At 39.6% G+C, this 1153433-nt stretch overlaps 4 protein-coding genes and 1 pseudogene across 7 annotated transcripts; 4 read left to right on the top strand and 1 right to left on the bottom strand.

Annotated features, from left to right (window-relative positions):
• Positions 1-288078: 288078 nt before the first annotated feature.
• Pcdh15 (protocadherin related 15) lies at positions 288079-888360 on the top strand. Its single transcript, XM_041655402.1, has 35 exons — positions 288079-288208; positions 397708-397826; positions 464870-464935; positions 547740-547900; positions 558840-558995; positions 582492-582611; positions 593274-593384; positions 598644-598814; positions 629657-629765; positions 637715-637827; positions 647111-647317; positions 655336-655470; positions 657040-657189; positions 668781-668974; positions 675320-675452; positions 699351-699430; positions 703751-703844; positions 713028-713156; positions 746281-746586; positions 749162-749386; positions 755068-755184; positions 768983-769123; positions 770425-770537; positions 786486-786595; positions 788405-788545; positions 815324-815451; positions 839231-839446; positions 849792-849880; positions 866447-866623; positions 867870-868088; positions 870370-870378; positions 870953-871093; positions 873166-873171; positions 886456-886552; positions 887518-888360. The coding sequence occupies exons 2-35, from the start codon at positions 397736-397738 to the stop codon at positions 888358-888360; spliced, it is 5298 nt and encodes a 1765-aa protein (XP_041511336.1). The 5' UTR covers positions 288079-288208; positions 397708-397735.
• Positions 543130-543442, top strand: LOC121450480 (annotated as a pseudogene).
• Positions 888361-1057809: 169449 nt separating the features above from the next.
• Positions 1057810-1133140, bottom strand: Rsph14 (radial spoke head 14 homolog). 2 transcript variants are annotated; one of them, XM_041656322.1, is made up of 7 exons: positions 1133029-1133140; positions 1131694-1131929; positions 1130733-1130835; positions 1125279-1125397; positions 1061320-1061545; positions 1059419-1059555; positions 1057810-1058175 (listed from the first exon to the last, which is right to left on the bottom strand). In XM_041656322.1, the coding sequence occupies exons 2-7, from the start codon at positions 1131890-1131892 to the stop codon at positions 1057934-1057936; spliced, it is 1026 nt and encodes a 341-aa protein (XP_041512256.1). In that variant the 5' UTR covers positions 1131893-1131929; positions 1133029-1133140; the 3' UTR covers positions 1057810-1057933. The 2 variants fall into 2 exon arrangements, with proteins under 2 accessions (XP_041512256.1, XP_041512257.1); XM_041656323.1 differs by lacking the exon at positions 1133029-1133140 and having other exon boundaries at positions 1131694-1131942.
• On the top strand, positions 1067317-1117870 carry Gnaz (G protein subunit alpha z). 2 transcript variants are annotated; one of them, XM_041656321.1, is made up of 3 exons: positions 1067317-1067582; positions 1091033-1091814; positions 1115936-1117870. In XM_041656321.1, exons 2-3 carry the CDS (start codon positions 1091092-1091094, stop codon positions 1116278-1116280), a joined length of 1068 nt encoding a protein of 355 aa, XP_041512255.1. In that variant the 5' UTR covers positions 1067317-1067582; positions 1091033-1091091; the 3' UTR covers positions 1116281-1117870. The 2 variants fall into 2 exon arrangements, with proteins under 2 accessions (XP_041512255.1, XP_041512254.1); XM_041656320.1 differs by having other exon boundaries at positions 1090587-1091814.
• Positions 1133141-1136498: 3358 nt separating the features above from the next.
• Rab36 (RAB36, member RAS oncogene family) lies at positions 1136499-1152885 on the top strand. 2 transcript variants are annotated; one of them, XM_041656661.1, is made up of 11 exons: positions 1136499-1136685; positions 1137796-1137876; positions 1141119-1141210; positions 1143440-1143505; positions 1144194-1144295; positions 1146343-1146407; positions 1147864-1147915; positions 1148599-1148680; positions 1149152-1149242; positions 1150064-1150189; positions 1151010-1152885. In XM_041656661.1, exons 2-11 carry the CDS (start codon positions 1137808-1137810, stop codon positions 1151273-1151275), a joined length of 1011 nt encoding a protein of 336 aa, XP_041512595.1. In that variant the 5' UTR covers positions 1136499-1136685; positions 1137796-1137807; the 3' UTR covers positions 1151276-1152885. The 2 variants fall into 2 exon arrangements, with proteins under 2 accessions (XP_041512595.1, XP_041512596.1); XM_041656662.1 differs by having other exon boundaries at positions 1150592-1151143.
• Positions 1152886-1153433: the final 548 nt, after the last annotated feature.

Here is a 1153433-nt window from a genome sequence, read left to right as displayed (position 1 = left end):
CATTGGTCAATATGGTATGAAAACAACTTCAACAAGCTCTTAAAAATTTTTGTAGGAAGTAGGGTAGGGAGATGAGAAGAATGCGAGATGGATTATTTGTTCCACTCTCTCTTAATAGTTAGTTACTCCTTTGAAGACCATGGAGAGCTTTGGGAAACCATACCCATCCCAATTGATGATGACAACAGGACTTCAAGTTTAACAGAAATATTACAATTAGATTATAGAGTTTCTATATGTCTTAGTTACTCTTCTACCCCTGTGAGGAGACACCATTACAAAGGCAGCTTATAAAAGAAAACATTTAATTGGGTGCTTGCTTACAGCCTCAAAGGGTCTGTCCATGATCATCATGGTGGAAAGAGTAGTGGCAGACAGGCATGGTGCTGGAGCAGTAGCTGAGAATTTTACATCTTGATTCATGGGGAGCATGAAGAGAAAGGGATACTGGTCCTGATATGGGTTTATAAACTATGAAAGCCCATTCTCAAAGTTCATACCTCCTAATCCTTCCAGGAAAGTTCTACTAATGGGAGTTAAACATTCAAACATGTGAGCTTGTGGGAACCATTCTCATGCAAAGCATCATATTTGGGTGGATTAAGGAGATTAGTCCATTTCCTTATACGGGAGAATGATGGCACTCTTTGTGTTTACTCTTCACTCTCAGGGAAGCTGCTATCCCCCATATTTCCCTTTTGTCCCTACAAAAGCATTGTCACATCTGAGCAAAGCAAACTGAAAACAGTATTCAAAGAAGGAGCTAACACAAAGAAATAAGAAGAAAGATTGTTCTTATTCATAATGTTTTCCTAAAGGTTAAAATATGACTCATAAAGCCTCAAGGCATTACCTTCCATTGAGTACTTTTGTGTCGATGCTTTAAATAGTGAAAGCTGTGATCACACTGAACTTTACTTTGACATATGGAGACACATGAGCACCAGCACACTGCCTTACGACTATGGTAGTGTGCTGGGGACACCATTTGCCTGCAGTTACAGCTCAGATGTTATCACAATTCAGGAAGATTTAGAGGAATGAGAACTGATTTGGAGTCATTAGACGTGAAAAATGACTCCAATTGAAGATGTAATCAAGACCTGTGCTGAAAGCAATACATTAAAAAGAAGATAGGATAGGTTCAGGTAAGGATATGTAGCCACTGATACACAAGGGCATTGTGTGAACTTCACAGATGATCAGATGAAAGGAAGGACTAATTGTATCTTTTCATGTTGGTTTTAATCTAGCAGTCTATTGCTGAGATCTTGTACACCTTTGGGTTGAACCTACACAGAATCATAGACAGGTACCGAAAACAAAACTGGGCATAAAACTAAGCAGCAGGAAAAAAAAGTGAAGAGTATGCAAAGGGGCTATCAGGTCTGTAATTAGCCACAAACTATACAGCTGCCGAAACTCAGTGAAAACTGATCACTACTGACCAAATATAAACTAAAGAACTAAATTTAAAACTATTTTATTCCAATGACACACTGTTAATTTATATTTTACATTTTTCACATTAGGTATTGAACCCACAACCTCATATATATAAAGTATTGCTCTACAGTGAGACTCGTAACAGCTGCAGCTCTAACGTGTGAAAAGAAATAACTTTATACTGTTCATATTCATGATGTTGAGCAGCATGTGCACTCCATGTTTTCAAAATTGTCCCCACTAGAGAATGTGAACTTGGAAATGTAATTCTAAATGTTTTTTTTCAAAATACAATCTCACAGCAATTATTGTATAATTAAATAGTAACACAAATTTCTTTGATGACATTTACAAATGTTTCTGGAAAGATTGTTTCACCTAGAATTATTTTGTTTGATACCTTTTCTTGCTATTAGACATTAGCTTCTTTTTTTTAGATTTACAGCATGAAGGAAAGAGATAATGTTCACTCTTCCATGTCTTCTGAAATTGAAGTAACTCCTGACTGTAAATGGAGACTGCTCATTTGTTTACTGGCAACCCAGACCCAAATAATCACACAGAAACTATATTAATTACAATACTGTTTGGCCAATGGTTCATAAATATTTCTAGTTATCTCTTACATCTTTAACCCATTTCTATTAATCTGTGTGTCACCATGAGGCTATGGCTTATTGGTGAGTTTCCAGCATCTTCCTCCTTCGGCAGCTACATGGCATCTCTTTGACTCTGCCTACTCTTTGTCTATATCTCTGTTCAGATTTCCTTCCTGGCTTTACTTGGCTAATCCATTGGCTCAAACAGCTTTATTCATTATCCAATCAAAGCAACACATATACAGAAGGACATCACACATTGTCTCCCATTTTCTGTCTAAATAAAAAGGAAGGTTTTAACTTTAACATAGTAAAATTACATATACAAAGCAGGTATCAAGCAAGAATTACAGTTACAATATTTCTATGTGACTCTAAAGTTTCATTATTAATTTATATTTTATCAAAGCTAAGGAAAACTATAATTACAACTGTCTTCAACTCTTCAAAGATATCAGAAAGATATAACATTACATAAGTAAACAGGAAATGCATTTAAAGCAACTTCTAAAACTCTAGAATTGACAGAAACATCTCACTGTCTGGGCAGTCACCCAAAGTTCTTGTAATGTTGGGGCATCCATCTTCAGCCTACAGGCCCATGGTATCTGGCAGACTTTTTCATGAATCTGGAAATTTGAAAGACTGTTTTGCCTATATTGGCAGTTTGTCAGTCACTTTCTTCTGTATCCTGCAGAATGTCTGGCAGCTTCCTCTGTGAAGCAGGAACCCTGAAGGACCGGCCAATCTTTTGGAAAGTTTTCAGCCACTTTTCTGTGAGTCCTGCACATCCAATTCATAGAGCATGCAACCAAGCAATTCAGACAAGAGCAGTTTCTTGTCCAAATGGCTAGCATTGTCATTTTGTAGGCAAATTTCATAAAGAATTTCTTCAGTACCCATCAACCTCTCTGAAGTAATTGGTCCTGCCAGAAGCAGACACATCTCACTGTCAAGAAAAGTCTAAGTTTGTAAAATGTTTTAAATACCATATTCTATATGTCTTTTGTTGAAGATTATCTATCTAATATATAGATACAGAACTATATCTCTGTATATCTAGAAAACTCAACTAACATAACTACAAGTTGGAATATTATAAATGACTATTAACCTGTAATTTTAAATTACACATTACATATTTAAATGAACTGCATAAACATAATACCTTAAATATGAGTAGAAATATATAACTACGGTGTAACAAAATTGACCTTAAATTTGTATCAATAGACCAAGATCCATACCAATGCAAAGTATTCATCTCTATATCATATCCCTCTTTAAATGAAGGGAAAGGTTTGTTGAAGACATCTCATTTAGGCATAAGTATTCAAAAGTCTCTCAATCTCTGCACATTGTCAGGTTGTGGGTTTCTGTGCCAGTTTCCCTTCAATGTAAGAGGAGGTGTTTCTGATGATTACTGCATGATCACTGAGATTCAAGTATAGCAGTATTGTCTGCTCTAGGACAACACTTACTTTTTACCAATCACTCATGAAAATTATTTACCACTCTATTTGCTCGTGATGTCATGGTTTCTCCATGGATTTATGTCTCAGTCCTAATGATAATCTAGCTAATGTCACAAGCATCTTTGCTTACAGTCTTACCATAGTGGTGCCTGGGAACTTCCATGTTGGAACTTACAGGACTGGCTGGGTTTCTTGTATGATATTTTTTAATTCTGACCTCTGCAATTTTAAGAATTTTAAATCATCATTTATTTTTAATTCATCTATATTTTAATTATTAACTTTATGTGTGTATTTGTGTGGAGTAGTACACATATGCCATGGGGTACAGAAAAAGTCAGAAGACAATTTGTAGGAGTTGATTATCTCTGTCCACCATATGAGTTATGGGTATCAAATTCAACTTGTCTGGCATGCCAGCAGCTTTTAACAGATTCAGCCAGTCCCACTGGCCTATTGATTTTTTAGTTGTTAAAAAATGCTAACAGTTCATCTTGCACTAATTGTGTTACTAAAATTAAATAGATTTATTTTGAAAATAGCTTTGAATAGTTTAGCATAAATTAAGAGCCTCAAAGGCACTACTTATAAAAATATCTCCCATACTCTTGATGTGAGAGAAATTCATGATTATCAAAAATAAAATCAAGTTATTGATACAAACGGTAAACACAAATGTAATGAATTATTAAATAATTCATGGAGAGAACCACTATATCAGATCCTTGACCAGACTCAAGGTCCTTACCTCAGCAATCCAAGTCCCTCCTCTCAGTGTTTAAAAAAGAAAACAAACAAACATAAAACAAGAACATACCTTAACCTTCATACACCAAAAGCATAAAAGCAGAACTCAAAATATATTAAAAAAGACCAATCAAAGCACTAAGCTATAAATACTTATAAAAGTACCATTGAGTTTGTTCTGTTGGCCAACTACTCTTAGATATGGGTCCTATTCTGAAAGGTAATTACTATACCCTGTGAGACCACATTGGAGAAAATTAGTGTTTTCTTTGCAAGTGGATATCAGTTACAGATAGCTTCTTGATATATTTTGGAGCCAGTGTCTAATTATCATCTCATTTATGGGAACCCACCTGGCATGAACCTGTGCAGGCCCTGTGTGTACTGCCACAGTACCTGTGAGCTCATATGTGCATCAGCCCAGTTGTGTCCAGAAGAAACTGTTTTCTTAGAGCTATTCATTAACCCTGGCACTTAAAATCTTTTCTCCTCCTCTTTGACATAGAGCTCTGAGCCCTGAGAGGAAGGGTTTCTTGAAGTATAAATACATGTGTGTATATGTCTGCATGAGCTCTGTGACTAGGATTTTGAAAGCATAGATCCAGCATACTATTGCTAAGATTTTTATTATCGTGTCAGTTAGATTATGACTTTATCATTGTTTGAAGCCTTGATATTTTACCAATGTATGTTAGATTTTAATACCTACTATGTGTTGAAGCATATACCCAGTCCTAATATCTCCATATTTTCTCAGAGATGTGTACAACAGATTTAATGATAAAACATACAATGACATCATCCATTTCCATGTACATGGAGAGATATTTAATGTTAAGTCTTGAACATGTTAGACAAAAATCCTGAATACTGGACTTTATTACTTAAGAGTAGGAAAGTCTTGGAATACCTTGAAAGAGAAAAAATATCCTTCAGAGGTGCAACTTATAACTATGGGAGTGTTATTGAATCATTACGCTGAATTAAAACTGAATAATTTGCATTGATTTATTCTCTTCTGTTAAATAATGATGGCAAATGCTGATATCACTAACTTGTTCAGGGAGTAGAGCTGACCTCATTATCTACTTGCCTTAAGTAAGTCTCACTTTAAGGTAGTATAAAATCTCATTTTAATTAGTGGGAACATTTCATCTTTATTCATTAGTTTTAACTTCATTGTGTGACTTTAGAAAGTATCCACAACCTAACAGCTGGCCTTAAACCTATGCACGGTGAATGAAAATGGAGACATTGTGCTATAGATTCATATACAATTGCAGATGTAGACTCTACATTCTGTCTTCTTCAATTCTACTTACTACAGTGAAAGTTGGAAATACTCAATATTAATATTAAAAACTGAGACTAGTGTCACACCTGTGAGGAAAGGCCTGTATGACATCTTAAAATTGTCCTCTACCTTGTTAAAGGTCAGCACGCCCAAGTTCAGATGAATTCTCATGCAAATGAGCATGAGAATTTTTTGTTTTTCTCCTTGAAAAGATTTTCACGTTACTTTGAAAACACATGTTTCACAGTTGTCTAATTATACAGTCATTTTAAGGAGAGAGGAAATTTCCCTCTATAATAGCATTTTTCATCTATACTTTGGCTCACATAAAAAGAAAAAGTGTATATACATGTCTATTGCTATTGTCCTGTTCAATTCATATTTAGGCATATTTGGTGAGATTTTATGTGTATTTAGGAATATTTATGTATCTACTTATACGTATATGCATATAATCACATTAATGAAAAACAGAAGGCATGAATTTGAAAGAGAGTGAGGAAACTTTTGAGGGGAAAATAGAAGGGGGAATTATGCAGTAATGTTATATTTAAAACGAAAGAAATTATTTTTAATTTTTTTAAATGTAAAAATATATATTATGCACAATTATACATTAGGATATATGATATACATTTATGTCTGTCTGTATGTACATATTATTACACACGTGGGGAGAAATAAAGAGAAATGATGTTTTTCACCTGTTGTTGCTGGATTGATATCTTTTAACTAAAGAAAATGTCTAGTGACATAGACCAAAAAGACTGTTAATATGCAGATCAGGGAGTCCGCATATGAAGATTAATTATTCACTGTGGTATGTGTCCTTTGGGTTTACCTTGGAAATTTCCACATTTCAGTATTAAAAAAAGTGGCAAGAGAACTTCCTCAAAGCTGAGGCAAGCCTACAGGGAGAAGTGACCCAGGAAATTGCACGCTCCAGTGAAATGTTCCTTGTTTGCTCACATTTAATGTTCATTCACAGAAAGAAATCTCTCCCTTGCACAGAAGTCTGCCTAAGATATACTCTGTACTAGAGGCCAATGTAGGTATATATATACATACACACATATACATATATATATATATGTATGTATTGATTGAGACTGATATATATGAGACTATCAGTTTCAATCAATTATAAATAGTAACATCCATATTAACCAAATGCTGAACAACTCTATGTAACTCCCCAGAGGTTTAAGTTATAACTGAGGCAGAGGATTGATGACTCAGAATTCTCAACCTGTTTCTGTAGAAACTCGTGTTTATTTTTTGGCTGAGTAAGCATGCCCAGCTAAGGAAGTGACTCCCCCACTCCTTTTTCTATCTTTCCCAGGTAGTAAGACAACTATTTGGTACTGTGGCTACAAGGGCATAAGAGCAGTTTCTTTGTCTTTTTAAAGATATTTCCCTTACATGGTTAAATTTTCTCTGTAGGAAATGCATGATTCGGTTTCTTTCCTTTTATCTTTTTTTTTTCTCGTTAGTTCAGTTTGGGATTGACAGTCTTGACATGTTGCTTGGACACAGGATTTGAGGATGAAAACACAAAGGAAAATAACATGAAGCCTGTAACCAGGAACTCTGTCTGCAGATCCTGTTATAGGATGCCAAAGTTGACCTTTGACTCTAGAAGACTTTTTAGGTTATCTGGACTCACTTAGCTGTGCACGTGGGGCTATGGAGAAACAGGTGTCAGATTATCTGACCACTGTTAGCCATTTGATCTCAGTGTTATTGTCGAAAACATTCTAGAATGTTTCTTCACAACCATATTTGAAAAACTATCAAACTAACCTGACAGGGAACAAATAAGTAGGTGACCTTCGCCTCTGGCATTTGAAAGTTGAACTTGAAATCTAGATCTGACATAAGTGAATACTCCAGGAGCTACCCAGTCCTAGCTTTTAATTTTCTAATCCTGAATTTTCAAGAGAAACAGAAAAGTCACCTAATAAGGGCTAGAGAATAATCATAAAGTACAAAAACAAACAACAAAGGCAAAATAGGTGTTCAGACACTCAGCTTGTTCTGGTCATGGTGATGCCGAAGCGAATGATTGGCTCAGGGAGATAGGAGAGCTAGAAGAAAGCTGGCTTGGTAGGATTTTATAGAAAGCTGAATCAAAGCATGTGCTGGCAGCAAAACTGACAAAAATCAAGAAAGAGCAGATCGATGACTCCACCCACAACCAACACGGTGCCCCAGGAACACAGCTCATAAACCTGTAATTAAAGCGATATTCACTAATGACTGTGAAATCAAAAACCAAGATAATATCTGAGACTGTTAACGGGAGAATGGATAAACAAGCGAATATTCATTATTTCTCTGTGGTGTCCAACTACACCCTTTCAGTGAAAGACCTGTATGTGTTTCGGTGGAGGAAAAATACGCCAGAGGATGTCTGTCAAAGTTGGCTTATTCAATGATGCATTACATTGATCCACAGAGAGCATCTCAACTTCATTTCTATTACTGTCAAAAATAACAAGAATATTTAGCTCAATTTTATAACTGGGCCAAATGTTTTATGAAGAATAATGATAATTACAGTAGCCACATCGAATTTTGGGCTTTACACATTAAATGTTTCATCATCCATCTTATGTCTCACTGGTGGTTGATAAATTCTTTGTCTCTAGAATTTTCTAGACTTTGGAAATGTGACTATGACTTAGCATTAAAACTAGGTTGTTTCCTAACTTCTTAATGAACAGTTGGAATCCTAAACTAGACAGAAAGAGAAATGAACCAATTGCTAAGCTGATAAAATGAATATTTCTGTGACTATATCATATTCATTAAGAATTAATTGAAACTTTGTATACAAATGTTTTATGTAATCTTTATTTTATATCTATGTTCTCCTGAGCATTTATTATATGCCAGGTAATATACAAAGAAAGGAATTATAAATAATTCCATCAGCTTTCATTTTTATGTTAGTGAGAATGGAAACCAGAACCTTACCTAACAAACTTTGTCATCTACCCTACATACATTCTTCTCTACCACCCACCTGTGTTTGTGTTTGTGTTTGTACAGTCAGATGATGGCTCGCCTTATTCTCATCTGTTTACTCTCACAAGCAACAAAGTACTAATCAAGACATGAAAGTTGCTATAACCAGAATTTTTCACAGACCTATAATTTGTATTCCATTCCAAGACATAATATTATTCTAGCTATTATTTCTATAGATAGTTTTGTCTGTTCTTAAGTTATATGCATGCATACTTACCTACATACATGCTTTAGCATTATTAATAAAATCCCAGAGACAGATATTGGGTTTCAACCTAAAGGTCAGAGAAGCAAAACAGCCAGCCACTGGCTCTTAGCTCTACCTCAGTCCCAAATGGTGATTCTGCCTCCAGGAATCTCAGAATGAGACTGTATCTGAGAGCTGTCTCCTCCTGTCCTATATTCCTCTCTAGGGCTGCGATTAAAGGTGTGCACCACTAGTGCCTGATTTCTATGTCAAACTAGGTAGCTATTGGGATTCAAGGTGTGTGCCACCATTGCCTGGTCTGTAAGGATGACCAGTGGGACTGTTTTACTCTCTGATCTTCAGGCAAGTTTTATTTATTAAAATAAAAATAAAATATCACTACATTTTCTCTTTTTGTCTATAATAAAAACCACTACAACTAACATAAGAATACTATATGCAATAAGTACATTTTCTATCATAACTTTCTGCATCAGGTGACAAGCAAAACTATAACTATCTAGTCTTCAACTCCTTCAGATACCTAAGAAGGAAATATATTAACTGAGTTAGAAGGAAGTTTAAGCAAGTGACTCCAACAAATGTGAGAAAAGAGAGAAACAGTTGGCATTTTGGACAGTCCCCAAAAGTTCCACCGCAACATTGGGTATCTATCTTTGGCCTACAGGCCTAGCATATCCGATAGTTGTTTTTTTGAAGTAGGATACTCAAAGGGCTTTCCCTCCTTGTCTTGACAATGTTTGACAGTCACTTTCTTTTGTGTCCTGCTTGTCCGATTAGGCCAGCATAATGTCAGCAGTTGAAGAAAGGGCATTTTTATTGTCCAATGGTTTACTTTTGCCTCAAAGAAAGTAAACTCCACATGTAGTTTCTTCAGTGCCCATTATCTGCTCTGAAATAGATTGGTGCTGCCAGGAGCAGACAGGTCTCATTGTCATAAAAAACAACAGCAACAACAACAACAACAACAACAACAACAACAACAACAAAAACAGCCTATGTTATTAAAACCTCTTAAATGACATATTCTGTAGATCTCTGAAATATTTGGAGATAACCTGTCTATCTAAAATATATCATTGTTTAAGTTGAAAACAAACTTAATGTGGCTACAAGTTTGATTATAATAGATAACTAACTACTGTGTTTATTTATTATCCTAAACAGATGGGAATAATAACTTTCAGACTAGAAATTTGTATTCCACTGTTAAATTGAGCTGTATTGTTAAATACCTTGAACAAGATTAAAAACATATATAAAGTATTATTTAACAAAATTAATCTCAAATATTTATCAATAACAAAATTTGTCTACAATCTACAAAAGTCTGATCCAATTTAAAGTATTCAAAACTAGTAGTTGCTTTTTAAAAGTAGATTAAAAATATACCTTTTTATCTTATATCAATATCCTTTCTTTTATCTTTTCAAATTAGATTTAATTATCTACCCTTTTATTCTATCATGTCTATATTCCCCTTTTTTCTTTTCAAAACAAGAACCATGAATCTAATTTCCTTTGTTTAGGTTTTTTCCTGATCATTACCAATTATAACTTATAACCAACCAATACCCCTAAATAATTACAAATATCAATAGTCCATTGAATGACCAAAAACTACCCACCCTACCTCTTGGGAATGTGAGCATCATATTCTTAAATTTATTTACTGCTGTCTGGAACATTATTATTATGTGATCATGAAAAATTTTAGTTAATTATCAAGTCCTGAGAGAGATAGATTTACTATTCGTTGTCTAGTCTCTGTGTAAAGGAAGTGTAAAGCCTGTCTCAAATCCTGGCTAGAGTAGTCTATTTGGCTGGATCAGGGTGGCTGTTTTACTCTCTCATCTTCAGGCAAGCTTTATTTATTAAAATACAAATGAAATACCACTACAACATACAATTCTGTTTATGTGTTATTTTGAGTGATGTAAACATGGTAATATCAAACCATATACTTATATCAATGTTCCTTAATTTTTTGAGTGTTTGAACAGTGAAATTTATTTTCATAATCATATCGAATAAATCTGGCTGCTTTCAAGTTTGATTTATCATAAATAAAACTACTGTGAAGATTCTGGATGACTATGCCCAATTTCTTCTTTTGTACCTGTGCTATAGTTTTTAATTCCTGACTTATATATTGGACATTTATTTAGGTTCAGTAGATAGTAATTTTTTTCAAAATATTTGAATCAAGTAATAATTTTTGTCATCAGTGCATAATGAAATTCAGTTATACTTGCAAGATATATTATTATTGTCGATATAGAACCACTTTATTTCAATAAAATATCTCAATGTCTTTTTATCGCATTTTCCAGATAAGATAATGAGATATAGCCAGTCTAATAAATCTTAGAATGGTTTGATTTAAAACAAATGATCTAAACACTAGATTGTATAGTGTCTGCTAATCTTGAAGCAGAGTTATGGGGAATGAAGATTTCATAAATGCCACAAAATAGTTTTATTGATTTGACTCATTTTAGTTATAACCACATAAAACTGTTGTTATGTCTCAACAATAATAAATATGATTTGTAATATTAAGAGTGTGTGAGGAATCAGTAAGTGATAATTAGTGAAAGGGGCTTCAGGGTTTTCTCATTGGACATATATTTTGAAGTTTCGAAAATTAATGTCAAACCTAATACATGCTAGATAAATATTCAATCTCCAACTTGAGCCTACAGTCACAGAGATTGAATAAGTGAGCTTATTTTAAACATTTTTCTGTGTATTTTATCTAAATAGTTAAATTTCCAACATTATATTTCAAGAGTCAAAAATCCATGAAAATTTCTGCAATTAAGGAAAACAACAGAGATATTTGAAAGGCAATGACAATGGTAAAGTTATTTGCTATACAACTAACTGCTAATTCATTCAAAACCATTCACCCTTCCTGTGTCGGATCCATGTGCACCTGGCCTTCTGTGCTCACAGCATGGCTGTGCACACTCAGCAGGGCAGACTTTGCTAACAGAAAACTGATTTCACAGGTAATGCTTTGATGGTTAATTTATTATTGACAATGACACAGTGTTATGAATCGCAAAATTTTGTTTGAACCCAGGCCATAACTCCAAAAGAAGTGCACGGTGATGGGAATATAGCCAAGCTCACATTTTCCCAGGATTAGGGCCTATAAAAGAATTTTAGAAATAACTATTGTCTCACTTAGTTTGTATTCCACTTGTGGTAGCAAAATAATGTCCACCATAATAACATACTGATTGCCTGTGCCAAGTTTCATAAGAGTAACCTTTGCCCTCTTTATAGTTTACCTTCTCTAAGATAGCAAATAGGAGGACATGATTATCATCTGCCCCCATATAACTCTGGGAATGTTGATTGTATTTGAGCACCAATTAAGAAACAAGAGATTGGATATAATGTGACACAAAAATTTAAGAGGATAGAAAGTGAGGAGAGAATAAAGAGAGTTTTAGGTAAGAAAGGGAAGGACACGCCAAGGTGTTGAGCATTTTAAAAGGGTATAAGGAAAGGTGCTGCAAAACCTTAACAAACAAATCCAATACTACCTCAGAAACACCCTCACAGTGATTGATATAACCAAATAATATTTTTTTTTGTTTAGATTACCTGTTCAAAATACGAAAACACTGATACATTACTTAGGCATATTAAGATGAATAGTTTCCTAACTGCAATGCAGATGTAGCAGTGGTTTCTAAAATGGAAAGAAAAAAGGGAGGGGTAAATTTCGAGTGCATTTGAAGAGGTGATTTCTAGCACTTGAGCAACACATGTTTGACGCTCTTAAAGCTTTATCTTAAAGTTCATCATTACAAACAAGAACAGTACAGATGATCACAACGTAAAAATACTGATTTAAAAGAGTGTTTTGGGGACATGGATCCATGGTTAGGGGTAGTTGGTGCTCTTGCAGAGGAGTATGTTTGATTCTTAGCACCCACCTTGAGTCGCTAATGGCCACCTGTAGCTGTAATTCCAGGGAATCCAATCCTTTATTCTGGCCTCCATGGATCCCCACATACAGATAACCATGTGTGGTGTGTATGTATGTGCACACACATACACACACACACACACACACACACACACACACACAAATGAAATACGTTTTTGAAAGACAAATGTTTTAGTCATTATTTATTTCCTCATTAATTTACTCTATATAGAAGAAAGTGTGGAGAATCTGCAAGAAGAAATTAAGTCAAGACAAAGTAACTCCCCAAAGCTGACATTATCAAAAAGTGAACAACAGAGATGGTCTCTTTTCTAAATGGTAACCAAGTCTCCACCCAGTCTTCAGAAACAACACTGATTAAACTCATGGGTTCATCACACTGCCCTTCTGTGGCATTATTCTTTGTTCTGTGTTACTCTATGGATTGAGCAGATGTTTTTCATCTCCCCAGTAAAAAACATAACACTTTGGGACCTGGACATCCCAGGAATACAGAAGAAAAACTGAAGCCTGTGTCTCCACATGTAGCTTGCTTCCTAGAAAGTGATAGACATTTTATTCAAAGCCATAATCTTGATATCATGGCCTGGAGATAGATGTTGGGTTCCCTTTCTTTTGAGTTTATAGAAGTGCATGTCTTTCAATCTCTCACTGTCCTCTGTGCTCCTCATCCTGTGTCACTGAGTGATTTCCTCATGTCACTGAACATAGATTATTCCTGAAAACCTAAAAGGGAGTCGTGTCCTCTCCAGTGAACCCCGGACTTCCTTATGTTGCCTTTATACCACCATCCTGCTGTATCTCCTACAAAAGCAATAGTAACAGTGGCAGAAATAATGTCGATTAACACTCATATGGCCTTCCTAGGTGATAGTTCAGGTGATTGACACATGTCAGTTCACTGAATTCTGATGTAGGATTGAGTCTACTTCATGTATCTAGGTAAGGAAAGAAAGAGAAAGGCTAAACCGTGCCCAGTTAACAGATATCTTTCCACCATGGAGGTTTAGTACCAGATGGAAAAATTTCAGAGTCTGTTCTTTATGATTGTAAATGCTGCCTGAGCAGAGTGCTCATATTATTGTGTGTCTGTGTATGCATATGCATGCATGAGAGTATCTGTATGACCTTCTGTAGAAGACTTATGAGTGTTTAGTATGTATGAGTGTGTATGGGAAGGTATGTACATATTTGTGTATTCATAAATGAGTGCTTTTGCATGTGTGTAGCACTATTTCTAAACGAGAGTGTGTCTATATAGCATATGCATGACTGCATGTGTGTGTGTGCAGGTATAAACAGGTGTGTGCCTAAAGGGTAGATACATAATGGTAAACTGACACTTTGGTGTCAGAACCTGTAGCTGTAACAAGAGGAAGAACTACCGCTTTTTGGTATTGTGTTGTTAAAACCTGAGAAAACTTGGTTTCAAGTATTTTTCTTTAAAAGCATCAAAGAAATTAAAAGGAAAGGTCTTTAAATCTTTATTACAAAATTAAATTAAAATTATAGAAAAATAATTGTTACATATGATAAATGAGGTATGTCTTGGAATATCAGGTTTCATTAGTTCAATTCATTCACTTATTTTCTCAGAATGACATTGGTTTGTCTTTTTCTTTTGATATGCGTTGTTTTTTCAGCAGTCTTCTCATTTTCTGTGTCTCAGGGTTCCCCTCCTTTCTTATCATCTATCTATCTATCTATCTATCTATCTATCTATCAGTCATCTATCTATCATCTATCTATCTATCTATCTATCTATCTATCTATCTATCATCTATCTATCTATCATCTATCTATCAATCATCTATCTATATCATCTATCTATCTATCATCTATCTATCTATCTATCATCTATCTATCTATCTATCTATCTATCATCTATCATCTATCTATCATCTATCTATCTATCTATCATCTATCTATCTATCATCTATCATCTATCTATCTATGATCTATCTATATCATCTATCTATCTATCTATCTATCTATCATCTATCTATCTATCTACCTCTCAGTTTCTTCTTTTCTCTTTCCTCCCAGATCTTACCCCTATCTCCCCTCTGCCTTTCCCCTATCCCTTCCAATCCTCTTCAGTTTCTATTAAGAAAAGAGCATGCCTCCTATAGATATTGACAGAGTATGGCATATCAAGTTATCGTAAGACTAAGCACCCCCCATTTTATTAAAGATCCAGTATGAGGAATAGGGTCCCCAAAGCCATCAAAACAGTCAGAGACAGCCTCTGGTCCCACTGTAAGGAGTTGCATAAGAAGACCAAGCTATACAACTGTCACATATATGCAGTGGGCCTAAGTTGGGATTTCTCTTAAGGAATAAGCACTGATTTAGCTTTGCCAGTGACCGCCAATGAAGCTGCACCCCACTCATTACTGTCATAGATTGCTCTGATGTAACCTCTTCAAACCAATGTCCTACCTTTAGACTTCAGTTTTCTTTGGTTTATTTTATTTCTCTACCTGTTTTTCATCTTGCTACAGTTTAAGAACAATGATATCAAAGCTGCTTTATAGCCAGTGGTCTGAAATAAAATGACTGACACTTGAGCATTAGAGGAAGGTAATTCAAACATTTTCATCAGAGCACCTGGGAGGTAGTTGGAAGTATACTTTGAATACTTGAAGACAGACTGAGGAAAAAATTACAGGGTGCCCATTTGTCCATGATAGAATCGTTCAACTTTTTTTTTTATTATACACAGAGTATGCTGTCTGCATGTCTTTATTGCTCATTAAAATAGGGCATCAGATCTCATTATAGATGGTTGTGAGACACCATGTTGTTGCTGGGAATTGAACTCAGGCACTCAGGAAGAGGAGTCAATGCTCTTAACATATGAGCCATCTCTCTAACCCCCATGATAGACTCTTATTTATCCATAGAGATCATTTTGTATTTTAGAGAGCATGCAATTAATATGTTAACTTTAATTAATCCAAATTAAATAAAATTTATTTTACCACAGTTTTTGGCATGAGAAACAAACAAATTTCGAATCTATTGTTTTATGGTCCTTGCAGTTTCTAACATACTAGAACAATTCCTTCACTCCAAATTTGCAATGCTTGTCCTACCTGGTACTGTGCTGTTTTACTCTGTCATGTAGAGCTCAGATGGCTGGTCCATTTCATCAGTCACCTGTGCCCTGTTCTTAAATATATACTTTAATTTTCCTGATGTGCATATTGGAACCAATACATTAATGTTTTCCATGGCAAAGGCATAGAATTCAGTCTGTTTAGACACAGCATCTAGGACCTGAGTCTTCTCCTTTCCACAACTCCTATAACTGGAGCTAAACCATGTAATTTCAGGGTTATCAACTTCACTGCCCATTTTTTCTGGCTTTTGATGTTTGTCAGTTTTGATTTCATCTCTCTTCATACTTCATTTGATGGCTTTATCTTTTGTCAAATTTCTATCCAAACTTTTAGTGCTTTTAGAAACAACCTTCTGGATTCTTCCTTACCCTGTCTTTCCCTGAATCTGTTCAGGATTCAAGAATATTCTTTTGATGTTCTGCATAATCTATTGTTGCATGTGAACAAGACCCTAGCCTCCTATGTTAGCAAATTCTTTGGGATGAATTTGTTAATTATTTAATCATTTTTGAACATTGTAGAAAGACTAGCTGCTCACCTTTAGGTTTCTGAAGAATTTAGTTGGCAGTATTTGATTTAATAGAGAGTAAGTAATTTTCCATGTAAAGTCTCAACTAAGATATAAAAATAGAAGTCAACAATTCCATTTTTTATTGGTAGGGGCTTTAGTACTAGAGATCAAACATGCCTAAGGCTCACAGCCAGCCAGAAAAGCAGTCTGCTGCTGAATCATGCATGTAGTTTCAGTATCATTTCAAAATAAATGGACATCATGACACGGAATAATAGTTCCACAAGATTTCATTACAGGAGTGCGACTCCAGTGGTACTTTGGTGACAAGAGTCTTCTGTTTTCTGTAAGATTGAGTATCTTTGTAGTCGGGATGGATTGGCAAGATACCCTATCTGCGGAAAAAACAGATATTTTGAATATAGAAATTCATGTTTGGACCCACGAACTCAACTTTCTATAAAAGCCAATTTCATATGGATTCAATATATTGTTATATTTTGATGTGAGCTACAGAGAAGTGAATATCAGTTACCTATGCTAAGGAAAAAAAATTTCAATTTAACGGAGGAATAATGAATGCTAAATAAAAAAAACTGCATCTTACTACATATAAGTTTAACATGTGCAGATAAATATGCGGTGAGACACATACACACTATAAATTAATTAGTCAAATATGGCATAATCCCTATCCACATATGATATATTTTTACAGAATGTTATAAAATAGATATAAAACACTTGATAAATTGTCAAAATTAGCAATTCCAATATTAAATTTCCAAGTCAGCTGCCATTATGATTGTTACATTCATTGTTAATCTTTTTTTAAAGATTTACCTGGTTTTATTATACATGTAAGAGTGTTTGATCCGCATGCACAAGTGTGCACCACAAATTTCTGGTACTCAGAAGTCAACAAGGAGCTTTAGTCCTTTGGAGCTACAGTTATGATTGTTGTGAGTCATCACAGGGGTGCTGGGATCCAAATCCTGGTCCTCTACAAAAGAGCCAATGCTCTTAATGGCTAAGCCATCTCTTCAGTACCAGAGATGGCCAGTGTTGATTGTCACATTTGACAAAGTCTAAACTCACTTAGGAAGAGCATCTCAACGAATAATTGTGTCAGGTTGGCCTGCGTACACGTCTGTGTGAGGATTTCCTTAACTGGGTTCCTTGAGATGGGAATACTTATTATGAATGTGGATAGCACTATGCCCTGGTCTTGGAGTCCTGGCTGAGTCAACGAAGGAAAAAGAGAACTGAGCAATAAATGTGTGTGTATGCATTCTCCTTCTCTGTGCTCTTTTTTTTTATTTTTATGTTTATTTTTATTTTTTATTTTTTGTTGAAAAAATTTCCGCCTCCTCCCCGCCTCCCATTTCCCTCCCCCGCCCCCCACTCTTCTCCCCCTCCCCCCACTAAATTCCCCCTCCCTCTCCAGTCTGAAGAGCAGTCAGGGTTCCCTGCCCTGTGGGAAGTCCAAGGTCCTCCCCCCTCCATCCAGGCAGAGGAAGGTGAGCATCCAAACAGGCTAGGCTCCCACAAATCCAGTTCATGCGGTAGGATCGAAACCCCGTGCCATTGTTCTTGGCTTCTCATCAGCCCTCATTGTCCGCCATGTTCAGAGAGTCTGGTTTTATCCCATGATTATTCAGTCCCAGTCATGCTGGCCTTGGTGAGCTCCCAATAGATCAACTCCACTGTCACAGTGGGTGGGTGCACCCCTCGTGGTCCTGACTTCCTTGCTCATGTTCTCCATCCTTCTGCTCCTCATTTGGACCTTGGGAGCTCAGTCCGGTGCTCCAATGTGGGTCTCTGTCTCTATCTCCATCCATCGCCAGATGAAGGTTCTCTGTGCTTGTAAATACAGAATTGTGAGTACTTGGCTGTTGAAGTGAAATGACCAACTGCTTCAAGTCCCTGCCTTGACTTCTACACAATGAAGGACTGCAGCCTAGTACTACAAGCTAAATAAACATTTTTCTCATAACAGTTGCTTTTGTTAGAGCGTTCTATCATAGCAACATAAAACAACTAAGACGGCTACAGTTACATCTGTAAAATAAAAATCAAACAATATTAAATGAACATTCACCTATCAAACTAAGCATGACTTCCTATGAAATTCAATCACAAAAGAGTGTAAGGACAGTGGATGACCACATAGACATGGTTTCCACGCGTGCCATCGTATTAGCATTGACTTCACACTTACTTTTCTTGTTCCATGGTTTAAAATGTCTCTAATTCTCTCCTGGGTTTTAATAGTTTTGGTATGGATTAAAGAAGAACCTAACAGATACACATGATTCTTTGTATTCTCTTGTTACTGATTAGAAATTCTACAGCTAAATAAGTCAAAAGAAAGAAAGAAAGAAAGAAAGAAAGAAAGAAAGAAAGAAAGTTGTACATAGCACCTGTCAACTGCAAGGCAATAGATATTCATTTGTGGAAGACACATCTTAAAGAAGCTGCTGGTGACTATAATTTGGCTGATTTTACTTAAAGCAAGGCTTTTGGTGACCTATGTATCTAAAAGGTTTGAAAACATGCAAAGCTATTGTCATCTCTCAGAAAAACAAAACAAAACCAAAAGATGTGACATTAAATAAGCATTATCTCAAGCAGAGATAACTTAAAATAATTTACCTTTTTATTTTTTCATTTAAAATACAATATACTTTTATTTCTTTTATTGATAAATAAGAGTCTTCTCACATTTGATAAAGTTGTATCATTGTCTAATGGTACAGCAGACACATTTTATTAAACTTTGTATCAAAATGTTTTCTACAGTAGTTCAAATATTTTATACTTTCAACAGTGGTATAGAATGTTCAGATATTTCTAATTTATTTTATTATTTATTTCCTACATTTGTAATTCTCAGATATATATGTTTTATTACCGTTTTAATTTACATTTCCTTGATAATTAAAGATGTTAAATAGCTGTCCTTGGAAGGATATAAAAATCACTGGTGCCCTTTCAAGTACTTTCTTCTTCTTTATTATGTTGTTTATATTTTTATGTTTTTAAATACACACAAATGCCTTTCTACCATACATGTCCACATTGTATAAAACATATAGCAACTTTGTGAGCTATCTTATTAGATTTAGCCAGTAATCTTTGATGATTTAAATTCATTTTCCTTATCGGTATGGTTTTCTTATCATATATAAAACTTGAGCTTACTCTAAGAAGACAAAAGTGTACTCCTGTGTATACTATAAATTAGAGGATGAATACTTTTAGATTCAAGTTTAGAAATAAATATTGAATCACTAGGATATGATAAAGAATTGAGAAAAATATTTGTGTATTTATTGTCAACTTCAATTTATATTTTTTAAAGGCATCAAATGCATTTAGCGAGAAAGAAGAAAGCCATTCCAAGTATTGTAATAGAACATATGAGTAATCACTTAGGAAAGATTTGAATTGTTTGCTTCATACAATGTATAAAAGTAATAATTATATCTTTAATAGAAGCACATACTTAATTCCTTGCATGTTTTTAACATGCATAAGTCTGCCTCTCCCTACTGCACCTCTAATGTTTTTTAATATTCTAACAATACCATAAATATTTTGCAAGACAAAATTTCAAAGTGGTATAGCCTGTGTGAGCTCTCTCAGCAGGAAGAGGTAATGAGTGGATGTGTGCTCTTGAAGCGTGTAGAAAATGATTCCGCGGGGCGATTGTCACATTCTCAGCTTCAGAAGGCCTTTGAGACTTGGAAGAAGCCTCATTATGACTCAGCACCCAGGCACTGTGGAGCGGCCATTCACTATGCACAACACTATGCAAAGTGGTCACTTTCCTCTCAGGAATGTCTTGAATGAATTCTTCCAGCCACGAAACTGCTCTCTTAGTAGCTGCCAGTAAATTTTTGTGCCTTCGCTTGTTCTAAGTACACTGCTTAAAACTCAATAAAAGCCCAACAACAAAAACCACCTTCATTTGTACATGCTCTCATCTTGAAAGAAAACCCTGTTGTGTTCTCACGGGATGAGCACTTGTGTTTAGTGAAGGAGCCTGATAAGTAATTACAGCAGCTAGGAATTAGCTTTTTTTTTTTTTTCACATACACAGGGAAAAATATGTGCTGAGGATAAAATACAGGGTTTTCCATCCACTACTATAACAATTTCTGATATTTACATAAGATATAGGATGATTTCAGTTAGGTTCTGTAACTTTGAGAAGACCATATCCCAATAATAATAATACATAATAATGATAATAATAATAATAAAGAATAGCTAAAGTGCCTTGATTCAACAATTTATTGTAACGAACATTTTCTTTCTCCTTCCTCAAACAAAAAAATTGACATTGTGATAATAGTGGCATATGATAAAATTTTCAGATAGAGGACCTGGAGAGAGCTGCTCAGGTTCCAGTCTCAGGACCCCTGTGGCGGCACACCAAGAGCTATAAGTCTCTTTTGGCATCCTCACAACACATGCCCACCAATACACACACACAAACACACACACACACACACACACACCACAATTAAAAATAAAATAAATCAAAATAATTAGACTCAAAAGTACTTTATTAAAAAAAAAAACTTTTGGTCATCCTGAGGGAGAAGCCAAGGTCCTTCATATGCTAGGCAAGCACTGGGTATTAATGGGCCCCTGACTCAGAGGGAAAGCTCATGTTGTTTAAATACTTTTCTTCAATTTGCGGATCATACCACCAAACAGTATGTTTAAAGGTTTTATTAAGAACTTATTCTGTGATACTTCATGAGGGATAGAGAGACTCTTGTCTTACCAAGGTTTTCGGTGTGAAGTAAATGTTCATTTTCTAAGTACATTCTAGAACATGGGTGACAGCCCAAACACCCTGGGTCATGTTTCCAATAAGGGGATCCACAGTTTCTGCATTCAAACTTTGTGCTTAGGAGGCTAATGCTTGTGCATCATATCTGTAACACTTTGCCTCAATCACAAATGTAACAGGTACACAAATAAGTAGCTTTCTTATCCTGTACCTTGCAAGTTTGTGTTTTATCATGCCACTGACCCGTAACCTTCTCTCTTTAGGATTATGGAAGCACCCCTCATTACAGAAGGTTGAAGTCACGTGTCAGTGAGGGCAGCCGGACAAGATAGCAAGGTGAGTCACGATTACTGATCCATAGAGTTGGAACCTTCATGTACTTTGTCTCCCGCTTAGAAAAACAAAAACAGTCCTTGGACTGGTATTTCCCATGAAATTTATTCACCGTGCCTACAATTTAATAAATCTTTAAGTAGATTTATTTTTATCTGCGGCGTCTAAGCCAGGAAGAAGAAAAGGGAGCTAATGAAAGTGTTTGTAAAACTCTTTCTCCAGAAGAGTGAAATATCGGGCTTTCTACTACAGTATGTTCAGAATAGGCAAGCCTTCAACTGCGTTTAGATTTATTATTCTCCATTGATTGGGTCATTCTTTTGGAGACTATCCCAGTGGTAACGTATGAGAAACCTTGCATCTATCACACGGTGCCAAAGAACTGTCTGTCCCAATATTTTTTTTTTTAATTTGGTTGTTCACAAAAACCACAGCTAAGTGTTATAGGCACAACTTGGATTTTTCTGGATGAAGTCAATGTCCTAATATATGTTTCTGAGGTCAGGCTTATGCTTCCGTTGCAGAAATAGCTTTAGGACTTCAGAAACATAAAAGGAGAATTAAGATAAAATTTGACCAGGAGCAACATCCATGGGATAAGAGAGGACGAGCCTACTTATCTCACAGTGACTTAAATCAACAGAAATAGAATCAGATAAACCCTTACAGAACTGAATGAAGAAGTTGAGTTATTTAAACAAAACCATGGTAGTCATGTGTAAAATTCATAATTAAATAACTCACTGAAGGTTGGGATATAGTACTTCAGGAAATAGAACACACAAAGAGATAATTATAATTTGCAACATATGAAACACATACAGACTGCTTCACAAGGCTGGCACCTCCTCTGATTCCCCATTCTAGTTTAAAACACCATGTGGCTCCTGGGTAACCACATTGTCTGCTGTTTTCCAATTCATTTGCAGTAGCTACTATGGTGTCATGAGCTAGCCCGTGCTATGTAAACACCCGTGCTCAGGGGTGGAAATGAAGGTTCAACAATTAAGAGAGAAGACAGATTGCTCTTTCAGAGGACTCAAATCCATTCCCACTGCCCACCTCAGGCAACCAACAACCATCAGTTACTCCAGCTCCATGGAATTGGACGTTTTCTGGCTTTAGTGGGTGCTGTACTCATGTGGTGATCATATGCAGACACACACACACGCACACATAATTAAAAAGAAAATATTTCTTTAAAAATTAAAAATGTGTGTTATATAAAAAATAATTATTAAAATTTTTTCAGTTTTAAATTTTTCAAATAGCTGTAAACACATCCTAAAAATAGTTTTCTCTTTGGTTTTTATTCTATACTGGCTCAAGTAGAGCAGGCAGGATTTTTCTGAAGTTATACCCTGTGTAACGTGCGAAGTTGAGAAATCATGGGAGGGATATTCTCATGTCCTCACCACAGAATAGTTTTCATGTTTGAGGTCATGCAGATGTTGGCTCGCTGGAGTCACTTTTCATTACATCAATAGTCAGCACATCTCTTCATTCTTTGTAATGCATGTAAATATAATTTATCACTTTGCCATGAAAACATTCTAAATTTGGCTTAAATCACCTTTACACACCACTAAATTAATAATTAAACGTATTGCCTATTAAACAAATAATGTAGTAATAAGAGCGGCGGGGCTGCGTCCCCAGCACCCCAGCCGCCCACATGGCTTAGTTTATGCCCGAAATAACAACACACAAACTGTATTCATTTAAACACTGCTTGGCCCATTCTCTTCTAGGCTAATTCTCACATATTAATTTAGCTCATTTCTAATCATCTGTGTATGGCACCCCAAGGTGCGCTTACCAGGAAGTTTCTAGCCTATGTCCATCCTGGGTCGGAGCTTCATCCCAGGAGCAGGGCATGGCGTCTCTCTCAGGCGTCTGCTCCCGAGAGGAGAGCTGTCGAGACTGACCTCACTTCCTCTTTCTCCCAGTGTCCTGTTCTGCCTACTCCTCCCACCTATCTTTCAACCAATAAAATGGGCCAAGGCAGTTCCTTTATTAGCCAATGACCTTCCTCCATCAAAATAAGGCCACCAAATCATGATAATGCTATTTCATAGGAGGACTGATAAAATTTTGGAGGTAAACATTTGAAATACCTCATCTAGTACTCATAAATTCAATTTTAAAGATCTACAGTACTTTCGGAATATTGACTGCCCTTATTTGAATAATGAATGCAGGTAAATGAAGCTTCAAGTTCTAACTGTAACTTCTGTTCCTTATGGGAGAATAGGTAAGGTCCCAGACAATAATATATTTCAGATCGGCTTTCTATTCAAAAGATCACAAGAAATGCAGAGAAATGGAAAATGTATTGAAAAGAGACAAATCTGGGGCCTAAAAATTATTGGTGCTAATAGAGTTCCCAGCAAGTTCTTAGCGAATTGTCACAGGCAACTCAGGTTAGAAGATATCGATACCTTATCATCTTTAAACAGTATTTGTGAATTCTAAGGTCCTACGTTTGCAGGTGTAAGAACGTGGCTGACTGACTGGTACAAAAGCAGAGGAACAAGAGCTAGAGGATGAACCAGCAGATAAATGCTTGCTGCTCTTACAGAGTTATGTCTCCAGCATGCTCACAGAGGTTCACAACCACCTCCAACTCCAGCTCGAGGGATCCAGCAACTTCCTCTGGCTTCCATGTACACTGCAGTCATGTGCACACATGTGGACATACACACACACACACTCACATGCACACACACACACACACAGAGATAGAGAGACACAGAGAAAGAGACAGAGAGATCTACATATAATTAAAAATAAAATCATAAAAAAGGAGCCAGGGGGGGTGGCGCACGCCTTTATCCCAGCACTCAGGAGGCAGAGGCAGGCGGATCTCTGTGAGTTCAAGGCCAGCCTGGTCTACAAGAGCTAGTTCCAGGACAGGAACCAAAAAGCTACAGAGAAACCCTGTCTCGAAAACTACAAAAAAAAAAAAATCATAAAAAAGGAACCAGAGAGGCAGGCACACCTTCTCAACTGAAGGGCCTTCACCAAAATACTTCTCCCATGAAGGTTTATGGGCCTCTAAATCCTCTGCAAAAACTGATGAATGATGATGTTTATCATGCATCCTATGTGCCATTTCTCTGCATTTGTGGGAGGTGTGTGTTAGAGGTTGTCTAAAAAAAGGACAGGCCATTGGGTAAATACATATTAGATGTAATTCATGTCATAAAATATAAAATGCGTGATAGCTTCCTCTTTGCAAGATATTTGGGCTTTTTTTTTCTTGACCTTAATACAAATAAAATTTTTTTCTTGAGCAGTTGTTGTATTTCTAGGCACCATTAAGTGGCCAATTAGGAAGACACAGTTTAGGAGAGAGAGGTCAGCAGCAGTACAGAAACCTCTCTGATAAATGCTTCAATTACTTAACCTCCCGAAGAGTTCTCTTTCCTTTATAGACACTACGTTAGTTAACTTTTTAGATCATAGCAGATTAAATATCTTCTTTAACTCCTTAAAATCACGTTATAATCACCGTGATACATCTACATAAAACACAAATGGTTTAAATAATTCTCATCAATAAGTATTAGCACTTGTTTTCTCAGTTATCCTAATTAGTCAAGGATAACAAATTGATTAAAAAAAAATAAGACAACCACAGAGTTTTATATGAAATGGTGGACTGAGGCCTTGACACAGCCATACTGTGGACTGCGGGTCCTAGAGTTCTCTGGTGTTTTCTCCTGTATTAGCTTGGATTGTATCAACCTGTGAGACTCTGACTCTAAGGCCACAGTAAGCTCCAGCATCTTCTCTCCCAGCTTCCCTTTGATAATGAAGACCCTCCCGCCAGGGTTAAACAAGCCTCCTGATTTATAAAAAATGCACCACTGAATCTCTACAAATGAGGATGGCTGTGTCCTAGAAACACTTTACCATGGCCGCCAAGGGCTGGAATCAAGCTGTGTGCTGTATTTTCTTTACCTGTGAACGATAAGCAGAGGGAACTGTTGATGTGTCTATACTGAAAGAAAAATCATCCTGCATTCATAAGAGAAAACTTCCTGACACTTAAGCTGAGCAGGAAATCCATGCTTACGGCTATACTAACATTCTAGAGTACTGTGTAACCACAAAGGGAAAAAAAATAATGCTGGAAATCAGTTTCTGCAGAAAAATCCACTCTTTGACCTGGTGACTGGGGCCTCCAGACCATCCTTGTTCCTGTGGTTAGCAGAACACCTCAAAGGTGCATTCCATTCTCAGGGAGCAGCAAGTTCAGCCAGGAGTCATGATTAGAAGTTTGCAAGGAATACAGAGGAGACTATAATGAAGCGTATGATATTAAAACCATGTGTGTGTGTGTGTGTGTGTGTGTGTGTGCGCGCGCGCGCACACACACACATGCACATCAGTAGACAATCTTTCTAAGAGTATAAAAAAGGAAAAGAAGATTTGGAGTAGGAATAAGGCAAGCCTTCACGTAAAGAACATTGTTCCAGGTTAATTTGAAAAGAATGGGCTGGTAAGGTGACTCATCAGGTGAAGGGGTTTTAAGTCAATCTTGACAACCAGAGGCGGATCCCCAGAGCCCACGTATTGAAGGAGAGAACCAGTTACTGTTAATTTTCCTCTGGTCTCAGCATACACACTGTGACAGGCCCGACTTTCACAATAATAGTAGGTAATGTTTAATTGAAAGCTTTTACTAGATTTCAGCAGAATGTGCCACAACAGAGAGGATTCTGGGAAGGACACTCTTCATAGGGGCAGATGATCATTTTGCAGAGGGGTTTCTCTGACAACCAGTAGTCACTAGCCAGGGGATTCTGATCCGCCAAGTCAGGAAGGTACCTGAAAGGAAGGCCAGGTTTTGAAGAATGCCATCAGGGTATTCCCAGGGCAGTCTGTGAGGAAGGAAGCAATGAGAGCACGTGTTCACAGTGTCTAATTATGTCACTCATATTGTGTGTTTATGGTGCTACATGCTACAGTCATTGGGAACATTCAGGAAACATACAGTCTTGCTTGGCTATCCCATTATTGAAGGAATGTAACTCTGTAGATTGCAGCATCCTGCAGCCTCTGCTCTCTAAGAAGACAGACACAGAATTCATGGCTATTGCTGTGATTAATGATGTCAAAGTGTCCTGCTGCCTACAGTGGCTGTTGGGGTTCAGGATGCTGCTCCCTTCCCAGCCCTGTGACAATTTTAACTGAGAAAAAGAAAAGGGCTGTTCCAAGAATGTGACCCTTTGCCCTGTGGAAGAACCAAACATCCCAGTGACGGCAACATGCCTTTCCACTTGTATTTTATGGTTCAGAAATGGAGCACCTGACCATGTCTTCATGGGAGAGCAAAGAAACCTTCATTTTTATCCTTCATGCTGAAGCAGAAAAGGGCAATGATACCAATAGGTTTTTGCAGGGATTGTGAAGTATTTCTTGAGATTTTTCAGAAGTGTGAAAGATGATTTTAGCCAATATGTATCATATCCATTCCACAGACTGATAAATATAGTACAATAAATTTATGGAAAGAGAAAAAAATCAATTGTCTTTTGAGAGAAGGAAAGCAAAGGTGTGTCAGATCTAAGTGACACCAGACAATCCTGTCAGAGAGGGATGTTATAAAATATTCAATAGCACCTCCATTTGAAACTATATTAGCATCTTTTTAGAATTAATACTTATTTATGAGTGGTGCATTATAACTGCAAAATGAAATAAGACTTCAGAGGGATTTGCAGTCCAAAGATCTGAAATATAATCCCAAATCCACCATTTATGGGCCATTTGGCTCTATTAAAGTCATTTAGCTACACGGGACTCCTGCCTCTTTCATCAGTTTTGAAATGAGAATAATCATAGTTGTCCTTCACACTGTGTGGTTCTGCTACAAGGCCCAAATGAGGTGGTATTTTTACAATTGCCTCATCAACAACAAAACACTAGAGGTTTTCTTCTCCCACCCACACAACCTGTTCCTTCTCCTTTCCTTCTGTATGCTATACACACACACACATGCACATGTAAACCCACATGGAGATCACCCTTCGTTGTCTTTGAGAGGTAAAGTCTAGAGAAATAACCAAGGGGTCTGACAGTTTCCCTCATGCAGCTCGTATCTTTCCCAGCCTGCAGCCACAATGTCAGGTGCTATGTTGCTAATGATTCCGCAGTTTCTCGCTTCCTAGGCTTTCATCTGACCCCAGATGCTCCAAAAGCCCATCAGATGTAATTGGCTGTCATTTAGTTTGTGTGAACAATGAGGTTTAGATATCAAAAAGATACTGCCTGGCCTTGGAAAGCACTTCTGCCTTGGAAGGAGGTCAGTAGGTGTTCTGATTTGGAGGAGTCACTAGAAGTGAAATGAAAGTTCCCTCTTAGGAGGAATGCTGGAGATATATGAAATGTAGAATATTAATGGTATTCTTCTCTACCCACCATCTGTCACTTAAATATTATATCTGTCTGTACTCACATTTCAAAAGACTCTCAAATTGATGTTCACAGATTATATCACAAAGTCATATCTGGCACTTCTTTCCACTAATTAAAATCTAGCAATTCTATGAACTGTGACGTATCCATTCCCAAAGAATATATAATGTTAAATATTTATGCATTATTTTAAATATTGTAGTAGTTGAAACGGCAGGGCTGTGTCCCCCCCACCCGGCTAGCTTTATACCCGAAATAATTACACAGAAACTGTATTCTTTTAAACACTGCCTGGCCCATTATTTTTAACTTCTTATTGGCTAGCTCTTACATATTGATCTAACCCATTTCTAATATTCTGTGTAGCACCATGAGCTGGCTTACCAGGAAAGATCTTAACCTGCATCTGTCTGGAGTGGGAGAATCATGGAGACTGACTCACGTGGCTTCTTTCTCCCAGCATTCTGTTCTGTCTACTCTGCTTACCCAATTTTCTGTCCTTTATTTAACCAATGAAATCAACACAAAACAGAAGACTCTCCCCCATCAAAATATGAATTATTATTAATCAACTATAAAATAGATTAATGATTATCATGCGTTATAAACTCAGTTAACTTGTTATACATTGAATACTAAGTAGTGCCTATTTTCACATATGATTGAGATACCTTAAAGTGAAAATAAAATATTACTCAGGTTGGCATACATGTTAAGGTAAATTAATTTACTTCCAGGTCAGAATTTCTAGAATTCTGCTTCAAACTTCAGGCAAGGATTGGCCAAGCACTAAGTGATGTTCCTTTAAGACCACCCTGACCATCACTGAAAGGCATGTTCACTCTCAGTGTTAAATGTTCTTTGCAGAGTCAAATATGTAGGCCACCAACTTCCTCTAACACATTTACCCTAGAAGCAGTCCATCACACCGGCTGTGCTTCCCAACTAACCGAAACAATGATGGCTATCCACATCTGGAAGAAACTCAACATCATCCAGTCAAGGTTTCCAGTAGCCACCATGCCCAGGCTGCAGATGTTGAAAACAAACCGAGAAAGTTGCTAAAGTGTCAGAAAGCAAGGTCCATCCCACTCCTTCAGGGAGCCACATTATGCCCGCAAGGAGATATCAGGAGTCTAACTCATGAAGCAACAACAACAAAGAGGCAGTTATCTTTCTCTGAGTACATTGAATAATTTTGCTTTGTGAAATATAGGTGGGACCACTTAATAGTACTTCATAGAGAATTCAAATAAGACAAAAAGCTGCCAGAAAGAACGGGGGACCTGATGGTGTCAATTTCTATAAAAGACAATCATCAAACCCTGTTAAACCCTCCAGGGTGTTCCCAGGTTATTTACTAACCTGTAGTGGTGACTGGCACTAATTCTCCTCAGAGTAGCTGTTTTCTTAATGTGTCCCAATAGTTCTGGCAGCAAAGGTTCTCATACATGTTTCCCAACTGCAGTTAATTTGGCCATGTCCATGAATTGCATGGTGGACTTCTGGATGTTCATTACAATACATATGAGGTCATTGCCACAACTTATGGGAAGCAAGAGTTCCTCTGGGTTTACTGGGTGCATTTGTTAGGGCTCCTGCACCCCCTCATTGAACTCTTTGATGCGATGATTAAGCTTTCTCTCTAGCATGAGTAATGCCTATGTCAGATGGATGCACCTTAGTAGAAAGTATATATATTCTAGACCATTGTTAAAAATCAATAATATGTAATCTTTGCTTTGAAATATTTATAGCAGCTAGATTTTACAAATTATTTTAGGACTTGTAATTCTTTTACTGGCATATTCAGGGTACTGTGACATCAGACTTGACTCAGCCTTGGGCACTGAACAGACTTTTTCCTCACCACTGGTAAGCTCTCCATGGAGACATTTTTACAGATAAAGTCCCAGAGTTATAACTGGAGTTGCTAATACACAAAGTTTTGCCCCTAAAGAAGACATTCTGCTGAGTGACATTTGTTCTTACACACACCCACAGATAATAGTTCTTACCTTGTGTTTTCACATTGTTTTCCTGGAAAGCTCAGAGTCAAAATATAATCACATTTAGAATGGTATACAAAAGATTAGATTTTGGGGTCTAATTTCATATATGTCCAAACTCATTTCATTATTTTTTTGTTAATTTTACATTTTTATTAGTAACAAAAGAGAATGGAAAACAAAATATCTGACACAGAGAAAAAGTAAACATTCTCAGATATAGAATTATAATTTTATAATAACTGTTTTTGTTATTTTTGACACATTTTCTCCTAGCATTGAATACATACTTCACCTTTCCTGTGTCAGGTTGGCTTATTTTACTGTGAAGTCCCCACAAATTATCTTGTACTAGCATAGCCTGTACGTTTCTGATACATCTCCATGTTGACATACTACTTCTTCTTTTCTTCCTGCTGAGAACAAACCTGTCCCGTCTTATTGTCATAGATCTAAGGAGAATCAATGGTTTTGAAAGGCAAGTCGTCACCAACCCTGACCCAAAGCATGTCAGTGGATGTACTCACTTGGCTGGGTCTGAGAGGAATCACTTTAATGATGAGTCCCGTTGGCAAAGAAGGGGAAGTGGCTTCCCATGGATATTTCATATTGACTTGATATATTGGCTAAAAAGGAATTATCAGAGGCAGACTGGTAACAGTGTATCCCAGAAATACTTACAGTGTTTACTCATATTGTGGATTTTATGGGATGAAAAATTTATTTTCAATACCTATGTCCAAGTATCCACTAAGACTCTAATTCAGAGTGATCTTTGCCACATTACAAGAAGTCCTCCATACTGTCTGTTTCCAGTATGGAAAGCAAAGATATCATTTTTGCTTCCATGTCCCTATTAAACAGGGGAGCGCGTCCCAACTGAATTCCTTTGAGTTAACTTCTAAGCATACTGAACGTCTACAGTCCAATCTCTAAAAACACAGCAACATTTAATTCTCTTTATTGAAGAGTATGTTCCTATTATTTTCACTTGACATTGGTTATTTTTTTTTTACTCCTCTTAAAAGCATATTGTATTCTTTATGCTATTGTAGGTGCAGTGAGCCGGGGAGATCATATCTCTTTCTGTGCAGTTTCTTGAGCTCATCAATATGAGTTTATAGACAAACACAGCAGGCAGCCCAGCTAAGGTTTTATTTAGTAGAAGCAGCAAAGTCATCTGTAGAAGGCAGAGCACTCATTCTGAGAATAGCACCTTCCCGTCCCCCTGGTGATACTGGGGAAAGGTGAGCTCACAGATGATATCATTCTAGGAAATAGAATGGACTGTCTTCCCGGGGATTCTGGGAAAGCCTAGGATAACAGTTGATGTAATGCTTGGAAAAGTTATCCAGATATCCATACCCTGGAATCCTGGGAAAGCCTGGCATTGATTTCTATTGACTCGCAGATGATCACATGATGGTTAGGTTAGTGGGGATTACTTTCCTTGTTCCATCTTTTATGATAACTCATATACACAGTTAGAGAGCCAAGCCTAGGGTGCATGCCTGTGAGGATGACAATTGTGGCATTGGGGTGAGCTCGCTTTCCCTCGTGCCACTTTCCTGCTCCCCATCTGAGCAAGGGCAGAGGCCTAGCATTCATAGTGGCTTTGCGAAATTGCATGTGCTCTGAACTTCCTCATCACAGTAGGGCATTATTGGTAGAAACAATAGTTCTTTTTATTGGACAAAAGGGATGGGCATTTGAAGAGTTTTTATGCCCACATCCCTGGATTCCTCCCCAGCACACGTTTCTGGGAGAATTCTGTTCCCATGTCTGCATCCTCATCTGCATTCATGCACATTTTATTGCCTCAGGGGCCTGCGCATAGACTCTCATGAACTTATACTTAAAGCCAATTTTTTGGGTAGTCCCATGACTGCTCTCGCTCTGTCTCTCATCGCATTAACCCTAGAAGATTTCTGGGCTCCTTTGAAACACTAAAATATGAAAAGCTTCCATAGTTATTGAAAATAACTATCACATATTCAGTGAAAATAGAAGCAACAGTATTTTTTCATACATTTGAAATTTGAACTCGCACTACCAATGGACTGGGTATGTAGTTCAGTAGCAATGTTTACTTAGCACACGCAAGGCCTTTGGGGTCAATCCTTCAGAACAATTAGATGGGGAGGGGAGATGAGAGGAGAGACAAGGGGGGAGAGAAGCAAAGAGGCAGAAGAGAGACTCATAATTTGTTTTTAATTATACAATCCTTACAACTGTTACTGGTCTCAAAACTCTTAGCATATATACAAGTAACAGACTTCAGACTCCATCCAATATGAGGCTGCATCAAATTGGAAAGCTATATGGGATGATTCATGTTCTAAGCTTTTACACTGTAATTTCTCATGCTGCATGTGCAAATTGAGCTGCAGATTTACTTATTTCAGAAGTCACGTGTTTTTTTGGAGGAGCCTAATGGGTAAAATCATCAGTATGTTTCCTCCCCCTGAGTGTTTGATATCTTCTTTGTTAAGTCCATAATTGTAGTGTTCCCGGACTGACAATTTTGCCAAGTATGTTTCCTTATCGGCAGCATCATACCCAGATATATTGCAGGCAACCACACTGAGGCTGTGGGGACCAGTGTTTGGACAGCCTGCTGTTTTCATGAACTGAAGCTGGCTGTGTTGGAGATAAATGAGAAAGGAGTGGCGCTGGGCTGCATGATCGTCTATTAACAGAACAAGTGACAGAACTGAGCTGTGCCCAAACTAGCTACAGCACTGAGGACCTTTGAGAAAATTCATAAAAGCCTCCCTCTGCCAGAGCAAGGACAGACCTCTGCCATCAGTAAAGACAGTAATGATGAATAAATATTCAGCTATGTTGAAAAAAATGCAACTTGTCCTAGGAACTCTCTTCCAAACAGATGGAACCAGGCTAAGGCCCAGATGATGAAGATCCTGGTGGGCAGACAGGGCCCAGCATCCTTTGGATTGAGCTTAGGGGACATAACGAGGCAGGATCTGCTCTTGCAAAATTTTCAGTAGCTATGCTGGTAACCCAACTCCTGCTCTCTCCCATTCACAAGAAAATTACAGTATTGAACTCCACTCATGGTGTCTTACCCCTTTGATTGAGCTCTCAGTGTTACTGATAAGAAACATATCATAAACAAATTCCTTCTTGTGAATTTTTAAGCTTCTACTTACTTGGATCACCCTTATCCAATATTAAACTGTTTAGAGACATTTATTTTTCTACACTATCAATTGTAATATTATATTCTGAAAGTGGGAACTTTGTAAATACCAGGTAATTTTTGTAATGAATCACAACATTACAGGAAACGATGTTAATTTAAAAAAATGATTTACCTTTATCTTAAAACTATGTTACCAATGGACACATAACAACAGGGCTCTAGTTTCTTTTAAGTTTTGAATTTGGATATGTTAGGATAAATTTAAAACAAGAGTATTAACTTGTTGGAAGCCTAAGAATTAGCTTCTTATTTCTTACATGGATGTGTAACTGATAAGCTGAGAACAATTAAATGTCTGCTCCTCACTATCTTGTGTGTTTTCCCAATAATGATTCTTGCTCCTCATGATTATTCTGATAACAAGATGCTAAATATAAAAAGAACATGAAGTTGGGTAGAGAGGGCCTAGGAGGAGTTGGTTGAGGGATAGTAATGTGCTAAAGAAAACTGTATAAAATATATTAAAAATGATTGATTGAAAATGTTGCCTGAGATTACCTTATACTTAAAGCAATACTCCTACCTCTAATTTGGTATTGCAAGTGTTCACCAACCCTCATGGTAATACTTAGCCTATATTTCAACTTTCCCTTCTTTTTAATTTTACATTTCTTATATTTAAAGTTTTGTAAAATAAATTAAATTTTGCTTTCTGTAATATGAAAACAGTGTCTCAACACTACCAAGTAATTAAATATACTTTTTCTGTAAATCAGTCCTCTTTATAGATTTGAGATATGATAAATATTACTCTAATATATAAAGCAATTTGCAACTGAGAGACAGAAATTTTTACTTCTGAAAAAAAGTTGGCATTTCTTTCCTCTGAGTATTTCGTCTTATAAGAAACGTGAGTGGTTGGAGAGATGGTTCAGTGATTAAGAGCACTTCTGCTCTTCGGAATGACCCAAGTTCAATTGCCAATGTCCATGTAAGGTGGCTCACAACCACCTGCAGCTCCCTCCTCCTGTGGGTTACATGCCTCTTCTGGACTCCTCCAACACCTGGACTCACGTGCACATATACACAGAGACACAAATACATACCCAAAGTTTCTAAGTCTTTAAAAAAATAATTTTGGAAAAATATTTTTCTCTCTTAGTTTTAAAAGATAATTTGACAAAATTTTCATGATGCCCAATGGAATCCTTACCACTACTCAATCTACACAACTTTGGCTCCGTAAATACTATCGCCTGACTTCAAAATATGGAGTTGTCCACCTTCTTCATAGGATGAATGCATACAGTGGCAACTAACATGAAATATAGGTTTTAAGAGTCTCAGTTACCATTCAAAAACTCATCAAGTTTGATTTTATTTCATATTCAAAAGTTACAAAGTATAGCACATAGATTCTGATTTTCCATGTATGCTAGGTACATCATTAACATTATATCTGTTTGTGTGCTTGGTTTCTAGGCAACCACTAATAAAATGTGAGACCTTTTTGTAACAGCATAAATGAATGCAGACAGATTGTAAATATATATATATATATATATATATATATATACAGCTTTTAATGGCGAAATAGACTTACAGAACCACCATTCCCGCTGAGACCAGGAAAGCAGGAGGGACGGCTGGGAGCACGCTCGCCAAATTTATAGGCAAACATTAGCCCAAGGCGAACATGCCCCCCAAGGGGCGGGACTTATCCCTACATCTCCCCTTTTTGTCTAAATAAGACAGAACCAAACCAAATACAACTATATACAATAAGAACAAATAATAAATATAACAAACAATATTGAGAACAAAAGCTTTGCTAAACATTCTATCTCAAGGAGTCCAAATAATGTAAAGAGTAACTACAATTATATAATCTTCAACTCCGTCAAAGATCTGAGAAGGGAATAAACACTACCCAACAAACGAGATATATCCAAAATGTGCAACAATTGACAGAGACAACGGACTACCTGGGCAATCACCCAAAGTCTCGTTTGCAATGTTGAGTCAACCAATTTTGGCTAAGGCCTAACATAACTGACATACCATTATTAAAGGCAAGGAAGTTTTCAAAACTATCTTACCCTGTCTTGGCAGGATACGACAGTCCTGTTTTATCCATTGATGCACACTCTCTATCTCTGTCAGTGGTTGAGGTATGGGCATTTCTTTGCCCAAAGGCCAGTTCTGCCAAATAGAAAGGCTCCAGGTGGAGTGTCTTTGGTGTTCAACATTCTCTCGGGAATAGAGAGGTGTTGCCAGGAGCAATTGTGTCTCACTATCACGAAACTCTGAGTTAGATTAAAGGCCATTTTCTACAGCTCTTTGAAGAGGTCGAAGATTATCTATCTATACTGAGTACAATCTCTATATATCTAGAGAACCTGATTAGTCTAATTATAAATGACAAACTTAGATGACTATTTATATAATTCTCAATATCTATCTAACTTAAAGACTAAGACAATAAACAACTGTGTAACAAATGAGGATAATGATCTCCAAATATAAACACTGTACAAGTATACATTGCAATATGGTAAATATATATCAATACACAAACATTATATAAGTATCTTAATCAGAGGTAGAAATGTACACTGCAATATGGTAAATATATACAATATATATTTATCAATACAATATATGTCAATACATAAAAAATGTTTTAAACAAAGATAGAAACATGCATGCATACAATAGTCAATATAATTTAACTTTGTATCAATATACAAGAATCGATACCAATATATTTGTCTAAAAGCAGTAACTCACAATTATAAATCTATTATCCCATCATTTTCCCTCTTTTTTTTCCCCAAAATGATCCCTGAGCTTATAAAATTCCTCCCCCAACCTCCCAACCCCTAAATGATGTCTCTAAACCCAGGGGTAAACTTTACTGGGAGAGGGGACGTCGTCCTCTAGAATTACTTCCAGCTTTCATGGGGGCGACGTTCTTTCTGGGGGATCCTGTGAAAGTAAAATGATGGCTAATTTCGAGATCAATGTCTTTTAAAATTGCAAATAGTCTCTGAGTATTTTGTGGAGGTCTGGCCAAAATGTTGTACAAGATGTGCACCATTTCAGCTAACCAAGTTGGGATCGTCTTGTGCAGCTGGTATCAAAAACAGGTCTTGTATTAGCTCTATCAGTATCATGACGTCATATCAACCAGGTAGAGTTGTTGTTGTTGTGGGGCCCCATCTTCTTCCTGGAAACTTCAAATGTCACTTCAGGAAAAACTCATTATTCATTGTGAAAAACTTAAACATTAATCATATAGACATATATAGACATACATATATATATTCAATGAAAGGCATGATAGATATATTCAATGAAAAGTATGATAGATATGGAGAAAAGTAAAGATGTTTTCTAAACTCATATTTCTTTCTGTCCCATATCATGGCTCTTGACATGAGACAGAAACTCCAGAAACTCTGGGTTTTTCTCTTATGAACAGGCTTGGAATTGGAGAGGGACTGAGCCAGAGTCCAACTTCAAAACCAGCTCTACGTATTTATAAAGAAATGTTTAATAAGACATATATATATATATATATATATATTTAATACTTACAAAAATGTGTCCATCCATCAGTAATTAAATATTCAGGGTCCCTTAATTTCTTTGAAGATGAGTAATTTCCTGTGGAGATAAGAAAAGAACCCTGCCCCCAACCTATATGTATTTCTTACCATCAGTATGCTTGCCATCCTTATAAAAGAATTGTTATTTATCTTTTCCAAGTGGCTTCTCGTCTTCAAACCAAACCATTATTAATTTTGACGGTATCCACAATTTTTCCTCACCTGTGGAGATAAGAGCAAAACCCCTTCCCCAACGTAGCACATCTCCTGGCTTTCATTGTGAGGTCAGCACATCCTTGAACTAAACTGGTTGATGTAGTTCAGCAGACTTTTCCATTATCCAATGTCTTTCTGCAGCAGTTGTTCCCTTCTCATTAGCATTGAGAAAATTCAAGGTTAACAAAGCATTATGTAACCTATTTCTGGGGGTGTTTTCCACCCCTTTCTGTTTGTTCAACATATCCTTTATAGTTCGATTTGATCTTTCTATGACTGCTTGACCTGTAGGATTGTATGGTATACCTGTAACATGCTTGATATTGTAATAATCAAAAAAATCATTTCATTTTCCTAGAAACATAAGCAGGACCATTATCCGTCTTTATTTGTGTAGGTATACCCATGATAGCCATGACTTCTAATAAATGAGTGATTACTGAATCAGCTTTTTCTGAACTTAAAGCAGTTGCCACTGAAAGCCTGAATAAGTGTCAATGGTGTGATGAACATATTTTAATTTGCCAAATTCTGCAAAGTGGAACACATCCATCTGCCAGATTTCATTCCTTTGGGTACCCTTTGGATTAGTCCCTGCAGGCAGTGGCGTTTGGTTATAGAAAGAGTAAGTAAGGCATTTCTTTACAATCTCCTTAGCTGTTGCCATGTAATTGAAAACTCTTTCTTCAAACATTTGCTATTAACATGATGTTTTTTATGAAATTCAGAGGCTTGTAGCACACTACCAATCAATAATTAATCAATTTCTGCATTACCTTGTGCTAGAGGACCTGGCAGACCCGTATGGGATCGGATATTTGTTATGTACATAGGGCAAAGCCTGTTCCTGATCAAATCTTGAACCTGGAGAAACAATCCCTATTTAGGTAAAAGTATCTTTATTTCTTCAGTCAGTTCAAGGTATCCATGTTTGAATCGGATAACAAAATGTCATCCATGTAATGGTATACTATAGATATGGGAAATTTCTTGCTTATTATTTGCAATGGTTGGTTCACAAAATATTGGCACAGGGAGGGGCTATTTAACATACCCTGGGGGAGAACGGTCCAGTGGTACCTCCTCGAAGGTTGAGAATTGTTATAAGTAGGCTCTGTGAAGGCAAATTTTTCTCAATCTTCTTTTTGCAAAGGTATAGTGAAAAAGCAATCCTTTAAATCAATAACTATGAGAGGCCATCCTTTTTGTAATAAAGAGGGCAAAGGAATTCCAGATTGCAGAGGGCCCATAGGTTGAATAACCTTGTTGATGGCCCTGAGATCTGTCACCATTCTCTATTTACCTGATTTTTTCTTAACCACAAATACAGGAGAATTCCAAGGGCTGGTAGATTCTTCTATATGTCCAGCATCTAATTGTTCTTGTACCAGCTGTTCTAAAGCCTGTAACTTTTCCTCAGCTAAAGGCCATTGCTTTGTCCATATTGGTTTCCCAGTCAACCATTTTAGAGGCAAGGCTGCTGGTATCTCTGAAGGGACATCAATTGCTTGTTCTTGTACAGCCCGAATGGCCCGTTTCTCCATTTGTAATATCTTTTAATATTATTTTCAGAAATATAGGCTCTAGAAGTAGCAGGAATGTTAATTTTGGTATTCCATTGTTGTAATAGGTCACGACCCATAAATTCATAGCGATATTGGCTACATATGGCCTTAATTTTCCTATTTGTCCCTCTGGCCCTATACATTCAAGGCATCTCGTGCTCTGCCTTACTTGAGATAGGGTTCCAATTCCCAGGAGCTGAACATTTACATTCTGAAGAGGGCAATACAGATGCCAAGATTCTGGGGTAATGATACTTACATCAGCACCTGTGTCCATCAGGCCAGTAATAAAAATGCCATTTACACACACTCTCAGTTTAGGTCTTTGATCATTTATAGAAGTTTGCCAAAACACACATAACTTATCTTTCTGATCATTATTGCTTGTAACAGTAGGCATGTGGCTTCCTAATTGTCCTGACGAGGCACATTCTCTGCAGAAACTGGAAATGACTGCACCATGTTTGCCATGGGGGCCTGTGAGGCCCCCCTCTCATGTTTCCCGACTGTATCAGGTTGCCTTGTCTATCTCTTGTAGACCTGCATTCATTCGTCCAATGTCTGCCCTTTCCACATCTTCAACATAAACCTGAAGGCTGAGTCCTCCTATTTCTCTTATTTCTAGAAGATGCATTATTATTATTATTATTTCTGAAAGATGCATTATTATTATTATTATTATTATTTCTGAAAATCCGTTGTCTACAATTCCTTTTCATATGACCCATTTTGCCACAATTAAAACATTTGGTATTCTGGTGTCTCCTTTTACCATTGGAAATTGCTTCTTCTACCCATGCTTCAGTGCCATAATCAAATGTATCAACATTGAGTGTATGCAAGACCCATTCTTCCAAGGGCACTGATCTGAGCTTTAAAGGGCCCAAAATCCTTTTGCATTCCACATTTGCATTTTCATAAGCCAAAGACTCAATCATTATACGTCTTGCTTCTGGGTCAGATATCCCTATTTGTACAGCCTTAATTAATCTTCGTAAAAAATTACTAAAGGATTCTCTCTAACCCTGTTTAACTCTGACAAATGATTCTATTCTCTGTCCTGGGTCTTGTACCCTGTCCCAAGCCCTTAAGGCTGCTGTAGTACACATTGAGAGTGTGTTTTCATCCAAATTAGCTTGTTCCTGAGGGTCGGAAAAGAGCCCTTCACCTAGAATTTTATCTAGGGAAATGTCAATTCCCTTCGCTTTTTCCTGCTGTTCTAAAATTCTAGCCTCTTGCCTGAATAAGCATTTCCATTTCAATTGCGGTCCACTCTCAAGTACCACAGAGCTTAGCTGGAGCCAGTCCGAGGGGATTGCTCTGCTTATTGTGGCCCAAGATCTTAATATCTCTTTAACAAAAGAGGCTTGCATCCCAAAAGTCATGACAGCCTGTTTTATTTCCTTGAGATCATTCATATGGACAGGCTCCCATGTATCCTCCTTGATGACCCTAGGGTTTCTGGAACCAATCACCTTCTCTGTTGTTATTAATGGAAAGGCAGGTAGAGCTGTAGGTAGAGCTTTGTGGAAATTGTTCCGGAGAGATTTACCCACAGATGTAGTTAAAATTTGCCTTTCTACCCTTTGCTCTTCTTCATCAGAATTTAGAAATTCCTCAATCTTTTCAATTCTATTCACCATTGCCTTCTGCATGTCTGAATCTCCTGTCCAGAATTATGTTCCAAAGCCTTCATTGAGGATTCTAAAGTATGAAGTTTGTCCGTTAGAGATAACATCTCATCTTTGGACATAATTTTTATGGCATAAACCGTGCCTTCTTGTATTGACAATCTTTCCGTCAATCTGTCATAAGCTTTAGACAAAATCCGATTGTCACATTCAGCAGTTTTGATTCTCTCAGTTAATGTTTCATTTCCTACAGAAAGGGACTGAAGCTTATGATCCAAATCAGCTGTTCCCTCTTCCATAATAATGAATTTCTCCTTAATATCAGCCACTAATGTTTCAGTTCCTACTGAAAGGGACTGAAGCTTATGATTCAAATCAGCTGTTCCCTCTTCCATAGTAATGAATTTCTCCTTAACATCAGCCTGGAGAACTTCAAACTGATTCTTGAGAAGATTTTTGTCATTCTCAATTGTTTTTAAGTGTTCAATCTCTGCCTTAAGAATCCTGGATTCATCTCGTAAAGACTTTATCATATTTCTATTATCAAACCATTTGGTGCCAATGAAAACTACGAATCCCAGAAGGATCCGTAGATGTGGGGTGATAGACACCTCTTGTAAAATCTCCCACATGGTACAATTAAAAAAAAACTGTTAAATTCTTCAATATTAATGTGTTCAGACATTTTATTTATAAAAGAAAATTTTTTTAGCTGCAGTGATCGGTTCCTGCCAGTGGTGGTCTCTGGGTTTTTGGAGCCTTTCCTAGAACTAGCTCTTATAGACAGGCTGGCCTCGAACTCACAGAGATCCACCTGTCTCTGCCTCCTAAGTGCTTGGATTAAAGGCGTGCGCTACCACTGCCTGGCCAGCCTCAAACTCACAGAGGTCCACCTGCCTTTGCCTCCCAAGTGCTGGTATCAAAGGCGTGTGCCACCACCGCCCGGCCAAGTCACTTTGTATCAGACCAAATCTGCCACTGTGGAGGTTTTTGTTGCAAACCCGCAGGTACTTGAGTTTCTGCTAATTCAGGCAATGGGGTTCTGCTCCAAACTTAGCCAAGGCAGGCAGGGAGGGGTTTATCGCTCTGGCGAGCAGGCGGGGCAGAATGGGCCTGTGTGGCTGAGTGTGTCTCTGACTCTACTGGGGCCCAAGTCACGAACTAAAAAACAGCGCCCAGGAGGGTGCTGTGTTAGCTAGTGGGCTACCACTTGAGTCGGGGGTAAAATAGCCCACGTTGGACGCCAAAATATAATGGCGTAAACGAATGCAGACAGCTTGTAAAAATATATATACAGCTTTTAATGGCAACATAGACTTACAGAACCACCATTCTGCGGAGACCAGGAAAGCAGAAGGGATTGCTGGGAGCAAGCTCGCCAAATTTATAGGCAAACATTATCCCGAGGCGAACACGCCCCCCAAGGGGCGGGACTTATCCCTACACCTTTTGTATAGTAAACCTTTTAAATATATTTAGCTTTTCCTTTTATTTTTATGTCATCAAAAAGTACTTAATTTAATTAAAATACTCTAACTTCCTTGATCTATATTTATACTATTTTCTCAATTACATGTGCTAATTAACCTCCCTGTAATGGCTATAATGGTCCCTCCCACAGTGACACTATCTCAAACAAACTGGCCTCCTATACGAACAACTTAGTTACCTGTCATGACTGATTATTTTTTCATTTAAATTAGTCAACTATAAAATAAGGAATATCGCATTTCTCTGAGAGAATTCCCAGAGCTATATAGTTTAGACTTTAATTGACTAAATTCATCAAATACTTCATTTGAATTTGTGATCACCAAAGCTTAAAGAACATAAAGATTTGAAATCACGTTAACAATATCTAAAGCCTAGAATTTCTTACATAAGTCTTTGAAATAATAGAAATTGTTTTTCCTTTAATCCAGACTTTGTTATACTAGACTTCTTTGGATTGGTAAAATTTGGAGACTGTCTATTGCACTCCCTATCTCTCTCTCATATATGATCTGATGACCTTGCTACTACCTCTGTACTGTAAGAACACTGCATGATTCAATCATTACTGCATGTGCAGTGTCCTCTTACCCACAGATTGTAAATGAAACTATGATACTCTTCTAGCCAGGGAGGATATCTGGTCCCAGCTCTTGGGTTTCTGGAGCTGGAACAGAAGCTAGCAGAGGCTAAGCAACCGCACCTTCCCCATAATGACTAATGCAAAAGAGTACATATGAGAAAGAAACAGAGGACACTTCTCTCTGTTCCTGCGTCAAATGCAATCTGATGGGAACCTAGAACTGTCATTCACATGAAAGCATATATTTTCTTTTGGCTTCCAAGCCCATTTTAAATATTTCTTTCTGTCACTTTCAACATAGATTGTTCTTATCAAGGACCTCGCAAAAAGTCAGCTTTTATCAGAAATTATTTATAACTTTTGTTTTTTAACTATATCTTGGCACCTAATACCCAATTTGATAGTATACATATAAACATGAGCATATTGATACAAACATATGTGCTTAACTGTCCATGATTTTAAAGGTAGCATTGAAAATAACTAAATCTATATTTTACATGGAAAATATTCAATAAGCACTAGAATTTTAGATTTTAGAATTTTAAAATTTAAGATTTATTTACATATATTTTAATAAATTTAGAACTGTTCATTGAAGGTTGTAAACAGTATCCTAGTTTTGTTTAAACAGGTATAAGCCAGCTAATAAAATGTATCTGAGCTACACCATGTATCTTTTTCGATTAGCTCAATAGCATTAAGGTAGAAAGTTAAGTTAACCCTGGCTTTCCTGCAGCAGGGGATACAACTGCCATCATCGAATCCACAATAGTACAGTTTCTCTGAGCAAGATTCTCATTTACTTTTTCACATGTAATTAGCATTTATCTTAAAATCCTGTCATTTGTTCTAGTTCACTTCAATTCCAAGAAATCATGCTGAGACTCCATTGTGTAATGCATAGTAAAATTTTGGTGAAATAGGCTTTTTTTTACAAAGATTATTACAGGTTTCATGCATATCATGAGAGTTTCGGAGATTTGTTAAAGAAACAACAAAAAAAAATCTTAGTTGAACCCCTGAAGCAGTTTCTGTGCCTCTTCCTTTCATTCAATTTACCCACATGGATTTTCCAATAAAAGAAACTCAGTGCATTTTGCACAGTGAAAGTTTACATGGTATGGAACATAAGTGCTGTAATTAACTTTTAATTGGGGATCTGAAAGGTTAAACTTTAATGCTAGTCTCTACAGGATACCTTGAAATCATAGGGTTGACCCTGAAAAGAAGGTGAGCCCTTCTCTGTGTTGTAAATTTAAATGTTCTGCATTAATGTAAATGGACTGAGAAGATGATTTACCTCTGTAGAATATGTCCTAGCTCACTGCGGCAGAACTACTTTAATTCCTGTTCAGGCATGGGTTCATCCCCACTGGATTTATGCTCCCCATTTTGAATTCGCATGAGATTGGCTCTATCCTTGTCTGCTCATAAAATCAAAATTGCATTTTGACATAATTTCAGAATCTCCATGGATATACTATGCGTACCTAGCTCATACACTGAACTTCATTTTTCTTTTCTTAAAATATAATATGGTATTGTATTTAGAAAAAAATATGTTGAAGTAGAGGAGAGTGGAAAATCTGTAAGATTGTCATTTGCTACATAATAACAGACAGAATATTTGTTCTATTAGGATGCCTTTTTAGCCTTAAATGTGTTTATAGGGTAAGATTAAATGAGGAAAATGGTAAGACTAGTAGATTCAGGGAAGAAGTTTTGCTTGGTTGTCCATATTTAGAATATCATTATAGAAAAAAACTAATTATTACTTCTGAGTTACTAAAAGTATATGAGATAGGAAATTCTAATCTCCAAAGTTGAAGAGCATCATGTGAAAGAAGGTAAAATGAGCATAAAGAGAGAAGGAACAGGAAGGAAAAGTTGACAAAGGACAGAGATAGAGGATGTAAGACAAGAGATGCACAAGCCTGTCTGTGTTACGGTCCAAAGCTCCATAGTTTTCTAATATTTGCATGCCCCACATGGGAACTCATGTGCAAAGCATTTCTTCTCTAAAATAAAATGTATTTATTTTTATTTATGCCATTTCAAATATGAAAACTAACATTTTGCATTGCACCCTGGGTATATTGTATGACAATTTTTAGTGGATATTCCACTCTTCGTTACTCTGCAAGTTAATAACATATAAATATTTTCTCTAAGATTGTAAAAATACTTTTTATAATATTTTATTTATTGGTTTAATGGACCACAGTGATAGCATTTTTAAGCCCTGACGTGGTGTAAAACCAAGAAGACACAAATTCTCCTTGTTCATTTGAAACACAGATGCAGGAGTTATAGGACATCTATGTATTTCCTTTGTGTTTCCTTCTAACCTTTGAGTGTATTATTTTCCCTTCTAAATTTAAAATGGCAAAAGAGTAATAAATAACATGATATTATAGAGCAATTATTGTTTTTGTTATAATTTCATCAAAAAATCTAGGTAAGTAGATAAGTCATAATTTAAGCTTTTTATTCTATAAACACACAAGTAGTTTTTAGTCATTTAAAGTATGGTAGGGGTGTAAATATTAAGAAAAATTTAAGAATAATTTAATTTCATTTTTCTTTGAATGTTTAATCAAATTACTCACATACTATATTATTCATTAATTTTGCTGTTTTTCTAGTAAATGGTACATAAAAATACTGTTTAATTTTACCTTTGTAATTTGCTAAATATCCAGAAATGTTGTATCACATAATAGTCTCTATAAATTCATATTTTATCAATATTTTTCTGATAGCTACAATCCTTTTAAAATCTCATATGGATAAATATTAAATTTTGCTAGTTTGAATGGAATTATATGGTGCAACCCAAAGCTAGTAGCAAAGTACAAATCATAAAGGAAAAAGAGATTCACCCAGTGAGCATGCTTCTACATAGAATATATATTTACTAGTACATGAATTGTCTGTATTTTTAAATATATATTTTGAAAATATGTGAAGCTTCAATTACTCAAATGTATTTTAAACATGTGCAAAATTAGTATAAACACTGAATGTAGGAAATTTATTATGACAAACAATTATCTATAATTAGTATATTTCTTTATTAAGACTATCCTTGTAGTCTATTTCATGGCTTTCAAACTTTCCTTTCCAAGCTACTGAGATGTACCCACAAAAGGTGAATGACACTTCTGGGATAAAAATATCAGAGACTCAGTTTTTCAAGTGGCAGGGCTTTTTTTCCTTCTGTTGTGTATGTGTTTGTTGTAGGTATGCATTTCTGTGAATGTGATGTGGTGTGTGTGTGTGTGTGTGTGTGTGTGTGTGTGCACATATAAAGGCCAGACCTCAACTTAGTTCCTCCACTGTCCTTCTTGGGACACTGTCCACCTTGTTTTCTGAGACAGGTTTCTTGTTGGCTTGGGTCTCACTGGTTAGGCAAGGAAACTGGCCAGTGCCTGTCTACCTTTCAAACACTGAGATTTCATGTGTATATGTGTGTACTGCCATCGCCAGATTTTCTATGAGGAGTCTGGGCTTTTGGATCCTCCTCTGTGTACGAAGAACACTTCACTGATGGAGCAGTCTTCTCAATCCACCTTGGTGTCTGGATCCAGATCACTTGTGAACCATTGTATAATAAGCTTGATTGGGGAACTTATTTTCCCAAATATCCCAAATCCTGGTGTCGAATGAACTTTCTCTTAGTGGTCTGCTCCACCTTCACCATGCCATGTCATTATCTGCTGCTACCCAGTTGAGTTTACGGCATGGCCTAATTCAAAAATACAGCTTCAAAGTAAATTAGCTATTCCTTTCTATTTACTTTGATTTGAAGATAATAGTATGTAAAGCTTTATTTTCTTGATAATGAACGGTATGAATTTTAGTACAGATTTACAAAAGGAATGCTTAGGGTGCTGTTATTTTCAATAATTAAATATTTAAGAAAACTTATATTTCTGCAGTATCTTTCAAGCATCTGCACACATTGCTTAAGAATGATTTACCTAGATCCTCATGCGGTTCACTGTCAATGTCTCTGTATGTTGGAGCCTGTGTAATTGGCGAACATAGCACCAACAATAATGCCTGGAGGTCAGAATTAGTTCTCGTCTTTGATGCTTATTAGGAATAAATAAGTCTTTAAGTGTGGAATAATATCTTATGTCTGTTTCTAATTTCTAGCCTCTCTACACAGCCCTTCCTTCCTTCACATATGGGAAAACAAATGAATATACCTTCATATAAGACAACATGTGTCCTAAAGAAACAACCCTGAAAGCTGTGGCTGTTACAGACAGGTATAAGGGAAATCAACCTGCCTCACTGGATGAACCAAAAAACAATGTCAAGACATTAGGAAATTAGAGCCCAAGGGATGAGCCACTTGATTTTATTTAGCACTCCAGACTATAGCTGAAAAGCTGTATTAGAGATGAGAAAGTATATGTTATGCCTAGGATGTCTGAAGCCTTTTATAAATGTGGGAACAATGCATAGCATATTCAGAAGATAGTGGCCATTATTATGGTTATTTGTGCCTGGGTTGGTTATCTTATTGTACACGTCCCTTCTTTTTAATTTACCTTTATATGACTTCCAGTCTGTATACATTCCTGTAATAGTTAGTGTGATTATTTCCCAGTTGGTTATATTGCATTTGTTGCAACTATGAGTATTTTCAAATAGATTTCTATATGATTAATTTCTCATTCATTCTTAAATTGCACGTTCAATGGCAGGTATATGTTCAAGTTTATGAAGAACTGCCAGGTACTTATAGACAGTGGCCATGCCCTTTTCCATTTCAACGGGAGGGTTAGAAGCCTCTCTCACTGCCTCCCTAGCGAATGAGCTAATGGAATCCAGGCACCTGTCCATGTAGTTACCTGAGGGCTGTGTGGTAGAGTCACACTCAGACTTACATTTACACTCTCCTGAAATGTTGGCTATGTTTCATGTGATACCTGGACACTACCATATTTCATGGGATACCTGGACACTACCATATTTCATGGGATACCTGGACACTACCATATTTCATGGGATAACTGGACACTACCATGACTTTCTTCTGAAGGTGTTGGATAATATCCCACCCATTTTCATAGGAGTTTATTGTGTTTAACACTCAGAAAGTTGGGATAATCATAAACTTTAATTCATCAAACCCAAACCTCACAAATCTGGACTAACTAAGGCCCAGAAATAGTCATAGGCACATAATATTAAGTTATATTTGACTTATTTGAGTATCAATATGAAGACACATATATACTTATCAATCTAATGATATATAAATCTATGAACAGTAGTATGGGTGCAAACTCTTATAAACGTGCTACATGTTTATGAATGTATGGACATAGTTATATGAGTATTTTTAAATATATGTGAATAAAATATAAAAATATGTTTGCATGATGCTGGAAAGGTGATTCAGGTTATAAGAGTATATGTATATATGTGTGTGTGTATCAGTATAGATAGATAGATAGATAGATAGATAGATAGATAGATAGATAATTACAAAAGACCCGAATTTGATTCCCATCACATATATCAAGCAGCTCACATCTGCCCATAACTCCAGCTCCAAGGGATCTGATACCCTGTTCTAAGCACCTAGTATAATGTATACTATATGTATAATTTATACTCATATGTATAAAGACCCATATGTAGACTATATATATATATGAATAACTTTAAAAATATTTGTACATGTATATAACCTATAAATGACCCTCCACTTTTTTATTTTCTATCTATAACTGAATCATCAAGTTGTTTTTGTAATCAAGACATAAAATATATGCTCTGTATTTAACACATTGTACAACAAACTATTTCATTTGCCTTACAAGCCTTTCTAAACTGTTAATACCGTCCTTTCCTTGTGAAAATCCAGGATCATTGCTACATTTAATAGGTTTTATTCTTCATATTTTCATGATTGGGTACTAAAACTGTTAGAGGACAGGGGAGCAGGAAGAAGACTCTAAGACAAAGATGACTTGTATTCTCTGGGGTTTTTCTTTAAGTTTGCCATTTTGAGCTTTGAATGCAGAGTGTTTACTGACTGCCTATAACTATACCTCATGTTTAGGACAGAGACTTAGGCTTGTGTGCAAAGAATAAAATGTCTGAGTCTAAGAAGGACCTGCGTGGATATTTGTGGGTAATTGCTTCCCAGGGTGCAGCTAATAAAACTGGATTAGATGTTCACAGCATACGTGTCTTTAAATATATAAAGGACACATAGATCTTTTTCTATGAACAATAGTTTCTTATCTAAGGTGGAAATGGCTCTGTAATGAGCTCTCTTTACCCGGGGTTAATTTTTGTAATATATGCATTAATTTCTTTTTCAATTTAATTTTCAGTATCTTAAAAAAAACATTGGATTAACAATCAAAGTATAAGTGATGTGTTCATCTTTCTCGTAGCATATCTTATAATATAAAAGCTTTTTGCTCCTGCTAGAATAGCATTCTTCACATCCAGGTGTCAATGATGTCTAGTATTATTTAAATTAGTTATTTGGTATCAGAAGATAAGTCTTTAGCCAATACTGAATTTACCAAAATCCACCTGGTAAGAGCAAAGTCTTGATTTGATATGAAATCTAAAGGCTTTTAAAAGGAAATGAAATCAAATTCTTCCGGGAGGAAGTGTTTCAATCCTGGATTTTTATAAACATTTCTGTTTCATTTATATTTTCTATATTTTCTCTGATTGCTTTTTGGTACAAATCTGATGCCCATTCTGGAGCTGCACACTACTCAAGACAGCAGATCCAAATATCAGATAAATGATTGTACACATAAAACACTGAATGACCCTTGACTTGAGCAATGATAGTGTTTGAACCCTCTAGGATTATGATTTGTATGAAAGATGAGAAGAAGTCCAGAAGTCCAGACTTTAAAAATAATGCTTCCAAAGATACATAGAAAAACCCTATTTCAAAAAACAAAAAGGGAAAGCAAATCAAACAAACAAACAATCAAAAATTCCTGTCTAATAATATCTGAAATATCCCCAAATGTAGCAGCACACAATGACAGATTCAAAGAGGCAAGTGACTCTACCATCAGCTGAACCCAGGGACACCCACTCCAGATGCTGACCTCTGTTAACGACCGGTAAATATCTAAAGAAAACCTGAGAAATCAAAATTTTGGAAAATCCCTGTGATCATTTCGAGAGAACTCACATCATCACATGCATGCCACTCAAAAAAAATAGGCTCTAATTTTTTTTATTATATTTTATTTGATCAAAGAGACATGCACATGCCCTGACACTTGTTTGGAGGTCAAGAGATAGTATATGGGATTGGTTTCCCCCTCTACTACGTGAGGTCTGTGTATCAAACTCAGGTCATCAGACTTGGAGAAAAACACCCATATAAGAAAATGCTCACCTACATGATCTAAACTTGAATTTCAAGAACTTAGAAAAAAAGCTTGACTATTAAAACATACACTATGAAAACAAGCACTATCAAAAATTATGTGTAGTCCTACAAGTTGACAAGTATGGATTATTACTAATAAGAAATAGAAAAGGAACAGTGTTAGAATTGAAAGGGACACAAAGGGACAAGCAGTAGAAATCAAATATATCTAACTGTAAGACTAACAGGTACCTGTAGGAAATCTGTGGTACTGATAGTTTAGAATAACTATTTATTAAATATTTCATTGAGTATATTTATCATAAGAGTAAATCACTATATATATGTTTACATATATATAACACAAATATATTATATATCATGGATATACAGATATGAGTAAAATATATTCTTCTGTATTTATTCACTAAATATGACAAGCATTAAAGACAGCAGTGAAAACAAGTAAATGAGAATGCTTAAATGTTAAAGTTAAATTTGAATTCAGTTTAAACAAATATATGAGACCTTCCTTATTTCCAAATTCCAGTCTGAGCAAATGCTTCTAAATTTGGGACCCACCTTTGCACCTAGACCATTACCCAGAAAGAGAGGAATTATAAGAAATGTCCCAGCTTTCCAGACCTTTCATCTTAAAATGTAACTGGTGATGTTTTGGAAAGAATGCCTAGAGGGGATTCATACATTGCAATCAGCCCCAATACACATTTGCTTTATGACATTGAATATCTACCCTAGCAGGGTCCCAGCTTCTGGTCAGCTTCCCCTGTGTAAGCAACATTTGGGAGACTATCATTGGGACTTTATATTATTTTATTATTTCCTACCCTGCTCACTTTGTGGGGTTTTTTTATAATTATGTGATTATTTATTCTTGCTCTACCTTTGAATTTATACAGCCTATTCCACCCTTAAAATGTGTGTACTTTGGCAAGTAGCATATGGTTTTCTAACCTCTGCATCAGCCAATCCTTCAATATTTACTGAGGGAGTATAAGACCCAGTTTTTTTCATTCAATTCCTCAGGAATGATATCTCGTTGGTTACATGTCCTAAAATGCACTGGATTTGTTACTTCAGAATTAACTTTTGAAAAAATGTCTTTATTTGAGGGTGTTAACAAGAATGAATGGGTTTTGTGAATTTTAACTTTCTAAAGTACTCTAGAGAGAGAAAGTAACCATTGTGAGGACTCAATAAGCCAAAATTGTGGCTTCTCACAAATACAATTACAGCTTCCAGATGAGTAGCTTTTATTTATATGCCAGCTGATTTTTCTCTGCAGATCTCTGGGGCTTGCAGAAGCACATGAAGGATCCAATTTCCAACTGTCTTCTCCAGTTTCCTATTAAAGATGGACTTATTTTAGCTTGTGTGTGGCTTTCTGAGATGAGAAAAGATGTGGTTGAATTGGTTATAATTTGTTCGAGGCTCTTCATTTTTCTTCCAGTGTTTTGCATTTGGAGTGAAATCTTCATAGCTCCTTTTGGATGCTAGGGTTTTTCATGAACTCGAGCTCCTGAAGTAACTAAATTCCTCTGAAATCTTGAATTCAGAATGTCTCCTAGCAACTTATGCTTTGCTTTCTCTTTATGCATTTAATTTGTCACATATCCCATTTTTATGGTTTCTGTGGTGCATCCAGCTACTTTGCATGCTAAAGAGTGTACATCCAAACATATTCATCCTCTTCCTCTGGAAATGCATTGTTTCTCAACGTCTATAGCCAGGAGTGGTTTTTTTATCGTCAATATTGCAGGAGTTCTCTCTCTCTCTCTCTCTCTCTCTCTCTCTCTCTCTCTCTCTCTTTAATGTAGTCTCCTTGAAAATAAAAGGCATATCTTTAAATTGTGAAACTCGAAACCAAGTTAGGTTAAATCTTCTTAGAGCTGAAAACAGAACATTCCAGCACTATGCTGTCTTACTCTAAGTTGAGAGGGGTTGAGGGGCAGCCATGAATGACTGTGCCATGACACAGTGCTGTCTCTGATTATAGTTACAGACAAACACAGTGTTCTCAATATAAGAATTATTATCTTCCTATTGCTTTCCTGTGAACATAAAAGACCAAATAGACAATTCATCAGAACCACCTTTTCACTTCCTTTGTGGGATCTGTTTCCATTGTGGTCACACTGTGATGGATCTCAGCCCTGGTCTCCATACACAGGTTGGCTCAATTCCCTGATGCCACTTAGGTCTTCTTCACAAGATAGGGAAGATGGGCAAAGATACATTACTATTCACAGTGAACTTTCTCAAGAGAGCAGAGCAAGCTCCCACTGAAGGGGGCTTGAGAAAGCAGAGAAGGGAGGCTAGGGTGGTTTTCTTGTGTAAAGGAATGATGCCTGGGCTCAGGATTCTTATCCTTGTGTACAATGCGGCATGGTGATGTGAATACTATTTTCTCATATATTCTTTCTTGGACCCGACAAAGAACAGAGGACAAATGGTATTAGTCTCTCCGCATCTCACCTGTTAAGCACTGAAGCGTTTTCCAGTTCTAAAAGTTCAGCCAGTAAGAAAATTGTCTGTGTATACACCACTTTCAGTGAGCCACCAACGAACACACTTAGGCTGATTCCGTATTTTAGAGGTGTCAATCATAGTACAATAAACACAACAGTGCAGACACCTCTTCCATATGCTCATCTTCATTCCCTTGTAGCACACACCCCAAGGTGAGATAAGGGAGACAAAAAGAGTCTCACAGAAGGGGTGAACAACTGTGTGAAAAGTCACAGATGACTTCAACGAGATGAAACAGAGACCTGGACACTGGATTTCAAACATGGGAATAATTGATCTTTGGTGAGTAGCCCTGCTCAGAAATACATCTTTTCCTAATGTGACTTCATTTGTCTCTTTGTTAGCTGTTATTTGTTTTTAAACTTAAACCCCAGAGGTTTTTGTCACTTGATCAAGGTCATAGAGTCAGGAAATGATTAAGCATCCATCAAACTCAGATCTGCTGCTCCAAAGCCAGGGCTAAATTTAGCATATGCTAAATTTTCATCTATGAGTGACAGAATGTTTAACTATTTACATTTTTATCCCAAATTTTCTGTATGCTTTATGAGCAATATTGGGCACAAAATCAAATCAACAGTGAAACAACAAACCCAGTAAGGACTTATTTACTACTTTATTGTATGTTCTGAGCTCTTCCCCGACAGCTGTACCTCTGCTGACATTTCTCTGAGCACTAGAGACAAACACAGACAATTGTTTTCTTTGTCTCTAAATTGGGGGAAGAAATTATAAGTATAAATTGTGTGCCCTGACATCTCAGACTTAAGAGGATATGTCTGAAACAAGGTATTAGAAGCAGACCTTAGCTAAGACATCTGTCCAGAATTTCTTTATAATTGCCCCAAGTGGAAATAGCCAGCATTGTATTTGGTGGATGATGAGACACACACACACACATCTTGATATATACACATTGTAAATATTTACACACATTATCTATCATGAAAAATAACAGAGCTTGGAAGATACAAGAAGGCATGCAGGAAACAGACAATTGACTTAACAAGGCTAGTTTTAAAAGGCTGAAGTGTGTGATTCCAATGGTGTGACCTGGAGAAGTCAAAGCAATAGAGATATTGTTAGTGGAGGGAAAGGACAGAGACAGAGGGTCATGATACTGAGTGGCTTCAAGGTTCTCTGGCTGCTTGTTCAATGGTATGATGGTGGAGATGCATTATTCAGATACAGCTGTGAGTCTCCCACTGTGGGAACTGCAGCCTTGGCATTGTTTTATTGTGTTACATATATATTATCAAATAGTATGAACTTGCTACACAGCTGCCTTTTCTCAGACTGCTCCATATGAAGCTGTCTTTGAATTTAAAGTATTATCTAGCCATCTATGAGTGACAGAATGTTTAACTATTTACATTTTTATCCCAAATTTTCTGTATGCTTTATGAGCAATATTGGGTACAAAATCAAATCAACAGTGAAACAACAAACCCAGTAAGGACTTATTTACTACTTTATTGTATGTTCTGAGCTCTTCCCCGACAGCTTGAAGTATTATCAAGTCCCTCACCCAGAGAATATCCTTTTGGGATGTGGGCCAAACAGAAGAGACTCTCAATGAAAAGGCTGCTCTCCTGATGGAGGAAGGTCATTAGCCAATAAAGAAACTGCTTGGCCCTGTGGGTGGAGTAAACAGAACAAAATGCTGGGAGGAAGAGGAAGTGAGGTCAGAGTCTCGACATCTCTCCTCTCCGGAGCAGATGCCTGAGAGAGACGCCATGCCCCGCTCCAGGGATGAGCCATGCCCCACTCCTGGGCAGACACATGGCATGAAGCTCCAACCCAGGATGGACTAGGCTAGAATCTTCCCGGTAAGACCGGTTCTCACAGATTATTAGAGATGGGTTGATCGGGATGTGAGAATTAGCCTGTAAGTGCTAGAGCTAAAGGGCCAAGCAGTGCTTAAAAGAATACAGTGTCTGTGTAATTATTTTGGGGCATAAGCTAGCCGAGCAGGTGGCCGGGGTGCTGGGAATGCAGCCCCGCCACTCTTATTACTACAGTTGGCGCCCAGACGGGTGGACAACTAAAGCCACTTAAAAAACCTGAAAAGACTTAAAAATAAGGGAGAGAGAGTTTAACACAGATTTTTGCTGTTTGTTGGTGGCGTGCTGTAGAGAGATTTCCTGATTCGGCAACAGTAGCAGAAAAAAACGCTGTGTCATTTTAAAGCGCGACTTTCTGGGGCTGTGCCGCCATTGCGATCTCTGTCTGGCTCCTGCGGGAGACAGAGCTTTTGAATAGAGCATTTGGAGTAAAGGGCTATGATTTGTTTGATGGCAACTAGACTCGCTGTGTTCTCAGGTCTGCTCTGCTTGTTAGAGGCAAGCAAGCGCCTCATCTAAGAGAGGCTTCCTGACTCAGCTTTAGCTGCAAAGCCTGCAGCTCATTAAGAGGTCCTGCCACGAAACACTTAAACCGTGTTGACGAAAAGCTGAACGCATGCTTTTCGGTTTTCAGCCATAGCAGGAAAAAAGCTGAACCGTTTAAAAATGCCAGCTTTCTGGGCTGTCCTGCCAGGGCAAACTCTTTTACGCAGGCGGTTCATGCGGTTTGCAAGCACAGGCTGCTGAAGCTCGCTTGCTGGCTACAGCCAGTACCTCAGCCATGAGGCTGGAAAGTTAAGGAATGGACTGGATCTAGCTGGCAAAGCCACGGCTTTAGTCCTACTGATATTGCTTGGTAAATTAAAGACTCATGTGGTCAGAAAAAGAGAGATATACAGTAAAGAGAGATTCAAAGACAGAGAAAATTTCTAAATGGTTTGAAGTCTGTTAAAAATATATGCAGACTAAAATTTAAAGTTCTTAAAAGTAACAAAAAAAAAAGGAAGAGAGTTGTTGTGTGTGGTAGCACACGCCTTTAATCCCAGTGCCTAGAAGGCAGAGGCAAACAGATCTCTGTGAGTTCAAGGTGTAGTAGCATACACCTTTAATCCCGAATGCCTGGGAGGCAGAGACAGGCGAATCTCTGAGAGTTCAAAGACAGCCTGGTCTACAGAGTTACTTCAGGTCAAAGATACAGAGAACCTGTCTCAAAAAGCAAAGAGTTGAAAGTAAAAATAAACAAAATAGAGGTTAAAATAAAGCATACAAAGATGGAAAATACACAGAGACTTTTGATACTGTATGCTATTATGCTCTCTTTGAATTGTTTAAATGCTGAGGAAGGAGAAACAGATGCTAAAAGATATTTATTTATAAATACTGCTGAACTAATCCAACATAGATATTATGAATTTGGATCTAAGGATATGATACTTTGGAAAGGAGTTTCTTATTTTGTTTTCACAGAGGATGAGACGCTGTTCATTTCTTCTATTCCGATTTGGTATGATGGGCCACGCCCTCCTGAAGGGTTGCAGTGAACATCTTCAGAAAATTGCTTCGCTCAACTGCCAACTGAGATGAAACTAGCACACAGGTTATACCATGAAAGGCCTAATTAATGACGCCCCCATTCAGAAGGAAGCAGTTTGGAGAGAAAAAACTGCGCCCATGTTCCCAAATATGGTTTATAAACGTCCTTTTACATTTAAAGGGGGATATGATATAGATATGAATAATTTACATTAGTATAGATTTTGCTTTATTGATAGAGATTTAAGGTCAATTTTGTTATATATATATGTGTGTGTGTTTCTGATTTTGATTAAGGTATTGTGATTGTGTAGTTCATTTAAATATGTACTGTATAATTAAGAAATATAGGTTGTTAATGGATAATCATCGATAATAGTAAAGCTTGTAGTCATGTTAGTTAGATTTTCTAGATATATAGAGATATATTTTAGATAGACATTCTTCATGTCTTTCAAAGATTACAGTATAGGACATTTAATGTTTTAATAACTGAGGACTTTTCATGACAATGAGACACTCTGCTCCTGGCAGCACCAATCTACTTCAAGAGGAAGATGGGCATCGAAGAGGCACCTTATGGAGATTGATATCCATTTGGGCAAGAAACTGCTCTTGCCTGGACTATTGCATAAACTGGAAACAGAGAACCCGCAGAGAGAGGACTACTGAACTTGCCTAAGGTGAGATGATCTTTCGGGGTTCCTGATTCATGAAAGAGTCTGCGAGACATTCTGCAGGACACAACAGATAGTGACTGAACTGACTTTGAATTTTCCTGCTTTATGGAAATGTCTGCTGGATACCATGGGCCTGAAGGCTGAAGATGGATGCCCCAACAGTACAGAGGAACTTTGGGTGACTGTCCAGGCAGCGAGATGTCTCTCTCATTTTTAGAGTTTTAAAAGTTGTTTTTTTTTCTTGTTTGCTTAGGTAGTATTGTATCTTTCTGGAGTCTTTGATGGAGTTAAGAATAGTTAGTTATAGTTATAGTTTTCCTTAATTATGATAAAGATTATTGTAACTTTTACTTGATAACTGTTTTGTTATATGTAATTTTGCTATGTTAAAGTTAAAGCCTTTTTTTTGTTTAAACCGAAAAAGGGGAAATGATGGAGGAAGGTCATTGGCCAATAAAGAAACTGCTTGGCCCTGTGGGTGGAGTAAACAGAACAAAATGCTGGGAGGAAGAGGAAGTGAGGTCAGAGTCTCGACATCTCTCCTCTCCGGAGCAGATGCCTGAGAGAGACGCCATGCCCCGCTCCAGGGATGAGCCATGCCCCGCTCCTGGGCAGACACACGGCATGAAGCTCCAACCCAGGATGGACTAGGCTGGAATCTTCCCGGTAAGATCGGTTCTCACAGATTATTAGAGATGGGTTGATCGGGATGTGAGAATTAGCCTGTAAGTGCTAGAGCTAAAGGGCCAAGCAGTGCTTAAAAGAATACAGTGTCTGTGTAATTATTTTGGGGCATAAGCTAGCCGAGCAGGTGGCCGGGGTGCTGGGAATGCAGCCCCGCCGCCCCCATTACTACACTCTCCATAGTCTAAGACAAAAATAATTTTGTTCTCTCTGTCACCTTGTTGTGACTTGACATTTATGGACATACGTGTAGAAATATGTATTGTGATTTTACACATCAGTGAAGTTGTACTATATATAAACGTATACGATATGATGAATACTAAATGTCATAGAACTTTGATTTGACTTTCATTCATGTGGATGAGTAATCCATTCAGTGACATTAACTTACCAATTTTCTGGACATATTTAATGATTATGAAAAAAAGAGTTTAAGTAAACTTTACTTAAAAATATTATTTTTGCTATTTTAAACAGAAAATCTTTTTTCCTTTAAGGTTTTCGCAGCTTGATACTATAGACGCAGCAAATGCAGGAAAAAAAATCTTCACACTCTAAGACTTCACCTGTGTAAGATTATCCTTTGATCTTCTTTATTTTCTTTAGGAAGTTCCAAAAACCCTTCCATGATCTCACTTGTGATCTTAATTATAGACAACACTTATTTCAGGTGCATTTCAAACTACCCCTACTTGAAATGATAGATGAAAATTCATAAAGCTTAATACCTTCAAAAAAGGTTTCTTCTATTCTGTCTACCTTGTAAATTAGGACATGGAGCCACAGGAGGTTAAAATATTTGCCCGGAATTACTCTGCAAGGAAATGACAAAGCTGATCTCTGACCCCAGAAGTTCAGCTTCAGAAACCTGCCTCTTCTGAGCAATCATTTCACACATGAGTAGCTCTCCTATCTCTTACCAAGATCAGTGAAGTCTGGCTCCATAGATTCTATTTCTCGTTCACATCTTCTTTTTATTATCTGACCTTGATCCATCCTTTTCGTGAGCTTTGCCGTCTTCACCTTTGCCTTTTAGATGATTCTCCAATGCCATATTGCCTCTTCTCTGAGCAACCTCCTTTATTCCCATCCACCCATGCCATCTCACAACCCCCTGGGTCCCATTCAAGTCATGACTCCACAGTCTCCAACACCACATCTACTCCATCACTCTCCAACACCTGTATCCTCATCAATCTTGGTCTCTCCTTGATCTTATTTATTAGCATCCATACTGATCACTGCCCAATCCCCTATATCATCATCTATCCTGGCCACATCTTTGTAGTTTCCCTAAAAATTCTGAGAAAGGAACATGTGGGTCATGTGCATTCCCCTCATTCCATGTATCTCTAGTGAGCGTTCCGTTCTGCCTGGGGAAATGTAAGTCATAAGATTCTTAGTTTGTCTCTGCTGCTGTAACAAAATGCCTTGGCTAAGTTGTTTATAACACTAGTTTGTTTTCTATAGTTTTGAAGATTAGGAAGTTTGATGTCAGGCATGGACTGATTAGGTGTCAGAGGAAGGCTCAGTCTGTTTCTACAACAATGTCTTACTTTTGTATCTCCCGGTAGAAGAGACTCTGTGCCCTCATTTGGCAGAAAGTAAGGAAAAGTAACAGGATAGAAGATGAAAAATCTTCCATTCCTCTCTTTCAGCTCTATTATGGGATACTGATTGGTTTCATTCATAGAGTCTCACTCTGTTACTTCCCTTATGAACATTTTCTCTTTATACAATCTCAGTGGGATTTCAGCTCTCATGCAGAAACTGTAGGTGGAAATGTATTCAAAACATTATATTCTGTTTCTAAGTCCCCCAAACAAGTTCTTCTCAAATCCAAAAAAAAATCATTTCTTTATCATAAATGGTCTCTACTTACTGCAGCATCAGTTTTAAAGTCTAAGTCTAAAGTGTCTTCTAAATTCAACATAACTGTGACTCAAGGCATGAATCGTCCTTACATCCTTAGGAAAACTCCCTTCCAAGTAAAATATCTTGCAAACACACCCTATGCTTCCAAAAATTGCAGTTGTGTGAACAAAGGGTAGATATACCCAGTCTATACAAGGGCTAAAAATAAAAGAGAAATAGGTGCCCCCAATTCCAAAATTCCAAGACAGATGGAGATTCATGACTCACTCTTTTCCATTTTCTGCATTCACTGAGGCAGAGTTTGCATCCCCCAAGATCCTAGGCACCAACTCCAATGTCTTAAGCTTGTAATAGAGTTCTCATAGGTTGAAGTTTCATTGCCATGACTTCAAAAAGGGACAGTTCTCTAAGTCTGGGTTCTGGAGGACAGTTCTTGTCTCTGCTAAGATGCCCTGAGTGTGTGCTCTGGTGATGGCTCCTTCCCGCAGCTTCCATCCACATGTCAGTCCTGCCTCTGTCTCCACAGTCCCATCTGCTGGGCTTTGAGGCTTCTTGAGGAATTCTCTGAAACTGAAGCAGAGTAGCTGTATCTCCATAGTTCATCTGTCTGTGCACACTCAATATATCCTTTGAGCAGGGTTTAGCCTCCATCCCACCAGTTTGACCAACAAACAGGAAAATAGCCCAGGTACATTGCAGTATAGAACACCTTTGGTGAATGCATCAGGGACAGGAGAGTCTTAATCTATTTGATGCTATTGTATTTGACAAAAATAGTTCTTTCTCTAAAGTCCACCTTTCTTTTCATTTTCATAACAGAGATGGCTCCTCTTTGACTTTTGTTACACATTAGGGTCCACACTGCTCTCAATAACCTGCAGGATTTTTCCTCCTTCACACCTTGAGGTGGAGTCCTGAGAAATCTCTTCTCTATGCCCAGGCTATCTGCATTCCCTCATTTGGTCGCAAGACATATCTCACCTCTTGTTTTTTCGTGTAATGAGAATCCCAGATTTGTACACACAGATACCTACCAGCTGACTCCACAGAATTGCTCAGTCACTGTATTTGCACCTGAGTGAGTGCAAATTCTTTACTTTCTCATCTCCAATGCAGGCCTTTGTCTCTTCTTTCTTCATGCCAAAAATAATTTTTCGTTGAAAATGTCAACAATGGATAGTTTATTCTGTCCCTATTTCATATTTTTTGCACTAAATATTTCTGCATAACTGACCTTCTTATAGAGGTGGGGATCTTTTTTGCTGTTTTCCCCTTATTTCCTGGTCAAGAAAAGTTACCCTTTCTTATCTGAACTCTGGTATTTCCTCCTGCAGTGAGCTGCTTGTCTCCCTGGTTCTCTGATTTTCAGTGTGTTTTTGTGCTATGTGATCTTCTAGAGAACAGAAAGCATTTTCTGTCTTTGTTGTTGTTGAACTTAAGCCAAACCATTATGCTTTTATGTTCGCATGGCCTTCTTCAACACTTTTCAAACGATCTATAATTTACCTTAAAGTACAGGGCCAGCCACTTACCATCCTTGTCTCTCCTTCTGTCTCTGGCCTCCGGCTGCCACTCTAACTGACATTCTTTTATTCTTTGTACCCCTCTATATCCTTGCCATATATTTATATTTAATTTGCTTCCACCCTGAGGAATAAAGACCTGGGACATACTAGGCAATATAATATCAGTTTGGTTCATGTGGTAGTCGAATAGGACCTCGAAACTGAGCCCCAGGTCAGAGCATACAACCTTGTTAGAGTTGAAGTCAAAAAAAGGATTTCACCTGGAAATAGAAATGTCAGCAAGTGTAGTTTTGAATAAGTCATCTGATGGATCAATTATGAGCAATTTGTCTACTCTTTTTGTTTCTGTGATTAGAACAAACTTCCTTCTATGATCTGATAAGTGTAATTCCCAGCATTGGTACTAGAATTAGAAGAAATAGTTCTTCAGAGCTACTCACTTTTGGATTCAGCTCGGCAAGATGTAGGAGACATGTAAATGGCATGAAAGTTAGTGTGCTGTTGTCTTTGGAACAAAGGGGAAAGTGAGGTCAAGAGATGGGAGAGTGTGGAAATGTGAATATAGTCACCATGCATGATAGATTTCAAAGAAAGTGTCTCACTGAGGTCTATCATTTTCTACGGTGAATATATGACATTAAACACAATTTTAAAATGCAAAAATATGAGCTATATGGTAGGCAGTATCATTTGGTCGCTTCTCAGAATGCGTCTGCTTGGGCAGAGGCTCTATGCTAAGCCAACTCCGTCAGTGGCTCTACAGATGCAGTATAATCCACCTTTGTTAATGCACACACGTACTACTAGAGAGTCACGCAGAGTGTCACGCCCTACCATAGACCTCCCGGTCATTCTTCATCCTCACAAGCTACCCCAAACCTGAGGAAACAGCTTGAATCTGAGAACGACTATTACAAAGTCCCTTTAAACAGGTTTTACAATGAAATCACGTGGAGAGTGTTTTAAAACTCGGAATCTTGATTCTCCTGTTTACAGACTCCAGTGCAGATGTCTGTGGGACTTTCACATGTCCCCAAGTTGATCTGTTAATGTAATAGTTGTATTAACTTTTGGAGAATTTCTTACAATATATTTTGATCATAACTACTCCCTCCCCTTCACCCACAATAAGTCCTCTCATCTATGTTCTCCTCTGCTCAATTTTGTGTTCTATTTCTTTTTATTCATAACCCACAGAATCTTATTTGTAATGTCCATAAATCTGGGCTTAGAGCCATCTACAGAAATGTGATATCTTCATCTTTAGAAGCCATCAACTGTCGATAGCTCCTCATCCACAGATGGGTGCTCCCTATATCCTCCTTCCTCTGGGCTAGAAGGATGACTGGCTTAATTTTGTAGCAAGTCAACAAGAAACACAGGTGCTGTGAGTTTTAGAGGGCCACAGTGTTGTTATATCCAGAGAACTCTGTTTCTGTCCTTCCACCCCAATCCCTAGCAATTAAAATATTCCCACTCCCTCTTTGTCGATGGTCCCTAAGCTTTGGGAGCAGGGAGCTGTAGAACTGTCCCATTTGTGGCAGAACATTCCTCAGCCACTTAATTTCTTGCATTTTGACCAGGGTTGATTTTCTGTGTTAATCACCATCTACTGCACAAGACCTGAGAGATGCCCTGATATGTGGGGCTAGAGATATGAATTTAGAAGGTAATTTGACACTTTTTTCATTTACCTGAATAATAGTAGTAAGTTCTCGCATGGGATCTATAGCTCTTCCCAACCGTGGGTTCATGGTTTGATTTACAGTACAATACACACAAGAACTCCTATAGAGTGTCCCTTAGATTCAACCGCAATGTGGCTGCTTACTCCTGTAATGTTCAGGTCAGCGTTGTACCAGTAGCTTGTCACCCAGTCATTATTGTAGTACATCATCCCAGTGAGGGAAAGATACTAGAACAATAAGGTGCTGTTTTCAACTTTTCTTGGGCAAATGGGCTCCAGAAAGCATACATTTACATAATTGAAGGAACTGCCTCTGGATGTTTTTTTGAGCTTTTTAGATCTCGTGAGTGATTAACTTTTCTTTCTAGTTCTGGATTCAGCTGAATTGACATCCTACCAAATGAGAGAGAGGGAGAGAAAATGTGACCTCTCTAGGACAGTTCCTTTCTGGCTCCTGCCTCCCTGTTATCTGACTTTTCTTAGAGCCATATCTCTTCCAGTTTATTTTTTCTCTCTTTAGTTTCGTTGCCTAACAGAACCTTTACAAATTAGGTTCTTTATCTCTCCAGAAACTCTTCTGGTGTCAGTTCCTGATGTCTGTTCCTGAGTAATTCTTGTGCCCAAATAGCCGTAAAGGATGTGCGCTTCCCTGGGGAAATCAGGTTCAATTGGGGACACTGCCAGGATGCAGCAAAACAGACTGCGCATGCCCCAGAAAATAAGTGGGCTGTGTTTGCCCTGCAACATAAGAAACTTGCCTCTAGGGCCTAGTATCTTCTCTGACTGCAAAGACTCTTTATATTCTTAGCCATATGGGTCTTCACAATGGTGACTTTTTTGAAAAGTGTAGGCTCTCTGTGTAGAAGGACTTCTGATGTTGCTAAGATTTATCAGACTCATCTCTGGGTCTGTGGAACATGGTGAAATTTGAGGGTGACAGATTCACAGCGGTAACCATCTGACTCTGTAGCAAAGTTCAAATTTCCTGTGGGGGTAAAGACGAGCCTTCTTCACTGTTAGGCTTGTTACTATCAAGAAAGAGGCATAACAAATTTAAAAATGTAAGTTTTAGGTGACATAGAAAACTCTAATAACAAATAAATGAGTAGCAAGCATTCTGGTAACCACAACAACGAAATCCCAAAGAAATGGGAAACTTTTGTGTGTCAAGCTAAGCTTTTTGAAGAGATGGATCACCATGAAGATATATAATGGGGTTAAAAGCCATGGTTTCTAAATATGTCCTCTGTCTTCACAGACAAAAACTCCCCTTCAGCCAGATGCGTGAAAAACTTATACCCTAGCAGAATTTCCAATATTTCTCTTTTTAAGATTTAGTTTTCTATTTTATTTTATGTGTATGTATGTGAGACTGAGTACACACATGTGCAGGGGCCTATGGAGTCTAAAAAGGACATTGGATCTCCTGGAGCTGCAGTATAGGTGACTGTGAAGCACCTGAACCTGATATAGGTACTAAGAATTAAAACCCAGTCCTCTACAAGAGCAGTAAGTGCTCTCAACCTCTAACCTCTCTCTAACCTTAAATGATCCTTTTTCAATCAATTACACAAAAGAGTCAGAAGAACATCTTAGAGTGGTCTTCATAGGATGTAGCTTGACTCTTTGTTGAACCACTGGGCCACAGTATGACAGTGTTGAAGGGTGATGAAACGTTTAGGAGGTAGCAGGTACCAGAAAGATGAGGTCAGTGGGAGATGAAACCTAGCAAGAAGGGAGAGGTCACTGGGAGGTGGGACTCAGTGGAAGGGAGAGGTCATGGGTCATTGAACCTTATGGGAAAAAGGAGGACCCTAAATGGTGCAACCAAGTGGAAAAAGTGACATCATTCAATGGTGAAACCTAGTGGAGATGTGAGGTCCTCTGGAGTACTGATTATGGAAAGGATTCAGATAATAGCCATGTAGCCCTGGGCTACTTTTCAGGAAGCAAAGATGCTCTAAAATTGGCCCTGAGCCTATAGTCATTCTCCTGCTTCTTTTCTTACCTTAGAATCTCCCCTTACACACACTCCTGTGGTGCCTTCCCCAGGAAACCTTTAATAGGGTCAACGTTATAAAAACACCATCCCTTTTAACCCCCAGAACTGAGAGTTGATAAACTTCTTTTTAAAAACATAAAATAAAATACTCCACCTCAGATATTTCAGCACGGTGATGAGAAAAAAATGTTGCTCCTCTTTCATAATTCTGTTGAGACAACCATTAAGAACTTTTACTGTACGTCATGCCTCAAGCAGCAGAATGGCTACATTTGTTTTGCCTGCATAAAATCTCCTTTTGAGCAAATTTTAGAAAAATCACTGGCAGTAGCAGCTTGAATTTTACCTCCTCTGATGCATGTGTTTCTGTGTTTTCTATAAATTTGAGGCATTTAAATTTAAAAAGATGTAATAGCATAAAAACAAATTCATAGATGAGAGATGAAGGCATATTTTTCCTGAGTATTATATTTAATTACACACATATAATCTCTAGCATTTGGGAAAGCTGAGTCAGCTGCAGGATTTGAAGCTGCCTCTGGGCAACATGGGGACAAAGAACAATGTGAACCAACAAAAGATAATAAACCCCATCATTCCTACAGAAAAAGCCTTGAAAAAGAAATATGTTTCTGTAGGATTTCCACACTAGTATCAGCAGCATCAGCACCACACCAGTGGTGCAGGTGTTGGTTCAGTGGTTAGAAGACTGGAAAGAGTATGATACTGAGCCAAAGTTAGAACAGCCTCAGGGTCTGGCACACTTTGGAAGAGTCAGCACAGTGACAATGATAAAGAGGTCTGATAAAGAGCCCCTCACCAAGAATCACAGTCACAAACAAGCCCACATATACAGAGAACAATTCCCCAAACACTAGAGACTAAGTTGTAATAGGGAAGTGATCCCAATGGATAATGCGGGCAGCAAGTGGAAGACCCTGCACAGAAATCCCTCTCAGCAGGGAGGACATACTGACTTATTTTATTTGAATCATTGAGATTTGGAACCCTGATTTCCCCCTGTAGAGACTGCTACAAAAGACAATCAATGGAGGGGGAGAAGAAATCAAATCTAACTATCTAGGGAGAAGTACTTATTTAGCTTATAATCCTTTTGATTTCATTTTATATCATATTTCTAGTATCTTTCTATTTTGTTATCCACACTTTAATATAGAGCTTAGATATTTTGCTTTAGTTTGTAGTTTAATCTATTAGGTTGTTATAACTGGTCTTCTCTACAGTTACTCTATAAAACTCCATTATTTTGATTCCCTCACCCATATCATTTTCTTTCATTAACACTTACTCCTCACACCCGTTTCCCATCCTTTGTATGTTTCACTACTTAGCCATTAATATTCTCAGTGCTGAAAGTCTATGAGCTCCGCTTTTCCCAGTCAGTCCCCTTATTGCTGCTGTCAGTGAATTTTCCCAGGGACACTAGTGTTGGGCACTGTGTCCTCCGCTACCTGTAGTCAAGTAATTGTTTCAGTTGCCACAGTTGACTTTTTATATAAATACTAATAAAGAGCTTAAATTCATGTAAAAACAACCCACAAAAAAGTCAAATGAACAAAAAGTATGTTAAGGGATTATTCCTAAAGATGTGCAGAACACAAACAATCAACAAAATAGAGAAAAAAAATGAAAATAAGTCAATATGATGCCTTCATAAACTCACTATTCCTTGAAGCCACAAACTAAAGGTAATATGGGGAAAATGCTACAAAGTGATTCAGATTCCTTACACAAAAAAGGTCACTGACCACAAAGATGACTCAAGTATGTAGATGAATGAAATAAGGAAATCAATTAAGAGCCCAGACAAGGTAGGGAGTGGTTTGGGAGAGGAAACAAAAAAGCAGGAGGAAAAGCTAAATAAAACAATCACTATTCTGAAAGGGAACCGAAGAGAATTTTTGGAAATGAAAGCATCAATCAATTCTACAAGACACAAGAACTAAACATAAGAATGGATTTCAGGATGGAGAGGGCAAGCTCCAGATAATCATATAGCCAGTTGCACCCAAAGTAAAAAGCTGTGGTCAAAACTTCCATGGTCATCAGGTGTGGTGGTGTATGCCTTTGATCCCAGAACTCTCGAGGCAAAGGCAGGTGGATCTCTGTGAGTTCAACCTGGTCTACAAAGTGAATTCTAGGATAATGAGGGATACACGTAGAAACCCTGTCTCAAACAAACAAACAAAAGTTCCATGATCTCTGGGATACATTCAAGTAGAAACTGTGATAAAGCCTAAAAGCATACACAATCTATTTAGTAAAACTATATCTGTAACTTGACATTTCCCAACCTTAGAAATAGATAACCAAGCATAAAGATTTTATTTAAAACCACAAGTAGAAAAATCCAGAGAAGAACCAATCCAGAACATTATCAGAATATGAAGTGAAATGCAAACTCATGTATGAAGACAGATACATCATTATCAAATCACACCTAAGCAAACAGCATTGTAACAAGCCAAATACTATTGCTATAACCAAAAGCTCTCTTCAGACTTAGGACAGAAATATGAACATTTCATGATAAGTAAAACTAAGGCAGTTTGTGGTTGCTGAGTGATTTCCTAACATATTTAAAAGATTTAACATAAGAAAAAAGAAGCCAGTCTTATTTATGAGCATAAAGGAAGAATAAATTTTATGAGAGATTCAGATGAACAAAAGAGTGCCATAAATTAAACTATCAATTCCAAAGTAATAAGAAAGACAGAAAAGAACTAGTAATGACCCCCCCACACACCAAAACAAAACAACACCTAACAAAACCATGGGAAATACCAAACAGCTGTTAATAATAACCTTAAAGGCAAATAACTTCACCTCAACATTTAAAAGACACAGACCACCTGACTGTATTAAAAAATAAGATCAAATTATTTATTATCTCAAGAAAACCCAAAAACAGAAAAACATTCAATAGTCAAAGACACCGACTTCTGACATGGAAAATGAACCTCAGAAACAAGCTCCAAACAAGGCGATGTGCCTATTCTAGTAGTTGTCAAAGCCTACTTCAACTCAAAATTTGTTAGAAGTGTTTTGTTTTTTAAGCAGATATATTTTAACAAAGGGACAATTTATCAAATAATAACTGTTATAGATATTTAGTAACCTTACAGTGACATCATAATTTTACACACATGAAAGAAAGGAATGAGAGGCCCAAACACAGTAGTAGTGGCTACCTCTGAAACAACATTCTAAATTTAGTTTATTAAAATTGAAACTCAAAGGAAGATAATATGGTGACCATACCATTGGTCAATGGGATTTAACTGATATCAGTAACTATTCCTTTTAATAACTATGAAATACACATGATTCAAAACAGCCCATAGGACATGTCTCCAGTACTGAAAACATTACTAGCCAAGAACAAAAATTATCAGACTCCAAATAGCCAGAATAATTTCTTGTATTAATGTTATCTGATAAAAGGGCATCCCTGTTATACATAAACAACTAGAGAAAAAAATCAGTAAACTACACATTGAGTTGGATACTGAGCAATATATATTTTAATGAACAGAGGTGATTAAAGAAATCACAAGCAAGTTAAAATTTTTAGAATCAATAAAGTAAAATTACTAGCAAAACCTGCCAGAACCTTTTGGATATAAGATTTCTTAAAGGAAACGCTATGGCTATAAATGTTTATATTTTTAGAAATTGTAAGGCAGGATTAGAAAAGAACAAGATAAAATGAAGAGGTCTGAAAGAAAGACCAGAAATGATTTTTAACTCTTCTCTACCTCAGAGAAGAATCACAAGGAACTGAAAAAAAATAGTTTTCTATAGACCAACAGGACTCCCTTTTGCCCCTCTCTTTCTTGGCACCTGATGAAGCCTGGAAGAGCCATGGGGATGTCCAGACTTAACCTTTCAACTCCAGGGCAGCTGTGAGAGAAATTCCCTTCATAAATTAGTGCTATTCTCAACATTTATCACCCAAGCCTCTTTTTGCAAGTGGGCAGAGGTTAATGCAGAGACTCACAGCTATTTAAAATACTGAGGATATGTAACTGTTGAGTGCACATCCATACATAAGACATTTATGTCATGCATATACACAACTCCATGCAAGACTTTAGGGATATCACAGAGTAGGATAGGAAGGAGTTCCATGAAACTCTGTCTTGGTCACCTGCATTAAAGCTAGCTTGTCATAAATCTAGCATAGATCGAGGAGGGAGGTAAGAGAACCCATCCCTAAATGAGGAAGTATTGGCAGTAAAAGCTGATGAGAGAAAGAGGAGCCATTTCCTTTCTTGGTATATCCACAAGTACATTGTCCATGGTATAGTTAATAGCCTCACTCCCCTGCATAGGCAAACAACTCTAATTAAACTCAATGTTACAGTATATATAAATTCATAAATATTTGTTTGTGTGCATGAATGAATGTAGTTGGGTGTGTTAAGAACATGAAATATTTCGGAAGGGGGTGGTAAAGTAGCATAGGAAGTGGGAATCTAGGAATATGATCAAAATATGTTATGTATATACAAAAAACTGTTAGACAATAAATAAAAATTATTGGAAAACATCAATGAAATATCAATAATCTAAAGATGTACATTAGGGATAACATACATGAAGGTAATACATCAAAGCCTAATGACTTTAATTCTCAGTAGTGCTGGAAAGTTTAACATGTAGCAATTAAAAGGTATAAAACACTATAGAAATAGATTGAAGGACAAAATCACATGATAATCTCAATAAATTTGGGAAGGTTCAATATGGTGTCATAATACAATTCTTGAGGGGTCTAGAGAAGTAAGTTAAATAGCTCGATATAATAAAGGCTGTATATGAAATACCTCTAGCCAACACTGAACTAAAGGGGGAGAAATTTCTCTAAAATTTGGATCAAGACAAGACTGTTTTCTCTCTTACCTCTCATTCGTCACATTGCATAGAGGTTGACATGGAGCAATGAGGGAAGAGAAGGAATAAAGGTGTTGCAAATATGATTTATTGCCAAGTAAAAAGTCTTCCTCTTTGCAGATGGCATGATCTTATGCTGGAAAGAACCTCAGACTCCTCTCACAAACTCTTAGGTCATACACTTTCTACAAAGAGCAAGACAAAGATATCCCACAAGTGCCAGTGACTTTGCGTAGCCACATTTCCGCTGTCATGCTCTACCGTAGCATGGACTTGAAAATAGCAGACCACACGAACATCGGATGACACTTCTAAGCATTGAGCCCAAAACTTCCTCCTCTCTAAGGAGTTGTCCATATTTCCAGTCTTTGTTACCATGATGGCACACCTGGCGCACACATCATCTTCTATTCATGTTGCTCTTCTATCCAGTCTTCAGATATTTTTTCATATATCTTTACTTTAGCTGTCTTAAATGTTTTATTGATTATATGAAAGTCACTGGTTCTATCGTAAAAACAAATCTCCTAAGTCATATTGAATTTGGGGGGAGTTAACGGTATAACTACCTCTAACCGTTTCCCACCCCTGGATCAATCTGATTTTCTGAGAACCTTGATGATGGAAATTTAGAGTAGCTTTGGGAACTGACGAAAACTAAATCATTCCACATATTCTTGTAATTAAAGGGAAGATAAACCTACTAGGTTTAAGCCATGCTAGCTCTAAATTTTTCGTTTTAGTCCTGCAACTCTCTTAAAAATGTGGAAGAATTCACAAATCGTAATTGGATTTCTTTCTAAACCCAGAAAAGAGGCTGAAATTCTCACTATAGTGACCTGTCAGATGGAAAATGGGAGCCTAGAAGGCTTCAGCTCATTACTGGAAGCTCTTTAGAAACAAGAAGATTTGGTGTTCTCAAGTCGGATTATGTCCCTGCCTAAGAAAGAAACTGACACCAGCATATGCAAATAATTATATAGGCTCAGATACAGTACAGTGACAAGACCCAACCAACAAGGGATTTTCAAGTAATTTCGGCTAAAATATTTATTCAATACACAGACTTCCAAATAGTTATGCACAGAAAACATTAGTCTATGTTTATTCTCATACTCATGGCTGAATTTGCTCAGCTATTTCTCTGTGTGGCAAAATCAAACAACCAAGGAAGCACTATAAGGTGATACCTAGTGATATTTTATTTGTGATCTAACAAATAAATTTTGTCTGAAAATCAGAATACAAAGCTAAGCCACTAGTTAGCCATAGAGGTCAGGCAGTGGAGGCACACAGCTTTAATCCCAGCATTCGGTAGGCAGAGACCGATGGATCTCTGTGAGTTCAAGGCCATGCTGGGCTACACAAGATTGAATCTGTCTAAAAGAGAAACAGAACTCACACGAACGTGATCGCAGCACTTGGGATCACATGCCTTTAATCCCAGCACTAGGGAGGAGGAGACAGGAGTAATATGGCTAAGCCAAGAGAAATCCAAGGCAGGAGGAGACAGGAGCTCAGATGCAGTCTGAGGTTTCATAGAGACAACATGCAGTCTGAGGAGTCTTAGATATGACACAGCCCCTTCTGTCTGAGCATTGGTAGAGGCAAAAAGTCTCTAGTGACTGGCTGCTCTCCTAATCTGATTCTTCAGCTTTTACCTGCTGTTATCTGACTCTGAGTTTTTCATTAAAAAAAATTAGAATTCATGCTTTGTAGAATCATAGCAAAGCTGCCAACAACAGTAATAGACGTCTTCTCTTTGTCTATTAATTAAGGACAAGTAACAAATTAGAGGATGGTACTTTTAAATTTATAAAAGGCAAGACAAGTATGAATAATAGGTGGCTTATTCATTTGTAATTAGCAAGCAATAAAGGATAAACAAATGAACTCTAAAATGTGTTACTATAGCAATACACATAGGAGTTTCTTTTATTCACAAAAATAAATATGATTCTTTCCGAGCTATGAGTGCTACTGATAAAACTTAATCCTAATTCTGGTTCTTCCAATATGGTCACCAACATATTTTAATTTAGTCTTTTTTATAGTTTATACATTTTATCATGCCTGTTTCACTGACTGTATCAATTAAAATTAATACCAAAATTTTGTAATAGATCCCAACAATTGGCATGATGTTAATAATAAAAGTTGGCTTATTTCATTTATTTTTTTTTATTTTTTTGGTTTTTCGAGACAGGGTTTCTCTGTGGTTTTGGAGCCTGTCCTGGAACTAGCTCTTGTAGACCAGGCTGGTCTCGAACTCACAGAGATCCGCCTGCCTCTGCCTCCCGAGTGCTGGGATTAAAGGCGTGCGCCACCACCGCCCGTGATCGATGTGGTGTGCTCGCCCTGTGTTCATTCGGGCCGGAGGCCTAAGCCGCGCCAGGCGAGGGACGGACATTCATGGCTTATTTCATTTAAACTGGTGTGAACGTCAACAGTACAGTCAGGGTGAGTTAAGCTCAGCCTATGACATTACGGAAAATCCCAGGTCCCAGCTATCCTGTGGTTCACACCTCTATCACATCTGAGTCACAATTTTTATTGTATACAACGAGCTCCTTAACCTAGGGAGAAAAACGACATCATTCTCTGCATGGACTGTTGAGGGACACAAAAGTAGATTCCCTGTTATGACTTTTTTCTCACAGTAGACTTGTCTACCATGTAATAGAGCTACAAGGCAGCTCAACCTGCATAGATATGACCTTAACTATCATACAAGGAATTCTCATGCCTTGAGGAAGATGTGGAAAGACATAACTGTCCATCGCCACACAAACCACCTTCTTTAATGTGTAGAAGCATTGATGTGTCTGTTTCAAGAAGGTGACTTCCTTCTTCCACGTTTCTCAGATATTTTGTGTCAGATGGAAAACAATTCTTCCTAAGTGCACATAGAAGTTGCATAAATTAAGTCATTAAATGCCCATCACAATCAAGGGATGCCTAAGAAAGCTTGATGACTCCGTGAGATGGAACATAGAAACTGAGTGTGACTCTTAAAGGCCAATTTTAAGGCTTATTTACAGAAATAAATATGTTAGATGTCCAGAAGGAACTGTGAATCTTACCATTGGAATTGTGTGAATGTATATGATTCCAATTTCGGTGGGAACAGAACTGCTGCTGGCAAGCTTTGAAGATGCCAGAATCCAGTTAGACAGGGCTTAATTTCTATGCACAATGGCAACACCAGCTCCTCCCCATATCCCCCTGTGATTCATTCTGCTTAGTGCTACACACAGGTCTAACAGACACAGAGACCTTGCTAAAACTTGCCAAAATTCTGTGAAGGAGATCTGAGTAATATTTGGATTTCTATTGCACTAGAAACTGTAATTAAATCTCTTATATAAAGACATAATAGGGCAGAACTAGAACTTAGAAAAGCAAACTGCTCTCAACTAAGGAATGGTTCAGTGAGTAATTTGCTTGTTGTACAATGTGAATAGCAGAGATCAGATCCTCTCCACCCATGCCTAGTGAGTGATTCTGGAGAGCTGTGGATTCAGGTAAGAGATCCTGCCTCAATATATACATTGCAAAGAGCCTGAAGAAGTCATTGATATCAGTTTCAAGCATCTGTACAGGTCATATACATAAGCATGCACAGCTACACTTACACATGCATCGATACACGTTAATAAGAAAACATATATGTGTGCGCACCTCTCCACATATACACATACACACACACAACCTACAGCCTATAATCTATCAAAATATGAAGAATTAATCAGTTTTGAACGTGTCTTACAAGATAATATGTATCTATCATACATCTACTTAAAATATTATAAATTTTGTTATATAGTTTTTAAAATAAAATTCTACTCTTTGCATTAAATGTACATAAAATGTACAGTTTAAGTAAAAATCACTACAAAGAGTTGCATGACTAACCTATTGAATAATATATATATATGTATATAAAATATATGAACTATGTGCATTAAATGTTAACAGTATTTTTCTCTTGGTAATTGACTTGGAAGTGTTAACTTTTGGGTGGAGGGGTTGACTGTTCTGTCTGCATGCATGCCTGCCTGCCAGAAGAGGGCATCAGATCCTATTATAGATAGTTGTGAGCTATCTGGGAGTGAACCTAGGACTTCTGGAAGAACAATCACTGTTCTTAACCGCTGAGCCATCTCTCCAGCCCCAAAAGGTGCTTACTTTTATCCTGTCTACTCACTTTGGTGAAATTTTCCCATTCTTTTCCACTGAGTTTGCTACATTGTAAAATGGGAGCAGCATAATGGCTATAAGAATGGATATACCACAGTCTATCAGTGCCAATTTTGCTTTCATGCATTTTTATTTGGTAGTAATTTTTTCCAGTGACTGCTTTTGTTACGGACTGGATCATATATAGAAATTGTGATAGCACATATGAACATTAAAATCAGCTGGGAAGCCAAGACAAAAAAACAAAAGTTACTAGTTAGATGGTGAAAGTTTTAGGATTTCCCTGGACGTAAAACCTTTAGTCATTTTTGATAGAGTGGTTATGTTTTTGAACTACAATGAAGAATTGTCCACTGACTTCAATGAGATTTGTTTTAATACCTCTACTGTGCTACCTAATAGATGACTATAAACTCTAGAGTTTTAGGCATAGGTGTGAAAAATAATGAAGTATATTTTCAGTATTTTCTGATATTTATATTATTCTACAATGACATGACAGAGTAATTGGTTCAGAGTAACTTTTTTGGGTTTTTGCTTGGTTGGCTTTTTTTTTTTTTTTTTTTTTTTTTTTTGGTTTTTCGAGACAGGGTTTCTCTGTGGTTTTGGATCCTGTCCTGGAACTAGCTCTTGTAGACCAGGCTGGTCTCGAACTCACAGAAATCCGCCTGCCTCTGCCTCTCGAGTGCTGGGATTAAAGGTGTGTGCCACCACCACCCAGCTCAGAGTAACTTTTATTAGTAAATGTTATACACTACTAAGAAATTGCAAACAAACCAATGTTTAAACATGTAAGGCATTTTAAAAGAATAAGTTCTGGCAACTACAAATTCTTTAATACTGTTCACAGTAGCTATGAATTTTACTCTATAAAGACAGGCACTCATACTAACACATTAAATTGTTTGACTTAGCAAATCCTTCCGTAAAGCTCTGTTTGATCTTGAGTTGATGGAATTCAGCTTTACTTATTCCACAGAGGTCGGGAAGGGGTCTAGAACACTGATTGCACCAGGGCAGGAGCCACTCAGCCAATGATTGATGGATTTCATTTATTGGTCAAAAGAACTCACTGTTGCCTGGCCTTTGTCTCTTGACATAAAGAACTGCTCTTACATAAGTCACTTTGGTGTGGAAATCATCTTCACAGAAGAACAGCTTTCCACCCTGAAACCCATTTGCTCTTTGAGATAATATGACTGTAGATCACACACTACAGCTGTGTACATACAGCATCTGGCTAAGCATTTCTCCCGGAAATGTGAAGGAAGGCGATACTCAGCCCTACGGTCATTGCCTAGTGATTATTCTCATTACTTAAAATTTACTTCTTTTATTGGTAAACTTTGTAAACTACACATATTTTGCAGTTACTTTAATTTGAAAATTATGGATAATTAAGCAATTGTTATAATTCAACAAAGTCCTTCCTTACTATCATTTGTGTTAAAATATTCACATACTACTACAGTTGATATGTTTAGGAGAAAACAAACATCACACCCAAAGAGTTTACAATATTCTCACAAAGATGAAGAGTTGTTGTCCAGTGAAGGACTGTGTCCTGATTATCAGGTGACTCATTTTACTCTGTCTTATATAGATTTCTGACTCTGCACCCTCTTCACAGGCATGTGTCTTAGTCATGGTTTCTATTCCTGTGATGAAACAACATAACAAAAGCAACATGGAGAGGACTGGGTTTGTTTGGCTTATGCTTCCACAGCACTTTTCATCAGTGAATGAAGTCAGGACAGGAACTCAAAACAGGGCAGAAACCTGGAGGCAGGATATGATTCAAAGGTCATGGGTGGGTGCTGCTTACTGGCTTGCTTTCCAAGATTTTCTGAGGCTGTTGTAGGACATGCGACCACCACATCAAGCATAGCACCATCCACAATGGTGTTTCATTTTCAGCAAACAGTCCAATGGAGAAAAGACAGTTACTAAGAATCTACAGTTGTCTCTGTTCTTGTCTGTCTAGAATTATTTTTTAATTTAATAATTTTTAAAAAGAAAACAAATTACCTTTTTTCATTTAACATACCAATCCCAGTTCTCACTCCCTTCCCTCCTCCAATAACCTCTGCCTTCCATTGCTCAGAGAGGATAAGGCACATCGCTTTGAGGAAGATTCAAGGACTCCCTACCATATCTAGGCTGAGCAAGGTATCCAAGAGAATAGGTTCCAAAAGGTCAGTACTAGCAGTAGGGATAAATCCTGGTGCCACAGTCTGCTCCAGCCATACAACTGTCACCCACATTCAAAGGATCTAGTTTGGTTCTATGCCAGTTCCTATTATGCCCAGTTGTAGTTGGTGAGCTCCCATTAGCTTAACTAAACTGTTTTAGTTTGTGTCACTGTCACGGTCTTGACCTCTTTGCTAATATTCTCATTCCTCCCACTCTTCACTTGAACTTTGCTAGCTCAGCCCAATGCTCTGCTATGGGTCTCTTCCTCTGTTTCCATCAATTGCTGGATAAAGGTTCTATAGTGACATTTAAGATAATTATCAATCTGACTACAGGGCAAAACCAGTTTGGGCACCCTCTCCACTATTACTCAGTGTTTAACTGGGGTCATCCTTGTGGATTGCTGGGAAATTTTCTAGTGCCATGTTTCTTGCTAGCCCCATAATGGCTCCCTTGATCAAAATATCTCTTTCCTTTCTCTCATCTCTGTCCTTCTTTCATCTTGATTATCCCATTCCCTCAAGTTCTCCCCTTCTGACCTCCCTTCTCCTCCCATCCCCATGTTCAAGTTTTTGATCTTAGCCATTCTAACAGGTGTAAGATGATATCTAAAAGTTGTTTTGATTTGTATTTTCCTGATCACTAAGGATGTTGAACATTTCCTTAAGTGTCTTCCAGCCAATTGGGATTCTTCTGTTGAGAGTTCTCTGTTTAGACCTGGACCCCATTTTTTAATTGGATTGTTTGAAATTTAGATGTCTAATTTCTTGAGTTCTTTATGTATTCTGGAGATCAGTCTGAAGTGGGGTTAGTGAAGATATTTTCCTATTCAGTAGGCTACCTTTTTTTGTCTTAATGACTGAGTCCTTTGCTTTACAGAAGATTCTCAGTTTCAGAAAGTCCCATTTATTAATTGTTGTTCTCAGTATCTATGCTATTGGTGTTATATTTAGGAAGTGGTCTCCTGTGCCCATACATTAAAGGCTACTTTCTACTTTCTCGTCAATCAGGTTCAGTGTGATCAGATTTATATTGAGGTTTTTAATCCATGGACTTGAGTTTTGTGCATGGGGATAGATATGGATCTATTTGCATTCTTCTACATAGTGACACCCAGTTATGCCAGCATCATTTGTTGAAGATGCTTATACAATAAAAAACTATTCATCCTGTTATTAACTAGCTCTTACAACTTAAATTAACCCATATTTTTATATGTGCTTAGCCACGTGACTTGGTGTCTTTTCTCAGTGAGGCATTCTCATCTTCCTCTGTGTCTGGCTGGTGACTGACTCTCTGTCTTTCCTCTTCCCAGAATTGTCTTTGTCTGGTCACCCTGCCTATACTTCCTGCCTGGCTACTGGCCAATCAGTGTTTTATTAAACTCAGATGAGTGACAGATCTTTAGAGTGTACAACAGTATTATCCCACAGCAATCCTAGTTTAGTATTCAGTATACTTATTAAAGTAATAAACAAATTGCATAAAATAGATACACTGTTACAGCCAAGGACTCTCATGTCGCAGATAAATAATGTCCCATACCCCAGGACAACTGAAATAGATGAGGAACCCTGGCAAGAGTACATACAATGACACCTCCTCGGTGTCATCTGGAGCCACAGCTTGCCCTCTCTCCAAATCCATCTGAAAATTTCCATTTAACAAAACCTCACTCGTTAATAAGTCAACAGAATCTTCAGATGATATTTTATTTATTCATCTATTTATCTATAATGTACGGTGTTCTGTTTGCATCTATGTCTGCAGGCCAGAAGAGGGTGCCAGATCTCATTCTAGATGCTTGTGTGTTTCCATGTGGTTGCTGGGAATTAAGCTCAGGACTTCTAGAAGAACAGCCAGTGCTATTAACTTCTGAGCCATCTCTCCAGCCCCAATATTTTAAAACTGCATTTCCTTCTCCAACATGTAGCAAATATCTGTTTTGTTTAGTGACAACATGCCACATAAATGTCTGGAATGAGTGTTTTGTTGCAAACTTTGTACAATAAACATGGCTTCTGTTAATTCTAAGCTTTCCTGAGCAGTTTGTCTTCCCTGTATATTACAAACAGCAGAATCACAAAGAGCCTCCTGCTCTACATATTCGGTATAAACAACGACCCTATTTAAAAAAAAAAAAAAAAGGCCCTACAACAGCAGCAATGCAGCTTTATGCCCATGATGCAAATATCTCAATTTTTAATAGTATTTACCACAGAGAAAATATATGCCTGGTTTGTGATTTTAAAAATTCAAAAAGTAATGAGCTCTCTAATATCCATAAAAAAACTGAAGTGCAAGGTCAACACAAAGATGTGAGACAAAGAGATAGTTTGAAGTGATGGTTCACGGAAGTTAAAAATTCCTTGAAGCTCAGCACAAAAAAAGTAATATAGAAAACAACGTAATTGAGTTTTTAATGCATGTTATTAATAAGACAAATCGAAAAATGTGTCAACTTAGACATGCGTTTAAATGCTATATAATAAAAATACACTGTGATAAAGATGGATGTCAAAAAATGTTATGTCCAACAGAAAGATATTGAAAAATTAGCAATGAAGTGGAAATTAATAGAAAAATCAATTTGGCCTATTCAGCAGAGTGGGCTGAATATAATATACATCATTTTACATGTTACATAATAAAGTACAAATATAATTAATTTTGATATTTATTAATATAATTAAGTAGATTATAAATATAGTTACAAAGATGGCAAAATTCCACTTTGTAAGTATGTAAAAATTAGCCCCATGTCATGTTCAATAGAATAATTTTTTAAAGCAATGGAGAAATATATTTTATAGATGTTTAATTACATAGACATATATAAATCATTCTATTTTTCACTATTGCAACACATTGTATTTTTGAAGGAAAAGCAACTATGCACATAATTTATGTGCTAATATTTAATCTGAAGTGTTTTAGAAGTAAATAAAAGTGCTGGTAAGTGTAAGATGTTTGTCCTTGTTTTTTTCCCAGGGACAATAGCCACTTTCAGATAGAATGAGCACACTCACCTACAGTTCTAGGAGGCACAGAGTAATAATTTCTGTAGTGACTTCTGTGTCTGTTTTGTCATGGTGATATTAAGTGGAAGGCATGAATAGAAACATGATCTTTATTCCAATATTTGTATTGTAAGTAAAGAAATAAGAATGTCCATCCTGAAGGGTGGTTAGTAAAAACTTCAAAACCCTCAGAATGCAAATTTTACAATCTTATGAAATGGAGAATAAGTAAATACCCACAGGAAAGGAAGCAAGACTCTTTTAATTTAGTTTAATTATTTAATTTATTATCCTGTTTATGGAGTGTGCGTGTATGTGCTTATATGTATGTGCATGCACACATACACACACCCTATAAGACCTGTGTGTGAAGCCAGATGACAGCACTCTGGATGGAGTCTCTCTTTCCACTCTGGAACTGGATGTTCCAGAATCCTGCTCAGCCCATCTGACTTGTGTGGCAAACACTCTTTCCCACTGAGCCGTCTCCCAGATGAGGTCATTCTCCTTTAGAAGTTGTCATGACCACTCTTCCTTTATTCTCCTTCACTTATTTTAGATCTTGATCTGCCATTCCTATTACAGAGGAAGGGTCCTTTGCATTGGTGTGTCCATAAAGAATAATTGAAGTGGGACTCGTTCATTCAATATCTGTGCCCTCCAAGATAGGTACTGGCTGAGCTTCTAATGCAGACCCCCTGCTACATTTGATTAACTGTTTGCAGCAGTGAAGAAATGAAGTGATGGTGTCCATTAGTAGTGTTATTCTGTAGGAAACTATTCTTAGCAATACTTCATTAGGCATGCTGTGGATTAATGTTCAGGTGTTTAAAGTGAACGGCTCTCCTTTTCCTGTTGAGCACTGAAACTATGAAAAAATGTTGCTCTGAGATCTGGCAATTCGGGAATGGATATTTTATTTGGTAGTTTTTGTAGAGTGTATGAAGAAAACTATTTTCTCTGCTGTTTGGTTTACCACCCACTTAGAATTGGCTCCTGGGCCCAGCACTCGGGAGGCAGAGGCAGGCGGATCTCTGTGAGTTCGAGACCAGCTTGGTCTACAGAGCTAGTTCCAGGACAGGCTCCAAAGCCACAGAGAAACCCTGTCTCAAAAACAAACAAACAAACAAACAAACAAACAAAAAGAATTGGCTCCTGGGGGTGGGGGGGTGTGAATGTCCATCGTGAGGAATAATGAGAGCTGAAAGGAGAAAGGTTAATAATGCTCTTTTCGGTATAGCTCTCAAGGCTGTTTCCTTTCTTTGCTTATTGATTCTCTTTTCACTTGAAGGCTGCAAAGCAACTCTCCTCATCGACAGACATTTTCACACTAAGCAGACATGCTTTATGGGCAATGCTGACATGGTTTGGTTAGAATTATTGATATCTAGATTTGTATGTAGGAAGGTTTCCAATGCATAGTTACCTTCTGTGCAATGCAGAGATGTCTGGTCTGCTGTCCCCTCAAAAAGTTGACATTTTTGTCATAGAAACATTGTGCTGAGCACCATTTTCTCCTGAGAAACCCATGTGACCCTGGGCATTTCAAATTATTGTGGTTTTTTTCTCTTGTCTTTACTTCTCTTAATATTCTTGCTTCCATGTATTGAAGTCCTCTTATCTCAACATTATTTGAAGAAAGCATTGAGTCAGATGATGAATATGTTGCAGCAGCTTGCCAAACACAATACTTATAACATCGTTGTAATTCCTTAATCTTGTCCTAAAACAGTCACTGTTTAATGAAGATTTGATTTCCTTGAGTTGTTGTGGTTGAGAAACAGCTTCTCCCAGTTTCAAGCCTAGCTTCTTAAATAGCATTGACTTTGGGATTTCCATAAAGTTACATGTGGCGAATGTTTTCTGGGTATGTTTGCTTTGGACAACTTAGAAAAATTTTATATAGCCTGATTTAGGATGAACAAATAACTATAAATTATAAATTCTCTATGGTAAGGAAATACAGCATAAAACATCTTTTAAGACAGTAGATCCTTGGGCTGGGGCTCTGTGGTAGATGCTGGGCCTACGTGTAGAAAGCTTTAGCCTTTGTCCACAGAATACTGTCCAAAAACAGGAAAGAATGAAAAAAAGGAAGGTAGGAAAGAGGGAATGGAAGGAGGGAGGGAGGGAGGGAGGGAGGAAGGTAAGAAGGAGGGAAGGAGGAAAGGAGGGAGGGAGAAAGTAAAGAAGAAAGGAAGGGGGAGAGAGAGAGAGAGAGAGAGAGAGAGAAGGAGAAAGGGACGAAGGGAGGGAGGGAGGAAAAAGTAAGAAGGAAGGGAGGGAGGGAGGGAGGGAGGAGGGAGGGAGAAAGGAAAGAAAGTAGAAGGAAGAAAAAATTATGAAAGTATTTTTCTCTAAATTGATTCCCTCTACTTAACCAGCCATGTCCTCAAAAAATTATTTTACCTCTGCTGTAGTTTTCCCATTTACAAAGGAGGGGTCTACCTCCAAAGATTTTGTAAGGTTTAAGTTGTCCTTTGCACATATCTTAACATACAGTGTCCACTGTACATTCCTTTGTTAAATAATATACAGATATTACATCATTATAAGTTATATAGAGACATCACAAAATGAATATTCACTTCTACTTTTTTCCTCTCTGCAAAATCATATGACAGGATTGAGCAAGCAACTCCACTACTTTTACATAGAAATTTCTTGTCCCTCTTTGATAATTTCATTTGCTTCTGAGAGCGGTGGATATTGGCGGCACACACCATACAGCCCCCCTTTCTTTTGTTAAAAATGAATGTCAGCCTGTAAAGTGTACCGTGTTCTTATTTCCTCTGTAAAGAATTCAACAACTTCTTTCAGTTAGATAATGGCCATCTAAAATGACAAGTGTATTTTCTTAATGCTGCTGTATCTCATTTCTTTAAGTGATTTCTATCTCTTTGGAGATGTAAAATCTGTAATATGCTCTAGGCTTGACTTACAGAGGGTAACTGGTTGGAAGTCAATAATAGGATTGTGCTTTTTCTCCCTGACCTGACTCTTTTCTAATCTTTTTATTACTGTAGAAACCCCAATGGAGGGAATTATCAGCTTAGACACTGTAGCTAATATCCTAATTAGGTGTTAGATCAGATCTGTAGTTCCTTGGTTCTGTTGTGAAGTAGAGACCCACTTTCTCTTACCTCCTACGAGATACCAGGAACATCTCTTTTGGCTGGTTATAGTCACTTCACCCACCTCAAGTATCATTGGATTGCAATTGTGCATATTGTTTAGCATATGGATAGGTTATAAGAAAACAAGAACAGTAAAATTTACTAATCTTAGAATTAGAATAAGGGTGATTTATACTCAGTCTAAGCAACTCCTCAATTCAGATTTGATATACAGGCTAATGATTTGCTTCATTTTATTCTTTAGCATGCCATTGGTGTATCATGAATCATTTCACAGCCCATCTGTTGCCATTTCCTTATGCCACTCTATAGCCACTGGTTATAAGGAAATAGAATGAACACTTGCTTGTTCCAGGTAATAACAATTTGGCCATTCTGTTATTGCCTTTAGTTGGGTATATCAGGTAGAGAATGAAATGTCAATGGGTTTCCATCTGTAAGTTAAACTTACCATTCCCCAAGCTTTCATAGACTAAATTCAAGTCATAGAAGGGCTTGGACCCCAAGATAGCTGGGAGACATTCTTCTACACTGATAAACTCTATTTCCATTCCATAGTGTATTCTTTACAATCTATTGTGTCTATTGCAGTTCAAACATTTATCCTGAGTGTATGTGTATTTTCCAAATCCTCAGACACATTCTTCTACACTGATAAACTCTATTTCCATTCCATAGTGTATTCTTTACAATCTATTGTGTCTACTGCAGTTCAAACATTTATCCTGAGTGTATGTGTATTTTCCAAATCCTCAGACACATTCTTCTACACTGATAACCTCTATTTCCATTCCATAGTGTATTCTTTACAATCTATTGTGTCTACTGCAGTTCAAACATTTATCCTGAGTGTATGTGTATTTTCCAAATCCTCAGACTTCCCTAAACTTTACAACACCTTGGCGTTCTAAATTCTCCCTTATTCCCATTGTCAAACAAATATGTGCTTCCTAATGTTGGGTGAGAGGTGACCACACTGATATCCCTATGTTGCTGTCTAGTTTGCCTTTAATATGTCACTAAGTTTTTGTTCATATGCAAGTTTTATCAATCAATCCATCAATGCCATAAAACCTTGAAAGGGGAGAATTCCCCTTATCTCCTGTAGTAGGAAACCTGAAAATATCAAAATCATAAGAAACACAATGAGGTTGGTTACTGGGAGCTGTGTTGGAAAAGAATTGGGTGTGTCAATTATGAGGGGAATGACTTCAGAAGGCCTGATTTGCAGCATGAAGGTCATGGTTAATAATAATACATCTCTGACATTTGCTCAGAGTCACTCTGCAGGCAGCAGGGTGAAGTTCATATTACTCATCTTATTCCTTTAGTAAAAATGATGAGAAATTGACATATGAAGGCCTTGAATTCAGTGAACCACAGTAATCTTATTAAAAATGAATGTGTTTGGGGTTTAAGAATCTCCCCAGCACAAAAGATAAGTAATCTTTGATTGAAAAAAAAAAGCAAAACATAAAACAAGTTTCCCTGGTTTTAATATGGAAATCAACAAGACCCAATGCATACAAACCTATAGGATCTAATAAAATTCTATTTCATCTGAACACTCAGAGGTAGGAAGCCACTATGTCAGGAAAAGGACCAGGAGTTCTAGAAGTTCTAAAAGTAGAAACAATTTTTATATAATCAAGTAGTGTTGTGTTTCTGAATTTCGTGTTTTCAGTTCAGCCTCTAGCTTTCTACTTGACAAATTCCATGCAGAAAATTTCAATAGCTGCATTGCAATAGTTACATTTTTTTCAAGGGATATGAATCTCTCTCTTTTTCTCTCTCTGTGGTGTGTGTGCCTGTGTGTCTACTACATACCTGTCTGGGAGCTAGAATTCACATTAAATTGCTTTGTTGGGTGTGCCTTCCTCTACCACTCAAGGTGCCTTTTCTAACTAAAGAACTTAACTTATGCTTTTGCATGCTGTAGAATTTTCTCAGATTCCATGTTGGGTATCATCTGTTTCTTTCTCTGCCTTAGAGTGCTCAGGAATTCAGGAGGTGTATTTGAACTTTATGCAGATTTATTCCCCATATTTTGTCTTGTGGGTGTGTCTGCATGCCTTTTAGACATTTTGTCTAAAGTTTAAAACACTTAGAAATTAGCATGGTCTATATATTGAAATCTTTTTTTTACAAAGGGTAGGAAGATATCTCTGAAATATCATTATGGTCCGTTTGAAGAGAGTGGCATTTGGTCATTAGATTCAGAAGTTAAGGAGAAACCAAAATAACTAGCCAAGTCAACTATATTATGTTTTTATCACTTATATCAATTATTCAATCAATAGAGCAATATTAGATTCAGTGGTATTTGTGGGGGATAGTAATTCAATTAGATCCTTAATCCATACTTATTCTTCCATGACTTTTACTAAAAGTATCTCACATCTAGAGATGCTTTGTTTTTGTTGTTTTTGATTCATATACCTGTTACATAAGTACCTCATTGTAGTCAGAGGCTGTTTGTTTGTTCCTGGATGCCCAGACTCAAAATAATCACACAGAAACTATACTATTTGCAATACTGTATGACCAATAGCTTAAGCATATTTCTAGCTAGCTCTTATATCCTAAACTAACCAATCTCCATTAATCTGTGCATCACCACGAGGTTGTGGCCTATCAGCAAATTTTTGGCTGGCTCCATCAGAGGCGTCTGTCTCTGGAGACAGATACATGACTTCTCCCTGACCCCACCTACTCTTTCTCTATTTTTTTTTTTTTTGCCAGTATGGCTATATTCTGTTAAGCCATTGTCAGAAAGCAGCTTCTTATTCATTAACTAATAAAAGCAACACATGTACAGAAGGGCTTCCTACACCACCTTATCAATTACAATGTTATCAACTTGATGGAATTTAGGATCACATAGGAAAACAGATCTCTGCGAATGTCTTGCCTGGAGATCACTTTATCTAGATTATGATATTTGAGATGGAAAGACATGACCACTGTGTGTGTCACCATTCCCTAGTTAGTGGATCCTGGACTGTATAAGAGTGGAGAAAGCTAGCTGAGTGCTAGCATGCTTGAATCCTTTGCTGGCTTTCTCTAAATGTGACCACAGTGCAAGCAAACGCTTGACGCTCCTCTTGCCTTGGTTTCTTTATCTTGATGGCCTGCTCCTTGAATTGTGAACTAAAATAAACTCTTTCTATTGAGTTGCTTTACTCAAGGTATTTTCAAAGCTATGACATTAGTAAACACCATGTGGGGTGAACTTGAGATTGAATATCTGGTTTCTGACGTGTGTATGTGAACTTTTGTTTCAGTATTTTAATGTGAGCTTCTGAACTATTCACATTGTCGTCAAGTAGTACAAGAATATATTTTCAAGATTCAGTGGATATGAGTTCTGGGAACTATACAGTGCAGTACTAATGTTTCACTGGACAATTCCTTGTTTTAAAGCTGTAAATAATTGGTGTAGCATTCCAACCTGTTTGATCATTTACTTACTTCTTTCTACACTGGTGCTCAAACTTAAAATAGAAAACCATAGGAAAGAGGGTGAGACAAAATGGTGTAAAATTACTTTCATATTTAATTTTCAAATTACAACACAATGAAACACAATGAATTAAAATCTTTCTTAGCTACCGATCCTGATGGTAGCATTGATTATCCCTGATATATTTCTCTTCTCAACTAATGTTTTTTTCCTCCTAAGCATTTAAATAATAATTAAAGAATTATAGGCTAAAGGCAGGCATAGCAACACAGACCTGTAGTCCTAGCATTAGAGAGGCAGAGTCAGGCAGATCTCTGTGAGTTCATGGTCACCCTGGTTCTACATAGTGAGTTACAGGACAGTCAGTTTTACATAGAGAAATCTTCTATCAAAAATAAGAAGAAGGATGAGGAGAAGGAGAGGAAGAGGAAAAAGAAGAAGAAGAAGAAGAAGAAGAAGAAGAAGAAGAAGAAGAAGAAGAAGAAGAAGAAGAAAAGAAGGAATGACTAAGATAGGTTCAAACAATAAAATAGAAAGAGGATATGAAGTTTTAAAGTTAAAATGTTGGTTTTGTTGGCTGATAGTAAAAACAACTAATGGGAAGTTTGAATGATGGCTCAGTGGTTGAGTGCTCTTCTAGAGGACCCCACCTTTATTCCCAGCATGTGGGTTAGGTGGTTCACAATTGCCTGTGGCTCTGCTACAGAATTTCTTATGTCCTTTTCTGGTCTCCCTGGACTTTTCAGTCAGGTACACATACTGTCACAGAGACATATACATACATAAATAAAAATAATAAAACAAATCAAAAACATTTTGAATGAGTGAACTAAGCTGATTATCTAATACCTTAAATAACACAATTAACCCATAGTTGCTTTTGTTCAAGCAGGGAAACATGCAGTTCAAGAATTAAGACCATCATTTGAAATAGGATGGTGCTTGTTTCGATAATCGTACCCTTCACAGTTTGTTTGAACTCTCAAAAGCAATGCATTAATGAATGTCTAGTCTATTTAAACCATAACTATAGGATTAATTCATGTCAGATATCTGCTGTGGCAATGTTTAAAGGTTCATGGTGAGACTTCTGGTGCAATAGTCTGCAAGGAATTGTGTTGGATGTTACCAACCAGATGCTTAGAATGTAAGCTTAGTATAGCTCTCATTTTCCCAATGAACCTCCAGTAGTATCACTAGGATTATACCCGAAAAAGTGACATTTATTATTCAGTGCAATTTAAGCCAATCATGAGAATAGCATGCAGATTCATTAGCTCTTTCATCCAATGAATTCAAATTGAAGGTCACTGAGTCTTGAAAAACACTGAAAACTCCAATCCTTCAGTGATTAAGGCAAAAACAACTACATCTTTAAAAACTACCCATTCCATTTAAAAGTTATGAATCAACAGTTGAAAGAGTTGGAAGTATATGTTTGTTATAAGGGGAATGCTGTCTTTGATATCGATCATTCTTCCTTAGAGCATAGCTCTACAGAATACTAATAGTATCTGAAGAACCCTAATAGTACCAAACAATACTACGATCAAAAGTGCATTAGATTTTACGTAGTTGAAGAAAGCTCTTCACTCTAGTATGCATTAGCTCTTTCAAGCATCCCATTGCTTGAATCACTGAGGGAAATGCAGAATGTCATATTTTCCTAGAAAATTGTGCCTGCAGTGTACAGTGAAACGATGTGGAAAATGCTGGCTCAAAAATTCTGTGTGTTTTATTTTCTGGCTATCTTAATGTGCTTTGTTGATACAGGTGCAGAACTGTGTGAGGTTAAAGGACTGAACATGGCCATGGTGTGAGGCAGAACTTGTTTTCTCTGAAGCTCTTGAAACAGAAAGTTCTCCTTATACGTTATAGTTCAAGGCTCCTACAGCTTCAGGAAGCACTGTCTCTTTCTTTAATGTGCACATGTATATTACTACCTGTAGTCATATCAATTTCCTGCTTGAGTTAAATATAATCTTAGCCCTACAGCATGATCTGAGGAGGGCGTGATCCCAGGACTCTACAATGAAAGGTCATGAGAAAGTTTGAAAATAAGGTATTATCCTCTTGCTAAATAAGAACCATATGTTACTGAATTTTAGTTGAACTTCTTTCAAACTGGCCTTTGTCTTAAATTAATATTCTACTTGTTGCTTTTGTATTTTGTAAGCTGAATACCTTAAACCAAGAGAAAGATAATTTATTTAAAAGATTGAAGCTTTCTTCTAACAACCAGTGCATGGCTCATCTATAATATTTACTTTTCCTCTTCAAAATATTGAGCAAACTGAATCACTATTCAAATTATCAGAGGTTTCATGGTTGATTATATAATTAACTTCTAGAAAATATTATGTTCCTGACAAATATTCAATGTGTCTTTACATCTTTAGCAATAAGTAAATATAATCTTAAAATGTTTCCTCTACAATACAGTCACAGGCTCTGTTATTTAATGCATATTTTCACCCTCCCTCCACTGATATGAGTTTAAGATCACTGGCAGGAGTTTAATAGTTCCCCCCAAGAATGTAATGTAAGAAAAGTAATGATTATTATCTCTACATAACCAGCAAAGATCGGGGCATTAACTTTCTGATTGAATATATGTGCAGGAAATGCCTCCCTTAGAAAGGTCTGTTACTTTCTTCCTTCATGAGCTAACGGCTCAGCTTTGGTAGTTTAAGCAAAAGTTAGGCGAGAGCTTCATGGTGCAGACACAGTAGTGAACTTACTCTGTGTGAGCAAAAGATATCCCCCAGATATTCCTTTATTTGCACAGAAAACCAATGTGGAATCAACAGTCTTTGCCATTTAGTTTGGAAGTATGTAAAACCTTCTTATCGCACAGTAGGAAATATATCTTAATGAGAATCATCAGTTGTGGGTAAATGCCGAGCAAACTTCCAAAGGCAAAGTCACCCAACTGTTTTCACTCATATTTTTAATTGATGTATATCCTAGATAACTGAAAAAGAAAACAAGAGCTTCAAGTCTCTTAACTATTGAGTCATTTTTATTACAACTTTTGGTGTCATGTAAGTTTTCCTTAATGAATAATAACTTAGTATGAGTTTGTTCCCCTTACACAAATAATTTTGAACTGGATCTGGGACATTATTCCTTTATTCATTTCAAATTAATATATTTAAGTTTCAACATTCAAGGCTTATGAAATCTGTCACCTTTTTGCTTTATGGAAAACACATGCAACAGTCTTAAGGAGAACTGAATTTTCTGTCAGATAACTTTCCTCAAGGCTCTTAAGCTCTTCATTCATGTTTTCCCAGGATATATATCTAATTTAACTGGCATTTTTCTTTCAATTGAAGAGTTTAAAATTCCCTTACTATGCATATTCCTTCAAGGCACAAACTAAGGTGGTATTATGTTGTCCACATGCAAATTCAAAAATATTCGTTTGGGGTCTTAAATATTTAAAATTAAAAGTGATGTGAGGTTTTTCTCACTTCTACGTGGAATGACACTCTCTTCAGAGAGCCTTTCAGACCAACATGGGACTATTTAGGGATTTATTCTTCGAGCATGTGTGTTTGCATTATATGCGTGTAGCCTGCTTAAATTCACTAACCTTCTCCATGTAGTAAGTGAATGACTGCCTGTACAGAAGCCTCTTTTAAATGTTTTCATGTGGTGCATGCAGGAGCCTTCTGATTCTACAAGCTTAACAAAAGATTAGTTTATGATTCAAGTTAGAGAAGATAGTGTCTGGTTCCTGACATGGACATAAAGCAATACTCAGTGTGTTATAGATACAATAGCATAAGTGATGTTAATACACATACACACACACACACACACACACATACACATTGATAATTACCTTGATTTTTATTGCTTGTTATTGTAATATTTGCATAATCTGTCTTCACATAATGTTAAGACATTTATTTCCTAAGTTTATCTGACCCACAAATGTTTGTTAGGACTTTTTTTGTGTCTGTGTGTATGTGTGTGTGCTTGAGTTTTAAGTATATTTTTATTCTTCAATATTTCGTAGATGCAATGTATTTCGATTATAGCCATCCCCACTCTTCCTCCAACTCTCCCTCTATTCCCTTAGCATCCCTTCCCAACTAGATTTTGTTTTCTAATTTGCATTTTTATATTAGTCATAACTTACTTAATTTCCCAGTTGAGTCCATTTTTTATGCACTTCTTAAGTGTCCCTGGACAGTAGATACTGTGTCCTGATTCTGGGGCTTCAGGAACCCTGTGCTGTTCTTTTTGTCTAGCTCAATCAATACATCCACTTTCCTTTCCCTCTGAGAGCCTTTACCAGCACTTTTGTCTCCACAATACCTGTTTACCATAACAGTCTCTAACTGCTCTTTGATTTTAACCCTGTCAACAAAAATCCCAGGAATATTGCGCCCAGCAGGATAAAAATGGCATTCCTTACTGAAACAATTTCTTTCCAATGCTCTTCAAAACCTGAACAAGTAGCAAGTATCTCTCCAACTTTTTCTTCCCTTATATTTCTCCAAAAACTACCCCTGGAAACTTTGTCTGTTTCAACATACCCAGACATTTGACTACTATTATTGTTCCTGTGATTAGAGAGGTCTAGATTGTTGTCATGTGTATATTCAGGATTCAGACAAGCCATAATTTCATTTAGGACATAACTGTTTGTAAATATTCTACTGTTTTGCAAGGAAACACTAGAATTCAGGAAAGACATTTATCTGAAACCATGTATGAACCCAAAATTTATACCCATGTGTTTTATTTTTGTTTTTCACAGATGTCTCTGTGTGTCATGTGCATATATGTGTTTGTATGTTCATTCACATGTATAAGTGCACATCTGTATGGGAACCTGTGTGCATGTATTTATGCATGCCTGTGGAGATCAAAAATTGGTGTTTGACATCTTCTTTGACCACTCTTTGCTATTGAGGCAAGGTTTTATCCTTGAACCTGGAGTTCGCTGGTTTGGCCTAGCTGGTCTGCTTGCTCTGGGCGTCTCTTATCTTGCCCCCACCCTGCCAAGTGCTAGAATTGCAAGGTGGTTGCCTTCTTCCTCCAGCATTTGTGTGGATACCAGGGGCCTGAACTCTGGTCCCCATACTTTTATGACAAGCACTTGAACATCTGGGCCATCTCCCCACCACCCATTTTCATTTAATGAGCATAATTACATGGACTAGCAGTCAAGTAATTTACTCATATGCATGGCATGGGGCCCCAGGCAGTCTTTTATTCAAGAATAATTTCCATTTTGTTTGGAAAAAATTTAATTTTTATAAGTAATCTGAAGCTACCATAAAATTTACAAAGAGCCCTTTAATAGTGACACATTTGAGGGATTACACACTCAGAGTCCCTTACCCTAAAATACTTCAGAGCCCATTTTCTATAAATCAGTATAAATCAGTATATTTTATACAGATCTGAAACCAACCACCAAAATTCTATTTATCTTTCAAGAAAAATAAAGTTATGAAATGTCCAGAAAAATGGAAAATATACTGAATGAGGTAGCCCAAACTCAGAAAGTCAAGACATGAATAATGATATATTACAAACCTCTAAACATCACAGGCTTTTGGTGTACTGTGCTTAATTGTGTTTCAACATTAACATGAGCATGTGCTCTTCCTGCACCTCTGTGATTGGCAGGAACAGGACTTTAGTTGTTTAGTTCATTGGCCGAGGTTTCTCCCGTCAGCACAGAATCCATGAACTGGAGATCCTTTCTAAGGTTTTCTGCAGCCATGCTTGCTTGATGACTTCCCTCTATGGTCTCATCCCCGACTTTGATTATTAAAGGTGGATACAGCACTTGGCTGTGGTTTGGAGCCCAGCACAGTTTTGCCCATAAGATTTGCCCACTAAGGAGTAGCTGTAATTTTCCATAAGGATATGACAAAAACCGAAACTGGCCTGGCTGTCGGAAGTCCCTTTTGGTCTGTGGGTTACCAAGTACAATCCTATACATTCTCTGATAAAATTCACTCTCCCTGGGCATCACTAGTGAAGACAAAATTTTTATTTAATTTACTCGTCAGGGTTGAAGCTCTCTGAGGAATGACTTTCCCACTGTACTTAGCTCATTGCAATTACCATCATAACTTGAAGTGCTTTCAACTCCTTTTGTATAAAACACTGTTTCAAAATATTTGCACAATATAATGAAAATGTGTGCATTTGGGGATCCATTTATTTAACATTGCTTGCATAGATCCACAAATCAAATCTTACATAGTTAAGGTTCCTGTTTTCCATTAATATATTAATTTTCTTTTCCTACTTTATAAATGTCAAGCATGGGCTTAGCAATTGTAGGGGAAATTTGGTCATAAGCACCTCTTTAGTTTGTTGGTATCATCATTGCAATCTTTTTCTTATTTCTATTAATCAATAATAATATAAAGAGGAGCAGATTCTTCTATAATTGCTATAGGATGGTTTGTCATGCTTTTTTTTAAAAAAAATCTTGCTTTACCGGATATGGTGAAATCATGCATATTTCACCACATGACATAGAGCAACCTGTAGTGTGGCACTGTATGTATCATCAGGGAGTGAATACGCCAATCATATTTAACTTTTCAAACTTATTTTCCTCTTCATCAGGAAGTATTAGGATCTTTCCTTGCAGTCTTTGAGGTATACAATACACTACCTTTATCATCAACACCCTGCTGAGGACCAGCACACCAGGACCTCTTACTGTCTTCTAACGGAATCCTAGCACCTGTGTATCAGAGTATCCTCATCTCATTATCCCCGTATCTTTCCCACACGCTGCCTTTGAAGTCTGTCAGACCAGTGTGTTAGAATAACATCAGTGAAGTCATTCAGCACTTGACGTTTTGTCTGGCTTGTTTCTCTTAACACGAAGACCTCCAGTTGCACCAATTTATAACAAAGGGCAATACACTTCACTTCTGAATAGCACTCCACTATATATATGCCCTATGTTTTTGTGTGGTCCTCGGATGATGGATAAGAACTGTTTCTTTCTTTATTGTGAATAATGCTGTAGGGAACACCAGTCTGCAGGTGGCGCTCCAACCTACTGACTCGAAATCCTTTACTCATAATACCCAGTGTTTGAACAGTTGCCTCAGATGTTAGCTCTGTTCGTAACCTTTTAAGGCACTTTTTGTCCATAACAGGTACCATAATTGAGATTCAGACAATTGGCATAGAGTAGGAGAGTTCCCTTTTTTATGTATTATGCTCGACACTCATTCTCTCTTGCATTTTGAAAACATGTCCTCTCAAGAAAGCTGATGTCTCCATGAGGTTTTGATTTGGGTATCTGTGATAATTAGTAAGGCAGATCTTTAAAAATATATCTGAAGGATGTTTACATGTTTTCCACTGACAAAGTTGTCATTAATTTGATCATCTGTGGAGATGGTTTTGCTATGGCATTCCTTGAGTTCCCTTAATATCCTGCTCACCAACCCTCTATCTGAATAGCTTTCAAATGTTCACTTCCATCCTGTAGGAGGGCCTTTTCTTTGGCAATGTCTTTATTTCCTTCTCAATATCTGTATTAGTGGATGTAATTCTTCTTCTCTTTTTGTATGATACCAGTTTACAGGAGCTCTTCACATGTTCACCAGACCCCCTGCTTGGCCATTGATGTGAATTCCTCATTGATCAACTTGTTGATGAGACCCTCTGCTTTCTTTCCTCATGTGTCCCTAGGACAGCTTGCTAGTAGTCCCCTCACACCTCACTGTAAGACACAGCTTAGGGGAGGCCCCCCCATGAATATTTCCCATTGTTCCCTATGTTTATTGCTATCTATAAGACCAAAATGGGAACATATGTCCTTAACTCTTTGTAAGTGGAAATACTCGCTCCAGTAGCTGACTCTTTCTAGATCTGCTACCAATGGCGATGTCGACCATAGGAGCAGCAAATCTCAAAGAATAAAAGTAGTTAGCATTATTAAGTGGAAATCAATTAGATGTAAATGGAGAAAACAGGATTGAGTAACATGGCATCATTCTGGTATTGATTCACTTGGGAAAAAAGACGAGGACGAGGAGGATGAGGAGGAGCAGGAGGAGGAAGTTGCATTTATCCAGTCTAATCAACGAGAGAGATAAGAGTGGAGAGAGTCATTGTTAATGAGAAGAACTATTTTAAAGTCTTCCGCATATTTTATGTGGTGATTTTGTGTCAAGCAAATCATATAAATATAAGCGTGGCAGTGGAGCACTGGGCTGAGCTCCCAAAGTCCAGTTGAAGAGTGGGAGGAGTGAGAATATGAGCAAAGAGGTCAAGACCATGAAGGGGACACCCACTGGAAATGCTTACCTGAACTAATGGGAGCTCACCAACTCCCGTTGGACAGGGAAGGAACCAGCATAGGACCAAACTAGACCCTCTGAATGTGGGTGAGAGTTGTATGGCTGGTTAGACTGAGGGGCCACTGGCAGTGGCATCAGGATTTGCCCCTGCTGCTTGTACTGGCTTTTTGGAATCCATTATCTTTAAATGAATACCTTGTTCAGACTGGATATAGTGGGGAGGGCCTTGGCCATTCCTCAGAGCAATGTACCTTACCCTCTCTGAGGAGTGGATGGGGAGTGGGATGAGGAGGAGATGGAGGGGAATGGGAGGTGGAGAAAGTAGGAACTGGGATTGGTATGTAAAATGAAAAAAGATTGTTTTCTTTTTAAAAAATAAAGATATAAGTGTGGAAATCTGTATGGACATATGAAGGATCAAAGTGATAAATTATTAAATATTGTGTCTGAAATTATTGGGTGCAAATGACAATGAATCACAAGACACACAACAAAACCTGAGGGGAGAGGCAGGGAGGGAGCAGAGAATAATGTAGAGCTCAATAAAAAATCAATTAAAAAAAAGAAAAAAAGGGTTTATTAAGAGAGAGAAAGATATGTGCACAGGCCTGAGGAAGTTGGTGCAGGAAGAGAGCATGGAGTGGATCCCAGCTTTTATAGGCAGCAGAGTGCATGCTCAGAGAGGCTTCCATAGCTGAGACATGTGTAGATCACGTGACCACGCTGCACATAGGTCATGGAGTGTCTTGAGCACCATGGGAGGCTATCTAGTTGCCTGAATGCCTGAGGGCACACGCGTAGCCCTGGAACCTGCAAGTGCCAGCACTTGGGGTGGCTAGACATTTTACCAAAGCGCTGGGTGATGGAAATAATAACAGTGTCTTGGTTAGGAAGGCTTGTATGCTTACGTTGGACATTTCCCTCAGATCAATCAGTAACTGTAACAAATTGAATCATAGCAATAATTTGTTAACCTTGATTTGATCAGAATACCATTTTTATTTTTAATATACATTTTAGCAAGGTTATATCAGAAAGGGAAACTATTCAAATAATCCAAACATAGGTTATACTAGGACTTTATAGACAATTTATCTAAATATTCTAACCCGTTCTAACCCTTTTTGTATGTGTCAAGGAAAGGATATTTTATACATGTTTGTCTCATACAAACATCAAAAACTTTTTTAAAAGCTTGATACAGAGAGACCAGCTGGAGAAATAGTCTTGATTACAAAATATTTAAAAAACAAATTTGAAAACACTTAATAAACAAATGAGCTGGACTTGGTTGTGGTCAGGATTTTAGAGTGCTTGTTAGCAGGCACCAACCCCTGGGTTCATCCCCAGGATTGCATAAAATAGACAGGGATGGTTTATGCCTGCAATTCCAGCATTTGAGTGGTGAGGTAGGAGGATTCAAATCTGAAGGTCATGAGCCCCTGTCTTATACAAAACAAAAGCAAGTAAGCAGACACAGGCAGGAGTACTCAACACAACGGTAATGTGTGTCTGGGACAAAAAAGTGATGAGAATGTTCTAGCTACCAGCAGATTAAGGCATCTGATGCATGCGGTTTTAAAAGGGCATTTGGCATGAGAGAGAAGTCACCTTTAACAAGATGGGAAAGGAGGTGGAACTAAGGCTTCTAGTTAGAGGAAAGAAGAAGAGGGGGGTGACAATTAGAGGAGCAATTCAAGATAATATAGCAAAAGATAAATGGTGTTGGCAGCAGCAGGGGGTACGGAGTGTGTACGTATGGGATCAGCGCTAGAGGTGGCTAATGAGGCTGAACGTTAATAAATACAAGTGGGGGCGAGTATAAGAGATAAGGTCAGAGCTAGGGGCTTGCAATTCTACGTCTAGCAGGGATTTTGGATTTATTTCAAACGCACTGAGAAATCATGAGTGTAATGTTCTGACATGTTTTTAAATCACGAGTCTCCATCCTCTGACCTACCCCTGGTGTCTGCAGACACATCTAGTAGCCAAGCACCCCGTGGCTGGACAACCCTCTCCAATGAGCTTGGAGAAGACTGGCGATAAAGAAAAATGTATTTTCCCAAATACTAAGTTTTCTCTTTCCTGGGCCAGTGACTTGGGAGTCTGTTAATACTTCATCTGGAAATAAGCCACTGTTCAGGATGTCTCACCTGAGAGTCAGTTAACACCTCAGCCACTTCTCTTCCTGTTTAGAGTTCATTCACAATTCAGAGGTTACTCACAGTTCAGAGGCCTTAGCTTTAGTTCCTTCACAAGTATAAGCCTGTGAATGAAATCTATCATAACAATTGTTGGTGAGAGATTCTAAAGTAAATGAAAACTCATTGCCACGTTAAGCATTATGCCTGAGATGGTTTTGTGGCTTGAGGAGTGAAATGTACTTTTAACAGATCTAGGCTCTGGGTTCTACTACTTCTAGCTTCCCACAAAATGGAAAAGGTTCTGTTTTAGGATTTGAAGAGCTGAAAACCAAGTGCTTAGTAAACTAGTACTTTATATTATTCTGAAGCTGTGATAGTGTGTATTCCAGTCACTAGCTGTGCACAGGCATGCCCTAAAGGTGCATGCAAGAACCTGGGAGGATGGGTTTACATGCCTCTGTCACTGGTAGAATGACAGACCATAGTAGATCATGGGGTTTCATATGGGTTGTTGGATAATAGGTAAATTCTGTAAAAGTCACACCCTAAGTTCCTTTGATGGCAACTGCAGCTGCCTATGCAATCTTTGTTAGGTGTTGACACCTGGCCTGTTATTTGCATGCCAGAGCCTACTACGAACTAAATGAATTTCTGATGGAATGCTTGTTACTTCATTTCCATAATAACATATTTGCAGTGCACATTTCTAAGTTTTCCTAGGTGCACATCAAAACTGCTTCACTCCCTGGAGCCTCCCAGCTCAGGTGGTGGGCACATGACCAGATCACAAGGGCTCCTTCAGCTCTGGTGTGAACCCCAAAAAGGTCTGAAAGTTAAAAGGTTAGTTAGGGTGCTCCAAGTGAGCTGTGACAAACTTACGTCAGCAGCCTTTGGTGAAAACGCAGCATGTTTTAGAGGTAAATATTTGAATATTGCCCAAGCCCCGGACTCTTGACTTTCTGTTGGACCTCCCTGTTGGGAAGAATCTAGATGGCTTTATAAAGAGCCTGGCTTGTAATGCTATGAAAAGAGGTTGATTTGAAAGCTTGCATGGTGATTTATGAAGCTCGCCACATCCCATGGTTCTGCCTCACAGGACACTTGCAAATAAACTTCCGTATTCTAAGAAATCTTAACTATTCAAAAGAAGCACATGTACGTGCACCCTTCTGGAAGGAAAACAAAGCAAAAGAATCTCATTCATGGTGAAGAGTCACAGGGGACGTTCTACCACCTCAACTCCTCTGCTCCGTGCACACATGTGTGCCTTCTTGGAACTGGAGACAGAAGTTCAGATCAGACCACCAGCTCAGAGACAACACCTTCTTGCTCTTATCTTCCTCTGGTGAAAGGGCATGGAGGACCTCTGGAATCTTTCCTAAGGACAGTGTTTCAGTTCAAGACCTGATCCCCTTCCAAAGGCTTCATTCCTGATACCTTGGGTGAGGCTTTTGACAGCAGAGTCCAGGTGTGGTGAGCCCCAGTCCATCAGAGCTTATTAGCTGTTTTCTTTCTAGTGCCAAACAACACTGAGTACATTTGGGGTTATTTAACCATTTGCTTACACACAGGCATTTTGATTGTATCAAATTTTGTGACCTTGCTTAAACCTGCAGAAAAATTCAAAGTGTTTTATTTTTGTTTTTTGTGTTTGTTTGTTTGTTCGCCTGTTTGTTTTGGCTGAATGCCAGGAACATTTCCGGTGTATCACAGCTAAAGCTATTTAATATCGTGACATGACATCCCACACCTGCTTACAGATTTAGCCATGCCCTTTGCTTGCTAACATTATTTATTATCAGGTTCTGGATTCTGGCCATTGTAAGCACAGTGCGCTAATGTCCCTGGAGATTTTTATTTTGTACGCCCTGTTAAAATATAATGGGTGTCATCTCATCATGAGTCTACTTACTTTCATATATCTAACTTAGTTGATGATGTGTAAAGATCTGAGATGAATTTTTTTATCAAGTTGACATCTATTCTTAAAATAATTAGCATGTTTTGAATAACAATCGCTTGTCACAAATAAATCATTGAAAAAAACACCACATTTCCCCCTCTGTGACGACTCTTTTCATTCTTGTACCTTTTAGCCTTTTTCAAATTGGGAAGTGTGGGAAGTTTTACTATTCATGAAGCTTATCATTGCTTTTGTTTTCTTTTTACATATCACACATTTTCTTATAGATCTTAAAATCTCATTGCTCACCCATCATCCGATTTTCTCGTGTCTTTAGGAAATTGCAGTTTTTTACTTTACCTTTTTATTTAGGTGCCAGGGTTCCAGATGGTTTCTGTCCATACCCAGGTTGTAGCAAATAAATCTTAACTCCTTGTTTTCTTATCACTGTGTTTTGCTTTTTTAACCCACTGTTTTTCATGTAAAATATTCACCCACCATTTTTGCATATATATATGGATTTCAAAGAAGTGCAAGTTAACTGTTTCTTAAGGCTGTAGTAATCAAGTAGGCATGGTGGGTCACTCCTGTACTCCTAGGAAGAGGATCGCTGTGTTGGAGGAAAGCCTTGCCAACCTAGCAAGTTCCAGGGCAGTCGTGGCTGCATACTGAGAATAGGTCATGACGATATTATATTATTCTTTGTAAAGGTGAATTAACTGAGTCATTTAATGCAATACTATTCAAGGGAATCAAAAGATACCTGCTAAGAAGTTTGATGTACTCGCTGATAGAATGGAACTGTTACTACTTCACTTCTTGTGTTTTCTATTATTTTTGCTATTGCATTAAGTTCTGTGGTAAAGCCGTGCACCATGTGACTGACGATCTAAATGTGGAAGAAGGAACTATTGTCTTTAACTCCAGTAATTCTTTTTCTCATCCCCACCCAAGATACCACATTTAAGCCATTTGTTCTGAAATAAAATTTGAGCAGCAGTTTTCAAATTTAATTCCTGTATATTCTCTCTCTCTCTCTCTCTCTCTCTCTCTCTCTCTCTCTCTCATTTGTTCGATGTTAGTGTGTGGAGAGGTAGGCATTTCAATATCGTCTTAACCTTCATGACAGCTGCTCTGGGTGGTTAATGTCAATGTTGATAGAATTCTAAGCAATGTGTGGTTTTGGACAGGTCATTCTGCATTCCCCAACACCTCGCACAGCCAGCAAGAGGCTTATTTTAGAGCAACTTCTTTGCTCCCACTCCAAAGGTATAAATTTTAACTGATTCATCTATTGTGCACATGGATTATACAATTCTACTTAATTTCATGAACTTAATTTAACAAAATTGATGCTAAGTAAGAAGCTTTAATGGATTGAAATTCAAATAATAGAGTGCTGTGTTTGTTTCATTGGATAATAATTTAGCATCTGTTATGTTCTTTGCATAAAATTAGTTCAACGGCATCTACAAAATTTAAATATGCATAAATATCATTGTAGGACCTATTGGTATTAGAAATGAAATATGCACATTAGACTAGAAGTGAAAAGGTAATAGTAACACCTTTTTGAACAATTGTGTTTATTTAGTATGAACATTTTGACAGCACCACAGCCTCCAATCTCATGGGTCATATGTCCTGACACCCCAACTCTGTCTATAAATACCTTTCTGTCTTTGGGTGGTATTGCTGGCTTTCTCCCTGTTCTCCAGGTGAGCTTTTACAGTGGCAATATGAAGAAGTAATAATTGGCCCCAACTCTAGAGCAGAATTTTGGGTCTAAGTTTAATTACTTCTGGATATTGCTCACTCTGTATTTTTATGACACAAGACTGCCCAATATATGATTCTTACTTCCAAATAGGCAGCTCTACTGTCAGGAATTGCCGTGAAGGTGGTCAGGCAATTACTGGTCAAAAGTGAAGAATCTGTGAAAACCAAAAAACACTGATAACACAATTTCAAATTAAAATCAATCCATTTTCTAAAGCGTGTATAAGGAATAATAATATGTCAAATGTCATCACTCAATTTAACATCTGCTCTGTGTGATAAAATCAATAGTGACCTGGTTGAAGTGAAGGTAGCTAGATCACAGAAGGCTAAGAATGTGTGTGTGTTGTGTTGTGTTAGAGTGTGTACAGCAGAACAAAGAAGAAAGAACAATAAGTAGATGGTCAGAGATTTTGAAAGGTTTAAATAGGAAAGACATATCTGCGATTTCAAAACAGGTTCAGGAGGCTGAAGGAGGAAGATCACAAATTCAAGGCCAGCTCACATTATATGTGTTATAAATTAAATATAACAAATAGAATATTTAAGGAGGAAAATTTATTTGCATGAATTCAATATATATCCTTATCCCATATAATTCTAAATAGATTTTACAATTGTTATCACATTTGAGTGAAGAAAGAGTTATGAAATACATAATACAAATTATGAAAAAGATATAGTAAAGATGAAAGAGACGTGAAGCCCAAATTAATAATGTGAACAGTTAAAAGTTGGCAAAGTATCTATAAACACTCATCATCATAAGAGGGTGTTAAAAATGAATAGTCATTTCTAAAATAGAATAAAATTAAAAATCAGTACGGGAGTGAATATAAACTAGGTAGAAATTCTGGTGCATGCAATTTCAGGTCTTCTGTTTGGAATCTTCATTCTAGCAGATGTATTAAAATGAAAGCAAGCATTAAATACCTCATGCAGTAATAGAGGAGGTATTTATCAATGCATTCTCTTCAGAGGAACACAAGAGAGATCAGAAAACTAGACGTTGGGATGGAGGGTCGATGAGAGAACACAGCCAACCCTCACTCATGAGACCCTACTAGCATCTTCGTGGTTTCACCTTTACCGTTGTCTGTGCCGGGCTTTAAGGTACTCCAAAAAACCTGACAATGTACGAGGGCTCACACTGTCCATCTTCATAAACAAACAGTCATAGAGATAAAATGTTCAATCATTTATGTTGAAAAATGCTACTGGCAATCATGTTTGAAGCCCCCCTCCCATGCTTGTAAGTCCTAAGAACAAGAACACAGTGGTTTTATTTTGCTGCATGTAAGGATTTCTTAGCTGGGTTTGGTGTTTCTCACCTGTAGCCCCGCTCTGTGGACTAGACAGGAAACAACTGAAAAGATTTTCAGTCAGGAAAGGCAAATGGAAGGCTAGAGGTAGCGTGCACATTGGGAGGAGGTGACAAGACATTGTCTGGGGTTTCGTTGAAGGAGATCTTCAGGGAGCCAGCCCGTGTCTGATGGCAGGAAAGAAAACGTAATCTTGTTGGAGTGCAAGCTAATGGAAAATAAATTGTGGTGTTTACAAGAGCTCTTATGCGGAGATTCTAGTTAAACGCCAAAGGGAAGGGGTTTATCACAGGAGATCAGGAAAAGAGACTTTTACAGAAAATGGAGGGGAAGGAAAAGGCAACTTGTGAGCTATCGCGAAGAATGGTAAAGTTCATTGCCTGTACTATGATAACTATAATATGTTATTTACAGAAACAAAATCTGTGGGGACTGCGTAAAATTGTAGGAGATAAGGTGAATAGGAAAGGTCAGACTCACATAAGAGCTTTGTAATTAGTGCGCTATGGAGGATTATGTTTCAGATTCCAGTAGAAAAGAGTGGGGCTGGTGTGTGGTGGTGGGGATATGCTCATATAGAGAGCGTAATACTGAAAAGGACATTTTGTTTCATTGTGGAATCTAGGTTTCCAAAGAGCTAGGAGCTAGAGTAAATGAAGTAAGGAAAACTTCGTAGGCTTGGTGCCTTGATCTAGGTAAATAGGAAACCTGCAGAATTTACTAATCAAACATATTTAGCTATGAATGAAAGATGCGTTTTCAGACAACATGAGTTTCCTAACTTTTAATTAGAAATGATTCCCCCTGGTGTTATTAAAGAACAAACAAACAAAAAATCTTATTCACCAGCTTATGCTTTATTTCGGAGCTGCCTTACTTGTGTGCAAGGTAAGCTGAATATTCTATTTTAATTCAGATGATATGCGGCAAAGCTGGCATAGTTCTCCTTCCAGTTGGCAAAGGGTGCTCCTGTGTAAGCTTGCTGAATGGTTCAGAGACCTGTGGTGTCTAGAGTTTGGTTATAGATTGGACACCTCACTTTCTAACTCTGTCTCTGTCTCCAACTTTAAGAAATCCACCTCCTCTGTTGCTACTTATGTTGTTGCTTTTTTAATTCCTCCTTTTATTTAAATACCAGAAAGAGAACAAAATAAGCCTCAATACACCAGGACACAGAGTATCTGAAGAGAATAATGCCTCTTCCCTCAGTTTGAACATGTGCTGAAGACTTTGCTCCTGATCTGAATGGGCCAAATCACCTGCTTCCCACATAAAGGAGAATCATTTCTGAGTAATTAAAAACCTGTCAAATGATCAAGCAGTTAGTAAAACTCAGCCAGAATTCAAGTTTAAACAATGCATAGCCAATGGAATCAATCAAGCCTCCCAAATTCCTGTGTTGAACCCAGTGCCATGGGATGTCGAACACACCTGCATCCCTTCCCGGCTTTCCTTCTTGGCTAACAAAGACGTTTCTGTCTTTTTTCCTTATGCTAATGCTAAAGTCAAACGCCTTCCACAAACCCTTTGAACCAAACGGTGATTTCTTCCATCTGAGTGTTTATTTGAATCCCGCTCATGTCTTGTCTTGCTGTAGCTCTGCTCTGTCGGAGCTGGGTGAGCAAGCCTTTATACAAGAGGAACTGGGAATGAAACGCTGTGAAATTGAGACTTGCACTGCTCTAGACCTTCAGAGCGCAGCTTTGTACCTGAGATATCTACCAGGTGAGCTTCTGTAGGCGCATCTAATTAGGCTGACAGTCAAGGGGAGCTCTTGAATAAAAGATCACGTTAAGAATGTTTTATTCTGGAAGTTAGATGGTTCAGAAGGGTTTCTAATTTCCCAGACACCTATAATAAAACCATCATGCCCCTTAGTGGATGCTGCTCAAATGCTTGGCCTTTTCCAATGGCCAGAAATAAAGTTCCTAGATTTCAACCTGCTGGTAACTTATGCTTAAGCAATGTTAATATGCCTAAACATTTATTGAAATCTCCCTCCTACACAAGCAATCAATCACATTTTCAATGAATACTCTAATCCATGCTGTATGGTCAACGTGCAATCTGCTATGCTCTTGAAAACACTGAGTCCTGCTATTTACTGGGATCTATAAGATTATTATAATTAAATTATATAAATACTGTCTGTCATCACCCACTAAAAGTGTCACTTTTGGATACATGTTTGAAAGATTATGTATATAATATATATATATATGTGTGTGTGTGTGAATTCATATATATGAAGATACATATCTTTTGTTCATGTATATGTGTACATATATATGTGCCTCTGTGAGTGTGGACACATTCATGTGGGTGTGTACTCTGTATGTGCTGCTGTGCATGTATTTTCATGTGAAACATGCAGGCCTCTGTGTGTGAGCGTACATGTTTATGTGTGCGTATGCATGTGTGCATGCATATGTGTGAGTGGGTGTCTAGTGTCCTCCTGAATATCCCTCCACCTTACTTCTTGAAACCAGTTTTCTCCCTGAATCTGGAGCTCACTGATCCTGTTAGGCTGGTTGGCCACTGATGCTTAGAGATGCTCCTGGCTCCACATTTGCAGCACCTATAATAGGGCACACATCTGTCTTTTTCAGTAAGTACTTGGGATCCAATCTCAGGCCTCCACACTTCTGCCACAAGCTTTTTACTGACTGAGCTATCTCTCAGGCCCTTCAATACGTGGTTTAAATCCAATTGATTATTTTGATAAAGCCACTATTTTGTCAATGAGTTTTCTTCTCCACTGCAGACAGAAACTCACATAATTTTTTTTCCGTTTGATCCTTTCTATTTATCCATCTAGATGCCTAAAATGAGATGGGCGAGGCAGCTTCTAACTCCCAAATGCCAGAGAGAAAACAAGAAATCAAATGAACACTAGACCCAAGTGTTCAGGTTGTGTTCATATGCCCAAATCTCTCTTTCAGCTAACAAATGGATAAGTCTCAGGTGAAGAAAGGAACTGAATACATTTCCCAGAGAAGCCCAAGCTGTCTTGTGGCTGGCCCAGGCCAGACATTTACTATTTTTGTGACATACAGTCATTCTATCTGAGAAAACCAATTGGGACCAATGAATATTACCGCCTCTGTTTGCTCCACAGTCCTTTGATTTTATCTCTTATTAAAATGAGAATCAGGTCTCTAAGTAGGATCATGTGCCATTGCAATACAGCTGAGTTATACGGAAGGCAATTATTTCTAAAACCATTTTGTTAGTATTATTATAGTATGTCATTATAATTATTATATCATTTAACAAAAGTAAGGTGACCAAGGATTCACAATCCAAATCTCAATGATAGGAAATAAAACTACATCAATAAAAGTTGTTAGGAATCTAGATAATTGCAACCAAATAGGAAGAGTGGTCAATCACCATAGCAAATGTGTGGTTGTGGACATAGTCATATCCCCTGGTGTGATACTCTTGATGATATGGTCATACTTGGGATTAAGACAGAGAAGAAAGTTAATAAAGGAAGTCTTTCTTACTGTCATTGAAAACATTAATGGTAATGAATACATTTAATATGAGGAACAATACAGGTGACTGACAGAAAACTGAGATATTCTTTTCTATGAGTGTGCATTTGGTAACTTTTAACCTACTTATAGTAAAATTTTAGTAAAATTTTCAAACTCATTGTAATGAGGAATGCAAGACATCACTTTTGTCAATGTTTAAAAAAGAAATGACAAGATGCTTTAAACAGAAAGAATAAGTAATGTGGGGACTGGAACAAGGCTCAGTGGTTAAGGACACCACATGCCCTTGCACAGGACTGAGGCTTGGTTGCCAGCCCTCTCATGTTGTCTTACAACCACCATTAACTCCAGTTACAAGTGATCTGACACAATCTGGCTTTTTATGCACCAGGAACACAAGTGGTGCAGGGGACAGACATGCATCTCTGTAAAAATTCATACACATAAAAAGTGAATAAATCTTTACAAAAGAAAACGACATTGCAATATCAGACTGAATGAAGAGGATACAAAATGCACCCTGAGGATAAATTCTGGGAGCTCCATCTCAGGCCAGGATTCTGCTGGCTTGTGGTGCGTTTTATACCTGTTGATCAAAAGGGATATTATAGTGATAACTAAAATATACTGGAAATGTAACATGTGGGACAATATGCTGTCACATAAAACCATCTATTTAAATATATCTTCTCATATTTATTTATCTGCTTGTTTGTTGGTTGGTTGGTCTTTCCAGACAAGGTTTCTTTGTGTAATTCTGGCTGACCTGGAACTCATTTTGGCAGACTGGCCTACAACTCACAGAGGTTTTCCTGCCTCTATCTCCAGAGCACTGGGATTAAAGGTATGCACCACCACTGCCCAGCATCTGATTTTTATGTTTAAGGTGGTTGAAACCTTCACAGTTTGGGAAGCTGAGCAAAGCATGGTGTCTTGAGAGATGCTTTGTTGAGAATGAAATTCATTATGTCTAAGGTGTTCCAAATAACTCCAAAATCATCTTGCTTCTTCTACATGACTCAAAGACTTATCCCATGCACGGAACTGGAATTTTTATGATTATTTTTTACTATCATACAGTGGTTCATGGCTATTACACAAAATTGATACAGTAAATAAAACTTCCAAAATATTGCCCCCCCACTCTCAATGCCAATGGTTATGTTGTAACACCATACTGGGAAGAAGTCCAATAATTACATGACTCAAATTGGAAAGGTCATTGAAGTTTAAATTCAAACTCCAGTGGAGAAATAGCAATGTTTCACTAAACTTTTTTCAAAGCAAAATAATCTTGTGTGTGTGTGTGTTGAAAAATCCTCAGAGATGTAAACCCATCTCTTATATATAGGTAACAGTTATGCAATGAATAGTATTATTGATGTGAGATACAAACAAGTTAACATTCGTGTTCAAAATATTTTATACAAGTTTTACTCTCATTTTATTGCAAATGTATTTTAAATTCTGAGAACAATGTTCTTTACATTGATTAACTGTCTTTTTTTGACAAGATGTAAGTTAAAAGGTCAGAGTGTAGTTTTGTGTTTGAGAGAAGTGTTGGGGGTTGAAGATGTCTATTCATCTTTTCCCCAACATTTTACTGTTTTCACAAATTTATTATAGGAGGAATAATTCTAATCTTCCTTTCACCTTAAAATGAGTATAAGGCTCATAGTCATCAGATAGCTACAGTACTGTTTCTGTGTTTCATATAAAAACATACAGTTTAGCTTTTATGTTCTTACTGCATGAGAATGCTATGATTTGTGTACTATGTGATAATGTATTTTTCAATGTAGGATCAGAACCACAGCTTGGGTCCTTTGAAGATATAAGCACCATCAAAAATGTAGTAGTTTGTGGCTACAGGACTGTGGGTTCCATTCGAAAATTCATTCTGATCATTTGCTTTTGTTTTGGCAAGCAACTCTCACTAAGAACAAAAGGAAATGAACAGCTAGCTCCATGAAGGGAAGGGTCTGACTTGTGCTGTTTTGCAGGAATGAGGCAATGTGATTTACAGTGGAGTACAGTTCAAAATATCTGTAAACTCCAGGATAGTAAAAGAGGGAAAGAATGCCTGTAAATGATGTAGAGGAATTAAAATTTTTCTTTATAATCACCAATATAATTTTTAAGTTTATATTTGAAAAATGCCTTCTATTGAAGAGAAGAAAAAGTAAGCTGTACAATATTAAAATAAAAAGATGCTTCATGCTATTAAACATCATCTCAGATTTAGTAATCAGAATTCTAGTACAATAATATAAATAGTAAATACCATCATCCACTGTCCACTATGACACTGAGAGCAGATGTAAAAAGGGTGAACATGAATGATATGCTTTGCTTCACTGGGTAGTGGGAGAACTATGTCATTGGTGACATCTTTCCAAATTTACCTTAGCAAAGAAATATGTGACAGGATTCCTAGTTCTATCAGAGTTTCTTCTTCTGGGTCTTTTTTTAATTCTTTTAGGGATCATCTTTTAATTTATTTATTTATTGGTTTGCTGGATGATTTTTAGGCAAGACAGTGACTGTTACAAACTCCCAGCTCATTTTGACCTTTTTAATTTTAAGACAACAGCTTGGATGGTGTTACTTTAGGTCATCTGAGACGCTTCGACTACTTACTATATTCTAAATCCAGCTGTTTCTGCTATTATATCACAGAGACACAATCATAAACACACACATACATGCATACCTTATAAATCATAGACACAAAGACACATACACATACACAAATATTCATGCATACATATATACACTTCTACACAAATATATACAAGCATACACACATGTATATGCATGAAAACACACACACATACAAAGACAAATATACAGAAACATATATAAATACACACACACATATATCACACATATATGACACAAACACATAATCATACATACATATACACATACACACAGGTATATGCATACTCACAAATACACATACATATGTAAGCAAACATCACATATACATTTAGAGACATATGCACACACACACACTATATATATATATATATATTTATTTATTGCGAAAAGAAGAAAAAAAACATAAACAAAAAACAAGTTTCCACCTCCTCCCAGCCTCCCATTTCCCTTCCCCTCCTCCCACCCTTCTCCCCCTCCTCCCACCCTTCTCCCCCTCCCCCCACTCCTCTCCCCCTCCCTCTCCAGTCCACAGAGCAGTCCGGGTTCCCTGCCCTGTGTTAAGTCCTAGGTCCTCCCCTCTCCGTCCATATCTAGGAAGGTGAACATCCAAACTGGCTAGGCTCCCACAAAGCCAGCACATTAAGTAGGATCAAAACCCCCTGCCATTGTCCTTGGTGTCTCATCAGCCCTCATTGTTCGCCATGTTCAGAGAGTCCGGTTTTATCCCATGCTTTTTCGGTCACAGTCCAGCTGGCCTTGGTGAGCTCCCCGTAGATCAGCTCCTCTGTCTCAGTGGGTGGATGCACGCCTCGTGGTCCCGAATTCTTTGCTCATGTTCTCCCTCCTTCTGCTCCTCCTTGGGACCTTGGGAGCTCAGTCCAGTGCTCCTGTGTGGGTCACTGTCTCGATCTCTATCCATCACCAGATGAAGATTCTATGATGATATGCAAGATATTTGTCAGTATTGCTCTAGGATAGGGTCATTTCAGGTTCCCAATCCTCAGCTGCCCAAGGAACTAACTGGGAACCTCATCTTGGGCACTAGGGAGCCCCTCTAGGGTCAAGTCGCTTGCCCACCCTAAAGTGACTCCCTTAACTAAGAATTGTGGTTCCGTGCTCCCCTATCCACCTTTCCTTTATCCCAATTCTCCTGTTTCCCAGGTCCCCCCTCCTTCCCTTCTACCTTTTCTCTCCCCATCTCCCCTTACCCCCATCCCACCCACCCCCCAAGATCCCATTTTCTCCCCGGAAATTTGGTCTACTTCCCTTAGCGAAGAGGACAACTATATGTTTTTCCTTCGGTTCACCTTCTTCCTTAGCTTCTTTAGGTTCACCTATTGTAGACTCCGTGGTCCTTATTTATGGCTAGAAACCAATTATGAGTGAGTACATCCCATATTCATCTTTTTGGGTCTGGGACACCTCACTCAGGATAGTGTTTTCTATTTCCATCCATTTGCATGCAAAATTCGGGAAGTCATTGTTTTTTACCGCAGCGTAGTACTCTAGCGTGTATATATTCCATACTTTCTTCATCCATTCTTCCATTGAAGGGCATCTAGGTTGTTTACAGGTTCTGGCTATTACAAATAATACTGCTATGAACATAGTTGAACAAATGCTTTTGTCATTTGATAGAGCATCTCTTGGGTATATTCCCAAGAGTGGTATTGCTGGGTCCAGGGGTAAGTTGATCCCGAATTTCCTGAGAAACCGAAACACTGACTTCCACAGTGGTTGCACAAGATTGCATTCCCACCAGCAATGGATAAGGGTACCCGTTCTTCCACAGCCTCTCCAGCAAAGGTTATCCTTGGTGTTTTTGAGTTTAGCCATTCTGACAGGTGTAAGATGATATCTCAAAGTTGTTTTGATTTGCATTTCCCTGATTGCTAAGGAAGTTGAGCACGACCTTAAGTGTCTTTTGGCCATTTGAACTTCTTCTGTTGAGAATTCTCTGTTCAGTTCAGTGCCCCATTTTTTAATTGGGTTAATTAGCATTTTAAAGTCTAGTTTCTTGAGTTCTCTATATATTTTGGAGATCAGACCTTTGTCTGTTGCGGGGTTGGTGAAGATCTTCTCCCAGTCAGTAGGTTGCCTTTGTGTCTTAGTGACAGTGTCCTTTGCTTTACAGAAGCTTCTCAGTTTAAGTAGGTCCCATTTATTCAATGTTGCCCTTAATGTCTGTGCTTCTGGGGTTATACATAGGAAGCGATCTCCTGTGCCCATCTGTTGTAGGGTATTTCCCACTTTCTCTTCTATCAGGATCAGTGTGTTCGGACTGATATTGAGGTCTTTAATCCATTTGGACTTGAGTTTTGTGCATGGTGAGAGATATGGGTCTATTTTCATTCTTCTACAGGTTGACATCCAGTTGTGCCAGCACCATTTGTTGAAGATGCTTTCTTTCTTCCATTGCATACTTTTAGCTCCTTTATCGAAAATGAGGTGTTCATAGGTTTGTGGGATAAAATTCGGGTCTTCTGTACGATTCCATTGGTCGACTTCTCTGTTTTTATGCCAGTACCATACTGTTTTCATTGCTGTAGCTCTGTAATAGAGTTTGAAGTCAGGGATGGTAATGCCTCCAGAAGATCCTTTATTGTATAGGATTGCTTTGGCTATCCTGGGTTTTTTGTTTTTCCATATAAAGTTGATTATTGTCCTCTCAAGATCTGTGAAGAATTTTGATGGGATCTTGATGGGGATTGCATTGAATCTATAAATTGCCTTTGGTAGAATTGCCATTTTTACTATGTTGATCCTCCCAATCCAAGAGCAAGGGAGGTCCATCCATTTTTTGGTATCCTCTTCAATTTCTTTCTTCAATGCCTTAAAGTTCTTGTCAAATAGATCTTTCACTTCCTTGGTTAGATTTACCCCCAGATATTTTATGCTGTTTGTGGCTATCGTGAATGGTGAAGCTTCTCTGATTTCCCTCTCTGCTTCCCTATCCTTTGTGTATAAGAGGGCAACTGATTTTTTGGAGTTGATCTTGTATCCTGCCACATTACTAAAGCTGTTTATCAGCTGTATAAGTTCTTTGGTGGAGTTTTGGGGGTCGCTTATGTACACTATCATATCATCTGCAAATAACGAAAGTTTAACTTCTTCCTTTCCAATTTGAATCCCCTTGATCCCATTATGTTGTCTTATTGCTATTGCTAGAACTTCAAGCACTATATTGAAGAGGTATGGCAAGAGTGGACAGCCTTGCCGTGTTCCTGAGTTAAGCGGGATGGCTTTGAGTTTCTCTCCGTTTAATTTGATGTTAGCTGTCGGCTTGCTGTATATAGCTTTTATTATATTTAGGTATGACCCTTGTATCCCTAATCTCTCCAAGGCTTTTAACATAAATGGATGTTGAATTTTGTCAAATGCTTTTTCACCATCTAATGAAATGATCATAGGTTTTTTTTCTTTCAGTTTATTTATATGCTGGATTACATTGATAGATTTTCGTATGTTGAACCAGCCCTGCATCTGAGGAATGAAGCCTACTTGATCATAATGGATAATTTTTCGGATGTGTTCTTGGATTCGATTTGCCAGTATTTTGTTGAGGATTTTTGCGTCGATATTCATGAGTGAGATTGGCCTGTAGTTCTCTTTCCTGGTTGAGTCTTTGAGTGGTTTTGGTATCAGAGTAATTGTGGCTTCATAAAAGGAATTTGGTAATGACCCTTCTGATTCTATATTGTGGAATACATTAAGGAGTATAGGTATTAGGTCTTCTTGGAAGTTCTGGTAGAATTCTGCATTGAAACCATCTGGTCCTGGGCTTTTTTTGGTAGGGAGGTTTTTGATAACAGCTTCTAATTCTTTGCGACTTACAGGTCTGTTTAGATTGTTCACCTAGTCCTGGTTTAATTTTGGTAAATGGTATTTATCTAAAAAAGCGTCCATTTCTTTTACATTTTCCAGTTTTGTGGCATATAGGCTTTTGTAGTAAGATCTAATGACTCTCTGAATTTCCTCTGTGTCTGTGGTTATGTCCCCCTTTTCATTTCTGATCTTATTAATTTGTGTGTTCTCTCTCTTTCGTTTGATTAGTTTGGATAGGGGTTTATCTATCTTGTTGATTTTCTCCAGGAACCAGCTTTTTGTTTCATTGATTCTTTGGATTGTTTTCTGTGTTTCTATTTTGTTGATTTCAGCCCTCAGTTTGATTATTTCCAGTCTTCTACTCCTCCTAGGTGAGTCTGCTTCTTTTTTTTCTAGAGCTTTCAAGTGGGCTGTTAAGTCTCCAATATGTGCTTTCTCTGTTTTCCTTAGTTGGGCACTTAGTGCTATGAACTTTCCTCTCAGGACTGCTTTCATAGTGTCCCATAAGTTCTAGTATGTTGTTTCTTTATTTTCATTGAATTCAAGGAAGACTTTAATTTCTTTCTTTATTTCTTCCTTAATCCAGGTATGGTTCAGTAGATGACTGTTCAGTTTCCATGAGTTTGTAGGCTTTCTGGGGGTAGCATTGTTGTTGAATTCTAACTTTAATCCATGGTGATCTGATAAGACACAGGTGGTTACTAATATTTTTTTGTAACTGTGTTAAGTTCGCTTTGTTACCAAGTATGTGGTCAATTTTTGAGAAGGTTCCATGAGCTGCAGAGAAGAAGGTATATTCTTTCCTCTTTGGGTGGAATAATCTATAGATGTCTGTTAAGTCCATTTGCTTCATTACCTCCATTAATTCTCTAATTTCTCTGTTAGGTTTCTGTCTGATTGACCTGTCCATTGGTGAGAGAGGAGTGTTGAAGTCTCCTACTATTAGTGTGTGCGGTTTGATGGCTGCCTTGAGTTTTAGTAATGTTTCTTTTACGTACGTGGGTGCTTTTATATTAGGGGCATAGATATTCAGGATTGAGACTTCTTCCTGATGAATTGTTCCTGTTATGAGTATAAAATGTCCCTCTCCATCTCTTCTGATTGATTTAAGTTTGAAGTCAATTTTGTTAGAAATTAGTATGGCCACACCTGCTTGTTTCTTAGGTCCATTTGCTTGATAAGCCTTTTCCCAGCCCTTTACTCTGAGTAGGTGCCTGTCTTTGTGGTTGAGGTGTGTTTCTTGTAGACAGCAGAATGTTGGATCCTGTTTTCTTATCCAGTCTCTTAGCCTGTGCCTTTTTATAGGTGAGTTGAGCCCATTGATATTAAGTGATATTAATGACCAGTGGTTGTTAACTCTCGTCATTTTTTTTTAGTAGTAGAGTTTGTGTGTTTCCCTTCTTTGAGTTGTGCTGGTGAAGGGTCTCTAGATGTCTGAGTTATTGTGGTCATTGTTGGACTCCTTTGTTAGTGATTTTCCTTCTATTACTTTCTGTAAGGCTGGATTTGTGGCTACGTATTGTTTAAATTTGTTTTTATCCTGGAAAATTTTGTTTTCTCCATTTATAGTGAATGAAAGTTTGGCTGGATATAGTAGTCTGGGCTTGCATCCGTGGTCTCTTAGTTTTTGGAGAACATCTATCCAGGACCTTCTGGCTTTCATGGTTTCCATAGAGAAGTCAGGTGTAAGTCTGATAGGTTTACCTTTATAAGTAACTTGGCCTTTTTCCTTTGTGGCTCTTAATATTCTTTCTTTATTCTGTATATTTTGTGTTTTGATTATTATATGGCGAGGGGATGTTTTCTTTTGATCCAGCCTATTTGGTGTTCTGTATGCTTCTTGAACCTTCATAGGTACATCTGTCTTCAGGTTGGGAAAGTTTTCTTCTATAATTTTATTAAGTATATTTTCTGTACCGTTGAGCTGCACTTCTTCTCCTTCTTCTACTCCAATTATTCTTAGGTTTGGTCTTTTTATTGTGTCCCATATTTCCTGAATGTTTTGTGATGAGAGTTTGTTGGACTTGCTGTTTTCTTTGATCAGAGTGTTTATTTTCTCTATGTTATCCTCAGAATCTGAGATTCTTTCTTCTATCTCTTGTATTCTGCTGGTTATACTTGATTCTGTAGTCTCTATTCGTTTACCTAGATTTTCCATCTCCAGTCGGCCCTCTGTTTGTGTTTTCTTCTTTGCCTCCATTTCAGTTTTCAAGTCATGAACTGTTTCCTTTATCTGCTTGATTGTTTTTCCTTGGTTTCCTAGGGTATCATTCACTGATTTACTCAATTCCTCGAACTTTCTATTATACTTCTCATCCATTTCTATAAGGGTGTTTTTTATATGCTGTTTAAGGGTGTCAATCACTTTCATGAAGTCAGTTTTTTCTACTTCTTCTTGATTAAGGTGTTCATGTCCTCCTGTTGTGGGGTCACTGGATTCTGGTGGTTTCGTGTTGTTTTTCAGATTGTTGGGAGAATTCCTGCATTGGCGTCTGCCCATCTCTTCCTCCCAATACTCCCCCTTGGATCTTCTTTTATAGGATCAGGTCTTCTTGCCCACTGATGTACCTTCCCAGTGATGTCACTCCCCAGAGATGTTTCTCCACAATGATGTTTCACTCGGTGCCCAGAACGAAACTCCATGCTGCTTGGTTAGCTCGCGAACAAAGGGCCCACCCCGCTCGCTGCGGGCAGGCTATGGGAACAAAGGAGCTACCGGCCACCCCTATGTCCTCCCGGTTCAGATTCGGTCCCAGCGCCCTAGCAGGCTGGGCAGGGAGGCGCTATGCCCCAAAGGAGGGAGGGAGACAGGGGGTGTGGGGATCTGGATGTAAGCTGAGTGGGATAGGAAGAGAGAGGGTGTTTGGGCAGTATAGCCCCTGTAGGATGGCCAGGAAGTGTGGGCGGGCTGAGGTATGATCCCAGCTGCCGCAGCACTCACTCACCACAATATATATATATATATATATATATATATATATATATATATATATATTACAATTAAGTACAAATAATGGATTTCTCTTCAGGTTTTCTCTACATAGAAAGATTTTTTTCTCCTCAGAATTAGGTAATTCAGGACATTTGTCACAAAACACAATGACATAATTTGTTTGTACATGTAGAATTAATACACTATTTTTTCTTATAGTTTTTGTTCTCCTTTTTAAATATTTGTTTTCATTACCTTAATTGCATGTGGAAGGAGGTGTGTGCACACTAGAGCAGGAACTCAGTTCAGACCAGTGTTAGGTCTCTGGAGCTGGTGGTTCAGAGGATTGTGAAACACTCTACTCAGGTACTGGAAGCCAAACTTAGGTCCTCTTTAAGAGCAATGAGTGTGTTCATTACTACAGAGCCAAGCCTATTACTTTAATTTTCTCTCCAGTACATTGCTTTAATTTTTATAAAAGTTATTTCTTCATATTGTAAATTTCATCAGTATATCAACTTAGACAGAGTACTATAATTTAAATCCATATACAGTGACAACGTGGCAGGAACAGAAAGCATTATTATAGACTATATAGTCCATGTCTGCTGGGGTTCAGAATTGGTTCATCTATTTTTCTCTCTATACTATTGGAAATAAAAGCCCCTATTTGAGACAAGTTATATCTCATAACAGAAGAAAAGAGATGCCTGAAGATTATAAATCAGGTCTCAATCTAATAAAAAAGTCTTAAGTTTGTTTTTAATTGTCTACAGAATCAGGAGCCTTTCTCAGATACATTACAGTAATAGAACAAAGCAAACCTGACCTTGATTGAGAAGAGATGGTCCATCTTCCCACAGGGAGCTAATATTTCCACTGTTCTTGGAACAAATCTTGAACAGTTCATAATTTTATTCATAAATATTTACATTAAGAAAGAGAAGACACATTTGAACTTGATATATTTCCACTCTTCTCACAGACAGGGGTATTTATATCTTAAAATACATTAGATATTTGTATCTAAAATAAAAATAGTATAATCCTTTCGTTCTTGAATTTTGCTGCCAAAGTCCAAGTCTTAATTTGTCTTAATGTTTAATGTGACTGTTACCCTAAGGGAGCTAATTAAGTTAGTTTAGCTGTGATATTTTCCTCTGTTAATGTGGTAAGTGCTTGTGTGTTCTTAGTTGGAGGACTGAACCTGGAAATACAATGCTAATAAAATAAAACACATGACCCACATTAATAACAATACAAATATGTATCTGGTAAATGTATGCTTCGCAATGTCTAATGTTTTCTACAAATAATTGGTTACAGAAATTCAATTTGGATTTTTTAAGAACTTAAATGGAACATCTATAATACACAACACCCATGCACCCCAGACCCAAGCTCACAGATCATAGTGGAAGAGGAAGCAGAAAGATTGTAGGAGTCAGAGGTAGTGAAAGTCTGCACTGAAGGAGTATTTGCTGCAAGCGACAGGCCTGGTACATCCAGGAACTCAAATACTGCACAGTAGCTGTGACTACGCACTGAAGAGCAGTCGAAATTCTAGCATGGTTGGTGGAGAAGGGGGGATTCATAGAGCCCCATTTTTAGCTGTGGAGCTATTGGTAGCTGATGACTCCCAGGAGAAAGAGTCACTTCTTTTTAGAGATGCAGCTGCAGAGGGAAGAGCCATGTTCTAGTAGATGACCCTACACTCATATTCAAATCATTTTCTTCATAAAGATGGCGTGTCCCTCTGTTTGGCACAGGGTTTATACGAGGCAACGAGGCTCTGTGTTTTGTAGGTTACAAAGTTGCATAATGGAGAAATTGAGTGTGTGCTTATGGCAGAATCTGATGTAGTTAATTTCATCTCTGATTTTCATATTTCAGGAAAAAATAAAAATATTAAAATTAAATATTTAATTTTAATTTAGAATTAATATTTAAAAATATTAAAAAATTAAAAACAATCATCATTCTGAGGAAAGCATGGATTTGGACCCAAAGTTTAAGGTTTCATATTGTTAGACTGATCATTTATCTCTTATCTGTCAGTCACTAAACTATTTTTCGCTTGTTCTGGGATTGTGACAGTTAGAGTTTACTCACTGGCCTTGGCTGCATTCTTTCTTTTTTTTTTCTTTTTTAATTTATTTATTTATTAAGGATTTCTGCCTCGTCCCCACAACCGCTTTCCATTTCCCTCCCCCTCCCCCGATCAAGTCCCCCCCCCTCATCTGCTCGAAGAGCAATCAGGGTTCTGAGTTCAAACATTCAGCATTGTGGACTGTGTGATCACACATCAACTAATGTTTTGTGACTTAAAAGTCTCTCCTGCAAGCAAAGTTTATTTTTTTCATCATCACCAACCTTGTGATGCTGTCATGTAAGGTTGAAAATGCCAACCTCCAGCTCATGCAAATATGAAATTTCCTTCCTGACATTCCAGAGTGCATGCACGTCAAGTGTCCTATGATGATTTTTAAAAGTTAATTCTTACCTGAACAGGAGTTTCTAATCTCCAGGGAAGAAAGATAAGACTTATGTAAGTCATAAATATCTGAAATTATGATGGAATATTAACATAAAATCTCGAGAACTGAGGAAAATGCAGATTTGAAATAGATTCTAGTAAAATGAGAAGGCATCATGGGGTTTAGTTTTTATTGTGGAATATGAGAGATCTTAAATGCTAAGTATTACAGTTGTTATATTTCTCTTTCTTCCTCATCTCTGTGAATATTTGTCTCTTCAAACATCTGTGGCATCCTTGCTTCTCCCCTGGACTCTGATGTCCACACTACTCTGGCCTTTATTTCTAAACATTGGCTAGGCACCCTAATTTTTCCAGTGGACTGATTTTAGTGTTTTTTTTTATTTGTTACCTTTCAAAACAAATGGTTTTCATAGAAGATGATATATAAAGTACAGAAATAATATTTGACTTTAAGATATGATCTAAGATGTTATTTAGATTGCAATCTTAAGGTACAAAATTTATGGAATGTTCAATTTTATTTTTAGTAAGAAAGAATTCAATTCATGTGTTCTGGTGTATCTGTAATAATTTAGCAGTAGGATCATCTGAATGAGGTTTTATAATCACATTTATTTAAACCTATGTCCCTTTTGTTTCATAATACATGAGCTACTATTTTTCTATGTTTTTCTATGTATTGGTAAGGCTTTTAAGTATTTCAACGACACTATGACTGTTTCAGTTTATTCAAATTTAAATAAAATGAAGCTTGACATTTGACGTAATTTTCTCATCAAATATTTTGCTCCTTCATGTAATTTGCTAAACCATGTCTAATTAATCTCAAATATTCCACTGAAGCCTGGGAGTCAGGAAAATAAAGGGAGGAGAAAACAATAGGGCAAGCTGTCATGTTTTTCTAACAAGGCACCACTGACTCTGAATGAATCTGTGATGCTGAGAGAGTCGTTTCTCTTGCTTTCGACCTCATTACTCTAAATTAATAATGTATCTAATAATGTATCAAGATGGCATACACATCAGCCCCAACTGTCCAGGGTGTTGGGGGCACGGTGGCTATGTGCTATCTGGAAGGTGGTGAGGGCATGTGATAAAACAGTGGAAAGCAATGACTTTACGCCCGGCTTCCTCACATTATCTCCACTTCCGTAACTTTTTCAATTAAATTTCAACAAAAATGTCAATTCCGAAGTGGTTTCCAGTTCCTCATCTGCCTTTTGTAAAGAGACTCAGTTGTGTGCTGAGGAGCTACTTACAAAATTTTGCTGAGCCTGCATCTCCAATGCACTCACCAGTCTGGAAAATTTTTTAGATCTAGTTCAGTTAATATAAACATTTTTTTGACTTTTCATAATGTTGTTTTTTTTTAAATTTCATTATGTGCTGTTCAGAATTAGACTTGACATCTTCTTTAGATTAACCCCCAAATCATTTTTTAGAAAATATAATGAAGTTTATATTTGTATTACTTAGAGTCTTAGAGGTCATTTAAAAGAGAATTCTCAAATTATCTCTTTATACCATAATACTATGCAGAGACAAATTCTCACAAGTGGCTTGTGAAATAAATGCCTGTAAAAATTTTCATATTTTCAGAGTTTCTGATGCAGCTGCATTGGAGAGTTTCCCTAAAGAATGGGTGCCTAATTCCAAGGAAAACTGCCTGTACCTTGCCAGAGCCTCAAGGTATGAACAGGAAAGATTATCTCCGTTGAAAACAATAAAAACTTGTTTTCTAAATTTGAGATAGTCATAACAATACGCTTCCCCCAATTAAATGATGGCTGGTAGGATTTGAGGCATAAGTTTCACAAAAAATATTCTACAAATGTTAAAAACAGAAACAGCTCCACTTATAATTTTACATCCCAATAAACCCACTGAAAGTATCGTAAGTTGAAACTACACTTAATATGCCTAACCAATGGAACAGCTGAGCAAGCCCTTCTTAAAGATAGTCAACACATTTGCATAGCCTACAGCTAGCCAAGTAATCTAACATAAAACTTATTTTATAGTGATGAGTGTACCATGGGACGTAATGAATGCTATACTGGATGCATAAAATGAATGACTCTTCGGGCTCTTACCCCAAAAGTACATAATATGAGCAACTGGAGAGATGAACCCCAAGTTAAGTTTCCTCACTAGTCTTGTAGAGGACTCCAGGTCTGCTCCCAGCACCCACAATGTGCTGCTTACAACCTCCTGTAACCCCAACCGATATGTATCTTCACTCAGGAGCACAACTCTGCCCTCCCAACATGGACACAATTAAAATGAAAATAAATCGTTTTAAAAATATATAGAGAAAGACATGGGTATAGATATAAAGATGTACAAAAGCACACACTAAGATGTCAAAAACGTGTGTTATACTACAGTTATTAACCAGGGTTGTCCAACATAATGCACATGTCACCTACCTGGGAAAGGTCAAATTTAATCATCAAGTCAGAATTTCAACCAAGTGTATATTAAGATCCATCTGAGGTTGATGTGTTATATTTTTCTAATACTATATTTTCCCTCAATATGTCAGAAGCATCTCTGATACAGACAGGGATTAGCAGAGAGCTCAAGCTAGAAACATGGCCAGAATGGAACCTTCAAAATCCCTCACCTAGGAACCTGTGTCCAGAAATCAGGACAATGACCAACAGCTTCAATTGCCTCTTTTGGTAGTGGCGCTGACTAGTGAACAGTGTTTAAATACATAAGTCTATAGTGAACATTTTCTGTTTATACCATAAGAGATGTTTAAAATATGTATCCCAAACATTAATATGGAAAAACAAAGAACAGTACATTAGATTCTAGTGCTTTGCAATTTCTCCAGTAGCCCTGAGCACCCGCTCATGTTGATGATGTTAAGTGTGGCAGAGAAATGCATGTAGTATGTACCATGTTTGTAAGGGAGGAGGCATGGCAATGTCCCATTCCTTGAATCTTCACTACACTGAATAATGATTCTCAAAAAGCTGGATCTCAGGGATATTTTGTGAGTGATTAACTAGATAAAATATTTGAAAGCATAATATGAAATAAAAAATATGCTGCGGTTGTATCTAAGTGTAAACATGCATATGTCAGAACAGAGAGTCAAGCTCAGGACAGTGTCAACTTATAAATAACATAGGACTGCTATAATTCCATTTGAGGCAGATCTTATGAAAATTGAGGGTTTTAGAATAGGACATCAAACTCTAAAGAAAGGAAGACAGGTCATTGAATGAATGGACCCTGGGTAGATACATAAAGTAGAAGGTGACAAGGATTTGAGGTAAACTATTAGGCTAAAATGAATTGATTCATGTCATAAGCTATCAGAAAACAATTAGAATAATGGATTAGAAAAAACTTGAGTGTCATGATACATCAGACTTTCTGTAGAACACTCAGGGTTACTGAACAGTACTCAAAGAAGAAAAAATTAAAATAAAAGATGCATTTATTTCTGAACCTTCCAACACAATGGGAAAGAAAGATGGAGTTAAGCATGAATCACAGAATGAAAAGAGGAATGCAGAGCTCTCCCTCCACCAAGTCTGCAGACAATAGGATCTTCCCTGCGCTGGTCCGGTCAATGGGAGACAGCCTGATGTTATTTCCATTGTTACCTGGTATGGGAGGATGATTTCAATGCTCCTCCTATCTCTGCCAAGGTGCTGGGACCCCAGGGTTTGCTGATGGCCCTTCAATCACACAGTTGATGATAAGAGGTTGTGGAGCAGGAAATCCTCACTGCAGAGCCTCCATTCGGACTCTTCCTCACTAGCATGTCTGGCCTTTGCATCAAGTGAAGTTTTATACCCCCCGTTCTGTGGCACATGGTGTCTCTATAAACTCCCAACTATGTTCACAGGCCTTTCCCACTTCACATCAGCTCTCCATTAATAGAACACCTGGCTGCGAGGAATCAACGGGGCACTTTTTGACTTGATTTCAGAGAATAGGTCTCTTTCTTTCTGTCGTTTCTGGGCAGAGAGAGAAAACCCTTAGGGGGATTAGGTGAGAGAGGAGAGAAATGAAATTGCCATCAACATATAGAGTAACAATTCCTTATAGAATTCAGCAGCTCATTTTCAAAAACAAAATTAAAAAAAATGAAATGAAATACACAGATGACCGCAAGACACAGACCCTGTGGAAAACTCAAAATTCTCTTTAATGAAGAAAGAGAATAAAATTGAGAAAAGAGTTGAGGAGAGTGTATTTATATTCATGTAATATTTCACCTAGAATAGAGACTCACATACAAATGTGTTCTTAATTTGGTAAGTCAGGGCAGTGCATGGTGTATTTCAGCTAATTGCCAAAGAATTGTTGAGCAAAGTCATGAGTTCTAAAGAGAAACAGAAAGTTTCTGAATGATACCTGACATTCAGCACCAAATAAATAAATATATAAGATAATTTCAGTTTTCACATATAAGCCAACACAAGCCTAATTTTCATGTTGTTAAGTCTAGATTTGTGTGGCGTGTTCTTCCCTGAGGACAGCTGTAGCAGAATCATACACACATCTGTGCTTGGTGCAGTTGCTTTAACTACACTTGTCCTCTGATTGTCCCTGTCTTGACTGGTAATCCCCTTCCTCTTCCTCTTCTAAAGAATCTTTGTGCTTGAAGTCACGGAAGACCTAACCTGGAGTGGTTTTTTAATTTCATAAATTATCTCTTTGCCTTGTTTGGGTCAAACAACTACCATTATCTTTGACGTATGTTGATTTATTCTGTCAGTTGACTGAAGTAAAATCTTGATACACAAACAGATGGAGTCTCACCTTTTATTCTGGCTCCAGCTCCAATGCATCTCTTCAAATGGAAATGATGTCTGTTTTCTAAGGATGGACAGAAAGACTGTGGATCCACATGGGAGGGGAGGGAAAAGGACTAGGGGAAGAGGGAATTGCTATCAAAATATACTGCTTGAAAAAAATCTATTTTCAATAAAAGCAAAGGACATTTAAAAATACAAATTCTCTCTGTGAAATTTCTCAGGGTTGAATTTTCCCATCTCACTAAGGTCCTTTACTTCATTTCCCAACAAAACCAATTCAAGGGCTGTTTCTTGTTTTCTGCTGGTTTGTTTTTCAATTTGTTTGGAGAGTTCCTTGAAATGTGCTGTGCAGCCCAAACTGCCTTCATCCTTGCCATCCTCTTGCTCAGTGTCCCGAGGAGGACTGTAATCATAGGTACTTGCCACCCTGCATGACGAGCATACTTTTCTGTAAGCATCACTTAAACTTTTATGTGCTTGTTCTTTAGTATAGATTGAAACTTGAGGACTGTGAGAAAGATGCTAGGAAACAAAGACACACCTGGGGACACGGGTGTGGGCTTCTCTTGGGAAAGCCTCAGAAAATGAGATACACAACATATGTGGGAGCACTTTTCAGGGAGAGTTACTGTCTTCCTGTATCTTAGGCATTCATTTGAATCAAAATTCACGGTGATTGTAGGAAACACGGGCATGTCTCTGGGGAGTTACAAGTGTAACATTTGAAATAAGAAAGAGAAAATCATGTAAACAAAATAATGAAGAAATACAAATTTCAGTTTATCGAATGCAGAGTCACCATAGAGTCCTTAACATACATGCAAGATATCTTCCTTTTTGGTTATGCTAAATTTGGATAATGCTAGTTCGAGCCATTTATTGTAAAACAGCATGGGGGAATGCTTCGGGACAGCCTTCCTACCACATGGCACACTTGTGGGCTGATGGTCAAACTTTGGGTCTTACCACTTTCGTCTGTAGGTGACACTGGGCTGATCTTGACAATTCATTGTATCCTCTGCCTTTATTTCTCATAATTCAGTTAAAAGTCATTTTGTTCTAATCAAAGACTCGTTTGATATTCTAAATTATGATTGGCACTCTAATGTCACTTATAGAAATCATCTTCTCAATAGGAGACTTGGTTTTCCTTCTTTCTGAGATCTTACAGCTAAAAAAAAATCAGAAAACTTTTTTTTTTTCATACAGCTTCTGTTAAAATTCAGAAAAATCTGCTCTTAGGGAGCCTCTTGGGGCTTTATCTCCATCATAGCTTCTGGGCTGTTAGTAGAAAGTTAGCAACTTTGCTCGAAGCACAGACAGCCTCTGATTTTGCTCAACATTAAGGGAATAAAACCCAGATCTCTACTCTTAAAGTTATGGATCCATTTAAATATTCAACCCTATTCAGCGATAAGACATTCTCTCCTCGTGCCCACTTCTGGTTTATTTGCTTTAATCTTTGCACTGAAGTCCAACTCACCACTAAATGTGTTCTTAGGTTCTCTTCAGTCCTCCTCATCTCTTCTAGGGTTTCCTGTGTTTTACCTAACGCTATTTCTAACCAACCTCATGGTAATGACTTTGTAATCTGAACATGTTGTTTTATAATGTATCCCTTTCTTACGTTTCTTTATTTCATTCTATTAACTAATTTATCTCCCTTTTTTGCTATTTGGCTATTATACAGATCACATTTCTAATTTTTGCTTGTTTTCTGTCTTTTTTCCCCTCATAAACATTCTGACAGAGAAATAAGAAGCTAGTGCATGTAATTTCATGTGACATCTTCCTTTTGATGTAGATTATTTTTCTCTCCTGGGGTTGGGATGATGGTGATACCTACTCCTAGACTCCTATTTTCCTCTCATGGTGTGAGTTGACCTTTGAAAATGGTCCTTTTCTGAACCTATTATCTTAGTTGAAAGTTATGGCCGATTCTTGGTAATGGAACTAGTGTGAGCAAAATTTTATATGACATCGACAAAGAAACCCAGAGCCGGTGGCTGGAGAGATGGCTCAGAGGAATAGAGCACTGGCTGCTCTTCCAGAGGACCTGAGCTCAATTCCCAGCAACCACATGGTGCCTCACAACCATCTGTAATAAGATCTGGTGTCCTCTTCTGTACTGCAGGATACATGAAGGAAAAAACCTATATACATAATAAATAAAAATCTTAAGAAAAAAAAGAAACCCAGAGCCAAGTTCTTTTAAGGAAATATTTCAGTCCTTAAATGAAACATCCATTCCATTGGAAATTCAATCTTAATCAACCACAAACAGGAAAAGCAAATAAATTCAACAGATTTCCAAAATTAGTGTATATGTAGATAATTTCTGTTATTATTAGAAAATTTTAGAGACAGAAAAGTGTTGGAGTGATGGTGACACCAGCCTGTTAACCAAGCACTGGGTAAGCTGAGGCAGGAAGAGCTCAGTTTTTGAAGTCTGCCTGGGATAGTCAGTGATAACTTTCCTTCCTTTCACTTCTCTTCTCCTTCCCCTCCTCCTTTTCATCTTTTTCTTTCTCTTCTTATCCATGGATTTTTACCTTTATCTGTGAGTAAGATATATTTCTTAAGGATTAATAAGACTTCAAGAATCCTACTAATAGTTTAGATTTCAAAGACATCTTGTCAGTATTGCCATTAGCAGGGTGATGTGAAGTAAAGAACCCTTTAGGTATCGTCAAAAAATAGTATCATTAGAAAGTTAAATATGGCCAGAAAGCAAGAGGTAGAGATGGAGAAGGTGAATGAGGGAGATGGGGAAGGGGGAGGGAGACCCACGCACGTGCACACACACACACACACACAGAGAGAGAGAGAGAGAGAGAGAGAGAGAGAGAGAGAGAGAGAGCAACATAGAGAGAGTGAGCAGGCAAATATGAAAGACCTGGGCTTGTATAGTAGAGGGATTTACTGACACCCACATTTACTATTCAGATTAATCACTGAACACTTAGTAGGCTTTGGAAAGAAAACAGAAACAGTAACAAACCTACATAATGGTTAAGATAGGTAAGAGCAAATCTGGAACTTTTAATCTAAGATCAGATTTCTGTATTTTTGAGCTCTGCTCTTTATATCAGTATAGCTATCATGTCCAAGCTTGTAACATGATTATGGCAATGACTCTTCCAAGCCTTGTACTTTCAAAAGTGGAAGCTGTTTGTATCTTCCAGGTGCATGTATGCACTACCTAGAATGGGCTCGTTACTCTAGAACATTTTCCCACAGCTGTCTGGTAGGGTATAATTCCATAGCAACCATTGTTTTTTATTGTTTTTCTGTTGTTATGGTCAAATAACCTGACAAAAAGCCTCATCCCTAAGGACCTATGTTCATGATACTGGAACTGTTCTGTAACTACAAGAGGATAACAGAAATCATCAGCCTCTCCCAGATACAAACCCTGTGCCAAACAACAGTAAGCACTCTACAAGACACACTGATGCAAGAGTGGTATAAATGTCATGGGAGCAACTAACCACTTTTTGATTGGGTATAAGGCTCCTGCCATGAGATAGAGCCCATATCTGACAGTACAGAAGCGGCCAAGAATCTGAAACGCCTAGAGAAATATCTATTAGGATTCTGCCAAATGAATATGGTAGTAAAATGTGTCACAAATAACTAGTGAAATGTGACAAATAATAAAGTATTTTGTAATTTCAGAATTCCTTTACTGTTAAACTGGCCATCTTTAATTTCATATTAGTAATTTTATATTCATGTCTAAAAGGATTGTCTTGGAATAAAACCTGTGTGTGCCTGAAAGCAGAAACTGCCCACCTCCAGTCTGTATGCGGTGACTATGCAAATTTGTCAATAAAGAGAACTGCTTCTGGTGGGTACACCTGGGGAAGGCGGTGAATGTTCTTAGGAACAGTGGATTATAGACCAAAGAAGAAAAATGTGTGGAAGTGGTTTAAGGTGACTGGTACAGCCTTCAGTTTCTTGACTCCACAATGCCTTTTGTAAAATTGACAGGTTCAGCGCTAAATCACATGGCACAAATGATCTCCCATTTCCAGTGAGAGCATTCAGCTCTGTTTATAGGAAATGTTTTTTGCATTCAACAAAAGTAAATCCTGAGGGAAGAAGAGAGTTTTTTTTATGTATTCCTTTTGTCTGTTAGGTTATTGGTTAAGCCTTTTTGCTTAGGGGAGTGTTGTAGAGAAGGCATTCTATCTCCTTTTGTGGATACCACCTGGTCTGGAAATTCATGTCTGGGTGAGGTTGGGACTTTGATGACATTACAAAACAGTCTAGAACAACCAATTCTAAAGTCTATTTAATGTCTCACTGTGAAATTGAACTAATTTTGTGTGTGGTGCGATTTTAAAAATGTTTTTTCTTTTATTTATCTCCTCCTCTCCCTCCCCTTCCTTCATTTGTTTTGCCTCTTCTACTTTCTCCTCCTCATCATCCCCCAGCTTGTTTTATTATTTTTTAAGACGAGGTCTCTCTAGGTAACTCTAGCCAGATGCAAACTTGTATACAATCCTCTTGCCTTCTCTGCTAGATTATAGGCATGTGTGAAGATTCCACATTTTGTGATTCTCTTTATGTCATAAAGGAGAATTGCAGCCAAGAGAGAGCCTGTAAAGTACGTTGCACTGTTTTATGTTATGCCTAGTTGTAAATGTGGATCTGTGTATTTCTGATATTTAAGCATTATTTCATAAGATCATCTCTTACTCCCCCTTTCTCTGTGCTATTTTATTTACACCCCAATTTCTGAAAGGAAACACCACGATCTGCCTTATGAAATAATGATCTGTCTTTTAGCATCAGCACACAGATGACATGTACAGACAGTTTTGAAAATATCTCTAGTTTACTGAAGATGTAGGTTTTCTACAAGGTAAAATTCTATGGGAAATCTTAGACTGTTCTGAGTTTGATTCTCTTTTCATTTTAAAGACACCCATTAACTCTATACCACCTCATTTGAAGTCATTCATCTTTCTTACACTCTTTAAATGTCCTTACTCTTTTTTGGGGGAGGGGAAATTAATCTAAAAAAATATACCAATTTTTAACTTCCATAGAATTTGTTTAAGCTCATGGCACTATTTTTAGTGATATTATCTTTAGCAATTTACTTAACCATTTTAAATTGCTTTTATCCTGTACAAAGACAGGAAAGGAGAGAAGTACATCTTCACCAGGTTAGGAGGGGACCCGTGAGGGAGAAAACAGAAACATTAGCTGACAACATGTTACCAAGCCAGTGATCAGCGATGAGCTGAACTACATTGTGGAAGCATACTGCTATATGCTGAAGCTTCTGAGGTCAAGTGAAGGAATAAATTTATAATTATATTAATATCATTTTTTATCCATTAAAACTAATTTGAACCCAGAGAAATGGACTCAATACATATTTGTTAACAAATAATTAAATAGAAATCATATATATATATATATACATATACACACCACACACACTTGTGTACATATTTAGATGTGTGTATATTTATGTATACAAACATACTTTAACATTCTGCTACATTGTATATGCTAGAAATAATCATAGGATACACATTATTGCCTAACATTCCTCTCACAGAGTAACATCCAGCTACTTCCATAATTTCGTAATTTATATGACATTCTAAGGGGTCATCTGTTTCATTATAATGTAATGCTACTGATAACATTGAAGTGCTTCATATTTTTCTATGTAACAAAGTAAATACTTTTGAGCCTGAAAATTCAAGATGCTTCAGATTTGACGCTCTAAATCAATGACAAGTGTTGTTACTTTCCTGTTTTGGTTAATTAGTGAAATATTTCTGTATCTTGTGCTGCAATCTTTTATTTCCCAAATGTTCATATCTTGATATTTAATGAATATTTTAAAATTCATTAAAATATATTGAGCCCAACCTCTAGCTTGACTAGGATAATATTTTGATCCATTAGAAGTAGATTCTCATGTACACTATATGGACAGCATTTTCCTACACAGTTAGCAGATAAGTGCTTTCTTCACCCCAAAGTGAGCTGGTTTCTAAAAGAAGGTACCAATAAATTAACCTTACAGAGGCTCTGTGTAAATTTCTTTAGCAAATATAGTACAGACCCCCATTATTATGCAGAAGTCACTGTAACACATAAAACAGTTACATGGCTTTCTCTGATGATTGAGCCCAAGTTTGTAGGAAAAAAAAAAAAACCTTCCTTTTCTTCTAGTCTGTGATTTATCATGTGCACCCTGTTTATGTCTCTGTAGTAGCTATTTCATTGACATTGCGTTGAATGCATGCTGTCACACACTTGACTATATTTCCAATCTTATTAGACTGGATTAATTTTGAGAAATAAGAAGTGTCCTGTTTTCAAACCAATGGATTAGTCGTCTAGTTTTACAGACGCCAGTAACAAACCCAAAGCTTTTGAGTCAGAGCTCTAAATGTTATTGAGGACAACAGCAGGGGAAACATTAATGCTTTCATATTGACTCTAATTTATAGTTTTCAAAGTATGACAAGCAGAGGGCAGGATGCACATATAGTGAACTTCAATACAGAAAAGCATAGCTCTGAGAATACAAGTTTATTACTTGTTACTTTGCTATATAATGTCCTACTATGTAGCCCAATGCAGTCTGGAAATCATTAAATAATCTAGGCTGACCTCAAAATCATGATCTTTTCACTTCACCCTCCCTAGCTCATTCATAGAACCCAATCCATAACCTGGATACCTGGTCATCCTGCCCTTCGCTCCTGAGTTAGGTAATGATACTGTGGTGGATACTCATGATGCCACTGTGACAAAGCAAATGATTATAACATTCTACCTGGGTAGCCTGAAAGCCAGAAGGAGGAGAAGAGGGTCATTTGTCTTTGTTTTCAACGTTGACCTGGGAGGTTGCTCAGTTAATAAAGTGTCTATCATTTAATCATGAAAACCCAGGACCAATATAAGAAGGTGGTATGCTATGTCCATGGTATTGGATGAGTCAAGAGATAGATAGATTCCTGAAGGACTTTGTCCAGCAAGCCTAGTCTGATTGATGAGCATCAGGTTCACTGATACCCCACCTCTAAAACAAAACAAAACATGAGAGTGATCAAAGACAATACCCAAATTTGACATGTATGTAAATGTACACATGGCTATATACAGATTAATAAAAGTGGGTTAAATCAAGATGCGAGAGTTAGCCAATAAGAGGCTAGAGCTAATGGGCCAAGCAGTGGTTATTTTGGGGCTAAGCTAACAGGGTGGCCTGGGACAAACAAGCAGGCCCTCTCCTTGCAACACTCTTCCTCCTAATTCAGGAAGGTTCTAGAACAATCCATCCCACCCTCACCTTTAGCCAACCTCACAACCCATGCAGTGACTAAACAAAAATAATTTCAACTTTCCCCTGTAAACAGGCTTTTAAATATACCCATAGTTTATGGTTAAGGGGATTAAGAGAGCTTAATTAAAATTTATCATCGTTATTTAATAAACAGGAATCTTCTACATTAAATGGTGGAGCCCCTGATAATAGATTTAAGTTTGTTAGCCTTTATCTGTACCTAGTAACACAGGTTTAACTCATAGTCTTTGATGCAGGATCTATCATAGCTTTGTTAATGAATGAGAAAAGGGATGAAGGAAAACAAGGGTTTAATTCTAAAACAGTGTTACAATAATTACCCACAGGCCAAAAATTTAGGTCATTTTAAAATTAAGATGGGATTATTTTTTCCTTTTGCAAAATCAATCTCACCTTTCAAATTTCTTTCAAATTCTTTTTCTCGTTTCATTATTATGATATGGAAATAAATATTTTAATTAGAATTTCCTCCAGCAAAATACAAAAGTAAAATTGAATGAAGTTCACCAGTAAAATATACTTATTGAATTTTCCTAAATTAGAAAGTAATTCTTTGCGTTAAAAGAAGCAATGCCCCACACCTAAACTGAGGGGGATTAGGAAGTAGGTGCTGGCATGGACAGCCCCACACTCATTCATACATTGGCGTCAGTGCTTAAAAAAGGGCATGGAGTTTTGAGGGGAATGTGAGTTAGAAGGAAGAATTGGAGAAGGCTGTGGGATTGAACATGGCCAAATAGTACTCCTTCCAAAGGAAGCCAATATCTCATTGTGACATACCTTACTAATATTACAATTTAAAAAAAAATAACACATACTACAACTTGCTTAAAATATTAAGTAACCACTATTGTAGAGGTAGTAAGCAAGCCTGAAATGTGGTAAGGAAAACAGAACTGGAAAGGAGAGTAAATGAAATGCCAGGAACCTTAGTTTCCTCGTTGTGCTCTACTGGCCTTGGCAGCTATCCTGTGGGAATAGCATACATGTGTTCTCATTTATAATCTAGTTGATTCACTCAACAGAAGGAAAACAGCAGTCAGGAGACAAAGCAGAAGATGAGGCCATAACCATAATATCTGGTTCCCTCTTTGGGGGCATATAGGAGTTAAATCCTACCCTGACATTGGTGGGTCTTTCTCTACACAGTCCTCTCTTCTTAGTATTAGAAGACTAATGGTAATTCCATTATTTTTAGCATGGAAAAGCTGGACAGGGACTAGAATACTAATAGTTCACTTACGCGTTCATTATACTAAATCCTTAGGTCAAAAGAGTGGTTGAAATCAGCAGATGGTATATAGTTGAGTTGGTGAAAGCTATGGACAACTAGAGCTACAACCTCCAGGGGAAACGAGTCTTCCTCTGTAGAAGGGAAAGCCTGGAGGCTTACCCCCAAAGTCCCACCCAACTCCATCCACCCTTGACTTCGCAGGAAAACTCCTGCTCGTCTGAGAAGTTTTGAACACGATGGATGTTTATTCAAGGAGTAAAGTGACTAGCAGTGTGTATGAACCTATCACTCACACAAGAGTTGAATCTAAGAAAATGTAGAATGCAATGTGCTATCTGCTCTCAGTCAGACCCGTGAAGGACAGCTACTCCATCAGCAGGGTTGTCGGTGTGGTGTAAAGTTTTCTAGCACCCAGGAATTGGTTCATCTTTGCCTACTTTTGACTGAACTGTAGTATTCCGAGAAATAAGTAGACTCAAACTCACCTGCAAATGTGTTACTGGATGCAGTAGACCAGCTAATAATGATGTCTGTTTGCAAGGCTCTGTGTCTTTAGAACAATAAAGAATATCATAGTGCTTAGCACTGAGGATGAGCAAGACCCTGAAGTAAGAAAGAGTCGAAAGACATGGATTCTTCCCAGAGCCCTCTGTCCATGAAAGCAGCGAAGCTATTAACTTGAAAATAAACTCAGCCCCATTCAACAGAACCAAGGATTGAGAGTGATAATAGTTACTAGCATTTCATATAATATAAAACGTTTTTTTTTTCTGATGTAGTCCTTGGAGGTCTAATTTCAATCACAAATGTATTTATAAAGTTGCAGAGTTATAGACATGAGGAAGAACATGCACTGCTGTTTGGTAATCAAATCAGAAATACTTTTGCTCATCACAATCAGCAGGAGGATTCCTTTGTTACATAACAAGAGAGAAGACTACATATTTAGCAGCTAAAGAATACATCGTTGCACCTGAAGCAAATTCCTTCTGTCCCTGACATTTTTTCTTTTGCCAGCATAGGAAACTGCTGTTCTCTCATAGAGTAGCTTCATGAAGAATTGATCCCTGGTTCGGTTTGTGAACACTTTCATTACAGATTTTGTAAGGCAGAGATGAGGCTGTCATTTGCATCATGGTTCAGGGTTTCCCTGCTGCAGAAAGTTGAGAAACTCAAGGTTCTGAGGGGAGGAGGCCTGTGCCTGTGAAGACATCGCAGCGAGGCCATTGCTTGCAAACCTGGGGTAACACATTTTAGGCTTGCTTACTACCTCTACAATAGTGGTTATTTAATATTTTAAGCAAGTTGTAGTATGTGTTATTATTTTAAGTTGTAATATTAGTAAGGTATGTCACTGCGAGATATTGTCTTCCTTTGGAAGGAGTACTATTTGGTCATGTTCAATCCCACTGCCTTCTCCAACTCTTCCTTCTAACCCAAGTCTCTCTCAAAACTCCATGCCCTTTTTTTTAAGCTCTGATGCCAATGTATGAATGAGTCCATTCCAGCACCTACTTCCTAATCCCCCTCAGTTTAAGTGTGGGGCATTGCTTCTTTTAACACAAAGAGTTACTTTCTAATTTAGGAAAATTCAATAAGTATATTTTACTGGTGAACTTAATTAAATTTTACTTTTGTACTTTGCTGGAGGAAATTCTAATTAAAATATTTATTTCCATATCATAATAATGAAACGAGAAAAAAAGAAATTTGAAAGGTGAGATTGATTTTGCAAAAGGAAAAAAAAACAATCCCATCTTTATTTTAAAATGACCTAAATTTTTGGCCTGTGGGTAATTATTGTAACACTGTTTTAGAATTAAACCCTTGTTTTCCTTCATCCCTTTTCTCATTCATTAACAAAGCCATGATAGATCCTGCATCAAAGACTATGGGTTAAACCTGTGTTACTAGGTACAGATAAAGGCTAACAAACTTAAATCTATTATCAGGGGTTCTACCATTTAATGTAGAAGATTCCTGTTTATTAAATAATGATGATAAATTTTAATTAAGCACTCTTAATCCCCTTAACCATAAACTATGGGTATGTTTAAAGGCCTGTTTACAGGGGAAGTAGAAATTATGTTTGGTTACTGCATGGGTTGTGAGGTTGGCTATAGGTGAGGGTGAGATGGATAGTTCCAGAACCTTCCTGAATTAGTAGGAAGAGTGTTGCAAGTAGAGGGCCTGTTTGTTTGTCCCCCCCCCCCTTGGTTAGCTTAGCCCCAGAATAACCATGCAGAAATTGTATTAATTAAAACACTGCTTGGCCCATTAGCTCTAGCCTCTTATTGGCTAACTCTCGCATCTTGATTTAACCCATTTTTATTAATCTGTGTATCACCACATGGCAGTGGCTTACTGGGAAAGATTCGGTATGTCTGTCTCTGGTGACTCCGTAGTGTTCCTCTCCCTTACTCTGCCTTTCTTCCTTCCAGCATTCAGTTCTGTCTTCTCGGCCTAACTAGGTTCGGCCCTATCAACTAGGCCAAGGCAGTTTCTTTGTTCATTAACCAATGAAAGCAACACACAAACAAAAGGAACCCCTACTCCAGAAAAGACAATACTCTAACATCTAGTGAGGCCAGGGCAAAGCAGGCAAGCACAGACCCTACTGCCTGGGATGATAACAAGTTGGAATATCATATCCAGATTTGCATTTTAAAATTTGTTCTTGGTGTAAAAGCCTGCTTCTAGAATGAAAATGCAGATGAGAACCATGAATAGATTCTGGAGAGAGAGTTAAGAGTAAAACCAAAATGGGATTGGGGATCAAGTGATTAAGGTCAGCAACTAGAGCTGTTCTTTTCTTGGCAAAGAGGAAACAAATGCATACCATCCCAAGCTCCAAGGAATAGAGATTTAAATTTATGAGAATGGATCATGGGTGCTTGATTAAAAATATCTGTTTTGAAATCATTTTGGCACATGCCAAAGGATGTTCAGTAAAACATAAGTTATTTTGGGTATTTTTGAGAACTGAGGCAACAGCCTAAAAGGTGCTTGCTTACCCATGGAAAGAATCTCAAAGGAACGGATATAGTGATGTCTGCTATGACTTGAGACATGTCACAGTTTGATGGTGGGTAGAGCTGGATAAATCTTGCCAGGACCAAAGGTCAGAGCAATACCTTAAAACTCGTCAGTGAATGAGAGCTAAAGAGGGTGATGCGGGACGAACAGGTGCTTGGCTTTGAAAAAGGCTAAATGGCGCACAAGACTACAATATTTTAAGGCCCCGTTTACTTCAGCAACAAAAGCCATTTGATCAAATGACTCTGGAGAAAGTATTATGTTTAAGCACAGTAGGTGACCGAGTTTATTGGAGCTGAGTGAATGAAATCATGAAGTATAAAGAAATTGTGAAGTACATGATTCTGTATAGCAGAGAGGTGATTATACTTAACTAAATTATAATCTCATATTAATACCTGACAAAATAGACTTCCTTATCATGAAAAATATATGTGTTTGGTTTTAAAAATCAGCTAAAATTAAACCCCATTGATTTCTCACATTAGAAAAAAAATATATGTATTACAGTCAGATACTGGGAAATATGCATGTCTGAGTTTGTAAATGACTTCATAGTATTTCTATGACAACATAGACTCTGCAAACAGAAGTTTTCCCAATGGGTCTGACTGCAGGTAACCAGGGAAGGAAGGGTTTTGTCATGATCAATCAAGTTTCCACTGCTTCAGCACAGAATGCTTTACATAAAATCAGAAAGGCCAATGAGAGTATCACAGGCCCGGTCCAGAAACACTGAGAGCCACGGGAAACAGCCTGAGAAGTAGTTTGTAAATGGCTTTTCCTGTGGGCAGGTACCAGCCCAGAATGCTCAGTGTAGTTTGGGTGCTGTGCAAGTAAAAACATTGATTTCTCAGTTGAGTTTTGGGTGCTGCCTATTTTACTGTGTTTTTCACACACAGTGGCTCAGGACCTCCTCACTCCTCTCCCAGGAGCTAATCTGCCTTGAAGACTCACTCCGCAGGCAGTCTATGCCCCCATCATTTTCTAGACATCTGTCATTTCATCTTTTCTCTCATATCCCTTCTTCTCCATGTCCCTTCAAGGTTACAGCTCTCTATTATTTCTCTGATTCTCTCCCATTGCTTTCTATTATTGTCTTAAAACATTGGAGTGAAATGCCAAATGCCTTTCAAACATTCCTAAATTTTAAGACATTTTCACCATCAAGCATGATATGACAGTACATACCTATGTTTGCAACAATTGGCAGGTGAAGGGCAAGATCACGGATACCCTAGGCCACAAAGAATTTTCAGGGAAAGATTGAACTATCAAGCAAGATTCAAGTAGTAAATACAGAAAACAAAAGACTTTTCTCAGTCTTTAAATTGTGTAATTTAATATATGTAGAATCTTGAAGACATTTGAAATCCTTCCATATACACTTCTTTTACCAGTGTGTTGGCAGAGACTGCCTGTTCATTCTTCAGCTATTCAGACCTGAAACATTTACACAGAAACTGTATTAATACAAACACCTCTTGACTTATTAGCTTAGGGATATTCCTGGCTAACTCTTTTATCTTATATTAACTCATTTCTATTAATTTGTGTATCGCCACATAGTTGTAGCCTACCATTAAGGTTTTGTCCAGTGTCTGGCATCTGTCTCCTGTCCACATGCCATCTTTCTGACTCTACCTACTCTCTCCTCCTCTATCTACTTGGAATTCCATCCCTGCACTACAATAGCCCAAATCAGCATCTTTATTAATCAATGGTATTCACAGCAAACAGATGCGAATCCCACATCCCCAGAGAATAAGGTTCATAAACATCACAATTAGAAATATACTTAAACTTTTATTTGTTGATAAATTTTCCACAATTCTGTGTTTAACAGATTCTATTAGGTATACTTGTCATTAGTGAGTGTGTGTGTGTGTGTGTGTGTGTGTGCGTGCGCGAGTTCATGTTTTCTTGTGTGTATATTTACATACATGTTGATGTAATCAAATTTGGGCATCTTCTTTAATCATTCTCATGTTTTGCTTTGTTTTAGAGGTGGGGTCTCAGTGAACCTGGTGCTCATCAATCAGACTAGGCCTGCTGGACAGAGTCCTTCAGGAATCTATCTCTTGACTCATCCATTACCATGCCAGCAGCATACCAGTTTCTTACATTGGTCCTGGGTTTTCATGATTAAGTGATAGACACTTTATTAACTGAGCAACCTCCGCAGGCCAGCATAGAAGACAAAGACAAATGACATATAACACCAAGAATCATGGCTGACAATAATTTATTAATGAGGGTTCATTTTGTTTAAGTCTTCAAAATGAGAAGTAAGATAACTCCTGTGAATTCTCTACAGGTACAATGCAAACAGAGTAAAGCATCACATATTTTGTTAGATAAATTTTATTTATTTAAATAAGTTAGCTGTATATCTGGCATTGTTAATTGTAAATAAGTATAACATGAAGTACTTGGGCTATAATCTACTTAAATTAGTAAGTTATTTTTGTATATCAGGATTTACGCATCCCTTTTGTTGACTAAAATAAAACTTCAAGAAACAATATAGATGATATATTGTCAAAGTGTATGCCATATTTTTTTACATGTGAGGTAGTTGACAGTGATGTTTGAAAAAGAGACTTAGCGGAGGGATAGCTTAATCTCTCTTGTAGTTCAGTGTAGGAGGGTATATAAATATTGATTTATAGAGGACTGGATTGCACAGTATTGTGAAACCTTTGACATTCTCCTTCTCCCCAAGGAAAGCATGTACTGAAGAGAAGTGAAGATTCACAAACTTTAGAGTTTCCCTTTGTACCCCAAAGCACTATGGGAAGAATTTTGCTCTGATCATGGAAGAGGCATCAATAAACACAAAAACCAATGATATTTAGTAAATTCAACATTTGTTAATAACTACAAACCATGGTATCTGCCTTTCAGAAACATTTGACTGACCACAGTAGCAGGACAGAATTATTGTTGTGGTCAAGCTAGAGAATGTATGTTAGGAGTCTGTTCTAGCTCAGCAGATCACTGGGGTCTTATGCACTAAATCAGTCAGATGTTGGATGGTATTTTATACTCACCTGAGGTTCAAAACAGCTGCTTTGCGTCATTACAGAAACTGCAGACAGGATTGAATCACACAATGAACTCATGCTATCTCTTAAAAATCTATACAAATAATAGAAATACAAATCATATTAGAAAAAAGGGGCATATGAATGACAGGAAGAATATCAATGTTATTCTACAGTTTATCACAGCATTAACAGACAGTTTACAGAGGTCAGCATCACAGACCTTTGACCCTTCTAAGTGCCTGGTATAACTGGTCCAGAGAGTCTATCCAAGTCCCTTCCACAGTCACAGATACTGAGCTGTTTGAAGAGCTAAACATTAGGAAGAGGCTAAATGTTATTACTAATTGACTCACTGACATGGTTATTTGGAATGAATCAGAATAACCATGCCCACGTTATTTTAGTTCTTCGGTAAAATAATGAACTTGAGCCCTCGGTGTTTGCAACCTAAGTCTTTTTGAAGTTCAATATTATTTAAAATGAGTGGGCATTTAGAATTTCAAATCCATGATAAATATTCTTTCAAGGGAAGCTGCAGGTTGTAATATTAAGGAAACATGATGAGGGATGGTGACTTACATTTTTCTCTGTTGGAAGTTAAAGATATGACTGTGGTCCCAGAGGATGAATTCTAAAATGTCTGTTATAGTTTCCAAAAATGTCTGAAGCAAATTCATATTTCATGTATATAATTAAAGCCCCTATGTTATAGTGTAATTTTCTCTTTAATTTTGTGCTGGACAGCACAAATCCCCTTATTTATACCTTAGAACATTATCAATTTATTTCTTATATGTGCATTCTATTCTCAGTGTTCATACCATGGTACACATGTGGAGGTCAAAAAAGAACTTGTGAGAGTCACTTCTCTTTATACATGTATGTTCTGGGAATCATACATGACAAGGCACAGATTTCCGCCTTGTCAGCAGCCCTTTCTTTACTCACTACCCCATCTCATTGGCCCTTATTTATTTCCATGCTATTTTTATTAGAAAAAAGGAAGATTCCTTGTTTTGAGTTGTTATGAATCTTTCCCCATAGGGATTTTCATCTTGTTCCTTTATGCAGGGAGTCAACATGCAGTGACCTGTTTAACAATCTCACATAGCAGCATTCAACACATGGCTGTTTAATCCAAGGCTCTGCTAATGATGTCATAAAATAGCTGGAACAGCAACACGCAATAGAGAGCTTTATGTCCTCTTAAAATACAGTAATTTCTGCCTCCCTTTTCCATAATAAATTTTGCGATATCCTGTGCATACTATGAAGAGTTGATTAAACATATTAAACAAGACTGATCAGTTGAAAGGACACTTTACATTAAATTGCATAGGAAGCAAAGTTGTCCCAATATAAGCAATCAGGCAGTTCCTTATATGTACTCTGGGGATTGAGACCAAGTCCTCGATCTTTCAAAGCAAACATTCTCTGCAGTGTCTCCCTCGCCGAAATGCAACATTATTTGTATTATTATATACTAACCATAATTAAGGTTACCTTATGCTGAATTGAAATAATTGACTGAGTTTGGAGCCTATGAACAAATTCAGCTGAGGGAATTTATTTTATAATAGGGTTTCTGTTGAGTTACATCAGACAATTCTGATTGTGGGATAGGAATACAATTCTGTCCAGATATTCTATCATTGTTATTATAAAACCTAAAAGAGGATCTAGACTTGACTTGCTCATTGCTTTGGTTTCATCTAAAATTTTAAACATTTCTCCGATTCAATGGATTTTAAACTGCATCACATACTTTGTGAACAACAGCACACTTGAACATTAGAGATTGCCTGGGAAAAGGATTACCTTGTTCATTAAAGGAAATTGCGCTCATCTCTATATCCCCATGTCAAGTTTATTGTTATTATGAGCACAGTAAGAAAATGCAAATGAGAGTTGCTGCCACTTACCAAACACAATATTGCAAAATTTATGGGCAGAATGACCTTTCCTGAGCCATTAGACACACACAGTATATCAGAGCAAAGGGTCCTAAAGCCTTTACAAAGACTTTAGCATACCCTAAATTAAGATATATGTACTGTGCAATAATCATAAAACCTGTTGTTTACTGTCAGCATGCTTATTTCTTTAAATGTTTGATCATTACCAGCCATGCAACTGTAAATTATCTTGCATCATGGACAAACTATACAAGTACAATATAATTTATAAATTTACTTTTTCTCTAAATGATTAGGTAGTCTCATAACACAGCAAGTTGTCTGGTATGGGAGGACCTTCTGTCTCTGTGTTGCTTTTATTGGTTAGTGAATAAAAACTGCGTTGAGCCTGTGGCAGGGGAGAACAGAACCGGGCTGGGAAAGGTAGGCTGTATCCTGGGAGAAAGAAGGGCAGACTCAGAGAGAAGTGATGAAGCCGCCAGAGACAAATGCTGGGAACTTTAGCCGATAAGCCACTATCACATGGCAATACACAGATTAATAGAAATGGGTTAAATTAAGATGTAAGAGTTAGCCAATAAGAATCTAGAGCTAATAATCCAAGCAATTTTTTAATTAATAAAATTTCTGTGTGATTATTTGGGTTCTTGGCAGCCAGGATGAACAAGCGATTCCTTGCAACATTTGTCAACCATGGCAACTGATCTGTAAAAATGGAATATAGGAAATGACGTGAAGAAATCCAGTCAATAGAAACCTGTTTAATGGTTTGAGCCTAGATTACTTTTCTTAATACAAAATACATACCAACTATGTTTGCCTATGCAGATGTGTAATCTGAACAGTAAAGAAACTGAGGCAGAAATGCTGTTTACTTGAGGCTCTCTTGAGCTACATAGTGAGAACTTACCTCAGAAGAAAAGTCACCCCAAAACAATAAGACATAGCTATATATTTGTGTGTGTATCTCATAGATTATTAAATTTGATTTTATATTGCATATATATATAAATTAAATTCTTCATAAAAACAACATATGACTTTTTAAATACTGTTTTGTTTGCTGGGAATATGACAATCTGGTCATAGTAATACTTGATAGTATAGTGTAGTAATACAGAGATCAGTATAAATATATTCATAGACAATGTAAGGAATACTTATACCTTCTTTATTGTTTCAAATACTAGATAAAGTTTACATTAGAAACCAAATAATTAGGGTATTGCCAATATAGATTTTTCTCATTATAGTTGGACAATCCTCTTTACAACTTCCCTTCCGGCTTGCTCTCCTTCCCTTTTTCTTCTTCTACCCATTCCCCTCTTATCCCTTCTTCTAGTCTCTAGTCTCTCCATTCCCATCTCTTCTCCACTCCTCCCTCACCTCTCCCAACCTTTCTTTTCCTTCCTCTTCCTCCTCCTCCTCTTCTTCCTCCTTCCCTTTGTCTTCCTGTCTCTCTCCCATGTCTCCTTCTATACACCTTTAGTCATCTCCCCTTCTGACTCCCCTTTTCTCTCCCCATCCCACAAACCTTCTTCCCCTGACTTCATTCCTTGCTCATCTAAAATTTTTCTTCCTCTCCTCCATTTTCTCCCCCGTCCCTTTCTCCTTCCTTCTCTTTCCTTCTTTCTCCTTTCACCTTTCCTTCTTCTCTTTTTCTCCATCTCTTTCCCTCCACCCCCCTCTCACACTCAACCACTTTCCAGCAAGTTCTTGGATCTGGAATTTGGAGTCTCAAGCCCAACTCTCCCTTTTTGGCAGCTAGCTTCTTCCCTGTGCTATGCTATACCTGTTGGAAGTTTGCTCAAAAGCCCAGGTACATTTTCTCAGGGTTGTCCACATGTCAAACACAGAGACCTTCTTGAGAATAAGCTATAAACTTTCTAACAGATAAAATCCCTCTATTTCTGCAGGATTGCTTCCATGCAGCTTTCAAGATCTGGTAGGCAGAATGGGAAGCCACTCTTCAGGAACACAGAATGCCAGATTTTCTCTGATTGGTAGCTCCATGTTGAAGGTTTGCATGAAAAGCCCAACGCTCATGTTACTTCCACTTATCACTAGCCTGGACTGTCAAAGACAAGCTTCATTCAGCTTGGTATTAAATATTTGGCATTAATTTAGTAAGCATCATTAATTTGCTCACCTTGAACTTTAAGGTCTAAATTTAAAGTTTCTATTTATTGTTAACATTTCTACGAACATTCCATCTTCCTCTCGTCCTCTTTCTTCAACCCTTGAAATCACTGTAGATCAGGCTGTCCTCACAGAGGTACTCCTGCCTCTGCCTACCGAGTGTTGCTATTAAGGGAGTGAGACACCACTGTCTGGTTTCTACCAAACTTTCGTATCTATCTTGTAGTTTTGTTGTTTTAATTAATAAAGTTTGTTCATTTGTTTCACATCCCAGCAACAGTTTTCTTCCCTCCCCTTCTGCCATTTTTTCCTTCCACCTCTCCTCTGCATTACCCATCCACTCTTCCTCTGTTTCTGTTTAGAAAGGGGCAGGCCTCCAAAGGTGTCATCAGTGCACGGCATAGCAAGGTGAGATAGGATCAAGGTCCTCCCCTCATGCTAAGGATTGGTCAGGCAACCCAGTATGAGGAATAGGTTCCCAACAGTCTTTCAAAGCAACAGGGATATGTTCTGTTTCCATTGCTAGGAGTTCTAGAAGCAGACTAAGCTATACAACTACCACCCACACACACAAAGTGCCTAGGTTTGTCCCATGCAGGCACCTTGCTGATTCAGATGTTAAAGGCAAGGCTTACAAACAAAAATACCTGGTGGTTTTTTTAAAATATTCATTTTCTCTGTATTTCATAAAGAAGCTCTGTCTGTCTTAGGACACTGGAATTTATTATAGTACCACATCTGCTCTTGACACATTTTGAGGAATTCTGCCAAGAGCAGCAAACATTTGTAACATTGAAAATGAGACCATGTGATTTCTCTGCTTCAGGACTTGCCTATTCCATCTCTGCTCATACCTTCTCCTGGCTCCTTTGAGGAAGGCTTTCCTTGCTTGCCTTGGAGGCTTCCATGCATCTGTCCCTCTTGTGGCAGCTACTGATGCGAGCATCACTCTAAATTATTTCTTCCCAGTTCAAATCTCAATTTCAGTGTAAATTCTTCATAATGATTTTTTTCTGAGTGTTTGCAAAGGGTCTGCCCTGTGCATTCTCTCCAACACTAGTGTGATGTCTTTGAAGATGGTAGCTATATAATGATGTATGAAATCCTACTTCTTGATATATATTATAATCGTATTTACAAGTATTTGCTGCTTTTTAGTCTAACATGAGAACTGCATGTGCCACTAAGACTTGCTGCTATATCCCTTCATTTAGTACTTAAAAAAACTAAAAGTCAAGTAAACATGCTTTATCAATATCTAATATAGAACAAATCATAAGCAAATATATTTACTTGTTTATAAATTTTAAAAACATTGTATTTACTTACACATAGAGGATGGTTTAACGTCCAATGAACCAACTCTATGAACATACAATTTTATGTTACTTCCATCTTATGTCCTGAACCTTGAAGCATTGCCCTGTGTTATTTCTAAAAACAGGGTATAAAATACATAAAACTGGAAGGACTTGTTTGTGTGTGTGTGTGTGTGTTTGTGTGTGTGTGTGTATGTGTGTGTGCAAAAAAATAAAAGAAAAATGAAAATATTAGCATTTCAACTTACTTGTCTTCTCAGATATCTTTCCCTGTAAACACAGAATAGTTTCTTCTTCAACATACATTAATTCTTCATTTTTTTTCTCTCTGTAATCAGTTGCTTCGTTTTCTGCTCCTTCCTTCCTCACATTCCATCAAGAGAGAAGAGTAACATTCCTCTCCACTCATTTTATAAATTTTTAGTAACACTGAAAAATTCTCTTTGTCTTTAAAAGTAGACTCCCTGCTTTCTCTCCTGTCTAGCTCGATTAAGACTCAAATTCATCTTCCTGAAGTCTGTCTTGACTTCCTCCAACTGTCTTGAATCTAGCTTAGATGATGTAGCCAAGCAGTGACTGAAATGGCTATAGAAGTTCTAGAAGGGAAAATAAGAAATATCTCAGAAGCATATAGAATTCAGGGAAGTCAGAAGAGCTTCACAAAGCTCCTGGGTGTGAAAAACTAACCTAACAATGGGAAAAATACTAGTGGATGCTGATGCAAAAACCACAGCAAAGCTGGTTCCCTAGCTGTGCTTTAGATAAAAAACCCACATTAGTGTGTGAATCCTATGGTTTCAAGTAAAAGCAATCCGATGTAAGCTGTTGTAGCCAGGGAAGAGCTCCCCATGTGTGCCAGTGGATAGGGATGCATTTTGTGATGAATGTATAGGGAGACTTTACAATTTCCATGTCACTGGACTAGCTGGTCTAAGAAGTTATGCAAGCCAGAGACATTTGACCTGAGGAAACTCTCTTCATTGACACACATACTCATCAAATTGTTGGCCTCCCCTTTGTCAACAGATTCCCTATATGTAAGAGAAATTCATTGATGGATTATCTGGACACATACCCTAGAAACCTCAGGAGTGGATACTCTCTGTAGCACAAATAATAAAAACCCAGGGACAGACATTGGGGTTCAAGCTGAAGATCAGAAAAGCAAATGAGGTATCCCACTAGAGAATTCCTACCTCTACCAAGACTGGGTGATCCTGTCCTCAGCTTGACTGTAGACTGACTGCAGTCTGAGACCCTGAGTCCTGTTGTTCCCATAGTATATTCCTCTCTAGTGCTGGGATTAAAGCCTTGCACCACCACCACCCAGCCTCTCTGGCTTACTAGTGCAGCTGCTGCGGTTAAAGGTGTGTGCAACCACTAGTCTGGTTTGTATGACTAGCTTGCACTCTGATCTTCAGACAAGCTTTATTTATTAAAACAGAAATGAAATATCGCTATAGTACTCATGCCCAAATATCTGCTTCTGGATAATGACTGGGATTGACAATGGCTTCCAAGATACATTGCAATTACTCGAATCACCTGTTCAAATTCAAAATGGACGTCCTCTTAATTATAGAGAAGTTTTTCATGTTGATCAAGTCAGAGAATAATGGAAAAGAGATTTTCAAGAAAGAATGATCTTCTCAGAAACAAGTACTACAAGAATTCAAAAAAATACATATTTCTTGTTCAAGACAGTGAGATTGCAAACTGAATTCTAAAGTTTACTTTGCATCAGATGAATAAATTTGAGTGAATTAATAATTACAACCAGAGAAACCTGTGTATCAACCATTTTAATTTCTTAAGGAATTAACATAGAAATCATATTACAAACTGAGACATACTATAAAACGTACTAGCCTTTGTTTTCATTAGAATCTTAATTTTCCATTCTAAATATGTTATCTGACTTTAAGGACAAAAGTCCCACGTCCAGCAGCCCCCAGTGGGAGATGCTCAGCCATGTTCATTCTCAAATCACCTATTAAAAGGATGATTTAAAGTGAAAAGCAACAGGATAATATTTAATCAAGGTGGCAGACTGAGGACAGGAATAGGTGAGAGAATCCATATTTGAGTATAATCACAGATGTCATATTAAATTAGAGCATTGACTGTGAAGGAGGCTAAAGATCTTAAGTGAACCATCTTGGGCAAGTGCTTGCATTGATCACTGTCTCAGTTCTGGCTCTTTCACTGGACTGAAGGATGCTCTATTTCTAGAAGGGATGACCTATTCTCATGGGATGCTTCCTGCTGCTTCAAGCTATTATCTTTCCATCATGGGCAATTACTTTCTGCTTGGACACCATTCTACTTTTTCTGTTCCCAGAATTCACGGTTACTACGGTATTAAGACTATTCCTAGAGACACGTCGGTGTCTTCTAGGGGTTGGAAACAGAGCATAATGTAAAACAGATAGGAAGAAAGAATCTTCATTGCTTTTATTGTCTTTCAGGTCTGGAGGGATATTTTAAGTGAGGTTAGGTACCATTAGATGTGGTACAGGTACTCCATTAGTAGGAAATATGGCTAGGTACAGAGGTGAGGAGATCACCCAAAATAAAAGAGAGAGCCACTAGATGAAGAAAAAAATTAGGCATTATTCTGCTTTTTTAACTATTTGGTAGGTCCAAATGAGGAGTGACTTCTTTTTACCAAGAGTATGTAAATTCCCAGAATACTAGTCATTCAACAATGCACACGCTTGTCCAGAACACATTCAGAACAAATGTGGGTGTGGTTTTTCTTGAGCTCGCACCTATTGGAATGGTGTGTCACACTGCAGTGTAACATTGTTAACTCATGTAATTTTCATTCTCAATTCTAGCAATAAATCATGATTTTTTTTTTAGGCAAATCACACTTTTACTTTTTCCATTTATTTTCAGTAGACATGTTGGGGAGGCTTGCATGTGTGAAGCACAAGTCCTATTCTAGAAGAATAAAGGATAGTAAATATAAGACTCTAGTATTGGCAGAAGGCAGGAAGCATAAGACCTGGAACTGGAAAACCCAACATCTGAGCTTCTGTCTTGCCATCGGGACCATGCCTCTTGATAAGAACTTAATAATTAGTAAGGCCAGGAAAATTTTCAGTTTCAGTGTCTCCTTCTGTGTATGCTTTCCTGACCTAGCAATGTGCTTACTTACTTACTTACTTATTTGCAATGCATATACCTAGCTAGCACTTTTATTTTTTTCAATGACCTCCAACTGGAATGCTGAGAAAAGAACTACTTGTTATATATCTTTATATATACTCTCAATAAGTAGAATAATAATGTACATTCATCTTCGTATTATTGTTATTTTACATTACCATTGTATAAGACAAGTTTCAAACATGTTTTGGTAACAATGTTTTTGGAGAATTAATTGGCATTTGTAGAGAGTGGTCACCATTGTTGGCTACATGACAAATTCAGAAATTATCTTCCATGTCAGGCTCGCATTCTGCGTAAAGCATTGTTTTTGTTCAAATCATGTTCCATAGCACTTAAAATACAAAATCTTAGCACTTAGGAAGGGTAGTGCAACAGTCTGCTATGTCACAGATGATTACTGCTAGGAACGGGATTGTCTTTTATTTTTGTTGTTGCTTTTACATTTTTATTCAGGAAGCTTTGAATTGCTGTAATAGTTTGGAGCAGGCAACTGGAACTACCTAATGCTTTTTCTTAAATTATCACAAGGAACTAAAACAGCAGTTCCCCTGAGGGGGTGCCTTTTCCCTCCTATTTAACATTCAGATCTAATCATTTGTCATTCACCTGACTGGAGACTAATCCACTGTAACACTAAAAGTATGGAGAGAGATTTTGAATTTTGCCAGCAGCCTTATACAACTGAATAAAATGGCAACGGGTTGGAACATAAACATCTTAGAGTTTCTAACTGGTAATCATGGCAATGGAATCTTATCCTATGGACTGCCCAATTTTAATAAAAATCCACTCACAAGCAGCAGTATGTGGTCCTTGAAACAGGGTTTGAAAAATCTGTAAGTAATTTTGAGTGGATTCATTTACTTTCCTTTATGCTTTTCAAATTGGGAATAATGACTGCCTACCTAGAGAATGAAGCAGATGAGCCAGCAATTCCTACTTTGGAAAAGCAGCACAGATTTGTTACTTTAAGGGGCTATGTGGGAGAACCAACGGAGAAAGAGAAAACATTGGTTTGTTCTTGTGGTTTTATAAGGTACAATTCACAGTTGTCCAATCCTGCCACTTTTGTGTCCAAGTTTGGGCAGTGTATGAGAATGGGGGAGCTAGGAAGGTAAAACAAAACAACTCTGTCTGAATCCCCAATTTCTTGTAATTCCCTGATCTGATCTGAGTGCCTACAGTTGCTCTGAGCCCGAGACCTTCAGGAGTTCCTGATGGCAAGAGAGTGGTTTCTGGTGGGTTTGGCTGGGGCATGGCTATCTCTATATAATCTGCCCCTGAACACAATAAAGGGGGCATTCGTGGGGAATTCAAGGATGACCCGAGTTGCTGTCTCTCTGTCTGCGTGTGTTTGTGTATTTTTTTTTATTGCGAAAAGAAGAAAAAAAAAAACATAAACAAAAAACAAGTTTCCACCTCCTCCCAGCCTCCCATTTCCCTTCCCCTCCTCCCACCCTTCTCCCCCTCCTCCCACCCTTCTCCCCCTCCTCCCACCCTTCTCCCCCTCCTCCCACCCTTCTCCCCCTCCCCCCACTCCTCTCCCCCTCCCTCTCCAGTCCACAGAGCAGTCCAGGTTCCCTGCCCTGTGTTAAGTCCTAGGTCCTCCCCTCTCCGTCCATATCTAGGAAGGTGAACATCCAAACTGGCTAGGCTCCCACAAAGCCAGCACATTAAGTAGGATCAAAACCCCCTGCCATTGTCCTTCGTGTCTCATCAGCCCTCATTGTTCGCCATGTTCAGAGAGTCCGGTTTTATCCCATGCTTTTTCGGTCACAGTCCAGCTGGCCTTGGTGAGCTCCCCGTAGATCAGCTCCACTGTCTCAGTGGGTGGATGCACGCCTCGTGGTCCCGAATTCTTTGCTCATGTTCTCCCTCCTTCTGCTCCTCCTTGGGACCTTGGGAGCTCAGTCCAGTGCTCCTGTGTGGGTCTCTGTCTCGATCTCTATCCATCACCAGATGAAGATTCTATGATGATATGCAAGATATTCGTCAGTATTGCTCTAGGATAGGGTCATTTCAGGTTCCCAATCCTCAGCTGCCCAAGGAACTAACTGGGAACCTCATCTTGGGCACTAGGGAGCCCCTCTAGGGTCAAGTCTCTTGCCCACCCTAAAGTGGCTCCCTTAACTAAGAATTGTGGTTCTGTGCTCCCCTATCCACCTTTCCTTTATCCCAATTCTCCTGTTTCCCAGGTCCCCCCTCCTTCCCTTCTACCTTTTCTCTCCCCATCTCCCCTTACCCCCATCCCACCCCACCCCCAAGATCCCATTTTCTCCCCGGAAATTTGGTCTACTTCCCTTAGCCAAGAGGACAACTATATGTTTTTCCTTGGGTTCACCTTCTTCCTTAGCTTCTTTAGGTTCACCTATTGTAGACTCCGTGGTCCTTATTTATGGCTAGAAACCAATTATGAGTGAGTACATCCCATATTCATCTTTTTGGGTCTGGGACACCACACTCAGGATAGTGTTTTCTATTTCCATCCATTTGCATGCAAAATTCGAGAAGTCATTGTTTTTTACCGCAGCGTAGTACTCTAGCGTGTATATATTCCATACTTTCTTCATCCATTCTTCCATTGAAGGGCATCTAGGTTGTTTCCAGGTTCTGGCTATTACAAATAATACTGCTATGAACATAGTTGAACAAATGCTTTTGTCATTTGATAGAGCATCTCTTGGGTATATTCCCAAGAGTGGTATTGCTGGGTCCAGGGGTAAGTTGAACCCGAATTTCCTGAGAAACCGAAACACTGACTTCCACAGTGGTTGCACAAGATTGCATTCCCACCAGCAATGGATGAGGGTACCCATTCTCCCACAGCTTCTCCAGCAAAGGTTATCCTTGGTGTTTTTGACTTTAGCCATTCGCTCTGTGTTTGTGTATTTTAACATCCAGCCCCCTTTCCGAAGCTCGCGAACTGGGTGCCAGAGCAGAGAGTGCAGACACGGGGGGGCGCGGTGCTTGGCATCTGTCTAGCAGCAGAAAGAAAGACTCAAGACTTGCCTCCAATGACAGGGACCTCACACTTTGCCCCACAATTTAATTTTTCACCACATCCCATTTTACTAGCTGGGATGTCAGACTTCTAGACATGAATGTCTAAGGAAACATTTTGATGGGAGGCACAGAATGGTCCACATGTCTAGGCATCTTGCTCCACCTGTGCTGAATGAGCCTATATTTCATAAATCCAGACCTCTGTTTAGTACTGTACACCACAAAGTGCATAGTGTATTGTTTCATTTATAAAAGAGGGAGATAGGAAACAGATGGTGTGGACGTTTGAAAGAGAATGCTCCCTGTAGGGTGGAGTTTTTTTCATTTACAGTGTACAGAAGGATTTTTCCACAGTATCCCAATTTTTAAACGTTTAGTTTCCTTGTTGATGGAGCTATTTGGGAAGAACTAGAAGATATAGCCTTATTGGAGGAGGTGTGTCACTGGGCATGAGCTACGAGGATTCAAAATCCCATACCAGTTGCCTCTCATCATGAAAATCTCATCAAAAATAAAATACATACTTTTTAAAAATGTTTGTTTTGTGTGTGCGGGGGCTGTTACAAAGGCAGAATGCAAATGCAAGGGGACAGGAGATAAGTGGGATCAGGATATGTAATATGAAATACACAATGAATCAATAAAGTCAAACTAATAGAGAATAAATAAATTAAAAAGTATTTAGAAAGAAAAGAAGTATTTCTCACTCAGTTAAATTTGGAAAATGCCATGCAAATAACATTGTATATGTGTATTTGCTGAACATTATATTAGAGTCTTTCTCAAGAGAGTTTTCATAATGAATTGCTAAGGAAATGGTCTACTTTTGTCCCCTTGTTGTCGTGTGATGCAGCAATTAAAGATGAGGACCTGAATTGGGCAAATAAATGCTTTCCTGTCATTCCTCTGAGGTGACTCTGAACAAATGTTTTAATCTCTCTGTGCACCCTCTGTCCTCTTGTCACATAAGGGTTTGATAGGGTCGTCCTAAATAAATCACAGCTAATTTAAAATACATTAAGTCACATAAAACTTTTATATCACCTCCCCTTCTCTGTTTAAATAAAAAAGAAGGCTTTAACTGTAACATAGTAAAATTACATATAACATGGCTAAAAGCTGTAAGTCTTATTTTATGCACCCATGGGTATTTATTGAAGCACAGAGTACCCTACATCTCAATGCAGGAAGCTGAATGAGAAAGACAAATGAAGGAAAATTCTCTGCCAAAAGAAACAACAGACTCCATAACTGATGCATACAATGAGGAGTCGTTTTCGTGTAGTGCTTCATGAAGAACAGTGAGCTGTTGGAAGGGCATCACTGACACCCTGTCCTGAGATGGGGGAGCTGGAAGAGTGTTCCTCTTAAACAAGGCTCTACACCAGTCACATTGCAACATGTAAATGTTCACCTGTTGATGTGGGATTTTCCTCTGTATACTGTGAATATAATTGGTTAATAAAGGAACTGCTTTAAGCCTATAACAGAGCTGTAGAGAAACAGAGCTAGGTGGGGAAAAGTAAACTTAATGCTGGGAGAAAGAAAAGTAGAGTTGAGAGAAGCCATGGAGCCACTAGCAGAGACAGACTTGCTGAAATTTGACCTGGTAAGCCACTGCCTGTGGTGATGCACTGATTAATGGAGGTGGGTTAAATTAAGATATAAGAATTAGCCAATAAGAAGCTAGAGCTAATGGGCCAAGCAGTGATTTTAAATAATATAGTTTCCGTGTGATTGTTTCAGGGCTAAGTGGCCAGGAACTAACTAACACCCTTCTTACTACAACCTGCTTTGCACTGTGTGTTTCTGGGGTTTGAACAAGCTGTAAGGCTGTATGCGCCAAAGCTTGTTCATTGATGTTCCTGTTCCATCAAGCAATGAAAAAAAAATGCTATATCAGAATTTAGTTATATTACACTTTCACTTAGAGATCTACATAATTACATATTTACCCAGTCATTTTTTTTAATTTTTTTTTCGAGACAGGGTTTCTCCATAGCTTTTGGTTCCTGTCCTGGAAGTAGCTCTTGTAGACCAGGCTGGCCTCGAACTCACAGAGATCCACCTGCCTCTGCCTCCTGAGTGCTGGGATTAAAGGCGTGCGCCACCACCTCCCGTCTTTACCCAGTCATTTTTATGTCCTTATATTTAAACTGAGATTATGGCTACCTAGAACTTACAAATCTCAGGAATTGAATTACTCTGACTCTCAGTTTCAAGATCTTTAGTCAATTAAGTGATTGTAATGAGGAAAATTGCAGTGGGAACAAATGGAATTGGCTAATGGATATAAAGTATATTTAACTTCATTAAAATTTACATACCAATCCCAAGGTTGCTGACAGGACATTAAAATTTCAGGAATATTTTGCTTACCTAAAATGGTAACAAAAACACCAGGGTACTTAGTACCTTCCCAGGCATATTTAATTGGCTTGGGATAAGAAGTCAGATATAATACTTCAAGTTCCTTTCACAGCTGTGCAAATAACCAAGTCTGTAACAGTTCTTTAACCTCTTATGACATTAATTTATTATCTAAGTTGAAAATACCCAGAATTCGTCATCCTGTTGTTGCCAGCATGGAAGGAGAAAAGTATACAGACAGGCTTTCTTGGGTTAGTTAATAGAATTCCATTGTTCATACTTTAACACTGTGAAGAGGAGACTCAAAAACTATAGTGCATAGAATTGCTTTTCCTCCTCCATCCAGATTTTATGCTTTGTAAATGTATTTTCAATTTTTAAGAATATTTATCCTGGGTACATTTTTTGGTTATCTTGACAAACCTAGAAAGATGGAACATCCATTGAACCATTCATTGCATTTGACTTGTCTATGGGCATATCTGTGGGGGGTATTTCTTAATTGCTAATTGATACACGAGGACACAGTCCACTCTGGATGGTGTGATGCCTAGGCAGATGGCCTGTGCTGTGTAAGAAAGATAGCTGAGCAAATCAAGGAAAGCAAGCCAAGAAATGGGACTTCTCCATGGTCTGTGCTTTAGTTCTTACCTTGAACTTCCTGTTTAAGTTCCTGTCTTGGTATTTTTCTCTTCTGGACTCTAACCTGAAAGTCAAAATACCCCTTCTATCTCCTAAGTGATTTTTGATCATTCTTTAATTATGGCAACAAAAAACAAAATGGAAAGTGTTATGTTGTGTATGTTTATGAAACAAAAGTGTTCAAGATATACGGCCTTTGTTTGTATACTAAAAGCTAAATATATGCATGTATATAAATGTATTCACTACTGTATTTGCATGGATATAACTTCACTTCTCCCAGGGAACATAATAAATCCAAAGTAAATGCAAAAGACAAATTTCCTCAGAAGCACCATATGGCCAAAAAAATGTGTTTAGTTGTTCACTAATAAAAATCATTTAGACTTGAATTCCACGGGGATTGTGTCATATTTTATGAAATCTTTCAATTCAGTGTATAATGGAAACAATAAGGATGAATTTTCCTTTTAAAAATTATAATCAGAACTTTAAAAAATGCAGCTGTAAAGCAGAATGAATCAGCATTCCTTCTGATCTATTTTGTAATCATAAAAATCTTGACAATGTAGAATTAGTTCACGGGCCATTCACCAGCCATGTAGTAGTTCAATGTTTAATTCAACTTGCATGCTCTCTTTAATATTAACAGAGAGTTTATTTTTTATTTTACAAAAAAAAATGCCCATGCAATCTTTGTCCTGCTCCTCATGTCCTTCCCACTCTTAGAGGAAGATCAAGGTTGATCTTCCATTTTCATCATCTCAAAGTCAATACCTCCTGAATTCTGGAGCTGGTCCTTTGATACCCATTATTTTTACAAGACAGGCTAATGTCCTGAAAAGCATAGGTTTTTAATGGTCATTTTCTCATGGAAACCTTATCATTGATGAGTTATGTCCTTACATAGGTGAAGGAGAAGCTTAAAATGTGGATAGAATTTCTGGCCTTCATCTTAGAATACACATTGTTATGGAAATTATAAATGTATGACTATGTCAATCAAATGGAATTTCCTAACTTAACAACATTTGTAACAGATTTTCTTTCATTTGTGTTTTCTAGTAATAGTATTACATAAATCACCACTACCGTGTTTTTGTTATTTTATCAATTTCTGTTTAATGTTTTTCCCCTCAATTGTATTGATTGATTTTTACCTGAGATATTCGACTAATAAACGAAACAAACTAGAATTGCACTAAAACTGATACGTAGGTGCAATTCTGTCATTGATGCTGCAGTTCCCTGAAGTTATGTTAATTTCATTGCAATTTAAATCAGTGTTCATTTAAAATAATTTGCTTTTTTGGAACAGAAGCCATATTTTAATTTCTCGCAATCAAAAAAGAAAACATATCGCTTGTTTCTATATTCACTTATCTCATTTATGCTTCGTCTTTCTTCCTACTGGTGGCTGAGATTATTCACTGCAGGTTTTCTATTAAACCCAGTATTGACTCACAAGGCATTAATACTCAGTGAATGTGTTTTGATAATGGAAAAGGGAAGCAATGAAGATGGGAAAGAGAGAAGACCAGTTAGAAAATTTCATATATCTATGAGAAATGCCACTGAAGCTCAACATATTTATTTGATGCTCTGAGGTGTTATAGCTAACTGAATTTTATGTTCTGTATTTTCTTTTCCTTTCTCTGTACTTTACCATTACCGTACAGATTTTTACATAGCAGAAGTACATTATTAATATTTTGGGTTCTTTTGGTTTGTTTGTTGCTGTTTCATTTTAATTGAGTATAGTCTTATTTTCTATTAGAAACTATAAGAAGAGCAGTTTTCATTATTCTAAAGCAGTTCCAAAGTAAATCTCAAAGTAAAAATTTTGGGGATATTTATTATCCCTTTCGAGCATAGTGTTTGTCATTTTGGTGCATTGGACATTAACACTGAGGTTGCTTGGTCGTTAGACGATGATTACCTCGACTTGGGAAATATTCCAAATATTAAAATTTGGCTTCTAGAATTCTTCTTTAAGATTTAAGAGATCTGGAATAAATGCTTAGACAGTAAAATAATTTAGTGTGCAGTTACATGATAGAACAGTTAGGTTTTAAGGGCAATTGGTTTTATCCTCTGACAGTGTTTCTCTGGTTTCCAAATTTCTTCCTGCATTGTAGAAATGGGCAGTGATATTTGTAGGACTCCAACCATCACATGAAAGTTTCAAACAGAGCATCAAGGATAAGACATGTCCTAGCTTCCCAACAAGAGCCCAAAGAAATTGATGTAAACTGACTAAGATCCAGTGAGCATCATGAACAATCATCCTGATGCAACTGTGACACCATGCTTTTTCTTTATCTAGAGTTAGATATGGGCCCTAACTCTGTTTGATTGGTATCAAACAGAAATTAATTTATGAACTGACACAAAGGAAGAAGAATAATCAATTGGGAAAAATTGTTCTTGTTTGCTTCTTTTCAGGGACTTTGACCAATGGACATTGTCCCTGTTGATTTTCAGTCTAAAGTGAGGCATGCTTTCTGGCAGGAGAATGGGGAAGAAGCAGCTAGCTACATAAAGACTTGATGGTAAAAGGGGGTGGGTTTCCAATATTCCCACAAGGGCTTTTCCCAGCAATCTAATTTCTCCCACTGAGCCTCTCCTCTATTGTTCCATCACATTGCAATTGTACCATGGGCCAACTTGCATGGATATGATGAACATTCTAGACTGTAGCACCTCAGAATATAGATATAAATGTAGTGACAACCAATTCCTATTAATGCTCTTATTAAGCTATCGTCTTAGATGATACTGAAATGCTAACTTCTATTGAACAATTTAAATGTGGATTTATTTTAAACTTTTAGAGTTATTTAATGAGAAAATTCAACAGAAAAGAAGAGGTACAAACCAGGGTTAAATAATGAAATATTGCATGTAATTATACCTTCCCACAACAATCTTTGACTTTCTTTTCTCCATCATGTACACTGAAGGGCTTTGGCTCTGTTTTGTGCTGGAGAGGTACTTTGGGTTTAATTATCTAACTTGATAGAAGGGCACACAGTGTCCCTCTGGAATACTCAAGGCCAATTCTCCTCTGTATAGTCCTTGATGATTTCCTCCAGGCAGATAAATGTAATATGTGTTTTCAGGAGTCCCTTTTGGAAGAGTGTTGCATGGGAACCAAGGCCAGAAATTTTTCTAGCTTTCTTTCCACCCACACAAATGCCTGAGTGCTGCTCCAGAGGGAAGTAAAAGGTACCTATCCTGCACCCACCCACATTTGACTTTTGCCTGATTGCTTACATCAGATATTCCTGAGATCTAAGGCCATCTTGAGACAAACTGTAGTTAATATTTAAATATGGCCTGCTCTTTTCAAAGGAGTGAGAACGTAAAAATAAACCCTTTATTATGTTCTTGTGACTACTGACTCTTGTCATCCATATAAGTGCATGTATGTACTCAGTAAGATAGATACATGTTCTCAGATGTGCAAACATGCAGATGCACGTGTGTATATGTCCAGTATCTGTCCTCATTTAATGAGAGCCCCTGCATCGTTTCATTCCCTAAAAGCTATTAGTTTCACAAGCTGTACATAGATGCCAATATTTCCCAATGGCATAGGACTAATTCACCCTAGTATTAGGCATCGTTTTATTAGATTGATAGATATGAAATTGCTAATTTATAGAACAAAGAATAATCTAATATATGCAATTATGGGCTCAATCTAATTTCTGGGGACAGTTCCATTTGATTCCCAGACTGTGTCCTAAGAACCTGTTTCTGGTCTTCATGGTTCTCTCTTCTTGTCCCCTTTCTGGGTATCTTCTCTCACCTCTTCAGTCTCTGACCTTCCAGAAATGTCTGTCTGTTTACATTTCTGATTTCCTAATGTTGTAATGCTTCCTGTGAGTTTTATTCTTTGACTTTCCATGGGACATGGAGGGAGGTTAAAAAGATAGGGGAGCTCATAGGATGCTTGGGAGACTCACCTTTTCATCAAGAGTCCGACTCATCCTAGAAGAAATTCAATTTAGCCAAAGTAAATATCATTTCTTTTCTGAAATTAATCCAGCTGATCAACACCAGATGGCATTAATAACCTTCTTTCAATTACATTATGACCAAGAATTATGTTGACACGACCTGCTGATGTTATAATAGATTTTAGCAGGACAAATGCTAGATGTCTATTCTATTACTTACATGGGTTCAGGGGGAAGAAATGAAATTTATCAAGTTACCCCTGCTTGTTGTTCCTGTTCTTGCCCAGTTATTTTGAGAAAACTCGTTCCTTTGTAGGACACGCTTTGCTGAGCTTCACGCCAAGTGATTTACTTGATGCACAGCCACAGGACACTGTATGCCATGTTTATTGTCTTGTGGCCTCTCCATAGAGATCTTTTCAAAAATTTCTTCTTGGAAACAAGCTTTTTATAGTCAACCCATAACATTTAAAGCTCGACACAGAACTAAACTATCCTCCTGTTCAGAAAGAGCAAGGCCCTTGAGATAGCTGCCTGACAATCCCTTTTCTCTTTAATTCTGGAAAAAAGATTGCATAGCATAAATTCTACCATGTTAAAAGTTTCATGTATTTATTTACCTCTCTCTTTCCCCTCCCCCATACATATACCTGCCAAAGCACACAGATTCAGAGGACAACACCAGGGGTTGGTTCTCTACTTCCACAATGTCAATTATTTTTTTATTGTTTTCTTTGATACTGTATACATTCATGGTCTTACATAACCACAGGTATTATCCAGCTTCAAGATATTAACTCATTCTCTCTAAAATATCCCCAGGACAACCACCTTAGATATAAGTAGACGGCTATGTACTGCTTGGCTGTTCCAAAATGTGATTGCTAACCTTAAAAATGTGTCTCTCTGTCACTAGCACCTCACAAGTTTGAAGGGAAGAGGAGTACTGTCATAGGCATCATTACTGGGATTTTGACTCTGTTGAAAAATCCCTCTAGTAAAATCAGTGCATAGTTGCTTATTTATCAAGCTTTTCTGAGTGTCTTTGAGGTAAAGACAATGCTGTCTATGAGTGAAAGTGGCTGGGGAAAATAATATAGGAAGGGACAATGAAACCAATCAGATTGACACATATAGCAGCTATTCAGAGCACTGCTGTTTCTCAGCGTCCCAAAGGACCAGAGCATGATGAGTGGGTATGAGGTTGCAGTTTATATCTAGCTCATTGAAAAGAAACTACCCATCCTCCTGATATTCTTAATTGTTAAAATTGTAATCACTAACTTGTAGAGACGTTTGTCACCTGTGGGGTTGGTTTATCTTGTGCTGGCTTGTGTGCTACTTAATAGTAATACTATGAATTATTTGGGGATATAAGAAAAGTCTACTCCTCGACAGAATTTATAAGTACATCTTTAAACCATCCACATGATGAAGAGCTTTTTCCATAAGAGTTTCCCTGCTCCTTCAAGCACACTTGCAGGCAGGCCACTAAGGAAAATGATTGTGACTGGTTACCAAAATCTAGGAGTGATTTGTTGGAAATAATAGGAGGCAGTTAGAAATTGTTTAGAGTTTTCATTGTGTGCATTCAAATAAATCACTTTCATGTCCCATATTTAAGAGGCTCAATTTATCTTTTTCCGTAGTACCTGAATCCATCTGTATTATGTTTTGAGCTTATTTAATTTTAACATTTGATGGATTGGAACATCTTTCCAGATGCAGAGACAGTGATCCTTAGCTGTCTTCTTAGCATTGGGGAAGCCACAACCCTGTATATCTATGAGGATCATGAGCTTAAGATCAGCTTGAGCTGCAGAGCAAGACTATAAGCTCAAAACAAAGTTAGACATATTTAAAACGGTCTCATTTTAAGTGATACGATGGAGTGATGGTGTACTGCATTTGCAGAGGACCTGAGGTTAGTTCCCAGAACCGAAGTGGGAGGACTTACTATAATCTGTAACTCTAGTTTCAGAGACTCCGAGCTTTCTTCGGTCTACATGAGTCAACTGTACTCGTGTGCATGCAGGTGTACACACACATACACACACACACGCACAAATATAAATATTCATGCTTAAAAATAAAAGTAATCTTAGAAGATAACATGTCTTCACATGGCTTTGGTTGTAGCAAGAAAGTGTGCTTTGTTTCATGTTTCAGGAGAGACAGCTGTTTTTTTTTTTTAATATGAGCCACAGGGTCATTTTTTACTCATTGCAAATATTATCTCTCTACTCTGCAAAATAAAATTCTGTATTTTCATCATATTTTAATATGTATAAGTTATCTAAATTATAGATTCAAAAAATACTAAAATAATGTCAATGTGAAACATATTTAAATGGCTTTAACAGGAACGACTAAATAGAAATAAATACTAACAACCAGGAAAATGCAATGTACAAAACAGCATAAGACTATGTTTTTGTTTTAAAATATCTACATTACATCAAAATCACAACTATAAATAGAAAACTGATAATTGTCAAGATAATTAGAGCCAAGTTTGTAACCTAAAAGAAGTTTTATAGTATTGGAGAATAGAAGAAACTTCAGATATTTTAGACAGTAAATTTTTAAGGATAGTAAATTGATGCTAGGAAATGTGGAATAAAATAGCAATATCTTTGTTTGGTAATGTTTTACTATTAATTTTATTAGTCAGGGGTGTGCCCACACAGTTTTATGCTGTAAGTCAGGCTACCTCATGTTGATAGTTCTCATCCCTCCACCGCCAGGGTGATAAGAATACATGTACATGCCATGCACCCCAAGCATTGGTAATATTTTATTTTTTCAAAAGGGGAAAGAGTATATATTCTCTCTCCTGTTAGCTGAACTGAATCCATATCAAGTCTAATTAGATTTAGATATATGTAAATGTTATGCTTAAAGCACACTAACTAAATAACTATTTGAGCACACAGTGTGCCTTTGAACTGGATGGCCTGTTGACATCAAAGCTTCAAATCCATAATGGATAGCTGTCAGTCTTTTTCCACTTGTGAGGGCAAAAGGGAAATTATATATGTTCACACATATTGAGCATAGTACAAAACCCTGACATCATTATTAAAACTGCTTTTATTGCATACTTTGAACTATGTAATCTTCTAATTTTATATATCATTGGATGAAATCCATCTCAGATAGCTATTCCAACAGTCTTTCCATTGAATCCAAGAAGCAGGCATTCCCAGAACACGTCCATGGGCTGTGGATTCTGCGGTTTACCCTGTACTCAGAAATTTCTTCTGCATGTTTTATCTTCATTTTAACTATCAGTTCCAATTGCAACATTAGCAACACACCACATCTTTTATGAATCCCTCTTCAAATCTTAAAATGCCATTTTCTACTATTAGTAGCAAGTTTGGAGTAATATCACTCTTCCTTGTTAGTTCTGATACCCTGGACAATCAGGTAAATTCTCTAGTTTAGTCTAATACTCTTTTCATGTTGTTTCTATATGTTCCCTTCAGGTGTCTTTACCCCCCTTTTCTGGCTTAGCATTATGAATTCAGAAAGTAATTCAAGGTGACAGTTAAAATGTCAACTGCCAAATCTTTTTCCAGATTTACAGACCCAGAATAGTTCATGACTTTGCAACAGAAGCTTTGTACCTGGTTCTGTGTCCCATTAGCCACAAACTATGTTAAATCCAAAAGTGTTAGAACCTACAAGGATGAGGTCAAGCACCAAGATCCATAGGAGAAATGGAGAGTTAGTCTTACTCAGCAAATTGCCTTCAGGTCCCACATCTCCTTCCCTCTGTGGGAAAGCCTTTGATTTAGAGATATAGTTGTACTTCTAGATTTTCCATCCTCATAAGATTTGCATCTTCAAACCTAGGTCATGATCACTAAGTTTCCTTTCCTGACATTGATCCTTGAGGCAAGAGAGTTGTACCTAATTCTGGGAACAACTATAGTTGTAGCAGCCTAAGATAAATCTTTTACCAGAAAGACCTGTAAGCAAATACTTATTTAAAAGAGAACAATGACTCAAAATAAAAGAATACACCAGAGAAACCTAGAACATCTCAAAAATAACTTTTCAGATCCAGGTGTTAAATAACATCTTCACTGGAAACAAAGAAGAAGGTGACATTTGAAGCAGCAATTACAGGCAAAAAAATTAGTGAACCAAGAAAAATGGATAGAGTTCATCATGAAGATTTTACTCAGTATTTTCTACAGTAGGTGTAGAATGTAGTCAGAGTTATCTTAGGAGGAGAGAGAGGGGAGAGAGAAGAGAAGAGAGGACAAGAGAAGAGAGAGAGATTACATTGTGTTTTTAGAACTTCTGTCTACAGTCTCCTTTATATCAGGTAAAGGGGATGCTTTTATAGACATGGTACATTTTGAGAGATAACATATGCATTTTCCTCATATTTCCACTTGGTATATTCTATCCTCTTACATAGTAAGACATTAGCTAATATTGGTATTACTGTAAAACTGTCTCTACCTTTATTCTACATGCTTAGACAGTATGCTGTTTTGCCAGTTTCACAAGTAGTCAACTTAGGCATGGTTTAAAGGCAACTGTGCCACTTCTGAGTATATCTAGTCTTTCCAGAGAATAAGAGGGTGTCTGAGATGACATCTTCATGAAGTATAAAAATTTGGCAAGGAGCAATAAGAAAAGAATTGGAAGAGTAAGCTGCTCCTTACACATGAGTGAACATATTCAAAGCATGTTTCGTGATAGACAAATATCAACATATATAGTTTGTGAGTGCTTGAAAGTTTAGTATGTTTCATGGGTGAAATGTTCTGTAGAGCTTGCTAAGGGGGAACAATAACTGAATTTTATAAAAAAAATCCCTTTAATTGCAACCATATACAGCCAAGTGATTTTAGAGACTTTCTTTCTAAGAATGAGACTGTTTCAATGTTTGTAGGTTGGTTACTAGGTACATCTTAGCTATTATGCATCTGTAGGAATTTATCAATATCTTTATGGAAATGTATAGTTTTATAGAACTAGAGTTTTAAAGCAAAGCCCTTGCTAAGATTGGGCACATCAACAGACCAGACACTTCTATTTGTCCCAGTGCTCCACTTATTGTCATGAGTAATGGTGGGAGGTTGCAAAGACCTATATGACCAGATCAGCAAGAGAACGGATAAAAGACTCCAGGGAGCTCTCAAGTCCATCTTCAGAGCCCTGGCTTAAGCTTTGTGGTTGAATGGAGGGATAAGTAGGGCAAAAGGCCACGGTCAGAGTGAGGCTGAAGTACTTATCCCAGTACAGCTTCTGCAGGAAACTGTAAAACACTTGTCCCCATACATCTCTCCGAGAGAAATCAGTGTGATTTGAAGCGATGACGCTTCTAGCATACTCTTGCAGTCACCATTAAAGACCCGTTCCTGGGATACTTTATCTTGAAAAGTCACCATTCGTTGGGGGTTGTTTCCTGTCAAGAAAATATTTCTCATTCAGTTCTCTTGTTTCATTGTGAATTCTGGGAAGCATGACTCAGGAAGAATGTTAAGAAGGAGAAGAAGAGTCAGAGAGGAGAATAAAAAAAGAGGATACTGAAAGGGGCTGTCGTTTATTATGAATTATTTATACATATATCAGGACCATTATACAGTTGCATAGTATTAAGAATTGATGAAGTTAGGGCTGAGAAGCAGGCTCTGTGGATCAAACACTAGCCTTGAAAGAATGGGGACTTGAGTTCAGGTCTCCGATGCCCAAGTAAAAGGTTAGTAGACACAGTATGCTTCTGGCTAACTAGACCAACCAGAATTACCAAGCTGCAGATTTGTTGACAGAGACTGCTTGTTTGTTCCTAGCCATGTAAACCTGAAATATCACACAGAGACTGTATTAATTATAACACCACTAGGCCTGTTAGTCCAGGCTTCTTATTAACTAACTCTTACATCTTAAGTTAATCATTTCTATTAATTTGTATATTGGCACAAAGCTTTAGCTTACTAGTAAGGATCCAGCATCTGTCTCCTTTGGCAGCTATATGACATCTCCTTGACTCTACTCTCTCTCTCTCTCTCTCTCTCTCTCTCTCTCTCTCTCTCTATATATATATATATATATATATAGAGATATATATATATATATATATCTCCAAGGATGTGTCCTTAGGGCTGTTCAGACTTCCTAACTGTCAAGCCTTTTACATGCTGAGAGATTGTGAGAGACATTGAAGTTTACAATATTACAATTGATAATTCAAATGAAGCATTTCATTATAAAAGGTGGCAAGAGGAGTTCAATGCTAAGAACAAAATCATAGATGTAAATATTTTCTATGCAATGTTTGAATATAAACAACTTAGGTGTGCATGTGTGTGTACGTGTGTGCTATATGTATAGGTTTTAGGGTATATGCACACATGTGGTAGGTATGCAGGCAACCCCCACTTTTTCTCTCTCAGAGAGATCAACATTCATGTCTTTATTATTCCTCAACATTGTTGAGACAGAATGTCATTGATCTGAGTGAGCTGGCTTATCAATGACCTTTGAGGATCTGCCTGTTTTTTTTTTTTTCTATTTATACTGGGGATACAAGATGTTCATTTTTTTTAAACTTTCTTTTTATTTATCCTTTCTGTCTTTCACATCATGCATCTCGGTCCCATTAATTTTCTGTCCCTGTGTATCTGTCCTCTGCCCTTATGGACCCCCAAATAAAATTTAAGAGAAAAAATAAAAAAGGAAAAAAACACATCTCGTCATTGAAGCTGTAGTGTGACATAGCCACGCAGTAAACCCTTTTGTCCATCTATCTTTACTTTCCAGTGTTCCTTTAAAAGTCATTGTTCTGGTTCAAAGCCTGTGGTTTCTGCACACTGTTGATGCTGATCCTCACTGGAACTCCTCTTGGATATCCTGATGTTGTCCTGTGTTGTGAAGATTCTACAGCTTTGGGTCTGCAGGTCTGGCCATTTTACATGTTGCAACAGATCACAAAAGGAGTGGATATTGGGGTAGGGCGACCTGAGTTCTGGGCCTGAGTAGATGCAGAGTTGGTCAACCCACCAGCTTTTGCTTGCCCTCATCACCAGGATGAGCTCTTCTGTGTTGTCTTGGCTAGGTCACCCTTTGCAGTGATGAGCAAGAGATAGGGCCAGTGCAAGAAAATGTCCTCAGAGTTGGATCTTCCACACTATACCTTCAGGGCCAACTCTGCTGTGTTGCCTAGGTGTGGCATAGGGGCCATAGTTGTTCTTAGTGCTGTGGCAGATAGTGGTAGGACTAGCTCTCCCTTTCTTTTCCTTTCTCTCTCTCTCTTTCTCCCTCTCTCTCTCCTCCTCCTTCCCTCCTTTCCTCCTTCCCTCCCTCCCTTTCTTTCTTTGTTTTTGTTTTTGTTTTGTTTTTCAGAGACAAGGATTCACTGCAGCTTTGGAGCCTGCCTTTGAACTAGCTTTAGTAGACAAGGCTGGCACCAAACTCCCAAAGATCCACCTGCCTCTGCCGCCTGGTTGCTGGGTTTAATGGTGTGCAACACCACCACCCAGCTAGCTCTCCCAATCAACACTCTCACCTGTCTCAGGCATTGATGGGTAGGGAGAAAGGGATGACATCTCTCTCCTATGTATCGGTGTAAATGAGGACAGACAGAAATTATATTTTTAGCTTTAATTAAAGAAAGACTCACAGAACCCGTAGTTCCAGGGGAGAAGAGGAAAGCAGAAGGGCCAGGGGAGAGCACACCAGCAATATTTATTAGTAAAAAATATCCTCAGGCGACCCCACCCTACAAGTAAGGTGACTGGCTGGGGCTACCCCTACACTCCTAACCATGCTGCCATATGACAGTTGAATAATTGGGACAGCTCTTCTATGAACTCAATACCGGGGCCCATACTTCTGACAATAGGGTTGGTTCTATTATGATGCCCATGAGAGGTGCAGAGCATGTTGTCTGAAGTGTTTCAGCTGGTGCTGAGCTAGAGCAGCTCTCCCGCTCTTCTGACTTCAGGGCCAGCTCTTTGACCTGCTTCAGATGTTGATGTGGGGGGAGGGCCATCTCTGACCTGCCCATGCTGCTACATGACAGACGAATAACAGAGATATTTCTCCCATGCTCACAGCTTCAGGGCTAGCTCACCCACATCTCCACCAATAGGATTAGCTCTAACCTTTCACATGGGTGCTGGAGATGTGAACTCGGGCCTTTGTGCTTATATAACAGGTTCCTTACTTAACTAAACCATTTTCCCAGTCCTGAATATGAAAATATTCATAGGCTTATATTTGTATGAACATATTTATGGTTAGATAATATATTTAACATACACATTTGGCATTAGGTTTTTATAGTTTTTACTGGCATGAGCTATTTATTATTAGTGATATTTTCTAGGTAGAGTACGTAGTGCTAGACTGTGTGACCCTCCTTTAAAGCATGTCATATACACATGAAGTTGTCGTTGGTCCCCTTCCCACACCTCTTCCTGTTCTTGTGCCTGGGTATTAAGGAAGGGTCCTGCTTGTACTATTTATTCTATGACAGAGGCTCTTTCTTCCAGAGTTATCTTGTCAACCCCAGGAAAGTCACTCCCTTGGATAATTGCCACGAACATTCTGTCAGTAGGGTTTATACTTCCTCCGTGACACTCGGCACTCACACATTGCCTTCAAGTTAGTCCAGTTCTGTCATCTCAGCTGTCATCTTCCATTGGCCACAGTGCAGTCCAGCCTGTCATCTTCGTCTCCTACTCCTACAGTGGGAATTTTTGCTTTTTCTGGCCGCAGATATGAGAGCACACAGAAAAAAAAAGAATAAAGACTTAAAACCTCCAGTGTAAACAATGCAAAAATACCATGAACTAGCAGTATAACCATGACACGAGCATTGATACCAACGAAAACATCCTTGCGTTACAAGTTTACATAGTAATTTACGACCAAAAAGCATCGTTAATGGCATGTACTGAAGTCCCTCAAGAGATGGTTTAAGGCATAAAAACTGACTCCTCTCCTACTTAAAAAAATTGACTCAAATTGAAATTAACGTTAGTACATTTTTGAGTTCCTAAAAGATGCTCATTGATAAAAAAAATAAAACAAAAAAACCCCATGTGTTATTCTTCCAGAGAACCTGAGTTTGGTTCTCAACACCCATATCAGACATTGATAACTGCCTATAATACTAATTATAAGGAATCTGATGCCTTCCCCAACTTCCTTGAGCACCTGTAATCAAATGGTATATGCTCAAGACACAAACACAAAAGTAAAAATATTTGTAAAAAATACAGATTTATTATGTGAACAACTACTCTAAACATGTACTTGCTTTGAAAAAAAATCAACCACCTCTAATCAGCTTGACAAGTTTGTTTTCATATCACAGACCTTTGTAGTTCTTATTAATGTGCACACGTAATCTACCTCAGTCTCACAGACGCATTCTGTGTACTGTCCATTGTGGCAACTAACAACCACCATGTAAATTTAGCTACAGGGTACTTGCAGTGTTGATTGGTGTGGGATATTTTTACACTGTGTGAAGACATATTGCTGTGATTGGTAGAACAGCTAAATGGCTGATAGTTAGGCAGGAAAGACAGACAGAAATTCCATGTAGAGAAAGGAAGAGGAGATAATGGAGACACGCAAGGAATGTCAGGGAGACTCTGAAGAAGCAGACTGAGCAGAAGAAGAGGTAGCAGCCACCAATCAAGTGTCAGGATGGAGATGACCTGAAATGGGTTAATTCGAAAGAGATAATTAGAAACAGCCTAACTTTTATAAATCATAAGAGGTCTTCCTGTCTTCTTTTCAGGAACGTGGTGGCCCAAGAAAATTGGGCTGCATGTTGGTGATCACTGAATAAGATTTCCATCTTAAGTTATTGCACCAACTGATCTGAAATAATACCATTTCTGATCAAATAATTCCGGGTTCTGTATTTATTAAGAAGGAATGTATGTGCACTTTAAAAATACTCAATTGGCATGCAACTATATTCATGCTATCACATTACTAGGGTTCAATGTGCTGCTTCATTATTGCTTAGAGCCTACTCTACTTAGCACCCCCGTGTTCAGATCATCATTGTTCTGCACATGCTCTGCTTCTTGCCTCTGTGTTTTCCTGTTCTTAAAGGAGCTAGAATAGTGTCAGTGTTTTGATATGAAATATGACAGCCCTGGAATTTTGTAACATATTCTCCTTAGTGTGACTCCCACAAAAAAACCTTAAAATATCATAAGCAGATTGGTCCCCAGGCCAGAATCTCCAGGGGCTCTGGCAGAAGATTTTGTGGCAGGACACTGTCTTCTGTCTTAGTCCATTGCACTGCTATTTAGTGGGACAATGTGAGCCTACGGAGAGTAGTTGTAAAGAGAAGTTATAAAGAGAAGCATTCTAATAGTGTGTAGTTAAAACAGTTCTTAAGAATTCAAGTTTTATTTCTGGCTTGTGTTCTACCTCTACTGCTATGAGTTCAAGAACTTAGCTTTTTGGGCTGGAGAGATAGCTCAACAATTGAGAATCCTGACTGGTCTTGCAGAGACTATACTTGAGAGAGTACTGCCTTTTGTTACCAGAACTCAGATGCAAGCTTATAACCTCTCATAACTGCAGAGTGTCTGATATATGGATGTTAGACATTAGGCATTCATACATGTACAGTTTAGATAGGTAGTTAGGTAGATAGATAGATAGATAGATAGATAGATAGATAGATAGATAGATAGATGATAGAGTAAGGAATGTTCCAGGGAGGCTGGGTTAATATTGTATTATCATCATATGATATGAAATACGGGCAGGGAACTTTAAACTTTTTCATAATTACTCTTAAATCAGAAGAGTCTGGGAAAATTTTATTTAAAAGCCTGAACTAAATTGTAGATATCAATGTGTGTCTGTAAGGACATGTTTGGTTTTTATCTGTCACAGTTTTTATTTTACACAACACTGATTTGTCATGTGCTTGTTCTGTGTGAGAGCAGTTGCAGATTCTGAGGATATACGGATTAATACAAAGGTTGCTTTCATTTTCCAGTTATTGAACAGCATGTTGACCTTTGACAGTTTATTCTTAAATGATATTTGCACTGAAGATTCATGGCAGGACATAGATGTTTACACATCAGGTTCTGTCTTAGTCCACTCCACTACAATAAAATGCTACCCTATGACCAGCAGTTATAAGTCAGATGTTTATTTTATTTTTATTCTGAAGGCCAGAAGTCCATGGTCAAGATGGCAGATGTCTGAAAAGGGCCGGGTCTCCATTTCTGGGATTGCCATTTTTTGCTGAGGTCCCCAGGGACAAATGTTGTGTTCGCACAATCTGGAAGGGTAGATCTGCTTTCCCCAGCCTTCTTATGCATCGCTGCACCATCTACAGAATTGAACTCTACTGCTTCGTACAAGTGTGCTTCTCTATCCTGTTATATTGGGAAGCAAGTTTCAACATGAACATTGAAAGGGACACTATTGAATGATAGCAAAGTTCTCCAGAAAAAAACAAACAAAAAGAGTTTAAAACATCAGATATTCTTTAGAGGTTTCTGTTTCAATCCAGACTCCAAGTTAGATTTCCACATATCTGAAGGCACTGGCTAAGTAGAAATACAGTTTTCTTTTCATATTGAACATAAAATAAATGACCCCTCAGGAGAGAGAAATAAGCTGAACACTGAATTTCCCCACCTAGTGCTCACGCAGAGGATACCTGAGTCCTGGAGAGATATCTATTTGTCTAGCGAAGGCTAGGGAATGCATATGACAGGAGTTTGTGGAGGAAAGAGCTGTCCAAAGAGAACCTCTCAGGATTTAACATCTCCTAGTCTTCACTCAAATGCTGTCCAAAGAGAACCTCTCAGGATTTAACATCTCCTAGTCTTCACTCAAATGGAGCAGGCACCCGAGGAAGTGATCTGAGATACACAGAAAACAAAACTGAAAAGAACAGAGGAACAATCCTTGCAGTTTACAGAAGCACAAGAGTACTTATTCTCCAAAATGCAGAGCTCTTACCTCCAGAGTGCTACAACCTATATTGCTTGAGGCATTCAGGAGAGATCAGCCATAACTCTATGGAATGGTTAGTCCTAGACAGAGCAAGGCTCTGGAAGCAGAGATAACTAGACGGTCATTCTTTAAAAGGTCATATCACACCAAGCAATGTTCCTGCAGACTAGCGCAGTATTAATTAAATTAAACTAGCTATGAAATACACAGGGCTTCAGTGTTCTAGGAGGCAATACCTGGTTGACTGGTACAACTGATGTGCTGATGTACCTGAGATGTGCACAAATATTGTTTAACGCAATGGCCGTGCATTTTCCAAATGAGGTAAGTTCACACCTATGTGATCAAGAGACTCAACATTTTGATGCTCATTAAATCTCTCAAGACAAATAATAGCAGCCTAAATTTAAAACTGCATCCATAAAAGTCAGCAAAGGCAGGAGGTAGTCAATGTTACATCTAAAGCTATTCTAGCTAAAACCGGACAGCAGGCTGAGAAAGGTCAGTTAATGGTCTTTACTCTGTAAACATTGCATTCTGAAGTGATGGTGCAGAGAGAGTTTCAGGTCACCAACAATTCTAAACACAGCTCTAAATTCAAATGAAAAATAATAATACCTAAATTGCCCTCCCTAGGGGCTGTGGAGATGGCCCAATAGGTAAGAGTCCCTACTGCTGCTCTTCCAGAGGAGCCAGTGTGGTTCCAGTACCTATGTGAGGTGACCTCCAGCTGCAAGGGTTCTGATAGGGTAGAGCACAGTAGGAGTCAGAGTGAGAACGCAGAGCCTACTGAGATGGGGCAGGGTGGGCAGAGTTTGGTGGGTGAGGAAATAGAATGGATGACAGAAATCCCTTGAACAGACTGTCACTTTCTGTCCATCTGGGAGTTCAATGCTCCTTCCTGCTTAGTCTCCCACCTGTCCTCCGCCATTTCTCAGGAGTTGATGCTAGGTCAGGCCCTGGCTAGCAGTGGTAACCTATGAACAATAATAAAACTCCCCAAAAGAAAATGAACAACAACAACAAAACAACCTGTTCTTCTATACATATTACAACTGAACGTGAATGAAGGCATGCATGCACCAGTATACCATGAAAGGATATGCACATTGGGTCGTGAGAAGTAAGTTTTAATGAAACTTTAAAAATATGAAACAAAGACTAAAGAAAGCATTGTCTCTTTGTCCTGCATTTCCTTTCGTCTAGCTCTCAGTGATTCTTTTTTTTTGACATTTTCAAGTCCAAAGCATTATATTTCATTTATTTAATAGCCCAGCTATTGCATTATGCCTACATTGTAAACTCTGATCAATAAATGATTAATAAATAAATAAATAGTAAGGCATAAGTAGTTACATGAATGCGGTCGACCATGTTCCTTTACCACACACTGCATCACTAGTGACTTAAATTTGTTCTTGTTATTTGTTTCATAGTTTGGACGAGTGCACACACAGTTGCACGCATCCCTAATTTCAAATAGTTCTGCGTGAGTTTTTGACACCTCAGTGACGAGAAAGTGGCACATATTCAGAAGAACACTGCACCACACACTTTAAATGTGCAGCTTTTTCTCAGGCTCGTGACAGGTGCCGTGATACTAACTGTCAAGGCTGGCTGAAGCAGAGCCACGGACCTTCATCAGCCAGCAGTTATGAGCATAAACAGTCAACACTCTGCAGCCGATGTTTGAAAAGCGAGGGGTCAGGAGGTTAGCTATGTTAAATGCGTATTTACATGGCATTTCAATTTACAGGAGACTTATCAAGAAGCAAGGGCCTTGTAAGTCGAGAACCTTCAGTGTGTGTACATTATTTTATATGCACATATAATATGTATGTAGCATCAATATAATTAATAATTTGATACCACCTCTGAAACATCAGATACACACACACACACACACACAGGATGTATGCACATGTCCAACACATCTATTTGTGTACAAACAGGTTGTCATATTAATATTTTTGCCCTTCTTCGAATGAATAGCTAAGCAAAGTAAATTCATGTTAGTTTATTTTAGTGTAGATTTGTAGGAAGGTTTATTTTCCATCATAATTAACCTAGAAAGGAAACATCTGTTTATTTGTTTACTTATTTGCTTGTTTGTTTATTTATTTAAGGCAGTGTATTACGCTATGGCTCATGCACACATGGGACTCACTAGGTAACCCAGACCAGTCTCAAATTTGCCGCAGGGCTGGGATTATAGACATCATCCATCTCATCTAACTAGCAAGGAAGCACTGATTTCAAACAAAGCTGCACTGGCCACAGCAGGCCAATTCAGTATATAGAGAAATTGAGTTTCACAAGTCATAAGCTAAAGGATTTACTTGGATTTCTGTCTCGTATGGTATTTTGTTCAGAAACGCAGCTCATTATTCCTTGTCCATCTCTGGGTCATGACCTACAGTGAGCAAGTTTAGATTTCATGTGTATTTAAAATTTATATTATAGCTGATATTCTCCTGTGTCAGACATCCCAGGAAAACATGATTTTCATCAAGCGTGTGTGAGATGTTACTTCAAATATCCCCTCCCTATAAGTTAAAAGCCTGTCTTCTAAGTGTTTACAAAAGAAACACATATCAGGTAAATGGTTCCCTTTTCTCTGTGCTGAGAATTACATTTCCTTCATTTGTACTCTTATATATAATATTCCTCATCATATTTAATGAGACTTAAGTTAGACTTAATGCCCATAGTACCTTTCAGAACTTTAGAAATACAATGTCATTCTCATCCCCAACAACAGTGGCCTCTTTCTTCAGTTTCTTTTCAAACCACACCAATGACATCATTACTCTGGCTTTGTCTTCTAGGTATTTCAACATATCCTAAGCATTTGTGCATCCACAATAAGAAGAATTAGAAACGACAGGTCCCCTTTCTATTTAGAACCATGTATGGTCACAAAGAAGTCTCATCCTGGGGGGTGTTAGGTCAATCACGAGTCCCTCGGGAACCTGTCACCTAGATCAAGGCCAACATTGATTTATTCCACAAAACTGGGATGAAGGATCTAACAGAGTTGGAAAATGGTTTTTAAGAAAGTATTTAGAGAGCTCCATTAAGTGTTTGGGTGACTTGGAGCTGCGTGACTTTGAAATTTGAGTTGTTCGGCTCGTAGCACACGTCCAGGCTTCTCTTTGCTGGTGCCCTCTGCTCTAAGCCCATTGAGAAAGATTGCAGCAGTGATCACAGTACAGAGAGATAAACTGATGTCTATAAGACATTGGAAATAGGTTAGTATGAAGAGAGAGATTCCAGGAAACTGACTATCCTGTAAATAGATCAGTGGTCTCAACCCCTCTTACCACAGTGACTCTTTAGTGCAGTTCCTCATGTTGTGAGGATGCCCACCCATAAAAGTATTTCATTGCTATGTCACAACAAATTGTACTACTGTTATTAATTGTAGTGTAACTATGTAAATCCAACCCTCAAATGGACTGTGCCCAACGGTTGATAAGTGCTACTGTAGAATAGTGTTGAAAGTGGGCTAATGTTGTTCATTGGCCCTCTGTAGAGACATTCACTTTCTGGGACCTTTGAGGAATCACACCCTCTTCAGTGGAGGAATTTAGGAAACTATGTACCAAATTGGCTAGTGAATAAATAGCTGCATGCATTATTTCACGCTACTAGATTATTTTGTTTACTCCCTCACTCATTTATTAAAATGAACTCCTGAGATGGGCCAGCATGGTGTTTTATTCCAATATTTTAGAATAATAAGGACACAGAACAAATCAAACTCTTACACACATTTTCCAGCTTACCACTGGCAGAAATGTATTAGCATGATGTTCAGGTGAGAGGTCAGATCTAGAAGTAGAGAAAGCGAAGTCATTCTTATTCAAGGGATCAGTTAAATGTAAAAATAGGCTGTTTCTGGGCAAATGACCCACAGGAAGAACAAAGGTCACTAGCACCTAACTCCAAAGATTTGGAGAGAAGTAAGCAGCTCATTTTCAAAGACAAAAAGACATCACCGCTAATGTGATCGTCCCTGCCTTTCTAAATGTGTGACCTCCAAACGTGCTTGCCCTATTGGCCTGGCCTGGTGTTTACCAGTACGAAAAATCAACGCACCGATACAAGGCAGTTTTCTTTAGACTCTTTTGTTTGTTGAATGCAGTCTCGCTTCTACATGTTTCCATGGCTCTGTCACCAGGTTATTTGTTAGAGTCTGACCTTTCTTTAAATTCGATGAGACATCACAATTCTAAGGAAGGGAACAATACTCCTGCTTTTCATGCCTTTTAGCTTAGATGGACCCTTGCAACAAATGATTAATTAAAAATAGAAAGTCTCAGAAAGTCTTTTTTTTTTTTAAGATATGTGAGTCACCAGGGAATTACTTCATTTACCAACGTGGTTTTCCAGCCCAGCTTATATGGTGTCTTTAACACAGAGCTGTCTGGGCTTCAGTCACTGGTGCCGGGAACTGTGAGAATGGCAATCAGGGAGAATTACTGAGTTCCAGTGCTGTAGATCCATTGGTGTATGGTAGGGTCTACCATTACCTTGCTTGGTAAACAATTTTTTCTCTGGTTTTAGGAGAAGGAAGGCACCTATGTGCCGATTTCTGCCTTGCCTTGTTTCTAAGAAAGTAGAGCCAACCCAGAGTTTTTCTCTTTTCTATTTATTATTATTACTATTATTATTATCATTACCATTATTAGTATTTAATTAACTTTTTTTCAACCCGATCACAGTTTCCTCTCTCTGCCTCCTCTCCTCCTAGTCTCTCCCTCTCCACACACACATACCCCACCACTATCCACTCCTCCTTTCTTTCCAGAAAAGTGCAGGCCTTCCATGTATATTGGCCAGCTTTGGTGCATCAAGTTGCATTAAGACTAGGTACTTCCTTTGCTATTAAGGCTGGAAGATAGAACTCAGTACGAGGAAAAGGTCTCAAAAGTAGGTAACAGAGTCAGAGTCTGCCCCTGCTCCTACTGTTATGAGTCCCTCAAGAAGACCTGGTCTACATAGTGATTTCTGGGAAAGCCAAAGCTACATAGAGAAACTCTGCCTCAGAAAAAAAAGTCAGAGGGGCACCTCAATATAACCTTTATGCCATCATAATATATTCTGTTGTATGAACATATCAGATACATTTTTCGTTTAACTGTGCAAGCTTAAAGTCACTGGAGTGAGTTGGGATTCTGGGAGTCAACCAAATCCAATAGGCACTCTTAACTTGTGCTATATTTTGGTTTGCTCTCTTTCTAGGACAGAAGGGCTCTCTGCACAGAGTGAGTCCTCTCTAGGACAAATGGGCTCTCTGCACAGGGTGAGTCCACTCTAGGACAAATGTGCCCTTTCAACAGGTGAATTCCACTTGACCTCTGTGCAATATCTACTGAGTGTTTGGGCCTTGATCTTGTATGAATGACTTCCTACTTGGAGACCAATCGCACAGCTCTTGTTGCCTGCTTTTTCCATTTTATTCTGTTTATTTTTACCCTGACATGCTGCTAAGTCACAGCTCTATTGCTCTGAGACTGTTTTATTGAAGAAGGGAAAACTTTTCTCTGTCCCTACACACATCTTTGAACTGCTTTCTGATTGAACTCAAGGAGCTGTTTAAGTCCCGGTTCTCTAACAGGTGAATCCACTTTCCCCATGTCTGCTTGCATTTTTCTTGCAAAGACTCTTCTAATCTCTACACCCATCCTTCCCTTTAGGGATGAATCTTTCTGCTAAACTCCTCTCCCTCTAGGTTCTTCTACTCTGTACCCCCAACCCAGTGTACTTTGCTTTCAATTCTTCAGGTTTCTCCCCCGTGGATGCTAAGCTATCTGGGTAATTATCCCCACAAGATAGTTGAGGAAACTAGGGCTCTGAAGCTTAAATGGTTTATTAATGATCACCCAGCTGCGAGTAGAAATAGATGGAAAAAATTGGGCCTGATGATTCTCACTGAGTTGCCAGGGTTATTTTCTGACACACTGAACTTCATCTAATTAATATAACAGGGAGGGTAAACTTGGGATGGACACACTCTTCTCTAATTTGTCTTAAGCATATCTATAATTTATGCTACTCCAGCTTTCTCATATACGTTACTATTAAATGTTTTCATGGAAATTATTATTTGAGCTGTTCTGCATTTCCTGTAAGTCAAATGACTTTGTCTTACAGCGCAGCAGGCTTTTACTAAATACCCAGTCCATGTTGACAATTATCCCCAAATGGCCCTAGATCTAGAGCCAGAGAAAAATAGCACTGTCACTTAGGAAATAGACAAAAAAATGTTGTGAAATGGCGTGCATGTTTACTTATCCAAGCTGAGTTCATCTCATTTGTTACTGTTTATCAAAGTTTTACTCTGATAAAGTAGAATTCCCTTTTACCCATTAGAAGGGAAAATGAACTTGTAATAATTATGAACATTCTTAGCGCTTTTGATGATATTTCATTTTAAGTGCTTTAAAATGAGTTTTGAGTTGTTTTGAGTCTGCAGATATGGAAGTCAATGCTATTTCTTGGATGATTTGCTAATGTAGATGAATTTAGTACTCATGTAGAAAGGCCATGACTTTCTCCAATCCTTTGTTTACTATATGATGTGTTTTGGGGGTGTGTGCTCTGGCTCTAGCAAACTAGTAAGAAATAGACAAGTCCTGGCCTGAGAAACAATGTTTACCGGCTCATAGAATTTACATATTGTCAACAGTTAATATGGGCCTGGCTGCTTACATTTGAATCTAGAATGGAAGTCCCTTACTGGCATCACCTGGGAATCAGCATGCCCTGGCTCTTCACTTGGAAAATGAATGACATATGTCATATATCTCCTTGCATGTATGCTCAGTGTGCTTTTTAAGTGATACAGTTCTGGATTCCAGTATTTTTCTATCAGTGACAAATATAATGAGACTAATTTTCAGCTCCAATTTTCAACATGAAATTGAAGCGTGAAGAAGATAACATTAAACCAATTGTTTTGTGGATGTTTTTATTCAGAGTTTACATGAGCGCACATACAAAATAACTTCCCCTTTTCTTCTCCCTTCTCCCAGAGTTACTGAGATACATTGACCTTAGAGATCCATTGTGATTACTGTAGGTTACTACACATTCTTTTATCACATTTGATAAACATCCATTAGGGAAATATGTTAAAATGACTCCTCCCCCCATAAAAATCAAGGCAAACTTTTTCTGTAAAATAATATCTATCAGAAGTTTCAGGTTTTCAGAGACCAGTACATGGTTTCTCCCATGGGTTCCACAGACCAAAGGTAGCTATCGAATTCATGTAAATGAATGCATTTGGCTGCTCATCAGAGTCACTGGACTTAACATTTTGACCACAGTCTGTAGGTCCTCAGGAAGATAGGGGCTGAGTCCATGTGTGAAGACTAGAAACAGTATCAGCCTTGAATCTGTGGACTGTGAGGAAGACTGCAGTGTCAGTCTTGGATCTGTGGACTGAGAAAAATGGAAGAGAGGACTTAGGTACCCAATGATGATGGAAGAAGTGAGCTGAGCAGAACTGAACAGGTATTTGCATAAGGGCCTCTGATCTCACTGAGAAGGCAACCTGATTCTAGAGATGTAATGAAGTAGTTAGCAAGATTCCTGTGGATGACCACTACCCTGTGTGCATATAACATTTTCTTGATTTTTTTTATTGATTTTATTGAGCTATACATTTTACTCTGCATCCCTCCCTTCTTCTCCCCTCCCTATCAACCCTCTCCCATGGTCCCCCTGCTTCCAATTTACTCAGGAGATCTTGTCTTTTTCTACTTTCCATGTAGATTAGATCCATGTATGTCTCTCTTAGGATCCTCATTCTTGATTTCTTATTCAGTTACAGCATGTTGCAGACGTAATAAAATTTTTTGTGTTCTTAGTATTGATGCAGTGCACTTAATTTTTTCAGCTTCAAATTTGTTTGTTCAAGACATGTGTCCCCAAATGAAAAGTAGATCATATTAATTTATAGTTAACTAAAATTATGTTTTTTACTTTAAAAGTCACATACTATAGAAAAGGGGAAATTAAAATGATAGTGTGGTAGTATAAAGACCTTTAAAAATATTTTTTCCTTTAGTATCACACAGCTCTATCTAACTATAAAAATAAATACAATTACGTCTAAAAGTCCATGACTAGTAGAATTGCTTTAGCTATTTGTCTTTATTATAACAAATGGAGCTTCAACTTAAAAATGATCTGTAAGTGAACAATGGCCATTTGGAAAAATAGCTATGAAAATCAAAATACTTTCCAGCTATTGTTTTGGACATCAAACAAAAATTATTTGAAAATATTTGTACAAACTAGTAATAGTGGAAAGCATAAAAGGCAGAAAAGTCCTTTTCATTTTTACAGATTATGATGCGACTTGAACCTTTGATGTTCATTTTGTTTCTGTGTTAATTATGTTTCTCTATTCAAACTCTGTGCTTTCCGGTATCAGTTATCATTTCAACAACTCAAAGAGCTACCCTTTGATTTTGTTCTTGTTGCCAAGAAAGCTTCAGAACTCATTAATGCAGAAAATTTATAGCTCAGTAATAAAAGGTGTAGTGAACAGTGCTAATGGCTTATAAATTATCTCAGCCAAGAGTCCAGATTACTGTTAAGGACCATCTTCCAATCACGTCGTAGAGATAAAAAGGCACTGAATATGCATTTGTCTATAACACGATCAGAGGTCATGTCCGTACCTTGCTAGTATACTGAGCTCAATGCCACAAATCCTATGCTGTTCAAAGGTTAGAAAAACATTACTTTAGGACTTGCTTCCTTAATCACCTTGCTTCTTTGTCTTCCAAAGATTCTTAAATGAAATGTGAAGGCATCTTTAAGTTAGTAGCAAGCATCTCCATCGGTGTACCAAAGTGTAAAATCTTACCAGGGCTAAACATGCAATGGTTACTTTTGTGTTGGATCATGGGGACTATAGGAATGCAGCTCAGTGACAAAGAACTTGCCTACTGTGCACAAGGCCTGTGTGCCATAGTTGTATAGAAAGAAGTTTCTGCATCCTCTCCTGGGGTGAAGTAAGATAGTTACCTGTTGTGAACTGAATATCTCACAATAAAGGAGAGGATTTGGAGCTTGCCTTAGGGAAATGATGGGTTGTGTATTCTAATTACCCACATGTCCTGAATCACAACATCCCATTGTACCCCCTGCCACGTGTGTCGTCAATAAGATATATACTTGCAAAGGAACTCATCATCAACAAATTATTAGCAAATTAATGCATCAGTGCATAAAAGCAAGGTAGTCAGTGCTGCATATATATCGCAAATAGATAGGCTTCACACAAAAACCATAATAGTAATATAGACAGAACTTCTGCTCAGGCCTTCTTCCCTGCTGGTCTCCACTCTTCTCGGGGTCTCATTCTTCAGAATACCTGCATACTGAGTTGTATGGCACAAACTGCTTTAAGCCATAGGTTTATATCCCCCTTCATCTGAATTGTACTCAGAGTACTGTAGTTTCCTCCCTTCTAACCAAGAAGAGTTCATCTGAGTAAAGAATATTTTTAAATTAAAAACCCACTTCTTTTTTTGTTCTGAGTCAGGGTTTCTCTGTAGCTTTGCAGCCTGTCCTGTCTTGTAGACCAGTCTGGTCTCAAACTCACAGAGATTTGCTTGCCTCTGCCTCACGAGTGCTGGGATAAAAGGCGTGCGCCACTACCACCCAGCTAAAAATCCATTTTGTATTTTAAAGATTTATATTTTTTATTTTAAATAGTGTGTTTATGGGTAGGAGTTATGTGCAAACAAGTTAGGTGCCTTTGGAGGTTAGAGGCAGTTGCATTTCTCCAGAGCTGGACTAGCAGATGACCAAGGCTGTGATGTGGAGAACTGAGCTCGGATACACAGCAGGGACAGTATGTGCTCCCCGTTCTTGAGCCATCTTTCCAGCCCCAAACCTAGTTCTTGACTATGACTTTTACTGCTCAAAAAGTTGAACTAGAATGCCAGCATCAGCAATGGCTTTTATTGTAGGTTGTACTTGCCTTGCCCATGTGTTGCTTGTTGAACCTCAAGGAAGAAGATATACAGGAAATGGAAATACATTAGTCTTTTATATCAAGTACATTGTTCCCATCATGATGCTCTTCCCTGAACTCCATGTTTATAGTCTGGCAATGTTCCCAGCATCAGTAATGTCTATTCATTTGATAAAAAGTGTACATCTTCAACTTGCCCTGTCTTATGGCCAAATCTTGTTTCTGATAATAACTAGTCTACTTAAATATACTGTCTACTTCACATCATTTTATGAAAAATATTTGTATAATTTATGCAAATAACTTACCATATTTCTTTAAATATAATATCCAGTAGTCTGAGGGAGAGGGCACTCTGGGTAATTATTTATCTAATACCTTAAGAGGGTAATATTTAATTAAGAAAATATTCCCAAGAGTTCATATTCTTAAAAGAGAAGAAAGACAGAGACATAGGAAGGAAGGATATATAGCTTGAGTCAAAGGGAAAATTCATAAATATAATAACTTAAAAGTGGTCCAGGTAACAGCAAAGAAATTAATTCTAACTTAAAAGCAGTCTAGGTATCAGCAAAAAAATTATTTCTATAATTTAATACAGGGACAGAAAATGTTTCAAGCAAGGGTTTATCTTACAGTGTTCATTATAGCAAACTAAAGTATAGGAGTCAAAATACTTTACCACGTATAGATTCTTGACAAAACTCTGATTTCGCCAGGGTTGCTGGGTATAGGAGTAGTCATAATTGAATACATTTTTTACCAGTGCTAAGGATCACAGACAGCTGGTCTGTTGCTCTGCCACTGGGGTGCACCTTCAGGTTTCCACTGTTAGTCTGAGCACCAGCAGGTCACATCCCCAGATGAAATGAAATCAGGAAGCACATTTATAATAACATCAACAAATAGAAAAAACTCAAAGAGCACATAAACAAATGTAACTGTTGTATTAGAACTGAGAAAATGAACAAGAGCAACACAACACCTCATTGACCTAGGGATTCAATGCAGACTGATAAGAGTTATATGGAAACACAAGGGCCTAACATAACTAGAGTTATTTAGATAAAAAGCTCATCTAGAAAAGTCTTCACTTCAGAATTCACCCTACGCTGATAGAAACTCAGACTATGACTCAACAGTTGCCTGATCATCCTGATTCTCAGCCCTCCTGTTCTGAGCCTTTTAAGTATCTTCTTAAAAGCATTTTATTTAAATTAATGTATTTCCTGTATCTCCATATTTTTAATCACCCTGTAAATTATATGCAACTGCTAATACTATAGATCACTATAAGTTCTTATCAATTGCTGTGAAATTTTAGAATTACATTTAAATTTGGAGATAAATGAATGACCTTTGAACATCTATCATATGTCCTTAGTAACAGACACAAAACTAAGAACAAAGAACAGATCAGAAAGATGCCTGCACAAATTAATGGCATATCAAGTATCAAATCACAAGCTTATTTAATAATATAAAACTCACTTACCTGGATATATTATTTTCTGATTATGCATCAAAATATTATTTTTAGGCAGTCATTGCTCCTCTTTTAAGTAAAACTAAAATTTTGATAAGGTTTCTATTTCTCACTTCTTGTTTGTGTTCAGGGTTCATTGGGGCATGAATGCAAATCGATGGACCTTTAAATTTATATTCAAGGGGTGCAATGTAGGCATGACCTTCCTACCTTCTGAACATGAGGATGAAGGCTGAAGCAGTCACCTGTGAAAGATGATTTGATTCTCCTTTGCACAGTTTTCAGAGTTAATGCAGGGTCCTTCCAAAGTAGTTGTGCCACAATACAGTGACTATAAAGAGTGTGCATTCAGAATCTACATTTAAAATGTGGATTAAATATTACTCATATATGATGCATGTGATGAAAAGTACGCAGCTCTCTGGGAGATTTTATCATAGTTTCTTTGGCACAAAAAGCCACTAATTAAGAGAAACTTGCAGCTCTGTGGTTAGTCAGCTATCAATTGGCTTGAGGTAGAGAATTCCTTGCATCAGACAAAACATCAAGGATTAAAGTGTAGCATACTTTGTCTTTTTTCTGTCCTGTCTCCATAATGTGAGTCAGATGCCAGAGACAAACTCACATTTTCTCATCTTCGTATCAGGAATTACTATGTTCCTCCACCCTGTAACTGCTGCTTTTAGCAATTGGTGGGGAAAAGCAGAGAGGTCAAAACTGAGAAGGAAGCTATAATACTTCACTTACAGTAAAATGCCCACCAATAATAATTCCATAAAAAAGTTCTATTTATAACCTGATTTTCTTCAGGCTTGGGAGAATTGCTCTGTGCATTTTCTAAGATGAATGGAAAGGCTGATTGATTCTGAAGCTGGCATGACCATCCATTGTCCCAAGGGTTAGATGTGACTTCTGACTCTATTTCTATACAAAGCTACACATCATGCTAAAGCACTATGAAGAAAGCAGATGACTCAAAGGGAGTAGATACTCCTAAAACTACAAAGCAAAAACACATATTGATGGGTAATTATCACACGAAAGAGGAAGTAATCCCGAAGGGTTATTTTAGTGGATGCCTTTAAGAGTCTTAATCTTAGTGCTTTTCAAAATTAAAGGTGGGTAACAGATTCATTTCTACTTACTTGTTTTGTAACAGACAGAAATGATGTCATTTGTAAGATGCAGGGAAGAAATGGGTGAAGCCATTCATATGTTGATGCTCTAGTCGGCTCTGCAGAATTGGTGTGTCACCTAGTCTGCAAAGGCAGGACCCACTGTGCTCCAGTACTGTGCATCAGAACTCAGAGTGTAAAGTCTCTGGAAACACTGGTTTTAAAATATAGAGTGTAAGGGTCAGGTCATTAAGCTTTTAACAGTTACTGCAAGGAGTTGAAGTAGACATATATATGTGCTCATAGGATTTGACTGATTGTTCTTTCAACCACATGAAAAAAAAAAAGCCTTGTCATTCATCTTAGAACGCAACAGAGCAAAGGAAATCCAGGTCAATGTTTAGAGCTAGAATTAATCAATATCAGTCTTAGATCACGAAGGTGAAGCATGTCACTTCTGAGGCCAAGGACTTTTTTTTCTTCTTTTTCTTCAGTTCTTTAGTCACCATGGTCCAAGAGAAAGGTTATTTGAACTGCCTTTGCCTTCGTCTCCTTGACTACCACAATGGGGCTGATTAAAATACTTTGCAGAGCCTTAGTAAAGATTGAGAAAGAAGAATTTTATTCAGATACAGTGCACATCTCAATGTCACATAGATACCAGAACCTGCATTATCATTATCCCCATGGCACCGCTCTCTTTGGAATACAGCCCTAATTTTATGTTTGAATGTTGATTATTTTAAAAGTAACTGCAAAGCCACATCGTGAGTAGTTAAAATAAATGATTTGTTTCCACCCAGCAAAATCTATCTTTGAAAATACTTGCAAAATGACAAGAAGAAATCTCTGAGAGAGATTGATGCCAGAGAATAATGCGACTCATCACTGTCCCTCTTCAGAACGCTTTCCAAGTGTGATTTTGAAATAATTTTGTATATCTAAAACAAATATTAAATTTTGATTTGATAAAGTGGTCCTAAAGGATAGTTGAAAATAAAACACACAAGAAATATCAGAATGGCTTTGCAGGATATGAAGTAAATATATAATTTATCCTTCTTGCCAATACTGTTGCTAATTCATAATTTTGACAGGAACCCATTTCAAGTTGTTTATAAGAGACAGAAATTGTCAGAAGCTTTTATTACTCAATTGAGGAATCCATGGGAAATTGATTACATATGTCTTTCCAAATGTTTTATTTTTCTAGAAGATTCACCTATTCAATCAAACCACAAATGTTAACTGGATTCCTATTTAGGTATTTGGAGGGAAAAAAAAAGGAGTCTGGGGTAGAATTTGAGAGAGTTTACCCTTCTGAAAGGATGTTAACAATAATTATAATATGTACATCTGATAGTGTAAAACTGGAATGTATAAGGATTATAAGTCTTATAAATCAAAAGTGCAACTAATAATAGGAAGTCAATGCCAAATATGGGGTTGAGGCATTCCCGAATCTTGTATAATGGCAGACCTCATATAATGGTAGACAGAGTGGACAGAAGATGGTCCAAGATGATAGCTCAGGATGAAGAACCCAGATGATGAACGAGATGGTGGCCCAAAATGATGTGCAAAGACAGGTTTTTGTAGCAAACAACGGGACTGTACTTCATGAGAGAGAAGCATTGGGGAATTCCATGTCTGGCCAGTGCATTCTTCACATAGCTGACACTGACATGGGTCCTTGACTTTGGGGCTGGGTATGTGGACATATCATGTGGTCTAGCACCTCCCAGAGAAAAGCACATGTTCAATCTTCTCTGTGGACTTTCCTTCCAAGCACTAATAGATATTCTATTTATTTAGTTATTCACATTAGAATGGCCAAACATCGTACAGTTACTCATTCAAATTGGACCATGGCCTATTTTTTAGAATCTATGTTATGAGAAGGTACATTATGGAGGGTAAAAACCATTTTTGGACAGTGTACCTGAGCTATGGGAGCTCACCAACTCCTGCCAGACATGGAAGGAACCAGCATAGGTCCAAACTAGTCCCTCTGAATGTGGGTAACAGTTATATGGCTTGGGAAGACTGCAGGGCTACTGACAGTGGCACCAGGATTTACACCTACTTCTGGTACTGGCTTTTGTGGAACCCATTCTTTGGATGGATACCTTGCTTAGCCTAGATATAGTAGGGAGGGCCTAGGACCTTCCCCAAAGCAATGTGCTTTACCCTCTCTGAAAAGTGGATGGGGGGCTGAGGTGAGGCAGTAGGTTGAGGGAATGGGAGTAGCAGATGGAGTGGGAACTGGGAATTGTACGTAAAATGAACAAGATAGTTACTTTTCTTTTTAAGAATAATAAAAAGAATTGAAAAGAAACTAATAATAATAAAGCAGTTTTGGTGGGGACCTCATTTATCATTCTAATTTCCATAAGCACAATATATATGTATATATATATATATATATATATATGGAAAAGCGTACTTCTGGTATTTAAAGTTAAACAAATATAAGCATTAAGAAAAGGGCTATGAAACATGAATGCATCTATATGAACTTTAAATCTCACTGAAGGATAAGATACAAGCATGAAAGTTTTCTAGGATGTGGTCAAACATACTTTTGATGTATCTTAGATTTGCAGAAATGGGAATAGCTTCCCAGGTGAGTCTTGAACCAGGGTTTAAGCTACAAAGAAATGCACAGAATGGCAGTGAGGGATAACTTGACATGTACAGTCATGAGAAGACGATCAGTAGAGTCAGGATGCTTCTAAGACACATTTAGGTTTTAAACAACAGATTTGATATGAGGACTCTCAGTATCAAAAGGTGTCATTGAATTGGCAAGGCATGGATTAAACCTCACACATGGTTAGCAGTTTTCAGCTGTTTCACATACGGAGACAGAGCACTTTACCAGAATGCTCTATTCTGAAAAAGAGCGTTCTTCTTAAAAGTCAGCACTCACCCTGTTTCTGTCAATTATTAATAAATATTCACCAAACTTGTTTCGAAAATAGAAATTTACAATTGTCAGACAGCATATGGCATGCCACTGATGGATTCTTCAAGCTTTGAATTTGGCTATTCCGGTTGAAAATTGGAATCTTCAGGAGAAAAATTTTTTGAGAACATCAAACTGATGGCAAAGACGTGTATGCCTTTATCACCTAACATATGCAGAATCACTTTTAATTGTATTTCCACTATCATGTTCTTCTGAAGTAATTGAGATTTTAAAATTCAGGAAAGCACAGGGCAGATGGCAAAGGAAAGAAAAAGCGAGGTTGCTAACTTTGAGAAGAGGTAGAGAATGCTTCTTTGCTAATGAGTTTTCCCTGAGTATGCCTTTGGAAAATGACAACCTCCTTCCTTAAGGAGGGCAAGAGTGGGACCTTCTGACACTTGGGCTGATGGTCAGCAGAAGCAGAACAGACTAAGACTGTTGCAGGACTCTGTTGTCCTTCTGAAGTCTGGGAGATTCATGCTCACTTCAAGGTTGTCTCCAACTCAAAAGGGAATAAAATGTCCCTCTACAAGTGAAGAGATCTAGAAGCCACATGTCCCTGCCATTCTGATCTTAGCAACAGGAGTCACCCATTTCTTTAGACATTGGCTATGATATTTTTTATAATCAGTGTTTGCAGCTTAAGGAAAATAGGAACTCAGTCCACTGAGTCTTATCATCACATCCTTGTTGCTTGTCAACTAATGTCAAATCCTATAATTGGAATTTTCTGTCTATGAAACACCAAAACTAATTCTCAACATGTGCATTTTGATTATGCCTTGCTGTCTTTCTGTCAAACACATCTTAATTACTTATGTTCAGTTTGTGCTTAACGTCATGTTTCTCTGGTACAGCTATAGAAGACATAAGACACAATGCTCTAGAGGAACAGACCAACAGAAAAATAGAAAGTGAGAGAAGGGGAGAGAGAGAGAGACAGAGAGAATAAAGTATGTTGGATTTGCTTATATAATAGGAACTAGGTAGTCTCAACCAGGCATGCAGGATAGACAGAGAAATTGAGAACCTAATAATTCCCCTCTACACAAGGCTAGGTGCCTTAGCAATCCCAGTCTAGTGACAAAGGCCTGAATGTTTCCTAGAGAGCGTGTGATTTTCATTGTACTCTGTATGGCTAATGAAGTTGGGTTTTGAGATTCATGAGGAATGACAACAGCCAGAGGTTTGGCCCCTAGTTGATTCCAGATCCAGCTCATTTGACAGTCAAGATTAAGTATCACACTGTAGGCTTATGCTCTGTCAGGGCTGTTCAACACACTCTCTTCTGAAGCATGAAGCTTTCAGATTCCTTGTCCTGTAATAAAAGAAGCCCTGACTTCTATTCTCCATCCTTTGGCTCTTTCTTCATGTGAATATGTCCATCCTCTGGCCAAGGCCCATTATGAACTGTCCCCTATATCCACTACTTGAGGAAAATCCCAATAATATCTTTGCTTCTCAAATTAGAATAAATAAAATAACATGAAGCCTTAATTTATTTAAAATTAATCTGTCTAATTTGGCTAAAAAAAAAAAGGTTTGATTTCTGCCCGTGGTCTCAAATAACAATGATACCAGTGAGAGATTAAATCTATGCTATATAAAGTCATACCTTAATATGCATAATAATGCTTTATGCTCCTTAGAATGTAAGACTTTGTAAAAGCAGGTGTGATTGATTGCTTCACTGCAATGTACAATATTAAAATGCTTTTATAAAATAGACAAAACGTTGTCTATTTTATTTTTTAAATAAGCCTATTAAAACAAACATTACTTGAGGCTAATAATACTTGCCAGATATGGGCCTTTATACAGACATAACGTAGGAAACGATATCGCACCATAAAATATATAATTTTACCCACAATTTTATCTTTTATCTCTAGTTACCTGCAAGTCAAATATTTATTAAAATAGAACTTCATGAAAGCAGAAGTGAGTGATTGTGCAGATGAATGCCGAGGGAAAGAGCAAGTATCTCTTACCTGGAATGCAGTCTCCAGCTAGTTACGGGATACAAATTCTTCCTAGACAATGTTATAGAGATCTGGAAACTACCTCCCTGCATTCCATATAGTCTTTACAGCAGTATAGTTATTTACACTGCTATCTTCTCAATAGTTTTCTTATCTTACGAATCCCAAGGATGATTTCTCATACACCACAATAGGAAAGAGCTGAGCTAGACTCAAGTGCAGATACTTACAGTTAGTTCAGTAGTGGGATGAATCAGAAGGTACAGAGCCTTACCTGTCTCAGAACTAGACGCTGATATCTATGTTATGACAGCAGAAGCTGGCGTGGTTCCCCTGGATGTCAGGTGAGAGCTGAGCTTCGGCTATGGCATTCACATTTCAAGGAGAGGAGAGGAGGAACAGTCATATTTAACCTAGTCAGTCATCATAGAAAAGATCCACTCATTTTTCCCTGAAAAGTGGATTTGTGGGGTAAGTCATTGATCAGTTTATTAGTAGTGCAAACTAATATTATCTTCAGAGTATAGATGTGAACTCTGGTTTTGATGGAGTCCTTGATCATCTTCCCTATTGTGATATGTAGAGAGATAAATGTGAAGACAACCCTTCTCCATACACATTCTAGCGTTGGCAATAACAAGTGGTGAGACAATGCCCTGGACCTTGTATCTGTTTATGATTTGATGATCACTATCGTGGCCCCTGGCTTGCCTCATGGGCAGCCTTCAGAGACAGCACATAGCAACACCCTAGGTACCGTTATCAGTTTCCTTCTTGAGGCATTTTTCTTTGCTACACAATGGCTTGTCTCAGATAAGCACTGCATCCCCAGCTTGTTCTGTGAAATGGAGACGGAAAAGAAGACGGCATAGTGTTCAACGCCAGTCTGCCATGGCTGCTTGCCGTGAGTACAGTTTGGGGCATTTTAATTACCAAAGCAAGAGAGACGGGGAACTGCCTCTTTGAAAACACCTCCTGTCTGCTGTCTGATGTTATCTCCACCACACAGCAGGACAGACTCAGGTATCTTTCATTGTCCCAAACAAAGAACGAGACTCACAGAGATTTACTATATTTCCCAGTGTGAAAAACACAATCAGTATATAAATCTCCGCAATAAGACTCAGTAGACCCAAGACACGTGGCATTGACATCAAGTTCCTGAAAAGATGAGGAGCCTTAATTTTGGTAATAACACGGAAATCTTGGATTGAATAGTATATTATTAATTTAAATAGTTTTGAGAATTTCCAATAGAATGCTGTGTTTATTTCATTCATCACCCCCTCCTCACTTCATCTCTTCCTTTACCTCCCTTGCTCTCATATCCATGACCTTTTCTTCTATAATTATTGTTGTGACACACAACAAATATTGATGTAGATTATGTGTAGTATAGAATATGTAGTAATTTATCTATCTAGTGTTGTTCATATGTTTACTTGTCTAGGGTTGACCATTTGGGATATGACAATGTATCAATAGGCTCATCCCTGTAAAAGACAGATCTTACTTTCTCAACAACCACTTTTTCATATAGAGGTGGGGCTTTGTGAAACTCTCACTACCCATGTTTATATTATTCTATAGGCCATGCTAGATGACTAGGGAAAAGATATAGCTTCCCTTTTGACAAGTACTTTTTAAATTATCTCCTCGTTAAAGTTTTTTCATAAAATATATTTAGATCAAGATCATATGATTTTCCATCCCCCAATGCCACCCAGACCCTTTTATCCTTTCTATTCTCCTACTCTCCCAAGTTCATGTTCTCTCATCCTCTCTTAAACAACAACAATGAAAAATTAACAACACACATATACATACGTGGACACTACTGCTGGGCATAGGGCTCCCCTAGAGTATAGTTTATCTTCCTCTGGACACTCCATTGGAGAAAACCGATTTTTCCCTTTTCCAGCAGGTATTAACTGACAAATATTTTTAAACCGTGACATCAGCATCAACAACTAAAGCAATACTTATCTTTCAAAATTAGATTACATGAATCTCTTTCATTTTACCAGATGGTTTTTCTAAAGCATTTTAACATCAATTGTGAACTTTGGGTTTAAAAGCCAGTATCTTTTTCGAGCTCCTTTACAGCAAATGTACAGATTAAAATGTTTTAGAAAGTTGATATCTATACTCAACTCATGTCAGTGTCTTAGAACTATTTCATCACTAACACACCTTCAGGAAGAAGCGAGACTTCCTTTTATGACTGTACAGTCTCTTGTGCTAAGTGCCATTGGGATGGGTGACTCATGGCCTAGAGTTAATTCCATTATACCCTTGATGTTCATGTCAGTCACAGTTATATTCACTTTTTGAAGCTGTTGGGGAATGTTTCACATGTTCAGAAACCTTTTAAAATTTATATTATTTGGTTTCATTTCTTTTTCAAAGCATAATCTGAACTGATGCATAGCCCAAGCTGGTTTTCTTGTAGTCCTCCTTCATCAGATTCACAAGACTTGGGTTCACAGGTGTGCACTGTGATGCCCTGTTCACATGTGCTTTGAACTGTGATCATGAAAAGAAGATCATGCAAAGTCCTTCAGTAAGCAGGCCTTGGACATGGGCTATATAATCTTTTCAGGGTTCCATTTAATATGGCTGTAGGCAGAATGTACTTTCCACCCCTGTAATATTGCTCATTAATTTCTGGTATTTGTAATTAAAACTCTTACAAAATATGGGGAGATGTGGAGATGCACACCCAGTTTCTCATCAATTGCAGTCTTCCTTCTCAGATTCTAGCCCAAAGCAATGTCAAGTCTAATTAAGTTAACATTTGTGTTATACTGTTCAAACTTGTCAGGCTAAAATTCCTTAAATATTGGGGCTCGGCAGAGTCCTCACTGTACAAGGACACAGAGACAACGGAATTCAACAGATCCAAGAAAAAAATGAAGTGGAATTATGTTATTAAAACCTAGAATCAAGCCAGGTGGTGGTGGCGCACGCCTTTAATCCCAGCACTCGGGAGGCAGAGGCAGGCAGATCTCTATGAGTTCGAGACCAGCCTGGTCTACAAGAGTTAGTTCCAGGACAGGCTCCAAAACCACAGAGAAACCCTGTCTCGAAAAATCAAAAAAAAAAAAAAACCTAGAATCATTATATTGCACACCAATCCACCTTCTACACTAATGGAAACCATACTAATAATGATGAAAATAGGTTGGTCATAGTTAAAGCCAATGGGCACTTCACAGAATGCAAGCTGGCAAAATATGACAAATTAAAAATCTCCTTGCTTTTTCATATCTCATTTTAACATATTAAAATGGCATGACTTTGTGGTATACACACTTTCTTTTCTTTATTTTATTTTAGCCTATACACCTGCTTCCTAGAATCCTGTTTATATCCACCAATATTTTTTTCCAAGTCAGAATCATTTCAGGACTGCTGTCATTTATGACTAAATTTATTCTTTACACTCATCATAAAGCTTATGAAAACATGAACAGTCCATTTGTCTGGAATTATTCTTTCCTGAAGACACTCCCTTCAGCCTTAAGTGGTCAAGGGAAGTCACGTTATGTCTAATTTCTGAACACCGGGTCATCTCGTCTGCACTGGCTTCATCTCACTTTCTCACGGATTTCTTTTAGAAATTTCTTTTAGAGGATTTCTTTTTCTCTCATTCTAATTTTAATAGTTCTCTCTTCTTTAGACTCAATTGTTTACTCTCCTGTTTAATGTTTTCCATATTCTTTCTGTAGATCACATTTATTTTGTGATCATCAATTTTTTAAAAAGAAGATTCATTGAGAAACAGAGAAAACTAGGGGTATTTCAGGGAGTGGTAAGAAGCATGGGGTTCCCTAACGTCTGAGGTTAGTCATGTGCTTCTCATATTGTATTTCCAATACATCTTCTCTAATTTCTGTGGTCGTTTGTCACTGGCTTTCTCTCATCAGTCGGCAAACTTTAATTGACACAATTGCGTGAATGAGTAGGGATGAGAAAAGCCTTCACATTTCCCTTTTGGTTGCTGTAATTCTTTGCTCAGAAGAACTCTCTGGCTCCAGCCTCGTGGTACTGGTGAAGCCAGGGAAACACACAGATGTTTCTGTTTCATTTTCTCTCCTTGGCAATACTGAACCTGAATTACGACTAGCATGTAATTGATATTCGTTCTGCCCATGACCTTGGGCTATGTGACCCTGTAGAGGTGGTGCTTCTTGCCTGCCCACAAGACTTCTTTAAAGGAAAGAAGGGGGAATTGCTTGCTCTCTCGTATGTTGGTTACAGATCAGACTGCTGGTTCCACTCACCACAGGGAAGAATGGAAAACCACAGCAACTATTCACCTTGCTATGTATCTACGAATAAATATACCCTGACAAATCTTTGATACGGGTTCTTGTGGTTCCACCTACATTTGCTTACACAACAGTTCTGGGGAGAATCTTAAGCTTTGTACCTGTCTTTCTTTCAAAGGAAAGTAGTTTTCTCTGAGAGCTAATCAGTATCTTATATTACTTATCAATCCACATACCTCCCCCATCCTTTGGTGTTAATTTATAATCACTAGTCAAATTCCTTTGAGTCGGTAAGGGTATAGGAAGCTTTTCGTTTCTAGCAAAATTTACTCTTAACTGACACCCATCTGGGAGAAGCTTCATTGTGCTCTGTGTTGAAGATTTCTCTTACTTTGGAAACAATGGTCATGAGAAGCAAGGTCCTACTGTGAAAATCGCATGCCTAGGGTGCTATCTGAACTGAGGGACTAGCGCCAGAAGAACGAGAATACAAAACGGAATCTGGAAGAGTCGGTACAAATGCAGGTGGACTGTGTCAGCGTTTGTTAACGGTTCTAATTGCACACACCTACTGTGCTTTTGCTGAGTTCTGAGCTACCTAACAGCTCTCACTCGGGTTTGAAGAGAAACGGTGTGTACTGGCCTGTCCTAACCAAACTAGACTGCTGACGCTGAGGATGTCTGACCTCATCACATTACTCCCAGGCAGATGCCAAGGATCCTTGTTCACTGCCACTTACTTTAAGATTTGTTTGTTCGTTCTTGTCTGTGTTCAACAAATATTTAATTAAAACCTACTTATTTTCGCCTTGATCTGAGAACTGAAGATAAAATCAGTGTAAGATGTTATGACAGGTATTAGCAAGGAAATCTCGTAAAACGGGGAGAATCAGATAAATACCCATGGGAATGGCAGTGAGGTAGATTGATATCGATAAACACACCGCACGCGAAAGGAGAGCAGCCACTCTGTCACTCCTGAGCATCATGGTTAACCTTTCAAAGGTGGCATTTCATGCACTCAGGTTGATGAGATACTAATTTATTATATTCAATGATGGGGGTAAGAAATATATATTTCCCCTAACAAGGCAGGCTGTTAAATGGAGACTATAGTGCTTTAAAATAAGAATCATCAGCATCATTCATAACTCAACTTGTTCTGGTCTTCGTCGGCATGGCTGTGACTTACAAAGACATAAATGTCCCCACCTGTGAAAGGGGAGACTTTGCAGAAGCAGGTGTTGGTGACATTCATGCAGCTTTGGAAACCCTAATGAGCCTGAGGTCAGCTTCTTTCCCTTCATAGAACTCCCATCAAACCCTCCAAAGAGGATCTGAAGCTCTGATTCCCTAAGCCTGAACATGACCTCATGCTTTTACTGGGAAAACTCGACAAGAAGCATTTATATGGGCAAATCAAATTGTCATTATGGCATGTGCTAATGTCCCCAGCCTCCGGGAGAATGAGGAAGGGACATGGTGAGTTTGAATCCAGTCTGGGCTACCTACCAACACTCTGTCTCAACACCAAAGGAAATGAAGATGGAGTGGGAGTGGGATGGAAATAGAGAGAGGTGCAGACTCTCAAACAACAAAATCGCTACAGGAACGATGTTCTCAAGACCCTCACAATAACAGCAAGAACTGTAACCATAGTCAGTGTGCAGTGGTTCAAAGTGCAACAGTCAAGGTGTGAAATCCAGAAACAGAATAAAGCAGAAACAGATGTGTTTGTCCCAGCACAACTCATTGTTTCGGCAATAATTTTCAAAAGTGAAAATGCCCAAGTGTCTGAAGAGATTCATATTTTGAGATGGTTGCTCGGCTGTTTGTGTTTTTCTCAATATATTCTTGAGACCAAAAGAAAATAAGAAAGGCATATAAGTTTTGTTTGGTAAAACTCAGAGCTTCCTCTGCTGGAAGCATGCCTATAATATACATGATTATTATACATTCATTATCCTCAAGTTCTATTATCAAGGCTTTTATGCTTGGTAATAGCATCCATTTTTCCCAAGAGAAAGCATACATTTGAATTACAGTATTGCAGCCCATGCCCTGCCATAGAAAAGAATCACCCCGTCCTCTTTTCCTGGTTACTTCTGCCATGAGAAGGGAATGGAGAGTGCTGGCACACTTGTCAAAGGAAGAATATGAGAGGTTACATGACACCCCGCAGAGCCACTTAAGGTGTGTGGCTCTCATGGCAGCCACATTCACTTTTATTGCTTACTTCCAATTTACAGAAGGCGCACCAGACTCTGGGAAGACTACTTTATTAGGTCTAGTATCTGCACTTTAGGACCAGCGAGCCTCATGAAGAGGGTTTTACTTACTATAGGCTTTTTGATAATAGGAGCTAGAGTCTGTGGCTTCCTGGACAGAGCTGATTATGGGCTTGCGACGTTTTCTCAACATGTCTGGTCACATAAGACTCCACATAGAATCAACGATCACTAAGAGCTTGCTATAAGCCATCCTATACCCAAGGGCACGCCTTATCTTTATAAATCAGCATTCCTTAACTTTGCAAAGAAATATGCTTAATAGTCTTTTGTGATACCAAAAAGAAATGTTTTGTACCCTTTCCAGGTCTGTTCTGAGTTAATTTCCAAACAAACTGACAAGGAAATGCTAGAGAGGTATTGCCTCTGATAATTAAAGATATGAAAAGTAGGGTATGTATTTTGTATGCATCATGTCACGGAATTCTCAAACAAATGCAGAAATCTGAAATTCTCTATTTTTATTTTTACTTGGTATGTGCCTGTGTGGGCTTCTGTTCATTAATGCCCTTAAGTTTAAACTCAGAGAATGTCTTTATTCAGAACAGAAATGTATGGGGTTTTTTTGTTGAATTTTTATTAAGATAAGAAGGATACTACAAGAATCTAATCAATTGCTGTTCCCTTTCAGACAGGGCTATATCTGAAAAGAAAATTCAGGTGGAACAGACACCCACCCTCTTGTGTGCCCAGTTCAGAGTCCCAGTGATCTGAGTAACCCTGGATGATTTAATTACTGCTCTGACCCTGGATTCTCTTTGCTGCCTGAGAAATCCCAGAGATACAAAGCTTTGATTTCTCTCTCCTGTATATAACGGTTTAAGTCCTTTGTGGCTTAGTACTAGAAGGAAGCTTGGGTTTGACCTTGGAGTGACAGGGTTTGGCCCCTGTGTGCATCATCCTTCTGTGTAAAAGTTTGTATGTTATCAGACGTGGGCCTCAGTGAGATTAACCGACTTAATGTAATCTGAATATATTTAGAAAGCAAATCTGAGCATATTTAGAAAGTAAATCAGTTAATCTGCTGTATTAGAGGCATTTATTACTTTCAAATGAAATGTTAAAAGGGAGCAAAGTTTGCACCCAGCACATGCGTGCAGTCTAATGTCAGAAGTCTAATTTCGTACAAATTGAGAATTCCGTCTAGCTCTTTCCCATAGGAGACACAGGAACCCTGTTTTCATTTTTAAAAGCCAAGTCTGTCTGGTGTTCTGAGGATTAGAGCAAGAAGCTCTCATGACCTAGCTTTTTGAAAAGCCTGTCTTCTCACATCCTGTTACTGTCCTAGGATTTGACATTTCTTACAGTTTGCAAGAGTAATATAGCATGATCTGAGTTATTACAGCTCTACAAAATGGTCAAGAGGTCAACTAATTAACTCCTTGCATGAGAAATGAAAAGAAACATGAAAAACGTGTCAGTGTGGGATTTCACATATTTGATAGAGTGCTTGGGAACTCTATCAGCTAAACCCATAATTTCTCAAATGAATTCATCACGTTAACTAACACTGTGGATTGCAGTAAAGAGAAATACAATTACGGTTGTATGTGTTTATGATGATAAAATATAACAATAGCATTCAAAGTATTAAAACTGCCTAACCTTATAATGGCCCCCACTTTCAAGATATCTCTTTCATTGCTCTCCCTTTCTGTCAGGTCTTCTGCATGTGGATGACAGTTGTGTAGCTTGGTCTATTAGTGGGGCCCCTAGCAGTGGGATCAGGACCTGTCCCTGGTGCATGAACTGACTTTTTGGAACCTATATGCCATGATGCCATGCCTTGCTCAGCCTTGATGCAGAGGGGAAGAACTTGGTCCTGCCTTAACTTGAGATGCCATACTTTGTTGACGCCCATGGGACCCTTTCTGTATGGTAGTAAGAAGGAGTGGATGGGGTGGGTAGAAAAGAAATGACGGAAGGGAACAGGAAGAAAGGAGGAGGGGGAAAACTGTGGTTGGTATAGAAAATAAATTTTAAAATTGATAAAAAAGAAAGGGTTAAACTGGCATCCATTTGAGGATATTATTTTATAACTTTGATCAAGAGAAAAGATAAAGGAAATACAATTGAGTGCTAAGCTTGATAGAACATGCTTGTAAACTCAGTGTACCTCCAGATCCCTGCTTCTTCAGTTTCTGCCTTGAAATTCTGCCTGGCTTCCCTCGATGGTCCTCTATAACTTTAAGCTAAAATAAGTACCTTTCCTGCCAAGTTGATGCTGGCCAACGTTTTACTATAGCAACAGAGAGTCAGATCAGAAACTATGTAATATGATTAATGGCAAGACCTGCACTCGGCAGCTAGTTTCCCTGCAGTTTATTTGATTATTGGACCGTTTTCAATACCCAATATACTGGATTTCTCTTAAGATTGTGAAGGATGGATCCTAATTTCTGCTTTATAGTATAATGATAGAAAATGTATGGGGGCTAGAGAGATGGATCAGTGGTTAAGAGCATTGTCGGCTCTTCCAAAGGTTCTGAGTTCAATTCCCAGCAACCACATGGTGGCTCACAGCCATCTGTAATGAGGTCTGGTGCCCTCTTCTGGCCTGAAGACATACACACAGAATATTGTATCCATAATAAATAAATAAATAAATATTAAAAAAATAAAATATAACAGATTGTGGTCATTATAAAATGGAATAGATTATAATTGTTATAAGAACCAATTTCAAAACAGGGCTCTCATTTCTTCCACTTTATCCTCTTTTTATATACTGTTTATTTGTTTTGAGAAAGAATTTCATTCTGTAGGCCAGGACATCTTGGAAGTCATATTAATGTCAGTTAGCCTCAAATGTATGAGCCTACTACCCCAGTCTCTCCAGTGTAGGAGGATTATAGGTCTGTGCTTCCATATCTGGCTTCCTCATGAACTTCTTAATGAACCACAATGTCTCAAGCAGAATATAGAAAATGGTTAAGGCTGAAAGTGTGTTTGCTGAACTGAGACGATAAAGTACAGAGAGAAGCAAAGAGTATATTCTCCATGTATCCATTGGTTGGGTTTCATCTTCAGTGGTACTCACATCAAGGGCTCTAGTGTCAAAGTCTACACTGAGGTCAGGGGAAGGTTAGAGATCTTTCTCATTTTGCTTTGTTTTTGAGGAAGTTCCTCACTTCGTAGCACAGACTGACTTTGATGTTGCAATTATCCTCCTGCCTCAGCCTCTTGACTGCTGGAGTTACAGGCATGAACAACCATGCCTAGCTTGTTTCTTCATCTTTCTCTCATCACACTTTTCCATAGAAGTATCACAGAGTCAAGGATACATAAATTTATATTTGATCTTATTATATAGATTTTTTCAGCCTGAGATATGTCATATCATCATACCATTGAACTTAGACTAGATTAAATGAGGAATAGCAAATATTTATAATCCGTGAAAATCAATATCAGTTTGTGATATGAATATTGAAGTTGTAATGAGTTACACTGTTCTTTCTGTTTTTTGTAGATAGATATGAAATTCTAATGGATGTATTTTTTAATGGTTCATACTTACATAAACGGGTAGAGGTTACTTTTCTTGCTTTTTCTAAACCCTAAGATTTAGGTTTAAAATTTTAAATTAATATATTTTAAAATATAATAACATTGGATATGATTCAAAGACAAACAGGCAGTAATTTTCAAATCTCAAATTAAAAGAAGAGATACAAAACCCAAGGGGCAATGCTCTCTGGTTTCACTTCGCTTTTATCTTTAATTTTCAAGTGTGAAATTACTTCCTTGACGTATATTGAATTCAATAAAGGCAATATACTGAGGACCTTGATGTCTTGTTAAAAGAAGTAGAACAATGTTATAATAAGAACCAGGCTACACATTTTCTCCAAAAAGGTAGCTGTTTCAGGTGCTCTAGTAGTGGCGATGCTGCACAAGGTAGAACACACTGAGATTAAACAGCCTGGCATTACCACTGTGCACCCTGGCTGGACAGCTGCTGTGCTGTGGGTGATGTGGGATACTCTTCTCAGTCTTCTGGCTTGTTAACTCTGTTTAAATAACTGTTGCAAATGGCCCTGAGTCCTGATCCCGAGGTTTATGTAGAAATGATTTTGTTCAACACCGACATTTTGTCCTGTTTCTATTTTTCTTATTTTATTTTTGCAGTCACAATAACAAACTCAACCTCTATTGGCAAATACTATAAGGAGTAACAAAGCTTGTTCCAGCTCATAAGCGTGGGGAGTCGGAATGGATGGGGATTCGGTGCCCATTTGTAAATCAGTGAACACACACAGACTAGTTTCAACCAACAATATAAACATTGAGTAGGGCTTTGCTCTTAACACTCATCATGACTGGCCTTCCACTCTCAAAGGAGCCATGGTTCTGTCATTTTTTTGTTTGTTTGGTTGGTTGGTTGGTTTATGGATTTTGGTTTGTGTGTCTATCTGTGTGTGCATGTGATGGAATGACTTCCCACACAAGACTTACTAACATATTCACTGTACTCTGGTGATGTCACTTGCTTTCACTCTCTCTCTCTTTCTTATTCTTACCACCCACCAAGCTTTTGGTGGAATACACTCTGCTCCTTTTTTATTTAAATAAGCGAACAGCAATATATACTCAGATATCTGCCCAGGTAAGACTGATAAGAGATAAAAGTAACATTTAATGGCTGGACCAGATTTGTGTGTGTGTGTGTGTGTGTGTGTGTGCGTGTGTGTGTGTGTTCAATGCAAGTTCCCCAATATGAACAAAAGAAGCTGTAACTTAAGCAAATGGAGCAACATTCCCAACATCACTTACTCAGTGGAAAATGCATCACACTCACATGTGTAGGTGGTCTTAAAACCCATGATCTCTCCTTGTTATTCTGATAATAAATATCTAGACACATTAGACAAAGCACAGATATCCAGAGACCTTATACATCCAAAACAGAAGGTAACCATGATAGGTAAGGTGTTCTGCTCTCACTGTGTGTTGGGTGGTTGTTGTCAGCTCAACCCTAGGGTAGACAAACCTGTGAAGAGGAAACTGTAATTGAGGCATGCTCTACACAATTGGCCTGTGGTAAATATGTGGAGTATTGCTTTGATTATTAATTGTCAGGGTGGACAGCCCACGGGAGTTTAGGATGGTGCCTCACGCACACAGGCGGTCCTGAGTTGTATAAAAGAGCAAAGGGAGGACCCCATGACGAACAAGCCAGAAAGCACCCTTCATCCACAGCTCTGCTTCACTTCCTGATTTGAGTTCTTGCCCTAACTTTCATCAGTGATGGAATTTACCTGAATTGTAAGCTGAAATCAACCTTTCCCTTCCCAAGCTGCTTTTGATAATGGTCTTTATCACAGCAATAGAAACCCTAACAAAAACAGCACGGACACCCTGGACTGAAATTTGATGCCTCCTTTGGCAAGACCATCTGCCCATCTGGTCTGAAGTAATTCTGTTTTATTTGCTTGAAATATGTTAACAAAAAACCCACATGTACATTCATTTCTTTTATGCTTAATGAAATATGAACTATTTGAGGCGAATTAAGTTTAGCCACTCAGTACCAAGTTAGAATGCATACCTAATTACTATGCTATAGTTGACAGAAGAAGTTTTAGTAACTTGCTTTCATTATATTGAACCATCATCAGTTGACTGTGTGACTATGATTCTAACAACTGGATGGAGAATATTTATTATTATGACTAAAAATTTTTAAATTAGATTTTATCATCCAGGAACATTTGGTGAATGTTATTAGTAATTATATGAAGATTTTTACACATGTCATTATGAAATCATGACTGATGAGAGAAAACTAATTCATTTTAATGTTAATTATTTTATAAGTATGTTTTAGGCAATTTATTACAGAAAATTTTGATAGTAAGTGATGAAAATATTTCCCTGTTGGTCAAACTAGTGTTTGTATCCTGCCTTCACTAGGCCAAAATTTTGAATCTGCAAGTGACAGTGGGCCACGGCCTGAGCACAGAGGAAGGATCCAGGACTCTCAAGTCTTGGGGCTAACACCCTCTACTATCCTTCTACAGGACACATGATGATTATCAGTCTCTATTGAGCCACCATGGTTCTGGTGGGGTGCCTCAGTGTCTCACAGATTGAAGTTGACAGTTCTCTCTGACACGTCAAGCGCCCAGATTCAGACAAGAGGATCCTTCTCACACTGAGAGAGCATGGGATGCTTTTTAAAGGAGGATTCTGACTGAAAGGAGGAGTCTGACTTAGATTTGAGGCTCTTTTCCTAATCAGTGTACGAAGCTTATAAACATGGGGAAACAACCCCAAGGGAGGTGAGCATCTGATCTCGGAAGACTGTTGTGGCCCGCCTTTATCCTCATCCCATCAGGGTCAGGAGGAGACGCACACAGTCTGGGACTCTTGCTCTGCTTCCCCGGTTCCTCTGCTGATTGCTATACCCTCCCACACCAGCTCAACTGGAGATGAAGGCATTCACCTGAGATTCACCTGAGGTCTTGCTTCTTTGAGGAGGAAGCAGTTGGACAGTAGAGAAATTTCATAGATTGGGTGTTGATTACTTAGGCTGTGTACTTAAACACTACAAGTAGACACAATCTACAATGTCAGTGCTCGCAGAACGCTAACCTTGCCATGCAATTCACACAATCTACAATGTCAGTGCTCACAGAATGCTAACCTTGCCATGCAATTCACCACTGGGTTTATAGAGTCAAAGTTGCAATGATGCAGCAGTAGATAACAAATTCAGGTATATATTTTCATAATTTCTCAATCAACTGGAGAGTTATGTGATGACTTGGATTTTCTTAATTCCTTAATTACATGATGAAAGTTAGGTAGATTAATTTCATTTTCATGATATTGAAATTGTATTTGAAAAATCTTTATCATATTGGGAGTGAGGTACAATGTCTTTAGGTTAACTTGATTTAATTTTTAATTGAATTAAACTTTAGGATATGCTCCACATCATATAAAATATTGAAATTGATACTAAATATGTACCATGATTCTCTCTGTTGCTGTCTGTGAATCTTTGTTAAAAACAAATCAGGACCTATTCTTCTAATTCATTTGTGTTTTTTTTAATTTATTTATTTATTAAAGACTTCTGTCTCTTTCCCTCCACCACATCCCATTTCCCTCCCCCTCCCCCAAACAAGTCCCCCTCCCTTGTCAGCCCAAAGAGCAATCAGGGTTCCCTGCCCTGTGGGAAGTCCATGGACCACCAACCTCCATCCAGGTCTAGTAAGGTGAGCATCTAAACTCCCTAGGCTACCACAATTTAGGAGAAGTAGCAATGTTTTAATGTCAAAGGTGACACAGAAGAAATCAATGGAGTGCAAATTGTCAAATATTTTTGGTGTAGGATATAACCACCTTGGTCCTTGGAGAATTGCAATTAGTTTAATTTACATCACTAATTTAGTCAGTGTTCTTCCTTAATAACTAAAATGTTTTTGTCTCTGCCCATTCAGTATCTCAAGTTCCTTCCACCTCAATTTTTTCCACCACTGTCATTTTTCTTGTGGAAATCTGTCACTCCTAATAGTATATATCACTTATATGTATTCATTTTATACTTTTTATTTCTTGACACTAGGTGTTATCCTACATGTACAAGCTTTAAAAATTTATTTACCAATATATTCTAGATGCCCTAACAAAGGATATATATATAATTTTTGTCCCCTCTTGTAAAAAAAATAAAGCATCTTTGTCACACACTCTTCTCCCTAGGTCAAGGTTAAAAGTAAAGAGGGAGAAGAAAGTTTGTAAGGCCCAGAGCGGAAGACGACAAGGTCTCTGTTTTCTAGACTCAACAACACAGTTGTACAAATATAGTGACAGGGGCTATGACAGTATGCACAAGACCTTCTCAGGCTCAAGCGAGATGAAATCCCAGCATGGAGGTCATGATGAAATCCCAGCATGGAGGTCATGGTGTACCTCATTGAGGAGCCTGTCAGCAGAAGGAAAGTTAGCTTTCTTTAAAGGGTTGGCCTCTGCTAGGTTACATCCTCTAATGAATGTACACACCGAAGAGTATATGGGCAACAGTAATGGAACTCAATGGATTTATGAGAACTCAACTCAAAGTTGGGTGGGCTGAGCATGGGAGCTGGATCTCAGAGGAGATGACAGAGTGCTGAATATGATAAACATATAATGTATGAAATTTTCAAAGTATCAATAAAAGAATCTTGTCTTGAAATTTTTAAGAATTTATAAAATTTGTGTATTTTAATTAAATATATAGCTGGAAGGTGTGGCAATTTTTTTTGGTTTAAAGCTCTACAAAAGTACAAATAGAAGGCTAATAAATCATTTTTAATTGTGACCTAGTTGGGTATACAACTGCAATACCAATCCTTTAAAGGCAGAGCCAAGATGAGTTCAAGTTCATGTTGAACCCAGTGACAGAAAATTATCTCCAAAACGTGTTTTTAACCATGAAGTATAACTACCACCTCTCCCATGATGAATGTGTGAAATTAGAAGTCCATTCTTGTTACCGTTGATAGTTAAGGAGGAAATAAAACTCCAGTGGATCACAGATGAACATTTGTTGTGTATTCCTGTAATGAGTAAAAATTGTGTAGAGCAGTAAGTGTATAAAAATTCAAATATCTTATGGGAAATGACTTGTGCATCAGAATTTAGCATCATCTCAATGTGTCAGGATACAGCTCTCTTTCACTTTAGGTTCAGGTCATTCCACAAGTAAGTATTATGAGCTCGCAAGAAGACTATTTGTCGGAGCTTGATTGGCTGAGTTTCTCCCATGGAATAATTTCTTGAATGACAACGGTACTTTCAATGACAGAACTCATCCATGTCTTGTGCTAAATGTGCTACATATCCGTCAGGAGATCCTCTTCTGTCCCCAAACACAGGCTCAGTCCCCACACACCCTTCTACCTCTGTGATAACCTGGCTGCATCTCTTCTCACTTCAGCACGAGGGACTTTGCTTTCACATTAACATCTGCAAATTGACCTGGACCTAACTGTTTAAACTCATTTTTATATTCTTTTTCAAAAGCCATGATTCTACTGAAGCTGTAATTAGGTATACGGTGCGAATGAACATTGAGCACAATTTGTTCTGTATAAATGGAGGGTCCTACAGACATGTTGATGGTAAATGAGAGATGGAGCATGACGCTGAAATAACTGTCAAAAGCACAGAGTGTGCAGGACGGATGCTGGAACGTTGACCTCTTAACAATATTAGCTCACCTGTCTTGTTTCAAAAGCAAAGAAGCAAATTTTATGTTTATGAATTTTGAAATCAGAGGGTGGAGAAGTAGCTCAGTGGTTAAGAGCAGGTGCTACCCGTGGAGAGAGCATGAGTGAGGTTCCCAGCACCCAACTCAAGCATCTCACAACTGCTTGTAACTCCAGCTCCAGCAGATGTGATGTCTCTGGCCCCTGCACTCATGTGCACATACGTATAACTAAAAATATATGAAATAATGAAATTAACATAAAATAATCAACAAATCATTTGTTTGACTCAAAAAGTATTTCTACCTTTTTCAAAATGATAGCAGTCTGAAAAACATCACCCTTATATTTTTTAACAAACTATACTATGTGAATTTGTACAAATGTATCGGCGTAAATAAATGCAATGCAGATATAAAAGAATATTTACAACTTTAATGATAAACTTACAGAACCTAGGTTCCCGCGTAGCCCAGGAGGTAGGAAAGAAAGTGCAGAGTTGCCTCCCGTGCGACCATTTATTTGTACGCATTCGCCCGAGGCAAACCCGCCTCCTAAAGGGGCTGGCTTAACCCTACATACAAATACTTTTTTCTGAATGTCACTTTATTACTCGGGTATGGCTAATATATTACTCAGATATCCATATTGCTTATTCTAATAAAATATCTAGTTCAACAAATCTAACCATGGTCCATCATTTCTAAGCTTTCTGTAAAATTTGAAGGATTTCAAATTTCAAATAGAATCAGTTCCTGGACCTATAAGCAACTGATAACAAAACTAAGTGAATATGCCATTTAAACATATGCAACACCATTCAATCTGTGTGTGTGTGTGTGTGCATGTCTGTGTTTGTGTGTCCCTATGTATGTCTATCTTTCTCTCTCTCTCAAATACATACACACACACACACTGAGTTTTGTATCTGATAACTTGTAGAGAAAAAAAAACAATAACAGCCCCGGAATTTATAAAGAAATATTTAAGAGTCAGCAATTAATTTCCTATTATTTTATATTCTTTGTGTTTGCAAACATCTTGAACTTAGTGGTTTCTTTTGTTTACAGCAACTTGCACTGCCATGCTCTGAATGCACCCTTAAAGCTCTACGAACAAGGTAAAGTCATCATATCTATCTTTTGTATTCTGTCAAATATTGGTGGTTGTTCTCCGATTATAACACTGAAAACACAGTTAAGATCTGTGTGTGCTTCTATTGTTCTTCTTGATATAAACTTTGTGAAGAAAAGTTAAATGCTTACAACAATGACTTTCTAGGGAAATGTCATATATCAACTGTGATGTAGGGGTTGATTGATCATCAATCTATTTGTTATCTACTAGCTGAATATCATTTATCATCATCAATAATCATCTATGTATTTATGATCTGTGTATCCATTCACCTGTCATTTGAGTATCATCTTTCTATTTATATATCATTCATCGTTTATTTATCTTGTGTATATCATTCCTCTATTACATCTCTATCATCTATCAATCATGTATCTATTTATCCATCTTTTATCATTGTCTCTCTGTAAAATCTATCCCTCCAACAATATTATGTATCTTAAAACATCTATTATCTACACGTCTATCATCTGCCTATAATTTCTCTATCATGGATGCATTTACCTAGTATTTATGTGTCTATCTACATTTATTCTAAAAGAAAAGAAATAAGCCACCTTATGAATTTCACAATGCTATAAAAAAATCAGTCTAAAATCATGGTGCTTTGTTTGTGGAGTTTAAAAATATGTCTCTTATATCTTTAAAGGTCTTAATTCTCAATGTTTAACTTTTACCTAAATTGGAAAAATATTGACCTTTACGAAATGAATTTGGATATTCCCTGACTATATGCTAATGATACAGTTGTTGTATATTTCTGTACATCATAGTTAGAAAAGCTTTAATATGAAGCATTTTTCTGCATGCATCTGCTTGTCTGTGCTTTCTTCTATATCCGAAGAGACTCATTCCAACACAGTTCTCTCGGCTTTCTGCTTGAGCGCTTGTAAAAAGGGAAGAAAGAGAAAGAGCAGGTCCAAAATGCCATGCTTCAGGTCTTAGTATTCAGAAGCACTGAAGGAGAGGAAGGCTCGGAATAGGTCTTCCTGAAGTGATGGGTTTTGGTATAAATGAGATTGGGATCTTTGCAGTGGAGCTTCCCTTTTGCATGGGAAGCTGATTGCTTCTTACGCTAAGTAAATCAAGGAAGGAGCATCGGAGCTCGGTATTTTAGTCATGCTTTTTTGAGTTAGTTTGCATTAGAACTTTCAAAGAAGTAGACATCTGGGCAGGAGAATTTGGAATCTTTTCAAGTTTTGGGTTCTCAGCTGTTTCTCTTGTGTTCGCCTGTGGATTTGGAGGGGGTATGAAATTAGATGTGAATGCTTTACTATTACATCCCAAATGAGTATAGACAAGCTAACTTCAGAGTTAAGGGGAAAAAAAACTCCTTCGTGCTGTTGTTTTGTTATTTTAAAAATAATGTTCTGTGTTCTTATCTACCTTGGGGTTTATCCATCAGCAGTGCTACATATGGTTTTACAAAGTAAATAGGTATAATTTAAAAAACCACTCGACTAAGTTACTTTAATTTCTTGTGATATTTCCTTCAAGATAATAGAAGCTAAATATTCTCTTTATCCTTGAGTTAATGAATGACAAAAAATAACAAAATTAAATTAAAACACATACACAAAAGAACTATAAAACAGAATGTAACCAATAATTCCTGAGCATGAAAGGAATGCATAGAGGAATGCCTATTCATTTCAGGTCATCATTTATAAAAAAAAAAAAATGCCAGTGGTGAGGTCACTCAGATGTTGAACTTGTCCCCAGCCTTTTAGGTCATTGCCAGAGTATCAAAAGAAGATCACTTGACAGTCTGCCCAGGGCTCACTGCCCAACCTTTATAATCTTCCAGCTGTGTACTCAAATGCTTGCCAGTTCTCCTGGCCAGAATGATGGTAGTGAATTGGGAAAACCACAGATGTGTATTGAAGGACTACAAAAGGAATAAACCTATGACTTCTGAATGCTCAGCACTGAGTACAGACTTTAGGAGAAGAATGTGAACACACACAAGCTGAGGACTCAGTCTCTGCCTTTGCCCTACCTTATCGGGACAGAATAGAAAGGCCTCTGCCTACTTTTACTGTTCCTTCTATTAATCGGCCCTCCTGTATCTATTTTTATGTATGTCCCATATTTAAAAGATAAAGGGATGCAATTCTGTTTTCTTATCTGCATATTTATTCGTGATTCTGCTGTCAAGGTGATGAATATGTATAGATAAGCCGTTGCAAGATATTTTGAGAATGATTGAGACAAGAAAATGCCTAGCATTCTCAGTAGCCAGTAAATACAAAAGAAATCTCTTGGTTGCATTTGGTATTCTGTTCTTTTAATCAGTGCCTGTAAGAGAAACTTTCATAACTTTTGAGAATACCCAAAATTTCTTACTTCTTACCAACAAGCCCAAAGGACATTAGCCATACTCCAAAGCTTCCTGTGCTGGCTGTTTTAATTTCTATGAAATTTTTAAATAGTATCTCACTATTATTTATTTATTACTTGTTATTATTTATTATGGTCTGCCCTCATTTAGGTGTGATTTTTTTATTTTCTCTATGGAATTGTGTTTCTAGTTGTCCATTCCTTGTCTGGGTTTTAACACATAAAATAAGCTCACTAAATCATTGTTTTTATTATGTTCTGCAACACAGATGATTTAGGGGCAGTTATGTAAATTGCAGAATATTTTGTTTTTTTTTTTCCTTTTTCTTCAGGTCAATCTAAAATACCTCTTGATTTAGTATTTTAGTTTATGCTTTGTTATATCTTTACCCTTGAGTCTGGCTCACCAATATTACCCTTCACTTACTGTGTTCATAAAGTTGACTTCTGTGTTCAGATCTATCTACATTAACCATCCATCATGTTAGGCTTGGAAGGGGTCTGTCATGTGAAACCTTCTCCTCAAGACAGCACAGCCACCTGAAATCTCTCCTACCCTTGTCATATAAGTCCCATAATGCCCCACTGTTATAAATTACTTATCAATACCTACTTTGTGACGGACCTTTACTTTCCGTTATCAATGTGTTGTGTTAGCACACCTCTCTTGCTGGTATGTCACCTTTCGGGAAAGAGCAACCACATTTCTGTGAAAGAAACACAAAAACACACCTAATCCAAATGTGAATGCTACATGCTCCTCTGAGGTAGCTGCCAAAGCCATGTTATACTAGAGGGATACTGTATGTATGGTAAGCTAAGGCATTTGGTGTGGTACAAGTGTTTTCCTGGATCAAAATATAGGGATGTCAGAAGAAGTTAGTCTATGACAGGTAACAACTGAAACACCAACGTATGCTTTGCAAACACTTTGTTTCTCCATGAAATCCCATATTGGAAGTTACATACAAGACTCTTGATATCTCTATGTCTTACTATCATATTTTGGTATTTTAAATGTGGATTATTGCATTTTATACTTTTGAGATGTTTACCTATCATTTTATATAATAAAAGGAATACCGCATACTAAAATGCATAACATGTTAGTCCAGCTTAATCCTTAATTATAATCTTTATTAATTAACTTTATTTCTATTAATATTTTGTGCCTTCAAACAGAAATGCATGCATGCATGCTTTCTCTGTCTTACACACACATGCACACACAGAGTCGATTTTCATGGCTCAAATTCAAGTCACTGAATGTCTTAAGTCATTGCTCTGAATACTAGGAGAGAATCAAGGTGTAGTTGTTTCCCTCAAATGATGAGTCAATGATAATTGCATTTTAGTTAAAAGACTTCACTGCAAGATGAAATAATTAGTTGATTCTATTATAATCAGTGGCTGTTAAATTTTTTTCTCTTATTGTATGTTATGACAATTTCTAATTTTTTATGAAATTTCGGTACTTTTCTGTCTTCATATGGATGACTTAGGAAAAATGTGCTTTATTATCCATGTCTATGTCCAGTCAATACTTTTTTAGGGTAATTGCATGTAATGTATTTCTTAGAATGAGATTTTTTTTGTGTGATTATAATTTTTTTATTAAGAAAAGAAGAAAAAAAACATAAACAAAAAACAAGTTTCCACCTCCTCCCAGCCTCCCATTTCCCTCCCCCTCCTCCCACCCTTCTCCCCCTCCTCCCACCCTTCTCCCCCTCCCCCCACTCCTCTCCCCCTCCCTCTCCAGTCCACAGAGCAGTCCGGGTTCCCTGCCCTGTGTTAAGTCCTAGGTCCTCCCCTCTCCGTCCATATCTAGGAAGGTGAACATCCAAACTGGCTAGGCTCCCACAAAGCCAGCACATTAAGTAGGATCAAAACCCCCTGCCATTGTCCTTGGTGTCTCATCAGCCCTCATTGTTCGCCATGTTCAGAGAGTCCGGTTTTATCCCATGCTTTTTCGGTCACAGTCCAGCTGGCCTTGGTGAGCTCCCCGTAGATCAGCTCCACTGTCTCAGTGGGTGGGTGCACGCCTCGTGGTCCCGACTTCTTTGCTCATGTTCTCCCTCCTTCTGCTCCTCATTGGGACCTAGGTAGTTCAGTCCAGTGCTCATGTGTGGGTCTCTGTCTCTATCTCTATCCATCACCAGATGAAGGTTCTATGATGATATGCAAGATATTCGTCAATATTGCTCTAGGATAGGGTCATTTCAGGTTCCCAATCCTCAGCTGCCCAAGGAACTAACTGGGAACCTCATGTTGGGCACTTGGGAGCCCCTCTAGGGTCAAATCTCTTGCTCACCCTAAAGTGGTTCCCTTAACTAAGAATTGTGGTTCCGTGCTCCCCTATCCACCTTTCCTTTATCCCAATTCTCCTGATTCCCCAAGTCCCCCCTCCTTCCCTTCTACCTTTTCTCTCCCCATCTCCCCTTACCCCCATCCCACCCCACCCCCAAGATCCTAATTTTCTCCCCGGCAATTTGGTCTACTTCCCTTAGCCAAGAGGATAACTATATGTTTTTCCTTGGGTTCACCTTCTTACTTAGCTTCTTTAGGTTCACCTATTGTAGACTCTGTGGCCCTTATTTATGGCTAGAAACCAATTATGAGCGAGTACATCCCATGTTCATCTTTTTGGGTCTGGGACACCTCACTCAGGATAGTGTTTTCTATTTCCATCCATTTGCATGCAAAATTCGAGAAGTCATTGTTTTTTACCGCAGCGTAGTACTCTAGCGTGTATATATTCCATACTTTCTTCATCCATTCTTCCATTGAAGGGCATCTAGGTTGTTTCCAGGTTCTGGCTATTACAAATAATACTGCTATGAACATAGTTGAACAAATGCTTTTGTCATATGATAGAGCATCTCTTGGGTATATTCCCAGGAGTGGTATTGCTGGGTCCAGGGGTAAGTTGATCCCAAATTTCCACAAATGGTGCTGGCACAACTGGATGTCATCCTGTAGAAGAATGAAAATAGACCCTTATCTATCACCGTGCACAAAACTCAAGTCCAAATGGATTAAAGACCTCAATATCAGACCGAACACACTGAACCTGATAGAAGAGAAAGTGGGAAGTACCCTACAGGAGATGGGCACAGGAGATCGCTTCCTATGTATAACTCCAGAAGCACAGACTTTAAGGGCAACATTGAATAAATGGGACCTACTTAAACTGAGAAGCTTCTGTAAAGCAAAGGACATAGTCACTAAGACACAAAGGCAACCTACTGACTGGGAGAAGATCTTCACCAACCCCACAACAGACAAAGGTCTGATCTCCAATATATATAGAGAACTCAAGAAACTAGACTTTAAAATGCTAATTAACCCAATTAAAAAATGGGGCACTGAACTGAACAGAGAATTCTCAGCAGAGGAAGTTCAAATGGCCAAAAGACACTTAAAGTCGTGCTCAACTTCCTTAGCAATCAGGGAAATGCAAATCAAAACAACTTTGAGATACCATCTTACACCTGTCAGAATGGCTAAAGTCAAAAACACCAAGGATAACCTTTGCTGGAGAGGCTGTGGAGGAACGGGTACCCTCATCCATTGCTGGTGGGAATGCAATCTTGTGCAACCACTGTGGAAGTCAGTGTTTCGGTTTCTCAGAATGAGATTTTTTTAAAAAATATTTATTTATTTTACATCTCAGGAGCAGTTTCTTCTCCCTCCTCCTCTCCCTGTGCCTCCTCCTACCTCCTCACCATCCCCCCATCTGCTCCTCCTCCAACTCTATTCAGAGAAGTAGACTTCCATGACTATCAACAAAACTCGGCATATCTAATTGCAGTAAGAAATACCCCCCCCCCCCTGTATTAAGACTGGGTAAGGCAACGCATCATGAGGAATAGGGTCCCAAGAGCCAGTAGAAGAGTCCGAGATATTCCTTGCTCCTACTTTTAGGAGTCCCACAAGAAGGCCAAGCCACACAACCATCACATACGCAGAGTGCCTAGGTCAGTCCCACATAGGCTCCACTGACCTCCTGCATGGCTGCGGATGCCTGGCTGATGTACTCCAGGGTTTAATGATGTAGACTGTTTGGAACTGATCTAATTTAAATGACTTTTCCCTTCCTACCTTCTGTGTTTCTTTGCCATTAACATTTAAAATTTCAGGAGGAGATGGCTTTCATAACACTTCTCTTTGAGGTTCTCTGAAAATTCAATTTTTAAAACGTAATTTTGAAATGAGGAAACTATTCCTTTATAATTAACTTTTGTTTTCATTCTCAACTTGTAACCTTTCCCTTTATATTTCCCTCATCTACAAAAGGAATGTTCTAGATCCATTTCTTCCTAGAGCAATGTTTATTTTCTTTGTACGTTGCTTTGTTCTCTTCCCCTTTCTTTTTATTTCTGGGCAATGTGGTGTGCAGTCTTTTGTTTACTGTATGCTGTGCACACCCTTCCAATGCCATTTTCTGGGACTGTGAATTCTCCTATGGTTCCTCTCCGAAAATACTATCTGTCATGAAGGCACATATTCTTACAATTAGATCCCACTAACTTGTTGCCAAAATTAAAGTTTAAAACTTCAGAGAATATTAATACATGTATGTATATAACACATTTATGAATACATATATAGAGAGAACATATATATATATATATATCAAACCAACATTATCTATTGTCATTAGGAGAGTTTGCATTATTATAAAAACTTATTGAATTTTATATTTTATTTAACATGTGTGCTGTGCTACTATTTTGATTTTAGCTGCCTACCTGGATATTTTGCACAGTAATGCATCTTATAGTTCTTGAATATTTCTTGTGTGCTACTCTTACCACACTGTTTACATGTGTTTAGTGGTGAAATGGTTTATCTCTTGTATTCATTTAAAGCTTGTATCATGTTTCAAGCTCATTTGCTCATAGGCGATGAAGTTATAATTTTGAAATTTTTCACTAAAATAGATTAATTATAATTAATATTTACATTTTCAAAGTGAGCTCTTACTGCCAAGCCTGGGGTCTGACTTCAATGCTGAGTGTAGTGTTGAATATATGGGCTTTTCTTTGATTCTGTGTAAAAAAAAATAGTTTTAGAAAAGGAACATTTCCATTTTAATCAGTCTTTAAATAAGGTAAAGACTTAAAAGCTATATGACATTTGCACGACGACCCTCCCTTTAAGATGCTGAATGCTTTGGACCTGGAGTTAAAATGTGCTAACCCTTCTAGATGTGCCTTGAAACTTTGGGATGCTCATCTTCTTAGTAAGCAGAAATTTATTGATGATCATTTTCTAACTTAAATAACAATAGGTGGGTGGAGAGAAAGGCTCAGTGATTAAGAGCACTCACTGATTCTGCCAAGGATCTGGATTCCATTCCCACTACCCACCCCAGGTGGCTCACAACCACTTGTAACTACCAACTACTTGTAACCCGGGGGTGCAATGCTGTCTTCTGGCATCTGTGGACATCTGCATGGGCATGGTGCACAAACATACACCCAGGCACACACATGCAAATATTAAATAAATAAAATCTTTAAGAAACTTGCAAGTATTCACTCAGTGAATTCAATATGTTGAAGCATTAACTAATCTACATTTGTTTCACTTGCTTCCTAGAATTTTCAGCACAAGTTTCTATGGCTCTTCATGATGATAGATAATGAACTATTTTAAAATTTGATGATATTTGGTGGTCACTATATTAAAGGTAACCTGGGTGTAAGAATTATATGGTGGGTTCTTGCTCACTGATTAGATTAACCACTGTGCTGCTTAGTTTTTCTCAACTGGACACAACCTAGGTATTCCTGAGAAAACTCACAGTTGAGAAATTTCCTCCCCAGATTGGCTATGCACATGTCTGTGGGGAATTTTCTTGATTTCTGGTTGATGTGTGAAACTGACTCATACTATTATGGGTGGTCCCAGCCATGATAGATAACCCTGGGCTGTATAATGTAACGTTACCCAGCTAGTCCTGAGGAGCAATCCAGAAAGCAGCCATCTTCCATGACCTCTGCTTCAGTTCCTGCCTTCAGGTTCCTTGAGCTCTTGCCCTGGTTTCTGTTGGTGAAAATGTATAACTTCTTTCTTCCCTTCCACACTATTTTGGGTAATGATGGTTCACAGCAATATAAATCCCAGCTTAGATACCTACCCTCCTAAAACTCCTGCACAATAAGCATGTTTTGTCATATGTAAGAAGAAGCACAGTTGGACCTGGGCAGGATAACTGTTGCTGCACAGACATCTGTCCACATCAGGGATCATTACCCTCCAATTTGATTTTACTGACAATTAACTGTTGTAATAGTAAAAATATAGGAGGTATCAAATTTTGAGACTCATCAATTCTTCAATGAGGAAGATCACTAGTGCATGGTACACATAACTGGAATATTTTTCCAATATAGGTTTATGCTGATGTATAGAGAGAGAGCTCCATGAAGTAAATCACCACCAGTAACACAGCTTGTAAAACCATCTCATGGAACATTTAACAAGACAGACCGTGTTGGACTTGTAACTCATGATGCAATTAAAAGGATTTGAATCAGTATAATAATCAAAGAAAATGAGGCTATCAACTTAAGAGTGGGGAGAATGGGAGGGATTGAAGAGAAGAGAATACAGGAGTCTCTGGAAGGAGAAAAGGTAAGGGGCGAAGTAATGTAATAATATTTTCATTAAGCATACTAAAACTAATAAATAAAAATGTAAAAATTATTCAAATCAGACAAGAATATGGGTGGTATTATTTCCACATCATAAGGATTGAAAGTGTACGAGCAATCTCTTAAGAGGCAATGATAAATTGAGCCTGTGGTTTTCTAGAAAGAACTGAAGAAACACTTAACCAAGGCAGGTATGGGAGGAAAATAAGAACCTGACAAGATTCTCAGCAACATCAAGGAGATCCATCTGGAGATTAAGTGGAGAAGCTGGCAGTGTGCCCTCAAACCATCAAACACAATTTATCTCATGGAAGAGATGAGACCATCCAACTGGCGTGGCCAAATGCAGTGACTGTGCCTATCAGATTTAGAATTCAGCAGAACTGCATTGCGTTCATAACTGTTATGAAACTCCTTGCCAATGGGAAATGCTCATGGTTAGCTCTGTCCCTACACACTTTGTTTTCTTGCACAGGATCTGGGTATTGCTAACAGTCTCACATTCCAAACTAGTGCGTGTGAAGCAAAGTACATCATGGCTTTAAATCAACACAATTAAATTCCTCTAAAGATTCGTTTACTTTTTAGTTATGTGGCTGTGTAAATGCATGAAGGTTCCTTCAGTGGCCAGAAAAGGGTGTTTGATGTCCAGGCACTGGAGATACATACTCTCACCTGCAACTTCATAAGGGCACTTGGAACTGGTGTTCGGTCCCTTGCAAGTAAATATATGTTCTTAACCCAAGATCATCTTTTTCCAGCTTCAAAGTTTATTGGACATTTAAAAGAGAACAAAGAAGTTACAGATACTATAATTATGTCATCTCAAGGCAGATGGGTGGCTGCCACAAGTAACCCAAATTTTCTAATAGCCCTCAAGAGTAGAAATCTAGAAACACGAGTTTGATGTTTTTCTTAAGTCAAATAATACTTTACTGACAAAATTCTTAATTTCCTTGGTTTTAAAAAAATCACACAGCTTAAGGAAGATGTATCAATGATGAAAAACACTGATCCATTAAAAATATAAAATATGAGCACAGTCTCCTGTTGTGAAGGGACAGATACTGGGCTGCTATTCTTGTTGACTCTTTCATTGACAGCAATCATATCAATCCCATTCAGCTTTCACAGCAGTGACCTGTCTGGTAATTATGATATCAAAGACAGAGCCACATAATGTGTATCATTGAACTGCAATTTTGAGCCTAATTTCACATTAAATTTAACTAGAGGGGAGAAAGCAAAGGAGAGAGGATGTTGCTTTGGGGTATGTCTGTGTTCATTTGCTGACTGTGTTTACACAAAGTGATTCATCTCCCTCCAGCCTGCAAAGGGTTGGAAGTGTGTGATTGTGACACTTCCAACTCTGTAATAAGAAATGCACAGCTGAAGTGGCCAGGAGGAAAACACACGCAAACTCACATTTTATCAATAGCATTCTGTCATTTGTTGAGCTCTTCCTATTGTCCATACAAGCTGCTTCACCTAAAGGGAAAATTCTTGTTTTATTTTATTTTTCCCCCTGAAACCTTATCGCATATTGGTTTGTGTGGAATAATGAGGTGCCAAATGTACCTTGAGAAAGAACAAGATATTCATGTTAATATGACATATTAGACAAACATGAACATATAAGATGCTCATGTTAGTGTATAGTTACTTTTTCCTCCTTGACTCCTCCCCTCTCCCTTCCTTCCTTTCTTTCCTTTATTTTATTACATTCCAACCATACTTTCCCCTCCTTCCTCTCCTCCCAGTTTTTACCCCCATTTCCTCTCTGTCTCCCCCCACACACATACACTCCTTCTCTATTTCTATTCAGAAAAGGACAGGCCTCCTATGGATATCAACAAAACATTGTATACCAAGTTGTAATAAGACTAAACATCTTGCCTTGTTAAGGCTGGAGAAGGCAACCCAGTATGAGGACTAGGGTGTTCATTTGCTGGCCTGGCTTTTGGTGGGGTAGGATGCTTCTGCCTGGTTTTCAGGAAGTTGGCCTGGTCTTTGGGGTTCAAGATGCTGGTCCGATCTCTGGAGATTAGGACTCTGGCCTGGGCTATGACAGAGTGTAAGGCTTCCTCCAGAGGTGTGAGCAGGGATATGGTGATGACAAGAGGAGATGCAGTAGGAGTTACACTAGGTGAGTGCAGGTGGGGTGGGAGCAGTATTTCCTGGGTTTCAGAATGCCAGCCTGGTCTCTCAGAGCAAGAGGAGGCTTCTACCAGAGGTATGGGCCTGGTTGTGGTGACAATGAGAGGAGGTACAGTTGGGGTTATTTTGAAATGTAGTTACTTTTTAACTGTGTTATTGGTCCATGAATTATCTTTGTTTTTATCTTTATGTGAGAGAAACTGGAAGGATCTTTTATAGTATTTTTCTGGCTCTTTTTCATGGTTCATATTTTCCTTCACAGTTCTGTTTTCATCTTGCAATCTGCTTGCTATATAAAAACATAACAAACCTCCATGCTTTTCCTGTGCAGCACTGTAAATGGACAAGGTGTTTCCTTGCTGATATCAATGGATTTTTCTAGAAAGATTTAGGCGTGGTAGTATTACATTGTGGTAAGCTTTTGTGTGTGTGTGTTCCTTGATTTATTTTTTAAAGGGAGTTTTAAAAGTTCTTCAAATGGTCTTTATCAAGATTTCAGTTACATTAGAATAGAGTAATCAAACCCAAATGGTGTTCCTATGTTCTTCCTGAAGGCCCTAAAATATATATGCTATTGTAGGTACAGGATAGCTGTTAGTCTAGCACATTCTACTGATGTGAAACTAGAAATTGCACCTTTTGTCATATAAATATAACTATTTAATTTTCTTTATTATTCTTTTACTTATTATATCAATAATAACAGTCCTTAAATCTTTAAATTATATAATCAATGTATTTAAAATCAATGCTTTTAAAGTGTTAATTTTGTGAGAAAAAGAATCATATATATATATACATGTATGGATATATATATAGTTATTAGAGATATTGGGGCAAATAAGTAAAGCAAATGGAGAATAATTATGTATAAAATTATGAATAAATAATCCTTCACTTTTAAACCAAGCAAAATTGAAGCATAGATTATTTTGCTATTCTTAATAGTGTAAAAAAATGGTAAAATAACTCAATTTATATGCAAATAATAGGATTTGACTTTCACCCTCATATCAACAGAGTCCTATTTATTTTAAAGTTATATTACAATGGGAAAACTTAACATTCAAGGACGTGAAAGTACTGAGATGAGCCATGTCTTTGCCTCTCAGTGGTCACACAGGCTGATTCTCTCTGACATTCTCTCCAAACATTTGAGATGTGAAATGCTAAAGCTGTGAAAGTATTTGTATTGTCAGACGCTGGCCTTCAAGGACTGGGTGTGTCTGAGAACTCTCTGACAGACACCGTGAATGTGCACAAAAAATGTGTACAATGCAGGAATGATGTTGGTTTTGGCTTTCCTCCTCCAAACGATAAGGTCAAATATTGATTAATGTGTTTATTTAGTCTCTAGTTTCTCCTTCCATAGCTTTCATCATTAGCCTTTGTTTTGAGATTACAACCAAAATGGCACAGTTTACTTACCTGCCATTTAAATTGCATAATATTCTGAGACAGGTAAATCCAGAGATAAGACACTCACACACACACACACACACAGAGAGAGAGAGAGAGAGAGAGAGAGAGAGAGAGAGAGAGAGAGAAATCATTACTTTTTAGCACCTCTAGAACATGTTTCCAACTGTTGTTTTCCGACAATACTTAGGGGAACAGTTATTCTGTTTAGGACCCCAAGTTCAAGCTATTGACATAAAAATGAAGCTGGCCTGAGTCTTGAGTATGAGGTTTTACCTTTGTTGTCTCAAGAAAATGTCTCTTAATGTTGCCTCACGTTAATCCAAGTAAGGAGTAGATCAGAAACCCTGTATGGCATTTTCCCCTTAGCTTTGAAGACTGAAAGTCTTTTTCAAGTAATCAAGTGCTAAATAAATAAAAACAAATTCTAGTAAGGATTACATCTTACTTGTGACACAGACTTATAAAATTATTTTACAACAAAACCACATTGGTACTTTAATATTTCATTTATATTAAAATTTATCAATATTGTTTTATTGCCTGAGATATATAGAAAGTTATAGGCCAAGAAAAATCCTTGCAACTTATCCTTTTTAATATGGATACTATTTAGCTTTCTTATTTTTCCCTCCCAATACTGTAAACAGTGGTGAATTTCCATAGAATTTTAATGCTAAAGAAGTTCAAGTCCTTGCTTTATACATGCTCTTTCGCCTTGAATGACTTTGTTAAAGGGAAATACCTGGTGGCATATAAATATATGCAAGCAAATGCTTCTGAGGAAGTTGTCTCTCCTGCAAGATTTCTCCTGCCTTCCAAGTTCAAAACTTAGACTGGCAGCACTTTCCTCCCTTTCAAATTGCCTGAGAGGCTTTTTTCCAAATTTAAATTAGATTTCAGAGTGTTTGGACTAAAATCTAAGAATATATACATTTCGATTATTCAACCAATAAAAGGACTTGGTAGAAATATATTCTGAAATTCCTCTTCTTTAGACAGTAGTGAAATATATATGATAGAAATTCTGGGATTGGTTTTGCTTTCATTGGGAAATAAATCTTTGAAATACATATTTATTGAAAGGTTTTTAATCAAAAGAAGCTTAAGTACTTTTAAAGGACCTGGTTTGGTTTTGAAATATAAGCTAGGATTTATTCAATGTGCACTTGTTGACTTCAACCTTCTCTGGATGAGGTTAGGTGATGATGATATCAGGTGTCACCACGTTGTGTGACACTGCTTCTTGGTTGCCCCTAACAAACATCCACTCACCCTAGTTAAAGGTGTGCTTTCCAGGTTCACTTCAAGCCTGTGAACCTCTTCCAGGCAGCTCTGCTGGACTCGGATTCATCCAGAGAGTTCTACTAGTCTAAGCTTGTCCCTCAGCAATCATGCTGCTTATAGATGCTTGTGGAAGTAGAGGCCTAGTGAATCTGGTCAGTTTCATGGACTCCCTGGGTTCATTATGTTGTTTACATCCTTAAGTTTAAGGATTTTTCCTGTGGGTTGGAATTTTTTTTTTTTACAATAAATACCCTGTTATTTTAAGTTCCTCTTTAACACCTTATACTTTAAGGTGTGTCCATCTAAGATGGAAGGCTTTAATACAGGGGCAGCTGCTATAGTATGGTCCAGATGCGGAAACACTTGAAATGAGACCTTCAGCACTAACTTAGAAATGAAAAATGTCTTGCTGAGGAAATCTCCCTGCCCCTTTATTTGAAAAAGGGATTCTGAGAGTTCCTCTGCACCTTACAGAACCAAATAACATAACCAAATTGTCTAGAATTGTCTTCCTTAGATTGAACGAGCCCTGGCTATGCCTGTGAGCTGAGTGCTCATGGCTACATGACAATGCTTTGCAAACTCACTTTCTAACCTTCAACAACCTTCAACTACTGTAGAACCACCTGCCAATCCTGTAGCAGGAGGAGAGCCCCAGACCACATACGTGTGCTTACTGGAATGTTTCTGTCAGCTATTGAGAATTTTGATATCAATTTTAAAAGAAAAGAAAAGAAAACAAACAAACAAAAAGAAAGAAAAAAATTGGTCTGTGCATACCAAGTACTTAAATTCATTTGCATCAGTTTTTTATTAAAAGAAGGAAGATGATTCTGAATTTATAGGTTACTTAAAAGAGAAACATCCCATCATCTGAGTGGCAGTCAGGAATGAAATTTTCTTTTTCTCACTGCCCTCTTGAGGCTCTAATGAGAAATTTAGTTAAGTTCTGCAACACTTTTTTTTTCTTGTTGTTTAGTATGGAGAGAGTTTTGTCTGTGTGTGTGTGTGTGTGTGTGTGTGTGTGCATGTGTGTGCAAGTGGTAGCCACATACCAAACTATGGTGTTATTTCTCAGGCACCTTCTTGGTTTGAAAGAGGCAGGTCCTTTCATTGGCCTGGGTCTCACTAATCTGGTTTGACTGACTGCCAGTAATCTCCAAGGATCCAATTGTCTCTGTCTGGCCTCTGAAGGGTAATAAGAGTGCCCCACCATGCTGTTGTTTTTTTTTTTAAAAAAAAAAAAACATAAACAAAAACAAGGATTCTGGGAAGTGAACTCAAGAACTCTTGCTTACATAGCAAGCAATATATATTAATTCACCACTACCCCCTTTTTTTGCAAACCTCTGTTGGCTCATCAAAAATATCAGTAAAAATCAAAACTGAAGAAGTAGATATTTTTCTAGTTTACGGTGCTATGTTGAAACATTCATTGAAGAAACTGCTGCTAGGAGATATTTCTGAAGCTGAAAATGTAAAATATAGTATTTTTAGTTGAGGATTGAAAGTATTATCTCACTGTTAACACAAGTGATCTTGGCCCAAGCATGTGGATTCAGGTGATCCCCCCCCCGCACCCCCATAGTAGGAGGCCGCTTGTTGGTTCCCAGTCACCCAGCTAGCTTAGATCTGAAATAATCACACAGAAACTATATTAATTAAATTACTGTTTTGCCTTTTAGTTTTAGCTTTTTTATATTAATTTAACCCATTTCTATTAATCTGTATATTGCCATGTGGCTGTGGCTTACTGAATAAAGTTCCCAGTGTCTGTCTCTGGTGCCTCCATGGCTTCTCTCTGACTCCGCCTCCTTTCTCTGAGCAGTCACTTTAGTTTTCCTCACCTAGCTCTGTTCTTTTGCCCTATCACAGGCAAAGACAGTTTCTTTATTCATTAACCAATAAAATTAACACATAGACAGAAGGACTTCCCACAACTGCCAAAAGTTGTACACTAATGCAGAAGTAGTTACATTAATTTTCATGGTCACAAAACAAAAGAAGGTCATAAATCATGTAGCCAGCAGACACACTAGTTGGGACCTCAGGAAGGCAATTTCCTGGGAAATGCAGCAAATCAGGAAAATATCTGATGTAAGTCTTGAATTCTATCTGTTGACATTCTTTGGATTTGGGCTATTGATCTGGTATGAATACATCCCAAATGATTTACCTTCTATTTGAAAGAATGTTAGGTCAGGCACAAAGGTGGGCAATGAATGGCTATTGGGGGAATAAAGACAGTTCAAGGTCATTTGGCTCTGTGTCTGCACTCTGCACCATCCCAACTCTCTACAGTCATATACTTCTAATCAGTCAGCCTTGTAGAAACTTGAACATAGATACGACCTTGTTTCTGTGGCCTTAGTTCACACTCATCATATCTATTCCAAACTTTTATGCAGTTTAACGTCTATTTCTCAATCCCATCATTTAGAAATTAGGCCCTTTCATTCCTGCTTGATATAGGATTCAGTTCTCATGCTAAAATAAAATGTGACCCTGTGGGTTCAGGATTGAGTAATGTAGATTCAGTCATTTAAGAAATGATGCCTGGTACAGATTAGTACTTGGACAATTACCATAAAAAAGAGGATAAAACAAACAAACAAACAAAAGCCAGAAAAGTCACTTATAGGCCTCTACTTAGTAACTAAAACATGTGTTTCAGTGTTCACCAACATTACATTATTTACATTACTTAAGTTTGACCAGGAATATTTCTATCAAATCATTTTCAGAAATTACATTAAAGGTAAGGAAAATTTGAAACTTTAAGATAAATGACACACACACCTGCAAAAATATCACTAATTGACTGTGATTTCAAATTGTTCTTATAAGTCCCGGTAACTGAACACAGTGGATGCTAACTATGTGTTTGTGTAGGTGAGAAGTAGTCTCTACATTAACTAACTAACTTTATTCTGCAGTGGCAAGCCTTTTTGACGCCAGGCAATGCAAATGTTAATTACGATGCTTCAATTATTGAGTTACCTTGGAAGGCTTACATTAGAAATCCAAATTTGGGAGGCGAGAAATAAGATGGCTAAAACATTAAAAGGTTGATACAAGAGTTGGTGATCTGTGAACAAAGACTTGTCCTTTTGGCGCCAGAGTGTAGGAGAAGCTGATTACTCTAGTAGTGCTGAGACCAGAAACACTTAGTAAAATCTAAAGTCAGTATCTCAAAACCCACATCTCTGAAATTAAACCAAAAAATACATTAGATATCACCACAAAAAGTCTCTGTAGAAACCTCCTGCATATCCCTTAAGACTCAGGGAAGGCAAATGCCCTTCCTCACATTTTCTTCCCAGAAGGGAGATGGGTCTGTGTATCTAGTCTTTTTAATTTTACAGACCCCACTGAGCAGATCCTTGAAGCCTCCTTCTGAGTTTCTGAACACACAGGACAACCAACCATGTTCTCATTTTACCCTGGAGAAAGACCAAATGTATCAAAGTCGTTTAAAATCATCACAGATGGCAGAGACCTGCCTTCCTCATTTTTTAAGTGCCTTTTAAAGGTCCAAAAAGATACTTGAAATTGAGGCTATATTTAAATTCAGCCTCACCTATGAGCATCCATCTAGAATTCCAGCTGAGATTTTCTCAGATATAAAATAGCCTTGGAGAGAACCCGTTTTTCATTTTTCCTATAAAGACCAATTCCAGCAACCGTGTGCCATTACAAGTAATATGTTCAGCGTCAATGGGGACCTAACCATGTGGTTTAAAGTATTTGCTGAAATAAACCTTCTTTTACATGCTAACAGTATATGTCTGTTCTCATTCATGCTACTTGGACATAACTGTTTCTAAACCCCAGCACGCACCTCTCAAGTTCCTTATATTGATAAGGTAAATTTCACACATTCTCTCCAGATTTAGATCAGTTATTTCAAGTTTTAGTTATTATGTCAAATTTCAACTTTTGAGACAAAAAAGGAAGGCCAGTTCCAAATAAAATCACAGGGGGAGAAATTTTTGACAAAAATTAAAATATATTATGTCTTCTTATGTTAGTTTGAATAATAACAAATTCATACATTTCAAGTGAGCCTCAGGGGCTGGGAATCTTTGTATTTTTCTCCATTATTGGTAAATGTTTCTCAGTTTGTCCATCAGGACACATCACCATTTTATTTTAAAAATGCAGGACCCATGGAAGCCAGAAGAGGGCATCAGATTCTCTAAAGCTGAAGTTACAGACAGTTTTGAGCTGCACCAGGTGGATGCTGGTGTCCTCTGGAAGTTCTCTTAACCACTGAGCCATCTGTCCAATCCCACCCATCCAGGATATTAACTGTGGTCTTCTGAAAAGTACATGGAATCAGAGCTGATGATTGAATTCATCTGCCCATAGAAGTGAAAGGCAAAGGCACTGGATTGTTGAGAGCTCTTCAGAAAATCCAATTTAATTAATTATTTTTGATATTATATCTTGTTTCCTTTCACTCTTCTCCTTTCACTATTCTCCTTTCTTCAAGTCCTCCCACGATCCTTTCTTGCTCTTTCAAACCCAAGGTCTCTTTATCATTAATCGTTGTTACGTGCATACAGGCGCATATATATATATATATGATGTATATATATATGATATATATATGATATATATATATATATATATATATATATATATCCTGCTTGGTCTGTGTAATGTTACTTATATGTATGTTTTCAAGAAGAAGTTTCCTGGATGAGGTGGTAAAGACAGCACTTAAATGTGAGTCTAAGGACATATATTTACAGTGTAGTTAGGGATTATACTGGTTGAACAAATTGGCACTAGCAGGTTCTCCTCCAAGATCCATGACTTCACTAGCCCTTGGTAGTTGACTATGTTACCAGGCATGATTTTGCACTTGCTGGGGTAAGCTTAAAGGCATGTGCATGACTTCTGTACCCTTCATCGTATCGCGCCTGTAGTTTGTGTGTGTTTGCTGGGCAGATGGCTAGTTGCTTCCCCTTTTGGATGCCTCCATGATGCCTGCTAGTACCATGAAAGCAAGTTCTCAGGGAAGAAACATTTAGGTCAACTCCAGCTAGTGGCCTCTGGGACTATGTCTGAAGTTCATGGTTTCTTCGCAGTAGGGATATACCTTCCACCTCTTAGGGGCAAAAAGGACAGTGGCAATAGGCTGTATGTTTCGGGAGTATCTTGGACAACTCTGAACAGCAGCTCAAAAGAGGGTCTCTCATGCCTTGTGTTGAATTTTTGTAAGATTTCTATTGACTTTGAGGAGGAGCATATTCAGCCCAGATGAGAAATTTTTATTTAAATAATAACATGGATATTTATAAACAGACTTTCATGTGTTTTATGTATATTACATATCTTTTTTAGAGAAAAAGTTAATAGTGTGATTCCTTTGGATTATTTTGGGCATCCTGAGTATTATTTTCTTGTTTTTTCCTTTTCTGTATTTATCTCCCTTCCCTTATCCCTACTTAAAGCCTCCCCTTCTTATTTCCATTTCACTGCACAGATCTCATGTACTCTATAGTCCTTGCTCTATTGCTATCCCCAGCTTTTACCCCAGCAATGATCCCCTTTTACTTACCTGGTTTCTGCACTTACTCCAGGATATGTAATCATATCTGAAGATTGGAAGCTAGGACCTACACACACACATAACACACACACACACACACACAGAGAGAGAGAGAGAAAGAGAGAGAGAGAGAGAGAGAGAGAGAGAGAGAGAGAGAGAGGAGAGAGAAGGATCTTACTCTGTGAAACCAGGCTGCCTACTTGTGATCTACCTGCCTATGTACTTCAAATGCTGAAATCATAGGTGTGTACCAGTATGGCAAACTTGAAGATTTCTCTATAGGTAGAGATTTGTGGGTCCTCAATTTAAGTAGTGATACTATAGATACAACCAGAGGCAGTAATTCACAAATAATCTTGATTAGTGAGCTTTCTAATCAGGAGATAGTGAAATAGCAATGTGCAGGGACTTTCCACTCCTCTACTTTTGGGGCACCCTAAGAAAGGAGCTGTTTGAGGAGATTTCTGAGAGTTTGTAAGAAAACGCCAAGAAAAAAGGATCAGATCTTGTGATCCCAGTTTCTTCAAAGGACAGAATTGTTCTTGGAGTATGTTTAGTGTTCCTCCCAGCAGGAGTGGATAGGAGTGAGTTTACTTCAGATTGCTCATTATTGATTGCTGATATTATTCAATTAAATGTTTAAATTATCCTTGTGTGCCTCTATGGAAAAACATGTTTTGCCACCTGTGGCTTGTTCCTGTGATTGCACACAGCTTGAATTCGTGATACCTTTTGATGAAGGGTTCCCCTCGGTATGCTGTTAATATGTTTTATTACCATTGGTAACAAAGAGGCTACTTTGGCCTATGAAAGGGCAGAATCTAGCTAGGGAGGAAATCTATGCAGAGAGACAGGGAAAAAGAAGACGGAGTTGAGGAGACCCCAGCAGCCACCAGAGGAGTAAGATCCCAGAGCATTATTGGTAAGCCACAGGGCACGTGGTGATACACAGATTATTACAAATTGGTCAGTTTATATGTAGAGCTAGCCAGTAAGAAGCCTGAGTCATCGGCCAAACAACTATAGTTAGTATTAAGCCTCCAAATAATTATTTCATAAGTGGCTTATGGATTGGCAGGTGGGAGAAAACCAGTCCACTGGGACCAGAATGGACAGAGGAAAGACTTTCAGCTACAACCTTTACTTAGAAGACCTCTCTCAGCCCTCTAAGTATTAATTGCCTGATCCCCTGGATAAAGTTGACTATTGCACGATGTTGTTGTGTGATATTTTGACTGCATTCTGATAGTAAAGTTTGTTTTGAATCAGAGGACAGACCTAGCCACTAGCTGACCAAAATTAACCATAGAAGTTTTGGAAGACTGAAGAAATAGCAAGGTGGGTCTTAGAGAGGATCTGTCTTATGGAAGAGACAGGAGGTCACTGGTGGCTGCTTTGTTGATACTCTGATCTTCCAAGTTCTTACCCTGATATCTGACTCCTGATGTTTTATTGATAAACAATATTTAGATAAATGCATCAGCATGAGACTTTAGTCTGTTTTATTTTTAGGTCCTGTCCTCTGGAGCTCACACAGCCAACTCGAGCAGTAAATACTCTTCTGTCTTCATACGGTTCCCAGTCATAACCAACATAGTCAGAAACAGATTACATGAAGAATATGGATGGGAAAATATCAAACCAGAATTGGGGACATTTTCTAAACGTGTAGATCTATGATGTTTTTTAAAAGTTACGAAAATGATCAAAACAGGGAAAATTAAGAATAAATAATATTCTGAGTGAGTCTATACTATTTACTTGATTCCTTCTTATATCTTGATATTTGACACCCATTATGAAAATATTAATATTAAGAAATTATGGTATTTATACTAATATAAAATCCTTCCTCAATGTAATTCTATTTACTGAGTCTCCATAGTAATAAAGATAAAATTAATGTTATTATTTATTAGAGGTCTTATACAACTATCTTTTAGTCATAGCGGCTATATGTTGGAAAGTAGAAATCTGTATCTCATTGGAATTTGTATTTACATTTTAAATATTAAATGTATATTAGCTAAATAATATATCATTTTGTACTATATTAATTTTCTAAAATCATTTAATGTAACTTACTTTGGCCTCTGTAGTACAATCACATCATACTCCTATGCTCTATTTTATTAAGGTTTTGTTATAACTTTCTTTTTGTTTATTGAGTAGAGATTAAGCTATTCCTTTGCCACTTTATAAGTAAACATCAATGAAAAGCCAATTGAACACCCATGCACATACACATGCACACAGACACACACCCTCCAATCCTTACTCTGTTCTTAACTTTGTCCTTTACTAAATATGAACTTGTTTAAAATTGTTTCACTTGAATACAAACTTGAGATTCATTTATTGCAATTTGCAAATATTAATATAATATTATGATCAGCTTGCTATTCTTGCTCATTTGGTATTTTGGCTCTATAATATAATTTTTAATCAAAAGTATAATAATATTGATTCTTAATAAAATAATATTTGGCTCAAGAGTGATAAATACATTATTTTATTTCTGTGATAGCAGAGCCTAATCACAAGGATTTTGGAAAAAAATGAACCTCAAACTCCAGACATGTGAGCAACTCCCTAAATCCTAATTGTGTTCCTAAGCACTTGAGGGTCTCTTAAAGAGATCTTGCCTTGGTACCATTGTCTGTTGCTCTAGCAAAGTGCACTGATAAAAGTGACTTAGAAATTGAGGGTGATTTTCGCTCATGGTTCCAAGCTATAGCCCATCAGAGTGGGAAGCTAGCACTGCAAGAAATCACAGTCGCTGATCAATCCACAGGGTAGAGCAGAAAGAATGGTGTGTACATGGCACATTCGGCTCATCCTCTCTGCTCTCAAAAGGTTCAAAGTCAGGGCAATAATGCTACGAATTGTAGGATGACTTTTCCTGCATCAATTCAGCTAATCATGACAAGCCCCTACAGATGTGCCCAAAGGCCAACCTGCTATAGATAAGACCTCAGTCAGACACCCTCCCAAGGTCACTGAGTCAAGCAGATAAATAAAACTGACCATAACGCCACCCCAAACTGTAACACTTCTTCCAGGATATACAGTGATGGAGGACAGTCATAGGATGAACATCGCATTAAGGATTTCTGTGGGAAATCTCTTTGATTATCTATAAAAACAGGAAAATAATGATGTGAAACAGCTCTGTGTACATGTGGTAAAGACATAGCATTTAGCATTTGTCCACGTGGGAAACTTCTCACCAGTTATTTTATCCATAAAATTTCCCAAGCAGCAGTTCACTGGGCAGAGATTTTCTACACCTTACTCTTTGTTTTGCAAGTCATTTAATGATGATATGCTACTCAACATAAATTTAACCTACAACATAAACAGTAGTTCACCTCCACCCTGTACCTGTCATGAAAAAGCTATGAGTCATTATATTCTATCAGGCAAAATGTATATACTCTCTTCCATATTATCCTGAAAGAATATCAGTGTTTGAGTAAAATATACACACAATCTTCCCAAACTAATTTGCATATGTGTTTGTACTTTAATAAGTAGTAAACAACATACCACTGATTTTTTTTATCCTCTGTTTACAGTGCTTGAAGTTGACTTATTAAACACCTCAGTGATGCCTTCTCTCAGGGAAGCAACTCCTCTGGCAGACATGGTTTGGTACTGGCTAAGCTGGTAAAGACAATCCAGTGCCATAGAGCTGATACTTTAATTTGTGTTTTAGATGTTGGATGATTATAATCTTATCCTAGGAAGCTACTTATTTCTAGTACAAAAAGTGAAAATGTATTGGACATAAATCAACCTTTATTAGCTGGCTATTTGCAAATCTACAAGCAATACAAAATGGAAAGCATTAACAAATGTATCCAGGCCTCACAGATGTGGTTTTATTAGGCCAATAAACATGAATCATATGGGTAAATTGTTCAAATATAAAACATCAATTAGTAAGCATCTGAGGTTGTGCGTCATTTGTTCAAGTAATAAAGTATTGTGAGTTTAGGAGAGTCATCACTTCATTTAGAGAGAAATTTCATCTCCTGAGATAATCTGACATGCTTCATAATCTTAAATAAAATTTGAAATAAATTTTTCACTCCTTTACATATATTTCTTAGTCATTTCATTTAAAACAAACTTAAACAGTGGCATTTTAAGTAATTATTAACATAATATACTCATATTTGTTTAATGCCTGAAATATGTAGGAGATTCCATGGCTGTTAAGGAGAGTACTCAGTGAGTGTGTGTGTGTGTGTGTGTGTGTGTGTTTTATTTAAATCAGCAAAGACAGTTCATAAATTTAAATAAAGGAATGGGAAGATGACTCAATGGGTAAAACATTTATCAGACAAACAAAAGAACCTAAGTTTAAATATAAAACCCCCCTTTAAAGGATATAGTACCTCACACAGACATTCTTCCTACAGTGAGATAGGAGACAGAGACAGTGGATATGTGGAAGTCCACCAGCTAGCTAACCTGGTGTTTGCAGTAGTCAGCAACATGGGATCCTCCCTCAAAAGGTGGAAGGCTAGAACTGTAACCTATAATCCCTTGACCTCCATATGTGCGCAAGGCATACCCAAACATGCAGACATATTATTCACACATGCACATACACACAGAGTTGTTATTTTATGTCTTTTCATGACAAGACCATCATATGAGGTAATCGGGTTGTGCGTTTTGCATAAGCTGCCTGACACGTTGTGCTCAATCGTTGTAGCCATTGTCCCTGTGTTTCATAAGCTGCTCTTCGTGGGAAGATTTCACCAACTTGTTATCCCCAATATAAGCTTATAAGTATTCTTGACCTTCTTAAGAAATAATAATGTTTGTATGCCATAGTCTGAGACATCACTAGACTGTCTGTAAATCTACAAAAATCTACCGACTTATAACATAAAGGAGCTTACCTGTATTTAAAAAAATGTTTTAATGCATTTTACAGTGTGCAGCATTTTCATAACTAAAGGTTAAATTTACCATTTGCTTCAGATAAACCTGCAAAGAAAATCGTTGTAGCTTATAGAATCCTCAGCTTTAGAGAGTCGGTCACTTTTCTTTGAAGGTTAGCCTCCCTTGGAATTTGTTCTGCATCATTTCAAGAATGACCATTTGTTCTCTGAGTCCTTGATTTTGTTTCTCGACTCTATAAGCTCCACGTAGTGAAGAAGATACCAAACATCAGCTTTCACAGAGTAAATTTGCCTCTGCAAAACTGGTCTGTCATGGATGGCTGACCTGTTTCTGTAATTGTGTTCTGTAGCAAAAAGTTGAGGATGCTTGTTGGAAGGCTACATAAGCAACAGCATCTCAGACCACATGGAGACCTCACAGAATGCTGAACAAATCTCTGGTCTTTATACGTGAACCTGAACTGTAAGACTCATTTTAAGTAACACTATTAGCTAAGGTATGTAGATAACAGTGTAGATGTCAATGAGAGAAGCACAACTTGTTCTGTGTCCAGAGGCTGAAGGCTGCCTATTCAGCCTCCTCAGGAAGGTCCTTTAAGAGTCTGCAATATAACATCATTAGGTCAAGATTTCACCACCATAGAAATGAAGACCTATTTCAAATATTCTTCAGTATACTTATTTGTATAGGTATATCAAGAAACTTAGTTAGCTAAGACACCTATTTCTCTCTTTCTTAATTTTCTAAATTTTTCATGCTATATACTTGGATTTTTTGTTTTTGGTTTTTGAGACATAATCTGACATTGTATCAGGATGGCCTGAATTTCACCATATAGCCCAGGAAAGTATCAAACATTGGTAATTCTCTTGCCTCTGTTTTTCTCATGCTAAGAGTACAATGTGTTCATCATTCCCAGCTTCGAGACCATGTGTCCAACAGCTCTTGTTGCACAGCCATGCTGGAATCAGGCTCATCCACATTTGAATCAGGTTAATTTTTCTTTTTGCCTTTATATCTTAAAACTATTATAACCAGAGCTGATTATCATTGACTTTCCTTCCGTTCATATCTTCTTAGGGCAAGAATGTGTACAGAGTTCTGTGTCCTTTCATCAATACTGCTGGGTAGCCTGTCAATCATGATAGGATTAGCTATGTAAATGTTCTGGGAAAAACAATAATTAGGAAAAGTAGGGACAAAATTGGCAGGCAAGCTCATATTCTGCTTATTAGAGCAAAGAAATCTTAATTCACTCAAGAACAATTCAAGCCAAGATTTATTCTGCGGGTATGTTTAAGTACATGGATGATGATTGACTGTCTAAATAAGTGTCTTGTGGGGTAACTGCTCTGTCTTAGGGAAGTCACAGGTATTTCAGAGTTGTAATAAAATGTCTCCTTTCCTTTGACTCTTTTAGGGCGATGATACACTTCTGTGCATCACTTGTTTCCTGATAGATTTATTTGTTTGGGGGTGTTTTCACACCAATAATCCTTTTTGGTAAAGTTTATAATACATGATACCCCACCTTATTATTTGTTGTCTTGTGCATATGCACATATTATTTGATGAAACATGTGGGTTAGATTCTTCATAAATAGAATCTTTTTTGTAACCAAGCCAAGTCTTTGATCAGGTAGACTTTGATAAATTTCTTCAATACAAGCACAAATCCTCAGCCTTGAGATCCCATTAGAACCAATTTAGGAGCCTGCACTCTGGGTCCACATAGCCAGAAAAGATCACTTAATCAGTCTAAGGTGTAGATGTCTGAAAACTGCACATAAAGAAATGATTGAGAGCAACCTTTAAAATAATGTTCTAGGACCTAGAACAAATCTCTGGTCTTTATACGTGAACCTGAACTGTAAGACTCATTTTAAGTAACACTATTAGCTAAGGTATGTAGATAGCAGTGTAGAGTCTTTTATCCATATATTCTACTCAAATAAAATGAGATACAACTCTAAAGGAAAGCTGCTATATTTTAAACATAATTTTTATCTATGAGCTGAAACACAAATTGAAGTATTTTAGACCTTCATGTCATCACACAAATCTCAAAAAAAAAAAAAAAGAGTCCTAAACCAAAGCCAGGTGCGACTCGGCAGTCTGTAACATCACTATTTAGTTGCTGAGAAAAGAGAATTGTGAGTACAAAACAAGGTTAGATTATGTAAGAACTCCTTGTCTCAGTACCTGACAATAATTATGTGTATGTATAATCCTAAGGCAAAGTTATTAGAGTGTGCCCTGTTCTAGACAGGCTAGCATCTCTCAAAATGTGACTTCACATCACCTTCACCTCCATCACCTGAGGAATCTGCTGAAGTCTGACAATTGGCTCTCTTCCCTTTCCTGTGGGTGGCTTCTGGGAAATCTCCATCTCATGAAGTGTCCCACACTAAGGTGATATAAGAACTTTGTGGCCTCTGCTGTGTTCTTCCAGATCCTTGTCTCTCTCTAAGCACTGGAAAACTGCATCCCACATGCATGGATCTCCTTTTCTTTTTGAGGCTTATCAAGTAGCAACATTTCACAAGGTGGTGACTTCATAGTGTGGGTATATATGTCACACAAATGCATATCTCTTGAATTCAAAGCTGGCATTCTTTTTAAGGGAGAAAAGGTATTTACTTACATCCCAAGCCACTGCATACGTGATGTTTTATGCAATGTCCAATTCTCAAGGTGTTCTGTTATGACTAGAAAGATTTTGATATGCCAATTTGCATCTGAAATAGGGTTGGTTGACTTGACTCCCAGAATATATGCACTTTTTCAGAAGTGTAGTTGCAAAAGTCCTTGCTATTCTGTGGGTAAAGCAAAGGTTGGATGGTTGTGTTTTATATTGTTAAGTGCCTTTCCCTGATGCACTAAGTCCTGCAGCAATCTATACAGAGCAGGCCGTAGGTAACATCACACAGCTATTACTACAGCAAGAACACCATGACATGCACTTCATTTCCATTATTTTATTTCTTCAGGCCTCATCCCTATTCAGAAGCTACAGTTTTTATTGGGAAATTTCCACATGAGGGAATTTAAACTGTAGAAGCAACCTGTCTAAAGCCACAGTGCTATTATCAGAATCCAGGCTTTGATTTAACAGTGAAAACTCTCCCCTTTACATACTGTTTATTATAGAATTTGGCTCATAGCATTTATATTGGATTCTTTGGCAATCTTAGCATACACCATGAAGACAGAGATTTGAAACCAAGCTGCTGGCAAAGCAGGACTCTCCACAGAGCCTCTAGGACTGTCTCTTTCCTTGACTTTCCAGCAACCTTTTGGTTTGCTCGTGATTTTTGGCATTGCTTTGCCATACCCTGGTCACATGTGTGCAACACAAACCTGCTTTCATCTAATGACATTTCTTCTTTGTCTCCGGGTCTAAAGTTCCTTCTAGTAAAAAGCTGCCAGCCATTAGTTAAGGCTCCACTCTAATGCACTTGTAAACCTAACAGATCGTTAATGAATGCCTGTGAATCTTCAGAAGCCCCAATCATGTATCTTGGAGTCATGAGTGGCCTTCATCATAACCACTTGCCCTTGGCTTCCACTGGAAAATGACTACATTGCATTCCATATCTCATCAGATTTTCATGACTGTTTGAGAAGGATCGGGGCTAGAGACTGTTACCATAGATAGAGGATGACTCAGTTCTTCTAAATCTTATTGCATTCCAACAAAAAAAAAAGGTATTTTGCATCATAGATTTTTCCTAACAGTTTCAGTTAACATATACAGCAATAGGTAACCTTAGTGGTTGTATAGCTTTCCAAAATGCAGTGCTTCCTCTAAGAGGCTCAGATAATGACAGAATATGTAGGACAGCTGAAGGTGGCTGAGTGGTAGGATCCTTGCCAACCTTGTGCAAGGCTATGGGAGCCATTACCAATCATAGAAAAGAAGTCTTATTTGTTGTGTATCATGACACATACCTGTGTTGACAGCCGCTTAAGAGGCTGAAGTTGGAAAATTATTTGGTCCTAGACATCTAAGATTAGACATCTATGAATGAGAACTTACAGGAGACATAGGTTTTGTTGACAATGTGGGCAAGAACAGAAATGATGGAATGAAAAAAGAAGAGTGTCAAACTTGTTCAAAATTGGTGTATATTTCACAATCTGACTAAGAACCTAGAGTTTAAATTCCCTAAGAATAAGAGGAAGGGGAGTCACAACAATGGAATGATATTTTATTTGTATTTTAATAAATAAAGTTTGCCTGAAGATCAGAAGTAAAACAGCCGCACTGGTCAGTCTTACAGACCAGGCAGCACTAACACAGACCTTTAATCCCAGTAGCCACACTAGTTGCCATAGAAACTGGACAGTAGTGGTGCACACTTTTAATCCCAGGCCTAGAGAGGAATATTAGACAGAGGAGACAGCTGTCACACGCAGTCTCATTCTGAGATTCCTGGAGGCAAGATCACCATCTCAGACTGAGGTAGAGGTAAGAGCCAGTGGCTGGCTGTTTTCTTCTCTGAACTTCAGGTTGGACCCCAGTATCTGACTCTGGGTTTTTATTAATAGAGGTACATAACCCCTCTGTGGAGTGAGGTAGTGGTGGGGACTAGATTAAAAGAAGATCACAGTCCAAACGCTAATAGGATTACATATGCTCATAGTCATGCAGCAAGAAAGTCCCGAAAAACCCACAGTTCACTTACTAGTTGTTTACATTTTCAAATCATGCTGACATCAGAACTGACTGTCTGAGATTCAGTTGTTTTGCCTCTTAGGATAGCAGGGAATTACTTGTGGGTAGTCACAGTTATTATCATGTTATTTGACACCGCAATTCATATTTGATAGGCAGAATGTTTGGAAGGTGTCACAATTACCGAAATGAATGTTTATCTTTGTCTTCCCACAAACAGGAAGCAAAATGACACCGTGGCCATTTCTTGTCAAAAAGAAATATCCCTAAGAGACCTTTCCCCTTTTTTGCATGAGAACTAATAAGATGTGATGGCAAAGACTGCTTTTCTTTTGGGTAAATATTTTATTTGGCAGTAGGCGATCTCTGCTGCAGATACCAAGCTGCTAACTTTGCTCACAGCCCTAACCCTCTTCGATATTTTGCATTTCTGTATCTATTTAGCAGTTACAGGAATATAACACGATTTTTTGTTATTACCAGAAGAAAAGAAAATGTTTATTCGCTTAAGGTTTCATTCAGTGGTCTTCATTCTGTTATTATTGGGAAAAAGGAGGAGGAGGGAGAATCAAACACACACATCTAAAAATTCTTTTTACGCAGAAATGAGACTTTAGACATTATTTTCCATCAAGAGTGAACTTATTTTGAAACTCGCCCTGTAGTATTAATAGGGGAAAAGCATCAATGTTGTAAGCCTTACTCTTGAGCTGCTTGTATGATACCTCTGCTCAAATGTGTTCTGTGCAAACATGAGCAAGTTTAGTAAAAGAGGCATTTCTTTTTTTTTTAATTTAAAGAAAATCAATTTTTTTTTAAATTTTTTGTTTTTGTTTTTCTCAATACAGAGTGCCTCTGTAACCTTGGAATCTGTCCTTGAACTAGTTCTTTTAGACCAAGCTGACCTCAAATTGACAGAGATCCCCATGCTTCTGCCTCCCAAGTACTGGGATTAAAGGCGTGTGCCACCACCACCTGGTTTCAATTTATTTCTGTAAAAACTAACTTTTTTCATTTTGCATTCCAATCCCATTTTCCCCTCCCTCTTCTCCTCCCACTGCTCTCACCTTCCCCTACCCCACCCACCCTCCACTCCTCAGAGAGGGTGAGGTTTCCCATGGGCAGTCAACAAAGTCTGACACATCACTTTAAGGCAGGACCCAGGCCCTCCCCCCTGTATCTGTGTTCAGTAAGGTATTCCTCCAAAGAGAATGGGCTCCAAATGCCAGTTCAACCACTATGGATAAATCCTGGTCCTACTGCTAGTGACCCCACCAGGCTGCCCCAGCCACACTGGTGGGGGAGGTCCTTTTGTCTATGTGTTGCTTTTATTGTTTAATAAATAAAGAAACTGTTTTGGACCTATAGCAGGGCAGAACTTAGCTAGGTGGGGAAAACTAAACTCAGTGCTTGGAGAAAGGAGGCAGATTAATAGAAATGGGTTTAATTAATATGTAAGAGTTAGCCAATAAGAAGCTAGAGCTACTGGGCCAAACAATGACTTAATTAATACAGTTTCTGTGTTGTTATTTCGGCTCTGGTTGGCCAGGGTGAACACGCAGCCCCCTCCAACAAATAGGTGTCTTCCAACACCACACAACTGTCACCCACATTCAGAGGGCCTAGTTTGGTCCTATGCTGGTTTCCCTGCTCTCAGTCTGGAGTCAGTGAGCTCCCACCAGCTCAGGTGAGCTGTTTCTGTTGGTATCCCCATCATCGTTTTGACCTGTTTGCTCCTATTATCGAAAGAGGCATTTCTAATTGATGCTAAGAATATACAACGTCTGGACTGAGGCAAGGGATTGCCACATGTTGGAGATTACACAGAGCTACCTAATGAGTTAGAAACTAACTTAAATTAAAGTGACCCTGACTCAAAGACCTCAAACAAAAATATTTTGTTCCTGGTGTCTACAGATTTCTTCTTGTAAACCCACCTCTAAAAACGAGACATATCTACATCCAGACTGGCATCAGAAGGAATAGATTTATAATTGCACTCAGTTGGAGGTTGTGCTGCTGTAGCTCCTATGCCTTCATAACATCCCCTGACTTGGTAGCCTAATTAGATGGGGGAATAAACAGTTCAAGGTTCTACCTGTGTTATTAGAATGTCAATACTTTTTGAAGTCACTGAAGTCGCTTTGATTCTTAGAATCCACACTTTCTGGAATCTATGTATTATTGACTTACATCTTTGAGAGAAGTTTCTTTTCAATCAGAAATGTATAGGCAACTTGCTCACAGAAGGTTGTCTTCCTAAAATTTTTTTTTCAAGAAAGGGAAGGCCTCCCATGAATATCAAAAAAAAAAAAAAACAAACATGGCATATCAAGTTGCAGTAAGACTAAGCACCTCCCCATGTATTCAAGATGGGCAAGGCAACACAGTATGAGGAGTAGGGTTCCCAAAAGCCATCAAAAGAATCAGAAACCACCTCTGTTCCCACTGTGAGGATTCAAGCAAGAGGGCCAAGCTGAACAGTTATAACATATGCAGAAGGCCTAGGCCGCCCATAAAAGCTGCTTTGTTGTTGGTTCAGTCTCTGTGAACCCCTATGAGCTCAGGTTAGTTGATTCTGTGGGGTTTTCTGTGGTATCCTTGACCGCTCTGGCTCCTACAATCCTTTCTGCCCCTCTTCTGCCATATTCCCCAAGCTGTGCATAACGTTTGGCTGTGGGTCTTTTCCACCAGTTGCTTGATGGAGCCCCTCTGATGACAGTTGGGCTAGACACCAATCTATGTGTGCAACAGAATATTGCTAGGCATCATTACATTGATCCTATTGTCTCTAGATCTATCCTAGAGCTCTGGGTCATCCAGCCTGTAGGTCCTGATGTACCAGGTACTGTCAGGAGTGGACTTACTCTCCTAGCAGTCATTGGTTAGCCACTCCCTTATCCTAGCACATCTTCTCTAGGCAACCCTTCTCCTAGTACATCCCATAGTCAGGACAGACTGTAGGTCAAAGCTTATGTGGCTTGGTTGATGTACCAGTCCCTGGTCACAGGAGATGGCCATGTAGTCTATGTATCTGCTATTGCTAAGAGTCTTAGCTGTGGTTATTCTTACAGATTCCTGGGAGATTCCTTTGTACCAGATTTCTACCAGACCCCAAAATGCCTCCTGCCTCTTCCAGTAGTCTCTTTCAGAGCTCCTCCCCTCCACAAGCCCCAATTCCTACCGTTTCTTGCTGTGTGTGTTTTTTTTAAATTTATTTATTTATTAAGGATTTCTGCCTCTTCCCCGCAACCGCTTCCCATTTTCCTCCCCCTCCCCCATCAAGTCTCCCTCCCTGTCAGCCCAAAGAGCAATCAGGGTTCCCTGACCTGTGGGAAGCCCAAGGATCGCCCACCTCTATCCAGGTCTAGTAAGGTGAGCATCCAAACTGCCTAGGCTCCCACAAAGCCAGTACATACAGTAGGATCAAGTCTGTTTCCTTAGATAGAAGCATTTCTCTAGGACATCATTCAAGCCTTTCTCTTAGACTGTAGCCAAAGCAACATCTTGCGAGTGAACTATACAGATTCACACGAGCAGTCTCGCTGTCCCTCCGAAACCATGTGATAACAAGTGTTGTCAATGCCAATAAATCTTCAGGCAACAGAATGCCTGAGATAATCTATTCAAATTGGTTTATTTTGGCAAACAGCTGCAGAAGTTGCAGCCAAAATACCCCTTTCTTACAGGACTGCACACACCACCAGGTGACTCCTCTCTAATTTTTTAAGAATAGCAATGATATCTCTCCTTTCTTTACCCTCGTTTCCCAAACCATCACATGAATTGGTTGGGCTTGCCCTGTTTTCTGTTTATCTGTGGTGTTTTCCCCTATGGGTCAAGATATCATCACCATGACAGCATCATGAGCAAGCCATTTCCTATGGTTCTGAATATGATCAGATAGATACAGACCTTATAACAAATTTCAGGATCTTTATGAAAACTTGAGTTAAACATCTAGATTTGCTGGTATTTTCAATTTTAAACTTTTTTAATGCAGGCACCCCCACATTAAAAGTACATGAAAAATATAATTATTGCTCAGAAAAATATTGATTTCCTTATATTGTGCAAACAAATAAAGCTGGCTGATTGGGAAGTGGACTGAACAATTGCATTCTAGAACTGGTGGATGGCCTCTTACATTCGTGCATAAACATAAATGTATTTTATAATATATGCTTTTAAAGAATAAAAGTCAAGTTATGAAAAAATGGAGAGGCGGAAGTCTAATACAAAGCAACTTAAACATTCTTTCTAGGGAGAAAGAGAGAGAATGTATAAAAGCATGAGCATGCGGGTTGAGATCCATGAAAATAATTGCAGACATTCTGATGGAGTAAGACTACTGATTCTTACATTTAGGATTAATGAATATTATTTTGGGGGAATGTTCAGAAATAAGCAAGTATTATTAAAATATCTTTACAAACAGAAGCGGATTCATATTTCTTTACATGAAAGAAAAATAAGAAAGCAGAGAAAGTCATAAAACAAATGAGGGATAAGGGATCCAGTTGGGCACAGCCAGAAGATAATGCAAAGAGGTTTGAACTCTAGGGCTGCTCACCATTCTGTGCCCAGGCTGAGGTAGCTCTTATCCTGATATTATAAAAATGAACCAAACCATGCAGGTATATGCCTTTTAAATCCAAGGATAAAATTCCCAAAATGAATCATCTTGATATTATCCTGTGGTTTTTATTTCTTATCCCGAATTTAAAAAGAAAGAAACCTCTAGTAATTGGCTTCAATTATGCTGCTCTGTTTTTATATTTAAGTACACAGACTAATGCCTCAATGATCATCACATAAACGGTGTTAATTACAGCAAATTCTGCACTTCCTAGCACACATCACATATAATGTCTACATTAATAAGAGGTAGGACTGTAGATATATCTTGGTGATAGAACATCTGACAACTAACTCCTGGATTCCATGCTACCATCATCAACATTAATTTCCACATAAACAAATTTAGCAATGTGCATTAGATTTGGGAAAACTGCTATTGTTTAGCCACAGGGACTAAAGGTGACAGACATCTCCAAGGATTCTAGTAAATGCTGTCATGTCAGTACCTAGAAAACCAAAATCCTGCACAACACTACAAAATAAGAGTACAAAATCATGCTGGAATTTGGATAAATATTGTAAATCATTAGGCACTCACATTGCTAGGGTCTCATCCTAATTATGCCAAGTTGAGACCTAAAAGAAAGCACAGATGATGAATTAAAAATGTTATTAGAGACATAATTATTAGAAGTAGCTTTCACACTCATTGTGGCTTTATTCACAGTAAAGATATACAATGTGTTTAAGTAGGACTCATCAGAGGAAGGGACAATAGAGTACACATTCCACACGCACACACAAAGAAATAGTATCAATCCCTCAAAGAGGGAACGGAAAAGCTGAAACTCACAATGTATGCACTATACTAGGTGAAATAAATCAGACAGGAGGCAAGTATCACATGAGCTCATATTTACAAAGAATGCTAATTACATGTGGGGGAAAGGCAAAGCAAGGGGGGGATGGCTTCAAGCGTGACATAGGCAGCATAGTGATTACAGTTAATGGCCTTTTACAAATTTCAGAATGGGTGAAAATTTTAAATGTCTCAGCACAAAACATTCTCAGTCATCTTGATGAAATAGTTCTATGTTATCCAGGTTTGCCAGTTCATCACTTATTAACATGCTGTCATTGAAACAATAACAAATACAATGAATGACAAGAAGAAATTATGATCTAAAACAGAGGCATCATCTGTTAACTTTGTTGTGAAAACTGATTAAATAAAATAGCATGCTGTTTTAGGAGAAGGTAGCAAAGGTTCTGTTACAGTAATGGAGGCTGACAAGAGAAAAGTAGAGAGAACTCAAGCATGTGGCTCTCATCTCTCATCCCTTGAGAACCTGAAGCAAAAAAAAAAAAAATCAGCATGAGTCCAAGAATTGGCAACCTTTGCTACAATGTGAAATCTTTTTCAATAAATAAACACATCTGAGAAAAAGAAATCTCAAATAAACAATCATTGCTTTTGAAAGATTACAACAATTAGAATAACTCCAAAATAAGTAGAATATAAATATAACACAGGAAAATTATCCAACAGACTGATGAGACAGAGAAGTGACTCTCTAAAAGAGAATTTTTGTAAATAGAAAAATCTCTTTCAGTTTATTTTTATGGTAGATTACATTGATAGATTTGCATATGTTGAACCAGCCCTGCATCTCTGGGATGAAGCCTACTTAATCATAATGGATAATTTTTCTAATGTGTTCTTGGATTCGGTTTGCCAGTATTTTATTGAGAATTTTGGCGTCGATATTCACGAGTGAGATAGGCCTGTAATTCTCTTTCTTGGTTGGGTCTTTATGTGGTTTTGGTATCAGGGTAACTGTAGCTTCATAAAAGGAATTTGGCAATGACTCCTCTGTTTCTATATTGTGAAATACATTAAGGAGTATAGGTATTAGTTCTTCTTGGAAGTTCTGGTAGAATTCTGCATTGAAAACATCTGGTCCTGGGCTTTTTTTCGAAAGGAGATTTTTGATAACCATTTCTAATTCTTTGCGACTAACAGGTCTATTTAGATCATTCACCTGGTCTTGGTTTAGCTTTGGTATATGGTACTTATTTAAAAAAATGTCCATTTCTTTTGTATTTTCCAGTTTTGTGGCATACAGGCTTTTGTAGTAAGATCTAATGATTCTCTGAATTTCCTCTGTGTCTGTGGTTATGCCCCCCTTTCATTTCTGATCTTATTTATTTGCGTGTTCTCTGTCTATCATTTAATTAGTTTGGATAGGGGTTTGTCGATCTTGTTGATTTTCTCCAAGAACCAACTTTTTGTAAAGTATATGCTCAACTATGTTCATAGCAACATTGTTTGTAATAGCCAGAACCTGGAAACAACCTAGATGCCCTTCAATGGAAGAATGGATGAAGAAAGTATGGAATATATACATAGTAGAGTATTACTCAGCAGTAAAAAACAAGGACTTCTTGAATTTTGCATATAAATGGATGGAAATAGAAAACATTATCCTGAGTGAGGTAAGCCAGACCCAAAAAGAGGAACATGGGATGTACTCACTCATATTTGGTTTCTAGCCATAAATAAAGGACATTGAGCTTATAATTCGCGATCCTAGAGAAGCTAAATAAGAAGGTGAATCCAAAGACAAACATATAGGCATCCTCCTGAATATTAACCTTCATCAGGTGATGAAAGGAGACAGAGACAGAGACCCACATTGGAGCACCGGACAGAAATCTCAAGGTAAAATCAGGAGCAGAAGGAGAGAGAGCACAATCAAGGAACTCAGGACCGCTAGGGGTACACCTACACACTGAGACAATGGGGATGTTCTATCAGGAACTCACCAAGGCCAGCTGGCCTGGGTCTGAAAAAGCATGAGATAAAACCAGACTTGCTGAACATAGCAGACAATGAGGACTACTGAGAACTCAAGAACAATGGCAATGGGTTTTGATCCTACTGCATGTACTGGCTTTGGGGGAGCCTAGGCAGTTTGGACACTCACCTTACTAGACCTGGATGGAGGTGGGTGGTCCTTGGACTTCCCACAGGTCATGGAACCCTGATTGCTCTTCGAGCTGATGAGGGAGGGGAACTTGATCAGGGGAGGGGGAGGGAAATGGGAGGCAGTGGCGGAGAGGAGGAAGAAATCCTTAATAAATAAATAAATTTAAAAAAAAGAAAGAAAAATCTCAAACTAGAATAGAAATGAAAGAAAGAAAAATCTGAAGTAGGGACTGAGCATCTCAGTGGTAATAAAAAGCCTCTCAAAGCAAAGGCCAGGCAAGAAGTCTCCACTCGACTCCATACACTTGAAGTTGCCTAAGACTAAATTTGCCAATTACTCAAGAAATGGGATAGAAAAGAATTCTCTCCATTATACATTCTGGAGCCAGCATGTCTTTAATAACCAAACCAAAGACACAACAAAAAGAGAAACTACTGGCAAATCCAAGAGCACATTGAAAATTTTCAGGGTAATCAGCTCAGTTCAGCCCACAGAGTCATTTCAACATTCACTTATCAGCAAGCATGACACAGTTCAATAAAAGTATGCATCTGAAAACAGATGGTGTCTCTACAGAGGGAGACAAATCGTATGATTAAAACCCAACTCCTCTTCATAAAGACATTGATTGTTCTGAATAGGAAAGGAACACACTTAGAGTATGAATGTGTTTGTGAGAAGACAATACCATTGACAATGCTGGCAAGAAGAAGAGAATGGAAACGAGGATGTGGACTTTCCCTCCTTTTACACAGTCCCGAAAATCCCAGTCAATGTTGCCAAGACAGAGAAAGATATGATGTACAAATAATTAGAAGAGCGAAAAGTCAAATCCTGACAGTTTCCGTATGGTATGCTCTTGTCTGTGGAAAATCCCAAGGAATCCACCAAGATTTTAAATAAACTCAGAAAAAATTCAGGAAACAACCCGAATTTATAGACATCAGAAGCACAGTTGTGCAATAGCAGTGAATTATCCAAAATAAATCCCAGTAAAGATGTCAGATATCTGTGAGGTATCTTAAAAAGATCTATCAGTAAAGAAATCTGATCGATAAGAGCTAAATTATCTATACAAATAAATTTAAGCAAAGACCTCAACAATGAAAAAAAATAAAAGATTGAAGACAATGTTGACTATCACCCACAAGGAAATTATACACCTGTTAGTCTATCAAGAAAAATTATTGTATTAAAATGTGTATAACAATATAATCACTAACATAACACCAATAGCATTCATCATGAAATAAGAAAACATTCAGAAAGTCAGTATATAACCACAATATGATTTTAAGATATCTAAAACAGCCCAAGAAATTTTGAGCAAAATCAGGTAGCACTATATGACCTACCTTTAAAATATACTATAAAGCTGTAGTAATAAAACATCACAGTATTGGCATAAAAGCAAACACACAGACCAGCATAACTGTAAAAGAACCTCAGAGTAAACTCATGTGTCCACAACCAAATGAGTATTAAACTGACAACATTGTGAAGAGACAACTGTCTTTTCAATAAATGGAGATGAGAAAATTGTATCTGCACTAAAATACTCAGAAAAACAAAGCATACACACACAAACACACACACTCATACTAAGTAGCATACACACACAAACACAATGGAATAGTCTTCATCCAAAAGAGTAGATGAATATATACTGTATGTGACATTGTAAAAAAAGGCAAAGATGATTTTGTCAAGGGAAACACACCAGGCCCAGGAATACAGTTACTATGTGGGGTCCTCAAACCTAGAGTAGAATGGTTATGCTTAGATAGTGGTGGGGAAGGTCTGATAGACACCCAAGGAAAGGTCCAACCCTATGTAGATAGGAACTAAATTGTGAATAATGAATAACATTTGTACTCTGAATCATTCTTTTTTTTTTTAAGATGCTAACACAGGGGGCTGGAAAGATGGTCAGCTGTTACGAGAGGGTACTGGTGTTGCCAGGGATCAGAGTTCAGTTCCCAATGGCAATGTTGTTGCCCATAACTCCAGATTGAAGTAACTGATGCCCTCTTCTGTTCCCCGAGGCATGGGGATACAACACTTTTCCTGTGGAGATGCAACACATATGTCTGTTCAAACCAGGTAGGGAACCCCATTACAGATCCAAATATGGATAGCATCAAGGTTCAATTTGGTGAGCCAGTGAGTTTAATTCGATTCATTTAGGAAATATGGGTGAGGGGTTACTTACAGGAGCAGAAATGACTCAAAGACAGCTGTGTCACCAAAGCCCTCCCCAGCACAGAGGACAGCTCACAAAATCTGAAAACCGAGAGCACACTGTACAGTCTGCAGGTAGTTCAACAGGTTGCTGTCCTTTCCAAGTGACTCGGTCTAAACCTCTTCCAGGCAGCTGGTCTGGTCTCAGAGGCTCCCTTGCTGCTTGACTTGCGACTCTCAGCAGTCTTTACTTCTTTAATATTGGGAGGGAGGGACCTAGTGAATATGGTCATTTTCAGGGACTTCTTGGAGTTACTTTGAGATGTTTACCCTCTACCTTCTGCAGCCTCCCTGCAGGATAGAATGTTTACTTCTCAGAGGAAACTGCTTTAAAACACAAGGACACTCTCTTGAACATACTCCCAAATAGACACAGTCATCTATACTTAAAAAAAATAAAATAAAATTAACTTTATGAACATATCCAATATGTAAATTAGATAAATAGTGGATCTTCATTCCCTAGGAAGCTTTGACCTTAAAATTTAAAGTCGTAACACTGTGCTAGCCATTATGTGAGAACCTACAGCCCTTTAAAATATATTAGCATATTTTATTCTCTAAGAAGCCCAGACATCTAATTCCGTTCGTATAGGACCAGAGAAATGGTCCATTCCTCCTTGGTATTTCTCTGAGTGTGTGATTGACAGCTGCTAATAAAATTGCTGGAGAAGCAGAGGTGAGTCCCAGTATCACTCGGCGGCAGTGCAGAATCCACAAGTGCATGAGGAGTAGAAAACACACAGTTCAAAGCTACAGATACCTTGTGATATTCCTCATCTAGTGAGGTTACAGAAGTAAATACAAGCATTTTTCTTCAGTGAGAAATGGGTGAGAAGGTGAAAGGGTGGCATTCGGAATCCATAAAAGACCCTTGAAGGGAAAGTGCTATTCAAAGTCATCAGGATAAAGCCCAAGATTTGACAGAGAGGTATGCAGAATGTGTACCATGCCTGTGTTTCGGTGTTTATATGATGGAGATGCCTAGAGGTTATGACAGATCCCAGACCTCCCCACATATGTAGTTCAAACAGTGTAGTGTTTGTAAGAACACAGAGGACTAACATCAGGGTGGCTGACGGAGCTGTTGTAGAGCTTATAGTGTGGAATTCTGCTATTAAAATTATATGCATTTATCAGGGATAAAAATGAAGACCAGGAAGGGCTACGTAGTCCAACCTCAGCTATAGCCCTCAAAGAAGGTCAGGACGTTCCAAGCTGTAAAAATTTCCATATTCAATAAACTTGCGCTTTAGCCGCTTAAGACCATATAATTGCATAAATAAAGTCTCATATCGTCTCTGGGGTCTTTCTATTCTGCTTTGCTATAATGGTATTTTATTAAGTCTTTTGTAAATGACCTTGTATGTGGCCCATCAGAACAGCTTCCCTGGCCTCTTTCAAATTCAAAGGCAGGTGAGGTGGTCTTCTCCATCACAGTGCAGACAGAGGTCCTCTCTGCCCCAGGTCCTCGGCTTATGATGAATGGTAACTATTGTGCAAATCTCAGGTGCCTCACTCTGCAAATAAAGAACAAGGACCAACAGTCAGCAATGTTTCAATACTACCAGCAGGTGATTTGCCAGCAAGGGACCACTGCTCTTATAAGGGAGATGTGTTTTGTTTTGTTTTGTTTTTCAAGCTTCAACAGCCATTCGGTTTTGTTTTTGTTGTTGTTTTTTTTTTTTTATAGTAATCTACATGAAGAGTATCCAAGGTTCATGTCTCTTGTTTTAAAAGATACAAATTAATTCAGATACTGAGAAATTTGTGAGAAAATGTAGCCTTGTCAGATTGTTCAGGAAGCGAAGGAGAGGATGAAAGACCTTGTTAAAATTCATATTAATGCTTTTGACCTTTCTAGATTGAGCATATTTCTCAGACTGGAAAATTCATTCGTAGAATATAGTTTGAAAAAAATTATGTCTCTTGCTACAACTTTCACAACTCAGGGCTAATGTCCTGCGATAAAAAGACTCATGAACGATAATATTTATGGTATTTCATTTGAATGAGTCTCAGAGTGCCTTCAGTCTTTTGTGGCTGGATACTATCATCTAATCATTCACCCCATCAGAGAATCCTTTGAGGGAAGATGTGGTGCTGTTCTCAAGTACACAACCCCTAGTTCCTAAATATGCCTTACCAGTCTTTTCTTCAATCCTAGATTTCCTGAAATCAGGAAGTAGGCTGTGGTTTTATAGAACAAAGACAATAAAACATCTCTAAGGATGAAATCATAAACGTTTAATACTTTAATGTTACCTTTATTTTCTGATGAGCGTTCTTCACATTTTTTGCTTTGTTATTACAATTATTTTAATGCATAATATCCAGTTTGTTCTCAGAGAGCAAGCCTGTTGAGAGATAATTGTGGTCTATTTTTCCTAGTTTGCTAATCCTTAGCATCTATTCTTAGAAATATGCAATTAAACGTGAATGTTACAAATAATTTATATGTTCATTCTTTAATTTTTATAAAATGTGTTGGAATTAGTAAGTATAAAATTCAGAAAATTTTAAGTGAAGTTATACATACCCATCTTTTTATGTAGGAAGAGTATATATACACACATACACATTATATATACTGATTATATATACAGATATACACATATACAGATATATATTATATGTGTGCTAACTATATATAAAATATGCTTATATAATATATAACATTGTATGTATAATGTATATATAGATATACATGTATATGTGTGTATTATAACAGACAGAGACCACTATAGAAAACAACAACCAATCAAAATGAAGAGTTGTCACACCCATCCCAAATGGACTCAATCAAAACAATTTGTGTACTTCAGGCACATGGTACTCCGGTGAAGAGGGGAAGAAAGATTATAAGAGTGAGAGACCCAGGGCTTTTCTATGAGACTGTGCTTTTACTGATGTCAGAATTATTAGCCCTTCTCCTTATCTATCTACATACTAATTTTCCCCAAATTAATTCAGCTTTAAAAAGTTTATCCTGCGGTATCTCAAAATTAAAACAGGGCTCTAGGTTGATTACACCATGGTTTCTAGAAACAGAACCATCTAGTGATGCAGGCTAACATCCTTCATCTTTCTCTATAGTTTGTATTTAGGTTACAGTACAACAAAGTGTCAGATATTTTTATTTTTATTTTCTCTAGGAGTTTATTTTTGGCTGGAAGTTCAGCAATCCTTTTCCCTGGGAAGCTGCCCCTTCTCTCCAGTGTGTAGCAAGCTTATTCCACCAGTCTCATGCCCTCATTTCCTCTGGAGGGGGTGTTGTCCACCCCTAAGAACAGACTCATCTCTATTCAAGAGGTGTCAAGTAGGGACAAGGGTAAGTCATCATCAGGCCAAGCTATTAACCTGATGGAAATTAACCTTCAGGAGCAAAAGCTATAGATATGGTTTACTTTTCATGTCTGTCTCAGACTTCAATAGAAACAAACCCAGTTTGGTGTCTCTCTCACTCAATATGATTGACCTCTGGTGCATGTTTTACCACACTGCGAATATTGCAAGGACTTCTTTGTATGACTACCTAATAATTATCAATGCCATATGTGTTCCCATTTAGCCTTGGTAGCTTACCACCAAAGAATGAGTAAGGAATTGTGTGAAGGTAGACCATTAAGAGCACGGCCAGCTTACCACACTTACACAAGTGTGTTACTTCAAAATATATAAATTGATGTCATCAAAATGTATTTGGAGATTTTTATAATATTTTTACATATTGTTAGAAAATGTTAGATTGCATTTATATTCTTTTTTATTTTTAATTTATTTATTTATTAAAGATTTCTGCCTCCTCCCCGCCACTGCCTCCCATTTCCCTCCCCCTCCCCTGATCAAGTCCCCCTCCCTCATCATTCTTAATCATATAATAATTCATGTATACCTTAAGTAATCAAGGCAATACACTTTAAAAGTGAAAGTGACTTGTATTTCAAAAAAAATTACTTACCTTTCCTGTTGCTTGCTCTTTTAGTTTTCAAATAAATTCTTTAACAATTCAACACAGCATGTTTTGGTACTATTTGTGCACCCACCTTCCTTCAGATAACACTATTCTCTTCCTTCTTTCACATAATACTACCCACCCAATATTGTGACTCCTCCCTTAAAAAGATTGAATTCCATTTGTGCTGTCTGCATACTCTTGAGTGTGTGGCCATCCACTGGAGCTTGGTTAGACTTATCAGGAACTACATTTTTAAACAAAAATAACACTAAATCTCCCAGCAACTAGCGCACTTCTTTGACCGTGGGGTACTTGTCACCTACCTCCTCTCTCTATAATGCATTTTGTTTGGCTTGAGCTTGCATGGTCCTTGTGTGTTTATATAACCCCTGCACGTTCACATTATATAGCTATCCAGCCATGTCCACAAGGCACTGTTGCACTGTACAAAAGTCCCACCGCTGGGTCGTACAGTCTTTCTATCCCCCCTGCAGAAATGATCCCTGAGCCTTGGGAGGAAGAGTGTGATACACATCTCCCACAAAAGACTGAGCACTCTAAAGTCTCTTTAGAGCCCTCTGTCCACTGGCAAGTTGTGAGTTTCTGTGTTAATAGCCATCTGTTCAAAATATGTTTTTTTCTGATGAGGGTTGAGAGAGGACTAAAGGATGTTATTAGGTTTTGGTTTAATAAGACACCATTCATGAGTATAATAGTAGTCAGTTTTCCCATAGGTCCTAAGATCTGTCTGGCCTTAGATTTGTGGACCAGTGATAATACCAGGTGTGAATTCCACCTATATGCAGCGGTCCTTTTAAGTCCAATCAGAAAGTGATTGGTTACTCCCATGATGTTCAGCTGCAATTATACCGGTTGCATATCTTGCCAATCCAGTCATTATTGTAACTCAGAGTGTTCACAGATGGGTAAGATAGGTGGCAAATTTGATGGTTATTTTTCCTCTTTGGAGTTTGCAAAGCACCTCCCAACACCGTAAAAGCTAGCCAGTAGGGCTGAAGCTTCCAGCTCAATACCAGATTGGTCCCTCCATGTTCAATGACTCAAGTTAGTGGGATCTTCAGCAATATGATCTTACTGCCAAGTTTGAGAGGGCAATCAGCATCAGCAATAATCTGCAATGCCTGTGCATCTCTAGGGCCTCACTGGCCAGCAACTCCAAAAGAGTTAACCCATTCCAGGTGAGGGGATTTATTTGTTAGCCTGTGGTGTCTGTCTGAAGCTTTGTCACCTGTAGCACTTTCTTTATCATTATCCTTTTTAATTATTTTCTATCTATCTGCCCTTAAAAGGCCCTCCCCTGTGGCCCTTTAGTGATTTCCTGACATCTTTGGTATTCCAAATTAATCACACATATCTGAAGCCTCTTTGATAATTCAAATGAAATACACATATATGGAGATTCAAACTTGACATCCACAGATAAGAAAAAGAATGTGACATTTGCCTCTCTGGGTCTGCAGTAACTCATTCAGGATGATTGTTTCCAACTCCATCTGTCGACCCGTGACTGTCTTAATTTAACCAAGTATTCCATTGTGTAAATGTATCTCATTTTTATTAGCCATTCATCAGTTGATAGACATTAAAACTGCAGTTTGAACATAGCAGCAAGGAGTGTGGATGAGCAGATGTTTACTGTAGAATAGGGAGTCCTTCAGATATACGACCAATCACATGGCGATTTCTTTTCTACCTTTTTTAGGAACTGCCACACTCTTTTCCATAGTGACTGAACCCAGTTTGTACTCCTAACAGTAGTGAATACGTAATCGTCTTTCCCTATATTCATGTCCAGATATATAATCATTTGTTAATTTGGATCTATGGTAAGGTGAAGTCTCATAGTTCTTTTGAATTGTATTTTTCAGCTTGCTAAGGCTATTGAACATTAAAAATAATGTTTCTCAGTAACTTGTGTTTTTATCTTTTGAGAACGTTCTTTTTAATTCCATATCCCATTTTCATCTCGGTATTGAGTCTTTAAAATAAAAAATTATGCTCCAAAGTATTGAATTCTTTCCCCCATGACATCTTATTTGCTATTGATGTATGTTAAAGAGTTGCTAACAGCCTATTATGTAATACATTCTAGATCTCTCCTTCCTCTTTTCTTTATGAATTCTCTTTCTCTCTCATGGTATTGCTTCCTGCAGTCAGCTTCCAAAGCAGTGCATGGCAATTGTTCTCTGCTGGAAATCAAGCTTCTAGCATCTTATTTGATACTGTTTTCTTTCCGCCACTCAATTTTCAAATGTTTTGAATGTCATTTTCTCATAATCTGAGTACCATCACTTACACTGAACATGTTTGTAGTGCTTCTGTGTGATACCCGACTCTTACTGACACTGTGACATTGCCAGACCAAGCTCTTCCATTTCAGAAAGAAATGGCAATGTTCCAGCCTTCTGTCCAGTTTGATGCTTACAATAAATATGTCATATTTTAGGTTCCATGGATATGGCACTATTTTGCTTATTCATACACATAATGAAATACATAATCTAATATATAAATAAATGTTCTTAACAAGACTGAACTGCCCTCTGAGTTTTACTGTTTTATAAATGCTGAAAATATCACTAAAGTTGGAGTAAATATTGAAAATAACTAAATCCGCCTGATACACCTGAATTGTTCTACATTTTTGTGTAATTTAAATGCATTTGGAAAAAAAATGATAAATTTCAAAGTATTTGAGAGTTTATTCATCTTCAACTCTCAACTAATTGTCCCACAGCATTGAGGAAAATACTTTTGCTTTTTCAATATTTCCCTGACAATCTGCTTTCTCCTAATGTTTAACATAACATGAGATAGCCTAGAAGCCATAAGGTCATGTAATTATGAAAGTTAAGTGATAAAATATCAGATCAAAATTTAAAAAAATCCTCATCGCAACCAGGATAAGTTTTTTTGATATATGACCAAAGTTACTGATTTTTATGAACTTACAGTTAAAGTTTGGTCTCTAACGTAGTACGAATTTGGAGTCGGGCAAGATATCGGTTAATGACAGCTAATTAGTTGAGTGACTAATGAGTCAAAGGGTCATGTGACTCATAAAGACTTCCTTGGAGGTCGCTGGATGGAGAATGGGCTGATAGAGCAGATGTGCTAGGTGGTATTACACCTGACTGCAAGTTGCCCATGAAGTCACCGAGCAAAGCCAGGATCACCAGAGGGCACTGGGGGAGAGTGAGAGCAAATAAAACCAAAGTCAAGGAAGATCATTAATCCATCATTTTTAAAAGACTTGACACAAAGCAGTTCAGATTTCAGGGCTCAGAGGTAAACAGAGGTGACATGGGGAGGTTTTGTGAGGATTTAGGAGCTTGTTGAATACCCAGTCTGGAAACAATTCTACCAATGCTGTCTTTTTCCCTTGAAATAAAGGTGGAATACATTAATTCTCACTAGTTTTCATTCATCAACTTACTGAATAACAAAAATCCTTAAACATATGAATAAACAATGGAAATGTGATAAGTTTTGAAATTTTAATTTAGCTTACATAGATCGGCCGTGTGCCCTTTTTAAAATTTGCAAATAGTAGCAATAAGATAACTTGTGTCATTTGGATCATTCAATAATTGTGTGTTGTATTTTATTCCCAGGATGTATTTAATTCAGTTTTATTTAATGTTCTCTTGACTAAATCCCAAAATGCCTCAAGATTCTGATTAAATATTCCTTTTTCAAGAAGACCTTCTCCATCTTCCTAATGAGTCTTGATGACTCTATTCTAAGAAAGTTTTGGATTAAGGACAGAGATAAAGGGGTAGAGGCGAGGGCAACTTTGTGTTAATTATAGTAATATTAGCAAGGTCTGTTTTGTTTCATATCAGGTAAATGAGTTTGGTCATCAGACAGCAGGCTACTGCAGTCCACTGCAGACAGGAGATTAACCATCTGCTCTTGAGAAAATTCTTTGGAAAGCCTGGCATCAGTATTCTAACCCATAGAATAAGGAGGAAAATAATGCTGAAATCTACCATGCTCAATGTGATAAACGTTAAGTGTGTGTGATCAATAAATATTCATTCAATCATACTCTCATAGTCCTAGCTTCTCCAAGCTTAAATCACATTTCATTTCTTAGAAAAGGTAAAACCGAATTGAATTCCAGGGTGACAGTTACTGTGCAGCAAACATAAAAGTGCAGTGAAGTTTATATTGTTTTACCGTCAATGGTATACAGCCTGTAAGTGTTTGATTCAATTCCAAGTAATTATAATCTATGCCTCAGATTCTAGATGAGGGATTTGGATTTGGAAAATGGAGCTCAGGTGAATATGAAGAGAAAAACTAAATTAAAAACAAAAAGAGTGATCTGAATAGAGAAGACAATGCAAATGAGCAAAGTGACTGGATATAATTCTAAGACATACGAAGGCATGAGATTTTAGACATTCAAGTCAATCCTGTGGTGTATACATCTCATTAACTTTGTGTTAAATTTTTTGAGACAGGGTTGGAACCTGGAACTGTCTGCTTAGAGTAGGGTTGCTGGCTTGAGAGCCCCAGAAATCCACCTGCCTCTAACTCCCCAACACTGGCATTATAAGGAAATGCCACAAGTGAACTTTTTGAAGTGCAATATGGAAGCTATTTCGAGGGAGCCTTGTTTGCTTGTTCTCTTGCTTATTGATACATGCTCTTACGACCTAGCAATGGTTGACCTGCAACTTACTATGTAGACCATACTAGCCTTGACTTGTGGAAATCCTCATGTTTTGTCTACCAAGTACTGGAATTAGAAAAGAAAACACAAAGAAACCACATTCAGTTTGGAAGAGGACATTTAAAGACTGAAGGTTTGGGGTGTGTGTGTGTGTGTGTGTGTGTGTGTGTGTGTGTTTGCTTACTTGTTTTTACTTTAACATAGCCTAATACATGATGGCATGGTGAATGGTTAATGAAAGATAATTTGGATTCAAGATTAATAGGCGTGAAAGATTAAATTTTTGCAATTTTGGCTTATTTCCCCCCAAATCAACAATGATATGCAGTTAAGAATCAGGAAATAGAGAGAGGATCATTGGCAATCCTGTTCAGACATGTTTCCTGATTTGAACATAAAGCCTTGAACTTTAACCAATGCATTTTTCACAGATGGTCCTCTCAACAGTCAGATTCAGGGTGGGCTGCCATGCATATGATAGCAACATCCGTGAAGAGACAGACCACATATCTCCTGTATGTACCTGATGCATTAGGTCAGATCTGGTTGCTGTATCACAGCCACGGCTCCTCTGCCTTTACTTAATGTCCTGTCATTTTTGTGTTTGTTTATTTCTGAAGAGGTAGTCAGCTGGGGCAGAATGCTGTCACCATGAGCAATTAGTGCATTGGCCAGAAAAGGATTTGGATTCATAATTGGCCACAGGTAGAATGGAACTCATGCCAAGTTCAACTCATTAGCAGTGACAATGTACCCTTGGATAGATTTATTTTCCTTTAACCCTTATTGACAGAGAGAAGAGGGGGGGGAGGAGAGAGAGAGAGAGAGAAAGAGAGAGGGAGAGAGAGAGAGAGAGAGAGAGTGAATGACAAGTTGAATAAGTTGTTCATTTTCTGAAAAGGGAGCTGAGCTTGGCATTAGGACTAGTGTCAAAATGTTGGAGATAAATTTTGACTGACATCTTTTTTCTCTGCCTGCCTCTCTGACTTCCTAGTCCCCAAACCTCTTCAAAATTGGAGAGCAATCAAGGCTTCATATCACTGAGGGATACAAATACCTTCATGTGATTAAATAAGCAGTTTTAGACCTGGGAACAGGTATCTGTGGATAAAGTACTGGCCATGCAAACATGAGGACCTGAGTTTGCAGTCCTGGCAGCTTCTGGAAAAGCTGCTCATGGCAGCACCTCCCTATGGTCACAGTGCTGTGTGGCTGAAAGAGACACGAGGGAAAGGCTGACTCAGCCTAACTGAATTGATGAGCCCAAGTTTTAACAAGCAACCCTGCCTCTAAAGAGAGATGAACAGTGACATAAGACTTCCGACATTGAAGTATGGCTTGCATACATATTTTATATATGCACCACACACACACACGTACACCAAACACACACATACACCACACACACACACATACACCACACACACACACCACACACACACACATACACCACACACACACACATACACCACACACACACACACACATACACCACACACACACATACACCACACACACACACACATACACCACACACACACCACACACACACACACATACCCCCACACACACATACACCACACACACACAGCACATACATGCAGACCTGCACACATACATCACACACACAAAAGACACCGATTATTTAGCTCATTATTCATTGACTCAGAAAAGGCTACAACTGAATACTGAAAACATGTTCAAAGCAGATTTATTATTTTAATTATGATTATAATACATGTTAATTAGGACCTGAAACCTTTAATTAATTGTCTTTATCATTTGTCACGATGAAGTGAAGTTTCTGCCTGTGATGAAGGTTTCTAGCAAAAGCAGCCATAGTCACAGAAAAAAAGAGATATTATTTGGAGCTATAATATGCAGTAAAATTAAATAATTAGTATGAACATAAAAGAGCAAAAGAATTATAGGAAGTGGACTGCAGTAAAGTCTTAGTGATGATGAGCACATTTTGATTTCCCAGAAGACCAGGCTACAATTCCCAACTCTGCAGGGTGGCTCACAACTCTCTGTAACCTCAATTACAGTGGATCTGATGGCCGCTTCTGGCATCAAGGATGTTTTCTACTCAGACATTCATAAAGACAAAGCACTCATACACAAAATTAAAGATATTTTTAAAAGAAAAAGAATGTTCTGTAGAAGATAAGTCATATGCCAAATTTTTTTGTAAATCTTCTAAAACCACTAACTTTTACTCACATTTAAATAAGTTCTCAAAAACTAGGCACACTATTTTTTGAGATATTCACCTGGTATATGGGGACTAGAAATGTGTAAAATCTGATATTTATTGCTTTAAATATCTCAAGCTAATAATCTCACACACCAAAATATTCCAGTCATGTTTGACTCCCAAATAATTATATATTAGACATCATTCTATCCCTTCATGATAGTCAGCCATCTCTGTGTCTCATTTACTCATTGGTTACATCAATTTTTCCTTCAGTTTACCGTATTTAGCTATATTCTTTGAGCATAAACCTCAGCAGAGTAGAGGCCTTTCTCTTTCTCAGTGGTAGCCTCAACCATGGAGCTGTACAATTCTGAAAAATCCACAAAATATACTATCATGAGAGATAGTGAGTGCTTCATTAGGTCTCCTTGGCTCAATGGCTTAATATATATTAATATATTGTATACATATACTATAATATATATTCTTTATGTATACAATTCTTTATATAATTATAGATTATAATTTATAATATAATATAATGTATATAATAATTATGCATATTATAATTTTATTTAAGCACTTTGAGGAGGTCTTAAATTACCAACTTCTCTAACCATACATTAGCATTGTCATAGCCCACCTAGTTGTTTTATTAATTATTACTTGTGTCTTTATACATTTTGTGTATATGGTTATTTTGTCTGTATATATCTGTGTTCCATATGAGTATGAGGTAGCTAAGGATGCCAGGAGAGAGATGAAGATACTCAGGTGCTGAAGACATTTTTGAACCTAAGTGTGGAGTAGGGAATTGAACAGCAAGGATTACTGTTGCTGTATCACCTCTCCATCCCTAAGTCATAACTTCTTTTCTTAAATTTTATTTTTCAGTTTTATTTCACATTCAAATTACAGTTTTCCCCTCTACCCATCTCCTGATTCCCCTTGCCTCCTTCCAGTCCACCCCTCAGTCCTCCCAATGGAGACAAGGAGGAAGCTCAGGGTCTTCAGTGTTCTCTCTCTTCTTTGCCTGAATCCCTTCTACTTTGTGGAAAGTGCTCAGAACAAAGAACAACATTTGGTTTCCTCCCCCACAGGTACTGTAATGGTCACACAGGGCTCTTTATTTCTCCTCTCCTGCCACAGGGAAGTAATCATTTATACTCACAAAGCCAGCAGAAAACTCTCTTCAGAAAAGTAATTATACACACTGAAGAAAAAAAAAAGGTGATTTCCTTTTCTTAAAAAAAAAAGAAATCAACAGCAATAACAACAACAACAAAAAAAACTTGGCCTATCAAAAATCAATGAGGGCCCTAAGAGAGACATACATAGCTCTAATCTTCATGGGAAGTAGAAAAAGACAAGATCTCCTGAGTAAATTGAGAGCATGGGCACCTTGGGAGAGGGTTGAAGGGGAGGGGAGAGGTAGGGAAGGGAACAGAGAAAAATTTTGATCTCAATAAAAATAATAAAAAAAGAATTTCAATGAAATTTTATCTGTGTCATAGAAATGCTAAAATATAAGGCTGGGCCAAAACTAAGGTCAGCAAACAGGAAACTAAGGGATAGTTTCTAGATCCCTGGCAAAGATTCAACTGGACTTACGTTTCTCTTGACATCAAAGGAACTTTGAGCCAGTAAAAGGAAATAAGGGTCAAGTGTCACCCTGTCAGGTAGCGATAAATCACAATTAAGTTGTTTTCTAATTATAAATGCATTCCTTGGCACTCAATGCCAGCTTCTCTGTGTTAGAAGGAAGCATTAATACACTGACCTGAGGTCTGGCAAGTGTTAGCTGCCTGACTGTCGATCTTACATATTAATGTAGGATGGACCTTTATTTGGCTCAAATCCTACTCCCCTAAAGAGAGTAATTATTTTTCTGCCAGTTTTTCTTCTGGTGGAGCATGGCTGTGCCCTTCAGGTTCCCCCCGGAGTCTCATGTAGACAAACCATGTAAAAAATGAAAGGAATGCTTTCTTTTAGTTTTTCAGAGAACTTTCTGCTGGTTCAGGCTAGCTTCTTGTGTTTCAAACCCAGGTTCAGACTAAGTAAGAGTTCACCAATGTTTCAATCACATACAAATAGGTAACCTACTGCCTCAGCTGGGCAATCTGAGTTCTTCATTCCACTCTTCAGATCTCATGAAATGTGCTTGATTTTTCCTCTTTGTTTGATAATCTCAACCCTAATTTATTTTGGGATTTCTCAGTGAAAATGATTTGCTATCAAACACCTGAAGAAAGGGGTGAGAGAAATTCATTTGTAGATGTGCAAAACCAACAACAACCACCGCCACAACAATGAGCACATCACTAATGACTAAACGTTAATGATTCAAAACCAAGGAAATAATTGGGAGATTATGGACCTCCATGAAAACACAGAAGCCCCCTCCTCCCTAATTCACAGCTTTCTTTCTATGGAAATAGCTGTACTCAGACAGCCACTGTCAAAAGGTGCTAAAGGGGAAATTCCAGAAATAAACACTCCATGTTTTAAAGCCCATGCCATTCTGGGCAGTTGGATGGAAGCTTATACTGTTCTCTGTTTTCCGTGGGATCAGGACTTCCTCTCTCTCTGGACAAGTCACACCAAGTACCACTCTTCTCCCAGTCTCTCTGTAGTCTTTTTGGATGTCCACTGGTCCTGTACCACAGGAGTGTGGTCAGTGAGTCCTCTTCTGATAACAACCTTGTGCTACAGGGTCACTCCCCATCTTCCATTTTAGTACAGATCTCATATGTAGATGAGAGGTCTTATTTTGAAAGGCAGAGTCCATATCCATGTGTCTCTTACGACAGGATGGTTGTCTTTTTAATTAGTCTAACTTGATATATGTTGTATATTGCTGAAGTAAATTAATAATTTTAATTTAACCATAGGGGTGGGTGGATAGGGAAATTTTCAGTATACACAGAGGTTGATACTCTTGAAGAACCCCTGGGGTCTGGAACATAACCTTTATACACAGAAGAAGCAGATTCAAGTTGCTGATATTTACCAACAGGTTTGGCTGGAGAGAATTACAATTTCCAAAATTAAATCATTCTTTGCCTGCTCTCTCTCTCTCTCTCTCTCTCTCTCTCTCTCTCTCTCTCTCTCTCTGTGTGTGTGTGTGTGTGTTTAAAGAATGTATAGAGGTACATTTCTTTATCCATCCGTCTATCCTCCACTTGAGAGCATTCAGGTTGTTACCATACCTTGACAATAGTGAATTCTTGTTTGTTTCCTCTAGCTGTAATTAAATTATGGTTGCTTTTCCACACAGCAGTACTATTTTTTTTTGAAAATTTCATATAAGAGAACTGTATTAACATCATTTTTTACCCCTCTCCAAGTCCTCACAAATCCCCCACTCTCTCTCAAACCTTTTAATATTATTGCCACATACACACACATGCACACACACACACATATGCACACATGTCTATTCACTGTTGAGGACTCATCTCTGAAGAAAATTGGCTACCTCTCTCAGCAGTCATTGGTTGCCTGTATCTCTACATCTAAGTATAGGGCATTGCTAAAACTTTCCATCCACATTGTCAACTAAACTGGTGATATCACTAGTATGTCTTGCTTGGGAGACCATATTGTTGAGATTTTGTGGGTACAATTTTTCTGTTATGTCTAGAAGATATTTTCATGCAGCAGACACCCTGTTCATTTGGCTTTTACAATCTGCCTACCTCCTCTTCTCTGATTTCCCTGTGCCTTAGGTGTGGGATTTGCATTAAGTGCATCAGGTATGATTTGGCACCTCATAGTCACTCATTATCTGTATTTTGATACATTGTGAATCTTTGTAATAGTCTCCATCTATTACAATAAGAAGCATCATTAATGAGGGGTGAGAGCTACTCATAGTATAATACAAATAATTAAAATATAGTTAGAAATTATATTGTGCGCCGGGCGGTGGTGGTGCACGCCTTTAATCCCAGCACTTGGGAAGCAGAGGCAGGCGGATCTCTGTGAGTTCGAGGTCAGCCTGGTCTACAAGACCTAGTTCCGGGACCGGCACCAACGCTACAGAGAAACCCTGTCTAGAAAAACCAAAGGAAAAAAAAAAAAAAGAAATTATATTGTGTAGCGGCTTGAAATGAAGGCAGACAAATTGTAATAATACATACAGCTATAATTGGGAAATAGACTTACGGAACCAGAAGTTCCAGCGGAGAACAGGAAAGCAAAAGGGAAGGCGGGGAGCATGCCCGCATTCTTTATAAGTAAAAGATATCCTTGGGGGACCCCGTCCTACAAGCAAGGTGATTGGCTGGGTCTCCCCTACAATATTGGTTTAGGAAAACGGCAGTGATAGGTTCCTCTCGTAGCCTAGTTGTCTAGGTTTACAGTACCAGATGAGAATTTCAGCTCCAAATCTTTGTATTTGAAAATAAAACATGAAATACACAAATAACAGAGATTCCATAACATTTGTCTTTCTGGGTCAGGATTACCTTATGATGTCTTCCATTTCCATCCATTTACCTGAACATTTTATGATTTCATCTTGCTTTATAACTGAAAATAATTCCATTGTATATATGTACTGCATGTTTTATTATCCATTACCCAGTTAAAAGAATGAACTTTTAGATTGTTTCTATTTCCTAGCTCTTATGAATAAAGCAATAATAAACACAGTTGAATATGTGTCTATGAGTAGGGTGTCAAGTCCATTGGTCATAAACCAAGAAGTACTATATCTGTATCACATTATAGATCTATCTGATGTGAGATTTCCTTTTTTATATGTGTTGCTCTTATTGGTTAATGAATAAAAGTGTTTTGGTCAATGACTTAACATAGTCAGGTGGGAAATCCAAACAGAGATAGAGAAAGTAGGCAGAGTCAAAGAGATGCCATATAACTGCCAAAGAAAAGATGCCAGGATATTACCGGTAAAAAACAGCCTCATGGCGATACATGGATTAATAGAAATGGGTTAATTTACAATGTATGAGTTAGCTAGGAATATGACCAGAGTGTTGTAATTAATATAGTTTTGTGTGATTATTCAGTTCTGGGCAGATATGAAAGTGCAATTTCCATTTGCATCTATCTTTAGCTTTCGAGACTATTCCACACTGACTTATGCGATGGTTGCAAAAGTTTGCAATCCCATTGTCAGTACACAAGGGTGGCCTTTCTCCACAACCTTTTGAGGCATTCATACTATTGCTTACTATGATACTTGCAATTCATTTGAATGGATTCATTAAAGTCCATTCACTCAGATCACTCAAGGCTTTCTTACACACACTCTACCAACAAATGACTTTGAGATGACAGCTCTCCTAATTAGTGAAAGGTGGTCTCCTGGATGTGAGAATTCGCATTTCCCAATTGATCAGGTTTGCCTTCCACTTCCGTGGGACCCTTATTGTTTTAATCACTGACTTATATGTGACTTGGAAATCCTTTCTGCTATCCCCTGAAATCTTTTTCACAATAATAATTTCACGATGAAACTCGTGAAAGTTTCTTAGATTGGTGTAACCTCATTTGGTCATTTACTGGTTGTTGCTGTGTAACTGATAGCATTCAAAATGTTTATTTGACAAGACAAATATAAAGAAGATTTTGAAGAATTTACCTTTTGTAGTCTTACATTTAGGTTTCCAACAAATTGACTTGCATTTTGTGTATTCTAAAGGAGAAAGGTACTGTGTTATCTGTTATGCAAGACATCTACCTTTCCCCAGAACCCCTGCTTAACACATTGTCTTTCGGGTTGTGTCTGGCTAGTTCTCTATATTGATTAGTTGTGTGCTGATGTGTGTTTGTTTTCTGTGAACTCTGGCCTATTTGTGCTTTTTATGCTAGCTAGCACTAAACTATTTTCACTGTTGCAGCTTTATAAAATCATTTATGTAGCAAAGGGTATATGCCTAAAATGTGATTTTTTTTTATCTTCAAGAACACAGTTTTCAAAGCTGTTTATATGTTCCTCTACAACTAGGTTAGATATTTTTATTTCTGTGACATCAGAGTTTTACTAAAGACCACAAAATACATGTGAACCCCTTTGCACACTATGCATGTTTTGACCTTATTACTTTTTACTAGTTAAAGAACACAGATCATCATTCTAATTTTTTTCAAATTATTTCATCTTTTTTTTTTTAAATAGTTTTCACTACAAGCACTAATCTCTCAGAATGAGGCATGCCAAGGTATGGAAGTGAACAGCCAGTGGCCTCGTCACCTGAATCTTTAATGAGACTCATCCTGCAGATGGAATTGTTTATGCCTCTTGCTTCCATACTCTAGTTAAACCTGTCCACACAATCTCACATGCATCTTCTAAGTAAAGCTGGCATTCCAAATAGAGGTGTTACAAGCATTTGCATATTCCTAATTTACACATTCAGTTGATTATCTGTGCTTAGGTCTAATTTACCTCTACCCAGTTTCCTGTGACTGATTGGGACTGGCACTCATGGGGTGTCCTCACCATGCTTCTCCTGGGTCCCCGTGTCCTGTTGCTGTCAGTTGCTTTATGTTAAGAGCCAATGTGGACATCAGCTGTGCAGCTGGCTTTCATAAGTGCATCTTGGCATCAGGATAGAGACCAGTGACATGAAAGAGTTCTTGGAGCTGAAGAGGGATCTGCAGCAAGGATCTGAGAACAAGTCTGGAGTTCCTGATTGAACCCTGTTTTCATTCCAAAAACCAAATGGTCAACTTAAGGTGGAACTAAAATGATTTGATTTTGTTCTCCTGCCAAGACAACATAAGCCCTGCAACCCTCTTCGATTCAAAGCTTTCTAAGAACTCTCCAGTTCCATGGATGTTTTTCTCTCAGTTGGGATTGACTACACACAACTGATCGCTTAACGTAACTTTTTTAAAGAAAGTTCTCTGTTTCCTCAGTTGAAAGACTATCTGATGACATTTGTCTCCTTTCAATGGAGTTTTGACCCAGGGAAGAAGATGTGCTTATGATATGTAGCACATTTTCTTCTGTGAGGCTTTGCTTTTATTAGCTTGCTGCATTTCTCCAATGCCAGCTAGTTTCTCAACGAGCCTGCCCCAGTACTACAGTGTATGGGTCATTTGCACAATAAAACATTAAGTTGTGTATAGACCAAATCTCCACTCCGGACAATATAGGATATTCTCCTGTAGGGTAGCAAATGTCACATCAGGAAAAGTTGAAAAATGTGACTGGACTAACAATCTACTCATTGTGCCGTTTTCCATCCTTGAGTTGATTTAAGTGCACAAGCTGCTTGAACTATTTCTAATGTGAAAAATGTTTTTGTCACTCACTACACTATGACTTTATTGATATATGTTTCTATAAATATCACAAAAATGTTGAGACTATAAACAATGGCCAACAAAACTAATTCCCTGTGAACTGAAGAATAAAGAAATTGTAATACAAGTACCTTTTACTGAAAATCTGCATCCAGGAATTCATATAGGAATTTATGTATCAGATTTTTATTAAATTAAGTGATATACAAATATTTGTGTGTATGTTTATGTGTTTGTGTATGGTGTTTGTTTCTCTGTGTGTGATTGTGAATGTATGTAGATGCTTGTAAGTATGTAGTATGTGTTTATGTAGCCTGCCTCTTCGTTCTCAGTATAAACTAACTTTCCATCATGACAATGTTCCTCTGCTCAGGTTTATATAATATTCATGAAAAGGGTTTCTTGCTTGTCAAAGTTGTGTCAATACTGTTCTCAAAAATTATTCCCACCCCAAAAAATTATTCCCTTATGCCGTTTTATTTTTAATTTGGGGAGATAGTTGAAGTTGCAGAACAGATTAGGAGTTTATTCTTATATTTAAGATCATTTCTGTAACTGAGTAGTATGTATGAGAGTGTTTCCTGCTTGCTTTGAACATTTTCTCCAAAGTGGTAAGTAAGCTTTGTCGTAATTTTAAGAGCACATGGGACTTCAGTACTTAAGTGTGGATTCCATAAAACTAGATGATGTTAATGAGGCTGAGAAACATCTTCCTGCAGAGTGGGGAGGAGCAGCAGCAGGAAGGAGGGAGGGGAAGGAGAAGAGGGGCAGAAGAGGGAAGAAGGCAGAAGGGGAAGGGGACCCTGTGGTTCAGAATCAGTGGAGATTCAAGGACAGCTTTGTTAATAGAACTGGGACCAGAGATAGAAAACATAATACAAGGCAGCTGTTGATGAAATTCACAGATACCATTTGAGCTCAGAGTCGACTCTTGGCTTCATTGTAGGTGAGCAAAGACATTTAACATAAAACATTGAAGGTTCGGCGATGAAATAAATTGCTTCTAACTGTAGGACTTTCACTGTGCTATTAATCACAGCTCTGTGCGTCTTCCTGTAGAGTCTCTGGCTTGCTGCTGACCTAGGCCGTCCCACCATTTCCACTTTCATCACCATTGCTGCTTCACTGTAGCCTTCTCTGCTTCTCTCTTCATTGCAAAACAGCCAGAGCAATTCTTTCCTAACTTTTGAGGACTGACTCATCATCCTTGAGCTAAAACGCAAATATTTAACCTTTTCCCAGGCTGATGTGTAAAATACAAGGCTGGAAATCTAATCTCTGTTTCCCCTTCATATCCCAGCTCTACCCATGGCATCAGCTCTTCTTGACAAGCTTCGTGATCTATGTTCTCAGATGTTAAGAGTCCTTGTCTATGACACTGTCTCAAACAGGGACTCTCTCCATCAGACTCTCAAACCCTGCACCACTTCCATATCTCTGTTTAAATCCTGGACACATCTCTTGAGTCAAATGTACATTTCTGACACTGTGTTCCTTTCTCTCCTTTGGTCTTTGTTGGAGGAGGGCCCGCTTGTTTGTCCCGGCCGCCCGGCTAGCTTAGCCCTAAAATAACCACACAGAAACTATATTAATTAAATCATTGCTTGGCCCATCAGCCCTATCTTTTTATTGGCTAACTCTTATATCTTAATTTAACCTATTTCTATGCATCTGTACATCACCATGAAGTCATGGCCTACCAGCAAAGTTCTAGCATGTCTGACTCTAGCAGCGGCTCCATAGTGTTTCCCTGACTCTGCCTTCTTCCTCCCAGAATTCAGTTCTATTTTCCCTGCCTACCTAAGCTCTGCCCTATCAACAGGCTAAAGCAGTTTCTTTATTCATTAATGGTAATGACAACACATAGAGGGGACTCCCACATCAAATCTTCTCACTTATTTCATTCTCTATAAAATGTGTCTTTTCACCTTTTTTCTCCACCACAGCAGTAAAAAAACGTGCCATGCAAAATTTTCATTCTGTGTGTATTTCTGCACATGGAGCCATAGCTGGCACATAGGAACTTCTTAAAATAAATGTTTATAGAGGATTGAGAAATAACTTAGTGGTTAAGACAATTTACTGCATTCTCAGGGTTCATTTGCAAGTGCTCACGTCTATGGACCACAGTAGATTGTAACTCAAAAGATCTTATGCCCCGTCCTGACCATCACAGGCACCCACACACATGTGCACATAGACACAGATGCACACACATAATGAAAAATAAAATAAATCAAGGGCTAGAGACATAGTTCAACAGTTTAAAAGAGAGTACTGTTCTACCATAGAGTTCAGTTCTCAGCTTTCTTCTGGTATGCCTTCCCCACACAACTAAAAACATATAAATAAATCATCACAAAATAAATCTTGACAGATAGTAGTGGAGCATGCTCTTAATCTCAGGACTCAGGAATCAGAGGCAGGTGCATCTCTGTGAGTTTGATGTCAGCCTGTTCTACAGAGCAAGTTCCAGAACAGCCAGGGCTACACAGAGAAACCCTGTCTCAAAATACCAAAAAAAAAAAAAAAAAAAAAAGAGAGATATAAATAGGTAGATAGATAAATCTTTAAAACAAATAAATATTTGTATAACAGATGCATGCAATTGTTGAAATGAATGAATGAATTCATGAATGAATACATTAGTTAAGATGCTCCATTGAAATAAGCTAATTATTAAGTAGGAAACACACCACACATAGTTTCAGTAATGGCTGGATTTGATTTCTGAATGAAAGTTTTATGCATCCTCATGTATCTGACATAACATAGGTAGGTAAGCACGTTTCAGAGCACAGTTAGCGTCTAACTTGAAAGGCAAATTTCTCTTAACCAGAATATGTAATTATAAAGAAAAGCCTATGACTGGAGGTCAGAGTGCAGGTCAAATGCAGTAAAACTTGCAGCCCTCATCACCTAAATCACACAGAGAAGCTTAGCTTGTGGGAAGCTGCCGAATTCATCATACAAGATCCCCAGACACCGCTATCATATCACACATTGGAAGTCAAAGCCTTTTATCATCTCCTATAGGGTCTGCATACAAAAACTATCTGAAGAGCCAGGAGTCCCCGCCTCCTCTTAGCTCCAGTCTCCACCACTAGCCTCTCTTTCATCTTTGTCTAACTTGCAGAGGGTCAGGACTTTCAGAGTGTCAATATTCTTGATAATCATTCCAATTGACATGGCTTCTTTTCAATGCTCTGTGCAGATCACATCCTTCATTTTCTCTTTATGACAGACTGTTATCCAAGCACTTTGTGGTATTATATATGCAATATGTGGGCAGTATATAGCCAAGTCAAAGGCTTTTAATACCTATATCATGATGAGAATATCATAAATCCAACCTTAAAATGACTGATTCCATGTAAACTAAATGATATTACAGCCAACCCTCATACAGAATGATAATTGATCACAAAAGGCACATTATGAAGTATTCAAGAGAAATGGAATGTTTTACCATGTATGCATATAATATAGTGTAAATTTCTGTATATAAGATTGCATACATATATACATGTATGTATTCAATCACTTCTCTGTAACCTCTTCCTTACAGACAGCAGCTAATCCCAGATTGAAAATAATTAAAACTGAATTTATTCTGAAGATATATAGGCTTTTAAATTATTCCTCAAAAACTGTATTAAAACACCAATTTAAATAAAATCTACATTTTAATAATCAAAGTGATTCAATATGTATATAGGTTATACACAAACACATTTTATAAGCAACTCGAGAACCCATAGTTTTTCGTAGGGAGGCGACACAGAGAAGAGTGGACAATTCTTGAGCCACTTCTGCATGGATATTACCCAGTAACTAGCTGTATATGATCTGTTAGAAGCTTATGTAGCAGATAAATAATTGACTAATATGAAAATGTCCTTCATCACCTCATTATATGTTCTAACCCCCAAAATTATGCCAGCCATATTGAAAATCTGTTCCCACACAGAATTTGAGTAACTTGTTTAAAGAACTTGAAGACAGTAGCTGTGATAAATATCTGTTGTCTTTACCAGCTAAGTGAAAATGGCTATTAGCTGGACAATAATTTTTAAAGTTTCAATAAACCCAGCAGGCACTTTAATAAGACACCGTCGTTTTTTTGCCAGGTCTTCTGTGTTGAAAATCAGGACTCTACTCCCAGTGGGAAGAAAAGGAAGGGGATGTAGTTGATTTAAAGGGCTATGTCCTGCAAATTGCTTCTGCTCTCGCTAGATGGGAGAGTCTATTTTGTAGACTTGAGGGAAATAATTAAAACTTTTTTTAAAGTACAATATTTCAAATTCAGCAGAATGAAGCCACTTTTAAGACCAAGACTCAGCAGTTAAAGAAGTGCTTTTTCTATGGGTTATCTTCTAGTTACTGCCTCGAATGCTGCCCAGTGGAGAATCACTGGATGTTACCATCTGTTGTTTGTGTGACAGCTGAAGAAAAATGAAGTGTTCACTCCAGTGTTTCTTGGGCAAACATTTGAAAATGGCTACAAACACTTGTATTCAGAGCAGAGGACTCAGGAGAGGACACAGCATTTTTGCACTGAGTACTGGTTCCTTTGGAGAGCTCCTGGAACATAATGATGGCAATTTTGGTGGTGAGGTGACTCTCACCAGAAAGGTTTCTCTCATCCAAAGGTAAATTGGGTCTCTGTTCATCTGTTAGCCCAGTCACTGACTCCTATTCCTGTCTACCTGTTTTTGGATCCAGGAACCTTTCACACATACATATATACACATACACTCACACATGCACACTCATACGGACACACACGTACACACACATGCACAGGAGAGCAGGGGGATAGGGAGGGAGGAGGAGAGAACGAAACAAGAGGGAGAAGGATGGAGGGAGGAAGGGAGGGACGGAGGGAGGGAGGAAGAGAAAGAAGGGGAGAGATAAAGAACACTAGGTCTAGATAGGTTGTGTTTGACAGGCAAATAAAATATCTCTCCTTATAAGCTATATTCCTAGTGGTCGTGTGTGTGTGTGTGTGTGTGTGTGTGTGTGTGTGTGTGTGTGTGTAGTTACATACAAGGCTGGGTCTAAACCGCTCTGGTTGCCTTCAAATTCCAGAGAAAAACTGCACAGAGACCTTCTTAAAGGGAGAATAGTGGTCAGTTATATCTGTGTTCCTTGTTATAGCTCATCAAGCTTTTATGGCCAAGCAAATGAGAATATTTAATGCCTTGCCTATATGTTTAGTGAGAATATTTTTTAAAAGTACAGCCTGGCATTGATCAAATCTTATAACATTCTCTATGGCGCAACAACAACAAAAAAAGCCCTGATGCATGGTTTACTTGAAATTTCTACCTCAAATAGTAATTTGAAAGACAAATTATATTTGCATCATGCTACATGTATATATTTATTATTATATAATATTGATTATATAATAATTATATGATATTAATTATATATAATTAATTATATAATTATATGTAATGTTTATATATATATATATATATATATATATATATAGAGAGAGAGAGAGAGAGAGAGAGTCTTTAGTATGAATTCGGATTCACAGATTCTTTTGTTTGGTTGCCCTAATCTTACCTCAGATTTTGTTATTACCATTTTATATTAACTGATACATTCACTATAGTTAGCTTTAATGCAGCTGACTATCACTTGATGAGCAGAATAATTTTCAGCAACAAGCAAAGACTGATGAAAAGCTCTCAGGTATTGGATCGGATCTACGAATTAATTCACATGTTCAGTCATCAAATAGATTAGATAGCAGGTCTCTAGTAGGGGAAGGAATGCTTTTCTTGGCTCCAGGGGTAGGGATGTTAATAGCTTGACGTCTTTAGAAAGAATCCCCAGCTCTATCTGAGAATATCACTTGGTGTTCCCTGGAGAGGAGCACTTGGGACTGCATCAAAGCCTTCCTGGAAGGCTGTGAGGACTCACTGAGGAGTGTTCAAGGGCTGTGCAGATGAGCATCCATAACTCACAAGTCAATACAGATGAGAGAGGACAAGAAAAGGGTCAGACTAGAGGGTCTGTGGTTGTATACAGATTTCATTTTTTAGGGAACCTGAGCTGAGTGAGTGTGGATATTACCAACTGGTTCTTCTTGATCTTGTGTGTCTTTAATGTAGTATTGAGAAGACCCACAGCAGCGTTATTTAAATCTAATGGGGAAACAATGAACTTTTAATCTTGTTAAGAAATATAGATGTTTTCATTTTCTCAGCACAAAATTTTCATAAATATTGATTAGGTGATAAATATATTAATTAATTTGACTGAACTTCTTTACAATCCAGTCATAGAACCAAACACAATTAACCCTATGTATTAATACGACCATCATTTATTAATTAGAAATAATACTAACTTGGAAGGTTATGCTTACTTGTGTCATAGAAATACTTGAAGTTCTATTTCTTTTTAAAAAAAAAACTTTATTTTTATTTTCACATGTGTAAATATTGGAAGTAGGGTGTGGGTACACATGAGCATAGTTGTCGCCAAAGGTCAGAGGAGGGCATTATATCCTCTTGAACTAGAGTTACAGGTACCTGTCAACCACCAAACACGGGTGCTAGGAACTGAACTCAGCTCCTGTGGATAAACACCCATGCTCTTAAACCGCTGAGTCATCTCTCCAGCCCCCAATTTATTTTGTTTTTATTTAGGAGTGTGCCTGTGTCTGTCTCTGTGTGTTTGTATGTGTGTGTCAGTATGTGTCACATGTGTGTGGACATCTGAGGAGACCAAAAGAGGGAATCCTATCCTTGGGAGGTACACTTGCAGGCTGTATTCCATCTTTCCAGGGTTGTGGTTCACAAACGCAGGTCATCTGCAAAACTATTATGGACTCAAAATCACTGCACTGTTTCTCCAGCCCCCATTTACTCTCTTATTGACTATATAATTATCATTTAACATTCTGTGATAGTATATTGGACTCCGTAAACAAGTGGCAATTCATATAAGAGACTGAGGAGAGATGAAGAATAAAAATGAAATGCACTGGGTTGATGGATGGAACCCTCTAGAAATTTCCACTGAAATTCATTCAGAAGATATAAGACTTCCCTTAGAAACTTGGGGATCATAAAGAGATTGTGATGGTAAGCTTTGGCAGAAGGATGTGGGAGAGTTTGATCATATGCTGGACACATGGCAGATTTATAAATATTGAAAGTAAACTTTTTGTCATAACCTTAGGGATTCAGGAAAAGTATACTGTATAGACCTTTAAAAGCTTTTTTAAAAAATCTATATCTCGTACCCTGTCTTGTTTGGTATGAACACAAAACTCTTAAAGTCTGATTGTTTTTGCTTGTTTTTTTTTTTTTTTTGTTTTGTTTTGTTTTTCCTGAGACATAAACAAACCGTGTTAGGCTTATCTAATTTCAAATGCACTGCTGGAGTAAGCTTCCACTGCATAAAGTGAGGTAGAATTGTACAGCTTCATGCCCTTGTAGTTCTCTGCTTCATTTTCCAGTGACATGATAAATTGCTGGTCGGGAACACAGTGGAATAGCCATGCATGCTTCATGATCAGAAAGGACCACATGGAGGGAAAAGCTTCCTGCAAGTGATTGCCTGGGCCTCTCTCTGCTTGGCTTAATTTAACTCAGATGGCAGCTACTGCCCAGGTGTGCTGTGTTCTCAGGGTGCTACAGAAGAGTCATGTCCTGCCCCTGCTAGCACCAGCTTTTACAGTCGCTAATCTGCTACGAGTCTGTTTTCCCAGTTATGAAATGTTCTTACAGAATAAATTTCAGCAGGAACCTGCCTGGGTTGAAGTCAAGAGCAGTTGAGTAGCATGCTGTCCTGAGAACACAGTCCTAGGATATAGGCAAATAGAAGTGAGAGAGGCCTCTGTGTCTTTGCACATCTCCTGCCGTTTTGATAAATACATTAAAGTTCTATTCAACCATTTTTCTTTTCTTTTTTTATTTTTATTTTTTAAAATTTATTTATTTAACATTTTCACCTCCTCCAATCCTCCCTTTTTCATCCCATTCCCCCCCCCCCTTCTCCCTCTTCCCCTCACTCTCCAGTCCTAAGAGAAGTCAAGGTGCCTCCCTGCCTTTTGTCTAAGGCACCCCCTCCATCAAACAGACTAGGCTCCCAAAAAGCCAGTACATGTAGTAGATTCAAAATCCAGTGTCATTATCATTGGCTTCTCAGTCCACCCTCATTGTCAGCCACTTAATTTTTTTTCTTTTTTTTTTTTTTTTTGGTTCTAGAGATCAAACCCAGGACACGAGCACACCACACACACACATACACACACACACACACACACACACACACACACACACACACACAGCAAACAAACAGACAAACTCCTCAAAGTTGATGAGGATCCAAACCCCATTTGCCTAAGGGATTCTTTCCCTTTCTCCCTCAGGAACTGATTGCCTTGGGCTGTTGTGTGGGATTAGGCAATAATGACAAAGAAAGGGAAGCTGATTGCTTCCTGCTGCAGGACCTCCACCCTTTCCAACTGCTTCCTCAAATCTTTGTTTTAGAGACAGGGAAAAACTAGGAAGTCAGCCATCTTAAAGGGTTAAGTGAAAAGCACGGGTATCTACCTAGAGACTCCTTTCCCTGTCTGCTTTCCTCCCTCCCAGCCACTCACTGCTCCCTTACCCTGGCTAGTGGATTATTTGGGGCTTTCTTAATTGTGAAAAAAGCAAATTAATCCCAGTTCTGAATGTGTGGATCTCCCTAATCCCTCAGGAGATACTACAGCAAAGCTGAGGATTTAAGCCAGTAATTCAAAGAACATTGAAGAATACTTACCCATGCCAAAAAGAAAAGAAAAAGAATAAATAAATGTGGACAATAGCAAGATCTGGTGTGGACAATTTTTAGAGAAGAACATTCTTGTCATTTAATTGTTGCGTTTCCATGAAAATATTTAATTATTTCATGTAAAATGGCTAAGAAACATTGGAAAATAACTTTAAAAGTACTTTAGTCAATTATAACATGCTTACTGTTTGCTTGCTTCCAACTGTTGGGAGTGAGGTGAAGATATACACCATAGCCCAGGCTGGCCTGGAACTCACTAGGTAGCCCAGGATATCTGTCATTGCAGGTACTGTTCTGCCTCAGCCTTCCTTAGCAATGTTACCTACCCATCAACTTGGACTCTGTCTTCTTTTGCTTCTTTTCTTTATTTTTGTTTGTATATTTTTTTGTAATTCAGTTTATTCTTGAGATGAGGACTGCTCATAGTCAAATGTGTCAAATTAGTTTAAATTTAACAAGTGGAAATACCTCTTTCATATCCCTTCTGCTCTCAAAACTGAAGCATCAGTAGCAGTAATAAATTCCTCTTAACCACTGAATATTAAGTTAATTTTAACTTATAATTTGAGTTCTAGTGTGAGATTAGGCATAAAGAATTCCTCTCTTGTAATCCCAGTGAGATGTTCTGAATTTATTTGCCTTTTGGAATACCAGTATTTATTTTACCCGATCTCATTTTCTCCAGAAATTGTCACTGGCTTTCTAAATCAGTGGCTTTAAACTTTCCTAATGCTACGACCTTTTAATACAGTTCCTCTTGCTGTGCTGACCCCCCAACTACAAAATAACATGAGCCTAGGGGAACATTCTTTTTCAAACTCACCCAACTCTTTACAAGAATGTCTAGATCCCAAGTATATAGTCAAATGGAGATGTGAAGAAGGGGAAAATAGGAAAATGGAAAGAGAGCAATAGGCTGGAATGAGCCAAGTCTTAGAGTAGTTGTCGCAAACTGCATTTGAATGCATAAACGAAAGAAATATTATGCTTCCGCTAATCTAATTCAGTGTCCTGTGGAGTGTATGGGCATATAATAATTTAGGACAAGACATGTGTGAGTTTGTGGTTGGAGATCATAGTAAGAACAATGGAAAGGACATTTCAGGGTCAGGGAGTCTGGTGATGGTATCATATTAGTCTTGTATCTTCCATTTGCTCATTGTGATTTTAGGATTAGCGTGAATGAAAATGGGAGCTGGGAAGAACACTGATTTTGTGGAGTACAGGTTCTAGTGGTTTCCCCATCTGACTAGTGCACTGCTCACTATGATATGGTTTCTATGGCAATGTTTTCACCGAGATGACTATTCATTTGTCATCACAGAACTACTTCACTTGAGATTTTACTAGTAGAACCACCTCAGTGGTAAAGATCCAGGACCCACTGTAGCAGTGATGGACAGTTCACCAGTTTATTTTCCCTTTCTTGTTGAAGATGAACTCGTTAAGATTTTCTCTGCACAGATGCATTTATAGAGGTGATTCAGGGAGTAGATTCTAGATATGAACAGATGAATTCTCCTTCTCTGCCTTTCTGTAAGTGTGTGAGCCTAGAGATGTAACATTGCGTCATTGAACCTCAATTTACTCATACATAAAATGAGATGAACTCTAAAAGATTTGTGGCAAGTGCACTGAGAAGAATATTATTATGGCTTCTAATATTACTTCCAAAGGAATAAATTACCTACAGGTTCTCACAAGAAAGCATTACAGATTATTAGACTCTCGGGTTCGTTTTTTTTTTTTTTAGGACATTTCTTTAATACATCACATAAAGGTAATAGGATTCCCTACTATATAACATTGCATTTTAAGGAGTAGACTATAACTGTGCTTAGTACCAGCTTCAAGATTGGCATCAATAGTCACTTAATTTTAGGTAGGCAAAGAACACAACTCCGAAGATGTATAAGTGCTCTCTCAGTGAGCATGCGCCCAGAGACATAGGAGTGTCCTCCAGTGAGGTTATATCCAGAGAAATAGCAGAGTCTGCAGTGAGGGCATACTACAGTTCATTAAGAGGTAAGAGCTGGCTTTCAACTATTCCATGGTTGAGCGTTTTCATTAGCTTGCCAAATAAGGGCATTCCTAAATCCTCATCAATACTTTTGTAAGAAACGATTCTGGATGACAATTAGGCAGTTACATTTAATCTCTTTTTACAGCATTGTGATTACAGTGAATACAAAGTGGGATATTCTATGGTGTGGTGTTTAAAGTTACCTAACATTAATGTAACTCATTTTTAATTGATTTGGCTTTTGTTTATTATTAAAATTCAAGTATATCAAATGTTGTACTGAAAATACCTTTTTATGAGCAATAGTAACCCTAAGACAGTTTCTGTATTAGAATCTAGGTTCAAGAAAAGTAACTTCTAATAAGACAGAGCCATCTTCTTCAAAATGGAAATGATAAATAATAGATGATTATTTTGATAATGGGGTAAAATGATATATAGTATCTGTTGTGAAAAGATTGCAAGTTAGATACACATATTTACCTTGTCTCTGGGTTGCTGTGTATACACTTTACCACAGGGTAAACAGGTCTACATCAGCATGAGGTATTTTGTTTTTTGTTTTTTTTAAATATTTATTTATTTATTATGTATACAATATTCTGTCTGTATACAATATTCTGTTCTGGCACCAGAAGAGGGTGCCAGACCTCTTTACAGATGGTTGTGAGCCACCATGTGGTTGCTGGGAATTGAACTCAGGACCTTTGGAAGAGCACGCAATGCTCTTAACCACTGAGCCATCTCTCCAGCCCCCAGCATGAGGTATTTTATATTCACAGAATAAGTTCATATAGAAACCTACTCCTTACCAGTTTTATATTTAAAGGCATATACAGAGACTCACCCCTGAATGTACCCAATATAACAGTAAGGGACAGATGGCATAATGCTATGAAAATGAACACAGGCTACTTTAATTTTTTAGGATCTTGTGGTATTTGAAAGTTCAGGAGCATGTGTGCAGGGTTATGTGAATAAAGGGGTGTAGACGCATGTGCAAGGATGGCTTCAATTGGAAGAGTTTGGTGTGTACATGTAAGAACAGCTTTCTGTGCAAGGTGAGCTGTGAGGAGAAATATCTCTGCAGTAGAAATATTAGCATATGAGCAGGACATACCTCTGTGATGACCATGACATGCTGTGTTTATGGAATATATTTCCTGATTAACATGTACCTTTTCCAAGAGGAGAGAAGACTGGACTCAGTAGAAGAGAAAAGAGTAAAAGACAGGCAAACCTGACTACTAAAGATCATGGGAAGAATTGAGTCCTTTGGAGGATTTCAGAAAACATTCACAGATTCTCAATGGGGGTGTGAGTCAATCAAAATGCTTCACCAATGTCACTCTGATTGCGACATGCAGATAAGAGGCAGGGTTGAATGTTAAGGCTTGATTGTGATATACAGAGGAGCATGGGGGAGGTGAAGAATAGGAATGGATCTGAGATAAGATTAGGAACTTTGATTAAGACCCTTGGTGTATATTTGATTGAAAATTGGGTAGAAGAGTGTTGGGAATCCAGAACAACTTCACAGCTACCCACAAAAATAGAGAAAGTACTGAATTTTTTAATGGGAAAAACGGAACCAATTAGTATAGCTTTTTCACATGGAAAGCATTAGTTCACTTGACACCAAAGGAAAGATGCGTCAAGCATTGCAAATTGATTTTAAGTTTCTGGTCAAATAAATTTACAGTTTGTGAAAAACACCTTTTCCCCTAAGTCGCTGAAAAGGAACAGCCAGCAGCCAAAGGAAAAGGTAGGAGAAATGGGCTGTGACATTCCTGAAGAGACCCCAATGAGAGAGGCAACAGAGGCTCTGAAAAAATCTTGAGAAGAAAAGCAAGATCTGTGAGCGACAGTCAAATGTTTTGTTACAGAATTCATGCTTAAGTTGTCATGATAGCAAGTGGGAGAAAAAGAATTCTTGAAAGGAGTTTGAGGTTGAAATAGTGAAGGAGAGTGTCTTAGAATTTCTACTGCTGTGAAGAGACAACATGACCATGACATTTCTTACAAAGAAAAGCATTGAACTGAGGCTGGCTTACAGAAGTTTAGTTCATTATCATCATGGTGGGAAACAGGTGGTATGAAGGCAGATGTGATGTTGGAGAAAGAACTGAGAGTTCTACATCTTGATCCACAAGCAACAGGAAGTGAACTGCACAGTGGGCATAACATGAGCATATATGAGACCTCAAAGCCCACCACCACAGTTATACACTTCCTCCAACAAGGTCACATATCCTAACAGTGCCAATCCCTATGGGCCAAGCATTCAAACACATGAGTATAGTTGGGTTTTTTCATGTTCTTTATTTATTCTTTTGGCTCTTTGCTCTTTTGAGGGCTCACACCAACTCCCAAATAAATACATGTAGAGTCTTAATCTCACTTTAGATTTCCTGGCCTTAATTTGACTTATTTCTAGCCAGCTTTTTAAAAATTATCCCATCTATCTTTTACCTCTGGGCTTTTACCTTTCTCTATTTCTGTATATATTTTCTTTCCTCCTTATTCCATGGCTGGCTGTGTGTCTGGGTATCTGGTCCTGAAATCTTCCTCTCCACTTTATTCTTGCTTTTCCAAACTCTCCTCCCATATTTCAACCCCTATTTATTCTCTCTGCTAGACCTACCTATCCTTTCTCCTGCTCTCTTTTGCTGGTTTCCTTCACTGCCTAAACTTTCCTTTAATTCCTTTTCATTTATTGGAAGCTTAGCTGAGTGTTGTCTTGGCCTGAAAGGACCATTCCTTTTACTCCATCTATCCTCGGACTTTTCTTTAAACATTTATCTCCTTGAGCACTAGATTAACTTCATTAAACTTCCTGGTGCCCCCTTTTTCCTTAAACTGTACATTTTATATTTTCTCTTGCTCAATGTGCTCCTTTTCATTATAAATATTCATAAGAGTAACCACTAATAACCACACAACAAAAGCAATACTAGGCTGCCTTGAAATCTGCTCTGTCAATTCTACTATTTCCAAACTCCTCAATTTAACTTCAGTCAAATTTTTGGGACAAGGTCAAAGAGGAGCCACGTTCTTCACCAAAATATCACAAGAAATATCTCTAGGTTACTTACTAATATTCATCTCCACTGAAACCTCTTGATCTGGGCTGTAACAATCTACATTGCTTTGAGCACCACTGTCTTCCCTGCTCCTACTAGTATGGTCCATATCATGCCTGTCACAGCAATAACTCAGTTCCTGATAAGCATTGATCTCTTTATCTTATATGACCATCACATTTAGATCCCTTACAATAATAAGATAATTGTCAGACCATCAATAGGATTTCATGATGTCAAACATTCTGTTGTCCGTGAACAATTGGTGAATGTGCACTTTATTAATCTGGGAGATGTTAAAACAGGATGGAGACCAATAAACTCAACAGAAGTGAAGTAGACTGTAATATTCAACTTAAACCAAACACAGCAGCCAAAACCTGGGAAACCTACATGGGTTTTTTTTTTTTTGAAGTTTTTCTCCACTAAATGCTTTTTATTTGAGTATATGAATATGGAATTGGATTGAGATGACTTCAGATTACATCTTGTGAGTTCCTTCACAAGATTTTGCAGCACTTTGTGTTCATATGTTCAAGCTTGGGAAATGTTACAGAGCTTTAATATGATTCATAAACCAATAGTTTTAACTGTTGTTGTTGCCTTTTTCTATTATTAAGATGTAGGTGAACAATAAGAAATGTAGAAAAATATTTTTTTAAGCAATGCATACAACATTTTAACAACAAAGCAACTGGAAAACCCACCAATTCTTTTTCTAAGTTTTGAAGTTGAGAGACTAGAGAATTAATATTATATAAATATATTGTCCATCAAAATTCTCTCGTGTGTGTGTATGTGTGTGTGTGTGTGTGTGTGTGTGTATGTGTGAATGTCTGCATATGTGTTTACATTATAGCTATAGCTTATGCTGTCATGCTGGCCTCAAACTGACTGCATTTTTCCAGGAGTATGGCCTTGAACTGTTGATTCTCTTGCCTCCTCTTTCCTAATGCTTGGATCACAGGCAGGTGTCACCCTGCCTGAAACTGTCATCTTTCTCTTTTCTCACTCTGAGGCATATGTACTTTTTAAATGTTCAGCCATGTTGGTCCATCTAAATATGATATTCTCAGCCCTACAGCTTTGGCTCATGTGTCATTGCCCCTTGACACCGAAGGTGTAAACACTCAGCCCTGATTCTTTACACACTGTATCCATGGAATCAGAAATGGTATTTTTAAAGAAAAATGAAACAGTAATAGGGTTTGTACAGGGCATACCTCTGAGGTCTGGGGAGATGGCTCGCTCGGAAAAGTGTTTATTTTGGAAGTGCTAGAATTTGAGCTTGATCCCCAGAACTCATGTGTTTTTTTTTTTTTTTTGTTTTGTTTTGTTTTGTTTTTGTTGTTGTTGTTTTAAATCCTATAAAAGCCAAGCATTGTGGTGCATACTTGTAATCCCAGTACTGAGGAGGCTAAAGGGAAGATCACTGGGATTCCCTGATCAACCAGCCTGGTACAACTGACATGACTCCAAGCCAGGCAGAGACCCTTTCTCAAAAGCAAACAAAAAGGACTGCAGAGATGGCTCAGTTGTTAAGAACACATGCTGCTCTTTCAGGGGACACCAGTGTTCTTTCTGTGAAGATCGGCTCCCAATCACCTGTACCTTCAGGTTCAGGGAAGCCAGTGTCTTTTCTGGTTCTACAGATACCTACATTCGTGTGCACACAGATGACACACATACACATAGTTTTTTAAAAGGAATATTTCAGACAAAAAACAACAGCAGAAAGATAGATGCTCGTCTCTTGCTTTCTGCTCTCACAAGCACACATGTATGTTATTTTGAACCTTTTGAACTTCTCTGGGCACTAATGTCCATTTTGTAAGTACTGTACAGAAAATAAAGAGGGAACAAGTGGTGCTAATATACTGTATTTTCATTTCCTTTTCACCTGTTAATATATTTTAGTTTTTAAATCTAATATAGTATTAAAATTTCATAGATGAGTAATGAATTTATATAATTTCTAACTCTTTCTTCCCCTTCCAACTCATTTGTTGCCCCCAACTCCCTCTCAGTTCATGGTTTCTCCTACAATTAATGTTTTACACACACACACATACACAAGCACACACAAACACCCTCCTAGTCCACTTAGTGATGCCTGTTGTTGTACGGCCATTTCCTCCCAAACTAAAACATTCCACCCTACAAGGAAATTCCTGAATACAGGAAATTAACAACACAAAATAGCTTTAGGAAGTTCCTAGGACTAACCAGATCCACTAGGTGCCTCTGTCCCAGGAATAAACAGTAAAGACCACAAAGAGTCACTCTCAGACAAGGCCATCTCCCCAACAGAAGCAGAGTTAGACCCACCAGAAACTGAGACAAGTGAACTGCCTACAAGACACAACAACCAAGAGAGCTGTTGGAACAGGCTCAGACCAACTGAACCACCTACAAATAACCCTCTCCAACTTGTTAGACTGCCTGCTTGATGTGTGCTAGGCTCCAAGGTTACAATGTCAGTGAGCTGTCACCCATGCTGGGTGGGCCTTGATGAGTCAACTGCCTTTAAATCATTCTTTGTTCCTTTAAGTAACTCTTCACCCATATTCCTCTAATTAACCCCAATAAAACTCATCGGTTCACTAAGTTGGACTTTGGTGATATCTATGCTTTGGTCTATAGTCAGTTCCCCATCTTAGATGAGTAGATAATCGTTCTCATCACCCCAGAAAAGTCTTTTACACAGCATGTATATGTACATGTGATTGGAGCTGATCCTATGGGATTGATAATTTATTAGGTGGCTTGTCTCTGGAGAAAGCTGACTCTCCCTCTCTTGGCAGCTGTTGGGTTGTTGGTAACTAATTTTTGTCTATGGGTGGGACCTCATAAAATTCCCATCCACACTGGCACACTGACTGGTCATTATGAAGTTTCTGTTTATAAAGCAGATGATAGATAGATAGATAGATAGATAGATAGATAGATAGATAGAATGATGGATGAAGCTTTTTCGATCCAGTCTATTAACAGACAACCTCATTCTCAGGCATATGCAATTTTCTGTCCTAACTTCCATGAGTCTCAGGTAGAAATGCTAAGTTGTTGATGTACTATTGGGGTTAGGAATTCCCGTGATTCCTTAGTCTCTGTATGTTGAACCAGTTCTGGATCTTTGTCATGGTCACCAGACACTAACAATATTCTTTGATGAGCAGGAAGAGTTATACTTAGCTGTGGTTATAAGGATTTGAGAATATAACCTGAAGTAACTACAGAAGCAAAGAAAATATAAAGGCACCATGTGGGCAGAGGATAGAAGGAACTGTAGTGAAGGATAGCATGACACAGATGCTATGAGGTGGGGAAAGGGAAAATCAGTAGACACAGACTTTAGCTGGGGAAAGGGTAGATGTGGAAAGAGTAGGAGAAAAGAAACATAAAATGACAAGGACACTAAGGATCCTTAAAAAATATAGGGAAACATATTCTTCCATAAGCTCAGTTTGATATACATATATGCATAGTTTAAATTAATTAAACTACATCATGTGATAATGTTCCCCCAAAATGTCCTAGGCTATCTGACAAAATCTAAGTGTCAGAAATGAGAAACCTCCATTTCTGTATTTGCCAGGGATCCAAGAGAGTTAAAAAACCTTATAGGCTACTGCCATTGCTGTTTGTTACATCACAGAACTTGACGGCAAGGACCTTATTGCTGAAAGTACCACACATTTCAGACACAGGCCTTAAAGGAATTGAGCTGGAACTGGCCTGGAAGACTCCTCCCCGAGGGTTTCCTCTCATAGTGTTCAAATGTGCTATGAAAGATGCCAAGGGGTAATAACAATCCATACTCTTGCTCAGCTACAAAGATTGTGAACCATGAGAGTGTCCAGTCTGGCAAACTATCCCGATGGAGCAGTATGGAAGCTTTTAACCTGGGCTATCCAACAGCCATCTAGTTGGCTGTAAGTTCTGAGTAGTGTGAGGGCGGACTTGCCTGATGCTGGAAGCCTAGCCAAGCACTCATAGCAAGAAGAGCTCCAGTCCATATAAAAAAGCTTAGTACTGACATTTTCCTAGATCAATAAAATTTCACGTGAGAATTTAAGTGAAACCATAGATAAGGAGACTATGACTAACAAAATAGCATTGAGATTCATTGATGATGAATCTGAATCTCACAGCTAGTCTCACATGCAAGAATGAGGGTTAGCTTGCAGATAACAGTCATGCCTTAAAATATTCAGAAAGCACACTCCAGTAAAATTTATGATCTCCTTCATGGCAATGCTGACAGCAGCTTTTGCTGTTGGCTCAGGAAAAAACAAAAAAACATGTCATTCTTCTGTCGATGCTGGTGTTGCTTCTTAGTGGAGTCTCCATGTCTGTGTGCTCACAAATGCATTCTTTAGGGCTGAATTAAAATGAAAGTGAACTTCAGTACAGTTAAAGGTGTATATGTTAGTCTCCATGCATTTAGATTTCTAGAAGTTGCTGCTAGTCACAGTCTGTGCTGCCGCAGCAGTTTGAGTCCCTGGTAACTTGACCTTATTTCAAATATGGGACATAGTTTTCTGTTCCTGTAAAAATTATAAGAACACTTTTAAATGGAGCATATAAATCAGCTACAGAGCCTTTCTCTCCAGTAGGACAACAGGATGGAAGAGAAATAGATCCTTTATTTTGAAAATATATAAATAATCATCTTCATAATCTATCAGTTATCCACCACGCATTAAGGGTGTGGGACTGCTAGTGATAGAGCTAAAATATGGGGATTTATGAACTGACTTTACACAATGCAAGCCAAAGCAGTGACTGCGTTCATTCCAAGATTGTCCCCGAAGATCTGAGCTCTGTGCATCCAGTCTTTGACATTTTGTAATTGGTCCATAATTTCTGTATCTGGTTCATGTCTTTCTGCATCTGTCCAGGACTCTTTATCAGTAGTCTGTGATTTTCGGCATTTGATTCATGACTCTGTATCTAGTTCTTTGTTCGCTGCCTGTGTTTGACTCTTTGAATAAGTCCATGACTCTCACAGTTGGTCAATGATTATTTCTGGTCTGTGGTTCTCTATTGCTGGCCCAATGACTTTCACAAGTGGCCAATGATTATCCCTAGTCGATGGTTCTCTGTAGCTGGCCCATGACTCTCTCCATCATCTGCTATCTGACTCTCGGCCTCTTTTCTGTGACTCCCTGCATCCAGTTCCTAAATATCATTGCCTTTCAACCTGTTCCGCTATTTGGGGGAGTTTACTGGGCTTGGATGTCAACCAACTCTGTATTCTTTGTCCCTGGGAAGTGGGTTGAGAATGGCTGGCAGAAGTACTCTTGGATTTGTGGTAGATGATCTTTCTCTTCCCGAACACTCAAGTGTATCTGCTTTTTCAGGAAGAAACAAAAGACAGACAAGAACAGAGAGCATGCATTTGTTATAAGCTTTCTCCAAAACTGTTTTACTACACTTCACTTTGAAAAAAAAAAGGAAAGAAAAAGAAGAAAATTGATTTTTAGAACTATCATTTATTGTCATTCAATCTCTAACAAAGAAACTTTAAATGGGCACATTAATTATCTCCTCACATATGAGATAAGTTTGCTTATCTGTGAGCTCATTTTCAAGAAAGCACATGTATATAAATAAAACATGTAACAATAGGCTTTAAGCTCAAGGAATCTAAGAAGATATCTTGATAGTCATCTTTAAGATTAAAGGCATATAGAGAATATAAAATGAGTTTGAAAGTTTTAGTCATTAATGCAAAAATGTTTCACATTCTTTAGTTACTTATAAAAGATACACAATTCCTGGTATGTCCTGCAGCATGCAGAATATTTGTATTTCATATGGCCTGAGGGTCCCCTGAATTCTTTCTGACTTTTGGAAATATTCCTAGAGTTCAGGTTTTGAATATATTGACTAACTTCTCTGAGAGCCTTTTCTTTTTGATGTGGATATTTTAAATTTTTTAAATACTATTTTCTCATTTTACATAACAATCCCAGTTTGCTCTCTTTTCTCTCCCTCCCTTCCTCATACTTCCCCCACCTTCGACCAACCCCACCCTCCATCCACTTCTCTGAGTGGGTAAGGCTTCCCATAGGGAGTCAACAAAGTCTGGCATATCACAATGAGGCAGGACCAAGGCCCAATGATCCCCCCCCCATATCTAGACTAAGCAAGGTAACCCTCCAATGAAAATGGACTCCAGAAAGTCAATTCAAACTCTAGGGATAAATTCTGGTCACACTGCCTGTGGCCCCACAGACTACCCCAGTCATTCAGCTCACCAAATTCAGACAGCCTAGTTTGGTCCTATGCGGGTTCCCTCGCTGTCAGTGGACTCTCACCAGCTCATTGACCTGGGTTTTTATCATCCTTTCTTTTTTAATAAAAGTCACCTTTACATACAAAAATCCTTATAAAGCTTTCACTGATTGAAAGGCAATTATTCCTTGTTCAAACTTCATCAGTTTAGCTTAAATTAATATTTATGCATAAGTAGCCACAGTTTGCTGTCCCTTTGAATATATTAACTGTATTAGGAGGAAACAAAGTTGTTGGCTAAATTCTAAGAGGGCACCTAGGGTTGTAAATAACCCATGTTCCATGGGACACATCAAACACAAAAGTTGTGAAGTTGCTTAAAAGATCACGAGATGTTGGGTGATGGATTTTGGAAACATTGAAGCTACTGATTGTGAACCTCGCACATGACAATATCACACTGCACCTTCGAAGTCAGACATGCTGATGGTCTGTGTGTTTCTTTCCCCATATCACGAGAAGAACCCACAGCTTTCTCATGATACAGTACAAGTCATGCAACACTAACCCTGAGATGATATAGATGGTTCACATATCTTCTCTGGTGACCCTGAAAAGCTCTATTATGACTATCAAGAGGGGGAACCTGTGGGTGAAGGACAGAGTGGAGCTTCTAGCTCCCCAAAGTAGCTTTTAGCTGAGTCATTAAAGCTCAAGCCTAGGCCCTCAGTCCAATAGTTAAAATTTAATTGTTTGCACCAAGAAGCTTGAGTGAGCTTGAACATAAACCTGTTTTTGATCAAGGCAAGAGGGAAGCTCACTCCAGCCATGCTCCTAACCCATGCACTCTCACAACAACAATGAGAAATTAGTGTGTGCTGGGCTAAGACACCAAACATTTGTTGATTTATTTTGTAGTAATAGTGTAGTAATAATCAACATGTAAGACCTGAAATCTTGAGTTAATCCATTAGAATCTCATCATCATAGTTAACATAAACTATTTTAACTCTGATTTATTTTTATTTGCTGTGATCATGGTGAAGTATCCCTATGCCAGGCATGAAATAGCTTGACAGTAGACATGACATGTAAAGATATTTTATAATTCTCATCTCTCTTTATGCATCTTGAAATGAATTTTCTAGTAAATAAAATGGAACTAGAAAAAAAAATCATCCTGACTGAGGTAAACAAAACGTGGGTGAGAACTCATGATCTCTCCAGCAGTTCATTGATGATTCCAGATTGTTTTTGCTATCATAGAATTTCTGTCTTTCCATGTGGAACAGAAAAATGTCCTTCCAAGATCTGTGAAGAATGTGTTAGAATTTTGATGGTATTTGTATCTGTATATGCTTTTTGTATGCAATTTTTACTACACAAATCCCACTGATGCAGAAACATCTTTTCAACTTCTGATACCTTCTTCAATTTCTTTCCTCAGTGTCTCAAACTTATACCATGCAAGTCTTTCACTTCTTTGATTAGAGTTACCTCAACTTACTTTTTTTTTGAGCCAATTGTGAAGAATTTCGTTTCCCTGGTGTCTTTCTTAGTCCATTGGTCATTGGTATACAGAAAGCTACTGATTTTTGTGAGTTAATGATGTATCCTACTACTTGGCTGAAAATATATTTCAGCTATTGGAGTTTCCTGGTGGAATTTTTAGGGACACTTATGAATACTGTCATATCATCCAGAAATAGAGATTCTTTACCTTCTTCCTTTCCAATTTATATCTCCTTGATCTCCTTCTGTTGTTTTACAGCTTGAGCTAAGACTCCAATGTTATGTTGACTAGGTATGGAAAGAGTAGACAATCTTGTTTCATACCTGATTTCAGTAGAGATGCTTTGAGCTTCTCTGCATTTAAGACTCTATTGGCCATCAGCTTGCTGTAAACTGACTTTATTATGTTGAGTTATTTTACTTGTATCTCTAATCTCTCCAGTAGTCCATGTCATGAAGTACTTTTGGATTTTGTTCAAGGCCTTTTCTTCATCTGATGAGATGATTATGTGGCCTTTTTTTGGTTTGTCTGTATGATGTGTTACATTTACTGATTTTCATATATTGAACAATGCCTGTATGTCTAGGATGAAGCCTACTTGATCATGGTGGATGATCTTTTTTGATGTGTTCTTTGATCCAGTTTGTAAATATTTTATTGAGTAATTTTGCGTCTATTGTCATAAGAGAAATTGTTCTGTAATTCTCTTTCTTTGTTGGATCTTTATGTGGTTTGTTATTAGGGGAACTGTGGACTTGGGGAACAAATTGGGCCATGATCCCTCTGCTACAATTTGTGTAATAATTTGAAGAGTATTGGTGTTATTTCCTCTTTGAAAGTCTGAACGAATTCTGCACTAAAACTATCAAGCCTTGGGCTTTTTCTTCTTGGGAGACATTTAATGACCACTTCTATTTCACCATGTGTTATAGGGCTGTTTAAATTGTTTATCTTATTTTTATTTGACTTTGTTCGGTGGTATGTATGGAGAAAATTATCCATTTCTTTTAGATTTTGCAGTTTGGTGCAGTACAGCTTTTTAAAGTACACCCTCATAATTCTCTGGACTTCTGAGTTTCTGTTATTGTGTTCCTTTCCCCTTTTACCTCTAATTGTTAGTTTGGATCTTCTCTCTCTGCCTTTTAGTTAATTTGGCTAAGGATCTGTCAATGTTATTGATTGTTTCAAAGAACTAACTCTGATTCATTGATTGTTTGTATTGATTTTTCATTTCTATTTTAATGATTTTAACCATGAATTTGGTCGTTTCTTGCAGTCTATTTTGTGTGTGTGTGTGATTTTCTCTTTTTGCTCTAGAGTCTTCAAGGATGCTGTTAAGTTATTAGTTTGAGATTTCCCCAATTTCTTTATGTAGACCCTTAGTGCTATGAACTTGTCTCTCAGCCCCACCTTCACAATGTTCCACTAGTTTGTGTATATTGTGTTTTCATTTTCATTTGATTCTAGAAAGTTTTAAATTTCTTTCTTAATTTCTCTCTGGATCTGTAATACATTAAGCAATTAGTTGTAAAGTTTCCATGAGTTTGTAAACTTGGCGCTGTTGTATCCAGCTTTGATCTGTGGTGGTCATATAGGATGCAGGGTGTTGTTTTAATTTACTTGCATCTGTTGGCACTTGTTTAATGGTCCAAGTATGTGGGCAACTTTGGAGAAAGTTCAATGAACTGCTAAAAAGAAGGTATATTCTTTTGTGTTTGGATGAAGTGTTCTGTAATATTTGTTAAGTTTATTTGATCTATGAAATCAATTAGCTTTAGTATTTTTCTGATAATGTTATGTCTAGATGAGCTATTGGTGAGAGTGGGGTACTGAAGTCTCCCACTATTAGTGTGTAAAGGTCAATATGTGATTTAAGCTGTAGTAGTGTTTCTTGGATACCCTTGTGTTTGGTGCATAGATGTTAGGAACTGCGACATTCTCTTGATGAATTTTTCCTTGGATAAGCATGTAGTGTCTTTCTATCTCTCTTTGATTAGTTGCGGCTTTAAATCTTTTTGTCAAATATTAAAATGGCTTTGCTGGCTTGCTTCTAAGATCCATTTGTTTTGGAATAGCTTTTTTCCATACTTTTACTTTGTGATGATGTTTATTCTTGATGTTAAGTTGTGTTTCTTGGATATAGTACAATGATAGATCCTGTTTTTACTTCAGTTCTGTGAGTGTGTTTTTCTTTATTATGGAGTTGACACCACTGATGTTGAAAGATATCAGTGAACAGTGTTTGTCGATTCCTGTTATTTTGTTGTTGATGATAATGGTGGCTGTGGTCGTGGTGGTGGTGTGTGTGTGTGTGTGTGTGTGTGTGTGTGTGTGTGTGTACTTCCCCTTTTGACTTGCTGGCCCGGGATTATTTATTCCATCTGTTTTCTTGGTTGTCCTTAACTTTTCCAGGTTGAAGATTCCTTTCTAGTATCCTCTGTAGGTCTGCATTTGTAGACAGGTACTGTTTGAATTTGGTTTTATCTTGGATTTTTTTTTGTTTCTTCATTTATTGTGATTAAAAATTTTGTTGAGTATAGTAGTCTTGGCTTACATCTGTGGTCTCTTAGAGTCTGTAGAATGCCTGTCCAGACCCTTCTAGTTTTAGTCTCCATTGAGAAGTCAGGCGTTATTTTACTAGGTCTGCCTTAATATATTACTTGGTCTTTTTTTCCTTGAAGCTTTTAATATGCTTTTTTCATTGTATATGTTTAGTGTTTTGATTTTTAGGTGTTAATGGGAATTTTTCTGATCCGGTGTTATTTCATGTTCTGTATGCTTCTTTTATATTTATAGGCACCTTCTCAGATTGGGAAAATTTTCAAGGATTTTAACATAGGTTTCTTCTCCTTCCTCTATTCCTATCGTTCTTAGATTTGGTCTTTTCATAATGCCCCGTATTTCCTAGAGGCTCTGTGCCAGGGTGTGTTGAAATTTAACATTTTCTTTGACTGAAGTACACATTTCTTCTACTTTGTCTTAGATTCTTTCTTCTATCTCTTGTAATCTGTTGCTGAGTTTTGCCTCTGAGGTTCCTGATCTAGGTATTAAAGTTTTCAATTTCTTATTTCCTTCAGTTTGAGGTTTTTTGTTTTTTGTTTTGTTTTGTTTTATTGATTTTATTTCTACTTTCAGGTCCTGAACTGTTTCATTCATGTCATTTCCCTGTTTGTGTTTTCACAGATCATTTTAAGTGGATTTATTCACTTCCTCTTTAAAGACTTTTATCATATTCCTAAAGACTATGTTAATATCCTTGTCTTATGTTTCAGGTATGTAGCATTTCCAGGGCCTACTGCTGTACTGTTGCTAGACTCTGGAGTGGGGAACCCATATTCCCCTGACTGTTAATGATTATGTTTTTACCCAGGAATAATGTCTGGGTTTGAGAAGATTGTAATTCTAGTGCTGACATCTGGTCTTGTCTATGTTGGGTTGGTATCTTGTTCCTTGGTTTGTTATGCCCTCTTGGGTTCTCAGGAGAGTACAGGTGGCTGTGTGTTGCCTGGTAGGGAATGCTTCTGAGACTCTGCTAGGATTGTTTACTAGGATTTCCAGATCAGATGTATTTCTAGGTTTTGGGAACTGATATTTAGAAACATGGATAGTCATTTCTGTGGGTACCCCCTTCATGGTCTTGGCCCTTTAGCTCATAATATCACTCCTCCCTCTCTATGACTATACTCCAGGGTTGGTCCCAGTACTTAGCTGTGGATCCTATTTAAGCTATTGGGGGCTCATTGACCCTGGGCTGACAGCTGTGGGACCAGCTTAAGACTGAACTAGGCCCTCTGAGTGTGGGTGACAGTTGTATGGCATGATCAGTTTGTCTGGCGACTAGCAATGGAACCAATAGTCATCCATATTGCATAATTTAGCTTTTTGGAGCCTATTCCCTGTGGAGGGATAACTTGCTCAGCCTAGCTAAGAGGTGGCGGGGGGGGGGGGGACCTTGGTCCTGCCTCAAGTGATATGACAGACTTTGTTGACTACTCATGGGAAGTCTGGCCCTCTGAGGAGTGTGTGGGGGAGCATGGGGGAGAAGGTAGAGGAGTGGAAGGACAGGAGGGAGAGGGAACTGGGATTGGTATGTAAAATAAGATTTAAAAAAAAGAATAAAGAATGTGGATAGTACAGAAAGTGGTGCTGACAGGGTCCACAGGAGGTATCAATGTAGGGTGAAGAGACCAGCTTCTCTTAGTTCCTGGTAATGGGGATAGACAGTGAGGTAATGTCACAGCAGCTGGTCATGAACAGAGCTGGGAACAAGACTGGGTGATCGGGTATGGAGCAAAGGAGGCAGAGTGAAAGTCTAGGGCTTGTCTAACTGTTCCGCTGGCCTGTTGGCATCACTGGCAGCTTTGCCATCTGGGTTCCCAGGGAAGCCCTGCTTGAGATGGGGCCTGAAACAAAGACATGAGCTAGGAGAAAGGTTGGAGAAGATCGGTATGATCTGCTGAAGATGGAGGCATAAAGGGAGGGGAGGCCAAAGCATGCAGTCTGCCACAGAGCTGGGGTATTGGATTTGGAGGAGAAATATAGATCTGCAGCCCCCCTATTTCCCTGTCCTGCGTGGCCATCCGGCTCACAAGTTACTCTTGTAAGCTAATGTTTGGTGTAACCCATTTGGTCCAAGTCTTCGAGGACTATCACATTCTTGTCCCTTATGTAAATGCTGAGTTAATGATGTGAATTAAATACGGCTGGCAAGAAACTGAGTTAAATATATTTTACCAAATCTTGATAGTAAATAGTATTAAAATTCTTCTTTTTTTTTTTTTTTGTTTTGCTTTGTTTTTTTTAAGTCGGGTAACTCTTAGAGGAGTATTGTCAGCCCAGATGGGAAAATTTCTTAGGAAATGCTGTCGAGGAGAAAGGGACAAGGGAAAACGTTATAAATATGTTATAGAATCAAAAAATTATATATATGAGAATTATCAGGGGAAAATGGCAAAGGGTTTTAGTGTGAGAGTTGATGAATTCCAGTCTCCAGTTTCTGGCTCTTGCTGTGTGATTTACTGGCAATTTTGGATTTCGGTTGTCAGCAACTGTGAAGAATACCAAGCCGGCAGCAGCTTGATCCCAGCCAACGAACAGAGACATTTGCAGTCACAGGTGATTTGGGTAATAATGCGGAGGCTTTTGTACAGTGAACCTTTTTAATCTGGTGGAGGGAAATGATTTCTCTCCTCTTTACTTCACAATAACTGTTGAATCAAGCAGCCAGCCCCCTGCTACCAGGAGAGGAAAAGGTCTTCTTCCCTCTTGCCTTCTCAATGGGCTGTACTTAAGAATAACATGGGGTTTTTGCTACTGGTAACCAGATTCATTAAAATGTTTCCCACCAGAAAACCAATGGCAAAAGTCCATAAGGAATATTCTGTTTCGTTAGTATAAAAGTTCGTTTGAGTTACTGAAAGGAATCAACTGCATTTTCAGTCAGTCCTCAGCAAGAGAAGTAAATTTGCTTAATGATAAACACTCCTCTTCAACAATCATTAAAATAAGTTAATATTGGGAATGATTAGATGAAGAAAATGGTATTTGTCTGTATGCTTTTTAATTGTTTCCTTAAAACAGTGTGCAGAAGAGCTGATGTGGACCCAGATGGTTATGGAGACACAGTTTACACAGAAGGGGGTAATTTTTGACATGAACGCAGAAGACTCATTTTGAATTTCAGGGCTCTGGAAAATATAAAACGTGACAGCATATTTCTATGAATAAAATCTCACAAAATGCAATTATAAGAACTTATGAAATTTTAGGATACAATGTAACATATATTGTGTACCAACAGACAAAGTAAAATTAATTGTTAAGAGTATACAAATGCTGCTTTAGGATAGGAATGTGATAAGAGACATCAAAAAATATAACGTTTAGAAAGTAAAAAACAGGAAAATGGGGCAGGGGTAAGGCTGTAGCTCGGTGATAGAGGATGTCCCAGGAATGGTTGAGAGTGGAGGCGGGGGAGAGTGTTGAGTTCACAGTTAAAATTGCTAAGTTAGAGCAGGGCAGTGGTGGCTCACGCCTTTAATCCCAGCACTCGGGAGGCAGAGGCAGGCGGATCTCTGTGAGTTCGAGGCCAGCCTCGTCTACAAGAGCTAGTTCCAGGACAGGAACCAAAAGCTACGGAGAAACCCTGTCTCGAAAAATCAAAAAAAAAAATTGCTAAGTTAGTAGACTCTGTGGTACTGCAATGTCTGTGTATCTGTGCATATATATCTGACAGGATGCCCTTCTAGACACAAGGTGTATGCTATTTTTCTTCAAATTTAAAAGTTTGGCAGTTCATTTATAACTTAAATTTTCAAATGTAATTTCCCTGTTGTCAGGTTGTCTCATATCCAGTGATTTATTTTAGCTGCAGACATGTGACTGCAAACAGAAATCAACGAAATCTTAATTTAATATTTACACATTTAAAGATTTTTAAGCCAGGCGATGGTGGCGCACTCCTTTAATCCCAGCACTCGGTAGGCAGAGGCAGGCGGATCTCTGTGAGTTCGAGACCAGCCTGGTCTACAAGAGCTAGTTCCACGACAGGCTCCAAAACCACAGAGAAACCCTGTCTCGAAAAAAACCAAAAAAAAAAAAAGATTTTTAATATTTAATTTTTCCCAAAACATATCACATACTATCTCTTCTTAAATAAGATAATCCTTATGTTTTGCATTTGTAATGGTCTGCAATGCCTTCAAATCAGACTCTTTGCTGGCCAAAGTATTACATTTTATAAAACAGACCATCTGCTAAGGGTGATGTACCTCAGCTATTATATGTCTGGGACATCTAGAAAAGTCTTCACATTAGTGAGGATTCTTCATGGCAAGTATGTCTATCATGAAAAGCAATAATCCCTCTTTATTTGGATATACAGGGCCCCAGACAGACACAAAGCTTGCAGGCTACCATGTTGAGTAAATTTCTCTCAACCCAAAACATTGTTTAAGATAGTAAGGTGGAGTTTGAAAATTTACCTGTGTTAAAGTAAGATGTCATACAGTCACTATAGTGAGAAACTCAACATCCAGACCTGTGAGATGCCTTATGGGTAAAGGTACTTGCTTGAAGACCAAGGGTAGGATATCCAAGATTAACACTGTTGGAACAATTGAACAGATGCCAGTAAGTTGCCTTTTGACCTCCGTACACAGACATGCACATTGGTACAAACATACACACACTGAGTAAATAAACAGGCACATGGATAAATGTAATTAAAACCATAGTAAAAAAATAAATACCAAAATAGGTGTTATTAAAAACTAATTAAAAGTAAAAGTGATTATGCTATATATTCTCATAGGTGTGTTGTGAAATACTTATGTTTATTAAATTACAGACTTATTGAAGAAATGAAAGCATAATCCTTTAAGAGTATACAGAGGTGACTTCAACTGAGCTTTAAGAAGAGGGTGAGATGGAGAGAGAAGGAAATTATAAGTCTGGAATAGTCTATACTGTTTGTTTAACAGAAATTATTACCAGACTAGGCACCTTCTACATTAATGTGTTATTTAATTTTCTCAGACACTGTCTTCCCTTTTCTGGCCTGCTTTTAAAGTGTTTATATAAAATTTACTTTTAAATTCTGCTTGATATTATAGCTTATTAACTGCTAATTTAAAAAAAATGTTTTTGCTGGTATTCAAACACAGAGATTTTATCATTTCCTTTTCATGAAAAAAAAGGAAAATCAGCTATTTCAGGAAACATCCTATTGAGGATCTAATTTTTCATAGAAGACAAGGAAGAGATGGGAAATTTGTGTGTGTGTGTGTTTGTGTGTGTGTGTTATGGCTGATTATCTGATGTGTCATGCAAGTTATAATTGAATTTTACCAGGAGAGGGGGTGACTTTGTCATTAATACAAAATTATAGTTCGTTGTTCTTATGAAAGCAGTTGCTTTCCCGAAGCTCTTAATGCGTGTAATCCTCATATATGACAGTTGTGTTGGGTGAGTCTTCTGTCTTTGTTAATATCTATTAGATCCTTCTTTTTCTGGGGTTGTGGTGAACAAATGTCTCCTTTCTCCAGGTGGAGCACTGGTCACAGACCAAGAGAGTATGCCAGAATCCACCTTGGGGAGCCAGGGAAATGGGAGGGCTTTCAGAGCATGGGGGAGGGATGGGGGATTTACAGGGTTGGGATTGAGGTATTAGGATTTTGCCTTTACTCTGCCCACTAGTCTGTCTCCTGAAATGGAGTGGTAAAATTTAATTTGACTTGAATAAGTACTTTGCAACATAGATGTGTTTGTTCAAAATGAGACTCTGGTTAGAGCTCACCATAGCTAACTTTTATTAGTTTAGACAAGTCTAACCATTAGTGCAGAGGTGCTATCTATACACCCAAGGTCAGGGTAAGCTTCATCATAGCACCCTTTTGTGAGACATGCAGGATTATAAAAACCTTCAATGTTTACTTTTGTCTCCGGATGAACGCATAAGTTTTTGTTTTGTTGTTGTTGTTGTTCCCCGCCCACCCCCCCCCCCCCCCCCCCGCAACCACAGTGGACTGCAGATGTGAAAAATGTTGGTTTCAGAAGTTGTATTCAAGGAGAGGATTGTGTAGAATAGGAAAGAGAAGTCAGAGAGAAAGTGGGGGCGATGGTAAACAGAGCTAAAGACATTATTTTCGCCTGGTCAATAATATTGTCACCGAACACAAGCGCTGAACTTCTTAATCCTGTTTAATTGAAACAGTACAAACAACCACACAAAAGAGCAAAGACCCACCAGACAGGCTAAGAGGACACGGCATAATACAGCCCACAGCAGCACGGACAGTGGGATGTCGATTTGTCTTTGGGGCCGTAGCACCTGCTACTAATTGGTACGAAGCATTCAGCAGCCTCCTCCTGGCTGAGCACATCCAACTGTCGCCTGTATAAGCCTAGACGAGCAGGAGAGCTAATTGCTGCTGCTTTTCAGCCAGCTGATCAACGTGCTGAGCTAATAGCCACAGATAGAGGGCATGCAGATCCCCGCTAGCAGCTTGGAGTTAGTTTCTCCTCGTACCTGAGGCAGTTGGCATGCTCCTCCAAACATGGAGAGGGAGGCTGGGGTGCCTCCTCCGGTAATACGTTAAGGGATTCTGTTTTATTATGTTTTATTCATCTCCAGTAACACTTTGTATATGTGTGTGATGAGACTAGCGTGGATATTAATGCTTCATCAGAAACAGGAGCATAATTTGTGAATGAATCATCTTGAGAGTAGTGAGGCAGCCAACGCTGGTGGTTTGTAAAAAGATGTGCGGGAGAGATCTTGGCACCGGTAGTCACTGCATGAGCTCGCCTCGACTGAAGAGGAAACTTTAAATGGCAAGTAAGTTCTTGGGTCCCGTCTTTCTCATAGCCTTTTAAGATTGTAGTGAGCTCCGAAGAACAAGGCAAACTCTTTGGGACTGGATGTTTCTGTGTCGTGACCTCACTCTCTCTCACGTTTGTTCAGTGCGTTCAGGAGTGGTGGCCAAGGACTTACTTTCTGGAAATTGTGTGTTGCTTTTACTTCCTGAGGACTGAGTAGTCTTGTGATTTTTGTGTTGAGAATTCAGTGTAATAAAAATGCTTTTGAATTATAACTGTTTCACTTAGCTTAAAAAAAAAAAAGCCCAAATCGCTTTCTCTACTTTTCTACCCCTGAAAGTATAAAATCTGGCATGCTGTGTTTTATGTACACAAATACCAGTGTTTCCTTTTATGTGTGAAGTTGCTGGGGTTATTACTTTGTAAGAGACCTGATCTAGTGTACAGTGAGCAATTTTGGACTGCCTGCCGTTCTGTTGTATTGTGGATCTACGATGTTACTACTGCCTCTTTAGTGCGCTGGAAAACATGTTACTTTTGGACAGTGTTTGAGAACAGAAGACTTGTAGGGCTTGGGTCTATGCTGAAGCTTTCCTGGTAGGGCTTGGGTCTATGCTGAAGCTTTCCTGGTAGGGCTTGGGTCTATGCTGAAGCTTTCCTGGTTATACAGAAGTAGTCCTATGTGGTCTCAGGAGCGTTTCTACTTTACTGGTGTGTTTTGGTTGGGGAAATGGACCCCAAGCCACTAGCTTCAGCTCGGTCTTTTGAGACTTTGAAGTGTGTGTCCCCTGAACACAGAGCCGTCTGTGTAATTGTAGCCCCGACCTGCAGACCCCAGGTTCACTAGAATGCAGTATATTCTGTGGAATTAACTCCAGTTGTGCATACAGAGAAGGGCCGGTTGTCAAGAATAGAAACCGGATGCCTAAGTCGTGGTGTTACTTAACTTTAGAGAAAGAATTAAGGTTTTTTGTTTTTGTTTGTTTGTAAGGCATATTATAAGCATAGAATGTTACCCCTAGTTTGTTTGGTCTATGGGCAGGCTTTTGATAAAGATGTTGATCTTTCTCTTCAAGTTGCCTCTACTCTATGTCCCTTTATTTTGTTCATCTGTGGCTGAGTCTGAGCCACAGTTTATCTGCTCCCGAGAAGTCTTCAGGTTTCAGCAACTTGATGCCTCTGCCTCTGGACTCCTTCTCCTATGAGAAAAGGGCACAGTTGAATGGGTGCTCAGTTCCCCTGAGAGATGACCTCCTCAACCCTCAGCGGGTGCTCAACGAGCCGTGCTGATCCCTAACACAGAAGTTACCCCTAAGCACTAACAGCAAAGGGCCATGAGCAGGTCTGAGTATGAGGCTTACTTAGGAGCTGCCCTGTAGGAAATGATGGAGCTGCTGTGACCATTGCTTATAAAGAGATTTCAATAAAATCTTCGTGAGACATTCTTAACCTGATGATATGTTGCTGAATAAGTGATGGGATCAGTGAGCATGGGAATTATAAAATCTGTTGCACAAAGCATCTGTGCTTTTACATTTAAGGTGAGTTGAAAGGTAAACACGTTGCGCTTCCCAATATTTCCACGTTAAAAATTGTCTGTCATTCATCCAGTTTTTGCGAGCAAGCAGGCAAGCAAACTTCTGCCTTCACTGGCATTGTCAGAAGTTCCAGGCTGTGTTGGTTTATTCATTATTCCTCTCTGCTGCTACCAGATCATCAGAACTTTTACTTCACAACTAAGAACGAGACTGTTTTATGAAAGTAAAATTGAAAAAGCCCAGATATGACCAATTTATCAGGTCTGAGGATCTGCTGCCCTGTATTGTAAAAGTGAAGGCATGATTCTTGCAGAGCCAATTATTCTGGAATTCACGGTGTACAGGACAACAGAGCCCTCTAATGAACCAGTACTTAACCCAACATTATTTGAAACACAGAAGCCCCTTGTGTCTAAAATATAGTTAAAAGACATTTACATGTTAATACCTCCCTAACACTGAATGGAGCTGCATGATTTTGAGCATTTAAGTCACCAGCAATAATGATCTAAACAAAAGATTGCATCTCTTTTTAAATTCATATTTTATTTGTGTTGATGTTTGATGTTTGTGCATATGTTAGCAGACACGCCCCTTCTATGGAATACCTGACATTTCAGGAGGTTTTAGGAGAGGGTAGGTATGTAACTCATGGTATCAGTCTTGGCTCTAAGTGCCTTTACCTGCTGAGCCATCTTTTAGGAGCTCATATTGCATCTTAAGGAGGAGGTTATGTATATTGTCTAAAGATTCCACTTTATGATTTCATATTTATTGATTTCATATTGTTGCTGTTTTTTGTTTGTTTGTTTGTTTGTTTTAATTTTCCTAAGGAGTTATTCCTCCTCCTAGGATCCTCCATTTGCTAGAAACATTGTGTGACAACATCCTGGTGGCATTTACAGATAAAATGATAGTGTAGAATTATAACACTGGAATTATCATTGCAGTTTAAAGTAACTATCCATAATCTACTTTCCACATTTGCTACTAAAGCTTGCATATGGGTGATACAAGCTGCTTTGCAGCAGCAACTTTGTACATGTTATCACTTTATAAGGGTACAGATAGGACTGACAACTGAAGATGCTTTGTGCGGCTTTGGGTATTGTCTTCCTGCTCCTGTGTGCTGAGCTACATGCAAAGTATTGAAAAGAACTGCGGGAACGCATCGGGATCCTTGGTGGATCTTGAGGAAGAAGAGTGACTCTGAACAATTGTAGCAGGATTATATTCTCCCAAAGTTGCAGGTTCAAACACCTCGAACTGAGCTAAGAAGAAATCTTCACTTAAATTCAATCCTAGGGTCACTAAGATTGGAGTGGCAACAAGAGAAGTGAATATAGAAAGAAATTAAAATGTAGCTCCTCCTTCCTTGGGTTGGTCTTGAAGGTGAGCAGGAGCCTTGTCTTGTGTCTGCATCCCCAGTAATGTGTTATCTGAAGTAACAGAACTGGGTGATGGTAAAGGTCAATGTTAGTTGGTCTCAGTCTGAAAATAAGTTCTAAACTGTTGTGCTAGGTGATCACACACAGAGAGACACACAAGCATGTACTCACATGTGCGCCCAAACACATCCAAACAGATAGACATGCACATAACCACAAAAGGCATGCTAGTTTATAGTGTATACATGCAAACATATGTACACACAAAAAAGTCCTATTTAAATAAGAAACAAGCAAGCTTCCGATTGTGTTCCAAGGACAATAGTTGTTTCCTGGGAACTTCAGCACACACCTTACACGTTGTCCTTCAAGTATCATCATTTACAGTTCAGCTTTCAGGACGGTCATCAGCCAGGATGTTAAGTGGGAAGTCTGGGTTGTCACTGTGAAATGATCTAAAACCCAGTGGTTTTTAATGGTCTTGTATTCACTGATGAGATACGTGTGCACAGGTGTGTGTGTCAATAACAGCAACAGAATGTCTACTCTAAGATAAGTTTCTACTTGAGCGGACAAATGGAAAGATTTTTCTCTTTTCTCGCAAGCCATTTGAAAGGTGTGTTCGGCCATAAACACAAGACAACGGCTACTGATCCCACAAATGCAAAAGGCACAAGTAGTCATTATTTAAGGAAACTACAGAAAATAAAGCACGACTCTCCTTCACGTTGCTAAATGGAAAATTCAAAGCTTGTTTATTGTGTTTCTCGATGGGCAAGGGATTGACAGGAGGTGTAACTTCTGTGTGCTTTTTGGAGAGTAAGCATTCTCAGGCCACGGCAGGTGCAGGGCTCCTACCGCTTCGCAAGGACACTCATTCCCATGGCCAGTGAAAGGGCGGGCTCAGGCAGAATTAAGCACTGTTTCCTGAGTGGGGGAGGACAGCGCCGAGGGATGAAGTTTATCATTCAACTGGGCCCTGCTAGTGAATGCCTGCACTGTGTCTTCACAGACTTGTCAGAATGGGCCTTTTCTGATTCCGCGCCACTGAATCCTTATGGGGACGCAAACTGTTTATCCAAGGACAGTGACTTCCTTTTTGCTTTCTCACTTAATGGACTGGTTTCTTCAACTTTGCATCTATCACTGAATCCAGAGAAGGGTCTTCGAAACTGGATGAGAGTTTCTGTTACTTTTAAACCCAACATTTCAGCCGAGGGCCAAAGCATCACAGAAATGTCTCAGAAATTGACAGGGACATGAGGAGACACCAAGCTACTCACAAATGAAATGAAAGGAAGGGGACAGTACAAAAAGGTCAGAGACAGCATAAAGAGTAGGCTAAAAGGCAGAGTGTAGAAAGATTGACATACATTGTGACAGAAGATTAAACATTGTGTGAAGGGAGGCTGAAAATGGAGGGATGCAAACACCTGGACAGGGATGCACACACAGAAGCTGATGGACAGCAAAAGGGAGCACAGAATGAGGAACAGAAAACAAAACAAAGTCCCAGCACGCTGAATTGGTCTTTGTAGCTCTAAATCACAGAACTCAGATAGTAGAAACAAATGACCTTGAGTCAAAGCTAGCCTAGGCTATCTATGGAGTCCATTTCTGAAACAAATCACAACATAACATAACACCATGCTTTGGGAAGTAAAGACAGTGCCTGGGAGGGAGAGACTAAGGAGTGGGAGACTGAGGTAGAAGAAAGCAAGAGAGAGAAGGAGAAAATTCTGTGTGAAGGGTGGTGGGTGTGGTACAGTGGGAATAGGTGAGGGGTGCATGAAGCAGTCTTCTTATTTCCATAAGTGCAATCATGGGGAGGGATTGTATGGGAGGGAATGTGATCCAGAAGCAACAGAACTTAATTTATGCTCCAGGACCTGGCAGCAATATGTGAGTTGTGTGACTTTTCCAAACACTACTTTATATTTGCAAAGAGACATAGAAAGTATATAGAACCCCACCTATGCAATCCATTTGAGCAATGGCCTGGAGCCAAGAATTGTCCCCACAAGTAGAGACTGTTATGGGGCATTATCAGCATCATCACTATCATCCTTGTCATCACTATCAGAACAACTATTATCTTAATTATCATCACCTCCATCTTCACCATCACCGTCCTCTAGGATAAATTCATAAAAGCAGAAGCATAGAAATCAAAGATAAAGCCAAATCCTTCACTTCCTCCTCATTCTGTCTACACTACCATACAACATTTAGTATTGATAAACTACTTAACTTCACTTATAAAACTTGGGTGTGATTGATGACCTCTTATTATTTCTTTGAGACATTAATTTGGGACTTACAGAAAGTGTATTTGCAAGTCCACTGAAATATCTAATAAATGAACATTCATTTGCTCTGAATATTGTTTTCAAGGCTAAAATGCAGTGTTGGGGTTTAATAGAAAATACTGCAGTATGGCAGTCTGCTTGCTCCTTTCAGGTTTCAGATGATGTTCTGTTAATGCACAAAAGCATTGGAGCAGGTGTCTCCCTGTGGTGAAGCCCACTTATTAAAAATGCAATTGGCGTTATAGTGGTTTTGCTTATAACCATGTGTTATTACGCAAGAAATGATATAGCAATTTGGAAAATGGTTTATTTTTGTAGTAACAAGAATGAAAAAGGACTGAGGGCAATTAAACTAGATGTACGCAAAGAGTCAGGAGGTGTTTGTAACTGAGAAAATAAAACACGTGCACATTTTGAATTTGAAGGAGATGTGGGAGAAAATAAAGCCTATGTCTGGCTAATGAATGAAAATGCACACATTGCAAGAATCAAAGCGGTTTAGGCTCTACGTAGAAAATGATAGACAGGCTCCTTTTCTAAAATGTGGTTTCATTTTTATGAACTTAAAATCTTGGATGTTTCAGCACTGAGCTTTTGACACGAAACAAATTGTTTCTCATGTACCCAGGAACACATTAGAAGAGACTCTGAGGATATCCGCAAGGGTTTGGTTGAATAATTTTTCTTGACTTTCTTTGGTGTGAACTAGAGCCGGTTTGCCTAATGTAAAAGATAATGTATTGAGTGTCCACTCTATGTCAGGAGCTGCGCAGGGAGCTTCGGGAGTGTCAGTCACTTGGCATCTGCAAGGGAAGTGATGTCAACCAGCTTGCCCCTCGTGACTGATTTCATATCTGAAAATCTCTACATCCAATATGTGGTGTCACTGTATGAAACAACTTTGCATTCTGTCAGATACTTCAAACATGAATGCAGGTTCTCTTGAAATTGTAGGATTTGATTATCTATTTTGGAAAAATAGCAAAATTTCTAGGCATTGTCCCAAGATTTACTGGTAAATATTCATTCAAAACATATTGGATTCTGAATATGTTACATGCATTCGTATGTGGATTTAATGGTCACAGTTAGTACCAGGATGAAGTTCAACGAAGTATCAGATATTATACTTCATCACATCACAAAATAACATTTAAAATGATAGTAGCATCAGTGGGAGACACTGACACCGTGAGCTGCAGGGGGTACTAAGATATGTCTTAAGGCTTATAGAACACAGTACATACATAGGAAGCTGGTGCCATTTAGATATTGATTTATTTTCTCTTTACTTTGTGTGTGCGTGCACACACACACAAGTGTTTAGGTATATATGTCTGTTCATTGTGTGTATACGTATGTTAATACTCAGAAGTCAGAAGAGGGTGCCAGACCCTGTAAAACTGGAGTTATAGGTGGTTGTTAACTGCACAACATGGGTGCTAAGAATAAAACTCCATTGCAAGAGTAGCAAACTATCTTACCATATGAGGTGTTTCTCCAGCCCCTTTCCTCTTAACTTTCATATATAGACATTTGTTCATCTGTCTAACTTCTATCAATCCATCATCTATCTATATCTATCTATCTATCTATCTATCTATCTATCTATCTATCTATATCTATCATCTATCTATCTCTCATTTATCTCTATATAATCTAGCTATCCATCCACCCATTATCTGTCTGTCTGTCTATCTTCCTAGTGCCTTACTTGATTTAATGAAAACACTAAGTATCCATTGTTCTCTATGCTATCTCTGCCATTTTCAACTTAATCCTATTTCCAAACACAGTGATAGTATAAACTTAGATCATGTTTATCTTAAAGTACCATCATTATACAACATGGTTTTGCTAATTTCCATACCAGCAGACCTTTTCGGTTCCTTTTTTAAACACCTAATTTATTATTTTTTGCGTGAGGCATTCCATCTATGCTTTAAATATTTTCTTCATTTTCAGAAATAAATAAATTCCATTTTTGAAGTAGCAGCTATTCTTTTAGTAACATGAACACACAGACTTAGATTGAATACCAGATCATTGACCCTGACTGAGAATCTGAGTTCAGTTTTCCACTAGAACTGCAGCCCTGGGAGGAGACAGTGGAACACTAGTTGAAGTGTTCCCACAGGATGGGACTAGAATTCTTGAATTCTCCAACACCAGAGAACAAGTGAGGCTTATCTCACCGCATAAATTATTTCCAGATGAAGGAGACATTCAACCGAATTAAGTTCTTCTCACACTGATTATCTGGCCATTAATGGAGACATAAAGCCGAGTAGTCAATGGATGTCAAGCTTAGCCTAAGCCTGCCTGTTCTACTCTATGTTTTACAGGACTGGGGTGAAGGCTCACTTGGCATGTTCGGTGAATGACCCCGCAAAAATATTTTTGGGTGACATTTAAGGTTCAGTGAACTCTTTGATTTTGATGCTAAATGGATGGTGTTTCTAGACTGTCTACATTCAATAAGCAAACACTACTATACTAACAAATAATTCCCCCAAAGACAAAAGTGAATATGGTTATAGATGAATAGATGTATAAATACATAGACAGGTAGTTGATAGTTGATGGGTGATAGAAGGTATAAATGAGGTGATAGATGGATAAATGGATGATGAACAGATGTATGATGAACTATAAATCATAGATAGAGATAAATACACGTCATATATAAATGCTGAGAATTTCTGAGACCTATAATTTTCAAGTTAGAGATTCAGAAAAGTGGATGGTATATTTTGGTCCACGTCCACATATGAATGCCGGAAACCCATTTCCCAGCTTAAAAATAAGCCTAGAGAGAGATTTGTTCTCTCCCCAATCTGTTCCATTCAGGCTTTCAATAAATTGGGTGAGGAATGTGCACATGGAAGTGAGCAATCTGCGTTACATCCTGAAATGTCCCCACAGATGCACTAATGGATGGCCACAAATGATTAATGCTGACTAAACTATCTGGACACCTCACATCCTGTGGGCACATGGGAAGCATCATCGTATTACCTCACAAAAGTTAAATGATTAATACTGGTTCCCCTCTAAAAGGGATACATTTAGGAGGTAGAAAAACAATTTTCTACCTAATCTTTGTGATTCTGTGTCTGGGGTTGGTAGAATGATGGTTGCAATTACTCTCCTAGTGTTCGTTGCAGAAGGTTTACATGTTACCCAAATCTCTGTGTTTGCAAAGATGCCCTTAGGTATATATATATATATATATATATATATATATATATATATATATGAAAACTGTTTTTCTTAGAGGGTTTCCTACTGGCCCTATTATCTAGTCCATATGGAGCCATTAAAAAAATCCAAGGGAATCCAATAAAATCCAAGATATTGTTGTTTACGTCATTGGTTCCCAAGCCTACCAACCTTCTTCCTAGTCTTCAAAGAAATGTTACGCATTTGCTCTTGTGCAGTTTATCGGTTTTAAGAAGAACAATGTAAGGGAATGGAGCTATGACAACATGGGAAAATCATGGCTTTCTGACTCACTCTATAGGATGGTTCTCCCTGCTCTGTGGAAATTCTGCAAAAGGTCAATAGTGGAGACAAGGGAAGGAATTTGAAGGTAAAGCAGAGGAATTTTCTGAGTACCTGTTTTGTTGCTGTTGTTCTCTTTTGATTTGGTTTTTAGCTTCTGCCTGTCTTGTTGTTTTGTGCTGGATATATTTTTATCAAACTACCAGTGTCTATTGATGATTTTCTACGTAGGTCACAAGACAGGAAGAAGCAAACTTCCTTACTGCTATATTTCATATTAAAATACAAAAAATGCATTTCAGCTTCCTCTTCCTTTCTCCTCTTAGAAATAATATCCAGGACAAATCCATGTTCATTTATCAGATATTTATTATTTGTCACAAGACAAGAAAAAAAACATGGTGGAGGACCTCAGTTGGTGATCAGGTATTGATTTTGCTATATTTCAATTTTGGGTGTTTAGTGCATTAAAATTTCCAACCTGAGATGAGGATATAGAATATAACAATTATTTCATGGTAGCCACAGGATAACCTTTCAGTTATGTTTGTCATACAAACTTTTAAAAGATTGGGTAGTTAGAGCACTCACTCTATGACTCAGGACATATCACTCTTAAAGACAGAGTAGAAAAAGATAGAAGAAATATGGCATTTTATTGTTGTTTAGAGACAAGGTATCTCTTTTATGTAGCTTTGGCTATTGGAAAAACTGCTTTGTAGACCAGGCTAGCCTCACACTCACAGAGATCTGCCTAATTCTGTCTCCCAAGAACAGGTATTAAAGGTATGTGTTACCATAGCTAGCTTCTTTGAAAAGATTTGGCTTGAACCTAAGAATACGGGAACTTATTGTTAGTGAATTATATATCACTTTTGTCATTTCAGTCCTCTATTTATTTCTCAAGACATACACATCTATACAAGCACACAGGCACATACCCCCCACATAGTACATGCCCATATATGTGCACATATGCATACTCATGTAGGTGTGTATACCCAGACACACTTGCTATCACACTCATTTATAGCGCCGTTCAGTTTACTGCTGACTATAATTGCTGAGAGCTTAACAGGAAAAAGGAATAATCTCTTCTACTGCTTATAAGGCAACTCCCCCTCTTGCAGCATTGCAGGAAGTCATGGGGTTAGAATTTAAAGAAAGACAAAATAGAAACAAAGTTTGAATAATATTAACATTGTGTGTCTTGTGATTTATTGCTATTGACAAACCAAGGGGATAATTGTAACTATTACAAAATATCTTGCTCATCAAGTCAATTCTCAGTTATGACGGTTTTGAAGCCATCCATTCCCCTGGAAGAGATTGTGTTGCCTTGGAGGGAAAATCAGCAGAAATTTTAGGGACATCCCATGTTGCTTCCTGATGACGGTCAGTCTCACGGATACAAAAGCCTTTCCTAGCAGTCTCAGATAAGAACTGACTGGTTGCCAAGGGACCTTGACCCTGTGTCTGACTTAAGAATCAGATTCCTAAGTCTGAATTCAGCCTCGAACTCAAGGAGCCATCAGTAAATTATTAAGGCAGTTTCAATACTTGTATTGAGACATCATTTCCAGCTGCACGGCTTATTTGCTTCTCCTCATATGAGCGCCGGCAAAGGTCATTGCTGCTAACTTAAAGAAGATTGTAGGTATGCCTTGACTTGCATTCTGTGATGTTCCTGACTGTTCCTAAGCTTCCGGTTCCTCTACATCCCTGTCAGTCAGCACCATTTTCATCTCTTTATGTTTTCTTTATTTATTATTATCTTGTTTTAAGGTTTTATTTTTCAATACATGTTCTTATTTTTACTCCTTTTATTCAGGTTTGTGTCTTATGTGTAGATATCCCTAGATTTGTTGGCCGATACTAATTCTTTCCCCTGATACTTGTAACACATCTCAGTGTCATGCTCTGAAAATGTTAATTTGTGCCTTTAGGTTCTAGCTGGAATTATATGTGTAGCATTTCTAAGTTTATTCCAAAACTCAATCATATCCATTTGCCCATGTAAGTGTAATGCTAATCTGTAGGGTTAAGTCAGCCCCTTTAGGGGGCGGGGTTTGCCTCGGGCGAAGGCCTGCCAATAAATGGGCACTTGGAGAGGCGGCTCGGCCCTTTTTTCCTCCCTACCTCCTGTACTACGCTGGAGCTTCGGTTCTGTAAGTTTAACATTAAAGTGGTAAATATTCTTTGATATCTGCATTGCATTTATTTTGCGCGGATACACTAATCTATGGTGTCTTTTTCATCCTGTCTTTCCCATTTTCTCCTTTTCATATCTTTATTACTAATAGACAAGTACATAAAATTCCAGACTTAGAAACTGCTGCCTGTCATTTCCTCCTCTTGCCTTCTATTCATTTCAAGTTTGCTCTGCTATTTTTTCCTTAATAACTAAAGTAAAACCCCTGATATTTTCTTTTGATCCCCACACCTCTTACTGGACCCCAGTGCCTGTTTTCTCCTAACCTACTCTGATCTTCATTCCCCATTTCCCATCTATTTTATTTACTTTTTCAGAGTGCTATGAATATCATCATGTTATTGTTTTATTTTCTCATTTTATTTATCCAGAAACTCTTGAGGGTACTCTCTCTATCTAATCAAATTTGTTAGAAAGCAAAGAGTAAATCCCACAAGGACAGACCTAGCTTGCTTTTCATACAACTGGATTTAAAGCTTATACATCTTGTCAACATGTAGGATTTCTTTGCTTAGCTTTCTTTGGCTGCCTGAATCTGTTCTGAAAATCACGTTGGTTAATAGCATGATGATGCTGTTGGAGTCCATACCTCTGAGGAAGACCCGAGAGTGAAGTCTGTGGTGTGCCTTATCCCAGGGATAGGACGAAAGCAAACCGTATAGTCTTCACTCCATCTGGGGCAAGGTAGACAAAAGGAAGGATTGTGTACAAATATACCTCCATGAAGCAACAGGTTTATTAATGTGACTCAGAGCAGAGTAAGAGACTCTACTACATACAGTTATACCACCAAGAATTCCTCTGGACAATGTATATGTTGCTAACAGAATCTCATGAATAATCCATGAGCTCCCATGATGCACATGAGGCTCACAAACCAGTCCCCTCCCTGTGAGAATGTGACCGGATCTCGAAGAGATGCCTGAGGGAAGAAGTCACAACTGATCTGGTTAAAACATCAGTGGTCATGTTCAACCCAGAAGGAAACGTCTGCATGACAGAAACTGAGAGTTTCCTAATTTCAGGTTTGACTTGTCAATGTTTATGACCTTAAAGTATATCCTAGGGTTTTGTATTAGGGAGCTTTGCTACTAAATTCCCTTTCAGAATTATGACCAGCTTATTGCAAAGGTTCTAATATACTACTTTTATTTTAATCTGTTTACTTCCTATAAGTCTCCCTGGTTATTTTAGTGACCTGCTGACCTTTCAAAAGTATAGTGTTCAATAACTCTGTAACTGGATAGTTGATGCAGTTTCTGTTGCTACTGCCTTTTACTTTGGTCAGTTAGTGTGTAATAATAACTTTAGCCCTGTGTTTTCTACTTGTTAGATTTGTTAGAACATGCTTTATGCCCTAGTATTTGGTGTACTTTGGAGAAAATTCTACATCCAATGGGAGGCATATGTTTTGTAGAGATACTGGATATCAGATTCTGTAGGAATCTCTTACATCTTTTGATCTATGAGACAAGTTAACTTCAGTTTTTTTGTTGGGTTTTAATTTAACTTATGAATTCAGTATTGAGAGTGTAATATTGAAGCTACCCACAACTGTTGTGTCTAGATTCAGCTATGCCTTAATGTCCAGTAGCACTTGTTTTATAATATTATATCAGATATATTTGCAATTATTATATATCTTTTTTTTTTTGGTTTTTCAAGACAGGGTTTCGCTGTGGCTTTGGAGCCTGTCCTGGAACTAGCTCTTGTAGACCAGGCTGGTCTCGAACCCACAGAGATCCGCCTGCCTCTGCCTCCCGAGTGCTGGGATTAAAGGCGTGCGCCACCATCGCCCGGCTGCAATTATTATATATTCTTGATAGAATGTTCCTTTTATTAATGTGTCATGGCCTTCTTTATCCTCTTTAAATTATGTGGCCCAAGTAACACTGTGTTGAATGTCAGCATAGTTTTGTGGATAGCTTTTGAGTTGTATTGACTTGGAAGGCAATTTTCTTTTCAGCCTGGGTATGGATTTCTATTGTAAGATGAAGTCTTTTATGTTAACTCCTGCAAGAATCTCTGCCTCTCTGTCCTTTGGGCTCTGTCCCCATCTCTATCTCCATCTATCTGTTATATACATTCTCTTTCACTCTTGCTCCTGTCCTCATTGTTTCTTTCTCACTTGTGGACCTTGAGCCTTAGGCTTCTCTTACAAGGGACATGTTCTTCATAACTGGCCCTTTACAGATGACTATGGGCTACTAATTTTAGAAGTCAATCTTCCAGTTAGAAAGGCAAAATTTAGTAGCAAAGAGATGCCACTGCATGATGGTTATTACTTCAAATGTAATAACATTAGGTATGCTTCACCAACCTTCTTCAATATTAGAACTGCATTTTCTGATATAATTCTAGCTCTGAGTATAGATATGGAGATATAAGAAGATTTACACAGACTCACTGAGAAACATTGATGTCTGTAATAATTCTGAGCATGTGTGAATCCCTAAGGTAAGGTGTATCTATTTTGTAGTGGTTCTTAAGAAGGACATTTTTAACAATACTTATGATAATACCTAAAATGTATACAGATTACTTCTAGATCTTGCAGAGATTCAAATTGAATAAATTGAATGTGTTTCAACCCATAAAATAAAAATACATTTGAGTGAGAAAATATAATCAATATAACATCAAATTCACTGAAGCCCAGATCAGATTTTGCAGGAGAAAGTTTTCAAAGAAAAAAAAAACTGTACTTGATACTTAGACTCTATTAATGATTCCTTGAAAATAAAAACAAAACTGAAGAATATACCTGTATGTGTGAATGGATCTAATGAAATCAGTTGTAATCATTTGTGATTTTGAGTTATCAGCATTTTGTTGATCATACAAGCATTGAATCAATACAATGAAGAAAAAATTGTAAAAACATCTTGCCACAAGATAGCTTTTGTTTATGTGGAATGGTATCTGAAGGAATGTCTACAGGTACTCCAAATAATAATTTCAGTTATAGTTACTGTTTTCTTTATGAAATTTACTATCATTGAGTTCTGTATGCCTGTGTACATTGATACTATATAGCTGTATTTAGTAATTGGCATATTAGGTTATTTTCAACTAATTTTAGATGTTCAAATGATTCCATATTCAATGCTATACTAAGGAATATGGAAAGTGAAAAGAAAATCTGGTATGTTTAAAAAAAACAAAATGAATAAACAAAAACACATTGTTAGGACCAGCTAGATAGCTTTGTAGGTCAAGTGCTGGCTGTCGAGACAAGACAGTCTGAGTGTGATCCTCATCACCCATCTGAAACGTCAGCTTTGATTTTCATGCCTATACTGCCAGGCTGGAGTAGGAGACACAATGCGATCCAAGGAGTTTCAGTGAGAGACTATCTCTAAAACTAATGTAGAAAGAGATGGTAGAAGACACCAAGTGTTGACTTTTGTTTCCTTCATGTGAATGCCTGAGTATCTACACTGCAACCCTCCACAAGTCTAATATATCCCTCATCTGTTTATTGCGATAATAAAATAGGTAACAAACAACTTCAAACCTTCCAGCAGAGTTGACCCATTTGCAACTTGTCTCAGTTTCTTCGGAGTGCTCTCTTTCTCTTGACTGATTCATCCTGTAGTTGACTAAGAATCTGAGCGTGTTTGGATAGTTCCCTTACATAGACTATGAATGTAAAATTTTGATGTTAAATTAAAACGCGTGAGGGTTTGTGCCCAGTCTTATTGTGCTTTGTCATGCTGTGTTCAGTTGATAGCCCTAGGAAGCCTGCTTATTTCTGAACAAAAGCAAGAAGCAGTGTATCTGGGGGAGACGGAAAGTGAGTGGGAGGAACTGGGAGGAGTGGAGGGAGTGCGGCTGCATATATTGTATGAGAAAAGAATAAATAAAAGAGAAAAGAAAAGAGGAAAAGCATGAAGTAGATGACCCCAGACATGAGGCTGCCTTTGATGCCAGTAGTGCAACCGAACAGAGGCTGAGTAGGGAAGCAGGGCAAAGACAACAAGATCCAGTGACAGACAGGTTCAGGGGAGTGATGGACTTTGACTCTTTGCTTTATATTAAAATCAGAAATATACCTCCAGTTCCCTCAAAAGTACACTCCTTAATAGAAAATTGGACAATAGAGCAATTTTCATTCCAGCCAGGGCTGCATAGGAAGACCTTGCATCAGAAAAGCAGATAAACTGTTCCATCAAGCCATAGTTTGCTCTGTCATTTGTAATAAGTGAGCATTGAAGACACTTGGAGAAGTTCCTTCCAAAGGGATCTGCCAACTAAGAGAGCACAAACCATTATGACAGTTAATGATTCTCTATAAACAATTAAAAGGGTATGTTTTGCTGAGTTACTACTTGTTCATGTCAATACATTCCATATATATCTATTGACAATATTCCTACTTGAATGATAGCAGCAAAATAGTATTAATAAAGCTTGGCATCGTTAGCCTGAATTAAAGATACCAAACCTGAAAGCTACAGAATACCAGAAAGTGAGACATACCAATATTAAATTAGGCAATCAGATATAACCCAGGTGTATTGGGCCGCAAAACACCTAAACTTGACTGATCATACCATTTGATCACACATTCCTACTATATCCTTATGTTTACCTTACAAGGACGATGTTACCACCGCTTTTTATCACAGATGACTTCATAGTATATTTGAACCATTTAGAAATGTATTGTCCTTCTCTGTGACAAATATAAATTAATTTGAGTAGCTTAGTATGCTTTCAGTAAAGGTTCTCCTGCCTGGATATAAACACCTAGCAACAAAGGTTGACCCAAATGAAGGAAGGAATCTTGTATTGAAGTATGTCTTCGTGTGTATAATATTCTTTTGCACAGCCATAACACTTGTGGGGAGCGGGGGGAAAGGCTGTATGTACAGAAGCCGACAGTGAGATAATTCATTAGTGAGTATCCATAACTATGAAGATTTATAAAATTGATAGCCGAGAGCTAAAATATAGAAAAACAAAACTTTTTTGAAAGAAATTGAACTGTTTTGTTTCAAAATCTGTTTCTCCTAAGATCAGTCATTTACATTACATTTTTCAATCTATTTATTATTTATTTATTTCACATCCCAGTCACAGTTTCCTCCTCCTCCCTCTCCTCCCAGTCACTCCCCCCATTCCCCATCAACCCTCTGTTCCCAACCCCCATTCACTCCCCCTGTGTCTCTGTCCAGGAAAGGGCAAGACTCCCATAAGTATCAACAAAACATGGCATATTAAGTGGGAACAAGACTAAGCACCCCCCCCATGCACCGACGGAGGGAAATGGGTGCAGAACCCGCTGTTCTCCACCAGTATTACTTGACTGATTCGCATTTCATTAGATGTAAACTATATTGGCAACTTTGTAATAACGGAATTTCTGTAATTAAAAGAAAATTAGCTTCTATTAAATAAAAATGCGTTTTGATTATAAATGTACCATTATCTGACAAGAGTGATAATGACATGTTGAAACTATGGTAGATTTCTTCTGTAGTTACCATTGTTTGCATGGGCATCATCTTGAATTGGAATGGCTGACACTGTACTTGGGTTAGATCCTACGTGTAGCACACTATAAATCATTTTTTGGTGGATTACTTAGCAGGCTTAGAGTGGTAAGAAGGGGTCCAAGGTGGCTTATTTTGTCACGGATATGTAGAATCAGGTGTCTCTTCCTTATATTTTGCGAGACGTTAAGATAAGGCTCTTTTCTTAAGAGCTTTCAATATTCGGGTTTTATCTAGCTCTGGATTGAGCTGTCGATAAGAAATCTGTATCTTAGCTCGTAGTGTTTCTGTGATTATACATTTACCTCCAAATGCCTTGTTTTCCTTTATGAAAGGATAATTCCTATTCTGAATTTTCTTTCTTTCTGGTGTTGCCTACTCAGCTTATAGGTCTGAAGAGGATGCTTATTTCTTCTCACCTCCATCCCGTGCCTTGTGCTCCTTTCCAAAGGTAGATATTGGATGATATTGTTCAAATGCTTCCAAGAATGCCTCGATATGAAAGTTCTCCTGTCTTGCATGCAACCTGATTTTACATAGGTTATTCGCCAAGAGCACCATGATTAATATACTTAAAAGCTCCACTCCCAAGGAATATATTTCTGCTCTCACATCTCTCTTTAGGCCAAACTGTTCTCTGGTTTCCAAACATTTCAGAATTTGTTATGACACTTGACCTACAACTAGATTAAGCTGAGATCTCAACATTTTTCAGATATCTCTGTTTCTTTTCTTTCACATCCCATATTTATGATTTCCCAGTGTATATAAGCTATAGAAACTGACTTAGGTTCTCTTTCTTTCTTTTTTTTTATTGCGAAAAGAAGAAAAAAAAACATAAACAAAAAGCAAGTTTCCACCTCCTCCCAGCCTCCCATTTCCCTTCCCCTCCTCCCACCCTTCTCCCCCTCCTCCCACCCTTCTCCCCCTCCCCCCACTCCTCTCCCCCTCCCTCTCCAGTCCACAGAGCAGTCAGGGTTCCCTGCCCTGTGGTAAGTCCTAGGTCCTCTCCATCCATATCTAGGAAGGTGAACATCCAAACTGGCTAGGCTCCCACAAAGCCAGCACATTAAGTAGGATCAAAACCCCCTGCCATTGTCCTTGGTGTCTCATCAGCCCTCATTGTTCGCCATGTTCAGAGAGTCCGGTTTTATCCCGTGCTTTTTCGGTCACAGTCCAGCTGGCCTTGGTGAGCTCCCCGTAGATCAGCTCCTCTGTCTCAGTTGGTGGATGCATGCCTCGTGGTCCCGAATTCTTTGCTCATGTTCTCCCTCCTTCTGCTCCTCATTGGGACCTTGGGAGCTCAGTCCAGTGCTCCTGTGTGGGTCACTGTCTCGATCTCTATCCATCACCAGATGAAGATTCTATGATGATATGCAAGATATTCATCAGTATTGCTCTAGGATAGGGTCATTTCAGGTTCCCAATCCTCAGCTGCCCAAGGAACTAACTGGGAACCTCATCTTGGGCACTAGGGAGCCCCTCTAGGGTCAAGTCGCTTGCCCACCCTAAAGTGGCTCCCTTAACTAAGAATTGTGGTTCCGTGCTCCCCTATCCACCTTTCCTTTATCCCAATTCTCCCGTTTCCCAGGTCCCCCCTCCTTCCCTTCTATCTTTTCTCTCCCCATCTCCCCTTACCCCCATCCCACCCCCCCCAAGATCCCATTTTCTCCCCGGAAATTTGGTCTACTTCCCTTAGCGAAGAGGACAACAATATGTTTTTCCTTCGGTTCACCTTCTTCCTTAGCTTCTTTAGGTTCACCTATTGTAGACTCCGTGGTCCTTATTTATGGCTAGAAAACAATTATGAGTGAGTACATCCCATATTCATCTTTTTGGGTCTGGGACACCTCACTCAGGATAGTGTTTTCTATTTCCATCCATTTGCATGCAAAATTCCAGAAGTCATTGTTTTTTACCGCAGCGTAGTACTCTAGCGTGTATATATTCCATACTTTCTTCATCCATTCTTCCATTGAAGGGCATCTAGGTTGTTTCCAGGTTCTGGCTATTACAAATAATACTGCTATGAACATAGTTGAACAAATGCTTTTGTCATATGATAGAGCATCTCTTGGGTATATTCCCAAGAGTGGTATTGCTGGGTCCAGGGGTAAGTTGATCCCGAATTTCCTGAGAAACCGAAACACTGACTTCCACAGTGGTTGCACAAGATTGCATTCCCACCAGCAATGGATGAGGGTACCCGTTCTTCCACAGCCTCTCCAGCAAAGGTTATCCTTGGTGTTTTTGAGTTTAGCCATTCTGACAGGTGTAAGATGATATCTCAAAGTTGTTTTGATTTGCATTTCCCTGATTGCTAAGGAAGTTGAGCATGACCTTAAGTGTCTTTTGGCCATTTGAACTTCTTCTGTTGAGAATTCTCTGTTCAGTTCAGTGCCCCATTTTTTAATTGGGTTAATTAGCATTTTAAAGTCTAGTTTCTTGAGTTCTCTATATATTTTGGAGATCAGACCTTTGTCTGTTGCGGGGTTGGTGAAGATCTTCTCCCAGTCAGTAGGTTGCCTATACAGCAAGCCGACAGCTAACATCAAATTAAACGGAGAGAAACTCAAAGCCATCCCGCTTAACTCAGGAACACGGCAAGGCTGTCCACTCTCACCATACCTCTTCAATATAGTGCTTGAAGTTCTAGCAATAGCAATAAGACAACATAATGGGATCAAGGGAATTCGAATTGGAAAGGAAGAAGTTAAACTTTCGTTATTTGCAGATGATATGATAGTGTACATAAGCGACCCCCAAAACTCCACCAAAGAACTTATACAGCTGATAAACAGCTTTAGTAATGTGGCAGGATACAAGATCAACTCCAAAAAATCAGTTGCCCTCTTATACACAAAGGATATGGAAGCAGAGAGGGAAATCAGAGAAGCTTCACCATTCACGATAGCCACAAACAGCATAAAATATCTGGGGGTAAATCTAACCAAGGAAGTGAAAGATCTATTTGACAAGAACTTTAAGGCATTGAAGAAAGAAATTGAAGAGGATACCAAAAAATGGATGGACCTCCCTTGCTCTTGGATTGGGAGGATCAACATAGTAAAAATGGCAATTCTACCTAAGGCAATTTATAGATTCAATGCAATCCCCATCAAGATCCCATCAAAATTCTTCACAGATCTGGAGAAGACAATAATCAACTTTATATGGAAAAACAAAAAACCCAGGATAGCCAAAACAATCCTATACAATAAAGGATCTTCTGGAGGCATTACCATCCCTGACTTCAAACTCTATTACAGAGCTACAGTAATGAAAACAGTGTGGTACTGGCATAAAAACAGAGAAGTCGACCAATGGAATCGTATAGAAGACCCAGATTTTATCCCACAAACCTATGAACACCTCATTTTCGATAAAGGAGCTAAAAGTATGCAATGGAAGAAAGAAAGCATCTTCAACAAATGGTGCTGGCACAACTGGATGTCAACCTGTAGAAGAATGAAAATAGACCCATATCTCTCACCGTGCACAAAACTCAAGTCCAAATGGATTAAAGACCTCAATATCAGTCCGAACACACTGAACCTGATAGAAGAGAAAGTGGGAAATACCCTACAACAGATGGTCACAGGAGATCGCTTCCTATGTATAACCCCAGAAGCACAGACATTAAGGGCAACATTGAATAAATGGGACCTACTTAAACTGAGAAGCTTCTGTAAAGCAAAGGACACTGTCACTTAGGTTCTCTTTCTTGATTTTCTCTCTGTAGAAAGGCTGTTCTTACAGGCCTTTCCCAAAGGTGGCAAGACTTCACTAGAACAAAATTGCTGAAAAGGAATTTACTTATCTTTCATGGATAGGAGTAACCTTTATTTAAGAATGCACATCATTTGGAAGACACATTTTAATTTTACTATTGAATTCAAACAAAATATTAAAAAGCACTAAGCAGTTTACAGGAGCTTATGAGAGGGAGGGAAAGATTTCTCTTGTATTTGGTATGCTGCTTTGCAGTTTTCAGTTGTACTGGCAGAAAAACTACTGTCCAGTTGGACAATCAATGGGTAAGTGTTAGCCCCAGGATCAGGGGGGAGGTTTGCAAATGAGGCTCATGGGTGCTACAGAAAAGCCACAGGGGTCTGAGTAACAAGAACAAAGACAATGGAGGCAGAGCCCCTCCCGCTAAAAACACTGCATCCACTAATCCTTCCTCGCTCTTGATCATTATACACAATTCAAAGTATTCCTAATGAGAGCAGAGTTTATTTATTGCCTGACTGTACTCTACAATATCTAGCTTTTAGCTAAGAAAAGTCAGACTTCTGGATTCATAGTCCAGCCAGATGATCACACAGAGGGTGAGAATCAGCGTGCATTTATCAACGTAATGGGAAATAAATGTCAGCAATGTTGACGCAAAACAAAGCAAACAGAAACCCATTACCTACACCTAAGTGCATTTATGACAGTTTGCTTGCCCCATTGCTGCCAATCATCAGATGGAAGAGCATAATCAAGCATGTGGATGAATCCTCAACCCTCAAGGCTAAACTTCTAACCTTGCAGTGGTGAAATCTGGTGAAACATGATAGTTATCTTTCCTAGTCTCTATCTGTAGACAGAGTAGCATGGATCCATTTTTGTTGTTTTGTTTTATGTAGCTTTTCTACTTAAAGTTATGTTAGGGTTCTCATCTGTCTTGTTTGTGAGTTCCTGTGTGTGTGTGTGTGTGTGTGTGTGTGTGTGTGAGAGAGAGAGAGAGAGAGAGAGAGAGAGAGAGAGAGAGAGAGAGAGAGAATATACAGGAACACATGTGTGTATACATGGAGGTCAGAGGTCCATCTTAGGTATCTAAGTATCTCACTACCCTGGAACTCTCCAGGTATAACGGAAAGGCTGCTCAATGAACTGAAGGAATGCACATGCCATTTCAAGAGAGCTGCCATACCTGACCTTTGACCGTTGCATTTGGGAATTTAATTCATATCAGTATGCCTGCAAAGCAAAGCAAACATCTTACTGACCCAACTGTATCCCCATTCCATCGAAAATTCTTTTATTTCTGGAACTAAAACTAGTATACATGAATGTATGAGAAATCCATCAAAACAGCAATGAAACCTATGGCAGGGTAGACTCAAGTCTCCCTGTGGGTCATGTCAATCACATCATCAAAGTGTCTTCTTCATACTGATTTGTGTCTAGGTATATATATTTAATATAAGTAAAATTTAGCATATTGATACTCATTATAAGAGAAATGATTCAAGCCATATACTTGATCTAAAATTATGGAGAGGATTTACATTTATTTTAATCATTAATATGAAATTCAGCCTGACTAAAGAAGCAGAAACAAACAAAAACATAAAAAATTAACTTTTTTTTGTATGAAATGGATAGAGAGTGCTAGCATGTATGTGTATCAGTACAGTATGGAGGTCAGAGAACAATTTGTAGGTTCCAGGATTGGTCAAGTGCTAAGCCTTGGTAGCAGCTGCCCTTTCCCATAGAGTCTGAAAGCTCAGGAAGAGAACTTCCCTGGAATTATATGATTAACATGATTGTAACATAGAAATTATTCTAATTTCAAGGGAATTTGGTAGTGGTTCACAATGATTTACCTACTAAAATTCATTCTAAAATTAGAGAGAAAATACGAACCAGTAACTAATGTTGAAGTAATATGTGATACCTGATTTTATAAACTTTATAAGTGCAATCAAGAATACCTTTTCAGACTTCCTTGTCCAGTGGTTGATGCTGGCATACAGCTAGAGGACAAGGTTTATTACCATTCATTCAGAAAAGTTTATACGTCTACAAACTATCCAAAGGCTTTGCAAACAATATTGAACAAGATCACCATAATATCAAATTTCATGAATAATGTAACAGAGACTCATAGCTGAGCTTTGCCTGCCAATGGTAGCCATTTGATATTGGTAAATATAAGGAATTCCACCAGGTACCATAATCATAGATTTCTAAGATAGATGCATTATTGTCACACTATAACCATGACATTTGCCTTAGTATTCTCTTTAGCTGCAAGAAGATTTCTGCAAGTCCATCAAGTGTATCCCCATTTTGCATGAGCAATGTTGACATTTCTGGTGTCTTCTCTATTGCACAGTGGGTTTAGTGTCTTCTGAAGCAGGCTGTATTCAGGATGCACAACTGATTTCATATTTCCAGCAGTATCAATTGTTGAGAAAACAGAATATCCTCTGCTACTGTCTAAAACACTTGAAAGTCTCTCTAGGGCACCTTAATTTCCACTTTGCTACTTGTGAAAAGTATTCGTCTTTCACAAAATTAAATGTTTTTATTTTTCTTATTCTTTTCTTTTCAATTGCTTGTAGTGGAAAGAGTGATATTCTTTTAAAATAAGAATTCCAAAGTTCATTTCATACATGGAAATGAACACTAATGATAAAATGGAAACTACTAGAGAAATGAATGTCAGTGGTTAAACTAAAGCAACTTTATATCTGAATGTCTCTGTCTTCTCCTCTTTGTCTTCTTCTATTGGAGCTTGTAAATTCTTACTTAATTTTGTGAAGAGCTTCTGTGGCCTTGAAATCATTTTCTCATTTGTTGGAGAAAGCCTCTTATAGACAGTCTTGGCTCATGATTCAGGCCCTCATCTCATTTGAGAATCTCTCTCTCTCTCTCTCTCTCTCTCTCTCTCTCTCTCTCTTCACTGCCACCATCCTTCTCTTTTTACCCTCTGTTTTTCCCAAGACACCACTTTTATTGCTTGTCTGCTAGGCCAGAACTGGAAGGATCAATGATCTGTCTAAGACAATAAAATTTTCTCCAGAGGATATGGGTCATATCACCAAGAATATGCCTCATGCTGCAGGGGCGCTTGTGACTAGAATGTTAACTCCATGTCGTAGTTGAGCAAACAGCTGAGGAAGGCCAAGTAGAAGTCCAAAAAGCCCAGGAGGATGCAGAAGTAGTTACATTTGTGGAAGATATAAAAGTTACATACCTACTCTTGTTATGTCATCAGGCAGTCAACACCTCTATGACCTGTGTGAGTCGATGAGTGTCTTAGGAGCCAAACGAGCACCTGCTTCAAAGACAGCTGACTGCTGTTTGTTGACTCTGCACATCTCATCCTCCAGTTCAGAGATGTGCCATGAAATAAATGTTCATCGGAAGGCTCCTCTAAATATCATAGTGAACACCACAAATGGCAAGGCTAGGGTTGTAGCGGTGCTTTCAAATCCTCTCAGGAGGCTACAGAACTCAGAGAACAGAAAGTCAATCATTCTTTAGAATCCACATGCTCTGGTGGTGAGTCATCTATGTTCTCTGAGGTTCTGGTGCCTGGAGCCAAGACAGAGAGCTCTGGGACTTAGGGTTCTGAAGCCAGAACAAAAGGGTGAGGAAAAGGCTTTTGGTAGCTGTCTGTGGCCTCTGAACAGCAATCCACATCAAGATACCACTCATGTTTCATAATCTCTGGTTGGCATTCTCCAGCTAGCTTTGTTTTTCTGATGGCTAGCATCAAGGTTCCTTTTTCATTCTCCAAAGGAATCAGCAATGGTGACTGTTGGCATCTCTCAGAGCCTGCCCACTCTAAGGGGTACCTTTGGCTGATGAGGTCACATCTACACCAGTAGACAATCATGCATGGCAGATCTGGTATTGGGATGAGGTAAAGGGTAGTGTGTAAAAATCTGCAATCGCTGAATGAAGACAGGGGCACTTCTCAGGTACCCATTCACCAATCACTGCATGGGAGAGCCATCTTAATGCCTGTTTCCAAGGCAACCAACAGTCCTCTGTCCTAGCATCCACTAAAGCAAATTCAACAAATTAATAAAAAAAAATGATATTCTGCAAAGCTTGAGTAAAATGTTTGGAAATATATTTAAATACAAGATATAATTTTCAAAAACTGAGTTTTCATTGAAAGGCATTCTGCACACTCTCTAATTTTTTGTGAAGACTTCATGTCTCACACTGTCTTCAGTGACAAACTACTACTCTGCACCATGAATCCCATGACTAACCCCCTTCCATGAGTGGCATAGAAAATCTAATATAGTCTGTCATCCAATACAAACAAACACTATTTTAAGGAAAAAATGCAGCTTAAATGAATATTTATTAGTTTTTAGTCTAAGAAGAGAGAAGTGTTAACCTTTGTTAGGAAGTTTCTCTTAATCCTTATAACAGCTTTGTTCACACAGACATCATGTTAATTTCACACATTGCTACACATGCAAAAACACTGCTCTCAGAGAGCCCTAAGATTTGACTAAATCAAGAGCAACCCAAGTCTTGAAGGCACAGGTATGAGTTGCTATCAAAAATTATTTGTGTGTGTGTGTGTGTGTGATTTGTATTTATTTATTTATTTATTTATTTATTTATTTATTATATTTTGTTTTTTGAGACAGGGTTTCTCTGTGGTTTTGGAGCCTGTCCTGGAACTAGCTCTTGTAGTCCAGGCTGGTCTCGAACTCACAGAGATCTGCCTGCCTCTGCCTCCCGAGTGCTGGGATTAAAGGCATGCGCCACCACCGCCCGGCAGGTGATTTGTTTTAATACCATAGTTGCAGTTGTGTCTAGCAATAGAGAATATGCAGCTAGACCCCAGAGAAGTTAGGCTCAGAACTTGTTAGCAGGATCTACTTTTTTGAGGTATCACTTAAAAATGCTGCTCTTCCCTTAAAATGTCAATTGGCTTAATACTACACAGTATGCAGATACGATAGGATGGAAATGATATTAAATCCTCAATTTGTGATATGGTTAGGATAAATATGTAATAACAATAAATCAAGAATTAGTCTTCAGCCTTGGGTATTTAATATAAAATTCTTTAAGGCATTTCTCCACTTTACATGTACTATGGTAAATGTACCCCATCTCTCTCTGTCCATCCCTCTCTTTGCTCCACCTTCTTCTGTGTAGAAAGAGTAATATCTGTATATTTCCTACATTTCTTCTTCTCAACTATTGTCAGTTATACAATAAGTTACTAGAATGCAGAACAAGAGCTTCAGCTGATTCTGACCAAGTAAATTTCAATGAAAAAAAAAACACCCTCTTGCTTCTTTATTAAACAGATTAAGTTCAAAGCAGGAAGATGTTTAATAAGAAATAACATGAGTATGGAAAATGAAAAAAAAAAACAAGCAAATGTCAGATACTGGGAGTGGTAAGCCCCTAATAACGACTTGCTCAGGTCTCAGGAGCTTCGCTTCAAGTATTTATCCACTCATTAAACAGTATGCTAAGTTTTGACATTTGGATTTTGCCTACTCGTGGAATTTAAATGAAAATAATGGTCTTTGGGGCTTAGTAGGTAATACTATCTGGATAACTAACCAATGATGGCTTTAAATGTGTAGGATTTGATAAACATCAGTTTTATTTTATGTTAATTTATATGTGTATAAAATATAACTCTGTGGGTTTATTCTTGGAAAAGTGTGTATCTTAAAGTGTATGATATTTTCCCATTGATTCTGGTCTCAATAGATGCATATGATCATATTCATTCGGGTTCTAATGACTAATGATTGCTATACTACCTTTACTGGAAAATTATAGATATGTATAAGATGATAAAAGTGCTAATCCACCTTCAGTTGACTTCTATGAAGTGTTAGACAGCACAAGTTAAACAGCCAATTATCAGAATTAAGAACTCGTCCCTTTAAGTGTATATGAAGCTGACATCATAAGAAGTCCTCTGTGGATTGTATAACCTGCTGGGATTTGTATTTAGATTCTGGGATCACTGATTTTTGTTTGGCTGAGTATTAAACCGAAGTCCCTGTGCTACCACTGAGCTACACTCAGTTTCTTTTAGATATAAAGGATATGATATGATGTTTTCTTGGTATCTTTAAAAATGAGGGTGACAAAAACAGAAGAAAATTTGTATTGAAATTTAAAAAAAAAAAACAACATGATTTTTCAGGTGAGGTGCTGCCTCCAAAGCATTCCCACTTAGAAGATTTAGCTAGATATGCTCTTCCCAATATGATGGGAAACATCCATGGAGACATACACTTCATCTGGGTAAGTGAGTGATTTACACTGAAGCCTAGAATATTGCCCTCAGCCAAGTGTGAGGAACATGGTGATGCCAGTACCTGATTGGTGAACGTGGGAAATAGCAGACTTTAATTCATAGTTTTGACAGTTCACGTTCACTGATGAACACAGGTCTATTCATTAAGCGAAGCATTCTCACAATTAGGGCACTCAAGCAGTCATAAATCTTTGTATTTAATTTTTAATTCATGACTCCTTCAGCTCTCTCTCCCATTCAGACAACATTGTAGGTCGATGTTTGCAAGTGGTAATTGCACTCTGCATTCTGAATGTAGTTATAAGCAAAGGAAGTTTGAATTATTTATTTCAGTGAGTCAATCTTTAATGGGAGCAAAGTTGGCTTGGTTGTGGTCATTACAAACATGAAAGACAATGTAAGCATTTGGGCTTAATATCTACTCTAAATGTGTATTTTGGTATTTTGAAGTGTGGCAGGCTTGATTTAATCATTGCATGTTGCATGCATGTGTGGAATTGCCATATGTAAGACACACAAAAAAAACATGTGAAAGAATTGGGTCACTAGAAAAAGAAACTACTTAGACGGATGTGTGGAGGCTCATACATCTGTTCTCAGCAGTTTGACAGCTGAGGGAGAAAAACTACACTGCTTGCGAACAATATTGACCACATGGTGAGTTCCACGCTAGCCTAAGCTGCAAGACATGCTTTCATCTAAGAATGCGACTCTTTGAATGTTTAAATTTATGTGAGGTCACTAAACATCTGTTTTGCTTTGCATTCTTGAAATGTAATTTTTTCTACAAATAACAACAACAACAACAAAATGTTTCCAGGTAGATGTTGTGCATGTAATGCTGAATAATCACAGTAATGTTTAGGCCCACTTAATTCTGTCAAGAATTTAATGTGCAAAATTCAGATCTCTCTCTTGTTATAGGACTAAAGGCTAAGAGTTGTGGCATGAATTTTCTCATTTGCATATGCAGATGCTTTTCACATATTATTTTATGTTCAGTTTATACTACCGACCATAATGTCTCTAAGAAATTTAAAGGGGGCATTTTGCAAGAGATTTAACTTGAATTTTTGACTGTTAAGTTGAATCTAAACCAGCCTTATGTCAAACGAGTTTAAATGCTAATGCAATGAATATTTATATGTGTGTCTAATCTCTGCCCCACTAAAACAAATTTCTTTACTTAGTGTTATTCGCATTAGCAATTTTGTGGTTTTGAGCTCATATAACCTTTGCTATATAACAGTTTCCCCTATCTTAATTAACTCAAGATGACTGGTAAATATTTACTTAGAAAGAATGCCTTAAATTTAGTAAATAACACATTACAAAACTCTCAATACAGAGGTATTGAATACATTTCGGGACAGAAGAGTGCTATGTGTCTTTCTTCAAATTTGTCAATTCAGCAGCATGCTTCCATAAATCCCCAACCAGGTTTGCCAGAATCAAGCCTAACTATCTAAAATAGCTGTTTCTGTTCTACTGCTTCTGCAAAAATCTCTCATAGCAGAAGCATATGGACATTTAATTTCCAACATAAAGTTAACGATTGGAGGGAGATTTTAAAAATATCCTGGCAAAAGTGACCAGAGCAATGGAGATAAAATTGTTCCTTCACTGCCAACCTCGTGGCATTCTCTGGGCCCAGATCCAGAAGAACATATCTTGAGCATGCGAGAATGAGGATGGCAGAGGCGTGAGGGTCACACCATGAAACATCAAGAATTAGCGACAAATTCAAAAGAAAGCACAAACCAAATGACAAGTAGAACCGAGTGAATGAAGCCGTGGATATCGGGGGTGGGGGGGAGGGATGAGTCAGTGATGTTTTTAGAGGGTGAAATGGGTTCACTTCATCAACTCCATCAAATATTGATCTTCATGGTCATTTCTTAGGATGCTATTCAGACATGATAATGAAGTGAAATCACGTTGAGAATCTGTTCGGAAACATCCCCTGAAGTATGGCACCCATGCATGTTCTTTCTACTTATCTGCTCTTCGGGCAGCTTTTTTCTGCAGAAGTTTCTTCGGCAGTAAACACATTATAGATTCATTACTGGATGTGGTTACCTCTTGGTTCCAACCTCTGATTTAAATGTCCAGTGTGACTATAAAATTGAGCCTTTAATCTTACTCTTTTTGATCCCTTTAGAATATTGGGTTGTGGGACCACCTTCAACTGTTTACTTTAAATTGAAAAGCAAACTAATAGTAGCAAGCACAGACCCCAAAATTCATTTGCCAGCCATCTCAAAGGGCATCTAGCCACACTGAAAGGTTCACAGCCATTGATGTTCTGGGTTGGGAATAACTGATTGCACACAAACTTGTTTGTATTGACATATGTAACTGCCACAGCCTGCCTGCTGACATATTGTTCCTAGACTGTGGGAAATTTCTCACAAAGCTTCTCACAAAAATTTCTGCAGAGTGCCAACTAGATTCTGGAGTGAACCTGCCTCGTAGATTATCTTGTATTGGTGCCTCCTGTCAACAATCTTAAGTTGCATGCTATTGTTCTACTCGCTGGACAACATCAATAATTGAACTGCAACTATACTCTGGGGAGCCATAGTCTAGTGGGGAGATTTTACCAAAGGTACGAGTCTCCCCAAAGTCACAAATAGGAGAATAAATTGAATTTAACTAGACTCAGTCACCATATTCTAAAAATGTTTTCATATGTGTTTTAAGCATTCTCTAACTAACATGACTTACATGTATTTTGTTTTTAAGGTAATGGATAATTAAAAGGTGGATTGCACATTTTTCTAGCCAGTGCCATAATATTAACTGTGTTCTAAGATGATCAATAGCAAAAACTTGATACTATGTCGAGTGATGTTTTCCTATCATTCTAAGTGTGAAATATCTTGTATGATTTTTGTTACTATTTAATAACACAGACTTTATGGTTAAAGAGATGCTTTGGTGGTAAAGAGCACACCCAGATATTCAGTGGATTCACATCTGGTTGTGAGCACCCACCACTGGTGGCTTACAACTACATGTAACTCCAGTTCACTTTGCTGTCATCCTGTCTGACTTGACACTTCTCTGCTGCTCTCTTCATCATGTGATATCATCTAGGAGACTGCTAAATGCTTTTTTGGTTTGTTAGCCTGATATTCTGAAAATATAGGTCTCTGCTAGTAATTAAAATCTAGTAGGTATAAATTCTAACTTTGTACATTGAAGCCTCAATTTTTAGAAGTTTTGAGTAAAAATGCATTGTATTTTTAGCTATAAATATTTTGTTTCCAAAGAGTAAATATATAAATAAATCCAAAAGAAAGAACTCCAAATCTCCTTCCTATATATTACAGTTAATCTTGGACCATAGGTATGTGTGCTTACTATTCATCTAAGCAGAAAAATAAAATATATAGGGTCATGAGTGAAAATTTTCTCATATGACTATATTTGTTTTAGAAAACTCAGTAGTGTTTATGTAGTCTAAAGTCATCTAGAGAAAGTGCAAAGGAAGTAATGGAAATCCGTTAAGTAACTATCACAATATGTAATGTTAAGCCTATAACTTGCTTCGCTCCTTAAATCAAGCCAGGGAGACCCAGCCCTCCGAGATTGATATGTGAGAGAGAGCAGCAGTGGCATTTCTGTCTTTCTCTAGGGCACAAAGGAAAATGCTTTGTTACTTTGTGGACGGGGTTTCGCTTTCAACTAATCTCTTGTGTGAAGCCTTTAAATAGTATCGTTAGTTAGAAATCTGACACACACTCAAGGCAGACTTATAAGTCACAGGGTAGAAAAGTCCAGTGAAAGCAGAATCTAAGTGACACACGAAGGCAAGGGGGGAAACAGAAAAGGTATTTATGTGCTCCTCTAGTATTTGCTGATTTCTCTGTTATGTGCTGTCAGGCATGCTGAATCATGTGGATGATTGAAGGCAAAATGCTTTAGGAAGATGTAAAGTAAGATCGACTTTTCACAGTACAAAGAAAAGGAAAATATATTTATCAAAGACATTTTCCCATGAGGTCTGAATAAACATAGCCAATTCGTCTTGACATCTCTTCTTCTAAATCCTCCTTTTCTCTCTCCCCTTTAAACAAGACGCCGAGTGGACTTCCTCAGTTCACTTCTAACATGCACATTGGGTGTAAAGATCTATTAATGGGACATGTATTGTAAATGGTATTGGATAGCTGGCTTTAATTAAAGGGGACATAAAATGTGACTCAAGCACAGAGCCCCTGGCAGTTATCATTGCCATGGTCACCATTACATCACCAATTGTCATTTGCTAAGGGTTGATCATGATATAATCTGGTCACTAATGTGATGGAGCCAGTAACACCGGGTACGAGAATTGTAGTAGCTGTTGGCTGAAAGGCTGAGATCAGTGATAAACATTTTCTCTGAGAACTGGAAAAACCTAAATTAAAGTATGAATTCTCTTGGTGGAGATGGATTTAAGAAAAATTCCAAAATAGTCCATCGCAGTATGGGGGCAGGAATGATTATGCCAGTGTTTATGATGGATATTATAGCATAAGGGGGAGTCTGAGTTATTAGGGCATCTACCCACACAGTGTGAGGAGGAGACAGTGTACCTTAGGGTTTCCAGGGTGCACCTGGAAGCTAAAGGACATGAAAAGGACGTTAGAGGACTAACAGAACCAGTCAGAGAGGGCGAGTCACAAGGGTTTAGTCAATTAGGTAACAGTAAACTGCTGAGGAACTCAAGGAGATAGTATCCGTTCCTCAACCCCTGAACCTGAGGTAAATCAACAGCATAATGCAATAGTAACATGCCAATAACGTGATAAGGTCAGTACTGGTTCGTTTTTATTTTCATGCATACTGAGACAGCTAATATTGATTCTCAAATTGATAACATTTAAAATCACCATGGAAACAAATTTCTAGACATACCTCTGAAAGAGGATCTAGACTAAATGACATGGGAGGACTCATTCTAAATGTATGCATTTATTTAATGGGAGGGGATGCAAGATCGAATGTGAAGGAGAAAGCCAACATTGTAGCTCTGTGTCCTGAGTGTGGATGCAAAGTAACCAGCTGCCTGGAGTTGCCCTCCCTTCACTGCCTTGATGGTCTGCTTCCTCAGATATGTGAGCCTAAAGAATCCTTTCATCTTTAAATTGCTTTTACTGGGTATTCTGTTAGAGTAGAGAAGTAGCATGCACATACACATCACATGGTCAAGGTGATCATTTAGTCTCCCTGACCTCTTACGTCCATCCTATCCTTGATCTATTTTCCCGGGGTCTTTGAAATCCATGCACCCAAATTATGATCCTAGCCCTGTTTAATCGTCTTTGGTTTATTTCACTATTGATAAGCCATCTCTTATGGGAACTGTATGTTTTCTGAGGGTGACAACATTTCTTATGTCAGTAAATAAAATAAAGCTTAGAATCATGGATTCTTGTCCATCCATTTTACAGCCAACTAGGAAAAAGATGGAGTAAATGAGCTATTTAAGTGTTCTCAAGGAGTGTGGTGCACAGGGAAGAAAGTGACTGTCTTCGAGACTTCAGGTCTGTGTGTGCACACTCCATACCTCACGGTGTGTGTCCTTCCTTCATCTGATGCATAGCCACACACATCTTCAGAGTCTGCCAGCTTTAGGAACTACCAGACATGTTTAGAACAATTTGGATTTAGAGAATATTAGAACGGATTATAGAAAGAATTGTTTCTGATCTGCAGCAAGCAGGTGTGTCTATTGCATTATAAGGATTAACTAAAAGTCACACCCCACTCACGTTTATAGGAGGTCCCTGATTCCAAATGCCAGACATAGAACCACATCACACTGATTTGACATGCTACTCCTAAAGGCTATGACAAGTTAAACTATCCATGTCAGTGGTGTTGGCACTTTGAAAGCATACTAGAAGACACTACTGAGGACCTGTCAGATTTCTGACAGAGCTGGAGCTTCAGAAGGAACTTAGCAGAAGTGAACTGCTGATTTCACTGAACCAAATCCATGATCTATGCATTCAACAGGACTTATGATTGCTCAGCGGATGCCCACTGGTTATCTGGATGCAATTAGGTTTATTAAATCACTTGTGTTAGTTTATTCAATACTACTTCCCATATTATATTTTTTGAAAGGAAAACCCTACACATCCCACAGAAAAGACCCGGGAAACTTGTGTCTTCCTGTCTATCATGATTTTATTGAAATCCCATTCAATAATAGTTTTTTCTACCCTTACCCAGACACACACACCAGATGAATTTATCTAATTGTTCTTCAAAGTAATAAAGACTCATTGCTTTCTTTTCAATTATTGTCTGGGATTAATCAACTCTTTTGTTGGTTTGATTCATCTTCAGAATCAATGGAATTCTTTCCAGTTCTTTTTAATACTTTAAGTGTTCTATCCAGTACTTTACTTTTCAACACTCTAAAATATTCTTTACATATGTAATGAATCTGAATCCAAAATATTATAAATATTGCTAAATAATTCTAAATATATAGATGATAGATAGATAGATTAGATAACATGAACACATTCATGTATATATTACTTATTATAAGACTTTTTAAATCTATTGGATAAAACATGGCATTCATGGTTGCACAGGTTAAAAGTATGATTTTGGACTGAATGGGAATTATATCTTATATATATCTTAAAATTTATTGTATAGTACTAATTTTAAAAGTTGCTAATCTGGGACTGAAGACATTGTTAGAAAGACACAGAAATATCCTTTTAATAATATTTAACCTCCCTTAAGCTATGTAGAGCTTCATGAAAATTAAATGCTATAAATGATTATTTTTAATTATCATTCATTAAAGACTTTCTTTTGTTGTTTTTTAAAGTTATTCATCACCAGGACATAGTATAATATAAATAGCTGATCACTGTTTATTCAAAAGTGACCTGGAGCTGGAAAGATATCTCAATTGTTAAGAGTACTTCATGCTTCTTGCAAGACTTGAGATGGTTCCTTGTACCCATGTCAGATGGCCTACAAACTCTGTACATCCAGTTCTAGGGAATTTGACAGACCTTCCTGGGCACGTGTGTGTGTGTATGTGTGTGTGTGCATGCACACAGAGTGATACCAGATACACACAAGTGAATAAAGAAATAATTTTTTAAAAGAAATCTAATAAGTGTCCTCACTAGTGAGTGAGTGGTAGTGACTATATGCTGTGTTTTAGGTACTAGTGAAAGGGTATCACTGGTTATGAAATACTTACTATAAATATTTTAACCCTGTATCTGAGTCTTAGACAAGATGCGATGGGAGAGTAGGAGGAAGGGAGGGAGTTCACAATATTCTCTTTTGTCCATGATCACACAACAGCCACATGGGGATCTTATTTTACAAATCTGTCTACTTCACAGAGTAAAGCAGAGTGATTTATAAAAACCTTCAATGTGTTTCTCCTTTGTAAGCCAAAATATCACAAAATCTTTATGTAAAACCGATCTGCATTCATATGTGAAGTTGAACATATGCCATCTTAAGCTGGGTATAAAGCAATGCGTATTACCCCAGCCATTTGAAGCATAAATCTGCCATTCAGAAAAGTTGAGGGAACCTAGTTAGTGACACTTTCTGAGGTACCATTGCAGATCAGACATAGGATTATGTGCTTTGTGAAATCTCCTTCAAAAATAGCAAGGCGATGTCATCCTAATTACTGAGACATGGCATTATGGATTATTTCCCTGTGTGATTATGGGATTAACTTCAGTTTGAGGTTTCAATAAGATGTTTGAAATTCCAATAATACATGTGGATACCAGGTTCCTATTGACGTTTCTAAGCCTGTGGTGCAGCCTGGAGATTATTCTCCGGACAGTAAACAGAATTACCTATTTTCCAATTAAAGGAGGAAAGTTTCCCTGCTTGATACAAGTTATCTACTGAGGATCCAAGGGTCACCCCTCTTTCTTCAGGAGACCAGGCATGGGAAGAAGTATCCAGGAAGATGTACACATTCGAGTTTCATAATGTGAGTTCCTTGCTCGAGATAACTAATATTATTTTAATAATAAGCATTGCTATGCCAAGTTAAAAATAGGTGGTAACACTGTTTATATTAAGGATTCCTCATTTGTATACATTAATTCCTACTACCTTGGACTAATAGGCTGTATTATATCTAAGAATGGCTGCTGGGGCTATTTCAATTTTATTTGTAAAATCCTAAGTAACTGATTAATCCTAGTCTTCTGAACTCTAATGAGATGAGCATTTGGGTTAAGAACATGGGAGTGCCTGCTTAGGGTTATTTAAGCATGAAGACTCACATGACCATTTTCCAAATATGAAAACAGCCTCCGAGAGGGCAACAGTTTGCTTAAAGCTCACATATCTGTTGTACATTGGATGCACACCCTGACTAGATCCAGTCTTAAACCTAAAGATTCAGGCACAGTTTAAGAGAGAATTTGGTATGTTCTGGAGCTGAAGGTGAGTTGATTGCATGAGACTGATGGAAGGCTGATAGTCTACAGTTCATCCACGTGGATATATCAGATTCTGATTCCCCATCAGAAGTTGACTGTAGATACCTGATAGCCTTTGTATCTGTCAATTTTAATACTCCTTCATAGCTAAACAGGACTCGTGCCACCCCTGAAGGTGTTGAAAAAGGATGGGGGAATGACTGTTTCTGTTCATGAATTGGACCACAAGAATGCCCATGGCACAATTATGATTGAGAAATGACACATTGTGTGACATACTTTAATAATTTCTAGAAAATTTTATACAAAGTATCCTGGTCACATTCCCACCCCATTCCCCGCAACTTCTCCAGATGCATCCCTAACTTCTCCTCTTTTATTTTTTTGTTTAATTTTTCTTAATTTTATCTTACTGTAGACGACCTCAAAGCACCATCTGTCTTAATCCTCTGGATCTTATGGTCCTTCTCCTCCCTCCCACCTGATCCTTTCTAAGCCTAAAGAACAGGGGTTGTGTTGTAAAGGCATTAATTACACGTGGAGACCCAACAGTCTGATGTCCCCATCACAGCCAGTTGTAGCTTTCGGTCATGACCTCCCTCAGTCTCCTGCAAAGAAATTTCTTTGAGGATAGGTGAGAGCTACACTTCCCTGTAGGTTTAAGGATAAGCATTTAGAATACAGTTAAGAGATGTTCCTTGTTTAGAAACCTGGCTGTAGTAAGTTGTCCTACAGGTTCCATGGCCTCACCAGCAGAAATGACATTTTTTAAATTCATTTTTCTGGACCTATACTCCATGCCAATTATTATTATTATCTTTATGAGCAAGACTAGGCTAGATGCTTTTTTAGGCCCTTACGATAGTATAGGTAGCCTATCTCTAGAACCCATCTTCAGGGGGGGAAAGCATGCACTGAGTCAAGTTTGTATGTAATTACTCTTTCTTGTGCACTGTGGTTGAATACCAGGAAACTTTCTTCCCCAAATTATACTGTATTTAAATGAGTTGGAAAGCCAGACATGGTGATATGTCCTTGGGAAACAGAGACACGTGGATCTCTGTGAGTTCAAGGCCAGGCTAGTCTACAAAGAGCATTCCAGGACAGTCAGCAGCGTTGCACAGAGAAATCCTGTCTTGAGCCCCCACACCCCCCACAAAAGAGATTTGGGATTAAGCTGCCTGGCATTAGACTTCCCAGAATCTTGATCCAGGTTGACAATTTCAATCTGAAGTGAGTTCTCATCCTCACCTCTTCACAGCTGGCTTCCCTGCCTGCAGGGCCACCTCTGGGTTCCTCCTTGCATGCTCTGCTTACTCATTAAAAGTTTTTGTCATGTACTAACTGTGGATAAAGTCCATAGAAGATGTTAAGAGATGTAACTGCACCAACTGCTCAGCTTCATAGAGTTTGACAGCTATCATAGAGACTGACTTAACACGGTTTGTTACAAAGAGATCTATCATATGTGAGTGGTAATTTTGAAATATCTCTTTGGCCTAGCTCCCACTGTCCTTTCATATTCTCCAAGACTTTAAAAAAAAAAAGATGTTCTTTATTCCTTATCTCATCTATTTTTTTTTTTCTTGCACAAGCCACTTTGAGCTCGTATTCCCAGTATATAAGTTACCCAGTGGAGTCTGACTTCTCTATAGAGCAGACCGAACCAAACAGAAAATAGGTGAAGAAAGCTTGCCAGGATATAGCGTGTCCACGGTGGGGGCCTCTATTTTAGTACTTATTCTGTTGCATTTTGTTTTTAAACTGAAGTTCACTCAGAGAACTGTTTTGATCATTCTGTGCCTATAGCACAGCCAGAACCAGTGGGTTACCAAGGACACACAATGGCCCTGGCCTTGTTAGACTACAAAGTGATCTTTCGTGATTGTATTTACAACTCTAATTCTATTATCTTTATGGGATGCACTCAGAAAATAGAAATGCTGCTGGCAGGTGTTTCTTATCTTCAAGGTGTCCATGACACCCCTCTTGACACTTAGTTAAAATTAACCAAACAGTCAGTTTGTCTATTGACAGATTGCAATCAAGATTCCCCAGGAAGTTTGCAGTTTGACTTGTGACTTACAAAGTCATTTAGTGTTCAGCAGTCTGAGGGTCTCTTCTGCAGCAAGTCACTTCAGTATAGCACCTGGATAAGACTGGGGTTTCAGGGTGATATTAGATCCCACTATTTTTGAACACTGAAATTTCCTAACATCTGTCCTTGACATCTCATGGAATCTGAGCTACTCAACGTGGATCAGACTCTGGCTTGTCTCCATTTATGACATGGAGGTTGTCAGTGTTTGCCACCTGTTGCAATGTACAGCAATATTACAAAGGCTTGCTGCCAAAGCCCTGTCTTTTATTCGCCCACAGTATTGCTCTTTGTGTTTTTCTCTGCCAACCACCTGGCACAGTCCTGCTTTCACAAAAAGCAAGGTGGGCTCATCTTCAGATGAGACATATTAATCCTCAAGGGACAGAAGAAAATAATGCCGCTCACAGATGGTCTTCAGCAATGCCTTCGTTGAATAACTAATCGCGACAAACGGAGGATGGTGGCGGCACGCTGCTAGCATCAACTTCAGCTGTGTCACAGTGAATGCTTTAAAGGCTGGGAGCACAGAGAGTTTATTTCAAAATGACAGAAACTGAGGCAACTACCTTCTGCATAAAACATGTGTTTGGCAAAGACACTCTACTTCGCTGTAACATGTCTGAACAGCTCAAACGTGTGGCTGCGGTCGAGAAGTATTCATTCATTTTCCATTCCAAACATTTATTTTTATGACTGCTGTAAAACATTCCTGTAATAATTCTTCAGCTTTTGCTAAATGTTTAAGGACAAAGCTTCAAATTTTCAGAATGGCTTAAAAGAAATAAACTGGATTTATCAAATGAGGTCAAATACGATAGATATAAACCTCTTGCTTAGATCCCAGAATCATGGTGTTTAGTTTAATGGATGGAAGATTTCAGTGTGTTTGTTTTCTTTCTTGGAACTAAGCTATATTTCTCAAAGTCTTCACCATATTTTATGAACTGGAATGACATCAAATTTCTGTACAAGAAGACAGCTATGAACATTAATCATTCATAAATGAAACTCAGTTCCTCCCCATCCTAACTTCCATTTCATATGCGTAAGACTGTGAACACAGAGAACATGGACACATGAGAATTTCACTCACAAATTTCAACTGTCTTTGTACTCCTCTGCCATCTTGAATCAATGTTTAAATGATTAACATCTTAAATTGTCTGTGATGTTTCTAGTCCTGGTAAATGAATGCAAAATATAGTTTACTGAAATTAGTAAGAGAGTATGATTAAAATGCCGATATTATTGCCATCAAATGCTGCTGGTACAAACACAGGCTCAGGAAGCAGTTTGTGGGTTACAGGATTGCTTCCATCTCTACCTGGATCCTAGTTCATGTGAACAGATATTTAGTGGCCTCTTCTGCAGCTCTCATTATCTGGGATATTAGCACATTATATGAGATGGGAGAGGAACAGTGGGTGGAGGTACCTCTCATCACTGAAGTTACAGAGAGAACAACATATTAGGTTGTGTGACCCATTTGTGTGTTCTACCTGTTTCAAAACAGCTTTTCAAACAAGCAATAATAACTGGAACTTCCAAGAACCACAACAGAAACTAATAGAAGGGATCAGCTATCTACCCTAGCAATGTATAAGAATGTTTTGAAAATGTAGATCAAAGAGAGTTGTGGATTTAATAAACTTTATACCGTTGATTGATTTCATGACATAAATAGTGAACAAGCAAGTGTTGCTAGATGACAGAACCTAAGTATTAACCAATTCCCAGGAAAAACCTTTAATATTTCATAAGGAGCTGAGAGGCATTTTCTATCTTGAAAGTATGTATTATTTCCTAAAGATGAATGTTCAAAGAATCTTGCTAGGTTTTTCATTCACCAGAATGAAAACAAATGTCTTGATTAAAATATGTATGTATTTATGTGTATATATCTATATCTATTTGTGTTTGAGAGAAAGAGAACAGGTGTAAGTCTAGGTAGAGAATAAAATTTAAAAAGGAGAACTATAGAGGGTCATACCGGGTGGCGAGGAAAGACAGAATGTTAGCGAAAAAGATGCACCAGTCGAGGAAGAAGGTACAAAGTCAATATTCTTATAATTTCAATTTTGTCATAGTTCGTTCCTTTTCATAGCAGATAGATAGATGATAGATAGATAGATAGATAGATAGATAGATAGATAGATAGATAGATGGATAGATAGAGTAATTGTTAGAGAAAGTATAAAACCCTATCTATACAAAGCTCCATGGCTTATGAATGTCTGAATTCAGTGAATTAATTGTGCAGAGTTTGAGTCTGGGCAAAATGTTTGATTAGCTTCCTTAATCCATCTGTGTGGGGTTTTCATTTGTGCATAAATTAGAAAAAATGAATTCATTAAAAATAGAAACATATACTACTAATTTTCAAATGCTAGTGCTACTACTAGTTAGAGCCTACAGGTTTTAAAAATTGAAGTGGGTAGACTATATACAGGTAGGGAATTTGACTGCACATTTGCAAGTTGTTTCTGAGCAGGGAAAGGAAAAGAATCTATTGAAAGTAAATGCTCATTCGGAAATTTCTTCAGGGATTTTAGTTCTGAGAACAATTAGATTTGTGTTTGGAAATGTTGCACTTTTCTAACACTAATTTATATTATCCCAATAAAACTAAAATTGTTTATTCATACCTTCAAAACTATTCTGTTGTTCTGTTTCACTGTTAAGTTTACAGAATATTCACAGAACTCACATAGTTCATGACACAAGAGAGGGAAGACTGAGATATTTAATAATGTTAGAGTTGACTCACAAGCCTTTCAGCAATGATCCACTTTCAGTCTTTCAGGTCATGGTTGCCACCTTAAAGAAAATGAAGGCGACATCTCTGAAATGCCTACTTGAAGTCTTGTTTATGATGTCAGTTTTTTTTTCTTTCTCTTTTTTTATGTGGGCACTGGCAATCAGTAAGCTAGACAGGAGGAGAGGGAAGGAATGTGGACAGGAACTGAAGTTCAAAGAAGATGGAGATGCTGAAAGAGATGCCTAAGGAGCAAGCTGTGGATATAAGAGAGATAGAGACTCAGTGGGGCACAGGAAAATGAGAGGGTGGAGGGGGCCAGACCCAGTGGAGCTGAGATTGAAAGCAAAGGCAGGCATGTGTCAGGAACCTTCGAAGAACAAACGAGCAATGACATGGTCAGAAAAGCCTCTCCTCACGAGACTGTTCAAAGCATTTACTCTACTATTTACCAGATTAAAAGATAACATGAAAACCAGCTGCTGCATTAGAAATCGGCACTTCAGGACAGAAGCCAAACATCGATTGGTTAGATTTTATTTGGTATTCATTTTTTAAGTCTCTCTTCCAGACTCCTTCACTTCATCACTCAAATATTCTCACCACTCTGGCTCTGCCTCTTTTCCCTAAAGGAGAAAAATCACTTATAATTAATTGCAAAGCAAAGTTTTTGTTAATAGAAGAAAGTGCTCAATACTGATTGACTTGGTCTATTCACATATGAAAAAAAATAGAAGAATCAGCTGTAATGGGCACTAGAGAATTGGCAGTTTCAACAGTTTTAGGTACCTTACCTCACCCCAGAAGCACATGCATGCATTCCATTTTAAGTTTATTGCAATACTCTGCCCAGCCAGTATTGATTAGGCCTTTGGTTGGAGGAGAGGTCAAATGAGCTCAAATAAACTCATGTGATGACAGTGTTAGGGAGGACCCTTTAGCTCTGAATGCACCTGTAGATACAGTCTCTTGAGGACTCTGTTTCCTGTGATGTCTTTCTGTCTCAGGGTACTGATTTTATACTATCAGAATTCATGGGAGTATATCAAGACTGCTGAAGACCTGGTACGTAAATATCTTAGGTTCTGTCGGAACTAGAAGCCCCTTTCTCTCGGTATACTGAATAAACTTCAGGGAATAACGCTGAGATGCTAGTTGTGTCCTCTTCGTTCAACCTGTCCCCTCAAGAAGAGGTAACAACAATCATGGCTCCCCAATGGAGGATCAAGTTTTAGAAAGTAGAAATTACTATATTCAGGCAAGAGGCCTTACCTCTGCCAGCCTAAGAAAAACGTTTTTGTTTCTACTCTGAGGTTTCATGTTGCAATCTCTGAAGCCCCCATTTTAAAGGGTTTAAAGGCGCTTATTCTAATGTCATTTTGAGTGACGAAGGCCCAGGAACAGTTTCATTCAGTTTTACAAAATATTGCAAAGTAAGGCAATTTCAAAATATATTGGTGGGTACTTCAGAGAGGTGGGTGCACCAAGATGGGGAAAGTTAATAGATTCCAAAAGGTGTTTAATCTATTAGTTACAAGATGTTAGTTCTGATAACAAAGTAGGCAAGGCATGACTGTTCTGGGGCCTAAAGTTAGCCCAAGTAAAGTAATTAGACTTCGGACTTGCAACATTTTCATCTCTCTCCTCAGTACCATAAAACTTTTTATTTTATTTTTTATTGATTTTATTGAGCTATACATTTTTCTCTGCTCTCCTCCCTTCCTCTCCACTTCCCTTCTCCATTTCTCTCCTTCTTTTTCTACTTTCCATGTAGATTAGATCCATGTATGCCTCTCTTAGGGACCTCATTGTTGTCTAGGTTCTCTGGGATCGTGATTTGTAGGCTGGTTTTCTATGCTTTATGTTTAAAAGCCACTAATGAGTGAGTGCATATGATAATTGTCTTTCTGGGTCTGGGTTACCTCAAGTTTTCTAGCTTTATTTATTTGCCTGAAAATTTCAAGATGTCATTATTTTTCTCTGCTGTGTAATACTCCATTGTGTAAATGTACCACATTTTTCTTATCCATTCTTCAGTTGAGGGGCATTTAGGTTGTTTGCAGGTTCTGGCTATGACAAGCAATGCTGCTATGAACATAGTTGAGCACATGTCTTTGATGTACGATTGAGCATCCTTTGGGTATATAACCAAAAGTGGTATTGCTGCATATTGAGGAAGGGATGTTTTCTAGTTTTCCGAGAAATCGTCATACAGCTGTACCAGCTTGTGCTCCCACCAGCAATTGCAGGAGTGTTCCTTTTACCCCACAACCTCTCCAGCATAAGTTGTCATTAGTGTTTTTGATCTTGGCCATTCTAACAGGTATAAGATGGAATCTCAGAGTTGATTTGATTTTCATTTCTCTGATGGCAAAGGTTGTTGAGCATTTTCTTAAGTGTCTTTCAGCCATTTTGATTGCTCTGTTGAGAGTTCTCTGTTTAAGTTTGTGCTCCATTTTCTTTTATTGGAACACAATGGCACAGGAGACCACTTCCTAAATATAACCCCAGTAGCACAGACACTGAGAGAAACAATTAATAAATGGGACCTACTGAAACTGAAAAGCTTCTGTAAAGCAAAGGACATGGCCAACAAGACAAAACGACAGCCTACAGAATGGGAAAAGATGTTCATCAATCCCACAACAGACATAGGGCTGATCTACAAAATATACAAAGAACTCAAGAAATTGGTCATCAAAAATAAACAAATACCAAAATTCTAATCAGTCAACTAGTGTCCACAGACACAGCTTCTTTTCAAACAACTCTAATGCCACACAACTCTTCAGCCACAGTCAAAACTGTTCAAGACAGTGTATGAAGCTATGAGCCATATGTCTTTTTATAGTTCCTGTGAACTGACTGACACACATGCCACCAGGGTTATTGAGAGTTGTTAAAATTCTACTCAATGACCTGGCTTTCTAAAGTCAAAGGTCATCAAAGCAAAAGCAAAGGAATAAAAAGAAACCAAATACAGAACATCATTAAACTCATTAAATTGTTACTTTAAGAACTTCAGACTGTATTAACATAAACTTCTGATTATATTCTGAAGTGCCAAGTATTTACACACACACACATAGAAAAATGTTTATTTCATTACTATAATCTAATAAAAAAGCCAGATTAATTTTTGAATATCCATTATCTTTCATATACACATCCACAATCATGCTGAGTTTGCTTATCAAATCCTGATTCCTCTTAAATCCTCTGGGGCCATCTGACCCTTAGGAGCCTGTTCAGGTGTGGCTGGCTTTCTGTTGACTGTACACATGGAAGTGAGAGCTGCACTCACTCAGACTTGCTCTCTGTACTTCATGGTCAAATTCCTACCACATATGCCTGTGTACTTGGTCACATGTAGGAGACAGATAGTTTGTTCTTGCACTGATGAAGTTTCTGCATAAGAAAGAGCAAATAACATGCAATTAGCGAGCACTATGTGCTCCTTACTGAACAAAGCCTGTGCTTTATGTGAAAATTATCTGTTAATTTCCCAAAGAGACAAGTGCAGTTGACCATGAGGGACCATTGGATAATTTTAGCTCAATTTTATTAATGTGGTCAATTGTATAACACTTTTAATTGCATGGAAATATAAGTACACAGTGGGATTTTCCTGAACAGACTTGCTTAGAGAGATTCATAATTAATACATTCAATAACAGTGGGACCCATTAATATCCACACTCTTACTTTAACCTATTCTTCATTGTGAGTTTGTTTATTTCTTTGAAATCATACCCAGGGTCTTAAATAAATTTTATTCTGTAATCAACATACTGCACAGTGGTGCAGGCATGATGATCTCAAAACTAATATAAGTATAGTCTGTGTGCTGTACACAAGTTAACCAAAGTTTGTTTTTTTGTTTGTTTTTTTGTTTTATGTTCAAACAGGTAAAATACAGGTTACTGTAGCATGAATTCTAATTGGTATTATTATTAAAAACCGGGAGTCAGGTATTAGGGCGTGAAAGTTGAAAGATCAGAGACTCAGAGTAGTCAGCCACTAGAGAGTTCTCACCTCTACCAATGCTCAAACCAAAAGGCGATCCTATACTCATACTGCCTCCTCAGACTGATTGCTCCTCAATCTGCTTTGAGCTCCTGTCTCCTCCTACCTTATATTCCTCTCTCTGCCCAACTCAGCCAGTCTCCACCTCCCTAGTTCTGTGAGGAAATTAAAGGCATATGATCCCAAGCACTGGTATCACCTTTGCATGAGCTCTTTTTATATTTTAGACTCCATTAATTTCAAGTAGCCAAGGGTGGCCTTGAACTAACAGAGATCCTTAGACCTGGGATTAAAGGTGTGTGCCACCACTCCCTAGCCTCTAGTGGCTTAGTTCTATAGTCTGATCTTCAAGCAAGCTATTTGCTAAAACGTGCACAAAATATCTCTACAGGTTATGTGTTTTGTAGATTTTCTAGGTTCATTTTTTTTTTATGTTTGTAGTCAAGATTTTCAGGGAACCTTCCCTGATTAAACCTGTTCCATATCAACCTGGAATGAATCCACAGCCTCTCATTTCTTGTGGAAATAAAATCTTAAACTTTTCCTAAAGCAGCACACATTTTGACTTCCAGTTTGAAGTCGAGGTATTTTTAAAATATATAGGCTAGTTTAATCTAACAGCTTTCATAATCTAATGTTTCTTAACAGCTACTTCTCCTTAAACAGTAGTCAGAAAATTCAAAGACAACATAATAACACACAGAATCCAGATCTCTGTGGTTTTCCCATCTTTATATGGCTTATTATATTCTTTGTTACTTTATACCTTTTAAAGGACTTTTTATTTTTAAATTATTTTTTAATCTATGACTGTATATACACTCTTTCTCTTTTCTCTCCAAGTCTCTATATATTTTTAAACACACTGTAACCCATTTAGAAGGTTCTTTTGTCTGAATGTTTCCTTACTGTGTATCTGTAATCTTTTTGTCTGCATAAGTCAAACTTAAACAACGGTGCAACTTAACTTCTCACATGCTGGCAGCTGGTTCCTCATCTCTCAACTTCCTGAGAGCTTAGTCTCATGGCACAAGTACCAGGGAGCCATGTATACTGCCCAATTCTGGGGAGTTTTGGGGTCCATGCTACCATCGAGTAGCATGCTGCCCATTGTTCATAAACCCCATTTAAGTTTTGGTAGCCGGGCCTCTTTAAAAAACTGCAAGTATTGAGTTTACCTGAGAAATAGTGGTTACTAAGAAGTTATATTTGACTCCATCTTTGTGTGTTTGGAACCTTTTATTAAAGCCTTTTGAGGTTTTATGTGGTCACACATTGCCCAAGAGTGTGTACCATTTGTAGGTGGAATTTTCTGTCCTACCAGACAGTTCACAAATAACTATACAAAGACATATTTTTATTTATATTATTTATAAGTGCTCAACCAATAGCTCAGGCTTGCTACTAACTAGCTCTTACATTTTAAATTAGCACATGTTTCTTATCTACACTCTGCTACCTTGTGGTACTTTTTTCAACACAGCAAATTCATTTTGTTTCTCTCCACCTCACTTCATGACTCATGAGTCTTCTCTCTTCTTCCTCTTCATGCTCTCGTTTTGTCTACAAATATCACCAAAACTACCTGTTCAGCTATTTACCAGTCAGCTCTTATATTAACCAATTATACTATACATATTTACAGTGTACAAAGATTGTTCCAAAGTGAGCTAGTAGGGAAACTTTACAAGAAACGTGTGTACATTTGGACAACATGTTCTCTCATCTTTGCACACCAGCTGTGAATGGCATCCTTTGTAGTGCGGGAAAGTGGAGGTCTAATGAACCCAGATCCCTCAGGCCTGGTAACAGATCACTAGGACTACAGGATTCCCTCTCAGAAATGCATTTGATGAGATGAAAATCAAAATGATAAACTTCATTTTCACATGTATTGTATGGATTTCCCCCCAATTAAAATCTATGGTCATCAGAAGTAGGTATTAATATAAACTTAATTGGTATGTTGATTTAATATTGATTTTAGTCTCCAAGATATAATACAGATTTACTTTGATGGTACAGTTCAAATGATATTTAATTTGAACTAATATTACATGGTTTAATAGTATTTCAAACTGCAGAGAAGGTATTCTGGATTTTCCAAATAGAATCTTCTAAAATGACTATTCATTATTAGAGTGATGTTTCTTTATTACATAATCTTAAATTGCCATTTCCTCAAACTAAAAGATTTTAAGACTATGTGATTTCATTCAAAAGTGTTAATCTAAAATGAGTGATATCTATATTGACTGGAATCTCTAGAACATCATTCATCTGGCAGCTTTCTCTGGCAGCATAGCCCCAGGCAATGAACTTGAGTAACAATTAATATTTGGGGAATGAGCCAGAACTGTACAGGGCTGAGGTCACTTTTCAGTGCCTAGGGACACATTCAGAGAAACCATTGTCACCTCTCCAAGAGAAATATCTTAATACAGCACTGCCTGACTTTTAGAAGGGTTTAAACATATGATTGCATCTCATCCATTTAAAGTAATGGGAAAGGAAAGGACAGATACGCAAAAAGAAAAAAATCAATGCCTGGAGCATAAGAGCCTCAGTAATGTCTTTAGGTAAGGATATTAATCAAGCATATTAGAAAATGCCTTGATTTTATTCTTTACTCATAAGCAAGCATTTTCTTGTGCTGGTTGTATCTTAATATTGCAAACAGGCCCTCTACCGTCAGAAGCATGTCTGTGATAAGTGAACAAACCTCCCACTGTCTGTATCTCTATGGCATGGTAAATACTAAGCAATCAGAATAGTGCTAAACATGAAGTAATCTTTGCCACTGTCTTTAGATAGTGGTTTATCTGAGACTTGAAGATTCTTTATTCTTTGTATGTCTGTTAATGTATCAGAGCCCAATTGGTGAGTTTGTTCCATTTAAATCACTGCCTTTCCCCTGCTGTAAGCATTCGGACCACACATGATCATCCATCTGCTTTAACCACTAATGACAGGGATGGTCACTTGTAGTAGGAGCTGCGGGTTGCATTCTGCCACCCAGCTCCCGCCACCGGCTAGCTTTACCAGAAATAACAACACACAAATTGTATTCTTTTAAACACTGCTTGGCCCATTATATCTAGCCTCTTCTTGGCTAACTCTCGCACCTGGACTAGCCCATTTCTAATAAAGTGTGTAGCACTGAGGTGTGCTCACCGGGAAGATTCTAGCCTATGTCCATCCTGGGCCAGAGCTTGATTGCATCTGCCTCAGAGAGCTGAACTATCGCGTCTGCCCGGGAGAGGGGAGCATGGCATCTCTGAGCTCACTTCCTCTTCCTCTCAGCATTCTGTTCTGTTTACTCCACCCACCTATGTTCTAACCAATAAAATGGGCCAAGGCAGTTTCTTTATTTTTTAACCAATGACCTTCCTCCATCAGTCACTGAGACACTGATGAAGGCATATCAATCAGAACTAGTTATAGACCAACATGACATTGTAAAGGGAGACTGTGCACTTTCTTCCTGGCCACCCAAACCCAATTAATCACACAGAAACTATATTAATTACAACACTGTTTGGTCAATGACTCAGGTGTATTTCTAGCAAACATTTACATTTTAAATTAACCCATTTCTATTATCATGAGGCTGTGGCTTACGGGTAAGCTTCTGGCATCTTTCTCCATTGGCAGCTACATGGAATGTGCCTGACTCTACCTTCTTTTTCCATGCATTTGGTTTAGTTTTCCAGCTTATCTCTATTCTGCCCTGACATAAGCCAAAGCAGCTTCTTTATTAACCAATGGTAATAAGACATATTCACAGCATAAAAAGTGGCATCTTACAACATGGCACCAATGTTTCCCTGGCAGAAATCATAAATATACACAGTGTATCATTTTTAGAAGAACACAGTAAGTATCAAAGATGAAATAGAATCTCTACTTGAATGCATTAGTTCAATGATCTATATGACTCTCAAGAACTATGAGACAAAAATATGTACCTGCTGAAAACATTGTTTTACTCTTCAGGGTATTTAAAGTGGTCTTAAACATCTTCTGTCATAATTTTCAGTATTTGCAGAAACACAGGAAATCTAAAATAGAAATTCCATTACGTTGTTTAAAAAACAGCAAAGTCACAATTTCATGGCAAAACAAGTCATTTCTAGGCAGTTTATTCATGACAACCAACTTTACACAGAGATCAGAAGATTGTATTATGTATTATTTTCTTAATGATATCAACTTAAAATATACTTTGCTCTCTTATACTAGAAACAAATTTTTCAAAACTGAAAAATAATATAACTAATTGTTGGCTCCTTTTGTATTTCCTGTTCCTGGGTCATGAGGTGATAAAGATTTTCTTATTCTTAATGTTTTTTTTCTTCTGTCTTAATCTTGAGAATTAGCATTGTGATCCCTTTAGAATAGCTGTTCTCAACCTGTAGATGGAGATTCCTTTGTAAGTCAAATGATCCTTTTATAGGAGTCACGTATCAGATATCCTGTATAGCAGATATTTACATTACAATTCATAACAGTAGCAAAGTTACAGGTATGAAGTAGCAGCAAAGTAATTGTATAGTTGGTGGTCACCACATCATGAGAAACTATATTAAAGGGTTGAGGCGTTAGGAAGATTGAGGACCACTGCTCAAAATTTTAAGATTAAGCATACAGTGTTTTGAAATATCACCAAACTTCTTTCTTGACATGATAGAAGCCCCTCTTGAAATTGATCAAGACATGAGCTATGAGTTTGTATGTTGGAGTTTTAAGAACAATATATTAGCCTAGTTCTTTCACTCAAACGTCTTGTTTTATCTAAAGAGTGGTAGAGTGATTGTCTACAAAGCCTCTTTTTGGGTATAAAATAATAGTTGCAAATTTCAAAGTCCTTTGAGATCTATACTCATAAGCATTTGAAAATACCAGGATATTATTGTCAATTGTGTGTCTAGTAGATACCATCTGTTTATACATATTATATTATAAGAAATATTAATGGCACACCTGTTTGTTTGAATAACACAAAGACATCCTGGAATAATCATCTGCTTATTATAAGATTACACAAACCTGATTATTTTTAAGTCCTCCTACAAAATAGTTAAATGTATACAACAAATACCTAACTATATCAATCCTCAATTTGAATTACTCAGCACAGTTAGGACAATAATTACCTATCTGATAAAGAATAAAATGTTTTAATATTAACATTAATATGCATAATTTTCAATAGTACTTAATATACTGTTACAAATGAGTGCTCACGGGATGTAATTAACTCTCTTGATATTTTTTTAAATATCTTTAATTCATATATCCATGTAAAAAATTAAATTTCTTTCCTGAGTTTCTCATGCATATAAACCTGGTTGGTAGGTGGTATGGGATTCCCCTTTGTGTGCTGTGAATACCATTGGTTAATAAAGAAACTGGCTTGGCCTGATAGGGTAGAACAGAGCTAGATGGGGAAAATTAAACTGAATGCTGGGAGAAAGGAGACAGAGTAGAGAGAAGCTATGTAGCCCCACTGTAGACAGATGTTGTAACCATGCTGATAGGCCACAAACCTCGTGGTAAAATATAAAATACTGGAAATGGGTTAATACTAGATGTATGAGCCAGCTAGCAATACATTTAAGTGATTAACTAAGCAATGATTTAAATAATATAGTTTTGTGTGATTGTTTAGGGACTGAGCAGCCGGGAAACGAACAAACAGCCTCCTTACAACAGGTAGGGAGATTTAAATAAGATATAACCACGGTCAACAAAATAAAATTTCCAAGTAACTTATCCTGGTGATTATACTCAATTAGGGAGAACTTTATGAAATCAAGCATGGGGTTAGTAAAGTTGTTCTTGGAAATATGGAATATTAAAAATGGAACTAAGGTTGAACCTTGTCCTCAGACCTTCTGAACAATCTTTAAACATTCCTTTATTCTGGAAGATGAAGAAACTATAGATGCCACAGTATTGCCTTAACCCAATGTTTTAAAATCTATTTTCACTTTTTCCCAAGTCTACTGGTTGGAAATAGCATTGAGTATAAGAAATATATAAGTCCATCGATTTTAGGTATCCTAATTTCAATAATTTATTTAAAAGCCCATTAGTTATTTTTAAAGTATATTTAAAGATGGTGACTTTAAACTTACAAAAAAACAGAATATCCTAATACACAAAAACCTAGTTGTAAAGCCCCTAAGTTTACAGTTTAAGTCACCATAAAAGTTGATCCTTAATAATTCACTTTCCAGTTTTTTCTAGGAGGCCCATATTTATTAAGTACACATCATTTTTCCTTTTGAAGACTCATTTTAAAAAAGTAAAATCTGTAGTTATAATGGCTAGTTATTTGCCTTGTTAAAGACTCTTTTTATGTCCTTTATATAAGCTGATGGTATCTCCTTAACAGTGGGAAGAACATCTTCAAATGTACCATTGTAACGAGTTTTAAAGTAAAATCGTGGCTTTGATATTTTCAGTGTTACAGTGCTCATGTGTCGTCTAATAATTAGAATGTTTGGAGGTCAGTCCCACACTGTAGACAAAGCTAAGTAAAAGTGAATAGAGAGAAAACCAATTTCTCTAATTACATTTTAACTTCTCCCCACGCAGAGAAAAGAAGAGTAGTTGGGAAAAGAGAAAGCGCTAAAGAACCTCTTCTCGTGGACATGCCCCTCTTCTCTCTGGAGAGAAGGACCCTGACAACGGAACACTGTAGCTATGCATCACTAAAGCTAGCTTCCCCTCACCACACTCCAGTCCACACACCTTCCTGCTGCTGGAAGGTCTGCATCTCCGCAGCAACAGAAACAGAAACAGACTCAAGTCAAGGCCTGTGAGCACAGAGCACATTCACCTGCATAGAGCAAGGTGACTAATGGGGCGGTCCTTGGAGAGCAAGAAAACCAAAGAGGTTTCCCAAAGTCCGTCTCAGCTACAACCCACTTAACGCTGCTGATTTCATTTGCCCTTGCGGGCACTGTTTACGGATCCACTACCACTTTAAAATAAGTCCTTGGAAGGAAAACACTGCATGTTTTTTTCTTCAGTAACATGTTGATAGGAAAATTATACCAGAGTGACTGACTAATTTCCATTGTTTCTAGAAGAAGGAATGGGACTTTGCAGCCCAGAGAGTTAGAGCCATCAGAATAAGTGTGAACCTCTGAATTCCACAAAATCATATCTCAATATTTCAAATACATTTGTCTCCCACTAGCACCCAGATGCCCAAAGAATAGCCAGAGATTTAAAATCTTTAATAGTGATCATGCGACATTCCATCATTACTTAGTATTCATGAGTTTATGGCTCTTAGTTTTGAACATTTTTCTATTTATTATTATTAATCGTTTCATGCCTACATTGTGATACAAATATCACATTGCACCCAGATGTATTCACCAAAAAAATTTATCCACATATGTAAAATTGGATGGCACATGGCAGAAGTCCTGAACAGGGAATTGTGGGGCAATGTTGTTGTCTTGCTTCTGAATTCCCGTGCTTCAAATGGCACTGCAGGTTTATTACAATTCCTGTGACCTCACTCTGAATAGTTTTCAGACATCAGCATTTGCTGAGCTCTTTCACCCTGTGGAAACAACGGACATACAATAGTTCCCTTAAGGTATAATTGTGCTCAGGGAAACAGAAATAGCTTAACAGAGGGACCGAGTAAGATAGACTCATATGTAAATTCTCTGCCAGAGGCATGAAGTAGATGTTTCTTATTTTTCATACAAGGAATAATTGCACACTGAAGGGATATTGCAGTATTTAAAACCAAGCTCGTCTACCTCCAAACTGCTTTCCAATGCAGTTAGCAGACCTTGAAAATACAGATGGCGACAAGGATGGAGACTTGCATTGATACTTAGACCATTCTGTCACGGATATCTCCTGCAGGCTTCTGGTACTCCAAGCCCTGCTGGTCCTGTTTAGGATTTTCTTGATGGTGTTATTGTACATCCTAAGCCCATTGTTATAGCACCTTACAATAGAGAAAAAAAATCCAACAATGCTACATTTTCTTTCTTAACAGCCTGCTTGATTTAAATTGCTTTATCATAATGGATTAGGGAATGTTGCTTGTGAGATTTTAATATTTTCTTGCAACAAATTTTTGTTAAGCACTTGTTGCTACATATCGTTTGAGGTCCTAAAGAGACAAAAACGAATCCATACTCTGGGTCCTGTTCTTATGAAAGTAGAGTGGTGACCAGAGGGTAATACAATAATTAAATTTGATTTTAGCAGTACTACAGGGAGTGTAAAGATGGCATGGTGGCGATGGATGTTCACTTGCTCATTATCGTGATGGCTAGTATTGTCAGCCTGTTGGAATCTGTCATCACCTGGGAGATGGGCCTCTGGGCCTGATTTTATGAGATTGTCCTGATTGTGTTCATTAACAAAGGAGGAAAAAACTGTGTAGTGATATTTTATTTGTATTTTGACAAATAAAGCTTTCCTGAAATTCAGATAGCAAAACAGCCAGCCACTGTCTCCTACCTCTACCTCAGTCTGAAATGGCAATCCTGCCTCCAGGAATAAAAACTGGAGAACTGTCTCCACCCATCTTAAATTTTTCTCTAGTGCTGGGATTATAGGTGTGCACCACTACCATTTGATTTCTATGGCAAACTAGTGTGGCTACTGAAATTAAAGGTGTATGTCACCACTGCCTGGTGTGTAAGACTGATCAGTGCAGCTGTTTTACTCTCTGATCTTCAGGCAAGCTTTATTTATTAAAATACAAATGAAATATCACTACAGACCTACACACTGGAGATAACACCATTCTCTGACTAGAATTCTCTACTCTGTGAAGAGAGATAAACAATTGCATCCGTCCAATTTCTGCTTCCTGACTGTGGATGTGTTGTGACGAGCTACCTTACCTACCCATCCGTGATGGATGTTGGGCCAGAATAAATCTTCCTTCTTATAGGATGCTTTGTCATTAATATTTTATCACAACAACTGAAAAAAAAACACTGAATTATCATGAAGAGCATCCTATTTTCTCCAGATGAGGTAATGCTCCTTTTCCAAGCCACGCTATTAGTTCAGAGAAGTTTATCTGTTGAGAAAGGTGACAGCTCCATACTCTAGCTAAAGATGTAGCCACTAAGTGATTCCATATTTGAAATACTCAACCATTCTCCTTGACCCCAAGGCATTGTTCATGGTATCTAAGACAGAGAAGAATTCCAGCTTCCTCATTCTTTCAGTAGTTGCACATGGAAACTGAATTGGACATTAATAATTGTTACTGGGAAATAGGATTCTCTTATTCATATGCTAATTGTGAAGATTTTCTGTCAAAATAGGTGAAGGGTCCAATTAAGTTAACTCAAATATTCTTGTTTTTAATTGTTAAATTATATTTTGCTTCTCATAATATTTCCTCTATTTAGTAGTGAAATGTGACATGAATCCTAATTGGTTTTATAAGGAAATCTTGGAGTCAGCTGTCAGGGTGTGAAAGCTGAAGGAGCGGAGAAGCAGAGCGACCAGTCACTAGAGTCCTTACCTCTACCAAGGAGCAGACCAAATGGGAGATCCTGTCTTTACGAATCCTCAGCCTGTATTTCAGACTGAATCCTCAGATCACATCTGTCTCCACGAATCCTCAGTCTGACCTGAGTTCCTGTCTCCTCCCACATTATATCCCTCTCTCTACCAAGCCATATCATTCCTGTCTCCACCTGCCTAGTGCTGGGATTAAAGGCTTGTGGTCCCAAGTGTTTGAATCACCTTTGTGTGAGCTCTGTTTCTCTTTTAGACAGATTCAGTCTCATGCATCCCACAGTGACTTTTATTTATTTATTTATTTATTTATTTATTTATTTAAGATTTCTGCCTCCTCCCTGCCACCGCCTCCCATTCCCCCCCCTCCCCCATCGAGTCCCCCTCCCTCATCAGCCCGAAGAGCAATCAGGGTTCCCTGCCCTGTGGGAAGTCCAAGGACCACCCACCTCCATCCAGGTCTAGTAAGGTGAGCATCCAAACTGCCTAGGCTCCCACAAAGCCAGTACGTGCAGTAGGATCAAAAACCCATTGCTGGTGGGAATGCAAACTTGTGCAACCACTTTGGAAAGCAGTGTGGTGGTTTCTCAGGAAATTCGGGATCAACCTACCCTTGGACCCAGCAATACCACTCTTGGGAATATACCCGAGATACCCTATCATACAACAAAAGTATATGCTCAACTATGTTCATAGCAGCATTGTTTGTAATAGCCAGAACCTGGAAACAACCCAGGGTGACTTTTAACTCACAGAGATCCATCTGCCTCTGTCTTCTGGGTGCTGGAATTAAAGGTGTATGCCACCACTGCCTGGCTTCTATGGCTAACTAGTGGCTTAGCTATGCACTCTGGTCTTCATGCAAGCTTTATTTGTTAGATCACACACACACACACACACACACACACACACACAAACATATCACCACAATGAAAATTGCTCTGAACTAAACTCTAAATGGAAATATTTATTAGATTCTCACTTAAAATTTGATTAATTTATTAAATAGTTCATTTATTCATTCAAAAGACTTTGAGTGCCTGAACCATGGCTGTTAAAACACCAAACCATCGGTAGATTTCTACATTTCATCCTCTGTGTTTTCCAGGTCCATGCTGGTGGGATCAAGCCTTCCACAGTGGGTAGCAAATCACTACTCCAATTACATAGATATTTCCTCTAGCTGTTCTCCCCTAAGTGATACTGTGCATTCACTATTTATACAGCATTTGCCTTTTATTAGGCACCTTAAGTAATCCAGTGATGGTTTTCGGTATACACAAGACTATACCTGCTACAATCCAATGCCTCTATTCAATGTTACACTTAATGATTGACCTTCCACAGAGTTTGAAGAGTTATCTCACAGTCATCAAAGTAGCTGTTATACTCAAGGGTTCCAGGGTTTCTTGCCAAGTTGGCCTTTGGCTGACCTTTAGAAACTTGCACTTGCGATCCGTGCTATTAGTCAAGGCTCACAGCCCTGGAACTCTGCAAGCAGTACGGGGTTTGCTAAACACCTGCTTTAGTTCCGAGATCACAGCTGTGTGTGAGGCAGTGAGTATTCAGGTTCAGTTGAGCTTTTCTGAGGGACATTTCACAACTTTCGTTGCAGCCCACCCCTGGAAGACTTATCTGCATCTGTGTGGCTCAAACAACAGACACTGCTGAAGAGCTTGCATATGGTTTATGGTGGCCTTTGCCCCATCTGTCTTTCCCCTTTTGGTTTGCCACTGTGATAAACTATAGTCTCAAGTGTGCCTATATCTTGAGTGTTCAGAGTTCTCCTAGTGCAGTGGTTCTCAGCCTCCCTAATGGTGTGGCCCTAAATACAGTTCTGCATGTTGTGGTGGTCCCCAGCCATAAAATTATCTCATTACTATTTCATAATGGTAATTTTGCTAATGCTATGAATCCTAATGTAAAGTATTAGATATACTAGATGTCTGATATGCAATCCTCAAAAGGGTCATAGCCCACAGGTTAAGAACCAGTAATCTCATTTGAACAATGTCCTGGGACCCTGATGCATTACCGATAACACATAGATTTGCTTATTATGACCTCTAAGTTATATTCATATGTCATAGAAATAGAAGCTTACAGTGATTTCAAACAACAGTGATTTCCCCCAGGGGACTAGGTCAATTTATGGAGCCGTCTTTGTTATGAATGACAGTCAGTGGATGAACCACTGACTGAAAGGGTCTGCAACCTGCTAAGCATCCTGCAGTGGGTAACATGCCACCACAGCAAAGTGGTGTCTGGTCCCAAATGTCAATGGCTGTATCCTCTAAAACAGCATTTCTCAACCGGTGGGTTGTGATGCGTCAGGTCTAATGGCCCTTTCCCAGGAGTCACCTAAGACCATCAGAAAGCACAGATATTTATTTACCTTAGGATTCATAACAATAGCAACTTCATAGTTATGAAATTTTATGGTTGGAGGGTCAGTACAACATGAGGAACTGTAAGAGTCAAAGTTTTAGGAAGTTGAGAACCACTGTTCTAAGAACCCCTTGATCACTTATCAAAATATATGTAGACAATAAATACTCAGGAAAAGAGCATGGAAATTTTAAGGACTGGAGCAATTGCTCAGTGGTTAAGTGCATGCTGTTCTTACAGAGGGCATACATTTGATTCCTAACACCCAAATCAGGAAACTCACAACTGCCTTGTATGACAGACTTTTCCTGGGGAGATGCAATCCACATTCTATTCATCCCAGAGAGGGAAACTATGAGCCCGAAGTAACTGTGAGGGGAAAGGTTTCCCCAGTGAAAGTGTTGTAGCTCTAAGGAGAAAGATATCTGGGCAGCTGGAACCCAAGGAACACCACAACGTCATACACAGCAAACTTCATATGCATCACTTAAGAATTTTATTTGCAAAGACACAAGAAGGTATCTGCCTCAGCTTTGGGGGAGAACTACCAAGGAACGGAGCAGGAGACAGACTTATATAGGGTTTCTTGAGGGGGATGGTTCCAGCGTGGATATTTCTAGGGTGAGAGTGTTGGGATTTCAAATCCTGGGATTGGTAAGATTTTGAACCCAGGCATTGGTAGGATTTGGAGCTCAGGGATTGGCAGGAAAGTGTTAAAGCTCTGGGACTGGTGGCTTTTCAAACCCAGAAAGGAGCTCAGACTTTTACCCTAAAATAACATCAAAGTCTATAGGTAAACCAGTGAGTTTTTATAGGGCTCAGTAATAGGCGTTTTGTGAGGTGTTTCTTAAAAGGAGTGGGAAAGATTGAAAAGCAGCTGTATCACTGAGAAGTTCACCTCAAACTCATCATGGCTGATAACTCACAAAAATTGCATCCTTGGCAATCTCTGAAAAGCTTTCAGGCAGCCACACAGCTTGGAGTATTTCTTCTCTCTCCAACCTAACAGACTGAAACCTTCTCTCCCAACAGTTGCTGACTCATTTTAATCCTGAGGGGGAGAAGGGATCCTCCAGAACCTTCCAAAGTTCTATTCTCCCAGACATGTTTGTTTACCTCCTGAGGCTCAAAGTCCTCCTGGAAGGAGTGTTTCCATTTTTGAAGAAACTTCCAAACAACTAACAAGTAATTCTAGCTTCAGGGGAGTCTAACATCTCCTGCCAACTCCAATATCTGCACTCATGTGTGATTACACACACTCAGTCCCCAGTAAACAGACATGGTAAAAAATAAAAATGAATATCAAAAGGGAATAACTTTAAAAATACCTTTGATGTGTGGTCAAACCTAAACATTCTTAAAAGTTCGCCCTCCTGGGATGTGAAAAACAAATACTCATGGGCATCTCCAACTGTTTACCAGTTAACATGGTCTTTCGTGATTAGTACATAGAATTCTTTGAAACATAACAAGTTGATTTTCAATAGAAAAAAAAACACTGAAAACTTGGTTTTGAAAGATATATATGGCTTTTCACAATACATTAAGCATCATAGATATAAATATTGCTTGTGTGTATACTCTTCCTGGTTTCAGGAAAGTCATTTGTAACTCAGGTCTCCAAATCTCTGTTGCAATTCTATCGGCAATTTGTTTGTTTGTTTATTTATTTGCTTGTTGTTTTGTTTTAGGGTCATGATACTTGTATTTAATAAGACATAATGTCTCTAAAACGTATGCCTTATATTGCCCCTCAGTTCTTTTTTAAGTTGTTATATTCCATTCCAGAAATAGCTCAGAGGAGTGGAGCACATTTCTGGAATCAGAAAAATGAATGAATTCCACTTAGACTCAGTTGTACCCTCAGCCTGAAGCTGCTTCCAGCAACAACATTAAAACTGTTTAGTGAAGACTCAAAATTTGTCTCCTGCACCATCAATTTCCTAATTTTTCAGAAAAATTAAGTAATATAAGAGAATTTTAACATGTTATGTTTTTCTTTAAAAGATCTATCAATCTTAGGGGAAAAAAAAGATAATTGCCCAGGATAGTCACAAAATTTGTGCAGACACACTGCTATGCATATTTAGGTGGATTATGATAAATTTTTTAGTGAAAGAAAGAGGTTTATCTAGGACTCCCCTTCACCTTAAATTTATCTCACCATTTGTGAGGCTAGTACACAGAGCCTCCAAAGATATTAATGTTTTCTTCCCAGAAATGCTGACAGTGCTAAGCGCCCTGGAAAGGGGAGTGAAGGATGGAAATGAGGTTAAGATCACGAACATTTGACTTTGAGGTGGGGAGACAGAGCTGATGTAATCCATATGTTTGTTCTTGGTGGGAGAAACTACCAGGGGAGGCCGGGGTGAGAAAGATGGAGAAGACTCAGTCATTAGTGATAGATAAAGGTTTCCAGAATCCGAAAAGACAGAGATGGGATTTTTCTTCTACCTATTGAGATGACACAGTTGTGCCATCAACATGAAATCCTTCAACATTGCAAGGTACACCCTTATTCAAGAAATAGACAACACATATTAAATACACGGCTTACACACATGCATTATGCGACAGTGTGTCCTGAGTTCACCTGCCTACTTACTATTCTCAGTGAACTTTCTGTCTGTCTTCCTGTGACTTTTTAAGTAACTTTTTTTTTTCAGATTTTTTTTTTTTGTAAGAAAGGCCCAGACAAGACACATTGTCCTCTTACTGTTCTATAATATGTGTAGTCCCTCCTCCTATCTAAGGGTGTTCATTGGGATGTTTTTCTCTTGTTTTATTGATTTTTTTTCCAGCTGAAGTATCTGTTACCATGTCAGTTGAAAAGTATGTTCTGCATGGATTTGTGAGAGCCCTGCTTCTGAATTCATATTTGTTCATTTTATTAAGCATATAGTGAGCAAAAATAAAAGGGCAGGTTATCAGGTATGTAGAAGCAGCAAGAGGTAGAAAAAAAATCATCCCCTTGGGCACTGGCAGCATCCAGCAGAGACAACCAGGAACCTCAATTGGGAGAGCAAACTAGAGCGTCTTTGTGGAATTGAACAAATACTAACTTCAACAAGAAGCCCCAGTAAAACCATCATATTGGTGTTTCTGATTGAAAAATATCAAGACAGAACAGAGCACTGTCTCCATACATGAGCTTCCAGCTTCTCACTGTCACCAAAGGCATTTGTATACACTGAAGTAAGCAATAGTTACCTCTGTTAGAATGGGCTTCTCTTCCTTCTGTTCTCAATGAAGCATTGCTTATAACACTTTTAGATCGTTTCTGCCCTATTCATCTTGGTCAAGGAGGTCTGGGGTTTCAGAACATGCTTGAAATAAACATGCTTGAACCTGAGTCAGGGGTATCCTCCTTGTGCCCAGAGTTGGCTTTCAACACACGAGAGTTTATTCATATAGTTAATATAACACAACTGCCCTGGATAGCTTTTTGCCAGTTTGATATAAGCCTCAGTCATCTGAGAAGAACCTCAGTTAAGAAAACCCCAGCAATTGAAAACTAGGACAGCAACCTTGTAGATTATTTCTTTCTTAGAGTTTTAAAATCTTATTCTAGAATTTTTAATACTTATCAGTTTCATTCAAATGTCCTGTGATAAAACCAACTATGAAGTTTACCTTTTATGTCCTTCTGGAAACATCCTCAAGCATTCCCTAACACCCACAGCCTAAATGCTTGCTTTTGAATGTTATCCCAGGATTTCCATTACATCTTTTATTTCTTTCATTTTTCCTTTATTATTTTCAAATCTGTATTTAGAAATAGATTGACCTTAATCTCAACAATTTTTCCTTCACTTTCATGTATTCTGCTATTGAAGTCTTCTGCCTTTTTTTCATTTTGTTCAGTGCTTTTCAGAGTGAGGATTTCTTTTCTTCTTTGTCACATTTACCTTCTTTGGCAATTCTTTTCTTCTTTTGCTAAACCCAGGTATTGTGTTCACCTGGCTTCCTTGGTGCCTTCACAGAACTGAGGGTCACTAAACCCTCTTCAAATTGATTTGTCCATGCAGAATTGGTTGTCAGTAGATCTTACTCAGTGACATCTTGTTCCAGCTATGAGTCAGTGGTGCTATTACTGCACCAGTTCTGTGTTTTGTCGTGGGAGCAACAGGAAGCTGTAACACAGTTTAGTCTGTGTTACTAAGAAACAGTTCGATGCTCAAGTTCAAACACAGGTATGTAATTGTCATTACAGCCAGGCTCTTAAACACACACACACACACAAGATATTATAGGTATCTCCAGAGGCCGTTAGGTTCCCGTTTCTTTGCTGATATATTGTTCTGTTGTAATCAGTATGGCAGCTAACATGAAGGAACTGTAACATTAGGCTGATCATTTAAAACCGTATGTCAAGTTGCCTGATTTCCTTGCTCAAAATCCTCAGTGACTACCACATTATGAGTAAAAGCCAAATTGCTTAAGTGCCCTGCCATCTGTCACAGTCTGACCTAGCCTTCACTGCCTGGCTTCTCTCCAGCGATCATTGCTACTTCTGTTCTTGGCTGGAGCCACAGCACTCCCCCATGGGTCAAGTCTACTCCCTGCTCAGAGTACTTATACTCTGATTATGTTTGGGGGAAAGGATTCCTTTCTGTGCCTCATGTGAATGGCTCTGTCCCTTCGATTAATATGTAAACCTCACCCTGACTCCTAATAAGCTCTTCCTTCTAGCCACTTGGTCATCTACCTTTGAAAACACACTACATATACTCATTTTGCTAAGAGATTCTCCACACTGTGATTTAACCTTCATCTGGGCATCATCTGTGTTTCTCCCCCCACCCATGATTCTCTCTTTAATAGGTACATAAAAGATACCCATGATACCTGTGCTCTATATAGCGTTCATTCATACATTCCCTTTAAATTTTAGTAGTCTTTCATTGATGAAGTATTCATATTTATCTCTGCTGGGTGTATATATCATCTGTGCATGCTTATTTGCATTCCACGGTTTGCCTGTGGAGGTCAGAGCAGAACTAGTACAAGTCAGTGCCCCTCTTTTATCATGTGGTTGCCAGGGACTGATGGCAGGTCTTTAGCCTCAGTGGTAGTCATGTTTCCTCACTGAACCATGTTGATATCCCTACTGTATACATATCTTAAATAATCGTTATGTAATATACTCTTTAATGCAGTGAGTACATAGAAAACGGATTTCCACCTCTATAGTACACCTGCAAGATACATCCATAGAGCTGGCATGGTAGATTAAATCTGTGTTCCAGAACATAAAAGACTGAGGCATAAAAACCATCACAAATTCAAGATCAAACCGATCTACACAGTGAGTTCCAGATCACTCAGGCTACAACCAAATCAAACATCTTTCCTGCTGCCTCAAATCTTTTATATCCCCCTTGTGGCCAATAAGGCTATGACAGTTCTTCTTCTACAGCCATGGGCATAACCAACTTCTCCAGGCAGCCCAGGGCTGTACCTTAGCTCAGGCCCTTGCTAAGTTTCTTTCATATTCCCTAGGGCCTGTGCTGCTGTGAACTTGAAGCTGTTGTCACAGGGCTGCAGTACTCCATCAGATAAGTCCTAGGATGGCTTGAAATGGGTGTTAGCCTATGACTTCATTGCCCTGGCAGACCTCTTATTTATTTATTTTACTCTTTGAAAACACTTCTTTAAAATGAAGCCTTCCATGAGAGCTGACACTAGCAATGACCAGATCAAGTCTGCGCTGGCCTGTCATCTTCTTCCTTCCTGTCTCACACCCTCCTCCCTCAGTCCTGTTTCCCAGGAGCTATAGCTCCAAACAAAACTCTAAGACATAAATTTTCTTCATGTTCTGCCTCCTGGGAAAGGCATTAAAGACTTAGAAGGAGAAAGTTTGTCCTGCCATGCACAGCAACTGCCAAGTGTTGTCTAAATCTCAAAAACATGGCTGCAAACTAAGAGGCCAAAAAGTTCTCCCTATGTCTCTCTGTCTTTCTCTTCCCTTTTCTTTCTGACTGAGGTTAAGAGGAAGCTATTTTTAAAGCATGAAATCTATTAAGTCTAAATAGATAAGAGAGTTTTTTTTCTAGAAAAATATGAGCACTTCAACAAAATACAGCACTGATGGTTATCTCCCTATGGCCAGGAATAAAGCATAAAGGTGCTCTTTCTAAGGCAGAATGCTAGTGTGTGTGTGTGTGTGTGTGTGTGTGTGTGTGTGTTTGTGTTTATACATGTGTGTGTGCATGCATGGGAGAAATGGTTGAAATCATCTTTCAAATTTTATTCTCTTAAAAATACTGCTTTCAAAGTATCGATCATTTGAAAAATTCTACTTGACAAAACTGAATTGTTGACTTGATTTTGGAAGTGTCCTGAGCTAATATGGGGGCTGTAGAATAATGCATCTGGGACAACATTGGATGGTTGTGTCCAAGTGTAGATTCAATCTCAATTCAACTTCAGCCCAGGGTGTGACCATGTCTACATTCTCCACAGCCATGAGCACATATGGTCTGACCTGAGACTCACGTACAAGACCCTGTGGTAGACGCCCCCATGGGGCTCCACTTTCTTTTAGTTTCAACACTTTATTGTGCATTCAGTACTTTAACAAGATTTGGAGAAAAAAAAATAAACTGATAAAGGATACAGAGAGCCATAGACCCCATAATGAAGCCTAATCAGATGTGACTGATCGCTGCCTGCAAATATTTTAGTGGATGAAATCCTAAATTAAGAGTTGATTTTAATTAATCTGAAGTCTGATGAATGAATCACTCTGTTTGAAGGTGAGAGAGTAATTTTTTGTAATTTAATATCACTGAAAAAGACTGGTTATTTCTCAAGCGAGGCTAAAATATTGCATGATTCCAAGACATGATACATGAGGATTTTGTGTATCAAAGTGACATTAGGGTTTTGAGTCCTTTTAATTTCTTACACACACACACACACACACACACACACACGTGTGTGTGTGTGTTTTTGTGACAGGGTTTCTCTGTAGCTTTCGTGCCTGTCCCAGAACTAGCTCTTGTAGACCAGGCTGACCTCGAACTCCCGCCTGCCTCTGCCTCCCGAGTGCTGGGATTAAAGGCGTGCACCACCACCGCCCGGCTTACTTTTATATTTTTTAACCTTAAAGGGATTGCTGGCATTATTCATCTTCATGTTACTAAAATGAAATCCCTGATAGTGTTATCTTATAAATAGTAAGTTTTATTTAGGACATGATTGGGATGCTGACCCCACGACTGTGGGCAGCCAGTGAGGCTATCAGATAAAAATATTGGAACCATACTGCACAGTGGGACACCAACTTGCAAAATGACTGGAACAGAGAGAGGTGCAGAGGCTGAGCACCACATCCCCACCTCTTCCGTGTCTAGCATACCACACTGCCACACTGGGAATTCTGTTAGTTCCCCTGAACATTCTCTTAGAATTTATCCTAAAAAGCAACATAGGAAACTTGAAGTCTACAAAGAGGAATGGTTTTTCCACATGGCATTCAATTGCAAAGGGGTTTTCATCAGATATAATAAAATATGATTAATTAAAGCTATCAAAAGAAATAAATCTAAAATTATTTGTTCTTTTATCCTGTTTGGTATATTCTCTATGTCTGAACTACTCTCCCAGCCCTAAACATTTTCTTAAAAACTCTCTCTAGTGAATAGTTTTTCTGTGGACAGTTCATTCAGATTGCAAAGATAATGATTCATAAAGATTTGTAGTATAATGGAGTGATTAACAATGTTTGAGATATATAAAATGACTTCATTTTGTTATTATTATTTACTTTATGTTGGAAGGGACAGGGCATTTTGCAAGACACACATGTGGGTCTCAGAAGAAAAATTGCAAAAGTGGGTTTTCTCCTACTGTCATGGGGATTCTGGGATTGAACTCAGGCCTTCCAACTTCCAGTTAAGTCCCTTTATCCACTGCAGCATCTTGCTGGCCCTCATATAAGTTTTAAATGCATTGTGTAGTAACATATGCAGTAATTGTTGTAGATGCATATTTTTTAGGTTATAATGTGATTTGACAGGTGTCACAATCACCATCACAACAGGGAGAAATAATTGTGTTACCCTAAAGAAAACCCTGTGTGGTAGCTCTCGAGCAGAAATTTGTTTCTTTTGAAGTTGATTTCGTTCTTATGTTTTATATTCATCCAAGTAGGTTTTGTGTATAGGAGTTGCCCGTCCTGTTTTCACTTGCTAGGGAGCGCTCTAGCACAGGGGATGCAGTGGTTCATTTCTTGTTTATTAGTTGAAGGGCATTTCAGCTTTACATAGGACTCTCTGCCTTCTGATGGCTAGCATGACAGACATGAGCCAATCTGCCTGGCTAACTTCTTCCTTCCTTGCTGTGAACAAGATATTCCAGATCTTTCCAAGCATTCTATGAAAAAAAAATAACTTTACTGATTCTGGGTACATACCTAGGAATAAGGAAATGATGCTATTTCATAATTAAATGATTGTTTTATCTAAAACTGTTGGCTTATATTTCACAAGTGTGCATTTTTAACTACCAGTATTGAAGATATCACCTGCTTGCCTTCATCACCAGCACTTATTATTCTCAGGTTTTGCTGTAATTTCAGCCTTTTTATTAGACAAGTTTGACTAATCCTACCTAAAGAACTGCAGCTCCCAAGAGTTTTCTTATTATTTCATTCCTCTGTTTTGATCTTTGTTCTAATTTAAATTCCAAACTGTATGTATGTATATACATTCTTGCCATTATTTGAATGGTAACCATCTTTTGCCTATTCTAGATGACAGAATTTTTGCAGATCAATGATTGGTAGGTTTTTGTCCCCAGCTTCTTACATATCTTTTGCTATTTAAAAACAAAGTATTATTTGAAATTATTTTTCTACTAGTTCTGTGTCTCTGAATCGTTGTCTGTGGTTACCTTCTACAGTCAAATTATGTTGCATTTTTTAAGCTATGTCTAAGATCCCCATAGAGATAAATTTGATAGAGAGGTAGCATTTTAGCTCAAGTTTCATAACTTTTTGTATTCTACTTTATTCTGTAAACTTCCATTAAAAATTCAGTTGTTTTTCTTATTAATTATGTTGAGGAATCTTCCTTTAAAATAAGTTAAACATATTTGTACGATTCAGTTTAAAATCTGTATTGCTCCTTTCATGTTTTGAATGTAATGTTTTGATGGTAAACACTTGCCTATTTGCTACCACTTCATAACCAAAATCACAAATTAGATACAGCATGGCTGAGATGTTTTATTTTTCTCAAAATATTGTCATCCTTCAGTAGGTATGCACAATCAATTGGTTGACACTAAAGAATATTATTCAATGACCTCAATTAAAATTAATAAACTAAATACATATTTCTATTTAGAATAAACCCAAACCAAACAGATCCATACTGGGGGAGCATTAAAATTTCTTTCAGTGTGAACTTGACATAATCAAGGAGCCTCATTGAGGGACTGTATAGATTCAGTTGTGAGCATACCTGTTAGAGATTTCTTTTCTGGATTCACTGAGATATATCACAAATGTAGGCATCACTGCTGTAAGGGCTGGGCCCTGGGCTAGGTATAAAGATAAGAGTGAGGTGAGCAAAAGCAGACAACATTCACCCACTGCTCTCTGCTCTTGGCCGTAGAGTTTGGTGATATCTATTCATGTGTGATTTTTGTTTATTTGTTTGTTTGTTTTTTACTATTGATAGCATCCAATATAATAAAGGTGAGGACAGATATGCATGTCATACTCATCTCTCACCCCCAGAGTGACAGCTGTAGATTTTCATACCTGACTCTGCTTTGTTAGTAAAGAACTTTGAGTTTACCAGAACTCAAACATACATAATTTTGAATTTTGTCAAAGTTTTTCTTTGACTGTGTTGATATTTTTGTTCTTATTCTGTGATATCAAGATAATTAATCATATTACACCTAATGGTGGTTTAAATTTCTGATATTGGAATGAATACTGCTATCTGTGACTCTTTGTAACACTGAGTTTTGATTGCTAATCATTTGCTGAGAATATTGACACCTATGTTCATTAACGAGCTTACCACTCCTTTTGTTCATGATATTTTTGTATGACTTGGATAATCAGAGAAACACTGACTTATATCTCAGGTGGGAGGTGTTGTGCCTCCTATTTTCTGGAAGGTGATGTGTGAAGTCGTTAAATTCCAGCTGCATTCCCCAATGAATTCCTCCAGCCAAACAATATATTTCTGTGGTTTTTCAAATCTAAATTTGAATTTTTATCACATTGCAAATCTTAGGTTGTATGTTTCCTTAGCAAGTTTATGTCTATCAAAGACTTTATTTCTTTCATGCCTTTGCTTAACTTATGGAGGGTAGTTTTAATATGACTTCCATTATAATTACCACATATACAGCCGAGTAGCAGTGTGTTCTTCTTCAGCATCATCTTGGTAGCTCGAATCTCACTCCTGCTTTTGCTCTTTCGCTGTAGATTTTTGTAGCTTTATCATGCGACTCTTGACAAGGGCAGTGACATGAATGCCTTCATTTTTACTCCATGCTCTCTATAATACACTGAATGACTTTGACAACATTTTACATAATTCTTAACACTATATTATCATCATTCTCTTTATCTAGCCTCCTCTCTACTTTATACTTTTTCACTGTCCATAACCATTAACTCTGTGTTAAAGTACACAGACCCACATACACAGATACAAACATTTGATGCCGGCACTCTTATAATGATAAGATTGTTTTGTGGCAAGGTAGCAGAATCAGGATCATAATTTCAAACACATGTACTTCCCTTTTATTTCAACACTTTTTCTGAGTAATGATACTTAGTTTCCTGGTAAATTAACTTGTTCTTTGGAAGCCATTTTCTTTTGGACATTTCAGATGGTGGTACTTTTCCTATATGTTGATAATCATTTCTCAGTAATTTTCAGAAAGGACGGACCAAACTTTAGTATTGTTTCTCCAACTCATATGGACACTGTCATTCCAATGCACATGCATGTTGTCACTTCAGTTACATGGATGACTCCAATTTACATTGATGATGTCACTCAAACTCATGGATGTTGTTCCATTTCATAGGAATGATATCACTGCATCTCACATGGATGGTGTCATTCCATGTAACACAGATGCTTCCATTGTAATTCACAAGGATGATGTCGTTCCATTCACCTGACTGAGTGTGGCTTACATTAATGGTGATACTGCAACTCACTTGGATGGAATGGCTATAACTCATGTGAATGCTGTTCCCACCAAACTCACTGGACAGTGTCCCTTCAACGCACATGGATAGTCTAGCAACAACAAAAACTAGTGCTGTCATTGGCAGTTTTCCAATTTTAATTTTGAACATGCTCATTTAATGCTTGGAAAAGATATGCTAATGGAATCCTCAATACCCTTGTCATTTTAACTTACAGTAGATCCCATCCGGCATAGGAACTACTTATTAATAATGCACTGTGTTATCTCCTTCATTATAGTCCCCGTATGTTGCAGATTAAGCTTCTCAGTTTCAGTTTGGAGTCAATCAAATTTAAATCTAATTTCTAAAAGTTACATTTGCCTCATTACCTTGTAATTTAAATTTCCATTGACTAAGTACCTGGGCAATCTATTTAATGATTTCAACTTTGAGGTGCTTTCCTCTACCAGTATAAATGAAATATTTATTTATAATATACTATCTTATTTCATGGCTATTTTATGTTTAAAATTTAAAAATAGTATTTTGTAGTATTTACATCAGATTTTTTCTTTTAAAAATTTTTTTTTGTTTTTTTTTGATTAAAAAAATTTTTTTTAATTGAGAAAAGGAGAAAAAAAAAACAAGTTTCCACCTCCCCACCTCCTCCCAGCCTCCCATTTCCCTCCCCCTCATCCCCCCCTACACCCCCTCCTCCCACCCTTCTCCCCCTCCCCCCACTCCTTTCCCCCTCCCTCTCCAGTCCAAAGAGCAGTCAGGGTTTTCTGCCCTGTGGTAAGACCTAGGACCTCCCACCTCCGTCCATATCTAGGAAGGTGAACATCCAAACTGGCTGGGCTCCCACAAAGCCATCACATTACGTAGGATCAAACCCCCGTGCCATTGTCCTTTGCGTCTCATCAGCCCTCATAGTTCGTCATGTTCAGAGAGTCCAGTTTTATCCCATGCTTTTTCAGTCACATTCCAGCTGGTCTTGGTGAGCTCTCAATAGATCAGCTCCACTGTCTCAGTGGGTGGGTGCATCCCTCGTAGTCCCGACTTCTTTGCTCATGTTCTCCCTCCTTCTGCTCCTCATTGGGACTTTGGGAGCTCAGTCCAGTGCTCCAGTGTGGGTCTCTGTCTCTATCTCCATCCATCACCAGATGAAGGTTCTATGATGATATGCAAGATATTCATCAGTATTGCTCAAGGATAGGGTCATTTCAGGTTCCCTATTCTCAACTGCCCAAGGAACTAACCCACAAACCTATGAACACCTCATTTTTGATAAAGGAGCTAAAAGTATACAATGGAAGAAAGAAAGCATCTTCAACAAAAGGTGCTGGCACAACTGGATGTCAACCTGTAGAAGAATGAAAATAGACCCACATCTTTCACCGTGCACAAAACTCAAGTCCAAATGGATTAAAGACCTCAATATCAGCCCGAACACACTGAAAAGGATAGAAGAGAAAGTGGGAAATACCCTACAACAGATGGGCACAGGAGATCGCTTCCTATGTATAACCCCAGAAGCACAGACATTAAGAGCAACATTGAATAAATGGGACCTACTAAAACTGAGAAGCTTCTGCAAAGCAAAGGACACTGTCACTAAGACACAAAGGCAACCTACTGACTGGGAGAAGATCTTCACCAACCCCGCAACAGACAAAGGTCTGATCTCCAAAATATATAGAGAACTCAAGAAACTAGACTTTAAAATGCTAATTAACCCAATTAAAAAATGGGGCACTGATCTGAACAGAATTCTCAACAGAAGAAGTTCAAATGGCCAAAAGACACTTAAGGTCATGCTCAAATTCCTTAGCAATCAGGGAAATGCAAATCAAAACAACTTTGAGATATCATCTTACACCTGTGAGAATGGCTAAAGTCAAAAACACCAATGATAACCTTTGCTGGAGAGGTTGTGGAGGAAGGGGTACCCTCATCCATTGCTGGTGGGAATGCAATCTTGTGCAACCACTATGGAAGTCAGTGTTTCGGTTTCTTAGGAAATTCGGGATCAACCTACCCCTGGACCCAGCAATACCACTCTTGGGAATATACCCAAGAAATGCCCTATCATATGACAAAAGCATATGTTCAACTATGTTCATAGCAGTATTATTTGTAATAGCCAGAACCTGGAAACAACCTAGATGCCCTTCAATGGAAGAATGGATGAAGAAAGTATGGAATATCTACACATTAGAGTACTACTCAGCGGTAAAAAACAATGACTTCTCGAATTTTGCATGCAAATGGATGGAAATAGAAAACACTATCCTGAGTGAGGTATCCCAGACCCAAAAAGATGAACATGGGATGTACTCACTCATAATTGGTTTCTAGCCATAAATAAGGGTCACGGAGTCTACAATAGGTGAATCTAAAGAAGCTAAGTAAGAAGGGGAACCCAAGGAAAAACATATAGTTATCCTCTTGGCTAAGGGAAGTAGACAAAATTGCCGGGGAGAAAATTGGGATCTTGGGGTGGGGAGGGTTGGGGGTAAGGGGAGATGGGGAGAGAAAAGTTAGAAGGGAAGGAGGTCGGGCCTTGGGAAAGCAGGAGGATTGGGATAAAGGAAGGTTGGACAGGGGAGCACGGAACCACAATTCTTAGTTAAGGGAACCACTTTAGGGTTGGCAAGAGACCTGACCCTAGAGGGGCTCCCAGGTGCCCAAGCTGAGGTCTTTTAAAAATTTTAAGAGAACTGAGTTGATTTTTAATTTTATGTTTTATTTATTTTTGAGATTGTATTTTAATTATATCTTTACCTTCCCCTTTCCCTCTTAAACCTTCCCATATACCTCCTCACTCTCTTTCATATTCATGACCTCATTATTTATCAATTATTACTGCATTCATATATTATTGTATATACATACATATTTGTTGTAGGAGCTGCGGGCCTCTTCACACAGCCCGGCTCCTGGCCCCCTGGCTAGCTTATACCCCAAAATAACAACATACAAACTGTATTCATTTAAACACTGCTTGGCCCACTAGCTCTAGCCTCTTACAGGCTAATTCTCATATTTTGCCTAACCCATTTTTAGTAATCTGTGTAGCACCAGTCTTACCGGGAAAGATTCAGCATGTCTGACCTGGCGGCTTGTTTCATGGCGTCTGCCCGGGAGAGGGGAGCATGGCCTCACATCTGCCCCAGAGAGGAGAGCTATCGAGTCTGAGTTCACTTCCTCTTCCTCCCAACATTCTGTTCTGTTTACCCCACCTACCTATGTTCTAACCTATGAGGGCCAAGCAGTTTCTTTATTTTTTAACCAATGACCTTCCTCCATCACATATTCCCAAATATAACAGGCCAAGTTCATATAATGTTACTTGTATATATGTTTTCAGGGCTGACTGTTTGATACTAGATAAGCAATTGGTTTACTCTTCCATGGGGAAGGCCACCTTTCCCACACCCAGCTTACTCAGTTCCCTGCAGTTTTTTGTGTTGGTTGAGGCCTTGTGGGCTTTTCTCCTATACAGTTCGGCAAAGTCATTGATGTAATTCTTGTTCGGCTCATCCCTGGTCACCTGAGTGGAACTCTCAGGTGTAGCTTCTAATGTTACTAGTACACACACCCTTTCTGCCCACTCTCCTGCCATGTTCCCCGAGTCTTAGGTTCAGAAGTGTTTTGTAGATGTATCCACAACTCTGTCTTTGATTGATTTTTTTTTTTCTGCTATGGTCTTTATCTGTTGCAAACAAAGGTTTCCTTGATCACAGGTGAAGAGTATACTTATCGGTGGGCACAAGGACGAATGTTTATAGATTGTTATTAGAGATGATACTGGTTTAGTAAATTAGTGGTTCTAAGTTCTCCTCCAACAACTATGACCCCACTAGCACTGATTAATTAGCAGGTGTCCAGTACCAGGAATAACATCCATCTTATTGATCATTGGTTACATCAAGGAATGTGTGCTGTTACTGCATTTGTCAGGCTATCATGTCATGCTGGACAAGGGTGTGGTTCATTCATGTTTTATCTGGGTGGCGCTGCTACTTGTCTTTCTCCTTTAAAAGCTTTCACGGAAGCCTCTGGTACCATGAAAGCTAGTTCTCATGGAAGGGACATTCAGGTCAGTTCTAGATAGGACCCTCTAGGCCCTGTTTCTGAAGTATATAATATCCTCAGCAATACAGACTTACCTTCCACCTCTGGGAATGCAGGGGTAACCAAGGTAAACAGCCATGAGCTGTATATTTCAGGAGTCTCTTAGGTAGCCTTGACCAACAGTTCAAAAGAGAGCTTCTTATGTCTGGTGTTATAGACATTTGTCTTTCTGGGTCTGGGTTACCTCACTCAAAATAATCTAACTAACTCATGGACCCTTAAAGGCACAGGCATGGCCATGACATTTTCAGTTTTAGCCAGCCAAATAACCTTTCCCATCCCACCCCCACTGAGTGTGTGTGTATGTATGTGTGTGTGTGTGTGTGTGTGTATGTATGTGTGTGTATCAATGGCTTCTATAATTAAAGAGATTCTAGATGTTCTAGATGTTATAAATAGTGTCGTGGTATCTAAATGTGACCTAGTCACTTCGTTATTAAATTATGTCTAGATTACCTAGGACTACACTTTGTATTTATTTTCTTTTTAACCAAGAACTATTCTAATGTAAGTTCTATTTACATAGTTGTTCCTATGCATGGAGTATATAATAATAATAAAAACTTGAATGAAAAAAAGAAAATGAATGTATATTTATTAAGCATGCATCTTAAAATATACATTAATTATTTTCAGTTCTCATTGAATTGAGTCCTCAATGGACATCATATCAAATGATGACTTTAACATCAACCTTTTTATTCATAGCTTGAAGATCTTTATTTCATAACCCTATAGCCAGGTGAGAGACCCATATCCCTTTAGCTTTAAATGATTTCCTAACAAATTATAGAAAGCAATAAAATGACTTTGCTTATGTATAATGCTGTTCCTGAGTCCAGTGTATCTTTTGAAGCCATGGTTTTTTTACTGGTTAAGAATAAACCAAGTGCACAGATCCAGTCTTTATGGTGTTTTGAGAGCAATGCTGCTGAATTAGTGGAAATAATCACTGTGTGGCCCTTAGTTCATGTACCTTGCCCTGGACAGGACTGAGCCTGTGTATGGCTCCCTGCACACCGATGGTCAGAGAGTCAGCTCCAAATTCTGTGATTTCACATTAGCTCCCAGTACTGAGTGTAGATGCTATTCCCAGACACCAGGAATGTGTGTGACAGACAGTCCACTTCACAGGACTTCTGGCACCTCTCTAAAAAATGAGATCTTTTTCTCTGTTCACAGGACTGAGTTCCACTTTTAGGCTGTCTGACATTGCTCTTTCAAAGTCCTGTGTAGCTGTGAAGTTGTGAAGGAAAACATAACTGGAGGATGTGAGGTTAAACGAAGTACTCAGTGTTTTTTTATGAGAAAATGGAATCTCAGAGCACTTAGATATCTCCCTGTTAGACATTCCATTTCTAAGCCTTGGTTCTGTGGGCTGCCCCATGCTGGTTCATTGATAAATAAATGGTACAGAATTAGAATCTGTAGTCTGGTTTTTCAGATAACAACATATCCATATAGTGATGTGAATCAAGTTAAGATCATTACATTAAAATACAATGGACCTGTGAGAAAGTTTAATCTTTTTGATAAGCTTACATAGTGTCATCTACGTGTAAGGTAAAACATTTGTTTTCTATTTTAATATCAAATACCAGAACACAAATAGCTGGTGTGGGAAGTCCTTCTGTATATGTGTTGCTTTTATCAGTTAATGAATTAAAAAAAAACTGTTTTGATCCTATAGAAGGTCAGAACAGAGCTAGGTGGGGGAAACTAAACTAAATGCTGGGAGAAAGAAGGCAGAGTCAGTGAGACACCAGGTAGCCTCCACCAGAGACAGACAAGACTGAACCTTGCTGATAAGCCACAGCCACGTGGTGATACACAGCTTAATAGAAATGGGTTAACCAAAGATATAAGAGCTAGCTAGCAATACACTTAAGTGATTGGCCAAGCAATGATTTAAATAATACAGTTTCTCAGTGATTATTTCATGGTCTGGGCAGCTGAAAATGAAATAGCAGCCCCTTACTACAGAAAAGTAGCCTCCTACTACAAATAAGTAAGATACTCATAGAACAGAAGACAAACTGATGATGTATACTTAGTGTGTTCTAATGCCTTAGGAGTTGTATCAAGGGATCTTCAAGGTTTCCATAATAAAATTTCTAGGCATTTCACTGGTCAGTTTGAACAGATATTGATTTTATTAATGAGTTAAAGTGCTTACTGGGTCCTAAAATATTTCATGGTCTCTAGAATACTGACATCTTAGTTGACCTAGATTCTATCTCAGTTTGTTACTTGAGTTTTGAAAAAGCGTCAAAACCACACAGGGAAAGAATTATCATACTCCAACAATCTAAATAACATTCACTATGCTGAAATTAAAAACCAGATTGCCGGGCCATAGATGGCTCAGCAGGTAAAGAAAGACACTTGCCACTACAATTGCACACTTTAGTTCCATGCCACATTGCAGAAGGAGAGAACTAGAGAGAACTAGTGCCAGCAAGTTGACCTCTGATTAGCATACACATGAACAAAGTCGGAGTAAAAGAAAATGGAAAATGTTGGAGCCCACAAAACTATACAGTAAATGTACAGCTGACAGAACAATAGGCAGATCCACGGCAAGTGTATTTGCACATGTCCACACCAAATAACCCATTTTGAGAGCTACAGGAAAACTTGTCTTTTGGAAAAGGCATTGTCATATCTGTGGAAACTTTGTGAGGTCATGAATCTCCCTTCAAAATGGGACTCATTCCTAAAACACCTCAGCAGTGTAACTTCTCCTGCATGGGAAATGGAATGACTTTTCAATTCCCTCACACCATGAGGCCTTAGAGCAACAACATTCACTCTTTGTTCTAACAGTCAAAGTTACAAATTTACCAGTTAATAGACCACAAAGAACTATCTAAAGAAGACAGGCACTGAGTAGGCAGGTAGCGTGCCCCCACCTACCTGTTAACAAACAAATTTCGGTATCCCTAAAGCTGGTTATCAGGAAAGAGATTGAATGAGGAAAATGGATGAATCTAGGATTCAGGGATATTTAGTTGTAGGGATAAGTCCAAGTCCAGCCCATTGGGGGCGTGTTCACCCTGGGCTAATGTTTACCTATAAATCTGCCAGCTTGCGCCCAGCGCCCCTTCTGCTTCCTATTCTCCACGGGAACCGTGGTACTGTAAGTCTAATTTCCCCATTAAAGCTGTGTATATTTTTTACAATCTGTCTGCATTCATTTACGCCGCTACATTTAGTAACTTTATCTAGTAGTTTGAAATGTCAGGTATTTCCCCTTGATTGCTGGCTCTTTCCTGGGTCCTGTCACTTGTTCCAGAGAACTGCTTTGTCAGGATATACCTGCCCTTTTTGTGATTTTGACATGAATATGATCATTGTCCTTGCCTATGGAATTTTCCAAGTGTGTATGTAAAAAATAGAAACTTCATGGAAATCATTCCTCCTCCTCCTCTTCCTCCTCTTCTTCCTCCTTCTCCTCTTCCTCCTTCTTCTACTTATTCTTCTTCCTCTTCTTCTTTTCTGTGCCCCTTCACTTCACTTTTTCTCCTTTCCTGAAAAATAATGAACATGCAGAGGTAATAATGTTCTTGATTTAATTTTTTACCCTCAAATCCTCACCTGTCAGAGACATCCTATTCTGAGTCCTGAAGGATACACTATACCTAGAGACCTAACATTAGTCTCTTTACAGTTTGATAAAAAAACTGAAAGATATTTTCCTAACACCAAATTTCTCATCATACCTCTATTATTTTTCTATTTATACACAGAATATTAAATGGTTTTATGCATAGTGACATTCAAAGTTCATTTAAAATACCCATCTATAATTATTCCAGTTATGTTAAGTCAAGGTAATGAATTGTGATACAATGTATCACAGCACAGGTAATTCTATCTAATTTAGTTATTTTTCATTTAGGACTATAACTCTCCCATCAATTGATAAGATTCTCTGTTAATGTGCTTCAAGATTCTTAATGCTGCCTCAGTTGCTGTCCACAAGGGCACTCTTCATATTACCTTAGCCTAATTCTTTCTCTCAGCAGAAAAATAAATCATTTTGGTTGTAGTTGTGTGTGTTTCTATGGGTATGTGCTGGTCTATACTAGTAACTGTAAAGACCAGAGGGGTTGGTGTCCCTGGGGCTTGCATGGCAGGCAGATTTGTATCTCCTGTTAAGGATGCTTGCACAGGGCACCAGAGTTTGTCTCCCAGCTTCCATCCATATCGGGAGACTCAGAAGCAGGCAAAGTGCTGAGCTACTTCTCCAGCTATCCCGCCTCAGCGTTTTCCCCTCAAGGTCCCACTGAAAACAGCGCTACATGTATCACTTAGTAGTCTTGACCTCCTGGAGTTGTAAGGATAAGAGGAATTCCTTCTGACCTCTGGTGTAAATGTGAGATGGGTTCAGGTATATAATCAATAGCAGTGCAACATGTTCAAGGCCATGTTATAGCAACCCTACATACAATGCGTTTTCATTCCTCGGTGTCTGTCCCTTCCATGATTACAGCACGCCCTCCTTGGGGGCAATTTCAACTTTCATTAATAAAATATGCCCTTACTTTTATTTTTCCTAATTGTCTACCTCAACTATTACATAGTTTAAATGTTGCCCAAATCTATTCATAGAATAAGGAGATCTAAAATAATTTTGCTTGTGCTTGGATAACAGGTCATTCTGCTTAGCCTAAATGCCTAGCATGGTTTCTGTTCCACTTCTTTATGTCCAGTTGTCAGGTTCTGGGTGATGCAGAAAGGATCCTGAAGACCTTTGTTTTTTGCATTGAGAGAAGACAAGATCGGGTATCTTAAGGTGCCTTTTTAAAAAGAAAATCTTGCATTTTCATAGTCTCCATACTGAATTCTGAGTGTTTCAGCAGGCCAATTCCCCTAACAGTGTTCGCATGAAACATTCATGGGCATGTCAGAGTTCAACAGTGTTTAGTATTTATTCTTATAATCAGAGGCAAAAGGGCCAGAACCAGTTAGACATCATAGAAATTCAAATAATAGTCATAAGAGCTCTAGAAATTACACTATGATAGACTGCAAAATTAGAGAATATTGAAATGAAAAGGACTCTAACGCCACTATGGTTAATGTAGTACCAGGAGTTAGAGTAGTAAAATCAAGTTAGTTATGCACACAGTTCAATCGTTAGCCCTGGTGTTTAACCATAACAATCAGACCAATTCCTCATGAAACTAAATTGCATGATTACTAAATATAAAGATACTTTCAGTTGTACTTCTATTTAAGGAAGTTATTCCTTGCATTCATTAATATAGAAAAGCTACTTACAGATCCCAGATGTTTAACAGTTAAAATTTTCACTAAGAATGTTGAGCCATGCCTATGTCTCTTCCAGATATCATAGCTCTTTAGCTTTTTTCAGAGCAACAGCAAAGAGACCTTTACTTCTATGTATTATTCTCCTTCTGAAGTCCTTGGAATGGGTGTCTGTGACAGGAAGAAAACCAAGGTGACAGTTTTTTACTTCTTTCACATGTTGGATTTGTACATTTGTTGGTTTCAATGTCTTAAAGAGTTCACAAGGAAACGCAGGCACACCACACCATCAAAGATATAATCAGAGTCTTTCCACACCGCCACACTACCTCAATACTGTCTTGTGGTGATTTAAAATAGCAGAGAAGAGGTCTTTTTATTCACTTTGAAATGAACTATGCTATCAGTGGCATGATTGAGATATTCTGTGCACCTACTGTGATGGGTATTACCCATTAGGGTATAGCAAGCCGAGGGTTGACAGCAGGCAAGTATAATAACCCAATGGGGAAGTATCTGATGGGTCAAAAACACCTGACCATCACCAAATATGTTGCTCACATATTATCAAACCCTAAATGTAAATCCCTTACATTCAAGTGGCCATATGTATTAGTTTTCTCCCAAGCAATTCCAGAACACTTTGTGTTCACAACACATGTTTTCACTCACAAAAGCATTCTGGTTTGGATTACAGGTTACTTCCACCCCCATTGCTCATCAAAAAGTTTGTAATGAAATAACTAGATGGTAGGTGCAGAAAACAAGAAATCAAGTCATTAAATGAGAAAAGTAACCAACCACCTAAACAATGAAAATATTCATAACCCATTGAATAACCATAACCACCCACCTCACCTCCTGGGAATATGGATGTTATATTCTTAAATTTACTTCCTGCTGTCTGAGGGCAACCGGATCTTTAGGAAATCCTGGAAAGAAAAATTATTAGTTAATTTTTAAGTCCTTAGAGAGGTAGCTTTATTATTTGTTGTCTAGTCTCTGCATAATGGGAAATTGCAGGGCTTGTCTCAAATCCTGACTAGAGTAGTGTAGTCTGTTAAACTGGATCATCTCAAATAGCCACCTCGAAATTGTTCTGACAAGATTGTAGTCCAAAGCTGATCCTTTAGTGGTATTTTCAGTTTAGTGGTATTATCAAAGTCTTGGAGTAGTCATTGTTTTGGGTCCCCATCCTCCTTATGAAGACTTCCTGAGGTCACTGTCTCATTTGGTATAGCATGAGACTCTTAATCTCAGGGTCATGGGTTCAAGCCCCATGTTGGGCACCAAGTGTAGCACAATTAATAAAAACCCAGAGACAGATATTGAGTTTCAACCTGAAGATCAGAAAAGCAAAGCATCCAAGCCACTAGAGGGCTCATATCTCTAAGAAATCCTCAGACTGAAAGAGAACAAGATCCTGGCTCATCCCATTTTATTTTCCTCTCCAGTGCTGAGATTAAAGGTGTGCACCACTACCGTCCAGCTTCTATGGTGCACTAATATGGCTACTGGGATTAAAGGTGTGTGTCACCACTGCCTGGTCTGGATGGCTGACCAATGTGACTGTTTTACTCTCTGGTCTTCAGGCAAGCTTCATTTATTAAAATGCAAATGAAATATCACTACAGAGAGATAAGTGCCTCAAACCTTATTGCTCTGTTTTCCCTTGCCTACTGCTTGAGTGGGCACTTAATTCTGATCTTGCCTGACTATTGCTTGAGTACCTGTTAGGATTACAGAACTCCCATGTTACTATGTGGGGCAGGTAGAAGTAGAATCTAGAAATTCGAGATCCTTTTGACATTTGGACTGAGTCTAGTCTGTGGTCAGTGTGGACACTGACATTTTCTACACCCATCAGTGGATAATGAATGCACGAAGACTGTGTGTTGCTATTCTAGTCTTGAACAGTGAGTCCCATAATCTTGAGAGAAGAAGTCCCACTAAGAAATCTAACCAGAGAGAATCAAATTCTCACTGCTATTAAATGACATTAAACTAAACAGGATTAATTCTGAAAGTAGCAGATCTATCATGCTACTTGTCCAGTGCGAGGTATTGATTTCTCCATGTTTTAAGCCTTTAGAGACAAGGTCTTGTCACCATGAAAGCAGATTTCCTATATGTGTTTATGAAAAATTGCCTCACCACCTTCTGCGGTGGGCCAGCATCATCCATCTGTGTTCTGGATGAGGGCAAATAAAAGGCCACCCAGGCCCTTGCTTTGTGTGGTCCTGTCGATAACAATGGCAGATGATCTATTTATTCAGTCTGTGACACACAATTAGGAACTGTCACTAACTGCTAAGATCTCCTGTGCATTTGTTTATGCTAGCCGTACAGCCAGGTGCTCTGTTATATTGCAGATGCTGTTGTTATATTTCATATAAATATTATTTTCCCAATAGCCACTTTTGAGAAGACAAAATGGAGTTTTTAAACAGGCAGAATAGCATATATTTATAGCATATGTACATTTAATCACTAACCAAATCATAAATTAAATTTATTAAGGAATAAAGGAATAAGTGAAAGATATTCAAACCAACCATGGAGTACACTGTTTACTGCAAAAAAATGAAAAGAAAAGAAGAAAGAAAGAACAGATGAGTGGACATTTAATTTGGTGGATATGCTTAAATTTCAGACAGCATGGAACGTATTTGCAAAGGGTTTCACTACATAAAAATTCTAATTAGAGAGAAATTACAGAAGAGTTATATTCATGTATTCTTGTATTTGCTTTTCTCCTTATTACTCTTTTGTGGGGGAAGGGATGAAATAAGAGAATACATGTTGGTAACACCTGGTGGAGGTATCTAGTCATATTGATTGGATCTATAATGCAGTCACACATTTATTAAAACACATTGTAATGCTCAAATATGTGAACACAATATACGATTCTGAGGTCAGGGTATCTATTGTCTCAAACATTCACCATTTCTTTGTGATGGGTCTATGCAAACTCCTATTATTAGCTGCTTTGAAATACTCAAACCGCCACTGTTTTCTCTGTGACCAAAGAAATAGGGGGACTGCTTGTCATAGCCAAGGAAGAAGATCAATTTGGAAGTCAAGGTTTTAAAATCAGTCATGATTTCTGAGTTCCACCAAATCTAGTCCAGTTGAGGCACAGCTATAGCCAGATACAATAATCCAGGAAAGAAGGCTTTGAAAGTTCAAAAATGCATGGTCATTGTCAAATGCACTGGTCTTCATGGTAACAGTGCATCAGGGTTGTCTACCCCATGGTGGACAGGAAACAAAGAGAGGATTGGACTATAAAGGCACAAGCATGCCCCGGTAACCACCACCACCACCAGTTTCCAGAATTTAGTAAAAAGAGCCAACTGGTGTGTGTCAAGAATTCAAGTCATAAGCCTGTGGGAGACATTTCCTATCCAAGCCATGGCAATTTTAGCCAGCCAGGTGACCTCTCCCACTGTACCCACCTACCCACCTTCGTCTCACATATACACCGAGTCTTTGTTCTGGTGTGTTGAGGGATGATGATGATTAGAGACTGCATTCCGACTAAGGAAATAAAATTACTATGAGAATTATCAAAATAAATAATGAGGGACAGGGCTGGTGACACAGTCCTGTAATCCCTACACTTTAAGAAGAAAAGAAAATCAAATATTGCAAGTTCAAGTCTTGCTTGGATTACAGAGTGAGTGAATTCAAAGCCTGAGAAAGTTAGTAAATCTTGTCTTACCTAAAAAGTAAAAGGGGACATGGACATACACTTAGTTATTACAGTGCCATGAATGCTTTAGGCAACACCTTGAAATCTAACAAGTAGGTTCATAAGTCAGTGAATCAATGAAGAAATAAAGAATAAAGATCCCAGAGATAATCTGGAGAACTCAGATGAAACCCTGCATATGGAAAAAGGCATAGAAAAAGAAAAGAAACACAAAACAAATTGATAGCAAATTTTGCGTTCTAGTAAGTCTCAGAAGGTAAACAATGCAAAAGGACCCTGTAGGTTAACAGAGGGCTATGGCCACAGAGTAAGGGTGAATCTCAGAAAGAGAAAACACAGTGAAGGAAGAACCTCTCAGTCTGGTTGCCATAGCAATTCATTCACAGTATGGCACAGTCCATGTTTCCCTTCTCTTTTGCATGCTATCCCCTGTGTCTGGTCCTTGCTGATCTCTGGCTTATTCGCAGCCATCCCCAGCGTCTCTGTTAAAAGAATGCAAACTGCACTCAAGATATCTGTTTCGAGGATATCTGTGCCCTTTCATGGTTGCTTGCATTTGCTCTGCTGTTTTTGTGGCCGTGGAGATCAGTTGTCCTCATTTACTTAGCTTACTGTCTGCAGCACAGGATGCTTTTCGACCCTGTGTGCTCTGGGACACTCTTGTCAGCTACCTGCCCTGCTTTACACTCAGATTCTATACTTCTCCTCTCATTATAAAGAACTGCTCAAGGTTTAGGCTTCTTTATCCCCTGACAGCAGATTCATTGATGATGGAGTCAGGGTTTGTCTTCATCAACAAACATCAAGCCTGGCATCAAGTCATGTAATGTGTATTTGAAATGGAATAGCCAATTTCTTCTGAGCCAAGAATTGTAATACTGTTTCAAACCAGTTTCAGCATTAATGAACAGTCTTGTAATATTTTGGAAATCAAACGTTGATCACATTAAAGATAAACTGAAATTGTGTAGTAACCCTTAACCCATATCTGTTCTGATTTTCTCACTCTTATAAGGTAATTGATTTATTCACCCTCCATTTGCTTTGTTTGTTTGTAACATCTGAGAGTGTGTTCTTGTCTTAGAAGTTGTTTCTTCATCAGTAAACTGTCTCCAATAAAAAATACAGAAATATAATTTATTTAGATTCTTTCTTTCTTCAGAAATAATGTTTATTTAGATGTTTTCTTTTTGTTAAGAATATTTTTAATACAAACTTTTCCCGTTTTACATAGATATACCCATTACCTCACACTCCCCTCCTCCTGCCCCACCATTACCCCCACCCCACCCTCCCATCCTCTCCTCAGGAAGGGTAAGGCTTCCCATGGGGAGTCAGCAAAGTCTGACACTTCACTTCAAGGCAAGACCAAGGCCCTCCCACCTGTTTCTAGACTGAGCAAGGTATCTCGCTGAAGAGAATGTGCTCCACGATGCCAATTCAAGCACTAGGGATAAATCCTAGTCCCACTGCCCTTTCTTTCTTCAGTACACACATAAGCTGTGTGTACTGTCCTGCCTTTCCTGTGGTACTTTCAGCTTCAGTAAAGGATGAGATACTCACTTCAGGTTCTTACAACATTTTATCATTTGAGTGTTATTATGTCATCTCTCAGTGCAATAGTTTAGGAAGACATCTCTCTGTGCAGTTCTGACCTTCACCCATAGACGGAAGCCCAAGGAGTCCGAGGAGTGCACCTATATTCATCCTGAGGCCTCACAAAGTCGCTCTAGATCAATTGACCTGTGCTAATTGGAAGCAGGTCAGGGTTTTATCGTTAGCAGTATGTCTTGGTTTATATTTCCAGAGGTCTGAAATATGTCCTCCATTTTTATGTTTAATAACAATGAGGTTTTAAACAGTTGGAAACTTCCTGGATACCTGGGTCCAGATCTATCAAAGTTGAGAAATGAAGGTAATTCCAAAATTTTATATCATTCTCTTATCTCAATCATCGCTTATCACGACAGCTTCATAATAATATGTCTTAAGGTATCAATGCAGTTTCAACTTCAAAACCAGAGTAATATTAATACTTATATTTAGTGTAAAGGTTATCAATTTCAATGATATCAGCGGCACGTTGCAGACAGGAGTAAGCTTGGTATTACTATTTAAACTGCAAAACACCTAATGAAGACTTTTCCCCCCTCTGTGATTGCTGTCTCTACCTTCCAAAGCTAGGTTTTCACCTGGCTTTTACTTGGATACTGATAATAAACCTTATGTCCTCAAGTCTACATAGGTGGTCCTCATGCTTGCACAGAAAGTACTCTACCTGCCATCTCCCTGGGTATTTTTCTCTATCTTATTACATATTCCCATATCTGTAAGCAATGAAGCCTCACTGTCCTCAATGAAAACCTTCAAGAGGGCCCTTTGTGACTTAATTTAAATGGGTAATGAGGAAACTCCAGATAAATTGTTTGCAAAGGAAAATGACGCTGTCAATCTTTTTTTTTTTTTTTGGTGACAGGTTAGTTAGTCATTCAAGGACATAACACAATTAGAAACAGTCTAGGAGATAAAATAAAATAGAATACCTAAAGAATTCTGTTTGGAGTGGGTAGAGTTGACAACCAAACTGCAGAAAATAAAAATGCACACTACAACTGATAGAATCTTGGAGAAAGCTAATGTCCAAACACAAATCCACACAAGTGTTTGGAAGCTTACCCAAGGCAGCCTGCTTGTATCACAATTCATTGATTTTACAATTGTGTCCTCGCTATTAAATATTACTACGTCCCATAGTGTCATTTGAGAAATGCGGAATAGGATTGCTGAGAAGTTAAGGGAATTGATACTAAAATATCCAGTTGATGGTAATAATGATTAACACCCTGTAATAATTGAATTATTTTATGTCAAATAATCATTTCATCTATTTTTATTGCTTTAGTAGCTGTTAAATATTGTCTGCATTTGCATTGGACATCTTTTCTGTTGTAATGATTGATGTGACTTTTTGACTAAGGAATTTGAGCACCTAATATAATAAATTAAATTTTTTAAATTTAAGATTAGTGTTTTTCTCTTTCATAGAAAGAACGTACATAATGGAACATGAGTACAGTTACAGCAAGTCTAGGTGTGCTAACAAAACAGGGCACATTCAAGTACAATAAGATTTTGCTTGAAATTAAAAACAAACTACTTGAGATTAAAGCATTAAAATCATATTCTCAATCTGAATACATGTTAAAAAAATCAATGCAGAAGTGCTAGCTCACATTTTTTTACCATATTACAAAAGCAATTGGTAACCGTGTCCATAAAGGCAGCAACAAAGCTGCTTGTCTAATAATAAATTAATTTTAAATAAAGCAAATATATGTGGAAAGCTAAAGTATATAAGTAAAATGAAAAATATGTGAGCATTTTCTGTAAGAAGATGCAAGGGTAAACAAAGGACAAAGCAAATGCTCTTACACTAAGATGTGACCCCTGACATTTACTATGTCTATTTTTCATAGGATATGATAAATATATATATATATATATATATATGAAGATACTGAATATGTGGATTATGCATGACACAATCAATAATCCTTCTATAATGATCTTTTCAAAATTTGATAATAAAACAACTGAAAACTACAGACCACTCCATTCTGAGTAAGAATGTGCACACCAAGTAAAATCTTTGCTCCTCCCATCTCAAGGTGAATTCATCCAAGATAACTTTGCCAGATTTTTAATTCTAGTAGGACAATTACAAGTTGATGTAGAGAAATGTCTTTTAAAGTTTTCTGCAATGGTTTAAAAATAACTAAAGGCAGTGAAGCATACTGTAATTTATCTCTAACAAATGACATTTTGTTGAAAGACTGAACATAGCATGAAAGGTAGGAAAAGCCTTTAATCAAGGCCTAAATGTTTCTCACACCTTGATTCTCATGAGCCTTCACTAGTTCAGGATGCAGTTGTCCACCTGGCAGGCATCTGTCTGTCTTAGATACCTCCCAATTGATCCTTTTTATTCTGTTCCAATTTGTCCTACAAAGCCCGCACCTGAATAAGTCAGTGTAAGCCCTTAAATGGATGCCCATTTCTTCTCTCTCTTAGCAAGAACTCTAAATGCACAGCAAGAATTTATAACTTAATTCAGCCATCATTATTTTTTTAACAATATACTTCTCTGTTTCAATTTCTGTTTCATCTCCTCAAATAAACTGTTTTACTATGGAATGTGATGTAAGATGATTTATATATGTGGAGAAATCCATTACTGTGTTGAGCAATTCTGATCTTCAAAAGCCTTTTTCTTATACTGTACAACAAGAAGAAAGAAGAATAAGGGGAAGGGAAAGAAAGATGGAAGAAAGGAAGGATGGAAGAAAGGAAAGGAAGGGAAGGGAAGGAAGTAAGGAGAAAGGAAGAAAAAGGAAGAAAGAAAGAAAGAAAGAAAGGAAGGGAAGGAAGGAAGGAAAAAAGGAAGCAAGGAAGGGAGAAAGAAAGTTCAAGTAACATTTTGACTTAGTAAGCTTTCTGAAAGGCACAATATGGGAATACCTTCTTAAATTTGAAAAACAGTGAAATCTTTTAAGTTAAAAACATCAATAACCACAATGCAAAGAAAATGCACTGTTGCATTTGAAAATTTAAAATGATCATCAAAAATACATAATGAAAATGACAAGGTAACAGTTCATAGGGCTCACAGGTCATCCCACACAAAGCATATAATCAAATGAACATGGTGGTTTATCCCTGGAGCAAAGTGAAATATAGGCTCTCAAATTCCCATATAAGCTATTCCAGAAGCAGTGAATTCACAAAGGCTATTCAATTTGGAAAAATGCAGTTTGAAGATAGAAATGAGAAGCACTACACTCCCATGAGATGGCCAATATGAAAGATAAGCAGCCTCAGGTACTTGCAAGAGTAGGAGTCAGCTGGGATTTTCAGGCTCCTTCTGTTCTGTAGAACTACTTTCAAAAACTCTTCGGTATTATATTGGGGATTTAAATTGGTCGATATTCTCTAATCTGGAAATTATCATCAGGAAATGTGAGGTCGCTAGTGATTATGATGAAATGAAAACACCAGTTTACCCTTGACCACATCAGGACCCCCAAAACCATCAGCAATGCGATGCAGAACCACATGTCTCCACCAAAAAAGCACAAACAATCCTCCTCTATCCTTCTTTAAGAAAATAGCTCAGTATAGCCAATGAAATACTAATAATGTCAACCCTTCCCCCTTCCACACACACACAAACACCACTGTAGGGTGCTATTGTTAGTATACTTAAAATAGACAAAAGTAGTTTATCCTTACTGAATACAAAGAAGGGTGACTTAAGGAAAGGCGAAATGACAGAGATAAAAGGACACAGTGTTGACCTCTGACCTCCACATGAGTAACTGTGTGCACACGTCACAGAGAGGTTGAAAGGGTGAGGGAGAAAAAGAGAGAATATAAATATATAAATCATAATAAAAGGACCTATCTATGAAGTTTTATGTGGATAATTTTATTGTCTATTTGAAAATAATTAGTTACAATCTTTTATACCTCGCGTCTTACACAATAAATACAAATAAATGAATTATGAGACTGTCTCTATGTAATGACAGTAGCATCAGCATAGATCTCTGAGTTGCATGTAGGGACATAATGACAAGTCAAGTGAGAGGATAAACACACACACACACACACACACACACACACACACACACATACATACACACAAGCCACCAACATGCAAGAAGACTCAAAACAATATCCTTCTACTTGCGAGTATTTAAAGTTTTTGGAATGGCTCAAGAAGTAAACCTCAAACACAGTAGAAAATGAGCTTTATTGAAATAAAATTTGAAACATAAATTAAGGGCAGAATTCAAAATACTACGAGAAGATTATTGCTGTTTTCTTTTAAGCTGAGATGTTTGGTATTATGTCAGAGACAAGAATAGGAAGTGCTTAGAACTTTTAAATATCAAAAACCTTCTAAGAACTCCAGTTTTTAAAACATACTTTACCGGCACATTTTTCTCAACATGGGCATGTTAAATGCGTGCCATGCCACCACGATCTGACACATTTTCTTCATGTTTGCTACCCACATTCACAGATTTCTTCAAAGCCAGGCAGTGGTGGCACACTCCTTTAATTCCAGCATTCGAGAGGCAAAGGCAGACAGGTCTCTGTGAATTCAAGGCCAACCTGGTCTACACAGTGAGTTCCAGGACAGCTAGAACTGTTAAACAGAGAAACTCTGTCTCAAAAAACAAACAAACAAAAACAACAACACATTTTATTCTAAATAGAACCAAATTGGCCATGCCATTCCCATTTTCATTTAGTTTATTCTTTCCTCATAATATTCATATATATTCATAACTCAAAGGTGAATTATTATGGAGAATTTGTCAGTGCTAAATATTTATAGATATGATTTCAGTTTGATCTTTATTACTGTCATAGACATTTGAATTTTATAGATGAGAGAACAAATAAGCTAAAATAACAATTGCAAACCTTGTTCACACACCCTGTCTAGCTCAATGCAAATCGGTGCTGTGAAATCTGTTTCCTGAAGAGCCCGTCTGCCCTGTTTTGAGTTTGACTCTTGTTTCATTTGACCTCTGATGACCATGAACATCTCACATAGTGAAAGGTTCCAGGATAATAGACAGTTATCTGTTCAAATGCATGCATTGGTCCTTCAAAGCCATTTAATGAAGGCTTCTGTTTGCTGGAACCCTCCCTCTTCCAACCAAGGCTGAAGTCAATTCTGGATCCAAAACCTGCACTTATCCTGACAGCTTCCTTCTGAAAACACTTGTCTGTGAGAGATGAAGCATATGAGAATGAAGGCTTCATTGAGAGTCAAGTTGCTGGCAAAGCAGTTACTGTTGACCTCTATTTTTCCTTTCGAAATCATTTTATGGAATCAGTAGCCCCATATAACACTTAAACTACCAATAGCTTCTTAAACTCCTGTGATCAGGAAACAGCAATGTTTGTTTCTAATCAAAACGTTAAGAAGCATTGATCTCAGAAACTATCGTCAGTCTAGAATGAGATATTCTGCATTGATAAAATAACCCATCATGACAAATTTTTACATGGTCGGTCTGTGCACTAGGAATCCTCTAGAATTTGAATATATACTGCAGATTAAGAGCCCTTTGTATAGATTGAGGTGTAATATACTGAAGGAAACAACATGCAATGCCCCTACGCTGTCAAGGTCATAAAGAGATAGAATAGAAGCAACCACAGTTGGAATGGTTGTCATTTATCAGGGTTTTAACTTGTCTCTTAAATTTATGCAAAGCATGTGGTGCCTCTTTCTTATGTACTTCTGACCATGCTGCCTTCATTTCGTTGTTGCTACCACTGAGACCGGCATTCCTGTCGGCTTGATGAGCATCTCATTTTGATTTCTTCAATCAGAGGTGTTTGAGTTTCTTCAGGTTCAGCTGTAATGGAAATTTTAGCATGTCTGAGCATAGAAATTATGGATGTTAGGGGACTTCATCTTATGTAAACTAAAATCATAAGCTTTTACTTTGCTACAGAGTATTTTCAATGCATGAGCTGTTCTAGGTGAGGTTAAATCAGGGGTTTCGGATGGAGTGGATGTACAAGTCAAATGTGCAACCCATATTAGGGCTCTTTGCCCAACGTCTGAATCCAGTGGATTCAAACTTTGAATATCTGAGGAAGATGTACATTCTTTAGAGCTTTAATTTGGATCTTGGAATTTTAATAAAATTAGTGATTGAGTAGAACATTATATAAACGTATTTCATAAAGGTATATACTTATCACATATGTATAGTATGAAGATGCAGAGGTTAAAAATCGAGTGGATATAAAGGGCATCCAACACAGCAGTCTATAATTTCAGTTCATAGCATTCTGCTGAGTACCACACATCATGAATCACCATGAGCTATACTTTCAAACTACACATTTTACTTCTCTCCCAGCAGTGAGTGCTTCGAGAAGGCATAGAAGTTACCAAAGACTTAATTCCAACAATCAGTTCCAAAACACAATTCAAAGGCACTTGAAAGCATAGGAATTTAAGATCCATTCCTCTTCCTGTAAAGTGACTGGAGAATTGCCTCTGTGTGCTTGGTCTGTTCCGAGAGCAGGTCTCCTGTTTCCTACACTTGTTCTTTCTGCATAAATGACTGTAATGGCACAGGACCAAATTTCTGAGTAACTTAAACCCCCCCTAAGTAGAAGATGTGCAGGAGGAATTGGGCATTCTTTGCAAATCTGTCAGACATTTCTCTATGTGCTTGTAAGACTGTAGTCACGAGGAAAAAAAAATCGTTTTCAGAAATCCAATTTCTTTGAAGGATGATATTCAAACCTCCAGCATCTGAAAAATACACAATAACACAGTTGAAAACTTCACAGAACCACTTTTTTTTTTCCTTCCGTGGCATTTCAGTATTTTGTCACTGCCCTCAGAGGTGTATCTCCTGGTTCCTGAACAGTAACCCTTCACAGTTAGTAAAGGGCATCCTAAGATCATGCCTGTCAAGGTTGGTCCTTCGAATAGACGGCATTTTCCTAACTAAGGCTGTGATGTTGGGGATGGTATTCAATGCAGGTATTTCAGTTCTAAAAGGTGGCTCATGGAACAGCAGTCCAGGAAGGAAGTGTGTGGGGCACTGTCAGCAGGAAGAAACATTTACAGTGAAGAGGATTAAGCATAGGCTGTTCTTAAAAACAAAGTAAAAGTAAACAGAAATGCAGGGTTCCGAAGAGCCATATCTACAAAGTGAGGCCTCAAAAGGACTGCTGTCCCAGTACACACAATTTTTCTTTTTCAATATTAAATCAGGACTATTTCGTGAATAAGAACGGATGGCAGAATATCATCTTGCATTTATTCATTAGGCTTTCACTATGTTCTAAAGCATTATTTCTACTATGTCATCTATCACCTCCCGTGTTCATATTCGTCCTCCCATGGGAAAGTCTGTCACCTCACATAGGACCATTTGATGACCTTTGGTGACATCATCTGCAACCTCTGGTGGGCCCATCTGCCATCTCCTGTAGGACTGTCTACCACATTTTGTGAGACCATCCACTACCTCCAATGGCACCATCTTCTATCTCTTGCATGGCCATCTGTCATCTCCCTTGATGCCATCTGATGCCTTTCATGTCTGTATGCCACTTCTCAGGGTACTCTGCCACCTCATGTGGAACTATCTCTTATCTCCCATTCGACCCTCTGCCATCAACTCCCATGCCACCATCTGCCACATCCCAAGGGACCATCTACCACCTCCCCATGTGACCATCTGCCTATTCCCATAGGCTCACCTGTCACTTTTCGAGGGGTCATCTTTCACCTGCCATTGCACCATTTGTCACCCCCCATGGATCCAACTGCCACCTCTGTAGGGATCATCTCAGAGTTCTCATGGACTCATCTGCTATCTCCAATGGACTCACTATAATATTTCTTCCTTGACCTAGAGGTGGTTTAATAGTTGACTGTTCAATTTCCATGAGTGTGTAGGCTTTCTGGGGTTAGAATTGTTGTTAAATTCTAACTTTATTCCATGGTGATCCGATACTACACAGGTGGTTACTACCATTTCTTTAAATCTATGGATGTTTGCTTTGTTACAAATTATGTGATCAATTTTTGAGAAGGTTCCATGTGGTGCTGAGACGAAGGTATATTCTTTTCTGTTTGGGTGGAATGTTCTATAGATGTCTGTTAAGTCCATTTGGTTCATTACATCTGATAGTTCTCTTGTTTCTCTGTTAAGTTTCTGTCTGGTTGACCTGTCCATTGGTGAGAGCAGAGTGTTGAAATCTCCTACTATTAGAGTGTGGGATTTGATGTATGCTTTGAGTTCTAGTAATGTTTCTTTTACATAAGTGGGTACTTTTATATTAGGGGCATAGATATTCAGGATAGAGACTTCCTCCTGATGAATTGTTCCTGTTATTTGTATAAAGTGTCCATCTCCATCTCTTCTGATTGATTTTAGTTTGAAATCAATCTTGTTAGATATAAGTATAGCCACACCCGCTTGTTTCTTTGCTCCATTTGATTGGAAAACCTTTTCCCATCCCTTTACTCTGAGGTAGTATCTGTCTTTGAGTTTGAGGTGTGTTTCTTGTAAACAGCAGAATGTTGGATCCTGATTTCATATCCATTCTCTTAACCTGTTCCTTTTTATAGGTGAATTGAGTCCATTAATATTAAGTGATATTAGTGACCAGTTGTTGTTAACTCTGGCTATTTTTTTGGTGGTAGAGTTTGTGTGTTTTCCTTCTTTGAGTTGTGCTGGTGGAGGGTTGTCAGATGCTTGTGTTATTATGGGTGTTGTTGGCCAGTAGGTGCTACAGTTGTGGCAGTAAGGCATGTCCTAGATCATTACATTAATTACCTGAGACTTAGAATTACTAACCAATTTAGTTAATTACTTAAGAGCAGTACACCCGCATACAGAGAAGGTTTGAGTTGAACAGAATTATCAAGGAACCCAGAGTTTGCAGAAAATTGCAAGCCATGAGGTTACTGGCCAGAGTTTGGGCCAGGCATTCACATATCTAAACTGGGAGTGGAAAATAAGCCTGTGTTCCAGATGCAGGGTTAGAACCCTTGCTCCAAGAGTCAGAGCTTGACCTGATCAGACCAAGCCTGGCAGAAGCCAGAGAAGCCACGGAGGAGTTGCAGCAGAAAGCCACAGGTGGCTGTTACTCAGGTGGGACCAAGCCTTATTTATAGGTGTGGATCTGTGAGAAATTACCAAGTTGCTGTCGTGGGCCAGCTGAGCCAAACATATACAGCTGCACACCAGAGGGGTAGTTCATTTGTGGAGGGGCAATTCAGCTGCGGAGGGGAGGGAGAAGGCCACAAGAGGGCATTTGGGCAGAGCCTGGTAGTGGCATGGATTCAGGCCCCACGTTGGGCACTAATTTGTTGACATATGAAAAAGTTCCACAATAACCTGGAATGGAGTATAACAAAGGTTTATTTGTTTGGGAAAAAACTCACAGAAAGGGTAGCAATCTGCAGTCCTCTGTGTGCAATAGGAACAGGAACTGAATCCAGCAGCCAAGAGGCCCACATAAATTTTTCATCTGCATTTACAGTATATGAGACCATGCCCAAAGTGGACCAATATCTGAAAGGCTATTGGCTAAAGAAGTATCCACATCAAATCTGTCATCTTCTACTGGAAAATCCTCTACCTCTCATGGGACCATCTATCACCTCTTATGACCACATCCTACCTTCAATGGAATATCTGTTCCTTCCAAAGGACTGCCTGTTTGCATTTCCTGCTTAGAGGGGCATCTTTCACCCTTGAACATTTTGAATAAATAACCTGATACTTTTTATAGATCTTCATTGACTTATAATTTTACTCAAATTCAATGAGAGTAGCATTTATGTCCCTAAGAAAGTATTGGCATTCATAGAGAAACTGGGACATTAAACTTGATACATAATAGACTTTAAAAGTTAATTCTGTTAGCAGAAACTAAGAACTTTATTTGATATCTCTGAGGTTATTATAGCAAATAATTCAGAGATTCCCTATAGCTTAAAATGTTGATGTCAAAGACTAGTTTAACTTTTTCTCCCCTGATTTGGGCACTTAGTCGAGCATGTTAAAGTCACAGTAAAGTGGGGCTATTTCCTGGCCAACCACTTTCTTTGTGCCTCTGTGACCTTTCTTTTCCTATAACTTGGCCACAGTTGTTGCCGTCTTTCTCGGAGCCTGCCACTCACTGCAGTGCTGTCTATTGGGTTCTTCCTACCTGGTCTGTTGTTGCCATCCCAGATAATCCATTTGCATCATTGGACAGCTCATCTGTGTTCTAACCTCCATCTAGATGAGAAAAACTTTGAAGGAAGCTAGGGTCATAGCTGTATGGCTGTCTGCTTTGAGTCTTACACAATTGTGCAAGTAATCTTGTTTGGGGTTTGGAAATAGGGGACATTATTTGTTGTCAATATTTAACAAGCTGAAGCAAGTTTATAAGCCTGTGAAACACATACTGGATATGACTCACTCACCTCTTTGAAGTATCTTATTTCCTATTTGCCTCTTTATGGAAAGTCTGGCATGTTATTAAAGAAAGGAATCTAAGGAATGATTTTACATAGAAAATAATATCCAAAGTATGTGGCATTCAAGAAGTGATAATTACGAAGGGTTTTTGGTTTGATTTGTTTGTTTGTTTGTTTTTGTTTGTTGAGACTAACAATTTCTGTGAACACTTTATGTAATATTTAAGCTCTTTTGCTTTGTTGTTTGATTTAGTTACTAAATCCAAAAGAGACTGTTTGGTGTATGAAATGAATGACATATTTTTAGAAAATTTTCTGTATTATCGTTGTAATATCCTTCAGCTCATACACTTTTAAAATGACCAATTTTATGTCTGTTTGTTGTAATCTATGTGTGTCTATTATTTATTCCATATTCTCTAACATCTATAATTCTAATTTAAAATTTTTACTTAACATTAACCTATTAGATATTGGTCTATCTACCATCCACTTATGTTTCATATATATAAATTACTCACAACTAAAATATCAGATATTCTTATTTTATCATTTTGTAGCTTGAGTAAACTTATTTAGCAAAACTTCTAATGTTATTTCAAGGAAATATTGAGTTTTGCAATGTTATGGAGAATACAGGTGTCCATCTAGAACATCTAAAACCACTAGTTCCTCCATGGCCATTAGAATTTTTAAAGAGTTTAAGGTCCCTTTATGAATTAATATGATTTTAACGTCTTTATTACTTTTGTTGTCATCAATAAGCATGACCAGAACCCATCTCAGAACTCTCCTAGTAGCCAATCAAGATGTGAGCTTTGGTCTTGTGTCCTGTGTGCTGACAGTTCACTCATGCCTAGTTAGATTTTTGTTGTGCACATTTGTTATTTCTTAGGATTGTTTTCCAGAGTTGTTTGAGTGATGCTGTCCTTGACATGGAAGTTCTCTTGGGTTTTGAGCTGTTAGGAAACATTAATTGAGGTGAAGGTATCTCCGCATCTTCACTAGCAGCAGCTCTCATTTTTCTCATCAGGATTTCAAAATTTCAGATGCAGAGAAAGTACTGAAACACACTCACTGCCACACCCTGTCATTTTGAGTAGAATCTCTGTTTCCTCCACAGGGAGCACTGTGCACATAACAAGGTATTTACTTGAGTGTCTACATCTATTCAAGTTTGGATTCAAAAAATTGTTTTTTGTGTTGAAAGTCAACTTCTAAGATAATGATTGAAAGTTGCAAAGCATTTCATATCTACCAACATATCATTGGGCAGAGTTTGAGTTGCTCTTTGCTAATGACTGTATTGCAGGCTCAGGATTATCCTGGTGGCTACCAGGATCATCCCAACACTTCAGAGTGCAACTGTGCAACAAACAGGAAGGATGACTTATCCCGCTATTGAAAAGGTCTCTGTCCCCTAAAGATTAATTCATCACAAATGTTTCTTCACTTTAGTTACACACTTCACATTTATCGTCATCTTTTAGGCAATGTCTTTCTTAGGCAAATAATTTTCTATTTTTCAATTTAATTGAGAAAATTTATGAAATAAACTTCATCATGTTAATTCTCTGCAAGGATGCAGCTCCCTTCTTCTCTTCACAGCCCCAAAAGAACTTTCATATCCCCAACTTCCACCAGCTGTGAACCTTTTTTCTCTGCTTACAACAAGCTGTGGATGAGTGATTGCCAAGCTGAAACACTGCTCTCACCAAGGAAGCCTACCTACTTCTGCTGTCTGAACTCAGCTTCCCTAGGTCAGTCTCACAGGCAGTAGATATCCTCAGCACAGGTACCACACGCACTCATGTCCCTAACTCCCAAACTAGCTATTGCCACCCATATCTGCAACATTCACTTGAATCTTACATAGTAACAATGAAGTCTCTAGGCATTCCATTTTCCTGAACGTCTTCAGCCCGGGTTATTGCTTTGACTTATCCATTTAAGTGACATTTCTTAGAGATCCCAGTGATTTCTGCTTTGACAGGTTCATAGTGGTGAATTCCCTGTTCCTCTTACACTTTGGCTATCAGAATCTCTGCTTCAAAGACTTCCCTTGACTTTAGCCACTCCTCTTCTCTACTTTGCAGTCTTTAAGCTGGGTTTACTTTGTGATTTCTAAGCATTTACAGATCCTGTGTATGCCTCATTTCTACTCACTTAGCTCTATCCGTTCTGTTTATTTTATGGATGACAACTTTCGTATCCTCTCCTTAGTTCAGGAGTCCCTGTGCATCTGCATTTCAGTGACTTAATAACTCTTACAGTCTTCAATGTCCCAAACCAGAGTTTTGTTTTTCCTTCAGAGCTTCGCCTTTTTCATCATAACACTACGTGTAGTGACACCTTCATTCTCCCAGGATGCTGTATCAGACACATCCCCTTTTAGTGGATGTTTTTCCCCGCATATTGACCTATATGGATGCCACGTCTCCATCGCAAATTCCACATTCCCAAGTAAGCCCCTTCAGAAACACCTCCCTGTGCCCCAGTTATGGACTTTTTATGATACCATTGGTTTATTTGTGTTCCAGCTCAAATGTCATTTTCTCTGCTTTTCTTGAATGTAAAACACAATGCAGGAATCCTTTTTTTTAACTTTAATCCTTTTATCAACATATCATTCATCATAATAATGAGAGTTAATAATATCAACTTTACATTTGTATTTTTGTATTTTCTCACAAAACTGCAAACATCACAAAGGCCTTTGCAACTAACATATTTAAAATAAAGTAAGATGCTATCTAAAATTTCTCGATAATTATATTTAATGTCATATATATGAGATATGATCAGATGTACCTAAACATAGGTATTCAAGCACAGATATATCTTCAGAAATTGTGCCTGGTCACTGACTATAGGGAAAGTGCCCTCCACTAAAGCCAGGCTTTTTTGCCTAACAGTCTGAAGTGCTACAGTATGTTCATGTCAGTTTTCATATGGGCTTCCCTTTATTCTCTTTTACTTTGCACATCCTGCCTCATACTGTTTCCATTTAAGAGAAAAACATAGCTTATCATCAGTATCCTTAGAGGAAAGCAAACAAAAAAAAAAAAGCTAAGTCTTTTCGAAACCAGGCAAAATCTCAAAGGACACTTATTCCCTTAATAATTGCTCATTTTTCATATTTGATGAAATGTATCTTGGAAATTTATAGATGTATCAATATAGCACATACTCAGACACATAGAGATTGGTTAGAAATATATTTTCCATCTCCAGTGTGTGCAACAATCACAGAACCAAAGCTGTTACCAACATTAATTAGTTCATGATATTAGAAAGCGACTCTTTCTTGAACATTGTAGAGAAATGATATTTGAGAAATCAGTTTAGTTTATAACAGTATTTGACTTCCTTGCAAGAGCATAATAAAATTTTTCCTTATCAGACTGTTTCCATTCCCCTTCTTTCTAGTTATTTTGTTTGTTTGTATTATTTCATAAACCAATCGCTATTGCCAGACACTTACTCCATTATAATTACTGTAGCTTAAGAATGCTCTACTCAGAATAAGATTACAAGTAAATTACAGGCATGAGCCACACTTAAAGTGGCTTAATATGACAATTGGATGACATTCACCAGGTCTATACTACTTGGCGGGCACAAGATAGTACATGATACAATTTTAGTCTTAGCTCCAAGGATTAAAATTCTTCTGCGTCTCGTGTGATTCTGGGAAAAGTGATTTTTAGAGGCTAACCCCTGCCAACAGTATTTCCCACTTTAATTAGCAATGCCTTGTGGATCTGAGTGCATTTGCCAGATGCTGTGCTTGTCCACATTCGTATAAATATGCTTTCAATAGCATTAAATACAAATTCTACTCTTTAATGCACTAATCTCTAAGGGAAAATTCTGAGTTTATGCCAGCAAAGTATTATCTATTTCCACTATTATGCATGTTTTATTTTATTGTAGATGGTTTTAAAAATAAGAAAAATATACAACAGGTAAGAAAAATGCTTTGAGAAAGAGCTTCTATGCCATTGGGTTTCATTTTTCTATATTTTATATATTAGTATTTTTCCCTCCCATATTTAGATATAGTTACCTTTAAAATGGTGCACTTTCTCTAAATACCACACCATACATGTTATGATCACAGACATTATAACCCTGAATGTATGTAGGTGGAGGCTGCCACCCATACCTGAAATAATCACACAGAAACTATATTAATTAAAACACTGTTTGGCCTATTAGCTGATATTTCTTATTAACTAAGTCTTACATCTTAAATTAACCCATATCTATTATTTTGTAATTTACCATGAGATTCGTGGTTTACCAGTAAGGTTTCAGCTGGGGGCTCATGTCTTTCTCCTTCGGCAGCTACATGCTTTCAATAGCATTAAATACAAATTCTACTCTTTAATGCACTAATCTCTAAGGGAAAATTCTGAGTTTATGCCAGCAAAGTGTCCCTGACTCCACCTACTTTCTCCCAGCATCCCCTAGCTCTATTCTGCTCTGTCATAGGCCAAAGTAGTTTTATTCATTAACTAAAAGCAGCATATAGGCAGAAGGACTTCCCACATCAAACATGTCTATGGCAACCCTGATATTCACCTGGAAACACTTCTTTATAATTAGGTTTAGGGAAAATTCAGAAATACCTACAGAAATAAAGTATTGTACAAGTATTCTCTCTTCCTTCTATTTGTGTCTGTAAGACCAGTGTGTATACTTTTAGTATGTAAGGACTCTCATGGGAAGTTATGTCAATCTCAGTGTTTCTCAAAAGACAAGCAGCTATTTTTACCAAGAGCTGGTTTAAAAGATTGTTGAGAATCCTCTTTAAAACTCAAAAGCATAGAAAAGGCATGGATAAACACACTTCAGAAGCAGAGGAGCCTGGAAGTTTTGTAGCATGTTTAAACATGCCCTCAGGGTTGCAAAATTAGAGTATGTATTAACGCTTGGGGCAAAAGAAGCAACCAGAATGGCAAGAACTGCCAGATGTGCATTCTGGATTTATACTTGGGCTTTTGGTACACACAGAATGAATTCCTGAATAGATTCATATTTTATGATATTTATATTTTGTCTGGTAAGTATGTGGCAGTTCTGACAACTACTTTTTTGAGAAAATAACCACTAGATGTATCATTGAAATTTGCACCTATCCCATCCTAGGTTCATATGTTATCTTTACAGATAGCCTGCATATTACAGACATAGAAATTCTACCTCCTCCATCCAGGGATTTCAGCATATCATCATTATGATGGTGCACTCCTTACAGACTTAATATTTTCCCACACAAAAGTATACCAAAACCTAGTTAGACAGTGTGTGCTTATGAAAACAGGTTTTAGAGAACATGATGATAATGATACTGGGATTCTGAATATAGAGAGAGCTGATATCAAACTGGCTGAATGTCACATGGCAGGCCAAAAGATGAAAGATTTCACATTGGCACCAAGATCAGACCAATGCAAGCAGCTCTTTGGTCAGCATTGCCCGTTGTGCCTAAGGAGGAAGCAGGAGGATGGGCATGGTCTGTGAAAGATGTGCACACATGGGATATTTGGACTAGACTAATCCAATGAAAGAGGGCTAGAGAGATGGCTCAGTGGTTAAGAGCACTGCCTGCTCTTCCAATGGTCCTAAGTTTAATTCCCAGCAACCACATGGTGGCTCACAACCATGTTATGAGGCCTGGTGCCCTCTTGAGGAAGAGACCTGGTCAGTCATCCCCATCAACTTAGACCATAAAACTCAATATGGACAAGTTCAACAGAACCGCCATATATGGGCTGCCCATGCATGCTTCAGCAGGACATAAATTTCATATCATTTTTCAATGTAATGAAACTTAAGTAAAAATAATTCAATTACAACTATGAGAATTGGCTATTTATATAATAGATGCTTGTTCTATATTTTTAATGAAAGATAAAATAAAACATGGTTTGTAATTCCTAGGACAAAGTTAGTATGAGTTGAAATTCAGGAACTTCTTGTTCTTAGATTTTTCTCAGTGTCTCCCTAAACTTCCAATCAACACAAGTAAATATCAGACCACATGTAGTGAAGAATACATGGAGCTATGGGACTATTTTGCTCAGTAGTTAAAGTGCTTACCCCAGAAACCTGAAGACCAGAGTTGAGATCCCTGAGATCCATGCAAGTGCTAGGCAAAATGCTGGAGGCCTGCCTGTTATTCCTGGCTTGGAAAGTGGAGATGATGGATCCCCAAGCCTGACGGCTATCAAGCCTCATCAATTAGCAAGCTCTGGGTTTGATAGAGAGATCTGCCTCAGTGAGTAAAGGGAAATAATCATTGAGGATGGTGACAATATCAGCTTTGAAGCTCCACATGCATGTACACACATGCACAAACATGTTTACACACACAAATATTTACATACACACATGTATAGACACATGTACACCACATTTGCACAGGAAAATGGAAAAAGGATTCTGAAAATGCAACCAAATACATACTAGCATCACAATTACCTCTGAATTCTCTTGTTCTTTAAACTCTTGGGTTTACAACGTGACACCAGACTTTCCTGTGGAGACGTGTGGTGGCGGCTGGTTGGGTAAGGACAAGAGGCTGCGATGTACGGCTTTATCAGTTCTTCCCTTCAGCGAATCATAATCCTCATTAAAACTGGGACTCCAAACTCATTCCAAAGATCTGAATCCATCTTTACCCGAGGGCCTTGTGGTAATGACGTCCGCATATTAAGGCTTCCCAGAAGCCACATATAATGGCTGGCTCTGATCTAATAGCATCTCAGAAAGTAGACATGGAAGATTCTGGCCATTAATTTGCATGAAGTTAATACTTTTTAATGGTTTAGTTCTAAGGGAAATATCTTGCTGACTCATGAAAACTTGTGGATTTTTTTTTCATAGTTTTGGAAGTTAGGCAGCATACTTTAAGAGTGGTCATTAAATGTTGAACCCCTGAACTTCAGCAATGATTCTCTAGGGAAAGCACTCTTTATACAGGTGATCAGAGCTAATTAATTGGTAAAAGACTATAATTCAAGCTTCCATTATGTTTTGTCTCAGTCTTTCATTTTTTTCTGAAAAAATTTCTCCTTAATATAAAGAATTCTTTTTGTCAATTTCCAATATTCTCACCATTTCAAATATATTAAATTAGTATTTGCATATTCTGGCTTATGTTACCTTATAAATTGGGAAGCAATTTACCTAAAGACTTAGCAATACCACTCCTGGGCATATATCCAAAGGATACTCAATCATACTACAAGGACACTTGCTGAAAGAATCTTAAAATACAATATTATCACATTAGAAAGGTCTTAGAAATAACTGCATACTGACATTAAGAAGAAAATTGACATATTTTCATTGATTCCAAAATTAAATGGACCAATAAAATGTCATATTTTATGAAACCTAACTGAGAGTTAGTACTTTATACCTATTTTCCTGTTGTGTTCCAACCTTTTTCTAATGAGTATAAGGATATTTCAATTTGTTCATAATAAATATGTACTGCAATGCAAGCAAATTGTATTTTATATGAAGTTTGCAGTATCCTCAGGTTTGTTCCAACAGTACATTATGAACATCTCTGAGGCAGCATCCTTTGCTCAGTGTTACTAAAATAATTGATTATTTAAATTGCACAGTTATGTATATGTGCACGTGCATACTACACATGTGTGTTCATGAGTCTGCCCTAACACACACACACACACGCATGCGCGCGCGCACACACACACACACACACACACAGATGTAACCACAGAGAATTTGTTTCAGCTAATGGAAACAATAGATGATATCATGAAAGTGTAAATTTGCCTTTGGAAAATCATAGGTCATTATGAGAACATCTACTTATAAAGAAGACCTGAGGCTCTGTAATAGCTGAATAAAATTCCCTTGCACACATATATTGTTTATGTTATGATTTCTCCACCAGTGAATAATGGACTGGTTTGGACACTTCATTGTAAGTTAGGATCACATTCACACTCCTACTAAGGAAACTTTACCTATGTTTTCTTCATATTGCCACCCACTTTGTTTTAGTTTTTGTGTATTATATTCTATAATTCCATGCATTAGACATAATTTAAATATTATCTCTTGTATCATGCAACCACAATATGTAATATAGATTTAATGTAGTTTGAACATAGAAATGGATTGAGGCTCTGTTTTTAACGCAAAAGATGTGTTTTTGAACACAACCTTGTGTGTCCAAATAAAGTGTAGTGCTGTATCTAATCTTATCTCTGAAAATACAGTGTTCTTGGTGGATTTTTAGGGCCTGTAGTAACTTTTACAGAAAGTTTTTTCCCTAAGACAAATGATTCATCTTCCTAGAATTACAAGTAAAAATTGATCACTTCCTTTAGCATGGTTTTAAGATGACGTGTAAAGTAATTTCTTCAAAACAAAGCTTTTAAAGTTCTAAAAATGCTGTGTTCATCCGGTTTCCTTTATCTGTTAGATGATTATTTTAGTTACCATAATTGAAATATTTCTACATGCGTCACAGTATATACAACATATATACAACATCTTAGCATGGAAGTAAAAAAACAGTACTTATTTTTTTTTTTTTTTTTGTTTTTCGAGACAGGGTTTCTCTGTGGTTTTGGAGCCAAAAAACAGTACTTATTGAAGAAAATCAGAAGTATAATTGATTTGGTAAACGTTAGTAAAAACCGAATTGTCTTAGTATTGATGGTACGTGCTATGGCGTATATTGTACTTTCTTCTTCACTGATTTTGATCATCAGATGAATGTGTTTAGTTCTGGGCAGAATTTTGAAACTTTAAAGTTATAAAATGCAGTATGTTAAGGACCTCACCTAAAGTTTATAGAAAAACAGTGAAAGGTGAAACATGAGTTATAAATTTTGCACTTTTACTGAGACAGCATTGTTTTGATCATTGGTTAACTTCCATGGAACACAAAATAGAAATCAAGTTCAGAAGGGATGTGGTATTTGATTCTATTCGATTAAAAAGGAGTAGTGTATAGGTTGGTCCCATTCATTCTGCTTATGTCACTTAGCAAACATGTTGAATACATATTTCCTATTTTATTCATGCTAAATAAATAACTTTTATAATGTATATATTTGCACTATAATAAACAAAGTCTTTCGATTATGCTTCCCATTTTTCAGTCTTTAGTTTATATTTATAATATATAAACAGGACACTTAAACATAATATTATGTTTATAATGTTATAAACATAAAATATATTATATATACTATATATATATAGCATTATCCAAATAGCTATTTCAATTAGTATTTACTAATATCATTGATGGCAGGTTTGCCAGTAAAGTTTCTGGGTGTCTGTCTCCTCTGGTGGTTACATGGCATCTCCCTGACTCTGTCTACTTTCTCCTCTATGTCTGCTTGGAATCCCCACCTGGCTTTATTTTGTCTGGTGATAGACCCAAGAAGCCCGAACACATTCACAGCATACAGAAAGGAATCCCACATCAGTATACCTTCCCTTTTTTTTCCAACATCTCTTCCCCCTTTTTTTCTCACATCAATTCCCTATTTCCAGATGTTGTCTCTTATAAAAAACTGAATCAAGAAACTGACGTCACTGGGGCTGGAGAGATGACTCAGCAGTAAGGAACATTTATTGCTCTTTTACATATTGATATAATACAGGATATCACACAGGACTTGCCTCTTTGGTGGGACATCCAAGCAGGAACCTGAAAACTTCCATATGAGTCATTATACATTTCTTCATTCACGAGTAATTCATCTATCTTTCTCAGTGTTCTAAGCTCTGATTTAAAGTACTCTGCCCAGAATTTGCAAATAATAAACTCACTACTGTAGATACACAATCGACTCTTCCTAAAGAGCACTGGTTAGTTTTAAGGTATTAGCTACAACAGAAGATTGTTTTCCTTCAATTTGTGGCGAAATGCCACAGGTTCCACTAATTTACAATATAAGAAAATTGACTATGAAAATACAGCATTATTACAAAAATGTGGGAGTTTCGAGCTTGTAAATTTGTGGTAACCAGGTCAGGACCCTGCTGTATTTTCAGTCTTAAAATACAATCATGTTTCTATTTTTGTTAACTGACTAGACCTAAAAGAAGACTCAGTATTTATCTTTATTTATTTAATCTGTGTTTCTTAGGTTGTATAAACATCACCAAATAAAACTATCAGTTGCAATCTATGCTGGAATAATGATTCATTTTCAAGACAGCCCCAGTATTCTGAAGGCATGTCCTGGTGACTTTAGTCCTCCCCTAGGCTCCCATCTAAGAGCCCCACCTACTACCTCCACATTCATTGAGGAACACAGGGGACTCACAGCTGATGGGATGGGATGACCTCTTTTGACCTTCACAGGTACACTAATTTGTGGCATGCATTCGCACAGACACTACAAACACACAAAAGTAATGTAATTAAGATAAATCTTTTAAAAACTAAATCACATTTAATTATTGGGGGGTATACACGTGCCATGGTTTAGGTCAGAGGAAAACTTTTGGAAGTTGGTACGTTTTTCTAGGCTGTGTCAGAGATCAGAAGTCCTGGGTATTTGACGGAAAAACTGCAGAAGGTCAGACTCCCTCCACGTTGTGGTGTTCCTTTGTTTCCTCTTGAGAATGGTTGTGGAGTGGCCTATCACATTATGACAGTGCACTCCATATTTGGTCTCAAGAAAACCAATGGTCCTTTTCATAGTGGTGAAGAGCAACAGCTTAAAGAAAAGTTAACATTTCAAAAGTGGTATTTCTAGAGCAGGGCTATGAAGTAATAAGGGCGGCGCGGGGCTGCGTCCCCAACACCCCAGCCGCCTGCCCGGCTAGCTTATGCCCCGAAATAATTACACGGACACTGTATTCTTTTAAACACTGCTTGTCCCATTTCTATCTAACCTCATCTAGGCTAATTCTCACATATTAATTTAGCCCATTTCTAATCATCTGTGTTGCGCCCCTAGGAGCGCTTACCGGGAAGATTCTAGCCTATGTCCATCCTGGGTCGGAGCTTCTTAGCATGCGTCTGCCCAGGAGCCAGGAGCATGGCATCTCTCCCAGGCGTCTGCTCCTGAGAGGAGAGCTTTCGAGTCTCTGACCTCACTTCCTCTTCCTCCCAGCATTCTGTCCTGTTTTCTCCTCCCACCTATCCTCTAACCAATAAAATGGGCCAGGGCAGTTCCTTTATTAGCCAATGACCTTCCTCCATCATTTCCCCTTTTTCGGTTTAAACAAAAAAAAAAAAAAAGGCTTTAACTTTAACATAGCAAAATTACATATAACAAAACAGTTATCAAGTAAAAGTTACAATAATCTTTATCATAACTAAGGAAAACTATAACTATAACTAACTATTCTTAACTCCATCAAAGACTCCAGAAAGATATAATATTACCTAAGTAAACAAGAACTAAGAAACTTCAAACTCTAGAAATGACAAAGACATCTCGCTGCCTGGACAGTCACCCAAAGTTCCTCTGTACCGTTGGGGCATCCATCTTCAGCCTTCAGGCCCAGGGTATCCAGCAGACATTTCCATAAAGCAGGAAAATTCAAAGTCAGTTCAGTCACTATCTGTTGTGTCCTGCAGAATGTCTCGCAGACTCTTTCAAAATGAATCAGGAACCCCGAAAGATCATCTCACCTTAGGCAAGTTCAGTAGTCCTCTCTCTGCGGGTTCTCTGTGTCCAGTTTATGCAATAGTCCAGGCAAGAGCAGTTTCTTGCCCAAATGGCTATCAAACTCCATAAGGTGCCTCTTCGATGCCCATCTTCCTCTTGAAGTTCGTTGGTGCTATATCATATCCCCCTTTAAATGTAAAACAACGTTTATAAACCATATTTGGGAACATGGGCGCAGTTTTTTCTCTCCAAACTGCTTCCTGCTGAATGGGGGCGTCATTGATTAGGTCTTTTATGGTATAACCTGTGTGCTAGTTTCATCTCAGTTGGCAGTTGAGTGAAGCAATTTTTTGAAGGCGTTCACACCAACCCTTCAGGAGGGCGTGGTCCATCATACTAAATCGGAATAGAAGAAATGAACAGCGTCTCATCCTCTGTGAAAACAAAATAAGAAACTCCTTTCCAAAGTATCATGTCCTTAGATCCAAATTTCAAAGTCAAGGCATCAAAATATCTATGTCGGATTAGTTCAGAAGCATTTATAAATAAATATCTTTTAGCAGCTGTTGCTCCTTCCTCAGCATTCAAACAATTCAAAGAGAGCATAATAGCATACAGTATCAAGATTCTCTGTATATTTTCCATCTTTGTGCAGCTTTGTTTTAACCTCTATTTTGTTTATTTTTACTTTTAACTCTTTGCTTTTTGAGACAGGTTCTCTGTATCTTTGATCTGAAGTAACTCTGTAGACCAGGCTGTCCTTGAACTCTCAGAGATCTGCCTGTCTCTGCCTCCCAGGCATTGGGATTAAAGGTGTGTGCTACCACACCTTGAAGTCACAGAGGTCTATCTCCCTCTGCCTACCAAGTGTTGGGATTAAAGGTGTGTGCCACACACAACAACTCTCTTCCTCTTTTTTTTGTTACTTTAAGAACTTTAAATTTTAGTCTGCATATATTTTTAACACACTTCAAACCATTTAGAAATTTTCTTTGTCTTTTAATCTCTCTTTACTGTATATCTCTCTTTTTCTGACCACACGAGTCTTTAATTTACCAAGCAATATCAGTAGGATTAAAGGCGTGGCTTTGCCGGCTGGATCCAGCCCATTCCTTAGCTTTCCAGCCTCATGGCTGAGGTACTGGCTGTAGCCAGCAAGCGAGCTTCAGCAGCCTGTGCTTGCAAACCGCACAAACCACCTGCGTACAAGAGTCAGAGTGTGCCCTGGCAGGACAGCCCAGAAAGCTGGCATTTTTAAACGGCGCAGCTTTTTTCCTGCTAAGGCTGAAAACCGAAAAGCATGTGTTCAGCTTTTCGTCAACACCGTTTAAGTGTTTCGTGGCAGGACCTCTTAATGAGCTGCAGGCTTTGCAGCTAAAGCTGAGTCAGGAAGCCTCTCTTAGATGAGGCACTTGCTTGCCTCTAGCAAGCAGAGTAGAACTGAGAAATTGCTGCTACCAAGAAACCAGGCACAATGCTTTCATTTTTTTCTAGAATTACTTCCCAAGCTGTCTCAGGCTTTATGTGGAAGCAGTTGTCCACGTGGGCGCCATATGTAGTAATAGGAGCGGCAGCGGGGCTGCGTCCCCAACACCCCAGCCGCCTGCTAGCTTATGGCCGAAATAACAACATACAAACTGTATTCATTTAAACACTGCCTGGCCCATTCTCTTCTAGGCTAATTCTCACATATTAATTTAGCCCATTTCTAATAATCTGTGAGAACCGGTCTTACCGGGAAGATTCTAGCCTAGTCCATCCTGGGTCGGAGCTTCATCCCGGGAGCGGGGCATGGCGTCTCTCTCTGAGGCGTCTGCTCCCGAGAGAGCTGTGGAGTCTCTGAGCTCACTTCCTCTTCCTCCCAGCGTTCTGTCCTGTTTTCTCCTCCCACCTATCCTCTAACCAATAAAATGGGCCAGGGCAGTTCCTTTATTAGCCAATGACCTTCCTCCATCAGGGCTAGTGTCTAGTTTTGCTGCTGTTGCCCTTCCTATGGCCCTTACCCTTGATGAGAGCATGGGTTAAATGCTGAAGTGTGTGTCTTTGATTTGCACTCAAACAGTAAAAGGTAGAGAGATGTTTTTCCTTGCTCGAAGACATGAACAGACTACACTCAAACAATAGACATGCTGCAGAGGGCTCGCAGACAGGCTCTTAGGAAATTCAAACTTTGTACAAGGTTTGTTGTGCAAACCTTGGATTGTTGATGCTATATGCAGTCTGATTTCACCTCTTATCATTACCAGAAGGATAAGGTGAAACTGGAATTTGTTTGACAATGCTGGTTCTTTCATTTCATGTCATTTGTGACCTTTTAAACATTGTTTATAATAATATCTATGGAGTTTTATATTCATTTGATTAATAGGTGCTATCCCTACATATTAATCCAGGAAAATGATTACATTATCATCACTGATAGTTTCTACCTGCTAGAAGAGTAAGAGGTAGCCAGTGTCCCTCTGTAAGTTCTTTCTGGGAAAATGACTTCTAAGACTACGGAATTTTAGAATAATGTGAAAACTTTATTATTACTATTATTCTATAGAGAACACAATTAATGTAAAATCCAAAACATACATGTCCTCTAGAGAATAATTACAGTAAGGTGTTTTAGCCCCCAGTAAAAGATCAAACACCAAGCATAAAGCTTCTGTTTTTCCTCTGTAGGATTGAAACTTAATTGTAAAACCTTCTATTCCCAGTATTTTGACAGGGTTTGGATGTTACGGCTAAAGTAAGTCGAACAACACCAGAGGGTTGAACACACTAATTAAATTACCTCCTTAATAGAGAAAGGATTGAAGCTTCAAAGCCCACTGTATGCCTTTTAAACTCTGGTCACACTTTAGACTTCTCAGGCATAGCGATATCTAAAGAGTTGGTATGCTGGGAAAGGTTGTATATAGAGGACCTGGCATGAGTTTGTTAGAGACACAGGCCTGCCTTGGAGATGATGTTGAAAATATTCTCTACACATTTAGCGATGTACTGGCTTTTCACGTCTAGAAAGTTATTTTCTGTAATTCCAAAGACCTCAAAGATACTAAAGAAGTACTCTCGACCTAAAACATCTGATTGGTTTCAACTGGTGTCATGGTAAATTCCACTGCTTGGCACAATTCCTCTGGTTGGCACATGACACTAAGCATACATGGTGCTCTCTAGTTCCTGAAGCACAGATTCCTTCAAAACTGCGTTCTTGCCATGTTGCCATGTAGAGTCAACTTTTCTCCATCTGTAGGGTGTCAGCTTTGCAGGGTGGATTGTAGCCTTCTTGCAGGTTCTGGATGCGACACACTGATGTTTTTACAGGTAGATTGGAGATAAAGCAAACAGAAAGCAAGGACGGAAATGATAAAAACACAGATGTCTGCATTTTCTTAATTCAGAGACAGCCAAGCGTTCTCCTGAGCCCCTTTGCTTCCAGCTGGACATTAGTCTATCTTCTCTGTTGAATGTGCATGATTTAGTGTGATGTCTTCTGAAGTGTACAAAACCCTGCAACAAGCAACCCTGTACAGGGTCTCATATCAAAGGGGGCTATTTCTGGATCTACAACAGGATCAGCGGCTGGGATCATTTTAAAGTGATGACCTGTAAGGTCGTGTTCATCTTGAAAGCTTTTAAGTGAAGCTAAATTGATTTGAGACAGACATAAAACAATATAATATCAGCCTGAAGAGCAACAAACTCAAAGTCACCAGGGAGCAGAGACATCATGTGGGCAAAATTGGGGCCCGCAAAGGAAGGCAACTGTTTCTTTCTGGCCTGGGATAAAATGCTCCTTTTGCTTTCATTGTTTTGTATGGATATCATTGTAGTATCTTCTTACTCATCCACTGGCTTTGAGGTTTGGGTTATTCATTTTAACTCTTTTAACACTGGCCATGCTATGCAAGTGCTCGGTTGGTGAGGGCATCCCCAGCCCTGTTTCTAGATTTTGTTTTTCATTGTTAACATCATTTTTGTTTTCTTTGTAATGTTATGTTTGGAAAAGAAGTGTTAGCATCATTACATTTGAACATCAAAAGAAAATTACAGAACACCAATAAGGGGTTAAAATGGCTCCAGAGTGGGGCAGCATGAAAGGAATTCCCCACCTCCCTGCCCCCTGGATATCACCCCCAAACTTCTCTGTGATGGAATGACCATAGATAGATTCCAGTTCAAACTCCATGGATTTCTAATTCCTGTACCATCCTGCAAGCAGAAGTTTGTAGCAACTGGACACAGGAGCCCAGATGTTGAGTGGCAGAGGTTCATAGCTGACATATTGGTTCTCATGCCAAGCAAGCTACTGTCTTGAGCATACATTTAAGTTTGCCTAACAACATGGTGTTTAGGACAGTTTGATAGGGAGTGTGTTATGCCCACTTAATTTTAGTGAAAGCAACAGCTTCTGTTTAGTGTCTGCAAAGCCAAGTAACTGGATGATGTACTTGGATTAAAATAAAATTCATACTCTTTTATCTCATTCCTCTATAGCACAGCCGAGAATTGTATATAAATGGTCCAATACAAAGGAGGTTCCTATTCCCTCTTGTGGAAAACAGAAAGGAGAAGAGAATGTCTCTGACCCAGCGTAGTATGCCATATACTTTTAGAACACTTTGATGTCTCTTTAACATATTTCAATAAGCCCCATGTGTTCCAGTATGGTAAAAATCAATACTATAAGATTTGTGTAAATGAAATATCGACATTATCACATAGCATAAAATTGTGTGCCCCCTGCTTAGACTTAGATCTAAGCTGGTCTGGTGGAGAGAATCCTAGATGTGGTGAGCTTGCAGGACCTCATGTGATCTCTGGGAAGCCTTCAGCACCATAAAGGGGACTAAAAGACCATCCCAACTCTGTGTCATCACAGGAGATTCTGGACCTAGCCTACATCCTTACACAACAGGTGATCTCCTTAGAGAATCCTGCCCTGTTCCTCTAGATAACTACAGCCTTCTCAGATTGCTTGTCCCCATGGCTTGACTCACTGAGCCCTTCTGTTTCTTGTCCTTGGTAACATTTGGGTCTGAAACACTGAATCCAAGAAGCTGAATTTTGATTTCTATTTGGCCATAATTTATAATGTTTTATTTTGTGTAATGTGGTGTAGATAATTTTCTCAGTTTATAAGGAAATTTGGTACATTATCTTTCAGAAATATTTTCAATGTGTTAACTAACTTATGACCTCTCAATACATCATTCTTTTTCTTTCTAACTTGCTGGGGCATTGGAAAGTAAAACATAGAAATTAAAATTCTAAGGAAGGCAAAGCAATAAAAATTGCTGTTTTTTTCTGTTTGTCTCGGCATAGTCAATATGATTTCCAATTACTATACTATAAGTAATTACCATTTTCATGATGGTTTTCCCTATTTAACTCCTTATGGTTCGTTTTCATTAAAAAAAAAAAAAAACTCATGTGAAAAATGAACCATCGATAAGCCATCCCAGAGAAATATATACTTGATTGTTGAATGACACTGGGAAGACCACATACTAAGTTAGACTGATCAGAATTTCATTTAGCCCCTCCCCATGTCTCAGGTTTCAAGTCAGCATGCTTTCAATGTCGTTCAGGTACTGACTTTCCAACCATCTTGCTTGCCAATCTAAGTTCTGCTAATGAACTTCTGTACAAATTCATGTCTGTGAAGGGTTCCAGCGTGTTAGCCACGAGTGTTACTTGGTAATGGACGGTGTGACATCGGTAATTAACTATGAAGTCTTTAAAGTTTTTCTCTGTGCCCTGACAGTTTTGTTTTCCTATAGCTGATAATGAACATGTCAAATGTGTTTTTCTGCTTCTTGTTATTGCAGATCAGCCTTGAGTGAAATTTGACAGAAGATGTTCCCACAGTGGGCTCTATGGAAGTGTTTACCCCATGGGATCATCATTGCCTCGCTATTGGCAGTCAGCTGGGGCCAGTATGATGATGGTAAGTCTGCCTTTACTCTGATCTCTATAGTTAAACAAAGCATCTTCATGGTAATGAATATTGATTTGTAGATATTTTCAAAGGTTAGGAGTTCTTTGTAGAAACTTAAGTGGATGAACTTACAAAAGTGATGGTAGATATGTTTGATGTTCTGTAAAGATTGCAGTGTGTAGAAAATCCAACATAAAACCTCCATTTGAACACTTACTAAGGGAGTGCTAACTTGCTTTGAAAAACATTAAATCCTACTAATGCCTTTGAATGTAGTCTTTAATAAAGCCAGCAATATGATGCACAGCCCATTCTTCCATGAGTCAAAAATCTGTACCGGACAATAAGAAATGTCATAAGTGGTTTGTGGGCTGGTGCCACCACTTCACATTGCTTTATTAGATTCCTTGTGATTTTGTTTGGGAAGAGAAAATGTCAAAGACTTGGTAATTGACTTCTTAAGCCATTCCATAATAGCAAATCATTTTATTATACATGAATACGTCACCTTAAGTATCTCTCATAAGATTCATTACATTAGGTCTGCAGTGACCAAAATATGCTTGGACTAGTATCTCGGTCTAAGAGTGACCAGTTTTAAATACCACATGATGAGAATTACATGTGACTGGTATATCTATATATGATGCACATATGGGCAAATTTCCCCTTGGAATTTTACTACCTAAGAATATGTGTATTTCTTTAACTTCCTGTTGTTTTTATTGATGTTTATTCAGCATAGAGGAAAATAGCCTCTTCCTTTTTCACCTGTTACCTGGTTAGTTTCAGTAGCAACACAAGGAGTTTCCCAAGTGTGAAATTCCTTTGTACTCCTGCCTAACTAAATTGACATGCCCAAAGATAAAAGAGTTAGCTTGATACTTTTTAAATGTGTTCATGTTGTTCACAGATTAGGTTACCTTTGGTCCTCAGTATTTGCAGTGGTGAATATCTTTTGGGATTGAAGAACAAGTCATAATGTTTATTCATAAAATCAGAAGATTTATCCTGGAGTGGTCCCACTAATTAGCCCTCTGTTTATGTCAAGTACATCTAAATTAAATGTTCACACTGTTTCCTTTAGTGGAAAATTTAAATATCCAGTCTAAAAAAATGAATTTTAAAAAGTAGTAATAAGTAAACAGCTGCCTGGAATTTCAAAAATACAATTTAAGAGGCATTCAAGTATACTGAGGGAACACATTTTAATTGAGCTCTCAGTAACAAATCAGTGGGCCCATATTTGTTTCATAAAACATTCTATTCTTATTCATATTTAACAGTGATATTGAGCAGACAAACCATTTCTCACGTTCTACATTCACAAAACATGCACTTTAGCAAGCTAATTTGTGTAATCAGATGAAGCCACCCATGTTTAAACCATAATGTTCTCAATGGATTTCATTCCTAAGCTCATTAGAGCTCTTGCTCTTTTTTCAACAGCCTTGGGCAATCTCAACAATAAGATTGTGTGGCCACTGTCGGTTATTGTCTAGTTAAGGCCCCGAAGAACAGTGAAACATTGCACCTTTCTCTGCTGACCAATGACAAAGCTAATGCTTAAAGGTTTCAAGTTAGCTGTCTAGATCAGCCCCTGCAGTCTTCTCAGCTCACTCCTAGATGTGGGTGAATTCATTTTAGGAAGGGACCAACGTGGTGGCCTGGTGGTACCAGAAATAATGCAGGTCCCTGAGTTCTGCAGGTGTTTGACAATGCTTTGCAGAAAGTATCAGAGCTGAGTGTGTGCCTCAGTCTCCCCTCTGGGGTCATGCTCCAGGGATATGGAGGTTGAGGGATCTAGTATGTCCTTCTATCCCCAATACCTCAGAGTTTTAAAATCTGAAAACACATAGGTTTTTTTTGTTTGTTTGTTTCTAAAATATTTCCCTAGGAATCAATTTTGTCCATATAGCCTTTAGTTTTTTCTACCCCAAGCACATACTTTGAATACTTCATATTTTTTTAAACAGTGCAGTAACCAGCTCTTACTGTCAACATACATGTGGTGGGAAACAAAAATAAAAAGAGACAGAGTAGAAAATTGTGTTCTGATAAATAGAAGACTACCCGTTGTACTCGGGACATATTGTATCTGCTCACACGTACCATTTCCACGATTCTGGAGAAGAGCCGGCCTGTTGCCAGTATTTCAGGAGTTCTTTCTACTCTGTTGAGTCAGGGAATTGAAAAGTCTGACTCACCGTTCCATCTGTATAATACAATTAAAAACGATCATGAATATAATGGTATCTTTGTGGTTCTGAGATTAGAAAAGCGGATATATTTGAATTATCACATCTTATTCTGATTTTAAAAACAAATTTTTATTGTAGTATAAATTGAAATAGAACAAAACTTGAATTGTAATCTTACTTGGCTCAGAGATTCAAGTATTGCATGATAGCCTGACCATTCTTAGCTGGATCTTTCTGGGCCAGTGTGTGTTTCTTACCACCAGTTCCCAAATCCTCTTAAGCTCTACAATTTGGTTTTTCTCACACTCTGGTGAAAATGCATTTGTAAAGCCTTCAGTGGCTCCCATGTTGGACAAATCCTGTAATTCTCTAGCATTTCAGTAAGTAGGGTTATTGATCCACTATACCAATGACTTTATTGCTCTTTGGGTTCTTTGCATTGACCTTTCCAAAGTGTCTGACTATTAACTTTCTGTGCCATTTTCTCAAAATACTCAACCTGTACCTCCTTTCCGATTTGGAAATCATCCCATTCTTGGGTATAATTCTCTAAAGAGTCATATATCATAATCAACACTACGGATATCTTACAACTGAACAAGGTCCTGTTCTTGACCATTATTTTCTCTCCTACTTCCCTTACACTATGCATACAGATGCTTTCAACTCTTCCTACTCTGCCTGACAAAGTCTACAAAAACACGTTTTTAATTAACACTTGTTTGAGTCTAAAACTCTGAGAAACAAGCAATGCACCCCATGAAACCTAGCAGAATAAGCATGAATAGCACATAATTTACATAATAATAGAAGTGGGAATGCTCTGTATATTTTAGGGAAATAAAATTTGTTGAATTTGGAATGCAGTTAGTCACAAAATGATGCCTCATGCCTCATGGAATTAACATGAGTTCAAAAGACATAGAGCATTATATGAATTTAATGCATAATGATTCATGTGTATGTGTGTTATCAGTTCTTGGAAAAATATGGGAGATACTGTATATGACAAAATTAGGAATATACAAGATTCTTTTGTTTGTACTATTAATCAAGATACTTAATGGTAAATTGAAAAGCTAAGCAGAGTTTGGCATTTGATTATGAAGTTAGTGCATTGCTACAGGACAGAGGAGAACCTACAAACTAGAAACAGATATGACACCAATGTCATAGACTGGCCTATACAGCAGAAATTTTTATTTTATCTTTTTTTCCTGTTCTAGAGGGAATAATTATGCACAATCCAAGTATGACATGGTTGGCTTTCTTTGAGACCTTCTCCCTTTGGCTTGCAGAAAACCACCCTCTTACACCTTTTCTACTGCCCATCCATGAGTGTTACAATCTCTCTCCTTGGGTCTTAATTTCTCTGTTGTAATGCATTTATAAGAAAAACTGTCAAGTGGGATTAGGAGCCACTGCGAGAGTCTCTTCAGCCTCACTTCTTCAAAGGCTCGGTCTCCTAGGAACAAAATCCAGTTTCACATGTGAGAACTAGTCTTAATTGACCTATTGACGTATCTGCAAAGAGATTCTCAATAAGGAATTGTCCAGACTGAGTTAGCCTGTCTTGACTGTGTTAATTTATGTATGAAGACTCAGCCTTAAAGTGAAAGCAATCATTTCCTGGTTTGAGGGCATGGACTGTGTGTGTGCATGTGCGTGCGTGCGTGTGTGTGTGTGTGTGTGTGTGTGTAAGTTGTAGTTACATATACATTCATTTTTCTCAGTTCTTGACTGTGGTTGTGATGCAGCTAGCTACCTCAAACTTCCAATTCCTTGACATCCTGGCAATGACAGACTGGAATTATTTTAGCTACTCAGGGATTATTAATTCAAATAAGCCCACTGCCCCTTAGTTTGATCTTTTACCTGCTTATTTTATCACAGCAACAGAAAAGAAACTCAGATACAGAACAATGCTGTAGAAGGAGATTTTAGTAAATTTTTGTCAGGAGTCCAGGGCCACACCCCTTAAAATATTGGAGAGAGCTGTTATAGCTGTCTGTGCCTTAAGGCACTGAGAAATGACCATGATTTAGATACAAAAATCTCTGGGACTCCAGGAAGGACATGATCACAGAGCATAAAAAAGGGAAGACAAAGTACCTGAAGCTTCTCAGAAAAAAAAAAAAAGGGAGCTAGAAGTGCAAAGAGAAGCAGGCATGAGGATGAGAAAAGGGCCAGAGGCATGCCTTAGGGCACCTTGGTAGGACAAGATGAGGAAAGGTTGCTCACACAAATATTCAGAGATGGTGCTTCAGTTTCCTCCCCAACATTCACCCCCTTTTCTAGAAATGCTTAGTCCTAGGTCCTTTGGTGAATAACTCAATAGACCTTGCTATGCCTTGAGTACAGGGTGTATATTGTTTGACATTTAAATTGTGTGAACCTCTTCATATTTGTTGCTTAGTATGCCCTTTTCAAATAAATACATAAATGAAAACTCCAGATCTTTGTTTGTTTATATCTCACGTAATAAACAGTATTCTTGATAAATATCTAATTTTCTCAGGTGAACTACTTAAACATTGAGTTATTGGCAAGTATGTTAGACCCCTGTGGGTAGTAAACGGTGAGCAGGAGTAATGGATTACAATTGGAACTTTACACAAGACCGTTTGCAGTTCTCAATTTTTTAACCATGGAAACAGCTTAAGAAGTCTATGCCTTGTAATTGGGTAAACTTGTAGCTGATGCTTCCATCTTCCCTAATAACTAATTCACTGGGCAAAGGTTCTCTTCTTCCTCCACTTGCTAAGATAGGTCTGTGTTTGTGATGCCATTCCTAGGAAGATGCACACAAAACCTCTTTACACTAAATAAGAAATTAATCATAGACCAAATAAGGACAGCACTCAGGTCCTTATGAGGTGAACCACTGAGTTTCTTTTGGGTTATTTTGGGGACTATGGCGAGGGATGCTTACAAAAATGGGAATGACTCAGAAACAGCAACATCACTGAAACTTTTTTCTAGACTGGACAACAGCTTACAAAAGCAGGGATCCTGGAACTTGCTTTATATCTTGTAGCCAAGCCAGGAGAGAATTCTCTTCAAGGTCATTCTGCTGGTCTCTGGTACTGTCACGCAGCTTGGCTCATATGAGTCCCTTAAACAATTCTTTTGCTTATATAATCTTGGAGAAGAGGAGTCTTAGAAGATCTGATCCATTTCAGGGGTTGCTTTGGAGCTGTTTCCTTCCTGAGTCTTACCAAGCAGGAATTACTTTAGAACTCTTAATGAGCTTCCTTGGAGGATGGAATGGTTCACCTCCCTCTCTTCCTGAGCCTGAAACCCTATCACTCTTTTAACTGGGAGAGTCACAGTGCTGGTTCCTGGGGTCTGTGACCCAATCCATGATGCTAAACCCTCTCTCTCTGCTTGAGTACAGACAGATGCTCAGTGAAGCTTAATGTCGTTAAATGTCTTTATTGTATAATCGGAATACTTCTGAGAGCTTCCAGACTAGACTTAGAACACTGCTAACATAGTCATCAGTGTTTTAAATTTTGATTATTGAGTCTGCTCTATAACCACAATGCAATTCTGATATTTCATAGGAGAATATAATGTGAGACACAAATTAGTAAAAACTTGCCTCATCCTCATTCCAGTACAGAAAACATTTCTGTTCATTATGTGTTTAGCCGCTCTCTGATATATTTTGTTAGCATATTCTGGGTTATTTGTTGAACCCAAGCACCTTAGCATGTTTCATTCTATCCATCCATTGTGTATTTATATGATACATATAACCTTCATAGTTCATAGTTATATAACATTTAATTTGTACAAGGGTATGCAGATTCTTATAAATGTTTTTATGTGGCCTCTACAAGTCAAGTCCTCTTATAGATGCTACAGATCCAGCAGACAACAAAAGATCTCTATCGCTCTCTCTCACTCACACACACACACACACACTACATACACACACACATACATACACATACCACACATACACACACCCCTCAGGATGTTTGTTTCATTGGCGTGAAACACAGTATAACATAAAAATGGTAACATTTCTAGTATCTGGAGATTATATTAAATGTAAGGTGGGTTAAATTGTAAGGGGCTTAGAGCAGGGTTCAGCATAGGAAGTCATGAACGTGGACAGCACCTTGTAAGCAAATCTGGAAGCAAGGAGGAGAAAGCACGGAGATTTCCAGCAGCAACGCCTCGAGGGTGGAGAGAGCCAGCCAGAGAAGGTACTGGAGGTGGAAACATGTTCGGCATGTGTAAAGAACAGGACCAAGTGCATTATCCTACGTGGAATAGTGATGCTAAAGACAAGATCAGAGGGGTGAGGAAGGGAGTCAGATCCAGGGGCCGCCTCATGACTAATTAAGGCCTTTGTGCTCTCAGCTGAGTGGAAAGAAAGCTCCTGGGGTACTGCAATCAGATGAATTAAACATTTTCACTCTTGTTTTAACAAAATACTTTGGACTTTTGTGGAAAATCAATTACCAAGATCAGGGTGGACAGTGAGAAATTTATTAAAATCTTCTGGGCAAAAAGAGAAAGGTTGCCCACGTGAAGTGACACCATGGGGTGGGGGAAGGTTCACGGTGGAAAGCCCAATCGCAGCTTTCATAGTAATTGGTGTACTGATCATAAAAGCAGTTCTGGAACTAAACATGTCCTATGTTCAGATGTTGGCATCCAGTATCATGTACATGCTAGTGTTGCCTGAAGGGACTTATGCAATTGATGCATCTGCTACCATGCAGACTCACACGGAACCCATCAGCTTCTGAGTCCACAGCCTCAGTATCTGGCTCTGTGGGGCTTATGGAAAGGATGTAAGTCTCACTGCACGGAATGCTAAGACAGGGGAGGCTGTGATCAGTCCCTACTGGACAGCCGTATATGTCAGCAGCATTTTACATAAGTTTGGGGGATGAACATGGGAATAAGGTATGTATTCGAATCTTGTGTAGAATATAAAATACTCTCACTTCTTTTATCTGTGGGAATATGACCCTCAGAAAATACCAAAATACAGTGATGCACAGATTCCATATGTAAAGGGACAAAGTGTAGGCATATAGTCTAACCCTACCAGGTATCCCTAGAATACTATAGTACATATAATATGTAACTGTTACTATTATTCTGTGTATTGGGAATAATAAGACAAGAGAGATTCTGTATCTGCTCAGTGGATGGAAATCTTTCTTTTGCACATATGTAGATGTTTTATTCACCAGTCGATTAAATCCCTGCTTGCAGAAAACATGTCAACTATCAATGTAACCAAAAAGTCAGGGAGTTAGAAACCAATTAAGAGGAGAGAAACGATGTAGTTGGAGACCCATGGCACCACAGTGGGATCCACAGAGCTTTGGATGTGGAAATGCATAGCAAGTGTGCACTTCCGCAGGGCGTAGGGAGATGTGTGGTGCTTAGAGACAGTAATGAGGATGATTACAAAAGGCTCCAGCACCACTTTTCTTGAATTCAATGATTAGAGGCTAGACCAGTGTCTGCCTGAGCTGAGTGGACAGTGACCAGACCAGTGTCTTTGTAAGAGAGCGTCCATAGAGAGCTTCTTCTATGTGAGTCTGATTCTGGCAGGCTTCTGTGGTAATTATTATCAGCTGTCACACGAAAGATCCGCCTCCTTCCTTCAGGCTCCCCGGGATTCCTTAGTTATCCTTAGTATTCCTTAGTAGTGGTCGGCACAAGGCACCTGATTTTCATTTTGACAACTCCTCTCTTCTTGGAAACAACAGTATGGGTTGTCGTGTGAGTAGGAGGTTGAAGTTGAAAAAACAGCATTGGTGCTCTGAGCCTAGAGGTGTAGCAATAGTCCCTGTAGCTGCTCTTCATGGTGGAAAGGAATCTACGATGAGATGCTCAAGAGTTACTAGTAAGGCCCTTGAAGAACTGTGATTCAAACCTATGGGTTGCAAATTCATGTCAAAAAATGCAACATCTTACTGGTCATTTGTTTACGTATTATGGTCTCTGATTTGTACTTTTATGATGTGTGTGTGTGTGTGTGTGTGTGTGTGTGTGTGTGCCATTTGTGCTTTATCCCTTGTTTATGACTTTTTTCTTTTTGACTTTATTTTCTTAAGAAAGAAGAAGAAGTTATGGGCTTCAGTGGGTGGGGCGATGAGGAGGATCTGGGAGGAGGGAAACCTTGGTCAGAATGTATTGTATGAAAAATATATTTTCAAATAAAATCATAATTTGTTGACCTGATATGTAAAAGGGAAATCAAGGGAAAGACTGGTAAGCATAACTAGATTATTGTAGGACTGGAAAGGTGCTCATTGGTTAAGAAAGCTTGTTGTTCTTTCAGGAGACCCAGGTTTGGTTCTCAGCACACACGTGGGGGCTCACAACCATCCCTAAATCTAATTCCAGTGCATTCCACCCCCTTTTCTGACCTCTGTGAGCACTAGGCACACATGTGGTAAACAGATATACATGCAGGCAAGCATATACATTAAAATAAATCTATAAAAATTAAAAATCTACCCCAGATTCTAAAGGCACTAGTCTAACAGAGGACAAAAGTTATATTTTTAAAAAAGCACATTTGTCATAGATTATTTAAAATGTATTGGAGCAGGCAGTTTCTAAACATGTTTAAAAGGCACAAATGATACTCTAGCCTACAAGAAGCTTAAAAATAAACCATTTTTACAATAGTAGGCACATCAAGATTTGAAACACATATGTTGATTTATCAACAAGTTATGCTTGCCAAGTGTTTTCTGTTGTTGAATTCAATTACATAAAGGTAACAAATGGGAAAGTGGCTTTGCAGCCCTTCTGAAGTGTACTCCAAGTGCCTGGTGTTGATTCTTCCACATCTGATATTTGGAAACCACTTCAAACAGGCTTAATGCACAGGGTTAGTAAAAAGATGTTTTTCAGTGAGAAGAAAGAGGATACCAAAGTGAACTCCCTGAAGGGGTCATCACAGACCCCTCTCCATTTTGTGAGGCCCGGGGGTAGTTACAAGGAATATGCTTAGCTCAGAGCACTTGGCTAGAGACTGATGCATTCACACAAAATACATTCAAGCCATTTCTAATATGGCTTTGGCTTTTTATTTACCTTCATTTATAATTTGTTTTAAATATTAAGAAGTCAAATAAATACACGCAGTCAAGCTTAAGCTGACCCACTGTAATCAGTCTGGATTATAACATACACATAATTGCTTTGGTCAATAAATCGTATTTTTCTATAAATGTGTATTTTTGATCACATGCTTTTTTCTGTATTTCATTATATCTTTGCCAATGCATAGGTAACATATAGCTGCACTAATAGCGCTTGATTATGACTCCAGTCACTGTTTGTTTATTTAACACTTTTATATTGTTAAGCTATTTATCTTTTGTGTGGAGGACATTTGTTGCACATAAAGGAAACATTTGTAAGATAAGATTTATTTGTATATTTATTAAGTAATTTATTTATGCATCTTTGACACAAAGGTTTATCTCTCCAATTCAGACTGGGTTCAAACTACAGACAATTCTGCTTAATGTAAGCAATTACTGGAATAACAGATATGAGACACCATAACTGACTCTGCATGAGTTCCCTGAATATCTTGGGATACTTTTTATTTTTATTTTTTATTCTTTAGGTTTTTTTCCTTTTGCAAAAGAAAAAAAACATTTTTGTAAATGGAGTCTCATTTGGTATATCAACCACTTTTCAGGGCAGGCCCCACACCCAGCAACAGCATGCCTAGAAATAGGTGACCAACACAAAAACTCAATGATAATTCTTTTTTTTTCTTTTTTTAAAATGCAATATTGACCTTCCACTTGGTCACTTTGGTTCCTGTATATTGTGTTTTCCGGCTTTGTTCTCATTGTTTTGTCTTTTGAAAGAGAGAAGAAAAAGAACATAAAATTGGGTGGTGTGGAGGAGGTAAGGATCTGGGAGGAATTTATGGAGGAAAACTGTGATTAAAATATATTGTTTAAAATATTTTAATGAAACAGTAGTATTTCAAGCAGTGGGTGGTAACACATGCCTTTAATTCCAGCACTTAGGAGGCAGAGGCAGGCAGATCCCTGTGAATTTGAGGTCAGCCCGGTCTACAGAGCAAGTTCCAGACAGTCAGAGGTATACAGAGAAACCTTGCCTTGGAAAAAAATCCAAAATAAATAAATAAATAAAGTATTTTAAAAATCAATACCATTTTTCTTTACTAAAAAATGCTTACCGTTCCCAACCAGTCATTTTTTCTCTACTTTCTCTTCTCGGCAACTGCCTCTTGTCAAATGTCCCTTTTCATTCTTTTCTCGAAGAAAATTTCTTTCTTCCTTTCTCTCAAAACTTGGCATTTTAGCATTCATTAAGTTTTCTGTGGCTGTCAATTACCAGTGGCCTTCACAAAGAGGAGGTATTTCTGTTTTGAGAAGACAGAGAATTGAGAGCGAAAGGGGCACCTGGAAATCTGGACTTAGGGTGTACTTCACAATAAAATCCATGTTGGTAGATTGTAAAGATTGAAAATGAACAAAGCTTGCATAACTAGAAGTCATGAGATTCTAGTGTATTATACATTGTCTGTTTTCTGATAAAAATGGAGGTTTTTTTCCATTTAATGTGCTTAAGGAAAACAGAGAATTCAAAGAATTGAACCTCATTTTGTGACAACCTAGTAAACGTAAATATTTCCCATGTGATCATCACATTTTATTTTGTTTCAATTTACTTTTAATTGGCAAGTAATTTTATACTTATAAGGTCACGTAAGTAAACTTTTCTTGCAAAATAATCTTTGAAGGTATGCAGAGATCATCATATCCAATGAGCCAGATGATTCATACACAACAGAGGTGTATTTTACTAATAATAGTAATTATTCCTACCAGCTCAGGGTTTGCTAGGTCACTCCTCAGTAGGTGTTAATTTTCTCTAAATGGAAAGCACCCTAGCATTAAATCATTTTAGGTACATGTTGCTTTTGTTAGTTGAATAATTACAACCAATATAGCTTTTATAAGTGAATCAGATTCATGCCCACAATGTTTAGTTAAAATTGGATGTAGGTGTGTAATTTTAAATAAAAATTAATTTTCTCTACCTGAACTGTATACCCTGGAAAAGAGACCACACTTAAGCCTACTTTTGGGATATATTTACAAAGAAAAGCATATACTTTCCCTCATCTTAATATTAAGATATTGGATCTTTTGCTCTTACTTAATCAAATAAATAAGTTGTACATCCTTTTTCATGACTGAAGCAAACCTTATAGTATATTTTATGTCCAGAGTACATACACGGGGCATAATGTATACAATATGACATTTCTCTCTTGCATAGACAATCCTAGAGAACACGTTAGAAAAGTTGTATCCACGAGAATTGTATAACTGACTATTTCTTACTATATATACTATAATTTCTGTCTGGCACTCCCCTTATTATCTCTCATAGGATGTATTGTTTGATTTCAGAGACGCCATGGGAGATGGCTTGAGAGTTCATTGTACTGACCCAGGCTTTGTGCAAAAGTGGACCAGAGCATTCAGTGATCTGACCTTTAGTGAAGGACTGAAAGCTGATATTAGAAATCAAATCATATAACTGGTTTTCCCCTAACTCTCATTTGAACAGGTTTAACTTTAAACCTAAGAACAACGGAACCATTTTGATTACCCCATTTTTCACTTGTATCAGACATTTTCCTGTGCTATGTGTGATGTAGTCATAAGATGCCCATTTTATAGCTTGCATAGCATAATATCCATCACTCCAGATCGAAAGTTCTCATTGTATTATTCTTATGGATATCCAGATCCTTCTATATGAACATCAAAACATGGCCCCCAGCAGACTTTAGCCAAGAACTTCAACACAGTGGTATATATTTTAGGCTGAGTGTGAAATCTGCAAGATCGACCGAGTTGCAAATACTGAACTTCACCATCTTAGCATGTACAGAGAAAGGAGAAAACAGTTGTACTGGAAGGTGGATATTTTCGGAGTGGCCCACTAGTGTGTAAAAATGGATCTCCATCCCTAAGAAGTCATTGCCTTTCACAGTCCCTTCGTGAAACATGAGCCCTTCTCTCACACATGAAGAAACAGTAACAGGTCCACTCTCGTGTAGTTCTGTGTAAGTAATCTCAGCAGTAGTGAGTTCAGTGAATAGATGTAATAACCAAGCTGTGAACAGAAGACACTGTTAGCATTCCTCCCAACCATCAGCTATTACACTATTTCCAATTCCCCTGTCATAATATTCCCTCAGCCTTGGGGTTAGCGATAGAGATGGCCGGTTAGACCTGAATACTCCATAATTATTGATTTATACATTTTGGCCAATGAGGAGTCTCTGCATGACCAGCGTCCACTGTGTGAAGGATCTGCTTTTTGTGTATAGTAATAAAGCCAGTTTGACATCATGTCCCTTTATCAGAACAGCAGTAACAGGTAACATTTCTAAACTGTACAGCAAAAGGTAAATTTTGTTGTTTTAACCCCAATAACAAGAAAAGGGAATATATTCAAATTCGAATAACAGTATATAATTTTCACCTACCAGTTATGTTAGTCAGTCTTTAACTTTTTCCCACTGATGAAAAAACTCTGAAAAAACACTCATTTCTTGAAAAATCAAGCCATGGGCTTGATTACCTTGTGGATCAATGTTTACCAAGCTTGACTTAAGACATGGTCAGTGAAAAATTCTTAGGACGAAGGACTACTTCCTTAAAAATAATTAGCACTATTAATAAGACATTTGAAAACCATGTTGGATGTATTTTTTTTGTGAGAGCATACTTTGATATTCTCCTGGGTATTCTTTTCACTACAGCTCTGGCTTATAAACCTGCTGTTGATATGGCTCTGTGTATCCCTGTGTCCAGTTTATTAGGACATAACATATAATATGTATACATTCTAATAATGACAATTTAGAGTGATATATTGACAGAAATACATTTACTGTGGCAACTTATTATCTCACATGTCTGTGTACACCTGCTCATATACAAAATTTGTTATGAGAACACATGTATCTTTTTACAACACAGAGATGCAGCGTGAGATGATAATAGTCAGCATCCTTTAGCTCACCTTTGCTGAGTTCTTTCTCCGGGCTTGTTATGAAAACCAGGCTCATGCCTTTTCTTATCATCCATCTCATGGATGGAACAGAGCTTCATAGTCACTCATCACCATTCAGAATTAGTCTACCTAAACTATTCCCATGGCCCTATCACCCAGTATACCCCAGCATACAACTAGTCAGCTGTAAATATCTCTGTATGAAAACTGTGTGAATGTGGAGGGGAGCATGAAATTAATGCAGCTTTCGGATGCAGCAAATAACAGTTTAGGAAAGATGTGTGCTGGCTGCTCTAACAGATGCTCCTGCTGGTGTTTCCTTAGATAAGCTTCAACTCAAATACTCATGCATTTAGTTTACTTAATTTGACTAGGCAATGTTAAATGCATTAACATATGCACCTGCTTCTAGCTTTCTACTTAACTAGAGAGAATTTAGAATATATTAAATAAACTGAGGCACAACAATCTCATAATGCCTTCTGAAAACTTAACTTTAGAGTTAGCCCAGAAACTTATGTCTGAGGTGTATCTGGATGCCTGATTCACAGTCTGTGGCCTCTTCTCTGTTCCCTCCATCTCTTTGCTTGCTGTGGGTTACTGGCAATGATTGGGAATGGTGCACTTGCTGGTGGTTCCTGGTCCAGCCAGTTTCTACTCTTTTATTTTCATAGCTGGCATCTCATTCTTCAGGAAACAAGCTTCTAGCCTGCTGGAGGCTCCTGTGAAGCAGATTCCCTTCTCCTGTTCTATGCTAAAAAAAAAAAAGTGTATTCTCTTCATCTTACATTGATGTGATCTATTCATAAATGAAAGTATTTTTGTACAGACTTGTACTATTATTTGAAGACAAATCTCTAGAAAGATTGGGCAATATAAAAAATGTTAAGTAGCCGGGCGGTATGGCACACGCCTTTAATTCCAGCACTTGGGAGGCAGAGGCAGGCGGATCTCTGTGAGTTCGAGACCAGCCTGGTCTACAGAGCTAGTTCCAGGACAGGCTCCAAAGCCACAGAGAAACCCTGTCTTGAAAAAAAAAATGTTAAGTATATCTTCCTGAAGATCAAAACAAACTTGATATCTATTCATGATCCATCGGTAGGCACCATCCCCCTGGAAGCAGATCTAGAAATACTTTCCTATAAATAATTCCACCAAATATTCATGTTTCTAAAGGAACAAAGAAATTTATAATATAATTTTTGTGGCAATATTACTTTTAAAATAGATATTATTTTATGTGAAAGTAGTCCCTTAGGACTAGAAATACAATTTTATCAATGTTGAGGCTTCACTCAAGTTACTTTTAATATAGCATGAATTCTAATTTTTCTTATTAATAAAAATCAGGTCAGATATAAGGGCTAAAGCTGAAGATCAGAGAAGAGAAGCTAATCCCAAGAGAGTTCTTACCTCTACCAATGCTCAGATTAAAGACTCAATCCTGTGTTCATAAATCCTCAGGCTGCTACTCTCTATGAAACCTCAGACTGCCTCTGAACTCCTGTCTCCTCACACCTTATATTCCTCTCTCCACCCAGCCATTTCACCTCTGTATCCATCTCCGTAGTACTGGTATTAAAGACATGGGATCCCAAAATCTATGATCACCTCTGTGTGAACTTTGTTTCTCTTTTGACAGATTGAATCTCCTGTAGCTCAGGGTGGCCTTGAACTCAAAGAGATTCACTGACCTCTGTCTCCCAAGTGCAGGGATTAAAAGAGTGTGTGTGCTACCACTGCTTGGTCTCTATGGCTATCTAGTGGCTTACTCCACACTCTGATCTCCAGGCAACTTTATTTGTTAGATTACAAACAATCCACCATTACATTCTAAAGTGTCCTGTGAGGAAAGAGTTCATAATGAGACATGATTTAATCAATCAGTGATTACCTAATCAATGGGCTAACGCAGAGATGTTTGATACAGAATCTTTTTTAGAAGGAAGGGCTTAATATGAGAAGTCATTGTTGGTGTGTCTCTGGAATGTGTATGTCCTGGGTAGAGTGGCAGCTTCCTGGAAGCTACATTAGAAAAACTCCCTTTCTCTTTACACTGCTTCCGCGTGTGTTTTGTTGCATAATTGAGACACTGATAAAGAGAAGTGGCATGCTGTTCAACTGGCACCCTAAGAACCACCCAACAGGAAAGAATCACCCAGCTCGAGGTCCAGTCTAGTGTCTCTACATCTTGCATTCAAAGTATATAGTGTTCCACACTCATATAAAAAAAATGTAGTTAAATTTGTTATTCCCTTCCTCATGCAACAAAGTAAGTTACATTTTCTGTAAGTCATTAGATCACCCACCAGAATATACTGAATTACAACTGATTCTTTCTGTATTCATATTTTCCACATCTTTTAAACCTTTCCTTATGAGAGTGATAAACCACCTTCATTTTGAACTAATTGTGCTTTAGGGCCATGGCTGTCTGTATTTCCTGAAAACATTACATACTCTATTGTTGCTAAAACTGAATCAGTGGGTTGCCAAACCTTCTGTTTCTTTAGTTTTCTTCAATATTGAGATTTCATTGGATTAAAATATAATTATACCATGCCTTTCACATGTGCAAAGTACAATCAGATGATGAAAATATGTATTTTTGTCTAATATTTTTAAGCAAGTACGAAATATCTAAGAAGCTAAAATGTGATTAAGATGGACTTGGTGGATGGTATTGTTCAAATGTTTCCTGACATTTTAAAAGATATAACTTTGAATGGTGAACACTTGCCATGTCTATATGACTTGGCTAATATCAAAGCAAATCAAATCTGGGGACCATGTATAGAACAAATGTTAAATAGATAAATGTATCTTCCTTGCTCGTGAATTTAACACAATTTTTAATTGTGTTAAACCAGCATTGTTTTGAGTGCTAGAAATTATAATATTAGATTGGCATAAATCTGGCTGCCCTCTCATGATAAAATGAGCCTGAGAGCCATTTGTTACTGTCTTTGTATTCATCCACTCCAACTAATATCTTAAAATTAATATATATAAAGGCACATCAAAATAAATATTTATTTTGAAAACAAGAAAACCAGATCAACAGGTAGGCAGACCCTTCTTAGAACTTCTAGCCTGTATGTAGGCAGATTTTTATGATGTGAGACCCAGGACTTGTGTCTTCATTTATATATAACTGTAATATCCATAGTATGCAAAGATATGTGTTGTTAAACCCTGGGGAGGCATTATAAACACAGAACAAAGACAAATGAAGTAAAGCAGGATTAAAGGTGTGTCTTTTTCTACCTTACCTCTAATTCCCAGCCACTATCTGCAGAGCTGTGATCCTAGACACTCTGCCATGTATTGTTGATTATAATAAAATAGTTCCACACTGTAGAACCGTAGAACATGGCATTTAAATTACTTAGGGTTCTTTTGACATGAGACACGATTGCTCCTCCCAGTACTAATCTATTCCTGAGAAAATGTTGGGCACTGGAAGACATTCCACTTGGAGCTTGCTTTCTTCTTGAAAAAAACTGGCCTTTGGGCAAAGAAGTACTCATACCTCAACCACTGAAGAAATGTATGGTGTCCTGGTGTCCGGACTAGACAAGCAGGATTTAAAACAAAAAGAAAAACACTGCCAAACCTTGCCAAGATAGGGTAAGATGGTTTTGAAGTTTTTCCTGTCTCTGAAAATTGTCTGACAGTTACTCTGGGCCTAAACCAAAAATGGTCGCTCAATCAGTGCAAGTGAGAATTTGGGTGATTGCTCAGGTAGCTATTTGTCTCTGTCATTTATTGCACCTTTTGGGAGTAGCTTGATTATGCTTCTTGTTTACTCTAGTAATATCATTTCCTTTCTCAGATCTTTGATGGGACTGAAGACTAGATAGTCATAGTTACTCTCCTCTCGTGACTTAGACAAGTCATTTCTAATACAAAACTTAGACTCCTTAGAACAAGATAATTATTAAAACATTCAGCATATGTTTCTTGCTTGATATTGTTTATGCTGGTTGTAATTCTAATTTTTTTTTCGAGACAGGGTTTCTCTGTAGCTTTGGAGCCTGTCCTGGCACTAGCTCTTGTAGACCAGGCTGGCTTCGAACTCACAGAGATCCGCCTGCCTCTGCCTCCCGAGTGCTGGGATTAAAGGCATGCGTCACCACCACCCGGCTGTAATTCTAATTTTTATACTTGATATTTGTTCTTATTGTATATAATTTTGTATCAGGCTTAAAACTCATTTTAGACAAAAGAGGTGGTGCTGTGGAAACTCTTTCAGTCATTAGCCTTTAAGATACTGGCCCAGTTGGGGTGTGGTCAAATGTACTATATATACAGAGGTAAAAACATGCACGACCCCTTGGCTGCTGGATTAGATTCCTGTTCACTGTTCATGCAGAGGCAGAGGACTGCTGATCTGTGAGTCTAAATAAAAAAAACCTTTATTATACTCCATTCTGAGCTAGTGTGGGACTATACTTTATTATAATCAACAACAACCATATCTCTGCCATTCACTAGTTTCAGGTTGTAGAGCTGATCTCAAGCCTTCTAATCCCAGAAACCTGCTCCTGGATCTTAAGCCTGCTTGGCTATAATTCTCGTCTCTTTGCTCTTGATATCATCATAGAAATTCAGTGAAGAAAGGAGGGCAGGGAAAAGATCAGAGGTCAGCACAGTTCAAAGGTGGAGCAACTAAGGTCAAAGTAATTAATGGAAAGTCAGATCCTGCTTTCGGCTATAAAGATTCAAACCATGATAGTAGAATAAGGATCCATGTACCTATGAATTTCAGTGAAAACACAGGCCAGGACTTGAATTTTGCACTTTGATAGACTGGATATGAAACCTTGGAAACTTTAATTCACCTACCTAATCAAGGTTTTCCTGTTGTAAAATAGCTATTAAACAATCACTGGATGTATCTGAAATCTATGAAGTGAGACAGTGTGGATGAAAGATTTAATGGCACCAGTTTATTATCCAATACCAAGTAGCCAGCCCTAAAACAGGCACACACAAGTAACATTAGACGAGCTGAGCAGGTGCATTTTATATATTTAGGAATACACAACTCACACATAAAGCAACGACAATAATTTTTAAATGAGGCATGAATTTGAAAGAGGGCAGGGAGAATATGTAGGGGGGTTTGGAGGAAGAAAAGGGAAAGGAGAAATGATGAAATTATATTATAGTCTCAAAAAAGTTAAAATACGTCTTTGGAAATGATTTTTTAAAAAGCATTTAAAGGATGTCTTGTACCAAATGCTTCATTTGAGAAGACATCTCTGAAAGGGGATGTGAACTAGAGGCAGGTTCTAGTGTTGAATCCATTGGGCAGACACAAGCCAGAGCTGTAATGACATTAGAGCAGAGAGGTTGTATGCACTGGACAAAACCCCTCACTCTGAAGCAATGGTCAGCCTAGGACATGTTATCATCCCTAGAAAGGGGGGTTTGTGACTGCAGACCCGCAATAGAGGCTACACATCAATTGCCAATTTAGCCACAAATCACCCTCATTACCATGTATAGAATATCAACATTTACAAAGGAAAATAGCTATACCTTCATAGTGTTTAAATTGCACACAAGAAATGATATGCCTCCAACATTTGACCATAGCCACCCTGTCATTGCTTTTGTCTCTAGGCAACGAAAAGAATTGTTTACGTTCCAAGGATGCTCAGCATTCTTCAAAGCTTCTTCCTTATAAAAATGTTAAATTAACGTGGGTGGGGAGGTGGTTAAGAAGGCACAGCCTTATACCAACACACATAACTATGTGATTTATCTAATAAATGCAAGCCCCAATGCAGTATATTTTGTGGATGTTAATGGCCTGAAATCCTTTTCAGCGGCAGCATTAATCAGTTAGGGATGGGTTATTTTATGGTCTTTAATGGCCTTTGTTGATAGATGGAGATTTTGTTTACAGATTATTCTTCATTGAGCTGCCATACATTGCAAGCGATGATTCTTAGACATGTTCTCAAAATACAAATTGTGCTGCAAGGAAATCTGTTCAGAGTTAAATTAAATTAGATAGCTGCATTTTTATGAAGCTTGGGTAATAGGCAGAATGCTGCCTGTGCTTTTCCTGAGACTATACTGTAGATAGTCTCAAATACACTATTTGTCCCCAATAGTTCTATGCTTGTGTGAGAATTTTACAACCTACTTGTTCTTGCTCTTGCGTAATTTATGGGGAATACATAATATTTGAAATGTATTTCATGGTGCTTGACCGCAATAATGAATATCTGCCTTCAGGTAAGACTCCACCAAATGTTTTCACTTTAAGACAAAGGAACAAATGCAGAAGTGCCCATTTATAGTTTCCAAATGTTTTAAATGTTAATACACACAGCCCAGTGGTAAGAGTTTCATAATTGTCTCAGTCAGTGTTTTGCTTTGCACAGAGTAATTGTTCACTGTATGTTTGGGGTGATATTATTCATGGGCTTTTAATACACAGACATGGCTCATCTTGATTCTAATACTTTGCTCGCGTACATTTTGTAGATTGAGTACGGAGCCTCAGAGTTTGACTGTGATTACATGACTTCAAAGTACATTATCATTTCTCAAATATTATTTACTCTTAAAACCTCTGCCCAAGGATGTATTGTGTTTCCTTCCTATTTCCTTCTTTGTACCCTTCTTTTCTCTTTCCTGCGTCTCCTCCTTCCTTTCCCTCCACCTCCCTTTTTATACATAAATAACTATAGAAAGCAAAGGATTTGGTTTGATGGAACTAAATTAAACTATGATTAAGCTAAAAATGATGGTACCATAATTTAATTCCATGTGAAAGCTGAATTTTTGAAGTACTCAGTGTCTACCTTCCTGAAAGGTACCACAGATGCTGAGACCATCTTATTTGCAGACACCCTCCTTGTGTTTTGTATAAAGCCTTTAGAGACCACCCTTAGGGACCAGAGCTGTGTTGACCCCTCTTTGTAGCTCTATTACTTTTATACTAATGGTTAAAGAATTATAGTTCAAGTTTAATTTTCTTATTTAAAATTACACATTTGTGTAGTTTTCATAACAACCAAATGACCGAAGTCACAAGTTACCATAGAGTCACATGGAAGACAGAGACGGCATGCTCAGCAATGTGTGGGCTCACCACACACGCCAGGCACATCCGTTTCCCCACTATTGCTCCTAACTCTCTTTGCAACAAAGTCTTTTTTAGAAGCATTGTTGATGTGTTAACGTGATCCAGTGCTCATTGGATTAAACACATCATGGTAACACAAAGGTGAAAATCCCTTCTCCTCCATGCCCGTTCATTACACTCCTTACTGACTCAGCGGTTTAATTTTTGTTATTTTTTTATACTATGGTAATGTTAATGCCAAGAACCAGAGGTTATTTTCTACCGTTAACCTCAAACAAGAAAAATCTGTGTTGTAGCCATTTGGGCACAATGTGAAGAAAATAAATGTATGCCAGTAACAGAGAGATCTCTGTAGTCAGGGATTATATGTCGTGTATAATGTCAATGTCTTCTCATGGCACATATTGCCATCCTCAAGTTGTCTTCTCAATAGTTAGTGTTAGGGAGAGAAGGTATAGAAGGAATAAAGAAATTGGTTCTAGAGAAATCACATAGAGGAATTCTTATATATGGATTAAATCCATTAGTTAGTTTTACATCCACATAGCACATATAAATTCCTTTAAAAGTCTATATTACACTGTGACATCCAAGATCTGTTGTATTTAAAAATTATTTACTAATTGGACTTGAACATTTAAAATATCTAATTTTTCCTACAAATAATATTGGCATTGTTTTCTTTTTAAAGTTTTCATGATTATTAATGAGCTCAACAGATAGATACTCACTGGCATTATGAAATCGTTTCTACTAGTTCAAGTTGACATACATTTTAAACTTACTGACTTTTTATAGGAATGTTCAATTATCTGTTTTGGGCCTCAGGGTGGCATTGGAATTATGCAATAAAAATCTTTGAATATTTATTTTGATGTCTTCCTCCTTATAGTTTGTGTAAAGGTTTTAGAGACTCCCTCAGATGCCAAATTTTGTTGGTTAAAGAATTATATGAAAGGATCAATTTTTATTTCACTATTACTTATTTGTATAATTCTCACAACTGCCAAATGACATAACTTTCAACTAGTTACTTCATGAAAAACAGAGCACTTTAAAGTCATGCATGCATGCTTCTTTTCCCTTAGAAATTCTAATTTATGTTTACCTCTAATTTTCCCTGAGTATATAAATGTTGTATACATCTGAGATCCTCTAAAATTGTGCTGCATTGTGCAATGAAAGTCTGTGCCTCCAGTCAGGCTGATGTGCTGATTTCAGGGGTGCTGGCCATCCAATTAGTATTCTGCACTCCCTTTCACATGGCTTATGAATCTGTCAACCTTTATTTCTTTGTTTGTCTCATTTGGACACTCCTCCACACTCATACATACATATGGCTATTCAGCATTCAACCACATTCAAATTGTTTTCCTCTCCTGAACCATTGCTTGCAGTTATGGGCAAGGTGATATTCACAGTCTTTGGTAGCCTTCAGTTCTTTTCCATTCCCTGAGGAAGGTTTCCCATGCCCTTTGTGATTCAAGTCCTAGGAACATATCCCAGGCCCGTGTGATTAGCATCCTCTGCGCTCATCATTTTCTTTACTCTTAAATGCAACTTGCTCTTGGTCCTCTATGCAGATTTTCTCGCAGTTTCTTTTAGATACTTGTGATCTTTTCCCTCCCCGTCCATGGAAATCATACCCGACGAGCAGTTTTTGCCACTTGGGGGTGAAAATTATGACTACTGTGTCCCTCTACAGCTGACCTAGCTACAAGTTGGTAATAATAAAACTTCAAAAATGAATTCCCAATATGGCCTCCCTCTCCGCTCTTACTTTTCTTCAATACTCTACCCAACTTGCCAGAATCTCCAGTGGGAAATGACATACAAATACTGGCAACAATGTAGCATGCTGAGAGGAGGATCAGGGTTCAAAACTTCTCTGCCTCTCACTGCACATGGTGAGTTGGAGGCCAGCTATGTACTACCACAGAGAATTATTGCTTAACTTGCTGAGCCTGAGCTGCTCATCCCAGCTGTGCAATAAGCCCAGAGATTCATGCTAGGAAGAAGCTGCTACACACCTAGTGCCCTTGTTTTTCCCACTTCTCCTGAGGAGCTGGCTTCTTGCTCCAATCTCTGACAGCTGATGGATTATTGCTTGTGCTCTAAAGTTCTTGAGCTGTTGGATTCTCATCACCTAACACAAGTCCTGTAACACAGGAGGCACCAACCAACCTGATTAAATGAATGAAACTCACAGTCTCCACTCTCAGAACAACCCATAACTAAATCAGAGGATCCACACATTTTCTTAATTCAAGTAGATTCATTTTCAGTGAAACATAGAGATTGATTCCCTTTCTCTCCTCATCCTCCAATTGAATGAACCTGTAATAATTCCTCTTTATAAAGTGAAAATTCTATAGTATGTCTGAGTATAACAAAATACTGTAACCTGGATTGAATTTTCCTGAAAACAAGCCTTGAAGGGAAAATTGGAGCAATAGCTTTTTCTGATTTGATTTACTAATCAGTTTTAAAAATTGTATCTTTCCTTTTTGGGACAGGATACTCTACACTGAACTTATTCAGCATTGATCGATAACCCTCGGATTAACTCTCTGAGACAGAAGAGAAAATGCCCAGTTTTCAAATCCTAAGAGCCCTATCTTCTAGAAAGAAAGATGATTTTTTGTTTAATGAGCTTTAGAACAATCACAACATAAGTAAAGGAAGCACAATAGAAACAGGAATAAATTTGCCTCTTGTGTTTGCTAGAGTGGATGGCTTCTTATTAATGGTGTGGTCCATTATGCCAATCGAAGCAAAAGATGGGAGACTCTGAGTTATAAAAAATCCTTTTGAAAATGTGTAATTATTTCTTGAGAGGTAATAATGCCAAGAAAAAGGCAATGGAACTACTGGTTAGCAGGCATGTTGCTATAAAGTCAATAAAAGAGAATCTAAAACTGTTCTTTACTTCTAGAAGTTTCTTTGGGGGCTAGTCAACCAGAAACCTTTACTATAGTTGACAACCTTTAATGATAAATATATCGACTAGAACTTTTGTTCAACAATTTGAAACCATTCAGGTTCTTAAGACTCTGGAAATATCTCCTTCTCATGGATAAGAAATGGTAATTCATAGGACAGCTATTTTCGAGGTACTGATACTAAGAACTAGAAATTCTCACAAGATTAATGTCTCCATTAAGGAAGTTCAACTTGTAGCTGTTAAGAGTGCTGGCTAGCTCATTCAGACTAACCCTTTAAGGCAGCTAATTTCTTGGGTAGTTTATAGCTTTTCCAGAACACAGAGCTTGTGCATCTAGAGTCCCGAAACCATTTTGAATCAGGCTGTTTACTACAGTGTGTCTGTACATTATCAACACCTCAGGAACACCACCAGCCATGTTTAATATCTGGTATTAGAAGGATATTTTCTTAATCAACCTTGATATAATAAAAACAAGCCTAGCATCTGGTCAAGACATTCCCATACATATGATGTTTATCCGTCTCTTTATTCTCTTGCTTTCATTATTTGAAACAGTCATATATTTTATATGACTAAACTATTTTTTCCTAAGAAAAATTTGGCTGTATCACCTACTTTGTTTTCTTTTCTGAATTCTTCTTAAGTATTTTTTTATTTTTAAACTTTTAAAAATTGCAATAGAAATGCATCACTTTCATCCCCCATTTCTCCTCTCCACTCCCTCTCTACTACCCTCCCTCTAAAGGCTTCCAAGCCTTTACTCTTAAGTTGATAGCTTCCTTTACTTTGATTGGATTTGTAACATGCATATGCACATATCTGCATATATATATATACATACAAATATAGACAAATACAGCCTGCTGAGTCCATCTTTATTGTTTGTGTATAAATGGTTTCAAGGCTGATAACTCTGCATTGTGTTGCAACTAATGGGTTCATCACTGGGAAAGGCTGTCTTCTTTTCCCAGCAGTCATTAGTTGCCTACCCAAGTATTTCTTTGTACAGAGGTGGGAGCCTAGGAAATTTCCCTTTCCACATTAATATAGCCATTAATAGTTCAATTTTTCAGGTTTATGAAACCATTTCTAGGAAAGTATGTTTCACAGCAGATTTGCTGGTATTTTGACTCTTACAATCTTTCCACCCCCTCTCCCACAGAGACATATTCATTGGGGTGAACTCCTCACAATATACTGATGCATGGCTATGTCACCTTGTTTTTTTTTTGTTGTTGTTGTTGGGTTTGTGTGTGTGTGTGTGTGTGTGTGTGTGTGTGTGTGTGTGTGATGGTCTTGACTTGCTGTAAGGAAAGCCTTTTTTGTTGAGTGGTGGTTGCTACACTTATCTGAGGGTATAAGGATACTGTTTAAAATGTAGTAAAAAAATGTGCTGGTCTAGTCAAAGGATAGTGGCAGATTTTTTCTATAGTCCATAAACTCACTAGCCTGGGGAAGTTGGGTTTCCTGTACCAGGCATGGTTAACCTCCTAGCAAGTGGATTTTAAATCCAATTAGACAACTGTTTGTTATCAATGCCATGTCAGAGCCGCCCTTTTACCCACATCTTGCCATGCTGGTAATTGTTGTGTTTCATAAGTATTGCAGCTGGGGAATACTGTTTCATTGCTTCCCCTCCTTGAAAGCTTGCATAACAGTTTCTTAGTTTTAAAGTCATTACATGAAAAGAAAATATCCAATATGGGGTACCCTGTGATATTTTGATACATGCATACACTTGTGTGTTTATTTCTAGTTTTCCTCTCTCCTCACGCATGCAGTTGTCACTGAAGTGGAAATTCCAAATCCTTCCTCTCACTTTAACATATGCACCCAGCTCACTGGCAATTTTATCAGTCTCCTTGCTTCACAGACCAGAAAGTCTGGTTTCTATCAAGTAATAGCTGTGTGCATTGAATGGCCTTTCCCCATGTCTCCTGACTTCTTGTTTCCTAGTCTTTGGCGACTACCCTTCATTCACTTGCGAGGAGCACATTTTATTTATATTTCATGGATGAATGAGATCTTGTAGTACTCATCTTCATATTCTTTAAAGTAATTTCATGCACTGTAATGATTTCCAAGTCCATCTTGTTGTCCACCCAAGAATATCAAGCAGAAATACTCTATCCATGTAGTCAGGAGATAATGAAAGAAGTTGGAGAGTATAGCTCTATACTCTACAAAGACAATAGATTTTTTTTAAAAAAAAAAGTAGGAACATGTCAGAGGACAATACAGGAAGATGGGTAATATAGGAGAATGAAGAGAAAGAGCAGAAACTAAAGAAGACAGAATGAGCCAAAGAAAGAAGATATGAGTCACTTCACTGTGCACTGTGGACAGTGTGTTGCTAATGATGTAGAATTGGGGTTGATTTTTATCACATTGTAAAATTGTTGAAACATACATTATGTAGTTCACATTTAAGGAAGAACTCTCGGTTGTATTTTCCGTGTTTTAACAAAGTGTATCTGCTTTTAAAACTCGTATGTAACCGTGAGGTGATTGGTAAACTGTCAGATTGCAGTAAAGACTTTTGTTCATTTTATATAAAAAATAAAGAAAGTAATCATTTGAAATATTCTGTACTTTGATCTACACGTAGGAGAAGGCATACAAAACTATAGTTGTGAAACATCGAAACAGAAATCCCAACAGAGTTTCAACCATAACATCAGCTCTTGAGTGTAACCAACAACAGCAGCCCACACTAGCCAAACACGTCAATGCTTTCCATCACACACCTGCAATGAAAGGAATTACCTTTTGTTTTCAGCTCCCAACATGTATGCGTTTCCTAATTGACCCTTGGAGCTGCAATTCTAGCACATATAAAATAACGCTCCAAAAGCGGATCTGTTGAGCCACAGGTGTTTGTCTCAAGTTAAATGATACAAAAGAACATATTGCCTGAGGTTATCAATTTCATCATTTTAATATAAAAATTAAATGAAAGGTGAATGGGAAACATTTGCTCTGAAGGCATAAGTACCTTATGCATTAATTTATTTACCAGATAAATATGTCTTCCTATATTCATTGTCCTCATACCTGATCCTGCAGTTTTTTTGAGATATATTTTGTCCTTAAAATATAGATGACATAAATAAGTCTTTCACTTAGTAAGGTAAAGTTGGATAGAGACAAAAGATAAAGAACCAGATTTATTTAAAAAACAGAAAATTATTGAATTCCTCAATAACATAGCATAATATATACATAGCCACTTAATCAAATTTACTAATTGAATGGATCAAACATTCCTCATCAGAGTCTTTTGCTTATTGTCTTTAAGGCAGCCAAGAATATATTGTTTTGAAATGTGTGCGTTGTAGTAAATCTGTAAGTGGCATTTAACATATAACTGATATACTGTCAAAAAGGTATGTAAGGGATTTTAAATCACAATAATGTTCTGTTCTATGCTTGTGGAGGGTTAATATTTGAGCTATATTATTTGTTTGGATTTGTAAATAAATTGTAAATTGAAGGAAATTTTGTTCTCATTGACATATGTTTAATCTTTCTACAAGATAAAGTGTGATATAAGTGTGTACATACTTATATCTTTATTTATCAAATTGTAATTCTGATCACGGTCTCTTCAACATGCATATCCCTATTCTCCCATTTGATGCCACTAATGGTAGCCATTTACTCATTGTGAATAAATGTCCAAATTGCAGCAGAGATGATGGCTCCTCAAATGGGTCAGTGTCAAGGTAGATGATAATTTAAACTCAGTAAGGGATATTTTTCCCAAAATTTTTTCCACAGTGAGTATCTATTGATTAAATAAATCAATTAAATTATTAAATTTATTTCTTAAAAAACAGCTTTACTTCTCAGTGATTGATAAGTCTGGGCACTGTGGTTAAAGCCCATTGTTAGAGTGTTTGGCTAACAAACGTAAAACTCTGTGTTCAGCCACTGAAAACGCATACAATACACACAATACTTTTGACTGAAGTGCCCAAGGGATGAGCTTCCTTTCTTCTTACCCAAGGGCTACTGTGCATTAATGTGTGGACATATGAGGCGAGATGAAAACAGAAGCTTGGTTGATGGAAAGAGATCTATGCACTGCCTACAGCCTCCAATTTATCCATTATTATGACCGTCTTGTTTTCTGAGATACAAGAAAAAAAAACGGAAAACCATTCGCCAGCTTTTTTGAAAATAGTTCACAATGACATAACAACAGCCTAGTGAAGAGGAAGTACAGAAAAATGAATCAATTTACATCCCTTCTGTCAATATATTGTTTCCTGTTTGATGGCTGATTTCTATGTATGTTACTTCTCCTTTTGCTTTTTTTTTGTGCTGTTTTATGATTCATTCACAATAGGAAATCCTTGTATCACATGATAGAAGTACTGTGGGAGATTGCAATTTGGTGTTATCAAAAGCACAGAATCATGGGCACCTGGCTAAGCTCTGGGTTCGTCTAGCTCTATAAACATTTACTCAGTAACTTACGGTGCAAAGTGAGTGTATGGAAAAGCATGACTCTGATCCAGGTCAGAAATCCCTGAGAATCTATATTGTGATAGCTTGTAGGGTGACTTTAGGGGACTTTTGGTTCCTTTACTGTATTTTTCTAGTAGGTCAGCCATCCTTTGGCTGGTTTATGTAGCTCTGCAGTAAGAATAATCAGTCTGCTTTAAAGCTGCAGACTATTATGGAGTCAGAATAGATGTCTGACAACAGAAGACCGAGTTAGGAAAATGTGGTACATACATACAATGGTGGGGTTTTTATTCATAAAGAGATGAAATAATGACTATTAGAAAAGATGACACTGGAGATTGTCATAATAAGCTCAGAGGTAGACATTGAGCACCACATTAATTTTTTCATATGTGGACCTCTAAATTGTTTATAGATAGATAACAATGTTTAGTCACATGCGGATGAATAAAAGCTAGTCATTCATAAGCATTGGATAAGAACATGGATAAGACACCCAAGAGGGATGGATAAAGGAAGACCAGAAGGGAGATTAGGGTAATAGAGGAGGGGTTATAGAATCAAAACACATAATATACTAGAAAGACATTGTTTATGCGAAACCTATACTGTACATGATGAATATGCACTAATTAAGTCAAGAACAATGGCAATGGGTTTTTGATCCTACTGCACGTACTGGCTTTGGGGGAGCCTAGGCAGTTTGGATGCTCACCTTACTAAACCTGGATGGAGGTGGGCGGTCCTTGGACTTCCCACAGGTCAGGGAACCCTGATTGCTCTTCAAGCTGATGAGGGAGAGGGACTTAATCGGGGGAGGGGGAGGGAAATGGGAGGCAGTGGCGGGGAGGAGGCAGATATCCTTAATAAGTAAATAAATTAAAAACAAAAAAAACCTCTAACCGGTACAAAAAAAAGAAAGAAAGAAAGAAAGAAAACTAAGTGGGAAAAGCTATTCAGAAGGGCATTCCACTCTATACAAACTTATGAGTCTACAGTCACTTCACTTTAAGACTAGAAGAGTCAGTTAGACAAGTTGGAAACACACATGCATCCACATAAAATCTGGTATTCTTCTGAACCATGTTTGACATTGACAAGCACTCATTTCTATGCAATGAAGTATCCTGTGGGCACATGAACATGTAGGGTCTTTAATTTTTATAATGATTCTCAAGTATGTTTAAATAAAGTAAATGTAAAAATCGAGACTGAATAGCTCTGCAAGTACGTGGTGTCCTTAGCTGCAGAGAAAAAGCAGATGTGCAGTCTTGTCATGCTTTAGGGCTTTGATGCCACAAGGGACATCAGAGAGGGCATTTCTATTTCCAACAGAGGAGCTGATTTGGACCCAAGTACTGTCCAGACTCATAAATATGTTGATGAGAATGCCCACGGGTCCTGGAGTACTTTACAGATTGTAGCAGCAGCCCTTTGAGGTTTAAAATGCTGGAAATTAATTTTACATAAACTTACAACTTTCTTGGCATTGACTTTGGTGGCTACACATCTGAAAAACTGATCCTAAAGCAGAACCCAAAATAGTTAGAGGTTTAACCATCACAGACACTTGCTTCTTCCCTCATGGAGTTCATTGGTCAATAGGAAATAAATAAGTTATAATTAATAGAAGATGAATGTAATTTATTAGAAAATGATTTTTTGCCAGGCACATGCCTTTAATACCAGCACTCAGGAGGCATAGGCAGGCGGATCTCTGTGAGTTCAAGGCCAGCCTGGTCTACAAGAGCTAGTTCCAGGATAGGCACCAAAGCTACAGAGAAACCCTGTCTTGAAAAAAAAAAAAACAAAAGAAAAAAAAAAAAGAAAGGAAGCAATAAAAAAAAGAAAATGATATTTTGTGACCATTACACTTTTTATAACAACAAAAATTACCACTTAAGCATTTCCAAATCATTTATAGCATTCTAATTCATTAAAACCAAAGCTTTTAAAAGTGATTTTAAAATATGGATTAAATAAGATTATTCTTAATCCTTCAAGAACTGGGTAGACACACAATTCTTTTCATCTCTCCACATGCAAAGTGGTACTAACTAAAAGATGTGAAAGACCAAATTAAAACTGCTCTTTAGTTTCAAATTGTCTTGTATCTTATTATTATTCTTAACAGAGAAGATTATTTTGAAAGATCTCTAAAGGGAGCACAATGCAAATACCTTCTGAAGTCGTCCCCATCCGTATTCTCTTATAGGACACAAGCCTCTGAAAAAATCCATCTACATTAGAACCAAGAAGTTTCTGTCAAAACATTCAAGATCAACATATTATAAAGAGCATTTATTTCACCAATCAAGGATTTTATACTCATTTTATATAAATGATTGACAGGATCAGAATGATGGGGATAATGAATATTATTCATTTATACCAAAGATAATTGGCTCATAGTCTTCGTAGATTGTAGAAAGTTGCAGAAAAGATATCCAGTTCTAGTTTATATCGTCAGAGATGTAGAAAATACTTAATGATTTATATTAATCAGTAATTTAAAATAGTTCAAACACAATTCTGATATCATAAATATCATAAATAAAGAGTGTAAACACTTGCTGCTTAATTGTAACTCTTTCTAAAGTATTTGTAAGTCAGCCAATGAAATGCATGAATCAGTACACCACTGAATCTTTATTTGTGCCAATATAATTATGGAATATTGTTTAGATGGACTTTGAATCTGGATAAATGATAGAAAGGCTCCTGGAAAAGGCATCTCCTTGGAGCCAGAAGTCAGTAGATCTTTTCACCACGAGGCTCTTCTGAGAGGGGCAAAGCCTGAAAGAGAGGTGTGGGCACAGGTAATTGGAAACTGGTCTGGGGAAGGTCTAGTTATCAGCTCCTTTGCTCTTGTCAGAGACAGTGAGAAAACATTAAAGGAGTAACAGACCTAACTTTTATTTCTACAGTTTGTAATCTCTTGGGTTCCATGGAAGAAACTAGTAAATAAATGCGATAAGTATTAATAGAAATATTACCTGGCATTTTCTCTTTTCTTGTCTTTAAATATAGTAATGAATTGTTCACACGAACACTATTGAGTTTGCACCCTAGCTGGCGTCTGTGTTAATATTGAAAGCACAGAGAGGTTTGAACTAAGGAACAAGACTGAAGCAAACTACATTATTTTTGTTTTCTTAAATCATGCAAATCTGTCTCTTGTCCTCTCCTATATCTTAGCTTTTCGTACTTTTTGATGTTTTCCATTGTGAATGTCCATCATTTTATTTGCTGTTGTGTAAACTCTCCAGTAAGAAAAGAATTGAGCTTCACCAAGATCCCATACTCTCTGAAGCCAAGATGATCAAGTAATGTTTGTCAACTGACTGGCATGCAGCATCCATCAGTAACACAGGGAAGAACTCAGGGGCTCTTCACAGTGGAATGGAAAGTTTCCTTATGTCATATTCGCCACACCTTGTGCCAAGGGAGTTTATCTTGAGGTATTGAGCTGAGAGGATGAAGTTGGGAAGAAGACTGACTGATAGCTTTGATCACTAAAAGAACTATAACTGGAATATTTCTGGTAAATACTTGGTTGCCTTCTCATTTCAAGAGCCAGTGATGTAAGCCACAGAGAATCAATCAGTGCCAAAGCTGTTTTGTCTGGATCCAACTGCCAAATAGTCAACATTAAAAAAAAAAAAAAGAAAACTCTAAGACTAATTGACTCATTGATCTTAGCAGAAAAATATCAGAAGCAAACAGACTTTATATGAGAGATTTACTCATTCTTCTAATTGATAATATCCTGTTGTTAATAGAAGATAAGTTCCCCTGCCTAGAAATGTAATTATTAAAGATCATCCCGACAGAGAGGTGATGTATACTCCATTCCATTTCCTCTTTCACTTCAAGCAAGTTATCTTCAAATGACCAATTATCATTGTTTCGTCAGCCTTGCTTTACAGATAAGATGCCCTGCTCAGAGATAACCCTCAGTGCAATATTCATCCCTCAAAATTCTATAATTAGACTGAATAGTGACAAGTAAGCCAATCTCTAAAGCTAATTTTGATGGCAAGTTTGTAAACAGTAACTGCTTTAAAGAGATCAGTATATTGATAGCCATATATCTTTGGGCACGAATGGAGATGCAGTCTAAATCAGTAAAATGTTAATAAGATAAATGACCAAACAACTGATAAATACTTATATTATTGGCCTCATATGGATCTCATATAAAAGTGAGAACCTCAGAATCCAGTTGTAAAAATATTACTCATGAGATTCTTGTTTCTTTTCTGGTATTTTCCTCAGTTTTTCATTTCATAATTTATATTATTTTTATTCCTGTGTGTATCTGTGTGTGCATATGCATGTGTGGGCATGCACACATAACCATGGAAACCAGTTGAGTGTGTCAGATCCCCTAGAGCTGGAGTTTCAAATGGTTGTGAGTCATTTAATGTAGGTGCTAAGGTTTGAACTCAGCTGCCAATCACCGAATCATTTCTCCATGCCAGACATTCTTTTCATTGTTTTAAGCATATATGGATGAACAATAGACTTCCTAGCAGGGGAGAATAAGAACACTCCAGTAAAACCCTGATGGAGATGTGGAAGGAGTACAATAAATGTGAAAATGCATATATTCAGATGGAAAATTTTACATGTTTTACATATAATGTGATTGTTGTTAAATCACATGATAACAAGCATGCATCCAATATAATATCTTCATAGTCCTTAGTTATGTTACTGTGACCATATCCAAAGTTCAAATATTTTTGGTTGTATAACTTATTTCTCATTATTAAGTTGGCTAATGTTGAAGAATGAGTTATAATGAGATTTTATCTAGGTTATAGCATAGTATGCAATGTCTTGACGAGAAAAAGCTAAGCGAGTAAAGCAGATTACCTTGAGTCATTTTAATAAAAGGACTGTTTCCTAGTAAACTCTATCTTAACAGCTACAAAACGTTGCCCTTTATATAGTCTACAATAGATGTGAATGTCCTTCTACCACTTCATGTGTTATTTGGAGAGAGAATCATTATGAGGCAAAAAGCTCAAAAGTCAGGAAATTAAAATTATTCCAAACAAGTTAAGCAATAAGGAAACTCACTCATATAGAAAATATTGTAAAAGTTGATGACATAGATTTTGAAATTAGAGTGTGGGTGCCAAAGACTGAGAAGGGGGGAAGAGAAGAGGAAGACAGATAGGGGCACATAGGGGCAAAGGGCGCAGTGCTGGGGTTAAGGAGAAAAACCTGTGGTGTGGGCAGACAGGGCAAAGGGCACAGTGTTGGGGTTAGGGAGGATAACCTGTGGTGTGGGCAGACAGACGGTCACACATAGGGCAAAAGGCACAGTGCTGGGGTTAAGGAGAATAACCTGTGGTGTGGGCAGACAGATGGACACACGTAGGGCAAAGAGCACAGTGCTCAGGTTAAGAAGAATAATCTCTGGTGTGGGCAGACAGATGGGCACATAGGGCAAAGGGCACAGTCCTGAGGTTAAGCATAATACCTTCTGGTGGGGGAGAGCTTGGCGACTATATTGCACATTTCAGAATGAAAGGGGATTATGATGTAATCGAAATACAGAATGACAAATATTTAAAATGACAAATGTGCTGTTTCCTCTCTGCCGGTCATTATGTAAAACAAACAGGAATCAAGCCACAAAATATCTCATAAATATGTGCACATATTTAAAAAGATTTATATTTTCCTAGATTTAAAGAAATATTTACACTGAAAATACCATCTGTCTGAACACCAAATTGATGTCATATTATATATTATCTTCCACATTATCATACATGTGATGATAGAAGGAAAGTGAAAGAATAATTATTGTGCACTCATCCCTAGATACATAAATTTTACTTTTAAAATTATGAATAAATAAAGAGAAATCAAAAACAGGACATATTTTCATTATAATACTGCTATAGCTTTTTCATTGTGAATGTATGGAAGGAATGTATATTGACCAAGAAGGAGATTTAGCAGTGAATATGATTCATAACTTCATTTACCCTCACATTTGTAAAAAATTATCTACACACATGCACAAATTCATATATATATATATATATGTGAAATTTTATGTGTGTATATACATAGATATGTATATATGAGGTAAGTGTTTTTTTATTCTTCTTGGAGAAGAAAGCTATAATGTAATATGAAGGAAGGTAAAGATATAAAATATCAATTTATAAATATAGAAAACAAAAATTTAAGGTTATTAACAGAGGTTTCTCTTCTGCCCAGTCCCACAGTCATTCAGTCCTAAAGAAATACACAGAGGTCTATATTAATTATAAACTGGTTGGCCTATTAACTCAGGCTTCTTATTAACTCTTACATCCTACATTAACCCATAATTCTTGTCTGTGTTAGCCACATGGCTTCACACCTTTTTTTGGTTGTTTGTTTTTGTTTTTCAAGACAGGGTTTCTCTGTAGCCTTGGAGCCTGTCCTGGAATTAGCTCATGTAGACCAGAATGGCCTCTAACTCACAGAGATCTGCTTGCCTCTGCTTCCTGAGTGCTGGGATTAAAGGTATGCACCACTACTGCCTAGTTGACTTGGTACAATTATCAGCAAGGCATTCTCTTCTTGCTTCCTTTGCGTCTAGATGACGACTGAAGACCCAGCCTTTCCTCTTTACAGAATTTTCCTGTTCTGATCGCCCCACCTATTCTTCCCACCTAGCTATTGACAAATCAGCATTTTATTAAACCAGTACAACTGACAAACTTTTACAGGGTATAAGACAATTGTCCCACAGTATAAGGTCACATGTTTATTTATTTACTTTTATTTGTTTTGTTTTTACATTCTGATCACAGCTTCCCCTCCCTTCTCTCCTCCTAGCTCCCCCTTCATTTCCCCTCCCTCCATCCATTCCACCTCTGTTTCTCATCAGAAAAAGGCAGGCTTCCCATGTATATCAATCAGCCTTAGTATATCAAGTTGAAGTGAGACTAGGCATCTCTTCTATTTAGGCTGGACAAGGCAACCCTGTCAGAGGAAAGGGTACCAGAAGCAGGCACCAGAGTCAGAAACAGCTCATACTCCCACTGTTAGGAGCCCCAGAAGCAGACCAAGTTACACAACTGTAGCATATATGTAGAGGTCTGAGGTCATGCAAGCTCTCTGGTTGGTGGTTCAGTCTCTATGAACTCCTTTGAGGTCAGGCTAGCTGATTCTGTGGTGTTTCTTGTGGTGTCTTTGACTCCCCGGGTTCCTACAATCCTTCCTCCCTGTCTTCTACAAGATTCCCCAACTTCTACCTAATGTTTGGCTGTGGGTCTCTGAATATTTTTCCTGCAATTGCTGGGTGAAGTCTGTCTAATGACTGTTGGGCTAGGCACCAATCTATGAGTATAACAGAATATCATTAGGAATCATTTTACTGACTTTTGTTTTACAGATAAATATTCAAACTTTCAAAGTTCTTTAAAGATGTATTTATTCATGTATATGTATACTAGTGTTTTACTGTATATATGTGTTGCACCATGAACATGCCTAATGCTCTTGGTGATCAGAAGAGAGTGTCAGTTACACCTGGAGTTACAGGTGATGGTAGCCCTCCATGTGAGTAGTGGGACTTGAACCCAGGTCCTCTAGAGGAACAACCAGTGCTCTAAACCACTGAACCATCTCTCCAGTCCCTTGACTTTTTTTTAAATCTCCTTAAGGATTCAAAATCAACTCTATATTTAACCCTTCATCTCCTCCTCTGCTGAATTTAATCCTATATTAAGGAAACAGTGTACTAGCAGTCTATCCTCTTGCTGTGATAAATACCCTCTCCGGGGCTAACTGAGGAAGAAAGAAATTATTCGGCTTGCAGTTTACCCCAGAGGGGATGAAACCCATCAAGATGGGAATGCCTGGTGACAGCAGCAGGAAGCGGCATGATCATATTCGCATATATTCACAGGGAACAAAGATCACAGTTTATTGGCATACAGTAAACAGGAAGTGAGAGCAGGAAGCAGGGCCAGGCTATGTACTCTCAAAGCCATCCTCCAATGTTATAATCCCTCCATCAAAGCTTTCTAAAGGTTTGGTTACCTCTCCAAACTACACGAGTCACCGAGTGATCACATGCATTGGCCTTTGGGGGACAGTTTTATCCAAACCACCACATGTAACAATTACAATACGTAAGTGATTCATAACATTTTATTGTCCTGATTATCTGTTGGTACTTACATTTTCTTCATCACTAGTTTTCACCATGGTATCCATGGGCTAAAGAATAATGCTTTCCTACATATTAAACAGTGAAGGAGCTGGAACTTCTCACAGCGACAGTGTTTGTCAGCACAGGGGATTCTATTGGGCAGGGCCTACTAGATCATCAACATAGCCTAAGCCCATTTAATTAACACATTTGAAAGACATCGTTCAACTGCAGGGGTCTGCCTCTGTTCATCGTTAAAGTTGTTTTACAACGTCATTCAAATCCTCTTTTGTTTCTTTCCCTTTCGAATTTTCATTTTTATTATTATTTTGAAAGTTGTAAAACTAGCAGTTGGACCTTTTCATCTTTTCTGAATGAATCTAGATCACTCTGCTGTTCTGTATCTGAAAGAAGAAGGATTGCATGAGGTCAGTTCTTTTTGACTCTCCTAGCATTTGTTGCTAACAGCATTGCTAATTATAATCAAAACCTATTGAAATAAGAGATCCCAAGCTAGCAGGAGTTTGGTCTAAGTTTTTGAACTTCTCTATTATAGCACATAGCAGGTAATTAAATGGTTGTACATAAAAGGACACATTTATATATCTTCCTTTTCAACAGATGCTGCATTGTCTCACAAAAAAAGAAGATTGTATTGCTTGCAAAAAGTCAGACTGTTAAACCCTTAACCTACACATCTTCATAGCAAATTTTTAACTATAGACTCATTCTAAAAACCCCAAGTTGCTGGAATCCAGTCAAATGTCTGGTTCCTGGCATGTGTTGGGGCTACCTACTACTGTATCTCTCTCTCTCTTTCTCTCTCTCTCTCTCTCTCTCTCTCTCCTCCCCCCCCTCTCTCTCTCTCTCTTTCTCTCTCTCTCTCTCTCTCTCTCTCTCTCTCTTTCTCTCTCTCTCTCCTCCCCCTGTCTCTCTCTCTCTCTCTCTGTCTATTTCTCTGTCTCGATTTCTTTTACATTTATATTTTATTTGTACATAATTAGGTATCTTTAATATATTTTTAAATTTTATTCTTGCCGGGCGGTGGTGACGCACGCCTTTAATCCCAGCACTTGGGAGGCAGAGGCAGGCGGATCTCTGTGAGTTCAATACCAGCCTGGTCTACAAGAGCTAGTTCCAGGACAGGCTCCAAAACCACAGAGAAACCCTGTCTCAAAAAACCAAAAAAAAAAAAAAAAAAAAAATTTATTCTTCACATTCCAACCTAAAACACGACTTTTGACAATCTTAAAGTTTTAAGGAAGACTGGGGTATGTGATAGACAGTCTTCCACAATGCATGACCCACATTAACTGTTTCTCACTTCCTCAGTTCAATGCCTCCCACATAGTAGTGGTTCCCAAAGCAAATACATTATTTCAGATCAGACGTACTGGCAACAGCCTTGACATCTGACTTCATCTGAAAATCCCCACAGTCGGGCTCAGAAAGAGTTATTATGCATCTTGATTAGTATAGACTCCACTGAGGATTTATTTTCATACAGTTGTCTTACCCTAATTTTAGCTTCCTTGATATCTTCTAATTGGAGTGAGTATTTCAAAATAAATTCACCAAGTAAGTAAATGATCTTGCACACTGTTGGCAATGTCTTTTAAGAGTATCATTTCCCTTTACAAATATGTGAGCCTTACTTGCAGAATGTCTAGTCATAACATCTTCCTGTCAGGATTTCTATGACTGCAAAAAAAAATCTAATAAGACCATAAGACCTGAGAATCCCTAATTGTTAGTTTATGAATATTTCTTTGTAGCTTCTCTTAAAAAAATATAATTTTAGTATATGTCCTAGCTTTTCAATATCATAAAAGAAGAAAACAAACAAACAAACAAGAAAATAGCACTTAGAACAAATGGCCTGACGGCTGGTCTCCTCTTCTAGAATGAATTTTATTTTATTTTTAATTAATTAATTTATTTCTTTATTAAAATTTTTCACCTCGTCCCCTCCTCCCACTTCCCTCCCACTCCCCCCGCCCCCCTCCACCTCCCCCTCCAGTCCTAAGAGCAGTCAGGGTTCCCTGCCCTGTGGGAATTTCAAGGTCCTCCCCTCTCCAACCAGGTCAAAAATTTTGTTTCTTCTAAAAATAATATGAGCACTCAAGTTTGGAAAAGCAGTTTAAAATTCTAGCAATAGCTTTAGTCCCCCCACTCAGGAGACCTTGGCAGGAAGATTTCTGTGAGTTCGAGGCCAGCCTGGTCTACAGAGTTTCAGGACAGATAGGGTTGTTACACAGAAAAATCCTGTCTCAAAATAACCCCCCTCCCCCAATTATAACAATTTATTCCTCTCAGTTTGTTTCAATTCATGGTTCCACAGGAAGATAAAAAGTAGCTTATCACAGGACAGAAAAAATTATAAAATATGAATTGAAGTTCTCTAAGGTCCACACCTCACTGGTGATTGAGTTTAGAACTAATTAAATCATTTATAGCTTTAAAAATGTTTTTGTGTTTAGCTTTTCCCCACATCTCTCAAAGCAACACAGTAAAGAGGTGTGTAGTACGAGCCAACATGTGGACATAGTGGAAAATTTCTTTTATCTTTTTAATTGATCTTATTGAGTCATACATTTTTCTCTTTTCCCCTCCCTTTTTCTCCTCTCCCCTTCTACCCTCTCCCATGTTTTACATGCTCTCAATTTACTCAGGAGATCTTGTCTTTTTCTACTTCCCATGTAGATTAGATCCATGTATGTCTCTCTTACGGTCCTCAATGTAGTCTAGGTTCTCTGGGATTGTGAATTGTAGGCTGGCTTTCGTAGCTTTATGTCTAAAAGCCAGTTAAGAATGAGTGCATGTGATGTTTGTCTTTCCGAGTCAGAGTTGCCTCAGTCAGTATGATGTTTTCTAGTTCTATCCATTTGTTTTTCTTAAGATTGCCATTTTCACTATGTTAGCATGGGAGATCTTTCCATTTTTTGGTGTCCCCTTCAATTTCTTTCTTCAAAGATTTGAAGTTCTTGTCATACAGATCTTCCACTTGTTTGGTTAGAGATATTTTATGTTATTTGTGGCTATTGTGAAGGGTAATATTTCTCTAATTTCACTCTCAGCCCATTTATTATCTGTGTAAAGGAGGGCTACTGGTTTTTTTGAATTTATCTTGTATCCTGCTACATTACTGAAAGTGTTTATGAGTTGTAGAAATTCCTTGGTAGGAATTTTGGGGTCACTTATGTAAATTATCATATCATCAGCAAATAGTGAGAGTCTGAATTTTTTTTCCAATTTATATCCCCTTGATCTCCTTTTGTTGTCTTATTGCTCTTGCTAGTATGTTAAGAACTATATTGAATAGATATGGATAGAGCGGACAACCTTGCCTTGTTCCTGATTTCAGTGGGGTCACTGTGAGTTTCTCTCCATTTAATTTGATGTTGGCTGCTGGCTTGCTGTATATTTCCTTTCTATGCTCCTTGTATCCCTGCTCTCTCCAAGATCTTTATCATGAAGGAATGTTGTATTTTGTTGAAGGCTTTTTCAGTATCTAATGAGATAACTATGAAGTTTTTATTTTTCAGTTTGTTTATATGATAGATTACATTGACAGATTTTTATATGTTGAACCATCCCTGCATCTCTAAGATGAAGCTGACTTGATCATGGTGGATGATTTTTCTGATGGTTTGGATTTGATTTGCCAGTATTTATTAAGTATTTTTGCATCAATGTTCATGAGTGAGATTGGTCTGTAATTCTTTTTCTTAGTAATGTCTTTATGTAGTTTGGTTATCATGATTATTGTAGCCTCATAAAAAGAGTTTGGCAATGTTCCTTCTGTTTCTATTGTGTGGAGCAATTTGAGAAGTGTTAGTATTAGTTCTTCTTTGAAAATCTTATAGAATTCTGTGCTGAAACCATCTGCTTTATTTGGTTGGGATACTTTTGATGACTATTTCTATTTCTTTAGCAGTTATTGGTCTATTTAATTTGTTTATATAATTTTGATTTAATTTTGGTAGGTGATATTTATCCAGAAGGTTGTCCATTTTCCTTAAGTTTTTCAATTTTGTGCAGTACAGGTTTTAGAAATATAACCTAATGCTAATTTACACAAAGTTTGAAAATGTGTTTTGGGGTGCTAAGTTGGGAACAAAATATGGCCCTGAGCCCCACTAGCAGAAGGAAATGCAAAATCAATAATGGAAAAATCCATCAAATATTTATATTAGAGCAAAACTGGCTGAAGCTAATAAGTGACACGAAAAAAAGAAGAAAAAATTAAGTTTTGAAAATATGTTTTAAAATATGTTTTAGTATACTGAAAAATTAGCTATCTTCTTATTAGGCATAATTTCATGTGCTAAGTGGCTGACAGGCACTCTTGCTAAGGAGTGCACTTCTGTGATCAGATAAGTGCTGGGTAGGAAGATGACTTTTATCCTCTAGAGTCTCTTGGGAGCCTCCCACATGGGGCAGGAAGCCCAGCAGGAGAGAAACCATGCCCTGGCAGAACTCTGCTTACGCTCACCCTTGCAGTGTGCCTCTTGACATAGTAATGAAATCACTTGACATTGTGACCCACTTCCACTTCTTCCCGCCACCTCTAGGGATGTGTGGATATGTATGTGTGGATGGGTAACGATAAAAGTCTTTGAGCTAATGAGAAATTTTGAAGACAGGAAAGCAGCAGTTCTGACGCAACACAGAGTAAATTCCTTGAACGGATAAAATGGATTTTCAAATGCCAGGCTGCTTCTTTGGAGAAGCTTGTGATATTGACAATAATATAAAATGGTAACTCTGAAATTGTTTTGTAACACAATGAAAAGATGCTCACTTTGAGAAGGGATGGAATAATTTAAGAATTTATGGAAGATGGGAAGCATGAAATTATGTAATACCAGTTACAATTCAATTATATTTCTATCTGAAAGATTTTATGAAAATGCTATGGAGATGAACCAAACTTGTGGCCATTCCTATAGCAATTAAGACTTAGACAAAGCATCAGAGCATGATTGTATAAGCAGGCAATTTTCCTTTCATTTAAATAAAAAAAATCTGAAAGTCATCGTGAAGGGAGAAAATAAAGAGTGAAAGAAAAAGAGAGACAGACAGTAAAGAGAGAGAAGGTTAGGTACTGAAACTAGAGAAAGAGATCTTAGAGGTGAGATACTTGGATAAGAGGATGAGGTTCTGGGATTAGAGAGAAAAAAAGAGACGAGGTGCTGGGAATAGAGAGAGATGAGAGAGAGAGAGAGAGAGAGAGAGAGAGAGAGAGAGAGAGAGAGGAAATGGGATGTTTGGGAGGAGAGGAGGAGACAAGGCAGGCAAAAACACATAGGGCTAAGTAAGGGGCTACTAAAATAACAAGTACCTGTTAAAATATAATAAATAAGAACAAACAAACTAATAGCATGGTCCAAAACTCTAACAATCACAAAATGAGAAGAGAGAGAGAAGGGGGGGGGGTAAATGTAAAAGAAGCTGTGAAAAAAAAAATGTGTCATTCAAGATCCAAGACAAACACACATCAAGACAATGAGCTCTCACTAAACACCTGTCAGATTCTAGACCAAATCCGGAGTGCTTTCCAAGCTCAGCAGCTGATGGAGACACATTCAATGATGGCAGGAATGCAAACCACACAGCCACAGGCAAGACCAAATGTGATGCAGAAATCACAGTCCTAGGTATTTACTGAATGCTGGTAAAACCACTGACTCCCAAAGGTCTACTCGTGTGTACTTATGGCAGTTAAATCCCAACTGCCAGAATTTAGAGGAGAACTTCATCTCAACAGGTAGATGGACAAATAAACTTCAGGGCATACATCCAAGCAATGGAACCTTACTTAGAGCTAAAATATAAATGGATTTTCAGTCTATAAAAAGCCAGGAATTTTGGATGTATGCTACTAAGTGAATGAAACAGTCGGCAGCAGCTGCAGGCTACGGTTCCAATGATCTCACGTTATGAAATTGGGAAAATTATAGAAATGCTTAAAAAGAAATCCAGTGCTTGATAGGGGCTTGAAGGGAGAGTGGTTGAATCTGTAGAGCACAGACAACAGTTAGAGAGGTGAAAATACCGTTTATGGTATGCTAATGAGGGACACAGATTGCTGTGCATTTGGAAAAAGCTAGAGTGTAAACTTTAAACTGTGTTTTAAACCACAGCCTGTTAAACACTCGGTGAATAAGCTGTGGTCCTCGGTGATGATGAGAGCTCTGTTAGAACAGATGCACAGCTCTGGATGGAGCCTTCATTATGATGAGTAAAGGGAAGAGATGCAAGAGAGATGTTGACATCTCTCAGCTTTGTTATGTACCTAAAACAGCCTTTAAAAAAAATACAGCTTTTGACTGAGTGAGGTAGCCCATGACTTTAATCCCATAGCATTTATTTAAACCTTTCTATTTATGAGTAGAATGCTGTATAGATTTTTTCCTGAATGAATAGACTGACGTGCCTAGAGTTACATGGTAGCATGTATAGTCTATATTTTTGTTAAAGCATTCACTTTTTCTTGTGCTTACATTTTCACAGTTTTACCCCAAGAATGTGGCATTTTGGTTACTAATATCCACATTCTAAAGATATGTACATTGATGGATGATTCCATAACAGAATTAACAATGAATCATAGAGGGTTTTCCTTGTCATCAATTCTGAGATATAGCTTATGCATTCTGGAAACCTTAACCAAAGAGGTACACATGTTGTTATCCACTTAGAGAAGCAAGTAAGAAAGCAGTTGCCACTCTTTCCTGAAGATGTACTAAAGGTTCATTCCTCTAACTTATACCAACCTGTGCAGTTTTCATTGAAATATACTGAGCATGATGTTCTGAGGAGTATGTGATGGAGGCTGTGAGTAATTGAAGTGGGAGAAGTAGAGGGTGGAAGTGACCAGATAGATTGTATACACATATAAAAATCTCAAGGAATAAACAAAGATGTTATCAACAATAAGGCCACCCAACCAACAAAACTGTAAATATTTCTAATGGTCATTTAAATTGCATGAGGTCACAGTCTTAAGATGCCATGGGGTAAGTGCAGATAAAGAATAGCATCAAAGCCTTATCTAAAGTTAACTTTGAAAAATTTTACTGTTACGTGAGCTTGAACATGTGGTCTGAAGTCTTCCATATCTGTACTAAACATAAACCTGGAGGGACTGTGTTAATATCATAAGATTAAAGAATACAACGATCTTTCCAGAGGACTGCTCAGAACTGCCTCTAACTCCTGTTTTTGAGAATTCAATAACCACTTCAGAATTCCAAAAGTGTCTGCACACACATGGAACACAACACACACACACACACACACACACACACACACACACAAATAAAATAATACAAATAAATCTTTAAAAAAGACAAATCTGGAAAAATATTTAAAGAATGTCTTCCACTATTTTTAACATAGTTTTCTATAAATTTATCAACATAAAAATTATGCCAACTTTGTCCAAATTTTACCATATTTCTGAACCCTTTGAGTTAAAAGAAACGAACTCTAGTTTTGTCTTAGATGTTCTCGCTCTTTCAGAAATGAGTGAGAGTTCACTTTTGTATCTTTGGCAGTTTTCTCTGATGTGTGCACAGGCTAGTTTTATGTCAACTTGGCCCAACCTAGTGTCCTTTAGGAAAAGTGAACTTCTATCGACAAAATACACTCACAAGATTGACTTGTGGGCAAGCCTGTGGTATATTTTCTTGATTGATGATGAGCGAGGGCCCAACCCATTCTGGAAGATGCCACTCCTGGGTAGATGTCCTGGGATTATAAGAAGGCAGGCTGAGGACACCATGCAGAGGAAGCCACTAGGCAGCACTCTTCCATTGCCTCTGCGTGAGCTCCTGTCTTCAGGTGCCTGCCTTGGGTTCCTGCACTGACTCCTTTGGATGATGGACAACAGCTGTAAGCTGAAATAAACCTTTTCTACCCTAACTTTCCTTTGGTCATTGTTTTTTTTTTTTAATCACACAAATAAAACCCCTGGTTAAGATAATGTGGAAAGAACAGAGAAGGCTGACTTCTAGTTTCAGACACCAGTGAGTTCTGAAACATATGGAAAAAATAATAAATCTAGGAAAACTGCTGCAAGATAGCATTTTGCTGTGGGTGACTCAGTTTTAATTAATTAATGTGGAATTAATCAACCATGCTGGCCCTCTCTCCCATTTCCTCTCTGAGATTCTGAGGATAAATCAGGGAGCCTCTGGGGTGGGGGGAGTTCTATTTATTTGCCTTTGCTTTTTGTTCTCTGTGAGTTAGCAGCTAGTCTAATATTTGTTTTCCCTCAACACCAATCAAAAAATAGTCACTCTTGCATTTTTAGTCTCTGAGGGCAATGGCTTCATATTTTGGAATATTTTTCAATGCTTGCGTGTTAGTTTTCCTGAGGCTGTGACAAATGGCTAAGAGGAACAGTGTTTTTGCTTTGTTTTGTTTTCAAGGAAGAGTTTATTTTGCCCCCATCTATTCAGTGCACATTACAAGTTTCATTGTCTTTGGCTCTGTGGTGAGGACCATCTTGGTGAAAAGGCAATGATGGCACACACCTGCTCATCATTCGTGGCCAGAAAGCAGAGAGTTGTACAAAGGAACCAGAGACTGCGTATTCAAAGGCTTATGCCCAGTGACCTTCCTCCAATTAGGCCTTGCATCCTGCAGTTCCCACCACTTCTGAGAACAGCGTCACAGGCTGGGGACCAAGAATTCACAGGAGCCTGTGATGGCAGAAGTCAGCGGGCACAGCTTGGAATGCTGTCTGTCATGTATAGCAATAAGCACAGCCACCTAGAGATGGGTCCTATCCTGCTCACAGCATCAAATCTCAGGCTGGAGAACCTTTGTCTGACAGGCATGCCCCTTACTGAAAAAAAAAAAAAACTGTCATTTTTTATTTTGTTTTGTTTTGAAGAAAGTCAACATTTTTCTTTTTCATTGAACATTTTGAGGTAAAAACCAATTTTACCCTACATGGTAATTACAGATTTATACCTAAGTATTATGAGCAGTGCCAGATAAATATATGTTCTCCTGATGTGTCAGGTCAATCCCAGTGCCATAACCAGCTAAATATGACAGGTGTGTTTTTCAAGTATTTGGTCAACTACTTCCTACTTGTCTCTGTGGTTGTGAGCCTACGTTGAAGCTGTCTCTCCAGCCCTTCCTTCTTCTTCCAGACTTACCACTGCATACACATTCTAGCCTTTCTCACAACTCCAGGTGAGGAGAAAGTAAGACAATATGGAACACGTGATTCTCTTCCTGCTTTATTTTTCAGTGCTGTGGGTAAAATCCCAGGGCTGCTTGACTCTTAGAAAGTATTCTCTTCATCAGTCTCCCATCCGCTAATATGATGGCATCGTGCCAAGTGTGTTTACAGAAACAACTTTGCCTTCGACTTCTCTTCTTTATTACATGCTTCCCTTTTGTCAACTGGGCAGGTTATTTGGCCTCTACAGACAGCCAAGCATTCTATTTGGCTGAAAGTAACACTGTATCTGGAGTGAATTTGCCTTTGGCACTGGTGTCAGTAATAACCTGGAAATTCCAGAAGCTAGTGTAACCCCATTCAATCCGTGGTTTTGTGCAAACTGCAATCATAGGCCAACAGAGGGAGAGAACCACAAAAGTCACAGTGCTTCAGTGCCTGCCGAATTAGATCTGTGCTTGTGTGGCCACCATAGACATAGTCTTAAGTTGATAGCAATAGCAATAAAATTGTTCACTTCGCAACCTGGGCAATGATGCAAACTTATTATTCATTCTTAAATAAATGTGTAAGTGTAACATTAAGTGGTTCAGAGATAGTACTGAAATACAAATTAAGTTGTTTTAAAATCCACCTTGCTAGCAGATTTTTATTGTATTAATTTTCAGTTTTGAAAAATACTTTTAAGCAAAAGAAAGAGTTTTCAAGTCTTTGGAGACCAAATTGATTATGCTGCTTTTTTTTCCCCTCAATAATACTATAGTAAATGAAAACACAGTCATTTTCCATAGTGTTTCTTAGAGGCCTATCTTTAAAATGGAGTTTGAGGCATTTGATTTTATGCAGAGAAATGAGTATAATATTGACCACTCTGCATGGATAAGATTCCCAGATTGGTATTAAAACCCTATGCACCATGATTATTATTGTAGAATAAAAATTAGCTTCTGTGTGCACGATGGATACTTTTCCATCATTCATGGCATGTTATCTTAATTTCTTGATATCCAGTATTGATTTCTTGGATTACATTTCAGCCATGCTATTAAATCCTCACAAAAGTCCATGAAATGATACAATCCTTACATGTTGTAATAAAAAAAATTGTTTTTATAATCAGCTTTAGGTTATTTTTTTTCAGAAGGAAAAATGACTTACTGACCAAAAACTGAAGAATGTTTTATCATGTATGTACATCACTTAATTACATCCCTTGCTATTTACTGCATAAAATGAATGCATAATATTTTTCTTTTATCCATTTAAGTTAGTAGTGCTTTTACAGAGATAACAAAGCCAAAGAATTAAAATAATTTTGCCTTATATAAAAACTCCCTTCTCCAATTCCTCTTTCTAGAGATGTCAGCATAGTTACTTATGAATAGCTAATGTGTACAGTGCAGTGGGTCATGAACCCTTTGGAGGTTGCATAAAAGATATCCTACGTATTAGATATTTACAATATAATTCACGACAGCAACAAAATTATACCTATGAAGTAGAAATAAAATAATTTTATGGTTGGGGGGTCACCAGAACATGAGGAACAGTTTTAAAGGTTTGTAGCATTAATGTAGGCAGAGATGCTCACTAGGCTCCTGGCCAACAAACTGCAAAGAATCGCATGGAAACTATATTCATTACAACACTGTTTGGCCAATAGCTTACACATATTTCTAGCTAACTCTCACATCTTAAATTAACCCATTCTATTAATTTGTAAATCAGCAAAAGGCTATGGCCTACTGGTAAAATTCTGGCTGGTGGCTGGCATCTTTCTCCTTCTGCAGCTACATGGCATCTCCCTGACTGCACCTTCTTTTATCCTGGATCTCTGCTTGGAATTCCCACTTTGCTCTATCCTGCCCTGTCATGGGCCCAAGCAGCTTCTTTATTCATTAACCAATGAAAGCAATACATATACAGACAGATTTCCCACAACAATTGGGAAGGTTAAAAACCACTTGTCTAGGGAAAGACAGAGAGGAACAGCACTTTCCAATTCGCATTATTCTGATGCAGTCTGCCCAATGCTTTCTTTGTTTGATCCAATTATATGTTGCTCGCACAATCTCCGCCTTAAAAACCACCAAGATGATGCTAGACTATGGATCTTTAAAAATTCCAATAATATTAACAGAAATATTATTATGAATGCTCTGCTGATATGATCCATATGAAAACTGATTCATAATTAGGAATGCCAGAGAATTAATTCAGAATGAAACACACAGTATAATTCTGTTTAGGAATCCACAAAAGGTATACAACTTTCACAACTGTTGAAAATCCATTGTGTGCAATAATTTATGAAGTCCCCCAAAGAAACAGAACATTTCATAATAATATTTTTTGACCATCCCAGGAAAATTATATAGTTAGAACTCCTTCAGAGCAATAAACAAATTCCTTTAGCTAAACCATGTCATAAATGGTGCATTTTCTTTTTACAATATTAAATTTTATTATAAGTTGTGTATGCTTTCTTAGTTAAAGCATCAGAATCTAATTGCAAATTGCATACCATCAGAAGCTAATTTCAAATTGTATACCATGTTTAGGAGGGCAAATGGTTGGCCTTACAGGGATAAGAATAGAATTATGGAGAAACTCAAATTCTTACAATTCTAGTTTAGGAATTGTGAAAGCACGGGGGCGTCTCTTTATGAGTCCTGAGTGAAACGGCCTAAGCTTGGTGATTTCCCTGAAAAGAACTCACTGAACATTTGCTCTCTAGATATAAAGTGAGCAATGGAGTAGCAGAATGTGCGTGTTGAGTTTTAAAACACCGTATCAGGTGATATGCAAAGTCAAATAAAAAGGGGAGTTGAGACCACAGGGAAACTTTTTATTTATGATCACCAAATCTGAAAGGAGTGTGTGCCCTGTCCCCTAAATGCTGTGAGTGGGAGAATAAAAGCATTGCAATATGTATTTTCTACTTCTTATTAGTATTTCTATAGCTGTCTTATAAATATATCCAAAGTTGAGATATTTGTGCCTTCTATTGGCTCTCTGACTATTGAAACAATGGTGCCCAAAGAGTTAGAATTTCTTTTTATTTATTTATTTATTAAATATTTCTGCCTCCTTCCCGCTACCCCCTCCCAATTCCCTCCCCCTCCCCCGATCAAGTCCCACTCCCTCATCAGCCCAAAGAGCAATCAGGGTTCCCTGCCCTGTGGGAAGGCCAAGGACCACCCACCTCTATCCAGGCCTAGTAAGGTGAGCATCCAAACTGCCTAGGCTCCCACAAAGCCAGTACGTGCAGTAGGATCAAAAACCCATTGCCTCCCGTTTCCCCCACACCTTTCCCCCCCTTCTCCAGTCTGACGAACAGTCAGGGTTCCCGGCCCTGTGGAAAGTTCAAGGTCCTCCCCCCTCCATCCAGGTCTAGGAAGGTGAACATCCATACTGGCTAGGCTCCCACAAAGCCAGAACATGAGGTAGGATCAAAACCCAGTGCCTTTGTCTTTGGCTTCTCATCAGCCCTTATTGTCTGCCATGTTCAAAGAGTCCGGTTTTATCCCATGCTTTTTCAGTCACAGTCCAGCTGGCCTTGGTGAGCTCCCAATAGATCAGCCCCACTGTCTCAGTGGGTGGGTACACCCCTCGTGGTCCTGACTTCCTTGCTCATGTTCTCCCTCCTTCTGCTCTTCATTGGGACCTTGGGAGCTCAGTCCGATGCTCCAGTGTGGGTCTCTGTCTCTATCTCCATCCATCGCCAGATGAAGGTTCTATGGTGATATGCAAGATATTCATCAGTATGGCTATAGGATAGGGTCATTTCAGGTTCCCTATCCTCAGCTGCCCAAGGAGCTAACTGGGGACATCGCCCTGGGTACCTGGGAGCCCCTCTAGGTTCAAATCTCTTGCCAACCCTAAGATGGCTCCCTTAATTAAGTTATGTGATTCCCTGCTCCTCTATCCAACCTTCCTTTCTCCCAATCATCCTGTTTCCCCAAGTTCCCCCCATTCTCTCATTCTTACTTTTCTCTCCCCATCTCCCTTTACCCCCATCCCACCCCACCCCCAAGTTCCCAATTTTTTGCCCGGCAATCTTATCTACTTCCCATACCTAGGATAACAACTATATGTTTTTCTTTGGGTTCACCTTCTTATTTAGCTTCTTTAGGATCACAGATTATAGACTCGATGACCATTATTTATGGCTAGAAACCAATTATGAGTGAGTATATCCCATGTTCCTCTTTTTGGGTCTGGGATACCTCACTCAGGATAGTGTTTTCTATTTCCATCCATTTTCATGCAAAATTCGAGAAGTCATTGTTTTTTTACCGCTGAGTAGTACTCTAATGTGTATATATTCCACACTTTCTTCATCCATTCTTCTTTTGAAGGACATCTAGGTTGTTTCCAGGTTCTGGCTATAACAAATAATGCTGCTATGAACATAGTTGAACAAATGCTTTTGTCATATGATAGGGTATCTCTTGGGTATATTCTCAAGAGTGGTATTGCTGGGTCCAGGGGTAGGTTGATCCTGAATTTCCTGAGAAACCGCCACACTGATTTCCAAAGTGGTTGCACAAGTTTGCATTCCCACCATCAATGAATGAGGCTGGGAGGAGGCGGGAATTTCTTTTTTTTTTTCTTTCAATAAAAAAAATAAAGAAAGAAAAATATTAAAAAAAAAAAACCATTGCCATTGTTCTCGAGTTCTCAGTAGTCCCACACACTGAGACAATGGGGATGTTCTATCAGGAACTCACCAAGGCCAGCTGGCCCAGGTCTAAAAAAGCATGGGATAGGACTGGAGGGATGGCTCAGCCGTTAAAGGCTAGGCTCACAACCAAAATATAAGAGTTGGAATTTCTTAAGGGATCTTGTGCTGAGAGAAGGGAAAAGCTGAAGCCTGGTACTGGCCACAGGAGAAACTAACTCACAGAAAAGGTTTACACATTGTTCTAACAACCTGCTGAGCATCTTGTTAAAAAGACAGGGGTAGAGTCAATGGTGGGTCAGTGATGGGCAGGACCTTCTCAACCATGACTGCCAAGCTTTGAAGGTTTCTGACCTTCTGTTTAACCCTAAACCTCAAAGCCAAGGGGAATTAGCTCATTGGAACTTTTTATTTTTCTCTACCCAGTGAGCCTTCACTGAATAAATCTCATTTCTCTGTTTTCCCACTACTATTGCCTTTTTCTAAGAGTAAATGAGGAAAAAATGTACCAAGTTAACATTTTTGGGCTGCCAGAGCCCATGCAGGTTTGGACCTTAAAACCTTCTAAAATTTGGCTTCTGATTTTATTTTGTTTTAGAGGCAAGTTAGCAATAGATGTTTAAATGGGCCACTAAAAATTATGATATATTATGCACAAATTCTTCTGATAATTTCTCCCCAATGAATTATTGACATCTTCTGAAGAGCTTCTATTTGGGTATTTGACTTGAGGCTATAGGTAACACACTGTCCAAATTGGTTATTATATTACTATGAAGAACAGAATCATGGCTATCAGAATGTCCCAGAGGGAACATTCACATTGGCAGTTCTATTTCTATATAGCTTCACTGTTCCTACCTATTATAGGCCCATGTAGCAGTCTCAGAAAAGGCATGTTAAATATATGATTCTAACAGCCCGCCAATACTGTTGCCTGTGGGTCATTATAGACACCATCTTCAAAGCACTTCATTGGTTCTGAGGGAGGAATTCCATGACCTATCAAGGACTAGGAATCGTGTTAGTCTATCTTAATTAACTGTTGGTGGAGTTTTCCCATCCCACCAGCCTGCCCCCAAATTACCACACAGAGACTTAATATTAGTTACAAATGCTCAACCAACAGCTTGGGCCTATTATTAACTGTCTCTTAGAGCTTAAATTAAACCATATTTCTTATCTAAGTTCTACCATATGACTCATGGCTTTGTTAACTCATTTTGTACCAATCCTGCTTCCTCTGCATCTGCTGGCATCTCCCCTGACTACCCTTCTTCTTCCCAAAGTCCTTAGTCTAGTTTCCCTGCCTAACCTCATCCTGTCCAGATATTGGAAAGTCAGCATCTTTATTAAACCAGTCACAACATAATTTACGCAATGTACAGAAGGATTATTTCACAGCATCAATCTTGTTCTTTAATATTTAGAGAAATTTGTTCTTTTTACTTTACAGAGAAAATAGGAAACCAGGCATGTAATTACCCTATTGATCACTGTAAGTGTTTCTGATCACATCTTTCTTATCGTTCTTTCCCTTCTTAGTCAGGTCAATTAACTACTTTTCAATGTTCCTTATGAATTTTTCCACCATCCTTTTTCTTTTTTTTTTTCACCATCCTTTTTCTTACAATTATTTGCTGATTCCCATGTTTGAAAACATGGGTATTGGGGCTGGAGAGATGGCTCAGAGGTTAAGAGCACTGACTACTCTTCCAGAGGTCCTGAGTTCAATTCCCAGCAACCACATGGTGGCTTACAGCCATCTATAATGAGACCTGGCGCCCCCTTCTGGCTTGCAGGCACACGTGGAAGGAATGCTATACACATAATATAATAAATAAATAAATATTTAAAAAAAAAAGAAAACATGGGTATCATGCAATTTTTAGTATCAATTCCAGTGGGCTGTCTGTCATGAACAGAAGGAATTACACTTATATTTTTCTCTCTTTATAACCTACAATATACTTTGATCATGTATTATCCTCTCCTAACTTATCCTACATACCCTCATTTCCCTACCCACCCACATTTATATTGAGTACCTCTTTCAGAAATAAAAATCAGATCAAAACAATCAAACAAGGGAGTCTGTTTTGTACTGTGGGATAATGCTCTTGTACCCTATAAAGATTTTTCACTTGTATTGGTTTAATAAAACCGATTGGCCAGTAGCTAGACAGGAAGTACAGGTGGGGCAACCAGACTAGGAGAATTCTGGGAAGAGGAAAGACTCAGTTTGAAGTCACCAGCCAGGAGCAGAGGAAGCAAGATGAGAATGTTTCACTAATAAAAGGTACCAAGACACATGGCTAAATGTAGAAAGAATTATAAATTAATTTAAGTTGTAAGAGTTAGTTAATAATAATCCTGAACTAATATACCAAACAGTTTATAATCAATATAATGCTCTGTGTGTTTCCTTGGGGCTGAATGGCTGTGGGACCAGGTGTGGCAGAAACTTCTGTCAACAGTTTTTGCCAGCTACTTCTGGGTATGGGGAATGTCCTGAAGTGTGGTTAATATATCCATCAAGACACCACTGGGGAAAATGATTTCTCCTATCATAGGAGGTATCAATCGCAAATAGCTTCTTTGTTAGAGGTGGGGCTTTCTGACTACTTCCTCTTCTCCATGCTGGGATGCTGTCTGGTTTGAACATGTACAGACCATGTATGTGTTATCACAATCTCTGTGAATTCATATGTGCACCATGCATGCTTCCTTGGAGTCATCCATGACTTCTAGGTCTTACAGGCTCTCTGTTGCAACTTTTGTATATATTCATAGTTCTGAGGAGGGGTTTAATGAATCCATCCCATTAGGACTGAATGTTTCAAAGTCTTTCACAACGTTCAGTTGTGGGTTTCTTTGTTGGTTCACATCTCATACAAGAAGCATCTCTGATGATGGTTGAGTGAGGCCATCTATGGGTATAGAAATATATCATTAGGAATCATTTTATGGAATGGCTACATATGTTGAGCCACTGGTCCATGGGGTCTCAAAGACACATTTTCAAGTATCACAGGCTATTGACAAGGCTATTGATTGCTTTTCCCTACCTGATTGTAATATCCTATTGACGTGGGATTCCCCTCTGTATGCTGTGATTATGCTTTGCTACCATTGGTTAATAAAGAATCTGCTTGGGTTCTATGGCAGGGCAGAATATATCCAGGTGGGAAATATGAACAGAGATATAGAAAGAGAGTAGGTGAAATTGAAGAGGCACCATACAGCTGCCTAAGGAGATAGATGCCCTGGAGCCTTCCTGGTAAACTACAAGCCTCATGGTACAATACAAAATAATAGGAATGGGTTAATTTAACATGTAAGAGTTAGTTAAAAAAGAAGCTGAGCTAATAGGCCAAACAATGTTTTAATTAATATAGTTTCTGTGTTATTATTTTGAGTCTGGGAGGCCTGGAAAAGAATGAGCAACCTCTGCCTACATCCTAGTGCTAAAGACAACATTTCTGTCATCAAATACAGACAATTCAAGCTGGTGCCAACTAGAAACCACAATTAGTGTTCATGGTTCTGGAAAATATTCTGTTTACTACTGGGGCAGAAAACTAAACATCAGTACCACCCAGCTATACATTCTGCCACCTATAACTGTTACTGGAGCAAACAAGCAATTTATTTTCGATGTAGGGCCTACTTCATGAAATGGACCTGCTAATATGACCAAGAACCTGAGACTAGATGGGTCATGAGCCTAGGGGAGAACCTAATACTATTATTCTGCTAAAGGAGCATTCAATAAAACTACTCTTGTATTTGAGTCTCAGAACCCATGGAGCAGTATTTATGGGTCGCAGCTTTCTGAATCAAAGCCATAAAGAGCGACTAGATAATGGAACAAGGTAGCTGCTCTGCTTCTATGCCCCCTTCCTTAGGATTTCCCTTTTCTATTCTGAAATAAATGTGTTGTATAATTTGTTAGACTTTTGTTTACTTTTCTCCTATGTTTCTGATATACCTATGTGCCCATGTGTTCCTGATGAATTTGTTAAGTTCAGAGATAGTAGTATTTACTTTTCTAACTAACTTATTTAACAGCCCACCTCTCATGGTTTGTGTTTGTTTACCTAAACAAAGAAGACACCGAGTTATTCTGTATCTGCATTTGTACTCCAAATGGGGCAAACTGTTGTTCCATAATACGGAGTCACTCGGGGCAAGACACGCTCCCTGAAAACTACTGATTATATTCTAAAATATGAAGTCCTTTAGTGTAATGAACAGCCTGACCACACTCATTTGATTTACAAAAGATTTCCAATAGTCATTTCAACTCTCACATATGATCATACCACATTGTTCTGGAATATTTCTCATCTCCTCATACACAAAGTGAAATTTGCATTTGGAAGCTTGGCAGAGGCCCCTCAAAGTTCAGGTTCATCATCAGCACTTGCCATTGCAGCTGCAGATTCACCCCAAGGGTTCAACAGATGATGGGAGCATCTCCAAGTCAATGAGTTGGAGAAACATTAGAGGAGCAACTTTTTGAGTTGAACACAATACTGTCATCTAGTTATGAATCTTTTTCCTGCTCTATCTGTTAGTGATACATAGCTACATCTAAAAGGAAGATGTAATGAGAGAGACCATTTTCTTGACAGAAACTTAGCTATATTTCAGAGGAACATATTAAAGATTTTGGATCTGAACTCAAGAGGCGTGAAAGCAGATCTTTCACTGCAAAAAACTGATTGGGATTGTGAGTTCAGGGTTGATGATGGAATTATAATGAAATAGACTATTGAAATTGAAGTACTTAGATGAACAGATTATTGTATCAAATAAATTTATCTATCTGTTATTCATAGGGAAACAAACAAGCAAAAATAATGAGGTTATTTGTTATTTACATTGCATTAAGCCAATAATAAATTTTCTGGACCCCTAACTATTGGTCAAGAATGTTCACCTGAGTGACACAGCAAACAGCTGACTGCATCGTGTGTGTGTGTGTAAATGTGTATGTGTGTATGTTGTATATGATGTGTATGCATGTGTGGTATATGCATATCTCTGTGTTTCTGTTAGTGTACACATACCTTTGGATGACAGACACTAAGAGTCTTCCTCAATTGCTCTCCTAACTGTTTTTGAGAGAGGGTCTCTCCTTGAATCCTGAGTGCACAATGGTGGACAGACTGGCTTGCATTCTCCAGGTTCTTTACCCATCTTACTCCCTTCAACCTGTCTTAGATTGCAGATGTCAGCTATCATGTCTGTGTTTTGTATTGGTTCTGGGAATCTGAACTCAGCTAAACATGCTTGCATGGAAAACACTATACCAACAGAGCCATCTTCCCATCCCAAATGACTGTGCTATAATGACACTACCAGATTAATAATGCATTTTAGATAAGCAATAGAGATCAACATTGACACTGAAGAGTTGGACCAGGAGGGCTTACTTCTCACTCTTCCAACAGCAGTCAGTGGAAAGAGGTTGGATAAGGACCACAATCTTCAGAGGATTGTAAATTTATAAAATGGCTAAAATGAACCAATTAGAAGCCCATAGGTATTAATCTTGATTATCAATGTATTTCTATTACAAGAATCATGATATCATTTAATGGATGATATTATTGATATCAAAAAGGAAATTTGAATGATAGTCTCATCAAAGTCTAGCTAATTTAGCATCCATTTATATTTGTCTTTAATAATGCACTATATAAATGTACGAAAGTCTTGGAGATATTAAAATGAATGAGATTATAATATTCATTTGTGAGCTATAGTTCAGTTAAAATAATTTTGGAGATTAAAAAACACATTAATGGACTATTTTCCTTCAAAAGCATACTACTGAAAGTAAGTATAGTTGAAAAAAAAACAAAGATTTCTAACAAGGTTAATATAATTTAAAAATATGATTAAAGAAAGTGGTGCAAACGATGGTCTGATGGGTTTTAAAACTGCTTAGTGAAGGCATATTTTCAAAGAGGAGAAAACTGTGTCATTTAGAAAGCCAGAGAAATTTAGGATGTCAAAGTAAAAATTGAATTTTGGTGGCTATACTTTCTTATATGAAGATAATTATCTTACTATATTTGCCCCTAAATTATTCTCCCAACTCATTTTCCAATTGAATTAGTTTATTCCGCTTTAATGTGCTGCTTTCTTGTTCTGAGTCATAAATGTTCACTTAATTCCATAATGCCCAGAGCATCCATATATTAAAAGCAGCTGATATGACACATTTAACTTCTAGGTTAACATCTCTTTTATTTAGGGCTGAGGCAGCATCAGTGTTGTGGTTCCACTTGGGTAAAAATCCATTCCTGTTTCCTGATAATGTGGTGTGTGTTTGTCGCTTCCTTTTAGCATTCAGAGGAATTAGATATTTTCTACTTTTGTCATATTATAAGCAATTATTTTACTTGATGATGTAGCTCAGTGATACAGGACCACATGCCGCTCGAGATTTCATGCCCAGCACCACAAAATTAATTAAGTAAATAGCAATGGTTTTTGAAGACTAATTTTCGTTTGTCCTAAAACGAGACGAAAACTGAAACCTAGTAGAAGCTGCTCTAGAGACATATCTTTGTGTCCTTACGTCCAGAAGAGTTTTTCAAAAAAGCCATATCAAGAAATTCTTTGGGGAGGAGATAGAGTAGAGCATGTTTGTAAAGCAGCACCTATGAAGTAAGGCAGGAGTATAAAGAATTAAAATCTAGCCTGGGCTAACAGTGAAATGATGTCAAAAAACAAATGTATGAACATAACAAACCAATAAGTGATATCCTATCAAAAGACGCAGATGGAAATGGCAGTACCTTCCACAAACTGTGAAATCAGTGCACATGAATCGAGTTGTCAGGGCACATTTCAAAGGAGGCCACTTAATGTAAAATTGTACAAATACTTCACAGAAGACAGGTTCACTAACTACACAAAATTGCCAAGCTGTAAGAAAAATGTAGAATTAAAAGCACCTAATGTCATTTCAAATTTTCAAATGGCAAAAAGCAATGCTAATCCTTATAAGGAGATGCCTTCAAATTACCTTTACCTATGATAATGATACCGGTGTTTTAGAAAATAATTTGTTGCTGAATTAGTAAGCTTAAATATCCACAGTGCCCCCAAACCCTTTCTGCCACCAGGATGCCAATAACATTCTGGCTTCATGAAATGCATGCCAGGATATGCACTGGGATTTTTTTCGTAACATGGAATAATAAGGCTATGGCTATTTCTGTCTATTTTTGTCAGTATTGGGGTACAAATACATTTATTTTATTGTGCCTTTATTGATGACCACCTTTATGAAAATATTAGATTTTCTCTTTGTAGACCAGATATATTTGTCATTTCTAAAACAGGTAAAACAAAATGACATAAATAGAAGAACATTGACAGAGATGGTAAGAAAGCTTTTTGACAATAAATATTTTGTTTTAGAAAAGGGAGATAATGTTAAATGTTTTGTTGAATTTCTGGATGTCCATAACTTTTGTAACCTTTTAAAACCCTTATTAGGTTACTTTGTACATGGTAGAATATCTTTCTGTACAATAAAAGCTAGGAAAATTGATTTCAAGTACAGGGAAGATTGCAGACTGGATGAACAATACATATTCACCCCTAATTTGAGTGTCAGTACCATCTACAGCTTTCCCAGGGTGACATGACAGCCATCAGGATGCAAGGCCTATGGCTCAGTTGTTCAAGAGAATAAAAGCTGGTTGACCCCCAGGTCCTTTCTCTCTTGTTCCTATCGCTGACACATCCAGTTCTGAAATCGACATTGAGTGTAGCATTGTGTAACCATCATGCTTCCTGATGTAAATCAAACAATGCACTCTGGAGAAGTTCAGCGTGGTATGGTGACAGGCAGCTATCACCCTGGCTTAATTGCATGTAAATCTAACTGTGTCTGGTTTTCCAGATTATACACTGTAGAATGCTATGTTATATACTGGTTATAAGCCCCTAATCTCTTTAGAGTCTGAAGCTCAGCTCAAGTGTTTTCTTGCTTAAAGTTCGTTCTCTCTCAAATATTTGCTGCAGGTTTTCTTATAATGAATAAATATAATGTGCATATAATTTTGGAACTCTAAACATTAGTGCATAACTAGAAGTAATGATAGTAATGTTTTTTCGGAGCTGAGAACTGAACCCGGGTCCTTGTGCTTTCTAAGAGAGCACTCTATCACTGAGTTAAATCTCCAGGAAACTTTACCCTGGTAATTAGCAAGAACAGGAAACACTGTGCACTGTGAAACCCTCTCTCTGGCCACTCTCAAACGTTTTCAAACAACACAAATACTTATTTGTAATGACTGATTTATTAGTTAAATCTTTGATATACATGACATGTAACACATGTGACAAATGACTTAGAAAAATCAGAAACTAAAGACAGTTATTACAAAGGGAAAATCAAAAGAGACAGAATACTATCTGATCACAGATAGTATTTTGGAGTTTCTCCTTTGCGTGATTGGTACAACATATCCAGGATATAGGTGTCCAGATGCCCATTGTCCATTGAAACTGACACCAATGAGCTGCTCGTTTCCTACACTCCTCATTCAACCTCACCTTAGATTATTTACTATCTTTCATCATACCGGGGGAGTGCACTTTTCTTCACAAATCACATCAGCCCTGGTGGAAAATGAGCCTGTGTGGGTGGAGCAGTTTTATAGACACAGGCCTTCATGATATGAAAGTAAAGCCAACAATTACAACAAACAGAGAAACAAGAAAACATAGTCACTGATTACTCTACCTCTCATACATGCAGATGACATTCTAATAATGATAATTTATCAAAATTGCATAATTATATAATTATTTACTAGTCTACTTCAACAATAACAAATACTTAATTATTTCTGCACTGATATAATCTCTGAAGTAAAATTTTGAGATTAAAAACATTGTCTTAAATATTTGCTATATGGATTTACAACTTTTTTCTTTCTTTTGTTTTACTTTTATTCTATTTTTTTAAAACTATCTCTAAAAAAATTCATCTAGTACTTTCTTTACCAAAATTCTTGACAAATTTAAAGAACAGAATTTTCATTTTATGGTATTTGGTTTTTTATAAACTATGTAAATATAGAGACTTCTAGAATAAATCTTTACTTTTCTCTTATTTAAATAGTATGCATAAATTACATATATATGATAAATTACGATCAATACTCTAGCCATTAATAAGTTTAACTTGCCATAAGGCAGTAAAGCTGTCCTAGCAGACATAGACATTACTCCAGACCACATGTTTTGGAGTTCTGCATACTCTGATAACTGTTACTCTCCATCATGGAACTCAGATTGGAAATGTGCTTTCTTGCCTCCCTTCATCCACACATTCTTTACTCTTGACTGCTTCCTAATTTATATTTACCTTTTTCTAAGCATCAAGACAGGACAGATAGTTTAAGGACATGATATAGAACTCTTGTCCTGATACAGTCTTTTGATTATGGCAACGACTATTTTCCCAAGGACAACCAAATAACAGTAGAAACGTTACCAAGCTTCATAGGGAACATAAATCAAGAGGATAGCAAGTCTAACAGCACAAAAATGTAAGGCAACCTGAAGAGGTCTACATCTGTATTGCTAGTACTTTAGACATCCTGAGGAGGTTCATTTTGTCCTTTATGTAGGCCAGCAGCACAGGGAAGTGAGACACTATGAAGAGACCTGCACTGATGTTTCTCATACTTTAGATATTCTAAGAAGTTCCATTCTCAGTCTGTGTAGGTCTCTGTGTATGGGGAAAAACACATTTGATTTACAGTACTATTGAAGACTGATATGCAGCTTATAGACCAAGAGCAGCACAATTTTAATAAAGTGGTCATTGGGCTTACTCAGTATGTAAAATGTGAGATACACAAATAAATGAAAGGAAGCACAGAATTTTACCCCCAAGTCCCATAAGCAACAGCAGGTCTTCAAAGTCTCAGTCATTTGTAAGGTTCTTGTTAAAAGAGGAGCTTGTGAGTAGAAGCACTTACAGGAGAGCTTTCCTCTTCAAATGTTGAATATTAGGAAGGGATAGATGCATGAAAATGTCATTGCTCTATGGGAGGGCTATTTTAGCTTTTGCTATACATATGCATGTATAACTTGCAAGTAAGAATTTTCTTTCTGCTCAGAATGGATCACATCACACTTCTGATTAGAATTGACTTCTATTTTGTTCTTTGAAGTGGTTATGATACAGGAAGAAATTATTCATTAAATGGCAAAATGTCACGTTTAAGCTGGTGACATACAAAGACATCGCTAGCACTTTGTCCCTCTGGTGTCATATGAAGAGAAGCTAATTTATTGGGGGGTTGAAATTCCATGTTCAGACTTGCCAACGATGGCTTTCTGGCTTGCTGACCCTACGCAGATTATAATCAGTTACTGTATCCAGGAAAACCCTGAGGTAACAAGATGAAATGAATAGGGAAACAGTGAACAGTCTTGTGTTCATTGATATTTTACCACTTTTACAGATTTCCTTGATTCACTGTTTTCTGCCCCAATCCCTGTCTGTTCCTCCCTAAATGTTTCCTTTTTGATACTTGAACCTCAAAGTTAATTCTCTATAGCATAAAGATCGAAGAGACTCATAGCTGCCCAAGATGCAGAGAATGAGCAACATCTCCTCACCCTCAACAAGTAACTATATCACCCTCTCTAAGACTCAGGGAGCATTGTAGAAGAGGGGAGACAAGTATATTGGAGCAGGAAGATAAGGTGAAGGACTACAAACTGCCAGACTCTGCAACCATTGCAATAATTAGTTGTTAATTAATAGTTAAATAGTAGTTGTTAGTTAACAACTATAGTTATCTTCGCTGGACCCACACAGGAACATCCCTATCCACATTCAGTCAAAGAAGTGGGGGGGAGTGCTCTAGGAGCCCAACCCTCTACCTTTGAACTATGGGCTTTTGAGAGACTCCCTGAAAGGAATAATCAGTTTCTTTCATTTTATACAAATTTCTGAGCCCACTTGTCTACAAAGGGTTGTTCTAAATCCATTATCACACAGCTAGTTGTGCTGAAGAAATTTCTGTAAATTTGACTCATCTGAGAGGGGGGAACCTCAACACACACACAAAAAAATGCCTTCGTAAGATTGAACTGTAGGCAACCCGGAATGGCATTTTCAGAATTAGTGATTGATGTGGTTGGGCCCAGTACATTGTGGGAGGGGGTCCTGTGTATAAGAAACCAGGCTGAGCAACTCTTTAAGCAACACCCATCAATGGTCTCTGCATCAACTGCTGCCACCAGGTTCCCCTCCTATTTGTGTTCCTGTCCTGACTTTTTTGGATTATGAACATTAGTAAGTGTAAGCAAAATGTTTTCTTTCCTTCCCAAGCTGCTTGTTGGTCATGGTATTTATCACAGGAATAGAAACCCTAACTAAGACACTAGCCCTGATAAAAATCAGTGGGTCACAAAAACAAAGTCTAAATGTGACGGAGATTTGTGGGAGCTAGTGTGGACAGGGATGGCAGGGATGTGGGAGGCAAGAGTGGCCAGTACGGAGTATATGCATGTAAATTGACTTTGATTAATAAAAATAAACTATTAAATAGCATAATGAAAAACTGTTAACTTCTGCTACCTGCATATAATCAAAGTTTATCTTCTAGCCATATGAAATATATTTTCTTCTCCCTCCAGCAATTTCCCTGTTTATGTATAAATCAAAGATATTTAAGTACAATTTTAAATATCTCACAGCAAACTCTCTGATCCTCTGACTCTTACAATCTTTCCACCACATCATCCCCTATGTCCCCTGAGCCTTAGGTGTGAGAATTGCTTTGTAGTTGTATCCATTTGGCCTGGGCTCCACAACTCTGTATTTTCTTTGGCTGTGGTCTTTTGTAATGGTCTCTTTAAAAATTCAAATTTTAAAAATTCTCTTTAAAAAATTCAAAAGAACGAAGACAATTTGATTAATGTGCAAAATAAGCTTAACAACATAATGAATCTTCAGTGTACATATTAGAATAAAGTCAACATTGAAAAAGCTTTAATAGCGATGCCCCATCTATTTCATATTAGATTATTAAACATTAGATTTCAAATGTCAAAGCATAATACACTTCACTAACTATCAATCTCAACTAGAAATGACTGAACTTAAAGATTAGATGAGTGAATTGAATTTGTATTTGTTTGCCACAGAGATGAAAATTCTCTAATTTAACAATTGTATCAAATAATTATAGTAAGTTAAAAATTTTGGTGAATCTAATATGGTCAGATAATTATATAATACTGATAAGGAAGTGACTAATATAAGCTATATTACAAATCTCAGTCTATATAGAGTTTCAGGGGTGTGCCATCATTCAGGCTTTACGAAGCCCGGGTATCAGAAGTCTTTATGCATTATTTGCTTATGGCACAATTCAGCAGAATCATGATGCAAAAGACTTCCTCACTGCTGACAGAGTAACTTATTCCATAATATTTGTTTCATCCAGACAACTGGATAGTCAGTGTATGAATCTCCAGTGGAGGCTATGAATAATTGGAAGCAAAGAAGCATGTTCTCCCCTTTTTAGAGAAATGGATACCCTCTGGTTATAGAGATAACAACAGTCCTGTCCTTAGACAATGAGTGAATTTCTACCTTTTCCCAGTTTATTGTACTTTAGAAAATTTTAAAGGTTAAGAGGCAAAAGGGAATGTTAATTTATAAAGTGGTCTTATCTGTAAGACACACTATAAGATTATATAGAAGGTCTAGGATTTTACCAGATTTTTTTTGCCTGACATCAGATTATTTCAAATTGCTATGATGATACAGGCAATTGTAATAGGGCGCATCAGGGACTCCTACCAAGTCAGGGGCCAGCAAAGGTTTTCCTGGCAAAGTGAAGCATAAGTTGACATCAGTAGAAGATGCAGGTGAAGGACAAATGAGTCACAAAGAGTAAAAATGGGAAAAGAAAGGAAGAAAGAAAGAAAAAAAGAAGAAAAGAGCAATAAAATCATGCAACATCAGCACATATTGAGGTTAGCTCTGAATGAAAGAGAAAGAACTAAGGAGAAGAAAACACCTGGATTCTGCCTATAGTTGGAACATGCACTAAATGCACTTGAGAGCTAGGGAAAGGATTTATGCTTTTAGTATCTGGTAGGTCATTTAATATATTTTGTTTTTTTCCTATAAATATTATAATGCGTTGAGTTTTGGGCCACCAAAACACTTAGTTTTAACCTGAAATAAATGATGAGTCATTTTCAATGATTTTATTATTTCTTTGAGAATTTTATATAATGTATTTTGAGCATATTCATCCCACCTCGCTCAATACTTCCTATTACCACCCTTTCTACCCTCCTCTCCCTCGCCACCCAACTTTGACATTTCTTCTTCTTTTATCTACTTTCTTTTCCTGTGGAGTCCAGTTTGCGTTGACTCAGTCTTGGAATTCAAATCTCACGCTTTTCATGACATGTCAATCTAGGACTTCCTTCTGATTCTCAAACCAACCAACCAGCTGTATAAGATCATTGACAGATGATTGGCATACATTTAGCATGAAGACATGTCTGTAGAATAAGCCACCTTGATCCCAGGTGTTGGCATTTATACCTCACATTTAGTAGCAAATAAAATGTTGGAAATATGTAAGGACCAAAGAGGTTGAAATTTTTCACAATGGAAGATAAATATGTGGTTTAATCAATATGGTGAAGAGTAAAGTAAACAGACGGGAGAAGCCCATTTCCCAGGACTCCTCACCACCAATTAACTCACCTTTCTCATGGAAGGTGGGTTCTTCACAGGCTATAGAGAACAGCCAAGTTCAAATTGCCTCCTAGTGTTCCCTTTGATTTCAATTAGGGTATTTTACACTCAAAAAGTCCTTATCTATTCTATCCAAAATTACTTTCTTCTCAAGACGATTTTAAATAAACTTGTTATTAAAAATGTTTTCATGCATTTCAAAGCTAATTATACTTTCATGAATGCATCATTTCAAAACAAACACTTGAGCTGCTTTGAATAGTGTTATTAATAGATTATGTGTCTGACAAACACATTGGCGTTCTGAGTTTAAAAGTAATAAAGTAAAACTGGGCTTGAGCCAATCCTGAAGTATCAGTTGGACATGGTAACTTATTAGTGGAAAATGGGAACCCGATAAAGGATCTAACTTAGAAAAAGTTGAGTTAAACCCTTACTTTGTTGCTTTTTCTACTACTATGGGGAAAGACAAGGGGAAAATGAACTTCCAGAAGATTAAAGCATTAAACATATGCGTTTAAGTATGTCTAGGAAATGATCCTTGAACCAGGGACTGTATACCAACTAGGCCTGGGTTTAAAAATCTCTCTCTCTCTCTCTCTCTCTCTCTCTCTCTCTCTCTCTCTCTCTTCCTCCTCTCCTCTTCCTCCTGCTTCTTCTTTCTTTCTATTTTTTTGTTTTTTTCCCCTTTGGTTTTGGTTTAGCTATGTTAAGATCACTCCTTTCTTTAAAATGTGTTATTTTTTATTTACTCACTTGCTTGTGCTTATGCGTGGGCCTATGCATGTCATTACGTGTATAGTGATCTCGTTCCTACAACTTGAGGTATTTGGCTCATTTTCCACCACATCACATGTATAGATTTCAGGTTTTTAGGCGTGGTGGCAAGAGCCTTTTCCAGTTGAGCCATCTTGTTAGTTATAAAAAAGAAGCAAACCAGTTAAAGTTTAGTAGTTACATACGTTAATTTCTTCCCTTTTCTTTCATCCTGCCTGTTGAATATCTTATTAATTAAATACCTTTCTTCCTCTTCCAGTTTTCACTCTAGAATGTGACAGTTTTACCCATTCTCTGTATCTGTCACGGTTTTAGGACGTTTCTATACATGGGTGAAGGTAACAGTCCTGAAGATTACATGCTCTTCCCATGTAGCTGAAAAGACAAGTGCAATCTAAAACCTCCCTCTTCAAGGATGCATTGGGATTCCCACTCCTCCGCGCTTCAACCACTTCTCCTTCTCATTGTCCATCTATCTGTCTCTCCACACAAATTAGTTGTCACTGTATCCATTCACTTATTTCTGTCATTAGTGACTTAAGAAAAATAATTGGCTCCACAAACACGGCATTGAACTTTACCTGTGTTTAGATGTTATTGTTCCTCTGGTCTCAACTCTTTCTACTAAATACCTTTGTTCCCATGAGATACACAGTGGTGTTTCCATACAAAAATACTTAGGATAGGAAATTATGAAGAATTTTCTTTTATGCATGATTTGGGAGGCCCACACATGAGGATTCAACTGCCCATCTGCCAGACTTTCAGTCTTTACTAAAAGACACATCAATGGCAAGAGCATGAGACAGGGAAGAGACCATCTCATGACAAAGGAAGACAGGGGTGGAGCATCAAAGCTAGGTTCATCACTTCCGATCACCTCTGTCTTGTGGAAACTATTAGGGTTCTAGGAGAACTATATTAAATCTTTCTGGGGATGATTCTCCCATTGTCCCCGTGTACCACATTTCCATATGTACACCACTTCCTGTCACTGTTGTACAAAGACTAGGAGGCTGGAGAAATGCCTAAGGCATTGAAGGCTAAGCTCACAACCCAAATACAAAACATTGAACTACTAAAACAGGAAAACTTAGGGACCCATTGATTCAAGCCTTAGTTGGGAAAGAGAAGGAAAATCTTAGATGGTTATTCAGAGTTTCTTTTTACTTCAAACAAAGCACATAGTATGTTTTGGCAAAAAAATACCTTCTTTTAACTCTATTATGAACTGCATGCAGGTAGATCTCATGAAATGAAAAGATATACCCAGGAACAGGGTGTGTGGGAGGCCAGTAATAATTGCTCTGTAAGAACAGAGGGGATAAGCAGAGCCAAGCTGTGGGGGGGTGCAGGAAGCTGGGAAAGGAGTAGAGGGTTAGCATGGCAGGAACTCTGAAGAGACTGGCAAAGATGAGAAAAAGCTGCAGAGCTCACAGTCTTTTCAGTTCAAAAGAGAAAATGCGCACTTACCTCACAGAACTGGGCTTCCAAAGACTGCATGACCTGCGCCGACATGCATAAAAGGCAGGAAACATTTTTTATGAGAAAACTTGAAATTGCTTCCAGATAGCACATACATGTTAGCCACGTGTATCACATTACTTTCCAGCATGCATATCCATGTGTCATAAATCCGCCTTAGCCTATTGGTTTCTCCAGAAAGGGTCTTTTGCCTCTGAAAGGTACACGTGGCAGCTTGAGAACTTAGCCTTCATATTTAACTTGAGAATGTTATAATGTTATTTTTAGAGCCATTATTGAGTTCAATGAGGTAAGGTGAGTGTTTAAAATATGAATTCATGACCACTTCTGATTGATAGACATTACTCCAAAGATTTCAATGTAAAGATAAAAACTCTATAAGAAATTTAAATATCTTAAAAAACCCTGTATACATGTATTTTGTGTTATTGTCACTGCTATGATTCTATGCTAATTATTGGATTATACATTATCTAATTTTCATGTTAATATATTAGTACTATAAAATCTGATGTATTCCTTTTCCACAATTCACTAGGTAATTCATCTATTATCATAGAATGAATTTTACGTATCTGTAAACTTCTCGCTAAATATATACATGTATCCTTTCTTCCTTTCTTTCTTCTGTTTTCTGATCTGCTCCCACTGCTGATTCTGTACTTTGACTCCAGACTGGCAATATGAGGGTAAGGTGACTTAAAATAACCCCCACCTCATGGCACCCCTTGCTTGTCCATTTTCCATTTATTGTTTTTAGAGCATTATTAAAAGTCCATCTACTCTCTTTAATTATACCCTTTATCACAATTAATTTCCAATTATGTTTGTTTCTCTTGTGAAGCTTTCTCATGGCTTATCTAGTTAATCATTTCTCTATGTTATGTCTCTGTGTCAAATTACCATTCCATTAGCTCTGTCCAGAAGAACTGTTTCCCAGTCATCTTTGTTGGTTTCACAGTAAAGGTTTAAGCAGTGTTTGGTTTGGTGTCATAGAACTTGTGCAGGCCTTCGAATATGTTTTCTTTTACTAGTAAAACACTTGGAATGTTGTATATTGAGTTGGTTGTAGTTTTTAAATATCACTCTATATCTTGAGTAAGTTCTTGTGCACTTGTCAATTATAGTCTTTGATTATCTTTTCTCTAGATTGCAAACTAGCTAGGGGAGGCCCTCCAGCTACCATCGTGGCCATTGATGAAGAGAGCCGGAATGGTGAGTGAGTCCTGTATTTACCAATACTTTCTATAATAAGAATTCCTTTTTATTTAACATTTGGTTTGATATGCTCTGAGACTTCACATAAAATGTTTTTAAATCAAAGTCCATAAATGATTCATCTCTAATTTTCTGTCCAAGGCTTTCAAATATATCACTTCTAGAAATGCTTCATTAGGTTATGTCACAAAGGACTCTAGTGATGAATATAGTTTTTAGTTCTGTATGAGCAGTGACTTATCTGAGTTAGCACAAGCATGAATCTTACATGTGCTGGGATGCTTCTGTAAATAGGGAGAATTGACAGGCACACGTAGAATCATCTGACTGAAATGCAGTGTGTTCCTCCAAAGAAGGAAGCACACTGTGAGTGCTATATGGAATCTCGTAAAGAGTGAGACACAGTGGTTGAGCATGGGTAGCAGGGAATCCACGTAGAGTGGAAAGAGAACTAACGCTGCCATCAGGGAAGTAGCCCAAACATGGACTTTGTTCATCTTGTCTGCAGTCATTAGGAATAATATTGAACCATCCTGCAGTATATAAAACAATATGCTTTCTCAAAATCAAAAATATATGCAATTTTGTTCCAGAATTCTCATTCTTCATGTGTTTGAACTTTTAAAATAGTCATAAAACACCCTCCTCTCTCGGTCATATGGAGATGATGTTTGGGGCCATCCTGGGTGAGAGTGTTCTCAGCGTTTTCTCCACTGTCCATCTAAGTGATTTTCCTGGGTTGTTGCCAGTGTACTTCCTGTCCTAAGAGAGTTTTCTTCTGGAATTACACTTTAAAAAAGGAATTGTGTCAAGAGGCTCATTGAAAAAAATGGGTTTTTCCCCCCGCAATTCTATTGAGACTTGCTTTGAGAACATTAACCAGCATTAAAGCAACATAACATTATAACAATAACCTAGAGTTCATTATGGATTTATTTTTGAAGGCTGCCCCTTTGACTTACCTGAGAAATCACTATTAAGTTCTCCTTTCATCCACAGTCTTTGTAAGTAGTTGGAGTATCTGCACTGTCGCTGGCCTCCCTTTAAAAAATGTTAAGAACAAACACTATTTTTAACATATTAGGTAATTATGAAAATGTATTTTGGTTATTTAAAAATTAATTCCATCCATCTACAATGAAAACATATGGAGTGAGTAATTGTGGCCAGCTTGAATAAGTTGGAACTAAATTATAATTATATACAAAGGAAAAAATGTATTAAAGTGTTATAATAGGAAGAGACTCTTTTTAATAAGTAGATCTTTGCTTTTCTTAAAGTTAACTATTTCTGTTCAAAGCAAACCTATATTTCTTGAAGATGCATGTTTGACTTTTTTAAGCAGAAGAATGAAGCTAATAAACATGCCAGAATGTCTATGTATGTCTTTACTTATTTTTAACCAATTCCTTTGTACTTAAAATTGAGCTGAAATAAAATAGTTGCTTTTACTAAAGGAAGTTGTGCTAGCATGTGACTCTACAGGGCTTGCAGGTCATGCCACAGTACAGGTGCCTGTCTCCGTTTGTGCTAACTGAGCCCTGGCTCTCTATATGGTGCTGGGAGATATTGTCAAGGCTGCACCGGTGTATGAAGAGAGGTTAACTCTGCTGTTTAAGGCAGCATGAGGATGTTGTGCTTCTTTCTTGACATATTTTACAAAATCTGCCAAGTCCTCAGACTGCTGCCAAAGCTGTTTGAGCATCAACACACGGTATAAATATCAACCGACAGTAAATGTTTTGCATTTTTCTTTTTACACGAAATTTATAAAACTATTGAGATCAGATGCATCTCTGCCAGAGCCTGTCATGTGCACAATCCCCTTCCCTGTGAGACTCTCAGGGCACAGCTCAAGACATGGCGTTCATAGTCTAGGAAACCCATTAACCCAGGTATTTTTAGTCCTGATATGAAACACTGTGTCAATTTCTTCTTTCCTATTTTCAGAAGTAGTAATAAACTCTTAAGTATCCTGATTTCCAGGATCCAGCAAATGGGAAAATGTTTGCAAATATTTCAGAAAGACCTTTATAAATATTGAGGCTCTCACCTGAGCCCAGTCTGGGTCATGACCACTAATATAAAACAGTGGTAGTTATGATTTGATGTTTTTGTATTCCTCGTCTTCTCCCTTCCCCCCACTCTCTCATTCCCTCCCACCATCAAATTTCTATAATCATACAATTATTTCAAATCAAGCATCTGTGATACTTATTAAATTCCACATTTAAATAAGATAGATGATTCAGATCATAAGCTGTTGAAAAATATATCAGAGTTTGTATTTCCTACATGTGCATTTGAAAAGATTATTTTTTTATGGTTAAGTATGTATTATGGTAACTCAGCAAGTGCATTTGCCACATTGTTCTACAAAACTATTGTCAGCCAGAGAAACTTAGTTCCCTCTCTCTCTCTCTCTCTCTCTCTCTCTCTCTCTCTCTCTCAGTATATTTACACAAAACTGTGGGATAATTCTTGAGCAAAGACTAGTTACTAACAAAATTGGAATGAACAAAAGACAATTTTAAATAAACAAAAACTAGAGTTCTTTACAAGAGATTCTTCACTTGGAGACAAATTGTAACAACAGAAGAAACTAAAATTTTGGCAATTCAGGGGTGGTAGTATGCCCTTCTAATTGCATCATTCCTGAGGCATAGATAGGTGAGTCTTTCTTTGTGAGTTCAAGGTCAGCCTTAGCTACGTAGCAGGTTTTGGGCTAGTCAGGGCTACATAGTGACACTCTGCTCAAAAAACAAAGACAAAAATTTCTTGGGGCTAATTTACAAGGATCGTGCTATCTTACAATGTATTTAAATAGATACTATATTGTAATATAGATATGATATTATAATATGCTTATAAGTTAGTCAATGTCAAACCACTGGCCTTTGATGCAACATAGTAATTCTAACATTTGGATAACTCAGAAAAAAAATCTTATTTTATTCTATAAGGTTGTAGAGTCCTAACATTTCTAACTTCAGAAAAAAAGAATGAGCCTTTGTATAACATTAGCGGTTTGGTGGATGCTACCTAACATTAAAAGCCTGATTTCAAACTCATCCATCAGCATTGCTCTATTTCCTACCCAGCTCATCTTCAAGTCTCTCTGAATTACTTTGTTTACAGTGAAAGCAGCTCACAATGATGAAGGAATCATTTTCCTGTGAATTATAAAATTATCATGTCAGGCTCCCCCATATATTTAACTGCTCTCATGATTACTATTGTGTGATGGCTGTTGTCATGCGAAACCATTTGGCTGTGTCCATCACCAGGAGGCTGTGTACAGGGCTGCGCATTCTGCGTGTTTCATTCGTGGAGGAGGATGCTTCCCGAAAGGTCAGCGGTAACATCTGTCTGCAAGTGTAGCTGAACTGACAAGAAAAGAGGAAGGTTTCGAAGTGTTCGTAAATAAACAAACTATTACTTATCTCCTCAAATGGTCTCTAAGTTTATTAGAAGTTCAGAAAGCTCTGTATTTTCTCAAATTAGTCATATCCTCAGGTTTGGCTGTATGTTCAAGTAAACAATGGGATTTTAGGAAATAAGAGAATGGCCACAGTAGGAGGAAAAGAAGACACACACAAAGCAGGCAAAGTATAAAAATGACCTCCGAGCTGAAGTATTTTGTTATGGAGAGAAATAACTGTAAATATTAGTGACTGCTTCATTGCACTTTAAATTTTATGATTCTAGTATTATTATGATTATTAAAGATGATGAAAAGGTTAATTTGCAGAGTTATCTATCATATTTAAGGAAAGAAGCATCAGCTTCTACTATGTACGTGCTTTTTTATTCTAATATTGGTGTTAACTATGTGCATTATAAAAGGAAGCCTGAATTATGTCAAATTGAATCATGTAGCACATATACCCCATTACTCCTAAGTGAAACTATTACAGTGAGTGACTTTCTATAAATGCAGCGTTTAAGTCATCAGCCATCATGGCAATGGCTAGATAGAGTAATTCTTTCATTCGCATAAACTGTAGGAAAATCAAACCAGTGGTGACAAGAATGGCCAGGGTACTACCACACAAGATAAGAGACGGGGTTGGTCCCTTGTAACCTGTAGGAAATAACATTCCTACCATAGTTTTTCACTAGAGTAGGAAATTCTCCACGTGAGCCAGTCAGCCTAATCTAATGATTGATTCCTTGTGAAACAAAATGTTCCTATGCAGCTCAGTGGCCCTGACACTGATTTTGAAACTCATTAAGGATTCAGGGGTAGAAGATGTCTGTAGTGCACCACGCCCATCTGTGCTCCATGCACTACCATACAGTTCGTGAACCAGGCAAGGGGCTGGAGATTGAAACACACAAAGACACACAGACAGAGACGGGTCATCCTTGAACAAGAATGCCCCTTTATTGTGTACCAGAGCCGCTTATATACGGACCCTTAACTGATAGCCATGCCCCAGTCAAACCCACCAGAAATCACTCCTCTGCCATCAGGAACTCCTGAAGGCCTCGTGCTCAGAGCAGCTGCAAGCGTTACAAGTTGTTTACAAGAAATTCAAGATCTAAGGGGTTCACAGCTCCCAAGAAATGTCAATAAAAATAACAGAAAAATCAGAGATCTCCCATGTTTAGGCACATGTGTAGGGCTGCATTGTTGTGAGAAGGGTTTCCTCTTCCTCTTTGTCCATCCACTACACTGCTTAGGTTTGGCTTGTTTGGTATTACAGTCCCTAGTGCGTAGGCAGAGGTCATTTAGACTCAGTGGCTGGCAGATGCAGTGCAGTTAAGTTGTTAGGTTTGAAGTGCAGCACCTGGTGGGTCTTTCCAAGAACCATCTTAAGCATGGGTATCCAGGGTTAGCTGTCCTTACTTCCACTTTCTGGAGGCTTTAGATTATGCTCGCCCTCAGCCCATGTCATTTCTCTTCCGAGTTACATTCACACAAAGCATTGAGAACTTGTGGTCCTTGGGATCAGAGGGCAGATTAGTGATTCGGGTGTTCTGAGAATTACACTGTGAATTTTCCCTTAAGGACACAGAGAATGTGAAATGGGTCAAAGTTATCACCTTTGAAAAGATTATAGAAATCAACAATATGTAGGTTCCTAGCAATTACTTGAGGAAACCCAATAATGCCATCACCTTTTGAAGTGCTTTAGTCTCAAAGAGCCTCCCATAGCAATTAAGAAAATGCTTATGTGCCAAATAATTCCTGCAGTATTTCAACCACATGGACTTTTCACATTTGGATCAAGCAACACTAAAGTAGTTGACTATATTCAATCTATACATACTTTAGAAATCTACGTGTTTCTTTTACATAATTTCAAGCAAGCAGTATACACTTGCTCTTTATATCAAATAAAGAAATGTCCTAATCACAACACTTTCAGTAATAATGGTTTTGGATATTGTTATCCAATGCATCACTGAAGTACTCTCAGCTTTACAAATGGGGTTGATAATAGAATATGGAAACGTACCAACATATCATACCTAGGAGACTTTCTTTTTTTTTTGTATTTTTAAAATTATAACACAACCACATCATCTCTCCCTTTCCCTTCCTCCCTCTAAACCCTCCCCTATATTCCTACTTCCTCTGTCTCAAATTACTGGCCCTCACTTTTCATTAATTGTTATTACATGCCTATGTGTACATATTCTAAAATACAACTTGTTTATCTGTATAGTGTTGGCTGTATATATGTTTTTAGAGCTGACAATTTCATGGTGGATAATCAATTGTTGTGGCAACACACTTTCTTTATATCTACCAAAATTACTTGCCAGTGTGTTTATCAGAGATGTTTGTTTATTTATTTATTTATTCTTACTATTTTGGAGAATAGAGATTACTATTTTGGAGAATAGAGCATTTTGTTTTCTTTGGTTTTGGTTTATTTATTTTGGAGATGGAGATGGTAGGTATCTTGTTCTACTTGGTTAGTTTCTTTTAGTTTGTATGTTTCTGCTTTATGCATTCTGTATTTTTTCTATATTTTATGGAAAATTTGGTCCTCAGTTTCCAGTAATGATGTGATTATCACTAAACTATTCTTTTGATTACTTAGATGTTTTGGCAGCTAGTTTCTTGCTTTTCCTGGTGTTTTACTGTTCCTTTAATTACTTTGGAAAATGTATGAAAATGCTCATCAGTGATTTTACCTGTGAATATTTATGTAGCTAAGTGGGTTGCCAATCCAAACCAGGTTTATCCATACATCCATGTTTCTACCTTTAACTTCCCATCAACTTGATTGCAACAGAACATGCATGAAGGAGACTTCTTGCTTGCATTCTCATTTTCTTATTCCAAACAGCTGAATAAAAGCACACGACATGCCTGTCATTATGTCAACTGCTCACTCACGTGTTGTTTATTTAGACCTCTTATTGAAGTGTAGTTATGTATATATCCTGGCGTTGTCATGTGAAGTACAGAATTGTACTGGGAAGTATCAAGAAAAAATAGGGCAGAAATCCACACATGGGCTGGGGGTAGATGACCAGGAGAAAATGGAGAGGACAGCAAGAAAACAGAGAACGATAGGATATAGGGAAGCAGTGTGCTGAGTACAGCCCTGAACAGCGAAGACTGGAGATACGAGGTTGTGTCTTTAGAAACGTTATAGTACTCATAGGATAAACAAATCCAGACTTCACGAAGGAACCTGAGTGGCAGATGACTGGCAGCTGCTGTGTTTGGATGAAGCTAGAAAAGTGGTTCTGACAGATGCCATGCATGCACATTCGTCATGAAAGTCTTGGATGTTATTAATTTCTCATTGATGTTGAGCTCATCTAGCAGCCTGTAGTACAGAGAATCTTTCTCTTACCCATCTCTCAACAGTCTTGTTCGCCACAATTCTGAGTGCAAATACAGAGCCACATGGCTCCTACGTGAAGCCATAGAGTGTGGCTCACTGGTGTCACCACCACTGGTAACAGAAGCTAAGGTCCTAGGTGAACACTGGGCATTTTCAATCATAAATTCACAGCAGGTGAATACAAGTTGGGCAAAGTTGTGGCATCAAAATCAACCACCGGTTACTTAATTATATGACATTGTATTCAAAACATTGCTAATCCAGAGGTAAGATATGATTCTAGTAGAGCCGCATTTCAGATAAATACTTGGAAATATCTGCACTCCACTTGGTAAAATGGTCACCTTTGGAGATGTATGTCCTGAGGGAACTGTTGGCAAATGTGCTTAGTTAGTGGTTAGTCTTAGTACTGTGACAATGGCAAGGTGTGCACATGAGTGAAGAAGCCCTACCAAGCCACTGACCTAAAGAGTTCAATTACGTTTATTTAGGGTTCTGAAGACACTGGCAACCACAGCCAGTAACTTGAAATGTTGCCCTAGAAAAGACTTAGTGACCATCTCAGTGGTGGTAGATTGAATAGTATGAGTTTCTAGGTAGTAAGTGAGTTTTATAGAATATAATTTCATGTTAATTTTGATATTTTAATCTATCAGGATTAATTTATACCTCTATTGGGATTTCTGTCCTGTAATGATAAATGAGTATAAAAATGGCTTGTTTGCATTGGTTGAATATCCTTTTGACGTCTTGAATCTTAATGTCTTTGAATTAATGCTCTACTGTGGGTGGGTTCCTGTAAGTTAATACCATTTAATTTTATCTACGATGAGTCCCCAGAGTAGAAATACTATTTATGTCATTATGACAACTTCAAAATGTTAAGAAAAGTCGTGAGACATTTGTTTTTTCTTTCACTTTTTGACTACCCGCCAATATTTTTGCTTTCTTTTTTACAGTCAAAATCAATTAAAAATTCATGATTACATTGAGAGGAGACTAAAATATCAACAATTTGAAATTATAGATAATTATTATCATTTCATGTAATATTAAGCTGCTGACCTTATTATTTCCCTGATTAGAAATCACTATTTCATGTAGAGAATATTTATTTTTTGTGGAGATCAGCTGAATGGCTGTTATGAATTAAGCATTTGTATGATGCTATGCCAGTCTTCCTTCTTGTGCCAGGCTGCGCAGGTCATCCTTGGAGCTCCAGTCTTATAAATGCATGCTGTTGAATTACTGTTGCCCCCAGCACTAAATAGTAATGTGAATTTATCCTATCTGCTTTTGATTTAAATTTCAATGTTTGAAAATATTCTTGGTTAAAATGAAGGTCGCAGGAAAGTGTGCCTTCTTTATTCTGGGACCGACTTTCTGTGACACTGCAGTCATTGCTTCCCTAAGCGAGAGACATGTCTTATTATATGAATAACTCACGTCACTGTATTTACATTAAAAGAGCTGGGACATGTTGAACTCAGCCTTTCAGCCACGATCTAGGGAGAGACAGAAAGGGAACATTGAGCTACTTTTCCTATAAACTGAGAGTACATTTTACCTTTGAAAAAATTAGAATTATTTTTAAATCCTGTATTAGGTTACAACCCCGAGAGACAGAGGTGGATCTGTGCTAGTTCATTCTAATCCCACAACGTGTCTGACACAGCACAGGCCCCCAAGACCTGTACTTCTATCCAGACACTCATTAACATGACCTCGAAACCCACAATTACCCTTCAGCCATCACCGGAATAAATGGCACTTACCTTGCTCACTCAGTATTAGCCAGGGCCATGCCATTTTGCAAAATTAGCCCATTAATATATAGTTCTAGAGTCTTGCTCTTCTTACCTTCATAGCCCATGTTGTAAACAGAATCCTACCCTCCCGGTTGGCAGCCATCAAAGACAGTTGACCACAAACCTATAAAGTGCCTATCAATCACATGGTATAGATCCCCCTTCCCCTAAATCATACAAGAAGAGAACTTCACTCTGCTATATGGACCCGGTCTTTCCACAGAACCATCATGAATCTGTCTGTCTGTCTGTCTGTCTGTCTGTCTGTCTTCCTGCCAAGGGTTCTATAATAAACTGAATAAAGAGTTATATAAAAATAAATAGGATGAGCGCTAGAGAAACCCATAATGTGTTTCTCGATTTACTTCCAGGACAAGAACTTCTGAGATTTGACCATTGCTCACCCTCAGTTTAATGGGTGACACATGTTTTTTTAATTACCAAAATGAACATCAGCCCTCCAAGAGCTTGCATATGCTGGTACTTGATTGTGAGACTACAATAAAGATAATATAATGATATAGGATGACCACAGCTAGGAAGATTATGAATTAAGCTGTTGCACGGGGACTGTAGCTGCATCTTTATTTAGCACCAGGATGCTTGTTTATGATTCATATAGAAAAATACTTTAAAATGTATTTATTTAGAAAACTGTTTACTGAAACCTGAAGTTCACATTTTTCAGTCTAGCAGCTGAGTGTGCTTGACTTGAATGTCCCATTACACTTTTCTTCCACGCCCTCTTTTTTAAAAATTGATTTTATTGAGCAATATATTTTTCTCTACTCCCCTCCCTTGCTCTATCCTCCTTTTCTACCCTCTCCCATGGGTTCCATGCTCCTAATTTATTCAGGAGATCTTGTCTTTTTCTACTTCCCATTTAGATTAGATCCATGTATGTCTCTCTTAGTGTCCTCATTGTTGTCTAGGTTCTTTAGATTGTGAATTGCATGCTGCTTTCTTTTTGGGTCTGGGTTACCTCACTCCATATGATGCTTTCTAGATCCATACATTTGCCTGCAAATTTCAAGATGTTATTATTGTTTTCTGCTCTGTGTAAATGTACCACATTTTACTTATCTATTCTTTGTTCAAGGGGCATTTAGGTTATTTCCATTTTCTGGCTATGACAAGCAATGCTGCTATGAACATAGTTGAGCACGTCCTTGTGGCACAATTGAGCATCCTTTGTGTATAAACCCAAAAGTGATATTTCTGGTTCTTGAAATAGGTTTTTCCTAATTTTCTGAGAAATAGCCATACTGGCATCCAAAGAAGCTGTATTAGTTTAAACTCACACCAGCAATGCAGGAGTGTTCCCTTTACCCCACAACGTCTCCAGCATAAGTTATCATCAGTGTTTTATATCTTGGCCATTCTTACAGGTGTGAGATGGAATCTCAGACTTGTTTTGATTTGCATTTCTCTGATGGCTAAGGATGTTGAGCATTTCCTTAAGTGTCTTTCGGCCATTTTAGATTTCTATGTTGAGAGTTCTCTATACCCCATTTTTTATTGGATTGTTTGTTCCTTTGGTGACCAATTTCTTGAGATATATATATATATCTCAATATATATATATTGGAGATTATCCCTCTGTCTTCTGGCAGTCTTCTATGCCTTCTTATCTCTTACTTTTGTGTCTAAAGATGAATGTTTGTCTATGCAAGACACGGTCCACTTCTTGTATTCAAGAAGTCTGCCCTCTGCAAAATTATACTATTGTTTTTAGGATACATGACATGACTCTTACGGGAGTAGAAATGGTTTTATTAAAGAGATTTTTTAAACTAGATCTTAGAGAATACTGAGTGATGTATACTAGTTAAAATTTGATCATTAGGGCAAGTATAATGTAAACCAGTTATTATATAGTTTTATATCCAACCTTGCTCACATAGGGAAAAATTGGATTTTTTAAGTCCAACAGTTCTTTCTCAATGAATTTTTTATTTTGGAGATAATTTAGTAATGAAAATGGGGAAATCTTAATAATATACATTCTTAAATATAAAAAGCAGAATTCTGTTTCAATTGCCGTGACATCTCCAAAGAACATTGTCCCACTCCTTCCCTGCCACCTCCTGCTCATTCATGTGTCATCACCTTCTTTCTTCTCCTCTCTTCTCTCGTCTCCTTTCTGAAAACGGATTTTGAAGTGGTTAAAAGCAACCACTTTGAGAACATTATCAGATTTACTCCTGAGAACAAGAAAATAGAACCATGCCTTACATAGTAGAGCATTGTAATTATTTCTTTCTCAACCTCCTAAGACCCATTGTTTAGTTAGCATCTCCTCTATACATGTGATTCTGGAACAATGTCTACCTCATAGTTTAAATTTCTTTAATCTTCATCAATAGACTACTGAATAAAGCAATAAATAATTTGAAAAAATGTATTTTAAAGAAGGACGCTAAAAAAGAAATCCCACACTAGCTCAGAATTGAATATAATAAAAGGCTATTTATTTAGGAGTAGACTCACAGATCACAATCCTTTGTCAGTACGGGGAACAGCAACCAAGCCCCGCAGTGGAAAAGAGGCCAGCCTTGTGCTTTACATTGGCATATAGAGTATAAGATGCCTAAGTGGACAGGTAACTTAAAGGCTACTGGTCATAGGAAAACCTACAGCAGTATTTTTCTTATTTTTATTGTATTTTAAGTATTTCACATAATATACTTTGATCATATTCAACCTTCCCCCAATTCCTTCCTGATCTACCTCCCCTGTCCCATCCATCCTTAATGTTCTTCTCCTTCCTTCCTTCCTTCCTTCCTTCCTTCCTTCCTACCTTTCTTCCTTCCTTCTTTTCTTCCTTCCTTTCTATCTTTCTTCTTTCTTTCTTTCTTTCTTTCTTTTTAGCAATCAAGTCCAATTTATGTTGTCCATATCCTACTAAATATCTAGCCTTCTACTGGAGTGTGGTCAATCTTCTAGGGACTGTATTGCTAAAGAATACTGACTCTCCCTCTCCCAATAGCTTCTCATATAGGGACTAAACTACGTGCCTATTGTCCTTCCCCATACTGGAGTTTTTCTGGCTTTAGCTTGTGTTGTTTTTCTTTATGTTGTCACAACACCTGTGAGTTTATAGATGCAACTGCCTTTTTGTGTCTTAAAAATGTTCCCCTGGTTTTTATAATACATTTTAAATAAATATAAGAAACAGAAAACTAAGTGGGCTCAGCAAGTTTTTTTTTTGTTTGTTTGTTTTGTTTTTTGTTTTTTGAGACAGGGTTTCGCTGTGGCTTTGGAGCCTGTCCTGGGACTAGCTCTGTAGACCAGGCTGGTCTCGAACTCACAGAGATCCACCTGCCTCTGCCTCCCAAGTGCTGGGATTAAAGGCGTGTGCCACCATCGCCCGGCTCAGCAAGTTGTGTTTATATATTTATGCATATATTTGAAACAGTAATAATAAAGTAGGTCATCAAAATAAGAAAGAATGATATGGAGATATGTAGGGATAAGCCCAGCCCATTAGGGGGTGTGTTCGCCTCGGGCTAATGTTTACATATAAATCTGGCGAGAGTGAGCCTGCCACCCCTTCTGTTTTCCTGTTCTCCGCTGGAACCTATGGTTCTGTAAGTCTATTTCCCCATTAAAGCTGTATATATTATTACAATCTGTCTACATTCATTTACGCCGATACAGAGATATGTGGAAGGTTGTAGGGAGGGGGCACTGAAGGTGTTGAAGGGAGAACAGAGATGAGGAGAAGTGATATGAATGTATTTTAATTAAAATTTAAATACTACAAAACAAAGGTACATTGTTTTGAAATTTTAAAGGTTAATTTAAAGGTAATTAATAAAAACATATTACAAAATATTTTTATATATTTACCTGATAGCTGGTATATTTATATTAGGAATTTTACTAGTGCCAACTATATAAAGAAATTTATTTTCCTTTTTAGAGGATGAAGATATTTCACTGGTGTTTTTTTTTAAGTTAAAATATGCCTATTGCTTGTCACTTGTAACAGAGCAATTATTAAGATCTTGACCTTCAGTTTCAAACTTACCCAACAATACTCTCTCATGACTTGAAAGATGTCTAATAAATTGCTCCACAGCAGTATGTGGTGTCCAGTTTCATTGCCTGCAATACTTTGTGCAATACCTTCGTAAAGAAAGGGATGACTGCTATAACTGCCTTCTTTTATACATGTGCATTCTTCTAAATGTTCATACTTTGCTGAATATGCAGTATTGTCACTAAGGAAATATGCTCTGGTCCCAGGAAACTAAAAATGCAGCATATTTAATGTGGTTAAGAGCAAACCATTTGAAATCTCATGAAAATTTTAGGCACTAGGGTGTTACTATATAAAGATATGACTTCAGTGAAGCTAGGTGAAACCTTATTTTCTGATTTTAAGTTATTAACAGTTAGAGTGTTCAATAAACCTAGAAAACATGTAAAATAGCAAGGAACTCCTCATATGAGTGTGCTCAAAGTTTCAAATTTGATTATGATTGATTTCTTTAGGGAATATTTGTTAAACACCTTTCCTCAGGTAATCAATATCGAGTTTGGGGTGGGATGGTACACATCTGGTTTATAAATTCCCTGATAAATTCTGCTACATGTCAGAGTTGTAAAAATAATCTGTAATTTTACATTGTTATCATAAAATTGAGGACACAGAATCTCGTGACGCTAAGTGAGAAAGATGCACCAAGAGGAAATGTTGATTTTTTGACAAGCTATTCTTCTCCTCTAAGATACCCAGTGTGTTTCTGTAATTAGATATTGAAAAGGCTGAGACACAATCTTGGTGCCCCACGACTTTGAGCTTGATCTCAGGGATTAGACTTCTAAACTAGTTAATCCTTACCACATCCCAGTTATTACACTAAGCATTGCTCAGATTCAGCAGTTGATATTTTCCTGATCTGTTACTAGATGAAAGTAAAGAAAGAAGAGTTGAAAGAATACCCAGACACACAGTCCCTCATGCAGGGCCAGAAAAAAGAAACCCAGCCAAGCCCTTTACGCTTCTTTCTAATTCTTGAGTTCTCTTCGGGAGTCAAATGAAAACTGCAATCTAACATTGATTTTGGAGCTGTTTCTGTTTTATTTCTGCTACTTAAATTTCTCCTGAAATCCTGAAAGCATCTAGTCTACTAAAAACCTACATTCTAGTCTTTTTCTTTGGACTTTAATTAAATATGAAAAGGAAATCAATGCAAATTCTACTTATTGAGGACAGGATTTGATGGCTTAAGTTTTGTTTATTGGGGAAGCAAACACATCCTACAGGAAAACAGACAGACCTTTGCTTAGAGGGGTGACTTAATTACTTTTCTACTAAGGTGCTAAATCACCATGATCAAGTCAACTTATAGAAGAAAGTGTTTATTGGCTTATATTTCAGAAAATGGGTCCATGACCATCCCAGCTGAGAACATGGAAGGAGGCAGGCAAGTATAATATGGGGGGGTGGGGGGGGCTACTGAGAGCACACGTCTGATCCACAAGCACAAGGCAGAGAGAAAGTTAACAGGGACTGTCTGTTATGAGTTTTGAAACTTCAAAGCTCACTGCCAATAACTTACCTTCTCCAACAAGACCATGCTTACTAATCCTTGCAAAGCAGTTCCACCAACTAGAGATCAAGCATTTAGACTTGTGAGTCTATGGGACCATTCCCACTCAAATCACCATAGGAGGAGATACTTCCATTCATAAACATCTTCAATAAGGTTTTACAGAGATCTATAGAATAAAAGAATAGAGGTTATAGTTCCATAGAGCATAGAATCTGAGGAAATTTAGGAATCTTAACATTTCTCTGTCTCTTTTATTCTCTCTCTCTTTCTCTTTCTTTCTTTCTTTCTTTCTGTGTGTGTGTTTATTCTGTCTTCCTTCTTCATTATATATCAGATTATTAAATGTATATTCTATGTTTCTGAGATTTCATGCACTAGATATTCTTAAATATATATTTTATATGAACTAACCAATAGTAGAGAAGTATTTTACTTAAGAACATTTTATTCATGAAAGTGCTGAGGCCCTATGAGAAATGTAGAGATGCTGACCCAGACATGTAACATTACTTTTGCATTGCTATTCCTGCTAAGTGAAAAGCATACATAGATTTGTGTGATTTTCCTCTGAAATTGAGTCTCTGTGGTCAAAAAATAGCCTGCACCTTATGTTCTATATTTAAGATTACTCTTGGAAAATAACAACAAAGGTATGATCTAAGATTTATCCATTTGATGAAGGCAGTAGTTTAAAAATAACAATTAATGAGGCCTCACTTTGATCAGGTAGAAAAATGAAATTTTAAATAAATATAAGAAACAGAACAATTTTAACATATGTTCCTACAAAAATGAGAGAATTTTACAGGATAATAAAACATCCAGTGCAAACAGGCTGCTGTTCTCACTGGCTATTTAACCTGACAATGTGATGGAAGAAAAATGAATATTTCTCTCCTATTAAATCCAGTGGCATAAAGCAAGGTTATTTTATCATTATCATAAGAAAAATTCAAGTTTTGTTATGCTAATAGTTAGCAGAGTAAATCCCACACTTTAAAGTCTTTACTGTTAACCAAACTATTTCAATCTGTCAAAAAAAATTTAAAATACCCTACTGTCTTCATGATTCATTAAGCTGTGGAGATTATATTCTGAGGTAATGAAATCTATTATTCAAAAGCCAAAACTGCTTATATTCACTCAGGTTTTTAACATTAATACTAATTAGTTATTCAATACAAAGTCGCCAACCCTAAAATCCTATCCACACAATCCATACTAAATGAACTCAGCAAGCTGTGTTTATATATTTTTGCATATATTTGCAACAACAATTGTAGTATGGAGCTTCGGGCCACTTCCCAACCCCCACATAAAACAATATTAAAATTTAGATACTACTAAACAAGGGGACATTGTATTGAATTTTTTAAAGAATGAATAAAAACATATTACAAAAGAATTTCTTTACATGCTTACCTTATAGTTTGTTGGATTTTTTTCCTTATTTTTATTGTAGTTTAAGTATTCCATACTAGCTTGATTGCTCCATGTTCTGTGACTCGATGATCTAGTGTCTTCAGCAAGAAGGTCTTGCTGTCCAGTTTTGGAGTGGAACCAAGAGCACCCATTGAAGGCACTCCAAAATTTCAACACATAGGGTAAAATTTTCCTCTGATGCCTTCCAATTATATAGTTTTTAAAGTTATTTATTTTTTATTTAAATAACTTTTTTTCATTTATGTTACATACCAATCAGGTTCCTCTCCCTCCTCTCATCCCATTCCCTCCCCTTTTCCATCTACTCCCTCCCTGTCCACCCCTCCTCCATCTCCATTCAGAATTTGACAGGCCTCCCAGGGGCTTTCAAGAAGCTTGGCTCTTCAAGTTGAGGCAGTACAAAGCTCCTCCACTTAGGCAATGCCAGGTAATTCACAATGGGAATTATTTAAAACATAAATAAGGTTTTGGAGAGGTAGTAGCTCAAGGGCAAATTTGCTTTCCATATAAGTGTGAGGACATAGAATCCAAGGAACCATTGTAAAGTTGGGTACAATAACAGAAATCTATAGTCCAGTGCTTCTAAAGCAGGAGGGAGGTGGAGAAGACAGGACACTTCCTGGAAGCTCATGGTCTAGTTTACACGGGGTGTACAATAGACTCAATCATTGTGGAAGGTAAGGACTATGGCCTGGGGCTGTTCTCTGCTCACCCCTCTAGTACTGCAGCACACACAAACATGAAGACACCACAGACACAAAGTAAATGTGAAATCATCTTTGGATAGTTTCTTATAAAATCTAGAAAAAAAAATGTATTCCGTTGACTTATAATCCAAATTACAAATCTATTCTGATTTTGTTGTTGTTGTTGTTAGAGGATTCAATTTAACTTAGCTCTGACATCCTCCAATAATTTGAGCAGAGGATAAAGTGTTTTGTAAAAGTCAAGGCATTCACAGTTAAAGAAAAAGAAAAATGGATATTCAGTGGCCGCAAATAGCTTCTAATATTATGAGATGAGTATATTTGACTTCAACATAAGTGTAAATCAATGAACTATTCATTGCAAATGGGATGCTTCAAGACCATAATTCTCTTTAATCTTTAAAAGGTAAAAATATCTTTTGTTGGTAAATTTTAAACATCTAGTATGTTTTCCTTAAATAATCTTCTACATATTTGGTATTTTCATGTTACAGGATGGAGATACTGGAAGATACCTTTTTGGTCCTTGTGTCCTATTACCTTTTCAAGCAGTTGCCCTTCTTTGTTGGAGATGTAAGAAATCAGTCAGGTGTTCACTGGGGCAGCTGGGTAGAACTTGTGGGACTCAATGGGCCACATGTATTGTAGGGTGTAATTTTGTGCCAGCCAGGAAGAGCAAAGTCAGCAAACATCCTCACACGTTAGACCACTGACTGGATTTCACATGGTTGTGACAGGATGCTTTATGTCCTCACGTATATCTGTGAACAGAGCCTTGTACTATTATTTTTACCACCATCTCTAAAGTCCTAACATGTCAGAGCTAAAAAGCTAAAAAGCATTTCAAGCAAGGGTATGTCTCAAATTTTTCTTCAATTTTTTTTTTTTTGAAATCAAATTCATGCAGAAAGATGCAATCTTGTTTCCGAACTGCAATCTCTCATGTGTGTGTGTATCCTGCAAAAAGGATTGACTGGAGTTTGTTTTTAAACAAATGTTTATCAGCTCATGTTATATAAGACTCAAGAACATGTTGACTTCAGGAGAAACATTTCCAGTCTCACACTTTTCAAGGATAATCATGGTCCAAGTTCAGCTATTGGCTAACTAACACCTAGCTTCATAGCCATGCGCCAAATGGCATTTGTTCTTATTTTTTAATAAAGCAGAAGCAAGATTCCTCCTAGGAGAAGTATGAAATGCAGTAGGCAACATGTGCTTTGGTTTGTTTTTGTTATTTTGATGTGACTAATCTCCAATTTCTCAATATGCAACTTTGCTCTTACTCTAATGTACAGCTTGCAGAAGGAAACATGGGTCAGCTGTTCACTGAAGAGCAGATTCCTTTGGGATGCATCTCAGAAACCCTTTCTAAGAAGTCATGCTTAGTTAATAGACTTTTTTTTTTTTTGATTTTGTAGGTCACAGAGAAAAAGGGAACTTTCTGGCATACAGCAACTTGGAAAACGCTATTACTCAGACACTATGATGGTTTATGAGAAGTCTTTCCAGCTATTACTTCTACTTTATTCCAAAATCATAGAGAGAAAATTTGTGAGAAAAGGGGTTAGAAAGGGGAGTTCAATCTTCTGCTGCGGGATTTCACAGTCCCTGCCTGGCATCAGACTGTGGGATTTCTTTGGCACTCGGGGTCTCCTCGTGGAGCATTTTCTGCCTGTCCTTGAGTTGGGTGTCTTAGATGGTGACACGGATTTTTAATCATATACATTCTTCTGTACTGTCATGAAGCACTCAGGAGATGACCATGTGTAGTTGTAATTCTTCAAGAGCTAGCTGAAAGGCCTCCTGGAGTTGCTCTTGACAGAGGCTGTCATTCCTACAGCCATCCCTATTTAATAATTCATCTAGGAGAATTGACTCCAATCCTTTATCTAAACAACATTTTTCTAATTCTCTGCATTACCGTTAATTTTTGTTAAGTCTAATCCACTTTTTAAATTTTTTTAAACTCATTCCAAGATGAAAAGTATCTCCCTCTTTCCAGAAAAATAACAATGAGTTCTCTCTCACTCATCATATGTCAAACCCTTGAGTTTCATTTTATTTATGGCTACCATAGCTCCCTGTATCCTTACTGCTAGGTGTCCATACACTATTGGAGGGATATCAGCTTTCCTTTGAAGATTCTGTGAGGTTAGAGCAGGAACCTCTACCCAGGCTTCTGAAAGCACTCTAAACAGTTGAATTCCATTAAAGGTCAAGTGAGCCTTAAGCATTTGAATGGAGGCCTTGGGAGTTTGAGAAGAAAAGGTAGTCTCCTTGTTTCGTGGTTGGGAGAAGATGTCTGTATCCTCCATTCAACTACTGTCAAGCAGGCAATTTGCAAAGATCCCACTTGCCATGTTAAACCCACAGGACAGAGTCAGGTATATTTCACATGTATTAAAAAGAGAGAGAGAGAGAGAGAGAGAGAGAGAGAGAGAGAGAGAGAGAGGAAGGCAGGAAAAAAGAAGAAAAGAGAAACGGAAAAGAAAACATGCCACCTTTCACCTTTCTGTTTGGTTCCAATGGTTGACATCTTCGTTGGATTTTGTTACAAGAGCAAAATGTAATCTTTGTAATGTCTGGATAGCTTTGCCCTTTAAGGAGCAATGAGATACTTCTGAAAATTTTGTGAGTCATAAAAAGAACTAATGGGTTTAAGATAGTAAATAAAGTCATCTATAACCTGCTAAATCAGAGAGCAAAGGTTTTGACATGTTTGACTTTGCTCATTTACTTACCTTTCCAGCTAAAAAACATTTGTGATATTTGCCTGAAAATACAGAGCAGAATTAAATTGAAAAATGTTTTTTAAAGTATCTAGTATAAAAATATCTAAAATAATAGTGTCTGTCCTTTCCCACATTTCTCTCTCTGTCTCTCTCTACCTCTCTTACACACACACACACACACACACACACAACAATATTTTTGAGGAAAAAGTGGGGAAATGAAAGCCATGGCTAGAGGCTTCATTTACAGTTACAGTCGGTTGCAGCTTTCCTTTCTCTTGTAGGAATCCCCTTTCCTTTAATTCTAACATCTGTTTCTGGTTAAGACATCATGGTTTTCATAGGGACTGACTTTTCCTCTATAGTAAGAATTAGGCTTTCAACTGCAAGGTCTCTCTAAGGGGTTTTGTTGCTGTTTTATGTAACACAGGGTAGTCATTTGAGAAGTAAGACCTTAAGTGAGCAATTGTCTCCATCAAAGTTCCTGTAGGTAAGAACTGGGGCCATTACTTTCTTGATTAATAATTGATGTAGGAAGCCCTAGGGGAATGCCTAGGGGATGCCATCCCTGAGCAGGTAGCCCTGCACTATAGAAGAAAGTAGGCTGAGCAAGCTGTGAGGAGCAAGCCAGTAAGCAACATTTCTCCATGGCCTCTGCTTCAGTGTCTGCCTCTAGGTTCCTGCCTTTGGTTCCTACGCTGAATTCCCACCTTGATGGACTGTAAGCTAAGAGTATTAAATTGAAATATACCCTTCCTTCCCAAAGTTGATTTTCTTCGTGGTTTTATCACAGCAATAGAAATCTATGAGAAGGAGAAACATTTTAAGGTGGTTTACTTTTTGCTCATGCAGAAACTGATACAGGGTTGATGGCCCCTGAACTTTACTTTCCTCCTAGGGATGCAATTAAGACTCAAATGTATGAAAGGAAGGGAGCTATTAGGAGGCAACATGACTCAATAAAACATCATAGAACAGAATCCATAAATCCCTCTAAATGAAAAACCTCAGCTAAAAATTATTTGTTTGTTCCATTGAGAAAAACTCACTGCTAAAATCCCACTGCAGGCTAACTTGTTCTGTACCCATAACAACTAACTCCAGACAGGACCTGTGGGTAGCAGTTCCACCCTTCCTGCTGCCGTTATTTGGAGTCAGGGGTTAATTTTTATCAACAGTTCTCATAATATTTTCATTCCTTTGAGATAGTCCCTCACACGCTGAAATCTAGAGGTTGGCTAGAAAAGAAAGCTCCACTGCTCCTCTCTTCTGACTGCCCTCGAGGTCACGGTTTTGCTAACCTGCCCCTGTACCCACCTTGAGGCAGAGCCACGCACCTTCTTGGTTTTGTTTGCTTGGGAGGGGTCTCATGTTTCTCTGAAGGAAGAACTGAAACTGTCAAGATATTTGTAGTTCTGGGTTTTGGTTTTGTATAGTCTGCAGTGTTTGCTTTCCTCAGAGACTTTGGAAAACGCTTTTAGGAAGGTAAGAACCTTGTCTTTTAGTCTTTAGTCATACATTCCTCTGTGGGAGATAATAAGTATGGAGCCCGAGCAGAATGGTCACAGCCAGTGAAAGTTCGTGTGTCTAGTAGGATGCACATTTGGCAGTTTGGACAAGTATTTTCTTGGGAGAGGATAAGATCTTTTGCTTTGTGAGTTCTGATCAAAATGTTGGGATAATGGTAGCAAAGCTGTCTTGCTCATCATTCTTGGTTTAGACAAGACTTGGAGTTCTTACAGGGATAATGTACCAAACCTCCCGAGTTCATGGCCGATGGTGGGTGGGTGTAACACAATATTCAGTTTTTGATGCAGACAAGGTTCACCACAACTTATTGTCTCCTAGTTACCAGTCATTGTTTCCTTAATGTATCTACTGGACAAACATGCTAAAAAAACAGCTCAGTGTCACCAATAGGAATTTAATTTTACAATTAACTTAAAATATGCTCTTATTAGCTGGGCAGTGGTGGCGCACGCCTTTAATCCCAGCACTCGGGAGGCAGAGGCAGGCGGATCTCTGTGAGTTCGAGGCCAGCCTGGTCTACAAGAGCTAGTTCCAGGACAGGCACCAAAGCTGCAGAGAAACCCTGTATCGAAAAACAAAAAAACAACAAAAAAAATATGCTCTTATTAGCAATGTGAAAATCCATTCTCACTCCTCTTTCCCCAGTTTTCCTTCCCTCTTCCTCAAACCCCGCCCTCGCATACCTCTTCTTCTCCTGTCTTCCTCTCTTCATTTCCTGAGGAATTGAACCTAGGGCCCAGGCACCAATAACACATACTCTTACATGGAGCTCCATCACCAAACCTTACAATGAATTTCCCTAGTGCTTCTTATTCTCTAGTTTTATGGATATTTCCCTCTGGGATTTAGGGGTAGAGACTCCTATGTGCATTTAATCCCAAAAATATTAGACACAAATATTAAAAGTACTTGAAAGGTTTTTGCCAAGAGAATAGTGTTAGTTCTATAAGCTGTGAGGGCTAATGCAGCAAATAAGGTTATAGATATTAATGGTAATATAGGACCTTTAGCCCCCAAGTTGTAAGGAAATGGTTATTATATGCTTAAATTATTTAATACCACATTTAATTCTTTCTGTTAGTAAAAAGTGGGGTCTCTTATTTTTCATTTTTTTAGAAAAAAGGAGAAAATTATTATTGTAAACTTACATGGCAAACAGGCAAAAATAATGTAAGGATAAAGATGAGGGCCCAGTAAATTTACCACAAAAAGATGTATGGCTTATAACTGCTTTTTTCTTCAAGTTCTATTTCCTAAAGAAAGAGTATCTTTAAAATTAAATTTTCACGTACAAAAAGTAAGTTGTTTTTTTTTCCAGTAGATTATAAATCAAAAGAAATCTGGTAACTGCTGAATATCACATGTAGTCCATAAAATATAGCACTAGCTATAGCAAATGAGCTATTTGTACAATAACTTATACATGTACATTTATATTTCAACTACAAATATAACCCAGTTGCCTTAGGTTATTTCCCAAACGAGATCTGTAAACCGACTGAGGCACTATTAAAATAAGGAGCTACCCATGCTTAGCTTCAGGGTGGAGTTTAATTAGGTTCATTCAACCTAGTAAAAATGACTGAATTAAAAGATATGTTATAAATCTGATATTAAAAACAGAGGCATCTATTAATACAGAATAAAAATCCAATTAGGGTACAGTTTCTTTTCACAGCTTATTATCAACCAAAATTAAAAGGTTCTTGTCTCCTCTCTCTCTCTCTCTCTCTCTCTCTCTCTCTCTCTCTCTCTGTGTGTGTGTGTGTGTGTGTGTGTGTGTGCCCTCAGGTACAGCATATTGTGCTAATTTTGTGAGCCTGGAATCCAGCATGACACACATGGTAACTCTGCATTTATATTGCATCTGTTATTTCTATTTTGCCTCTAGACTTGACTGTGATCTGAAACAACACAATATGTTACCATTTAATTTTATAATATGCAATTTGCACAGCATTCTCTTTGCTGCCATACTCTGTCTTCATCGCCCCACAACAGCTATAAATAATGGAATTGCTAGATAAGTCTAATAAACATTTAGGACAAAGTGGAATATGATCTTGCAAAGAAGAAGTCAACACTTCATCATTATAATATAGGATGGTTGGATTGGTCCCAGGTGGAGAGGAATGGGATGTCAGGAGAGAGTATGGGATGAGGAGGATTCATACTTAGTGATTGTAAGTCCTCTGCTAAAGCACAATTGGTTAAAACTCAGTGACAGAAATTGGGGTTCAGCCTGAAGGTCAGATAAGCAAAGGAGCCAGCCACTGTGTCTTGCCTTGACCTCATTCCGAAATGGCGATCCTGCCTCCAGGAATCTCATAATGAGACTGAGCGTGAGATCTGTCTCCTCCTATTTTATAAACCTCATTAGTTCTGAGATTAAAGACATGAACCACTGGGATTAAAGGCATGCATCATCTGGTTTCTATGGTAACTAGTGTGGCTAGGGATTAAAGGTGTGTGTCACCACAGCCTGACCTGTAAGGCTGACCAAAGGGGCTGTTTTACTCTCTGACGTTCAGGCAAGCTTTATGTATTAAAACACACATGAAATGCCACTACATTCTGCTGATATAAGTCAGATAGTTTTATGTTAAATATGGTCTTTGTGTCACTATTTTTGCAGATTAAATTACTTTCTTGTGAAGATTTGTATTAAGAAAATGAGATAAATGGTTCTATTTTAGACTTGCTAGTGTGTACTTCAAACATTCTTTTTTGTTTCTTTTTCTTTCTTGAAAACATTGGCTGTAAATAACAGATTGAATTTTGGTTAAAAAAAAAAGAAACCTTTTAAGACATTTAGTTTCTTACAATGTTCTTGATTTTAAAGTCATTTAAAGACAGGTTTCAATTTGATTTCCCTCTATAAATACTATAGTATAGAATATTTTATTTTTATTCAAAAAATAAAAGCTCAATTTTCCTGCCAATAAGGTTTATTATCAGAATCTGATGGTGAGTACTTGGTTTTTCTGTGGAGTTTGGGTCTAGCCATGCACAGTGGTTAAGAAATGGCCATTATCTGTAAGAATTTGGAAATCCTAAAAATGCAATTAGTTTAAATAGATGTTCAGACCATTTAAACTTGGCTACCTCCAAGGTACATTATAGCAATAAAAGTACACAAATATGGGGAAATGCATGTTAATAATCCTAAATTAATTTTAAGCATTAAGGAAACTCTAAGGCAGTGTGCTGTGGTCTCTATGTCTCTCCTCTCTCTCTCTCTCTCTCTCTCTCTGTTCCATCCATTCATCATTGGAGTTTTACAAGCATTTTTTCTTCAATTGGCTTCATGTTGCTCTCAGACATAGTGTGTGTCTGGTGTCTACAGTCATTAGTCTCAAAGAACTTGAAGTTGAGTGGTCCACACAAATTAGTTGGCATTGATTTTAACACACTGTACTGAGTGCTTCTGCAAGGGCAGTTTGAAAGGAGTACCCAGCTCCCGAGGAACCCAGCAGAGCTACATGGGCAAAGCTATTTCTTAGCTGAGAACTAAAAGGTGTAAAAGAAGGAATTGGTAAAAAAAAAAAAAATGTATATGAGGGAGAGGCCAAGGCAGAAAGTGTTTTGAAAATGTCACAAGACTACCAGTCTTCTGTATGTGTATGTTGTACTCCATGCGTTCAACCAACAGACTAAAAATGCTTTTCTTGTTTTGTCTTGATTTTTTTTTCAAATTGCATTCAGTACTTTAAAAATATTGATTTTTATTTTATGTACATTGGTGTTTTTCCTGCATGTATGTCTGTGTGAGGGTGTCATGTCCCATAGAGCTGGAGCTACAGACAGTTGTGAGCCACCAATGGGTGCTGAAAATTGAATCCAGGTCCTCTAGAAAAGGAGACAGTGCTCTTAACCACTGAGCCACCTCCCAAACCCCTAATGATGTTTTTAAAGTTGTTTCATTAGTGAATTTATCCCATCATCCCCTAGTCAATATGATGCACATGCCATCACGTAGCATAAATATTTATCGATATAACCAAGGGATGACTTAATGTATGCTTGGGTGTATGTGTACATTATATGCAAATATGATACCATTTTAAACTGAAGTCTTGGGTATCTTTTGAGTCCCTAGGACCAGTTTTCTGATACCCAAGGGTCACTGCATTTTGCTGCACAGACCGTGAATGATAAGGCTACTGGCAGTAGTTAGAAATCAGCTGTGAAGTACCCCATTCAGTGTGAAAGTGAGGATGACCTCATAAAGAGCTCATCAAAGATACAATAAAAGCCTGTGTGAGGACTCAAAGATTCACTCAGACATCCCTAAGGAGAAGAGATTAAATGAGACAGACTGGAGGCAAGGAAGCCAATTAAACCCTATTAAAGAAAATAGTGCCCATCTTTAACACATAATACATCTCCAACTGATAACCACTTGCAAAGGAAAAATTAGTGTTCTCCAGCGGACTCTCACTGGGTACACAAACCACACTTAAGGGTTGTCCCCATACCTAGCAATAGATGGCTAACAAAAATAGAATGCCATGGCATTTTGGAGGTTCTTAGTTTCAAAATGTTAAGGTTTTATTTCCTTTGAGGTCTTCTGCATATATATAATAGTTTCTGATTTTATGCATTTATGGAATTTGAGTGTGTACTGAAGGGTGTGTTTCTGCATCTATGTGTGAGTCTTGTGCTTTTCCTATGGTCCTTTCATTTGTTTGTTTTTTCTTATTCTGGTTTGTTCATTTTTATTTTATTATTTGATTATTTTTTTCAGATGTCTGTTTTTTTTTTCTAATGAGAGAAAGAATTTCTCTGGATATGGGTGAGAGGGTAGGTGGTTAGGATCTGAGAGTCACTGGAAGAGGGAAACTGTAATCGGAATATACTGTGTGAAAAAAGTATCTCTTTTCAATTAAAAAAAACGGGAAAAAACTAGGGGAAGAAAATACATGATGTCTGAGTTTGATAAATGAAGCTTAGGGATATGAAAAAGTATGGGAATTCAATACATACTTAAGAATTAATGATAGACTGGAAATGGAAGAGAGCAGGGCTTATAGAGCTGTCATACTTTGGCACCATTATGGGGTATTCAAATGGCTGGTCACGTTGCATCTGCAGTCAGGAAGCAGAGAAAGATGAAAGCAAGTGCCTGGCTCTCATTTCTCTTCATTCTGTCTGGGGCCTCTGCTCATAGAATGATGCAGGCCACATTTGGAATGGGCCTTCTCCCCGCCTCAGCTGATCTCATCTATAGTCATCCTCACAAGGATGCCAAGAGATTTATCTGGCGTGATCACAGATCCTACCATTTTGACATTCTTTTTTTTTTTGTGTGTGATTTTTATTGAGCTCTAAATTTTTCTCTGCTCCCCTCCCTGCCTCTCCCCTCCCCTTCAACCCTCTCCTAAAGTTTCCATGCTCCTAGTTTACTCAGGAGATCTTGTCTTTTTCTACTTCCCGTGTAAATTAGAATTCTTGTTCATTCATTTAAAGAATGAGCGTTGTCAATTTCAGAAATTTGTTACGAAGAAAATTAAAAAGGGACATTTGTCTAAAAAAATAACAAAAATCTTGGGACACTATCAGTTTAAAAATTGTTGATGCCAGGTTATCATCAATCTCTAGACACATCTGTATTTTCTTAGTTTTATTAATATGTAATAAAGTTTCACAGGGATGTTTGTGGGTTTATTAGTTTTGCTTAATGATGCAATCTTGTAGGCCATGAGCTTCTTCTCCTCAGTCTGGTTTCTGCTGATTTGACCCTCTCCACTGAGAACAACCCTGAGACTAGTCATCACCTGAGTAACTTAACTAAAGTATTTACAGATGGCTGAGTCAGAGACCCATTTGACTGACCCAAAACACTTGTTCACTGTATCTTACTTTTGTTTTTGAAACAGGATCTCAGCTGAGCTAGGCAGGCCTCTGACTGTAGCTGAAGATGACTTTGAAATTCTGATCCTGTGTCTTCACCTCCCCTCTGCAGAGATCAGAGATGTGAAACACCATTGTCTGGCACACACAGTGATGGAAACCAAACCCAAGGTTTCGTGCAGGCTAGGTACACTGCTGACTCCCACATGCTGTGTTTTGGATCAAGTGTTTCCTCATCTGTGAAACCAGGATTAAGTTAAGATTGTTTTCTTCATTTCTGAGAATCTAATCTTTGGTCTCCCTTAAATACAACTTTTATTCTTAAGACTCATTTTATTGAATCAAAATACCACTCTAAGTGAAATATGCAGCCATTGTCTTTGGGGAATAATTTATAAACTGTACAAATTGCCTGCTTGCTCTTGTCCCAACCTATGCATTCTGAGCATAGAAATGAGGATTTTATTTCTCTTTGCAGTAAACTGGTTTTGTTAAAAGTCACTCTTAAAATTTTAGATTTAGTGGTCAGTGAGCTGTGTAAAAGCACCTGTGGCCAAGACTGATGATCTGGGCTCATCCCTCGGACACACATGGTGGAAGTAGCCAACCACATCCTGCAAGCTGTGCCCTGACCTCCACAGGCACACCACGATGTGCACACATGCACACACACGATTTTAATTTTACTTTGAAACATGAATTTTATTCATTGTACTCTACCAAACCTTCAAATTACTATTTTGCTTAGTTCTTTGATTAAAATGAGTTTATAGACACCTTAAAATAAATAGCTATTAGAAAATCTAATGTAATTTTATATAATAATACTTATGTATACAGAGGAAGTTGAAATTTTTAGTTTTATAAATTTTCTATATAGATCTGTAGTTATATTTTATACTTGATGGTCTTCATATACATTTTTGTTGCTATAAGGATGATAAAATACTCTCATGAAAAAAATTAAAAGATGCTCTTTAATGGCCTGCTATTTTATTTCCTATATTGTCTTGAGAATTCAAACATCTTCTAATAAACTGAAGACAGCATGATACTAAAGTATTAAACATTAAAATATCAAGTGTGCGCTTAAATAATTAAAGCACTTATTTTACCAAATACATTAGGGGAATGGAATTGTTAGCAGTAAAATAGCGAAAGTTCAGCAAGAAAAACCTACATCTTGGAAACATTATCAGATGGGGGTTGGGCAGGAAGAGAGAAGCAGAGGGAGAGAGGGAGGTAGAATAAGACTACGGAAACAATATTCTTCTAAAACAATGGCAAGTATGTCTCCAATTCTCTCATTATTTAACTGAAGGCTTCTTGATATTAAAGGGACTTTTGAAAACATATCCCATGTCAAGTATGGGATATTTTGCTAGCAAGATTTTGTTTAATGTTTCAAATGTCCCCTCAAAAAGATTTTTGCTTATGTTTTTCTAAAGAAGTATGTTTGTTATTTTATTTCTTATTTTCCTTTTTTTGAAATCTCAAAAAACACAAGACCAGAAGCCATAATACATACACAAATAAAGGATGGAAGAAAGGAAGGAAGGAAGGAAGGAAGGAGAGAGAGACTGCCTCTGTTTCCATCATTGCTAGATGACGGTTCTATGGTGATAATTAAGATAGTCATCAGTCTGGCTAAGGGCAAGGCTAGGTCAGACACCCTGTCCTCTATTGCTTAGGGTCTTAGCTGGGGTCATCCTTGTGGGTTCCTGAGAATTTCTCTAGAGCCAGGTTTCTTGCTAACCCCATAATGGCTCCCTCTTCAAGGTATCTGTTTTATTGCTCTGAATTCAAAAGACCAAATTTGCATACAGGAGAGCATTTCATTGGCAGGAAGGCATAGATGAGGAAGACTTGGGGGTTGGGCCTGATTCTTGGAGAGCTTCATGGAAGCAGAACCAATTTCTTCACGAATCCCATGTAGTTAAGCTCCCTTTCCAGGTGAGGCTGTGCAGGGACAGCCCTGTCTCTGATCCAGACTTCTCTTCTATATTGCATGAGGTTGATGGGGAGAAAAGCTTTAGACAGACTTGTCCTGAGTTGTCTTACCATGCCTTGAGCCTTCCTGCCTAATAGCATCCAGTCCTTTCTCATTTCAGACTGTTCCTCACACATGCTGGGCTTTTTTTTCCTCTGAATCTTTCCCCTGAATAACTAACGGCCCTGATTTTCCATGAGAGTTCATATGTCAGTTTCTATTGAAAGCTTCCTGCTGGGGCTGTATCAGCACTTAGCCACAAAACCCCATCACTAGTTAGGTGAAGAGGTGTTGTCATGGGCAGTGTTGGGAACAGGAAGTCTAACCAGATGAAGTCGCTGACCCTTCTGCTCTCCAGGGCGATGAAAAGCTTGCTGCCTGATAGGAATTTACGCTATTCACACAGTCCTTAGTTTTATTAAACATGAATGTTTGCTCAACTTTTACTGTAAGACAGTGAATCTTTGCTGCCAATGATTCAGTGAGCTGTTGAGAAGCTATCTAGGGATCCCCTAGCCCTGGATAAACTGTGCTTATTGTTCTCAATTTCCCCCCCTAATAGATAGTAGCTACATTTATTTGTACACTGTTAATATGTTTGTTAAAGAATGATTATGCTTTCGCTATGGCTTCAGATAGGTTGTTGCCTTTCAGATTAGCGTAGTATTTAAATGTGAAATGCTCCCCCCCACTGCCACTCTCATGTGTTTCAGTACTCAGGCTCTAGCAGTAGCACTGACTGATATTGAAGGTTATGGAACATGTAAGTGTAGACCACGCCAAAGGGTGGGACTCCAGCATGAAAGACTCACTCTGCTGCCTGGTTCAGATGCAAGCACACAGCAGAATGTGCTTAGAGACCTAAAGACCTGTAGACAGTCTACCCCGGCCATCTGCAACAGTCTCCTCAGTGAGGGCTGACTGTGTCCTCGAACCATGAAGTAAACTAAAATTCACCTTCTTTTTGAGGCTTCTGCTAGGTTACAGACATGGAAAAGTAATCAATACAATTACATATTTTGAATCTTGAGCTTTTGTGGATAGAAGCAATTGAAAACTGTATAGTGGGATTAGTAAAATGAAAGCTGTATCCTCGGGCAGTTTGAACCAATATTTGTTGAGTGCATTTAGTTTTCTAATGTTCGTCTATAAAGCAATCTTTCTAACCTGGAATGTGTTAAGATAAACTTCATGACAGGGTTAGCAGAGCTGAGCACCCATCTCATCTCCCTCAGTAAGCATGCCCTCACTGTGTGTCAGGGTGACGGAGGGGCTGTTCCCATAAACTCTGACATTCTTAACTGAACCTCTCTAAGAACCATGCTTCCTTTTCCATCAATCCTCTCACAGGCAGAAACTTCTTAGAACATTGTTATTCGTGTTTTATATAAGCTTTGGAATGATCTAGAAAACGTCTGTTACTTTACACAAAGAAACTAACACATACTGAAGACAGAGAAAGCGAAAGACATGCCCAAAACAACTGAGATGAAATAACACCATGCTCAAAAATACACAGCGAAGAGCTGAAGTGGGAGAATTTTATCAAAGACTCAAATTCAGACAGAGGACAATTCCTATCACCCATGCAAACAAACACAAAATATGCCTCCAACCTCCCAGTTCATTTCAACTTAGCTCTCATGTGTGTATCTTCAAAGGTTATGTATCACAAATACAGACGCTTCACTCCTTTCTCTTATTCTCAGAATTAATAGCTGCATTTGTCTCAAGTGACTGTGTCAAAATGAAAGCCAAACAACCCAAGAGTCATCTGGAACTAGTTAGTCTTAAGCTGTGTAAATGAGTTCAGCTCATGCCATACTTTCAAGAATGCACCATGCACCATCTAAGACATAGTTAAGTTTTAAGTTGTTCTCATTGACCCGTGTTCTGCAATCTTTGCACATGATGTATTATTTCATTCTTACTGCAGTCCTCTGATGGAGGTTAGTGGTCACTGGTCTGATTTCACCAGAGCAAATCCATTCATAGCTGAAAAGACTCGAGGAGGCCTTTACCACTATTTAGTTCTGCGTACATACATCTGCTCATAGTCCACAGAGACCACCGTGTATTCAGCATAGCTGCTTCTGACTCATGTTTCTACAAAGACCTACAACTAAGGACGGCTGGTTGGATACTGAGGTATAACATCATAAACCCAATAGCTGATGTGATCCCCAGGGTTTGTGGTCAGCTACTAAAACCACATGGAGACACACGAGAATGGATGGTACTGACGAGAGAACTGTTCATTCCTGCTCCCTCCTTCCTTTGCCAATACTGTGCAAAGAGCGTGAAGAAGGCTATTATTTTAGCTTCATTCCGTTGCTGTGCTAAAAAATACTCTACAAATCACCTTAGAGGAGGAAAAGGTATGTTTCATCTTATACTCTTAGGTTACATCTATCATTGAGAGAAGCAGGGACAGAAAGTCACGCCAGAATCCATGAAGAAAATCTCCTCCCCAACTGGCTCATAGACTCATAGTTAGCTAGCTTTCTCCACCAAGAACCACCTGCCTAAGGAATTGTGCTGCCTACAGTGGGCTGAGACTTCTTATATAAACTAGCAATCAAGACAATCACCCACAAATGTGCCCAGAGGCCAGTCTGATTTAGACAATCCTTCAGTCTATCTAGGCTTTCCTCTCTGATGACTATAGACTGTGTAGATTAATAATTCAAGCTATCTAAGACAGATACAGAAAGGAAATGGGACCCACAAAGAGAAAACACAAGCTAGTGCATGTCAGGACTTCCTGAGCTAATCAGCTGTCACTAGTAGCATAGGCTTATTCTTCAGTGTTGCTACCGAAACACATAGCTAGGCACGAATGTTCCAGCTCATATCTTGCCATTGTAACAGGCAATGTCAAGTAGCAAGGCCATCTCCCATCTCTGCTTCTCGTTCCCCACACTCAAACACAAGAACATTCAAATCATTAGTCCTACCATGAGATTCTCTAGCTCAAGATATTTTCCTCTTTTATTATGCCCTGCCCTGCCAATGTCTTCACTTGTCTCCTTTCAAATTCACAGTTCTCTTTACTTCTCTGATCTAAGGGTGCCTTGTCTGCTGACTCAACCAACTTTAGGTAGAAAATACTTGTTTTGAAGCTGAATGAATAGAAAACATGTGTTAGATCGCCAAAGGCATCTTTAGACCAGCACAAATATTTAATTTTAATGTTAAAGGCAGCAGCAGCATTCATATTCTCTAAGCACTTTATTCACATATTTGGGATTTCCAAAGACAATTATTAATGTACTATGACTTAGTATTCCTCCGCAGATGAAGGCTAGTATTAGTGCTGACTTCTGGTCCAACACTGATTTGTAAGGAGTAGATACAGAGTCAACAGAGAAAGAGTCTCCAAAAGGAAAGGAAGGCAGTAGGCTTAACACTAATAGAGAGGCATCTCCTACTTTCAAATTAAAGACTCGTTTGGTCGTAACTACGTTAAATGCTCCCTCATGTTATTCAGTGGCTATTGATATGTGGCAGCAATATCCCGAGCTCAGCCCAGACTGCTAAGTATCCTTGAGGCTAGAGTAGAGCATCATTCTAGTGCATAAAAATGTGCTAAATGCGTACCACAAATTCAATATGTGGGTTTTTATAGACATTGCAGAGTGTTTAAGAACTTTTCTGCTCCACTTTTCCCTGCAACATACACTTTGGTGTTTATGATTATCATTTTGATACAACTTCATTTTATGTGTTTATAACTATGATTTATCATTAAATTTTAAGCATATTTTAGATGCAGTTATATAATTTTTATGCCTAGAATTTTTCCATTGAAGCATGTTGCAAATGAGTTTTCATTTACCAGATCTTAAAAAAAAAGGCAAACCATTTTTCTCTAAACAGACCCTGAGAACAATAGCAGGTGGTCCAAGCACTGAGGAATATTTGATAACATTCCGACTGCCACACAGGAAGTTGTGAATGCTGTAGACTAGGGAGAGAACATGGTGGAGGAGGAGGGTTGTATTTCATATTCTTTTGGAGAAAAAGGAAGACACAAAAGTTAGCTGAAGAATAAGTATCCAGACATACTAGAGGATGGAGGACATCATTCTGCCCTTGGCTGTCATCCGTTACATTATGAGTTTCAATCTTCCTAATATTGCTCATTATTTAGTTGTTACTGTTTGTCAGTAAAATACCACATGCATTTGTGAGGGAGGCTGACTTTAATAGCTTGTTTCCTTGTCATTTTGACAGTTGGAGTTGAAATTAGTCATCTGCAATAGATTGTTTTGTACTGTGCACAATATTGAGATCTGAATTAGCTGCTAAATTCATGATTTATATGTCTTTGCAAGGCTGATTTATACTTTATTATTTTTACCTTGACTCGAATTGCATTCATATGAAATAACAGCTGAAAAGATATGAGCAAAAATTGTCAAAACATCCTGAAATATTTTAAAACTCATGAAATGTAGCCTAGATACCCTTGCAAAGTATTACCTTGAATGGTGAGTACATAAAAGAAAACAAAGGATTGGAATAGTTATCATTGCCCATGGAATTGTTGTTTGTTATTTTCATTTTAGAAAGCAAAAAATATTTATTTCACATTAATATTCATATTCATTACTTTGAAATAAAAAGATAGTCATAAAACACTGCATTGCATATCTTTGTACATGCAGGAATGCATTGTACACATATAAAAATTATTCCCTAGGAATGATATATAGAACATTTATTAGACCTTTGTGATAGTCTCCTGTAGATTTTAGACAATGTGAATCAAAAGTAAATACGCATATTTTACATCTACATTACAGAATTTTGGAGTTGAAGTTAACTTTATAACATTTGGTAGTTTTATAACTACTGGATATTGGTGAATTTGGGTTAAACATTCATTATGTGAAAACTCTTCAGTATTGACCAAACATTACTAGAATCCACTTAGTCATAGTTAGGGTCAATTGATTAGAGCTACCTACTTTCCACATTTTTAGGACAGTGAAAATAATTTCTCATTTAATTTTCCAAAGTACGGATGCTAGTGGTATAAATAAAACCTTTTCTAAGCAAAGTCACTAGAATCCATGAACAGAGGACAACTGTTTTCCAGACTAGTCTAAGCTATGCATTATTCTCTATTCTGCATTTATAAGCACAAAAGATAATATTTCCTAGTTGTTAAAGTCTATAGAGTTTCATGCAATATTTATAAACAGTCAGTAAAATTTCAATTATTTGCATAATAATTTATGTCAGCAAGAACATATGAGGTTATAAATAGATGTCAAGTGCCAATAAATGCCGATGGTGAAAGATAAAAGGTGATGTTTATCACACTTGATTTAATGTTATTACTCTTTCATGTTTCAACAAAACAAGAGGGATCTAGGCAATGAAAAGGGTAAATAAGAACAAATTTTCTTTAATAGAAATAACATTTAAAATTACTATTTTTGTTTCTGAGCATGTAGCAATAATAGTATAAGAATTTTAGGCTCTGCAGCTCTTAGGAAAATTTGAGCAAATTCTGAATGTAAATTTGGTGAAAATTAATATATGCACTGTAAGAGAGCTACATGTTGGTTGGATTGTTCACCATCCATTGTTAGCAAATCCCCTGGATATTACACATTCTTGCAGACCTATATCGTTAATTTTCATTATATTATGTTGACTTCATCTGAGAGATGCCTTGTTTGCAGATAGACAGTAAAACAAACAAATGATTGAGTATCCAGAAGAGACAATTCCATTTGCCTTTCCTTTTAATGTCTTTATTGGATCTAGAATGACTGCTTTTTATTTGACTGTCTATAGATCTGAACCATTATTTTCTGGTAATATTATTCACAATGTTCTAGGCCAGTTTGATTACCTGCATGCCTTTTTCATAACTATAAACCACAAAGTCATAGTCTTAATTTAAGGCAGCCAAAGTGTAGTCAGCTTCTGCGAGTTTATTATCTTGTTCAGTTGAAGCAGCCATTGTTATGATGGACTGAACTACACACAGTGTTTGTCTAATGTTCTCCTTTGGAAAATATCCCATTTAGGTTAAAAAGCAAAACTGAACTAAAGTAAAAAGAGAAACAAAAACATAAACAAAGCCATAAGTTTTCAGGATGATCTTTTTCTGTCATTACTCTTCAAAACTTCCCAAAAGCACTCATTTCTCGATGATGTATTTTAAAATTTTGATTTATTCTTTGAAAATGTCATAGAGGTGTATGATGTATCCTTGGTCATATATACTCCTTACTTTCCCCCTAGGATCCTATGTCACATCTCCCTCCTCATCTCCTATCCTCTACTGTCCCCTGAAATACTTACTATTGATTTTAATCCATTGAGTTCAGTTAGTGATCCCACATGAGCAGGAGGATGAATTGTCCACTGGAACACAGATAACTCACCAGCCCCCACACTTCTAAAGAAAGTGATCCTTCCTCTCCAACACCCATCAACTGCCAATAGCTCCTCTGCTAGCTTGGGACCTCAGGGGCCACTCCACACTCCACAGTAGAATTCTTGACAGTCTTGATCTTGTTCAGATCTTGCCTAAACAAGCGCTACTGCAATGAGCTTATATGTACAACAACTATGCCATGTACACAGGACAGCATTTCATAGCATCCCTACCAACCTTTTGTGTTTACATTCTTTTCGCCCCTCTTCCCTGATATTTCTTTCAAGGCATACTTTGAACAGGGACTATTACTGGCACTACAAGATTGCTTCCAAAAATGAGCCCCTATGTCCCTGAGGATCTTCTTTCCTCTTCTCACTGAGTTCTTGCATATAATGTCTTTCAACGCCTGTCTCATTTGGGCATGATCTATGCCTTCCAAGTTTCTCAGTACAAAGAAGCATTTGATCATCTTTACATAAACAACCAGAGATTAGTTAAGTAACTAACATCCATTAGAGATTCTACACATGTAGTAGAGAAAGCACAAAGTCTTTTGTGGAAATAAGGGCATATTCCTCAAAATGTCTCTCATGTGTATTTGCTGGATTTGGGGCACCTTCACTCTACCCAATGTCTATAAATTTATTGGTACAGAGAGACATAAGAAACAATGGATATGAAATGATTGTTTTTTTTAAATAGTGCTATTGACTGCACAGTAAATGGCATTTGATTGTCAATGAAAACGGCCCCAGGTCTGTAAAAATTGAGTTTTAGGTGAGGTAGTGCTGTTCTTGCATTGATGGACCTAGAGACTCAAAGAAAGCCTGCACTCCCAGTAAATTGTAAATAAAAGGCTAGGATTTGCATGGCTTGAAATTGTCCTCTGTCTTTAAGGGGTGGGGGTGTTAAGTTTCCTATTGCTGCCCAAAGTAAGCAAGATTGGAGAAGGAAGATGTTCAAGTCCTCAGCTGTTAAATGCCAACAAAGGAATGACAAACGAAGGAGAGATTAAGATGAGCATAAAAGGAAAGAGGAGGGGATGGGAGCTTAAAGCACTAGCATCCACTCCTTGAGAAGTGGAAGAATAGAAATTTGACTTGAGAATGAGTGCTGCCTTTAAGATGTGTCCTAGTCACTAAGAGAAGGACCTGGGTACACAGGAAAGACTGTTACCGTCCCTGTTTGCTTTCGAAGATTACAGAGGATTATAGTAAGCATGCAGAGATAATATTGATGCAACGTAGCCTCAACAATAAATGCTGTTTCTACCATTTCCTCTTGAGTCTCCAGGGAAGAGTCCCTCTGGTTCTAATGGTTGTTTCCTGCTGGTCTTTGAATCCAGTGCTTTGCATTAGGTATTTAACCACAGACAATAGTAGGGATGGAGGGGATACCACTAATCTCTTCTAAGACATCTCTCCCCAACCCAGATATTAAAATTATGTATTTTAATACTGTATATGATTCTTTGAAATTGCCAGTGCACAATTTGCTTTGGGCAGTACTGAAATCGTCAACCACCTAAGGCCCATGATGAATGATTTCCACATACTTCTGAGTACCTTCTATACGTGTTTAGCTTATGTCCAGCTTAGACTATAGGAGAGACCATTAATTACACAACCATGGATAAGATAATACTGTCACCTCAGTGAATTTTATTGTGTAAATCTGTGTTTTTTATGTTTTGGGTAGAGGCAGATGCTATTTTTTATGGAGAACAATAAGAAATGTTAAATTTTAATCATTTATATTCTCCATGTCCATGAGAAATTAACAGGGCAACACACACACACACACACACACACACACACACACACGGTCTTTTTGTTGTTTTCTTTGCTTATTTGCTTTGAAAAAAGGCATCATCCCAGTTCAGGCTTGCCTGGAACACATTATGTACATGGCTCAGGCTAACCTAGAACTCATGACAGCCATCCTACCTCAGGCTCTCAGATAATAGAATTACAAGACTATGCCACGATGCCCATATCGCCCATATCTAAGTTCCAATTTTGGATGATGCTGCATCCAAGTTAGAATTATATTAAGTTATTTTTAATGGGGTATCTCTAGGGGAAAACTAGAATAGAATAGATATCCTTGAGATTTTTTTTTTACTTGAGGATATATTTTATAAACACTTATATTTATTATTTGAATTATCTGCATAAGTGTGTGCCACTGTGTGATTATGTGCGCATGTGCACATGTGTCCACAGAAGTCAATGGCTTTCAATTCAGTTACAAGTCCTGGAGTGATAGGCAGTTGTGAGATTTCCAGCACGGGTGCTGCAAACCAAGCTGAGGTTTTCTGTAAAAACGGTGCATGATCTTAACCACAGAGCCATCGCTCCAGCCCCAGAAAACATTTATTATTAAATCACGTGCTTCAAGGATACTCATTTTAAACTTACAGTGCTGCTAATTCAAATTTAATTCAAAACTTCATGTGAAATATATATATATTGTTATTAAAATGGCAACTCCAGGTGCTGAGCATGGTGAAGGGGCCTCCGAGCTAATGTTGGTGTGGGAGTTTATTCTTGGAAATGATGTTCCCAGTAAAAACAGGACAAAGACAGACTAAGACTCTTCTAGTTAAGCCATGAAAGAAGACGCTACCTTTTGATATTGTCAGGAATCCTAAGGAAACTGTATCCAAACCCCCAAACCTGTGTTCTCATCATCACAATGCAGCATCTAAAGCCACAAAGTAGTAAAACTGCATTGCCTTCAAAAACGCTGCGGAGACTGCAGAGCAGCTTGCTGAGGAAGTCAGATTCCAAGGAGAGGATGGGAATAAATTTAATATCGGGAAGGATCACTAAGGGAAGGGACCTTGGGGAAAAATCCTAAGAAAATAAAATAGCCAAAAAGAAGCCATAGTGAAATAATGTATATTAGATGCTTGAGTTTTAAGACAGGTAAAGGGGGACAATAAAATACTTTTTAAAGTAGATCTTAGTAAAATTTGAAATCAAATGACATTGGATGACAAGGAAAATACCAGATTTTCATCAGAGGGAATGTTAGAGGAAAAAAAAAGAAGTAAAGTGGAGGGAAGTTTGTACCTCAGCCCATTCTCAAAGAATAAGTAAAATTTAAAAGAAAACTATTGATAATTTCATATATACCTACAATGAAATATAATCATATTTCCATCCTCCTACTCCCAACCCTAACCCCCTAATCATGTCCCCTTCCTGGATTCATGTCTTTGTCTTCCTTCTTTTTCTCTGACAACCACTAAGTGCTACCCATATGTGCACCAATTGTAGGGCCATCCACGGGAACATGGATTACATACCTGTGGTCACACCATAAATAAGAATGGTTCTCCCTTCCTGGCAGTTATCTACTCCTCAAGGGTGGGGCATCCCTTGAGAATATTAGCGGATTTGCTATTGTTTGAGTCTTCTGTTGGTAACCAAAGCTGATGTGAGTTCGTAACAGTAAGTCGTGTGATATCCGAAAGACAGAACTTCGCTGAGTCCCTCTCCATGCCCTGTGTCTTTCTAGGGGAGATCTGACTTGTAGCCCTTCCTTAATGTGCATGCATAAAGTGTGATGTAAACACAGAATAATAGATGGGTTCGTTCTGCCTTGGGCTTTCACATCATGTAGGGAGGAAAGACAATAAAAAGCAAATACACAAACTGCCCACAAACAAAACAATGCATAAGGGAAAAAGCCAAGGACCTTGATTCACAGACGATGAATGCTGGAGTGAGATGCCTCAAGAGATTTGAAAAGATAAATGCCAGGGCACAACGGATACAATAGACAGTTGAGAAAAGGAAAAAATATCTCCATGGAAACAGCTGAGAAAGATTCATTCCTTGACCTCAGGGGGGTAAAAAACCATTTTGTCAGATCAAGTACAAATTTCTATGGTCTTATGAAAAAAGCGTAATGTAATATGAGAAGGAGAGCTTCCCATGTGACTATCCACAGAAGACCTTGCCAATCAAGAATTTATCAAAATCTAAACATGCTGTCTGTGTTGAGGAAAACAGAGTGTTCAAACAAAATGCCTGGCCCCGAGATAAAAAACAGCACTCACAGTCAAACTTAGGTCTTCCCCAAATAACCTCAGGACCTGTGGATGCTCAAGATAGGAATTTGTGTAAGTTTAGCAAGTGTCCTGAAATGTAGTCATAGTTAAAGTTTCTGTGCTATTGCTTTGCTTCTGTGTTTGCATTATTAAGACAGGGTCCACTATGTATCCATAGATAGCCTGATATTCACCATGTAGCTCTGGACAACACAGTGTTTGCTGTGTGGCACAAGCTGGTCTTGAATTTATGGCAATCCTCCTGACTGTTTAGCATCCTGAGTGGTGGGATTTCAGGTATGCATCACCTCGCACTCTGTTACAGGTTTTAATATGCGTTTTAGGTAGAGGGATGATTGCATGATGAAACACTATGACCAAAAGCAGCTTGGGGAGTAAAGGGTTTATGTCATCATGCAATTCCAGATTCCAGTCTACATCGGAGGAAGTCACCCAGGGACTCAAGCAGGGCAAGAGACTGAAAGTGAGGAGCAAAGTAGAAGCCATGGCAAAACACTGCTTCCTGGCTTGTTCCCCATGACTTAGCCTACTTTCTTATAAAACGTAAGACCACCTTTCCACATATGGCAGCACCCACATTGGGTTGGTCCATCCAACATCAATCACTGATTCAGAAAATGTCCCTCAAATTACCTACAGGCCAATCGTATGAAGGCATTCTCTCAATTAATTATACTTCCCTCTTCTCAGATAACTCTGGGTCAAATTCACAGTCAACTAGCTAAAACAATTTGCTTTAGAATGCCAAGATACTTCAGTGATGTTGAGTGCTTTACAAAAGTTGAAAACATATAAAATTAAAATAATAGTTTTTCAGAAAATATGTTTATAGTGTGATTTCAATCCGAGAATTTAAATCCTTCCATCTGTAGGAATTTAAACAATGGAAATATCTAGATAATAGTTTGGATAAACTTATTAATTTAATACTGTTCATGTATTTGCATATTCCTCATAAAGAGACAGGAATAATTTCTGTATATAGCTACAATAAGAGAAAGGCAGCCAAGACTGGCCCCTACCCAATGCATGTGGCACCAATCTCACAGAACCTGGGCATAATACTCACTGGACTCATGCCAACACCCTGTCTCTTTGCAAAGTACAGGTAATAAATATTCTGGCATATTATCACAAGAGTAAACATTGTATCATCATATTTAGTGGGGGTTTTGTTATTGAATTTGTATTCAACTTTAACAACAAAATTCATTCTGATATAATGTATAAAGACTAAAAAGAATGTTGAAATAATTATCATTTAGATTCTCCCTTTTATGTTTATAGAATGCTAATGGATTTTTGATAGCCTGAACTCATTATAAAATATCATTTTCTTGGAATATTTCCAGGAAGAAGAAATATAATGGGACTTTGGGTTCAGGTTTAATGGGAAGGTTTACATATTTGTGTTCTTGACAGGCACAGGGCAACTTAGTCAGAAGAGGCCACACCAGAGCTTCGAGTTCTGTTAAAGGAGCTCTGAGCTAAAGGGAGAGCCAGTGGTGAGCTGAAGGAAATCAGAGGATCCAGACTAATTAGGACTCTCAACACTTGACCAAAAATAGACGAACATGTAATCCAAGGGATTATCTAAATCGAATTTAGGAAGTCGTTGCCCAGCGACAGAGTCAGTAACAATAGAAGATAAAGTTTGATTAGAAAAATTAGAAGCAAAAGAGAAATTAGCTTCTTAAAAAAAGAGAAGTGCCTTTCTCATCAAATAGAATATTAATTCTTGCATTCTCTGTATACAAACCTGTCTTGTCCCTCTCTGGATTTGCTTCTACTTTTAGAGAAGGAATATAATAATTTCCCTCACTTTTCTGTGATGCTCATCCCTTTGTGTGAATTATATGAACCATGCAGCTGCCTGCACAACTATTAAACTTGATTTGCTTCCTGTACACTGTGATGCAGGCTGTTCTTGCACTAAGCCCTCTCTATTATATTAAACTCAAAGCTTTGAAGCCAGGACTCAATAAAAACGTTTAATTGTCATACAGATTACAGTCTATCTTTAAGTGAGATCAAGACAACATTTGTCACAGCAACAACATCTGACCAACACAGAAAGTTAATTCCAGGGAGATGGGAGTGATAATTGCTGTGGCTATCCACTATAGTCTAGAGGACATTAGAACTGGATTGTGGGGAACTTTGGAAAACTTTGGATAAGTGTTCAAAGACACCCTAGAGTGCTCTTATATGTTAATGGGCGTTAGGGCAAAAAAGATTTTGCTTAGGAACTTGCCTATATTTTGCCACTATCTTAAGGTTGTTAAGAGCTCAAACTTAAGTCGTCCTAGGCACTCTTCTATTATGATGATGCCATGATTAAGGCAACTTATAGTGGAAAGGATTTATCTGGGGCTTTCAGTTTCAGAGGTTTGGAGTCAATGACCATCGTGGTGCAGAGTGTGACAACAGGCAGGTAGGCATGGAGCTGGAGCAGTAGCTGAGAGCTTACATCTTTCGCCACAATTAGAAGGCAGAGAGAAATAGAGAGCTAACTGGTAATCTTAGTCACATACCTCCTCCAACAAGGCCACACCATACCTCCTAATCCTTCCCAAACAATTCTGCCAACAGGAAACCAAGCTTTCATATATGTCCTATGGGGGCCATTCTCATCCAAACAACCTCAAAAATGATGTGCTAATTAATGTAGATGAAGATACTTACAAAAACAGTATGCTGTTCAGCTTATGACATTTGCTGTTTGCTAAATTTGAAGTTTGACCAGGAAAAAAGAAACATGGAAAAAAGGGCAAAGTTTCAAACATAGAAGTATATATTTATTGAAGAGATTAATATGGAACTAATATTTTTGCCACCAAGAAAACTGAAAAACACATGTAGGAGGTGTTTAAATAGGTCAACACACAGATATGACCAAACCTCAATCGTGGGCTTAGAAGTATAAAGATTTTACACATTTAAAAGATTTTGCTTTAATTAGTTTCCATATCGTACAGAGAGAATGAATGCAGCGATTCCTTGTGTGTGGATATCCTTCTTGATACCTCAGAGATACTGCCCTCATGCTGCTAGCTCAGCTCTGGAGAAAGTCTCGTTAACAATGTTACAGGACCAATAGATTAAGGTCGGTGTGAGTGGGAAGGAGAAAAGCGGTCCAATGGGAAGTAAGGAAATATGGAGAATGTATAGTGTTGTTTCTTACTATAGCCGTGCGTGAAAGACCTCCTACGAGTCTCTGCATCTTTATGAGCTCTTTACAGGAGCAAATCATCCTAACAGATATGAATTGTCAACCTAAGGAATAAGATAAATATAGCCACAAACTGTAAGGCCACAACTGGGAATTGAACAATGATTTTATGATTTTTGTCACTCTTTATTTTGTTTTTGTTTTTTTTTTTCAGTTTACTGGCTATTTTGTTTGTTTGCATGTTTGAGACAGAGTCATATTATGTAACTATGGCTTATCAAGAATTGGTATTATAGACCAAGTCTGGCTCCAATTCAGAGGTGTGCCTGCCTCTGACTACCCAGTGCTTTCATCAAAGTTGTACAACATCACATACCGAACTATTCTAGTATTTTTAAACATAAGCTTCTCTTAATTCATGTATTCCATGATATAAAACAATGTTTGACTAGGTTGGTGGGGAGGGGGTTAATTTTTTTGTCCTGAAAATTTGTTTATTTTTGTTTTTTTTAGTTCGTATTTTTTACTGAATAAGAGATGAATAAGTCATACTAAATATAAATGTCTTAAAATGGGAGGATTTTAAAAAGCAGATTGCAAGGTTGGGATTAAAACTCATTGTTAGCATGCTTATCTTAAGTTCAATTCCCAGTACCACAAGAATTAGATAGATAGATAGATAGATAGATAGATAGATAGATAGATGATAGACAGACAGATAGTAGATGAAGAGATAAAGCTAGATACATAGATATATAGATAGATACATAGATCTAGATGTAGATAGATGATAGATAAAATAGATGATAATAGATCATACGATGATAGCTAGAGATAGATAGATAGATAGATAGATAGATAGATAGATAGATAGATAGATGATAGAGAACTGTAGAGATGATAGAGAAAAGTAGAAAAATTGATGAATAGTAAATGAAAATTTAGTCAAACAGAGTGTTGCTTAAAGACTTGGGAGATAGCTCAACTGTTAAAATGTGTTGTGTCTCTTCCAGATGACCCTCTGTTCCCAGAAGACATGTGAGATAACTCACAATTGCCTCTTTCTGTGTACACATGATGCATGTATATATATACACATATATATATACATGTGGATATATATATATATATATATATATACCCACACACACACACAAAGTCAAAACACTCTCTTGTAGGTAAAATACAATGAACACATCTAAATAAAAGAAAGGAAGAATATTTCAAGTTGAGTACTTAGAAATATTTTAAGAATTGTATTCTCTCATTTAAGCATTTTGACCAAATTTGATGCCACCCTAAAGAAACAGATTCTAAAGACACGCATTCAGAATCCTGTCAAGTTTTCTAACATAATCATATTATAAAAGGAAAATATTTCTGTGAACTAGTAGTATAAAAGGACAAGTGGCTACAAACCAAATTTTCTTAAAAATAACATAATATTTTTTAAATAAAATTTAAAGAGTTCTTCCTGAACATGTTAAATTTTGAGCACAAAGGAGAATCTGACCCAGTTTTTTTTTTAAACATAGCTTCCCTCCTGTTCACAGGCCACCTGCAGATAGCTTATTTGCATGGGAATAAAGCTCCATCACCCTCTTCTCCCCATTGCTCCTTGTGCAGACTACAAACCTCCCTTCACTGAGCACAGCACCCTGCTTGTGGGAAGTGGGGAAGCAGCCAACTTTCCTTCACGTCTGCTGCTGATCCATATACTTTGAATAAACAGCAGGCATTCAATTGCCAACATCCTCTCTCTCCATAAAAAAAATATAAAAATAAAAAAAGGAGAAATTTACTCCAGTCAATTTAACATTCACTATAAATTGCATTTTATCTTTTGGAACAAAGACTTTAAAAAGAGATCATGTTTTACAAAGCAAAATAGAAAATATTTATTAGATGGTCTAATGAGAAATCTGTTAGTTTATAAGTGCATTCTGTACAATGTCTAATTGTCCATAAAACCCCGACAGCTATTATAGGCATAAGAACTTCATAGTAGTATAAATTAGCACTTGTATTACTTGTAATTTTTATCCCTTTCTGTGGAACTTAAGTTAAGTTATGAATATCTGAATCATGAGAGCAACCTTAGCAAAAGCCTTAATTGTTTTCTGATGTACAGACAAGATAAAGACAATTTAAAAGAAGTAGATACAAAGTATGGCATCATAAAGTATATTTAAAAAATATTACATAATAGATGCCCTCTTTAGAGTTCATAGACTGTCTCAGTATTGTTTACACTGCATCTGACGGACCTTGTTCACCTTACTTTCACATTCTCAACAGTTCATGGGGGTCACAGATGTTGGTAGCTGTCTTTCACTTTTACCATGAATATAAAGATTATCTAAGCACTCTATCTATCCACAGATGCATTACCAATAAACCATAATCATAAAGCATAATAAAACCTGTTACTTTTAGGACTTACTTGCTCTATCGAATGTTCACACTATCATGGTCTTATTTTCCACTCCTGTTTGGGTCCCCATTTTGCTGTTAACACATAGACACTCTCCCCCAGGATCTGTTTCTCTATGTTCTTCCCCATAATTCTTACACTTATGCACCATCACTCAGAATGTTGTCTGTGATATAGTTAAATTATCCATGTAGGAGCCAGCCATGATAAGCTAAATATGAACAGATAACCCAAAGGAAGTTCTTTACTTCCAACCATTATCACCTGCCAGAGTAGAACTCAGCTGTCCATAAATTTAATAGAGGCCTGAATCTCAGTAGTTTACCCTGAAGCAATACCTGGTTGCAGAAAGAACCACAAACTGAGATTACCTTAGCACCACCCAAGAGCAGACCATACAAAGGAAATGTGGATCACCTGCCAGTACACACTCACCAGAACACCCCTAGACAAATGTCAGCCACTCGGGGGTCCTGAACCTCAGAAACCCTCACCACCACCTTTACTACTATAAAAACCCTACTCTAACTGAGCTCAGGGCTCTCCGTTTATTCCATTCATTGGACATGCGGAGAGATCGAGTTTGCAAACTTGCATAAAATAAAGGCTCTTTGCTTTTACAATGGGACTCAGTCTCCTTGGTGGCTTTTGGGGGACTTTGTGGATTTGGGGATACCAATCCACATGTTACTATCTATCACTCTCTGTTATCTGAAAGTCCATATCCTTCTTTTAAAACCTATTTTCATCCATAGCCTATAATTTAAAAAAGAAACAAACATTTTGATGTCTTTTATTTATCTAAAGTGATGGATATTATAAACTCGGAAAAAGAAATGATAAGGCTTTGAAATATTGAAGAAAAAAGCTTTTTAAATCTACATAGTTAAATCTTCACTGATTCTCTGTCTCTGATAGAAAGAAACAACTAGCCATTTTAAGGATAATGATACAAGAAGAGGGTTTGTTACCTAAGCGGCAAAGTGTTCATTGGGAAGAACTATTGTGGCTTTCTATTCTACAGCCAAATCAGAAGGATCCATGTGGAAGTAATCTGAGGATGGTGATACTTAGACATCATTATTCTTGAGTTTTAGACTCTCAAGATTACATTCACTGAAGGATGAAATGTACAAAATACAATTTAAGGCAAATTCTGTTTCCTTGTATGAATCCAAACTCAGCCATTATACACCCTGGTCCTAGCTTCTTTTCAGACTTCTGAAGGCAACTTGGAGGCTCAGGCAGCTGCTGGAACAGTGAGAAGATAGGAAAAGCTATCAAATTAAAGTCCTGCAGTTTGGATGAGTGAATGTAGTATAGCCCACGGAAAACTGAATGTTGGAGATGCTCTGTGACAAAGCGCTGTGAGAAGACAAGAGGACACATCACCAAGGTCACAGAGCATGTGGGGGCTAGCTGGGTCCCCAATCACATAAAAATGCATGCTATACCCAAACAGGCATGTAGTTGCCTACCTCTCAAAGAAATAAAGCTACCATCCAAAGAATACTTTTGGAGGAATGAGGTATATTGTTCTTGTTATAATTTTCTTCTTTCCACGGCTACAATCATTAGAGATCTTTAAATAAGAAAACAGGAAGAAAAGCAATTAGGGAAAGTGGCAAATCTGGCACAAATTTCTGTTGTCTCTTAGTTCTGAGAAAGAGATGGGGAGTTGAGAGGGGCGATAATTTTAAGAATATTGAACAAATTCTTTTAAAACATGAAAAAATGAACCAAATGGTCTAAGATAAAATTCATTATACACTCTTCAACTGTGTTGAAATTTTGAGAGCATGTTTAAAGGCACTTATGGGAAAAAGGAATGAAGAGTTTCTTCTTTTACACAAATAGCGCTATGAAGTGAGGTTGTGAACCTGCTATGGGAATGGGCGTTACTTACATCATCAATTATCCATTCTCAACTGCATGTCGTGTGTGATGTCATTTGGAAGCAGAAGTGCCCTTCTTCTAGTGTAGGCATGGTCAGTGTTTCCTCTTTTCGTTCTGTAAATATCATCCTCATACTTCCTGAGTTTCTCTGTAATTCTGGTAAAGAAAACATAGTTCTGCCAGATTCTTGCCATCAAGGAAACAACAGATTGAAGTTACTCCTGCCGTACTTTTGAACACTGTTTCCCTTTTACTCCCCATTAAAGAATGAAGCAGAAATCCATCATTCTCATATGAGATGTGTTTACAGGCCAGGGGCATTGTGTGTTCTGACACGAGGAACCTGCGTATTGTCTTGTGTCTTGCTTTTGGCATACTCTGGTGGCAGGAACTCAATGGTGCCTTCATTAAAAAATGGGTCTGAGCTCCAGTCATTTTCCTGAATTAAGGGAGAAGTAAAGCACTTGATTGCTGTTTTAATCTGATTAGGAGAGAAGACACAGTCATTTAAAAGTGAATTAGAAATTCTGTTTATCCTCAATGTGAAAATATGTGACTTGCAATGTGGCTCCGTAGCTTTATTAATTTCCTTTTCTGAACTAAGTAAGGCATGATCATGAAGGAAAGATGCTCAGAGGAGGGTCATGCTGCTTGAGGTATGTAGAGAAGAAGGTTGGGAAGTGAAAAGTAAAATAGCAAGAGTGAGAACTGGAATTTTTGAGAAGCAGGAGAGAGTACAATACAGCTAAGTTTATTACTTTAAAAAAAAATCAACTGAAAAAAATCCCAGCTCTAACATAATAAGACCACATGTATTTGTTCTCTTTATCTTTTTATTTTTGGATAGAACTTTATTATGTAACCCATGCCTCGGCTTCTATTGTGCTGAGATTGTGGGCCTTTACCACCATTCCTTCCTCAGAGGCATACATTTTAATCATAAATGAAAGTTCCCTGCGTTTAATAAAGGAAAAATAAAACCTAATATATAAAGCTATATTTTATACTACCTCGATAAACCTAAAGGATTTAGCTTCTTTACTTTTTCTTTTTGTTTTTTCTTTTCATTTTTAGCTGGCATATGCCTTGCTAGCTGATAAAACGTAGCTGACAGCATTGAACTAGGGGTATGTATTCACCAAAGAAGGAAGATGGGATTCAGCACTGAAATCAAAATTATCAAATTTATCATTTATCAAATAAAACTTATCATCATTCCCAACGAGAAATAAGCAATACTTTTGAACTGGAAAATTCCTTCTTTATACTAATCAATATATTTATTTTACATTGCATGCATAATGGGAAATGATGATCATCTCTGTGAGATTATATACTTTTGCAAAGTCTATTGTAAAGTCTCCTTTGTGTATGGAGTGGGTAGATCCTTGGGATCAGGATAAGGCAAACTGGCAAACTGTACAGACATGGATTCTTAACTCCTAGAAGCTCAGTCCCATATGGGAAGCTACATATTATCTCCCTATATGCTGGGAGGCTCCTGCATACTTCAGGCCATTCATAGATGATTTATCATGCGTAACTCAATGTGGATGCTGTACAAATAGCTACTATTGATTACTCGCTACAAGAAGAGTTAGAAGATGTCTGTACATGCTCAGTAGCAAGCAAGTACTTTTCAAATCTTTCTGTTTAAAGTTGATTGGATGCACAAACGTGAAAGTCACAGCTCTCGAGGACTAACTGTATAAAGGTACCATTTGCTAGTATCTCGAGGTCTAACTGTATAAAGGTACCGTTTGCTAGTATCTCGAGGACTAACTGTATAAAGGTACCGTTTGCTAGTATCCCAATCAGTCATTCTATTAATAGGCATATTTTTTTAAAAATATGGGCTTATTGGTTACATCTTGAATAATGGACACACGATTGTGGGAACTGTATCAATGACGTAACCTAAACGCATCTCTCAACCTATTCGCCAGCCTTTTTAAGAATAGGTGTCAAATCAGATTAGTACGGTAAGGTTTACTTCAAAGTTAGTAGCAAGACATGACATAGAAAAGAGCAGAAAAGTCCAATGCGATAAAGACATGAGCATCAATTATTTATAGAAAAGTGTCCTTGAGACCTGTTGACAATTGCTTTTTATTCTGATGCCATTTAAGGACATATTTTCCTTATAATTTCAAAAATATTTTCTACTACCCCTCGATAACTCAAGTCTCATAATGAGCTCAGTGTCTGAATCTGGGAAACTCCAAAGATTTTCATTTACAGTTAGGACAACTTTGATTGTAGATCTCTCTCTTAAAGGAGTAAAAGGAACTTAAAATAGCTTTCCTGACTAGATTGCATCCTGTACAGTCTTAGGTGCAGACAAAATAAATTAGTAATTTCTTATAGGTCTTTATTTAGTTTCATTTAGCCTATTTATCTTAAGTTAATTATCTGAAAATTGAGGGAATAATAGATCAATGTCTAAATATTGACTGAGTTTATATCTGTATGGTTGCCTAGAATTTTCAGTGTATAGTATATGTACACAGTTAAAGTTCTCGGTTTGACCATAAGTATATATATGTGTGTGTGTGTGTGTGTGTGTGTGTGTGTGTGTGTGTGTGTACAGGATAATTAATACAAATTGAAAGAATATTTGTAGTAGTTTTGACAATTTTCATTACTGTGTCTCATATTTTCTTGAGAAAAGGAAGCTCTAAAGCCACCTTGGGCAAGATTTCATTATAAAACAGAAATCTAATCAGCTGCAAAACATTTTGTGGTATGGACGAATAATGAAATTAAGTACACGAAAAAGAAGGAAGGTCTGCATAGTTGGCAAATAATAGTCATTATTAAATGTCTACAACATTGATTGAAGCAAAGCTTCCCTTTTTGACCTCAAGCAGAAGCAATTTGTTAGCCGTTTAGGTTGTTGAGGTCACCAACCCAATACTGCCAAACTATTAGTTTACTGTGTTATCTGGGCACACCATAGTGGGTTTTTAAATGTTGTTTTTATTTCAAATTAACGACAGAAATATTATCTCATAGATGAATGAAGGATTTACTAACAACAGAAAAGAAAATACACCAAAGTTCCTTAATTAGGATATTGCATTATGAAAACAGCAGTTCTGTCAATGGAAGCCTCCCTTCCTCCTTGCCCTCTCCTGAAATGTTAGCCAAACACTCAGTGTTTGCTTCTACAACATAGCGTACGGGTAATTTGTTCATCATCTCTGCTAGATGACCTCAGTCTGGTAGTCACTGTTTGCTGATCTTACTGTGGTCACTAATAGCTGTATCTTGTGCCATTGTTTATTTACCTGCTCTCCTTGGGGACAAGAAAGGACCTCACTGCAGTGAAGATTATAGACAATTATAGACATTTGTGACAACAAGGAGAGGCACCAGTTTTCATAGTGGTGAAATTCCTCTTCTAGGCTTCTCTCTTTAATTAGGAATGCGTGCTCTCCGAATTAATTACTCATCTCATTTCCATGTCAAATTCCCCAACAAAAGGAAAAAAGATTTCTTTCGTCCTCTAGTTCTATGGGATTTATGACGGAAGCTGTAGCAGCAGAAATTAGGGATGGCTAAACACACCATGTCCATAGTTAGAGAGCCATTAACAGTGAATGCTCGGACTCAGGTAGCTTCCTTCTTTCTATGAAGTTCAAGACAGATGCCTAAGAAATGGTGCTGCTCGTGCTGAGGGTGAGTCTTCCCAACTCAGTGACCCACATCTCCATAGCTCAACACAACAATGTCAAGGGACTAAACTAATTAAGATAACCACTCACAGGTGTGCCCCAGAGCTTCTCTATTTTGGAGATTATAGATACTGTGATGTGACAATCCTTATTAACCAACATAAAATCTAACCAGCAGGGAAAAGGAAGTGTCTTTCAACTTCCCGGGGACTTAAATAACAACTTTATAAATTTGGGTAAATTTTTTTCTGATCTGATTATAATAAACAACCTCTATAAATCAGTCTCCATATAATAAATAAAACTTAGTCTCCAAATGCAAACCAGAGGTGAGGGATAGTGATGGCAGAGAGGGTAGGTACATTTGGGCTAATAACTAACAATTATGAACTGCTATATGTCTCCCAAATGATAAGAGGTTTTGTATCATGAATTTGTGATAAAATATCTCTTTAATTGTAAAGAGACATAAGTATATTATATAATAACTTTCACCGAGGTAAAACAGTCCATCATGTAGTTCAACACGAAGGCTTCAGGAAATTCCTGAAGCTAAACAGATTCTCTAGTCTCTCCCCTTTCCAAGCAAATATGAGCAGTAAGAATGGCTAATAGACACTTTCAGTTAAACTGAGCTACCTAGAAGAGGCAGAGACAGCCTAGTTGACTAAAAGAGGCTCAGGGCATTCGAGCTGCCCAGGATAGATACTCTCCAATCAGTTTGGCTGACAATGGTTGTGTAGTATATCCCACCCAGGTCTCCAGTTTTTGTGAGCTGTCTCCCATACGACTGTGTTGGGCCATTTCTACTCCTGTATGTAATCTCTCATTCATATTCTTATAATGAATTCCAATAAAACTCATTGGTTCATCAAGTTGGACTTTATTGTTATGCCTATTACTGTCTATGGTTAGTTCCCTTTCTGGAATGAATAGTCATTTGTTTACGTCTCCCCAGGAACCAGTGTCATACATTTAATAGCATCTTTTCCGTTTGTTTGTTTTGAAAGCAGAATATACATTGAGCAACCCTTTTCATTTTAGTATAGTGTTATGTGTAAGGTACAGTAAATCAGAGCTAGGCAAAAAAAAAAAATGTGAAAATCACACATAATGCCTATTATTTGAACTACTTATATGTTTGAAATTGTGACAAATCTTTAAACAATTTTTATTATCATAATGGCTCTCGAAGAAACATCTCAAACCATTTTTATTGTGAAGGATATGCCTTGACTTAGTAATATTTCCCAGAGCCACAGCACTCAGCTGGAAGTGTTCCTGTATGCGCTTTCAGTTTTCATTTTGTTTGTTAATGAAAAACTTTATCTGACTATTAAGCCAAATCACACTGCATATAAACATCACTGACTTGGCTTTGTTCTAATATCTATGTTTATTGTAAGCCAAGATGAGTTGCTTGCTTCAGTTAAGTCAATTAAATTTATAAAAAGAATACAAGACAAAGAAATAAAAACCATCACTAAAACAAGATTACTTCTGGGTGACCTCAGATTGGAGAATCCATTGGGGAAAATAAAAACAAAACAAAACAAAGAATTGTATGTTGTTTCGGGTTAGCTTATGAGATCCACACCAGTACTCACTTCCATAGACACCATCCTTCTTCGAGCAGACAAGTGCTGAAGCACCTGCGAACTTGCATATGGTTAAAGGCAGGCAGCAGGAAGCGGGCAACAATAGCAGGTAGCAGGTATTGCATAGTTGCAATATTAGGGAATCCCAGAACTAGTGTGAGGACAACCAAATCTAGAATATGCTTTTAAGAAAGAAGATTTCCATTCATACCTGAAGCATGAGTAGGGATTATACAAAAAAAAAAAAAAGGTGAATAGAGAAAGTTGCAGGCAATCAGATGTCTTTGAAGAAAGGCTTGATGATACTGCGAAACACAAGATCTAAGTATCAGCAAGTATGGAACTAAAAGGTCTTTTAAGCTGGGGCTAGAAGAAAAAGGACAAAAGAGAAGCTTCGTAAATACTTCAAAGATTTATGGTCCACAGCAAGGAGTTTAGACTTACTGCTGAAGTCATTGAGAAGTTTTGTGGACCTGCTAGAAGAGGAAGAAATTTGTGTATGCTTTAACAGAGCAAAAAGAAAGATAATAAATAATGGTACCACACCCACCTAACCCCCTTGGTCTCTGTGCCCCTACTGCTGGCATTTCCAATTGCTCACATCAACTTTGCACCCTTGTTTAGGATAAGTTCTCAAGCATCCCATGACGTACATCAGTAGCAAGAAGAAATGTGGTTTCGAACTATGCAAAGACATTGTGAAAAAAAATTGCTTTAATTATCATTCCTTCCACTAATTCCCTCTCTGACTTTGTCCTGGCAGGGATCTCCAGCTCACAGTCTGCAGTCCTTGTACACTACAGAACACCTACAAAGGGGCCAACACAAAACATGAAAGTTACTTAGGAGATTTGGAGGTGTTTGTCTGTTTTGGAAGATTTGTTGTTGTTGTTGTTTCGGCTGGTCTTGCAACTTGATAGCATGGTGCTACCATGTGAACTCCATAGATAGTAATATCCTATCGCACTGGGAAAAGGTTGTACATGACTACTAGAGGATACTCAGGGAAAACAAACATTCCGAAAGCCTGGTCTGATACCTGAGTCTTAGGGATAGATGCATATGCAACTAAACCCAACATAGCTTTACTTGTCTGCTTCTTGGTTTACTTTTGATAAGACATTAATTTTAATGAGTAAAGCTTAAACGTAATATAAACCCTTGTGTTATAGGTTTTGTTTTTAAGGTATAATTAATGCTGCTGATATTTAAACCAAAGCACTGACTTTACTTCAATATCAGTAGATTCATTAAAAGTCTTCATCTGAGCACACATATGAGTTTAAGATAGATATGTATAAAATATTTGTTGGAATGCCTGGCAAAGCAGGTGGGGAAGGCAGTTCTCAGAAGATGGATTTGCTTACGGCAGTTACAACTGAAAAAAAAATGCTAGGTGTAGCCAATAGCAATCTAGGATATTAAACTAAATGTCAACATAAAATAATGAACGATGCCTAATAAATGCCATTATCAAGTATTCCATGAGTCACATTTTTACAAAATGTGGATCTCAGCTGGGAATGTGTCTAGTTCAGTAGCCATAAGTATAGATTGTGCTGTCTTAGTTAGGGTTTCTATTGCTATGAAGAGACACCATGACCACAGCAACTCTTTTTTCTTCCTTTTTTAAAATTGTTTTTTATTGAGCTCTACATTTTTCTCCACTCCCCTCCCTGCCTCTCTCCTTCAACCCTCCTCCCAAGGTCCCCATGCTCCCAATTTACTCAGGAGATCTTGTCTTTTCTACTTCCCATGTAGATTAGAACTATGTAAGTCTCTCTTAGTGTCCTCATTGTTGTCTAAGTTCTCTGGGATTGTGGTTTGTAGGCTGGTTTTCTTTGCTTTCTTATAAAGGAAGATTTTTAACTGAGGTGCCAGCTTACAGCTCAGAGGTTCAGCCCATTATCATGGTGGGGAGCATGGCAACATGCAGGCAGATGTGGTGCTGGAGGAGTAACTGAGAGTCCAATATCTTGCAGGCAACAGGAAGTCAACTGAGACGCTGGGTGATCTGAGCATAGGAAATCTCAAAGCTTGCCCCACAATGACATACTTCCTCCAACAAGGCCATATCCACTCCAACAGAGACATACCTCCTAATAGTGCCACTCCTTCTGAGATTATGGGGAACAATTATATTTAAACTTCCACATGTACTAACAGTGTTGGGAGCCCTGCAAAGGTCTTTCAACCTGATGCAAGGACCTGAGTTGATACCAAGCTGTGTCATGTAGTTTAGGACCAAGGGATGCCCCCACGACCCATTAGAGTCAAACTCCGGTGGGCTAGTTTCTTCCAGTTGCCCTACTTCCTGAGAAAAGTTTAGTGAGACCTACGGAAAGTCACCTACTGGCTCTCCTGTGAAATGGGATCAGGTGGCTGCTGTAGCATCTGGCACAATAGTTCTCTGTTTTTACGGATTGTGGGGAATATTTAATATGCCATACTCTGCTTTCTGCTTTGTTATCATCTTTTGCTGCCTTAATAATCAATTTTCTACCTTTTTATATACGATAGGAAGCAAATTTATGGCTAAGATGACTGTTAATGTCAAAGGTAAAAAAATAACCTGAACTACATGAAGATACACTTTCTTCATCTTTTGTGAATTCAAAATAACAATAAAAGATGTGTACTTTTATATAGCCTGTCTGTGGAGATTTGTGGTGAAAATAAAAGATGATTATAATTATCACCATTTAATCATTAGAAAGGAAAAAGAGATAAATATAACTAAATACAAAATATCAGTTTCAAAATATTTACTTTAATAGCTATAAACAGAATTTACACAGAAGGTTTCACTCGTTATCTCCTTTGAAATTAAAGAATATATCTAAGGGAAGAGGAGGCTAGCTTACGTGAGATAGAAAAACAAAAGATCTGCTATTTACTTGCTAGTATGAGATCTCTCTAGTTTTTTATAAAGGCATTTAGTGCCATGGGCTTTCCTCTTAGCACCCCTTTTGTCGTGCCCCAGAAGTTTGGTTATGTTGTGCGTTCATTTTCATTGAATTATCAGAGGTCTTTCATTTCTTCATTTCTCTCACTGAGTGCGGAGTTATCCAGTTCCTATTAGTTTATTGACTTTTGTTGTTTTTATTGTTGTTAAGTTCATTTTAATCTGTGGTGTGCTGATAAGAGAGAGGGGGGCTATATCAAATTTTATGTGTCCATTGTGAATTGTTTTGTTAACAAGTATGTGGTCAGTTTTGCAGAAGGTTCTATGAGGCGCTGAGAAGGAGGTATATTCATTAGGGCTTGAGTGTAATGTCCTATAGATATTTCGGGTCCAGTTGAGTCACAACATATGTTAGTTTTATTATTTTCTCTATTTATTATCTGTTTGGATGATTTGTTCATTGCTGAGAGTGGGGTGTTGAAGTATCCCTCTATTAATATGTGGGGTTCAATGTGTTATTTTTTTAATAAGTAATAAATTAAATTTTATTGATGATTAAAATTTATTTCATTAATAAATTCAGTAACACAAGAAATTATTCAAATATTTGAAGACTGAACAACATACTTTTGAATAAATGAGTCATCAAAAAATAAGAAGTAAATTTTAAAAGCTTCTAGACACAAATCAACATGGAAATACAACACACTAAAACTCTTCGGATTTAGCAAAGAAATACTAAGAATTAAATTCTTTTTTTTCTCCAGTATTCACATTTATTTATTTATAATCATGACTGTCCTATATTATAATTATTTTTAAACCCATTTAACTTTAGATTAGATACAGAGCAATTTCAAGTTTGAAATTTGTTGATTTTCTTATTTTCAAGGCTACACATTTACATTTTGACTAACCTCTAACAATTAAATTCACTACAAATGTTACTTTGGTTGGGGTCATTGCCTATCTCTTAGTAGCACCAAATGCAAAGTTAAATCTTCAGTAAGAAACAAAGAAGTACAGTGCACTTCCTAGAGTACAGAACTTATAAATCAATGGCCAACATATCCTTGAGTGAGGAAAGTCCATGTATAAATGTCAGTGCCCGTCTGTGTAGCGAGTTCATGAAGAGGCACCCACTAGGTTTCTATAGATACGTTCTAACTCTGGCAATAGAGGAAGTTCTAGAAAGAAAAAACAAAAGAAGAAGCCTTTTTCTGTGCTGTGAATAAACTTTATTATCATTGGTTAATAAAGAAGCTGTTTTGGCCTGTGGCAGAGCAAAATTTAAATAGGTGAGAAATCCAAACAAAAATACACAGAAATGGAAAGTGGAGTCTGGGAGACATAAGCAGTCACTGGAAAAGTAAGGAGTGAGTTATCAAGCCGCAAGCTTGATAGATACATTAGATAAAATGTAAACTAATAGAAATGGGTTAATTTAAGTTGTAGGAGCTAGTTAATAATAAATCTGAGCTAATGGGCCTAATTGTATGTAATTAACATTAAGCCTTTTAATTATTATTTCAAAAGTGGCTGCGAGGACTGGTAGGTGGGTTGAAAGAAAAATCTCCAGCTACAAATGGTGGCCCAATGCACGTAAAAATTTTCAAATGAAACCTGAGAAAACTTCAAAAAAAGGTAGATGATTGAATCTGCTTTTAAAAAGAAACTACTAGTTTTAAATGTTTTACATTGGATTGGACTTTTGTATAGTATATACAAATTTTGTATATTTATACACATTTGAGATTAATTTTGTTAAAATATACTGTACATACACTTCTAATTTTGCTCAAGGCATTGTACTTATACAGCTCATTTAACAATGTAATGCAAATTTCTAGTTCTTAAAAATTATTACCAACTGTTTAGGATAATAAAGAAACTTGTAGTCACATAAAAAAAAAGGAAAAACAAAAGATCAGATACTTCAAAATGTCAACACGCACATTTGAAAAGATCCTATCAAACAACTCAGGCCTATTTCCAAAGATCTTCTAAACTTGTTTAAGTCTAAATTCTTTCTATAGTCATTGATTTTAATGATGGAAATTTCTCCAGTAATTTTCTTAATCAAACATTTGCTTCCACGTAGGATAGCATACAGAGATTTAAATATTAAACAACAGCTGTTTCTGTTTTTTTTTAATTGTTATTTTACTCATAAAACTGCTATTTCATGTTTTCTGACTGATTACCGTTTTACCCCATTCGAATTCTAGAAGTGGATTCTATGTGCATGCAACGTGTGTCCTTCATCCTCAACTCCATGCTGAGTTCCAGGATAGCTTACACCACATAAACCATTTAATACATTTAGCTATTACATTTTCTTATAGACTGGTATGCAATGACCACAGTACACCTATTTTAAAGGAAACACAAAGCATCTGTAGTTTGAAATACTGACTTTAACTGAAATATAATGTGAAACTATAATATAAACAGTGTCAAAGCTTTTCATGATAGTCAGGAAAAATGGCTCGGTGTACAGAGTTTGCCGGGCATATATGAGGGCCTGGTTCACTCTCCAGTGTTGGGGCAGGGGGCTGCGGGCTGGCTTCCTTCATGACTCTGTGTTTAAATGCTGACTTCTATTCTATAGCCCACAGTTAGAGCGACATGAGATTTGAACAGGCCACGTCTGTCTCTATTGGTCTCACTCTTAAAGTGACGGAGTGTCTTTTCTCCTTGACTCTCTTGACCTGAGAATTACTGCAGCAAGTCTGCAGTCTCTCACTCTGCTCCCGTTAGTCTTGTTAGAGTAGAGATTAATGGCATAGCCGTTGGCTAGGAGACACTTCATGCTTACTTTCCTCATCCCACACTGTGGCGCATTTGTTTGCTGTGTTTAGATCATCGCAAGCTGTGATGCCTCTCTCGCTGAGTCTTCCTTCTTGCAGTCTTAGCTTCTCTTTCCTGTTATAACTCATCTACACAATTTGTTAGGTGTAAAAATGATTACTATTGCAGTTGGGATTCTATTGCATTTTTTTTTATTTCTCTTTCTTGATTTTTTTTTTTTGAGACAGGGTTTCTCTGTAGCCCTGGCTGTACTGGAACTTACTTTGTACACCAGACTGACCTGAAACTCATAGAGATCTGCCTGCCTCTACCCCCTCATTGCTGGGATTAAAGGCATGCACCACGAATCTCTAGGATGTAATACAATTGCACATTTTTGAACCGTGGATAACATCTGCTAGTTCCAAAATAGGCTTTCAAAATCACAATTCAAAAAAACAGAACAAAGAAACAACAACAACAAAAACCCACTGATTCCTTCCATTCTCATTCTCAAATAGAAAATCTCTTGGTGGGCAAACAATCAATCCACCATTCCTATATTATCACAATGTACTAAAATTAGTTTCTTTAACTTACTTAAGTAAATAAACTTGCACCTTGGAACTAAGTTTGTCATTTGTGATTCTGTCAGGTTTTATTACGTCAGTAGAAGATTCTGCACACTGTTTTGAAAGTGGATCTTAAAGCCTTCTCAAAGTCAGCTTCAGGGTAACCTTCAGAGTCAGAGTGGGCTGCCAGTACATCCGGGATCCAAGAGTAGATGTAGTTAAATGTTCCATTGTTAAAGCCAACATGCTGCCCTAATAAACAACAAGACTTGAACACATTCCCATAGTCCAGGTGCTTTTGCTGTAATGCCAAGCTCAATACCTTACAGGGAGCACTTGCAAAGAAAATTCCATATGGCTGCAGAGGAAAACCATCCCAGAACGTCTTATAATTGAAGCCTGAAGAGTGAACTGTTGTACCGCACATCAGAGCCCTGTCTCCAACAAGGCTGCCTTAGTCAGACTTATTATCTTCTCTTTACTTGCAGTGTATCTATCTTTTTGGAAAATGTCTTCTGTCTTTGAATTTCAAATGGTGACTTAGGAAAACTTTACAGCTTAGCACAATTTACCTATCTTTAAGGTTTGAAAATAAATGTACACTATTAATTTATCTTCAGAGAGTCTCCTGTTCTCGTTTTCCTCTGAAAGTTTGTGTGTTGTGAGTTTTATCAAGAACGTGAAGAGCATTATTCGGAAAACGGTAAAAGCGGGCCTCCAAGTAATTTATTCCAACAGGAAAGTGTTCCTTTACAATTGCGTACATAAATGCCAACATTGTGAAAGCTTTTAATAGCCACAAAAAATGTTGTCTGATAGGTTCTGTGAGTCTATTTTATGAGCACATGATTGTATTATCACTCTGTCTTCCAGAACGTCACTGTCAAGTAAAGGCTAGAATATAAGTGAAAAGTTATGGCCATGTTCAAAGTCAAGATCACTCTGCATCATGATTCACAGGGTTAGGAGAGAGATGGGGTGTGATTTTCAGGAAGATTAGTTCATTTTTTTTTTGTTTGTGTGTGTCCCTGTAAAAGCTAGATGTTAAGCAAGAGCAGAGCTCCCCACAGCCTGTCCGTCTGAAACTCTTGAGAGCAACAGTTAGCCCAGCTCTGCTCTCTGGTACTTAAATGATAGGCTTCTGCATAGGTGATATTTTAACAATGAATTTACACCCTGTTGTGGCTGTGAAATTCCAAGTGAAGGTAACAGACAAGCAAGCAAGCAAACAAAGTGCATGAGAGACTGTGGTTTTCCAAAGATTGAAAAAAAGAATAGTTGAGCACATTTTAAACAGCTTTACATTTTGAGCAAGAGGTTGATAATGCATAGGGTTCAAACCAACTGTGCTATAGAATCAAGTTCTTTGTCAAGATCATAGGTGTGTTTCCTTTTATGTGTTTCTGGGGGAATGCATCTTCTACCTCTAGGTTCTTATCGTCAGCGAGATGGATCTGATGTGATGCCTGCAACAGGTAGCCTTGTAGTTTAAACAATCAAACAACAACAAACCCACTACAGAATCCACTCTAGTTTATTTAAGCAGAACAAATACTTTAGATATTGTTGGAAGGGCTGAAGCAAGAGATTATTTGGACAAATTCCCCAACTGTAACACAAGAAACCACACCAGGATATGCTGCTTTTCCTCCAGTCCACAAGTGAAGAATCAGAAAGGTCTTCCCCTGTCCCCAACCCTAGGTCCTCAACAGTTCATTACTTTCCATTCTTGAAAAACACAGACACCTGAAATTAGGTGTGCACCTCTTGTGTGTCTTCTCCTGGGAAGATGTAACACATGTCAACTCATCTCAGATAGGGAGCCCACAACAGATCAAAGTGCAGACACCACCAAAATTCAGTTTGGAGAACCAGTGAGTTTTATTGAAGTTATTTATAGGAATATGGGTGAGGGGGTTACTTAAAGCAGCAGAAATGACCAAAAAGCTGCTGATCACCAAATCCTACCTTAGCCTGGATGGGAGCTCCCCAAAACCTGAAATCCTGGCACACACTGCACAGCTTGTTCACAGCTCAACATGTTGGAGAGGGTTCCTTCTCAGTGATTCAACTAGTCTAAACCTCTAACGGGCAGTTCTGCTGATTTCTGCTTCTTCTAGGCAGCTGGTCTCAATTCAAAGTCTTCTTTGCAGCTTGTCTGAAAGTGTCTTTCAGCTGCTTGCATTATTTAAGGGAAGAAGAAGCCTAGTGGATCTTATTCAGTTTCAGGGACTTCCTGAAGCTCTTTTAAGTTGTTTACCTTCCTGCTTAAGAAGTGTCCCTGCAGGATGGAATTTTTTTAATCTAGGAGGAAACAGCTTGTATAGTACATTGTATACACTGCCTCTTGCAAAAAAATGATTCTTTTAAAAATATTTATTCATTTATATATGTGTGTATGCGACTGCATGTGTGCAGCTGCTTGTATGCCTGTGTGTGTCTAAGTCTATGTGTTTCTGTGTGTGTGTGTGTGTGTGTGTGTGTGTGTGTGTGCTCTTGGAGGTCAGAAGAGGAAAGTAGAGCCTACTGGAGTATGGAAGTCAGGGTGTCTGGAAGAGCAGCAGTTATTTCTTAGTCACTGATCCTTAGCCCCAGCCTTAAGTCCCTTCCTGTCTATGTAACATAATTATGCACAGGATCCTAGTTACTACTTAATTCCTGAGTGTAGTTGTCCCTTCCCTTTCTGATTCCTCACCTCTTCCCATGTTCTCAATTTAAGGAGTATGTGATAAGAAACTGGTTGGAATAAATGGTGTGTGCCCTGATAGAGGGCAGCAAAATGAACTGTAGTTTCGACCACATGGATATCCATGTAACTACTGCTTCATTCAGGATATGAAATGTTCCATGACTCTAAGGAGTTCGCAATGCTGCCAACCCTCCCCACACAATCAATTTCTTTAATATTAATTTAACAGGTTTAAAGATTTTTATTTTAGGGATGTCTGTGTAGTTCAGCAGTAGAGAGTTTGACTCCATGCACAAGGCCTTAGGCCTGACCTCCTGGAAGTACAAATTTATCAGAAATTACTTTTAATATTTTTGCCTATTATGTCCTTAAAATAAAAGTTGTCATTCCATGTTGGCTGTGGCACTCTTCTTTGTGTCCCTCTCTTCAGAGAGAGCTTGCAACAGGGCTCTGGTCCCACGTTTTGTTTTGTGTTTGTTTTGTGGTTGGGATAAGGTAGAAGTCTGGGTTTTATTTGAAAATGCTGAAAAAGGAGCAATACACCAGAGCCCTAACAGAGGTGAGACCTTACTATCACTTCCCTAGAATGGATCAGAGCTGAGCAAGCAGGTCTCTTGAAAGTCACAACTTATGGGTGACCATCAGCAAGCACCCCACAAGCCCTTCTGCTGAAACAGCAGGCCCCAAAAGCCCTTCTGTTAGTTCAGTAGATGCCCCCCAGACTTCTGCAGCCTAAAGATAGTTTTCCCTACCCTGCTGCTGAAAGGTCCCTAACCACTAGGACCTTCCACCACTCAGCCCCCTATACTAATCTTTCCTGTACCAATCAGCCCCAGATTAATCCTTCTTCTTTGGAATTCCTCTAACTCTGCTTAAAAGGAGCTTGTGACTTTCTTTGGGGGCCGCTCTTTTGCCACCCCAACATCAGAATCAATATATGCTCTTGTTATTGCATACGTGGCTGTTGGTCTTCTTTGGTGGTTTTTTTCCCGAACCCTAACAATATTTTGTGATTCACATGAATTCGCATTTGTTGAAGAGGTTTTTCTTGCTCTGCTCGATCCCTTTGAGATTTTGTAGAATGAAATTGTAGATCTGGTTCTTGAAGGTATTTCAGAAATGGCCAAAGTGTGATTTGTGGCCTGTTTTATCTGTCCAAGTATAAGAGGTGGAGATCTGTGGACTTCTCTGTGTGAAATCTATGTGTCTTCAGGATTTGGGCTAGTTCATATCTCAAGTAAATTTTAGAACATATACCATATGCACAAATTGGTTAGGTAATTAAGATTGCATGCAACCATACTCTTCCATTGAGAACATTTTCTGTCTGGACTGCAGGCACCAAGTCTTTAGTCTTGCTTGATGGATGGTATGTATCTTTGACAATCAAAGGCACTTTGCTATTTCCTCTCCTTATTCTAAAAATAAGACCAGAGCATTTTTAACACTTTATTATCATGAGGTTCAGAAATGCATGCCCTACACTGAGAGCACCACACGGCCATTGCTAATACACCCTCATACACGCTCATTATCCCTTCATCATGATAAAATGTATGACCTAGAACCCAAAGAAAAACATATAGGCATCCTCCTGAATATTAACCTTCATCAGGCAATGAAAGGAGACAGAGACAGAGACCCACATTGGAGCACCAGACTGAAATCTCAAGGTCCAAATCAGAAGCAGAAGGAGAGAGAGCACGAGCAAGGAACTCAGGACCGCGAGGGGTGCACCCACACACTGAGACAATGGGGATGTTCTATCAGGAACTCACTCAGGCCAGCTGGCCTGGGTCTGAAAAATCTTGGGATAAAACCGGACTCACTGAACACAGCGGATAATGAGGACTACTGAGAACTCAAGAACAATGGCAATGTGTTTTTGATCCTACTGCACGTACTGGCTTTGTGGGAGCCTAGGCAGTTTGGATGCTCACCTTACTAGACCTGGATGGAGGTGGGTGGTCCTTGGACTTCCCACAGGGCAGGGAACCCTGATTGCTCTTTGGGCTGACAGGGAGGGAGACTTGATGGGGGAGGGGGAGGAAAATGGGAGGCGGTGGCGGGGAGGAGGCAGAAATCTTTAATAAACAAATACATAAATAATTAAAAATTTAAAAAAAATGTATGACCTATAAAAAGAAATTGAAAATTCTACTTACCTTTGTATCATAGAAAACTCTCCCTCTATGCCCTCTCTTTCTGTCTTTTATCCCATATTGTTGCAGATTCATATTTTTTGTGGGAAGATACCTGGGAGAAATCTAAATTCAAAGCTGTTTTATTGTTGTTCTTTTATAACTCATTCTTTATCATAAGAATTAAAAATAATTAACAAAAAAGAATTTTTTTTAATTTTACTGTGTAAATATTATATATTATACTATTGCATTTTTAGTGAGTAAAATGAGAGAGTATCTTTGAGTCAAAATATTAATGTCTAGTAGATATTAATAGCCTAATACAACTGTATTTCACATTAAGTATGATTATTAATGATGACTAGAACAATCATTTGTAAATATATTGCATACATGATGGAAATTTGAATATCCAATAATTAGCAGTTGGTAATGAATTTTTAATGAAATGGTTATGGTTATCATATTGAAAAATAAATTTAAAAGTCAGTGAAAGTAGCTTTGTTTGTGTGTTTATTGCTGAAACACACAAGTGTACTGTTCAGTAACACTTCTAATCCTAAAGTTTCTTGTTAAAAATGTCCCATGTTGCACATTATTTGCCAAATCAGCATCCATTCCATTTGAAGATTTTTATCAGTCCTTGCTCTGGCATTTTTTTCCCTCAATTTTCTGCCCACTGCTTTTAATTTAACATGCTTAGTTTAATCTCTTTCTTTGGCATAAACACGTTGGGATTACAAGGCTTAGCAGGTACTTATTTGGCCCCTGTGATACCATTCATCCATTGTATTAATAATGATAGTCTTGGTTGTCAGCCCCACCACAACTGTGATCAACTGAAAACCAAGGCACTCCTGTGAGGGATTATGTTTCTCAGATCCTTTGAGATCAGAAGACCACTCCTTAAATCTGAACCACACCTTCTGGTGGCAGCCCACAGAAAAGAACATGGGACTGGAAGCTTTTGCTTTTGGATTGCTTGTTCTCTCTCTCTCTCTCTCTCTCTCTCTCTCTCTCTCTCTTTCTCTCTCTTCCTTCACTAGTGATGGAACCTACTTTTTACTGATCCTTATGCATACTAAAGAGTGTCAGCTCTCTAGGACTTCCCTGAAATCCAGCACTGAATCAGTGTCTGAGGTTTGACAATTTACTCTGCTTTTTTCTTTTTCTTTTTCTTTTTCTTTTCAATCTGCTGACACTGTCTTGATGGACATGAGAGAAATAGAGGAAGGAAAAAAATCATATTGCTGTGTCTTCTGGTCTGGAACAATAAATTCCTGAGGTTAAATCACTGGCTGCTTTGGCAGAATTTTCAAAGACTAACGTCTTTGGATACTTGGTATTCACAGGTTCTTAACTAACGGAACTCTATCCACATAGTCAGCTGGGCAACTCTACCACCTGTCTCTCATGGAGAGCATTCCTCACTATACTTGTTGACCCTCATGGGCCAGAAACAGTGCTCTTCTTTATTGTTCTCTGGCATGGCCACTGTCTGCTGCCATAAAAAATTAAAAACAACAACAACAACTACAACAACAACAACAACTCACTGGGAGCTTAAAGCATTTATGTCCTCCGAGCATCATTGGATCTCCTGCACAAATCCCTTCATCTAAATTCTGCTCTTTCATACTGTCCAGTCTGAGATGCCAGTATGTTCCTTCTGAACTCGAACCCACACAGCTCCCCTCAGATACTCCTGAGGTTCCTATCATCCAACTTGAGAAACGGACTCTGCTGGTGCCCCTCTAACGACCAAAATGCTCACTAACCTAGTGCCTGCCATAATCAGATGCTGTTTTCCTTTTTCCTGCTGCCTCTGGTGGCCAGGTTCTCACTGGCTTGGTGTCTCTCATGGCAGTGTATTTAATTTCTGTTCTGTTGCCTCTGGTAACCTGATGCTTACTTTCCTTGCTTTGCCTCTGGCATTTTCACTTTCCCGGATTGTGTTTTCCTGTTTTGAATCTTTTTATCTCATTAAGCAGTTGCTAGAATTGGCATTGCCCAGTGAGTGGTAGTCACTCTCATTCACACTCCAGAATTCTCATCAGCTACTCTTCAGACTGAAGTTTGATATCACAGATTTCCCAGCACGCTTTGAATATTCACACCCACGCGTTGAAAAGGTAGGCATGACTACATACACCGTGGCACGTGCAATATTCATTACAACATTCTATAATCCAGGAAAGACCTTGGAAGTAAATCATCTGAACTGTTTTAATTTTATAATTTTTAAAATAAGGATTATTTTGTTTGATTTCAGCAGAACCTATATTTTTTTAAAAATTTTCTCTGTATTAAATACAATTCTGAAAAAAAAATACAATTCTGATCTTTGAGTCTTTATGTACCTTGCTTCTCAGATTCTTTTATTCCCAATTTCAAACCATATATGGGCATAAGTGTAATATTTGTGAAATTACTTTCAAAATCTTGCTATCTAACTTTTACCTCAATTAGGCTAAATATTATTTTTACTAAAAATAAAGTTGTTTTTAGTAATGACAAAAACACATTTGTAGCCAATTAAGATATTAAACAAATCAATTTTCTGAATTCAATCTGACCTCAGTGGAGCATTTGTAGCAGAGGAAACAATTTGAGATTACCCTTTGAAGGGACAGCAAATAGAACAATGGATTTCAAGTAGACTGTGTTAATTTGAAAATATCTAAAAATCTTAGCAATAACAAATTTCTAGCTTGCATCAATACTTTCAAGTCAATATACTTGGGGGATTATTTAGTACATGCAGAAGAATGAGAGCCATTCAAAACTGTCACAATTTTAGAAGTTTTGTTGATAAGTGTCTACTTGAATACATGTGATATCATTTATAGCATGTGTTTGTATTCCATTTAATTTCTGTGTATTTAATCATTTTTTTTTATAAAATGACAATACGTTAAAATTAAACTCTTTTTCAAAAACACAACTGGATTAAATAAAGTTCTTTCAAAAATAATTTCAATGAACAAATTAAACAGGCAAGGAAGTCATTACTTAAGGCTATTTCTGTAATGGAAAGAAACCGCTCACGCCTTTGGAAACAACAGACAAGAGAAATTTTCTAGGCCGAAGTAATTCATAGGAAAGTGCTGGGAGGTATTTGGATGAGGTCGGTCCATGTGATTAAACCATCTGTGTCTATTCATCACTGCTTGTGGAAATAGTTTTCACCCCTTCTAAACAAACTCACAGATAGCAAAGAAATTGTCTTTCTGGTCACTCAAACTGATGGCTGTCCAGTTTGTGAGAAAGGCATTCCTGAATTATAAAACTGGAAAGAGACTGAGAGAATATTTATCTTCAAAAATCAGAGACATTGTTTTTGGTATGAAGTTTTGCAAAGAAAATCCAGAGGAGGTTAGAGCCTGCAGGCAAGACGTTTTCCTGAAGTTCAGGACATGAGCGCACATTGCACTTGCAATGTTCAGTTGACTTTTCAGCGTGAGCCAGAAGCGGTTGGAGAGAAATCCTCAGTTAGATGCAGTATTACACAATGCATTAAAATATAAATGGTAAGAAACAAGGCAAAATCAACTCAGATATGAATTCTAATATTATCTGGACATTTTCTACTCATTTGGAAATAACATACTGGAAGAGAGAAGCATCATTTCCATCCTGGTATTCTCAAATCCCTTCCCAATCAACAGTTATCACTTGAACTCTGGCCCGTTCATGGTGGCAGCTGAGTTCCTCGATGCTTGTGTTTGATTGGGTCACACCTCTGCTTGACATGACATATATATCAGTGCGGGCTTTTGCCTTCCATTCCCTTTGTTAGCACATTAAACTCTGGAATGAAATCATGGCCCTTTCCCTGTGTCATGCCACCATTTAGCTGTGTAACTGATTTCAAAAGGCTGTAATTGAAGGGCCAAAAGACAGTGAAGTGGGGGCCCTGGGTCATTACCTTTGATCTCTCTGCCTGGAAATGCTAATAGGTCTGCTGTATATAGGTTGAGTGCTGGTCTACAATCCTCATGCGCTCTTTGTCATACCGAACCCCTGTAAGGAAAAAAAATAAAGAATCTAAGAGAAGATTATCAGAGTTGAATTAAGGGGACCATGCCATTTATACACAGGAGACACGCAGGGAATGAATAGTTCTCAAAGAGGTGAGTTTGAAGCCAGTTTGTGTAATGTCTTGCACAAGAATAAATTGTCTGACTTTGCAAGCAGCAATGATAACCTGAAGACAAAACACACAGATGGCAGGTGACAGCCAGGGACCAGGACATCAGGGAGGATTGCACACAGGTCCCTCAAGCTGTGGTCAGTGATTCACCTTCTTAGTTGAGAAGAATATGAGGTAAACCATGTCAGTACATGTGTGCCCCCTCTAGGTAAATACAGGGAACACATAGAGTCTTGCATCTTTTTCTTTTATTTTAAATTATTTTTTAGAGTTGTCATGCAATGATAGGTTCCACTAAGGTATTTTTGAACATATATATCATTGTACTTTGCTGTCATGCACACTCACTGAGGTTCCCTGTCCATTTCTTGGTGGCCCATTTCTATCCTCTCAGCCCCCACCCCACTCTGCTTCAATGAATATAGATTCCAATAGTCTTTCTCTCCCCATCGTTAAACTCTCATCCTCAAGTCTCAGGATGGCTTGGTAGCTGGCAATTCTTCTTTTAATATGTACTTTCTCTCTCTCTCTCTTTCTCTCTCTTTCTCTCTCTTTCTCACATGCATACACCACACACACACACAAATTCGGAATCCACAAATGAAATAAAACATCCTTTATCTGTTGTTTAGTTTCCTTCCATTAGCAGAACTTACTTGTGAGCACATGGACATCAGAAGACAACTTTTAAGTTGTGATCAGAGGCAGATCAACAAAACTTAGGTCCTCAGGCTTTGGGGAAATCACCTTTACTGGCTTAGAGCTATGAAAATCCTTAAAACACCTCCTGCCTCTTGACTCTCATAGCTTCATGTGATGACTCATTAATGCTTAGAACCACATAGTTAGCACTTGTGTGCTGCAATGCACCGTATACATTCAAAGTACTTAAGACACGTCCTAATATGGAGCAAAATTTACTTCATTATAATACAGGAAAATATATTATATAGAATTATACTGTATATAACCATACCTTAAAATGTATATGTATATAACGGGTACACACATGTAGAAAAGGAAGATATTAACAATTTAGCATTAGTTTATTTTTCTTACTTATGCATGTTTTCTAAGATGTTTATATATTTAATATAACCATTTATGACTTGCTGTGGCATGCAACCATAAATTTTTGTGTAGTTTAATCCTAGTGTATCTCAGCCCCTGCTTTACCAGTTTCTACTCTTGCTGAAATTAACACAGAACCATTACCCGTTTCAACCTTTATTATTTATTGTTGGTGGTGGTTTGCTCATTCAAACCCGGAGCATTATTCATGCCAGGCAGCCACTCTACCCTCTATCTGCACCTCCAGACTAACTTAAGCCTCTTTAGAGTATCTTCATTTATTGTAACTGTGAACTGGAGCTGAGATTAATTGCACAGTTTTCTTGGACCCAAGTTCTGGATTTAGTTTCTCATACATTATCATCACTTTTCTTTATTCTTTCTTTCTCCACCTACTTCCTCATTTTCTTTTCTTCCCATAGTTTACCCTATCATAGAACACAGAAAACATTATTTTGTCCCAATATAATTGGAAACTATATGGAATGTACTAAAGCACATTCTAGAACAACCGTAGAGCCCACATAGCAAGGTAGAGATGAATCTCCATGGCCAATCAAGGCTCTCAGGTTGCATGCAATGGCATTCAGAATCAGACCATAGAAACGTCTTCTCTCCAAACAAAGGACCTTTCTGTAGTAAGACTATGAAGTAGAGTGGAATAAGGAAAGAGATCCTGAGGTGGTTCAGACATGGTAGACAGAAAACAGCCTGCAACCTTTTGAAAATGAAATGCAGATTGTTTTAAAGGGTTAGTGGAGACTCTCCAGCATCTTTTGAAAAGGCTGTAAATGGGGGAAACGAAGGATGAAATAAGCGTATGCATTTCTTTGAATTTTTCCTCTTAAAATTTTCTTTCAAATATGATATTCAAGTTTTATCTCCAACTTTATTTAGTTATTGCCATTTCATTACCTTTCATAGTGGCCATTAAACTTTTAACCTGTCCCTTTTTAAATGTATTAGTGTGTGCTAAGAACTTGGTGGTATTTTCTCCTAGTGGGTTGCTTTAGAATCTTCACTAAGGATGAGAGCCTTAGCATTCAATACAGTAGTGCAGGTGTGTTGTATATGACAGGTTGACAAGAGGAAGACTTGGTTTCATAGGAAACAAAATGCCTGGGGTATTAAAGAGATAAATGGCTTTCCGTAAATCTGTGAGTGTCCTTCCTGGGAGTATGACGTAAGAACCCCTCCTCAATATGGGTGACACCTTCTCACCACTGGTATAGCAGACAGAATAAACAAAGAAAAAAGGAAATTCATTCTTCTCCCTGCTTTGTGACTGTGGGTGCCATGTGGCCATAGGTGCCATGTGACTATGGGTGCCATATAATCTGCTGCTTTGTCTCCCCTGTCGGGATGAATTGTACCCTTCAAACCTTGAGCCAAATAAACCTTCTGCAAGTTGCTTTTGCCACAGAATGAGAAAATCAATAGTAAAGATGACAAGAATTTCAGGAATTCCCATAGCATAGCTACGGAAGAGGTGGTTGAACAGCCCATTCAACAACCTAGTAAATGGACTCTCACCTTTCAGAGAGCTAAGGAGATCAGGGAAGAGTTTGCTGACAGTTTGCATGGACCTAGGCTGATAATAGAAAGCTTCTAAGTCAAGCGTAAAGGAGATTTGCCAAATTCTTGTACCTAAAGTACTTTAAAAAACAAAACACATAACCAAGAAAACAGCAACTTATATTGTTAAACATAATGCTCAGATCTTAAAAGCTGTATTGAAATTTTAATCACATATTGATGATAAAAAATGTTATCACTCACTTCCCTTTCCCATACTTTGTTTGAGGTGGAAGCATTTCTAGTTCCTATCATGGTTCTTGACAGATGGGTCATTCCTTTGTGGAAAGACATGGGGGTGAGGGAAGCACCTTAGGGTGCTATGCTCTCTTTTCCTTTCTACTAGCATTGTGAATTGTACAAACATATGAAATTGTTCACAGGAAGTGAATAACATTTTTATTAAGTTGGTAAATCCTTAAGGGAAAAATAAAAGATGTCTTTATTTTCGCACAAATGCTTCCTCCCTTCCTTAGGAAAAATTCTCTCAGCCTAGTCAAATCGTTTGTGACATTAGCACTATGCCTGTGAATATTCGCTGTTGATGGGAAAGTGGAGTCCTGTTCATCACATTCAAGCTGACATTGCTATTGTGTAAACGTTCTGTGCTGTGAAAGCAAATCTAACCTTTGTTGGGATATTTCATCTCCTCTCAATCTGTCTTCACATTCCTGCTTCTACATGTTCATGTGTGGGGACATATTTCTGAGTAGGTTTTCTTGTGTTTCCGGTCAACATACCATGCTCTCGATCTGTAATGTGAGTGTAGTCTTAAGGATTGGATGGAACGAGAGCAGTAGTGTTGATATTAGAGTTCACGTTGACTTTCCCCATTGTGAAGATAGAGGAGAGGTGGTGTGAGTATGTACTGATTGAAAGGCAAAGGTCAGAGAGGTGGTAATGAACCAGTCCTCAAGAACGTTCACATTTCTCAAGCATTATCAGAAGACAGTAGGTGAAGAAAGTAATTACAATTCAATATAATATAAGATGTATTACCATCAAATGGCACAAATACCAATAATGAAATAGTATTTAACAATGTAAAAATTAGTACGCAACTTCTGTCATGTGTATTATGGTTCTTTGAGATACCGAGATCTTTCTTTAATAAAATACACTTATCCTGAGAATAACAAACGTAAAGTCTTGTGTATTTACTTTGTTCCTATTGTTTCTTTTATAAATAAGATAATTAGGGAATGTGTAGGTGATATATGAACTTCTCTCAATTGTTCATTATTTCCAACTAACCGGTAGACAGTTATAAGAATAAACCTTCAAGTAGATTTGACTAATTATATCAACATTCTAATATTTTAATGAGCATATGAAAGCAATATTTACAAAATTCTTTCATAATAATAAATTTCACCTTAATCTGAACCTATGTATCAAATTGTGAAATTAATGCTATGAAAACTATTTACCCATTTCTAGTGGAATATGCTATAAATCTAAGCCTAATAACCACCAATAACAAGCGTATCTCCAGCCCAAAGTTTCAAAGTGTTTTTAAATTTAATTTAAAAACCTACTATATAATAACACTCTATTTTTCATTAATCCATGAAATATTTACTAGATGGAGTAGAAAAATAGACGTTGGAGAAATGTGAACAGTATTTTGTATAAATCAGTAGCGTGGTGAGAGAAGCCGTGAGTGAGATGATCTCATAGAGGCCTGGCAGCAAGAAAAGAGTTAGGTATGGGGCACAAGGCAAGCAGGCTAAGTAGAGAAGGTAGCTGGTGTGATTTAAAAAATAGCAGCCTTCAAGAGACTGAAAGGACAAAATCGTGTTAGATATTTAGGAGCAGTGCAAGGATTTAGCTTCTATTTTCTGGGGCATTAGAAGCCATTAGAGAATTTTGAGCTGGCATATTTCTGAAGGATAATTTTAGCAGGTGTGTTGAAAATAGACTAAGGCAGAGTAGAGTCTGCAGCATGAAGACCATCTGGGGATTTACTGCAATAACCATGAGAGAATTGGCACAGGCCAAGCTGTTAAGACAATTTTTAAATTTATCCAGTCCTGGTTATATTTAAGATATATTCTTTTCTAATAAATGGGTAAGAGGTGTGATAGGGATTGGATAATGATAAATAATAAACTTAACACTGGTAAAATGGAGATCACTTAAACTGATGAAAGAAAAATAACAAGAAAAATGTATGGAAAGACCCTCCGCCTGGCTCCTTCTAGTCAGTGCTCGGTTTCAGTCACATGATGTCCATGAGTGGTGCTGTGGAGATCAGGGGGTGAGTTCTTGAGTAGGAAAGCAGTGTAGATGGTGATTGCATGTTAAGGTATCATGAGTCAACTGCATACATAGGACTCATAAGACAATGGGAAGGAAGGATGATAGAGATTATGCCATGGAAACTAGAAAGTTTGAGCAAGGAGATTAGAAAGGAACATAGATGAGAAAGAAGTCAGCCAGAAGGTGAGATGCTCGGGAAGTGAGAGGAGCTGTATGAGGAGGGAATGCTCAGCTGTGAAATGGTGCTCATCTTAGCTGGAGACTGAGAGTAGAACTGAGTGATTGGTGGCTCAGTATCATACAAAAGCTTGTTCCTACAGTAGTGGAATTAAAATTTCTCCGCAAGTGAAAGCTTCTCACAGTGGCTGTCATTGTGAGATGTTGTTTGTGATTCTGTTATGTTCATTTTTTTTGTTTATTTTCATAACATTTCCCTTCTGTGTTCCTTGCTGTACCAGTGCATGTCTGTATCATGTGTAATTTCCCTTGCTCCACCCTGTTAAGTGTTCCTGTGCTGACCCCACACTGACTTCAAGGATTGGCAGTTGACATTTTCTTGCTGACACACTGATACTGTAATTGGTACTTTGACTTGTCTCCAAGAGACAAAAATAAATAAATAAATAAACCTCATAATAAAATGTTTGGATTGCATTGCGCATACATTTGAAAAGCTGGAGATATGCTCTTCTCTTCAAGGTGGGTGATCTACATGGCATGTGGCTAATCCATGCCAAGCATAACATCACAATTACCCAAATTAGCACCCGCAGTAGTGTAAGATGAAGTGCAGGTGTAGAACATTGGACGCTCAAGTGGCTGAAGCATTTAATCACCATGACAACAGTAGTAATTATGGTCATATTGCAATTCTAGAAAATCTACATAGCAAAAAAAAATGGTGAAATTAACATCTATGAATTACAACAAGAATATCCATGGGGAACCTGTATGTCTCCCTGACAGCTTTGAAGGAGCCCTACATCTTTGAGCATTGGTAAATGTTTGACAGATTTAGGACCACATGCATCCCCAGCCCTTTCTTTTCTTTTAACCTAGAAACAAAGGCAATGAAAACACGACCAGGAACAAGCGAGACATTAAAACAGATGAGAATGATATAGTCACACTTGAACCTCTAAATCTCATGTACCTCTCTGACCATGAAGGTAGACTCTCTTTCTACTAATTACCTAGACTGTGATGTTTATAATTAATAGTCCCATACTCACTGAACATGGGTAATTTCTTTACCAGCTCATGATTTTAAACTTGATCATGCTTAATCATTTCCCTGAGTCTATTTACTTGGATTCGTTATGGAATATGTTGAATACGTAGGCTACACTGTCAAAGGTGGTATTAATAGACTGCTGGACTACTCTGAGTTCTTCGTTGCTTCCTACAGTTGAAGAGTTCAAAATTTTCCATTCTTTCCAGCTTATTGCAAATTCAGGTTCTCAACGGAGCATCAGAAACATGTGGTTGACTTGTTAAGTCAAGTGCCTGAGCCCCTTTCTCTGAGGTTCTAATTCAGGCATAGTGTGACATAAAAAAAAGCCACAGATAAACATTTCTAGTAAGTTTATGTATGAACCTGAGGCCTCTGTCCGGGATGACATTTCAAGGGAAAAAGGGCTAAAAGGTATGATTCCACAAATCAAGATTTATAGAGAATGAGCACCATCAACTAGAGGCCAGAGTTGTATTTACAAAGTCAGAGCTTGTCGCTCTAACAAGATCCCTAGTGAGTCATAGACACATTACAGTCCAGAAGCACCAAGTTAGAGAACTTGAAAGCTTCAGGGCAATTGAAATGTGGAGTAGACTCATGTTTATGCATAGCCTGATAAGCCACTCTTTATCATACTCTTCCAGCCTGACCAGGAGTCATGCATAGCAACGGAGTTTAGCAAACACATTGTTGGGAGAAGCATCTAACATCCATGAGGATCTCCATTGCTTATAGCATTATCCAAGACATGGGCAAGGTAGTAGAGGAGGCTGTGATGGAATGGTGTCCTGATCTCAATAGGAATTAAGAAATTTCCCTTGGAAAAGTTGACCACAGTGTCTCAGCAAGAAATAATTCATATTCAGTGAGATGGTTTTGCTGAAGCAGACCTGGCTGCCTCTGTCCCCTGAATGTTCAGCTAAGCAGCAGGTGAGGTAAAGTGGAAATCAAAATGTTCCAAACCACAGGGCCAACTAGCTTTCCACTCCCAGTCTCCTTTAGACTGCTACTTTTGTCGAGTGAAGATGGTGGGTGTAGGAGGAGGCTGTTTGTTTGTCCCAGCCACCCAGAACCAAAATAATCACACATAAACTATATTAAGTAAATCACTGCTTGACCCATTAGGCTCTAGTTTTTTATTGGCTAACTCTTACATCTTAATTTAACCCATCTTCATTAATCTGTGTATCTCCAAATGGCTGTGTCTTACTGGCAAGATTCTCACCAGTGTCTGTCTCAGGTGGAGGATCCTTGGCTTCTCCCTCTGCCTCTTCTTTCCAGCATACATCCTAGCTCTCCCCGCCTACGTTCTGCCCTATCAACAGGCCAGGAAACCTCAACCATCCTCCTCTGTCTGGCTCCCAAATTCTAAGGCTACAGGTCACACATGCTGCCATCCCCAGGTTGGTCCATGCTTTCTGGGAACTTGAACTCAGATCATTATGTTTCTACTACAGAAGAGTCTTGAGCCATCTCCTCAGCCCAAGTACCACATTCTAAGCAGTGATTCACATTTTGTCCTTCTGTGCTTTGGGTGTGGTGTTGATACCTATTCTCATAGGTAGGAGAGGGAATTCATGGTAGTTCTGGCTTGATTTTCCTTACTGAGTATAAAGTTCCAGAATTTTTCATAGTCATTTTTGGTTGATAATGAACCTTCTTTGGAGAGGTGTCTATTTATATCCTTATATCCTTTACCTATATTTTAAACAAATATTTTTCTTTTTGAGTGTTAGGAGCAGCTAAATAAACTAGCTATCACTGCTTTATTTTTGGTGATAGAAATATATTTACAGAAAAATAGACAATTACTTTCTGGTAGTGTTTTCAATAATAATGAATTATTGTTGAACGAAGATTTTAAAAGTTGTTTAAAAGACTCTGTAAATTCTCTGCTGGTATTCTATAAAGTTAAATAAGCTTCCTCTCTAAAATATAGTATATATGTAGAAAATCTTGATTAAATATGCCCACTGCTAGAACAAAGAAATAGTTGAGCAAAGTCGATTACAAAATCAAGACTATACAAAATCAGTTATAGTCTCCACACTGAAAACGAACCATCCCAATACAAAATTAAGAAAACTTCCTTATGTGTCAGAGCATAATAAAGAATAAAATAATTAGTGGATGGGTTATCTAAGAAAATGGAAGTTTGCATAGTAAAAACTATAAAGTTTTCTGAACCTACATTAGAACTTCACACTGCTTACCTGGGGTTTAAAGACCAAATGAAAAATATTTTTTTAAAATATTTAAAAGAAAGATATTCAACTTACTTTGATTTTAACCTGGTACTTTTCTTTAGTATGGAAAATTCACAAAGGCTTAGAGAGTTAACTTCACTTGTCATTAGAGAGTTCATTGAATTCAGTTTGTTTGACTTGGCCAGCAACTTCTGTGACATCTAGCTAAATTTTTGTTCTTCTTTATTATTATACTCTATTATTCTTTACTGGTCAAACTTCAGCATATTGATTTTCCCAGGGTAGATACTGTGATTTAAAAAGATGGCAGTTGACTTTTCTAATATGTGGATACTTAGAAATCAAGTAGAAAACGCACACAATTTATTTAATAAGTCCTTCAAGGACTGGTTTGTAGAAGAAACTTACCTGTGAAATAAAACCTCTCTATGTGATGTTTTTTCTAATTGTCATTTAGTGTAGTTACAAGAACCTTGTGCCTTTTGTTGAGTTTTTGAATAGATTTAGAGGTGAGGAAATGGATTTAATTTTAGAGCTACAATCACTGATAATTATTAGAAACAAAATCACATTGCTTTTTTCCTACAAATTCATCTATGATATTATATATTTAAAATACTGTATATCTTGTTATAAAGTATTTTAAGTACATATGAAATGCTTCATTAAATCTGAAACCATCAGAAAACAGAGAGTATAATGTGTCCCATTAAGCTGTTTACAATATAAACACAGTTTGACTCCAAACAGAAATTCAAAATTATAGGAAAGAATTGAAGTCATTAGAAGCTATGCTCACAGCAGATCAACTCACCAGCATTTCTATAGCCTTTTCTGATATTAAATATGCTGAAGAAGTCCACAAATTATGTATGAGTTGACTGTGTCCCATACTTGGGAGCCTGTCAAAACCTGTGGTTTGGGGGACATGAGGAATAGAAGCAGAGAAGAGGAACAAACATGCTTGGTGAGCAGCAGGAGGGCTTCGAGGGGATGGCCCCTGAAGACCTCATCTCACCTTAGTCTTTACTGCAGCCTCAAGGGAAAGAAATGGGAGGAGGGCAAACGACCAAGCGAATCTCCTCTCTCTCCTCTAGGTCTCCTGCCTTCCTGGCCCCCCTTTCCTCACTTTCCCTCTGGAACAGACTAAGTTCTACATTCTTTATCAGATTAGGAAAGATGAAAGCAAGAGAAGGCTTGTCTTGTAGCCACATTTCTAGTGCCTTTGCGAATCATCTGTTTTGATAATGTCAGTTATTTAATTTCAGATGGCATCAGTGTGATGGTCTAAAAATGATAGTCTTGCAGGGTTAGGAAGGTGTGAGCCTTTCTCACTTTTCTGTCTGCTAATTGGAAGTGCTGGTGATTATGTGGTCTTTTAGCCTTATCACCTGTTCCACCTGATCCAGTCAACAAACCCTAACCTCATTTGACCTCAGTAATATGACCTCCATTGCTTGCTAGGTTGTTAGGTTGTTAGCATTTCTTTTTGACCAGCAAAGAATACCCTTTGCCTTGTGACAGATTCTCAACAGTAATTAAAAATAAGCTGTCTCTGTTTTCTGTTTTTGTTTAGTCTTTTGCATAGATGTGGCCATTTTCCTGTGTTTTGATACACATTATCTATCTATCTATCTATCTATCTATCTATCTCTATCATCCATGTACCTTTGACCCTCTGTTTCATTACGTCTTTGTGAGTGTAGGTACATGTGTGAGTTAGTGACATTTGGAGGACAAGAGATGGCATGTGGTGTCATCTGTCACTCTATGCACATTCTCTGAGGAAGTATTTCTAGCAGAACCCAGAGAGTGTGTATGTATATATATACACACACACATTTGGTTGGGCTTGAAACCATCAAGTTACAATACTCCTCTTGTCTCCATTCCTTTGAGATAGAAGGCTAGAGCAGAGGGCATGCAAGAACCCCCCAGTTGCTGGGTAGATTCTGGGATCTGAATTGTGGTTTTCATGATTACAGAGCATTTTTAACTGCTGGTCCATCTCTTCAGCCTAAATTTCATACTTTTATCTCAGATTTAAAAATATTACATCTCTCTGTAAAAATAGCATTCATGATACTCATAATTTAATGAAAAATAATAACTCCTTTGTAAGCTTAAATCTCTATGCAATGCCCATGGCATAGATGAAAAGTATTAATGAATAGCTATGTAACTTGACTCATAATGTTCAGGTATCATAACAACCGTATTGTTGAATCTGGGAAATTATAAGAATCTGGGAAATTTACTAAACCTCACAGAGTTAGTATTATCTGGAGCCAAGATTTTTAACATAGACCTTTGTCTTTAAAACCTATACTATCTATTACTACACAATGATGGTTTCAAAACTTAGTGGCTTTAAACAATAATCTATAATTCCATTTAAACATCTATAATTCCATGGGTGCTTCACTACTCAGCCTGCTAGGACTGTGATGGAAGAGTTGTTAGCAACATAGGATTAAGAAAGCAGCCAAGCTTACTCAGATCACTGGAAACTACTTATTCTTTGTGGTTTTAGCTGTATATTCTTCAGTGACTTGATTGCAATCAGTTGCGGGCCACGTATAGTTCCTAATAGCTCCACACAGCTCCTGGCCCTATGTGTGCCCCCATGTGCCTAAGCTGGTCTATCAAAGTCATCAGGCAAAGAGAGAAACTCACTGAGGTAGTCACTCAAAGCTCATGTAGCACATGCTCTGTAAACACCTCCATGGGAACTATCTTCCCATCACTTCCTCACCAGCTTCCTGTTACAGGCAAGTGACAGGCTCTAGCCACACAAGGGCACCGTACATACAAAAAGTAGAGATATCCCAGGGTTCTGCGCGGCGCCATCCTTCCTGTCACAGCCGCCGTCTGAGAGGAGCAGCCATGGCCCTGCGCTACCCCATGGCCGTGGGCCTCAACAAGGGCCACATGGTGACGAAGAACGTAAGCCAGCCAAGGCACAGCCGGCGGCGCAGGCAAAGCACACCAAGTTCGTGCGGCACATGATCCGGGAGGTGTGCGGCTTCGCGCCCTACGAGAGTGGCGCGCCACGGAGCTGCTCAAAATGTCCAAGGACAAGCGCGTGCTCAGGTTCGTCAAGAAGCGGGTGGACACGCACAAACGCGCCAAGAGGAAGCAGGAGGAGCTGAGCAACGTGCTGGCCGCCATGAGGAAGGCGGTGGCCAAGAAGGATTGACCCCCTCCCCGTTCTCAATAAACGTTGCTGTGGAAAAAAAAAAAAAAAAAAGCAAGAGGTAGGCCTCACAGTGACTACTGAATAGATTGCTCAATTGAAGGATGCTTCAGCTTCTCTGAATGGAGCTGTCCCCTAGCAAGAGGAGGCAGCACTGCTGCTCCATGGACTCAGCTCCATGGGGTTCGTCCTCATTCTTCACTGCCATGCTGATTTCAACTGCTCAACCATCCACAATGCTCACTGGCTTCCGGAGGTGATTCTCTATTTCTAAACTTTTGTACATGGAATTTTACAAAATGCTTGGCCCACTATCTATTAAGTAACATAAAGTAAAAATAAGTATAAAAATGTATTATTCCCTAAAAATATGTACATTTTAGTGAAGTATTCCATTTTGTCATGATTTTTGCTCTTTTATGATATATAAATGATTTGAATTTCAGCAAAAGCATAATTTTGCAAAGCATTATGCTTTTATATATGAGTTTTCATTTAGCTACTTTTTAATGGGGAGGCATCATTATTCATCTTTAGAAAGAATGGCAGGCTGCTAACAGCCTCCTAATGTTTAAATCACAATTCAACTAATATTCTATTAAAACTTTTTTAATGAAGTTGCTAGAAACAGGTATACTTCCTCCGACAAGACTTTGTGTTATGCAGATATGCTATAGAACTTGTCTCTAAACCAAGAAGAAAGAAAGAAAGCCAGATGAAAGATGATTTCTGTGAGCATCCCAGAAAGATATAGGACAAAAGGTTTGTGCATAAGAGCAGTCTTGTTTTAGTCTGATGATCTTGAAATCCACTCCCTGTTTCTTTGTTTTGTTTTTCTCGTAGAATAACATGCGAGAGAAAGCAAAAGATTCTGTGAGTTTGCAGTATACCATTTTTCCAAGGGGTAAAACTGGGGAAATATTACTGGGGAAGCTGAAGGGAATCATAGTGGTTGGAGACCTTTGGGTAATTAATTGATCGTGGCATCATCTGGGAGGCTCTATGCAATGTATATATTAGAGTTTGGAATGAGCCCAGTCACTCCATTATTTCCTCTCTGCACAATATACTTTTTAAGCTTCATAAAATTAGGTTAATTAGAAACACAAAGGTCCTCCCCTCCATCCTGAGGCTTCCTCGGTATTTTTAGAGAGTGATCCATTTGCATTACAACCATTTACTTAAGGAAATACAATGACTCGCAAATGAACGGGGGATATCTGGTTGTGAGCCATACTTCTAAACATACTGTCTCTGTATTACATACATGCATGCATATTATGTGTCCCTGTCCCAAACATCTCTTGTCACCAAAGGAAGCCTCCACTTCTAGAATGAGTTCCATCTAATAGATGCTGGTCAAAGGGGTCCCATGGTAATCCCTAAACAATCCAGGCTATTGCCAAAGCTTTTGGTTTCTCTCCACAAACAGATAATAAGGCCTTGTTGCTGAAGACAAAACCTCCACAATTCATTGAGCATAAAGGAGTTGAGCTGGTACCTACCTAGAGCCTTCATCCCTACTGATTAATAGTTATCGTACTTTGTAAGCTAACATAGGAAAAATCTACAATGGTGAGCTACCTGCAAGATAGGCTGGTGCAATGGTGGCACAAAGCTTGTCGGAGTAACCAACCAATATCTTATCAGATTTCAGGACCACACCATGCAATGGAGTCAGTCCATCCCTAGCACTTCTTGGGTATCCCAGCACCTGATACTGAATAGGTGGGGGACTTAGGGGAAAACCAAACACTATTGGTCTGTTAAAGGAATGTAGAGATTAATGACTCCTAATGATATTCTGCTATACTCACCAGTGTCTTGCTCAGCCATCATTAGAAAAGCTTTCTCCTACATGATGGGAACAAATACAGAGACCCTCAGCAGGACAACATGCAGGAAGTGAAAGACCATGGAAGATTCCATCCAAAATGGGTTGTCTCCATCAAATCCCTCCTCTCAGGGCTCAGGGGACCCTGCAGAGGAGGAGGAAGAAACCATGTAACAGCTGGAGGGGATGGATGATACCAAGGAAATAAGACATTGTAAACACAGCAGGGCTCATAGAGACTGCAGCAGCATGCACTGGAGCTGCAAGGTTCTGAGTCAGATGGGTTGCAGCGATGAGAATGGAAGTGAACACATGCTCCCATAACTACCCCAGAAGCTTTCTCCAAAGGATAACTGCTGCAAATGGAAAATTAGTTTGCTTTGGTAGAGTCTCACTGGGTTTACAGAACACTCTTAAAGGCAGGTCCCATGTTAAGTAGCAGGTGGCCAACACAAAATGAACTCAATAGCACTTTTGGAAAGTATTTGTCTCACAATGCTTTGAAAGGACGTTGTTGTTGTTGTTGTTTGCTGCTGACCTTTCAGGTCTTTGGACTATGTATTATGGTGTCCAGTCTGTGTTTTTATGGAGTTCCCATGTGTGTGAACATGTATATGTCTGCATCTGCTTGTGTTTCTTGAGCTTTCTTTTTGGCCCTTTTCCTTTTGCTTGCTTGCATAGTCCTATTCGAGTTTGTTTGTTTGTTTGTTTTTTGTTGTATTTTAGTCTATTATTGTTCTTACATGCCTGTTTGTTTCCTAAGGAGAGAGAGAATGGTTTGAGTTTGGATGAGAGAGGTGATGTGAGGAGGTTCTGGAAAGAGGCGAGAAAAAACTATAATTCAGAATATATTGTATAAAATCTATTTTCAATAATAGAAAATGCTAAGTATAAAAAACAAGTTAACCCAAAAAAAAAAAAAAAACATTGTCCAACCCTGAATTGGCAATGGTAAAGACAAAAAGAAAAGAATGCCATTCTGTCCTCAAGATATTGTCTCATACATTTAATTATGTTAGCAAACACACAAGGGTGGCTGAAAAAAAAGAATAAACGGATATTTATTTTTAAGAAAAAAATAAACTAAATACATCTGTTAAAAGACAAAAGACCAGCACCTGCTTTTCAAAGCAGAAGCACACACTGCAGTGTTGGAGGCCGAAAGAGACAGCTGGCCATCCTTCTCAGTGCGTGAGAGCATCTTTCAGGCTTATTCCAACTCTTGTTGGTGTGCAGATGCAAAAACAGAAAAGTGCTTCAATGATAAACATACAGTTTAGGGTAGACATTCCTGTCTGGTTATCGTGACAATTCTGCAGAAGAAACAAAAAGAAGATAACATCTAGAATTTAGGAAGGTGTGAAGAATACGGGCATTAACAAAAGCGGTTCACTTACAAAGAAAGGCAGTTCCTTTCAGAGTTTCCTAGGCAGATTAAAAAAACATTTAAATAGGTGACTGATAGATCTGACATTTTGTTTCTCAAGCCCAGGTTCATATTTGTGGGTTATGTAAGATGTGTGTTCTGTCCTAAGGCAAGGACAGGCAATATCTGTATATTTCCATTGTCTTCTAGTGTTTAGAAGAGCTCATCTTTATATTCACATTTTTTTATATGCTGTTCATGCAATGTGATAGCTCAGATAGTGACCACTCTGAGCCATAATCCACTCTTGATTGGCAGGGAGATCATTACTGTGTGGGGAAAAACAAAATTGAGCTGCATCCCTGCTGTTCGCTTTCAATCTGTAAAGCACATGAGGTCTTTTTTCAGAGAAGAAATGTTAGAAGCACACTCTCGTTTCCATATTTATTCAAGAACTGCCTTTTAAAAAGAAGGAGACGGAGAAACCAAGCATTAAAATATAAAATCACGAGAGTCTGTCACTACAGTTGAGCGCTCCAGACCTATCTCAGAGATGAGCGGTTACCGCTGTGTGTCGACGAGGTAGCATTAAGATTTGTGCTTCCCGAATCTGCTCTGACATGTAAGAACAAGATGCACCTCTCACTGTGGGATCTTGCTGCTCCTTTACCATCTCGCCCCCTCCTCCTCTCTCATTTTCAAGTTCTTTCTTTTCATATCAGAAGTCTCACGGAGTGGAATTTGTATCCTGCTCTGCGGTTACGCTTCTTTCCTTTGTTCAGGATAAAAAAAATTCAGTGATAAATCCTGAGAGAAGTGATGGACGGGGACGGGGGAGATTCAGTGCTGCTAAAGAGAGACAAGGAGGCACTTTGCAAGGGTCTGGAATCCTCCCCACCCCCTGCCTGCATCTTCCCCAAACACTACTGACAAATAACATAATGAAGATAGATATTTGCAGCTTTGGGATGCTCGGTGCGATATTGAATGTGCTCTGCCTTGGCAGAAACGTGTGAGGCGGTAGGGTTTAAAAGCATAATCCTTGCTAAAGAAGGCTTTTGAGTAAAGCGTGGTTGTAAATAGCTGTGTTTGGTTTGCAGGTACAATTCTGGTGGACAACATGCTGATTAAGGGGACTGCTGGAGGACCAGATCCCACCATAGAGCTCTCTTTAAAGGACAACGTGGACTACTGGGTGTTGTTGGACCCTGTTAAACAGATGCTTTTCCTGAACAGTACCGGAAGAGTTCTGGACAGAGACGTCAGTGGCTTTATTTTTTTTTCTCTGTCCCTGTGCTATAGCTTTAGTATCATTTAAATGTCTACATGCACTACCTATATAATAGCAAATGTTATTCATATAATTAGATTTTATTTATTGGACATGAGAGCAACAGAAAATATAACTCCTTGCGATAAGAATGAGAAGGGAAGGAGGCATCTGTGTCTGAGGGAACCAGTTTAATACTCAAGAATTTTGTCCTAGCACTCCACAAAAGAACGGGCTACAAAGAATAAAGAAGTAGGAACTTTGACCCAGGAGGTCTATCACACAGATCCCAAATCTTTTTCCCAACAGTGTGAAAGTGAGGGTGCTATTTGGCTTTTGACTTGGGGCAAGGTTAGAAGTGAGTGTGTGCCATCTCATTTAACCAGCACAGTTAGAACTGGAAGGAGGAGGCTGGACCTATGTTCATATGAGTGCCAAAAACCCAAAGGCAAGCCAGAGCCTGGGCAACATTCTTTTTCGGCCATTATCAGACAGGGAGGCAGAAGCATTTCATAAAGAACAGCTAAACTACTAAAGTTGTTCAATCCATCAATTCTGAAAGAATAGACAAAGTATTGAAAAGATCGGTGTCCCATCTCAAGCACAAGTGTCCCCCTATTTCTTGGGAACAAAGAAAAGAGGGGAGTCCACAGGATCCTGGGGTAACTGAAGCAGTGTAGAGAAGCGTTCCCACCTCAGAGTGCAAAATTCCAAGCGCTGAGGATGCAACTAAAGCAGAGCTGTTGGTCATTGCTCTGTAGCTTCACGACCCCATATCCCAGCAGGATGCTGAGTACCTGACCCCTTCATCCGACATGGATGCCACACGCCGTCTGTAATAGCTCTCTCTACTTGCCTTTAACTAGGTTCACTGTTTCCTGTAGGATCTTTGGCTCTCGGATTCTTGGGAATTACCCCCTTGCCTGCGGCACTGCTTTTAGGGCTGCACTTATCACAGCAGAAGTCTTTCTGTCTGCAGTCTGACTACACACCCACCTGTGCTAAGACATTCCCACAGCCCTACTGACAGGCAGTTTGTGGAATCAATCAGGGCTTCCGTTCCATTAGTAGATATAAACTGATGTGTATCACTGTGGAATTTCAAACTTCCTTAGCATTATTTATCTCTCCCTCCTCACTCTCCCCAGTTAAACTCCACCCCATATTCTTCCTTTCCCTATTCATAGCCCTTGATTCCTACTACATCCCTTGTCCCCTCTGCCCATAGCTCCTTCTCCCCTCTAACTCTTTCTATGTCCTGACTTCTGAGATGTCTTCATGTTATAGATGCACATTTAAAGATACAGAGCTAAGATCCACACTTAAGAGAGACCATGCGGTCTTTGTTTTCTGGGTCTGGGCTATTTTACAGTATAATATTTCTAGTTCCATCTATTTTCCTGCAAACTTCATGCTTTCATTTTCTTTGCAATTTAATAGACTTCAATCTTGTAATGTATACCAGTTTCTTTATCCATTTCTGTCAACGGCATCTGCAGTTTTCATTTTCTAACCATTGTGAACACAGCAAGTACCTCTGTATTGGGATTCAACATCCTATATGCTGATATGATTTGGCCAAGCAGGGGAGTTGATGGCTCGTGACATAGACCTATCTTTATTGAGACCACACACACACACACACACACACACACACACACACACTGATTTCTGCAGTAGCTGAACCAGTTTGTACTCCCATCAACAGTGAATGAGAGCTCTCCTTTCCCTGTATACTCACAGACATTTATTATCAGTTATCTTGTTGATCTGAGCCATTTTGGCTCACATAAGATGACATTGCAGTTAATGTACATTTCCCTAATTGCTAAAGATGCTGAAACTCCTTCAGATATTTCTCAACAATTTCTATTCCTTCTTGTTAAAATTATCCATTGATATCTGTAGTGCATTTTTTAAATTGGGCTATTTGTTCTCTTGAAATTAGTTCTTTAAAATTAATCTTCCATCAGATGAATAGGTGCATTTTCTGGGTTTTTCACTTGATTGATTTTTTTGTTCTATTTCTTTCTTTATAAATGACATTATTTATCAATTTGTAACTTTTATTTCCTGAATAAAATGGAGCCCTATTTGGAAAGTTCTTTTCCTATTCCTATATCTTCCAGGGTAGTGCATGTATTTTCTTCTGGAAGCATTAGCATGTCAAGTTTCACAGTGGGGGTCTTTGATCTGTTTGAAAATGATGTCTGTGTCAGTGAATGATATACGTTTAATTTTGTTCTTCTACAACTGGACTTCCAGGTTTTCCCACCACAATCTGTTTGAAGATGCTATCTTTCCTACAGTGTGTATGTTTGAGATCTCTGTCCAACATGAGATGGCTATAGTTAAGGGAACTCATGTTTTGGTCTTTCTTTTTTTTATTTCATTTTTTCATGTTTTTGGTTTTGTGATAGGACCATGTTGTGTTTACCACCATAATTTTGTAAGATAGCTTGTCCTTTGGTGTGGTAATCGTTCCGGAATCATTCTTTCTGCCCAGGATTGCATATTTCTGTGGGGTCTTTTGTTCTTCCATATGAATTCTAAAATATTTTCCCTATTTCCTTGCAGAAAGTTATATGTATTGATTTTTTATCACATTGAGTCTTTAAATTCGTTTTGGTAGAAAGATCATATTTTCACAACATTCAACCAACTCATGAGAACTGTCAGTCTACACTTCTTGCTTCTTCCTCAATCTCTGTATTCAGAGACTTAAGTTTCTATCATAGAAGCTTTTCACCTCATTAGTTATGTTTATTCATATATATGTTGTTAAGCTATTATTAGATGAAAGAGTTCCCATGAACCCTTTTTTGCAGAATGTTTGTTATTGACATATAAAAAGGGTACAGGTTTTTTGTAAGTTGATGTATCATGATGATATGGTTTAGCCAAAATTTTTGATTGTCTCTAGAAGTTTTGTGGTAGAATGTTTGGGATTTCATATCTAATATCAGCAGCAACAAAGAGAATGAGATAACTGAGACTCAGCAAGGACTCACACATGCAGCAATGTGGCTTCTGTTTGGGCCTTGAGGGTTCGTGGGTGGTGAGGGGTTAGGGTCCTACTTCAGACAAGGCAAGAAAGCTTGTAATTTTGGTCCTCACATGGGACTGAAGTGGCAGTGTAGGGTGAAGGTCTTGGGTCAGACTAACCAGTGGCTATTCTTAACCATATTCCTTGCTACCAGTTTCTACTAAAAAGCTGTAACAACTCATTTGAACAAAGTTAGAGTACCTGTTTATCACATTGAGATGACATTTAATATGATAATGTACAATATATGTGAATACAGATGCACATATATTAAATTTTAATTAATTTAGAATATATCCCTTTCTAAACTGTAAATACTGATAAAGCACACACTATTATAAAGGAGGTAGTTACTGTGAATGAAAACCAAACTATGCTTTCCTGTTAAACATGGAGTATTTTCAGAAATTTAATTCTTGAGGTTATTGCCAAATAATTTGGTTCATTCATATTATGAATATAATAAGCCATAATAAACAATATGAATGCTTTTTACATCCAGACAGACCTGATGATAATGTTTGATTTTAGAAACAACTGCCAGGCTTCATGCTACAGACATTGGCTTTGCATTCATTCAAAGCATTAAAGAAAAAAAAAACTGCTAGAGATATGTTTTAGAGGACACAAATCTCCTGTATTTTAGGCATACTATAATACTTTCCTAAGATTTGAAAAATCAATATTTTGACCAAAAAAGCAGAAAAATAACATCAAATAAACACAAGTAGATACAGGTGAGTATTAACAATAATGAATATTAAGATCATGATCAATGTTTTTAGAAAACTCTTGTACTTCCAGAAGAAGCCAGTCTGGTCCTGGTCCCAGTCATTTTGTATATCTGCTTCTATATTTCTTGGTCTGGGCCCCTGTGATGCTGTCTGTCTTTCTCTATGCATCCTTTACCCTCTTCCCCACAGATCAGCTTCTTCTCTGCCTTTGTATTTTTTATTGTCACGTGTTATTCTAGCTTTTGATGTCCATGCCTCCCAGCTCCACAGTAACAGTTTTCCTTGCTTTCCTTGTATATTTAAATACACACATTTGTGAATTTTAGTGTGATATTTCAATACATGTATACAATTTCTAATGTCAAATCCAAGTAAAAAGCACACACACACACACTCACACACTCACACACACACAAACCAACTTATAGGAAGAACAATATTTAAATTGTGGTCCTGAACACCAGCCTCTGTTGCCAGCCCCCACCCACCACCACTATCCTTCTCTTCAATTGGTACTCACTATCTTCAATTCCAACCTACTATATCTAGGACATTCGTATCTGAGAGAGCACCAGTTCGTCTCTTCACCTATCTAACTTGATTTCCATCACCATAAAGTCCTTTAAGGCCTTAGTTTTGCTGTGTGATAGAGTGTCATTTCCTTCCATGTCTAAGGAGTTTCTGTTGTGCCTATGTACCACATTTTCTCTATCCACTGCTCTGTAATAAACACCCAGAGTATAAATCAGTAGTTTTACTTTGAATACTGAGTGTAATTCCACAGCAGGCATAGGCTTTTCTTTGATATGTTGAGGTCATCTTTCCTCTGATAAATATCCAGAAGGGGGATAGCTGTGCCTTGTGCTAGATCCAGGCTCCCGGAAGCTCCACACTTTTCCCACACTGTTTGCGTTAATTTGCCTCCCCAGCAAAAGGGTGTGAGCAGTCCCTCTTCAATTCTCAGTAGCACTTGTTACCTTTTATATTCTTTTTCAGGGAGATTCTAGTTGAAGGAAGCTTCAGTGAGGCTTGGACTTGCATTTCCATGATAACTAAACTGACAGAATTTATCACCTCTTCAAAACTTTTTTGGCCATTTAAACTTTCTTCTGAGATGTGTCTATTCATAATTTTTGCATATTTCTGGTTGAGTTTTTTTGGACTTTTGTCATATCGAATCTTTTGAATTCTTCATATATCCTGATATTAACATTTTGGGGTAACTACTTGGCAATTTCTCCTATTCTATTAATAAATGAAACCTATACTGCCCTGTTGGTTTTCTCCTTTGCAATATCAAATTTTCTTGCTTGATGTATCCTATACCCATTTGTAAGACTTTGCTTTTGTTTCCTCTGCTTTGGGGAATATTATCATGAAAAGAAGTCACCATGCCAATGCCTTCAAGGTCAATGTCAAACCTCTTTCATTTTAGCAGTTAGCTTTAGAAACTGTACCTTCAGACCTTTTATTCATTTGGAGTATTTTTATAAATTTGAGGGAAAGAGTCCAAGTTTCTTTCTTCTGTAATGAATACCCAGTTCATAAGTTGACTGTATTTATTGATTTTTTTCAAATTTTGATATGAAGACCAACTAAACAGTTATTTGTCTGAATGAACTATAACACAGAAGAGAGATAAGGTCATGCCAAATGTGCTTCTTCTTAAACTTGCTTTTTAAGCTGCTAATAATGGAAATGTTTTCTTGAGATAGAAGTCTAAGTCAAGTCGTGTGCTCTCTGATCGCTGAAGCAATTCATGATTCCATCTTTGTAGAACCATGATTATGTAGAGCACAAAGTAAATTTAAATGTAAATAAAATATCTCAAAATTTAAAGTTTTAAAATAGGCTAATTATTTTAATAAATGTTTTATAGGAAAATATAAAAAATTACCAAGCTCCAAATATTTGAATTTGATTAGAAAACATTTGTTAAGAGGTTGAATGAATATGAACTCTTCATTAATTTTCAAACATTGATTTGGCAATCTTTTTTTTCTCTATTTTCCTTTGTGTTCAGTTTGGTTTTTGCTTCTTTTTTTTTTTTTTAATTTTCGAGACAGGGTTTCTCCGTAGCTTTTGGCTCCTGTCCTGGAACTAGCTCTTGTAGACCAGGCTGGCCTCGAACTCCCAGAGATCCGCCTGCCTCTGCTTCCCAAGTGCTGGGATTAAAGGCGTGTGCCACCACCCCCTGGCTTGGTTTTTGCTTCTTAAACAGGAGAAACTATAAAATCACAAGTCAGAAATAAAAATCAGTATATATATATATATATATTAAGAAATTCAAGAGTCTTTGAAAGACTGAAATATATCATAAGACCAGTCAGTATTCCCTAATCACTATAAAGAACGAAATGATCACTGTTGCTGCATAATCAACAGATTACTAAAAGACACCTGGATCTGTTCCAGTCATACAATATGTATCTCAAAACTCGTTGCAAAGATTGCAAGCCATTGGTCAGAGACAGTGATGACCAAAGAGAGCCCAGGACGTTCTCTGTTCCTAACTTCCGTGATGACCTGAGAACCTAATGCCTCCTGTTTTCTGAACTTCAGAGTTGCACCAGGGTTTTATCCATTCTGGGCCAGCTGTGATGAATGGCCAACTCGCTGATTAGGTTTGCAACTACATCTATCAGAATCAGTTGTTTGTCAGTATTCTTTCCTCTCATTTGGAACCCAGGACAACCCCACTGTTCTCTCAACCATCAACTTAAATAGATGCTAAAGTTGATTGAAAATCTTTTAAATTCTTTGAGAAATTCATCTTTGTCAACACTTTATCTTGAACATAGACACTCTATTTTTTCAACTTTTGTTCATTTACCTATTTTTGTTTTTATATCTCAACCAACATTTTCTCTATCGCCTCTCCTCTTAGTCCTCCCCCTAAGTTCCTCTCCCTCAATCCACTCCTTCGCATTTGATCCTCTTCAGAAAACTGGCAGACTTTCCATAGAGATCAGCTAGCCATTTTTACTCTTTCCTCTCAACTCTAAGTTCTTCTTGTCTCCATCCCAAAATCATCTCTTCTTTTTTTATTTTACTACCATGTTTGTGATACAAGGGATGAGTTCTCACCAAGTAACAAGGCACAGATCCAGAAATGCTATGTGAATAGAAATCTGATAGTGGTATGTAGTTACATATTCTATACTTCATAATCTTTACCAGTCTGTTTTATCTTCATTATGACTTATTTACACCTATTTGATATAAATTTTACGACTATTCCTTAGTATCCAAAGATTAAATCATATTAATTTTAATCAATCTAGAATTTGGCATATATAATACTATTAAAACTATGAAATATCTATAAATTTTTATGGTTTTTCAAATTGGCATTTTATTTCTTAAATAACTCCTATAATATATCATTATTTATTAAATTCAATTTTTGAAGTAGACAACATTAGGCAGTCATTTCCTCTATTTCTTTATTTGCAAATAATTTTTAGGGCTGAACTATATAGCCCAGTGGTAGACTGCTTGCCTACAATGTGTGTGGCCTTAAGACCAGGCCTCAGGCCTCAGAAATGTGAAATATAGATTTCTAAAACACATTTTATTATTTCCCTTTTTATGTAAAACACCAATAATTCTTCATTCTGCTGATGAAGTAAGTAAATCTGCAGGCAGAGGTAAGGGGACATGACAAAACCATTCATTCCTGTAAGAATTTGACACACTTCTTAGTACTCTATGAAAAATAAGATCATGTCTTACAGGTTTGCAAAAAAAATATTTTCATTTAAGCAATGAAACTTCAAGCCATTAATCTTCAAGTAATAGTTTCTAAAAATAGTAACTTTCTTTTCTACCACAGAGAAGGGTTACAATCCACAGTGCTGGCATCAGTGACTTCTTTTGTGCATGTTATATTTAGTGACTCATTTCCCATCTTCTTAAATTACAAAATCCTACACACTTTGCAATGGTTCTTCTTTACGTCATCCTCCCAATACTACTTTCCATAGATAAACTTCATAAATTGGGCGATTCATTTCATTCCTGCTACACAGGTGCGCGAAAGCACAGACATGCAGATATGGTTTTGAAATACTCCATAATGGTTTCATTTGTAAATTCAGGTGTATATGAATGTGATCATTTTAAATATACATCCATCACAGCTTATATACAGCATTATTTGTTTCACTAATAGAGCAAGTAAAGAGAATCCAGTATGGAAGAAAGATTATCAAAGAATTCCTATGGCTGACTTTTGCCAGTAGCTGTGAAGGCTGAGCCAAAATTCCCCTAACCCTTCTGTAAGCATTACAGGGTCCCTAACTCTCCAACACTGCCGAAAGCAGTACAGTGTCCCTAAACTCTGATTAATCAACTCAGTGCGACTATACGTGATGTATTTATGAGTTTTCTGTACAGGAGAATAGAATTTATTTCAATACAAAATTACACTGTGCCTTAAATATTAGCCGTAGGGAACTCTTCACTTCAGCGTAATCCACAGTGGTTGGAATTTATTGCCTACTAAGTTCATCCATGCCACTAAGCATTGCATGGGGAGTTGAAGTTGAGAATGACAGCAATTCCAGGTGACTTGTTTATATCTAATTTACGGGTAATCAGCTGGACTGAGGGAGGTGCTTCTCATATACTGCATTTAAATCCCTTTGAAAATCTGTGACCTTTCTGTCCCAGAGCTACTGTCCCATGTAAAACTGCAAGTGAAGATAGGTGGTTTCATATGTCTCTCTTGAAATATTTAGAAGAAGAATGCCAGACAAATAGAACTCACCTGATTGTCTTCCAACAGTTTGCCATGAATAACAGTGGGCATACTTACTCTAGTATTTTTATTTTTACAATTAAAAGGAACATTCTTCTCTACTAGCCCATTAAAGCATCTGTTTAAGACTGGAAGTAAAGACACAGGGGTTCTTTAAGGTCTTTCTGGGATTCTTCCTCTACAACCCAGTCCTTTAAAACTGGTCTTTTGCTGAAGTTTGAAGGTGTTCAGCGTGAGTTTGATGGTAGGCTTCTCTGTTGCATTTGATGTTGTTTTATTAAGAAGCCCTCTTTTATAAAACTCTTTAGACTGGCAACCTTTTTGTCTTTTCTTACTTCTGAAAGTTGCCAAATTTTCTCAAAATGTACTTGCTCTATTCCCTGCTCACCTATAAAATAGAATCTACTATCTCAAGTTCTTATGATTCTGCTATTAATAATTATTATAGGGTTTACATTAGTGTTCCAACATCTGCTTTTGGCATGTAATTGTAGCTCTTAGCTATCATTCTTTCATCGGTATGTGCTCATATTAATGTCTGTAGTCACTTACAGTATTAAGGTGATTTTTGCTTATACAAATTTGGGGGCTTACATGTGTTACTGCAAAACTGCAACATCATCTATGGTAAATAATTGAGACGATTTTATTCTTAGTCATGGTGCTTATTATCTGCTCCTGTGATTTTTGTGTCACTCGGACATTCTATAAACGCGACTTCACTGTTCACGTTGATGCCAGAGTGACATCACAATACAGAATGGTTTCGCAGCTAATTTTAAGGAGGCTGCCATTTACCAGTTCTGTTCTCCTTGTCTTTGTTTTCATTAAAGACCTCTAATCAAATAATATTTTACTGCAGTTTAAACATATTTGCTACAGCATTCTTCTCGTCTCCATGTGTGGCATGTAGTTATTTACATGGCGCTTTCCTCAGTCCCAGGCATCATTAACTTGTCAACCAATTAGTTTAAGTAGCTTGTCATATAATCCAAAATTATTACTTTATATTGTATAGATTTCATTTACTTTATTTTTGTGGATGGATTCAGCATATTACTTTTGATCAGCACAGATGTGCTCATATTATAAAGTAAATGTAGTTTTCTGATTTGTGTACAATAGTGATCTACTTAGGAAGTTGTCAGACATGGGGCACATGGTCAAGAGTGAGGAAGAGGATGGCCAGTGAAACCAGCCCTACAGACGGACAGAAAAAGGTGTTACAGGGATCTATGGCACATGGCAAATGGATGAATAATAAATTGTTCATTATGGACTTCTAAAACATGACAAAAGATAACGTTGAATGTACCATAAATATAGAATAAAAGCTTAAGGTTTTAGGAATTCAATGTTTAGTGACTGGAAGATAGTTTATATCTGATAACTGTTCATAATAAGTTCCCAGTTATGGGTGAACGTTTATGACATCAGTAGTAACATCCCCTTAACATTATTGGAATCCCACGGTCAGAGTTAAGCAGGTAAGCTCTGGAGATGTAGTAAACGTTCCCTTGGTCATTCAGACAGTATCTCTGGAGACAGCGTGAGAAAGGAGGTGGTTTAGCTCTGACAGGCTTTATTCATCTGTCCCAGTCACAGGTCAGCTGTTAGGTGGAGGGTATAACTAGTGTTCTGGAATAGTACCTCATGATTGGAGGGGGCTTACAGTCTCATCAAGGGTCACAGATTGAAACAATCATATAAAACACATAATACACAAAGTTGGGAATGAGAAGTACAGTAAACAAAAAATTAATAGTAGAAGTTGGAAAGATGAGGAATGGTGGAGACAGTATTTAAGATGAGAGAGCTCCCTAAGGATTATTCTGACAAAACAGAGGGCAAAGTCGATGAGCCTGCTACGATAGGAAGTGGTGCATATAGAAGAGATGAAGGACAGACAACATATTTGGGTTTACACGTGCAGTTTCAATTTGGTTGGTTTGTGAGTTGTTCTTCTTTCTCATATTAATTTTATCAATATTGTCCCCATAATGAATAAATGAACAAACTGTTATAACATCTCTCATACCTCAGAAGTTTGTTGATATTTTGTTAGAAAAATAAAAAAGTTAATGTGATTACTTTTTCAGACTTTATAAAGAAAATAAATTTTGCCCAGCAAATCTCAGTATTGATCTTTGGTTATTTTCATCAGCAAAATTCTATGATGATAGTAGTACTTGAAACCTTATATGCTTAGATATGAAATTAACAATGGAATAATCTCAATTATCTTCTCTTTTAAACCAAGACAACACTGTTTTTTTTTTCCAAGTCTGTCATAGTGCAAAGAGAAAAAGTAATTGAATTGGTCGTGTGTTTTCAGTGCTCAGCCCCTGACCAAAACTGTGTTTAAAAAAATGTAATTTCTTCCTGCAGCCACCAATGAACATACACTCCATCGTGGTGCAAGTCCAGTGTGTCAACAAGAAGGTTGGCACAGTTATCTATCACGAAGTACGCATTGTGGTGCGGGACAGGAATGACAACTCACCCACATTCAAGCACGAAAGCTACTATGCCACAGTGAATGAGGTCTGTGCCCTTGTGTTGATGTATGTGTTAGCTTATGATATAAAACTCTGTGATTCCATTATAATAATGACCAACGTGAACTAGAAGTAATAAGAGTGTACTGTAAGAACTAAAACTTATAAAAATGCATTCTAGTAGCTTATAATAGCATTCTAGAAATTCATGTTGCCATAGAAAATGACTATTTTTTTCATTATAAAATATATTGAAAGGAGATCTTGAGAAAATTCAAGGCATGCTACTGACATTTATGTTTATTGAAAAGCATTGGGCAAAATGTCTTCAGATTTATGAAATGATCTCAGTAGGCATCAGAAGAAATTATTTTTGTGAAACTATGTAGAGTTATTGACTAATGTTTATTATTATTATTAATAACATTTTAATTTTGTTGTTTTAAAATATTCTCACCCCATAGACAAGACATCTATCTCACTCTGGCTTCAAACTCATGGCAATCCTTCTGCCTAACCTTCTCAAGACTCAAATTACAAGAGTGAGCCCAGTAGAGGCTTCTTAGATTTTAAAGTACATTTCTATGACACTCATAAACTTCAAACTGAAACCACAATCATATTCTTTTAATTTTCTTTAATTATTTATTTTTGCAAGACAGGTTTTCTCTGTAGCTTTGGAGCCTGCCCTGGAACTAGCTCTTGTAGACCAGGCTGGCCTTGAACCCACAGAGATCCTCCTGCCTCTGCCTCCCAAATGCTGGGATTAAAGGCATATGCCACCACTTCCTGGCCTTATTTTGTCTTATTTTTATTACAAATTCTTATATATAAACAATGATGGTGTTTTGAAAATATCTTAAAAGTGATATTAATGATTTTATTAAAAATTAATTTTATTGTCTTATTTTTACCTTTAACCAAATATCCCTCTGATCTTCTAAGTAATGGTTTCTCTATTAATTTTGTTTCAGACATTAAGCCAGAAAACACTTGAAAAATATTTATATCACTTCCAACATACAATATAGACACATAAGAATTAAATTAAGTTTTGCTATTAAAAAAACTACACTCGACATATAAAACTATTCTTTTCTTCAAAAGGTTTTCCTCTGTAAAATTCATATGCTGTTTAGGAAATCATTAGTATATTTTGTATATAAACACAAAATTCATACTTTCAGCCCAGCAATCTCTAAAATCAATCAAAACATGTTTTGCTTTGGCAAAAACTCCTATTTGTAAACATGGGGTAAAATTAAGTGGCAGATGGTGAAATAATATTTCTCTAAAGTACTTGAAGATTAAAAGTTCAGTGTGTTGGTCAGGGCCTCACCCTGTCTTTGAAACCCTTGCATCAGGTCCTGTGGTAGCCACAGATTCTCACTAGTTCCCATGCCTCTGCCTCAAAGCTCATTTTAAATGTTCTCTTTTTCAATATCTGAAGTACAACATTTGAGTTAGAGTTTGCTGTCTTTGGTTGCTGACTTGGCTGATAGAAACTGATAGGCGAATTATCTTAGGCAAAGCTCAGCTTATGCAAAAATCTGTTTTTAGTTCACATTCGTTTTCTTCCTGCTTCCTCTAATGTTCGTGTTTTCTTATTGAAATTTAAAACGCTCTTAATTCAATGTTTAGAGCATTATGTATCTCCTGATTACTTCCTGTCTCTCCCACGATCCTTTCACGGTCTTGCTGCAGAATAATACTTCTCAGATATGGTTCCCTTCACGTCACTCTGCTGCTCAGAGACTGCGTCATTTCACATTGCCATCAGGGCAAAGCCGGCTCCTTTAGTGAATCTTCAAGGCCTGCATAGTCTCATCATTTGTCCGTGCTCTTCTCATCCCATGTTTTGGCTAATGGTGCCTCCTCACCTTGTTCAAATTGATTCCTCGTGTCTCACAGGCATCTCCACTGCCGGGCTTATGTTCTGTCCAATGAGTTCTTTCTCCTTTATCATCAGAATTAGTTCAGGATCTAGTTTCCTAAAACCATGTTCTCCTAGAGGATTCATACTTACCGATCATTGATTTATTTGGACCCTAAACTCACACAGCACCTGGATAACTGAGTGACATAAAGCAGGGACATGGGACATTTTTGCACATTGTTTTGAACAACCCCGTTTCTTCTGCAAAGTTGTTCAGTGTTTTGTGTGTGACTGGCAGCCGGATCAGTTGAATCTGTATTTGGTTGTGTAGACTGTGCACTTGATGATCACACTCACTCCCCCTGATTTTTCAAATGCTAACTGTGATTCATATTTATGTTTTTTTTAAATCAAGGCTTTGTTTATACTTGTCTAAAATATCAAGTGAAAAATTCTGCTATTTCATCTTTTATTTATCTGAGTAGTTCTGTGATGAAAGTCACTATTCTAAGGAGGCAAAATTTGGATTTATAAGTATAAGTGTATATGTGAATATGTGCATATGTTTGTGTTTATACATATATTATACATGTATATATGTAGGTATATATATGTGTGTAAGGTATATGTGTATATTTGTGTATATACATATGAACGCAAAATGCCATCTACCATGTTACCTCTAAACTTAAAATTATTTATTGAATTTATTTTGCTCTGCCCAAGATTATAAACATGTAAGATATTTCTCTGACTATTTTCTCATTTAGTACAAGGTTGACATACTAAAAATCTGGATTTAAAAGTCATTCAGGGTTTAAGAAATTGTTGATGTGATCTTATTTGACACTGCAAAAAAGTGCAAGACACGAATAAAATCACAATCACAGATCTATAAATGAGACTTTCCAAGCTCAGATAGTCCTTTTCCCTCCTAAGATCAAAATATTGAGTCCTGAGCAGTATCTACAGTGACAGAAAATGACTCAGAAACATTAGAGTTTACTTCCAAACCCAAAATCTTCTTTGGTCTTTGCTTCACTACTGACTAATAGGCCATGAGGTAGACTAGGGTAAGCATATTTTTGTATATCTGAACCAGAAATAAATATTAAGGCTTATACTTAGTGTACTGTTAGATGTAATTTTGATCACAATCAGTACATTTACAAATATTTTTGAATTCTAGGTGCTAATAATCTTTGGAAGCATGTTTTTTTCTAGTAGTTTGTCAAAAATTTACCAAAATCACTAATATTTTATTTAAATTCTAACTAATGATTATGACAAATGGTATAACCTCCTACTTGAAAGCAAAACATAAGACAGCACAAGGATTTTTCATCCCTTTAGGTAATTGGCAACTCAACAAACCATAGACAATTATATCATTAAGTAGTTATATTGGCTGATTTGAAAACTAAATTGAAGCATAAAATTGTACTTCATTCTTAAGCTAATTCAGAATATAAACTTAATCAACAATAATGTCTTTAAAAGTACATATAGTACATATATCTATACCCTAAATTTCTTTATGTACCTTCTACCTCTTAAAACATATTTACATATATCTCACCCCCAAAATTCCTTTTGAAATAACAGACAGAAAAATACAAGTAAATACATAAAACTTCATGCAACATATTAGCAATTTATTTTTAAAAATGTAAATATTACACTGTACTAAGATGCATTGTTGCAAACAAGATCATAAGAGTCAGGGGAACAGGATGTCTGCTATGAGATTATTGCATCTGTTAGAAACCTTACGGAGGCTATAAATACTGGACCAAAGATAGTATCAATTGACATGCTAACACAGACAGGGGAAATCTCACTGGTCTCCAACCCTAGACAAAGAACTACAGGCAACTAAAAAATACTGTGAAGGGGAGATAATACTCTTTCCCATGGATAAGACCCTAACTGGTTATTCAATACCAGTGGTCAGCTCTGAAGTCATATGCATGCAAATTACATTATGTGGGCTGAGAATATCATTAGGATATGACAACAAGTAAAGAAGAGGCCAGAGGCCTTGAATTTGAGAGTCAGTGGTGTGGTGGATCAAGATGGGGGGGGGGGGTCATTGGAAGGGTTGGAAGGAGTTGGAAAGAGGACAGGAAAAAAAAATCTGTCATTAAATTTTTATTTCAAAACAAAAATAAAAATCACCAAAATTATTCTTAAATCAATACAAGTTTACTGAGATGAGAAAATAAAGAACGCATATGTGGAAGTCAGAGACATAATGATGACAAATCAAATTAGTCACTTAATGTGCCTAAGTATATGAAATAAATTGGACAGTCTCAGAAAGAACAATCTTTACACTTTTACACAATCTATTGCAGCTAGGGAATAAAATCTGTGATTAGTAAATAATGACAATACACATTTCACACTCAGTGAGCAGAAAGTCTCTCTTGCCCCTGCAAAAAGCAGGAGAGTCTGGACTCACAACTGTCTCTATTATAAGTCAGAAGTTTAGAGATCTTAAGTTCTATGCTCAAGCTAAAAGCAGATCCTTCTGTCTAGCATAAGTGACACCCGAAGCAACAACTTGTTCTACAGGGAAACGCTGAAAACAAATTCAGTGACAAGGATGCTATAAAATATGTGCCCATAAAAATAACTTCTTACCCTACATCCTAGTAGCCACTGCCCACAATGAGTTGCCGTGCTAACAGTAAACTCCCAACATTGTGATCAAAAACCTGGCATGAAGAGCTAAGGTGTGAGGCTTACAGAGAGTGGAGTCATAGAAACGAAAGTTAATTATTTTCCTGCTTACAAATATATAGATAATTTCCTGCACAATTGAAACACAGCGTGTAAAAGGGCAAGGGGATTGCACTTTCCCCCACCTAAGTAGTTTAATGCCCACTTCAGGAAGTTTCTATGCTATTGCCTTGGCATATTCGCCATCCTGTGCAGTGTGTGTTTTAAGGATGGTAACTAATCACCTTTATATCCATCCATACAAAATAAAAGAATCCCCTGTTTCTAATGAGATATGCTAGTAAGTAAAAATAAGAAAAGTAAGACTATAGACATGTGAGCAGTTCTAAATATTGACTGAATAAATCATGTTCATGAATATGTATATATGTAATTTCCATTTGAATATATATGAAATAGTTAAACACTTTACTTACAAGCCTGTGAAAGACTGACAGCCACTGACAAGTATTTTTAAAGCCTTCATTGCCTAGAAAATAAATTATGTATATATATATTCTTCATATTATTTATTATTTATATCACATGAACAAATAATCACTCTTAGGCAAGAAAAAAGTAAAACAGACTAGCATATCAAAACACACACACACTTAAGTTAGTAAATTTGTACCAACATCTATCAATAACTACTTTAATGTAAGTAGACAATATGAACAGCTCAACAGACATATTTTCAGCATATGTTTAAATATAAAACCAGATATATATGTTTGAAAGGAGATAAAATAAAAATCAGGATTATTGAAACAAATAAATAAAAAGAGATGGAAGAAGACATGCCATATAAACAGCCATGACAGGCTGATTAAGAGCACTGGCTACTCTTCTAGAGAATGCAGAGTAGATTCTCAGCATCTACGTGGCAGCTCACAGCTGTCTATAACTCCAGTTCTAGAAGATACGATGCCCTGCTCTGGCCTCCATAGGTACAGAAAACACATGGTGCACAGATATAGATGCCGCAAACACCCATAAATGGTACATAAAATAAAATAGCATTTTATTTTTTAATATTTTTATTGACTTTATTGAACTATACATTTTTCTCTGCTCCACTCTCTTCCTCTCCCCTCCCCTTCTCCCTCTCCCATAATCTCCATGATCCCAGTTTACTCAGGAAATTTTGCCTTTTATAGTCACACACAAAAATCTATTATAAATGTTCTAAAATCAGATGAAATTGAGAAAAGAATTACAGATGAATATGCAAAACTATTCACAATGGCAAATATTCGATTGACCTCCAAATTACAAAATAAATTTGCATTTATACCTATACATATAACTTCATGATATTGTAGAAGCTGGCAGAATGAAATCAGAAATAGATAAATCTATAATCAGAAAAAAATTAAAACTCTGAGATAACTGGAATAAAAGGATCCTCCAAAAGACCCTGACCTGGCACAAGGAATTTTGCAGGTGTGATTTACTCTATTAAAGTCAACCAGAGGGAATCTCCTAGGTTACTCTGGTGCCCAGCCTAACCATGTACCCTTAAAAGATTTTTCAGTCATTGGACCACAAAACCTTCAATATTTTAAGGCATAAGATCTTATCATGTGCTTTCCATAATGAAATAAAACCTTAGAAAATAGAAGATAAAGAAAATATATAGACCTTTGAAGGAGGGTTCCTTCTCCTTTGCTTTCCTTGTATGGAACAGAAACAGAACTTTGAATTAAACCATCCCACATGGAAGAGCAGGAGTCCCTGCATCTTTACATTGACAGATCCTGAAAGTTTCCCCATCTCTACTGACTAAGCAACAATTATCCATGGGAACAGCCTGTGAGCATGAAGCTGGTAGTGCCTTTCAGGCAGAGTCACCCTAAAGACACAGAAGGACGAGAAGAAAAGAGAAAAGAGCTTCAAAATGTCAGGAAAGGCTGTGCTGTGCAGAAAAGAGCAAGTGTAGACACATGGGGTTACTTCAAAGAAAGAGCATCCACACAGTGAAGAACAGGCAGCAGAGAGGATACAGAAAATACTTGAAAACTGCCTGACACAGTGGATCTGGAGGGTATGCAGTTCATGGGTGAAGGAGTGGAGACAGTTGGGGGAGGAGAAACTGTGATCAGAATATAGAGCATAAAAATGATTTTAAATGTAAAAAGAGCAAAAAATAACTAATAAAGAATTAAGTTGTATAGTCTAAGAACTTAGATAATTTAATGCCTAATAATACTAATAACAATAAAAAACTGAAACCTGGAGAAAGCATCAAGAGATGTTTCCCAAGAAAAGTGCAAAAGTGACCAAAAAGAAAATGAAAATTTTTAGTACCATTAAATTTCAACAACATATAAAATCATTACCATAAATATTATATACTAATTATAATGGCTGTTCTAAAAAGGATGAGAAATTACACAGTGATCAGGAGGTGGGGCAGGGAAAATATGAACACCATTGATGGTAATGAAAATTAGCAAATCCATCATGGAAATCGGTAAGAAATGGGGGCTGAGACGCCAGATAAAGGCACTGGGACTTGTTTCTACTGCATGGACTGGCTTTTTGGGACCCTAGTCTATTTGAATGCAAAGCTTCCTAGGCCTGGATGTAGCAGGGAGGGCCTTGGACTTCCTACAGGGCAGGGTTCCCTGCCCTCTCTTAAGGAGGGAGGGGGAGTGGGTGAGTGGGAGGGGAATGGGAGGAGGGGAGGAAGTGTAAATTTTCGAATGGAAAAATAAATTTAAAAAAAAAATCCCCCAAACAAGTAAAAATAGAATAATGGAAGGATTCAGCTGTTCAAGACAGTTTTTAACAAACAGCATTGAAATCAGTGAATCATACAGATACCTAGCCTCTGGGGTTTACTCTGACAAATTTACTATAGCCAAAGTGTGAAATCAATTGCTGTATTATCCATGCAAAAGTGGAAAAACAATAGGTAGTTTCCACACAAAATTAAATATTCAATCATAAATGATGAAACCCTGTAATTTACAAAAAAACAAACAATTCAGGAGGTAATTGATTGAAATAAGTCAGGCATGGAAAGAGATATGCAACAAACCCTTCTTCATGAATGGAAGACGAAAACTTGGCATCCATGAAACTGGAGAATAGAATCATTGCTATTAGATAATAAAGGGAGGAGCCAGTGTAACAAGTAGACAGGAGGAATATGCTGTAGAGTGACATTAATAATAATTCATTATTTCAAAAATAGAAAAAAGAAGACCTCAAAATTTCCTACCACAATGTGGCAAATTGTGAAATAGGCAGTGGGTATCATTACCATGGTCTGAGCATTAAATATTATATATGCTATATAGATGTTTGCTACTCTAGACTCCAGAGATGTATGTACACTTATATTTAGGTAGAATAAGAAGTGTTTGCTTGTCTAGAATCAGAAATAGGTAGAGGCAGAAGAGATTAAGAAAAGATGACATAAAAAGTCCCCAGTCACCCTTGCTAGCTGTTAAGTTGGCATATAAAAGCCCCAGTGGAGATACACTCTGATTGCTAGGGAGTACCAAGGAATTTCATTCCTCCACTCTAAATGACAAATTTAACCAACCAATTGTGGTCATATGAGATGAGATTGGGTGTGTATTCGTTCCCAGAGTCTTTGAAGGAAAACCTGGGGTCACACATTGCTTAGTTTTCAGCCTTTCATAACTGCTGTCCTAGCTATCATAACTGTATTTAAAAAACCATAATTCTATGTAAGACTCTAAATTTGTATGTTTTGTTAGAGAAGTTATAGAAACTAGTGTGTAAATTCTCTCTGTGATGGATGAAAAAGATGAGGGAAAGAAGCATAATTAAGTAGAAGATTTAAGCAAAGAACTTAGCAAAATTATTTTGGTACATTCACATGAAATACTTTATTTAGTGAGCACAGGACTCATAGTTTTTAAAGAAATAAAATATGATAAGAATTTACCAAATGTTGGTATCTATAGATCTATAAACACATCAAAAATGACTGAAATCAAATGAAATATGTTATAAACACCTTACATTTGAGCTTAAAATCAATGAAAACAGATGACAAATTCCTCATATATTTAGAAAATAAGGTAAAAGTCACCAATCACATAAATGTTGTAGACTGTTCAGAAAACGAACCTATCTACAGATGAATTACTACTTTAAAGTGAATTTACCAAGTTTACTGGAAAAATACAATGTTTTAAAAATTATTTTTGTACTCAAACAGCAAATGGATAATAAACTTTAAAAATTGATATATCCATGAATGAAATATGGCTTTGGAATGAGCTTCTAAGTGTGTGAAATTCGCTGAGAGGCATGGAGTTCAAGTCTGGACAAGTTTTTTGACTTCTTTCCCTAAACCAACTTGTGAGTTCATGAGAATGAAATGACTTTGTTTTAAACTATGAGCTACTTATCACAGTACTTGCTAAAATGGAATTTTAATTGAACTCATTCTTAATTATATTGTACTTGGAACTTTAAAGGTAGTTACAATCACAATTTTGGGCAAAGTTAGGGAATTACTGTAATGGTTCTACATTGTTAGCCTTGAGTGCATTGGACCAAATGCTTTGGAAATCTCCTAGTGTCTATAAAACTAATCAGGTAGATAGGTTCTCTAGGAACCATTAGTTCACTTTGTTTTTACCTACCTAAAATAAATCAATAATATAGCCACCAAAAGTTTATATAGGAAGTTCAATATAGATTTTTACAAAGGAGCTACAAGTGCACCCAGTCTGGGTATTCAATGAAGATAGAGGTTTTTATAATTTATCGAATTTTTTTATTTTAAAATATAGTTCTGTTTTATTCTATGTGCTTCAAATTCTTCGTGTAAATCTTGAAGTTATACTCAAGAATACATCATCAAGTTAAAGGAATAAGCACAGTGAGTCGAAATCCGAAATAAGGAAGAACAGAGTTTAGCATATGTCTTGTATGATTTCTAACCAATAAGCTCATAACTAGAAGGGCCCTCCTTCGTAGTATTTGAAAAGAAGTATGGCAAAGTTTTAAAGAATCAAACGTGTTACATAATTATGAGCAGCCGTACTAGCAAAACACATTTTTTCATATTGGGACATGAATAGGAAGACTGTGATGTAGTAACTGCATTTATTCATTTTAGGGCTTTTAACCACTGGAGAACGTTTACTGTACTTCTCACATCCAGAAAGCATGAGGTCATATTGATGTGGGAACACTGATGACTCCCCTTTGGCCAATGTCTGTTTTTCTGGGCAAGTTTTTCATACATGCCCATGAAACTCAAGACAAAGTATCCAAGGAGGTTCACAGTCGATTTTAAAAAATTGATTTGATCAATTTCTCATGGTTTCTGTTCTTAATGACATAAAACTTTAAAGAATACTTCATAACTCTAAATCTAAAATGCCACTTACAATTTAAGGAAGTCAATAGGAGGTATCAACCTTAAAATTATATTTATAGATGGACCTTTAAAAAAAAAAAGAACCCTTAGGTTTTCCAAATGAACAAATTATATACTTCAAATGTTGCCATCACAAATACACTGCGAAGTATGCCTTACTTAACATCTTTTTTTTTTTTTTTGATTTTTCGAGACAGGGTTTCTCCGTAGCTTTTGGTTCCTGTCCTGGAACTAGCTCTTGTAGACCAGGCTGGCCTCGAACTCCCAGAGATCCGCCTGCCTCTGCCTCCCGAGTGCTGGGATTAAAGGCGTGCGCCACCACCGCCTGGCTTCTTACTTAACATCTTAAGTGTCCAGCAGACCAGTTTTTAATGTTGCTTTCTAACATTTTATGATAGAATTACTATAGGAGACTTACCATTTTAGTAGCTTCACCACTTCTGATATTGAGTGGAATGATGTCACTTTATTATAGCAATATAATTCTACTAATTACTGATATTGAAATCCACAGGGGATAAACAGATTTAAATTTTTTTCTATAAAATATTATACTTAAAACCTGTGAATTCCTACCTTCTCAGAAGCTCAAACATTGTGTTCTCATTGCTTCATATGACAACTGAGCTGTAGGAACAGAGATATGTCATCAAGTTTCACATGATCTCTGATGGCAAGTGACAAATGGAAGTCAGAATCCAAGCAGTCTCACCTGAAAACATGGAACTTCACCACAATATTGTAGACACCCACAAGGTAAAAAATGACAAGGCTTTCATATCTAGGAAAATATCAATAATAAAATTAAATACACGCTGCTTCTCCATGTCTTCAAATCATGTTTTCAGAAAGTCTACGGAGTGGATAATTAACATATTTGTATCAGTAATTATTCCTATTAACTTGGTAATTTGATAAGAGAATAACATTGTAACTAAATTACTGTAAGAAAAGAGCAGTTGGAATGCTCACAAGGTAGGGCCAAGTTTCTGAATGAACACTTTCTGTCTGTAAAGATAGAAAGCAGGTTAGTGTATAAGAGACTTAGGTCCTTTCATCAAAAGAGTAAATAAAATATTTTAAGGTAGTTATGACAAATTAATGGAGGCAAGGACCTTACTGTGAATCCACTGATGGGTAGGGGGCGATTACAGTGACCACCCACATCCAGTGTTCTCCATCTTCACCCAAACACACTTCCAGAAATAGATACCAAAATTACCTATGTGTCAATGTTTCACTGTCCAACTTTATCAAGAAATTATTAATATTTTCTCTATTACTACCTTATTCATGTTAGGATAATCCTAGGTCCCAAGACTTGTAGTTATATTGTTAGTCATTCTGTTTTTAAAAACTAAAGAAAACTGGTTTGCATAGCATGATAGTAGAATAGGTTGAAACCTATGTAAAATGAATACCGGCACAGTGGATTAAGTTACATTGGTTTCTCTTAACATGAACACATTTCCCATTCTTTTCAAACTCTATCAGATTAACAACCTGGAGTCTCCCTACAGTGTATCATAGTGCAACTAAAATGAATTATTTGTGATTGGTTGACTGTGGAGTACAGAGTAGACCATATGACGATGGTGGCACAGCATTAAATGTAGTTGGTTATAAGGACAAGTTTGTACTTATGTGGTGATTGTATGTATTATAATTTTAATAGCCTTTTCTATAGAATGTCATACTGTCAAGGGGATGTCTATGCAGTAATGAAAGGGCCCCTTCATCAAGATGAGCATTGTGTAGTTGTTGGCATTTGATAAAGGACTTACCCTCTTTGAATTAATTAAGAGTTACAATTGCTTAATCAGATGTCTTGTTTAGCCTTACATGCATTTATACTAATTCATGTCAGCTTGGCTGATCACACCCTTCAGTACTAGCTCCTACATCAATGTATATCTAATATTCTTTCTTTTTCTTTCCTATCTTTGTCTTCTTCTTTGGAAATTTTTATATTATAATACAACATTTCCTTTTCTTGCCTTCCAGGCCTTCCATATACTCCTTGTTCTTTTTCAAATTTGTGACTCTTTTAATCACTAACTGTTATTGCATTCATATAATATTCCTTTTAAAGTGGTGGTAAAATTTTGAGCTTCTTTTTAATTAAAGCCTTCCTTGAAATTTTTAACATTTTGTCTTCTCTGAGCCACATTGGATGAGTAGGAACTGTCTTGGACCACAAAGTGTGTCCAGTATTCTGCCAATCGAGGATGAGAGCAAGCAAACTTACTACATGTGATAGATATTGTGACACCATTATCATGTGTCATGTTAGCATTGGAAAACCACACAACTGAACCAAAAAGTAATTACAAAAAGTCTTCTCAGTGTTTTAAGTAAATTTATATCTTGTGTTGGGTCATATCCATAGCCACTTCAGCTATACTTAGACTGTATAAATATAAACTATTTTAATGATTCTATTCACCTGCAGAAATCAGGTACAGAATTTCAGGCAAGTTAAACCACACACACAAACAAAAGGTCTGGGAATATTTCTCTTCTTTCTTTTACTCTTCTCTCAGTTTCAAAAACAGCTTGTTTGGTTAATGATAAATAGTTGTGATTTGCTATGTATGATATTTATGAAATTAAATTAACACAAAGTTCTATTATTTAGAAGGTTAATTTTCTAACAATATGGTAATATCTTAGATTTTATTATGATGAAAAATATAATAGAAATGCTTTCTTGTTATAATTTTATAAAAACAATTTATGCATAAATGCTATTTTAAGGCACGTGAAATCTTCATACAAGCTCCTGTATTAGTAGCTTCTTAAATCTGTATGGTTCATTCTTAATAACTAAAACATGTACCCACTATTATTAACTCAAATCTAACTACTGACATATCCTTCGTGTTTTTTTTAATTCAGCATCCTCAATATCCCCATTTATGTTTTTTATTATTTTAGTACCTTTGTTTCTTCTTTCATACTTAGACTGTTTAAAATTTTCACTCTGAAAAAAAAAAAGAAAAAAAATTTTCACTCTGATGACCTTGAGAAAAATTGGTCAGACAATAATCCCCTCTAATAGATAAAATATAATGTACACTTTTATGATATAGTAAATATGTAGCAATAAATGCTGTCTACATATATTCTATAGCTGGATATAGAGCACATGGCAATTTCTGTCATTTATGATCATCTGTCAAATGTTCCATAAAAACATACAGCTACTTATATTGGGGAATAGCAAGCTGCACATATGAAGCCCTTTACGCCCATCACATGTCCATATGTATTTCTAGAAAGAGAAAGCATAGTCTGCCTATATGTTATACACACGGGAAATCACCCTATCTCCAGTCCAGGTCTGAATCAAAAGAGGCCCTGCCCCAGCTCAATGACAGAGTAAAGAAGTACTTCTTCCCCTCTCACGCCTTTCTCTTATTCATGGCTTCTGTAACTTGGAAGAGACCCATCCCACTGAGGAGGATAATTGAGACGTGTTAATTTATCCACATTTCTACCGATAATCTCACTCAGAAACCTATCACATACATATGCAGAATGACGTTTAGCCAAATATCTTGCCACTCTGTGGCCAAGACAGTGTAAATACATCCCTAAATCCTAACAAATGAGTCAAACCCATGCTATACAGACGCAAGAGATTAATCCCAAGACTAAGGATTTGTTGATTAGCTAGGGATCATTCCTAACTTTCAAGAGATTAATCCCAAGACTAAGGATTTGTTGATTAGCTAGGGATCATCCCTAACTTTCAAGAGATTAATCCCAAGACTAAGGATTTGTTGATTAGCTAGGGATCATCCCTAACTTTCAAGAGATTAATCCCAAGACTAAGGATTTGTTGATTAGATAGGGATCATCCCTAACTTTTGAGAGTAATGACAATGTGTGCAGCATATTGCCTTCTGCTGAGCAGATTTCCTTGAGGCTAATTGTCAAGCAACGTCTGTCTAATGCCATGAACCACATAAATTATATTGATATCTGGAAATAACATGCTTTGCGAGAAGATGTTGGCTTCTTAATGTTGTTCTCTTAGTGAGAACAGAGTGACCTTTACATGTGATAACATGTTTTGTCGTTACGCTACATGACTCCAGATCTTCCCAGTCTTGGGAAGCATGTGGAAGCGAGTGGGGGAGGCGTGGCTGCAAAAGCAGGAGGCTATCTAGCCACATTGCGTCTCTCAGGAAGAAGGGAGAAACCTCAAAGCCAGAACCAAGGGACCCACCTTCTCCCAGAAGGGTCCACCTCCAAAAAATTCCACAGTCATAACCAAATATAACACCTCTAGCCAATAACAACATATAAAGATAGGGGACACTTTTCACCTTCAAACCACAATGCAATTGTTACCTGTTAATTGTGGGATTATATATTATTTATGACATTGCTTTTCTTATATAGTCTTTGAAATTGTTTTGTAAGGAAAATGTAACAAATAAAATTGCTTAGTTAATGCAGTATACTTAGCAGTAAGGCCTGGTATTTAACCACTGGGAAGGACTGTCTTGCTCAGCTTGATGTTTCTTTACTAGCTTCAGTAATCCTAAACCAGATGGTTTTAATAGAATGTTCTTACACATAATCCCCACTGTGACATCAATTTACCGCTTATGTTGCACTGGGCTCCTATTCCTTAGAATTATTTTTGTATTTTGGAGTTTTGAAGTGGCATTTTTATTAAGTTGGTGTTATTGATTTTTCCTTTTGCTTTTTGCATTTGTTTTATAGCAAGTGGACACTTCCAGCGTGTTGTACCTTTGTGGGTAAATAGTATATTTGTATCAAAATTGCTTTTTGCGGTCTCTGTTGTAATCCGCAGAAGCAAAGCAGCAGCTTTGAAAAGTTCTTTAAAGTCACTGTTTTCACACCACAGTTTGCTTGTAAAAATGAGACCAACTAGAAGGACACATTTTGAGAGACACCAGGAAAGAAAATTCCAATATCAATGCTCTGCCGGGAGTGTAAAATTCCAGAATTGACTAAAAACACACATTCTGATGAATGCTTCACATACATTTGACTTTTAATCTTTCATCTTGATATTAGAGAACCAAGAAAAAGTTGAATTGATATGAACAGAAAGGAGAGACATATTGAACAAAAATAGCTTCACCTTCACTGTGATTTTTTTGTTACCTGTTCAAATCCTTATTTATTTCTTCTTGTGTATGATGATCAATAGCAGTTATCCAGCCTCAGCAATCAACAGCACTAAATTGGTTTTATTGTGTTCCTCATTTAGCAATGTCACTTTGAAGCAAATTCTAAGTACCATATCACATCACACGTCATCATTTTGGTATTTATATTGATTGATACTTAATGACAAAGGCTTTATACAAAAGCGTACTTCTGAAATATTACAGAGATGTCATAAATGAATGAATTTTATTTTTTATTTCAGTGATATTTCCAAGGTCCTGAGTGTTACTTTAATTCAAACCAATAAAGGGGCAGAGCCTGACCTCCCAAGCCATCCCCTCTATAGGGAAGGGACTCTTGTAAATGATGATCTAATGTCTTCATCCTCGTCGGCTTTGATAGTATAAACTGAGTTGTATATTGTACATGCCTTTCATGTGCAGGCTTCTGTTTCTCCATTATGTTGCTGGTCCATCCGCACTGATTGTGCAGCAACAAAGTGTGCAGCGATCTGATCCCTGTTCATCTAATACTTAGTTGACTTTTTGAAGGACTGAGGATTGAAGTAGGGCATTTGATTCTCAGCAGCTGTTCTACCATAGTGATGTATCTCCATTCTTTGACTATGGTTGGTCATTTAATTTTTTTCTATCAACACTTACCTATGTATATTCTTATATGGGGTGTGAGGGTTCTCGTGTGTATATTCTTTTTTTGTAAATAGTAAATCGTTTAAAGAGAAAATTGCAAGCAATAGGATATGCATAAATTTGTTGCTGCAGCAGAACAACAGCATTCACCGTGCTCCACCTTCTGGAGAAAATTGGTATTTTCACAATTTCTAATTTTAGCCAAGCTGGTAAATGTATAGACATGTTTTACTGAAAACCTTATAGAGATTTCCTGTTGCTGCGTAAAATGAGAAGTTCCTAAATGTTTAACGACTATTGTGTTATTTCGACAACTATCCTATCTTAGGGTCTGCCATTCTCTACTGAATTATGAGGGTATTTTAAAAAATACTTCCTGTATATGAATAACTTTGCTGAATGTATTACAGCAGCGATCTCCACCAATCTGTAACATGGATTTTCACAAGTTGTTATTTTCAGCCTACTCAAATGTGTTGACTATTTTCTTGACTTATGTGCCATGTGTCTCACTGAATAATTCATTAGCAATTAAAATGTTGTAGAAATACTATCTTTTATTTCTCCTAGAATTTTATCTTGTAATAAACATATTCATCCATGGTATACAAAAATTTGTTTTTAATATTTACAAGGTGGAAAGACTAAATGCTGAATGTTTTTCCTATGTGGATATGTGATAGACACACATTATTCTCATTATTCTGAAATGCTCTTGTATGGTTCAGAGAACTCTCTGTGAGGCTTTTTCTGGTAGTGTTTTTTCTGAAGCAAGTGACTCAGCATCTCCAACTGAAATCTTGAATTTTGGAAGAGTAAGCCTTCCTTCTGACTTAGTTCTTTTTCTTCTGTTCCTGAGCCTATGAACATTCATTTAATTTTTTCCTGTCATGTTATAAATTTCCTTGTCTTAGATAAATTAGGAAAGGAATGACACCATATCTTATTGAATCAGCAAATGTATTGATTGATGTATTTGTTCTTTGGAAAGCAGTTGAACTACAGATCCAAACTGTCCCTTCTAAGTACCTCAGGCCAATTTTGAAATTTGTAGGGAGAATGATGAGTTTCAAATCATCTATGTGAAACTACAAGGGATTCATTGGATCCCTCGTTCTAGGTCTTACAGCTAAACCTCTGGTTTGCATTCTCTGCTACACACACACACACACACACACACACACACACAGAGAGAGAGAGAGAGAGAGAGAGAGAGAGAGAGAGAGAGAGAGACAGAGAGAGAGACAGAGAGAGAAAGAGAGAGAGACAGAGATACATCCAGTGTTCCAACATCATTTATACAGGAAACATTTTCTATCCCAATTTTTTTTTTTTTACTTTCTACCCCAAAGTTTTCTACCCCAAAGTGTATTTTTGGTACCATACTCAAAACTTACTTGACAATAAATATGTACGTTTATTTCAGAGCTCATTATTCTGCTTCATTGGTCATTCATAACGTTATTTTCATATAAACTCATTCACCTATTTTTGTTGTTTTGCCTGTTTTAGTATCATAAAAATTTAAAAATTGTCCATATCAGTATCAAGGAGATTTCTCTCTGCAATAATCTTTTTGGATCTGTTTAGGTTGATGGGCTCTTCTTGGTCTAACTTTGGTAGTTTGAATGAAATAAGAAATTCATCCATTTGTTTTAGATTTTCACCATAATGAAGCATAGATTTTTATAATATTCCCTTGTACCAATGGCCCTCAACCATCCTTACGCTGCAACTCTTTAATACAGCTTCTTCTCTGGTGGTGACCCCCCAACCATAAAATTATTTTGTTATTACTTCAAAACTATAATTTTGCTACTGTCATGAATCATAATGTAGACACCTGATATGCAACCCCTTTGGGTTGCGTAGATTCTCGAGGTTGGTCCTACAAATTGAGAACAACTGCCTTATAATACTCTGAATTTCCTTGGTGTCTTCTGCAATGTTTCCCTGATCATTTCTGATTCTACTAATTAGGATACTCCATTTCCTTCCTTTGCTTAGTTGGGGTGAGGGTCTTGTTCCTGTCTATCTTCTCAAAGAACCAGTTCTTAGAACTGTTGATTCTTTGTGTTTGTTTGTTTGTTTCTATTTCATTAAATTCTGCTTGAGTTTTTATTATTTCTTGCCATCTGTCTGGTTTGGGTTTGATTTGTTTTTATTTTTCCAAGTCCTAGTATTGTAATCACTGAGCCATTTATTTGTGCTTTTTCTGATTTTTAATGTAGGCATTTAGAGCTATAAATGTCCCTCTTAGATCTTATTTTAATATTTTCCAGAGGTTTGTCATTGTTTTTGTTGGTTGTGTTTTCAATTTTATTTAGTTTCAGGAATGTTTTTATTTCTCTCGTGGCTTCTTCTTTGAGTCATTTACCATTTAGTAATGTGTTGTTTAATCTCTATGGGTTTATACTTAACGGGCTTTTGTTGGGTGTTGATTTTAAGTTTTCTTACATAATGTTTAGACAATACATATGGATGTACTTATGTTTTCCTCTCTTTACTATGTTTGTTGTCATGTCTGTTTGCTGTCTCAGGATGTGGTAGACTTTAGAGATGCTTCTGTGTGTCGCTAAATAGAATGTATGTTCTTTGGCGTTGGGTGGAGCATTTGGTAAATATTTGCAAGGTCCGTGTGATGTAAGATGTTTCTCTGTATGTTTCGCCCAGATGACATATCTATTGGAGAAATGTAAACTGGGGTGTTGAAGTCACCTACTGTTATTATCTGTGAATCTGTGTCTTTAATTCCATTGCTATGCTTTTTATAAAATTGGGTGTACTTTTGGTCACATTATTTTTGTAGTGTGACCTGGGCATGTGAACTTATTTCTTTGGTTGTATTTCTGATATGGCAATCTGGCTTTCCTTAGAATAGGCCAGCGCATGAGCGGAGTGACATAAACTAGGTCATATAATACTAGTGGATGAGCTGTTTGGCCGGCCCAGGCAAAGATGACTCCCAAGCCAGGAGTCTGGAGCTAGGTCTGTGGGTGCAGAGATGACATTGGCAAAGGGAAAGATGAGAGAGAAAAGGAGTGTCTCACCAAAGATGCCACTGAACTGGAGCTGGGCCTGTGTGGAGATGGTCACAGGCAGGGAAATTATGGAGGATGGGGAAAAGGGGGGAATGCAGAGATCAACTTAACCAGCAAAGTTTATCCAGGAACAAAGAAAATTCATGGGGTCCTTATCTGGAACTAGGCTTCTGAGTTTGCAGATCATAGTGGGATGGAGGGAAAGGGGTGCCAAATGGAAAAATAGAATTTCCAGATAAAAGACATATTGGCTGGTTTTGTGTGTCATTTGAAACAAGCTAGAGTCATCAGAGAGGAAGGAACCTCAGGAGAGGAAATGCTTCCATGAGATCTATCTGTAAGGCACTTTCTCATTTAGTGATCAATAAAAAAGGATCCAGTTCTTGGTGGGTGGTACCATCCTTGGGCTGGTGGTTCTGGGTTCTATAATAAACCAGGCTGAGCAAGCCACAAGAAGCAAACCAGTGAGCAGTACCCCTCCATGGTTTCTGCATCAGCTCCTAGTTCAGGGGATCTAACCTGTTTGAATTCCTTCCCTAACTTCCTTCAGTGATGAACAGCAATGCTAATGTGTAAGTCGAATAAACCCCTTTCTTCCCCAACTTGATTTTTGGTTATGGTGTCTCTTTCACAGCAGGAGAAACCAAAACTAAGACACCAGACAAACAATTCTCACTGGAACTTGACTTGTGCATTTACAGATGGTGGTGTGCTGAGGAAGGGGCGGGAAAGGGAAAATGCTACACCAGGAAAGGACTCATGCATGCACAGGGTTCTTCAGCCCTGGCCTCTGCGTCTTCTACTTCCTCTCATGCTACATGTAATTGTCTTTACAGTTCACTGAGTGTGACTTTTTTCCACATTTCTTGATTTTTTTTATTATTCTTTCTTTTAATTGATTTTTATTGAGCTCTACCTATGTCCCTGGTGGTCTAGTAGCTAGGATTTCTTGATGATTTGTTCGTGGTTTTGCTGTTTAAAATGTCTGTTAACTGTTGTAATATGCTTCGCACTGTCCCCAAGTGAAAGAAGACAGAATGAGGCTGGCAGGGAAAATGTGGATGCAACATCAGCTTCATTCAGACATGGCTTGCGTTGTTACTATGTTAGCGAATCAAAATTACAAATTCAAACTTTCTGTATGGTTTGTTTTCTAAGACAGGGTTTCTCTTTAGCTTTGAGTCCATCCTGAAACTTGCTATGCAGACCAGGCAGGCCTTGAACTCACAGAGACCCTCCTGTCTCTGTCTCCCAAGTACTGGGGTTATAGGCATGTGCCACCACTGCCCAGCTCATATTAAATTTCTCTATAGAGAAGTGGGTAAGAAAGATTTTATATTGACTAGCCAGATAAAAGTGTTAATGCAGAGACTTACAGACTGATCCTATATTTCTCAGGGCTCCAAAGTTATTATTTATTAATTCTTCATCTTTTGTAATTTTATGCAACTTAAGATGCACATATAATAAAATAGCAAGTGTATGAAACTATAAATCAAACAATGAACACTATGGCACTCTGGGGGAAATCAAGTGAGATTAGTAAAGGTAAATATTCTCTTTGAGACTCTTAATCAAATTCAGTTGGCAAAAGGAGATGTGTGTCATATGACAGCTACACAATAAACAGAATAGCTAGGAATATATTTACATTCTAATGCTTCTTAGTGTTCATTAAATAAGGCGATTGCTTAACTTTTAAGAAAAAATAAACTTTACAAATCAAAACAAAGTCTCCCATCAGCCATAGAATATGGAAACAATGATCTTTTTAATTAAATAAATAACTTATGTATTAAAAAAAATTGTTCCTATTGATGTACTCCTAGCCAAATTTTGCACACAGGTACCAAGGACATAACATTTCTACCAGCCTAAACTTGCCTGTCTCCTGAGGTATTTATCATTTATTTATGCCAGGGACTTTTTCACCATTAAAACTTCATAAACAGCCGGGCAATAGTGGCGCACGCCTTTAATCCCAGCACTCGGGAGGCAGAGGCAGGCGGATCTCTGTGAGTTCGAGGCCAGCCTGGACTACAAGAGCTAGTTCCAGGACAGGAACAAAAAAAAAAAAAAAAAGCTACGGAGAAACCCTGTCTCGAAAATCAAAAAAAAAAAAAAAAATTCATAAACTATTTTACTTTCTGGGTAGTGATTTTCTACCCTTTTGATCTTTAATTAATCTGTATAGTTTATGAACCTTCAGACAGCTGTGTAAATGATTTGTGAGGAAAGACACTAATTCCATAAGTAAATGGCGCCCTCAGGCATTTCCCAGGCTGGTCTTACTGTATATAGGGCTCTTCAAAAACCAAATTGAAGTGTGGCATATTGAAATATAAAAGATATAGAACCTACTTACTTGTGTAGCACATGTGCCCCAAAATGATGACTACCACACAGTATAGTCTACAAAAGAGCAAGCAGTCTTTGTTGCTGTTTGGTTTTGTTTGTTGTTGGAGGCAGGGTTTCTCTGTATAACCTTAACTGTCCTGGAACTCGCTCTGTAGACCAGACTGGCCTCAAACTCACAGAGATCCACCTGCGTCTGCCTCCCCAGTGCTGGGATTAAGGACATCCGCTACTATGTCTGGCAAGAGCAGGCATCTTGGAGGTCCCGCACCCACAGGATACTCAGGAGTTTAAAACGTAGCATTGATTGTGCATCAGTAAGAAATGCTCACATGAAGATATGCTTATACATTCACACCTATGTGGTTGGTACATGTGCACAGGCAAGTTTACGAGCATGTTTCTAGCACAGACATACATCTTGGGTATATGCCTGTATACTCACACGTACAGGCCACATGTACACAGCCATGTAAGTACAAATATACAAGCAATTTCTGATGGGAATAAATACCAAGAAATATTGTTGAAGCCTACTATTTTTACATTTATTTTTGTCTTTTTCTTCTTTTCATGTGTATGAATATGGTGTGTGTGTGTGTGTGTGTGTGTGTGTGTGTGTGTGTGTGTGTACATGCACACGCATACAAGTGAATGTGCCTGTGGAGACCTGAAGCTAGAGTCCACAATCTTCTTGGATGGTTCTCTACAATATTCTTTGTGGCAGACTCCCTCAATCAAATCCAGAAATCACCTAGTCTGGGAGGTAGACTCTTTCAAGCGTACCCTGAGATCACCTAGAATATTTCTTTAGTCAGCTTGTTACTGGGATCCCCTCCTTTGCCTTCTGGGACTGGAATCAGAGGCTGCTGTAACACCTGCAGAGTATTTGCCTCGGCTGTGAGTATCCAAGGCCTGGTCCTCTTGCTTGAAAGGCAAGCTAACTGATCATTGAGCCATCTTCCTAGCCCTAACGTTACTAACTTTTAAAAATTTTGTCTCTCCCCATCTCATTCCATTCATTTGCATTTACTGCAGATTTCAATTGGCACAATGGTCACCGAGAGCCTCCACACGTTGTTGCCAGATAGTGCTCTTCTATCAGCTTCAAACCTTTGCTGGACAGGTCTGTCATCAGCAGATGACGGGGAACGGAACGGCACTCCCGCATGTGTGAATGCACATGTGTTCACGTTAGTGTGCTGGAACAGTAAAAATGAGCAGGAGCCATCTGCACTAAGATGTTTGCTATAAACACACAATCAGGAAACAGAGCCAAGCTCACTCATTGGTACAATGCTGAGCTCTGTGATTGCGTGGCTGTGCCCAAGCCTGCCTTCCTCCACACTGAGAAACCCAAACTGTAAACATTTCCCAAGCTGGAGATCAATTGATTTCTTACTCTAAGTATGAACAGAGACGGTCGCGTGAAGGGAATAAAATGGCCAAATCTTCTGTTATGCTGCAGCTCTCGATTTAGTTTTCAAGGGCTTTCATCCCCTTCTAACATTGACTTCAGATGTTATTTAGATACATCTCCCATGTACCAATATAACAATCATATCCCCCTTCTCTGTTCATACAGGAAGCTATTGTTTCTCCTCTTCCTTCCAGATAAAAACTAATAAAATTGCTTGTAGAATGGTACTTCTGCTTGAATTTCTAAAATAAAAAAATAAGTTTGACCAAATGTAATCTGTCATTGATGATATGTATAACACCAAATCCTAAATCAGAATTAGAAAAATTCATAAATAAATAACATTAATATCTGTGGTAACATTAAAGTTGCAAAAATAAATGAATACACTTCTCTTTGGAGTAGTTTATGGTCAGTGTCATTAAGTGTTTTATTTTTAAGACAGCCAGAGAAATAGAAGGGAAGGCTTATGCTCGAGGACTAGATTTGAGCATGAGATTAGATATTTGTTAACCTATCTTCTGCATGCATTACCAACCTGGATTTTGTGACTCTCTGAAATGATTCTTTGTTTTAAAATAAAATCCCCAAATCCAATTAAAGTTCTAGCTTGTGAATAACTTAATGCCTTAATGTTTCTTCAAAAGAAAACAGATGCATTTTTCTCCACAGGTGCTGAGATGCTAATGGACTCAAAAAGGTCCAAGTGTGCTTTTCAACTTTCTGTCTCTCTATCCCATCACTTTCCTGATGTTGCAAACTTGACACACTTAAGGTCTCTTGTGTGAGGACCGCACAGATTTACCTATTTATTCTTAGTACTATGAGTCTGTGGCTTGAGCAGCTGACTTCTCTCATTCTCTGTGTAATACAGAGATGGCTTTTAAGTTGGAAGATTTGTACAGATGATCAAAGGAGAACAGACCGTGTTTCTTTCTTTTCTCTTTTCAGCTCACTCCAGTTGGCACCACAATATTCACAGGGTTTTCAGGAGACAATGGAGCTACAGACATCGATGATGGCCCGAATGGACAGATAGAGTATGTCATTCAGTACAACCCAGAAGATCCGGTAGGTTCTCATTTTCTGTTTGTGGGCAGGCATGTCATGGGGAGTTCTTTCATCTGATACAGTTATTAAGTTATCCCTGAGTTGCCCTATTCTTAATATTGATGAATATTTTATAAAACTTGTTTTGAAAATAAATATAATTGCACCATTTTTTTTTTTACTAAATTTCCATTACACTGAACTCCAGAACATTCTAAATGAACCACCAGTGGCAGCATAGAGCAACAACAGACCAGATGGGGCCCAGCTTGGAAGGCATGCAGATAATTTTGTTGCTGCCATCATACCTGGCAAACACAGGTAGTGTTTCTGGCATATAATGGCCCTAATGCCCTTCTGTGCTACTATGGACCCTATGGAGAACAAGGCAGAACTTCTAGCAATGGCCTCTGTGGTTTGTGGGTAGGCTCAGTTTGTTTGTTTTAGACCAGAGGATATGTGTGTTATTTTTCTAATAGCTTAAGTCATGAAATGATTTGTTTCTAGTGAATTGTACATTATGTCAGAAATCTTTAACTGAAAAGGCTGGGAGAACATGGCATACAGAATCAACAAAGCAGGGCTCACATGGGCTCATGGGGGTTGAAGTGGCAAATATGGGACTGTGCTAGGTTCACTACATTTATGTTGTGGTTGTTGGTTTGGTGGTTGGGTCATCTCCTGAAAGTGGGAGTGGGTGTGTCTCTGACTCTTTTGTCTGCTCTTGGGGTTCTTTTCCTCCGATTGGATTGCCTTGTTCAGTCTCCATAGGATAGTTTTGCCTTCTCTTGTTTACTTATGTTTAGTTGTTGTTCCTTAGAGGCATGCTCTTTCCTTAAGGGAAATAGAGAAAGTGAATCTGGGGGAGTGGAGGGAGGGGAGATTGTTGTCAGTGTATATTGTATGAGAGAAGAATATATTTTCAATAAAAAGAAAAGAAAGAGGGAAAAGCAAGAAAGGAAAGAAAAACCCAACCAGAGTACTTCTTCATAACTCCCAAGGCAGCTTCTGGATTATTCTAGGTTTTCCTAAAAAGAGTAAAAACTGATTCTCATGTGAGTTTGCTGATGTCACACTTCTCCTTCCTAATCGTATTAAAAATATAAAACAAAGCACAGTTAATGTAACATCCCCATTGCTCAGACCTTCACTCCTTCCATAGCTTTGTGCAAATAAGAAGAAACAGGAATAAGTCTTTTGGCTTGCAGAATGCAGACTCAAATTTAGCTTCAACTGTCATAGATTATGTAAATTAAATGAATGACACACACTGAGTGTACACATCTTTACATTTAAAAAATATTTTAATTGTTTTGAGATTAAAATATAATGCACAATTTTTCCTTCCCTTTTTTCTGTCCCATCCCACCCATTTCTCTACCCTGTTCTCTCTCAAATTCATGCCCCCTTTATAATTCTTGTTATACACAGCTGCACATGCACATGTATATTTATATTTCTAACTATAAATACAATCTGCTCAGTCCTTCAGTCTGTATAATGTTACTTGCACATATATGACTTCAGAGCTGACCAGTTGGTACTGGATAACTATTTGGGGATGTCTTCCCTGAGGGCTTTCTTCTCTCAGGTCAGGTAGTTCAGGAGAGAAAACCAGGTCCAGAGTTGAAAGTAACTTCCTGACACTTCAGAATACAAATGTTCATTTCAGAGGCGTGGGCTTTTCACTGTGTGCTAATGAGGTGGGTGTTGATGACCTGTGTTGAAAGCTAAATTCAATTTTTAAAAAATCTTAGGAAGATAATAAGGTCAAAAGAAGGCTTTGAAAATGTGGAGTTTGTCTTTGTTTCCCCTTAAAAGGAGCCTCTGAACAGGTGTGTAGCACAGGGCACGAAGCCAAGCGATGAGAATGAGAGGGTTCCCTGGCAGTGATCGGTGCTGTGAAGCGTTGCCTGAGAAATTGTAGCGGCGTAAACGAATGCAGACAGATTATAAAAATATATATAGTTTTAATGTAGAAATAGACTTACAGAACCACCGTTCCCGCGGAGACCAGGAAAGCAGAAGAGACAGCTCGGAGCATGCTCGCCAAATTTACAGGCAGACATTACCCCGAGGCGAACACGCCCCCTAAGGGGCGGGACTTATCCCTACAAGAAATGACATAAGGAGCATGAACCTGAGCAGTCAAGGGCGGGAACAACTCCTTCCCTTCAGTAGTAGGAAGACCAGTGACCACATGCACATGGCTTTTCCAAGCCATTCGTGGTTTTCTTCTGTGGGTTTTCCTAAATAACTCCGTATGCATGACTCTCACCCAACTTAACTATCTTTCCCTAGTCTTTGGTATCAAGCTGTACAAACAGAACACAGAAAGCAATGAAGAGCCAACCCATGAATTTTAAAGAAATATTTATTGCGTTGCAAAAAAATCCAAGGTTTATTTGCATCTTGAGACAGCTGTGAGTTACCTAGAAGCTGACCTTCAGAAGTTCTGTGAGGCCGAGTCCTTTCCTCACAGTGAAAATCTCCACTTTGACTGCTTTGCCTTTCAGGGATTAGCTGTTCTGCTACTATGATCAATTATGTGTCTCTTATAACCTCCAAATGGGTAAGCCATTCAGTTACAGAGTTCGAAATTCCAAGGGGATGCGGATTTTACCATTGGCAGCACTACTACTCGGAGTAACTGCAGAAGGTGCCTGCTTCAAGATCTTTTTCACTGCGGCAAATTATTAAGATATCGTGAAAACTCTGAACTTCTGAACTTGATATACTGTGTTAATTAGGGTGTGTGTGTGTGTGTGTGTGTGTGTACATTTGTGTCCACATAGGCACAAGTGTTCCATGGTGCTCATGTGGATATTGGGAGGGAACCGTGGGTGTGGAGCCTCACTTCCTACCATGTCTAAGGCAATGTCTCCTGTCACCATCGTGTACATCAGGAAGCTAGTCCTGCAGCTCCAAGTCATTCTGTCTCTCCCTTCCAGCTCGCTGTGGGCACATGAGGGTTACAAGCCTGTGTTGCTGCATCTGACTCCCCACAGGTTCTGGGGATTTGAACTCAGTCCTTCACACTTTTACCCAGGCATTTTACTCTCTGAGTTTTCTCCCAGGATGCACAGGACACGCTGTAGGGAACCTACCTTTTGGCATCCTAGACATTTAGCGTTGTCTTCAGCTCTAGTTGTATTGTGTTGTGTTTCTATGACAGAGCTGCCAGGTGATTTTATTTCCTGGTGCTGTGACTCCTATAGCAATTAATAAATATCATAACATTCTACTTATTCCTAATGTCCAAACAACTATAATTTCAAACCAGTCTCATGCCATACAGCACAGGATAAAAAAGACAAATTGACTTGTTTTCTTTCACGTGGTGCCTCAAGTCAGACTTTTAATCCTTGAGTCAGATCTTTGTGAAATGAAAACTAATCCAACTCACACTCTCATAAATCTGTTCACACAGCCTCTTCAGCCATTTTTGAGCCAAAGTGGAAATATTATGAAACTTCATAGCAATATATGTTTTTGTTTTTGTTGACCTTCTCGAGAAATTGTGAGTTTCATTATAACAGCATCTTCTGATGTTAGGCTGCACCACTCCTACCTCTGAGGCACTGACAATACATGCAAAGTCCATTCCTTCCCACCGTAGGTCAACCTCTCCATCCTGTGCCTCAGCACAGTGTAATGACGTCACACGAGTCTTTTAACCACATACATCACTCCTCCTGGTGCTTCTGATAAGAGGAGTGGGCACATACTTAGTTGTGTTTCCAGCATGTGCTGTGTCGTTTACCTATAAATATACCTTCAGGTTTTTTTTTTCTCATTTAATTTCAGTGCTTAATGACATGACATTTTTGCATTTCAGGTGTTCCTTTAGAGTTAACTTCTTTTAGGATGATTGTTCATCATGGGTGTGTATCATTCCTAACTTAAATCAGCCATTGTCTCCTTAACACCCTGGCTTCTCTGACTTTCCTGAAACTCTTTCTCCTCTGAGGCTCTAGTTACAGGAATGCCAGACATTTTGATGGCGTTCCACGGGTCCATGGCTCTGTTCATTCACTTTCTATGTATTTTCCTCTTTTGTTTACAAACTATATCATCCATTGACCTATGTTCAAGGCCACTACACTTTCACGCAATTCCAACCTGTTGTTACCCAATTTCTATGATCTGTTTTTATATTTAAAAAACAATTTGGGCATTGTATTCTTTGTATCAAATTGCTCTGTATTTCATGGGTCTTAATTCTTTTCAAACAATACAAAGAATATTTTCCAATTTTTATTTGTTGTGGGCATTTTATGTGTTTAGCACAGTAACTGTCATAATAGACAATTTATATAATTGAATAAATAATTGTGTGATTAATATAATACTGTTTATTTGAGTCTCCCCTTTCAAAAGGCTACCATTTCCTTCTCAGTCATGTCAGGTTGCTATGGAGTCCATCCTGAGCATGGTGACTCTTACACGGGAGAGAGACCCTTGATTCTACTCATGCTATCTGAACTCCGGACGCAAGTTTGCCATTGAGCACAACTCCCATCCCTTTCAGTCTGTCCTCTTCTTAGTTGATCTGCTGGTAGGGAACTTCATGAAAGTGGGGTTTAGGGTCAACTCTCAATTTCTCCTTCTCTCTCTAGATTCTTTCTGGTATTTTCTTCCTCACCCTCATCAAATTTGTGGTCTTGAAATCGGTACCTCAATATTTTAGTTGATAAATATTCAAGGATATTCATCAGATTTGAAGAGTCTCAGTATAATGCTGATGTCAGTCTTTCCTAACACAATTACAAAATGAGAAAACATACCCCATTCTCCTCTCTCTCTCTCTCTCTCTCTCTCTCTCTCTCTCTCTCTCATTTAGAATATCCTGGCTTCTTTCTCTTCCCAGTTAATGGAGATGTGTACGTGTATGGGGCAACACAGGAGTCATGTTTTTAGTAAATGAGTACTATCCCTTGTGCTTGCTTTTGGACCACCCTGCTTTTCCTAAAAGATAGTGTGATAGCAGCAATGACTGCATCTTTTAAAATTTGAACAACCTGGAGCAGTTGAGCATCCCTTCAGCCTATCCAGTTCCACTGCAGATCTGCACTGACAGACTGTAAGCTGGCACCACTGGCATTGCAGCTAGAGACTAAATCTTCAAATCTGTCCTGGACTATGCCTTCTGATAGAAAGAAATTTAGTAAAGATATTGAACTCTGAGATGTTAGTAGGCATAATTAAGAAGGTCCATGAGAGCCCATAATAAAGGATAACAAATGTTTATTGTGAAGACTCACAATAAGAAAGCTCTGTGAGCACTGGGAGCTGCCAACCAAGCCCCAATTACCAACCAAACCAAAGGGAAAGGAGTTGAGCATGCTTCCTGTCTGTGCTTATAGTACATCAGACCACATCCTGATGGACCGGTCTCTAAAAGGGTATTGGCTGAATGAATTCCCACAACAGATGATCATTCGCTACTTTATATACAAGAAAAAGGATGCTGATGCTTTGAGTAGAAGAAGATGCTATGAGGATACCACCATTCTATGACATCTCCAGCAGTCAGTAGAGTAAGAATGCAGTGTTATGGCAGAGTCATTTTGTTCAAGAATAAATGCATGTAAACGTTTATGGTTGACTAGATTGGCTATACTCACCAAGTCTCAGATGAGTCTGAGTCACATCATGCGTTTCCAGTCTAGTAGCCTATGGTCTCAAAAATTGTGGCCTCAAACAGCACACTTTGATTTTCCTCCATGTGTGTCTTCCAGTGCCTCTTCTCAGCTCACTTGAGCCTCTGAGACTTCTCTAAGACTGCAATCACAAGACTAATGAGAATAATTTTGGTATGGAGTCTTCACTCAGAATAACTTACTTCTAAGGAAACTGAAACTCCTTCAGTACTTTTTGCTACTCTTTAATTATTTTTTATTTCTACTTTGCCATTTAAAAATATTTGAACACTTCTGCTTTCTTCTATACCTTCTTTCTTCTTATAATGTTTTAAAGTTTTAACTAAAATATTTTAAAATTATTTCCCCATTCCATTTCTCCATTCAATTATCTGTGAGTGTAAGGGTGAGTATTCCGAATACAGATAGCCATTACCCTGCTCTAATAAAGCAATGCCAGTAGGCTCTCCTCTAAGGTCCAGTAGACCCAGGTAGTGGGTTAGGTTTCTAGTACCAGGCATGATTTCCCTCCTATTGTGTAAGCCTTAAACATATGATTGCTACTATTGTACCTTTAGGAATATCTTTTTTATGAGACAGTGTAATTGACTAGTATCCATTCCTCCTATAAATGGCCAAATTTTATTGTCTGCTTAAATTCTAGTCAGTCCCTTTTGAGTAGCTAGAGACCGGCAAATCTTGTTAAGTCTTCTTATTTTCTCCTTGGAGAATTTGGTCAGGAAGAACTCTCAGCAGTGGCACAACCTAGAGATTGATAGCAGCTGAAGGCATGCAGTGGTCTGTTGGCAGAGATTTCTGTCCCACCAGGTCCCACAGTTGTTCAGTCCCAAAGAAATACACAGAGGTCTACATATAATCATAAACTGGTGGGCCTATTAGCTCAGGCTTCTTATTAATTAATTCTTACATCTTAACCCATAAGTTTTCTCTGTGTTAGCCACGTGGCTTGGTTCCTTTCATCAGCGAGGCATTCTCATCTGTGTCCCTCTAGGTCTGGGTGATGACTGCAGACTGGGAAGAGCCTTCCTGTTCTTGTACCCCGCCTCTACTTCCTGCCTAGCTACTGGCCAATCAGCGTTTTATTAAAAATAATACAAATGACAGGATAAAAGACCATTGTCCCCCAGCAGGGACCTGTCTTATTAAGAAATGCGGGAAAGAGTGAATTCAGGCTGGGTAGGAGCCAGTTGATAATGTTCACTGGGACTCAATGATAAAGTCAGCTATACTCCAAATGAGCAAATGGGGAAAGCCGAAAGAATCATATGGAAGAGAGGAGAAGAAGATGGAAACAGAAAGGGGGATGACATTGAGGTGTGTAGCGAGCTTTCAAAACATTTGTGAGGTTTGTGAGAAAGAACTTCTGAGGGACAGGTTATTATCTGCCTTCCACAGCACTTGAATTACTGGTCCTCCTAGGCACATCTGCACTCAGCAGCTCTCAAGGGGACCTATGTCCGTGTGTGTGTCCCTGCCTTTGTGGAGGTGTTCCTTCTGTATTTTTACCATAAATACAAATGGAAATAGAACAATATTTCTAAATATTGCACAGGTGTGACCTCTGTACACAATTATTATTTATCTTTAGAATGAATAAATGACCAGAGTTTTAATCAGGGGATGAAGGAAGGTTAGCTACTTCCTGCTTCCAGAGCATCTGTTTCTATGAAGATACCAGCACAGCTGCCATGACATCTAAGTTTGTGAGGTTGGGTCAGCCTTGGGACTAGAGTTTCCAGAATAGCAGTAACCCTCTTCCTCCCTTGTAGCGGAGTTGTGTATACATGGGCTGGTAATTCTACCTGTCCTTCCTGCCACCTTGGTATCTGTCTAGAGTGGTGACATAATTGTTTGACCTATCTTAAATGGAGGATGACCTCCTGTCTGATAACTGTGAAGTTACTGCATTTCCAGGTACTTGTGCATGTTCCTCTGTGAACACTGGACAGATGTTTTGAACCAGGAGGAAATAATAGATTTTTCAGCAGCAAGCTTTTTTTCTTTAATACAGAGTGGGAGGTAAACATTGAAGTTTCCAACATTCAGAAGAGAAACATCCTTTGTGCTTACAAGGAAGTCTCCAAAGCAGCCAGAGAGGCAGTGGCTTTGCCTCACAAATATAATACTGCTTTGGACCAGGTGTTGTTCTGCCCCAGAATTCTTTGTGGGCCAAGCCTCTGAGCAAAGTGCCATGGGGGTCACGCCTGTCACCTCCATGCTCACTGTTTCTCAAGTAAATTCTTATCCATGTCCATCAGCATTGAATGAGTCACATGAAGTTCCATAACATTCAGGTTGGTTGATACCAGAAACTGAGGTGTGATGTCCACCTCTTCTGTCTCCCTCAGGCATGGGAAACTGGATATGTGTGCCCAGTTCCCTCACAGCCCATTTGTAACAATTCAAACAAACAGTGTCTGCTTACAAAATCTCACTAATGATGACATCTATTTAGAGCTGATTTAGTCAAATATACTTATAAATGGAAGGAAAAAGAGGAAAGAATGTCCTGAATATACAGCCTATATTTTGTTTCTGAAACTTTTATTAGAATTCAGAAATTTAGAAAACAAATTTATACTCAAAAACCTACTTGTTTAATTAAATAATTATTGACCTCAGTATAGAAGTGTCCCAGCCACTCAAACCTAGCTTGATTATAAAGCACATACTTTCCCTTTTGTTTTTTGAGATGCAAAAATTTATAAAACAAAAAGGAAAAATATCATATATGTGATAGTTAGATAAAGCTATTGGAATTCAATTCAATTGAAAAGTCCTTTTAACAGTAATAACGTGGCTACTAACATCATTGTAATAAGTCTACAAACTTTTAATAAAACTGTTAGTAACTATTTGGGAAAAATTACATATATTATTTGGTTACATTGATAGAAGGGTTGCTATCCCAGTCTTGGGCCATTAAGAATCTGTAAGATAGTCAAAAAACCAAATCCTTTGTTTGTAAAGAGCAATAGTATATCATCACATCAAATTCTTAATCTGAAATAAGACAAAGAGGAAAGTATCAGAAACTTAACTATGCAGAGAAACAAATTGCTCAGACAATTTTAAAAACACAGGAGCAGATGGCAAGAACAGGGATCCACGGTCTACATGGAAAGATCCGCAGACCACAACACACAGGCAGAGACAAAAATCACCAGGGAACATGAGGCTTCCAGTTGTGGAAGATAGAAACCAGAGTTAAAGATGTCCAACCCAAAATATGATTCATTGTCTCTCAAAGGTGGAGCAAACATCTGGACATGTCTAAAACCTCACAGACAAAACCTGGACTCCACATTTTACTCTCCTCAGACTTTGTTAGCATGTTAGCAACTTCTAACTAGTTTCAGTAATCCAGTAATGCTCACTAATTGGCTGTGGAGGTTCAGGTCTCATCTGACAACATCCAAAAACAGGAGAGGGAATTTGTTCCTTTATCACTTTTTCTAATTAAGAGAAAGTCTTCTGTTTTGCCCAGGATTGAGTGGCATATAAAAACAAACAAAAATCATCGTTTAAAAAAATGGCATTACCATGGTTTGATTGCATTAGTCAGTGTACTTACAGCCTCACCTTCCTATCGCAAAGAAGTGGAAAAGCTAAGCTTTGAATTCTGAGTCCAGGGATGAGAAAGCTTTTAGGTCAAGCATCTGACACGTGTGTGTGTGTGTGTGTGTGTGTGTGTGTGTGTGTGTGTGTGTGCATGTGTGTGCGTGTGTGTGTGTTTAGTCTTCTAAAACTCTTATGGGTTTCCTGGGTCCTGATAGGCTGACTCTCCTTGCAGAAGCTGGTGCATTAATCTGTATGGAAGAAGCTGCTCAACACAGAGTCACAAAACAAGTTCCTGATAATCGGTTGCAGAGGTGGAGATAGAGGGAATTGACACAGTTCCTGAGGACATCATCAACCCTTCTCCACAGTGACAGGCAAACTAGAGCCACAGAAGGCTTTTAAGGCTAAGACCCTAACCTGTGAAGTTCTCCTCTCCTGGGACTTTAATGAACTTAACTGTGAGGGATGATGAACAGAGCAAGGATCCCGAACATTCTTGGAAGCTGTCCTTCTCCCTGTATGTTTCTGCTGGGAGAAGCTCAGGGCACAGGCAGGCGGCAAAGTCTAACACATTAACCAGCATCCAAGATTATTTTATTTCAATTGTTTCATAATTATGTTTTTTATGTATTTGTTTTGTGTGTGTATGAGAATCAGAAGACAGCCTAAGCCTAAGTTCTCTGTTTTCAGGATCCAGCTTCCAGGCGTTAAATCAGGTCCTGAGGGTTGGCCTGGCAGCGGGAACCCTTACCCTCTGAGTCATCTCCTTGATCTTTTTCTTTAAATCTATTTTTATTGCATCGATAGTGTGTGTATGCAGTCACCCATGTGTGAGTGTGTGTGTGTGTGTGTGTGTGTGTGTGTGTAAGTGAATGAGAGACTTGAGGAAATCAGTTCTCTTCTTCTATCATGTGAATCATGTGAGTTCAAATGAGCCGTCTCTGGTCTCCAGGTGTGGCTATCAGCATTTCCCTGCTGAGGCATCTCGCTGGCTCCCATATTAGTTTATAATAATATACCTTTTTTCAAAGGGAAAAAATACTAAGAACACAAAGTAAATACTACTGTTGAAAAGTGAAATTTAGTAGAAATTATAAATTGGAAATGTTTGAACTCTTTTGTGCAAAAACAAATGGCAAAGATAATTAAAGACAATAGGGTAAGTTTTTCTCATATGAATAGACTTGGTTTAGAACCAGTCTAGGTCTCTGGATGAATGTATCAAATAACGCATGAAAAACTATGAAAAGTTATCATATTCGAAGGGCTCTGAGGGAACTTGTTGATAGCCCTCAATCACTTTGATAAGTAAGAATGTCAACGCTGAAGTTAACACTCATGCTTTCTTCTCAAACTTTACACCTGTCGACTCCAATGTTGGAGGAGAATTAACCATGATAGCAGCCTACACCGTTCACATCCGCAACTGGTCTGAAGTGTGTCTATTTAACATTTGCAGACATCCAACGACACCTTTGAAATCCCACTCATGCTAACCGGAAATGTGGTGCTGAGGAAACGACTCAACTATGAGGACAAGACTCGCTACTACGTCATCATCCAAGCCAACGTGAGTGCTGGGCTGCTCTTGTTCTCGCGCTTCCAAAGCAAAGTGCGCCCCTGGACAGGCGTGGTGACTTCCTGAGGGCTGAGTGTCTCTAAGTCGTTACCAGAGCACCCTTGCACTTGGAGGGTATATTCTATAGATAGATGTAGGAAGGGGTTGGGTATTGTTTCTCTTCACTCTTTTCTCTATGTAAGTCACTCTCTGATGTGCTAACCATACTACAAAAGCTTGTCTCTGCCCATGCTGAGGTATTTCTTCAGATACTATACACAACTAGCTACAGTGCTGTCACCCTGAAGCATGTTACAAAAGATATTTTTTTTCTGAATTCTACCCCAGAAGTTTCTAAGTAAAATCTGACGGTAGGACTGAGAGGCTGGATCAGTGGCTAAGAGAGTCTGGAGCTCAGCAGCTGTGTCAGGCAGCTCACAAACTTCTGCTCTTTGGTTACCAATGGCAGCAACAACTGCACATCAGAGGAGGTACATAAATTATCTTCATTTCATGGGTATGTAAAGTCACTTCTGCAACCTCAGTGGCTTCTGCTTCCTGTTTATATGTGTGATGTGTCTTAAACCACACTAATTTTGCCTTGCCAGTTTCTAGAGTGTCTTGAGGTAAAATAGTAAGATGAATGCTTCAAAGAAAAGTGTATTTATGGATATCCAGACAGATGGAACTGTAATACAGTATTTTTCCATCTATTGGTATGAATAAAAGTCATGAACACTATGTGACTGTGTCAAATGAACAACTAAAACAACAAAAAAACCTTCAAGAATAATTAAAGACCCAATACTAAAATAATTTAAATGAAGATAACGTTGCTGCCATTTGTATTTTTAGATTAATCCTGGACTTGAGTTTTAAGATCTCTGCTAGAGCTGCTCCGTCCTTGCTTGGTTAGAAGCATCCACAGCTTCCACTGTGGTTGCAGGGAACTGACTGTGGCGATGTTCTCAGGGCTGCTCTGGCTAGGCTGCATTTTCTGCTGCGGTAGACATCTGGTAGTGAGGGCACAGTATTGAATACATGTGTCTGTAAATGGGGCTGTGAGGTGTCCCCAGGCAATTGTGGAGCTACTGTCGTAGTGAATGTAAAAGCTAGATATTTATTCCAGAGATCATATGACATGGCTTCAAAAATAAAATAAGCATTTCTACCTCAAATTTATTTTAGTCAAGTTCATATAATTTCATATCATTTGCTAAAATCTTCATACCTCTGGCTCCATCTCATAAAATCCTACTTATTCAATATATTGCTAAAGAGAATAGGAGTACTAAATGCAAAAAGGTAGTTTTTGACAAGCTCAACTGAAGAAGTCCAAGGAATCAAAACGGTTCACAAAAATTATTTTCATTTGGAATGGAGAAAGTAAAGTATCATATGTTGTCTAACATACAGCATGTTAAAATCTTAAAATCACAGATCAATATTTGGAGCTGTAGTTAATAAATGGAGTGGGGGTGATAATGAGCTGTACCCGAGCTCCTTGTCAGAGGTAATTTTGCTTGAGACTGTACTAGGCACATGCCTTGTTTTGAAAAAACAAAGTTTGTTTTTCATCATGATATATGGTGATAATTTTGTTCAGAAGCTGAGTAAGCATGGAACCTGAGAGGCATCGTGCTACCATGTGGGATTAGAGTATTGAAACCCTCTGTGGACTTTCCTAAGAACTTGGAAGTCAGTTTGTGTGGTCTCCTACAAGCACTGACAGAAAGTGCAATCACACCGACCCTACTCTAGTCAATGGTTAGAATGAGCTTTTGATGTTATTCATCTGTTTCTCCATGAGCTTTTGTTGAGATGGCAGGTTATGGAATCTTGGCCTGCCTGTAAACAGGAGAATTAATGAGCATACAAAGGCTGGGGAAGGTCAGCTTTTCAAATTACATCTGATTTCCAGAGACTGCGCGGACCTGGTCCCCAGGCTGGGATTTGGAGCTATGAGTGCAACAGCCGTTCCTCACACTTCTTTATCTTGTCCAAGGGGGTTTCGTTTTTCACTTTCATTCTGGTCTTTGTGAGTTCATGATAAGATTTTTTTTTGTCTTTATGTATAATTCTGTGTTGAAAACACATGCACAATTTTTTCCCCACATATTAGTTAATGATAACTTAAAATACCTACACTGAGTGGAACATAATGATTCAGTTTTAAGAAAAATAATTAAAGAATTTGATTTGAAAGAGAGAAACAAACTGATTGTGCTTTAAGATAATAATGTTGACTTTAGGGTAGAAATGCAAAACAGTAAAGTTTTACCCCCGGTCCTGTGTCAGCAGTCAGAAAGGTTCCTTGGTCCTGCCAACAGTTCTGTCATGGTCAAAAGCTAGACATGCTGTAACGGAGGTCTGATGGATTACAAATCAACACCTCTGACCAGAAGCTCCATGTGAATCAGGATGGAAACAGAGACACTGGAATACCTCGAGGATGAGCAGATTGAGGAAGCTCCCCTGCTTCCCTGCTCCATATCTCACCTGAGTGTCTGCCTCAAGTCCCATGAAATTCTTTTAACAACTCAGTGCTTCCCCATTTCTGAGGACCCACGTCTGTTAACAGAAGCTCTATGGTCTTTTTCTGAAGCTCTTACATAAAATTCTATAATAAAGTTTCCTTTGGAAACTCACTTGCCCGCTGAATTTCATTCTTTGAGTTCATGAGATAAGAACCCAGAGACTCTAGGCCTACACTGGCTTTGAGAGTGGATGGTTTTCCTACATCCTAGTCCCTTGATCTATAGTCCAACCTATGTCAGATACACTCCATCACTCTCACCATAAAATGGGCACCTTATGCAACAGAAATTTATTTTATCAGGAGTTTGGAGTCTAAAACTCCAGATGAGAATTGGCCAGGGCTTGTTTCAGGGATGGGGAGGTCTCTTTCTTGATTACAGACAGCAGTTTCCTGGTTGTGTGCTTCCATTGCCTTCCCTTAGTCTTCCTGTGGACTGGAGGCCTTTAGTTCCTCCTAACTGTTTACGCTTTCTGATCCTACAGTGCCAGAGTCCATCCTGTGATAGCAGTTACCCTTGACCACCCATAGCTTCACTGTGATGAGGACTGTCTCATGCAAATTTGGATGACACATGATTCCGGTTGTAGAGTAGCAGTTAAACTCAGAAAAAAAAATGCTTTAAAGCACCATTTCTGTCCATAGTAATTACAGTTTTCTAAGTTAATTAAATATCCCAATTTAAAATAAAATTTGCAAACATCTTATTTTTAAGGAAGAAAAGAGCAGTCAAGAGTCTAAATTAGGACATATAATGAGTGAGCTTTTCTTTTTAGCTGCGTTGCATCCTCTCCTCCCAGGGAGTGAAGTAAACTTACTGAAATTAGGTAAAATGTATGCAGAGACTTCTTCCCTTCTCATCATTCATAGCTGACAGTGTTGTTTTCCTTAGTTACTTGTGCCATGCTGCCAGCGGGCCAGATCCGGATGTAGGAATGGGGCACACAGATGTGGCTCTCCAGGATAGCTCAAAAAGGGATCATGCCACCACCACCATCATCAGTGGCTACCGCAGGAGGAACTGCTTCATCCAATATTTCTTCCTTGTGTGACCCTGACAAATATTCTTTCAAGAAACTGTAGATTTCAATTATTGTAGATAACACCATTTCCCATTCCTTATGTGGGAAATAACAAATGCAACCTTAACTATGCAATGAAAATTATCATCTTATTAATGAATACACCCTTGGCATACTGTGACAAAGGGGGGACTTTACCTCTGCAGGTTTTTTTCCCAAATCCCATAAGTTACATTTAAAGACATTGTACAAAATATATGATCTTGGTATTGATTCTGCCAAGATCAACAAAAACCTGAGAACTTGTTAAGAGATGTTATGACTAAACGCAGAGCCTCCTGGTGGATATATTAACAGAAAATGATATTATGTAGCCACTGGGGAAAATGCATAAACTTGGATATTGCTTAGTAGAAATGAATTTTCAAAGCAAAATAAAATAGGTTCAGGGTGGTCTATTAAAGGATATTGAGACAGCAAAAGAGAAAAAAGTCTGTATCGCAAGGACTAGAGGGTGGTTGGCATGCATGTAGAGTTGAGACATGAAGTTGAAAATCATATATTTAATAACGGTCCTTTTCATGGGAAAAGTAAACCTTTGTATGTTTATGATGATAAGAAATTTTAGAATTCAGACCAAGTCTTTTAGAAGGTTTTATGCCCATGTTTCCATGGGTATTGAGTAGAAAACTCAAATTCCTTAACGATAACTTGTTAACTTAACTTGTAAGTGAATGACTCCTGAGCCATTAAAAGGGAGTAAGTTTAGGTTAGAGCGCTATGGGAAAGATTTACATCCTTCAGGAGCAGAGAAGGAATTAAAATGGCAAGGTTCCCAGCATAAACATTCTAAGAGGAAGGATGGACCTTTGTTTTAGGCCATCTGGTTTTTACAAGGCTCAAGCAGATCAGAGACCTAAAGGCAGAGAGATGTACTCATAAAGTCCAGACTTGCTGAACAAACCCCAACCACCAGAGATGTTTCTTTATAGCAAAGTTTTTTACATGTTAGTAAAACAAAAATGCCATTTAGGATATATGGCACTCTGTGTTATTCCCAATAATGAAGAAATCACAGCTCTTGTAACAAAGGAATAGGAGACAGTTTATTCTGAGCTATATACAAAAGACAGACTGTGACCTGGAAGCAGCAATTCAGGCTTCTCTGATGGCACAATCCACTGTAAGGAAGATCACATGGACTTTTATAGTCACAACAGAATGGCATAAATCAAGGCATTTACCAGGCATATTAGTGGGGAGATCATGGAGTAGTGGGTTGCAGTCAAGTGCAAGATCTCTGCTGTAGACCTCAGATTGTATCTGATACCATTTTAGCTTTAGGTGGGCTGTAGAAAGTAATATACTGTTAGTCTATTTCAAAAGTTTTATGTTACAGTAACAAAGATTTTAGGCCAGAATCACACATTGTTAAGTTACTTTTAAGAAGACTTATGAATCCAGGCATGGCGCTACACACCTTTAATACCAGTATTCTGGAGGCAAAGGCACAGCAGAACTCTGTGAGTTTGAGGCCAGCCTGGTATACAAAGCACGTTCCAGGAGACAGAGAAGCCCTGCCTCAAAAACAAACAGAAGAAGAAAAAGGAGGAGCAGAATAAGCAAGAAGAAGAAGAAACAAAGAAGAAAGAATTAATTGTACCTGGCATTTATATCATCTAGTTATCTAATTGTTTGTTTTACACTCATCAGGACCGTGCCCAGAATCTGAATGAGAGGCGAACAACCACCACTACCCTCACGGTGGACATTCTAGATGGAGATGACCTCGGACCAATGTTTCTGCCCTGTGTCCTTGTGCCAAACACCCGTGACTGCCGTCCACTAACCTACCAAGCTGCCATTCCTGAACTGAGGACTCCGGTAAGTAAACTCATCTTTTCTATTCTGTTTGTATCTTTAAGCCCATCAGAATCCTGTCAAAATGCTGTGCAGACAGTGGTAGATAATAGCAAAATGTATTTACAAAGAACTGAAGTGTTGGTTTTATGTAACTATTTTTATATGCTGTGTAGATAACATCACATTGTGTAATTTTATCCTTTACAAAGTGGAACGAATCTCAAGGAGCTGCAAGCTCTCTGAGACTAATTTCTAAAAAGTGTTTTCACCAGTAAATTAGAACGGTGTCCAGTTGCTAACACATTCAGAAATGTTGGAGATGCTGCTGGGCTCTCTGGAAGTAGAAGCTAGCAGATCCTGAGTGTACAAATCCACCCCTTGAAGATATGCTATAAAGAAACAGGAAAGCAAAACAAGAAAGTATATTTTCCACATTCAATTCTGAATTTTAAAACGCATTAGCAAAACTATACATTTCAGGCATATGAAAGTCATAATCTGGAACATCCTGAGTACCAGATACATATACCCAAGAGGCAAGAGTTTAAGGCAGGCATGTTCCTGAAAATTATATTAAAAACTTAGAAGGACAGGACTGTGTGTTGTCTCTCATGTGCAAAACTTACATGGATGGGTGGGTGGGTAGGTGGATGGATGAATGCATGCGTGGATGGGCAAGTAAGTTTACAGATGATTGACTAATTGTTGGGATAGATGTGTGAATGTGTAATAGATGATATGATGATATAGCACAGTAAAAAAAGGGGTGTTTGAAAAGAGAAAATAATCCAGCAGGAAATGAGAGACATCAGAAAAAGGCAACTGGGGGTGAATATAATCTAAATTCATAATACATATGAATGAAAATCTCAGAAAGAAGTAAAAATACAACAAATACACATTAATAAAAACTAAGAAAATATTAACGAATTGTAGCATAATAAGGAATCTAGATAAGATCAAAATAGTATTTTTTTCAAATGTGTGCATGCATTCCTGCATGCATTAACACATATATGTGCCTATGTATGTACATGTATTATTTCATGAAAGTTATATTCCCAGGCTTATCTCCCTGAACTTTCTCTGTTATTTGTCCAGCTCTTTGGGTTCCCAACATAATTTCCAATATTACAGCTAGTTGGAAAATCTTTGACATTTTTCTCAACATAAGTGAAAACAGAAGTTTTGGGGTTACTTTTCTTATATGAGAATTTAGATAATACGACAGAAATATTTTCTCCTAAATTAGTGATAATTTGCTGAGAATTTTATTAAGTTCAAAAAGCTCTCATCCAGTCTTACATCTGGTAGGAGACTTTGTTTTTAGTGTATCGTAAATGTGTGAGAGCTTAGTTTAAGTATAAATGACCACTGTTGCATTGGCCTGAATGAACAACAAACATATGAAGAATTAATATTGTGATGCTTTTTATATGAAGACTTCATTGTATATGATGTATATTATATGATGCGAATTATATTTTTGAGATCAAGTGCATTGACCAGGTTGATGGCCACAGACCATGGCAAAATTTTATTAATTTTGAAGGACCTAAAGCTAATCAACATTGTGTAAATAAAATGGGTGGGCAACTTAATTTTATGTCTTGATATTAACATTTGAATTTCTGTAAGAAAAGATACTATCAGTGGGGAATAGCAGGGTGTTTTGTAAAGTTTAATGAGAATGTTGAAAATACTTTGGTATTAATTTGTTACTAGGTTAGTTTATCTAGCTACTGAGACACCAACAGGAAGGATGATGGGTATAGAAATAATTATATTCATCAACTCGATCCAATGGCTGTTTAAGAGGACTTGATATTTTGAGGGAAGATTGAAGCTGTAGTTTGAGCTGCAGTATACCCTGAGGTTTTTAAGAGCTGGAAATCTTATATTCACAGGGTTGGGAGGAGTTAGATAAATGATAACAGTAACTAACAGTAATATTAAATGTCAGTTTGCCATGAACTCACGAACTAAGCAAATATTAACAGAGCAAACATACCCATATCTTCTCTTGCAGAGGCCCTATCTTTATGCAAATTTTGCATATTAGCCTTTAGAGAATTTACATAATTTCCCATGGTTGCATGAATAAGTGAATTGTAGAGGGTATTTATGCACACTGTGTGTGCACATGTGCGCGTGCGTTTGTTTGTGTATACTTGTGTGTGTAAAAGATAAAGATATATATGATCACTAATAGAGTCTTAACTCCATTGCCTGGCTAACACTACACACTAACACAGAGGACTCCTGTGGCTCCGGTGGCATGTGCTAAGCTGGGCGTTGATGCTACCTCTGGAGACTATGATGCCTGATGTGCCGTTGACTCCCCTTCAATATCATCGCACTCACTCTACATGATAATTTTCATACACTGAATGTCAGTACCCGAGGAAGATGTACCTCAACTTTTACAGTTACTGTGTTTTCAATGGGACAATCTGTTCCTTTGCCTCTAACTTACTAGTATAATACAAGGAGAGGACTGATGTCTGATCAAGGAATCTCTGATAAATTAACCCCCATGAATGACAGTTAACAGAAACCTCAGATGGTCTGAGCATGCTCAGTGCTTTCTTGGATAAATGGGGACATTCAAACAAATGAAATAAACACATGAGAAGGGATCCTTTGGGTGGCTCTTAAACCCATGCTTTAGGAATTAATGCTATATTAAAATTCTAGGATAATCAATCACTATATTAATTATTATTTTTATTTTCTTTGTATGTGTGAATGCCTGCTCATATGTGTGTGGTGCCTGTAGCAGTCAAAAGAGTGTCATGGATATCCAGAAATTAGAGTCAGTTCCTGGTAGTTGTGATCCAAATGATACAGGTTCTGAGAACATTCTGAATGCAGGTCTTCTACAAGAGTAGTAAGTGCTCTTAACCTCTGAGTCATCCCTCCAGCCTCATACTTCATCATTCTAAGACATCGATTCATTCCTTAATGCTCTGTAAAACAAAGAAAAGTAAATTTTTTATCCATAAATATGGAAGTTGATAGTTACTCATTAGAGATGATTTGTATTGCCATCCAGGAAAAAATACGCAATGTGTTTACTTCAAAAGTTCAGTACCTTCAAACTATAGTCATTTAAAGTTTCTATAAAGCTATGGTTCTGTTTTATGAGATTTGAAGAAGCGTCTCAATATTTCTGCCTGTGGCCCTGGAACCATGTTGAGGATGGGTAACCCGGGTTGCTAGCAGGTTAATTCTGCTGCTACTTGCCCAGAGCAAGACAGTGAGTTGAAAAATAACCTTATTAGAGCAGTGGCATAAACATGTGGGAAGTAGCTTAGGCAGTAACAGTGTTGCTTCTACCTCAGTCAAATCTCTGCTTGGTTTAGCTGTAGACAAATGTTGCTGGCAGGGGAGGAGGGGTGTCCAAATTGTGCTTAAGAAGACCATGGGAGAAAGGAAGTTTTAAAGATTCATGTGTCCTTCCACATTGTTACTTGAATCCACTCCGAAGCTCAGGTCAAACAAGAGTTCATTTTAAAATTTCATGGTAAAATTGCTTTGTTTATGTCTGTCTTTTCATCCCCCCATCTTCTATCTTTAAATCTTTAATTTTCCTTTATATATCCTGGCAAAAATTTGGGAAATTTCAATAAATAAGATCTTGCTATTCTGAGTGAGAAAAATAACCATTGATGTCAGCTGAACTGCACATGTTGACTCTAATTACCCACTGCCTGATTCTCAAACTAATTCCTTAGGTTCCAAAAGTCCTTTCAATACTCACCTCTGTGTGTTTGGGAAATTTTCCAAGAATTACCTCAGTGATATTCTTAATTCTACTGTAACACACACAGAATTCATCAGCTTAAAAAAAAACTTTTAGAATGTGGCCAAGTGTACTCTAACTTATAAAATTCAATGTCTGTGCTTCCTATTAAATTTTAAGTGAGCATATATTTAGAGATAAACATGTTTTATAAACATAGGGCTTTGAGTTCATCATCTTAAATGTTTTATGGCTTTACTTATATTGGAAAATCTTGTTGCATTTTTTATTCTTAAATGTAGGGATATCTAGATTTCTCTGTTTTTAAATTTTTGCCTTAATACAGTTTTTGTTAAGACTAAATTAATACCACATGAGTGAGTTCTGGTTCTCTTTAAATAGGCTGAAGCTGCATCTCTGTCTCCAGCTCTACCCTAGGTTCCAAGCTTTGGTTTATCATGGTTTTATAGTTACTGCCTCTATACAGTCACCTTACTATACTTCATGGCTAGCTCTTATATGTCCCAAACCCACTTCATTTGACATCTTTACCATGCTCAAATGTGTTTTCCCCCCAATTACCAAAGCCAACAATTCACTTAAAGGTATTTTTGTTAACCCTGAAGTCCCTAACCTTCTGTCTCTTCTGCCTCTAGTCACCCATACATCAAAACCAAAGCTAGTTTTCAAAATATGGATCAGTTCTGATATTTGACTATTTAGAATAAAAGAAAATACTGATGTTCAATGGGGCATATCAAGTAAGTCAAGAAGTTTTTCAGCATTTTGTTCAAAGTAATGCTATATCTTGTCCTTTTCTCTAACTTATCTCTATTCTCTCATAAACACCTCATCTACAAACACCTGATTTTGATTTGTTCCTGCACTTCTCCATCTATACTTGTCATATGTTTTTCATACATTAAGGTTAAGTTTGCTATTAAACATTTATTTTGAATAATGTAAAATTGCGTTTGCATATCCCCACTACATGTGTTACATAACACTCAATCACCTATTTCTTTTTCAGTAGAAAGTGAGGGTTTTATTTTTTACTATATTCCAGCTTGAATCCAGTGACCTCAAATAGTAGATGTTGAATAAGTTTTATTTTAAATTGATTCTCTTATATGTTAAGAAACATATACTAAATAAATAAAAACAGCTCCTACCCATTCCATTCTATAACAATCAAGCACATGTAAAGAGTTTAATACATATGTGTCTACATTGATTTAAAATAATCATAGATTATAGAAAGAGCCACATTATCTGTATATTTTAATTTACTTTAGGTCTTTTAAAGTAAGAATAGAATGGCAAGCACCAATTTGCCTTTCCACTTTCTAGGCAAGGTGTTCTTAAAGCAGGATTCTAATAGTCCCCATAAAGTCAGCATCTTCCCTGGTTGCCATAGCAAGCCCCAGGTGTCTCAACACGCTGCTCGTCAGGCCTCCTTTCCATTTCAATAATGTCACAAATACTAAATTTGACTCCCTACTTAGTCTTTAGCACAATTCTTTGCAATGTGTTTCCCATGGAGCTTTTGAGGGGGCCTTGTACACATACCTAGAGAAGAAACAGTGGCAATTTAGACCGTGCAAGGAGAACTGATAAACAACACATTCAAATGGCATATTGTATATTTTCCCCCAAGGTCAAACAGATGATCAGAAGCCTCAGATTCAGGTAGTAGAAGCAACAGATAATCCATAAGAATGACAGTAATAAAGACCACAGGCTCGGTTAGGACTGTCTCAGCTAATCCACAAGAGTGACAATAACAAAGACTACCAACTTGGTTAGCAATGTCTCAGGTATGCCTCTTAGAGCGTTCTTCAGGGGTGCAGGAAGTTTTCTGATTACCACTGTCTACTCTATCACATCTCCATCTCGATAATAAGAAATTGAAATTTTTGGTAAAACAGTTAAGCTCCGAGAAGGAATTTATTTTTGAAGTCTGGAGAAACTTTAAAGTAATGGTGATCTGAGGGTCAAGATTAAGTATATCTTTACTTGGACAAAAAGAGTTCCAAGTAGTCATTACTAAGAATTCTTGATCTATATTTATCTATGAAATATATGTTGTAGTAAAAGACAAAAGTTGTGTAAATTGTGTTAGGTTATGTTAAACTCTTCTTAGCCATGCATTTTGAAACTCTCTGATTGTTTCCCAAATTGGAGTGGAAATAAATTATGAAGATGTTTTCTCCCACAGTAGGACAGTTACTAATAAGCCAATGTGAAGGAAAAATCCTCAGTGGTATTAGGTAACATGCCTGGTATCTGTAAACTTCTCAGTTTGCCATCTACACTACAGGAAAAACATCCATCACATGTGCTGTTCATCTGATGGACACAACCCAGCTCCTGGAAAAGGCTTTAATATTACCGTCTATAGTTCTCACTGTCAGTGTTGCATGTTGTCGCCTGGTAGGGTGTTCACTCAGTGGTTCTTGATAAGAAGTAGGCAATTTAGATTAATTTTTAAATGTATGACCGTATTTAACTTGAATTCCACCTTGGAAAAGCGAGTTGTGTGTGTTGGTGCTGCCTAATTTATTCTGATTGGGTATTTCTAATGACTTCAGCATGAGTTGAGCCCTTTAAAAGGATTGAGTACTCGTGCTCTGTATATTTTTTGAACAGCCAGGTGTGGCACTGGCAGGCTCGTGTTGAATTAATTATGCAGTATATTATCCCTTTGTGCAGAGAAACAGCTGAGGCAAAATGCCACAAAGTAATAAATGCCCCGAGCCAAAAATATATCAACATGCCACGTTCCAAATGTCAACAGGAGAGCACTCAGTGCCTGATCCTTTCTCTCTTTCCTTAGTAGAGATATGAAAAACAAAGGATTTTCTAAAGTTTTCCAAATTTTCCTGCTGAGTTTCCAGTTTACAGGGTGCTCTGGGGCTTTGGGTTACCAAGGGTTTACACTGACCATATCGTTGGGCATTCTGACTTTTCATATGAATGGAAAATGATCCACAATGTACTTCAATGATAAAGTAAGAGGCTAGGAAATATACGCAATATGCAGAAACATCTAAACATTATACGCACTAAAACTTGGTGCACTCAGCCAACATTAATCTAAGTAGAAACTCTATGTATTTCCACTAAAATCAGAAACATGACAAGTGAGGCTGCCCACTCTCTTTATTCCTATTCAATATAATACTTAAAGTCTTACCTATAACAGTAAGACAACTGGAGGAGACCAAGGGCATACAAAAAGGAAGGGAAACAGTAAGCATGTCTTTATTTGCAGATGTTGTTATTTCACAGAAAAGTTACCCAAGAACTGATATGGGATTCCCCTCTATATACTATGAATATGTTTTATTCCATTAGTTAATAAGGAAAATGCTTTGGTCTATGGCAGGGCAGAATAAAGCCAGGCAGGAAGTCTAAACACATACACACACACAAGATAGATAGATAGATAGATAGATAGATAGATAGATAGATAGATGATAGATGATAGATAGATAGATGATAGATAGATAGATAGATGATAGATAGATAGATAATAGATAGATAGATGTAGAGACAATATATATAGAGGGTATATATATATATATATATATATATATATATATAGAGAGAGAGAGAGAGAGAGAGAGAGAGAGAGAGAAAGTAGACAGAGTCAGGGAGACACCATGTAGCTGCTGAAGGAGAAAGATGCCAAATCAGAACTTTACCTGGTAAGGCACAGCCTCACGGCAATGGCAATACACAGAAACGGGCTAATTTAAGATATAAGAGCTAGGTTGGAGTATATCTAAGCTATTGGCCATGCAGTATTGTAATTAATATAGTTTCTATGTGATTATTTGGGTCTTGGCAGCCGGGAATGAAAGAATAGCCTCCTTTTACAAAGAACTTCCACCAGGAAACACCTACAACCTATAAACACTTTCAACAATTAAATCAATTCCTGAGACGGAACCAGAAACCCAGAATCCAGGGGTAGAGAAGAGCAATCTGGAAGCCGCTTATGCCTCCACATGACAGAGTCACCCTGAGGGGTTGCAGCTTTCAGCAACCGCGTGCTCTGGTTCGTGCCACTTAAGAGCTGTAATTGCAAGGGAGATTTAAAAAATGACTCAGAAAAGAGCAATCCACGCGGGCAGAGACTATGCGGGCCTGTGGAGTTTAAATCCACGTGGGGAGTCCAAGGCCGCTGCTGCAAGGCACAGGCAGCGGCTGAGGAAGGGAGGGCTCCTGCCTAGCCAAACTCGCAGCTGCCAAGCGGACTCGCAGCCACCAAGCCGAACTCGCGGCTGCAAGCAGGGAAAGGAGAGGTTCTGAAACCAAACATTGGGTGCCAAAATGAAGGCGTAAGTCACAAACAATGCCACACCAATTCGGGGTTATGATTATTAGGGTGGTATTTATTTAAAGGGGAAAAAACTTACAGATCACTGTCCCAGGCAACAGCCCTCTACGCAACCAGGAAAGGAGTCTAGTCGCAGGCGGAGCAGGAAGTGAAGAGAGAGAGGAGAGGGAAGTGGCCGCTTTTTTAAAGGGAGAGAAACCACGCCCCAATGGGCTGGTACCTCAGCGGTGATAGGCTGGAGGAGTGGGAGGACCTCCCGCAACACCACAATATAAAAATAACTCATAATAATTAGTAGTCTTACTAAATAAAATAATAACTAAGAGAAAATTTAAGAAAACAATACCATTTACAGTAACCTCAAAACATAAAATATCTTGGGATAACTCTAACCAAGCAAGTAAAAAAATGAATAATAAAACATTTATACACCAAAAGAAAGAAACTGAAGAAAATATCAGGAGATGGAAAGATCTCCCATGCTCATGGATCAGTAGGATTAACTTAATAAAATGGCCATCCTATCAAAAGCAATCTAAAGATTTGATGCAATCTCCATTCAAAATTCAAACATAATTCTTCACAGACCTTGAAAGGACAATTTTCAACTTTATATGGAAATACAAAAACACAAGATCACCTTAAAAGTCCTTATTGATTAAGGAGATACTGGAGGTATCCCCATCCCTAATCTCAAATTGGATGAAAGAACTATAGTATTAAAGCAGCATGGTACTGGCATACAAACAGACAAGTTGATCAATGAAATCTAATGGAAGACTCAGACATAAATCTCCACACCACTGGACCCCTGAATTTTGATAAAGCAGCTAGAAATATAGAAAAAAAACAGCATCTTCAACAAATGATGTTACCTAAACTGGATGGTTGCATGTAAAAGAAGGCAAATAGATTCATACTGTAACCTTACACAAATCTCCACTCCAGAATGATCAAAGGCCTCAACATAGGACCAGATACACTGACTCTAATAGAAGAGAATATTAGGAATGGCCTTAAACTTACTGGCAAAATAAAGGACTTTCAAAAGAGAGTATCATTATCACAGGCACTCAGACCAATAGTTAATAAATGGAGTCTCATGAAACTGAAAAGCTCCTGCATAACAAAGGACACCATCTCTGACAAAGAGGCACCATACAAAATGGAAAAATATTTTTGCCAACTTCACCTCTGAGAATCTAATAGAGGGCTAATTTTCATAACATATGGAGAACTAACCTAGATGCTAAGAAACAAACAACTCAATTTAAAAGTTAGCTACAAATCCTAGCAGAGATTTTTCAGCAGAGGAAACTTAAATGGTTGAGAAGCATCTAAAGATATATTCAGCAACCTTACTTATCAGGGAAATCCAGATGAAAATTACTTTGAGATTTAATCTTATACCAGTCACCTTGGTTAAAATCAATAGAAGAAATGACAACTCATGATGGCAAAAATGTGGAGTGAGAAGAACACTCATTTGTTGCTGGTGGGAGTGCAAACTTGTACAGTTACTAGGGAAATGAGTATGGTGGTTTCTAAGGAAGCTGGGAAAAGATCTACCTCAGGAGACAGCTATATTACATTTGAATATATAACCAAAGGGCTTTACATCCTACAACAGAGATGCTTGCTCATCCTTGTTCACTCTGTTCATAAGAGACAGAAATTCTAAACAGATTAAATGTTCATCAATGGGATAATTGATAAAGAAAATGTAGTACATTTACACTGCCTGCAAGTCAAGATGAAGGACACTTGGCTGCTTCTCCTGCACCGTGTCTGCCTGCATACCACCATTACCATGAGGATAATGCAATAAACCTCCAAAGATGTAAGCCTCCCCAGTTAAATGTTTTTCCTTTATAACAGTTGCTGTGGTCATGGTGTCTCTTCACAGCAATAAAAACCCTAAGACAAATCATTCTTTACAAATATTAATTAATTACTTAATATTCCCCCTTCCTTCTCAATTTGGGGTGTATAGCTTAGAACACCTAGTTAAACATTCCAGCATCATCCAATTATGGCAAGGAAAAAAATCCCAGTGTTCAAATAAGGCTTCAAAACAACATGTGGTTTTCAAGCCCTGCCTCTTGCGGGGTTTCTTTTTCCAAGTCTTTTTCTTTTTTTTTTATTTAAATTTATTTATTTATTAAGGATTTCTGCTTCTCTGACCTTGTGAGTTTGTTCCCATGACCAAAGTTTTGTGCTCATTCTGATGCAAACAGTTCTGAGCCTTTCCAATCGTTGATGCATTCTCTTCACTCAAATCCATGTTTCAGAAATCAAAACCATGCATTCATTTCCTGGCAACCCTTCCTAAAGTAGATTATGACACAAAATAATACCCAGAAATGACTGGATTTGTGTTCAGTTTCTGTGGAAAGGTAAATAAAATTTATAATATTTCTCTTTTTTTTTATTGAGAAAAGGAGAAAAAAAAACAAAAGTTTCCACCTCCTCCCAGCCTCCCATTTCCCTCCCCCTCCTCCCACCCTTCTCCCCCTCCTCCCACCCTTCTCCCCCTCCTCCCACCCTTCTCCTCCTCCTCCCACCCTTCTCCCCCTCCTCCCACTCCTCACCCCCTCCCTCTCCAGTCCAAAGAGCTGTCAGGGTTCCCTGCCCTGTGGAAAGTCCAAGGTCCTCCCCCCTCCGTGCATTTCTAGGAAGGTGAACATCCAAACTGGCTAGGCTCCCACAAAGCCAGCACATTACGTAGGTTCAAAACCCCGTGCCATTGTCCTTGGCTTCTCATCAGCCCTTATTGTTCGCCATGCTCAGAGAGTCCAGTTTTATCCCATGCTTTTTCAGTCACAGTCCAGCTGGCCTTGGTGAGCTCCCAATAGATCAGCTCCACTGTCTCAGTGGGTGGGTGCACCCCTCGTGGTCCTGACTTATTTCTCTTATAATTTCACTGAGATTTTTCTCACCCTTGCCATGCTTTTGTCGTACTGTTGATTATTTAAGGTAAAAATATCAATAAGTAATACAGAAGACAGCTATTTTTATCTTCCTGAAATAGGGAAAACAAACCCCTGACATTTTGAATAATCAGAGAATGATTACCATGATCCTTGTATGCATTTATAGTAATAGTGTCAAAAAACACCCCCAAACCTCTAAATCTTCAATATAAAGTTTGACAGAAAATTTATTTGAAGGCCTGTGAAGTAAATACACTATTTAAAAAAACCTCTTCAGGTAATTTCCATACAAGAGGAAAAGCAAAGAAGATGTGAGTGGATTAAGTCACTCTGCAGGAAGCATCTGTCTGTGATTCGAAGGTCATAAAAGCCAGTTTGCTCTTATCAGCATGGCGTACATGTACCAGGCTAAGAGTTATTAAAAACACGACTATCTATTCGAAGTACTCATTTCTCAGTCTGTTTGCTTTGATACGAAGTTCACAAATAAGGAAGTTCTCAGGTTGAATACTTGGGTTGTAAATATGTCTTGTGTTCAGAAGCAATATTATATATCCCACACAGGGTATAAGGATGTCACATGCCAGAATGGTAAATCACTCTGGGGCTAACATTATGTTTTCTGTGTGCACCATAAGATGTATAACCTGTAAAGGGTGCGTGAAGTGACCTTGAGTTAAAATGCTCCACATTAAGACTCTGGTTGCTGTAAGACAGTGGCACATTGCCACATTCAGAGACTGGAGTGTTGAAGAATATATGCAAATGGACCGCAAAAGAGAGTCGAGATGATCACCTGCCTCCAGAAGAATTGAGCTCTAATAATTGGTTTGCAAATTAGCTATCTGGGATACGGAACATTTTTGTAACGATGATTAAGGAAACCACCAAGAATCCGTTTACCTGATTTTCAATTTTAAATCTGAAGAAACATATACACTTTTCTTTGTGGGGAAAATGCACTCAGAAATCTTTCGTTGAATGGCAGAGTAATGTAAGAGTCTCGGCAGTTCTACGAACTTTGGTAAAGGCTCCTGATTTCATGGGTGCACTTGTAGGTAGAAAGTCCACTTTGGGTCAGAGGTGATGTCTGTTCTTAAAGACACTTCCCTCTAGAGATTTTCACTACAGAACTCACCATTCAGTGAACTAAATTTAAACATGATGACATTTCTTACATTTTCTCTAATGTAAACTAAAATCAATTGAAAAAAAAATGTGCAAAATGCCCCAAAGAAAAAACTGAGTTCAGAAGAGGAGTTGAGTGTTAGCTGCCTACAGTATGTGAGGAATGCTGTATAAGCTGATTGTAGCAGGATAACAGTTCTCAGAGTGCTTAGGCGACAACAGAAATCTGTGTAGATGCTGTAGGAAGTTTTACAGCTAGTGGTTACCCACCCACTGGGGCGTGGCCTCTTATACTATATATGCTGATGTAGTCTGAGTCCAGTCTCTCTTTTTGCAGACTTTGATTTTTGATTTCCGTTCAAGCAGAGAATTCTGATTTTTGAGTCTACCCCTAAATAAATAGCCATCTATTTCTCAATTCTGAGCTAGTGTGGATTTCTTTTAAGTGCCCTTCTTCATGTAGATTTAAAACAATATATATTTGTTTTTCAAGAGTCTAGAGTTGGGTACATTTAATCACAGAGCTTCTGTATGTGTGAAGTTGGATGTATCCTCACATGATAGATGAATGCAGGACCTCCCTTAGGCTTCTCACTTATCATGGGCAATAGCCAATTGATTAAGGGTTTAATTCCATCCCCAATCACTTCTCTAACAAAGGTTCCATCTCCCAATTCCATCCATCACCTTGGGATCGAGAATTTTTCAACATACATATTTTCCAGAGCCATGTGTCTTCAGATGGATATTGGAATTCAGAGAAACATAATTGGATGTTATTGCGTATGCTTTTTGTGTACAGTGATGTACCTGAGCATGACCCGACCTGACTTACCCATCTCTTCCCCCCCCACTCATTCATCCTCTCCTCCCTCTAACTTTTCCTCACTTTCTCTATTTTTTTTCTTCCTAACATCATCATTGCCAACACCATAATGAGTATTCAAAAGCAGGTATCTTTGACTCTGAGTGTTTTTCCCTCTCTGAAGAACTTTCTACAGCAATGATGACTTTTATATTCTTCTTTAATATTTTATAGTTAATTTATGATACACTGTCATTTCTATCCAGGATTGATTAGATATATCAGTTTTTGTAGTGATAAATTTGTAGACAACTTCAATTATCTTAAAGGGAATTGAATCCAATTTTTTGTTAATTTGGCATGCCAGGCATGGTGGTTAATTCCTTTAATCCCAGCACTCAGGATGCAGAGGCAGGCAGATCTCTGTGAGTCTGAGGCCAGCCTGGTCTACAGAGTAAGTTCCAGAACAGCCAAAGATACACAGAGAAACCTTCTCTCAAAAAAAAAAATACAGAATTGATACACATTGATGAAACCAATGTCACTGAAATGAAAACCACTATTGTAATGACTATATGGGCTTATGAACTACAAAGAAATACACAAAGTGTCCTCTCTTTCCCATAATCAGTAACTCCATTCTGCACAAGATGAACAGGCAAAAATATATATTGTGGAAAGTGGCTAAATACTCATAGACTGTAGTAGTGTCTTGAGATGTTATCCATTGTCCTTGAGAAGTAAAACACTAATAGTCACAGAGGCAGGAATCCAGATATACCAATATGACAAATCACTAAATTAGATAGGTCTTAAATTCAGCTATGCAGAAAACGGTATTTTAGCATTTGTTCTTTAAGAATAAGAGACCATGAGGAGCCTTAATGTTGCTACTATAATTTAATATGCTAGATAACAAATGATAAAACACAAATATAGAATTTGCTTATGTCATAAAAATCTCTGATTACTGGAAAGATAACTAATTGAGGGTTTTGTACACTAAATGGAGCATGGTGCTAATTTCCTGTGATTTTTCTTCTTAATTTTTGAGTAAAGTTTTCTCAACCTTAAGAAACATTGGAGGAGAAAGTCAATATGAACAAAAGTTTGATTAAAATAATGAAAATGCACAACAAAGAAAATACTTAGGTTCAGAGCTCTTGAGATTGGAACCAATCATGTGTGCCATGTGTTTACTTGAATCAGACTGCACGACTGAGAGATTTTTACCTTCTCACCTACAATTAAACACTGTAAGAATACCTGAACACTAAGAGAAGGTGATTAAAATATTATGATAGATAAATACATTAAAAAATATCAAGAGGACATATTTTTAGAGGTCTGAATGCACAAATTGCTACTGTAAAGTGGTTCCATTACTCATGCATTTATTGTGGCAATCTCATTACACTCCCTCAGGCTTTGGGTGCTATTAGTATAGGGTGTAAAAGACAGACACTTTTCTCTGTCCCTATTTTAGAGTCTAGATTATGTAAAATATGACAATAAAATTTGATACATGTCTAGGAGCCAATGATAAATTCAACATTGATCCTTTGATTTTAAGTTATATAAACAGGTAGTGGTCAGCCAGACAAACAGAGTCTAACAAAACATTTGTTAAATAAAATTAGCTTAAAAAGATTCCTTTCTATAATTTTATTGAATAAAATTTGTTACGAAGACCTCTTACATGCAAAATATTCCATGTGAAGCATAAAATTATCTCTATTGTGTTCAATAGCATGCACCAGTTACTTTCTTGGACTTTCTTGAATCTATGAGCCTCAAGGTGGACCACAAAGTGGAGGGGAGGAGTCATGAATTACCCTGACCTCTCCCTTCCAGGAGATGTGTGCAGTAGCATGAAATGGCTCTGCTGAAGTTGATGTTACAGGCAATTCTGTATCATGAACTCATTGAGGTTAGCGAGCAATGATGGGCAGATCTACAAAGACAAGAATCAGTACCGTATCTTAAAAGTCACAATTGCCTTTGTGAATAATTCACTCTTTATTTCTGACCTTTGTGGAAGTTGAATGGCTTGGGCATCAAAGAGCTTTCTCAGACTGCAGTAACAATCTCCTCAATTTGTTCTTTATTCCAGGTTAGGCCTTTGATGTTAATGCTTTGCCATATATTTGTTGATATATTTCAAAGGAATTCTAAAACACGCCACACCACGTTAGTCAACACATATCATCAGCAGAGAATAAACACTGGGCTTGGAGAAAGCTGAACAACTAGTCTCTGACACTTATAAACATAATTACAATCAGAGGGTAGTCACTTTAAAATAATGTTTCATTATTTTCTCTGACTAAAACAGCCAGAAAGATTTAACAGACATCTATACATGGAAATACATGCTCAAATCTACTTCTCAAACTGAATTACTAGTTTTTCCTCTTACCCATTCTAATCCATTTAATATTTATTGTTTACTTATTTATTCATTGGTTTGTCTTAGGGAACTTCTGCAGTGCAGGCTGGCTTTGAACCCCTGATCCTCTTGCCTTCACCTTTTCAATGCTAGGGATTATAGGTGTTTTCTATAATGCCTGGTTCTAATCCATTTTCATTAAAGTCTACTTAAACCTTGATTATCATTTTAACTTTTGCATTTCTCTACTTAATCCATTGACCTCCCATGACTCTCCTGAGATCTGAACATCAAGTGAGCCATTCCACCTATTCCAGCCTGTCTTGTGGGAAGTGCCAAGTTCCTAGCTTTCATTTTAGATGATACTCCAAGACACAGACTAAATAATTGTTTTTTAAATGTAGATTTTCTTTCTACTTTTTATTAGTCAATATTATGGTTCATATAATGAACGCAAAAATAAATAACTTTTTATCCTTAAATACTGATTTTAGAAATATTATTGTATACTGCTACCTTTCAGATAGTCTTGAACTCTTAGTATTTCAGTGAAGATTTGCAAGCCCATTGGCTACTGACACTGGGCAATTTCCTCCCAGAAGCAGCATGTGTAGTTTTTCATACAATATCACAAGTGAGTATGTTTTTAAATAAAAATTGCAATTGCATTTCTCACCTCAAGCATTGTAATTTGGGGGTAGTTATTTTCTAATTCTCACAAAAGGAGGAGAAACAAATTAAAAATGGAACCTGAAGATGAAATAGAGTTAAGTAAAGCTCCTGTGCCTACAGGAGGCCATGGAAGAGTTTACTTTGCCAAAACATCATTAGCAGTAATGGAACAGGAATTCGGTTGCCCAAAATAGTGCACAAACAATATGTTTCTCTGTCTATGCATTCAACATGCTACCTACAGCACCCAAATCTTGATTGCTCTGCACAGATTCAACTAACAAGACACTATTTCCAGACTTTCAATAGACTTTCAGTGAGATGGGTATCTTTCACTTTTCCCTATAGGTTTGCCCTCTCATCCATTTTTTAAATTATCCTATTTTTTGTCATAATCTTACACAGGAACTGTTTTCACCAGTTCCTGTAAACCAGAGAAATCGTGAGCTTAAACATGGCATGACTATCCAACATTTCTAAATCTAAATCTTTAGACTGTTCTATCTTTGGTCAATAAGTCTTTTGGTTTTTCAAAGTCACACAGGGTTCCAAAATGCAGATTTCAGAGCTGGAAAGATAACTCAGTAGTTAAGAGCACTTGTTCTTGCATGGGACCCCGATTTGATCACCAGCAACCACACAGTGTCCCACAACCATATTTAACTCCAGTTCTAAGGGATCCAATGCCCCTCTCTTCTGACCTCCTCAAGTACCAAGCATGCCTGTGGTTCACAGACATCTACAATAATCTTCCCCTACTCTCTCTTTACCAGTGCTTTGAAAGTCTTTGCATCTGCCAAAATTGTTTAAAGAACTTTTTAAAGCATCAGTGGCTGGACCCAAATCATTTCTTCTCCCACAGAACTGCAGCGAAGCATGAGAATTTAGAGTTCCTTTATGGCGCAGAGATCAGTACTCCATCACACAGAACTAGTGACATTGTTTTCACTGTGGATGAAGGGTAAATTTAAGAGCGTTATGGAAGTATGTATGGCAAAAGCTTTCAGTAGTAAATGTCAGAGATCATCTAGCCTGCTTGAGAAATCAGCAGCTCTGATTGGCTCCAGAAATCAAACAAATTGAAGATTCTGCCTCCCCTACCTTTAAAGAGTTGAATTAAGATCTCATTATACTGGCATGCACAGGTGTTATTACTTACATTACCTTAGTAAGAGGGTATTTTTGAAGAGTTACAGGGTAGTTTGTTTCTTTAATACCTGCAAGATTACTTTGAATTAAGGGCTTGATATTTATCTGCAATTATATAATAGTTATACCATGCTAGCCTAGGCAAGAATAACAACTTAATTACAGCGATCATGATCCCCAGATTTATTAATCTCATTATTCTTCCTAGTGTGTAGTTATCTTGGCACTTGGTATATCTAAGTGTAATTTAAAAGAACCACTCGGAGGAAACCGGTAAATAAATTCTAAACTAAGGCCCAGGCTGCCTAGCAGCGGACTCTACTTCTGCACAGTACCCAGAGCACATTGAGCTGTGTGAATCATGCCACTCCTTCCAGAACAATCTCATGATAATTTTGCCGCATGAAGTGCTTTATACAGGCCGCGTGCATAGTCATAAAGTTTGTGTTGTTGTCTCTTGAATCCTTAGCTAGGCTTTATTTGAGGAAGAAAGATCATCTGTAAACATTTCAATTTTACTTTTACCTTTACATAGTCAGAAGTCTATAAGGAATTGTTTACCTGGGGTCTTTTTTAAAATCATTTATTTCCTTAGATTTTATTCTATATTAAATGTACGAGCTGTCGTTACCACAAGTTCTAAGTTACTAGTACATCTTTAAGCCTCTCCATGTAAAAGGCTTTGTTCCTTCCTGTAGTAGTATCATGTTGGTTTTAGGACCTAGTGACATGGCGAACATTTGGTTGACATTTTGAGCAGTTTGAGAATATGTATGTTCGGGAGCAGAAAATCAACTGTTCATGTTTTAAGCAAGGTTATATATTTTTAAATTTGTGAACAGGTAACAGTCATTATTGGGATAAAAGGAGGTCAGCTGGGGATTACAGACAAGGAATCCAGTTTGCTGACCATGGTTATAATAGCATCCAAGGAGGTATCTTGGGCATCCCACAAAGAATTCACATTGCCAGCCTCAAACACATTTGCTTTTGAAACATCTGCAGCCCTGTAAACACTGAGAAACTGGACAGTTGCTTAATTTAAAATGCTTATATGCAAGATCTTCTTTGAGTATCTACAAAAAAAAAAAAGCAAACAATGAATCTTTGGGGGAGATAAAAGAGCATCTATGGGGCTGAGGACCAGACAACAGAAACAAACAAAGAACAAAACCTCATCAGATCAAGGTGACATATAACAATGTAAGGCATAGAGAGAGGATTATGAACAAAAGAGCAAAACAGCAGGATGAATAAAAGATTTTTTCTTAGGTCCCTCATTCAAAAAACAATAATAAAAGATTAGCTATCAAAGGTGAAGAGTGGAGACGGTTGTCAAATATCAGGGTTTGCTGAGGACCCTGGGAGTAGCAAACAGACTTCACAGAGCAGAGGTGAGAAAGTGGCTTTGCCTGTGACCTTGGTTTCCTTGCTGTGAATTAGCAGTCTTTAATCTAGGAAGTTCCTTATCATAATTGAAAGAGAAGGGAAATGGGAAGTTGAAACAGGTTTTCATCTTGTGTGTAATTTGCAATGTAATGGCTTCAGCACAGGGGAGATCCTGCCTTAATACCATTTTAATAGGACTTGTCCTTCAGCCTTGTCAAAACAACTTTTGATGAGCCAAGGATTTCTAGGAAACTCTCAAAGTACCATAAAAAGCTAACTTTCCTTCTCCCCCCACCCCCCGCTTTGATCAATCACGTGTCAGCTACAAGCAGTCAACTGCAAAACAATTTAAATAAATGTCACTGTAAACAACTGAAGCATAAAAAGGTTAAAATCATAAAATCGTGAGTTCCAGGTAATTAATTTTTATATATCTGAGGCTGCTCTAAGAAGGACAGGAACAATTAAGAGAAACGGCTGCTAATTGAGAAAGTGATTGAGATGTGAGAGGCCTTCAGTGTCCCTTCCCCTGAAGAAATGGAGATATCCAGACTCAGCTCTCAGGACTGTGTGCTGCTGTCTCTGGTACCCCCGTGGCAAGTTAATTGAATGCTAATACAAAATAAGTTTTTTTTTTCCTACCTAAAATGGCACTGTTTTCCACTGCAAAGCTCCTCCCCAATTAGAGCCATATCTTAGGAAGATGTCTTAGGAATCAGTTTAGCTATTAGCCTACTAGACAACCTTTAATACTGTGTTTTATTGGGAGAGATGAGAAATACTTCTAAATAGTTATTTAACCTACATTTAGACCCTTGACACTCTATTCAGGTTGGGAAGTAGTAAAGGAATTGTAGACATGTCTGCTCCATTAGGGGTAAGTTTTTATGGTGAGTCAGAGACAGAAAATAACCAGAGAATCTGGAAAAGTCCAGAGCAGAGAGAAAAGAAGGCAGGCTGAACACGGCCAGGGCTAGGGATGCAGGAAAGCAGAAGAGAGTAACGGAGATAGCAATAGATAGAGGGAAGCAGGAGAGACGAGAGAAAGCACAGGAGACCAGAAAGTAGAAGATAGCAGGAATAATGAGATAGTGTGTGAGACTGGACAAATCATTCAGATTATAAAGAGAGTGAGTATAATCCAGCTCGAGCTCATTTCTAGACATACAGAAGAGCCAAGACCTAGCTGTCATCATTTAAATATTAAGATGTTTAATTTTCTTGTATAAGTATGGAATCTTCTTTCCAGTAGACCATACTGTTAAATGATTATGCCTCAGGAAGTGCGCTCCATCCTGCTGTAATAAGTGTTGTCTATTTTTATACAGATTAGTGTTCATAAGCCGGGGGGTGGTGGCGCACGCCTTTAATCCCAGCACTTGGGAAGCAGAGGCAGGCGGATCTCTGTGAGTTCGAGACCAGCCTGGTCTACAAGAGCTAGTTCCAGGACAGGCTCCAAAACCACAGAGAAACTCTGTCTCAAAAAACCAAAAACAAAACAAAACAAAACAAAAAAAAACAGATTAGTGTTCATATTTTTATATTTTTTAGGAGGTACTGATTGTGTTGATTTTGACTTCTAATATCCATCAGCTGGGAAGTGATAACAGTACATATGTAAACAGGAGCTGTTACAAGCAAGTTCACAATGATATATAAAAACATCTTTATCCTAGGGAATATAGCAAGTCCTTAGAGAAAACTAAGGATGCTGTATGATGCATAGGTCTCAGACGAGAGCTACCTGGAGCCCAAGAAAACAGCATTAGCAGACATCTTGGAGCATAGTGAGCAGAAAGAGTAACATGACAAAGATACAGATGTGGACATTAATTTGCTCTTAAACCAAACACACATGCTGTAAGGTTACACAGGCTGGACATGCAGATGAAATCGTTTTAAACCTGTGGGTCTCAACTTTAAATCTGGGTGGGACAAATCATCTCAACTCTGTACCTCTCAAGTCTAGCCTGAGCATTTGAATAGTCTCCCGCTGAGCTCACTGCTTCTGCTCAGCCCAGGACTTTATACTTAAACAGGCATCCTTGTGATGCCTTCAGAACAGACTTTACTGCTGTCGAAGGTACTGAGCTCAAAGTTCCCCACCGCATTGTTTTGATGGTTATCCTAATGGAAGGAGAGTGTCTACGTGGGCTTGCCTAAATCAGCTGGCTTCTGGACATGTCTGTGGGGGGGTAGCCCTATGTTCATTGATGTAGGAAGATGTAACCCACCATGGGGGGAGCCATTCCCTAGGTTTCAGTTTGGGACTGTGTCAAAGAGATTGTGAGATGAGTGGAAACATTGCATGTATTCCTTTTCCAAGGCTTCTGGCTGTGGTTTGGATGTGACAAACTGTTTTAAGTCCCTGCCGTTTTGACTTGCCTGTTAGGATAAACTGTAAAGGGACTGTGATCTAAAATAAGCCCTCTGTCCCCTAAGTCATATTCTGTCGAGGTACTTTATCATGGTAACAGAAATAACACTTGGATCGTTTCCAGTTCATTAGACAAAATTCCATGCGTTTAAGATACCTAATATTTTGCTTGCAACTTCACTGGCTTCATGGGCCCCCATAGAAACTTTTTTTTTCTTTTTTAAATTTCCTTAACACTAAAAAGGAAATAGTTCTATATTACTATTTTGAAACCTCTTCTGTCAGCCTGAAAGAATGTGACATTCCCAGCTAAGTTTAATTTCTAAGTAAGCAGCAATGTTTTCTCCTCTTCATCAGTGTAAGTGACACTAATTCTTGCATGCAACATATATTAAACAACATTTTTGTGAATATTAAATTCAAATATAATTGGTTGTCTCACGTGTTGCCTGTTGAGTTCAGCAATTGTGCCACTAGAACTTTTTAGGACTGTTGCTTGCCTTCTATATTTTTTTATGGTAAACTCACTTTATTTTTCAATATAATATGAAGATCACCATTTGTCCATCATTAGTGGTTGCTCTACGGTCTTCACGTTTATATCAGGTGTGATGTGGATTTTTTTTTTTGTGTGATGTGGATTTAAAGTTAATTCTTGGGGCTGAAGGTGGCCAAAAAACCAAGAACCCTTACAGCTTTGCAGGGGGAACCTGGGTTGGGTTCTTCTCACCAGTGGTAGTTCACAACTGCTTCTAATTCCAGGGAAACTGAGGCCTTCTCTGTCATGTTTCAGTTTCTGTTCTGTTTAACGATATTTTGTAGCAATTTAAACGAGATTAAATTCTGAAGATAGCAGTCAGGCAGTGGTGGTTTGTGCCTTTAATTTCAGCACTGGGGAGTCCAAGGCAGGTAGATCTCAAAGAGTTCGAGGCCAGCCTAGTCTACAGTACAACCAAGTTCCAGTACAGCAAGTTCCAGTACAACCAAGGCTACACAAATTCTGTCTCGATAAACAAAAAGAAAAAATTCTCAAGATTGCATGTTTACAGAACTGAAGAAGTAGTCCTATGGTTAGAAGTGCTTGTTATTGAAAGACGTGGAGCTTGGTTCCCAGCACCCACATCTGACTTCTCACAATCCTCTAAACCTGTAAGTCCAAAGGATCCAACACCCTCCTCTGGCTTTTGCTGGGACCCACACCTACACACACACACACACACACACTCATATATAAAACTTAAATTTTTAAAACTGTGTATTTACCATTCAAGTTTTTGAACTATAAATGTAATGCATCTATTTAATTTCACAAACATTAGCAACATCATGTAGGTCTCATTTTGTTTCCTTTTTGAAGCAAAGTAAAATGTAGCTCAGGATAACCTGGAACTCCTAATCTGCCTGCCTCCAAGCCTCAAGTTTTGGGTGATAAGCAAATGCCACTGCTCTGTGTTGTATGTCACTGACAGCTGAACCCAAGGCTTCCTACATGCTAGGCAAACACAGCTGAACCACACACCCCCGTCCTATCTCACTTTCTCTTATTAGTCTTTACACTTCAATTAGATAATATTGTCAGAATGGTACTGTTTTATAACATTTGAAAATATTATGCAGTGGTTTTGTGGTGTTTTTTACTTTTTATTTTTTTAGTTTATTCTGAAAAACATGTCAGAAGCCAAGACATCTCCCATCACCTGGTATCATTAATTCATTTTGCTACATATCCAAAAATATTATCTTTCTGTCTTTGAAAGCTGTCTCCTCTTACTCTCTTTCATCATTATCAAATGATTTGAATTTAGATTACATGTCCCATAGATCTTTCTGTTTTTCCTCTGGTAGCATCGTTTGGGATGACCACTAAAATAACAAGATTTACCTCTCTCCCAATATTGCTTGCTTCCACAGTCACCCATTTTCATCAAATTACTAGTACAAATAGCAATAACTTTAACGTCAGTATTGACCTCCAGAATATTACCTTAGTCCCCAAATAGCTGCTTATGAACAAGGGAGCTGGGAATATTTTTCTCTGTATTGTTGAAACAGTGAGAGTCCTTGGTAATTTGACAGCTGCATAATTAATCAAATAACAGGGTACCAAATCAAATCTTTTGTGAACTATAAATAGAATGCATGTTGATGGGTGTGTCTCTGGTGCCTCTGGTCTCTTAAATGCCGTAATTTTAAGGGTGGTTCCTATCTTTGCCACTGGGTAGGAGCTGTGATAGCCTGTTTCTTTCTCCTGTCGAAATGAGAATGGTGCAGCCTGCATCTAAGGATGATGAGCAGGAGCTCCGGTGGGCAGTATTACAGAAAAGCAGCTATCCCTATCCTCCTTTGCCTTCAGGGTAGTCTAGATGTATTTGCCTGGGATGTAGCCATCTCCTCAACCTCAAGGAAACATTTCAAACCATGTGAAAGTTTTTAATCAAAACAGACTGTAATCGGCTCCTGTTTTTCACCTCATGAGCTAGAGCTCATGTGTGCAATCTAGTTAGTATTATTTGCTTTGGTTCATAAACACCTTTAAAATAAAGGGACGGGACGGGCAGTGGTGGCGCATGCCTTTAATCCCAGCACTTGGGAGGCAGAGGCAGGCGGATCTCTGTGAGTTCGAGACCAGCCTGGTCTACAAGAGCTAGTTCCAGGACAGGCTCCCAAACCACAGAGAAACCCTGTCTCGAAAAACCAAAATAAATAAATAAATAAAAATAAAAATATAAGGGGACGGACAAACAAATCCAAGGTACTTGGAAGAAATGTCGGGAGATAATCCTTTATAATTTCATCCTCACACTCTTTAGGGCTTCTTGGAAAATAGGCCACCACACACTTCAGGATTTGTTTGCTTTGAGATATTAGGGATGATAATTGTCATAATTTAAAACATGGGTGAGCTAAATGGCTCAGAAGATAATATCTCTTTCCCACGAGGCAGACAATCTAAGTTAGAGCCCCAAAACCAAAGGTATAAGGAGAGAATAATTTCCTGAAAATTATTCCCTGACCTCCATAAGCATGCAGTCACACACACACACACACACACACACACACACACACACAAACACCCCACTAATAATAATGAGTAAAAATAAAAGTACTAAAAGTAAATGTACCCAGTATGTTCTACAGAATCTTACTGTCTACTCAGTCTTGGCCAATGTGGTAATGGTGACCATGTTTGGGATAAACTCCTTCCTTCAATGAAATAATCCCCTCAGGATCATACATCCAATAGCTGCCATGACTGTTATAGGTGGATTTTTTAAAAAAGTTCCTCATAGAACAAATTAAGTATTCAAGAATAAAATGAAAACTTGCAAAGCCCAGTAATTCATTTTGGATCGCATATTTTTAAGATATCGGCATAATCAAAATCATTTTATTTGTGTGTTTATTCTGGATAATACAAATGACCCAAGAGTGATGTTTAAAAATATCTGCAGAGTCTGTGGACCCTTTCTGGTAAAATGAAGTGGTTCTTCGGGTTATTGAGAAGTAGTTTACTGTAGAATGCTACCCTTAAGAGAAATCCCACATCTATAGATGCTATCAGAGTTCAGCGGAAATAAAAATAGGAAAAGTGCAGCATCTGCTTTTGTGAAGGAAAAATGACATGTCAATGAGAAAATCTTTACGGCCCTTAATCACAGTTATCAAACTATCCCCAAAAGAATTTCAGCCCCAACCCCACACTCTTGCGTGGACCACACACAAGACTGAATTTCACCCAAATATCAAAGGAGGCACGTCCTTTCATAACGCATTCCTTTTTGGTTTCTGCAGTTCTTCGGTTGAGGCCATTTCTGTAAAGCTTGTCCAATATAGGGAGAGCAGTTTAATAACTGAAGTTTCGTCTTGATCATTTTGTTTTGAACATGCAGCACCTACAGCATCGTTTTGAGTCTTAGCGTGTCGTTACCCCGCCACACAGAGTCATTACATTCCAGTCACTGTCCTTTACCAAGTTGTTTGGAGGCGGCTGACCACGCGCCAATCTAACAAAATGCATGTTTGCTTGCCTCAGTAGAGAACACATGCTCTGTAATACTCCTGGGCCTTAAAACAAGTCCTTGCATGGTTGCTTTCGGGGTCTCATTTGTCCTCATTTGTTCATCCCCGCGGAAAGCTGAGCATATGCTGCCTACAAACAACCCAGGCTAATTGACTCCACTCCTTTCGTGTTCTCCAAATTAAATTTCCAGTTGCTCACTTTTTCATGATTATAGTGTTGATAGAACACAGCAGCATTGCTGCTGCAGGGGAAATTACTGATGCTCAGAATGAATGTGAGTCTTAAGGCTTCTTAGAAGCATAGAAACATTAGCTGCTGTATTGGATCTGAGCAGACAAGAGATGGACATGTCAAATATGTAAGATACATAAAGAAATACTCATTAAAAATGAACATTTCCTCCCCAGTATTTTTTTAATTCTCTCAATCAAGAAATATTTTCAACTAAAGATTTCTTCAATTCCTGCATAAAATTATTATATCTTTGTATGTCATCTCAGAGTTATATTCATACATAGGAGTAGATAATTAATGGCATGAAGAATTTCTTAATATAATGAGGTACTATTGGTAAGAAGCCTTGATGTATGGGGAAATCATCTTACATCTCAGCACGACCCAGGTGATGAGTGTGTAAACTCATTCAATGAGTGAATTGGATCTAGGGTCCTAATAACCACCTTTCTCTTCTGTGCACAGTCTTGTCTACAGTCCCGCCTAGACTACACATTGGGTTCAAGTCTAGGCTGGGCACCTTAAATAGACCCTGTTAAAAATAAATTCTTAACAGTGGTAGAGTAAGAGTATATTCAACCTGCATATACAAGGCCACAGAGTCCATCTATGTCAATAAATAAATAGTGTCTAATGGTATGATTACACCGTAATAAAAAAAAAGAACTCCTAGCTGCATCTTGGTCTATTCTACCTAGGATTTAATGGTTCATTATATTAATATAAAGTATCACAAAAATTAAAATAAAAATTTGATGATCCTTACCTTCTCAATGCTCTGCTGACCTTGGGTACCACTCTGCCTGGAACATTTGGAAATGCTGAACCAGGGACACTTTTGTGCCCTCTCAGTGACTGACCCTCCTATCCTATCCTGCTTGTAGTGTTCTTTCTCATCTCTCCAACACAGCCAAGATGCTTACCCCACATCTACTTGGTCTAGACTAACACAATCCTGACAGGAACTTGTGGGTTAAACTACAAGGACTTCATCTCATTGCCATGGGAACTGGTGTCAGAGGTCATTTTCTTTCCAAGTCTTCAGTCTGTTTAGAGCAGGTCTGTTGAATTCCATGCAAACTTGTTTTTTATTTTTTTTAATAAACAAACCCTTGGCTCTCCTGTGTCATTCCACCATAGTGAGCATCACAGCTGAGTATACTGGGTCACTGTCTCGCAAAAGCAGAGGGTCTGGGATTTTTCGTATAAAATGCAAACACTTTGTAAGATTTACAGTGACTAAAACAGTTTTAAAAGGCAAGTGGCAAAATGATGGATGTTAAATGCTCTCATATTGGAAAACGTAAAAAAATATTAATAGAAAATGAAAGGGGATTTTATGTTATGTCAGAATCAGTATTGAAAGGTATTAGTATCAATGCTTATTAATATTTTTCTAGACAAGGTTTTTTGTTTTGATATAGTTTTCATTACTCAAAATAATTTCCACCTGGATGGTATTTTCTCATATTAGTGATTCTAAGCTTATTTTTCTCCATTATATGATTTCACCTCATTAAAAAAATTCACAATGTGCCGAGACGATTGTCTCAAAGTTCAAGTGAAGGATGTAACTGATGATCACTTTATATGCACAGACTGGAAAGAGAGCAAATAAGAGAGGGAGAGAGAAGACTAAGAGGGAGGGAATAGAGAGAGCATGAGTGAGCAAGCACACTCAGGGTTTGTTCTCACACTCCTCAGATGCTGCCCTTCAACCACTATCATGGCCGATGCTATCCTGCTCACTAATGATTTGTATTTACGTTCACTCAGGAGCACTTATTTTCCTTGAGTTGATCTCTGAAGCATTCCCCCGGGCTTTCCCTAATTCTTGATTTTCTTCGTGAAGTCTTTTGATGGCAGTGTCTTCCCTTCCTTAACTGACCAGATTCTTCTGTCTCAGCAAGCAAAACAAATTCCGTTTCCAAACCGGAACAAGACATCAATCTAATTCACTCTTCGACTTTCTGCCTCCCCATGGCCAGGCAGAATCTGTGGTAGCTAAGCAACCGCATCTCCAGCTCTCCCAGTTGGTATACATGGATCTGGAATATTGGATAAAAACCAGAGAATGTCCCCAAAAGGAGAACAGTAACTGAGAGAATAAGAATCACTTCTTATGGCTGTGTCTCAATGCTGAAAAGATATGGCTGATGTGTCAATGTGTGCATGGGATGTATATGGGATGTACATGGGATGAGGCCTCATGTAGAAATCTGTGTGTACAGGTAATCACTAATCACCCTTTTATTATGTGGAAAGATGGAAATAGTCCTATGTGAAGCCAACTGGGAAGAATTCTGTTTAAAAATGCATGCTTTCTACAAGTGTGACATCCTATCTCTCAAAAAAATGATTTCTTCCATCATATTTTATACTTTGGAAAATGTCTTAGTTTAATTATGTCTATCAAAAGTCCATCTATTTGCTTGACAAAGCACCCCTGCACACACATATACGTGTACAAAATTCCCTTCTTTAAGTAGTCAATCTGTGATCTTGTCAGTAGGTTTTATCTCCCCATTTGGCTGTATGTCACGGCTGAAGACTACTCATATGTTTCTGAAGCAGTCCCAGGAGGGAGGCAGTCGACTTAGCCTGGTCACAGGATGTTTCTCTGAGGAAGAAGTTTGACTTGAGACCTGCTTCGTGGGAAGAAAACTAAAGAAACAGTAAATGTAAAAAAGAAAGTGGAAGCATTTACACTTTAATAAAAAGGAATTAAGACAGAGAACTAATGATCCTGGGAATGAGAAAGGGCATGAGAGATGCAGCCAGGTACCAACCAAGGTCAGGAAGTCTCGTCCCCACGTCTGCAGAAAGTCTCAGGCACTCAGGCATAGGGAAGCACAGGCTTCAGGGTCCTCCTCTGGTTCACAGTATCCCACTTGCTGTTCAAACTGCCAGCAGTTCTCCTAACAACGAAAGTTAAAATTAAAGTGGCAGGACCAGATAGAAGTAGAGAGTCAGTAACTGTCCTTGACCCTGCTTTGCATTTAATCCCAGCAAGTGGGTGCAGATTACTCAACCCATCTCAGACGCTTTTACAAATAAATGATGCTGGCCATGTGAGGTTTCTTTTCAAAGTTATTTTTAAATTAACTTCCTTGTTCTTTTGTGTCACTGTAAGAGTTCCAAGCCTTTTCTATTTAAAGTTCCACTTTGCTCCCACATTCAATCGCTACATTAACTATTGTTCCTTCACCAGTTACCTAAATCCCATAATATGTGTATATTCAGTTAAATCTTGGAGTTTGTGAATGACTTAAACACCTACTTACATTTAATATTTTGCTGTCAAGAAAAATTTCTTGAGATAAACTTGACAGTGTATTTCTGAAAGTGGAATTAATTCCCATACATTCAAATGTATGTGTTTTGGAATATTTGAGCTGAGGCCACAGTTTGGGCCACACTCAATGGAACCACACAGTAAAACCTGCCCAAGCTAAGGTAACTTCGGATGCAATAGGAAGCCCTGTTTGCAAAAATAACGCACACCTTGCCTTGCTCCCTGCTTGCCAACACTTTTCAGGAGCTCTTTGTTGCGAATGCAGAGAAATGAGCCTGGGGGATGGCTGCAGTTACCCTGGTAGAGAAAGTTGCTCAGAATAGCCAAGAAGTTCGAAGATAGTTTACATATATCCTCATTGAGCATACATATCACCTGGAGTGCTCCTTCAGAATGTGGGTTACCCAGAGTCTCCCCAAGGGGTCAGGACTGTAAAAAACCCAAATGAGGCTTCTTTCTCAGGGGCTTCTGTGTTAATATAATCCTACTAACTCTTCTAAAAAGACCAGTAGAGTAGGGAAGATGCAGTGCTCTGCAGAGGAAATAATTGCAACACCAGTGCTACACCAGTGCAGTGAACGAAGGACGAACCTATCACGTCGAACTTCCAAGGAAAAATTGAAAACTCCAATGGGTGTTTTCAAAGACCCTGGGGGAACATGCCAAGAAACACCGAGAGAAGACTTATGAAGCCAGCCTTGATGCCTTGCAGGTGTCAGTGTTCAGGGGCATCACTCCTCCGAGAGATTTACAACTGTCTCTTTCACAAGGACAAAGCAGTGGTCTGTACTCAAAACTAAGTCATATTTCTCCCAGACATAGAACCAAGTGTTTTGTTACCACAGAAAACGCCAGGTCTTAGATGCTGGGATTTACATAATGAGGAAATTCATCCCTATGATTTTAATAAAACAATATTGCTTGTGTTTATTTAATATAATGGCCCATTTTAAATAAAACCAAACGCCATGCAATGTCCACTGAGAGTTTAAACTTCTAGATTTGCCTAAGAGTACATAGCAGAGGTCAGTGTTCTTCATTTCAGAATCAATCACAGAAAAGCATTTCCTCAGACACTGAGGAAATACTTATTTCCCCTTAGACTCGCCGCTTATATATTTTGGCTGAGAGCTGTAAACCCTTAATGTTTAAACAATGTTCTAAGATTGTTATTTCAAGGAGATATTAAAGGAAGTTTACTTAATGTATGTAAAACTAAAAATATGAAAACATACATACCTTCCTATTTTAACCACTGATGGAAAGCAGCATAATAAATTCCCTGAGAAGACCTCCGGGAAATATTATCTGGGCAAAACTTTATCTAGAATAGTGTTTCCCAAGCTGATCTGCTGAGTAAGATTTTCATTGTTCCCTTTGGCATACATGTTACTGTTTCCTCATTTAACTGAGCCACGTCCTCCTGCACATCTTCTACGGTAATGGCAGAGCTAAAAGGCTGCAACCCAGTCCTCTGACTACAAGAGTCTAAACTTATAGCTTGATCCCTTTCAAAATATAAGTGTTCCGTCCCTCTTTTCAAAATTGATTTATTTTAATATTTATGTATAATTTGAGTGTTTGCCTGGATGTATATAGCTACACCATGTTTTGCAGTGCCTGTAGAGTCTAGAAGAGGGTGTTAGAAGCCCTGCATGTTGAATTACAGAGAGTTGTGACCTACCACTTGGGTTTTGGAAAGAGAAACCTTTATGCCTAGTTCTGATTAATTTACCTACTCACCTCTACCACACCAGTATGGCAATCTTGATGGCTCAGTGGATACTGCTGAACATCAAACTGAGAAACCCTGACTTAAACGACTCCCATGTCATCCTAAACAGAGTCTTTTCATGCCACTCTGTATTAAATAAACATAACTGTAGTGTGGACTTTATTTTAATTACATAAAACCTGAATGGTGTGGCTTTGATTTCTTTTTAATTAAAATATATTTTGAGTTTTTTTCAAGTTCACTGTAATTATCCAGATAAAATAAATTATTTAAAAACAAAAGAATGTAGAGTCTCAAATCTTTTCTAAAACATAGAGAACTCACATAAGAAACTGTTTGATGTCTTTACATTTCGCTGAAGTCTTCTAAGCAGTTTAACAATGTAGATTTTCTTCCAGACTTCCTCCTGGGAGAATCCCTTAAAGTTCTGTGAACATACCTACTACATGTTTTCATTTTGAATTTAAGAGAGGCTCATTTCCCCTTCAGACTTAGAATTAACTAGTGCGTCCAGGCGAATGAGTTCCCGTGCCCACTTGGTTCTTAGTGCATATCTAACTGTGCAAATTCGAGTAAGCATCCTGATGTCAGCGTTCCCTGAAGTGTGGGTGTGCAGCACAGCTAAACACTCTTAATTTTCTTCCAGGAAGAACTGAACCCCATTTTGGTGACCCCACCTATCCAAGCCATTGATCAGGACCGAAACATCCAGCCACCATCAGATCGACCTGGCATCCTCTACTCCATCCTTGTCGGTTTGTATTTGCCAGCATTTTATCCTGTTAGAAATCTATGAACGAATCCCCTCAAATCATATTGAGCTCTTTAATAGCAAGGCTTTTCTTATTGAAGGTAACATATATAAAACTAGATAAAAATCTGAGTTTTTGCTTCTTCCTGTTTCAGTAAATTGTTATACAACAGACAATATTGCCTTTATAAAACAAACCAGTTGCAGATCAACTTTAAAGCATTTTTCAGTGTTTTCCAAAATCAAAGAACTATGGGCTTTGTTGAAGCTTATGGAGGAAGGAAAGGACTACCGACCCATGAACACGGTATGGATACAAAGAGCCCATTTCTGCTCTGAAAACAAAGTATGCGCCAATGCATCTTTATACATTCTATCATTTGTACCAGTTGCAAAAATGAGGAGATTTGACAAAACTGTTCTTAAATGATGTTGAAAAAACGTTGATGTTTCTCATGTGCATGACTGATGGGTTCTGGAAAGACAGGTGCATGGGAGAGACCAGCATCTCTGAACTAGAAATTGATGGTTTTGGAATAACCGCAGTAGAGTTCAACATTCTCTTTCCAGTCCTAGTCTCTGGCTTTGCCTCCAGCCTGTGTGCTCACATGGACACACCACGGTATTAGGCAGATTCTAGATAATTGTACGCTGCCGTACTTAGGAGTGGTATTTCTAACATTGCCCCCCATAGTTCTATTTCAGGACTTTAGTCTTTAGAGTAATGTGTAAAACACAGGCCAAATACATAGAATTAACCATTTAATTATTATTTCTTTTAGTTTTTATGAATACAAGTCTTTTTAAGCCTACAGTTCTCTCGATATAAATAGCAGGAAACATGAAATTTTTGATCCTCTAATTAAAGAAAATTATGAAATATGTCCATCTGTACTGTACATAGAGAAGGGAGAGGCAAACACTACAGTTTAAAGAGGGGATACACGGGCACCAAAGTCTCAAAAGCAGAACTAAAATACAGGGAGGAGGACAACGAAAATACTCCTAAAAGAGGTGCCTGGCTGTGGCTACAGCTATTTTCACAGGAAAGCTGGTTTCCACGTGGAAACCAATAGAATTGTTGCTACTGCAATTAAAGTGTCTCTGTAGCCCAAGTCAGCTCTCTGGCACCTTGTCCCTCTGTGACCCAAGTCAGCTCTCTGGCACCTTGTCCCTCTGTGACCCAAGTCAGCTCTCTGGAACCTTGTCCCTCTGTGACCCAAGTCAGCTCTCTGGAACCTTGTCCCTCTGTGACCCAAGTCAGCTCTCTGGCACCATGAGACATTAGTGCCCATGCTGCACTTACCAAGGCTTTCTCCAAAAGACACAGGAAATGATTGACAGATTAACAGAAACAATGCCCAGGAATATCATCCAAACATTTGCAAAACTGATAACGAAAGACATGCCCTGCTTTAACGATTAGAGTTTGATATGTCCTTAAATGGGTTAATGTGTTTATGGATCTAAACTCAGTTTGTTTAACTGGTAGTCTTCCCATGTGTAGCATTAGGGAGATGAATTTTAGTCTTTGAAACAGGCTACAGGGGAAATATTCAAAATTGGATTTCTAGTAAGTACAAAATAAGAATTTTTGCTGAGCTGAACTTTTCATAAAATATACATATATTTAGATATTTTGTTTTGATTTTGTTTTGTATTTGTTATTCCTTATTTTCATCAGTTTTTATTTAATTTATATGCCAACCACAATTTTTCCTCCGTCCTCTCCTCCTGCTCCCTCCCCCACCTCTTCCTACTCCCCCATTTACTCCTCCTCCATCTCCACTTAGATGGGGTAAGGCCTCCCCTGAGAATCAATAAAGCATGGTACATCAAGCTGAGGCAGGACCAAGCTCCTGTCCCAACCTCCACACCAAGCCTGAACAAGACATCTCACTATAGGGAATAGGTTCCAAAGAGCCTGCTGTGTGGAGGTCATGTTAAAAACTGTCAAATTATTTTATTTACTACAAAGGAGAAACCTTTGGAGGTATCGTCAGAGGAATGTAAATATCAAAGGAGTAGCCTTTGAACTTCACATCAGAGGGATGCAATATTAGCAGTGTTTACCCTGAGATGAAGGAAGACGTGAAAATTTTAGTGGTGTCACGGTTATCTTTTATTTCTTAAATACAGCAAAATGCTGACATAGAAACAGAAAAAGTTAAAGTTTAATGGTATCAAAATAATAGAGAAACCATGTATTCGTCAATGGATATTGTTAGCTGACTTACAAAGGCAAGTGACAGAAAAAAGGTCTAGACTAGCAAAATGCACACATAGCAGAAGGCTTTCTCTGGGTATATGGAAGATGACAATGTAATAAGAGAAGATAAATTATAATTTGGATAAAGTTTTAGAAGATGATTTGTCATAGAAAATGTATAAATATATAAAAGTAAGTAAAAGTTCTTTTAGATTATTTACCTTTAAAGAAAGACAAATTAAAACTCCGTATGACTGTATACCTATAGGAACTGCCCAAATTTGAAAATGGATCCCTTGGGTTGCTCGCAAACACATGGAGAATACAGAACCACCATGCAGTGCTGATGGGAGTGGTACCGCCACCTTGAAAAACTAGCATTTTCTTTAAAAGAGAAGCATGGTCCATGAATGAAAAATGGTATAAATCTCTGAGGTGTCCTTAAGAAGACTATTAATTGTATGATTTCATCTAAATGGGATTTTAGGAAGGTGGACCCTAGGGACAATGAGCAAATCTGGCTGCTGAGATAAGAATCTTTGACCATGGCCTGTGTGAATCACCAAAGACGTGGTGATTATGCAACAAACATATCTGACACGCTTGCAACTGTGCTGCCTTAAACAGTTAATAAAACATTTAGCTCAACATCTGCCACAAGCTTGCTTTCTGACTATTTATCCAAGATAAAAGAATGTCAATGCTCATATACTGATGTGCACAAAAATGGTAGAGAAACTGAATCTGTGATTAATGCTATTGGAATCCTTGCAAACACAGGAATAGATAAAACATGGTGTGTCCATAGAGCAGGAAAATGCCAATGCAATAAAAAGAAATGACCTATAAATGCAGAAAAGAATATGAATCACAAGGTTGCTATGAAAAGGATAGATAATGCCACAAAATTAGTACATGCTGACAGAAAGTGCACAGTGACACAGAAAGGCATTCACCAGCCATTGTGCAATTATTAGCAGGGGCATTGCTATAATAGTGACAGTGGTACATAGATCAACATGAAATTATACTTCTATAACATGTAAAGCTTATAGTTTGGTAATTATAGTTCTCTTACAGAAAACAAATTATGTCCAACTTTATAAAAATTACAGAGGACTAATCTAGCTTGTCATTTCCTTCACAGAACTATGAGAGTAAAAATGGAGGCCTTTTTTGTATGTACAACAATAAGGGTTTTGAGACACATAAGTTTTGTTGACTACAAAGAATTACATTCTGAAATTCTCTCTACTACTATATTCATAATTTAACTGGTTGGGGATATAGCTTTCAAGTTTGCATTAAAATTTGGACCATCAAATTTTTTTCTATGTACGAGTTTCACATAAATATGAAAATGTGTGTATGATGAATAGATGAGCATTGTATTTTTAGTTATCTTTTATAAATCATAATTTTTTAACATGCATAGAATATTAAACTATCATAGCATTGACTTTAGATCTATTTTTAGATCTCTAACTACATATTTGATCCATTAGTGTGTTGTAACCACTTCTACAAATCTACCTTCTACAATAGGCCAATAAACCCAAATGGTGTGATGCATTGGGTGAGACTATATGACCTGTCAGGAAAGAGTTTGAAGTCTATAAATAGATATTCTGTGGTAGAATCCTGCTTTATTCATTTTTCAGCTATGAGAGTTGAAGACATTAATTCCCCTTAATCTCTTTTGAGTTTTCCTGTCTTCATAGACACAATAATAACATCTCCCTCATAGGGCTGTTTGATACTTAGATGAGGTAGAAGATTTATAAATAAAAAGATTACAGTGTTTCCCCCACAGTAAACCTAGAGTTATCATTTAATAAGTGTTTCTTTCTGGAGGCTCACCCTCTTATTTCAGATCAGCTGTGTTGCTCATTTGTTTATGTTCTCGGCTCTCCTTCCACCATATCCCTACCTCATTCTTCACCGAAGAGATGGCTGGTGCAACCTGCAGAGCCAACTCTGAATGATACTGTACTCCACAGAAATTTCCATGGAAATATGTAAAAATATGAGAGAATAAAAATTTTCCCTTTGCTATTACTTAGGAAATGATGAACAGAGTGAAGTAGTTTTTATCTCTATATTCCCTTCCATTTTTTCTTATTATCATGAAAAGGGCTTCAGACATAGCTCTTTAATCCACAAATATCTATTACAAATGTTTATAAAATAGCTGCTTAAAAGTGTGCTGTTCATCATTATTTAATATAGATTTCTCATAAACACACTTACGTCTTTTTTTTTTCCCTTGGTAGGTACGCCAGGGGGGTGCTGAAGCATCACATAGTGTTCACCTGTTGTAAATGATATTTCTATTGAGTCATTTTAAATTTACACTGGTTTTCTTCCCATTAATATTCCCCTAGATGGGTTTATTGGAAACAGAAGTTGACGGTTGTTGAGATTCTCTACCTAACACATTGTGCTCTCTTTGGCATGGTTCCACATGACTGCCGCTTAGGTTTGCTGTAAACAAATGAAGGATTTTGTTGTCTCTGTTGAAACCATTTCCTCGATGATGTACAGCCTTTTCTGTGTTGTCCTCTCAGGATGCCCAAGACATAGGCATATATGTCCATATACACAAACCCAGAGAAAGTATTTCCTTACTGTTCTGCAGATGAAGATCAAGGGTCCCTTCTCTGACATTTGATAAAGTCCCCATCCTATAAATGCAATATCTTCCTCACCTCATTTTTGTTAGTAGGTTTTTGTTTTTATTTTACCAGTTTGAATAAGCTCATAAAAATAAATGTGTGTTCTCAGTTTTTTTGAGTTCCAGTATAATTTTCTACTCTTCAATGGTGTCAACCATCCTCCTCTGTAACGATTGTCTTAGTTCGGGGGTTCTATTGATGTGAAGAGACACCATGACCACAAAAACTCTTATAAAGGAAACCATTTAATTGGGGCTGGTTTACAGGTTCATTGTCATTATGGTGGGAAGCATGGTGGCACATAGGCAGACATTGTGCTGGAGAAGGAGCTGAGAGTTCTATATCTTGATCTACAGGCAGCAGAAGGAGACATTATGTGCCATACTGGGCATAACTTGAACATATGAGACCCCAACAACCACTCCCAAAGTGATATACTTCCTCCAACAAAGCCACACCTACTCTATCAAGGCCACATCTCCTAATAGTGCCACTTCCTATGGGTTAAGCATTCAAACACATGAATCTACGGGGGTCATACCTATTATAACTATTAATAATATAATAAACTATTAATAATATAATATAACCATTATAACATAACTAGCACAATGATCAATAAAGCACTCTTGTTTTTATTGTTATAAAATTAGAAATTTAAAATTTAATTAAATTTGAATTTTAAAAAATTAAAATATTTGATCTGTTTCAAGTCAGGACAGTTATTATTGATGTCCAAAGTACCTGACTTTGAGGAGGGAGATCCTCTTACTGGCTCTTGAGAAGTGGACAGCAGCATAGGAGACTTGCTAATCGTTCTTGCCACAGTTCTTTTAAAACTGGCTTGGACCCAGAGTGAAAAATGCCGTGCCCTTTAAGAAACTTTACTTTTGGTACTAAGGGTTTGTATCAAATCAAATACATTGTATCAAGTACATTTAATACAATGACCAACTGGCTACCAAGGGTGGTCATTGTTCCCCAGCAGGTCGTCATTTCAGTGTGCACAGCCGTGGAGTGAGCCTGTCTCTTCTGAGGGCTAAACTATAACATGAGACTCCGCATTGACTTCTAAGTCAAGACTTAAAATGGAAATATTTATATTTTATCTTTAATCCTACATTCATGTCTTGGTTTTGGGTGGTTTTTTCTTTTTATTTTGTTTGTTTGTTTGTTTGTTGATCTTTTAGTTTTCAGTACGTTAAGTGCTAAAATTCAAGTATCACATAATTATCTGAGAGTAAAATTATCAACCATACCATCAGCATATGAATACTGTACACATCTTCACTTCATCTTTAATTTTTCTGTCTCAGCTATAATCACCAGGATAAGATAACAGATTGTTACCTTTTGAAGTTCTGAGATGTTTGAGTTTATAACACCAAATTAATTTACATTTAGATTGGCATTTCTGAGATATCTCTATATCTAGTTTGTTTTATAATTACATAGAGCACATATATATGCTCAAAAATAAAACATTAGTTATTAAGAGTCCATCTTCTATGCCAAACTGTCATTCATTGCTTTACTCTTTCTCTTTTATCATTCATTTTTAATATTATGATTTTTCCACTTAATACACTATGCATTCCTCTTTCAGTGGACCAGTTTTCTGAGTTCAACTTTACTTATCTAAAGAGAGTTACATTGATAGTTCAATATTACAGGTATTGTAAACATATATGTACGTGTAGATGGATGTAAGTATATAGCATTCATTCAGAGATATATTGCCGCTTACTTAGCTAGATGAATAGTTATAGATTTTGGATGGTAATTGATTGTAACAATGGTATTCTTACATTGTTGAGCAGAAGATACGCAGTCAGTGGCAGAGTACTGATCACGAATAAGGTCGTAGGGATCATCCTGGGTGCTGGTACAAAGAAGGTAAACGTGGCTTTGGAATCGATCTACAGATTGATCAAGCCAAATACTTCAGAAGTTTAGCAACACTCTTTATTATGCCACATTTGTCTAGAAATGAGAGATGAAATCTAATTGCAACTGAATCTGTGTTTGTGTTCTTCAGTCTAGAGGAAGCTCTCTACGGCTGTGACTAAAACACTGTGTTTTCCTTCTGTGCCCTCTGCATAGTCTCTCACAGTCCATTCAACTCACTGCTGTCGATTTTTCCTATAAATAAATCTCTCTATAGCAGTAAGTATAATGACTTACCATAGCTGAAATCAATAATTATAAATCTCTTGGTAGTCGGAATATTTAATCTCCCAAATTTCTACATCCTTATTTGATTGAATGCCATATACTTACATCCAACTACACATAGATTATTGACAGTTGCTGTTGGTTACTGACATGCTTAGTTGTTAATGCGATATGATTTGACTTTTACATCTGACTACTCTGGCCTGACATTTCTTTACTTTGGGAACAAAAATATTCTAATCTACAGGGAAAGATTATATAGGTAAAGTTAGAAAATATGCAGGAACAAATATATTGCAGTGTACTAAAGTGCCTGCATTTAAGAACTATGCACCTTAAAAAACAAATTTATTTAAATTGACAGTGGTTGGCATATTAGCTAAATACTTATCTTTAAAAAAAAGCAAAAACATAAAACAACAACAAAAAATAACTTCCCTGCTGCAGGAGAACATGTCTACATTAGTTCCTTAGCATCTTGATATTTGGTTTAATTTGCTAGTTTTTATTTATTATAAGACATATTGAAAAACCATGCAGAGTATAATTAAGATTTATATACCATTAAAATATAATTTTATAATCTAAAATTTGCTTTTCCTCTACTTAATGTCTCTTTTCATATGACGAGTTTCCAAATTAATTAAAGAGTCCTCTTTTTTAAAAAAAATAATAATTCAGAAAACCATCCAAACTAATACCTTTCCCTTCACTAACTCACAGGCTAATTAATTATATATCACATTTGCATCCACTCTCCCTAGACTGGATAATTTAGAAACTTAATTTACTAATGAAATTATAGCTGTGCTGCTCAGTTACTGAAGGAAAAAGACGAATCAGATGGGTGGGTTGCTTTGTTCTCAGTTCTGAACTGTGTCTCTCGTCTTGTAGGTACCCCTGAGGACTACCCCCGCTTCTTCCACATGCATCCCAGGACTGCCGAGCTCACTCTTCTGGAGCCAGTCAACAGAGACTTCCACCAGAAATTCGATTTGGTTATTAAGGTAAATTAAACTAAAACCTAATTTCCTTGTAGTTATGAAATGGTAACCAAAGGAACATACAGGGGCCACTGTAGACCTCAGTTTAAAAATGAGAATACATATGAACCATGATAACCAATTTTTTCTATAAACATTGAAATTTTTCTCATATGTATAGTAATATTTCATGTATTTATAAATAAATAAATTGTTCAGAGGTACATAGTTGAAAAACTAATTGTACTTTATCTTTTAACATTTATTTTCTTATAAAATAACTTGGATATAAAAGATAAAAATTGGCAACATTATAATATACTTTGTATATTATTTACCTTAATGTCATTATTTTTGGTGCTGTTGCATGTATAGCATATATTGAAAGTACTTATCCACCCTGAGATTTTTAAATGTATGCCTTACTATTTTCTTTATGTCAGGAAGATAACCCTAGAACTGAAAGAAAATTGAAAGCTAGGGTGACCTACTGAACATTAAAATAGTATCATTTTTAAATTGAAAATTAAATAATTATTAATTAATAATAGTATGAATTATATTATATTGAAGCCACACAAGAAATGTGGCAACAGGTTAATCCTGACACTTCAGAAGAAAGTTGAGATCTCAGATTTCAGTTTGACACTGAAAGAAGAGTGAGAATTTGCTAAGTGAAGACAGATACTGGATGAGGATAACTCTAAGGGACAGAACAACAATAAACCCTGGAGAAGTCGAATACATATTACATGATATTACACACAGAGAGACAAACGTATGCGTGCACTCGTGCACATGCCCACAGCATAATTAAAATAGAAATATTGTGCTGTAGCATTAGTTCAGTGGTAGAACATTTGCCAGGCAGGCATGAGGCCCTGGTTTCTATCCCCAGAACCACATAAATAAATTACCTAATTGAATGAAAAATTTAAATAAAAAGGAAATGAAGAAAGAGGGTTTGCTGAGTAGGCGCTCTGGGAATGTTGGTTTTTGTTCTTCTTCGCTGGCTGGTTGCCATCACCCGCCTAGTCTCTTATTTGTGCCACTGTGTGTGGGAGGTGAAGTTCAGTAGCTATTGCGAGACAGGCACATGGTTAATACTGGCCGCAAGTGATGCTGGCTTTGCTTTTATTTACTCCAAACTTGGGCTCTGTTCACTGCACAAACTATGTAGTGTTCTTTTCTGGATTAACTCTAGGTAAGGTCAACTTCAAATACCATTACACTAAATGCATTTCATTTTAGTGCATAGTACGTGATAGCTTCCTACATCACATTATACTATGTGTAGCTAATCATGTGTTTATTTAGTCATGCTTTGTCCTTGGACAATTAATAGTGTAGATGTATGTAAGTCTCCATCACTCTGGATTTATCTGCTGGCAGAGAGTTGATCAAAGAAGATCTAACAACCAATCAAGGAAAGTATTTCAATTATCTGGAGTTTCAAAGATTTTTCTGAAGATTACCCCAAGCTTAATGTTGCTGGGTCAAGAGATTTTGGCCAGTAAATGAAAGCCAAAATGTGTCTTTTAATAGAAAGGTTTAGAAGCATTGTGTAGCTGACTGCAAGCAATCAGCAACAAAACAAACAGGAAATAGAGGGAGAGCACCTTCTGGGTGGATAGAGCCCCCCGGGATGTCACTCAGCAAAGGCACATGGCTGTCCTCCTCTGTACAAAGGAGTCACACCCTAGGTTCTCATCTTGCACTGACCCATGCTTATCGTGGACTAGCATAGAAGTCAAGCAACATGCATCCAGTGCCTGTGTCCATCTCTCTAGATCCCGTGATGCTTATTTTGTCTAAGTATTGTTTCCAAACTGCTTAATTTAAAACATGAAATCAGTTTCCTTTACTACCCACATCAGTGCAACAATCTATCAGTTACATAACAAAAAAAAATCAATTTGAAATGTGACCAAAAAAAAATGTTCATGTCTCAATAGTACTTTATACTACTACCAAAGGAAGTTGCAGATATTACTACCACATTGCTGTGACCCAAAGGTCCCATGATAGGACAATGAGTGAAAGTAACAATTAAAAAAATAACAATGGCCTCATACAAGGCTGACTATCCTGGCATTCTTTGAAATGCTGCCACCACACAGTTCTCCTCAGTAGTAAATATTTCATTGTCTTTACTTTTTCTTACATTAGTGTTTTGTTTGTCATTAACTATGGAAGTGTTTTGGTATTGTTGAATTTGGTCCAAATTTGTATTTGGGAAGCTGGGGAAATAAAACATGACAAGGTCTGCCTCTGGACCGATGAAGAATTCTGCCTTTAAAAGCCACACGGCGCACTAACAGCTGGCTTGTGTCACAAACCAGAGATTTCTCATTTTTATTTCTTGCTGTTTCTGCCAGTGATTTATTCTGCACGCTGACAAGAAAAATATGTAAAGGTGAAACCTGGAAGACGATGTTGGATGATTAGAAACTTCAGCCCAGAAAACAGCCCAAACACACTGAACTGAAAAAGGAAGGGATGTTCAGTTGCAAAACACATTTCCAGCCTTTAGTTAACTGCTCTCATCTGAGGATGCTGGAAAGTTGATGCGTATTGAGGAGAAGAATCGGTCATTTGCTTTGTTCCAGAGTAATCTTACTTATAGACCATGGTCCTCAAATCAGTGTCCGTAACACACTAAGCACTATCAAGAACATCCAGTTTGAATTATGAAATATCTTATCCTTCCACGGGGTTCTTCCAAAAGCAACCACAAATTTGATGTGATGTGAAAATACAAAATCATATTTCAGATGTCAGATGACTCAACGTGTTTAATGCAGGTGCTGAATGCCTTTAACAAATCTCAGGAAATTCACTTTTATTAATATAGTATATTTAAATTAGTGTTTATATGCTAGGCATCTAATACAAAGCAAAACCTTGAATTATTGAAGCAGATCACATGAATAAAATATTAATACTTCATTCTCCCTGGGTTCCTTAAAGAATAATTGCATTTCATCTAAATCCTTTTGATTAAAAGCTTTTATTAAACTCTGATTAAGCAAGGACCACAGTGAGACTGCTATCATAGACATTATAGTGCCTCAAGCTTCCGGTCGCCACTCAGTGGCCCACTCACACGTCCAGCAACCACAACCTAGTTTGCTTCTCTTCCTCACCACAGCCATGCTATACTATCACGTAAATATATTGCTCTCCTAAGTGTTAGCAGCCTCCGTGTAGGATCTGATGCCCAGATGGGGAGAATCAAAGAGACCTAAATGCATCACGCTACTCTGGTCTTCCCTCCTTGAACTTCCAGGCCAGAGGTCCAAGTCACAGCATAAAACTATGGCATATGCGTATGGAAGATGCCCCCTTAGAGACCATTTGTCTATATTATGGCAAGAGCCCTCTATATTAAATGTCTTTTGAATCTCTTAGTTTTTACAGATGATGGATGGTAATACATTTCCTTTTAAATGTTTTCCAGTTGTACTTTTATCATCTATAATTATGTATATTGGGGAGGGTATACATATATGTACATGTGAGTCCAGGTATCTGAAGAGGTCAGAGGTGTCAGGTTCCCCTGCAGCTTGGATATAAGCCCCCTGATGCCAGTACTAGAAATAGAACTCAGGTCCTCATACTCTGGAAGAGCAGTATCTGTTCCTAGTCATTGAAATATCTTTTCATCCATACTAAAATATATTTTGTATCCAAATATACATTGATGCATAGTTTAGGCTATTTATGACTGCTACAAACAGCCGATTCCTTTTAAGAAAATATACGTATTTGATATAGGAGATGAGATGGGAAATTTAAGTTAATGATGTGGCATCCCTGTCTCACAACAGTGTTCATCCAGAAGAGAGAATGAGTCCAGAAATAAAAGGTAGATGAATGCAGCAGCCATCAAACATATGTTGATAAAATACACACAGAGGCAAGAGTTTACTTGATACTCACAAGTTGACCTGCCACTCCTTGGAGAAAGAGAGAAAATTTATTCAGTCCCTTCATGGACACTTAATTTTAGTAAGTCCCTTCCACATGTACAGGTCACTTTAAGGACAAAACAGCAAGTCCAAGTCCCCCAGGGTGTTTAGAAGAAAGCCCCCTTTCAGTTGGTGTAAAAGTCCTCCACTTGACCCAATGCATATGAACCATCCAGTCCCCACTCCACACCCCTTGACCCCCCCCACACACTTTATATCCCACATGATGCACCGCAAATTCCTCTCCACTCCCCTCCAGAACTTCACTATACTGTACTCCGTTTCCCACAGGAACCACTCAAGACCATTCTTTACACCCCACATCAACTAGACAAGCCCATACTTCACTCCCCTGCATGGGCTACCCCAGCCCTCACTCCACTCTGCCACCTAAACTACCCCATCCTCATGCTCTTCTGTTCTACAAGCCACCTTAGTCACCCACTGTCATTCTCCCACATGAACAACCAAACACCGACTCCAGTTCGCACATGAACTACCCCAGTTCCCATTCCACTTCCTCTTTCTGCACACAAACAGGCCACACTCTCACGCTACTCTCTACCCATGAATCACCCCAAGCTACAGAACCCACAATCCACCTATGAACCTCCTCAGCACCCTCTGTACTGAGCTCCAGCAGGCTTTTCTCATGTTATCCTTAGCTTTTCCATAGAAATATTAAAATGAATAGTGAAAAACGTCTAGGCGAAGAAAAGCTTTCATTTTTCTCAGGAACAGAGAAGAGAAATAGTAGTCTCTGCTGTGCATATTCCAGATCCATTTTTACATCAATATTTTTGTGTTGTTGGACCTTAACATTCATATAATACTAAGTGGGATGTTTACCAACCAATTCAGAAGAGGCACTTGACGAGTGTTTTCTAAAAGTTGAGGCTACTTTGAAACTGGGAATAGCAACCTCCCAGAGTTCCCCTGTTACGTTAGTCTTAAGGGAAAGGCTAACTGCAGAACTACCTCAAGTTGGATAATACCCTTTCCAAAGCTCAGGTCTTCCCAGAAGTGACTACATCTATCTTCAAATTGCTGAAAATAGCTGGCGTGCTTTGCAATGGTTTATATTTTAAAATCTAAACAAAAGGAAATGATTTTATTACTGAGAAGTGCATAAAGGCTTTGAACATTTTTTTCTCCACTGCAGTAAGTTACAAGCATATGAGCAACTTGAAACAAAAGTAAAATATACTTCATTATATGAAAAATAAATCCCTAGCTGGAAAGTCTGTTGATTTTACCGTGTTGTCATAATAGAAGGTCTTCTGAGAGTATGCTTCCTATATTCTTTGTAGTGAAGATATCTTTCTTTGTCAAATGGAAATATGTTTATTCCTATGAGAAATGAGTTCTTTGGATTTATAGTCCTGTAGACAAATCAATTTTACCGTGCACACACAATTCTGTGTATTTTGTTTGTGCTATTATATATTTTGTGAGCTTTTGAAGATTTCTAGTCACTTTACTTCCGAACTACTTGATGTGGTATCAATTTTTAGCCTAATTAATGATGCTATATAGGGTTGAATGCTGAATAAGTTTATATGCATTCAAGAAGGCTATACTTAATAAAATTACTGATTAGTTATTATTATTATGATCTTTGGCCAGGTAAGCATAGCCTTGCTGTAAGCAATCTCTCCCTACAAGATGTCCAAATTTAATCCAAAATTAAAATAGGAGACATTGCTCAGGATATAAGAAATTTACATGGGGATAAAGGTAAAATGGAGTAGAAGGGAAATTTAAAATCAGGAAGAGGGGGAAGGGTAGCAATACAAAAGGAGAGGGAGGGAAGAGGATAAAGTAGCACTATGGTTAGCTTAAAACCTCATAAGGTAACCTTCCTTTCTAAAGTAAATGCTAAACTCATAGCTAGGACCACCAGTCTGTGCAGGTACTGTTTTGTACTTGGGAAATAACAGTTAGCATTCAAAGAATAATAAAATTGCCATAGATCCCTGATTTCTGAGGACTTTCATTTCTTTTAGTGGTGGATTTTTTTCTTTCAAGACAGGATGTCATGTGGCCCAGTCTGTCCTTGAACTCTTGCTAGGTAACTGAGGATTGATCTCCTTAATGTCACACCTCCACTTCAAAAGTGCTAAAATTGCATATATTTATCAGTATACCAGCTTTGTAATTTATATTCTATAGTAAGATTTTAATAGTAAATGACAAGATAGGTGATAAATATTTTAGCAATATTTTAGGAGTTTCAAAGTGCTATCAAGAGATAAAAGAAGGAAATCTAGTAGCATATCACGTTAATTAATAAGGTCGTCAAATGAGCCAGGTGTCAAACACATTTGATCAGTGCAATGTCTATGAGAAGAGGATTGCAGAAGAGCAAAGATCCAGAAGGTTCTAACCTAACAGCATTTTGGATGTCAGTGACTCCACACAGGGGTAGCGCTCCAGAGCACAGTATGCAGAGCTGACTGGGTCTGAGGTAATGTAGAAATCACTGAAGGGCATGAAAAATAAAAGCACAACTGGAAATAGTTCAGTGGTAGTGTGTTGGCCTACCATGGACAATCTCTTCAATCCATAGTCTACATGTGACCCAAACAAAAGAAAAAACTAGGATGTTATAAAGATAGAACTGGTATTTGATAAAGTCAAGTTGTCCTTATGGGAATGTTCAGTGATCGATTGTAGAACTAGGCTGAGAAGTTTAAACAGTCCATGGGGGATGGTAGCACGATGGGTGAAAGTGCTTACAGTCTGTGTTTTGTGGTAATTGTCACTGAGACATTTTCTAAGTGAGACATGAGAGGTGAGGGAAAGTGGAGAGCAAGATGACTTCAGGGGTCTGGGCTTCAGAAACTATCAACAGGAAACTGCCACCAATGTAAACTAACAAGTTCTTAGCTTTTACCCAGTGCAGAAGTATGTGGTTTTATATTTGGACAGGCAAATGGCATAAGAAGAAAAATGTGGGATTGAGCACAAATCACTAGACGTGGGTCTGCTGTACTTCCGGTAGAACTAAAGGTATAACAGCAATCCAAAAGCATTAGTCATTATTATAACAAATCAATATCTGCGTAATAAGCAGTAAAAAATTCCATGTGATGCTTTTCAAAGCTATGGGGAAAGTGGGAATTAAGTTGTTCTGAGGAATCTAATTGGAGTTTTAGTTCTCTTTCCACGGAATCATTTTGTTTTCCTGAAGCAAATAATACATGTTTTCCCGGCTTCACAACTCATAGTAAAAACTAATGGCACAGTATGAATATGGAATGTAGGCCTCTTGCATTATTATAGCACATTTTCCCCCACATAATAATATGTATGCTTTTGTTGCATGAGAGAAATAGATTATACAATTTGCAAACTGCCGTGCCGTTGTTGGTATTTCTGGACAGCACTTAAAATAACAATTAGAACAAGAAGAGCAAAGCAGTGATAAAGAAATCCTGTTCAGAATGGCCTGTGTTTATAAACTATTCCATGCCCATAGGCCCAGCAGAGCGTCTCTGCCTTGAACAGACCATGATGCTAGGTGTGAGTCCTGTGTTTGAACCATTGGTTTCCATGGTGATGGACTCTATTTTCTTGTTGTGCACTGCATCTCCATTTCTTGTTCATGATCTCCAGAAGACTTGATCTACATCACGTAAGCTCCCAGAACTTCCCTGGCTCATCACAGTTAATTCCAGTCCCTCAAAGCACAGTGATCTCTATTCTGATGATGCCAGCACCAACCACATCAGTGCAAAGAAGCCACAGGTTGACTGCTGGGTCACCTTCATTGAGGAGTGGAGCTCAGAACACCTTAAGCCACAGACTATTTGGGCATTCCATTGCTAAGTGATAATAGAAAGGCATAAAATAGCTGAACAAAAGAGAAAGTAACCTCAAAGTGTGAAGAAAAAATAAGTTAAAATATACAAGGAAGTTTCTCAATCCTTTATATAACATTTTGCTGCCATTTACTAATCATCATACTTTAAAATTGCCAATCATGACATTCAGACATCTTACACATGAGGACTAGTCACATGTAGTAACAGAGGGTGGGAGTTTTCTTGGCACAAAAGTTACCAATTCTACCTAATGCCAGTAGGGCTTATTGTTCGTCTTCTTATTTGATGGAAATGTTAAATAAGAAGAACAGAGGGAAAGTTTATTTTAGAAGCCTAGGTTTGGGATACAAGGGCAATGGGTTGATTGCCAGGATGAATTCTGCTGGCCTGGGGGCTCAGTGTGTGTTCCTTCCTTCCCTTATCACTCCATGCCCTTCAAAAGCGGAGCAGAAATAAACCAGAAAAGAATAAAATAAATGAAAAAATAAGCTCATGCATTGATACAGTTTTATTCAGGTATACTCAAGTAACGTACTTCCAATAAATAACCTTAGAAAGTATTTAACTGTGAAAAATTATGGTGGAATTTTCTCTTTCACTTGTAGTTTGTGTTTTAGGTCTTTTCCTAAATGATAAATGCCTCTTGAATCTATTAATTTATGCAAAACAATTACTGGGGACTGTGCCATGACAAAATGCATACTGCAGGTGACTTGCCAAATTTCGTACAGTTCTGGCCTCTGGAGTCTGAGGGCAAGGCTCTGGCACGTTCATTTTGGCAAAAGTGCATCCTCTCATCTTTGGCACTCTTGTTCTTCTAGTTCTTCTAGGACCTTTGCACAGTTCTTTGTTTTCAGGTGTGGTTCTTCCTGTTCGACCCTGGCTGTCCTAGAATTCTTATTCTCCTGCATTGTCAAGCAGTGCTAAGATGAAAGGCCAGCCTCCTCAGGGCCACTGTGACCTCTTTATTAAGGACAATAATCTCACTGACAGAGGCTGTATATTTTTCAAGGAATTCTCTCCAAAGCCCCACCCTTTACTACCTTTTGGATTAGTATTTAATACACTAATATACCACTTTGGTCATATATGCATACATGAGACACCGAGCAGTTAATGTCCAGTGTGAAATAAGAAGTCATTGAAAAGACAAAAACAATTGAAGGTTTTATTTTACTATAAGCCACTTATTTTCTGTATCCTCGAATTATCAGCAACTCGATTGTATACGCCGTCTGTATTTCTAATTGTGTATCAATACACTTATCTCTTTACTATATGTAGTATTGCAATAGTTTATCATAGTCAGTGTTCTGAAATGAATCCTGGATTTGAAAAAGGCAATTAAACAACATGGGCTCTCTACTTCTATTTCTCATTTATGTTTTCTGACACTGGTTAGAGCAGTTTGTCTCACGGCAAGGACCCTAGGGTATAGAGAGCCCATGCCTATAGCACGAAAGGTGTCACTCAAAAGAACATCACAACTATTTTTTCTTTAACTTTCAGGCTGAGCAGGACAATGGCCACCCACTTCCCGCCTTTGCTAGTCTACACATCGAAATACTGGATGAAAACAATCAGAGCCCATATTTCACAATGCCCAGCTATCAAGGGTACATCCTGGAATCTGCACCAGTGGGCGCCACCATTTCTGAGAGCGTAAACCTAACCACTCCTCTGAGAATTGTAGCTCTGGACAAAGACATAGAAGACGTAAGTTCTATCAATATCTTCGTAGTGTTTATTGATATCCTTGATATCCTCTCCTTTATGTATATCCATAGGAAGAAGTACAAAATAATAGCTACACAAACCACAAAGCAGAGAATAAACAAAGTTGGTGTAGCAAATCTTAGTGCTGCTGTAGTTTAATTGCATATCAGAGGTATCTTTCAAAGTGTGTTTTGTTTAAATGGTGTTCTTCACTGTAGCTGTTCTGTATATGAAAGTCAACAAATGGTTCACTTGGTGCTTGCTAAATCACCAGGGTGAGATTTTGTGTTAATATAAATTGAAAGCTGTGTGATATAGTTTGTGATAGAGAAAAATAATGGCATTATTAAGTGACTATAAAATCACAAGAGCAGGATTAAGGAAGGAGTTGCTTCCTGGCAGGTGCAAAGACCTCAGCTCAGATCCTGAACACCCACATAAAGAAAATCTAGCCAATAAGTGAGCGCCTGACCAATGAAAGACCACTAACAATAAGGTGTGGGGGATATGCCAGATTTTTACCACTGGCCTCTATGTGTGGATGCACACCCACCAACGGGCATGTGTCCATGCATTCCACAATACACAGATGCAGGTGTATTTCCACATCACACACATGTACTATATGTACATACACACACATATATGTATCACAAACACAAATAAATAAGTAAATAAATAAACAAAAGATAAAGCAAAAAGTGAAAAATAAAAAATGTGACTCAATCATTTAAAACTAAAACCATTCCTGAAAGCAGCCCAGAGTAGCATCTTGGGATTCCCTTCCATTGTGAAGGCAGGCTATTAAGGAATACATCTTGGGTAACATTGACACATGTGTACTTCAGTTAGTGGCTGGTGAGGCTTCTGTTCCTCCAGGTCCCATCTGACTGATTTCTGCTCATGTTGTATTGACCTTGTTGATATGAGTGGAAAATAGTCCAGCTGGGCAAAATTAAAGTAACTTATCCCAATGGCTAGAGATATTTTATATGAAGACTGGATATAAAATCCATGTGAGTCAATCCAGAGTCCACTAGGAAATTATGGAGGGAGAGGCAGAGTGAGGAAGCTTGACATCATTTTTTATAACAGAAATGAATGTGGTATCTTGGTAGCCAATCAGCTAATATAATACTAACAAGGAAAGCAAGCTACTAGAGGAAGGGGGGACATAGCAGAGTCATGAGGAGTCATTGGATCCCACAGCTGTCCTGTTTCCCTAAAATCCACTTCAAACTCTTCATCCTTCTGCTTCCATCCCATGAGCCCTGGGATGACAGGCCTGCACCACAACACCTGGCTTTAATTAAAAAAAAAATAATTGACAAATAAAAGTGTCCCATTTAACTAAATGGACAGCACTGCTCTAGAACATTCTTATATTGTTCATCACATAGAGGTCTATCAGTTTTAACTGTTCTGTTCTGTGTCTTGATGCTTGCCTTTCTGATTCTTTTTTTTTTTTATTGAGAAAAGGAAAAAAAAAGTTTCCCCCTCCTCCCAGCCTCCCATTTCCCTCCCCCTCCTCCCACCCTTCTCCCCCTCCCCCCACTCCTCTCCCCTTCCCTCTCCAGTCTGACAAGCAGTCAGGGTTCCCTGCCCTGTGGAAAGTCCAAGGTCCTCCCCGCTCCGTCCATGTCTAGGAAGGTGAACATCCAAACTGGCTAGGCTCCCACAAAGCCCGAACATGAAGTAGGATCAAAACCCAGTGCCATTGTCCTTGGCTTCTCATCAGCCCTCATTGTTCGCCATGTTCAGAGAGTCCGGTTTTATCCCATGCTTTTTCAGTCACAGTCCAGCTGGCCTTGGTGAGCTCCCAATAGATCAGCCCCACTGTCTCAGTGGGTGGGTGCACCCCTTGTAGTCCTGACTTCCTTGTTCATCTTCTCCCTCTTTCCGCTCCTCATTGGGACCTTGGGAGCTCAGTCCAGTGCTCCAGTGTGGGTCTCTGTCTCTATCTCCATCCATCACCAGATGAAGGTTCTATGGTGATATGCAAGATATTCGTCAGTATTGCTATAGGATAGGGTCGTTTCAGGTTCCCTATCCTCATCTGCCCAAGGAACTAACTGGGGACATCGCCTTGGGCTCCTGGGAGCCACTCTAGGTTCAAGTCTCTTGCCAACCCTAAGGTGGCTCCCTTAACTAAGAATTGTGCTTCCATGCTCCCCTATCCAACCTTCCTTTATCCCAATCATCCTGTTTCGCTTGGTCCTTCTTCCTTTCTTTTACTCTTAATCTTTTTTTTTTTTTTTTTAGAGTTAATTTTTTATTTTTAGTTATTTATTAAAAATTTCCACCTCCTCCCACTTCCCTCCTACTTCCCCCCTCCCAATTTTTTTAGGACTTATTTATTTATTATGTATACAACATTCTGCCTCCATGTAGGCCAGCACACCAGAGGAGGGCTCCAGGTCTTATTACAGATGGTTGTGAGCCACCATGTGGTTGCTGGGAATTGAACTCAGGACTTCTGTAAGAGCAGTCAGTGATTTTAACCACTGAGCCATCTCTCCATCCATGTAGAGTTAATCTTAACTATCAGAAGAAGAAAAAGAAGTTATTGGGAACTAAAACTTTAGGTGACATTATCAGAAGCAGAGAATCAAATGCTTTCAGGGTTCCAACACACAATAATTCTTGAACGTAGGTAGACATGACACTGACCTGGGACATATTTACAAGAGAAGCAGCCATCTCTCCCTGATGTTCTAATAGGGGCTTTCTGGAGTCTCTGGAAGGTTTAGTAATGGAATGGAGAAGGTGCTCTTGTAGAGAGCTGAAAGCTGCCTCGTATAAGGGGTGGGCAAGGAGAGAAAAAGAGGGGATCCAGGAACACAGGAAGCCAGCTATTCCTAAGAATGATAAAACTTCTTCTTTTGGAGAAAGAACTGCAAGGGACTGAATTAGCTTTTTTTCTGTCTAGGGTAATAGCTTTTTGGGTTGGGGTAATAGTTAATCCCAAGTAAATGACCTGAGAGATAGACAGTTGGACCTTAGAAGGTAAGACTCTATAGCCCTTTCTGGACAGGAAATTTAGAAGAGCAGAAGTATCGGTTTTGCTGATATCCAAGGATGGACTGTAAAGTAAAATATCATCAACTTACTCTTAATCTTGAATCACATTTTTAACCACAGTTCTCTCAAGTTCTTCATCTCTGCTTGGAAACAAGGTGAATGCCCGTCCTGTAAAATTCTGTATTTCATAAAGGGACATTGAATGACTTCAAAAACTCAACACTTGACTGTATGACACTTCTAAGGATGTATACATGATTTTTAAATTAAACTTTTAGATTAGAATACACACTAGCTTCCTTTGTGCTTGAAATACGTCGAGATGTGTGTTGCTCTGTAGAACACCCAGTCTCACACATAGCACTTCCTGTAACCTGAACACTTGCCCATCTTCAATTTCTGAAACTTCCTGCTGACCTGAACAGTCACTGACACTTCTCATCATTGCCAAACTATGCCTTAGCTAAATGATTTTGCTTCACTTTCATGGTCTGAGGGGCCTCATCTTTTTCTATAAAATGATTTTGGCCGGCTAACATTATTTTAGTGTTCATAATTGATCTCTGGTGATTCCTCATTCAAAAAATCTTTTTCTTTCATAGTCTATGCTGAGGTTGGGTTCCCCCTTTGATGTATTTTTCTACCACACTTTAGATTTTGCAGTTTCGGTCTTTCCCCTTCACTGAGCTTAAATCTCCTCATGGTAGATCTCAGACCATGATAACTTGTTTGTTATTCATACCACTTCCCACCCCTCGATAGATTTTGATGACTCTCCAGTGTACTGATAAACTCAGACATGGTTGAAGGAAGGAGGACATCAAGCATGTGCTTCAGATAGCTCAAAGATACTGAGTTAGTCAATTCAGGTACTCGCTGTACGGCCCTTTCAATGGTTGGTCAATGCCAATTCTTAGAGAACTCCCTATCATATTGACATAAGCCATTTACTTACAACTCATCTATGATTTTTAAATTCTACACTCACTGGAACACAAAATAAATCACAAAATAGACATATGTTTGAAAATGGATATTTGTCTGTCTGAATCATCTGTTGTTTCTCTTTGAAAACTCTTTTCTATATTTTTACAAGAAACTAGTTCCCTTCTAGGAGTTTCCAAATATCTACACTAACAAAAATAATTATCAAGGCTGTTTCTACTTACTGTCAAAGTATTTACTACTTGGTAAGACCAACTTGCTCTGAGAGGGGTCAGAATTAGCGAGAATAACCAGCACAGGGCAGCGGTCTAATAAGACTTATAGAAATGAGCAACTTCAAGAAGATGTTACCATATCAAAAGAGACTGACCTCAAGCAAGAGAAGCCAGGCCTCACTGCAAAAGTAGTTTCCTTTGGGCTGCTTCAGGGATAGGCAAGGTTAAGGCCACATGACAACTGGATCATCTCCTACAGATGGTAAATTACATCCTACAGCTGACTTTTTCCTCCTACCAAGAAAAAGCGAGACAAGATTTCAGGAAATAAGAGCCAGGTTTGCAGAGTTATAGCCATGCATAGTCTGGACTTGAAGTTCAAAAGCACTCTGAACATCATTGTAAGATTGAAACATTACTAAAGAGAGCATCCTTGTGTTCTTTATTTTTCATAGATCAAAATGCACCCATACACAAAATACTTACATTTAGCAGTACAGCCAGTAGTATAGCTTTGAAATAGTTTTTCCTGGAAAAGCATCAAGAATTGCACAAGGTTTACAACAGAACTGAAGCCACTGGGCTTCCAAAGGCAGAGCCAGGAAAAGCTGAGCATTGACCTTCTCTGTAAGAGCACAGGAGGTGATAATCAACGATTATCATTAGCTTGTTTGATGACAGTGATTCACTAACAAGTCAATAAAAGTGTTGATGTTTTATGACTTTAACCAATATACTTTTAAAGGTACTGTGTACTTATAAGTAGATACTTGTAAAATTGTAATTCTGTCATACATGTGTCAACTTGCTAAGAAAAAAATAATTGTATATTTCATGGACAATGTTGTTAGTTTAAGTGAACTTCATTTATTATCCCTTCTATTGTGTATTTATGTGCATTGGATAGGCATGACCTTTACGTTTACCATATTTATTTTGTGTCTGATTTCCATATAGGTGCCCCCTGGTGGAGTTCCTGTAGGTACTAGGTTGTTGGTTTTGTGATTGCCAGTTGCTGTGTATCACTTCTAGTTCTTTTTTTCTTCCAAATAAAACTTTATTATCACTTACTAACACCTAAGTGATAATTTAGTCAAAAATAATATTTTCAATGTTATTTAAACTTTGATTGGTTTCTGAGTGTGTTACAGGCATCGGAAATTCGTCATGGAATTTCTTTTCTAAAAGGTTCTGAATTTGAGATGGAATAGTATTGATCTAAGTACTTTAGGACTCTATTGCTAACTAATTAAAACTGACAAGTTGGATAAGATTTTTATAATTTCCTGTCATTCTTTGTCATGTGAATATATGCACATGAGCATGCATACATGTATACACATGTATAGGCATGCTTTATTTGCACATATACAAATATGCATATTGTCTCGCATATATGAGATAATATTTTGACTCACTAAGATGTTCGTTTTCAACTCTTATAAACATTCATGTGAACCCAGGTCTATACAGTGAAGACTTTTTTGATATTTCATTTTACATTCAAAAAATTATTTACCTTTTTGTATATACATTTGTTTTTGTATTGGTTTTTATCCTGTTTTTGTGAGTGGATTGGAATTTATTTTACCCTATGCCAAACCATTTCCATAGCAATACACTAACAGATCATATATTTGGTGCATGGGTGTTTCAGGGTAAAATAAATCATATCTTATGTGACAGTAGAAAATATTGTTCATTACTAAATTCTGTAAATTTAGCAAGCTGAAGTTCATTTTAGAGTCACATAGACATGACTGCTCCATGAACTCTCAATGAGGTGAGAGCTCTTCATGTCCATTCATAAAATCTCCTGGCTGCGTGGGAAAATATGTTCATTCGCATCTTATTCTGTGAAGTCCTGAAGTCTAGACTCTTCTTTGATCCAAAATGATGCAAGAACACTAATATTTTCTGAATTTAACTCTGTAACTGTATGAAAATCCCATTAGTCTTATAAAATCAAAACTGTGATACTGTAATGCAGTTTGTCAAAGGAAGACCTTTGCTTTATGAGAACAGGGATATTAGACTCAATGTACAAATTGTTTATGCCAAAATTTTGACATATTTAAAATGTTTCTGGTCAAGAAAGCTGGAACTTCTAGTGATAAAATTCTTAAAGAACTAGTGCCGATTGTGTTGACACACATGCAATAAAATTTGATATTGATCATGACATTTTTAATTAAGTTATCAAAACATAACATTTTTAAACTCAGTATTAACTTTAAATCAATCTAAAATATTAACACTTAAAGGACAATTTGCTCAATATTTCCAGCTCTATCATAAATTTTTGTTCTTGAAGGATCACTAAGGTATTTAGCAATAGCATTTATACATACGTTATAGAAATTTAAAAGGTTCCTGTTGTAAATCTAAAAACATAAATGTCAAAGAAAGCTCTATTGTAGTAAGAGATGAACTGCAGAAGAGAACAGAGTAATCTGAAGTGTGTCCTGTGACATTACAGGTCCACTTAAGGAGGGAATTGTCCGCTCTAGGGTACGCTGTCTCCATCCATAGTCAATTTCTAGGGGAAGACTCAAGAGAACTCCTTCTTTGTTTCTCTGAGATGAAAGAGAGCACCAACCTGACCTCCAAGGCATGCGTACAGAAGTGCACAAAGACACACAGTGTGTCGCAGGTTCAAAAGAATAGCATTCATTTCGGAGATATTTGAAATATACACAAATAACTACACAGGCGAAAGCTTGTGGTTCAAAGTATGCCCATTTTTATGTAAATAGTTACTTTCTCTTTCTACACAGAGAAAATTTAAATTGCAAGGTCTTATTTTTTTTCTCAAATTAACACACGTGACAACCCCTTGCTCTCTGATCTGTGATTAATACTCAGCAAAACACCTGTGAAGGTGTTCTCAAACACATTGCACTATGATAACATTTTAGAGGGAGCACACATATGTCTACTTGTTTCCTACATTGCCCAACTTTAAAAGCTTGCAGGGCATTGGATTCCCCTGACTTCCTTTCATTTTCTCCAGCTCCTCCCTTGTTCTCTGTTCAAGCAATAACCCAAGATCCCTACCTCTGCTTCTCCAAACAGCAGTGAATGGTGTCTTACCATTGAAGGGAGGTGAGTGAGCAAAACTATAAAGGGTTTTCAATGCTATGCTAATTATCTTAGTTCTGATTTTTTTAAAAAAGTTTCCTCAATAGTATAATTTTTGTCTAGGCTCTTTGACAGTCATGAGTGTTAAGATTATATATATTTTCTTGCAAACAATCTGAAATATTTTAATTAAAATATTGTGTTTTCCTTTGAAGAAACTGTACAGTATTAAAATGAGACAGAGAAAAGGCAAACCTAATATTTATGGGTAATGAATAATGCATCACCAATTTTATTCCTGTTTTACATTGAAAGTGAGAGCAACGCAGTAGCATGCATATGCTCAGTTTATTGCGACAAATGAAGTGACTATAAAATTTTACAGCTGAAATTCTAGGCTCCAATTTTCCTTCCTTTCTATTATTTCTTATATCTTGGATCCAAGAAAGCCCAGAAATTTTTATATTAAACGACCAGCAGAAGTACATTCAATTAGCTCGTTTCCTGCACGTTCTTACTGTTGTCTTTCCTGTTTGACATTAATTGTGCTAAGACCCACTTCAGTATTCTGGGGCCCATGTTGTTATATGGCTTTGGTTGCTTGGGAGTAAGTGCTACTCGAATACCTCTTTTCCTTTAGAAATTGTTAATATAATAACATGTATTCATAATAAATTTCAAAGCTTAATTTTCAGACAACACACTAAAAGTCCATTGGGTGATAACCATACTTAAATGTTGTATTTTCTTTCAAAGACAAAAGATCCAGAACTCCATCTTTTCCTGAACGATTATACCTCAGTCTTCACTGTTACCCCCACCGGCATCACCCGCTACCTAACCCTCCTTCAGCCCGTGGACAGGGAGGAACAGCAAACATATACCTTTCTGGTAAAAATAGTTCATACATTATATTCTCATAGCTGAAACTGATATTAAAGTTGATAAGGTCAATGATTTCTAGGTAAAAACATGCCGTGTCAGAAAGAAGAGAAAATATTCACACATTCATTTTCTCTTTTATTCTTTATAAATGTGTGCCATTGGAGGATAATTGGAGAATGTGCCATTGCAGAATAGCTGTGTTATTTACTCACTAGAGAGACATATTTTTCAATCTCCGCCTTACAGGGGTGATTGATATAAAATGAAACCCAGCAAATAATGCATTATTTTTAACTTTGGTGATGTGAATGCATTTTTTTTTCAATTTCACTGCTGTCTGAAGCAGGTGGTTCTCAACTAGCAATGATTCCCCCCTTCGGAGAACTCCTGTTGATGTGTGGCGTGTGCTCCGGGCACACACTGGTGGAAACAGTGAGTGCTGTTGGACATGCCACAGTGCACACAGGAGCCCAGCACCAGGGAGCATCTGCACCAGGTTGTTAGGAATATTGAGACAAAGAGCTTGAGTGTGCCTTACTAGAGGGAGAACGAAGGTCCTTCAAGTCGTGGTTTGTAGCTGTTTATCATGGTACAGGATACAAATGCATCAAACACTCATACATCTTAGAGATCAAAGCAAGTTTAATTATAGCCAAACTCCCAAATGAAGCAAAAGAGAAAAGTGAATGAGAAAAAGGCATACATTATGGGGCTTACTTGGGAGTTCATTCAGGAAGAGCCCATGTAGCAGGTGCCTGTAGCTTCCAGAAAGCTCCATACAACAACTGCAACTTAGATATGGAGTAGATTTTAGAAACCATTCAGGCAAGATGGCCAACAGATGGCTGCAGCAATCATGTGTATTAGGTACTGCTAAATTGTCAATAAGGTAACTAAGATATCTTAAGTAATGAATGTTGATGGATCATTTATGTCACCATTATACATACTAATAGAATATTATACTGCATATCCATAGCCTTCATTTACTTAATTAATTGTCTTGTATGCAAATTCTATAATCATGAAGAAAAATTGTCAGTAATATATTAGGGGAAAATTGTGATTGGGTTGGGGGATATAGCTCAGTTGGTGGGTTACCCATGCGTGAGGTCCTAGGTTCAATCCCCATTATTGTATAAATCAAATGTGGTAGTGCATGCCTATAATATCAGTACTTTGGAGGTGGAAGTAGAAATATCAGATGATCAAAGTTAAAGTCATTGTCTTTATAATGTTTGAGGTCTGTATAGGATTCCTGTTTCAAACACAAGAACTGTATTTAACTTTGAAGCGTCAGCAACATCATCAATCCAACATATGTTTCTAAAACCTTTTCATATCTCATTATTTAAAAATTTTTGTAACCATATGGGGTGTCCTCAGTAATTGCTTCTTAACACATTGAAACACGTTGGATTCACTTGTAATCCATGTCTTACTAGGTCACTTTATTGAAAGCAAACCTTAGCATATTTTTACATCACATTTTAAAATGTATTAGGTTGTTAGAGTAACTTCTTTGCACTTACGGTTAAGGGATTTCTCCACTAAGTGTGTTCTATTTCTGCACAGATAACAGCATTTGATGGTGTACAAGAAAGTGAACCAGTTGTGGTCAATATCCGAGTGATGGATGCAAATGATAACACACCAACCTTCCCCGAAATCTCCTATGACGTCTATGTTTACACAGACATGCGTCCTGGAGACAGAGTCATTCAGGTAACACCCTTGGATGTGAGGTCTACTTGCAGGAGGACTTTCTGGGGCACCACTCACTGCTCTCCCTGGGAATCGAAAACTAGCTTCAGACACACAAATAACACAGCTTTAGAGAGTTCCTAGTTGGTGTTAGTGTTTCAAATAAAAATAAATATCCTGGGATGGCAACAGCATAGCTCAGTGGGTAAAATCACTGAGTGCGCAAGTCACATGTTCTATGTTTGATGCCCAGAAACCATGGTATAGGACTGAACCACATCAAGAAATGTGTGTACGGGTTTTGATCCTACTTAATGTGCTGGCTTTGTGGGAGCCTAGCCAGTTTGGATGTTCACCTTCCTAGATATGGACTGAGGGGGGAGGACCTAGGAATTACTACAAGGCAGGGAACCCAGACTGCTCTGTGGACTGGAGAGGGAGTGGGAGAGGAGTGGGGGGAGGGGGAGAAGAGTGGGAGGGGGGGGAAGGGTGGGAGGAGGGGGAGGGAAATGGGAGGCTGGGAGGAGGTGGAAACTTGTTTTTTGTTTATGTTTTTTTTCTCCTTTTCTCAATAAAAAAAAATTAAAAAAAAAGAAATGTGCGTACATGCACACATGCATTCATACACCTCACGCACACATGCACGTGTGCCCGCGCACACACACAGACACACTGACAATGAACATCTACAATATAGATGGGATGTGAAGGAACTATTGCATATAAACAATCGTTTGACCTGCTGATGCTTGGGTTTTTAAAAATTTTCAGTTTACTGTAAATGATTAATTAGTGTTTCCACACATAATTTAAATATTCAAATTACCTTTCACTGTTGTGGAAATGGGCTAAGCTTTCTTTGCTGGCATACATAAAAGATTGCATTAATAAATTGGTAGATTGACATAGTAGATATTGCATACCTGGGTAAAATCAAATCAATACAGTAGAGAAATTTTAGATTAGATAGTAAATGGTTCTTTTGAAAACCTGTGAATCAGACAAAATTATGTTCTCGATTTGTTCTATTTTTCACATTTAAATAATTACAAGTCATTGCAAATTCCTTTAGTATTCTGACTATTTTGAATAGAAGGCATAAAGACTTGATCATAACAATCTATGAGGATCTTTAAGAATCCAAAGTACAGTTGATTCTAATATTTTCCAAGCCATCTGTTCTACATTTTTCTGGGGAACTTGCTAGAGAGGCAGCCTCTAAGTTTCCTTTTAGAGTCTCAGAATGTTTATCTCAGAGGACAAAACATAGGTGATTTCGCACTGGAAACACAGTTCCCTAGGTTCAGCTGTACACCCATGAAGAGACCTAGACCTTCTCTGACCCTAAGTTTAGACCTGATTATGTTAAGTCACTTTCAGGTCTGGGATGCCACAATCCTGCATACTCATTACAATATCTGACAACAAATGATTGTAAATTATTCATATGTACTGAATAATGACAAAATAAGTAGTGTTAAATGTTAGTGCATAGTTTGTCATGAGATAAATAGGTCAGGAAGTTTTGAAAACTGGCCCAATGCCTCACCTGTGGGTACAGCATTGTCTTCATGGTATTGTCCTTGGTCCTTCATTTAACTTCATTAAATTGGCCTCCATCCCAACTTCCCCATCTTCATTTCCCTGAATTACTTCTTCCTCCTGATCCCTTTCTTCCTATGGATGGATTTTGTGCTTTGCCCTCTTCCCTGTGTCCTCTCACTTTCTTTTTCTCCTAAGCCATCATCCTGTTGTTCAGTCATCACTAGTGTGCTACTGAGAATTTAGTAGCTCCTATGCTCGAGTCTCAGAAGCAAAATGCTTCATCGCCAACAGTGTGATGTGATGAGAAAGGGCTTCTACCAGGATGTCAGTTGTCTCTGTGTGTGCACAAACACCTATGGATCTCTCTGCACATAGACATACATACATGCGCACAGACATACACATACATGTACACACACGAACTACAAAGACAAGCATATGAATGAGCATCTACATGCTCACATGTTCACATACAAACACCTCTGCATGTATCCTCACACATGTACATCTATACTCACACACCTGTACATGTAGTACATACATATATACCTGTACATGTTCACAGATACACACACACACACACCTGCCCATGTGCACACACATACATACTCTATGTATACCTTTCCCTCTATTTAAAAGTCAGGCCCCTTATAAGCATCCGAAATGTCTTTGTTTTCCTCTGTTCCTCAGAGCCAAACTTTCAGAATTCATCACCCATTTCTCTATAGTTGCTGCCGCAATGCCAGCACATACCAGGAATATTTTCTGTGCAAGAAATGCATGTTCTGATGAAATGTCATTGTCCACTTACACTCTTCAGTGTGAGCAGGAAGCCATCTATTCCTTTTCCAGCCTGGGAGTTTCTGGGGTCCTATGAGAGGGAATGATACAATTCTGCATGAGAATCACTCTGCATGTTCCCTATGTGTGTGATCCTGAAGGACCAGCTTCGCGCAGATCCACCAATGTTCTCCACACACTCCTGTGGCCCATCTCATACTGAGGGATTAGTTCTAGCTCATTTATTTCTAGAGCAGACCTGTAATTAGTTCATTTGCATATATATAGTACCTGGGTGTAGTAGTTGATTAACAGAGTAGGTGCTGAATGTGTATTTGAGACAAAAGAAAAGAGCGACAGAAACCTGTGTCTGTGAAAGCAGGTGCAGGATGGGGACTCGTAAGCCTGCATCCTTTATTTCTGGTCAATCTGTGAACCGGGCACATTTTTCTTTAAAAAGCCATCTTTCAAAGGTAGCAGATAAGGGAATGACAATTATTTTCATGTTTTTATTTAATTATACCTGATTCTCATCTCTATAATGGTGTAATTAGAAATAAAAGGAAGTTTATATAGAAAACCAGCCGGCAGGGAATGGGAAAGTTTAACTAAGAAAACGAGAGTAATTATGTGGGAAGCGTAGCTCAAAAATGCTTGCCCTCGGGGATCAAAAGCTTATTTCTGGCATTTGAGGTCTACAAAAGTTAATTTCCCTTATGTATCTGTTTCTAAAACAGATCTTGCTTTGCATTCAAAGATTTATATTGTGTGTATTTCCCTGAACCATGCAGATTATGAAGACAGACTGTTGTTTGTGTCTATATGCCTTCAAGTTTTTTTTAATTATTTAAAAGCCAAGAATTTAAGGTTTATAATTAGTATTTGCAATGTTATTCCTGGTGCGTGCAGAAAGAACTGTGTGACTGTAAATCATCCAGCCAGAGATAAAAATGAAATTGATTTCCCAGGGAGAAAAGACTTGAAAATAAAGCAAAGAGATTCAGTCTGCAAATGCTATGTGAGGTTCTGACCCATTTCTGTGCTCCCCCTTCTCACCATTGACACCCCTGACCTGCCAGACATCAGGCATTTGGCTTGTAGCTTAAGAAGCTGATGTCATATGAGTGATGGTCTTACAAGGCAAAGGTGAGAGCAAGCACTCTCCCAAAAAGCGAGTCTTCTCTACAAGTTCAGTAATGTCACTGTCTGTGTATCTAAGACTGTTTGGCCTGCCAGAGCCCAGGTTCATCTCTGAGTGCAGTGTCTTTTTAGTAGGTGGTAGCTAGCATAGCCTATAGGAAGTGGAAAGGTTATATGTGAAGAGTGAAGCCAGACCTATCTCAAAGGTTTCAGTTAGAACCTATGGGTCTATGTGTTGGCCTTATTCTTGGATACTGTTAACAGACCATCATGAATCTTGCCTGAATGACTAATGAGCCAAACTTTGGTTGTCTTAAAGTAGCTCTTTAACATTGTATATCTAGGCTGGAATCTAAATACTATACCCAGACAGAACTCTTCTGGTCTTTAGTCTACCCTGAACTCACTGAACAACAGACTACCACTGAATTCCTGTTTCTCATGGCTCCACATACCGAATGCTAGGATTATAGAAGAGGTGTCACTATGTCAAGTTTATGTGGGGCTGGTGGGAACTCAGGTCACTGTTCATGCTAGAAGGGCACTCTATGAGCTAAGGAATATCTCCAGCTCTTCATTCTGCCGCCCTACTCCATTCATTCACCTGGGTGACAAAAGTATCTGGATGTATGCATCAATGCACGTGTCCACACAGCTGTAGCGATCCGTCTTCTTTCTCCATGCCCTTCTCTCTGAGCTGCACCACCTAAACTTCACTCATGCCTCCCTGCTGCGTTCTCATGGAGCCACGCATCTCCTCAAGTGTCCCCTGGCATGTCAGACTCGAAAGCGTTTCTTTGAGCCCTCACTCTCGGTGACACCTGTTAAGGGTGTGGAAGGTAGGAGATCTTCCCTGATAATTGGGACTCTGGGACTATGGCAGGATGCTTTGCACTCAAAAGCAAAGGCAAATACGAGCTCTTGCAGAGGTGGATGTGATGAGCACAGGCGTAACACCTGCTGGAGGCATCTGGACACAGATCTACTTGGAGAAAAGTTCAAATTGATAGGAGACTGAGATATTTGCTTTGCTTTTACTATATTAAATATAGTTTGCCTTGTCCCTCTAACACTGTTATTGCTAAAGGCTCTTCCATCAATTAGTCTCAGACTTTGAGTCTTGGGTGACAACACTTCTGTTAAAGACTTTCTAGCTGACCATCATGACCTCTTTCAGGGTACCTGATTTGCTTAGCTTTTGAATGCGCGTGTTTCAGAGTACAAGTTAAGACTGCTGTGTGTGTGTGTGTCAGTTAATCCGTCAGTTGGTCGAGGAAGAATGATCTTAGATAGAAAAGTAGTTTAGATGTGACTTTGCAAACCTGAGGTTTCCTCAAAAACTAGTAAATATAATATAATATAATATAATATAATATAATATCCTGGTACAGGTGGGCTGTTGCTGCTTACGGGAGTGATATGATGAAAGCTTGGTTCGACAACTCCTTCTTTAATATAATAAAAGTGGAAGCTGAATGTGAGAGAACTCAAGAGCATCCGAGCACTTCAGGCCTCCGACCACAGTCTCAGAGCCTGAGTTTTGTGAATCAGTAAAACTTTATTAAATGATTTTGAAAGTACCAGAGAAAATGAAGCGAACACTTCCAGTACCCCTACAATATAAAGTCTTCTCGTAATCCCATTCCTTGTTTTCTTCTTCTGACAGTTCCTAAGAAATGAGTGGCATGTGCTGCTTCTACTCAGGCATGTAACTCATGATCTTTGTATGTCTGGGGGCTATACATTGTTAAACACATACTCTACTGAGAAGCCCATCACCTTTGATTGTTATACTGAACAGATGAGACATAGTCGGTAGCCTGCTATACTCTTAAGCCTCAAAGACTCAATTTGTCCAATCAGCAGAAATGGTATTGGGTCTAAAGACTCCAAGTTTGAGACCCCGGGTATATCAGACCCAGGACCAAGTTCATGCAGCTTCAAGAAAAAAATGCAAGACAGGAAATCTCATTTAATAATGCCAAGAAGACTTTTTGGTGTCACCTTTTCATTCTTCTGAGATGTGTGGACACAGAATGTAAGGTATTTTATTTACTTTTTCTATCAACACAAAATTAAGAATGTGATATCTGGAGCGTGAAAGTAGATATTAAAAAAAGTTTTATCCCACAATGCATTTTAACCAGAAAACAGTTGGGATTTCCTGCAATAGGCACACTGTTAACCTCAGGCAGCTTTCACTTAGTTTTCTAATATTTGCATTTCACTGAAAAAAAAAATAGTTCTGTCTTCTACTGATTATAGCTTTTATTGGCATTGGCAGAACCCCTCAATGTGTTTCTTTTCCAATTGCAACATATATTCTTCTCCTGGTGACACTGTCTCTGTAGATAATTATCTACCTTATGAGGCTTGGTTGTTTTCTCAGCTCACATTTCTGACCTGGAGATCAGCACCTACGCAAATTTCATTTTTATTAGCTGCATAAGGAAAAAAGAATGCTCCCTTACAGCGAAGACACTTCAGACCTTTTAGCATGACATTCTTCAATTATTTAACATACCATGTGATTTTTCTCAACTTTTCCAGCAAATTACCTTTAAAGCATTTCTCAGATGATTCTGGTTTTGGCTGGTTGGTTATCATAATAGACACCATCCTGCATGTATAAAGTTTTCTTTCTTAGAGAGCCAGAGAATCAGTACTGTAGTACCAGCCCCGGTGGTTCATGCCACCCCCAGAGGTGTCTGTGCCCATGAGCACATCCCAGTGCAAAACCCATAGGAAAAGTGCAGCTGGACATTTCTACTTCCAGGTCAGCTCTCCACCATCAAATAGTGGTGAACTGTAAACTTGCACCTAGCTGCTTTTTTATACGGAAGAGCATGCTCTTCTCGCTTTCAAAGTTTTCTCTTCATTTTCCACAGTCTATGAAGTATGGATCCATCTATGTTTTTATACCATTTGGGATACTTAAACTTTTGAATATTCATGATGTTTCTTTGCTGAGCTCAATTCACATCAACTCGGATGATACTATAGCACTGATTCCCTGGGCTCTACCTCCAGCCTGGCTAGCCAAGCATTAGCCAGAATCCCAGGTCAGAGAGTGATTGATTACATCCTGGAAATCTGGTCAAGTTCTTCCACCCCTTACCCTTATTACCGGTAAAAGATCTCCTACCTTTGTTGTCTCCTGTTAATAAATGTCCAGCATTTGCCCTCTTTCCTCTGTTCTTCAACTCTAAATTCCTTCTTGAGTTGGACTGAGCTGAGCTGGCCTTTTCTTACCAACTGTAGAAGTCTCCACAACTATTTTAAGACTTTTCAGTAAAGATTTCCTTGCCATTGTAACAGGTGTCGTAGATTTTGTTTTCCTTAATCATCTCTGATGTATCACTTGTTCATTTGTATGTTTCGCTCGTACATTAGCAAGGTGAGCGATTTTCAGTCATCTGGAAAGGGTTTTAGCCAATATTTTAAACCACCCTTGCCAAAGTCCTAGCTCCAACAGGCTTCTCTTTGCACTAAAAGAGTTCCTTTGCCAGACGCAAGGGGAGGAACGGGATTTTAAAAAAGGGAAATCCTCTGCAGGGAAAACACAGACTGACACATCAGAATGGATAGTTTCAAATATTAATTATATGATACATAGATTTTTTTTGTAAAGGGAAAATTCTGTGTTTTGAGATAACCACAATCTAGTATATTCATTTTACGACTCAAACTTTATAGTAGGCCGCAGTGTATGCGTAGCAAAGTTATACAATAGTAGAGTGTTGGTGTGTAAAATCTTGCTCTGTTAAATTAAAATAAACAAAAGAACTACTCTCTGAGGAAATTAGGAGTTCACAAATTCCTTAACAGCAAGACGATGCCGTGACCTTGCGATGTCATTCCTGAGGGATTATTTTCCTGGTTTTCTGGAAACAGACCAAACAGGAAAACAATGGACGAAACAGAGAAATCTCTTCCATTAAAATGCAAAACAGAAATTGGGAGTCTCAGCATGACCTGGCTGGAAGCAGGCAGAAGCACAATACAATCTTTTTTGTCTACCTTTGTCCCTTGTGGTCTATTGTTTGATTCCAATTTGTCTCCTGTTAAGATTCAAATAAGTAGCACTCAGGGGGGAATCTGAAATTCTAAGAGAAGCAGAAGTTTCCTCAATGAAAATCACATCTTATAAAAATAAAAACCCTTAGATTTTCTTACGTTAACTTTCTAAAACTGCCTCCACTCATATGGGGTCTCTAGAGCACAGCTTCGTCAGTAATAATAATATTTGTGCTGCATAATTTGGAAAACACTTTGTTACCGCACCAGAAAATGATAATATAAAAGAGTTTGCATATATGTGGCAAATAATAAGTCATTATCCTTAGTCGTTTGTTTACTATTCATAATTTGGTCAAAGCTTTTTATCTACACATCTACACTGTTGGCCAAATCAGGTATGCCAAGTTATGGTTCATAGTTTAGAGCACAGAAGAGTGCATCCATAGTTTCATCCTATGGGAACTGGACAGCTGATTCAGCACTTAAGAGTGCTCGCTGTTCCTACAGGAGACCCAGATTCGGCTCCCAGCATTTACATGGCAGCTTGGATTCCAATTCCAGGCTATCTCTTACCCTCTTTTGGCCTCCGAAGGCACCAGACATGCATGTGGTACACATACATAGTGGAACTAAACACTGAGAAGATAAAAATAAATTAAAATCTTATTACAAAGGGCCCGTAGTAGCCAATGAAAAGACTCAACCAGTAATGGCGCCTGGGGAGACTGACAAGCTTCTGGTTAGGAAATATGGTTCCAAGAGGCAAAGAACGGAAGAGAACTATTTTAATGTTTATTTTTAACTTTACATTTAATTATTTATATGTATATGTGAGTGTATGTGCGTGGGTATGAGCACCATGACAAGCTTGTGGAGGTCAGAAGACAACCTTTAGTATTTGGTTCTCTGCTTCCACAAAATGGCTTTAATTCGTGGACCTGCTTTCTCTGTGTGGAAGCTTGTCTCACCTCAGGGTAGACAGGACCAGCAGAAATGTTCCCAACTCCAGGCTTCAGCCTCAGTACAGTGCCTTATAGGGTTGGGGACTGATAAACTACTCACTGAAAGACAGAGCCTCGGATTATAGCTAACCCAAGATGCCCAGGAAAACATAGCATCGATGCTCAAATCAGGCTGGGCATCCCTGGAATACATAGATTTTAAAAATAGCAGGACAGAATTATTAGAAGGCAGGCTTAAACTTCTTGGAAAAGAGATAAATGATTCCAAATTCATCATGACATTATTAAAATTATTCCAAGTATTAAAATAGCAGGTTTCGCTTTCACTCCATCAGAGATCTTACACTGGTGTCTTCCTATACTCAGTCTTCTCCCCATCTTCTTCTCATTTATGAGGCAGCTCTCCCCACCCATGATAGAAATGTCTTTCTCGCACCCTCAGCTAATGACTTTGAACAGAAATCACTTACGTTGTCATGGCAGTGAGCACCTGAGCTGGCAAGGTGTCATCTCTCGTTCTGCCCAACCCCACAATGCAGAGCCCCACAGCAAACCTTTGCCGAGAATTTAAAAGGAATGTGTTGCGTTTTCAGTTTTATGCAGGAGAATGTTGCTATTGATTGGGCACTCAGAGAGGCAGTCCAATGGTAATACTACTGGGGACGTCAGACCAATCTAACCCTAAACTACCGATAATTTCCTCAAATAAAATGTTTGCTAATGTGCTAACATGATGTCAGTTCTGAGTTATCTTACGACTCGAAATTAAGGAAATGAGAAGGCCAAGATTATTTGAAACTCTTTAGGTCTCTTAAACATAGATTTAGCCCCTCTCTTCACTTGTTAGACTTTCCCCAGATGGCGAGCTTTGAGGGGTTAGTTGCGGTGTTGGCAGAGTAGGTTATCTCTTCTGTGGCAAGCTGGCTGCAGATTTAGGCGACTTCTTACCACTTGTGTTCTGTAGCCCTGTCTGATACTTATAGCTCCTCCCACATGGGTGCCATCCTCAATTTAATTATCATCTCTCTGTGCCTCCCTTCCAACCTCATTTATAAAAATGTTAAATAAGACCATCTATAATACCTGAATCCCCAAAGCACACTCCCAGCTCCTCTTCATAAACGGATGCAGTGCCATTTATCATCAAATCTCTTTAGCCAATTTAATTCCCTAGAAAAATGTTAATATTGAATCCACTTTGAGCTAAGTTTTAATTAAGATTTCCTAAGACATTTTGTGTAAGTGATTTACTATAATCAAAACTGATATTTCCTCCTCAGTCCCCACCCTCTAATGCTCTAATTTTATCCTCACACCGAAGATCACGACTTTGGATGACAGGACCAGGTCTCTCCAAATACACATCTTTCATTTGACTGCTTCTACAAATAGCTCCCTTCTCCTTTGCCTACGTAAGTCCCGGAATCATTTCAGGAAATATCTTTTCTGTGGCAGGCACATCTGTCTACCTAAAATACCAATCTCTGGATGAAGCATCCTTAATGCCAGTCTCTAACTTTCCTTTTGTCTTCGCTATTTTTGTTGCTGCTATTTCTGTGCCCATCACCACTCCAAGTGCAGTGAATAATTAAAAATACAATGAGAGGGCCGGCAAGATGGATGGACCAGTGTGGGTCAAGGCACTCTGAGTCAAGCCTGACAGCCTGGATTTTATCCTGGAACCCATGAGATAGAAGGAGAAAATGAGTTACTGAAAGTAGTCCTCTAATCTACACACTTCTCTCTCTGTCTCTCTCTCTGTCTCTCTCTCTCTCTCTCTCTCTCTCTCTCTCTCTCTGTCTCTCTCTCTCACCCCACAGTTTTGAAATAGATTTTTATGTGTATGAGTGTTTTCCTCCCATGCTATATGTCCATCATTTGCATACCTGGTACATGCAACAGACCCCTGGTACTAGAATTACGGCTGGTGGTTTACCATCACGTAGGTGCTGTGACTTGAACCCAGGTCTTCTGGAATGGTGGCACTGAGCCTTCTCTCCAGTCCCTTATAAAATAGAATCAGAATTACAACATGTGCCGCCGGTCTCCTTAGGCAGCTGTAAATGGGCATGGGAAGAATTTGTTTGCATTTCCTGGTGCTATTAAACGGGGGTGGTCTGTTAACACTGCCTCCCAGGGGACTGCATTGGAAGTCTCAAGGCAAATGCACAACATGCACATTTTCTCAAACAATAATGCATCAGAGGTCACCAAAGTCCCAAAGGAACTTTGAAGATCTGGGACTTCAGAGTGACAGGTATTAACAGCAAAAGAAAAAGGGACCAGGGAAGAGGCACAAGGGTTAGCTGGTCAAAGGAATGTGCCGTCCGTATCCTTCCCAGGTAAAAGGAGGTCATATTCTTATTCCCTTCACAAACTGCTCTGGGTGAAAACAGGATTGTTTGAAAGCCTGTGAACTGCATGTTAGTAACATCTGCCAGGGTTATGCCTTCTCTCCTTTGTAAATGTACATCTGTCAAAAAGTGGAGGCACCTTGTTTAATATAATAAACAACTATTGCTTTATAGGATTAAAAATGGTCATTCTCCTCTTGTAAGCAATAAGCACCAGTTGTCTGCAAGTGGTTTTGAATTTGTGCATATTATAGTTTGCTTGTGTGCCACTATCTTTGGGGCTCTGAAAACAATTCTCTTTTCTTACAAGAAAATGGTTTTTGTAGTGCGGGCTTTATCAGTCCTTCATAAGCCATGGGAAGAGGTTATGAGGCAGGAGAACACGGGATGGGTAAACCAGTCGGCAGCAGCACAGTGGAAATAAAGCAGACTTTGCCCTTTTATTTTGTCCTGGTCTCAGACCGTAGGGATATGTGTTCATGTGTAAAGAACGAGAGATAAGATAAAAGAATAACTTCTTAAATTTTATGTTAAGGCTTTCTTCCCTTTATCCTTTTATTAAATTAGAATAAAGACAGTCTTCAATATTGAAAAACTGTTCTGAACATGGTCCCAAGGGGCAAAACAACAATCCCGGTTCCTGCAGTGACTTGGTGTCACAGCAAAACATAGAAGCAGTGGACACATTTGCACACCAAACACACTCCATAGCATCTTCAGCTTTGAAATCAGCTCCTTGTGTTTGGGGAAGCGACACGGCAGTGAGAGCCTGAATCCTAACCGGGTTTGTGTTGTGCTTTTTCGATCCCAGCTGACGGCAGTAGACGCTGATGAAGGCTCTAATGGGGAGATCTCTTATGAAATCCTGGTGGGCGCCCAGGGAGACTTCGTCATCAACAGGACCACGGGGCTAGTGAGCATTGCACCAGGAGTGGAGCTGATCGTGGGCCGGACTTATGCACTGACAGTGCAGGCCTCGGACAACGCCCCACCTGCAGAGAGAAGGTGACTCCCACTAGGTCCCATAGTCTTTAGAAAAAAAATGTTATATTTGTTCACTATCAATATTAAAAGGGGCTACAATAAAAAGGTCACCGTTTGTTATTTTCAGGTAAACTTTCATAAAAGGCCTTTATATTCTTCAGTTTATTTTATAATACTTATTTTTCTCAATTGAAGACATCATTGTACTGGATAATTGTGGCCTGATTTACATGTGTCGATATGTTATAGTTACTATGATGTAAGAGTTTTAAATCACCCCATGGATTGCGGTGTTGCTCCCTTCTTTGTGAGGAATAGGCTCACCTCTAATGAGCAATCAGAACATCACTCACAAACGGGATTATTGAAGCATTGACTTTGTATGAATGTATGCTGTTTTCTAACTATGCTCTCATGTTTTTAATATACTTTATAAATGAGGAACTGTAATACAGTAACATTCATGATGAAAGCCAATTATTATAGCAATGTAATAGGAAAACATTGCCAGCATCACATACTTATACTTGGGAGTCCTTTTTAAATAAAGGGGCTGGGGAGATGACTCCGCAGTTAAGAGCACTGCCTGCTCTTCCAAACGTCCTGAGTTCAATTCCCAGAAGCCACATGGTGGCTCACAACCATCTGTAATGAGATCTGGTGCCTTCTTGAGGATGACCTGGTCAGTCATCCTCATCAACTTAGACTGTGAAACCCAATATGGACAAGTTCAACAGAACCGCCATATATAGGCTGCCCATTAAAAAATACAAATACCACCAGACAGCTGTTACATGAATGGAAGGATGTAAGGTTGGATGTATTATATAAGCAGCAGGGATATAGGGAGAATGGCTGATTGATTGTCAAAACAGAAAAGAGAGGGGAGAAGCCGACTTCACTGTGCTGCTCAGAATAATACACAATTTAAAACTTAGCAATTCTTTATTCCAGTTTTTTCTTTTATTACCTTGGGACCACAGTTGACCATGATCAACTGAAAATGCAGAGAGCAAACCTCAGAGTGGAGTTCCTACTATACTTAATGAGCAATAGCAGAGGATTCTCAACTTGTTCCTCTCCTATGTGCAGATTGCTCAACTCTTCCCAAGCAAGCTAGTTCAGTAAAAGGATTTTACTCAAGTAAAAGGCATTCAAGCAAGTGCCATCTTCAGAAGGGAGTGTCTGTCTTATCAATGACAACAGTCTCCTTTTTATTTTTTTAAATGGGTTGGATGCAAAAAGAGTGCCATATAATCTGTCATCAGACATAAGACATCCCATGGAAGCCAGCGGTGCTCACCACTGTATCACCAACATACTCCTCAGGCATCACTTGGGGCCAGCAGAGAATAAAATCCACACATGCCCTCTATACCTGTGGGAATGATGTAATGCTTACTGCTGGGTAATGATATCCACTGTTTCTGTGGGGAATTTAAGCCTTCAAATCGAGTTGGTAAGTGAGGACTTGGAAGCCTTTGCTCTCAGTGTTTCCTTTGAAGGGAAGATGATATTTGAAAGTTACCAGTATAAGAGTATAACCACCAGCCACAGTGGAATATACATGTCGTTAAGTAATAACAGTGAAACACTTGGCAGCAAAAATCAGAAATGGAGGCATTCTCCGTAATATTATTTTTTTCAGTTTGGCAACTCAAATTTGTACATTTAATTGGTATGGAATTTCATGCCCCGTATAAAATGACTTCAAGTTTCTGTTGCTTCAGTCCTAGGGAAACGTCCAGAAGTTCAGAGTGACACCAGTAGAAATTCTTTGCTGGATTCTTAGGTTTTGTCTTTTTTATTTTATTTTCTGTTACAGGGCTTTGATAAGAGCAAAACTGCAGTTATAAGTCAAAGGATTTAAAAAAAATCCTAAGATTAAAGCATCATTTACTCTAGTGGTGTCTGTTAGTTAATATATTCATTTAGTTTAATGAAGTTGAGTAAATATTATTAAATCCTGGAATGAATTATTACTACCAGCAGATACGAAAACAGTTCTAATCCCAACAGCTCCTCATAAAAATGACCGTAAAATGATTGACACATGATATGGTAGCCTCTTATATTTTTATTTTTTGTCATGGAACCCAACTTAGTACTTAATTATCCCATGAATAAATAATGTTCTCCAGTAGAAATTTTTCCACTGTGAATATATGTTCTTTAAAATAATTGTACATAGTAATAAAGATATGACAAAGAATCTTCGATTTTGAAAAAAAAAATACTGGGTTCCCCAAATTCCTTGTCTTCTGGAGGAAATACTGGAAATGAAAGTAAGTTAAGAAGGTCTTGCTGGGGCTATAGACATAGGTGCAGAAATGATGGGAAATGTCAGGGAGGAAACAAAGGCAAAGACATGTATGGGGAAGGCAGGACATCGTGAGGAAACTCGGAACATTTGACCATGTCAGTGGCCTGCTTTCAGTGTATTGCCTGTCCCACCATCGAGATGAAGTTCAGACTTGATGGTACTGAGTGACCATACGGAACTTCTCTCTCAGATTGTGCAACGTTTATTGTTTTCTCTTTATTCCTCTGGCTGCATGAATGTTCCCTCTGTCTGGGAAGCCTTGTGTGTTTATTCCTCTGGCTGCATGAATGTTCCCTCTGTCTGGGAAGCCTTGTGTGTTGCCTCTGAAAACTCTGCTCCCATCTTCTGATAAGTGTTCTCTTGTATTGGACAGAAATAAGAAGTTTCTGCTTCTGGAGATGTCTGTATTTTCTGCCAAGATAGCAAAATGGAATCTATAAGCAGTGAACTATAAATATAGATTTTGTAGCAAGTTGCTAATGGGGAAGGGATAAAGGAAAACCCACTGTGACTTCTCTGTTTAAAATCTTGCAAAGAAAGTAATATAAATACCAGTCATCTTTATTATAGAAACAAGTAGCCATATATAATTGCATAAGCACAACTGTGTAAATTATTATCATAGTGATATAAAGTTAGGCTAGTTTATCTTTTTAAATTATGATGTTTCCTAAGTCAAAGTGCATTAGGTTCATCTTTCTGGTTTTGCTTTATTAATATTTTATTTGTCCTTTACCACAAACATATACACTTCATCATGGATGAAGTTTCAGTTATGGCATAACTAATTAAATACTGGAATTTCATAGTCTGAATCCAAGACTTCTAATTCTTTAGCGTTTGAAATAAGACATCATCATTTGTAACAAACCAAGGACCTTTCATATTCACAGCCATCAGATAAATAAAGAAAACCCCTCCAATATACTTTATAAAATATGTTCTTATGAGACCGAAGGAATTGAAGAGCTCTTTTATTTCATCTGTAGTTGGTAATGAGCTTAGTAGCTTTAATTCAGTCACTTGTTCTGCAATTATTTAGAATTATAAACTAAGCTAGTCAAATTCGGTGATTCAACTTGACTTTTTAAGTCTTAAAACTGCCTTAGAAATTCATTACCGCTTTTGTTCTGCTTTGACCTTTTAGTCAACAGAATAAGAATAATAAGGTCCCATGATTTTCATTTTTTTGAAATGGAAACTTATTTGCATCATACTTGCCCTATTACCAAAATAAAATATGGATAGAAAGAAGCTTGGTTTTATGCATTTAGGGCTGGCTATAAATGTGAATATGAAATACTCACATAAAATGTTATTATTTACCTAGCAACTGCCCTGTTTTACTGTGTGCTTAAACTGTGCTGTTGAATGATTGCTGTTTATTACAGCATTAAGTCATCGTTTTACTGTTAATGCTATAGGCATTCAATTTTAGGCATGCTTCCTATGACACTATGCTGACATCAGGGATAAAGAGGAGATCTCATTTTTAAAAGCAGTAACCCTCAAAAAGACTGGTACTTATTAAACACGCCACAGCAGAGTGCCACGATAGGACGGATGAAAGAGGTGCAGGCTGAAATATGATCTTCCCAAAACAAGCCTGGGAGATAAATCCTGAGGAGGTGTTGTGAGCATGACTAGCAATCCAAATCCCTGAATTATAGACAGAAAGGTCCGGAGAAAGAAAAGGGGAAGAGGCAGTCACGATGGACCAGAGTTGTCCTCTGTCTCTGCCCAAGGTCACATGGGGGGGGCATCAATAACCCAGTAAAGCATTATCCAGCTACAAAATCTGACAATTGGTCTGGGGATGGTGGTTTACAAACATAATCCCAACATGCTAAAGGTTGAGACTCGCATTAACTCAAGACCAACAAAGACGAATGCTCTGGGCCAATCTGGGTGAAGTAGTCAGACTAGTTCTTAAAAACAAATAACAACAGCTACCCTGTCTCAAAAAAACAAAACACAAACAAAACCAACAACAGCTACCAATTTCTGAGACTCACCTTGATTCCTGCACTCAGGAGGCAAAGGCAGGCAGACCTCTGAGTTTGTGGTCAGCCTAGTCAACAGAGTTAGTTCCAGGATAGCCAGGGCAACACAGAGAAACCCTGTCTTAAAAACAAAAACAATAAAACAAACAAAAACCCAAACAAATAAACAACAGGAAAGTCTGTAGCCATCTGTTATTTGGCTTTTGTAGGAACACTTACAGGCTTGTGAATAATGATTTGTTATTACTTTAACTCAGTGATTCTCAACCTACCTAATGCTGTGACTCTTCAATACAGTACCTCATGTTGTGCTGACCCCAACCATAAAATCATTTTCATTGCTACAACAGTAATTTTGCTACTGTTGTGAATCATAATCTATTTGTGGTTCTAGAGGTTTGCCAAAGGGGTCATGACCCACAAGCTGAGACCTCCTGCTTTAGTTCATCTTAATGTACCCTTAAAGGCTAAATTTTAATTATTGACTCTTATTTATATCTCCAGCTGAATTTATATCGATAAGGAAAAATTGACTCATTTTTGTGAGGGCTTTTTCACAAAATATAAGACGGAGATAATGACTTCAGACACTTGAACTGATTGTAAAACTCTGATGTATTTTAACTTAAAATGAGTTTACTTTGGAACCATATCACAATAAATAGAAGTAATAAGTGTGTTAAGGTGACCCCAGTTTAATAGCTATGCTTAACAGTGCATGTGATCTGTCTGCACAGACCTCAGCAACTCGTACCCATGTGCGCTATGGATGGACAAGCTGCCAGTCAGCTCTCAGTGCTTGCAATCTGCACTGAAAACATTTGAGAAGCAAAACAGATTAGTTAATCCCAGAAAAAAAAAATGTGTCATTGGAGTACGTTATTAAGGGTTTTTGTTTGTTTGGTTGGTTGGTTTTACTGTTTTAAAAAAAAAAATAAGAAAATTCTAGTCCCTAAACAGGAATTACCACTAAAGCATTTTAAATTTAAATTTAAAAATATAATTTAAAAAATAGTACCTGAAACCTACATTTCAGGAAGCAGAGTATGTTCCTATAAAATACTGCATGCATTTCTTGGTAAAGGACCAGACCTGTAAATTCATGTGTTCCATTTATCTATTTTGTCAGTATTTCTCTTTATAAAACCGTATCAGCCTCAAAAACCTTGATTCTTCAACTTTCATTGTCTAAAATCCAGTGTTCAAAGATGCTAAAAGAATCGATGTGAAAATAGTAAAAATTTTACTCACGATAATGAAGGAACTTCATTCCCTTCATGAAAATTCTCCCTCATTATGGGCTTTAACTAAAGGTAATTTTCAGTTTTTCATTTTATTTTCAAGAATTTAAAACATTTCCAGGTTTATTACCATGAACTCACCTATTCACCCGATTTGACATTCAACCAAAAAAAAAAAAATTCACAGTAAGTGATTAATGTTAGATGTTCAAGACAACACTAATAAAATACAGCCCCTTGTTTCTTTCTTTGTTCTCCCCCCCCCCCGAGTGTGTGTGTGTGTGTGTGTGTGTGTGTGTGTGTGTGTGTGTGTATAAGGGTGTATGCACATAGGCACATGTGTGTTCATATATGTAGCTATGTGTTGAATTACTCAATGCTCCTTCATCTGGTTTAATTGGAAGAAAACCTGAAGGACAAGTTTTATTGCCAAGTGTTTACACCAAGATTTTGTTTGTTTGTTTGCGTTGCTACTAAAAATAGGATTAAAAATAGGCCATCAGCTGAGGCCAGTCAATTTGTTAGCTCCCTTTTGCAGCCACTGTGTTTAACTTACACTGTTCACCTAAGTAGTAGGAACAGGTACCAGAGGCAAATCTTTTTTCTTTTACTACACTAATTTCACAAAGGTGTTATATTTTGGCAGGTAACTTTTACTGTTTTATTCTTTTATGATTTTACTGCTTTCTATAAAAGTTGAAATTTCTTGTCCTATAAACACAGCAGACAAATAAAACCTGCCTTCAAAGTTTCGGTGTAGCAGGGGTCATTAAACGCCCTGCTCCCTTTTCTCTGGCAGGCACTCCATCTGCACGGTGTACATCGAGGTGCTGCCTCCCAACAACCAGAGCCCTCCCCGCTTCCCGCAGCTGATGTACAGCCTGGAAGTCAGCGAAGCCATGAGGATCGGCGCTGTTTTATTAAATCTACAGGTGTGCCTAGGATACGAATATGTGTGTTGCTGTGTGTAATATGCCCGATGCCCCCGTGTGATAACCCGTGAGTGTATATGGCGCGGGATGGAAGCCCTTGCACACCTACTTATGTTCTGGTGAATGACATTTCTCTCGGAGGAGGAAGGCCAGGGGCAAGTAGCAAGTGGATGCTGGGCGGGATGGCCCGCACCTGATCGGTTTCACGGTTTGCAGTTGAAAACCTCACACAGACTGGCAGGGATTGGTTGCGATGCTCACGGGAAAAAATGAAGGGATAGGGAGTGTGTGTTTGAATAGCTAGTACTTTGCAGCTGAGGAGTACAGCTGACCATCGTCCTGGCTTCCCCAGCTGGGCTTATTTTGGCTGCAGTGTCCTTATACTCAGGCTTATTGCAGCATTCAGAGTCTGAGGCAAACTTCGTTTTGGCCCTATGGCCACAGATCTGATTTGATGACTGTTTTAGTGTGCTCATTTATATGAAAAGGATGCTTCTATGTCCAGCTCAAGGTTCCTGGCAGAGAATATTCTTGTAAAAGTATAGCTAGGTTTTCAGTATTGACATGTCACGGACCAAGGCATACTGAACCACTACAGGTAAACCTTTGACTGAATAGGGAGCTTCATGATGTCAATAATTATCTCCGGGGTTTAAACAATCGTGGCTATGGTATCAGAAAGGACTATATGAAGAGGAGTTGGTGTATAAAGAAGGGGGCTCAAGAGGAAAAAAAAAAGGTGAAATGTCACTTTTTCTCTCATAGGCAAACCAGATATAAAAGTATCTTCCTACATCTCTGTCTTTATGTGACATTAAAGAAGAAGGTGTTTTTTAGTGAAGGGTAAAAGAAGGGTCAATCTAAGCAAAGTATAGTTAGGTGGTTAGGTGTGTGTGTGTGTGTGTGTGTGTGTGTATTTGTGTTAGTGTATGTGCATGTGTGTATATGTCTGTATGTGATTGCATGTGTGAGTGTGTTAGTGTGTTTATGTTTCTGTGTATGTGTCAATGAGTATATGAATGTGTATGTTTCAACACGTGTCTGTGTAAGTATATGCGTGTATATGTGTATTGTCTATGTTTGTGTATCTCTGCATTTATGTATGTGTATGTTTGTATGTTGTGTTAAAAATGTCATAATATACATCACAATTTTAATGCCCACAAATATTAATAATTTTCCATAAAAAGATGAAAAATAATCATATTACTTTATCTGTTCATAGGATAAACATTATCTGTCTTTGTGCTGTTTGGAAATGGCCCAGTTTATGATAAGTATTCAGGATGCTGCACTTTACGTTGAGACAATTATTAAAATAATACGCTGAGGAGAATCCCAGCCTCAACTTGTACTCTTGACTACGGTGACACAGGACACAGCTAGGTTTTGCTCAAAGTCCTTATGTCCCTATGCCCTCTGACCTCCACACTCTCGATGGCAGGGTCATCCTATGGCTACTCAGATGCCAGAATTTTGTTGTTATTCCCAAACACATCTGGAGTTTTTCTTTAATATCTATTTTACTGCTTTTCTTCATCAAGTCTGAAGTTTCCCTTTTTATTATTTAATAATTAATAGTATGTGTAATAAAATTACTCACAAGTAAAAGTATCAGTAATAATAAAATGTTAAGAATATTAATAGGTGAATTAAAGAAGATATAGCATTTCTTCAGCTAGACCAAACACCTATACATATTATTATAAAGGTATAGAATGGGAAATAAAATGTTAATTTGCATTCACTGAATTGAAATAATGAAAACAAAACTTACATCCATGAGGAATTATTTAGCAAAACAAAAGGAAATGGAAAACATGATAAATCTTAAATTTTTAATGTTCAGGTCAAGAAATTTCCATTGTTTATAATGAAGTCTTCCCTCACAATGTTCCCTTTTGTAATATAACTTGTATGAGATAAGTCACAACTTTGACTTATAAAAAGTAGCCTGGTTTTAATGTCAATAAATCTGAGGAAGATCTAGAAACTTTATTATAGGAGAATAACACTAACTGGGCATCCAAGATGAATCGAGTTTGCCTTCCTCATATCTCACATTTCTTTGGCACAAAGTCTGGGAAAAAATACTTGCAATGACATTTCAATTCATTGTGTTGCTGGAAGAAGCAAAAGAAAGAACACAATTGTGGTGGCAGACTGGATAAGAGGGAGCAAGAGTGTCACCATCAAGGGTTTTCGTAGACCACTAACCTCTTTCGTTCATAATCCACTGAGACACGGTTTAAACTCGTGACCTCTAAGTTGAAAAGTATCCATCAAATTCCTCCTCCAACATCTTGCAAGACGAGGCACAACAGTGCCTGCAGCTCTCTGTCCTTACCCTTTCTTCATACGTGGCAATGCCACCCAACATAAAAAGAGAAGGAAAAGCCTGGGGTGGTAAGGGATTTGCTTCAGGAGAGGAGAATCTGTTTTACCTAAAATCTAGGGACATCAATGATCCTTGTTCCAGACCGTGCCTAGTTTTCAGTTTGTCCTTTTCATTCTGCCTAAGGGTGTTTGGGAAGCTTGTAGTTTCCTCTTGGTGTGCATATTAATTTGACTGTAGGGACGGGATGCCAGAGAAGAAAACCGCCCTCAGACCTCTGGTTTCTCACTTGCTGATGCTGATTGGGGTTAGCATGGGGTAGGCAGGATTTTCTTCCTTCCAGAGTTGGTATGTGGACTTGAAGCATGTTTTTCATTCATCTTTATCCATATTTAAAGTCTTTAACAATAGTTTCAAGATGCTGTGGAATTTAGCCCACATGCCTGGAGGCAGTATTATTTTTAGTCTTGAAGAAAACGTCCTGCTGCCTTGACCTCACTACAGAATTGATTCTTTCCCATAACAGTTTGAATTAAACGCAAGCTGTCCTACACGCGCCCCGCTGCAGCTCAGAGCCTGTCAGAGGTGCTAATTTGTTTTGCTGACATTTGAAATGCTCTCTTCTTTCATTTTCTCCCCTTTTGTTTGATAAATATTTCTTACACAATAGAATGTACTTTTGCCCAAAGGTGACACTTGAGTTTATGATTCATGAACACTGTGCACCAGGTGCAGGTGTGCACTGGATAACTGACAGTATTGTGTGGATTTCTTTAATATTTTCTCTTCTCTGAGCATTCAAGTTCCTTCATGTATTACTGTACTGATGAAAGCTGAAGATGAGGTTTGAAGATGCCATTACTCCATAAATGACAAGGTGCCATAGTATCTGAAATAAAACACATTTTTAGATATTTTCGATTCATATGCTCTTTCTTCTTCCCAGTGACAACTTAGTCCCACATAATAAATGTCCCTTCGACAACAGTGAGCTCACAGACATGAACTCTGACATGCCAGGGAGGTTGCAGGAACGAATCTGAATTTAGCATGTCTAAAACAACAGTTTTTCCTACCTAATTGCTCCTGACTCTTTTTCCTCAAGCTGTGAACTTCATGCTTATTTTTAATGAGATAAAATTATTTTATCCTTATTTCTGCTTCTGATTTACAATTTAGCAACAGGCACTTCCATAGAAACAGGTGAAAAAAAATTCACTCGAAGAGGATTAGTAGTTTAGAAAAACTCACTGTTATCGAGTAATAAAGCCATGTTCTCGAGTCCTTTTGTAAAATAATTAAGGATTGAAAAATAAATTAAGATAAAAGTTTCTTTCCTTCTCTCCCTTCATACTTGGCTTTTTCTTCCTCCCTCTTCTTCCACCCCCACTTGCGGATCTTACATTGCAGAAGAGATACCTCAAAGTTGCCTTATACACTAGCTTCAAATTCATCGTCTTCCCCTCTCATCTTCCCAGATGCAGGGATTACAGATGTGCACTGAGCTCAGCACTTACAGCAGTGTTTTCTGATACCACTAAGCATAGAAGAGCAGCCCCGTGTCTTCTTGCACAGGTCAATGTAGATGTCAATTGTGGTTAGAATAGAGCCCAACAGTAAAAATTCGTTGGGGAAAAGGGGAAGCTTACATTGGTGTTTGTCCTGCGTCATCTTCTCATCAAACACGTAAAGGATGACTCTCGTAGTCTCTCGCCCGACAGCTCAGAATTACTCATCTCTTTTCCATACGCTGCATTTCTTCCTTTGAATCACCAAATGCTCCACATTCCTGCCTTAGCTGTTCCCTCCACATCTCATCTGGTTCAAGAATTTTGTGACTAAGAACGAATTTAATTGAATTACTAGCAAAATCCACATTTCAAAGTTGTTTTGGGGGGTCAGAGAGATAGCTTCATCTGCAAGTACTTGCCTGTCAAGCAGAAGGACCCAAATATAATCCTCATATTAAAATAAAGGGCCAGCATGGTTGTACACATTGTTTATCCCAGAGCTTGGGAAGTAGATATATGAGAATCTGTGAGCCTTGTTGACCAACCTGTACTATCTCTTCAGTGATAATCAGGCCAGTGAGGAATACTGGTTATTTTTAAAGGTGAGCAGTATCTTCGGTATGATATCCAGATTGTCTTCTGTCTTCTACATGCAATCACACACATGTACACATGCATGCACATCCAAACATCAAGCTACTTTGAAGAATCAATACAAAACTCCTATTAAAAGACTTCAAATGTTACTAAGCATGACTCTCAGTTTCTCATTATACCTTGATCCATCATAGACACATTGCAGAACGGCAATGGCAATGGACCATCCAGCAGTGGAGACAAGCAACTTAATTTGCAAGGCCCAGTACAAATGACAAGTCACTGCCCCTTCTAAGTGTCTCAGCCTTGATAGTGACCCAGTCTACATGCTTCTGTTTTCTGTGTCTATCTACTGTAGACCATGCTACATGATCCAGAATCATATATTCTTAGCAACTGAAGGATATCTTTTTTGACCTAATTCACTTTACCAGTATTCAAATTGGCCTACATAGCTTGCAATTAAAAGCAAAACAACAGAAAAAAAATTCGCACTTGATGAGCAGCTCTCTTAATTCTACGTTTCTGTTAAATGTGCAAAATGTCTTAGATTTGGTCCTCAAAATGACCTGACATCTTGGTTTTCTCCTTCCTTTCATTCTTGCAGACACTGTGTTATTCAGAAGTTTGATCACAATAATTCATTCAAATGACTCATTTTACAGTCTCCACGCCCATTCCATTCTCAAACATATCCTTCTTCATACCACATCTATCAGCAAGCAATGTCAAAAGCAATCATCTTCTCTCTGTGTTAAAATATATTTGGAGGTTGGAGAGATGGCGCAGTGGTTAAGGACACTGGCTGCTCTACTAGAGGACATAGGTTCAATCCCAACACCCACATGGCAGCTCATTTATAATCCCAACAACTGGGAAAATGATATCCTGACTTAGCGTTCATCATGACCAGGAATCGTGTATAGACACACACACAAGCAGAACTGTCATACACATAAAAATTAAAATGTATTTAACTGGCTTCCAGCAAACCTTTCTCCAGGGGTGCTTTTACTTCATTCCTCACTTAACTCAACTTTGATAGTTCTTTTTCACTTTCTTGAATTTAAAAAAATGAAAATGGGGTCTGGAGAGATGCCTCTGTAGTTAGGAACACTTACCAGTTTTGCAGTGGATCTGGGTTTGGTTCCCAGCACCTAGATTGGAGGCTAACAACTGCTTGCAACCCCAGTTCCAGGGGATCCTCTACCACGTTATCACAACCACAGGCACCTACACATGTGCCATACATATAAACTTGCACCTGCATACACGTGTATACATAAATAAATCTTTTAAAAAAATTGAAATGCCTCTAGGCTAAATTTCCAAGCTTCTTTTCCTGTTTGCATTCATTGTCAAAGTCCATTTGATGTTATCAGTTCATCTGTTATGTGTTCAAATTTTCTAATTCATTCCTCCAGTTCAGGGTCAAATGTGGCCTGATGTCTGGGTAGAAGATCACTGTTTTCCTCCAAATACTAAGTAAACATTTATTTGAATTGGCTTTTAGCAAAGCCAACCAAGAGATATAGGATCTCTGGAATGATGTGTATCATGAAGGCCTTTCAAAAAAACCTATGGGGGAGTCTAAACACACTCACATACATGCACACACACACACCATACACATGCACGCACTCACACATTTGATGTGTGTGAGTGTTTGCTTGCTTGTTTTTCTGTGCATTGAGTACCTGCTGGTGCCCATGGAAGGCAGAAGAGGGGATCAGATTCCTGGAACTAGAGTAACAGACAGTTGTGAGTTGCCATGTTTGTGCTGGAAATTGAATCTAGATCCTCTGGAATATCAGTCAGTGCTGTTAACTACTGAGCATCTCTCCTGACCCTCAGGAGGAGCCATTTTTGAAGGTCTTTGGGGAGAGAGGGAGAAAGATGCAGGAGTATCAGGATGTGGGAGATGGTGAAAGTCTTCGCTCTGTCAGTTCTGTTTAGCAGACTCCGCTGAAGCCAAAGCTTGAGGTGGTAACTGCAAGTTGAAAGGATTGGACAGGAAAAGGAGTGCAGCTTGACCTTAAGTAAGTCAACTCCCTTTGAAAGATTTAATTCCTGAATGGAGCGACAGTTAAAGCCATTCAGCCGGCAGCATTTCAACACACACGAGGAACATTGCTCTGTTCTTCATAGGGGTTGTGGGAAGCCATCACAGTACTGCCACAGAGTCTCTGAATTAATTTACTTTGGACTGAGAGCTTGTTGCTAACTAACTCCGCCCATCTCAAGGAAAGCTGGATATTCCTGTGTTTACCCTACTCTCTAAAGAGCATCTTCACTTTGCAAATGCTCAGACCTCCTCTAAAGTCACCCCTGAACTTCACTTTCTCCTTTCTCCATAGCTCTCACTGCCAGTCAATCAAATTGGTTGTTCCCAAGATAACTCGCTGTTTCCCTGCACCCTCCCTAGTCCCACAGCCTTCCACTGACCTTACCAGCTATTGACTCTTGTCTGCTTAGTTCTTAACTGACTCTGAAATACTCAAATTGACCCTGCTAATACTCAGTTTCTTAAGAAGTCAGAATTAAGTCTTTTAGTATATGTTATAAATAACAGAAGCATCTTTTAAAGAAACCCCGATGCTCTAAACACAGAAAATCCAGTCCTATTTTACATTGCTTCCTTAAATTTTGATCTCAGAAAACTCTTTAGAAAAAAAATACACACTTTGAAGCATTTTTTACAATTAAAAATAACATCAATCCTCACAAGTAGCCTTATCCCTGGTGTAAAAGTGAGTTAAGCACTCTTAAATAGAACCGTAAAGTTATCATTAAGATTTTAGCTTAAAAAGAATTTAAATGAGCCCGATGCTGCCACTGCCAAGATTAACAGCAAACAGAGTATTAAATTCTTGTTTAATAGATGGTCACTTTAAAATTTTACTAAGAGTAGATCAACACTGTAAGAAAGTCTGATGGCTCTGAATATAAAGAATTGAATGAAAAGTGGTCAGCCCCGAAATTACACACACACACACTTGCACGCTACACCACATGAACTCAGCAGGTTGTATTTAGTTATGTATGTATTTGTGTGTGTATGGGTGTAGCAATAATAATAACAAAGAGGCCACCAATTTAAGTGGAAGTTGGAATAGCAAAGGAGGAGATGGAAGAAGGTGACATGGGAGGGGATAGACTGGAGATAGGGAAGGGGGTAAGTGATGTAATCATATTATTTTATAAATGTTTTTAAATGTTTAAAAACTTCAATGAATAACATAATAGTTATAACTTAACTAAATATGTATTTTTATTAAATTTAATTAGTTATGTGTGTACACAGACACACACATTTACCACAACACATGTATAGAATTCAAAGAACAACTGTTAGAAATGAATTGTCTTTTGCTACCATGTGGGTTCCAGTGATCAAACTCTGATCTTGAGGCTTGGTAGCAAGTACCTTTACATGCTGAGCCACCTTGCCAGCTCAGATTTGTATTTTAAATCCTCATATAAATTTAAATCTATACCATGGGCACATGATGGATGGGCATTTACAGATGAGATCATGCCATGTCCATTAAAAATTAATATATTTGGAAATCATAAAGAGAAAAAAATTTCTTCTTACAAATATTGATTGATTGATTGATTGATTGATTGATTGATTGAATTGTATGTATGTGTCCCTAAGTACATGGATGTGCTCCATGTGGGTGCAGAAGTCAACACAAATCTGACGCGTCAGATCCTTTAAGCTGGAGTCACAGGCCGTTATGAACCACCTCACAGCAGAACTGAACTCTGGTCCTCTGCGAGAGCAGTAAGTCCCCTTCATCCCAGTCCCCAAAGGAACGAAGTTTCTGATGATACTTTTACCATTTTATCTTTGTCAGAGTCTCATGTGTCTTATACTGCAGGCTTGGAGAGAACATTTTCTGTCACAAACATAAAATGGAGCCTCTGGCAGAAGCAATATGCACAGGTCTTTGTGTATATATTATTTATATATTATGGCTTCCAGTTTAGTGGTTTTATGGGATTTCTGAGTATGTGAACAAGTGGGTCTCTGATTCTTGTATCTTCGGCTGTTTTTCTTATGTTGTTTTGTCTTTTCCAACTTTAATGTGACAGTTTTTGTCTTATCTCATTATAATTTATTTTGTTATAGTTTAAAAATGAATGAATAAAAGCTTGTATTTCTGATCCAAGAAACAGAGAGACTCAAAATATACCACCAGTTTGTGAGTGATGCCAGTATTATACTGATAGCTTTTAAATATTAATATATACGAGGTTAGATATTACAATATCTCAGTGCATAGCATTCTTGATAGAAATATGTCTTCTCTGACCATTGAATTAATGTCGAGTGACAGCATTACGATCTTAATAACACTGGCAAAATACATGTTTAGTTTTTATGGAGGAAAGTCAGAAAAATGTAAAATAATCTCTACGTATAGACCAGTCTTAAAATTATTCTAAATTTATATTTTAAGTTAGCCCAACAAAAAGTACTTTATTTTTTTTGGAGGATTTAACAAAAACATGCTTTAACAATTCAATCATCCTCTAATGCCACACAGTACTCCATCATGTTTGCGAACACTTCAAGCAGACATGTTCCATCCCATGCAGAATAGTCTAAGTCAGCCCCTGAATGTGACATTATTGTATGGATCACATCTCCTGCAGTTTTCATGAAAATGGAATGTAACATAAAGATTTTTGGGAAACTATCTAACATTTTATATATTTAAAAACCTTAAGAAAAGTGCCATATTGCTTATTAAGTATATATTTCAGCTTCTCCTGAAAGAGAAACTCATGATAATAATCCCGTACAAGGGCATTTCGTGTGCATCTCTTGGAGATATTTTGATCTACATGAGGCATTAACATCTTCACAGGGCCAGAGAGTTTAAAAATGTTGTTTTATATGCTGTGAAGTAACTTTAGGACAGATGAGAGCCTTCAAGTCCACAGTGTCCCAGCCCTTCCACCAAGACCGTATGCAGCAGGGACAGGAGGGACTGATGACTGGAATTAAGTGAGATCATGATTCTGTTCTCTCTCTACTCTGGCGTCTCTATATTGTTTGTTGCCATAGCTACAAGACCACACTTTCTCTAGGTAGCCACATCCTCAACTGTGTGATGAAGATGGTCATGGCAGGCAGAGAAAGAATCCCTATGTTCCAATACAGTATCATCTTTAAACAAACATTATAGGCGATCCTGAACGGCTTGCATAGAGCAGCGGCAATGCGCCTTGAGGGAAAGACACGTGGGATTGATTTTCCTTCTATGTTGAGTGCCTTCCACAGTGTCATGTCTACTTTGAAAGCATGACATTTCCCCGTTTTCTGAGGATATTCCTGGGTCTATCTTTGTGCATTCTTCTTTCTTTTATTTGTATTCATTTTACATACCAACCGCAGTTCCCCAGTGATTTTTAACTGAGTTCTATCTGTAAAGGAAGGTGAGAGATTCTGTTTGCTTTATGACAGGAGACTGGTGTATGAGCCACAAGGAAAAGAATGTGCATTGTCTAATGGACATGGCACAAGGACTTTGGTTGTTTAGTTACCTTGATTTGGTTTGTTTTTATATTTTTATATTAAACATAGTTAAACCATTCTGCTCTTTTAAAGTTAAGTGAAAACAGGACTTATTTGAGTTCTGTGTTGAAATAGAACATTTGCAGAGATAACTACTTATAGCTGAGATTTCTGTGAAATTTTTCAATCCCACCTTTAATAACTTGGAAGTAAGAATCTTGCTGTGTTGTGTTCTGTTTTGTTTTTAAATGATGCTTACGGTGTGTTTGAATGTCTTGAAGCCGTTTATGGCTTCACATACTGCCAGCTTTTGTTGAGGAAAGCTTAAATATGCAAATGCAATTATTTCCCTGAGATTCTGATCGAAAGAAACAAAAAACGGTGTTCCTGAGAAACACTTGACAAGCAGCGAGCGGGAGTTAGTTTTCTAGTGAAATTAATGTGAGCTCCATTGATCTGGAGAAGAGTCTGGGGTGTTCCCGCTCTCATCTCCTAGGACTGCAGCTGAGAAAACAATTTTTAAAAAATCAGTGGTTATTTACATTGGAAGGTTTTAATTTACTCAAGAAACCCGAAGAATTCAATTACATGCCTCTTGTGCTTACTGCAAATATAGTTTTAAGATCCAAGATTCACAAAATCCAATCATTCGAAAAATCGTACAACTAAATATTTTTTCCTCCTTCTGCTTCCTCGCTCATGCACATGGCCCCTCACACACATGGCCCCTCACACACATGGTCCCCTCATACACATGCCCCACACACACACACGGCCCCTCACATACATGGCCCCTTACACACATGGCCCCCCTCACACACATGGCCCCTTACACACATGGCCCCTTACACACATGGCCCCTCACACACATGGTCCCCTCATACACATGCCCCCACACACACACAGCCCCTCACACACATGGCCCCTCACACACATGGCCCCCCTCACACACATGGCCCCTCACACACATGGCCCCTCACACACATGGCCCCTCACACACACGGCCCCTCACACACATGGCCCCTCACACACATGGCCCCCCTCACACACATGGCCCCTTACACACATGGCCCCTCACATACATGGCCCCTCACACACATGGCCCCTCACATACCTGGCCTCTTACACATAGTCCATTTGCACACATGAACTACTTGCACACAACATGACGCACTCCAGAGAAGTAGCAGACTTTTTTTTAAGTGCTGCAGCTTAAGAAAACAAACTGGAGAGAGGGAAACAGAATTATCTAGCAATAAAAATTGACTCAGCTCTTCAATAGAGCTGGTCCCTCCCTTCCTCCAAACTAAAAGTAGTTCATTTTGATTTGGGTAATCAAATGGGTAGAAAGCACGGCACACTTGATTGCCACACTTGATTGTCCCTGATTGAATACTGCTGAGTGATTTGGACCCAAAAGCCGCCCTGGGAGACAGGACAGAAAAATGCAAAGACTGGGACCAAACGCAGCCGGCTAAAAGTCACCCGGAAGTTTGCACATTCTCTACCTTCTTCCTTTATGTTTGCCCTTTAAAATATGTCATGTATTCACAAATCCAATCATCGACATGTTATTTATTTCATATATAGATTTTAAACATTTTTCTTATTTTCTTCTCCCTTTTCCCAACTGGTTACCCACCTTTTCCTTACCTATTGCTTTCCACGTTTTGCGCTATAAAGTCACATGGGATTACGTAAGGCATATATATGAGGGTGGAGTGTGAAAGCTCAACACTTGTGTGCCATGTGTGCTGGTGAAATAAATCGTGCTGCTTCTCTTTCCACTAATTGCTACCCCATTCTTGCGCTTGTAATGCCTGAGCACCAGGTCGTAAGCTCTTCACACAAACGTAGAGGACCTCAGTGTGCACAGAATTCTAGACCACTCCTCCTACCTCACTGTGCACAGAATTCTAGACCACTCCTCCTACCTCACTGTGCACAGAATTCTAGACCACTCCTCCTACCTCACTGTGCACAGAATTCTAGACCACTCCTCCTACCTCACTGTTCACAGAATTCTAGACCACTCCTCCTACCTCACTGTGCACAGAATTCTAGACCACTCCTCCTATCTCACTGTGCACAGAATTCTAGATCACTCCTCCTACCTCACTGTGCACAGAATTCTAGACCACTCCTCCTACCTCACTGTGCACAGAATTCTAGACCACTCCTCCTACCTCACTGTGCACAGAATTCTAGACCACTCCTCCTACCTCACTGTGCACAGAATTCTAGACCACTCCTCCTACCTCTCTGTGCACAGAATTCTAGACCACTCCTCCTACCTCACTGTGCACAGAATTCTAGACCACTCCTCCTACCTCACTGTGCACAGAATTCTAGACCACTCCTCCTACCTCACTGTGCACAGAATTCTAGACTACTCCTCCTCTCTCACTGTATTTTGGATCCCCTTACCCCACACGCCCTGTCTCCTACCTGTAGTAATATCCATTTCACCCAGATCAACATTCAGCTTCCACATCTGAGAATTTGGCATTTCTCTTTGACTAACTTTATCGTAGCCCCCTCCTCCTGTCACAAGTTACTAATTGTCATTCTTACTAAACTGAGTAATATCATGTACATCCACATTCTCTTCATCTCTTCGTCCATGCATACCGAAGTTCATGCTTTGGCTGCTTGAGTAACACTGTAACAAACATGGGGATGTGGGTCTTGCTTCCATGTGCTGATTACATTTTTCCTTTTTATACCCCAAATTCCTACTGTAGAGCTAATTCAGTTGTCTGAGGACTCTACACGTTTCTCTCGGTGGATGGGCTGATTTTTAGGCATAGCACTAACCTGTGAGTGCCCTTCACTCGAGTTGACTGCCAGCATTTCCTTTTATTTTCAAACTGAAATCCTTAATGTGACAAGAGTGGGCCTTTGCTTTTTTTTTTTTATTTCTTTTATGACTCCTGAGTCAGCTCCTGTTCGTATATCAATTGATATTTTCTGTGGGTTTGCCTGGTGAGAAATGTCTGTTCACATCATTTGCCCAATTTTGATCAAATCAGAAGTGTTTGATGTGGTTCAAGTTCCTTCCCCACCCTCTATGTGACTTCTCCTTCATGTGGGTAGATGGCAACACCTTCTCTCATTCATGATGGACTTTATGAAAAAGCCTCTGAGGTCGATGGACTCATACTTGTCCATTTTGCTTTTGTGCTTGTGTCTTTGATATATTATCACCTGTCTTTATTACCTATACTGACTTTCTGGGAAGTGTGCCCATGTTTTTGGCTAGTCACTTTATAGTCTCAAATGTGACATCTGGGTCTTTAAGCCACATTGGATTCGTGTGGGTGTTTGTGTCAGCTTTCATTCTTCTGCATATTAAAATTCAGTTTTCCCAGTGCTGTTTATTGCAGTGGTTCCTCCTGGAGCTCTCTTTTTGGCAACCTTATAAAGAACCTCTTGGCTGTAGATGTGCGGGCTTGTTTCTGTGCTCTTGGTGCTGTGCCTCTGCTCCCCTTGTCAGTTATTAACCTCGCTAAATTGCTGTCTCTCTGATTCCATCAGAGCCCTGTATCATAACACCAAGGTGTTGTGTTAACGCTCGATCTGTTCTTGGAAGACTCCGTTGGCTTTTTGAAACCTTTGAGACTCCCATATTAATTTAAAATAGCCTTTTTTATTTCTGTGATGAATACCATAAATATTTTAATGGGAATTGTAATTGAATATGCAAATCATCCTGGATAAAATAACAAAATAGCTGTAATTTTTTTCTAAAATAGCCAAAAAAGATGTGTGTGTGTGTGTGTGTGTGTGTGTGTGTGTGTACTTATCAGTATCTTGTCTGTTTTATCATAGAGAGAGCATCAGCATTCTTGGTTAAATTGATTATGGTGGACTTACCATCATCATTATGGATGGGATACGCCATTTCTAAGGTCAATGTTAGCTTGTGAAAGGGATCCTAAAGTTTGCCTCAGTCTATCACATACAATAATATTTTGGTAGTGCCCTTCTATTTTCTATATTTAGAATCACTGCGTCTGCAAATAGGAATAATTTTACTTCCCACTGCCTTTATTCTTTCTCATCATAATGGCACTAAGACTCCATGAAGCATGTTGTTTAAAGTGGACGTCTGTATTCTTCTCAACCATACAAGAAGCACGTTCAGCTTTGATTCATTCAGTGTGATACTGGTGATGAATTTCTTATACACAGTATGTATTGTATTTCATGTGTGTTACATATATACATGATTTGTTCAGAGTTTTATCATGAAAATGTTGGATCTTATTGAATGTTTTTCTTGTATCTATTTATATGAGCATACCATTTTGTTATTGAATTGCTAAGATGTGTAACGTTTATCAGTTTGTTATAAATCTCAACTTGAGGCTTTGAGCTAAATCTACTGGGTCTTGATAAATTGTCTTTTTCATGTGCTCTTAGATTGTCTTTTTCATTTCCCTTAGGATTTCTTTGAAAATATTTTTTGAAAACTTTTGGTTCTGTGTCCATTAAGTTTCTGTGGTCTTAAATATTTATTTATTTATTTATTTACTTGTTTACTTATTTATTTATTTGTCGTGTTTCTGCTATTATTTGGTGTTTTCAAGGTAAAGTCAACTTCAAAATGAGTGTTAAGGAATGCTCCCCCTTTTGTTTTATTTTGTTTTGTTGTTGCTTTTAAATGTTAAGAAAAACAGTGTAGGGTGTTTTGTTGGTGTTTGCCTTCAGTAAAGGTCAGCTATGAGCTCCTGGTTTTCTCTCTGATGAGAAAATTCTTGTTTCTGAGTCAATCTTGTTTTTCTGTGGTTGAAGTTTTCAGGTCGTCTCTTTGTGTTGGTTATATGTACACCGGAATTTAACACACATTGCTTTTCCAGGAAGCTGTTCTTTACAGTTCCAGTGATACTTTGTATTTCTGTGTATCAGTGACTTTCATGTGGTTGGATGTTTGACACCTTTTGTTTTTCATTACTCATTTTATCCCATTATAGCCAGAGATGATGTCTGATATGACTTCTATCATTTTTTTAAATGAAATTTGTTTTGTGGCTGGCAATGTGATCAATTCTAGAAGACTATCCATGTGCTCCTGAGATAAAATGTATCTGCCTGTTGATACTTGAAGTGATGTGGTCTGTGACTCTCAGGTCAGATGTTTGATTTGAACCTGCTGCTTTGCTTCAGTGTCCTGTCCTGTGATTAAAGTGGGACCACGAAGTTCTAAACTATTCTTGCATCTAAGGTCACTCTTCCCCCAGACCTAATAATGTTGATTTTTAGGATAGGGTACTTAATGTTAGGTGTGTAGAGGGTACAGTTATTAGAAGTTCTTGCTAAATTGATTCATTGATCTATATACATAAACACACACACACACACACACACACATATATATATATATATAATGTGCTTTTCTGTATGTTTTTACACTATTCTCTCTAAGTCCATTATATCTTACATACAAACAACAATTTCTGTTTTCTGTAGTTCCTCTTCAAGACAGTATCCTTTTAAATCCCCTCATTGTGTAAATCCAGTGTGTTCTTACTAGTAAGTTTCTTGTAGTAACTTACCTTGAAATCTTACATGAGTTTTCATTTGGGTGAATTATTTAAAGACACCCTTCCAGTCTGTATCTTTGAATTGGAGAATGTGATTGTTTTATGTTCAGTGTTATGACTGACAAGCAGAAACTGACTCCAGCACTCTGTTCATTGTCTTCTGGTTGTTTGGGGGGATCTCTTGCTCGCTTCCTGTCCTATTCATTTTGGTAATTTACAGCTTTTATTGTATTTTCCCTGATTTTGGTAAAAGCTGATTCTTTTCTTCTCTTATGTGTATTTGTCTCTTTGTGGATTTCACAGTGTTCCATGTTTTAATGGCTCTCTCTCTCTCTCTCTCTCTCTCTCTCTCTCTCTCTCTCTCTCTCCTAGACATTGGGATTCCTTGAATGCCTGTACCAACACACCAGATACTACCGATAGATAGACCCCCTTTATGTTTGTGTTGAAAAATATTTCTTATTTCTGAAGGTTAAAGTTTTGTTATTGTCAATCATTTCCCACCTAATCTGTAATGTTTATTCTGCCCTTAACATAATTGGGCTCTATATAATACCACATACTTTATTTTACTCTTTCTTTTTAGATACTGAGTATATTATATTTCAGACAAGATATATTACTGTCAAATATATTTTTTGGTCCTTCAAGTTCTATACATATATATTCCAGGAATTAGGAAATTCAAGGTTTCATTTTGCTCAGTTTCCCAGGTTACTTTCCTTGTCTTCAGTATGTGGAATTCTTATAATTTGAAATTTTGCTCATGTAGTTCTGCCTCATTCATCTTGGGTGTTTCTTTCCTTCTTGTCATTTGGCAGGAGGGGGGTGTTGTTTTTCAAGACAAGGTTTCTCTGCTGGAACTCACTCTGAAGACAAGGCCAGCCTAGAACTCACAGAGATCCGCCTGCTTCTGCCTCCTGAGTGCTGGAACTAAGGTGTGTGTCACCACTGCTTTTATTGTCATTTTCTAAATCTTTAATTACAACTGACAGAACATTAAGAGGCATTCCTTCTTCTGCTTGGTCTGCTCTTGGTGAGGGACTTGCTGATGTCATTCCTTTGACTTCATAAGTTCATCAGTCCAAAATTCCTGCTTCTTGAACATGATCTCAATTTGTTTGTTGAGTTTCTTATTTGTACCATTCTATTTTTAAATTATTTACATATTCTAGTATTTTACACACTCTTCATATAATCAGTTTTTAACAGACTCTTTTTAGGCATCTCATTCATTTTTTTCCTTTCTTTTTTCTTTTACTTTTTTGGTTTTGTTGATGAAATGTTTTGCATTCCCTTTGAGCTAACACATGTTCTGGATTTGTATACTACTAACTTTGTTATTTGTCTATCTGTCAGATCAGTTTTATTGATTTATAGAGCTTTCACAGTAAATAATTCCTTTTCTCCTAAAGATATATTTTAAGGTATAGATTTGGTTTCATTTGGAGGTCATGATACAGTTTCCATGTAGAATCTAAAATGCAGCTGATTGCCTTGGGAGTGCAGTGAACAGCAGTGAGTCAGAGCATAGTCCACTTTGAAAGGCCAGGAACACTGGGAACAGTGTAACATCCTGGGAAGGCATGCACAGAACTGTAGGAATGGAGCATCCCTCTGCCACTAGTATACAGTGCACATCTCTGTCTCTGCAGGCTAGTGCAGATATAGCATAAGGACTCTTCCAGCTATGGAAGGGACCAGTTTAGTTTTCACGAGTTGAGCAAGGTAAACTTACTCTAGAAGTCTGGATTCCCACTGTGGGTCCGTACAACAGTCAATCACAAACCAGGAAGAGGGAAGAGCACCCTCAGTAGATGCTAGGTCTGTTGTTGTACTGACTCAGAACTTTTAGTCCTTAGATCCATGAGAAAATATCATCACACTCCAGCCTGAGCTCACAACACATCTACTGAAGAAATTGGCTGGGTGGTCTGATAGATGATTTGGAATAAGAATATATTTGTTACATTTCCTATTTCGTTTTTGTGATCAAAATGCTTAACCTAAACAGCATAAGGTAGAAAGATTTATTCTGGGCTCAGGGAGTTCAGTCCATGGTGGCTTTTGCCTATGAATTTTGAGAGAGGTGTGAGTGAAGGGGAGATTATTCACTTCCTTGGAGACAGGAAGCAGAGGTAGCAAGGACCAGCAATCCCTAAGTTCCTGCTGCAGGAGACCTGCTTCGTCCTACTTAGTAAAACATACTTCATAAAGCTCCCAGCATCTACCAGTTAGAACCCAACCCTTCCAACACATGAAACTTTACAAGGATGCTTCTTTTCCAAGCCTGTAACAACAGGAGCTAGAAAACCCAATTATACTCGATTAACAAAGCAGGTAATGAGATTGATATTGAGCAAAATATGGAAAGAGTGTTCATTAGTGTAGACTGTAGACATTCACAAAGAAGGCTTGCAATTGACACATACAGTTGAGTGAATAGGGTGTTGAATGAGATCTGGGAAATTAGCAATCTGGAACAAAGCAGCTACCATGGAATTCACACCTTGAAAAGAGGATACTCTCACTATAGAATCTGGAGTCTAACAAGAAGGAGGTAAAAAGCGTTGAGGACAGTGAGCTGTATATGGACATAAAGAATTCTTTAACTTTCAAAACTCAATATTTTATGAACTTGGAAGTAGAGATGACAGTTCTCAGCAGACAAGAAGGTTGTGTGGTTTTGGGACTGTGACGTGTATGATCTAAAGCATCCTGCGGTTAATTTGAGTATTTCTGTTAATTTTACATTTAGTTTGCTGATTGTTCTTGAGAGCTCTATGCAGTTAGAACTGCAAGCGTATTTAGAATAGATTAAGTTCCATTGTGTCCCAAAATTACCAATTTTGTGTATTAGAAAAGAAGAAAATTGAAACTAGACCTTATAATCATTGTCCCAAATCTTCCAAAATCCAGAGTCTTCCCTTTCTCTTCCTGGTGTCCAGGCATTTCCCAACATGGAACAAATAAACAGAGACTCACTTTAACCACTCTTCATTTCTGAGTATTGCACACACTTAGTTTAAATTCTGCCCCTTTCTAATCCTGTCAGCAGACGCTCTGCTCTGGCTTTCCAGCTGAAAGCATTTCGTGTGCCTTCCTTCTCATGGATTGTTTACCACATCATTCCAAAAAAGTAAAAAGAAGCATTAGAGGAGTTACCCCTTTTCCAGTGTGTTATTTTCTACGTCATCATATTTTGAAGCATATTTTTATTTTGTCACTTATTTAGGTACAATACAAATTTCAGAATTATGTGTTACATATAATATTTGCTTCACATATTTTGAATATTTACTAAGTTGATCTTTTGAGTGTTTATTTTGAAAAGTGATTTTTATATCAACACTCCTTCACCTAAACAGGATATACATGTTAATCTATACCAAAATATATTCATGATGATGTCATTTGTTCAAAGGCCCAACAGTTTAACACCAGTAGTAAGCACATGTTGAAAGACATTAATTCAGCAGTTGTGTGGCGCATTTGCATACACGTAGATAAAACATCCAACACATTAAAGAAAACACATTAAGGAGAAGAATCTTTCAAAAAGAGGAAGAAACTATTTTACTAAACCGAGTTTTAGTTCTTACTCTCAAGTACTTAATTCTCAACTGTCAGGGCCTGTTTGCCTCAGTGAGAGAGAAACTCATCTAACTGCATTGATCTTGTATCTCCTTAGAGTCTCCACGGGCTGGTACTTTGTCTTAATATACTCCGAAATGGGTAGCATCATTCTCTGTGTTAAGGTGCACTCCGCCAGGTGGCATTTGATGGCTCTGTTCCTCTGTAACTTGACAGAATACTGCATATAGATTTGCTTATTTTTCACAATTATTTTCTACACTCTGAGGACATTGCTTACTTGAATATTTTGGGGAGTTTTTGTGCCCCTGAAATGTGTACATGTATGCGAGAATAACAGTTGACTTTCTTAAAAAATAAAAAGGATGCCGTGAATTTGAAAGAGCAAGGGAGAGTATATGGGAGGACTCAGAAAGAGGAAAGGAAAGAGGGGAGGTGATGTAATTTTTTGGAAGCTTTAAAATAAAAGGAAATGAAGATAACAATTTCATAACAGATGAATTAAGTCATCTGGCTGAATTGACTACAAAGAGTTGTTTACAAAGGTACTATTTGTCCTTCCAGCAATAATTAAAGAAAATCTTAGCTTTATTCTAGCCATTAAACTGAACACATATCTGCAAATTGTTGGCTAAATACCATCACTTGCTATCCTATCCGTTCAATGTCAACAGCATTCAGTCGTTTAGCTTGAGGTCAGTGGCCAAACAAACACCAGTCATTGTCTTCTGTGTACTAAGCTAACAAGATCTTGGAGCTTCCCCTACACCCACTGAGCAGGTTCTGCCTCTCTCAGCTTCCCATTCCTGCCTGGATTGCTCTCCACCGGCCTTCATTTCTCCTACCCCATATTCAAGCAAGCACTGGAGTTTCATACACCAAGTTATGCTGTCCTGAACAGTTGTTTGTGAAGGGGAATTTACCATCATCTCTAGATGTTCTTCCTGAATTATTTCACAGGGATCTGAAAATTCTGCATTCAAATCTGTTGGCCCTTTGCTCCCCAGTCATATAAACTGAGCAGGCAGGGGTTTATTTCTGATGCTTATCTCTGAATTTCCAGTATTTGACATAGGTGAAATGCCTAATAACTACAGGGCTAATTAAGGAACAGATATGGTACTCATCATTTAGCTTTTTAAAATTTATGTATCTTACCTCAGAATAGATAACAGCTGGGGACAAACCTGACAGCTGACTCCAGAGCCTCCCAGTGGATTCCATGTCAAAGGAAGATATTGGCACTTTTATTATATATTTGTTTTGTTATTTGTTATGTTATTATAACTGATATTGCACTTTCCAAACTTTTGAAAAAAGGGCTCATTTTTCACTGGACTGGCATAAGATAAACATGTTAGAAATATTTTTGCAATAAGGAGGAGTGATTCCTACTTATTACATGAAAAATATATGATATGACTAAATTTTCCCTTTTCAAGATAAACACTAACACTTTTATTATATATTTGTTTTGTTATTTGTTATGTTATTATAACTGATATTGCACTTTCCAAACTCTTGAAAAAAGGGCTCATTTTTCACTGGACTGGCATAAGATAAATATGTTAGAAATATTTTTGCAATAAGGAGGAGTGATTCCTACTTATTACATGAAAAATATATGATATGACTAAATTTTCCCTTTTCAAGATAAACACTAATTATTAGAGCACCAAGTGAAATGAAATTTATACCCTGGCAATGCTGAAGCATGCATGGGCAGCCCATATATGGTGGTTCTGTTGAACTTGTCCATATTGGGTTTCATAATCTAAGTTGATAGGGATGACTGATCAGGTCTCTTCCTCAAGAGGACACCAGATCTCATTATAGGTGGTTGTGAGCCACCATGTGGATGCTGGGAACTGAACTCAGTACTTTTGGAAAAGTAGGCAGTGTTCTTAACCTCTGAGCCCACCAAGTACTTTTGTTGAAAGGAAGGTAGAAATAATAGCATAATTGAACTCTTCTGTATGTTTTATTTACCAATAAAATTCCTATTAGCCTCAGCTAAAATTGTAATTTACTAATGCCACAAAAGAATGATGCAAATAAAGCTGCACTGTATCCACAGATCCTTCATTCCCAATATCATAAATTGTGGTCACTCCTGCACATTAAAGGATTCATGGGCCAGCTAGTGAGATGGTTCAGTGGGGAAAGGTGCTGCCACAAAGTCTGGTGACCGGAGTTAGATGTCCAGGACCCACATAAGGAAAAGAGAAAATTGATTCATGCAAGTTGTCCTTTGACTTCCACACTCACACTTCATCACATATGCCCCTCTTCAATTAAATAAATAAATGAATGAAATGTTTCAGAGATAAGATTCCATACCCAGAGATGGAGTGTAGCTCAGTAGCAGAGTGCTTAGCAGGCAGAGGGTCTCCATTCCCAACAATGCAAACAAGGCTTCTATATTGATCAAGACTTAGTGAGGGCTCACATAGAAACCCTGTTTCAGAAGCTATGTTCTCACACTTTTGAAAACATAAAGAGATAACTTATTCCAGAAGAAAAAAGAAGGAAAATAGCAAACGACAACAACAAAATTCCAGCTACAAAGCAATGAGCTAGTGGAAAGTTCTTGTTCACAGGAACAAGAAGACAAATGACAAAAGTCTTGGTGTCAGCTTCTTAGTAACAAAAGGCGCTCTCAAAATTGTTACTTTTGTCCTACAAACTGAAAACAAAGAGGACTAGTCACTCCGTGATTTTTTTCTTTATGAGATTTGTTGTAGTTAACTTCACAAAATTGAGAATTGTGTATCTAGACTTTTCCTAGATTTTCCTTATACTTTTCTAATTTGCACTTCATAATCTTTGTGTGTATGTACATGTGGCGTAGCATTTACCTAGAGGAGCAACGTTTGGGCCTAGAAATGATGAATACTTTGTTAAGCTAAAACTGGCCATTGTGAGGGTATAAGAGTAATACCTAGACTTGTTGATAAAATACTGATCACCATTATACCGGAAGTAAATTCATAGTAAGGAAGGACCTTGTCACAATCAAGCATTTCAACACCAGTCAGTGGAACTTGCCAGTGAGTTAGACTGTGAGGGAGATGTGAGTATGTGTGGTGTGTGAGCCTGAGAAGGCACGAGGATGCAAGATGCAGGCTAAAGAATAGAAGGTGTGTGGAGAGGTGAGATGGACAGTGAAGACACTGGTCTTTCTGAGATGTCGAGGCAATGAAAGTAGCCAGTTCTTTTTATTACTACATTCATTTATTTGTGTGGATAGTGGCTAGTCTGGTGATCCATATTCTATAGTGCATGTCAGATAGTCCGAGCACAATTGCAAGTGTCACTTTTCCTTTTCTGTTTGCACCATGTAGGTCCTGGGGAGTGTAAGCTCTGTGGCAGGTATCTTGACACACTGAGCCCTATCGCAATGAGACAGTTGCAGAACATAAATCATAGAGAGGAACTGGCCATGCATGAAGCAGATTGGACAGAGTCTTGTAATACGGAAAATGGTAGTTTATCACAAACTGAAGTGTAACTATTCAGATGTCCATGGAGTATGGGAAGGCATCGTCCTGTAGGAGTTCATAGCCGTGGCTGTAGTGTGGCAGTTTGGAGGGATGTTGCATGTTCAGGTCCTGCAGCAGGTTTCATAGGTTGACCTGCCAATAGAAATGGCTTTCCTGTCCAGTGAGGCATGGATTGTATACTGGACTGTGGTTGTCTGATCCACTTAATATCCTATCGAAGGAAGTCCAGTGGCAACCCTATTCCTGAGTCCAACTTCAAAGCAATAATAGCTGCCAGAGCACAGCCTAGTATCTGGTCAGTAACAGGCAAGAACTTATCTTACCCAAGGAACAGGCTGTATCTTAACAGTGACCCACGGATAAGGTTCTTTTCACCCCAAGGATAATTCCCTCACCCTAGAATAAGATCAGAGAAGTCCCTTGACATTCTTTGAGCAGCACTGAGATTCCATTCTCCAACTATGGCTTCCCTTTGATATTCCTCACACAGCCACCAGAGTCCCCTTTCCACCCATGACTTCATTGGGGAATTTGATGGCTTTTCGTAAAAGAAAAGTATTAAATGTTTTGAAATGAGCAAGCATAGACCTCTTCCAGCAACACATGCTATGTCTCTGCTTTAAAGGAGAGTGACATAGAACTCAGTGTGAGAAGATGTGGGGTTTGTTTCTTAGACCAAGATTAGGAAAAAGAAAATAACAGCAACGATAAAGTAGTTAAACTTATTGAAAGTTTGCAATATTCTAAATATCAGCCTTGATATAGTGTCTCAATTTAGATCTCTCAACTTCCATTACAATTTGCGCCATCGCCTGCTTTTTTTTATGAGCAAAGAAACTGAGAAATAGTTGCATAGCTGATAAGTGTACTCTAACTTTGAATTCAAGATTTTAATCAGAATTGTTTTTGCTGATTTGAATACTATCTTGATATATTTTGACCTGGGAGGAAAGAGTTTAAATAGAAAAGTGTTTAAATATTATAATGATATATTATTTAATATTAATTCATATATAATATATTAACCAATTATGTAGGTATCATTTAACATATTTGTTTACATTCCAGACATAGGTGCCTAAAAATAAAACGGTTAAGCTCATTAACTTATATAAATTAACTATTATACACACATGAAATTCTTGTACTGTCAAAAATGCCAAGATTCAGTATAAAATTCTTTATCCAGTCATTGACATTAGCTCATACTTTATTCCTTAACACTAATAGTTTGAACATTCTGTAATTAGTTGGTAATTGAATTATGTTTTCTTCTCTGAAGGCAACTGATCGAGAGGGAGACCCAATCACCTATGCCATCGAGAATGGAGACCCTCAGCGAGTTTTTAATCTCTCAGAAACGTAAGTTACAAGGAAATGATTTACATTTGATTGCCCCCTGTTAACATCAAGCGACACGCTGTTAGCAAGAGGACAGACTTTCGGCTGTTTGTAGTTTTAGTTTACATTTTTTTCTATGAATGCTAATGAGCACTGGGGGTAATTCTAAACACCAAACCTTTCCCGAGAGACTATTTGTTTATCTTAAACAATTTTATCAGCTAAAATCCACCAAGGTGGAAAAATTTCACTTGCAGGCAGAGCCTCAGACTAATTAGGTGTCTGTAATGTTGTCAGTTGCTCATAGAGACAAGGGCTCTTCCGGAAAGAGCACAGCACTAAGGCCTCATTCATTTGAAGGGAGGTTTGGCAGCCAGGTGTATTACATCACCTCTAAGATGGAATAAAATCGCAGCACCTTTTTAGTCTACCTGCTCTCAAGGTATCAGAGATACTCGGGTCATAGCTTTGGTAATGGGTGAGGGCATTCGAGAAGACGGTTAGTGCAGAGACACCACAGGCTTCTGCTCTGCATCATGATGCCTGGGGGAGTCTTTCTAAAGAGCAAAATTGATGTTCCACATCTGTTGCCAGTGTATGTAGGGAGAGATAACTTACCCGTGTTGACAATAAGATAGCCACAGCCTCTGCTGCTAGAATGTGCCGTTTGTAATCAAGCAGGCCATGTGAAAGTCTGTTAATCTTACAACAAACAAAATTTAACATGATATTAATCCACATGCCTATGAATACCTGATTTTTGACAAAGAAGCTAAAATTATACAATGGAAAAAAAGGAAGTACCTTCAACAAATGGTGTTGGCATAACTGGATGTCAACATGTAGAAGAATGAAAATAGATTCATATCTGTCACCATGCACAAAACTCAAGTCCATATGGATTAAAGACCATTATATAAATCTGACTATACTAAACCTGATAGAAGAGAAAGTGGGAAGTAATCTTCAATGCATGGGTACTGGGGACCACTTCCTAAATATAACCCCAGTAGCACAGACACTGAAGGCAACAATAAATAAATGGTAAGCTCCTGAAACTGAGAGGCTTCTGTAAAGCAAAGGACACAGCCAATAAGACAAAAAGGCAGCCTACTGAACGGGAAAAGATCTTCACCAACCCCACATCAGACAAAGGACTGATCTCCAAAATATATAAAGAACTCAAGAAATTAGACATTAAAATTCTAAATAACCCAATTTAAGAAATTGGTTCAGAACTAAACAGAGAATTCTCAACAGAAGAATCTAAAATGGCCAAAAGATACTTAAGAAAATGTTCAACATCCTTAGCCATCCGGGAAATGCAAATCAAAAAACACTGAGATACCCTCTTTATACTCTTAAGATCAATAGTTTTCAACCTTCCTCATGCTGTGACTCTTTAATATAGATCCTCATGTTGTGGTGATTCCCCAACTATAAAATTATTTTGTTGCTACTTCATAACTATAATTTTGCTACTGTTATTAATTATCATGTAAATATCCAGGATATCTGATATGCAACCCCTATGAAAGGGACATTCAACCCTCAAAGAGGTCATGGCTCACAGGTTGAAAATGCTCGAGACAAAGGTGAGCCAGGAGAGTAGAAACAAAAACAAACAGAATCACCGTAATGCTCTCCCATGATTAATAACTTAACCCTTTTCTTTATTGTGTCTTTATGTGGGTTCTATAAATATCTGACCATTTACTGAGTCCCAGCCAATGTGGGTCTGACACTGCTTGGAGTTTTGATGGTCTGTCGGGTGTAGGCAGAGTTTTTCATTGAGACTGCCATTCAGCTCTGTCCTGCCAGCTGCTTCCAAATACCACACAGAGACTTATCATTAATCATAAATGCTTGACCAATAGCTTAGGCTTGTTACTAACTAGCTTCTATATCTTAAATTAACCCATATTTTATCTGTGTTCTACCATGTGCTTGATATTCTATCTCAGCACTGCATGCCCATCTCCTGCTTCCTCTATGTCTCCTCAAACCCCATCTTTCTTCCCAGCATTCTCTCTGCCCCAAAAATCCTACCTACCTATCAGCCAGTCCGTTCTTTATTAAACAGTGAGAGTTATACATCTTCACAGTATACAAAAGGACTATTCCAGCCATGGGGAGATTCTGTCATGGAATTGCATTATTCACCGAACAACCACTGCCTTCATGTCTGAGTCATGTTTGCAGTCCTGCAAAACTTACACAGCACTGTGGTTAGATTTTTATCATAAATAATGCTTGTGCATGATGCAAAGATTTTTTGCACTCCTGATGCAGATAGTGTTTCCTGCCTCGTGGCCTCCACCAGTCAGTGGGGATGTTCCTCCAGGCCAGCTTTACCATGAGAGATGTTCATATTCTCCATTGACTCATCTTTCTGATCTGAATACTCCAAGATACTATCTCCATTTCCCTCCCCATGCCAAATATTTCCCCACATTCCAGTGCCTCCATCATTGAGTCAGAAAGCATATAGCACTTTATCTCCATCATAATCAGATAAATAAGAAAAAATAGATTTATGTATAATTTGACATAAGACAGAAAGTCAAGATGCTTTCTAAGTTCATGCCTGAGGAGAGTTGGAGGAAAGGAACAAAGGACTATAATTGTTATAAAGCAGTGCAAGGCAGAAACTATTCGTTTTTTTGTTCTCATTGTACTACACCTAGGTTGACATCCTTCCTCTTCCTTGAGTTGCTTGTAGGTATGTCTGAAAAGCAAAAACCGCCTCACTTTTCTCTTTGAATGTTATTGCACGGTGAGATTGCTTGAGGCATGTGTGGTGTAGAGTTGATACAAACCTGATTACTGTGAATGTGTTCTGGAAGTGGTTTTCAGTTATTTGGACTAAACAGTTTTCAGGCAGTGTTTCCCAATCCTGCCATATGCTCTGAGAGCTTCCAAAGTCTGCACCATCAACAACAAAATCAACCAAATGAGCTACTGTGTCCCTGGATTTCATTTTCTCCCAACTCTGTTTTCACTGCCCCTTGCAATGAGTATCACATAAGTTCCACTCTCAGAATCAAAGCATTTAAGTTGAAACGAAGCCTATTTATCAATTAAAAGCAAACTAGGTTCTTACATTTGACTAATATCTCAGTGTTTTAATGCATTAAAATAAATGTTTTCTTACAGTGGGTGCTTGATGAAAATTTCATTTGTAGCATCCAGTGTAAAACCCAAAAAAGACATTTTGAACTTATTTTTAAATAGCTGAATTGTTATTGGTATTACTTTGGAGGAAAGTATGCACAGGGGATATTTATTCTGGGTAGAATTAAATAATTCTAAAGATAATAATTTATTTAAATATTATTTGTAAATTAGGTTACTTGGATTGATATCACTCTAAATTTCATAAAAATAAGCAAATGATATAATTTCTAGTACATACACAAGCGTATATTTAAATTTTATTAAATGGGCACATGAACACTAATTATAATTTATTATAAATGATATAAAATATACAATATGATTCCCTTACAAAACACTTACAGATTTAAGCGCACTTATGGAAATAAAAATAACTATTAAAAATTTGGCACACTGCAGATTTAATATACTTTTTTGAATTACCTGATTTTTTTTATAAGTTCTATAAATGGGACATGCAAAGGAAAATAGGCTTCATCATAGAATTTGTCAAATAGAAAGCTTGTCTCCCAGGGGAGCACTTTACAATACATAAGAAAACACATGGTATTTGGAAGGGGAGCCTTGTCTGAGAATTGTCATGTTGCCTGGGAACCATGGAGCCTTTTACTTTGAAATCATGACTCACGAGGCCTGTGTGTCTCTCCCAGGAATGAGTTAACCATAATGATGTTGTTTTGCTTGATTTTCCCACTAGAAGGTTGAGAATCATCTCTGTGATCTCATTCAGGTTTGCAATTTCCTCCTTATTGCTAAGAATCTCAACAACTTTAAAAAATCATTTCTGATTTCAGCGTGAGCCCTAGAATCACACTTTAATACTCAGTTTATGATTATGCAAAGTGGATAAAAATAATCAAAATAGTTCTTCCCAATGGACCCTCTTCTGCTTCATGAGATATATAAAGGAAGTATGCAATTTTTTATTTGTAGGGAGGAATAGAAACCAGAGGGGGAGGGGGACAAGCAAAGGTAAGCTGTGAACACCAGTAAAGGACTGAGGCAGAAGTGGAAATGGGGGTGAAAGGAGGAGGGATGAGGAGAAGGAAGAGAGGGAGGGAGAGGAGAGAGAGGTACAAAAGTCTGCAGGGACCTTTACATCCAAGTCAGGAAAAGAACAGCTCACATGATACACTGTCTGTTTGTTTCTCTCTCTGCCTCCAGCACGGGGATTCTCACGCTAGGCAAGGCGCTAGACAGGGAGAGCACAGACCGCTACATCCTCATCGTCACAGCCTCAGATGGCAGACCCGGTGGGGTAAGTATGATCACTGGGAAGGGTGCTCAAACAAGACTAAGGAAACCAAAGAGTCCCGTGTCCCTACACTCTAAAACATGTGCGACAGCCATCAGGAGCCTTAGCCACCAAACAAAGTGCTTCCTAACAGAGAAATCCAGATTCTGAGACTGTCCTGTACCTCGGCCTTTGATATGCGGAACAGACCCCTGTGATCCACACCCTTGCCATTTTATCATTGCAACTTACAGAGAACCTGAACTCAGACTTTCTCTACCAGTCCTCGCCCTGTGTCAGTACCAAGCAGCAGCAGAGTGCCTCCTGAGGCTTTCTGGGTTGAACATGCTCCACTGGGTCCCACTCTTAAAGAGGCAGGAATGGGAGAGGTTGAAGTGCCTAGGAAACTGGGTCAATTGAGGCCAGAGGTGGCCACAGGGATCACTCAGGATCTGATGAAAACTTAATGATCTCCAATGAAAGCTACATATAATTTTAGAGAGGTAAATTCCATTTCCCACTTTATTCTAGACCTGTCATCAGTTTTAAATATCTTTCTGGAGTTTTTTTTTTTTCCTTTATTTTAACCTCTGGCGATCGAGCCCAGAGCCTGGCCTGAGCCTTTACCACAGATCAGCATTACAAGAGTCTAAAATTATACATCATATATCTGTGTTCTTTCAATCATTTTGCTCACAGTCTCCATATCTAGATTTCAAACAGTGCAGAGTTTCAGTCACTGGTAGGAGTTTATTCTTCTTCTCTCTCTCTCTCTCTCTCTCTCTCTCTCTGTCTCTGTCTCTCTCTCTCTCTCTCTCTCTCTCTCTCGTGTGTGTGTGTGTGCATATATGAGATATATATATATATATACATGTGTATACCAGTATGTGCACAATTTCAGGGCAGAGGTCAAGATCAAGCCTTGACCCAGGAGCTGGTTTTCAGATTAGGCTGGATGGCCAGCAAGCCCCAGAGATTTGTCTCTCTCAACACCACTAACATAGGACTTACAAGTTTGTGCCATCATGCCCAGCTCATTTGGGTTCCTCATGCTTGTAACACATAGGTTTCATAGATTAAACTATACCCCCAGGCCCCATGTTTCATCCCCTTTAGCCAGCTGCTTACCTGTCAACTCAACACAGCCGCCTAGAAATAATTTTGAACCTATGAAATGTGTAGGTTTCATCATTCAGTTCAACAGTAGCATACTCTAGTTCCTTGAATTGACTTTGCTCTCTATGGCAACTTTTTTGAATATAAGAGAATGTGTTTCGAACATTCACGTCAGGGGGATTGCTGAGAAAAGTTACCTAGATGAAACGTATCAAATACAGAAATAATATTAAAGTCTTCATTGAGTTAAGAAAAATAGAGATAATTGGCCCTTATAATCTTCCCATAAGAACTATTATTGGACATTTTAAAGATTTTGGTAAGCACTATACAGGTAATAAAACACAGTTCAAAGAATATTGAGAACGTATGATTCGTAACGTGCCAGTGTTATAGGAGTGTGCAAGAGTCAGACTCTCTAGGAGGAACCTGCAACTTCACTGATGATGAAAGATTACCCAGTCCAGAAAAGGGCAAACCTTCCTCTAGCACCAACAAGACATGGCACCTTAAGAAGTGGATTGGGGAGTGGGAATGGAGGGGAGAGGACTAGAGGGAGAAGAGAGAGGGGAGGCTGCAGCCAGAATGAAAATAAATTTAAAAAACCAGTAATATTAAAGATTACTGAGTCACCTAACAAGTCAACAGCTGAGAGGGGTTGCTAAGGAAACGAAGGAGGGACTACTTAAGTAGCTATATAAAGGGTGTAATTAGAACAAAACAGCATTCAGGCCAACCATGAGTACAAGTAAAATAAAGGGTACACATAGCTTCAGGGAGAATCAAAGCATCAGTTGGGGATTGATGGCAGCGGTGACATCACCGAGGATATTTTAGGCCTACCCTTCAAAATAAAATGCCTCAGAGAAGGGACGAGATGGAGACTAGCCAGCATGTTCACTGTCTGGGCCAGAGCCGCCTTCTGCTAAGCATGGTGCTGCTCATTACGCAGGCCATATGTTACAGCTACTGAGTGACAGCAGGGCATTTTCTGTCATCCGCGTGTGGATCTCAGCTCTGCTTTCTGGGTCACAGCAAGTCTAGGTTTCTATTTTCTCATTCTTTAATTATTAAGATCTCGTTCAGCTTTAAAAACTTGTTGCTTTGGAATAAGTTCTGGACTAGTTTCCAAAGTTTGTATTGAAAACAAATATTGAAATGTTTGGATTTTTAACCAATATTTGATTTGAATAGTCTAATCATTCATGTAATTTGTTATATAGGCATTTTTTTAAATTTTTAATGGGATGATTGCACACACGCATGCAGATGCCTGCAGAGGCCAAATGAGAGCGCTGAAGTTATGAAGGTGTAGGCAGTTCTGAGCTGCCCTGTATGAGTGCTTGGGCTGAAGTCAGGACATTGGCAGAAGCAGAACCAGCCCTTAACTGCTGAGACATCTCTCCAGCACTGGAAGATATACTTTTAGGGGCCAGGTACAGCCAGTACCTGAAGAAAAAAACTATACAATATATTGTAATGTATTCCATAGTTTAAACTTATTTAAACTTTTTAACTTTTCGCCAGCTATAACAAAATAATATTTCAAACAAAGCATAGAATTATAAATAAATGTGTACTGAACATAGGTCAGCGGTAGTCAGGTTTTGATTAAACAAAAATTAAGTTAAAATTAATCTATATGAAATAAATTTCCAGGATAAATTTTTTTATGAAGATCTCTTGTCTCTTTAAATTCCAATGAGAAAATAAATAAGGATCCTCACACTATATTTCTCATTGTAAATTTTGGAGAGGATTTGATTTTATATAATTTGACTTTCCTATAATTTATTTTTTCTGCTTTCATTCTAAATAATTAAAAACCTCAGCAAGCTAACTACAGTTTATTATTATAAATGTGTAGATTTTATTAATCTTCACAGACATAAGTCATTTTTTCACATATTAATAATTACATTCATTTTTCACATATTAATAATTATACTCATTTAGAGTCGCTGCTTGTTTATGAGCTTGCCAAAGTGTAGCTGGGAGAGGTTTTGATGGAATGCCTCCTGTTTCTTGGCCTTTAAGCAGTTACACATTGTTACATGTATTCCCAGCCATTGCTTGTAGGTTCACAGACTCTGCCTTCCCTTTTCCTTGGAAGGGCTTCACACTTACTCTGTCCTTTTAAGACATGTAATGGTTCTTAATTCTGAGCTAAGGCCGGTCCAACAAAGCCAGACTAAAACAAAATGTGATTGAAAACCTGGGCCAACTTGACTCTGCGTTTATGGATATGATTTGATTATCACAAATTCCTCTTTCTCTCTCTATGACTAGCTTCCACTTGGGTAGAATGTGCCAACCACCTCCATGGTGTCTCCAGGATTCAGGGATGGGGTGAGGAGAGAGACTGTGTGCTCTGCCTCCCTTCTTCTGAGTCTCTCTTCCATCATCCCCAGATCTCTTCCCTGCTCCATCTTTATAAATGATGCTCTCTTTTCCTTGTTTTTCTCCCTTGAAAAATTTTACAGCTCAGCCTCAATGGCAGGAAGAAAGTTTTTCCAAATCACAGAGGAAATCCAGTGACCTAAATAAGATTCCCCTGGCCCTTGATACTTGAGCTTCAAGAAAGCTGACTGCTGTTATTATTATTATCATCATCATCATCATCATCATCATCATCATCATTATTTCCATTATCATTCTCTAGGTAGTGTTTCCACTACTGACCTTCCACTTCCTTGTTTTATTTGGCACAAAAAAAAATTCTACCTTTAAGTCATACATCATAATTTTCTCAACCTTTTAAACTTCCATTTTTACAACAAAAATGAATTTCTGAAATATGAGTAAACTTTTTGTTATCTGGATGTGGGGACTGTGTGTTCTGTAAGTAGCTTTATTTCTCCTGAGCATTATATTTTTTTTTATTGAGAAAAAAAATTTCCGCCTCCTCCCAGCCTCCCACTCCTCCCCCCTCCCCCCACTCCTCTCCCTGTCCCCCCACTCCTCTTCCCCTCCCTCTCAAGTCTGAAGAGCAGTCAGGGTTCCCTGCCCTGTGGAAAGTCCAAGGTCCTCCCCCCTCCGTCCATGTCTAGGAAGGTGAACATCCAAACTGGCTAGGCTCCCACAAAGCCAGAACATGTAGTAGGATCAAAACCCAGTGCCATTGTCCTTGGCTTCTCAGCAGCCCTCATTGTCCGCCATATTCAGAGAGTCCGGTTTTATCCCCTGCTTTTTCAGTCACAGTCCAGCTGGCCTTGGTGAGCTCCCAATAGATCAGCCCCACTGTCTCCGTCTGTGGGTGCACCCCTCTTGGTCCTGACTTCCTTGCTCATCTTCTCCCTCCTTCTGTTCCTCATTGGGACTTTGGGGGGTAAGGGGAGATGGGGAGAGAAAAGTGAGAAGGGTAGGATGGGGAAAACTTGGGGCAACAGGATGATTGGAATAAAGGAAGGTTGGATAGGGGAGCAGGCAAGCACATATCTTAATTAAGGGGGCCATCTTAGGGTTGGGAAGAGACTTGGACCTAGAGGGGCTTCCAGGTGCCCAAGGCGAGGTCCCCAGTTAGTTCCTGGGGCAGCTGAAGATAGGGAACCTGAAATGACCCTATCCTATAGCAATACTGACGAATATCTTGCATATCACCATAGAACCTTCATCTGGCGATGGATGGAGATAGAGACAGAGACCCACACTGGAGCACTGGACTGAGCTCTCCTGAGCGTTATTGTGGTTCATTGACTTTATAGCTGGGTAAAACTTCCAATTGCTTTTCTCCCTTCGTAACTTGAATAACAATTTCTAATACTGTGGGTGAGAGTTCTCATGGAGAAGGCTTCCAGGTGAGTTCCTGCATTAGGAATGGGAGCGTGCGCCCATTTCTCCTTTAGTCCTAGGACCCCCATCTGATGATGACCGTTGCAGACCCTGTGTGTGCTGCCGTCTCTGGGAGTCCATTTTCTTCCAATTCCTGTGTCAAAAGTCCGTGGTGTCTTCAACAATGGAGTACAAGCTTCAAGTTTGGAGCTCCAGAGGACAATGACACAGCCTATATTGTTTTGGAATCTTCTGGTTACCCTGCAACCCACAACTCCAAGGGAGGCTTCCCATTCTTGAAACTGAGGATTTTGTTAGAAAAATTATGGCTCTGGGTAGAGGGCACTATCCCCCAGAGTGGAATTCTGCATGTGTTTAAATGACCTTGTGAAATACTATATTTGCCTATGGCTTTTTCAGACAGTCCCAGTGATATTCACGCCTTACTCCCTCTACCTATGCCTTTATCTCCATACCCCTCCCAAGTTAAAGTCTTCTGTCTGGACCAGCTGCCTTGTCAAACAATACCTGATAAATGGTGTGAGGATTAAGAAAAAAAGAGACAAAAGACAAGATAGAATCGGGAGAGGGGGCTCTCAGTGAATATTGTAGAAGCCTCGAATTTATTTCTCCTAGTCTTATATACCCAAAGTAAAAGGGGAGGGCAAAAGACTTCCTTACCATGATTCAAGGAACAAACAAGCATAATCACCTCCTTAATTGGCCAAACATCTAGTAACCACACCTTTGGCCAAACAACTTGTTATTTGGTCTTGAGTAGCAAAACGTCAAATGACCATTCTTAGGTCAAACTTCCTGTTTACAAGCTTGAACTCTGACCTTAAGTCAAAATGGAGTGGAGTCACACTGCGGGCTCCCACAGCCTTCCCCACTTTGATTATGTCTGACTTCATAATGCCCTTATCCTACCATTCTCCTCTCCAGAGACCCTCTTCTACATCCCTGCCCAGTGGTCTCTTTCCATTTTCTTGGTACCTGCCCTTACTTGAGGCTGTATATGTACATCGCAAGGTGCAGACCTGAGAACAACACACAAGAAGGCATTTCTTTTCTCAGTCGGTGTTAACCCTAGTTCTACCCCCTTCCCTGAAGTCTTTATGATTTCTTTTTTTTACAACTGAATAGTATCCACAATGTTCTATATCTCATTTTTAGTATCCATTCATCAACTGAAGAACATTTAGGTTGTTTCTACTCCCTAGCTATTGTGGAAAAGGCACCAATGAACATAGCTGAACACTATCTGTAAAGCTGGATGTTGAGTCCTGTGGGCATATGCCAAGGAGTGGTATATACTGGGTCATATTGTAGATTTAGTTTTAGTTTGTTAGGATTCCATACACCAGTCAATGGTGGGCCCCCTTTTACTCACATCCTTACCACTATTTGATGTCAGTTTTCTTATTTATTAGGTTTATTGGTTTGATATTTGTTGATTGTCATATTACAAATTGATTTATAGAATTAATTGTGAGAAGGAACCTTTAATCATACCTTTATCAGCACAGACTTTGTTCATTTTTTTGGTAATTAAGGTTAAAAACATTAGAGTGAAGCCTGAGCCATGTTGAACCATAAGGTGACTATATTCCTGACCAATCTAAAAATTAAAACCATCATGCCCTGTATCCAGGCAGTCTGTGACGATGTCAGCATAGTCAAGAGTATGGCCAGTAGATCTCAAGTCAAGTAGAGCCTAATGTGCAGAACTGACCACCGGGAAATTTTGATGTGGGACTTGTCCCTCTCTTAAAATATAAAATAGAACTTGCTCAGCTGTGCAGTACTGACCACCGGGCAACGTTGACGTGGGACTTGTCCCTCTCTTAAAATGTATGAAATAGAACTTGCTCAGCAATGGAGATTCCTGCCATTTCCTGTAACACTCAGAACAGCATAGAAAAGGATGCCCAAGGTCCCCTCAGTAGGTCATTTCCTCAGTGATAACTCAGTTCCCCTGTGCTTCAGCCAGCCAGAGGTCAGAGTCTTTGACAGTGGATCCAAGATAGTCTGCCAGCTTACTATTCCCTGGGAGGAAGGAGAATTTAAAAACATAATAGATTGATACAAAAGGCAGAGGTGGACATAAAGGTAGCTTGAAGAAATGCCAGCAACACTAGTACAGCCACTCTGAGGTCTTAGCTTAAGCTGTCAGAATTAATACCTTGCTCACCCTCAGGCAAACTGGGAAATACTACTCCCATAAAACACATTTGTAAAAAAAAAAAAACTGGTTTCACTTCCAACATAACTTGAAATGAAATAACATTTGTTCAAATATTTTTCTGTTACAGAAGCAATGTAGCTCTCTGGGAGAACATTTGAGAAATATATTAATGCTACAAGGGGAAAATAAAACACCTGCACTCCATCTAGTCAGAAAACATTTTAATTTCTTTATATAAATTCACAGTATACGTACACACATGTGTATTTGTTTGCCTGCATCTTTTAAATTAAACGGTATCATTGGAAATATGTAAAGAGTAGAGTACACAAACCATAACTGGAAAGCGTGATGAGTTTCCACAGTAGGAAAGCAACTGTGAGCATTGCCCATTGCGAGAAACAACTTATCCCATACGTGGGCACTCCCCAACCCTCTGTGATGTAGGACTTTCTCCAGTTCTCCTTGCTGTCCTATGACTCCTGTCAGTGTGTAGGGCTTTCACCTATGTCAGTGACGTCCTGTAGCTACATATGATTGTGAGTGACTTGTCACTCAAGCTTATGGCCCAGAACTATACTACAAAATCGCTTGTGACATTGGGTCGCCACATGAGTAAAACCTTTAACAAATATTTGCTATGAATGGGCATTGGGTAGTTTTCATATATGGGCTACAGAATGCTTTTGTGCCTGTGTTCATGTCTTTCAAGCAAAGCGTGGTGGAACATTAAACACATATAAATCATGTATACATAATATAAATTATGATGGGATAAGTCATCAATGGACACAAATAAACAAGCCACACATGTTCAGCACTGCTTTGTGATGCGTGGTAAGTTTTGATGACAACTGAACGTGTTATAAAATAGATATGGAGGTTTGGGGTCAATTTCTACGAAAGATGGCTCTTGATTTTGTTAAAGTAGAAACAGTTTAGAATAGAAGTCTTGGAAGCTGGGGAAAGCACGGTTACTCCTGCAGCCATGTGAGGAGCTGTGTTGTTTACAATGGATCATAGAGTCATTTCCCAGGCCATGCCATTCTGGCAGTCAAGAAACCCTACTGTGTGTCTTTGCCCTTGCTGACTGCCACACCACCTCTATAGAGCCACTCACTGCAGCTCATGCACTGTGTCTAGTTTCATTGCACATTACCCACAAATTCATTGAAACTTTTCATGTAAATACTTTTGCTGGTGTTCAGGGCTCAATGTGTTAATATCTTCTTAAATCTTGTACCAGACTCTCATGGGATTTTCATTCTCTCTTTTCCTCTTGGCCTGTAACTAAGCATTTTAGTATCATACCATACTGTATGCCTTAACTTATTAGGGTTCTTTCCCTCTGTGTTTGGTTTGTGCCACCCACCCCACATGGAGACAGAGAGGGAAAGAAGCCAGGTTAGATGGCGGCTCACACTCAAGTCACACATAAAGACAAGTTTACTGACTCCAAGAACTCTGTAACATTTTCTGGTTCACTAAGTCAAGATTTCCCTGTAAGAAAACAGCTTCCACAGAAACGGTTGGCTTAACTGACACTAGTGCCATTGTCTGGGGACTTAGAAACAGCAATTTCAGTGGTAATTTAATATAATAATAATTTCATGGGGTTCAAATTCTTCGTTTAAATGTAAACATGGAAACATTCCTTGTAAACTAAGGTGATATATTCTGACAGTGTCATCTTGCCTGAAGATGCTTATTTATATACCATGCTATTTGATAGTATATGTATCTATGTTTAGACAGAGGAACACACAACTGAGAAAAACTACAGGATAGTATATTCTTTGGATGAAAGGGTGCGAGTGTGTATAAACAAATGCTCACTACGTGTGAATTAAATAAAGGTAGCATCACCTGAGAGGTAAGCCTCCAGGAGATACTTGGCATTCTCAGCAAGACGTGTGCCCTTTGATATCATCATCGACTTTCTCCATCTTTTATTTTTAAGGTATTTGAGGCTTTCAAGCTGATTCTTTTATGTTCTATGTCTTTTTTTTTCCTTTGGAAAGCTAAGGACCAAGATGCTTTTCAGATAAAGAAAAACCAGTGTGGACACAACTGAATCCAAAATGATGGCCGCTCTTCTCGCCTCTCACAATCTCCTTCTCTCTTCCTTTCAGACCTCCACTGCCACTGTGAACGTGGTGGTGACAGATGTCAATGACAACGCTCCTGTGTTTGATCCCTATCTGCCCAGGAATCTCTCCGTGCTGGAGGAGGAGGCCAATGCCTTCGTGGGACAAGTGAGGGTAAGCGGAATAATCATGTAGCTTAAATGTTGTTGGGAGGGACCTAATTTCTTACATTGTAATTTTGAAAAGAGATGCAGTTCGGGTGATCTATTAAAAGACTCTTTGAGTACTCTCTATGACCATTTCATAGTCAAATCCTGTACATTTGACTTTTATGTGTCATATTTAAAGATACTATGTAATTTAAACATAGATCGATATTAGAGTATTCTAACTTAACACATCTAATTTTATTTTCTGGGAAAACATGAAATATATCTAGAAACTGTATTTCAGTATACCATTAGGTTTCGTTGTGGACCTTCCTAATTCAAAATATCAAACACTAGATATGAATTCATTTGATATTATAAATCTCTGCTTAAGACTCTACTCCTTGTGTATTTTTGCACACTCTAGGATTAATTTCTAGGTGTGTTCCTCTACTTCCTATGTGGGCATGATGGCTCTTTTCTGCAGCATTTATCTTCAGTGCTAGTGAAGAGCCCACAGCTTTGCCTATTAGTGGAACACTCATTCACTTAGCCATAACCTCAGCTCTGCAGTTGCTTTTGGCAAACTCTCATTTCTCTTAAACTGTGACCAGGCTCCCACACTTGGTCTATGCTTGGTCTCCAGCACAGCTTGTGGTTTAGAAGCCACAGGATAAGAAGTGTCTAGAGGCAGAGAGTATCCTCTGAAGCCCCTCCTGCAGATGAAGCATGGAGGTGTCCTCCAGCAGAATCCCTAAGACTTACCCCTGGGAACCATCCTAGGCAAATGACATTATAAACAGGATGCTGACTTAGCTCAGTGTTTACTGAGATCAGACAGTCCATTGCTGTGGACATCTGAAGAGGACAAACACCACAACACAACTGTACAGCTGAGTCAACTGCCCATGTCTGGATCCAGGAAGAGGAAAGAAATACCTTCTAAGTGCATGCCCCAAAGGGTACAAGAATCTCCCACAAGGCTCCACCTTTCAAAGAGTCTACCATCTTCCAGTAGTGGGGACAATCTTTCAGAATAAGGATGTGCTCTTCACGCTCATTTTTTCAAAGGAGTCTGGTTGGTTCTCAGAATAAGAATTTTCTAGAATTCCACTACTTCTTAACCAAATATAGAACCTAGGTTTTAATAGAATCTTCTCTGACTGTGAAAGACATTTTCTTTAAATGCTGTTGTAGACTTGAACTTTCATATTAGATACTGAGATTTTTTTCCCTCGTTGTGTGTGTGTGTGTATGTACGTGTGTGTGTTTATGCATGTTTGTGCATACATGTGGGTGTGCTTGCATATGGAGGTCTGGGTTGGAGTTGATGCCAGCAAACACCCTGGATGGCTCTTTCACTTTATTCAGTGGGGCAGATTGACTCAATCAAACCCGAGATCATGGATCTATCTAATCTCCATAGCTACCTTGCTCTAAAGATCCCTTACTTTCATCTTCAAGGTTGGAATTATCACCATAACTACATGTCAGCAGAACCATGTATATGGATTCTGAGGATCTAAACTCTGATCCTCTCTCTTCCACACAAGTACTCAAACACTGAGCCACCTCCCCAGCCCAGGTCCTAGGAGTGATTGACTAGTTTGAACCTGTCCTTTCTTCTTTCATAGCTCTGCCAACTCCATGGTCATCATTTTCTGTCACCATCTCCAATCCCAGGGAGAAGGCACTTTGCAGTTTTCTTCCCCTCCAAGTCACCACTGGGGAGAACCTGAGCCATTGTGGTGTCACTGATGCTACATTGCAAACTAGAGAGCAGATGTGAAGCCACCCATGGCTCCACGCCCTCATGCCATCTCTACTGTCAAGTACCACATGTGGATTATACAAGGACATCACATGTAACAGAAGATTTAGATAAAAACAGTTTCCTAGGGGTTTATGGAGATGGCACAGTGGGTAAGGACACTTGCTGCATAAGCACTTGTCCTTGACTTTGAATCACTGGCCACCACATAAGAAGCCAGATGTGGCCACAATATACCTGGATTCCAGTTGTTGTGGGCAGTAGAGACAGAAAGATCACTGGGGCTCACTGGCTGCCAACACAGCCCCAGGTTCTGTAACAGCACTGTCTTGTACGGGATAAGATGGAGATTGATGGCACAGGGCACTCAGTGGCCTTCATTGCCTTCTGCAGGGCCTACAGAGGCATACATACTCACATACACATGTGCACACACCACATATATACTCAAGAAACACATACATACATCAATAATTTTAGTACATTCAGGTAGTACTAGAAGTGAGGTAAAGATGAGTATAGAAAAAAAGTATCCAAAATAGGAATAGTCATTAGGCCAGCTACCACTTTAAAAGCAGGTACCTAGTATTAGGGGACATTGAAGGAGAATACAAACATTTGTACCAGAATGACACCTCTAAAATGTCATTGATTCTGGCTGAGTCATGGCTGCTACCAGTATTGAAGGTAGAGTGACACACCGTGGCCTTCCTTTATCCATCATAAGCAAATGGGCACATTCTTCTATATGGGCAACAGATGTGATGGTAGATGCTAGCAGATGGACACTGCCAGAGTATGACAGATGCTGTGATAGCTGGGTACAGGACTCCGATGGTTTCTATAAGCCACCAAGAAAGAAGACAGAAGTCTGCACTAAAGGCTGGTGTAGAAACATCATGATGATGCTGTGAGAGGCACACAGAGGATTTGCATTGGCAAATGGAACAAAGGGAGATTGGGAATCTCTACCAGAATAGTCAATTCAAAACAGGAAGTGGGAACATGGCATGCCATATGTATAATAAACAAAACATCTCACAGCATTAAGGTTTTTCTATACTGTGCTAGTTGTAGAAGATTCGGGGGACCCAAAAAGAGTCAGATATGGGGGAACACCAATTGTGTAAGTGACTAAGATTAATTGCTGTCATGGGAGACTCTCTGTACACAGGGAGAAATAGACAGTGGATAAGAATCCAGTCATGAGGCTAAGCCCATCACTGATAAGTGAATTATATTAGAATCCCACCCTGAAACACCATATTGTTTAAAATAGATTCTTTCTATCATGTAATGACTATTCAGATGAAACAGATGTTCAGTTATCTGTGTATTTACACATTCATGCTTTCTTTATCTAGAATTAAATTAATAAGAGTTCAGATATTATATAAATAAAAACATGAGTAAATACTGATAAAGTTCCCCCAGTGATCCCCGAAAAGATATTACATTGACCCCCTCCACGTACTTGTTCTTGCATTTGATGAGAAATGGTATAGAACTGAAGGAGACCAGCTTCGACAAAGATACCACTTACCAGGGTAGGGACATGGGGATTAGAAAAATAAGTAAAGAGAACAAAGACATAGGTAAAAATAATAAAATAGAAGACTATGGTACTGTGAGGGAGTTTGAGTGATACTGAAATCACCTGCATTTGATTTTCCATACACTTTTATACCCCAATACAACAGGGGAAACAAGACAAAAGACTGCCTTAACATGACACAGAGGACAATTTAAACAGTTACTTCCTTCAATACTTGGAGGTATCAAGCCATTAATTCATGAGAAAAGCATCCTGTTGTTTAAGCAGTGAACCCACCCTAGACCAAATATCCTGAAGGCAGCCACTCCCTAGGTCAAACTTCTTAGTTCAAAAGGAGTAGAAGTATGATTGAATTCTCTGACCTTTGATCAGGGTGGAGTAGATCTACCAAGACGGGCCTTCTTAACGCCCAAAACCCCAAGTAACCACACCCTAGGCCAGGGTGTGCAGCCATACTTATTGCCAATGACCTTGAACAACCTCAAACTCTGACCTTCAGACAAGGTGGAAATAGGCTCACATTTTTGGGCATCCATATACATAGAAGATGTATTTCAGTTTTGAAAACTGAACACTGAACCTACCACTCATCATCCAATACAGTGATCTTGGATTCCACACAAAACCAGAACAATTTTGAATGTACAAAGACAAGAAAAACACCCCAAAGAGCCTGATATCCATCTGACTGTGTAGCTCTGAGAACATGAGAATTTTCTTCCAATGGAATTTTGATGCCTAGTAAAGGCCTCCTGTTGCTACCTAATGATAATTATGTAATACATTAATTTCACTAAATGACTCATGATCTTCTTTTTAAATTTTATTTTAATTGTCACCACAGACTAATAGGACAGTCTTAAAGCCAGTATACATATGGTTAATTACTGTACTAAGCATGAGTTATTGGTTTCTGTTTATTCTCTAATGGTGTTTTAATATGAGCAATCCAATGTTTTAGTACAAAAGCTGAAGGGATCAGTAGTAAGATCAGGGGGGACCAATGTTGCTTGTCATATAGTCATATAATCCAATAGCTCCCAATGAAAGGCAAATGGCAGTATAATTTTTTTTTGGGGGGGGGACTCTATCATGGTATTCCGCAGGAAATCATCTGTAGTGACATGACTTCATGATTGGGAGAATGGGACCCCAGAATTTTCTGTACTGACTGTAAGTATCTTAGTTAACACACTGGATACATATATCTCTGTGTGGATATGTAGGTTGAGTGGAGGCAGAGGAGGGGAACTAAGGACATAAGCCCCCAAGCTTATACCCTGGTGTCTAGCCTCCATAGTTGCATCTCACTGAAAGATGCCTTAAAGGCCAACCTTCTTCAAATTCAGAAACAATGCATTTGTCTACTTAGAGAACCCTCAAGCATAAACACATATAGATGCACCAGGGAAGAAACTGGGGAAGAACACTTCCTGTTAGTTTAGATTAGTTCTTATTGCTGTGTACAATGCAGAGGAGGGCTTCTCCCACCAAACTTTTGGTCATGGCCCGCTATGTTCTTAAAGCCCTATAAGACAATGGAGCCCTGAGTCAACAAAAACATTCCCCTGTAGTTCTAAAACAACGATGCTGAATTTATTTACCCTGAAATCAAGGGCATTTCACAGGTGATCTGCATGCTAAATCATCACCAGTAGTCATTCACTTCTCCTTAAAGCAGTTTTCAGACCATTAGTAAACTGTGGTGCTCAGAAGAGCAGTGATGGCATCATCTGAAAAGAAAATCAATGTTCCCTTCCACTGTACATTTTAATATTAAACAAAAATAAATCTTAGCCTCTGTGGTCTGTCTCTGACTGATGCAGCTGTTGTCTCTCTGTGTGGGGTTCTAAAAATGAAACGAAGGTAGGGAGCTTTATGAGTCTTCCTTTATATTTTGTAGCTCAGCGTAGCACTCAACAGTGCCTCAAACTATAATACTTCTTTTTTAAGTGGGCCACAAGTAGAGAGCTTTATGTGTTCTCTTGCCAAGCCAAACAATAGAATGTGGACACCACCACTCAATCCCCTGAACCACTCACACACAAATCACATGATCTGAAAATTTGGAGGTGTCTATTTCAATGTTGCTACCTCTAAGGTTACTGATAATGAGATTCATCTGTTTCCTGTCGCTATTTTTGGAAATGATCTTTTGACTGATCCATTAGCAGTTTATAAAAGGATTTGAAAATTGTGAAAGTATTTTTATAGTAGTTATTTAAAGCCCAGCCTGTTACCAGTTTTAGTGTTATTACCACCTGTCAAAACAAATGTATATGCATGTCTTTGTGCAGATATGCATGTGTAAATATTATCTTATAATTCTAGACACAGTGAATGGTGATTCACCATAGACCCAAGGTCACTAATGAAAGGTCACTTGTCTCTTTGCTTATCTCTAATACCTGCTTGCTTCTAGTTTTCATATTTGACTATGTCTGATACTTTCTATTCTCCCAGAAACTTTGGAATTATCTTCTAAATATAACCTTGCAACTGTGGATTCCTTTGGAAAACTTCCACTCACGTTAAACCCACAGAATGCATTCCATCCAGATGCTGGTGGCTCCACAGCTGTATCTTGTGTTCCTTCTGACCATCAAGCTTTGCCTGAAAAACAATCTTCCCTGAAAGTGCTCCTCCTTCTTAGTCCACATCTCAGTTGGTCCTCCCCAAGACAGCAGTCAGCAAGCCATGCTCCTGCCCCTCCTCCTCTGAAATCTGTATGCTGCCAGTCACCAATACCGACTACTATTCGTGCTGGCGATTGTGTTAAGGTCTCATCTTCTCTTTCCGAACAACCTTATCAGGCTCATATTTTTAATCCAAAGTATTATTAAAACTGTGAAATAGTCTTGATAGCTACTAATTATTGCCATGTGACTCATAAGATAATGCAGCTAACACAGCTGAGCTATAGAAGATGGTCCCCTCAGCATGCCATGAGGAAATTATACCTGTAAGGACCCTAACTATTTTGACACTTCACCAACATCTGTCCTAACCTGTTCGGAGTTACTCATGTCTCTGTCTGAGATCTTTCCTGTGTCAGTTAGTTTTGATTGTATACATGGTTGTATTGAACAGTGAGTGCCTAGAAGGTTGAAGAAGCACATACTCCGGGTGTATCTGTGATGGTGTTTCTAGAAAAGACTAAGGAGTAGGGACCAGTCCTAAGTGTGAGTGGTGTCCCCCATACCAGATGCTTTGGACTCAGAGTTAAAAGAGAGAGGCAAGAACTTGCTGGCACAGGTGCCCTCTCTCTGCTCCCTGCCTACTAGGAGGCCAGCTGCTCTCAACTGAGAGACTCAGCCAGGTCCTCCCAGTCACAGTGGATTGGAAACTCTAAGTGGGAGCTAAATTAAATCTCCCCTCCTTTAGGCTGTTGGTTTCTAGCATTTGCCATGAGGTTGAAACAGTTAATGACACTCCTTTAAAATGTATATGACACTGGTGAAACTACGTAGTTGGTAAAGTGCTCGCTATGGAAGTATGAGAAGAAAGCATAGGACTATATAAAGAGGTAGACACAGCAGTGCACACTTGTATCCCAGCCCTGGAGAGGCAGGTGCAGGGAGATTGCTAGATTCTGCTGATCTAATGGGCTGGCTAACCGAGCCCCAACTTGCAAGTGCTGATCTCAGCAAGAAACCTTGCCTAATGAAAGACCTCATTGACCTCTGGCCTCCGCATGCATACACAGTCATGTGGATGTACACACAGATGTAGCGAGCTGTGTGGAATCACACCTGATGGAGATGTATAATCAGCTCCTGAGATGGCTAAGACCTGACCTATGCTATGATCACACAATGAATATCAGCTGCCTGCATATGCGTGAACCTATGGGCAGTGCCCACCTGGCAGTTCGGGGTTGGCAGCCCATGCCTACTTAAGGGCTGGGAGAGGTTTGCCCGAGGGAGAGAGAGAAAGGAAGAGAGAAAAGAGAAAGAGAGAGAGGAAGAGAGAGAGAAGAAAGAGGGAAGAAAAGAGAGAAGAAAGAGAAAGAGAAAGAGAGAGAGGAAGGAGAAAGAGAGGAAGGAAAGAGAGGAAAGAAGGGAGAGAAAGAGGGGAGAGAGAGAAAAAAGAGAAGGAGATAGATTGCTGTGAAAAAAGTCCTGGAATAAACTGCAGTGAGAAGAGCTCCGGTGGTCACGTCATCCTTGCGGGACGAGGTAGAGACGCGACACACAGACCCATGAGCAACATGTTTTCTTTAAATTTTTGAACAGTTGCTAAAGAAGAATTACCCACTGTTTCTGCTTTACAGCCTCGCCCGATTCATCTTGCTGTGTCAGTCAATGCAACATTCCATATTTATAAGGCCCCACTTTATACAAATTGTATTCCTGTTTTATAGACTGGTGAGAATTCATGCCCTCTACACTTATCTGGATTCATTTCTCGTTCTTTACAAATGTTACAGCCTCAATTACTTTGCCTATCTATTACACAACCAGAAATAAAGATGGCAATCAACTTTTCGGTTCACGGGCATGATTCCAACTCTTCTGAAGCCTTTTATAGACCACAGCTTCTTTCCCTCATATGTTAAGAAAGGTGAATGTGATATAATACCAATGAATAACTCCTAAGTCATTGTAAAGCAAACACAGCTATAAACACAGTTTTTCTATACAGTGAGCCACGGAACAACTTTGCTCGTCACTCCAAAGTGACCTTCCTCTCCTGACCCTCAGTCACTCACTGGACCTTGTTCTCTTGTGCAGATTCATTACCAGAATGAACTTTCTTACATTGATGTAGCTTAGTTCCTTCTGTCTTTTGAAATATATAGAAGCAGAATGGTCCAGTGTGCATGTGTTAGTGAATGCTACCATTTGCTCATCTGTGTTGTGTTTAGCACTTTTCTGTGTCTTTTATTCTACCACATTTTTATACCACACATTTGATGCATATTTGAGTGGTCTTTGTCTTGAGGATATTGTCCTCATAAGTCTATGCATAGTCTCCTGTTGTTTCTCTTCATGCACGTGTACCTGCTTCACTGGCAATCCTGGTTTGCTTGTCAAGATGCATATGTGAGAGTCAATGAGCATCCTTCAGCATCAGACCTTTTAACAGCATAACACACCATCAGAAACATTACACTGTGGCCTTGGTTATTATTTCCCTGAGACGGAGCATTTTTTCATGTGTTTAATTATTATTCTGAACCTTCTCTTTGCAACAACAAAAAAAAAAAAGCTTATTTTAGTTTCTCCGTCACTTGCCCACTGGATTGCCATTAACTGTCCTTTCTTGATGTCTCTTTTCAACTATGAGTAGTCTCAGTTCCATTTTCAATAGGGCAATATGACTTTTTTTTTGTCATATGTACTCAGACAACTTCTCCCTCTCTGTGCAAGAAAATTTGGGGGTATGGGGCTTGAGACAATTCAAGAGTACAGCCTTGCAAGCACAAGGCTCTGAGCTCCATCACCACATCTGCAAACAAACAGAAACTTTTTGTAGTTAGAGTCTTTCTGTTCCACCCACCAGATCCTGATTAACCACTCTCAGGCTTAAAATATATAATTGTTTGACCAATGGCTTTGGCTTGTTATTGGCTAACTCTAACTATAAATTAACCCATTTTTATTAGTTTATATTTTACAATAAGGTTCATGTCTTGCCAGTAATGTTCAGACCTCTTTCACCTTTGGCAGCTACATGGCATGTCCACTCTGACTTCTCTCTCTCTCTCTCTCTCTCTCTCTCTCTCTCTCTCTCTCTCTGTATCTTTGTTTATACTTCCCGCCAACTTTACTCTGCTAATCCATTGGCCAAACAGCTTTATTTATTAATCAATAAAAGCAACCCGTATACAGAAGGACATCTCACATCAACCTATAGGTAAGAGTAACTTTTGACACAGCTTATTCTCATTCATGCATCATTTTGAAGTTGGCACTGCTGTTTTTCCCTGTTTAAGCAATGCTGCCTAAACCACCAAGTCATGAATAACACTCTATACTATTTTTCAGCACCTCATTTTTTCTTAGTTCTATTAAATTTATTATCTGTAGTTTTGTGCCTAAGGTCCTATATGTTCTTAGCAAGCAATCCTTCCCTTGCTGCTGCTTTGCATAAGCCATATTATAAATTCCATACTCATGTGTACCAGGAGCTGTTCCTGTTTTCTCTCTTCTGTTTTATTGGTGTATTAATCTACCTTTGCAGTAACATCCAAAGTCTCTTACTTACCTGAATTTTACAATAAGTTCCAGTATGTGATGAAATCAATCCTCTTTCTTCTTGGGTGAATTTTCACTAGAGTTATCTGCTAACTCCTTGGTCACAGTGTCTCCTTGTTGTACTTGCAAACTATTTGCATAAACAGGCAAATCTGACCGATGATTTCCATACATATTTCTCTACTGGTATCATTCCTGCCTCTTGGTGCTGTAGTGGTATCCTTCTTGCATCCTATCATTTAGTAGACTATCACTTTATGATTCTTCCTTCATCCTGTCCCTCTGGTGAGACACTTCTGCATCCTCTTAGTGAAATTATCATCCTTGTCCTTAGAAATCACATGATCTGAGGGAGAAGTGCACAGTCCCTAAGGATGGGAAGTATCCAGGGCTGTTGGGATGCTGGTAAGAGAGGGCCCTCCATTCCTGAACTCTTTCCATTCCCATATGTTTTCCCTATTGAGAATGTAGTAGTGCACAGTGGTTACTGTTTCCCTAACCCTTTAGTAACAGTCCCCAAATCTTCCCTTCATTGGTTGTTGCTTTGAGAGTCTACTCCCTGGTTCGAACAGGCCAGCAACAATTGCTATTTTTATACATGGGATCTGCTGATATGGTAGTCTTTGTATATTCTAGCACTCCCTTTTCCAAAATGATGAGTCTTCTAAATAACTAAAAAACAAAACAAAACATGGTTTGTTGAATCTATGGATATACTCAAAGAACTGTTTAGCACCCTATAACATTAATATTGGTTGCTGGATTGTAGGAAGAATAAAATAACCCATACTTAATATATATACATATATATTTTTTCACTGTGACATTTTATCTATAATTATATCATTGTGTGTTATTATATGTGCAATGTTAATATAATAATATATAATGTATAAGCATTATATATAATGTGTCAGTGAATATTGTGTGTATGATGTCACAGTAAATATAACAGAAAATAAAAGTCTTAATTTACTTGTTTAAGTTTTTTTTAAGTTATGTTAATTCAGCCATACCATTTTTGACTTCAGGAACAATATGATTAATTATTGTTTTCCACAGACTTCTGTACTTCATAGACAGTTAGCTGCAATTCCTTCTTCACTGTGATGACTAGAACACTTATAAGATGATGCCATAACTTGACCTAAATTATTGGTCCAGAGACAGTGAAAGAAGAGACAATAGAGATGTGAAGTATAAGTAGGTGAGCCATCTCAAGATGATGCAAGAGAAATCATGATGCACCCCCTGGACAGTGGACACCAGTGTCCTGTAGTGATAGAGATTTGTGCTTCCTAGTCTGGAAGTTTTAAAGTTTGTTTTCTTTTACTTTAATGACTTGTTTATTTTACATGCACAGATGTTTGCTTGCATGGATAGAGGTGCACCATTACACATCTTGTGATGACCGAGTCCACAAGAGTCAGATCCCTGGAACTCATCGTGACCCATCATGTGTGTTCTGGGAACTGTAATCGGGTCTTTTACAAGAGCAGCAGCTGCTATTAAACACTGAGTCGCCCTTTTTGAAAACTCTTTTCTGTTTTAAAGGACTTCTGGCTAACTTCATTTGATCAGCTTTCTTCTACAAGCACCCAGACAATGAAGAGTATGAATTTATCAGAAATTGCCTCCTAAGATTGCTAGACTAATATTCTACCCAGATTCATCTTTTGAATGTCCTTATTTGTAGCATCCTTTAACCCTAACAACTGTGATATCACTAGGTCTGATCGAATGATGATGAGCCAGTGACTTTGTCTTCTTTTTCTTTTCTAAAGTAGGGCATCTGGGAATACTTTAGAATTGAAAATTTGCTAGATATTTTTTCTATTCCTTTTTAATTTTTTTCATTTATTTTACATACCAACCTCTTTTCCTCTCCCTTCTCTCCTCCTGTTCCCTCCTCCATGTCTCATCTACCCCTCCCCCAGCCATTCTCCTACATCTCCAGTCAGAAAGGGGTAGGCTTCCCATGAAAGTTAACAAAGCATGGCACATCAGTTTGAGGCAGAACTAAGCTCCTTCCCTGCATCAAGGCTGGGCAAGGCAACCCAACTTGGGTTTATCCAGGAGATCTCTATTTCCCCTTTCCAGAGAAATCCATAGGTCCCTCTTTGGGCCTTCCTCGTTATCTAGTCTTTCTGAGGTTCTGGATTGTAGCTTGATTGCCCTTAACTTATAGCTAATATCCCCTTGTGAGTATTGCCTTATTTGCCTTTCTGGGTTTGGGTTTCCTCACTGGGGATAATTTTTTTTCTAGTTCCATCCATTACCTGCAAATTTCATGTCATTTTTTTTTAACGCTGGCTAATACTCCATTGTGTAAATATACCACATTTTCTTTACCCATTCTTCAGTTGAGGGGCATCTAGGTTGTTTCCAGGTTCTGTCTATTACAAAGAACTTTGCTGTGAACACAGTTGGACAAGTGTCCTTGTGGTATGATTGAGCATCCTTTGGATATATGCCCAAGATTAATATAGCTGGGTCTTGAGGTAGATTGATTGCCAATTTTCTGGGAAACTGCCATATTGATTTCTAAAGTGTCTGTACAAGTTTGCACTCTGATCAACAGTGGAGGAGTGTCTCCTTATTCCACATCCTTTCCAATATAGGCTGTCATTAGAGAATTTGCTAGATTTTTAAGGAATTATATCAAATATCAGGCTGACCTTATTCTGTGTGTTCATCTCTCTTACAAAACTGTGAGACGTGGCATTAAAAAAATGACAACTGGAGTCTTGCTGCCAAATTTATATCTCATTACATTTAATCTCTCTATTTTAAGAAGGTTCCACTGTTTAAACTATCTTGACTTATGTTGAGGAAAGGCAATACAAGATTTTACTTCATCTTTCATGGATAGCATAGGATAAAAGAGAATCATCACTCGGGGACTGTTTTTTTTTTTAATTTATTTATTTATTAAGGATTTCTGCCTCGTCCCCACAACCGCTTCCCATTTCCCTCCCCCTCCCCCGATCAAGTCCCCCTCCCTCATCTGCTCGAAGAGCAATCAGGGTTCCCTGACCTGTGGGAAGCCCAAGGACTGCCCACCTCTATCCAGGTCTCATAAGGTGAGCATTCAAACTGCCTAGGCTCCCACAAAGCCAGTACGTGCAGTAGGATCAAAAACCCACTGCAATTGTTCTTGAATTCTCAGTATTCCTCATTGTCTGCTATGTTCAGCTAGTCCGGATTTATCCCATGCTTTTTCAGACCTAGGCCAGCTGGCCTTGGTGAGATCCCAATAGAACATCCCCATTGTCTTAGTGTGTGGGTGCACCCCTCGTGGTCCTGAGTTCCTTGCTCGTGCTCCGTCTCCTTCTGCTCCTGATTTGGACCTTGAGATTTCTGTCCGGTGCTCCCGTGTGGGTCTCTGTCTCTGTCTCCTTTCATCGCCTGATGAAGGTTAATATTCCTGAGGATGCCTATGTGTTTGTCTTTGGATTCACCTTCTTATTTAGCTTCTCTAGGAACATGAATTATAAGCTCAATGTCCTTTATTTATGGCTAGAAACCAAATATGAGTGAGTACATCCCATGTTCCACTTTTTGGGTCTGGCTTACCTCACTTAGGATAATGTTTTCTATTTCCATCCATTTGTATGCAAAATTCAAGAAGTCCTTGTTTTCTACTGCTGAGTAATACTCTAATATGTATATATTCCATACTTTCTTCATCCATTCTTCCGTTGAAGGGCATCTAGGTTGTTTCCAGGTTCTGGCTATTACAAACAATGCTGCCATGAACATAGTTGAGCATATACTTTTGTTGTATGATAGGGCCTCTCTTGGGTATATTCCCAAGAGTGGTATTGCTGGATCCAGGGGTAGGTTGATCCCGAATTTCCTGAGAAACCGAAACACTGCTTTCCAGAGTGGTTGCACAAGTTTGCATTCCCACCAGCAATGGGTGAGTGTACCCCTTTCTCCACAACCTCTCCAGCAAAGGCTATCATTGGTGTTTTTTATTTTAGCCATTCTGACAGGTGTAAGGTGGTATCTTAAAGTTGTCTTGATTTGCATTTCCCTGATCGCTAAGGAAGTTGAGCATGACCTTAAGTGTCTTTTGGCCATTTGAAGTTCTTCTGTTGAGAATTCTCTGTTCAGATCAGTGTCCCATTTTATAATTGGGTTGATTAGCCTTTTACGGTCTAGTTTCTTGAGTTCTTTATATATTTTGGAGATCAAACCTTTGTCAGTTGCGGGGTTGGTGAAGATCTTCTCCCAGTCAGTGGGTTGTCTTTTTGTCTTAGTGACAGTGTCCTTTGCTTTACAGAAGCTTCTCAGCCTCAGGAAGTCCCATTTATTCAATGATGCCCTTAGTGTCTGTGCTGCTGGGGTTATACATAAGAAGTGGTCTCCTGTGCCCATGTGCTGTAGAGTACTTCCCACTTTCTCTTCTATCAGGTTCAGTGTGTTCGGACTGATATTGAGGTCTTTAATCCATTTGGATTTGAGTTTTGTGCATGGTGATAGATATGGATCAATTTTCATTCTTCTACAGGTTGACATCCAGTTTTGCCAGCACCATTTGTTGAAGATGCTCTCTTTTTTCCATTGTATACTTTTAGCTCCTTTATCGAAGATCAGGTGTTCATAGGTTTGTGGGTTAATGTCAGGGTCTTCTATTCGATTCCATTGGTCGACTTCTCTGTTTTTATGCCAATACCAAGCTGTTTTCAATACTGTAGCTCTGTAATAGAGTTTGAAGTCAGGGATGGTAATGCCTCCAGACAAACCTTTATTGTATAAGATTGTTTTGGCTATCCTGGGTTTTTTGTTTTTCCATATAAAGTTGATTATTGTCTTCTCCAGATCTGTGAAGAATTTTGATGGGATTTTGATGGGGATTGCATTGAATCTATAGATTGCTTTTGGTAGAATTGCCATTTTTACTATGTTGGTCCTCCCAATCCAAGAGCAAGGGAGGTCTTTCCATTTTCTGGTGTCTTCTTCAATTTCTTTCTTCAAAGACTTATAGTTCTTGTCAAGTAGATCTTTCACTTCCTTGGTCAGGGTTACCCCAAGGTATTTTATGCTATTTGTGGCTATCGTGAAAGGTGATGCTTCTCTGATTTCCCTCTCTGCATCCTTATCCTTAGTGTATAGGAAGGCAACTGATTTTTTGGAGTTGATCTTGTATCCTACCACATTACTAAAGCTGTTTATCGGCTGTAGGAGTTCTTTGGTAGAATTTTTGGGGTCGCTTATGTACACTATCATATCATCTGCAAATAATGAAAGCTTAACTTCTTCCTTTCCAATACGAATCCCCTTGATCTCCTTATGTTGTCTTATTGCTATTGCTAGAATTTCAAGCACTATATTGAAGAGGTATGGAGAGAATGGACATCCTTGTCGTGTTCCTGATTTTAGTGGGATGGCTTTGAGTTTTTCTCCGTTTAATTTAATGTTAGCTGTTGGCTTGCTGTAAATAGCTTTTATTATATTTAGGTAGGACCCTTGTATCCCTATTCTCTCCAAGACCTTTATCATAAAGGGGTGTTGAATTTTGTCGAATGCTTTTTCAGCATCTAGTGAAATGATCATATGGTTTTTTTCTTTCAGTTTATTTATATGGTGGATTACATTAATAGATTTGCGTATGTTGAACCAGCCCTGCATCTCTGGGATGAAGCCTACTTGATCATAATGGATAATTTTTCTTATGTGTTCTTGGATTCGGTTTGCCAGTATTTTATTGAAAATTTTTGCGTCGATGTTCATGAGTGAGATCGGTCTGTAATTCTCTTTCTTGGTTGGGTCTTTTTGTGGTTTTGGTATCAGGGTAACTGTAGCTTCATAAAAGGAATTTGGCAATGACTCTTCTGATTCTATATTGTGAAATACATTAAGGAGTATAGGTATTAGTTCTTCTTGGAAGTTCTGGTAGAATTCTGCATTGAAACCATCTGGTCCTGGGCTTTTTTTCGAAGGGAGATTTTTGATAACCATTTCTAATTCTTCGCGAGAAACTGGTCTATTTAGATCATTCACCTGGTCTTGGTTTAGCTTTGGTATATGGTACTTATTTAAAAAAATGTCCATTTCTTTTGTATTTTCCAGTTTTGTGGCATACAGGCTTTTGTAGTAAGATCTAATGATCCTCTGAATTTCCTCTGTGTCTGTGGTTATGTCCCCCTTTTCATTTCTGATCTTATTTATTTGCGTGTTCTCTCTCTGTCGTTTAATTAGTTTGGATAGGGGTTTGTCGATCTTGTTGATTTTCTCCAAGAACCAGCTTTTTGTTTCATTGATTCTTTGGACTGTTTTCTGTGTTTCTATTTTGTTGATTTCAGCCCTCAGTTTTATTATTTCCAGTCTTCTACTTCTCCTGGGCATGTCTGCTTCTTTTTTTTCTAGAGCTTTCAGGTGTGTTGTTAAGTCCCCAATGTATGCATTCTCCGTTTTCTTTAAGTGGGCACTTAGTGCTATGAACTTTCCTCTTAGCACTGCTTTCATTGTGTCCCATAGGTTTGAGTATGTTGTCCCTTTATTTTCATTAAATTCAAGGAAGACTTTAATTTCTTTCTTGATTTCTTCCTTGACCTAGGTGTGGTTCAGTAGTTGACTGTTCAGTTTCCATGAGTTTGTCGGTTTTTGGAGGGCAGCGTGGTTGTTGCCTTCTAACTTTAATCCGTGATGATCTGATAAGACACAGGTGGACACTGATATTTTTTTGTATTTGTGGAGGTTTCCTTTGTATCCGAGTATGTGGTCAATTTTTGAGAAGGTTCCATGAGCTGCAGAGAAGAAGGTATATTCTTTCCTATTTGGGTGGAATGTTCTTTAGATGTCTGTTAAGTCCATTTGCTTCATTACCTCCAATAATTCTCTTAATTCTCTATTAGGTTTCTGTCTGATTGACCTGTCGCTTGGAGAGAGAGAGGTGTGTTGAAGTCTCCTACTACTAGTGTGTGTGGTTTGATGTCTGCCTTGAGTTCTAGTAATATTTCCTTTACATAAGTAGGTGCTTTTATATTGGGGGCGTATATATTCAGGATTGAGACGTCCTCCTGATGAATTGTTCCTGTTATGAGTATAAAGTGACCGTCTCGGTCTCTTCTAATTGATTTTAGTTTGAAGTCAGTTTTGTTAGAAATTAGTATGGCCACACCTGCTTTTTTCTTAGGACCATTTGCTTGAAACACCTTTTCCCAACCCTTTACTCTGAGTAGGTGCCTGTCTTTGTGGTTGAGATGTGTTTCTTGCAAACAGCAGAATGTTGGATCCTGTTTTCGTATCCAATCTTTTAGCCTGTGCCTTTTTATAGGTGAATTGAGCCCATTAATATTAAGTGATATTAATGACCAGTGGTTGTTTACTCTGGTTATTCTTATTGCTTTTGGTAGTAGAGATTGTGTGTCTCCCTTCTTTGAGATGTGCTTGCGAAGGGTCATTAGATGCCTGGGTTATTGTAGGCAGTGTTGGCAGTGTTGGATTCCTTGGGTTGCGATTTTCCTTCTATTACTTTCTGTAGGGCTGGATTTGTGGCTACGTATTGTTTAAATTTGTTCTTATCCTGGAATGTCTTGTTTTCTCCATTGATAATGAACGATAGCTTGGCTGAGTATAGTAGTTTGGGTTTGCATCCATGGTCTCTTAGCTTCTGCAGAACCTCTATCCAGGACCTTCTGGCTTTCATAGTTTCCATCGAGAAGTCAGGTGTAAGTCTGATCGGTTTACCTTTATAAGTTACTTGCCCTTTTTCTTTTGCAGCTCTTAATATTCTTTCTTTAACCTGTATATTTTGTGCTTTGATTATTATATGGCGAGGAGATGTTTTTCTTTGATCCAGTCTGTTTGGTGTTCTGTATGCTTCTTGAATATTTAAATGAATATCTTTCTTTAAGTTGGGAAAGTTTTCTTCCATAATTTTGTTGAAAATATTTTCTGGGCCTTTGAGCTGTGACTCTTCTCCTTCTTCTATTCCTATTATTCTTAGGTTTGGTTTTTTTATTGTGTCCCATAGTTCCTGAATGTTTTGTGTTGAGAATTTGTTGGCTTTGCTGTTTTCTTTGATCTGTTCGTTTATTTTCTCTATGGTGTCCTCAGCATCTGAGAGTCTTTCTTCTAGCTCTTGTATTCTATTGATTATGCTTGTTTCTGTAGACTCTGCTCATTGGCCTAGATTTTCCATATCCAGCTGGTCCTCAGTTTGTATTTTCTTCTTTGCCTTCATTTCAGTTTTCAATTCTTGAACTGTTTCCATTACCTGTTTGATGGTTTTTTCTTGGTTTCCCAGGGTATCATGTACGTATTTACTCATTTCTTCAAACTTTTTGTTATACTTCTCATCCATTTCTATAAGGGCATTTTTTACATGTTGTTTAAGGGACTCTATTATCTTCATAAAGTCGATTTTTTCCACTTCTTCTGTGTTAGGTTGTTCAAATACTTCTGTTGTAAGATCATTGGGTTCTGATGTTTTCATGTTGTTTTTCGGATTATTGGGTGAATTCTTGCCTTGGCGCCTGCCCATCTCCTCCTATTGATCCTATCCAATGGGTCCTTTAAAAACCGGATCAGGTTTCCCTGCTGGCCAAGGGCTCCGCTTACATCGGGGACTGTTTTATAAAATGCAGATTTCAGATGGTTTTCTTTGCCTTTTTTGTTTTTGCCTTTGTTTTTTTGAAACAGCATTTCTCTGCGTATCTCTGGATATTCTGGACCTCCCTCTGTAGACCAGGCTGGCCTCAAACGCAGAGAGATCTGCCTGTCTCCGCCTCCCTAATTGCCAGGATTAAAGGCATGAGCCACTACCGCCCTGCTCTTCCAGGGGTTTTAAGGGTGCTTGAACTAGGAGGCATTCTGGACATAATGTTGTATCGCCCATAGACAATACATATAAATACATATTTTATATAAAATATACGCATATATATGTATACAAATAAATTTAGATTTCTGAACTTCTTGATGTATAACCAAGATTCAATGGAATCGAAAGTTTGTCTCACTTAGCTATGTCCTACAGAATAAAGTTGAATTCCTAAAAGTCTATTCTGCCTGTAAGTCCAATTATTCAAATGGACCTCAAACTTGGCATTGATTTTATAATTATAGCAAAGAAATTGTCATGTATACATTTTAAAATACTGATTATTGTGAAAATATCTCTTTTTTGATACAGGGTCCCATTGTGTAGCCCTTAATGGTCTGGAATTTTCTTTGTAGACCAGGCTGACCTCAAACCCACAGTGATGTGCCTGTCTCTGCCTCCTGATTACTGTGGTTAAAGTCAAGCACCACCACACATAGCTATGTTTTTAATTTTAAAATATCTTTCCTAATCCAGTGACCAAGGAGAGTAGTTTATCCTAGGGCCTCAGTTGGATCACAATCCAATAAAGTGGTCAGAGAAAAGTAGGTAAGAAGAAACAGTTGTGACTAGTGCCTGCAAAATGGTTTTAAAGAGCTTGCTGCCATTCGGTATATTTCATTCATTCTCCAATACATTTTATAGAAAGTTCGAACTGATCAATAATTTAACAATAAGCTACTATAGAAGACCTCCATATTGAGTACACCCATATGTTTCACATCACAGCCTCGAAATCACAGAGACCAAAGGTATTCAGCTTTTGTCTCTGGAAGTCTAGGGAATGCTCATTGCTTACAACCTGGCCATTACTGTTCTATCAAAAGTTTTGCATTAGGACATTGCATCTCTGAGTAATTTTATCATTTGCTCATAGTGTATGTTTAGACATAGGCTAAACAGAAGTTTTGAGAAAACAGTAGAAAAATAAATAGAAAGCAAAAGAACTGTGCTGTTCCTAAAAAGGCACTTGAAGAACCTTGTAAATCCAGGGCCTCTCGTTGACATAAAAGTTAAATGCCAAGCAATAAAATGAAATTGGTTGTTTGTGAACTGCTTTGCTTCGAGTTATTTAATTCTTTATCAAACCACAATGTACTTGTGAAACAAAAGTCTTGTTTGACAAGACTTTCGAGCGATAAAAGATTTAATGATGAAGAGAATATAAGGAGGTCCAGAGATGGAGACTCAGGAAGGCTGAGTTGAAGAAGAGGAAAAAAATAGATTGAGAATGGGAAGATATTTTCTAAGGACACACTAAAAGTTCTTTTGAAATTTAAAGTTAGCTTCCAGACTAAAATCATGGATTATTTGGTTAGAACCTACTTGGAACAAGTATGAGACAGAAATCTTTGTACATAAAATACACACTTAATTTAATAATCTCACTGGAATGTGCAGGTAATCTAAGTCCTGAGGAGACAGAAAAATCATTATCAGTGTACTGAAACAAGATTATGCAGAGGAGAAACTTAACGAATAAATGCAGTTCAGCAAAGCCTTGCCACCAATGAAAACTAGGTCTACTTTTCCAAGCTTTGTTCCCAGAATTTTGTCTTTGAGTGCACAAAAAATCACAGATAGAAATTCTCTCAGCTCAAGGGACATTCACAGTTGTATTAAATACCCCACTAACAATTTAGATCATATGACAACTAAACTTTTCCTTGAGAGATGTTGCAGATTTGTTGGCAGAGACTGCTTGTTCGTTCCCAGCCACCCAGACCTGAAATAATCACACAGAAACTGAATTAATTAAAACAATACTTGGCCAATCACTTAGGCATATTGCTAGCTAGCTGTTATATCTTAAATTAACCCATATCTATTAATCTGTGCATCAACACGAGGTCATGGCCTACTGGCAAGGTTCTAGCAGGGCTCCCACAGCATCTTTCTCCTTTGACAGCTACATGGTGTCCTTCTGACTCCACCTTCTTTCTTCCTCTATCTGCTTGAAATTCCCACCTTATCCTATTCTACCTTGCCATGTAGGCTGTAGGCCAAGGCAGATTTATTCATTAATCAATAAAAATAACACATATACAGAAGGACTTCCCACATCATGGGTTAACATATTTGGAAAATTATTTTAGAGCCATGGCATCATGTCTTTCATAATCTATTTTTCTTGTACTTGACTTAATCTCTGATTTTGAATTGAGAGATCCTGGGTTGTGAAAAATATTTGTAATCCTGTTATTAAATGTTGAAAATAAATTAATGATAGTGAGTGACTAGGTGAAATTTTATGATTGTCATCCTGATGCAACTACAGACATTTAGTCATGGTTTTAGATCCAACATGATATGCATTATAAGGTTTTTAAACTTGTATGTTTACTATTCATAAACATATCTTGCCTATTACTTTATTCATCCAGTAGTCAGCTGCACCACAAGGGAAAAGAGGGAGTACTATGGGTATGTGTGAAGAAGTTTCTCCTCTGTGGGCTAGAGGGCAGAAGTGAGGGCCACACAAAAGAACTTAATAAGGCAGGCAGATACAATGGGAATATTCCGTACAAGTAGCTCAACAGACAACATAGTGAATAACTCCTCAGGGAATGAGTGCACTGGCTAGGAGGGCTGAATCTTCTCCCACTATGAGATTGAAGTAAGAGGTTATTTAAAAAAAATAGATATAGCAAGAGTGGTTTCTTTCAATGAAAAGTTTGTCAGCATGTTTGAACATTGATGGTTGTGTTGAAGAGAGGTTTGGAAGATGCTGCAGGGGAAATGGCATGTCCCCTGGTGGTGGCCTCTGGGATGTGGGAAGAATACAGACATTTCCTGGTGTTTCCTTCAGTTTCAATAGTAGGAGGACAGAGAGAAAACAGCACAGTTGTGAAGGGTGTTTCGGTTTATTTGCCATCATGCCCTCCAAGCTTTAAGACCATGAGTGACATTCCTAGCTCTGAGCACATTGCACTCTCTGTCACTGTGATCCAGCAGAGTGGCTTCTGCTGGATTTTGTTAATAATTTGGTTTCTTTCTGATAGCACATTACTTCAGCATGAATACAGAATGAAGGCGAGTGGGAGGGGAGACACCAACAATATTCTAGGTTGCCTATATCTTCATATTTCAACTCAAATGTAAATTCTGGATTCTTACGGGATTGTGATCTTCAAAGCATGGATTTCTCTGATATGGCTCTCACTTTTCAAAATCAAAACACATAGAACTAATTTTTTTTTTGGTTTTTCGAGACAGGGTTTCTCTGTTGCTTTAGAGGTTGTCCTGGAACTAGCTCTTGTAGACCAGGCTGGCCTCGAACTCACAGAGATTCACCTACCTCTGCCTCCCGAGTGCTGGGATTAAAGGCGTGCACCACCACTGCCTGGCAGAACTAAAATTTTTAAAGGAGATAATATATCATTTCCAACTAATAGTCTGTCATCTCTGGACTCTATCCCCTTAAAGATGCAATACTTAAGACCACACCAGACTAATTGGTGTGTTCCTGAACAAAGATCACAGATAGAAATACTAGGCTCCTAAATTTAAGTGCAATTTCTTTTGCGTGTTCATCATAATAATCTAAACAAGCTTCAATTTCCACAGGGGAAAAAAAAACTATCTTCCAAATGCTGAAAATAGTGTTGATGGGCAAGCATGAGACAGAAGGATTTGAATCTTGTGCTATCAGTGATTTTGAATCTCACATGGAATCAAATTCAACAGAAAAGCATGAGCCACATCTCTGGGAAGAAAAGAAAATTGTATGAGACTAAATAATCAAAGCATGGGTTTTTATTAAATAATTTTATAACTATGCTTTAGCTGACTTTTTTGAGAAAAATCAATGTTTGCTATTGTAATGGCTTTTACATGTATATGCATAGAAAATTTGCTGTATCCCGTGAACTAAGGAATTCATAATCTAATAAAAATAATTGCGATAGAAGCTTTTAATGGGAGTATAAGACACCACTGAGACTCCTCTTACAGGAAAAAAAAATTTCATGCCTAATCTGCTGGGGGTGAGGTAGGCAGATGCCCTTCAGTGGCAGAGCATCAGGTTCCTCTCAGCTGTGGGAGGCTTCCTTGCCCAGCATCTCACTCTGCTTGTCGTATTTTATGTTCTGACCTAAAGCAGCAGGGTAGGGCATGGTAATTTTGGCTCAGTAAAGAACAATTGTGATCTGCTATGCTAATTATGGAACTGCTTCTGGGCTTAGCTAATTCTATAGTTGGCCCCTTAGAGAAATTAGACTTCTCCTTGACTCCAACCCTGCTTTCTCTGCTACCCAAAGACATTAATTTCAAAAGCATATCATAATAAAGGACTTGTAGGCAATGTCTGCCTCCTTGCTTCTTCCCACAGAATGCAGCCTGTGAGCAAATGTAGCCTCCTCTCCTTTAAGCTACAGGAATCAAAGAGGGTTGCAGACTGAAAAAATAAATATATAAAAGAAGGCAATATTTCTTCGGCTTGTTTTCTCACTATTTAGTTTATGGTATCTCAGAAGAATTGCTTCATTGGGATTTCTGAAACTCAGGACTGGAGATATTCCCTGCGTGTCTCGTAATTCACAGCGTGGATATACAGCGAGCACAGTCACTCATTGACTGTCTTTGCCAGCTCTGTTTTTACGAGGGGTTCCTCACAGCCCGCAGTCTTTTCTGATGGTTTCATGACTCCTCAGCTTCCTGCTCATCCACATCAGCACAGACAGATTCCTGTCAAGAACAATCAGTCTTTATGAAGCTGAAGGGGTAATGTTTCCTACGGGTAGACCAAATCAAAGCTGTTCTCGCTTGTTCTGCTGCCTGGTAGCTCTCGCCTCTATTTGAATTCTTCAGATCTTAAGTTTGAAGCAAGTCAATGGCTTTCTTCTTAATTTATATGCAAAGATTCTTGGTGGACACATTATAGAGGTTCGGCATCTAAGAGTAATATAGTTTAAACAAAACCTTTCAATTCATATCTGCTGTTTTATACCATTATATCATTGCATGCTACTGAATAGTCTCTCCCCATAAGGAGGGGAAATGTTGCATAAACATAACTCCATAGATCACATCTCATTATAACAAGGAAGATTTCCACTCATCCAATATGCAGCTACTCACTGCCTTTGTGCCAGCAAGAAAACAATGAGCCTGGGTGTGTGCATGCACTCACACACACACACCCAGTGAAAATTTTTCTTGAACTTTTTATCTTCACTCTTTCCTTCTACACCAAATACCTTCCAAATACTAAATGTTAAACATAGGAGTTATTTCTTCTCATTCTTTCTGCTTCCCTAATTGAAATGAGTATGCCAGATGTGACCGCTAGAAAATAGGACCTCAGCAAATGGTTGGTAAAGGAGTGAATACAGAAATCACAATTCTGAATCACAAATTAACAGCATCCTCAGTGCAGTAAGGAACAAGGCTGGCAAACGGATCTTAGGGCTAGCTCCGAGAAAGCACAATAGCAAAATACACATGTGAGGTGATTTTCCTGCTGGCTTTGTGAGGATGAATATAAGAAGATGTACAAAATAGACAGTCTTTTAATTTTGTAGCTTTGTGGTTGTTTTAGCGACAGTGTGAGCTCATGGTTGGCTATGGATATCCCTCACAGATATATATGTTCTTGAACATCTAGGCTCAAGACAGTGGCACCATTTTAGACGGTGCTGGAACATTTGAGACAGGGGTCTTAGTTGGAAGAAGTGGATTGTGAGGACTTGGGCAATAAAAGTCACACCCCACTTCGACTTCTGGTCTATACATTCTGATTTCAAATGTGCAGAGCTGTGAGACACTTTGGCTCTGTGTTCCTGCTGCTGTGAGCTCTAACACGCCCCCTTCTTGCCATGCACTGAAATCCCACAAAAATGCTGGACCATTCATATAAGCATTCCTCCCTTAAGTCGTTTCTGTCGGGTATTTTGTCACATGGATGAAAACAGGAATTAATGTAGAAAATTGATGGTAGAGAGAGGGACTTCTGCTGCATGAACCTGATCCTGTGGATGGCTGGCCACTGGAACTGGTACGCAGGAGGCAAAGGTAGGAGAATTTGAAGGCCTGGCAGGGTCTATAAAATGGAAAAAATCATGGGCCAGGCTAGAGAGAGTGCTGAACACCAGAATGCCTATATAGATGGAGGAAGTAAAGGCCCAACACATTAGGAATTAATCTGGGAAAGAAAGCAATACTTTGCATCAGAACTTGACAGAAAATGCACACGAATGCATTGAAAATCTGGCTCAAGCAGATTGCTGCACAGAGCACAGTTATTGCGGAACAGTACTGTTCCTTGAGGACAGCTCTGCTTGCTCTGAGTTGCCTTTATAGTGACATGGACAAACACTTTCGAAAGTCTTGGCATCAAAATGAGTCCTAAAAGGATGACTCTCGTGTAACATTATTTTGTATATCTCTGTCATTTTAGGAAGAAACAGGAGCTGCTAGATGAGAATACAAATGTTTATGGGAGCACAGCATTCCTGAAAACTGAATCTTGTTACTTACATGATAAAAATAGCTTACCTTCCTTCTTTATGCATAAACACAGGTGTGTGTGTGTGTGTGTGTGTGTGTGTGTGTGTGTGAATATAAATATATATCAAATGTGTCTGTGGTAATAAAGTTTCTTGAGTGTTTAGTTACATATAAGAGATCTAGAAAACCTTTATAAGGCAATGATAATGAAAAAGAAGTGGAACAACATTAGGAAGAGTATGAAGAATTAAACTACTACATGAACTCTGCACAAACAATATACTCACTTACATTCAGGCTAAAGCAGAAATATATTTTCATAAGGGATTCTAGATGACAAGCCAAAGAAAGCAGTAGAATAGCCACCTAGTTACTAGTTTGAGGAATAGTTTATTGTTGATATCACTGTTAACTTAATTTTCATCTTAAGAAGGAAGTATTTTTTTCTTAATTTTTTCTAACAAATTTAAGCCTTGCCTACTTTTAAAAAAACACTGTGAATACCAAATAATAGTTTCCATTTGTTCATGTGTTGGGTCTCAGATAGGAGCAACATGCGGAAGCTTAAGGGAGGTGTTTGCAGAAGATGTTGCCTGGCTACAAAGGTCATAGAACCATGAAGGATGTAACATAGGATGAAGAATCTTTCACTTCCTGGGACTGTGATGGTTAATCCCAATTAGCTGTCTGAATGGCTTAACTAAGTTTGTGTTGTCTATAACTATGAGTGGAAAAACCACTGAATCACTTACAATTTCGAAGGACCTTCCTATTGTCCTGTGATCTGAGATGAATTAAGGGGGTGAAAGTGATAAGAGCAGCCAAGGCCAATATTCTCCTTTCCATGCTTCCTGGCCCACCATGGCGAGAATAGCTCTGCTCTCCCTGCTGTGGTAGACGGACATCTTCTAGATCACTTTGAGACAGACTACATTGTTTATGTTGGTTACTTCTGTCATAGCAATGAAAAAATAGCTATTACAAGGATAATTTGAAAAGGATTGCTGAAAATACTAATAAGGCATTGGTTAAAGAATTGTACAAATCCTTTTTTAATGCCTGTTGCTTCTGGGAGATAATACATTTGAGATAAAGATTAATAAACTTAGGAAATGTAGGAGCTGGTATAAGACAGCATTATTATTTTGAGAAAATATTTAGTACTTACACTCGGCCCATACCTCTCAAGAATGAAAACAAAAGTAAAGATTCCAAATATAAATTCCAACTGTGGGTTTCCACCACCTCAAGCAATAGTCATATCCACTGAACCCATTGTAGAGTTATGAAAGACCAGGTGTGGTTTTTAATGATGTCAGCTTGATACCATCTAGAATCACCTGGGAGATGCAAGATCTGTGAGGGATCCTTTTTATTTAATTGTGATGGGTAGACTGCCACTGTGGGTGGGAAACCCTACACAGTATAAAATGGAGAGAGAAAGATGATCATTGAAAGTGCTCATCTCTGCCTGATCGTGGCTGTGACAAGCTCCTTCTACAATGCCTTCCCAGCTATGATGGATATTAACTTGGAACTGTGGAATAAAATGGCCCTTTCTCCCTTTAGTGGCTTTTGCCAGGACATTCTATCACAGCCATAGGGACAGAAGCTATGACGTCAAGTAAAAGAGGAGGGAGAACGGTAAAATTCATCAAAGAGCTCTTCCTAGAGCTTCCTCTTTGTTCCCAGCTCTATTGGACAAGACTGGGAGCAGAAAGAAAATAGAATTATCGTAGAATTGTAGAGAGCCTGTTAGTGAACCTAGAAATATCATCACACTGGTAGTGAACATAGGAAATGAACAACCCTTTTGTGATGCTCCAAAGCATTCATCTCACGCTGACTGCCATCATGTGACAATTTAGTATGTAAATATTCAAGCACAAGGCTGCATGCCTCCTGCCTAATGGTCTCTTTTTAATTACCTGGGTTAATTTACATTCTTTCATTACAAGATCTATAGGCGGTGTGGGGGCATCTTAAAATGATTTGCTTAATTTGGCGTCTTCATACCCCCAAATCCACAGAGATTATTTCCTCTCACTTGCCTGGCTGGTTTAATTTTTTTCCATGTCTCTACCCGGCTTCTACTTCTTATTTCCCTTATCTTCTCTCCAAGTAGCCCAGAGGTTCTTTTCTCTAATACTGCCTCTCCCTCTCACTGGAACCACCGCGTATTGGATAGTGAGTTGTAGCCTTCCCACCTAATATACAGACACACCGTACTTAGAAAGAGCAATAAAAAGTGGGTTTTGCTAAGTATGGGAAGGATCAGAAGGCCGAACAAAAAGATTGAGAAGTATCTGAGGCTTAGCAAGGGAGAGAAAGGAGTCTCTCAAGGAAATCACGGGAGATCCAAATGCATTTCAGGACAAATGAGGCAAGTAGATAGAATGATTGCTTCTCAGCTGTTCATATTGCCCTCTGAGGTAAGCTTCTCCACCTTATGGTATCAGCTTCAATCATGTGATTTGTCTCAACCAATGAAGTGATAGTGGAGGTCCCCTTCCAAGTAGAAGCAGGAAGTGATAGGACAGGATTATCTCTTGGCTTTTTTTCCCCTCTGTCACAAGAGTGGCCTGTTTCTTTTTTTTTATTGATTTTATTTTATTTTATTTTTTATTTTTTTATTTTTTTTTTTTTGGTTTTTCGAGACAGGGTTTCTCTGTGGTTTTGGAGCCTGTCCTGGAACTAGCTCTTGTAGACCAGGCTGGTCTCGAACTCACAGAGATCCGCCTGCCTCTGCCTCCCGAGTGCTGGGATTAAAGGCGTGTGGGTTATTAAGGATTTCTGCCTCCTCCCCGCCACTGCCTCCCATTTCCCTCCCCCTCCCCCGATTAAGTTCCCCTCCCTCGTCTGCTCGAAGAGCAATCAGGGTTCCCCAGTGGGGCTGTTGTAGCATTCTCCTTTCTGAAGCAAAGCAAGCATGGAGTACAAGTTGTGAGAAATTATGATGCCTGCAGCATTGATGGGAGAAGGAAACCACAGATTATAGACACTAAAAAAACTGACTAACATTTTAAAGATATAAATGAAATGGCGATGGTGTCAAAGTGTTAGTTGTGGAAATAAATGCATAAAGACAGAGGAGGAGGTTACGAGGTTTCTCAAATGCTATTATAAAACCCAACTTATTGTGTGACTAAGAGTAGTTGCTTCAGATGCTGGGGGAGTCAGCAAAACCTTTACGAAAGCCACCTATTGCTTGGTAAGAGGTTCTTAATTAAACATTTATTCAACAAATGTTTGGTGGGCATACATGAAGGATGTGAATGGGAAGTCAAGGATAAAAAGGCGTACTTCTTTTCTTGGCTGTTTGAAGTATAGTGTAGGAGACAGGCAGGTAAGTAGGCAATTATAACATGTTAGAAAGCCAAATAAATACAAGGTGACAGGGGGCCTGAGGGAAAGGAAAGCTATTGGAAATTGGTGGAGCCGATTGGAGGATTGCAAGCCGGGAAAATATCTAAACTCTTCACAACAGCTTAATTGTGGTTTTTCCGTGATAGAATAGAAAGAATGTAAGAACACTAAAAAAGCCATAGCTTTGTAGAAAAATATGGGCAGCTGCCAAACCTTTTATGTGTAGAAATACTATTTACGGATTCCTGTGGGCAGAATTTATCTTTTCAAATGTGCTAGGACAGCCTGCAGTAGCGATGAGTAAAGGCATGCTTAGTGTGAGAAAACTCTTACAACCTTTAATGTATCACTGCCATGATTTTTAAGACCAGGTCGTAAACACTTACATAAAGACACATGCATTTGTTTCTCAAGCCTCAGTGAAATTACTTTAAAATGAAAATGAGCGTCTTGAAATGCTTTCTCCCACGACAGACTTGGTACACATTTCTTTGCGAAAATGTCTACATCTTCATCATTGAAACTGTCCCTGTTATGTGTCTAATTAATATCTAAATTTGTATATCAGAAAAAAGGCTCTGTATCAGGCTGGGAGATGGCTGAAGGGGTAGAAGCACAGGCTGATTTTGTGGGCAGCTTGGGACACAGAGGAAGAGAATGTCTGAAAAAGAAGCAGAGAGATTGAAGGGTCTTACAAGTCTGTCAGCCCCTGATGTAGAAACCTTACCAATGAGCTTCATTTACTAAAGAGAAGGATTTAGACCTCCAAAAAGACAATGAGCAAAGAGAAGAGTAACGAAAAAGAGGGCATGAATTGAATGCTTAGGGCTAGTATTCCTAGTACTGTTGACATGTAGCATGGGGAAAAAAATCTGTGCACAATTTTGTTCAAAATGTTACATTTGTTTAGCAAGTGATTTTTCCATGGCCTCTGGCCTCCCACTTAAATAGCTGGTTTTCTTTAACATATGCTCTGATTTTGATTTTAGTGATTTAAATGTGCTGTTTGCCTTTCGAGCACACAACTAAACGTCTCTCTAATGAGACCTTTGTTTTGATTTTTGAGGTGATTATTTGATTATAGACTTTCAGCTAATCTCCCAGCCCTATGCATGCCCAAAAATCTCACCACAAATCAGGCCCCGGGAAGACATAGGTTTTAAAATGAGTGTCCCGTAGACGGATGATTATAAAGTTGCAGCCTTTACTGTTTATTGCTTCGATGTAGTACAAGTAGAGAAGTGCGATTTTTCTTATTAACAATTTTAATTAACTTCTAATTGATCTGTAAGGAGATGAATGGCTCCATTACAGCATTGTGCAGCGAGCTGCTTGAGTGGAGCTGGTAAGCATCCATGCAAAGTTCTCGACACGACTATTGATATTAGGAACTCTGAGATAACTCTCTTGTCTCACGCTGACTCCCTCATATGTAACAGTAAAGCAACTGAATCTGCCCCCAGTGCCTAAGCCACAACCTCATTCATCTGCTCAGTGACTGGGAAAGAGGGAGGGAGGAAGGAAGGGAGGGAGGGAGGGAGGGAGGGAGGGAGGGAGGGAGGGAGGAAGCAGGTTTGTGCATATTCTGTCCTTTTGTCACCATTAGCTGCATATTTGAGCAACTTTAACATGGTTAGAGTTAATTACTACAGAATATAAAGTCAAACAAACTTTATTTCATGGTGGCTAGCCATGCAGGGAGCTAAGTATTTCTACATGAGGCAAAGGTTCAGGTGCCTGTATAGGTACTTGGCACATTTACTACACTTTAGCTAATTTAAATGGATTTTAAAGAAGTTATGGACTGCATTAAAGAGGGTCTCCCAGCTGAAGTTTCTTAATAGAAATCTTTTAAAATAGGTAATTTAACAGGTAGACTAAAAGTAAATAATTTCAAAAACTATATAGATTGCTAAATATTTGTATAACATAGGGTTAAAGTAAAGGCCCTTGAGAGAGTAATAATTTATCCCTACTTGTCAAAGTAAGCCTAAAATACTTACACAGGCCTTTAAAGAGAAGCGAGGTGGTTGGACCATGGGTCGAAGAAGCAAAGTAGAAAGAAGAGAAGAAGGGATTCAAAACTTGTAAGAAAGCCAGGTTAAATGCTACTGCACTTATCGGTACAGAAAATGGTTGAGCAGGAGGCTGGCTGCAGTCTTCATATTTCTATTTCAAAGGGGTGGGAATCTCAGGCTCACTGCTCACGTAGCCCGAGTCTGCCAATATTCCCCCAGAGCTTCCGGGAAGGAGCAGAGATGGCTCATACCTAGCTTTTGGGCTGATGACCCAACACTGAACTTCTTACTTTCAGAGATTTATATAATGAACCGCTATTTCATGGGAGCCAATAAAGGGTATGGCTATTTCTTCTTTTGGCAGTGGAATAAATGCTAGTGTAGGTGCTTCCTGCATGTGATAAGTTGACTTAGGAGTTTTTGAGTTTCTGATGGTACAGAAGCAACAGGTACCAGATACAAAATAAACTTAAATTTTTGACGTTTCTTCTTTATCATGGTGGCATCTCTTCTGCAATGACAGTGTCCAGTGTTGGGCAGCAGCAGGGAGCTCCAGCCCCCAGTCAGCATGCCTCCTCAGGAGAGGAAATGACCAGAGTTGTAGAGTGTGATTAGTTCCTAGCCTTTAGGGCTCAGCACATTAATGTTTGAAATATGTTTTGTCTTACAATAGTTTTCATTTAAATGGGTTTGTAAGGGTATAATCCATGGTAAATCAGGGCGCATCTGCCCAGATATATCAGAGTACTGGAAATGAGACATTGTTACATAGCCGGACATACAAAGACAATGTGCTCAACTCCTTAACACACATAGAAATACATACGGGGGGGGGGGGGGACAGGAAGGAAGGGAGGGAGAGGGGAGAAAGAAAGGGAAGGAAGGAGAGAGATGAGAGAGAGAGAGAGAAGTAAAGTTGTACTAGTTAAATCAAACTACTTGTCATAGTGAACATTGAATTAGAAGAATAAACAAACAACCTGGGGCAGGAGTCATTTAAAATACAACGCATGAGTAGAATGAATTTTACTAAGTGTCCCAGAGCTGGAAGGGGAGACTGAAAATCCTAAGAGCAGTGGAGTAGCACTGCCTAAATTACTAAATTAATTTTTTCTTTACTGTTCAGTTGACTACAGAAAACAAATGCTTCCTTGTCCTTCTGTTCTCTGTTGTCCCCTGGGATGGCAAGTGCCATTCACCTACCAGCAGTTTCTGGAAACATCTAAGAAAAGTAGAGCTTCCAAGAAAATATTTCTGCATAGCACTTTAGTTCTCTGACTATGTTTGTTCTCCTTCTCCAGGCGTTATTACTCTTCTGTTGTCTCCCAGGCTTCACCACTCCAGGGCGTCTGTATTTTTGTCTAAGGGACAGATCGCGGTGAAATGTCAGACTTATGCAACTGAAGACTGGCGTTAGAAACATGGTGTTCACATGTTGTTCTTAGCTTTTTGCATTTCATTTACTTGTTTATTTATTGTGTGTTTAATTATTTATTTGTGTGTGTGTGTGTGTGTGTGTGTCTACTTATGCTCACATATCCCACAGTGTATGTGTGGAGGTCAGAATGAATTCTTCTATTCCACATGTTCCAGGGGTTGAACTCAGGCCATCAGCAGGCGCCATCTTACAACCAGCCCAGTGTCCACATCTCGTCTTCATTTTTTCAAACTGAGCAGTGTGTATGGAATGCTAAAATGCACTGCTTTAATAGATAGATGATAGATAGATAGATAGATAGATAGATAGATAGATAGATAGATGATAGATACATAGATAATAGATAGATAAATAGATAGATAGATAGATAGATAGATAGATAGATAGATAGATAAAATATAAAGTAAAATGCACTGTCTTGCATTCCAGGCCTCACGAAGATTCAGTGATTACAAGTATGGAAACCAAGATAAAGCCCTGTCCCCTTTCTTTCTTCAGTGGTAGTTTGAAACATAATTCTATAGTATTTCACAGCTTCTTAGAAAGAGTCCAGATTTTATAAGAAATGGTAATAGAAACATTTGGTATAAAATGTACAGTATTTGATGGTGGGGGGTTATAAGTTGCTGAATTTTAAATAAGAGTATTCCTAACAACATTCTATCAGAAATATAGTCACTCAAAGCTTTCTCACGTTTGGAGCAAAATGGCTTTATGCCTAAAATTTTCAGCAACTATAGATTCAGGCAGCACCAACAATTCTCTCTGCTATTATTTGAGATTCAGTCTAGTATTAAACAGTAGCCCTGTCTTCTGATTTGACAATTACTGTACTTTTATTGCCATCCAGTTTGGGAATATGTTTAATTTCAAACCTCAGTTCCATATATTCACAGAGCCTTCATTAATTTCATTAACATTTATTAAATAGTTTTGCATATGAGATACTATTTAAATTCTAGGACTCCCAAGGTATTTACTTCTTGTGTAACTTTACATGAGACAATTAATTTCCTTAAGCCATATGGTCTCATTTGCAAAATGGGGCCAATGATATTTACTCATCAAAATCATCACAAGGATTAAATGAGGTAAATATGCATCATGCCCAAACATATGTAAAAATGAAAATGACTATATGAATTTCTTAAACAAAAACAACCATCAAATCTTAAACAGTTAGTAAATCATCTTAAATTAATTCAAACCAAGTACTATTTTTGACATTCAAAATCTATTGTAGCAATGAAAGTACATGAAACCTTCCATTTTTATAATATTCATTTTCTCTGACATAATATATTGTTGTTTCTAATGATATCAGCTTTATGTTCATTTCCACTGAGTATATAATTAAATCATAGCTCATTTCTTTTCATGATTTTGACTGCAAATTGTACCTTTATTATCTTTCTAAATTTCCCCTTTAGAGGAAAAAGAATATTTGGTTAGAAACTGTGGCAGAGTTTATCAGCAGTGTGCCAGAAGAGTTGTGCTAAGCCCTCTGGTTCTTCTGTTTAGGCAACAGATCCAGATGCTGGGATAAATGGCCAAGTGCACTACAGCCTCGGTAACTTCAACAACCTCTTCCGCATCACGTCCAATGGGAGCATTTACACAGCCGTGAAGCTGAACAGGGAAGTCAGGGACCACTATGAACTGGTTGTTGTGGCAACGGATGGAGCCGTGCACCCTCGGCATTCAACGCTGACACTGTACATCAAGGTGTTGGACATTGATGATAACAGTCCTGTTTTTACCAATTCAACATACACAGTCGTGGTTGAAGAGAATCTTCCAGCTGGGACCACCTTCCTGCAAATAGAGGTGTGTGGACAAGCATTAATTCCAGGAGATCTATATTACACGATTAGCTGTGAGGATCAGACTTTGAAGTTTAACTACAAACATATATATGATGAGCTCAGAATAACTTAGATTCGGATAAGCTATGCATAAACCTTATTAAGTCTCAAAAATTGCATATTGTGTTTTATACGAAACCCTTCCTCTGGGAGAACCCACAAAATTAAAAGGATAAAGTTTGCACTAGTAAGAAATATAACACATTTTATGTGTTTTGGCATGTATAAAAGTATTGCTAGATGGTTTTGTCACATTGACAATGCAAAGAAAAAACTGATTTTCTCCAAAAAAAATTAAATTTTGTAAGTGTTTTTTACATCTACCAGAGGGGTCACACAAATATTAAATAGACATCAAATATAGACATGCATTTATATAAACATGCATATATATAAACATGTGTTCAGGTATGTGTATATATAGCATATAAATTCATAAATGCATATATACATGTAAACTAATATACTTTCCCCATATACTTTATATACACATATAAAACATTGTAATTTTTTTACTCACTTTTACACCATTTTCAAATTTCTAACTCTTCCTAACTGAAATTCATATCCAAACCTCTGTGCTCAAGTGTAACAGTAGAAGCTCCCAACATTTTATGACAGTAGCTCAGTAGAACCCATAAATCTCTTTTTATACACTAACCTATTTCATTATGAAAAGGGGGTCCATGAACCATATTATGACAAAGAAAAAAATCAACCTCAGTCTGTTTATACTTCATCTGCAAAGTAAAGCTTGAAGTTTTCTCTCAAGACTGTCTTGATATACCTGAGCAAATACTTAGGTTCCAGACATTAATAAATCAAATAATGAAGTGTGCCAACCTACAAAGAATTATCTGTGCATTTGTTCATCCATCTGCTTCTTCAACACTCATGCAGTATAGGTGCTGAGCTGTATACTATGTCTTCTATATTTAGTATCATTTCCCTTTCTCTCTTTTTCCTCCTCTTTCATCCTCAAAACATCCCTTGCTGTCTTTCAAAATTCATGTCCTCTTTTTTCATTAATTGTGGTTACATACATATATGCTATATACATACGTATGTATGTGTGTTTATACGGTTTGGGTGATGAAGAGGTTATCAAGATGGATTCACAGCCCCTGTGGACTTCTCAGTCATCCTTAAACAGCTCTCAACATTGGTAGTAAGAAGCAAGATCCTAGCAATCTGATACACACCTTCTATTCAAACTTGAGTGGTTCTTTTTGCTAGAAAAAGCTACGGTGCTGCTGAGGACTGAGAAGCCAGTCAGTTACCAGTTAAAGAGAGAAACAGAAAGGATTAATCAAGGTCATGTAAAAATAAAACACTCAAAATGTCAAGGGAGATGCTGATTGATGCCCAAGGTTCTAAGGAGCCAGAAGGCATTGTGTTCTGTCACAATATTCAGAGGATGAGATTGCTGTCATTTGAATCTCAAATGTCCCTCAAGGCCCATATGCTGAAGGCTTGGTGCTCAGCCTGTGGAATTATTAGAGGTTGTGACAGAGGTAGCATGCCCTTGAAGAAGCTATTGAGTTCTCCAACCCCTTTGAGTTTCTCTCTACTTCCTGGGTTTCATAACACAGACAAGGCTTCTCTGGTCCTTGTTTGCCACCATGATGTCCTGTACGGCCCTAGGTCCACACAGGGCTATGGGATCAGGGACTGAAACCCCACTTTATAACTTGCTTACTAGAGGAATTTTGTAACAATACTGGAAGGGGACTAACAGTGTTGGTCAGAGATCGAGTGGAAACAGGAGAGATTTTTCAGCAGGAAATGACATGAAATCTGTATTTTGACTGGTTCCCTCTACTGTGACATCATCGACTTATAAGAGAGCATGACTCACATGGCCTTCCATGGGTATTCATTCTACAGACCTAAGATTTGACATGTCTACTCCTGCAGTTGGGTTCTCTCCACCAAGTGCTTCACCCCTCTGTCCCACTGAATGGAATGACCATTTTATACCCCCCCCATACACACACATTAAAAAAAAAACTTTCCATCAGGACTCATTCAGAATACCTTTGTATAAAACATTATCTTTCCCTTTATATTTGGGTATTTATGCTTTTTATTCTCTTTCAGGCTGTGATATAGAGGGCAAGATTTACACGTCAGTTCATTCTATTCTCTTTACTTCACCATCTGCATAATGCATGCCAAGCAGACATTAGCAAGAGGCAGGAAAGTGCGAGAGAGTAGCGTTTGCGAATACATCACCCCATCCTTCCAAGGCAGCCTTCCGAGAAGGACCTGGTTCCATATTTATTTATGGGATTTTAGAACCTGTTTATATAAATCACTCCACAAATAATTTTAATTCAAAAATATTTTGTGTTCACTTTCTTATGTTTGTCCTTTCTCCATCTTTCCATTTTCCATTTCCTGGTAAATGACAGTCATGTGTCCTTTCCTTATCACGAAACCCACACTGTCCCAGACACTAATGCATTTCCATCAGCCCTCCTTCCTCTTGTGGGAAACCCTCTGACGTAACCATTTTTCTCACTCACTTGTCATAGGCCAAGGATGTTGATCTTGGAGCAAATGTGTCGTATCGGATCAGAAGCCCTGAGGTGAAGCACCTTTTTGCACTTCATCCATTTACTGGAGAATTGTCCCTTTTGAGGAGTTTGGATTATGAGGCCTTTCCTGACCAGGAAGCCAGCATCACATTCTTGGTGGAGGCCTTTGATATTTATGGAACAATGCCACCTGGTATAGCGACAGTCACGGTAATTGTCAAGGTAAGGAACCTGGAGGGGGCGCCCTCCCCTCTCTATGTGCCACAACTGTTTCTTCAACTCACGGTGTATTTTTCGGAAAAAAAAAATCATAGGAACTCAGTGGTATGAACCAATGATAAAGATTTATTAATATGGAGTACTTAAGAAAACTTGCAAAATGAACCTACAAGAAAGATTTTAAAAGGGCATTAAACAATCTTTGAAGACTGGTTGTAAGTCTTCCATAGGCTGTGACTGGTCAAATCAGAACTTCATTTTGATAGTCCATAGCAAAGTGGATATTAACATATTACAAATTTTTCTGGGAGAGAGAGAGAGAGAGAGAGAGAGAGAGAGAGAGAGAGAGAGAGAATAGATGATAGAGTTCTTTAGCATGAACTAGTTCAGATTGAAATTTCCACACTCTAAGATGAAAAGGGCTTCAGAGATAGGTGGGTCTAGTATTCAATTCTGTATTAACTTCCGATTTCTCTGGCACTGAGGATTTAGCTTACCTCTCTGGTGGGCAAGCATTTGTCATGACTGCCAGGTATGGTGGTCAGTACTACTAACGTCCTAGCAAACAGCAGACAAAGAGAGGGTCCCCACAAAAATAATATCAGCCTGGTCTGTGTTCTGAGTTCTACGGTGTGTACACATACTTTTGGGAGGCATTAAAAAAAGTTGCAACTGTTAAGTAGGTAAAAAACACTGAGTGAGAGTGACCAAAAAGGATCAAGTCTATCAAAAAGCATCAAAGGTCCTCATTGATGTCTAGGTTCTCTGGGATTGTGATTTGTAGGCTGGTTTTCTTTATGTTTAAAAACCACTTATGAGTGAGTACATATGGTATTTGTCTTTCTGGGTCTGGGTTACCTCACTCAATATGATGCTTTCTAGCTCCATCCATTTGGCTGCAAATTTCAAGATGTCATTATTTTTTTCAGCTGTATAGTACTCCATTGTTTAAATGTACCACAATTTCCTTATCCATTCTTTGGTTGAGGGGCATTTAAGTTGTTACCAGGTTCTGGCCATGACAAACAAAGCTGCTATGAACATAGCTGAGCACATGTCCTTGTGGTACAATTGAGCATCCTTTGGGTATATACCCAAAAGTGTTATTGGTGGGTCTTGAGGCTGGTTGATTCCTAATTTTCTGAGAAATTACCACACTGACATTTAAAGGGTTGTACCAGCCTGCATTCCCACCAGCATTGCAGGAGTGTTCCATTTATCCCACATCCTCTCCAGCATAAGTTATCATCAGCGTTTTTGATCTTGGCCATTCTTATGGGTGTAAGATGAAATATCAGAGTTGTTTTGATTCGCATTTCTCTGATGGCTAAGGATGTTGGCCATTTCCTTAAGTGTCTTTTAGCCATTTTAGATTCCTCTGTTGGGAGTTCTCTGTTTAGATCTGTACTTCATTTATTTTTATTGGATTATTTAGATTTTTTATGACCAATTTTTTGAGTTATTTGTATATTTTGGAGATCAGTCCTCTGTCTGATGTGGGGCTGGTAAAGATCTTGTCCCATTCTGTAGACTGCCATTTTGTTTTGTTGACTGTGTACTTGCTTTAAAGAAGCTTTTCAGTTTTGAAGGTTCCATTTATTAATTGATTCTCTCTCAATGTCTGTGCTACTGGAGTTATATTTAGGAAGTAGTCAGGTTTTTAATTAATCACCCTGCTTTCTAGCTGGACTCCAGCTTCCTTGTCCCAGGCTGCTCTTTATGGTAACAAAAGGTTTCACTAGGCCACACAGCAGCATCTCTGAGGGATCCATTCTCAGTAGTTCATTTCTTCCTCAGCAATTAGAGGATGTGGGACTGAATTTGTGCCTCAGTCCTTCATTTTCTTGAGAGAAGTCAAGAATCTCAGTGGATAAATCTGACTGACCCACATCTTTTCTCATTTTTTATACATTTAAAACAAAACTTCTCCAAAGTAGAATTATGTGCATGTTTTACATCACTTTTTAGTTATCTTATAACTTATATACACATAATAAAATTTCAGGCAGCATTTCTAACAGAAGGTTGTTGTTTTATCTTTCTGGTAACTCTAGGTGAGATGTGCAAATTGAAACTTTAAAACTCTCTCAAACACCACTGACGCCAGCAACTGGAGTCCAGCTTTCATCCCTTCACAAATGCAACCTTGCCAAGCTTGCAAAGTTTCAACTGTGTGTCTGTTTTCTAGCAGCACTGACAAGCTATTCCACTGATAACATAATTGCATGGTATTTGAGGAAGAAACATTTGTTCTCCAAATGTTCCCCATGGGGAAAGCATCTTAAAGTCCCTCTCTTTGAAAAGTATGAACAGAGACATGGTTTCTTTTGTATAGAAGAAATAAAAAAAAAAGATGAAATGATAAAGTATTTAATCTTGAGATCATCTAATATTTTAAATCTTGACAGTTGGGTAAATCAACAAATACTTGAAAGTAGTTTGTTTTCTTTTTCAAAAAATTAAAATAAGAAAGTATGTCTACATAATGAACAAAATAGAAGTTTACCACAAACACCCATGAAAGACTTATGCAGTGTCTAGCTTCAATGGTCTAAAACAAAATCATATAAACAGTGCCAGCAGCATATAAACTGCTCCATCCACTGTTTTCCACCACTGTGTTTTCTTGGGAGGAATCAGAACTGACGAATATTTAGACTACAGTTGATTCGCATTTCTGAAAAGAATCACATTTTGCCATCTCTTTATATTTAGGTTTTATGTTTTCTTTTTCAACTTGTTATTTATTTATAAATTTGCCAGCTAGCTCCTAGCATACTGGGATGCTGTTCAAATTATTCCCTAAATCTACTCTTTAATCTGAAAAAAGTAAGGAAAAAATGGTGTGTATGATTATTTTAGACTTTAATTTTGAAAATGAATACAAGGAACTCATATTTTCCTCCAGCTAGCTAACAGTATCTTGAGGTCAAGTTTTATTTGCAGGATGTATGGATTCAAATTACAAACTGTACTGGTTAAAAGAAAGCAACATCGTGAGAGATCCCTGGTGTTGTTTTAGCTGAAAACCATGGTAACATTTAGACTGCTCTATTGAAATACAAAAACTAATTTGTGTTCAGATCAACAAATATAACCACAGGAAGCAAACGATAATGGGTTTTAATGATAAAATTAACTATAGGGCAGAGGAAGAAATCTTTCCTTTTGCCAATACTTCCCTCTAGTGGGAGAGCTGCACTTTTAAATTTACAGTGTAATAGAACGTGTGCAGAAGCAGAGTTAGTTATGTGCAGTTTTTCTTTGACGTCCCCGAAGCATACATATAATGAACTATTGATTATGCATGTTAGCATTGCATTTCAATAAACCGCCTCATCTGGAACAACACATTGTGGGAGAATGATGGGCAATCTGCCACATATCTCAGCCTCAACAGAGATTATAAACCTAAAGCATGTACAAGAGGCCATCACAAGAAATACTGCTACATTATAACCATATTGATTTATGCTTCACACTGTCAATGGCAGGCAAAAATAATGAGGAGGATAAGCAATCTTGTAATGGCCTTCTGTTATTAGAGCCTTAGGTGTGCGTGTAATCGGTTTATGAGGATGAATATCAAAACACCCACAGTGAATTTACAAAGGTAAATCTGGTAAACACCTTCCCAGCAGGGATAAAAGAGTTCTTTGCTCTCGATACCATCAAGAACAGAACTAATGCAACTAGAAAAATACATCTTGATATCCTACCCCAAAGAGTGAAATTTTCCAAAAATTTGAGATTCCTTGAGCCAGAGGGGCATGGAGAGGTACCGAAGAAACTACACGGAAGCACACTGAGTTTCTCAAGCTTTGTAAAGCCACATGGTTAAAAAGTGGGATGTTGGATTCTCCTTTAAAAACTTCTAGAAGTTACAGTGTAGGGGGACCAATTGGATTCCCATCTTTAGTTATAAGATACAGTCACTAAATTAATCACCACTCTTGAGAAAGCAGTGAACAATGGGAATGTATATGCTCCCTCCATTGTTCCTGCCGAGATCCCCAGGTGAATCTCTTTACATCACCCCTTATGGAGAGCCAGCATTTCTAAGTTCATTTGCTAGTTCAGATGCTGCACTCCATAACTTAGAAAGGAAAAGGTTGTGAGTATCATGTGTCTGGGGAAATGGTACCTTTTATTTTTCAATTTTGCAGACCAAGGACTGTTTCTATCCAATACCTTCAGGTTATTCTTATTCAGCCTACTGTACTGTACATACAAAAGGAAACTGGCCTCATTGCTCAGACATTACCACCTCGACCATTCTGCAAAAAAGAGAAGTTTATAATTGGTGAATTTGTACATTTCAGATTAGCATTGGGTAGAGATGATGTGTCTGAACTCATATGAAAGAATTTATAGAGTACTTTATTCATTTAAGAGCAAGTGAGAAAAGGTACTTTGAAGATGAAAAATAGATAATTAACAAAATTTGCATAGTACCTAATGCATTTGATCTGAAACACCCCAAACAGTGCAGAATGTGATGGTTAATCAAACATTAAGGCAACCACTGTAATAAACATTAGTCAGAAATAAATGGCACACAGGTCTCCCTAAATGATAAGATGGTTAAGGAAAATTATGTTCTTCTCAAGGAACTTGACCTATTGTTTTTGGCTGGCTCTGACAAATAATTAGATCAGTTTGATGAATTCCATAACTGTCTGGACCATCACCTTATGTGTCAAACAGCAGTTGGAAGAGGTTTCTTTATCTGGAGTCATAGAATATCCAATAGTATAGAATCCGGTGCTTAGTTATCATGGATATAACTTAGCAAATATCTACTTAGTAACTGACAGTAAATCTTAACCACCAGAGTGAAATGAAATCAGATGCATATAAAGAGCATTGAAATTTTCCCTTAAGTAAATTAATGCTGTTTTCCATCTGTAAGCATATGTAATTCCGAAAACCATCACTGTAATGTGCTTCAGGGAAGAGTTTCCCTTAGTTTTTATATTCATAGGAATGAATATCAAATTAGAGACATTTCAGTTTGTTCATACAGTCATATTAAGTATGCAAATGCAAAATATTCAAAACAAATAACAAAACATCAAAAACATCATCTTAATCTTATCCCACTTCCTGGAACTTTTTTGTTTGTTTGTTTTTGTTTTTTTGTTTTGAGGCAGGGTTTCTCTGTGTGGCTCTAGCTGTCCTGGAACTCACTCTGTAGACCAGGCTGGCCTAGAACTTTGAGACCTGCCTGCCTCTGCCTCCCAAATGCTGGGATTAAAGGCGTGCACAATTACTTATGCCAAGTTCAGAAAGTAACTTTTAAGAAATCATATTGGATAATGCCGGGTGGTGGTGGCGCATGCCTTTAATCCCAGTACTCGGGAGGCAGAGGCAGGCGGATCTCTGTGAGTTCTAGGCCAGCCTGGTCTTCAAGAGCTAGTGCCAAGACAGGCTCCAAAGCTACAGAGAAACCCTGTCTCGAAAAACTTAAAAAAAAAAAAAAAGAAATCATATTGGGAGCTAGATGGTTGGATAGTTTGTTTGGTACTGATGCACGGACCTGGCTTCTTTGGGGTGTCAGTTGGGAAATAAGTAGAAGTAGGGGGATGCAGCTGGCTGTGGTAAATAGGTTGCATGATATAAAGAACCAAATCGAACCAACCATTTTCCCATCTCATCTACTAAATCCTTATCCTGTTTTACAGGACATGAATGACTACCCTCCGGTATTTAGTAAACGTATCTACAAGGGGATGGTGGCTCCAGATGCTGTCAAAGGGACACCAATCACGACCGTGTATGCTGAAGATGCAGACCCTCCTGTAAGTAGAGACACTGGCCCATGCTCTGAGTTGCATGAGAAAGTGCCCAGTTCCCAAGAAAATAGTGAGGTCTTGAGAACCCATCCCCTCCTTTTGGCGGTTCTTACTTATTACCTACACAGCTACCTTGATCCTGATGAAGTGAGACAGCCAGGAATATACTTTTTTTACCTAGATATCAAAATTCTTATTATTTGTCCATTTATGTAGCCTTAATGATTAAGACGGGCAGAACTACCCTTGGAAACATTTGCCAACATGCAGGGTTTTTCCTTAAGTTCAATTTTGTGTGGGAAGGTTCCACATTCATGATTTTCTGCTTTATTTGTGCATAACATTTTATAAGAAAATGCTAAGTCCACATATAACATAAGCCTGTACTTTTATAAACAGAAATCTCGATATTTCTTTCAAATATATTTAGGAGATTTTTTCTTTAACCATGTAGAACATTTACTTATTTCAAAACATCCCAAATTGCCATTCAAGACAGAGAACTTTCAGCTAATACATTATTACAACAGCAGTGAGGAAAATTTTCCTTAATGTTGTTAAATTATCACATTTAATACAAGCACTGGTGTAGAATGCTCTGTGGAAAACCTACAGTGCTTTCCACTGGTTTTTTTCTTAATTTCTGAACAGAATGTAAAAGATTTATATTTTTCCTCTGAGTGAACTCATGCTACTAATGGATTCTAGGAAACACAAATGAACATACTAAGCCATAACTGAGAAGTCAGAAAAAATTAAAGTCTTGAATCAAATAAGCAAGTTAAAAAATACTTTTAGGCCTAATAGCCATAGTATTTCCAGAGGAGTTTTTATTTAGTGAAAAGTCAATAGCAGCCATAAAGTTTGTCAGTTCTGGCAGCAGCAAGCTATATGAAGTTTGCCGTGACTATAACATCCGAACAAATGGATATGCTGATTTTGGAAGCAATGATCTTTAGCTCAGGAGCACCTGCTCTGGGGCATTAAAACGCTTTTGAAACTGGCTTGTCACACTTGTAAAAATAAGCAAAAATTCATATCTGTGAATGCAATAGCAACAAGCACCCCCGGCACACTGTCCACTGTCATCCAGGAGCACACCAATAACAGTGAGCACCTGCTGCCAACTGCCCACTGCGCTAACTAGTTTCTGCTGTCAAGAAACTCACCATCAGATGAGGCAGAACTGCAGAGAGAACTTAGAACACAGTCTAGTTGATTGATGAAGAAGTAACAGCATAAAAAGTATAAGTTATGAGTGACCAAATGGTCCTGTTCTTCTGTACGAGGTACTCAAAGTCTTAGTGCATTTGCTCTTAGCATGCACGCTTTGATATCTGACGATCAGATCATTCTCATGAGGGTGAGAAAGGATGTCTCGGGCAATGGTCGACTCTATTGTTAGCTTTCCTAGAGTCTCTGACTTAAACCCTTAAAATTCTTTTAAAAACTGCCTCAGGTCCACATTTCTGTGGAAGAAGTTTGCACCCTCGGGTCTTTAGTGATGATTGAATTATCTGATAATTGATGATGATGATGATGATGATGATGATGATGATGATAGCTTTTTTAGCAAGTAAAAAATGGATTCAGATCATCCCATTGGCTGAGAGTGTTGGCCTCAGCTGCTGCATCTAGGTACAAACTTCTGATTCACTTTCCACTCTTGAAACATTAGCATTGTTTCATGGTAGCTATTATTTGGAGTTTAGCTTCTTGTTTCTACAGATTTTTTCCTTGATTTAAGATGACTGCACACAAGTGCAGATAGTAACCCAAAGCCAAGGAATTTTTTAGAGGACTAGGACTGTCTGCATAATTTTAAAGTATTAATATTTTCTTTGAGGTTGGTTTCAAAAATCATGTATTTTGCAGATATGCTGGCCAGGTGCCTTCTTCCCTCTTAGTGTTATAAACATTGACCAATCAATAATAATTTTAATTTCCTATCCTTTAGAGTCTCTGCTCCTTTATATGTTTCAGTACGAGAGGCTATTACTGCCTAATAAAATACTATATGTTTATTTGGTGACCTCGTTCTTAACCAGATCTTCCAATAGTAGGAAATTCACTCTATTTGTATGCCCACATTTTAGTTCAGCACGTAATAGTAAGCTATGAAACATTTGCATGATGCAATGAATAGATAAAGTAATGTTTATTTGTGTGCTCTTCAGTGTTGGCAAATTTGCAAGAACCTCAGAAATTTGGCTGTATATGATATTCAGAAGATCTGCAGTCTCCAAGCCTCTGTTAGGTCACTTAAAAGCTGGGATTTAAGAATGATGCATATTTCTTCTTAGCACAGCTTCTCCCCAACCCTCCTGTTTTAAGTATCATTGCTACTCTAGAAATTACTTTTATGTTTTGAGACTTACCACACCTTTTTCAAGACATCCTGTTTGATTTGAGGAAAGTGAGAGCCGCACATTTTAAACTATAATGTAGTAGCAGCAAACCGTTTGAAGTACCGAATGCAGAGACTGAGTGCCGCCTCAAAGCCAGAGAGAACACTGTTTCTGAATATAAATGAAAAATTATAAAATGCATGTTGTGCAAAATTAAAGTGCTCTGGAGGGAGGAGCAATCTTCCAGGACTCTGACACTGCTGGGATTTTCTGTGTTCCTCTACTGAGACGGCAGGATTGACATTGTGTGCTCACACAGAATTGAGGAATGATGGATTGCTGGGAGAGGGAAAAAAACTGCTAACCTTTTCTTTCTGCTCACTGGGGACTTCTTTAAACTTTCACAGAACAAACTGGACGTGTAATTTCCATTTGTATATCTTGATTCTTTCTGAAGCTTCAGGTCAAGCTCACTTGGAATTCTGTTAGTAAGCAGGGTTATAAATTAACTTATTATATAGTTAGTATTAAAACAATATCCTCTGCCAACACACAGCCATGGACCAACTGGGATGCATGTGCTGTTGGCTGTTTACCCGTTTCTAAGAAGGGAAGCACAGGAGCTCATGGAAGCTCAACCCCTCAGTGTAATCTCGCCTTTCATGTACTTTAGATTTGAGATTCCTGTTCAGCTAAGCAAGGCACTAATGAGAACATGTTTAATGTTTGCAACTCATACACTTCTTTATTTTTAAATATACATAGTCTTTGAGAATTGGAAATAAAATCCCCATAAAAAATGTTGTTGTTAATTATCAGTGACAATTTGCTCAAAATCTATCCCTAAACAGTAAGTAATCTTACAAGATTTCTTCAGAAGAAATAATGAGACAGTAATCACCAGTGTGATGTATTTCATATTCTTCTATAAAAACATGAGACTTAGCCATTCTGGATTCAGACAAGCCACTAAAGAGCTATGTGTTTGTTCAGTTGTCTTTAACAGCTATCCTCACCATCCAGGGTACTTCAGCTGATCTCTACAGAGAGGGAAAGATAACCATTAATTTTATTTCTACAATGAGCACCTTGTTTTTTTAAAATGGTGTGATGTCAGGAACACCAGCTGGAAAGCTTATCCATTGTTCTGCAGCGTTTTATAACTGATGAGCTCATATGAGAAGTAATCCCATTTTGATCCATAGCTTCCTATTTGCTTGCTCTGTGTGCAACGCTGAAAGCTGCCCCGAGCCAGAAATGTTATAAAATTGTGTTTTTACCTCTGCTTTGGTGTGCTCTCCTCTTCTTTTCCTTTCGTATCTTTCCTGATCTATTTTTTCATCGCTCTTCATTTTCCAGCCTGTGTTGTAACACTGTGTTGATTCAATTTGTTGTCAGCTATGCAGCAGAAACTGACTGACTACACAGTCTAGAGCATTGGGGGTAGGCACAGCTTGCATGATCTTTCCTTCACAGTAAAGCTGAACCAGGATACAATCATGGTCTACTTGCACCAGGAATGGCTTGTAAACACTGAGGCAACATGGCCCAGTCCACATCCCTTTGATTTCAGAAACTTAATTAGATCAAAAAATAAACACCATGAAATAGTTGAGATGGGATTTTTAAGTGACAGTTGGGTGTAGTTAGATTTAGAAGCAAAAATGAGAATGTAAGGAAAGGTTTTATGAGGAAGTGTGAATATGTTTAATGTTTGGAAACGGCTTATTTATGCATTTTAAGTATATACCATTTATGGCCACTCTGGACTTACATTATATTATGTAGCATTATAGTGATATAGTACAGGTAATGTATCATGAACTGAAGGTTGCTAAGAACAATGATATGGTTACTCTTACTTGTGATCAAAAGTATTTTCAGATTAAAATATCACTGATCCCATTTAGAAACTGTCAAACTAAGTTGGGCAGTAGTGGCACAGGCCTTTAATCCCAGCACTTGGGAGGCAAAGGCAGGTGGATCTCTGTGAGCTCAAGGCCAGCCTGGCATACAGAGCAAGTTCCAAGACAAGCACTAAAGCTACACAGAGAGACTTTGTCTTGAAAAAACAAAAGAAAAAATAAATAAAGTAAGAAAAAAAGGAAAGAAGGAAGGAAGGAAGGAAAAGAAAAAGAAAGAAAGGAAGAAAAGAAGAAAGAAAAAATAAAGAAAAGAAAGTGTCAAGCTATTAAGGTTAAGGGGGTTAAATTTTATTGAAAAATCATTTTCTTTCACACAGTACATTCCGGTCACAGTTATCCTCGTTCATTAACTCCCCAAACCCCTGTCTCCCCACCTGGACAACTCTGTTTCTTATTTTTCTCTTTCTTTAAGAAAAAATAAACAGGCAAATAAAACAAAATAAACAAAATAAATAAGGAAAAAGCACAAAAGAAATACACACACAAATAAATTAAAACACAAATTGTAAACCATAATATACAAACAAAAGACCAGTAAGATAAAAATTGCCATTGCCAAAACAAAGCAATGAGACAAAAGTCTCCTAAAATAGTGTTGAGTTCATTTTGTGTTGACCATCTACTGCTGTGCATGGGGCTTGACTGTCACTGTGGTGTCTGTGTTCCCAGTGAGACTCTACTGGAGAACCTTTCTTTCTTTTTTTCTTTCTTTCTTCCATCCTTTCTTTTTTTCATTTTTGAGTGATTGTCAATTGTAGATAGTTTCTTGGATATGGCTGTACCAGTTTGCACTCCCACCAGCCATGGATGAGTCTTTCCTTTTCCCTACATCCTCTCCAGGTATGCACTATCATTGGCTGTTGTTGTTGCTGTTCATTTACCTTGGCCATAATGACTGATGTAAGAAGAAATCTCAAAGAAGTTTTATTTGCATTTCCCTAATGGCTAAAGATGCTGAACATTTCTAAAGTGTTTTCCAGATATTTGTGTTTCATCTTTTGTGAATTATCTGTTTAGATATGTATCCCATTTTTAATTGGGTTATTTGTTTTCTTGATGTTCGGTTTTCTTAGTTCTTTACATATTTAAATATAAAACGTCTATCTGATGTGTGATTGGTTAAGTCTTTTTCTCATAAAGTGGCCTGATATAATTTGAGTGATAGTATCATCTATTATACAGAAGCATTTTAACTTCACGAGGTCCTATTTATTAATACTTTTGATGTCTGTGTTATTGGTTTTCAGTTCGGAAAGTCTTTTCCTATGACAATGAGTAAAAGATGACTCCCCACCTTCTCTTCAGTCAGAGCCAGTGTATATGGCCTTATGCTGAGACCTTTCCTTCATTTGGAGATGGGTTTTGTGTAGAGTAATAAATATGGGTATATTTGCATTCCTCTACACTTAGTAATCTAGACTGATCCCTACCATTTGTTGATGATGCTGTCTTTTTTCTAGTGTGTATTTCTAGCTTCTTTATAAAAAATCAGGTATGCCTAGGTGTGTGGACTTATATCTAGGTCTATTCCATTGATCAACATGACTATTTAATTCCATGTCATTTTATCAGTTTATCAATCTATTTATTTTCTCAAAGAACCAACTCTTGATTTCATTGATTCTTTGTAATTTTTATTTATGTTTTACTTATTTCAGTTCAGAGTTTGAGTATTTCTTTCTGTCTACTCCCTTTTGACTGTTATTTCCTCTTATTGTTCTAAAGATTTCACATGTGTAGTTAAATTACTAATATGTGATCTCTCCAAACTTTTAATGTAGGTACTTAGTGCTATAAATTTGCCTCTTGTAACTGCCTTTTTTGTGTCCCAGAAGTTTAGGTATGTTGTGTTTTCATTGTCATTCAATTCTAAAGAGTTTTTAATTTCCTTCTTAGTTTCTGTCTTGACCCATTTTTCATTCAGTATTGAGTTGTCCAGTTTTCATGAGTTTGTAAGCTTTCTGTTGCCTCTGTTGTCTTTTATATCCAGATTACAGTCTTCTTGTACTTGTTGAGACTTGCTTTGTGTCTTAGTATGTGGTCAATTAAAAGTATCAGCTCATGATGTAATTGACATCAGCCTTTTCTTCTTGTAGAAACAAACCTTGTGAAAGGGAGTTCCAGGACAGGCTCCAAAGCTACAGAGAAACCCTGTCTCGAAAAACCAAAAAAAAAAAAAAAAAAAAAGAAAGAAAAAGAAACAAACCTTGTGGACCAAGGTCACAACACATAGGGCATTTCTCAAGGCCCTGGATAAAACAAACTACTTGGTCTTTGGAATTCACTCATGGGTTTCCATTAGGTATTAAATGGAACCCTTTTTTCTGAACATCTTCTCAGAAGAAAAAGGAGCACGCGTTCTGAAAGGGAAACTTTGGCCTTTTGTGACCAGAATCCTTGGATTTAATTGTCTGTGAAGGCAGTGATAATTTGGCTTTGCTGTTGTCCATACCATAGCTTCCAAAAATACATCAGAGAATGGACAGATGTATGTATTCTGATATGTTTTGATCCTGTTTTGGATAGAAACTTGATTTTTTAAAAAAATACAGAGATTTGTATGAATATAGATAGAATAAATTGCAATAAAATTATATTCACATGTTACAGAGTTCTGGATAGGAAGTTGTTTTTTTAAAAATACAGGGATGCATATGAATGTAGGTAGAATAAATTGGCAATAAAATTATATTCACATGTTACAGAGTTCAAAACATTCATGAATTTATGTAACATGCTTTCGATGATGTCTAGTTAAATAACTCAAGTTGTATGAAAGATGGCCTAAAATCTGTCTTTGGAAGTTCTTCTATAGGCCTCAATTCTAACCAATGGTTTATGAGACCCAGTTTATTATTTAGAAAATAAAAGTTACTAAAGAAATAAAGAGTAATAATAAAAAAATCAAAGGTACCTAATATGATAAATTATTCTATGATACACAGAATTTTTTTATAAAACATGATAAATAAAACCCAGAGGACAAATTGGCTACCACATCCTACATTTAATTTAGAAAAGCAAAGTGGCCATGCTAATAGAGACAACAGAAATATGTAAAGGCATTCAGGCAGGGAAATAATAGATATTGGACATGAGGTGGAAGATTACAGGGTACTAAAGGCACACTTAAATGTCAATCCAGAGTTTCAGCTGGAGCGGGGAAGGTAGTTATAGAAAAAGCTGATAAACGTGTACATAGAACAGTTGCTTTGAGCTGAAGCCGTGATGACTCAGCCTTTCGGGATCAGGGGTGGCTGAATCGGGCAGAAACTCCAGAAGAAACCGAAGATAATAAACACAGACCTGGGAACATCTTGAGCGGAATTAAAAGCTGAGAGCGAATTCATTCTCCAAACTGAGACACCATAGGGCATAAGGGCAGAAATGTCTGTAGAAAAGACTGAAAAGATCGAGGAGGAATTTACCTGTGTTTCAGAGAAGATTAAAGATATTCAATGATGAAGAAGGACTGAAAATGAAGGATTTTACTGACAGAATGCAACCTACATAAGAGCCACATCTCTGTGGATTGACAGCTCACTAGCAGCCTGGGTAATAAGCTTCCCTGAGTCCCCAAGGTGCTTCTGCTACTTTCCTTATGTATCAAATTATTTGAGAGTACAACTCTCATTTCTGGGTCAGTTTTTCCTTTGTCTTCATCTATTTGTTTTGGATATTGTTGTCCATTTATTTAGAGGGTTTTTTTTTTTCAGGAATGATCCTTAGATTCAAATATAGATCTTAAATGACTTTTGTTAAATTTACCTCTAAGTATGCCACAGTTCTCAATTTATTTTGCTAAACTTCTTACAGAAGAACTCTATAGGATTATTCATGGCATCTTAATCTAGGTGTTCTGAGGTGATTCTATCCTTAGCTCCAGTTTATGCCATGTGTGAGCGAGCCCCTTCCTTTCACACATTTTATTTTGTCGCCTCATTGCTTAGGTGAGGATAAACACTAAGTTCTTCTACATCTGGGTTTTATTTTGTTGGTACATATAAAACACAATTTGACAACCTCTTAGACTCTTGTAATGTTTTCTCCTTAACACTATACATGTTTGATCCCTACTATCTTGTGTTACCTGAAATTATATAAAGCCAAGATAATTTTATTATTTTTGTATTTTGTTTTGGCTTGTCTCCTAGAAATAATCTATTACTAGTATTGTAATTAGATATTGATTCCCATGTTAATATTGTCTGATATTTATGACTCCCTATCCACAAGGAGCTTAAATGTTCATTAACTCAAAAAGTTTCCAAGGGCTTCAAGAAAATGGTTTTTTCATTAACCTGCAGCAACCCTACACAGCCACCCAACGGTTACTCATGGGTTCACTTAACCACTCTATCCTTCAGGTCTTAGATATAGAAAAGAGAACAAAAACACGCAACTGGATGTTGGACCTTGTAAACATCAGCTCCCCATTTACCTGCCCCTCTGTCCCCATCAACCCAAAGTCTCCTCTCTGGTTTCTTTGACTATCTGAGATTCCTAATGCAAGCAAAATTAGATAACATTTTCCATTTTGTACATTCCTCATATTGGAAGAATTAAGTAGCATTTTTCTTTATGAATGTAACTGGAGCTACATTGCACCCTTAAGCTGGGTTCCCATTGGTGCAAATGGCAGGATTCCCTTTCCTGTTAAGATTGTGTATATACAGTAACCTTTACACTATATGTATACTCTCTGTCATTGCATACATAGAACACATCTTTACAGGCTTATCCACCAGTGCACACCTCGGCTGTTAGCTGCGATTTGAATACTGTAAGCAATGTTCTAGGGAAAATAGCTGAAAATAGCCCTGAGAGGCCTATTTCTAACCTCATGAAGACGGCAGTAGGAGAAATTCTTTGTTTTTTTCTAATTTTTAGTTTTTATTTATATGTATGTATATCAGCATATAACATGCATATGTGTGCCCATGAAGACCAGAAGAGGATGTTATAAACCCTTAGAGCTAGAACTATAGGCAGTTGTGGGTCACCAGACTTGGGTGCTAGGAATAAAAGTTAGGTCCCAAGAAGAGCAGCAAGTGTTCTTACCCATTGAGGCATCTCTCCAATTCCTGAAATTCCTGTTTTATCATTAAAAAGTAGGATAATTTTAGGGGAACAGGGGCAGAATCTCTCTAGTCCAGGTTCAACCTCTGGTTTATGTGATCCGTTTTGTAAGGGAAGTAGGGAGTTTGCTGTCTCAGCCTATCAATAGGTGTCTAAACCAGGGACATTATATAGATATTTTGAAGGGCTATGTTTCCCTCTAATAGCATATTCCCGAAGAACTTAAGTGATAAATAATCTCAAAGAGAAGTTGCTTAGGACTTTCCTAGCTATGGACATACTACAACTGCACACGTACTAATTACGTGATGTGTGATATGAAGGACCCTCCTATCAGAGTGCTGTTAGATGCAGACCAGAAGAAGAAAAATGATCTTTGGGATAAATTGTGTATGACCTATAGTTTCTCTTTATCATTTTCAAGGATAATATAGCATTTCATTAGAATTATGAAAATAATTGACAAAATTAGCCTGAATGGTGGAAAAATACTAACTACTTTTTTAATAATTCCTTGTGCTAATTCATACTTGGAAGATTATTTGGTTACCCAGTAAACCAAAGCTGATTTCAAAGATAGTGTCAGAAAGGGTTTTTTTTTAAACCATGTCATGGAGAAAAACTCTTCATGTATCTGAAAACAGATTACTTAGTATTTGAATTTAATGATAATGTGTTTAGTATTTCCTGATATAATATGATCACATTATTATAAAGGAAGTTATGTGGGTCTGAGTAATTTCTTGTTAATTATATATTTAAAAATAACTAAATGAGATGTCCTGTGATAGTAAGAATCTAATTATTTTGTTCCATTACAGTCTCATTAAAATTCCTCATGTTTGTATGTTTGCAATATCTTTCACACAGATCTGCAATTACCAACTGTACTATTAATTATATTTTTGCCATAATTAAGTTAAAACATATCATATTTGACCCATAAAAATAGAATTCTAAAAAATATCAGTAAAAATGTACTAATAACAAAAAATAATCAAAATGCTTGTAATTTCTTAATATGTTTATATTTACTTTGCTGTTAATAATTTCTACTTTATGGATATAATTACATTGAGCTTTAGTTTCTAAGAAACCATCATGATATGATTCTTTGATCTGGGCCTATCGGCTATATAGGCATGTCATATTACACTGTTAGAATATCTACAATAATAAAGCTCTTGTAGCAGTATGTAGGCTTGTAGATGTCAATTTTAGCAGACAAAAGGCCTTGCACAGTTAATACCATCTCTTTTACATTTTAGAATATGAAATTAAATTTCATGTTTTGCATCTTGGTTTAGTTTGTTTTATTTGCATGGGAGATTTTCACTGAATATATTATCTAATGAAACAATTTATATTGAGAGCAAAATTTTTTGAAAATAATCTAAGAAGATGCAAATAATGCACAAATAAAATAACCACATATGATAATCAATTTATTGTCCAGAATAGTAAAGATTTATTTGAATAGACATTTTTAAAGTTTATACTGATATATATTGACAAATATATATGGTATGTATGTGTTTATGTGTATTATATATAACTTTATGCTTAAAATAGTAAAATTATATCTCAAGTCTAACTCTACATATAGTATGGCATATGTATTTAGAGAGTAAGGAATAAAACCTATAATATTTAAGTAATGAGATGGGGACTCTGTAACAACACTACAACCTTATTCCTCATAGCCAAAGAAATTCCAGAAGATGGTATTTATCCGTGTATTTTTTTAATTTATTTATTTATTAAAGATTTCTGTCTCTTCCCCACCACCGCTTCCCATTTCCCTCCCCCCCCCAATCTATTCCCCCTCCCTCGTCAGCCCAAAGAGCAATCAGGGTTCCCTGCCCTGTGGAAAGTCCAAGGACCACCCACCTCCGTCCAGGTCTAGTAAGATGAGCATCCAAACTGCCTAGGCTCCCACAAAGCCATTACGTGCAGTAGGAGCAAAAACCCACTGCCATTGTTCTTGGGTTCTCAGTAGTCCTCATTGTCCTCTATGTTCAGCGAGTCCGGTTTTATCCCAGGATATTAACCTTCATCAGGCGATGAAAGGAGACAGAGACCCACATTGGAGCACCGGACTGAAATCTCAAGGTCCAAATCAGGAGAAGAAGGAGAGAGAGCACGAGCAAAGAACTCAGGACCACGAGGGGTGCACCCACACACTGAGAACATGGGGATGTTCTATCGGGAACTCACCAAGGCCATGTATTATCTATCTTCTCTCCTGAACACATAGTGAAGATCATAAGCAGAGAATAGTCACAAAGAAATGTGTATGTCTGTCTCTCATTATACCTGCTTTCTGCAGAATCGAATGTAAGGAGCTATGTATGGGAGTATATGAATAGATATTAGTGAGTGGAAAAGCCATAAACACAAAATGTGTGATATCAATGAATTAACATTAGAGCCATAGCTATTTCTATCTTTTTTTAAAAAGTTAGGGAAGGAGCATTTAGTGAGGATGATGACACATGTCTATCATCTCAGCACAGTGGAAGTGGTGGCTTGTGAGTGATTTCAGTTACTGTACTAAACTGCAGACAGAATGGGATCTGATGTTGGTAATGTTTGGGGGCTATAGCTTTGCTTTTTATCATTATGACACCCTGGAAATTATGCTTCCCAACTGGGATTTTACAAATTGGGTTTTCCTACAGCATCAAGTTCTTCCCCAACCAAGTTTTAAGAAATGTTTTTCCATGTTATTCACATGTTATGGAAATATTGCCTTTAAGAAATCATAATTATTAAGTGAGCTTCATGTCCAAGGATCATGTTTAAATATAAAGTGTGTCTAATAACTTTGATATTTAGGTGAGAAAATTTCAGGAAATGGATTCATTTTTAAAACCTTGGTTTTGTCATTTGTAAAATATGAATGGTTATGCTAACTCCTAGATCTATTTTAGATATAAATATGAGAATGAATATAACACACCTATTCTGATATTTAGTAAGATTCTCAGACTGATTGCTGAAACTGCTGTCAGCATCATTAAGAAACAAGGAAAGATTTATTTTGACTCATGATTTCAAAGTATTTAGTCCTTAAGTCATTGGCCCCATGTGATTGCCAAATCTTTATGGTAGTGCAAGCACATACCCCTAAAAAAGCTCCTAATATCACAGTGGACTAAATGAAAGATAGCAAGTTAGGAAATAGTTTTTCAAGTATACATTCCCAAGGCCATTGTCTACCAGATAGACCCACCATCTGAAGCTCCCATAGCCTCCTGAAATTATGCCAGAAATTGGGAACGAAGATTTTAAAACACGAGGCTGTAGGAGATACTTCATATTTGCGCCATCACAAAATGTGTGATACAATTCCAGGTCGAATTCGAGAATAGAAATAGCTTCGAGACACATCTTAACCGGAATAAGGGACTCATGAGCACAAATTCAGAAAGTAGAAGTCTTTCAAACTAGAGTATAAGGAAGAAAACAGAGGCATCCAAGCATATATAATAGCAAAAATGAACAGTGATTGTAAATTAGGTAGGAAAAAAATGAGACATTTTCAAGATGTGGTTCCCCATGTGGGGAGTCTGGATCTGTGTGTTTGATGGAAGGCACCGAGGGTTATGGACAGCTTTAATGAGAATGCGTCCTCTCTGACTTTTGAACTCTCCTTCCTGCTCCCTCTCTGGGTTTGGTTTGTTTTTAATTTTGACACAGGGTCTCACTCTGCATTTCAGAATTTACTGAAACTCACGGTGCAGCACAGAGTGGTCTCTTAAATTATAATGGTTCTCTTTCTTTGAACACACTAGTGCTGAGATTGTGAGTGTGAACCACCGTCCCCGGCTGAGAGTGTGTATAATTTAAAGACTGTTTTATAGGGTGGAAGCAGAGAGTCAGATCAGTGTCCAGTACAGAAAAAGTGGCTGCAGAGGATGGAAGAAAATCAGAGTATGAGTTGTCCACAGAAGTCGTGACTATTATTGTAGTTTAGTGTAGGTTGTAGATTATTAGTGGATAGAGGGATTGGTGAGTATTCTCGGTGATACTATACCCTTTGTAATGGTGCAACCATTTAGCTGTAGTCCAGATGCACCCAAGCAAAAAGAAACCAGCATCCTGAATTTAGATTAGCATCATTAAAAGTGAAACAGCTGTGGCAGAAAATAAAAATATTCACAGAGAATGGGTATTTCGGGAGGCAGACACGACATGGAATGAAAGGAAAGATGGCTGTGGCAATATGCTAACTTTTCCCTCATAAGAATCATTTCACCAAAGCCTAATTGCAACACACTTCATTGATTAGGATAGAGTCGTTCACAGAAAGAAATACCCTGTCACATTTTAACACAGTGTGTGGAACCAAGACACTTTTTCTTTACCAAGCCATTCATTGTAAAAGTCGGTTTATCTCCGCTGGTGTTTTTTAGCCTTCATCCAGGTAGATCAATTATTTCATTGCAGGGTTTGCCTGCAAGTCGGGTGAGGTATCGAGTGGATGATGTGCAGTTTCCGTACCCTGCCAGCATTTTTGATGTCGAGGAAGATTCTGGAAGAGTAATAACTCGTGTCAATCTTAATGAAGAACCTACAACCATTTTTAAGGTCAGTGTGACATTTTCTTTGTGACAGCTCTTTGACATTTAGCACTGAGGGTTTGGCTTAACAGTTGTCAATATGATTTTCTATTTTTCAAATCTTTAATTTTTAAAAATCAATTCTCATTGAAATTTGGAAGTTGTATTTTAAAATAAAAGAATTACTTATATTTTATATATTTGGCATAAGTAGATGCTACTTGATCTTATCATGAGTGTCTATGCTTTACAATAATCATGATATTCAATCTGTACTCAACTATATACTGTCCATACCAATCAACAAAAGTAAAGCTATTATCTTAATGACTATATGGTGTTGCACTGTGCAAGTAAACCATTACATTTTTCTTTGTGCTTCTAATGCTGTAATAGTAGATCATTAGGTTGTTACTGTGTTTTTATAGCAAGTGCCTCTATTGTTTTGAAACAACTGTGTGAATGTCATTGTACACCTGCTTGCAAGCACTAAAGTAACTAGAAGTATAACTGCAGAAGTGAAATCTTATCTTGACAGACAATGCTTCTAGAATTTTTGAGAAAAAAATCCATTAACCTAAACTGAGTTGCTTTTTATTAATAACCTATAATTTTCTCAAGAATATACATCTCTGTGAAAATGTTTGGCATACCTTTATGTAAATATTAGAGCACTTCTTTGTGTATTATGGTTGCAAAGAGAATGTATTAAATACTACTGCAATAATAATCCATAGATATTTCCTCATAAGTCAGTTTATTTGTTTGAATAATTCCCACTGTGTACTTCATGGTCTTGATTTTCAATGTACTAGTTGTTTTAAGACATTACTTAATGAAGTATTAACTATAAACGTCATCTATTTTATTCTCTAGAGGAATTCATTCCTACTCTTTAAATTCAGGGGAAATTAATTTTTTATAAGTACTCTATCTTTTTGCTGTTGATACAATTGGATTTAACACCTTTTATGTAAGTGTGTTGATGCTATAAACGTAGATTTTTCTCCTTATCGGCAGCATTTACTGTAGATATCCGTTTAGAATTACATAAATAGAGCACCATCCATATACTCTGCAAGAAGCTCGTTTATTTTCTAAATAGAATTAATTGATTTTTTTCTTCTAGCAATGACATTACATAGCTGAATGTTTTTGAAGATTAAGGGAGAATGTGGCATGTTCTAACACAGTATTTCTTTCCTTGAAGGGAGTAGGAAAATGTTTACTTCTTCCCACAGCTGGAACCAGAAACAAAATCTTTGATGCTGTCTGTGTTGACATTTTCTCCTATTTATAATCTGTATGTGGATCCTGTCACCTTTTTAGCTGGTGGTTGTGGCTTTTGATGATGGCGAGCCTGTGATGTCCAGCAGTGCCACCGTGAGAATTCTCGTCCTACATCCTGGAGAGATCCCCCGCTTCACCCAAGAGGAATATAGGTATGCATTTCTATCAGGTTTCAGAACACTGAGCTTTTAGTATGCTTTAAAGGTACTCTCGAAATTGATCTGAGTTTACCAATGATGTTGACTTTCAACTCCAGCTTGATATTAACATTAGAATGTAATCTTTGAAGACATACCAGTAGCAACCATTTAGTATGAAGCACTTTAGGGATGCTTCAGTGAATAACTGATGCTTTCTAAATAATAAAACAACTTTGAAATATAATCATATAGTTCTAAGTCATTAAGGAACCCAGTGGTGATAAACAGATTTTTAGTTCTCATTGTCGCCAGTACAGTGTGACCTCCACCTTTGATGTATGATATACAGCAACACTTTCTAAGTCACGTGCTGTGAATCTTCATACTGTGTTATGTATTATAACAAGGGCATTTTCAAGTCATCAAGTGGCAAGAAAATAATTCAGACTAACCAATGAAGTGAGACAGTCTAGGGAAAGTTGGCGAATGTTAGAAAATGGGGGCACTAGCATCATCGGGATAGATTCCTACCCAGTCTTTCCTAGAGATGCCTTCTCGTTATGTCTGCACATGGCAAAGACAGTCAACTCTTTGCAAACTCTCATCATGTGCTCACAAACATGTATGTGCACATACATCATGTGACACACATGTGTGTGTATACATATGGTTTTTAATTCTGTTGCCATCTGAAATCTTGACTCTTCTTGAGCCTTAATCAGTATCATCTTCTCATTTCTAGTTTGTCTCAAGAAAGACTTGATTGCTCAGTGCCCTGGAACCCAAAGTAGACTCCATCATCCCTCGTTTATCCTGATAGTGATGCTGATTCATAGATGGGGTCATCTGCCCTTATTTTGGTGAATAATCTCTACATTCCCTCCAAGACAGCTGAAGGGTGGTAAATATCCGCAGCACAAATATGCAATCATGAACCAATATACAATACAGAAATTTTAATTTAAAAATATTCCCAATAAAGTAATTACTGCAAGAGGCTCACAGCCCTGGAGTAAAAACAAAGTGTACCTGTTGGTAACACAGTACACCATGAAAACATAATCCACCGGAGACAGTAGCACCACTGTGCTGGGGAAAGAAGGTATATAGATATGCAATCATGCCTGAACACCCACCTTCTACTGAGCTGAGTTGAAGGTTTGGCATAGGGTTATCCATAACAATACTGATAAATGGCCCACATCTGTCAGGCAGTGTCAACATCAGTGTAAGGGATGATGGAGTCTCCACTGGGTTCCAAAGAATTTAATTCATTTAGTCTCTTCTGAGACAAATTGGAATTGGAAGAAGCTACTAATTGAGGCTCAAGAGCGAAAGAGATTTCTGATGACCATGGAGTTCATCCTGCTTTTAAATTTGGACCTTAATGCATTATAATTTCAAATAAGTTCTTAAGAGTTTGAAGTTACAGCAGGAGCCAAGATACTGGTGAGTGGAATAAATGAGGACATATCTTGGGAACATCTGCCACCACAAAAAAATTTTATTTTTACAATACTGTAGCTCAGAATGAACTTCCATGACGTAACTCCTGGACGGTCCTCCAAAGCAAGCACACAAACTATACTAAGTTCTAAACTAAAGGTGAAACAAATAAAACCCGTAGTGAGTGTGGCTGTGAGGCCATTCCCCCATCATGCCCATCATTGCGGTCCCTCTTGCTTGGCGGTTCTGGAATTCTTTTTCTCTGGTTTGCAATGGCCTCAGTTTTCTGCCATTGGAAAGATTTCCCTGATAAATTTCATTGAATGTTTCGAGCACCAAGGTGACAGATTCACAAGGCAGTTTTTGATACTTTTACGTCAACTTGATACAGGTTATAGCCATATGGGAAGAAGGAAACTCAAGTGAGTAAATGTTCTTCGTGCTGTAAGGAAGCCTGTAGGACATTTTCTTAATTAGTGATTGATGTAGGAGGGCCTAGTCCTTTGAAGGTGGTGCTATCCCTGGGCTTGTGGTCCTAAGAGCTACAAGAAAGAAGACTGAGCAAGGTATGAGGGAGTAAACCAGTAAGCAGCACTCCTGCGTGGCCCCTGCATCAGCTCCTGCCTCTAGGTTACTGCCCCTCTTGAATTCCTGCTCTGATTTCCCTCTGTGATAGTCTATGCTGGGAACTGTAAGCTTCAATAAACCCTTCCCTCTTGGGGTCATTTATGGCCATGATGTTTCAACACTATAGTGATATTTTATTTATGTTTTAATACATAAATCTTTTCTGAGTATCATAGGGGCAAAATTAGCCATTAGAGGTCAGACAGGAGTGACACACACCTGTAATCTTAGGAATTGTGAGAACAGAGGCAGATGAATCTCTGTGCATTCAAGGCCACCCTGGGCTACACAAGATCAATGCAGAATCAAATGCAGGTAGTAATGGCATATAACTTTAATCCCACACCTCTAATCCCAACACTAGAGGGAATATAGAATGGGAGGAGAGGGAGGCTCGGTCTGCCTAGTCTTCATATACTGCTTAGTCCTCTTGGTCTGTGGTCACCCAGCCTTGGTAGATGTAAGCCTTCTCTAGTGGCTTGGCTGTTTTGCTTTTCTGGTCTTCAGGTTGAACCCAAATTTCTGTCTCTGGGTTTTTATTATTCATGCTACACGTCACAGCAATCGTAAATGAAATTTCTACTTCTCCTGACTGTTTACCTTAATTCCAGTCCTTCCTTGGAAACTCTAGGAGGAAAATGAATAAACAGCACAGCTGGCCATGGAGTAAGCAGTATCTCTCCTTGGTGAGCTCTGGACAGCCTGTCCTTTCTCTAGGCCCCCGCTTGGGACTTGGCTTGTTCCCCATCAGTAACAGGTGTGCCCCAGAGTCTCAGACAATCACGCTGATCTTTGTCTCCTTTGGGTAAAACCTTGAGTCTTTGAGGCCAAGGTCATGCTGAGAATCTGGACATTACTCATTTGGCTTTCTTTTCTATGTGTTCTTGTTCAGTACTAACTTTGAAAAACACAAATGTTTTGCTCAGTAAATAATTTAGCATTTCACACTGTGCCTGAATATAAATACCAACTACAAATGAATTCTATTAATAAAATTATTAACTTAGAGAAGAAAAAATTGCCAATTATCTGGTGCTCCAAATAAAAGCCATCACAAGGTCTTTTAGGAGGGCTCTGACCTTGAAGAACTTGCTAACTGCTCCAGTGCCTCTCTGATTGTCTCATTCCTACGGTCTTTCGAATCAAAAAAGGAGGATTTAGCAATCTTGTAACTTATTGTCTATGGATAGACTCCTACATGAGAGTCAGTGTTACTGTTGAAATGGATTCAATGGAATTTGGTACTGAAAAAGAAGACCTTACTTTCTGCCAGATACCCAGGAACATTGGAAAGAAAAAAAACCAATGATAGCAGATATGGTGGTTGATGCCAATAACTGAATTTAAATGTTTATACAATGATGTAGGAAAAACCCTAAAGCAGTAAGCAGCTCCCCAGCAATCTCTCCAGCTTTGCTGATTTGGGGGACACTCATGACAGTGTTTCTGGTCTCCCTAAGTCCTTTCTACTTTCTCATGAGCATACAGCCAAACTGTTTCCCAAGTCCACTTGCTATTGGGAGTCACACAACAGGGCTTATACTTTTAAAAATAAAATGTGGTACTGAATAGTCTTTAGCATGTTTTGGCCTGATTGAACCATTGCCTCCAGGAATACCTGAAATACAGAGTCCACCCAGCACAACCCTGTCAGCCAACTGTTGCCAAAGGTAGAAACACAAGACAAGAAATTTATAATCCTGTCTCGTACTAGGTACTGCCACTTCAAATGATATACTTTAACCTTATATTGATTTGAAAGAACTTATCACACAATTTATTAATCATACTGAAAGTCATTCTCATTCATGCTGCAGCATTTTCTCAGGTTTCTTGTTCCTTTTGAAAGCATCGTCTATAAGGATTATCCGTGTCATTATATTTTCAGTCGCTGGCTGTGGCGTTGATCTTATGCTACTGCAGAGTATGGGAAAAGCCATCCCCACTGCTTTCTAATACAGAACCATGAGGTATAAGGCACCTACTGCCTTTGCTCTCTTACTTTTAAATCCATTCGCTGCCTTGGCAGTTTGTGTATCACTCACAGAGGACAAAGAGGCATCCATCTATGACTGTATAGAAGATGCTTTGTGTTGGTGTCACTCCTGGTAGAAGAAAACACAAATCCTTCTAGGATCAAATTTTGCAAAGATACAAACAGTAATGTGTCCATTCTGACCCTGTGATGTGGACTCACAGTCGACATGTGGACAGTATTTTCTAAGAAAAGTCATACTGGGAGCTGGAATACTTGTATTTTTAGGTCTCAGAACTGTCTCCATTCAAGTTCCTAGTGGAAAATTTATTTCCAAAAAGAAAACGAGCCCACAAATCGCAATCCCAGAGAACCTAGACAACAATGAGTACCCTAAGAGAGACTTATGTGGATCTAATCTACATGGGTAGTAGAAAAAGACAAGATCTCTCCTGAGTAAGTTGGGAGCATGGGGACCTCAGGAGAGGGTTGAAGGGGAGGGGAAAGGCAGGGAGGGGAGCAACATGAAGGTTAGGGAGGCATTCATTCATCAATCCTCCAGTAATTAGAAACATTTTCTGAAATTATTTCTGATTTATTCTTCTTGGAGCCTTCATCCATTTCATAATTTGTTTCCTCTTCCGAGTGGTATGACTAAAACTGAGTGAAGAGTTATATGAGAAAAAGGAACATAACAGCCTCCTGGCCATTGTCCTCATATGTAGCTGTAGATATCCTGACATGGTTTGGGATGTTTAGGAATGAAAAATCCATGCAATTGATATTGTCATTAATGTGACACTTGTACATAATTTAATATATATTATATTTATCCAACTTACTCATTTTCTTTTAGTATACAAGCATATAAAAAGGCCTACTTTAATATATGTGTTTAAATTCTATATTCATAATCCATTACATTTTTCTCAGTTTTCATTAAAACTCCTAAATAATAATAAATATTTTGAAATTATCTTATAACTATCAAAATAGTAGAGTCTGGCAACAATAAATTACCAAAGTGAGACTTAAAAAGCAATGCTCTCTTCAGAGGAAACTCCAATGTGAGAGGATTGAAAGGGAGTAGGGGTCAGGCTGGAGGACTTTAAGAGAAATATATATTATAAACCCAAGTAAAGAAGAGATTGGTAATGTATTAGGCCAAAACATCCCAACATCCCAGATTCAATTGTTGCATTGAAATGAGCACAATCTCACTTAAATGTGCATCTCCATGGCAACCAAGTCATCTGTAGGTCATAGCACAAAACTGCACCTCTATGTCTGTGCTCTCCTCACCTGTAACTGCAGTTTGATGGGGGACACACATCCTTCACACAAATACCCCCTAAGATTCCACCTGTGATTCTTAAAAGTGTGGTTCAGATGTGCCTCCTGTGGCTGTGGCCTCAAGATGGAACCTAAACCACAACCTGTCCATGTTTGATGAGAAGGTTCCTCCTGTCTTTCATTATTTAGAAAGCTGTTGCAGCGTCATGGAAAAGTCATCTACCACGTCTCTCCATCACCCTATGCAAGAATACTAAAGTCCAAGTAGTAGTTAAGGCTGGATGATCACCCCAGAATGGATTGACTCCTGGAGGGAAAGTGTGTTAGACCCTGAAGAATGACATTTGCTCTTCATCTGAGAGTGGCAGACTGAGTCAGAGTCGTGCATACACTGGGATCCACTTGCCTTCGGTTTGAGAGTAAATATCACAGAAAGATCAACATGTCTCAGATAGACCATGCAGTCTAAATGTGAATATTGATTTTGTATAGAAATGCAGTGTCTTCTCCATTTATCAAAAAATTAGTCAAAGGCAATTATTTTAAAAGTTTCCAAAAAATACAACACAAATATTCATATAGAGATATATATATAGAGAGAGAGGGGAGAGCGCTTTGGTATTTATTTATGATAGAGATGTTTCAATTTCATTGTTAAATATTTAAAATTTAAGGTTATAATTATAGACAATTAAAACTGTGCATTTGAAAGTATAATTTCCATGAAAATAAATAAGTTTATAACTATATGCTAAAAAGAAAAAGACCAAAAAATCCGAATGCATTTTTGTTAATTTCTTAAGTATTTTTTTAATCCTAGAGAAATATTATTCAATCTCAATGTATCAAACCCTGATAAAAGATAATTATGTATAAGACTATCCTGATGATTTCCAAACTTTAATTACTCTTTACTAGAATATAACCTTCACAATTCCCACATTAGAATTAATAACTGGTATGTTGCTGATAAATGTGAATTAATTTCATCCCTAATGACAGTAAAACTTATACATAATTCATAGTTAAACTCAATCTTAACAGTTTTATATAGGGGATTGAAATTGCTAGAAACTGGATAAAGAATTAACAGTCTCCCTTCTAATGTGTAAAAATGAGGAAAATTATAATTTATAATTAGAGGTAGCTAATATACTAAATTGTAAAAAGTAGAAGCAATGTTTTCACTGCTGTCCAGTGAGATTTTTTTTAGTCGAAGAATTGCAGTTCTGTTCTATGGAGGGACATTGCTACCATTCATAGAAATCTTGACCTACAAATTTAAAGACTTTTTTTCATCAAGAACATGTGTGTAGGGAAAAAACACTGATTGAAGAGACTACAGCAAAGACAAGAAGATCCGTGGGAACCTTCAAATATAGAGAGTGCCGCTTGATGGCTAAAGCTGTTCTACTTTTGTGTACGTCTGCTGTCCAACATGAAAACCCACATCTCCTGAAGACAAACTGCCACCATTTAAGTCATTCCTCAAGCATAGGAGGGTTTCTCTTTATAGTTGAGAAAAAGCTTGGGACATTTAGAGTGAGTCCAAACACTTTCCCTGCCACGTGGAACTGAACTTCTTCACTTCTTCTGATTTGTAGATGGTTCACAGGCTCTTGTGGCTTCCCTCATTCAGAGTTCATGAACTCTGTGGACGGTGCCTTTTTCTTCTTGAGTTAATCAGTGGAGTGTCCTGTCTAAGGGCCCTGGAGGTATGGTTCTCACTTGATGAGCCTAGAGATGCAAGCTAAGCCAAACTAGAAGGGGGACTTAGGAAAAATCTGAAGAGCCTTATTTTTATTATTTATTACAAGAGAAATTTCCAAGTTTGAAAGGTGTTAACCAGAAAAAGTCATACTGATTATTAAGAAGTCAAATCTTCCCCCTGAGTTTGACTTCACAGTCATGAACGACACGGTGTTATTTGCAGTTCATGATGGTGAAGTCATCCATCTTCAGTCTTCCGTGATCTGCAGTATCTGTGCCATTTAATTCATCGTCTAAGGGGTAATTAATTTTTTCTTGTAAAATTTTAAAACACGGCTATGTTCCATTAACCAATGCATAGAAAACAAAAGCAAATGCAGAAAAACCACATGATAAGAAAAGACATATCAGGCAATCGCAAACAGGGAAAAGCCAGGACTATTCTGTAACATAATGAAGGTACAATTCTGAGGCAGAGTTCTGAGGTTGTAAGCTTACGTAAGGGGTAAAACTTGCCGCTTACTCTATCTTTACTGTGCCTGACACACAGTACTTTCCAATGTAAAGACACACATTGTATTAAGCTACGGCGGTAGGTACAAAAGGGTTGTCACAGATAAGCTGAATCATATGATCACTAGAATCCCTCCCAACTCATCTTGATTTGTAGTATGTGCCCTGTGACTTTGATGTCCTGTTTTCTGCTATGTAAGAATGGAGTCTTGCTCGTTACAGACTTTTCCTGTATGCCTAAGTTATACATCACTGTATAAATAAGTGCAGTTGTTCCTAATAGCCACGGGCTGTTTCTTATGATCTGTGGGTTGCTTGGATAGAACTTGTGTTGGCTGGAGCTGTGTTCACATGGGATGCTATGAAGAAAAGAGAAGCACACAACTAAACCCAATTTAACATGCTGATTGCATGAAAGATAACAAGCTACTGTAATGATGGGGAGGGCCAGAGCTCAGCCAGAGATCCACATTGCACGGGAAAGGGATTTTAAAGTTGTGCTTGAGAGGTCTTCCCATGTTCATTAAGAGACATAGATGTACAATGGGAAGCAAGGAACCCGTAAAACAGAATAACCAGGTACGGGGGCCAGTGACAGGTTAGATAGGTGTTTGTCCTACTGTCAGAGCACGCCTCCCTGGCCAGTGGTAATGCCATTGTGCTGAACTGTAAAGCTGGCAAGAAGGGTTTGTCTTAAAGATCATACAGAGACGATTTACAATGTCAAGTTTTCTAGTGTAAAGCTATAAGAACAAGGAAGCTAAGAACAAAGAACCTGGAAGAACGTTTCCTTAAGTTTAGTCAAATGGGGAAACTTTAAAATTATCTCAGTTTATACAGCCCGCAGGTGTTCAGAATGTAGCGTGAGTTATTGGGAAATGCCTGGGCATCTCTCCCATGTTCTTCTCTTCTGTTCTTGATAAATATGTATCAGATGATTTTCCACGCTACCATGGGACAGAGTAGAAGCCTCAGTACTTCTTCAGTGTTAAACTCCAAGTCATGCAATGTTGCCCCAAGCCTACAACATGCATGCCCTACGCTCACATGGATACTATGTGTTAACATTTTTATATTGACAATAATTTGAGGAATCCTTTGAATTTCTACTCTCACATCTTCATGCTGAAGGTGCTTTGTGAGTCTGAGCAGAGCTGAACCTCTAATAGCTTCCGCCCACTTGGCCTTTGACTAATTTTCTTATTTATAATTCATGCCCAGAATCTGAGAGAGCTGGTGTCTCTGAAGAGTCCTGTCTTGGCACTATTTTTCTTAGTTAAATATGTGGAATTAGGTCACTCTGAAACAATTACCACAAGGTTACAAATGATAGGAGTTGCAGTGGGTGTTTATTTCTTCTCATTTTCATTAAACTTTCGCATAGCAGATATAAAAATGGTCCCTTAATTGGTACTCATTTGCAAATATATTGAATTCCAACATGTCAAAATAAATTAGATTTGTCTTTCTGTAGAAGGAGAGCAGTAGAACCAGATTGGAACCAGTGAACTTTTATAACATCTATTGACAAACACTTTTATGCCCTAAACTGCATTGCATTTAAAAATAATTAGGAGCTTTGTTCAGCATGCATAACATTTACTTTTATTGTTACTTCTTGAACTCAAATATAAACCTTGATTTTAAACTGTGAAATAATTGCTTCATCTCTATTTATACTGTAAAAATGGGCTCTAACATTTGGATACTACAAATTATGATATTTTAGTAGCTATTATCTAGATGACTCATATAGTTTTGAAATATTTAATTGAAAAAGGATTACTGCACTATGTATTTTCTCAAACAGAAATGTTAAGCAAATATTAATTTATGACACCAAGAAAAATTATGTTGCACATTTCTTACATATAAATTATTATAAAGCTGATAATCTTTCTGGTTTATACTTTACTTATAAAGATTATTAAAGGAAGTTTAAAGTTATTATGATCAATTTTCTTCTAAAAACCACTACTGTTCTGGTCCGTGCATGTAGTGAAGCATTGTTCAGCAAGGCAATGAAATGTGATGTTCCATCATGAAGCTACTTGGAAAACGAAAGTACATGTGGCTAAAAAAAGACAATATTCCATGCCATCTAATTATAGCCTCATGGCATTCTGGGAAATGGGACCAGAGATAGGCTGCAACTGGAGGCTCAGGGGGAGGGAAGGAGCAGAGAATGTAGGGGAGTTCTGAGGTCACCATAAATCAGACTTCCATTACCTAGGACAGCAAAATTCCGGACTGTGCTGAGAGCAGAAACAGGCATGTAAATACACCAAAACTGTTACCTGCTTGAGTCTCTGAGACTTGTATGAGCTCACTCTCACACAAGGCCTGTGAATGCAGTATTAATAGCCATCTTTGCAGCCAGGGACATGATCATATTTCACTATGCCTTCTACTTCATTTTCCATGAATAACATCCCCATTTTTTTCATTGCTGTTCTTTTGCAAAAATTACACAATGGAATATTATTCAGTTCTTAAGAAAAACAAAATTAACTTCTCAGGTGAGTGGAATTGGAAATATTCTGAGTGATATAACCCAAACCCAGAAAGATAAATGTCACATGTTTTTGTTTTGTTTTTCATTTGTGGCTGTTACCTTTGATCTTCAGATATGTTCATTTCATTTGGAATACCCAAAGGAGTTGGGAAATTAGGAAGGGGCTGTGGTAGGGGGGTTTCGAGGACATATAATGCAGTGGTATAGAATGAAGTCATGAAGTCATGGAACAAGTAGGATTAAGTGGGTGGTAGTGAGGGGCAGAGTATAGCAAGGAATAAGAGGAGGAATAAACCTTTTTAAAAAGTATTAGTTAATTCTACTACTCTAAAAGCTTTCTAAAATATATGTATGAATTAGAGGAGTTTAAATGGAGTTACCCTAAAATGGGAACAATGACTAATTAGAACCCCCATTTTTGAGTTATTGTACAAGGGAGTCCAGAGGACCCTAAAACATTGCAGATCATTGTCAATGCTCTTGGTTACTCCAGTTCATGGTAAGACCGTAAAGCTGAAGTCGCCAAATACTTAAGTTACAGAACGTGGAGAAAATATACTGGAACTGACCTGGGAATATCATCCCTATTAGCTAGTTTTCATAATGCTTGGGTGGGGGGTACTATGCCTGCTACTATGGAGAAAAAGTAATCATCAGTCTTACCCAAATGTGAACCATGTGTGCTACAATAAAGACTGCTGGCAAGAAATACAATAGGGGTGCAATAGTGGCACACATGTCATGGGAGTAATCAACCACTTTCTGACTGGATTTTAATCTTGCTCCATATAGAAAACCCATACATCACACTGTTACTCAGGTCAAAAACTTGTGGCTACCTAGATAATAGAACCTAGGAAAGTACCTACTACTATTATTCTTCTAGATGAAGTTAGCATTAAATTGACCTTTAATGACTTGTATTTATACCCATAGATTTGTGTATCTTTCAATCCTTATCAGAGAAGCCTTTTTAATCAGTAGGTGGTGGTTACCAGAAACCCACAACTGATAAAGATTTAAGGAATAAAAGACACTGGAATGTTCAGCCCTAAATGGAATGTCACCCCCCCCCTACAGTTTAGGGATCATTGTGAAAGATATGAGTGGGGAAAAAAATTGGATGACTACAGATAACCAGTATTTTTTGGACATAACAGAGTAACAACACATACAAACTTATAGCAGCTGTGACAGCATGCACAAAGCCTGGGAAAGATAAAGAAAAACCTTCCATGGAGAGGGAAAGTTGGCACAATCTCATGAATAGCCAAGGGGCTTTCCACAATTGATGGCTGCTATGAGAGGAAGAATCGGTTTTCTTTAAGGATGTGACCCCTGGTGGGTTGACCATGCTCAAGTGGTGGACTACACAGCCAACCATATATGAGTAGCACAAATTGGACTTGATGGATTTTACGGCAGAGGGCTGGGGGCAGAGTAGAGCCACAAGAGAGATGAAGATGGATCGTGGAGGGGTTGGGAGTAAATATGAGTAAAATGTATTGTATGAAAGTCTTGAAAAACTAATAAAAACTTAAAAAAATGTAAGCCAACCAAATAGATGCATACCCATAATCCCAGCACTCAGGAACACAGGCACATTAAGATCACTCAAGTCTGAGGGAAACCTGAGCTACACAGAGAACCCTACACCAACTAGACTGCTTAGCCAGATACTATCTTCAAAAATAAATTTAAAGAGGTCTGGTAATGCACTTTATAAGAAAAATTTCAGGTGTATGAGTTAATAATGGAAGATTTGTTTGGGCTAAGGCTTCTGAGAAATCTTTTCTTTACTTTACTTATAATTAATTGCTGCTGAAATTAAGCAGTGCATTTTGATTATCCTTGTAGAAGGAAAGAAAAGAATGATACATCATAATCTATCAATCGCAAAGAGTGAAATTTGAAAACACACTAAAAAATGTTTACCCATAAATCAAATTTAGTCACCTGATGCTATAAAACAACATCCATTAGTTATCAAATTTTTAAAATTCATGCAACTCACATTTTTAAAAACTTTGAATTTAATTTCTTTTGTCAATCCAGAATATCACACTGGAATTACATACATGAAGTTTGTTAATATACTATAACGTCTCAGTTATACATTGCCACCACCTTACCTCCATCCATCTCCATGGTGATTCATGCTCACCTGATTTAACCTGATTATGAGTCTGTTTCTCCATCCATAGGATTATCTTGCTCATAATTTGTAGTTAATGTATCTCATATTCAATTTATATCTCACTGCAGAGAGAGAATGTAATTTGTCAAATAATAAAACAGATCTTTTCCAGAGCATAAAACAATAATAAAATGGGTTTGACTTCCAATAAACAGAGAATAATTGTAAATGTTTAATCTAATGTTCACTTCTCATAGAAGTCCACTCAATTCAGGCAGGAGAAAATTGAATTTTTATAGCAGTGTTTGTTCTGGTAGAGAGAAGTGTGCCACTAGAATAATTAAGGCAAAGGTTAATGAGCTGATATTTGTCTAGAAGGAAATTAGTTTTACACATTCACTACCAAGAAGAAATTTAAATGCTTTATTGGTATGCAGAAGATGTAATTTCATTATAAATTATGTCATTCTTTTTTCATGTATTGATTATTTCATGTATTGAATACCTTGATTATTCAGTTAAAGTAGCAAAAACGAATACAACATATCATTTCCATGTTTGAATTCTTTTCCCAGTGTTAATGCTAGAAGGGTGCCTGTTCCAGCTGTCAAATTCCCACACATACATCTTGTCCTGATCACAAAAGAGATCGTCATGAAAACATAGCAGTTAGCTTATCACATATAGTAACAAGACAGAAACTTAGTCTAAGCACCAGCTATGAACTTCTACAAAAGAAATTCCAGGTTTGGAAATCACCCAATAGTTTGATTAATCTATTTTCTCGTGTCCAACATATTAAAAGTAGCATGTAATATTATATCACAAATAAACAACTCAGAGTTCTAGTCTTTGAGTATCCACCTCAGCACAATCACAGCACAACACACCTGAAGTGTAAGAATCACACCTTTGTCATCTGGAAGATTCGGCAGTCAGGAACCCAGGCATGGACTAGGTATGGCCTGTCTTGTGATCTCTCACGGTGTTGTCATACAGGTGTAGACCAGGGATAGTCTCATCTGAGACTCATGTAGATCCCCAAAGAACTGATAGCTTGGATACACTTCTAAGCTCCAGAATTCACGTCAAGAATTAGAGGTTGTTAGATCTGGGGGCTTAGGTTCACTTCAGATTGGTGGTCGAACATCCCTTTTGGATGTTTGTCACATTAAAAACTCCCCATGACAAGTGAATCATTCAGTCCAAGGACAGATGTTGTCAGTAAGGTCTGCCGGTAACAGTGAAGATAGAACCTTCAACTTCCTGCCATATGTAACACTCCCCAAGTAGCAGTTATTCTGTCCAGCATGGGATGTGGTAAAGAGTGACCACTGCCTGGTGTTAAATGTTCAGTTATGCCACTCAATCTCTTATCTGTTAATATGCTATTCTGGTTAGATGTTAAAAGCACATGACTCTCATGTAGAAGAAGACAAATGAGCAAGAGTGAAGAATGCCAGGAAGAAATAGTTGACAATCATGTTAGAACTCTCTGCCCTGCCCATGCCCTATGGATCTCTCCTTTTAATCCTATCCAGGTTCAGTTCTACATGTTCACCCACTAAGCAACAGAGTTGAAACAAGTAGTCTTTCTTTTCCTTTGTGAGATCAAATACTACAAATTTATAGTTAGGGATCAAATCCAACCTTAAAACTTTGTAAGTGTGCGGTTGTTCTTTAGTATGTTAGTGTCATTTAAAGGTCAGAGTATTTCTACTTCACTGACCCAATACTGCAACAATATCGAGATTAGTTGCTTATGGAATATATTATCTTGTTAATATCTTACTTTAGAAATCTACTTCGTCCATATGTCTTTTTCTAACATAACAGCATTAAAATTAATCAAGGAAATTGATAAAAATACTAAATAAAGAAGGTATGAGATAGAATTCACTGTTTCCATGAGTGAAATGCTCTTTGTAGGAAAGGCATGGGTACATCTATAACATAATTCAAATGTAGAGAGTCTGTGTACTGGCTGTTTTTGTGTGTCAACTTGAGACACTTAGAGTCATCAGAGAGGAAGGAGCCTCAGCTGAGGAAATGCCTCCATGAGACCCAGCTTTAAGGCATTTTCTCAACTAGTGATCACTGGGGGAGGGTGATGGTAATGGTGGGTGGTGCCATCCCTGGGCTAAGGATCCTGAGTTCTATTAGAAAGCCAACTGAGCAAGTCAGGGGTAGCAAGCCAGTCAGCAGCTCCCCTCCATGGCCTCTGCTACAACTGCTTTGCTCAGTCGGGTTTCTTACAGAACTGAAGGATCCTGACCTGCTTGAGTTCCTGTCCTGACTTTCTTCAGTGGTGAACAACACTGTGGAAGTATAAGCCAAATAAACCCTTTCCTCCCCAACTTGCTTTTGGTTTATGGTGTTTCATCACAGCATCAGAAATCTTAACTGAGACAGTATGGTTTGGTTGGAATTGGTATTATCAGAAAATTTTCTCTTAGATTTCCATTATTAAACTCTAGAAAAGACAATAATTTATTTTAATAGTTAAAATGAAACTCATGGGTAAGAATTCCATTGGCTTTTCCTGTAGTGTACCACATAGAAACTCAAAGCTAAGAGTCATGCCATAATGACCAAAGAAAGGTGATAGGTTTATTCACCATCCTTAGTGATGAGGCAGCTCTCCCCAGGCTTTCAGATGACTAGTGAAGGAACCCACACTGCACAAAGTACAGAGGTAAACAGAGAAATGGGTGGGAGTAAATTAAGCAAGTGAATTAAAGCTAAATAAGTATCTACTTTATACATTTTTATCAAAATGGCATAAGTGGCTCTTATCCTTTATCAAGGCCAGTTATGGAATGTTAGGTGATCACAGAGATAGGTGGTAGAGTATCTCTTGGATCCTTTTAGATTTGCATAGCAGTTAATCATGCACAAGAATTGAGCAACTGAGCAAAAATATTCATCAAGGATTGTATAGTGTGTGTGTGTGTGTGTGTATCATTGTCCTAGACTATACTTATAGTTCTATATCTTATATAGGATGCATCAAGAAAATAATGATGCAATGGTCAATAATCTGTATTGGAATACATAAGAATTTAGAGAGAAAATCAAGGGTTCTGTGAAAAGAACAAATACACAAAAACAATCGGCAAGTGGGGGAGATGACGATAGGATGTTCTTGTATGTTGAGGCCAGTGACACTTTAATATGTAGTTTCCATTGGCATTGTCAGACACAGCAAGTCTGGATGGTGTAGTGAGTTGTGAATCACAAGCTATATGGCACCACATGAGTATATGAAGTTAATGTCAGCATAGACTAATTACAGTAAACAATATCATAACCTGAGACTTTGAAAATACAGCAACAGACACAATGGTGGTGTCATAAAATGCTCAAGTTAAATAGAATATTTATAAATTTTTAAAAGTATTACTGTTCATCAGTGGATCTGGGGTAGATAATTCTATGTTTTCAGTTTCACTCTTAAAAGTAAATGTCACTTATATTTTTGGTTGTGAGTCTAGCCTTTAAAGACTGATCCGTCTTGCACCCCTTTAATCCCAGTACTTGAGAGGCAGCATCAGGAGAATCTCTGAGTTTGAGGCCAGCTTGGTCTACAGCATGAGTGCCAGGACAGCCAGAGAGCTACGCAGAGAAAACCTGTCTCATAAAAGGCAAATAATGATAACAATGATAATAATAAAAATATTGTGCTGAAATAGATATGAATGAATAAAGGAGGGAAATGATCATCTTTTTTTTTAAACCCTGCAGGCCTCCTCCTGTAAGTGAGCTTGCCACCAAAGGGACTGTAGTTGGTGTCATTTCTGCCGCCGCTATCAATCAGAGCATCGTGTACTCCATTGTGGCAGGAAATGAGGAAGGTAAGTAGGAAATCTTGCCTATGTTTTCTCCAAAAACCAATAAATGTAGAATCAGGTGAATTTTTGATTGAACTCTTATTTTCTCTATTCTTATGTATTTATGTCCATCTTTGATGTAATTTATGGCTTGATTAATAGTCTCGTTGCATTAGCTAAAGCCATTGTGTGCCCTGATTAATGCTTAAGCTTCAAGTATAGAAGATTTTACCCTCCCTTTTTGGTGGTATTTTGTGACATTTCTTCAAAATGAATGAACAGTTATTTCAACCACAAGAGATAATTATTTTCTAGACTCCTCTTTCCCTTCTGTGGACCACAAGCCTGACTTCATGGCATACTAATCCTGAGGAAGCTTATATAAGTATAAATACCAAAAGAGCCACATCAGTGCCAACAGACAGGTGTGTTATGTAATACAATGCCCCAAACAGCCAAATCAGTTAACAGGAATATTGAGTTTAGTCTCTCAGCCATGCTCAGAATGGTAGTCATTTGTTGTGTTCTGGGAACAACATCATCTCCCACTATGTCCCCACCATGGTCCCACTAGGAATGACATGTCCCACACATATTCCCACTCCTGTTCCCACCAGGAGCAATATCATCCTCCTCCACTGAAATGCATTTCAGCGCTCATCTGCTGTTTTCTCTTCTGAGGCCCCAAGCAGCCTGGGATGTGATGGGTAGCTGAGAGTGCTTAATACATATTTAATATAGTTGTTTACTTTGAGTATTTAATCAAAGAGTGAACATGGCTGTTCCTTGGCATCTGAAAGGGCAGTCTTGAGACTGCCTGAAGGGTTTAGGTCCCCACCTCTCACTAAAGTGGGCTGCCCCTTCAGGAAGCTCTCACTGACCTGCTATTAATTGGTCCTCTGTTTTCTCTCCACCACTGCATCTCCTCCCTGAGGCAATGAACCTCCTTTCCCCAGTGCTTCCAAATCTGGAAAGGCTGTAGCTTCTCAGCCTGTTCTGCTGCTCGCCCTGTCCTTGTCCTTGAAGGTAGCAATAAGCTCTCTCTCTCAACAGCTTCCACCACAGTGGCTGTTTCATGCAGCTTCTCCATGTACTCATCTTGCAAATGCTGCATGTCAGTTATGTGATAACAACTCTTCCAGCTCCTAGCAGTGTAGAGAAAAGCAAACAAGCATGTTCCCCATGAGCTCAGAATTAAACAATCCGGTTACAGTAAAGCACACATGTAGAGTATTTCAAAAGATGTTGATCACTACAGAGAAAGGGTAAAGGAAAAAACAGTGAAGAACTATAGACAGTGCTTCCTTCTTTACACTTAAATTACCTACATACTAACTTAAAAAAAAACCAAGCAAAATATTTTAAAATATTCATTAAAAATAAAGCATTTTATAAAAGTAACCTACAAGCTAAATTGCAAACATGATCTTCGGTGTTCATTGCTAAGCATCAAATCTGCAGGATTAGATGTGTGTGAAGAGTCAAAGTAGAAGACACCCAGTTAAGCAAAATGCAACGAGATTCTGTAAGAGAAAGGCCCTGCTAAAGCAGGATCATCTAACATCACGGTGACAGGAGGATTGCCAACTGAGCACTTGCACCCAGAAGACTCAAAATAACATGCAACCAAAGCTACAGTCTGAATGCACCATTCAGGGAACACACATTGAAAATCCCAACAGCAGGAATGTGTTTCTGAATACCGGAACCCTATCACTTTGAAGCTTAACAGTTCTTTCTGATGTTTCCACTGCTGTTGAAATCATAATGCCCTTTAAATAGATTTTTTTCTTTCCATGTCAAGAAACTAATGAGCTGTATCTTAAATTCCAGATAAGTTCGGAATCAACAACGTCACAGGGGTTATCTATGTGAATGCACCCCTGGATTACGAAACACGGACCAGTTATGTGCTTCGGGTGCAAGCAGACTCTCTGGAAGTGGTCCTCGCCAATCTCCGGGTTCCTTCAAAAAGTAAGCTACATTGATTAAGAGAATGAATATGTTTTGCTGCGGGGGGGGGGGGGGTGCTGGTTTAATAAGGAGTTACATATGCATAAAATAAAGCTATCTTTTGATTCTGTCTGAACCTCTTCACTTGCTGGTAGCAGATGGCATGGCAACTCTAGGGATAAATTAATAACATACATTCTACTTATAGATAATGTATAAAATACTGTTATGATAACTGCACTTGCATAAGTTGATCTTTAACTTCTCATCCCCCTTTGAAAGCCTGGGACCATGGCTAAGAATACTGCAATGGATGCATGACCACCAGACAGTGACTACATAAGAATAGAGGGAAAAGCACATTATAAACCATAACTAGTGGGCTGGCAAGATGACTCAGTGAGTGAAGTACTTGCCACCGAGCCTAGACATGAGATTGAGCCCAGAATCCTCATTGTAGAAGAAAAGAACCAACTCCTGAATGTTATAGTCTGACCGCCACATACAATGGAGGCATTCATACCCCCAATGTACACACAGAGAGACAGAGAGGGAGCAAACTATATAAAAGTATAGTATTTTGATAAGTCATTAACAGTCATGCCAAATTACATGTGGCATCCCATTTAATTTTCATGTATGTCTGTGTGATGATGAAATGACTCCCCTTAGTTTCAGGAATGTTACAAAGTGACAGTCAGTCCATCAAAGGCATGATGCCACTGAATCTGTGACGCTGAAACATTCCTTTGACCTGTCAGAGCAATGTCACCACCATGGAAAAGCAAGGACAAGTCAGTTTGTAGAAAGGACTGACCCCGGCGCTAGGAGATGTTACCAGTATCACAATATAAATCCATGTATGTAATATTTTTTCATGCAAATGAGCCTTTTATAACCAGTGTGTCCTGGTTAAGATCTGGTTACAATAAAAACACATTTCACCTAACTTCATACAATAGAGGCACCTGCAGAAAAAAAAAAGTGCAATGAAGTCTCTAAGACAGTGGTTCTCAACCTGTGTTTAGGGGGTCAAAAAACCCTTTCACAGGGGCGGCATATTGATTGTATATCCTGCATATCAGATATTTACATTATAATTCATAACAGTAGCACAATTACAGTTATGAAGTAGCAATACAAGTAGTTTTATGGCTGGGGGTCACCACAACATGAGGAACTGTATTAAAGGGTCGCAGCATTAAGAAGGTTGAGAACCAGTGAGCTGAAACAGCCACCTTTGCCTTTGACATCATCTTTCAATACCATATTACAGCACAGCATGCATCAGCATCCCTCGACGGGGAAGAGGAAAAGAGATGGAGGGGATGTGGTGCTCAGAGAGAAAGCCAGGTGCTGAAAAGGGGCTCAGGGTGGGGAAAAAAGTGGGAGATGTGATATACAGCCACATCAGCTCAGCCACCAACTGTCACTAGAGGAGACTGTTATCTATCAGAAACATTACTTAACCCACAGGTGTGGGTGGCTGTACAGTTGTTTGTAAAGATACATCAGCGTTATTTGAAAATCCAGGTCATGGGGCTGGAGAGATGGCTCACAGGTTAATATCACTGCCTGTTCTTCTAGAGGTCCTAAGTTTAATTTCCGGCAACCACATGGTGGCTCACAAACATCTGTAATGAGATCTGGTGCCCTCTTCTGGCACACAAACATGCATGCAGGCAGAACACTGAATATATAATAAATAAATAAATAAATCTTAAAAAAAATAAAAATCCAGGTCACATAATACATTTTTAATTAAATGAATTAAACTGTCCTCGGAGACAGTACTTCACTGGCTTGTGTGAATTATTTTAAAATGGCAAACCACTTGCTCCAGGTTTTAAAGATTTGTAGTTTTTAAAAAATTTTATGTGTACTGGGGTTTCCCTGCATGTATGCATGTGACAACACATGCTTGGAGGCCCAAGAAGGTGTCAAATTCTCTGGAACAGGAGCTATGAGTGGTTGTGAGCCTCGGGGTGGGAACAGGGAACTGGAACCGGATCCTCGACAAGAGCAGCAAGTACTCTGAATCACTGAGCCATCTCTCCTGTCCCTTCATTCAGGTTTTAAAGTCCTGAAGCTGGGGCCAATAAGGTGGATTTTCAGGAAAGGGCAATTTCTGTCCCTCCCCGGTTCCCATGGTTGAGGAAGTGATTCCTTTAAATTGTCCTCTGACTCCCACTTACCTGTGATGAACCCACATGCGCACGCGTGCACACACACACACACACACACACACAATGAATTAAATGGATGTAATTTTAAAACCCTGTAAATGCAAGCACTTACACTTTTAGAGAAAGGTAGAAAATTCCATAGACTGTGATCTTCTCTGGCTAATCAAACAGATAAAATGTTATAAAAGAGAAGCATTACATACCTTGTTGGCTAAAAAAAGATAATATGATCTAAAGGAAAGCTATTATGTAACTTGTAAACATAGCACATGGGAAAAGCTAATTGAATTGTAACTATCACTTTTCTTTGAAACACATAGCTTTAAAAGGAATATTTAACTGCAGGCTCAGGGTGTAGGATCTTGTATTTCAAAATGACTATCTATAATTTTCAGAATAGAAAGATAGTAAGCTCTATATATAAGCATAATACAAGTAATTCCCTTCACTATAGTGTAAATGTAAAATGGAAGGCAGTGAAAGTTTATCCAGTGCCCAGGTACATGCTTGGCTGTGCTCTGGTGGGTATGTAGTGATCAGACCAGCTAAGAAATGCTCATGAATTACCTCACAGAAATGCATGAAGCCTAAAAGGCACATGTGCATTTGACCACTGCCTGCTTATTTGAATATTGCTATTAACATTTCATGGCCAACCTTTGCCTTCTCTTCGAAGTGAAGACACATGCATTTCCAACATCGTCCCATTTATTAATAACTGTTAATGGCCTGTAATCAATCCCTAGTCCATTAACTATGCAAATAAGTAGACCATTATGTAAATTGAGGTTAATTAATTAATTGTCTGAAGGTTTTACTTTGCTACAAAATTAGCTACCCTAAGGATTTTAACTCTATTGTACAATATATTAATAAAAATAAGAATCTAATTCACTGAGATTGTACTTTATTGTGACTTCCTTATCAAGTGATTGTTCATAAAATAATTTTCAAAGTGAATTTTATAACTGTTCTACAAATGGATTTAACATGTGAATGAGAATTAAAACAGGCGATTATAGAGTTGATTTCAGAGATTCAGTATTAGAGTTTAAGACAGGATGGACCAGTGGTTTTTAGTGTTAGGATTAAAGTTGGGCATATTTACTGGGAACTGGAGAGATGACTTAGCGGTTAAGAGAACTGCCTGCTCTTCCAACGGTCCTGAGTTCAATTCCCAGCAATCACATGGTGACTCACAACCATCTGTAATGAGATCTGGTGTCTTCTTGAGGAAGAGACCTGGTTAGTCGTCCTCATCAAATTAGACTATGAAACCCAATATGGACAAGCTCAACAGAACCACCATATATGGATTGCTCAGCCTTGCTAGGGCATAAATTTCATTTTTTTCATATTTCAATATCTAATTCTTACCTGACCATCACAGAGAAATATTAACATCTCTTCTACAATTCCAGCAACCTACCATCATGTTTTTCTAAATCTCATCAGAAACATCCTATCCATCTCCATGTTATCTCTTAAAGATAATGCCAACACAAAGAGAATGGAGAGGTAGATAGATGATAGATGATAGATGATAGACAGATTGATCAATCGAGAGAGAGAAAGAGATTACTTTAAACAGAACTTCTAACAGGCAACTTCTGGTAACATCCCTAAATGGGGGCAAGGGGAGAGGAAGTTTGTCTTTAAATAAAATTTAAAGCATTAATTTATACATTAAAGTAAATATTTTAATTCATTTTAAAAACACACTTCCTAAAAACAATTATATTCTCCTTTTTATTAATATGTATTAATTACATAATATGAGACTCAATAAAAACCCATGTTCAGTGAAAACCTATGCTGAGGTTAAGTTTTTTAGCTCCTCCATTTGAGAAAGGCTGTGAGTGGATTGTTCCACTATTTTCCCAATGTCCATGTACTTTACTGCAGATAACAAAGTCCCGTTCTTGCTTGGGGGTGAGTCATGTTGAATTGCATGTGTCCGCAACAGTATTTCCTATGCATCCACTGGCGGACAGCGGACATCTAGATAGATTTCATAGCTTAACTCTTGTGATCATGGCTGTGTTTGGGGTCTTCTCTCTGGCTGCTGGATTTATTTCCTGTACTTTTTACCTAGAAGTACAATGGATGAGGGGTTTTTATGGCTCATCTAATTTTAATTTGATGAAGACATTTCGTACTGTTCTTCAAAATGATTGTGCAACTTTAGTATCAATGTACGCGAATTTGTATTCTTTTTTTAAAAAACGTGTTTTTCAACAAGAGGGTTTGTTTTCTGTATCCCTGCAGGCATTTATTATGTTTAGCTTTTGTTAATTAGTTAACTGCTGGCTAGTCTCAGGTGGCATCTGTTGTTTGGGTTTCATTTCCCTGATAGATGAGGTATTGATAATTATCCATATATTTCACTTGTCATTTACATTTTTCCTTTGAGAAATACCTGTCGATGCCATTTAATCACTTTTTGGGTTGTTCTTATTGTTAAGATTTTTTTAACTTTCTAATATAATATATTCAGATAATATATTATCAGATATGTTGGAAAATATATTCTCCTAATCTGTAGTACACTCTTCGCCCCGGTGATGTTTCCTGTGCTCTGCCGAGTCTCTTTATCTTGAAGGAATTGCCTCTGAAGTTTTGCTTTTGTTCCTTGTGCATTTTGAATCATGTCTCAATCAATGCAAAGTATTTCCCCATAATTTTCTTCGCATTGTTTTATAATTTCGGGTTTTTAAACTGCAGTATTTTTAAGCATTTATCAACCAGAAAAAAATATTTTAAATCAAAGATTAGAAAAGATATTGAAACAATACATATTTTTTGTAGGGAGTTATGAGATGGGGTAATTAGGATACACTATACCCATATATGAAATTGTTAAAGGAGATATTTAATTGAAAATAAAATGTAAATCTTTAAAATATGGTTTTTAAAAAGCTATGATCCGTGACTCCATTCTAAGTCCTTCTTTAGTATGACTATAGCGTGAGAATGGTTGTAATGAACAAAGCCCAATTCATGTACAAGTTTTTGTGAGAATTACTAATATTACTAATGTTGAGTGGGGCACAGAATAGAGTTAGGGTATTTCTAGCAGGCATGATGCCCTGTTGGTTCTTATCCCAATAAAAGCAAAATTGGTGTATAACAATAACCTTAAAAACAGAATGTATAAATATGTCCATTGGGAATTTTCTCAATGCAGGAGTGAATCTGAAAAGTAAAGGCCAAATTGTGAAAGGTTGGAGGGCCAGGCTAACAGCATCAAATAAGTATCACAGTACTCATCCACCCAAGGACGGGTCTGAGCACCACTCCCCTCCACATCCCCACATTGGCGCTCTAGCCTTGGCTATACGGAAGATGAGCCACACCAGCGCTGTCATCAGGGGAATGTGCCAGGTTTCTGTTGTTCCTTAGCACTTACTATGGGAACAACCCATCTGAGGGATTACCTTTCTTGGTGTAAAGTCAGACTGGCTCCTATGGTGTCTCCTGTTCCGTTCTCTAGACCTCCCTTACACCTTCAGTACATTCTGACAGCATCGGCACATCCTTGCTCAATCATCCTCACATTCAACACTATTTTTGATCAAATAACTTTGAACTTAAGAGCGTTGGTATTTCTAATAGACTGTCTGTCTTGAACACCGGCACCTCTTTAGTTTCTGCGCATGTGCTGTGTCTCTCCACACCAACCCAACTGCTCCTGAGTTCACAGAGTAAACTATCCTGTGTCTCTAAGCAGCGCTACAGAGCTGGTAACCACAAGACCCTGCACAGCAGAGTATGACCGTATTCCTGCCACAGCGATACCCACATGCTTCATTTTTATGTAGTGTAGAAGAAGCAACTTGAAACTTTACGACTGAGGTGGATTTATGTAATTCCATAACTAAAGTGGCAAGTTTTGCTTTATTGTAAAATTATAATTATCTTTAAACGTCGGAGAGAAAACCAAATTTTTTCGCAAGCGCGCCATCATATTTTTGATTCCGTTAACTAGGCCTTCAATCAGGAACAAATGACAGAGCAATTAAGATAAGCATAAACTGGCGATAAAACAGACTCAAATGCTATTGATTTCATTTTATGGTTTCGCTTTAGGGTACGAGCTTGTAATACATTTCATTTTCTCGGCTTTTTCCAGTTTCAGACAGAAGGTCTGTGACAGATAATGCTAATGACTATTTGTTATTGACTGACTTACAAAAACATGCTTCACGCAGCTCAAGCAACAAAACTGAAGCAAGCTACATAGTAGAGTCTTCACCATAAAAATGCTAGGTACGGTCAATGCTTTACGTTCATGTGGCTGCGTTTCTGGAAATCCTACAAATAATTCATTTATTTCAAATATGGAGACCGGTTTAAAATAATGCCTTGTCATGTGTAGCACTTTTTATCTCAAACGGTTTGGGCATCTTCTTAACCAGGAGTGGTGGTTAAAAATCTAAGCACCAGCGTTCAGCAGGCAGAAGCAGGAGGGTAATGAGCTTAAGGATAATGAGATAACCTGAGCTATATAGGTAGTTAAAGGATAGCCCAAACTGCTTGAAAAGATCATGTTTAAAAAATTATTGATATTTTGCTCAGTGGTAGATGCCTAGCATACATAAACCCACGGATCTGATTCCTAGGATCAATAAATAACTAATAAAACATGGGATAAAACTGGACTCTCTGAACATGGCGAACAATGAGGGCTGATGAGACGCAAAGGACAATGGCACGGGGTTTTGATCCTGCTTAATGTCCTGGCTTTGTGGGAGCATAGCCAATTTGGATGTTCACCTTCCTAGATATGGACGGAGGGGGGAGGACCTAGGACTTATCACAGGGCAGAAAACCCTGAAGGCTCTTTGGACTGGAGAGGGAGAGGGAAAGGAGTGGGGGGAGGGGGAGAAGGGTGGGAGGAGGGGGAGGGAAATGGGAGGCTGGGAGGAGGTGGAAACTTGTTTTTTTTTTCTCCTTTTCTCAATTAAAAGAGAGAGAGAGAGAGAGAGAGAGAGAGAGAGAGAGAGAGAGAGATTAGGAATAGTTTGGTTCCCAGCACCCGCTTTTGATGGCTCACACCAGCTGTCTATAACTTCAGCTCCAAGGGATTCAGTGGTGTTTCTGACCTCCAAAGGTACCTACACTCTGCATAAAATAGTCTCCTTGCTTATTTTTGAGAACTGACCACAAGTGAAAAGACAAAAGATGTAATTTTCTTCCTTCTCAAATTTCCTCTAATGATTGCAATTGACAATTGTATGTGTTGTTACTCTGAGCCTTGTTCATACACTAAAATATTTTTCCCCTGAACTATGTTACCAGTGCCATCATCTGAGCTTCTGCTAAGCTTTTTAGTCCAAATTTAAATTAAGAATAAAGTCAAGATCTTTTATTGAATTAAAAAGTTTTTAAAGCTTATATTCCATTTCAGAAAATAGAAAGCACAAATGCTCTATTAATAATAAGAGTCCTAAACAATACAATGGGTCCCTGTGCTTCTGCAATCAGAAAGGCACTTGCTCCATGGAGAGGAAGTAACTCAATTTAACGCACACAAAACTATTCATGCAGCTGAAGTTCATTAAATAATGCATAGAACTAAAACATTTCTGAAAATGGAAAATTGAAGCAACTGTCTAGGCAATATAAAATACAGGATAAATCATCATTATTTTCTTCTAGACGACATGAACCCCTTACTGTTTATGAGTAAGAGTCAGCTGTATTTAGTCTACAGATATTTAATTTTGATCAGGGTTTGGATGTAACTCAGAGGAAGAGTGCTTGCCTAGCCTGCACAAAGACCATCTATAGTCCCTAGTATCAGAGAAAGGAAACTTGGGTCTGAAGCATAAAACCAGGGTTATGGAGAGGAAAGCTAAATAAGCCTTTTGGCTTCATGGGCTTTTGGATGCTTAATAGTGCCTGTAACTGAATGGAAAACCTTGACATGTCTGTCCTTCCTTTTTTGCCTAAACCTCTGGGTCAATTCCTTCCAGGCCTATGTGTAGACATGCTGACTCTCCCTTGGGGCAGAACTAGTCTCGCAGCAGCTATAACAACTTAAGCATCTGAAGTCATTCAGACAAGATGATACTTGCCCATTAACCTATGCCAGCAAATCAATAAAACCTGCCTCTTCTTTACCCAGAGAGCAGCCTGGCCTCTTTGTCAGGCTGGCTCCTCTGCACTGACTGTAGAAGGCCCAGCACAGTCAGGCCTGTGTTTTCCCTGTGTTTTCTGAGCATGTGACTCAGTCTTATTTCTATTGCTTCAGTGACAAAAGGCCTCAAGTCCCCAATAGCATGGCTGACATTGGATAATTTCCAGAAGATTTAATACACCTGTTAGGTAGGTTTTCATTTATTTTACTCCTTACAGCCCGTGAGTAGTGGATGTTTTTTTTTTCTACTGAGTGAAATACTTTATTTTGATCAGATTTTAAAAGCAGCTGAACCTGCTGGTTCTTGATTGTTGGGGGGGGGGGGGATCTCATTAACTAGACAAAGATATTTCAGCATTGTTGTTGCCCGAGTTTCAGAGCATCAACCGTTGAGTCCAGCACACCTAATAGGCTAAGCTCCAAAGTAATTTGAGGTGAGCAATCGTGAAAAAGCACAGAGGCATCTTCATCAGTGTGGCTGTGCTGAGAAGATGACCCGATAAGTGTGTCAGTGGTCAGCTCCATCCTCAGAGGACTGACGTGAGCCTTAGGTTTGACTGTAGGAGAATCGGGGCAGGGGCAAGAAGCATGCACAGTTAACCAGAGCTGGACAAGGTGTGTCTCCCCAGTCATCCTCTCAGCTACAGAGTTGTTTGAGAGGAGACTCCACCTGTGTAGCATGAATAATAAAAACCCAGAGACAGATATTGGGGTTCAAGCTGAAAGATCAGAGAAGCAAAGCAGCTTCATTAGAGAGCTCTTACCTCTACGAAATCTTCAGACTGAAAAAGCGAGTGAGTTCCTTTCTCATCCTGCCTTATATTCCTCTCTAGTGCTGGGATTAATAGTAGGCACCACCACCACCCGGCCTCTATGGCTAACTAGCGTGGCTGCTGGGGGTCAAGGTGTATGCCACCACTGCCTGGCCTGTATGGCTGACTAGCATGGCTAACTTTGCATTCTGAGCTTCAGGCAAGTTTTATCTATTAAAATACAAATAAAATATCATGATACACCTGCTTCACAGTTTAGCCTCAGCAACAGAAATAATTGCCCTCGCTTTGGAGGTGCTCTGCCCAGCGAAGCGCATCTAATCCTGGAAACCAGGGCGACTGCAGCCAAGGGTGATACTTATCTGTGTGCCTTTGGGCTTTGTGAGTGTGAGATAGGTCAGGATATCTGAGTCTTTACCCCATCTGTGCAGAGTCATGAGGGGTATGGCCCAATGTACAGACATACATGAAGGCAGAAACACCAGGCATCAAACGCGCTGCTAGTAACCTTATAGAATAAGTGGGAGGTTGATGCTTTATAGAGAAAGAATGCTTTTAAAAACTGGAGATAGAACCCAGGGCTGTGCTCATACTAGGAAGATGTTCTCTATCTGAGCGTTAGTCCCTGATCACAATAGTAGTTTCTAGAGCTGAAGAGATGGCTCAGTAGTTGTGAGCTCTCGCTGCCCTTTCTGAGGACTCTAGTTCAGTTCCCAGCACCCGCCTCTGGTGGCTCACACCTGTCTAGAACTTCAGCTCCAAGGAATTCGGAGGTGTTTCTGACCTCCAAAGGTACCTGCACTCTGTATACACACACACACACACACACACACACACACACACACACACACCTAATTAAAATAAACCTTTTTTTTAAGTTGTTTTTAAGTACTTATGATTGCTAGGTGCTCCAAAGTTAGGGCTTGACTTGACTGGGGTGACAAGGACTGAAGAACTGGTAGACAGACATACAGAAAAGCTGTGCTCAGGTGATCCATGCCCTCTGCTGGAGACGCACAGGCATAAGTTCAGAAACCCAGCATCTTCATAATGCACAGTAGGAAGGAGAAAGAGGCAGGTGGCTGGTGTCTGTAGCCGGTCTCTGGAGAAAGCAGTCTCAGGCTGCCATCATCCAGGAGGAGGTCACTGCAGTTGATAATTTTCTATACACTGTCAATATTGATGATTAGACCAAGAGAAGGCTTTACCTTTCATTTGAGCCTGGCCTGAGAAAAGCCTTGACGCAGTGGGACCCGTGGCATGGCTGTGTGTATGTCAATAAAACACACGCACTCAAGACTTGATGTACTCCCCACTCATTGTGTTTATATAGAGAAAAAAAGTACCGTAGAAGTGCCATGTGCAAGAAGCGAGAGCGGGAATGACCCTTTAAGCGAGTCTTGGTCTCAACTGAAGCGCGATCCCCATTCTGCAAAACATCTATACGGCTGCTATTCTCAGTCCTATATTCATTACATCTATTTACTCTCGAGAAATAAATATAGCTGAGAGTGGTGCTCCACACCCGTAATCCTATCTCTTGGGGATGGATACAGAGGCAGGAGCATCAGTCGTTGTGGATGCCGTCTTCAGCTAGAGTAAACCAATTCTAGCCTGGACAAAAGCCGGGCTCAAGACAACCAAAGTCAAAAGCAGATTAAAAATGACTTCCAAGAATAAGGGCATCTTAATTTCTTTGCTTGCACCCTTCTCCTTTTAAAATGAACGTTCATTTCTTCGATCCGCATCAACCCCTGATTACTAGCCTTAGTTTCAAAGTGCCCCAGTTTTGAAACTTTTAATGATAAGTGATCCCTGTCAAGTGGGAACAGATACATCTGGCCTTGATTTCTTCATGAAGAGAAGGATGTGACATTATTCCGTTTTGCAGTGCCCCAGTTTCTATCACCAGGACACGGGTGATATGTGGAGAATCTCACAGAAGATGAATTTTGAGCTTGATCCTGTGGGTCGATAAAGCAGGGACAGCACTGTAGAGTGGAGGATATTATTTCAGCGGCCATTGTGATCACACCTTTGCTATCACATTGCATAATTTTTGGAGTAAATGTGATGTAATTCTCTGTACAATTGTTTTCTGTGAACAAAGCACTTTCCTGTTGTCAATTGCTCTAATTCAATCTCACATTTTGCTTTTTTTTTTATCCTGGAAATTTCGCTCCAGTTCTCACTCATGGTGGTTGTATATTTTCCAGAAGTCACCCTCTAGCCCCTTAACCTTACCTTTGACATTCATTATGTAAGTAAAGACCATGCTATACTTATTCACATATTATTACCAATTATTTGAGAAAATTTTGTACAATTTCTGCATGAAATAGTTTCTGCTAAGTGAATTATGGTTTGTCTAGAATTTAGAAACTTTCTAAAATTAAACATAAAATATGGTACTAGATACGAAAGTAGCTAATAAGACCTAGTATAGTCCAAGGTAAAATTGATGAACACATGCATAACAAGTTATAGAAATGATATTCTTTTGACCTTGAGATGAGATCTCTATTATCTTAGACTACACCTCGGGGACTGGTAAAGGATTTCTAGTCTGTCCTTGTTATTCTTGTTCTTTGAATAATATTTATGTAAGCCTTTTCAATTCTATTAAGCATCTAGGTAACTGTGTTTTTCTGTTTCCATATTGACCATGTTCATTTAAACTTAAGGAATTAAAGCTAGCTGTAGAGGTGCATACCTGCAACCAGTGTATAGAAGGTAGAAGTTGTAGGATAAGAATCACAAGGTCATTCTAGACTACACTGCCAGCTTGATGCCTGTCTGGGCTATGTGAGACCCTGCCACAGAAACAACTTCTCTTTTATTTAAAACTACTTCAAGGATAGTTGCCTCAATTCCTTTGTTTGACCCATTCTCTATTTTTAAAATGTCCTTCCTTTGTACTTAATGCAAGTTGTGTAAAATGGAGATAATTTATAGAGTAGGGAATGTGACTCAGCTGGGAAGAACTTGCATAGCACAGGAAAGAATCTGGATTCAATTCTTAGGATGGACCACCCAAAGACAGAAAAGAGGACTTATTCAACATGCAAATATCTGGACTGTATTTCCTATTTCATTATGTAGGAAATGCATACATATCATATATTGTTCACAACAATAATGTCTTAACTTGTATGAATGGGACACATCAAAAGACATATAACAACTTAAATCAGAGGATATTTTAGTAGTCTTTATATGAACAAACATACATACATACACACACATACACCTCCCAAGTAGAGTAACTCTTTTAAAGTTATTTTGTCCCTTAAAACAATTATGATTCTTTTAATCTAAGGGTATATGGCTAACATGATTTTGTTTCTGTCACATGGCACTGGGAGCCTTATTTCCTTGCCATTGGAATCAAAGTGAAGGGCTGAATTGATAAGGCCACTTTGATTGCTCACTTAACACAGCATTTTTCTCTGTACGAGAAGAGGGCAGGTGGCCCGAAAACAGACCCTTGTCCTCAGATGATTGTATTCAGTAAGACATCATTGTGAGGAATACAGCAGTAATGTTGCAGTGTAGGTGGAGGCTGTTTATTCATTTCCTGTTGTTCCAGACCTAAAATGATCATACAGAAATTGCTTAAGTACAGAACTGCTTGGCCCCTTAGCTTAGGTTTCTTCTTAACTAACTCTTACATCTTAAATTAACCCATTTTTATTATTCTATGTATTGCCACAAGGTTATGACTTACTGGGTAAAGTTCCAGTGTCTGTCTCCATCAGCAGCTAAATGGAGTCTCTCTGACTCCACCTTCTTTCCTCCTCTATCTCTGCTTGGAATTCCTGCCTTGCTCTATTCTGCACTTCCATAGGCTCAAAGCAGATTCTGTATTAACCAATGCTAATAAAACATATTCACAACATACAGAGGTGAATTTTACATCACCTCCCCTTTTCTGTCTAAATAAAAAAGAAGGTTTTAACTTTAACATAATAAAATTACCTATAACAAAGCAGTTATCAAACAAGAATTATAGTTAAAATATTTATATATACTTTATCTTTTATCACAACTAAGGAAAGCTATAATTATAACTATCTATTTTTTAACATTATCAAAGACCTCAGAAAGATATAATATTACCTAAGTTAACAGGAAGTACATTGTAAGCAACTTTTAAAACTCTAGAATTGACGGACATTTCACTGCCTGGACAGTCACCCAAAGTTCTTTTGTAATACTGGAGCATACATCTTCAGCCTACAGGCCCATAGCATCTGGCAGACTTTTCCATGAAGCAGGAAATTTGAAAGACTGTTTCACATCTATTGGCAGTTTGTCAGTCACTTTCTTTTGTGTCCTGCAGTATGTCTGGCAGACTCTTTCATGAAGCAGGAACCCAGATGGACTATCTCACATTTAATTTTAGAAGTCATTTTTCTGTGGGTCCTGCATGTCCAGTTTATGCAGCTTAACATCAAGCAATCGAGGCTAGAGCAGTTTCTTGCCCAAATGGCTAACAAAATCCATAAGGAACCTCTTTGATGCCCATCATCCTCTTGAAGTAGATTGGTACTGCCAGAAACAAATGAGTTTCATTGTCATGAAAAGCCTTAAGTTTTTAAAACATTTAACTGACATATTCTGTAAGTCTTTGAAAGGTTTGAAGACTACCTATTATCTGAAATATATCTCTAATTAATCTGACTACAAGTTTGACTATTATAGTGACTATTAACCTATATTTCTTAATTACACATAACATTCATTTTTAAATGAGCTGTGCAAACACAATATTTTAATCAAGAGCAGAAATATACATATAACAAAATTGACCTTAAATTTGTATCACTATATCAAGATCCATACCAATGCAAAGTATATATCTCTATATCATTTCTCACTTTAAATGAAAATGAACATTTATAAACAATATTTGGAAATTTGGACATAGTCCTCTCCAAACTGCTTCCTACTTTTTGTTGGGCAAAGTATTTTGGGGGTTCATAGAGAACTTTCAGGGGGTCTTGTTCCATCAAGCCACACTAGGCTAGAAGGAATCTACAGGTCTTCATCCTCTGTAGAAACAAAAGCCGAACCACTTTTCCAAGGCAACATATTCTTAGACCCAAATTTTGAAGTCAAGATACCTTTAATACATATATATATATATGCTTTCCTTTACTAGTTGCTGTGGTCATGGTGTTTCTTCCTAGCAACAGAACACTGATTAAGACATTTTGGATAATAACATGAAATGGAACATTGCAGAATTAAACCTTCTATTAAGCAAGTTAATCACCTTGAAAACATCTGTAATAGAAAAGCGTAGTAGGCCTTTTCCTCACCCTAGATCTACATGTACTTATCCAGGGCAAATAGCACCATTTGCTGAAGATGGTGACTTTTTTTCAGTGAATAGTTCTAGCTTCTTAATCAAAAATCCATTGTCTATGACTGTGTAGATTCATGTCTAGGACTTCAATTAGATTCTGTTGATCAACATGCCTGCCTTTGTGCAAACACCATGATGTTTTTGTTTGTTTGTTTGCTTTTTGCTACAGCTCTGAAGTACAACTTAATGTCATGGAAGGTAATACCTCCTAAGGTTCTTTTATTACTGTGGATTGTTTTTGCTAGCTATCATGTGGGGTCTTTTTTTTTATTTCTGTATTGTGGTGATTTGAAGGAAAATGGCTCCCAAAAGGAGTGGCAGTACTAGGAGATGTAGCCTTGCTGGCATAGGTATGATCTTGTTGGAGGAAGTGTGTTACTGTAGGAGTAGGCTTTGAGGTCTCCTATGCTCAAGTTACTCCCAGTGAGACAGACCACTTACTGTTGCCTATTATATATAGAACTATCAGCTACCTCTCCAGCACCATGTCTGCTTGCATGCCAACATCTGCCACCATGATGGTAATGGACTAAACCTCTGAAACTCTCAGCTGCCACCTGAATTAAAATGTTTTCCTTTATAAGAGTTGCCATGGTCATGGTGTCTCTTCACAGCAATAGAAAGTCTAACTAAGACACATATGTCCCTTCAAGACCAGTGAAGGACATTGTTGGAATTTTAATAGGCCTTACATTGAATCAGTAGATTGTTTCTGGTAGGTTGGCCATTTTACTGTATTAATTCTACCATCCCATGAGCCTGAGAGGTCTTTCCATCTTCTGATAACTTCTTCAATGACCTATTTTTCATTCAGTAGTAAGTTGTTCCATTTCAGAGAATTTGTAAACTTCTGTTAGTTCTGTTATTGATGATACTCAGTTTTGAACTGTGGTGGTCAGATAGAGTACAGCGTGTTGTTTCAATTTTCTTGTACCTGGTGATATTTTCTTTGTATGAAATATGTGGTCAATTTTGGAGAAAGTTCCATGAAGTACTGAGAAGATGTTATATTCTTTTGTATTTGAGTAGAAAGTTCTGTTAGGTCATTTGAGGTATCATATCAGTTAGGACCAGCATTTCTCTGTTTAGTTTTTGTCTGAATTACCATGTCTATTGGTAAGAGTAGAGTATTGAAGTCATACACTATCACTGTGTGAAGGTCAATATGTGATTTAAGCTGTAACAGTGTTTCTGAAAATTTTATGACTCAGAAACAATAAACATAAATTTAGTTTGTCATTCTTTTTAATCATTATTTAGAATGCAAGTCTAACAATCAATTCTTCAAAATCTAATTCATTCCTTTATTCCCAGGACTTTTGATAAGTTCCATTAATCAATCTTGTTCCTTTTATCACCTCTTCTGGAAACGTGTAGAGAATTAAATCCCTAGATAATACCTTTAAAAAAATAATTACAGACAAGAAGTTCAAAGGAAATTATTATTCTGAATGCTTTCACTTTCACTTTGGAAAGTCTTTTTGCTAGTTATTTACATACAGCACGTATTTTCCATCTTGACTATTTGACATACAGAGCTGTTTGCCTGCTTTAGTAAAACATACAAGGACAGCAAGAATACTAGGCAGGTCAGTGGCTCAGCTTTGCTCATACACTGTTTCCATAGAAGACATTCCAAGACATTAGCAAGGAGGCTAAATATAGCCATTATAGCCATAAAGCAAACAAGGAGGAAATGTTACATTAAAAATCTACATTAGCAAAGATTACACATCTCACAAAGTTTAACAGTAGAAATGCTCACAGTCAAATTTGCCTTAGCAGAACAGAAAAGATATATGGATACAATATTTGTGCAATTGTCTCACATCCCTGTCTTTGGTATTAGATAGTCCTGGAATTCATATCAAGTTTCAGTATTTATTATATTTTCTAAAGTTTAGAAATCTCAGCCCTCTTTAGGGGTAAAATGCATTTATCTCATTGGATGTTTGAAAATTTTAAGCATGATATTTTTATTATTCTGAATTATTTCTGGAAAGGATACCTGGTTAAAAGTGATGGAAGCCATGTTTGACTGACTCTTGAGAATTTATTAGAAGAATCCTTTAAGGCTTTCACAACCAAAGTTCAAGTAAAACAGGATCTAAGGAAAGATAAACACTTGAGAAACAAACAATATTAGAAACTAATATTGTTTTTGCAACTATGCCACCAAAACAGCTGGGACACTAACTTTCTAGCCTTTGGAAGTGTCTTTTGGGGACAAAACCTGGTTGGCTTGAGTTGGTGTGTCCTCTTGACAATGGGAGATGTGGATCCTCATAGTTCATGAGATGTCGAGGTAACCTATGAGGTATGGGAGGTGGTGATAAAAGTCTATGATAAACATGAAAGATGAAAGGAGACTACTAATCAAGAAAGACAAAAAAATATTTCACCTTTTCAAAAATAAATTAGAACACCGATATTTTTTAGGTAATGTTTGGGTGAGCTGTGTGGAGCTTTATGAGAAGGAATAGGATATTCTTTGAAGGTTCTATCACTATGATTTTATTTTTCATTTTTACTGACTTGTGCTCAAAATTATTAGTAGGTGAATAGCTGAACAAATTTATGAAGTTGTGTTGCTTCAAACATGTTTTTTTTCTAGTAAGTAGTTTAGGAGTGGATGGAAGCAATGCTTAGAGTTAATGACCTACTGCAAGAACTGTGAAATGCTAACAGGTATTCATTATGTACTTTCCAAAGGCTAAATTTAGCACACTCATTACACTAAATAGTTGCAAGTACATTGCTCCCTCTTAAATTGCTTCCAACTTTTCTGTAAAATTTAATTATTTAATATGTTGTGCACCAGTGATTAATGAACTAAGTGAAAATAAACAGATTAAAGAATAATTAGATGGTATTTTGCATGATCATTGTTCTGCTCCATGGTTCCTTCTTGGTTAAATCTTCACAAGTAAGTCATACACAAGTTGGAAATATTTTCTTATAAACAGGTGAACCAAAAAAATAACAAAGTCATATTTTTATTTCATAGGGGAAAATGTAGGTTTTTATCCTTGGTTTATTTGTGTAGAATAAGTAAATATTCATACAGTGTCTCCTCTTTGCTTAGCACATTGTAGAACATACATGTAATGGGCATGGTCAAGCACACTGCAGGATTTGTGTGAAAGAGAGAATATTATGTTTTTTTTTTTTTTTTTTTTTTTTTTTTGGTTTTTCGAGACAGGGTTTCTCTGTGGTTTTGGAGCCTATCCTGGAACTAGCTCTTGTAGACCAGGCTGGTCTCGAACTCACAGAGATCCGCCTGCCTCTGCCTCCCGAGTGCTGGGATTAAAGGCGTGCGCCACCACCGCCCGGCAGAATATTATGTTTTATAATTTGGGGATTCTCTTTCCTTTTATTCATTAAATTGATTTAGTTTAGTTAGAAAAGCAGTGTCTTTTATTATATAAAATTATAAACTGTGTATAAAAAGGAATTTATTTCCACATTTTTGTTCTTTTAAGCCTTGATATATTTTCTCCGAAACGATTTTGCTGTAGCTACAGGCACACAAACACAATTTTCATTGTGTGTGCTCTTCTTAAAATCTGGGACTGTTTCTTTATATTTATTATTATAATGTACAAAATAATTTATGTCATTAGGTACTTTTCAGAAACACCATTTCAGTGACTTAACAACCTTCATCATCTGCCTTATAGGTGTATCATAATTTAGTCTCCCTGTCCCATGTTAGTGACACTCTGATTTCTTGTACAAGTATAGTTGGCAGCAGAATTCAGTACATGGGATGTGGAGTCTCACTGTTTGTTCATTCTGTTTTTAAATGATTTCCTGTTGATTGAAGTGAGGTCAAATGTGACTTCATAGAGACACACACCCAGGACCATGTTCATTTCAACCAGTTCATCCATCCTCCAAAGCAGTTTTAAAGTAAACTTCAGCTCCTGAATCCCATTTGATTATTCTGTTCTCAGCCTCAAATGTACTTATTAAAACTTAGAAAGCTTTGCAAGTGCCCCAGTGATATAATATGTCTTACATTTTCAAATACAGAAGAATAATAAAATGTCTGGTACCTATACGCATAAAAGTACTTTTTAAAAAAAATCTATTGACATAAAATTCTCTGTGCCCTGTTTTTTTCTGAATTACAATATTTGGTGAGTTTTAAATATTCTCTTAAATTTTTAAATGATTTAAATGAGGTCATAATTAAATTATTCTGTGTATGTTATCAGATGTTTGGGTCTAAGTCCTGTTTCTGGCTCTCCTAGTTGTATCATTTCCAGCATGTTGTTTAATTTCTTCAAGCCCCATTATCTCAATTGATAAAACAAAGGCAACCAATGATCCTTAAGATTTTATTACAGAATTAAATGGAAATAGCACTTGGAAAGCATTTAACCCCCAGAGTTCCCAAGGTTGGTATAACCATTACTAAGAGTCACTGTCCCTGGTCATGTTTGTACATGAATAAAAGGTACAAAATAGAAGCATTTGTATTGGAAAATAATTTTACTTTCACTAACTTTGTTACTTGGGAACTCCCTAAAAACCTTTCTACTTTGTAAACCTGTCTCCTGGAATTTACATACAAAATTTAAAGCCATTGTAGACATAATGGTGACCTCCATACCCAAGAGATCACTATGTCCAAATCTCTGGGCTTTATGAAGTTTTGACCTTCAGAGACTTCTCGGATTTGGTGAGTGAGAGACACAGAGCCAGCTCTACGACGTCAGGGAGTTAACACAAGTACAAATGTCTTGGTGTGAGAAAGAAACAAGACGATCTGTGTTGGCAAAACAACACTAGGAAGTCTCCCACTATTCTAAATTGAAAGAAGGAAAAGCATTGGAAAGTGAAGAGCACACACAGCTTCTGAAAGCTGGCCGAGTAAGACCCTGGCAGACTAATTTTAAAAGAATTGTGATCTTTGCATAACAGGTGTCTAATGAAAGACAGAATCCTACCTGGGGCTTCCCAAATGGGATTCGTGCTGTCTGCATCTCAATAAGCCTAGAGAAAAACTTCGGACTGACAGACTGTAAAATAAAATATTTTTTGTTACTTAAAGTCATAAGCTAATGTTTTAATACACCAATTTTATGGTAATTTTCTATAAAATTATATGAAATGTATATATTATATAAATAATGGATGGATAGATAGCTATATGATAGAGTGATAGTTGATATATAAACAGGTTGATAATAGGGATAGACATAGATCATAGATAAATGATACACAGATATTAGATTATCAATATATAAGATTAGATAGATAGGTATATTGATAATAGATTACAGAAAAAGATAACTATTAATATAGGAGACTCTTAATGCAGTGAAATATTTATAATTTTCCAAAGAAGAGAATATGTTAATATGAACACAAATCCAGACTTTAATTAATATCTAGACTATTACTCATTTAACTATGCCCTCAATATCATAGTAAAAACTCATCAGAGTTGTCATTTTCTCTGAAGACCTAGTTAAAATACAGCACGATATATTCTAGTAATCTGAATGTCTGTGTCTGAGGCAAGCAGATGTATGCATTTCTTCCCAATTCAGCTGTTAACCTTTCAGTCAAACACATACGTAAAATGCATGCTTTAGATACAAGTCATTAAAATCATGCAAAGGTTAATTAAATCAACATCAGAGCTAAATTAGAAAACTATTAAAAATAAACGTTGAAATATTCACTCTTTCTCGCTGTCTGGCTACAGAAAACAAATACCACAGAAGACACAGCAGAGTATAAAGTCACAGAGAGAAGCTGAGAACTAGGAACCAGTGGCTTTCTCATCTCGTTCTACCTAGCGGTTTATTTCCAAATACTCTGTAGGAGCAGTCTGTGCAATCTAACCTTAGCCACTTTTCCAGCTCAACTCACTGTGACTCTCATCCAGGGACACTGAAAAATACCAGGCCTTTCTATGATTTTTTTGATTTATTTTATCAACCCTTCTTTCATTTTATCTTATCTTTATTCAATATGTGCTTGTAATTTATCGTGGGTTTAAAAATCTGTTGTAAATAAATGATACAACATGCGGAGGAAAGGGATTTTGTAAGCGTTCAAAAATTTTAAAGCAATTTGACTTAAATCAGAGTTACGTCCAAGAATTTTCCTTAAAATATTCAAACCCAGAGTTGGCTAGAAAAAAAAAAAGTAACACAGTCCTCCAACCAATGTGTGTATGGCATGGAAATCAAGGCACCATGCATGCTGTGTGTCCACAAGCCAAAGCATCCAAATGAAGGCACCCTGGTGATTCCACACACAGGAGAACACTTTGATCTTTCACTACTGTGCCACATTCATTCAGCATTCCTCTGGTAGACACACTGCGTGCTCCTTGTGAATTCCTTATCAGTCTTCTTTCGAGGTGGATGGCGACCCCCTACCCCTCAGATACTGGGTGCACACATGACTCAAACTGGGTAAATAAGGTGCTCGGTCTCCAGTTAATGAATGTTTGGTTTTTGTCTAAGGAATAAAAAAAGAAGAAGGAAAGGGATCATAAGGAAAGAAAACAACAGAGTTTGCTCAATTATTTTGAGATGAGATAGAAGGAAAATATTGGGGCAGGGAAATAGATCTCGCTCTAAGTCTGGTTGCATATCCCATTGTCTGAGAAGCCAGAACTGAACACAGTTGACAAAGCCAGTAAAGACTAGCTGGAAAAAAAAAATGACTGTCCTAAGACTCTCAAGTAAGGATAAAAAAATCACAAATAAATAATACTTCCTTAAAACCAGAACATCCATGATGTTTGGGTTTAGCTATATTAGGATTCTTCTCTCAGTCCTTAACCTGAACACACAATCCTATTTACAACAATGAAATTCTTTAAGAGTAACAAATCAACCCCTTGTGTTTTGTGTGTATTTTAGGCTTTTACTAATCATTGAAACTGGTTAATTACATCTTTCAAGCAATGCAATTTCAAAAGGTTTAAAAACACACACACCGTGAAGTCATTTAAAAATCCCTCCTTCCTCTCTAACTAACCCACACTAAAATCTAATGTCCATCCTATTTCTTCCCTCAAGAAAGGACCAATGTTTCTCCTCTATAACAACTTCTAATTCTTTTCTCTGACACAGTCAAGGACCTGGGAAGATCTTCAAGACTGTTCCTTAGGTTTCAGAAACCAAATTGATCAGTCCCTCTAATGCACTGATGGCAATGTTATTTTCAGCAGTTTGTCAAAACTGAGCAACCCCTATAGCTAGCCAAGACTCTGCACTCCTTGCTTTCTTTAAATACCAAAGTTGTTGTTCTGATTTTATCCTGACCTAACAAACTACCATAAACCCTAATTTATTCAGAACATAAGAGTGATTATTAAAAACCACACAGCAAAGTTAATATTAGAATATGTTGAAATCTCTTCCACCAAAGAGATCAGTCCATTAATTTTTAATTTAGCCCCAAGCAAGTTCTTAGGACATGGGCAGAAAGCATTCACATTCTTTGCCAAAATATCACAAGAATCTTTAGGTCAACTGCTAAGAATTTTTTCCTCACTGAAGCCTCATGAATTAGGCCTCCATGGTCCCACATTGCTCTTAGAAATTTTGTCTTTGAAGTCTCTATGAGGAGGGCCCATTAAGCTCCACTAACAGTGGTCATCTGTTTCTCACGTCCACAGTTCAAAGGCCTCTATGGTCCTGCAAAAACAGCATGGTCAGACCCACGACAGCACTCTCTGGCACGAACTTCTGTCTGAGCTACTTTCCTAAGTCTGTGATAAACACTATGACCAAAGCCCAACTTACAGAAGGAAGGGTTTGTTTGAGATCACAGCCTCAGGAGTCCATCATCATCATGCTGAGGAATTATGGCAGCGGACAGACATAGCAATCGGAGCAGAAGCTGATGACTTACATTTTGAACTGCAAGCAGAAAGTAGAGTAAATTAGGAAAGGCACATGGCTTTGAAATCTCAAAGCCTCGCCCTCAGTGACATACTTCCTCTAGCAAAGCATTGACTTCTAAACATCCCCAAATAGTGCCACCAACTGAGGACAAGGTATTCAAAGATGTTAGCCTATGGGACATTCTCATTCAGTCTGATGCAAATAGTTATAACTATTTTCCTCAGGAAATAAATCAGTTGGAATAATGTCTTCAGGAAAAGAAATGGGGTAGTGGCCCTGGAGAAAGTACCAATAAATTAAGATATTATAGCACTAATAGGTGATCACGGTAGACTTGCCAACTGTAAGAACCTTATTGCGAAGGAATTCAAAGTATTCTAATAATTAAATGCAATAAAACTAGCTGAAAAGTTTGTTTATAGGGAATAAAATTGTTTAGAGTTCTAAACATTTAGAGGAACAATGCCTATTATGTATTATCAAAATTAGCAGGAAAAGGAAGAAGTGGACTTGCTTATTTTGCAGCAAAAACATAAAGTTAATTTTATTCTAACTATAAATCACACAACTAGAAAAACACTCGCTTCACAACTGTACTTTAGCTGACTGTCATAAATAGTTTGGCACAAGGTTGTAAGCATAAATTTCAAAGTTAATCGGCAAATAATATTAAATCACAAGTCATAAAGTAATTTTATGTCTTTTGTAAAATATACAAAATGATGGCATTTTTAAAATAAGTGTACCCTTAGACATTTAAATCTGAGCTATGATTGTTTTTAGTTTGTGTGGCGATTACTTTGGAATCTTGTATATTTAATAATCTCTTTCAAATGAAATGACAGTTATTCAAAATCCCCCAAAAGTTCTGTGACACTGGCGTGGGGAGCACAGGTGACTGTGAAAAGCCGGAAAAGTGTCAGGACTGGATGAATAAATGCACACCTCTAGATGTTTCCAAAGTGAAGCATTTTCTCTCCTTAGTATCTTTGTCTTGGCAAACCACAACAGTGATTTGGTAACAGAAAACGAACAAAGAGCTCTGATTATCAAACTTCCTGAAGTCTTCACAGCCAGGTGCCAGGGGATTCATCAACTAGTAAAGACAATTGTCTCTGTTACATTTATAGAAGACATATATTCGACTTGGTTGCAAAAACAGAAAATGTCCCAGCTTTTCAGAATTTAAGTGAATGAAATTAGGACAATAAAATGCATGCCTTCTATTAATTTATAACTCTCCAAGGATTCTTGGGATAGTAAACTTTTTTAAAAATTTTAAAAAACCCTACTAAAACAAAAGGACAGCAAACAGAAACTCAGCAGCACAGTGTCGCTTTCTCCTGCAGCCCGGAGACCCTGAGTCCTGGGCATTGGAACCAAGTTATTTATACTCCTGGAGTTTTGTTTTGCTTTAATTTGATCCAACTGTGCTTTGGTTTTCCCTCTTGGAGTAAAAAATTATGTAACTTATTTTTTTATTTTACAAAATCTCACATTTAAGGTATTTTTTAATTTTAGAGAGCCGTTGGAGTTTTTGAGGTACTAACAATTTTAGATAGAGACTTTGGATGTTTTAAAGAGACTGGACTTTTAAAATGATTGAATTTTTAAAGGCTTGAATTTAGGAAAGTTAAAATGTCATCTTGAGGACTATCAGAAATGAAAGGTTATAGTTTAATGGTGTTCATTTATTATGTTTGTTTGTCAAGTTAACAAGGAGTAATAACATGCTGGTTGAGATTTGTCAACTTGACACAAACATAGACATGCCTGGAAAAGCAGACCCATAATTGATCACATGCTCCATAACAGTAGCCTGCAAGCAGGTATTTAGGCCATTTTCTTAATTAATGATTGATGTGAGAGGTCCCCGCCTACTGAGCATGGTACCACCCCTAGGAAGGTGTTCATGAAGTATATAAGAAGCAGGCTGAGGAAACCACTCGAGGCAAGTCAGTAAGCAGGGATCCTTGAATTCTGCTTCCGTTCCTGTCTACAAGTTTGTCCTGCTTTAAGGTCCCACCCTGACTTTCCACAGTGATGGGCAGCAATATGGAAGCATATTCCAATTAAATCATTTCCTCCCCAAGTTACTTCAGTCATGGTGTTTTACCAAGACAAAGATGAACTCAATCTAAAGTGAGTTAATACAATAATCCTAAAATGTCACAATCTAAATTCTGTTCTTAAGTTAAAACTCATTAGTTTTTCCGTTACTATGAATTGAATTGTTAATGTTGATGAATCTTTAAAACAGTATTTAATGATTAGTTTTATACCTTAAACTAGGGTATAAAGGTTAGGTACGTCTACAACATCAGATCTATTTTAAGAAAGGAACACTATCATAGTTTGAAAAATAATGTCTTGAGAGACAGCTTGGTGGTTAAAGAGTGCTTCTCCTCTGGTATACCACATCCCTGTACACACACATGCAGGCAGACCAATGTGCACATAAATTATAATAAATTATTTTTAAGCCTTTGGGAAATTCCGCATGTAATTTTATTTTCATTCCTGAATTATAACTATAATTCCTGGAGTGTCCTAGAGGATAAGTGGGTTTATGAGTGGAAATGGAACCAACAGCAACTGCTGTGTTCTAAATGTTGCTGTTTGCTGCTTCATGCTTTCATGCAACAGCTGTCTGGGAACTGAGCAGCTCACTTACCTTGACAGACAGACAGACAGACAGACAGACAGACTAGCACACATGTGCGCACACATGCACACACCAATGGAATTCAGTGGCTACCCGCAGTTGTAAATTATTATATTTTAGTCAGAAGCTGTAAGATAATCTGACAAAAAATATATTTTATAAAGCATTAAAAAAAATATGGGACCTCCTGAAAATGAGAAGCTTTCTGTGAAGCAAAGGACACGGTCAACCAGACAAAACAGCAGCCTACAGAATGGGAAAAGATCTTCACCAACCCCATATCAAACAGAGGGCTGATCTCCAAAATATACAAAGATCTCAAGAAATTGTTCATCAAGAGAAAAAATAATCCATTTAAAAAAAAATGGAGTATAGACCTAAACAGAGAACTCTCAACAGAAAAATCTAAAATGGCTGAAACACACTTAAGGAAATGGCCAACATCCTTAAACATTAGAGAAATACAAATCAAATCAAGTCTGAGATTTCATCTTATGCCAGTAAGTATTGCCAAGATAAAAAACCCTGTTAATTAGGGAACCAATGTGAGCTAAGTACAATCTCTCTAAAACCATGATGCAGCCTAAAGTGCTGCCGCCCCATGCATGTCATGCTAAGAGCGCACGATGGAAAATCTCACTTCTGTCAGTAAAATTGAATAAACTGCTTTAGAGGAAATAAAAGTAGCAGCTTGTATTTTTCTATGTACACTTATTTTAAAGATTGCTGAAACTTGCTGTGTGGGTGTTTTAGTTATTTTGTATTATTTCCTGTGCATTTATAAATATATACAAACGATGTTTATGAACCATGTGCATATTACCTTAAGTCAGTGGTTCTCAACCTCCTAATGCTGCACCCCTTTAATACAAATCCTCATGTTGTGGTGACCTGCAACCATAAAATTATTTTTATTGCTACTTCATGACTGTAATTAGCAACTGCTGTGAATTCTAATGTAAATATCTGTGTTTTCTGATTGTCTTCTGGGGTCAGCATATACAGTGACTTCCCCTAAAGTCCCAATCTTGAAAGTACCACCACTTCCTAATATTGCCATCCAGGGGACCAAATCTCCAACATGAGAAACCTTAGGAGACAATCACACCCAACCCATAGCACCGCCATTCCCTTCATCTTCAAATTTTACCTTCTGTTTTGAGTTGTCCATAAGCCTGCTTACCTCAAAGCCCTCATGGACTGGTCCAGACCATTGAACCAAAAGAGGATCTTATCTTAAACGTATTATTTGTATATGTGTCTGCATGTATGTATACAATGTATTAAGAAATACACAAGTGAAAATTTTGATTCTCGAGATCTTAGCTAGTCAAATATAGAAACCATATAGAATAACATGACACACAGTATAGTTCCAATGAATTTTCAGTAAGCCTGTGTCCCGTAAAACTGAACACTGTTATTTGGACAGCTCTTTTATTACTTACTATGAAAGGGGAAATAAGTTAAACAAGTTAAAATGGAAAGTAAATTACTATGGTATTACCTTCAAATGGTAGCAGTTTGAAAACACTGAAAAAAAATGCTTAGCACCCATGAAGCCCAAGATTCAATACCTAGTCCTTCAAAAATAAAATATTAAAAATTTAACATTGCCAGTAATATTCTTATCTTTCTCCTCTTGACCTAGAATTAAGGAACACATAGGAATGACCTTCAGACAAATTACATACACCCCTTTATCTAAGAGGACAGTAATTATTACTCAGTGATTTTTATTCTAATGAACAATCACCAATAAAGATATATCTTCTTTTCCAGGCAACACAGCTAAAGTGTACATTGAGATTCAGGATGAAAACGATCACCCCCCAGTGTTTCAGAAGAAATTCTACATTGGTGGTGTGTCTGAGGATGCAAGGATGTTCGCCTCTGTGCTCAAAGTGAAGGTAGGAGAAAAAAAAAACCTCTGCTATGAAACTACTTTGAGAGCAAAGAGCTCTGAGTTTTGCCGATGTGCTATAGCCTCATCGTTTGTGTAAATGACATTTATACTCGGGTTAAAAACACAAAATTCTCCCCTCGTGGTCCCGACTTCTTTGCTCATGTTCTCCCTCCTTCTGCTCCTCATTGGGACCTTGGGAGCTCAGTTCAGTGCTTCAGTGTGGGTCTCTGTCTCTGTCTCCATCCATCACCAGATGAAGGTTCTATGATGATATGCAAGATATTCGTCAGTATTGCTATAGTATAGGGTCATTTCCGGTTCCCTATCCTCAGCTGCCCAAGGAACTGACTGAGGACCTCGGCTTGGGCATCTGGGAGCCACTCCAGGTTCAAGTCTCTTGCCGACCCTAAGGTGGCTCCCTTAACTAAGAGTTGTGCTTCCGTGCTCCCCTATCCAACCTTCCTTTATCCCAATCCTCCTTTTTCCCCAAGTTCCCCCCATTCTCCCCTTCTCCCTTTTCTCTCCCCATCTCCCCTTACCCCCATCCCACCCCAACCCCAAGATCTCAATTTTCTCCCCGGCAATTTTGTCTACTTCCCATAGCCAAGAGGACAACTATATGTTTTTCCTTTGGTTCACCTTCTTACTTAGCTTCTTTGGGATCACCAATTGTAGACTCCGTGACCCTTGTTTATGGCTAGAAACCAATTATGAGTGAGTACATCCCATATTCATCTTTTTGGGTCTGGGTTACCTCACTCAGGATAGTGTTTTCTATTTCCATCCATTTGCATGCAAAATTTAAGAAGTCATTGTTTTTTACCGCAGCATAGTACTCTAATGTGTAGATATTCCACACTTTCTTCATCCATTCTTCCATTGAAGGGCATCTAGGTTGTTTCCAGGTTCTGGCTATTACAAATAATACTGCTATGAACATAGTTGAACAAATGCTCTTGTCATATGATAGGGCATCTCTTGGGTATATTCCCAGGAGTGGTATTGCTGGGTCCAGGGGTAGGTTGATCCCGAATTTCCTGAGAAACCGAAACACCGATTTCCAAAGTGGTTGCACAAGATTGCATTCCCACCAGCAATGGATGAGGGTACCCCTTCCTCCACAGCCTCTCCAGCAAAGGCTATCATTGGAGTGTTTTATTTTAGCCATTCTGACAGGTGTAAGATGATATCTCAAAGCTGTTTTGATTTGCGCACCCACCCACTGAGACAGTGGAGCTGATCTATTGGGAGCTCACCAAGGCCAGCTGGACTATGACTGAAAAAGCATGGGTTAAAACTGGACTCTCTGAACATGGGGAACAATGAGGGCTGATGAGAAGCCAAGGACAATGGCACGGGGTTTTGATCCTACTTCATGTCCTGGCTTTGTGGGAGCCTAGCCAGTTTGGATGTTCACCTTCCTAGAAATGGACGGAGGGGGGAGGACCTAGGACTTACCACAGGGCAGGGAACCCTGACTGCTCTTTGGACTGGAGAGGGAGGGGGAGAGGAGTGGGGAGAGGGGGAGAAGGGTGGGAGGAGGGGGAGAAGGGTGGGAGGAGGGGGAGAAGGGTGGGAGGAGGGTGAGAAGGGTGGGAGGAGGGGGAGGGAAATGGGAGGCTGGGAGGAGGAGGAAACTTGTTTTTTTTGTCTCCTTTTCTCAATAAAAAAAAGTTAAAAAAAATAAATAAATACATAAATAAATAATTTATTCACTTGTTAAAAAAAAACTCAAAATTCTTTGTTTGTTGTCTGGTTTGGTTTGGGTTTTGAGACAGGGTTTATGTGTATACCCTTGACTGTCCTGGCACTAACTCTGTAGACCAGGCTGGTCTTTAACTCACAGAGATCCACCTGTCTCTGCCTCCTAGGTGCTGGGATCAAAGGCAAGAACCACCACCACCTGAATACAAGATTCTTAAACTACAAATTGCAATAGTGTTGTTCTTGTTGCTGTATAAAATACTCTAAAGGCAACATAATGAGAAAGAGTTACTTTCCATCTCGGTTCCAGAGAGGATAAACCCATCAAGGTGGGAAGTCTTAGTAGCAGGAATAGAAGGTTCACCAGCCCAATGATCACCAGTTCAGAACCACCCAGTGGAAAGGAAGTGGAACCAAACTGTACCATCTCAAAACCCTCCCCTGTTACAAACTTCCTCCAAGAAGTCTCTGTCCTTTTAAATGTTCCAAAACCTCCTCCAAAAGCACCTCCCTCTGGGAACCACGTCTTTAAACACATAAACCTGTAGCAAACATGTCACATTCAAACATGATATAAACTTAAATTTAATTATCCAAACTCAACACAGTTTTTATGGGGTCAACACTAAGAAACTTAGTATATTTTTACTGAAAACTGGGTCAAATTCCTTATAATATTCTTCATAAAATGTTGCAATGTTTTGCCCAGCATATATTTAATTTTATTTATTTATTATTTGTTTGTTTGTTTTTTTTAGTATTGTATAAGTGTGTATAAGTTGCCGTGGCTGAAGCTTACATCATATATGAAAAGATCAGAGGTCACACTTCTGGAGTTCCTTCTTTCCTTCCTTCTTTATTTAGGTTTGGGAGCTTGATCTAGGTTGCCAGGTTTATACTGCAAGCACCGTTACCTGCTATGCCATCCTGACAGCCCTCTCAATGGGTTTTCATGCCTCTACTAGGATCTCTTCAGAATAACTCCATAGAATCTCCAAATGAAATTTCTAGTGACAGATGTGGAAATCATCTACTCTAGTGAAAATGACTTCCTTCTTACAACAACTTTTCAAATATCAAGTGATGTTTAAATTAGCAAAAGATAATACTCATAAACACTGCTAATTTTAGTACTCGACTAAAAGTTTTTTAAGTGTTTTCATATTCAGAAAAGAATTGGAAAACTACATATATAGTGTAGAGAATGCTCAAGTTTCAGATTGATGCTTTCAGTTTTTCTCTGACATCCACAAATACATATAGAGAGATCTAAACTGCTCTTGGATATTTTCAGTTGTTTTGTTATTATGCAATAAAATTTTTGATGTTTTCTTCTTATTAGCGTAAGAGTTAGATTCTTAGTTCACTGTAGATTACCGGTCATGGTTATGTTTCTGAGATCTCCTTAACAACAACTTTAACAGCTATACACTAAATATATAAACTCCTTTTGATCCCTGGCAAGCTCGGCTTTGGCATTCCTGAGCTCTGTTCATTAGAAGCCGTCTTTCTTCTCCATGAGCAGGACCTCCACGATCAGTCTTAATGCTTCTGGCTGCTTTCAGCACCTATCTAACACCTTCAGTAACAAAGAGAAATTTCAGTCAAGCCCACAATCAAATGTAAGGGCAATGCCAAGAAGGGAGAGTAAACACTCCAGAGCCTATGAGTTCTAAGGGATCTAGAGAAAGACGACAGTCTTTGTGTTTGTGTGGGAAACACTCACAAGAGATCAACTGCTTCATGGAAATCAGTGTTCGACCCTGAGACAAAACCCAGGGATGGAAAGACTAAGCAGAGCTTAGTGATACACTGATGGACAGACCTGATGAAGTAGTTCAGTTAGGAGAACACAGGCTGCACTGTGGATCTAAAGGAAGGAACAAGTTCAATTACTGAAAGAAAAATTTTTTTTTTACACAGCAGATAACGCTCGTGCAGCAAGGCAGATAGATCAGACTGGAACATATATAGGATCCTCTATTGCAGGGCGGCCAGTGAGTGCAAAAGCAGTGGGTGGTGACAGGAGGCAAGGGACGGATGAGCCAACGGAGAAGTCTTTGTTGGCCCGCACAGTTGCCGCTCTCAGTCTGGAATCCAGAAATCTTCTTTTCCCCTTTTTTAGCCCAGTATTCACAAGTTAAAGCAGTTCTCAATTCGTACATGGGGTGGGAAAATATTATTTAAAAAAATCACACTGAATTGGGGACTACTCTCCTGGGAGGTTTGAGGGAAAAAAAATGTTTTTAAAATGAGAAATCTCCCGGGAATAGGATAGGGGCTTTTAAGCCACTTGCTGGTACATATTAGAGTAATGCCGGATTTCATCTACTAGGAATAAAAGTTATTTTTTAGCCTGCCATAAAATTCAAAATACTGAAAGTTACACCTTTCAAAAGATGCTGCCAGGAAAATAATAAGGAAGAGGAAAAAAAAAAGTCTCATAAAATAGAACCGACAGGGTAAGATGGGGCTTTGAAAAAGCAGGAAGGCAAGCTGAACTGCCTGAGAAGTTGGAGCGTGGGCTCGAGCTGACACTTTGAAGATGCTGTATGAAGATAACACAGTAGGATAACTGATGGAATAAATTGCCCAGTGTGTGTTGGAAAACCAGGAAGTTGTGTGTCTGCTCTCCACTGAAGCGTCTAATACACTCACAGGCCTGCTGGGCACTCATGCTGAAGAAGTAAGTGGACTACTTTCCTACTTGGCGCTAAATATACAGAACTAGCTTTCTACCCTCCTCCAAAAAAATAACATAAATAACATTCTAGTTAATGAGACAAAAAGAAAGAAAGAAAGAGGGGGAAGCAGTAGTTAACTCTGCATGGGAATACCATCTAATGTGATCTTACCACATGTTTATACTACACTGAGTCGAATATAATCATCTGAAATAGGGGAAAAGGTGACTTTAAATTATTTGCCTCCATGGGACAGTTAGGAGGGTGTGTTTGGCTTTTACCTGCTTAGATTGTCTAATTTTATTCCAGTGTCTATCCTCTTGGGGTCTTCTGCCTCGGAAGAGGCTAAGCCTGCTCTTAAACCTGGCCAGCCTGAGCCAAGCACCCTTGTCCTGCTGTAAATGATACCTTTGGACATGGGAGTCCCACTCATTTTGCATATGTGTTCAGTGATTATGCAGCCTCCTGAGAAGATCACGAGACAGTGTTTCACATGGCAATGGAGTCTTCCTTCTGACTTGGAAAATGAAATGTTCACGTCGTGTTCAAACAATTGTTGGGTTGTGTTAGAAGGTCGCACGAGATAAAGACTGATCGGCCTGAGCAGGACTCGCTGCAGTTTAAGGCTGACATGTTTGTCACGAAGGGTTCAGCCACATTGATGTCCGCCGGCAACATGTAATCAGTCATTCCAATGGCAGAGTGGGAGGGAAGTCCCAATACTTTTTCCTCGTCAGTCTTTAATGCAAGTCATTAGCATCACTTAGGAATCTCACTCACGTTGGGATAGAGTTCCTGCCCCATTACCACCACAAAGATTAGAGTTGTACCAGAGTAACTTAAAGCAAGAACTCACACAGGTGTGCACAAACATGCACGCAACAATGTCAATCGAAAAAAGATAGAAACTGGGAGCAAAGCCTATATGCCCGTCTATGCGTGAACGGATTGAACAACTTGAGTCTGTACATATGATGCTCGGTCCTAAAGAGAAGTAAAATATGACATGTAGACTACCCTAGATAAATACTGATGATGTGTGATGTCCACTGAAACAGAGTAGACTTACAGGAGATGACCATGGTGTAACTCATGGGAGAGATGTCAGCAGGCTGTGAGGACTGCTGGTCTGATGTTTCTATGCATCTAAACTGTTTTACTTCTGGGTACACATTATTTCAAATATTACACTAAACATTTTCTTTGATGTGTTTATAGTAGATCTTGGAGTAAATGGTAGTTGACTCATGTTAAAATGTTCCACATAATTATAAGCAGTGCTGAATTTTGACTTTTAGATTACTGGAGCCTTAAGTCTAAAGAGGATGTTTAAAGGGGTTAAAAAGGGTTGAGAAAAAAAATGGTTGGAAGATCAGGCCCCCCTAAACTAGAGTTACAGATGCTTGTGAGTCACCATGTAGGTGCTGGGAATCAAACCCAGGACATCTAGAAGAATAATAGGTGCTCTTAACCTCTGAGCCATCTTTCCAGCTTCGTGTCAGTTATTTTCTAAGGAATGCATGTATTAATTTCTGTTAGCAGACAGAAGTAGAGGTCTATAAGGGTTGGCATGTATGCTCATACTTAATAGTTGATGTCACAACATTCTCCAAATCTTTGCACAAATTAACGTCCAACCTTTTAGCAGTACCTTCGATTGTCTCCCAAAAAAATTTTCAGTCTATTCTTGATATTTAACCATTGGATGGGCATATAATGGTTTCTTATGATTTGTTCTAATTCATTCACATTGATACAATTTAAATGCCCCTTTATACATCTAAAATGCCTTAGTATTAATCTTGTGGGAGTGACACAATGGATGGCTGGTGGTGGAGGTCAATGTTGTGCAGTCAGATCTTTCCTTCCACCTTTACATGAGTTCCAAACTCAAACCTGCCAGGCTAGTGGGGTCAGTGCCTTCAGCTACCGAGCTGGATCATCAGCACCCTTCCTAAAAGTTCAACACTATTCTGTCCTCTTCATCCAAAGCCTACTCCAGTGTCCTTGCAAATCTCATTCTTGTGATAACTGTTGTTGATTTACGTGCCCTGCATTTCCCCTTTACCCTCCTCCAACCTTCTGTTTTTACCTCCCTTCCCCGCCCTAAAGCATCCCCTCTTTCCCATTTCCCCAGTCAGATCATGTAGACTCTACGATTTCCTTCTCTGTTGCTACCCAACACCCTTATACCGGCAATGGTTCTGTTTTACTGGCTTCTACAGTTATTCCACGATATATATTTATATCACAAGATTTGGAGCTAGGATCCTCTAATAAGAGAGAACATTGGATGTGTGACTTTGGGCTTGACTTACCTCACTCAATATCATTTTTTCTAGTCCCATCCAATTGCCTACAAAGTTCATGATTTTGTTTTTCTTTATAGCTGATTAGTATTCCCATAGTATATACATACCAAATTTTGTTGAAGATACTTTATTTGCTTCAGTGTATGTTTTGGCATCTTTGTCAAAATTAAATGGCTGAAGTTACATGTGCTTACAATTGTGTCTTCAGTTTTGTTCCATTGGTCTACATGTCTGTTTTTGTGCCAGTATCATATTGTTGTTTGTTTGTTTTGATTTCTTACCATAATTCCTTTTGATTCTTTGAGAATTTCACATCATGCAACCTAATCCCACTCACCTCTGAGTTCCTCCATGTCTGCCCTTCACCCCCTACAGTGTGCCCCCTAAAAGAACACCTTCCAAAATTAATTAAAAACAAAATAAACAAAAAACACCTTCCTCTGTCTTTCCAACACTTCTTCATTCATCCTAGTGGTACCAGGAGCTGCTTTGGTGGTCACACAGTGTACTCTTTTGTCCAATCAGCCCCATCAGCAAAATGTTCACTGCAATGAGTGATTGGTCTGAGTCAAGGCCTCTGGCACACCATCATCACTGGACAAAAACAGTATTTTATTGATTATTTTTAATCTATATTCACTAGAGATATCAGCCTATAGTTTTCTGTTATTGTTGTTGTTGCTATTTTTACCTGCTTTGGGTATTGGAGTAATACTGGATTTGAGGAGTTTATAAATGCTGCTTCTCTTTCTTTCTTCTCCTTTTTCTTATCTTTAATTTTTTTAAAGAGTTGAGGCAGGACTGGCTGTACATCTTCTTTGAATGTCTGGTAGAGTTCTGCTGTTAATCCACCTGGTCCTAGACTTTTTAGCTGGAAGGCTTTTTATTACTACTTCAATCTCCTCATTTGTTATGGGTCTGTTCAAGTCATTGACTTCATGGTTTAATTTTGATGGTTTGACTAGACCTAGAAATCTAGGTTTTCCAGCTTTAGAAAGTATAGGTTTTTGAAATATCACCTTATAAACTGTGAATTTCTTCAGTATCAGTTGTAATATTTCCCTGTTCATTTCTGATCCTATTAATTTGGGTCATTTTTTTTCTTTTTATTAGTTGGGCAATGGGTCTGTGAATTTTGTTTATCTTCTCAAAGAAACAGTTCTTAGATTTGTTGATTCTTTATATTGGTTTTTGTTTCTACTTTGTTGATTTCTGCTCTGATATTTTATTATTTGTTGCCACCGATTGGTTCTGGATTTGATTTGTTCTTTTTTTTTTTTTACTGACTTTTGGGTTTCATTATTATTGCAGTATTTCTCTGTGGTCTTTAAAGTTTTTATAAGTATAGGCACTAAGAGCTATACATTTCTCTTGTTGGAATGCCTTCAGTATGTACCAGGGGTTTTGTTATGTTGTATTTTCATTTTCATTTTCTTCTAGAAAGTTTTTATTTTGATTTTTAATATCTTCTTTGATTCACTCATCATTAAGTAATGAGTTATTTAATCTGCATGGATTTGCTTATTTTTTCAGAGGTTTCTTTTTGTCTGCCAATTTTAAGTTTGCTGCACTGTGATCAGATGAAATACAGAGAATTACTTTAAACTCTTTGAACTTGTACAGAATTGTTTTGTGTCCCAGAAAGTGGAAGAAAAGATTTCATGTGCTACTGAATAGAATGTGTATTCTTTGGTGTTTCGGCAGAAAATTCTATAGACATCTGTTAATTTCATTTGATGTATGATGTCAATTAATTTGGATGTTTCTCTTTTTTTTTTGTTCAGATGATCTGTCTATTGGAGAAAGTGGGTATCAAAATCATCTACTCTTGATGGATTGATGTTAATCTGCTTCTATGTGTCTTCTTTGAACTCCTTGAGTTCATTAGGGCATTTTATAATTGTTCTTTTAAACCAGTCTCCTAGAGTTCATCTAGATAATTGCATTTGCAAGCATGTCTGCAGGACTGTCAGCTTTAGAGAAAAGATACTGTTGATATTCCTAGGATGAGATCTGGGCATGTACACTCCCTTTGTTGGTTCTGAGTTTATGATTTATAAAGTATATTGAGGAAGGAGAAAAGATGTGGGGGTGGTGTGGGTCTATAGGTTGAAAATATTTGGGGTGGAATTAAATCAGATGGACAGATGAGACTAGACTGGTATTCAGGATGTGTTGCCCGTTCCAAGCCTTGAGTATGACAGTGGATAAGTCTAAATACAATGGCTGGATATGATGTAAGAGACAAGGAAAGTCCTGTGATTTGACAGATAGGTTGGAAGGATCCTGGCCCCAAACTGGATCTCCTTTATAATGAAGGCCAGACTGCTCCACTGGGTGTGAGTGCCAGGCAAAGCTGATGAACTGGGGAAAGGGAATGGATGAGGAAGGAGGTCAGGAGTTACTCACTGGGCCAGACCCTGAAGGCAAACATGGAAAGAAGTCTGAGTATGCAGTGGGGTGGTGGAGGCAATACAGAGAGACTTGTCAGTGGTTACAGGAAGGGAAGGTGTTGGCGGAAGCCTAAAGTTCTGCTAAATCCCAAGCAGAGTCAGTCGTCAGTCTGACTGAGTCAAGGCAAGGATATGGGTCCTATGCTGTACATCGGGGGATGTGGGAAGTCTGGGTACCTCGTAGGGTGGTAGAGGTGATCAAGAAGGGACTCGTGGGTAACTGCAGGCAGGGCAGGTCCTTAGCTGTGACACAGGTCAGACTAGGCTGAGACACAGGGAGTAAGACCCCCCAGAAGGCTAGAGGACAGGGACTGCAAAGTGCCAGGATACTGGCTGTGGGGCACAAAGTAGATCTTGAGGGTTGTGGAAAAGTGAGGAAGGAGTGGTAGGGGGTACCCACTAGACTGAACTCTGGAGGAGAACGTGGGATAAAGTGGCAGAGATGATGCAAAGAGATTTGTGGGTGAATGAAAATAGGGTGGGTCTTGGAAAAGATAAAAACTTTAACATTTCTAAAGCAGAAAAGAGCATCAATTTATGAATTTTTAAGGGTCTTCTTATATCATCCCTAATAGACACAAGGTTTTTAAAAAAAAAAAACTGGTTTTTTTTGTTGTTGTTTTGTTTTGTTTTCAGAGTAAAGGTATATAAGAAAGTCCTGAACATCAGAAAAAATGTCTTTCATGAACATAAAATAAATTATCTATAAAACTTGTAAAAACAAAAAAAGCAATCTTTTCTCTCACTAATGAATCACGGTGTAATCTTTTCTGCCCCCTCCTGTGCATATTAATTGTATGTTACATGAATAATCATCAAGGAAATTAGGGACATCTAATGAGAAAAGCAGAAGTTTTGCAGAAAACCCACATCTCACCTACGCTGATGAGTGTCTGCTTAGCAGTAAATGCAATTAGAACCTCGAATTACAGCCCCACAGCTCATCTACGGAAGCTGCAGTACAGACAAGGTCATCTGCAACTCATTTCCTTCCACACTTAAGTCCTGCTTTGTCTTAAAAAGGAGGCATATAAAAGAATCTGCTTGTTTACTCTAATTAATACTAGAGTTTGACAGTGTGCATAGACAAGAAAATAATAAACAGTATTAGATGGGGGGCAATGCATGCATATGTGCATGCATGTGTGTGTTGGAGGCTGCATGTGTATGAGTATATGGTAACCAGAGATCAACATTGGTTATCTTGTTCAATTTCTCTCTACTTTATTTTTTAAGACAATTTCTCACTGAAACTGAACTCACCAATTAGGCTAATTTGTCTGACCAATGGGTCCAAGGGATCCTTTTGTCTCTGTTTCCCTGGAACTGGAATTATAAACGTGTGTGCCCATACCTGTTGTAGGGAGATTGTTCTAAGGAGGGGGCTGCTTGTTCATCCTGGCTGCCCGGCTAGATTAGCCCCGAAATAACCACACAGAAACTGTATTAAATTAAATCACTGCTTGGCCTATTAGCTCTAGTTTCTTATTGGCTAAGACTTACGTCTTAATTTAACCCATTTCTATTCATCTGTGCATCGCCATGTGCCAGTGGCTTACTGGCAAAGCATGTCTATCTCTGGTGGTGGATCCATGGCGTCTCTCTCAACTCTGCCTTTCTTTCTCCCAGCATTCAGTTCTGTCTCCCCGCCTACCTAAGTTCTGCCCTATCAAGAAGCCCAAAGCAGTTTCTTTATTAACCAATGAAAGCAACATGAAGACAGCAGGACCTCCTACACCACATACCTGGCTTTTACATGGGGGTTTGGGGTCCAACTGGGTCCTCAAGTTCTGATGGCAAGTACGTTATCAACTAAACCACACACCACACAGGCCAACTACAAGATAGTAATTTTAATAAAATCTGTCAACCCATTGCAAGAATTTTCTCACTGTGAAAGACGGAACCTCTTAGTAATCTTCAGACTGTCTCATGATCTTGTAGGTTTGACTAATGAACAAATAGCATTTCTGCCTTGCTGTCAAGAGAAAGCTCTTCTTTATGTTTGGTTCTTTACTACCTATTGTGGGGTTCAGAAATGCCATGTACAGGATGGGCCTGTAATTCTGCAATATTGAAAGAAACCTATTAATGAAGTGTCTAGCTAGGTCCCGTTTACTCTATATTCTAAGATTATCATATATTTCCTCAGATATTCCTCAAATATCATCCATTGTTCCTTTCCTTTGTGCAGTACTGTCCCTCAGCATTGAGTCACCCCAACCATCATCAGGACCAATCCCTGTGGATTTGGCTGGAGAATGTTTGAACCACAGCAAGCTCATCAAAGGCAGTTAGATAGAAAACAGGTCAGCAAATCCTCTCTGTGGGGCAAATCAAAACAGTCAAACTTGAGAATCAAAATTTACAATTGTAATAACCTGTGGGATTTTTTTTTCCCCCTTAAATGTCATGATGTGTCTGTCCTTTTGTCTCCAAATACTCTGAGGTCCATATCCTCAGGAATGAGACTTGTCACACCTGCTGGCTTCTTCATCTCTTAGTTTTTTCCCATTGTTTCACTCTGAACTCTCGTTTCCCTTTGACACTGAGGTACATTGTTTAAAAGTGGTTCTAAGAGGAAAGCTTGTACTATAAATGCCTATATTTAAAAAACAGAGAAATTTAAAATAAATAATAATAAGGCTCAAGGTTCTAGAAAATCTAGATCAAGCAAACCTAAATCAATAAGCAGCGACAGTAACGATAACAGCACAAAGGAATGAATGACAGAAAAGGAATCCAGAGTGAAGAGTTGCTTCTCTGAAAAGATAAGCAAGATTGGCAAGCCCTTATCCAAGCTAATCAAAACAAGAAAAGACCCAATATATACAAATACAGATGAAGCGAGACATTAAAACAGACAGCTGGGAGATTCAGGGCATAATTAATGCATACTATGAAAACCTGTAGTCTAATAAATTTAAAACTCTAGGAAAAAGTTAATTTTCCAGACATATAAACATAACAGATTAAGCAAAGACCATTGACATAACATAAACATGCTCATAACAAGCATCAAGTTTGATCCCCAGGCTTCATAGCTGAGTTCTTCCAGACCTCAAAAATAAATTTTTTCCAATTAATGCACAAAATAAAATAGAAAGAATACACCGAATTTATTTCACATGGCTGGCCATGCTCCCCTATCAAAATCATACAAGAATTTAGCAATAAAAGAAAATGATAGGCTAATTTCCAAAATGTACATTGTTACGAAAACTTTCAATACTTATAAACTGAATTCAATAATGCATCATAAAAAGTCTTCCACATGACCAAGTGAACTTCCTTTTAGTGATTAAATGGTGCTTCAATACAGAAATTCAATTAATGTATTACAAAATTTTAATAAACTCAAGGGCATAAATCACATGATCATCTCAACAAAGAAAAAAAGCTTTTAATAAAATGTCCAGCATACCTCCATGATAAAAAACCTGGAATAAATCAAGAATAAAGGGAACATACCTCAACATAGTAAATTCTGCTTATAGAAAATCTATAGCCAACATAATACTAAATAGGGAAAAATTTAATGCATTGCCATTAAAATTAGGAATGAAATAAGACTATCTACTTCCTACATAAAGCCCTTGAAATCTTAGCTAGAAAAATGAGAAGTAAAATTATTTCTATTTGTGGACAATTTGATCTGGTACATAAAGACCCTAAAGATTCTGCCACTCAACACTTAGAACCAAAAAACACCTTCAACAATGTAGCAGGAAAACATAATCAGTATACCATATTTATAATATCATAGTAAGAAACTTATTTTCTATACACCAACAATGAATATGCTGAGAAAACGGACAGAAAACCTATCCTATTCATAATAGCTTCAAAACTGGAAAATGTAGGAATAAACCTAGCCAAGGAAGGGAAAACTTCTGATGAAACAAATTTTTTAAATCAATAAATTGAAGGAGGCATCAGAAAGTGGAAACATCTGCAGGCTCAACCAGCACAAATGATGTTTGTGGAAATTGCTGTATTACCAAGCATAATCTATAGCAGCAAAGCAATTCTCATCAATATTATAATGGAATTCTTCAAAGAAATAGGAAAAACGTCCCCTGAAATGCATGTGTACACAGAGGCCAAAGACAGCAAAGCTGTCCTGAACTAAAAGACCAGTGCTGGCTTATGACAACACCTGACTTCACGTCACACGGTGGAGTGAAAGTGACAAAGAGTAATAACGGGGCAGAAATGGACGTACGGATCAATAGAATGAAATGGTGTTCACAGAAGGAAACACACACAGCAAAAGCCTCCTGAGCAGGTTTTGTTTCTCTGGTTGGTTGGTTTGTTTGTTTTGTTTGCTTCGGTTTGGTTTTTTGAGACAGGGTTTCTCTGTGTAATTTTGGAGCCCATCCTGGAACTCACTTAGTAGACCAGGCTGACCTTGAACTCACAGAGATCCACCTTTCTCTGCCTCCCGAGTGCTGGGATTAAAGGCGCGCGCTCCCACCGCCCAGCCACCTGATCGTTTTTTAAATATGACACGTGTGTGTTGTAGAAAAGGCAACCTCTTCAAATGGTGCTAGAGAAATTGAATGCCCGTATGTAGAAAAATGAGATTAGATCCATACATTTGCTTTATACAAAAATCATTCAAGTGTATTAAGCACCTTAATGTTAGGAAGCCTGAATCTGTTATAGGGGAATATATCTGAAATAGATGAATATCAAAAAGAATGAAAAACAGTTTCTAGAATGGACTAATGAAATGAACAAGAAATTCACAAAGAATTAAATACAAATATACACTAAGCATGGGGGGATAATTCAACGCTCTTACCTACCAGTGAAATACAAATTAAAACTACATTTTGTCCTGTCAGAATGGCCCTCACAAAAAAACCAATTGACAACGCATGCTGGTGTGTATGCAAGAGAGGGAATCATTCACTCCACTGTCAAGAATATTAGCAAACCCCTCAATTTTAGCCAACCAGGGGAAGACTGAAATTATGTCATTTGCTCAACAATAGATGTAACTGGAGGTGATTATACTAAGCAAAGTGGCAAAGACAGATGTTGAGTATTTACTCTCATTTAGGGATCCAGAATAATAAGTAAAACCATACCCCCCCACACACACACATGCACACAACACATACACACTATGTAGTTAAAGAGACAGGTATAGAAATGGGAGGGTATGGAGGTAAATATTGTCAAAGTCCATGACATATTTTTACTTGAAAGAATTGTTTGCAAAGTAGATGCAGGAATAGCTATGCACAATGAATATTTGCCAAAATAAAACCTTAGAATTTGATAATTCTAACTTATGCTTACCCCAAAGTTCAATCCCTTGAACCCACATGGTAGAAGGGAAGAACCAACTCAAGCAAGTATTATTCAAACCACACAAACACACCATGGCACATTTATAAGCGTACATATGCATACCTATATACCTACATATATGTACATGCATAGATAAACAAAGCGTGTGCACAAATGCCCACATGCACTCATGTTCTCATACACAGGCGCACACGCACAGGCGTATCAACGCAAGCAATAATACTTGCTTGAGTTGGTTCTTCCCTTCTACCATGTGGGTTCAAGGGATTGAACTTTGGGGTAAGCATAAGTTAGAATTATCAAATTCTAAGGTTTTATTGCTTGTTTTGTCTCAATGATCAAAAGATTATGAATGTCTCATAATTTGGTAAAATGGATAAATTTTAACAGAAAAGTTCTTTCTCATATATTTTCATCTTCTGTTTCTTACACATGGGATTTTCCTCATCCCGTCATTTTCTGATTAAACCAAGAAATTTTATCGGTGTATGCTGAATGTGGTTAAGAATCCTCAAATTTCAGGTAGTGTATTTTCTGTCAATCAAAGATTATTTCATAATATTTTTTCAGTATTAACAGCTGTTTCCTTTTAGAAAATACCAGTTTGTGCCCAAAAATATAAAATCCATTGTGACAAAAAATGTCGTTATATATTTGTAACTGTATGCATTTACGTATCCATACAAACAAATGCCAGAAGGGAGGAAGGAATGGTAGGAAGGAGGAAGGGAAGGACAGAAAGAGAGAGAGAGAGAGAGAGAGAGAGAGAGAGAGAGAGAAAGGAACAATCTGAAATATGACCAATTTAAATGAAGGACATTTTGAATAGCCCCTGGTTTGGATAAATGTGGTCTTTATATTAAAATGCTGCAAAGAGACAGATTTTAGTGTCCTATGTACAGATAGTCCCACTCCAACCTGCAAATTAGAACTTCTTTACAATTAGCGTCACTTTCATGACACTAAAGGCTTCTTTTGGTTATCATTAGCTTCAGAGCAACAATTTAGATTCATCATGCTTTTGAATGTTCACACTGCTTTTCCAACTAAAAGGTTTAGAAATTGAATTCTATTTGTCTAGATATGTTCTTTTTTTCTGTAAAAGCTATGCTAAATGAGTTTTTCTTTATGTAATAAGATGCTCTTTGTGATATTTAATTTAATTGATAGACAATAAATATCAAGAGAGTGAATTCACAAAAGTTCAACTTTCAGACTGAATATTCAAACTCCTTGTTCTGTTTACTTGATTTTCTATTAAATTTAGGAGCTTAAACATAAGAAGTCTTCTTATTTTTATTCTTATTCAAAATTACAGCCAATTTTGGTTTGTTTGTTTGTTTTTTTGGTTTGTCTTTGAGATGGGATCTCTCTATGTAGCCCTGGCTGTCCCAGAACTCACAGGATGTAGACCAGGCTGGCCTCAAACTCACAGAGATTCTCCTGCCTTGGCCTCCTTGATGTTAGGATTAAAGATTATCTTTTGATGGTAACTATACTTTAAAATATATACCTGTACATGTGTTTGTTTAAGAGAAAAATATTCTATACATTAGTAGGATGCAAATCCGCCAACAACGGAAATATATTCTGTGTAATAGTAGGAAGTGAAGCTATTTGATTTGCATTTGAAAATGTTCCAGTATCTGTTTGTTGTTATTTTGCTTTAAACTTGGTTATCATTTATTTAACTCTACAGTTACCTAATGTGAACTCATTACTAGGTTTTATTAGTGTCCCAGTGTAGCCACTTTTTATTAAATGCTTGTGAAAAAAATCTAGCACTGATTTTTTTTTCCTATTTAAAACATTTCTTCCTTTTTTTATACTTTTTGCAAAACTTTTTGAATAAGCCTGGAAATAGATCAATCTCCTTGGTATTTCTTTATCCATGTTTAATCAGAAGCTGGGCACATTGGCCGTAAAGACTTTAAAATGAAAGTTTCTTCACGTTTTCTAAAAATACAAGAGTAAAGTTAAAGTATTACTCAGAAGCCAGCTCTCTGTTCTTTTTTGCCTCGAATAATCACAGTTTGACACCCACACCAGTGGGTGGATGTGAGGCATGAGTTTTGGGCCCTACATTCTAAATCACCTTCACTCTGTCTCGGGAAAAGCAAGGTTTCTGTGCTGCTAACGGCTGAAATGGGTCTAATTGAGAAGCTGAAGTTAAAGCCCCATTATTGGACTTTAATAGGTTTGGAAGTTCTTAGGACATCACTAATTATTTTACTAATATTTCTGCATCCATGGTATTCATTTAGGCAACAGAGGGGAACAGTTACTAAAGCTATTAGAAAATTAATGTCTCACCTATTCCCTGCATGATAGAAGCAATTATTTGGTAGTTGTCTCTTAATGTTGGGCACCTGTACACATTAAAAATTCCAGATGAGGTCTTAGCAATGTGTAAGTGGTTGTCTGTGTCTGAGTTTTCATTATAAAATATAATTGAAGCAAGTAGAATTGTAATATCCAAGTTTGGCTTCTTTCCAAGCAACTCCAGACATAACTTTTTGCCAACAGAAAAAATAAAAGTTTATAAATCAAGCTAACCTGTTCCTCTTGGTAACTATATCATGAACCAGGTATAACCTTTTCAGTAGAAAGAAATAGATTAAGTAATAGTGTGGGAGGTCCTTCTGTCTGTGTGTTGCTTTTCTTGGTTAATGAATAAAGAAACTGCCTTGACCTGTTGATAGGGCAGAGTTTAGTTAAGCCGGGAAGATGGAACTGAATGCTGGAAGAAAAGAAGAGCAGAGTCAGAGAGACACCATGGATCCGTGGCCGGAGCTAGATGTGCTGAAACTTTGCTGGTAGGCCACAACCTTGTGGTGATATACAGATTAATAGAAATGAGTTAAACTAAGATGTAAGAGTTAGCCAATAAGAAGCTAGAGCTAATGGTTTTTGTAGACAGGGTTTCACTGTGTAACAGCCCTAACTGTCCTGGCACTAGTTCTTGTAGACCAGACTGGCTTCGAACTCACAGAGATCCGCCTGCCTCTGCCTCCCGAGTGCTGGGATTAAAGGCGCGCACCACCACTACCCAGCTAAAATAAAATATCAAGTAAATGATAAGATTTATACAATATATTGCTGGGTTTTTTTCTTATCCATTCTGACATTTATAACTAAGGGATTTCATGCAAGATAAATTCTTTCTCCTGGGACAGGGTCATTAACAATTTTTACCCATCAGCATATTCACCTAGGCTAAATCCCTGGTTCCTAGAGGCCTGGATCATTAGTGATTTTTACACATCAGCAGATTCACTAGAGATGTATCCCTGGCTCCTAGATAGCCATCTTTGCACTACATCTTTATAAGCAGAAGTGGATAAAGGAGAACTTAGAACCTCCATAAGGCTCTACCCTCATGCACCAATCACTATTCAAAAGGCCAGCTTCCATACACCATATTATAGGGATATTTTTAACAGCTTTGGAAAAGGCATTTGCACTTCGTTTCTGGCATGTAGGTTTATTGTTTTATTTCCATCTCCTTATTGCATCCAGGAAAAATTCTTAGGGTAGTTTATGTCTCATTTTCTGTTCTTTTCAGTGAGTTTTGAAATCCTAGTATTTTGACATGTTGGACAAAGTGAACTTAGAGTGAGACCCACCCTGCTTTGCTACCAGATAACTGTGTGGTTATCAATAATTTACTGATCCCTTTGGCCTACATCATTGTCCTGTGAAAGAACGGTACACTGTGAGTGGGACTATGCACATGGGGTGTCACACAGTGCTGGACACGGCATGGCGGACAAATGATAGTTGACTGTGAATTGCGCACCGGTGTTATTGACACAGAGGCCCTGCAAGAGCACAGGCTGGGCGATCTGAGCCTGCGCTCCACTTGAAGCCAACTTGGAATAGTTACTCTCTCTGGAGAGGCTCAGGTCTTACTGTGTTTGAAGGATGAAATGGAGGGAAGGAATTCTATTAAGACGTGGTAGAGAACCGAACCATAGAAACAGTGCTGTGGCTAGCATCAGAGTAAAAGTTTCACTTTGTCTTAATAGAAAAGATTAATGTGTTTTTATAGTTTTATAGTGTTAAAAGGGTTAACATGGCAGGGAGGTGATAGCATGTTCTGTATGCGGAGACCTGGGAGAGGCTCAGATCCTTGTGAATGTGCCTTCGATGGAAGAAGCGGTTCAGCTGCACCTCTAAGATTCGCAGAGCTGACAGATGACTCCGGTAAAGATATTTTGTTTCTAAGGTGAACAGCTGAGAAATGTCACACTTGATATCCTGAAATTTCATGTGAATTAGAATATGTGCATCCTCTAGAGGAGACTGGAGAAGACACACATTGACAAGTGGGTTGTTATTGATGTGAGACAAGTTACTGTTTACAGGGATGATTTTCTATACAAAGCAAGAGCACAGTTCGGGGCTCAGATTGGGAGCTTACGATCACACTGGCTTTCCTGGTTGTCTAAATTCTCTATCTCCAGGCTTAAGTCATCAGGTATAAACTTATGGCTCAATTGACCCATGGTATAAAGGTGAGATAAGCGTAGTGTGACTTTGACAGAGCAGAAGTGGACGGAATTTCCAAACCTAATGTCTCAAGGAAGAGGGCAAATGGGAAGATTCTCTAGCATAAGAGGTTTCAGATGGAATGAGTGCACTGTGGTCAGAAACGCACACATTGAAGTCTTATCTCCCTGAGACAGAGCATTTCCCCAAGGGCCCCTGCCTCTGTGAGATTTAACACTAGAGCAACCCTCAGGCAGCTCACTGATCAAGGAGAGTCACTAGCCTGAGAATTGAAGATAAATTGCCAAGTATGCCGTCTACATGAAAACTGCACTTTTAAAGAAGGAATAAGTTGGAGAGGAAGGCTGAGAACTAGATACCAATGTCCTTGCACTCAGTAATAAAGGGAGAGTGTTTTCTCTGTGTAAGTGTGTGGGTTTCAACCAAGGTAGAAGGTTTGTAAGACTGGTCAATGGGATCAGGAAACAATACAGGAAAACTAGAAAACATAAATGAAATGAAAGGTTGAAGTAATAAGGGCGGCGGGGCTGCGTTCTCAGCACCCCCAGCCGCCTGCCCGGCTAGCTTATGCCCCGAAATAACAACACACAAACTGTATTCTTTTAATCACTGCTTGGCCCATTCTCTTCTAGGCTAATTCTCACATATTAATTTAGCCCATTCCTAATCATCTGTGTGTAGCACCCCAAGGTGCGCTTACCGGGGAGATTCTAGCCCATGTCCATCCTGGGTCGGAGCTTCATCCCGGGAGCAGGGCATGGCGTCTCTCTCTCAGGCATCTGCCCCCGAGAGAGCTGTGGAGTCTCTGAGCTCACTTCCTGTTCCTCCCAGCATTTTGTTCTGTTTACTCCTCCCACCTATCCTCTAACCAATAAAATGGGCCAGGGCAGTGCCTTTATTAGCCAATGACCTTCCTCCATCAAAAGGTGATTATGAAAACCAAGTACATGCACCCTGACCTCAATAAGAAAGAAGTTATTAAGAGATTACTTTCTTAGAGGAGCTATAATCTTATGTGTCTAAGATGAAGAATCGAAACATAGTTCTTGAGTGCTTAAATTTCTGTATTCTTGCTATTACAATATGAATTTAACAGCTCTCATAGCAAGTATTTCTAATGGTCATGATGTCCTTGGTCATTATCTATGATTTCACAAACATCATTTTCAGCACATCATAGTCATATAACATAGCATATATACTTAATATATAATATACACTTAGAATAATATTTGCTGGACATAATTTATCTCATTGATGGATAAAGGATACAAGTTAAAAGTGACTTTGAAGTCCCCTACAATGTAAAACAAAATGTAGGAGTAAGGAAGCAAATTAAATGTAAAGACATTGAAAGCAGAAAGCGAAAGTCATGCTGCACACCCAGGTGGCTTGCTGCCCGTGCACCTTCTAACCCAGATTTCAAACTGTGCTCTGAATTTTGTTACTGGCACTTTGGATGTGAGTCCGTATGTATTTAACATGCCAATTTTATCATTTGCCTCATGAGATCACTTGGTTCTTGTCTGGAGGGCATGTACTATATGAGCCGTCTGACTTACATCTCTTAGAGAAACTACGATCCTAAATGGAACTTGAGCATGCCGTGTGTTGGTCCCAAGTTCATCAGCCACTGGAATTTTCCACTCTAGTTAATCAGCATTCAACTCTACTCACTTGATAGAGAGGAGAGAGTTCCCAGAATTCACACATTCCCGACAGCTGTTCCTAACCATCTCCAGAAGTGAGATCCTCGAGGTAGACCACCGAGAACGGTGAGCCTTGAAAGAGGAACTGAAAGAGGACTGACTTTGCACAACATACAGAGATAGAGCCCAGGAGACTCAAAGGTCTAGCAAACCTGACTTTTAGAAACTGTGCCTCATTTTTTACAAATTTTCTGGACCACACTAGGAAAATCATAAAACCAAATGATATTTCTGAGTTTTATATTAAATGATCATTTGCTTCAGAAAAAGCTTACAACAAAAAGCACTTCAGTCATTTATTATGAAATATGACAATGTTATAGTTTTCATAATATAATAAATTAGAAAGCAAAACAATTTTTTGAAATGGGAAGTTAGTCAATAGGAACTGTGTGAGTTAGCTTAATGTACCAAGCAACCGCTATGTTTGTACAGTAACTGTCTCTCCTCTCTACGTATCATTGTGGTGTTAGCATTTATCTTAAAATTGAACATGATTGAACCTCGTAGCATAAAAACTGGTGAAAGAGTTGAGTCATAAGGTAGAACTTGTGCTGATCCTACAAATACAAGTTTAAAAATGAGCAAACATAAGCAATGATGCCGCCAGGTGATGATTTCCCTGAGGGAGTTGGGTGTGACAAGGGGGTGGGTGTGACAGGGAGATGGGGATAACAGAGGCATCCGTGAAGACAAAAATAGCTGTGGCATGTTGACTCTTAATACAAATAGTCTCACATATATGCATATTTTTCAAAATTTTATTGCTCTGTACATTCATAATTTGGTACGCTTTAGGCATGGGTATTACATCTCAAAGTTCGCACTAGCAATAAAATATTTATTTAAAGAGGAATCTTAATGCTAACCCAAGAGGTAAAGGTTGAATGTATCACATCTTTTTTGTGTATGTCTCTGTGTGTGCTGTGTGCATGTGTTTGCATATATGTAATTATACATGTGCATATGTGTGTGCATGTGTACGTGAAAGCCAGAAGACAACCTGAAATGTTGTTTCTTGGGTGTCATTCATCTTGAGATGATGTCTCACTGGCCTGAGCTCACCAAGGAGGCTAGACTGGCTGGCCTGTGAACCCCAAGTACTGTACTGCCTCCACCTTCCCAATGCTAAGATTATACATGCATGCCACCATGCCCACACTTTTTTTATGTGATATCTGGGAATCCAATTCAGGTCCTTACACTTGCAATGCAGTTGCTTTACTGACTGAACCATCTTCGCAGCCCCTTGTCAAGGCTCTTTGATCTGACCTTAGTAACAAATTACTCATAGAATGGAGATGTATATCTCATGTTAGTTGGTTTAGATTCTGAGTTTTAGTTGTGGATACATTTTTCTTTCATTTCTTATGCTATCCTTTGTTGGATGAATGAAATCACCAAGGTTTAAAGTTTTAAAGGGTTAACATTAAATGCTCCTCCTTTCTCCTGTGAAAGAGAATGGAATGCCCTCTGAGGTCTCTTCCTTGGAACTCTAATGCCCAAACACGGCTCTGCCAAACAACATCAGGCCGCACGAGAAAATGAGCTGAAACAGCAAGCTTTCCCGCTTCTCAATGTGGAATTCTAGCAACTGTAGTTTTCTGTTGCTGTGGGGGCTAAAATGGTGGGGGGAAAAGTAAGAAGGAAGGGTTTGCTTTGGTCCACAGTTTGATGAAAAGGCCCATCATGGCCTCCTGGCACACCATGGTTGCAGGAGCATGAGGCAGTTGGACACTTTGCTTATGCAGTCGAAAGGCAGACAAAGATGAATCCTGGTGTCTTTATGACTTCCTCCATTTTTTCCATTTTGTTCAGTTTGAGACACTAACCTAGGGCACTGTACTGCCCGCCTTTAGGGAGAACTTTACCTACTCTATTAAACTTAACTGGAAGTGCCTCCATAGCCACGCCCATAGACTTGTCTCCTAGGTAACTCTAAATCTAGTCAAGTCGGTAATCAGAATTAACAGTGACAGCAGCTTAGATAAACCATTTTTTTAAATCTTGAGTTGAAATACTTGTGTTAATTACTATAACTTCCCCTGTTGTGTTGATATGCCTATCTTGAAATATTTTGCATGTTTGAAATAAAACTTGAAGCTAAGTCAAGTGTATACTATACCTTACTGTATGTGAGCTGTTATTTATTATTGTCACTGTCTATATACCAACACTACTGCTCACGTGATTAGAATCCTGGTTCTTTTGCTGCCTTAGCTTCATTTTAAATTCTTAATAGTCATATATGGCTGATATCTGCTTTATTGATCAGACATGCTGGGATGGTTTCTTTCAGCACCCAGAACATTTTATTAGACATCACTATGACGGGCCAAGAAAGTTTCTTTATCCATTAGCCAATAAAAGCAACACATATGCAGAAGGACTTTCCATACAACATAAATGTCTTTGTTTAAAACTATGACATTCAACTTATCGTTTGATATGTCATTGTAAAGTAGTTTATATCTCCCACCCCTTGGACCACATGCTAGGTCAAAAATGTTGGTTTTGCTTGTTTTGATTTTTTTTTTTGGTTTTTGATTTTGTTTTGTTATATTTTAAAGAGAGGTAGAAAAAATATGAAGTTGAGTGGATAGGGAGGTAGGAAGGATCTGGTAGGAGTTAGGGGAGAAGAAAACATGGCCAAAATATATTAATAAAAGTTTATAGAGAAAAAATTTATAACTGCAAAAATAATCCCCGACAAATCTGAATAAACAAAGCAAATGAAAACCCCACACTATGTGATGGTGTGCTGCATGTGACCCGTAGATCCCACCATGCCCTTACTCTGGATCCATAGCCTAAATGTGAACTCATCCTCACAGAGATATATAATTTAATTGATTAGCTCCTCGTCTTTTGTAACAACTGTCCCAGAGCCAGGATCTTTCTGATGAGAACTATTTGTTACGAAGATGTATCTTCTGCCTACGCACAAGGATATTCAGAGAAACGGAATTTAAGGAGAAAAGCATTGTGCTATTGCACAAGTAACCTTGGAAGTAGAAATAAGATTTCAAGTTGCAAGCTTTTACTTACTTCTCAGCGACGATTTTTCATTTGGCTTTCCCCTCCTAGGCTACGGACAGGGACACCGGAAACTACAGTGCCATGGCCTACAGGCTCATCATACCGCCCATTAAAGAGGGCAAAGAGGGATTTGTGGTGGAAACATACACTGGGCTCATCAAGACAGCCATGCTCTTCCACAATATGAGGAGATCCTACTTCAAGTTTCAAGTCATCGCCACTGACGACTACGGGAAGGGGTTGAGCGGGAAAGCTGACGTGCTGGTAAGCGCATGAGTGAGAGACATGAGACGCTAGCCCTGGGCCAGTGTTTTAGCTATTAGCACTTTTCATATTACTTTGAAATAGACTCTCTAAAATGTAAATGTCATTAAATTTTTATCAAGATATTTGCCCTTTGTGATTAAAAAACAGAAAAAAATTTGTGGTAACGTGTTCTAATATACAAGATTTTCCTTTTAAAACAGAATCTCTAATGATGTTAGAAACGATGTTTCACTAAGTTACATGTGTCTATATAAAATAGTATTCCTGTCATTTTTTCTCTCAGGGGCAGATCATCTGAAGGGCAATTGGATTCTAACTTTAACCAAAACATCTAACATCAAAGTGCACATCTCTTCTAACTTGGGCATGAAGGTTGTTTGGATTTTTCTCTGAAAAAAAGCTAACAGTTATAAGAAGAATGGTATTTGAACATTTATCATATCAAGAAAAAATCAAGTAAAATCCATCTGTCCCTTGTGTATCCTAGTACACTGGACATCTTGCTCAGCACACATTTAGTTAACTTTAATCTACATGTAAATATCAGGGATAAAATGTTTTATTCTTAGGTGGTGAAGAACCCTAGTCATCATACATCAATTGTTGTATGTTGACAATACTCTCCTTCAAAACAAAAGGCTTCATTGTAGTAAAAGCAGGTCAATATTATCCAAGAAGTATTTACATATAGGATATTATGGGTGACATAGATTTTTTTAGCAAATATAGGTCTATATGCCTTATATAAAATAATGTACATTTATCCCTTCTTGTTATTTAAGAAAAGTACAATATGGGGCTTAAAGGATAAACAATAAGGTCAGTGTACTAAATATAAATAAGATGTTATAAAATAAGCACAAGTAAATATAAATGACCATTTTTATAAAGTAAATAGGATTAAATAGTGAAACATGAATGATGCGAAGTTAATTTTTGTTAGAAATTCAAAGTAATTGAATAGAAATTATAAACCATATGCTTAAATCATATGTATTTACTCTTACTTAATACTTATTAAATATTTATGTATTTATAAAGAAACAAAATAATCTAAAAGAAATCACAATATGATATATATACACATATAATTCTGTTACCAAAAATGATTTTTATAGTATTGCATGCAATCTTTTCAGTTAAGAGAAAGGCCAAATAAAGTCTGTAGGCAGAGGATGTGATAATGACAGATGCTAAAACCATGATGAAGCTAGGCTGAGTAAGTGAGAGATGGTTATCCACTCAATCTACAGAGCAAGAAAGGGAGTATGGATCATGTATGGAGTAAGAGAAGCCAGAGGTTTATGTGAGACATGGAAACCACGTGAAATATCCTGGAACTGTGAACCAAAGCAGTGGGTAGTCACTGAAGATTATTTATAAGAAGAGAAGATAATGATCTTCACATTAGATAAGGCATTTTTTACACTATCTCTTTCTGTTGCTTTCTCAAGGGAGGGCTTTAGTTCATGTGGAGTCTTTGCCGACTCTGTTTGGCATGTTCTTCATGCCAGTGTGATCTTTATGCTATCCACGTGTGGTCATTTCTCAGTCCTTACTACTTTCTCAGAGTCCGTTCTCTGCCCTTGTGATTCTCCCTCTATGCCTTAAGGAAGTTTAGTTAGCTTGGTTCCTTATTTCCAGATCTCCTGACTTATTTTTGGCAATCTCTTCCATTTTTTTAAATGGAGTTATTCTTCCAGTGTTCCACATTCACACTTCCTTGAGCTCTGTCCCTTAACAATTCTGCCCTCCACCATGTTTCATCCTTTAAAGCCATAGTTACCTGTGCTATTGCCCTGAAACTTCTATTACAAACCTCCCATCTTTAATCACAATATTAGATGTATCCAGACAAACTCAGTACTCTTCTTCCCAGCAAGATATTCAATCCACCTAACTGAATTTCTTCCTTCTCATACATTCTCTTATGAGAAACCTACATGTTCCCCATGCTTAATTACCAAATACATAAAGCTTTATCAATTTAAATAAATGTCCCATGATATAAAACTTAAGTTTTTTTCCTTATGTATTTCTTCATGACCTCTAAGGAAACAACGTCAGAGAATTTACTACATCGATTCACAGGCCCATTGAGGCTGAAAAGTCCCGTATTTTCAGTTTGCATGCTGGGAACACAGAGATGGGGACAAAATACCCTAGTCTAAGAAGGTAGAAGCATCAGAACTGGGAAGGCTAACAATGCAGCACCAGGCCCTGAGAATCCTTGGAGTGTTACAGGAGCGAGTGTCCGTGTGCAGACTTAATGCATATAAAGTATTTGTCCATAAAAACATGTCTACTTGGGAGGGAGAACCAGAGAGAGGGAAGTTTTTCATTTTGTGCTTTATATTATCTGGGTTCCCAAGCAACTTTACAGCAAGCTCATTGTCAGGGCAGATGAACTCCACGAGGTTGTTACATCACCCCACCCTCAATGGTCAACCCTCACAGGTGCTTTCCCCGATCTACAGTCAGTAGAGCAGCCAGTCAATACGCAATTGTAACACCATTCTCTCTGCATTGTACACCTTTGGGAAAGCCACAGAACTCTGGCTCTCCTTCAACTAGATCAATGCCTGTGCTGACACTATCTGAGGAATTGCACACAAATCTATGCTTATTCTCACTGTCTAGAAGCCTTCAGGCCACCGCCCTTGGTTGCCTTACCACATCACTCCTAACGTCTTGCTTTCTTTTCTTGGTTTATTTCGTTCTCATCTGGTCGCATTTTTGCTTCACAAGGATCTGTCAAAGTGTTCTCTTTATTGTCTGCTCTCACTGCCTCGGCAAGGTTTTTGGTTCCATAACTTTGAAACATCATCCATGTAGTAAAAATGTTCAAACCTCAGAGTTTACCCCTGAATACCAGACACTATCTGTCTACCTACCTACCTATCTACCCACCTTCTGTCTTTTCAACAATCACCTATTTAGCTATCAAAGACAACATCTTTAAACATTTTGTATGATGAATTAATATAGTAATAATAATATGTAGTCGTCTCAAGAAAAACATGATTCAGTTTGAACTACGCAGGTTTTCATAGAATAGATATTTTAATTTGAAGGAACAACTTAGAGGCAAAATATGTGTATTCAAGCTAAATATTCAAAAGACATTTACAAAAAACTGAATGAAGTAAGGCTTTCATTTCGAGAAAAACAGCTGGCAGTATTTGCTCCTGATGACAGACAGCACTGGAGCTTTCCAATTCAAATCACAGTACTGGAAAGCTTGTCTTCCCCACTGTGAACTTGACAACTCCCCATTATCCAATGACTATGAGATTGTCTGATGAGATTGGTGTTCGTATTAAAAATGTTTCTTTTTTCATATTGTGTAATGAAATATGTCAGTATTTGAAAAATATGAGCTAATATTATCCAAATAGCAAAGACAACATGTTGAAATGAATTAATCGAGTCGAATACAAAAGTATACTCTTGTAATTACACTTTTGGAGACAGGCGGCATGAAAATCAAAAGTTCAAGGCCAATTTCAACTACACACAGAGTTCAAACCCAGGCTGGGCTACACGAGACAGTGGTCTAAAACAGAAGTAACCAAATATTAATTTGAAGTACAACCAAAAGACAAATTAAAATACAAGAAAAAATGAATAGACTTTCATATATGTAATCCTTTCTTCAGATTTCAAATGAAATGCAGGGTTGTAAAAACCAACACTTGAATTTTGGTGCAGTATCAAAGAAGAAAATATACAATTACCTAAAAGGCTATTAATCTACTCCTTTCATTTCATGAAAGGTGAGTTCATAGCAATGTCCAGTTGTGAATGACAGTCACAGTCCATGAGAAAAGGACAGCGTGTGCAAACATCAGTTATTGACCTCACGTAGCTGCTGTGCCCAGACCTGCTCTGGGCACAATGAGGTCTGCTGTGAGTTTGAGATGAAACTGGATTCCGAAGACTCTGTGGATAAAGTCAAATATCTCCTTGAGGTGTTTTATATTGATTGCATGTTGGGATTGTGTTAAACATGTCTTACACTATATATTTTATTTTTCGTTTTTCAAGACAGGGTTTCTTCATAGCTTTGAAGCCAGTCCTGGAAACTAGCTTTTGTAGACCAGGCTGGCCTTAAGCTCACAGAGATCCACCTGCCTCTGCCTCCCGAGTGATGGGGTTAAAGGCGTGCACCACCAACACCTGGCTCTTAAACTGTTTTAAAATACTTGATTAAAAGCATGATTAAAACAATTTTGCTAACATTTACCTTTTTAATGTGGGTACCGGAGAGTTTAAAATTGCATAGGGTCAATTATTGGTAACTTTGTGTATATTAGATAATTTGGCAATGTTGAATTTCTTAGGAATAAATGGGACGGTAAAGAAATGGCTCATAAGGAAGAAATAAAAGATCTAGTGAAACTGTCATTAGATTTTTTTAAGTCATACATTTCTCTTTTTTTGACATTTTTATTAATTTTACTCTATCAGTCAAAGCATCTGCAACAGTGATATAAATGAACATTTATTAAATATTTGAAATCAGCCTGTAGAGAGAAAATAAATTAAGAAATTATATAAGGATATTTTAAAATTATGATACAATAAGTTGTAAATTTCTGGAAATATTTGCACAGTGATTGCAATAGGGAATTAAGACAAGTGTTATACTCTTAATCGCTTACATATGCTTGGTGTGGATGCTGAAAATAGCAAAACTCAGGATCCAGGATTTCCTTAAAGATGGAAACCTAAGCTATAATGTATTATTCTCTTCATATATATAATAAAAAATTTTGTGCTCTGTTACACATCAGCTATCCAAAAAATTTAAAATACCTGTTTAAAGGTAAGTCAGAGACAACCAATTACGGAGTTGCAGCAGCCTCAATTTATTAACTTATCAGAAATAGATATATATTCTTAATTTATTAAAAGTGGATATATATTTTTTGTTCGGTGATGAGAACTGAGCCCAGGCTTCATTTCTATACTTGCTCTTTATTCCGATAAGATAATTGCTCTACTGATGTGAAAATTGCTAGGCCCTTGCCTACTCTAAAAATAGTTTTTTTCAAAATTTGTCAAGATAATAATTTTTAAATTGTAAATGTAATATATGTGAATTCCAGAGATCTAGAACCTTACTTCCTTGACCTTTGGTGCAATCAAAATCAGCCCAAATATCACTAACAAATTAAAATCCCTTTGGGTAAGTTAATTGTCCTTATGACTGATAAGGACCCAATATAAATTTCCTTAGATGGCAAATGATAGAGTTACATGTATCTCTATGGCCAAATTTAACTTTTGAGTAAAGTTTTTCCCACACTTAGACTGCATTCTAAATGTCTACTCGGAGGTAAGCTGCAGAAAACCAGAACATATTTATATACAGATAAAGTCTACAAATTCTCTGAACCCACGTACAAAACACAGTAATGTTTCATTGCCCTCAGTGAGACTCTACTGAGCATGTAGCAATGCTTAGATAGATTCGTTATACAAAAGATCTTGGACATTTATGACAATTGAAAGACCATACGTGGTGGCACACGGCTTAATTCCCAGCACTCGGGAGGCAGAGGCAGGTGGATTTCTGTGGTTTCGAGGCCAGCCTGGTCTACAAGAGCTAGTTTCCAGGACAGGTTCCAAAGCTACAGAGAAACCCTGTCTCAAAAACACAAAAAAACACACACACACAAAAAAAAAAAGAGGAAGGAAGGAAGGAAGAAGTAGAAGATACAGTGTAGAAAAGGAAGTAGAACAGAGGTACTAGGGAGGGGGGAAAAAGGATAGGGAAGGGAACATGGAGGGAGAGAGGAAAGGCAAAGGAAGGGAGAAGGGAGCAAGAAGCTTTAGATCCACGCTTCTAAGATGTTTTCCCCATGTATTTTTACTGCTAAAAGCACAAAACAATAAAGCCAAGAAAACTCTGTGCATTGGGGTCTGGCTACCTATGAGTGAGAAGCAGAGTGCCCTCTGCTTGTCTGCGGATTTAGCAAACAGATGCTTAATATAGACATTGAGAAGATTTATTAGCCTCACACAACATTGGGCTCACACTAAAGTTGAACATTTTCTGTAAACTTTTGAACTTATTTCTTTGGAAATCTAAATGATGCAGCATGTCTGGGTGGCTTTCCTGCTTGACACTGCTCAGGGGAAGCCATGAGAAGCTTTTCACAGGGCTGTGAACCCTCATATCACAGACTTCTACTAGTTCCTGTCAGCCATTCTTTTGTCTACTTTTGTTATTTAAATTTCCTGTCCGATTCCTTGAAGTTTGTAACCCCATCTATGAGTAACCACATAGAGGTAACTTGGAGCCAATATAAAAATTATATGGCAGCATAAATGTACTCTCTATCATAAATCATACTGAGATAGTTGATGCTCACGATAACCAATCCAGAGTATCCAATTTATGGTTCTGGTGTATACGCACTAATACTGCTGTGATGGGACATGGATTTTCAAGATTTGACTTCATAGTCTTGTATAAATATTTAGAAACAGTGCACCATACAATCTATGGATCCTCAGAGCTCTCACTTAAACAGGATTAATTATTAAATGGTGGCTATGGCACATGCTTTGATCTCTGTCCCCATTAGGGTTACTGTTGCTGTGATGAAGCAATATGGCCAAAGGCAACTTGAAGAGTTGTTGTAAATAGGGGCGGCGGGGCTGCATTCCCAGCACCCCAGCTGCCTGCTCCGCTAATGCCCGAAATAACAACACACAAACTGTATTCATTTAAACACTTCTTGGCCCTTTAGCTCTAGCCCTTACTGGCTAATTCTGATATCCTGATCAACCCATCTCTAATAATCTGTGAGAACCGGTCTTACCAGGAAGATTCTAGCCTAGTCCATCCTGGGTCGGAGCTTCATGGTGTGTGTCTGCCCAGGAGCGGGGCGTGGCATCTCTCTGAGGCGTCTGCTCTCGAGAGGAGAGCTGTGGAGTCTGAGCTCACTTCCTCTTCCTCCCAGCGTTCTGTTCTGTTTACTCCTCCCTGTAGCGGCGTAAACGAATGCAGACAGAGTGTAAAAATATATATATAGCTTTAATGTAGAAATAGACTTACAGAACCACCGTTCCCGCGGAGACCAGGAAAGCAGAAGCGAGCGCTCAGAGCTTGCTTGCCAAATTTATAGGCAGACATTAGCCCGAGGCGAACACGCCCCCTAAGGGGCGGGACTTATCCCTACATCTCCCCTTTTTGTCTAAATAAGACAGAACTAAACCAAATACAACTACATACAATAACAACAAATAATAAATATAACAAACAATATTGAGAACAAAAGCTTTGCTAAACATTCTATCTCAAGGAGTCCAAATAGTGTAAAGAGTAACTACAATTATATAATCTTCAACTCAGTCAAAGAACTGAGAAGGGAATAAACATTACTCAACAAACGAGATATATCCAAAATGTGCAACAATTGACAGAGACAACTGACTACCTGGGCAATCACCCAAAGTCTCGTTTGCAACGTTGAGTCAACCAATTTTGGCTAAGGCCTAACATAACTGACATACCATTATTAAAGGCAAGGAACTTTTCAAAACTATCTTACCCTGTCTTGGCAGGATATGACAGTCCTGTTTTATCCATTGATGCACGCTCTGTATCTGTGTCAGTGGTTGAGGTATGGGCATTTCTTTGCCCAAAGGCCAGTTCTGCCAAATAGAAAGGCTCCAGGTGGAGTGTTTTTGGTGCTCAACATTCTCTCGGGAATAGAGCAGTGTTGCCAGGAGCAATTGTGTCTCACTATCACGAAACTCTGAGTTAGATTAAAGGCCATTTTCTACAGCTCTTTGAAGAGGTTGAAGATTATCTATCTATACTGAGTATAATCTCTATATATCTAAAGAACCTGATTAGTCTAATTATAAATGACAAACTTAGATGACAATTAGTCTATATAATTCTCAATATCTATCTAACTTAAAGACTAAGACAATAAACGACTGTGAAACAAATGAGGACAATGACCTCCAAATATAAACAATGTACAAATATACATTGCAGTAGGTAAATATATATCAATACACAAATATTATATAAGTATCTTAATCAGAGGTAGAAATGTACACTGCAATATGGTAAATATATACAATATATATATATATCAATACAATATATGTCAATACATAAAAATGTTTTAAACAGAGGTAGAAACATGCATGCGTACAATAGTCAATCTATACCAATATATTTGTCTATTATCCCATCATCCCTCTTTTTTTTTTTTCAAAAATATATATATAGCTTTAATGTAGAAATAGACTTACAGAACCACCGTTCCCGCGGAGACCAGGAAAGCAGAAGCGAGCGCTCGGAGCTTGCTTGCCAAATTTATAGGCAGACATTAGCCCGAGGCGAACACGCCCCCTAAGGGGCGGGACTTATCCCTACACCTCCCACCTATCTTCTAACCAATAAAATGGGCCAAGGCAGTTCCTTTATTAGCCAATGACCTTCCTCCATCAAAGAATAAAGGATTTAGCTTACAAACTAAATACTTTGAATCATAGTCCATTGAAGGAAAACAAGACAGGAACTCAAAGTCTATAGGAACCTGGAGCCAGGAACTGATGCAGAGATCATGGAGGGGTGCTGCTTACTGGCTTGCTCTTTATGGTTTGCTCAGCCTGCTTTCTTATATTACCTGAACCATAAGACCAGGATGGCATTACCCCCAATGGGCTGAGGCCTGCCATGTCTATCAGTAGTTAACAAAATGCCCTACGGTCTTGCTTACAGACAGATTTCTGGAGGCAATTCCTCAACTGAGGTTTCCTTCTCTGAGGTGATTCATGATTGTGTCAAACTAACATAAAAACTAGCCATCACAATCACACAAGAAATATTCCAATTTTTATAGTTTTCTGTTGTTGGGAGGCACTTGTTTGTTCCCAGCTGCTCAGCCCCAAAATAATCACACAGAAATTGTATTAATTAAATCACTGCTTGGCCCATTAGCTGTAGCTTCTTATTGACTAACTCTTACATATTAACCTAACCCATTTATATTAATCTGTGTATCACCACATGGCTGTGGCTTAACAGCAAGATTCCAATCGGTGTCTGTCTCTGGTGGCTCCATGACTTCTCCCTGACTCCACCCTTCTTCCTCCCAGCATTCAGCTTAGTTTTTTCTGCCTAGCTAAGTTCTGCCCTGTAATAGGTCCAAAGCAGTTTCTTTATTCATTAATGGTAATCACAGCATACAGAGGGAAATCCCACATCAGTTTTCTCAGTAAAATTGGAATAATATTAATAATTACTTAAGATAGTAAATGATAAAGTTTGAAGTCTGTAGAGTTCTAAAGAAAAATAAAATAGAATGTAGTCAGCATGGGGTTATTTCTTTTCTTTTATATAAGAAGAGAAGGCACTCATTGCATACTAAATGAATACAACATATCTATCAACTGTTGCTAAAATGGCTCATTTAGGATCCACAGCAGATTTGTATGCATGCATCTATAGATTACAGTTGACAAAATAGACAGGGAGACTGTCAGTAAGAATCCTGTGCAACTGCACATTCTAATCTGTTTTACCTAAAAATACCAGTTGCAATGAATGAATTATCAGCTAAGGTTGGCAAATTCTGAACAGTGCATGTTTGTTATGTTGGGTGTTCCTTACTAATAAAATCAAGCACAACAAAAATTTCCCTCCCGTTGTCCTTGTCTTAGTGACTGTTCTCGTGCTGTGAAGAGACACCATGACCAAGGCAGCTATTATATGAGAAAGCACTTAACTGGGGGTTTGTTCACAATTCAGAGGTTTAGTCGATTTAGTCATAGTGGAGACCACGACAGCCTGCAGGCAGACACTGGAACAGTAGCTAAGAGGCACATCCTAATCCATAGCAGTGACAGACAGGCAGGCAGGAAGCAGTCACTGACTGACTGACTGACTGACTGACTGACTGACTGACTCTGGGCCTAACATACCCACCACCAGTGACATACTTCCTCCAACAAGACCACATCTCCTAATCCTTGTAATCCTTCAAACAGTTCCACTGCCTGGTGAGCTCGAAAAGGTCATTCTTATTCAAATCTCCATAGTCATCATAAACAGAGTTTTAAAAAGCAGACTCAAAGCCAAAATAATGAAATCCTCTTAGCATGTAATTTCTAGATCCATAGCAAGTACTCTCGGCAGTGGTTTATTCCTAAGACCAGTAGAGAAATATGTGATTTTTCAAAAAAAAAAATCATCTGGTAATGAGTTAAAAACAAGAAACAAATTCTATAGATAATATGGAACAGACAATGTTAATAGTTAGAAATTTCTGTGCTCAGGACTTAAATACATTCTGTTTTCACTTTTCAGGTATCAGTGGTCAATCAACTGGATATGCAGGTCATTGTCTCCAATGTACCACCTACATTAGTGGAAAAGAAGATAGAAGACCTCACAGAGTAATGGATTTTGCTTCTTTATAGATCTGTCTCCATAGAGCTGTCGTCTTAGTTTGACTGCGACATTTAAATTATTACAATATTCAGATGGAGTAAGCTTTAAAAACACTTTCTTCATGCTAATTTTGCTTACTCTTTTCCCGGGCTGTAGAGTTTCACGGAAATTAGGTAAAGGTTCTGTAAATACATTCAAGTAACAGTAGATGTTAGACTGAGGATGGCCCAGGGTTCGAATGCTCTGCTGCAGCAACAAAACTTCAGAGAACAGCATGAGCAATTCTCAGGCATGTGATTTGACTATGGGCCTTGAATGGCCATCTAAGATCATCCAAAAAATTCAGAATTGCAGTCTCATGCAATGTACACAAAGTGTTCTTTTTCAAAAATCATATGTCCACTGATATAACTCATCCTTTTATTTAAAAAATGGTATTTTATAAAGTCATTGTTGATTAACCATTTGGTGGTTTGTTCTCCATTGTTCCATGAGGCGAGAGAAAGATTTGCGTTCAGTGGTCTGATTTGATCCCCCAATGAGTAGGTGACAAGTGACAACATAAATCCTTTAGTGCCAGCAAACACCACCCATTTGAGACAACTGAAATATGGAAGGAATAGCTTTTAGGTCAAGCATAACTGAAGTCTATTCTACTGTGCTGTGGGTCATGTGCTAACAGTGCCAATGTCCAGGTTCCTGTGCTAGAAGCTGTACTTCTGTGGACCACTGACTGTTGCGTTACCTCCACAGAAGGCTGACTGAATGACTGCAAGGCCCCACCTTTGGGACATTTTAAATGTGCATGTCCTTGGCCCTCCGCCTCATTTTTTACCACACTTCAGTGTTGGGAGCAGTGAGACCTCAGATCCTGAATTCCTTGTAATCCCCTGATCTGAGTGCCTACAGCTGCTCTGAGCACGAGACCTTCAGGAGTTCCTGATGTCAGGAGAGTGGTTTCTGGTGGGTTTGGCTGGGGCGTGGCTATCTCTATATAATCTGCCCCTGAACACAATAAAGGGGGCATTCTTGGGGAATTCAAGGATGACCCCTGTCGCTGTCTCTCTGTCTGTGTGTGTCTTTGTATTTTAACCTCCAGCCCCCTTGCCCGAAGCTCATGAACTGGGTGCCAGTGCACAGAGCGCAGACACGGGGGTGCGGTGCGTGGCAGAAAGGCTTTAAAATAAATGTATAGTGCATTTAGAAACCATTGGCATCAACCATCATGTGCTGGAAGCAATATCTTCTTTGAGATCTAAAACAAGCGCGCATGTGTATATCTAGTTTATGGAAAGTATTCTATGGCAGGGTTTTAATTACTGTCAGTTCTTAAACCAACAAAACAAGAAAAACAAAACATGAAAATCAGAACAGACAAACTAAACGAAAAAGAAAACTTCGATTTTACTGTTTAAAAGATCTCTCTGGAAACGCCTGTGTAAAAATTCCTGTCGGGCAACCTGTTTGTTTGCCTTGCTTGCTTCTTCTAAGATTTGGCTTTTGTTCCAATGTCCAAAACTCTCATCATTCATCATTGTTTCTACTCGGGATGCTGATAGTCAAAACTGTATCGTTTCTGTTGGGGGAATTACATTCACAGAAGCATAGTGAATTGATTAGCTTTCTGATTAGCTGTCACATAGAAAAATCAAACACGTATCTGTGCTATTTTCCTATGCTTCTTTAACCATATAAAAACAATAGGTTAAAACAACATTCAAGGCTTAGCTATTGTGTTAGGTGGTGTATTTTGTAAGAATCATTATGTCTGACTGTGTGGAGTGTGTGTGTGTGTGTGTGTGTGTGTGTGTGTGTGTGATGTGCATACATGCAGAGGCCAGAAGAGGACGTTGGAAATTTTATTCTATTGTTCCCATGCTAGTTTTTGAGGCAGGGTCTCTTGCTGACTCTGACACTCTCTGTTTGGACTAGGCTGGACAGTCAGTGAGCTCCCCAGATTTACCAGTGTCTATCCCATGATGAAGAGGTTACAGACACATGTGGCCATTCCTGACATTTTCATGAATGCTGAGGATTAGAACTCGGGTTGTCTTGCTTTCAAGTTAAGCATCATTTTTAATCTACCGAGGATTCTCCCCCAGAGACCAGAATCAATAAGCCACCAAAGCAATGAGAAAATGTCTTTTTCTAGTTGCTTATTTAACCTGATTTTCATTTTAAAATACCATGAAAGTTAAGGAAGATAAAGATATAGACTAGCCAGCCTTAGTTATCAGTAATCTGTTTTATTCTCTCTAAATACAAGACTATTCAGTTTGGCTTTTTTTTTTTTCAAACATTTCCAGCAAGTACATTTGCAGTTGCCCTGTGAAAATGGGTGTGTGGTACTAGCTACCATTCTTTTGAGAAATTGTGTGCTTGCCTTACAGAGATGAGCTAGTGTAGTGACCATCTTCCCCCTTTGAAGTACTCTTCTCCGTAGATACCAAATGAATAATTTAGCACTGTAATATTTTATGCTCTAAAATCCAGAAATTTTGTCAAATAGAACAACTTATTATTTTATAATCCAACCATCAGAGTATAAAATCAATGAATCTTTTACTCGGGACTGTGCTCTGAGCAGCAGCAATCAATTTTGCATTTTCTGGTGCTTATGGTTTTTCTCTTAACTGACTATGGTTTATTCATGGTTTTTCTCTTAACTGTCTATAGTTTATTCATGGATTTTCTCTCTGAGCTACTGCTTCTTATCATGGGAAATTCAACCACTTACATGTAAAAAATTTCATTTGTATCAGTAATGTGATAAATAATATTTTAGATGATTTCGTTTATGCCTACACTGAATTATTCTTAATGGTCCACATTATCCCAAAGAGAATGAAAATAGCTTACAATGACTTATATAGTATATTTTGATAAAATACACTAAAAATTAGTTCAGAGAAATAAAATAAAGAGATCACGGAATAATAGAGAGGCTTCAAAACCTTCCAGAGAGCAACCACAAAGCCAAGGAGCAATCACCACAGAACTTACAGGTAGCACAGAGCAACCACAAGACAGGAAATAATCACTAAAGAGCCTGTCAAATATCAATGAGTCTTCATAAACCATTGAACAATTAGCATGAAGCCTTGTAGCCAAATACAAACCGAATAAACTTGGTTTCAAAGTTCACAACACCAAACCAGCTGTTGTAGAAAAGAAACTCTTTCAGAGTCTAATTCCAGTCTATGGGAAATGCTTTTACCCCGTGGGATGTCCTGAAGAAGGTCCCTCCAATGGAGAAAGTGCTATGGGACACCTGGCCTGGTTCTTAAGCTTAATCTGGGATGATTCCCTGAAGGAATAGAACAAAGTTCAGAAGGTCAGGGAAACCTACCACCTACTGGAGCTCTCCCACCATCTGCCATGTATCTTTACTCTTTTAATTCCTCTTTTGAAAGGAAAAAAAATGTATTGACAAGCTGTAGGTAGAGCTTTTTGGATTGCCAGTTAAACTCGCAGAAAATTCCAGGCATCATGACATAGTCATAACATTCATGAACTCAGTAAAGATGTAGTTACCTTCTCAAGATCAAGTCAACAGTCAGTGTCCCAACAGGCAGCACAGTAGGAAAGCTCAGTAGGAAAGATATGAGGATCTAAGCCTGCTATCGGGGTTCAGTAAGCTATAAGGACGAGGAAGTAGAAAGATTGTAAGAGCCATAAAGGATGATTAACACCAAGGAAATGGTCTTCCAGACACAGCATGGCTGATGTAATATGAACTCACAGAGACTGTGGCATTGTGCACAGGGCCAGCACAGATTCAAGCCAGATGGGGTCCCAGTACTGAAGGAGAGAAGTATGCATGAGCTCACATCCCCAGTCAAGAAGCACTCACCAATTGGCATTCACTGGTGAAGGAAATTAGATTTCTCCTATGGAGTCTCACTGAGTATATAGAAGAGCAAGCCCTGTATCCAGCAGTTGATGGCCAATACAAAATGAACCTAATGGTATCTTGCAAACTTTTTGTCTCATGCTGCTTTTTTGTTTTGTTGTTTTTGTCTTATTGACCTTGTGATTGTATATTAAGATATTCTGAGATTTATGGACTCTAATGTGGGTGTTTCATTAGCTTGTTCTTTTAAATTATGGTTTGTTGTCTTGTCTGGTTTGCATTTTGTTTGTTTGTTTGTTTTCTAAAGACAGAGAAAGAAGGCATGAAGTTGGTCGGGTGAGGAGTTGACATTCTGGTAGTGTCAGGGGAAGGAGAAACCATGATCAGAATATATAGTATGAGAAAGCTTTTTTATTTCAGTTTTAAAAAGAGGACAGAAAGGGAGGTTTTAGATGTGTTGGTGGCAGGATGTTAAAAATGCCTGAGGGACTAGGAACGGGGAGTTGGGGTAAGTATAATCAAGATACACAATATACATGTATGAAATAATTAATAAAGAATAAATAAAAGATGCTCTATTTTCTTTTTAAGAAAAGGAAGCTGAAGAGATGGCACAGAGGTCAATAAGTCTCTTTTAAGAGGAAAAGAAAAGTCCAGGCAGGGTTTACAAGTAAGGGATTCTAGAGTCCACACAGCAGCCAGAATGCACAGTGGAAACCACACAGAACCTGGTTTTGGTGGGTGTGGCTGACCCTTCATTGTACAAAGGAATTTCAAAACTTTAGAAAGGGACATCATTTCTAGAAAGATACAAGATAACTAGGGAGTAGTGATTCGTTTGAATCTACACTGAGGGACAGAGCCAAGCCACATCCCCTTGGTGATATTGGTTCCCATGAAGAAATATTAAAAGATTCAACAACTATTTCTTGGTTGAATATTCAAGTTTAAAAATTTTTATTATTGAATGATGAAAATGATCATTTTTAGTTTGACTTATTCATAATACCAAAGAGGTAATTAAGAAGATGATTGCCATGATAATTTGCTATAAAAATAAAAGTTAAAATAATCTCAAATGAACACACTCACCTCAGCTTTAAAATAATTTTAGTAAAGCCCTAACACATAAGCTTTTTCCAGCTGGAGATAGCTGAAGATCTATATACAAGGGACTGGGAATGGTGATGGTACAAATTTAAACTTAAGTATTTGTCAAAAATGATTTGGTTCCAAAATATGTAAGTGAAGTGACCCACTTTTTTCAATTTTTGGCTATTATTTTTAAAATGCTATCTACATAGAAAATTCTTAGTTAAATATGCTTTTCCATATTTGCTGTGGATGACATGCAGCCTTCAAACTACGGTGGAACAATAAAAACCCCATTTGAATTTGATTTTTATTGCACATTGTAATTGATTTTCACATTATATACTTTATGGAAGATGGCATGTCCAGCTCTCTGTTCTGAGAAGCAGGTCCTAGCCAGACACACACACACACACACACACACACAGAGAGAGAGAGAGAGAGAGAGAGAGAGAGAGAGAGAGAGAGAGAGAGAGTTTTCTTTGTAGGAAACATTAACACGTTCACCCTCTACAGATGAAAGAGAATGTTCAGCGTTTGTTGTTGTTTTGGTTTCTTTATTTCTTTGTTTCTGAGCTCCAGCCACCTCACTTAAGTCCCTGTGTCCATCCATTTTCCTGAACATTTTATGATCTCATTTTTCTTTATACCTAAATACTATTCCATTTTTATATCTTTGGATCTATGCCCAGGAGTGGCATAATTGGGTCAGGGAGTAGTTCTATTTTTAATTATTGAGAAATTGCCACATTGATTTCCATGAAGACTGCACTGGGTTATAGTCCTGGCAGCAGGAAAAAAATAAAAATTAAAAAAAAAAGGTCTCCAACGTTATAAGAAGGCCACTTGTTCGTTTCCCAGCTGCCCAGACTCCCAAAATAACCACACAGAAACTGTATTAATTAAATCACTGGTTGGCCAATTACTTAAGCATATTGCTAGCTAGCTCTTATATCAAGAATTAACCAATTTCCATTATTTTATATTTTACCACGAGACCTGTGGCCTACCAGCAAGGTATCAACATGTCTGTCTCTGGCAGTGGCTCCATGACTTCTCTCTGACTCCGCCTCCTTTCTCCTGGCACTCAGTTTAGTTTCCCCACCTAGCTCTACTCTACTCTATCTCAGGCCTAAGACAGTTTCTTTATTAACCAAGGGTAGCCACAGCATACAGAGGGGAATCCTCTGTATATGGATCTAATTTCATCCTTTGCTGGTAGATATCCAGTTTTATTCCAGTATTATTAATTACAGATGCTGTTTTTTCCCACGACATGTTTTTAACATCTTTGTCGAATCTTAAGTGAATATAGCTATGTCACTTTATGTCTGGCTTCTCAGAGCTATGTCAGCTTACAACGTCTGGGTTCTAATAGCTATGCCAGCTTATATATAAGTTCTCAATTAATTTCCATCAGTTTACCTCTCTTCTTAGGCCTGTCTTTGTTGCTAATGCCCTGTGGTATAATTTGAGACCCTGCACCGTATTACTCTGTCTATGTTGTTTATCCTTAGCACTGCTTTAGTGTTTGATTTTTGCAGTTCCATATGAGTTCTCGGATTGTTTCCCTAGTTTTATAAAAAAAAAAATAGCATTGGAATTTTGATGGGAATTGTATTGAACCCATAGTTTACTCTTGGAAATATAGGTATTTCCATACTATTAATTCTGCTGAATTCATCTTTGATTTCTCTTTCTCAATGTCCTGAAGTTTTCATTGTGGGGGTCTTTAACTTTCATGGTTAAAAAAAAAAACTTTCACGGTTAGATTTATTCAGATTGATTCATTGTTTTGAAGCTATTATAAATGAGATAATTTTCTAATGTCTTCCTTTGTAAGTTAATTGTTGCCACATGTGAAGGCTACTGATGTCTGTATATTGATTTTGTATCCTGCCATTTTATTGAAAATGTTTATTATATCTAAGAGGGTTTTGTAGGCTCTCAGTTTAGAATCATTTCATTTGTGAGCAGAAACTGCTTAGCTTCTTTCTTTCATATTTCTACTACTTTTATGTGTTTCTCTCATCCTATTGCTCCAGCTATGACTTCATAAGTGAGAAGAGAGTGAGCATCTGTATTCTGTTCCCGACTCTGAAGGCGGTGCTCTTAATTTTACCCCATCTGGCATAATTTTAGTTACGTTGTTGTGATTTCAAAGAGAATGGCCGCCACAGACATATGTTTGAATTTTGATCCCCAGCTGGTGAACTGTTTGGAAGGATTACACAGTGTGACCTTGCTGGAGGTTGTATCTCACTAGGGTCAAGCTTTAAGGTTTCAAAAGACTTACACCAGTCCCAGTGTCTCTCTCTCTCTCTCTCTCTCTCTCTCTCTCTCTCTCTCTCTCTCTGCTTTGTGGTTGTGTCTTAAGATGTAAGCTCTTAGCTACTTCCCTAGCACCATGACTGCCTGCCTGCTACCGTGCCCAACCCCATGGTGGTAATGAACTCTATCTGAAACCATGAGCCCCAAACCAAATGTGTTCTTTATTTCAGTACCTTGGTCATAATAACATTTTTATCACAGCAATAGAAAGGTAACTAAGAGAGCTGTATATAGTCTCTATTATTTACAGGGTTTATCATATTTATATCTGTCATGACTTTGATCACGAAGGCCTTTTGAACATTTTAGAATTCATTTCCTTCATGTATCAAGATTTTTCTGTCTGTATGATCTGATTTGTGTATGTTGAACCAACCTTGCTTCTTCAGGATGATTGTTTGCAAGCATTCTTTTGAGCATTTTTGGATTTACTGGCCTATGGCTTCTTGTTATTGCTGTTGTGGTTGTTGTTGTTGTTGTTATTGTTGTATCATCATTGGGTTTTGGAATCAAAATAACGTTTTTTTGTGGAGAGGATTTGATAATGTTCCCTTTTTGGTGGAATACTTCATGTTTTGTAGAACAAATTGAAAAGTATTATTGTTAGATTCAGAGTTACCTTTGGAGAAAATGGAGAAGGCTATCTATTTCATCTTGACCTTCGAAGGGGTTGACTAGGTTTGTTGAAAGCTTTGGTGGGACACACTGGGTTACATGAGATATGTGGGTATATCCCTGCTGTAGTGTGTCTTCCCTTCTCTGGCAGAGCTTTGTCTATCTGTGTTATCTGTCTTCTCCTCAGAATGGAGTATAATCCCTGTCCTTGTTTTTGAAATTCCTTTGCTCTGACTTTAATCTAGGACCTTCTGAAGCCAGAACCATAGATAAACACATTGCTTTTTCAATTCCTGTGAGTTAAAAAAAAAATGTTTTCTTTAATTTAGAATACAGTGTGAGAAGGCATGAGCCTTTAAAGGATGAAGAAAACCAGGCGAGGTGGTACATGTCTATAAGTCAAACACTGAGAGACTGAGCGGGGAGGTTATGAGTTTAAGGCCACACCAGGGAACAAAGCAAGGCATTCTCAATCTTCAAAAATAGATTAGAGAAGACGTGGAAAAAGGGAGGCTGTCGCTCATAGGTTCTTCCTGCTCTGTTCACATTTCACATCAAAGCCTATCAGGGTGGAATGAAGCCACTTGCTAACCATAAGTAACTGGTAGGGTGTCTCACCAGCTCGAAACACTAGACTGGCATCATCCATCTGTATTTCTAGCATCACCACCGCAGCATATCTTGCGTGAGTTGTCATCTCAGATTTTTGTTACAATAATATTTGTATTTTAAGTAGACCCAATTAATGGTGAGAATTTAAACTCAGGACAATTCTTCTTCTCATTTTTGGTCAGTCATCTTCAATTCATTCTTCTTAGATGAAGGCTACAGTTATGTTCTCATTTATTTTCATCCTCGCTAAGCACACAGGATGCCAAAGTACCCTGTAGGGATGTAAGAAATGCAGTCACCAATGTCCCCTTTTTCTGTGAGCATGACAATGAGCAAGTCTCATTGTTGATTTTTAAAGACCCTCTTCTTAAATACAAACCAGAGCCTGTAGTGAAACTAAAAGAAACGTCCTGTGACCACACAAGTGACAGCCAGTGGTATCCAGCATGTACACTTCAGTCTTGCGTTGCTTGTATCAATTTGATGAAGTCAGCATAGTTTTTAGATGTTATTCTTGGTGGATGTTATAGGTAGATGTTATTGTTGTTTGTTCCTATATGTCTAATACATAGATAAGTGACTGGCACAGGGACAATATGTGTACATGTATAATATATATATATTATATTTAATAATATATATATGATAGTTGTATTTTTCACACTAAAGAATAGATCACTGACAAGTGACTCTATACATTAAAGTAATATATCCATCATTACAATATCACTCAGAGTATTTTCACCTTAAAAATTTCTCAGTACTCTCACTCATATGTAAATGTTTGATAAATGATCACATCACAGGAATTTCTGTCAGTTTTGAGGAAACACACTTATTTCGTGCCACTTCTCTCACTAACCTGTACACATCCTGAGCTTTACACTAGTGCATTCATCTTCACATCGACACTCATATTATTAAATTTACACTTGCCGGTATTCAATATGGAATGCCATTCTCAAAGAACCTATTGTAGGTCATACTACTTAGTGATAAAGGTTTAGTTCTTTGATTTTAAAGTATCAATTGTCTAAAATATTTTCTCTATAGATTTTGTGGTTAACCTTGTCTGACTTTGTGTGCTCTGTACATTTTACTTCTATTCTTCAAATATCACCAGAATTTATTAAACTTGTTTTTTAGGAAATATTAAAAGGAAACCATGGAAATTTTCCACGAGCCTCATCCCTAACCCTTTAGTCAGCTTTACACATATCCAGCATTATGGTGTATTCTTTGCCATCGTTTTGAAACATAATTATCAACTAAGTCCAGAATTTATATTATGATTAAGTCTTGTTCTAATACGTTCTACAGATTTAAACAGTGTGTGTAGCCAGAGTTTTTAGAAACAATCCTAGGTTCCTGCAGCTTCAACATTATAAATTTGACCAGCTATCCCAATGATGCTGATTAAAGAGATGAAAGCAAAGAAGGGAGATCAATCCTATGTAGCCATTTGAGAAGGACATAGAGGGGGCCCAGTGACACCCCTCCCAAGTTTGCTTTCTAGCTTCTGCCATAAGATTTAGGTTCAAGCCGGGCGGTGGTGGCGCACGCCTTTAATCCCAGCACTCGGGAGGCAGAGGCAGGCGGATCTCTATGAGTTCAAGGCCAGCCTGGTCTACAAGAGCTAGTTCCAGGACAGGAACCAAAAGCTACGGAGAAACCCTGTCTCGAAAAATCAAAAAAAAAAAGATTTAGGTTCAAATAGACTCCATGAAGTATGCATAATTAACCAATGTTGGCCAAGGTATGTCAGGTATGTTGGTCCAGCATGTCACTGACCCATCATTGTTCTTGTCCTCAGATGCACTGTTGATCTAATAACTGGTCATCACCACAGGGGATCAATCTGGTTTCCAGATGAGTACTTCTGCTGTGCAATGCAGACTTACCCTCATTGATAATTTCTCTTATATGTAGGGGGTCTGACTCCTCTGATTTCCTGTTCTTAAACTCTCAGATGATGCTGACTCAAGACGATGACCTTTATCTTGCCTTCAACCTTGAAGGGAGATGAGATAGATTTAGATACTCCTCAAATGGTTAAAGAGTTCACAGTCTGACCCATAGCGAAGGAGACACACACATAATGAAAGAGGAGGAGCCAATCCGTCATTCACTTTAGTTACCTTGTAGCCCAAGTAGTGACTCAGTCTCATTCACCCTTAGAAAAATCAGTTTCTAAGTGTCTGATTCAGGTGTAATAATTTGTGTCCAACATTTTGATGTCACCCTTTTCTTACTCAGTTCCCTAGAACACACTCTTTTTAATCTGTGATTTTGTTGGGTCCAGAATGTAATGTAAAACTGCCTTTATACATCTGTAGGCGACATATTATGAATTTGACCAACTTGTGGTTCAAAATTTTGAAAGAAAAATGTAGTTACTGCTGAATATGGAAAGACAAGCAAACCAGTATAGCAGCTATCTATATGGCATATACACTGTGTTGGGTACTATTAGTCATGTAGAGATGGTTCAAGTCATTTGACAGGATGTGGAAAAATTAAATGCAATAGCTATGACATTTTGCAGAAGGAAAAAAAACTTGAAGATCATCCACAGACTTTGCAATTCCCAAGATATTCTAAAACCATCTCCATGGAAACTGAAGGATGATAATGTATGGAGCTATTCAGTATTCAGCCTTTTCAAGTTGGCTTCCTTCATAATAACCGTCTAAGGTTGCTCCACAGTTTCAGGGCTAGATAGCTCATTTTATTTTATCACTGATTAGTACTTTAATAAGTACATGTGATTCAGGAATGTCACGCTGGCTCCTCTCTGCCCCCAGATCCTTGTGTTCTCCATCAAAACAATTCAGATGAGACACATAGATCTTGGTATAGAAGACAAGCATAGTTTACTATGGAACCATAGAGGCACACTAGAAGGATAAAAGAGAGAAAGCAATGGCCTGGAGAGTACTGTGATGACCTATATATTTAGTGGGCTTTGCACTATTTCTTAATGTTTCTTGAATAGACACCTTTCCTGGAATGGGGAGGGGCCTCTCTAGATGTTGACAGCCATATTTGGCAGCTGGTTTGGGCATTCTCTTAAGGGAGGGAGCTTTAGTCAGTTTAGTTAGTAACACACAAGATTCCATGCAGGGAATGATTTTCCACTGTTTTTTATAGTAATAGAGTATATATAATTGATAAATTTAATGTATTTAATTATAAATACATTATATCTGAAGAGCTTAAAACTTTGTAAACTTATAATCACTAGTCTAATATTATGCAACTGATGCTTAAAAGCACTGAATGCCAAAGCCAAACCTCTGGGTTCCAATGCTATATTCATGCTGTCTGTACCTACAAAATGTCAAAATTATAATGTGATTTGGCGTGGAGACCCTTCTTATATTCTGTGTGTTTTATGTGACTCTAGGGATTTCATTATTAGGATAAGTGTAAATCTCTCAGGGAGAAAAAAAAACTAAAATACGGATCAAAAATATTGCTGTTAATTGAGACCCCTTTCCCTCTCCGTCCACGGACACTGTAGTCAGCTATTCACGGTGTCTGGTATGTGACTGTCCCCTCTCCATGAGTCTTCCCTGTTTTGCTTGTTCCTTGGGATTCTCACTAGGAATAAGCTGGAAAAGTGGAGAAACTAATGAATGAGAGAAATGAGAAAGAGAGCAGTGCTCTAATGAGACAGGCTTCAAGCATCTGCCCTACACAAGTTTAAGATCAATCAAGCAAACAAAACAATTTCACTGTAATTGGCAACATCTCCTGGCATGCACCATTATACAAATTTCTTTCGAATTTAAGATCTCGATTTTTCTTGAAATCAGGGCAAAAGTAGCACACACTGGACTCTTAAGGCGATGCAGTTTTTAATAGAGCAGAAAGTCGGTCAGGTTGATATTTGAAACAAAGTTATTTCTAGATGTACCAACGTTTTCAAATATGTTGCTCTCTCAAATACTTCAGAGAAGGAGCATTAAATCTGCAGATAAATTTAACCAGGATGATAACACATACCAATAATCCCAGCACTATTGAGAACAAAACAGGAGTCAAATTTAAGGAAGTATGAGCTGCACACTTTATTTGTTTGTTTGTTTGTTTGAGACAGTTCTCACATAGACCAGATTGTCCAGGGACAAGCTTGAACCTTTGATCCTCCTGCCTCCACCTCCCAAATTCTAGGATTTGCAGGCATGGGCAGCAATGCCTGTCTTGCATGGGCTGTGTATTGAATATTTGCTTTGTTTTCTTTAATGAAATAGAGTGGGAAAGCTTTTTTATTTATTTACTTATTCATTTATTTTTGGTTTTTCGAGACAGGGTTTCTCTGTGTAGCTTTGGAGCCTGTCCTGGCATTCACTCTGTAGACCAGGTTGGCCTCGAACTCACGTAGATTAGAGTGGGGATTCTAATATAGACTTTAGCCATGAATGTAAAGAGTTCTCTCAGCTACTGTGCTAGAGGATGAGAATCCTAGGAAAGAGTTTTACATCATTACCTTAAAGGGGCACACAGAACGACACACCCATGGGATGGCTCTGGGTTTCTCCAAGAAGAATCTCCAGGGAGAATACTGTGGGTGTCCCCATGGAGGAGACCTGGAAGAATCACCTTCACTGGGGATATCAGGGTCCCCTCTTGAGGTTCTTAGTCTTGTGAATTAAAAAGAAATGTAAGAATGGACTCCAAAAGGACCTCAAGGACAATTTTACTGAGCTTTAAGAAAGCAGGCAAGCTGTGAATCTTAGCAAGTGCCTGGAGGAGAAATGAGGAACAGAAGAGGGCAAAGTTCCTAGTGGTTTGAGTTCAACCTGTGTTCAGGCCAGTCATGTGGTCAAGAAGCAGCCACATTAGGGGAGGAGTGCTTCAGAGAAAAAGCGAAGCCTGAAGCACTACCGAAAGCAGGCACTTGGAAGAGAAGAGGAAATGGAAAGTCGCACTCTTCTGAGTAATTTGGGAAAACAAAGCTCTCAGACAGACTTGCAAAGCTCTCTAGGCTACTGTGCTAGAGGGCGGGGGTCCTAGGAAAGAGTTTTACATCATCTCGTTATAGGGCTGTTTAGTCCTCCGTTCTCTTCCACATAGCTGAAGGTGCACCCACTGTTCAGAGCAATGATCCCTTAGCCAGGTCACTGACTCACCCATCTGAAATGTTCAGTCTCTACCAAAACTATTCTTTAGACTCCCAGATGCTTTTGGCCAGTACAGGACCAAGTACATTTTCAACTTCTGGCCAAGAGCATGTGCTGACTCAGCCCCTGTGCTTAAACTGCCTGCTATGTCTCTCTCCTGGCTTTATTATCCTCTCCATAGAGGAGGATATAATAGGGGCCATTCAGGGACCTGAGACACTGACCAAAGCTGACTTCGTAGTGCCAGGTGGAGTCTTCAGACATGGCAGTTGGGATAAGCCTATCTAGGGGACATCAAAGGTACCTCATGGTTACATTTCTATGACAGCCAGGGGTAGGGAGGAAGGAAAAGAATCCTTGCCTTGTGCCTGGGTAGAGATGCCAGGAAGAAGTAAAGACAAGAGTCTTTAGTGTTACAATTCCTAGGCAGGGAGCCAGGAGGAGCCAAGATACGGAATGTCCATTAATTGTCCAATCAACGTCCATTGAAATCTCCCTCCATTGTGTTCTTCCAAAGTTTTCCTTTAGCTTCAAAGACGGAGCTCAAGAGTGTTGAGCCAAGGATCTGTTCTGGGTATTCTGAAAGCTGTTGGAGTAGCTAGCATCACAGTGTTAGGTCCCTCCCGGGTGGCTTCCAGAGAGCAAGAGAAAGAACAAATTTAATCAGCATTTGATCTTTAAGTTAAAATAACAGTGGAACTATCTTGTTTAGTTGCTGTTGTTGCAAGTAGGTGCTGCAGTATTGAATTAAGTCAATGTCATGGTATCTTATATCTGGGACTCTTATAATCAATATCATTAGTGAGAAATAGTTGTCTAAATAACATCTTATATAGATTTAAGTATAGTATTTAGGGAGCATAGTCCTTCAGACTGTTATAGAAATATACCAATTGTTCTAATCTTTTATACCTTCTTTTTGGGTATTTAAGGTCAGGAAAGTGGAGAAAATTAACCATCTTTTTCACAGCTAAGGCCAGTTGTGTGTCTGGTCCTCAGGGGTCAGCTGGGCTCAGAAAGAGCCTCTGGTTCATTAGGTCTCCATTTCCAGTTGTTCCATCTGAATGAGAATGAGCTGAGGTGAGGGACTTGATTTGCTGCAGCTCCACTTGAAAGCGCCGAGGACCTTTCCCCCTATGTCATAAATACTGGTTGGAGTCCATCAAGGGAGGTCTCCATGGCTTCCCTGAACAAGAGGCCAGTGACACCAAAAAGTTACAGAAAATTTTAGAGATGGCCCCACAGTCCCCTGGTATCTAGTTAACCTTGGATGGTGAGGGCAAAATATTCTCCTGTTTAGCCCCTGTGTTCACATTAGATAGGCCTCCAACTGTGGTCACCACACATCCAGGAGGTCAGTTTTTGCAGTCTGGTACTTTTTACCAAGGTGTAACATTTAGCTAAAGCATATTCAAACCAACCCCCCCCCAAAAAAAAATTGGGAATGAACTTTAATTAGATATGCATTATTTTCTTTTAAGCTATTCGTTGTAGTTGCTACCATGAACAGATCAATAATTTAAGAGAATTCCATTGATTTAAGTAGATTGGACTTTGACCTTAGAGATTTTAATATCATACATTATATAACCCCTGCACTTCCTCTTTTATGTGCCTATAAAACTCGTACCTCTGTGTCTTGACTAAGCTCACATCTTTGGCTTTGTCTCTGCTCTTGTTTCTTTCTCCATCTGCTGTTTGCACTCACTCCAAGTCGACAGCAAGGCCACTGTAAATCATTCTCAACAAAGACTGAAAAGATATTTTTGCTGTCTTGTGTTTTGTATGGTGTTTCCCTGGAAACGTACTAAGTCTCCTAGTATAATATGCACAAGGGCAATGTTATTATATTATGTTATATATGTATATTGAATTCAAATTTATATTAATAAGATGATAATTTTGTTTATCTCCCTTTGACTCGTGGTAACATAAAAGGATATAAAATGAAAAGGAGGCAGTAAGTTGGAGAAAAATACGTTGAAAAGAAAGATGTAAGAACAAAGATATTTTGGTTAAAGAAGGGTTTCTGCATGAAAAGACAGTGATCTATGGATTGAGTTTTAAGTCAACCTGTGCTGCTTAGTGAGACCCTATCTCAAAAGAACTTGACATATATGGTTATTGTTAATACTTTACACTTAAATATAAGATTCATATATATATTCTAATATTCTCTACAAGTGTTAGTGATACAATGTTTTAATAATAAAGATATTTTTAAGAAGTTCCTATTTATATAAATATAGAAAACAATGAATGTTTAATAATAGGTATTTTCAATTAAGATCAAGTTACAGAATTATAGAAAAGTTATACTCTCAAAAAAATATTCTAATGGATAACATCATTTCTATCTTCTACCAAAATTTATTTTTCCGTGGAAGATGATAATACGTCTTTTAAGTGTTTATATTTATCCTAACGAGCTTCTGGGATGTTCATGGAATATTTAGTCTTGTAAACTCACTAAACATGTCTACATTCTTCCATGGTGACCATGCTCTGAGGACCTTTGTGCCCTTGGGAAAGCCAGTGTTCTAGTCCTCCAGTGTAGCATGTTGCTAGTATCACATGCTCCTGCAGAGGGGTCATTTATGATATCAACAATATGAGTGGAGAGTCCCAGTGTCCTGTGTCTCCTTTAAACCAGAGACAGCTTCGGTTGAGCAATAGAGCTGACATTTCCCATGAGCCAAGTAAACACTCAAAGATATCATAAATTCACATGATTGATAACGTCTTATGCTTATTCATCCTCCAAAATCATTGAGAGTTGAATGCTGAAAACCCATAGAGACTTTGCCCAATGGTTCATACATAGTAAACATGAGCAGAAACTGGCTATCATTTACTAAATGTCATTTCAGATTGAGGTGGATTTTTTTTAATCCTCACTAAATCAACCAGAATGTCATATTTATGTGTTATTTTATATCTAGGATTTTGGATCGCTATGTTCAGGAGCAAATTCCTGGTGCCAAGGTTGTGGTAGAGTCCATTGGTGCCCGTCGCCATGGAGACGCCTTCTCCTTAGAAGACTATAGCAAGTGCGATCTGACTGTCTATGCCATCGACCCCCAGACCAACAGAGCCATCGACAGAAACGAGCTTTTTAAGTAAGTGGTTTTTATCTTATTATAGTAAGCCATGCAGTAACTGTAGCACCTATACATGATTCTTATTTAAGGATAATTAAAGTTTAAAAACTACTTCAATGTTGTTAAAGTGAAATAAGAGGAAGGTGTAGTATCCTCACACACCGTTTCCAAGTCCTGCGCAGACTGGACCGAAGCTAGAAACCTGGGCAGCAGGAGTCAGCTAAAATCAGGAGCTCAAACAGCACTTTGAGATCTCCTCATAGGAACCTCACTCTCCTGGTGCAAGGCACAGACTAAGAGGGAGAAACAGACGGTGGTGGAGGAGATTGCCTGCGACAACTTAAGCAGTTTTGAAGGTTAGGAAGACATTATGTCTTCTCACGGTTCCCTTGTAAAAAGAAAAGCAGTTTCTGCTGTCCTCCTGACTCGGGAGGGCTCAGTAAGGGAAACTCACAGTCACGTGCTCTGTATTCTGTACAATGGCTGAATTTACACAGAAAGGAAAGGGGTTGGGGGAAGAAGAGGAAAAGGAAGGGCGAGGAGGGCAAGGAGGAGGGAAAAGAGGAGGAGGAGGACAGAAAGAACAATAATAAAGGAGAGAAAGCCTAAAATCCTTAATAGAATGTTATTACGTCGTTTTCATTGGCTGTTAATCTGTTCTAATTCTCTTAAAGCCGAATCCAGATTTTTGCTGGATTCTAGTGACACCTAGTGTCTTGAAGATTGCTGGGAAGAAATGAAAACATACATCTATATGTAGTCCTATGTAAACACAATTTATGAGTCTGATGTAGATTTTCAGAGCCCTCCATATATTCTTCCTGACAATTGTTCTTAATACAACTTTCCCTAGTTTTTTATATACCAGTCTCTTTTATTTTCTAGATAAATTTATTTTGATTTTGATAATAAATTTTAGGATTTTAGAAGTATGTCTGCATCTTAAGGATCCTAACTGATGGCAAAGACTGAAATGATTGGAGTGTAATTTGAGCTGTGTTCATGAGCAATTTAGGATAAAATATCTGAGAGCAAACCACAAAAGGATATGGAAAATGAAAATAATTTTTTGAAAAGATACTATCTGGCATTTAGAATTTTCCTAAACTACTACCTGAGTAACACTAGCCATTTTAAAACTATGAATTTTTCTTGGTTTCCCAGGGTATCATTTACAGATTTACTCATTTCTTCAAAGATACATTTTAATTTCAAATCAGCTGTGCTCTTCTAATGTAGTTTTTCAATTTGTCTCACAATAAAGATTCCTGGATGGCAAACTGCTTGATATCAATAAAGACTTTCAACCTTATTACGGGGAAGGAGGACGCATTCTGGAGATCCGGACTCCTGAGGCAGTGACAAGCATCAAGAAGCGAGGGGAAAGCTTAGGGTACACGGAAGGGGCCTTGCTGGCTTTGGCCTTCATCATCATCCTCTGCTGCATCCCGGCCATCTTGGTTGTCTTAGTGAGCTACCGACAGTGAGTATGGGAGACGCTCAGTGGATACTCTCAGGAAGGTATTCGGGAAGCTGCCTGGTAAAGTGGCCTTTGGGCACAATGTTGATGGCGCAGCTATTCCGTCATTGTGTTTTCCTGCCTGTACCAAAACGCCTTCCTCAAGGGCAGCACCGCAGACTTGCTATACATTTCTTAGTACCCTTTGCTCCTAATAAGTCTATGCTAACAGTGCTATTATCTTCCTGGCTTTGTGCGTTCTCTTCTGAAAGCCAAAAGCTCTCAAGAAAATCCCCTAGAGAGAAAGCAGTGCGAGATGATATCGGAGTCCCTCTTCACCCAGTTTCAAGGGAAAGATTGCAGGGTCTCTAACCTGACCAGACACTGTCGTATTAGTTGTTCTATCATTTCTTTTCTTATTTCTTTCTCTTTTTTTGTTCATTTTAATCCTTGTAGCTACATTTTCCTCTATGAAGACAATGCAGTGTTAGTAAAATCTTGGTAAACTCTCAACACCACACCTGTGGCTTTTGATGTGGCTTCTCTCTTCCTGGCACCCCCTGCTAGGGCATATCTTATCATAAATAGAATGGCTAGATAGAGTCTTAGTCTCCTCTCTTCCTACAGTAAAATACATTAGGTAGTCAAGGTATTTAAGTATTTGAAGTATCTGCAATGAGGTAAGCAAAAAATACATTGGGTCTAATACCAGGTGTGAGAAGTTAGTAACGCATCCCTACTGGCAGCCACTTTAAAAAATGAGGAGTTGATGAACAGGAGAAGTCGCCCTCAGAGTGCCACAAAGTGTAAATGATGGATGATTACAATAAATTTTATAAATATTTGATATGTAGCAAATAATTGCAGAAAAGCTATCCACTATTTAACATACCTGCAGGGAAAGTATTAAGGTGCTCCTGATGTATTAGTACACTGAAACCTTTCTGTCCTAACCTGCTTTTTGTTGCTGTGATAAAACACTGGCCAAAACCAATTTGGAGAAGGAAGAGATTATTTGGTTTACAGATTATAAAACATAATCCAGGGAAGCCAGGACTGAAGCTAAAGACAGGAACCTGGAGGCAGGAACCGAAACAGAGGCGATGGAGGAGTTCTACCTACTGACTTGCTTCCAGGCTCATGTCCAGCTGTCTTTCTTATACAATCAAGCATACATTTTCAAGAATGACACTATATCCCATAAGCTGAGCTTGCCTACCTCAATCATCCATCAAGAAAATGCCCCATAGACTTACCTATGAGCAATCTGATGGAAGCATATTACTCATTGAGTTTCTTTCTTCAAAGATGTATCTAACTTGTGAGATGTTGAGGGGGAAAAACAAGCACCCACAAGCCGGTCTAATAGAAGCAATTCTTTAATGAGTTTTTCACCTTCCCAGAGTGTCTAGTTGATGTTCGAAATTAGGTAATCATACCTTTTCAATCACTAAATAATTTTCTCTAAAACTGAATGCAGCGAGTTAATTCCAACTTAAAATGTCCAAGATGTGTTCCACGCAAAGATGTTACACAGATAATTTTATAACAAAGATCATGTGGCCTTGCAAACATAACATTTGGGTTGATACAAGCTAAGGTTAATGTTTTCTTAACAAATCAATTATTATATATGATATATTAAATGTTATATATTATATTAAATGTTCTTCATAAACAGTACTGAAAGAAATCACTTTACATCACTAAGACATCAATATAGTATTAATTTCCACATTTATTCTGTAGTGTTTGTTGCAAGGATGAGGGCCCACTTGTTAGTCCTGGCCATCCAGCTAGGTTAGCCCTGAAATAACCACACAGAAATTGTATTAATTAGAACACTGCTTGGCTCATTTGCTCTAGCCTTCTTATTGGCTAACTCTCACATCTTGATGTGTTCTTTCTCCTTTATCATTCAACTATTCCTTAAAGGAGTGTATCACATTCTGATACCAGTAAAATCAATATTCCTCCAATGGGAAAAAAAACACTTACAAATATCAGACCATCTTCAAGTTTCTGTTTTCTCATGAGAATTGAAACTCACAGGTCTGTGTTTTAATTCAGTTTTTCTTACTCCCTTCAGTTCACCTATTTCTTTCGTTCTGGTGAATGTTTTAATAACTTGTAAGATTCTGCTCATTCACTCACCAAATTAAAGTCCCTCCTTTCCCTGCTACTGTGACATTATGAGATGAATCAGTAAATTGTTCGTAATTTATAGAAAGTCATGTTAGAAATCCATTAGTACAATATTCTAATGCTGCTCTCTCTTCCTCCTACACACTGCTTTCCAAATCAGGTTTAAAGTGTAAGTATAATTATGAATATTTTTGCACATGAATTTATGTAATAGAAAATGAGAACTCACAGATTATATTGATCAAGTCGTCATATCATCCTGAACTGTGTATTATTTTCTTAGTGCTTGTTTGAGTTTAAGATTTTGAGCTGTGTGTGTGTGTGTGTGTGTGTGTGTGTGTGTGTGTGTTTAAGCTGATTTTAGACCATTGTTATACAGAACAGTAACATGAAAGGTAAGGTATGTTCTAATCATTTTTACAATTTGATGCCTTAATTCTAAGAAAGACATTAAATACATCTTGTGACATTTAAAACCATAGGTCACCTCTAACATCACTGACATGGACATTAGTAGAAATTAGCTTAATTTGAAAATATTTCTGTGAATTCTGTTTATTCAAGGGAAAAACATTTGCATATTGAAGATGAGGTTATTCTGTTATGTCAATTTATTAGTTCAAATATTTGTGCCTAATTTAAGTGGGTCCTGCTGATAAAAGACCTCATTATTTAAATAATAGCCTATTGATTGTTTTTGGATTCTAAACTGGGTTTTACAAGACAACCTTACTCTACTCAAGACGCCAGGCTGAGTGCACCAAGACGGCAAGAATCCAGTCTGCCATGCCTGCAGCCAAGCCTGCAGCTCCTGTGCCTGCGGCACCACCACCACCACCACCTCCAGGGCCACATCTCTATGAGGAGCTGGGAGACAGCACCATGTGAGTAACAGGGGGACCAGCAGCGTTGGGTGGAGTGGATGCTCTGAGTGAAGCTAGCTCTAAGCCTATGCAGAAAAACAGTTGTAAGCCTATTACACTTTATCATTTATTATTAAGTAGAAAATAATTGAAAAGTTAGGTTGGAAAACTGTAGCCAATAATAAACAGCAAACAAATCAAGGGAAAAAATACAGAAAAAATATATTTTTTAAAAGGCAGCATCCATGTTAGCACACAACTGCAGAATAGAGTTTGAATATTATATTTAATCTCCGAGGCTTAATGATATTGGGACAATTTTCTGAACAAAATTATAGAAATTAAATATATTTCTAAAAAGCAACCAAATAGGAAATCATAAAAAAAAATCCAAATGGTATAAGATGATAATTCCTGGTTTGAGATAAGAAAAAAAAAAGCAGAAAGAAAAAGAAAAAAAGCCCTCCCATTTGTCAATCAAAGCCAAATTTTATAGTTAAAAAACCAATCGTTCTTAAGGTACTACTGTAGGCTTTTATAGAAAGGAAAAGTTAAATCTGAACTGTTAAATGACAGAGTGTGTTCTGCACAGTCTGCTCCTGTATTGCTCTGGAAGCAGCTGTGGTTCCCACCACTACACTGTGGAATTCCTAAGCAATTTCAAGCCAGACATTTTGACAGAGCTTATTAATGTATAGCTGAGACTTTGCAACTGTTTCTGTCAAATGATACAACCCACGCAGTCTGACTTATTTTGTATTTATTATAAAGCTTCAAGAGTAACTACTTAGGGACATAATAAGCAATCAAGAATACTAAACAATTTTGACAAGAGATAAACTCAGGACACTTTGTTATTAGTGACTAAAAACACGTATCTTTTATGTTTCCAGCATTTACTTAAAGTAGTAAAGCAATCTCAAAAAAATCATGAAAATGGTTTCTACTGGAAAAACCAGTTTGGACGGATGCATGAATAGTATAGACAGTATTAATAATATTATATATGAAGCTGTAAAATGTATATGGGTGCCATTTAGTGTTGTATAAATATATCTAATACTTAAGATATACTATGCAGTATATAAATCCTATGTATGTTAAAGCACAGCATTCTATTTGCATAGAGGATTCATTCCTTAAATATGTGTTTTCACCTCTTTCATAGTCTGCAATGATGCTCTCATTGAATTACTGGTGAAATAGGAATTGAGCCAATATGAGTTGATTCTCTGATTATACTGAGCAGCTCGTTCCAGCAACAATGTAGATAAAAAATTAGCAGTATTTACACATGAGAACAATGCTTAGATAGATAGATAGATAGATAGATAGATAGATAGATAGATAGATAGATAGATGAGGGAAAATTGCAACTAAGAGTCTTTAAGGGCTATTTTGCACTTGAAAAGTTGTAGTAGATTTTTCAGTTATGTATTGAAACATTTTAATTCTGAACCTTATCTCACTTTTAGAAATGCTTCATTTTTTCTATTGAAAATGTTTGATAAGGATTCTAGCAAGCTACAAAATAAACTAGCTCCAAGGAAATTATTGCCAATTATTTTTAAAAGAAAAAAAAAGTTTTGGAAAAGCAAATCTTCACATAGTAATTAATAACTTCATGTAAATTTAACATTCTCTAATAATACTCATCTTGTACTTGATACATTTACTTTCTTCCCCAAACCCAGTACCATCTCCCTAACACAGCACACACTAACCAATCTTTAAAGTTATGACACATTCATGATTCTTATTATTATTTAAGGTTTATGTTGCATGATTAAGGTAACAGATGTTTCGCAGAGACAAATTGTTCATATCTCTAGCAAACAGATTGTTAAATTAAATTCCTACATGATAAGACACTGGAGTAAATGCCACAAGATTTTATCTGAAACATTATTAGGCATTATTCTCATAAATAGATGGGAAGAAATTTTAAAAAAATAAACATGCATTTTTTTCTCTCTTGGATGTGTTATTGTTTAAAGCAAGTGTCTATTAGTATTGCATAAACTCAAATTAATGACAGCTAAAACTTTTTCTCCCTGTCACCTGTTTCCTCTTTCTCACCTGTGGAATCATAGGCATAAGTAAGTAAACAATATCATTTTAATAAAAGGCTGCTAGAAAGTAGATGCAATGGGATAGATTGAGCAGTATTGTGTCTGCACAGTGGTCCACATCTGTCACGATGTAGGATGTAGGCATTTGTGTTTAAAAGGAAATCTCATCCTCCCCGCCTACTTCCCTTCTGGTTTGACAGCCCTCATACCCAGCAGGCGAGGTTTCAAAATTATCTCTCTTTAATTCAGACATAGAGTTCTTTCTATCCTAAGTGACCTATATGTAATCACCAAACTGGTGGCTATATAATGTCAGGTTAAATGATATGTTTTCAAAATCACTTCCCAAGCTCAGAAAAGGCAAAAGTCTTTATTATCTGTTTTTGGTCCACTTATCCATACTTTCTAAATTATTCAGATTGGCTGATAATCCAGGCCTGTTTGTGAGCATGCCTGTTTTTCTCATCAAATTTCTAACTTACATATCATTTTATTGCCTAATCTATTACCCCATCCTGAATAACTATTTTTCTTATTTAAAATATTTACATTTTATTTTCTTTTATGTTAAACATTAAACAATTGACAAAATTAATTTGCTGTTATGTTTTAGCTTGAGAACAAACTTAATCAGGGCTATGTAAAGTACATGTTACTTAACCTTTCTGAAGGAAGGGTTCTAAGGCTTGTAGTTCAGGCTCTTGATTGGTGCTCTGAACTTTTTAACTTTAATCAGAATGCACACCTACTATGGTATTTGCTCGGTATTCATGCATGAGCAAACCATGCAGTGATACCAAAACAGTGTTATTTTAGCTTAAATATTTTCATTAACGGGAATCTTGATTAAAATTTGATCCACATTATGTTTGCAGAAAATGTACGTTTTTCCTCTTTCTATTTATGTTTTCTGAGTAGTAAGATAATTAAGCCTAGAATTTAAATGGGAAGAAATCGTTTTAGTTCAGGATTGTGTGGTGAAGCTGATTTCTTAGTTCTGATTTCTGAACTCGCTGAGAACTTTCCATCCTGTCTTTGGAAGCTGTCGTTCTTCTAAGCTGGGAAGGGCGCTATCCCTTTCTATATTGCCTTACAAATTTAATTTTATACCAGAGGATATATTTGGCTCCCAGAGTTAGTGAGATGCAAGATAAAGGGCAGTTACTAACTGAGATACTGCCAAGACCCATGCATAACAACAGGCTCTGAGCATCCTCCAGCAAGGTGGGGTACCCAGTCAAAGCTGAGGTTTTTTCGTGGGGTACACACAAAAAAAACTGAGGTGCCCATCTACACTCTCCAAAGCAGGGACTTACAGGAGCAAACCATTAGATATGGACCCAGATACTTTGCAAAAAATATGGGGGGAGGCGACAGTCTAGAGATTTATATTTTAATGTCAACATCTCAGGCCTCTCCCAACTCCTTGTCTTTTCTAGAATAGAGCGTGAACGTGATGGTCCCCTTCAGGGTTTTAGCATAGTTAGGCCTTTGTAGTGTACAGTAAGTGGTAGCCATGAGAAAGCCTCTCTTATGAAAGCTGTTTCACAACCTGTCTCCTTCTTCTCTTTCAAGTCTTTTCCTTCTCTACCATTTTGAACAAAGCAGGGGAAATAACTCAGTCCCAGAAGACAGGACCAGTCATCACGATGGGATGGCCTTTTCGTCCAGTACCACTGAGTCTCATGAGCCGGCTCATGTAGAGGGACCGCTTAAGGACAACCAGCCTAAGCCAGCAAGGACATTCTCATTTCTTCCCGATGAGGATGATTTAAGTACCCATAATCCCCTCTATATGGAAAGTATAGGTCCAAGGTCAACCAATTCCGACCTGTCACCAAGAACAGATTTTGAAGAGCTGTTTTCACCCAGACCACAAGTTAAGAGTCAGTCTCTGAGGGGCCCACGAGAAAAGATTCAGAGGATGTGGAACCAGTCTGTGAGTTTTCCTAGGAGGCTCATGTGGAAAACTCCACACAGACCGGAGACCATAGACCTGGTGGAGTGGCAGATCACCAGGCAGAAAGCTGAATGCGAAAGCTTTGGACCCCACCCAACCCCGAGAGGTAGCAGCAACGTCATGCTCACAACCGAAGATGCCCATGGGTCAGAGAAAGAAAGGGGGCACAGAGACACCCTGGTCGTACAACAAACAGAGCAGTTGAAATCTCTGTCCACGAGCTCTTCCTTTTCTTCATCTTGGTCTCACTTTTCTTTCTCAACTCTGCCGACTATTTCAAGAGCGGTGGAACTCCGGTCAGAACCGAACGTTGTCACTCCTGACTGCACCCTGGAACTTCCTCCTCCAAGACCTTGTGTTTTAAATTCTCTAGGCTTTAAGAGAGAGACCCCAACTTGTACGGTAGATGCGGAAACAAAGAGGAACTCCTTTGAAAACCTTCCCCATCCACCTAACATCCTTGCTTCCCTTCCACGACCTCCTCTTCCTCGACCTCCTGTCGCCTTTACTACTTTTCCTCTTCCCCTCGCTCCTCCTAACCCTCCTCCTCCCCAACTTCTTACATTTTCTCTTCCCACTTCCGCTCCCCGGACCTCTTCTCTACCTCCGCCACCATCGCTTCCTCCTCTTCCTCGACCGCCAGCTCCACGTCTCTGCCCACTGCCTCCTTCCACTTCAGTTCTACCCACAGACAGCATTTCTATCCCAGCCGTTAAATGCACTGCCAGTGTCACACACGCCAGAGAAACTAAATCTTCTACGACACAGCCACCAGCATCCAAACCGCTGTGTGACGTGGAACCTCACAGACATCCAAAAGGGGTCCTCAGACATGTGAAAAACCTAGCAGAACTCGAGAAGTCAGTGTCTAACATGTATAGCCACATAGAAAAAAACTGTCCACCCACAGACATCTCAAAACTACACACGTTTTGCCCTCCAGTAAAAACAGACGTGGAAAGCACGTGTGACCAGAGCCAGGAAAAGTTGGTTAGGGTTGTTGAGGGAATTGACGTGCAACCTCACAGTCAATCAACATCTTTGTAATGTTGCTTCTGTTTTAACTGGGGCAGTTCTTTTCTTGGTCATGATCCTCAAGTGGAGCACGAGAATTTGAACGTCAAAGAAGAATCCACTGTTTTAATCCCAAACTCAATGCAAATGCTGTTTTCTTCCACACTTTTAATTTAAATTAACATCATCGCCACTAACTCATAGAGTAGATTTACCTTAATTTTCTTAACTTCAAGGTAGCATTATTTGTCCTCCATTTCTTTAAAAAGTAAGTAACTTTCTCTGTTTTTCCTGGGGCGATATGGGCATGAAAAGTACTGATCCAACTAAAACCAAAGGCTTGTTGACTTTGCTGATAGGCGATGTTACTTTTTTCTTTTGTCTTAAGTTTCTGACCATCATTTGATGTAAATTCTAGTGGGGAGAAACAGACAGCAGGTTGTTAGTAAGCAATAGTGCTCTCTCTTGGGCTTGTTATTCTCTTAAAGTCTGTGTATTTGGTGGAAAGAAATGTTTCCCAGGTAAAATGTTCCTTCAAAATGTAGGGAGTGACAGACAGCAGGGATTTCAAATCAATCTCAGGTGCTATAATATGTAGTTATCGGTTTTCTTATGATACCCTCCATTCTGGCTTGCTTTGATCTTATTAGTATGCTTTCAGACGATAAATCTCTCCTGTTTTCAGTTACTGTTCTATTCCTTGCTCTCGGTGCTTTCTGTTTCCTTCTTTATGATGAAAATAAATCTCATGCCCTTGACTTTTGTAAGACATCTTATTTTTATCAGAGGTGCCTAAAATGCTGTTTAATTTAGCCTTTTCATGTGATGACATCATCTCTTTAATTATAATTTTAGGACTCTTCCTTTCAAGAAAATATTCTTTGATATCTGATTCATTTAAAAAACAAAATAAAATTATGTTCAAAAAGAAGAGACATTATATACTTGGTGAACTATCCCCTCTATGCTCATATGTTTGCTCCTTGTTTTGGACCACAGGTAAATATTTATCCCATGGGGAGAGAGTCCCATAGTTGCAATAGTTGTTAAAATATTCCTGAGCTCAACAGCTGGAATTCTGGGGATCAAAGCTAAGCTAAGCACCACTGTCTTCATGAAGCATATACATTGGTCATAATTATATCTACATATATAGTTACATGATGTACTCTATGTAGCCACCAAATAACTATTTTTCCAATGAAACCCATTGAGCAAATTTTAACTGCTAGATATCCCTACTTTTGAAACAAATTCCTTTATCCATTGGACTCTAGAACTGTAGTATTTGAGAAGACACACACCTAAAGAGAGAAAGGTACAGTTCCAATATAGCCCCATGCAGTGTTCCAGGAGAGCAGCTGTGATGGCCACTATAGCTTCCGATGTTTTCCTGAAGTGTCCCAGCCAGGGTGAAGCTTGACTTTACTTCTGTGTGTCCACCAGGCCTGAGAAAACTGCTAGTGTGTCATCTCTGAGGTGGTGTTTTTATTCATTGTTTTTTGTTTTGTTTTGTTTTGTTTTTTGGTTTGGTTTGGTTTGGCTCTAAAATTTGGGACAGTTCTTCAATAATTTAATGTTCATTCCTGATTAACAAGAATAGATTTTTAAAAAAAGAAAAATCAGCAAGTATACTTGTTCTTGGTAGCCCATCTGCTTCAGATGCTTTTCCTCCAAATCAAAGGTGATTGATCTCCAGGGATTCTTGAACGTGTTTTCTCTCTTTCACTAAAAAGATTCAGTTGGCGTTTCTGGTGGCAGCTGGTCATAGACCTGAGAACTTGTGGTGGGTTCTGACAGGCTGTTGCTGAAATCCAGTTAAATTATCTTCCACACGAGCCCTATAAAGGTTATTTAGATCAGTAAGCCTAAATGCTCCTCCTCTTGGTAAACTCCAAGCTGACCACTGTCTGTATGAAAAGGACACCCTTTCCTTTGCATTTGTGAAGGTCTACTTGATGCATCAAGGTCGGATAGATAGCTTATTTCAAATCCAAAGGAAACATTCATCATACATTCATCATTATTAAAATTAAATGTATACAGACATAGGATGTAAAATGAATGATTACTACACACAATGTGAGAGAATTACATAAAAGATGCATTGATATTATTTGACTGATTTTATAATTATCAACATTCATGTTTTGAAAGAACACAGATAATTATGAATATTGACTGTGTTATATACCTCATGTAAGTTTGTTTCTGCCTTTGAGCTCAAATAGCAGTATAGTCACCCAATGAAAACACCAGAATGTATGTGTGTGTGTACATGTGTGCATGCATTTGTGTGTCCATGTGTGTGTGTGTGTGATTACTTTTGAAAAAGAATCTTATTCTGTCACCTTGAGTTCATAACTCACAATAAATTCACACTCACTATGTAGTCCACACTGACCTTACACTAGTGCCAATTCTCCTGTCTCAGCCTCCCAAGTGTCGGGGTTGTAGGCAGGAGCTCACTAAACCAGGATATTGAATTTTTTGCAAACTATCCTAGAAAATCAGAGTTGTCTGGATACAGTACCTGATATGTGTAGCATCAACAGAATGAAGCCCTAAATATGAGCTGTGTCTCATTATCTCTAAAAAGACAGTGGGATAAATTCGAATCTGTATAAAGCTTTACATGAATCAGAAGGATCGTAATAGCCACGTGCATTGGCAGAAGTATGTAAACACTTTGGAAAGTTGACTACCGAAACTTTAGGAAAATAAGCTGTGCAGGATTACTTCACGCTGCATTGGCCCCATTACCAGCAGCTCCACCAAGCTCTTGGGAAATCACTGAAGACACATCTGGATGTGTAGACCCATCCCGCAGAGCAGTGGTTCTCAACCTTCCTAACACTGCAACCCTTTAACACAGTTCCTCGTGTTGTGGTGACCCCCCCCCCCCAGGCATAAAATTATTTCTGTTGCTACTTAATAGCTGTAATTTTGCTACTGTTATGAACCGTAATGTAAACATATGATATGCAGGATTTCTGAAGTTTGACCCCTGTGAAAGGGCTGATTAATGCCCAGAGGGGATCGTGACCCACAGGTTGAGAACCACTGCTATAGAATTATGGCTGCCTGTATACTGCAAAGATGCTTTTGTTGTACCTTAGAAAGCCATACCTTTAACTCAGTAACATCTCTTCATAACAGGCGTGTACAACTAGATTAACAGCCTCAGCCTAATGATTAAATACACAGAAGATAAGAACAGTCCCATAATCAGTAGCATCCTTATTGTTACACTCCCTTGTACCTCTCAAGTGCAGTCAAATATTGGACAACTTGTGGTCCATGAACTTTACTTACCTTTAATAATTTTGAATACTTGAAGGTTAACTCTCCAGAGCCTTTTTCGCTTTACTTCTAATACTGTTATTGACCCATGGGAGGTTGTAACTATTTTTGTTTTCGTTATTGTTAGAATCAAGTTGACACAGACAAAGGAATTGCAATCACTTTGAAGTATATAATCTGAGTGTGGACATACCTGACTTATTTTCTGTTTAAGAAGCATCTCTTCCTCAATGAAACTGTTATTCCACCAAGACTTATAGAAGAGACAGCACAGAATACCTACCTTTCAGCCATCTGATCATAATAGAATCAGAATGAACGATTACACGTTCTTGTTAAGTTATTTTCAGATCTATGGATTCAGTGTGTGTGTGTGCATGGGGATAGAGAGCACATGGACCATGGCATGCGTGCAGATAGAGGTCAGAGGACAACTTCCAGGAATCAGTTATCTCCTCCATCATGTGATTTCTGAGGTTTGAACTCAGGTCTTCAGGCTGTGTGGCAGGTGTCTTTACCTGCTTAATGGATATACTTAGTTGGTCATAAGAGAGAAAAAATCTGTGGAGATAATCTTTAGCAAATCAGGCATGACTCATAACTTTCTCATCTTAATAATATTATAGGAAAGATGCCCCGCTCAGACAATTTTTAGTAAAACTTATCGTATTTCCTCTGATTCCCTTAAATGGTCCTTATCTGTAATTCTCTCTGGTCTGAAAATCCATGCATTTAATACAAATTTCCATTTCTGCCTTTCAGGGGAGGCTTTGCACCAGAGGTAAGGGCCTTATCATATGGTACAGCGCCAAGCCTTCGAGGGAAGCCTTTGTATAATGTATAGGATGAATACTGGTTCCTTTGAAGCTAGTTTTATCTTCTTTCATTTCAGTCAAAACTTTTAATGATGTTTTCTAATGCATTTTCTTTCTATATGTTGCTTTTTGCTTTGGAGTTTTAAGTCAGGGTGTCAACGAACATCGATGTCTTTGTCCTGAATTGCAACTACTTAGGATTCTGTTAGCATGCCAAATTTGGTTTTCTGGTTCTACAGATATAATTCAGAAGCTGTAAAGTTATTTAACATTCTTCCTCTAAACATAGTCCAGAGTTTCACCTAATCCAAGTATCTTAAATATCTAATAACTCAGTTGTACCATTAGGAGTCTCTGAATTTTCTATTACGATCCTCTGACTCACCCTACAGAGACCATACTGAGGATTCTAACCAATAGAATAGAGGTTTGTGAGTGACGGTGTCTGCAAAGTTGCTGGGAACCAAGTTTGATTTAGCACACAGCTTCTTAACCCAGAGTGGGATGTAATGATATTCTCTAAGCAGCTTATACTTCAGACTGTGTATTGCTAGACTTATGGAAAAACCATACTAATGACCTATATGAAGATCTAGTTCTCAGGGATGACTATAACACATAACAAATGAGTTATAGTCAGAGTTCTACCCTAAATGTCCTTTCCTTTTCATAGAGCAATCTGTCTAAATGCTCGTTTTGAGTGGCTGGTTCCCAGACAGGACCTCTTTCAGAGCCATCTCCCCCTACCTTCCCAGGGTGTGTACAGGAAGATCCATCCTTTAGCCATTTATTCCTAAAATTCATGAACCCAAAATTTGATCAATTACTAGTTCCCATCTATTTGAAGCATAAATTATCATGGAAGTTACCAATAATGACTTTGTCACAGTTCACAGTATGAGTAAAAGGGGATGAAGACAGGGGGCAGGCCCTACAAAATTGGAGGAGGAACAGTTTCCTGACTCCCGAAAGACTGTTAAAAAGCATTCTTGAATGTAAGCCATCCATATTTGTTTTTTAAAAAGTGGGGGAATGAGGACCGTGCCTTAACCTCAATCCCGAGAATACTGTACCTGGTCACCTGGTTTCCTATTCTTCCTAGTGGACATAATTATACTTCATGAGATGAGAAGTAAAATGATAAAGAGTTTGAATTAAGATTAAGCTTCTCAAAAAGGGCCCTGGGACATTTGTTCTGAGAAGCCCATGTTAGGAAGCTTAGACAAAAATATCTGTATTGATATTGGTTAATAAGGTTATTACAAATTTGCTAATTAAAGTAACCAAAATTGAAACAAATGACTTCTTATATACCTTATGTTCCCAAGTAATTATCTAAACTATTACTTAATGGTCTGGTAGCTGTTATGTGTATGTTAAGTGGCAGATTCAAGTTGTTGGCTTTATTCCTCTCTTCTCAATCATATTCTATATTCTCCATCTGAATTATTACCTAAACCTTTTCCTGTTTTGATTTCCTTTGGCAGCATCAACTGCTGAGACCTTCTCTTCTTAAACCGGAGGTATCGATTTTCACTTCCTTTTCAAACTCACTAAACCCTTACAATACTTTCACATTTCTGTTATGTGTGGGCAGAGTGGGTGACCTCTGATGTGGTCCCCTTTTACAAAGTAGAGAAAAACGTGTTTTCAAATTGAAAGGAAAAAAGTAAAAAAAAAGTAAATCACCTCTCAATTGCTTGCTGTTGGCCAAAATTACAAAATTTTACCCTCGCTAGAACAGTGGTTCTCAACCTGTGGGTTGCGACCCCAAATGACCCTTTCACAGGGGCCTCCTAAGACCACTGGAAAGCATAGATATTTACATTACGATTCATAACAGTAGGAAAATTACAGTTACGAAGCAGCAGCAAAAATAATTTTATGGTTGGGAGTTCACCACAACATGAAGAACTGTACTGAAGGCTCACAGCATTAGGAAGGTTAAGAACCACTACTATAGAAATCAGGCAAGGAAAGGTTGCTCCCCAAGACTCAGCACCGCTGAGGGACATCATGGCTGATGAGGAGCTGAGGTTCATCTGAGCGTGGACTTATCACATGACTCCTCAGGTCAGAGAGAGATCAGGCAAAGACTACAGGAATGTTCCAGAATTCTCCATGGTCTCTTCAGCACATGCATGAGTCAGCATTTCTCCTACAAAATAAAAAGTATTTTCAGAGTTATGCAATAATCACGCACTATTTTATTCATTTGTTTTTCATCTCGAAGACTAAAATAAACATAAAGTAACACTAGTTTGAAGCATGTATTTTCTTTATGATAAATTTAGGCTTTGGATAAGCATTTATTGGAACAGTACCCTACATTTACTAAAGAAAGGCTGTCCTTGTTTGGAAGACAGGAGACAGGAATGTATTAGTTAATGTTAACCTTTTAATTAGAAACTTTCATGAAGAAAACTCCCAGGGTGATTGAGCCAGAAAATTCAGGGTTAAAATCTAAATGCATACACATCGTTCATCAAGAAATGTATTCTCCCAACCAGCGCTACCACCTAAAAATGTTGATGGTCACGTTCAGTTCATGAGCTTCTGGTCAACAAGAGAGACATAACAGAGAGAAGCTGAGAAAACGGGACTGAAATATTCTGATTAACAGCAGTTAAAACATTGATTATAGTAATAAAAGACTAAGTTAACTCTGTTTACTCTATGTGGTAAGCAGCAACTTTAAAATGCCAATAAATGTTGGATTCATTCAACACAATCATTTTTGACTCACTAACTAGGGGTACAGATAGGGCTCTGTCATGCAGTGACTAAGGATGCAATTAGGGCCTGAGTTGTGCAGTGACAAGGGATGCAGATAGGGCCCCTTTCATTCAGTGACTAGGGATGCAATTAGGGCTCCTGTCATACAGTGAAGAGGCCGAGTCCTGTCACCTGCTCAGCTCAATTTGGGGTCTTTGGTGTCACTAGGACTTTTTCCCTCTGTTTGTTTTCTCTTCTTTTTTTTTCTTTTCTTTTTTTAAACACAGCATTCTACTCTTCATTCACAGTTTTGTTAGTTCCTCTCTATCTTGACCCAGCTCAGAACTGCAGAGTATCTTACTGCACTCCAGAGTTCCTGTTTTGTTCCCTTCTAACCTTGACCGTGTTGAAAGCAGTTGGTGGCTGGGACCATACAGCAACTAGCAAGACCTGAGTTTTAGTCTTACCTTAGCAATAAAAAGTACATATAAATAAAAGTATAAACATATATAAGTATATATATATTTATATATAGTGTATATCTATGTATCACTACTAAGATGGAATTTAAAGTCTAGAAGTTTCTTCTTGGCACCTTACATATGTTAGATTAGGCACGCATTTCTGAGGTGCTTCTTTTATGTAAACAACATAATTACGCTATTAGTCACTTCAAAGTCTGAACTCACCAGTGTGGAGTTTATGTGTTTTTCAAAGTCACTTAAAAGTAGGCTTTAACTTTGTTTTAATTTCTTGCTGCTCTTTCCTCACCTGAATTTTTATGTTTCCTTTCCTGTAATGGAAAATGATTTGAACTAAAACCTACAGCTACAAAGCACACATAGACCACTTAGATGAAACTTTCAAGAGGGCGTTCCCGTGCGTGACTAGCATGTGAGCCAACTCTGAGCACCCATTTCCCTCACCCTAAGTGCTCTCCAGGCTTGAAACATGCCCCATGCAGATTGCCTCTTTGCTAGCCTCTCATATGTGGGATCTCGCATGGCACTCCATCTGTACTGGACCTCAGTCTCCTTTGCCCACCTGTGCTGAAGAGCCGTGGTGGATTCAGTTCTTGGACTTTCACATTGGTGCTGATTTGGGACTGTTATGAAGACTATATTGTGGTATACATTTTCCAAAGGGTTTTGCAGAGTTATATTCCCCACACACACACCCCAAAATTTAATAGGTGCCAGTTGTCCACCGTATGTGGAAACCTGCAATATTGCTAATTATCTTTTCAATGTTTATTCTAACGGGAATGCTAAATGAGTTTTAGCATCATGACTGAATGGGTTTTCCAAGTATTTGTAGGTTGCAAGGTCATTTGGCTTTAGTGTAGAAGGGCAACTGTAGGCCTAGTAACTACAGGAAGCTGACTGGCCATGTACATGAACAGACATTATGAAGTGAGAGCAAGGCAGGGGGTGGGTTGCAGGGTGACACTGAGTATGGATAGGGAGCTGTGGAGAAGATGAGCAGTAACCAGACCTCATGGAAGGCACGGAACGCTAACAAGATTCTTGGAGTATGCAATAATGCCAGACCTTTGTTTCCCAAGAGAAACCCAAGGCCCAGGTTTTTAGTAGAATTCTTTGATTGGGGTGAACCACGATCAACCTTTTTAAATGATTTGGCAAGTTGTGATCTAACTAAGAGTCACTGCCCTTATTTATCACACCAGCTAAGGATTTGTGTGCCTTAAAATGGTTCCTCTTTGCGTTCCCTGAAAGCCAGGAGCTCCTGACTCATTCTACCCACGTTTTAACAATACCAGTTCCTATCAAGAGTGGATTATCTATCGATAACCTCCCTCCCTGTGGGCAGTCACAGTTTCCCCGTCCTCCTCTCCTGCTCCACTATAAACTCAGTCCTCGTAAGCTTTGCCATTTACCATTATTAATATAATGGAATTAAAATGGAAATTAATTTCATAGCTACAGCCACCTCAAAGCACAGCCAAAGAGCAGAGTTTGAGAAAAGTAGGTATTACCAAGAGTCTTTAAAAAAATAATCTTAGTCAGATCTAAAAACAGGTGTCTTTAAGCCCAGAATCAGAATTAAATTGAAGTCCTTCTTAGTATATGAATTACTGTTGGATGGTGTCAAAGGTTTGATGCTGGGAGCACTAGGTAACAGAGAGCCACTGTAGGAACTCAGAACTAGTAAAGCTAGTGGAACAGTTTTCCTGGCTGCACGAGCCACTGAATAAGTTACTGCGTGGTTTAGTATTGGTTGTTTCCATCTTAAAAGCTACCTAAAACCACTCACCTGAGAACGTCTCCAGTTCCATCAGGAAAACTGAGCTCTCCCACTGACACACTAACTCATCACCAATGTATTCCGTGAAAATGGTTGAGACTGTGAGAACAGGGATGTGTTGAAGCTCACTTGTCATTCAACTTATTTTGGCAGGAGTGTTTGGAGAGACCTGAATTGTAGGTATGGAAATCTCACTTGAAACTGAAACACGTAAGGAATCCATTTAAAAATGCAAATTTCTCTTTTTGAATAATAGGAGTTATCCATGGAATCTGGGATTGATCCTGGCCAGGAATACGGACAAGATTATTACAGTTATGAGCATGGGTACATCTTCAGTTTTTCATTCAGCATTGTACTGTATTGTATTTTGAAATGTAATAGGGAGTTATTATTACGAGTAGAATTTATTTTGAAAACATTGTTGCCCCAGTTTCATATTTGAAAATGAATAGTGTGTCTGAGTTTTATGTAAGTCAAGGCCTCACCATTTTTGCTAGTTCATTTGTGCCGCTGTGTTTCTAGAACTATGCTAAGGAGGTTTGTAATAGTTAAAATGGAATATAGAAGTCAAACATGTTCGCTCAATTCCTGAATTCACCACCTATTCCGTATGCTGTGTTTAGTCATTTTTCTAACCAGCCTACCTGAAGCTTTGTGCCAGAGCAGTGAAAAAATAAAAATAAAAATAGAAAATATACTTAAGAATCTAATATCAAGTATGAAAACGTAGAGTTAATTCTTCACACCTAACCCAACTAACTACAAAAAAAAAATACTAAAAAATGAATATGGTCACACAGGCCGTATTTTATATAAACTTTCATGTAAAAACATAGATTTTTTTTCATCCTTGGTGAGAGACATACTTGTATACGGACTCCCCCTCGTGTCCTTGGTTCCTCATTTTGTTATGAAATGGTATATCTTTCTCTCTCCCTCTCACCTCTCCCCAGATTTGCATATGAAATAACGACTCTCTTCCTTGTTATTCCAGGGAGCCCTAATGGGGGGGGGGGGGATAACAAAAACAAACAAACAAACAAAAAACCTCTGGCCATCAGGTAGTGGTTCTTACTGCATAGATTTGTTTCGTTGTTTTATTTTTAAAAGGAATTTAATAGATGCTGTCTAAGTATCTGTTGGTGAAATGATGAAGAAAAAGAAGAAAGCAGAGATTATTGTGGTAGGTGCTACACGCCTATGAAAAACGTCTCAAGTTCCAAGTTTGTGTTACAGGTATGAAATGCCCCAGTATGGAAGTCGCCGCCGACTGCTTCCGCCTGCTGGCCAAGAGGAATACGGAGAAGTGATGGGCGAAGCTGAAGAGGAAGAGGTAATGCCCAGGACTTGGTTGCGTTACGCAGCAATGCAATAACAAGTTTTTGAACCAGTTTGACTAACATATTCTAATTTTGAGAATTTCTAATAATTTAGAATTTGTTTTTAAAGAACTACAACATCCTCTTATCTGTGGAGGGAAATTCCTTAATTTTTTCAGTTTATTTCCTTCTATATTAAAGCTTAAATAACTGAAAGAAGTTGCAATAAAATATGCATTCTAAAATTATGAACATCTCTCTATAAAGACAATTAAGAACCAAATATGTTAAATATATATACAGCAAATACCTGGTTACTTTTGTTCTTCTGCTATCTGCTTAACTAAAATCATGAAAAAAAAAAACCCACAATCTTCATTTCTCAAATATCAGGGAATAAAATACCTTCACCCGTATATTTAAAATCTTATGTGACTCCTTTCTAGATTAACATGAATCATTTTTTCAGACTTTTAGACCTTTCCCGCTATATTTATTTGGCACACAATCCTTTCTTCCCATGAAATGACTGCTACTGCGGCTCTAATTGGTTCAAACTTCAACAAGACAGATTTTTCATAAATTTTCAAATTACCTAATACATTTTCATGAATTTTAAAAATTCTGAGACACAGCAGAAAGCTAACAAGCCAAAACTCTAGATTTAGAGAGGAAAATGGCAATAATTATTTTTTTCTTGATATAAGTTTTTTTAAAGATAAAACATGAATAACAGAAAAGAGAGACCATTAGATTTGGGTATCAATACCATAAGGCTTAAAAAAAATAATTTACTGCCTGCCAGCCAGCTTCTCTCTATCATTAGAAAAGAATGTCATCATTGTTTTTTGGAAACTATTTGCATAGCATTCATGAGCCTATTACCCAAAAGATGAATTCCTGCTTAATTTATGATGGATGAGATCACATCATAACTATCCTCAAGCTAACATTTGAATTGCACTCTCGAAACTTTCAGGAAGAGCCAGAGAAAGTTAAAAAACCCAGAGTTGAAATTAGAGAACCTAGTGAGGAAGAGGTAGAGGTCACCGTTGAGAAGCCACCAGCCGCTGAGCCCACATACCCAACGTGGAAGAGAGCAAGGATATTCCCGATGATTTTTAAGAAAGTCCGAGGTCTCGCTGAGAAAAGAGGCATTGACCTTGAGGGTGAGGAGTGGAGGAGGCGCCTTGAGGAAGAAGACAAAGACTATCTCCAACTAACTCTAGACCAGGAGGAAGCTACAGAAAGCACCGTGGAATCCGAGGAGTCGAGCGACTACACAGAATACACAGAAACGGAGTCCGAGTTCAGTGAGTCCGAGACCACCGAAGAGTCTGAGTCGGAGACCCCATCTGAGGAAGAGGAGGAGAGCTCGACCCCTGAGTCAGAGGAATCCGAGTCCACTGAGTCCGAAGGAGAGAAAGCAAGGAAAAACATCGTGCTAGCTAGAAGAAGGCCTGTGGTAGAGGAAGTCCAGGAAATGAAACGCAAGAGAGAGGAGCCACCGGAAGAGCAGGAGGAAGAACCTCCGGTAGAAGAAGAGCTGGCAGAAGAAGAAGAAAGTGAAGCCGCTCCCGTGGATGAGTCCGCAGACCTGGAGGCTCAAGACGTCCTTGAGGAGGGCAGTGCAGAATCAGCCTCGGTGGAGAGAGGCGTGGAAAGTGAAGAGGAGTCAGAGCTGAGCAGCAGCAGCAGTACTAGTGAAAGTCTCTCTGGAGGCCCATGGGGCTTCCAGGTGCCAGATTACGACAGAAGGGAGGATGCAGACCCAAAGAAATCTCCCGGGGCAAACTCGGAAGGCTACAACACAGCCCTTTAGAAGAGTTCATAGTAGGTGGGGTTTGCGGTGGTGTGTGCTCCTGTGTGCAGTGCCTTCTGTGTGTTCTCTGAAATGATTCCTGGCGTTAGAACGACTCCACTCTGCCTCAGGATCAATGATGACCTATCCTACCTACACAGATGTGCATGCGGAAACACGTTAGCTCTAAACTGACTCTTCTCTCCTAGACCACCAAACAGGGAAATATCAATACTGACTATAAAGTGGCCTTATCAGTGACAGTTGTCTATAGCCATAGGAGATATGCATTTGTGTGACAAATATGTTGTCTTTGCAGAATAGATACTAGACAAATTATATAAGTAATTTCTGCTCACTAAAGGTGCCGTATCAAAGACTCCCTGCATCGCCTCCCACTCCTTCAAATTCTAGGTGTTGAAAGAAACTGTATTTTGAAAGTTAAAAGTGATTGCCATTTATGTTGTATTTAAAATAAATTGTACCAGTTACAACTTCCCTTCCAGGCAAATAAACATCATATTTGAAAATATTCATACGGAGAGCAGAAACCGTTGCCTAGTCAATGCAAAGAGAGCGTTCTCATTCCCCCAAAGTGCCTCACTGTTTGGAGAAACAGGCAGCCCTGCTCATGTTTTGCTCCTCATCGCTTCTGATATTGGTTGGTAAAAGGCAACTGAATCAGTGAAAACATCTATTGGATTTCAGTTGCTTCTACAGGGAGAATTCTAGTCTGTGTAGTAAAAAGCATTCACGTTGGGCAGGTAGTTCCGCTAGGCAAGTGGCGTCTAAGTGAGATGACCTACAGCGCCATGATTGCTTCAACTGATGGCAGGTTTTAAATGGACCAACCACTTCACTACCATGAGGAAGTGAATAGCAAATTAGAGTTACGTGGATTCAGAAGTATCTTTAAAATACTGGAAAGAAAAGCTGTAAAATGGGTACGATGTATCAATCTGTTCCTGTCTTTCTGCTTAACTCCCTGAAGCATTGAGCAGTTGTGAAACCATGGGTTGGAATGTCACTATGAATACACTTTTCTTTTCGCATCTTGCTGTATTCTGATGTAAAAAGAAAGTGTTTCCTATTAGGTCTACTCCCTAACTCGGTAACACTTTATTCAAAGAGGTTTAAACTCTGAATCAGATACAGAATTGGAGAAAAGGACAGGAGATGAAAAGGTTCCTCCTCCCTCCTAGACTTGACTTTGGCACTCTCCCAGGAATTGCTGTGGATTGCACAGACCTTTGGTTTTCTTTGAGAATGACTGACCAATTGTGATTCTTTATTTTCTTTTCCCCCAGTGGGCAAGAAAAAGGATGATCAAGTTAGTGGTCGATCGAGAGTATGAAAGCAGCTCCACCGGGGAAGACAGTGCTCCTGAGTGTCAGAGAAGCTGTCCCCACAAGCCTGGTGGCCACAGCAATGTCAATGGCAATATCTACATTGCACAGAATGGTTCCGTGGTGAGAACTCGCCGTGCCTGCCTTGCTGAGAACTTGAAGGTCCCCTCCCCTGTGCCGCTCGGGAGGCATGTGAAGAAGTTAGACAAGTTGGCAGTGACACGTGAGGAGAATGTGCCCTTGAACACACTGTTCAAAGGGCCATTTCCTACAGAGAAAGTAAAAAGAACCCCAACTCTGGTCACGTTTGCCCCGTGCCCTGTGGTGGCTGAGCACTCAGCAGTGAAGCCATCAGGGACCAGGCTGAAAAACACAGCTGAGCAGGAGTCCATGGTAGACAGTAGGCTCTCCAGAGAGTCGATGGAATTCCACGGTGACAATACGCCATCAGATGAAGAGGAGCTCTGGATGGGCCCATGGAACAGCCTCCATATACCAATGACAAAACTCTGACCAATAAAAAAAAAACTTGGTTTTTACTTGTTTTTAATAAACTGTGCTTTTTATTGTCACAAAAATCAATATATGGGGTTTATAACATATGCACAAGCTAACATTTTGAACAATATGCTTTACAATGAGAGAGAGAGAGAGAGAGAGAGAGAGAGAGAGAGAGAGGACATTTGTATCAATTGTTAGCTCCAGAAAACCTTCATGGACAGATTCAATTTGCTAAATAACATATCACTTAAAAGTTTAGCTATTTGTTGAATCTTGAATTAGTTTTCAATGTAATAAATAAGAAATAAGAGTAAAAATCATTTAAATTTTTGTTAACATATATTGTACTCCATTTCTAGATTTTCAGCACATGTATATTTATTTTCTATGGGATGAGAAGACTTTTATGAGTATGAGATTTATACAGATACTGTCTGCACATTGCTGACTTTATAAATGAAAAATTGCCTTGCAAAACAACAGTCCATGTGGGAATCACTCATAAGTTATTTTTAATCCAGGAGTTACTTTACTTATTATCCACAATGAAGTTTTAAAGATTTTGAAAGAATGGTTTTAGACCTTAGGAAGAACACTTGAAGTCAAAGCTTTTTTAAAAAATTAATTAAATAAATAATTTGCAGTTTTACCTGATGCACATTTACAGGTTTCTGCACACATTCCATCCACCCCAAATGTAGTTACACCTACTGGTGTCTGCACACACTCTATCCTCCCCAAATGTAATCACACCTACTGGTGTCTGCACACACTCTATCCTCCCCAAATGTAGCCACGCCTACAGGTGTCTGCACACACTCTATCCTCCCCAAATGTAGCAAATAATTTAACCACTTGAAATCCAGCAACTATTTGGAGCAACATAGAAACCTTACTCTCAGCTAAAGCTTACTGAGGAGTAGAGAGGATCAAATAGGCAGTAATGTTTCTGGAAGCCAGGTTGGGTGGATGGCCTGGCCACGCAAAGAAGTCTTGATGTGACTAGGCATGAATATTTTAGAAGCCCAGCACACAAGGATGTATCAGGATCATGGATACATGTAATGCGTGAAATGCGTATATAGCTTCATTGCATTGATGCATTTAACTTCCCACAGCTCCAGTTTACTTATAGGTAATTTTAATGCACATATTTATGTGCTATGGTCCAAATCCAGAAAAATGATTGTCTGCAGATTTGTCTTATCAATTGTCTGCAAATGCGTCTTCATTTTCCACCTCAGAACAAAGCATGCTGTTTTACCATTAATGGAAGCTAAACAAAATATCCTTTAAAAATCAACTTGGGTGTTGCATATTCTGCAGCAGTAGAAAGGATGACCAAAGTAGGCTAAAAGAATTCAGAATTTTAGTGAGTATGTCTTAGTGTGATATAGTATAGTTCATTTCAAATTTTACACAAGTTGACCAAATTCATATTTCAATTAAATTCCCTCAGGCATGCTTATTATGTGAAGAAAGAACTAATTAGTACATTATTATTCATTTCCCTACATGGGCCATATTTTAAAAGTTTTTAAAGTGTTATTTTCATATTTCCTAGGTAAAGGAATTATATTCACAAACTTGCCATTTTCTGTGACTAGTGTGTTTTTATTTCAGATGTCTGAACGTATTTGTCCCTGACATCTCATTTTATTGGGAATTAATTCCCTTTTATGCCCTTAGAAACCCCATCAGCATTAAGAGTAATGTAAGAAGTACGGAATCAGGCCCACACTCACAGGCATACTAACAAGAATGCATCTTTGGGTGGTATTGAAGATGGCCTGTGTGCATATTGAAGCTTGTGAAGCAGTGATGTCCTGCAGCTCTTATTCATCCAAGCACCAAAGCAATTGCTTGTGACGTACAGGATCTTCATAGCTCTTCAATTAAGCATTCATATTTCCCTATTAGCACAGTCATTGATCACTGACTGTAATGTAATATTTTCATGACATTCCACGGTGGTGATTACTAGCCTCCGATGATATTCTCTGTGCATACAGCTCTGTATATTTTTTCTTCCTTTAGCTTCTGGCTGTAAAATTTAACTTATTTGTTGCTGTTGCTTTTGCGATTGTTTGTTTGTTTCAAGCCAGAGTTTCTTATACATTGATAGGGAATTTTGTAGTGTTTTATGCTTTGGTTATTGCTATTGGAAAAAAAACTTGAGGTTGTGGTAAGATATGAGCTGTATGGGTCTCAGAAAATTTCTGTGACCATCATTATGAACTATGAGCATAGTTCTGAAGACAGGTTTTTTTTTTGACCAAGACTAATGCCCTAACATGATAGAAAACATTGTATTTTCAAAATCTTATTTTGTAACACAATATGCAGCTATTGAAACCCAGAGGCATGCCTATTTCAGCCCTTACAAGATGGAGGTTTTGATACAAATGATCACGAGGTTAATCTATTCCTGGGGTAAGATAATGAGCAGCCTTGATATGGAACAACCAAATCAAATATTTGGCTGGTGTATTAGGAGAAAAGAGACAACACTAAAACTCTGGCTAAATAAAGCTAGATCAGTTGAATTGTTGCATTCACGAGACTTTGAACAGCCCATAAAATTCTTACTTGTAATTAAAGCTGCAGAGCACAGGGGAAATGCCTAGGTATATGTAATCTTAAAAGAGTTAGCATAGATGGTATTTCTGTGTAAGTGTGTGTAAGGAAATTTGAGGCTGGTTTTACTGGAAGGGCATAGGAAGTTCCTTTTGCTTTTGTTCTTAACACCAGCTTTCAATAAGGAAAAAAAAAAAAGGAAAACACAAAAAACCTGCAGCTCCCAAAGAATCAACCTAAGCAGCAGATACCATCAAGTACTGTTGTGAATCGTGACTTCAGAAGCTGTAGCCATGAAAGCCAAGAAGTAAAACAATCGGTGTGGCAAGGTTTTGACCACTCGGTGACCATTAGCTCCCCATGTCCTGAGTCTCTAGATTTCTGCTTCTCATTGGTTGAAAATCCCGAGAGCTGTCACAGAACTCCAAGTGAAGAGCAGCCCAAAGAACCTTCTTAAAGGAACAAGCTTGCCTTGAAGTTCCCACTGCCAGCAGTGATGTTAAAACATGTCGTTTGCCCTCTGCAGTTCTTCCTAACAATCGCTGTAGCTACAATCAAAACGTTGTTAATGACATTTATGTATCACAGAGCAAGAAATCATTGAACATTGATTCATGAACGAAGCCATTGTCTTTCTTCCTTTCATGGACCTTTTTTTATCTCTGCTTCTGCTTTGTTCGTTGCCTGCACTTTACATAGTAAGGAGAACTTATAGACGCCTTCAGTTCACTGGGGAAACAGGCTGAATGTGCTAAGAATCTACTCTCAGGGCAGATGCCTCCTGTGCCTATCAGTACCACAGTGGTGCGTCTGAGGGGTGAGTTCAAATAGTATCCAGGACTCTATTTCATATAGAAAGTTTCTCCCTATTCAACGGTAATCACGTGAATTCTTTGCTGTATTTCTCTCTTGTTTTAGCATTAGTTGATTTTATTTACTCTTTATTTCACTAAAGTCTAGTTTAAGTTTACAGTAAGTTAAGCACAGGATGGAGGATGTGGACACCGTCTACAGTTTGAGAAATTATCAGGACAGTCACTGCTTTTCCGATTTCTCGAACACCTTTTCTTCCTTCAATATTTTGTTCCCATATGAGAAAATCAAGTTTGAAGTCTGAGTTAAAGTACATTGTTATACATTACATGATGTTTTACAAATAAATTTCTATTTTAAAAAAGATGTCTCGTTCTTTCGGATAGAGATAAAATCAGCAATTCGTTTGCTGTCTCCATGTACAACTTTATTTTACTATGAAAAAATATAAATCTTCTTGTCCAGCTATTAAAAACCTGTGGAAGAAAGATGTAGGTAGATTTTAGTGTTAATCCCATTCTTGTTCATTTCAACCACATGTTCATGTACCTACCCATGTTCTACAGAGAATAAGACTGTGTTTTCTAGCATACTACTCTCTTATTCATAAAAACATTTTTATAAGCAAACACTAAGGTTTTCACTTCTATCCAGTCAATTCTGTGTGCTGAAATGCCCACAGAACTGTGAGAAGTGCAACCAATGTGAAGTATGTTATATACCTTTAGCACTGTTGAATATGTCTCAAAAACATAGCTATCAACAAAGTGCCAACTATCTGCCCATCTATCTACATTTCTATCATCTATCTACATATTATCTATTTATATATCATCTATCTTTAATCTAGCATTGACCTTTTATCATCTATTTATGGTTATCTGTCTATGCACTTATCTATCATTTGTCTGTATTACATATCAATCTATCGATGACCTATCATTTACCACCTATCTATAATCTATGACCTAGTGAATATGTGTGTGTGTGTGTGTATAAATAATCTGTTTATGTGTCATCTGTTGCTCCATGCTTGTCCATCTGAAATTTGACCTGATTTCCCTGTACCTTTGGAGCTTGTCTTACTTTCCAATGCTGGTGACACAAAACCTTCCACTGTGTTTAATAAATTGGGGTCAATGAGGATAAGTTTTCTAATCCTACCCATTTAGCCATGGAGTAGCCTGGCCCCTTGGTCCTTCTGGCCTTTTCTAGAGCAGAATGTTACTGATCCCTACTTGCCCCACACTCGGTGTGCCTCCTTTCATAAGCAAAAGCTGGTGAGAAGCAAGGGTATTAAAAAAGATGGACTTGTCATAACTGCAACACTACAGGCTCAGATTTATCCGTTTACAATGTATCCCATGGGGAAGAGGAGATAACACCCTTCAAAATTAAGAGATAAAGTTGCTTTCGGTAGTCTTCACATATTTGCTCAACTGTTAGTACTGACATGAACTTAAATCCTCTTGATCTCTTCCTCTTACTGAATAAATGAGAAAATGTAACTGTTTTTCCATGATGCTCCTGAAAATATACTTAGAAAACAGAAGTAGAAAGGGTCTATTGGTTGAGAAAGTGTTTTCGTTTTTGGTTTGTTTTTTTATTTTGTTTTGTTTTGTTTTTTGGTTTGGTTTGGTTTTTGGTTTTTCAAGACAGGGTTTCTCAGTAGCTTTGAAGCCTTTTCTGGAACTAGCTCCTGTAGACCAAGCTGGCTTCGAACTCACAGAGATTCACCTGCCTCCTCCTAAGTGCTGGGATTAAATGTGTGCACCACCACTGCCCAACAGGTTTTGGCTTTGGTTTTCCTTTTCTTCGGAGTGGGAGTTTTAAAGGGTGAAAACTAAAGGGTTACTAAGGAGCAGATGATGTCTGAACAGGAAAGGCCTACGGTGGCCTGGCATCCAGGAGGTCAGGGGAATATTTAGAGACATGTCCAAAACCTGTCCCATTTCCACTGCTCAAAACTTACTTACACAGTGACTGAATTAACTTGGGTTCTTTGGGTTGGAAATGAAGTTGAGTTTTAAATAAAAGTATAACCCATATCTAGGCTTTCCCTCTCTACCCTCAGCATCTGCTTTTCCCCAATGAGCACCAAGTAATAGCTTTTGGGAATGTCAAAAATCTGTAACTCTACATGTCCTTATCTGCTTTGTTTTTTATCCCTTATCAGGTTCATCCTCCTTGCTCTCTTCCACAAGTGGGTCAAGATTCTCTAACATGACAAAAATACCAGTCATAGTACATTGAAGAGAAAGAGGGGGGTTTTAGATAGCTTAAAAATAGATGAAAAATATAACCTAAGAACAACTTCTATTAAAATTATTTTAGCTATATATGTATATTAATATTAGTAAAATAATGTGGATATTAATTAGGCTTTCATGTGTCATGTATTATTTATACTATGTGAAACTGAAGGTTACATCTTTTTTCCAAGATATATATCCCCATTCATATAATGTTAATGTCGAAAGGAAGCCTATAGGTACATATTTCAGAATATAAATGCATAAATTTTAAAACTAAGGCTTACAGTGGATGAAGAATAGACAGTTTTATTTTCATCGGTGTGTGAGCAAAGCAATACAGCTCTCCAGAAAAACAAAACAAAAGAGGATGTTTGCGCTGTGTTTGTAGATTTCTGTCACATAAATTTCCCATCATGGTCAGTTCCAAGCTGCGAACACCTTGGAAATCTGTCCTGAAAACACTAACTTAAGAACTGACTTCCACCCACTGACACAGACTCGGGGATTATGTGTTTTGCTCGTAAAATTATCAATAGCACCTTCTCTCCATCCCAAATCTGTCAGTAAAGTCCCTTCTCTATAAATTACAAAAGAAATGCTTCACCAGAGAGCTGGCATCAGGAAAAATAACTAGTCATAGACAAGCTGTATACACACTGGGGAAGGCGAGAGACAGAGAGAGTCCTGTGGGATGCTAATCAGGTTAAAATATTTTTGTACAAAGGTAACAGTAAAATCATGTACTAAAAATCTAAAAATATCAGTCTCTTATTTTCATATGGTACAACAGAACACACTAAGACCAAGAAATAGAAAAAAGATTAAGCCACTATCAGTAAAGAGCTCGGTCCCTAACTAACCCCCCTCTATGCGGTCCCTGAGCCTGTATTTGTTTCTTAGCATGTAGGCTTTCAGCAATCACTTAAAAAATTCAAACAAGAGATCCTGTCATGCAATCAATTTTTCTATGGGAGATAGGATTCATTAAATTAAAGGAAATGAGATTCCTTCACCCAGGTGAAGATTTCCACATAGAAAGTGTGGATCCAAATGTCACTCTAATTTGGTCTTTCTAAGGTTGAGCCTGTCTGCACATTCTCAGTGTTATTCTACAGTTTCCATCTCCTGTTTGAGATAACAGCACTTGTACTTTGCATATTGAATCTCTCAGATTTCCCAACGTGTTATATTTGTCAGGGTCCTCTTGTCCATGTCTTTTAGCAAAAGTAAAGTCAAAATCGGAAAATATTAAAATAATGAGCCTCTCATTCACGTACAGTTTATGTATTTTCTTAGTCGTCCCACCTAACCAGATAACAAAGAGTCCAACACAGCAATTGAGCATAGATTTTATCAAACCACAAGGATCCCAATCCTAGCTGTGTCAGCAACTTATAGAATTTTCCATCTGTTAGGATAATAAGTACTGACCTTGTGTGGAGATGTGAGCGTTAAATGGAGTTATTCGTGTAAAGCTTTTGGGACAAGCACAAACGTGTAATAAAGGGGGTTGTGAAAAGGTACGTGCAAGAAGATAAAAGATATACCAAGACTAGTTTCATCCAGAGAACAGAGAAAGTACTTAAACCGCTTCTTCCGTCTACAGATATAGAAGGAAAAGGATATGATGTATACTTTCTCTTACTTCCTCTCTTGCCTCCCCCTATGCTCCACGTTTCTGAATAGGAAAGGGAGACAGACTACACGTGTTTCTCATCAGGCTCTTGTTTGGAAAGTCAGGGCCTGTCAGGGTGCTTTAAGGCAGCATAGACTCGCTCGTGAAGCTAATGACTTGTGAAGGCACACTGGAACCAAATTCGGCTCCTCTGCTTCCACACAAGACCTCACACTGGGAGAGAGAAAGGTCCAGTGTGCCCAGAGTTCTGTACAATGAATGACAGTGAAAAGAATGAGCAGCCGCAGGTGTCACTAATTAGGTCTTGAGTTGGACTAGCACGTCATAGGTAGAGTTTCTTCTAGGCGTTTAAGACAAATGCTGTGGAGAAAAGCCAAAGGGATCTGGAGTGACAAAAGGAGAGTGTCAGGGACAAAGGTCAGAAGAGCTCAGCCACACTGACAGGACAGGTTGCAGGCTTGCTGAAGGATGGTATTCCATGGACACAAGGAGAGCGCCTCCCGGAGAAAGGACAAAGAAGAGTGATATCTCAAAAATCAGCTCTTAAACCCTCCTTTCTTCCAGTCTTAACTCTGCCTGATCACTTAATCAGGACAGTCTGGTTGCCGTCTGTCCTGGGGAGTGGGGGATCACTTTCACACTGTCTAGATCATGAACAAAACAGAAGTATGGAGTCGCTTAAATTTAAGGGTTTCTTTTCCTGGACCTTTTATTTGGGGGGGGGGGTTGTTTTGCTTTCTCTTTTGTGTTTTGAACAACTTATGTTTATATGTTTTTGTGGATGCACTTTGATAGTTTGGATGCTTCTTAATCAAATCAGGGCGACAGGCGTTTCCATCTCTTTAAGTGTGAATTGTTTCCTGATGTCCTGTGTGGAAAATTTCATACTCTTTTAAAATGCTGTTTTGAAAGAAATCCTGGGTTGTTTAAAATGATAACTACCCCCACTGTGTTGTAGAAAGGCAATAACCACTTTGTCACCCCACATGACATCATACTGTTCTAGGCTTTATAGCCACATCTCTCTCTTCTTAACCCCTACCCCAGGTCTCCTAGTTCTGTAGACACCATTATTTTGTTCCTCTCTCTATGAGGCTAAGTCACTCCTTTCCTGAAGTGAGTGAGGATGTGGCCCTTGTCCCTGTGTCTGGTTTATGTCACTTAATACAATGAACCTGAGTTCCCACCCTGACAGAATCTCATTCCTTTTTACTCTGTTCTACCGAGTGTCTAGCATATTTCCCTTGCCCTGCCTGCTCACCCACTAAAGGGGATCTGGGTTGAGTCTATGTTTAGCGCTTGTAAATATGACTATAGCACAGGTGGTAGGGCAGTTATCTTGCTTGCAACAAGACAGATGTGTCTTAGATATAATTATTTCATTCCTTTAGGCTATGTGTCCAGGCATGCATTGCTGGATCATAGAGTAGTTCTATTTAATGTATTATGTTTATGCAGTTTAGTAATGACTGTGGCCATATATTTCTCCACAATGTGGCATACAGGGAAAGGGCTCTCTGTAAACTCACCTGTGTGTGTTGTCCTCTTCTAACAGTTAACATAACTGGAGTGAAATGTTTCTCAATGAGAGTTTCTTTGTCCTTGGTGATTAGTGGTGGAGACTATCTTTCCACATGCAGGCGGCCAGTTACACATCTTCTCTTGAGATGCTATGTTCTAATACACTTAGCTGGTTTGGAGTTAGGATCCTGTGATTTTTTTTAATTCAGTCAAGAATATATTACTCATATCGTATATTGCTGATAAAAGGAATCCACGTGAGCCAGTGAGCATCTCAGTGTTGCCCATGGCAACCCAACCCCAACATCCCAACTCCCTGACTTCCTCTTCTCTATCAGCATTCCTGTGTGTCCTGTGATGCTGCCCATGAACAGCTTTCACAGATAGACGGTAAGTTTCAGATGGAAGTTACAGCATGGATCGTCCACATTATCAGGCCATCATGGAACCAACACCATGCCTTGTCTGTGTGATCTAGGGGATGGTTCTCCCTTGAGTGTTATTTTATGCACCATGTATTGCATCTGCCATTATGATTCTTGGAGGAACTACCTGGTTGAATGCTTGGCTTTGCAGAAGTCTCATTTCTTATTTGCCACTTCTATATCCAGTGCTTTTTACTCTTCCTCTAATGGCATTGCTTTTAGTAAGAAAAGAGTTTATTTTTGTATGTTTTAAGACACTTCTCTTTCTGTACCAAATTGATCCCATTCTTTCCACTTCTTTTTATGAAGGACCATACTAACTCTACAAAAATCAATCGATTTAAAGAGAATATCATAAACAGCAGTATGCCAATAAGTTGTACAGCTTAGATATATACATTCGTAGAAGTAGACAATTACTGAAGAGAATTTTGAACACAATAAAATTGAATTGGTCTTTAACAAACTTTTCACCAAGAAAAGCTCACTTTACATGAACCTGCTAGTGAATGCTACCAAAAATGAAATTATTTATAAATTAAGTATATTTTCATTCTTCTAATTAATTGTTCGTAACCTCATTTTAAAATTTACTTTAAAAACACATTTTATTTTGTGATTTTTTTTTAAATACCAAATCACCATAACCAAGAGCCTTTTCTGTAAAAACTTCCAAAATGTATCCTGCTCAATCTTGTGGTCTTGCCGCTTAGTTCATTCTCAGAAACTATCATTCTTTTTATGGCCTCGCTCACGCTATTTCTTATGGCACTTTTAACCTTCACCAAGAACATCCTAAGAATTCTCAACTTGAATGGCACCGGGCTTATTTGTCAATGGGACCCATCACATGCTTGGAACAGAAGGATAGATTTATAGGCAAGGTGACAAATATATCTTGGGCTCTTGCTGCAATGAACAATTGGACTGAACATGCAATTATTTAAAATAAGCCATTGACTTTTAAACGATCAGTTTCTCACCCAGAGAATGGCTCTGACTCTGAGCTACGCACTCTGCCATCGCGGCAAGAACAAAGCTACGGCTGGTGATGAACTCCACTGTACTGGTGAACACTGATATTTGGCTTCCTCGAGAGGATGCACTGGTGTTTGACAGGTGAGAAGTCACACTTCGGAAGACTGACTCAGGTGGATAACCAAACTGCCTGGAAATTCCACCTATGGATAGAACACAGAGACAATACCTTCTGTCTTTATTTACTCGCCAATATCCATTGTAGGTCAGTATCTAGTTCATGATCCCCTTTTGACGAATCCTCTTTTGTTCCCTCCCTTCTTCAAGGCATTTTGCTCTTGTAACGTGTAGCCTTAGAGTGTTCTACCTTTGGGGATCTTCTCATCCTTTCTGGCCCCTTGGTTTCTACTGTTTCAAGACTGATTGTTGGTGGGCTGTTCGGTAAACAAAGCCATCACTTAGATAACAGCTGCCATTGGGCAAGTGGGTTGCCAATCTCTCCAGACTGCATTACAGTAGAACTCCATGAAAATACTGTTTGTATTTGTTTCCACAAGCATGAGCTTAAAAAGGCACACAGGGTGTATTTATCAATGTTTTATATCCAATAGCTAGCAAGGTAAGAACGGAGAAACATACGTTCTGGCCAGAATGAATTTAATCATTAGATTGAATAAAAAAGACTATGGCCTAGCCGGGCGGTGGTTGCGCATGCCTTTAATCCCAGCACTCGGGAGGCAGAGGTAGGTGAATCTCTGTGAGTTCGAGGCCAGCCTGGTCTACAAGAGCTAGTTCCAGGACAACCTCTAAAAGCTACAGAGAAACCCTGTCTCGAAAAACCAAAAAAAAAAAAAAAAAAGACTATGGCCTTGGCTGAGAACTCCCAGATAGGCAATGTAATTCTAGGAGGACCGCCTTTCCAGCCCTGTATTACAGCAGAGCAGCTCCTACTCTTGGGGCTGGCCTCAGGGGAAAGAAAGACTGACCATCACACAGCTAGACCTCTGTGCCTTGGGCACTGAGTGCCAGACATGTGCTGATTACATATGGCACGGAAAATAAGCTATAGATCTGGAAACAGGGGACAGTCAAGCCCAGGGAGGCTTATTAGCTGCGTCTCTTCACACTGTCGGAAACGGTTACAACGATCCCATAGAAATCTTCAGTGATGCGTTTTCTTGCTGGTTTTTAGCAACCAGCATCCACGGTGTTGTCGCTCATCCATATGGAAAGTGACAGGGATCGAGCCAGAGAGGAAAAACAGAACTGTCTGTGCCCTCTGATGAGCTCAGAACCTGCCCATGTGTCCCACGGCTGAGACAGGCTGGCTTGGCCTTCCTGAGGTCTGGCTGGAAGATGAGACTGACATCAACCTACTAGGAGATTAGCAGAACATACTTACCAGCTTGAAAACCACAATCGGATTGTTCGGATGGCTCCGCAGTACACAATAAGAAATGTCATAAACAACGTCACAGATTGCTCGCTTCTCTGCACAGCCACCCAGTTGCAGAGGGGGGAAAAGGCTTATAAGGCTACTTAGCAAGATTGATGCTGTCACAACTCTGCTGAAGATTATTTAAAAATAAGAATAAGCCAATGAATGGTTCCGTCTGGGTGGAGGCCTCCCACTGCCCTGTAACCTGCTCTGAAATGGGTGCTCAAATTGTTGAAAAGGAGTTGGAAAATGATTCTGGACGATGACCATTTCCTTCCTTCCAGCACTGGCCTGAGTCCCCATTCTTACCACATTCTTTCTTGCTTTATATCAGGCTGCTGTCAAATGAACGTCAGCGAACATCAGAAGGAGGTGCATCTGTTTATGTTAGAGCCATAGGGGAAAGAACTCTCCCCTCCCTCGCCCCAGTCCTCAGCGTTATTGTAGAAAGCTGTGTCAGATGGAGCAGGAGAGTGAGGCTTCCTGAGTATACGAGGATGCCCCTTCCCTTACTTTGTGATTATTCAGTGATGTCTTTATCTTCTGCCATCTACGACACATTCATCTTGCCAATCCTGAAGCTACGGTCTGGTTCGGATGGCTGAAGGAATAATTCACTGTTTGGATGGGGATTCTTACAACATTAGTGCTACACCTCAGTTGCTATCAGCGTCTAAAACTCAGCCATATAATTTTATAGGTACAATAACCCTCTTCTTTTAGTACTTAGTAAGTTAATATTTATCCCATGTATGAATTTGAAAACACGTTTCACTGAGAAGAAAGTGTTTTGCAAAACATGGATAAAAAACTGGTGACAGCAATTTCTAATTTACAATGAAAACTCCTCTACAAATCAGAGGGTTTCAAAAGTGCGATGGGATTACGACCTGCCACTCTGCAGCATTCAGTTCTTGTTAAATATCAAAAGAAAAGTTGCTGCATGGGTAGCAAATGATGTGGAGTGTGGAAATACTACTAGATTTTTTTTCCTATATTTTCTTTGCTGCTCACTTGCAACAAATCAAGTTCCATGTATCAATCAATCCTTTTAAAGTGTTCGAAATAGGAAGAAGTCAAAGAGGGCGATTTTCCTCTTAGAGAAAAACAGCCTGATCTAAAACTATGATGCCAGCGAATGTTACAGCTCGCTGGCCAACTAATTAATAATTAATTAATTAAACACATTTGAAATCTCTGAGAAAAGAAGTCTTTTCGTTTCTCAAGAAGTTTTAGCTGCACAATTTGTGACTTGTTCCAGATAAGTGTGAACAAACATTTATCCAACCCAGAGATGACATCATGCCAAGCCAAAGAAACAATTCTACCCAAGGACACCACAGTGAACTAGCTAGTTTGCTGGGGTTGCATACAGCAGGCTGAGTGAGTCAAGGCAGCAGCAGCATAGGAAAGTCCACCCCAAGACTATTGAGGACTCACAAAAACTACATCCTAGGAGTCCCCTCCCTGCACAGCCTGCAGGCAGAGGTTTCAGTTTATGGTTGACTAGCTCCGTGGCTTTGACCTGAGACAAGGCAAAATGTGAGAACACAGAGCAGAGGATGGTAACTCAGGAGGAGGGAGGGAGAGAGGGAGAGAAAAAGGAAGGGAGGCCTGGAAGGGGACAAATGAAGGAGCAAGAGAGAGAGAGAAAGAAATATAACTTTCAATGACACACCTCCAGTGACCTCCAATGATCTACTTCCTCCCATCCAGTCCCACCCCCTAAGAGTCCATTCAGTTATGAACTCCCCAATGGTTATATGAATATTATTGTTATGATCAGGCTGTTTTTCAAGAGTACTGCCAGCTGGTGACTAAGACTCCAATGCATGGATTTGGGACAATTTCTAGAATCAAAACCAAACACAAAGTTTTCTGAAACTCACTTCTCCTTGACCGAAAAGAGTTGGATTCATTTCCCAGACACATCTCGTGACCTGGTTGGGCTCAGGCAAAAGTTGGGTTGAGGTGGGCATCGGCACCTGCCTTAAGGTCCAGCTCTCACAAGGCTGAGTCAAGAAGAACACAAGTTCAAAGCCAAACTTGGTGACAGCAAATGTTCTTAACCACTGAAGCATATCTCCGTGCCCCTATTAATCCCTGTCATTTTGTTATGATGGTATGGGCTTTTTATTCCACTCTGTTGCTTAACCATTCTTGGATTCTGTATTCTTTGAGTCCTCTGGGATATAGTTAACTTCCTCTTTAAACTGAAGTTTTCCTTTAGTGCCTTCTGCAGAACTGAACTGGTGAGCAAAAGTTGCTTAAATTTGCATTAATCATTCAATGTTTTTCTTTCTTTGTAGATTATGATTGACAGTTTCTCGTGTATAGTGTTTTTGTTATTTCATTCAACTGCGCATTTATGTTTTCCTGATCTTCATTAAGGCATTAATTCATATCTTCTTTAAGGCCTTTATCTTATTTTGCAACCTTTATCTTATACTTCAGCTAATTTGTTTTTCTCTGGGTCTATTACAACAGGATTTATGGCTTCTAGGGGTCTCTTATGTTTCTGTTTTTCATGGGGATCTGGGCAACTGAAGTCATGACGTTTGAAGTGCTTCTTGGTGTAGATATTGGTCTTTTCTCCATTGGGTGAGTATTCGGTTGTTAGTTGTTGTTGCCCATGCTGAGTCCAAGACATCTACGGCAGCTGTGGGTCCCTGTAGAGAGCTGTTCTGTGGTTGGAAGGGAGCCACAAAGTAATGAGAACTGGGTGTTTGCAATTAACTAAGAGGACTCTGAGTCTACACCAGGAGTCTGAGTTCCGTAGAGATGAAGGGAAGCTCGGCAGTGGGGTTCAGGTGGGCAGGCTACAGCAGCATTAAAGATATGTGTAGAGAGGACATTAAATATTTTAATTGCTACTATTTTATGTTATCAATTTAAAGCCCACATTACATTTTCATCATTTTTCAAAAATATATTTATAAAAAAGAAAAGTGTGTGTGTTTTTCATAATTTTGTCATTTTGTTATTATTTAGCCACAAGTAGATCTAGATTTTATTTAGGTTTATTCTTTCCACTTGCATGTGTACAGAGGTAGAGTGGCTAATCTAAAACACATATGACATTTTCTAACTCATAAATTGACTCTCTTTCTATCTAATGAGTAATATTCCTTGTGAATTAACTGGTGGCAAAGCTGGAAGATGGCCTAGTAATGGATAAAGATGCCTGAGAAAAAGAGGATGCATTAACACTCGGACCCTGCTATGTCATCTTACCTGTCTCTTATACTCAGCCTTGACCACTTCAGGATCTTCCTGACCTCAAATCAAGCATGTACAAATTCCCTCCTAAGTGGAAGAACCAACCAATGCTGGCAATGACGTGCATAAGCCAACTATGCACAAAAGGAGAAATTACTGAGAGCACAGCACACGTTTGATTCAGTTTGGCTTTAGAAATCAGCCCCACTCCCTTTTCTCCGCGACATTGTAACAAATTATAATAATCACAAACAATGAACAGAAGACATTCTAATGAACCCAAAGAGTCTGTTGATTAAATATACTTAATCACTCGGAGAGTTAAGGCCCTGTTGAACATAAATGTTTAAATCTCATTAACATCACTATTCTAATGTAATTCCAATTTGTACAGAAATGGAAGTGTGTATAGCTCCAGTTCCCATTACCTGCTTCATTAGTTGAAATCCTATTCAGTAGAACAAATGTCTTTATATTTGCATCCCTGAAGGAAAAATTGTACATGTGCTCAAGAGACAAATCCCTTTCACAAGAGGTAAATAGCAGGCCCCACGCTAGTAAATGATGGTCCTTGGTGTGCTATGATGCCTCGTTATGAAGAACATGCTAGCATTTGAGTTCATATTTAATGGACATGATAGAAAATGTCCCAGAACATCATCCACTGTAGCCAGCCAGTGTGATAAAGGAAGCTGGCACATCAGTTATGGAGATGCACCTTTATCACATTAAAAAATCTGTGTGTTTGCTTGTTTGTTTGATGTGGGAGTGTCATATATCAATCTGTTGATTTCATTGGTTAAGCAATAAAGAAACTGCTTGCCCTCATAGGTTAAAACATAGGTGGGAGGAGTAAACAGGACAGAATGCTGGGAGGAAGAGGAAGTGAGCTCAGACTCGACAGCTCTGCTCGCTGGAGCAGAGACACCATGCCCTGCTCCCGGGCAGACACACGCCATGAAGCTCCGACCCAGGATGGACTAGGCTAGAATCTTCCTGGTAAGACCGGTCCTCACAGATTATTAGAGATGGGTTGATAGGGATATCAGAATTAGCCAGTAAGGGCTAGAGCTAAAGGGCCAAGAAGTGTTTAAATGAATACAGTTTGTGTGTTGTTATTTCGGGGCATAAGCTAGCCAGGCGGCTGGGGTGCCAGGGACGCAGCCCCGCCGCTCCTCTTATTACTACATTTGTTTGTTTCAGGGTCTCACTCTGTATCCCAGGCTGCCCTTAAATTTAAATGCTTCTTCCTTAGCCTCGATGGTGCTGTTTTTCCAGGTGTGTGCCACTATACTATGGTGTGGGATTCCCCTCTGTATGCTGTGAATATCATTGGTTAGTAAAGAAACTGTCTTGGGCCTGTGCAGAGCAGAATAGAGGTAGGCAGGGAAATCTAACTGAATGCTGGGAGAAAGAAGGCAGAGTAAAGAGATACCATGTAGCCACTGCAGGGAACAGACAAGCTGGAAACTTGCCAGTAAGCCACAGCCATGTGGCGATACACAGATTAATAGAGATGGGTTAAATTAAGATGTAAAAGCTAGACACACGCTTAAGTGATAGGTCAAGCAGTGATTTGATTAATACAGACATATAAATGTCATTTGATACCTCTCCACCTAAATATACTTGGTATCAATTAAGTAATCAACTGATTGCTCAATAGCCCTTAACCCAGAACTGGGGAAGGACCTGCACTCCTTCTAAACTTGCCCACTGATCTTACAACAATCAGATTCAGTTTATAAAGACCTACATCTAGACTACATTGGAAAGACTGAACTGTAAACAGAGTACCCCCTTTGCCATGATAACCTTAAAGATTGACTTATTGCTGGGTGGTGGTGGCACACACCCTTAATACCAGCACTTGGGAGGCTGAGGCAGGCAGATCTCCGTGAGTTCGAGACCAACCTGGTCTACAAGAACTAGTTCCAGGACAGGCTTCAGAAAAAAGCTATGAAGAAACTCTGTCTCAAAAAAAGAAAAAGAAAAGAAAAAAGGATTGACTTATTAGAGTTTTCCCTCAGTACCTCTTAGCAGAAAGTGAATCAGAGAACAAGGCAAATCAAATTAAAGGACTTCACAGACTCCTTGGATTCAATCTTTCTTGGATTCAGTGAAAAAAGATTTTAAAAAACCGTGTAATTATTCTAGTAAACATAACATGTTAAAATGCAGAACAGAGATCTTGAAGTCACAACTTGTATGACATACGGGTTTTGCAGTGGAATTTTGTGTGGGTCTGTATATGGTAATAACCTAGAGATTCATGGCAAGTTATCTCAGGGATAGTCTTATCAAGCAGGAAATGGTAAGAACTTAATGATAATTGACTTTGTATGACTTGGCTATACACAAGGCAGTTGCTCACCTGCACACTGTGTCCTCTGTTAACAGCAAATACACAGCAACAAGACAAACAAGAACTCTCAAACCTCAAGGTACAGAGAAGGGAAGGTCTCTTGTTCTCTTGATACGATCTCTTATCTTGCTTCACATTGCTGGGTTGCTTTTTTTTTTAACCCGAGTATATTTGGCTGCTATGCTTTGAGTCTGAAATTCTCACCAAGTGCCATGAACTCTAGATCACTGACCTATGATGCTGTTGTTAATGATTCAGTGTTTAAGAATTGGTGCTTCATTAGAAAAAGTTAGGTCATCGGGGTCATCCCATTAAAGGATATGCTGGAAACCTGTCCCTCTTTATGGTCCATTTACTTCTTTCTCCTTCTTTTGGTAGTATTGCTATTGTTGTGATGAAACACTATGACCGAAGGAACCTGGGGAGGAAAGGGGTATTTGACTTACACTTCCATATCACAATCCTTTATCAAAGGGGTTCAAGACAGGAGCTCAAACAGGGCAGGAACCTGGAGGAAGGAGCTGATGCGAAGACCATGAAGGGATGCTACTCGCTGATTTGTTCCTCACAGCTTGCTTGGTCTGCTTTCTTATAGAACCACCAGCCCAAGGATGGCACCATTCACAATGGGCTGGGTTTTTCCCTTCGCTCACTAGTTATGAAAATGCACTACCTGCTTGCCTACAGCTTGGTCTTATGGTGGAATTTACTTAATTATGTCTCTGCCCTCTCCGACGACTTTAATGTCTGTCACATCGACATGAAACTATCCAGTACAGTTACCATAAGGTAAGTAAGCAGGATTCCTCTACTGTGTGATCTCACCATGACTGTACTAAGGAACCTCAAGCCTAGGAAATAGGACCAAGGCATGGACTAAAGCCATGGTCCACAATAAATCTTTACCACTTATAAATTTATGTTCTAACATAGTTCATCTTCTTGACATAAAACTCATCCATTGATTCATTCATCAGAAAAAAACATGGAAAACAATTACTCAGGTTAATACGTTAGTTATGCACACCAATCCCCCAAGGAGAGACATTCTTAAGAAAGAGCAGTTTCCTTTTTGGTGGAGGGTGGCACAAAATACATCATGAGAAAATGGAGCTGTTCAATTTCCAACCCTTAATACTATAGGACTCTGCAAATTCTAATTTTAACCCTAAAGGTTGAAGATGAACGATGGAGCGAAAGAAATGTAAGTAGAAAGCCAAAGAGGTGCAGCACACTGCGTATGTCTCTTGTACAGACTGCATCATTGCTGTGCAAATGTGTGTGTGTGTGTGCGCATGCATGCATGTGTGTGTAAATACATTTCAGGGTATAGTTTTTTCTCTTTATATTTACAAATAAAACTCAACTTCTGGCCGGACGGTGGTGGCACACGCCTTTAATCCCAGCACTTGGGAGGCAGAGGCAGAGGCAGGTGGATCTCTGTGAGTTCAAGGCCAGCCTGGTCTACAAGAGCAGCAACCAAAAAGCTATGGAGAAACCCTGTCTCGAAAATCCAAAAAAAAAAAAAACAAAAACAAAAACAAAAACAAAAAAACTCAACTTCTGGGCTGGAGAGGTGACTCTTTTCCAGAGGACCTGGTTTCTGTTCCTACCACCCACATCAGCTAGCTCATAAACACCCTAAATTCCAGTTTCGAGGACCCATTGCCCTCTTCTGGCCCCCGTGCAGAAGTCACACACGTGGTGCACAGACATCCATGCAGGCAAGGGCTCATACACACAAAACAAAAAGAAAGCTTTTCATTCAACTCCAAATTTACGTATACTACTACTTTTCTCATCTATTGTTTTGTCAAATTTTTACTAATCTTATCAGAGCTTTTCCTCTATTAGAGAGCAAAACAAAACAAAACAATTAATGAATTTCACAATCTCCTTAGACTCAGTCCTGCATTTTCAGTGAAAATGTCAGTGACCTCAGACCTGGCAGATATTTTTTGGGCCCTGTGACTTTCAAATCATTTTATATTTGTATGACTACATTTCAAGTCAGACCTAGAATGAAGCGATTGGTGGGGTGGCCCTGTATGGTCTTCACTGGAAGACATGCAAAACTTTGTTGTTGTTTTAGGAAGAGGCATGAGCTTTGTACTGCAAAATGTAGTGCAATCGGCTGCCCGTTCCCAGGCTGTACCCTGAATATTTACAAACCAGACCAGTGTGGCTTGTTTCAAGACCCAGGAACATTTGAGAGACCTTCATCGTAGTTCTTACTGATGTCTGTTCCTGTACTATCAGTCTGGCAAAACTTCATCCAGTTCATCCAGACATGCACTGATGTGGTTGTCAAAGCAAAGCCGTGCGGCACAATCCTCTCATTATCACTTGCAATGTCCTAAAGGTTCAAGTGCATCAATAAGGCTGAAAGTCAGCTGGCGTGTCGGAAATGAAAAGGGCTAAGGTGCTTGTGTGCCGATATCAAAACACCTGGGTCAACGGAGAGAATGCATTTGCCCTGGGATCTCGGGAGACAGAATCTGGAAGCCACAGTCCTGCTTCTATTTGTAGCACCTGTGTGCAGTCCGTGGTGTCGCCTTGGAAGCACTGTGTTCGCTGAGATCTAAGTAGCACTAAGATAATACAGCGCTGTAAGGACCGCTGAGGTCTAGGTTAGAACAAACTGTCAAGTGACATGCCTGCATCAAAATATAAGTCTTTAACCATCTAGTCACTGCCTGGTTGAGTACAATAAGTCTCCTCCCCCCGACCCAGTATAATGTTCAATACGAAGATCAGAGAGTTCTGTGCATCTGAGCTGCAGTGTAGAGGATTTTGTCAAATGTTGAGGAAAGACTCAGGATGAAGGTTTTCAGCACCAGCAATTGTATTAAACAACACAGAGAATCTCAAAGGTAACAACTTTTATACTTTTTTACAGTGGCTTCAAACTGTGATTTTTTTTTTCTCGAGCAAACTAAGATAGCCTTAAAGGAATCGAAAAGCTCAGAAAAATATCAAAGTAATAAAAATTTAAGCAAGGTGGCCCAGTTATTTGTAATTAAATTAGACAATGTTATAACTTTAAGACTATAATCTCCAAGTTTCTATCAAATCTCTTTATGAACTGTGGGAGATAAACGAGGATAAAGCAATGCAAGCCTACTGAAACTGATGATTTATTATCTCCCTCCTTGGTTGACACAGATAGCATTGTTAGGCATAATATTTAATGAGGGAAGTAGAGCTGTCATAATCCCAGCTTCTGTCTTTCTGCAACGCTGTTTCTCTTGTTAAATCTGGACCGCAGTGGTTCTCCTGTGTGATCCAGGACGAGGGAGGGAGTGTTCTGTGCAGGCAGTGAAGTTTGTGTGGGTGGGAGCTTTACTCTGCAGGTGAAGTGGTTTTTACAAAGAAAGGTAGACTCGAGGAAAAGGGGAATTTTCACTCCTGTACAACCCATCAACTTCCTGTTTGGTTCTCACATAATTGATAATAGCAATCCTAGTTTCGGATCATTTAAAAATTTTCTTCGACATCCGTGTTTATAGTTTGAAATGGTACCTTTCCCTTATGAAGAGACTCTAAGCAAATCCTATACATGGCATAGGCACAGGAGTATGTACTTTATTTGAGGGGACTTGGTTCTTACTTTTGCCTTTCTCTGCTTTGTATTTGCTCACTGAATGTGCACACGGACAGTAATTTTTGATGAACTGTTGTACAATAGCTTCCCTGTGAGATGCTTATTGGTGCCCGCAGAAGCTGAGCATTGAGAAACAACATACAAAAATTCCCTGACTCTCAGACTCTTCCCTGTACTCTTGTATCGTGTGTGTGTGTGTGTGTGTGTGTGTGTGTGTGTGTGTGTGTGTATGTATGTGTCTGTGTGCACATCTGGCTGACAGTGCCTGTGCATATGTGTGGAAGCCCTGGTTGATGCTGCATGGCTTCCTCTCTTATTCTCCATATTAATTTTTTTCTCTTTTAGTTTTTCCGAGACAGGGTTTCTCTGTAGCTTTGGATCCTGTCCTAGCACTAGCTCTGGTAGACCAGGCTGGCCTCGAACTCACAGAGATCCACCTGCCTCTGCCTCCCGAGTGCTGGGATTAAAGGCGTGCGCCACCACCGCCCAGCCTCTCCATATTAATTTTAAGGCAAGGTGAGGCTCCAAGGATGCTGCTATCTCCATGCATCTCCCTGTCCGTCTCCCCGGCACCGGATTAGAGTGCTCCGGCACCAAGGTTTTTGTTCTCTTGTTAGTTTTGAATGTGAATGTTGAGAATTCACTCTTTCACAAGTGCTCTACTGCCTCTCCAGCGCTCCTCTGTTTATTTGATGTTGAGATAACATAGTCACTGTCACCAGATCTTATAGAGTGAAAGAGGCAAGTGTTCTGCTCTTTCATGATGAGCAAGCAAAGCTCTCACATGGTTACCATTCAATGGGTTGTAACCAGAACTTTCTGGGCACTAACAATGCCCACCTAATGGCACTGAACTGCTCCAGCAGTTCCAATTCAGTGCAGCTTTGTGATTTCATTCCCTCTGGAAGAAGCAAAGATTGTTTTCCCTTCCAGTGCAGAAGCTTCACTGCTCCTTTTCCCTTGACTCAGGCATCTCACAAGCTATTGCTTCTTGTCCCTAGTTCCTCTCTGTGGTATTTGGTCTCCAAACACTCACTAGGACCTTAAGTAAATAGTCATCCAGACCACAACGGGGAATACAGAAGTGAACCCTCTGGGGGTACTGCTAGTGTCGGGGATCAAAAGGGAACACTCCGGGTGCAGATCTAGCCTCATGGTTCAAAGACGAATACTCTGAGTACATAGCTCGCATCACGATGCAAAACTGAACCCTCAGGGTTCATGGTGAAAAGGTGGAAACCCTGGGAATACATCTAGCATCACGGTGCACAGGAGAACGCCTTAGGTGCAGCACAGAGTCATGCTTAGCTCCCTGCTTCCTAGAACTCGTTGTTCTCTGAAATTCGGGAAAATTTCTACTTTCTCTCATCTCCACTGTATTTTTTGAGACAAAGGTTTCTCACTGAGCCTTGGGCTTAACAATTTCACTAGCCTGGCTGGTCAGGAAGCACCTGTGGAGGCACTGTCTGCCACACGGTGTGAGGGTAGCAGGCATGAACCACACTGTAGCTTGCGTTTTAAGCGGGTTTAAGAGATAGAAGCACACATCCTCATGCTTGCACAGCAAAAAATTTACTCAGCTTCCTCCATAGGCCACGCTTTTTAAACCCTTATCTTGAAAAAAGTAGCATATATACAGAGCACTGGCGTGAGTACCGACTTCTCGCCAGATGCAGTCACATGACGAGCCTTCCACACTGTGAGTCTAAAGGGAAAGACTAATGACCGCATTGGTGTTCACATTCATCAAGTCCTCCCAGTTCTTATAGTCACCATCAGGACCTCCGATGCTGAAGTTAACTTGTCTGCTTTTAAATTTATCTCAGTGGAATCAAAGAATATTTTGTTTATTGTTACTCCAGGAAGGGAAGGGGAAGACGAGCGTAGTTTCCTCAGTTACCTGAGATAACTACTTGTGGGGCAATATTATACAGGCCACATATTTCTGCACTGTACTGGCAGCCGGGCTCTCAAGCCACGGTAGCAACTGAGGTGCTAAAAGCATCTTCACACTGGCTGTCTCCTGAGGTCAGGATATGCAGGTGTTGTTCTGCTCCCTTCCTTGCAATTATGGGGACAGCCTGGAAAGAGGTGCTAATCCAAGCTAGTGACAGAGCTGGACTTGACTTTAGTCCCGCTACCCGGGAAACAGAATGCTGATGAACGTCCCCCTCAGTTTAGCTTTGGAGATTAAAGCTGTTTAGAGAATAAATGCGGGTGATCTTCAGGATTTGAATGAACCCTGAAACTCCCTTCCAATATTGCTGTGTGAACCGTGTCTCAATTATTCCCGTGCCTCCACACGGATCCAGAGAGATAGTTTATGTTGGGGTTAGACCCTGACAACTTCTTAACCTATTACCTAATTGTTTTTTATTTCCTCTTACCCTCACCAATTATGGCCTGTTGTTTTGAATAATGACATTATTTTTATTAGACTTCCAAGGGGTATTATTCTTTTCGCTTTATTTGGCCTATTGTGCATACAGTCTTTTCTTTATCATGGGGAAAAAAAAGAATGACGGCCTGGGGTCAGGAGATGCTCTCCTTTCCTATGGCTAAGAGAGAGCTCAACAACCTATTCCCTTCACAAACAGGTGGTCTTCCTAAGCAGCCATGGTTTTGTTTCCCTTACATCTACTTCATTTAGGAAAATGTGCATCTAACAATCCATGTGCATCGCTGACAGTCTAGGACAGCATTAGGACTTAGAGCTGGGATGAACTCACTCCCAGCACAGTTGGAGAAAGGTCCCTGGGGACACCTTTGAAAGGATACGTTTTTGTCCCTGGTTTTATTTCTCTCTCTTTTAGCTCGTTTTCCTATCCTTAGAGTTCTTGCCTGACCACAGGTCACCAAGTTATGGTGCTGGGTGACAATAGAATAGAATTTCCGGAACTATGACAAAGCAAGTCCCCGCTTCTCTCAGTAGATCAGCTCAGGCATTCTGCTGCAAGAACACTTGCTGGTTACCTTCAACATGTGAATAGTGTCTTCAGTGCTGTGTGATTTAAGGCTTTGATCTGTACACCTAAAAACTGGATATTCTAATTAATATGATATGTAATTTTAAAGTTAATCTAGCAAGAGGATTTATGCATTGCTAGAAAGGAACTGCAATGAGACTAAGCATTAATCTCTACAACTTGACCACTTTTCAGGTGTTTTTTGTTGAATGTTCTGTTTTTAGAAATTTGGAATAGGTAAAAGACAGAAGTGTTTTCTGAGTAAAACTGAGCTGAGTATGTGAGCACTCCACTGGTTTACAGCACTTGTCGTTTCATCTGGGTCACAGGTCACCAGGTCATAGGTCACCAGGTCACAGGTAACCAGGTCACAGGTATAGCTCAACAAAGCAGTCTTTGAGTGACTCTTCACCGGCCACTAGAGAAGGAAACAACATAATTTCAAATTTAACTTTCTACATCTGTACAGAATAGTCCTCTACTAAAACCGCATGTGTGCTACATAGGCTTCTACTCTGCTCCAGAGATAGTGACTCTTACAGGCGTGAGGTCTTGGGGAAGCCTCTGCTGCTAGGTCCCTGACCTCCTGACCTGTTGTCATTCTTTTTGCTCCCGCAACAGAGTAACTGCACCTACATGATTTATAAACAGAAATTATTTTCATGTTTTAGAGGCTGAGAAGTTTTTGATGTCCCTGGGGAGCCTGCTTTTTTATGTGGGTGACAACGAGTAGTGGATCTGGGGGAGAGGGGAGTGGGGAGAACTGGGAGGAGTGGAGGGAGCAGAAGTGGCAATCAGGATTATTGCGCCACATAGTTTCTCACTTGGTAGAAGACAAATTAGCAAGGTGTTCCACTCAGCCTGGAGACCTTTGTGAATGTGCCAGTGTTGCCATAGGGCGGAGCCTCCTGACTTCATCAGCTCCAAAGGACACCTCCCTTGATGCAGAAATCCCCTCCCTGACAACATTCCAACATAAGAGTTTTCTTCCTAATACATTTTGCAGACATAGGTCCATCACAAGTCAAGGAGCATGTGGGTTAGAGTTTTGCTCTAAGGTGGGTTTCCCAGGGTAATTAGTACATATGTGATATAAGATATGTGCCCTCATAGTGGGCTCATCAGCGTGCAAATTCCTCAAGGTATAGAAGCGTGTGCGTTCATGACTGGCCATTAAGTTTCAACCTGAGCATTGGAGAAAACATCTTTCAAACCAGTTGTGGTGGTCCTTACTATGTACCATTCTATCATGGTTCCCACCTTTTAAGTCATAAATATGTGTGGTGGAGCCTGAATACTCCCACTGCCTGAGATTCTGTAAGATATCATCTTCTTGGGACCACTCAGCTCCCTGGTTTTCAGAACTGGATATATCGCTTGTCCTTGCCATTGGCATACAAAAACAAATGCATTTTTGAGATCAATTGTGTAGAAATCCAAGGCCATACTATTGAGCAAACTCATATCTCTGGGAGAGTTGCAATGATCAGACTGTTTAAATTTGGACATTTCATCTTTGTACAATCTTAAGAACCCTAGAATCTCCATTGTGGGAATGGATCTGAGGTCACAGAATTGAATACTCAGTGCAGAACTGGACAGAAGAAGGGAAACCAAATCAAAGTGGAGAGGCAGACTTCAGAGTCACTGAGCACAAAGCAGGGGATATGAGTATTGGTCAAGTTCACCACAGGACAGACTTCCATTTAGATGAGAGTCTGGCTCAGTGCGTGCTTACCATAAAAATATTCCAGAACAAAAAGAGCCTATCAGTGCTAACACTGGCGGCATGAAAGAGCTCTGTGTGTATAGTATCTTCCATCAATATAACACGTGTTTGAACGGAAGCGGCTGGGAGAAGATGAAGAGCATGCCTGCACCTGGGGTCTTTGCTCTGGTGAAAAGTTGAACCGTGAGCTCCTTCATTGTTTCTGGCCTTCTGAGCGAATTGCATCGCTCTCAACACACCTGGGTTTTAGCCCTCTGTGGATTTCTTTTTCTTTTTTTCTAAAAATACTTGTATTTTTCACTAACTTAAGAAGGGTTTCTCTGCAGTTCATGGGATGATGTAAGCGGCCAGAAACTGATTTATAACCATAACATTTTTGTTGTAATGAGCAATTGTTCAAAACAAAAAAGCTTTTTGGTTTAAATCCCTCTCATCGGTATACATCCCTTGCTTCTTACATAAGCGATTATCTCCTGGGATTATTCCTCTCATGCTGTGGGGGAGGGGAGAACAAAGGCCACAACAAAATCATTTTCATTACAGAATGCTTCCTTTCATCTGTGTTCCTCCTTCCCCACAATGACCGAAAGCTCTGCAAGGGGAACTGTGATATTTCTTCTCTTTTTGGCGGTTAAATGTTCATCAGTGAGCTTCAGAGACTAAGGAACTATTCTTGTAACCATCTAAAGACATTTTCGGATGGACGGAGACTGCCAACAACTTTTCCACTCCCAACCCTGAATCCCCTCCGGATCTTTGGCTTGTAGCCCAACCTATTCGCCCTGGTGTCTGTGCACCCTTCTACTCACCTGGGACGCTGGGAACAGTGCAAATCTTATCTATTGAACTTGTCCTTTGGCCGGCTACATATCACACAACCGCTTGTTCTGTGGCTTCTTGTCACCTGTCATCCAAATCCAAGTTACCTTAAGTCTTACGCATCTTTCAGACGATGTGTGGATTCTTCTAGGTAATTTTAGATGATATTCTTCACAGTGTTCAATTTTGAGTCAGTCTACATCATGATGAACTATTCTGGGTACTATGAAAGATGAAATTGTTTGAATAGTAGCAGCAAAGTATGTGTGTGTGTAGCTAAAGCGATCAAGAAGTTATAGATAACTATTGATGCCTATGTGAGTTAGGGTTTCTATTACTGTGACAGAACACCTCGGCCAAGGCAACTCACAAATGGAACATTTAATTGGGGTTTCGTTTCCATAGGGTTAGAGTCCATGCTGGTGAAGCAAAGGCAAAGTGGTGGGAGCCGTTGAGAACTCACATCTTGTCCTGAAATCAGGAAGCAGAGAGAAAACTGAGAATGACTCTGGTCTTTTGAAACCTCAAGGTCCACCCCAGTGACTCTCCTCCTCCAACAAAGCCATGCCTCTTAGTCCTTCAGCGCTATGGAGCAGTATTTTGGTACACTGTAAATATGTACTACTCTCATTGGTTAATAAAGAACTGATTGGCCAATAGTTAGGAAGGGAGAAGTTACATGGGACTTTTAGACAAAGAGAAAGAGCAGGGAAGATGAGGGCAGAGTCACAGGAGTCCCCAGGAGACACGAAGGAATCAGGAGATGAACATGCTGAGAAAAGATACCACCACGTAGTGGAGCATAGATAAGAAATATGGGCTAATTTAAGTGTAAGGGCTACTTAATAACAAGTCTAAGCTATTGGCCAAGCATTCGTAATTAATAATATATCCCCATGTGGTCAGCCAGCAGTCCAGTTGAAAAATTCTGCCTACACTTCACAAACATTTCCACCAACTGGAGACCATCTTTCACTTTTTTCTAAAATCCGGAGGTTCCTGTCAGTTGAAGGGGCACTTGGGTCACTAACAGCCTTCATCTGTTTGAATGTGGCCACGATGATTCCCTCTCGCTACATCTGACCCTGCTCCCCTCTTCGTTAGCTGGATTGAGATGTTACTACCCAGCCTCACCTGAAATTCAGAAATCAAATTTATTTACACTTTTGCCCAAACTGGGTAGAAAGTCACTAGACCTCCACAGCAGAGTTACAGAGCTGACAGAACAAGAAGCTACGGAAGTAACACAAGCTGCACTCTGGCCTTTTGTCTATCCGTTTTCTGATATGTTTGTATTGTTGGAAATTATAATATTCCATGCTTCACTTCCTTCCCTCCAACTTCTCCCATGCACCTCACTGCATTCATTCTCAAATTCATAACCTAATTTTTCAATATTGTTGTTGTTGTTTTGTGTGTGTGTGTGTGTGTGTGTGTGTGTGTGTGTACGCACAGGCATCACATAAGATGACTTTTATGTGTATGATTTCAGGGTTGACCTCTTATTTCTTGTTTAGTTGCAGGCTTCCGGTACCAGTATTTAGGGGTTTTTTGCGGGGGTAGGGAGGAGGGCGAAGTTATTCCTTCTCACTCTCTGTGTAGAGAGCTAGACTTTTAAAAAGTCCATTTAAAAAAAGCAAATATTAAGTCTGTGAGCACTCCACTACAAACACAGACAGCTGAAATTGACATTTTCAGGCTTCAACCACTTTTCAGCAGAAACTAGAATAAATGACATTTTTGTTTGTTTGTTGTGAACTTGACGGTGGTTTTATTTCCTTATTTGACAAAGTAAATGAGCTACTGTAAAATACTTGGGTAAACATGAAATGCTTGATTGCCTCTGATGAATGGCTCAGGAAATAATGAGGCCAGGATGTGGAAAGGAGTGGAAAGACATAAATTCACAGCCTCTCTCTTGTCTTCTGAGGTGGAGAGCACAACTGGTTCTCAGTCTCGTGATGACGGTGAGGTGCTCTAAGATAAATCAGGTGGGAATAAGAGCCAAAGACCTTTGCTTACCGGTGGCTGCTCCTCAGGAGACACCTTCGTGATTTTCCCTAAACACTCCACCACAGGCTTGCCTTGCACGGCTCCACATGCAGCCTTTGTAGGAAACATAAATGTCTCCTAAAGAAACAGAGATCTTTGTAACTAGACATGTGATTAACGCCTGTAGTTTACCACAACCCTATTATCTCACAAACAGAGACTCTGAGAAGAAGTCTTTGAAAATAACTCCTCCAAGCATGCATGAACAGCAACTAGCAAAAACAATATTAGAGTAATCTGGACCTGGACCTAGGTGTGCTAATGGGTACTTCCAAATGGCATTAAACAAACAGCTGGCTTCTCAGCCACTATTAGCTGCTTGCCTTGAGGTACCAGAGGCTATGGAGGCTATGACTCCATCTGAGGTTGAGTCTGAGATGCCTCTTGTGTGTACAATTAAGTAGAACTAACTTAACAAAGGCAAGGAAGCCATCACAGACAGTCTTGTCAAGCTCAAGGGCTGAGTGCTGTCTACCTATAGGAAGAGTAGTACAAGCAATAATAGTGCCAACATCAATAACAATTAACACTATGCACTGATTATCTACCCACACTTCCTTATTTCCTCTTTCACTAACACCCAGCATGCCTGGGTTTATTCTTTCACTAAACCAAATCACTAAGAACATTAAGTAATGTAACTCATTATTCTCAGAATAATGCTATAAGGTCATGAGTAACACACACACACACACACATTTTACTTAAGGACATTTGAGGATTTAGAGAGTAAAAACACTTTGGCCTTGGGTCTCTCTACTGTACAAGTAAGTTATAAGGGAGACATGAAATAGAGGTTGTTAAATTAAATTCGAGAGCAAAGCTAAATAGGCAAGGGTGATTTTATTCAAGGTTTTCAATTAGAGCGTCTAAACTAAAATTTATCTAAAGAAGCAGAAAGGTTGTAGATGTTGGCATGCGGAAAAGAAAAGAACTGAGGACGTTGAAGGAGGGGTGTGAGTGAGGTATCAACGGAAGGTACAGGGCATGCGGCACATGGAAATCTGGTTCCTATCCCTCCAAAGAAAACAAGAGTTGTAATATAGATGAACCTGCTGGGACTGGACTCCACAACTCTGTATTTTAATTGGTTATAACTTTCTGTAATGGTCTCCATCTGTTTCAAAGAGATTTCTCAACGAGGAGTGAGGACGGCCCTTGTGGGTGAGAGGAAGGACAAATACTTAGAATGCAGTTTAAGCATGACCGAATAGTCATCCCTGAAAACATACCTATAAGTGACATTGCATAGGCTAAACAGATTGTGCTGCTATACTTAGGAACACATAGAGATAGATAATACATATGCATATGTTCATACAAGTACAGATGTGTGGTGGGTTGAATGGTTCGCAGAGACTCATATAATTGAATGCTGAGCCACCAGGCCAGAGAATGGATCTCTTTGATTGCATTGGAAGGAACAGGAAATGTGGTCTTGATGGAAGAAGTGTGTAACTGGAGGGTGCACTTTGAGGTTTCAAAATCCCATGCCAAGCCTAGTTTCTCTCTCTTTCCCTTTCTGCTGCCTGTGGCTAGAGATGCAGAACTCTCAGCTACTTTCCTAGTACTGTTTACATGCTGCCTTGCTCCCCACCGATGGGGAATCTATCAACCAATCACATCTAGTTAGGGTGTGGCCACCTGGCGCCCAGGTAGAAAAACCTGAGGATGCAAGTTCTTGCTCTCTCTTCACGGTGCCCTTGGGACCTATTGGATTTCGGAACTCCCATTCCTATAGCGTAGGTTTCCCCTCTTTAACCATTAAAGTATTCCTGTTACTCTTGAGCTAGCCTGGTTACTTATCATATCGACCTAATTCACAACATCCCACCACGATGATAATGGACTGTAAGCAAGGCACCAATTAAATGTCTTCTTTTATAAGAGTTGTCTAGAACCGTCTCACCAATAAAACAGTGACTGATACATAAGTTGTTACCAGGAGTGGGGTATTACTGTGATAAGCCTGACCATGCTGTTTGCTAGAAGAATATGGAAGCCTTTGGAACTTTGGACTAAAAAACTGGTTGGACATTTAAAGTGGGGCTTAATGGGCTATCCTAGTAAGAGCAAGGGACATAGAGATGAGGGCAAGTGGAACTGTGGAGACACAGCTCAAGAAATTTCAGAAGGGAAGAATTTTAGCAAGTGGTCTACAGGTCATTCTCTTGATATTTTGGCCAAAAAAATGTAGCTAAAAATCTGTCCTAAAATTCTGACTGAGGCTAAGCCAAAGGGTCTTGGATTAATGACATTGGCAGAGGGGATTTCAAGCCTAGTATTAACTGTGTGGTGTGATTATTATTGGTCACTCTTAACTAAAAGAAGCAAGCTGAACAAGAACAATACAAAAAGTACAGTTTAAAGAGAAGAGGGGACCAGGAAATACAATGCCAGTCCAGTTCTCAAGGAGATAAAAAGTTTAAAGAAAAGCCTGATGCTAAATGGAACAATAGGAGTGGTGACCTTGGGGCAAGACCCCACTCAGCTAAGCTTCCAATTTATAGAAAGACATGAAAGTTTAAGCAGTGAAGGAAACCATCAAAAACAAAAAGCTGATGTGAATGTATTTGAATGAAGGAACCAAGTTTCAGTTCCAGCAAGCAGCAGAACTTGGCAACTTTGGTCACATGGTTCTAGATTTAGAGTCAAGATACAAGAAAAAGCTTGAAGAATCTCCCTCCTCAGGTAAGGAAAGCCACTGAGGCCAAAACAGTGACAGGGAAGTCCCTGCATGGAGGTTCAGAGAGATTATTTCATGAAGCTGTTGAGGCGAAACCTGGGTTGCTTTGGAGACTCTGAGATGTTGAAGATGCCAGAGTTATGAGATTCCTGCCAAGCAAAGCTGCAGAGCGGGTGTGGAGCCAGCTCAAGAGAGAGAAGTGTAGTGTACTGAAGTCAACAAAGCTAGAAGGAATTGGAGATCTGAAGAGCCCTTTGGCTTCACACATGGAGATCCAGAGTTTGGACTCACTTTGACCCAATATTTCCTCACAAGGCTCCATTTCCTCCCATTTGGAAGAATAATGTGTATTCTGTGCCATCGTATGTTGGATGTGATCTGCTCTTTGAATTTTTTTTATTGTACAGGGGTTATAGTTAAAAGATTGCCTTGAATCTCAGAAGAAACCTTGGGCTTTTAAGCAGTTTTAAGACTGTGATAGACAATGAGGACTTTTGAAGTTAAACTAAATGCACTTTGCATTATGATATGGCTACAAGCCTATGCGGGCCAGGGAGTAGATGTGGTGGTTTGAATAATTATGACCCCATGGGCTCATATATTTGAATGCTTAGTCACCAGGGAGTGGAACTCTTTGATAGGATTAGAAGGATTAGGAGGTGTGGCCTTGTTGGAGGAAGTGTGTCACTTGGGGTGGGCTTTGAGGTTTCAAAAAAGCCCATGCCAAATCCAATCTCTCTTTCTTGCTCTTTCTGCTGCCTGTGGATCAAAACCCTCCCTTCCTTATACTGCTTTTGTCCAATATTTAGTACAGCAATGTGAAGAATAATATTCAGTTTTAAATGTTCTTTGGTCTTTGAGAAAGATATTTCCTAAGTTGTGAAACTAGGGAGAATCCGAAAGATTTAAAGATATTCTAACAGCAGACCGAATTGACAAAACAAAAGCTTTCTAAAATAGACACAGGAGAGTTAAAAGACTGTCGTCAGGAAGGGTGAGTATGGTCTAGGCATGCTGAGCAGGATCGAGGACTGCCTTGGCCCAGGTATGTCTCTTGCCGAAGTCCGTTGTGAGGCCTTGTAGTGCAATCTCACTTTTGGAGTTTCCCAACTAGTAAAAGGAAAGGGAAAAAAAATCTCTGCTGTATGCTAGTAAGAGGAAGCTTCATCCTCAGAGCATGCAGAAAGTGCAAATGAATCCATGTGCTTACCCAAATGTGTGACATGCTAAGAAGTGATCAAAAGGGTCTGTCCTCTCTGTCTCCACATAGATTAGCACAGGTTTTAAAGATGATTACCTTAAATGTACAATGCTTGCTATTTTTAGAATAACATCTTCTTTGTTTTTGTTTCCCAATTCCTTTTTATTAATTAAATGTTTTCATTTATTTTACATCCCAACTGCAGTTCCCCTTCCTCCTCTCCTCCCATTCCCTCCCCCTGCCTCTTCTCTGCTCCCCCCACATCCACTCCTCTGTTTCCGTTCAGAAACAGGCAGGTCTCCCATGGCTATCAACAAAAGCATGGTATATCAAGTGGAGGTAAGACTAAGCTACCTCAGGATAATTAAGGATGTATTAAGGCTAGGTGAGACAATCCAGGATAGGGAACAGGTTCCCAAAAGCCAGCCCAGGATTAGGGACAGGCCCTGATCCCACAGCTAGGAGTCACACAAATAAACCAAGCTACACAATCATCACACATATGCAGAGAGCCTAGGTCAGTTCCATGCAGGCTTCCTAGCTATCAGTCCAGAGTCTGTGAGCTCCTATGAGCTCAGGGTAGAAGTTTCTCTAGGTTCTCTTGTGATGACCTTGAACCTTCTAACTTGTACATAGTCCTCCCTCCCTCTCTTCAACAGGGTTCCTGAAACTCAGCCCAGTGCTTGCCTGTGAATCTCGGCATTTGTTTCTATCAGTTACTGGATGAAGTCTGTAAGAGCATCTTTTTAAAAAACCACACTGTTGAGAACATCTAACTAATGTAACTAAAGAAGCCTGACCCTCTTAAAAGATGACTTTTTCAAACTTGGATTAGGGACTTTGAAAAGGTTGGTGGCCCGCTTCTATAGACAGATATTCTGTATTAATTGCTCCAGGCAGGATCCAGGCTTGCCATTCAATTTAAAATCTCTCCATGTGCTCCTAATGTAAAGCCAAAGTTGACAACTGCTGTTTAACAGGGACACTCTCCAAAACACTGGGGAAATGGTCCCTAGTAAGAGAAACAATGAACACTTGCTCCTTCGTGAACACTCTTGGCAAAGCCAATGTGACATTAAGAACAATAGTCTCTTGCCCTCAGACACTCTTCCAAGAAGGCAAGTTGACAAACTGGATAGTGAAGTGTTTGGCCCAACCTTGAATTAATTCAGAAGGGGCCCACACAATCTATTTTTAAACATCACTTAGTTTCTTATAACCCATGGAAATTGGACTGTTGGTCATACTTGATCTAAGATGATAATCATTTCTGAGATAAAGGGATATTTATTTCCTCCATATAAATACTGAAACTGTTTGAGAGAGAAGCATAAGGTCTTGAAAAGACTCAGAAAATTAGGTTGCAAGTTCACACCTTCCTTCCACTAGAGAAAATAATAGAGGATGGTACTTTTTATCCGTAAATTTATTGAAAGACTGGAGAATGAATATTTCAAAAATATTGAATGATTCTTTACTAAATTACATTTCTAAAATAAAGAAATTTAAATGGCCCAAAATTAACTAATGGCATTTAATTGGAGATGTCAGATGAGTGCTGTGATCTGGTGACTTGTGAGTGTGAGTGATCATATGATGTCTCTATTACACATGCTTAGCAATGGGAAGCCCCATACACACCCTGGGGCTAGAGGAGGATACTGGCTGTCTCGCTATATCACTCTATGACTTATTAAGACATTTTCCCAAGAAGAATTAAAGTGATAGACAACAGAATCAGTCAATATCTTTCCCTCTGCCTTCCTGGTAATCTCGTCTTACATATTTAATACTTCAAAGCCCATCTAACTCTCTCCCAATGGAAGGAAAGTTCAATTGCATCTTAAGAGAAAGTTCCTGGGGTTGATTGTTCTTCTCATCAGGTGAGTTTTTGAGGTCAAAGAGGATCCTACTTGAAAGACAGAGTTTTTTCTTCTGCTTCTTGTTGACATCAACCTTTAAGGGCTCTTGGCTTTTGCTCTACAAACTTCAGCTTCCAGATAAATTGGCTTGACCATTTTGGCAGCTCCACTGTGCCTAGCTCAGAGTTAAGAACAGAATGAACATTCAAGTTTCTTCTTGTTTTACTAATGGCAGTAAGTCACTTCTCCCAAGCCAGTAATTTAACTTCTTTAAACATACTGAATTAGATGTTAAGGACTTAAGTCTTATCCACCATCCCCTCCAGAACTTTGTCAAATAAAAATTATCTTGGGGACAAAGTAAATGGAGACACACAGTAACTTTAAAGCATGCCTAATTTATGCCAATAAAACTTTGTCTCAACAAAACTGACTTGTAGAAGCTAGCTTAAGTTTGGGGTCAGACTTGGGCACTTCATTTCTTCTGACCTTCGTGGAGAGACCTTGGAGCAAAAGCCAGCTTGATTTCTTGATTTCAGTCTTGGAATAAATAGGAAAAATGTGAAGAGTGGGGAAGAAGGGATCAGAGAGGGAGGGCAATTACTCAGGCAAAATCCAACACATTAATGAACAATAGTCAAGGTGTAATGGAAGACATGCCATTAACTAAATAAGCTTTTCTTCATACCTTATGTGTAACCGTATCAAGCAGAAGATCTCCATTCTATCAAACTCATAGGGGAACATTAATACTTAATAATTATGGAAAAGTTACAGCTTCTACAGTAAAATGGCTATATGATAAAAGTAGTAATGTTAACATCAATCAAAAAATAGAAAAATAAAGAAAACACTGTTTATCACCAATCTTACGTGGAAAAATTAACACTGCTTTTAAACCTGAGATAATATTCTATATTGATGATCATTATTGAGCATAATCCTGCTTGAATTGTTTAAAGTTGCAAAGAGATTGTTCAAAGTTGCTAAGAAAGTAATTAAACAAGAGAAAGAAGTCATGATTGAAGAGATTTCATCTCACCAAGAACTAAAGATGCCAGGTCTTATCACTTCCTAGGTGGCTCTGATAACTCACAAGACATCCAACAGTAATCTTTCTTAAGCTTCATGCCATTGAATTTTAATTCAATACTATAAATGCCCAGGTTAATGACTTTATCTCTGAATATATTAAAAGTTAACAGGAAAACAATTATCTAAGTTCTCACAGCATCTCTTCTAAGACTAGCAATTCTATCAGGAGTTTTACTTGTCAATTTCGAGACCAGAGCTTCTATGAACCACTTATCCCCATGTCCTCTATAACTGCCTTTCCCAAGCCCCTGCAAACTTCAGCTTGACTGACTGGCATCCAAAACTCTTTCTTGAGACCATGATCATCACTACTTCTCTGTGCTTGTGCAAAACGCTGTGTAAAATACTTAGACATCACATGAAATAGAGATTGCTCCATAATATAAAATAGAGACACTCTTTTTACACCAGGTATTTTCTTTCATTCCGCTGACACTCAAAAGTAAATATATAAATTTTTAAGTTATTACATTTTACAGTATATGTGTGTATACATGTGTGTATGCATGTAGATGTGTGTGTGCGCATGTATGTTTGCCATATGTGTACATGTCACAATACAGATGTGCTCAGAGTACAGTTTGTGGGAGTGAGCTCAGTACTACCATGTAAATCAGGGGAATCGAACTCAGACTATGAGGCATGATGGCAGCTGTCAGGCTACCTCTCCAGCCCCTTCAATATACAACCTAAAAAAGTAAAATGTAACTATAAACAATACCAAATTGGACAAAGAGAGTATTTATATTTAGTTAAAAGTTATATTGCCTTCATTGTTTTAACTTGCTTTTCTTTGCACAATTTTTGTTTGCTTATTATAAGATGTTCATTCTCACTGAATAATTAGAAACAAAATAGAACTAGAATATTAAATCTATCTGCCTACACGTCTAAATGAGTTGATTAAAAAATTATATTTGAGTTCTATATAATTATATAAACTTTTAAAAATGGTAACTTCTTTCATAATTAATAGCAAGATTAGTGTAACTTAGCCTGGGTTTTCCTAAAAGCAAATTTTGAGATAGAAGTTTGCTCTTGAGAAAAGACACCATGACCATGCCAACAATTACAAATGAAAACATTTAATTGAGATGGCTTACAGTGGGAGGTTTAGTTCATTATCATCATGGTGGGACATGGCTGCATGCATGCTGGGGGAGGGGCTGCTTGTTCATTCCTGGCTACCCAGAACCAAAATAATCACTCAGAAACTATATTATTTGCAATACTGTTTGGCCAATAGCTTAAGTGCATGTCTAGCTAGCTTGTATATCCTAAACTTACCCATTTTTATTAATCTGTTTATCCCCATGTGGCTGTGGCTTACTGGCAAGGTTCCAGGGCATCTGTCTCCTTCGGGCAGCTACATGGCTTCTCTCTGACTCTGCCTACTCTCTCTAGATATCTCCTTCAGCCTGGCTTTATTCTGTTAAGCCATTAACCTAAAGCAGCTTCTCTATTAACCAATGGCAAAAAACATATTCACAGCATACATCAACCCCCCATCACATGCAGACATATATGTTGCTGTAGAAGAAGCTGAGAGTTTTATATCTTGATCCACGGACAACAGGAAGTGAACTATCTTTCACACTGGGAGCAGCTTGGACATAGGAGACCTCAAACCCTGCTCTGACAGTGACACATTTCATCCAACAAAGCCACACCGAATAGTGCCACTCTCTTTGGGGGCTATTTTTTTCCAAACCATCACATCAAAATAAAGTTGTGCTGTTATGCATCAGGGGTAGATGCTGCAGTCAGTCTGACTTGGCAGATAAGGAGTTTCCTGAAAGTTGGTAAAACAAATCTCTGAAATGGGTGTGCAGTAACTAAAGGGGGGTTACCCATTAACTCTTTGTCCCTGTTGTGCAACCAAAAATATGTGTGTACCCTAGCCAAAGTATCTCTCAGAGTTGTGGCTGTGGATATGAGTTTATTTGTGAGTATAATTAATTTAGAAATTTAAGGTGAGGTAATACTAGAAATACAGGCTGAAATCATTGCTTAGGGTGTTCCTACAGCAAATGACAGATGTCCTTGTAAGAAGTGGTGACACACTGAAAGGGTGACGCACACTAGCTGTATCTGAAGAGGGAGAGGAGACTGGACTGATGTAGCTGTGGACTGTAGGCGGGAGCCTGTTAGTAGTCACCAGAACCTAGGGGAAAGTGTGGGTGGTTACCCTTTTCAAATCCCCAGGAGGCACAAGCCTCACTGACACGCTGATTTCCCACTCCCCTCCTGTAGCTCAGTGAGATAATACATTTCTGCAATTTTAGGCTACCCAGTTCTGATCATTTGTCATGGCGGTCTCAAGAAATCAATGTATAATGGAGAGAAAATGGGTCGCGAATTCTAAAAATAGTTCCACTTTGCTGTCAAGAGCAGTCACATATTATGGTTCAATATGCATTACAGCAAATGGTACACCAAAATAAAATTGGATTGGACTACTGCATAAATTTATATGGATTGTGTGAACGCCATTTTACCAATGACATAAATTATGCCTGATGTGGGGCTGGAATACTCTCCTGGAGTCAGAATGTTTTAGATGGCAGAAGGGTGCCTATCAACATACAGTAATAGTTGTGATCGAATCAGCGAGAGCCGAGTGTCTTTGTGCTCATGTGCATGTGAAGGGTAAGAGCCTGCAACTCCAGAGTTCCTTTGTAGATCCACACCATTCTTTTCTTTAAGCCAATGCCGGGCAGCGCTGTCACAATTTTCAAAGAAAACACAATGTCTATAAATGCAATGTTAGTTTTCCGTGTTTCACTATAAACTGTTATTTTTGCTATCCCTGTTTCTATGAGGATCTTTTAGAGAATAGATGTGAAATATGGAGAATATGGAAACATATGTGTGCCACTGGCCCCAAACAGCAGAGGATGGGTATGAGTCCCTTCCAGAGCAGCCAGCCAGGTTTAACATTTAAGAGATGCGGTACTCTTGAAAAAGACAGTTAATGTAAGTTCCAACCAATGGCATTTGTTGTTATCTCAAATCCCCAGGGCTCCTGTGCTCATTAAGCTTGCTGAATAGTTATATAAACCTCTTATGTAAGATCTCGTTATATAAACCTCTTATGCAGCAAAGTGACTCGTGGTAAGCAAACTTGGAACTGTTTTACTCTACCAGAGTCAAGGGAGCATTCAAATTGACAAATAATAGACATCTTGCTACACATTCAAAAGCCCACCATTATTTCCATATCCTCAACATTGACTCCCAGTACTTTATTCTAGATTCGGACAACAGTGGTTGCAGAGACTCCAAACTGTGCTTCGTTTTCCTCATAGGAGCCTTGAGCAGAGCCTCCGTGACACTTAGTTGGCCTCTCCAGAAGCTGCCCTCATTCAGTTTCCATCCCAGGTAAACATACACCCGGGACAAATAAGAGAAGAAAATTGTGCCTTTTGGTGTCTTTGACACTTTCTCAGGAAACAAATTACATGGGTTAGGAATGACTAACCTAGAAAAAAAACAATCTAAGGAAAACTTCACATAGAATTTCCTAATCTTTGTCTTTGAAGTTGGAGCATCCTTTTGGTGACTCACTAAATCATCAAAAATGTCACAGAAAAGCAAAATGAAGAAAATATATATTGGTTTGTTTCATTGGGTATCAGAGTTATATTATTCATTAGCATATATTATGATAAAATTTTCTTTCTTATCCGTAGATCCACATCCACAGATTCAGCCAGCCATAGACTAAAAACATTTGAAAAAATTGCATATCTACAGATTTTTCAATTACTATTTTTTTTGAGATTATAATATCATGACATAATTTTTCCATTCCATCCCTCCTTCCAAGTCATCCTGTATACCCTCTCCTTAATCTCTTTAAAATTTATTGCATTTTTTTTTGATAATTGTTGCTACACACATATATGTTAAATGTTTGTAAGTGTCGTCACAGGTAAGTGTTGTCTTTACCCCTCACCAAGGCAAACAGACAGACACCAGTATACAGACTCTTAAATTATCATTATCCTTGAGCAACACTTTACAAAACTATTTACACACAGTGCATATTACATTAGAATCATAAGTAATCTTTGGATGACTTCAAAAGTAGGGTGGCGGCATAACTCATATCCAAACATTGCTTTATATACGGAGCTGAGCATTCTCAGAAGACACATGTTTGTTCTGTTGCATGCCTCCTGGAGTTCTCTAGGGATTTTCTTTCAACTTTAATGCAATGAAACTCCTTTGATGATATGTATACCATATATGAAGTAGTTCTTGTTTAGCTCATTCAATCTCCAGACATCTCAGCAGGTTCCAGCAAGCTCTTGTTGTGTCTCAAGTACATCAGGTGTGTTTTCTCTTTCAGATCTTCAATAGTCAGGCTCTCTGAGTGTGTGCTTATTCCTTAGCTCTGTGTTGACTGATCTCAGCCTCAGAGATGTGTTTCCTAACAGTATTATTTCCAATAGAACCTCTATTGCCCCTTTAGCCCACATATATAGCCACAAGCCTATCTTTAAGTATTTTTATTTGATATATTATTCTATTATGATAGGCTACTGTGTCGGGAGAAGCAAAGAATCAAGGAGCTTTCAAACAAAAGCAGGAAGACTAGTCCTGAAAATGCTGCGGTACCCTCAGATGATGCTGATGGGTTTGGCATGGATTAGGGTTAGATATCAAAGCAGTCTGATGGATGACACATTTTGAAAACAATATCACTTATTCAGAATGTAAAGCAAGAATCTTTTAGGTTTAATTTTGGAACCATATATAATTGATACCGAAAATGTTTATATTATTAGCTATTATTCTTTACCAGGGGTAAAACACTGGATGAGCAATAGCAGTGGTAGACAGCATGAGAATGGAGGAATGTGAGGGCTTCCCTGGAACTGGAATTATAAAGCCCAGCACTTCCAGTGGACTCACATAACTTTAACACTGTGCGGTGTCCTGCTGCATGGAGGAACCCTGACTGCTTTGCTCTTTTGTGCATTTTAATTCTTTCTTCTTTTTCTCTGAGACACTGAAAAATGAGGTATGTTTTAAGATGAAATCATTTTGCTGTAAATTCCCCCTGCTTCTGCAACTGTTTATGCTGCCGAGAGCACGGTTCACCAACTCTCTATGTTGCTGGGCTTCGTAGTTCTTTTAAGTTCCATGTTTGTGCAACCATTGCAGTGTCTGTTAACTGTCAAATAGACATATGCCTAATTAATTGAAGTATATAATCAATTGATCCACAATTGATTGCATAGCAGGAATGACATGAATTAGAAGAAAATATTGACCAGCGATATGGTGTAGAAACTGAGAAAAAGCAGGAAATGTGAGAAACCAATATAAAGTACAAAACTCTTTCTGACTGAATTAATTTCATGTAACCCAAGGGTAGCTTGAAGTAATTCCCTGAATCCTGGAATTAAAGAAGTGTGCCACCACTCCCTGGCCTCTAGTGGCTTCTTAGCTCTGCACTCTGATCTTCAGACAAGCTTTATGTGTTCAAACACAAACAAAATATCACTACATTAGCATGTCCATCGATGTCTTTATTGTTCCAATCTGTTTAGGAAGCATGTTGTTGAGACTTCACAGACTAGGAAACAGAGTCTCACAGCAGACTTCCTGTTCCTCCGGCTTTTCCAATCTTTCCGGCCCCTCTTCTGCAAAGATCCCTGAGTCTTAGCTACAAGAACTGTATTGTAGATGTTACTGTCTCTCTTCGAGAGTCTTAGCTCAGAGTTCTAAGGAAAAATGTTTCTTTTTTTCCTGTATATCCTATCCACCATTTCTTTATCCATCCATTTATAATTTACAAAGATTGGGGCAATAAGAAACTAGACATCATCATTAATAAAACTTAGCCTGGTGTAGGTCTTTCTACTGTGACTGAGAGGCAGCACAGCTGGGTGGTGAACACTAATCTGATTTCAGAAAATTGCTGTTATGCCAACCACTGCCTGGGGCACCCCCAAAGGAGTTCTATGAATGCTTAATTGCTCTGATGATCCACTAATACACACAATGTTAGATTTATTCCTAAAATGGTGAATAATCCCTCAAAATAAAAGGACCCGAGGTAGAGTAGGTATCAAAATAAAGAGGAAATGGATTCTTAGCTATCTACTAGTTCAGTTCTAGAGAACAGAAAAATTATTACTACTTAAACTGCTCCAAAAAAAATATTGCCAGCTCCCCCTTACTGATCTAATGTGTATAAACTGATAGGTATAATAGAGCACTTAAAATTCATTGATATCAACACAGAAGCACATGTGGAAAATCTTCAGAAATGATTGGACTTCATGGATTTGAAATCTCGCAAAAAATAATGAAAGGTAAGTGTTTGTGTCTTTGAATATATTCTATTCCAAATCACACTTGCTGGCTACCTATTGATTGTAAATTACCAGACAAAGTGGTGGAGAAACAAAGCAGAGATAACACACCTTCCAGAATCCTTATGATTTAGTGATAGCAATACACAGTTAAGAAAACAATCCACACCACAGACGAGAGTGATGAGTCCGGTGTGAAGGAGGCAATGGCAAGCTTGCATTTAGCCCAGTGGTGGTAGTTCACTTGCCAGCTGCTGCAGCCAAGTTCTCTTTAACAGAGATAATGTTTGAGCATGAATAATACTAAACGGGTCCTCTAGCCCATCACGTCCGGTTGGTGACAACAACCGACCTGAAGGACTACTGCCATCACGCCAAATCTCTTCTTGGTGACATTTGAGCTGCACATTTGCCACCAAGGATTGCAAATTACATGTTTCTCTGGCCCAGACACATGTAAGCATCTGTTCATCATCCCTGCACAAACCACAGTGCACCTTCAATCTCAGCCCAGGTGGACTGAGCGTGAATGCTGAGCAACACCTCCTGCCCAGCGTGTAGCACAACGGGAGGATCCTTCCCTGCTGTGAGACAGGAAGTTCATCAGCATGGGCTCCATATGTCACTCTTGACACCAGTCACAAAGAGTGAAAGTTACTGAACGCTTGGCATGAAGCACAACCCCGCAGATTCCTGTTTCCTCTTCAGGAATTTTCCTCCGTTGAAACAGCGGCAGAGTGTGACTGATGAGGCTATCATGGACTCTCTCTAGGTTTGTCCTGTTATCTTGGAGCATTAAAAACAGCAGCCGTGTTTTGAAAGTAACAATCTATCAATAAAACACCTACAAGAACCTGAAAGTGGGCCTGCCAGGTACCCAGTGCGACCTACGCCCACCCCAATGTAAAGAAAGAGAAGGAAAAGATTACGAGAGAGTTAAATGCATATTGTGTCTGAATAATCCTGATTGTTAAAATAAATATTCTTGACTGATAAAAAAGAGAATTATGAAAATAATCTTCTATATTGGTCTCCAAACTATGAACAAAAATCCCTGGTGAAGTGAATAAAACATGATTAAGTCTTAAGACAGATTTGGGCATCTTGGTGGATGCTTGTAATCCCAAGCACTTGAGTTATTTGTTTGTTACCTAACTAGGTAAATTAATAAGTCAATCAAATAAACAGTGGCGTAACTTTCAACTTTTGCAAACTATTGCACATCTGAACCAGGTGTTGGAGAGTTGGCCCAGAGGCAGAAACCTGAGATATCTACTTGTTAAGTAAAGTGTCAAGTGGAATAAACGATAAAACATGTTCAAAATTGGAAAGGGCAGAGGAGTAAATCCAGAGGTAAAGAGATTTCTTGTTTACAGTGGTCTCATAAAGATAGCACCTTGGTGCTGGCTGTGTTACAGTGCCATTTAGAGTACAGTAGTTATCTCTGCCTTGACCACATCCAAGAATATGGAGTGTTACTGTGAATGGCGTGTTTTCAACCAAAATTACAAAGAAACTCCTATGCTTGGGGAAAACAGTTGAAACAGGAATAGATGTGGTACTATTGTATGGATAAGGGTGTGGTGATTTTTTTTTGTCAGTACATTAAAAAGTATACTAGAGTTTCCATCGTAGTTCTAAGAAAAAGAAGAAAAGTGGAGTGCTCAAATAACTTTCAAGTGTGTCTAAGCACAGGGAAACAAGGACCAGAATGGTAATGACTGAAGAGGACTGATTGTTTAACCTGATGAAGCATGAGGAACTTGCACATAAGCAAGGAAGCCATATCCAGCAGAAGCTATTTAAATAGTGCTTGGGTTGAAAGCATCATGGTCTGTTTATTTGGCTACAAAACACTGTAAAAATGTATCTTGTCTGAAATATAAAATGCAGGATGTTGCACAATAACATCCTGATGTATGGCATCTCCTGGAATAACTCTTGGAAGTTTGAATGGCAAACACATTAGCCACATTGCAGGATGTTGTTAATAAGTAGAGGGTAAGGACTTGCTGACCCTGTTAGGCAGCTTCTCTGGTCTTAATTAACAACGGAATAAAGCAATCTCTCCTAAATCCACGTTGGCTGTGAGTTCCCATTTAGTATTATCCTTCAGGATTGTTGCGATCCCTCCTTAATTTGAATACCTCCATATCTCGACAGGCCTTGCAGCTTTCTATCTATCCTTGTAGATAACATCAGTCCCCTTTGGCCTGAGTTTTCATAAATCCCTTTGACTCGCTAATAGAAATTGCTAGGCCCTAGGGGTTCATTTAAGCTAAGGCACATATAGTAAAATGATCCATGAGAGTGCTGGGGTTTAAGCTTAGCCAACAATTCACCTATATCACTAGGACTTTAAGGTCAGCCTGGCCTTCGGAGTAAGGCCCTGTCTCACAAAAGTACACATATAGATACAAGTGTTCGGAAGCCACATTAGGAAGCATATTATCTGCTTGCATTATTTAAAAAGGAAAAAGAGTAAGTTATAGTCTGTGTATGCGTCTTAATCTCCCTTCTAACATTACCTAAGAGAGTTGTAGATTTAGTAGCTATCTATCATCATTAAAGACATGTGGTTAAACAGACACCACCGTCCTCTACATTGTGAAAAATATGAAAGTAGAGCCTAGGAACTTAAGAAATCAGCTAGATGCAGGCAGTCTGACTTTAGTATTTATGAGCTGAAACTTGTTCTCTGCTACCCCCAGACAACCATTCTCCTTGTCCATTAATGTCTTCTAGTGTATTGAGAAGAGGAGGGCGAAGGCCCTGGGACATGGCTGGATATCTGTTATTTAGGGTCTGTCTATGTAGGTCTTCGGGATTATTCACCTTTGATGTTGGCATCTCGAAGGAATTGAGGAAGTGGTTGCACACCACCTCCATCCTGTGGGGACATTTGCTGCACTATATAGAAGCCACAGCGTAATGTGGTACTATAAAATTTACCCAGCGTGCCTACCGCCGTAATTCGGAAACACGTAAAATACACAGAAATATTTTTTCTAGTGCTATCAGATGTATGCTCCGAATGACCTGAAGCTTCTTCTTGGGGCTTTGGAGAGAGAAATACTCTTTAGAGGTCCAGAGAATAAGGAGAAGACCCCCATCTGACAATGGTGGAGACACATCATGAAGCAGTCTGTACAAACCTGGGCAAGAAGCACACTCGCGGTAACGTAAACCATCTTGTCCGGGACCTAATTGCCTAGTTTATTTTCATAAAGGGGAAGAATTATGGTTGAGTAAACTAAAGCGATAAAAAGAAAACCAATTACAGAAAAGCACACTCCCCATAATGAGCGTTTTCAAAAGCCATTAATTTCAACACATACAAAAGCTGTGAATACATTTACAGGGAGATGAGAGGACTGGGCGAGGGAAAACACGATGCATCGCGCCGAGCTCTTTCCTCGCTGCTGGAGAAGGAAGCTAGTTAGCGGGTTCACACGGCACTTTCTCACGCCTTCCAGTTCCCTCCAAGCTAGCCACGGGCAGAATGCCAGGCTGCTTGATACCTACATGATGCCCAAGTGCTACTTCCCAACAAGGAGACGAACACGATGGAGGGGGGCACTTCAACCCAGTCTCCAAGCACTGCGGATGCCTCCGGCGTATGATGTAATTCATCCGTACCCTGGGCAAAGAGGTGAGCTCTGGAGACAAGTTGTCAATTAGATTACTCGCTTGTGAGAGCCACTATCACTACTCGTGACTTAATTTATCTTTTTCGGGGATTAAACTAACATCATGTTTGAACATCGTCCTTTTATATATATATATATCTCAGATCAAACCATTTTTAAAGCCTGTGACATACAGAAACATGTTTATATATACTATACATATTAATACATATTAATTATGTATAAAGAAGAGAGAAATTGTTGTGAGGCATGTTAGCCATTTCAATGCAATGCCTTTGCTCCCCTCAGACGCGAGGATCTTTGTGCTACACGTACAATAAAACACTTTGGATTTTAAACCTCATCTTTCCTTTTCTATATTACTAGCATCCTTATGAAAGAGAGAATGACAGGTTCTATTCTAGTTTTATTTATTTATTCTATGAGTGAGGTGCATACCAGTGTGTCATGGAATAGATCTGAAACCAGAGGACCACCTGTGGGAGTCAGTTCTTTCCTTCTGTGTGCATTCCAGTGATGTAGCTCAGGTGGTGAGGCCTGGTGGTGAACACCTTTACCCACAGAGCCATCTTGTTGACTCCAGAATAATCCTTGTGTTGAAGACCAGCTCACAATCAGAATGTCAGCTCATCTAGATTTAGATTTCACAGGAACAGACTACAGTAAGTCAAACTTTGTGATTGCTTTGGTATTTAGTATTTCTCTAATCTTGACTGATTAAATAAAATGGTCATTGAGAAAACTGTATTCTTAAAAGCACTACATTTAATCCTAAAATTCGACCCATCCTTTTATGGGGTGAAATGGAAGAATGGCAAAGCTCAGAAGTTGCATCTCTTTGTCCTTGTCTTCCCCACATCAGTCTCCTAGCATGTGGGTACCACTCCTCTTACCTCACTGTAGGTGAACCATAGGATAACGATGCTGGTCCACTAGCCAGCACATCTAGGAAAATGATCTCTGCCATTTAGATTCCCATCAATGAGAGCATTCGGTCTAGTTTGCTGGAAGCAGCCCCCACCCCTGGACATTTTGTGCTGCAATGCTTGAACCCATTAACATTTGCTGATGGTTGGGCAAAGTGAGAGTGTTTTCATCCATTAATAAATGATGCTCAACCACGCTCAAGCCTTAAAAGGAGAGGAAACTGAATTAATCAGCCACAGAATTTATCTCTGCTTCTACATAACATATCCATAGTCAAGGACATTGAATATTGTACCCAAAGCTAATAGGACTTTTTATGAGTTTAATCATTATAGATACACAAAATGGTTTTAACAGTTGTGGTCGTCATTAATTAAGGGAGCCAAGACCTTATCTGATTTAAAAAAAAAAAGCGTAGTGAGTGACTTATCAATATTTTAATTTGTTACTTACACTGATCATTGTTTATCCAGCACTATAAAACTATGGATCATCAGAGTGGAGAAGAAGTACAGGACTCCTAAGTGGCTTTTCAGTCACTCCTTTTTAAACAAATGAAATTTGAAAGTAAGAGTGGAAAATTTAGTATTACTTGTGCCCTGACTTATTTTTACATGTAGCTACATTTATGTATACAGTCATACAAACACATATGCAAACATATACACATAAACAGATGCATGTGTCCATAAGGGTATATACACATACAATACAGATGCATACATGCATATAAATACATACATGTATATGCATATAGAGATGTGAATATGTGCATACACATATGAATATCTATGTGCACATTTACGTGAACACATACAAACTCACACCTACACGTCCACACATGCACACACAGCTTTCCATTCTCCGCTTCTGATGAGTCAGACAAATATGGATGTAAATTATGTGAACTGTATACTAAACAGAAATAGACTTTTTGTCACTATTTTCCACAGATTTCAATATGATAAATATTTACATAGGACTTAGATAGCATAAAGCATTATTAAAATGTATAAATATCTTGAAAGAAAATAGAAAATCGTGTGCATTTTATGTTAATGCTGCAGCATTTTATATGACAAGCCTAAACATCCACGTACTTGGTACCAGAGAGTTTTCCTGGAAACAGATTTCTCACCCAATACTGAGGGATAACAATATGTATATAATTTCTAAACTATGACATCTATTCAATAAATATTTAAAACAAAACACAGAGAAATTAATTGCAAACGGTTTTCGATAAAGAATAAATGTTTTTGAAACTTTTATAAATTCTGAAATTACACCATTTTAGTAAAGGCAGCTCATGAAGTTCATCTTAACATCATTCCAGCTTCAGTGTGAGTCAACATATCTACATTATATTCTTAAGTTCTTAGAAGCTACATTGTAGGCCAGAATGGTATGTCTATCCTGCAATGGATAGATAGATGATAAATAGATAGATAGATAGATAGATAGATAGATAGATAGATAATCTAGACGGCAATGCATACAATGATTTTTGCAAAGAATCAATAACAGATCCCTGTAGATGAAATTATTAAGAACCAGGCTAATCCAAGGCTTTCTCAGCAGCTGATGAAAAGACAAAAGGACGCTAGTTCTGAGTCCTTACCCAGGGGCAGGCTTGGGAAGGTCTGGTCTGGGGCTGGGACAAGGGCCTTGAAGGAGCTCAGCCTGCCCCCTGGGCTGTCTTTAGCAGTCCTAAGGCAGCTGTATGTATCTGAGGCCTCCTGGCTTTCTTTGCCAACATTAACTAGCTTTCTGCTGACTCTGTCCCATTTCCCCTGCAATACGAGCTGCTGCATTTCTTAATAAAATTGCTTGCCATAAAACATAGCTTGTGCAAAACCTCTTGACCCCAAACTTCCTATCTTCTTTACCTTATATTTTCCTAGTCATTCCTTCTAGGAACCTGTCTCTGAAGAATGACCCGATGGCCTAGGTCAAGAATCGTCAAGGTTGGCCCTCTGAAAAGAAAACATTTTGAGTGAACATACAAAACACTCTGTCTTAGAAGCTTGAAGAGAAAATCATTCACACCAAATCAAGCATTACATTAAGAAGAACCTCAGAATATTCAAAGAACTAAAAGACAGATATTAAATATTGAGGAAATGAACTAAAGCAAAGAAGTAAGGCAGATAATATTGAAGAGATGGGATGAGTTTGGTTAACACTGTAGGGTTCATTAGGGAGATGTAGGCAGATAATATTGGAGAGATGGGATGAGTTTGGTTAACACTGTAGGGTTCAGTTACAGAGATGTAGTAAAACATGAAAGCAAGAAACAGATGAGAAGTTTCAAAACTGCCACATGTGCTGTCTTGCGGTGGGGGAGGCCAGGACGATGTCAGGAGAGCAGAGTGTGATGAGAACAGTAGGCTAGGCAGGGCACCACTGTGGCTTGTGCTGGCTGGAATTAAGAAGTGCATAGGTAGAATGTATATTTGGAGGATTTGACTGACAGGTCTTTATAAAGGTGTTCTTGGGGAGAAAAAAAAAGAACATACCTAAGTCTGTTCTGTACATTAATATTTTCTATTTACAGACACTTTTTGCCTGAGAAATATTTATACAATGCATGTAATGTTATCATTTATTAACAATGAAAGCAATTTGCCAGATGAATGAGATGGGTGTATCTGTTCATTTTTACATAAAGAATTAAATGCTTGACATTGTAGAGTATAGAAAAGTACCCCCACTAGTATTTTTTTTAAAAAAGATCAATGTTTTGGCTTTATAACTACTAATTTCAAAAGCGGTGCTTTGCATGAATACTTATTTTTTTAAATCACAAGAGCCTGGTCAGACTCATTTCAAAGGTTACTGGGAATCTTATTCTAATCCCAATGCTAAATTCACTTGACAAATTTAAAAATGAATTTGTGGTAAGAAACTCAAACACCAATTCTAAAAATCGCATTACAATCTCCAAACACCTTAGTTTAAGACATAAATGATTAATAATAGCAGCAGAAAATAATAAAGGTCTTTGTTGTCCATGATTCATTTCTACAAGATCGGCAAACCTCTTATAGGTAAGCAACCCCTGCAGTTCATCACATACAGTAGTGTCTAGCCCGGATCTAGGTGTTCCGTGATGGTTTATGCACACTGCCTGGTGGAACAGTGCACATAGTGGCAAGTACAACCCAGCAAGCTCTGGTGAGCCTACCCAGGGCAATAGGGGTGAGCACTGGCAGGAATGTGTGGGTTCAAAGTGCATTTGATTTTGAATTAAATGTGTATTGAGTATAGGCATGTACCCACCATTTTCATCTTGTGTATGGTGTACAGGTATGCTCACACCATTTGCATCCTTCTCCAGGAGCAGTCACACTGAAACAGCAGAATGGAGCATTGCTCCAAAGACCACATTGTCTGCAAAGTTCAGGATCTGTAGTGCCTGACCCTCCCAGAGTGATGCTGCTACCCTCAGGATCAGAGTACAACAATGCATCAAAGATAAGCTTTGACCAGTCATTGTACTGTAATGACATAAAATAATTCCTTATTCATATGCATTGCACATTGAAATTGGGTTGGGAAAAGGTAAAGATATATCTTATCTGGCTATTAGCCACAAAATAGTTTCAGAGGCTATCTATATGAGCATACACATATTTAAATCTCACTTTATATAAATATATTTAAATATGTATTTACATTTAGATAAACAGCTAAGTAGAAAGATAATAACAGTGGTAAAGAGGGATAAACAGACACCTGGAGTGGTGACTTGGGAAAGCAGGTTTCCAGGAGTCCATTTGACTCTTTCCCTGTTTGTTGCCTCATTTTATAAAACATGACTTGTGGCCGGGCGGTGGTGGCGCACGCCTTTAATCCCAGCACTCAGGAGGCAGAGGCAGGCGGATCTCTGGGAGTTCGAGGCCAGCCTGGTCTACAAGAGCTAGTCCCAGGACAGGCACCAAAGCTACAGAAAACCCTGTCTCAAAAAACAAAAAAAAAAATATGACTTGTGTATACTAGCAAAGAAAAGAAGTGTGAGAAAATGTCCTAAACGTCTGTATTTTTTCCAAATTCTCCTCTTTCTTGCCCTTGTTTTCTTGGTTCTTCGGTAGATTTCCTTAGATTGTTCTTGAAATGATTTCGTGATGAGATGTCAAGAAAGGAGAACATATCTCTAGAAAATTCCTTGAAACAATTCCTCTTTCTCAGTCTTTGTGGGAAGCCAGCAGCATCCACAGACTTCAGTGAGTACTCCTGGGCATATGAAGAAGGACATAGTTGTGTGAATTTTTTTTCTAATTATTTTAGGGTGGTTTTGTTTTTTGTTTGTTTGTTTCATTTGGGTTTTTTGTTTGTTTGCTTTTGGGTTTTTGGGTGCTTTTTTGTTTGGTTTGGTTTGGTTTGGCTTGGTTTAGTTTTTCAAGACAGGGTTTATCTGTATAACAGTGCTGGCTATCCTGGAACTCGCTTTGTAGACCAGGATGGCCTCAAACTCACTGAGATCAGCCTGCCTCTGCTCTCAACTGCTAGGACTATAGGTGCATGCCACACCATGCCTGGTAAGTGGATTATTCTTCATGCTGCTGTTGGTCAGGACAATTGGCTCTTGTTCCAGTTCTACTCCTTTTCTGCAGCCCCCTTCTCTGTTACCCACACTTGGAATTTTTGCTCTTTTTCAGGTTATTCTAAAAAGTAAGTACATCATATGCCTGTAAGAGAATATATAAATTAAACAGCAAAATTCCTTCTTCTATAGGTCTCCTTAACATGGCGCTAGGTATGGCAAGAGACATCTGTGTTAATGTCTTATCTCTCCTTCATTCCCAGATCCCCGCCATGCTGCTTGACCTTTCTCCCCTCTTGGATTTCTTTTCCTTCAAACTGAACTCCTTTAAAGAACAATCCAATGCTCTATACCCAGCTCTATGCCAATATTTAGATTTCCATAACTCATTTATGTCTCCACTAAATGAAGGGATGGTAATGATTGGGTCTCAGCCTTTGGAACAAAGGGACTGGGATCCACTCCTTCTATTCTAAGTAGGTTTCATGTGTGTCCTTTATTGATGCACAGGTACTTAGTACACATCATCTGATTGAACACATTCTGAAACTGCAGTGTGTGCTCAGCTCCCACCTCAGGACCCTGGAGACTGAGGGCACAGTGTGAGGTCTAGGCTGTTTTGCTGCCCTTGAGGCTGCCATTGCTGATAGTAAGACAGGTAACGCAGATTCTTTAATACGGTTTATTAGATCACAGTATTGGGGTGGTGTGAGTAACATAACCTCGTTTCACAGAAGAACAACCATAAAAAAGAAATTGCCTGTTAAATATTTTAAAATAGGAGGTTTATTGCTGACATAGATGGAAGGGTTGGCACTGTAGCATTTCCGCATTGACTAAGAGACTGAGGCTGAACTTCGAGCTCTTCTGAGACCCAAAACAAGGGAAAACTGCATTCCAGGGACATTGACAAAAGACTGAATTTTAATTTTCCTCTGCTCCGAAGAAAACCGAAGACAATAGAGATCGCGGAGACACCGCAGTGGAAAACTCACCCTTTGGAAGCCCATGAGAGTGACGTTCAGAACTGTATCCTCAGATGGGCAGGACCGTGAAGGAGACAGCCCTGAAGGGAATGCACTGCGATTCAATCCTATCCCAAATTAAGTTTTTCAGCAAGAAATGGACGGCTTACATAACAGCAGGTGTGTGCTAATAGAATGATTTCACTGTAATTAGCGCTTACTCCCAAGATAATTGCCGACATTGTTTACACGCGACTCTTATTTTTAAAGGGCCGTTAACTTTTTAAAAACCTCTTTTCTTCCCAAACAGCACTCTGAAAACTTTTAAGTCTTTTTGGTTTTCATTATGAAGAAGGAAAAAGAGGCAGGTGCTTAGGCCAGTGTCTACTCCCTGTAAAGACTGGAGAGGACATGTATGCATGTTTGCAGCCTTAGAGACACACACAGAACACAGCTAGTATTCACTCTGGATGGAGAGACAGGGGTGGGAAGACACTGTATGGGAAAGAATTGAACTTTAAAATCCACAGTACAGAAAAAAAAATCTATTTGGAAAAAATGGATATTTCCCAAAGGAACCTCACATGTCTACCTGTGATTCTCATAGTGTTCTGTAGCAAGTGAGGATAGTGTGTCCCTCCACACACAGTCTGAAACCAACAGGCTGCTGCCTTTTGCCCCAAGTTATAACCCGCTGAAGGTACACATCTCTCAAGTCACAGAGTGGAATTGTTTGGAAAAGCTTCTTCAGAGTTGACCACAGCGTCATATTTTGAATAGAAGAAGACCTAGGCCTTTGCCGTGCTCAGGAAAACTTAAAACCTGTGTTGCAGGGGAAAACTGGCTTTATTTCTCATTTGAAAATGAAGCTGCTTGCTCACGGTGCCTTGTAACAGGCAGTGGTGGGGATGTGTTTCTCACAGGAGGAAATATCAGGTTATCACCTGGTTGAGTTCTTCTGAAGACCTGGTAGGAAAACACTCTGGATTATAAGCCTACGATGTCATGTTTTACTGTTTTCAAATTGATGCATGAGTGTGCTGTGTTTGAAAGCTTTTGATTTTCGGATCATTTGCTGGGCAGATAAAAATCACGGAAGTGTGTCCATATACCCTTTTATGAAATCAAACGTAACCTCAGATTATATAACCTCAGGTTAAATTCGGAGATAAGCAAAAAGGTTGTCTGTATTGTACGCTTATGTACTCCTTTACAATGTCCTGTTGGAAGAATACCCTGATCAAGATTAGAACGAGAAGTTTAGTAATATCGCTTGATTGTTTCTTCAAAACAATTAGATCTCAAATTGAGGACACAAGGCTAACTGGGGTTCCTATTTAACAGATCAAAGTGAACTCTGCCTGCCAGTCCTTCAGTCCCTACACCTGTTACAGAGTCAGTCATCCTGGCTGGCATATTCCGTTCCCATCCCTCAACCTGTTCAACCAGGGAATCAGGTCCTCTGATCCCTATCTGACCTCAATAATTTTGGACACATGGCCTCTTGGTTTCCTGATCTCTTAGCTCCTAGTTCCTTTCTCTTTCTCTCTCACTCTCCCGGTCCTCCCCACCTCTTGATCCAGTTCAGTCTGGACCTTTCCAAATGCCTCTGACTGTTCCTTCACCTTCATATCTACAATAAACCCCTCCCTCTAAACCATACCTAGGGACAGCCATGTTCTTGTTCTTCATTCATCTAGTACCAAAACTAGGGTTGGGCATAAATGAGTTCCCTTACAAGGAACTTGGTCTCTCAAAATCAAGCTGCTGATTTGACTCTCCTGCGTTTCCCACAGTCCTTTCCTCCAAATGCTATCGAATGCCTTCCTGATCAATGTAACAGACATACAAGTCTTTCCCAAATTCTTCGTATTTTTCTGCCAGTTGCCTCAAAGTGAAGATCTGATCTAATGCACAAGGATTTTAGCATTGTAATGAAGAGTCAGAACCTCAAGCAAACCGTCAACTCTACCTGGGAGGAAACCTTGGTTCAAAGGAGGGAACTATTTCAGACTTCCAAGAGGCGGATAGGAATAGCGAGGGCTGCATTCCAAGCTCTAAAAAAGGTTTGGTCAGCAAGAGACATATTGACAACAACAAAATTACAAATGTATTAGACACTTGTCTTGAGCTGCCTTCTTTACAGCTCTGAAGCCTGGACAATGAAGCACTCCTCAGAACAGCCGCTGACTGTGTTTGAGATGGCATGCCTCAGGGGGATTCTAGGGGTCACACAAAGAACTAGCCTGCACAACGATGACATTTAGAAACATCTCCATCTACAGAAGGAAGCAAACTACAGAATAAAACAATGGCACTTGAGATACTTTGGCCATGTTATGAGAATGAATGATGGCAGATACCCGAAGATAGCCCTACTTGGAGGAGTGCATGGGATAAGGCAAAAAGGAAGGCTCAATAAAACACTGAATAGACATCTCAAAGGAAGACTGTGGGACCTTGGATATGACAATAACGCAAGCATCTAGGACTGCCCAGGACAGGAACAACTGGAGAACTGCCATAAATAAGCTGCCCATGCACGCATACGCATTGCCGGGGCATAGACGTTGAAATGAAGATATGTATGGATCATGTGTTTCTGCTGGCTTCTGCCACCCACCAATTTTAACTCCAAACCTTAGAGTCTGACTCCCCAGCTACTTCTCCTCTCCACCTGCTCTGACGGTTCCTCTCCTCTTCGACTCCAAGTGAGTCTCCAGCTCCTGGAACCTTCTATGCCTTCCTGGGGCATCTGCCTGGGCACTTGCCTCGCATCTCTCAGATATGGCCAGCGACGCCCATCTGGGTATCTTTTTAGGCCTATGTAGGCACATCTTTCTACTAAAGATGCTTACAGTTTCCTGTTTCCCCTAAGCCTGAGCTGCCCGCTCCCCAGTGACACTGTTGAAAAAGTGTCACATGGGAACCACCTATTTTGTCTGCTATTATTACTATGAAAGCCACATCAGTGTGCCAGGGAGTTCTTCTTGCCCCTCTGAGTCACAATCATGTTGAAAAAGGCACCTCTCTGTAATTCGGGGTATTTCTCCAGCACAAGGCTCTCATGCACTAGGAATGTCCCAGTTGAAATTATTATCACCACACCTCCTTGTGTTCTCTGCTCCCTCCTGCAGTCCGGCAGCTTCTCTGTAGCAGGGTGGCCTCTCTCAGCTCCTCTGGCCTCCCCCTAGGAGCTGCCTGCAGTTCTGCAACTTCCTGAAGCCCTTCTGGGCCCCTGCAACCCTGGCCTCTGTCTCTCAGCTTCTCCCTCAGGGCCGCCTGCTCCTTTTCTTCCCCATGACTCCTGAGATACTCTGTGAAGAAAACTCTCACCTCTTGTGGATAAAGAAGCCTTTCACACCATTGATATGATGCCATCATTTAAAAACGTGTAATGTATTTATATTACATGAAGTCCTGAATATTATAAAATTGTTAGGGGTCTCCTGTATACCTGACTTAAAGGTAATAAAAAAAATTTCATGTTGTTTATATGAAAACAGTAACAGTATTCCATGCCGTAACCTACACATGGCAGAGTATTTCACATAATATATTAAAATATCAATAGCAAGCCTACACTTAACTATTGAAGAAAGCATACAGATGCAAGTATAACTATAAAGTTCATGACTTTGGAATGCTCTAAAAGGAAGAACTAATATTTGATTCCATCACTACAAGATGAGTAGTGACTGTGGGCAGCAAATTTTGATAATTAAAATTGAAAAGTCAGCTTCATATGAGCTTTTTCTTTTGACATGTTCTAACAAGTCCAGAAACTGTGTTTGATCTCCATCAGTATGGAAATGTCAATAGGACAGGGGGTTTTCACATGTAATGGATATTAAATTTATTTTTATATGAGCCCAACCTCACACTGAAACAAACTTACATAACACTTCCAGCAATGCTGGCTTTAGCTAATGCATATATAACCCACTGAGCAGCGTTGCTTTTTAGCCTAATTAAATATCGTCCCGCTGTGCCCTATTCCCAAGAGAACATGAAAAGGAATTAATATAGTTGTGCGTGGGCCTATAATCTACCCATTTAGATTTGTCTTACCAAAATATCATTTCTATTGTTCTTTATGATGCAGAAGTTAAGCTGGATTTTCTTAAGTAGGACCATTAATTAGTTTGGGATTCCCTGGTCAATGTATTTAGTTTCATTGCAAACATTTTCCTCAAAACATAAGGGAAAATAAAAGTCTCTCCTGAGAAAAGTTGTAAAGATACTGATGGAGAGATGGTGAAAGATAGGTTTTAGACAGCAACCCCCCAATCATCATGTCATTGGGTCTGTGGCGGGGAGGAGGGGTGCTGTTGCTGCTGTTGTTTCTTGTAAATGTGTTTCTTATAAAACAGTCTTCTTATAAAGGCACATGAGGACATGCCTAGAATTTTCATTGTTAAGAAAAGGTGAAATCCCATGGGACAACTCAGTGGTTTCATCTCTACAAGTTTAATTACTCTGTGTAGCTGGTATAACAAAAGTGTTCTGTTCAAGTGTTAAAGCAATAAGCACAAGCAGTGGGTAATCTAAATAGTTGTGATTTCAGAGACAAAACTACTTCAGCAGATGGGCAGTCCAGTTGATTTTAGGGACACAGAGAACGTGCTTTGCCAGAAACGTAAACAGACTTGCACATCTTCCCACAGTGTCAGAATTTATTACACGATGTGCTGAGGTGCAGATGGCACAGAAATTGTGGGAGTGACCAACTAATGGCTGGCACAGCTGGAGACCCATACACTGAGAGGCAGCTCACCCCTGAAGGCCAGGACCCAGAGGCGTGATAGCCCAGAGACTAAGGATAGAACTAAACACAAACAGGAAAAACAAACACTCACACAGTCAATGAAATGATTCCTAATGATATTCTGCTGTGTTCATAGATTAGTGCTCAGCTCAACCGTCATCAGAGAGGCTTCACTCAGCAGCTGATGGAAACAGATGCGGACCCACAGCCAAACCTTAGGTCAAGCCTGGGGAATCCTGTAGAATAGGGGGAAGAAAGACTGTGGGTCCCAATGTTGTTAAGGACACCACAAGAAAACTCACAGAATCAACTAACCTGGGCTCATGGGGCTCACTGTGACTGAACCAGGGAGTCTGCATGTATGCTTGAGTTGTGTAACTATGTTACAATGGTGTAACTATGTTACAGTTGTATAACTATGTTACAGTGGTGTGACTATGTTACAGTGATGTAACTATGTTACAGTTGTATAACTATGTTACAGTTGTATCACTATGTTACAGTTGTATAACTATGTTACAGTTGTATAACTATGTTACAGTGGTGTGACTATGTTACAGTTGTATAACTATGTTACAGTTGTATAACTATGTTACAGTTGTATAACTATGTTACAGTTGTATAACTATGTTACAGTGGTGTGACTATGTTACAGTTGTATAACTATGTTACAGTGGTGTGACTATGTTACAGTTGTATAACTATGTTACAGTTGTATAACTATGTTACAGTTGTATAACTATGTTACAGTGGTGTGACTATGTTACAGTTGTATAACTATGTTACAGTTGTATAACTATGTTACAGTGGTGTGACTATGTTACAGTGGTGTAACTATGTTACAGTTGTATAACTATGTTACAGTGGTGTGACTATGTTACAGTGGTGTGACTATGTTACAGTTGTATAACTATGTTACAGTTGTATAACTATGTTACAGTGGTGTGACTATGTTACAGTGGTGTGACTATGTTACAGTTGTATAACTATGTTACAGTGGTGTGACTATGTTACAGTGGTGTGACTATGTTACAGTTGTATAACTATGTTACAGTGGTGTGACTATGTTACAGTGGTGTGACTATGTTACAGTGGTGTGACTATGTTACAGTTGTATAACTATGTTACAGTTGTATAACTATGTTACAGTGGTGTGACTATGTTACAGTTGTATAACTATGTTACAGTGGTGTGACTATGTTACAGTGGTGTGACTATGTTACAGTTGTATAACTATGTTACAGTTGTATAACTATGTTACAGTTGTATAACTATGTTACAGTGGTGTGACTATGTTACAGTTGTATAACTATGTTACAGTGGTGTGACTATGTTACAGTGGTGTGACTATGTTACAGTTGTATAACTATGTTACAGTTGTATAACTATGTTACAGTGGTGTGACTATGTTACAGTGGTGTGACTATGTTACAGTTGTATAACTATGTTACAGTTTTGTAACTATGTTACAGTGGTGTAACTTGGTCTTCATTGTGAGACTCCTAAAGGAGCAGGACCTGTCTCTGACTTTGTTGCCTGCTTTTGGGACCCATTCTTCCTACCAAATTTCCTAATTTAGCCTTAATAGAAGAGGAGGTGCCTGGTCTCATTGCAAAGTGATATACTGTGGCTGACTGATAACCACAGAAGGCCTGCCTAGGGGCTGGAGAGATGGCTCAGTGTTTAAGAGCATTCCTGCTCTTCCAGAGGTCCTGAGTTCAATTCCCAGCAACCACATGGTGGCTCACAACCATCTGTAATGAGCTCTGGTGCCCTCTTCTGGCCTGCAGGCATACACACAGACAGAATATTGTATACATGATAAATAAATAAATAAATAAATAAATAAATAAATAAAATTTTAAAAAAAAGAAGGCCTGCCTATATCTGAAATGAAACATTGGAGGAGGAGTGGATGGCAGGGAGCAGGGGGAGAACTTTTGTTGGGATGTAAAAATAAATAAATAAATTTACAAGGTTTTAATGGCAGCAATTTGTCAGATAATCCCACTTTTCTTGGTAATCTGTCCAATGCAAATGCCATTTATTTCTTTTTTATATTAATGACTAATGCTAATTCTCACATTACACATCACATAGAATTATAAACTACATATGTATTGTGTGTGTAAACAGGCTGCAGCAGAATTGGAGAGGTTTCAGAGGGCTGACAGGAACATCAGGAAAGCCTGTGTTAATAAGCTGACTTACCCAGAACCAGCTGCAAAGAAGAAGCCAGTACAGAGATCAGGCTATAGGAAAGGGAAGTTGTAGAGTTCATCTCGGAGATGAGATAAAGAGTTAGCAGAAGCCAGGAAACATAGGTCCAGGTCCAGATGAGATACCCTGTGAAAGGGCAGAGGCCACATCAACACAGGCTGGCGAAGCACCTAGCCAGGGAGACGCCTTGGAGACAGTTGGGAGTTTTGTTCTCATGGCGCTCTTCTCTCTCTCTCTCTCTCTCTCTCTCTCTCTCTCTCTCTCATTCACACACACACACACACACAAAGATAAGATTGGAATGATAGCTCTCTCCAGCTTCATATTTATCAAAGAAGAAAACCTAGGAAGATAAGAATCTTGAGAAGAGGACAAAGGAAAGGTGATTTGAGGCATGGAGGACAAGAAGACACAATAAGTTCCAGACTCATTGAGAGCCCCGAGCTTCACTGACACCCATGAGCTCGGGAAATAGCTGTGTCTCAACAACAACTCCTAACACTAAGGAGGTTATCATTATCAAACCAATCATGGCCCTGGAGACAGATCGGACTTCAAGAACTAGCACAAGAACCGAGTAGACACATCAGCAAGGGCTCAGAGATGACTGGCAGATTGTATAAGGGAGACAGGGGGAAAAGGGAAAACAGAAAACAAAGTAGGGAAAGCAAACTTTTATCTTCTAATAGCCAAGTAGTACTTATGGAAATGCATAAATGTAAAACTTTATGAAATTTATTAATGTTTGAATGAGTAAACAAAAGCAACTGGAAAATAGAATTTAAAGGAAGCAGCAAAGAGATAAAAATGTGGAAAGAAGAGGAAAGATAACACAGGAAGGTGCAAAACAAATCTTACAACAAAGCAAAACAATTATGTGATTGAGCTTCAACAGGCAAATAAATTACATTGAATTTGAATGAATATGATTTTTTATTCAATAAATTGAATTGGGGCAATTTCTTTAAAAAGACTGACATACAGAAGTTTTCTGACACACAGTGCAAAGATGTTAATCAATGGTTACAGATATCCTGAGAATTGCACACATCTTCACATAGACAACCACACTGCACATATTAAGTATTTAAAAAATAGGTGCCCCAAATTCAAAGTCAAGGGGAAGTATTATTGGAGAATATATAATTCTTGCATAAGACTGTCTGAGTCTATGCAAAATATTTCAGTGTCCATCTATAAAAAATGGAAATCCTAAGCTAAGTTTAACAAGGTCCCAACTACATATGATCATTCCCTAAAATCACTAAGTGTTTTTACTTAAAATTCATTTTAATAATTTATAATTTTAATAATAATTAATAATTTTAATAAGGTTAATTTAGGCATGATCTTGTGTTGTAAGTGGTGGTTCATGGTCTATGAATCAAAGCAACCACTTCTCATCATCAAGCAATTGCTACAAGGGCAAAGTCTACTTCTGTGTTAAGAAGCTACATAGGATGATTTGGAGGGGGAAAAGGGAGGGGAGAGATGTTGTGAGTGTTTTACAATCTCAAAAATGGACAAAGGCAAACTTACCATGTGTAACTGAATGGAAGTGAATTCTATGTCAGGAGAAGTCAGACAGACATAGGAAGAAGACAGACACGTCATGATCTCACTTGTGTGCAGAACCTGAAACTTCTGGTGTCATAGAAATTGAGAGTATAATGGAAGATGTCAAAGGATGGAAAGAGTCGGGTATGATGAGAGATGGGTAAGGTGGGTTGATGGATTCCACACAGTGGTCAAACAAGGGCTCTGCTTGCTCAGCAGTGTACCATATATTCCAAAAGACAGAAAAGAAAACTTTGTAAATTTTTACCATAAAGATAAATAAATAAATGATAAATTGAACAGACAGTCATGTCTAGCTTGGTTTAAGTACAACTTAATGTATATATGTCTCAAAATGCATTTGCTCACTGATATATTCAATTTTTGGTTTTGGGATAATAACTAAAGCAAGTTTAACTTTCTGTTTTTAATATATTATAAGCTACCACAGAATCCCTGAGATTTGCAAGAGGTAGAATATTAAGACTTTTAAAGTGTAAAAGAAAGTTATAGGAGAAATGGGGATGTCTATTATGGGGTATTAATCAAAAGATGAATGAAAAGAACACTTATATATAATGATGACTTGGTCAACATTATAGCATTGAGAGCTATCTTTATGGTAATAATGTGCCTAAGGTCTCATAATATTGTTCTTTTTTGTTGTTCTGTTTTTAGTCAGAGGAGAGGAGGAAGGAAGGGCTGGGAAAGGAAGGGAGGGAGGGAAGAAGAGGGGAAAGCAGAATCCAGAATCAAAGGAGAGGAGGGACTGAGGAAGGGCAAGCAGAGGAGGAAGTCTTAGGGGAAACAAAGGAAAGGAGGACATGTGTCTTTAAGTCAGGCATAAATGGGAGAGCAAGTGTGTGAGAGAAGTGGTAGATTGATTATCTTGGAGAATTTCTGTTCTCTCTATTGCTGGGCTTCATCATTCGTGGTCTCTTCAAACAGTTCAACAGGCAGGAAAAAAATTGCTCCCCTTTTTAAAGTGGAAGAGAACTCAAGTGGTCATCTTCTACATTTCCTGCAAATACTTCAGTCTCTGTGGGAAATTCCATGATGTTAATGTACTACTCTCTTCAGGAATCACGTTTGCCTCAGTGGAAAAAAACAGGACAATAAACATTTTGGTCATGGCATTTTCTCTTATTTAGAATTTCTACCTCATGATAAATTCTCACAATAGTTAACTGCCTGAGCAGTGAAAACAAATATCAATTCTCCATATTATTTTAGAACAATCCAACAGACAAATCAAGAGAATTATAAGTTGTTTATATTGCTGACAATAATGCAGTGTATTATTTCAGCACACTCCTGGAACCAGATAACAAATACTATTTGTGTTGTTCCATTCAAAGAGTGTTGTTTATGTCATTTGTGTTTTTGCGGTTTTAGCTCTGGCATTAGATATATTGTGCTCTCGTGGATGTTAGTAACCTCCCTTATGCTGAAGGAAGCATATCATGGTATATGTTTGTTTATAACTGCTCTCCATATTTCAGTAAAAGTTTGAAATCAGAACAATAAGACCAAGCAATTTCTCTGTTGTACATGTGTTTTACCTTACTACTGTGCTCTTTTTATAACTTTAGTTTGGCCATTTTTCTTTAAAAGTATTTTACTTGCATATATTTGAATCTCATAATGAATTTCCTTTAAACATGTCTTGTTTCAAATATGTACATTATTTTAAAATGCCAATACCAGTTCTTAAGTGGCATTGTCTTAGTTACTGTCCTGTGGCTGCAACGAAACACCATGACCAAGGCAAATTATAAAAGAAAGCATTTCTTTGAGGGCTTGCTTATGGTTTCAGAGGATGAGTCCATGACCATCATGGCAGGAAGCACAGTAGCGGGCAGGCAAGCAAGGCGCTGGAGCAGTAGTAGCTGAATTCTCACATCTGACCTGCAAATTGTAGACAGACAACAAGACCAGGCCAGTGTGGGCCTTTAAAAATCTCAAAGCTCACCCCCAGTAACACACCTTCTTCCACAACCTTCCCAAACAGTTCCACTAACTGGGGACCAAATATTCAAACACACAAGCCTGTAGGGGTTATTCCCATTCAACCCACCACAGACATATTATATATCAGACTATATCCTAAAGGAAAGTGACTCTTTTATTGTTTTTTTTTTTTGGTGTGAATTATATATAGGTAGGACACTCAACATCCATGCCCCTTCAAAAGGACACATGTGTGTTGTGATCCTCGCCTGCTCTTTCACACCTTGGATTAGCTTCTGTCTTCAGCTCTACTGAATGCCCCCTCCTTACATGCCAGCCGAAGGACAATATTATGTCCATAAATGTATTGATAAGGGGAAGTGTAGTTATTTAAGGATAGAACCGGGGAAAGGAAAAAATGTATTTCTAAACTTTACTTGGAATTTTGTCAAAGCCGTCACTCTCAAAATAATGATGGATACTGAGATATGCTGAGAGTCCTGCCATGATTTCTGTTGCTCTTGTAGCACATCAAAAGTCAGCGTAGAGTCCTGTGCCTCTATTTCAGAGTACTTCATTTAGGAGCTGAGCTTGTCCTCAGTGCATTATGTATATATTTTAAGAATGTTCTGTTGATTTGAATATTTGCTTTAAGTGCATCAATCATCTACTCATTCCCCATCTATCTATTGTTAATCATATATCCATCATCAGCAATCTATCTATGATACATCATCTATCATCTATGTATGTATCATCTCTCTATATAGTTTGTGTAATCAATTGATCTATGGATTATCTACAAATCAACCATTTGTCATATATCTTTCTAGAAATATCTATATGTCAATCATCTATCAATTTTCCATAATATATCTTTGTCTCTATCTATCTTATCTATAAAGATCCATCCAATACTATTTGTCTATCAATTATATGTACTTACTACTGTGATTCCTGATAGGAGCAACTTAATATTTGGGTTGTTTTGTTTTGTTTCGTTTTGTTTTGTTTAAGGATGGCTTTTGTTAACATTTTCTCCTTCTGGGATGTGTTATAAGGCACCATACTGTCAAAGGAGTTACCTGAAATTCTTCTATTTCTTTTTTCTTTTTTTTTAAGATTTATATTTATTAATTATGTATACAGCATTCTGCCTGCATGTACACCTGCAGGCCAGAAGAGGGCACCAGGTATCATTACAGATGGTTATGAGCCACCATGTGGTTGCTGGGAATTGAACTCAGGACCTCTGGAAGAGCAGTCAGTGCTCTTAACCACTGAGCCATCTCTCCAGCCCCGAAATTCTTTTATTTAATCAAAATTTCATAAGGTGGCCTACTGTCATAAAAAAAAAACTTGGCATAGATCCATTTCCTCATAATTTCCCCTTGTTTGTGGAACTCTTCATCGGTATTTGTAACATCTTTCTTCCTATTTTATTAGCATAGGGAATTTGCATTATCATCATCTTTAGTTAACGAGAACTTTCCCAGAACTTCCAATGCCATGCAAAAGGTATCTAATTTCATGACTATTTGTACATCTAATGTATTCTCTGTGGCAAGAAATCCTATTACCTAGGTCATATTCTATGATAAGCTTTCCTGGTTTCCTCAATTCATCAAACATAAATCCATATAAAGATAGAAAGGTAGCAATTTCACAGGCCCAAGCCTTAATTGGTTCATTCCACATGCCATGATGGATGGATGGTAAAGTTCAACTTTAGCTTTATTTCTCTAGTAAGTGGCAAATGAAATAAAATAGTGGCAGGTCTCAGAAGCAGAAGGTAGTGATTCTCTCCACCACCCAATCTGGCTAGTTTCTCCATGTACAGTCTGAGATTTAGTTTACTAGGGGAAATTTTCTACAGAGAAACTATGTGATGTTAGAAATAGTGGTTCCATTAAAACAATACATTCATAGCACCCTCACATGCGCTGAAAGATAACGTGACACACGTAAGTTACGCATGGAGATACTTTTAAACTGACATGTTTGTTGTCTCGGTCTGCTTCTCTGTTGCTGTGGAAACACCATGACCCAAAGCAATTTGGGGAGGAAATGGTTTATCTTGGCTTACAGGTTATAGTCAATCACAGTGGGATGCCAAGTCAGGGACTTGAGGCAAGAATCTAGGGGCACAGTTATTTCCTAGTCACAGATTACACACTGTTCATAATGGCAGGCATCAGAAGAAATTCAGTGATAGCTTCAACATGTTTAAACAGTCATGGCTCTGACCTGGGAGACTGTTCTGAATTAATGCTGTCCTATGCTGTGGACTTTGTAATTATTGTCCACAATTTTCTAAGATGCTGTGTTGTGCTTTGGCTGATACAACACATTTGCCTATTTTTTACATTCTTCATATTCTTCAGGATAAAATTAGCATGTTTAATGATGATTAAAATAAACTTTAAACATAGTGAAGCTTAGAGAACTTTTATTGATTCCAAGTGAGTTTTTCTTAGCTATTGTACAGTAATAATTCTAAAGGACACAAACTGGTTCTTATACCATTGCTTAAATTTTTCTTGAAATTTTACATTTTATTTATCAGCCATGCATACAGTTTTCAAAATATTCTGGTAGCATGAAGAAGAATGAAGTAAAAATATTGCCTTGTTGTTTGAGTATTTACTGGTTCTTTTACATACATTTAAGACATACGGGCTCCCCCTTTGGATGTCAACAAGAAAGAAAAACAGTTGACATAAAAGCTGATCTCAACATTCTAATAAAAGGATGCTGTCATGTTTAACTTATGGTACTATCTGGACTTTGAAGAACTTTTTAAAATTAGATATGAAGACAATTTATTGATATTAAACAGGGCTGATGAACCTGAGTTCACTAAATTTTTGTATATTTATACTACTTCATTTTGATTACAGCTATTACAAACATAAAAATTTGATTTTTTTGCTTTTTGGAGAGAAGGTAAGTATTTCTATTTATAGTTCAAATGGCATGGCATTTATAAAATGTGTTAACATATACTTGCAACAAATACTTTTAAAATTAACTTTTTAACAGACTCCATTAAGTTCACTGCCCTCAGATTTCTTATACAAATACAGTATAATTTGAGTTGCAAAATATATTAATTATTGTCAGTTTCGGAAGCAACATCAGCATGAAGTACCTACCCATATGTAAACCTCTGGCAGATTGCCAGCAGGGTGCAGTATTTCTGTGCACACAGGGGCAGGAAGGAGAGTGGGGGCTCTCTGAAAACTCTATTAATCAAATTAATACAGAGTAATGATTAAATGTCAGCTCTCCCCCTTTTCACCTGAATGTCCTTGATCAAACATCCCAAAAAAACACAGCAAGGAAGAGCAAATGTTTTCATTTACTATGAAACCTAAATATAATTAACACATACAGAATCCTTACAAGGACCTGTGAAGGTCAATAGATCAATAAACGAACCCCAGCAAGAGGCAGTTATAGTATGATTTTGTAATAATACAATGAAATAAAAATAAAAAGGAAATTAAATAAAAAAGAGTGTCTAACAAATATTATTACTAACAAGAAAAAATATCTATGGGTAATATGGGGATGGGGATTAGAGATCCATCTGGGGTTTATGGAGACTGAGGTTGTTTACTCTGAGGTCAGGGTTAGATGCAAAGATATCATATTTATGAGTACAACATTTAGATATAAAGCTATGGTTTATAGCATAATCAGATAATGAAACCCTCGTCCAGCAATTAATCATGCATTGTGCTGTGGTTTGTGTTTGTGTGGTCTCCCACGGGTTCATGTATCTGAACATTTGACTCACAGATGGAAAGGCTGGGGAAGCTCCAGAACATCAGGAGTTGTGTCCTGGCTGTCAGTGGTAGAGCTCAGAGGTTTTGAGAATTTTAACCAGGCCCTACTCTCCTGTTTTCCACTTTCTACTCTCTGGGTATGTGGGTACCTCCTCCACAGGCTCCCGCTGCCTGCCACTGGGGAGCCACAATGAATACTCTCTTCCCTTAAGTTGCTTCTGTAATAGCAGTGAGAAAATAACCAATAAACCCAGTGTAACTCCTCCTCTAGTTCAACATTTGTAATGTACAAGCTGCAAAAATAAACTCCAGGAACATATACACATATAGACACAACACGTTTTACTTTTCACAGAGACCAAGTGGGATACATCTCGCTGCTGCTTAGGTCCTGTGAATCTGACACAGGTTTGCTTTCTATGGTCAATCAAAACAGAAATCTCCAAGATGTTCAGAATGCAGAATTAAAATTAAAAGAGATTCTTCTAGTAAAAATGCCATAGCTCTAAACTATAAGGCCATCTGATTTTTTTTTAAGTCATAAAATTTACACACAGAGTTTAAACACACAAGAATCCATCTGTAGTCGAAGCCCGCTCATTCATTTCTGGCCACCCAGAGCCAAAGTAATCACTCAGAAACTATATTAAATTAAATCACTGCTTGGCCAATCACTTAACCATATATTGCTAGCTAGCTCTTAAATCTTAAATTAACCAATTTCTATTAATCTGTGTATTGCCATGAGGTCATGGTTTACAGGCAAAATTCCGGCATCTGTCTCCTCCAGCGGCTACATGGTGTCTCACTGACTCCTTCTACTCTCTCCCAGCATTCAGTTTAGTTTTCGTGCCTAGATCTATTCCATCCTATCACAGGCCAAAGTAGCTTTTTTTATTCATTAATCAATAAAAGGAACACATATACAGAAGGACTTCCCACATCACCAATCAACAGAACTTTGTGAAGACAAAATTGCCTGTGTATATAACTATTATTACGTCATGGATGTTTAAAAATCAAAATGCAGTGGTTGTCCTTTTAGTATGTGTTTCTTCAAAACATGAATCCATAACATTCAGTCAGAATTTAAAGTAGATATATTGGTTCCATGGAGCCTGATGGAATCTGTTAAAAATAATAATAATAATGCCTAGCATCTAAATGTCTTCATTGTTCTGAGTCCTAATTTAGGTGGTTGCATGACTCATTCTGCTCCAGTCCTTGGTTTATTCTGCATAGGAGATGCTATGAAGTCAAATATAGAATCCCTTTCCAGAGGAGCCTTTTGAAAGGCTCCCTCACACACACTGGACTTCTCACTGAAGTGAGAAAAGGCACTGCCTCCCATGAGTATCAGCCACCAAAGGGAACAAGGATAGGATATAGAAGACTGCAGAAGGCTGCTGGTCTATGTGTGAGACCAGTGGTCCTCCCCTCACTTCTGCTCTTGCCTAATCCAGAAAGTAAATGCTCAGGAGCTGCTCAGAGTTTACATAGGAGGCGTGGCCAGCAAGAAATGTGCTATCACCAAAGGTCTACACATCCTCTCTTAAAATGACTTTATCTAGATACGGGGTGGGGGGACTAAATGGCTATATTACTGGTCAACCATGTCTGTCTGTCTTTCTGTCTGTCTACCATCTAATTAACATCTTCCTGTCATAAATCATCCATCTAGCCATCATCAGTTTATTAGCCATCATGAATCTCTATCTATCCTCTGTCTGTCTGGAGACATGGTAATACACACAACCGGCTGATTGATAAACTCAGAATTAAAACTCTCATCTGTAAAACTTACTGGTAGATTTATAAAAATGAAACACATCATTCATATGCTCTCAAGGATAAAGGAAGCACAGAGAAAGTTGGTTTCTTTCATTTAAAAAAAAAAAAAGTTTGTCCGCCTATTCCTGACAGTAAGTGTCATATCTGGGTTCATAGCTCCTGCACACACAAAGGATAGACATGGCAATTACCTCAGTTGGCTGATTTATCAATTGTGGAAAATGTGGAGGGGTAGTCATGCAAAAAATAGACTCATAATTGCCTCGGAGCAAGAGAGAGCTTCTCTCCTGGTTCTGCATGTTCAGTCTGTGAGGCTACTAGCTTCATACAAGAATTACCCTACTCTTTCCAGGAAGCCTGCATCCTCCCTCTGCAGGAACTCAATTTCTTCCACCATTCTCTCTGACTTTCCACTTACACTGCTGCAGACATGGGTTTTGATAACAGACTATATAAATGAAACATTCCGTGTGCCACCGAAATAGAAATAGACTTCGTCAACTCGGTGATAGCAGTATTATTTCAATAAAAGTATAATCACTAATTTAAATCCACTGTTACAATGACAGAAAAACAGCAAAAGTGACTTTATTTCCTGCTTCAAAGTCAGAACACAGATGTGAGAATTGGCTTGCTAATAACTAAGTGGGACTGTAGGGTGCTTGTTCTTCCACATAATTGAATTATCTTCAGAACAAGTTTTACAATTTAAATATCAACCTTTATTACAAGCACTTAATTTAGCTGTTTTGAAATGTCTTATGAAATTCATAAATCTTAATTTAAATTATGTTTAATAATAGTACAGTTGTATTATTGGTGACTATACAAAGCCATGGCTTCTCAGGAAACCTATTCTTTTGATGTATGTGACAGTGCTCCCTTCCAAGCACACCTCAGTATGTTCTCTTGCTGTTATTGTCATCTTTTCCTTCTTTTGCTTTCCCCGGGGTTTTAAGACAAACAAACAAACAAACAAACAAAAACTCTACATTGGATCTTGGGCTCAGTCCACATAACAGCTAATTCTTAATTACTGCAAACAGTCTTCACTGTGGAAAGATGTAAAGCAATTGTTAGGTCTGAAGTGGTTACCTACCGTGGAGACTGCCACGGAGAGTCCGATCCTGTGATATAAAATTCCCACCAGAAAAGCTGAGACGCTACATCCCTTGATGAGGCCAGCACTGCCGGTTCCCATGAATCTCTGTCAGCCCTTGCCACTGTCATTTCTCATCTTTAATGATTGTTTATAAATGTACTTGCAAAGCACTTAACGAAAATCAACTTTAATTTCTCAGATAAATCATGGCTACGTCCAGCCCTGTCAAGTTTTGGAGGGAGAAATGTACAATTTCTAAAAATGACTTTGAAAGCCTACAGTCAAGGTATAATACTATACTTCAAAATGCAAATGTTTATTAAGGACTTAGTATATTTTCCTGTCTAAAGCAAACTCAGGATTGTACATTTTTAAAAAGTAAATATGAGTCCAGGTATGAATGAATTTTATCTTGGCACTCCAGAGTCAGAGACAGGCAGATCTCTTAATTCTATGCCACTCAGGTCTACATAGGGAATTCCAGGCCAGGTAGAACTACATAGTAACACCCTGTCTCAGAAAAATAAATAAGGAGGCTTGACTTCCCAGAGGCCTGAAATTTATAGTAGAAGGTATGTATCTCCTTAGACTTCTAATTATAATTTTATAATCACCATTTGTGGGTATCAAGAGAAATGTATTAAGATTCTCTTTTAACAAAGAACATTAAATAAAACAGACAAATTTACCTCTCCTGAAGCTTGCATTCTAGTGAGATACTTACTTGGGCATCCCCCATCCCCCCTCCCCCTCCCTCTCCAGTCCAAAGAGCAGTCAGGGTTCCCTGCCCTGTGGGAAGCCCAAGGCCCTTCCCCCTCCATCCAGATCTAGGAAGGTGAGCATCCAAACAGACTAGGTTCCCACACAGCCAGTACATGCAAATGCAGTAGAATCAAAACCCAGTGCCATTGTCCTTGGCTCCTCAATCAGCCTTCCTTCAGTTTTGCCAAGAGGAAGTTAGCATATTCTATGCCAAAGAGAAAGCCAGAATGGAAGGGTCCACAGACACCTCCAACATCAACTGATTCAGACTCAGGCTCCACATGACAGTAGACTGACAATCAGCTGGTCCTTTGTTACTTCCCTGTCAGAGCCAGGAGCACAGACTACTCTGGTTGAGAGCATTCTGGAAAACAAGCCGCCTAAGGAAGCTTGGTTTCTTCTCGATGTCAGCAGCAGTGTTAATGGCTACAACTCCCACTTTCTTTTAAATTCCTTAGTTTGTCTGAGCCCTATCTTTGATTGATTTTGTAATTTCTCTGGAGCAGCCTGATAGAAAGAGACTCATCACTCACTGGTTTCTATGTGCATGATCTGTCCCGGCCCTCAGAAAATCCTTTTCTCTTTTCTCTCTGTTTTTCTAGCTCAGGCCTGAGACTCCCTTGTTGCCTCGGCCCCTCTCTGGCAAATCTTCTGTCATTGGTATAAGTTCTGAGGATTCCAACAGGACTTGGCTTTGGAAACTTAATTAGCCTGAAGATATCCTCCTGGTTTTGATGGTCTTTCAGCCTCTGCCTCTTTAGACACCAGTGAAAAGGATGGAAACAAGATCACAGGAGTCAAAAACAAGACAACAAAATCAGCTAAGCATTTCAATATATATATTTTTATAGTAACCAAGAATATGCTTAAATGAGATGCTAGAGAGGGGACATATCACAGAAAATTCAAAAGCAGTTCGAATTTGCATATGATTGAAGTACATACTTTAATATACAAAATTCATAGTAAAATTTACCCATAAAAACTGGCAAATTTAGAACCTTTTGGCGTCTACAGAAATATTAATTGCAAATTAAGACTTATGGGAAAATGTTCTGATTTCAGAACAAAAACGTTTGCATATAACTATAAACCTTTGGCTGGAGCTGAAAAGTTTATTTACTTCCAAGTATGAAAAGGATTATGCTTCCCTGAACATCAGTTATTTCAATATATTTGTAAAAAATTAGTGATGGTTTCACTGTCATACCTTTCTTCTGACAGAATCATCTTCACAAGAGAGCAAGTGGTTTACATTTGACATTAGAATACAACTGATTATATTTCCTCTCTCCCTGTCCTCCCTTCAATCCCTCCAAAGTGGGCACCTCCCTTGTTCTCTTTCAAATTCACAGTCTTTTTCTCTTTCGTTTTTGAAAGCTTCTATATACAAGAAAGCAATTTTTAAAAGACTTGCATGTGTGCATACCTGCACATGCATCTATGTACAGGTGGGTGCTAGAAGAGGCCGGCAGAGTTTATCATCTCCAGAGGGGAAGTTGCAGACGCCATCAGCCACTTGATTTGGTGTAAAAAACTGAACTTTTTACACCAAATCAAGTGTAAAAAAGAACATCAGGTACTTTTAACTGCTGACACCATCATTTCAGTCCCAAAATACATATTTATTGGGAAAAAAATCTGCTTTATCTAGGGGGCTGTGATTTAAAAGACTTCTTCATGGTGCTTTTTATGCTGCTTGTTTTATTTGTTTTGTTTGGGGAATAGAATTAGACTGTCTCTATGTAGACTAGGCTTCTCTTCAAATCTACAACCCCCTTGCCTCAGCACCTTGTATACCGGTAATAAAGGCATGTACCACAATGACATTGTGATAGAGATTTCTTTCCAAACTCCACTGACAACAAGATGCTTTGTTAAGGCAGAAACGCCACATTTAAGCCATTATTTTTCGTTTAATCTTCACAGAAAACTATTAGGGAAAGATTGTTGTGCAAAGTAGTTAGACTTGGATCTTTATCTTTATCAAAACATTTTAAATTAGAAAAATGACTAAATATATACATTTATAAAAAATTAAATTACAATTGATGTCACAAATACCACGAAAAGGTCAACAAGCAATTCAAACTGCTGAAGTGTGGGCCAATTAGTTAACCAAACATAATTATATATAACTTAGGAAATGGTATTTCTCTAATCATTTATGAAAGTACATTTCCATTAAGCAAATTAAATGATATAAAACATGTGTTGCTGCACAGTACACAAAGTTTGTACAAGCAATCAAATCTATGAGCCTAAGAGGGGCCATTCTTATTCAAAACACCATGCTTAGTGTTAGTTGCTTTTCTCCCACTTTTTCCTTGGTCTACCAGCCTCCCACCCTCCCCACTTCACCTTCTCTTCCATTATCTATCTTTTTACAACACTATGTTCTAGCATTTTTCCTTTCTTAAGCTTGCTTTCCTCCCCGCAATGGCCCCTTCCTAGTTTCCTGGTTTCTACAGGTGCTCCAAGGTAAACCCACAAATCTAAACATCCACAGCTAGGCTCCCCATGTGAGAGAGAACACACTGTCTTTAGCTCCTCCATTTTATCTGAGAATTTCATAAGTTCATTTTTCTTTACAACTGGATAACATTGCCTCGTGCATATGTATCACCTTACTACATTGTTATTATTCGTACATTTGCTGATGAACATTTATTTATAGGCTGCCCTCACCCCTAGGTATTATGACTATTGCAGCAATGAACAGGTATGAGCAAGTATCTCTGCAGTAGGGCAAAGGGTCCTTCAGGTATACGTGCAGAGAACAACCATAGGGTAGTTCTAATTTTAGCTTTCTAAGGAACCACCACATTGATTTCCTTTGTGGCCGAAGGAATTCTAGCAGAAAGGTAGAACAATTCTAAAGAGAAGGAGTGGGGAAAAAAGAGAGGGAAAAGAAGCATGAAATATCACATTTTCTCTCATATACAGAATGCAGATTGTGCACATGCGTGCATACACACACACACACACAAAGGAGGAAGACTGTTTCCAGGGAACAACAAGTAAAGAATGGGCATTAAAGAACAAAGAAAGGGTAAATAAGAGCCAGATAAAGTGGCATATATTAATATTTCATAAGACTCATTACTACTTTGTGATGCAGGATTCCCTTCTGGATGCTGTGATTACCATTGATTAATAAATTGTAATAAATTGCTTTGGACCTATAGCAACGCAGAACTTAGTTATGCAGGGAAATTTAAACTGAATTGTTGAAATACGGAGCGGCGGGCTGTGTCCCGCCACCCAGCAAGCTTTACCCGAAATAATTACACAGAAACTGTATTCTTTTAAACACTGCCTGACCCATTAGTTTCAGTTTCTTATCGGCTAGCTTTTACATATTGATCTAACCCATTTCTATTAATCTGTGTAGCCCAAGAGCTACAGGAATGATCTTAACCTGCGTCTGTCTGGAGTGGGAGAATCATGGCGACTCCCTGACTCAGCTTCTTTCTCCCAGCATTCCGTTCTGTTTACTCCACCTACCTAAGGGTTGGCCTATCAAATGGGTCTAGGCAGTTTCTTTATTAATAAGAAATCACTCCCACATCACTGAATGCTGGGAGGAAGAAGGCAGAGTCAGGGAGAAGCCATGAAGCCGCCGCCAGAGACAGGCATGCGAAACTTTGCCAGTAAGCCACTGCCTTGTGGTGATACACAGATTAATGAATATGGGTTAAATTAAGATGTAAGAGTTAGCCAGTAAGAAGTTGGAGCTAATGGGCCAAGCAGTGATTTAAATAATATAGATTCTGTGTGATTATTTCAGAAGTCTGGGCAGCCAGGAAATGAACAAGCAGTCTTCCTACAACAATTTTGTACATTAACAAAACTATAAAGGAGGAAAAGTTAACCACAAATGTGGATAAAGAAGAGTAAGGGCAGAGGAGCTGCCTCCTTCCACTGCAGCAATGTGGGTAGCAGCATAAACAAATGTGGATTCAGGGGAACCTAGGGTCTGTGGCAAGGAATCAAACCCCAATTTGCTTTATTTTCCCCCCTTAAAATGAGAATTCATGTGACCATGGAAAACAAGTGATTAGCTGAACAGATATCACAAAAGAACCATTTTCTAAGCTTCTCTGGCTACTGGAAGATTGATGATTGAAGAGAAACTGAGATTATGTGGTGATGTCCGGGCACTTGAGTACATCATGACGTGAGGCGGGGCTGTCAAAGTGTCACTCGGGAGCAGCACGAACACTGACAGTGAAGCCGAACAGTACTGGAAATTTCAAGATCATCGTGATGGGAAGTTAATGGGTCTGGAGAATGGAGGGTACTTACGTGAGTGATTGATGGATCAGAAGATGTCATCTTCATCATGAAACAATAGAAAGGGGCTGACAGGAAGGACTGTGAGCATAAATCAAAGCGCTATTCTGAATTCAAAAGGACGGGCAAAGAAGCATTGCACTCCAGCTGAGAGGACGGCCAGCCGGTGGTAGGATATTTGCCTAGAGTATTTCAAATTGCACAGCTTAGGTGATGAGACCTGTCCCACGGCTCTGGAATCTGCAGCTTTAAGTGAGTTAGAAGATAAACATTCTGGAAGCAAAAGATCAAAAAAACAGATTGTGATAGTGTTTGATATTTAATCTGAACATGATAGCCACCAAAATAATAGGATCCACCTATTTGGTGGGTGGTAAGGAAAAGGGAAAGACAGGTAAGACAGTGAGGAGAGGAGGAAGGAGGTGTCTACAGCAGCCTGTGATCACTGGGTGGCTGAAACAATACCGCCCAGAACTGGCTTGCGTTAAATCAGCACATCATTTCTCAAGACACTTGTACGTGCTAAAAGATGAGTCTTCATTACATAAGAATTACTTTCAAAACTGCGCTTAATTTTAGTATGGACAATAATAGCCTTTCTTACAGAATAAATTTTAAATTCTACAAATTCAGAGGTGTTTTATCTCTATATAACACCTAACCACATCGTTAGGGGAAATAATTACCGGGAACACTAAGTCGATGGAGAAAACGTCTCTACTATTTTCGGTATGGCAGATAGTGATACTTGGTCCTGCCTGTAGGACTATTTCCCACAAGACTGCACTCTTCAGCTAACACAGATGAAATTGTCATGAGTCCCTTCTGCTCCAGTCAGTGGCAGGAGTAGAATTTATGATACTTTGATTTCTCTCATTTTTACAAGCTCTGTCCCAGGGTTTAGGTTTTAGGATTTTATGTCCTCATCTGTTTCCTGGAGGATAACACGGAAGGGTGTAACTTTGGCCTTTCCCATGTCCCGTTAGTTCACTAACTTATCATTAAGATTGTTTCCTGTGCACTGTAGCTCAGCAGCCAAGGATACAAAAGAAGGCAGAAGGACACCATTCATAAATGGTGAGCAGTCGGCCAGGGCAGGTCCTGCCCAGCACCTTTATTATCTTAGTTTGGTTCCTTATCATTTAAATATAGTCATTAAACTAAAAACAAAACAAACCTCTAACATAAATCATGAATCGATTAATGTTATCAGGAGATATGATTTTATTATTGACAGCCTTTCTCACCTAGAACGTTATTTAATTTAATCTATAAGTTGCAAAAACAGAAAAGGCTTCTTTCTCCACCTTCCCCTCATATCTGACACTATCAGCTGTTATTCAGGTTGAGGGAGACATCTTGTTACCACAAATTAAAAACTATTATCTACTTATTATGAAATAAGTAACATGATTTCTAAGACATAGCAATCATGTTGTGTGGCAGTATATTTCAGACAACAGGGATGTTAGCTGAAAATAGACTGGACTTCAGTGTTAGAATTTAGATAAGGATAAAAAACGATAGATGCTGTTTGTTCTGTGTGGTGAGTAGTCCTTACACCTGCTCTGCAGCAGGGAGCTTGATGTAGGCAGGGTAGGAGGCTAGCCCAAATAAAAGCCCAAGGGCACTTCAGACCCTGGGATTTGACTCCTTGCTATCAGGTAGCCTCTCCCAATAGTTACTGTTGGCCACACTCCTTCATTCAAGAGTGAACATGACTTCGATTGCTGTTCATTCTGGTGGCTATATCGCAAAGGCTAAGGTGTGGCATCCTTTGTAGAGATGCTGGAACCCTGGTGAGCCCAGCTCTTATGACACTGGGAATGCATAGCTTGAAAATCAGGGTTAGAGTGAGAGGGAAACCATTTGAATACGAGTTTCTCTGATACCCTGTTGTTTTGAATATTGCCTTAAAAGGGGTTAAAGAGGCAATAAAGTTATTTTAAAATGTTAGATGGTCTTTACTATAATAAAAATATTCTCAGAGCTTTTAGTATTAATGAATTCTCTTAGTGAGCTCATAAGCTAAAGGTATAGGCAAAAAACTTATGGTTTTCTTCAGAAAATTTTCAAGGTTAAATAAGTCGGAATGCTATTTGATTTAAAATTTCTAAAAAGGAACAGAAAATTTTAATATTCAGTTTGTTATTCCCTAGTCAGACAAAAAGAAAGGGGATGATAGCATATTAATCAAATTTTTGAAAAGCTTAAATAGAATTTGATACTCTGTTTCCAATTCTACATCAAAATGTTCCTTATGCCGGGCGATGGTGGCGCACGCCTTTAATCCCAGCACTCGGGAGGCAGAGGCAGGCGGATCTCTGTGAGTTCGAGCCCAGCCTGGTCTACAGAGCTAGTTCCAGGACAGGCTCCAAAGCCACAGAGAAACCCTGTCTCGAAAAATCAAAAAAAAAAAATGTTCCTTATATACCTTTATACTGTAAAATATTTGGGTGTTATTTTTATTTAATAATTAGTTTTAATCTGGTATTTGTTTTAAATTAGTAAGAAAAAATTTTTAAAGTTTATTTAAAAACTCAGTAATTGTCCAGAATGGTTTTACAGCAAACTTTTTTTTTTTTATCTTCTGAACCATTTACCTTTCAAAGTTCTCTTCAGGAACCTGATGAAAGCGATGCCTAAGAGAACTAACTTCTTTGACTTTGTCATTTTCTGCTGAATCGTGGACACTCAGTGTTAGGCAGCTGTTGATTGGTGATAAATTAGTAAATAGCTTAGGCTCGGCTTGCTCGTCTTCTCTCTTCCCTTATAAACACCTCTGTGGATAACTTGACGAATTAAAGATATTATGGAAACACAGGTGATGCCTACCTGCACTTGGGATGCATCTGATACCTCAGACCCTGCCTTTCAGCCCAGTGCCTTTCCAATTTCCTGACCATTATCTTTGTTTCACTCTGTCTTCCTGACTCTTGATCAGAGAGCGAACTGGCTCAGCAAGGCACCAGTCTACTCCAATACAGTGCTTCCCTGGAGCGCCTAATTATACCAATTCATGCATCATCTCTTGCCAGTCACAGACTAAGCAAGGGAAAGGGGTTTGTCTACCTGATCAATACTATTTTCTTATGGTCTAGCATCATGTCTGTTCAACAAATACTTTTCTTATTTAATCATTAATAATTTTTAAAGTTTTACAAACACAATCTAACTTGGTCATATTCTTTGCCCTCCCCCAACTCCCCCAGATACCTGCTCGCTACCTTCCTAATTCATATCTTTTCTCTCTTAAAATAAAAAGAAGCCTCTCCATAAGACAAAACATGAAGTCTGTTCTGCATTAGCCAACTATTCATGAGCATGTTGCCTACCCCAGAGCATGGTTGATAGACGCAGTGTCACGCCCTTAAAGAAAACTGATTTTCCCTCTCCCAGGAGCTATCAAATACAGATAGCTTCTTAGCTGGAAGTGGAACTCTGTGCCCAGTTCCCCTTCTCTGTGTTGGACCCCTGTCTGGCTTGAGTTTACTGTCTCAGTCTATGTAGATTCTTAAGGACACAAGCCCTGCCGTGTCTGGGAAATGCTGTTTCCTCTCAGTCGTGCATAACCTCTGGCTCTTACATACTTTACAACTCCTCTTCCACACAAATACTTGAGCCTTGAGGGGAGGTAAGTGATGCAGACATCCCATTTCAGCTTGAGTGCTCCAAAGCTTCTCACTCTCTGAACACTGTCCAGTTGAGGATCTCTGTGTTGATTCCCATGCCCTGCAAGAAGGAGCATCTCTGGTAATAGTTCAGTGATATGCTGATCTATGGCTTTAGCAGGACTGTGTTAGTAATCTTTTTATTTTTGTGTTCATTTATTAGAATAATTGTAGTACAGGTTTTGGCATAGGACCATGCTCTATTTAGCCTCCAGTTCTTGGCCTTATTTACAATGTCAGTTATGAGAGTGACCCTTAAATATAAGCAAAAGATGGTTAGTTATTCCCATAACATTCGTGCCACTATTACACCAGTGAGTGTAACTTGGAGGCATGCCCCAGTAGCAGCTTGCATTATTTGTAGTTGGGTAGAATTGATGATGACTTTTCTCCTCCTGTAGCACGCTGACTATCTTCCAGTACTATGGACACTACTCAGCATCAGTGAGGCTTCTCGTTGAGCGCCGTAGACACAAGAATGCTGTGTCCTCACTGTTAAGCTGTGGAAGGTAACCAGTGATGTTAGCAATGGCTTATAATGTTTGGGGTGAGTTATGAGGCTCCTTTGGTCAAGGACTCAAAAATATGAACCCATTCCTGGTACTGGAGTTTTATCAAGTAGCACCTGATATCTAGTTAGGGCATTATCTACCCTATTAAGGGTAATTCCATTTAAATCATTTTATATATTTACATATTTTCCAAAGCTTCATCAGCCCATTTGACTTCTCAAAAGGACTTTATTGTTGGTTAACCCTCCTAGTAACTCCCCCTCTATCCTGTCATCCCACCCTCTCCCCCTTTGGTCTTCCTATTCAAATTTTACCTTTACCCTTTTAAAACATTATGTTCTATTTCTCCTTCATTGAAAGAATCCCCTCCTCCTCTACAGTCCCTTACTAGCTACCTAACCTCTGTGGATATTATGAACGAAGTACACAAATCTAAATATTAAAGTTAACATCCACATAAAAGAGAAGACATTGAACGTTTGTCTTTCTGGATCTGGATTACCTCACTCGGGATGATTGTTTCTAACTCCACCCTCTTAGCTGTGAATTTTATCGTTTCATTCTTCCCAAAGCTGAATAATATCCCATTGTATAAAATACCACATTTTCACTACCCATCCATCAGCTGACAATTATGCCATAGTCAACTTCTGGCTATTATTGAATAGAGCAGCAATGAACATGGATGAGCAAGTATCTCTGTAGATTCCTTGTGTATATTTCCGAGAGTGGTGTAGCTGGATCATGTAGTAGAACCACCACACTGCTTTCCATTGTGACTGTACAAGTTTATATTCCCACCAAAAAATAGATGAACATCCCCCTTTCCACAAATCCTCACTAGTGGGTGCTGTCACTTGACTTATTGATCTGAGCCATTCTTGATTTTTGATTTGCATTTCACTAATGACTAAGGATGTTAAACATTTCTTTAGGTGTTTCTCAGCCATTTAAGTTTCCTCTTGGGAGAATTCTCTCTTTAGTTCTAAAATTTACTTTTTAATTATGTTGTTTGCTTTCTTGATATTCAATTTTTGAGTTCTTCAAATATTCTAGATGCCTTTTCAGTTGTAAAGTTGGTGAATATTTTTTCCATTATTCAGGGTGCCTCTCGGCTCAAATCATGGTGTCCTTTGCTTTGCAGAAACCCTTCAGTGCCATGGGGTTCCATTTTTTGTTGGCCTTAATGTCTGCGTTTGCAGCGAACTTCTCGACCAGCGAGAAAGAACAACCACCACACGAGGATTCTTCTCAGATCACGCTTTAATGGAGTGCTTCTTGGTTGATGGGGAGCAGGAAGCGAGGGGGCCCCCCAAAGAGCACTAAAGCAGCTGCTTATATAGGGAGTAGGCACACGGGTTGCTCTGTGATTGGCTGCCACCATCAGCTGACACTAGACTGCATCAGGATAGGCCCAAGGACTCTAAACCACTGCGCATGCGGGAAGCGGGGGGGGGGGGGGGGGGGGGGGGGGGGGGGGACACGCAGCTCCCAAAGGCATAGCCAAATATGGAGTTGTTTATTTCCAACAAGACAGGATGTCTGCGCCATCTTGTAATGGCGATCCTGTCTGGCTCCCTGCATGCACTGTCAATGTCCTACTCGGAAAGTCCTTTCCTGTGCCAATGAGTTCATGTGTATTGTGGTTTGAAAGAAAATGGCCCCCAAAAGGAAGGCACTATTAGGAGGAACCCAAGTTGGAGGAAGGCTTTCACTGCGGAGGCAGGTTCTAAGGTCTCACATATTCTCAAGATCCTGACCAAAGTCTGAGACCCCTTTCTCTTGCCTGCCTATCAAAATGTACGGCTCTCAGTTCCAGCATCATGTCTGCCTGTATGCCACCATGTCACACCATGATGATAAAGAATTAAATGTCGAAAAATGTAACCTCCACAATTAAATGTTTTTCCTTTATAAGAGTTGCCATGCTCATGGTGTTACTTCGCAGAATAGGAACCCTAGCTAAGACAATGTGTATTCCCCCATTTCTTTCTCTTCTATTAGATTCATGATATCTAGTCTTATGTTGATGTTTTTGATCTATTCAGATGTGTGTGTCTGTGTCTGTGTGTGTGTGTGTGTGTGTAGGGTAGTAGATATGGATCTAGTTACTTTCTTCAACATGCAGCTATCTAGTTTCACCAGAAGAATCAAGCAAATACATTTTTAAAAATTGATATGTCTATGGTTGCATGTGCTGCTTTTGCAGAAGGGCTTATTTCACTCCCCAGCACCTGCACCAGTAGCTCTAGCTTCAGATGACCAGATCCCCTCTTCTGCCTTCTGTGGACACCTATGTTTTCTTGCACATACCCATACAGACCACTGACAGAAAGAAGCATGCAATTAAAAGTCAGAATAAAATCTTTTTCATAAAAATAAGTCATTGAATCACTATATATAAAGATTATTATATCTCTCAAAAATAATTAAATCCTCTGATAGAATAATACAGAACAATAGCTGGTTATTTAATTGAAGCGTTCATTCAATAATCAATTGGGAAACATGAGCTGGGAACTGCTAGATTCCAGCATTCTGTGAACATGAGTTCCAAAGACTGTCCTTTCACCAAACAGTTCATCACGTGGTGTCTTAATGCTAGTATTGAGAGGCTTTATTTGATTTCTTTTCTGTCCCTGGGGGTTTGTCTATCTGGGAACTTTCCTAAACCATAAGAACCAGTTCTTGGTATGACTGGCTTTTTGAAATAGTGTTATTGTTAAATTTTATATATTCTTGAATCTAAACTCTCTTGACAATTTTCAGATTCTGCACTGGCAGCCACCTAGATGGCATTTTCCTTTCTGCGCATCAGTGAGCATTCCCAGTCTGTGTCCTGGAACAAACATGGACTAGTCATCTGGAAAAGTGAATCCATGCTTCGCCTAGGAACCTTTCCAACACTTGCAGACGCCCTTAGACACCTACCAGGAATCTATTAAGCTCTTCCATCCACCTAATTTATCAACAATTGACTTTGAAAGCTTAAGCAGACCATCCTTGTCTGCATTTATAAGAGCATTCTTACTGCAGATGGGATCTGCCTATGCTACTCACTTAGACAGCAGCAGAGCCATTGCCTCTGGACCCAGACTTGTGCCCCAGCTCTGACGAAAGTCTCTGCTCAGAGGAAGACTTCCCACTTCCCACAAACCACCTGGAAGACAATTTTATATTTTTCCGGATTGCTCTTTAAACTAAGATATTACCTCACTACTCACATAACAGTACATATTCAGATTTAATGATTACGAGTAAATCCCTAATGACCACTTGAATCTGGGTGTTCCAGGCTGAAACTGTAAACATGCACCACTGTCCTCTGTGTGCCTCCACCTGGGGCACAAATTCCAGGTTCCTGCCATCGTAATGTATTTCTAATTTCAAGTTTTATAGTGAGTGAGAAATGTTGCAATTCTGCAAACCAGCAAAGTGAGTAAGAAACCATAAAGCCAACAATCTAGTAAAGAATGTGTTATGCAAAGTCCCCCATCGAGGGTTTCTGCATCCTAGGAAAGTATCCTAATCCCTAAGGGGCTATTGAAGAGAGCTCTCTTAATTCCACACTATCTAAAGAATTCATATCTGTTTCTAATGTTAACTGTGTTCATCTCCAAGATCCTGAATGGTGAAAACAAACTAAAGATCTAGGAATTTTAAAAATATCATAGGTACATTAGTTAGTAATTTTGAAGCTCATAAATACGTAATAAACACAATCAGGACATTTTCAGGGAGAATCTAAGTGTTGCCTAGGCAACAGGGATGGAGATGCAGCATTTTTTTTAAATCTATTTATTTATTTTACATCTCAACCGAAATTTCTCCTCCCAACCCCTTCCCCAGCCTCTGCCCTCCCCCCATCCACCATTCCTCCATCTCTCTTCAGAAAATGCCAGACCACCCATGGAGAGCAACAAAAAATGGCATAGCAAGTTATGGGAAGACTAATCATCTCCCTTTGTATCAAGACTGGGCGAGGCAACCCAGTATGAGGAATAGGGTCCCAAAAACTAGCAAAATAGTTAGAAACAGCAAAAAAAAAAAATGAGTTAGAAACAGGCTCTGACTCCACTGTTAGGAGTTCCTCAATTTATTATAAATTGCCTTGAATGCATTGGCACAGGAGACAACTTCTTGAATAAAACACCAACAGCACAGTCACTAAGATCAACAATTAATAAATGGGACCTCAAGAAACGGAAAAGCTTCTGTAAGGCAAAGGACATCATCAATAAGACAAAACAAGATGGCAGTCTATGGAATGGAAAAAGATCTTCACCAACCCCATATCTGACAGAAAACTGACTTCCAAAATATATGAAGAACTCAACAAACCAAATAATCCAATTTTAAAATGGAGTACAGACCTAAACCGAGAATTCCCTACTGAAGAATCTCAAATGGTGAAAAGACATTCCCTCAACTTCCTTAGTCATCAGGGAAATGCAAACCAAAATGGCTCTGAGATTCCACCTTATCCTGTCAGAATGGCTAAGATCAAAAACACCAATGACAGCTCATGCTGGAGAGAGAACACTCCTGGATTGCTGGTGCAAGTGCAAACTTGTGCAGATACTTTGGAAATCAGTATGGCAGTTTCTCAGAAAATAGGATATCAATCTACCTCAAGAGCCAGGATTCTTGATCATACACCCAAAGGATGCTCAAAGGCACCTGCTCAACTGTGTTCATAGCAGCTTTATTTATCACAGCCAGAACCTGAAAACAACCAAAGAATGAATAAAGAAAAAAGAAAAATACACAACAGAGTATTGCTTAGCTGTTAAAAAGCATCATGAAATTCACAGGAAAATAGATGGAACTAGAAAAAAAAATCCTGAGTGAGGTAACCCAGATCCATAAAGACAAACATGATATATACTCAGCTATAAGTGGATATTAGTTATAAAGCAAAGGATAACCATGCTACAATCCACAGACCCAGAGAGGCTAGGTAACAAGGTGGGCTCAAGTGGGAAACACTGAGATCTCAGGAAATAGAAGAGATTCTGTGGGCAGACTGGGGTGGATGGGGATGGGAATGTGAGGGATTAGGTTTAGCAGGGAGGAGGAGGAAAGAACTGAAAGAGACAGCTGGAAATCCGTGGCATTTGGGGATCAGGTAGAAACCTGGTATGAGGGAAACTCCCAGCAACCTGCAAGGATGACCCAGCTAAGACTCCTAGCAATAGGAGATTGAGACTTCCAGTGGAGGGATTGGGACACCAAGCCAGCCACATAACCTTTGACCTACAGTCTGTCCTGACTATGAGATGTGCTGGGGTAAAGAGGGCAGAGATTATGGGCATGGCCAACCAATTACTGGTGCTGAAGCATTTTTGCTTGTTTGTTTGCTTTGGTTTTGGTTTTTTAAGACAGAATTTCTTTATGTATCAGCTGAGACTGTCCTAGAATTCGCTCTGTAGACCTAAAAACTCACAGAGATCCACCTGCCTCTGCCTCTTCAGCACTAGAAATTAAAGGTGTGAGCCACCACACCCAGCATTGCTGCAGCATTTTATCCTCAGCTCTCAGTGGTTGGTTCCTGTGTTCAAAGCTCTCATCTTAGTGCTCAAGCTCCAAGTACCCACAATGCCTCGTAGAAGCTGTGCATGATCAGCCGAAGAGATCTCCATTTGTCTGCATCTCTGCTGCTGACGTCTTTACTGAAGAATATTTTTACTCTGTCATAGTTTCTACAATATTTCAGCAACTTGATAAATTCACCAGGAACCTGTGCCACTCACTCTCCTTCTCTTGTTTCATGTTTCCACAATTTGTCTTCTATTTAATATGTGAACTTTTAAATTTTCTTGCACACTATTTTGCTTCATATTTGAAGAATACATTACTCATAATTATGTTGTTTTAATTTTGCTACAACTGCAGATACTCAACTATTCCAGGCTATCTCCATATGGATCTGAGAACATGCTATCTGTGGTTTAAATTGTTTTAAATATTTTGTGGTTTGTTTGAAGATGTAGGAAGGGTTGTACTGAATGTTGTACTGAATGAATGTGTTGGATGTCCCAGGATATGCTGGAACAAGATGGAGTATTATACACATACATTTAGATCTAGTCAGATATTAGAACTTCTATTTTCCTATATCACATTATTAATCTTGTGTCTATTATTTCTTTCTCAAAAAAAAAAGAAGCATTTAAGCATTTAATGCTGTGGGACAATGGTCTTGTACCCTGTAAAGTTTTGTTACTTGTATTTTAATAAAATGCTGATTGGCCAGTAGCTATGCAGGAAGTAGAGGCGGGGCGACAAGAACAGGACAATTCTGGGAAGAGGAAAGACTCAGTCTGTAGTCATCACTCAGATACAGAGGACGCTAGATGAGAATGCCTCATTCATGAAAGGTACCAAGCCACGTGGCTAACATAGACAAGAATTATGGGTTATTAAGTTATAAAAGTTAAAGAAGCCTGAGCTAATAGGCCAACCAGTTTATAATTGATGTAGTAGACTTCTGTGTATTTCTTTGGGACAAACGGCTGTAAGACTGGACAAGACAGAAACCTCTGTCAACAATTTAAGATCACCAACTAAAACTGTAACTGATATATCACTACTTACATGTCTATCAGTTTTTAAGTACACTCTGTGGCTGGTTGATAGGATACACATTTGGAATTGCTATGTCAAATGATTGTTTCTATCACTTTCCAGTATCCCTCTTTCTACCTGACAAGTCTTTGTTCTGGTGTCTAATCTGTTCAATATTAATAGAGGCATCCTAGTTTCTAAGTTAGTATTTTCCTAACCTGGCTTCCCCTACCTTATTACTTTACATATGTGTAGTAATAAGGGCGGTGGGGCTGCGTCCCCAGCACCCCGGCTGCCTGGCTAGCTTATGCCCGAAATAACAACACACAAACTGTATTCATTTAATCACTGCTTGGCCCATTTCTATCTAGCCTCTTCTAGGCTAATTCTCACATATTAATTTAGCCCATTTCTAATCATCTGTGTAGCGCCCCTAGGTGCGCTTACCGGGAAGATTCTAGCCTATGTCCATCCTGGGTCGGAGCTTCGTCACGTGCGCGGGGAGCATGGCGTCTCTCTGAGGCGTCTGCTCCCAAGAGGAGAGCTGTGGAGTCTGAGCTCACTTCCTCTTCCTCCCAGCATTCTGTTCTGTTTACTCCTCCCACCTATCTTCTAACCAATAAAATGGGCCAAGGCAGTTCCTTTATTAGCCAATGACCTTTTCCATCACATATGTACCACAATAGTTGAAGACCTGATGAAGTCCAGTCTTCTTTACTAAATTTGATGGCATTTTCTATATTCTGTGCTTATTTAATCTACATTTAAAATAATTGTTGGATGCTTTCATGTAGGCTCATGACAAACAACATTTTTTGTCTCAGGATAGTTCTCTGTTGTTCTTTGGGTGCTGTTGTTGCTGTTGTTGCTGTTTTCAGTTTCCAGCGTTCTTGGAACACTATCTCCTAGTCTGTGATAATTCATATTTTACAACCAGTTATTTCTTTTGATCGCTAGTAAGTGAGTTTAAGAACTACAGCCAGGTTTCAGGCTCCATGTCAGAGGACCTCTGAGGCCACCGTGATCTCCTTGTGCTGTTTGCAGCTCCACCTATAGGTTCCGAATTGGAATCTACTGTGGAGATGAGAAACAGCACCAATGAGCTTCAGCTGAGCCTCCACACAGAAACAGCTCACAGAAAGAAAGTTTACTTTCCAGTTGAGAAACCTCTTAAAAAACTGATTCTGTGACACTTCCATTCACAAGAAAAGTCACCCAAGAGACACCATTCAAGTGAGATAAAGGAAATAACTCATCAGAAAAATATAAAGACAAAGAAAGAAAGGTCACAGGACAATCGAGTAAAAACATCAGAATGAAAACATCTGGAGTGGATACAAGCAAATGGAGAGAAGCTGGCCATGTAAAATCAAGTCCTCTTAGCAGGTCTAAATAAAATGTCTTTGGTGGGGGAAAAAAAGCAAAATAAAACGTGTAATTGGTATAAGATCTTATCGTAAGTTCCCAAAGACTCAATTTTGTATAGTTTGCTGAGAGCCCACATTAATTACTCCTTTTTTGAAACCCTCTAAACAACAGTCTATCATGTGACTAAACAGCACATTGAGAAGTAAGTTCTAAATGGTACCAAAAATATGTACTGAACCTCATGAGGTGACTATGCCATAAGTAGGAAAATCAAAGAGCAATGAAGAATTTTAGAAAAGATAATGACATTAAAATAATATTCACTGTGAAGAAGTGTGTAGGCTAAAGCAATCACTAACGAGAGTTGGAGCTGTTCTTTCAGACCATAAATAAAGCTACAAGTGCAGTTTCTGCTACACATAGGTTTTTCTTTATATTAGTCACATTAGAATCATTCCAGTTCATTCCAGTATAAATCTCCGAGTCAATTTAGGAGCTAATGGTTATAAAGAATACAAATATTACAGGCTTCTGGATACTATTAAACTTTGAGAGAGAATAACCCTAGGTGAGGCTCACCCAAGAGCAGGAGAAATCAGGTCTGCAATCACTTTGATTTTGTTACCCAAGTAGAAGACTTGGCATACTATCTTCAGAAGGCCACAGCAGTTAAACAGAAACAAACCTCAGGTGGGAAAAATTAGAGAAAATGACAAGAAATATCATAGCATAGAAATCAAGAATCAGGGTTAAGAAATGGAAAAGGCAGTTAAAACTTCACATAACTCCCTAAGTTTGAAAAACAGAGTCCCCAGCTACCTCATTCACATTTTGTTTCGGAAAGAAACCCCGGGAAACAGTTTCCACAGTGGAAGCCGTGTTAGGATGAGGAAGCCCAGACATCAGCCTTCACAGGCCTGTTCTGGGCCCACATGAGCAGGGTCTCTGCAGAGGAAGGGGCTCCACGTGGTGAAGTTCCCTTATTCTCTGTAATTAATGACATGTCGCCCTCTGAATGTTTTTCCGATTCTTATTCAAACACGAAGGCCTGCATCTGAAAACAATGCTTCTCCTCTCGCATCCACCTTGGATTCAGAGTCTGAGGCAGCTTCAGCTCCTCCTAAAAACAGTGTTGTCTACACTACAGGCACCAACTGCAGATCTTTGCCACACTTGCTCAGTGTAAGCTTCCTATTGTAATTCAATTCTCATCTGCCAAATTTAGACCCGTAACCTTAAAGTCAATGCTCTGCTAAGCTACCTGACTGGCAACACATGGTTCTTATACTGCAGCTGTCTTCGATACTCTTCTATTGCTCTGGAAAGACGGCCATGATAAGGCAGCTCTTAGAAAACATTTGACTAAGGCTTGCTTGGGGTTTCAGAGGTTCAGCATGGCAGCAGGCAGGCATGGTGCTGGAGGAGTAGCTGAAAGCTACATCCTAATCCACAAGCAGAGAGAGACTGGGAGAGAGACAGAGAGGGAGACAGAGAGAGAGAGAGAGAGAGAGAGAGAGAGAGAGAGAGGAAGAAGAAGAAGAAGAAGAAGAAGAAGAAGAAGAAGAAGAAGAAAAGAAAAGAAGGAGGGAGGGAGGGAAAAAGAAAGAAAGGGAAGGAGGGAGGGAGGAAGGAAGGAAGGAAGGAAGGGAGAGAGAGAAAGGAGGGAGGAAGGGAGAGACGGGGGGGGGGGAGAGAAAGAGAGGAGAGAGAGACTGGGCCTAGCAAGGGCTTTTGAAACCTTAAAACCCACTCTACCACATACTTCCCCTGAGAAGGCCACACCTGCTCCAACAAAGCCTATATCCTAACCCTTGTAATCCTTCCAAACAATTCTACTCACTAGTAACTGGTAACTAATCACTCAAATACATGAATCTATGGGAACCATCCTTATTCAAATTACCCCTATAGCCATTTTTAGTTTGGTGGAGTTGTACACCCAAAATACATGCTATAAATGGAGCCTAGCCATGCTCCTGAAGTTATGTGGCCAAATTGTCAAATGGTTTGTATCCTAGCAGTTACAGCCCTGCTGGAATGCGTTTCTTTGATCTTATATTGAGTAGATTGTGGAATGAGAAAATGAGGCCTCTAAAAACAAAGCTCCTTGAGGTTGCACACAATATTGTCTAGCATACACTTACTTAAGTAAGTAAGCAGACACAAACCAAAACAAAAAAAAAAAGTAGTGTAGGAAAAAGTAGTGTAGGGAATAAGTTTAACTTACACCTCTACAGGGGGGGTTCTGTTGGACGGCCCCTGCCTTTGTGACTCTCTGAATCTCGGAGGTCAGCACAGTTGCTATGCTGTCAGTTCTTAGCATTAGAAGGTTTCTGCCTGGTTTTAAATTATCGCTACATCAATGAGACTAGAAAGTCCTCTTTGACACGTCTCGCTCCACGCTAATAGTGTTAATCGTCTAAAGGGCTACGGAAACAAACTAATTATTCCATGTCAAAACATTAATTCTCAGTCGTGGTTAATAATGTCATCATCAACTCAGTAAAGAAAAGCAAATGCTTTCATTTTCATTTTTTAATGTGAGAATTAGATCCAAAGATTGAAGTATTTGCGCATGATTAAAAGCGCTTTGCAAGCTGAAGTCTTCTGGTAGAGACGGCAGTGCTCAATCTGACTATGGCTTACAAAAGGGGGATGTTTTGACTTGCAGCCAACCTTGTAGCAGACCTCCAGGAAAGTCCCCCATGACTATCACGGCTATAACCTTCCTAAATTAAATAGGATTGCTTTGTGCAATCAAGGTTAAATGGTACAGGGAGAATTCTAGAAGACTCCTAGTAGCCCACATTGCTCTCAGTTTTGGAAATCTTTTAAGATAGAACTCTCTGCCTGTGTCATCGTTATCTCTGCCAAGCTGACTCTGAGTTAGTACACCTTTATTGTTTTAAATTGAGGTTTTGAAAACGTGTTGTATCAATGGAAACTGATGCATCTAGTGTGAATAGAGTAGTCACGTCCATAGGGTTTGGGTCGGCTGTGCGGGTGCACATTCTCATCCTGGCAGGTGAATCAAGGAGTTATAGATGAGTGTTCTACTTCAGCTAGAAGATTGGCTGATGTGAACTAGAGAGTCAGATGCCTTACTTAACCTACTTCCCTGAGTCATTGACTCTTTCAGAGTACAACATGGTAGAAGCAGGAAGGTCTGTTTCCAAGAGTGTTGAGTTTTCTTGTGAATATGTAATAGAAATATCTAAATATTGTAATTACTATCTTTCCTTTATTTGGACATTCTGTTGTTATATTTAAGTGTGAGCCTTTTTATGCATGAATAATATATATCCTGGGTTTGGATTTAATATTTAGTCATGAAAGTTGCTGTGGCTGAATCCTGTTCACTTCCTAACAACCTGTTTTTATCAATATGCATATCAAGCCACACCGCAAGAAGAATTCGTTGTAAGAGGGTATCGAGTTGGATTTTAACGGTGCAGCATTGCAGAAAGCAAAGGCACCATCTTTGAAGTTTCCGATACTCTCAGATACTCTCCCTTAGGCAAAGAAGCTGAGCCCCACGTGGTACTTTCGGGAACTGCAGTCAGGAAGATATCAAGGACAAAATGACTGCATTTAAACCCTCTTTCAGAGAAGATCCTGCAACTAGCAATTTTTTTCTTGCTTTTCAAAATTAAAAGTAAGTGTTGATGTTTTGAAGAATGAATGAACATTGTTGATCAGAGGGATTTGTGGCATTTCCAAACACAATCATGCATTGTTTGTCAGACTTTTGTTAAGCATTTGTTGAACCATTATTCAATCTTACCAGAGAGGGTAGGAAGGACAAGACATCATTTCAGAATTTGTAAGTTCTAAACTTGGAAGCATTTAAACAATGGAAGATTGTGAGTTTCAGATCAATGCAGACAACACTGTGGGCTACATAACAAGAAATAATACTTTATAAATGAACAAATAGATAAATAAATAAGGCTTAGAGCAGAAAATGTGGAAATTGTGGTGTCATTTGCAAAATTTGTGAGAATAAAAGTTTAAAGATTTAATATGTGATAGATATTAATTTGATATTAGTTTTAAATATACTGTTATTATATATTTTTATCATTTACATATATATACATATACATAATGAAAATCAAGAGAGAGGGGTAAAATGTAAAAGAATAATAAATGAATATTATAAAAATCAAGTAGCAAAAATTGATAAGAGATAAAGAAGGAAGAAATAAGCCACAAACTAAATAGAAGCCGTGGCAGGATACAGATCATCATAATGAAAGGCTATGAAGAATTTAACAGATTAATTTTATGATTTTGCCTCATGAATTTTTTTGAATTTGTTTCTTGATTTTTTTTATATTTTTTAAAAAATTATACATGTTATGAGTATGAGAGTTTTGCCCACATGTACGTGTGTGTGGCACCCGCCTGGCGGGTGCGTGAGACAGGGATATCCCCTGGAACTGAAATTCAGAATGGTTGTGAGATGCCATGTGGGTGCTGGGATTTGAACCCAGGTCCTCTGGGAAAGCAACAAGTGCTCTTAACCACAGAGCCATCTCCTCAGCCCTGTGTTTGCATTCATAATATGTGAAAAATGATGTCTTAATATTTTGGTGTTTATCATGATCCCTGAGGATGGATTCATCTGTCACATACTTAGATTTTTAAATTTTCATCTCTTAAAAATAATGTCCCTCGCTATTTCTGTTGTTACAGTTACACACGAATAGTCCAGGAAAATAATACCATTATCGAAATAACATTTGGATAAATCTTTTTTCAAATTATGCTAAGCAAGTTTGAAAAGAATTTCAGCAAAAATAAAAGGATGAGTGAATTTTCTGTGGCCGTTTTGCAAGATTGCAAACCATGCTGATGATTCCGTTTCTCTGAGTTAGAACAGTGCGCCAGCACCTCGTTCGCACGGCTTCCGTTCTTATATCTCACACAGATCTTTAACAGTTTTCCCAGACTCAAGTTTCAGCTCTGCACCACCCTGACACTCTAACATGCCATGCCTGTTTTCTGTGTCTTATTCTATTTGGGAATCTTCTCACAGTTAAGTGTTAATTTTCTGTGACTCAACTGGAGTAGCATACCATAAAACAAACTGATGTTGGAGCGCCCTCTGGTGTTAGATGGAAGTTTAGCTACTATTCAACAGCAGAGGCCAAGCAATTGAATAATCAGAAATTCCGCATCTTACATCTTCCAGTTGAGAGTATATCATACAGTAACTTAGTTTTCTTAAACATTGCATGTTAGGGCCATTCGTCCCAAAGACGTTTGCCAAGAGAACAAGCCCAGACAACCGCAATCCGTTTGTTTGCTCTCTCCAGCTCTTAATGTTTTAAACATTCTTTGCTGGTGCTGTTGTCCAAAAGAAAGTATTTATTGCTGGTTATTTACCCCATGAGGATTTTAGATCTGAGGGAGAGCAGGAGAATTCAATTTTTTTTTTCAGAGCATCGTTTCCAGAACCTGGAAACAACCTAGATGCCCCTCAACGGAAGAATGGATAAAGAAAGGGTGGCACATCTACACGTTAGGGTACTACTCAGCGGGAAAAAACGACATTTTGAACTTTTCATGCAAATGGATGGAAGTAGAAAACACTATCCTGAGTGAGATAACCAGACTCAAAAATATGAATACGGTATGTACTCATTCATTAGTGGATTCTAGCCATAAACAAAAGACATTGAGCCTATAGTTCATGATTGTAGAGAAGCTAAGTAATAAGGTGAACCCAAAGAAAAACATATATAGATCCTCCTGGAAATTGGAAGCAGACAAGATTGCCAGGCAAAGGTTGGGAGCAAGGGTGTGTGGGGGTAGAGGAAAGGGGAGAGAGGGAGAGAGAGGGAGAAGGGGAGGATTGGGAAGAGCTTGGGAAAGTGGGATGGTTGAGATGGAGGAAGGACAGAGATGGATATGGGAGTAGAGAAGGAGATATCTTAATTGAGGGAGCCATTTTGGGGTTGGAAAGAGGCTTACCTCTGGAGGGGTTCCCAGGAGTCCATGGGGATGACAGCTAGGACCCTGAGCAGTAAAGGAAAGGGTACCTGAACTGACCTTGTTCTGTAGTCAGACTGATGACTATCTTGAATATCACCATAGAACCTTCATCCGGCAACAGATGGAGATAGAGACAGAGACCCACATTGGATCACTGGACTGAGCTCCCAAGGTCCAGTTGAAGAGCAGAAGGAGGGAGAATATGAGCAAGGAAGTCAGGACCACGAGGGGTTGGTCCACCCACTGGGACAGTGTGCCTGATCTAATAGGAGCTCACCAACTCCAGCTGCACTGGGACTGGACAAGCATGGGATCAAACTGGACTCTCTGAATGTGGCTGACAATTGGGGCAGACTCAGGGGCCAATGATAATGGCACTGGGTTTTGTCTCTACTGCATGTACTGGCTTTTTGGGATCCTATTCTATTTGGATGTACACCTTCCTAAGCCTGGATGTAGAGGGAAGGGCCTTGGACTTCCCACAGGGCAGGGTGCCTTACCCTCTCTTAGGACTGGAGGGGGTGGGGGGAGGGGGTGGGGGAGCAGGAGGGAAGTGGGAGGAGGGGAGGAAGTGAAAATTTTGATTGGTATTATTTATAAAGTAATAAAAAAGAGGAAAAACCTTCCGTTTTTACTTAAACAGAAAAGGGGAAGTGATATAGGATTTCCCTCTGTATGCTGTAAATATCATTGATTAATAAAGAAACGAGCTTGGTCTGATAGGATAGAGAAGAGCTAGGCACAGAAAACTAAACTGAACGCTGGGAGAAAGGAGGCAGAGACAGAGACAAACCATGTAGCCCCGCTGGAGACAGATGCTGGAACTCTACCCGGTAAGTCACAGCCTTGTGGTGATACACAGATTGTTGGATATGGGTTAGTTTAGGATATGAGTTAGCCAGAAATACACTTAAGCCATTGGCCAAACAGTATTGCAAATAATATAATTTCTGTGTGATTATTTGGGTCTGAGCTGCCAGGCAGCCAAGAAATGAACAAGTGACCTTCTTACAACAGCTAATATTCTTAAATTTATAAAGAGATCAGAGTGCCATAGGTCTCCATGACAGTTATCTACACAAAGACTGCTATTCTACTTTAATACCCTGGTCACCAAGGAGAAAAGGTCATGTGGACTTCCGAAGATTTAGTACTTAGCTACCTGTGTAGTGGTACTGAATGCTCTTGTTATCGTTAAATCTCTGCTTTTAATTTCAGGAGGTCTTTAACTCTTGGTACAGTCGATGCCAGTCATTTGTTCTGTTCCTTCATGAAGCAAAGTAGTATAAGAGTCATAATTCACAGAGCACAAGTCTCTTAAAGGGATGATTTTACATTTTGACAAGCATATGCACCATAAATACGATTGTAGCATTCCTTGGACAGCCAAAGCTGCGTTAGGGCTGTATACGTTCCCAGTTAGAGAGATGTATGGCTTTATATTAACTAAGCCACTTGTCATTTGTAAAGGTGTTCCGTTAAAGTGGAGTGGAATGTTGAGGTGAGACGTTGATGAGCATTGCAAAGCAGCGTCTAGGGCAGCATCCTCTGTTTCCCTTCTCTTTGTCCCTCTCTTACCTGACAGTCCCTGGTACCGACTCAGAAGAGGGTTAGGAGTTTGTGTATTTACGTTGTGGTATAATATAGTTTATTATGGTATAATATAATATAGTTTGCTAAATGTTTCAGTCCTGTGTTCTGCACATAGCAAATTCATCAGATCTGAACAATAAACCATGAATAATGCACTTATGGAAGCTGTAGGTGACAAGAGCGGTGGAGGCTCATAGTATAACTGGAGCCCTGTGCTGTATTTACCATTTTAAATCACCCAGATAGGATCAGGTACAGCTGTTTACAAAGGAATCTAGGAAGGACCTGACTCCAGTTGCTTTCCATGCAGTTACAAGTTGTGCACACAGCCTAACTCAATGGTGCATTTCTCTCAAGTATCTGCTTTGTTTTCTTTAACCAAAAATCTTAAAGTAAAACACAGACAACTAAATGGCCACTCAAATGCTATATCCAGTTGGAAATAAATGGTTTTGACTTTCTTTTCTCTTATAAAGTCCTCTAAAGGTATATGGCCCTAAAGAATCCGAATTTCTGGTTTCAGTGGGAAATGCAAGTTCTTATTGATCCTGGTCAGGGAAAAAACCAAAACAAACAGGTTGGATTCAAGGATCTCTTTCTGAAAATAAAAAGGAGGATATAGAAATGGTAGAGTAAAAGGGTAGATTATTGAATCTACTTTTAAGCTAAAAAGCAACTATTAAGTTCAAATACTTTACACTGGTATGGATTTTTGTATATTGATACAAATTTAAGGTTATTTTTGTTAGAACATGCTACATATGTTTCTACTCTTGTTTAAGATATTGTACCGGTGCAACTCATTTAAAAAATGTAACGTGTAATTAGGGAATGCAGGTTAGTAACTAGTCATCTATAATAATCAAACTTGCAGTCAGTTAGGTATGTTTTCAAGGTTAAAGTTCTATTTTTAATAACTATTCTCAAAGCATTTGAAAGTGCTAATTTTTTCAAACTGCTAACTAGGAGCAATATTTTTGAAATCCCTAATTCCTTTCCATGTGCTGTAGTGGGATCACAACAATTCATAATTTAAAAAGTCACAGCTGATTAATATCTTTTGAAATATGGTAAAGATGAAATAAAAATAATTAGCAAATTTAAAAATTTTTCATTCAAAATTGGAGTACATCGAGTTTTCTTTATCTTAGAGGATGACGTGTTTATTTAAAGAGACATCAGTGTTGGACTCACTCAAGAGTCAGGCAGAAAATGCTTTTATACCTTTTATATCATTAAAACAATAAAATACCTTACGTTCACCAACTAGGAAAATCTGAGGCTAATTTAAATATTCAAATTTATGCTTCGTAATAAAGGTTTATAATATTTCAAGCACGTGCATTAAATCATGAAGCATTCTAAGTTCCTAGAGGACTCCCTCACACCAGGACACAATTGTTCTGTGTGACATGTGACAATTGGGCACACAAAGGTCAGCATGATTTCACAATTAATTAGAATTTAAAAAACGTTAGCATGTTTTATAATCAGATCAGGCAAGGCTAGGTTTCATGGATTTAATCAGCTAATGTCAAAATTTGAGCTGCTCTGTTTTCTTCTGGAGACTGAAAAAAAATCCACTTGTTATGTCCATGGTTTCATTCCAGTGTTGTAGGATGGAGGTTCCAACTCCCTCCGTGGCCCTTGGCCAGCAGCTGCTCTCAGAGGGAGTCCCTCTTTAGATTGTCGCCAAGTGACTCTTTCGATAGTGCACAGCAGTGGAATTTGCTCGTGTCTGTCTCGCTCAGCGTGAATCCTGCTCATTTTACAACCATCTGTCTTATGTGATTTGCTCATGCTTGGACGATTTGAACTGCCCTGGGTACCATGACCTAACCATGGAGGTAAAACCACCACTTCGACAGGTCCAAGAATGACACAGGAAATGCTGAAAAAGCTTTGTTGACACTAGAACTCTGTGTTCTATATATGGAACATGCATAATTAAATTATGCTAATATATGGTGATATCCATAAATTTTACTATGAAAGTGTGTTTCTTTACCTTTTGGCCAAAGGCTCTTACATAAAATATAGGAAGTGTTTCTAGGTAGAGTTTACAGGTTTCTCTCTGGATTTACAATTTGCTTTTACCATTTTCACCACCTACAATAGTGGTTTCAATTTTTTTCCAAGGTGGTGAGCCATGGATTGAAACATGACTTTCTAAACTGTCGGGAAGATTGGAAGGATCCTATCCACCAGAAGCCATTCTGTTAAAAAAAAAAAAAAAAAAAAAAACAAAGACACGATATTGTCTTCTCTCTTAGGTGTAAATGAAAATGGGCATGTCAAGCCCCTGAAAAGGAAAACATCCCTCGGAAAGGCTGTCTGTTTCAGAGACGTTAGAAAATAGCATTTGTCCACCCGTGGCCCTGGTCCACTCCGATGTTATACTCTAAACTCTGTCAGTAGTAGGTATTGTACTCTGTATCTTGTATAAATTCTTTTAACAGAGATCATAGAAACCAGTAACACCTGCCTTGTTACAATAACTACATGAAAAATTAAAATAACTGGTATAGACAATACACAGATGTGAATTCTAAAGTGTATTTGCTAAATGGTATTTTTAACACCACACACACACATAAATCCTTTAAAAAAAAGTACAATCACAAACATGCAGGCCTTGATCTCTGGTGAATATCCATCCCATTGCCTTCCTAATATATTGCCTGATTGGGGAAAAGGTACTGAGTTGCTTACTGTTTTGAAACGGAACCACAGATTGACAGCTGGTACTTATAAGAATGCTGTTCTGCCCTGATTAGAACGGGTGCCATGCAAGGATGGGCAAAGAAAATCCATTTCCTACGCTGGCTTCGAGTTCTGGCAATTTGGGGCATCAAGGGATAGGCTCGGCCTCTCCAAAAGTACCATTTATAATCCTTATCTATTGAGGTGTTACAGGGATTAGTGGTTGTGGAACATTTTTTAAATCCTTGTTTAAAGCTATTTTATGAGTATCAAAGATCATTGTAGGAGCTTACCTTCTGGTGTCACGGAGAGGGATATGCGGGAGCTCTTTGTCGCTGAATAGATGTGCTCGATGATCCCGCTGAGTGTGGCTGAGACGGTCTACGTGCTCATGTAAATTTCCTCCTTGCAATGTTTATCAGTGGAGAGCTTCAGACTCAGATCTGCACACAAAAAAAAATTGGATAAAATATCTGATATTTGAGCCAAAGAGGCCCAAAGAAGTGATGGGTAATTTAAAAGAATTTCATGGAAAATTATAAGAATTCTCTTCCTCTGAACTTAACTTTAGGAGGTGAATTTACTCCATCTGGCAAGTTTGTTTAGTACTCAGATTTAAATAAAAATTTTAATGTCTCTACATCACCTAACCCACCCATGCCGTTCATGTTACCTTTGCTATTTTGATATAAAACAAGCCAATTTAGGTAGAAAGCGAAATTCATAAAGAGTATACAGGAAAGATGCTTGTATTTTTGATGTGCTAAAAGTAATTTTTATTTTACAAAATCCAAGACCAATAAAGAATAAAACGTGGAAACATTAAACAGTAAGGGAGTTTCATGAGAAACCTAATCCTCTCAGAAACTAAAGCTGTGAAACGTGGATCTACAAGATTCCCTAAAACTGGCGGCTGCAATAAGAGCTAAATTATATGTGGAGATACTGTGGCTATAAGAGATAAAATTTTTTATTTGAAAAGGTATTCAACTTTATATTACAAACATATGTGGCTATACTCCAAAGTGTGAGTAGAAGATACGCCCCATCGATTATCACATCTCCAATCCATCTAACGCTCTTTCCTTGATCTCGCATGCATTGCTCTAGTTTCAAAGACAATCCCAGTAAGAGTCTATATCCCACGATGAAACACAGGCTCGGAAGACCCCAACACTGGTGCTGTGATGGTGAGGTAGAAAACCAGGGCCCTGCTTCCACTGACCTCCACTTACACCTTGGCAACCTTATGTGACCTTGTGCGCTCCATTTAATGTTCATGTTTCTCTGTCTCAGACTCTTCCCTGGTAAAAAGCATACAAGTGATAACTCCGCATCACACTTTGGTAGGCCTGTTTGATCAGGTCGTGAGAGAATGAATGACAAACTACTTTGAAAAATTAGCAGGTTAATTTAAGTTAAAAGAGCTAGCCAGTAATGTGCCTAAGCTAGGCTGAGCGTTCAAAACTAATAAGTCTCTGTGCCATGATTTGGGGGCTGGTGGAGGACCCAAAAGAAAAAGCCTGCTACATAAAACTATCCAGCAAAATCACAAAGTATACTTTGGGGACAAAACAAAACCTAGAAAGAAGTTTACAATTTGTGCTGCAGAACAAAAAGCAGAAAGTTGTTTCTAAGACACTTCTCCAAACTTCTATATTCCGTGTTTTGTTTTTGCTGTCTTCTACCTTTGGATTTTTAACTTTTTCCTCTTAATACATACAAGTTATTTCTTTATCAAGGACCCTGAGGGAGAAGTGGCTCTCCATGGTGCCTCGTGGGTACAGAGTCTCTCCGTGCAGCTCACACCCAGGCGCAATAGCCACTGTTTGACAACAGAGGCATTCCACATACACTGCGATTATTCTTTCCCCTCATTAGATATTCTTTCTGTGCCGAGGACTTGGGGTACAGCAAGACCCACCTGTGAAATACAGGGAATTTGTTTAGAAAAGCTCTCTCCTTTCTAGAGGCCATGCCAGGCACGAGTTCCCTAAAAACGATTCCATTGATCTCAAACTAAGATTGTTTGTATGTTAATTTTTGAAGAAGTCTTCATTTGAAGCCAAACACAAAGAACACATACTCATTAATGTTTCATGCCAGTGTCTGTTATCTTTCTAGTGGTGACAGGGACTGTGCACAGGGAAATGCCGTCCTACTGGAGAATGTGGTGTTTTAAGTAAACAGCAACTGACAACTGATTTCTAACACTGCTACTAGAAAACGTATGAAACCAAGGGTCCAGAATGCTCGGAGCAAAAGGTACATTATATCTCTCAAGAGTACAAGCTTGTATTAAACATCTAAGAATATTTTTGGTAGAAATATATGAAGCCAAACTGTATCTTCAAGAGTAGTACAAGAAATAGTTGACTTTTAAAAAATAAATCCGCCAGGCGGTGGTGGCGCACGCCTTTAATCCCAGCACTCGGGAGGCAGAGGCAGGCAGATCTCTGTGAGTTCGAGGCCAGCCTGGTCTACAAGAGCTAGTTCCAGGACAGGAACCAAAAGCTACGGAAAAACCCTGTCTCGAAAAATCAAAAAAAAAAAAAATCCTAACTAGGCAATGGTGGCTCATGCCTTTAACACCAAACACTTGGGAAGCAGAGGCAGGTGGATCTGTGAATTCAAGTCCAGCCACGTCTACAGAGCAAGTTCCAAGACAGCCAGAGCTACAACAAAGAAACCCTTTCTCAAAAAAAACAATAAGTAAATAAACAAATATCGTATTTTCTTATGCATTTCCTTTAGTTAATTCAAAGCCCTTTGAAAACCAACTAAAATTTATCTATATACCATATGTAGTCTTTAGGGAAAGATTTTAAACCTTTGAAAGCAATCATAACTGCCATAAAATCATCATGCCATCTTTGTCACAGGCAGCTTTCAGGACACTGAGAAACTGGTTTTTATTTTGTCAATTACAATGCATCCTGCACAGACCACTGAGCAACCTCACTGCCCACACTCAACTCCCTGCAGCCAGATAGAGAAAAAGTTCAAAGAATATTATGATGTCATACTATATTAGAATATATAATAATATTCTTATTGTCTATTGAGTGATAGATACTTTACACGGTATCAGGAATGGAGCAATCCTTAAATTCTTTCCCAATGCTCTAAGAAAAACTAATTAAGCCAATTTAATTGGTACATGAATTTTTTTTTATGTAAACCTCAAAGAAACATCATTACAGACTCTCCCAAACTGTCTGCTAACATCATTATAAACAAAATCCTGAGTTAAATAAGCCTGTGATTTCTCCGGTATGAATTTTTCTTTCTTTTTACAGGGCTCAGTTTCCCACAGTTCAGAATAATTTGATTTCTGGGAGAGATAAAACAGAGATCAGATTAGGGAGGGATTGGCTTGAGGATTGTGTTGACTCCCTGTGAACAAGCCGCTACTGAGTTTGTAATGATGAACTACAATCTGCCCCCAAGAAGAAGGCTCCTGTTTTCTCTGCTGATCCTTGAGGCAGCTGATAGGGCTTCCAAGGTTTCAGGCTTCTGTACAGATTACTGGATGTCTTTCAACCAAATAGAACCCTGAATCTGGCTTAAAACTTGAACTGCGTATTAGTAAAAACAACACATTCGGAGCCAAGAAAGTACACGGACGATGAACTTAAGCTGCTCCCCCGTGACACAGTGAGAGGACAGTTAGTCTCATGATTCCCGGGTCTTCGCAAGTCACCAGTCTTCTATCAGCATCCAGCTGAGAAGAAGCTTCTTTTCAGAGGAGAAAGCAAAGAATAGCAAACTTGTAAAAATAAGACAATAATCACTCTCATCGTTGACGACAGGGTTAGTGATTAACCTGACTTGCCCTAAGAGTAGTGCCTTCATTTAGAGTGATTCTTCTTATGGGCTCTTGGCACGGTGCGCTGCTTTTCTTTAAAACAAGCCAAAATACTTTTACCCATTCTTTTGTCCAGCACTGTTTTTGGTTTGATTTGGGTTTGGCTTTAATTTGCAAGAATATTTTTGTGCAGAACTGTGACGATTTTGTGATCCTCTTTATAGTCTAACAAGTTTGACATAATTTCATGGATGCTGGCATAAGTCAGAGACCTGGGGCCGAGATCAAGGCTACTATAGGGACCGTGTGACTCTCGCTGTCCTGTACTGGGTCTCTTTGGTGTTATGGGGAGTACTTCCTGTGTGCCATATCCAACAAGTGTGTGAAACAGCTGAGAACATCCAAGCCTAGAATCGTTTGATCGTTGAACCTTTGAACAGGCTGCTAGCTGTCTACATAATTTTTATGAGCAAAATTGATGTTTTATCTCATATAACCATAACTTCTGCCTTAACTGTAACTTCTGTCTGACCAAGACCCTATGACTCCTACAAGGATATTTGCAGCGTAAACATCTTGGAAAAGATAGGAAAAAAACAAAAATGCTTCCTGTTTCTGTTCAGAAGATGCACCAAACCTTGAAAGACCCATGGAGAAGGGTAGAGAGGCTTACTGGTAGGTATCTATAGGGTATCATCATGCCCTTTGAATTTATCGTTAGCAGCCTGGGTCTATCTGGCCTTCTGTTCTACGTCATTCCTGTTGAAATCCATTATCAAAGTACATCTTTGTTTGCTTTGCCTTGTTCCTGTTTTCCAGATAGAATGTGACTACATATCACAGGCTGGCATCCTCTATCCATACCTCGGGCATACGTGGAAGGTGTGTGCCACTGCGCGCACTTAACTGCCACTTCACTGAAGGAAATGTGTCCTTCTCTTCTGGCGTGTTACTATTTTCTTACTTTCTTTGCTTTTTCGAAGTTTCTATAAAGCAATGGGTCACAGTTCTTTCCCCATTTTATCCCCGTTGTATTCTTCACGTCTGGAGTTCAATTGTATTTTAGGAATTTCAAAGTCGGACATTTTATCATCATCACATCTACTTGGACAGATATTTGTCAAGCATCTTAAGAATCAAACCCCGGCAAGCGTTAACAGCTGTAAGATTAAAGCCTGGGGTCTGCCACCGTTGTCCTGCTCCTTCCTTTTGCATGGTGCCCGCTTTACACCTTGAGGTAAAAAGTGTGAACAACTCAGCTGTTGTCTCTAGCTAAGAGTATCTTCCTTCAGAGCCCTGCATTTTTCTTACCACGAGGTTAAGGAGTTCAGCGCACAGAAGCTGGCTTTCGATCTGATAAAGCAAATGATCTAACTCTATGTCCACTCTTCTAGGATAGAATGTTAGCCTGGAGCCTGTCCCTGAAAGACTTGAATTTTGTCTCACGGATGTTTTTAGCTTTGGTTTCAGCCCTCACTTCCTTCAGATAAAATTGACATAGTTGTTGACATGCCATGGCTTTCACGAGGAGTCCCTCCGTGTGCCAGCATCAGGACCAGACTGGAGTGATCATCAGCATCACGTCAGTTTCCCTGTGTTTGGTTAGTCCCCACTCCCAGCCTTACTGCACACCCAGTAAAACATGGTGTGTGTTATCATCTCAGCTAGCCCACCCGTCCTCTCTTCTCCTGAAAGGTTTGTAGCCGCCACTTATTCCTTCTTTCCAAAGATCTTTAATGTCTTTAGCAAACATTATTTTATAGTGTAATTTGTTAAAAGTTCCTAATGAGATTGAAAAAACAAAGACTCAATTTTATCTAGAGACAGAATTCACTGTTCTCACTGATTTAAAATGGAAAGAAAATATTTTGAGACCATACCAAACAGGACAATAATATTCCATAGTGATTTTTTTTCAAGTACTTTATGAATATTTATAAGGGAATTAAAGTACTAGCACTTCTCCATTTATCTCAGCCTAAGAATATTTTCATTGTAATCCTCATTATCTGCATTGATATTGTTAATTATGCAGTTAATCTACACAATTATTTTAGATAGAGCTTGGATTTTGGCACTGTTCTATGTAAAGCGATGAGGTTGAAAGTTACTGTTTGTATTTCTGCTAATGAATACTACCACACTCCTCCAAGAGTTTCTATCAAATCGTAGATCCTTAAAATCCATCTCGGATGGTGGGAAAGTCACACTTAAATAAACTCATGAAATTCTAAAGAACATGTTCCCTCTTCTCAATGGTTTCACAGTCACACCTTATGAGCCTTATGAATATGTTATATTAAATGAAATCAATTATTTTTGTTTTCTATTCTCCAGGAGACTTCTAGAGGTCCACCATGGTCAAGTGCCACAGGCTGGGTGCCTTAAGTGCTCACTCTCCTTTCCACATTATGAAAGATAGAGATCCCAAGTCAAATGCAGCAGGACTTTCATCCATGGTGTTCCTTTCTTGGAGTTTAGATGCTATGGGAATTCTTTCAACCAATAGCCTTTTGGTTACCAGCCCATTAGGGCCTGGTCTGAGGTGCTACGTGTGGACTGATAAGCACAGACAGGAAGCAGCTCTCTCTCTTGGGGGGTGGTCGGAGTTTGGTTTGCAGCTTTCAGTGCCCACAGAGCAGAAGACCATGGATCTCTACCCTTATTGTGAGCTTTCCCCAAATGAATATTAGTGATCCTCTATTCTGGGCTCTCATAGACTTCCTTAATTAGGCCTACATTTAGAAAGAAAGAAAGAAAGAAAGAACGAAAGAAAGAAAGAAAGCTATCTTTCTTTTGTTGTTCTAATTTTTAAAAAGTTATTAGTTCTTTGGGAGTTTTGTATAATGTGTTTTGATCTATTGACCTCCCTCCTTCAACTCTTCCCAGATCCACACCCCTTCCCTACTCAATCGACTTTGTGTTTAAAAAAAAAAAATAAACCAAGAATACAAAACTGTGGGTTTCATTGGGACATCTTTGTAGATGCTTTGTTCTTCCTGTGGGAGGCTCTCCCCAACTTCTCTCTCCCACCCTCCTACTGCTCCATTATTGTTGGTCGCTTTCAACCCTAGTAGCCCCCCTCCTGCTTTGTCATATGCATTCCAGGACCCTCTTTTTCTGTGCTCCCCATCTCTTAATATCTTTCCTGAAGGAAGCAGGTGGATGACCCTCAGACCTTCACTCTCTCTTCTCTCCTCTAAACCCAGTTCTGTACAGACCACCTGCTGCACCCTCTCCCCTACCCCCATCTCCCAAGGGTCTTCTCCTACAGCTTTTTTCACCACCATATCAGCCTCCATCTGTCTCAGGCATTGGGAACCCGACAGCCACACCCATCAGAGAAACAGATCTTGAGATCTTCACTCTCCCTCCTGGCCTCCAACCCCAGTCCACAGTCCCATCCCCAGATCAGCTGTGGCCTCTCCTCCCTCTCGGCCCCAATGCCCAGGGAACTAAGCAGATCCTGGTGGCACACACTGCTTTCCTCCTGTGGATGCCATCTGTGTCCACTCTGCATCCCCATTCCTAAGGTCAGCTCCCAATACTTAGAAACACATTTTACCTGGAGCACACCTGCAGGGATCTCAGGGGCATTCCTTACCAGATAACACACAGCCACCACACTCTAAAAACCACAAACAGCAACAGAAGCCAAACAACAAAACACTCACCCAACAAAGACCAGACCAAATATCAGCACCTAGAATTATGAGCACTCCAAACTGAGATGCCCAGACACCAGCACAGAAACACAACCAATAACAGCCAGGACAGTTATGTCTTGACTAGAGCCCAGCAACCCTATTACAGTAGACCCTAAGAAATTCAACACAGCTGAAGCAAAGGACAAGGACTTCAAAATAGCCTTTATGAGTATGTTAGAGGTCCTTAAAGAGAAAATGAACAAACTGCTTAGAGAAATCTGTGAAGACATAAACAGTGGAATAAAATGAAGAAAACTTTCAACACTTGCAAAAGAAATAGAATCAATAAAGAAAACCCAAACCAAGGGGAAACTAAATTTTATTATTTTTCTTTATTGTTGAGGACTTCCTACACACATACATATAATGAAACGTGATAACATTTGCGCACTGCGCCCCCTTCACACTCTTCCTGTATCCCCTGCAATATATCCCTCTCCAAACCTCCTACCCTCTACTCCTTTCTAAGCACTCATGAATCCAATTTGCACACACATCACCCCTGCACGGTGTGAAGCCAGCACCGGTGCATGAGAAAGCAGCCACATTTTTCTAAAAAAAAATAAATAAATAAACAAAAAATAAAAAAGATTCCTCTTCTTCCAATGGTTGTCATCTGCCAATAGATCCACAGTAAGGGGTGGGGCCTGTGCTGATCTCACCCTGCAGGGCCACATCTCTGCTGGGATGGTGACTGGCTTGATCTTGTGCAAGCAACCACTTTCTCTTTTCTAAAAGACTACTGAAGACATTTTTTTGCTTTTTAATCTAATATCTTTTTTTTTTTTTTTTTTTTTTTTGGTTTTTCGAGACAGGGTTTCTCTGTGGCTTTGGAGCCTGTCCTGGAACTAGCTCTTGTAGACCAGGCTGGTCTCGAACTCACAGAGATCCGCCTGCCTCTGCCTCCCGAGTGCTGGGATTAAAGGCGTGCGCCACCACCGCCCGGCTTTTAATCTAATATCTTAAGTTGGTTGATTAGCATATTGGTTACTGCTTTCTCTTATAGCCAGCTTTATTTATAGATGTAACAGGTAAAATAAAATTTGGCATATCCTTTCAGAAAACACTAAGTCTTTCTGATGATTTTGTATTTAAGTTTTTTAATTATAAGCCATATATAAATATACACATAAACTACATCTGGAAAATATTTATATTCTCATAATACACATAACTTCTGTATATACATGTATTGACTACATGTTGATAACATGCAAACACACCATATTTACAAAAGATTTTATTAAATTAATGTGAAGGTCTTTTAATCATATTTGTGATCATTATTAGTTAGCTCTACAAGCATTTTAGCTGGAATTGAACTTGTTTAGATATTGAAAGTAAACCATTAGTATAATAATGTATGCCCTTGAGTGCCAAGCTTGGTGGTTGACTTTTAGGTGAGCATGTGCTAATAACTTAGGGGATAACCGATCAGATGGCATTGATTATGCTGTGAACTGATCAGATGGCATTGATTAAGCTGTGAACTGATCAGATGGCATTGATTATGCTGTGAACTACTTTTTTTCTGCCTAAAGGCTGTGCCTTTTACAAAGCATTTGCTCTTACTCTGAACAAACACTGAAATCGTCTTATTAGGAAAATGGGAAACAGCGAATTCAATGAGGTATTTCTGATGGATTTATAATGCTTGGATGTGATAATATTTCAAAATAGTTGGCTGAGTTTCAAATCTATTTGCTTCATATTAGCAAGGCACAGAAGAAATTAAGAAAACCAAGCAGTGGTTCATAGTTTGATGTTATCAAGTCTTATTAAATTGATTTCACAATTTTCAGCTGCAGCACAGCCTGCGTTTCAAAAGCACAGCGTTAGCATGTGAGTTTTACGTGCAGGGCAGTATTTCCTAGACGGAGTGAGAAGAACAGAAAGCAGGAGAACCAGAAGAAAGGAATGAAAACAGCTCAGAGGCATCAGCAATGACTAAACTTGACCGTCATATTATTTGGGTTGTACGTGTGTGAGTGGAGAGGGGCCTGCGAATGAATCTAAGCTGAAAGATAAATGTATGTTTTGTTGTTGGTTGCTTGCAGAATAGCCAATATGTTGTTAGTAAATTCATAAGCATATATAACAAGCTGCCAGCCACTTCTGAAAACTTCCTATTGGAGGGTTTCTTCTGATAATGAGAAATTTCAAGAAGAAAAGAGAAAAAAGACAACAACAACAACAAAAAAATCCCCAGAAATGTCACAACAGAAGCAGAAATCCTTGCATATTGAGGCTAAAATCCTCATTAAAGTGCCTTAAATTAAGTTGTAAAAATCACATATTTTTTAATTTATCTATTGAATTTTGAAAACTTCATTATATGTATTATGGTTAATAAAATCATAGCCAATGAAAACTGCAGTGTAACAAGATTGCAGTGTAGTTCCAGGAATCACAAACATTTGGTTCAAACAGTTGTGAGGGCAGGGTGCACAACGGAGCCCTGGAAGGGCAGGGTGCACAACAGAGCCCTGAGAGGGCAATGTGTTCCCTTCCTGGGTGTCACTCTGTGGGAGCACATTATGAAGCAAGCTTGAGGGATTCACTCAGAAAAGTCCCAAGAACTTAACTATTTTAGAATGCTGTGATTCTTTTGTAAAACAAAAGGCTTGGGGGGGGGGACATGGAAGCAGGCGGATCTCTGTGAGTTCAAGGCCAACCTGGTCTACAAGAGCTAGTTCCAGGACAGGCTCCAAAGCTACAGAGAAACCCTGTCTCAAAAAAAAAAATAATAATAATAATAATAATAAAGGAAGGGAGGGAGGGAGGGAGGGAGGGGGGAAGGAAGGAAAGAAGGAAGGAAGGAAGGAAGGAAGGAAGGAACGAAGGAAGGAAGGAAGGAAAGAAAACCTTACAAGTAAAATATTAAAGAAGATGTGAATAAATGAAAATATTTCTTATTCATGGGTTGGCAAAACCATTTATAATACCTATGTCAATCAAAGCAACCCGCAGATACACCATAGCGGCTCCTGGAAACTTACCGGTACTTTCACTGAAATTCACAGGGATCACAAAGGGTTCCAAATGAACCAAGTTAGTCTCTAGCAAAACAGGTACAGAGTTGAGCCGCACCCTGCCGTAAACCAAAGTGCACTGCTGTAGTAATGAAAGCAGGGTTCTTCTTGCAAACACACACAGAGGCCAATGAAATACCGAGGCTCTGTGAGTTTGGGGACAGTGTGGTCTACCTAGCAAGATCCAGAACAGCCAGAGCTGCATAATAGTGAGATCCTTTGTCTCAAAAGAAAAAAAAAAGTATAAAGAATACACATTGGTAAAGGACTCCTCAGTAGACAATATTATGAAAATTGAATATATAAATGCAGAACACAATCAGACCCTGATTCCACTGTCCACCAAATTCTGCTCAAACTGGAGTGAAATGCAACTGTGAGACCTCAACTATAAACATATTACATAAAACTTAGGGCGGAACACTGAGACAGTGGGGCTGATCTATTGGGAGCTCACCAAGGCCAGCTGGACTGTGACTGAAAAAGCATGGGATAAAACTGGACTCTCTGAACATGGCGAACAATGAGGGCTGATGAGACGCAAAGGACAATGGCACGGGGTTTTGATCCTGCTTAATGTGCTGGCTTGGTGGGAGCCTAGCCAGTTTGGATGTTCACCTTCCTAGATATGGACGGAGTGGGGAGGACCTAGGACTTATCACAGGGCAGAAAACCCTGACTGCTCTTTGGACTGGAGAGGGAGGGGGAAAGGAGTGGGAGGAGGGGGAGAAGGGTGGGAGGAGGGGGAGGGAAATGGGAGGCTGGGAGGAGATGGAAACTTGTTTTTTTTTTTTTTCTCCTTTTCTCAATAAAAAAAAAAAAATACTTAGGGCGGAAGATTCTTGACATTAGTCCAAGTAGTGGCATTTTCGGTATTTGCCAAAACACGGGTTAAAAATACAAAATTGATATCTGAAGTAGAATAAGGTAGAAAGACCAGTTGTTAGATATTGATTTATCGACCTATTTGAAATACTGCTTGCACTCTCTGTCCCTGCTCATTGACCCGGTCATATAAGGGAGTCCAGAGTGCAACCTCGTCCCAGCGCAACTCCAATTCTTGGATACCTGTCAAAATATAACTGTCCCCCAGAGGGGTTCTGCCTTAGCTCCTTCTTGTATGTGCTGTGACCTGGGAATAGGCCAGCCACAGACCATCCATCGAGCCTCCTCAGGCTGTGACAGGACTGCCCAGGCTGCAAAAGCAGGCAATGATTCTTTACAGAGGGATAATGACACACAGCTAGGAACAGCCTAGGGACGAAAGAATGACTACGGGGGAATCTATTGGCCATGCATGGATTTCTCCACAAAGGGATCTAGAAGGGGAAGCTTCCACAGAGGGACTAGGAGTTAAGACCACTATAGGACTTTGGTGTGGGGGAATCCATGAAGAATGACGAGGGAACTGACCATAGAAAAACCCTTCGTGCAGGAAAGCCATGTCTCAAAATGAGGGATTTCATAAATGCCAGCCATGAGCTCCTTAACCTAACAAAGCCATCTCTAGGACAGGGCTGGATATATGTAAAGGTAAGCCAGGTTACTCAGGCTGTGGTAGAAAGGATGAACCAAGGCCTACCACACAAAAGGGACATGTTTAGCAGAGCCATCTGCTCGAGTCATAAGGAAAGACCATATGTGAAAAGTGGGCTACAAAAGACTAGTTAAGAGAGCAACTGCTCCCAGTGGAACCTAACTTCACCTGCCCCAAGGGTTTATACCTGCTATTAGCAGACACTTGGTAATGGGTGTTCTTGGCCCTGGGCTTACATGTGTTCCCAGGAAGTTGGGTCCAGCAGTACTTACATCCCTTAGATTCAAGAAATCAGAGAACTCCTGTACTTTTACAAGTCCTGCTAGGAATGGCCTTGACAGGGTCCATGGCCTGTTATAGGCAAGTTCAATGTAGCCAGCTCTGTACTCAGATTAAATGTCTTTGTGTTTCTAGTGCTGTGATGAAACACCATGACCAAAAACCAACTTGGGAAGGAAGGGTTTATTCAGCTTACATTTCCACATTGCTGTTCATCACGAAAGGAAGTTAAGGACAGAAGCTTAAATAGGGTAGAAGCCTAGAGGCAGGAGCTGATGCAGAGGCCATAGATGGGAGATGCTTATGGTCTTGCTCCTCATGGCTTGCTCAGCCTGCTTTTCTTATAGAACCCAGAACCACCAGTCCAAGAGCAGCACTACCTGTCATGGGCTGGGTCCTCCCCAACTGATCACTAATTGATAAAACCCCTTAAAGCTGGATCTCATGGAGGCATTTCCTCAAGTGAGGCTCCTTCCTCTCTGATGGCTCTATCTTATGTCAAGTTGGCACACGGAACCAGCCATAACATCAGGAAGAACTTAACTTTGTTCAGGACAGCATAGTCACTGTCTAGAATCAGTTAGATTAATTGGCAGCAATGGTCCTTCCTAACCCCACAGGATTAGACTTGATTACTGCTGAGAAAGGAAGAATTTGCATGTTTTGAAATGAGGAATGCTTGTTTATGCTAATCAGACAGGAATGGTGTGAGAAAATGCCAAAAATGTTATTTAAAAGAGTTAAGGCTAGAGGCACAGAAGAGGGCCACCAAAGTATGGCACAGATAATACGCCAGGAGTACCAACCCATTCCAAAATAGATTCATCCGGTGTCATAAAGGTGAAGAGGAGAGAAGGAAGTAGAATAAGCTAGAAAAGACCAAATATGAGATACTGATTTATTGCTTAATCTAATGATTTACTTAAAGCAATGCTTGCAGTGCCTGTTTACCAAGCATGACTTGTCACCTGAAACAGAATGACCTGCAGAAACAGCTGAAATAGGTCGCTACCCCTAACAACCTGCTGACCACCACATACGCTTCTGTAAAATCCTGCTTGCTTGCCACCCCACCTTGTGGTTTTAGAGTCTCAAGTGAGAATGCAAATTGGACCCAGGACAGAAACCTTTCAGGAGCTATCCAAGCATCGGTCCCCTCGTGACATCTCCTCCCTTCCACCCTCATTGGTGTTGGAATGCATATTCCAGAAAGATCTTTGCAATAGAACTAAGAAGTTCTGCATAACAAGAGTCAATCACCAACATTAACTCAGTGGATAGGAAGGGTCTTTTCAAGTTATACATTCAATATAAGATTAATTACTAAATGTAAAGGCTGTAACTCAATTGCAAGAAAGTGATTCTTTGTTTTGTAAATGGGAAAGGGAGGGGCTTGGGAAGATATCTCCTTCAGTAAAATACTTGACTTATAAGCATGAGGATGTGAGTAGAACCTCTGAACTCCTGGAGATGGTAGACACCTCCACACAGTCTAGTGTTGGGGGTCAGAGATGGGCAGGTTTCCAGACCTTGTTGGCCATCCTGCCTAAGCCAATCAGCAGGCCCCAGGCCGCAATAATAGGTGGGCAACACCCAAGTTTGAGCTTTGGTCTCCAAACAGCCAAACACACATGCACCCTGACGAAAACATAGACACATATGTGCTCGTGCACACAGTCACATATCTACATATGGTTACATATAAATTTAAAAAATAACTTTTAAAATGGAAATGAAATAGATATTTCTTTCCTTTTAAATATTCCTTTTTATTATTTATGTGTGAGCACAGATGTGTGTGAAAGCCTGCAGAAGTCAGAGGACAGTGCTAAATCCTTTGGAGCTGGCATTACAGGCAGCTGTGAGCCACCTGATGTGGGTGCTGGGAACTGAACTCGGGACCTCTGAAAGAGCAGCAACTGTCTTAACCATTGGGCCGTCTCTAACCCCAGAATAGACATTTCCTAAAAGTAAAGATAAAAACGTTGAAACCTAGAGGGAAAAATGCCCACTATCGTAGATCATCATAAAAATGCAAATTCAAAATACAAGAGTGTAGCACCTTGAATTTAGAATATCATTCCAAAAGACAAATGCTGGGCGAATGGGGAGAGGGAAAAGACTGGTATATGATTAGAACATGATTAGTATATTATTGCTTGAAAGAGAATGAAAATTACTCCAAAATTCAAAGTTGCCCTATTATGACTGGCATATGTCCAACAAAAATGAAATGAATATGTTTTGTAGCAGCGTTATTACCAATAGCCAACTCAATTGTATGATTACAGCACATTTTCTTTTCTAGTTTTTGGAATGAAGGAATCTCCCAGATTCAGTGAGTTTGCAGTGAGATTCATAAGGAAGAGCAGGACAACTGGAGAACATCGTCATTTTCTTCTCTCTGAATAGGAGCCTAGACGTGTTTGAATTAAGGAAAAAATTCTCCACTATTCCAGCTGCTCCGGAGGTAGAAACCATCTCCTTGTTCACTTGTACTCAGGAACAGGCTCTCAAAACAGATCTTTTAAAGTTTTACCCAAGCTTTTAAATGGCTTCTTTCGATTTCTAACACTGTGGCTATTTCTAAAAGAAAATAAAGGGTGTAAGTAATGAAAACAAGTGTCGTGACATTTAAGGTTGTACAGGATTAGATGTAGGAGGTACAGACATCCTTGTGCTCACAGAAAAACACCAGGGAAACCAGGAATGTTAAACATATGGGTTGTCTTTCCAAAAGAAAAGAAAATGTGTAACCTGTTTTCCACCCAGAAGGCTGGAAACAAATGTGGTTAATAGCCTAGTGAACTTGGGGATATCTGTATGGCCGCTAGGCCACACCAGGTCCCTGAGACCCCTAACCTGAATTTGCTTATCTTGAGCCTATTCCTTCAGTTCATCTCTAGAGTCCATCTTTGTGGAAGATGCCACTGGTATTTTACAAGACTGTCTATGTAGCCATGCCTTAAGCTTTATTGTGAATATGGGACTGAGTTAATCATTGCATGGAAACTTTTCTTCCAAATTGTGTTATACTTAAACTTGCCTAAACTAATCTACCCATTGTCAAACTCTCAAGGTTTGAACCAATAACTACTGAGTTATGTTGAAGCAAACTTCCTTCTTGCATTCTGGAACAGACACTCTGCTGGCTGTGGTGTGGTCACAGAGATCCCCACAATTAGGGACCATGAGGTTCAGTGTGTAGAAAGTGTTTAGCTTCTTGTAGACACTGGAGAACTTCCCCTTGGCATCCAGTTAGGAGGTTTTCAGGCTGTGATTGACCGGGATCATTGCCTTGGAGTTTTGGCTAAGCAGTAAATCGTGGCAAGGTAACATAGTAGAAAAAGGGGCTCAGATCACAGCAGCATGCAGACAATAAAGGACCAGGGTGCCAGTGTCCTTTTCAAGGTCAACACACACACACACACACACACACACACACACACACACACACACAATACAGGATTTCTGTTTTCTCTCTAGCACACACTCCCAAATCACAGGGCCCATTGGTTATAAACCACAACCTGAAAATTGAGAACCAAAATAACTTTTTAATAAGAAAATTATATCAAGTGTTATGTTAAAACAGCATAAAATATGTACTACATGTGATAAGAGCTGAAATTGAATGCAGTTCTTCTCCAAGCCTTCAGTAGTCCCCAGAGTTCCATAGTTAAGTCTGATCAATTAATAGATTCTGCTACCTTTGCCATGTGATTAGAAAACAAACTCTGGACCTACCTGACATTTTCCAAATCAACACTCCCTCTTTTTTTATTTTTAATGAAATGAACTTTTAAACTAAGCAAAGAGAAAGTAGGGCTCACAGACCCATGAATGAATGCATCTTACATGAGAAGCCTAGGTAAAATAAATATGTGGGAAGAAATTTTAAAATAGCCATCCATAAAAGCATAATGAAAGCATAATTGAAATGTACATTTTGATGGTCTACCATAAATAATGTAATTTTATCAAATAATATAAAACCCTGAGTGATAGGTAGCATGTCAGATGTCAGTATGACCCACTGGTCCCATTTCAAGGGAGACATACTTTTTCAGTTCAAGTCTTTCAACTACTAATTATTAGTTTCAGCAAGTTAATTAAATTACCACTGCTCCCATTTTAAAGTTGGATATTCTGATACAGATTTTTATATCATAGTATAAATGATAAATGGTTGGTTTGAATCAATTCCTTTGTAATGTAAACTTTCTTCTATATATTACTAATTAGGGTCCCATCATATTTCAAACTACTATGAAAGACAATTATTTAAAAAAATGATGGTTGATGCCCTGAGGAGTTTCCTTTCTTTCCCTCTCCAAGTATCCATACCAGCAGGTGTATTTACAACTTCCCTGAGAAATCTACTGCTCACTGCCCTCTTATCTGTTCATAATTTCTTCTACAGAAAACTGAGGCTTGTCTGTCAGAGTATATGTATGATTACCAACAAAATATCTGAGGTAATCAACCTAAGTGGAGGAAAGGGTGATTTCAGGCCGCCATTTCTGGGCTTTGTTCCATGCATTATGCACGTTTGCACGGCTTGTTTGGATGCATTGTGAAGAAGGTACACATTTCATGACCATGGAGCAAAGAAAGCCACAGAAAGGAGTCCTGGTCCCAACACTACTTCAAAGGGTTTGTTACTAATGACCTTCTACCAGATTCCATGTTCCAAAGTGGTCATCCCTTCCAAAAGCACCACAGGCTGACAGCTAAGCCTTTAACACACGGGTCTTGCTACACCCTTCCTTTCCTATGGAAATAATCTACCTCTGGTCATGCAATAAGACCACCAGCATAGAGTCTGTATATCGACCAGGGGAGCAATGTTTCAACCTGAGTATATAGGGTTTAGAACTGTTTCCTTAGTATAGATTAAACAAACAGGAAAAAAAACACATTTATTACTTAATGAAAAGAGTTTTGATCTTTACTGAGAAAGAAATGGCAATAAAACTAAAACAAACCACCTTCTCCTGCCATTCTCCATGGCTCAGATTCATGAGTCAGACACAGGAAATGATAGGAATGGGCTAGGGCTCACAAAGTCCTGCGTCTGTTACATCTTCTGGCACGGCTCTGGTCTCAACTTTCTTCCCCAAGATGCATGTTAACAAGAAAGTGTTCTAGAGGTTCATCCTTGTTTGTTTTTCAATGCTAGTTCACACTTCCTAAGTAAAAATAGAATCAATACAAGGAATTTATTAAAATAACTTTTAGATGCCTAAGTGGGGTGACTCATGCCTGTTACACAAGCACGTGGGAGACTGAGGCAGAAACTTTACCACGGATTCAAGATCGGCCATGGCTAACAGAGCAAGTTTCAGGCTAGCCTGAGGTAGAGGTAAGACCCTGTTTCAATCCCTGTCCTCTAAACAAACAGGCAAACATGCAAATAAAACTAAAACTATAACCCAGTCTTTTTCCAGACAGATAAATCCTAAACACACTCCCACAAGTCTGCAAAGGCAGACTGTAAAATTCTTACTAGTCTAGAGAATCAATACACAGTCATTCTTCTTAAGTAAATTACTGCTTCATACTTAGTAATAGGATATGATGGAAGTTTGCTTCTTCATAATGTTATTATTATTGTTAGCATAGGTTTTAATGTCAGGATTAGCATGAACAATGAATGCCTCTTGGCTTTCCGAAAACTAAGATTCCTCTCTTGAATGATCTCTTCTGGACACCTATCTTCTCCAAGTACTCTTCTTCTAAAAACAGGAATAATTATATTGTTCTTAGGAGGTGGTAACAAAACTGTCACAAAATAACATCTCAATGAAAAATTGAAATGTGACTATTTCTCCTCTGCTCTGGAAGGCAGGTTTTCACAGACAGGACTATGCAAGATGAAACCGGTCCTTTAGGCAGAGTGATGGGAGCAAATGTAAATAAATAACCCAACAGGGAGAGGCTATTGTACAAGTAACATAAATCAACTGAGGTTTTCAAGGGCAATTTTTCCTGCAAAGGCTTTGCATTTTTAAGCTTAGAGGCAAGAAAGGAAGTGTTATGTGTTTAGACAGAAGAGGAAAGAAAAACAAAATAACTAAACTATCATCCATAGTTTATATAAAATACCTCTGATCTAAGAGTTAGGCTTACTAACCCAAACCTAAATCAGTAAGTCATATCAATAAGTTGCGATTAATAAACATTATGTGGTGTTCGACAGCTAGTATACTGTATGGCTAGTGTTACAAATAACACACATTCTGAAATAAAATTCATATTAAACTTTCTTCTTGTTTTTCAATAACATAAATAATATCTACATTCCCACCGACATCATCCCTGTTGCTGTTTGAAGGCCCACAAAACAAGTTCGACTCGTTATTAAAGATATAACTTATCACAATGCAGCCTCAGCGTCTCTCTGGGTTCATGACCCTGAGCTGTGACTCCGCAGTGACTCATAGCACTAATAAGTAGCTGCAGGGGTGACTCTGATCCATGGGACTCTACTGACGGGTGACGCTTAGCGGCACATTATCAAGGACTCATTGAGGCGGTGATGTCTGGAGATAGGAGTTTCCCAGTCATCTCCTGGATGATAGATTACAAGTTCACCAGGCCTGGAGGAGTCCACAAATGAGTTTCAAAAACCACGCCTTGATCCTCTTCAAGAATAAAATCCAATTCTCTCCTTATCGTTTTTAGATTGCAAGGAGTATCTATGATAGCCACAATCTCCGTCAACCCAGACTCATAAATAATACATTTTGCTTATGTTGTGAATGTTTTTATGAAACATAGCTCACTTGGGAAGAAATAATCTTGCCGTAAAGGCAGATAAGCAGGATGGCGTGTGAATATGGTCTGAAGGTTCTATAAGCAGGATCTATGAGTGCAGGCTCAGAATTACCATGAGGAAGACGTGACAAATGGGAGGGATTTAAAGTAAGTTAGGAAACTGCCCTGCCAGAGCCTAGAGCCTATAAGCTCAACCTTACTTGCTGATCTTCAGAGAGAAATGCATGATAGCACAGAACCGAGGAGCTCAACGTAAATAGCTTCGTGGGTTTGGCCAAATCTTAGTTATACAAAGGCTGTGAATTCTGCCTTAGAGTCACTGATGCCAACACCAGGAAGTGTGACCAGTTCAGCCGAACAGCACATTCTGTGACTCACATGGGGCCATCAGTCTATATGAGAAGGTATGGGCTGTGTCCTGGGTGGCAGTGCTTGGCCAAGATCAGGATAAGGTATGGTTAGCCCTGCAATACAGCCATAGTCTTCTCTACACATCCTCTGTATGGAGTTCCAGGATGTGTGTGTGTGTGTGTGTGTGTGTGTGTACACTATATCTGTTTGTGTGTGTGTGTGTGTGTGTGTGTGCGTGCGCACAGGTGCATAAGTGTATAGAGATCAGATGTCTATGTCATGTGACTTTATTATTTCCATTTTGTTGTCTGAAACAGCTTCTCTAACTGAACCCATAAATTTGGCAAGGCTGATGAGTCAATGAATTCAGGGACGTCTCCGTCTCATCCCTCCCTCACATTCCCAGTGCTGATGTCACAGGTGTTTGCCACGGTGTCTGTGTTTCACACGGAATCTAGGGGATCAGATTCGGGCCCTCATGCTTGCGTCGTGAGCACTTTTACTTGGCCCCTTTTGGGTTTGATTTTCCTTTATTTGGTATGTATGTATTTATTTATTGGTAGTGACTCTGGGGTCAAACTTAGTGTTTTGTGCATCCCAGGCTAGCTCTCTACCAACAAGCTACATGGCAACCTATCTGAAAGAACTGCCCTTTTGTAATGCTCACAAAAGCATTTGATTGGCCAGTGGAGACCTTGAAAGTGATGAGGAACTACTATTTATTTAGCATTTTATAAGAAATTTATTAGACCTTGAAAAGTTGAATAAACCTGGTTTAACTACCTTTCTCAAGTGATGTTGTTGTTGCTGTTGTTTTTCTCTTTTAACTCTTTTGGCTTTTGGGGGGCCCTCCACCCAGCTCCCAGTTAGATCACACACAGAGGCTTATTCTTAGTTATGAATGCCCGGCCTTAATCTTGGCTTGTTTCTTGCCAGCTTTTCTTAATTTACATTAATCCATCTATCTTTGGTCTTGGGGCTGTTAGCTTTCTCTATTAATTTTCTTTCCTTCTTACTCCATGTCTGGCTGTGTAGCTGGGTGACTGGCCCCTGAAGTCCTCCTCCTTCCTTTCTCCCCCAGTTTTCTCCTCATATTTATCCTCTCTGCCTGCCAGCCCTTCCCATTTCTCTCTCCTGCCTTGCTATTGGCCATTCAGCTCTTTATTAGACCAGTAAGTGTTTTAGACAGGCGCAGTAACACAGCTTCACAGAGTTAAACAAATGCAACATAAACAAAAGTAACACACCTTAAAATAATATTCCCTACCGGGAGGTGGTAATACACATCTTTAATTCCAGCACTCGGGAGGCAGAGGCAGGTGGATCTCTGTGAGTTCAAGGCCAGCCTGGTCTACAAGAGCTAGTTCCAGAACAGCTAGGATTGTTACACAGAGAAACCCTGACTCTAAAAACCAGTAATAATAATAAATATTCCCCCAACAGAGTGTCATATTAGGCAATAACCCTGAGGAGTCGGGGAAAGATTGGTTTGTCCCAGGCTACAGTCTGAAATGCTGTCTATCTCTGGCTCTTTAAATACACCACATCCCACAAGACCTCTCTCCTATTTTTTTGCTAGAATTAGAAAATCGCTTACTCTCCTTCTCCGACTTTAATTGACACCACTATTGTTTTGGGAATCTGGAACCCCAGGGAAGCGGGCCAAGTTCCCTGTTCCATTGGCCACATTTACACCCTTGCATCGGGGCTTCTTCCTTCAGCGACTCTGGAATGATATAAAAGTACAGTTTCAATATGCAACATGCAGCTGTCAAAATGAGGCAGAACTTAGAGCCATCTGGTGTCAAGTTGTCTGTTAAACAGCATCACTGGATTTAAAGGCTCCGAAGTCCAGAGATAGCTAGAGAAGCCATAGAAATGACAATATCTTTCTTTTACCAAGCATATGAAATATCTCGTTTAAATCATGACTAGCTTTTCAGTTGTATGGTCTGAACATCAGCTAGCATGGGTTTATGTTGTTGTCCTGTTCGTGTTTTGTCTCAAACCTGCTACATACATTCCTGATCCCTTAATAGCATCATTGCTTTGTTTCCCAAATTTGCCACATTTTTGGTTATCTTGCTAACTAGAAAAGATGAATTGATATAGTTATCTCTTTCACTTTTCTTAGAATTTTCTTGAGTTAGTTTACTGATGCAAGGAAAGCATTCCTAAATCATACAGCTTCCTACACTCCAGGGCTGTGACCAACGATGCTGTCGGTCTTTTAAACATGAGTTGACCAAGGACAACAACAGACATATCAAAGTGGACTAGGTGGGGGTATGGGGAGACCATGAGACCTCAGTCCTACACAAAGAACTACAGGTGACTAAGGAATACTGAGGGCTGGAGAAATAGTCTTCCCCGAGCAGAAACCTCCCATTGATTATCCAGTACCAATGGCCAGCCCTGAAAGCATACATATGAATAACATTCAGACTGAGATGATTGTATGTAAGAATATATGAGTATATGTCTACAAATGTATGTATGAAACAACAATGAAATAAAAAAGAAGCCATAAATTTGAAAGAGACCAAGGAATATATATATATATATATATATATATATATATATTTCATATGTATATAAACACATACATACATACATACATACATACATATGAAAGTTTGGAGGGAGGAAAGGGAAGGAGAAAGTGATGTAATTATATTGTAATATCAAAAATGAAAGAATTTTTTAAGTGTCGGCATAGTTCTACGTGATAAAACTTAATAATTGGGCATTATATTGCCTGAAATATTTTTAAGGCAGATGTTAGAAATCTATGACCATGGGCCAACATTTTATGACAACTTTTATGAGTGAAATGTTATCAGTACACAGTCATGCCAAGCCATTGGCATTTTATCTTTGTACTACAGTTGCCAAGTTCAGTGGTTGTGGAAAGGACCATATGGCAGAGAAATTCTAAAACCCTTATGACCTGGCTTCTTGTTGAGGATGTAACCTGTTACATAGCCTGCCTAGGGACTTCGTAGTGAAGGTGTCCTGTGTGACCATTTCCTGATCGTCTGTTGTTATTATTTGGCTTTCTGCCTAGCTATTCTACCCAAAATTTTTTGCATCTTCATTCCTATCAGTTTTGCCTTTACATTTCTTTGCTATGTCATTGTGTATGGTTATATATTCTAGTATATTGACTTTAACTGATGTAAGATAGACTTCTTAATTTGTAGTAATGTTTTTGTATGGAAGTCTATTTTATCTGTTATTACTGTAGTTTTAGAAGCTCATTCACAATTCCTATTCTCATGTTATAACATGAAAGTGGTTCTTTGCTCCTACGCTGGGGTAATTTATGTTATTAAATATCACACTGACATGTGATTTTCACTTGGTGGTGGTCTATTACAGAAAATGATTGCTATATTCTAAGAAACGTTTACAACTGAAGAAACTTTTACATGAGCTCTTTTTGAAATAATTTAAATTTATACACACTGTATGCTGCATTCCCTGTGTGGGGGTAGGCCGATTCGCACACACTCCATTGTAGTGCCCAAATTCGCAAAGTCCCCCATAAGCTTTACAATCATTATTTTAAATGCCATATTCTGCAGATCTCTGAAGTATGAGGGCTGCCTAGGTATGTCTGAATAGACAAACTTTGTTTCTCATTATTTGTTTTAAGTTTGACTTTGAAAGCATATACAGGGAACTAAATAAGGCTGATTCCTGTAACTATAGATCAGAGGGAAGGTAGACCTGAGTCTCAGTTTGCTCCAGGGCAATGCTAGCTCTTAGATGCCCTCCTGTTCCCATTTCACCCTAGGATCTGTTCCTTGCCTTTGCAGGAGTCAGCATTAACAGACCCTAGGCCAGTGGACATGACCATGACAAAGAAACTTGCTTCGTAGTAACAATGGCCAGTTTCCATTTCTATCTTTATGGTACAGCCTCAAAATAAAAAAGACAAAAGCTTAAAAAGCAAGTAAACATTCTTAAATACTCTTTCCATATATGTGTTTGTGTGCATGCATGTGTGTGTGTGTGTGTGCATGTGAGGGTGTGTGTGTGTGCATGTGTTGGTGTATGTGTGTGTGTGAGTGGGTGTGTGCATGTGAGGGTGTGTGTGTGTGAGGGTGTGAGTGTGTGTGTGTGTGCATGTGTTGATGTGTGTGTGGGTGTGAGTGGGTGTGTGCATGTGAGGGTGTGCATGTGAGGGTGTGAGTGCATGTGTGTGTGCATGTGTGTGTGTGGGTGTGAGTGGGTGTGTGTGTGTGCATGTGAGGGTGTGTGTGTGTGAGGGTGTGCATGTGAGGGTGTGTGGGTGTGAGGGTGTGTGTGTGAGGGTGTGTGTGTGAGGGTGTGTGTGTGTGAGGGTGTGTGGGTGTGAGGGTGTGTGGGTGTGAGGGTGTGTGTGTGAGGGTGTGTGGGTGTGAGGGTGTGTGCATGTGAGGGTGTGTGGGTGTGAGGGTGTGTGTGTGAGGGTGTGTGGGTGTGAGGGTGTGTGCATGTGAGGGTGTGTGGGTGTGAGGGTGTGTGTGTGAGGGTGTGTGGGTGTGAGGGTGTGTGCATGTGAGGGTGTGAGGGTGTGTGGGTGTGAGGGTGTGGGTGTGAGGGTGTGTGGATGTGAGGGTGTGTGTGTGAGGGTGTGTGGGTGTGAGGGTGTGTGGGTGTGAGGGTGTGAGTGGGTGTGTGTGTGTGCATGTGAGGGTGTGGGTGTGAGGGTGTGTGGGTGTGAGGGTGTGTGTGTGAGGGTGTGTGTGTGCATGTGGGGGGGGGTGAGTGGGTGTGTGGGGGGTGTGTCAGAGAGAAAGAGAGAAGGTATTAAGTGAATGATAATCAAAATGTAGGGAACACAATTTATGGATTTAGCTGAAGCTTCAGTTTGGGGCAGATTTATAGTTGTTAAAGTACATATTTCAAAAGAAGCAAAGATTATTATGTGCCCTTGTGGAACCCACATTTTCCCAGATGTGGAGAAACAAAAAGAAACTGTCAAGCAAGCAAATAAAGCACACAATATGAGAATTTGTGATCATCTCCACAGAGAAAATAGCAGCACAGAGCAATAACAGAATGAGTTGGGAAATCAAACAAAATGAGTCTCAGTGCCATGTTCAGGGTAAATTGCCATCGGGATGGAGGAAAGTAAGTGTGGAAAAGTCTCTGAGCAGACAGGAAGACCAGACACCCACCCAGGGATGGATGCAGCTTGCTTGGGGTGATAGGTGAATACACGGCCCCTAGGATTTGTGTAGAGTGGGAATAGAGGAATTTTCCCTCCAAAGGTTTGAGAGACAGCTCAGTGGACAAATGCTTCCTGTTCAAGCATGGCACCCAAGTTTGGACCCTGACAGGTACCTGTCACCCCAGAACTTGTGGACAGAGACATGAAAATCACTAAAAACCAATTACCAGCCAGCCTAACCAATTGCTGAGGTTCAGATTCGTTGAGAGACCCTGTCTCAAAAAAACATGGTAGAAAGCAATAGACAAAGACAGTATGAGGGAAGAATGAGGCAGGGGGTGTTGTTGGAGGCCGCTTGTTTGTTCCCAGCTCCCCAGACTTGAAATAACTACACAAAAACTGTATTAATTAAATCACTGCTTGGCCCATTAGCTCTAGCTTCTTATTGGCTAACTTTTACATCTTAGTTTAACCCATTTCTATTACTCTGTGTATGCCACATGGATTTTGATGGATTTTGGGAGCCTCAAAGAAAATGGTTGTGAAAAAAATTTTTCCAATCAAATGGAACTAAGAAATAACCTGGTGTAGCTATTCTAATACCTAACAAAATAGACTTCAAACTAAAATCAGTCAAAAACAGACAAAAAGGGACATTTCATATTTGCACAGGAAAAATCTGTCAAGAGGAAATCTCAATACTGAACATCTATGCCCCAAATACACGGGCACCCTCATATGTAAAAGAAACATTACTAAAGCTTAATTAAACCCCCCACACTAATAGAGGGAGACTTCAACACCCCACTCTCACCACTGGATGGGTCTGCCAGACAGAAAATTAACAGAGAAATAAGGGAAATAACAAATGTTTTAACTCAAAACTCTAGAACAAAAAAGAGCAAACTCACTCAGGCTGGAAATAATCAAATTGAGAGCTGAAATCAACAAAATAAAAACAAAAAAAATACAAAGTATCAATGAGACAAAAAGTTGGTTCTTCGAGAAAATCAACATAATAGACAAACTTTTATCCAAACTAATCAAAAGGCAGAAAGAGAATATCCAAATTAACAAAATCAGAAATGAAAAGGGGGACACAACACAGACATGGAGGAAATCCAGAGAATCATCAGGTCATACTTTGAAAATCTATACTCCATAAAATTGGAAAGCTTAAAGGAAATGGACAATTTTCTGTATAAATATCACTTACCAAAACTAAATCAAGACCAGATAAGCAAATTAGATAGGCCTGTAACTGCTAAAGAAATAGAAACAGTCATCAAAAGTCTCCCAACCAAAAAAAGCCCAGGACCAGATTGTTTCAGCTCAGAATTCTACAAGACTTTCAAAGAAGAACTAATACCAATATTCCTCAAATTATTCCACACAATATAAACAGAAGGAATATTGCCAAACTTTTTATGAAGCTACAATTACTCTGATACCCAAACCACACAAAGACAATACCAAGAAAGAGAACTACAGATCAATCTCATGCATAAACATTGATGCAAAAATACTCAATAAAATACTAAAAAAAAACCGAATCCAAGAAGAAATCAGAAAAATCATCTACCATGATCAAGTCAGCTTCATCCCAGAGATGCAGGGATGGTTTAATATATGAAAATCTGTCAATGTAATCCAACATATAAACAAACTGAAAAAAACCACATGATCATCTCATTAGGTGCTGAAAAAGCCTTCAACAAAATATAACATCCCTTCATGATAAAAGTCTTGGTGAGATCAGGGATACAAGGAACATACCTAAACATAATAAGGGCAATATACAGCAAGCCAATAGCCAACGTCAAACTAAATGGAGAGAAACTCAAAGTGATCCCACTGAAATCAGGAACAAGATAAGTTTGTCCACTCTCTCCATATCTATTCAATATATTTCTTGAGGTCTTAGCTAGAGCAATAAGACAACAAAAGGAGATCAAGGGGATACAAATTGGGGAAAAAAGAAGTCAAACTCTCACTATTTGCTGATGATATGATAGCTTACATAAGTGACTCCAAAAATTCTACCAAGGAACTTCTATAACTCATAAGCACCTTCAGTAATGTAGCAAGATACAAGATTAACTCAAAAAAAGTCAGTAGCCCTCCTGTACACAGATGATAAATGGGCTGAGAAAGAACCCTTCACAATAGCCACAAATAGTATTTAAATATCTTGGAGTAACTCTAGCCAAACAAGTGGAAGACCTGTATGACAAGAACTTTAAATTTTTGATGAAAAAAATTGAATAAGAAACCAGAAAATGGAAAGATCTTCCAGGCTCTTAGGTAGGTAGAATTAAAATAGTAAAAACAGCACTCTTAACCCAAAACAATCTACAGATTCAAAGCAATACCCATCATAATCCCAGCAAAATTCTCCACAATCCTCAAAAGAACAATACTCAACTTCATATGGAAAAGGAAAAAAACCCAAGATAGCGAACACAATCCTGTACAATAAGGAACTTCTGGGGGCATCACAATCCCTGACTTCAAATTCTACTACAGAGTTATGGTACTGAACACAGCCTGGTATTGCCATAAAAACAAACAGGAGGACCATTGGAACTGAATTGGAGACCCGGATATCCATCCACATACCTACGAACACCCCATTTTTGACAAAGAATATTCAACAAATGGTTCTGGCATAACTAGATCTCAACATATAGAAGAACGAAAATAGATCCATATCTATCACCATGCACAAAACTCAAGTCCAAATGGTTCAAAGACCTCAACATAAAACCAACCATACTGAACTCACGGAAGAGAAAGTGGGAAGTACACTTGAATGCATTGGCACAGAGAACCACTTCCTAAATATAACCCCAGTATCAAGACACTGAGAGCAACAATTAATAAATAAAATTTCCTGAAACTGAAAAGCTTCTGTAATGCAAAGGACATGGTCAACAAGACAAAATGACAGCCTACAGAATGGGAAAAGATCTTCACCACCCCACATCAGATAAAGAACTGATCTCCAAAATTTACTAAGAACTCAAGAAACTTGACATCAAAAGAATAATTAATCCAATAAAAAATGGAGTACAGACATAAACAGGGAACTCTCAACAGAGGAATCTAAAACGGCTGAAAGACACTTAAGGAAATGCCCAACATCCTTAGCCATCAGAGATACACAAATCAAAACAACTCTTAAGATTCTATCTTACACCTGTAAGAATGGCCAAGATCAAAAACACTGATGACAGCTCATGTTGGAGAGCATGTGGGGTAAAGGGAACACTCCTGCATTGCTGGTGGGAGTGCAAACTAGTATGACTGCTTTAGAGTTCTGCATGGCGATTTCTCAGAAAATTAGGAAACAACCTAGCTCAAAGACCCAGAAATACCACTTTTGGGTATATATTTAAAGGATGCTCAATCATACCACAAGGACATGTGCTCAACTATGTTCATAACATTATTATTTGTCATTGCCAGAACCTGGAAACAACCTAAATTCCTCCCGACAGAAGAATGGATAAAGAACATGTGGTACATTTACACAATAGAAAAGTAGAAAAGAAAAATGATATCTTGAAATTTGCAGGCAAATGGATGGATCTAGAAAACATCATACTGAGTGAGATAACCCAGACACACAAAAACAAATATAATATACACTCACTCATAAGTGACTTTTAGAGATGAAGCAAAGAAAAAACAGCCTACAATTCATAATCCCAGAGAACATAGATAACAATGAGGACCCTAAGAGAGACATACATGGATCTAAACTACATGGGAAGTAGAAAAAGGCAAGATCTCCTGAGTAAATTGGGAGCGTGCGGATCATGGAAGAGGGTAGCAGGGGAGGGGAGAGGAAGGGAGGAGAGCGGAGAAAAATATATAGCTCAATAAAAACAATAAAAAAGAAAATAAGATGTATAGCATGGTAAAAATTCTATAATTATATTCATATTTTAATTTTTCTTTGAGAATTTCATACATATACACAATTAAACATAATAATGACCAACTCCTATTTCCCCCTCCAACTACCCCTGGACTTCCCCCATATGATTGTCCTTTTCCCCATTTCTTTAGCCAGTTTCTGTTCTGACAGCAGAGAAGCTCAAAAGAATTCTGTTTTAGTGAAATGCACTTCTAAAAATAAAGACCAGAGGGCTGATGGCAGTTTGCAGAAACAAGTCTTTCTTTGAAATGTAAATTATTTGTAACTACTCCAATTTAATCTGGTATAAAGAAAGGTAGAATTTAAGAAAGGGCCAAAGTGCCCATATTCTCAGATTGAACTATCTCTCACTGATGGCAGCTGGACACTCGGCCATGTAGGGTGACAGTGTTGGGGTCTCGCCCCACAGAGAGACACTGTAGAGAGAAGAAAGACCAAGCAAACAGGAGGTGGAGGACATGTTCCAGGACCAAACAGAAACACTAACTAGGGCAGAAATCATTCTATCTTGTGGTGTGCAACAATTTTCTATTACGTTTTCATTTTTTTTGAAATTCACACACTCTTAGTGATATGAAATGTCCCTTTCAAAAACTAAGCCCCACTAAATGTCTTTTCCAAGTTTTTAAAAATATTTTGTTCTCATCAGTCACCTAGTCAGGCAACAAAACATCATTATAATCAGTGAAAAGTACAAGTCTGAGTGGTTAAGGTCAGTCCTTCTTTGAATGATTTCACTTAAATGCATGCTAGTTCCATTATCTAATTCCTGCCAAATAAAAGACTAAATTCTGCTATAATGACATTAACTTTCTGTTTTACAGGAAAACTTAGATTTAATGATGTAAAACTTCTCATCCCACATGAAAACTGGGGTCCACTGCTCCAACCTATTTTCACGTGAGTCAGCACATTTTTGAGGTTTCCAGTCTTGTTGATAGTGTTTGTTTGATGGTCAGTGAACTCTGTGAATGCATGGTAGATGACTTTAAAAAAAAAAAAAACTATAAAGTCAAGGGTTCTCTCCCTTGCAAACAGGGTTTTCCCACACAATTAGGATCTGTTTACTTAGTAACCTGTTTCCTTAGCAATACGCTTCTCATATGCAGTGGTCTTTCGCCTCACAGTTTACAATCCCTCATCGAGGGAAGACGGAATAAACTCAAGCAGGAACCTAAAGGCAGGAACTGAGGCACAGAGCATGGAAGAACCTTGGCTTCCTGACTTTCTCCTCATGACACCTCAGCTTGCTTTTTCACACAACTCGTGACCACTGTCCAAGGGTGGCACCACTCACAGTAGACTGGACCTTCCCACATCAATCATGAATCGAGAGAAGGACCCACGGACTTGCCTGCAGACCACTCTGAACAGAGGCATTTTACTCCAGTGAGGTTCCTCTTCCCAAATGACTCTGCTTGCTGTAGCATAGACAAAAAAAAAAAAACAGCACATTTTACTTCTTATTTTTCAATTTCTTATCACAATAATTGCTTCTCCTTGTTAATTAGATTAGATAATAACATCATAACATCAGAATAAAATTAAACAGTAATAGATAGAATGGCCCATCTTGTCTTCAGTTATTAAATATTTCAATTTCCTCCATCAGAATATGAAAAGGTAGCTAATCTTACTTACTGCAGAAAATAAATCATAGTGCTAACCCATTTATCATTTTTTCCTTCTTTTTATTGAGTATGTTTAATGTGAACAGATATTAAATTGTATCAAATGTTTTTCCACATGCAAAGGAATAGTGATTTTCCTCTTAGATTTCATAGTATAATATGAATAAATTTCCTAAAGTCAAACCATATTTGCATTTAGGAAGTAACCTCTACTTTAGTTTTTTAAAATTTTTTGGTTTGTTTTCTACTTGATAATTTGCTATTTTACATCGCCATTCATCAATGAAATGATTTATATTTTGGTGAAATGTTTGATTTTTCAAGATTGATACTGTGTGAGTATGTGTGTGTGTGTGTGTGTGTGTCAGTCAGTGGGTGGAGGGTGGGAGTGGGGCTGTCATGTCAGACAGCCCCCAGTGGGTTAGACAGCTAGGTAAAGTATAATAATTATTTTAAATAGATTCATAATTTTCTTCCTGAATAACATTTTGAAAACTTCAGCTTACACATTTCTTTAGATGACATTCAGCCTGAGCCAGCACCCGAAATATTTAAGGTATGAATGCAGACTCTCTATATAAATACAGTTCATTAAATTACCACTAATTTAATAATTCACTGATTTATCAAATGCTTATGTTTCAAGGGTGGAAATCAAACCTAAGTCCTTGAGCTTGCAAGGTAAATAAATGTTCGACCACCAAGTTTGCCCAACCTCCAGGTAGAAGCAAATGCTTTCTAGACAGTAATTTCCAGTTAGACCAGGTGGTTCAAATCCCAGACAAATAACCATGAAACAATTCTGTAAGATTCTGCTAAGTTGTGGCTATATACAAATGCAATGTGAGCATTTCTGTGATGAGAGACAACATGATGCTCTTAGCTGACATCCTCAGTCCTCATAGTCAACGTCCCCAGTACACATGCATCACCACCCAGGAACATTACCTCCCTTCACAGAAACCTGCAGGATCCCATCTCATACGGCTAGGTTCTCCCAGACAGTTCAAGGTACTAGAACATATATATATATATATATATATATATATATATATATATATATCATATATATAACATATATAACACTAACAATTATATCATATAATATATATTAAATTTTATAAAGATAACAAACCACAGTTGGATTTGAAAAAGAAACAATGTTATTCCAAACTTTGCAGCTAACCTTCAATAAGGTAAAGAAACTTTGGTCTTCTACAGGGTGCTGTATTGCTCTTTCCCTGGGGCTATGATTACAGGTATCAAAATCCACCTATTACCTATATGCTACTATGATATCTATTACTAATAAATTCATCCAAACCCCCTCCACCAAGCATTCCTGACTGATGTGCCTGAGATACTAACCCTTATCTTTCAAAGGATGTCTTCATTCAGATGAAGCAAACTGTACCTCTTTATGAAAAAGTGTCAAATTTCAATTACATGTCCCATATAAAATTTTAGATTTAATTTGGCAAGGATACATAATTCTCACCCTTGTGGTATATTCATTTCCCCCAAATGTTCTCTGTCTTACATGACTGTGAGCAAAGGAGCAGTCAGATCAACCTCCTTGAGGCCATTCTAGCAAGTTCCAGCTTGCTATATAAAGCATGTTCTGTGACTACCATTGTTCTTTAATGCAGGTTCACTTTTTAGGTTTTATTGACTTGACAAAGGAAACAGAGAAAATAGGTCTTTTGAATGACTGTTGTACGTTCATAACAGACAGTTAAACCTATTATGTAAAACCAGCGGTGAGGAATCAGAAAATCACGTGAAGCATCTCTCCTCAGAGGGCAGCATTTTTGCTGCCTCTGTTCTATGCTATCACATTGGTTTTGTCTGTTACGAAACTTTTAAGTTTCCTGGAGGGACCCATATGGCATTGCATTTTTTTTAACATTTTTACTAATCTTTTGAGAATTTCATACACGATTTGATCCTGTTCACACCCCCTTACCCAACTCCTGCAAGGGCCATCCCTTTTTTCCTATCCACCCGTCTTAGTGAGGGTTTCTATTACCGTGATGAAACACCATGACCAAAAAGCAAGTCGGGGAAGGAAAGGGTTTGTTTGGCTTACATTTCAGCATTGCTGTTCACCACTGAAGGAAGTCAGGACAGGAACTCAAACAGGACAAGATCCAGGAGGCAGGAGCTGATGCAGAGGCCATGGAAAGGTGCAGCTGATGGGCTTGCTTCCCCTGGCCCACTCAGCCCACCTTCTTATAGAATTAAGAACCAGCAGCCCAGGCATGGCACCATCCACCACGGGCTGGGCCCTCCGCCATGGATCACTAAATGAGAAAATGCCTTGCAGCTGGATCTCGTGAAGGGATTTCCTCAGCTGAGGCTTCTTCCGTAGATGATTCTAGCTTGTGTCAAGTTGACACACAAGACCACACAGTACACCACCTAACTGTGCTCACTTTGTCTTGTGTTTTAAATCATTGAAACAATTTTGTGCTGCTCATATACTCTTGGGTTGGGGCTGCCCACCGGAGCTTGGCTGACCTACCAGGAGCCACATCCTTAAAGAAAACTGACTCTAACTCTTTCAGAAGCTGTCAGTTGCAAATAGCTCCTTAGCAAGGGGTGAGTGGTCATGTCTATCTCCCCCTCCATGTGGCTTGGTCTTGCATGGATCCCTAAGCATACCACGTACACAATGTATTTATGGAAGCAACTTCCAGGTTGGCCCCAGTAAACAGTTTCCTTGTACTCATCCACCACCGATGTCACATCTTCCACAGTGATCCCTGAGTCTTGAAAGAAAGGGAGGTTTTGAATAAGAATGGTCCCTATAGGTTCATATATATGAATGCTTGGTCCCAGGTTGTTAGACCACTTGGGAAAGTTTAAGAGGTGTGGCCTTGTTAGAGGAGATGTGTCGCTGGGGATGGACTTTGAGGCTTCAAAAGCCCATATCATCCCCAGTTGTCTCTTTCTCGCTGCCTTGTGGTTGTGTCTCAAGTTCTCAGCTACTGCTCCACACCCTGCCTGCCTACCTGATACTAAGTCCCACACCATAAGGGCCATACTCACCCTTTGAAACTCTAAGTACTTGGTGAAATATTACTTCTATAAGTTGCCTTGGTCATTGTGTCTTATCATAGCAATAAAAAAAGTGACTAAGACATGATGTAGATATATCTTGTAGGGCTGAATACTCCACAGTATTTTTTCCACTACACATTGAACAGTTATGGGTCTCTGGGTTAATCAGCATCCACTGCCAAAAGAAGTTTCTCTGGTAAGGGCTAAGAGGTTCACTAATCTATGGGTTTACTGATACATCATTAGGAGACTTGTGTCCATTTAGGAGAATAGCAGCAGGCCCTCCCCTATGACCTATATAACCTGGTTAGGCACTAGTTCTTGACACTAATATCATCATCAGACATGCTTTCCTTCTTGTGTAGTAGACTTTAAATCCAGTCAGAAAGTGTTTGGATACGCCTGTGACGCTAATGCCACTATTGCACCAGTGGGCATATCTTCCCTGGCCAATTGTTATTTTATCTCCCAGGCTCCAGAGCATGGTAAGATTGATGATGATGTTGCCCCTCCAGGAGCATGCATAGCACTGAGTCAGTAGGGATGAAACTAACAGCTCAGTATCAGCTGTAGTTCTCCTATGGCTCAAATACATGGTGTCTTCAGTGATAAGGTCTCATTTTTTAATTAATGTTTTTATTAATTGTTTTAGAAGACCATCAAATGTGTGTTTTATCATATTCATCCCCTCCTTTACTCCTCCAAATACCCCCAACCTCCCTACCCACTAAACTTTATGTTCTTGCTTGTTTTTAAACCACTGAATCTGGTTTTCGTGAGCCAAATACTCCTGGGCATGGGGCCTACCCTGTAGTGTACAGCAAGATTATTTTCAGGTTCTGGAGGTTGAACAAGAGCAATGGCAATAGCCTGTGATGTTTGGGGTCTGTGAGAAACAACTCCAAATGGGGAAACCCATTCCTGTCATAGGTTTTTATTTGCTAGCTTATAGCTAGCGATTTCCTGTCATAGGGTAACTCAATTAGAACTCTTCACATGTGATAGATATATATAAAGAATATATATTCTTTATGTATATATACTCCTTATATATATGTATACAGATAGATATACACGTGTGTATGTGTGTGTGTATGCGTGTGTATTTTAGGAAGTGTCTATAGTAGTAGATTTCCATGTGACTTTTTCAGAAAGCCTTTGGTACTAGTTCTGACTTTATGCTTCATACTATTTGTCTCCTATTTGCATCTGATTTCCCTCCAGTTTGGGTGCCACTGATTTTTGATACCAGTCAGTCTCTAGATGAGAGAACTCTATGCTACATAAAAATCATGCAGTGATCACCAGAGCGGTTTTATTCTACCTATGTGCTATGAGCTGGATACTTCTTTTTTTAAATAAACGTTATCTCATATATATAATAAGTGAAAATATCACACACACCAAAACTAATCAGACTCAAAGTCTATACCTCTTAACGAACTTTTGTGCAGTTAGAATTGACATTCGACGCAGAAGCTGTGAAGCTTCGCGTTGAGTTTCACACTTTCAGGAAATACACTGACTATTTCGTGACAAATCCCGTTCAGATGAAGGGACCAAAGAGACGATCGAGAAAATGAGCTGAGGTTTGGGAGGAGCTTGTAGGACTCAGACACACCCTGGAAACGCCAAGATCTTCCTCTAGCATTGCACCCTAAGGGGAAGAAACAGCACCAGTTACAAGATTAAAATACTGTACCACTAGCTTAATTTTATTAAAATTATCTTAAAACTTTCCCTGGAAGCAACTGTGTTTAATAAACCCCATTTTCCCCAAAGAAGATATTTTAAATTGTGTTTAAGATGTAAAGCGTGTCTGGCCAAAGAAGTCACAACTTGCTCAAAAGAATGAAAATACCTACACTCTTTCCATCTCCTCATGATGAAACATCCCGTCTTTGCTTAGAGCACAGTTGTTGGGTCTGCACGCTCTCATCTAATAATTCCATCCTGACACTTGACTGCTGTGAAGTCTCTCAAGTCCACTAGATTCCTGGATGCCAAAGTAGACAATAAGGCGGCACTGCAGCTCCCAGCAGGGAGAGCAATTGCAGCCGTAGACTCTCGAGTTTCTACCACCCATCAGCCACTCAGGCAGAGTCTAGCTGTACCCTGTGTCTTTACGTCTTGCCTCTCAGACCTGAAACTTCAGATGTTGGAATCCTAAGTTCTGATTTGTCTCAACATAAGGACTCTCTTTACTTTGAGAAAAAAAAAGGGGGGGGGGGTAAAATAGAAAAAAGTATACAAGAAAGAGTAACATGAAGAGAAAGAGAGAGAGAGAGAGAGAGAGAGAGAGAGAGAGAGGAATTGCTGCCATCGTCTTTAGAGTAAGGACCTCCATGGAAAGGAAGAATCCATTCTGCCTAACTAATTTTTATATTTGCTCAATATATTTAATTAATATCCTTTGGCAAGGCACACAGGGGTATTTGTTTAATTTTGTTGAATTCTTAACAGCAATTTTCTAAATCCACACTTTTTAAATTTTATTTTTAGTTGCTTGAATCCCTTTTCACACTAAACGTTTTCTTCTTTATCTGTGTGTCCATCCGAAAGCCTTCTCGTTGATTCATTGTTGTTCGTCCTTTGCCCTTGTGCTGCGCAAAGGACAATGAGGGGATGCTGGAAATTCTTGATGAATAATAAATGAAAATATCTACCCACTAAATTAAAAAGAATTAATTTTGCAACCAGCTATTCTTTCTAAGAAGGCAACTGAAAAATATGTCTCAGCACTTTGCCCCCTGTCTAGATTATGACAAATATTCAAATTAATTCTTCCCTTTGGAGTGTTAATGGCTTGTGAAATTGGGCCATGAGATACTCTAGCCAGCTACATAAAAACTTCCCTGCCATGCCGGCCTTGTGGATGATAGCCAGCTTTTCCTTTGTTTGGGGGGTGTGGGATGCTGTTTATAAGGATCAGAGGCTTCAAAATCAGCAAAATAAAATTCAAGTCTTTCACTAGTTATTTAGAAAAAAAGCAAGATTAATACACTAATTAGAAAATACCAAGAACGACCTAAATTTTAATCACACTAAAAACACGAAATCACAATACTGAAAATCAGACAGAGCTGATCTTCTGAAATTCAGAGAATTGATCATCTGGAAACACTGCCTCTCACTTTGCTGATTCTGAGCTGTGTTATTTCACTAAGTGTCCTGTCAGCTACCAGCTTTACAAACCCTCAAGGTAAAAGGAAGGAACAAAAGAAGAATGAAAGGGAAAGAGGGACAGTGGAAAGGAGAGAGAGAGAGAAGAAAGGAGTAAGAGAGAGAGGGAGGAAGGGAAGGAGGGAAGATGGATCAACCCTGCTCCCATGGCCTGAAACCCTAAGTTCTCCACATGGGGTTTCAACCTTCTCTGCTTCCTAGGACGGAATCATGATTCTGTGTATATCCTTTGGACACGTAATAACTTTGTACCTGTATGATTTTTAACTCTTTTTAAATTTTCATGACGAATCATCTGTCAACTTGTTAGATTTGGCTACTAATCTCATAAACAGAAGTGTTATTCTCAGAGCTGGATGTTGGCTCAGTGGCATCTGTTGCACTTGTAGTGGATCTTGGGTGAGTTCCCAGTACCCACATGGTCACTGACAACCATCTGTAACTCAAGTTCCAGGGGATCCAATACCATTTTCTGATCTCTGCATACATCAGACACACAAGCGGGGCACGTCCATACATGCAAGCCGAACCTTCACACCCATAAAATGAAATGCATCTTTTTTAAAGGTGGCATATTCTCTAACAACTGCTTTTTAAGAAGTTGTCACATTCACTAACGTTTCCTTTAGCTACAATATCATCACGGGGTTTCCTGTGACCCTGCTTTGTTAATATTATTGCTTTCTAAAGACTTATGTTCCTCAATTTATGAATATGTCTGTATACATACATATATACATATATACATGCATACATATAATCAAAAGCAACTGGAAGATTCTTATTGTTTCAACCCAGCTCACTTCACATTTCACTCACGTAGCCTAGCCAGTACCCTTGTCTAACAATAAATGTATTGGAAAATAGTAGATTTTGGTATGAGTACAAAAGATAAGTTGATACTGATGAAGATTAGTGACAGCTACCAAAATCTCCATCCCCATCTTCTCTCAGTGACTTCTACTACCGCCTATAGGGTCCACACAGCCTCAAATACGTTTGAGCCTGCAACTGTGCTGGGGCTTTTTTATTGTTGTTCTAGTATGTCTGTTATTCCGCTAACAACATAAAAGACTACTTATGTAAGTATCGGTGCTATTGTAATCAGTTTCCATCCAGACTGCATTTTATTTTATTTTCAATATTCTAATTTTATTTGAAACAATCGCCAAGAAGTTTTAAAAACTAGTTCAAGTTCTAAAACAAGTAAAAAATGGTGGGTGTATTTTTATTTCTTTATAAATGAAGGTGGAACACCATTGAGTTATTCTATGTATGATGCGTCTTGCTCTTCATTTTGTGGTGAAATTAATAAAATGTATGCCCTGGCAATGCTGAAGCATGCATGGGCAGCCTGTATGGTGCTTCTGTTGAACTTGTCCATATTGGGTTTCATGGTCTAAGTTGTGGTACCTGTCATTATTCAAAACTTCAGTAAACTCCATTTTTTGCATGACTGGGAACTAGAAAGGACTCTTTTTTGTGTAGGGTCTTTCAGTGTTTCTAATTTCTAGCTCGTTTTTGCTGCCATCCAGGAGTTTCATTGATTAATATTTTTTATTTCCACAACCACAAGGATTTCCAAAAGACCTTTAGCTGTTGTAAGTCCTTAGTAGCTTTTCCAGGTGAACAGAACAACCATAGCTCTATCTCTTCTTTTATAGCTATTACTATTTCATCCTTTACTTCATAGTAAAACACACTACCTGCACGTGTAGTGGAGGTCAGGGTGCTATTTCCATGCACACATGCGCACTCCCCATTTTCCCTCCATGTCTGATCTGCCCAATCTCTATTAATCATGATTTTATAATCCATTAGACTATTTAACTTTCCATGTGAAGAATGTGGCACTTGTCTTTCTGTGTCTGGTTTATTACATTCACATCATTCCCTCTAGTTCTACTCATACGTTTAAAAATATATTTATGGGTTCCTTGGGAACTGGTGCAATGTATTTTGATCCTATTTGCCCTCTGTCCTCCCCTTAGTTCCCCCCAGATCCACCCCTATACCCTCATCCCTTCTGAACTTCATGTTCCCTTCTCTTTTTAATAAACCATTGAGTCCAGTTTGAGCTGTCTACGTACTCCTGGATGTGGGGCCGTCCGCTGGAGCATGGTCGACCTTCCACTGGTCACACCACTAAAAGCACAAAAGTTATTGTTACTAGTTATCATTTTACGTTATTAGTAAAGTGTTATTGCTATTAGTCTATAGAGGAACAATGATGTTTATTGTGACATTTTCGTACATGCATGCCGTGTACTTCAGCCATGTTCACCCATGTTCATACCTGCATGCCGTGTACTTCAGCCATGTTCACCCATGTTCATACCTGCATGCCGTGTACTTCAGCCATGTTCACCCATCTTCATACCTGCATGCCGTGTACTACAGCCATGTTCACCCATGTTCATACCCGCGTGCCGTGTACTTCAGCCATGTTCACCCATCTTCATACCCGCGTGCCGTGTACTGCAGCCATGTTCACCCATGTTCATACCCGCGTGCCGTGTACTGCAGCCATGTTCACCCATGTTCATACCCGCGTGCCGTGTACTGCAGCCATGTTCACCCATCTTCATACCCGCGTGCCGTGTACTTCAGTCATGTTCACCCATGTTCATACCTGCGTGCCGTGTACTTCAGCCATGTTCACCCATGTTCATACCCGCGTGCCATGTAGTGCAACCATGTTCACCCATGTTCATACCTGCGTGCCGTGTACTGCAGCCATGTTCACCCATGTTCATACCCGCGTGCCGTGTACTTCAGCCATGTTCACCCATGTTCATACCCGTGTGTCGTGTACTTCAGTCATGCTTACCCCATGTTCTCTCACACGCCTCTTCAGCTGTCCCCATGCCCATAATTTTTGCTTATGGTATCTGTTTTTCTTTCATGTCCTCCACTTCCCAAGACTGCACATAGGACAGAAAATATGATGTTTGTCTTTCTGAGTCTGATTCATTTCATTTAATATGTTGAACTGTAGATCCATGCGTGTCTACAAATGACATGATTTGGGTAATCTTTGTTTGAGACAGGGGCTCACTGTGTTGCTTTGGCTGGTCTAGAACTCATCAGATAGGTATGACCTTAAACTCAAAGAGATCTGCCTGCCTCTGCCTCGCCTCCCATGTGTTGGAATTATGGATGTAAACCGCCATGGCTGTCTCATTTTGTTTTTCTTATATATTGTTTTTTTTTATATTTCCATGTGCTTGTGAATGTACAGATAAAATTTTCATAAATAAAAATAATGATATGCGGCAGAAGTCATAAAGAGACACTTCTTAGTGGAGAGTGTCCAAATCTGGAAACTGTACATGTAGGATCATTGATAAGAGGGACAGAATTAAGAGTAAGAGTTACAAAGATTTCAGATGCTAAGAGTTTCGCTGCTAGGAAATTCAGCAATATTGTGGAACTAGTCCAGAGCGCACAAAAAGGATCACATCACTGAGTTGATAATGTCTATTAGGCATTTTTATTAAGTTGCCAGTAGCTGTTGTTTATGAGATGATAAATGATAGTCCTGCGAATTAAAAGATGGTTTTTACAAAATATGGTAATTTGTCTCACAAAGTGTCATAGTCTGCAGAATACACCACGCACTACCACGGAGTGTTCCGCAAAGATGTCTAAAGGGCAGCCATTTTCAGATTGTTTTAATTACATTTAGGGTCGTTTTAATTTGATTAAGATTTATGGAAATTAATTCACTACCCTTCGAAGAGAATGAAATTCTCCATCGAGCTGTAATTAAACAGGAAATCAAAGAGGGGAGCAACGTGCAAGCGAGGCAGGTCCTGCCACGGGTGCCGCACTCGACTGCCGGCTCGCAGATCTATTGCAGAGCCTGTTAGAAGAGACGGTTTGATGAAAACGGTATTTCCATCTTTTTAGCAATTAAAGTGAGCGTGGAGAAAATAGACCTATCTTACGTGGTACGGGAATGTCCTGACATCATGAGAAAATAAAGAGATAATTGAGCACGAAGTAAGTCCATGCTCAGATATGTGGGCAGGAGTTAGCCCTGCAAAGCTAGGTATTTGAAAATAACAGTGGTAACTCATGTAAAATAGTTTCTAGGTGATGTATAACTGTGAATTTCATCTCCACTCTGGGAAAGATTTTTGGTCAGCAATTTTATTTTTTATTCTGCAAAGAAAACACTTTAGGTTTATATCTTAGCCTGTTTCTAGTTGAGTCCATTTTCTAAATAAGAATTATGAACCCAGAGGACGTGGCACCGCCCTTTGCTAGACAGTGAAGTGCTATCCATTAAATAGTGAACAGCATGGCAGATCTGGGGAGGCCTGGTGGTAGCTGCACTGCCTTTGCACTTTACGGGAACATGGTGCAGGCTGCAGTTCCCACTTGAGAGAGCTCGCTCTCAGTCTCCAGTACTTAACTGTGGTTCTCCAAACATTTACTGGATAATAATCTACCTTCCCCATACCTCCTCTGAGATACAACCTCAGTTTTAGTGTCTGAAATTATCAAGTATGTTATGCAACTGCCCTTCTTTCCTCAGGATTCCACCTTTCCATATGAGATCGCACCCCTATGTTTTCTGACCATTGCCTTCCGTGAGTCTCCTTGGTGTGGCTAGATCACTGACTGCAGGAACACTGAGAAACACAGGGCTCGAGGGGAATCCACAGTGTCAGTGTGAACTAAGACTTTTTTATCTAAGGGAAAAAGACACTCACACATTCTCTTGTTGGTTTCCTTCTTTACTCTGTACTCTTTCCATGTTCTTTCATTGTCAATTCAAGAGGAAAAAAAAGGCCTATGTGACAGCAGGTTGGTCCAGCCTCTTCTGATGGGCTGAACTGGACTGACTGGACTTGAACCCCGAACAACTGTACAAAGACATACGTATTGATTGTTACACAAAGTATTTACTCATACCAAGGTTCCTAACCTTAATTTACATGTCTTACTGAAGAGGAGCATCACAGGCCCCCATGACTCTAGTCCTTTATCATGCAATGTGCACAATACACAACAACACAAGAGCCTCGGGAGTGCCTGAGGTGTCTTGTGGTCAAAGTCACGGGATGACCGCAAGGCCCCTCAGTGAAACAATCACTGTCTTCCACGAGGATTCTTCAAGGCCAAGGGCCTTCTACAAAACAGCTGCTCATTCTGATATTTACCCTCTACAGGGATTCTGCTAAATTCCTACAGGGCACAGGTAAAAACGCTTTGTTTCAGCTAATGATGCACACAGAAACCTGTGACTGTGTCTTGCAGCGTTAAGATTAAAGGAATTTGAGCCGGCCTGGCTCCTAGGACTTAACTGTTTCTCTTAATCATTAAGAGTTCCTTAAGTGAAGCTCATAGGCCCCTGCTGTGTAACAGATCCTTCTATTTACTTTTATTCATCAAAACTTGGTTTAAGCTAACATTATTATTATCAGTTAGTCAGTACAGCTTAAGGAGGAATCATTTTTTATAGTAATCCATAGCTAAAAATGCCCAGTAGAACAGGATGCTTCCACGAGACAAACACACTACCTTACAGGCAGTGGGGATGTCCCCACACCCATTCACACCATGCCAGATATCAGAAAAAGATAGCAACAGCAAACATGTAAAGGCACAGCAGAAGCAAAAGACATTCCAAGATCTAGGGTCTTGGGGCCTTGGCTAACTGTGCTTGATCCATCAGAGAGTCTCCTCCTGGTGGGCTGACACCTGAGTTTAAATTGCCACCTGCTGCTCCTCTGACATGGCCACAGGCATGGATATATTCTGGCCAATGTGATGTTGGTAATCACTCTTCTCCAACCATGTGTTAAAACCAACCTGTGTGGAATATGACGGCTCTCTCTTAGCATAGTCTCAGAATTGTGTTCTGCCTTCTTTAGCTTGGTTAGCTTAGAGGATCTAAACGATGTGTCTCATGACTTACACGTTGGTGGTTTGATAATCTTCATTTTTCTGAATTTGGGGTCAGTGAAGACTTCCTGAGTATGGCTTAATGGTCTGATATTTTTTAGAACCAAGTAGAAACATATTCTACCCTTTTCATCTTAATATAATTTCAGGTGACCTTTGTGGATAAAGTTTTGTCATTATTTTGGGATTTTGCTTGGATAGCATATGACTCCTTTAATATTGTATATAATATCATATTTATACATAGTTATATGTGGGTTATATAATATTATATTGTATATCTTCTTTAATCAGTCTTCAAACTACCAACTGACTTCAAGAAACACAGGGAGCAAATTCTGCCAACATTGTATCTGTGTGATTTGGGACTTAACTTAGTATAATTTCACCATGGCACTTACTGTTACCACTCCCTCAAAGTGCCAAGGATGAAACTCTATTTTTCCTGTTGGTTATGTGAGGTTGATTATATTTGATTTACTTCCATATGTTCAAGGTTATAGGTGATGAACACCTTAATTTTTCCTGGTTTCTTTTAACTTGATACAGTGCAATGAGGAGGGCAGTGAGCTGAATATAAGAATTTTCCTCTTTGCTGTATTCTGATTATATTCCAAATTTTGCAAATATTAAATTTTAGCATTACATGTAACTTTAAAGTAATTTTATTTTATGAAGAAATTTATGACAATCACATAAAATTGAATTACTGAAATGCAATATGTCTTTTCAGATTAATACTTTTTTAGAGTAACCTTGATAACTTTTTGGCCAATCTCATTTGTTATTATTAGTTTATCTTTTAAGTGTGGTCATCATTTATTCTTGGAGTTTAAGCATTCAGTAGATTTACTTATATGCTACATTCTCAATTTAGTAGAGAAATATTTTCATAAAGATAAGATGTTGTCAACTTCACAAAGCAAAGACAGAAAACAAAGGAGGGTTATAAAATTTCAGTTGAATTCATTAATTGGCAGTTCATACAAGTAGTTGGATGTTTTCATTATTTATGATACTTTTGCTCTTTTTCATACTGTAAAAATGAGATATATTGGTTTTCGTTTATATATTTCTACAAATTTCCAAATAACTCTTCCCAAACATTATTAAAATAAAATTTCAAAACTAACAGTCACTGAGACAGTTAAGGCAGTTTTCAGCATAATCTTTATCTGGTGCATGTTCTTTTATAAAATGTGACAGATACGTGCCACATGTTGTCAGTAGGACTTTAACATGAGTGTGCACGTGTACACTGCAATGTTTTACCAATGGTAGCGTGCAATTTAGAGTCTATGTTCTATTTCAACTGGTGGTTTGGAGATCATTGGAAGAGCTCTGCCACAGTCATTTTGCGTGGGCTCTTAGCCCACCATCTGTAATGTGGCTTTTCCACAATGTTGGCTAATGGAAACCATGTTTGTAGCTGCCAGTTCCAACCCAATCACTCCTTGCTCGCTCTCCGTATGTGTATTCCATTTCATCGGCACTGATCCTCAATCTGTTGCTTAAATATTTGTCCAGATTTCTGGTTGAACTCGCCAGCCCAGACCCCTACCAACAAGCCTCAAAATTCCCATTTAAAAAGAAGGCAGGCTCCCAGTCCTTTCCAAGTCCCCTTTCCTTTTCCCACTTCTTTTCAAACTTGTCCTCGGTGATGCATGAGGATGCTGTCCTAAGCGTGAAGGGTGTCCTAGATCTGGTGACTTTGCTGAGCTGCACATTGCTCTCTCCTATAAATCTTATTGCCTTAGGCAAAAATATAAAATTCAAGCCCAAGGCATTTTAATAAATGGAGAGGAAACTTCAAGCAAATGAGAGTACACTGCCCGGGGATGCTGTAATTGGAGAGGCCTGTGCACCAATCTAATGAGGCTCACTCGACCATTCTCGTGCATTCGCTTTCTCGTGTGTCCCTCTCTGGTTTTTGATATCTCTGATTTATTGTCTTAGGATTTTATGTCACTTTGTCTTCAAACCCTCAAGTAGGAGGTAAGTATTCTACCTTCATTTTTATTTAAGCACTCTTGCCAACCGTCGCAGAACCATCTAAGTTTGACTGCACAGGTTTTTCAAGATTCATTTTTTTATTTCAGGGTTTGTTTCCCTCTAAAGAATTTGTTCTTTATAAATTATCCTTATTAATAACTTGTTATATGCAATTTATCTCTCTTTTACATTTATGACCAATCTTACTTAAAATTTTCAGGTTTTTTTGCATTTTCTTTTTAATTAATATGCTTAAAGTATATATGTCAGTGGGGCTCAGTGTATTATTTCATATTTCACTACATGAGTACATCAAACACTAATAAAATCTAACCTTGAGATTTGTTTTTAACATTTAAAAGAATTTTAAGGGACTTGAAAATGAAGCAAATAAAGTGATTCTTATCAAGACTAAAAGGACTCCGCATTTCCAGAGAAGTCACACATAATATGTTTAAATCCTATAGTTATTTTAATTAATTGACAATAGCCTTGATCATGTTAAACCACTTTCTAAAATGTTCTCAAGGTTTAAGTATTAGCCATTTTTGGAGTTTGTGCCTCCTTCTCACTTAGAACCAAATGCTTACAAAGGAAATACCCTGGGTCCTCACTCATACCCAACTAATTTCACTGTAGTTATTTACATTTTATTTCTGCTACTTTTGTCTTTAATAAAATGAAAATAACATAGGTTTGAAAAAATCTTCTATGAATATTTATAATCATGTAATTATGAAAATTTGAAAGTGTGTCTTTAAAGCTTAATAATATTTTAACAATCACTTCTTTCTAGTTAACAAACAGATAAAAAAATGCATGGCTGGTTTTTAAAAGCCACATGAACACACAGTTCTAAGTTCTATACATATCACTGAGCTATAGAGTTACAATGACTCTCGAAGCAAGAGTACCCCCCTTAGGCCTCTACGCTTCCACTATCAACTGCATTATTTGCTTGTCTGTCTGTTTGATTACAAACCCTTCCAGATGTAGCTACATGATTTATGAATAAGACGCCAAAATGCACAGTGGTGGAAAGGCAGCCTCTTCACTAATGGTACCGGGAAAGTGGATAGCCACATACAGAAGAACGAAACTGGAGCCCTAGCTCTTGCCTTCTACAAAACTCAACTCCACATGGATCACAGGTCTTAATGTCAGATCTGAAACTCTGAGACTGTTAGAGAAAATAATAGAGACAACATTTTAAATTGAAGGTATAGGCAAGGACTCTCAACAGGACTTGAGGTACCCAAGAATTAATGTTAACGATTGACAAACGAGACCTTGTTAAGTGAAAATGTCTTCTGTATAGCAGAAGAAACAGTTCATCAACAGAAGAAGTGACATACAGCTAGGAAAAAATCTCAGCTAACTATCTATCCAACAGAGGATTAACATCTAAAATATAGAAAAACCTAAATATCAAACACCCCAATTAACAAACGGCTAATGCAATAAATGGATTGTTCTCAAAGATGAAATACAAATGCCAAAAAGAAAAAAGAAGAAAACGTTCAATCACACTTGCAATCAGATAAATGGGAGTCAAAATTCTATGGAGATCCCATCTCGCCCCATTAAGATGACAATCTTTAAGGAAACAAAGGCCCTGAAGAACATTCATTTTGTGTGCTCTCTCATACACAGCTGCTAATGTTCCAGCTGTAGATATGTATCTCATTTAGAATATCCATAGAGGTGAGGGTGACAAAGGCGCCATGGAGGAGGAAGGGGTCCTTTAAGGAAGGAGATGCTGTGGGACCATGTTTTTGTACACTGAAAAGATTTGTCACTCGTATCGGTTTTATTAAAATGCTGATTGACCAGGCAGGAAGTATAAGTAGGGCAACCAGACTAAGAAAATTCTGGGAACACATAGGAAGCGACAAGTCTACTATGGGAGCGACCCAACCAAACCCCTTCTGATTGAATTTAATGAAACAAACAGAACAAAATTATGTAATTTTCAGGGGCGAGAAAAGATGTAACTGGGGATAAACATATAAAGTGAATTAAACCTGACTCAGAATGATAAATACAATGTTTTCTCTCACTTTACACTTTTTAGATTTTATCCATAAAATCATGCACGTGTATAGGACATGAAATTAGAAGTAAGAATGTTACTACACAGCAGAAAAAATAACGACAGCTTGAATTTTGCAAAAAAAATGGATGGAGCTAGAAAACATTATTTGAATGAGGTAACACAGACCCAGAAAGACAATTATCATATGTACTCACTCATAAGTGGTTTTTAAACATGAAGCAAAAAAAAAACCAGCCCACAAATCACAATCTCAGAGAACTTAGACATCAGTGAGAACCCTAAGAGAGACATATATAGATCTAATCTACATGGGAAGTAGAAAAAGACAAGATCTCCTGAGTAAATTGGGAGCATGGGGACCTTGGGAGAGGGTTGAAGAGGGGAGGGGAGAGACAGGGAGGGGAGCAGAGAAAAATGTAGAGCTCAATAAAAATCAATTTAAAAGGAAGTGAGAATGTTTAAGTGAATAAAAAGGATTAATAGCAAGATAGGGAAGAGAGTGGGGACTCAGGGATATGGGGGGCATTTCCAATGTGTGGTATGTATTTATATGAAAATGCTCTTCCCAGGCCAGATGAATATACACAATGAAAGTTAAACTAAATTAAATTTAGAAAAGAAAGAGGTGGACTCATTTAAAATTAAATATAATGCCATCTACATATAGAGACTATGAAGTGCATTTAATTGTGAGGGGCTGAAGGACTCCCTATTTAAATTTTGTAGGTAGTCATGGGTAATAAAAGTATACAAATTTGTAGAAATGAAAGATGAAAATCACCTATTAAACCTAGAAGGATGCACGGTTTTATTTAAAATGATTTTAATTTAAAGAACATAAGTGGCATCGTGAGACGAAAGCACTCTGTTCTTTATTCATGTCTTATTGAAGCCGTTACACACGTCAGCTACTGGAGACAAGTGTGCCCACTGTGGGGATAACAGACATACTGCCAAGCGACTCTCAGTGCAGATACCTTTAAATAAAGAATCAAACTATTGCTATTTTACAAAAAGATCTTCTCAGGCCCTTTCTGAGCACAGATCTGTCTATGGCTCCCTCTGTCTTGCCCTCCCCACCACACACACACTCCTGTGTGTCTGTGGTAGGGGGGTTCGGGTGTGTGGGGTGCAGTAAACCCCTCAGTATGGATGCTGGTGATTGAATTCCTCAATAAACAGAGACGTCAAATGCTGTCGTTTCTGAAATAAATTCTCCCCCTAATCTTTTCCTTCCCAGCTCAGGCTGTCCGTCTCATGCTTCACATGTAACTTCTTGATCCACGCAGGTATTTCACAACTTCTCCAATTTTCCATCGATGACCTCAGTTTCTCTGCTTTGACCTCAGCAATGAGCCAAACAATTCTCTAGGCAGTCCTAACGTAAATTTGAACAGACAAGCATCAAATTTAAATGACGTCTGCTCTGCTTTCTCAAGAAAGCAGAACAAAGATAACTCATGGAGTCCGGGATGGTGCTGTAGAGGAAAAATGAGACAGAGAAGGCCTGAAGGGTCCTCCTGTTGTTAGCTGGTGTTTGCTTCATCGCCTGTTGCCTCTTGCCTGCTTCCAGAGAGCTGACAAACAGATCCTGGCATCTTACAGCGTTTCTCTGGGATATGAAGCTTGGAGCTTCCCACTCCATTATGGTTCTTCTGAGCGGAGAGTTTTGAGATCTTTTATTCATGACACTTCACTGGATTTGCAACACGCAATGCAGGCATCTTACCTCCTGCTCGCTTTCCTGGGTGCAGTGTTATCTGGTGGCTTGCCATTCATTCTGCACTAAAAATATCAACTTCCTCCAACAAAAAATATGTCCACAAATGTGGTAGCTTCTGTGTCCTCAGGGACCACAGTCAATGCACGTGGGGTGGTACAAGACCGAGTATCATGAAGCTTTGCTAACATTACTACAAGGCTCATGCCATCCAGACATACTCTTTATATACGTCCTTGAATATCTGTGCGGCTTTTGATGTGGTGACATAAAGTTGTTATCTGCAAAGTTCAAGCTTAGAGACTGTATATATATTTTTTTCTAAATCACAAAATTTTCATAATGTTTTAAGTAAACTTGTGGTTTTTGAGAGGGGATGGGAGGGATTTATTGTGATGGCTAGTCTTGGTTGTCAACTTGACCTGTGTGGATTGCTGTAATTTAAAAAAAAAAAAGTGGCGTGAAAGAAAAAGATGCCATGAAACAGAACTCAAGGGAGGGGTTTTTAATTGGGGGAAAGTGAATGGGGAGGGGAGAGGGAAGACTGGCCTCTGGGGACAGGAGTGGTGGAAGAGAGGAGAGAAGAGAAAAAGAGAGAAAGAGACAGACAGGCAGTCAGGCAGGAAGAGACAGAGAGAAAGAGATGGGAAGTGGGCAGGGTGCTTTTAAAAGGGAACGTAGTGAATGTGCACAGGAGGTGCTCTTAGTGGCTACAGCTGCGGACACAGCCTGTCAGGACCCCAAGGTTAGGCCAGTACAGATGCCTACATACTAACATGGAGTCCTCAACCGAGGAATTACCTCCATCAGACTAGCCTGTGGGCAGGCATTATGGGGCATTTTCATGGTTGCCAACTGATGTAGTAGCCCAGTCCACAGTGGTAAGAACCGTCCCAAAGCAGGTGTGGCTGGGCTCTATGAGAAAGGTGGTTGAACCTGATCCTGTAAGCAAGCCAGTAAACATCATTCCTCAGTGGGCTCTGCCTCAAGTTCCTACCCTGCTAGAGTTCCTGCCCTGATTTCCCTCAGTGATGGACTATACTCTGCAAGACATGATAAATTCCTTTTTTCCCCCAAGTTATTTCTAGTGTTTATGATGGTGTTTATCACAGCAACAGAAAAAAAAAAGTAGGGCACTCATTCATAGCTGTGCTGGGACTGGTGTGGCCTGAGTCGCTGGCTGACATGCTTACTAGCAGACATTTCCAGGGGCTAATTTCTTAACTTGTTAAAGACCCTCATTAAGTTTAAAAATCCTGTTTGGGTTTCATTGAGCAAGTAGAATATTATAATCCCATTCAATTATTTTAGATATTTTATTTAGGTACTTTATTTCATTAAGGTTTTTGTTAATGCCTTTAAAAAATCTGGTCTTTGTATACCAGGCTATGGGGTAGAGAAGAGTTCTTTGCTGATTGAATTACAAAATTTAACCAAGCCATAATCACATAGGTGGCTATAATTGCACAAACTGAAATGTAATCACATCGAAATTATTTCCTTTTGAATCAGAATTCCATCGTGGTTGACAGAAAGAGTTTAATCCATTTTGTCCATGGAAAGTAAACTGCAAGATGTTGAAGTGTTTCTAAAGTATGTCTTTCCTTTACTCAACAGGAATTTTGTCTCAATATCTGAAGTATCCCGAAGATTGAAGATGCTCTCTCTCAACATGGTACCTACCAGATCATTAATAAAGTTGAGTCTAGAATACAGTTTCTTAAGACTCTGTTTTCCAAAAAGTTTAAGTAAGACAAAAGAAAAAAATATGAACCTCCTTCAACCCTTATTCTTCAAATAATCCTGAATCTCAACTTATTTTCATGTTTTCATCCATCAATCTCTATTTATGCACGCAGTCACTTAAACATTCATTGATCCATTGTAAATTTCTAAATGGTTACTATGACTAAACAATGTAGTCTTTTTGATGTTTAGGATTTAACAATTTTGTTGCAAGGAGGCCGCTTATTTGTTTCCCTGCTGCTCAGCCCGGAAATAATCACAAGGAAACAATATTAATTAGACGACTGCTTGGCTTATTAGCTCTAACTTATTATCAGCTACCTCTTCCATGTTACTTTAACCCATTTCTAGTAATCTGTGCATCGCCATGTGGCTGTGGCTTATGGGGTAAAGTTCCATCTGGCTCCTGTGGGGCTCCATGGCTTCTCTCTGACTCACCCTTCTTCCTCCCAGCATTCAGTTTAGTTTTCCCCGCCCACCTGAGTTGTGCCCTATCAACAGGCCAACGCAGTTTCTTTCTCCACCAGTGATATTCCCGGCATACAAAGGGGAATCCCACATCACAATTTAGATGCCCCCTCAATGTGGTCTTCCCAAAAGAAAGTGTGTCTTAAATCGAAGCCATGTTTTATAATCTGTTTATTATTTTACCCAAACTCAGAGTGACTAAAGTCACGGAGACTCAGACTTGCCAAGTTCCGTCCTCGCTGTCACTGCCCTGAAGAGATGCCCAGATGGCCCCTCTACATGGGAACAGGGCAACATTTCAGTACAGTCATCCCAAGTGTGTTTATTTACCTAGGACATCCCGCATCCTTGATTCGTATGTGTTAGGTGCTCGGTCTCTCTGTGCCTTTATCCCAGTGACTGTCTGATTCATGATATTCAATTCAATTGATTTTTTCTCTCACTACCCAAAGCATGTTAAATAATAATGATGTCTGACTGAAATACTTAGAACATATTCATTGTGTTACCTCATAGAAAGCACATTGTATTGCCATAGCTACTTTCTCACTAAACTAATTTACACTTTAATATTGTTTTCCATGAGACAACTTCACTCTGTAGTTCAGGCTGACATTGGATTTACAATGGCCTTGCCTCAACGTCTCAATATGAGGATTACTAGTACGTATACTGCAATGCCCAGGTCAATAATAATCCCATATTTGATTCAGCATAACTGAAAGTGAAATTAAGCTACCTGACCCAACTATATTTACAAGTTCTTAAAAATCATGTCATTTTCAAATAAAAGGACACAGAATTATCTGTGTTGGTTAGATGAAATGGATGAGCTAACTCCACACTCCATAATATGACAAAAGAAACAAGCCTCATCCTGCTCAAATGCAGTAGAACAGGTTTTCACAGGCTTTAAACTTCTCTGACATTGGTGACCGTTGTTTGAGCCAATTCAGTGGTTACGGTTTCTAAATTTAGAGTAACCGGAGACTGCACTCGAATTGTATGAAAATTGCCTGTTGATTAGTAACACGGATGCTTGAATAACTTGTTTGTAAAAAACAAAAGAACTGTTTCTTGCCCCACAAAACTGTTTTATGTAGGTTGTTTCCAGGTTCTGGCTATTACAAACAATGCTGCTATGAACATAGTTGAGCATATACTTTTGTTGTATGATAGGGCCTCTCTTGGGTATATTCCAAGAGTGGTATTGCTGGGTCCAGGGGTAGGTTGATCCCGAATTTCCTGAGAAACCGCCACACTGCTTTCCAGAGTGGTTGCACAAGTTTGCATTCCCACCAGCAATGGATGAGTGTACCCCTTTCTCCACAACCTCTCCAGTAAAGGCTATCATTGGTGTTTTTTATTTTAGCCATTCTGACAGGTGTAAGATCGGACTTGCTGAACATAGCGGACAATGAGGACTACTGAGAACTCAAGAACAATGGCAATGGGTTTTTGATCCTACTGCACGTACTGGCTTTGGGGGAGCCTAGACAGTTTGGATGCTCACCTTACTAGCCCTGGATGGAGGTGGGTGGTCCTTGGACTTCCCACAGGTCAGGGAACCCTGATTGCTCTTCGAGCTGATGAGAGAGGGGGACTTGATCGGGGGAGGGGCAGGGAAATGGGAGGCGGTGGCGGGGAGGAGGCAGAAATCTTTAATAAATAATTAATTTAAAAAACTGTTTTATGAATCAATAGCTCTCAGCAGCTGCGTTCTAAGTAGACGCTCTTACCCGGAACCGTGAGCGTTACCTGGCCTCCAGACCTGCTGCACCAGCGGGGAGATAGGGAGGAAAGTGAGCAGGCTGGGTTTTAACAAGGCACACCTGTCTGCACTCCTGCTGTGTCCCAGAGCTGCCATGTGGCAGCTTGGCACACCTGTTTGTGCACATGCAATGTCCCAATCCCACAGGCACTGGCTGCAGGGGCGGGCTGTTTGCACATCTGTGGCATCCAGCGCCACCATGTGGTGGAGCGGGCACACTGCAGCTTCCAGGCAGTGCAGTGATACTGGTTTGTGCATCAGCAATCTTCCAACACCGTGCAATGGCATCACTGGCGTGCCTGTATTCACATCTACCACGTTCCAGATCTGCCACCTGGAGGCACAGGCACACCTGTTTGCACGCCTGCCATGACTCAGAACTGCCATGTGTGGGCTTGCCTGTGCACGCGCCTGCTGTATCTCTGCAATGCTGTGTGGCACGTGCTTACCTGTTTGCACGCCTTCTGTGTCCGGTACCTCTATGTGGCAATGTAAGCACACCTGTTCACAGGCCTGCTGCAAAACTCAGCAGCAACATCTGGCTGTGCAAGCGCATCTGTTTACATTTTTGGGGTCCCAGCAGCTCTGTTACCTGCATGTGTCTGCCGTGTTCCAGCTATGCCTGGTAACTATGCAGCCCTGTCTATTATTCGTGCATGTAGAGTCCCAGCACCACCACTGAGGAGAGACACTCCTGTTTGGATACCTGCCATTTCCCAAGATTGCTACATGATGATTCGAGCCTGCCTTTTCCCACCAGCTGTGTACGAGGGCCTCCACCAGGGAGGGAGTGTGAGCCTACTTGTTCATGCGCTTGCCGTGTCCCAGCTTCAATACTTGGTGGCACAGGTTGTCCTGTGCACACATCTGTCAGATCCCAGGGCTACCACATTACTACAGCATGCATGTATGTTCGTATTCCTGCCGCATCCAAGTGATGCTACATGTCAGGCTAGCTGCACCTGTTCATCTGCCAGTCATCTAGTACAGCCGTGTGGTGCTCGGGCACACCTGTTCACACACCTGCCATTTCCCAGAAATACCAGGTGGCACAAGCATATCTATTTGCACGTCTGCTGTGTCTCAACAATGTCACCTAAGGGTGCAGGCATGTCTGCATATATGCCGTCACTTCCTAGGACAGCCACCTGCTGGCCGAAGCACGCCTGTTCCTGCATCAGCTGTGTCCCAGCTCTGACGTATTGTGACTCAGAAAGTTCTGTGCATGTCATCGGCATCGCTGCCGAGTACCAGCAGTGCCACGTAGCACTACAGACACAGCTCTTCATGCCTGCCATGCCTCAGTGCCACCACACGGTGGTGTGGAAATGCCTGTGCATGCCTTTCAGGTCCCAAGGCTGCCGCTCGGCGGCGTGAGTATTCCTGTTTGTGCACGTGTCCTGTCTCAACATTGATGTGTGGCATCAAAGGGACACCTGCTCACGTTTCTGCTGTGACCCAGAACAGCCACCTGGCAGCACAGGCATAGGTGTTCTTGCTTGCCACTTCCCAGCAATGCCACACGATATAGGCATGCCTGTTTACACACCTGTCACAACCCAGCTATGCCATGTGGCAGTGTGAGCACGCATGTTCATGACTGCTGTGTCACATGGGCATGCCTGTTTGCATGACTGCCATTTCCCGATAACATCATCTGGTAATGGGAACATGCCTACTCACGCACCTGCCACGTCCCATGGCCAACACGGGTCAGACAGGTAGACCGGATCACACATCAACCGAGTCCCAGTCCTACCATATGGTCACATGAGCTCACCTGAAATATCCAAGCAATGCCACGTGGTGGGTGCAGTCACGCTAGTTAGCATGATTGATGTCTCCCTGTAAGGTCACATGGTGCTATAGGCATGCCCATTTGCCCACCTGCCGTGTTCCAGCACCCCAACATGGAAATGCAGCATGCATGTTCACATACCTGCTGTGCACTGGTGCTGCCATGTGGTGGCGCCACTACACACATCGTGTCCCAGCCTCACAATGTGGAAGCATGGGCCGGATCCCAACAACACAATAGGCAGCCTGGGTACACCTGTTTCTACACCCAGTTTCCCACGGCCACCACCTGATGACCTTGGCACACCTGTTCACACAGCTGCCATGACCCGGTGGTAACCGCACAGTGGCCTGAACTTGCCTGTTTGCAGGTATCCTGTGTTGCCGTGTTCCCACATAGAAGCATAGGCACACCTGCTCGCATACCTGCACCATCTGACAATACACGCATGTCTGTGTGAGCCTGCCATATCCCACTGCTGCCACGTGGTTGCACGGAAATGCCTGTTTACATATCTGCCATGTCCTGGCACTACCAGGATGACATGTTTGTCTGTGCACCTGCTGCGTGTCAGCACTAAAACATGGCAGCGTGGGCAATCCTTTTGGCACGTCTTCTGAATCTTAGTGGCAATGTGGTGATCCCTGGCATGTCAGCACCCCTGGACCACAGCACAAAGCTGTCTGTTTGCAAGCCTGCCGTGCCCCGGCACCACCACCTGGCAGCCTGGCATGCCTGCTCACCTGCCTGCCATTTCCCAGGGCTAATACAGAGTGGTCCATGCAGGGCTGTTTGCAAATCTGCCGAGTTCCAGCACTATCACTTGGCAGCTTGGCATGCTTGTATGTACTGCGCTGTTTCCCAGTGCCACCACGTGGTGCATCAAGCATGCTCTACGCATTCCTGCCATGTCCCAGTACTGTCGTGGGAAGCATGGGTTCGCCTGTTGTCACTTGCCATGCTCCAGCCTCATGCCGTAGAAACATAGGTTATAACTATTTGCACTCCTACAATGCCCCAGCACCGATACCTGGGTACACCCGTTCACATGCCTGTTATGTCCTGGAACTGCCGTGGGGCTGCCTGAAACACCTGATCACAAGCTTGCCCAGTCCCCATACGGCCACGTGGTGACACAGTCACACCTGTTTCCCCACCTTCCCTGTCTGATGCCAGGCGGTGGTCATATACATCTGTTGGCAGCGAGGGCATACCTGCTCGTGCATCTGCTACGTGCCGTCATTGCTCTGTTGAAACACATGTGCTTGCATAGTTGTTATTAAAACACTGCCCTGTGTGTGCACATGCACAGCTGTTTGCATGCCTGTCCTATCCCATCAGTGACACGTAGTTACGTAGGTAAGTTTATGTGCACACCTGCCATGTGGTAGTGCAGAATGCCCACTTACTCCCGTGCCATGTCCCAGAGCTGCCGTGTAGTGGCACGGGCGCCCCTGTTCACACTTCCTGTGGTCTGGGGATGCCGTGGGACAGCACGGATATGCTTGTTTGCCCTTGCCGTGTCCTGACTCCAAAACATGGCAGCGTGGTCAGGCCTGTTCCCATGTCTGTCAAATCCCAGGATGACAACGTGTCTCAGCCCTGGATGCAGAAGCACAGGCATGCCTGTTCACACTCATACGGTAACCCAACACTGCACATGCAGCCTGAATGTGCCTATCCACACGATTGCCGTGGCTCAGCACCACCACGGGCAGTCCTGGCACAGCTGATCACAAGCCTGCCATGTCCCGGCTCCACTGCTTGTTGGCAAGGGCAAACCTGTTTACACATCTGCTTTATCCCAAGTTGGCCACATGCCTGTTTACATGTCTGCTATGGCCAAGCAATGCCATGTGGTGGCATGAGCACGTGTTTGCACATTTGCTGTGTCCCAGCGCTGCCATACAACAGCACAGGAAACCCTGTTGGCATGCCTCTGTGTCCCACTAATCCATAGGGCTTGCAAGCACGCCTGTTTGCATGCCTGCCACATTAACACCGTTAGGTGGTTGGTGGTGTCACCCCTGTTCACGTGCCTCCGGTATTACAACACCATCGCCGGCAACACAGGCATCCTTGCTTGCGCACGCGCCATGTCCCATTACAACTCAGCTTTGTGGTGTCTCCACCATGCCTGTTCATGCCTGGCATGTCCCTGTGCCGCCACATGGCAATGGGGCACACCTATTTATTCGCCTGCTGCGTTCCAGCACCCGTGCCTGGTGGTTTGTGTACCTGCCGTGTCATAGTGCCACCAAATGATGGTGCTGTGGGCATGTGGGTTCACGCCTGTCGTGTCTGAACACCCATACGTGGTGAACGATGCACACCCGTTCACATGTCTGCCGAGTTCCAGCACAGCTGGCACAAGCATACGTATGTTCATGCCTGCCGTGTCCCAGAAATGTCACGGGTTGACAAGAGCCCACTTTGTGCCTGTCCGACATATCACAGCACCACCTAGAGGCAGGACAAGCACACCTGTTCACGTGCCTACTGTGTTCCGGAGATGACATCATGGAGTGAGCACACCTGTTCGCCCACATGCCGTGTCCAGTGCTGACACATGGTAGCACATGCACACCTGTTGGGTAGCTTGATATGCCCCAGTGCTACCACCTGTGGGTACAAACACACCTGTCTGTGTGCCCTCTGAGCCCTGTGACTATGACGTGGGAGTGTAGACATGCTTGTTCATGCCTGCCATATCAGGGCCATCATGCTGCAGCAAGGCATGACTGTTTGCATGCCTCCATGACCCAGTAGCACCAAAGCACTCCTGTTGACACACCTGCTGTGTTGCAGCACCACTGTGTGGCTGCACGGGCATGCCTACTCATACCTACCTTGTCCCAGGGCAGCCATGTCCCAGGATTGCCTTTTCACATACCTGCTATGTCCAGGGCTGACCTATGACAGGGCAGGCAGTCATTTGCGTGTGTCTACCATGTCCCAGTGTCACTGCATCCACCCAAGTGTGCCAGTGTACAAGCCTGCCGTGTCCAAGGCTCAGTACATGGGATGCACACTGGCATGGCTGTCATATTCCACGTGAGGGAATGGGCATGCATGTTCAGCTGTATTCTGAGTCACGTCAGTGCCAAGCGGCTGCACAGGCATGTCTTTTTGCATGCCTGCCATGTCCCTGAGCTGCCACATGGTGGCATGGGCATGCCTGTCCTCGTCTGGTGTGTCCAAGTACAACCACTTTCCAGTGTGGGCGTGCCTGTTTGCACACCTGCTGTGTGCAGGCGCTACCTCATGATGGCATGGCACACCTGACTTGTCCCAGCACCAACACATGATGTCACGGGCAGTTCTGTTCTCACATCTGCCAAGTTCCAGCATTACCAGGTAGTTGGACAGGTATGCCTGCTTGCATGCCAGCCATATCTAAGCGATTCCACGTGTTGGCACAGCCCACCTCCTTTCTCATCTGCCGTCCCCCAATGCCATCAAGTGTTGGCACAGGCGTGCCTGTTCATCTGCTTGCTGTGTCTCAGCATTGCAACCTGGCAACAGGGGCATGGCTGCTTTCACACTTGCCAATCCCATCAGTGCAAAGTGATTGTGTGGGCACACCGTTTATAGTTCAGCCCAGCACCATCATGAGTGGCACAGGCACGATTCTTTGCGTGCCTACTCTGTTCCAGCACCTGTTTTCATGCCTGCCCGGTCGGCACCACCTCCACGTAGCATGGGGATGCCTATGTGTTTGCCAGCTGTGTCATGGTGCTAACATACGGAGACATGGGGAGACATGTTTGCATGCCTGCCGTAGCCAAATGCTACCACAAAATGCGGGCCTGTTCACACACTGCCCTAACCTAGCTGTGTCATGGTGCTGACATACGGAGACATGGGGAGACATGTTTGCATGCCTGCCGTAGCCAAATGCTACCACAAAATGCGGGCCTGTTCACACACTGCCCTAACCTAGCAAGGATGTGTGGTGGCATGACTACACCTGTTTGCATACCTGCTGTGCCCAGCACTGTCGTATGGTGGCGTGGAACACCTGTGCACTCACAGCGTCCTTTCCTAGCAGCCGTATGGTGGTGTAGGCACACCTGCTGCTGGGTCCCGGAACCACCAAGGGACTGCCCTAGCACGCCTGTTCACACACATCACGTCATGGGAATGCCTGTGAGTACATCTGCCAAGTCGCAGTGCCACCGTGTGGTGGTGCCGTCCCTTCTGTTCACACTTGTGTTGTATCCTAGTGCCACTGCCTTGTGGCAGTAGCATACCTGTTTGCCCACGAGGTACCCACGTTGTGTTCCCATGCCGCATTGTAAAAACAGAGGCAAGACTGTTCGCATACCTGCTGTGCCCAGCACCGACGTATGCAGCCTGGGTGTGCCTGTTCCCACACACTGTTTGCCGGTGCCTCTATGTGGTGGCTTTGGCATGTGCCACCATGTGGCCTCAAGGACCCAGCTGTCCAAAGATCTGCAATGATCCCGTTACAACGTGTCAACCTGGCCTCCTCTGCTCCCACGCATGCTGTTTCACAGAGCCACCACATGGTGGCGCAGGCTGACTGTGTGCGCACCTGCCTTGTGCCGGTACTGCCGTGGGCAGCTTGGGGTTGCCTGTTTGCATGCTTGTCACAGACAGTGCTGCAGTGCAGCAGCATGGCGTGGCTGCTGACACCTCTGCCATGTCCCAGACTGCATCAGCCCAGTCGTGCCTTTGTGCATTCTGTGTCCCAGCACCCCCGCCAGACAGCATGAGGATACCTGTTGGCACGCCTGCCGTTTCCCATCACCTACATGTTGCAGTGTGGGCAGGCCTGGTTATTCATATACCGAGTCCTCCATCCTTGGCAGCATGGCCACGCCTGTTCACGATGTGACATGGCCCAGGATCATCCCACGGCAGCAAGGGTGAGCCTGTTCAAACACGCCATGCTTCAGCACCTCCTGTGTATCGTGGACACACCTGTTTCCGCACACGCCTTGTCCCAGGGCTATCTCTTAGCATCAGGGGCATACCTGCTTCCTAGAACCAGTAAGTAGCACGTGCTGTGTGCTAACACCGCCCGGTGACTGTAGTTTTCATGCCTGCTTTCACAGATGCCATGACCCAGGGCCACGTGACAACATGGCCATGCCTGCCTCTGCCGGGCTGTGTTCCAGCACCACGTTTGCCATGTCCCGTTCTAATACTACGGTAGCATCGGTGTGCACCATGAGCTGTGCCCCATCCCCGTCCCGTGGCAGTGTGGGCTCGTATGTCATAAATAATTCTTGTCCAAGCTCTGTCGTGTGGTGGTGTGGCTGTGCCTATTCACACGCAAGTGGTCTCCCTATGCTGTGCCGCCCCCTACCCCAACGCTGCCAGCAGTGTGGACACCTACGTTCACACCTGAGACATGTCTGAGCACCACACCCTGGCTATGGTTTCAGGATGGTTCACCTGTGAGCCATATCCCAGTGCTGCCCTGTGGCAGGGACAGCAAACCTGTCCACGCACAAGTTGTTTCTCAGCCGCATTCCCTGGTGGTATACTCATATATACATACGTATGTGCCTATTTATATGTGTGCCGTGTCCCAACCACATCCTGTAGTGCTGTGGTCATACCCATTCACACACAGACCATGTCCCATCACCATCTCAGGGTGGCATGGGCATACATGTTCACATGTTGGGGGAAGGGGTGTTCACTGTAAACTGCATCCCACCCAGTTCCAGTCCATGGCAGCATGGCACACATGTTCACACAGCTGTGTCCCGGGATCATACCATAGCATCATGTGCCCATGGTTCGCAGCTGAGCTGTGCCCTGAAGCCATTACATATAGGCATGGGCATCCCTGTTCATACAAATGTCGTATCTCAATACTGTCCCTTTTTGGTATGTGCATGCCTATTAACATGTCAGCATAAGTAAGTCTCATCACAGGGACTGAGAAGCTGTCTCAGGGGATAAATCACTCACCACACATCATGAGGAACAGAGTTTGGATCCCCAGGGCTACATAAATTCAGATGAGGTGGAAAACAGACGTAATCCCAGCACAGCTACTGTGAGGCAGGCGGCAAAACCGGAAAAATCTCCACGAGCTTGCAGGCCAGGGAGCCTGGCATTTGCAGCCACGAACAAAAGCCCCTGCCTCAAACAAGGAGGAAGGTGAGGACTGACACCCAAGTTGGCCCTCTGACCTCCATATGCATGCCATGGCACAGGTGCACCCACTTACACACAGGCATAACAAAAGCGAATTATAAACCAGTTTCCCACGGAAACATAGAGGCAAAAAAAAAATCCCAACAAAATATTTGCAAACTGAATTCAATAAAATATTATATGAATTAAAGTAATCCAGCTTCAGAACACAAATACAGCATATTCTATCTCATATGGGCATCCTAGTTTCCTGGATTTTATACACTCATATGTCTGTGAGAGGGGGTGTGTAAAGAGGTCAAGAAACTAGAAAGGAGTCAGATGTGGTGGCACACACCCTCAATCCTCAACCTCAAGCGGAAGACTGTTATGTAATATTAGTTTAAGATGTGTTACACTGTTTATGCTGTGGAACATTTGTTTAATGGTGCAAAGATGTGTTACATTCTTTTATGTTACATTTGTTTAACTCTGTGAAACTGTGTTTCTTTGCCTACCTAAAACAGCTGGTTAGTCTAATAAAGAGCTGAATGGCCAATAGCTAGGCAGGAGAAAGGACAGGCAGGCTGGCAGGAAGAGAATAACTAGGAGGAGAAATCTAGGAAGAGAAGATCAAAGAGCAAGAGGAGAAGAGGAGGACTCCAGGGGCCAGCATCCCAGCTACACAACAAGCCACAGAGTAAGAACTAAAGAAAGGTATACAGAAATAGAAAAAGATAAAAGTCCAGAGGTTAAAGATAGACATGATAAATTAAGAAAAGCTGGCAAGAAGCAGGAATTTATAAGTAATAATAGTCTCCATGTGTATTTATTTGGGAGTTGGGTGTCAGACCCCCCCCCAAAAAAAAGAGTAAAAAGAACCAAAGAATAAAAATGACCAACAGCAGCAGCCCATGGTGAGGGGTGATATGCATGGCTCAAATTACCACTGAGGACTCTGCCGATGCCCAGAATCTGGTCAGCCACCTGAGACCATGTTGGTGTCCGAAAGCTGTTCTGCCACAGGACCATACTAATCTGGGTGGCCTGTGCTGCCACGAGGACCCAAGCTACTGGTGATGGCCATGTCTGGGTCTGTGATCCTGCTGCAGCTGGGTTCTGTGATTACCCATGGCTGGTGTTAGCACAGTGGGCCATAGGAACCACACGTGGAAATCTGAGGTCTGTGCTGAGATAGCCCTGCCCTTTGCTGGCCCTGAGATGGATGACTCTGCCCCTCGGTGGATATGATGGCAGGAAAGCTGGCTCTGCCTATCAGGGAAGAGCTGTCCCCCTTCCTCCCGGCCCTGTCCCCCACTTAGGAAAGATGACCCCACCCTTCGCCATGGGCTTGCAACTCACCAGGGACAAAAAGAAGGAAGGAAAAGTCAAATTACTCCTATTCACAGTCGACATGATTCTGTATGTAGAAGAACTTACAGACTCCTAGATCTAATAAACATTTTTCATGACATTGCGGAATGCAAAGCTGACATACAAGAATCAACAGTTTCCATAAATGCCAGTAATGACCTTGCGCAGAACAAACTAGGAATCATGCATCTTTAAGGAAACAAAACAAACAACCACAAATGTACCTGGAATTAATTCAGCTGTCTTAGTTACAGTTTCTATTACAGTATCATAACACCATGAACAAAAGCAACTTGGGGAGGAAAGGGATTTTTTTCCCCACTTACACTATGGTTATCACCAAAGGTTGTTGGGGTAGGAACTCAAAGAGAGTAAGGAACTTGGAAGCAGGAGTTGGTGCAGAGACCGTGGAGGAGGGCTGCTTACGAACTTGTTTCCCATGGCTTGTTTAACCAGCTTTCCAGTAGAAGTGAAGACCACCAGCATAGGGGCGATAGCACCCACCATGGGCCGGGCCCTCCCATATCAATCGCTAATTAAGAAAATGCCCTACAGGCTCGCCTACAGCCTGGCTTAGTGGAGGCAATTTCTCAAGCGAGGCTCCTCCCTCTCAGATGACTCCAGCTTGTGGCACGTTGACATAAAACTAGCAGCACACCATAAAAGACCTCTATGCCGGAAAGTTTAAGATAATGAAAACAAAAGTTAAAGAATAAAAGTTTAACTAGATGTTAGAAAGGTCTTCCGTGCTCCAGGGTTGACAAAATAATATTGTAAAACGTCTGTGTTACCAAAATCCTCTACAGATTTAGTGCAAATCCCATCAAAATTCCAGTGATAGTGTTCATAAAACTGAAAGAAAAATCCATACGGAAGCACAAGAAATCACAAAGAGCCAAAGCAATCCTGGTCAGAAAGAACACGCATGGTGGTATCACAATACTTGACCTCAAGTTATACTAGAAAGCCACAGTGACAAAGACAGCTTGAAACTGGCATGAAAATAAACATGTAGACCAGTCAAATAGAATGGAAAACTCATCAATAAGGCCACATAGCTATGGCTACTTACTGTTTGACATACACTGAAAAAGAGCAATATTCAATCTACATGATATCTATATGTAGATCCATAGATATATGAACCAAAGACCTTAATTTAAAAGCTGAAACACTGAAACCGGATGAGGATATAGATATAGGAAAGGATTCTAATAACGCGGGGCGTGGTACTAAGAAACGAGAAATGAGACCGCAGGAAATTAAAAGGTACACTATCAGCAGGGCAATCAGATAGCCTACAGAATGGGAAAAACATCTTTGCCAGCCAGCTCTACCTAAGAGGGGGCCAATTTACAAAAATAAATAAATCGCTGGAAAACAAATCAAACATATCAATCAGTAAACATGCTAATAAAATGAACAGACAGTCCTCAAAAGAAGAAAAACAAATTGCTAATTTTTTTTTTTAATGTTCAACATGCTTAGCCATCTGGAAAATGCAAATTAAACTACTTTGAAATTCCATCTCACCCATTCAGAATGCCATTGTCGAGAAACTGGATGACAATCAGCACTGGCCAGGATGTGACGAGAGAGGAACGCTCATCCCGTGCTGGCTGGGGTGTCAACTAGTGTAGCCACTGAGGGAAATTAGCATACCTGTCTCTCAAAAGATTAAAAATAGAATCAGTGAGACGACTCAGTGGGTGAACGCACTTGCCACGCAAGCCCAACGACCTAAGTTCAATCCCTGGTACCCACGTAAAGCTGAATACAGTGGTATGTGCCTGTAATCCCAGGAGTCTTGCTGCAAGATAGGAGACAGAGACAGGAGGATTGCTCAGAAGCCGTCCAGCTAGCGTGGAATACATAGACTGACAGAAACAGCAAAAGAAACTCTTCCCTGACAAGGTGGAAGGGCAAAGCCGAATACCTGAAAGCTGCCCTCTGACCTCCATATGCACACCGTTGTACGTGTGTGCACAAACACTCACAAGAATAAAAACAGTGATGGTAAATAAAATCAATGTTTTCCATTAAAAAGGAAGCTACCATCGAATCCGACTGTACCAACTCCTGAGCATATACCCGAAGGCTCTATGTCCTACCTAGAAATACCTGCACATCCTCGTTTATCGATGCCTTAATCATAGTAGCAAGGAGACGAAACCAGCCTAGATGTCCGCCAACAGAGGGATGAATGGATAATGAAAATTCAGTAATATATACACAATAGGGTTTATTCAACACTAAATAAAAATGAAATTTGCCAGAAAATAGATAAATCTGAAAAGTATGATATTAAACTTGATAACCCAGACTCAGACAAATATTGCATATTTTCTATCAGGTGCCGAGCTTAGCTCTTAATGTGTGTGTGTGTGTGTGTGTGTGTGTGTGTGTGTGTGTAAATGGGTAGATATGGTGGGAGTGGGGGTAATGCAGGGGTCCAAACCAGACCCTCCACAGAAGGCGGTGGGAGATAGGGACAGGTGGGCAGACAGAGGGGGGAATGAGCAATCTCACTTATGGGGTCACACCATCAAAGTAGGTCTCAAGAACTAACTTTCAATCCCAACAAAAAGTAACATTTTGTCCCTGAGACCTGGGGCATCCAGAGGGCCAGAGAACCTGTCTTAGCAGGCAGGGTCAGAAAAGGAGTATGTGAGGTCACGGGGCCAGGGACTAGAGTGACCTGGGCCTCTCACCAGCCCTGACGCAAATGCCGGATAAAGGCTGTAATGGGATTACTCTTGATCCTGGGGCATAGTTGGGGAGAGTCTGTGAATCTGAAGGAGGGAAAGAAGGAGAAGGAAAGAGACTCTAGGGGAGGTGGAGTTCTGGGGTCCTGTACTGGCTAGTTTTATGTCAACCTGACACAAGCTGGAGCCGTTGGAAGGGAAGGACTGGGCAGTAGGCAAGTCTGTAGGGCATTTTCTTGGTGATTAATGGGGAAGGGCCTAGCCCACTGTGGGTGGTGTACCTCCTGACCTAGTGGTTCTGAATCCTGTTTAAAAGGATGTCAAGCAAGCCATGAGGAGCAGGTCAATAAGCAGCACCCATCCACAGCCTCTGTATCAGCTCCTGCCTCCAGATCCCTGCCCTGCTTGAATTCCTGCCCTGACTTCCTTCAAGTAATGGACCACAGTGTGAAAATACAAGCAAATAAACCCTTTCCTCCCCAACTTGCTTTTGCCCATGGTGTTTCATCCCAGCAGTAGCAACCCTGACTAATACAGGTCCCTTCCACTCTAAATTCTAGGTCTAAAGAGGCCTGTGGCAGCCTCTCAAGACCTCCAGATCCACCTGGTAGGAATGGCCTGTGGATTTCTGTGGAGTGAGAGTTACCTGTCCTGGGGTTGAAAGACCCAACATCCTCCACTATTAGCTCTTCTCCAAGTGGATAAAACTGGACCTCTTTGTGTCCACAATGTGCCAGGCATTGTCAAAATGATGTAGAATCAGGATAATTACTAGCTGAGTTTTAGAGCTAGGGACGTAGAAGCAATTAATACTCAGGTAGCCAATGAGAGGTCTGTAATGAACATTGCCCCAAAAACGTGTGCTTTCAGCCCCTGAGACAGCCAGACACTCACCAAACAGCTCACTGTTACGTGCCTTGGGCTGAGGTTGAATTTCTAGTTGACTTGCCTGCACGTCTCCCGTGCCTCTCCCTGAAGCCCGTGTGCTCCTGGGCACTGTGTGATGGAGTAATACCATGAGCATTTAAGAGCAGAAGCCACAGCGCGGCTGGTGATCAGGACTCTCAGCCACCGTATGAGATAACCATGTCACTGACTGGTCTTTCACCTTGTAATGGAGACCACTCTATCTCTGTCTGACAGTTCCACTGTCCCCGAGCTTCTCCAGCCCCAGCTGCAGAGACAGGAAAAAGGCAGGCGACATGGGAGACTCAGGGGCTGTTCAATGATGAGACATCAGATGTCACAACACAATTATTGTAATCCAGCTCTGACTGAAATGGAGCCGTTCTTTATCCAGGTGTGTCTGGGAGGTTACAGCCTAAGCAGTGGCTGGAGACCCAGAATAGTGGGATAGAGCTTAACACGGTACTGATCCTGGCCATCACAGGCTCCGAGGGGCCAGTCAGAAAGATAGAGGTGAGCGGGACATGAAAGACATAGCGGGGAAGGGGGGGTGGGGGGCGGTGACGTGTTGGAGTGCGGTCACTGCCGGAAGGATCCTCTGTGTTTGTGGTTGACTGTTGGCCTTGTCTACTGTGCCCGTCACAGGCTAGCTGGAGTGAGGACTTGGGGACAGGGAAAACGGCTGCCCTTCCTAGACTCCCTCCTTGTGACGGGGATGGAGTGTTTCCTCCAAGGACACCCAACAATATGGGGCCAAGGACCAGGCTGATGAAAACACTCCCATGTGTCGTGCGAGTGCCACCAGCTGCGGACGATGCATCCGCGCAGGGGACAGAGCAAAGTCCATTCAGGATTAAGGAGACTATGCAAATGAGAACATCTGTTCCTCTCCAATATGAGTCATTCTCTCCAAATGGCTCGACTTCATAAGCAGCGACTTTTGCTTTAAATTTAATTTTGGCTTCTTATCCCTGATATGTTTGGCACTTTTTTTTTTTTTGCTTGTGTTTATCAGACTATCAGGATTTCTTTCCTACACCCACCTTCTGCGGCTTTATTGTCTCATCCTTGAAGGTAGCCCTGTTGTCAAAGCTGTCTGTCATAAGCCCAGCCCCGCCCCTGCCAGGTGGAGGTGCCAGGGGCCCTGACTGGCAGGTGCTGAGCCTGGTGCTGATGACCATTCAGATCAGGGGCAGCAGCTGCCACCTGGGTGAAAATTTCATCTCTTGCCGGCCCCGAGGTAAGGCTGAGAGTATAGTTGAATTGGCCTTCCCCGGGCTATTCACAACTGACTAGCGTCTCCTTCACTGATTTCTGGAGGGCGGGAAGAAAGGAAACTCTCTCTGTGAACTCTCTCCAGTCTCACCTGAAGCCAACCATCAGGTATAGGCACTCCTGGGCTGGCTCTACGAGGACCAGCTAACCTTCCTTTCTCCTTCTTCCTTTTTAGGCCAAAACAAATGACACAACCCTTAAGAAAGCAACTTGGGGGAAGCCCACCCAGCACCATGCAAATCAAAACACTCTCAAGGAGCCAGTCCCTCCTTCTTTCCTTAAATCTCCAGCTGATAGTTCTGGGTAGTTACTGTGTTCCCCCACACCCACTATGTTGTGCCCTCACAGAAATAGCTACAAACAGAGCATATAGGAATCTAAGCTCTGGGGCCTTATAGCCTATGCAGAGAGGAGACAACAATCGTGGCTATAGCTTCTATTGCATATACTGTCATCATGCCCGTCCTAGGCACCTTTTCCCTTTCAAGACATAGAACAACCGCCTTGCAGAAGATCTGCTTAACTGCATATGGAAGGGGAGGCAATGAGGCTCCAGCAAAGGAACCTAGTTGTCTGGAGGCAGGCAGAAGCCCACAGGTTTGCACACTAGGGAATCCTGCACACCACAGGAATGCCCAGCAGGGTTTCCCACCTAGATCCAGAGTCCCAGAAGGTTGATAAGGGACAGTGGAAGGCTCGAGGCCAGAATGAAAGGCATATTTGAGGACACCCAAAGACAATGGGCGGTAGAGATTTTGAAATCCAGCCAGAGGTCTTGTATGCTTTGGAATCCTAAATCCTCTAGAGTTAGACGTGATAAGATCCTATCTGCTGGTTGCTGCTGGGGAGATGAAAGAGAAGCAGGAACGCCCTCTGGGAGACTGGAAAGGAGGCAAAGAGAACTTTGGAGTGGAGGGGGTCTCAGTTACCTTCCACATTGCTGGGATAAGAGGCCCAATAAAAACAGCTTCAGGAAAAGTCTATTTGGGCTTGCAATTCAAGGTCACAGTTTCACTATAGCCTGAAAGCTGGGGTGAAAATAGTTTGTGGATAGCTGATCACACTGCATCCACAGTCAAGAAGCAGAGTGACCAATATCCACCGTCAGTCAGGTTTCTCCTTTTATTCAGCTCGGGACCCCAGCTCAAGAAATGGTACCAAACACTCTTTAAAAGTGGCTCTATCCAGCTCAGTTAACCAATCACGATAGTCCCTCACAGGCATGCCCAGAAGTTGACCTACTCTAGATGGTCCGTCATAGGTGTGCCTGGAGGATTCCTCCTAGGTGTTTCTAGACCCCAGACAGCATCGAGTCTCTGATCTACAAACATGGAATGTCTTTCCATTTATTTAGGTGTTTAAGGTCTTTTAAACTACACTTAATTTTCAGTGCCTATGTCTTGTATTTCTTTTATTGGGCTTTCTTCTAGGGTTTCAATTGCTATGATAAAAGTCGTTTGGGAGGGAAAGGGTTTATTTCAGTTTGCAGCTTGTAGTTCTGATCCAGAGCGAAAAATGGCAGGAACTCAGAGCTGGAACCTGAAGGCAGGAATTGACTCAGAGGCCATAGAAGAACGCAGCTTCTTCTTATGACTTACTAGCCTGATTTCTGATGTCATCCAGGACCACCAGCCTCAGGGTAGAATTGCTCCCTGTAGCTGGAATCCTCCCACATCAATCAATTAAAAAAAAAAGTCCTTCCCGTGGGTCAATCTGGGGAGGGCATTTTCTTAATTGTGGTTCATCTTTCCAGATAACTCTAACTTGTGTCAAAAAAAAAAAAAGAAGTCTAGCCTGCACATATTTTATTCTAACTTATTTTATTCTTTGATGCTTCCGTAAGTAAACATTTCTTAGTTTCATTGTTCTATTCATAGTCAATATACAGAAGTATAATTAATTGTATACTGATGCCACCCACGAAGATGAACTTGTTAGTTCTAATAATTTTAAAGTGTTTTTCTTATAGTTATGGTATAATTGATGAATAAAAATTAGTTTGCTCATTTTAAAAAAAAAGTCTGGATGCTCCCCCCCCCCTTTTTTTTTCTTGCTTATATACCCTGACTAGAACCTCCAGGACAACACTGAACCAAAGTGGCCAAAACAGATGTTCTTGTCTTGTTCCTTATCTCAAGAAATAATTAATATAATCATTAATATGATGCCAACCTGAACTTTTGCAGGTGTTCTTTATTATGTAGAGGAGATTTTCCTCTATTCTGAGATTCCTAAGTTAGGGATCCTAACAGTTTTTGTTTTGTTTTAAACCCACAAATAGATGTTGGATTTTGTGGAATGATCTTTCTGACTCTTGTACCTTGATGGGTTTTTTTCATGTCCTTTCCTGGGATATTTAAATCCTGGCTGGTCCTGAAGTGTAACACTTTTACTATGTTGCTTCCTGGCTGGTCCTGATGTGTAACACTTTTACTATGTTGCTTCCTGGCTGGTCCTGATGTGTAACACTTTTACTATGTTGCTTCATGTGTCCGCTAATTGCTTGCTGGCCTTTGTCTTTATTCAGAAAGCATGTCAGTCCTTGTTGTAATCTCCCTGTGGTGTAAGGACAACAGGAGCAAGCATCGTCACAGGAGCTAAAAAATGCTCCTTCCAACAGGTGGGCAGGAAGACAGGAGGGGGCACACAGGCAGGAAGACAATGAATAGGTGCGTTGGTCGAGAAAGGGGAGAGACAGAGAGGCGAGTGATTCCTGCGCTGTGCAGAGATGTGGAGCTGAAGATGGAAGCGTGATAAGGAACAGGCTGACGTGGGTGGCCTACGCTGCCACCTGCGGCCAGGTGATGTTCTGGCCTGTGCTGCTGTTGAGAACCATGTCTGGGTCTGTGGCCCTATAGCCGCCAGAGTCTATGATGATGTCCAGGGCCCGTGTTACCACCCAAGGCCAGATGGATGTCCACGGTCTAGGTCCCCACCTGAGGCCATGTTGATGTCTAAAAGCCATGCTGCTGCCAGGGGCCATACTGATTTTAGGGTCTGGGCTGCCACCTGAGGCCATGGTGATGTCTGGACTTCGACTGTTGCTGAGGACCACTTCTGGGTCGATGGTCCTGCTGCATCTAGGATCTGTGTCCATGTCCGCAGCCCTTGTTACCACCAGGGGCCATGGGAGAGCTGGCCTGAGCACTGGAGAACTGGCCCTACCCCTCACTGGTTACCTCAGCAGGAGAGCTGCACCGCTCCTGGGAGAACTGGACCCAACGGCACAGGCGCAGGAGAGCCAGCCCTGAACTTTTCCCGGGGGTGGGGGCAGGCGGAGAGCTGGCCCTGAACTTCGCCGCGGGGGGGGGGGGGCAGTCCTAGTGAAGGCCAGATATGACCAACTCAGCTGCCATCCATGGCTTTGAGTTGTCCCACCCCAACATCTACCCCACCTATGACCTGCTGGAGCATGGGAAAAAACTGGTCCTGAGAACCAGAGCTGTAGGACCTCCATGACTCAGGGCAACAGCACAAGTTTCAGGAGACGGTCCAGAAGCCAGAGAGGCCTTGGACCAAATCGACAACTCACTGCAATGAACATTTGCAAGTAAAACTGTTTGGGCGAAAGGTTATACTATGTGACACACCGCAGTTCCCAGGGCCACTACAACAAAAGAAAATATGATGGAGAGGCGGCAAAGATGGAGGAACAAAATGTCTTTTCTTTTTTGGGGGGGAGGGGGGCTACAAGGGTGCAGGTAGGACAAGGACTGGAAAATGGGTGGGATTGGGGTACACAATGTCAAGTTCCCAAAGAATAATTTTTTTAAAAAATTACGTTAAAAAAATGCTCCTTCCTTTTCTATTTTTTTGAAACATTTTCTGAAGAACTGGTGTTCATCGTTGCCTAGAGACATTTAAGGGTCGGTTTTCTGTTTAGACCATAAAGGGCCAACCCTTAAAACAGACTGGGGCTAGAGACACTGTTTTGGGCAGAGAAAACAGAAAGTCACACCCAGCTAGAAAGGGATGGGGGAGAAGGGCCCATAGTGACATAGGTAGGGTTATGGGGGCGGGGATGGTCTACACCTGAACCAACCTGTGGGACCAAGTCCACAAAAGAGGGTTCCAGGATAGAGATCAAACGCACAGGGTCCTGGCAGCAGGGAGGGTGTTGCTGGCCTTGGCTGGACCCCGTGGCAGGAGCAGGGTCCGCTTGCCCTGCAGGATCAGAATGTGAGACTGTGGAGGGCCTAGGGACCCCCCCCCCTCCTGAGGGAGATTAGTTTCCTTTGGTGCAGTCTGGTTTTGAAAATAGGACGGCACCTGAAATGCCACTTGGGTCCGGCAGCCAGTCCCCTTCGGCACAAAACGGACGACTTCAGTTGATCCTTTAATTCCAGGATACACACGTCTCTGTGTTTCTCTTGATAACCAGGAGGGTCCCTGAGGCTCCTTGAAAGGACAGTGGTGGGGAAGAAAGGCTGACTCGGGTTCTTGGAGTTCTGGTTTTGATAATATTTACTCTCGGCAGTCCTCTCCAAATCACGTCTCACTGGCAAAGACGAGGGTCCAGTTTAACCAGCTCAGTTGCGGACCAGAGACTCGGCCATGAAATCCTGCTCTGTGCCTGCCGCTCCTCCAACAGAGGCTGGACGCACGAGTTCGTTTGTAAGCCAGGGCGTCCACAAACTGACCGTTCACGCACGACCAGATGAGCATATGTTAATGGGGTACCTTGGTCTGTCTATATTGAAAAGCATAGTGGAAGTGCTTAGCAAAGCCATGCTGAGCTGTACCCCCAAGGTCCTGATCAGTCAAATGTATACAAAGTTTGGCTGGTGCCTGGTCCAACTGTATACCCTCTAACCCCCAATCCAACTCCCCGCCTCTCACCCCTATCCCTGGAGGACTCTGTTCTGATACCTGCCTTCTATAAGGACTTTGGATCCAAGCAGAAAATATTTGTACTGGGGCTATCTCCTCCTACTTGACACCATGGGATGGACCTGTGCATCCCAGAACCAGGCCCTTTTGGGTCTAGTGTTTCTTCTTTGGCAGCAGAGAGTTGTGACATTGCTCCAGGAACATAAAATGACATTGGAAATCCAGCATAAAAGATTCAACTCATTTATTCAGGCCTAGAAACGCCTATCAGGTTTGGCCCATAAGGAAATCATGGCTTCCACTCAATCACTTTGATGGCTATTTGGGCTGCTCGTTGTATGGCCTCATTTTTATGCATCTGGAGGAGACGGAAGGTGGGCACATGGGCCTGTAATAACATGCGGCCCTCGGGGGCCTCAGCCAGCATAGTGAGGGCTTTGGTGGCGTTCAGACACACCTTGACCGTGGGCGTGGAACAAAGCAGCTCCAGGAGTGGTCTGATGGCGTCTGCGTCCAGGGCCGCATATTTCCCTGTAGGCCACAGACACTGAGTTTCCCGATCATCTGCACAAGAGAAGCTATCTTCCCATGTCCTTCTACCTGGGGTACCTTAAGAGCAATACCACCTGTGTCCACCTGCTTCTCCACCCCCCCCATCTTTGCTGCACTGTTCCACTGAGTCCAACCTAGGCTATCCTTTTCCTCCTCTGCCTGTTCAGTTCCCTAATCAGCCTAGTTCTATCACCCTACCCTGTCCTGTCCTGCATTCAGCCTCCACAAGACAAAACACATGGTATTGTTAAAGGAAAAGAATCAATCATATGTTCACGTGTCAGGCGTTTCTTGAGCAACTGTTCTGCCCCTGGAACACAACATCCATGGTAGGTCAGAGGTGCAACTTAGTGGTGGAGCCCTCCAGCAGCTCTCAGAGGATGCTGGACACCTGCCCTATGCCCTGTCCCCTGAATGTTGACTTCTCCACACCTTCCATTATTCTGCCTCTTCAGACAACTGTAAACACCCAAGGCCAAGACCTCTATACCCCATCATCCAGCTCAGGGCCTGACATGGGCTAGGGGCTCAGAGACCCAGCTGGGAAACGGTGATATATCCCTAGGTCCTGGCCTTTGTGTCTCCAGCCATTGGCCAAGGCATGAAGGGTCCCCGGCCTTTCAAGCCCTCCCATATAAGCTTGGGCTGAGGTACCCACAATGTGAAGACATGTGGGGTGCCCTGATCCACACGCAGTCAGAATTCCCTTAGTGAGGATATATGATTACACACACACACACACACACACACACACACACAACTGAAAGTAGCAAAATTATTTTTCAAAGAAACACGTAAGGTCAAGGGCTACAGGACCTGAATCACCCCAGGAATAACAGAACTGTAGACACCAAATTAATCAATCTCATGGTTCAAAGAGACCTGAGTCCGAGGCAAGGTCTTTAGGTCAGAGGAATGACTTGCTGTAGAGGAGTATAGGTTCTAACACGAGCGACTGTGAGAGACCACTGCCAGCCCACTGCGTCCAGGAAGATGAGAGAGGTCTAAACCTTGGGCCAGACTCCAAAGCTCCTCAGCGATAGGCCAGAGAGTGGATTTTGATGGAGCCTAGGAGGTCTCAGGGGTCAATACTTTGGCCCTTGACATGAGAAAGAAGCGTTTGGAAAGCTCACTATGGATGCTGACAAGCTAGGGGGCCTTACTCTCCCCTCCTGCCCACACCCACCCAGCCTCGGGAATGCAAAGGGCACCCTTGCCTCACCTTCAGTGGTCACTGTTGCATGCATCAGGGCCCCAGCCGCATTTGCCTGTACCTCGTCGTCAGGGTCCGACAGCAGAACCACCAGGATAGGAATGACTTCATTTTCCCACACCTGGTTCTTGCCCTCCAAAGGGACGCTAAGGCAGAGAGAAGACAAAAGGAGGTAAGGCACACAGGCTAAGATAGGACTTGTGCTGGGAGCGTGGCTTGCTGTCAGGGAAAGAGATAAAGAGGCGGGGGGAGGGGGGCGGGGGAGGAGTGAGTTTCATTCTAAGCCAGGCGCGTAAGTGAAGACGTGTTCTTTTATGTGGAAGAGTAAGACCCAAGGGTGTGACCCACAGCAAAGCTATCTATCTGCCTCGCCCTGAGTTGGCTTCTTTACCAGGGAAGCACCAAGCTGCTCCACACATCAGCGAGTAGCTTCGTGCCGAGCAACTGCGGGCTCGGGCCTAGACAAGGTAACTCTGGGCTTACTCTCTGTTCCAGCATTGTATGAAGCTGTAGAAATGAAGGTGGTGAGCTTCCCAAGAGTCTCTCAACCATGAGAGGGCCAGCATTTCCTGGCGAGGAAGCCCTCCTCACAGGCTGGTAATGTCCCACGCAGTGCACAAACATCCCAACAAACGGCCTTCAACTTGACCGTTTGCTCACCGTTTCGGCGCATCCCTGCCTACAGAACTCCCATTTTGTAGAACTCTGGATGCCTCAAAGACACAGGTGTTTTATGGCTAGGCTGTTTAGGAAACAGATCCCCGTAGCCACTTCTCTGTGATACTGCAACACTATTGGCTATAAGTCTTTATTGACCCTGGGGCAATTTATCAAGGACAAAGAGTCCCGGGTGTACCTGCAGGACTGCCCTGGGCTCATTTACTCAGTGACACAAGGCAGGTACTAGTCCAGATGCGGCGGTAAAAGCTGAATTTATCTGCCTCAGCACGTGACATTTGGGAGCCTATAATCTAGCCCTTCGTCTACAGCAACAAAGAGAACAAACCCACTGCATGAGAGACACACATTAGTAAGGGGTGGTAATGAACACAGGCTGATGGGAGAGGTCAGAGGGACCGGGCAGAAGCTGCCCTTTGATGAAGTTCTGTTGTCAGAGCTTCATTGGCTGGGGATGTCTGACCAAAGACCTGATGGCGGGTAAATATGCATAATAGTGAGCATTCCAAACCAGCATCCCAGGGGCTGGGGCAGGCCCACCAGAGATGTTACTCTGGCCCTCTAGCAGGACTCCCAGATAGAAGGAAAGCCGGGACTTAAGGAATGGCAAAGCCTTCCCTCCCTCTCAAGCTGAGGGCAGATGGGCACAGACAAAGGGGTCTCCAGAAGCACAGGGCTAATTGTGGGGAGGTTCTGTGCTTCCCCCGTTTCCAGGCCAGGATTTAGACTGTGATGCTATGTGACCTCGAGCAAGTGGCTGGACACGTGCTTCTGTTTTCTCCTCTCCAAAGGCAGACATCTCCTTTCTTGGAAGTTGTCTAGCCGCCGTTGACTTTCTAGGCAGTGCCTGACAGGCTTGCATACGTAATGACCACTGGCTATCTTCATGATCACTGGAGTTTGTCTGCTTGTCTTCCTCATGGAGAAGTGACCAAGTAGCTAGGTTTGTCCAGAATGGGAATGCGAGAGAGTTTCCTGGGATATAGGCCAATCTCAGGCATCATGGCCACACTAATGGAAAAGGTACTCTTCTGACCCAGTGTCCTCTTCCCCCGGGGCACAAGGAAGTTAGAGGGAGGATGCCTGGGTGGATGCACTTGGGTTTCCTGGCAAGATGCGGCTAGGTGAAGCCCCACTGCTGATCTACAGAGAGGCCAGGAGTAGTTTGCTACTTTGACCCTCAGCAAAGACTCAAGGAAGTGACCACTCTGTCAACACACAACAGACCTCACCTGATGGCAATGAGTGCCCGAGCAGCCTTGCTGCGGATTTGGGGGTTGCCGCTAAGGAGCTTCTCCTTAAAGCAGGGCACAGCTTGGCTTTTTAGAGCCTCAGTGGCATCCTCCTGCAGGCATGGTGCCAGAGTGTCCAAGATGATTTCCTGAATGTGTTCCTCCTCTACCTGCAGCTTCTGTACTAGTGATGGGATCAGGCCACTGTTGACGATGCCCCGGGCACCTGCAGAACAGGAAAGGGCATTCGTTAAAGGGTCCTTTCCCCAATTGGCCTGCCTAAGTGAGGGGACTGACCCGAGGAGTGGGCAGGAAAGAGTTCATGTGTCTGGAGACGGGAGGCCCTGGAAGTGACTGAAGATGGATGCCTTTGGTTGCCTGTGCACAGAAGCCTGAGAGGCTGCATCTCACTGCTGCAGGTCCAGTTTCCTACCAAACAATTCTGGGTGTCCCCAAAGCTGGTTATCACCAAGGAGATTAGATGAGGAGAAAGGGTGAATCCAGAATTCAGATGTTTAGTAACTTTATCTAATGGTTTGGGATGTCAGGTACTTCCTCTTGAATGCTGTCCTTTCCCTGGGCCGCGCCACCCGTTCCAGAGCACAGCTTTGTCAGGTTCTACCTGCCCCTTTTTGTGATTTTCATAGGCATATTATCATTGTCCTTGCCTATGAAATTTTCCAACTATGCCTGTAAAAACTAGAAACCTCATGGAGATCAGCCCCTACTCTTCTTCTCCTCCTCCTCCTCCTCCTCGCTACTTCTACTTCTTCCTCTTTCCCTCCTTCCTTCTTCTCCTAATTCTTCCCCTGACTCATCTTCTTACTCTTCCTCTCCTCCATGCCCCCTTCACTTCATTTCTTCCTCTTGCATGAAAAATAAAGAAGATGCAGAGGTCATGTACTTGAGTTAATGTTTTACCCTCGGATCCTCACCTGCCATAGACATCCAATTCTGATCCCTGAGGGGGTACTGAGGTTGGTACTCAAGACCCCCGATAGGTTCACAGGTTAAAGACTTGGTCCCCATTAAGTGCCTCAGCTGAGAGGTGATTGGCTCACGATGGCATTTACTTCAGTAATTAGCCTCATCAATGGTCTAATCCATGATTACGTCATAGCTGAATGAGCTAATAGGAAATGGGATCTATTAGAAGTAGGTCACTAGGGTTGAGCCTTTGAAAACTATGCCTTGCTCCCAACCACCACCCCTTCCCCTCCTTCCCTCTACCTCTTTCTCTCCCCACCCTTCTCCCCTTTTCTCTGTCTCACCTTGCCCCAACCTACCCATAAGGTTGGCAGTGCTGCTCTGCCCCAGGTATTTTAAGACGCTCTGCCATGAAGCCATGTGGACATAGACTGAAGCCTAGGAAACCATGAGCCAAAGCAAACCTTCCCCCCTTTACAGTGATTTTCTGTAACTGGAGACTGCGTTTTCGTTTTCTGGCTGCCCAGACCCGAATAATCACACAGAAACTATATTAATTACAAGGACTCAGGCATATTCCTAGCTAGCTCTTACATCTTAAAGTAACCCATTTCTATTCATCTATGTATTGGCACAAGGCTGTGCTTACCGGTAATGTTCTGGGATCTTTCTCCTTCAGTGGCCACTTAGCATCTCCTTGACTCCATCTACTCTCTCCGTCTCTCTCTGTTCAGATTTCCTGCCTGGCTTTACTCTGCTAAGCCATTGGCTGAAACATCTTTATTCATCAATCAATAAGAGCAACACATATACAGAAGGACATTCCCACATCAATTTTCTCAAGTTATTTTGTCATAGGTAAAGGGAAACCAACCAAATTCCCTCCAGAGTGGTGGGGAAACACTGGGCTTCCTTTCCCACCCACACCATGCCAAAGCTGCTGGAGCCTGAAACAGAGCCTAAGATAGAAAATTCAGGGTGTAAAACAGTATCTCCTGTCCCCCAAAGATCTGTGTCCCCATCTGAAAATGGCAGGACTCTGGCCAAGGGGTTTTTGGAATCCCTGGGGCAGGACTGTGCTGGTTTCTATTCTCACTGTTCTGACTGAACACACAAGTGACATGAACCCTGAGGGGACGGTCATTCGTGGCAAGGAAGGCACAGCCACATATGGCTCCGTAGTGGTGGAAGCACAAAGATTGGACCCCTTACCAACTTGTGTGTCTGCAGAACAGAAAGCACACATTGGACAGAAATGGGGGTGGCGGGCTATAAATTTTAAGGCATGCCCCCACTGACCCAATTCTTCCAGCTAGGCTTCACCCCAAAAGGTTCCAAAATGTCACTAGCTGGGAACTGAATGCTCAGTGCATGAACCCGTGGGGATGGGGCATCTTATAACAAAACCATGGGGCGCAGATGCTAGCGGCACAGTGGGAGGGCACCCCAATAAGAGGGACCTACCCCTCTCCTTCTGGAGAATCCAGAACCAGGCACAGACAGCACCCGGAGAGCCCTGGGCTGTCAGAGCAGCCTTCCCAATTCACAGCAATGAGAAGGGAACAAAAGGGAGCTCTCTTCCCTGCCACACAAGGGCCACCTGTGACTACCGCCTGGCAGTCAGTCACACTGCCAAGCCTCTTCAGCAGCCCACTGTGCCCACTACAAAGCCTCCCATTGCCCCTGAGGAGGTGGCCACCAGCAAACATCTCTCTTTTGGTCTCCGCAGTTAAACCCTCTAATTTACTCTAGAGAGGCAAATGAACAGGTTAATTAGCCTGAAGGTCTCTCAGTGCCAATTAGCACCAGGGAATTTCCTCTTTGCGGGCATCACCCCAGCTTTCCTTCCCCGGTCCCCCGAGGATGTCAGATGGCAGGTGATGTGGCGATGGGGTGGAGAGGTGGGGCAGGGATCTCAGCAGCTCTCTCTGCTCCTCAGGTTCCCTGGTGCTCTTAGCCCGCTTCTCCCTGGGGTGCCTGAGTGTAACAACTAGCTCTGCCCATTCGTGCTGGAAGATCTCAGGACAGCTCAGGGAAGCCAATTTCCTCTTGCTGCTTCAAGTGAACTGGGTTTTTTTTTGGGGGGGGGGTATCTTTTTTGTTTGTGTTTTATTTCCCACCCAGACTTCCATAGCCTAGATTTGATGCCTAGATGAGTCTTTTCCCAGCTGTGTAACTTGAACCTATTACCTAATCTCTGAGCCTGGTTTCTTCAGCACTGAAACGGACCCCAGTGTTCAATGCCAGTAGAAGCTGTGCATTCTCTAACTGGGACTTGATTCTACCCTGACTTAGACCTGTGTCTAAGCTTCTCTGGAAACCCAGGGTGTTGGGGAGGGGAGACTGGTGTCCCTGCTGCCTGAATTGAGACAGACACAGGCTAGGGGAAGAATGACAGGAGGTGAAGTCAGAAAAGTTATAATATTAGAGGCACTCTCCTTGCCTCTGTCTAACTACCCACCCCCCTTGGTAAGGAACTGAGATCCAGACTTGCCAGCCGAGGGCAAAGTCAGGACCCTCAGGAGCTCAGATTTTGTTCCCCAGGCATCTGTCTCCAGATAGCGTTCGTAGGAATACTAAGCCCCAGGACCAAGATTCATTTTGAGACCAAGGGAGGAAATCAAAAACAAACTCTGTGCCGGGTGTGTCTTTTCTGTTCATTTACATTGCTTCTCTTCAGCTAAAAGATGAGTGGCAGGCCTGGCTAGCTCTGACTGACCTAGGTGCCATCCACAATGTTAAAGTGGAGGATGGAAGACCTGAGAAACAGGAAAACATACCGCAGAAACCCACCCGGCTGCCACCGCAGGAGAATCAGTGAGTCTTGGAGGCAAAGAAAGGCAAAACAAGAAAGGAGCCTGCCAGAAGCAATGCCATCTCTAAAGGCCAGGCCCTGGGTGGCTGAAAAACCAGAGAGGTGCAGGATACCCCAGCCCACACCAGGGTATCGGGAAGGCTGGTGGAGAGCCAGCTGGGGGCGGGGGCAAGCAAGTCATTAGGAAACAGGTGTCCCTGTGATTCCACAGACGCGACAGACTCTATCCTGCAGTAGGCCTTGGAGACTGACTTCTCAGCTTGTTCTTATTTTCTCTAGCTGGACTACTCCATATTTTCATTATCTGATTATTCACTGCAACACAGCGCGCCCTGTCTGTGAGTCTACGCCTAGCTCAGATAATATAATACTTACTTCTCACTTTCTTGGGTGGGAAAAGCCAGTCTTAAATTTCTCTGTTGGTCCTCAATCACACCTCTAGCTAGCTGTGACTCCCCCTAGTATCCTTGCATGTCTGGTAGGCGCTCTTGTGGACGAGCTGGCCTTCCCGAGGTTCTCCACAGACCTCACATCCCTTCGTGCCCACCAGGGAACCCACTTCCCTCTCATGCCTCGCCATCCCTGCTCTTGCCCTCGCTCCAGCCCAAGCATCTTTATAAAGCCAGTCCATTGTTTGGTTGCTCTCCCTGCCCTGTGCCCCCAAAGTCTCCACTGGATGACTATGACAGCAATACTAGAAGGATGAATGGACATGCTGCCTTTCTACCCCACTTCCAGGGTTTTCTAAAAGGGTGCAGAGCTATATTCTAGAAGTATGCACCACATGGAGACCACCGGTAAAAGACTAGGTGAGCACGCCGGGCCACCAGGAAAAGACAAGGGGAAACCAAAGTCTCTCACTTGGAGGTAGTTGCCAGAACCAGGTCCAGAAGGCAGCAATCAGCCCTGGTAGACACTTCAGGGGCTAGCCTCTGCTCCCCTGCCTAGAATGCTGTAGGGAGTGATTAATTATTGCATTGGTTTTACCCTGTGCAACGGGCTGAAGTCTGACCCCTGAACCTGTTGTGCGAACTGCCTCTGCCGAGCCCTGGTCCTTTCTTTCCTACACACATTAAGCCTCTGAGGAGTGTATGGTACCCTCTTTGACAGATTAGGTAACTGACTCTCAGCCAGGTCCCAGTGACAGAAGGCTGGCGCTGCAGCCTGATGACGTGGTAGACATGTTCTTCATCCATCAGCCTCATTTCTTTAGTCCTCATTGGTCATGCATTTTAGTATGTCTAGGTTAGCCTCAGCAGTGCCCAGAACCAGTAACCTGTTCATTCCCTAAAACTTTAGGCAGCACTTTCACAGGTGGACTGCACCACCCTCACCCCCGGGTATGCAGGAAAACGGTCCCCATTTAATAGCAGAAGAACCATTCCCAGGGAGACGGTGGGATGGTGTCCTGATTCCAAAGAATCCGACTGGCGGGTATCAACATGTGGCCATGGCTCCCCACCTCACCCTGGACTCTAAGACACATAGTATGTTCAGGGTGACAAGGATGGAAAAGACAGAGGGGCACTAATCTGGTGCCCCCCTGGTCTGGGCCTTTCTTATACTGGAATGAGGTGCCCCCAGCCAAGACCCACACATAAGCTTCTATTAGCGGAATCTCACAGCCTGCTGCACTTACGTGCATTGTCAAGGGTCCGAGGTCTCTAGGGGAGTCTCCAAAGAGGGCAGGGACTTCACTAATCTGGTTCCCTTGGGTTTCTCTTTGGTGGGGTGGGAGGGCCTCCTAAAAGAGCCCCTAGTGTGGCAAAGGAGAGCAGAAGAGATGACGAATGACATGTTCCGCGAACCTCGCCAGCTTAGCCAGCCCATCAGCGTTTTCAAGCTCCCTAAATTAGGATTGTTGAGACGATCCAAGGAAGCCAGGACCGACAACACTTCGCAAAGAGACGGGTGGGAGAGTAGGTTGCCGGGGCTGAGTTCGAACACCATTGAGGTAGAGACTAAGGAAGAGCAACCAGGGTGCAAGGAACCAGGGCTACGATGCTCTCTGGGTGGGTTTCCCAAGATGCTAGAAGTGGCTTCGGCGAGGCTAAGCGCAGTGCAGTGCTACAGTCTCCGGAGCCAGCAGCGCGTGCGGTACGGCGGCGCGCACACAGCCGCGGCCCCGCCCCGTCTGTCGTTATTGGACTATTTGTACGTCCGTCGGTCACTATCAACCAATGGAAAATTAGCTGGAGCTAGTGGTCCGGCGACAGCGCGTGGTGCCGGGCAGGCGAGCGGCAGACCCCGCCTGCGGTTGGCCTGGCAACGGGCTGCGCTCGCGACTCCGCCCCCTGCCGGCGGCGGCGCGGTGCGGAGCGGGTGGACCCGCTTGCGGGCGGCGCGGGAGGGCGGAGGAGGGAGCCAGGGCGGTGGAGCGTGTGTGCCACCCGCGGACCGGTCACGTCCTCGCGCGGGCGCCGGCACCCGCGTCGTGCAAAACCAGGGCGCCACAGCCCCACTCTCGCGGCCCCGCCCCGCCGGGTGCAGCTCGACCGACGCACGAAGCCGCGCCCGGGAGGTGAGTGAGTGAGCGCACCAGCGGCCCCGGCGCGCACAGCTGAACCCTGGGCTGGGGGCGCGGCTGGGGCTCACCCGGGCCCGAGCTTGGGGCCTTTGTGCTGGGGGACCCGAGATCTATAGGGCTAGGGGTGCAGAGACAGGGATGTCCCGCTGGGTTGGAGAGCCGCGAGGGTGGGGTTGTCTGCGAGGTGGGCAGGGGTGGCCACGGCCCAGACAGGTGCCTGGGAGGGAGGCACGGCGGCCCAGTAACCCTTAGATGGGCTGACCGCCGCCTGACGAGATTGGGCAGGGGGCGCCGAGGATGGTGTGGGGCCACTGCAAGCCCTGAGCTGCTGCGGGTGCGGAGCCCAGGCGGGCGACCTGCGGGAGCGACGCCAGGCGGGGGTCTCTCTCTGGAGGCCAGGGGTTCAGGCAGCCGCAGGTGTCAGGAGCTCCGGCGTTTGGCCTTGATAGAAAGGGAAGAGAGGGCCCTGAGGCCCGGGTACAACATCTCGCTCTTCTCGGTCATCGCTCTTGCAATGGAGCAGGTTCCTTGGAGGCATTTGGAGCCAGAGATGAGTATCGACCTGCTGAGATTGTAATGTGTTCCTGGCTCAATATTTTTTTCCCTTAAAAGGCGGTGGGGTGTTTGGGGAGGGGTGTGAGGGCCTCTGCTGGGGATCCTGCGGTGGATATATGGGGGCTCTGCCTTTAGGGAGGTGCTGAGCCTGTCTGGATGAGGATGGCAGGAATCTGCCTAGGCCGGGAATTGGGGATCCTGTTACAGAGAGGAGGATGGGAAAGCGGTGCCAAGTGAGACCAGGGTTCCCTGGAGTCTGAGTCTCAGGGTGGAGGGACCAGCCTGGTAACCGAGGTCGCCTTGTCTGGGGAGGGGTTTGGGGCAAGACACCTGAGCCCTGACAGACTCTTTTTCTGCCCAAGTGGTTTTCCCTGCACTAGGAATCATCTAGTTCTGCTAACCTGGCCCTGGTCTAGAGGAAGCTGCTTGGCCAGATTCAATTAAGCAAACATTTACTGAGTGCTGGCTCCCCCAGGGCCCGGTGCTGAGGTGGAAGGGTGGGAGTGGACTGGGCCTGCCCTCCCAGGACTGATTCGCTTTCCTATGGGAGAAATATGGCTGTGCTCTGATAACTAGGCCCTCGGTGTGGTATAGGGGGCTTGGGAGGGGCCTGAGAGAGATTCCCCTAAGCTTAGGTCAGACCTGCCTGTGGGCAATGTGACATTTGAACTGGAGCTTGAAGGACACGGGCACAGTCAGAATGAGCAATGTGGGCAGAGGGGAGAGAATGAATGGAGAGTTGGTTGCTGAGGCTGCTGGGTTGGGTGGAAGCCCAGGGTATGAGGCGGGGAAAGTCAGAGGTGTGAGGGAGAGGTGGGTAAAAGGCCAGAGACGCACGTGAAGGGAAGTGGGCAGAGACGCCATGGCCACACACCATTGTCAGGCTGTCTCAGCGGAGCCTACAGCCTCTGGGTCTCTAAAAGGGAATGGCTCTCTGACCACCCCCTGGACCTGAGTTGTGTTACAGAAAGAACTTCAGAGAGCAGAGAGGGCTCCTGGCCACCCGGGTCTGCCCTAACAACGCACCTTGTCTCTGGTAGAGCCAGGGCTCTGGGTAACCAACCCACCCAGCCCCCCTCTTAGCCAAGATGAAGTCACCTGTCTGGAGTTGGGGAGGATGAAAAGCAATGGTACAGTACGGACCATTGAGGGACCCAGGAAGCTACAGAGGGCTTGGACACAGAGGGGCCCCCTTCCGTTTGCCTTCCCCTCTAGACGGGAAGAGATGCTGGCATTTGCTATGAAATTCTTCCCGGGTGCTCCTCTACCAGACGCTTTTCCGTGAGGCGGGTTGTGAGTAGACACGGTTCTTCCCCCTTAGGAAGCTGATGGCATCACCTTCTGCCCTAGATCTGCTCTCTTGTTCCCAGAGATGTTTTTTTTGGGTTGGTTTTCTATCTGAAAGACCTGGTTCTTACTCATCTTGGTAGTGTGCCCACCATGAAGGATACACACACACACACACACACACACACACACACACACGGGGTGTTGGCTGAGGCTCAGGTACCGCAGCAAGAACACAGCCTGCCTGCCCTCATGGAGTACATGATCTGTCCCTCCTGCCCTGACCCATTCCAGGAACCTGCTATGGAACTCAGGGCTTGAAGCATAGAGAATAGATTCTTTCTTCTGTTTCCAACCTCCTAGACCTTTTGGCCTCTACAGATTTTTTTTTAAAAAAGAAGAAGAAGAAAGAAAGAAAAGAAAAGTGTCTCAGTCTGCCCCTCAGGAGATCCTATGGAGAGTCCAGCAGTTTCTGGGTGGCCGGATACAGACATCACTGCCAGGAGGTCCCTGCACGGAGGCTGCTGGGAGAGGGCGTCTTCTTGCAGATAGTTTGAGAATGCCTCCTCAGTCTAGCTACTCAGTAGTGTGGTATGTGAACCTGGATGACAGTGTGCTTGTGTGTGTGTGTGCGTGCGTGCGTGCGTGCACGCAGGCAGACGTCTGTGCTTCCTCTCTTGGAGGCAAGGACAGAGCATGCCTTTGCCACCTCAAGACCAAAAGCGCTGGGTATCTGCAGAGGTGAGTTAGCTGCTGCTGACTGTGGCTTTGCTCGTGGAAACTCTGGAGGAAGCAGATAGCCCACTGGTCTCCCAAAGCCCCTAGGAAGGAAACCTAGGGTGTCCGAGCCTGGGGCAGCCTGTGAGGAACATGATTTTAAAAAAAGAAAAAGTGTTCCAGACAGACTCCAAAAGTTCAAAAGTTTGCTCCAGGCAGGCAGGGGCCACGCTGTACTCTATGTAGCCTAAAGGAGGGCCCAGGAGCACTAAGGCTTTCAATAACTGAGAGCCATTAAACAAGAACTCCGGTGTAGGCTTCAGAAGCCATGGAGACAGACAGGCCCTGGTCCTGTTGCCTATAGTTCAGACCCATCTCCTCTGAGCCTTCTCATCCTCATCGGTAAAGACCTAACAGTGCTGTCCGTGGTCCCCACATCAACCATCCATTTTAATGTATCCACACTGGAGGAGAAGCGCAAAAGAGGCAAGACGGTGGCGAGTTTGAGGCCAGCCTTAGCTATATAGCAAGACCTTGTCTCAGAAGTTCAAAGTTCAAAGCTGGGGGAAGATGGCTCAGTCAGTGAAGCCCTTGCCACTCAAGCATGAGGGCCAGAGTTCCATCCCCAGGACCCACATAACAAAACCACGTGGCGAGGTGCATCCTTCTAATTCCAGGGTTGGGCGTGAGGACTAGAAACAGGCAAGTCCCTGGGGCTAGCTACCCCGCCAGTGTAGCCTAACCAGGCAAAACCCAAGCCCATGAGAGACCTTCTCAAAAAACAAGGCGTACAACACCCAGAGAGATGTCCTCCACATGTATGTATGTGTACATGTACGTGCACATGTGTGTACGCACACCACACATAAACATGTTCATATGTACACGTGAAAAGAATAGGTGGCCGGAACTCAATGCAAGCATATGGGTAGGATCTTAAAACTGGGCCAGGTAAGGCTCCCACTCCAGTGAGTCCAAGGACCAGCACAGGGTAGAACAGAGAAAGATCTGGAACAGTTGCAGTGTTTAAAGCTGCTCTGTTCTGCTGCGTGTATAGCTCTAAGCAGGAGAGAATCATCAAACGGGGAAGCCCTTGGTCCCATCCCCACTACCAAAGAGCAAAGATTCTCTAAGTAGAAGAAAAGTAGATGTACAACAGGGCTGGGATGAGACCCTGAGGCCACTGGGGGCCACGCAGTGTCTCAGGCGAGGGACTGGAGAAGGGTGTGAGTCAGGTGGGAGCTCTGGGGTTTTATCTGAGCCACTAGAAGGATACCGCTGGCCCGGCTAAGGAAGGAGGCTCACCAAGACCCCTGCAAGAGGAAGAGACTTGTGAATCTGATGAGACTCGGGCAGGTATTGACCAGGTCGTGGTCAGAGCTAGAGTCGGTGGAGTCATTGGCATCGAAGTGTCCAGGAAGCTGTGGGCCAGTGAGGTCGCTGAAGACCCAAGGTGGATAGGACCTGAGAGGATAAGGGTGAGGCAGGAGAACTGACGAACTGGTTAGGTGGGAACACCCTTGGGATGGTCCTTCAGGATTCTGAAGAAGGCATCCCAGGATATGAGGTAGGGGTGTAGGCAGAGACCACTTGTTCGTTTCCCAGCTGCCCAGACCCGAAATAATCACACAGAAACTATATTAATTGCAGTACTGTTTGGCCACTAGCTTAAGTGTATTTCTAGCTAACTTTTATATCTTAAATTAACTCATTTCCATTATTTTATATTTTACCACGAGAGTCATGGTTTACCTTTGCAGCAGCTACATGGTTTCTCCCTTGACTCCATCTACTAGATAGATAGATAGATAGATAGATAGATAGATAGATAGATAGATATCTTTTCCAGCCTAGCTATATTCTGTAAAGCCATTGGCCGAAAGCAGTTACTTTATTAACCAATGGCAATAAACATAGCCACAGCATACCATCACCTCCCACATCAGGGGAGGTGCCCTGTATTCAACAGTGGGGTTGAGCGCCGTAGGACACCCTGGCTACACTACTGATTGGGGTTTGGTAAGAAATTAGTAAGCATTTTAAAATGGCCACAGCTCAGCATTGGGCTTGACTAAGGACCCTGTATAGCCACCGATGTGTATGCCCGTGAAGCCGGCCTACTTCTGGAGACTGTAGGAGCGGTGCTTGGGTTGCAATGGGCAGAGAAGGAGGCCTAACAAGTTGTCCTGTGGCGTGCCCACTGCCCTCCCTCTGCTCCTTTCTTCCTTCCCCTGAGTGGGGAGATTGGCTGTGTGGGGTCAGTCAGGACTAGCCTGTGATCTTGCCTTTCATCTCCTGGCTAGGGATCCCAAAGCCACTCATTAAAACTTGCTCCCTGTCCATTATCATTTCTTCCCCCTTCGTCTTTGTCCCCGGTGGCCAGTAGCCACTCAAGACGGCAGGTAGCGGGAGGTACATCTTGGAGCCCACCCACAGTCAGACATGGGGCAGGTGTGGCTGGCAGCTTCGTACAGTGGCTGCCGTGAGTTTTCTCTCTCTCTCTCTCTCTCTCTCTCTCTCTCTCTCTCTCTCTCCACCGAAGCCTGCTACATCACAGAGTTTTGAGTTATTCACTTCTAAATTAAGGTATACGTCTCTTTTAGCGATGTCCCTGGAGAACCCATCAAGAAGTGCTAGGAAGCTAGACTGTCAAAAGCCACAGTGCAGGGAGGGGCCCTCCGGTGTCAACCCCAACGTTCCTTCTAGCAGAATCCAGCTAGAGGTACATCCTGTTCCCAGGGCTCTTGTGACCATGGCCATGCTGGGGTAGGCTGTGGTCAAAGCAGGCCTTTTGAGAGAGGGAGACCCCTGCTCCTAGGATGGAGAACCACCAGGACAGGATTCCTGGATGGGCCTGGCCTGAATCCTGATCCCTCAGAGAGGGTGTCCCTGTGAGCCACAGGTGTCATGGTCCTTTGCTGAGTTGGGTCAGAGGGATGTAGACTGATGTTCATGTTTCCCTAGAGCCCAGACATGGACGTCCCCAAGGAGGACTTACCAAAACTACCCTGTATTTCACAGCCAGATGCCTCCCAAGGGTCAGGCGATGTTTGTTATCCCTTCACAGTGGCGGAAGAACCTGTTTCTACCTCAGTTTTAGTTGAGGAGACCTGAGACCTGATGGGTGTAGCGGTCGGGGGGTCTTCAGTGCCTCGGTAGACCCTGAAAGCCACTGCCCTTGACAAACCAGGCTTAGGAAGGGCATTAAGGAACCTGGGGGTCTCAGCAGCCTGGGGATAGCTCAGCTTCCTCCTCTGTAGACTGGCTTTATTCCCCAGTAGGCCACAGGAAGCATGCTGGAAGCTACCTGGCAGGACCCGTGGGCTTCGAGCCAGGGGTAGACCCGCTGCAAGCTCTCAGGCCCTGGCCTGTGCTCCAGCCAGAGCAGTGGGTTGCAGCAAGCCTGGGCATTTCCCATCCGGACTGGGCTTATTTCCTTAGCCCTTTTACCTCTTTGGGCCACATTTTCCTTTTCTCTAAAGGGATGAGAGGAGTAAGCAGACTGTGAGGTTCCTTGTAGGCTAACTGCAGAGAGCTGAGGGTCCGCTGCCAGGTTGGGCACTCAGTTTGGAAGCTGGCCTCACCCGCCGTCTTTCCGCTGTCTCAGATCCTGCCTGAAGTGGGTTGCCCTCCTCTAACTGCAGGGTTGCTCGATTCCTGGCATCGGCATTGCAGGCCAGGTTTCTCCACAGGGCAGAATGGGCCTTGCAGTTGCTCTGGCTTTCACACAGGGCCACACACGGAGAGAATTTTCATATCTCTGACCCCATGCTTGCTTGAGTCTGGCTGGGACCTCACTATAACCTTATTCACGTCCCAGGCGTGCGTCTGTGCCCCTCCCACTTCTCCCCCCCCCCCCCTTGCCAGTCACCACAGTCTGACCTATTTATTTCCTTTATTTGCTGTTTATTGTTTCCTGGGTCTGAATGAAAGAGGTGTGAGGCTTGGACATTTTTGGCGCCCGCCTATGAGAAGAATAACTCCCAGGAAATCTGTTCTTGGGGAACGCCCCCCCAGTAAGTCTTTGTGCCTCAGTCCGTCCCTTTGAGTCCTGTTCTTGCAGAGGGTTGGCATGTGCCATCTGGTGTGAAGAATGGTAGCCCTGGCTTAGCCCTTTGCTCCGAAGAGAGATGAAAACCTATCACAAACGACCAGCTGGGCCCCGTCAGACCTGGCCGTGGTTCACGTGCCAGACAGACACCGGTCAGTTGCTTGGCTGCTAAGGCTGGGTCAGACACCTCGGACTGACACCTGGCCCCTTGGTGATGTGGTGTGCCTCAGTGGAACCCTGATTAAACGAGGAAGCGGCATTTACACGGAAGTGGCGCACGAGAGGTGAATCGTGGGAAACTGCCCTAGGGGGACGAAACAAGATCCCGATGGAAGGAAAGTGACACAGTCAGCGGCTAAGTGGTCCCAGAACTGAAAACAGCCTCTCAGGTCAGGTCAGCAGGGCTGCTCGCAAGAGTGTCCTGAGACACTCTTGGCCTCTCCCCTTACCCCACCTGAATTTCCCCCACCTTTATTATTTTATTTGCTCACTGTTTTGTTTAATTTTTGCAGTACTTGGGGTACTTTGCACACACAGACAAACCCTCTACAGCTGAGCTACCGTACCACTCCTCCCCCCGCCCCCCGTTTTTAAATCAGAGACTCTGGGCTGAGTGGAGGGTACGGAAGGTTTTCATTTCTTATTCCAGATTCAGCGTGGCCACCTAAAGCATGCTGTGACGAAGAGGACTCTAAGGCCGTGTCATAGTTCAGAGGGAAACAGTCACGGTTGACTAGTGATAATCCTTAAGAAGTTCACCTTGCAGGGTGGAAAGGTGCCTGCCGGCAGCTAGCCAGCCGGCTGTTACAGCCTGCCTGTTGCCCGGCAGCTTTGACTCATCCCATATCTCCTTACTTGGGGATGTGGCCCTGACCCCTTCCCCCACACGCGTGTGCATGCAGGAGCACACACGCACACGCACACAGGGAAGGACTCCTCACTCTCAACGTTCCTTTCACTGGCATCTGGAGTCTCAGAAGCAGCTGGGCCACTGTTGTTGACTGTCCCTTCTGTCCAGTGATGTCTTGCCTCCCTCCCTGCCCCATACCAGCCTCACCGTGTGGACCGTGCGAATGAATGAATGAGCTAATGGATCAGAGAGGCCACTTAGCAAGGCCAAGCTCCTCTTGGGCATAAATCTCATTCCTGTGTGGAACCCTAAGAAGCCCGCCTGTTTGAGTGGACTGGGTTATCGTGGGAAGAGAGCACTGAACTACGGGTTTCCACAGGAGGTATTGCAGGAGTAGGGATAACGTGGAAGAAGGAGGCAGAGTGACCCGAGCATGACAAGGCGTGTGAGCCCTAGACTCTGAGAGACTCAGTATCCCGACCTGACCCATGGAGTGGTCCACCAGGGTGAAAGTGGGAGGAAAAAAAAAAACCCTAGCTGCTGGGGGAGCCCGCGAAGGTCCTCCTAGATGAGGGGTTGGCAAGATAGACCTAACAACCTTTTAACAACCTGGCTTCAGCGGGTCCTAGACCTCCATGAGAAATAGCTTGACCTGAAGTGATAGTGTGTGCCCTTCTGATCTGCATCCATGCTGGGGTTGGGTAGGCAGAGCCAGGTGACAGGGGGCCTCTGGGACAGGTTCACATTAGTCTGTATGTGAGTGTGGGGGTTTGTGCTGACGAATGCCTGGCCATGTGCCTCCTCCCCCAGCTCCACTCTTCATGGTGTGTCCTCAGGGTCTTAGTTGCCCCTCTCGTGCACATGCTCAGACCTGTTCGCCTGCCCCCTTGCCTCCAATTGCCCTGTGGACCTGCATCCAGGATCCTCATCACCATTCCTGCCGTGAGTGTAGGTGCAGATGGTCTGCCCCTCAGCCAGACATTCACTGCAGCAGAGTTGCCCCTCACCCACTCTGTTACCTCTGATATGCACTGCAAACATATTTCTTGATAAATGCTGGGAAGAAAAATAATTAGAGTGTTGCCTCTATTATCCAATTTCTGATTAATCAAACTCTCTTTGTCCTCAGCCAAAATCTATTCATTTCCCTTAAACACTGGGCTGGTGCCAGGCATCGATTTCCTCTGCGATAACACCACACACACACACACACACACACACACACACACACAGCCAGCCTGCCCTGCCCTGTGGCTGGGGCTGCACAGAGGCATTGATGGGGCCACTCCTGTTCCCCTGATTCCACCTGCCTTTTTCAGGAAGCCTCCCAATTATATACCAGCATCCTCCTCCCTGCCCCAGCTCTTGGGGTTCCTTGGATCACACACACACACACACACACACACACACACACACATCCTTGGTATCAGATTATAGGTACGTTCTGGGTCAGAATGCATTACAGCCCCTAGCCCTTAGCCTCTAGGGCTTAGAGATGTCTCTGTCACTGGCACAGGAAGAAGGTCAGTGCTAAAGATGGGAGAACAGGCCCATTGCGGGGGTGGGGGACTTCAGAACAGCTTGGAGTGTATATAAGGAAGGCGGCAACAGAAACCCAGCCCCCCAAAATATACAGGATAAAGGATGTCCCAGACTATAAACCTGGTCACTCCTCAGCAGGGTAGCATTGCCATCCAGAGGAAGGAGATGTCCCTTCTCCCATCCCTAGCTCAGTCATTTCGTGCTGGTTACGTCATTGATCATGATTCAGAAAGGGGTTAGCACCCACTATACACGATCTATGCGGTGACATGTTGTCATGGAAAGAAACGGTACTGTGAGGTTAGACTTGTATATTTGGGTCAGGGTGGTTGGTTTTGCTTGTAAGGAAGAGACATCGGAACCATTGGATGGAAGATATCTCTGAACAAAATTCCACAGGCTTAGACAGAGAAGAGATGGAGGGCACAGCTGTCCTCAGTTGAGAGGGATCCCTTTGTGATAGAGATCACTGGGGAGATGAGCAAAGGAGGGAGTGGGAGCGGGGAGGCAGGTGAAGAGTGTGCCACAGCAGAGCCCCTGGGCCCTGGCAAGACCGCAACCCCGGCTCCGAACTAGAATGGCAAGAGACAGAAAGACGGCTTTAAGAAGCACAGCAGGGAGACACCAGTTGTCTTATGTCCAATAAGAAACCCTTAGCTGCTGGTGGAGCACTAAGGACATGGGTGACAGCAAGGGCCCCTGTGAGGTCACTGCTGCTGTCCAGGTGACAGACTAAGCAGATTAAGCTCAATAACCAGGTTATAGATAGAAGGATAACAGAGGGGCCCAGTCCTGGCCTGAGGTGCCCCATTAGGAAGGCAGTAACCGGAAAGTCCACTGAGCATGGTGTGCACGGCCATAGTACTCCCAGGAACGCTTGGTCATGTGGCCACACTGTCACCTGCTGGTGTGCTACACTCGTGAGCATCTGCAGCAGGGCCCTGGAGCCCTCTTCCTTGGAAATACTTGTGTTGATCTGCCTCTTCCTCAGAGTGGACAGTGGTGGATGGAGCTCTTCCCCCTCCTAAGCTCCCCATGTGGTCAGGCCAGTGTTCCTCCATGGCTGGAACTTCACAGTACTTACCTTTGTCCCCAATGCTGTCCTGAACCCCACCCCTTCTCCCTGCAAGTTCCTTTTAGGTGTTCTTCTTCTGCTCATCATAGTATAAGAACACTCCACTCAGCCTCTTTTTTGTTTTAGTTTGGTGCTGTTTCTTTGAGACAGGGTTTTTCTATGAAGCCCTGACTGTCCTGGAACTGGCTATGTAGACCAGACTGGCCCCAAATTCAGAGAGCCATCCGCCTCTGACTTCCGATGCGGGGATTGTGTACTACTATGCCAAGCTAGACTCTGCCTCTTAAGGACCTCACCAAGATTGTTCACCAAGGTTTAGGAGTAACTGCAGGTGCGGACGCTCACAGGAGTGACTATTGTTGGCGAAGTCCCCAGGCAGCTAGCTAGCCACAGGCGGATCTCACACTGACAAAATGCACTTTCCTGGGCCCTTCTCAGCCCTGAGGAGGATCCCAGCATCACGCTGGCTATGTGAACTGAGTCTAAACCTAAGAGTAAATTTAGATGGGTCCAGAAGAGGGTTGTGGAGCAGATCGAGGAAGAAAGGGAAGCAGGTAGATAGATGGGAGGCGCACCTTGTGTTCCAAAGAGCAAAGAGAAGAAAAGGGCTTCGGGAAGCAGGGTTAGATTATGGATGTCTCAGACAAGGGCAGGAATTTGCAGAGGTCCAGTATAGTGACATAAAGGTTGTCTCCCCAACCCAAGGACTCTATTAAGCAAACGGTTAAACTTCCCCAGGCCACAGCTCCCCAGGCAGCACACCATTTAATGTGGCTCTCACTAAAGACCCTACCTCTTGGCTGTTTTTTCTCCCCCCTTCTCCTCTATAGGTCAAATTCTTCATCTTTACCTCTTCAGTCCTAGCCAAATTTCCTTCTGGTCAGTGTTCCCAGTGAAGGTATCCCCACTTGTCTGGTCAGCCTTGGTGGCTGCTGTGGGCCAGAAGATTGGACATGTGGCTGGCCAGAGTCACGGAGATACAGGAAAGGGTCTCTAGTGATCTCACCATCCTTTAGTAGGACACTAATAGGCCACTGTGATAGGCCTAGCCGTAGCAGAGCCTTTGGTTGGGTTAGGGGCTGTCTGGGGGACGGGGTCGCTATATACACACTCCTGTACGTTCTAATATCTACTTGGACTCTAGGAGACAGAGAGAGAGAGAGAGAGAGAGAGAGAGAGAGAGAGAGAGAGAGCGAGCACTTGGAGGTGGCAAAGAAGGAAGACCTGCTGCCAGTTTGCAAGTCAGGAAGCTTGTAGCGGCAACATGAAAAAGCTAATCCAGTGGCCAGGGCCCTCGTGACTTTGTTTGCAAAAATCCCACAAACAGAGTCATGTTTTCCTAAGCCAAATCAGGAAACCCTGCATTTTCTATCAATTTTCAGACACTTGCAGGGTTTGTGATAAATAAAATGCAAAATCATTTGCAAGCCTTATTGAGACTGGCGAGCGGAAGACGGGAGTTCTCCGTTTTCCCTGTAAAGCATGCCTTTCCTGATGGCGGGTAGTCCTCCAGCACCCCGGCGCACTTGTCTTCCCATCCCTGTGCGTCAGCTGTGTTTGTCCCAAGCGTGTTTATGTCAGTTGTCCTTATTATAATTACATCCTTGAATATTACATAAACGGATAGAAGATGACTGTCAAGGGGCTTCTGTCGAGATCACGGCGGCTGATTTGTGAGTCCTCAGAGCTGGGCGTAGTTTGGTTTGGTGTGGGTAAGACAATTTAAGTCGGGGCAAAGGGAGTAATAACAGCCCGGGGTTTGCAGAGCAGCTCCCTTCTCACCACGCTGGTGTTGGAGAAAGTGCGCAGGGTGTCATACAAGGTGTGCCGCGGTAGTTAAGCAAGGACATCACTGGCAGCTCCAGGATGTGAGCCGGAGCTTGAGGGAAGATCCCAGCCTCACTGCACCGCAGCACGGGAATGTACTCCCATCTGTATTAAGTGATAAGGAAGCATTTAAAATGCTTAGCTTTTGTTCCTCAGCGTTCTCTATAAATCTCTTCTCATTAAAGCGGCAAGCCAACAGCCCCATCTTTGATACCAGAGTTTAGTGATTAATGGGTATCAGAAATGCATCTTAATAATTGATTACATTTAAAGTTGGTCTCCTCGGTTGCGGGTGTCTACTGTTTGTTCGCATGGGGGATGCTGTCTTTCTACTTGAGAAGATGGAAACTGATGTACAACAAACATAAGTCACAAGGGACAGACCAAGGGTGGGAGGGGACTTCTCGGTGATGAGTAACAGCTCCCAGGGAAGGCCAGCCCAAATCTGCCATGCTCACTAGAGGGAGAGTCTAGGGGCAACCTGAAGGGAAGAGACGCCCCTGGCATGGAAAGTGGGGCAGAGGTCCAGGAACCAGTAAGAGACGTAGTGAGACAGGGACCAGGAGGAGAGGGCACGGGCAGGGGCGACAAGGACTGGAAAAGGGGTCCTGGGCCAGGATGATGAGGAGAGAATGGAATAAGGAGGCGGGGCAGAGAGCACAGGGCTAGGGCTGGGGGACTAGAAAGAGAATATAAATGAGGACCGGGACAGGGACCAGGAGAGAAAGACACCAGTTGAGGGCTAGAGAATCAGGAAGAAAATACGGCATAAGAGCCTAGAAACCTGGGAGAAGAGGGCTCAGGATGAGCACGTGCCTAGAACGGAATATGTAGCAAGTGATTATCTCAGGCAGGGAGGGCTCAGCAGTGGGAGAAGCCTGGGGACTCCTGCCCGTGTGGATGAGGGAACTAGAAACTCTAAGTCTGGGGTCTTTGTTGGATGGGGCTCTTGTTCAGGAAGGATGGGTGGGATACCCATCTAAGGGAGATGTATGGAGAGTAGGAACCAGAAGGTCGGGGAAGCAGATAGAGGGTCCCTGGAATCTCAGCAGAACCAGGACCAGCGGAGACCTCAGAGACCAAGATCCATATGGGCTGTTGGTGTGCGACCCCTCCATCACAGGCTCCTAAGCAAGGTCACGTTAGGTAACGTACTCCAGAGGGAACACTGGGAAGCTCCGAGCTCTGCGCAAACATCTTTCAGCATTGGACCATCTATCCATCCATCTGTTCTGCAAATCTTTTCACAGAGCACCTGCTCTGAAGGAAGTAGAGCTGGCAGTTGCGGGATGAGGGTAGAGCAGAAGCCCTGATAGGCCCACAGTGGGGATCTCAGGGAAGACCATACTCACAGTGTGGTCAGGAAGAGTACCCCGAGGGGACCCAGGAGCCCTGGCCAGTCCGCCCTTTCTTCCTGGGGCAAAATCCAGTACCACCGTGGAGCCAGCCTCACACTGTACTTTCAAAAGCGGTTGGGGAAAGTGTCACGTGTGATAGGCACTGTGGCCCTGAGGGTGTGAAATAGAACCTGAACCTGGAAGCAGAAGCTAGGTGTTTGGTAGGGTTGACAGGAAGGAGAGGTGGTTGAGCTCTCGTCCCACTAGAGCAGTTCCTTGGTGGAATTGCCTACCCTGTCTTTGTCCAGTGTCACTGGCGTCGAGGTAAGCAGAGGTTTTTATCTCTTTTGGGAAGATGTGGCTTTTGATCCCAAAATACATGTTGTATCAAAAGCCTAAATGGACTTATCAGACCTTCCCTGCAGCCACCCTGGCTGAGGGAAGAGGCACAGAGGAAGCCAGAACAGGGTTTGCGTGTACATGGCTGTCTCCCACATTCTCACTGGCATGGCTCAGCAGTGGCCTCGAGGGCTGCCCTTAATCCTAAGGCTCAGGGAGACCTGAACAGCCACTGCTCAGAAATGTGTGCTCCTGTCATCCAGATGAGCGTGGAAACGTGTGCCCCATCATCCAAACAAGTGTGAAAACATGTACTTCTGTAATCCAGACTAGTGTGAAAATGTGTGCCCCGTCATCCAGACAAGTGTGGAAACGTGTCTGTCCCTTTTTCCAGACGAGTGTGGAAACGTGTGCCCCTGTCATCAGGACGAGTGTGGAAATGGGTGCCCCATCATCCAGATGAGTGTGGGTTTAGCTCTGACTCACTCCCCAGCACACACACTGACTGTGCTCAGCCTTGCCAAGATGTCCACTTGGCATCTTATGCTGTAACATGGAGGGCTGTAATACAGAAGTGCCTCTTCCAAACCCAGGGAAACAGCTGCTCTGGGAGCCCCATGGCAGCTGTGGCGTCCCACATGGCAGCCGCTCCTGCACGACCCTGCCCAAGAACACTCCCCCATCCAGCACAGTTTCCTAGCCCTGGTGCTAGCCTCCAGGGGACCACTCCCAGACTTTAAACCCTCCCTCTGAGGTGAGACCATAATCTCCAGGTTGCCGATGGTCCCCTCTTGCTGTGAGGTCAGCCATTCTTCACTGGTGCTGTCGTCCACCCGCCACCATGTCCCTGCCACCGCAGCACTGGTCTGTGTCAGGAACCGTCTGGTTATCTTCCAGCCATAGCATGAGCTTCTTGGTACACAGACTCAGCTTGTCCTCCCCGTGTCCCCTGGCATGGTGCAGAGCGATACATTACATACTGGGACTCAGGTCTGAGAGGGCAGAGAGGTTGTGTTGCCCACATGGCTCTGAGAGTGGAGAGCCGTAGGCCCAGACACAGATCTGAGATGCTGACCAAAGCCGTGGAGGATGTCCTGGTACAAGGAAAGTGCAGCTGGGCCTTTTAGGTCTTTTGGGTCTTTTAGGTCTCCGGCCTAGAGACAAGGGGTGCAGTGTCGATGCCATAGCCCAGGAGTCTTATCCCACGAGTGTTCCAGAGAGAGGTCCTCTAGGCCCAAGCCTTCCGTTCATCCCATTTGCTTTCCCAGAAAACAGTGGCTCCAGAATCCAGGGTCTCCATCTCCGTCTCCATCTCCATCTCCGAGCAAGAGACAGAGTGGCCACCAAACACTAGGAGGTCCTGTGCCAGCCTTCTTCGTGAGGAAGGTAATCCTCTCTTCATCTCACAATCTTCTGTCTTTGGGGAGAAAATCTCAGTGGGTGCCAGTGTGGCTCTCCCCATCCAGCAGGCACTAATCCTTGCTGTTTAATAAACGAGTGACCTCGCCTGGCTTTTCCGCAGACGCGAGTCCCGGGCTAGCAGCAAAAACACGTCCTTCCCCTTGTTGTGTATTACAGATAATTTCTGTGATGAACGACTCTGGTGAAGTATGGAGGGGTGTGTGTGTGTGTGTGTGTGTGTGTGTGTGTGTGTTCTTTGATGAACGACTCCGGTGAAGTATGGAGGTGTGTGTGTGTGTGTGTGTGTGTGTGTGTGTGTGTGTGTGCGCGCGCATGCGCGCGCGCATGTGTATCCATTTCAAGAAAAACATTGTAGCAGGTTATATCCAGATGTGGCCAGATTAGGAAAGAGAGTGGGGTACAGAGGCAGGGGGAGGGACATGATTAATGCTGAGTTCTGTAGCCTCCCCTGAGAGCGTCGCCTTCTCTCTTAGACCTCTACAAAGTCACGGACCAATCCCTGTGCTTACTCTTACACATGTGCAGGTGTAGGTGAGAGCAGATAGGTGTGGGATGGGAGTGTAGCTGTCCGCCAGGTGTCTGTAGCCACAGGCTCCTGGGCTGAGTTTCCCTAAACACCTGCATCCCCTGGTGGCTCCAGCTGCCCAAGGAGGCATGCTGCCGCTTAGACTGCCCAGTGAAACCCTGGTGCAGCCCACTACCTTCTCCCCAAGCCCACTGTCTTGACTTCCCTGGGACAGACACTCCTGGAGGCCAGCACAAAGCTACCCTCCACTGTTCAAGAACACGCGCAAGTAAAATGGACTCCTGAATAGTCTGCCAGGACCCCAGACAGTGACGAGGCAGTTACAGTGTGGAGACAGATCTGCCTGCGGAGAACAGGTCTATAGCTGGGGGGTCTTGGCTTCTGGGGTCTACTTTGTACAGGGATAGACAGAGAAGGGAAGGAGAACCGGCGAGAAGGCCACACAACGTGAAGACTCCTCCTGTAGTCCGGGCCTGGCTCTGCACAAACCTAACAAGGGCTGCTACACCTCAGCAGGGAAGGAATCAAGGAACATATAGTTTTGCAGCTGAAGCAGAGAGCACGCATCTAGCAAGGCAGGCGTGAAGGGGCAGGAGAAAATGTTTCCGAATTAAGAGGGCAGGAAACTGGTTATCAGCGGCAGCCGCAGGCACAAGCTTTTCCGTTTTCTTCAGTTTCTAAAATAAAGCCATACTGGGTGTCCACTCGGGGACTTCAGTTCCAGGAGTAAGCGAGAGGGTCCAGTATCCATTGGAGTGTTCGTTAATGGGTTCATTCATTCTGGGACAGGGCTTCTATATAGTTCAAGCCGGCCCAGAGCTCATGATCCTCTTGCCTCTGCCTCCTGGGTGCTGGGACCGTGTATCTGTAGCCACAGACTTCTGGGCCCTGCTTCCTCTGGTGGCTCCCGCTGCCCAAGGAAGCATGCTGCTGCTGCAGCCCTGGCTTGGTCCAGTTCCTTCTCCCCAAGCCCACTGTCTTGACTTCCCTGGGACAAACACCCCCAGAAGCCAGCGCAAAACTACCCACCACTGTTCACGAACACACACAAACGAAATAGATTTATAAAGAATCCTTTCATGGCGTGTACACCACCACACCCAGCCGAGAACTCATGAGAAGAAATGAATGAGCTCTGTTGGCCTGGGGAATCCTCCTGGCTAATGAGTTGGGCAGCCAAAGGCCAGCAGTGTGTGAACAGCCCAGGTGCCGGCCTCAGGGGACCTCAGATGCGCTGTTGCTGCTAGTTCTTGCAGACTGAGATACGGCATGGCTGCGGAGCTGAGACTTCACCTGTTACCTGACAGCCTGGTATGAAAAAGGGGTCTGGGATCTCAGCTTGCTGCCACTGAGCCACCCGCCCTCTGCCCACTCCACATTATGGCATGGTAGTTGGGTGCCACGGAAGTGTGGGAGGCAGAAGAGCTGCCCCTGACAGGGTAAAAAGTGGGGTGGAGGACATGGGCAGTACTGAGGTTCATCAGCACTTGGGGTACACTGGGCCTCCGTGGAAAACTTTAGAATAGGCCAGGGTCAGGCAAGTGCAAGCAGCCCCAGAGTGGCTCCCATGGGTTAGAAAGAACTCCGTGAGAGGGACCCCTGATTCTACCTCAAGACCTATAACCACTGCCGGGCGGTGGTGGCGCACGCCTTTAATACCAGCACTCTGGAGACAGAGGCAGGCGGATCTCTGTGAGTTTGAGGCCAGCCTGGTCTTCAAGAGCTAGTTCCAGGACAGGCTCCAAAGCTACAGAGAAACCCTGTCTCGAAAAACCAAAAGACCTGTAACCACATATGCAAGACTGGAGATACCCCAGGCCAAATTTTTTGCTTGGGGTACAAGACAGTGGGACTCCTGATGCACCCAAAGTGTGTGATATTTGAGGACGTGGAGTAGCCCACCAGTGTGTTAGGATGTAACCTGGGCCTTGGCTAACCCACCACCTTTTGGGTCAGACACTCTAGACCAGTGTTACTCAACCTTCCTAATGCTATGACCCTTTAATATAATTCCTCATGTTGTGGTGACCCCCAACCATAAAATTACTTAGTTGCTACTTCGTAACTGTAATTCTGCCACTGTTATGAATCGTAACATAAATATCTGATATGTAGGATATCTGACACATGATCCCCCCAAAGGGGTCTCAACCCACAGGTTGAGAACCGCTGCTGTAGACTCAGGGAGGGAGGGGGGTCTTAAGGAAGATGCTTGGCACTTGGGATAGATTACAATCACAAACTGAGAGTTCTGGCCTTGGAACCGGAAGGAGCATGGACTTTTAGTAGAGGATTCCCTGTGCGGGGTCAGGGTTTGCACGCTGCACACGGATGGTCTTTGTGCAGTAGCATGATTGAGGCCAGCATGGAGCTTGTAAAGAACTGGGGGGCCAAAGAAAACCAGCTGCCAAAAACTGCAGGGCAGAGTCATCATGCTTTACATGCCTCTGGCTGCATGAATCTGATGGGCTGGGATGGACTTGCCTCTGGCTGCATGCATCTGATGGAGGGCTGGGATGGACTTGCTGATACTGACTGATACAGTCCAGGCGTCTGTACTGAGGTCCCACACTCCAAGGAGAGTTGACCGCCCACCCCCAAATGCCTGCTATTTTCAGCATCTCCTCTCCAATAGTGGCTTTTGATTTGCCATCAGATCATCACTCCAGCTGTCCTGCCAGCCCTCTCACAGGTGCCTCAGCCTTTTCACCAACATCTCCCGCATCCGCAGATGCCCACCTGTGCACATCCTCTGCCACTTGCTTGTGGTCATTTGTCACCTGCTAGGCAGCCAGCCTTACCCACCTTTGTAGGCTTGCTGCCTGTGTACTCCACCTTTGACCTTCCCCTCCTAATGGGAGCTCCGTTTTTACAAGAAAGTTTGACATCTTGTCACTTGCTGCTGTTTTTGCCCCGTCTGTGGTCTCATTTTGTTGTCTTTACCAGAGCAAGTGTAGGGACTCAGTCTTTGTCTTACCCAGTGCAGACAACCCCAAGCTCCAAAGTTCAAAGCCATAGCTTCATAAGTAAGTGTGAGGTAATGCACTGGCTGGTTTTCCCAGCCCCCTTCTCCATTGCACCATTGGTCCCTCTTGCCCATGGCCACCTCGCTTTTAGGGTACCAGGATGCCATGTGGAACTACACACAGACACATCCACCCCATCCCATGGAATAGCTGCACTGATATTTAATAGAACATACACACACACACACATACACCATTCTGTGGAACAGCTGCACTGATAATATTTAAGCAGGAGCACACACACAAACATACACATGCACATAAATGCATACATGTCACTATTACAAACTCACATCTGCACATATAGCTTCAGACCATTTTCTTATTTCTCTAGGACAAAGGAAAACCAAGAGCCCAGCTAGGCATCTCTTCTGCCATGCCCCTCCCCCTTGCCTTGTCCTTTTCTCATCTCTGCTGAGGCCCTTTGACCTCCCCTTAGTGGCTCATCTCTCCTGCCCACACCCACGCATTCCAAAACTTTGTACAAGCCTCTCCCCTCTGTCTAGTACTTTTGTTATTTCTGGCCATACCCAAAGATACTGGTAGATCCTGGGTATCACCCCGGGAACCCATGAGCAATTTCTGGGACAGGGAACATCAAAATATGTGGTCTCCCGCTGAGCCTCTGGCCTGATGACATCAGGTTCCATTCTGGGATTTGAGGAGTCCCTCAAGACCCACTAAAATCCAGGTAGACTCAGAGGAAGAGCTGACAGAGCCTGACCTCGGCAGGTAGGACTGGCTGGGGTTCCATTTGGAGAACAGCTGGACTTCTGCATCTGTCATCATCCCCCAGTTCCACTGCTAAAAGAATTCTGGGTAGGATCATCAGCGTGTTTGCTGCAAGTTTTGGCTATCTGGCACCCTGGTGATCTAGCAGAGGATAACTCCACCATGCCCTCACTGTGACAGTTGCTTGCCCATGTAGTTCCCATGACACAAACTCACTGCCTGACCACAGTTTCCCCTTTATTCCCTTATTGTCCCCTAGCAACCAATGCCCACTTATCAAGGACCAGCTGACCAGCCCTTGGCTCTGGGTTTCTAGACAGCAACAGATAGGGCTCCCGGATGGCAGCCCACTGCCCCCCACCATGCTCTCCCAGTTCCCCCGCAGCCTCGTGGCGATGAAACACATTTCCTGGAATTCAGATCACATGTCCATAAACAGAGAAACTCCTTCGCCCGCCACTTGAGACCCAAGGCCAGGCTGCTTCTCTTCATTCTCAAGATCCAGTGCTGCGGAGGGGGTCACCAAGGCAGGAACAGGATGGACAGGTAGGGTAGGACTGTGCCCTGCTTTGGTGCCCCGCCTGCTCACAACCACTCTCTCCTCGATTCACAGCTGTCCATCTTTCTCCCGCACCACAGTTTCACCAGCTGTAGGGAGACCTATGCATGGCAGAAGACACTGCAGAGCAGCCAGAGTGCGGAAGTAGCAGAAGCATGGTGGGGAGGTACCTCACACGTGTGAACTGACCTACAAAGAGCAGGCAGACATCCAGCAAGAGACAACTACAGCAGGAGTAGCCAAGGAGAGCAAGCAGGGCCTGACAAGCTCCCCAGGGCCACACTGTGGGAGGGGCAGGGCCAGATAGGTGTCCACCGCCGAGAAGTAGACAGGCTCTTCTATTCAGATACAACTCTGGACCAAGTCAGGGGGCTGTCCTACCATCCCTCAGGAATCGTGACTCTGGGGTCCCCTACCTAGAGTAGGGGTCACCTATCTTGACTAGACGTGCTGATAGTATCGTAGCTGAAACCTGTCCCGAGGATCCTGTTTGTCTTGGCAGCAGACACTTTGGGGGGCTCATTTAGCAGCTCCACGTTTTCCAAATGACCTTTGCCACTAATGCCATCCAGATAAAGGAGAACTGGCTGGTGAGGCCTGGCTATTCCTTTGACTTTGAAAATACCGAAGAATATGATGTTAGCAAGGAACGCCTTCAGCCCGACCTCAGGAAGGAAGGTGTTGTCCATCATGCTGACATGAAGTTGTGTTGGCTCCAGAGCTCCCCCCATTACTTCCCACAATGCTCCCCTTTAGTGTTCCCTCCTAGTGCTCCCCCCAGTTCCTCCCCCAGCATCTGCTAGAAAGACATCTTCCTGGAAAGACACCCACACACACACAGCAGGCTAAAGGTAGCACACACCTTTGTACCCTGGGGTCATCAGTGTGGACCAGGAGCCGTCCGCGTTGACCTCTGCCTACTCACAGACCATGAAGAGAGAGGCTCAGGCAAGCCCTAGTGTGATGAGAGACAGGGCCTCATCGACGCCATGACATTTGCTTACAAACCCCTTTACCTAAGGAAAGTTCACGAAAGGAAATGTAGGTGATGGGTAAAATGCACGGCAGGGACTCCCCTGGTACTCCATACTGCTGGGAAGTGGCTCCCAGACCTTTACCTCCTACACAGACACACAGGAGTGTCTCCAGTGCCCACGTGAGCGTGTGCTCTTTGTGTACCACCACTGAGCACGTGCGGTCCAAGGCTTCCGTTCTCAGACGTCTTGAGATGGTCCAAATGACATCGAATCATTACTCCGAGCCACTCTACACCTAGGATGTCTCTGGTGCATTCCACGGCTGCTTAGGCGGTGGGACTGCAGAGACGTGGAGACTTTCTTTCACCTCGCCTTCTCTCCCTGTCTCCTACTCCAGCACCTGCCCCGGGGCAGTGAGGTGGGGGAGCTGTGCACTGAGCACCGCCCCTGCTCATGGCAGAGCTAAAGCCAGGGCAGGCTGCTGGCTTCGCAGTCTTTGCCACGGGAAGAGCACAGGCAGCATCAGTATGGAAGGTCCTGCCTGTCACACCACAGCTGAGGGCCGCTGTGGAGGCAGAAGTGGGGCGGGGGTGGGGGGGATAACGGAGTCTGGCTGAGGCGGTATTACCGTGATGATGTCCCCGGTGACTGAAAAGCTGGGTGGTGACTGCTATTGGATGATACTTTCAGAGTACCAGGGCCTGTCTGTGCTAGACTAGACGCTCTACCCCTCCCATATATCAGTGAGCATGAGGGGCAAGCTCAGAGATGTGGAGTGAGTTACCCAAGGTGCTGAGAGACAGCAGGGTACCTGGTCAAAAGCCGCATGAAGAGATTTACACCCTGAAGACTAAAGGCCACAGCCACTGGAGAAAGTCAGAACCGTGGGTCTAGTGTGGGTAGGAGAAAGAGACACAGCATGGGGGTTGAGCTGCCATTTCCCAAGGGTCCAGGTCAGATGGGTAAGGAGTACGTGGGTGGTTGGGTAGGTTGGGTCTCATGCTGCTCACACATAAGAGTGGAGGTAGAGAGAGGCCCTTGCCTGGATTAGGAACTCTGTCTGCCTTGGGTCTTCTCCCCCAGAGCCTGCTATCAGGGAAGGGGACATTCGATCGGTTATAAAGTACCCGCAGCACCATAGCCAAGCAAAGACAGATCAGAGGAAAGAAAGCAAGAGCTGTGTCATGGCAGCGGGCCACCCTGGGCTCCCAGTCAGAGGCAGAACTGAGCCCCCTGCTGGAGGAGACCTGCCCCAGCCATCCAGCAGGTTGTTATGGAGGAATCTCATAGGTAACCTTCCCCCTGGTGGTCAGCAGGTGTCACTGGCTCCAGCTGTGAGTCCAGCTGTTCCTCATTAGCACCATGGCCCGGATAGGATCTGTGAAAGATTCACCCTGAACCTAGATTGGACGGAAACAGAGCAGCCACGCCTGGACTTCGCAATGCCCAGTTCTCTAAGAGTCTCCCTATCCTCTCCTGCCTCCCTAGACAGATTATCACCATATTGCCCTGATTGGCAGGCCTTGGCCACTCCTCAAAACCTCTGCCTAGCTATTGCACACTCAGGACCCTGTGGTACCCCCACCTGTTGATCCCTCCCCCCCCGCCCGGAAGGGACAGCGGGGCCGGAGTCTGTCCTGACACACTCCACACACTCTATGCATCTGGCTCTACCATAGAGGGGGCCCTGGGTCTAAAGGGACGAAAGTTGGGAGATCCCCAGTTTCCCCTGACTTCCTTAAGGCAGGGACAAGGCCAGGACTACACTGCAAAGCAGAGTGGGGATGAGCTCCCTCCGTGTCCTGGAATGGTGGACAGCCACAGGGGGTCATTCTGTGGAGACCAAGTCAGAAACACAGACTCAGCGGGGACTGGTCAGCCAGGTCTGGGAGGCAGGAAGGCGTGGCAAAAGTGAATCCAGCATGGGGGCTGCAGGCAAGAGCTGTGCATGGCTCGCTCCTGTCCTACCTGCACCTGGCGTCAAGCAGATCAGTGGAGTGGAAGGCTTCTGCCAAGCATGTTTGTTTAGCTGTGGGTTGGGCACTGGCCCTGAAGCACCGAAGGGGCTGGGAGTTGAACCGTTCTGCTGTTTGCTGAGGCCCTGTGGCTGACCCCTTTCCCCATCCAGCCTGAGGTGGGCCCAGGAGATAGCTCATGCTGCTCTCTTTTTCGTTAGGTGAAGGGCCGGATGCAAGGCGGGGAGCCGGAGCAGCCCGAGGCAGGGGGGCCTCAGGGAGCGCTGGGCCCTCCAGCCGTGCTTAGAAGCATCGCCACAGCAACCAGCGACCAGACAGCAGTAGCCTGAGCAGACACTGCCTAGGCAGACGCAAGCGGACAGCTTCCTACCGTGGCAAATACAGGGAATGACTACGGCAAATCAGGCCACACTGCTGACAAGGGAGGTGGAGTGTCACTAGAGGGGAGGGTGTGGTCTCTGCCCCGCTGCACTGAGCGCCATGCCCACAGGAGAAGAGGTGCTGGGGCAGGGATTGCAGTGTGACACGGCCTTGCCCCAGAGCCGGTGCTGAGTACTCCCGGGTCAGCTGTCTATCCTGTCTGCCTGTCACACCAGCCCACGTTTTTACCATCTCTCACTGTGACCATTCTGTTTGTTGGCAAAAGGGGGAGAGGCGCCCATCCTGTGCTCTGTATCGGGGGGCCTGCTGCTGTCAGACCAGACCATGGGATGTCGGCAAAGCTCAGAGGAAAAAGAGGCAGCGCGGCGGTCCCGGAGAATTGACCGCCACCTGCGCTCAGAAAGTCAGCGGCAGCGCCGGGAAATCAAACTCCTCCTGCTGGGCACCAGCAACTCGGGCAAGAGCACTATCGTCAAGCAGATGAAGATCATCCACAGTGGCGGCTTCAACCTGGAGGCCTGCAAGGAGTACAAGCCCCTCATCATCTACAATGCCATCGACTCACTGACCCGTATCATTCGGGCCCTCGCTGCCCTTAAGATCGATTTCCACAACCCGGACCGTGCCTACGATGCCGTGCAGCTGTTTGCACTGACTGGCCCGGCAGAGAGCAAGGGTGAGATTACACCCGAGCTGCTGGGTGTCATGCGCCGGCTGTGGGCCGACCCTGGGGCTCAGGCCTGCTTCGGCCGCTCGAGTGAGTACCACTTGGAGGACAACGCAGCCTACTACCTGAATGACCTGGAGCGCATCGCAGCACCCGACTACATCCCCACGGTGGAGGACATCCTACGCTCTCGGGACATGACCACGGGCATCGTGGAAAACAAGTTCACCTTCAAGGAGCTCACGTTCAAGATGGTGGACGTGGGCGGCCAGAGGTCAGAGCGCAAAAAATGGATCCACTGCTTTGAGGGCGTCACTGCCATCATCTTCTGTGTGGAGCTCAGTGGCTATGACCTGAAGCTCTATGAGGATAACCAGACGGTGAGTAAAAGCCTGGGTTCCTACTGTTTGTTCCTGGGAAGCAGATGGACTCGTGTGAGCCAAAAGAGGCTTCGCCCAAAACCGGTACTGAGCCTCGCCCGGCCACATGGATCCTTTAGCGGTTCCATGAAATGGGGTGAGCACACCCCTTGTTCTGTGCTCATGGGAGTGTGCTTTGGAGCATGGTGAGTGTACAGATGCCACAAGGCTTCAGGGGCACTTCTGTCAAGTTGTAAAAGTCATGCTGGTACCCCGTAAGAGCTCAGCTTCCCATGACTCCCCCAGCCTCAGGAGCGTCACTTTGACCTAGATGACACGTTCCACAAAACACCACACCCCTAGGCCCCACAGAGCTCACCAGGCAGGACCCCCAACCCATATTGACTCTGACTACCCTCCCCCAGCTACGGATGGAACTCTGGATCTTCCCTTGTAGTGCTTGGCTTCACTGCCCAGGTTTCCAGGTCACCTCAGCCTCAGTGCAGTGAGTAGATTGTGCCTGTGCCACATGCTGAGGACGTGGACTGCAAGGCCTGGCTGGACATCCCTGGTGGTCCATGTGGCAGTCTAGCAAACCATTAAGCTCCTACCAGCACCACATAACATGTAGGTCCTGAGAATAGCAACACGATTCCTTCTTGATGTGAAGAGGCTAGCAGGTGATCTGGTTAAGAAGGGTTAAATCCAAGGGGCCGGGACCTGGCCTTGGGCTTAGGGAATAGGCTTTGGGGCCCTCATTGATCTTCTTTGAGTCCCTTATCCTAGGCCTAAAACCAGTGTGTGAGAAGGGATGCCAGAGAAGCAACCGGAAGGAGACCTAGGTTCAGTGGCTAGCTGGCAGAGCTTGATAACGGGGGTGAGGGGGAACTTCTGAAGACACTGGCAAGCAAACGTAGGCCTTTTGCATGGAAGGGGTCACCAGCATGCTCGGATCCAACTGAAGCAGAAGGTGAGGTGCCCAAGCTACCTACACTCTCCCCAGGAATGGCAGTCATGGGAGCCTGTTAGTCAGACAGATGATAGTGGTCTGCCCTGGGGATGACTTCCCTCTACCAAGCAGGAGCACTGAACAAATACCAAGAGCCTCCCTTTACAGCCTCTGAGAGTCTGAGTGGGGTTGTGGATGCCTGGAACTGTGGTACCTAGGGGAAGGTATTGATGCCAGTGAGGATTCTGTGGGCACACAACGTGCACCATGCTATGAGACAAGGGTCCAGCCTCTCCACTTTGGAACTCTAGTCTCTGGGCTCAGTGGCAAGGATGATCCAGTTAAGGCAAGTGACGACAATTCTTTGAGTTCATCCAAGGACTCTAACTTTGGGCCCATGTTCCCCAAAGGTGTCTATGGAAGACTGAAGGCTCTGACCACAGCTCTGGATGTCTGAGTGTTCTGGCCATAGTGAGAGCCTGTAGCCTGATCAGTGACCATGAAGACAGAGGCAGGGCTCTCTTCCCCTCCCCTCCAGCATCCGGGTACCCTGGGGACTGTGTCAGGTATTGATACTATTCCCAATGAGTGAGGTGATAAGCTATGGATATAGGTGGCCCTGTTGCCCCCTGTGGTCTACCTTGTGCCCAGGCTGTGTCTGTCTATGAGTGAGCCTTCTTCAGTGTTCCCACCCGTCCAACTTTTCTGGCTGTTTCATTTCAGCAACATGTTTGATTATAACTAGAAGTGGCATCCTAACAGAGGAGAGAGCATGACCTGAGATCAGTGTCTGAGGTTGACCCAGATGTCAGGCAAGGAAAACACAGTGCCCGGGGTTGGTTGTGGGAACAGTATGGTGGAAGGCTGGCCAGCCATGCTGGTGTAGCTCACCACAGAGGCTCTCTGTAATTTCTCTACACGTCTGCTGGCAAGAAACTGCTCACAGGTCTCGGGCTTGGATCTTGCATCTACCATCTCCTGGGCAAGCATGGCACATTCCCTCAGGACCAGGCTCCCAGTCCCATCTCTTGCAGGCTTTGCCCACAAGTGTACTGGATCCCTGGACAGGATGCTTGATCCCTAAGTTTCCTGACCCCTTCTGCCCCCTCTGAATCTGTCATCAAAAGCAGCCCCAAGCTTTCCCTGCTCTTCCTGGCCTTTACCCGCCACTCTGTCACCTCTCTTCTCTGTGTGTGCTGTCTGTGGCTTCTGCTTGCAGCAGCTCTCCATCCCTCCCACAGTTCACAGCCATCCTGCCCGGTCCCTCCCTTTCTGCTCATCAGGACAAGAACTCATCTCATTTGAAGAAAAACAGCATCAGAAGATAGAAATTTAACACTTAAGACTATAATTCAAATAATTGTCCAGAAATAAGAGAAAAACAAATAATATATATATATATATATATATATGTACACGGGCATATATGTATATGAGTGTGCACATACACTCCTACTTTTGTTTCTGTTGCTATGATAAAATGTATATGCACACATGCATATATGTATTTGTGTGTGTGTGTACATACATTCCTAATACCCTGATGAAGAGCAACTTAGGGAATAAAAGACTTTTTTAACTTAAAAAAAAAAAAAGAACTCATCTCAGGCATAACTTCCCTGGCCGTAGCATGGAGTCTGCACACTCCTCTCTGGCTAGTTTGTAACAGCCAGGATCCGCGCTCACGTGGAAGCAAGGTGCTCCTGGGAATAGGCCCTGGGAGCACTGAGTGGGGCTCTGTGGCCTCATATCTCTAGTCCTCTTTCAGGCCCATCCCTGGGGGAATTTCAGTGAGGCCCGTGCTCACCTCCTGCAGAAACCAGGCTGAAGTCTACCAGGGCATCTCCTAAAGGGAGGGGTTTACAGCTGAGCCTACACACACACAAATTTATTCTCATTCATTTCTCTCCCTCTCTCCCTCTCACCCTCTCCCCTTACCTCCTCCATCCCTTATGCTCACCCCCCCCCCTCTTTTCCCATGGGCCTGAGGAAGTAGTGTTGTTCACCAGAAAAGGAAATTCTTGATGACAAACCCTAGCAAAGCTGGGAATTCACTGGATTCCAAATGGTCCTGACCTTTCATGCTCCACCAGTAATATCTGACGATAGAAAACAAACAGGCCGCTAAGGAAAGACAGTGCCCTCCTCTCGTCCCTCCCACCCTCTGCCCTGCGGGTGCCAACAGTGAGCACCTCTCACCTCTCCCTTCAGCCAGATGCTGAGCCTGGGCTGCCACCAGCTGCCTCCTCCCCCTCCTGGAATGCCCTGCAAGTCCCGGCCCCAACAAGGACTCGACCCAAAACGGACCACACTACTTTTTGCAAAAGCTCAATGAAGTTGGGGGCCTGTGCCAAGGCTATGTACACCACTCGGCAGAGCTCTCCTTCCCTGTTCAGCTCCAAGGCCCTCTTGCCTTTCCTCTCACAGAGGCTGTGGTACCCCTCCCATCCCCATGCCTGGAGAAGGAGCCATTGCCCCACCCCCACTCCCCAGCCCGCCTGCTGGTTTCTGCGTCAGCAGTGTTGCCAAGGAGAGCTTCAGCATCTCCAGGCTTCTGGGCGCGCCAGGGCTGCAGTGAGCATAGGGCAGGCAGCACCTTGGAGGTGCGGGTTTCCAGGACATCCGTGGAGTGTGGCAGCAGGCACATACGAGGAGCCATGTCATGTGTGCCCACGATTCATACACTCATCTCCAAGATCTGACAGGTCTTCAGACCGTCCGAGTCTCCAGCATCCTTGGCAACCTTGACAGGCGGCTGCAGACTCCAAACCTAGGTGGGCTTTCCAGTGCCGTCTGGTGAGCTCCCAGATGCCACCAGAGGCGGAACACATCCCAGGGACATGTGGGGATTTCTCTTGTGTGCCACCCCCTGACTGATCTGGTGAGCCAGCCAGCAGCACTCGACTGCCCACCTGCCTCACACCCTCCCATCTGGGGATTTTTCACAGAGCCAGCTCCAGGGCTCAGACAGACAGAGGGGAGAGGCCTTGTCCTCCTCAGATAACAGATGCAGGTCACTCGGGGGCCACCGGATTGGGAACTAGGAATAAAACAGCCCTAGCAGCCCATGTGGAACCATAGCCATGGCTGTGACCTGTGAGAGCCCTCACAGGACCCCAGGTCGTGTGGAAGCGGAAAGAAGCAGACAGCTGCCATCTCGCCTCTCCCTTTGCAGATCAGCTAATGGACACCGGAAGCCACTTAAGGGTAGAGGGACACTTTAGAAGAGACAGATTAAAAGGCATGGCTGTAAAGTGCGAAATGTTCTCATAGAGAAACCCACAGAGAGCTCACCACCCCAAGTCCCGCAGTGCCCTGCTGTGTGTCTGCTGGGCTGATACAAGGCCTGATTGGGGTGGGGGTGGGAGCACTAGGAACGAGCGAATGAAAGCCAACTTCTGAGAGCACGGAGTTGATTGGCACAAGGGGGACAGTCTTATACGGCGACTGCGTAATTCTCATAAGCCACCTGCCCCTTTTCCAGAGCTAACGGGCGTAGTTACCAGGGCTGTTCCCCCATTTGCTCCCATGTGGGATCAGTGGTGACCACTTGAGTCCCACAATTTTAGCCGAGCTTCAGTGAGGCTCACCACAGAGAGGACTCATGCTCACCTGGCAGATAGCTGGTCAACAGAATCGAGGAGACCAGCCAGATGCGGCATATTACTTTGGGCTGAGGGGCAAGTTCTGCAGGTAGGAGAGTCTACAGCAGCTACATTCCAGGCAGATAACCTAGACCAGCCTTTGTCTAGGTCCAGGTTCCTAGGACAGCAGCCCCGTCTAGACCCAATATTCCCAAGGCAGGGCAGCATTGACATGGCCTGCTATGCTATGGCCATAGTGGGCATTCAGCCAGCTCCGTGGAGTGGGTAGGAGGCAGGAAGGCGTGGGAAGAGCTAGAGACTGAGGATCCTGCTTTAGCTTGTCTGAGGGAGACCCCATGGATGCTGACCCATAGTGGGTGTCCCAAAGGAAGGGAAGCATCTGTAGGACTGTCCTGAAAACACAGTATGGACCTGCCACTGTGTTTTAAAGCTACCATGGGCTTTGCCGTGTGTAGACTGAAAGGAGGTGTGTTCAGTTTCTTTTCAATGGAGTTTAAGTCAAGTGTAGTAGCTCACACCTGTGATCTTAGCTGGGGCAGGAGGATTATCTTGCGCTCAGGGCCTGCCTGGGTTCTAATATGAAATCCTGTCTCAGTTTTTTTTTTCATGTGTCTGTGTGTATCACGTGCATGCCTGGTGCTGTCAGAGGTCACAGTAGGCAGCAAATTCCCTGGCACTGAAGTCATAGATGGTTGTGAGCCACCGGATGGGTGCTGGGAACTGAACCTGGTGTCTCTGCGAGAACAGCAAGTGCTCTTGACCATTGAGCTGCCTCTCCAGCTCCTCAAAACAAAATGTCTTAAGGAATGTAAACCTAGCAACCAATAGGCTAAGGCAGGATTGCAAGTTAAAGGCTAACCTGGAAAAAAAATATTGAAGCATTTCATTAAAAAATCTAATTAAAAGGCATGATAACACACTTTTCATCCCAGCACTTAGGAGGCAGAGGCAGGTGGGGGCCAGTCTGGTCTACAGAGTGAGACCCTACCTCCAAAAAGATGCTCCAAAGAGAGGAGTGCAAGGCGCCTGCGGTAAGATGGGGATAATGGAACAGCTTACATCTGGCGGCAGGAAGAAGCTCCAAATGGGAGAGAGCTAGATGTGGACGACGCCCCTCTCTTAGCATGCACAGACTAGATCGCAAGGGACCTTACAGGTTACTTAGTGTGCTTAACCAGGCAGTTTTTCAGAGGAAGAATGTACAGGCGTGTCTGCATCACATGTCCCAGTACTGACAGAGCAACTTGAGAGGAAAGACAGATGCCTGCCTCATGTTCCAGAGTGCACAGTCTCCCATCGCACGGATGGCGGCTGAGGGAGCAGGAGACTGCAGAACAGCTTGTTCACATCTTGGCAGGTCCCACCTTCGGGCCTACCCACCAGCCACCAGCCCCTGCTAGTTAAGCCGCAATCCCAAGGGTTCCGCAACCTCCTAACAGCCCGGCCAGCCAGGGATTGAATTGTATAGTACATGTGCCTGTGATACATCTACTCAAGCCATCGCCCTCCCCTGCCGGACCCACGTCACATGGGAGACCTGAGGGACTTGCTAGGCTGACCTGCTCCCTAACAGTCAGCAGCAGGACCTCGGGAGTCCTCAGTGCAGTGTGTCTGTCCCCACTCTGCCTCCTTCTCCTGGCCCAGTTAGGGACACAGCTCCAGCAGTAGGGCCTAGTGTTTAGAACCACGCCGGAGAGGCTTGTGGACCACACACAGTTCATTTATGACATCCACAAATCATAACCCTGGGATGACAGAGACGGGAACTCAGACCTTGTGGGGTAGCATGGCAGGGGGGCTTGGGTCTCAAGGACTGGTAGCCCCCTGGATGGCCCAGCCCTGGGAGACTCTACAGAAATAGTTATGAGCAGCACTCAGCTGTCCATACTGTCTGCCCGGGCAGTGCGGGGAGGTGGAATCTGTTCTCCTAGGACCCCAAGCTTCACTTAAGCCTCAGCAGTGTGCTCTCTTCAGCCTGTGACGGGGAGAGGTAGAAAATGGAGAACAGCCTGGCATAAGGCCTTTTGGGCTTGCCAAATGGCATTTCAGATACTTGTGCTGAGGCCCTCCATCTGCTCTCAGAGACACATAAGCTATAAACACCCATGTCAACAGTACCTTCTCACGGCCCTCTTTCCTTGTCCTGCTGGGTGCTTCCAAGGACAAGGCCATTCCATTAGTCCCCTTTGTACAATGGCTTCTTGTTCTTGGTGGGTCCTTAGCAGGCCCTGGCCATTGGATTTAGGGCTTACTTTTGGTACACTTCCTTGCCTCCTACACTAGAAATGCCCGCATGGTACAGCTCTGCACACCTGACATGACCTTTTCATTCATGTATCACGCCTTCATTGCATCCTTGTGAACTTGGCTGTGGAATTCAGCTGATTCTTCCCATAATGACTGATCGTGTGTCCCATGGTGTCACTAGAAACCATTCCGTGGATACAGTCCCAGGATGCCAGCTCTTATCAGCCCATCATTTCCACCACAGTAGCCCTCCTATACCTTTACAGAATGCACAACAAGACAAGCACTGTGGTCTTGGCTCTCCGAGACTGTTGACCACAGCAGAATGACAGCCAGCTTACGCCCTGGCTTGGGTGGAAAGGGGCTCCCTTCCGACTTGGCTTTCTTAGTGCTGATCAGTTTTAAGAAAGGGAGGTAAGTACCTGTCCCAGGTACTCACCTCCCTGTAGAGGAGCATGTCCTAACAGCCCTCTGTATGCCAGTCCAGCTTTTACCAGCTTGCCAGAGTTAACTCTTGGTCATCAGGAAGTTTCGAGCTGTCTGACGACATAGTGTTAGCTTCAGATCAGCCGGGTGTCAGTAATTACATCACAGAAATCGACCGGCTCTACCCAGCAGTCCCATTTCCCACCCCACCCAGCCCGCTGCTATTGACCAACAGTCTACAGACAGAGCACCCTAGTGGGTAGATGCTGCCAAGGGGCCAGCCTCGGCAGATGATGACTGAAAAGAGTCACTGCTCACAGGCTCTCGAGGAGCAGAGTGGTGTGGCTTATCTGCACCTCCTCCATGCTTCCTTGGTGATTTCCCCCGACCCCCTGACCACACGCCATTTCTGTTGCTACCATCCTGCTGGAGAAGGATCATTTGCCGGAGGATCATCAACTCCGCGCTTGAGCCTCGATGCTGCTCCCTTTCCACAGACTTACAAGAACTCTACTCCATAGAGAAACAGCTGTAGAACTGAGCATTGCTCTCTCTCTGTAAGCCAACCTGAGCAGAGACCCGTCAGCTCAAGCTGGGCCCATTGCACACCCTCCATCCCAGAGAGAGTCACGTCCTGAGGCATCATTCAGGAAAGTAGTCACCTAGAAGGTGCAGGCCCACAGCCCGGTGAGCTCACAGAGTAGGGACATAGCAGTCATCATGGTCTTTCTCTGAGTGATGAGGAAATGGCGTTAAGGAGCCCCTGGGCGGGTCTGTGGGTACCCTCTAAAACAGCTGGCCTGGGCCAGAGAAGTCAGGAGGGGCACTTCTGCCTTGTCAACTGCTTGCATGAAAGTGGGGGAGGAGGCAGAAACCAGCAACAGGGCCTGAAGAGACTGGGACAAAGGTCAAATGGCATTCTGATCTGAACCATAGAGAATCCAGACCCAGATCTGCTGGGTAGTGCTGGGGCAACCGGCAAAAGCAGAAACCAAGCCGTGGCTGTTTGGGGCTGTGCACATCACAGCTCTGTAGAGGGCACGCTGTCCTGAAGCCGAGGAATGGTGAAGTGGGACAAAGTCCCCAGCATCGCATCTGGTCCCGGCTCTGCCAGGAGCAAGAAGTGTGGTTTCAGCCCCTGGGCTGAGCTCCCTTGCCGCCAGAGCAGTAATCACGCCCGGTACTCAGAGAGACACCCTGCTCTGAGCTGTATCGAGAGAGTCAAGGCAGAGTGGCATCTGCCTCCCGTCCACTTGCCGCCCTGGCCAGTGGGTAATTAATTTCCTGAGCGCATTAGTTCTGCTCATTATGTACACATCAGAACGGCTCTGGGGTTTAAGACACAAATTATTATTGTTTTAAGGGATTTGTCTAATCTAGGAGCTGAAAAAACAATTTTCCCACTGGACAAGAACTGACTCTGAGGTGGTGAAGGCAAGGTCTGGGGTCTCACTGGCTTGGGGCAGGGGCCCTGGAGGGTCAGGGTAGGTATGAGGGAGTTCCTTGACTGGCCTTGAAGAATGGTCAGGACACATAGGTCCACCCTACTGGGCAGAAAGGCTTCTGTACTGACAGGACCGTCCCTTCTTTGCCCCTCTGTGAGGCTCCCTGGAGATCTACAGGAGACACTCATTATTAGTAAGGGCATAATGATAGGTGCTCCTTCTCCCTGGGCATGCTCTGAACTAGGCAGAGGACAAATTCAGGCTAGTGTAATAACACTACTATGTGCCCAAGTTCCTATCTTAAGGTCCTCAGACCTAGGGCCATAGCCTTACACAACTTTTCCTGCCCACTTGTGCGCCTGGGAGAAGCTTGCCCCTCTCTGCTGGTGGGCTAGATATCCTGATCCAGCATCCTAAAACAGGAGCTTCAAATCCTCCAGGGCAGCTTGGCCTAGGCAGAACATGACCATGGGTAGGTCCCCTCCCCACAGGACACCTGCCTCCCTTGAGTAGTGGCAAGTAAAACTGAATAATTGTGATCTTCTCTTGCTCACCCTCAAAAACTACAAGCTCTGGACTGTGTGTCCTACCTGGAAGAACTCTGGGCCTTCATGTTGTGTGGATCAAAACACCGCTCCATCTCAGGAACCCGAAAGCCTCATCTGCCTCTACTCCTGCCCTTACCTATGATTACGCTGTGTTTGGGTGAGCCTGTCCTCTCAGAGTAGGCAGAGAGGAGAAAGCAAGTGGAATCTCAGGGTACCACTCAAGCTAGGCCACAGTCTAGGCAAAAGTAGCATTCTGAAAATGACTTAGGAGCAAGCCATGGTTTCAATATGGCTTTCCAGCCCCAGCAAGCAAGGCAAACTAAAGAGAAATGATCAGGCCTGAAAGGCTCTGGGCAGAGCACCTGCCTCTCTTTGAGGCTCACCTGTCCAAAGACAGGAAGCAAGAGCGTGGCAGCAGAGTTGGATGCTGCCCCAGCTCCAGGGTAATAACCTTAGCACAGACCAGCTCACCCTACCTTTGTGACTGAAAATGAGAAAGGTTCGTAGCAGATGTAGACAGAAAGCCTGTGGTTAGCACTTTGCTTTGGCATGGCCATGGACCACTTAAAGTCTCAACATAGAAACTCGTAGTCATTGCCTGCTCTAACTCAGGCCTATAGCCTAGCAGGAGGCTCTACATGACCCAGTCTGGACTTAGCAGGACTGAGGCCATACCCTGCTGAGCAGCCTGGACTATAGACCTGTTCTCGCCACATGCTGTGGCTGCTCCGCCCTGGGCCCTGTTGTCAGGGCATCCATGTTGTGTGTCTTCCAGAGCTTAGAGGGTCATCAGTGGCCTCTCCTGACCTGGCCCTATTGAAACTCTTTCCCTGACCCGCTTATGTCCACATCATCCCAGAATACTCTGAGTGACAGCCTTGTCATTGGATCCTGGTGATTCCTTAGCCTAGACTGCCCCAGCCTGAGTGGTACCCCCGGGGTTTCTCTTGCTCTCCGACACACGGTCTGCTCTGGAAGGATTGGGTCACACAGTGGTTAAACTCAGGACGAACAGGATTGGAGGTGGGCTAGGTATTTGGGTGGCACCCAGGATGAAGTATTTCCTGACTGAAAACAGCTTGAAGGCTGAGAGTTCCTCCAGGTAAAGTGTGTGGGCTCAGGACCTTGCCAGTAAGCCGGGATGAGAATGGTGTCTGGTAAACAAGCTGAGAGGCCTCCGAAGATACTGACTTGGATGAGTACTGTCCCGTGCTAAGAACCGTGGAGCACATCCATGGTAGCAGCCACATTACATGGAGGGAGCTTTCTCTTCTCATCTGTTTTTTGTTGTTGTTTTGTTTTGTTAATTACTGCTCGTGGCCTAATGACCTACTCTGTGGTTCTTAAAATATTCCAGAAGGTGGCAGCCTGCGATATAATCATGACATCCTAAGGCATGGCCTTAAGACCAAGCCTTGATCACTATCCAGAAAGCCAAGAGTCTGACTTCAGGCCGGGCGGTGGTGGCGCACGCCTTTAATCCCAGCACTCGGGAGGCAGAGGCAGGCGGATCTCTGTGAGTTCGAGACCAGCCTGGTCTACAGAGCTAAGAGCTAGTTCCAGGACAGGCTCCAAAACCACAGAGAAACCCTGTCTCGAAAAACCAAAAAAAAAAAAAAAAAAAAAAAAGAGTCTGACTTCAGGGTTGGCCCAGGTACCTTTCCTGAGGACTGCGGCCCAGAGAAAAAACAAAACAGATAGCGTAGGAGCCCTTGATCTATGACAGTCCCTGCCACTGTAAACACTGGGGGGTGACCCTACCATGCATCAGAATTCCTGCACGACCTGGCTTCTCTGCCTATGTGTGGACTAAATCATTGGCTAGGAATGTGTAAGTTGTTTCCTCTTCTAGAGCAAGAAATCAGGAAAGGCAGGAAGCCTTGTCCTTGGTACTTCCATCCTGCTGTGTGCTCTGGAGGTTCCTCTGAAAAGACAGCTTTAAAGCTGAGGTCTCCTAAAGGAGTGTAGGAGCCAGACAGGTCCAGGACACCATGGGAAGGCTCACACAGTCAACTAACCTAAGCTCATAGGAGCTCGTGGAGACTGAACCGACAACCAGGGAGCCTGCCTGGGACTGACCGTGTGTGTGTGTGTGTGTGTGTGTGTGTGTGTGTGTGTGTATTCAGTTGTGTAGCTTGGTCCTCTTATGGGACTCCTAACAGTGGGAACAGGGGTTGTCTCTTGACTCTTTTACTGACTTTTGGGACCATGCTCCTCATACTCATAAGGTCTTGCCCAGCCTTAACACATAGGAAGGTGCTTAGTCTTACTGCAACTTGATATGCCATGTTTTGTTGATACTCTCAGAGCCTTGCCCTTTCCTGGATGGAGATGAAAGAAGAGGAAATTGGGGGATGGAGTTATGAGATGTGGAGGAGAAGAACTTGGAGGGGAGAATATGGAAGGCTGTGGCCAGGATAGATGAATTTAAGAAAAATAAATAAATTGAGGTCTCCTACCAACTCATTGTCCCTAGAGCTAGGCAGCTGCTGCATTCAGGGCAGGATACTGTCGGCTCCTCAGCACACATAGTAATGGATGCTGGAGTCAGGAGCAAACATCCCAGGTTCCAGGCCCCTGTTCTATTACCAGAGACTCAGAGAGTAAGTTACGTCTGGCTTCTGTGACTGCCTTATACGTTCTTCTCAAAGAAGCCCTCTCACCTTAACTCGAGTTTTAGACAGAGCTGAGCTTGCTACAGCATCTCCCCCCTCCCCCAGTATCCTACAGGTGACATCAGGTGACGACCTAAGTACTCTTTCTTTTCTTATAAAGGGTGAGCATTGCTGAAATCCATCCTGTAGGCCATAAGCAGACATTCCCCACTGGGATCTGTCTTTATCCCCAGTTCCCTTTGTTCCTCAAAGGAATGGCCCAGTCCTGCCGTGAAGGATTTTACAAGCTTTGGGGGTCTCTGCAGCTGAGCATGTACCTGCGGAACAGTCCAGGTGGTGTGTTGAACTTTAAGTCCCAAGGGTCCCCTAGAGAGCAAACAGGAGGACTTCACGCACTAGTTTGCTTCAAAGGCCTGTATCTGAATCCACAGTCCCCAGACTATAAGATATTTGCTTCCTGGTGGCCATTAACTTCCTGCTAGTGACTGGCGGGGATAAGGGTGGTGTCTTATATCCAGTCAGCAAGATTTAGTACAGAAGCCAAGAGGAGACTGATTCTTAATTCAGTAGAAACAAAGGCAGACTAGGACTCCTGCCAGGAAGGAGAACCCGTAAGCTGGAACAGGAGCCATAGCCGGAGTTCTGCCCCCACCTCCACTCGACACTTCTGGCCTGCTGGGCATGGACAGTGAACAGGACTCGGTGCTTCAACTTCCCCCAGAGTCAGTGTGCCTAGCATCTTGTAGTTTTCTGTTCCAGTCTTAGGAGTCTTAGAACATTCCTGAATCACAACCTCTGGGTATATGATGCCCACAGCCCATGCCATACTGTGGGATTTTTCCTCCCCTGGGAATTGAACCAACAGCTGTCAAGAAAGAAAGTATCACCAGGCCCTGAAAACTCATCTGTCATTGCTTCCGAGATCCATTCAAAACAAAAGGTAGAATAGGATGGCTTATGGGGTGCTAGGCCTGCTGCTGAGGAGACCACTGACTAAACAGGGCAATGGCTGATGGTTCCACTCATGCCCCTAGAGAGCTCTATTGGGTAAGTTAAAGAAACAAACTAACAACAAATAGACAGATACCTTAGGCACCTCTCTCTAGCTAACACTGGGGCCTACAGGCTGATAGGGCTGTAGCCTGGCAGTCATCCTACTGTGTCGTGTGGCCACCTGTGTTCATCTGGATGGCCCAGGTCCAGGCTGGCCTCCCAAGCCCCTCATCCAACTCCACATGATACATCATGGGATCTAGGGCAGTCATGTGGTACATCCTGGGCTCTGAGCTCTCCATGCAGAAGGATGTTGAGAGAGATCTGCGGGGTTTTACTGGGGACAAAATAAATAGAAACAGAAGGGCAGTAGCCGTGAGCAGATGGCACAGAGCCTGCTCCGGGTCGTATCCCGGAACACCGCTGATGCAGCCTGTGAGCCCCTAGCCCAGCAGGGGGCAGCCCCCACCACACAGATGAAGAAACTTGGGTTCCAAGCACAGATATTTCCCTGGCTGCAAAATTGGGGACCTCCGAATCTATAGGTCCCAATGAGGACCTTCACAGCCCCTTCCCTACCTAGAAACTGTGCAGGATTAGATGGTGGCTTCTATTGTTACAATCTAGGGTCACGCCAGCCCCCTCCACATTATATGGGTAAACAGGAGGTGGCCGGAGGCTCTCCGGCTACGTGAGGCAGGAAGGAGTAGTACCTGCTGTTCCTGGCAGTTTCGGGACGAGCGTGTCCATGTTATTAGAGCCTGGGGTATAGCCTTACCCACAGCTCTTATCTTGTTTAAACAGTCTTTGCTGTTTGAAGTGGCAGGCCTGGCGTGTACTGTTTCTGTGATATTGCACTTGTCGCTGGGCACTTGGAGGGACACGGGTAAGCAGAGGTTGACTTCTGAACTTGCTTGGATCATACCCCTGCCCCAACCTTCAACCCAGAGAAATCTCATTTGTTGCCAAGCGGAGAGCTTCTCCCAAAGTACTCTGTAAACTAGGTAGGTCTCCCCTAGTGTGTCTAGGTGATAACCAGCCAGCCCTTGGTGGAAGAGACAGCAGCAGGGAGAAGAGAGGGTGACAACAGCAGAGGGGACTGGACGAGAATAGACCTGAGGAAAGGGTGAACAGTAGCGTAGCACAGTTAATAAAAACCCAGTGACAGGAATTGGCCTTCAGCCTGAAGGTCAGAAAAGCTAAACAGCCAGCCATTGGCTCTTACCTCTTCCTTAGTCTGAAATGGCGATCCTGCCTCCAGGAATCTCAGAATGAGACTGTGAGTAAGAGCTGTCTCTTTCCCCTCTCCCCCCGTCTTATATTCCTCTCTATTTCTGGGAACAAAGGCTTGCATCACTACCACCCGGTTTCTTTGGCAAACTAGTGTGACTACTGGGATTAAAGGTGTGGTCACCACTGCCTGGTCTGTAAGGCTGACCAGTGGGGCTGTTTTGCTCTCTGATCTTCAGGCAAGCTTGATTTATTAAAATACAAATGAAATATCACCACACACTAGACATCCAGAATGTTTGCTTTACGAGTTGTAGCCACCCTCCTGGCTAACCCTCCTGTGCCACTGGATCAGAGTGGCTTCTGCATGTTCAGGGCTATCTGCATGCAGGTGGAGGCTGCAAGCTGGGTTTGGGTCTCTGCTCCGTACAGGTTTATAATCAGGATGCACAGGACCCCCAGCAAGAGGAGCACAGACACAGAGTAGGACCTTGAGCATCTGTACTCAGAGCCCAGGGGATTGACCAGAGAGGGCTAATTTCACAAATACAAAACCCAAGACTTCGCCTGCCAAGATACGGGATCCGATGGTTCCCAGTCATGTTAAAGCTGAGTACCTCACCCAACGCCTTTCTAGGCTCGTACCGACCAACCCTCTGAGCATCAGAGCTGTAGTTACATATGATGCAGGCCACCTGTCACTGCTACAGGCCGGAAGCCCCAGTCATACTCCTTCAAAGCCTCATTTGGATACCTGCCACCTCCCCCAAACACAGCCTAGGCATCCTCACAGAAGTTTTGGGGCTCTTCCCTATACCACCCTGGTCATCTGTACCCTATACCAAAGAACAGGGGCACAAAGTGGGCAGCCAGGCCCCCAAGCTTCCGTTCACCCTAGCATACCCTCATCCTCACCTGCAGCAGAGTTGCTGCTCCCCGTGCCATCTGGCCCTGTCTGAAGATGGCCCCAAGTTGAGGACAGCAGGTCCCGTGACGGTCAGTCATGAATGTGAGTGGACGATGAGCATGAACAAGAATATGGCCCAAACGGTGCTAAAAGCATCCTGGTGCTAAGAGGTTGAAGCTAGAGACCTGTAGAAACTTCAGGGGTGGACTCAGTGAGGCAGCCAGCTGTCTGCATCCAGAGGATGAGCCGTATGTGCAGAAAGACATGGCCAAGGCTACTTCTGGGGAAAGTGGGCACATGGAGGCAGCAGGAAATGTGTGGACCAGAGATGGAAGCCCCTGGAGGATGCTCGCAAGGCACACACAGGAAGGTGGGTCCCCACCAGAGACTCTCCTTATCCCGATAGCTCAGACTCCCGAGTGGTCATGTCCACACTGCTGCCCCAGCCGGGACATGGTCCTCGGTGCTACCATCTAGCTGGCCACGCTCCACATTTGTTTCCTGTCTTTCTGGACAGCTGGAAGGACTCGGTTCTCTGAAGTTGATTTTGCTTATTGCTGCTGTCTGTCCCCCAAGCAGGGACTAACACAGGCTCCTCCCCATAGAGCACTCCAAGCCCTAAAGTGAAAGTCAAGCAGAAGCGTGCTCATAAACGGAATATTGAACTGAATGGAGGGACCTGAAATTTAAGGGTAGGTGGGGCCTCTACTTGGGAGACCAGTGGCAGATTCCAGAGACAAAATAAGGTAGTGTGTGGAGCCAAGCAAGTGGTGGGCCAGCTAAAAGGGAATAGGGCTGTGAGCCAGGCCCTCGGAGCCAGAACAGTAGGCTGGGTTGTGCCATCTGCTTCCGTACCCTGAGCACCCACGGAGCTGTAAGGCCCAGGTTGGGTGAGGAGGTGAGGTGGATGAACAGTTGTGTGGAAGTGGCCATCCTGAGGGAGAGGGCTCTGAACACAAGTAGGAGCCAGCACGCTGTAGACAGGAGCCCTACCTCAGCTCCAGTCCACCCCTTGCACCTGCGCTGCTCCTGTCTGGTCCTGTCCTGTTCCCACAGACAGGCTCCAGTGCAGCAGGGCTCACTGAATCCTTAGCCTCCCTAATCCAATTCTCCAGGTGTAAATTTGCAGGAAAAGGAAGAGTGCTAGCTAACCAGATTGGACTGGAAATAAGTCCCCAGGCATCTTCTCTGTCTCCAGAAACGTCCCAAGTTCCCCCTGAGGCCAATATCCATGACCAAGCCTGAGGTGATCCAGTCTATCCAGGATTCTCCTTGGTGCTGGACGGTGGGCTGAGCTGAGGTGGAGGTTGGTTATGGCTATGAACTAGGATTGCTTCAAGGATCGCCACCCTGACTCCTCTCCCTGGGCCTGGAGCTCTGTCTCACTTTTCTGATGTGAATGGAGGGTGAGCCTCCTCATTAGGAAGCCTCCCCACCCATAGATACTCCTGTTAGGAGCACGTCACCAGGGGAACCTTCCATCTTAACGACCTACTGGCCTGTTTCTCGGGCCAGATTAAGCCAGGAGATCTCTCTCAAAAAGATCAAGGGAGAACCAGGTCCCCCAACTCCCCAAGGCTCACCTTCTACTATTACCCCTAAGTGGATATATTGGGCTAAGATGTGCAGCCTCCGCCCGTCTTTGGTCTTTATTGCTGTGTGAGAAGGAGGGTGGAGGCGTCCTCTCCAGTTGTCATGGAAACAGCAATGCATCTACTGAGCGGCTAAGTGCTAAACTGCACAGAGGGAGGGGCATCTGGCCCTGTGTGACAGCTGCTGTTACCACCTCCCAGCAGTTCGGTGCCGAGAAAGACCCAAGGGGCTGCCACACTCTCGAATGTGGCTGGCGTGCCCAGTCTGCCCGGGAGCCTCCCTGTGAGCAGCAGGGCCAGAGGCACGGCCGCCCTGTCTCTGGGAGGGTTAGTTGGCATCCCATTCAGGCACTGGGGTAAGTATATGGGCTCTGCCCACTGGGAGCCACTTCACTGAGAAGACAGGATGGCATGGGGAAGCCAGCAGCCAGTAGTTGGCATTGTCTGGGGAGAACCAAGCATCTGGTCCCTAGGCAGATGACTGATGCCTCCCCAGCCGCATCCTACTGCCAGGAAGCAATCCATGATGCCTGCTTAGGTTTCAGCTGACTTTCCCTCCGCGTCTCTCACCTCGCTTCTCGTGGTTTCTAAGCTCCTTGAGGCCACCAGAGCTTGGATAGTAACCTCCCCCATGGCTCTAAAGCAGGGGAGAGTGACAGAGCCAGCCAGCTACCAAACAGGAAATGCAGCCACACACCTTCAGACCATCTAGTAATTGAATGCACTGGACTTGGTGTAGTCTATCAGTGAAAGGAGACCCTGGCACCCTGCAAAGTCTCAAAGGCCTGGGGCAGGGCCGAGCTGGCAAGCCTGGCTACTTAAGGGGTAGCATGGGGCCTGGAGATAGGTCTCAGAGGTGAAGGTGAAGGGTTTAGTGCCCAGCCCAGGACCACTTATCAGAAACACGATCCATTCAGGTCACTTGAGGGTCCAAGGCGGGTACGCTATTTCCCTAAGGCAGGAACTATGGTCTGGAATGTAGGAAGTTATGAACTCAGAGTCTCGCTGAAGACCGAGGGAAATGTGGCTCAGAGCACTTACCTAACATGGACATACAGGTCCTCTGCTCCCAGAAACCAGCAGAGTCATGCCCGACAGAAGCTTCTCAGCGACTGGTCTTAGTGACAGTCCCTATAATGGTCCCAGGTCCCAACAGCAGTGAGCTGTTTGGGATCTAACCTGGTCATTTCCAAACCAGAGGCTTCTGATCATGAGCATGGCAGATGCTGGCAGTGCCTCAGTTTCTTTCCCTGTGGCTACAATAAAATACTCTGATAAGAGCAACCAAACGGGAGGAAGAGTTTTGTTTGGCTTAGAGTTCCCAGGGGACACAGTCTACCACGGTGGGGCCATGGCAGAGGAGATGTGACAGCAAGCAGGGAAGGTGTGGTGCCAGGAGCTCCGGCTGGCTGATCGCACTGCATCCACATCCAGGAAGCAAAGTATAAAGAGGAAGTAGAGGGAGGCCCACCCCTAGTGATCCACTTCCTCCACCAAGGCTCCATTTTGTATGGTTTGACAGCCTTCCAAAACAGCACAACTAGCTGGGGACCAAGTTTCAAACACCTGAGCCTGTGGAGACATTGCACACCAAAACCACAAGACAGACATGGCCAAGCACCCTGGAGATCGCAGCATAGGCTAGAGGCTAAGTGGGCCCTAGAAAAGAGAAGAAACTGAACACGTGCAGATTGGGAGCACACAGCAGCCAGAATGGCTTGAACAGGAGCCTAGTAGAGGGGTCTCGAGAGGTCCAACAGAACCAAACCCTGAAGCGTGCACATCTGTTTGGGGAGAACTTGAGACACTGGAGTAGGCAAACACGCAGAGTCCCAGAGAGAATGGTACTGTTTCTAGTACCGACTGGGGGTGGGTCCTAGAGGAATGACCACGGGACATACCTGAGCATCAAGCCTAGCTACCTCCTTCCTTAACTGCGCTAGTAGGACCTCCATTAGAGGGGCTATTCCTTGGGTCAGAGGATGAGAACAGCTTTGTGCCTTTTAACTGAGACCTTTTTCAGTGCATGGTTTTGGGGGTTGAAGTCTTTTATTTTTCTTTAGACAGAGTTTCGCTATGTAGTCCAGGCTGACCTCAAACTGGCAGTCCCGCTTCCCAAGGGCTGGGTATCTTTTCAATTCGAAGAGAAAACTAAAGTCCAGAGGCTTGGCAGAAAACATGGTTGTTCATCTTGAAAACTCTTAGCTAGGGTTTCTATTGCTACAACAAAACACCATAACCAGAAAGCAAGTTGAGAAGGAAAGGGTTTATTTGGCTTCCACTTCCAGATCATAGTCCATCACTGGAGACAGTCAGAACAGGAACTTAGGCAGGACAGGAACCTGGAGACAGGAGCTGAAGCAGAGGCCGTGGAAGGGAGCTGTTTTCTGGCTTGCTTCCTCTGTCTTGCTCAGCCTACTTTCTTTAAGAACCCAAGACCACCAGCCCAGGGATGACACCACACCACCATGGGCTGGGCCCTCCCCCATTGATCACTAATTGAAAAATTGCCTTACAGCTGGATCTCGTGGAGGCATTTCCTTGACTGAGGCTCCCTCCTCTCTGATGGCTCTAGCTTGTGTCAAGTTGACACACAAAGCCAGGCGGTACAAGAACTTTATGACTCTGAGAGCAAAGCTGCTCCTTATTTCATGTGGAAGGAAGGCAGTGGTCACCGCAAGCCCCACACTGGGCCTGTGTGGTGAGGTGTCTGGCCAGGCACATCTGGGCATGTGCCAAGGGGAAAACAAAGGCCTCTGACGTAGGTGAGGGACTTGGGTCCCACATGAACTCTGGGTTATGTGTGCATGTGTATTTGATTTAAAAAACAAAACAAACAAACAAACAAAAAAACCTCGTTGGGAGCTGCTGGGCTCAACCTCTTAGCATGGGTGTGAGGCGCTGACAAGCCAGCATCCTGCCCATAGTGACAAGGGACAGAGTGGTGTCCTGAGTGGTAGGGCTGGCCCATGTGGGCCAATGGGAGTTCTGGGAACACTTTAACTCAGAGGTAGCAGCAGAGTGGGAGAATGCCCATTATGAAGGTCCAGATATTACCCTTAGAAGCTCAGTCAGGATCCAGAGAGGCTACAGAAGGAGGCTATTAAAAATGAGCCCCAGACTTCGTATGCATAACCAGGGACATCTGCCACTGTGTGTCACCAGATGTGCAGAAAGGGAACCAAATGGCTAACCTGGCACAAACACCCTGGCGGCTGGCCTCCTTGAAGAATCATTCTAGCCAGTCCTGGTTTGGCTACCATAGGTGCCAGCCCCTGGAGGCTATCTGGGGAAGAAGACCCCTGGATTCTCAGGCCAACATGCTTGAAGGTCCTTAGGAATGTGCCACAAGCTCTCTTCCACCCCTGTGTAAGAAATCCAAATGCAGGGAAGCACCACCCTGGGATAAAAGAGGTTATGTGGCATTGAGTAGATACAAAGCTATCTAAACATGTTACAAATGCCCAAGGTACAGCTACAACCCCTCTGGGGACTGTTACGAGCCTCGATGTGGCTAACATGACTTGATACAAATCACTGGTTCCCACCGCTAAGCAGCAAGATTCCCACATTCCCACATTGCACAGGCTTCTGTCAGAATCATATGCTCTGTGTTATTTATATAAACGAATGTTTCAGATGAACCCCAGCCTCCTAGAAAATGTCAGTTTCTGTAGTGAAAGAGCCCTTCAGAGAGCTGAGTGGCCAAGGCCTGACTGGCCTCATGGCAACAACTGACCACAGCATGGCCACCCTGGCTGCACCATTAGTGGCTGGAGAGGTAAAGGTAAGGGGGGTGTCCTGCCAGGAGAGAATATTATGGTTCTTAACCAAGCTCTGGCAAGTCAATACCACCCTAGGGCTTGGTCCCTGTGTGAAAACAAAGGTTCCCCATAGCCACTTCCACCCTAGCAAGTGGACTGTGGCCTTGCTTGCTTGCAGCTCCTCAGATTCCAGGAGCAAAAGAAAACATGTTGGGCTAGTGGAGTCGTGGCTACCAGCCTAGGGGCACAGTAGAAGTCCCCACCATATTACCTCTGGAAGCAGCTATGACCCATGAAGCCGAGCAGATGGAAACAGAGAACAGGCAGGAGAGAGACTCCACAGACTGACTAGGGCACAAGCCAGATGTGGTTAGGAAGGAAGGCAGCAGCCTCCTAAAAGAAGGGGCCTGAGGCGACGCCCTCCAAGAAAAGTAGACTAGGGCTGGAGAGATGGCTCAGCAGTTAAGAGCATCGCCTGCTTTTCCAAAAGTCCTGAGTTCAATTCCCAGCAACCACATGGTGGCTCACAGCCATCTGTAATAAGGTCTGGTGCCCTCTTCTGGCCTTCAGGCATACACACAGACAGACTATTGTATACATAATAAATAAATAAATATTTTAGAAAAAAAAGAAAAGTAGACTATGCATGGATGAGAGGCTGCCGTGATGGAGCTGGGAGGCCAGGCCGAAGGCCAGCTTCAGCCCACCCGCTCTCACCCCTGCACTGCCTGCCTTCTGCAGTTACAGCCTGGGATATCATAGCTCTTCCGATGGTGGTGATTTGAGGCAGCAGGGTGCCACTGTGCACACAAGTCTCCAAGAGTGTGGCTACCACTGTGAAACTGGCCCTAAGGGCATTGAACTCATTGGTAGGCACCACGCAGAGCTCCCACCATCACCCCCAAAGTTGTTAGACACCCACCCACCCCCCGCCGTCCCCGGCCACTGGATCCTCTGGTCAGCTTCATTTGGACAGGGTCCTGATTGTGATCGCCTGCCGTTCTTTTGTCTTACCTCTGCCACGGGGCCACAGGCAGTCACAGCCTCTTGTCTAGGGACAGAGTCAGGCAGGATGCGGTACCTGCCCCATTTGCCGGGCCCTCACACTGAGAGGTCGTGAGCTGGAGCTGCTCTGATCATGCTGGGCTTTCTAACTGACCATCTTGATTGGCTCCCAAGGCAGTTCCGCACATCCACTTTACAGAACTTTGGTGCTCACATACCGACAACACACCCAGCACTGAGACTCTCTGGAGGACAGAAGGAAGTGGCTAGCTCGGGAAGTGCCATCGCTCTGAAGCCCCATGTCTCCGTGGGCCCACAGGCCAAATGCACTGCTGTTTTCCCTGCAGGCTTTTCTGATCCCTACTGGGAAGGTACCAAGAGATGGGGCCGTGGAGACAAGTGTTATTGGAGGCACATCATCTCCCAAGGGACTGATGAATGGTAGTCAGTGTGGCTCTGTAGTCCTCAAAAAATAGAGGGGTCACCAGGAAACCTGAGCTTGAACCCGCAGCAGAGCAAGAGGCGCCTGAGATAAAGGGAGATCCTGAGCTTCCTAGACACCTAGTCCTACCCCTTCCGCCGCCTGCCACCCTGTGAGCCAGGTGCCTGGGTTCCATGATGTCCTGAGTCATAGGTGCAAGGCTTAGTCCTGCAGGGTCCCCAGAGTCTGAGAAGCACCAGCGGGGAAGTGGTTCAGACAGCTGGGGTGGAAAGTGCACACAGAAGCTGGGGCAGTCTCAGGGATGGTCTTTGGGCCCTACCTGCTGCTACCTCTAAAGGTCTCTGCAACTGAGCTCTTCCGGCAGACGCTGTCCTAAGAGGACTGACCTCTGGCCAGCAATTGTGTGTCAATCATTACAGCCCCTTTACATGGTCCTCCTGCCCCTCTAAGCCACATCCCACTTTCTGAACACCCCTGGGCTGACCTGGGTCCAAGAACCACTTCTTCCGTCATCACAGTTGACCCATCAGGGCTAAGGGAACCCCCTACTCTATGATTCCAATCCCCCTTACAGGCCAGAAGAAGCCAGAATCCCTATCAAGGCTCACAACTCTGAGACTTCCTCCGTCTAGCAGGAGAGTCATGGCCCCGTGCACTCGGGACATGCTCAGCAAGCCTGCTCGATGAACTGAAGAATATGTGCTAATAGCCATATCTGATACAGAATTTGGAGTCAGAAGCAAAAGCCCCAATTATGACATCATTTCTATGAGAAGTGACAGCTCCGTCCCCACAGTCATCTGTACGCTGCATTTTCCAGGAATCCATTAGAGCTAATTGTTCTCCCAGTGGGATGTACCATCCCTAGACCACCACCCACTGATCTCACTTTGAGAACATCACATCCAGGCCTGGTTCTCTTGTGTGTCGCAGGGCTTAGGACCCTGCTTACTGTTTCTCAGTGGAAGACTCAGTTTAGACCATGCCAAAACCTGGGATTACTCGCTTTTCAGAGTTTCTTCTGTATTGATTATATCAACACCAAACAAGCGATTTGCAAAACATAGTCTTCCAGGTAGACAAGTCTCAGGATGATGACAGGTACCTTTGTACGCCCTCCTCATTCTGCATATCTGCTTCCTCCAGCAGAGGCACTGCCAAAAAACCTCTGCCTCGGAGAACACGGGGTCTGTAAAACTGGTTTCTATGTGATGCCCTGAAACTCTGCCCCCAGCCTACTTCCTTGCACAGGACTGCAAGCCCACAGCTCCTGGTGAGGGACTTGGAGCACATCTCCTACCTCTCCCTGCCTCAGTTTCTCCATCAGTAGGCAGCACCTTGGCCCAGAAGCACCATCGTTGTCACCATAATCACTGGGGATGCTGCTGATGCCCTGTGTGCACCTTGTCGGTGCCAGGCTCACTCACTCACTGGGACCTCAATTGATATCTAGGAGTTTGGCTTGTTCACTTTATCCTAAAGGGACGGTCAGCTTCCACCAGCAGTGATTCCAGGTATGGACAGTTATTCGCTTTAGAAATAAGATCTGTCCATGCCCTGGGGAGGCAGACATAACCCATATGCCCCAAAGTCACTATGCACATTACCTATTCTCAAAACGGGGAGAGGCGGGAGGGACAGCAAACAATGGAAGGGACCAGAGACCGTGCTCTGTCACTTGATCACAGCTCTGTCCCAGGATGTCACCCTCACTCTATGTATGTGCAAGCCTGCCTGGTCAGACAACATGGTCAGACACCCACTGCATGTGAGCCCATAAAGCCAGTGAGGGAGACGGGCAAGGGGCGGTGACCGCAACTGTTCCAGCTTACAGAAGCACAAACTGCCCCTCGGCAGGTGCCGCATGGCAGAATTAAGTTTTCAGGGGACTGCGTGAAACCCAGACTTGCGTTGAAGTAATAACTCCCCTTGGAAGACTTGAGCTTCTAAGTGTGGGTGTGGAGAGGTCCGGGAGCTAGCCCTGTTTGAAATGGGTCCTCAGACAGAATAAGTATGGAAGGGCCTGCATCCCTAGGGTGCAAGGAGGCTCGATTGGGCACTGCCTCGGCCCTCATGCCGCAGATGGAGGCCACTTGAGCATCATTGCCCAGAGGAGGTTTCCGGAAGGGGTAGAAAACCCCTAGGTACTTAGGAGGAAGTAGGCTGTCAGTTGTTGCTAAGGGAGATGGGTAAAGACTGATTTGAACTAAAGAGGGGGAGGACTCCTGGCGGAAGTATGATGCTGGGGGGAGGAGCCTAGAACTAGGCAGGCAGTCTCGGGAGCGCCTCCTGGCGGCGAGGCTGTGGGTCTAAGTTCTCTCTCTGCTCACTCACTGCAAGACTAACGCCAGCACTTCCCTCCTCACAACCCCAGAGCCGAATGGCGGAAAGCCTACGCCTGTTTGACTCCATCTGCAACAACAACTGGTTTATCAACACCTCTCTCATCCTCTTCCTGAACAAGAAGGACCTCCTGGCAGAGAAGATTCGGCGCATCCCGCTCAGTGTCTGTTTCCCAGAGTACAAGGGTCAGAACACGTATGAGGAGGCTGCGGTCTATATCCAGCGTCAGTTCGAGGACCTAAACCGCAACAAGGAAACCAAGGAAATCTACTCCCACTTCACCTGTGCCACCGACACCAGTAACATCCAGTTTGTTTTTGACGCGGTGACAGATGTCATTATACAGAACAATCTCAAGTACATTGGCCTTTGCTGAGGAGCCAGGCACAGCCCACTTGCCTGTGGTGAAACCCACGGGGTGTCATGCCCCAGCTCATGCTAGAGAGGCCCAACCCCAGGGGCAGAAAACAGGGGGCTTGAAGAATGTGTCCCCACCCCACCCCCAGCCTCTGCCTTCTTGGCCCCCACGTTTCCGCAAACATAAATATATTTGGATAGATTGCTAGGTAGGTAGACACACAGACACGCACACACGCACATCCGGAGATGGCAAAGTTCCCCAAAGTGTCGAGGTTTCCTCTTGAGCTGCTGTCACAAGTTCGTTCCAAGGCCATCTCGCCCCCTTCACTCTGCCTTCCTGAGTTGGCCCCACTCTGCATGGGGGTTCACATTGGACTGCCCGGGGGGAGAGGCTGCAGGACTGGGACCAGGTCCGGCCAGCTGTGCCCCTTGCCCGGAAGAAGGCCAGCTCATCAACTGAGCTCTGGACTGGGGACTATCACTGACCAGAAGGGAGGCCCAGAGCAGGGACTGTGTACCTTCCCTGCTAGCCAAACCCAGCTCAGCCACTCTGCACCACATGTGTCCAGTACCTCGGACCTGGGGAGAGAAGTGACTGGAAGAATCGGACCTCTGACCACTGGTGGCTCTTTTTAAACAGCTAAAATGTATGCAGCAAAAATTAACCCAGGAAAATGAGTGGCATCGTTTCTTTCAAACTAGGCCAGCTGGGTTTCCAGCTTCCCTTCTGCTGGTCTCATGTTTTATAAAAGGAAACCTGGTTTTTCTTCTCTGGCATCTTCGTTTTTTTGTTGTTTTTTTTTTAATTTTTATTTTTGGCCAAATTTTTATGTTTCGCAGAAAAAAAACCTATGGTTTCAGATGTGATTAAATATTCTTTTTTAAATGCAGATTTTCAAAACACGTTTTATTTCAGGTGTCCCTTTTGTGTCTGGCTTGCTGAGTATAGAAGTCATAGGACGATTCTGCTCCTCGGCTCCAAAGAATTGTGGGGCAAGTGGCACCCCGATGCCAGCCTCATGGGACACGTGTACATAAGCCTCTGCAGCGTCCTCTTGTAATTGGTGCCGTTTTCTGCTTTGTTTTTATTTAAGAAAAAAAAATAAATGTGATGTATTTACAGAAGGTTCTTTACCTAGGAGCGAATGAACAATAGCTAAATGTCTTGATATTTAAGGTGTAAATTATCCATGGTTTTGCCAAATGAAGGAAGGGGAGGCAAGAGATGCTACTTCCTGGCCCCAGATACTCCAAGCCTGAGGTAGGCTGGGAGCTGCTCAGACTCCTGTGAAGGCACAGCCAGAGTTGTGGCCTGAAGGAAGCCCTGCTGGTACCATGCATTCCAGGCTTTCTAGTCCCAGGGCCCACGGGCACTGGTCCTAAAAGAACCCTGGCTGTGCAGGAATCCAAAACCCCTGCTGCCAAGGGGGTGGCACCACTAGAGCCCTTGCCAAATCTTTCTCAACCCTTTGTTTGGTACCCATGAGTTCAAGGTCAATGTATAGAATCGCGGCCAAGGAGTTGGGATGTACAGCGGGAGAGAAGAGCTGATGAGCATATAAAAGTCAAAGATTGTCTACTTTAAGAAAATAAAATACCCTGAATGGAGCCAGACCTTGTTCCTGTGTGCTGTGTGTGGCTCGTGTGCAGATGACTAGGTGCCATCTAAAGCAGCTAGAGACACTTTCCACTGGGGTCTCTCCCACTCCCTCTCCACGTCTGTGTACCTGCACATCCTCCAGGGAGAACTCCAGACAGAGCCCTGAGTGTAGGACAGCCAGCATCCTCGCAAACATCTCAGACACAGATCTGGGTCTCTGGTTCACCTACCCTCCTACCTATGTGGGAATCTTCTTCACTTGTCCCCATGTCACCAACTGCAAGAACCCGGGGGGGTGGGGGGAGTTGTTTAAGGAGATAAAACGTTCAACTGTGCCGGGCGGTGGTGGTGCACGCCTTTAATACCAGCACTAGGGAAGCAGAGGCAGGTGGATCTTAGTGAGTTTGAGGCCAGCCTGGTCTACAAAGTGAGTTGCAGGACAGGCTCCAAAGCTATGCAGAGAAACCCTGTCTCAAAAAACAAAAAAAGAAGCCGGGCGATGGTGGCGCACGCCTTTAATCCCAGCACTCGGGAGGCAGAGGCAGGCGGATCTCTGTGAGTTCGAGGCCAGCCTGGTCTACAAGAGCTAGTTCCAGGACAGGAACCAAAAGCTACGGAGAAACCCTGTCTCGAAAAATCAAAAAAAAAAAAAAGAAAAAAAGAAAAAAAATGTTCAACTGTAAGTCACTGAGGCGTACTTTGTTCTTTTGATACCAACTGTGAAACAGAAAACTAATTTCACTGTGAGCATCTTTAACCTAAAAATACACAGCTGAAGGGAATACAGAAAGATCCGGCCTCCCTTGGTGTGTGCAGGGAGCGGAGGAGGCCTGACCCAGGAAACGGCGTTCCTCTGGAGCTCCATGAGCACTTTCTTGTGATCCCTCCCAACCCCTTAATGGGTAACTTGTCCTGTTGCTATGGCTAGTACTATGGTTAAAATAACCGAGAAAGGCAGCTTGAGGAAGGAGGGATTTACTTTGGCTCACAATTTGAGGTTCTAGGCCGTTGTGGCGGGGAAATCATAGCAGTAAGAGTGGCTGATGACGTTGTATCCATGGTCAGGAATATGAGTGTCCATTTGCCCCTTTGTGTTCTGCTTGGAACCCAGTGTGTGACGTGGCACTACCCTGAATCAAAGTGGGTCCTTCCCTCCTCTGTTTACCTAGTCTACATAATCCTTCACACACTTGTCCAGTGACTGAGCTAATCTCTCCTGCCCAGAGCCTTATCTGCTAGGAGAGTTGAGACCCTGTCAGGCTCACCAGCAGCACCAACCACCATATCCTCCCCAGACAGACCTCCATTCTGCGCTCCACGCTGGCCACTCTGGATGTCCACCACAGTTCACCTGTGACGGTTCTTCCTTCCTTCCCTCTTGCTCTCCCACCTCACAGTCCTGGGTGTTTCCATCCTTCAGGGTCCTCAGTCTGTCTGTAAATCTCTTCCCTCCCCATGTCCCTACCTTCCCATGCTCACCCACTCCAGGTCATTATAGGCAAATTCCACCCATTCAGGTCGGTATAATATAGCAAGTTCCACTGATTCCACCACAAGGTGCTGCCTGACCCATTTCCTTCCCCTGGAGGCACAGGCTGACCCTAAGGGTCAGGAGAGGCCTACCAGGTAAATACCAATAGCCAGCCTTAGTAGGGAGATTGGCAACAGTTTTACACGAAAATTAGTGAGAAACTGATGGCAAGAATAACTGAAGGAAGTGGCCCACCTCTGCAGGTACTGTCCAGCCTTTTCCCCAAGACAGCACCGTCCGGGACTATGACCTTCCTTGGTGTCTTGCATGGTCGCTGACGCAGGGCATCCTTGATGGTTGCAGTGATGCTGGCTGCCCTTGACAGCTGTGCTCTGCATCCCATTCCTAAGAGGCTAAGATTGTTGATTCTGATTGGCCAACAAGGAAACAGCAAGGGAAGATGCTCACTTGGTCAGGTGCTTGCTGCCCAGGCATGAGAATCAGAGTTCAACTCCCAGCATTGCCGTGAAAAGCTGGGCATCATGGTGTGGGTTTGTAACCCCAGTACTGGGGAGGTCAACAGCCTAGCATACCTCCCAGTAAAATAACCTGTCTCAACATAGTAAGATGGACAGTTCCCAAGGACTAAAACCCAAGGTTATCTATGGCTACACACACACACACATAGGCCTATATGCGCACACACATATGCCTATATGCACACACACACACACACACACACAAGGTAGGGACCCTAACGGGACAAATTACCACCACGAAACAGCATAGCAAATGACTTGGCCAATCTATACCCCCAAAGGCTTGTAGGTGGTCTATCTAGGCCCTAGATAAAAGCAGACATCTGAGACAAATGGGCAGAGAGTGGGCCCAGCTGGCACAGGGGCAGACGTCATGGAGGGCAGCACTGCACCATGAGGGTGAGCAGCCACCAGAGGCTGGATGGCACTCTGGGGGACTCATCTCACTCACAGAAGCCTAACAGGAAGCGTCAGGACCGGGGTAGTTCCCGCACCAGGTGCCAGCCAACACAGCCTAGAGTGTGGTCCCAGGGGACCTAGTCCCTTCGGTAATTGCATTGTTAATAGGCTGTTTTGAACCCGGAGGGATAGTATGAGAACCTAATGGAAGTAGCTGTGAAAGGCTGCTTGGCCCAAGAGAGCTGTTGAGGGTGAGTTCCGGGACCCTAGTCAGTCTTGACAGGGAAAAGACGGATAAAGGATCTATCCTGCTGGAGGTTTCGGGGTTGAAAGGAAAGGAGGGCACACCCAGAAACTACTGACAGCAGCCCAGAAACCAAATAGATCCTTGTAGCCAGGCATTATCCTAGCTAAGGCCAGGGACAGGACAGCTTGCACTGTCAGGCTAAGGACATGGGTGTGGTGTCAGCTGCAAGGGGAGTTAGGGCTTCCTGGAGTACTTCATAGGCCCCCAGGAAACGGGCAGATGTTGCAGAAGAACAGGGTCGCCTGCCCGGGGCTGAGGTATCCCAGTGAAGGGACCATTTCTCCAGCAGCCCTTCACTTTGGGGAATAGTCAGTCCATGCAGGTTCAGCTCCCGGTGGAAATAGCTTCCCAGATCTCACTCAAACCCAGACAGTATGGCTCCAGGGGAGCTCCCTGTGGCATTTTAGCCTTGCCAGATTCAAAACCGCACGCAGACATCTTCCTGTGGCACCCACTGCCCCCACTGAGATCGAGACATGGCCCAAAGCCAGGGAATGGTTTCCACACATGGAGGTTGCACCCCATCACTCCATCCATCACTGACTGCAGGTACCTCTGTTTAGAAGGGGTACCTGGGGGATGGAGAGATGGCTCAGAGGTTAAGAGTACTGGCTGCTCTTCCAGAGGTCCTGAGTTCAATTCCCAGCAACCACATGGTGGCTCACAACCATCTGTACTGAGATCTGGCGCCCTGCTCTGGCGTGCGGGCATACATCAAGGCAGAATGTTGTATACATAATAAATAAATAAATAAATAAATAAATATTTTTTTTAAAAAAAAAAAGAAGGAGTGCCTGCATCCATCACCAGGCCCTGACCCAAAGCCAGAGACAGCAAATTATACCTAACACCAGCATCTGTGAGCCAGGCTCAACAGGAGGAGTAGCATGAGAAAGGACCAGGCCAAACTCACCCAGATACCCAGTCAGTGCCTGAAACAAAAGAGGATCCTGGGTGGGCACTCGAGGCCACCAGTTTCTGGGGATCCTGGCCTAGCAGCCCCTTTTGTGGCATTTATCTCTTCTGTTTTGGTTTCTCTTCTCATAACAGGATAATCCCTTAGGACCTGAGAAGCCAGTCACTGGGACAGGCCCTAGTCCTGGAGCACCCCCTGCTGGTTATTCTGGGAACAAGGCAGACCTCGGTAGTGCCAAGGATTAAGAAGGAGAAAACATACTTCTAAACAATATTAGCTATACACAAGATGCTCTAGAGGCCAGGCACTGGTGGTGCCATGGGAGCAACAGGTGGCAAGGGTGCCATGGTTAAAAAAAAAAAAACCTTTTCCAATGTGGCCATGGACAGGAAGCCCCATAACATACGCTGCAAGCTAGCTGAGCACCCAGACAAACTACACAGGCTCCCCCCAACAGCTACTGCCCTGTGTCACATACTGATGAGAGAGATGCCGAAGTAGAAGTCCATGCCCCACCAGAAGCCCAGCTAGGACACCATGTGACATACAGCCTAGCATACCAGTGTACCCAAAAGCCACAACACCCGAGTGACCCCAAGATTCATCTCCCCAGGCATCTACCACACTGCCTCCCTCCCTCTGCCCATTGTCCCAGTCACCACCCCAGCCCCTGCTCCCAACCCTTCCACCAGGCTGCCCTGACCTCCATTCTGGAGGCCTCATCCACAGTGATCAGCAGCCATCAAGGCCTGTGACTAAGAGCTGGTTCCAGGCTCTCCAGAGAGACTTGTGTTCACTGGGCTTGTCAACACAGCAGACCCGCTACTCCTCGTGTTATTTGGGTATATACTCCCTGCTCTTTGTGTTGCTTGGGTTCTACAGGGAGATGGGCGGGGGCATCTGAGAGAACCCAGGACACCACTTCAGAGTCCTGGCAGTATTGATTGGTAAGGTCTAGAAAGAAGACCTTCTTTCTAGAAGCTCCATTCAGGGTACAACCTTCATAATCTAAAAGTGAAAAACAAAGGCGCCTGCTTCCTAGAAAACATGCTAGAGTGTCTTCAAGAGCTCGGGTTCAGTGCCCCGCCCCTCAGGGGAAAGCACCAAGGAAAGACTGGTGAGACTGTCTTCCACATGGAGAACCTTCAGGGGCAACAAATGAACAAATGACGCGAAGCCACCTGTTGCGGCTGCTTTTCCTATGGCTGTGATAAAATGCTCTGGACAGACACAGTTTAAGGAAGGAGCGGTTTATCTGGCTCACAGATCCAGGAAGAGTCCATCACAATGAAGTCACAGCGGCAGGAGCTTGGGGCAGTTGCCAGTGTCACTTTCCCAGTCAGAAAGCAGAGAGTGACCAGTACATGTGTTCAGTTCACTTTCTCCTTTAATTTAGGCTCCCAGCCCAGGGCATGATGCCACGCACAGTGGATGGGTCTTCCCACCCCCAAATAACATGCCCGAGATAGTCCCTCACACTCATGCCCAGGGCCCATCTTCTAGGTGATTCTGGATGTCATTGAGTCTGAAATGGAGATTAACCATCATGCTACCCAACCAGTCCAGGAAAAGTGATATTGTCAGTGCAGGTAGTCAACAAACGCTTGGGATCTAGGACAACTCCTTCAGGTTAGCAAGAAGTAGAAGAACTAATTGGCAGGATGGATCCCAGCTGCCTAGAAGCACTGAGCAGAGAGGAGCCTGAGGTCATGCCAAGCAGAGAGATGTTCATTCTCACTGGTCACAGCCATTACACCATACAGGGTGATCTACCACGGCACACCATTGGGCTAACTGACAAGGATGCCACTGGCTGGGGGAGGGGAGGCTGAGGAGCAGTTTGGTATTCTGCTAAGGTGAAGGCAGGCGTGCTTCGGAGGCCAGCATCACCTTCCCTAGCAGACTCCGTAGAGCATCCTTCTTGTGAACCAGGAAGATCTGTGAGAGATGCAGGTCTGTGTGGAGACACCCATTACTCATTCCTTCGGTGGCCCAGAAGCAGAAACAGTCAACATGGGAACATGTCACAATACATTCAAGAGCTGGGTATGGTGGCACACACCTTTAATACCAGCACTTGAGAGACAGAGGCAGGAAAATCTCTGTGAGTTCAAGGCCAGTCTGGTCTACAAAGTGATCTACAGCAGTCAGGGCTGTTATGTAAAGACACCCTGTCTCAAAAAACAAACCAAAACAAACAAACAAAAATATATTCAAATGGCAAAAGAGTACAGTGAGAGTCCAAGACCCTTCGGTACAACATGGGTCCATTTCAAAATTATAATATTAGGGCCAGTGAGGTGACTCCACAGGTAAAGGGACTTGCCACACAATCCTGGTGACCTGAATTCTATCCCTGGAATCCATGTTTTTTAAAAAATGGATGCAGAAGCAAGCTTGTGCAATCCTAGCATTTCTAAGGCAGAAACAGAAGGCAGAACCCGACATGCCCAGAAGTCCATGGGCCAGCTAGCCTGGAGTATGCAGGGCATGGGAACATGTCACAATACCTTCAAGAGCTGGGCTTAGTGGCTCTCACCTTTAATCCCACAGCAGGAGCCAACCAAACTTTACCTCTACAAGGTGGAAGGCAAGAATCAACTCCCAAAAGTTCAGAAGTCGCCCTCTGCCCTCCACACCCATCACACACATCACAAACACACACACACACACACACACACACACACACCATAATCATCATCAAACATCAACTGTGATGTGTGATACTGTGTGGAAAGAGATGTACATCATATACACAATGATTTCAAAATTATAATATTACTTCTTTGGGATGTTTTTAAGTTGCAAAGGGATACATACAGCAAGATCCACTAACTCAGACTTAAATATACAAAGTAACATTTTATACACACACACATTTTTATATACTCTACCTGTGGCAAAAATCTATGTGCATGCTGTAGGGTTATATTCACTAAATCGCTAGTGGTCAAGGGAAGCAAAAAGGAAGGGTACTGTATGGGAAGAGATACAGAGAGTACTTGGACTATGTCTGTGTGTTAAGTGGATACAATCAGATGTCCCTCAGTGGGAACAGAGAAACCCAGAGTATACTCACTTAATGCAAATCCTAACCTTCGAAAATCATTTATGATCCAGAAATAAAACACTAAACAAAAGCACCTAAAACCAAAACAGTATAGACTGAATAGCCTCATTTTCATAAAGCTTAGAGTCATACACTAAACTAGGAATGTAAACTCCATGATGGATTATTGGTCGGCACATGTGAAGCCTGGGTTCAATGCCAGTGTCCCCAAAATATAAAACACCAGACAACCCAGCGTGTGGCCTCACAAACTGCGGGAGTCACCCTAAGGAAGGGAAACCCAGAATGCGGTCCGTTGGAAAGGCTTGGAGCTGTGGAACAGGCTACCAGGCTTTTATTTGTGCTTGTTTGTTACAAGTTAACAGAGTATCCACTGGTTCTTGTGTTTAGAAATGGATGGGACCTCGGCTTTGTCCTGCTTCTGAGCTATACTCCCAACTTTGTAGAATACATTTGTCATATTTTAACAAAAAGGTAACTTTGTTGCTACTGCTATGGTTATAAGACAAAGTCTTCCTCTGCAGTTCAGGCTGGTCCTCCTCAGCGCTGAGGAGTAGCTGGGGGAACAGGTTGCACACCACTATGCCCAGCCCCAAGGTCATTTTAATGGGGGGAGTACCAAGGACTGTGATCTGCGGCCCTGCACAAACTGACCTAGAGGGAAGGACCACCGACAGTCATCTACCAGATCCCATGCGTGATGCAACCCTACCTTCAGGCAGCTGCGCCAGATGCTTGTATGCCTGGTGTAGGTTTTCCCTGCAGACTGTCTGGAGATCATTCAGCAGGAACGACAGGGCTATGATGATGCCATGCCGTAAGAAGCCAGTTCTAAAGAAAGGAAGATGGATTTCGACGTCAGAAGACCATTTCAGGGTTTTTTTTAAAGTATGTATTTATGTGTTATGGTTGTTTTGTCTGCATGTATGTGTATATATCACATGTGGCCAAGAATGTCAGTAAAAAACCTGGAATTGGAGCCACCATATGGGTGCTGAGAATCAAAACCCAGGTTCTCTGCAAGAGCAACAAGTATTCTTGGGCTGGAGAGATGGCTCAGTGGTTAAGAGCACTGACTGCTCTTCCAGAGGTCCTGAGTTCAATTCCCGGCAACCACATGGTGGCTCACAGTCATCTATAATGAGACCTGGCACCCCCTTCTGGCTTGTGGGGCACACATGGAAGGAATGCTGTACACATAATAAATAAAAAAAATATTTAAAAAAAAAACAAGTATTCTTAAGCACTGGCCATCTCTCCAAACCCAATTTTATTTGTCTTAACAACCGAATGCTATTCTCTGTTGTGTAAATCGCTGCATCTTCATTATCCATTCGCCGGTTTATGGGCACCTGGGTTGTTTCTGTTCCCTGGATATTGTGAATAGAGCAGCACAGAACACCAGTGACCAGCTATCTCTATGGCAGGACTCAGGATCTAGCTGGATTGTGTGGTAGATCTATTTCTAGCTTTCTGGGGAGCCGCCACACTGATTTCCGTAGTGGCTGCATCCAGTTTGCACTCCCACTAGCTGTGAAGACGTCTTTTTTCCTTACATCCATGCTAACGTTTGTCATCATTTTTTTCCCCTTCTGACAGGAGTAAGTTGAACTCTCCAAGTAATTTTAATATGCTTCTCCATGATAGTTGAGGATGTTGAATATGTTTGAAAATGTTTCTGACCTATTCATATTTCATCTTTTGTTCGTTTGTTTGATTATTTGTTGGTTTTTTAAGACAGGGTTTCTCTTTGTAGCTTTGGAACCTGTCTTGGAACTCTGTCTGTAGACCAGACTGGCCTCGAACTCACAGAGATCCACCTGCCTCGGCCTCCCGAGTGCTGGGATTCCATGAGAATGAGAACCATGAGAACTCTTTGATTGACTGGTTTCATGCTTCATTTTTAACTGGGTTGTTTCCTTGGAGTTTAGTTTTTTTGGGGGGGAGGAGGGCTTCTTTGTATAGTCAGGCTATAACTGGCACAGCTGGTAAGTGGTTTTCCCATTCTGTAGACTGTTTTCTTCAGAATGGTTGCTTTCTTTGCCGTATAGAAGCTTTCTAGTTTCATGAGGTCCCATTTACTAATTATTGGTCCGAGTGTCCTGATCAGAAAGTCTTTTCCTGTGCCAACAAGTTCAGGTATATTCTCTACGTTTTCTTCTATCAGATTCAGGGTATCAAGACTTATATTGAAATCCTGATCCATTTGGAGTTTTGTGATAGGTGGCTAGGTATGAAATAATACTCTAGTTCCGTTCTTCTACACATGGCTATTTAGTTTGGCTAGCATCGTTTTGCTGAAGATGCTCTTTTCTCCCATGTGTATTTTGACTTGTTTTTCTCTTTTGTCAAAAGTAAGGTGGCCGTAGGAATATGTGCTTACACATGGGGCTTCCATTCTATCCCACTGACCAATATGTCTGTTCTTATGCCAGTGCAATGCTGTCTTTATTACTATAGCTCTATAGTATGATCTCTGAAGAGGCTCAGATTAAGATCAGGTCAGTGACCCTGCTGGACTCCAAGACCAGAGAGATCCGCTATATTCTAGAGACCTGGGAGGTCAGAAACGCAAAGCACTGTGGCTTGTGGGGTGGCAAAAATCGCGGCGCTGCCCTCCCGCTTTTGAGCAGCGTCTTGGGATCCCTCTAAGCCTGGATTTTTATCACCGCTTTGAGCATCAGCGCCACCACTGTGGAGTGACACAAGGCAACAGAACCCTGGAACCCACCTTGCCAGCACAGTGGAGCTGAGCTCACCACCGTTCTACAACTCCGGCTCCCAGGGAGAGATTTCACAGGCCTGGCACCCCCAGATGTCCCCAGCCCTTCCTGCCTCTCTTGTCTTCTCCCAGCTACTTACGAGTTTGCTGGCAGCCAGCTGCTTCCCTCCAGACCCAGGCTGCCCTCTGCACTTGTTACGACTACACGTAAGTTCATTAACTATTAGGTAAGCCAATTAGATAAAGAATTGCTTTTATTTCCTCTTGAAAGAAAACTTGAATACTACGTAAAAAGTCAAATGATTCTCTTAAAGAAAGTGAGATGACTGTAAGCCATTCCACGTTTTTTTTGTATGCAGATTATTTCAATAGTGCCTTTTTTGATCTTAGTGTGCTTTTGAGAAACATACTACAAATCAAACTGGTGCTTTAACCAGAAAAGTCCATAGGAAACACCACCTGATGGACCCATATCCTAGTAAAGCCCTGGGTCTCACACAGGTCTTGTCATTTGTGTTTTTAGTTAAATGGGCAATTTAAAGGTAATACAGTGTTTATTTCTTGATTATGACCTATTTCTTTGAAGTAGCCGACAGCATCTGCAAAGGACTCTTCTGAGGCCACATCTGTCAGGGTGGGTTCAGGAATAGATTAAAGTCATGTGTGAAGCTCTTCTAGAAACGACCAGCACAAAGGACATGCCCAGCCAGTTATGGTGCCCTGACACTGGTGAGCACTGTACCGATTTGCACTGTTCCAGAAAAAGAAAATGGCGCAGGACACACCCATTCCAGTGCTACTGGGTTTCCGCTGTTCCTCCCCGGTGATCCATCCACACCAGGTATGCTATGCAGACTGGGCTGCCATGCTTCTTGGTCCCAATTCTCAAAGGGCTATTGACAGGAGGATCACTTTTTACCCTGGAGTTTGGGGCTAGCCTGGAGGATACAGTGAGAAGGAGGGAAGGAAAAGAGAAGGGAAGGAGGAAGATGAGAGGGAGGGAAGCTGGGGATAGAGCTCACTGGAAAAGCAGGTGCTGAGTGTGAATCCCTGGGCTCAGTCCCCAGCACCAACAGATTAAAAGAAATTCATGGTTTTGTACAATGAATTGTTGGTAACAATAAAAAATGTAAAGGCAAAAACATCCAGGGGGGAAAAAATACTAAAGAAAGTCGTTGGACTATAAAGAATGTGGCTCCTCCTGGGAGTCTGACCATGCTCCAAATGAGTGTATGGGGAACACAAATTGTTCTTAGTGTTGGCTTGTTTGTTTGTTTTTGTTGTTTTATGGGGGTGGCACAAGGGTGGAATGGTGAGCCTGGGAAGAATGGGGAGTGAGTGTGATCGGGGTGCACTGCATGAAGTTCCCAAATAATTAATAAAAACATTACAGGGGGGAGGGGAGAGAATGTGGCTCCTTTGCCAGAGTGCCAGCAAAGAACAAGGACTGGAATTCTCAGGGAGCTTCCTGCATGCCAGGGTTTTGCATGAATTAACTACTCGAGGTGCCAAGATGCCATGCTTGGGAGGTCATCCTTGTTCCTCCTCCTGGTCACTGCTTGGGTGATGTGGGGGTGAAAGACTTTCAGCACAGGCAGTGTGGGACAGTCACTTAGGGCTTGGTGAGCCGAGCAGCTGGCCATCGTTATAACATCACTGCGGAGGGCTGGAGATGGAGCTGGGTTCTAGAGTACTCAGTTAGCATATGCAAAGCCATAAAGCTCAATGCCTACCATCACAAAAAGGAAGGGAGGGAGGGAAATGGTAGGGAGATAAAAATGTATCATGCGAGGGGGTGGGTAGTATCACCACTGAACTTGGGGGAGGAATTCAAAAACCAACAGCATTCGGTTGGCACGACCTTCCTTCCTTATCTACTGTGATGTGCAAGGAAGGGGCTAGGTGGAGAATCCTGCACTGAGCACATTTGGGAGGGGCAGCTTTAAGATGTGTTCTGGCCGAGTTTCAGGGCAGGGAAGGCATGTCAGCAGGACCATGTCTGTGGTAGCAGAAGCTTATAGCACACTTGCTTATATTCTACCAAACTGAGAGGGAGAGGAAGAGGCCGACTCCTGCCGGAACCCAGGCTTGGTTGTGGCCCATAGAATCCATGCAGCAGCTGTGACAGGACAGCTAGGCTCCATGTCCAGAAGGTTCCACAACCTCCCCCAAACAGAAAACAGATCGAACAGTATACGGAGCTTCCTAGTGTCCCATCAAAACCCAACCTCAGGAGCACAGGTGGATCAAGTGGCGTTCCAATCTGCCTCCAACTCCAGAGCACAGTGGCCATCCTCTCTCCTGAGGTTTTCTCAGACAGAGCAAGTGGGATCAAGAGATTTGGCTAGGTTGCAGAGCAGGAAAGGGTACCCCACCACTGGCAAGCCAGAGCCCGTGTCCCTACCTCACTGCTCTGACCACGGCATTGATGTGCCTTCTCAAATGAGGGCCCAGGCTGGTACTGTGTACCCCCTAGACATGCCCTGCCACTTCACTGATCAGCATCTGGCTGGAGCAAGTACAGGAAGGTCACTAAGGGCCTGAAAGCAGGGATAACATCAAAGCCGGTGTGAATTTTTCTAAAACAACCCGAGGCACTTTGGATGTGATACAAAGCCTTTCTGAATGTCGGTATTTACACTAAATAAGCCCAAGATGGTTGGCAGCTTGTTCTTGGATCTGCATTCTTTTTCTGTGGTCATCTATACAATGACAGTGGTCTGTACATAGGGGACTAGAGAGTATTGGAAGTGGGACAAGGGACTTTATACAAGGCAGGCATGTGCCCTGCCACTGATCTATAGCCCTACCTAGAATTCTGCTTTTGATACCAAGTACAACTAGTACTCCCTAGTCAAGGGGGTGAGCTCAGCTACTGTGAGAAGGCACCCTGCCCCAACCACCACCCCAGTCTCTAACAAAACTAGCAAGGAGAAATAGTAACTAATAAAACTTGACGTAGGAGGGACCCATTTGCAGGCATTATATACTTCGTCCTCAGCATCGCAGCAAGAGGTGAGACCCATTCAGACTGGGTGTCTGTTAATAACGGAAGGTGAAGCCACACTCCCTGTGAGGATCAAAGACAAAGAGAACTCAGGGATGGCAACGGTTTTGCAGATGTTGGGTCTGAACTTCCCACCTACAGCGTGGAAAGGCCAGAACCAGGAGCTAACATAAAAACTAGTCTAGAACAGAACTAGGGTACAGCTCCAGGGTCCGGCACCTGCATAGCATGCATGAGGTGCTGGGTTTGATCTCCAGTGCCAAGGAAAGGATTTGGGACACAATTCCATCAGGCTGTCACAAGACAAACTGCCCTGTCATCAGCAAATAAAAGAAATAGAGAAAAGTTAGAGCGCTCACAGTCGTGCAGGGATGTCTGCCCAGGGGTAATAGCACAGCTTCTAACTGGGACCTTGGTGGCCACTCGCAGCTGCCCACCTGCCTATGTTATGGGTGGCCATGATGTACAGCACCTCGGTGGTCTTTATCCGCACCAAGTTATCATCATCCATCAGCAGGGCCTTCAGGCTCCCCAGGCAGCCTGTGGACACAGGAAACCTTTTGAACATCTGCCAGTCCAACAGATTGGCTAGAAATCAACACGCGACCCAGTGTTTAGCAACAGAAAAGCACCACTTCTGCACTTTGGGTTTGGGGAAGCCAAGTCAGTGGCACAGCGTCTGTTAGCAGAAGGGGTTCATTCGGGACAGGGTCTTGCTATGTAGCCCTTGCTGTCCTAGAACTCATCATATAGACCAGGCTCCTGGCCTCAAACTCACAGAGATCCTCCTGCCTCTACCTCTCGAGTGCTGGAATTAAAGGTGTGTGCCAGTTACCTTGGGGGTTTTATTTTGTTTTTGTCCTCTTTGTTATTTTGCTCCCCCCCCCCGGAACTGAGAACTGAGTAAGCACTCTGCCACTGAACTAAATCCCCAAACCCTCATTTTTCTTATTAGTCCCTCATCTTTTTTTAAAGATTTATTTATTTATTATGTATACAACATTCTGCCTCGATGTATGCCCGCACGCAGAGCAGGGTGCCAGATCTCAGTACAGATGAGTTGCAGGCAGTTGTGGGCTCTCTGATGTGGGTGCTAGGATCTGAACTCAGGTCCTCCGGAAAACTGGCAAGTGCTCCCAATCTCTGAGCAATCTCTCCAGCCCCTCTTATTTAATTTATTGGTTAGGCAACCTTAGACTCACGCTGCTCTCCTGAACACTGATTTTCATATCTGCAGACTGAGAATGCTCTCTCTCTCTCTTGCAGGTAATATTGCACTTAAAGGTACTGCTGGCCTGAAATCAGGCTTAATAAGTAGCAACTCTTCCACTAATGCCATCCTATGTCTGAGCCCCACCAGGACCCCTGTCGTGACCGGCTGGGGTGTGACGCTCTCACCTATGTTGATGGCCTCATAGACATACTCAGGATCGTGCATGAGGTCACACAGAGCCACTAGGGCTTTCTGCCTTGTCAGGAGAGTCTCTGATCGCAGCTCTTCATTAAGCTTGGGCAAGGCCCGACAGCCATAAGCAATGGCAGCCTTCGTGGGGTCGATGTCGGGAGGCATGTACATGGAGATCCGGGCATGAGCCATCTTTCCACGCCTGCCAAAGGGCTTTGAAAGCGAAGCTCTGTAGAAACCACCAATAAGAGAAAAAATAAATAAAAACCTGTTGTTATTACTGTTATCGTGTAGAAGCCAGCCATCTCAGCCTCAAAACTGCCTGTGAAGACAAACATGGGTGGATCCTCTCACCTCAATTTACAGACAAGCAAACAGGCTGACGAGATATCTCAAGGTCACAGCTCAGGTAAGTAACCCAAACTGCAAATCTCCATCCTTAATGACAGAAGGAACTGCTTGAGATACTTAATAGATAGTACACTGGTCACAGGCCTAAGAAAAACAGAGGCCAACCAAGCAAAACCCAAGATGGTCTCTCCTTCGATGTCCCTGCTTAACTGGTACCTAACTGGCATCTAACTCAACCACTCAATAAAGAGTCGTTCACATTTAGAAGTAAGGAAACATATGTTGGCTAGGACTTGAGGAAAAAAAAGAAGTTTTTCAAACACTTCTTGCTCCTTCATGTAAAAGACATGTTTTCACATGCGTAGGACATATTCCCAAGAAGGGATGAAGGTTAAAGGATGATTTATTATAATCTCCCCACACCCAATACCCACACAGTCACTCTTTGAACAACTATAGGCAGCGTGGCTTCGGGGTTAGGAATGGGATACAGTCCTAGGCTACGGGTTCCCCTTCTGTGTGTTGTCTGTGCAGTTTGAGAAATTGGGTAATAAGAGTGCTTCCTTCTTGCCCTGCCAGCATTGTCGTTTAACTGAGACCCAGGAGCCTGGCTGACAAGAACTTGAAATATATTGTGTTTGTTGTCCTGATCATATTACATTTAGTGGCAGGAGCAGGACTCGGTTCTGAAGTTAATGACAAGCCAGACTCCACAAGGGGAGGAAAGGGGCCAGGCTGGGAAGGTGGCAGCCATCTCTGAAATGGGCTCCACTCCAGGAAATTATGGTCTCCAAGACAGGGGCTGCCCTCCTGTAAGGGGCACACAGACGCCACTACAAGAATCCGGCCGCCAATGAAAAGGCGAGACCCAGCGTGTGGGGGCGTGAGCCCCGTGTGAACGGAACTGGGTAGGTCAGGAAGCCCCCACCCCCACCCCGTGCCCTGTGCGGGGCACCTACCCGCTGCAGCTGCCTTACTTGCTTTAGTGCCTGTTGTCTCCTTGTGTCTGCCAGTCAGAATGCTCATTCTAGTCCCAGGCGACCTGGTTGCTAGGAGACTGCCAGCATCTGCAGCTTCCTGGTCATCCCCCTAGAGGGCCAAGGCGCAGGCGCAAAAAGCCTGAGGCTAAACCCAGCCGGGAATGGAAAGACAATATTTTACAATGTTACTATGTAAAACAAAGACAGCTCGCTTTTGTGGTACCGATGGGAATGGAAAGGATTTACACACACTTCTCTTCCCAGTGTTCTTTGCATGCTTTGGGTCATCAGAGTTCAGAAGGTGTAACTTCATGCATGATAAGGCTAAGACTCTCAAAGAAATTCAATTGCTTCCCCTACAATTACACAGACCTGTCCCCCGAACTGCCTAGTCAGGGCCCACATTTCTGCAAGCCGATCACTCTGTCATACTGTCTGGAGTGGTTGCCCCAACAGCACCAGCTTAACATCCCCCTTTGCCTCCCCAGTGGACTCTGTCCTGAGTCCAAACCCCTAACCTGAGATAGAAGGTGGTGGTGTATTTCTTTATTACCTTTGCATGGGAGGTAGACACGCAATATAGCCAGACCCCACCTGATCCCCTCCCACATACATACAACATGCTGAAATCCTGCCTAGCATGCTACACACAATATAGCAGGCCCAGCCTAACTTCCCTAACATACACACAACATATGGGGACTGCATAAACACACACATCCTAAAACCTTGCACAAACTCAAACACACACAATATATAACAAGACCCTGTCTTATCATCTATAGACATGACTCCATAAGACCCAAACCCCTAATATAGCAAGAACTTGCCTGTACCTGTTGTTTATTGTCTCTCTGTGCCAGACATACACCAAGAAGTGTAAATGCAGAGTGGCTGATGGTCTTGAATGAAGAGTTACAATTTAAAAGCCTCTTCTACAGTTCACAGATCACCGAATGCAGAAACAGCTTGAGCTGAGAACAGCTTTGGTTTGCTTTAGAATTTAAGGAGGTCCAGCCCGTGGACTCTTGGCAAACTATGACAGTGGGGACGCATGAAGCAGGAGACGGGGAAGGGCATACCACGGAGAACAGGTTTCTACGGGCTTGCCCCCAGTGACCTGGTTCCCCCCATAGTCTCAAGCTTCCACCAGGTGGGGACCAAGCGTTTCAAACACAAGCCTGGGAAAGACAGTTTATATCAGTGGTTCCCAACCTTCCTAACACTGCGACCCTTTAACACAGTTCCTCATGGTGTGGTGACACCCCCCCAGCCATAAAATCATTTCTGTTCCTACTTCATAACTAATTTTGCTGGTGTTATGAATCACAATGTAAAATATGTGTTTTCCAACAGACTTAGGTGACCCCTGTGAAAAGGTTGTCTGAGCCAGCCTAAGGGGATCGCTGATTTATAGTTGGGTCACAAACTCCAGGAAAACCCTCTAGTTTCCCTTGTTCTTCATTGACTAAAATGATGCATATTTGGACAAGTTGATAGTTTTCTCGTTGGTATGACCAATTAACCTGACCAAAAAAAAATTGAGGGATTTATTTATTTCATCTCATATATTGGAGTCCATCACGGTGAGAAAGATAAAATGGGTGTGGTAACTCCCAGCTGTGACTCCTCCCCCTCTCCTAACTTGATAGAACAGGAAGCAGGTAGGGGTGGTGAATGCTGGTGCCCAACTGGTACTCCAGTCCTATTCATGGTGGGTATTCTCTTTGCAGTCAAACCTCTCTGGAAACATCCTTCTAGACACACTCAGAGCTGTCTACCCTAGGGGTAAGTCTAAATCCTGTCAATGATGATGTTTAAATATCACATATTTAATATGGTCTTCCACTGTCTTGCTGCGGAGAACACCTCTGGATATGGGTTATAATAACAAGTGTCTAGATTACTTTTCAGGGATCTGAAGGCTCCTTTTGATGAAGACTGCTCACTGGGGTCTGTTGACATCTGATGGACAACTGGGAGGGGATGAGAAGATGGGGCAGCCTTATCCTTTTCGGTGACATTCTTTCTGTCCCTGCATGAAGGTTGATTTTTGGAGCTGGATTTCTGCCTTCCTGATCTTTAATTAGCTGCTATGACTTGAACGCCTAAGGTCCCATAGTTACCACCCCCACCCTCATGTTCTTAAGTACATAAAGACACTTGGCACATGGTGCATGCCTATTATCCTATCACATGGCTGAAGGGGGCAACGGGATCAGGAGTTCATGCCCATTATCATGGAAAATTTGAGGTCCACCTAGACTACATGAGGGCTTGCCACAAACAATTCTGAATGACACTGCACTGAGCTCTGCCGGCATGGCGACAACCACCTGCGTCTTACCCATCCTGGAAAACAGATACAGGCCGGTGTCTCGTCTTGTTGGGGGGCTGATCTGTCAGTCCCGTTCCACTTCCACTCCCTAGCCATAGACCCCTTAAAGTCTTGCCTGCCAAACCTGAACATACCCATGTCTGCTTTCTATTGCATCTATGCTAAAAAAAAAAAAAAAAAAAAAAAAAGCAGCACCCAAGTCTCCAGCAATGTCATCCTTACAAGAAAGCCTTAACAATGACCCCGGTGGGCCATTTAATAGCTGAGTATACTGAGGTTTGGAGGTGTAAAGACCCTTTGAGACTGAAGCCTTAGCCATGAAACTGCTTAACCAAGACATCAAGCAAAAGCATCAGTCTCCAGGGCATGTCCTGTTGCATTAAAGAGGACAGCAATAGATCTACTAAGGGTTCCATCCTACACTTAAAAGTCTACCTGCTGCTGTCCTTCAGAGGATCGAGTCCTAAAGGGTCTCTTGAACCAGACTGCCCTAGTTTTATTTCAGGAACGTGTGGTGAACACCCCTGGGCTGGGAGTCAGAAAATCTGGGTTCAAGTCGATTGATTTCTAACTCACTAGGCAAATCTTTTGGAATGAGACTTGGAGGGGGTAGGGGGTGTCTGGAAAGAGTTCTGATGCCTCTGGAATACATCCTGTACCCCACACCTTGCTTCTCAACAGAAACTAGCTTGAAGGAGCCCAGTAACTTGAGTCAGCTTTTTAAACATCCATTAATGGAGGAAATTAATTTTTCAGCGTGAGTGCCAGAAGCCAGGCACATGGTTTCCAAATCGTATTAAATTCAAACTGATGCAGTAAGGCAGATGGTAGGCATGAGGTGGACCCTTCCCTTGCTGGAGGGGGGGGGGGGTGTTGGATGGGACGCGGGCTTCAATCCAATACGAATACTTTTCCTGGGACTGTCACTACCCGGCCCACCAAGATAGCCAGAGGAAACCTCGAGCTAACCCCTTCATGCTCACCCCCACCCAGACTCCATCCCGAAAGACCAGGCTCCACCCACTGGTCCCGCCTGATCATCAGCGCCCTGGTTGTCATGGTGAGCCTGGGCACTCCAGTGGAGTCCGGAAGTCTCTGAGCAGGCAGTGCAGAGCTCTGCTCCCCGGGAGGTTCTCGTCGCTATGGTGATGACTCCGCGCTGGCCCTGTGCCACCAATTTCCACGGCCTGGAGGAGGGTCCAGACCCCGCCCCCGACGTCGGGATTCGAGAGCTGTGAGCCAGTCCCGCGAGGCCCTCGTTGCTGTAGTGATTTGCTGCAGCCCGCGCGCGCCGGAAGCTGGTCTCTGCAGCTTTGGTGAGTCCACTCACCCTCCCGACTGGGGGCGCGTCCCGGAGGTTATGGTCCTAAGGCTTCCCTGTCCCCGGCCTTCCTCCTACCCCTAAACCTGAGTGCGGCCTGCAGGCCTGCTCTTCCTCACTGAGGGTCCCTTGCGGGCCAGGCCTCTGCGAGAGCCGGATCTGATGAGGAGGACAAATAGCCTTTAAGGGACCAGATTCTGGGTGTTGTGGGGGACCGTCAGTAAAAGGGACCGGAACCTAAAGTCCGCATACCACTCGGTAGCTCCATCTTAAAACACACTAAGAGCAGGAGACCGCTCCCCACTCTAGTTCCGCTACCTAGGCTGTGATCCACAGCCAGGTTTTTTTTTTTTTTTCATACCTCCCTCAGGTCAAGGAAGTGAGCCCAGAGAAGGAGCCCCCTCTTCCTAGACACTCACATCTTGCCTCTGGGCAAGGTGGGGGTATGGGTTGCTCCTTCACTGTGAACCCTACAGATTGAATGAGCTCTGCCTAATATTGCTCATAGGGATGGAGGCCGAGATGTGTTTTTAACGTGATGAAAAGTGATGATGAAACTCACAGGTGCGTTTTGAGGACTTCTATGGCTTTGCAATTCTTGTCAAAATACAAATGTAAGAAATTTAGTCATAACTGACTTTGAACCTGGAATTGGGCAACACTTCATCGTGTAAAACAAAATGAGTGTTTTTGTTTGGTTTGGGCCTTTTTAGGACAGGTTCTCACTGTGTCTCCCCAAGCACCCTGGAATTCACCATCCTCCTGCCTCTTGTTTCCCAAGTGCAGAGTGTATATTCCCGTGTTACTACTACACCTGACCAGGAGTTTTGTTTTATAGACAAAAAAAGAAAGGGAAGAAGAAACAATTAAGGCAAATGGGTTGTTCAGAGTTACTTACTTTGTAGGGTTATTCTTGCCGGCTCAGGTTGGCTGGTCCCCTTTGACTGCTGTGCAGCTCTCGCTCTGTTGGGAAACTAGTCCAATCAGAATTCCGTTGATCATATGGCAGCTCGCATACTCGGTTCCGCTTTGATCTGCTGGGCCATTAAGCAGAAACTAAACCTCATATTTACGTAATACTCTTTCCCCTTGACTCATTCTACAGAATACTGGAAGAATGAGGTCCTCTTGGACCTCTTGGGGGCCCCCTGTGAGCCAGGACCGCATCATCACCAGCTTCCCTAAGGTACCGTCATGAGAACACCTTTGCTGTTGCTTTTAGTTTCCTCTGGGTCTGGGTTGCTTTGACAAAAGGTCTTGACTGTTCAGGACAAGCCTGGAATTCACAAAGTGTCCCAGACTAGCCTTAAATGTGCAATCCTCCTGCCTCCAGCGCTGGGATGGCAGGAGTGTACCACCGTCCCCAGCCCTTTTCGTCTCCACTACTGATGTAACCCTTCAGCCATTTCCAGCTTCGTTAGTATGCCTTCACCCCCAGAAATCAAGAAAGCAAATCTCAGAGGCTGGTCTTGTTTCAGAGAATCCAGAAGGCTGGGTGTTAAGTTCCTCTGAGCAGGCCGGTAGTGACAACAGGGAGCTGTGTGGCATGGACGTTGTAAGCCACTTAAGCAGCCCTTGTTGTACCTCCTGATGCTGTCTTTAAGCTGTGACCATAGGCAAGTCACCCACACTTGACTTGGAGCTGATGCTCATGGTAGGTCATGGCATTCCTTATTGTTATTACTAGCTCTCCGGAGGATGGGAATGTAACTTAGTGGGAGAGCATTTGCCTGGCAGGAACAAAACCCTAAGTTTTATCCCTAGTACTGCAGGAGAGAGGGAAGGAGGGATGGAGAGAGAGAGAGAGAGAGAGAGAGAGAGAGAGAGAAGAGCACACAGGTGTAGCGGATCACATCTGTAGTTCCAGCACTTGGGAGACAGCCTGGACCATGTAACAAGACCCATCCTTTTTTTTTTATTTTATTTATTATGTATACAATATTCTGTCTGTGTGTATGTCTGCAGGCCAGAAGAGGGCACCAGACCTCATTACAGATGGTTGTGAGCCACCATGTGGTTGCTGGGAATTGAACTCAGGACCTTTGGAAGAGCAGGCAATGCTCTTAACCTCTGAGCCATCTCTCCAGCCCCTGATGTCCTAATTTCTGATCCCGATCCAGAGCTTTCTCCATTGCCATTTTGTCTTTCCTTTCTGTGAAAACTCCAATCTGTATGACAGTCTCATATTAACGGCAGTGAGGAATGCGAAATAACCGTTCTTGGGGGACAGTGGAACCATATTTACCCAAACTACAAATGCCTTTGCCCATTACGGAGCCATCCCACCCCTAGAAATTCATTTCTGTGGCTGTCCTGGCATGAACAGAGAGGACGGGAAAGGTCAGGCATTGCCGGCAGCTGTTAAGAGCACAAAGCCAGCATCAGCATCCACAGAGAGACCGGTAGGGATGCGGCTCCTCGATATGGACAGGTGCATGAGGCACCTCTTCCAGTGCTGAGGAGGAACAAAGAAAGTCGTTAGGTAGAATGCAAACCATGGAGCTGTAATCAAGTGTGTGCATTGCTGGAACATTTGGTTCAGTCCCCGCCATCACTGGAAAAGGGGCGGGGGGCTGGGAAGGGGTTGTCTGTTTGTTAGTACATGCAGAAAATATTTCCGAAAGGTAACATTAAGATTCTGTTATGCATGGATAGCCGCTAGCAAATGAACAACTGGTTTTCTCCCAGGGAGTCTCCCCGGGGAAACAAACCACTCTTAAGGGTAGGCCCCATGCCCAGCAGTAGATGGCCAACAGAGACCTAACTCAGTGGCGTCTTTGGACAAAGGTTCTTTGTCTCAGAATGTTAAGTCAGGGCCTTTTCTTTTCTTTCTACCTTACAGGTCTGCTGTGTATATGTTAGGACTTCCAGTTTGGAGTTTTTGTGGGATTCCTGTATGTGTGAATACGTGTGTCTCTGGTTCTGTATGTGTTTCCTGTGCTTTTTATTTAGCCCCTTTTCTTGTTTAATTATCTTGTCGCACTCTGATTTGTTTGTTTTCTATTTATTGTTATTCCTTAGATGTCTGTTTGATCCATACAGAAAGGGTATGGATCCAGATGGGAGGGTAAGTGGGCAGGAAGTGGGAGGAGAAGGAGGAGGGAAAACCATAATCAGGACGCATTATTTTCAGTAAAAGAAAGAGGAAAGACCCTTGTCTTAGTTTGGGTTTCTATTGCTGTGAAGAGACACTGTGACCACAGTACTCTTATAAAGGAAAATATTTAATCGTGGTGGCTCCCTTACAGCTCAGAGGTTCAGCCCATTATCATCACAGTGGGCCATCTGTAGGCAGACATGGTGTTGGGGAGGTAGGTAAGTGTCCCACATTTTGGCCTGTAGGCCACAGGAAGTGGTCTGAAACACTGGGTGGTATCTTCAGCGTATATGAACCCTCAAAGCCCACCTCTGCAGTGACAAACTTCCTCAAACATGGCCACACCCACACCGACAAGTCCGAACCTCCTAATAGTGCCACTCCCTTTAGGGACCGTTTTCTTTCAAACCATTGTAACCCTGTTGCCCATCGTTGCTTCTGCGTGGCTTGAACAGGTGTGAAGGGAGATTTTTTGTGTCTTGGATTCTGCACCAAAGCTAGGAAGGAGGAAGGAGGTGACTGTAAGCTGTGGGTGTTTCCGCCTGCAGTCATTGCTTCGTCCCCTTCCTTCATCTTTTCCTCTAACTCCTTTCTCAGACATTGACAGAGAACGCCTTTGTGCCTCAGATCTTGGAGAGGTCCCCCAGTTTTTTATTAGTGAGCTTGGGCCATTGCTTTCCCAATGGAGTGTAACCATGGTAACCAGGGATGATTCAGGCTGGTGTCTCATGAGTTGAAGAGAAAGGAAGTTTAATCAGTGGGGGAGGGTAGGCAGGAGGGGCAGGCCCAGTCTCCTGGGACAAAAGACACAATTCACAGAGTAGGACATTGAGCCCCAGAGAGGCAGGGAAAACTGCTTGACATCAACACACTTGGGCATGGTGGAGCTAAGATTTGACCCAGATGCCCTGGCAAGGGAGTCTGCCCAGGGAAGAAAATGAGCTTCCCCTACAGCCCTCTACCTACAGCAGTCAGGGTCACAAGGCTACAGCTGGCCATGTCTGTCCTGCATCCCAGAGCCACTCCAGACCTGCAGACTTATTAACCACATCAGGCTGGGTCAGCGTGGTGCTTCCTGGGGCGAGTTCTTTCTCTTGATTCTCTGTGCCTCGGTTTCCTTGTCTGAGAAACCGGCTCGCACTTCCTAACCCACAGCCTGTGGCATTGCTGGGACCGAGGAGCGTTAAGGAGGCTGCAGGCCTCACGTTTCGGGAGAGAATGAGGGTTAGGAAGTAGGTCTCACCCTTGATGCCCAGTTTGTGTTACCGAGATGCTGCATCGCAGGATGGTCTGCTTGCTTGCCTGCATGTCTGTCTGTCTGTCTTTCCCAGTGGTACACATCTGATGCCTGCCTGCAGCTCAAGGAGCACTTCCACAGCCAGGTCAGCACTGCCTGCCAGCACAGGAACACGGGCACTGCTGGGTAAGCCCATGGGACAAGGATGCGGAAGATGGAGGAAGAGAAGCACAGAGGCCGGCGTCAGTGAAAACTGAACGAGCTGAATACACAGGCTGAACCCATGCCGCTTATTAGGGGGGCTGTCATCTAACTCTTCTGTACAAACAACTTCCCTGCTTCTCAGAATGTCAGAAAGATGACTTTTCAGCTGAAGGGACGTTTCAGCGCAGGTCCATTTCCTCCCTGTCTGGACCAGCTATCTTCCTCTCATCCCTTCAGGTTTCTGTATGCCAGAGCCTCTGGGAGACTTCTCTGACCACCTACTGTCCCTGCCCCTGGCCCAGTCTTTCCATAGGACCCTTCTTCTGTGCTCTGGAAATCTAAAATCTTTTTGTTTGTTTGTTTGTTTGTTTGTTTTGCATCCTGACCACAGTTTTCCTTCCTTCCTTTCCTCCCAGCCCCTTCCCCCACCTCCCCTCTATCCCACCCTCTTCCACTCCCCCTCTGTTTCTATTCAGAAAAGGGTGGGCCTCCCATAGATAGCCACAAAACATGGCATATCAAGTTGCAGGAAGACTAGGCACCTCCCCTTGTATTAAGGCTGGATAAGGCAACCCATTATGAGGAGTAGCATCCCAGAAGCAGGCTAAAGAGTCAGACAGACCCTGCTCCCACAGTTAGGTGTCCCAGAAGAAGTCCAAGTTACACATATATGCAGAGGGCCCAGGTTAGTCCCATGCAATTAATTCTTCCTCCGCCTCTTCAGCAGGATTCCCCACAGATCTCCATAATCATCTGTCATGGAGCTATAGGCTTTTCTGTATTTCCTACCCAGACCTGAAAGCCAGGTCTGGCTGTGTCTGCCCTGTTTCTGCCTCAGCAGCAACTGTCCACCGACAAGGGGACTTTGTAGTAGGTCTTCCTCCTTCTATCAGGTACAAAAGCCTACTCCCTTTCTTCCTGAGCAGACCATAGCCAGCCCGAGGCTTAGTTCACAGAGGTCATAGGGATGGAGTGAGATCAGAGAGCCCATCTCAGAGGTCCCCAAGGCTGCACCAAGGGAGGCAGAGCTCAGGCCAGAACTGCTGTTGGTGGCTTGAGGGGTAAAAGTAGCAGCTTTACCCCGGGGTTGCTATTTCATATCAGGCTCTTCATGCAGATTATCTACTTGACCCTACACAGTGCCACCAGAGGGAGGGAAACTGAGGCACTGAGAGCACTCACTACAGTCCTAGTAGTTCCTTACTCCTCAGACACAGAATCAAGGCTGGCCTGTTTTAGAATGAGAAGGCTGCCTGGGAGCAGGGCAGACATAACCCCAGCCCTGACTGATGCAGAGATATAAACCAAACATCCAGCCATCAACCAACATGAGTGCCCTCTTGAGTCTGCAAACACGGGAAGTGCCGCCAGATGTTTCCCAAGATGGTCAGTTTAAGCATTGAGGACTTTTCAGGAAGATTTGCCGAAATCTTTGTATTAATTTGGTGGGGTGAGAGGATGTGCATGACATGTGTGCAGATATAAGAATCAGGTCCCTCCTTCCACCAGATAGGTCTTGGGGACTCATGTCATCAGGCCTGGTGGCAAGCACTGTTACCCACGAAGCCATCTCACCTGCCTGGAAACTCTGAGGAGTCTGATCAGCGGTCTCAGAGATGCCACTGTCCCATACAGAGGGAAGGCAGGAGCTGCTCTTGGTGAGCAGTGTCCCCAAGTAGCCCAAGAATCCCAGGGCCAATCTGCCCCTCAAACTGCAAACCCAGATGTATAAACCCTGCTTGGAAGGAACTGACCCCACACAGGTGCACATCCTAGAGGGATGTGGAAGCTGGCATACAGGACACATGCCTTGCAGCAGCATCTCCTGCACGTGGGTCCCTTGTCCACGGTTCCAGTGCCGCACCCGCCACCAGTGTGCATTCACCTGATGATGGTTTTCACAGTTCTCCCTACGCCCTCTTCCCTGCCCCTCAGCATATGGCTCAGACTCTCCTCATGCCCCCGTTGCTAATTCTCAGTACAGTGACTTTGCCCATGTGGGGACCAAGTGGGGTCAAGGGTATAGCCATGGGGGGAGCAGAGTCTCAAAACAAACATAAGTTCTCCCACTCCCCAGGACTGGGGAGAGAGGAGAGAGTTAGCAGGGTTGAAGGATCGCTCATTCAGACAGTTCAGGGAAGGAAAGACGTGGATATGCTGAAGACACTGTTGACGCCATTCTCCAGGGTGAGACGGCCATGTTTCCTCCAGGCTCAAGCTCTCCAAGGTGGTGGTAGTTGGCGACCTCTATGTGGGGAAGACTAGCCTCATTCACAGGTAAGTTCTGCTACGCTCCTCACGCGGTCAAGCCAGCCCCACCTCCAGCGCCGAGTTCTCATTGTACCCTTGCCTAAGAGGGAGAGCCTTGTAGGAGGTAGTTAGGTCATTTGGGGTGTACACCTGAAGCAAATGGTGTACCCCAACTCATTCCCTTTTTTGCTTCCTAGCTATGAGAGACTTTTGTTGTTGTTGTTGTTGTTTTGGGGTTTTGTTTTGTTTTTGCTCAGTTATATGCTATCACCATGATGAAACCTCACCACTAGTTAAAGCAACATCACTAAGTCAGTCATGCCCTGGAACTTCTAGAGCTACAAGCCCCATGAGCTTCTCTTCATCGGTTGCCATCCTCTCAGGACGTTGTCCAGGCAATGGAAAACCGTACCCCACAGCCCTGTGCACCATCACTTGGCTTGCTGCATTTTTGTTTTTTAAGACAGTCTCATTTTTTAGCCCTGGCTGGGCCAGAACTCCCTGTGTAGACCAGGCTGACCTCAGACTCACAGAGATCCCACTGCCTCTGCCTCCTTAGTGCTGGGATTAGAGGCGTGCGCCACCAGCCACACCCAGCCTCCATCACTTATGGATTCCCTGCTGGGGGATCTTCTTTCCTGCAGACTTGCACTGCTGTGAGCACCTCCCTCCATTTTTGCGAGGGGTCCTCTGATGACTTCCTCACCTCCCACAGGTTGTGCAAGAATGTTTTCGACCGTGATTACAAGGCCACTATTGGGGTGGACTTTGAAATCGAGCGCTTTGAGATCGCGGGGATTCCCTACAGCCTCCAGATGTAAGTCTCTGTTAATGTGGTTTGGAGATTTCCCCTGGGGCAAGACCTCAGCCAGATCCTTTTCCTCTGTGTTTTACGGTGCTCGACAAGGATGTGTCTGGACAAGCACGGCCCTGGGTGGTTGTGAGAAACCAGGCTTCGTGGTTTATGGGTCCCTAGAGTCTCTCTCCATCCTCCCATGGGTCTGCAGATGGGGGGAGGGGTGGTCTTGACAGCCCAACCCGCACTTCCATCCACTCTCCTCCCCGGAAAACTTATTACTAAGGTTCAGCCTTCTTCCCCAGTTGGCCCTCCTGTGCTCTCCCAAAAATTGCCTCTGGCATTTTTTTCCTGAGCTCTGTTCTCTATTCTCAGCTACAAAATAGGACAAAGTCACTTCTTTTATGCCAGCAGTGGATGAGTAGGGTCCTGGAGGCCACCCTGCCCTCACCCCTTTCTCAAGCCTGATGTCCTCCATTCTCCTGTCATGTCCCTCTGGATATGTGTTCCCGCTCTGCCCATATTGTTCTCCCCCACCCAGTCTATCTTCTCTACTAACCCCGCCCCTGCTTTTGCCTCCCACTCCTTTCTGCCCCCACTCCCCACCCCTTTCACTTGCCCTGACATCAGTGCAAGGCCTTCCCAAGGTTCACCTTCTTCCACCCCGGTATAAGTGCTGTGTGTTTTGGACCTCATTCTCCCCACTCCCCAGAAGGTGCTTCAGGCTTACCCAGCTCCCAGACCCCCGTGCTCCCTGGCAAGGCCCCCCTTCCTCCTCCCTGCCATCTTGTTTAGCTGTCACTGTGACTGACATTCACCAAGCTTTTGTTCTAGTCCCTGTCCCTGTCTTCCTCCATGGCTTTAGTCTTTATTCCTCTGTGCCCCGCCTAGGCTGAGCCCTCCACTCCTATGTCAGCTGCCATCTCCATAGACACAGTGCCCCAGTAGAATCCTGGAGCCGGATGATAACACATCCTGTCCAAGGGTGAGCACAGGGTTCAGAGCAAGAGACGCTATGGAAATCCCAGGGCTTCGTGACTGTGGGTTCTGGAAGGCTGAGAGGAGCAAAGGGTGGAGCTGTACAGACAGTGGCCAGCAACCAGGCTCTCACTGTGGCTCCAGGCAATCTCTAATTAGAGGGCCCAATGTAAAATGGGCACTGCCTTGTCATAGACTCGGGATCTTGAGGCCATTGCCAGCCACCTGCCTGGCTTAATCTATGCCATTCACCAACTAGAGGCTTCTTTAGAGATGAAAAAAAGAATGAATTAGTGAAGGAATATAGCTCACGAGTCTTCATTATGCTGAATTGCTCGAAAACAAATTCAGATTACTGATACCATACTTGTTTACCGAGAAAAATTAAATGTTGATCTGTTGACTTAAAAAATTGATGGATTGTAGATTGGATGTCAGGACCATCCCTGCATACTGACAATCTGTTTTCAACCCGTACAAGCAGGGTCTCAGCATGTCTCCTTTTCTGCTTCCGTCTTGTACCCGTGGCAGGAATTATTAATCTGCTGTCCCATTCCTTTTCTGTGGGTCTGGGGCTCAACTTCTAGTTCCTTCTCAGAAATTGTTTCAGAAAGCCAGAGCTAACTGATCAGTTGCCCACACAATGCAAACGGTACCCCTGCTAGCCCCGTTCCTCACATGGGGAGCTACTGTGCAGAAGGTAAAGGGGTGTCCAGGTCACACATATGTTGAAGGCCTGTCCTGGAACCCCAGAATTGTCCTGTTAGAGAACATAAGTTCCTTTGTAATGTCACAGTCAGAAGGGCTATAACTTTGTCAGAGCTGTAACTTTACCTGGACAAGGCAATCCGCAGTGTTAGACCCTCTCTCCTATGGGCACTGTGATCCAAGGAAAGAGCCCAGTGGGGATTGCAGGGAGCTGGGGTCAGGGAGAGCTGGATCACCCAGGCACTTCCTGCTGTTTACGTGCGAATGGCATGTTGGTGTAGACCTGATGATTGTCCTATGATCTCACTGTTCCATTGCCTTGGAATCCTGGGGCTGTGTAACCTGCCCCCACTGCTTTCCTGTCTTCCTCTTCCCCTCACAGCTGGGATACAGCTGGGCAGGAGAAGTTCAAGTGTATTGCGTCTGCCTACTACCGCGGTGCCCAAGGTGAGCAGCCCAATGACGCTGGCGCTCTCAGCCTGCATCATCCACACACACACTGCTGTGCTGTGCTGTGCTGTGCTGTGCTGGGCTCCAGGAGCCACTGGGAGAGCACTGTAACCACTGCTTAGGGATAGAGACGCTGCTTAGACGACTAGACCCCGGCTGGCTTTGACAGTCACACTCTAGGGAATCTGAAGTATCAGGTGCAGGCTCAGCCCCAGTTTTCAACATGAAAAAATAATTCTTGTTTAAGAGTCTCAGAAAAGAGAGATGCCCTCATATTTCAGGTGAAGATGAGGAGAGGCTTTTCCTGTCTTAGCCAGAGGGGACTAGGCCAGCAAGGAGAGACAGGTGGACCCAGCAGAGCTGGCAGGTCCCACATTGGGACCTCAGTACCCACTGCCAACATGGCCAGGGGCAGCAGCTGGGGACTGAGCAGGGCTCAAAGTCAGCAGAGGTGGCAATGTGAAGTCCCGAGGAAGGAGACAGAAGTAGAATCTAGTAGGAGGTTGGGAAACCATCAGAAGGACCCCAAACCAGGCTCAAAGTTATGTCTTCTTGGTGGTGTTATGAGAATCCCTGCAGTTCCATTGCAGTTTAAAGAAGGGAGAACAGGATATAAGCTATGTGTCCCTGAGCTGTGGGTGGGACCTCCAGTTCGGCCACATACACGGTGGCCTCCTATAGCTATCCCCTCTCCTAACCTTTCTTTCTGAGGGGCTGCTGCCTCCCTGGAGCAAGTGGTGTGAGGTTGCCTGGAATACTTTTGTAAACAGTACTCACCATGCCCATCACCAGTAGGATTATCATCAGCCACAAAGTGCCCAGAAAGCCCTCGTCCAGGCTTTCTCCCAGTAGGGCAGCAGAGAGCAGACCTCTGCCTGGACCATCCTCCTGTGTGTAGAATCCAGGGCAGACTCAGGATAAAAGGAGCTGACCCCAGAGCTGACCCCAGAGATACCTGACAGTTTGCTGCCCACGTGGCGCCACAAAAGCCATTTTCTTTAACTGGTTGTTGCTAGTCCGTATCCTTCAATGAAAAGTCTACCCGGGTTCAGGCCCTGGACCAACAGCTTTTCAAAACAGCGTCCCTGCTGACTGCTAGGGGTACCATTCTCACCACTGTAGAGACGAGGAAGGCAGCTCTCCACAGTTAAACTCTCACCCAAGCCCATTGGACCACAAGTGGCAGAAAATCTCCCACCAGAGCCCACGTGCTTCAGGCCTTTCATTGTGCCTCCCTCCCCTCCACCCTGTGCTGCTAGGTACAGATTTTGGTGGGTGGGGGAGTTGGGGGTGCTGGTGGGAATGCAGGTTCAAGGGGGCCAACACAGGGTGACTCCTCACTAGTTTCCACAGTGCCCCACCCCGGTAGTTCCTTGTGATCTGGGAAGATGCCTAGGGTAGCTGCCCCCACCACATCTGTTGCTGATTGGCTGTTGTCTTTCCCTGTATCCAGTGATCATCACAGCCTTTGACCTCACCAATGTGCAGACGCTGGAGCACACCAGGCAAGTAACCTCAGGTTCTACCCGCTCTGTGTGTATGTCTGTGTATCACCTGGACTCAAGAAGCTGCCTAGGAGGGCTCCCCAAACCCCAGCCTCTGGCTGGACCCAGAATGATGGGTACTTACTGTCCAGGTTCCCACTTACCCCTAAAGACCTCTCCCCAGCTGCTGCGCAGGAGCTCAAGCTGACAGGCCACCGTTGTCTTTGATAAGCCTGCCGCCACCATATTGGAAACCTTTTTGAATGAGGGACCCCTCTGTTCACCTTTACCTTGGCTCTGGATAACCTCATAGCTCATCCTCCCTGACAGAAAGTTTTCATTGGGCAGAGATGAGGGCAAATGATCACTTTTAGAGGGCCATCATCTTCCTGAAATAATCCACCTCATGGACCAAAGCCCCTTCTCCCTATGTTTGCCTGGGCCATTCACATCAGCATCTTCCAGGCCCTATGGGGAGACAGGGATGATTTTTCCAGCTGATAAAGGGCAGAAATCACCTAGTTCTCACAACAGGAGTCTTCACTTCTCCTACACCAGTGCCTTTGTAGTCCCAGATCCTTCTGGTCCCACTGAGGCCCTTCTGGCTTCAGCACCAGCATCCCACCTAGGCATGTAGGTCAGGGTACCTTCCCTGTACCTCCTGGCTGTCTACAAGTCTCTTGCGTCTGCTCTGTACATTCTAGGCAGTGGCTGGATGATGCACTGAGGGAGAATGAGGCAGGCTCTTGCTTCCTCTTCCTCGTGGGAACCAAGAAGGATCTCCTGGTAAGCAGAGGGAGGCTGGAGGCCCAACCCTGAGGGACTTCTGGAAAGTGCCCATGTTCGCAGCCCACTTTTGAGAAGCAGTGAACAACACTGGCATGCTGCCTCGTGTTAGACTTCAAAGCAGGCTTCGGAATTGAAGAGAGTACTCAAACTCCCATGCCCCCCTTCCAGGAGGCGGGGATGACTCAGGTTTCCCTGGGGACACTAAAGTATTAGCCCTAGGCAAGTAGCATCCCTGCACTGGGGTCATCCCTGCACTGGGGGGTATCCCTGCACTGGGGGCATCTCTGTACTTGGGGTATCTCTGCACTGCGGGCATCCCTGCACTGGGGGCATCCCTGCACTGGGACACCCCACCATACCATTTGCTTGAGGTGAAGTGAGAAGCAAAGGCGAGAGGCAGGTGGCCACTTTAGGGACTCCCTGCAGTGAAGGTCAAGATACAGGGTCAGCCAGGGCCGTTTCTTCCAGTCGGAGGCAGCATGTGAGCAAGCCGAAGCAGAGGCTGTGCACCTGGCCAATGAGATGCAGGCAGAGTACTGGTCTGTGTCAGCCAAAACCGGTGAGTAGTGCACCCCACATGCATGTATTATTAAAAGACTGCAGGATGCAGAAGTATAAAGAGCGAAGTTGTAAAACCAGGCTCTTGCCGGGAGGAAATGAAAGGGCGTGCAGCATCTGGCACCCGAGAGATTCCAGGGCTGTGAGAACGCAGAAATCAGGGCTGTAGCCCTTGCCTCCAGTACACAGAGACTGTGTATCTGGTCACAGACTGGGTATGGATTGAAACTTGAAGTGCCACATCCAGGCCACCACAAACACCTGGTAGTGCCCATGCTCGGACCCGTCTGCTGCTCTTTCTCAGCAGTGGTGCCCACCTCCCCCAGAGCACCACCCTCCTTGACCACAGCCACAGCAGGGCCACTGGAGTCCCACTGTAGGGCAAGGGGAGTTACTCTGCACAGTTGCACAGGTTGTGGCTGCGCATGGGCAATGTTCATGTTGGGTACTGGGACTTATAGATGGATGCACACAGATTCCATGTAAGGGCCAACAGCACATGGGTAGCTCCTAAAGAGAAGGCACACGGTCAAGTCCTGCTTCTCCCAGATTGTGCAGCTTTCCAACAGCAACTGATTGAGAGGGAAGGTGCTGGGGAAGGAAGGCTCAGAGGTTAAGGGAGTAGCCTGGGAGCAGGGTGGGTGGCGGCAACAGGGTAGGGATGGGGACCAGAGCCCAACAGAAAGCGAGGTTACCTGCTGCCACCGTGGATGGACCAGTAACTGGCCATCAGGAGTGCTCTGAAAGGGTCACAGCCAGCTTAAGGATGGCCTTTCCTAGCTCTTGCCCATAATGCATCTGAGAGCACCTTTTGGTCCCCAGGAGAGAACGTGACGGCATTCTTCAGCCGTGTGGCCGCCCTAGCATTTGAGCAGTCTGTACTCCAGGACCTAGAGAAGAGGCCCAGCAGCCAGTCCCAGGTCGGAGATGGAGATGGAGACCTAATCCGTACGTACATAGAGGGCTGGGTAGGGCTGAGGAGCAGCATGGGGACCACACCCCCCATTCCCAGTTTGCCACCCTTGCTGTCCTCTGGGACCTCTGGGCTGTTATCGTATCTCAGGCCTATGGCATCCATGACCCCACCTGCCCCAGCCTCCCTGATCTCCACACAGCCTCCTCTTGGGCCAGGCTTAGGCTCCTGATTGTCATATGTGTCTTGCCTCCCACTTACCTGAATGCCACAATCCCAAATGTCCCTTGGGACCCTCCCACAGCAGGTCATCTAGGCTTTGGAGGACAGGCCCAGAGGACCAAGTTTAGGGCCCCAGTTACCAGGTAGAGTAGTCTTTGCCCAGTATCAGCTGTAGGATGCCTGGCCGCTGCCATCTTACTTTCCTGTCTTTGTAGGAATAGAGGTACCCAAGACCCAGGAGAACAAGAGGCCACCTGGCCTGGGCTGCTGTTAGCTGGGGCCCACATCAGAGCCATCTCCTCCCTGTTCGGGCATGGGGTGATGTGGAGCCCAAGCTCTGTGGTAGATCTGCCTTCAAGCTGGAGAAGGCCTGTGTCTCGGGGGCTCAGCCATTTCTCTTTGGCACAGCCCCACTGGGTGTGGGGCCCAATACTGTCTGGCTGGTTGTTGGGGGGCAGGTACTGGGGCGAACCTTCTGTACAGAGTAACTGTGGTCTCAAGAGGCTTCACGACTGTAAACTCAGGACACTCAGGGCTCGCCCCATCCCTTACCCACTCTTATCTGAAGTCACCCTAGAGTTCTCCCTACTGACCCTAGAGGAGGCCTCTGACCCCCATCTCCGATTCTAACAGCAAGACTTGTCAGTAAAACTCACCTGCCATCCCACCTGGGAGTCCTCTCATCAAGAAGACACGGAGGTCTAGGTCTTCTAGCTTCAGCCCTAGATATCCGCTGTCCCTCGGCCACAGAATTCCAGGACTCTGGATCTCCACTGTTAAGCACAATGGAAAAGTCCATTTGGCCCCCTCAGCAGAGTCCTGCCTCCATCTCTGAGATTCCCCATGGTCAGTGGATGAGAAGGGAGACCTCCGGCCCATCAGAAGACAAATCGTCTTGACTATGCTGAGAAATAACAATTGCATGGAGTCCATCTGGATCTCATTCTACATCCCGAGCCTGATGCTGCCCTGTGCTGCCATCTATGCCCATCCCTGCTTACCTACCGTGTGTCTCTCCAGCTGACCTGTGTATCTCTCGGGACTTTGGCAGTGGTCTACATATCTCTGGAGAACTTGGGACGTACATGCAGACTCTAGTATGTCTAACCCCCTCCAGCATGACGCTCCTACTTGGGTCCAGGGTCTTCCCAACTCCTCACCCACTCTGTATTCCTATAGCTGGGTCCAGACCTGTGCAATATTGTCTCACTCCTGCCATAAGAAGGTGGGCACAGCTGGCACTCCTAGGCGCTGCTTCTCTCCCCCTGCCCCCACCCAATACAGGCTCTCAGGTTCTCACATAGCCCATGCTGGCCTCCAGCTCTGTGTGTAGCTGTGTCTGACCTTGGATTTGATTTGCCCTCCATCTCCCAAGTGCTGGGACTACAGGCAGGTACCACCAGATCTAGGAACACCTGCTCTCAAGAATGGTAAACATCTGCAGGCAGCCGTGTTGGTCAGTGCCCTTTTCTAAGTGCCTGGCATACCATGCATTTCTGTGAGTGTTCATTAACTCAGCAATGGCCAAACACCCGAGAACAGTGGCGTATTTTCCTGTTCAACACCAACATTCACTAGCTTTACTGTAGCTCCATCCTCCCTTCCTGTCCCCTTCTCTCCCCCCCCCCCCTCGCTAAAACAAGGTGTCACCAGGAATACTAGGCAGGCCTTGAGCTTGCACCGCCCCCAAGTGCCGGAGCTCTTGGGAGACACAGAGTCGCATTTGACTCAAGCTCTTTTATTTGAAAAAAGTAGGTTAAGCGTCTCTTTAAAAGAATTATGTGTTTGGTGTTAAACTAGGTGGTTAGCATGTAAACAGAAATACTTCTGCCTGAAAGTCAGTTGTACTCTTCGAAGTGAACCTGGCTAACAGTTGATAAAATTCCTTCTGCGCTGTCCTTCCCCGCCCCTTCTGACTTGTTTCTCCAGAGTGCCCTTGTACAGTGCACACTGCCTGCTGGGCTACCTGCCCAGTGATCTGCCCCGATCTCTCATGGTGGGTGTGTGCCAAGCCTTCCCATACTTTAGCAAAACATACCGTTTCCTTAGTGTGGCTAAACTGAAGTTCATTTGACTTCCTTATCTACTGGTCAGCTGGTTCGTGTCCCGCTGCTGTTAGCTCTCACCCGTAGCACTATAGGATTTCCAAAGGGGCTGGGCAGACTCCGCTGAATTGTGGCCCCTACCCAGGTCCCCCAAGACACACAGGCCACATTGTTGTTGCGTTTGGGAGGTCTGGGTCTAGCGGGTGTAGCCTAAGGCTTCACAGAGTGGAAGTAGATGGCAGTGGTGACCTGATGCCTCCCTGTCCTTCCAGGACCTAGCGGAGTGATGCAGAGGGTTTCCCGTCATGAGCTCCAGAGCTACAAGTACACTGCTTTGCATACACCCATGTGATGTGGGATTTCCCTCTGTATGCTTGAATACCATTGATGAATAAAGAAACTGCTTGGGACCTATAGAAGGGCAGAGCTTAGGTAGGCGGATAAGAGAGAACTGGATGCTGGGAGAAAGAAGGGCGGAGTCAGAGAGATGCCATGGAGCCACCACCGGAGATAGACATGTTAAAACTTTGCTGGTAGGCCACGACCTCGTGGTGATATATAGATTAATAAAAATGGGTAAAATTAATACGTAAGAGTTAGCCAATAAGAAGCTAGAGCTAATGGGCCAAGCAGTGATTTAATTAATACAGTTTCTGTGTGATTATTTCGGGGCTAAGCTAGCTGGGCAACTGGGAACCAGCAAGTGGCTCTTCCTCCTGCACCCATGTGCCTGTAGATTAGCATTTATTAAGCACTTCCTCCTCTGCCATGCTTGAGCTTTGTGTCTGGTCCCAGCAGAACCAGGGCCCAGGACCTAGTAGCCCTACCCTTCAGACTCCCACACATTTGATCCAGGCAAGTGTTTGGAGTGGCCTCTCACTCAAGTATGACCTGGAAAAGGATTTATTTGCATTGACAACTCACCCACCCCTGCTTAGACTTCCCACCAAGTCTTACCCCAGCATAGCCTGTTCCCTGAGTCTGGGTGCAATGTTCCCCCAGTCACGCAGTG

This window comes from Microtus oregoni, unplaced genomic scaffold (genome assembly GCF_018167655.1).
Source record: "Microtus oregoni isolate MIOR12 unplaced genomic scaffold, Mior012 000007F_ref0000211, whole genome shotgun sequence".
NCBI classification, from domain to species: Eukaryota; Metazoa; Chordata; class Mammalia; order Rodentia; family Cricetidae; genus Microtus; species Microtus oregoni.
The sequence above is the reverse complement of the archived record's forward strand: the minus strand, read 5'-3'. Positions and strand labels throughout refer to the sequence as shown.

Bases quoted from the DNA above. Each gene is read 5' to 3' on its own strand.
- Pcdh15 (XM_041655402.1), top strand. From the start codon at position 397,736: ATGTTCCCACAGTGGGCTCTATGGAAGTGTTTACCCCATGGGATCATC. The intron at 749,387-755,067 runs GTAAGGAACCTG...CCTGTTTTACAG, and splicing joins CAGTCACGGTAATTGTCAAG to GACATGAATGACTACCCTCC. The intron at 839,447-849,791 runs GTAAGCGCATGA...TTCACTTTTCAG, and splicing joins GCGGGAAAGCTGACGTGCTG to GTATCAGTGGTCAATCAACT.
- Gnaz (XM_041656321.1), top strand. From the start codon at position 1,091,092: ATGGGATGTCGGCAAAGCTCAGAGGAAAAAGAGGCAGCGCGGCGGTCC. The intron at 1,091,815-1,115,935 runs GTGAGTAAAAGC...TCACAACCCCAG, and splicing joins TCTATGAGGATAACCAGACG to AGCCGAATGGCGGAAAGCCT.
- Rsph14 (XM_041656322.1), bottom strand. From the start codon at position 1,131,892: ATGGCTCATGCCCGGATCTCCATGTACATGCCTCCCGACATCGACCCC. The intron at 1,125,398-1,130,732 runs GTGGGCAGCTGC...TCCTTTCTTTAG, and splicing joins GCCACCCATAACATAGGCAG to AACTGGCTTCTTACGGCATG. The intron at 1,061,546-1,125,278 runs GTAGGGTTGCAT...CCTGTTCTGCAG, and splicing joins TCTGGCGCAGCTGCCTGAAG to GTGCCCGGGGCATCGTCAAC.
- Rab36 (XM_041656661.1), top strand. From the start codon at position 1,137,808: ATGAGGTCCTCTTGGACCTCTTGGGGGCCCCCTGTGAGCCAGGACCGC. The intron at 1,146,408-1,147,863 runs GTGAGCAGCCCA...CCCTGTATCCAG, and splicing joins CTACTACCGCGGTGCCCAAG to TGATCATCACAGCCTTTGAC. The intron at 1,148,681-1,149,151 runs GTAAGCAGAGGG...CGTTTCTTCCAG, and splicing joins GAACCAAGAAGGATCTCCTG to TCGGAGGCAGCATGTGAGCA.